This window comes from Capricornis sumatraensis, chromosome 17 (assembly GCF_032405125.1).
Source record: "Capricornis sumatraensis isolate serow.1 chromosome 17, serow.2, whole genome shotgun sequence".
NCBI classification, from domain to species: Eukaryota; Metazoa; Chordata; class Mammalia; order Artiodactyla; family Bovidae; genus Capricornis; species Capricornis sumatraensis.
The window spans coordinates 24,640,705-25,720,771 of record NC_091085.1 but is presented as its reverse complement, the minus strand read 5'-3'; the positions used below and the strand labels follow the sequence as shown (position 1 = coordinate 25,720,771).

The following is a 1,080,067-nucleotide window of genomic DNA, read 5'->3' as shown; positions in this document are numbered from 1 at the left end:
CTCTGAAGAGCGAGGAATTTAATGATCTTCTCTTTTTTTAAAGCTAATAATGCCTGTATATTTACTGGGAAGCCAAGAGGGTTGTGAGGGGATTCTTTCTTTCTATCTGAAAAAGCGACTCTGGGTACTTTTTTCTTAAGAGATTTTTGCTTTTAAACAGGGGAAATCTGTATAGCAAATAGGGTCACTCAGAGATCCTCTGAACTCTGATGAAGTTTTTTAGATTCCTGAGTTTTAAAACATAGTGACTCTTGCCACTTTTCTAAATTAAAGAATTTATAAAGCCTTATAAAGCCCATTCAAGGGCTTCCCTTGTGGCTCAGCTGGTAAAGAATCTGCCTGCAATGCGGGAGACCTGGGTTCGATCCCTGGTTGGGAAGATCACCTGGAGAAGGCTACCCACTCCAGTATTCTGGCCGGGAGAATTCCATGGACTGTATGGTCCATAGGGTCGCAAAGAGTCAGACACGACTGAGCGACTTATCCCTATAACATTCAAATCTTTCATACACATTAAACAGAATACTATAAACAGCATCCTTTCTAGGGCAATATTTCTAATGCCCTATTTCCTGTAAAATAGCCTATAACTTAGAAGGCAATGGCAACCCACTCCAGTGTTCTTGCCTGGAGAATCCCAGGGACAGAGGAGCCTGGTGGGCTACAGTCCATGAGGTCACAAAGAGTTGGATAGGACTTAAGTGCCTGAGTACAAGTTCACTATTGTCCATTTTTTATATTTGTAAGGAATTAATATTCAGTACAACTGTATCTCCATGACCATAACATGGCATATTAAGGAGTATGCAAAAAGCCCTGATTTCTAAGTTAGGAACAGATTTGGTCTGTATATATAGAGACCAAATATTATTAAGATTATATGTATATTAGGTAGAATAATCTTGTTTTCTCTCTTTCCCTTTTGTTTTCACTAAGAAAATCTCTTTTTTAGATCATCTTAGACTACTCAGCCTGTCTTCAATATGATAGGCAAAATAAGAGGTTATCATCACTTTTATATCAGAATGATAAATGCAAGAAGGACCCCTTAGCACCTGTTTTAAGGCTGGAAGTGGTAATCAACATGAGGAATGAAGGACAAGACTAAATTCTCCAAGTGGTAGCCTGTAAATAATTTGTCCCTCCCAAATTGAACATTCTCTTTTTGGGGCAAATCCTTCAGCACTATTGAGTTATAGTTGACTAAATAAGGCTCTATTCCCTTTCAAAGTGAGTAATCCAAGAGAACAAAAGAATGCCATGCTGCCTTTTCTAACCAGTATTCTACTGGTCATACAGACCACTACACAAGGACATAACACCAGAAGATGAACATCACTAGGGCCATGTTGGAAGCTGGGTATCACAAGGCCCTGACACAGTTGTGAATTTTGAGTGACTGACATAGGTTTTTAACTTGTTGGATTCCCTCATTGCAGGTGGGCAAATCACAAGTTACCAGCAACTATGTAAACTTTATAAAACAGCCAAAAAAATCTCTTCTTTTGTCTCTTTAAAGAGTCAGTGGTTCTGGGCAACTGTGCAGTTATACTATGATGTTAACCTACCTTGTTGGTGAGTTACTGTATCCATCCCTCCCACCACCCCTTTCTGGGCGTCTCCAAAGAAAATTATTCATTTCTCTGCCATATTCTGTGTCTGCAAAGAAACCCAGTCCCCAAACTCATGTTTTGTTTTAGATACCATCTTGCCTTTTATAAGTCAGACTCACTTAAACATTGTATGTTAATCAAGTTATAATAGGCCTGCCTGAGAGAATGATGAAAACCAAAATAATTTTGGAGGAACATGTAAAGTTTCCATAATCCAATGAAATAGTTCTTAAGAATGAAATTTGTACCATCAAATGCAACCAGATAAGCAGAAAGTATAAAGTTTTTAATATAGAATGAATGCCAAATCCTCCTGAGTTGCATGTGTAATTTTACCATGTGAAGTTTTCTTGTAAAATAAGTACTTAAAGCCGTTTCATAATTTGAGTTCTTGATATACTTACAAAGCAGTCTTTACTTTAAAATAGTGCTTTAGTTGGAAGCATTGTATTTATTCTAACCACATATAAATGACTTTCAAAGAATATTTTATTATTTTTTAAAAATATTGGAAGTATTTAGCATGGATTACACTTTATTCAGGGATCAAGACCATCCTCATGGAAAAGAAATGCAAAACACCAAAATGGCTGTCTGGGGAGGCCTTACAAATAGCTGTGAAAAGAATAGAAGTGAACAGCAAAGGAGAAAAGGAAAGATACAAGCATCTGAATGCAGACTTCCAAAGAATAGCAAGGAGAGATAAGAAAGCCTTCCTCAGCGATCAATGCAAAGAAATAGAGGAAAAGAACAGAATGGGAAAGACCAGAGATCTCTTCAAGAAAATTAGAGATACCAAGGGAACATTTCATGCAAAGATGGGCTCGATAAAGGACAGAAATGGTCTGGACCTAACAGTCTTCACGACTCAGATAATCACAATGGTGTGATCACTCATCTAGAGCCAGACATCCTGGAAAGTGAAGTCAAGTGGACCTTAGAAAGCATCACTATGAACAAAGCTAGTGGAGGTGATGGAATTCCAGTGGAGCTATTTCAAATCCTGAAAGATGATGCTATGAAAGTGTTGCACTCAACATACCAATAAATTTGGAAAACTCAGCAGTGGCCACAAGACTGGAAAAGGTCAGTTTTCATTCTAATCCCAAAGAAAGAAATGCTCAAACTACCGCACAATTGCACTCATCTCACACGCTAGTAAAGTAATGCTCAACATTCTCCAAGCCAGGCTTCAGCAGTACGTGTACCATGAACTTCCAGATGTTCAAGCTGGTTTTAGAAATGGCAGAGGAACCAGAGATCAAATTGCCAACATCCGCTGGATCATGGAAAAAGCAAGAGAGTTCCAGAAAAACATCTATTTCTGCTTTCTTGACTATGCCAAAGCCTTTGACTGTGTGGATCACAGTCAACTGTGGAAAATTCTGAAAGAGATGGGAATACCAGACCACCTGACCTGCCTCTTGAGAAACCTATTTGCAGATCAGGAAGCAACAGTTAGACCTGGACATGGAACAACAGACTGGTTCCAAATAGGAAAAGGAATACGTCAAGGCTGTATATTGTCACCCTGCGTTTTTAACTTATATGCAGAGTACATCATGAGAAACATTGGACTGGAAGAAGCACAAACTGGAGTCAAGATTGCCAGGAGAAATACCAGTAACCTCAGATACGCAGATGACACCACCCTTATGGCAGAAAGTGAAGAGGAACTAAAAAGCCTCATGATGAAAGTGAAAGAGGAGAGTGAAAACGTTGGCTTAAAGCTCAACATTCAGAAAACGAAGATCATGGCATCTGGCCCCATCACTTCATGGGAAATAGATGGGAAAACAGTGTCAGACTTTATTTTTTTGGGCTCCAAAAATCACTGCAGATGGTGATTGCAGCCATGAAATTAAAAGACCCTTACTCCTTGGAAGGAAAGTTATGACCAACCTAGATAACATATTCAAAAGCAGAGACATTACTTTGCCAACAAAGATCCATCTAGTCAAGGCTATGGTTTTTCCAGTGGTCGTGTATGGATGTGAGAGTTGGACTGTGAAGAAATCTGAGCACTGAAGAATTGATGCTTTTGAACTGTGGTGTTGGAGAAGACTCTTGAGAGTCCCTTGGACTGCAAGGAGATCCAACCAGTCCATTTTAAAGGAGATCAGCCCTAGGTGTTCTTTGGAAGGACTGATGCTAAATCTGAAACTCCAATACTTTGGCCACCTCAGGCAAAGAGTTGACTCATTGGAAAAGATTCTGATGCTGGGAAGGATTGGGGGCAGGAGGAGCAGGGGATGACAGAGGATGAGATGGCTGGATGGCATCACCGACTCGATGGACATGAGTTTGAGTTGAGTGAACTCTGGGAGCTGGTGATGGACAGGGAGGCCTGGCGTGCTGTGATTCATGGGGTCTCAAAGAGTTGGACATGGCTGAGTGACTGAACTGAACTGAACTGAACACTTTATTCTGATTAGGATTTCTAATATTTTCAATGTTAAAAATAATTTTTGTAAGCAGATTTTGCCTCCTTATCTTTATTTTTAAGTTAAGTAATTCTATGGAATTCTCCAGGCAAGTATACTGGAGTGGATTGCCATTCCCTTCTCCAGGGGATCTTCCCAACCCAGGGATTGAACCCAGGTCTCCTGCATTACAGGCAGTTTCTTTACTATCTGAGCCACTAGGGAAACCCATATAATTAAAAATTTAAATGAAATGTATATGAAGATACTTTATTAGTGATTTAGGATTATATTTAATCTTTAAAGTTTCTGATTTAGTGCTTCCCAGGTGGTGCTAGTGGTAAAGAACCTGCCTGCCAGTGTAGAAGACACAAGAGACATGGGTTCGATTCTTGAGTCGGGAAGATCCCGTGGAGTTGGAAATGGCAACCTACTCCAGTACTCTCGCCTGGAGAATCCCATGGACAGAGGAGTCTGGTGGGCTACAGTCCATAGGGTTGCAAAGAGTCAGACATGACTGAAGCAAAGCAAGCAAGCAAAGTTCCTGAATGAAATTGATTTCTTATTAAAATTCCGGATAAATGCTATAGTAGTTAATTAAAACACAAAGATAAATATCTTCCGTGGAGAAAGATTTTCAATAAATTGCCATATATTCAGGCTGACTAGTTTTCAAGGAGACTTAGCTGTTTCTTTCATGCTACTAATATAAAATGAATTAGTAGAAATTTTTCTTTCCATTCATTTCCTGGATCACCCTGAAGATTACAAAAGCATACCAAAAGCCATGTTTATCCCAATATTTATTTACTTTCTTCTCTGGTGGTTTTTCCTACTGGTCAGCTAATCAGAATGGGTAGCATCATATTAGTAGTAAATAACAACAAATGATTACAATAATATATTATTATTATAGGTAATATATTATTATTAGATAGACATAACAATAGCAATAATATTGGCCCCTATTAGTATACATACACCTGGATCCTTTTGTTCGTTAATCTTATGAATTCTGTATAATTATCCCATACTACAGTTCATGTTGAAGGTATGAGAGATTAAGCAACTTGTTCAAAGTTACATAGTAGAGGGACTTCCCTCTACTATATGTTTAAGACTCTGTGCTTCCATTGCAGGGAATGCAACTAAGATCCTGCATGCTGTGTGGCGAAAACATTAAAAAAAAATTTATAACATTATGCAGTAGATAGTGGAGTTGGAGATTTACTCCTCCAGAGCCTGTATTCTCAACCACTAACACTGAATACACCTAAAATGCAGCCTTGTTTCAACTGTTCTTGTCCAAACATCAACGATAAAAAGTATTGCCCTCTGCTTCAGCCTTGACAGCAGCCTCCTGTCCTATTTCACCCAAATTCGTAGGGCACTGCCCTTGCAGCCCTACTCACCTCTGTTTGGCATCCCTGTTCTGCCTAACGCAGCAGGCACTGCTACAGACAGTTGAATCTTTCTGGCTGTGTTCCCTATCTGCCTCTCCAGATACTCCCTTTTCCTCTGGTTGCCAACATCTTCTCTGTACTCTGCCCTGTGGCTCCTGTATCCTGTTCTTCCTGTCTGTCTCATTGTGTCTGAGTAGACTTTCCATTATCTGCTTATGACACTGACTGCTAAGCAAAAAGAAAGAGGGAAATTTAAGGCCAGGATAAGAATCCAATCAATATGGAGGATAAAAGGTCACAGGACAACCATAATTAAAATGTGAATGCCAGACAGAAAAGAATGGAATAAATGGGAAGGGGAGAGTTCTAAAATACTGTGAGTGTGTATGAAAGACTGGACACTCTCATTTTGTAAAGGAGAGAGGGAAACAAAAATAGTTCTATGGTTCAAATTAATATTCAGCTGTCTATGAATTAGTATAGTAATTGATAATATCTGTACTTATATGTGGTCAGAATCCTGTGTGTGTGCTCAGTTGTGGTTGACTCTTTTGTGACCCTTGTGGACTGGCACCCCGCCAGGCTCCTCTGTCCATGGAATTTTCCAGGCAAGAATACTGGAGTGGATTGCCATTTCCTACTCCAGGGGATGTTCCCAACCCTAGGACCAAACCTGCGACTCCTGCATTGGCAGGCAGATTCTTTACCACTGAGCCACCAGGGAAGCCCTGGTCAGAGTCCTAAATACCAACAAAATGCTTTTGAAATTTAGCACCATCCTAGTAGTGTAGATCAAATGTGTATTTTCTTTTAAGCTTTTTTTAATCCTCATAACAACACAATCAGGAAGGTGTTATCATTTTGCAGATTATGAAACTGGGGCAACTGAAGGTGTAGAACAATTTTTCCAAGACCAGCAGCAAGTGAGTAGTGGGGCCAGGCAGGAAAACTAAGCAGATTGGCTCCAGATTCCCTGCTGTCAACACTCTGCTCAGCTTCCTCCTGCTCCTCCTCCGCGTCATCTCCAAGACTGAAGGCGACAGGTCGGGCCGGCTTCTCTGGATCCTGTGCTGTCCTGTGATTTAAAGTAGGTGAAGGAGCCCAGTTCACAATTCAACAAACCTAAAAGGGCTTGCATTCTGCTAGACAATTCCAGGGTCCGCTTACAATGTCTGCATTGTTATTTGGTTGCCTGAATGAAGAAAGAAAATTAAAATATACTCTATTTTTTAATTAACTACTTGATATGCCAATAAAGTAATGTTCCTACATTCATTGGCTATATACTCTCTTCTTTCTTCATATGATGATTTTGCAGTATTAGTTTCATGGAAAGAATAGAAAGATCATTTTTTCCCTCTAGCTTAGAATATTAAAATTTGGTTTATATTGCTGATGCTTTAGAAATGTTTCTGTTAGCGTTATAACTTATTATTGATAATATACACATTTTAGGAAAGTTTTCAATTTGCAGGAATTTCTATCATGTTTCTTTCGTATAGAAGTAAGATTTTAGTTTATTCCAGTTTTCTTACACTGTTACTAATCTTAGATATTATTTGACTTAGAAAACAGTATTTAAAACTGGTATGTATAGGATGCATAAACAACAAGTTCTTACTATATAGCACAAGAAACTATATTCAATATCCTGTATTCATAATGGAAAAGAATATGAAAAATAATATATATGTGTACAAGTTAGTCACTTTGCTGTACAGCAGAAATTAGTTCAACATTTTAAATCAAATATACTTAACTAAAAAAAATTTTTAATGCCTCTTAGACAAAAAAAATTAGTTGCTATTTGATGTTCAGAGAGTAGTCATGACGAATCATGTTATCTCTATGGATGTCACTTTTTAATGTCAAATCAGCCATGTACTTACATATTTTGCCAGTTTATTCCTATGAGTCATTCCTGTCAACTCTGGTATAATCCAAAACTTCCTCATTACTTATTTTCAAATTTATCTTTTCCTTTGAATGTTTGCTTTGAAATGTTTTGAAATTATGATCTCAAATTTCTATTTTTTTTGATGTAACCATCATCTTTATCACTTTTATCTCATAGTCCTTTAATTTTTACCTAAATAAGTATATTTATCTAAAATAGACAAATTCAATAATTTTCAAATTTACATTTTAAAATGATGAGAAGGTACTCTTCATATCTATTCAAATCAGGAATCTAGTTCTTATTTATTCTCTTGAAATATTCCAAAATGCCTTTTCAAATTACAGTAAAATACACATTCAAGCTTTATGAATCTTTTGAATAAATATTTTACCACACATTTGTATATGAGTTTCTCTTCTGAATCTGCATAATACATATTTTTAGAATCCTCAGCTTATCGTTGTACCTATGTTGCAAGGCTTGAACAGTTTTACAGTGGAGAAACTGTCCTATTATATGGAGAGCCTAAAGTGAAATGAGTTGGCATGTGTGTTTAAATGCTCCATCTAAGGATTAGTGATGGTTCATCTGACACGTGAACCTGAAAAAAGAACATATAACTGTAGCAAAATACTGAAGTAGTCCGCAGCTTCAGGTAAGGTGTGGAGGCAGATTTCCAGCACTCTCCCAAGAGAAAAAATAGCCAGAAATGGCTGGCGCAGACTACAGGAATGAGTAAGTAGAGAAAGAAGACAGATCTGAACCAACTGTGGTTGAAAAGTCTTACTTTAACAAATTTTACAAAACACTCGACCATGTGAGCACGTTGGTGGGACTCATTCCAGGTTCTCCTTAGCAGTCATTTAAGAAGCACTGAACTTAAAGTTTATTAACCTTAGGCCCAGCTCTCCACCTGCCCCAAAGTTCTCCAAATGTGCCAGTTCCCTTATAATACTCTCCTTTTCAGCTTAGGCTACATCAAGTTGGTTTCCATTTTTTGCAAACCAAAATATTTCCTACAAGACTCTATTCTGTTTTTCCCAGATTATTGTATTAAACCTGTAACTAGTATGCTTAATACTATTCCCAATTCCAATTGGTTTTATACATCCCTGCCAGATAAATCTCCCTATAGCATAGTCCTCATGATGTCATTGCTCAGAACCTCTGAGTACAAACTGCTCAACTTGGCATTGAGGGTGGTGAGGTTCAGAACACACTGTCCCAAAATATGGCACCTTGGCTTACTGAATATTTTAAACTGAAGGAGTTTGATTAAATAGGAGAAGCAAGGTCACTCTGACTCTTCTTCCCCCACCCCTTCTTTCCTGAAACAGACCCTAAAACTCTCCTGTGAAATGTGACCTCTCTGTCCCCAGGAAGGGAGCATCCTTATCTCCAAAGACAAAGGGACACCAAGAGGAATGATAACCAGAGGTCTTGCTAACTTTCCCCTAGTTTCTTACAGTTACCTCTCATTCCTTAACTGAACATACTCCTCAACTGTCCACTCTTCATCCAAAAGTGGAAGTTTTAGTCACTCAGTCCTGTCCGGTTCTTTGTGACCCCATGGATTGCAGCTGCCAGGCTCCTCTGTCCATGGGATTTCCCAGGCAAGAATACTGGAGTGGGTAGTTCTTCCCTCCTCTGGGGGATCTTCCCAACCCAGGGATCAAACCCAAGTCCCCTGCATTGCAGGTAGTGTTTTTTACTGTCTGAGCCACCAGGGAAGCCTACTCTTCATCCAACATAGCCTAAAAGGACACTGGTCTGTTTCTTTGGGTCTTCATTTCTGTATGAAAACTCTCATGTCCTGTAAAATTTATATTAAATAAGTGTGTATGCTTTTCCCCTGTCAATCTTGCTTTGTCAGTTTACTTCTCAGACCCAGCCAGGTACCCTAAGGGTAGAGGAAAACTTCTCTGCCCTACAGCAGCCTCTGTGTAAGAACCTATGGCATCTCTCCAGGCCAACTTCCCACCACCTCCCTTGGTGGAGGCATGGCCCGGGCAGCAGCAGGCCGCTCAGGATCACACCCCTCTGCCTTCACTCAGGATCCTCCTCTACACTTCACTTCTCTCCTGCTCTGGCTGCCAGAGCTATAGATCCTTCAGGGTCTGCCTCAAATATCCTCTCGATTTATGAAGTTTTTCATGAGTTAACAACAAATCTCTATTCCCCTAGGTAAATAGGATTTTTGCCCCACTTTGACTCCCTGTAGCTTTTGTTGGTTCTTAACTCCTCAGTGACGCAGTATTTGTCCTTAGTTTATTGTCACTGTATACAGCAGTCTTACATCTTGTGTGCACGCTTAGCCACTTCAGTCCTGTCCGACTCTTTGCAACTCTATGGACGGCAGCCCACCAGGATCCTCTGTCCATGGGGGAATTCTCCAGGCAAGAATACTGGAGTGGGTTGCCATACCCTCCTCCAGGGGATCTTCCGGACCTAGAGATTGAGCTTGTGTCTCCTGTATTGCAGGCTGATTCTTTATCACTGAGCCACTGGGGAAGCCCACCTTACATCTTACTCAGGAGGTAGGCTCCAAAGTCAGTGAGCAAGGACAAAAAAAAGTTATAGTGCAAAAAATCTCTCAAAATTTCATAAGAAGGTGACAATTTAGAGATTAATAACTGTTCTCCTGAGATCAACAGCACTCTCTTTGAGCTTAATCGGAAGACATCCACGGCTACAGCCCAGACGAGGTGAGCTGCCCTGTAAGGAAGAACCCTGCTATATGCACTGTGGGTGTTAGTCGGTCAGTCGTGTCCGACTCTTTGCGTTTGCGACCCCATGAACTGTAGTCCCCCAGGCTTCTCTGTCCATGGGATTCTCTAGGCAAGAATACTGGAGTGGGTAGCCATTCTCTTCTCAGGGTATCTTCCTGACCTAGGGATGGAACCTGGGGCTTCTGCACTGCAGACAGATTCTTTACTGTCTGAGCCACCAGGGATCACCTTTGGCTTGGTGAAATGTCCACGCTGTGAGAGTCACAGAAGCCCAGCAGCACAATTCTTCATCTCCCATAACGCACTCCCTCCAAAGCAAGTGACAGCTGAGTAGAAGGAGAAGACGGACTGCCCTTCCTACTTAAATTCTCATAGCCTCAGTTCCTACGGTTGAATTCATGTAAATTAAATGCGCCCGTGATAGTAATTTGATTCCTGGCTCCACCCCTTACTAATATGTAACCATGGCCATGTTATTTAATCACTTTCTCTACACCTCTGTTTACATGTACAAAAAGGGAGAGTAATAAGGCCTAATTAAATTAATGAACTTGTAACGGTTAAATTAGCTAACTTGTAAAATAATACTATTTACCTTCTAGGCTGTAAATGAAAATTAGATGAGCTAATATATGTAAAGCACTTAGGAAAGTCTTGGCATGTGTTCAGTTCAGTTCAGTCGCTCAGTCGTGTCCAACTCTTTGCAACCCCATGAATCACAGCACGCCAGGCCTCCCTGTCCATCATCAACTCCCAGAGTTCACTCAAACTCATGTCCAACGAGTCGGTGATGCCATCCAGCCATCTCATCCTTTGTCGTCCCCTTCTCCTCCTGCCCCCAATTCCTCCCAGCATCAGGGTCTTTTCCAATGAATCAACTCTTCACATCAGGTGGCCAAAGTATTGGAGTTTCAGCTGTAGCATCAGTCCTTCCAACGAACATTCGGGACTGATCTCCTTTAGGATGGACTGGTTGGATCTCCTTGCAGTCCAAGGGACTCTCAAGAGTCTTCTCCAACACCGCAGTTCAAAAGCATTAATTCTTCAGTGCTCAGCTTTCTTCACAGTCCAACTCTCACATCCATACATGACCACTGGAAAAACCATAGCCTTGACTAGATGGATCTTTGTTGGCAAAGTAATGTCTCTGCTTTTTAATATGCTGTCTAGGTTGGTCATAACTTTCCTTCCAAGGAGTAAGCGTCTTTTAATTTCCTGGCTGCAATCACCATCTGCACTGATTTTGGAGCCCCCAAAAATAAAGTCTGACACTGTTTCCACTGTCTCCTCATCTGTTTCCCATGAAGTGATGGGACCAGATGCCATGATCTTCATTTTCTGAACGTTGAGCTTTAAGCCAACGTTTTCACTCTCCTCTTTCACTTTCATCAAGAGGCTTTTTAGTTCCTCTTCACTTTCTGCCATAAGGGTGGTGTCATCTGCATATCTGAGGTTATTGGTATTTCTCCTGGCAATCTTGATTCCAGCTTGTGCTTCTTCCAGTCCAGTGTTTCTCATGATGTACTCTGCATAGAAGTTAAATAAGCAGAGTAACAATATACACCCTTGACATACTCCTTTTCTTATTTGGAACCAGTCTGTTGTTCCGTGTCCAGGTCTAACTGTTGCTTTCTGACCTGCATATAGGTCTCTCAAGAGGCAGGTCAGGTGGTCTCGTATTCTCATCTCTTTCAGAATTTTCCACAGTTGATTGTGATCCACACAGTCAAAGGCTTTGGCATAGTCAAGAAAGCAGAAATAGATGTTTTTCTGGAACTCTCTTGCTTTTTCCATGATCCAGCGGATGTTGGCAATTTGATCTCTGGTTCCTCTGCCTTTTCTAAAACCAGCTTGAATATCTGGAAGTTTACGGTTCACATATTGCTGAAGCCTGGCTTGGAGAATGTTGAGCATTAGTTTACTCGCGTGTGAGATGAGTGCAATTGTGCGGTAGTTTGAGCATTCTTTGGCATTGCCTTTCTTTGGAATTGGAATGAAAAGTGACCTTTTCCAGTCCTGTGGCCACTGCTGAGTTTTCAAAATTTGCTGGCATATTGAGTGCAGCACTTTCATAGCATCATCTTTCCGGATTTGAAACAGCTCCACTGGAATTCCATCACCTCCACTAGCTTTGTTTGTAGTGATGCTTTCTAAGGTCCACTTGACTTCACATTCCAGGATGTCTGGCTCTAGATGAGTGATCACACCATTGTGATTATCTTGGTCTTGAAGATTTTCTTCGTATAGTTCTTCTGTGTATTCTTGCCACCTCTCAATGTCTTCTGCTTCTGTTAAGTCCATACCATTTCTGTCCTTTATCGAGCCCATCTTCGCATGAAATGTTCCCCTGGTATCTCTAATTTTCTTGAAGAGATCTCTAGTCTTTCCCATTCTGTTCTTTTCCTCTATTTCTTTGCATTGATCGCTGAGGAAGGCTTTCTTATCTCTCCTTGCTATTCTTTGGAAGTCTGCATTCAGATGCTTGTATCTTTCCTTTTCTCCTTTGCTGTTCACTTCTATTCTTTTCACAGCTATTTGTAAGGCCTCCTCAGACAGCCATTTTGCTTTTTGCATGGCATGTATTAGTGCTCAATAAATATTACCTATTTTTAAATTTTTAAAAAAAATTTTACTGAAGTATAGTTGGCTTAGATGTTGTGTTTAATTTCTGTTGTACAACAAATGACTCAGTTATACATATATATTCTTTTCATTATCTTTCCCATTATGGCTCATCAGAGGTCACTGCCTATAGTTCCCTGTGCTATACAGTAGGACCTTGTTGCTTATCCATCCTATATATACTAGTTGGCATCTGCTAATCCCTATCTCCCAATCCTCCTCTCCTCTACTCACTTCCTGCCTGGCAACCACAAGTCTATTCTCTGGAAATATTACCTATTATTATTATTTATCTCTCTCTCTTTTTCTACTTGTAAAAGCTTTAGATGAGAAGCACTTAGAAGGGTGCCTATGATAGAACAAGTACTCTATAATGGTTAGTTATTATTATTATTATCATTTCACTGCTATGGCCTCCCTATTGAAAGTTTCCTGGGGACAGGGACATTATCTTACACAACTTTATGTCCTTGCAGTGACTCAAAATAGTGCCTGGTACTTATGAGTCACTCAAAAAATAGTCGAAAATCAGATAATGTTGCCCCCTTCCAAATTACTGAGTTACATTGATTTGATTTTCACAGGTTCATAAAGAAATAAAAGAAATGTATATTCATGAATACCTGAATAACTTTTCTACATTTTTAAACTGTCTTTACCATTTTCAGGAAAGTTCTTCATTGTAAGAACTCCCCCAGGTGGCACTGAATAACTTCCTGAATAAGGAGTTATTCAAGTACCAGCGTTGGAATGTGAATTACTTGGGGGTAAATGTTGACTTTGGCTTCTCTGAGTTTTACTAAGGACATTTGTACTGTAAAAGCTGATCTTTAAAGCTCATAATTCACCATCTGTGGTTTGAAACCACCTTGGAAATGACGCCAGGACACCAAGAAATATATAATCATGTGTTTGTAACTGATTACAAATCTTTTTGTATCTTAGATCTCCTGTCTTTTAAATAAAGATAATAATACCAACTGACCTCAAAAATGTGACAAATAATAAACCTGAAGCTTTGGAAGTTAACGTTACTAGAAGACTTAGTTAAAAGACATCATAGTCTATTAGTTAAAAGTCTCCATTGTCGATATATGTATGTGTATAACTGATTCACTTTGCTGTACAGCAGAAACTAACACAACATTGTAAATCAACTAAATTCCAATAAAAATTAATTTTAAAAATAAAATACTCCACTGTCAGAGATACATTTTTCTACACATGTACTTGTTTAGGAAGGTTTTCACTTTTTACAGCTCACGTCTTTCAAAGGGACCACGTGGAGACTGGGAGACTGTCAGACAGCAGCATCTTGAAATAACCTTTCCCATCGACGAGATGCAGAGGTGTCAGCCAGATAGAGCTCTGTTGACCCAGGTAGGTGTCAAATACTCCTCTTAGTTTAACAAATGGGAAAATGTTCTTTTCCTAGCAACTGGTGTGATCTTTTCTCTTACTGAATGAGACTCTCCTCTGTTGGGAAAATTCCACGGTTAGCCTGCTTGGAAGCTGAGACCTCAGTGAGAGGACTCACTCCCTAGCCTAGAACAAGGAAAGGAAAGGGATTGCACTGGAGAGAGAGGGGGAGGAGGGGGGAGGTGGAGCTGTTGAGGGAAGACGGAAAGCTAGCCCCGCCCTCTGAGATTCATCCTTCCAGCAGTCTCACACATCCTGGGAAAAGTTATTAGCATCACAAAGTACTTGTCAGATAAGGAACTGATTGGAAAACTTGAGATAATCAGATAAAAGATAAGAGTTGCTCAGTCGTGTCCGACTCTTTGCAACCCGTGGACTGTAGCCCACCAAGCTCCTCCGTTCATGGGATTCTCCAGGCAAGAATACTGGAGTGGGTTGCCATTTCCTTCTCCAGAGGATCTTCCTGACCCAGGGATTGAACCCAAATCTCCCACATTGCAGGCAGACGCTTTAACCTCTGCACCACCAGGAAAACTGGAGAGAGTGCTCCTAATAGCCATCTTTGCCTAAGGTAGAAACCCAAGGAACCCTGAGGGAGCAAGAGCTTCCTGGGATTCAGAGAACTCTCAAGGCAGGATCCAGACGCTCACAGTCTATACATTATGAGAGTGCTAGCACTGGGTAGGGAGGCCCCAATCCCACTTGGTTTACATTACTAGTAGTAAGATAAAGGTAGCTTATTTACAAAATTATGAATCCTTAAACATAAATTTAAGCAAAGGGAAAATAAGAGCTAAACATTTTTAAGTGCTTTTAAGTAAAACAGTAGAGCATTTTGCCTACAAAACCAGGCAGACCACCTTCACTATGAGAGCCGAAATAAATGATAAGGGAGCTTCCTTTCTGTGTTAACAATTTTGACCCAAATGTGGGAAAATACTTTAAAATGGAGATTGCTTTACTGTAACATTTATCCAGAAATTAGGGGTCCTCAAACAGAAATACGGATTTTATCGTTTCTTATCTGAAGACTTAATTTTTTAGAACAAAGTTAACCATTTTTCTTATTATAAAAATAACACATGACCATTTTAAAAATTTTAAAACACTAAGAGGATAAATCCATGCCTTTTAAAATTATAAAGTAAATTGACTTCTGCTGCTGCTGCTGCTAAGTCACTTCAGTCATGTCCAACTCTGTGTGACCCCATAGACGGCAGCCCACCAGGCTCCCCTCTCCCTGGGGTTCTCCAGACAAGAACACTGGAGTGGGTTGCCATTGCCTTCTCCAATGCATGAAAGTGAAAAGTGAAAGTGAAGTCGCTCAGTTGTGTCCGACCCTCAGTGACCCCATGGACTGCAGCCTCCATGAAATGTGAAGATCATCCTCAGTATGGTATGAATAGCCTGTGCTGAGAGTGAATCAGAGGTGAAAGTTGTAGAACTATCATTGCAGCTTTGGGGAAAAAAGACATAAGAAGAAAAAACTTTTCATTTCACCCACTGAATTAGCTAGGCTACCAATGACACATGACAGAAACTAACTTGAACCAGCTTAGCCAAATATGGCAGTGAATTTATTGGCTCACATATCTAAACCGTAGGACAGGGAAGGACAACAGGAACAAAACGTCTCACTTTCAGGATGCTCCCTCTCCATCTTGCTTCTCTACTTCTCTTGTCTGGGTTTAGTCTCTCAAGTCATCTGTCACATGAGAAATACTATGGGCTTCAGGCTCACATCCTCACATATCCATGGGCCTCATAGATAGAAAGTAGACCAATAAATAACGAGTGCTATTTCCAGAAGAATAAAAAAAAAGTTGAAAGGAAAAAATTGTTCACTATATTCTTTGACTGCTGCCTCTCCCACCTCTACGCTAATACACAGTCTTCTTCCCATACATAAAATTCCAAAAATGCCCTTGTCTAGCCACTAATAATCAACCAGAATCTTCATTGGAAGGACTGTTGCAGAAGCTGAAGCTCCAGTTCTTTGGCCACCTGATGTGAAGAGTTGACACATTGGAAAAGACCCTAATGCTTGCTGGGAAATACTGAAGACAAAAGGAGAAGGGGCGGCAGAGGATGAGATGGTTGGATGGCATCGCTGACTCAATGGACATGAGTGTGAGCAAACTCTGGGAGATAGTGGAGGACAGGGAAGCCTGGTGTGGTGCAGTCCATGGGGTTGCAGAGAGTTGGACACGACTTAATGACTGAACAACAACAAAGCACGATGTAGCCGCCCGTATCCCTGTCCCAGCTCCAGGATCTTTATGTCAATTCATGATCAGGATGGATGAGGGTGCCTAATAATGATTTGATACATGTATACATCGTTATTTAATACATCTTAAAATTATACAATGTTAGGGACTTCACTGGTGGTCCAGTGGCTTAAGATTCCAGGCCCAGGGGGCCCAGATTCCATCTCTGGTCAGGTAATTAGATCGCACAGGCAGCAACTAGAAATTTGGGCGTGCCACAATGAAGACTGAAGATCCTGCATGCCGCAACAAAGACCCGGCACAGCCAAATAGATACATACGTAAATAAATAAAATTATACAGGGTTATATGTGTGCTGCAGCACGTGGGGTCACCAAGAGTTGGACACAACTGGGCAACTGAACAATAATATGTCAATTATATTTCAATAAAACTGGAAAAAAATACAGAATAAAATTTTTAAAAGAAAAAGGAGGGAGGGAGGAAAGACCTACAAAAGGAAAGAAGCACTTGCTATCTTTTGTAACAGACATTTACACCTTATTGTTTCACTGAATGTGGGATTTATGCAAGTAGATCTGAGTGGAAGGTAAAGAAACTCCTAAAGGGAGAGTAGGATGCCCTTCTCTTTTTTTTTTTTTTGAGGGGAATTTTTAGTGAAAATAAAACATCTTTAACTCTGTGAAGTAACAAATATAAAAATGAATAGTGACAAAGAAAGTAAATCCATGAACTAGCCAGTATCTAAAGAACATCTTCTAAAAAAAAAAAAAGGACCCATGTTAAAATGGCAGCAAAGACAAGCAGATGAATATTTGGTTTTTTAGTTGACCTTTTTGGTATTTAGATGTGGGTTATTCTAAGCCAGCTGAGACAGTGGGAGACCATATTTAACCCAGGGATCCCACCTGTGGAATAACTATGGGAGAAGACTCTGATGCTGACCTGAGTTTGTACCCGAAGTAAAGGATTGGGGTTGGGCTGGAGGAAGCAGCTACCAAAGTGTCCTCAGTAAACAAGCATGCTAAATAATTTCTTATTTTACTTCACTATTATAAGTTCAAAGAATTCATTAAAAACATAGTCATCTGCACAGAGCAACATGAGGCAGCAAAAATTATCCCACATGCCACAGAGGAGCTAAGCCCATGTGCCACAACTGTAGGGAGGGTTCAGACAGATTAAAGTTTTAGGAAAGTTAAGTTAAAAAGTTTTTCCAATTAGAATCAATACCACATTATTCATATACAATTCTGAATGTAAAATTTTAGATGAAATGAAAAATAAAATTTAAAAAATATGTATTTCCTGGATTGTTTGAGTTATTTTATTTTGAATATCCTAGTTCCATTTGTATTTCATTACTTAAGAAAAATAGAGGAAACCATCTCATGAAAGAAAATTTGCAGCATTCTGTTGATCTTTATGGAGAAATGTAAGATCCATAATAGCATCATCAATATAACTAAAATATTATTATAGTATTTACAAAACTAACATAAATTGCTTATAAATTTTCCCCTTGACTTCTGCGTTTAGGCTACAAAGCAGCTACTGTTCCTCAGATGCCAGTCTCTTAGACTTTGCCTTTAGTGTTTTTGAGTTTTGTGTCTATGAGATTCTTAGGTGGGGGGGAAATGGCTCCTCAAGTTTGTGTTTCAAAATTGGTTTCGGGGACTTCCCTGGTGGTCCAGTGGCTAAGACTCCATGCTCCCAACGCAGGAGACCTGGGTTACATTGCTGGTCAGGGAACTAGATCCCACATGCTACAACTAAAGATCCTGCATGCCAAGACTGAGACGCAGCACAGCCAAACAAATGAAAATAAATAAGACTTCCCTGGTGGTCCAGTGGATAAGAACCTGCTTGCCAATGCAGAGGACACAGGTTCTATCCCTGGTCTGGGAATATCCCATGTGGAGCTGCTAAGCCTGTGTGCCGCTCCCGAGCCCATGCTCTGGAGTCCAGAAGCTGCAACTACTGACACCAGTAAGCCCTACAGCTTTTGCTCCAAAACAAAAGACCCCACTATAGTGAGAGACCTGTGCAGCACAAGGGAGAGCAGCCTCTGCTTGCAGCAACTGGCGAAAGCCTGCGGCCACAACGGAAACCCTGCTCAGCCAAAAATTAATTAATTAAATTAATTAATTCATGATTTAAAAATAATAAATATATTTTTAAGTAGTTTAATAATTTTGTTGAAAATGAAAAAAAAATGACTTTCACATTGAAATTTTCCTTTCTGTTCTTAATACCCACAGGAGGGGAAACATTATGTAAACATTCTGAGTGAAAAGGATATTTGGTATTTTAAAACTGTTCAACAAATTATTTTAACAGTTAAGTGGTACATGTAAAAAATGTTAAATTTTAAATTATACTTAAAATTATAGATGGCAGTGCATCTTTTAGATACATTATTAGATTTGCCACTTCACTGATTCGTTGTTTTTTTTTTTTTCATGACCAAAAAATAATATGTTCCAGATCTGCACTATTCGGTCTAGTAGCCACTGGCCACCTGAGGCCTTTGAGCACTTTTGCTGTGGCTTGTCAAAATCGACACATGCTGTAAGTGTAAACCACTCTGGATTTCAAAGACATGCCAAAAAAAGTAAAATAGCTCAATAACAGTTTTTTTAATTGACAACATATTGACTTGATAATATTTTGGATATATTGAGTTAAATATACCAAGACAGTTTCACCTGTTTCTTTTTTGCTTTTTTTTCCTGTGGCTTCTGAAACACTGAAAATTGTACTCATAACTGGCACTATGTTTTTGATGGACAGTGCTGCTCTGAACGGCTTTTCTTACAGCAGGAAGAGCTTGGTTAACCCTTGTCTGCACATCCTGGAGAGGGGGAGGGGAGGGACAATGTGGGCAATTCTCCCAGGAAGGGAAAGTTTCCAACCTAAAAAATAAGAAATTATTCTTATGATGGGATACTGGAATATTTGTCTTGAACTGTATTAGTCCCAAATCTGTTCCAAAGCCATCATTTTATGAAGTTTTTCTTTTTAGGTTCAACCAGAAAAGTGAAATCCTCTGACACTTCTGTCAATAATTTACCCAAAACATTTGTAAAGGAATGTTCCAGCATGGACAAAAAACAGTATAGTACTTTTCCTTCTAGGATAGAACTTAATAAAATTTACAGAAATACTTCCATGTTAAAAAAATTTTTTTAATACTGGCAGTAAGACCAAAAACTATGTGTTTCATCATCACCTGGCCTTTTTCCATGTAAACACAGGGAATACACCGACAGAATCTTTTCAGTGATTTATTTCCTTTGTTCACATGTAGCATTTAGCTGCAGCACACTATCTCTTCTCATCCCTCTCAAGCTACACTCTTTTCTTCAGAGTGCTACACACAAAATCTCAAGCTGCATGCCTCACACCAAATCCCAGTTGCTTTCCAGCATGAGAGAAATCGCATGAATATTTACGTCCTTCCTGACTTGCAGTTGCAATTGGGTTTAATTCTGCACCCTTATCAATCCATCGTGCCTCTCTTCTTCTGCTTCAATTTTCTCCTCCTCCTACTCCTCCTCCACGTGTTTGCCCCCGGCCAGCGCTGCCCTCTCCTCCCTCTCGCTCTCTCTTTCTCTCACATTTCTCGTGAGCTTGGTGTTGGAAACTCTCTGACTTAGTGCCCTCTTCTGTTTAAAACTTTCAGTGCGCATCCAAACAGTTTACCTTCAGTTCAGTTCAGTTCGGTCGCTCAGTCATGTCCAGCTTTTTGCAACCCCATGAATCACAGCACGCCAGGCCTCTCTGTCCATCACCAACTCCTGGAGTTCACCCAAACTCATGTCCATCGAGTCGGTGATGCCATCCAGCCACCTCATCCTCTGTCGTCCCCTTCTCCTCCTGCCCCCAATCCCTCCCAGCTTCAGAGTCTTTTCCAATGAGTCAACTCTTCTCATGAGGTGGTCAAAGTATTGGAGTTTCAGCTTTAGCATCAGTCCTTCCAATGAACACCAGGACTGATCTCCTTTAGGATGGACTGGTTGGGTCACTTCATGGGAAATAGATGGGGAAACAGTGGAAACAGTGTCAGTTTACTTTAGTCTCAAACAAAACCGGTCCTGAAAGAACTTGAAATTATTGGGAACAAAACTAACAGGTTTGTGGGCAGGTTTAAAATTTGTGAGCAGGTTGTAAATGGAAGCTTCTGAAAGATGTGGGAGTCAACAAACAAGTTCAAAAGGACTTTGTTTTCATTACCTCAACAGCAGTAAGTCTGAAAATTAGTTTTGTCTCACTTTCTTTATCCAAAACTATGCCTAATACCTTTTAAACCCATGTTTCTGATTCAGAGAACACCAACACTTTTAAAAGTCACACAAAACCAACTTTGCTTGCTTTCTCATTAGACAGGGTATGTCTATCTTGCTACATTAATGTTGACATTTTTAATATTGTTTTAACAGAAGGGAATGTATGTTTAAATCATCACCATAATGATGATGGTTCCATTGTCATCTTCTTTACCTGCTGATGGGGCAGAGAAGGACAGAGGATGACATTCTCCATTCTAATCAGATTACAACTGGAAGGGAGTGGGAAAAATGCTAGTTCAGAAGCATTGGGGTGAATTTAGAGATCACAATGGCAACCCACTCCAGTACTCTTGCCTGGAAAATCCCATGGATGGAGAAGCCTGGTGGGCTGCAGTCCACGGGGTCGCTAAGAGTCGGGCATGACTGAGCGACTTCACTTTCACTTTTCACTTTCATGCATTGGAGAAGGAAATGGCAACCCACTCCAGTGTTCTTGCCTGCAGAATCCCAGGGATGGGGGAGCGTGGTGGGCTGCCGTCTATGGGGTCGCACAGAGTCAGACACAACTGAAGCGACTTAGCAGCAGCAGCAGCAGCAGCATACAGAGAGAAGTAACTCAGATTGAGAAGGATAAATATCATCTGACCTCACTCCAGTGGAATCTAATTGGAAAAAATGACTCAAATGAACTTGTTTACAGAACAGAAACAGACTTATAGTTATCAAAAACAAATTTATGGTTACCAAAGGGAAATGGTGGGGTGGGAGGGAGGGATAAATCAGGAGCTTGGGATTAATATACACACACTACTGTATATAAGGTGGATAATCTACAAGGACCTACTGTAGAGCACAGGGGAACCTACTCAGTCTTCTGTGATAACTTATGTGAGAAGAGAATCTGAAAATGAATATATGTATAACAGAATCACTTGGCTGTACTCCTAAAACTAACACAACATTGTAAATCAACTATAATAAATTTTTTTTAAAAAAAAGCATTTGAGATAGAGACACTCAGCATAGAGAATGAGGGTAGCCTCAAGGCCACACTGGGGATGGCCACTCAGGTTTCTTTCCCCATCAGGACCTTCAACTTCATTCCTGTCTGCTGTGATCCAGACCCAAAAGGACAAAGCCCAGACCCAGACTCCCAGATCTGACCTTCTATACTGTGAGAAGGGAGGATAAATTAGCCATCACTTTACTAAAGCTTGTTTGTGAAGTGTCCTTGACCTTGACCAGATTAAATTATACTGCTACCAGTGGAACCCAGTGTTTTGGTTATTTCTCATGGTCCCCAAACTGATAATTCCAAGAGACGTGGTTCTCACAGTTAATAGATAAATTTGCTTCCTCGTGAAATTGTGATTTTTACCAAAATATAAACTTTGAAGTTGCTAAAATGAATGTGAAATGGTGCCTACTATATTCATTACTTTCACAGCATAGAGCTTTCTTCTGGGAGTTTGGGGATCTAGGTTTCCATTCTCATGTTTGCTAACTGGATTTCTGACTCATGACAAGTCACATATACTCTCTAAGCCTCAATTTTCTCATCTGTGAAATGAAAATAGCAAATATACCTTATCTTCCCCAAAGTTTGTTGTTATGAGGATCAAATGAGGTAACATGTAAAAATGATTTTAAACAATAAACCCAAAGGTGTCACTAACAAAATATAAAATTAAACAATCTCTTTGGGGTTTGAAAATGAAACCACTTTGGAACCCAATTTGATGTGTAGAAGAGTTCTATTTTTTATAAAAGTTTAGCAGCAATGTAACTGATCTAACAGGCTTCCCAGCTGGCCATAGCGGTAAAGAACCTGTCTGCCAATGCAAGAGACGTAAGGGGTAAAAGATCATATCACCTTTTTCAGCAGTCATATTGTACTGTTGGCTCTAGGTGAGTTTATCATCACCTGAAACCCAAGGATTGATACTCAGTTAGTTTGTTTCATTACTGAAAAATCACAGTTTGACTCTGAATGCAAGCCTGTTTTTCCAGCTTGATGTTTTGGTCTGTCAAGCTCATAACTATAAGAAGGTAACAAACTTTGTAGGGTTTTTTGTCTTATTCCAAAAATTATTAACACATATTCACTGTGATTAAAAAAAAAAAAAACATGTATATAAACAAAAAAAGAAACTAAAAATTGCTAGTTAATCCATCATCCTGACCTTATTATTCTTAATGTTTTGGTATAAAAATAAATATTTTTTAAAAATAAGTGTTTATATAAGTAAATCCATCCCCACTTCTTTCTTTTTAAATAAATTATTCGTAAACTGGCATTTACATACAAATCTTGTAAAAAATATTTATGTGTTTATTATTTATTTGGCTGTGCTGGGTCTTAGTTGGAGCAAGCAGTATCTTTAATTGCAGCTTGTGGTATCTAGTTCCCTGGCCAGGGATTGAACCCAGGCCCCTTGCTTTAGGAGTTGAGTCTTAGTCACTGGACCACCAGGAAAGTCCCCCCCCCCCCCACTTCTTTCTGTGCATAACAATATTTCTTCCTAATAACTGGACTGTATTCACTATTTCATAACCTTGTTTTTTCACCCAATAATATGTTTATGACTCCTTTCCCATGTTAAATATCCTTCCACAGCATATTAAAAGACAGAATTTCATCATCTATTTACTTGTTCGATCTACCTTTATTCAGGGCTTCCCAGGTGGTGTAGTGGTAAAGAAGCCTCCTTTCAATGCAGGAACTGCAGGAGACCTGGGTCTGGAAGATCCCCTGGAGGAGGGCATGGCAACCCACTCCAGTATTCTGCCCTGGAGAATCCCAGGGACAGAGGCACCTGGTGGGCTACAGCCCATAGGGTGACAAAGAGTCAGACACGACTGAGCAACTGAGCACGCATGCACCTTTATTCAAAAATATGGACCTAGATATTTGTTTCTAATTTTTTCCACATTATTAATAAGACTGCAAAGACTGCCCTTGAACTTACATTTTTGTGTGAATTCATGATGGTTTCTTTAGAGATTATTCCTAGAGTAGATCTGTGTAAAACGTTAAGCATTGTTTAAAGTGTCGGTATCTGTACTACTTTTCTCAGGCTACCGTAACGAAATACCACTGACTGGATGGCTTAAGCAACAGAACATTCTGGAGGTTAGAGGCCCAGCAAATAACTTTCTGATGAGCGCTCCTCCTGGCCTGTAGATGCTGCTTTCTCCCTGTGTCTTCGCAGGGCCTTTTGCTGTGCACGTGCCGAGACAGGAAGAGAGTTCTGAGGTCTCATCCTCTTCATATAGAGACACCAGTTGTACTGGATTAGGGCCCCACCCTTAAGACCTCCTTTTTACAGGGGGCACTGATCAAAACCATCCCCAAGGAAAAGAAACACAAAAAGGCAAAATGGTTGTCTGAGAAGGCCTTACAAAAAGCTGAGAAAAGAAGAGAAGCAAAAAGCAAAGGAGAAAGGAAAGATATACCCATCTGAAAGATACACTCATCTGGCATCCCTGACTCGATGGACATGAGTTTGACCAAGCTCCGGGAGTTGGTGATGGACAGAGAAGCCTGGCATGCTGCAGTCCATGGGGTCACAAAGAGTCAGACACGACTGAGCAACTGAACTGAACTTACGACTTTATTTAACCTGAATTACTTCCCTACAGGGCATATCTCCAAATACAGGCACGTTGTGGGGGCAGGGTTAGTGTTTCAACGTACACATCTGGGGGGACATAGATTAGTCCATAGCAATGTTTTTCTCTTTCAAAAAGATTGTACAAATTTATACTCCCAACGGTAGTGCTCAAGAGTGCCTGCCCTGCACTCCCACCAGGAGTTGAACATTTAGAAACCTGTAGTATTTTGAAAATGGATTTTGCAAGGTCAGATGATAAAGAATCTGCCTGCAATGCGAGAGACCACAGTTTGATCCCTGGTTTGGAAAAATCCCCTGGAGAAGGGAATGGCAACCCAGTCCAGTATTCTTGCCTGGAGAATCCCACAGACGGAGGAACCTGATGAGTTACAGTCCATAGTGTCACAAAAAATCGGACACGACTGAGTGACTAACACTTAAAATCTGGACAGATGTTCATAACTGTACAAACAGGAGGCTCAACGAAGGCACTGAGGTCAGGAGACATGTTCTGATATTAAATGCTTTTTAAATTCTCGGATGCATTTCTTTTTCTGTGATACTAATAGTTATAAACCTGGGTGCACCTTTGGGCCCCACGAGGCACCCAGATCAGAAAAAAACTTACTAGTGCACCTGCATATTGTGTTAAATCCTGATGGAAAGTTTAGAAAAGACAGGAATGAATTGCTAAGAAGGAACTGGAAAGTATTCCGTAGATGAATTAGGTGGACTATTGAAAGAATGTGAAGGGAGGGGTCATCTTGAATGCTGGAATGGAAAAGGATTCTTTGATATTGAGTTCCTCAGCCTTAGGGCACTTACTTGATCACAGCTGCTTTTCTAATCTCTAGTGGCAGCTGAGCCTTGAGCAGCCCTTTTTTCACTGGCCTGGGGAAGTGATGACCCCTTTGTATGGTGGATGTCCTAGCCAGACAGGAATGGGCCACGTATTCCTGACTTTCAGATAAGAAGAATACAATACTCACTGTTGTGAAAGTTGAAGTCCTATTGCAAAGTGCACACTCAACTGCTTACAAAAGAGGAGCTGTGCTCTAGTCTCTGCTTTCTCTTCATTTCTAGGTGCAATGGTTTCAGACAACTTTGCTAACAAAGCCCAGGTGGAAATGAAAGAGCAGAAAGTACTTGGAATTTTTTTTTTTAATAATTAAATTTATTTATTTTTAATTGAAGGATAATTGCTTTAGAATATTGTGTTGGTTTCTGCCAAACATCAACATGAATCAGCCATAGGTATATATATGTGCCCTCCCTCTTGAATTTCCCTCCCACCTCCCTCCCCATCCCACCCCTCTAGGTTGTTATAGAGCCCCAGTTTGAGTTCCCTGAGTCATACAGCAAATTTCCATTGGCTATCTATTTTACATATGATAATGTACATGTTTCCATGTTGAGCAGAATGTACTTGTAATTTATTTTATCATTTACCTTTAAGAACATCTTTACTGTTATTATTCCTTTATGTGCATTTTAACAAATTCAAATGCAGAAGTGTAAGGCACAAAGTCAAAACATCTAGTCACTTGTCATGAGACAACCATTGTCATAACCATAGATGTATAAAAGCAATTTTATGTAAATATGTTTCTGCATTTATTCTGTGACCTATTTTGCTCAGTCGTAAGCCTGAAATCTTTTCAGGTCAGTACATATGGGGGATCGTCATTATTATTTATGATCGCACAGTATTACCCTAAACTAGGCTGTTTACAATTTGTGAAGCTACTGTAAGCAATGTTGCGATAAATGTCGTTGCGCATATTTTTCACTGCTTTTAGAAGTATTTAAATGAGGCTGTGTAATGTCTTTGGGATTAATACACATTAAAAATTAATATACATTAATATACACAAAAATATACTTATCAGAAATTGAAAAATATGTACAGCTACTTTTTTCTCTAGTTACAAAAGTTACCTCTACTTTCCTGTAGAACACAAGGACCTTGAAATGCTATAATTTTGATCACCCCACCCCCTCAACCTCTCTCCTGCTTCACCTGATATTGTGTTAATTTGGGGCCTATCTTGTTATGTTTGTTATTGTGTTACTTTATTTTAATTTGAAAAATTTCAAGCACATAGAAGAGTAAAAAAAATAAAAATAATTCAAAGAATACCCATACACACCTTACCTGGTTTTGCCAGTTATTAGTATCTTCTCTGTCTTTCTGTCTCTCTCTCTCCCTTTTTCCCTTAGAGATATCTCTCAGCTATGCATTGAAAAGAATATTTATTATGTTTTTATCTACAATTTCTAGATATTATATGGCAAGGAGTTTTTCTAGTTATCTGGTTGCCTGAACTGCTAGAAATGAAAGTCTTATATTTATTAATTTGTATTTCACATTTTTCAAAGGACACTGCATAATTTTTTCATGGTTCCACAGAAATAATTGGCTATAAATTTATTCTTTATAGTGATCTGAAAAATAATTTAAAATAATGAATAAATTATTTCTTAAAAACAACATTGTATTCAAATTTTTTCTACATGTGACTTGGGTGATAATATTGTCCTTCAATATTTTACATGTCTATTTATACCTTTATTTTTATAAAAAATGCTGCCCTCTGATCTACATTTTGTTTAATTTTAAAAAAGAAATTTGGCATATGTTCAATAGGGAGAAAAGAAACCCCAGCCGCTTCATGCTGTATTTCTCAGACATGGAAAGAACGCAAGAAACATCCCAGACAGAGAAACCTGCATGTGTAAATGCCCAGTGAAAGAAAGAAGCAAGGCACATTTCTTAGGATTAGAAAGATCGCTGCTGTATTAGAGCATAGCCAACGAAGAGTATGAGATTAGGCTGAAGAGGTAGTTGGCAGCAACCCTTAGGACTTTGAAAAAGATGATAGGAATTTAACTGTGTGTTTTAAGCAAAATGCTAAGCTACCAGGGGTTTTAACTAGACTTAGATTTGAAAAGATGGCTCTGAATGCAGTGAGAAGAACAGAATGGAAGGTGCAACAGTGGGCATGGGAAGACCAGTAGAGACAACTACAATATTTCTAGCAAGAAATAAGGGCTTGGAGTGGAGCCTGGCAGTAGTGATGGAAAGAAGTAAACAAGAAAGAGAATAGTTAGGACGTGGATCTTTCTAAAGTGATGAGCAAGACACTTTGTAAAGGTTCACTTGGTCCTCTCACTGATGGAAAGTCAGCTGACAGAAATTTCCCTGCTGTGAAAGCCAAGGAGTGTCCATGTTTGGATCTCTTTTCAGGGAAGAACTTGCTGTTCAGCTGCAAGGAATTATCCGTCTTGGCTTTCAGGCTGCTCCTCTCGGGCAGCCCCAGCCAATGACTGTGCACAGCGAGGTTACTAGGTCTGGTCATTTCTACCCAAACAGAAATCTGCTCTAACAGGCAATCTGCTCCGGACAGCTGGCTGAGACTTTATCAGATCTATGTTTGCCCGAGGTTCTCTCTGCCCCATCCTACTTGCTCCTCCATGTCAGATCTACATCAAGATCTGAAGGCTATCTCTGGCCCATCCTGTATCATTTCCCTTTATCTTTCATAGACTTAATTCCAATAAATCTCTTAACTCTGTCTCATTATCTGCTTTCCATAGGCCCTACTGACACATATGAAAAATAATAAGGTTGGAGATAGCTGATGAAGGATATCTGATCAACTGTGACATTATCTTCACAAAGCCTGTAACTGCTAGGCAGTAATTCAGTAAGTGTCTGCTAAAGTTTTTTAGAATGTTAGGCAACCAGACTTGCCCATGTTTTCAATGAGTCCTGCATTGTTTTGGAGTAGTTGTTTGGAGGGGCAGAATTCAGAGAAGAAACATAAAGAAGAAATGTACAGGCTTAGTCTTCTCTTCAGGCAGAAGGAAATGCTCTGGGCTTGATATTTTTGTTGTTGATCAGTCGTCTCCAACTCTTTGTAACCCCATGCGCTGCAGCACACCAGACCTCCTTAATCTTCGCCCTCTGCCAGTTTGCTCAAATTCATGTCCTTTGAGTCTGGATGCTATCTAACCATCTCATCCTCTGCCGCCCTCCTCTCCTTTTGCCTGCAATCTTTCCCAGAATCAGGGTCTTTTCCAATGAGTTGGCTCTTAGCATCAGGTGGCCAAAGGATTGGAGCTTCAGCATCAGTCCTAGTGTATATTCAGGGTTGTTTTCGTTTAGAATTGAGATGAAAGGTTGTTGCTGAACCACACAAAGATGCTGGGATTCTTGGCCTCCGGAGAAGAAGAATTCAATCCAGGGCCAGAGACGAGGCTTGATTGCTCAGAGCTTTTGTGTAATTAAGTTTTATTAAAGTATAAAGGAGATAGAGAAAGCTTCTGACATAGACATCAGAAAGGGGTAGAAAGAGTACCCCCTTGCTAGTGTTAGCAGTGAAGTTATGTACTCTCCAATGAATCCAAAGAATGTCTGGAGGTTGTAAAGACCTCACCAGACCTACTCCCATAATTTACATTTTAAGATAACAGAATTAGCCAGAAGGTTTAATCCAGAGACTGTCCTCAGGGAGGATACATTATTGTTATATAATCCTAAGGAATGTAGAGGGAAAAAAGTTTGTCCTTTCTTCCTCCTTGAGAATTCCAGACCCCTCTCTCCTTGGGGACCCCTAGACTTCTTATCAACCTGCCTAGGAAATGACTCTCTCAGACTGGTTTAATCTCCTTGCAGTCCAAAAGACTCTTAAAGGTATTCTCCAGCACCACAGTTCAAAAATAACAGTTCTTCGGGGCTCAGCCTTCTTTGTGGTCCAACTCTCACATCATACATGACTACTGGAAAAACCAAGTTCAGTTCAGTTCAGTTCAGTTCAGTTCAGTTCAGTCGCTCAGTCTGTCCAACTCTTTGCAACCCCATGAATCATAGCACGCCAGCCCTCCCTGTCCATCACCAACTCCCAGAGTTCACTCAAACTCATGTCCATCGAGTTGGTGATGCCATCCAGCCATCTCATCCTCTGTTGTCCCCTTCTCCTCCTGCCCCCAATTCCTCCCAGCATCAGGGTCTTTTCCTATGAGTCAATTTTTCTCATGAGGTGGCCAAAGTATCAGAGTTTCAGCTTTAGCATCAGTCCTTCCAAGAACATCCAGGACTGATCTCCTTTAGAATGGACTGGTTGGATCTCGTTGCAGTCCAAGGGACTCTCAAGAGTCTTCTCCAACACCACAGTTCAAAAGCATCAATTCTTCGGTGCTCAGCTTTTTTCACAGTCCAACTCTCACATCCATACATGACCACTGGAAAAACCATAGCCTTGACTAGACGGACCTTAGTAGGCAAAGTAATGTCTCTGCTTTTGAATATGCTATCTAGGTTGGTCATAACTTTCCTTCCAAGGAGTAAGCGTCTTTTAATTTCATGGCTGCAGTCACCATCTGCAGTGATTTTGGAGCCCCCCAAAATAAAGTCTGCCACTGTTTCCACTGTTTCCCCATCTATTTCCCATGAAGTGATGGGACCAGATGCCATGATCTTCGTTTTCTGAATGTTGAGCTTTAAGCCAACGTTTTCACTCTCCTCTTTCACTTTCATCAAGAGGCTTTTTAGTTCCTCTTCACTTTCTGCCATAAGGGTGGTATCTTCTGCATATCTGAGGTTATTGATATTTCTCCTGGCAATCTTGATTCCAGCTTGTGCTTCTTCCAGCCCAGTGTTTCTCATGATGTACTCTGCATAGAAGTTAAATAAGCAGGGTAACAATATACAGCCTTGATGTACTCCTTTTCCTTTTTGGAACCAGTCTGTTGTTCCATGTCCAGTTCTAACTGTTCCTTCCTGACCTGCATATAAGTTTCTCAAGAGTCAGGTCAGGTGGTCTGGTATTCCCATCTCTTTCAGAATTTTCCACAGTTGATTGTGATCCACATAGTCAAAGGCTTTGGCATAGTCAATAAAGCTTTGACTATATATGGAACTTTGTAGGCAAAGTGATATCTCTGTTTTTTAATACACTGTCTAGGTTTATCACAGCTTTCCTTTCAAAGAGCAAACATCTTTAAAATTTTTATGGCTACAGTCACTGTCCACAGTGATTTTGGAGCCCAAGAAAATAAAATCTGTCACTAGTTTCACTTTTTCCCCATTCTATTTGCCATGAAGTGATGGGACAAGATGCCATGATCTTAGGGCTTGATATAGTTCACTGTGAATTGTGTAACCTTTATGCCTACCCATAAGACTGCTTAACACTATATAACTAAAACTTTGGAAAATATACTTTTGAACTGCACTGTAAGAACCAGAGGGCCAGAATTCACACCTATATGTGGAGGTGAACTTTTCTCTGACAAACTATGTTCCCATTAGGGCTCAACTTGGGGAAAAGTTGGTTCAGGCACAGAAGAAGCTGAGGGCTTAAGAGAAGTGGACTGTAACTCGGGACAGAAGTCTTCCTATTCTCTGAGACTCTGCAGGATCTGGGTGATTGTGGTGTCTGGCTTCTGAGACAGAAGGGCAAGATTAGAGTAATGAAGCAGATCTTTGGGTGAAAGAGCAAGCTCTCTGAGATCAATAACAATAGTGCTTGAACCAAGCAGGGTACTAACTTGGACCAAGACTCCAGGATAGATTTGGGATTGAGCTGTAGTTGTAAGTTATTTTCTGTGTTGAAATACTGCCCGATAAAACAATGTGTTAAAATTGTGTTATGGAGAATTAGTTAAAAGTTGGGCCATATTGGTGAGTTCCCTGATGGCCTAGTGGTAAGGATTCCAGGCTTTCACTGCCATGGCTCAGGTTCTGTCTCTGGTCGGGGAACTGTGATTCTGAAAAAAAAAAAAACCCACCCTGGGCAAATCAATGAAAGAAGTACAATGTCCAGGCTATGTGTTCATGTGAACTTCATCCGCCACGTGTGTTAGAGTTGATAGGACCCAATGGATGATAGCTCTGTTTCCTGCCGAAACACGGAACCTACTGAGAGAGAAATGAAAGAGTAAAGCAGCAAGAGAGCAAGAATATACCTTTGTTACCATTAAAAGTATTGAAGGATGTAGATTAGGTAGTTAGTCCATTTACTGTGTCATCTCTAAACTAAACTTACCTACCTCCTCATAGGCAGTGCTGGACAATCATCAGGAAAAGCAGAGAAGACTGTGCACCCTGAGGGTAGACAAAACTCAAAGGGAAAAGGAAAATGAACTTGACAATTTCAATTTCGTCTCTCAAACTTTCCATTCAAATACATCACTCCTCCCCTAGGGACCAGACAGTGAATGTAGCAGAGAAAGGCCAGGAATGTTAGATGTGAAGCCAGAGCAAAGGAGGTTTGCCATTCCCCAAAATAGTACTGAAACAGCAAGTGTCAAGGCCAATCATTGTAAAAATCTTGATTATAACATCATAACTAATGATTTGCTGAGATGATGACCAGAAAAAGAAATACATAAAAATTTATGAATAATGGTTACCTTTATTTTATTCTTATCAATAGAATGCCAAGACATGCAGTAATAATTAAAACCATTCATCTTGATTATTTTGCCAATTTTTGGTCATATTGAAAGACATCAGTTCAGTTCAGTTGCTCAGTCATGTCTGACTCTATGCTACCCCATGAATTGCAGCACGCCAGGCCTCCCTGTCCATCACCAAATCCCAGAGTTCACCCAAACTCATGTGCATCGAGTTGGTTATGCTATCCAGCCATCTCATCCTCTGTCATCCCGTTTTCCTCATAGCTTTACACATATTTCAGTTTTATTACTCTGAAGGTATATTTCTCAAGGTTGGAGGATGGAATAGAATTTCTTGAACAAGTTGTCCACTTGATTGATGATCTATGCATATGTAGACATTTAATATGTGGGCTTCCATTTGAATTCTTGTCCTACTTTCTAGGGGCTTCCCTTGTGGCTCAGCTGGTAAAGAATCTGCCTACAATGCAGGAGACCTGGGTTCGATCTCTGGGTTGAGAAGATCCCCTAGAGAAGGGAAAGGCTACTCACTCCAGCTTAGCCTCAATAACTTGTAGTCCTGTTGCAGCAAGAAATGAAGGGAGGGAGCCTGTCCTGGTGAGTTTATCATGTGGGAGAGCTTTGGGAATGACAGGGCTAAGAGAGGAGTAGAACTATTCCCTACTCTTGTGGCAAAATAAACTTAAGGTGCTACATGGAACTTGGCCAATTGCATATGTTAGAACTGAGGGAAAATAGGGATCCCCACCGGCTTATCCCCTGGTGGCTCAGACAAAGAATCTGCCTGCACTGCGGGAAATCCAGGTTTGATCTCGGGATTTGGAAGATCTCCTGGAGGAGGGCATGGAAACCCACTCCAGTATTCTTGCCTGGAGAATCCCATGGACAGAGGAGCCTGATGAGCTATTGTCCATGGGGACTACGGTCCATGGGGGTGTAAGGAATCAGAGGCAAAGCAACTAAGTGACTAACATTTTCACTTTCACTTTTCAAGCATCCCCATACCCCATGATATCCAAGGAGTTGTCATCTAGCAGGCAGGACATGTCAACAGGCTCTCCTAGTGAAGGATGTTATTCAGAGTGAGGTGAATGGCAGTGTTGGGTGGTACACCTAGCTTCCAGCAAGACCTCAGATAAGCTATGGGGGTTGGAGGCCCAGTCTAATCCCTTGGAAAGAAAAATGACAAAGCCTAAGCGTTTTACACGGAGAAGGCAATGGCACCCCACTCCAGTACTCTTGCCTGGAAAATCCCATAGACGGAGGAGCCTGGTAGGCTGCAGTCCATGGGGTTGCTGAGGGTCGGGCATGACTGAGCGACTTCACTTTCACTTTTCACCTTCATGCACTGGAGAAGGAAATGGCAACCCACTCCAGTGTTCTAGCCTGGAGAATCCCAGGGACGGGGGAGCCTGGTGGGCTGCCGTCTCTGGGGTTGCACAGAGTCGGACACGACTGAGGTGACTTAGCAGCAAGCATTTTACAAGCCCAGTGTTTACTTCCCGCAGATGGTCCTGGGGTCTAAAGCAGACATACCCTAAGCAAACATAGCAGGTGACTGGGGAGGGTGTGCAGCTTACAGGATAGTAGTGTTAGGGTACCCTGTCTCACCCTGCAAGTTTGTAGGGCTAATACCAGTAAGATTAATCTCAGACACCATCTGTGGGTGAAAATGGGCTCTGTATATATTGCTTGCCTTTGTCAGGACTGTCTCCAAAACTGAGAAGTCCATGGTTACAGTGCTGGACCCAGAAAACAGAAAACAAGGACTTTCAGGCATCAGGAGTTGGCCCTGGAGGAGCGACTTTTGACAAGAAAGCCTTTCAGCATCCATCACACACAACATGCCAATTACTCAGCTCCACAAAACATTAATTCTGAGCAGAAACAAAATTTTGGTTAATATTTTTTAAATACTCAGGTTGCTGAGTGGCAGCACACTGTAGGGATTTAAGCAGGGGACTGATCACAAGTTTGCAGGGATCGTCTTTGGCATGAACTGGTGATGGAAGGAAGCAGGATGATCAGGTGAAGAGGAGGAAATCACAGAAAGGAGAAGGATAAGAAAATTGCCAGAGCAAAATCACTCGGAAGAAGGGTGGGGACAATAGGAAAGCTCAGGGAAGGGCTGGCAAGGGCATTTACTGTAGCAGGAATGATGGCAGAAAAAATGGAACCCAGGATGCTCTGCTGTGCTGTGCTTAGTTGCCCAGTCATGTCCAACTCTTTGCAACCCCATAGACTGTAGCCCGCCAGGCTCCTCTGTCCATGGGGATTCTCCAGGCAAGAATACTGGCATGGGCAGCCTATCTCTTCTCCAGGAGATCTTCCCAATCCAAGAATCAAACAGAGGTCTCCTGCATCACAGACAGATTATTTACCAGCTGAGGTACCAAGGAAGCCTGGAATGAAGGATATGTACGATTTATTCAACTCCCACCATGTGCCAGGGCATTCTAAGAAGTTCCACACATTTTAATCCATTGAGTCCTCACATAACACCATGAGGCAGGTATTACTATATCCTCATTTTACAGAAGAAACTCAGCCAGTAACTTGCAGGTAACTCGCCCCAGGTCCCATAACTAGGAGGTGGCAGAGCTGAAATTTGAACTTGGGCAATTGGACACCACATTTTGAGTTCTTAATTATAATACTAAATCCCTCCACATGGGGAGGCTAGTAAATCTGATGGTGGGAAGAACTGCAGAGAATGATAAATTATGCCTCTCAGGAAACTTGCTTAATAAAAGGCCTCTAATAAACAAAAAGGAAATCTCTTTCACATGAAATTCCCAAATGTAGTGTCTATCATTCAGGAGCATTTGAAGAATCTAGAATGTGTTTGGACTAGCAACAAACACAATATGCTTTTTTCATCTTGGCCACTAGAGGGAAGAGTGGAATGTCAAAAAATTTGGATATCTTGCATTGGTTCTCAATGACTGAAAATTACTGTTAGTTCTTGCCTTAACATTGACAGTAGTAAAACTTCTTTGTATTTACCTATGAGAGATAATTTTCAAATAAAACTTATTAAGTATTTATAAACATTTTCCTCCACTTTTGGAAAATGTGTTATGCTAAGTGAAAGAATGTAGGTACAAGAGACTACATATTGTATGATTCCATTTATATAAAATGCCCACAAGATGCAAAGCTCTAAACAGAAAGTAAATTAGTATATGCCTGGGTTGAGGTTCAGGTGAACAGAGGTTGACAGTAAATGTGTGTTAAGGATCTTGAGTGATGGAAGTATTTTAAAACATGGGGATATATGGGGATAGTTGCACATGTAAAACAGTAAAATAATTGTATTAAAAATCAGAGGGAATTCCCTCATGGTCCAGCGGTTAGGATTCCATGTTCTCATCATGGAAAGTGCAGGATCAATCCCTGGTTGGGGAGCTAAGACTTCACAAGCCACATAGTGTGGCAAAAAAAAAAAAAAAAAAAATTACTGAATTCTACACTTGAGTGAAATATGTGATATGTAAAATATGCCTCAACATAATTACTGAAAAAAAAAGAAAGATAACATTTTGTAAATTAACCGCCCCCCCTCAAAACCCTATGTTTTCAAAAAGACTGAAAATTAAGTATGCATAGGAATTTCTAGGAGGACAGCCACAATTTAGTGATTAAACAATGCTATTGGGGGAAAACACTGGGAACTTTTTAATACTCTATGTTTTTCTGTATGGGGGCAATAATTTGTTTAAAAATTATTTTAAAATATTTTTGCGAGAGGAATATATAAAATGTAATGGAATTATAAGTAAAACATTATAGTAAAACATTGTAGTAAAACATTATAAGTAAAACATTATAGTAAAACATTGCTTATATTTTTGTCTCTCTACATTTATTTTTTAATTAAAAATGATTATATATTACTTTTACAATGAAAATAGGGAAGAACTTACTTTTAGTATATGTGCCACTGAAGTAAGCACATGGAAATAATTTAAAATAAAAAACCAGGAAATATTCAAATAGCTTTTTAAAAAGTTACCTTTAGTAGAAATGTTTATTATATCTATGTGTGTGTGTATATATATATTATACTTCAATCCTAAAGGAAATCAACCTTGAATATTCATTGGAAGGACTGATTCTGAAGCTGAAGCTCCAATCCTTTAGCTACCTGATGCAAAGAGTAGACTCATTGGATAAGATCCTGATGCTGGAAAAGACTGAGAACAGGAGGAGAAGGGGGCGACAGAGGATGAGATTGCTGGATGGTATCAGTGATTCAATGGACATGAGTTTGAGCAAACTCCAGGAAACTGTGAAGGACAGGGAAGCCTAGAGTGCTCCAGTCCATGGGGTCACAAAGAGTTGGACACAACTGAGCAAATGAACAACAGAAATATTTCATATATAATGGGAGATTATTTTAGGTTAACAAAGGAGCTTGCTACTGTTGCTGCTAAGTCGCTTCAGTCATGTCTGACCCTGTGCGACCCCATAGACGGCAGCCCACCAGGCTCCCCCATCCCTGGGATTCTCCAGGCAAGAACACAGGAGTGGGTTGCCATTTCCTTTTCCAATGCATGAAAGTGAAAAGTGAAAGTGACGTCGCTCAGTCGTGTCTGACTCTTAGCGACCCCATGAACTGCAGCCTACCAGGCTCCTCCGTCCATGGGATTTTCCAGGCAAGAGTACCGGAGTGGGATGCCATTGCCGTCTCCAACAAAGGAGCTTAGACACATAGATAAAGAGAGGCAACAACCATCGGATTTTGAGCTTGGATGCTGTCCAGTGAAGCTGGAAAGCATTCTATTCTCATTTTTATTTACATCTACAAAATTACATAGAGGTGGGAGAAAAAAAAAAACACGAACCTTTGTGAGATTAGAGTTTTGGATGTAGACCCTCCCTTTTTAGATCACATTTGTAGCACATGTCTGATGGCAAAGAAGGCTGTGGGAAGCCCGGTAAGAGTCATACAGTTAAAATGACAGTCGAGATACCGGCCATATACAGAGAAAAACATAGTTCAGAAAGACACATGCACCTCAGGGCCCGTTGCAGCACTATTTACAGTAGCCGGGGCATGGAAGCAACTTAAGTGTTCACCAGCAGGGGAAGGGATGAGGCTGTGGTACGTGTATTCAGTGGAGTATTCCTCAGCCATAAGAAGAAACAAAACTGGGTCATTTATAGACATGTGAATGGATCTAGAGACTATCACACAGAGTGAAATACATCAGAAAGAGAAAGACAAGTATTGTATATTGACACATATATGTGAAATCTAGGAAAAATGAGACAGAAAAACTTATTTGCAAAGCAGAAATAGAGACACGGACATACAGACCAAACGTATGAAGGGGAAAAGAGCAGGTGGGAGGAACTGGGATATTGGGATTGACATATATACACTTTTGATATTATATACAAAATAGGTAATTAATGAGAATGTACTGTATAGCACAGGGAACTCTACTCAATACTCTATGGTGACCTAAATGGGAAAGAAATCCAAAAAAGAGAAGATAAGCACATGGTATATATATATATATGAATCATTTTGCTGTACAGTGACTAACACAGCATTGTAAAGCAATTATCCTCCAATTAAAAAAATTACCCCTTACTTCACAAGATTGTTGCTATTTTAGTCACTAAGTTGTGTCTAACTCTTTAGTGACCCCATGGACTTTAGCCCACCAGGCTTCTCTGTCCATGGGATTTCCCAGGCAAGAATACTGGAGTGGTAGCCATTCCCACTCCAGTGTTCTTGCCTGGAGAATCCCAGGGACGGGGGAGCCTGGTGGGCTGCCGTCTATGGGGTCACACAGAGTTGGACACGACTGAAGCGACTCAGCAGCAGCAGCAGCAGCAGCCATTTCCTTATCTAGGGGAGCTTCCTGAGCAGAGGACTGAAACCATGTCTCCTGTTTAGCAGGCAGATTCTTGACCACTGAGCCATCTGTGAAGCCCAAAGCAGCTATACTCCAATAAAAATTAATTTTTAAAAAGTGGCAATGAGAGAGGAAAATCCTTGGGGAAAAATTTACTGTAGGGAAGGGACAATGTAGCTGATGATCCAGACCTTTCCAAAGTACTTGAATCATTGGAGGTACATTGAATCATTGTACATTGGAGTACATTGAATCATTGGCACAGTGTAAGCTGAGGCACGAATTTCTCCCTCCCTAAATACTATGAAATGCCTTGCAGTGGGGGAAAGTGTCTGCAAGTAATCAATCAGAAGCATCACAATGAGAAGGTCACTTCTAAAAGTTCAGTTCAGTTTAGTCACTCAGTCGTGTCTGACTCTTTGTGACCCCCTGGACTGCAGCACACCAGGCCTCCCCTGTCCATCACCAATGTCCTGAGCTTGTTCAAACTCATGTCCATTGAGTCGGTGATGGCATCCAACTATCTCATCCTCTGTCGTCCCCTTCTCCTCCTGCCTTCAATCTTTCCCAGCATCAGAGTCTTTTTCAGTGAGTCAGCTCTTCGCATCAGGTGGCCAAATTATTGGAGCTTAGCTTCAGCATCAGTCTTTCCAATGAGTATTCAGGACAGATTTCCTTTAGGACGGACTGGTTGGATCTCCTTGCTGCCTGAGGGACTCTCAAGAGTCTTCTCCAACACCATGGTTCAAAGCATCAAACCTTCGGTACTCAGTTTTCTTTATGGTCCAATTCTCACATCCGTATGTGACTACTGGAAAAAGGATAGCTTTGATTAGATGGACCTTTGTCAGCAAAGTAATGTCTCTGCTTTTTAATATGGTGTCTAGGTTTGTCATAGCTTTTCTTTCAAGGAGCAAGCATTTTTTAATTTCATGGCTGCAGTCACCATCTGCTGTGATTTTGAAACCCAAGAAAACAAAGTCTGTCACTGTTTCCATTGTTTCCCATCTATTTGCCATGAAGTGATGGGACTGGATGCCATGGTCTTAGTTTTTTGAATGTTTTGTTTTAAGCCAACTTTTTCTCTCTCCTCTTTCACTTTCATCAAGAGGCTCTTTAGTTCCTCTTCACTTTCTCCCATAAGGGTGTTGTCATCTGCATATCTGAGGTTATTGATATTTCTCCCAGCAATCTTGATTCCAGCTTGTGGTTCATCCAGCTCGGCATTTCACATAATGTAATACTATGCATATAAGTTAAATAAGCAGGGTGACAATATACAGCCTTGACGTACTCCTTTCCCACTTTGGAACCAGTCCGTTGTTCCACATCCGGTTCTAACTGTTGCTTCTTGACTTGCATACAGATTTCTCAGAAGGCAGGTAAGGTGGTCTGGTATTCCCATCTCTTTAAGAATTTTCCAGTTTGTTGTGATCCACACAGTCAAAGGTTTTGGTGTCATCAATAAGGCAGATGTTTTTCTGGAACTCTTTTGCTTTTTCTATGATCCAGCAGATCTTGGCAATTTGCTCTCTGGTTCCTCTGCATGTTCTAAATCCAGCTTGAACATCTGGAAGTTCACGGTTCATGTATTTTGAAGCCTGGCTTGGAGAATTTTGAGCATTACTTTGCTAGCGTGTAGCCAAGTGCCTGGAGGAAACACCAAACCCCAACCATACTTGCAGACACCTACATCAGTAGCCATGGAAACAGAAAGCAGGACACCAGAGCTAATAGAAACATACCTTTGAATAGAAGTCTGATGAAGATGAGGATTTTCGTCTGTTTTGGTGTCTGTTTAGAACACTTCCTACCATGTAGCAGGTACTCAACAATGATTTATGTAAAGATGAATGAATGAAAGAAAGAATGTATGAATGAGCATGCAGCCAGGCCCTTGACTTGTGATTCTATCTAAGTTTCAGCACAACAGCTGTCCTGGCAGGGAGGCAAGGACCCTGGAGGCCACAGTGAAGGGCAGGCAAGGTCTGGAATCAGTGATCTTTGAGTTAAGCATGATTTCATCTAAAGGAAAGCTTTTTACTAGCTCATTCTAGCAAGTCAAGAGTGAAGGTGCCCTGTCATCCCACTGGTGCTCAGGAGTGATTAAATTCCCTCCTTGCTCCTATGTGCCCTCCAGAAACTTCGACTCTTTCCCAAGAGAGGGACTTTTGACTTGGTTCTAGACAGAAGTAACCAGATTTCAGAAACAGAAATCATCCTTTCCATGGTCCAGTTGTAATCTTGCTTAGGGTTTTGGGGTTTTTTTAACAGGGGAGTAGGGAGAGATGGAAAGAATATTAGAAAATACCTTTCAAATAATGATATCTCTTAAATGGGTCATCAGTTCAGCTCAGTTTAGTCACTCAGTCGTGTCCAACTCTTTGTGACCCCAGAACGGCAGCACGCCAGGCCTCCCTGTCCATCATCAACTTCCAGAGCCTACCCAAACTCATGTCCCTCGAGTCGGTGATGCCATCCAACCATCTTATCCTCTGTCATCCCCTTCTCCTCCTGCCCCCAGTCCTTCCCAGAATCAGGGTCTTTTCCTATGAGTCAACTCTGCATGAGGTGGCCAAAGTATTGGAGTTTCAACTTTAGCATCATTCCTTCCAAAGAACAACCAGGACAGATCTCCTTTAGGATGGACTGGTTGGATCTCCTTGCAGTCCAAGGGACTCTCAAGAGTCTTCTCCAACACCACAGTTCAAAAGCATCAATTCTTCAGTGCTCAGCTTTCTTCACAGTCCAACTCTCACATCCATACATGACCACAGGAAAAACCATAGCTTTGACTAGATGGACCTTTGTTGGCAAAGTAATGTCTCTGCTTTTCAATATGCTATCTAGGTTGGTCATGACTTTCCTTCCAAGGAGTAAGCGTCTTTTAATTTCCTGGCTGCAATCACCATCTGCAGTGATTTTGGAGCCCCCAAAAATAAAGTCTGACACTGTTTCCACTGTTTTCCCATCTATTTGCCATGAAGTGATGGGACCGGATGCCATGATCTTCGTTTTCTGAATGTTGAGCTTTAAGCCAACTTTCCCACTCTCCTCTTTCACTTTCATCAAGAGGCTTTTTAGTTCCTCTTCACTTTCTGCCATAAGGGTGGTGTCATCTGCATATCTGAGGTTCTTGTATTTCTCCCGGCAATCTTGATTCCAGCTTGTGCTTCTTCCAGCCCAGCGTTTCTCATGATGTACTTTGCATGTAAGTTAAAAACGCAGGGTGACAATATACAGCCTTGACGTACTCCTTTTCCTATTTGGAACCAGTCTAGAATTTAATGGTTAGGCTGTAGCTGTATGTATTATTCCCCCTGAAAAATTAAAACTTAAATTCAAATCATCTAATAAAATGCCTTATTTTGTATTTCTCACTTCTGAACCAAAGAAATGCCCAAGAATATCAAAATTGTCTTATGTTCTATTGCCTTAAAATAAAGTGAAACTTTCTGCAGTTGAAAAATAGTACAAAGCAGTCCAGATGGGTTAACTGAGACAAAATATTTGACTAATGACAAAAAGCATTGCCTCTAGGTACTAGTGTTCTGATTATGTAACACCTACGTTAATTTTTTTTTTTTTGGTTCATGTGAAAGCATGGGAATGTTTTAGTCCTGAAGACAGCATTAACTGTGGAAAAAGACCAGAAAAGCAATGGTCCTGTCCAAACAAGTCCCTGCTCTGTGATGACTAAGGTATATAACCTTATATCGACCTGGTTAGTGCTCTAGGTAGCACACCCAGCCTACTGGGTCATACACCCTAATTTAGAACAGTAGCAGTGCCCCCTACAGGAATCACCTGCAAATCCCAAACACTTTATTTAATTAATTAAATAAAATTTATGTATATATATGTAAATATATATATATCCTAAGTCACTTCAGTCGTGTCCGACTCTGTGCGACCCCATAGATGGCAGCCCACCAGGCTCCCCCGTCCCTGGGATTCTCCAGGCAAGAACACTGGAGTGGGTTGCCATTTCCTTCTCCAATGCAGGAGAGTGAAACGTGAAAGTGAAGTCGCTCAGTCGTGTTTGACCCTTAGCGACCCCATGGACTGCAGCCCACCAGGCTCCTCCATCCATGGGATTTTCCAGGCAAGAGTACTGGAGTGGGGTGCCATTGCCTTCTCCAAAATATATATATATATATGTAAATATATATATATAGGGCTTCCCAGATGGTGGAATAGTAAAGAATCTGCCTGCCAAATGCAGGAGATGCAAGAGACTCAATCCCTGGGTTGAGATTTAACCCGTGGGATTCAATCCCTGGGTCAGGAAGATCCCCTGCTGAAGGAAACCCATGGACAGAGGAGACCGGTGGTCTATATATTGTCCATGGGGTCGCAGAGTCGGACACAACTTAGCAAACTAAACAACTGCTCTGGAAAATCTGGACCGTTTCTTTCTCTTCCAAGCTCAGGATGGCCCATTCCCAATTTCCTGTTGACAACAAAAAATGAGAATCTAGCCTCTAATCTGCAACACCTATGGCTAAGGAGAAAAACTGTTCTTAAATTTCCAGTTGATAGGTTATGTAGAGGGGCATAATCACAGGTCTTTGATCACTCAGCAAATCACAGAACCTGTAACAGATTTCAGAAAGAAATCATAAGAAAGTACTCAGTCCTATAACTTGGGCAGGCTCAAAATGAAACTGGAATCATTTTCCATATTTATTATAGGGCAATCAACTAACAGACTTTTTTTTTTAACTTTTTCAACCAATTATGAAAGATGGTAAGCATGCAGTTTTCTTGGGATACGTTGGATAAGGCCTTAAATAAGCATGATTTGTTCTAAAGTCAGGTAGATCTTTTTTTATCCCCATTCCACATTTTACATTTTTTAAAAAATAAAGCAGGAAATTGCTTCAATAAAATGCCTGGAAGAAAATCAAATATTTTCAAACCATTTCGAGGAAAGGAATTTTTGTAAAATTAAAACTTGCCAAGGGAGAAAAAAAACAAGTAATAGGTAAGCCTTAAAATCTCAAAGAGGAAAACAAAAAACCCCAGCTATAATGCCTTTATCCATACCATCATACACCATGATTCAACTCTCCTTCCACTGGGTCATTTATCATTCATATCTGGGCCCACACCAGGCTTCTCTCACCTCCTGCATGACAGGCGTCCAAAGGAGGAGAGAAGACAACTTCTTGTCTGCCTCTTTCGGCTGTCACTTGCAGCTCTGCTTCCAAGCCAAAAGTGAATGGGGAAGTGCCTAACTGGTTTTATCTTTTTAAAAAAAATTTTTATTGTTATTTTTTGGCTATGCAGGGTGGCATGTGGGATCTTAGTTTCCTAAGCAAGGATCAAACTTGTTCCCATCCCGCTACCTGGCATTGGAAGCATGGAGTCCTTCCTAGACACTGACATTCCTGGTTTTATCTTTTCTGAGAGTGGAGAATGTGATAGGGAATTGCAATTTATTCATGTTTTCTGTGTCTCCTACAGAGTTCCCGGGGACTCGTGTAGGGAGGCAGAAAAGGATTCCCTCTCTGACTTTTCCTAAGTTCTAAGATGTTTTAAGTAGGAGTCAATTACATTATAATTGAATGAATTTTCATTACTATACTTCTTTTCCCTGCTAAAGAAATAGAATATTCGTTCTCCTTTAAAATGACAGCTGACTGAAGTCATTGCAGTGAATGATTAACTTTGAGTGGATGGTTTAAAGTACTAGAAGGGTTTATATTCAATAAACTTACTCATAAATCGGTAAATATTGCCACTTCTTTCTACCTGCTTCTACATTTCTTTGTATTAATTCTTACATCTTCCCTGGTGGCACAGTGGTAAAGATTCCACCTGTCAATGCAGGATTCGTGGGTTAGATCCCTAGGTGGGTAAGATTCCCTGGAGAAGGAAATGGGAACCCACTGCAGTATTCTTGCCTGGGAAATCCCATGGGCAGAGGAGACTTGCAGGCTATAGTCCATGGGGTCACAAAGAGTCAGACACAACTAAGGAACTTAAACAACAATTATACATTACAGACAACTTGCATTTTCCATTCAACATTATATTTTTGAGATTTACCCGTGTTGATATGTCGTTTTATTTCTTACATTTTCACTGCTATATACTACTCACATTCTTCCCACCCACCTCAGTGCTTTTCTGCTTATACAAATGTATAATCCTTCATTTTTAAAATTCATTATTGATTAAAAGTTGAAATAATAGATCATAAATTTCAATGGCACTTAGTAGAAAATTTTTGATAAGCCAGTGAAAGGAGATTTTGAGAACTTCAAGAACCACATTAACAATGTATTCTTTCTTTGGAAAGAAATGTAAGGATTAATACTGTATTTGCATACCAGTTACCAAAAATTTAAGTGAAATCTATATACATATATTTTTCTATCCTATCAACAGAAAATAGCTTTTCTAAGTTTCATTACTAAAAATGGGCAAAAAAGTTGTTAAAGGTTTACTTGAGTAAGTAATTATGTTTGCTAAAATATTTGCTGCAGAAAATTGTTTACTTTATAAATTAGGTTTGCATAGGAGGTTGACTTTGCTCAATAACTTTGTCATATTTAGTCACTGTCACCTGACTGCTAATGTGAAACACTGAACTTTTCTTTTCCCTGCTAAGCCACATGGCTTGTGGGATCTCAGTTCCCCAACCAGGGATTGAACCCAGGCCACCGCGGTGAAATCCTAACCACTGGGCAACCAGGCAACTCCCTAAACTTTTTCTTATTAATGAGAGATATATAATTGATTATAAAGTATATTTAATAGATAAGGCTATTCCTCTTTGTAACCAAGTAGAAAAATGAATAAAGAGCTCAAACAGATTGAATATTGACCCAAAATCTCAATTTTCCAGGACACAATTATACCAATGAACAAAATCATTTTTCCATTTTCTATTGAGATTCATTTAGGCTATTTTTATTTTATTCACTATTACAGTATTTCTCTGACCATTCTGGTACATATCACCAAGAACACATGTGAGAGTTTCCATTTCTAGAATATATTCCTAAAAATGGAATTGTTGGGTCACAGGGTATATTCATCTTTACTAGATTTTGCCAAATTCTTTTTCAAATTGGATCTACCAATAAACATTGAATATGTAAACACATCCCTTGGTACCCAGATAATCACGATGGTGTGATCACTCACCTAGAGCCAGACATCCTGGAATGTGAAGTCAAGTGCACCATAGGAAGCATCACTGTGAACAAAGCCAGTGGAGGTGATGGAATTCCAGTTGAGCTATTTCAAATTCTAAAAAATGATGTGAAAGTGCTGCTCTCAATATGCCAGCAAATTTGGAAAACTCAGCAGTGGCCACAGGACTGGAAAAGGTCAGTTTTCATTCCAATCCCAAAGAAAGGCAATGCCAAAGAATGATCAAACTACCACATAATTGCATTCATATCACACGCTAGCAAAGTAATGCTCAAAATTCTCCAAGCCAGGCTTCAACAGTACGTGAACTGTGAACTTCCAGATGTTCAAACTGGATTTAGAAAAGGCAAAGGTACCAGAGATCAAATTGCCAATATCTGCTGGATCATAGAAAAAGTGAAAGAGTTCCAGAAAAACATCTATTTCTGCTATAATGACTATGCCAAAGTCTTTGACTGTGTGGATCACAACAAACTGTGGAAAATTCTGAGAGAGATGGGAATACCAGACCACCTGACCTGCCTCTTGAGAAACCTATATGCAGGTCAGGAAGCAACAGTTAGAACGGGACATGGAACAACAGACTGGTTCCAAATAGGAAAAGGAGTACGTCAAGGCTGTATATTGTCACCCTGTTTATTTAACTTACATGCAGAAAAATACCAATAACCTCAGATATGCAGATGACACCACCCTTATGGCAGAAAGTGAAGAGGAACTAAAAAGCCTCTTGATGAAAGTGAAAGAGGAGAGTGGGAAAGTTGGCTTAAAGCTCAACATTCAGGAAACGAAGATCATGGCATCTGGCCCCATCACTTCATGGGAAATAGATGGGGAAACAGTGGAAACAGTGTCAGACTTATTTTTTTGGGCTCCAAAATCACTGCAGATGCTGATTGCAGCCAGGAAATTAAAAGACACTTACTCCTTGGAAGGAAAGTTATGACTAACCTAGACAGCTTATTTGAAAACAGAGACATTACTTTGTCAACAAAGGTCTTTCTTGTCAAGGCTATGGTTTTCCCAGTAGTCATGTATGGATGTGAGAGTTGGACTGTAAAGAAAGCTGAGCACTGAAGAATTAATGCTTTTGAACTGTGGTGTTGGAGGAGACTCTTCAGAATCCCTTGAACAGCAAGGAGATCCAACCAGTCCATCCTAAAGGAAATCAGTCCTGAATATTCATTAGAAAGACTGATGCTGAAGCTGAAACTCCAATACTTTGGCCACCTGATGCAAAGAACTGAATCACTGGAAAGGACCCTGACGCTGGGAAAGATTGAAGGCGGGAGGAGAATGGGACAACAGAGGATGAGATGGTTGGATGCCATCACCGACTCAATGGACATGAGTTTGAGTAAACTCCAGGTGTTGGTGATGGACAGGGAGGCCTGGCATGCTGCAGTCCATGGGGTCACAAAGAGTCAGACATGACTGAGTGACTGAACTGAACTGAACTGAAGTGGTACTATTAGATTTTTGAAGTTTTTACAAATTTTATAGTATGCATTTTTTGCATATTATTGTTTTTGTTTGCTCTTTTATTGGTTATCAGTAAAATTGAGAATCTTTTCATATATATATTAGCCATTTAGCTTCTTTCATCTATGAATTCTTATTCTTTGTGAATTGCTGCTAAGGATGTTTCTCTTTTTCTATTTATTGGTAGAAATTCTTGAAATAGCTTGGGTTCTTGTATCTCTGAAGGTTTTATATCTTGTCACTTATCTTTTCATTTTCATCATGGTTTTTTTTATTGTATAGAGGTTTTATATTAATGTAATCAAGTGCATCAGTCTTTTTCTTTTGCTTTGTAATTTTGTGTCTTGAGGGATCCTTCTCTTTCCTGAAGTCAAAAAAATATTTCCTTCTCAAAATTTTAGAATTTTTCTTCTCACTTTTAAATTGTTAATCCATCTGGACTTTTTTTGTGTGTGCGTTGTGAGATAAGAAGCTAATTTTATTTTATTTTTCCGTACGGATATTCAGTAGTCCCTGTATCACTTACTAGAGAGTTAATCATTTCCTCAGTGATTTCACACCAATCATAACACTCCTGTTCAGATATATGTAGGCTTGTTTGTCAGCTGGCTATTTTTTTCCACTGCTGTTTGTTCATCTCTTTAGCTATTACTGTTGCTTAGTCACTCACTCATACTGGAGAGGACTGTCATTTCCTTCTCCACTATTCAGCTATATCAGCTATTAATACTTTAATTGCTATAGCTTTATAAGTTTTTATATCTAGTATAGTTAACAGTCACACAACTACCTTCACTTTTTACCGTATATTTATATTATACTGAAAGCTATGGAAACTTGACTAGACAGAACTCATCCATACAAAGATAATGCACACAGTCCAGATGATGGCCAGTTGCGTGCACTAAGAGTATGAGAAGTTCTGCTTCCAATTAATGCTGAGTTATGAGGAAATTGACTGTCAGGGAGAAGCAAAAAATACTACGTAAAAAAGAGTCAGATGAACTCTGGTTCACTACTGCTGTTTTCATGGATAAATCTTTTGAAGTGAGTTTTTGTTGGACGAGCAATGTGTTTACAAAAACTTAGATAAGCACCCAGATTAACTTTATTATACTGACTTGATTTTTGAATGAATTTTGAGGAATAATATGAAGATATTGGGTATTTCTGTTCAACTTTCCCCCTTCAGGACAGAGACAGTCGTTGTTGTGGAGTCATGCTGAAATACTTGGGAAACAATCTCTTCAGGAACAGTGAAGCTAAAGTAATGTGAGGTGGCACATGTGATTGCATTGGAATCTGCCTGCAGCTACAGTTCTCATGTAAATTGACTAACATGGTGATGCTTGTTCCAAAACTGGAAAGTCTTCCCAGAGCACTATTGAACCAAAAGCCTGTGCTTGCCCTCTCTAGACTGTCAACAAAGGCAGGAAGGAAAAGGTCTGGATGGAAACCTTAGCAAGATATCTATGAAGTAGTGTTTTCTTTAAAAAAAAAAAAGGTGCAAATGGGATGAAAATTCAATTCAAAATGACAAGTGGGCTTGGTACTAAAAGAAGAAAAATATAGGCTGATTTCTTTACCAAAAATAAAAAAGTTAAAAAAAAAATATATATATATATATGTATCTACAATTGGGGATTTCTTCAGCTGATTTTCCAAATACTCTTAGAAAATTCTGTGTTTACAATCAGAATTATAAATATTTTAATAACATTGGCAATCTGAACGTTTCTCAAGATTTACCTCTTGGAATATATTTAGGTTGAATTTTATAAAAATGCCATTTTGGTAGGTCAAGAATGGCCAAATATCAGCAGTTTCATAGAAGCAACTCTACAAAACAGGCCACACTCTGTGAGCATCATGATTTCATTCACCAAACACTTCCTGAGGCCTTAACATGGTCTTTCATCGCAGGTAACTTTCAGTCTCTTCAGAGGTTCCAAAACAAAATGATAAGTGCAATAAGAGCGTGAAGTATGTGCATGCGTGCTATGTGGCTTCAGTTGCGTCTGACTCTTTGCCACCCTATGGACCAGAGTCTACCAGGCTCTTCTCTCCATGGCATTCTCCAGGCAAGAATACTGGAGTGAGTTGCCATGCCCTCCTCAGGGGATCTTCCCTGTATTGGCAGGTGGGTTCTTTACCGCCAGCGCCACCTGGTAAGCCCCCAGAGTGAGGTATAGACTGACACAAAAGATGTGGTGGCTTCAGCTCAGTCAGGTGAGGAAAAGTGTTGCAGAGCAGATAATGTTTGAGTCGAGTAATCAGAAAGAAGTTGAGCCAGCTGAGGGATTGGGAGAGTCTTTTCTCTTGGAGTGAACCACGTGTACAAGTTCTTTGAGGCAAAATACAGGATAGGAAATTCAAGTAACGATGCTGCCAAAGCATTGAGGCTGTTTGGGTCATGGGAGAGGGGAGGTGGCTGGAAGCTGTAGCAAAGTAGGAGTAAAGACAAAAAAAATAAGATTGAAGAGATATTGGACAGTTGTGGTTTGTGGAGGGCCCTAAATATCATACTATAAAATAAGAATTTTGACTGCAAAGTAGTCACAAATTCAAATGTCCTCAATCAGATATTGGCGGGTTAGCGAAGAGTTTAAACTGGGAGATAACATGATCAACTAACCATTCTAGAAAAATAACAGTGAACTGACCAGTATGGAGACTTGCTAAGAGGCTGCAGGTATGAGGAATTGAACTAAGGTGACAATTTCGAGACAGTTTGGAGATGAAACGGACTGGGAGCAATTAGAGATGTGATGGTGATAAATTTGTAAAAAGCTTAATTTCAGAATATTTTGGTACTATTTGAGTTCTTATAGAATATATTGTTTTCCTTATTGAAAGTTGCGTATAAAAACACTTCAGTATTAATTCAATCAATTATCATCTAAATATGTTTTATTAATCAGTTTAATTGGTCATTCTATTTGTTTTTGTTATTGTTGTTGTTGTTCACGCTGCCTGTCTTGTGGCATCTTAATTCTGCAACCAGGGACTGGACACTCACCCTCATCAGTGAAAGCTCAGAGTCCTAACCACTAGACCACTAACGAATTCCTCCTAAAAGTTAATTTTCTCTTTATTCTCATCCTACAACCCAGAAATCACTTCATGTGACAATCTCAGAAAATAAAGGTTAAGTTTTTCAGGTTAAGTTTAATCACTAATAGGGGCAATGAATATTTAAAATTATATATCCATGTGAAAAAGTCCAACAATAATGCTTAACTTTCTAAACTCCTCCAGCGTATTCACTAAAAACTTACTCCCAAAGTTAAAATAAATACTTTTTTTTTTCTAGAAATTTCCTTAGAGGGATTTTTACCTGAGGGAAGACATTGTATGGTGTGCTTTATTATACAGGACAGTGTTGCCTCTGGTCAACAGATGCTATCTGACAGGACTAATACTTGGCACAGAAACTGCTAACACATCCAGAAACTAATCTTTGAATTCAGCTTCAACTCTCACAAGCTGGCTGTGGAATACACTATAATAGAAAATTCACATTTTGAAAAACTGGACAGAGTAGTTACCTCAGATCCACTGTTCAAGACTGGTCCATACATTTCTTTCAACAGTTAAACTAATATTTAAACGTCATGAGCATGTCATTGATTAGAATGTGTGTTACATTTTCCTAAACTTACTCTTCCTTTATATCACTGTCTTCATCAAAGAGAAGTAACTTGGTTGTCTGATTCTGATGCCAATTTTTATCTTTTGCAATGGGTTTTCCATCTTAGGCCCCACACTCTATATTTCTCCCATTTTGACTTTTTCTTTAAATGCATCTATCTTTTTGTTCTATTAAAATCAGTCGGTGGTCTGATTGTTAAAATGCTGCTTATAGAATACCATTGTTAAGCTTTCATTACACTGCTTGTTAAAGTCCAAAAAAGTTAATAAAATATAAGTTGATGTTAGACTTGAAAAGATTATTTTCAATAAATATTGAGTTTTAAAAGAAAAAAAAATCCTCTGTGTACAGTCACGCTTGGCATTTAGTAGTTTTTAAAAAAATTTCAGGAAAGGCAACAGCTGGCCAGGAGGTTAAGCCAGATCAATTCTGTATCTGCTGGGCACAGCTAGTTCTTTCTTCATCCCAGTTAAGGAATGTGAAATGCAACATATGAAAGCTGGGCTGCACCAAATTGAAAATTTTATTTCCTAATATCTTAACTATACCTCTGCTTAAACTGCTCCAAATTCACGGCTTAACACACAACCATCTTTTTTGCTCACAATTTTGAGGACCAGCAATTTGGTCTGTGTTCAGCGGGGTGGTTCTTATCTGGTCTTGCCTGGGTCACTCACAATTGCAGCAATCAGGCATACTGATCTAGGGGGACCTCACTCACAGATCTGTGGCTGGCGCCAGTGATAGATGCGGCCTCTCTCTCCACATGGTCTCTCATCCTCATCGACTAGTCCAGGCTTTTCCACTCAGTGGTCCCAGAGATCCAAGAGGGAGAGAACTCTCATGAGGTCACTTCCTCAGCATTCTACCAAGCAAAGTACAAGGCAAGCCTAAATTCAAGGAGGTAAAAAAATAGTCCCCATCTCTTGACAGGAAGAGATATAAAGTCACACTTCACAGGAGTGTGCATACAAGGGAAAAATGTGTAGCTACTTTTTTTTCCCCAATCTGCTACACTAATCATAGCTCAAAATTCAGAAACAATACATAAAAAGATTAATCAATTTGATTATATAAAAACTAAAAATCTTTTATTTTACAAAAACATTGTAAGCAAATGAAGATTAATGACAAGCTTGAAAAAGTATTTATATTTTTGTCTACATCATAGACAAAAGTTTACTATCTCTGTTACATAAAGAACTTCTAAAAATAAAAAAAGGATTGACAACACTATAGAAAATATACTAAAGATATGAACAAATAGTTTGCACGAAAGAAATGTACATGATTCTTAAACAAATGAAAAAATGTTCAACCTTACTGTTAGTAAAGGAAATGCAAATTAAACCCAAACTTATATATTTTTTATCCACCATGTGAGCAAAAATCTGAACATTTGACAATATACTCTCACGGGAAACAAGTATTCACATAGAGTGCTGTTTGGGGAAATGTGAAATGACATGACTATGTCTACTTAAAGGCCTAAATACAATGACCAACCCAGTAGCAAAGGACATCCCTTAGTAGCCTAGATTGTAGTTTCAATACTTAAATCCTTAAATACTACAATCACATTAAAAAAGATGCAAGGCTTCTTAAAAAAAAAAAAACAAAAACCAAGGCTTCTTAAAGAAATAGCTGATTCCAGGTTTGGGATAGGATTTTCATAGCCTATATACAGAAAGCAAAGAAGCTAATTAAGACTACTAGTTTAAAGTCAAAAAGAGTCAGGAATCGCATTTAAGAATCTCCCATTTGTCAAGGATGGGAAATCTGAGTATTAGTAAGGATAATAACTGCAATTGACTAAAGCATATAATTTATGTTTAAATTGCTGAGTTCATAATGATCATAAAAAATAATGTATTGGTCACTTATGGAGCATGCTGGAGAGCCATCATGTTTTGAAACTTGGAAATAAAAAGAAAGATCAAGGACTTCCCTGGTGGTCCAGTGGTTAAAACTTCCGCCTTCCAGTGAAGGGGATGCTGGCTCAAGATCCATGGTTAGGTAACTAAGAGCCCACAATTCCTGGGGCCAAAAGCCCCCCAAAACATGACAGAAGCAATACTGTAACAAATTGAATAAAAACTTAAAAAATAGTCCACACTGAAAAAAGAAAAAAAAAGAAAGACCCAAGTATTTAATCTATCTTTCCTATATGAAATCTACCTCAGTATAATCAAAGAGTTGGTGAATGAAGTTCTCCGTTATAGAAGTAGTCCTGCTCATATGTAATGATAAAATTACAATATCACCATTTTACAACTGCTAGTGAAATAATGGGTGATTCCAATAATGGATGACTTCATCAAAAAGAAAAAAAAATTATACATTGTAAGCCCTAATAGTATTATACAGGAATATTATGAAGTATTCCTGTCCAAACAATAAGCCTAAATCTGATCGAACCTCTAGATCTAAACACCAACTTATAGGCAGTACAAAGAAGAACATGTGAAAATAAAACCAAAAACATACATGTAGTGGCAATAAGCAAAACCCAGACTGTGAATCATCTGGTCATTCTATAGATTAAAGGACTAAGTTTATTAAAAAAAAAAAAATTACAAAGAGAAACAAAAGGGAGATGAGGGGGAACCTATAGAAAAAAGACTTAAGGATATATTCAGTTCAGTTCAGTCACTCAGTCGTATCCGACTCTTTGCGACCCCATGAATCGCAGCACACCAGGCCTCCCTGTCCATCACCAACTCCCGGAGTTCACTCAGATTCACGTCCATCGAGTCAGTGATGCCATCCAGCCATCTCATCCTCTGTCATCCGCTTCTCCTCCTGCCTCCAAACCCTCCCAGCATCAGAGTCTTTTCTAATGAGTCAACTCTTCGCATGATATTAACCAATTGCAATTTGTGGACTTCAGATTCTCAGCCAAAAAACAAACTGAAGGTAGGGAGAAAATCCTTTATGAGGCAGTTGAGGAAATTTGCTTTCTGATTAGATAATTAGTTATTATTGTTATTATTTAATAACAATAATAATTATTATTATTTTACATACAGGCAGTGGTAGTGGTAGAAGATTAAGTGGGTGAGACTACGAATACAAAGTTTACCAAGAGTTGATAGCTGGTAACTCTGAGTGAGAGCACATGAAGATTTCTTATACTGCTCTTTCTACATTTTTTGGTCTGAAAATTTCCACAATATAACATGAAAAAGAAAAAATATATATACTTTTTTTTTTACAATGAGGAAATTCTTGTTTTTGAAAGACTCTGAGTGGACATTATTGTGGCTGAATAAAATACCTAGAATTACAGTGATTTATCCCGTGATTATGAGGAAAGCCGAAAGGATAAAGCCAAAACATTCTTGATAGTAGAGCAGAATAATAGAAATAACCTGGTTCTTGACAACTGAGCCACAGAATAAATCAACCTGGCAGCTAGCTGCCTGACCTCTGGAGAACTGGTTAGATTGTTAACTATCTCTGTTGTTTACTTAGTTTTGAGTTGGTTTCTGTTATTTGCAGCAGAAACCATCCTAACCAAAACAGTGGAGAAGAATGCATTTTTGTGTGTATTTTGAGGTTGTAAGAGTGGTACTGGGTAGTATTTCTGCTCCATCTTACAGAACGTTGAGTGAAACAGCATCCCTTCATTGTGCATAGACCATAGACTTATAAGTCTAATGCGGAATTGGTATTGAGGCAAATTCAAAACCAACCCCAGGTACATTCTGTACTTCAGAATAAAATGTTGCTCTGCAACGATCAAGTCCTAGTTATTATTTCTTGGTACCTCTCAAATTCCAAAGGGATTAAATCAGCCAGTATACCACCTTCCACCTACAGTCTACCCTACTTTACCTTGAGTGAACATCTTAGCAACCACACTGTTACAGAAGGCCAGGGACCAGCAGTCCTCCACCCACCACCAGTGATGGGCTCCTTATTGCTATCTAGCTGGCGAGTAATACAATTTCAGAGCCCTACTCTTAGGGTCTGCTTCCTAGGATATTCGGTACAATTATCCTAGGTGGATTTCCTGGCAACAGCTTGAAACATGAATTTGGAGGCAGGTGATTTATTAAAAGGAGTGCTCTCAGGAGAACAGGAGGGAAGCAAGCAAAATTAACAGGAGAAATAGCCAAGCAATGATGTAATCTCACCTGGAAACCAGCTTCAACCTGAGCCCTGGGGAGCTCTGAGTTGTCCCATGGTGTCAGCCCCACCTTTTGTACCAGCACGGTAGTCAGTCATCACTGTGAGCCACTGGCGGTGAGGTTTGAGCAGGGTGTGTGTAACACTCACAGCAGCAGGGAGTGCATGTACTGGCCCAGTTAAGGGGATCTAGTCGGAGCACCAACAGCACCCACTGCAACTTCCCAGCTTACTTGGGCAGCCAAAACTGTACTAGATTCTGAGTGATCTAGCCCACTCCTGCATAACCATTCTTTCTCTCTGAAATCATCTTCACTACTCTCTCTCTTTTTTATTCCACCTTAACCACACATTGGCCACCTTGCAATTCCTCAAATTCTTTAACACAGTCATGCTTCAGATCCTTTCAGTCTTCTCATCTGGAATATTTTTCTGCTGCTCTCTACCTTCCCATGTTCTCATGACAAGGTTTTTACTCACAAGACAGCTTCTCAATAAGGTCTTCTCTGGCTGCACTGCCTAAATCGACAACTCCCACCCCTAAACCAACATGTAGGATTCCTTTTCTTTCATTACTTTTTTCCAAATACTTATCAGTATCTAACAGACTATATTTATCTTGTTTATTATTTATCTGTTTAGAGTTTTCTTATTTATCTTGCTTACTATTTATTATCTGTTGACCTGGGTTTGATCCCTGGGCTGGGACGATTCCCTGGAGGAGGGCATGGCAACCCACTCCAGTATTTTTGCCTAGAGAATCCCCAAGGACAGAGGAGCCTGGTGGGCTACAATCCATGGGGTCACAAAGAGAGGAACATGACTGAGCGAATAAGCACAGCACAGAGTATTTATTAATATATACATACCCTAGAACATGAGCTGGGAAGGGCAGGAATTTTTGCTTTTTTAAAAAATCTCAGCACTTAAACAGTGCCTGGTAAATTATACATGCTCAGTTAATACTTGCTGAATATGGGAATGAATGAATGATCCCTAGCACGAAGTGTAAGTCCTCAATAAACACTGCTCAAAGAGAACTAAGCTAATACGGAAAATATCGGCACAGTCCCCATGTAACATAGATGGGAGAAAGGATATACATATTGCCATACACAGAGTTTTCCATAGATTATGTTTTCTTTGATAACACTGCAATGTTCATGTGATGTTATATGTGTGCACGTTAATGTATACTATTCATACATATAGATGTGAGTGAATAATAATAGAAGCACTAAAGATTTTCCAAATTTATTTAGAGTTCAAATTAAACCTCAAGAACCTAGATTTACATACATTAAAGAAAGGTAAAGTTAGAGCAAAATTAATGTGAATGCAGGTTATAAAGATAGCTCAATCTCTGTCACATAAAATTTAAATTCACAGATGAAATTCTTTAAGCTCTTTACTGCCATGTCATACTCTGATCCCAGAGAGCAGAAAACTATTCAGACATGTAAAATCTCAAATTTCTCCATTCTGAAATCGATCAGCAGATAACAAAAACAAAAATCCTCAAGGCACAATACCATTTTCCAGAAAAGAAGCTTTTTTTTTTAATCTAGGGTTACTAAAACTACAAAAACACCTATCAGCCCCTCTAAGGCGTTTTTGGCTGAGGTGTCAATCAGCATGAGATTAGCCTTGGGCTGAGGTGGCTTCAGAACCTGCACAGGCTTCTTCCTGTAAATCCTCCCCTGCAGAGGATTCTGACTCAACTGGAGAATTTTCTTCCAGTTCAGCACATTCACCACGGCTTTCGTTCTCTGATGTACCTTCATCACTACCCACGGCAGCAGCTTCCTCCGGAGCTGCGCTCGTGACCTCCGAGGTCGTTTCAGTGCTGACCTCTGCTGTCTCCACTGTCGCGGCTTCTGTCATCTCCGACCTAGGTTCCGCACCGACCGCCACGCTCTCCGCAGGGGCAGCCTCGGCGTCATCTGGACAGGGGGGCGCCTCTTTTACGACCACAGCTGGAGCATCGGGAATCTCTTCAGTAAGCACCAGAGAAGTTTCCGTTGATGATACTTCAGGGGCTTCTAAACTGGCTTCCTCAGCACCCACAAGGTTCTCTTTTTCACCTTTAAAATTCAGTCCATTAAAAAAAGTGTTAAAGAGCACGGGAATACAGTGGACACTCTACAGTCATCTTAAAAGCTGAGTCAGGGAATTCCCTGGCAGCCCAAAGGTTAGGGCTCTGTACTTCCACTACCAAGGGTGTGGGTTCTGTCCCTGGTCAGGGAAGTAAGGTACTGCATGTGCTGCCTTGCCGCCAAAAAAAATTTTTTTTAATAAATATATAAAAATTAAAAACTGAGACAAATCAATAAGTACCAATATGAAATGGTCTTCAAGGTAGTCTGTTAAGTGGAAAAGAGCAGTGTACATGTATGGTACTATTTGTGATAGGACAAAAGGAAGGTAAGATGAAACCTAAATAGTTATATTTGTAAAGACTCTCCAGGAGGACACAAAGAAATTGGTGTTACTGGTTGCCTCTGGAGAGGAAAAATGGGGAGTCTGCTATTTTGCACACCGTTTGGAAACTCTCGAACTTTAAAAAATAATAATTTACATGTATTATTTATTCAAATACAGGTCATGAAAATAAACAGGCCATGAGTCATGTGCAATAGCATGGGAAAATAACCAACTTACTGATGACTTTGAAGAGTCACTAATCCTCCCTCAACCTCAGTTTTTGTCTCCTGTAAAATGGGTATATTAATAATATCTACCTAACAAAGTTATTGGGAGGATTGACTAAAATAATATATGTGAAAACGGTTAAAACCAAGGAAATGCTATGGAAATTCTGTATTTTTGTATTATTATAGTCAACCATCTCATGATTATATTCAATATGTTTATTAATGATATTCTCCTTTTGTTCTCATGACAAAAAGGTTAACACTGGTGCATAAGAAGCTATTTTCCTTGTCCCTTAATAGTGATCATAGTATTTGATAATAATGACGTGATAGCTGAAATGGAAGAAAGTATGATATAAAGCAAGCACTTTAAGGCAAAAAGTATACATTAGGGTGAAAATATGAAGTTTCTCTTCTTACTAATTGCTATTTTATCAATCATCTGAACTGAGGGACTCAGTAGAGATGACTGACTCTATTAATGTCACTGCACACAGATGGTCTTAGCCAAAATTGAAACAAAATGAGTTTCATAACTTAAAAAAATAACAAGAGAAATGAAAGGTCAAGCTTATAGGCATGAATGGGAACCTGAGTAGGGGAAAAGTAATGTTATCACACAAAGAAGTCAAAGATGCTTGTCAGCAGTTTAAATGTATAATGTTTTCATTTACCAAGCACACACATCCAAAATGTCTTTAGGCTTTGGTTGGACTTTTCCTTTTTGAACGAACTCCTACCCACAGCCATTCTGGACTAAGTAAAGAAGCCAAAATCAAATAGTGTTCATCACTAGACTATGATGATGAAAATCAGTGCCTCAAGGAAAAAGAAAATAGTGAATTCACTTTACCTTGAGGTGGATGTAACTCCGCTTTGGTTTTTTCTTTCAAATCTGTTACATGATCACTGCGTTTGGCCTTCCCTGATGTGACTCTCTTGTAAGTCTGAAAGTGAATGTGTGCTTAAATTTATTTCTTGAGCAAGAAGGTTCACCATGCCAAGTTTAAAGGTATATACAGTTCAAACAGGAAAAACCAATACACACCATCTATTTTTTTTATTTCCTCTTTGGAAATCTTTGTCATTAAGTAGAATCCTTTCTAAAAATAAAGAGGGATTTCCCTGGTTGTCCAGCGGTTAAGGCTCCACCCTTCCAATGCAGGGGCTGTACATTCTATCCCTGCTGGGGGAGCAAAGAATCCACAAGCCTCACAGCCAAATTAAATTTAAAAAAGAAAAGAAAGAAATGCTGTGAGAGAGGTCAAAGATAACTGAAAACACACAAAGTAGATAAAGACAAAGAAGAAAGTAATAAATTATTCTAGAGTAAAAAATATTCTGATAGGCATTTAAAAATATCCCCTGGCATTCATCTCAGAGAAGCAGAAATTTTTGAGCACACAAAAACGGGAACACACACACATTCATGGTAGCTTTAATTGTAATAGCCAAAAAAATTGGAAGTGGTCCAGAAGTCCTACACAGGCTGGTTGGTTACACAGGCTGAGGCGCGCCCATGACATGGGATCCTGCTCTGCCCTAAAAGGGATGAACTATAGATAAAAGGAGTGAACTATAGGTACAGGAAACCATTTGGATGAATCTCCAGGTAAATCATGCTGAGTGAAAAAAGCCAGTCTCAAAAGGTTACATACCTTCAGACTCCATCTACTTAATGTTATTTGCGGGGTGGGTAACATTTTTGAAATGATAAGAAATATGGAAATAGAGGATAGATTAGTGGTTGCCAGGAAGTAGGAGGAAGGGAGAAGAGAGCAGGAGGGAAGGAAGCACAATTACAAAAGACAACACTGGAGATCCTTGTGATGAAAGAATAGCTTTGTCTCTTGACTGTGGTGGTAAACATATGAATCTACACACGTGATAAAATTGCTTGGGACTAAATACATGCAGTTAGGTGTTCACACACACACACAAACACATGCACAAGTGCACGTAAAGCTCGTGGAATCTGAATAAGGTCTACAGATCGTATCAGTGTCAGTCTCCTGACGGTGATATTGTATTATAGTTAGAAGAGATGTTGGCACAGGGGAAATGAGGTGCAAGGTGTATAAGCTGTCTTGGTATTAGTTATTATAACTGCATATGAAACTCCACTCAATTCTCTCACAATAAGAAGTTTTCAAAAAGTCTTCCAAAATGACAGATTTGTAGAGCCCAGTGAAGATTTCTAGGGTTAGTCATTGAAAGCAGAAATATGACTTACCATAGGTTACTTGCAAAGCAGAATTGGGAATAAAGCTATCTTAACCTTAGATACAATGTACAGGCATCTTTTCATTTCCAATTCAAGCAGTAATCTCTGGCCTGTATTCATATTAGACAATGATATTTTAAAAATGAAAATCTCACTAGTTAGATAATATTGTTTGTATTATCTCAGCTTAAAAAATGTTAGTAAAGATTTCTCTCTTAGTGGTAGGATGATAAATTTTAAAAATTGTATATTTATATGTGGGGCTTCCCAGGTGGCTCAATGGTAAAGAATCTGCCTGCAGCGCAGGAGACATGGGTTTGACTCCTGGGCTGGGAAGATTGTCTGGAAAAGGAAATGGCAACCCACTTTAGTATTCTTGCTCGGAAAATCCCATGAACGGGGGGAGCCTGGAGGGTTGGAAAAAGAGTCTGAGCAACTAAACAACAAAAACAAATGTATATGTAGCATTTTCTAAATGTCTAATAATCATAATCATTAATCTCATTAGAAGTTCTCCTATGCAAGTTACAAACCATTTCTTGGCATGTTAAAATTAAACTATGAAAATGGAAAATGGATAACCTCATGGTGAAAATGATGCAAAAGTGGGCGTTAAGCAACCCTCAGGGTTTGGTGAATTCTGACGTGAACCATCTAGCTTTGAAATATACAGAGCAAACAGGATCAGCAGGAAAGAGAGTCAACGTGTTTGTATAAAAGCAAGGAGTATTTTCCCACTGGGGTGGGAGATCCTGACTAATATGCTGAGTCAGTTCTCAGGACAGTAAAGCTGAACCTGTGCCCAAGTTCACGGCCCTGAAATGGCCATGCCAGCAGCAACATCCCAAGGACGTTAGTCTTATTGTTCAAGGGGCTAAAACACAATTGAGCTGTTAAAGTAGAATCAAAGAGATATAAGAATAACTCACACTCATGTGTGACCTAGAGGACCTAGCTTTTTAAAATCTAACATAATCAAGCAGAGTAGAAGAAAGATCAATTAAAAGAGAGGGTCTCAGAGTTAGACTTTGGAAATAATTGCCAAATGACATTATATATTTATTAAATATGAGCATTTAAAATCTATCACAGCTTTTAAAACCCAGTCTGGCATTTCGTTTTTCAAGATACCCAGACCTTGGACTTCCCTGGTGGGCCAGTGGTTAAGATGCTGCGCTTCCAATGCAGGGAGTGCAGATTCAATCTCTGGTTGAGGAACTAAGATTCCATATGCCACTTGGGTGGCCAGAAGTAAATAAATAATTTTTTTAAAATATAGCTGGACTCTCAAAAAATTGAAGTGACCTGGGCCCTTCTCAGATTTTAAGAGGCTCTCATAGTAGGTTTTACTTGGAAATGAAAAAGTGTTCTTGGCTACAGAACATCTGTAGATTCAATTTGGATTAAATCTAATATAGAATTTATTATTCCATATTAGGATAATATTATTCTAATATGATAGAATAATATTATAAGAATACAGGTTTTTGGAGTGCTTCACATTCTGTATTTCCTCCTGAAAGTAGCCTAAGATTCTTGGGAATTAAGGCTTCCAACATTCAAAATTAAAACTATATAATCTTAGAGGTGGAAAGGGACTTAGAGAGCATTGCCTTGTCCAATTTCCACTCCCACTGTCAGAGAACAAGCCCAGAAAGAGCTCTCACGAGTAGCCAGTTTCTAACCGTCCAGTTTATTCCTGCTTTTGCAAAGAAAGATTTAACGGACTGGAGAGGTTCATGTCTGGCACTAGTAAGCATAATTAGGGATGTGGCGATGTCCAGATGAAATTCAGTCTTCCAGCTTCCCACATAATCACATGACCTAGTTTAATCTGTTTTATCCAGTGGCCTATATCTGACTAGAGTAGCTGTGGGCAGTGAATTCAATATTAAGCAGTGGAAAGATGGTAAAAGCAAAGGAATCTAGGTAAGAGTGAAAGCAGATTAGAGGAGGACAATAATAAAAATGACATCTATGAACTTTATAGATTCTTGAGGCTTTCAAATTCCTGAAGATTAGAATATGCGTTTTGGTTTCATTGTCTTCATAGTCCTACAAACTGCTCCTAATTAAGACTAAAAATTTCTGTAGTGTCAAACCAAAATGTAGTGATTGTGTAGTCTTATGGTTTCTGAAGAATAATACTTATTCTACTTTTATTCATAATAAAGATTCAATTTCAATTTAGAAAGTTTATGACAAAATGAGGAATGATTCAATTTAATAGAATTATTATTATTATTATTTTGGCCACACTGCACAGTTTTTGGGATCTTAGTTCCCTGACCAAGGATCGAACTGTGCCCACAACTCTGAATGTGCTGAGTCCTAACCACTGGACTGCTAGGGAATTCCCTGTTTCAGTTTTTTTTTTTAGCTTCGAAATCATACTATTAAAAGCACTGTTTTATAGTGATTATGGGCAGGGAGTGAATAAGGGAAACCAGGCAGGAAAACATTCTTTTGATGCTATATATATGTGGGTATTTTGAATTTTTTAAAACAACATTGACAAATATTATTTTTTAACAAAAAAATATAAAGCTAATAAAAACTATGGAGACAATAAAAAGATTGTGGGGAAGGAAGGAAGAATGACTACTTGGAGCACAGAGGATTTTTAGGGCAGTGAGACTGTACGCTGCTGAAACGGTGAAGGTGTATGTTTGCATGCGAAGTTGCTTCAGTCGTGTCCGACTCTTTGTGATACTACAGACTGAGCCCACCAGGCTCCTCTGTCCATGGAGATTCTCCAGGCAAGAATACTGGAGTGGGCTGCCATGCTCTGCTCCAGGGCATCTTCCGGACCCAGGGATTGAGTCTGCCTCTCCTGAGACTTCTGCATTGCAAGCAGATTCTTTACCGCTGAGCCACCAGGAAAGGCGGTATGGTGAATACATGTCATTATATCTTTGTCAAGATCCATATAATGTACAACACTAAGAGTGCACTCTCATGTAAATTGCAGACTTCAGGTAATAACAGTGTATCAGTATCGACTCATCAGTTGTAAGAAACTGTAGCTCACTAAGGGGAGGTTGTTGATAAGGAAAAGGGGGTCAGAGGGTTAAGGGGGGAATATGGGAATTCTCTGCACTTCCTGCTTATTTTTCTGTTAACCTAAAACTCGTCTTTAAAATAAAGTCTATGAAGTTTTTTAAAAGTTTCTCTCTCAAAACAGTTCTTGGTGAATGTTATTAATAGTACTTACCTTAAAGAATTGCTGTAATTATTAAATGAATCATGAGTCTGAAATATGGTCTCAAATGTCAGCCATTAGTACTACTCGTATTTATAATAACGTATAGTATTTATAATAACGTATTAGTATTTATATATAACTCGTATTTATAATAACAAGTTTTTTACTGGAAGTAATCCATACTTAGCGGTATTAAGCATTTTATACTTAAATTCCTTTTTCATAATCTTGTATATTCAATTACTCGTAGGTCCTGATCTTGACATTGCTTTGAGTTTTACCACAGGTTGTAAAATATATGAATTCCTGAACCCCAAGGTTATTTAATCACTTACATAATATCCACCAGCACTGACTGTGACACCTACAACCAGATAATAGATCATATTTGATCCAGACGATCCAGGGAATTTGTTAGATGATATCCAGCGAAGAGATGCTACGAAAACAAGTTTAACCACAGTTAGCTCCACCATGGGCAAAACTATTTTAAATGATTACATAAAAAAATTTTTTTTTCCCCTCAGTAAGCATAGACTATATTAACATCAACTGATTTTAGCTTAAAGGAATACAGTATTACAAGGTAGGGCAATAATTCCACTTGACATTTTTCTCAATCTGATTTGATAATTACTTATGAAACCTGTCATCTTGATGCTCAGCATCATGCTTTTCTTAGGAGGAATGCAGGCGTGAGTAAGGAGAAATGACAAAAGCACTAAACAATTTTAACAGTCAAATGAAATACAGGTTAGCAAAAGAAATCCATTTATTATATATACTATACCACAGCATTCAATGGAAAAGGTTATTTTTTAAAATGAATTAAGTAATTTGTGCTTAAAATTTTTGTGTTAAATAAAAATGTATGTGCAAATACAACATGTTTCTATAAATCTATAACACAAATGCAGACATAGAAACTTTAATTCTTCTAATATAAAACCTTTAAAGATGGGCAGATATAAACTTTTTAAAGACAAATGTTGCCAATAAGTTCATATCTAAAATAGAAGGGCAATTTTGTACAAACTAATAGAAATAGATAAGGTACTACGCTACTCTACTTAAATATATTAACTGTGTAGTGCTAGAATTTGTATATACTGTATGCTATGGAGTTGAAATTTTTTATAATAAACTCAAAGCTAGAAGAAGCTTAAAGCTAAAATTCTCTATTTTAAAGATAAACAAGTAGAGACATTTATTACTCATTTGACAAACAGTTGGACAGTAATGTGTTTGGCATTGTTAGAAGAATTAAGAGTATAACTGAAGGGACCTCTCTGGCAGTCCAATGGTTAAGACTCTGCACTTGCAATGCAAAAAGTGTGGGTTCAATCCCTGATTGGGGAACTAGAATCCCACATGCCTTGAGGCACAGCCAAAAATAAATAAATTAATTAAATAATCTTAACAAAAATATGACTGTAAGCACAACACACCAGGTCCCTAGCCTCAAAAAAGAAGGAAAAGATGTAGAGACAAGTTACTGTAGGCAAATAACTGCAACGCAGTATGACAAATGATGTAATAGATGAAATATGAAAGCCGAAGCAACAACAGCGGGAAAATGCAGTGAAAGAACTCAGCCAGCCGGCTCAGTGTAACTGTCACAGTTGAAGAGACATGACCTAGCTTTGAGGGAAAGGAGGAGTTTGTCAGATAAATAAGGGGAGGGAAAATGGCGCTGGAGGCAGAAGGCAGAGCGTGTGCAAAAACATGAGGCCTGTGTGATGAGGAAAATGCAAAGTATTTTGATGTGACCTGACACAGAGAATAAGGGTGTGGGGACCGGGAAGAAGCTCTGATTTGCAGAAGGCAAATCTTAAGACATCTTCACAAACTACAAATCTCTGTAGTAGCAAAACTGGAAAGATTTTGTATATATGTTCTTAGTTTGCATATAAATGATCATTGCTTAGGAAAAAAACATTTTTTTTCCACAGATTTGCCCAGAGAGGCTATGGTAAGAAGTTATGTCTTAGACTTCTAGTGGCGCTTTTGTTGGTTTAAAAATATATCTGTTATTAAATAGGGAATATGTAGTTATCATAGTCAGCAACCAGGCATAAATATCATAAAGGTTTTTTTAACAGGAAGAAATAGAGAAAATTACAAATGTTTAAGTAAAGACAAATACAAAGAAAATTAAGACAAAGATATTCAAATAAGCAGTAAAATGAGAAATAAATATTCAGCAAGCATTAGGTAAATTTTAGCATATTCATAATATGAAACATAAATATTTTAATTTTTGCAGAAGACTATATGAGAAAATATTTACAATATATTAAGTGAAAAGTTACAGGAAAGTAATCTTTATAGGACTATCCCAGATTTGTGGAAGCAATGTACAAAAGAAAAAAATGCAGGGAGAAAAAATGGTGTGGAACACTGTGTACACTAAAATACAAATAAACAGTGGTATTCACTAAGTGATAGGATTTATCAGTGACTTCTATTTTGCCCCTGAGTTTTTCCAGTGATTTACTATAAACCTAATTTATTTACTCATTAAAATTTTACATTTTTTAAGCAAAAACCAGAGAACAAAATTTGATGAGGCACAGTAAAAATTTAATCCTTCAATAAACTGAATCAATTACATTTTTCATCAAAGTTGAAAGAACCAATAAAAAGTTAATGCTCATGACCAAAGCGAAATTTTCAGACAATTAACAACTCTGAAAATACTTCAATCAAAAAATTAGGTGAAAATGAGAAAAAGTACTGGTCCTTTTTTGTAGTACTGCTACAACCAGTATTGCTAACCTATTTAGAATTTTAAAACTGCTTTTCTTTTGCCCCAAGTAATTATCTGAAATATGTGTAGCTACCCAAAAAAATTAAAAGATATATATGCTTGTCCGGGTGTCCGGTGAGGGCTGCGGTGAGATAACGCGAAAGGCCATGGTCAGGAGGCTCGTCTATCTCCCCCGTTATCTTCAGAAATTTCAAATGAATGGTTTCCTCTTATTGCACCAGCGGAAAACCTGCTCTATCTTACTCGGCATAAAGATCAAGGAAAACGAAGTCTCCTTATTTCTGTTAATGGAAGCAATTTCTTCCCAGGAGCATTTTAAGAGGAAAAATAATGCTAGTTAGGCAGACCTTGCTCCCCTCCCACTACCACTAATCACCACCACAGGCTTAATCAAAGTGAGGGGAGGATGTGTGGAAATGGGCCATGGAATTTTCCGCCGGAGTCTTTCTCTTTCCCCTCTCCCCGACTCCTAAGCACGATCTATGCTTAGGAGAGAGGCAAAGTGAAGGGAGAACCAAGAATTTCCCATGAGGTTGTCTAAGAGCCGGCGCCCCAATCAGGGATAGAAAGGACAGGGGAGACGTATGGGGATTAGGAATGAGCCGGCCGGGGCAGAAGTTCTCCGGTGGCGCGGACCTGGATCCAGGGTCGCCGGCTGCCGGGGAAAGATGCTCTCAGTGCTCACACTTAAGCATCTGCGATGTCCCAGGCCCTATGCTAGGCGCTTTCGTACGTGTCAAGTTTTATTTAAGAAGTCGCACTGCCATTTCACTTCTAGGAAATATGTCCCTTTCCCCATGTTCTAGAAAATCTACGGGTGACAGATCCAGGGGCGCCGCAGTCGAACAGCTGGTGAGCTCCAGTTTTCTGTGCAGCCCCCAAAGAAGGTGCGACGAAGCCGCTTCCTCAGCGGGGATGCCACGGCCCGCGCGGGCCGAGTCCTGGCCAAGTCTGGAGTTTATTTCTCAAGAGCAGTTACCCAATTTCTACTGGACCGACACTGCCTCCCGCAACCCGCCTGGCCCCCAGATCTGTGACCATCTGCCCACCAATACCTCTGCATCCTCGTAAAGATGGAGAACGCCCTGGTCCCTCTGTCAATACCAGTGGGAAGCTATGCCTACGTTAGCCAGGCAGTTTTCTAAGCGCTTCTAACTACGTAATAATTCATTAAAACTCACAACAATTTTTGTCCATTTACCAGTTGAGAAAACTGAAGTTAAATCACTTGCCCAAGATCAAGATTCGAACTCAGGAAATCTAGTCCGGATTCAGAAGCCCGCGCAGGAAAGGTTCCCTACTTCCAAGATATCCAAGAATTTCGGGGAGATTTCCCGGCCATTCTCTCCCATCTCTCGCCCATCAACTTCAGGCTTCTGCTGCCTAGGGATGGATTTGACCCACCAAGGGCAGATGGGTACTGGGGGCGCCCCCGCAATCTGTGCGCGAGGCACCTGTCCTCAGGCTTGGACGCCGGGAGAGGATCCCCGGTCGACACCTGGGACTCACCGTCTTTCCGGAGCGGCGCGGGGCCTGGGGGCGCCCTCAGTGGGAGCGCCAGGGTCTTGGAGACCGCCCGGCGGAGGTACATCGCGCCAGCTGCTAGCAGCGAAGCAGCCTCTCTAGCCCTGAGCCGGCTGCGGGGCTGCGAGCCCCGCCCCAGGGAGGGGCGCCGACCCCTGCCCGCCCCGCCCCGGCGGTCTCTGGGGATGTGCATAGGGGTTGGTCTTCTGCACCATCTTCCCTCAACTCTTATCTCCAGACTCTGTTGCTTTTTCCTGGGCCTGAGAACTCAGCTGACGGCGGCACCTCAGTATCGGGATAGGGAAACGTGAAGTCGCTGTCATCTGCCTGCCCACTGCCTTATCTTCCACTCGGAGTGGACTGGAAATGTTTCGGACCTCTCATCTGGAATAAGACAGACATGACTGATTATGCCCCATGAAATCGGAACCCACTTTATCTCATGTACGCCACAAGCATTCCTAGGAGTGGAAAGGGTAGCTGCAAGCTCCCAGAAGACGAATCAAAGAGAGACAGCCTCAGCATTCCACTGGTGCTCTGGGTGATGTTCAGAATCCTACGAAAATTCCCAGGTAATGGCTGACTCTCTAGGCAATTCACTATTACAATTTTAAAATGTAATCTCCAAAACTGCTGCATATTCCTCTATGGGATGTGAAACTGCTGCTGCTGCTAAGTCGCTTCAGTCGTGTTCGACTCTGTGCGACCCCATGGACAGCAGCCGGCCAGGCTTCTCTGTCCACGGGATTCTCCAGGCAAGAATACTGGAGTGAGTTGCCATTTCCTTCTCTGGGATGTGAAACTAGTATTTCCAAATCAATTAAAAACACTAATTAGGCTTTTCCTCCAAATTTCAATTACTTTCCTCATCATATCTTCAAGAATCTGTCATAGTTTGAATACGGAAACTAGTAATTTATGCTTATAACATTTCTTAAATGATTAATCTTTGGGACTTCCCTGAAATGATCAACCTTTGAAAGGGACCATTTCCTACTGTAATAACCCCTTATGCATGTTTGGCATTTGACAGTTTAGAAAGCATTTTCACATAATTTTCTCTTTTAATTTTCATTTCACCCCTCTGAGGAAGGTGGCAATTATTCCATTTAGCAAACAATGGCGGTGACTTTTTTTTTTAAGGACATGAACATGGTCCTTCTAGTTTCAAGTTCTCTGGGCATATTACAGGCAAAATATTTGCTCATTCACTATGCAAATAACTAAACATTCCTCAGAGGTTCTAGTTTTAACCCAATTCTAATATTTAATATACTCTCATTTAACGAGTACAAGTCAATGATCAGAACTGGTTTTTTTATTTTTTGATGGTCAGAATAATGAGCTATTCCTAGCGACTAAATCTTAAGAGCAATTAGGCAAGCTGTTAATGAGAGGTCAAATTTAGACTTCCAAGCCTGGAAGATGGGGCTAGGCCCAGACCATCTACCAAGAAGTTAGGTAGTCCTGAAATACAACAAAATGCATATTAGTATACTTGCTACCTTTGGCCAGCATCAAGCACACATCTTAGAATGAACTGCCAGCAGATAGAACAGACTGACAAATAGAATCAAATCAGTGGGGAGAGCTCCCAACCATTTCCAATTTGGTGCTGCTGGATTAAAAAAAAAAAAAACCTGTCTACCACTACAGCTCATTCTTTCTTTGGCCTACTTAGGTCTGAATTTTGAAAGTTTCCAGGGAGAGGAAATAGTCAAAGGCAGTAAATGCATTTAAATAAATTAATCTAGGGAGGAAAAAAAGAATGCCAGGGAATTCCCTGGCAGTCCAGTGGTTAGGACTAGGCTCTTTCACTGCCGGGGGCCTGGGTTCAATCTACGGTCAGGGAACCAAGATATTGCAAGAGGGGTGACACAGTCAAAAAAAGAAAAAGAACTAGTGTATACATTATCCTGGTATTTAGTGTACTGGCAGCTTCCCTAAAACAGGATTCTCTCTGAGTAAACACCTGTAAATGGTAATGGCTCCCAGAACACCGTTCTAGATCTCTCCCTTCGGAATTCCAATGTAGACTCAGGGTCTCAGGATAGACTGAGCTTCTCTGGATCCCCAGGTTCCACAGCAGCCACCTGCGGTCAGTCACTCACACTGCCTATCAGGATCTATCAGAATGCCTACAACATATGTGTTCTAGATGCTGAGGATTGCTTATAATCTATTTCACAAATATTTACCAAGTATCTTATCGCTGGCGTTCCGGGGCGTTCTTCAAGGAACAAGTGATTTCTAGTACTGCTCACAGTTTCAGGTTACAGAGACATACATGGAAGCAATGTTTTCTTCTCAGCAGTGGCTGCCAAGCCTCCCATTAATGGGGGTCAATGATCACAAAGATATCTCTGACCAGATATCAATAATAAATGTAAAAGAAGAGCACTGGTTGGAGCCAAACTGGTTTAAACAATGCAAACCAACTAATTCAAATACAAAAATAACTCACATGTATGTGCTGTGTTTTGCTCAGTCGTGTCTCTTTGCAACCCAATGGACTGTAGCTTGCCAGGCTCCTCTGTCCATGGGAATTCTCCAGGCAAGAATACTGGAGTGGATTTCTATGCTCTCCTCCAGTGTATCTTCCTAACCCAGGGATTGAAACCAGGTGTCCTACATTGCAGGCAGATTCTTTGAACCTCTGAGCCACCAGGGAAGCCCAAGAATACTGGAATGGGTCATCTATCCTGTCTTCAGGGGAACTTCCCCACCCAGGAATTGAACCAGGGTCTCTTGCATTGCAGGAGGATTCTTTACCAGCTGAGCTACTAGGGAAGCCCAACTCACATGTATATCGGGCTTTAAAATTTTTCCCAACATGTTGTCACATCTGTACTTCGTCCTCTACACAAGCCTAAGGAGTAGGCAGAGGAATGTTGATTATCCTTGTATTACACATGAAAAAAATCAAGGTAGTATAACACTGTTAACAGTCTTAGTTTGGGAGTCACATACCTGTTCTAATTTACTGGTCTGAGGAAAATGTGGGTAATTCCTTTACTCATAGGGTTTTGGGAAGTGCAAAAGCACATTAGGTATAAAATGTGCTCAGCTAGTTGGGGGAGGCAGTGCTAGCTTCTGACTTCCAGCCTAAGCTGAAGCTCAAGTTTCCCTTACAATGTTCTGAAGCTGCTCAGTGTGCATATGACAATATTCCACCTTCTCATCATATGGTAAAGTCCAGTGGGGCGTTTACTGTGTCCTCTATGTTGGATGTGGCCATCCTAGCTGAGAGAGGCAAGAACTGTGAGATAAACATACTGTGTCCTCTATGTTGGATGTGGCCATCCTAGCTGAGAGAGGCAAGAACTGTGAGATAAACAGTGCTACTTCTCCAGATCCCTTTTCATCTTAGCTTTAAGCTTGTGCCTCTCGATCAAAGGGGATTTGCTACCTACTCTACTGCTCTTGATGCTGGGAGGGATTGGGGGCAGGAGAAGGGGACGACAGAGGATGAGATGGCTGGATGGCATCACCAACTCGATGGACATGAGTTTGGGTGAACTCCGGGAGTTGGTGATGGACAGGGAGGCCTGGCGTGCTGCGATTCATGGGGTCGCAGAGTCGGACACGACTGAGCGACTGAACTGAACTACTGCTCTTGTAAGATATGTGGCTTTCCATTTTGATGCCAGCCTCTTTTCACATCTTGATGAAATACTTCCCAAGAGAGGACATGCCTCTGGGTTGTCAAATTCATTCTATAGCAAGCTGTTTCTCCAGAACCCCAAGAGAATTTTAACAGTAGGTCTTTGCTACAGATGACTCTGTAAGGCTCAGACAAGTTTCCCAGCTGTTAGTCACATTGTTTATAATGCTGCCCTTGAGCACATCCTTGACAATTTTTCTTGGTCTTGTTGGGAAAACAAGAATCTAGGGTTGGAGTTAAATTGGTTTGTCTAATGATTTCCGCCTAATTGTGATTGTTGACAATATTAATTTCGAAAACATATTTTAAGAATCCTCTACTGACAATATTAATACTTATTCAAGGCTTAAGTTCCATATAATTAAAGGCAATTTTCGAAGACTGACTTCCTAGACTCCATAGAAAGCTAGAAACAGCTTTGTTTTTCTTAATATTAAATCCCTAGGCTATAACTTGTACTTTCAACAGATCAATATGGATATAAGGTAAAACAATTTAGAATATAGGGGGACTTCCCTGATGGTGGACTTCTGTGCTCCCAAAGCAGAGGGTGGGGTTCAATCCCTGGTCAGGGAACTAGATCTCACCTGCTCCAACTAAAGATGCTGCATGCCACAACTAAGACTCCTGTGCAGCCAAATAAGTGCTTTTTAAAAAGTGTCTAGGAAGACAGATTGGCAAGCAATTGAGAAGGTGCTGATAAGCACCCTTTTAATGGCCTAAAATACTTCAATAAAATGGAGAAAGGGTAATCAAGACGGTAATTCTTCTTGGAGGTTCCTCAGCACTCCTCTCATCTATCCACTTTCTCTTCTGCAGTAAAAGAAACATGACATTCCCTACCATTTCCATATTATTTTCCTAAGGCTACCAAAACAAATGACTACAAACTTGGATGGTTTAAAACAACAAAATTTATTCTCACAGTTCTGGAGGTTAGAAGTCTGAAATCAAGGCATGAAACCTGCAGGCAAGAATCCTCTCTTGCCTCTTCCAGCTCCTGATGTTTACCATTCCTCCTTGCTTTGCAGACGCAGCACTCCAATCTCTGCCTCCCTTATTTAAGGTTATCTTCTCTGCCTCTTTTCTTCTTAGAAATGCATCGGTCATATTGGATTAAGGATCCATTTTACAAAGGGCTTCCCCAATGGCTCAGTGGATAAAGGATCCTCCTGCAATGCAGGAGACACAGGAAACGTGGGTTCAATCCCTGGGTAGGTAAGGTCCCGCAGAGAAGGAAATGGCAACCCACTCCAGTATTCTTGCCTGAAAATTTCCATGGTCAGAGGAGCCTGGCGGATACAACTAAGCACACACACTACTCCAATGCACTCATTTGCAAATCTCCTGTGTCCAAACAAGGTAACAATCTGAGATACTGGGGGTCAGGACTTCACTTATCTTTTTGGGGCCAAAACATGAACCACAACTTCTTAAAACTAAGCTCATAAAGCTTTTTTTTTTTTCTACTGCAACTTAAGAAAATAATTTAAATGACTATCTCACAGATACTAAATCTGAAAAAAAAAAAAAAAAAAAGCTCTGATTCTGACCTAAAAAACTTGACAGCATTGGACATATGATTTTGCCTGCATCTTTTTTATGGAAGTTCTTTTATGTTATTGCTAAAGGAACTGTCATTCGGCCAAGTTTCTCTTAGGTATTTAGTATCAAAATGATTCTTGTTCAGTTCAGCTCTCTCTTAAACTGAGGTGTAAATCCAGGGGCTATTGATTGTGGCCTTCTCTTTAGAATGTGAACTGGGGAAGAGATGGTCTGTGTGTAAAGGCAATAAAGCAGATATACAGAGAGCAGAGCCAGGACCAAAAGTCTTGATGACATTTGAGTTCCAGGCTTCAATTATTCCTGGGCACAGGTGCATGCCTGTTAAGGGAGTCTTAGAGTCATTCTGTAGCCTCTTAATTTTTGTTAGTTTAATATAATTTGAGTTAGGTTTCAACAGTTTAGAAACCATCTTCTACCAGTGCCCCTATGTGGCACAACTCTAGGAGGTGTTACTCAGAATCTGCACCTCTACCGTTCAATACTGCAGCCAACAGCCCTGTGTGGCTATTTAAAAGAATTAAAATGAAATAAACACTCAATAGTCACATGGAAGTAGGGGCTACTGCATTGGTTAGCACAGACAGAACATTTCCATCGCTGCAGAAGATTCTTTTGGACAGCTCCAGTCTTCATGATGGCTCTCCATGTGGTGACACTGGCACAATCAAGATCAAAGTCCACACAGGGTAGCGATATTTTCAAGGCCTGATGTACAGTAGATCTTGCGTATTAAAGCTGTATTTTATTTCCAACTGAGGCTATCAGCTTCCAGAATTTAAAGTGTCTTAGAGTTTTCTGCTTCCTTTAGGGATGTGAATTTTAAGTGTTTCTTTTAAAGTTCTTTGAATTGGGAGTTGGTACCTGACTTCTTGGTCCAATACAATTTGACAATAATAGTTTTCTACTGCTGCTGTTAACAAGCTTAGTGGTTTAAAACAACAAAAATTTATCCATCTTATATTTCTGTAAGTGAGAAATCCAACATGGGTCTCACTGGGCTAAAATCAAGGTGTCAGCAAGTCTGAGTTCCTTTCTGGAGGCTCTGGGGGAGAAGTTCTTTGTCTTCTCCATTCCTTGGCTCTCTGCCCTTTTCAAAGCTAGCCACAGCTGACTGAATCCTCTAGTCACATTACTCTGACACACTCTGGTGCCTCCCTCTTCCACTTATAAGGACCCTTGTGATTACATTGGGCCCAGCCAGATAATCCAGAATAATCTATCTGTATGTCTGATTAGCAAATTTAATTCTATATGCCACTTTAACTCCCCTTTGCCATAAAACCTAACATATACACAAACTCCAGGGAATAGGACACGGTCATCTTTAAGGATCCATTATTCTACTTTCCACTGATGCTGGGCAAAGGACTTTTTGCCTCTGGTTTTTGCACATGTAAAATTATGAAACTGGTCTATATGACCCCTAAGGTCCTTTCCGCTTCTACCAGCTAAAACTTTGAACTGACAAATGCTAATAGTTACTATTTATATTTGGTCTTTCACTGAATTTGGATTAAACACTTATTCTGAAATAATTTAACTGTGAATTTATGTTTGGAAATAACTTCCAAAGACATTGAGCAATCAATCTCCCAGGATAAGTGCTGGCCAGAGCCCCAGACACACATGAAGTCAATGAAACTTTCTATTTAACATCAGAATGGAGTGAAATGGCATATAAATAAATTTTAACTGATTCATAAGAAAGGGTTCTGATGAGGGATAAATGATGTGTTTGTTAATTTGTGTCTATTAACTTCCACCAACCCTGCCTCCCTCACTTTTTGAATTAGTCTGCTATTCACTGGATAAAATTCATGTTAGCAAAAAGAGGCCACAGACTGTGTGTGGCCACATAGGTGTAAAAACTGTTACCCAAATGAAAATCATCCAAATTCAAGGAAATGGAGTCAGAAGAAACTCTTTTTGAAGAGGATTCACCTTCACTTTCTCCTCTAGAAGAAAACAGTATTTGGGTTCTTTAGTATTTTAGACAATAGGAGTAGCTCTACCACCCTGATCACTAAAGAGTAAATGCTTTGATTAGAAAGTAAAAGTTGATATAAGGAGTAAATTCTCCAGCAGTGACTTTTAAAAAATCTATATCCTTAAAAAGTTTTCTTACCAATGTGTCCTTAATTATCATTGACCCTATTATCAGATGGCACGTTCCACATTAAAATACTTTTAATAATTTACCTTAGAACTGACATTCTATACATTGTCACAATATACATAATCTGAAGAACACAGAAGTATTTTTTAATTTAATTATGTAAAACACAAATGCTGACTTAACATAGTCACACGTAATTCTTTCTCTCACGTTTACAACTCAACAGATTCATGAATCCAGAGGAACTGCTATAATCACTATATGGAACACACCTATAATGAAAAAAAGAAAAGAAAGCTATAGCATTAACCAGCAGAAATAATATTAAAATTACACCATTTTGAATAATTCATCTTATAGCAGCAGGGGAAGTTTAAAAACCAAATCCACAAAAAAATATCAACTCCTCATTTTAATCTAAGTTTTAGCAAAAAACATTTTTTTTTCATCCCAACTACAGGAGTAAGCAAAAGCATCTGGTTTCAATTTAAATACCTATTTCATACTTATCTTGACTGGTTGACTGAAGCAGTTTGGGTGGGCGAGGTGGTAAGTATTAGTGACTACTATCTTATTATCCAGCAGATCTAAGTTACCTAGTTTAATCAACCTAATCCACGGAAGCTGAGATTTAGAAAAGTGATTTTTCCCTTTACAAAAGGCTCAATACAGGATTGCTTTAAAAGGATTTTCAGAAATATGGCACCCATATACATAGCTAGGTTTTATTATGAATTGTCCAACTAGGTATTAGCTGTAGCAACAATCATAACAAAATCATCATGCAGTTTAAAACTTTTTTTAACAATTGAATGCCCTGTTTTCATTGAATTTTACACTCGTGTGGTATATGACAAAGACATATTAAGAAAGTCATACACAAGCAATGATAACCTGTCCTAAGTGCTAGAAAGGCACTGTGTACAACACTATTAGATTTAAGAAAATATGATTTCGGTTTCACCCTTAAGCACAACTTCCTTTGAATGCAGTTAAAGCATAATGGTTAAAAATGACTATGCTAAGAGATATCTGAACCAGGTACTAAAAACTCATAAATTTTTCAAAGACAGGAATATAGGTGCTGAAAAGTATAAACCTGATAAAATAATAAGCAAAACACATTTAAAGAGGTCAAACTGCATCCTCCTGTTCATCCTATAAAATTGTATACTTACTGTTTTAGTATTTCCAAAGTTTATTCCAACCCATTTCTTCTTTTATACTCTAAAACATCTTCATTATGTTGTTTGATGAGCTAGAAGTAGGTAACAGTTAAAATCAGAAATGTAATTTTCCTGGCAACTTAAAAGAAGGAAACCAACAGTTGATATTTATATTTCACAAGAGAAATGAGGACACATTAAAAGAATTAGTTAGAAATAAAATGTTAAAGGATAAAAAAGTCCCAAAACAATGAATGATATATACTTGTTCACCACAATCTGACATACTAATTTGAGAAGGCAACCCTCCAAAGTTTAAATCCAACTTCTGCAAATAAATTACTTCATTCAGTGGGTAATTAATGAACTGGAATGCCTTACCACAGAGGGGCCAAACCAACACGACAAAGCAGAACTCGCTTATTAAATGAGGTTGGTGGATGTGTATTATACTTCTAACCTTAGAAGTTTCATACTGTGAGTGAATGACCAACCTGCACTCCCCAATTATATACGTGTTAATTAGATGTCATGGAGGGCAGCCACTTTCTTAGAATAACTGTCTGACAGATTATGCAACTGGAACAATGCCTTAATACAGGGTGACATTTGTTGCAACGATTCATTACCAATCAGAGCTCTCAGCAACATGTTTCTTTTTTAGGAAAACTTTAAGAACATACAAAATTACATTATAGCAAACATTATTTAAAAGGGATTGTTGTTGTTCAGTCACTAAGTCCTGTCTGACCCCATGGTCTTGTAGCCCAGCCCGGCTCCTCTGTTCATGGCATTTCCTAGGCAAGAAAACTGGAGCGGGTTGCCATTTCCTTCCCCATTAAAAAAGGATTAGTTACTAAGTTGTAATTGACTTTCAGTATCTTTTACTCCTTTTTATGTCAAAGGGCTGAATCACTTTAACGAAAAAAATCCCAAATACAGGTCTAGGAGTTGAAGGCAGGCAGCAGTGGAGAAAGTTTCAAAACCATTAGCCACAAAACAAAAAATTTAAATGCTAACGGAGCATCAATACTTTAAGTCAACTTTTAAAAAATTCATCTATAGAAAGACGCTATTTCACAGTGGTCTACAGTGTAGCTCTGTAGTTAGGGAGAACTGGGTTTAGCAAATTAACTTCTCCAAGTGTTTTCTTCATCCATAAAAGGTCAATAATAATAGTACTACCACATAGTGTTGTATTTAGAAAACATTAAGTAAGTTTTTATAGGTAAAGCATTTGGCATACAGTAAACAAAAAGGTATAATTTCCAACAGTGTATTTACACTGTTAAAATCTAATGTCTAACAAATTTAATGGGATTTAATTTGTATTAGTTGTTCAGTTGCTAGGTCATGTCTGACTCTTTGTGAACCCACGGACCGCAGCATGCCAGGCTCCCCTGTCCTTCACTATCTTCCAGAGTTTGCTCAAATTCAAATCCATTAAGTTGGTGATACCATACAATCAACTCATCTTCTGTTGCCCCCTTCTTTTTCACTTATGATCTGTTCCTATGGCATCTGAAAAAAGTGCCTTCATAAAACTCAACCTGTCTCCATCTTCATTAAGAAATACAGGATAAATAATATGTAGTAAAACTGCCGTTCACAAAACCATGCAAAGGAACAATGACATAAGTTTCATCTTGGTTACACTTAAAAAATGTTTATTTTGTTTTATATTTGATTAACAATGATGTGTTACAGGTGTACAGCAAAGTGATTCAGTTATACTCATACAAGTATCTATTCTTTTTCAAATTCTTTTCCTATTTAGGTTATTATAGAATACTGAGCCGAGTTCTCCGTGCTATAGAGTAGGTTCTCGCTGGTTACCTATTTTAAATATAGTAGTGTGTACCTGCCTCTGAAATCTTAACATTTTTTAGTCCTTAGGATTTCCCTCATGGAGAAATAGGTTGGATTGGCACGACTGAAGGGAGAAAGTACTTACATAGATCCACAAAAAAACGGAGGTGCCCAAGGTCAATCCAACTTTCAGCCAGTTAGGACTGCCATGTGGCGGTTCCTGAATGTAGAACTTTGACCGCGATGAAGCTGAAAGGGGACAGAAAGGGTCTCCAAATCTGTAACTTAGGGCCTTGTAGGAATAAACCTGCCATTTAAATGCGGATAATCGCATTTCATCCCCGCTTCTACTTCCTCATTTAAACAGCCACGGAGAGGTTCAGAGAGGTCGAGTGAGACCGTGGCCTCTGTCGTCCAGGACGCCTTCAAACCCTCTATATTGGCTTTTGCGAACCTCAGACGGCTCGGAAGCGCCCACGGAAGGGTTCCCCTTTCCCCCGTCTAAGTCCACTCGCACAGACCCAGGGGGGTCGGTGGCACTGGGAGGAGGGTGGGCGGCGGGTGATGAGGAGCCGAGAGTCGCGGGTGGAGGCAGGCGTGGGCTCCGGGACGAGGGTCGGCGAAGGTCACCGCAGGACGAGCCCGGGCGCAGTCCCCTCCTGCCCTGGCAGGGCTGGGCTCACCCTGGGAACGGCAGGATGGAAGCTCGGGCCGGCCTGCTCGAGGAAGGATACTTACAGACACTCGGGAACCTGGCCGGGGCCAACAGCTTCCACAATGGGCGCAAAAAGGCGGACGGCGCCATCTTGCCTGGCTTCCTGGGCTCCGCCTCCTCCAAGCCGCGCAGCTCCCGGGGCCGACGTCGGGCCGAGCGCCCCCTGGCGGGTGGAGGCGCGGAACTGCGTGGTACGGCGGCCACGCTGCGTGGGCGCCTAACCCTGAGAATGCCAGATAAAGCCAGGTACCCTTAGACCCTTGTCCTCAGTTCTCAATCTGTAAATTAGGGTGAGGAAGGGGATGATTGCAAGGCGGGAGAGGGTACGAGAGAAGGTAGTTTAGCCACTTCTCTTTCCTCTGAGAGTTTCTTTCAGATCCCCACCCTAGGGATTTACCAAAATCTTCCTACATGAACCAGATAACTGAAAATGAAGGTGTGTTGAATAGTATCAGTTTGATTGATTTTGGCGTTCCAGGAACTGGGCATTAATCCATCATATGATTTATAGGCATCCATCATATGCATGGTCTAATTTCACCTTCACAACAGTCACATAACATGCTGTGGTTATTCTCAGTTTATAGATGAAGCTCAAAGAAGACAAGCTATTTATCCAAGGTGACCTATTATTATACCTTACATTTGAGAGGACCTCTTACAGTTCCCAAAGTTTGTTTACACACAGTAGCATAGTAAATCCTCACAACCCTGTGAGGAAAAGAGAATCCTAATATTTTAGAAGTGACCTGACCAGTTCAAGATCACACTTTTGGGGAAACAGGGACTCTTAGACTGAGGTTTTTAGACTCCAGATCTATCCTCCTCACCCTACCTAACAGGTTTAAACAGTCCCCTGAGGCCAGGAGCTGCAGAGCAGGCTCAAAGAGCCAAGTTCAAAGAGTCATTCTAAATGATTTTGAAGCAAATTAACCTCTATGCCTCAGTTTTATATCTGTAACAGAACACCTACGCTATAGGTCCCTGGGAAGCTTAGAACGTATCTGGTAGTTGCAAACAACTGGCTTTTGCTGATCTCTTATGGCCACCTACTCCAGTATTCTTGTCTGGAAAATCCCATGGATGGAGGAGGCTGGTAGGCCTACAGTCCATGGGGTCGCAAAGAGCTGGACACGACTGAGTGACTTCACTTTCTTTGCTGCTAAGTTGTTTCAGTCGTGTCCGACTCTGTGCGACCCCAGAGACGGCAGCCCACCAGGCTCCCCCATCCCTGGGATTCTCCAGGCAAGAACATTGGAGTGGGTTGCCATTTCCTTCTCCAATGCATGAAAGTGAAAAGTGAAAGTGAAGTCGCTCAGTCGTGTCCGACTCAGCGACCCCATGGACTGCAGCCTACCAGGCTCCTCCATCCATGGGATTTTCCAGGCAAGAGTACTGGAGTGGGGTGCCATTACCTTCTCCTCACTTTCTTTGATACCTAGTATACTGACCAACAGGTTTTATCTTTTACATTTGAACCAAAATTTTTAATGCATTTAGCTCTTAATTCAAACTGTTGTTTGAAGACCATGTAAAAATATGTACAGGTAAAAGAAATAATTTAGAAAAGGCAGAGGAAGAGCTAGAAAATGCAGAGAAACCAGAGATTAAATTGCCAACATCCATTGGATCATAGAAAAACCAAGAGTTCCAGAAAAACATCTACTTTTGCTTTACTGACTATTCCAAAGCCTTTGACTGTGTAGATCACAACAAACTGTGGAAAATTTAACTGATATACAGAGTACATATGCAGAGAAATGCCGGGCTGAATGAAGCACAAGCAGGAATCAAGATTTCCCGGAGAAATATCAATAACGTCAGATATGCAGATGACACCACCCTTATGCCAGAAAGCGAAGAGAAACTGAAGAGCCTCTTGAAAGTGAAAGAGGAGAGTGAGAAAGCTGGCTTAAAACTCAACATTCAAAAAACTAAGATCAGGGCATCACTTCATGGCAAATAAATGGGGAAACAATGGAAAGGGTGTCAGACTTTATTTTCTTGGGCTCCAGAATCACTGCAGATGGTGACTGCAGCCATGAACTTAAAAGACGTTTGCTCCTAGGACAAAAAGCTATGACAAACCTAGACAGTATATTAATAAGCAGAGACATTACTTTGCCAACAAAGTCTGTCTACTCAAAGCTATCGTCTTTCCAGTGGTCATGTATGGAGGTGAGAGTTGGACTATAAAGAGGGCTGAGCGCCGAAGAATTCATGCTTTTGAACTGTGGTGTTGGAGAAGACTTGAGAGTCCCTTTGACTGCAAGGAGATCCAACCAGTCAATCCTAAAGGAGATCAGTCCTGAATATTTATTGGAGGGACTGATGCTGAAGCTGAAGCTTCAATCCTTTAGCTACCTGATGTGAAGAACTGACTCATTGGAAAAGACCCTGATGCTGGGAAAGATTGAAGGCAGGAGGAGAAAGGGACGACAGAGGATGAGAAGGTTGTATGGCATTACTGTCTTAATGGACATGAGTTTGAGCAAGCTCTGGGAGTTGGTGATGGACAGGGAAGCCTGGCACGTTGCAGTCCATGGGGTTGCAAAGAGTCAGACACGACTAAGTGACTGAACTAACTAAAGAAATAATAAATTTTAATACTTTAATCTTTTAAACATAATGTCATGTAGGTTCATGTTAAAGGCAAAATAAATGTTAAGCAAATTTCTTTTTCTGTCTATATATTTTTTAGCAATGTTATTGAAAAAAATTTTAACCAAAAATTATTGACCAAAAATAGTTGTTTGATGTTTGGTTCATTTTTACATTCAACTGGCGGCTACAGAGATTGCTACACTGTAGGTCACTTTATAGTTTGTAACCTAGTTTGAGCCTCCTGGGCTCATGCTCAAGTAAGCAAACCACCCGACTAATATGCTGAGTCAGTTGTTGGTTCTCAGCTTCTTGGCTTCTTGTCCAGTCAGCAACTTGTCAGTTGTATATCCTTTCTACACCATCCCTTGGAAGCTTGTCCTAACACAGCTTTTGCTAGACTCCAAGTTGGAACAGAAGCCACATTTAGTCAAAGCGTAAAGAGCCATGACTGAGTGACTTAGCACACCCACACACACACACACATACATACCCATTAGGCAAACTACTAAATTTCACTACTGCTATTGGAAAAAGGCCGTTTTCTTCTTTTGCCCACGTGTCCTTTTACTAGTGTATATTTTGGGAAAGTGATGAAGTATAAGCACATTTCTCTCAGTGTGTTAGAGCTGATGGAACCCTACACTTGGAGTAGGCAGCTGTAGGTGAAACTCCATCTTGAAAAGAATCCTGATGAAGCAATTCCATCTAGGAGCTAATAGCTGTATTTTGGTAGAAGCTGCTACATGACATTCATTTACGCATCTCTAGAATTTGAATGCTAACACCTTATTTATGACCCAGGCAAAGGGGAAGGGTTAGAGTTAGCAGCTAAAAAAAAAAAAAAAAATCATGATTTTGTTTTGTTTTTACATATATATGTATCTATTGTTTATCAGGTTGTTACAGACTATTTAGCAGAGTTTCCTGTGCTATAAAGTAGGCCCTTGTTGGTTATCTATTTTATTATTTTTTAATATAAATTTATTTATTTTAATTGGAAGTTAATTACTTTACAATATTGTATGGTTTTGGCATACATCAACATGAATCCGCCACAGGTATACACATGTTCCCCATCCTGAACCCCCCTCCCTGGTTATCTATTTTAAATATAGTAATGCGTACATGTCAGTCCCAGACTGCCTGTCTATCCCTTCCCCTCTCACTTCCCCCTTGTAATCATAATTTCATTCTCTAAGTCTGTGAATCTGTTTTGCAAATAAATTCATTAGTATCATTTTTTTCTTTTAGATTCTGTATATAAGCAATATCATATATTTGTCTTTCTCTGTCTGACTTATTTCACTTAGTCTGATAATCCCCAGGTCTATCTGTGTTGCTGGAAAACCAAATTTTTAGTTCCAGATTTTTTTACTCAACTCACATCTTCTTGGAGGGTTAAAGTAAAGCAAGAACTGAAAACAGTATAGAAAAATAAAAGTACTTCCTACATGTTTACTGACAAGTATGACAAGGCTGTATATATATTGTCTCTCTGTTTATTTAACTTTGCAGAGTACATCATGCGAAATGCTGGGCTGGATGAAGCTCAAGCTGGAATCAAGATTGCAGGTAGAAATATTAATAACCTCATATATGAGAGTGCTTCCCTGGTGGCTCAGAGGTTAAAGCATCTGCCTGCAATGTAGGAGACCTGGGTTCGATCCCTGGGTTGGGAAGATCCCCTGGAGAAGGAAATGGCAACCCACTCCAATATTCTTGCCTGGAGAATCCCATGGACAGAGGAGCCTGGTGGGCTACAGTCCACGGGGTCGCAAAGAGTCAGATACGACTGAGCGACTTCACTTCACTTCACTTCATATATGAAGATGATACCATCCTTATAGCAGGAAGTAAAGAGGAGCTAAAGAGCCTCTTGATGAAAGTGAAAGAGGAGAGTGAAAAATTTGGCTTAAAACTCAGCATTCAGCAAACTAAAATCATGGCATCTGGTCCCATCACTTCATGGCAAATAGATGGGGAAACAGTGGAAACAGTGACAGACTTTATTTTGGGGGGCTCCAAAGTCACTGCAGATGGTGACTGCAGTCATGAAATTAAGACGCCTGCTCTTTGGAAGAAAAGTTATGACCAACCTAGAGAGCATATTAAAAAGCAGAGACATTACTTTGCCAACAAAGGTTTGTCTAGTCAAAGCTATGGTTTTTCCAGTAGTGATGTACGTGAGAGTTGGACTACGATGAAAGCTGAGCGCCGAAGAATTGATGCTTTTGATCTGTGGTGTTGGAGGAGACTCTTGAGAATCCCTTTGACTGCAAGGAGATCGAACCAGTCAATCCCAAAGGAAATCAGTCCTGAATATTTATTGGAGGGACTGATGCTGAAGCTTCAATCCTTTAGCTACCTGATGCGAAGAACTGACTCATTGGGAAAGACCCTGATGCTGGGAAAGATTAAAGGCGGGAGGAGATGACAGAGGATGAGATGGTTGGATGGCATCACCGACTCAACGGACATGCATTTGAGTAAACTCCAGGAGTTGGTGATGGACAGGGAGGCCTAGTGTGCTGCAGTCCATGGGGTCGCAAAGAGTTGGACATGACTGAATGGAACTGGACAGCAAGATCAAACCAGTCAATCCTAAAGGAAATCAACCCTGAGCAGTCGTCATGGGAAGGACTGATCCTGAAGCTGAAGCTCCAATACTTTGGCCACCTAATGAGAAAGAAAAGACTCTGATCCTGGGAAAGATTAAAGGCGAAAGGGGCGGCAGAGGATGAGATGGTTAGATAGCATCACTCACTCAATGGACATAAATTTGACCAAACTCCGGGAGATAGTGAAGAACAGGGAACCCTGGCGTACTATAGTCCATGGGATTGTAAAGAGTCAGACATAACTTAGTGACCGAACAACTGTTTATTGATTTATGAAGCATGAGAGTACTAGTCACCAAATTTAGAATCTAGAGAGGGATGGAAGTATCTGAAAGCTTTTGTTTAAAAGAAGGAAGCAATCACAGAAATGTTAATATTTTGTAAACGTTGAGTGGCAAATACAGATTTCCTTCTATAAAATTTAAATATGTAAAGATCTAAAAGTGTCAATAGAGAACATCTTACATATATGAAGAAAGAGGAATTTCACTCTACATTTCCCTTTTGTAGACTTAAAGTTTGCAAAGTTATATATTTATGGTTGTTTTTTAGTCGATAAGTTGTGTCCAACTCTTTTGCAACCCCATGGACAGGAGCCCAACAGACTCCTCTCTCCATGGGATTTCCTAGGCAAAAATACTGGAGTGGGTTGCCATTTCCTTTTCTTGGGGATCTTCCCCACCCGAGATCGAACCTGCGGCTCTTGCATTGCGGGCAGATTCTTTACCACTGAGCCATCTGGTTATGGTTGATTTATCACAGTGATATGCAAATACATGGGGTAAGATGAATGAACTAACCATTATCATCATCATCACCACCTCACATCTAGCCCTGGATATGTTAACTCCCTACATAGCTGTCACTCAGAGTATAACCTGTTAAATGGGATTTCTATTTGTCAAATAGTGGTGATTTATCAGAGTAGACATTTTCTTGAGTTCAGGCTATCAAATTACGAACTGTGTGGTCCAACTATCAGGTGCATTTGAACTAGGATGTAATTCACATAAATGTTGAATCAGACTAGTATTCACTAAGTCTTAAATATTGTTATTTGTCATCAGCCAAAAGGAACATATTTGCCAAACTATATTGCTGGCTCATCTATTCAGTTACTCAGCTTCTGGTGGAAACTACTGTTTGTTTCAAAGAGCAGAAATTTTCTTCCCCCATGGTGAAAACAGAGTATTATTTACAGGAGAAATTTAGAGAAATATAGCAAATAATATTGCTAAAAGTACTTTCGGCTATGAAGCTAGAGATTTGGAAACTCAAATGAGAAGCTAAGCTAAAATTATCACCTTGAGTTACACAATTTTTCTACTTTTTAATAGTTCAGATAGTTGAAAAACCTGTTGAGGGGGGTGTGAAGTTTGAAGGTTATCACTAAATAACAACTGTATTTTATGAATTCTAAATTAGTTCTTAGTTTTTTTTTCTTTTAAAACTAAAGTTAAGAAACTGGTCATATTTCAAAACTCAAAACACTGTTTCTTATACCCAGAATTTTCTTAATGGAACTTTTAAAGAGATCACAGAATTTGAAGAAATTCTGGGATTTGACTTCAACGATCTTACTGGTGACCCAGGCAAAAGGAAAGGGCATTCAAGATAACAGCCAGAAAACCCAAGTATTGGTCCCAGATTTTTCCACAGGAAAACATCTTACTCAACTCACACCTTCCATGGCGCAGTAAAGAGCAAGCCAAAACCAGCAAAATATCTATGTAACTATGATTAAAAGATCAAAGCTACTGGAAGTATTATTTAACGACTCGATGTAAAAAATGCTACTACTGATGGAATTCAGGATCTGGAGAGAGATAATCAAAAGCAATCAAGGATAATAATTGTTCATATGATGTGAAAATCTGTAGTCATTGATAGAATGCCACTTTTTAAATAGTTTCACTGTCGATTTTTAGTGAAATGACTTCGAAGTGGTTCTATTCGGTATCCAGCCTGACCTTGCTTACTGCAGTTCTCTAGTATCCTTGCCAGATACTCTTCGGCTTCCTAAGATTTAAGGATTTCTAGTGACGGGCAGTCAGAGTATTAAGCACTTGCTTGAAGCCAGCTCCAAGGGAGTCAGTGACCTTGAATTCTTCACTACCCCAAGGTGACCCAACACTGCATTGCATGAACTCGCTGATAAAATGAAAACACACTTTAACCTTCAGACGTTTCTTTGGCAGTGCAAATATGATCTGGCTGACTACCTTTGCAGGGTCCTCTTAAAGTAACAAAGTAGATCCTGGATACCCCAGCCAGGCCCGTTTAATTGGTTAACTCTTTCACGCTTTTCAGACTCCATTAAGCTCCATCCTCTCTGTATCAGTTTACAAGTCTCCTCCGCCTCTGCTGCCCAACCAGGCACTTTGTCCACGATCAAACACAGCGCTTCTTGAACACCCGCATTTTAGCACTTCAGGCTCAAACTCTGATTATACAGACTGGGAGAGCCTACCCAATGAATGAAAGGCCAATCTAGCAATTAGCAGTGGAGACGCGATGCTGAGGCGGTCGGAACCGCAGCCGGTCACTTTCCCCACGCTTCCCCAGCGCCTCCAAGACAGGAAACCGAAAGGATGGGCGGGGCCTGTCGAGACCCTTCAGGCCTCCACGGGCCTGACGGCCTCCAGGTTTCCCAGCAAGCTCCAGGACAGAGGAGGTGGGGAAAGGAGGTCATCGCGCCTGCGCGCTAGTAGGTGTGACCCGGGTGGGAAAGCCCTCGGCGTCCGCCATTTTGGCTGCCTCTGTCGGTCTGTTCAGTTACCACGTGAACCGCCGACGGAGACCCGTTGGGGGGGGGGAGGCGGCGGCAGTGTTAAGTGAGAAAGGAAAAAAAGACTACGAGGGGAAGGGGGTGTCGGGGTTGGGCGACGCGGTGACACCTGAGGCCTGGTGGCGGCGGTGGATCCGGGCAATCAAGGCTGAAGCAGCCAGGACGACGGCGGCGGCGGCGGTCGGACAAACAGGCTGACCGAGCCGGGCGGTGGCGGGAGCAGCGGGAGGAGCCGGAACGATGCCGGCCGTGAGCCTCCCGCCCAAGGAGAACGCGCTCTTCAAGCGGATCCTGGTAAGTGTGAGGCTCCGAGCAGGCAGCGAGGAGGATTTAGCCGGTACACGGGCCTGTCACCCCTAACCTCGGCCCACCGGGCACCGGGCCACCCCCGCCCGGGACCCCGCCTTCGTACTCCTGGTCAGGCCGAATGCACTCCTTCGTCCGTTCCTTGAGGTTCCCTCTTCGGCCCGCGCGCCCGGGACCACAGGTTTCCTCCTCCCCGTCCCCACGCTCCGAAGGCCGTGGTTGTGGAGTAGGCCCCTTGCTCCCAGCTTCTAGACGACCGGTCCTCATTCGTCCCGAGAGAAGGAAGGAGAGGCCTGCCTTCATCAGGGAACCAGGCGACAGGGGCAGGAGCGGCGGCCCGGCTGGTGTGGGAACGCTGCCGGCAGGCCAGGGTGGCACCCTTGGAAGGAACAGGTGGTGCGGATGCCGCACCGCTCATTCATTGCCCAAGCGCGGCTCTCCTTCCATGGTCCGTCCCTCCCTCTTACTCTCCTCTTGGGATTCACCTGTCCCCGCCCGACTCGGGGTCACTGATTGACTTGGGAGGAGGGAAGGAAGAAAGGCCTTCAGAAGAGGAGAGGAAGCTTTCTGAACGACTACCCTGGTAGTCAGTAGGGATGCTTGCGTTTCCAGCTTCTCGGCCTCTCTCATTCCCTCTTTTCTGGAGTAGTGAAGAGACATTTATTTCTTAGTTTCCGAGCGGGAAACAGCCCCACCCCATCACCCTCCTTGGAGGTGGGGCCCACTGCGAGGGGGCGGTCCAGTAGGAAGTGAAAAGTTGAGAGCTTTTAGTTGAGAAGTTCTAGACAAGGGTTTCTTATAGACTGAAGTGTGTTAACACGAATGCAAGAAATTAACAGAGAAAAGAGAATATAAGAACTTTTGAAATGGATCTCTTTGGCGGTAGCTTAGGCTCGATAATTTCCTGCATTTCAGATATGTGCAGTTTGCATTGTTTTTTTGATACATTAATAAGATGATGCTTGGAGGGACTGTTTACGTTGTAGCTTAGGTGCTGTAATTAACACTCTGTAGCACGCTTTTGTTTGGCTGGGTGGGTTGCCGCTTTCATGGAGACATTTCTTTTAAAGAATTAACTACGTTTACCAAACTGCCAAACTGCAGCCTGTCGAGCTGAAATCCATGGGGTCGCAGAGTCGAACACGACTTAGAGACTGAGCAACAACAACCAAACTTAAGACTTAAAATTTGGAGTGTGTGTTACGGAAGTGTTAGTGTTTTCCTTTTGCAGTTTAAATGTATTTCGTTTGTTTGAAAAGTATAACAACTCCAAGGACCCGGGTTTTCTAGACCCGTGTTGAACTAACTTTGATTTTACGAAAACATCCATATGCCTATAGACTTAGTCATTAAGTATGGAAACACATGTAAGAAAGTCACATCCAATACGGTGTACCTCTTAGTTACCTTGAAATCCTTATGGGCAGTTTTTTGGTTTTTAGACTAATGGAGTGTGTGTAGGACTGTATCACTATTTCACCAGAAGTTTGTTTTTTATATATTTTAAAGGAGTAATTGGTGTGTAGGTTCGACTGTAACATAGTTTTAGGATAGTAGTTTGTCGTTAATCTTCCTCCCCAACTCTGAAAAAATTCAAGTTGAAAAGTTGAGATGAGTACAGGGAGCCCTTGCAGATTCTGTAAACATTTAACATTTTGCCAGATTTGCTTTTTCTCTGTCCTCGCACATATACAAGAGTTAAAAGGAAATTGCTGGCCTGATCTTCATCCCTACATGCTTCAGCAAAGCATCCTCTTAGAGTAAGGATATTGTTTTGTATAACCATAATAATATTAATAATCACTCCCTAGTATGTCTAATATCCAGTTTATGAAATTTTCCTAATTGTTAGGGCAGCACTTAAAAACCTTAGTTAGAGGTGGACTGTAGAGTTGCACATAATTTAAAAAAATAATAGATACCTTGTACTCTTTATCCAGTTTCCCCACTGCTAATGCTTTGCAAAGCCATAGTTCAATATTGTAACGTTAATGCAATCTGCCAGTCTTATTTAGATTTCTCCATTTTACTTGTACTAATTTGTGTGTATATTTAGTTCTTTGCAGTGTTGCCACACGTGTAGATTACATAACCGTCATTACAGTCAACATACAGAACAGTTCCATGAGCACAAGGATCCCTCTGTTGCCCTTTTAGAACTGCACTCTCTCCTGTTCCTCCCATCTCCTCTAACCTGAGACTGGCAACTACCATTAATCTGTTCTCTGTTTTTATAATTTGGTCATTTGAAGAATGTTTACTGAAAAGAGTCATACTGTACATGACTTTTTAGGATTAGCCTTTTTTTTGTGTGTAACCAGATTCCCTTGAGATTCATCCAGATTGTTGAGTGTAGCAATAGTTTGTTCTTTTTAATTGCTGAGTCGAATTCTACCATGTGGATGTACCACAGTTTGCTTAACCATTCATAGCATAACAATTTTTGATTAAACATCTTAAACTTTTAAAAAAATTTATTTGGTGGTGATAGTGGAGGAAGTCCCTTAAATTCATTGCTAAAATCAAGGTGCTAAAGGGCTTGTTATAAAGTGTATGCAGAAAAAAATGTAAAAATCATTAAATGAAAGGGAATATAGTATCCTTATTGTTCTCTTACATTAAAAATGAAAATATTACTAACCAAAGTATGGTTAGTATTTGCTCTTACAAAGTTGTTTCTGCTTCTTCAGTACTTGTAGTAGTTACTGCTTTTGATTTCAACCCCTCCCCCCTCCCCCTCAAAAGTTTGCATACTCTAATACCGTGTAATCAAGTGTTGCTAGGTTAATAACTGTTAAATCCTTCTATTAGCATTCAGGTTTTCAGCTAGTGCTTTGTTAGTTGTATCCTGCTTGTTCGTAGTGAAGTTGTATAAGAATGAAATTAGTTTATATTTTTTTAATATTTGAAGCACTGATTTCAAAATAATGAAGTATGTTTTTGCCTTAATTTTTCAAAAGAAACCTGGTTTACACGTCGGTGTGTAAAAAAATTTCAGAATTTCTGTAGTGGATTTTCCTGGCTTGTTCTAGTCTAGTCGGTATCTGAAATTCAATTTTGTTGCATATTTGGCCCATCTTTTCCCCCCATTTTACTCTACTGTGTTCTGAAATGCTGAGCCTTGCCATGAGTTGGTCAAAATGTCTGCAAAATATGTCTTAATTTGTCTATAGAAAGAACAGTTGATGAATTTAATGTGATATTATGTGGGAGTTTAAAGAAGAGTTATTTGTGTTTGCCAGAGGTGTTTTGTTGTTGTTGTGATTACATACCATTTTAACAGCTTGGAAAACTGAGTTATTAGCAAATGTGTGTTTGCCTACCTATGATGCTATTTGTTTATCTAAATAGTTTGAGGGGCACTACCAGATCTTTATACGACTTTCTTGGGATATAGCTTAAGCTAGGAATAATGAGATTGCTAGGGTAGAGTGAAGTCCACACCTTTTTAGATTTTAGCCCACTTGGAAAAGTAGTTGGACATACCCTCATACCTTGGAATGAAGCTAGTTTGGTGACTGTTAGTGCCTTTGCTTTATTTTCTCTTCTTTTTAGATGTTAGTGTGACCTGTAAGAAAAAAAATCTTTTAAGTTGGAAGTACTTAAAATATGTCCAGCATTAATCTATTTTTGGACTATAGCCTGAATGATTTATGGATAAAATTTTTCTTTCCTAGAAAAGTGGTAAGAGAAGTTAGCATAGCATGGTGATAATATTTGCAATTTATTGGAAACTTACTCTTTGTATTACGCAGTGGAACTTCCTGTGATAATAGAAATGTTCTATATCTGTTCTGTCTATTATCGTAGCCATTAACCATTTGTGGCTGTTGTACACTTGAAATATGGCTAGTGTGATTGAGGAACTGAATTATTAATTTTAATTAATTTAAATTCACATAGCCACAGTGGACAGTGCACTTGTAGAATCCTTCTCTAGTCTCAAAGCATCTCAAGATAGGGACATGTTTATTAAGGAAGGCACTGAGATTAAGGTTAACAGCTATATATATATATATATATATATATAGTATATATATTTTTAAATGCTTTATTGTGTTAGAAACATGAAATATTTAAGAAATGATGCTTTTGGGTTAAGAGAGTTGGTTACAGTATTTATTTGTGCAGGTATTTTGGGAATAGAGTATTCGGGTTAAAAAAAAACCGAATGACTACATTTTAGTTTTCGATTGTAATAGACAACACTATATGTGTAGAAAAGCAGACAAAAGCTAATAGGTACCTGAATTTAATGTTCGATTCTGTGAGTATTTCAAAGCCTTGCAGTCTTGAACCTTTACTGGGGATTATACAAACTAAGTTATTTGATGATAAAGAGTTGCCATTCCAACTGTTAACTTTGAAGACTGGTTAAAAGCAGTTTCCACAGAGGCAGACATGGTGTTCTGTTTGATTGATGGACAGGAGAGCTATTGGCCAACTGGCTTTAACAGAAGGGATCTCTTTGTTTAGTGTGCATTCTTATTTCCTTTAATATTTCTGCTTCTGATAATGCATTTCTTAGAAAGCATTGATTCAAATTTATTTTCTTTGCTCGTAAAAGTGCTTTTGGACATACAAAGCTAAGTTATAGAAGGGATCATACACAGAGGCTGTTTGTTCAGAATTTTGTCCTCCAGATACCTGCATGGTTCATCTCTTCTCTTATTTCTTTTATTGATAGAATTCTGCTCAGATATTCTCTAAATGTTATATTGCGGCCTTCCTTGACCGAAAGCCCTCTTCAACTCATCTCTGTATTTTCTTCCTTGCTGTATTTTTCTCCTTATCATTATTTGACGTATCAATACAAGTAATTTATCACGTCTTCTATAATTAAGATGTAGGTTTTATGAGAATAGGGACTTTGTTAATCAGTACATATTTTTGCATGAAGTGAGCATGAAGACAGTGACTACAGGGCAAGAGAGAGAAATCTTTATCTTTGGATTTTGTGCTTGCGTAAAGGTTTTTGGAGAAGGGAGTTAACCTGGGCCTTGGCATTGTAGAATACAGTATTACATGAGGTAATTGTAGGATATCAGGCAGAACCTGTATTACTTGGTAAAGCCTTGGAAGTTGTATTTATGAATGAATCATAGTATTAGGTTTGTTTACCTGGCCTTTCTCCCATCACAAAAGCATAAGAGAACATTTTTATTGTTTCTTTTTTGGTTACGTTAGCATTGGAGGAAAAATGGTACCTGGATTAAATGAGGATGTTTATCATGTGGACCCTGTTGGGTGAGTCATCTGTAGTTTCAGAAAGCTCTAAAACTGATTCTGATAAAGTCAGGGACCAGTGTATATGATATTATCAGACAGGAATATAAAATGTTAGAAGGGAGAACATTTGTAATTTAGAGTTGCTTTGTAGGTGTTTTTCAGAAAACTTAAAAATCAAATTGAATTCTTGGAATTTGAGAAAGGCTTGCTGGCAAGCTGGTGTGGCAGAGCAAGCCATTTAATCAGTGAGCCTAGCCAACTGTCAGCATTCACATCTAAATGTTAATACAACTGTGCTCTCTGTTAGTAAGCAATAGCCCTACTGAAAAGAGAAGAACTTAAGATTTTTAGTGAAAAATGATCTCAGAAATAATGTCAGTTGTTGGTGTTGATGGTAAGAAGAACAAGTGGAGATTCAAACGTGATGGTTCTTAGTGTATATAGTAGAATATGGAGGGAAGGAAAACCTTATTCTTGACTTCTGGGAATTTACCTGGAATGTCAGCAGTACATTTACATTTAAGCTGTTTTAAGATGCATGCTGTACAAACTTGTATTAAAGTTGTAACTTAAAAAACAAAGCAAAACTAGTTTGATGTGTTGTATGGGATTCTCCCCCCCCCCCCCCCACCCCGTGGGTAAGGTATGAATTGTATTTTCATTACTTAATTTGAAACTAAAATTTTTCCATTATTATGGAATTAATCAATTATAGATTAATAAAAGCAATCTTTTTGGCTATTTAAAAGTAAAATGTAAATTGAAATATAGAAATAAATGATGGTGATGTTAGTTTTTTGTTACCTTATATGCTGTATTCCACTTGAGATTTTCTTTTATAAGTAAAATAATATGAACACATTTTCACTTGAGATCCTTTGAAATTTCACCTAAAACCTCCTGGGACAATTACAGTCTTGTTTGAAGCTGGTGATAATTTTAATCTTAAAGATTTTTTTTTAATAGAGGAGATAGTTGAACATTTCTGTGTGTAATCTGTAAGAGGTGTTTTATCTGATAGCGTGTGAAAGGAGAATTGAAAGTTTGCTTTTAAGAATACAGACCTGGGGGAAAAAAGTCCCTGGAGTTGGTTGTTTACTTCCATACATGGTGGTGGTTCTGATTTAAGAAAAAAATTTTCTCCTATGTTAATGGGTTTCAGTTAATATGGTATCTTGTTTTTCACCTTTGGTTATCAGTGCTCTGGAACTAAGTCAGAATCTTTAAGAAAGGGAAAATGTAGTAACCTGGCATTTATTGCTCATCTATTCTGAGTTAGATTCCTTGCTGGGCTTCCCCCCAACCCCATATTAGCTGATCTAAACCTTGTTTTACTCTTTTGAGGAAATTGTAATAAGTGTAAATAATACTTACGGTTGCGTTGTTTAAAGTATATTTCTAATTGCTTTATATACAGTCACTTGTGCTATATCAGGACATAAGTTCTTGAAAGTCAGTGTATTATGCAATTGCTGACTAAAATCAGGTAATAACCCACAGAGCTTGTGGGAAAAATAGAGTTGGGCCACAACAATTAAAAACTTCATTGAAAACAAATTAGAAACCAAGGTAAGAACCTAATAGAACTGAGAGCACAGTTTTACATATGAAAAATGGCTAACAAAAACGTAAATACTGTAATAGAAATACTGCCTTTTGGAAGTTTACTTGTAGAAGTGGGTGTCAGGTATTGCAGCTAGTGAATTACTGTGAAGTGATGGAAGGAAAGTTACCTTAAATCTCAGAGAAACTTGTAACACCAGAGGTGGGTGGGGTGTGACTTGTAGCCCAGGAGATGAACTGAGGGCGCTTAGATATCTGAGGTGTGTGTCAGTGCTGAGCGTGCCTATTCGGCTCATTTCAGCTGAGTGCAGTTTTCTGATTCACCTAGTATTTCTGGTAGACAAGTCCTACAGAAGCAAACTTCAAATTCAGTGTGCTCAAAATGCCCCGAAGTATCAATTGTGTTGGAGCAAATATGTGTTTTCAAAACTAGTATTCTACTGGAAGTGGGCGAACGTGAACTTAGAGATCACACAGCCTGGGTCTGAGTAGCTCTTCCTTCACTCTGCTGGTGGTCATTTACTAAACCAGAACTTCTTGCATCCAGTACCTGAGACAGGGTCACATTTGTTGCCAGCTTAGTTGCCACTGCCATTAAATAGACTTAAACTTCTTTAGACATTTTCTTTGTTTGAAGAAGCTTTGTACCCAGAATATCAAAAGTTTCAGGCTAATTCCTTCAAAAGATTTTTGAAAAGGGGTGGCTAAGTAACACTTTTAAAGCAGGAAATAAAATATTACGTGTTTCTTCAGTTTGTATTTTAAGATGATGGGTTTTAATCCTGTCTGCTTTACTTTATCTTTTATGCTTTTAAGCCTTAGTTTGTAAATTTGAGTAAAAAGAGAAAAACAGTATTTTTCTGTTCTACTTTACTGGTCAGGTAGTGAGATATGTATAAAAGTCCTTGGTAAGTGCTAAAGTGTCAGTCAGTCAGTCAGTTCAGTCACTCAGTCGTGTCCGACTCTTTGCGACCCCATGAATCGCAGCACGCCAGGCCTCCCTGTCCATCACCAACTCCCGGAGTTCACTCAACTCACGTCCATCGAGTCGGTGATGCCATCCAGCCATCTCATCCTCGGTCGTCCCCTTCTCCTCCTGCCCCCAATCCCTCCCAGCATCAGAGTCTTCTCCAATGAGTCAACTCTTCACATGAGGTGGCCAGAGTACTGGAGCTTCAGCTTCAGCATCATTCCTTCCAAAGAAATGCCAGGGCTGATCTCCTTTAGGATGGACTGGTTGGATCTCCTTGCAGTCCAAGGGACTCTCAAGAGTCTTCTCCAACAGTTCAAAATCATCAGTTCTTCGGCGCTCAGCTTTCTTCACAGTCCAACTCTCACATCCATACATGACTACTGGAAAAACCATAGTTTTGACTAGATGGACCTTTGTGGGCAAAGTAATGTCTCTGCTTTTGAATATGCTATCTAGGTTGGTCATAACTTTTCTTCCAGGGAGTAAGCGTCTTTCAATTTCATGGCTGCAGTCACCATCTACAGTGATTTTGGAGCCCCCCAAAAATAAAGTCTGACACTTTCCACTGTTTCTCCATCTATTTCCCATGAAGTGATGGGACCAGTTGCCATGATCTTCGTTTTCTGAATGTTGAGCTTCAAGCCAACTTTTTCACTCTCCACTTTGACTTTCATCAAGAATGTGTTAGTAAATGTATAATATAGGTGTAGTCTGTTAAAGATGTTACCTTTTCCACTGAATTGACCTTATCTTGGTTTTATGTTACTTATTTTGTAATTTTTAAAAATATTTTTATTTTGTTTTGTATACTTTTTGGTATCTAAGGAGGTTTATATTTTTGTTTTAGTGAGTTGCTTTTATGTTTATACTTTAAAAAATTCCTGGGAATTCCCTGGCAGTCCAGCTGACTCTGGACTCCAGTCCTTGGCAGTCCAGCTGACTCTGGACTCCAGTCCTTGGCAGTTCAGAGTCGACTCTTTTACCCTCTGGGCCCAGGTTTGATCCCTCAAGCTGCAGATGTGGCCAAAAAAAATAAAGTTCTTTTAGTTCTCTTTTTTCTTATTTAGAGGTGTGGAGGGGAGGGAATTTTATGCTGTGTTTATTAATGTGTGAATGAACTTACTCTACTCAATTTTTTTCTAGTCTCTTTTCCTCTGACTTTATTACTTTGTGAGAATATGCCATTTTATGTATATTCTACTCTCATCAATACCTTTGTTTTAGATTTAATTCTATAAATAGAGTTAATATTAATTTTCTTGAAGTTTTATTGTCTCTTGGTTGGATGAAACTTACTGTCTAGTAGAGATTCCTCAGCCGTGCTTGTGGAAACCTTTTAAGGGCTTAGATGTGAAAAGTGTGTACCTAACAGTCCTGATGTTTGAAGGATAGCTTGACTCACATATTCTTAGATTTCTTAAAAATGATTGCCCTGCCATTGTCTTGTTTATATGTTGCTGATGCCAAGCTGGTTTTCTTTTCTTTGTTGATGGTGTGGTCTTTTTTGAAGATGTGAGTTTTTCTTTATCTGTAAAATTGAATTATTTTACTTAGTTATGTCTCTGTGTTGACTAGTCTAGATAAATTTTCCCTGGTATGTGTTTTCAGATTGTAGATTGATGTTTTGAGTCAGTAATTATAGTTTTGAATATTAGTTCAAATATTAGTTCAACTGTTTCATTCTTCAGTGACCTTTGCTTATTGGATCTTTGCATCTCTTTTATATTGTTTCCTTCAATTCTTTTATATTGTATATCTTATAACTTAGTCTTCATTTCTGAGACGGTTTTGTGTTTTTTTTTTTTTCTATTTTAAATTCACTTTGTTCCTGTTATTTAAACTTTTTATTCACTCTATTTAGAGTATTTGATTTGAGATGTTCTTTTATGTCTGCATCTGTTTTTTTAGTTATTTCTTATTTGTGATGGAGTGTTACATCTTTCCTCAGTTTTATTGCTATAGTTTTCGGTGTGTTTTCATCTGCCCAAGTTTTTCACTTTTAAAAATTCTGTGTAAGTAATTTGGTATGGATGCTGAGTTCTTTTTTTCTCTTCAGGTTATTTGTGATGGGTTTTACTGTACCAGCAATACAGACAGTTTTATTTTGGGGTGAGGTTGGGTGGTTTCTTCAGTCTCTTAGTTCAGGAATACCATCTTTGTTGCTACAGTCAAATGCAGTTTTTAAAGTAAGTCCCCTCGGGACTTCCCTGTTGGTCCAGTGGTAAAGAACTTGCCCTCCAGGGGACTTGGGTTGATACCTGATTGGCGAACGAAGATCCCACATGCCGCAGGGCAACTAAACCCATTTGCCACAACTAAAAAAACCCATGTGCTGCAATGAAGACCAACCACAGCCTAAATAACAGAGTCTATCAAACTATTAAAAACATAAATAAAAATGAACTAAGCCCCCCCCCCCCCCCCCCCCCCGCCCCGCTCTGTGCTGACTTAGCGGGCCTGTGTCTTCAGTGCTGCCCCGCCATCCGGCTTACAAGTGACAGTTCCTCCTCTCAAGGTGGCTCCTGCTCCAAAGCTGAGCCCTACTAAAACTGTCACCTTTGGTCCTACAGACTTGTTGAGCTTCTACATTCTGACTCCCCGGTAGTCATTGCCCTCATCCATCATGTCTGTCAGTACTTCTTTGGACTTCTTACTTGGGTGAACCTGGGTGAAACCTAGTTATAACCCATACCAGTGGCTACTAGGGCCCTGCTATATCCTTCTTTTGGACATCTCCTTTTGAAACTTGGAGCTCTGGTCCTGAATGTTTATGCACTTATATGTAAGTTAACTTTTAGTTGTCTCATCTTCTTATAATGCTCTGAGTGATTTTATTTGCTTTCTTCCTTGGCCTGTATGTTTTTTATGAGGACTTCTGTCATGTTTAGAAATTAGGGGCCAGTCATTATCCTGTAAATAATTCATTTCTGTTTTTATGTGTTATGCTGGAAAATAATAGTTTGCTTTAAAATAATTTATAATTTACATTTATATAATTGAGTAATCACATGTATTTCTCTTTCTGTGTCCCCGTGACCACTCCATTGTTTTCCTTAAGCTCGTTGGGATTATTTATCATTGAAATAATTAGATTTTATTAAGTAGCTATGGTTTTTTCAGTAGTTGTGTATGGATGTGAGAGTTGGACTGTAAAGAAGTCTGAGTGCCGATTGATGCTTTTGAACTGTGGTGCTGGAGAAGACTCTTGAGAGTCCCTTGGACTGCAAGATCAAACCAGTGAATCCTAAAGGAATCAACCCTGAATACTCATTGGAAGGACTAATGCTGAAGGTGAGGCTCCAGTGCTTTTGGCCATCTGATGTGAAGAGCCGACTCACTGAAAAAGATCCTGATGCTGGGAAAAAGTGAGGGCAAGGGGAGAAGGAGGCAACAGAAGATGAGACGGTTGGATGGCATCATTGACACAATGGACATGAGTTTGAGCAAGCTCCAGGAGATACTGAAGGACAGGGAAACCTGGTGTGCTGCAGTTCTTGTGATTGCAAACAGTCGGACACAACTTAGCAACTGAACAATTAAATAGCTAGCTCTTAATCATATGTATGTACCTGGAGTTAGTACTGAATTTTGTCCTGTCCCTAAACACTCACATTCATAGCAGAGTTCTACTCATATTAAGCAGGAATTCTAAAATTTCGTTCAATTTTCTTTTCTCAAGTGACATAATTTAATGCTGATGGGGAAAAAAAGAAAGGTAAAGGAAGTCTGGCATGTTTCACAGTGCATTAACAGGATTATGGTATCTAGTGAGCAGGTGATGATGGTCACATTCAATTCTGCTGCTAGTAAGACCTTATCTGTATGTTTAATTTCCAGACCCAAAACTTGGAGTGATGCAGACCAATGATGACTATCTAATGCTGACACACTACAAAAATACTGGTGTAAAGTTCTTCAGTTCAGTTCAGTTCAGTCGCTCAGTCGTGTCTGACTCTTTGTGACTCCATGAATCGCAGCACGCCAGGCCTCCCTGTCCATCACCAACTCCCGGAGTTCACTCAGACTCACGTCCATCGAGGCCGTGATGTCATCCAGCCATCTCATCCTCTGTCATCCCTTCTCCTCGTGCCCCCAATCCCTCCCAGCATCAGAGCCTTTTCCAATGAGTCAACTCTTCGCATGAGGTGGCCAAAGTACTGGAGTTTCAGCTTTAGCATCATTCGTTCCAAAGAAATCCCAGGGCTGATCTCTTTCCGAATGGACTGGTTGGATCTCCTTGCAGTCCAAGGGACTCTCAAGAGTCTTCTCCAACACCACATTTCAAAAGCATCAATTCTTTGGCACTCAACCTTCTTCACAGTCCAACTCTCACATCCATACATGACCACAGGAAAAACCATAGCCTTGACTAGACGGACCTTAGTCGGCAAAGTAACATCTCTGCCTTTGAATATGCTATCTAGATTGGTCATAACTTTCCTTCCAAGGAGTAAGCGTCTTTTAATTTCATGGCTGCAGTCACTATCTGCAGTGATTTTGGAGCCCAAAAAATTAAAGTCTGACACTGTTTCCACTGTTTCCCCATCTATTTCCCATGAAGTGATGGGACCGGATGCCATGATCTTCGTTTTTACAGACCTTTTAATTCTGTTCTGAGACTTTGTACTTGTTACTTTGGATTTTTGAAATGCTTTGTTTTGTGAAATACTGATGGAGTTTTAAAAAGTGTTTGTTTGTTTTTTTAATTAAGCTACCCCATTTAAATTAAGTTTAAAAAATTTTGTACTAGTTTTAATAAAATATACAAGTTTGGGAACAATATTGTATCCACCTCAGAGAGTGGCACAAAATGTCAAAGGACTTAAAACTTTCATGTGAGAAACAGTGAAAAGGACAAAGATGTTTAGCTTGAATGAGAGAAAACTGAACTCTTAAGAGCTCGAATCAGCAAACAGAAATTAGAGGGATATAGAGTTTGGCTCAATACAACTAAAAACATTTCAGTAGAGTGAGCTGGTACCAACAAGAGTTCTGTGACCACTTGTATTAGATGACATTTATTAAAGAAGTAGGACAAGATTATTTTGTAAAATAGTATAAAACCAGGAGGGGAAAAAATCATCCTTAAGTTTGTTTTCGTGATTGTAATAGTTTGACAGAAACTATAGGATGTGAAAAGTAGCATATTGTCTGTGAATGGAAGCTCCAACTAAAAGAATTAAAGGAAAGGGAGAATAAAGGCAGTTTTTCAGAGATTAAAAACATTAAAAAAAAAAATTAAAGTATACTTCCCTACAGTGAGTCTGCCTGCAGGTTCGATTCCTATGTTGGGAAGATCCCCTGAGGAGGGAATGGCAACCCACTCCAGTACTCTTGTCTGGAGAATTTCATGGACAGAGGAGCCTGGCAGGCTACAGTTCATGGGGTCACAAAGAGTTGGACATGACTGAGTAGCTTTTACCTACAATGAAATGCACAGAATTTTAAGTGTATTGTTCTATTAGTTGTCTTGAGCATACTTTTTTTGTTTTAGTTTTGACAGAACACAAACCATTACAGCCTATATGCCCCTTTTAAGATGTGTTGATAGAACATTAACGTCACCTCAGAATAGAGACCTTGTTCCTCTTGATTGTGTATTTTAATTCAGTTTCTGCTTTCACGTTTCTCTGTAATCAAGCTTTGTTGGGTCTAAGTATTTATTGTAAACTAGAACTGATATTGTACTTTATATAAACATTTTATTGAGTGCTTACTCAGATTCTTTATATACATTTGTATTTCTCACCTTAACCCTGCAAGGTTGTTAATGTCCACATTTGCAGGTGACACAGTTGAAGCGCTAATGAATTTAATTAAGCCAGTGATACAGAACTGTTAGTGCTAAGAATTGAACTCTAGACTGTAGAGCAGTGTTGCCCAATAGAATTTTTTGTGGTGGAAATGTTCTGTATCTGAATTACTACTGCATTAGCCATTAGTCACGTGTGGCTATTTGAACACCTGAGATGTGGTTAGCGTAGCTGAGGAGCTTTGCTGAAAATTTTAAAATTTTATTTAATACTAATTAATTAAGATGTTAACTAGCCATAGCTCTTGAGCATATAGACTGCACGTGCCCTTTCTCCATACTTCTCTGCTCTACGAAAGCAGGATTACTGGCCCTGCAAGGTGCCAGCCAGGCTGTTATTAAGTTAATAAACAAATGTTCCCTGAATCACTTTTAGCATATCTAAGGTTTGTTTTCTTTTTAAGTTTTTAATTGTGAAAATTTCAAGCATACGAAAACAATGATTCTGTGCATTCTTTTTCATCTGTGACCCCTACCCCCTGGATCATTTTGTCAAATCCCAGGCATTGTTTCAAAATGGCTGACTTTTAAAGCTAAATTTTTCTTTTATCATTTAGCTTGATTTGAGGCTGCATTTCTTTTAATCAATTTTGAAAAAAATTGCACTGAAGAAAACAATGAAAAGATATGTTTAATACTAAAGAAGATTAATGTTAACATTATGTAATGCTTCCCTTGTGGCTCAACTGGTAAAGAATCAGCCTGACATGCAGGAGACCTGGGTTCAATCCCAGGGGAGGGAAGAGCCCCTGGAGAAAGAAAAGGCTACCCACTCCAGTATTCTGGCCTGGAGAATTCCATGGTTTGTATAGTCCATGGGGTCGCAATGAGTCAGACACAACCGAGTGACTTGCACTATGTAATGTTAATGTCAAATCTAAATGGCATATATTATATATTTGTGTTACATATAATCTTAAGTCTTCTATTTTAAATCACCTAAATCATTATTTTCTATTAACATAAATAGCCATAGATTCTTTTACTTGCCATGTCACATTCACACATCTTCAGTCAGTTCAGTTCAGTTGCTCAGTAGTGTCCGACTCTTTGCGACCCCATGAACTACAGCATGCCAGGCCTTTCTGTCCCTCACCAATTCCCGAAGTTTACCCAAACTCAGGTGCATCGAGTTGGTGATGCCATCCAGCCATCTCATCCTCTGTCGTCCCCTTCTCCTCCTGCCCCCAATCCCTCCCAGCATCAGGGTCTTTTCCAGTGAGTCAACTCTTTGCATGACGTGGCCAAAGTATTGGAGTTTCAGCTTTAGCATCAGTCCTTCCAATGAACACCCAGGACGGAGCTCCTTTAGGATGGACTGGTTGGATCTCCTTGCAGTCCAAGGGACTCTCAAGAGTCTTCTCTAACACCACAGTTCAAAAGCATCAATTCTTTGGCAGGGAACCTTTTTTTCCTGTAACAAGGGTTTGGAGAAAAAGGATGAACTTCCTGTCAGCAATAGGTCTGGACTTTTCACAGCTTATTGAACTATTTTATGTATATAAGTAGCCAACTGTTGTAGAGATTTCTTACCCTCCATAGTCTTATTAGCAAAATTAGAAATAAATTTTTACAAGGGTCAGTGAAATAATTGTCTTGTTGTTGTTCAGTCGCTCAGTCACATCCAGCTCTTTGCGACCCCTTGGACTGTAGCACGCCAGGCTTCCCTATCCTTCACCATCTTCCGAAGCTTGCTCAAATTCATGTCCATCGAGTCGGTGATGCCATCCAACCACCTCATCCTCTGTTGTCCCCTTCTCCTCCTGTCTTTCCCAGCATCAGAGTCTTTTCCAATGAGTTGGCCCTTCACATCAGGTGGCCAAAGTATTGGACATTCAGCTTCAGTCCTTCCAATGAATATTCAGGACTGATTTCTTTTAGGATTTGACTGGTTTGATCACCTTGCAGTCCAAGGGACTCTCGAGTCTTCTTAAACACCATAGTTCAAAAGCATCATTTCTTCAGTGCTCAGCCTTCTTTATGCTCCAACTCTCACATCCATACATGACTATTAGAAAACCATAGCTTTGACTGTATGGACCTTTGCCAGCAATGTAATGTCTCTGCATTTTAATATGCTGTCTAGGTTTGTTATAGCTCTTCTTCCAAGAAGCAAGCATCTTTTAATTTCATGGCTGCAGTCACCATCTGCAGTGATTTTGGAGCCCAAGAAAATAAAGTCTGTCAGTTTCCATTGTATTCCTGTTTATTTGCCATGAAGTGATGGGACTGGATGCCATGGCCATAGTTTTTTGAATGTTGAGCCAGCTTTTTCACTCTCCTCTTTCAACCTTCATCAAGAGGCTCTTTAGTTCCTCTTTACTTTCTGCCATAAGGGTGATATCATCTTCATATCTGAGGTTATTCATATTTCTCCCAGCAATCTTGATTCCAGCTTGAACTTCATCCAGCCTGGCATTTTGCATGATGTACTCTGTATATAAGTTAAATATACAACCTTGACGTACTCCTTTCCCAGCCTTGACATACTTTCCATATTATGACAAAAAAATCCTAAAGTTGTGACTTTCAGATGCTATGATCTGTTGGTATCAGTGCCTCAGCTGAGCCAAGGTGCTGATGGACAGTGCCAGAACACCTAGAGGGTTCCCTTCTGGGCAGGTTCTGCTCTTCCCTGGTGGCTCAGTGCAGTGCAGGAGACCGCCTGCAATCCAAGAGAAGCAGGTTTGGATCCCTGGGTTGGGAAGATCCCCTGGAGAAAGGCAGGGCAACCCACTCCCTGTATTCTAATCATTCCACGGACAGAGGAACCTGGTGGGCTATAGTCCAGGGGTCACAAGAGTTGAACACAACTGAGCGGCTAAATCAACCAGTTTTTAAAATTCTTTTCTGTTATCCAGATTAGATACATTTTATTGATCTGTTTTTCCTGTACAATGATTCTTTCCAGTTATATCCATTCTAGTGTTGGGTCTATACAGTGAGTTCTATCCTCATCTCCTCTAAGATGTTGCAAAGGGTTCACTAGTTAACTTCTTCCAACATTTTCATAATAGCTAATTTAAAGTATTGAATAGAAGTCTCTGTATTTGTGGGTTTTTTTTTCTTCTATGCAAGTTGAGATTTTCCTGTTTTTTCAGATGCCTCATAATCTTGGATTTTATCCTGGATGTTCTGAGTATTAGTATCAGACTTTGGGTCTTGTTTTAAAGCCTTTGGAGAATGTTAATTTTGTTTAGCAAATCTGGTTAGATTCAGGCTGTAAGCCCCAACTATTTCTATGGACTGTAGTTCTTACATCAGTTCAGGTTTTAAAATCTTTGTAGTTCTGTTGGCTCTGTCCTGGTTATGTGCCATCCAGTAGCTGCTCTGAGGCCTGCATGATCTATCTATGGGTTCAGTTCTCAAAGTCTTGTGTGTTGTGATCAGATCCATGCATGTTTATGAACCCTGGAATTCATAAACATCTTTATGATTTTGCTTTCCCCAGTTCCACCTCCTTTGTGATGTTTCTGATATTTTGTTTCCTTGGCTCCTTGTCTCACCTTCTGACTAGAAAGCTGAGGTTCTCCTTATTTTGCTCTGCTGCATACTTCTGTGATCATGCCCATATTTGGCTAGAAGCTTATCAATTTTATTGATCTTCTCAAAGGACCAGAATTTGGTTTCACTGGTTTCCTTTTTGTTTCTTCCTGTTTCATTCATTCTGTTCTTTTTACTTTTGTTTTTTCTGCTTACTTTGAGTTTAATTTGCTCTTATGTTTCTGATTTCTTAAGGTAGAAGCTGAGATGATAATTGGAGATCTTTTAGATTACAGGTTTTTTCCTGACCGCTTTCATAATTTTCTCTTTTGTCCTTATTTTTTAGCATTAGGATTGTGATGCGCCTCTTTTTATTTTTTTGCTTGCTTTTTGTTTTGTTTTGCTCTTTTCTTTCTTTTTTTTTTAGTTCATCCTGCTTGGAGTTTGTTGAAATTCTTGGATTTGTGGGTTTAGAGTTTTTGTCAAATTTGCAGTTTTTGATATTTTTCCCACTTTAGTTTTTCTGTCCTCTTCTCTGACTCCTGTTACATGTATGTGTTAGACCATTAGACCGCTTGATATTGTGCCACAGGTAGGAGTTCTGTGTTCTTTCATTTTCCTCTTTCGTCTTCCATTCTGGATTGGTTCTTTTCAGGTTCACGCAGCCACTTACGTTCTCTGTCATGGTTTTGTTCACTGCACCAGTTTCAGGTTCACTGCATTGTTTAATATTTTAAGCCCATATCGTTAACTTTTCATTTTCGATGCTATATTTTTCTATTGTACAATTTCTCTTCCTTAATAATTCCATTTTTCTATTGAGATTTCCTGTTTTCTGATTATGTTCATGGTTTTCCTTTCAATCTTTTAATAATACATAACAGAAACTTTTTAAAGTCTGCCTGCAACTGCTGCCATTATTTCTGAATCTTGTTTCTGTTGGTTGGTTTTTTTTTTTTTTCTGTAGGTCAGAGTCACAATTTCCTGTTTCTTCACTTTTCTAATGATTCCTCTTTTTTCATAATGTATTATGGTTGCTAGGGTATTAAGTGTCTGGATCTTGTTCTTTTGTAATAAAGTTTTGTTTTGGCAAGTGGTTAATTAGCTTGTGCATCAGCTTGTTCTTATTTTTAAGTTTTAATAAAAATGAGTCTAGATTATCCTTATTCCTAAGGTTTTGAGTATTTAATGAAGCCTAACTGTTTGGCATTCAAATGTCTCCCAGCCATATATAAGCAGCAATAGCTGTTTAGCTCATGGAGGCCTGGCGTGCTGTGATTTATGGGGTCGCAAAGAGTCGGACATGACTGAGTGACTGAATTGAACTGAACCTGGTAGTTTTTCTTTGCCAGCTTGAGTAGAAATCTGCAGTATACCTGACCAATTTAATATTTGACCAAGACTCTTGTGCAGATTTCTAAAACTTCTTATCTGTACAGTTCTTCTTGATGATACCTTGCTCTATAAATTTCATCTTTTCAGGCAGTTTCTAATTCTGATACCTACTTAGATCAGTAAGACTGCCATGTTTTGTTTTTGTTCTTCTTCTATTCTACAGTCTGGAAAATTCCTCTGGGGGGAAAAAAAAGGTTTTCTTGAGATTTACCTTGTTTCCCTTCAGAAAGTGCACAGTCCTGTGTTGGCCCTTGTCCAGTGGCTGAAAATAGTTATTTATTTACTTAACTAGTTTCATGCTTGGCAGGAGCATCAACTGTATCAGTTATTCCTATACATTTAGAAGCAGGAGTCTCTATGTTGTCAACGTTTAGCACATGGGATTTGAACAGTTCATTCTGCTTTAATTATGTCCTGTTTAGCTTTACTGTTTCTGTAGCAGTGTTGATATTTTAAATTTTAGTTGCTAATGAAAACTTAACAGTCTATAATGTTCTAATATTTTGATACTATTATGTTTAATTTTGAATTAATATGAGGCAGGTGAAGAATAGAATAATATGGCATTCATTGCATGCTAAGGGAGACCCTTATTCATAATTCTGAAATTTCAGGAACTCTCCATATACAAGAATTTCAGAGACAGAATTGTGGACATGTATTTTTATTTAGTTTGATGATTTTACTGTGAAGACTTAATATGTCTGCCCACTATGTCATTTTACAAAGCTTGTTTTAAATGAACTGATGTGAAATCTTTGCTCACAGTATACTGTGTAGTATTTCTATCTCTTTTTCCCTAAATAAATTTTCTAAAAAATTTAATTTAAGTCTACAAGTTTGGTTAAAACAATATTAAGAACCTTATGATGAAAAAAAAAGAAAGAATCTTATTGTGGTAAATTTATTTCCATGGTTCTGTAGAATGAACTTTAGTGATAGTGTTACATGGGAGTTGCAAAAACAAGCAAATTGCTATTTTTTTATTCATTTACATCTTTTAAATGGTTCAGAAAAGGATACCTTATGATTATATCTTCTAAATATATTTTAAGACTGCTTTTATAAGATTGGATTTTGATTAGACACATATTAAAACTGAATTATGCATATATCTGGCCTTATGTTTGGAGGAAAGAAATTGTTGAATGAAATACGTTGCACTCTTTCGTATTTTTCTTGTAAACCCTGTATGCCATTAGAGTTTATCCTTGGGCAAATGAAGAATTTTTTAGGAATTTTTCTGGGATAAGGTAAGTTGAATATCTGTTGTTACTTTTTCCAGTAAACTACTACTCTCATTTGTAATGAGTGACCTGTTGTAGGAGTAGTGCTTTTTAGAAAAAAAAAAATAGATTGAAGTCTGTTTCCTTAAATGCACACGAAGGGTGTGCCATCTTTAATTACTTTTATAGGTCACATTGACAAGATAATTGGGTTAGTGGCACTGAGTATAATTTCAATATAGAAGACTACCAAATTTCATTAATGGGAACATAATCATTAGGAACTGAAACATAATTACTGTTCTGAAGTGTGATAAAATAAAAAGCTAAGTACTGTACCATCTCATATTCAAATAGAGTTTGGTTTTTGATTTTCATTTGGCAGATTCAGTTATTTGGGGGAATTTTCTAGTTGGTTAATTGTTTTATGTGTGTGCTTTTTTGTCACCTTATTTTTGGCATTTTTATTGCCTATTTGGCTTCCCTGGTGGGTCAGTCGGCCTGCGGTGCCGGAGACACAGGTTCAGTCTCTGGGTCGGAAAGATCCCCTGGATCTTCCAGTATGGCTACCCACTCCAGTATTCTGACCTGGGAAATCCCATGGACAGAGGAGCCTGGCAGGCTACAGTCCATAGGGTCACGCAGAATTGGACTCGACCAAATTGACTTAGCCTGCAGGTATGCATGCACTCATGCACGGACTGAGTAAGCAAAGAAGCAGAAGGTGAGGTAAAGTTGAATTTGTTGATTGGAAGATCTGTTAGGAGATGACAACTCTGGGCTTTAATAATACTTAATAAAATTTCTGTATGTGGTGCAGAGAGCTCTCAACCAGGACTGACTCGGAGAGGGCCTCAACTGTTAAGCCCTCCAACACTTCTCTAGGTATTTTGCCCCTGACTTGGTTTGTAATTTCTGGCAACAGATGCACGAAGGAGCCCGTGCAGATTTTGGGATCTCTTTTTCCTGAATAGTTGCGTCGTTTTCAGTGCTCTGTCTTGCAGACCTCAGCCTCCCTGAGCTTCAGTCTTTGTCTCCTCGTCTCCGTGGACTGTCCTGTGCTCTGAGACCCTTCTTCCTGTGCTGTGATCTGTAGAGCAGTGACGTTACCCAGTGTATCGTGTCCCTCCCCCGCCTCCGCGGTTCACAGCCCGTGCTGCCTGTTGTTCAGTGTCTGACAACAGTTAGCTTATACAGTTTGTCTCATTTTGTTGTTTAAGATAAAAGGACACATTTCTCCTCACTTCACTGTGGCCAAAAGTGGAACTTCCCTTACTATATTTCTATAGAAATAAAGTTGTAGAAAGCTAATTGAAGGTTTTAAGAACAATGTACTTAAATTATTCTTTGTATGAATGTTCTTGTTGTTTAGTTGCTATGTCTTTTCCGACTCTTTTGCGACCCCATGGGCTATTGGCCCACGAGCCTCCTCTGACCATGGGATTTCTCCGGCAAGAATACTGGAGTAGGTTGCCCTTTTCTTCTTCAGGGACCTTCCCAACCCAGGAATGGAACCCTTGTCTCCCGCATTGACAGGAAGATTCCTTCCCACTGAGCTGCCAGGGAAGCCCTTGATGTGGTTCCTGGAAAACAGTGAGAAGTCATGAGTGTCGCTTTTAATTAGCTTCCTTTAATGCCTTTTACTATTATTACAAGAAAAACGTTGCTTTAGGCTTTCTGCTGGGTAAATAGGAACACTAAATTCAGTTGCTTAGTCTTACGTTTCTTTGGCTGTGTCTGGTTAAGTTACTGCTGCTGCTCTTCCCTCCCCCGTATCCCTCAGATCACTTTGCTTGTTGACTGTGGGAGAATCAGAGAGTTAGGAAGCTATTGCAGAGAAACTAGGACTGATGAATCTATTAGAGGATGGAAGTGTCAGGGATGAAAGCACAGAGGATAATTAGGTTTCTTGTTTTGTCATCTGAATGAGGTTGAGTTGAAGGAAATGGATCTCTTGAGATGCTAAAGACTTGGTGAAGAACAGATTCTCGGGTTGAGGGTGGAAATCAGTTGTGTTTTGGACTGTATATTAGGTTTGAGAAGTGAACAATAAAATAAAGATGGTGAGTACATAGTTGATTGTAGAACAGCTTTGTGGTTGGCTTTTGCATTGAGCTTTAGCCAGTTGATTTCTTGGTGCTGAATGTAAAATTTTACATTTTTGTTTCTATACATTTTTCTCCTATGATTTTATTATCATTTGCATTAACTATCTCAGCCAGATTTTTGAGTGTTATTGTTTCAAAAATTAAGACTAAAATTTGTTTAAACTTAGGACAGTAAATTCTGACATAAATTATCATATCTTTAAGGTGCACAGACTTTCTGTAATGAATACAGTGCTTTAAAAATCGCTGTTATGAAAGCACATGTTGATACATTTGTAGAAAAGGAGAACTTGGAACTTCATTACCACATTTGCTCACTCGTCTTTTCCTTATTCTGTCATTGTGCTTATATCACAGTATTTTGATAAATCAGAACTAAATATTTACATTTCTATAATTATGTGTGTATTTATTGTTGAGCCAAATATTACACTGAGACCGTAATTTCTTACATAAGCTTTATTTCTCCTGGAGTTAAAAATCTATCTTACTTATTCAGTTTGGTTTCTGTAGACTCATTGGTCATTTTCCCCAAATGTGCCTGTACTCTGTCATGTGCTTATAAATAATATTTTCCATGTTATGAAGTACTCAGGTTCCATTTTTGATTTTGCTAGAAACCTATTTCATGGTGGCCTCTGGAATCCTGTTTCATTTTGGAGTGGTTGTTCTTTTTTCTACATTAGAGTACTGATTTACTAAGTTCCCCGTTGTCTTTTTTGTTTGTTTGTTTTGATTTCTTTAAATAACTTCCTAAGGAAGAGTGCAAAGATAAAATTTTAACTTTCTGAGAAGCCTTAAAATGTCCTTTTACTTAGATACTTGATTGACAGTTTAGCTGGGTAAGAAATTCTGAATTTTGAAGATTCTGTGTAGATATTTTATAACTTTCAGCAGTATACCATTTTTACTTTAGAGTAAACCTTCAGTGCTATTCTGATTGCATATCCTTTTTATGTGACTTGTTTTTTTTCCTCTGGCAGTTTTTAAGGACCTTTATTTCTCAGCTTTGAATTTTCATTATGACGTGTGTCTCTTTCTCTCCCTTCTTTAATTTGCATGCACTTGTTTGCCTTTGTGGCTTCAGAGACTTCTTTCCTTCAGTTAAAAAGAAAATGTTACTTTAAAATATAATTTCCACACCCCCTACCCCAATTTTCACATTATATTAACACTTGTTGGACCTTTTGAAGTCCACTAATGCTTATTTTTTCTAATGTGTGTTTTGTCCCTTTGTCTACCTTTTACTTTCTGTATTTGAACTGTCTATATTTTTAAAAAAAATTTAGTTGCTCAGTATGGCTGCATTTTTATTTTTTTTTCAGTTTTGAATGTGGAATGTGACTTGCAGGATCTCAGTTCCCCAACCAGGGATTAAACCCAGGCTACTGCAGTGAAAGTGCCAAATCCAAATTACTAGGCCACCAGGGAGTTCTGTGTGTGTGTGTATGTGTAATTGGCATTTTTGTGGAATTTAGAAAATGGAAGTAACATGAGATCATTTTGTTGTGTTTAACAGAATCAGAAGTTTAGCACCAAATTTAAAGTTGTTTACATTTTTACTAAACTTAAATTTTTTCTTTTTTATTTTGACAGAGGTGTTATGAACATAAACAGTACAGAAATGGATTGAAATTCTGTAAACAAATCCTCTCTAATCCCAAATTTGCTGAGCATGGAGGTAAGTGTAAATGTAGTACACTTGCATGTAAGCATAAGTAGGTAAGGTTCTGCTTGCTTATCTGATTTCACTTATTTGGGCTCTGTTACTCCCAGATGCCAAGACTATTTTCCAGAGAGAATGGACCTTATCCTTATGCCTGTGGGAAGATATTTAATACTAATAGTTTGAGTTTATTGTTGAGAAAATGATAACACGAGCTACTTGAGTTCTGATTTATTTCTGCTTTGAATATTAGCACCATAGGAAAGGCAAAAGAACCTAGTAAAACAAATATGCTAATTTAAGTTTAATAAGTAAGTTTATTTTAAGTGGTTACAAGAAAATTTTGCTTGACAACTTTGGTTGAGCAGAAGAAATTTTATTCCTTAGAATAAACTTATTCAGAAAGTGTCCGTTTGGGCCTTTGCTCATGAACCAGCATCTTCTTATTTAGAGCATTGTATCTTAGCTTTTCAAGACAGTCAAGTTTAAGATGTGATTTATACATATTTTGAAAGTTTATGTAGCGTTAGCCTGTGTGAGGGTAGAAGATTGGACAGTGAGAAGTTTGTAGGGTAAAGGCAGAGCTTGTAGCTCAACTTTGGAAGAGGCAAAGGAGCAGTGAACTTTCACAGGTCTGATTCGTACAGTTAGGAACCGTGGTTCTTTGTTCATTGGATAGTGTTCTCTTAGTGTTGAAGAGAGAGAGTAATAATTCTCTGTTAGCTTTCTGTACTCTTGCATACTTTCATTATAATAATAACATTGTTGAAAGACAGAAAGCAGTGGATATTAACTATGTAAAATTTTCTTTCTCCGTTTCCTTCTTAAAAAATAGTTTTGCTTGGGACTTCCTTGAACATCCAGTGGTTGACTCTATGCTTTCATTGCAGGGGGCACAGGTTCAGTCCCTTATCAGGGAACTGAGATCCTGTGTGCCATGCCGCATGGTATATATGTGTGTGTGTATATATATATATATGTGTGTGTGTGTGTCTATATATATATATATATATATGTAATTACATATATATATGTAATTTTGCTAGCCAATTGGATATTAGGTGGTTTTATATTCTTTCTAAAAGTATACATAACAGTAATGTAATATAATAGACAACGTAGAGTTTGAGTACAGCATAGAACCAGCTTTCATTGTTTCTAAAGTGTACTTTCCCCTCATATTTCAACACATCTGAAATCAGGTTGCATATGAAGTGTCATAATTTAATTGCAGTAGTTTTTAGCAGCAGTAAGTTATGATTTATTCTAAACTTCCTAACAACCTACATTTTCATTAAAACACTTGAAGGAGTTTCTTACAAGAATAGATTTTTACCTGTTTAACAACAAAGTGTTACTTTCTACGGTACTTTGCTAATTTGGCTAATTGCCAAATATATTTTGTTTGTTTGCTTCTTTTTTCCTTGAATTTACACAGATTTATGATGATTAGTACATACTTTTTTCTTTTTTTTGCTTCCATTTCTTTATCTCTATTTTACTGTAAATATTGATTCTTCCTTTCTATCTTTAATCCTTATCATTTATACCAAATTAATTTTTCTATAAATTTAAATTTGTAGTCCTAAAAGTTAGGCAGATTAACTATAACATTTTTATACTCCTTTGTGCTTCATAGAATATACATTGTAAAATTAGAACTATTGCTTTTTCCCTTTCTGAAAATTAGTATTTTCCTCAACTCTTTGTATTGTGAATGGTGGATGTCTGACATCTTAGTTTGTATTTTTAATAGTAATCCCAAAGAATCATTTTTAAATGGTAAAAATCAGAAATGTAGATAATTGATGCATATATTTTAATCATTGAACAGTGAATTTAATTTCTGTGTAACTTGGGTTCACAGAGATAAAGTCCGTTACAGGATTTCACTTTCCCATACTTTAAAGGATTGGTTTAACTAGGTTACCCCAAGGAAAATAATTTTGTCTTGTTACCATATACATTACCAGATATTCATGCGTTTCTGTATCTTTTTATCTAAAACACAATTCTAGGGAGGCCTGTATTATGGAAATGTGTAGTTACTTCATTTGTCAATTTAAAAAATATTTTAATTCTGTAAAAGCCTGGATATTTTCCCAATAATCTCCTTGAAGTTTTAAATACTTAAGATAATGTAACAGTTGTTTTTGAGATTATCATACCTTTTTTGTTGTTGTTGGTTATCTTTAAGTTCCTTCTTTCTTTTTTTTTTAAATAGAAACTCTGGCTATGAAAGGATTAACATTGAACTGTTTGGGGAAAAAGGAAGAAGCTTATGAGTTGGTTCGTAGAGGTTTGAGAAATGACTTGAAGAGTCATGTGTGTATCCTTTTTGAGATATATTTAAGGGTTGAATTGGGATGGCTTGAGTTTAGGCAGCAATTTGAGAGTCAGAAGTTTTAGATCTCTCTTACTGTGTAACTCAAGAAGAGATGATTCTTTCTTCAGTTGAGTACCATCACTTGCTTTCATTTAGGAAACATTTTTGTATACCTGCCATGGCCTAACATCATATCTATTTACAGATAAATGGGATTTGCCTATTTTAATATCTGTGAAAGCTCTTCCCACACTTAAAAAAGAGGCACCCTGCCAGGTTCATCATAGCATGAATTTAGATAAGGATATACAATAAGGCATGTTAGAAGTCAAGTATAGTGTACTGAGGAAGCCCAGGGTTTGGAGTGTGCTTCACTTAGGCTTTAATCTCAGCTCAGCTTCTTTTTAACTGTGATCTTAGGGCATAGTCCTCATGTGTAAGATGAGAATAATCATACCCACTTCACTGTGGTCTTGTAAAGATATGATGATACTTAACATAGTCCCCGATAATGCTAAGTACTGTATGAGATAAATTTTATTTCATTAAGGGAAGTGTGAGAGTCAGAACAAGTACAGATGTCTAAGGGAAGATAGAGACAAAATTCTGGGTTGCTATTTTTTAAATAGTTTTAAACAAATATTTCTTTACCTGTTTTGTTGGCTAACAGTTTTAAGTGCTGAAACAACAAATTTTTAAGTGTTAACTTATATGCAGAGTACATCATAATTAACGCTGGGCTGGAAGAAGCACAAGCTGGAATCAAGATTGCCGGGAGAAATATCAATAACCTCACATATGCAGACGACACCACCCTTATGGCAGAAAGTGAAGAGGAACTAAAAAGCCTCTTGATGAAAGTGAAAGAGGAGAGTGAAAAAGTTGGCTTAAAGCTCAACATTCAGAAAATGAAGATCATGGCATCTGGTCCCATCACTTCATGGGAAACAGATGGGGAAACAGTGGAAACAGTGTCAGACTTTATTTTTTTGGGCTCCAAAATCACTGCAGATGCTGATTGCAGCCAGGAAATTAAAAGACACTTACTCCTTGGAAGGGAAGTTATGACCAACCAAGAAAGCATATTCAAAAGCAGAGATATTACTTTGCCAACAAAGGTCTGTCTAGTCAAGGCTCTGGTTTTTCCAGTAGTCATGTGTGGATGTGAGAGTTGGACTATAAAGAAAGATGAGCACTGAAGAATTGATGCTTTTGAACTGTGGTGTTGGAGAAGACTCTTGAGAGTCCCTTGGACTGCAAGGAGATCCAACCAGTCCATTCTAAAGGAGATCAGTCCTGGATGTTCTTTGGAAGGAATGATGCTGAAGCTGAAACTCCAGTACTTTGGCCACCTCACGCAAAGAGTTGACTCAGTGGAAAAGACTCCGATGCTGGAGGGATTGGGGGCAGGAGGAGAATGGGATGACTGAGGATGAGATGGCTGGATGGCATCACCGACTCGATGGATGTGAGTTTGAGTGAACTCCAGGAGTTGGTGATGGACAGGAAGGCCTGGCGTGCTGTGATTCATGGGGTTGCAAAGAGTTGGACACGACTGAGCGACTGAACTGAACTGAACTGAACCCCTGGAATAATATAAAGTAAGAAAAGAAAAGGATTTTGCTCTCAAGGATCTTACAGCCTAGTGCAGGAAGATATTTGATAGAAGCTTAACACTTCTAAGTACATAAAATGTTACAGCGTGTTCAAAAATTATCACTAATCCAATAAGGCAGAAGTGAGTTAGGAGTAACCAGAAACTATAAAGGTAAGCAAAGGGTTAGTTAATAAGGCTGTTGTAGATATTTTTTCATCAGTTTTAATATTGGTGTAGTGTTCTCTATTGACTTACCATGCTTTTATAATTCTGTTCCTCTTGATGAACATAAATTTCAGGATAGATTTTTATAAGGTGATGATTTGTGTGTGCTTGTGTGTTCAGTCATGTCCAACTCTTTGTGACCCTGTGGCCTGTAGCCCACCAGGCTTCGCTGTCTATGGGATTTGCCAGGTGAGAATACTGGAATGGGTTGCCATTTTTTCCTCTTGGGCATCTTTCCACATCTCCTGTGTCTCCTGCATTGGCAGGAAGATTCTTTACCACTGAGCCACTGGTGAAGATTAGAGGCAGTTAAAAGGCGTTTCAGTGCTCAAGAGAGTTGAACAAGTCCTCAAACAACAGGGTATTGTTGTTGAAATGGCGGTGGGCTGAATGAGGAAATAGGTTATGGGGGCCAGATTTTGAAGGGTAGTATATCTCAGACTTTTAAAGCCACATTCCAACTGAGAAGATTTGCATTATAAAAGCAAAGATCGTTTTTCAAATAAAATTTATAACGTTATATATATATTTTTAGTTATGCATGTCACCCTAGACATTCTTTGTTTACTGACTCTGTTAAGGGTTCTTGTTGTAAAAGTTGTCAGATTGGAAAATTTGAACCTGATCTGAGAGAAATATTATTAACTTTCTGGAAAGGGAAATAGACTTTTTTCTTTTGATTGTATGTATTTTAGAAAGATTACTCAGGCAAGTGAGAGTGAAAGCAGAGAAACTGCAGGAGGTTGGGTGATTTGCAATAATAAAAATCTAAAGTGAAAAAAGACCTGTATTAGGAGAGTAGGATTATGTACATATTTTTTCCCTTTGTAGTACAGTTTTATGACCTACTGTAATTTTACTTACCTGTATTCCTTACTAGACTTATAAAATTTTAATGTATGTCATACTATGTTGTGGATACCTGTTCTCTTTCAAAAATAGATAATTCTCAATATCTATTGAGCCATTTATTTTGAGTCAGCCACTGAGCACTTTGTACATATTATTCTGTCACCATACTCCTATGCTGTATGGACTTTCTCTTTATTTACATTTTATAATTAAGGAAACATAGTAAGATTAAATTAACTTATTTAAAGTAAGGCAGGCTAGACCTGTTTTCTTTGTCTTGAGAAGCTGTATTGTTTTCTGTTGTTATCAAACTGCTGCTGCTAATTGCTTCAGTCGTGTCCGACTCTGTGTGACCCCATAGATAGCAGCCCACCAGGCTCCCCAGTCCCTGGGATTCTCCAGGCAAGAACACTGGAGTGGGTTGCCATTTCCTTCTCCAATGCATGAAAGTGAAGAGTGAAAGTGAAGTCGCTCAGTCGTGTCCGACTCTTAGCCACCCCGTGGACTGCAGCCCACCAGGCTCTTCCATCCATGGGATTTTCCAGGCAAGAGTACTGGTGTGGGGTGCCATTGCCTTCTCCAGTTATCAAACTACTATTATCTTTATATTCTTTCTCTTTTTTAAGCTTTTAATTTTATAAATAGCTGTAACTTTCTGAGTTTCCTGGAGAACATTATTGGAATATTATTTCTTGACTTGAAGGTTGTATCCTTAACTAAATCCTTTAGGTTGGCATGTTTATGGCCTTCTCCAGAGGTCAGACAAGAAATATGATGAAGCCATTAAGTGTTACAGAAATGCGCTAAAATGGGATAAAGACAATCTTCAAATCTTAAGGGACCTTTCTTTATTACAGATTCAAATGCGAGATCTTGAGGGTTACAGGGTAAGTAGAGAATTTTTTTATTCTAATGAAGAAATATTTTTAACGTATTTAAAACTTTTTTGAGTACTTTTTGATAACAATTTTCCATTTAAAAAAATTAATTGAATTTGCCTCCTTCCTCCAATAGTGGTTGTGTTTGTAGCTGGACTAAGCAGATTTAAAAGTTACTTTACTGTGAAGCAGAGTTGGATTACTATACAAGATTGAGTTAATTTAGTGAAAAATTAACACACACACACACACACGTTTGTTCTTTTTACCTCCATAGAGACTAACATTCTGTTTTTGTAGCTACATTGGAGAGGGGAGATTTTTCCCTTTCAGTTTTACTCAAATACAATTAATGTACAGTACTGCATACATTTTAGGTGTACATCATAATGATTTGATTTACATCATGAAATGTTACCACAATAGGTTTAGTGAACAACATCATGTTATATAGATATAAAATAATACAAAAAGAAAAAAAATATTTTTTCCTGATGGTGAGAACTTCTAAGGTTTACTCTCATAGCAGTTTTTACATATAGCCTACAGAAATGTTAATTATATTAATCATTTTGTACATTATATCCCTAGAACTTAATTTTGTCTTGGAATTGGATGTGTGTACCTTTTTATCACCTTCATGCAGTACACCATCCTGCCCCCTTCCCACCTCTGGTAACCACAAATCTGATTTCTTCTTCTGTGAGTTTCATTAGTTGGTTATTTGGCTTTTTTTTTTTTTTTAAGTTTAACTGCCCTTAACTGCTCATATTCGTTCTTGGTGCACAACATAGTGTTTTGATATTTTTATACATTGCAAAACGATCACCACTATAGCTATATTTTAACCCTTAAAAATCAGTCTCTTAAATCAGGTTTATTTAGTTCCTCTTTTTTTTTCTTCCATGAAATGCCTACTGAGTTGCTTTCTGTACTTCTTAACTCAGTAGTTGGGCACTGTATTTATAAAAAACTTTTTACCCTTGCACTATATTTTCCATTCTTTCTTCTCAGAGTAAGTAGATGAGTAAGTAATAAAGGGTACCCTGTCTTATGTCTTAACTTTTAAAAAAATTATTTCTAAGATTATCTTGGAAGCTTCATTGTGCTTATTAAATACTTTTATGCTTCCATAAATCTACACAATATAGATGTTTAAAACTATTTTTTATTAGCATTTCCATCATTATGTTACTGTTGTGAGTTAATATGATCTTTAAGGAGCATTTACTTTTTTTGTAAACCTAAGAAAAAGTGTTCTTTTTTCCCTTAAAGGAAACGAGGTATCAGTTACTTCAACTTCGACCTGCACAGAGAGCATCATGGATTGGTTATGCTATTGCTTACCATTTATTAGAAGATTATGAAATGGCAGCAAAGATTTTAGAAGAATTTAGGAAAACACAGCAGGTAACAACCAGAAGTTAGACCTAGTAAACTAGGTTTGATTCTTAGTATAACTGAAACAAAGAAGATTATAGATCTTCAAATAGTATAGATTTACTAACTTTTTATTTGAAATAGTTTCAAACTTAAAGAACAGTTGCAAGAGTAGAACAAAGAACATAATAGAAGTTTACTCACATTAACTAATTGTTAATATTTGATATGTTTAGTTTATAGTCTCTATATGTACTTAGCTATTTTTTCCTAAAACATTCAAGAGTAATTGTAGACACCATGCTCTTTTACTCCTAAAATGCTTTTGTGTGGTATTTCCTGAGAATAACTCTATAGTTGTCAACTCTTGTAGATAGTATTGTATAAATTATCAAAAAATTAGGAAATTTAACATTGATAAACTTAGTATCTAATCCACAACCGATATTCAATATTTACTAACAGGCCTATTTATATCCTTTCTAGGATTTTTTCTTTTTCTTTTTTTTTTTCCATTTCCATGATTCAATTTAGAATCATACCTTACATTTAATTATCATTTTTCTATAGTCTCTTCTAATCTGGAAGTTTCAAAGGCTTTCTTTTATTTCATGGCACTGTTGTTTTTGAAGAGTCATGGCAGTGCTTTTGTAGAGTATTCATCAATTTGGATTTCTTTATGTTTCTTCAGTATTGATACTGTTATGCATTTTTGGCAGGAGACTACAGAAGTGATGTTGAGCCCTTCTCCCTCCACTCACCACATTAAAAGCCATGTGGTGTCTCATCCATTTGATTTCTTGGTTAAGGTGGTGACTGTCAAGTTTCTTCACTATAAACCAGTTGTTTCTTTTTCTCTTTGTATTTAATAAATAATGTGAGGCTTTATGAGTAGTCTCTCCCTCATCAGACTTTCACCACTAGTTTTAGCAAAATTCATTGATTATGATTCTTGCCTGGATAAGCTGTTCCTATGATAGTGGCAAAATGGTGATTTTTCTGTCTTATTCCTTCTAGATTTATTTGACATTCTACTTTTAGTAAACTTTCCTTTCTCCCCTATTTATTTGTTATATGTAAGGACTTACGGATTCTTATTTTATTCAGTGGGTTTTACGTTAATATTGTTAGTTTTAGTTGCTTCCTAGAGAGATATTTAGGAATTTTAAAAAATGAGTTTTATCAACCATATATTATCCTTTGATTTCTTGTATGTATTTAAGTGTGAAAAGTTTTTTAATATGAAAATAAAATTCTCACTGTTAGTATTCCTTGTATCCATATGTAGACATCCCCTGATAAAGTGGATTATGAATATAGTGAACTCCTTTTATATCAGAATCAAGTTCTTCGGGAAGCAGGTCTCTATAGAGAAGCTCTGGAACATCTTTGTACCTATGAAAAGCAGATTTGTGATAAACTTGCTGTAGAAGAAACCAAAGGTATTTTTTTTTAAGAGTGCAATTTATTCTGATATTTAACTCTGACAAAGAACGAGACTGAAAAATTGTTGCATATAACATAGCTCTTTGATGACAAAATTTATTTCTTACTCATGCACTTCAGATAATTTGTAATGTAGGAAAATACACATTTAAACAGTAGATGTTGTTAAAGGAAAAAATAATGGTGAACAATAAGTTGTTGAATGAAGTGACTCAGTGCAGTATTGTTTATTTAAGTATCTGATCTGAAAATATTACAGTTTGATTAAAATACAGGAGGCAGTTGCTCAATTTTGAAAGACAAGATTAAGTTTCTTAGAAACTGCTTATTAGCAAACTGAATGTGTACAACAGACTTCTTTATTGTCAGTGATATATATTGATAGATCAGACTTCACTAAAGTGCTTATGGGACATTCCTAGGCTTCTTTATGGTTTACCTCAATATCTTTCTGAATACGGAAAACATGAACTAGAAACTCAGGTTTGTATGTGTGGATTATGATGGGAGGATGGGTAGATCCTTAAATAAAGATCTCCAGTGTCACCATGTATTAGAGGGTGTTGAAAAGGAGTCTGTAGTTTTAAAAGTTTAGGAACTGATTATGGAAAACAAAAGAAAAACAACAAGTAATTGAGTACTTTCTAAGACTTGCCATCTGAAATGTTGCTTTGCCTTTGTTAGACCAGGCAGCTGAAATTTTTTGGTTTCAAATTTCTCACTGCCTTTGAAGTTGAACACTGGAGAAGTGTGGTGTGTGTGTGCAGACTGGATTTAGCCATTGTTCTCCTGATGAACTTTTCAGCAAAGAATAATGCTACTGGCAAGAGAAAAAATGGAAGTCCAAGGCACCCAGAACTCATTTGTGAACTCTAGATCCAAGACAGCCACTTTCACATGAGTTGATCATTCCTGAGCGGTCTATTAGTTATAAAGGAGTAGGTTTCTGACTAATTGGAAAGATGATAAGGTTAAAAAAACTAGTTTCAGTTCTTTCATTGTTTACCAACCAGCTATATGATGAGGGGCAAGATTGGGCTTCAGTTTCTTTATGGAAATACATGACATTGTTCAAAATACTCTAAGTACATTGTTTTATTTTACTCTTTTGATAACTTTATTAGTAAGGAAGAAGGACAGATCAAGCTGAGGACTCAGAGTTGACCTCTGGATTTTAGCAATTTGGAAGATACTGATTACCTTACCAAAAGGACTTTCTGAACATTTGGAAGGAGGGTAGTAAAACCCCAAACAGGTCAAGTAGATTTCAGTGAGATTTTAGTAGAGGAGTTGAGGAATAGCATGCAAAAATGACTCAACCAAGTAGTTTTGCTGTATAGGAAGGACATCCAGGGTAGTGATGGGTGGAAGGGTTGCAGAATCAAAAGATTTTTGCAGATTGTACTTATTGTGCTCACTGGATAATGAGATGGAGTATTTGATGCAGTAGAGGGGATGTGATCTAGTGGATAAATTGAAGGGTTAGCCTTAGATAACAAAATGAATAGTTCATCCACAGTAATTAGAGATGATGGAGTGTATGGGCAAGTAGGTGTGTCAGTGTGGTGGATAATTTGGGAGTTTGTGTTGCTTTCATTTTCCCAGTGAAATAGGAAACAGCTATGAGTTCATTCCACAAAATATGTTTTGAATATCTATGGTGAATCAGGTGGTGGGGACAGGGAATATAAAAGAATAGAAGGGAACTAAAAGAATCATCAGTCATTGGCCATTCCAGTAATAAAGGCATTGATATTAGTGGTAGGTGGTCAGGATAATTTAGGAAATTCCTGGAGTGGGTGAGTGGCATAGTTAGGCAGAAAATTTCATTGTTAATTGTTATACGATCAGTTCCTTCTACAAGGAAAAGGTGGGTAAAGATCATGAGAAGGAAATATGGATGGGTGTGGCCTATGGGAGAAAGGTTACAGGATATTATTTATGTTTTTAGTAAATTAGTCTTTTGGTCAGTGTAGAGCAGACTGTTAACTTTGGTACTGTTGACATCGTGGGACTTAGATGTTGGAGATTGAAGTCTCCTGTATGTTGCATAATATTTAGCGGTATCGGTAGCTTATATCTAATACCGTAGCACCCGCTTCCCTATTGTGACACTGAAAGTGGCTCCGGTATTGCTAAATGTCTCCTGGATGACAAAAATGCACCTGGTAAGAACCACTCAGGATAGAGACATTAAGAATATGGGCTACTTTAGCCAAATTGCTTGGGTTCAAATCCTGACTCTAACAATTAACTGTCTGAGAGACCCTTGGCACATTTACTGATTTTCTTTGTTTTAAAATGATACAAATAATAGTAGCCTATTTCATGGAGCTTTGAGAATTGAATTAGTTTTAATGCATGTGAAACATTTGAAAACTCATTTTCACACTCAGTAAGTGTTCATTTTTATTATCTGCTAATACAAAAGGGTGCAAGAGTGCAGTCTTGGCTTGAAAACAATACCTTTGATGAATGGGAGACCATTAAAGTAGGGAAAAGGATTCTTGAGCAGTGTTTGAGGCTTATGTGAGTTTGGAGCTAATATGTTTCTAGTGAAACCAATGCTCCAGTGCCTTCATCTGGCAGCTTCTTTTATGAGAAGGTGTGCAGCAAGCGAATAATTGGGGTCATACAGACCTTAATGACAGAATGTGGTCCACTGTAGAAGGGAATGGCAAACCACTTCAGTATTCTTGCCTTAAGAACCCCATGAACAGTATGAAAAGGCAAATGATAGGATACTGAAAGAGGAACTCCCCAGGTAAGTAGGTGCCCAATATGCTACTGGAGATCAGTAGAGAAATAACTCCAGAAAGAATGAATGGATGGAGCCAGGGCAAAAACAATACCCGATTGTGGATGTGCCTGGTGATAGAAGCAAGGTCTGATGCTGTAAAGAGCAATATTTCATAGGAACCTGGAATGTCAGGTCCATGAATCAAGGCAAATTGGAAGTGGTCAAACAGGAGATGGCAAGAGTGAATGTCGACATTCTAGGAATCAGCAAACTAAAATGGACTGGAATGGGTGAATTTAATTCAGATGACAATTATATCTACTACTGTGGGCAGGAATCCCTTAGAAGAAATGGAGTAGCCATCATGGTCAACAAAAGAATCCGAAATGCAGTACTTGGATGCAGTCTCAAAAACGACAGAATGATCTCTGTTCATTTCCAAGGCAAACCATTCAGTATCACAGTAACCCAAGTCTGTGCCCCAAACGGTAATGCTGAAGTAGCTGAAGTTAAACAGTTCTATGAAGACGTACAAGACCTTTTAGAACTAACACCCAAAAAAGATGTCCTTTTCGTTATAGGGGACTGGAATGCAAAAGTAGGAAGTCAAGAAACACCTGGAGTAACAGGCAAATTTGGCCTTGGAATACGGAATGAAGCAGGGCAAAGGCTAATAGAGTTTTGCCAAGAGAACTCACTAACAACACAAGAGAAGACTCTACACATGGATATCACCAGATGGTCAACACCGAAATCAGATTGATTATATTCTTTGCAGCCAAAGATGGAGAAGCTCTATACAGTCAGCAAAAATAAGACCAGGAGCTGACTGTGGCTCTGATTGTGAGCTCCTTATTGCCAAATTCAGACTTTAATTGAAGAAAGTGGGGAAAACCACTAGACCATTCAGGTATGACCTAAATCAAATCCCTTAGGATTATACAGTGGAAGTGAGAAATAGATTTAAGGTACTAGATCTGATAGATAGAGTGCCTGATGAACTATGGACTGAGGTTCGTGACATTGCACAGGAGACAGGGATCAAGACCATCCCCATGGAAAAGAAATGCAAAAAAGCAAAATGGCTGTCTTGGGAGGCCTTAAAAATAACTGTGAAAAGAAGAGAAGTGAAAAGCAAAGGAGAAAAGGAAAGATATAAGCATCTGAATGCAGAGTTCCAAAGAATAGCAAGAAGAGATAAGAAAGCCTTCTTCAGCGATCAGTGCAAAGAAATAGAGGATAAGAACAGAATGGGAAAGACTAGAGATCTCTTCAAGAAAATTAGAGATACCAGGGGAACATTTCATGCGCAGATGGGCTCGATAAAGGACAGAAATGGTATGGACCTAACAGAAGCAGAAGATATTAAGAAGAGGTGGCAAGAATACACAGAAGAACTGTACAAAAAAGATCTTCACAAACAAGATAATCACGATGGTTTAATCACTCACCTAGAGCCAGACATCCTGGAATGTGAAGTCAAGTGGGCCTTAGAAAGCATCACTATGAACAAAGCTAGTGGAGGTGATGGAATTCCAGTTGAGCTGTTTCAAATCCTGAAAGATGATGCTGTGAAAGTGCTGCCCTCAATATGCCAGCAAATTTGGAAAACTCAGCAGTGGCCACAGGACTGGAAAAGGTCAGTTTTCATTCCAATCCCAAAGAAAGGCCATGCCAAAGAATGCTCAAACTACCACACAATTGCACTCATCTCACACGCTAGTAAAGTAATGCTCAAAATTCTCCAAGCCAGGCTTCAGCAATACGTGAACCGTGAACTTCCAGATGTTCAAGCTGGTTTTAGGAAAGGCGGAGGAACCAGAGATTAAATTTCCAACATCCGCTGGATCATGGAAAAAGCAAGAGAGTTCCAGAAAAACATCTATTTCTGCTTTCTTGACTATGCCAAAGCCTTTGACTGTGTGGATCACAAGAAACTGTGGAAAATTCTTCAAGAGATGGAAATACCAGACCACCTGACCTGCCTCTTGAGAAACCTATATACAGGTCAGGAAGCAACAGTTAGAACTAGACATGGAACAGCAGACTGGTTCCAAATAGGGAAAGGAGAACATCAAGGCTGTACATTGTCACCCTGCTTATTTAACTTCTATGCAGAGTACATCATGAGAAACGCTGGGCTGGAAGAAGCCAAGCTGGAATCAAGATTGCCAGGAGAAATATCAATAACCTCACTTATGCAGATGACACCACCCTTATGGCAGAAAATGAAGAGGAACTAAAAAGCCTCTTGATGAAAGTGAAAGAGGAGAGTGAAAACGTTGGCTTAAAGCTCAACATTCAGAAAACGAAGATCATGGCATCCGGTCCCATCATTTCATGGGAAATAGATGTGGAAACAGTATCAGACATTATTTTTTGGGGCTCCAAAATCACTGCAGATGGTGACTGTAGCCATGAAATTAAAAGACGCTTACTCCTTGGAGGAAAAGTTATTACAACCTAGATAGTATATTCAAAAGATGAGACATTACTTTGCCTACAAAGGTCTGTCTAGTCAAGGCTATGGTTTTTCTAGTGGTCATGTATGGATGTGAAAGTTGGACTGTGAAGAAAGCTGAGCACCAAAGAATTGATGCTTTTGAACTGTGGTGTTGGAGATCCAACCAGTCCATTTTAAAGGAGATCAGTCCTGGGTGTTCTTTGGAAGGAATGATGCTGAAGCTGAAACTCCAGTACTTTGGCCACCTCATTTGAAGAGTTGACTCATTGGAAAAGACTCTGAAGCTGGGAGGGATTGGGGGCAGGAGGAGAAGGGGACGACAGAGGATGAGATGGCTGGATGGCATCACCGACTCGATGGATGTGAGTTTGAGTGAACTTCAGGAGTTGGTGATGGACAGGAAGGCCTGGCGTGCTGTGATTCATGGGGTTGCAAAGAGTTGGACATGACTGAGCAACTGAACTGAACTGAATGTCATTCAGGGATGAGACTGATCATACAGCCCAGGGAAGACAAGCAGTGTCTTAAAGGTTGCTGAAAGGCCTGAAGAAACAGGAACAGTTTTTCTCTAAGATTGAAGGGTAGGATTGGTGAGACAGGAAGAAAGTCAAGACATTTAAGCTTAAAGCAGGATATGTATTTGGTAAATGAAAAAGAGTAAACTCAGTAGTTGGAAGAGAGACAATGTGGCCATGATTTGGGCTGCTAGAGCAGAATCATTTCATAGCTGGTTAAAACATCATAAGGTTAGGGTAATGGACTGGCCATTAATTTAGATTCTGAAATTGTATGTTGTCAGGAGTAATTGAGTAGATGATGGCTTAGTGAGTGTGTTCAGTGAATTTGAGAAAGTAGCCTGGAGTTAGACATATACCTGAATAAATTGAGGATGTGAAGAGGATAACATTGCTTCATATGAACTTTTTAAAAAAGGAGAGACAATACTGTAACATTGTAAATAGTCTTATTGAAGGGAGTTGAGAACCCACTTCCCAATATTGAAGAGGTTTTAAGAGAAAGTTTGAGGAAAAGTTAAACATACTTAGTTAATTCAGTTTTTTTTTTTTTAATCAGGGGAACTTCTGTTGCAATTATGTCGTTTGGAAGATGCAGCTGATGTTTACAGAGGATTGCAAGAGAGAAATCCTGAAAATTGGGCCTATTACAAAGGCTTGGAAAAGGCACTCAAGCCAGGTAACATTGATTAAAATTTACTTTCTAAGCTTTAATTGCTTCTTTTGGTAACATACATTGTGTTAATTCACTGAAAATGCTGAGTAGAAAAACTGGTTAAGAATTGGTTCAAAATCTGAATACAAAAGTACATTTGTGAACTTCCATTTAATATGGCAGGCAAGGTGTTTTCTGAAACCTCTCTTCTACTACAAATTCATAGAAATAGTTGTAAAAAGAGTTTTGGAAACAAGTTTTTAAAATTCACAAATGAATAGCAGTGTCAGAAATATGAAAGGAAAATGCTTACTTACAGAAATGGAGCTGTTCTCCCTAAAGGAAAGAAGGAAGCATAACTCTATGATAACCTGTGGCTATAGCAGAGTGTGGCCTGCCAGGGCAAGTGAATGTCACCACGCTGAAAGGGAAGCACTGTTTCCTATGTGAGAAGAAGGACGCAAAGAAACTTGGTCCAGAGACTCTTCCCCCCAACCATTCTCTTGCATGAATGGGACCCACTTGTGAGGACAAGTCCCAGAAACATGCTGTCTACAAAAAGTCAAGAGTCTCATCCAGGATGATACAATTTGAAGCAAAGTTTCCTACACAACTGATAGTAAACTATTCCTGGTACATTGATAAATGTGAGAGAATCCTTGTAACAATGGTCATTCTCTGTAGTAACACTAGTATGGAAACGAGTGCCGGCGAAAGGGAGAGTAGAGAGCGCAGAGGAATCCACGGTGACGAGAGGCGGTGAAATACGGACAGTTATGAGAAAGGACCTGATGGAATCTGGGAGATGACAAAACCTACTTATTGATGTGATGTAAAATTTTTCATAGATTAAATATGAGAGGCCATATCTGAGGAAAATTAGTGAAGTGGAAGACTGATTGAACAAGGAAAGTTCTCACCTGAAAGTAAAAGAAAATATAAAAGAAATATGAAAAAATCAAGATAGAGGATAGATAATAAATCAAAGTTCCAAAATAAATCAAAGGAGAGACGTTAGACAAGAGGCTGAAGAGAATATTAGGAAAGCAATTATGGAAACAGGATAACCGAGCCTTTCTTAGAACTAAGTAGAGGAGTCAGATTTTGAAAGGCCACCTAAAGCAGAACAGGATAAGGAAAATCATGTATTTTATGTAATTGTGGGTTAAAATATGGAAATTTTAGAAGGAATTATTCTAAAATGACTTGATATATTTAAGTGGTTAGATTATGATAATTTTTTCCCATGTTTAAATTTTCTGTTTAATATAGTAAGTTTTATATATTTTCAGAAATTTGTAGTTCTCTAGCAGAATATATAATTACATAAGGAAAACTTTTGTTTTGGTCTGCAGCTAATATGTTAGAACGACTAAAAATTTATGAGGAGGCCTGGACTAAATATCCCAGGGGATTAGTGCCAAGAAGACTGCCATTAAACTTTTTATCTGGTAAGTGAGAATAATTGCAAAGGAATGAAAATTATATTATGGTATATAATATCTGCCCTTGGTTTTAAATATATGAGTATGCATATTAAGATTGTAAGGTGCGCCGTGTTAGAGTTGTCTGGGTAAATGTAAATCAACAAGATTTTTTTCTTCCAAGGTGAGAAGTTTAAAGAATGTTTGGATAAGTTCCTAAGGATGAACTTCAGCAAGGGTTGTCCACCAGTCTTCAATACTTTGAGGTCGTTATACAAAGATAAAGAAAAGGTAAAGCAAAATACAATGGTTGTTTTATTTTTTGACTGATTTCTTTGCTCGGTGTTTGGATAATTGGTTTTTGATTACCCATGCATGTAGTACACACTTTGTGAATCTGCTAACAGTCTTCCTAGCTCTTAGAGTTTAAATGCTTTGTGTTTATTTCCTATTCATTGTCTTCTCTCTTTAGCTGAATAATTTACCACCTATTTGTTTTCTATCTTTTGTTTCTGGTGTGTACTTTTCAGTAAATCAGTGCAGGTATGAAAAGTTGGTACAGTAGTGATTTCTTCAATATTGTCTCTATTCCCTCCTCAGGGTGAAAGCCAGAAGTGATTTTTTGTTTTTAAACTAAACTAAGTTTTAGCTTAGTAATCTTTATCCTTTTTAGTTGGTAGAAAAAAAATTCTGTCAGAAGAGTTTGAAGAGTTTGTTTAATGTCCCAGTAAGTCAGTTTGCTTTTTCAGCTGTGAATACAGTATTCAAATGCTTGTTAAAGTGTGTTTTAATCTTAATTTAGATTATTTTAAGTGCAGTGACAACAAGACATGTTGGCTGGGTTAAAAAAAAAAAACACTTCAAAGATGGAACAGATTAAACATTCTAAACACTTAGAGCACAGTCTAAATCATAAGTGAAAGTCAGTCGCTCAGTGGTGTCCAACTCCCACTCCATGGACTACACAGTCCATGGAATTGTCTAGGCCAGAATACTGGAGTGGGTAGCCTTTCCCTTCTCCAGGGGATCTTCTCAACCCAGGGATCAAACCCAGGTCTCCCATATTGCAGATGGATTCTTTACCAGCTGAGCTACCAGGGAAGCCAGTGCACAGAAAGGGCACTTATTTGCCAGTCTTTTGTTGAGAGGTCTAGGATATGGGCTTTATTGATGACTGTTCACTTTTCTTTTTTTTTCCTTGCTTAAATCACATTAATAAAATGTGGTCTTTTTCTTCTAGTTTTGGCAGAGTGAGAACGTGATGCTTGTGAAGCAGTCTTGATTGTAGAATCGTATATATTATTATGGCTTCTCCCTTTATGGTTGTCTTATTTAAACCTAAATTGGTAAAAAGAAAACAACCTAATTTATCTTTGAATCTTTCCACACACAGTGTTCATTCAACTTATAGAAACAATTCTTTCTTTTGTTCTCATTTCTTAAGTTTATGTAACATTGGATTAAATTCTGCAATGATGATAATGAATGCAACTAATTCAAACAGGTTTGGGAAAACAAAACTCTTCGTAAACATGTAGCTCACTTAATGGGAGCAGAAGAACATGGATGTTTCAGAATAGCCTAGCTGTGACCGCAGTTTTCTGAGATAATGGAGAGAGCTGGTGTTAATATGTTGAGTCAGTTAAGTTGAGGTTATTTAAGAGAGCTTCTATAGTAATAAATTCATTATAGATGGATTAAGCAAAGAAGGGAATTATAAATTAAAAGTATTCACAGATCTCTTACAAAGCCAGGAGTCAGTAGTATAGTCATGACTCAAGAGAAAACAGAACTGGGACAGCCACTCACTCTGCTAGATCTCAGAAACCCACCTCCTGTTCCGTGCTTCAGTTTTACTGATGTTTTCCCCTCAATGATGAAATTGAGAGTTGATGCTGTCATCTGTTGGTGGAATTTCTCTTTTCACACAGTATTTAATTCTTGATTCCTGAAGTGCAGATATTAAATGTGGGTATTATTTATGTAATTTAAGATAAAAATGAACCAAGATTTAAAAAAAAATACATAACATTAACCTCTTTTTGTCCATCCTGTTCCTGATTTCTAGTTCAGCTTGATGCTTTATTTTATGGCAGGAAAAGGAGTTGTCAGTAAGTTTTTTTAAAAAGTTTTGCCTTAAAACACACCTTCAAAAGTGTATGGTCTTAGATTTTTATCCATAGGTTAAGAGATTTATAAAAAGGTATGTATGTGAGAGACTGGGGGTGGAATCAGAAGAGAGAGTGAATTTGGAATATTTATTTAGGCCTCTAATAGTAAATAACATGCTTTGCACAAGCATAGTAACTATATAATAATTTTTCTTTTTTCTTTTTTTTACTAAAGTGTGCTTGTGTGTTTGTACTGTAGGTGGCAATCATAGAAGAATTAGTAGTAGGTTATGAAACCTCTCTAAAAAGCTGCCGGTTATTTAACCCCAATGGTAAGTGCTCAAGTTTTATGTTTTAAAAAAGTCTTAAAAATCTTACAATATTATGAAATTCTTGATCAAAAGGTCAGTATTGTTCATTATTTGGTCAATAAGCTTAGTATATTTAAACATTTTTCCCTTTAAGATGCATTAATATGTATATTATGTGAAAATATTTGATAAGATGATAACAGTAGCTTATTGAAAATTTTATGTTGAGCTTAAAAACATCTCCAAAACTACATGTAATAATATAATGACCCTCCATTTACCCACCACTCAATTTCAGTGATTTTTACCTCATGGGCAAGCTTATTTCATCTATATTTCTTACCTGTTTCCCTCTACTCCCTTGTTATTAGAAGACAAATCCCCCAAATCACATCATTTCATCCATGTATATTTCAGTATTCTAAAGATCACAACCATAATAGCATCACCATACTTGAACATTAATGCTTCCTTAATATCAAAGGAAAATGTCCATGCTTACATTTCCAGGTACCTTAAAAATAGTTTTTCTCTTTGTTTCTGAAGTTTATTTGAATGAAGAGCCAGATGAAATCTGTACTTTTGAGTTTTGTTGATATGTCTCTTTAAATTTTTTTTATAAATCTGTAAGTTTCACCTCTGTTTTTTCTTCTTTCCTGCAATTTATTTATTAATCAGTTGTGTGTGTGTGTATGTTTTCTTTTTGTTTTAGTTTTTCTGTAGTCTAGTTTTTGCTGAATATACCCGTATGGTGTTGCTTAACAAGTTGTTTCTCTGTCCTCTGGATTTAGTATACATTGTAAGTTAAATATAGAGCTATGTAGTCTAGTATGGTAGCCATTAGTCACATGGGGCTATTAAATTTTTTTAAATTAAATAAACTTAATTAGTCACAGTAGTCACTTTCAGGTGCTGCTCAATAGCTTTGTAAATCTAATGCCTACCATATTGGACAGGGCACATCTACAGCACTTCCATCACTGCAGAAACTTCACATGGGCAGGTCTGACTGTCTACAGGTTTGATGAAGTTTTATTTTTCCCCCCTTTTTGTTTTAAAGACAAAGGGACGAGCAGGATTATTCCACAAGTGGTGGTTGTCCTTTGATCAGGAGGCATGAAGTGTTTATTTCATGTGTTACATGAACTGTTACAAATTACAAACTAGTAATATTAATATCTGCTAATGTAACATTTCAGGTTATACACAAAAAGCAAGATAAATGCTTCCTTTTCTCCTTTGCCTTCCTACTTTTTTGTTCTTTACCAGTTTGAACTAATGAATTTCAAAATAGTAAATTGACTATTAGTAGCATCCTTCAAAGGTGTTATAAAGATATTATTTTGAATTCATGGCTTTAAACATATCTGATGTTTTAAATCATTGCAGTTTCAAATGGTTCCAGCCTTCACATACTAGGGTAGTAGTTGATAGCTTCCTTGCAGTTTCGTATGAAGAACTATTCTAGTTCATCTTGTATACTTGCCCATAGCAGACCTGTAATCAGTTGTTTTTTCCAAGGAGCCCTGTTTCCTACAGTGGGAAAACCCAGTATGGGACCTAGGGTGCTTATTGCTATTGAGTTGATCACTGTTTCTAGGTCTCAGGTGAATTTTAATAGTACTTTTTAGAAGGCGTTAGCATGGTTTCATTGGTTAATCATCATGATGTTCCTTTGATTATCAGCATTTTCCTACATATTTTGCAAATGTGGAAGAGGTTCAGTGACATGCCCAAGAGTATGCAGCACTTTAGTTGCAGATCTATCAGATCGGGAGTTGGTGAGTTCCACTCCTATTGTTTGTCCACTGAGCCATCCTACCTCTTCTAGGATAAAAATAAACAATCTGTTGCTTTCTTTGAAAGCAAATAACAGTTCTTTAGATTTTAGAAATTTGTATTAAAAAAGCATTTTTTAATGTGTGGGTTGTATATTTAACTTACACATTTTCTTGTGAGTATATAAATATAAAACTGAACTAAAATACAAAATAAGTATTTTTACTTATCTCATTTTTTGGTATAATTTTTAACCCAAAGTATACATTTTTGCATATTCAAAATAAAGATATATTAAGAATCTTATCAGCAGAACTCAAAATAACCACATCACAAGTATATTTATGTATAGTTTGGTACATTAGCTAGAAACCCAGTTAAGCAGTCATGCCTTTCTTTTTTCTTTTTTTTTTAACCCTACATTAATGAAAATTTTCTCTGTATTCTTGTTTTCCCCCCTCATACATAACATCCTGACCATAGTTCTAGTACAGTTTGTTGTCTCTATCCCCCACCCCCCAATTTTCTTTTTAGGTAATTTGTTATAGCTTTGACCTCATTTATCTACCATGTTTATGATAAGCATGGCATTGTGCTAGGAGCTGTAATGATACAGAGCAGAAAGTGTGGTGCTGTCCAAAGATCTCATACATTTAGAGCTAGTTTCATAACTAGATGCATAAATAACACCATTTGACCTACTTTCCTTATTGATAAAGATAGAGCCACTTTGAAGTGGCTAGTCTCTTTAATATAGATAATGACTAATTTTTCTCCACCTCCTCCCCCACTCTTTAAAGATGATGGAAAAGAGGAACCACCAACCACATTACTTTGGGTCCAGTACTACTTGGCACAACATTATGATAAAATTGGTCAGCCATCTATTGCTCTGGAATACATAAATACTGCTATTGAAAGTACACCCACGTTGATAGAACTCTTTCTTGTGAAAGCTAAAATCTATAAGGTAAAAAATCTTTTCTACTTTTTTTCTTACGAGGTAATGAGACATAAATTTTTGAAAACATATGTTACATTCTAAATGCTCTAAGAAAAATGATGTATTGGATAGCTCAGAACACATGGAATAACAAATATTTTTCTCAGTATGATTGCTTTTTAGACTTTTCATGGTCATGCTAATTTGCTCAATTATTTGTATCTGTATATATACATCAACACACGTATACAAATATACACAATGGTTATTCATATATGTGATTGTTCATAATATATGTTCTCATGCATTCACACATACATATCTGGTTATTTTCTTGATTTTAACTAGCAAAGGAGATAGATAATCTAAAGTAATTAAATTTGCTGTGAAATGTTTGTTTCTCTTGACATCTGAATATGGTCGTGTATCAGTATCTGGTAATCTTAATAATATGAAACTGGAGATTTCTACTGTGAATTCTACATGTTATCTCTGCCTCTTCAATTTCTGTGTCTTGCTTAAGAATCTCTAGTCATATGTTCTAGTATCATTTAAAAAATTTTAATACAAGTTAAATTTAATAATAGAAGCTCTTGGGGAAGAAGTTCTAAACCAATAATTTATTTACCAAAAAATAATGAAATTAAGTAACGTTTTAAAGCAGTTTTTAAATGCCAGGTAATGCTCATTAGTTTTGTGGCTTTGCCAAATGGACTAGTTAGATGAATTAAGAATGAGGATCGTTGTGGAATGTCCACTAGTGATCCTAATTGTAATGTTTCCATGATTCCTTAGAGTAGTATGACCTTTACATTGAATTATGTTGTTCTCACTTAAAGGTTTTGATTATTTTCTTTGATTCTGCCATTATTTTTCAGTATTCACTATATGCCAGGCACTGTTGTAGTGTGTAGCCAATGAGGTTATAACAGTAGACAAAATTTTTAAAACAAATCTTTACTGTCCGAGAGCTCATAGTCTACATAGCTAGAAAGGTATCCGAACTTATAGTAGATTGTATGCATCCACGTTGATTAGGGTTGTAAGAGATGGAAGGTCACCTTTGGAAGCATTTGTGTCTTAGTTACTTATGAACAGGAAAGAAATTACCTGCATAGTAAAATTAGCATTACTGACAGGTTTATTTTGTTTTTGTTCCCTCTTACTTTAGCATGCTGGGAATATTAAAGAAGCTGCAAGGTGGATGGATGAGGCCCAGGCCTTGGACACAGCAGACAGATTTATCAATTCCAAGTGTGCAAAATACATGCTAAAAGCCAATTTGATAAAAGAGGCTGAAGAAATGTGCTCCAAGTTTACAAGGGTTTGTACAGCTAGTTTGTTTGTTTGTTTATGAATAAAAAGTTCGTACTTGTATAACTTGTTTATTTTTCAAAGTTTATTTCTGTTATTTTTCATGTCAAGACAAGATTTTAATTAAATTGCCTTAACAAAAAAAATTAAAATCAGTATTACTATAAAACATTATTTCTCAGGTAGCACTAGTGGTAAAGAATGTGCCTGCCAGTGCAGGAGATGGAAGAGACCAGACTTCGGCCCCCGGGTTGGGAAGATCCCCTGGAGTAGGAAATAGCAACCCACTCCAGTATCCTTGCCTGGAAAATGCTGTGGAATGAGGAGCCGGTGGGCTACAGTCCATGGTGTTACAAAAGAGGTGGAGATGACTGATACGGTTTATAGTGGGTTTTTAAACTGATTTATATTGAGATATGTTCAATTGAAATTTTTAGGGGTGAATATACTCATATTAATTATGTGCTACTGTTCCATCCCAAATTATGTAGATCTTTTTGATTAATCATTTATGAGGGTTTTTTATTGGTTATAAATATAATTCTAATTTCTTTCACATGTTAACTGTTCCCTCTTACTCTGAGAATGGTTTTTAAAAAATAGAAATTTGTTCTGAAAATGCAGTCAATTAAATCCCATGGTGTAATAATGTATTTGGTAAGAAATCGTCTTTGAGTATGTGTGCTTTTCTTATAGGAAGGAACATCAGCGGTCGAGAACTTAAATGAAATGCAGTGCATGTGGTTCCAGACAGAATGTGCCCAAGCTTATAAGGCAATGAATAAATTTGGTGAAGCACTTAAGAAATGTCATGAGATTGAAAGAGTAAGTAATACATACATAAAAGTTTCTCATTTTATTCTGTTACCCATTGACAGTTTTGGGGAAATCCTCTTAATTTTTTCTTTTCTCTCACTTTCTAATGCATAACAAATGATTGCTAAAAATCACTATTCACATTTTTCAGTTTATAATAAATGTAGGTTACATATTCAGCAGACTTCTCCATTGTCTAGTCTTCCCATCAGAATTCATGTAAAAAACTTAATGGAAAGTTTGTATCTTGACTATGTTTTCATTGATTTTTGGATGTTTCTTTTCCTAGTCCTTTCACTTTTTAGTCATTTCTATCACTAGTAGTTGGCTTTCACTTTTTAAAATGTTTTTTAATATATATATAAATAATTTATATAAATTGATGCTTCTTTTGTTACTACAAGTTGAGAATCCCGGAGGTTAGTTGAAATGTGTTAATTTCTGGTTGCTTGACCTACTTCCTAACTAATTTCTCTCCCACATACCAACATTTCATTGCATAGGATTCAGATTCGTATTCTCGAAAAAATTGCCAAATACTACATATTAAAATCCTTTGCAGATTGTTCTAAATATAAAAGCTGAATGTTTAACATGTAAATCTACTGTACTGCACCATTATGTATGCTAATAAATTATGTTGGATTTATGATGGTAGCTTTATTTAAATATGATTAAGGAAGGAATAATATATTTTAAAGCATTATTGTGAAAAAAAGATATTTATTGATATTCTAAAATGTGAATTCATCAAATAAACATAAAATAACTAGAAAAAAATAAAGCATTGTGTTTCCTTTCATTCAATAAATAATTCAGTCACTAATGTATGCCACAAACTATGTTAGGTAATGGCCTATTGTATTTGCTTAATTGATATGTAAAGTATTCAAATCCAATTATTATAATTTTAAAATTTTACTGATTTTTATTTTCATGCCCTGGAAACAAGTAATTCCAAGGCTTTCATTTTTGTAGCTTCTTTGCTGTTGCTGTACTTCACTATAATAAAAAAGATAATTTTGTTAGCATTTTATAGAAATCACTGATGACCAGTTTGACTTTCATACATACTGTATGAGGAAGATTACCCTTAGATCATACGTGGACTTACTAAAGCTAGAAGATGTACTTCGACAGCATCCGTTTTACTTCAAGGCCGCAAGAATTGCTATAGAGATCTATTTGAAGCTTCATGACAGCCCTCTTACAGATGAGAATAAAGAACATGAAGCTGATACAGGTATTAAAGAGTTATTTTTTTCTGTGGTGTGTATATATGTATATTTATATTTTTGTGTAACATAGATTTTTCCTGAGCTTTTTTTTGAAAGATGATTTTAAAAAAAAAAAATTTTATTTTTGGCTGTGCTGGGTCTTCATTGCTGCAGGGGTTTTTCTCTAGTTATGCAGAGGAGGGGCTGCACTCTCTAGTTGCTTTGCATAGGCTTCTTGTTCGGGTGGCTTCTCTTGTTGTGGAACAGGGCTCTGGGGCTCACAGGCTTTGTAGAGCACAAGCCCAGTAATTGTGGCGCACAGGCCTGGCCTCTTCACGGCATGTGGAATCATCTCAGATCAATCATCTCAGATTAGGGATCGAACCTGTGTCTCCTGCATTGGCAGGTAGATTCTTTACCACTGAGCCAGCAGGGAAGCCTCTTTCCTAAGCTTTCTGTTTGCACATTGTGGGACAGTGTTATCCATGCTTTAGAAAATGGTGATGGCTGTTTTGTGAATTTCTCTGAGCAACAAAAGAGAAATACTATTGACTATAGTCTTTAAAAGTTAAGCAAGAATTTGTAACTGATCATTAGCTTTTTTTATATTAATTTATTTTTTAATGGAAGGATAATTGCTTTACAGAATTTTGTTATCAGCCAAATATCAACATGAATCAGCCATAGATCATTAGCTTTTAAGGAGTTGAATTTCATCAACTTTAACTTAATATGGTGGCTCTGTGGTAAAGAATTTGCCTGCCAGTGCAGGAGACGTGGGTTTGATCCCTGGGTTGAGAAGATCCCCTGGAGTAGGAAATGGCAACCCACTCCAGTATTCTTGGTGGGAAAATCCCATAGACAGAGGAGCTTGGTGGGCTACAGTTCGAGGGATTGCAAATACAGTGAGGCACGACTGAGTACAAGCCATGACATACTGAAAGATAGGTATTGCTTGAACGTTAATACCCAGGTTAGAATTGAAATTAAGCCAGTAACATTGCTGAGTGATTTATCACTTGACCATTTTTAACATGCCATTTTAATAGCAAGATGTCAGGATGTGTAGGAAGAAGTCTTCCTTAAAATAATTATTTGGGAAAGGATCTCAGAATAAAAGTGACCTATGCATGTAAAAAGATAATTAATTGCCCCTAAATTTTGTGACTTTATTCAGGGCAAAAATGTTATGGGAGTTGAGGCATAAAAACTGTGTCAGAATTTTTTTCTTCAGTCCTGAGTTCCTTCCTCTTCTGAGGTTATGGTTGGTTACTTTCTATATTCTTCCTCCTGCTAAAGACCTTTGCATCCTTTTTTAAATTTGTTATTATAAAATGCCTAAGAGGCAATGGCAACCCACTCTAGTACTCTTGCCTGGAAAATCCCGTGGACGGAGGAGCCTGGTAGGCTGCAGTCCATGAGGTCGCAAAGAGTCGGACACAACTGAGCGACTTCACTTTCACTTTTCACTTTCATGCATTGGAGAAGGAAATGGCAACCCACTCCAGTGTTCTTGCCTGGAGAATCCCAGGGATGGGGGAGCCTGGTGGGCTGCCATCTATGGGGTCACACAGAGTCAGACACGACTGAAGTAACTTAGCAGCAGCAGCAAGAACAATTTAGAAGGTTCTAAGGTCTCATATTGAAACCCTTGCACAGATTTCACTTAAATCTCTGTTGTTATTGCTTCAGCTGGAAAGAAAATGCTAGTGAGAATCTATAGGACAATTTATAATTGAAGATGATATCAGTGATCCTCTGGCTTTGCTTATTTACTTTCCTATTTACTCTTCCTGCCTTCCACATCTTCTTTGAATTCTGCAAATAACATACAATTAACTCTTTTTTTTTTCCCACACTTGTGGCATGCAAGATCTTAGTTCCCAAACCAGGAATTGAACCCATACCCCTGCAGTGGTAGTGTGTAGCACTAACCACTGGACCACCAAGGAAGTCCCAATACACAATTAACTCTGGAATATACCAAGTTAAAGCAACTCAGAAAAACACCTAGCAGATGTGAAAATCCCTCTTCACTTTTATCCTACCTGAAGGTTTTCTCCTTTCAAAGGCCTGTCCCTATTAAGCGTTCAATTTCTTTTGTGCACAATTAACCATTTTCAGTTTCATATGCATATATGTTCTGCACAGTTTCAGGGTTTGTTCTTTTGGTTGTTTTGTTCGTTTTTTTTCAACCCATAAATGGGATGATATCATTCACAATGTTCTAAAATTTACAACATTTTAAATGTTGTTAATGGGAACGAGGGTTCCCTCGTCTCCATTACAGTGCTAAAGTAAATGTCCTGTAAGTCATCATGGTGCACATATTTATTCAACAGGGATTGTTAGAAGAGGAGATTACTAGGTCAAAGATGATGAGAATTACATAGCCTTCCATAAAAGTTTTTGTTGCCACCAACAGTGTATTGAGATTGTCTTTTATTTTATTGCTAACACTGAAAATTGTCCATCCTTTACATTTTTGTTACTTAGGGGAAAACATCTAATTTATAATCATTTATTTATTTGGCTACTTTGGGTCTTAGTTGTAACACACAGGATCTTCGTTGCATAGTGCAGGTCTTTTGTTGCAGCGCACGGATTCAGTAGTTGTGACACAGAGCCCAGTAGTTGTGGCTTGCAGGCTTAGTTGCTCTGAGGCATGTGGGATCTTAGTTCCCTGTATCTTGAGTTCCTTGCAAGGGGGAAGAATTGTAAGGCAGATCTTAATCACTGGACCACCAGGGAAATCCTGCTTTTGGGTTTCTTACATGAATTGCCTGTTCATATCTTTTACCTATTTTATTTTGAAACTTCTTGGTTTGTAGGAGATCTATCTGTATGTGTTCAGGACCTTAATCCTTATTTATGTGTTGCAGATGTTTTCTTCCTGTTGCTTAGGTCTTAGCTTTCTTTATGATGGGTATCTTTCATTATGGAAAAGTTTTAATTTTTCTAAGACAAAACTATTTTAGTCTTTTATGGCTTCTGGGTCTTGGCTTAGAAAGGCTTTTCTCCTTCAAAATGTATAACATATTTATAAATATCTTCTTTGTTTTCTCATAATGTTTGCTTTGTTATTTTTACATTTGGCTGTGTGATCATCTGGAGATAATTTTTATATGTGATGGAAGGTGAAGGGTGGCCTTTTTATCCCCAAATAAAACACTGCTGACTTCGAAATAGTACTTATTTGAATAGGTCATCCATAAGTTTAAAATGTCACTTTTATCATAATCTAAGCTTTGAAAAAATATTATGGTAGGTTGTGGGCATGGCGTCTTGTTCTCACATATATTAAAATTTATTATTGTTGTTGTTGTGTAGCTGCTAAGTCGTGTCTGACTCTTTGTAACCCCATGCACTGTAGCCTGCCAAGCTCCTCTGTCCGTGGGATTTTCCAGGCAAGAATACTGGAGTGGGTTGCCATTTTCTTCTCCAGGGTATCTTCCCATCCCAGGAATTGAACCCGCATCTCGTGCTTTGGCAGGTGGACTCTTTACTCCTGAGCCCCCAGGGAAGCCCAAAGCTTTTTATAAAGTCATACTGAAAACTGTGTTGTATTGATGTTGGTACACAGGTTTCTATTACCCATTTTTCTCTTCTTGACGTCAAGATATCAGGTGGTAGAGTGTTTTAGAATGACTTTTTTCATTTCATTAACAAGTGTTTTTCAAATACCTGTTGAACATGTGGCTTTCAGATTTATTGCTTTAAGTCTACACAATACAATTTTCCCACTGTATTATAGCATGTATATCAGAGATTTCTAGACTTTCTTTAAGACATTTTGTGGCTTGTACCTCAAAGAATAATTGTTAATTTTTAATGTCACATTTTAAATTTACTATACAGTTATTCATTCTTCCTTCAACAGATATTTGAATGTTTTCTGTGTGTTTTGGTATGCTGCTAGGCCTTGACAGCACAAAGATTTTGAGTAAAACAAGGTCTTTTCCACCACGGAGCTCACAGTCTAAAAGAGAAACAGAGGTATAGGCAAAGTATCATGACAAGCAGAATATGTGAGGCATGGTGGCAGCATTGTTTGACAGGTTTAGAGAAGGCCTGACTGAAGCATAATACAGTGCCGTGGGGGTCTGAAACCGCTTGTTGGATTCTTAGAGCTGGAAGTAGTCTAATTTGCAGGAGGAGCTCACGCTTTTGTGCTTTGCTGCGGTTGTCACAGTAGGTCTCCTCTTGGTTTCACAAGTTTTTTGAAGATGTTTATGTTCTTTAACAAATGCAGCCTTATTAAAGGCATGTGAACGTGTGTAATATGAAACATTTTTAATGGGAGTTTGGGAATATTATTAATACCTAATAATAATTGATCATTATAAATCTGATTAACACATTGATGGTTTTATTAACACTGCTTACAGCAAACATGTCTGATAAAGAGCTAAAGAAGCTACGTAATAAACAAAGAAGAGCTCAAAAGAAAGCCCAGATAGAGGAAGAGAAGAAAAATGCAGAAAAAGAAAAGCAGCAGAGAAATCAGAAAAAGAAGAAGGATGATGACGATGAGGAAATTGGAGGCCCAAAAGAAGAGCTTATTCCGGAGAAACTGGCCAAGGTACTTAAAAATAGTATTTAGCACAACTGAGTAAAATTTCGTGACCAGCTATTGTTTTTATAGTCTTTTTCAGCCAATTTGAGGATAGATTTTAGAGTAAGAGATTTATTTTTCATTTTCTTCTTTCCTCTGTCTCTTCTGTCTTCTCTCTTTTCTGACTGTATATAACTTGAAGTAATGATTCTGAGTACTGTGTATGGCATATTGGAAAGTTATGGCTTTTGAGTCATTCTGATCTGGGACCACATGATTAGCTCTTACGTGTCACTGTATATCTTAGACACTTTGTCTAACTTCTCTGATGGTTTTTTCAATTATAAAATGTGACTAGGCAAAATCATTACTAGACAAGATGTTAGAACTAGAGAAAATATACGTGTATAGAATGTAGTCTGTTATAAGTGGTAGCATTTAAGTTTTTATATAGTATAAATTGAGCTTCTTAAAAAGTGAATTCTATATGTCTCTCACTTGTGTTGTCAACTTACAGTATATTGTACTTATTAAATACTTGTGCCTAAGATCTTTAAAGTCCTCAAATATTTGCCCCAAGCCAAAAATCTTATCTGCCATTTTTAACTGTTAGACTGAAACCAAGGCATTCATTGTCATGTAAATCATTTTGATCAGTAATACACCTATGCACTTTTCTTCTGACCCTTGACACCCTCCTACTCCATGTGCGAGTAACTGCATACTTTATTAGGTTAAAGCAATATAATAATAACCCTAGAGTTGAGCTTTAGCCTTATTAGTAACTAAAAATTCAAAGTCATTGGTTGCTTTATAACTAAGGAAAATTGTAATACCTAACGAATAGAGTTCGAAAATACTTTTAGAATTATATCCTAGCAGATGGACAGTAATATCTCATAGCATTATTGCTAATTAAGAACCATTGATAAATGTAGGTTGGATTTCACAAAGCTGAATTGACAGATAATTTTGTGCTTTTTAGAAACAAAGATACTGCCTTTTTATTGTTGTTGGGAGCTTATTGAAAGACTATACAGGGATCTGAAGAAGCATGGAAAATTGACCTTTCAGGCCCCATGGAGAACTGCAGAGTTCCTTGGGGATAATGCCAACTTTATGGGGCCTTCCGTCTTTATGCCTCTGCTCTTTTCTTACTACCACTTTTACCACCATCACTGACTGCCTGCCACTCTCATTCTTTTCATTTTCTGTCTCATGACTTAATGACTCTTTTTCCTGTAACTCTTTTTGTCTTTCTTTATAGTTTAAAGAGGGGCTCTGTTTGTATGTAGTTGCTGTCTGATAAGGAGTGCCCTGCATAGCAGGTTTCTCACACTTGGTTTCCTTACACGCTGTTCCATTTTCTTTGCTTAGCCTATGATAGCTGCTTTGGGGCCAGATGTCAAGTTACAGTCTAGTCATTTGTAGCTGGAGGGTTGTAAAGTCTCACAGCAAAAGCACTATAGAAAGTACTTTTGACTCCTTTATTTGGAAGGAGCCTAGTGGAAGGCAGCCAGTTTCATGGACTCCTCTTCAGTATATACTGTTCTTACCTGATAGGCACGTAACACCTTTCTCTTTCTAGGATGCCTGCATCCAAAATGTCTGCATCTAATAGAATCCCCACTCACCCATACCCCAAAGTAGTGGCAAGGCCAGATTTTACACCACGCTGTCATAATCAGGAGGGGCATCGCAGGCTGTTTTAGAAACTGCCTGCCAATTATGGGTCTGTAATCTATAGTTGCTTTTTTTGTTTGTTTCTTTTTGTTTTGGTAATCTTATATTTCATCATCCTTCCAGGTAGTGAATGATAAATTTAGTTCACCAGATCAAGATAATTTAAATAAAAGCATTGTTAAATTAGCAGTTATTCTAGTTAAGAAAGAGAAAAGGAAAATGAGAGGTTTATTAGCTTAATGTTGAGTTAACTGAATGTAAATCTGAAAGCTTGATGGAATGTATTGCTTGCTTATCCAGCTACCATGAGGCAGTAGTTTTTAGCTGATATTTTTAAAGATTTTTTTTTTTTTTTTGATGTGGACCATTTTTTAAAGTCTCTATTGAATTTGTTGCATTATTGCTTCTGCTTTATGTTTTGGGCTTTTGGCTGCAAGGCTTGTGGGATCTTAACTCTGATCTTGAATCTGCACCCCCTGCCCTTTTGAGAGAGAGGCAGAAAAGAGTACACACAGTGCTGGCAGTCCCCCAGTCTCAGTCTCAGTGAACATTGCCCCCTCCCGAGTGTGAGATGCAGGGGGTGTGACTGCCATCCCAGTTCTTACATGCCTGCCAGAGTATGACTGTCTCACTACAGTGATCGCAATTTTGATACTTAAATATATGGTTTTCATACATACGACACAGACTAGTGATACTGTACATTCATAGCTATATCTATGTGTCTTACCTTCAGGGATTTTCAAGGGTAGTTTATCCTAAAGCACTGGTTGTAGAACATCATCCCTATTTATATGCTTTTGTTTATGTCATTCTCTACTGTATTATATGGGCTTCCCTGGTGGCTCAGGGTAAAGCGTCTGCCTCCAGTGCGGGAAACCAGATTTGATCCCTGGGTCGGGAAGATCCCCTGGAGAAGGAAATGGCAACCCACTCCAGTATTCTTGCCTGGAGAATCCCATGGACAGAGGAGCTTGGTAGGCTACAGTCCACGGAGTCACAAAGAGCTGGACACGATTGAGTGACTTCACTTTCACTTTCACTGTATTATATATATGGAGCTGTAGACTGTAGTTAGCTCTGTCTTGGTTATGTACATAATATTTTATCATTTAGATTTAACTTCACAAAGTCTTACCTTTGAGAGGCCCACAGAAGCATGTGGGGACAAGAAATCCACATCTCCTTTGAGGGCATATGTTTTCATTTATTAGAGTTGCAGACAGAATTAATTTCTCTCTTTTCTCTTTTTAAAGTAAAATACTCAATTTCAGTCAGAGTAGTGCTTGTAATGGGCTTCCCTTGTGGCTCAGCTGGTAAGGAATCCATCTGCAATGTGGGAGACCTGGGTTCGATCCCTGGGTTGGGAAGATCCCCTGGAGAAGAGAAAGGCTATCCACTCCAGTATTCTGGCCTGAAGAATTCCTTGGACTGTATAGTCCATGGGGGTCTCAAAGAGTCGGACATGACTGAGCAACTTTCATCACCACTACCAATGCTTGTAATGATTCAACTTCACAATATCCTTTTTGTTTCTATTTTATAATGATAGCAGCCATGTCTTTCTCCAGTAAATTATCCTGGTCAATGTAGTGACGTTCACTTCAGTCTGTACTTCTTAAGGAATTGAAAAGCTTGCTATAGCTGGGTGGTAATTTCAGTTTCCAGTTCTCTACTTTCCCTGGTTACCATTTCTCCCCTGTATACCACAAATTCTAACTCATTAAAGCATAGAGTTACTGAGGTTTGACAGAAAACAGCAAAATTCTATAAAGCAATTACTCTTCAATTAAAAAAAAAAAAAGAGTCATGGGAAGAAGCAGCAGAAAATTCACCAGTGTGAGAAAAGTATACTTATGAGGGCCCCTATTTTCTCCTCTGTCTCTTGATATCTACAACTATTACAGTAGTGATACTGCCACATACTGATTTCTGGTTTAGAGCTTATATCCTTGAATAATGACTAGGTGCTTTACATGCTGCTGCTGCTGCTGCTAAGTTGCTTCAGTCATGTCCGACTGTGTGACCCCATAGATGGCAACTCACCAGGCTCCCCCGTCCCTGGGATTCTCCAGGCAAGAACTCTGGAGTGGGTTGCCATTTCCTTCTCCAGTGTGTGAAAGCGAAAAATGAAAGTGAAGTTGCTCAGTCATGTCCCACTCTTCGCGACCCCGTGGACTGTAGCCCACCAGGCTCCTCTGTCCATGGGATTTTCCAGGCAAGAGTACTGGAGTGGGTTTCCTTGCCATTGCCTTCTCTGGTTTTACATACTAGTACAGGGTAAATCCTATAGACACCACTTACTGTGTAACTTGATTTTGCTTTTAATGCTGTTAAATAATTTCCTTCGCCTAAATCTGTGTTGGTGAAACCACATATTACTGTATGGGCAGATATGGCACATCTGAATTCCACTGAATTCCACTGAGGGTGCGTTGTTATTGCCTCAGTGATGAGAGACGGCAGGTGTAAGGACCCAGAGGCTGAGTGCGAATATAGTGTTGTGCCCTAGCCCAGCCCCAGTCTGCAGAGACTAGTCCTGTCTCAGTACTCACAGGGTGGTAGAGACAGCATTCTGTAAATATAAAACTTTTCAAATGACACCGCACGTGTAATATGGCATTTGAATAAATATGGATTTCTGTAGAATGCGGAGTGGAACAAAGCAACACAGAATGGATATTGTACTATTTTTTAATAGCTTGATTATACTCAACTTTCACCCATTCTCTAATGTTCTCTTAGCCCTTGTCATCCTGTTCCATATCCTTTCTCCACCCCCACCCCACCCCTCCCGCCCTTGGCTATCTTACCTGTTTCCTTCCTATCTTTCTTTTCCTGGTTCTCATTCTATTCTATCTTCTTCTTTACTTGTTGGATAGTTTCTCTCCACAGATAATGTATAATCTCAGTGAATGAGGAGTTCAGAATCCCCTTCCTTTAGATTGTGGGAGGGTAAAATATGGCAGTGTATTTCTGGGTGACTGGTAAGTGGTTTTTACCGAAAAAGTGTTTTTAATAAATAGAGTAAATTGAACACCCCCCCCCCCCACACACACACACACACAAATCTTGCTTCCATTTGTATAATATTTCTTATTTTTGTTAGGTTGAAAGTCCATTGGAAGAAGCTATTAAATTTTTAACGCCATTGAAGAACTTGGTGAAGAACAAGATAGAAACTCATCTTTTTGCCTTTGAGATTTACTTTAGGAAAGGTAGGCAATTAGAGAATAGTGGCTCTGATAAAATTGATCACTTTGTTTCTCAGAATATAGTTGCCAACTCTGATGGCCTCACCACTGTAGGATATTTTGGCAAATGCAACTGCTGCTTCCTCACAAAGAAATGCCTGCTTTTTACAACATGTTACGGGGAATTACAGTGATGTGATTACCTCTCCTAGGGCATTAAAATAAAAAGATGTACAATATATAACTAAAATTAAGGTGAAATATAGTGATTATCATGCTCATATGTAAATAAAAATTAGTAACTGAATAATACAGATAGATATTAGAATAGTGTCTGGTACACAGTAAGCAGTAAATAATGTCAACCATTAGCCATTGTTACAGATAGAAGGTGCGATGTTTGAGGTGTGTCTTGAAGAACAGACCATACTTCTAAAAGAAAAGATGCATAGAAGGGAAGAATATCTATTAAGAGAAAACAAGTGTGTATAAATAATGTTGAGGTTGCCTTTGTTGCCTAAGCAAGGTAAAGGTTAGATGGAGGATTTTGGTTGCTAGATTTAGAATTCTTATAAGCTATATGTAGTAGATATACTAAGATTTTATGGTATGGAATTGATGTAATCCAAATGGTTCATTGAAAAAAAAATTTTTTCACTAAGATGATACATATTCACGGAAATAGAAACTGGTTAGTAACATCTGACAAAAGTTAGTACTCCAAACAGTAACTGTCCTGCTAAAAGAGATAGAATAAAATGATACCTCTGTAGAGTATCCATCAAAAAAATCATGATTATCAAATTCTGGGGAAAGGTTACTGTATAACATTGTTTCAAAATAAGGTTCAGAACTAACTATAGTTTATTTTAATCTCTATTAAGATACTTATATGAGTATGTAAAATAGAACACTAGCTAAGAAGAAAATAGATCAAAACATAAGAGACTGTCTCTTGATGGAGTTTGAGTGATTAAAATACTTTCTTCTATATTTTCTATTTTCTACAGTGCTCCTGTCATAATTGGGAAAATTAGTTTAATAAATAGTCCAGTAATTTAAAAGTTTTGTTAATAGTTAACACAGCTCTCTTGAAAGCAAATATTTTTTAAACAAATATTTTTGCATGGAACCCCAAAGTGTAAAATACAAAAGCTGTTCTGCTGTAAGTAGTGAAAGGCAGTCTGAATCCTACTAAGTTGGCTTCTTTGCTGTGTACCACCTCTCAGTCACTCTCCAGCATTTGGAGTCTGTTGCTACAGCATGAAATGGGCAATGATAAAGGACATAGCTGTATTTTTAGCTTTCTGAGTGTAGCAGTTAGGGGAAAAGGAATTGTCAGAGGAGCCTAGGGTTTCAAATTTTGATATTTGTGGAGTTGTACCCTACTAGAGAAGTCTTAACAAAGACGGCTGTGGATGAGACTTGGAATTGTGGTGAGTATTTGGGTGCACTTTTCCATCCAATAAGTGGAGACACTACTAAAGGTTGGAAAACATGAGGGATGGGGTGAGAAGGGATAGCATTGGGAAAGATTAGAAGGTGATTAAAAACATAACCTTGGTCAATACTCTACCTTTGATGGGAAAGAGAAGCCAGGGATTGACCGGAGAGGAACACTGAGGTGGAAGGGAAATGATTTCACATGTCGCAAGACACAAGAAAGGTGTAAACAATGTACTTTCAAGCGTAATCAACAAAGTTTTCTATCTAAATTTTTTATACTTAATAAAACCATTTTTCTTAATGTTGTGTGGAAAGTATTGGCTAATGTTGCTAACCTGAGGAAGTCAATTGCTTCAGTCATACGTTGCTTTCCAGATGTGATTGACTCTAAATGAGTTTTTCTATTTGTAAGATACTATTAGTCCTCTAAAGGAGGGTATCTCTTTTTATTAAATGATCAAAATATATCTTTTTCTTTTTATAGAAAAGTTTCTTTTGATGCTACAATCAGTAAAGAGAGCATTTGCTATTGATTCTAGTCATCCCTGGCTTCATGAATGTATGATTCGACTCTTTAGTACTGGTATGTTTTAATTTTCTGTTACTTAAATATTTGACTACAGTAGCTGATAGTGACTGAATAAGTGATTTATACAAGTTTATCGTAAACTCAAATCATTTGAAAGCTGTTGTGTATTAAATTAGCCTGTGGAAAAAACAAGTCTTTTCTTTGTAGTGAAGGTCTTTATTTTAAGGCTAGAAATGTTACCTGATTTTGACACAGAATCATTCAGTTCAGATATTTGAGAATCATCTTTATTTCTGTTTCTTAAAGGTTAATAAGTTGAAATTTTGAATCGTATTTCATTATGTGACGTAGTTAATTGCTGTAAAATTAAAAAATCTCTTTGAAATTGACAAATTATCTCATTTACCTGTCTCTAGTATAATGATTTGAATCATAAAATTTTTGTCAGTAAATGTAGGGTAAAAGTAACTTTAAAACAAATTGTTGTCCTTTTCAAGTTTTTAGTCAGTAAGATCCATATGTAAGTTTTAATGTGAAGTAAAGCTACAGAATTTTAGAAAACGAAAGGTGGGATATTATGCCAATTATCTCTCATAGTTGAGAAATCTAGGACGCTAAAACACTAAATTACTTAATTATGATAACACCAATAATTATTAATGAAATAGGAATGAGACTCAGATCTTCATATTGTTCTTTCTACTACCAGAGCTTTAAATTTAGAATAAAGTACTTCTGTAGTCAAGTAGTAGTTTTTGTTTTTGTTTTTAAGTAACTGGATAAGGAGAAATTCAGTGTTTAGTAGAACAGTCTACAGAATTTGAAAATACTGTTAGCTGTCTCATTGCTAAATACTCCACCCCATGTGAATCCATGCATTATATAAAAATAATGAGATTAAACCAAGTATCCCAGTCATTCTTTTGAAAATGCTAAATTGTCCCAGTTAACATTATTTTGACTTACAAGAAAAGGTAAAGCCTTATTTAGATCATATTTATGCTTGTCAAAAAAGTGATTTCCTGTTACGGAGGCTAAATTATAGAAAATTTCCCCCCAATTTTAAAAAATTCTGAAAGTAATAATGTAGTCATATTATAGAAAGTAGAACTAATCACTGTATTTAGTGAAAATAAGGAAGTTTCTTTTTAGTCTTTTTTTGTTGGTATTAAAGAAAAAAAATTTTTGAAATCATGAATCAATAAGTTAAGGCTGGAAATAACAGCCATAAATCATTTTCAGTTAGGATGAAATGCAGTCAAGCTATTTTCAATATATACACTTCATTTTTATACAGTCAGTTTTTTCCTGAAAGATAATAAAATAGTACATGTAAAGTTTATGGAGTTAGAGTTATATTCGTTTGAAATATAAATTGGAAGTGACAAGCATATACTTCTAATGAGTGTGTGGCTTGATGAACATATAACCATTTTCTTGGAACAGTTGTTTCAGAAAATTTAAATGCTTATGAACTTTAGAAGAACAAAGAATGGTCCTAACATTAAAAGTTAGAATTAATTGAGTGGAGTTAATGTTAGCTATTGTCATTGCTTCAGGTATTCATCTGACATCATTGTCAGGAAGAGATTTACAAAGTGATCCTTATTTTGACTAAATTTAGGCATCTTTGTTACTGTAAACCCCCTGAGTTCCTTTTAATATGTTTGGGTCTTGAGAAAAATACTTGATCTTGAAGTAACTTTTCAGGAACACATGTGTCATGTTAAGTTATATTGTAGTAATTTCTTTACAAAGAAACCCTCACAATAACACCTTTACAGAAATTACAAGGATAAAGAAAAAACAATGGCTCCACACTTACTTTATTAGTTGTAGAACCTTCTCTAAGTGAATATTCACTTTAGCATGGTTGTGAGCATCTTCCAAATCTCCAGAACATTACACTACCAGTGTAAGTAGTAATCGTCCCCAAAATCATTTACTATATAGGATGTCCCCTTCCCCCTTTAATTATGAGAATGATAGTATCTCTTCCAAGTTTTTCACTTTTTTTTTTGTAAGTTGTAGAACTTAAGGCAATTTTTATTATATTTCTGGTCAGTTCTAAGTTGAAATAGGACCTTAGGTATTCATTTGTTTTGATACCTGCCTACATGTTTATGTTCCCTTAAATGTTTTTAAAATTAGTAGGTTTTGGTCACCTTAATCTATAATGAATCTTATATTATTTTCCTCTCTCATTTGTGCAAACTCATTTTTTCCTTTTCTCTGCAGCTTATTTCTCATCTGTACTTATGTATTTCCTCAAAAAAACCCTTGCTTAATTAATATAGTCATTTATTTATTTTGCTGTTTTGAGTGGTAATCACTTAGTAGGTTGTACTGTAACTAGTAGTGAGTAATCATTGTCTCACACAAAATATCCTTTTCTACCGAAATTTTAACCAAAAAATGCTGGCTAGTCTGGGAACCCAGGGAAACTCCTTTTGCTAAGAATCAGCCCCTTATTTAATGTGACTTTTAACTGTTGGTGATGACTAAACTTATTCAGTCTGCTAATAACATGAACCAAACATTGTTTTAATTTTAGGGTGTCTCAGGACTTAACTCATATGCCCCTTGGAAAAGGTTTAATGTATCATGGAAGACAATTAGATAATCAGAGATTTTTTACTTTCTTGAGATGTCAGTAATTTTTGGTTAGTTTTTTATCAGTGTCACAAAATATTTAGATTGACTCCCTGTGCCTCCATTATTCTTTACCTATAAAAGATTATTTAATAAATCTGGCACATTTGAGGCTGCTCCTTCCATAGGGCATTCTAAATTTTGCTACAGTAGAATTGATTGGTTGATTGATTGTAATATCTTCTGGAAATTGCAGTTCCAGTTTACATGATTAGTGATTAGAGGAGAAAACTGAGTTAGTTGACCAGAAACAATTTGCGAATTAGTAAGGAAGTGTTTTTGGAAACATTCTTTTTTTAATCTGTTAAATAAATGAATGCTTTATTAATATAAACTATTACTACAAAAAAAGGGAGATAGCTATTAGTTGATTTTTGGAGTTATTTAAATATTCCCTCTTTGACACGTCCTAAACACAAGACATATATATTTATGTATTTTTAACTATATGGGCTTTTTTTAATAGCAGTTTTTATTTTTCTGAGATTTTTTTAATCTGAGGAAAACAAGTTAATAAAAGTGATGAAAAGCATGAAAAGTATGGTTCCCAGAGATGAGCCAGAAGTTTACTTTCCTGTCTGCATATAGAAAGTGTCCTGAAAGCATTGCAGGCAAACCACTGAGGCCCGTAGGAGTAATAAATTGTATAGATTCCTGTTTGTTGACATAATGTTCATTGTAATTGGCTATAACCTATTTTAACAGATTTTCTCCTTCCAGTTCACTCTGTACTCCTAAGCCCATTCCCCACCCCCAAGACAAATATTGATAAATTTGCCAAATCCAAGTTGAAAATACAGGCATAATGGAGATTAAGCTAAATTCTTTAATTAGTAGCTCATTTATTTGAGTTAACCAATTCTATAGAATGATAGAAGAAATGCTGTTCAACCAGCAAAGGGCACATATCAATTATTTAGTTACTGACTACATGTAGAATATTTCATTTGGAAGTTTGCTATTCAAAAGTTCAGTGTTTTTAAACTTAGGGTAGTGATCTATTAGTGAGAAAATGAAAGAAGTTGAGTGGGTCATTATCATTTGGAAGCATTTGGAAACTTAGAAATAAATTAGAGCATAAGATACAAGAATTTGCTGCACAATGTAAGGGTCAGTGTTCTGTGAAATTTTTGCTTCCCATAATAAGTTATGTTTATAGGAAACATGCTCATCAGAGTACAGATAACTTGGTTGTAGTCAAGAGTTTGAAAGCCGTAACGCTAGTTTCTAATCATAAGGAAAATCTATTTATGTTTTCTTCAATCTGTGACAAAAATAGTACCTACAGTATATGGGATATCTGTTATGTCATTAGCTATTTGATTTGTGGGGCTTCCCAGATGACTCAGCTCTAAGAATCCACCTGCCAGTGCAGGAGACACGGGCTTGATATAGTTTGAGACCTTTGTCAGGACCATCCCCTGGAGCATGAAACGGCTATATACTCCAGTATTCTTGCCTGGAAAATTCCATGAAGAGAGGAACCTGGCTTGACGACTAAACAATAACATTTTATTTGTAGTTTTTTATTACTGTGATCTTTCTGGGTTAGATATTACCTCAATTTTACAGATCAAGGAATAGGTTCAGAGAGGTTATGATTTGTCCACACTCAAATCATACTCAAGTCTGTTTGTTATCTCTCTATACCAAACTAGGATTCAGCCCAGAGAGATTGGGAGTCAGTTTTTCCATCTCCAAATGCCAAAGCGTATGATGGCAACAGTGTATTCCTTACAGGAGAATGCTTTGGTGGTGGTTTGGAAATTACTATGTAGTGATAGCAAGTTCACATAACCACTGAATATAAAGATCCATAGCTTTTTTTAACTGATAAATTTGTAATGGTTTACTTGGATATAGAAGATGGAATAGGGTGAGGAAAATTCTTTTAATCTTCTGCACTATATCTGGTAGCCTTTAGAAAATTGTTGGATTATTAGTAAGTTTATCCAGTCTTTCTATATATAATTGCTTTCTTTTATTGACCTCATCAGGTAGATAATTTCTTAATTCCACAAATTGTATCAGTATCTAACTGCTAATAAGAGTTTGTTTTTAATTTGTTCAGCAGTGTGTGAAAGTAAAGATTTACCCGATGCAGTTAGAACAGTATTAAAACAAGAAATGAATCGTCTTTTTGGAGCAACGAATCCAAAGAACTTTAATGAAACTTTTCTGAAAAGGAATTCTGATTCATTGCCACACAGATTATCAGGTAATCAGTTTATTTTTTCCTTATCTCGGGCTCTAAAACAGCTTCAGTTTTTACGATAGTGGGTCATTGGCAGGTTACACTTTTTGTATGGCAGAGGCAAATGTATATGTGTCACATTTTAATCCTATGAAACAGGCAGCTTAACCTCCTATACATTTTTTAATCTTTTAGATAAAATCATTACTATGAATCAAGGTTAGTAGTTTCTCCTGGTTCTGCATAGGCATTACAAAGAAGCAAGTATAACTGAATTTAGCTATCTATTACATACACTGAAGGAGAATCTCTTTATTTTTCTCTCTCATTAGCATGCTCTTAAAATTCACTTAGATGCAACCATCATCTTTCATTTCTCATGCTTATATAAGCTGTGAAACTTGACAGTGCTGCACACCTAAAAACCATCTCACAAGCAGGGATCATCTGGCAAGAGTCTGTGCTAATGAGCCAACGTCTGGACTTGATGAGACCCATGGGTAGTGCTTTAGCAGTGAACTCATGCCTGTCAGGTTTGGGTATCTCCCATACCCCTCTCCGTCACACCAGACACACAGACACACACAACCCTACCTGTCAGAACACACACACAAGTATTCTCCTTAATCCCAAATTACCTTCATTTTAGAAAGAAGAAAGCTATCCATGGTCCCACCACATAAAGACAAATATTATTAGAAATATTGGTGTTTTTTCATAGTCTCTTACCTTACTCATTCTCTTAGTTTGGACAGTTAGACTGTTTCTGGTCTACTCAGGTTTTTGTTTTTTGTTTTTTCAAATAACAGTATTTCAAATGGCTGTTTGCATTTTTCTAGTAAAGTGCCACACTGTGTGCACATAGATCTTGCTTTTTATATTTGAATGGATAGAAGATAATGCTGGGTTTACCTTGAAATAAAACATTTTCATTTTCCCTCTCATTTAGCTGCCAAAATGGTATATTATTTAGATTCTTCTAGTCAGAAGCGAGCTATAGAGTTGGCAACAACACTTGATGAATCCCTCACTAACAGAAACCTCCAGGTAAAGAGTTTTTCATTATTTCTCTGTAAGAGTTACTTGACTCTTTTTGTTTCTACTTTCACCAGAATAATTTTCACCAATTAATTTTTTTTGTTATTTATGCATATTCTTCTCCAAACTATTATGGCTCCATCTCAGAAACTTAGTTTATCTTAAATTTATTTAAGATTGTATATGTGTGCACACATATACAGCAAGATCCCCTGGAGAAGGGAATGGCTACTGTCCACTCCAGTATTATTGCCTGGAAAATTCCACGGACAGAGAAGCCTGATTGGCTACAGTCTGTGGGGTCGCATAGGACAGAGCAACTAACACTTCCACTTTCAGTTAGAGTAGAACCTTGTAAACAGTCAAAGTTTGTGGGGTACTGTATATTGGAAACTTCGTAGTATTTTCCAAGTGAAAAGGTGAAGAAAGAAAACATGAGAAATGCAAGTCACCATGAATCATTTAAAAATATAAGCAGACCGACTTAAGGGTTTGGTTGAAAGAATTACTAGTATTCATGAAAATTTTTCCTTGGATGTATATGCTTTGTGTTTCTGAGACTCTTTTCCTTCTTCTTCAGTGCACATACCGTAAAGGTTCTCTTTAATTTTAATAGAATGTTAAAAAATAATGTTTGATTTTGCCGTCTGGCTCTGAGCCTCCAAAAAATTTAAAGACTTAGGTACAGTCATTGACAGTGGCATGTAAATTTCAGCGCTTAACGCACGGGGCCAGGTAGGCTGAGGCACCATTGCCAGAGGTTACCTGCTGAGAGTCTTTGGATGTAGCACCCCACACCTTGCTTTGCTCACCTTAGTCCTGACCCTGTTTATATATCCATCCTTTTGTGTAAACCTTGCAGTTCTGAAGAAAATAATTCTAATGGAATGCATAGCGGGAATAAATACTTTTCTTTAAATATGTACATTTTGCCTCTCATTTTGAAAACCTTTTGGTAATGAGATGTCCAATAAATTCACAGTAAAATTTTTTTCCTTTTAAGCAAATTATAATGTGACCTTTTTTCTTTCTCTAGACATGTATGGAGGTATTAGAAGCCTTGTGTGATGGTAGCCTAGGAGACTGTAAAGAAGCTGCTGAAGTTTATAGAGCAAATTGTCATAAGCTTTTCCCTTACGCTTTGGCTTTCATGCCTCCTGGATATGAAGAGGATATGAAGATCACAGTTAATGGAGATAGTTCTGCAGAAACTGAAGAACTGGCCAATGAAATTTGAACATCATTAAACAAGCAAACGGAATGACTTTGGACCATATCTAGTGTATAATATTTTTGTCACGCACCTGCTGCATTGCTCTAACTTACACAGAATGAGAAGAGTAAATGTTCTTGCCTTCAAATAGTGTTTTACGTTTTTTATCCTGCTGAAAAAGTATATATAAAATATCTAACATATTACAGGATATAGGTTCAGTTTCTTAAAAAATTAAAAGCTGCTAAAATTGAGGGGTTAAAAAAAGATACCTTATCCTATTCCTACCTACCCACCCATGTTTTTAAACTAATTTATATAAAATCTGGAGGCTGTTACAGCTAACAAAGCAGGTGTGTGGCAGAAATATTACTTTAAATTTGTCTTGTGAGATTTTACTATATCTCAGACAGCATAAATGCTGTTTTAGCACTGGATTCTTTCACTGAGCACAAAGAGTTGTTGGGGCTTTAGCATCTAACTGATTTTGTTACGGGGTTGATTATGACCATAGGAAGTATGCAATGTGAATCACTATTTACAGAGAAACCTACAACAGATGCTTGATGTTGTAGAAGCGGGGACATATAGATACCAAGCAGAATTATAAGAAAACCTAGAGGGTGTTCAATACGCTTGTTGTGTTTCCAAAATTCACTGTACATGATCAGTTTGGTGTTCTTGTACCACAGTTTTTAACTGAAGGAACCAGTTGGAACAATCTCAATTCTAACTAAAACTTGAAGAACTAAAATAACAATGCAAACCTTTCAGCATTGTTTTGGCCAAACTTGTTAAAACTGTAATGCAAGAACCAAATGCACTGTGATGTGGCACCAACCAATTAGCAAGCATGAACTTTTCACCCAAGAGTGAAAAAAGAAAATCTACCATGGCTTGAAGTTAAAGAGCAGAACTCCTGACTACCATTCTATGACTGATCAAGAGACTAATAGTTAAAAACCTCAGCAGGCCTTGTTCACGATATGCAGAAAAAAATGTGCTGCAGTTTAGATACCTCTGGAATTTTTCCACAGTGTCACAGGTTTGTAATACTTGAAGCCCTACATTTCTAAGAATATATTTCTTGCTCAGTTGTTTCAGGCAAGCCCAAGACTTTGTAATTTTTAAAGGGCCCAAGATTTCTTTCTTTCTTTCTTTCTTTTTTTTTCAATAACAGACCAGCTTCTTTTTCCTGCAGTTACAGATGTAATTTCCTTTTTGTTGTCAAACATAAGGTACCAAATATGATGCAATAAATTGTTTTGAAAAACAGTTGTGTGAATATTTCAACTAATATGTGTTGGGCTTCTGTGAAAATACACAGGTGGAAACAGAGGTGCAAGCCAGAGGCAGTGTAATGTGCTGTAAGGCTAGTTCAGATGGGAACTTTTTGGAATGGACTTAGTGTTGGTGTCAGGGAAATTCCATTAAGCAAGCATAGTGCTGTTCCTGCATTAAGATTTCCTTGAGGGCTAGGATGGCAGCAGGTACTATGAATATAATTAGTAATTTCAAAGGAAAAGTGAGAACTGCTATTTTGTTTGAGAAAATGAGCCTGAAAATTTTAAACCCAAACACTGAGAACTAGCCAGAGGCTCTGTATTCTCATTGCATTTTCAAGATCTCAGCAAATAAGGATATTAAGTAAAATGAATCGATTGTATATATAATTGACCTTTTTGTGGTACTTTTAGTTTATAGAAAGTATATTCTAAAGGGAATTTTCAGGAGACCTGATCCTTTTACTGATTGAACAGTTGTGCTAAACTCAGCATTTCATAGTACATGACCTGCATTCCACATCCCAGTCTAGTAATTTAGTGGTGTAAAGACAAGTACAGACTGGACTCTAGTGCTTTGTTATGTTTATTAATTGGCCCTGTCTCAGGAACATCTTAACAGATGGCAAAAACAGAAACGAAACTTTTTTCACCTTCTCCTATGAGTGGCAACTGAAGTTCTTCTTGTTGGTAAAGAACACTAGTGCTACCTCTGCCACTGAGGTGTTTGGAGGAGGCACCAGCCATAAACTAGGGGGTGTATGTGTGAATCATGTTTAAACTCTACTGTATATTGAAACAAAATTCTTATATTTGTCTTGACAATGTTCAAATGATGTAGATTGTCTTAGAATGAATATTCATAAGTACTAAGAACTCTTGATGCAGAGGCCACCCATGAGAAGCTAAATTCCTAACATGTATATTGTATTCCAAACCAATTTTACTGGAACTATTAAATAAATATTTTATTTTATTTCAGGTTTACATGCTAGTGGATACATTGTCTGGTCTCAGAGGATATTGACAGAGGTTCATTTTATGTCCAGACATCACCCCTAAAACATTGTACTGTGCTGTCTTACCCCGCATAGTATGAACTGGATCATCTTACATTTGCCTCATTCATTCTATTCCAAGTGATGCTGTGCGGGAAAACAGGGTTAGGAAAAAAAGGAGGGGGGAAATGCAGTGATGATGTAATCTAAACAAGTGCCTTATGTTTATTGCTAAGAACTGGTGTTATCAACCCTTTTGAAAAGAAGGGGTCCCTTGACCTGTATTAACATAGGAGAAGTAAAGTTCTTTTTGTTTTTCTTTATATTTACTACTCTTGTCATTTCTCATTTAAAAACTAAAATCTGACTATCAGGTTAGTTTTCCTCAGCTTTAATTCGATAGTTGAGTCTTTCGCATTTTCAGCATTTTTCTGTACCTATTTATTATGCACAAGAACAAAGGTGATCTAATAGCATGACTGAGAGGAGTCCCGATATGGGTGAATAGCTTTCCTGTGGGTTTTATCACCCCCTTGTTTTTCACAGTGGTGTTTGTACTCCACAATATATTGCTGTTAGAGCTGTGAAATGAAAGCTGTGACTATAAGAAGAGGCCAGGAAAATGTGGTCTAGATCAGGTAGGTCTAGATCATTTATCTAAATCTGTGATAAATGCAGGGAAGTCTCTTATACACTATTTCTAGGAATATTTCAGCTACCACATGTAGCATCTGTTCGGGAAAAATTTGAAAGTGAAGTGTTGGATTTTCTTATAAGATTTGTATATATTTGTCTTAATAATTACCAGCCTTAAATTTTGAAATTACTCTTGCTAAGAATTCAAGGAAAGACTGAGCTTTCCATTGGAAGGTAGTCTTGTTCTACCTGTGTTCCACCTCTTAAGTTACAGGCAAGGTTTCTTGATACCATCCTGCTGACATCTGAACTTTGCTAAATCCACTGCCAAATCTACATGAAAAATTCCCATGAAGTGGCTGTGCCGCCCCATAGGGGGCTGAACCTTTCAAGTTTTGTTCCAGTTTTGATGGTTGGAAATCTCACAACTTGTAGCAATAAAACATTTTTGGAAATGGTTATTCTTTGTTGAATTGCACTTTCAGTATGCTCCTACTAGAGGGATGTTGGTAGTGTGCAGGAGGTTCTGGAGAAACGAATGCTCTCACTTTGATGAAGCAGATTATTGGGTACATACTTTAGGTTACACAGCCTACTTAACACTGCTGCCTCCATCAGGACATACCCTCCCTTATGGTGATGGAACAATGGGCAGAAGGAAAGGGAAGCAGTGTGTTGTAGGAGAGAGTTTTCCTGCCTTTTGGTTTACCCAGCTGGCCTTTGAAGTGATGACATCTTGGGATTATAGCCAAAGAAAGAAAAATTGGTACTATTTAAATTAGAACTTACTGAACTGTCAATTATAGATAAACTTGGAATTTTAATCCTCAGTGCTATTAGTAAGGGTTCTGTGTGCAAGAAATAGAATACACTTTGTTTCACGGCTTCTTGTAACAAAAGTAATACTTGGCAATCTAATAAGATTGTAATTATAGTTCTTACATTTTTAAATACACATTTTTTGGTGTCTAACGAGTGTTTTATTTCATACAACTGGTATAGTTCTCTTTAACTGAAAAAAAAAAAATTGATGGTGATGGGAAATTTCCTATCTGTGTTATAAAGAATTCTGCTGTTGCTTAAATCCTCAACTTGGCCTCAATAAGTATAACGTTTCAGAAACAATATAGGAGTGGAGAGGGTTTTTGAATATATTCTGGATCCCGTGGCCTGCTTTCAGCTAATAATTAAATTTGCCTTCTATATTTAGTTCCTATGAACTGTCTAAGTCTCCATACCATTTTTTGGCGGTCTTTCCAATCTACCATAGTTTTCTAGCATTGAGCTTTGATAAACCTGCCTTTTGTTTACTTTGATCTGCAGGTTTATCAAGTCCATTGTCTAGTGACTGATGCCTTACCACGACTGGTCTAGGTACTGGGTTTTCTAAAGTATTCTTCTAAAACTCTTAGTGTTTCTTAATAGTGAATAAGCTAACCACCTCTCATCTTTTGAACTATTAATATTTGCCTTTGAATAGTCCTACTTATTGGCTGACATCGTCCATTTCTCATAGTATTTTTTAGTGACCTGCTAGGATGCTTGTTTAAATTACAATGTCAAATGAGTATTAATGTAAAGCCATTTTTAATGTGATGTATGAAATCTTAAGAATTTACATTGGGTACATTTTAGGGTAGTGACTCAGTACATAGTTGATATTCAAATCTTTGTGAAATTTGCTATGAATATTGGCCTACAGATGGTAGAAAATAGCAATAAAGCACTATTAACTTTCAGGTCATTTGCTGCAAAGGCTTAAAGAGGTTTTTTTAATCTATTGATTTAGAATATTCCCATTTTTCTTCCCTTTGGCCCTGTCTATTGGTCTTCAGAGATTTCCTCAGAATACCACAGATCCATTTTACTTTGTTTTTATGTTGAATGAATTTCTCACATCTAATTTTTGTTTTTTTTCCTATAGTTTGTCAGAGGAGTGGTTGTGACTGGTCTTGTAGGAAGCAGATGACTGAAGGACCATCCTCTTTCTCAGTTGCCTGTTCATTGTGGCATTAGTTGGCAGTGACTCTTCTCATCCTTCATGTCTTTAGCAACCAGCCAGTCAGGTAACGATCACATCCAGTGGAATTAAGTTACTTCAAAGATTGTCACTCAGTAGTTTTTCTTTCTTTCAAACAGTGTAGGGAGACTCGTAACACAAACCACTTAACCTTTAAGGCTCTGTTTTCTGCGTGGTAGTTGGTTCAGTTGCTCAGTCATGTTTGACTCTGCGACCCCATGGATCACAGTATCTCCACTTTCAATCATTACAAGTAAGGAGAGACACTAGGTGGAGGTCGGTAGTAGTTATTTCTAAACACTTGACCTATAGATAGCCAGTGTTCATCACAACTGGAATTGTGGTCTAGTTGATCTGATCTACTTAGGGCTGGCAATTGAATCTTTTAAAACTTAATCCTAGTTGTATATTAGAATCCCAGGGGGATTATTTAAAAGCCACAAACCCCAGTGCCCAGGCCCGCCTGCAAAGTTTTGATTTAAATTACCTGGAGCCAGGCCTGGAAATTGGTCTTTTATTTTCTTTCTTTCAAGACTACCCCAGTGATTCTTAAGGTAGACTGTTTTTTTTTTTTTTTTTTTTGAGGAAGTTCAAATATTTTAAAGAGATACAAGCAAAAAGATGAACTTTCCCCTATCTTACATTAAGGGGAAGAATGTATATTTCGCTCCTTTCCCTCATTCTGCTGCTCTGCTACCTGAGGTGTGTGAACACTTGGTCACTCAGTCGTGTCTGTTTGAGACCCTCTGGACTGTGTAGCCCACCGGGCTCCTGTGTCCATGGGATTTTCCAGTCACGAATACTGCATTGGGTTGCCATTTCCTACTCCAGGAAATCTTCCTGTTCTGAGATGCTGGTATTCAAAGAAGAAGAAAAAAAGAATCACTTCTACATAGTTTTGTTACATGTCCTGGTGACTTGGCTTCATTTAAGCAGTAATTCCTGCAGATGCATGATGGAGCTTTCTAATGGATGCATACCAAAGCAAAGCACAAAGTCGTTCAAATAAGAATGGGTGGTGGTATTATTCCCTGAGAGTTCATACACTCCTAATACACAAACCTAAGCCTCCAATCAAATATGTAGGTTTTTTTTTTTTCTTCCATAAAGGACTACATTTTCTTTCTTTCTTTTAATTGAAAGTTAACTTTAAAAAATTTTTATTTTAATTTAAAATTTAAAATTTTGGCTGCACTGGGTCTTTGTTGTGGCAGCGGGCTTTCTCTAGTTGCGGCATGCAGGCTTCTCTTGCGGAGCACGGACTCTAGAGAGCGCTGGCTCAGGAGTTGCAGTGTGTGGGCTCTCCAGCTGTGGCATGCAGTCTTAGTTGCCCTGCAGTATGTGGGATCTTAGTTCCCTGACCAGGGATCAAAACTCTGGCCTCTGCATTGAAAGGTAGATTCTTAATCCCTGGACCACTGGGCACGTCCCTGCATTTCTATAAATGAATGAATTTCTATTACAAATCTCAGGTATGAGAGGAACCCTGATTCGGTGACAGACAGAATTAAAATACGGCTTGTTGGTATAGAACCTGGTAAGGAGGTTTATGTGCTACAGAATCATATATCAAATTAAAAACTAGTTTATGAGAGTTGTTGAAATAATATTCTGAATAGTTCTCCCAAATTTATCCAACCTAGCAGTTTTCTGTAATGAAATGGGAATTGTTTTATAGACCAGCCCTTATGTGTATCTGCTTTATTCCTGATTGGTTAAAGATTTTGATGCATGAAACAAGCTAATACTATTCATTGCCATTTTTGTGTTTATAGATATGGATGGTTTTCCTTTATCTTAAGTTTAAGTTAAGTTAAACTTACCTTAAGACAAAACCAAGTTTAAATCCTGGCTCAGGTATCTTAGGCAAGATACTAGGAATTCCTAGTTCATACAGTTGTTGGAAGGATTAAGTAACATATTGTATATGTGGTTATCAGAAAGCCTGACATATAAGGATTCATTATAAATATTCATAGGCATTATTTATAAGCATTCATTTTAAGTGTATTTGCAAAAGGATGTTCCTTCTGTTTACTTTTCAGCGTTCTATTTGATTATCTCTGTTTATCTCCTGTAGTACACTGGACCAGTATACTCAGGAAATAGTTTATAATCTTTTTGTAGATATTAACAGCTCAAATTATGCTTTTTCCCCCTAGTGTTTTACTTTACATGTTCTAGCACTTTGGATTACTTTGCCTTTTCATACAATAAAGAAAACCACCAGTAACACCTCTGTCCTCCCATCATTCTGACATTCATGGAAACTTTTACCAATCTTAGTGAACTTGGCAGATTTCCTGATGCTGCTTTTATAGTTATTTAGAAGATACAAAATAACACCAGTCCCAGTGTCTTTCCTTTCATCCATTCAGTAGTTAGAAAATGCCTACCACCTCTAGAAACTATGCTTCATACTGGGGATATAGGACATAGCTGTTGCTCTCACAGTTTTCACAGGCTAGTGAAGGAGATAGGCAAATCAAGAAATGATTGCAGCAGCAATATATAAACCCCTAGGAATCAGTACTCATTTCTGTTTGGATGAACTGGGAGAAGCTTAACAGAGTATGTTCCTTGAGCTTGGAGAGATAAAGATGAATTTCACATACAGACAAAAGATAGCGTGTGCCTGAAGGTTCAGATACGTGAAGCATGGTCATGTATTCAGGGACTGTAAAATGGTATGAACAGAATCTGGGAGATAAGGGTGGAGCTCAAGGTAGCAATACTTAGATGGCTACTGAAAGGCTAGATTTGGCTCTATGGGGTCACACAGTCGGACATGACTGAAGTGACCTAGCAGCAGCAGAAGCAAAGGTCAGTTATTGAAGAATTAGGGAAGGAGGATAAGTATTTGAGAAAATTCCACTAGCAATGTGATGGTGGGAGTAGGAGTGAGATTGGAGGCGCCAAGGCTAATCAGAAGATTCAAGCTGAGCTAATACTCCTGTGCCAGGCAATGTAGTAAGCATTTTGTACTGGTTAGCTCATTTAAACCTTAAAAAAGTAAGAGGCAGGTGTTGTTCCCGTTTAACAGCTTGAGAATCATAATTTTCCACTGGTCACATAGCTTGTGAGTGAGAAAAATAGGCATTCAGGCCCAGGTATGTCTAACAAAGTACTTGCTTCAGATCAGTATAACAACTGGAAAGAAGTGAGGACAGCAACAGTTGAGTATTAACATGAAGAAGAGAGCCAAGGATACAAGAAATGTTAGGCAGATAGGACCTCCATCAGCGAGCGTCAAAGTTAGCAGTGATGTGCAGGGTTTCAGCAAAAAACAACTATCTTTAACACTGTCATTAAACAGGGTCAAGAATTGAGAAGGAGAAATTGAGGGGAAAAGAAAGAGGTCTTTTCAGACATGAATTTTAGGCATGTAACAACGTGTAGTGGGCAGCTAGGTACATGAGTCTAAAACATACAAGAAAAGTGACTTGAAGGGTGAGCCATGAGTGGTATGACTTGCCAAGACTGCTCAAAGAGAATAAGAAAAGGGCAGAGGAAGAGAAGCTAGTAGAAGAACCTAGTAGTCAAGGAGCTTGAATTTGAAAATAGTAGTTTTGAGGAATCAAGGGTTTTCAAGGATTGGGGTCAATAAGTTCAAAATCAAGACCCGATAATTCACATCTATCTAGTTGTTAACATTTTGGAATAAGTTTGGATATCAAATGTTGGCCAAAATGTTGAGAAACAATAGAGGAACTCTCAGGTATCCTGTCTTAGAGTGTATAGATTGGTATAATCATTATGAGGGCAATATTCATTTACTAAAATGAAACGTGCATAAACCAGCTATTCTGATAGGATACCTGTATCTGTAGATCTAACTCTCGATAGAGATCTCTGTGTCTGTAGATATATAGAGATAAGCCCTGTAAACATTCCCACACATTTGCCAGAGATACGTGCAAGGATGTTCATTGCAATATTGTTTATAATAATGAAACTTGGAAATAAAATGTAACATAAATGAGTAAATTGTGGTATATTCATTTAATGAAATGCTCTACAATTCAGTAAGCTAGCATTAAGTGAATTGCTCTCCAAAACAGGAATGACCCAAAAGCAAAAAGGAAGTTAAATGGCATTATATTTCTTATATGTAGAAATTTTGAAATTTCTTCTAGAATTTTTAAGCCAGATAATTCTAAGTATACTTATGTGAATATTCACATAAAGTAAAAGTTTAAAAACAGCTTTGGGAATTTTAAACTGTCCAGAACCACTGTCCAGAATTCAGGACAGTGGTTCTCTTTAAACAAGGGAAAGTCATGTTGGGAAGGTGAGGGTCCTTTTTTATTTCTTAAAAAACATGTTTGAGATAAACATGGCAAAATGAAGAGTGATGAGGGGCTTCCCTGGTGGCTCAGTGGTAAGGAATCCACCTGCCGATGCAGGAGACACGGATGCAGGAGTCCCTGGTCCGGGAAGATCTCACAGACTGTGGAGCACCCAAGCCGTGCTCTACAACTATTGACCCGTCCGTGCTCTGCAGCCTGGGAACCACAACGACTGAAGCCTACGAGCCCTAGAGCCCGTGCTCCGCAACAAGAAAACCCACTGCAATGAAAAGCGCCTGCTTGCCACAACTAGAGAAAAGCCCAAACAGCAAGGGAGACTCAGTCGGAGGATGTGTAACAATTTTTCCAGAAGAAAAGAGACTCAAATAATATCTAAGACATTGCCCTTTGTAATTTCCAAAGTACTCATTTATTATTTAGTTGCTAAGTCATGTCCTGACTTAGCAACTAAATAATAGTTGCTGAGGTTCGTGACATTGTACAGGAGGCAGGGATCAAGACCATTCCCATGGAAAAGAAATGTAGAGAAGCAAAATGGCTGTCTGGGGAGGCCTTACAAATAGCTGTGAAAAGAAGAGAAGTGAAAAGCAAAGGAGAAAAGGAAAGATATAAGCATCTGAATGCAGAGTTCCAAAGAATAGCAAGAAGAGATAAGAAAGCCTTCCTCAGTGATCAATGCAAAGAAATAGAGGAAAACAACAGAATGGGAAAGACTAGAGATCTCTTCAAGAAAGAGATACCAAGGGAACATTTCATGCAACGATGGGCTAGAAAAAGGACAGAAATGGTCTGGACCTAACAGAAGCAGAAGATATTAAGAAGAGGTGGCCAGAATACACAGAACTGTACAAAAAAGATCTTCACAAACAAGATAATCACGATGGTTTGATCACTCACCTAGAGCCAGACATCCTGGAATGTGAAGTCAAGTGGGCCTTAGAAAGCATCACTATGAACAAAGCTAGTGGAGGTGATGGCATTCCAGTTGAGCTATTTCAAATCCTGAAAGATGATGCTGTGGAAGTGCTGCACTCAGTATGCCAGCAAATTTGGAAAACTCAGCAGTGGCCACAGGACTGGAAAAGGTCAGTTTTCATTCCAATCACAAAGAAAGGCAATGCCAAAGAATGCTCAAACTACCACACAATTGCACTCATCTCACACGCTAGTAAAGTAATGCTCAAAATTCTCCAAGCCAGGCTTCAGCAATACGTGAACCGTGAAATTCCAGATGTTCAAGCTGGTTTTAGAAAAGGCAGAGGAACCAGAGATCAAATTGCCAACATCTGGTGGATCATGGAAAAAGCAAGAGAATTCCAGAAACATATCTATTTCTGCTTTCTTGACTATGCCAAAGCCTTTGACTGTGTGGATCACAAGAAACTGGAAAATTCTGAAAGAGATGGGAATACCAGACCACCTGACCTGCCTCTTGAGAAACCTATATGCAGGTCAGGAAGCAACAGTTAGAACTGGACATGGAACAACAGACTGGTTCCAAATAGGAAAAGGAGTACGTCAAGGCTGTATATTGTCACCCTGCCTATTTAACTTATATGCAGAGTACATCATGAGAAAGGCTGGGCTGGAGGAAGCACAAGCTGGAGTCAAGATTGCCAGGAGAAATATCAATCACCTCAGATATGCAGATGACACCACCCTTATGGCAGAAAGTGAAGAGGAACTAAAAAGCCTCTTGATGAAAGAGGAGAGTGAAAAAGTTGGCTTAAAGCTCAACATTCAGAAAACGAAGATCATGGCATCTGATTCCATCACTTCATGGGAAATAGATGGGGAAACAGGGGAAACAGTGTCAGACTTTATTTTGGGGGGCTTCAAAATCACTGTAGATGGTGATTGCAGCCACGAAATTAAAAGACCCTTACTCCTTGGAAAGAAAGTTATGACCAACCTAGATAGCATATTAGAAAGCTGAGACATTAACTTTGCCAACAAAAGTCCGTCTAGTGAAGGCTATAGTTTTTCCAGTGGTCATGTATTGATGTGAGAGTTGGACTGTGAAGAAGGCTGAGTGCCGAAGAATTGATGCTTTTGAACTGTGGTGTTGGAGAAGACTCTTGAGAGTCCCTTGGACTGCAAGGAGATCCAACCAGTCCATCCTAACAGAGATCAGTGCTGGGTTTTCACTGGAAGGATTAATGCTGAAGCTGAAACTCCAGTACTTTGGCCACCTCCTGCGAAGTGTTGACTCATTGGAAAAGACTTTGATGCTGGGAGGGATTAGGGGCAGGAGGAGAAGGGGACTACAGAGGATGAGATGGCTGACTCGATGGACGTGAGTCTGAGTGAGTTCTGGGAGTTGATGATGGACAGGGAGGCCTGGCGTGCTGTGATTCATGGGGTCTCAAATAGTCGGACATGACTGAGCAACTGAACTGAACTGAAGTCATGTCCAACTCTTTGCCACTGTGTGGACTGCAACGTGCCAGACTTCCCTGTACTTCACTGTCTCCCAGAGTTTGCTCAAACTCATGTCCGATGAGTTGGTGATGCTATCTAACCATCTCAACTTCTGTTGCCCCCTTCACCTGCCCTCAGTCTTTCCTAGCATCAGGGTCTTTTCCAGTGAGTCAGCTCTTCGCATCAGGTGGCCAAAGGATCGGAGTTTCAGCATTAGTCCTTCCAATGAATATTCAGTGTTGATTTCCTTTAGGATGGACTGGTTTGATCTTGCAGTCCTCAGGACTCTCAGAAGTCTCCAGCACCACAATTCGAAAGCATCAATTCTTTGCTGCTCAGCCTTCTTTATGGTCCAACTCTCACATCCATACATGACTACTGAAAAAGCCATAACTTTGAATATATAGATCTTTGTTGGCAAAATGATGTCTTTGATACACTGTCTAGGTTTGTCATATCTTTCCTTCAGAGAAGCAGGCATCTTTTCCTTTCATGCCTGTAGTCACCAGTGATTTTGGAGCCCAAAGAAATAAAATCTGTCACTGTTCTCACTTTTTCTCCATTTGCCATGAAGTGATGGGACCAGATGCCATGATCTTAGTTTTTTGAATGTTGAGTTCTAAGCCAGCTTTCTCACTCTCTCTCTCACCCTTATCAAAAGCCTCTTTAGTTTGTTGCTTTCTGCCATTAGAGTGGTATCATCTGTGTTTCTGAGGTTATTGATATTTCTCCTGGCAGTCTTGATTCCAGCTTCTGCTTCATCCAGCCTGGCATTTCACATGATGTATTCTGCATAGAAGTTAAATAAGCAGGGGGACAATATATAGCCTTGATGTACTCCTTTTCCAGTTTTGAACCAATCAGTTGTTCCATGTCCAGTTCTAACTGTTGCTTCTTGACCTGCCTAGAGGTTTCTCAGGAGACAGGTAAGGTGGTCTGGTATTCTCTCTCTAAGAATTTTCCAGTTTGTTGAGATCACACAGTCAAAGGCTTTCACATACTCAATGAAGCAGAAATAGATGTTTTTCTGGAATTCCCTTGCTTCCCCTGATTCAACCAGTGTTGGCAATTTGATCTCTGGTTCCTCTTCCTTTTCTAAACCCAGAAGTTCTAGGTTCACATAATGCTGAAGCCTAGCTTGAAGGATTTTGAGCATGACCTTGTTAGCATGTGAAATGAATGCCATTGTATGGTAGTTTGAACATTCTTGGGCATTGTCCTTTGGGATTGGAGTGAAAACTGGCCTTTTTCCCATCCTTTTCATCATAGGGTATTGAAATGCAAAAGTCAAGAGATAACTGGAGTAACAGGCAAGTTTGGCCTTAGAACAAAGTGCTCATGTGTAGGTATTATTTTCCTTCCTTTATGGATGAAGAGATGTGTCTCAGAGACGTTACATGACTGGCTAAAGAGTATCCAGCTAGTAGTAGAAAGCTGGTTCAATGGACCTGTGTGCATCTTTCCTTGTGTTCCTTCTACCATTGAAATTAGATGTTAGAGCAGAACTTGAGCCCAGGTTTTTCTTTCAAGGCAAACTATATAAACTACACAGTATTCCTGGATCACATTATTTTGCTTAAAGAGCTAAAAGTGAAAGTGAAGTCGCTCAGTTGTGTCTTACTCTTTGCGACCCCATGGACTGTAGCCCACCAGGCTCCTCCGTCCTTGGGATTGTCCAGGCAAGAATACTGGAGTGGGTTGCCATTTCCTTCTCCAGGGAGTCTTCCTGATCCAGGGATTGAACTCAGGTCTCCTACATTGCAGGCAGACGCTTTAACCTCTGAGCCACCAGGGAAGCCCCTTAAAGAGCTATTACTGAGGTTAAATGCCTTGGGTATTTAGAACTGTCTTAGAAGATAGTTGCTGCCATTTAAAAAAATGGATATTTTTCTAAACTGTGCATTTTTGTACAGTATTTGTTTCTCCTTTTTGCTTTATACAACATATTTTATGTTGACACTGCTTTGTTTCGAACTTAACCTTTTTTCCCCCATAACCCCTTTTTATGTTTGGATTTCCACTCAGTGGGAAGTGAATTTTTAACATAGTGAAGATCTATGTTTAAGATCGTTTACCAGTTCCTCCTTTATCTCTTAAGATCCCTTAAGGTCATTTACCAACTCACCATTTATTCCTTAATTTACATGCAGTGAAGGAAACAACTGCAGTTGCTAAGATACCCATAGTAACCTGGCCAAGAGCTGTAAGTTATAGATGTATTGATTATTAGAGATTGTCAGGCTGTCTTGCTAAGGTATTATGATTAAAAACTGAGATAATTGAGTCTATTTTGTCCTTTCACACCAACTACAATATTATACTTCAAACCAAAGAGTGACTCTTCCTGAATAAAATGAAAAAAAAATTACCACTAGTGAAAAGTAGCATAAACTCACAATTCTAATGTTTGTTACATTTTGTAGTTAGGAAGTCCTTCACAAACTTTGCAAAATCAGTTTCCATAGAGTAGTGGGAAGTGAAGCCAGGGAGGGGTTTGAAAAGATGGAGATGGTTTGGAATAAACAGCTGACTAAAGACAAAAACATTAGTGAACAGTGTTAACCACTGAATTGATTTTGGAAATCATGAAAGTATAGTGATTTTCTGATTGTTTCTAGTACCTCAGCTGAATGGCTCATAGAACGAGGCATGTTACAGGACTGACCGAGAACTGTGAGTTGGATGAGATACAGAGAAGATAAGACGAGGATGAAGGGAAGCGGGCTGAGGGCAGTCATGCCCAGCAAAATACAGCGATGTTCTACAAATGTGTTTTGGAAGAGAGCGGGGAAGGGAACATATGAAGGGGGATTGGAAGCACCAAGTAAAAACCAGTTATGGAAGGAAATGGAATGAAGAATGACCTGGAAGCAAAGGCAGTATTATAGGAATGAAGGTCTTGATGAGCTTGTGGATCAGGCCTAGTGAGGGCTTTAGAAGGGTCTATGGGACAAAAAAGGGCAATACCAGTTCTGAGCTTTGTGGAACATACAGCTTGGGGAAACTGCCAAGGAGACAGTGTCTTTGAGAAGTCTAGGAAATAAGAGCCTACAAAAAAGGCTGTAAAGATATAGGTGAGTTTACTTACTGCAGAATAGGTTGCCAAGGCCCACACCAAGGGCCAACGGAGGGTTTTGTGGGGACGGTGGAGATGAGGGGTCAAGAGGGCAGGCTATCAGGCACACAGGAGTCAGGAGATGAGAAATGACAGGAAGCTGATGGATGGGTGAGGAGGCTGCCTTTTGAGCAGTGACCAGGAATGAAAAGTTTGGATGGAACTATGGTTTCTCAGCTTTTTATCCAGTTGTTTTGAACAAAACTGGTTAACTGAGGGTCCCAGGGAGTGTTTAGCCTTATCTTTGTAGGAGTGTGGTGTGGTGGTAATTGCTACTGCTTTGCAGGGATTGCTCTGCAGAAAGTTAAGTGTGGAAGTATTTGGCCTAGTCTCTGCTGGACTTCCTTGTGATTTAAAACAAGCTGCCATGGATTTGCCATACTCTGGCTGGTGTGCAGCACCCCATCTTCTAGAGAACAGGACCCCTGGACTTTTTATATAGGACTGCACCCTCTTTAGTATAAGGATGAGTATCTGTGCTTTACATAATATGCAATTCCCTTTTTTCCTGCTTTTGAAAAAGATTTCATTCGCCAGTCTTTTGGAGAGAGTATGATACAGTAGTGCCAACATCCGTTGGATCACAGAAAAAGCAAGAGCTCCAAAAAAGCATCTATTTCTGCTTCATTGTCTACGCCAAAGCCTCTGACTTTGTGGATCACAACAAACTGTGGAAAATTCTTAAAGAAATGGGAATACCAGACCATCATCTTACCTGTCTCCTGAGAAACCTGTAGGCAGGTCAAGAAACAACAGTTAGAACTGGACATGGAGCAACAGACTGGTTCCAAATTGGGAAAGGAGTGCATCAAGTCTGTATAATGTTACCTTGTTTATTTAACTTATATGCAGAGTACATCATGCAAAATGCCAGGCTGGGTGAAGCACAAACTGGAATCAAGATTTCTGGGAGAAATATCAATAACCTCAGATATGAAGATGACACCCCCATTATGGCAGAAAGTGAAGAGGAACTAAAGAGCCTCTTGATGAAAGTGAAAGAGGAGAGTAAAAGAGCTGTCTATTCAAAAAACTAAGATCATGGCATCCAGTCCCATTCATGGCAAATAATTGGGGGAAACAATGGAAACAGTGACAGACATTATTTTCTTGGGCTCCAAAATCACTACAGATAGTGACTGCAGCCATGAATTTGAAAGACGCTTGCTTCTTGGAAGAAAAGGTATGACCAACCTAGACAGCATATTAAAAAGCAGAGACATTACTCTGCCAACAAAGCTCCGTCTAGTCAAAACTATGGTTTTTCCATTAATCATGTATGGATGTGAGAGTTGAACCATAAAGTAAGCTGAGAGCTGAAGAATTGATGCTTTTGAACTGTGGTGTTGGAAAAGACTCTTGAGAGTCCCTTGCACTACAAGGAAATCAAACCAGTTAGTAGTCCTAAAGGAAATCAGTCCTGAATATTCATTGGAAGGACTGGTGCTGAAGCTGAAACTCCAATACTTTGGCCACCTGATGCAAAGAACTGACTGATTGGAAAATACCCTGATGCTTGGAAAGATTGAAGGTGGGAGGAGAAGGGGACGACAGAGGATAAGATGGTTAGATGGCATCACTGACTCAATGGACATGAGTTTGGGTAAACTCTGGGAGTTGGTGATGGGCAGGGAAGCCTGGCACGCTGCAGTCCATGGGGTTGCAAAGAGTTGGCACACTACTGAACGAACTGAACTGAACTGATGGTACAGTGGAAAAAGCGTGGACTCATACACTCTTGGGTCTGAATCCTGAAAGCTTCTTAGCCAGTTTACTTAACATTTCTGAGTACATCTTGGAGATAATGGAACCTTGTATGTCAAGTGCCTTAAGCACAAAAAGTACTGAATGAAATTTTTCCCAGGAGAGCCTTGAGCATGAGGCGGTCAGAGGAGACACAGTCACCTACCCGCCTTATCCGTAGTGGGGCAGCCTAAGCCACACTGTGGTAGTCACATTCACACCCTTAGGAAGGAAATCTAATTGGTTGGGCCCTTCTGTATGTTTCTTAAGTAGCTATATGAAAGAGAAATTGAACATTGTCAAGAATGATTCAAAAATATTCAACAGCTAGATGGCAATGTTCTCTTTGTGTCTTAAGTGAAGAAATCGATCAGATTTTCTCTGTCAGTGAATGGCCTGGTTTCACATTATTGCATGAGGTAATAACGGGACTGTTTATTCCATTATCTTCTTATATTCTGAATTTAAATATTCCCTAGCATTAATTCCCTAATAAAGTTGAGCAGTTTCAGTCTATAGAAATAAATGTTGTAGACCATTGTACCTTATGCAAGGTATTTAATTATTTAATAGTTAATACCTAATCATTTAAGTGCCTTTGTCCTTTTTCTCATGATTATCTTATCTGGTCTGGAAATTAAAACACACACATACATAGATCTTATTAAAACCATACACTAACCATTTACTCAGATTTGACATGGAATGGTATAAAAGATGAAGTTGATGGTCCTCAAAGGGAGGTATATTTTTAAACAGTTTTATTGAAGTATAGTTTACATATAGTAAACTCCTCTTATTTAAAAAATACCACTGACACATGTGCACACCCACGAATCATCACCACGATGAACATACCCAGTACCCCAGAAAGTTTCCTCAGGCCCGTCTGTAATCCTTCCCTCCCATCCGTCCCAGCCCCCAGCCTCAACTTTCTATGTCTGTAGGTTAGTCTGCATTTTCTAGAGTTTTATGTCAAAGATCATCATACCGTGTTTACTTTTTAAAATCGGGTTTCCTCCACTCATCATAATTATTTTGAGAATCATCTGTGTTGTTGCATGTATCAGTGGCTAATTCCTTTTTAGTGTTGAGTAATAACCTCCTAGAGGTGCTCTAGAAAAAACAAATTTGAGATGTTAGATGAAGAAATTACCATGAAGCACTGGGACTTCTGTTTTTCAGACATTTAAATGAAACTTTCTGATCAAAATGGTCTGATACTAATCTATATAGTTTTTGATTATTTTAATTGGAGGATAATACCTTTACGTATTCCATCGACATGAATCAACCATGGGTGCACATGAGCAACTATATGCCAATAAAATGATATTAGTCTATATTAATATTGTGCCTCATGTGCTCTTTCATCATTGCTCATGAAAGTCTCAGGTTTAGCTTTATTCATCATGTGGTCAAGAGGACCACACTGGAGGCTTGTTAAAAATAATATGAAAGTTGAAAGAACGGCCCACTTCCATTGTTGTGCAGTGTCTTACCCAAGTGGAAACCAGCACGTCATAATTAAAAAGCTAGAAATCTGCTTTCTTTTAATCTATGAACAGATAAGTCACTGGATTATTCACGGTTCTGCAAACATTCCCCATGCTTTCCCATGTCAAGTCTTTTCGTACTTCTCATTCTTGCTGAAATGTTCTTTCCTCAGTTACCAACTGAGCAAATTCTGCCCATCTTTTTCTCAGCCAAGTAGAATTTCTTCTCTAATCTTTCTTAGCACATATCATCTTTCTTTTATTCATCTTTATATGTAGTGTTAACTTAAACTTTTTTGACTTTATCTTATTTTTGTACTATTGTAAGCTCTTTAAGGGCAGAAATCACATTTATTCATCTTTAAATCCCCCAAAGTGTATATTAGATGCCTGGTTGGTACCCAGCATATTGCGATAAACAGGAAAGTCATAATTAGTTTCATTATCAGCCTTCTTGAGGATTGTGCTAGGATTCCAAGGGGAGCATCCATTGGACACTTAAATACATTTGGAGCCATGTGAGCTTTTTACTGTGTCCTTCACCGACATTAAAAACAGAGTGTTGTTGCCATGGTACTGTTATTCCACCATGTCCCAGGCTTGTGGTCTTAGCATTAGAATGGGTACTTTTGATATGACGGACATTTAAGATGAAATATGTATTATATATATAAGCGGAATTTTGACAGTTGCATACAACATCTGTCATTGGCAACAAGCATAGTCTCGCTTCCTCTTACCTTTGCAATCTGATTTCCCACAACTCTCCTAGTCACAACTCCCTTCCAGCCAAACTAACTCACACCAGCCTTAAAGCTGGAGCTTTTGCCCGTTCAGTTCTTCTGGCATGGAATTCACCGTGCAATTCCCACTCCTTTCCGAGTACAGCATATGTCTCACTTTCTCTGTGATGTGCCCCTGATCATGCTAACCCACAGTGATGCTCCCCTCCTAGAAATTCAGCTTGACCATCCTTTCTACTCACATCAGAATATCTGATGTTTGCATCAGCTCAAACTGTTATTTAGTTCTTATTTGATGTTTTTATTTATAAAGATTTTTTATTCCGGCGTTTTGTTTGACAGGTACTGAGTGTGATAGGGAAGTGAGGATTAACTGGCCTCACGAGTCTAGGAAACTCCTATGAAAAGAGTGTTTCAGAACTGGCCCAAGCAAAGGCTAGGAGGCACAGATTCTGAAGAAGGGGACATTTGGCAACTAGGTCTCAGTTCAGTTCAGTTCAGTCGCTCAGTTGTGTCCAACTCTTTGCGACCCCATGAACTGCAGCACGCCAGGCCTCCCTGTCCATCACCAACTCCCGAAGTTCACTCAAACTCATGTGCATCGAGTCGGTGATGCCATCCAGCCACCTCATCCTCTGTCGTCCCCTTCTCCTCCTGCCCTCAATCCCTCGCAGCATCAGAATCTTTTCCAATGAGTCAACTCTTCGCATGAGGTGGCCAAAGTACTGGAGTTTCAGCTTTAGCATCATTCCTTCCAAAGAACACCCAGGACTGATCTCCTTCAGAATAGAATGATTGGATCTTCTTGCAGTCCATGGGACTCTCAAGAGTCTTCTCCAACACCACAGTTCAAAAGCATCAGGGGTGCATTTTTTCCTACCCTATGTCAGTAGCGACATATGCTACTCACAGCCTTTATTCAAGCCTCTTTGATTTACCCAAATATGTTGATTGAACATCTCTTGTGTGCCAGGCACTGTGTTAGACTCTGGGTTTGGGGTTACAATGGCAAGAGATTGAACAGCCTCTTTGCACAAGAAACATATAGTCTGAGCTATAGGCCTGTTGAATGGTCTGAATGTTTGTGTTCCTCCAAAATGCTTATGTTGAAATCCTGGCTCAAATCTGTACCAAGGTGATGGTATGAGGAAGTGAGACATTTGGGAGATGACCGGGTCATGAATGGGATTGGTGCCCTTATAAAAGAGGCCCCGGAAAGAGTTTACTTACCCCTCCCATCATGTGAGGATGCAGTGAGAAGTCTGCAGCCCGCAAGGGGGTCCTCGCCTGACCATGCTGGCACCCTGATACCAGACTTCCAGCCTGCAGAACTGCTAGCCATAAATTTTTGTTGTTTATAAGTTACCCAGTCTGTGATGTTTTGTTATAGCAGCCTAAACAGGCTAAGACACCAGTAAATAGATAATTATAATATTTTATATTACAGTAGGGCAAGTAGAGGGTATAATAGGAATATGGACAATGGAGGTGGGACAGGTAACCCAGACTTAGGAAGATCAAGGACTGCTTCATGGAGGAAGTGCTGAGTAAGCTGAGACCTTACATATAAGTGTGAATTATGAGGAGAGGGGACAAAGGGCAAGAGAAGAGAAAGGGAGAGTATTGTAGGCAGAGAACAGCATGCTCAGAGTCCCAGAGGCAGAGTAAGGAAGACAGAGACATTGAAAGAAGCCTGCTTCTTAGCTTGTAGGGCTGTTGTGAGGTTTAGCTCTTAGAACAGTGTCTGTCACAGAGTCCATAAATATAAGAAATCATTACTGGGCCTGGAGCATAGAATTAAGGGTGAGGATGAAAAGAGATGAGAAATAAGGCTACACAAGTAAGCAGAAAACTATAGATTCTGTACCAGGCATTTAGCCTTAATCCAGAAATCACTGGCAAACTCACAGATTGTGAATAGTGGAGTAAAATTCCTGCATTTTAGAAAGATGGGCTGGGACTAGTAGCTTGGAGACAAGGCAGAAGACTGTTTGTAATCACAGTCTGAACTAGATGTGGATAATGATAATGGGGAAATGTGGGTGGATTTCAAGATATTTGGAAGGTGGATGTGTCAGTTTCCTGGACTACCATAACAAATCACTACAAACTTGGGGAATGAAACAGCAGAAATTCATTCTTTCGCAGCCAGAAGTCTGAAAGCAGGTGTCCGTCGCAGGGCTGGCCATCCTTGTTCCTCCCGGCTTGTGGCCTCGTAACTCTGGGAACTCTCTCCATCCTCACACTGGCCTTCTCACCGTGCCTGCATCTCACGTCTCCCTCTTCATCCTCCTCTCCTTTCTCACATAAGGAGTCCGGTCATTGGATTTAGGGCCCGTCCAAAATCCAGGATGCTCTTATCTCGAGACAGTTTCGATCATACCTGCAAAGAGCCTGTTTCCAAATAAACTCACATTCAAAGCACCGGGAGTTTAGGACATGGATATATGTTTTGGGGAGAGGGGGACACAATTTGACCCAACGTAGAAGAATTAATGGAACCCTACTGATTGGCTGGATGGGGGTGAGGGGTTCGGAGGGGAAGGGGAAACCAGGGGTGACATCCATGAACAACTGGGTGGTGGATGGTGCCGTTTACTAAGTAACAGTGGAGGAGAAACAGGTTTAGAGGAAGAAAGTGACATCTTTATTTTGAGGTGCTTGTGGAAACCCAAGTGGGGTCAGGTAGCAGTTGGTCATGTAAATTGTGAGTCCAGTGGATGGAGAGGAGGGCTGGGCATACAGTTTCGGGTGATAACTGAAACTATGGACATGGGTAAGATTGCCAAGGGAGAATCTGTAGAATAAGAAGAACCCTGATCAGAATTCAGACACACAAGAGTTTTGGGGAGGGACAAGAAGAGTAGCAGTCAGGGAAGGAGTAGAAAACATTAAGAGAGGAAAGCCTCGGAAAAGGCCAGGGAAGAAAATGACGACAGCAGGAGTGAGCTGTTTCTAAGGAGTTTAGGGGAAACCAGAATGAAAGAGGTGAGACAGTGCCAAGAGCAGAAAGAAACATTGCAAAGAGTTTGGCTGTAGGAGCAGGTGAGATTGGCAGGTGATAGGAGATGCAGACAGAAGATTTTTTTCCATTTAATTTTTACTCAAGGTGGGGTAGACTTGTGCCTGCTAGCAAGAAAATTCTGTAGGCCGGAGCGTTGAATGTAAAGGCCAAGTCAAAGTCATTGAGGAGGCAGGACATAGATGAGACATTATCCGCAGATAAGAAGGAATTCTTTGGCTGTCCAGTGGTTAGGACACTTCCACTGTAGGGGGCCTGGGTTTGATCCCTGGTTTGGGACCCAAGATCCACATGCCCTGAGGCATGGTAAAAAAAAACAGGGAAGCAAACAAATAAAAAAAGGAAAACATCTCTTCTGCTTAGTGGAGGAAGAGGGGAAAGGATGCCTGTAGAAGGAGGTAAGTTTGCTGATCTGATGGCAGGTGGCTATGTTTTTTCATTTATTCATTCAACAAATATTTTTGAATGCCTGGCACTGTTCTAGATGCTAGCAATACAAAGAGAACAAAACAAGGTCTCCGTCTCCATAGAACTTACATGTCAGGCAAGTGGATAGAGAAATACATATGTATGTATTTTTCAAAGCCCCAGTAGTTGGTCAGCGCTATGAGAAAACGTAAAGAAGCTTAGGGAGGGAGACTTGAAAGGGTATCTGTTTAAATAAGGTGTCTAGGATCTGCCTCTTTGAGGCGGGAAATGAAAAGGCAAGGCATTAAAGGTCTACAAGGGTCATTCCAGGCAGAGGAAACAACAAATATACAGGCTCCGAGGCAGGAGTATATTCGGCAGCATCAAAGAGTAATAGGAAGGAAGCTCTCTGAAACTAATATTGTAAATCAGTTATACTTCAATTAAAAAAAAAAGGAGGCCAGTACAGCTGCAGCAGAGGAAGGCAGGAGAGAGGTATGAGAATGGTAGGCAAGGTTCTGGTCACAGAGGTCTAGCAGGCTTTGGTGGGGATTTTAGACCTTTAGTCTGAACGTGATGAGGACCCTTGGAAGGTTTTGAATAGAGAAGTGACCTGATATAATCTGTGAACAAATAATGGGGCTGCCTGTGCAGAATAGATGGTAGAGAACAAGAGTGAAAGTAGGGAGTTCGGTTAGGAAGTTACTACACCGTCAGATGAGCAATGATGGCTTGCACCTGCACGGTAGTTGTGAAAGGGTAAAAAATTAGTCCAACTGGGAATCTATTCTGAAAGCGATGCCCACAGGTGTTACTGAGAGACTGAAGATGGAATGTGAAATAAAGGAACTTAGGAGCCTCAGACACCTCAGATAGAACACTGGCTAACATAGAATTGATTCCTTCAAAGAAGCCCCAGCCCAGGTGTATGAAGAACGTTTGGATGAGATAAGCACATTACGCGGGGAGAAGGGAAGGAAATGTACTGGATATATTTGCTAGATGCCTATACTGTGTGATTTTTGTGCGTCAACTTGTTGAATCCTCCCCATCACCTATGGTAATGTTATTATTCTCGATTTTAGAGATAAAAATTATAATTTAGGTTAGATTTAACAGTTTATTTAAGTCATCTTATTTGTGAATTTTAATTTGATTAACAACTAAGCTCTTGTCACTAACTTAGAAAATAACACTTTAATAGCACTTAGTATTAAATTTAATCAAATTAAAATATTTAATCTATTTTGAGGCAAACTGGTACTTAAGAAAAGTCAGTTTTAATTAGATGATAATTCAAAGGTATGTATCATTTGGGGAGCAGTTCCGAAAGACTGTTTAGGTTTTCAGGGCTCTCAGAAGCGAATGGCGCTAGTTATTTCACATTTCTAATCTCACTTTCTGAAGAATCATCCCTAGTACAATTTTTGCACTTATTAGGTCATATGCTTTTTTTTTTTTTTAATGCACAAAGATAGATCCAGAGCTAGAGACCATTTCTCCTAAGAATTTGGGCAAGAGCTAGGAGAGGGCAAGAAGTTCATGAACACGTGCATGTTGCGATGGTAACTCTTCAGCTCTGGTGAATGAAAACTTAAGGGTGGGAACATACCATGGAGAAAGCTGGAGCAGGGGAACCCAAGGAAGCCTACCTATAGTCCCAAGATTTCTTAGCATCTGGACACCGGAACCATGCAGAGTAAGTCTGTCTGTCTGGACAGGATTCTCACAAGCAGCTGGGGCAGGGCTACTTTGTTTCTCTATATTGCTCTCCCTTAATGTTTATACTCTTTTTAACCTGGAGGAATTTAACCCTGGACATGTGGGATATAATGGAAAAGGCAAGGGCGATTCAGAGACTAAGATGGCACCTTAGCGGAGGTTTGGGAGAGGAATGTGGACCTCAGAATGCCTGCGCTGCCCCAAATGGGCAACCTCAAGTAGGTCATTTTCTCTGAGCCTTAGGATCCTCATTTGTTAAATAGGGATAAATGAGAGTAAAAATAGGAACTACCTCATAGGTTCCTAGGAGACTAAAATGAGTCAGTCTATAAAGTACTTAGCCAAAGGGCTCCACACGAGTTTGTTACTATTAATAAGTTTCACTATCAGTGTGACTCTAGACAGACAGCTTAAACTTTTGCCTTTTTTTCTAAGCTGTACAATGATCAATAGAACTAAGTGATACTGTAGATTTCTTCACAACTTTATAGTTATGACGTTTGTAATGTATGTTGTTTCTTAGGGTGATAGGAAAGAAGTAAGAAATCTTCCCATGGTAGCCACCAGGTGGCGGTAGTGAGTTTCACGGACGTCCCACTTTGGGGGGGAACTTTCTATTTTTTTCAGTAAACAAACAAAAGTTTAATCACTCATAATCTCTATTCCCAAGGAAATACCAATAAAATTTTGATGTATAACCTTCCATCCAGGTTATTTCTTCACATATACATGTAAATTATTATTTTTCAATTTAATGAGAAATGGGGTAACATATTTTGTTTTGTAATCAGTTTTTTTTTTAAACACAAAATTATATGGTGAACATTTCCCATAACAATTGATGTAGTTCTACATCATCACTCTTAAAAGTTCCATGGTATTCCACAGGTATTTGTTTAAACCATAATTTGTTTGAACTATCCTCTACTTAGCAAACCCTGATTGGAAAATTTTCCAGAAGTGAAATGCCTGGGCTGTGCACCCCTTTTCTGTTTTTTTGTTTTTGCATCTGGTAGAGCAAGGTCCTTTATTAGCGCCTTCCTTCAGAATTTAATTGACTATCTAAAGCCTTTATTCTTCTTGATGAAATTTTAAATATTTTAATCAAATTCTGACCCTCTGTCTCCCCTAAAAATTTCACTGGGATTTTGATTAATACTGTGTTAAATTTACAGATTAATTGGGGGGGGGGGTTGGAATCTGCATCATTCCAATATTTTGTCTTTCCACCCAGCAGTTTGGTGTACTTCTCTAGTCACTCAATTCTGTCAGAAAAATTTCAGTGTTATTTAGTTTTCATTTAGTTTGCTTCAGGATATTTTTGTTGTTACTGCTGTTAATAAATACTATCTGTAAAAATATTTTTCTAATGGCTTGTACTGGTATGTAGAAACACTATTAATTTCAGGGTTATTGATTCTGTAGTTGGCCATGTTACTAAACTCACTTAATGGGTCTAGTACTCTTATCTATCCTTTCACTCATTTTGTAAATACTCATTGAGTGCTTACAGTGTGCAACGCACTATCTTGGAAGTAAGCAGTTAAAAAAAAAACCTGTTCTCAAGATCTTTACATTCTACTGAGAGAAAATACTAAACAAATAAATATATGACAGGTGGTGCTAAGTGCTAAGAAGGTGGGAAAGCATAGTAAGAGGAGGGAAACTGACCATAAAAAAACACTATTTTGGATAAAGTGTTTAAATAAGCCCCCTCTGATAAGTTGAACTTTGAGGAGAGACTTAAAATGATGTTGTTTTTCTTGGGTTTTCCCAGTAGATATTTATGTCATCATATGCCCCCGCACCCCACCCCACAGCAGGGTCTCCATGCTCCAGGAAGGCTGTCTGTCCAGTGGCAGTGACACCAAAGATCTAACCTGTGAATGAGGCTTCTAGGGTTTTCAGTGGCAGTGTTTCAACACTGTCAGTGTTCAAAGATTTAAATAATGGCTCCGGAAGTCTTTCCAGCCGCAACCCCAAGCGGATTTTAGAGGTTCACAGAGTTCAGTGTGCTGCTGGCCAGTTTACTCTTCCCTTCCCCTCCCAAATCATGGGATCTACCTGCTTCACCAATATAAGCTGCCTGAGGGGACAGCCCCAAGAGACCATTATTGCAGGCTACAAGCTGTTTGAAAGAACAATCCCAACTGGCTATAATTTCCTCTTTAAAAAAATTAGAAATAATTCCATCGTAACTCATTGCCTCTTTTAACAGGTCAAGCCCGTCACATGGAGCTTTAAAGTAACACTTTTGTGTATTTGTCGGCTGTGCGGGCCTTGGCCGCCGCGCGGGCTCTCCTCTAGCCGTGAGCAGTGGCTGCTCGCCAGCTGCGCTGCGAGGCCTCTCGCTGCGGTGGCCTCTCGCTGCGGTGGCCTCTCTCGTGCAGCACAGGCCCTGGGGTCCGCAGGCTCCAGCAGCTGAGGCTCCCAGGCTCTAGGAGACAGGCTCAGTGGTTGTGGCACTCAGGCTTAGTTGCTCCAAAGCATGCGAGATCTTCCCAGATGAGGGATCAAACCCCTGTCTCCTGCCTTGGCAGGCGGATTCTTTATCACTCAGCCACCAGGGAAGCCCTTAACCCCATAACGCTTTGTTTAAATCTAGCCTAACTTCCCACTTCCCTTAACCTGTTTTGATTCTTTCATTGTGCTGTTATCAGTCAAACCCCCTATTATCCTTAACAACTTTTCTAAACATTCCCTTTACTCTAACCCCAAACCCAGTCATCTCCTGTAATACTGTTTCCTTGCAATACTCTCAAGTTGTAGCTGTTTTGTTCTGCTTTAAATCCTTCAGGTCCTGCTTGCTCCGAATTCCAAACATTTCCCCTTCCCTCGAAAATCCTAGTTCCTTTGAGGTGCATACCGTTACACGACAGCCTGAATCAGCCCAGGTTGTGTCTGCGTGCTCAGTCACTTTAGACATCTCCAACTCTCTGCAACCCCATGGACTGCAGCCCGCCAGGCTCCTCTGTTTACAGGATTCTCCAGGGAAGAATATTGGAGTGGGTTGCCATGCCCTTCCCCAGGGGATTTTCCTGCCCAGGGATCGATCCCATTTCTCTTAGGTCTCCTGCATTGGCAGGTGGGTTCTTTACCACTAGCAATACCTGGGAAGCCTGCTAAAACAAAAATGTAAACATTCTCAATAGAATGCAAGCAATACACAGAGGCTCAAAACAGAAGAATCAAAATGTCCAGGATACAATCTAAAATTACCAAGCATACAAAGAACCAGGAGAATCTCAACTCACATGGGAAAAAGAGATGTCAGTGCTGAGAACACAGATAGTGGACTTACCCGACAAAGGCTCTGAAGCAGCCATTTGTTGGAAGACAGCTCCCCACTGATCTCTTGTATTTCTGCATGTCATTTGGGCAAGGGCATTAACAGCTTTTTCCTGATTTTTTCAGGGATGTTTGTGTAGCAAACATCCTTAAAAGACAGAGATAATGTCTTCCTCTGGGCCCAAGGGGAGATTTGTTTGCTATCTAGAATAAAAAAGATGAGCTTCTCTCCATTACTCAGTTGGATAGGTTTGCGAGTCCTTTATTACAAACTGGAGTTTCCCCATAAAGTTCCTCTCCTATCAGGAAACTCACTCCATACACAGGTATCACCTAGTCCTCCTGACATTCTTGGTAGGAACTGGGACTCAGGAAACTGTCAGAAATCCTGATAGTCTACTTCCCACTGCTGCAGCGAGTGATAAATTGTCCTTTGTCTCTGATTCAGGAGACTCACACCTTCACCACCATGCATTAAACTGCAACAGCCTAACTTGTTAACTTCTAAGTAAAGTAAAATGCCAGACCTTTCAAAATTCCGAATTCTGTTATAAAAATTCTCTTAACAAGCAATAAAAAAAGCACTTTTGAAACCAATGCAAAAATAAAAAGTATCAGCAAGAAACAGAAAATATAAAGAAACGTTTAGTTTAAAATTGAAAAGTGTAATAGCCAAAAGTAATTATAAAAATTCACCGCATGGTCTCAGTAGCAGAGGAGATGACAGAGGAAAGTGTCAGTGAAACTGAAAACATCAATACAAATTATCCAGCCTGAACAATGGGGGAGTGGGTGGGGGGTGGGGAATTGAATAAACAATGAATAGAATCTCAGGGACCTGTGGGATAATAGCAAAAGGTGTTGAAAATTTTTTGAATACATAATGAATGAAAAGTCTCAAGTTTGGCAAAAGATATAAACCTATTGATTCAAGAAGCTCAACAAAGCCAAACATAATGAACATAAATCTGTGTCCAGATACATCTTCATCAAAATGCTGAAAAAGAAAAAAAAAAAAAAAAATCTTGAAAGCAGCCAGAGAAATGCAACATATTACTCCAGAGAAATGCAACATATTACTCCAGGGTAACATCAGTTTGAATTACTGTAGGTTTCTCATCAGGAACCATGCAGTCCAGAAGGAAGTAACACATTTTTAGAGTGCTGCAGTAGAAGAATGGTCAACACAGTATATGCAGTAAAAATATGTTTCAGAAACTAAGGTGAAATAAAGGCCTTCTCAGATGAAGGAAAACTGAAAGAACTCATTGCCAGTTGGTCTGTTCTGAAAGAATTGCTAAAAGAAGTTCTTCAGACAGAAGAGAAATGATACTAGGAGAAAACCTGGAACATCAGGAATGAAGAAAGAGCACAGGAAATGGTAAATATTTGTATAAATATGGTAGATTATTCTCGAGTTCATAAAACTTATTTGATGTTAAAAGCAAAAATTACACCTTTGTCTGAAGGGCTTTTTGACATGTGTGCTAAGTTGCTTCAATTGTGTCCGACTCTGCTACCCTATGGAGGAGCCTACCAGGCTCCTCTGTCCATGGTATTCTTTAGGCAAGAATACTGGAGTGGGTTGCCATGCCCTCCTCCAGGGAATCTTCCTGATCCTAGGATTGAACCTGTGTCTCTTAAGTTTCCTGCATCGGCAGATGACTTCTTTACTACTAGCGCTACCTGGGACATATGTAGATGTAATTAATGACAACTAGAACATAAAGGCGGAGAAGGCGATGGCACCCCACTCCAGTACTCTTGCCTGGAAAATCCCATGGACCGAGGAGCCTGGTAGGCTGCAGTCCATGGGGTCACGATGAGTGGGACATGACTGAGCGACTTCACTTTCACTTTTCACTGTGGGCTGCCGTCTATGGGGTCGCACAGAGTCGGACACGACTGAAGCGACTTAGCAGCAGCAGCAGAACATAAAGGAGAGAAGATAAATGGGCCTATGTGGTGGTCAGGGTTCTGTATTTCACTTGAAATGAAAAAAAAGCACATTGATTCTATACCAATTTTAAAAGTTTTAATATTTGCCTTCCTTGAACTTCGTTTTTGCTTCAAGGGCTTTGCAGCTGTTTTTTCCTATGTCTTAAAAACCATTTCCTTATATATACCATCAACCCTCCCTATCTGAGGGCTCTGCATTGGTGGAGGCAACCAACCTCAGATTGAAAATCTTTGGAAAAAAATTTTCAGAAAGTTCCAAATAGCGAAACTTGAATTTGCCACGTGCTAACAACTACTTTCACTTTTCACTTTCATGCATTGGAGAAGGAAATGGCAACCCACTCCAGTGTTCTTGCCTGGAGAATCCCAGGGACGGGGGAGCCTGGTGGGCTGCCGTCTATGGGGTCGCACAGAGTTGAACACGACTGAAGTGACTTAGCAGCAGCAGCAGCAACAACTACTTACATAGCATTAACATTCTATTAGATATTATATGTAATCTGGAGGTGATTTAAAGTATGGGAGAATGGATGTATTAGGTTAAATACAAGTACAACTCCATTTTATATATGGGCACTGAGCATTTATGAATTTTGGTATCCTCAGGGGATCCTGGGAACAGTTCCCTGAAATTGAGAGTGTTTTTTATGTGGCATATAGCTAGATTTTTTTAAATTTCAGTTTCTATCTTTGGGAATTTTAATTGTTGTTGTTGAGTCACTAAGTTGTGTCCGACTCTTTGCAACCCCATGGACTGTAGCATGCCAGGCTTCTCTGTCCTCTACTATCCCTCAGAGTTTGCTCAGATTCACTTCCAGTGATCAGTGATGCTGTCTAAACCATCTCATCCTCTGTTGCCCCCTTCTCCTTTTGCCTTCAGTCTTTCCCAGTATCAGGGTCTTTTCCAGTGAGTCGGCTCTTTGAATCAGGTAGCTAAAGTACTAGAGCTTCAGCTTTAGCAACAGTTCTTCCAGTGAATATTCAGGGTTGATTTCCTTTAGGATTTATTGATTTAATTTCCTTGCAGTCCAAGGGATGCTCGAGTCTTCTCCAACACCACAGTTTAAAAGCATCAATTCTTTGGTGCTCAGCCTTCTTTATGGTCCAACTCTCATCCATACATGACTACTGGAAAAACCATAGCTTTGACTATATGGACTTTTGTAGCAAAGTGATATCTCTACTTTTGAATACATTGTTTAGATTTGTCATAACTTTCTTCCCAAGGAGCAAGTGTCTTTTAATTTCATGGTTGCAGTTACTCACTGTCCACAGTGATTTTGGGGCCAAGAAATGAAATCTGTCACTGCTTCCAATTTTTCTTCTATTTGCCATGAAGTGATGGGACCGGATGCCATGTTCTTAGCTTTTTGAATGTTGAGTTTCAAGCCAGCTTTTTCACTCTCCTCTTTCACCTTCATCAAGAGGCTCTTTAGTTTCTCTTCACTTTCTGACATAAGAGTGTTATCATCTGCGTATCTGAAGTTGTTGGTATTTTCCCAGCAATCTTGATTGCAGCTTGTAATTCTCATTCAGCCTGGCATTTTGCATGATGTATTCTGCATAGATGTTAAATAAGCACGGTGACAACATACAGCCTTGTCATACTCCTTTCCTAATTTTGAACCAGTCAGTTGTTCCATGTCTTGTTCTGTTGCTTCTTGACCCATAAGACAACTTTCTCAGAAGATGGGTAAAGTGGTCTGGTATTCCCATGTCTTTAAGAATTCTCCACAGTTTGTTGGAATCCACATAGTCAAAGGCTTTAGTATAGTCAATGAAGCAGAAATAGTTGTTTTTCTGAAACTCCCTTGCTTTTCCATGATCCAATGAATGTTGGCAATTTGATCTCTGGTTCCTCTGCCTTTTCTAAACTTAGCTTGTACGTCTGGAAGTTTTTGGTTCACATACTGCTGAAACCAGCTGAGCATAACCTTGCTAGCATGTGAAATGAGTGCAATTGTACAGTAGGTTGAACATTCTCTGGTATTGCCTTTCTTTGGGATTGGAATGAAAGCAATTTTAATACATATATATTTATTTTGATTCTTGATGTATTTGAATTTATTTCTACATCCTTTATGTTTACCTTACTTTTTCTGAGCTGGTTTTTTGGTGTCTTTTTTGCCCTTTCTTGGGGGGATTTTTTTAAAAAATTAACTTTTGTTCAGAGTTTTAAAATTCCATTTTTCTCTCTTTATTTAGAATTGGTACACTCTATGTTTGTTCTTTTTAGATGTTTTCTTGTACCTCTAATTTAACAAAATGTAAACAGTATATTAACCCTTCTTCTAAACAAAACAATGATCTTAGAATCATTTTAACTCCATTTACTACTCTTCCTCCCAACACCTACATGCTATTATTTTTTATTCAGGATACTAGTTCTGTCCATTTTTTAAACCTCACAGATTACACGTTTTTTAGACAGTGTTTAGCCTGGTATGCTGCAGTCCATGGGGTCGCAAAGAGCTGGACACAGCTGAGCAACTGAACTGAACTAGATTGACAAGTTTGTTTTCCTTTGATTCACTCTCAGTTCTGTCTTGCATCACAGACTATTCTAGGATAATTCCCTTGTAAATTTTTTTTAAAGTTCTCACTTTATGCCAGGCTTTGTTCTAATTGCTATTTTTTTACTAACTCATTAAATTCTCATAGCAGGTCCCTGAGGTATATACTGTTACTGTCAACATTTTACAAATGAGAAAACTGAAGCACAGAGATGCTAACTCACTCGCCTGATGCCCCACAGCTAGCAATGGCTGAGCAGGGGCTCACACCGGTCAGTCTCCACAGTGAATACTCCTAACCTGTTTCAAACACTGATTCCCGTGTATCACTTAGGAGTTCCTTTAATGCGGGTCTCTGAGGTAAACTCTCATTTCTCATTTATCTTAAATATTTATTTTTTACTCTTGTTCTTGAACAATAGCTTGGGTAAGTACACAATTCTGGCTGACCTATTTTCCTTCAGCACTTGAGAGCTATTATTCCATTAATTTTTGGCTTCCATTGATGCTGAGAAATCCATTGTCATTTTAATTGTTCTGCTAGTGGTCTGTCCTTTGGCTGCTTTTAAAGTCTTAAGAGTTCTTCATTCGTTTACTATGTGTCATTATGCATTTCTTTTTATTTATCCTGCTTTGGTTATGTTGTGACTCTTAAAACAGCAAGTACCTGTTTTCATCCTTTCTGCAAAAAATGTATATATTTATTAAATATCATGTATCATAATATTTGATATTACATATTTTATATAAATATTTGATTAATTTAATAAATATTAAATATTTACTATTAAAATTTTAATCTCATTAGGACACTAGTAACCAGTGAAGATAGAGGGTAGGGGTTGACTGACAGGAGGCCTGAGGGAACTTTCTGGGGTGAATATGTTCTGTTTTGCGTTATAGCTGTATATGTGTGTGTGTGTGTGTGTATGTGTGTGTGTGTGTCTGTGTTAGTCACTCAGTTGTTTCTGACTCTTTGCGACCCCATGGACTATAGCCCTCCAGGCAAGAATACTGGCGTGGGTTGCCATTTCCTCCTCCAAGTTATAACCATATATGCAGTTATAAAAACTCACTGAGTGATGCATTTAAGATGTGCATTTTACTATATGTAAAATTTACCTAGGGGGGAAAAAAGAACTATAGAACAATATTGAACGCTAGTAAATGGAAACACTGAAATTTTTAGGGGTGAGGTCTGCGACTTACTCTAAAATGCACCAGAAACAAACAAACAAAAACGCACTGATGGATGGGGAAAAGAATGAATGTGTGCGTGCATGCTCAGTCATGTCTGACTTTTTGCCACCGCATGGACTGTAGCCCACCAGGCTCCTCTGTCCTTGGAATTTTCCAGGCAAGAATACTGGAGTGGGTTGCCATTTCCTATTCCAGGGGATCTTCCCGACCCAGGGATCAAACTGGTGTCTCTTGCATCTCTTGCATTGGCAGGCAGATTCTTTAAATGATAGAGCAAATGTAACAAAATATTAATTAGAATTTAGGTGGTATATACGAGTGTTCACGCCACAATTCTTTTAACTTTTCGGTGTATTTGAAAAGTTTTGTAAAATGTTAGGGAAGACCACTGCCTCTTCTTTATTCTACTCTATTCTTCTGAGACTACTGCTAGTTATACGACTGACCCTCTCATCTCAGCCTCCACCTCTTAATTATCTCTTTCATATTTTTAGTTATTTTCATATTTTATATTTTAGTTAAGTTTCATATTTTAGTTATTTTTAGTTGGGCAAGAATCCCTTAGAAGAAATGGAGTAGCCATCATAGTCAACAATAGAGTCCAAAATTCAGTACTTGGATGCAATCTCAAAAATGACAGAATGATCTCTGTTCATTTACAAGGCAAACCATTCAATATTACAGTAATCCAAGTCTATGCCCCAACCAGTAACGCTGAGGAAGCTGAAGTTAAATGGTTCTATTAAGACCTACAAGACCTTCTAGAACTAACACCTCCAAAATTTGTCCTTTTCATTATAGATGACTGGAATGCTCAAGAAGGAAGTCAAGAAATACCTGGAGTAACAGGCAAATTTGGCTTTGGAGTACAGAATGAAGCAGGGCAAAGGCTAGTAGAGGTTTGCCGAAAGAATGCAGTGGTTGTAGCAAATACCCTCTTCCAACAACACAAGAGAAGACTCTATACATGGATATCACCAGATGGTCAATACCGAAATCAGATTATGTCCTTTAAAAAAAAATAGTTGGCAGATAATTGCTTTACAATGTTGTGTTGGTTTCAGCAGTACAGCGGCGTGAAGATCCCTCACTTTTTTAAACATTTGGAACATAGATATTCTATACTTTATCAGTTCTACTACTGTGGCCTTTGGTGTTATATGTCTATTGAATATTATTTCTGCATATACTCACTCATAAAAGGTTGGTTTCTTGGTGCTTGTAGTTCTTTGTAAGCTCTTCTGTTTTTTTTTTTTGCCATGCCACTTGGCTTTAGGATCTTAGTTCCTCAACCAGGGATAGAACCTGGGGACTTGGCAGTGAAAGAGTGGAGTCTTAAACCACTGGACTGCCAGAAAACTCCCTTCACCTCATTTCTTGACCTTAATTTTGGGAATCCTCTTAACCTAAACTGGGGATGTTTACTTTCAGAAAGTTTTGCTTCTTTTTCTGCTCATAGCCAGGGAGCAATACAGACTTGAAATGAATTCAGCTCCCTTAGAGAATCTTGTTTCAGTAAGGACTCTCATGCTTGGCTTTCCACCTGGCAACTGGGCCAGGGCAATGTATCAGCATAACAGCTGATATCAGCATAGGTCCTCATGTGTGGTGGTAGAAGAGATTCCTTAGGACTTTCTTAACTCTTGAGAATAATAGAGCATGTCTTAGGCAGATTATACCCATTCTATAGGAGGAGGGCCCCTCTAAGAACCTTACCAGCCATGCTTCTAAAAGAAAATATTTGACTTTATTAGTAAAGGATGTATTCAACTTCCTAATTTATCAAAGATTTTTAAATTAAAAATGGGTGTTAAATTTTAATATCAAATGCCTTTCGGCATCTGTAGAGAAGACAGATAAGATTTTTCTTCTTTAACCAGTAGTATTAAGAACTGTTTTATCTCCTAGATTCATTGCCTGTGCTAAAACTGGAACTATGCTCTTTAAATATTCTTCCTTTGCCAGTTGGTACAGTGTTAAGCTATGTCAGTAGAGAGTGCTGGAAAGAATTTTCCTCCTTAATCCTTGCTTGCTTGTTGCTTGGCACTTGGCCCACGCATAGCTTCTCCTGCACCCCTCATCTTGCAGTGCCTGCAGCTTTTCCTTTGCCTGGCTCCTGCACTCTCGATGGCTTCCTAGTGCCTGACTCCTGCAGTACAAGCGTGTCCCCCAGCACCAGGCTCCTGCAGTATGGGCAATTTCTCCAGCACTCAGCAGCTCCCCTAGATCCCCTACCTTCAGACTATTTTGGAGCAGAGAGGCTCCCACAAGACTCCTACCCGTGAACAACTTCCTCTGGCACCCCAGAGGGTACATTTTCAATGAATTCCAGAAGGCAGATTTCCAGTGTGCCTCACTGGTACAGAAGCAAAGCAAACTGCTTGTCAGTCAGAAGCCATGGCCTTGTCCCCTGTGGGCTTCCCTGGTGGCTCAGTGGTGAAGAGTCTGCTTCTAATGCAGGAGATACGGCTTTGATCCCTGGGTCAGGAAGACCCCCTGGAGAAGGAAATGGCAGCCCACTCCAGGATCTTTACCTGGGAAATCCCACGGACAGAGGAGACTGGTGGGCTACAGTCCATGCAGTCGCAGAAGAGTTGGACACAACTTAGCAACTAAACAACAACACAACAACTTGTCCTCTTGCAAGGTCTGGATCTCAGCCTGGAGTTGGGGCATGGCCCAGGTGCACCATGGGGAATCTATCTTAGCCCTAGGGGTAGTAAGTAATTCTTTTATCTGATATTCCTATAATATTGAGTTCTCTTTACTTTCTACTAGCGAACCTGTTGTTATCCCAGTCTCATCACAGTTATAATTCTCTATATTAAACTGCATGGTCAAATTACTGTGGTTTCTGTTTCCTGATTGGACCTTGACTAGTACTTTCAATCATTTCTAAATTGACTGAAAATTTAAAAAAATTCTCCAAGTTTATGGTGTATCTTGGTGGAACGTTCCATATGCATTTTGAAATAAATATGTACTCTGCCATTGTTTGATGTAGATTTCTGTAAATATTAATTTGGTCAAATTAGTTGATTAAATTGTTCGAGTCTTCCATATCATTGCTGATTTTTAAAATCAACTTATCTATCGAAAACTATGAGGTAAACTTTGAAATCTGTTATAACTGTGGATTTGTCTATTTCTCTTTTCTGTTGTCAGTTTTTAATTCATGTAACTTGAAGCCTTGTTACTATACCTTCTTGATGAATTGACCCTTTTATTATTATGAAAGACCCCTCTTTATCCCTGGTCTTGGGGATAGGCCAAATTCTTTTTTCTAAAGTCTACTTTGTCTGACAATAATATAGGTATTCCAGCTTTATTGTATTTGCACATCTTTTACCATTTTACTTTGAACTTAACCTGTGTCTTTATGTTGATGATGACTTTTTTGTAAGAAGTACATCATATTTTGTAAATAATACGTAATTGGACCTTGCTTTTTTATTTGGAGAGGTTTGTCTTTTTAATTGCATGGTTTAGACCACTTACAATGAATTTAATTATTGATATAGTTGATATTTGTTTTCTATTTGTCCAATCTACATTAAAAATTTTTTTCTCTTTCTTGGCTTCCTTTTTGAGTCATATGTAGAATATTCCATTTAATTACTCTATTGACTGCCTTAGCTACTCTTCTTTCATCATTTCTGTTGTTGCTCTAAGTTTTACAACATGCATCTTTAACTCATCATAGTCTACTTTTATTAATCATGCTATAATACATAGTATAATATATATATATATATATATATATATATATGTTTACTTCTGTTTTTCCCTCTCATTCTTTGTGATATTATGGGCATATATTTTCTTTCTATATGTTATAATCCCCATAGTATACTGCTATTATTTTTGCTTTAAACAGTCAACTCTGAAAGAAATTTTAAAATGAGGAAGGAGTCTTTTAAAAGTTATCCAGATTACCATTTCTGGTGCTTTTCATCCCCTTGTGTAGTTCTGCATTTCCACCTGATATCATTTGCCTTTGATCTCAAGAACTTCCTTTAATATTTTACATAGCATAGGTCTGTTGTGACACATTCTCTTGGCTTTTATTTGAAAATGTCCTTATTTTGCCTTTGAAAGAAAAGTTTGCTCCATAAACAGATTCTAGATTGACTTTTTTTTCTTTCAGCACTTTAGAGATACTGTCTTGTTTTTTCTGTTTCTGATATATAGTAAGTGACAATTCTTTGTTCTTATGTTTTATTATTATTTTTTTTCTGGCTGCTTTTAAGAGTTTCTCTTCTCACTGGTTTTCAGCAGTTGATCATAAAGTGCTTTGATGTTTTCTTTTTATTTATCTTACTTGGGGTTCATGGAGCTTCTAAGATCTATGATAGTATAGTTTTCATCAAATTTGGAAATATTTGTTGCATTGTTTTTTCAAATACTGCCCTCTCTCAGGGGTACTCCAATTACCTGTATATTGAAGTGAAAGTGAAAGTTGCTCAGTCATGTCCAACTCTTAGCGACCCCAGAATATTGAAGTGGGTAGCCTTTCCCTTCTGCAGGGGATCTTCCCAACCCAGAGATCAAACCCAGGTCTCCCGCATCGTGGGCATATTCTTTACCAGCTGAGCCACAAGGGAAGCCCAAGAGTACTGGAGTGGGTAGCCTATCCCTTTTCCAGTGGATCTTCCCAACACAGGAATCAAACTGGGGTGTCCTGCATTACAGGCGGATTCTTTACCAATTGTGCTATCAGGGAAGCCCTGTATATTGGACCACGTTATATTGTTCCCCATGAAACTGAAACTCTTGCCTTTGTAACTATGTGTTATAATCTTTTTTTTAAATTGTGCTATAGTTTGAATAGCTTCTATTGCTGGCTTCAAGTTCACCAATCTTCTACAGTATCTAATTTGCTGTTAAGGTTCTACAGTGATTTAAAATTTTTCATATATTGCATTTTTCATCTCCGGAAGTTGGATTTCATTCTTCTACATATCTTCCATTTTTATCATAGTTTATATTTAATTGTAAATTCTTGATTATATTAATATAGCTTTTTAAATGTCTTATTGCTAATTCTGTGATCTCTGTCATCTCTGGTTCTGTCAACTGATTTTTGTCTTGGTTATGGGTCAAATTTTGCTGAAGCTTCACATATCTAGTAATTTTTTGTATACTGGTCATTGTAAACATTATTTTGCTGATTGTTGTGTGTGTGTGTGTGTGTAAGTGTTGAGTCTTGTTTTGGGAGGAAATTAAGTTATTTTTGGATCAGCTTGATCCTTTCAAGGCTTGTTTTTACATGTTACTAGGAGAAGGCGATGGCACCCCACTCCAGTACTCTTGCCTGGAAAATCCCATGGACCGAGGAGCCTGGTAGGCTGCAGTCCATGGGGTCGCGATGAGTTGGACACGACTGATCGACTTCATTTTCACTTTTCACTTTCATGCATTGGAGAAGGAAATGGCAACCCACTCCACTGTTCTTGCCTGGAGAATCCCAGGGACGGGGGAGCCTGGTGGGCTGCCGTCTATGAGGTCGCACAGAGTTGGACACGACTGAAGCGACTTAGCAGCAGAAGCAGCAGGTTACATCTAGAGTAGCTTTTAATCTAGGGCTAATGTAGCCCTACTGCTAACGTATAAGCCTTCAGGTGCCTCTACTTAATTTCTCAATGTTCAGTGAGGTATTTACTCCAGCTGGTAACTCTGAAGTCATCCAGTCCATTATGAGCTCTGGGAATTTTTCCATTTATAGCTCCCTGGTAATTGTTCTTTTCTTGGTAGTTGATCTTTGCTTGGCCTTGCACAGTATTACTCTACACATGCTCAGATTTAGCATGTGTAGTCACAAGCAGTCAGCCAAAGACTCAAGATTTCTGTAAATCTTCTTAAAGAAGATTCCTTTTTCTCCAGTGTTCTTTCAAGCACATTCCACAAATTGCATCTTTTTTGCTAACCACGATATCCTTAGCCACATGAATAGGGCCTGCATGTTATGTGGTAGGTGCTCAACAAAATACTTTTATGAATACATGGGCTTGTATTCTTTTATATTTAAAGTTTCCTTTATCAGAGTCTATCTCCTTTTTCATTTATTTTTCTTGACTGCACTGGGTGTTCATTGTGGTGCACAGGCTTCTCTAGTTGTGGCACGCGGGCTTAGTTGACCTGCAGCATGTAAGATCTTAGTTTCCTGATTAGGAATTGAAACCGAGTCTCCTGCACTGGAAGGTCGATATTTTCAACCACCGGACTACCAGGGAAGTCCCTCCTTTTTCATTTCTAACATCATCTCTCCTGTGTTAAAATCTTTGCTACTTTTGTTTTGCCATATTTATTTTATTGAACATGTCAAATAACTAGCTCTTTTATGATCTGTTCTGTATTTCTGGATTCCAATTCACTGTGGTCTACTATGATTATTTTGCCTGCTGTGCCTTTAAACTTTGTGTTTTTCTCATTTAAGATAAAAGGCAGTGTAATGTAGTGGTCAAAGGACTGTGTTTGGTTATTGACTTTATCACTTATTAGCTGAGTGAACTTCAGGGAAACAGTTAACTCTCCGAGCCTCAGATTTTTTATTGACAAAAAAGGGAAAATGTTAGCTGCTTCATAGGAGTTAATTTTTATAGAACACAACAGTGTCTGACACATTAAGTACTATATAAGTGATAGGTAAACCATATTTTTACTATGATTTTACTAACATTTACTAGTATGATTTACTAATATTTTTCTATATTGGTTAGTATTAAAATGTTGATCTGTGATTTTCCTTTATGTACTACTTAAGCTGAATCCTTATGTTGTTTTATTGTTCTCATTGTCATTACTTTCTAAATAGTTTGTAAATCAGCAATTGTGATTTTTTTCTCCTGAACCAGAATTAGAGATTTTCCTTTTAGCTTCCAAGTATAGTAGATAAATTTTCTTTTTTCCTTCTACTTAAAGAAAAAAGAAAAAGAAAGAATAGCTTGTTTTTACTGCTGTGGTATCAGACAGTATAACTTAAAATTGAGATTTTTCTGTGTAGTTATTTAGAAATAAATGTTTATAAATGTGGACATTAAAAAAGTACATCATCTTCAAGGTAGAGAAAGTTTAATTTTAAATCTCCTAGTTACTTAGATCATCTTCAGAATTATCCGTTGCCTTTGTTATATCAAAAACAGGGAATGCTATATAATCAAACATTCTAAAGGTGAGGAGGGAGAAAGGGAATGAAATAAAGGAAACAGCAAAGACCACCATGACTGGGGCATTTTGCATATATCAAATACTTGTAAGTCTTGCTTACTCATAATTTGTGTTTATTATCGAGAAGAATGGCACTACCACAGGCACACTCACCTTTAACTTATTGTCCACTACAAGAAGACCTTCCATCCTAGCTCCTTGTCAGCCTCCACACTTGAACACATCTAGAATTTCTAAAGTCTTCTCCCCTGCCCCAACCACAAGCACAGTGGAGATATACAGAATAGTTAAATTTCTTAAATCCTCAATGATCCTGCTTATGAAGATGTAACTTGAAGAATTCTGAAACAGAGAATACTGAAATTTACCTATAAAATGTTGATGGTAATTTGCTACTTAGATGCTAAAACTAAAGTCATTTTGTTATTTATAATGTAGTATCTCTCATAAGATATTTGGGGTTACTGTTAACCAGTGATTTGGTAATCTGGTGGAGGCCAACAAGACCAAAGCTATACTTCTCTGGGGAACTGGAATTCTGTCTTTAAGGGAGAGATGATTCCTGATGTCAAATGGGATGGACAGGAAACCAGAATTAGCAGAAAACCCCTTATATTGGCAAGTGATTCTCAATGAAAGTGGGAAAGGGACATAACACCCCTCAGGGGCATTTGGCAATGTCTAGAGTTGATTTGGGTTATTCCAAGTAGGGGTGGGGTACTACTGGCAGGTAGTGGGTAGAAGCCAAGTATGCTACTAAATATCTTATAATGCATAGGACAGCTGCCCACAACAAGGAATTGTCTGGCTTACTGACAAATACTGCATGATATCACTTATATGTGGAATCTAACAATACAACTGACTGTATATCCAAAACAGAAACAGACTCACAGATATAGACAACAAACCTGTGGTTACCAAAAGATAGAGAGACACGTTAGGGACAAACTACTATGTTTATAAAATAAACAGTAAGGATATACTGTATAGCACAGTGAATTATAGCCATTATCTTGTAATAACCTATAATGGAGTTTCATCTGCAAAAGTACTGAATCACTATGCTATATACTTGAAACTAACAATAAGTCAACCATACTTCAAAGATTTACAAAAAAAGAATTATCTGGCACAAAATGTCAGTAGTGCCAATAAAGGCAAGCAGGTAAACTCTCTTTTGCCCTCTGTACTCAGGCCTGAACTTAAAACAGGGAAGTTTTCTAGGAGCTACTCCTTGGTTAAGACCAGTTAAAAAATGGCCTCTGCCACAGGGTGGTGGCATCTCTTAATAAATAAAAGTTGACCATAATTAGTTGTATTTTGTACGTAAGAGTACCCTTATTTTGTTAATATCCAGTTTCTATCTCCTATTAGAAAAATACTTTTAAATAAGCCATCTTATCCTAAACTATGTATAATATTCCAGTTGTACCATTAAAGGATCCAAATTCAGTCTCTTCTCAGCTGTGTAGTAAAATATGAAGGAACGGAAGGGTTACACGCTTATACTTGGAGGCCAAGCGGTAGTGGTGGCAAGCAGTGAAAAACTCCAGAACAAATGAATTCTCAGAAAACAGGGCTGCATAATCCATCCACTCTTCCCAACAGTAGCATCTTCTTCAAGAGTCAAACCTGGAGGTTCTGGAATTATTCAATAAAAAAAGAGTAACATACACTTTACTCACACAAGGAATCTCTCAAACTGCAGACTAAAAATACAAAACTCTTCGTAACAATGTCAAGGGTCTTTTCCATCTAAGTGGTGCTGAACTTTGTATAACTGGTAAAGGGTGCAAACTGACAATGCTTACACAAGAAACTTCTCACTAAACTCATTTCTTCATCATTTGCTGAGTAACAATGAGCTCTCCGTCAGTAGTCAAGAGCTGACATTCTAGTTGGAAGGCACAACACACAACCATGAAACAAAGAGCGAAGACAGTATTGCTGAGACCAAAGAGCGATACCCCAAAGTGTACTAGATTTAGAATACATCAAGAACATTCTGAGCTGAAGTAATCAGGAGTGGCTTCTCAGAGATGAGACTTTTGAACTAGGATATGAAATGTGAATAGGATCTAAATAAACAGACAAGAAAAAGACTAAACCAAAAAAAAAACAATACAAAAAATACAGAGCAAGGGTTTTGTGGTGTAGAGACAATGATGCTTTTTCACGATCCTTTAAAATTACCTGATTATCCAGCTTTGAAGTCTTCAAATGTTTTTTGTTATTAAATCTTCAGATGCTATCCTTTAACTGGGATAAGTAGAGTTGATTAGAGGAATATTTCCAAGGCTCTCTAATAGTCTCTGGGATGGTTTATCTTTATGGAAATAAAGTCACAGGTAAACGATTAGGATTTTCCAGGCCATGTTCTGGTTTCTATAACAGGAAACTGACTAATGTAATTTACTCACCTGGTACACACATTCAGCCAGGTATGTAACCTTCTTCTCCCTAGCTAACATAACTTGGTATATCAGTAACTGTATAAAGTTTTTCTACCGCAACAGAAATTATTGTCGTATTAAAGGCTTTTGCAAATTGCTGCAGCTCGGCATGTTCAGCTTTTACCACTAATTTTCTCTGACCACATTTTCATTTTATAGACTGAAAGGGCTTTTGGTTCTCTGTTGTTCCCCTCATTCTGTTTAAGGCATGCCATGTCTTCCTCGCCATAGACCTTGAATTTACAAACTATGTGCTCAAACAGAAAACAAAACACCCCCAAAACTCCAGTCTTATCAGAAAACAAAACTCCTCACAAAAAGCAGTATTTTTGCACATTTTGGAATTATTCTATGACTTAGTGTATGGTAGGTTTCCTCGGAAAACTCTCAGTGATCCGGAGAATCCTCTTTAAGGCTGGGTGATCTCGTCTATTAATATTTTCCTGAGATATATGGCTGAAGACAACTGTGTGTGCTCCGTAATATTCAACGGCTACATCATCATCACCCAGGCACGAAGACATAACTTGGGCACAGTAGGTTATATACTCTCATGAGAGAGGCCATCTAGTACCAGCTCCTGGGTTCAATGCCACCAAGCGGCCCTCCTGTGATCTTCTGGGCGGGGGCCTTGGGCACCTGAGTCCCGCGAATATCGGAACATTGCTTCGGCGCCTAATGAAATTCTCCGTGCGAAGGCGGCAGGCGGCCTCGAACTCCCGCTTGCTCACTGACAGCCCTGCTCCTGCCGAGACTCAAGCTCCGCGCGGCCGGAGCTCGCCTCTAAGGCTTTCCCGCGCCCAGGCGCGGCCTTCTGGCGGCGCCTAGCGCCCCTCAGCCCCGGTCGCTGTCTCATCTCCCGCGATCCCGAGTCCGGAGCGAGCAGGGAACGCGGAGTCGGCCCCCAGCTGCAAGCCGAGGGGACCCGCCTCCACTTCAAGTCCGGGGAGCCCAGACGAGAAGCCAAGGGCAGCGCCGAACCTTCCGGAGACCTCGCACGTCCCCGTCGGGCCCACGCCAGCGTCGAAGCGGCTCTCCCGCCCTCTCGCGAGAGAGTGCCTGGTGGTACCTCCTTCCTTTCGGCTTTCTCTCCCCGCCCCCAGAGTGCTCGCGCCGCTTCCTCCCGGGGGCGGGAGCCTTGGACGTGGCGGGGCCGGGCCAGCCAGGGTGCCGGGCCCGGGGCGGTCTGCTCGGCTTCTCAGCAGCCGGCCTTCCGCGCCACCGACAAGCCCCCGACAGGCCCAGTGCCTTCGCAGGTAGACAGGCCCCGGCCTGACGGACGCTGCGCTGGAGCCGTAGGCCGGGCGGAAGGGTCAGCGAGCCTGGGCCGGTGGGCACCACACCTGCGCGGGCGGAGGCCGGCGGGAAGGTGCGCACGCGCGCTGCCTGCGGGAGGGCGGTGGCTCCGGGGACGCTGAGCAGCGAAACCCGCGGGCTGGGCGCGCTGGGTGGCGGTGGCGTAATCTCGCAGCCTCTCAGCGTCTACTTCCCTCCGCCTCAGTTTGGGGCGGGTCAGGAGAATGGCTTCGGACATAGAGTCGTCGCTCGAGGCGAGCTTCTCATCCAGCGGTGCAGTGTCAGGGGGCTCAGGGTTTCTGCCACCGGCTCGCTCCCGCATCTTCAAGATAATCGTGATTGGCGACTCCAACGTGGGCAAGACGTGCCTGACCTACCGCTTCTGCGCCGGCCGCTTCCCCGACCGCACCGAGGCTACGATCGGGGTGGATTTCCGAGAACGAGCGGTGGAGATTGATGGGGAGCGTATCAAGGTGAGCGGATGGGAGACTGTCGGGAGGAAGGTTATCCCGGGATGACACGTGTGCCAACTCCTTCGTGGGTTAATTGCTGGGGCCCGGTGCAGGGCTTGCGCTTCATCTTTTCTCACGCTGATGTGAAGATGGGAGTTGGAGATTGGAAGGATTTGTATACAGCAAACTTCTAAGGCAGTGTTTCTCAAACTTTATTGTGCAGGAGATTTACCAGGGTTTGTCCGCCCCCCCCCCCCGCCCCCCGTCCCAAGTAAAGATTCTGATTTGGTCAGGTCTCCGGTGTTGCACTTCAGCTAGTCAGTGGAGCACACATCGCATAGCCAGCGTGTAGGACTGACTTATGGGCCGGGTCTCACGTGTTGGGAGTTAGTGAAGTAAGGCCAGAGGAAATATAGTGAAATTTCTCAGGCATGGGAATTTCATTTAGTAAATATTATTTGTTAAACATTCATTTGAACACTGCCCTAGGTTTTGTGGAAGTAAAACCCCCGTTGCCTTTGAGGAAGTACCTAGGTATTCTCTTGCATGCAGCTTTGTTACAGTAGTTTCCCGATGACATTGAGTTGTTTAGAAAATTATGTTTTCCTGCTGAAACATTCCGTAGTTTGTACTTGGTTCCTCATTGGGTTGCCAGACCACATTCTCGGTGCCACCCTCTTTCAAGTCTTAAGTCTTATTGATGGCTCCTGAGACTGGAGAACACAGTAAAAGTGGAGAAGGCAGTAAGCGCAAGGCCAAGCCTGGGATTCTCAGGGATTGGAATAGAAGCATTGGAGAATAAGCTATCAGTGACCGGATTGAGGCCTAAGGTAGTGTAAACCTTAGACACACTTCTTCACTCTGACTGATGTTCAGCCACCTGCTGATACAATCCCTTAAAACAGGTGCACTGGAGGAACTACTCTGCCTTCCTTATACTGTGTTTTTTAATTTATTTATTTTTTGCTTTAAATCAGGATGTTCATCTTTACCTCAGTCCACTGTGGGGGAAAAAAAAAAATAGGCTCACTTCATTCCCACACCCACATTCTTCAGACACATTCTTCTTAGTTTTTGGTTCCCCAGTCTAGGGGCTTCCCTGTTGGTGCTAGTGGTAAAGAACCCACCTGCCAATGCTGGAGACATTATGAGAGTTGGGATCGATCCCTGGGTCAGGAAGATCCCCTAGAGAAGGACATGGCAACCCACTCCAGTATTCATGCCTAGAGAATCCCATGGACTGAGCAGCCTGGTGGGCTACAAGTCCATGGGGTCACAAAGAGTCCGACACGACTGAAGCGGTGTAGCATAGCATAGCATAATCTCTGGCCCATCTCCCCACCCCAGAGGGGTTTTACTGCCAATGATAGGAAAGGAGAAATAGGGTTGAAAAGGCATCAGTCCTCTGTAGGCCCTTTTGCCTTTTAATCTTAGCTTTAATTTTCCATTGTCCCATTCAAGCTGGGAATGGTGGTCTTTTGGATGCATTGTATTAGGGAGTTAAGAAAGATCTGCATACATTGCAAAGAAAAAGGTAGAATAAGAGGCTGAATATTTTCCATCAGAATTAAGTTAGGTCCAGGAACCTCTGGGGGAGGAAAATAATAGGACTTCTGAGGTTAGAGGGGATTTTGTTTGGCAGAAGGAGTTCTGAGAGAAAGTGCCTGGGTTTTGAAGCCCAGCTGGCCTGGCTCAAATCTGAACCTGTGAAAGGGCTATGTGTCCTTCGTAGAGAGATCAGCACTACCCAGTTTTCAATGTAAAGTCTCACATCCCAGGAACCCTCTCAGTCTTAGGCAAATTGGCGTGGTTGGCTAGTCTAGTGGTTAGGCAGTTTCCTTAATCTTTCAGAGTCTATTTTTCTCCTCTGAAAAATGGGGATAATAGTACCCCATCACGCTCACATGAGGGTTAGATGAGAACAGATAGAAGGTACTTGGCTCAGAGTCTGTGATCTTAAGAAGATTCTTCTCCCCTGGTGGTTTAACATCATGATTTCTCTTTGGCACCATCAATTCTGTGACTGCACAACCAGAGTGAAACAGAGATAGAGTAGGGCATAGGCAGACAGCTGAAGGGAAGGTGAAAGTGAAAGAAAGTGAAAGTGAAGTTGCTCAATCGTATCCGACCCTTTGTGACCAGTGGACTGTAGCCCACCAGGCTCCTCCGTCCATGGGCTTCTCCAGGCAAGAAAACTGGAGTGGGTTGCCGTTTCCTTCTCCAGGGGATCTTCCCGACCCAGAGATCGAACCTAGGTCTCCCTCATTGCAGGCAGACGCTTTACCCTCTGAACCACCAGGGAAGCCCAGTGGACGCAGGATAGTAGCAAAGTAGAGGGACTGGAGGCAGGCGAGGAGTCGGGGTTTAGTAACCCTTTACCTGCCTCCAGGTTGCCATTTATACTTTAGATCACAGATGAATCAGGTGCAAATTTAAGAGATACTTACAGCATATTAAACATATGAACTATGTCCAGTGTGTAACATCGAAGGCTTAGCTTCCGAGATTGGTGCTGCCGGTGATAAGTGAAGCAGAACCTCAGATGGGATGAATCTGGGAGCACAGAGTTGATCCTTCTGGTTGAGAGGAGCAAGAAGAAAACATTTTTCTCTGTGATTGTCCTTCCTGAGCTTTAGTCTAACCTCATATGTTGATAGAGCCCCTGAGTTGGTATCCTGGTTGGTAGAGACACTGAATTTCTTTTTCTTCTCTCTAAGGCCTTATCTGTTGACTTGTACTTCCAACTGTAAGATTTGAGGTTTTTATTGTTGTCAAAAAGATTACAGAGATTTCTGTAATAGAAAAAGATATGAGTATTTTGGTGGGGGAAAAGTTCAAGGTGTTTTTTGGTGTCTTTAAAAAAAATGAGGTGATACAGAACAGCTTTATTCCATATATTGCTGCTGCTTTTTTGTTAACCTATATTATGTCTTAAGTGCTGCTGAGATGTTCATATTATCTCTTTGGAGCATTGTAAGCCTAACCTGAAATGACATTTCTTCTAACTTTTCATTTTGAAGTGAAAGCTGGAAAGCCCTATGTTACTTTATTATTTATTAGTAAGTAGACATTATTTTTACGTGTTTGGTAAAAGTGAGAGGTTGTGTTAAATGTTTTATGGACTATAAATTTTTCAGAAAATGTATCTTACAGCAGTGCTGTTTCAGAATCACTTAAAATGTTTTATAAAACGTGATAAAGTCTGTTTGCTAATCTGTTCCTAAGTACTATATATGTATAGTGGAAAGTGTAAAATCTTGTTTGGAGAATTTTGAAAGTTGGATAAAATTACATAGTTAATTCCTTAAATAAAAATACATTTGGTATTTAAATCAAGGTATTTAATCCTTATGCTCCTTCTGTCTCTGTGTATCCTCACCATGGCAGCTATTTTTCTTTCATATCAGCACGTGACAATGTCAGACACCAACAGAATCATTAAAACCTAGTGTTGGATTTGATCTCTGTCTCTCACTAGGGATCCTCAGTTCCTGCTTGAATATTGGGATAGCTTACCTGTCATTTGTAGTGAATGAGATTTTACATGTTAAATGCAAGATGTTAATATTAACTAAAGAAAAATAATCAGGGCCTCTCCCTCCATAGGTAAAGCAAACATTTAATGAGTAAACATTTAATGGAAAGAAGACATTTTGTTAGGCAAAAATAATTATAATACAGTGCAGGAATCAGCAAACCATACTTGAGGGCTAAATACGGCCTGCTGCTTGGTTTTCAAATTTATTTTTCTGTTTTTTTTTTTAAGTGCAATATCGTTGATATACAATATTATGTTAGTTTCAAGGGTCCTACATTGTCATTTGCTATTTGCATACAGTATGAAATGATCACCACCGTAAGTCCAGAAACCGTCTGTACCCTGCTGCTTGTTTCTGTGTGGCCTGCCAGCTGAGTTCAACATTTGCAGATGACTGGGGAAAAAAGAACCAAAAGAATAAGATTTCATGACAAGTGAAAGTTACATGAAATTTAAATTTCAGTGTCCATAAATAATAAAGTTGTATTGAAACACAACCAGGCTCATTTGTTTATATATTGTGCTTGCTTTTGCACCACAGTGGCTGAATTGAGTAGTTGTGACAGAGACTGTTAGAACTGTGAAGCCGAAGATACTTAGTATTCTGACCCTTTACAGGAAAAGTTTGCTGACCCTGATACACTGCATAGATGATTTGCTGTCCTACATAGGGATAAAATTTCTATACCTAAAAATATGATTGAAGGCAGGAGGAGAATGGGGTAACAGAGGATGAGATGATTGGATAGCATCATTGACTCATTGGACATGAGGAAACTCTGGGAGATAGCAAAGGACAGGGAAGCCTGGTGTGCCGCAGTCCATGGGGTCCCAAAGAGTTGGACACGACTGAGCGACTAACCAACAAGCACAACAGAAAGATGACTAGCAAAACCAGGCAGTAGGTGACTGCCAAGTTGTTTCTGGATGTTAGTGGAGGGCTCATTCTCACTGGAGGGATATTTTGATGAGTAACATTAGCAGGATGCTCCAGCAGGATTAAAGGTTCCCGTGGAAAAGTGGCAAGTGAGAATTGCATAGGTGTTGGTAGCCACATTTCTGAAGAGTTTCTGAACAGCTAGAATCTAGATTTCATTTTGTATGTGTGCTAAAAAGTCCAAGTGTTTTAGGAAGATAAATGGGGCAGCGATTGAGGATGACTCCTGAGTGAGCCTGGATCTGCCCCTTGATGAAATGGTTTTCTGTCTGCATACTCTCCTTTGGTGGACTCTTGACTTTGGGTATCACTTCTGTGAAGATAACTTCCAAAGCTTTGTTTGGCCCGGCTCTCACTCCTCATCTGTCCCTCTGTGTTCCCTATTGTTTTGTAGACATGGCTATTTGAATAAGCCCTCCCTCACCTCAAAATTCTGAGGTGGGTTCGAATTTCCTCTCGAATCTGCCTCTTCTGTTTCTCCTCTACGTGACCTACAGAGTCCTGATGTTCTCCTCCTCATCCCAGAGGCCTCACCATTCTCCTTTGCTCCCTAAATCCAGTTAGTTTTCTACATGGATGATTTCTCTCGTCCATTCTGCTTTCAAAATCAGTTCATCTTTTTCACCCCCTATACAATGGAATCCTCCTCAGCCATAAAAAGGAACAAAATTGTGCCATTTGCTGAGATGTGGATGGACCCAAAGACTGTCTACAGTATGAAGTAAGCCAGAAAGAGAAAAATAACATATATTAATACATATATCTGGAATCTAGAAAAATGGTACAGATGAACCTATTTGCAAAGCAAATGGGGACTTAGTTCATCTTTTTTATGCTCTTCTCTATTGTAGCAGTTCAACTAATCTCCCAACCCCAGCCCTCAATTAATTTGTTTTATACATTGTTGCCAAAATGCCAGATTAATGTTGCTCTTTAGGGAGAGTAATCTCCCCTGCCTCAGACGCCCAGAGTAGTTCTCCATTGTATTGTAAAAAGTTCCAACTTTTAAAATTAACATAAGACCTTCCTTCTCTTGCTCCAGACTGCTTTTCTAACTTAATTTCCCCCCGCCCCCCATTAATTCCCTCTGGGTACCCTATAGTCCAGCGCTTATCCCTATGTTTTCCTGTTGCATTTCCCACTCCTCGCCTGGAATAACTTCCCTTCCATATTTCACCACATGTAATTCTTCCTGGTTCACCTCGGGGTGTCTCTGTCAGGAAGCCCCCGACCTCTCATCCTCCTTTCTAGTTCTTCTTTCTCTCAGCTTCCTTTAGCACCTTACCTGAGTCTTTAAATCTCTGCTGTTTGTACTGTGTGTGTGTCTGCCTCCTTTATTAGTTCTTACTCAGTTTTATTCAGGACCGAGTCCATGTCTGATAATTCCATAGACATCTTCCAGTGTCCAGCTCAGGTTCTAAACTATAGAGGGCTCAGATAAGTGTTGCATGTATTGGAAACAGGAGATCAGTTGGTAGCCTGCTCTGAAAATCCAGAATTGGGGTGATGAGGGAAGCTAATGGAAAGAAACAGATGACACAAGAGATATTTTGATGATAAAGCCAAAAGGCCTCAGTAACTGGCTTTTTGTGAAGAGAAGGATGAGGATCAGATGACTGAGGTGGTAGGTCTGATTGACTGAAGGTAGGTAGTATCTTTAGTAGAGAGAAGGAATACAGACTTCCCTGGTGGCTCAGACGGTGAAGTGTCTGCCTACAATGAGGGACACCCGGGTTCAATCCCTGGGTCAGGAAGATCTCCTGGAGAAGGAAACAGCACCCCACTCCAGCATTCTTGCCTGGAAAACCCCATGGACGGAGGAGCCTGATAGGCTACAGTCCATGGGGTCGCAAAGAGTCAGACATGACTCAGTGACTTCACTTTCACTTTCATGGAAGATTGATTTTTGAGAGGCTCTGTAAAAAAAATTTTGTGTTAATCATTTCTTTGTTGAGATGGTGTTATATTCAAATGGAAATGTTGGATTGGCAGCCAGAAGTGTGGAACTGGAGGAAATAATCATGACTATGAAGTTGAAGTTGGGGCACATAGGTAGATGAAGACAAAATGCCCAGTGTAGTTAACATGCTGAGAGTGGACTAGAACCTGCATTCAGAGTGTAATGAAGAGGATATGCCATGAATGCTGAACCCAAATAGAAATCAGATTATTTACCCTTCTCCATTGTTTTGTCTTAATCTTTATTAAAAGTAATCCAATGTTTATAAGTCAAAGGATATTTTATAAGACATCTTACACCTTACCTAACTAGAATTAAATTGAGAATTCATCTTAGAAGTGGCGATGGTTCAATATTGTAAAGTAATTAGCCTCCAATTTAAAAAAAATTAAAAAAAAAAAAAAGTGATGGTGGTTAGCAAGATACCAAATTGGTCCTCTTGATTTGATCTGCACTGGAATTCAATAAATGGGAGTATTGTCAGTTGGGGTACCCTACAAAGAAATCTTAATCTATGACTCCTTAACTCAGAAAACTGGGATATTTGAGTCTGCAGTGGTTTGGTCTTGAGTCCTGTATGGTATAAGCTGTCTCCATTTTCACAGACCCAAGCCATTCCACTATCTGAAGGATCCTGGGAACGAGGCCAGAGCTGCCATTGTTCTTCCAGCCTGATCAGAAGCCTGTGATTCTTATAGCTCTTCTTTAAAAAGTAGCAACATTGGTGTTTGTACTCAGATGTGAGATGTGATGAAATTAATTTTCCAGGGATCTTTCATCAGTAGTTAAGATCTTTTGTTTTAGAGTCTGTGTCAGATTTCTGTATTCAAATTAGCTTAAGCAAAATGAGATTTTTTTTTTTTTTTCCACATAGCTGAAAATGCGTAAGAAAGTACTTCTTTTTCTGTCAGTTCTAACACCAGTACTAAAATGGAGACTGGGAGATTCTGCTTGGGGACTGGGACATATGCCCATCCCCAAACTGTGGGGGTGACATGGGTGTGGAAATGGGTCATGTGTCTGGCTGGGGGCTCACGTGAATCGAAGGCAGAGGAGGGGTGGTTCCCCCAAGGAAAACAGTACCCGGTGAAGAGCCAACTCACTGGAAAAGATGCTGATGGTGGGAAAGGTTGAGGGCAGGAGGAGAAGAGGGCGAAGAAGGATGAGATGGTTGGATGGTGTCACCAACTCAGCAGACATGAGTTTGAGCAAACTCTGGGAGATGGTGAAGAACCGTGAAGCCCGGTGAGCTACAATCCACGGGTCGCAGAGAGTTGGACATAAAGACTGAAAAGCGAACAACAATAAACAGAATTGGGGTTGTATGCTAGACTGGGAAAACCAACACTCATCTGTAATAGAGTCACTCAGCCCAGATTTAAATCCTGGCTCTTAAGACTGTAGTAGTACAGCTCTTTCAACCATCTTGGAACCTGTGGAGGCCCACTGGGAACAGACTTCTAGCACAACTCTTAATAATATGTCTGGAAGACTGTGGTCCAAGGCCAGGTTTGCTGGCTGTAAGCAGGGTCTCTGGACCCAGAGGGAGCATACGGCCCTTTGTAAAATTGAAGATGTTTGTGCTCAAGATGAAACTGAAGTCTGTCTAGGCAAGAGATGTACTTATGTGTACAAAGCAAAAACAACACAGTAACTTCTGGTGGAAAACCTAACAAAAGCAGAGGTATGTGGGGAAAGGTAAGTGGCACTTGTGGAGACAGTGGCATGGTTTGTATAAAATTCTGAAGCAACCTTCCTGTTAAGGTCCTTGGATGCAGAATCCCTGTGTTGCTGTACCCATCAAGAATTTAAATTTGTCAAACAAAAAGTAAATAAAAGTGTGGATTTGTTTAAAAAAAAATGGCTTCGTAGCATAACCGAATCACTGTGGTGTGCACCTGAAACTAACACAGCTTTGTAAACCAGTTAAATTGTAAACTGTACTTCAATTTAAAAAAAGGCTTCATAGTCTCTGTGTCCTCGGGTGAGTTACATAACCTTAGCAAACCTCAAGTTGCTCATCTGCAAGACTGGGTAATTGTTACATTAGGGCCATGTACATTAAATAAGGTCGTGCTTGTAAAGGACTTAGCATAGTGCCTGGAACATGCTTGGGCTGTGCAAAACTCCAGGTAAATATGAGTAGTTTAAGTTCAGTTCAGCTCAGTCGTGTCTGACTCTGCAACCTCATGGACTCCAGCACGCCAGGCCTCCCTGTCCATCACCAACTGACGGAGCTTGCTCAGACTGTCTATCGAGTCGGTGATGCCATCCAACCATCCCATCCTCTGTCATTCCCTTCTTCTCCTGCCTTCAGTCTTTCCAAGCATCAGGGTCTTTTCCAGTGAGTCAGTTCTTCGCATCAGGTGGCTAAAGTATTGGAATTTCAGCTTCAGCATGAGTCCTTCCAATGAATATTCAGGACTGATTTCCTTTAGGATTGACTGGTTTGATCTCGTTGCAGTCTAAGGGACTCCCAAGAGTCTTCTCCAACACCACAGTTCAAAAGCATCAATTCTTTGAGTGAACACTAATACCTTCGGGAGAGATGGTAATAATGGAAAATGCATAAATAAGCAGAGAAAGAATAGGAAGGGAAGATAGCTAAGATTGCTGTTTGCAAATTATGTTTATTCTTTACTCTTAAGACCACAGCTAATGAAAAGAAGATGAGCTTATTAGATTATGTAAATTAGCCCTGATTTTAAGGTTAAAACAGGCTTTTGAAAAGGTGAATGACTGGATCAAGGTCCCACAAATTGGTGGCTGGGCTGGAATTTACAGCCCAGCTCTTGCTTCCTTTCTCTCCTTGCTGACTTCCTTTAAAGTATTTCTAGTCACACAAAATGTGTCACTTCTCCTTGTTAGGGAAGCTAAAATTATTTTTAAAATTTGCCACGTGGATCTATTTGTCAAATGTACATATTACTACTCTGTACAGTATGCTAAAAGGAAAAAGTTCTGTTACAGTGTTACTAATACTAGTTATGATGTTGATTTACATCATCAAGCTATTAATAGAAGCTTTTATGTAATCATCAGATGATCTCTCATATAGGCTGCTTAGAAGCAAAAATAATAAAAATGTATTCTTTGAAAGAACAGTGCCATGCTTAGTCACTCAGTTGTGTCCTACTCTTTGCAACCCCATGGACTGTATAGCCTGCCAGGCTCTGCTGTCCTTGGGAATTCTCCAGACAAGAATACTGGAGGGGGTTGCCATGCCCTCCTCCGGGGGAATCTTCCTGCATTGCAGGCAGATTATCATCTGAGCCACCAGAGAAATCCAAGAAGACTGGGTAGCCTATCCCTTCTCCAGGGGATCTTCCTGACCCAGGAATCAAACCGGGGTCTCTTGCATTGCAGGCGGATTCTTTACCAGCTGCAAGTGAAAGTGAAAGTCACTCAGTCGTGTCTGACTTTGCGACCCCATGGACTATATAGTGCATGGAATTCTCCAGGCTAGAATACTGGAGTGGGTAGCCTTTCCCTTCTCCAGGGGATCTTCCCAACCCAGGTATTGAACCCAGGTCTCCCGCATTGTGGGCAGATTCTTTACCAGTTGAGCTCCAAGGGAAGCCCAAGAATACTGGAGTGGATAGCCTATCCCTTCTCCAGGGTATCTTCCCAAGCCACGAATCAAACCGGGGTCTCCTGCATTGCAGGCGGATTCTTTACCAACTGAGCTGTTACCAGCTGAGCTACAATAAAAATGTGGTCTTTGAAAGAATAGGGGAAGAGGAAATTTGATAGCTGATCAAAGAAAGAAAGATCATTTGGGCTAATACTTTATCTTTAGTCAAGCAAAAAAGTATTAAATCAGTTTGCCAGATCATTGCTCATTTTGGTAATAAAACTACTAAAAAGAGCTTTCACGAATAGTAAGAAACTTCTCAAGATTTAGCAAACAGGTTGCCATTTGTATTGGAACTTGATACTTGGATTTAAAGTAGGGATTCATGAAATATTTTTAAAGTATATTTTATGTTGTCTTTATAGTGTCTCAAACGGGAGAATGTCTTGTAAAAGCACATTTGAGTCATTCTCTTTACTAAGATATTAAGTATTAAATTGGGAATAATTGCTCTGAAAACACTTCCTAACTTAACATCTGCCAGACATAAGCATGTCACTTCCTTAGTTTCCAAAGTGTCATTTTCTCTTCTCTCCTAAGCATTGTGAACCACTGCACTCAGAGCTAAACCTAAAGATTTTTCTAGGTTATCATAAGGTTTGTTCCCCACTGGGGAGCTATATCTGTCTCTCTTTCAGTGATGGTTCTCTCTAGCCTTCGTGGCTGACAGTTTTTATCAGTCTTCCTGTCCTCTTTGCCCTCACCTCATTGCAGACCTGAGAGGCAGCAGACAGCCTAACAGTGTGTCCTAGGCTTTCACTTGTTCTCGTAATTCAGTGAGTGAAATTTTGAAGCTTCCTTTTAAATTCAGTTGACCCTCTGTATCTATGGGAGAATATTTGGGGAAAAAAAATATCCCAAAGCAGAACCTGAATTTGCCCACTGCTGGCAACTGTTTACATAGCATTTACATTGCATTAGGTATTATAAGTAATTTAAAGATGACTTAAAGTATGTATACAGATGTAATAAGTTAAATGCAAATACTATGCCATTTTATATAAAGGACTTGAGCATCCGTGGATTTTGGTGTTAGATTTTGGTGGGGGTTCCTGGAACCAATCCCCCATGGATACTGAGAGACAGCGGTATTTCTTTGTAAATGACTCACTAACATAGTATATACTTTTAAGGCTCTCCGGTAAAGTGTGAGATGTTATTATCCCACACTTCTTGTTTCCTGGAAGTCTTGATATGATCAGAATGTTTTGAGTAAGATTGATGGGAAGAGGCTTATTGTTGGGTCAATCCTAGCTTAAGCAGTTTTCTTAAGGATGAATATCCTCCTCATCATCACTTGCATTTATTGAGGACTTTCACAGTTCTTTGAGACAGGTCTAAATTCTGCATGTTTTTTTTAAACTTTATAGTTTGTTAAAACAAATGTATGTTTGTTATGGAAAACAGAAAAGTAGAAATAAAGGGGGGAAAATTTGCCTTAAAAACCATTTTAAAAAATTACTTTTAATTGGAGGATAATTGTTTTACAGTATTGTGTTTTTTTCTGCCTTTTATCAGTATGAATCAGCCTTGGGTAATATATATGTCCCCTCCCTCCTGAACCTCCCTCCCACCTCCCACCCCATCCCACTCTAGGTTGTCACAGTGTGCTAGGCTGAGCTCCTGCACTATACAGCGACTTCCCACTAGCTCTCTGTCTCACACATGGTAATGTGTATATTTCAGTGTATTTCAGTCCTGCTCTCGCAATTCGCCGCACCCTCTCCTTCCCCTGCTGTGTCCGTGGTCTGTTCTCTACGAAAGACAACCATTGTTCACGTTTTGGTCAGTTACCTTCCTGTGTACTTCTAATTTTTTTAACTTAAATATGTCCTCTGGTTAAAACATTATAAATCATTATTCTTCATCGATGAAATGAATTTTGAATACTTGAGCTGGGAAAACGTTATTAAAAGAGGAAGAAGTCAGTTCCAGTTCTTTGGACGGCTTTTATATAGATCATCCAAAATATCTTTCTGAATGTTAAAGATACAGTTTGAAGTGGGGTTTTTTTTCATTCTAAAACACTGAGATATTTAAGATTTGTGCTTTGAAGATAAGCCATTCAGTGGTTTTTAGTGTATTCACAAGCCTGTGTCACACCATCACGTATGAATTGCAGAACATCTCACCAGTCCAGAAAGAAGCCACTTACCCATCATCAGTCACTCCTCATTCTTCCCGTTCCCTCAGACCCTGGCAGCCACGAGTCTGTTTACTATCTCTGGAGACTTGCCTTATGGTGGACGTTTCCTATCCATGGAATCTTATGATGTGTGCTCTTTTGTGTCTGGCTTCTTCATCCATGTTGTAGCACGTGTCAATATTTCATTCCTTTTTATGGCTGAATAATGTTCCATTATTCCCTGGTGGCTCAGAGGATAAAGCATCTGCCTGCAATTCGGGACACCCAGGTTTGATCCCTGGGTTGGGACGATCCCCTGGAGAAGGAAATGGCAACCCACTCCAGTATTCTTGCCTGGAGAATCCCATGGACAGAGGAGCCTGGTGGGCTACAGTTCACGGGGTCACAAAGAGTCAGACACGACTGAGTGACTTCACTTCACTTTAATGTTCCATTATTTCCTTCTCCAGGGGATCTTTCCAACTCAAGGATTGAGCCAGGGTCTCCTGCATTGCAGGTGGATTCTTTACCAATATAGTGTAAACATAATTTTTATATGCAGTAGGAAACCAAAAAATTCATGTGACTTGCATTATTGTGATATTTGCTTTATTGCAGTGGTCTGGAACTGAATCCACAACATCTCCAGGATATGCCTTATATTATATTTCTATCTTGAACAAAGTGAGACTTAGGAAGAAGGGGAGACTATTTCAAAAATGGATACACTTGGACTGAGAAGAGCTACCATAAAAAAAAAGATGGAAAAAAAAGAACTGAAAAATTAAGATAGCCTGAGAAAATTGAACAGTTACTGCCATGTTTCAGCACTTCCTCTTTTATGTACTACTTACTTTGGGGGTCATCTACAGAATCCCCTCAGTTTCCGTCTCCTTTGGTATTGCTTTCAGTTCACTCACTCAGTGATGTCCGACTCTTTGCCATTCCATAGACTGCAGAATGCTGGGCTTCCCTATCCATCACCAGCTCCTGGAGCTTTCTCAAACTCATGTCCATGGAGTTGGTGATGCTATCCAACCATCTCATCCTCTGTCGTCCCCTTCTCTTCCTGCCTTCAGTCTTTCCCAGCATCAGGGTCTTCTTTTCTAATGAGTCAGTTCTTCACATCAGGTAGCCAAAATATTGGGAATTTCAGCTTCAACATCAGTCCTTCCAATGAATATTCAGGACTGATTTCCTTTAGGATTGACTGGTTTGACTGATCTCCTTGTGGTTCAAGGGACTCTCAAGAGTCTTCTCCAGCACTACAGTTCAAAAGCATCAATTCTTTGGGGCTCAGCTTTCTTTATAGTCCAACTCTCACATCCATACATGACCACTGGAAAAACCCATTGCCTTGACTAGTTAGACCTTTGTTGGCAAAGTAATGTCTCTGCTTTTTAATCTGCTGTCTAGGTTGATCATACCTTTTCTTCTAAGGAGCAAGCATCTTTTAATTTCATGACTGCAGTCCCCATCTGCAGTGATTTTGGAGCCCGAGAAAAGAAAGTCTGCCCCTGTTTCCATTGTTTTCCCATCTATTTGCCATGAAGTGATGGGACCAGATGCCATGATCTTAGTTTTTTGAATGTTGAGTTTTAAGCCAGCTTTTTCACTCTCCTCTTTCACTTTCATCAAGAGGCTCTTTAGTTCCTCTTTGCTTTCTGCCTTGAGGATGGTGCCATCTGCATATCTGAGGTTATTCTCTAGAGAAGTCATCTATTTAGGCTTCCATACTTGGAGTATCTATAAATAATACAAGTCTTTCAGTTAAAAATTATCTAAGGGACTTCTCTGGTGGCACAGTAGATAAGAATCCTCCAACCAGTGCTGGAGATACAGGTTCGATCCCTGGTCTTGGAAGATCCTACGTGGGTCAGAGCAGCTAAGCCCATGTGCCACAATTACTGAAGCCTGTTTACCTAGAGCCCATGTTCCACAACATGAAGCCCCCACTTGCTGAAACTAGAGAAAGCCCATTTGTAATGATAACCCAGCACAACCAAAATTAAAAAGAAAAAAAAGCTGTCTGAGCATCTCTGTCCCTAGTCTTTTCCATTGTGATTAGTACTCTCATCATTTAATTTTTCTTAGGAATGGAGCACAGGCACAATAAATTCCATGTTTTAAGAGAATCATAACACATGACTTGTATTTAGCTTTAGATATCATTCCCCCTCTGCCACCCTGTATTTCCATTGGGAGGTATTGGAATCTTTTTATTGGTAGAGATGTTTAGGTAGATGGTAGAGATGTTTAGAATAGATAAGTGATTTCCTAGTCATTTAAATTTTTTAAAAGGGGCCTGGATTTTGTCAGATGTATATATATGTTGATGTGGGGGGCTAGACCTCATGACTTTTCACATCTATCCTGATTCTACTATTTTAAATTACATGAGTGAAAGGCAGGGAAGGGCATATTGTAACCAAATTTGTGGAAATTAGACACTTAACATGTTTTTAAAATCTAATATCTGTTTCTTTTAGCATTTTAAAATCAATTTTTGAGGTATAATTTTTCCAAACAAACTTGACTTACTAAATTAAAGTGCTAAATTGAAGTACTTGTTCTGACGCTTGTGTTAATCATGAAGTAACTGGACTAGTATCATGACATTTAAATCACATAAATAACACCAAAAAGGCATTTTAGAAGGGAGCAACAGAGAAGGCAATGGCACCCCACTCCCGTACTCTTGCCTGGAGAATCCCATGGATGGAGGAGCCTGGTGGGCTGCAGTCCATGGGGTCACCAAGAGTCGAGGATGACTGAGTGACTTCCCTTTCACGTTTCACTTTGATGCATTGGAGAAGGCAATGGCAACCCACTCCAGTGTTCTTGCCTGGAGAACCCCAGGGACGGGGGAGCCTGGTGGGCTGCCGTCCATGGAGTCGCACAGAGTCGGACACGACTGAAGCGACTTAGCAGCAGTAGCAGCAGCAGAAGGGAGCAAAATAGTATAAGCAAAGAAGTACAAAGGGCCGTGCAAAGGTAGTGAAATGTTTCTGTGTGTGTAACTGGATGGAATTTTCAGGTTTTCTCTTCTTTTTTCCACTTTCAGATCCAGTTATGGGACACGGCGGGACAAGAGCGGTTCAGAAAAAGCATGGTCCAGCACTACTACAGAAATGTGCACGCTGTTGTCTTCGTGTATGATATGACCAACATGGCGAGTTTTCATAGCCTGCCGTCTTGGATAGAAGAATGCAAACAGCATTTGCTAGCCACCGATATACCACGGATTCTTGTTGGAAATAAATGTGACTTGAGAAGTGCCATTCAGGTACCCACAGACTTGGCACAAAAATTTGCTGACACACACAGTATGCCTTTGTTTGAAACCTCTGCTAAAAACCCCAATGATAATGACCATGTGGAAGCTATATTTATGACCTTGGCTCATAAGCTTAAGAGCCACAAACCCTTAATGCTTAGTCAACCCCCTGATAACGGAATTACCCTGAAGCCTGAACCAAAGCCTGCAGTGACATGCTGGTGCTAAATCACAGTCTTTATTACAGTATCTAATATTGACTAAAGAAATACTTCCGAAGTATGACAGTGATAAGTCATAGAATTTAATCTCAGACACAATGGATCATCCTGACATGTTACTGTTTATCATTGTCATGCTTAATTTTGTATTTTGTGTCTACTTAATCAAGTTTGTCACTGTGACACCACAAGGAATAAGTTGTTCAGGTGAGGTTGAAATGAAGCAATATTAGGATGAATCAGAACATCTTTGTGTTGAGAGCTCAAGGAGGAGGCTTCATTTGAGAGCATAACGGGATTTTAAGAGTCAGTGATTGTTTAATCCTGTGTTCCTGAAATTGAAAAAATATGTTAAGGGTTTAGGACACTTACTGGTATGTCCTTTGAATAGGAAGTATTGTCAATAGGATAAAACTGGTATTTGCCTCTCCATAGAGTTCTTTCTTTGTATTGTTAGAATATTAACTGCATTATTACTGGTACATTTTAAGAGCCAAGACTGCAGATCTGGTGGAAGAAGACCTAGAATGTTTTCTGGTTCTCAGCCCAGAAAGAATGACTTTCTCAACAGTTCTAGATGTTTGATCTTTGTAATCAGTGTCAATCAGGTCTATAAAAATATTATCATTATTTTTAAAAAGAGTAATTCTATAAAATATGCAGAAGTAAATCAGATTTTAATGCAAATGAAATGACATCATAAGGTGCTTTATACTTACTTTGATATATTTAAATAGTAAAAAAATAACTGAAAGATTTGAGAAAGTTATAGTTGAGGGGAAATAAGTGAACACGGCTCCTGGCTGCCACAAGAGACCTTCCAATCCCTGGCTTTTAGTCATTTCAAGCTGTGTATCTGACATAGGATCTCATGCTCCCCTCATCCCCAGTCAACTTAATGCCTAAACACATTCATCTTCTCTTCCATTTGGATGTAACTCTGAGGGCATACCTATAATTGCTGTGAGTCTACATTTATTTCCGTAATAGAATTGTGTCATAGTATACTGCTGTTTAAATCTTTAGATTTTATGGTCACAACAAACTACTCCTCAGTATGAAAAATAAATTAGGTATTAAAAAATACCTAGTCAATCCCTCAGTGGTGGAAAGAATATTTCAGAAAGTATTTTGCCCTAAATACTTTTGTTTTGAATGTAAGACTTTGCACAGAGGAAATAATAAGCTTGCATATGAAGCTATTACGTGAATGGAATGTAAGCCATGAACTCTAACTGAAGTGTGCACATTCACTAATTTTGAAAGATTGCTGAATTTACCATTTTAGAGGAAATTAAACCGAAAGGTGATTATACTTAAAATATTTTCAGAATGTGGGAAACCAATGAAATATGTGATCTAATCTAGTTTAGAATTTTTTACTTAATCATCATGGTGGTCCTGGATGAGTAATTTAGTTATAAAAACAGGATAATTCTATTAAATAAACTAACTGAAAATAATAATTAGAGGAAATAATTATCCTATTTTAAACATGAGACCTTAAGGAAAGAGAAGTTGTCTTTGTTTTTAATGGGATTAATCCATTTTTCTTATGCTAGAATTAAAAGTGGTTTGACTTTATCTAAATTGATATTAATTTGTAACTATTTTTATAGTAAAACAATGACAGCTGTTACAATTGTTGTGGGTGTTAACAGTTTTTTAAAGAAGGGAATCTGTTTATTGCTTATCAAAACATTTTCTAAAGTGGGGGAAGAAAGTTTACAGACTTTCCAAGCACATTTATGTTTTTTCAGTGCTGTTATTAATAATTTTTTAAAAAGTAATTTAATTTCATTTCTTTTTGTAAGGAGTTAGTAGTAAATATCCTTTAAAGTTCTCTGAAAGGACTTATTTTTTCCACTTTAATATTTATTAATTTAAAAATATTTGTACCCCATTGGTGGTGATTTGTTGTTTTAATTTTTTCAATACATGTTTTCATTTTTTTAAAAGAACATACTTATCAGTTGAATGGGGATGAAGCTTTTAGATATTTTCCAAAATGTTTATAAAACACTTCACCAACTATTGACAAATCACTTCCAAAATGGTGGCTATTATTAATTTTTAAAGCACAAATCACAAGTTTTATAACTTCAATATGAGTTTATTTTAACTGTGTCCTATAGTTAAAAACCTCAGATATGTTTTGGAAAAGTCATAGTTTGGGAGAACACCAAAGGAAGCTAATCCAGGCTGTAATAAAGTTAGTTCTTAATGACAGTGCTTTATTGACAGTATGTTGCTAATACATTTCTTCATGAAATCTAAACTAAAGTTAAATAATTTTGTTGTGGAGTAGCGTCACTGTAATTTTGCCCTCATGAAGTTCAATAAACCAGCTTTGACATGAGGAAATTGTAGCTTATTTTCTTTCTTTGGTTGAGTAGAAAATAAAACAAACAAACAAAAAAGTTTCTTTTTCTTTCTTTGGCTTCTAGGTAATGTGTAATACATTAAACAAACAAAAACGTTCATTTGAAAATTTATTTGGAAATACATTTGAGGTTAAAGAAGTTTTCAGGTAAAATCCCTAAATTTTAAAATGAGCTGATAGGGTAGCTTTTTTATTTGTGAGGCTGAGTAGTCCACCTTGTTCAAGAACAAACACTTCAGTGCAATTGGCAGATACCACAGGAGTGATTGACATTTCTAGATTTAGAGGCCAAAGGATTTAGAAGAGTGAATAACTATAAAACGTGTGAGAAAGAAGATGTGCCAAGTGTGAAATTACAGTCTGTGTATCAGATAACTGCTTTAGGAGAGTGAATAACTATAAAACGTGTGAGAAAGAAGATGTGCCAAGTGTGAAATTACAGTCTGTGTATCAGATAACTGCTTTAGGAGAGTGAGGCCTGGGGCTTGGGGCCTCTGCAGCTCATACTGCTTTCCCTGGTCAGTTTATCTCATATATGTTCCTCTTCTGTTCAAACACAAAATTGCATTATTTGTGAATAATAAGACAGTAGGTTGGTCTTTTGGGGGCAGACTTACTAGAGCCTGTGCGTGTGCACGTTCAGTCACTCATCGTGTCTGACTCTTTGCGACCCCCTGGGTATTGTAGCCTGCCAGGCACCTCTGTCCATGGAATTGTCCAGGCAAGAATACTGGAGTGGGTTGCCATTTTCTCTCCCAAGGGATCAGTCTTCCCGACCAGGGATCAAACCTGAGTCTCCTGCCTCTCCTGCTTTTCCAAGCTGATTCTTTACCACTGCGCCACCTGGGAAGCCTCTGTGGCAAACGCTAACACTGCGTTTGCTGAAATAACCTGATTTGTCAAACATTTGTCAAGCACCTGCTATGCACTTTCCAGTTGTGTTAGGCGGTGAGCTGCATAGATAGACAAGATTGTCCTTGAAGAACTTAGAAAATAATACATAAACCAGTAGGAATTCTACAGTGTCGTGTGGTAGATGTAATTAAAGAGGCAGATACAAAAGACAGCACAGAAATGGCATGACCTTGTGGCTCTGGTGCAGAGGAGTGAGTGTGTGGTGACATGAAGGGGTGGTCGGAACACTGGGAAATGAAACCAGCAAGGCAGGGTGTGGTTGAACCTCCAAGTTGCCATATATAGTGGAATTAGGACTGACTTGGGTGCAGGTATCAGAAGCTCAGTTCACATCAGCCTGCTGCTGCTGCTAAGTCGCTTCAGTCGTGTCCGACTCTGTGCGACCCCATCCCTGGGATTCTCTAGGCAAGAATACTAGAGTGGGTTGCCACTTCCTTCTCCAATGCATGAAGGTGAAAAGTCAAAGTGAAGTTGCTCAGTCGTGTCTGACTCTTAGCGACCTCATGGACTGCAGCCTACCAGGCTCCTCCGTCCATGGGATTTTCCAGGCAAGAGTACTGGAGTGGGGTGCCATTGCCTTCTCCACACATCAGTCTACAAGGGGACATTTATGGCCAGAGTCTGACTTGTCTGACTTTGCGTCAAGCTGCATCCTTGTCCTGGAGTCTAAAGAAGAGCTGGGATGGAGCAGTTTCCTATCTGTGGTCTCAACTTGCTGCATACCTTCATTCTCTCTCTCCTTTGTTACTGGATTTCTCCACTTTTCTGGTTCGCTTGGCAGAAAACATGGCCACTGACAGCTTCTGAGCTTTTGCATGCTGCAGAAATCCAAAGAGAAACTGACTGTCAGTCCCAAGTTAAAATGTCTAGGATGACTTGGCTAGATTCAGGAGCCCAGCGTAAGACCAGTAGCTAAGAAAAGATCAGTTAGCAAATTTCCATGTTTGGGGAAGAAGGAATTTTGGAGAACTGAAGGGAAAAAGCCACACAAAATCATTTGAGCTTTACTGTTGAGACAATGGGTTGTTCAGTTGCTAAGTCATGTCTGACTCCTTATATCCCCATAGACTGTAGCCCGCCAGGCTTCCCTGTCCTTCACTATCTCCCAGAGTTTGCTCAAACTCACGTCCATTGAGTTGGTGATGCTATCAGTAGAAAAAGCATTTAAACATGAAATGCTTAAGAAAGCATGAAAGCATTTTAGCAAGGAAGTAAGTAAAATAATCAGATTTATGCCTAAAATTCCATTGGCAAGGGGAACATTGAGAATGGAGTCACAGGGGCCAGTTTACTGTAGTAGCCTAGAAGAAAGAACTTTCAACGGGGATGTTGACAGAACAATATGCCATACAGCACTTATCTCCCTCTGGCTGGCTTATTTCACTTCACACGAGGCCTTCCAGATTTATCCATGTTGTCTCAAATGTCCTGATTTCCATCTTTCTAAGGCAATCATATTCCTGCATGGGAGTATATGTATCATATTTTCTTTATTCATTTGTCAGTGGGCACTTAGATTGTTTCCATGCCTTGGCTATTGTGAATTAAGGATCCAATGAGTATGGTAGTACAGATCCTTTTGAGATAGTGATTTTTTTGCTTTGTATACCCAGAAGTGGGATTGTTGGATCATATGGTAGGTCCATGTTTAATTTCTTGAGATATCTCCATACTGTTGTCCACAGTAGCTGTAGAGTTTACTTTCCCAGCAGCAGTACACAAAGGCTCTCTTTTCTCCACATAGTCCTCCTAAGAGATGTGAGGTGATATCTCATTGTGGTTTTGATTTGCATTTCCCTGATGATTAGTGATATTGAGCACCTTCTCAGGTACCTGTCAGCCTCTGGAATTTCTTCTTTGGAAGCATGTTCAGGCTCTTCTCCTACTTTTACACTATTTACTTACTTTTGCTATTGAGTTGCATGAGATTCTTGTGTATTTTGGATATTAACTCCTTACTGGATACGTGGTGTGTAAAGTTTCTGCCATTCCACAGGTGGACTTTTAATTTGTTGATGGTTTCCTTTGCTGTACAGAAGCTGTTTAGTTTCACAGAGTCCCACCTGCTTATTTTTGCTTTTGTTGTCATGTAGTCATTTGCTTAAAGAAACGGTCAACCAAAGTAAAATCCACCAAAAAGAAATCAGGTCTCCCCAAACCCGGATACTCATCTGAAGTGGTGTGTTCACTCTGCGGGATACTTGAAACACACAAGTGGTTCATCAGTGTTCCTAGCGTTTATGCCTGCCAGTCCCGTTCCATCACGTGTCCTCTAGGTTTGGCTTACTGACAGAGAGCCTCCAGTTTCTCAGGCCCGCAATTCACAAACTTCTTAAGCAAATATAAGATTAGTAAATGTTATCTGCTTTGTGGAGTCTATTAGCTCACTGTATATCCACAGATGCTGTATTGCACACAGTTAAACGTTCTGAAAACTCTGGGAACTTAATCACAGAAGGTCACGTGTATCATAAACTGGACAAGGAGGCACTCCCTAAGCCTTCGTCCTTCTTGCTCTTCTCTTCTAGCTGAACACTGTTTCCCTTTATGAGCTCATCTTCAGAGGGCTCTTGATTCCCCAACCCACTTCCAGGGCCTTGACTTGGCCCCTGAATTCCTGTGGGCCATCTTCCTTTTAGGGTACAAGTGACACACGCAACTAGATATGTCAAAATCCAAACTTATAATCCTCTGCCCTAAACTACCCCCCCCCCGCCCCGACCCATGTTTCCTCAAAACCCCCGGGCTCTGTTTAAGCCGTCCTTTCCTGCACCTCCCGTGTCTGGTCCCCCACCAGCATCCATTGCTCAATGAGTTAGTATGCGTGTTCTCCAATTGTTGTATAACAAATATCTCCACAACTTAATAAAACCACACTCGTGTGTTACTTCTCACTGTTCTGGTGAGTTAGGAGTTGGGGAGATGTCCAGCAAGGCAGTTCTAGCTTGGGTCTCTCATGAGGCTGTAGGCATCTAACGGCTGGGGCTGGAACAGTTGGCACTCCCCAGGCATCTCCTTCTGTCTGGTATCCCCACATGGTGGCCTCACGGTAGCCAGACTTCTGCTAGGATGGCAAGAGGTACCCTGAGCAACAGCCCCAGATACACCTGCAGATGCCCAGGGTCTCTTCTCACTTAGCTCAGAAGTCCTGCTCTATTGTCTTGATTGAGGAAAACCTGCTGGGGAAAGAAGATCTAAAGAAAGAGAAAGAATGAAGATGGATTAGAATAAGAGCTGACTCATTGGAAGGGACCCTGATGCCAGGAAATATTGAGGGCAAGAGGATGAGATGGCTGGATGGCATCACTGACTCAGTGAACATGAATTTGAGCAAACTCCGGGAGACAGTGAAGGACAGGGAAGCCTGGTGTGCTGCAGACCATGGTGTCACAAAGAGTTGAACACGACTTAGTAACTGAACAACAACAAAGAGAATAAAAGGGAGTCTGGGAAGGGAATAATAGGAATCCTAAAGGACAAATATAGAGGATAAAATGATGAATCAAAGAGGCACTGGTGGAATGCTGTAAAACAAAAACCCCACAAGAAACCTGCCAGGATTGAAAGTGGGGAGACATAAAATCCAACTCTGCATGGAGGCCTGTCAGCACACCTGTGGACCTTAAAACCATCACAGAGAGTGCCCGTGAGTGTTTTGTTCAGATGACTCCCTGCGTACCTCGTGGCAGTCTTATTAAAAGACTGGGACTGAGACGTCCTGTGTGATTTTCTGTCACAAAAAGATATGATCCAAATTCCTGGCCATTTCTATAATGATGAGTGTCTGGAATGTATTTCATACTAAAGAATATGCTACCTTAATAGTTGTTTTTAGAAAAGCACTATTTCTTCCTAGAGGGTGTCTGAAAATGTTTTTCTCTGACGTGCTTTTATTTCTAAAGTCTGTGTCACCTATACAAATTCTATCTGAGCATTCTGAAAGTTAGAATTTTCCATTCTGTTTAAAGTTCTTCCAAACTAAGACTTTCACTAGACTTTGGATCTGTTTGTTAAAATGAAACAATTAGTTTGCAAGAATGAATTGGGGAGATGGATATCTAGCAAATGGTTTCCAGTAAAAACCTTTGCATATCTGGTAGGTGGAATTGAGAACCCAGCGTCAAGGTTTAATTAGGCCTGTGAATGATGTTCTTCTATTTGGACCTAAGGATCTTCATGGGTTTTTAATTTTTTTCTTAACTTTGGTAGTCATAAAATGTGATGTAGACTGAGTTTATAAATAGACTTTTGCCATGCTTTATGTTGAAGTAGTAAAGATTTTCAAAATAATGAAGCATATTTAATCCTACCACTTTCACTGAAAATTATTTTCAGCTAAATAGGGCTGTGTGAGAGACAGAATAAAAAGGCTCTTTAAGACTACGTGAAAAATAACAGTAATTATTTAAAACTATACTTCATCTCATTTCTTAAATTTCTATTTTGTGTATGTTTCTTAATCTCCTTAAGGTTATCAACAGATTGTAGTTACAGGTTTTTTAATTAAACAGTTGCAAATTCCTTTGTTTTTTATTTTTAACATTTTTATTTATTATTTTTTGACCATGTGGTGTGAAGGATCTTTGTTCCCTGACCAGGAATTGAACCTGTGCCCACAGCAGTGGGAGCATGGAGCTGTAACTGCTGGACTGCCAGGGAAGTCCCTTGATTGTGGCTATAGTTTTAGGGGAACCAATGGATGGTCACTGGAAGTGTTACCAAAGCGATCTTGGGTGTGCTCGCCCACGTGCACACTAAAGCCAGTTTACCAACACAAGGCTGCGGTGAAGAAAAGTGCAGTGTTTAGTGCAGGGCGCCAAGCGTGGAGTCCAGGGTAGCTAGTATTTGAAAGACTCACACTCCCCAAAGGCTTTCAAGATTTTTAAAGACATAGTGAGAAGGGGATTGTGGGGTTTTGATCACCTTATGGACATCCTTCTGATTGGTGGTGAGAGAGAATGTCATCAACCTTCTGGTTCCAACTGGTCTGGGATCTGTGTTCTTTCTCTGGGGTCAGTTGACTTCTTCCCCCTGTTGGGGGGTTTCAGTATCTGCAAAACACATCAAAGGACATGACTCAGAATATTGTTTATAACCCTTGAGGAGGAACTAAAAGTCCTTGGCTTGGCTTAATGGCTAAAAAAAATTTTTTTTTCCGCCTTGCTTGACTGTTTTCCTTTTTTTTCCCCCTGCATTTTCTTACTTCTCTGATGAAGTTTTCCTTTGACTAAAGTTTTTTTATACAGACAGAAGGTCAGCGGAGGACATGGGGGGAAATCTATTTGGGGAAGGCCTCAGAGGGTCCTGCTTAGTTACAGAAGTGCTGGTCACACACTCTTTCTGATAAGAGTGTCTGGTCTGAAGAGTTTGAAGACCACTGAGGTGCACACTTCCATCAGCATCGGTGAAACACCCTGAGCTGCTGGCACGCATGTCCTCCTGCACTTTGTGGATCTGGGCTGTGTCTCTCTATGAAAGAAGGCTGAACACCGAGTAATTGATGCTTTTGAATTGTGGTGTAGAGAAAACTCTTGAAAGTCCTTTGGACAGCTAGGAGATCAAACCAGTCAATCCTAAAGGAAATCAACGCTGAATATTCATTGGATGGACTGATGCTGAAGCTCCGATTCTTTTTGGCCAATTGATGCAAAGAGATAATCATTGGGAAAAAAAACCTAATGCTGGGAAAGATCAGAGAAGGCAATGCCACCCCACTCTAGTACTCTTGCCTGGAAAATCCCATGGATGGAGGAGCCTGGTAGGCTGCAGTCGATGGGGTCAACTAAGAGTTGGACATGACTGAGTGACTTCACTTTCACTTTTCACTTTCGTGCATTGGAGAAGGAAATGGCGACTCACTCCAGTGTTCTTGCTTGGAGAATCCCATGGATGGGGGGGGTCTGGGGGGCTGCCGTCTATGGGGTTGCACACAGTCAGACACGACTGAAGGGACTTAGCAGCACCAGCAGCTCGGAAAAATTGAGGGCAGGGAGAGAAGGGGATGACAGAGGATGAGATGGCTGGATGGCATCACCGACTCAATGGACATGAGCTTGGGTAAACTCCGAGAGTTGGTGATGGACAGGGAGGCCTGGCGTGCTGCAATTCATGAGGTCACAGAGTCGGACATGACTGAAGCAACTTAGCAGCAGCAGCATCTGGGAAAGACTGAGGGCAGGGAGAGAATGGGGCAACGGAGGATGAGATGCTTGGATGCCATCACGATTCAATGGACATGAATTTGAGCAAACTCTGGAAGATAGTGGAGGACAGAGAAGCCTGCTGTGCTGCAGTTCATGGAGTCACAAAGAGCTGGACGTGACTTAGTGACTGAACAGCAGCAACTCTCAACGACGTGGGAAGAGGCAGGAGCCACTGGCTGGGGATTTGTGCTAGGCATACTCCCCTTAATTCATCCCCCTCTAGGATATCACAGGGGGAATGAGAAGGAACCACTTGCCTTAATTCTGCTGATGGTAGCCTTGATTATCTATAATAATCTCCGCATTTTCACAGTCAGCATCTAGTCTTTGAATGTCATTTGTTTCCTCCACAGTCACCCACTTTCCCGAAGTGCTCGCCATTTGAAAATCACTTGTATTCAAACAATTCTTCTTGATTCGTTAATGATTTGACTCCAAGGGCTTTCAAAAGGAAAAAATATTCCTGATATGATGGTTGAGTCATGCCTGGTGAAATGAGCAGTTCAAGCCTGGCACGATGCTAGAGCAATACTGCATTCAGATTTTGGCGAGAACATGTGTCTTCTGGGAATTTTGTTACATGAAAGTAAAAATGAAGTCACTCTGCTTTTAACTCCTTTGCTAAGGTAAAAAAACAAAAACAAAACAAAATCAAAGCAGGCTTTCTTAATGTTAGTAAACTTAAAAACACTGAGGTCCTCATGTTTATCTCTTGTATCGTGATGGCAAGTGAGATCAGGTTCTGCCAGCCGAACCTGGGCAAGACCCTACAAGCCGTGTTACACGTCCCTCAGCCTCAGTTTCCCCATCTGTAAAATGGGGCCAGTAACAGTCTGTAATAATACCTACTCCCTTTTATGCCTTAACATAGTTGTTATTAAATCAATATATGCTAATGAAATCCTCTTAGAAGTGTAAGACTTCTTTCTTCTGCTGTTGACAAAGTTGTTTCTGATACAAACTTCTCTGCTTTGTATTGTATTTTGTCTGGTGTGAACCATTGTCCCCACATTTCCTACAGCCAGAGTCTCTTTTAGCCTTATGAATTGAATTTAGACCAGATACTCTTGATTTCTGCAATGGATATCCTCCACTGCAGAAACGGAATGAAACAAACAAAAAGCCATCAGACTCTTCCAAACTGGTTGTGCCGGTCTGGAGTTCCTGACCAGCACAGAGCCTTGCTCAGATTATATCTGGTTACTGTTTTTTTTTTTAGTGTATATGGCATTTATTTTTTAATTTTAAAATTATTTATTCTTAATTGGAGGATAATTGCTTTACAATATTGTGTTGGTTTCTGCCATACATCATCATGAATCAGCCATAGATAATATATATCTCCTCCCTGTTGAACCTCCCTCCCACTTCCCGCCCATCCCATCCCTCTAGGTTGTCACAGAGCACCAGATCTGGGCTTCCTGTGTCGTACAGCAAACCAGCACTGTAACATACGTTACCATGTGAAACTAGGTAGCCAATGGGAATTTGCCCTATTTGGCTGCTGTCTTAAAGGCTGTTTTCCTCGGAGTCCATTAACACTGGACTGCATAGGCAGGAATCTCTCACCCTTGCCGCCCTTGGAAACTCAGGGCTTCTTACTTCAGCCCAAGTTTTGGAACTTGTGCAATGGCAGCTGTCTCAGGAGGAGGGACTTCCCAGGCTTAAATGGATCTCTGTTTTGGAGGCCCTTCGCTGAGTCACCCATTTCTAACTCCTGCCTCCACAGGCTCTTCACTCTTTAGGCAGCCACTAAATGGAGCCTAGGACAAAGAGCTTTCTGAAGACCGATGACAATTTTTCAGACCTAGAAAAAAAAGGGATTGACCCCAAAATATGAAAATAAAACACAACTAAGAATCATTTAATTAAATGTCTACAAACTAATAATTAGGCTGTTATTAGCAAAATGTTAATATTCAAAAATCATAATAATTTTAAAAAAAGGAGGTTAGATTATTCCCCTTCAAAAGGACCATGTACCATGCTTGCTGAGAAATTGATTACAAATAAAATGGCTGACTTGTAGCTAAATTGTTAAAACTTTTTTATCTCAGAAAAACAGTACTGTAGGTGCATTTTAATATATTTGATATGATGTAGAGGGCTTGGGAATTTGAATGAAGACTGTATATATATACTAGATGGCATTACAGAATGATTGTTAATTTTCTTAGTTGTGATAATGATATTAAGATTAAGTGGAAGAATCTGAGGAGCTACTTATGGAAGTATATTTAGGGGTAAAGTACCTTGATATTAGCAACTTGCCATCAAAGTGTACTGAAAAATAATAACTATATGATGGAAAGAAGGAAGCACTAATTCCATTTCTTCTGCTTATGGGTAGCCTTGATTATGGATAAAAATTTATGTATCTTTGTGGTCAGTATCTTTTATTTGAATGTCATTTGTTTTCTACACAGTCATCCTTTTCTCTTGAGTGTTTGTCATTTGAAAATTACTCAGCATGTCAGCCACCCCCTTTCAAAAGTTTCTGAAAAATGATAATAGGAAGTATATGTGTGTTTATATACACACACATGTACAGGATAAATGCGGTGAAATGTTAACAAGTGTTCTGAAGACTAGAAAAGCAGGTTAGAGGTATAAGAAGGATGGAAGCCAAGGGGCATTGTTTGGATAGCGCAATTAGGAAGCCTTTGGGGGGAGTGACATCTGAACTGGACCTGAGTAGATATGAATGAACAAGATACATGAAGATTTGAAGGAAGTATTTGTTGTTGCTGCTGCTGCTAAGTCACTTCAGTCGTGTCCGACTCTGTGCGACGCCATAGACGGCAGCCCACCAGGCTCCCCCGTCCCTGGGATTCTCCAGGCAAGAACACTGGAGTGGGCTGCCATTTCCTTCTCCAATGCATGTAAGTGAAAAGTCAAAGTGACGTCGCTCAGTTGTGTCCGACTCTTAGTGACCCCATGGACTGCGGCCTCCCAGGCTCCTCCATCCACGGGATTTTCCAGGCAAGAGTACTGGAGTGGGGTGCCATTGCCTTCTCCAATGCATGAAAGTGAAAAGTCAAAGTGATGTCTCTCAGTTGTGTCCGACTCTTAGTGACCCCATGGACTGCAGCCTCCCAGGCTCCTCCATCCACGGGATTTTCTAGGCGAGAGCACTGGAGTGGGGTGCCCCTTCCTTCTCTGAAAGTATTTGTCAGGCATATGCAAAGGCCCTGAGGCAGGACTTCAAAACACCTGATACTGTCCAACAAATTTTTTGCTGTTGTTAATCTAATGACAGTAAAACAGACTTTATTTTAAATTTGTATTTCCCTGTTTACTAATAAGACATTTTTAGTATATTTATTTTCATGTGTGCTTCATTTTTTTTGTGAAATTCTTATCTTTTGTTTATTGTTCTATTGGGTTGTCTTTTTCTTATTGGTCTATAATCCTTATATTCTGGATAATGACTCCTTTGCCCATTATATGTGTGGCATTATCTTCTTCCTATTTATGGATCTTTTCTGTCTTTTTAGGGCATCTTTCAAGGAATAGGTGCTATTAATTTTAATTCCACTGAGTTTATCAGTTATTTGATTTATGGTGTGCATTTTTGTGTCTTAATTAAGACCATTTTTCTTACCCTGAAGTGAAAAAAGATGTCCCACTAAGCTACTCTAAGTGTTTTATGATTGTTTTTCACACTGATGTCTTTAATCTGCCTAAAATTGATTTTTATACAGTAAAAGGTGAGAACCCACTTTTGTATTTTTTCCATATTGAATATCTAATTTTTCTGGCACCATGTATTAAGTAGTCACTCTCTCTCTAATGATCTGTAGTGATCACTCTTTGTCAATAAGGGCTCCATGTATTCTTGGATCTGTTTCTGGGCTAATTTTATTCCATTCATCTATTTGGCTGTTACTGGACCATTAAGACTACCTGTCTTAATTTCTAGAGCTTTATATCTTGATATTTGGTGAGGCAAGTCCCTTGCCTTTATGCGGAGTCTTGGTTATTTTTTGACCTTTGTTCTTCTACCTAAAATTTCCATTCAGCTTGCCAAGTTCTATGAAAAGCTCTGTTTGGATTTTGATTGGAATGCTCTGAACTTAAGGGAATTGACATCTTAACAGTGTTGAGTCTTCAGAATGGTACGTCTTTCTATTTATTTAGGTTTTTTATTTTTTAAAATTTATTCATTTATTTGGCTGCATTGGGTCTGTAGTTGCTGCGGGGGAGGGTGGGGGGGCCCTTCCTTGCAGCTGGCAGGCTTCTCTCCAAGTTGCGGGCTGTGGGCTTAGTGTTGTGGCACACCGGCATGGCTGCTCCAAGGCATGTGGGGTCTTAGTTCTCTGACCAGGGATTGAACTTGTGCCCCTTGCATTAGAGGGCAGATTCTTAACCACTGACCCACCAGGGAAGTCCCCAGATTTTTATTTAGTCTTTCAATAATTTATAATTTTTTTCTTAAAGGATTTGACAGGTCTAAGAACTTCATTTTTTTGTTATTTTTTGAAGGTTATCTTTACACAGCTTCTAACTGTTTTTTGCTGTTGTTTGAAAATGCAACCGATATCTGTGGATTGATTTTATCTAGGAACCAGGTAAAACAATAATTCTAATTATTATAGATTCTTTTTGGTGTTTTACATAAATAATAACTTGCAAATGAGAACAACCTTTATCATTATTTCCAATTCATATACATATTTTACCTTTATCTTTTTCTTATTGCACTGACCGAGATGTCCAACACCATATTAAATAGGGAGGTGACAGCTGACATTATGTCTTATTCCTGATCTTAAAGAAAACGCTTCAGACATTTCACAGAATATGAGGTCTGCTGTAGGTTTTTCATGGAAACTTTTTCTAATGTGTGTTTTCCAACACCACCAAGCAATTCTCCAATTCTCAGCAGACACTGACAAGTTGTCCTACAAATTTAACTAAATTCTGACATTCTCAATCTGGAGATAGGTTTCACAGGTTAGGAGCTCAGTCTCTGAAGACAGCCCCCACTTCACATGCCAATCAGAAGCAAGTCCAGGTTGTTACCTGTGCTTCTGGCCAACTGGCGATAAACTGGACGTTCCCATGACCCCTCCTCAGCTTCAGTTAATTTGCTAGAGACACTCATAGTACTCAGGAAAACCATTTTACTTTCTAGATTACTTTCTAGTTTATGACAGGATCTTAAAGGAATGAAGAGATACATGGGGTGAGGTCTGGAGTGTTCTTGAACACAGGAGCTTCTGTCCTGCGGAGTTCAAGATGGGCCAACCTCTGGTCACATGGATCCATTCTGATTCGCTAACCCTGAAGCTCTCTGAACCCCATAGTTTAGGAAATTTTATGAAGGCCTAATTAGATAAGCACAATTGATTAAATCGTGGACCATGGGTGATTGATGGTGAATCAATCAGCCCCTGTCTCCTCCCTGGAGGTTAGGGGATGGGCCCGAAAGTTCCAACCCTCTAATCACATGGCTGTTTCCACTGGGAACCAGCCTCCATCCTTAGGTGACCTCCAGGTGTCCAGAAGTCACCTTGCATTGACATAAACGTACATGTGGTTAAAAGAGACTTGTTATTAATAACAAGACACCAATTTTACCTTTGTTGTTTAGGAACTGAGGGCAAAAGATCAAATATTATAACAAAAGATGCTCCCTCTGTTTTTATCACTTAGGAAATCCCAAGAGTTTGGGGATCTGTGAGCCAGGAACTGGGAATGAAGACTGAATATACATTTCTTGTTATAAATCAAACATCACACATTTTCCCCCTTCTTTCCCTCATTAAATTCCCTCCAAGGTCACCTGTTTGTTTTCAGTTTATAACTTTATTATTCTGGTCCATCCTGGGCCAGGTGCTTTAAGTATTATTTCCTTCAATCTTGACAATAACCCTTATGAGGTAGGTATTATTCCTTCTCTTAGAGAAGTAACTTTCCTAAAACTATACGCTACAAGGGGATTGATCGAAGCTTGTCTAACTTTGCAGGCTCTTTTCGTCCCAGAAATCTTTGCTACCTCTTGAGTTGAAATTTATTCAGTACAGGGAATCCTAAGGAGATGAATCAGAGCAGTTGGTTTGAACAAAGGAGGCCTATTAGGAGGGGAAGTAAAGAGGAATGGAAATTTAAACAACGAACAGTGAATGACACCTCATAGGCATGTGATGCTGAGTTTGCCAGAAGCAGGCATTTCATTTTGACTGGCTGGGTCACCTTCACTTCCAAATGTCTCCTCCCAAGAACCCCTGTGGTGCTCAGAGCTGGGGCAATCCACACAGCTATTGGGCAACACTGTAAACCATCCATACTTCAATTTTTTACAAAAGTGAAAAAGCAAAATCAAACAACAATCAAAAAACCCAAGCAGATATTGGGCAATGAGAGTAACACAGTATTTTTTTTACTACATTCCATTCTTGGCCAATCACAATTGTTCCCTTACAGTTTTGGGGGTTTTTTGGCTACCAAACTGGCTTCCCTGATTATCCGTTCCTGGAGTTCATCCAGTGGTTATACATGTTCTGTGTTAGGCACTTGTTATTCCCACTGTGAATTGTTAGTCCCACGACTCAGTGGACGTGAATTTGAGCAAACCCTGGAAGACAGTGAAAGTTAGGGAAGCCTGGTGTGCTGCAGTCCATGGGGTCACAAAGAGTCAGACACGACTTAGCGACTGAACAGCGACAAGTGAATAGAAGATGGAGATGGATAGGCAAAACCCATTCACTTATTCAGCAAGTACTGAATGAGTGTCTGCTATATTTCATGTACCAGGCAAGGAGCTAAAGACACAGCAATAAATGAGACAAAAGGCTGTACCTCAGGAATGCCTTTATTCTAGTGATAGAAGACAGACAACTAACATAAGCAAAGAAACAACATAACTGGGTTGGGATACTAGATAACAATGAAACAAATTGGGTCGGGAGATAGAGAGGCTGAGTGGAGGATGGTCAGGAAGGCATCTCAAAGGCAGACCCGTGAGTGAAGGGCTGACGGGTTACACTAGCCGCGCAAAGACCTGGAGCAGCGCACTGGGCAGAGGAATCAGCAGGTGTCAAGGCCTCGAGCCAGGGCTACACTTGGCAAGTCTGAGGGACAGAAGGTCCGACTGGAGGATGGGGGCGGGGGAATGGGCTGGCTGATACTGGGGGATGCAGAGGGAGCCAGGCCAGTGTTCATAGTTCGGATTTTATTCTAAACGCAATGGAAAGGGATTCAATAAGGCAATGGAATGACCCACATCACTACTTGAAAAGCTCGTCTCTGGTTGCTGGGTGAAAAGTGGAAATGTTAGGACTCCCTGGTGGCTCAGAGGGTAAAGAGTCTGCCTGCAATGTTGGAGGCCTGGGTTCAATCCCTGGGTCAGGACGATCTCCTGGAGAAGAAAATGGGAACTCACTCCAGTACTCTTGGCTGGAAAATCTCATGGAAGGAGGAGCCTGGCGGGCTACAGTCCATAGGGTGGCAAAGAGCCAGACACAAGTGAGCGACTTCACTTTCACCTTCAGGAGATGAAGGCAGCATGCCTGCTGGAGTCTCTTTCTTTCACGTAGTTTCCCAGAGGCTTGACCCACTGACTTACCACTTGTGCCAACATCTCTTGGGCCAGAACTGGGTCTTCTGGCCAGCCCTAGCTGCAAGGGATTCTTTTTGTTTTTGTTTTTTAAATTTATTTTAATTGAAATGTAGTTGATTTACAATGTTGTGTTGGTTTCTGGTGAGCAGCAAAGTGAATGTTATACTTATCTACTTATTTTAAGTATTGTTTAGTCACTAAGTCATATCCAACTCTTTTGTGACCCCATGGGCTACAGCCCACCAGGCCCCTCTGTTCATGGGATTTCCCAGGCAAGAATACTGGAGTGGGTTGCCATTCCCTTCTCCAGGGGAGCTTCCTGACCCTGGGATCCAACCTGCTTCTCCTGCATTAGCAGGTGGATTCTTTACCACTGAGCCACCTGGGAAACCCATATACATATCTATCTATCTATATTAGTTCAGTTCAGTTCAGTCACTCAGTCGTGTCCGACTCTTTGCGACCCCATGAATGGCAGCACGCCAGGCCTCCCTATCCATCACCATCTCCCGGAGTTCACCCAGACTCATGTCCATTGAGTCCGTGATGCCATCTAGCTATCTACCTAATGACCTGGGGAGTTCCTCTTTTGGTATCCTATCATTTTGCCTTTTCCTACTGTTCATGGGGTTCTCAAGGCAAGAATACTGAAGTGGCTTGCCATTCCCTTCTCCAGTGGACCGCATTCTGTCAGACCTCTCCACCATGACCCACCCGTCTTGGGTTGCCCCGCAGGCATGGCTTGGTTTCATTGAGTTAGACAAGGCTGTGGTCCTAGTGTGATTAGACTGACTAGTTTTCTGTGAGTATGGTTTCAGTGTGTCTGCCCTCTGATGCCCTCTTGCAACACTTAAAAATATGGAATGATTCACGAATATGCGTGTCATATATTTTGTATTATTTTTCATCATGGTTTATTAGAGAATATTGAATATAGTTCCCTGTGCTATATAATAGGACCTTTTTGCTTTTCCATTTTATATATGACAGTTTGCATCTGCTAATTCCAAACTCCCAATCCATTCCTCCCTGTTAGCAACCGTAAATCTGTTCTCTAAGTCTTTGAGGGCTTCCCTAGTAGCTCAGAGGTTAAAGCATCTGCCTGCAATGTGAGAGACCTGGGTTCGATCTCTGGGTCAGGAAGATCCGCTGGAGAAGGAAATGGCAACCCACTCCAGTATTCTTGCCTGGAGAATCCCATGGACGGAGGAGCCTGGTGGGCTACAGTCCACGGGGTCTCAAAGAGTTTGAAGGATTATTTCCTTTTTCTTTTGGAATTGCCATAATAGAGCATTTTAATTTTTTAATTTTTGTTTTATTGAGGTATAGTTGATATACAATATCATATGTTTGAAGTGTACAGCATAATAATGTTTAAAGGTTATGATAGCTTACGGTGGACAGTGTCGGATTTGTGATCTCCAAAGAAGAAGATTTAGCTTCGGGACCAGGGACCAGTCTTGATCACTCAAGAGCTTTTGAGTAGCAGAGTTTTATCAAAGCATGAAGAGACAGAGAAAGCTTCTGACATAGACATCAGAAGGAGGACAGAGAGTGCCCCCTTGCTGGTCTCAGCAAGGGAGCTATATACTTTTTCAATTGGTTATGGCAGTAAATCAAAAGAATGTCTCAACGTTGGTAAAGCTCTTACCAGACCCACTCCCACAATTTACATTTTAAGATAATGGGATTAAAAATAACAATAGAAAGATCTTACCAGACCCACTGGCACAATATACATTTTAAGATGACAAGGATTAGTCAGAAGTTCTCAAGAAGGAGAAACATGTCCTCAAGCAGGATACATTGTTGTTGTATAATCATTGGTACAGAGTTTAAGGAAAAACACATCCTTGAGCAAGATGAGTTGTTTTGTTGTTCAATCATCAGCTCTGGGCTTGAAAAAAAGAAGTTTGTCCTTTTCTCTTCCTTGAGAGCCCCAGACCCCTTTCTCCTCTTTGGGGACCTGACTTCTTATCAATCTACCTAAGAGTTGACTCAGTTACAAACATTTGACGGTTATATTCCAACAAAATATTGGCTGTATTTTCTGGGCTGCATAGTATATCCTTATTACCTGTTTATTTTATACACAGTAGTTTGTACCTCTTAGGCCTCCTATCCCTGTTTTATCCCTCCCTCCTTCCTTCTCCCCACGTTTGTTCTCTATATCTGTAAGTCTGTGTCTGTATTGTTATGTTTGAGTGTTTTACTTTTAAGGTTCCAAATATACGTGATATTATACAGTATTTGTTTTTCTATGACTTATTTCATTTAGCATAATACCCTCCAAGTTCATCCATGTTGTTGCAAATGGCAAACTTTCATTCTCTTTTTATGACTGGGTTGTATCCCATTGTTTATACATATACTACAAGTTCTTTATCCATTCCTTGGTTTATGGACATTTAGTTTGCTTCTACATCTTGGCAATTATAAATAGTGCTACTGTAAACATTGAGGTGCAAAGGAATTCTTAAAATATGAGTATTTTAGGCACAGGAAGGCAAGGAGGGAAATGGCTTGTAAATTACTTTTCGGTAGCCATTCTAGTCTGTCAGTAGGGTCATCTGTATTATTCCTAAAAAGAGCCTGTGAAATAGGTGGGGCAATTTTTTTTTTAATAAATGTGGTAGACATCCTTTCTTTGTTTGTCACACCACACAACACTCGGGATCCTAGTTCTGCAACCAGGGACAGAGCTTGGGTCTTCTGCATTAAGAGTGTGGAGTCTTAGCCACTGGACCACCAGAGAAGTCCCTGGGTAGGCCAGTTTTTATTGGACTCATTTATAAAAGGAAGACAGCATTAAAAAGCACAAAATTCAAAAGGCTTGGATCTCGATCTTTGGACCTCAAATTGAATGTGCTGTTTTCAATACTTTTCATTATTCTGGGCCCCATAAATGACTGAACCTAGTCACCACATGTCCTGTTACAACTCAGTGTCCATTGTCCCTGAGCAATTATCACAGCTGAATGGACACTGGAGGGAGATCAGTTCAGCAAAACAAATTTTTGAAATGGAAAGAAACCTTCTAAAAAAGAAGAAAGAAAAATAAAATAATAAATAATGTCTTCTGTTATATTAGGAAAAATTGTCCCACCAGACAGAATGATCAGGTGGAAAGGGTACACCCCCCAGGAGATATGGGAGGCAGTCCACTGGAGTGTGGGAAGGACACTGAGAATTTTGTGTTTGCATGAATATAGATGATACCCCTATAGACACAGGAGTTCAGTGTTGCTAATATTTATTTATTTTTATCAGGATGCGCTGGCTCCTAGTGGCAGCACGTGGCTCTAGCTCAGGCATTGAACCCGGGCCCCCTGCATTGGAAGCATAGAGTCTTAACCACTGGACTACCAGGGAAGTCCCAGGGTCGCTAACGTTTAATACATGAATTGACACTGGGTGTCAGACAGGCACATGCCTTACACGTGTGGGATTCAAATCACATCCCTATTCTACAGTCTATACTATGGTGAAGTTAAGAGCAGTACTCTCACTGTTTATTTATTCACTGTCAAAGGATTGTGGCAGCAGGGGTTGCCAAGTGCCTGATTATGTGGATTTACTAGTAATGTTGTCTTAAATGGTAAACTCTTCATATATTTTTTTAATGAGATGGAGAGTTTCAGTGAAATTATACTTAGGAGAACAATGCTTAACAATCATCACATATATATACATGTATATAGTTACATATAGCCAGACAATCATTATGGATTATATGCAGTAAGAATTCAACATAGGTATGTCACATACACAGGTGTGAATGTAATTACATACCACAGTGTTTTCTACTATGAAAATTAAGACAGCTAACAGAAAGCACCTTGTACAATGCCTGTCTAGTATGTATTTTCATAAACATTCAATTAATCAAGAAAAACAATCACAAACTGGCTAGAGTGTTTTTCACCTGGCTGGCCTCTTAGTGGATACATCAGAAGATATTCCTTGGGAAGTTTTCCTTGGCTTAATGCTTTTCCTGGGTTCAGACCCTGGATATTTTGTCAGCAAATTATTAATAGCTTCACCTTTCAGGACAGATTAATTAATCAAACTTACAAGACCAGAATCAAACCCAGAATCTGAGTTTGCTTACATGCTCAGCCACTAAGTCGTGTCCAACTCTTTGCAACCCCATGGACTATAGCCGGCCAGGCTCCTCTGTCCATGGGATTCTCGAGGCAAGAATACTGGAGTGGGTTGCCATGACCTCCTCCAGGGGATCTTCCGGCCCAAGGATCGAACCTTGTGTTTCTTGCATCTCTTGAATCCAAGTTTAGTGACGGATAATATGACTGTCATATGGATTGTGAAGTGATGCTAGCATGATCAGAATATTTTCTCCCTGAATGTGGACTGACAATCAAAGAGCGCTTGGTGAAGAACAAGGGGAGCTTTCACTTATACACATGTCCTGTTTAATGCCCTCTGATAGATCCATTTCACAATAGGGATTAATTTGCCAATACACTCAGGAAATTCAAGGCAGGCAATTCCTTGGACAGGATCAGGGCAGGTAATGTGTTTGCCTCTGTGGCACTTGATTTTGAAATTGTAGGGGAACAAGACATGCCACCCCCAAACGTGTCTCTTTGGTATTCATTATATTAAATTGGTTATTTTCTAGGAAACATCAGACATAGGAAAAACTCTGAAAACCAGGTAGACGTTACCCTTTGGTAAGAAACACTCTGATTTATAAGAGAAACCTCCAAGTGGAAGGGTGTTTCCCTGGCTGTACCAAGATGAGAATGACCAGATCTCTAGACACTTTGATGAACGGAGAAGACAACGACTTAAATCTGCGTAAGAACCTTACACTCGCTTACTGTGCTTTTCCAGTTAACTCTCCCTAACTGACTCTTCCCACCCTCTTGTCTTTAGCAAGGGTGATATTTAGGGTGAGGGATTCAGCCATTTCTTTTGGTAAGTCACTCAGTCCCCCTGGGTCTCTCCCATGAACATGCCTGCTCAGTTGCTCACTTGTGTCTGACTCTTTGTGACCCCCTGAACTGCAGCCCACCAGGCACCTCTGTCCATGGAATTTTCCAGGCACAAATACTGGAGTGGGTTGCCATTTCCTCCTCCAGGGGATCTTCCAGAGCCAGGGACGGAACCTGTGTCTCTTAAGTCTCCTGCACTGGCAGGTGGATTCTTTACTACTGAGACACCTGGAAAGTCCCCGTGTATACATGCTATTAAACTTGTTGGACTGATTTTCCTCCTGTTACTGTCTCATGTCAACTTTATTCTTTAGACCAGCCAGAAGAACCTAGAAGGATAGAAGAAGATTTCTTCCTCCTTGACAACATGTTTATGATTAATAACATTCTCTTTTTCAGTTCCTTTTTTCTCCTTTAACTCTTTATTATGGAGATTCTAAAACATACACGGTGTAAGTTAATGAGCCGCATGTACCCATCACCTAGCTGCAATCTCTATTCACACATGCTCAGTCAGTCCAGTTTTATTTACATCCTCACCCACGTCTCCTAACCTTCTATACTGGAATTTGAAGAAAATTCTAAACATCCTGATTGGTTTTAAAGATATGTTATTGAATCAAGTTCTGCTGGTTTGAGCACCATTTTTATTTTTTTTCTTTTTCTGGTGACTTTAGTTATCTCTGCTCCGATCTTAAAGTGCCTCCCAGAGAGTGAGTGTTTAGTTCTCAAGGGAAGCTTAAGGTTTTGAAAACAATTACCATTATCTTTATGCAGGGTACCTTCCACTTACTTTTATCTTTCCTTAATTACCCAGAGATATCACTCTGAGCATCATCTTTTAGGATTTGAAATAGCTCAACTGGAATTCCATCACCTCCACTAGCTTTGTTCCTTGTGATGCTTCCTAAGGCCCACTTGGCTTTGCATTCCAGGATGTCTGGCTATAGGTGAGTGATCACACCATTGTGGTTATCTGGGTCATGAAGATCTTTTTTTGTATAGTTCTGTGTATTCTTGCCACCTCTTCTTAATATCTTCTGCTTCTGTTAGGTCCATACCATTTCTGTCCTTTATCGAGCCCATCTTTGCCTGAAATGTTCCCTTGGTATCTCTAATTTTCTTGAAGAGATCTCTAGTCTTTCCCATCCTATTGTTTTCCTCTATTTCTTTGCACTGATCACTGATGAAGGCTTTCTTATCTCTCCTTGCTATTCTTTGGAATTCTGCATTCCAACGGGTTTATCTTTCCTTTTCTCCTTTGCCATTATCTTCTCTTCTTTTCTCAGCTATTTGTAAGGCCTCCTCAGACAACCATTTGCCTTTTTGCATTTCTTTTTCTTGGGGATGGTCTTGATCACTGCCTCCTGTACAATGTCACGAGCCTCTGTCCATAGTTCTTCAGGCACTCTGTCTATCAGCTCTAATCCCTTGAATCTACTTGTCACTTCCACTGTGTGATCATAAAGGATTTGATTTATGTATGCCTGAATGACCTAGTGGTATTCCCTACTTTCTTCAATTTAAGTCTGAATTTGGCAATAAGGAGTTCATGATCTGAACCACAGTCAGCTCCCAGTCTTGTTTTTGCTGACTGTATAGAGCTTCTCCATCTTTGGCTGCAAAGAATATAATCAATCTGATTTCCGCATTGACCATCTGGTGATGTCCATGTGTAGAGTCGTCTCTTGTGTTGTTGGAAAACGGTGTTGGTATTTGCTATGACTAGTACGTTCTCTTGGCAAAACTCTGTTAAACTTTTCCCTGCTTCATTTTGTACTCCAAGGCCAAACTTGCCTGTTACTCCAGCTAGCTCTTCACTTCCTACTTTCGCATTCCTGTCCCCTATGATAAAGACATCTTTTCTGGGTGTTAGTTCTAGAAGGTCTTGTAGGTCATCATAGAACTGTTCAACTTCAACTTCTTCGGCGTTAGTGGTTGGGGCATAGACTAGGATTACTGTGACATTGAATGGTTTGCCTTGGACATGAACAGAGATCATTCTGTTGTTTTTGAGATTGCACCCAAGTACTGCATTTCAGACTTTTTTGTTGACTCTGAGGGCTACTCCATTTCTTCTAAAGGATTCTTGCCCACAGTAATAGATGTAATGGTCATCTGAATTAAATTTCCCCATTCTGGTCCATCTTAGTTCATTGATTCCTAAAATGTCTGTGTTCACTCTTGCCATCTCCTGTTTGACAATTTCCAATTTACCTTGATACATGGACCTAACATTCCAGGATCCTATGCAAATCCTAAAAGACGATGCTGTGAAAGTGCTGCACTCAATATGCCAGCAAATCTGGAAAACTCAGCAGTGGCCACTGGACTGGAAAAGGTAAATTTTCATTCCAATCCCAAAGAAAGGCAATGCCAAAGAATGTTCAAACTATCTCACAATTGAACTCATCTCACACGCTAGCAAAGTAATGCTCAAAATTCTCCAAGCTAGGCTTCAACAGTACATGAACCATGAACTTCCAGATGTTCAAGCTGGATTTAGAAAAGGCAGAGGTACCAGAGATCAAATTGCCAACATCTGCTGGATTATAGAAAAAGCAAGACAGTTCCAGAAAAATGTCTACTTCTGCTCTGTCGACTACACCAAAGTCTTTGACTGTGTGGATCACAACAAGCTGTGAAAAATTCTTAAAGAAAAGGAAAAAGCAGACCACCTTACCTGCCTTTTGAGAAATGTGTATGCAGGTCAAGAAGCAACAGTTAGAACCGGACATGGAACAATGGAATGGTTCCAAATTGGGAAAGGAGTATGACAAGGCTGTATATTGTCACCCTGCTTATTTAACTTATATCCAGAGTACATCATGTGAAATGCCAGGCTGGATGAAGCACAAGCTGGAATCAAGATTTCAGGGAGAAATGTCAATAACTTCAGATATGCAGATGACAACACCCTTATGGCAGAAAGTGAAGAAGTAAAGACCCTCTTGATGAAAATGAAAGAGGAGAGTGAAAAAGCTGGCTTAAAACTCAGCATTCAAAAAGCTAAGATCATGGCATTTGGTCCCATCACTTTATGGCAAACAGATGGGGAAACAATGGAAACAGTGACAGATTTTATTTTCTTGGGTTTCAAGATCATTGTAGATGGTGACTGCAGCCATGAAATTAAGTGATGCTTGCTCCTTGGAATAAAAGCTATGACCAACCTAGAGAGCATATTAAAGAGCAGAGACATCACTGCCGACAAAGGTCCATTTAGTCAAAGCTATGGTTTTTCCGGTAGTCATGTATAGATGTGAGAATTGGACCATAAAGAAAGCTGAACTCAGAAGAACTGATGCTTTTGAGCTGTGGTGTTGGAGAAGACTCTTGAGAGTTCCTTCAGCTGCAAGGAGATCAAACCAGTCAATCCTAAAGGAAATCAGTCCTGTATATTCATTGGAAGGACTGATGCTGAAGCCAAAGCTCCGATCCTTTGGCCACCTGATGTGAAGAACTGACTCACTGGAAAAGACCCTGAGGGAAAGATTAAAGGCAGAAGGAGAAGGGGATGACAGAGGATGAGGTGGTTGGATGGCATCACCGACTCGATGGATATGAATTTGAGTAAGCCCCGGGAGTTGGTGATGGACAGGGAAGCCTGGCCTGCTGCAGTCCATGGGGTCTCAAAGAGTTGGACATGCCTGAGCAACTGAAGTCAACTGAACTGATCACTCTGAGCATCACTTACTGGACTGCATGGCAAAGCAGACAAGCCAGATGTCTGCGTTTGCCCAGGGGACTGGATCCATGTGCAGGGTCTCTGAGAGCTGGGTCCAGGAAACTGCATCCATAACGAATTCCCAGGTGACTCTGCCCGTGAGGTTGGAGAATGCTGTCAGAGTTTGCTAGGGCTTCAAAGTACTTAGGTTTCCAGCCACGGTGCTGAAAAACTGAAAGAGACTTTTAGAAAACCAGCTGCATTTTTCTGGTGCTTCCTTCTTCCTTCTGTTGCTAGTTGTCACACCTCTTGGGTCAGAGGCCCTGAGGCTGGAATCTATTCCTTGGCGGCTGTGCCAAGGTAGTTCTGCGGAGCAAAGTGCATGAACTTCGAAATAGCGGTTGGCTGCTTAGAAATCCCTGATTTCAAGTTCCTGGCTGTGTCCTAGGTAGCTGTGGGTGCTGTAGGTCTTACCTAGGTAAGTGGTGTTCCTTGGTGGTAAAGTATCAGCCTGCCAATGCAAGAGACCCGGGTTCGATCCGTGGGTTGGGCAGATCTCCTGGAGGAGAAGCCCGTGGACAAAGGAGCCCGGCACTTTACAGTCCATGGGGTCGCAAAGAGTCGGACACGACTGAGCAACTGAATACACATACAAACACACTCAGGCTGAGTACTAGATTTGCTTTTTAAAAAAACTGAAGTATTGTTGATTATTAATGTTGAGGTAGTTTCAAGTGTACAGCAAAGTGACTCAGCTATATTCTTTTTCCTTTATTTTCCATTATAGTTTACTATAAGACATTGAATATATCTCCTTGCTCTATAGGTCCTTGTTGTTTATATATTTTGTATTCAGTAGCATGTATCAGCTAATCCCACACTCCTAATTTATCTCTCCCTTCAGCCCCTTCCCCTTCCCCTTTGATAACCATAGGTTTGTTTTCTCTGTCTGTGAGGCTGTTTGCATTTTGTAAATAAGTTCACTTGTATCATTTTTTAAGATCCCACCTATAAGTGATATCATATGATATTTGCCTGTCTCTGTCTGATGTACTTCACTGAGTCTGAGAATCTCTAGGTCTATCCATGTTGCTGCAGGTGGCATCATCTTATTCTTTTTTATGGCTAAGTAACATTCTATTACATACATGTACCATATCTTCTTATCCATTCCTCTGTCGATGGACATCTTGGCTATTGTAAATAGTGTTGCTATGAACATTGGGGTGCATGTATCTTTTCAAATTAGAGTCTTCCCTGGAATGTGCCCAGGACTGGGATTTCTGGATCACATGCTACTAAAGTGTTATATTTTGAATGGTTCTCCTATATAGCACCATTTTGAGAAATTTCTCTAATATCTCGGTTCCCCTGGGATAAATTTTCCTTTGAGTGACCAGATTCAGTAGCATGGGATGAACACTCATACTCCCCAAAGTGTTCATCCCAGTCCTGACTCTGTTTTTTATTTCAAGCTTCTTAAGATTTCCTTGTTTTGGAGAAACTATATTCCTCTGTAGACTCCCCGGTGGCTCAGTGGTAAAGAATCCGCCTGCAATGCAGGAGACTCGGATTTGCTCCCTGGGTTGGAAAGATCCCTTTGAGGAGGAAATGGCAAGTCACTTCAGTAATCTCATCTAGGAAATCACGTGGACAGAGGAGCCTGGTGGGCTACAGTCCATGGCGTCTCAGAAAGAGTGTAGTTTGTGCAAGTGGATGGCTGGGAGACAACTTCCCCTGCTGATCCATGACCCTCTCGTGACACCATGGGGTGACTCATTAAAAAAAAATAAAAAGATATGTCAGGGAAATACAAGATTAGATTGATTTGGGACGAATGAACTCACAACCCATATTTTGCAGAAAACAGTGCTTTTAAAGAGCTATATGACCTTAAAATGCTTTTTAGATTTTGTTTTAGTTTGAAAGGAAAACAAGCTTTGCTCAACATAGTTTATTGCGAGTTCCAAAACTGCTATTCTGTGCTTAGTCAGTCAGTCATGTCCGACTCTGTGACCCCAAAGTCTGTAGCCCGCCAGGCTCCTGGAAATTCGTGCGGATTTTCCAGGCAAGATTACTGGAGTGGGTTGCCATGGTCAAACCCAACACTCCAGCATTGCAGGCAGATTCTTTACCATCTGAGCTACCAGGGAAGCCCTTGCGTAATTTGGGTGTATTTAAAAAATAAAAAAAGCCCTGGAAATTGTGTCTTCATTTGTCTGTTCAGTGTTCAACCTGATGATGGGAATAAATATCAGCTCAGTTTTCATGTTTGTTTTCAAAATGTATTAAATCATCTTCTTGCTTAAGTTCTTTCTGTTCTACAGCCTCAGGTCAGAAACAGTATGAGAATAAATCCTTACCACAAGAGGGAGCTGGATCACGAAGAAACTAACGGGTTGTTTTGGAAATAGAAATAAAAACTGGGAGAGTGCTGGTGTTTCATGGCCAGACCGTCAGTGTCAGCAGTGGTGACAGAAGCGATTTTCACAAGCGATTATTTCATTCTTGTAGTTGTTCAGACTGAGAGCAGAGTCGTCCTTGATTCCTTACTTCCCAATGAGTTAAGAGTGTCTTTCTCTTCTGATGCTGTTGACATCTGAGGCCTTGCTGAGCTGGGCCACCTATTCCTTTAGCAAACAATTTGTCCTTTCATATGCAGACCAACCCATCCAGAGCCCATCCTGCAACCCGCTTCTTCGTCTTATTTTTTAATCCATAAAGATGCTCATTGCAGTGTTATTTATAATTCCATAGTGCTAAGCAACTTGAATATTCAATAGGGGATAGGTTAAAGAAATCATGCTACTGTCATGTAATATAGTACAGTGTAGCTTTTAAAAATTATGCCTGCGTGCTAAGCCACTTCAGTCGTATCTGACTCTTTGTGAACCCATGGACTTTAGCCCACCAGGCTCCTCTATCCATGGGATTCTCCGGGCAAGAATACTGGAGTGGGTAGCCACGCCCTCCTCCAGGGTTTCTTCCCCACCCAGGGATAAAAGCTGGGTCTCTTTAAGTTTCCTGCACTGGGAGGTGTGTTCTTTACCACTAGCGCCATCTGGGAAGCCTAGAACCCAAATTTTTCAATGGAAATATATTTATGATATATGTTATTTTAAAAATTTAATTAAATTAGTTTTTATTGGAGCATAGTTGCTTTACAAACCAGCTTTCTTTTTGGTTCTTACACTCCAGACCTCCATCACCCCAGGGCCAGGTACTGAGCAACTAAAAGCACCCCCGACACTCCAGAGCCTGTTGAAATTATTCAAACTTGTTTAGTTGCTAAGTTGTGTCTGACTCTGTGATCGCATGGACTGTGGCCCGCCAGGCTCCTCTGTCCGTGGGATTCTTCAGGCAAGAATACTGGAGTGGGTTGCCATTTCCTCCTCCAGGGGATCTTCCGGGTGTTCTGCATTGCAGGCAGACGCTTTATCCTCTGAGCCACCTGGGAAGCCCCATTTGTGGAATACTCTGTGACAGACACTGTTCTAAGAGCTAAATCTCACAACCACCATATAAGACAGGAAGCAGCCTTTTTTCCATGTCTCTCCCTTTCTTACCCTGCCTCTCAGACTTTGAATATGCCGTTCCCTGCCTAAAATACTCTCTCTTCCCTTGCTTTTTGTCCCTTCTCCTCATAATTCACACTTACATGTAAGGTCTCCGCTTATTTAGCACTTTCTCCATGAAGCAGTCCTTGATCTTCCTAAATCTGGGTTACTTATCCCACCCCATGTGTGTTTCGCATTGGCAGGCAGATTCTTCACCGCTAAGCCACACCCCAGAGCCCACTGAAATTATTCAAAATAGTTAATTCTAAACCTTCCGTGCCTGTTCCTTCCCCCAGAAACCACGGTCCAGCCTCTAGTCCTCTCTGCCTCCTGATCCACCCTGGGTCCCCCCCCCAACCCCCACCGCCACACACACACCATGGCTTGGCACCCCCTCCCCTTGGGAACTGTGAGTTGACAGTACTGATCAGTTGGCCTCATCACCTGAGTGATAATAAAACCAACACCTTAAAATCTCTAACCTCGCATCTCAGCAAATCCTATTGCCACTGTCTTTACGGCATACCCTCAAGTCAAGCCCTCCTCATCATCAGCGCCCCTTCTGTGTCTTGTTCTTCCAGCTCCCACCTGGGTCCCCCGCCCCCCCTTTAGTCTGTTCCCCACCCTGTGTGCAGTTAAGCTGAACCTGTTACACAGGTAAGGCCAGTCTTATCACTCTTCTCTTTGGAGCCCTCCAATTGAAGGGCTAACCGCAATTACAGTTTCAACAGCATTTTTGGAACTGTCAGCTACAAATGGGCGCTTGCCAAGATCGTCGCCAGAGGCTGAACAACAACAAGGGCACTTCCATCTGCCTCTACCGAGACTGAACCCTGTGCTGCTGCGCCTGCTGACCTTTGACCCCCCTCAGGGGGATTCAGGGCAGAGAGCGAGGCACTCTGTGCTCTCGGGAAATTGATGGAACAGGGCTTTAGGTAATTAGATATTTTCCGGAACTGATTTCATGACCCCAATCCTTGCATCTCCTCATATCTAGAAAATCACTAAATCCCTTCTGGATGACATCAGCTCCTTGTGACTAGCAGAAAACCTTTTGTAAAGTAAGCACGTGATTGCTTTGAACTCCCCTTTCTCAAAAACCTTACATATCGACCTTCCCCCGCTGCCTCTTTGGAGCAGTCTCTCTGAGGTGCTGTCTCCCAGGCTGCAGTCCTCATCCTGCCCGGAGGAAAACTTCACTCGCAACGCTCAAGTTGTGAATCTTTTAATTGATAGAACCGTCAGAAAACTAAGATTGGATAAAGCTGTTTTGTTTTTTTTTTTAAAAAAACACAGAAGTAGTTTATGTCATTGGTTGACTTTTCATCCATTTTGAGTTAAAAACCAAGTCCTTAAAATGGCTTTGGGGGCCCCTATAGAAATGGAAGACAGTGAGAGTGGCTCGAGAGGAAGCAAGAGGCTCAGGGGAAGAACAGGACTTGCAAAGGTTCAATCTTCACAGCCTCTGAGCAGCTCTGTGCCACAGGTGAGGTGTGGTCCACTTTTGCTAGAGAGCAGTCTAAAGTCCACTGTCCTGTGGGCAGAGCTGATACAAACCAGTCTAACTCCAGAGCCAGGTCCCCCCCCACCTCATAACTCTCCCTGCTGCCACCACGGAGAGGCGGGAATAGTGAAACATCCCTAAGGGAGCTTCAGGTAGTGAAGGTGAGGAATGAGTAATAGGCTGGGGTGGAGAACTGAAGAAAGTAGGGAAAACCACTAGACCATTCAGGTATGACCTAAATCAAATCCCTTATGATAATACAGTGGAAGTGAGAAATAGATTTAAGGGCCTAGATCTGATAGATAGAGTGCCTGATGAACTATGGAATGAGGTTCGTGACATTGTACAGGAGACAGGGATCAAGACCATCCCCATGGAAAAGAAATGCAAAAAAAGCAAAATGGCTGTCTGGGGAGGCCCTACAAATAGCTGTGAAAAGAAGAGAGGCGAAAAGGAAAGATATAAGTATCTGAATGCAGAGTTCCAAAGAATAGCAAGAAGAGATAAGAAAGCCTTCCTCAGTGATCAATGCAAAGAAATAGAGGAAAACAACAGAATGGGAAAGACTAATGGCACCCCATTCCAGTACTCTTGCCTGGAAAATCCCATGGGCGGAGGAAAGATCTCTTCAAGAAAATTAGAGATACCAAGGGAACATTTCATGCAAAGATGGGCTCAATAAAGGACAGAAATGGTATGGACCTAACAGAAGCAGAAGATATTAGAAGAGGTGGCAAGAATACACAGAAGAACTGTACAAAAAAGATCTTCACGACCAAGATAATCAACGATGGTGTGATCACTCACCTAGAGCCAGACATCCTGGAATGTGAAGTCAAGTGGGCCTTAGAAAGCATCACAAGGAACAAAATTAGTGGAGGTGATGGCTTTCCAGTTGAGCTATTTCAAATCCTGAAAGATGATGCTGTGAAAGTGCTGCACTCAATATGCCAGTAAATTTGGAAAACTCAGCAGTGGCCACAGGACTGGAAAAGGTCAGTTTTCATCCCAATCCCAAAGAAAGGTAATGCCAAAGAACGCTCAAACTACTGCACAATTGCATTCACCTCACACGCGAGTAAAGTAATGTTCAAAATTCTCCAAGCCAGGCTTCAGCAATATATGAACCGTGAACTCCCTGATGTTCAAGCTGGTTTTGGAAAAGGCAGAGGAAGCAGAGATCAAATTGCCAACATCCGCTGGATCATCGAAAAAGCAAGAGAGTTCCAGAAAAACATCTATTTCTGCTTTAGTGACTATGCCAAAGCCTTTGACTGTGTGGATTACAATAAACTGTGGAAAATTCTGAAAGAGATGGGAATACCAGACCACCTGACCTGCCTCTTGAGAAATTTGTATGCAGGTCAGGAAGCAACAGTTAGAACTGGACATGGAACAACAGACTGATTCCATAGGAAAAGGAGTACACCAAGGCTGTATATTGTCACCCTGCCTATTTAACTTCTATGCAGAGTACATCACGAGAAACGCTGGACTGGAAGAAGCACAAGCTGGAATCAAGATTGCTGGGAGAAATATCAATAACCGAGGATATGCAGATGACACCACCCTTATGGCAGAAAGTGAAGAGGAACTACAAAGCCTCTTGATGAAAGTGAAAGTGGAGAGTGAAAAGTTGGTTTAAAGCTCAATATTCAGAAAACGAAGATCATGGCATCTGGTCCCATCACTTCATGGGAAATAGATGGGGAAATGGGAAACAGTGTCAGACTATTTTTATGGGCTCCAAAATCACTGCAGATGGTGACTGCAGCCATGAAATTAAAAGACGCTTACTCCTTGGAAGAAAAGTTATGATCAACCTAGATAGCGTATTGAAAAACAGAGACATTACTTTGCCAACAAAGGTCCGTCTAGTCAAGGCTATGGTTTTTCCAGGGGTCATGTATGGATGTGAGAGTTGGACTGTGAAGAAGGCTGAGTGCCAAAGAATTGATGCGTTTGAATTGTGGTGTTGGAGAAGACTCTTGAGAGTCCCTTGGACTGCAAGGAGATCCAATCAGTCCATTCTGAGATCAGCCCTGGGATTTCTTTGGAAGGAATGATGCTAAAGCTGAAACGCCAGTATTTTGGCCACCTCATGTGAAGAGCTGACTCATTGGAAAAGACTCTGAAGCTGGGAGGGATTGGGGGCAGGAGGAGCAGGGGATGACAGAGGATGAGATGGCTGGATGGCATCACTGACTCGATGGACTTGAGTCTGAGTGAACTCCGGGAATTGGTGATGGACAGGGAGGCCTGGTGTGCTGCGATTCATGGGGTCGCAAAGAGTTGGACACGACTGAGCGACTGAACTGAACTGAACTGAACTGGAGAAGCTACGACAGGAATCCAGGCAGAGGATGTGGAAGTTCTGGATCAGGGCAGAAGGTGATGTGTGTAAAAGCATGGGAAGTTGGTCCGGGTATTGATGCCAAAAGCTCAGCTTCTCTGCACACCAGTGCTGAATCAAATCAGAAACAAGAGTTTTAGGTGAAGCGAAAAAAGGATAGTTTTATTGCTTTGCCAGCTGAAGGGGGATACAGTGAGTTCCTGTCTTTGAAAATCACATGTCCCAATCCAGGAGGAGTTTTACAGCAATAGTTCAAGGGAGGGGTTGCTGACAAGATTAGGGTGTGTGCAAGGTCTCAGGTGGTTGGTCTCCTAGTCTTGATGAGCTTCTCAGACTCCTTTAATCTCTCCTCAAGTAGCTGCTTCTCCCTCGGTTAGTAATGGCTTGAATCTGCCCTTTGGAACACAGGGAAGTTCACGGAGGCTGGAGTACTGCCTATAAAAAAAGGCTTCCTTGCCTGGGAGCCCCATAGGGCCCAACCTTGGTTTCACTATTGCATGAATTGGACCAAGTAGGTCCTGGGTCCTGGGACATCAGTTCATCGGGCGGCTAAGTAAATGATCAAGGGGATAGAAGCTGGCTTTACCCTGTGGAGAGCATGAAGAAGTGAAGGGCAGAAGGAGAAAGGAGCTCCTTCTGTATGGTCTGGAAAGCAGCCTGGAGCCCAGCGGTCTGGCTTCATGCTTTGCCTCTGCCGCTTCCTTATTAGTTCTGTGACTGCTTACTTAACTGCAGTTAAGTAACATCTCTCAACATAGAGATGTTAAGGTAACATCTCTATGCCTCGGTCTTTCCTTCTCTAAAATGGGGTGATTAGCAGTACCTATACACATGGCTGTTTGAGAAATAAACGAATAACCTAAACATTTAAAACTGCCTTATAAACTTGACCTATATGTATCTTTGTAGAACCTCTCCCACACCAGTCACTGGAAAATTCTGAGTTGATTTGATTAATTAGAAAATCCATTTGGGGATTTCCCTACTGGTCCAGTGGCTAAGAAAACATGCTCCTAGTGCAGGCAGCGCAGGTTTGATTTCTGGTAAGAGAACTAGTTCCCACATTCAAGTAAAGATCCCACGTGCTGCAACTAAGACCAGGTGCAGCCAAATAATTTTAAAAAAAGAAAGCAAAGAAAACCCATTTATTTATTTGAAGAGACTAACCTCCTTTCTTCTCGGAAGAAAATAAGACAAAATCTGTGTTGCAAAAGAGACAGACACTGTGGGTGGTCAGCCCAACCCTTATTTCTCTTTCCTTCCTTGCTGGGAGAATCTCAGCTTTGTTCAGGCCCTGCTATCCTTCCCCTCACAGCTATATGCTTCCCTCAGATACTAATGATGCTCCTAGGGTCCTCCCATGGAGGACCAAGGTTTCCTCCATGGTAGAGACCATACAAGAGACTTACCTTTTCACCCACTGTATATTGCAAAATCTGGCTGTGATGTTTGGAACTGTGACAGCCACTTTGTGACCGTAGGGTGAACTGGCCCCTAAAGGCAAACCTGACCTGCTAAGAATTGCAAAGCAGAAAGACAGAAATTTTGTTACAATTAACCAACTCCAGGGCCACTCAACACTTCTTGTTATGTGAAAAGAGTAAATCTGAATTGCTTCAGCTATATTGAGGCAGGTTTTTATGTTTCTTGAAGCTAGAAACATTTTGATACTTGCAAAAGTAAAAATTTGGTAGCAATGTAGATGGAGCCATTCATCCTTTTGTATGTATATTGTAAGAAGTGAAGCTCTAAATTAAAAATCATGGCTTTTGGTTTCACACCAATACGTTGCAGGGGAGTTTGCATCATCTTTTTATATGTTGCTTTCTAAAATACTTGGGGCAAAACTTTCTAGTTGAACAACCGCAACCCCCAATCTTCTGAATGACTGTTATTTAATTCTAGTTCTAGAGATGACCCTTGAAATAATTTCAAATTCAGTATGAATTATCAGCCTGAGTGATCTGGAACATTAAAGCCCCAAAGCAGATATTTTATAAGCAGTATATGTGGGGCGATTACTGAGCATAAAATAATTTGGTCTCAACCTTCCTCACAATCCCTTATTCTACAAGCCTTTAGCCCACATCCATCTTAAACCCACAAAAAATTTGCCTGATCCTTCACTTTTGAGAGTTTAGCTTCTTAGATTTATTCCAGTTTTATTCATTTTAATCTCGTAGTCCTCTTCCTCACACACAGGAAGAATACTGTGCGTTGGTGAGTGAAACTCTGCCTTAAGGAGCCAGGGTATGGATGTGTCTTCGTCCAAGTGGTAAAGCTGGTCCAGGGCTGGTTTGGACTGAGTCATCTCAGTTGCTTCAATGGAAGGAAGTATGATAAGAGCTAGGAATGGGCACCCAAGGGGGCTGAGAGAAAGCAGGCGTGCTCATGTATTGCTTTAGTTTGACACCCAACTGACTCACATAGCTTGGCCCAACTTGCTGGAATTCACTGCTTTGGGACCCTGGGCAGATGGTGCAGTCGATAGCGAAGTACTATTTTTATCCCCTTTGTCACTGGCTTCTGTGCTTTGGGAATGTTGTAGGGGAGAATTTGGGGAAGTTGATTGTGATTAGGCAAAAATAAGGGGTTCCAACTGAGTGAAATAAGTCAGAAGGAGAACTACTGTATGACATCCTTCATATGCAGAACCTGAAAAGATATGATACAAATGAACTTATTTACAAACAGGAACAGATGCACTGATGTAGAAAATGATTTATGCTTGTTTGGGGGGGTGGGCAGGGAGAAGAGTTAGGGAGTCTGAGATGGACATGTATACACTGCTGCATTTAAAATGGACACCCAACAGGGACCTGTGGCATAGCACAGGGAACTCTGCTCCATGTTGCGTGGCAGCCTGGATGGGAGGGGAGTTTCGATACGTGCATCAGTTCAGTTCAGTCGCTCAGTCGTGTCCGACTCTTTGCGACTCCATGAATCGCAGCATGCCAGGCCTCCCTGTCCATCACCAACTCCCAGAGTTCACTCAGACTCAGGTCCATCGAGTCAGTGACGCCATCCAGCCAGCTCATCCTCTGTCGTCCCCTTCTTCTCCTGGCTGAATCCCTTTGCTGGTCACATGAAATTATCACAACATTGTTAATTGGCTATACTCCAATTTAAAATAAAACTTTTTTTTTTTTTTTAAAGCAATAAGAGGCTCCTGGCTTCCTTGGCTCAAAGCTATCCTAAGATCACCAATATCTATCATGACATCTGACAACATTCCTGTATCTTAACCATGAGTTTCCCATTCTTCTTACCTTTTCCCAGATTTTTCTCTTTTCCGTTCAATACTCCTAACGTTTATGGAGTCGATCAGGTATATTTGGCCGATGTTGCTAATTTTTCTGGATTCATGGGTGTATGTGGTATTATGCCAAATACACAGCATGCTTCTAATCTTTCCATAGCCCTCTCTCAGTTCTTACTATAATGCTTTGAAAATGGTAAAAGGTGAATACCATTTTGAAACGAGTTCAAATGTAAAGTTTGCACAGTAATTTAAATATATAGAGAGGTATGGCATGAGAAATGTTACCGCTTTTCTGTCTCAGGCAACCAAAGGAAGACAATGACAGGTGATTGTATATTTTGTTTAATACTTGCATTGTTTCTATAGCGCAATTATAGCAATCTTTAAATTGACTTCTCATTACAAATATTTGTCAAGTTTTGTTTCAGAAACATTTTTCCTACTCTCTTGCACATGCACCCAGACACACTACAAAAAACTCATTCATAACACAGTAAGGGCAAACATTATTCATGTAAACATCTTTCATTAATTTCCCATAATTTAAAAAAACCATAGAATTATAGATATTGAATAAGGCTCATAGATTTAGTTCAAATTCCACAAAAGACCAATCAAAGATGCTCACTAACTGTGATGAGGTTAACTTTTGGTTGCAATAAATGCTGAAAGCATTCCCTTGGCTTCCAATCCTTAAACATACCTCACAACCTAATTGATTTGTTTCAGGATAAAAAGAGAACACAGAAAACGCAGGAGAAAAAACTCTTGAAGTAGGGAGCTTGGAACCATGAACCCAACTCTCTTCTATGATAAGTAGACATGACATAGTCCCTGTAGCTTCCCAATGCATGAATCGAGATGAGTGACAGTCATCCAAAATGTAACCAAGTTGTATATTAAGATACATCAGTATGTGTGTACATATTGCTAGTATACACAGTGAAAATCTGTCATCATATTTATCATTTCATCCAGGACCAAAGTGGAAAAAAACAAAACCCACTCAAGCTGACTGTCATTATAAAGGAGTGTTCTAGTTAAGAGTCAGGGCAGTTGGGAGGTATGTCCTAGGGAGGTGACTGGTCTTGATGTTAAAACGACTTCTAACGATGGTGTGTCAAGTCACAGACAGAGGAAGCAATGATCTGCGTTATCCAAGGATGTCTCTCTCTGGTGGAAAGTTCGGTGCTTGGGTGCATAGTCGCCCAGAGCCGAGACAGGAAGTGGACTGTGCTGAGAAATGGGCCCTGCCTTGCCAGCAGGACCCTCCTCCATCCTCTCTCGAGGTGAAGGCCCGGAGGCAGGGACTGCTGGCAAAACCGAAGAAGTCCCACCCGGGGGATCTGAACCCCAACTCCACTGAGGGCAGCCTCCCTGACGTGTGTGACTAGGCAGTAAGGGTGGCGGTGGACGGCGGCCAGAAAACCTGTTCCAAGGTTCCCCGGCCACGTCTGGCTTCTGATTCTGCTGCCCTGCAAAGAAATTGTGCTCCAGATAACTGCACCGGTGTCTCTAATGCCTCTGAGTCACTCCCCGGCCCCTGAAGGCCTGGAGTGATGTCACTAAAGGGTGGACACAACTCCACGAGCACCTAACTTCCACCAGGAAGCGGCTGAGGCACTGGGGAAGCCTACGAGCTCTCTCCACGTCGGGGGCAACAACGCGGGGAAGTTGCCACGTGTCAGAGTTATTTGTAGGCTTTTGATTCTTTAAAAATCAAAATTGATCTGCATTATATCTCAATAGACTCAGAGAATTCTCACCAAAAATTTTTGCAATTTGTTTAAATAGCACTGGAATAATTCAACTTCATTTAAATATATTCATTCTACCATGAAAATAGTTCATACAAACATCTATTTACATACAAACACATTAAAATTTGTGAAAAGGGTTTCCATCCCTGTGGTTGTATGGCTTGAAATCGTTTTCATTGCTCTGAATATGTCTGCACACATTTGGCAAAATAAAACCTTAACAATTTAGTATTTTTTAAATAAAAACAGACACCGAAGTTCCAAATTCCTGAAAGAACAGAAAAAAAAAAAAAAAAAAAAACTATCAAGGTACCTCAAGTAGATGTAAAAATTTCATATATTTTGTGAACCTTTGATCTGCGGCAAATAAACATTACCACTATCAGTCTTGCAACATAGTTTTGCTTGTTTTTCTAAAACAGAAGATGTCTGGATTCTAAATCACTACTCTTAAGACAGAAACTTGAGGCAACTGTTTTAAAACAAAGCACAACAGAAAAACGATACCTTCCTGGAAGATCTTAAATGCAGTTTGCATTGAGTGATTTAAAATTTCGTAGATTAAAGGAAAGTTACTAAAGTGCCACATATGACTCACGGAGAAGACAACCCTTGAACTCACTGTTCACAGTTACTGCAATTTTATGGTTACAACTAAATATCGTCAATGGTTACACTTGGCCTTCACGCTGGCCTTTTTCAGGTTGTTGGTGATGAGGAAATTGTTTTTCAAGTGTGAAGAACCCCCAGAGGGCAGATAAGTTTAAAGACAGCCTCAGACAGGTTCAAAGGGGTCTTCAACAACAAATTTTCTTCTCAGTTTCTCAGGGAGACCAGGGATGAAGCAGGTTAAAATAAGAATAGGTACTGCAAAACTCAAGTCTTCCATGCCAGTTGCTTTTTAATCTCATCATTCCTTTTTCAGAAATTCCGTCCTTACTTTTGTTTTTTTTTTTCTGAGTCCATTCAAATGCCCATTTGGGGACATACTCCTACAGATTAGTTCCTATTCCTAACTCTAACACAAGATAATATTTTGTCATAGAAAAGCGGCTAAGGAAAAATCTAGTCATGCAGGAGTTGGACTGAGATGGCTCTGAGTGAATCTCTTGGGGACCATGGCATCACACACCCATCTCAGCGCTGGCCCTTTTTGGGGAGCCAGAAATTTACTCCTCTATCCCCACTACATGGATTCTTCCACATTTCTGTGCTGTTGCTCGTGAAACTACCTGCTTCCTGACACAGCTCCTTCCACAGCGGATATCAAGACTCAGTAGAAAAATATATCCCTCAGCTTTGGCTCGAACAGGGAAAAAACACCCTTATTCCCTCAGCAGTTCATTTCCTAGGGGACCCCGACCCCCTTGGCAGTTTTGTCTACCTACAGAACACAGCGAATCTTAAGGCGCCCTCTGACCCCACCCTGTGACGAAGTCTTACATTTAGGAGTGTGTCGGGGGAGGGCAGGGGACAGGAGGAGCGGTAGATTCAGATATGGATGCAGAGTGATGGAGAGAGGTACTCCTGGAGGGAAAGACAGACAGACAGGTCCCCACGGGCGCACACAGAGGGAGCAGGAGGGGGGATCAGCTGGTGGGAGGGGGGAGCAGCTGGTGGGAGGTTGTTATGTAGGCGCACTAGGGCATTCTCACAGATGACAGAGAGAGAAGAACGCGGAGGGCAGGAGAAAGAAGAGCCCGGAGATGCAGAGAGGCTCGGGATGGGGGCACTGCCTCCTCTGATGTGTCTGAATGTCATAGACACACTGCCGGGCTCTGAACTCAAAGTGCTGTCATTCACGATCTCACCTGAAAAATGGATTTGTGCTGGTTAATCACTACTATTTAATTCACTTCAATAGCTCTTATCAAAAGAAAAGAGAAATTCCATTTGAAGGGGGTAGCCCATTGATATAGAAATGACACCCCAGGGCAGCCTGAAGTCCTTGCTGTGGGGTCGGTCCTGTGCCAGGCTTCCCCTCGACCTCACTCCCAACACCACCGACCAGGGTTAGTTCAAGCCATCTTTCTCTGGAGACAGTCACTCACTTTGGGACACGTTTGAATGAAAGCACCTGTCGGAATACAAGTCCCAAGACTCCGTCCGTCTGTCACAGTTCACTGAACGGTCTCTTTCTACAGAATAGAAGCGATCCTATCCTGGTGCCTTTTAATCTGAAAACTTCTCAGCTCCCTTCCTGGAAGATCTTTCTGGCAGCCCTCAGAACTTCTCACAAGCGAACCAGCAGCATATCTCCCTGAAACCAAGGCCACTTAGCCGCTCTGTTGGGGGGGGACACAGGGGCTCTGGGAAAGCCTGCCCAAGGGAAAGGCTGAATCCTGTGCCTGGAGCAAACTGCCAGAACTGAAAGCTGTGAGTAGCCCTGGTTCAAGCACTTCTGTGAAGTTCTTCCCAGAGCACGTGTAACTGACACAAAACAGAAAACTTCCTCCTGCCTGTTTCTCTTCTGCTTTCTGAGCCTTCCCTAGTTACAGGAGCTACAGCGTGGAAGGCTTCAGCTTTCAAGACCAGACTGACTTGGTGACAGGTGCCCCGCCGCTGACAGCTGCGACTTGGAACAAATGTTAATCTCTAGACGCCCAGCTCCACAGCGAGGCATCTAGGGAAGGCATAGCTGTGGCATGCGGCGAGGGCGCTTGCCATAACCCCCAAACTCTCAGACTCCATTCAGAGCAATCCCAGTTAAATTACACACCTAATTAGCTAAACTAAAAAATAGGGGGTTTTCTCTTTATTTCTGCAGTTGTGATTACACATGGCTAGCAAAATGACTGAAATGCTATCGATACTGTTGCTTTTAAACTATACAGGTGTTAATCTTAATTCACAAGGCTTAGAAGCAGGTAAATGCTTTGAAATTACAATGATGAAGAGTTTTAGCGGTTAAGGTTTGATTTGTACCTAGTGATCAGTACGTCTCTCTTAATAGTAGCGATTTAAAAAGAAACGAAACAAAGGACTTTCAAATTCTGGATTAGAATTCAAGTTGGCTATTTGACTTTTGAATTCAATGCACTGCGCCACAAGCCAGACTGCTCTATGTTATGTACATTTAATGTGTATCTAAGGAGAAAAAAAATGACTAGCACTATTGAAGATACTGCAAAATTGCCACAGTTACTGCTTAGAAAGACTAATTTCCCTCTCTTCTTCCTTAAAGTATATATTACAACTCTTCCATAACTTAATGCAAACAAAGTAAATTCACTTCTTCTCACATCTTAAAGCAAAGATATCTTTGTTTACATGCGAGAATAATAATTCTATAATAATAGCCTGGCCCTAGGAGCCAGGTCTTTATATTAGGACATAATAATGAAACAATGACAGATCGATAGAAAGAGCCAGAGAGACCTACACACTGGCGCTGACACGGAATCTGTTTGGAAGTTTTCTCTTGTGAAAGATACCTAAGAGAGAGAAGAGGACTAAGGGGTGAACTCACCCAAAAAGTGGGGTTCTGTTCGCTAGGGAGGAAAAAACAAAGCCATTCTATTGCAAGAGACAGATCAAAGGTCAAAAGGCAAATTATACCACATTTAGAGAATAAAAATGTAGTAACTCTCCCTTTCCTACGGCACACATGCAAGTGTGGCAGCACGATTTGCATTGGCCATAGAAATAAACCTCATGGAAAAACCACTGACTAAAAATGACTGAAAAACCCCCTTATTTTCCCTTTTTTCAGTCTAATCATTTGGCATCTCTGAAGTGGTACAGATTTAGACTTGAACCACCCAAGAACATCATGCTGTCTTCTGTCAAGCGCTCGACAGTACCTCTCAGGAGGGTGTTGTTGCGAGGCTAGCTAATTTTAAATCTGGTATGAGTAATACAGTCAGACCTAGTTAGTATTCGAGAAAGTCGTAGCGAACGCAGAGTGAGAGGGTGTGATGTCACAGCATGAGCAGTCCCTGGTTGTCCCGTTGTCGGATAAACGTAGTGCATAGATCCAAGTTTCTATTCCAGGTCCCCTGAAGCCCGGAGCCAGGCCTTTCACTTCTGCTGGGTGGCCTGGAAGGCCTTCAGCTCCACCTGGTACCACTCGGGGGCTTCTGGCCCGCTCTTCCCTGGGGGGCTGTGGTCGTAGCCGTAGGCAACGGTGAGTTCCTCGTCGGCCTCCACGGCGCGGAGGGTGCGGATGCATTTGATGGGCCCGAACCGGGGGTGGACAAACCTAGACATCAAGATGCAGACAGTCATTCCCGGGTGGACCAGAAGGTCAGACGCAAAGCCTAGAAGGGCTGAGACGGAATCACCCACATGCTGTGGCCTGGACACCAGGGGCAGGTCCTCGGGGTGAGGGTCACAGAGGAGCCAGCATCAGCGTTACCTGGGAGCCTGGTGCTCACGGTGACACAGGCTACCCGACCCAGACCTGGCAGCGGAGTCTGCATTTGCACACCACCTCCCCTTCCCCGAGCTGACTCTAATGTGCGCATGCTCAGTCGCTCAGGCATGTCTGACTCTCTGTGGCCGCATGAACCGTAGCCCGCCAGTCTCCTCTGTCCTTGGGATTCTCCAGGCAAGAATGCTGGAGTGGGTTGACATTTCTTCCCCCAGGGGATCTTCCTGATCCAGGGATCAAACCCTCCTCTCCTGCCTCCTGCACTGCAGGCAGATTCTTTACCACTGCATTGCCGCTTAAAAAGCATGGCCCTGGGACTTCCCTGGTGGTCCAGCTGTTAAGACTCTCTGCTTCCAATGCAAGAGGCTGAGTTGGATCCCTGGTTCCAACTAAGATCCCACCTGCCATTTGGGATGGCCAAAATAAGTAAGTAAGTAAATAAAAAGTATGGCCCTATCTTCCTTTTTGAGCATATTTGGCACTCTGTATTTATAAATCAACAGCCAGATCTACCCCCGAAATCTGTCTTTAATGAGAAATCAGATTCAGTGTAGTCTGTCAGCATTTCAGCTCATCCGGCCTGTGGCATCAGATTACTTGGCTGTGTCTCAGGACAAGGGCACTTCTGGAGTTTTAAGAGAGAGCCCTGTGGATTTTCAAAAGCAAAAAATGCTGTATTCCATCTTGTACTTCTTGAGGAAGCGTTATTTTGTAGTTTTGAAAGTAAATGAAGATTTCTTTCCAAGAGGGAAGTCCTGCCATCCTGCTTCTTTCAGATTTCCCGCTGACCCATGCTGTGAAGGGAGAGGGTGGGCTCATGCTAGGATCATGCTCATCTGCCGAAGGCTCCCAGCCCGGCTCACCTGCACAGCTCCCTGCAGGGGAGCAGGGGCTAAATAAGTATTAATAGATTTGTGTCCTCTAACAAGGGGTTCCCAAGTGGTGCTAGTGGTAAAGAACCTGCCTGCCAATGCAGGAGATGTAAGAGACCTGGGTTTGATTCCTGGGTTGGGAAGATCCCCTGGAGGAGGGCACGGCAGTCCACCCCAGTATTCTTGCCTGGAGAATCCCATGGAGAGAGGAGCCTGGAGGGCTGCAGATACATGGAAAGCAGGGCCAGAAAAAATCTTCTGTTTTTGTATGCATATGGCTGAGTCTGTCTGGTTCACTTACAGTTACATTTTGAACAAAAGGCACTGACAGATCGCAGAAGGTCCTAGACCCTAGGTTAGATGGCACATGGTGCAAGACGGCGAGCACTTGGTGGGAGAGGTGTGTCTGCGGCGCATGGACATACTTTGTGTGGGATGAAGAGGAACAACCGCACCCTCACTTCAAGGGGCCTCAAAGTCTACCCGTCCTGGGTGTCCCGCTCCCTGGCAACCACACTTGATTTGGGGTTGAAGACTCTGGTGTGAGTCCTGGTTCCACACGTTGTTCCTGCCTCCTTCTGGAAATTCACCTCTGCACCTCTGAGTCTCACTTTCCTCCTCTGCAATCATAAGACTGGTGATTCTTATCCTCCAAGAGTTCCTGCGGTGACCAAGTGCTGTGCTCTGCTCAGTCACTTCAGTCATAGCTGTCTCTCTGTGATCCTCTGTAGCCTGCCAGGCTCCTCTGTCCATGGGATTCTCCAGGCAAGAATACTGGAGTGGGTTGCTATTTCCTTCTCCAGGGGCTCTTCCTGAGCCAGGGACTGAACCTGCATCTCCTGTGTCTCTTGCACTGGCAGGCAGGTAGGTTCTTCACTACCACATGTCCCTGGCACAACTGAAGACTCTCTTCAGTGACTAAGCATGTAAGCTAGCCTGTGGGTGTGTGAGATCGCGCATATGCACAGAATTCTCGAATGTGCTCTGGCACAAAAGATATTCCTGGACCAGGGATGTGGGAATTACTTATGAAAATCACAACTCTTGGTCTCTAAAATATTTCACTAAAAAAACAATACTCCTTACAGTAGAATATTACTCAGCCATAAAAAAGAAGAAAAATTGCTATCTGCAGCCATGTGGACAGACCTAGAGCTTATTATACTAAGTGAAGTAAGTCAGACAAAGACAAATATCATATGATATCGCTTATACATAGAATTGAAAAAAATGATACAAATGAACTTAATTTACAAAACACAGACTCACAGACATAAAACAAACAAACAAACTTATGGCTACCAAAGGGGAAAGGTGGGGAGGGAGGAGGGATAAATTAGGAGTATGGGATTAATATTAATAAATACACACTATTAATATTAATATTAATAGATACACACTACTATGTAGAAAAGAAACAATAAGAACCTACTGTACACTACAGGGAACTATATTCAATATCTTATAATAACCTATGAAGGAAAAGCATCCGAAAAAGAATACATACATATATATATATGAATCATTTTGTCCTACACCTGAAACTAACACAATATTGTAAATCAGATACTTCAAAAAAAAAGAAAAAAATACTCCTGAAATGGAGCTCTAGTTAACCTTGTGGTACACCAAAAAAAAAACAAAACAAAAAAATCCCACAAGAAGCCTGAGATTTCTCTTATTATCATATCCTCTTGCATTTTCATTTTCCTACTCATTTTCATTATTTTCAGAGTAGAAAATAGACTGAAAGGAAAGAACTCAGTGTCAGGTGCCGATGCTTCAAGGCAGCCCTAAACCACAGAGGTTAAGAGCACTTCACTTTGACAAGAGCCCTGTGTTTCTTGTCCCTGATCTGGGATACTGGTAATACTCACCAGTAATACTGGTGGCCCCACGAAGCTACTGGGAAGATTGAATGACATTGTGCACAGAAGCTTGTACCACAGTACTGGCCTGGAGGAAGCGCTCAGGAAACAATGGGCAAGACCAGCCCTCAGACCAAACCTCTGACCACGCAGTTCGGCTCCCTGTTGATGAGTAACCTATATCTACAGCAAGGGAAGCAGTTCCTGTCTGTCCATCTGGCACACTGTACTGGACTACAGGTAAAACAGCTTACAGAAGTTGTTGTTCTGTGTTAGAGTGTGCTAACAGTACCAGTGATCTTAGAAACCAATGAATCCCATGCACTGGTAGCTGAATGTTCTATCTGATTATTACTCAGGGAGTCTCTCCCGGGGCTTCTCAGGTGGTGCTCGTGGTAAAAGAACCCACCTGCTAAGGCAGGAGACATAAGAGATGCGGGTTTGACCCCTGGGTCAGATCCCCTGCAGGAGGGCATGGCACTCCACTCCAGTGTTCTTGCCTGGAGAATCCCGTGGACAGAGGAGCCTGGCAGGCTACAGTCCATAGGGTCACAGAGTTGGACACACCTGAAGTGACTTGGCACAGTCTCTCCATGACCCCAAATAATTAATCATTCACATTGGGCTTGAAAAAAAATTTTTTTTCTGAGGAGAGACTTGATTTTGCACAAATGGTGCCTTCTCTTTTCTCCTATGCTCTCTTACTTTTGATGAGAAGAGTCATATCCTTGCCATGAAATCACAAAACTTGTTCGTTTTAAGGGGTAGCATTTATAATCCTTCATTACCACGGGTTTAAATGGTTGCTGTTCAGCTGTGTGCAGCCTGGAACGATGCTTTGGCCTAATTTACATTGGCCATGAAAGCCTTGGAGTTAATAACAGTGTCAGTTTCATTTCACATGACGCATGTCCTTTGCCATTTCTACTCGCCCTTTAAACAGAACTTGTAGCTTCAGTGCTTGGTAATGGCTGCCAAGGAGAGCAAGCGACTGCCAGAACAATTTTAAAGCCATCTCAGGGATGCAAGAAGGGACACTTGAATCCTGGCACTGCTCCTACAGATTAAACGCACACGATCTGATACCGCTTATGTTAAGCAAGAGGACCAAGCACAGCAAACTACAGGTGAGCAGGAAAGACTGCACACGGCTCCTGGCTGCTAGGAGGAACTGTCATCCTCAGGCTGAGCTAGAGACAGCAGTGACATGGAATCTCAGCTATCCCTTTAAGGAATAGTCAGAGATGCTTGACTTTGGGAAGACAGTTTGGGAGCGCATGAAAATTACTATGATGTATGTAGGACTACTATGTGGAAGAGACATTGACATTGTACACAAGCAGAAAAGGGATAATTAGGGCCAAGGGCTGGAGAGTACAGGGAAACCCACTGGGGCTCAATAGAAAGAACCTTCTAGTCACCAGAGCCCAACAGCTAACTCCATAGTATGTATTTGTTTGTCCAGACAGCTGCCTTTGTGGATAACGGTAAGGTTCTCATCCATGGAGGTTTCCAAGAGGTTCAGTGTGCCATTGGAAGGGGAGGCTCAAACTGAAAGAGATTATTTGAAGTTTTAAAACTAATGACTGTGGTGAGATGTAACTCATGCTTCATAAAATGCGCCCATTTAATGTGTACAATTCAGTGGTTTTCAGTTGTGCAACCACAGCCACTAACTTTGGAAGCCTCAAAAGGAACTTCCCACAACCTAAATGTCTATCAAGAGAGTGATGAATAAAGAAGACACAGTACATATATACAATGGACTGTTGGAAAAGAATGAAATAAGGTCATCGGTAGCAACATGGGTGGCCTGGAGATTGTCATAGTGAGTGAAGTCAGTCAGACAGAAAAAGAGGAATATGATATGATATCACTTACACATGAAATCTAAACAGGTGATACAATTGAAAACTTATTTACAAAACAGAAATGGACTCCCAGACTTAGAGAATGAACTTATGGTTACCAGAGGGGAAAGGTGAGGCGAAGGGATAGTTAGGGAGGTGGAGATTGCCATGTACACACTGCTATATTTTAAGTGGATAACCAACAAGGACCTGCTGTATAGCACCTGAACTCTGCTCAAGGTTATGTGGCAGCCTGGATGGGAGGGGACTTTGGGGGAGAATGGATACAGGTATATGTATGGCTGAGTCCCTTTGCTGCCCAATTGAAACTACCACAACCTGCTAATCAGCTATACTCCAATATAAAATTATAAAAAGGAACTTCCATGCTCATTAGCCATCAACTTTCGCTCCCCCAACCCCGGCCCCCAGCTCTAGGCAAGCACTGATGGGCATTCTGTGTCTGGGGCTATAGCGGACTGTTCATACAAATGGAGTCACACACCACACGGTCTTTAGTGACTGGCTCCTTGCGTGTTTTCAAAGGCTCATCCATATTGTTGCATGTGGCAGTATTTCATTCCTCTTGGCTGTCAAATGATAGGGACTCTGATTTTATGGTTTTTTTTTTTTTTTCCCAACACCGAGACCTCACGCCCTAGGTTTAGGATTTTACGGTTCTCCTTCTTTTCACATCATAAAAGGATTCCCTAATCTCTACAGTGCAATTTCAATTTGTCCTATTACTTCCAATGACACTATCCTTAATTTTCCAGGATGAGAGAGCTGAAGAACAGAAAAAAAAATCCACAATAAAACAGCAACCATGAAGTATAGTGTATTCCCACGAAGTATAGTATTTTCACAGCATGTCTACACTTTGAAGCACTTTTCTATTTCTGAGTTTCAAGCAATAAGCATGAGTAGCCGCCTGGCAGAGGACCCTCTGATATTGTGAGGGAGCCACCTTCCTTGGGGTGGGATAACACCTCTGAGGTGCCCTCCTCATTCTCGGGGCCCCGCGGCACTGGCAGCTTGGTGTCCTACTCACATGTCATAGATACAGTTTGGAGTGAAGGAGTGATTTGCCTTGTGTCCCAAGGAGGCACAGTACTTGGATACATGGTTGTAGGGCTCAGGCACATCAATGACCGTTTCCTCGTCAAGGGAGAGGGTGTTCCCGTTGAGAGCCCAGTCCCTGCTGTCAACCTGCAGAAAACAAGAAAGTGAATGTTGGAAACGAGCTTCCTCCCAGGAACTCAAAGGACACTGAAGATATTAACTCGTTTATCCCTAACCTCATGAGTGCCACGTAAATGGCAAAAGCCCATGGCAGCGGTCCCCAACCTTTCCGGCAACGGGAACCAGTTTTGTGGAAGCCAATCTTTCCATGGGTCAGAGTGAGGGGATGGTTTCAGGATGATTCAAGTGTATTACACTTATTGTTCACTTTATTTCTGTCATTATTACAGCAGCTCCACCTCAGATCATCAGGAATAGACCCTGGAGGTCGGGGACCCCTGGCCTAAGGCATCCCTTGCACTTTGATGGTGCATACTGCACACACTGATGGTGGGAAGAGCATACATGAGCAGTGCAGGGCAGCTCAACTTACTACTTATTTTTTAAGTAATTAAATTGATTGACTGATTGATTGATTTTTGCCTGTGCTGGGTCTTCGTTGCTGCGAGGGCTTTTCTCTCGCTGCAGTGAGCAGGGGGTTCTCTCCAGCTGTGGTGTGCAGGCTTCTCATTGTGGTGGCATCTCTTTTTGCTGAGCACAGGCTCTAAGGCAAGCGGACTTCAGCAGGTGGGCACATGGGCTCAGCAGTTGCGGCTCCTGCACTCTAGAGCACAGGCTCAGTAGTTGTGGCACCAGGCTTAGTCATTCTGTGGCATGTGGGATCTTCCCAGATCAGGGATAGAACCTATGTCTCCTGCATTGGCAGGTGGGTTCTTCACCCCTGAGCCACCAGAAAGTGAAAAGTGAAAGTGTTAGTTGCTCAGTCATGTCTGACTCTTTGCAACCCCATGGACTATAGCCCACCAGGCTCCTCTGTCCATGTGAATTTCCCAGGCAAGAATGCTGGAATCGGTTGCCAATCCCTTCTCCAGGGGATCTTCCCCACCCAGGGATCAAACCTGGATCTCCTGCATTGCAGGCAGATTCTTTACCGTCTGAGCCACAGGGAAGCCCATGAGCCACCAGAGAAGTCTTCAACTTACTATTAATTAACTTTCCCCTATCTTATATAAAAAAGGAATTTGGAAGGTGTTTAGGTCATGGGGGCAGGTAGAGCCTTTATGAATAAGACCAGAGTTCTTATAAGAGACCCCTGAGACTCCCTCATCCCTCCTGCCATGTGTAGTTAGAGCAAAAAAAGGGACATCAACGAAGCAGGAAGCAGGCTCTCACCAGACACTGAATCTGTTGGCACCCTGATCTCTGACTTCCTGGCTTCTAGAACTGTGAGAAAGAAGTTTCTGTTGTTCATAAGCTACCTATTGTACAATGTCTTTACTATAGTAGTCTGAGGTTGGCCATAGAATGATATCTGACCAATTTTATAAAAAGCCTAGTCTTTTGTTCCTTTATATTCTTAGTGAACATTAAAGTAAAAGGACTAATGAGAAAATTAAGGGTGTGTGAAACAAAGCCCTTTAACCAATCAAACTGAGTTCCCACTTCTACCCCACTCACCTCTTGGTGTGTAATTCGGACTCCATTGTAAAAAGATATAACAGTATTGGGTCCCGCAGCTACCTTTGAAAATAGTCCTTCTCCAGCACTGGAAATGAGAGATTCAGCAACATAAACCCTAAAAAGAAAAAAAAAAAGCAAATGATTTGTTTTAGTTTGATGATATCATCCCTTACTAACCACCCAAATACCGGCATAGCTATAGAATCCAAAATGTCAGTTCATAGTAATCCAATGAGGAAGAAAGAAAAAGTGAAATACAGATTTTGGCACTGAAAACTGGAGAATGGTGTATACTTATGACTCTCATTGCTCTCTAATAAAGGGATTATTAGTATACATCCACAAAGTAACTCAGTGCTTGATATAAGGTTTTTAAAAATTTGTATGTTTTAATTAATGACAATTTCCACTGTGTTCTTGGACTAAAACATTTCTCAAAGCTAATTAAAGCTATACCCAAGGTTACCAACCCTGAGATGAACCTTCTACATAAAAGAGTGACAAATAATTAATAAAAAATACTCAATAAGTACTTCCCAACAAAGGAGTTTATAACAGATTAGCTAACTCTGGCCCAAGGATCAAATCTGGCTGTTGTCCGTTTTTGTAAATAAAGTTTTATTGGGACATACCCACACCTATTTGTTCAGTATTATCTATGACTGCTTCGAGGTTACAAAGGCTGACTTGAGTAGCTGCTGTAGAAACTCACAAAGCCTAAAACATTGACCACATGGTCCTTTACAGAACAAGTTTGCCAAGTGCTGGTTTTAAGAAGATAGAACTCATGATTATAGAGCAAGATTTATTAAGAGAGTGAGGGCGTGCATGTTAAGTCGCTCAGTTGTGTCGGACTCTTCATGGAGCCTGCCAGGCTCCCCTGTCCACAGGATTTCCCAGGTAAGAATAGTGGACTGGGTTGCCATTTCCTTCTCTAGGGGATCTTCCCGATCCAGGAATCGAACTCACATGCCCTATGGCTCCTGCACTGGCAGGCAGCTTCTTTACCCCTCCACCACCTGGAAAGCCCCTTATTCGGAGACTACATGCCCCAATCACATAATTTCAATTATTCCAGCCCTTGTGGTGGATAAAGAGTCTGGTGGAAAAGGTCATTTGGGATTTCTGTTATGTAGATCTTCTGCTTATTAGATGGCCTGGAAGGCTGAATTACTGCTTCCACCTCCCGACTCTCTCCCTGGGACAGTCAGTCTGATTCTTGGTCACGTGACTACCCTTCTGCTTATATGGAGGATAATGTCCCTGCCTGACTTGGTCCTGGCTGTGTGATCTGCTTTGTCACTAGGCAGAAGTGACTGCAAAGCTAGGTCTCGGGTGTTAAGAAGCATGGCAAGTTTCTGCCAGCTTCCTTGAGCTTCCATTCATCTCCACAAGGAGAAGATGCCCCAGGGGGCTGTTGTTTGCTTAGCCTGAGTCTTGGAATGAAGGCATGTGAGACAGACCGGAACCCAACTTGAAACCTGGATCACAGCCTAGTCCAGCTGAGCCGAGTGGAACCCAGTCAAAAGTGGCTGAGCCTCAGCCAATCTACAGAAGTATGAGCACAAAAGAAAATATTTGCTTTCATAAATCGCTGGTAGTCTGAGGCTACTGTTATGTGGCATTATCAGAATGACAGTAACAAAAACAGACAGATCCATATGGTTAGGGGACCGTTGTGTTTGGGGGGCTAACAAAGACCAAATCTTTCTCTCTGCAAACAGGCCAGAGCCTCATCTCAAGAAAGGGGCCATTCATTCATTGTGACATTGTAGTGTCAGCCCTGTCAGTTACACCAGGGAAGAGGCCTTTTCTCAGATGCGGACAGAAAAGAAATGGAAGGCATGATTACAGAGTGAGGCCAAGAGAAAGTCAAGTGCAGATGGCACTCTTACCCACAAACAGGCCAGTCACTGGGGGATACGAACCGCAGTCAAGAGATGAGAGAAAGCCATTCCAGGAATCCAGAGCTAGAGTTTAGCTAGCATGTCAAATGGAATGGGGCTTGACACTCTAGAACGGAGCTTATAATAGAATTGTAGTTCGTAAGCTGGAATGTTTTTATGCTTCTTACATTTTATTTACTCCTATCTTCCCGTAGTGAATAAAGAAATTATCTTGTGCTCCAGACCCTCTCAGCTGGGCTAAGTAAAGCAGCAGACATCTGGTCCTGCCTCAACTAGAGCTTTCAAGAGTGTGAAATGCTCCCAAGGGGCTAATAGAGCCTCCCACGCCAAGAGCCCCAAGAAAGCAGACACCTGGGCAGGGTTATATTGGGCTGCCTGACCCAACTGCTGTCCCTTTGTAGAAGCTTCATTCTGGGACCGACACACAGGCTGTTCTGTGCTTTATGGACAGAGAAACTCTCTTACAGGGACAGATGCTGTATGACCATAAAAACGCTCTTTCTCAGAATATACATTTTTTTTCTGCTAGGGAACTCAGCCTGAGTAGAGGGCCACCAAGGAGCAATAATTCCCACCACAAGAGTTATTTAATCTCACATAAATGATGCCATTAAACCCACAAGGGAACAATTACCTCTCTGATTCATATGGGTCTGGAAGAAGAGCATTGGTAGAAATGCAAGATGAAGTTGACTTATCAAAGTGGTACACCGAACCTAAAACACAAACAAAAATTTCAGTACAGGCCCAGAGTTAGGGAAGTGCTTCAAGAACATTTCTCTCATCAATGGGACCAGCATAAGTTAAATAATGCGAAATGTTTTACTCAAGTTAGACCAACTAGAATGAAATTCTTCAGTATAAACGGAGAGCTTTTTTCAAATAATAGTTTTTCATGATAAGAAAGTTTACTTATTCTGAATGTGCAAACACAATAAAATTCTTAGCTTCATTCTCCATCATATTCATTATGCATCTCTTGGTGACTATAATAACATTCATTATTTTTAAGATAATTTATTAGTGAATACATAAATCCCAACCCATTTTGTCACCTAGTAAAAGATGCAGATACGGGGTTTCTTTCTTTTGCTGAATATCCAAGTGGAAAAAATACAGAGATACTTCGGAAAAAGTTAATCTTAAGTAATAATTTTTTATTACTCCTGAAATGCTTTCGTTATGTTCAGGAATATAATAATGAAGATGGATACCATGTTACAAAGCATAATTAACTTTCACTCTTTCATTCTTTAAATATCTGCAATTACATGAGTGACCTACATCTAAGCATCATCCAACCCATTGGTAGAACTCATGTTATACTTCTAAGATCATTCCTGATTTGAGAATCGTTAAGTATAACAAATATTGTTATAACATCAAATATTCTTATACTAGGGGATTAAAATCTGATGGTTCGTTTGTTGAACTTTGTGATGCTGAATTGAGTTGCTAAAAGATATTTTTCGGTTATTATTGAATACAGCAATTGGATGCTTAGTAGATGGCATGGGTACAGGTGATAATGTTAATTCTAATTAAAATATGTGATAGGATGAAATAGTTGCTGGCTGGCTAGATAACATGCTTCTTACAAGCAGGTTTACACCAGTAATTACAAACTGCTGTGCAAAATATAAATGGTTAGTTTTCCGATTTGCTCTGGAGTTTTGTTATCAGGTCTTCACAGCCATCAGGAATATCTCCTAAAATTCCATTTTTGCTTTTGATTCACATTTTTCTTTATTCACATGATTTAAAAGCTGCCTGTGTAATTAAAATTTTTAATCGAGAAAAGGCTTTGTCATGAAAACTTGAGATCTCTCTCTGGTTGGATAAGACTGGATAATAGTTTTAAATTTTCCTTGTGGTTTTTTTCACACTAGACACAGTCTGTAGAATCCAACCACCCACCCTTGGCAATTGTCTCTTTCACTAAAAATAAACATTCAGCCTCACTAGAATTAAGGAGAACAGACTGCTTTTGATAAAGCATTAACAAAGTCATCTTATTTCTATTAAAGTGGTTCAGAAACCAATTAGTAATTTATTTCAGAAATGAAGGCACACAGCCATTCTAGAATTAACATTGCTGCTGCTGCTAAGTCGCTTCAGTCGTGTCCGACTCTGTGCGACCTCATAGACGGCAGCCCACCAGGCTCCCTTGTCCTTGGGATTCTCCACGCAAAAACACTGGAGTGGGTTGCCATTTCTTTCTCCAATGCATGAAAGTGAAAAGTGAAAGTAAAGTTGCTCAGTCATGTCCGACCCTCTGCGACCCCATGGACTGCAGCCTTCCAGGCTCCGCCATCCATGGGATTTTCCAGGCAAGGGTACTAGAGTGGGGTGCCATTGCCTTCTGTGAGAATTAACATTACTTCTCTGCAAAGAATTAGCCCCCAAGAACCCTCCCAGAGCACGAGGAAGACATACGGTGTTCCAAAGGCTAATAAGTAAAGAAACAAGTTTACTCCTGAAAAGTCAATATTTTAGGCACTAAGGCATCATAAATTATCCATTAAGCAGTTCTTAAGTAGTTCCCAATGGTTACCGGGTCCTCTTTCTTTCTTTCTTTCAATACAATCAAAACCCAAATTAATGTCTCAGACTAAAAGTCTGAGATCAGTCCATGTCACGGACCATTTGAGTATTTTCAAGAGAGAGAATTAAAATACAGGGAATTGGTTACACAGAAGATAGAAGAGCTGAGAAGCCAAAGAAGGCAATGAAGAGCCCAGAAACTGTCAAGAGCAGAAAGCCATAACCCTGAGTCACAGGAGCAGTGTTAGTTACTCAGTCGTATTCGACACTTTGTGACCCCATGGACTGTAGCCTGGCAGGCTCCTCTGTTCATGGAATTCTCCAGGCAAGGATACTGGAGTGGGTTGCCATGCCCTTCTTCAGGGGATCTTCCCCACCCAGGGATTGAACCCAGGTCTCCTCCATTGGCAGGCAGATTCTTTACCGTCTGAGCCACAGAGACATTCCTGGACCTCTGGAGCTGCGGGAGCCCAGGGAAGCTGGATCCGAGGGGAACCGTCCTGCTAGGAGATGGAATCAGGAGACAGGCCCCTGCTGGGGACTCTACGGGACACACCGAGGGCTTCTCCCTGCTCCTGTCCCTGGTCTGTGGCCAAACCCAGACAGAAGCTGGAGGCACGGAGCCTGGGAAATGCACCAGGCAAGGGGCAGACACCCCCGCCTGCAGTAAAGCAGGGCAGGGAAGGCTGAGAACCAGCACACAACTGATTAAAGGAAGTTCAAATAAGAAAAGAAAAAAAAAAAAAAACACCCCAAACCTCACATTCCCAAACCAAACATTTCTGTGGAACAGGCATCCTATTGTGCACAAATTCTCCTAAGAACTCTCATCTCCTTTCCTTAGACTAAAACTTTCCTCACCAATGTGCTAAGTGCCAACTACACATAAAACACCATGTTGGGGGCTGTGCAGATACAAGCAGGAGTCATATCATATCTCTTCCTGCTTTCAAGGAGTCAATGTGTCTTTTCCAATGCTGACTGTCCCTCCCTCTGCTCCCTTAGACAGGCTGAAGGCACCCTCTCCTCCCTCTATTCCCCTGTTATTGGTACTATGACCTGGGACTGCAATTCATCCATTCACTTGATGAACATTACTTCTAAGAGGGGAGCCAAGCCATAAGGATGGAACAGGCAAGGATTTCCCTTGCAGCCCAGTGGTTGGGACTCTGCACTTTCACTGCCGAGGGCCCAGGTTCAACCCCTGGTTGGGGAACTAAGATCCTGCAAGCTGCATGGAATGGCCAAAAAAAATAAACTAGTAAGGACCTATTGTATATCACAGGGAACTCTACTCAATACTCTAATGGCCTATATGGCAAAACAATCTAAAAATGAGTGGATATATGTGTGGGCATAACTGATTCACTTTATTGTACACCTGAAACTAAAACAACACTGTAAATCGACTATACTCCAATAAACATTTAAAGAATTAAATTTAAAAGATGAAACTTCTGATTTAATAGTCCTGAAGGGGGCCTGACAACCTGCATTTCTAAGAAACATTCAAGTGATGCTGATAATTGCACTAAAAAAGAGACGGAACAGGCATTAGCCAGGGAATGGAATTGCCATGTAAAGAGGAGAAGAAGAAATGAGGAGAGAAGAAATTCCAGGCAGAGGCACAAGGAAACTCAGCAAGAAGCGTGGAGAGAGAGAAGCAGTTTGTTGACCCAAGAGCACAGAGTCAGGAGAAGGCAGTGAGGGGGGTCTGAGGTGAGACACTTGCATTCTGTTTGCCCCTCCCACAACCACTGGGCCAGAAGCCGCATGACCCGAAAGCCCTCATCTGTCAGCCAGTTGGCGGCTCAGTACTTGTAAGTGGAAGAGGAAGGAGACAGAAACGAAAGGGGCGGAACACAGAGCAAAGACTGGGCCTGGTTCCTCCCAGCCACCCAGAGCAACTGTGTCTTCTGACCCTTCTGAGACCCAAATTATTCAACCCAGCCTTAAAAGAACTGAGGCCTGCTGGAATCTTGCCAATAAATCCACCCCTCCTTTTCTGGTCTTCAGTGAGTTTGAGGAAGGTGCTTGCTATTTGCATCAGGAGTTCTAAGAAAAACCATAATTCCCCTGAGACTGATCACCCTCACTTTCCAAAATGTGTTTCATACTTATACCAAGAAGAGTGTAATAACCACAATAACTTCCCTGATGGGGCTTTATGGTAGGTGCCAACATCTCTATTTTATAAGGAAGAAACAGGTTCTAAAAGGATAAGTAACCTGCCCCAAGCCACAATACAGTAAATGCTGGAGCCAAGACTCCAAGGAGGTGACTCTCAAGTTCAAGACTCTTGCGGCTAGAAGTGTTGCCAGTTCTGAAGTTTTAAAATCTGCATCACCAACTGGGATCTCCCAGTGGCCGGAGTCTCCTCATTTCTAAACATTGTAACACTGTCTCCTATTGAAATGGACATGAAGAGTGCAGATATTAGAGTTTAAAGTTCAAAGATTACCTTCACACTTAAAAAAAAAAAACCACTTCATTGTGGAATGATTTTAAATTTACATAAAAGTTGCAAACATAGTACAGAGAGCTCCTGATGCCCCTCACTGTTCTCCTAATGTTAATTTCTTATGTTACATGGTACATTTGTCCAAATTAAGAAACCAACATAGCATTACTATTGAGTGAACTCCAGACTTTATTCAGATTTCACCAGTTTTTCCACGAATGTCCTTTTTCTGTTCCAGGATCCAATCCAGATTCCCATACTGCATTTAAAATGCCTCAGTTTTTAACTTAAAAAAACAAAAACGGAGACATTTATAACAACCCAAGTTGCAGCTAAATGTAAAGTGCTAGCTTTCCTATTTTTGGACAACCACCCTTTGGAGAATCTCCTTCCAATCCACAGAGCTAAATATTATCTAGGCCCAGCAATGCCTAGATGCACTATCTTTTCTACTTTATTTTTCTTATACCTTAACTTAGATTGGAAATGCATATATGTCGGGAAGATCCCCTGGAGAAGGAAATAGCAACCCACTCCAGTATTCTTGCCTGGAAAATCCCATGGACAGAGGAGTCTGGTGGGCTACAGTCCACGGGGTTGCAAAGAATCAGACACGACTGCGTACTTGACTTTACTTTCACACATTGTTTTCTCAGGAATCAGACCAATTTAGCTTTCTTAATATTGTGCCACTCAGAATACAAAACCTTGATTTCTTTCTTTGTATATTTTCCAGATTTTCTACAGTAAATAATTTTGTAATAAGAAATAAAGCTTTGTGCCATCCTGTATTTCTAAAAGGAAACAGGACTTTTTCTAACATAGAGACCACCAAGTTCATTTGTGCGTGGAGTATGTCTTCCAAGAAGATGCTAGACCTTCCCCTCCCCCCTTTTGCATCGCTCAGCATGTGAGATCTTAGCCAATCAGGGGTTGAACCCATGCTCGCTGCAGTGGAAGTGTGATTCATGGGGTCTCAAAGAGTCGGACACGACTGAGTGACTGAACTGAACTGAACTGACTCCAGTGTTCTTGCCTGGGAAATCCCATGGACAGAAGGGCCTGGTTGGACTTCAGTCCATGGGGTCGCAAAGAGTCGGACACGACTCAGCAACTAAACCACCGTCGCCACCACCGAGCCGACTAGAAGCCTGGAGTCGCACCTGGGCTGGCCACGTCCCACCTGGACCAGTTGGGTACAGCTGCTTATCAGACCTGTGTTTGCTGCTGTAAACCACTGAGGTGCTGAGGTGTCTCATAAGCAGCCAAGCTGATACAGCAGACAAGACAAGGACATTAACTTCTCCCCAGTAACAACCTGTTTTGGAATTAAAGCAACCCATCCGAAGCAGATTCAACTTACTTCCAGGCATCAGTTCAAAGTGAGGCCTTCCTTCTTCAGTGGACAGAAGAGTAGCCAGCTTGCCTTCTATCATCTCTCCATCAATGAATTTTCCATACAGGGCCGTCCTTTCATCAGGGTACACGTAGGCTATCTTCTCTCCCGTCATCTCCCCATCTTCATTTACTTCTCCTACAAGGCTGCCTCCATCCTGATGGGAGAAACCCAAAACCAGAAAATATTATATTATAGTATTTATCTATAGGACACGACCAGTATTCTTGGGCTTCCCTGGTGGCTTAGCTGGTAAAGAATCTGCCTGCAACGTAGGAGACCTGAGTTCGATCCCTGGGCTGGGAAGATCCCCTGGAGAGTGGCTACCCACTCCAGTATTCTGGCCTGGAGAATTCCATGGACTGTATAGTCCATGGGGTCCCAAAGAGGCAGACACGACTGAGCGACTTTCACTCACTCACTCATATGACACGAGTTCAAGATATTTCTCTTCTGCACGCCCACTGTTAGTAGCACTAATATGGATCATAACACTTTAAGAGCTCAGCTTTTCACATGAGCATGAACAGCATGAGGCATATCATCCCTCCCCATCCAGCCCCCTATAGACTTTATGCACAGGGAGCGTATAAACCTGATTTACAGAGTCAGAGATGGAGCTGTACTTTATAATCCTGGACAAGTTACTGATTCTCTCTAACTTGGTTTCTTATCTAAGAAACAAACATGCTGTATTTGTGCGTGTATGCATGCTCAGTCCCTTCAGTCGTGTCTGACTCTTTGTGACCCCATGGACTGTAGCCCACCAGGCTCCTCTGTCCCTGGGATTCTCCAGGCAAGAATGCTGGACTGGGTTGCCATGTCCTCCTCCAGACCGTTCCCGCCCAGGGACGGAACCTATGTCTCCTGCGTTGCAGGCGGATTCTGTACTCACTGAGCCACCCATTTGTAATATGTCCTAAACATTGAAAGGAAATGTAACAGGGGTTACTCTGGGCCAGCATAAAATGTGATGAGGATCTGCAGCAAAACGGTCTTACTCACTATGCTTAGAGATTCGCTTTTCAAATATTGAATTCTGAATTTCTGGTCTGTTAAGAAAATCTTTAGTCCAAAGATACTTAAGAATTAGTTCAGTGTACATGAGTAGAGAGTTGTCTGTGTTTTCTAAGGAATAAACAAAAGAACTTTGAGATACTGTCTTTCTGAGAGTCCTGTACCATGTTTTTTTTTTTTTTTTTTTTTGAGCTAGAATGCAAAGTGAAAAAAGAACAACTAAATTCTCCTCCTTTGCCCATCACTTCTCTCTTCCCACTCTTCTTTATTTACTGCTCCCTTCTGCCTCCTTCCAGGAGAGGAGCCAGCTGTGCTTCCTGTTTCACTGTCACTTGCTTCATTCCCAAGGGCCCGTAAATGCTTTAGGGCAGAGGCTATCATAGAATTCTGTGTCCTGGTACCAGTGTTAGGGACACAGGAGGTGATATAAATACTCTGTAAATTGCATTGGGACACTAAAAATAAACCAATAGTTAATTATTATTAAATATTATTAAATTACATAAATAAATATTATATATTATTAAATAAAAAGAGTTAATTTAAAAAATCGAACCTAGGGTATAAGATATGTTTCCTTCTTTTTCCTTTCCATCCAGGGGGGGCCTCATGGTATAAATAGAAATCTAAGACCTTTGTTTTGACCTAAGGCTAGTAAGGCCATGACATCTTCTAAAAGCTTGGTCATTTCCTCAACTGAAAGGTTCTAGAAGCAGCTACTCAGAGTCAGTGGTGTGGGATGACTTCTGAGTGATTTCAATGCTGTTTACTGAGAGAGAGCAGGAAGAAATAACCACCAGGTACAGGATCTCCACAGTTCACTGTAGTCTAATTGCTCTTTGGAGAAAAAAAAAAACGTTATAAATTTAAAAATGAATCACAGCACTTCCATAGAAAGAAAAATACTTGGAAGCATTTTTCCCAGATAGAGAGGACATTAGGGATGTATTATTGCTCTTCCTCCTCCCTGAGTTAATTCTTAATAACCCAGCCTGAACAGAGATGTATTTTCTGCAAGATCTGCCTTCAGACTTTCAGTGATGATGACAGCTGAGTGGTGTTAGAGCACATGCGCTCCTCACACACCGTAACTAATTAAACCATCAAGATTACTATTCATTCAGCATTCTTTCTAGGGTCTCAGGTTATCTTCCCCCTTACGCGCCTTAAACTTCGTTTTGGGGGCAAGTGATTTTATTTGTCTAGAACAATAAAGCAGAGATTCTTCTTTTATTTTAGGAAGGAGTTGGTGGTTTTAGTTGCTAAGTCGTGTCTGACTTCACGACCCCATGGACTGTAGCCCTCCAGGCTCCTCTGTCCATGGAATTCTCCAGGCAAGAATACTGGAGCGGAATGCCATTTCCTTCTCCAGGGGATCTTCCCAACCCATGGATTGAACTCGGGTCTCTTGCATTGCTGCAGGCAGATTCTTTACCGACTGAGCTAGCAGGGAAAGGAGTTATGAGTTTTTAATTAAAACTCTCCATCACTGTTCCAAGGTAAACTTTTGAAAGACATAAACTACCCTTAGAATGAGCTTACAAATCCTGCATGGAGGATCATAATTTTTTGCCTCGCTTTGTTCCTACTTTGACCTCATGTCACAAACACTTCCTTGTTGGCTGTACTGGGGGAGCAGAGGGAAAGCTGCTCCCCTGTCTCCTCTGCTGAGTGGCTCCCGCTATGGGAAGAGGAACCCTTCACTTGGTCGGTGAGAAGGCAGGATCTGACACCCATCTCTACCGACAGGGGTTAACAGGATAAAGCTCTCACGTGTTCTGCACTTTCGCTCACCTGTTCTGAGAATTGGCAGTGCCCATGGGGTGCTCCTGCTCCCCTCTCACCCTCTCTTCTCCTTGGGGAAGCTCCCCCAGCCAGCCCTACTCCCCAAGGGAAACCTGCAGCTTTCCAGCTGCGCTTTGGGCGCCTGGCCCATCTGTTTAGTTCAGAGGGGCAGAAGTAGAAACCCACGACACCTCTGCATTCTAACTCTGCCATAGTGAAGTCCTGATCCCTGACACCTATGTCCATTTCTCAACTGCTCAGTTGAGTCTGACTCTTTGTGACCTTATGGACTGTAGTCCTTCGGGCTCCTCTGTCCATGGAATTCTCCAGGTAAGAATGCTAGAGTGGGTTGCCATACCCAGGGACTGAATCTGGATCTCCTGCATTGCAGGCAGACTCTGTACTGTCTGAGCCATCAGGGAAGCCCACTTCTTAATTGATTCTCAACCCGGAGATCAGAGCAGTGGGATGTGATCACCAGCTTCATGCCTGGCCCCAATGCCAGCGGATACTATACACAAAATGTCACCAACCAAGTTGATTTTGACAGCTTGTAACTCCCCAGTGCTTCTTCCTTCCTAAGGTGGAGTCCTCTCCTGGTGTTTAAAAGGACACTAATTCAAGCTGAAGGCTAAAAGGCAGCTGCTCATTTTAGGCTTCAGACTGCAACTGCATTGAGTGAATCAGGTCCATTCACCTTAGTGCCTCTTTGATCTCCTCTAGGGACTTAAATTGATCATAGTTACAAGTGAAATTACAAGTAGTGGGAGAATCTTGTAATCCTTTGCATTTCCCTCATTTCAACCCCCAGGAAGAATGCCACTTTCCCTGACTTCAAGATTCACTGTGCTATGGGCAGCTCCCTAGCACGGGGCAGTAGGAAGCTTATCCTGCCTAGTGGCGAAGCAATATAAGTTTCAGGCTTCCTAATCTGGTAAGTACCTCCACCTCTTCTTCTGTGATAGAAACTTCTGAGCTATTGCAGATCCTACCAAGAGAATGTGTAAATGCTTTAATAATTATTAAAAAAAATGTTTCACAACCTTTTTCTTTGGCTAGAGTATAACTTATTTTTCAGCAACAATAATGTGTAAGTAGATTTTCCTGGCATTACTTTTCTTGTTATACATATAATAGCGACTTTGTTTTTATTGATACTTTTAAATCATAAAAGGAAAGGATTAAGAGTAAGAAAAAACATATTTTGACTTAAGCTCCGGACAAAATAAAATATTAGATAAAATATTTTTGCAGGTCTATTTTCTGAAACATTTTCTGGAAACTCACTAAGAACAGATGGGGTATTTGAAATGCAAACACAAATTACAGCATTAATTCCCAGCCATGGGTTTTTGCTGCATCTTTCCACTCTAGTCAACTCCAGAAAGATCATAAAATATTATCAAATATTCAAAGGCTAGTTAATTTTAATCACCTTGATTTAAGCAATATAAACCAAAAAATGGGGAGGGGGATTGGAAAGTCAAGTAACAATAGTGTAACAAGTCCCAAAAGATGTGAAATTGTTCGAATCATTCTTACATATGAGAGAGAATAAAATTGCAACAATGAAACATTCCAACATTCTTTCTATATCCCAAATAAATATTTTTTAAAATCAATGTATTTCTGTTTTTATTGGTGGTACAATCAAGCCAGTTTGTCTCAGTTTGGTTTTAATTTTTTAAAAGATATTTACTGTGGGATCAAACTCAGGTCCCCTGCATTGGGAGCATGGAGTCTTGGCCACTCGACCACCAGGGAAATCTCCTCCATTTTGTTTTAATTGTGACTAATCATTTCTTTCCAAAGCCACCCTGAAGAGGAATTTACAGCAGATCGGAGGACAATTTAAGTCAACTGTTTCACCGTGAGAGGACAACCCCCCTAAGTTGTTGGCTTCAGCTACTGGCTCTCAAGTTTTCACAGCCTCACGTTTTCTAACATAGAGAATACATTTTATTCTTCATTGGGAAGACTCAAAGCCTTGTCTTAAAACATGCTATTTTTCAGCAAAATGAGCAGTGACAAGACTTACTGGGTAGTATATCCAGCACACTCCATGCCGAATGTTATCTTTGTATTGTCCCTTGAAGATCAGTCTCCCATCTGTGTCGTACTCCTGGGCCGGTCCATTCAGCTCTCCGTCTACATACGTGCCCTGGAGAACTCCTCCATCCTCATAAGTGTAAACTCCCTGGCCCTGCAGGGCATCGTCCACATAATATCCCTCCAGGGTGCTGTGAAAGAAGGGAGAACAAAAGAGGAGAGTGAGACCGTGACTCAACTCTCCTAAAAGAAAGAATCGTATCACGCCCACCTCTGTTCCAATGGCCACCTGCATTCAGTACGTCTTCCTGAGTTCTCTGCGACTGCTAGGGGAAAATACTCCTGAGATACGGGTAGGATTAGAAACAGAGGAAGATTTAATTCCTAGTCTAGCTCCTATTAAATCTAGGTTCTCTACTGAAAGAAACATAAGAGAAAGAAACCACAAGTGGAAACCGAAGAAGCCTCATCTAAGTTTTGTTTCCTGGGGCTTCCCTGGGGGCTCAGATGCTAAAGAACCTGCCAGCAGTGCAGGAGACCTGGTTTGATCCCTGGGTTGGGAAGATCCGCAGGAGGAATGCATGGCAACCCACTCCAGTATTCTTGCCTGGAGAATCCCCTTGGACAGAGGAGTATGGCCGGCTACAGTCCATGGGGTCACAAAGAATTGGATACGACTGAGTGACTAAGCACACGTGTTTCCAAGGCTAGATGCTGACCAATACCAGGCAACAGAAATGCTGGTGTTACCCTTGCCACACATACACCACTCCTGCTTACCTTCCCTCAAGAGTGGTTCAGAATTCACTGGGAGTTCTCAAGGGTCTTTACATGGCGTGTATAGAGTGGTCTCCAATAATACAAACGTGGTTTAGAAAGTGTAGATGTCTACCTATCTGTCTTACACTATTAATGCATTATTTATTGGTGACAACCATGATTAGTATCCAATCAAAAGAATCCCCTTGCATCTCTTTGGAAGATATATGGGGAGGTACTTGTGTGTGTGTGTCTGTGTGTGATGTGTGTGTGTAATCATGGGCAATGGGGGTAAAGGATGGAAGATGGCAGGCTAAACCTGACTAACATCAATTGCTGTTGTTTAGTCCCTTTAGTCATGTCCAACTCTTTTGTGACCCCATAGACTGTAGCTTGCCAGGCTCCTCTGTCCATGGGATTCTCGAAGCAAGAATACTGGAGTGGGTTGCCATTTCATTCTCCAGGGGATCTTCCTGATCCAGAGATCAAATCCAGTTATTTGAGTCTCCTGCATTGCAGGTGGATTCATTAGCAGCTTGATAGAAAGTTTGAGATCCATAGTCCCAAAACTGAAGAAAGCTCACAGGGGTGTTTATGGTGATTTTATAAGAACCTTTTTTTCTCTCCTCATAAAATACTTTTTGGATTTCATAACATATTTTGAGTGTCAGCCTTGAAAAGGCCATTATGCAACAAAGCTAACTTTATCCAAAAACTCCTTCATGAACTGAAATTTGGAATAAAGGGAAAGACCAACTCAAATTATTATTATTATTTTTTACAATTAAAACATAAGATGCTTAGCAACAAAGAGTTTGATTATTTTAACATGCACAGATAACACTCATTCATTAATTCAACTAACAGATATTTATACAATGCCTTCAAGTAGTGAGTACAGTTGTATGAGGATCTAGGAAGCATTATGAACAAGCAACCACGAAACCAGGAGACAGATACTGGGGACAGGAGGGAGCCATGGGACGGATGCGGCTGCACCTGACTCTGCCTGGAACAGTCTTATCTTGCTGTTAATGAATGACAGCATGATCTGTAATTATTAAAAGAAAAGCACAGTTGAAATAACGATACCCTCTGATTACAATGTAATTAGACTATCTGTAGTCTCCCAAAGAGATAAATCATTCTCTTTCAGTTTTGTTTGTACAATCAATGATAAATAGGCCTAGTAAATTCATGTAGAGACGAAGGTGTACTTCAGCATAGCCCTTGCATCAATAATTAAAATTCTAAATTAGTGAGGTTGGAATTAATGAGATTACACTGTCCTTAGATTCCAACCACGAAAAAAAAAAAAAAGAAAGGAACAATCTTGGTGAAGGATAACTAATCAACCGATATAATGATGCAACAGACAGGACAAAAAACTATTTAATTATCCATTTGGACTTGGGGAATTACCAGATAAAATACAGGATGCTCAGTGGAGTTTCAGATAAATAACAAGTAACTTTTTTAGCATAATTATGTCCCAAATATTGAACAGGACATAGTTATACTAAAACATTTTTTGCTGCTTATCTTTGTGTGTGTGTGTGTGTGGTCAGTCATGTCTGACTCTTTGTGACCCCATGGACTGTAGCCTGCTAGGCTCCTCTATCCATGGAATTTTCCAGGCAAGAATTTTGGGATGGGTCGCCATTTCCTATTCCAGGGGATCTTCCCAACCCAGGGATTGAACCCAGGTTTCCTGTTTTGCAGGCAGATTCTTTACCAGTGAGCCACTTGGAATACCATTTTAACTGGGTGGCCTGGATTTTTATTTGTTAAACCTGGCAACCCCATTGACTGAATTCTCAGTGGCATTCAAAATGTTACTATGTGTGTTTGGGCAGAATTATCCCCTGACAGACTAGTCTGCCAATATTTCTTAGGTTTATGATGAAATCTACAAGGCATGGGTCTCAAGAATCAGTTAAACGATCATGTGGATTTGCACAGATTTCCCCCGGTCATGTCCAGTAGCTTGTCTCCCCCTCCCTTACAGCAGAGCCCACCCTTATTAGTATCATAATCCTAAGAACAAACTGCTATTTCCTGTAGCTCAATAAACCTGAGATTCCCGAATGCAAAGTCTCAAGATTTTGGAGAGCAAAACTTACTGCATTGTTTTCCAGCCCCTGCCTGAGGAAACAGCTTAGCTTCCTTGGTAAATTTTTTTGATAACTTGGGTGGAATCTGATAACAAAAATGGGACATGTTATCATAGGAACTGTGATCTCCAAGGCAGTAAAAAATGTTAAGGCTCTGAAATCCTCTGTCACTGGGGAAATAAAATAAAAAAACTTCTTAGTCTGGTGTTAAAGGCACCACTTCTTTCTCTAACTTTTTCCTCCCGAAGAGGTTGGCAAACCGTAGCAGGCTGCCTGTTTTTGTAAATACAGTTTTACTGGAACACGGCCACGAACATTCCTTTCCGTATCCTCTGTGGCTGCTCTCATATCACAACAGTGGAGTTGAATAGTTGCAACAGAGGCCACATGTGGCCCCAAAGCCTAAAATATTATCTCCCCCTGGGCAGAAAAGGTTTGCCCGACTTCTGCTCTAGAAGCCCCTGCTTACATTATTCACTGGCATCGAGCACACCTCTATGGATCTTAGCTTCTATACTCTGTTTTCCTTGGTTCTTCCCTTAAAACATATGTAACTAAACTTTTAAAATTCCTGAGGATGCCTTCAGGAAAAAAAAAAAAAGTTATGGGTCATATTTGCCTTTTTATCATTCAAAACAAAAATAACTTCGGGAAAAGAATGAATATTCTCCAACCTCTGGTCTTTTTCTATTTAAAAAAGAAATAAACTATGAGAAAATGGCATTATGTTGCACTCGATTGTTAGTACCTGGTCATATTTGAGAAGTAGCTATGGAGCGAAAACTTTCTAATCTTTCTTGCTGAAATGGCACAGAGAAGGGTGCCATTCTCTAAATGCTATAGAGAAGGGTGCTCATCACTGGGCTCCCTGGAGCCTACCCTTCCGCCACATGGAGCCCTGCTTCCGAAGGAGGCTACCTTGACCTCTGCAACCACAGTCACCGGAGCCTAGTCATGGCCTAGTACAGGATGTGCCACGTGTTATCCATGATCAGCTTATGGGTCCTATTTCTCTAAATAGATTGTAAGCCCTTTACAGGAACAAATCAGGCATTATGTATTTCTCCCCTCACACATAAACACAGCATATCTTCAAGCGCTGTTTCCTAAATGAAAGAGTGGAACTGGGATAGTCTTGCTCTGAGAAGAGAAAATTGAGAGGGAACATAACCATGTTAAGAGTATTTCTCAAGCGCAGAGAGAATTTTTTATATGAAGTGTATGTGCGTTTAAAAAAGAAATCAACTATGAGAAAATGGCATTATCTTGTAGCCACTCAATTGCAAGTGAGGAAAGTTTCTTAAACTCTGCGGTTTATTTCTCCATTTGTAAACTGCAGCTACTCATGAGGCTATTCAGGATTACAAGGTTTTATACATAGCAAGTGCTCAGAAGATGTTAGGACATAATGACTGCTTGAATAACAACTAATATTATTAAGCATGCACTTTCATTTATATGACGGTGAGCTTTTTACTGAGAAGCTTAGCTTAAAACAGCAGCACTAGGGAACTGGTTATGAGACACTGGAGTAGACAAAGAAATTAACAACACTGCTCTAGATTTACTTTTAAAAAAATCCAGCTAGAAAGAGTCCTCTCTGAGGGAAGGATGGAATAAATGCTTCTTTAAGTGAAAGAAGTAAAACATATTCATTGTAAAATGAACAAACAAACATAAAGCAAATCAAACACTGCAAAGATGTGGCAAGCAGAACCCCCCGGACTCTTCCTCAGTTCAGCATATGTCATTTAAGACTTTTTTCCATTAATACATTATGCATTTTCCAGCCTTGCGTGGTTGCTGTTTTAACAAAAATGGGATCATACCATACCCAGTGTTCTTGACTCGTATTTTCTTAAAATTTCTTTGAACACTTGGCAGATATTTTAGTATGTTAAGAAGCTACAAAAAAATGGTTTGATGTATCTGGTACCAGCACTTGAGTCAAATAACTTGAAAACATGGAGAAAATTAAAAAATCAGTTTTAATGAGATTTCTTTCTTCCCATATACACACAGACCATTTTTTATCTGTTTTATCAAAGCTCTTGTACTTAACTTTCCAGTATTAAGTTAAATGAGAAAACCTAACTTGCAAAGAAATGAAAAAATTTTATGGCTGTTTACCTAGGCAGATACATCTGCAATCTATTCAACTATTTTCACTGAAGAATTCTCTTTAATATCTGAATACACAAAAGTGTTCTTAGGAGACTAAACAGCTTTGGCTTTCCCTTCACATTTTGGGCTCTAGAAGGTTTGGGGGGCATAAGCTCTGCTCTCTCCAGCACCATGTTCCCTTCCTTCTGTCTGGTACAGAACCTAGAGGGAAATTTTATTTTAAAACATTTATTTATTTTTTGGCCATGCTGGGTCTTGGTTGCGGCACATGGGCCCTTCAGCTGCAGAATAGGGGTCTAGTTCCCTGACTTGGGACCAAATCTAGGAGCCCTGCATTGGGCAACCACTGGACAACCAGCGAAGACACAAGAAAGATACTTTAAATGAAGGGTAATTCTACTTTAAACTCCTATCTCTAACTAAATTAAATTGTGACTAAGTATTAAAACATTGTTATATGACAATACATATTTTTTTAAATGCTCTTTTTTAAAAAATTGAGATATCACCAGCATACAACATGATATTACATATTATCTCTTAAAATATTGAGAACTAAGTAAAGAAGAGCAGCAATAAAAACCCCAGGTCATCGGATAGGGCTCTATCCAACCTCCTCCAGGATGTGACAAGCAAACCGCACGGAGCTCTGTCACGCTCCCATGTAATCCTGTTCTATCTTCAGAATTTCTTACCTTTTAATAGAAGATCTATGAGTCTGTAGCTTCTGATTGTTGTAAAGTTTCAAGATAACAGTAGGATATGTGAAGAGCAATCAGTGAAATCGAGTTTTGCTCTGTAAAAATAAGCCCTGGGAAAACCCTGCTGGTCACTGTTAACTGATAATAGTAACATCAGTAATAAAATATAATAGTAAAAAATCATAATAATAATCCATCCTTGCTCTTGAGGGCATTGTGTTAAGTAAATCAGACAAAGACAAATACTCTATGTCCCCATTCATATGTGGAACCTAAAAAAGCTTAACTTGGGACTTCCCTGGCAGTCCAGGGGTTAGGACCCCTCACTTCCAATGCAGAGGGTGAGGGGGTCAATCCCTGGTTGGGGAACTAGGATCCCACATGCCTTTTGGCATGGCCAAAAAATTTGAAATAAAAAATAAATAAAAGCAGAAAAGTCTAACTCCTCGAAACAGATTAGTAAAGAGTAGTGGACGCCAGGGCCTGGAGGGTGGGGAAGCGCGGATAGGTTGGTCAAGGGCACAAACTTCCAGTTATAAGAGGAGTAAGTTCTGAGGATATACAGCATAGTGGCTATAATTAACAATACTTTTATACTCGAAAGTTGCCAAGAGAGTAGATCTTTTTTCTTGCCCATGCCGCATAGCTGTGGGCTCTCAGTTCCCTGACCAGGGATTGAACCTGGGCCTTGACAGTGAAAGTCTGGAATCTTAACCACTAGGCTACCAGGGTGTGTGTATTATCACCACACACACATACACAAAAGGCAATGATGTGGGGAAATGGAGGTGTTATCTGATTGTGTGGAAAAAAAATGCAGACACAGAGTAAAGGCAAAAAGTAGGGAGCTTCTGGGTTGGTGAGCTTGTGAAGACGCTGGGAGAGTGATGCCCTTGGAGGGGGTCTGGGAGCCCCATGCCCCTTCCTCTTACTTTGCTCAATGCATCTCTTCCCTCTGGCTGTTTCTAAGTTTGGTTGCTAAGTCGTGTCTGACTCTTTGCGACCCCATGGACTGTTGCCCGCCAGGCTCCTCTGTCCATGGAATTTTCCAGGCAAGAATATTGGAGTGGGTTGCCATTTCCTGCTCCAGGGGATCTTCCCGACCCAGGGACTGAACCCAGACCTCCTGCACTGCAGGTGGATTCTTTACTGACTGGCCACCAGGGAAACCCGTTATAAAGGGTTATATCCTAAACTGAGTTATATCCTTTTTTTAACAGACTGGTGATCTAGTTTTTAAAAAATTACTAGTAGAGCTCCTTCTAGGTACCCTCCTAAGGTCATTACAGGTTTTTTTCACTCAGTCTTCACAACTAGGAGAAGCTGATAATAATTATCCCCATTTTTCAAATGAGGAAACAAGTTTAGGGAGGCCAACTTGCTAAGGCAGGGCTCTTCTGAGGTGAATCCTCAGGAAAATCTCCCGTCAATGTGCCCAGCTCCCAAGTTGTTTAAGCTCCTACAAGAAAGTAACTGAATTCACCCCAGGACTCCTTTGAATTTTCCACAATTAAAGCTAATGAGTAACCTCAAGTAAAATGAAGGCATGGAACAAAGACTGTCAGGATCAGACAGTCAGGATCAGACATTGCCTTTTTTTTTTCCCCTTGGCATGTGGGATCTTAGTTCCCTGACCAGGGATTGAACCTGGGCTCCCTGCAGTGGAAGTGTGAAGCCTTAACCACTGGTCTGCCAGGGAAGTCTGCAGCTATATCCTCGCTTCCTGTGAGAGGAAGGGTGCAGATTCAGGGAGGAGAGGGGTGGCTTCGGAATTGAACTCACCTTGGCTTGACTCTCAGCTCCAGCTCCTACCGATGAGGTCACCTCAGGCAGGTCACTTCACCTCTCTGTGCTTTAGTTTCTTCACAAGTAAAAAAGGACTATGAAACCTACTTCACAGATTGTTGTGAAGGCTATGCCCAGTGCTGAACAAATGGTAGGTATTCAAAGTTCTCCATCTCATTCCCTCTCCCTTTCTTCTCATACATCACAAAACACTTTGCCTCAGTCAGAACTGTTCCTTAGAATACAGATGAACGTATTTGTTGAGCCTGGTTCCAACAAAAGCAACATAGGAGGGACTTTTGCCTTGTGTGGGAGGTTGGGATACATGACTTTGGAAGCCTGTTCCAACTCCAGTTTCTCTGAAATGCAACCAAGTGCTTTCTGAAAACCAAACAAAAGAACTCCTCTGTAGACCTGTCACCTGGAAAATATCACCCTTCTCAGTGGCTCATCAGATGGGCAGCTTCTCTTAAGTTATCTGGTCAGTGATTAACTACAAGGAGCCCTCTTAGCCAGATTCATTAGGAACAAATCAACATCAGAAAATGACTTGGGCAGAGGAGGATGAAGTCATGGAGTAACAAATAATACTTTGAAATCTAATTGGCAGGTCAGGAGGAAGCATCAATAATGTTAAAAAAAAAACTGAATGAATTCACTTATCTCTATTTCATAATCAGGCTAAAAACCACATGATGTCCTAATATCACACAGCCCAAAGCCACTCTACATTGAAATATCTTTTTCTTGTTACCGTTCTAAGATTTCAAGAAGTTCTGCTAAATTGTCTTTACATCCACAAATCTTGGTTGAGATGAGAACAATTGGGACATTAAAATGTCCCAGAATCTGGGATTATTACTGTATAAAAATCAGAGATGTGTATATTGAAGCATCTTGCATACTAAACATTTTGTAATCCCCTACAGGACTCCAGCGAATTACTGGTGCCAGAGAGACTCCAGAACCACACCAACAAAGCCTCAAGATTCCTTTCTCCTCACCACATACATACCTTTGTGTCAGGACCAAAGCAGATGTTGTTGCTGCTGCTAAGTCGCTTCAGTCGTGTCCGACTCTGTGTGACCCAATGGACGGCAGCCCACCAGGCTCCCCCATCCCTGGGATTCTCCAGGCAAGAAGACTGGAGTGGGTTGCCATTTCCTTCTCCAATGCATTAAAGTGAAAAGTGAAAGTGAAGTTGCTTAGGGAGTCCCAATTACCTAATCTTAGGACAATCCTCTTCTTTCCATTAGAAAGGGGGGAAAATGGGGACCTGCTTGGTAGCCCAGTGGTTTAGGACTTGGCGCTTTCATGGTGGGGCTTGAGTTTAATCCCTGGTCAGGGAACTAAGATTCTGCAAGTAGCATGATGTGGCCAAAAATAAAAATAAAAAAGGCTGGGGCGGGGGTGGGGGCGGGAGGGGCAGACTGGAAAACAACAGCTGCTTGAAAAGACAGTTTAAAAAATCAGGTCAGTTTTCTCATTCATTCCTCATTTGTGGGATAAACTATCTGGTTGGTCAGACTTTAGGTTTCTGACATAATAAGCCAGATTTAACTTAAGAAAAGACAGGTCAACTGTTTGTTAAGACCTCAAAACTGGCAACAATTCTGAAGCCTCTGAAGCTAAGACAGCAGTAAAAATGTACATGTTGGCTATTTATACTGATTCAGATAGCTAGTTTCTGATGTCTCAGATGGTAAAGAATCTGCCTGCAATGTAGTAGACCTGGGTTCAATCCCTGGGTTGGGAAGATTCCCTGGAAAAGGGAATGATAACCCACTCCAGTATTCTTGCCTGGGAATTCCCATGGGCAGAGGAGCCTGGCAGGCTACAGTCCACAGGGTCAACATGACTGAAGCAACTGAGGATATTCACTTTTTACATTTCTGTATTTCTTGAAGTTCTTTTTTCCACCTAGTATTTGCTATCTATGTAATTTAAAATCAAAATAAAATATTCTGCTTCTATTCTTCCAGGCCATCTTTCCCGGCAATCTGCATATTTAAAATTCTTATTCAGATTTATCATATTCTGTGTAACGGGAAAAACTGATTCCAGACCTTTCTTGGTATAAGTTTTTATTTGTTTGAAACCGTCTCATAAATCACACACCCAGTCTATGGCACAGATTGTGGTGATGGTTTCATGGGTGCAGACTATGCCAAATTCAAGTTGTGTACGTTAAACATGTACAGATTTTTGTATATGAATCATGCCTCAAGTTAAAAAAAATCATACACCCAGGTTCAGGTTTTATATAAGATTAAAAATGCATCAAGCTAAGTCTTCTGTCACTACTCTGGAATTTTCCAAACACAGGCTCCTGTAACTGCAAACAAAGCCTTTGATGGGAACATAAGCTAGTACTACAGGTTTGCACAACTTTAAAAAACTTTATCAGAAACCTTTTGTTTCCTCAACGGTTATTTCCAAACCTTAATTTCACCCTTTTTGGAGGAATTTTTCCAGACTAAAGCCTCCTGACTGCTAGTAAAAAACCTTGAATGCCCATTTTATTTTACTCAATACATCAGATCCCCCAAAATTGGAAGAAGTAATAGGGAGAATAATTAATAAAGCAATGTAAACTAAGGTGCTGCTCCAGGTAGAAACCGACTTCTTTATGACCACTTCCTGCACCTCTCCATTAGATCTAATAGATTACATAGCATTTTATTTCAGTCATAAGACTCACTAATTTTTCCACAAATTCTTTTCTAATTTTAGTTTTAACTGGAGAATAATTACTCTATTATTACAGTATTGGGATGGTATCCGCCATACATTAACATGAATCAGTCATAGGCATACATACACCCCTCCAGCCTGTCTCCTAAAGCACCCTCCCACCTCTCTCCCCATCGCCCGCTCCAAGTCATCACATTGCACCAGCTTTCAGTTCCCTGGATCATACAGCAAATTCCCCTTGACTGTCCACTTCACATACGGTAACATATGTTGCGGGACTACTCTCTCAAGTCACCCCACCTTTTCCCTCCCCCACCGTGACCATAAATCTGTTCTTTCACACATCCTTCTAATAGATGTCTCCCAACATGATCATTATTGGGCTTAAGAAAGAAGGTTGATTATGACCTTTTGAGAACCTGTCACCACATGACTTTATCCCATGTCACAAAGGCAGTGAGACTGACCTTCTCCCCTCAAGGGATTACCTGCCACGTGCGCAAGGCTAACAAGGGTGAGCTTTCCAGGTCCTTGCTAATACCATCATTCTTTGAGTCTCCCATTGGACCTAAGTCTCTTCAGGTGTTTGAGTGGTAGGTATAAAAATCAGTGACTTGTGCCCCCAAAAGAAAAAAAGAAAAAAGTGAATTTCTGAGATAGTTACTGACCTAATGCTTCAGCCTTAGCTGGTGCTCCAGTTTGCCCTGGTCTGGACCCACAGGCAGATCACTGCACTAGTAAGGCACACTGGAGGAACTGCATGAAGCTGGTCAGAGCTGGACGTGACTAGCTTGACAGAAGGAGGGATGCATCTGGAAGTCTCAAGGTCCCACTCAGCACCCCAGGCCTCATTCCTGGCACACTGGCTGGGAAACTTAGCCTAACTCTTGAGTACAGAGCAAGCCCATGTGCTCAGTCACTCTGTCATGTCAGACTCTTTGTGACCCCACAGACTCTAGCCCATCAAGCTCTTCTGTCCATGGAATTCTCCAGGCAAAAATACTGAAGCAGGTTGCCATTGTCAAGTAGATCCCCTGGGATCAAACCCAAGTCTCCTGTGCTGGCAGGTGGATTCTTTACCACTGAGCCACCTGGGAAGCCCAAAGCAAGCCCACAACCAACACTAAATTCAACCAAACCTGCTGGACTGTTTTCCCAGAGTCAATCAATTAATTAGGTATGACCTTTAAAGTAAGAGATTTAAAGCATTCTTTAAATACTTGTGTGTGTGTGTCTATGTGTATGAGAATTCTACCCTCTTTTTCATCTCCTATTCTCATTCAGCAAGAACTTTTTTCCTAGTACCAAACTAACAGAAAGTGCGATTAAGCATAGAAGATGAAACAGATACAGATTTTGCCCTCAAGGAAACCTCACTTCTGTAGGGGAAATAAGGCTCATTTTTGGCTGCGCTTGTTGCTTGTGGCATCTCAGTCCCCAGCTAGGGATTGAAGCTGCACCCCCTGCACTGGAAGTGAGGAGACTTAACTCCTGGACTGCCAGGGAAGTCCTTGGAAATAAGACATTCATATAAATATATATTTGTTGAATGAATAAAAGCATAACTGCATGAGGTAAACAGTGACACTTTCCAAAAGAGAGTTATAAATAAACTCTGTGGAAACAAGGCAGGAAAATTCTCCCTCTGGATGGCTTAAAGGGGTTGTGAGAGAGAAAAGCACTGATACCAAATCCAGTAAGAGGCCACTACAGGCTTTGAGTATCCACCAGGGCAGAAAAAAGGAAGGAGAATACTGATGAACATGAACAGTTTGGAAGCCAGTTTCTGCTAAAATGAGGTTGAGTGTGGGGCTGGGGACAATGGGGAAGAGAAGGTTGGAGTTAAAAGTTTACAAAAGTTCTCTGAGGCTTTTATTGCTTTCTTCACCCCTCCTTATTTGAGATAATTGAGAGCCTGAGGACGTATTAATATTTTTTTAAAAAAAGCAACTCACTCCACATACAGAAAAGGGATGGGATGCGGCTGGGTCACAAGCCAGTGTCTATGATCACCCTTCAGCTATCAGCTTAGACAATTTCTCTCCTGAAGGAATTTCAAGGTTTGTGGAAGCTTCAGCTTATTACCAATGTCAAGAATTTAGCAAGTGGTGCTATGTCTGATACTGAGCAGGACCCTGTGGGGCTCCTGGGCAGAAGACCTTTCTGAGCTCCCATTTCTTTGATTACAGACAATAACCTTCCTTCAGCCTCCATGACCTCCCCTGAGTTTCAAGGGGCAGATTCAAGCAGTTGTTAACTAGGGAAGGGAGGGGATGCAAGACCAGGGAGAAACAGTCCAGAGCAGCCTTGGGGCAAAGTCCTATTTTCCCATCAACAGATACAGGTGACAGACAATATCTTTGAGCCATTCTGCAGAGACTGAAACCCCCTCCAGGTGGGAGAAGTTAGCGATTAATGACAGTATGCTGCCCACCAGCAATGTAGACCCCAGACCAGTTGGACCTGAAGGCTGACCATATGGACTCCTACTTATCTCACCGCCAACCCATCAGAAGAAAATCTATGAGTTGGTCACGCCCTATTTGAACAATTAAGATAAAACTTGTCACTGTCTTCCCCAAGCTGGGACACTTGGTTTTGAGGGCATTAGCCCGCTGTGTTCCCCTCTGTCTGGCAAAGCAATAAAGCTACTCTTTTCTAGTTCACCCAAAACTCTGTCTCCAAGATTTGATTTAGCACTGGTGTACAAAGCTGAGCTTTCAGCGTCTTGTCCCACAGAATTCTATAATCTGCTTTCGCTAAATCCACTTCTGGGGTCTTCCCTGGAAGTCCAGTGGTTAGGACTCTGAGCTTCCACTCAGGGGGACGTGGGTTGGATCCCTGTTCAGGGAACTAAGATCCCACATGCAGTCAAAAAAAATCCATTTCTGTATTACTCAGTCAAGTGGTATGAAAAGAGCCGGTTCTTCCGTGCCTCTGAATTCCTCTAATTGCTGGAGAAACTCACCCAGCCACTCCTCATTTCTGAAGATGGCACGGCTTAAAAGTCACTACTGGCAAGCTGGGCCTGTGTAACCCATCTCTTTCGAAAGAGACTAGCCCTAGCTATTCCCACCTATCTCAAGAGGGTGACGAGCTTCTGCTTCATGGTGTTCTCATACAGGAGGTGAAAGCAAAGTGAAAGAATCCTGCGGAGAAAAATATTTTAACTAGAGGGAGAACATAGGAAACACTATTACAACGTCAGCATTAAGGTATCACACGCAGTGTCTAGTCACCCCAAAGACAGGCGTTTACAACATTGGGCCTGGAGCTGGCCCTGCCTATGTTCTCGCGTCTTACTGCGTGAACCATAATGACGGGGCTTTGAGGACCTCTGCTAAATATTCTCTTGACTAATCTCAGGAGGAGAGAGAATACACTGAGAAAATGATGAAGCTGCAGGAACAATGGGTTGGGTGAAGCTTCTTTCAGGAAATCAAGAAACTGGACCATGATATCTGAGAATGGGCTGAATGTAACGGAGGAAGTGTGCACTGCACTCGAGAAAGAGCGTGGGTCAGTCACTACTGGGATGGCACACACTGGTCCCTAACGAAGAACGATCCCCACTTGTGTAACTTTATGGAGACGCATTACCTGAACAAACAGGTGAAATCCATCAAAGACCCACCAACCTGTTTAAGATGAGGGCCCCTGAATCTGGCACGGCAGAGGGTGTCTTTGACAAGTGCACCCTCGGAGGTGATGATGGCAGAGCTGAGTCTCAGGCCATAGCCATGGTGGGGGGGGTAACCAAGCAGGACCGTATGGGATCTTCCCGGGACAGACCCCTCCCCCATATCCTCTGCGGTAGCTCCCCTCTGAAGTACCTGGATAACAGTACTGATGCACATTTCCCAAGTTGACTTACAGATGCTAAATCCCTCACCAAATGGAAGAAATGGACCCCTTGATGACCATGAGCGAGTAGCCCCCAGACTTACTGGCGCCTCTGGGTTGGTAAAGCTAACCCCCGTGACACTGCCCGTTACCTCACCGTCAATCAGAGAATTGTACACAAGCTCATTACATATCCTTGGATACCCCGGCCTTACCTTGTCTTTAAAAATGCTTTCCTGAAACCCGTGCAGGAGTGTAACAGGCAGCACTAGGTGCCCTGGGCTGCTTGCTTGGTGCCCTGCACAAAATACTTTCCTTCTCCACCACCTGGTGTCAGCAGACTGGCTTCACTGTGTGCAGGCCACTTGAGTTCTGTAACAGGGGCTGAATTCCCTGGGCCCCAAAGCAGTACATGCATGTTGGGCTTACCCTGACCTTTTCTATACATTGTACTAAAATACTGAAATCCTCTCATTCATATCATTCTTCCAAATCGTTTGGTACCTACCTCCTACCCCCAAAACGAAACAAAACCAAACCGTGAGTGCTACCTGCCATCAAAGAAGAAGAACTTGCCCCGTCCATTCTTTTCTCCGTGAATGAAGTTGCCCTCAAATCTGTCCGTGGAGGAGTAGGTGACTGTGCAGAAGCCGTGCGGCAATCCATCGTCGTCCAGGTGCCCTGGGAAAGGGAAACACGAGGCAAACCTTAACATCTTCCATGCTCCCCCACCCTCAGGTCTGTGCTTAGACGCTGCCAGGAAGTGCCCTGAGCAGCCTGGGGGTCCCTTCCTTGCTCAGGGAAGGGCGAATGCCAAGCTTTCTCTGCCTGCATCAGCACCATCAATTCCAGTCAGATACTCTTTCAAAAGGACGGGTCCACGATAGAGCACCTTAGACACATGTAAGAATAAGAACCCAAACCACACTCATATTTCACTAGGGACTGAAAGTTATTCTCAGTAATAACATCTGCAGTGTGAGTTTCAATTGATTCAGTACCAAACCGCATGGTACTCCTCAGGTTTGGAATTAATGCCCCTGAATGGTCATGCTTAACCGAAATGTGGTTGAGATGGCACATGTGTGATGTGATTCTAGAACCAAGCACAATACAATTTTATACATCATTATATGGCTATGGTTTTTCCAGTGGTCATGTATGGATGTGACAGTTGGACCATAAAGAAAGCTGAGCGCAGAAGAATTGATGCTTTTGAGCTGTGGAAAAGACTCTTGAGAGTCCCTTGGACTGCAAGGAGATCCAACCAGTCCATCCTAAGGGAGATCAGTCCTGGGTGTTCATTGGAAGGACTGATGTTGAAGCTGAAACTCCGATACTCTGGCCACCTGATGTGAAGAGCTGACTCATTGGAGAAGACCCTGATGCTGGGAGGGATTGGGGGCAGGAGGAGAAGGGGACGACAGAGGATGAGATGGCTGGATGGCATCACCGACTCAGTAGACATGGGTTTGGGTGGACTCCAGGAGTTGGTGATGGACAGGGAGGCCTGGCTTGCTGCAGTTCACGGGGTCACAAAGAGTCAGACATGACTGAGTGACTGAACTGAACTGATACGGTCTGATGTGGAGCTCTGCTGGCCAAGCACCCTCTGAAAACCCCCCTGTTCTTTGTTACCTTCTGACAACAAGAGCTCGACCCACTTAGTTTCTACAACTGCCCTAACGTTAGCACCTCATTGTAGAAACACACAAACTCAGAGTCCTTCTAAGCTTGAACTTAAGCTTAACATTGAACCTACTGCTTTACCTTATAAAAATCTTTCAGCTTTCAATGTTCAGTAATAACCTTGTCATATACCTTCTGCCCATTGGGTTCAGAGGGTTTGTGCTTTAAATGTAGCCAGAAGTATCCACATGACCATTTAGGCAGTGATTTTGAACATCGGTAGCCATGATTACACTGTGATCTTTAAATTGCTGGTTCTTCTCGCGTCACCAACTGGTATATTTTAACATTTATGTTTCCAGTCAACATTTAGGTTTCTTATTATTATTCACATATTTCACAAAACCCAGGAGTCACCTCCTTGGTGTCTCCCCAGTCATTTTGCTGAGCTAATTTTGCAGAGGTGGGTTGAAAATAAAGGCAGCAGTTAATCTGCTGACTTTTTCCTGGGTTAATGACCTGAGTCATGGATGAAAAGGTATAAAATAATTAAATACTGTGCAATGCAAGGACATTAAACACATAAATATGGCTTCCAGATGGCTCACAGACATTAAAAAAAAAAAAAGGAACACAGACCATAACACCACAATGAATGCTTTATTCTCCTAAAATAATTTCTTTTAAAGTGATAAAAGAATATCATCCCTTAGAAGGGATAGTAAGCAAGCACTCCTATGAAGAACAGAAAAACCTGTTTATTTGTGTTATTGATTACATAAACATAAAATACAAATGAACAAAGACGGTTTTATTGCTATATCTCATTCTGTATAGAATGAATTACCTAGAATATATCACAAGAAAACATGGCTATTTAAATAAATCACAATCAATAAGGATCCTTTTCTCTTAACACATTTTTTTTTTTCACCAAGGGCCAGGAGGTTAATGATTAGGAGGGAACCAGGCCACATTTGCTTCCTTGCTCAAAAACCAAAAACTGTATGTGACATGATTCAATGACACTTGAATCATATGATATAATTTGGACAATTATTTTCTAAATATCTACTGATGACATTTTTCTCATTGAAATAAATTAAATCTTTTTCTTTTTTCATAAAAAAACCCACTCAGTGTGTAGTTAAAAGCTTTTTTTAATGAAATGTTGCTCAGATCAAATTAAATTTAGCTGTTAGCATTCCTACGAATGTAGCACCCCACTTTTGATTTAGGTATAAATATCAGAATAACCATTTTAGCCTTATATTGAAGTACCTACTAATTTGTTGAAAATGCTTTCTCCATATAAAACAGGTCACATATTTCAGACATTATAAAACTAATGTTTGATGAAATTAGTGATTCTGCCTCGTTTTTTTTTTTTTTTAATATATTTAAAAAATTTATTTGGCCATGCCAGGTCTTAGCTGTAGCATGTGGGATCTAGTAATAGTTTCCTGACCAAGGATCAAAACTGGGCCCCTTGTGTTGGGAACACAGAGTCACTGGACCACTGTGGAAGTCCCTATTCTACTTTGGATCAAGAGAAGTATTATGATAAATATGAACACTAAGGGGAAAAAAAAACACAATGTAAATTCATTTCCACTTTTCCTCAGTTGCAATGGTCCTGTCCTATTTCTGAGCAAAACATTGCAGGTGTACCCTCAGCAGTGGCATTTAGATATTAGAGAAAATTGGAAGCATCACAGAACGCAATAAAAACACCTGAGGGACAGTCCTGAATCCTACTGAGATGAAAGCGGTAACATCAACCACGCTCCATGAAGGATGCTTGCCTCTGTGCAGGCCAGTGGAGAGAAGTCCCATCGCCTTCTTAGTCTCTAGGGAGAAAGGAACAGAGGGGCTGCTGAATGATGGCCATTTTTCTGGTGATACCACGTGTCTAGGAAGAAGCCTTTCCAAAGCTGTTCAGGTTGCGTGCTCGTGCTGCGAGAAATCTCTGAAATCGCCTTCTATCAGATTACAGCAGGGTCCCGTGGTTGGCTTGTCTGTTCTCTCCTCATCCTTCCAAAAGCAGGACGATGTGATCAATGACCAGGATGTGATCAATGACCAGGATCAATGAAAAGGAGCTAAAAGTTAATACGGCTTATGATCATTCAAGACTTCCATCCTGAATATTTAATAGCCTGGGGTGGTGTTTCTGGCAGCAGAACTTTATGTTTAAAACAACACCCACAACCAAAACAATAACAGTTAAGAGACTTTCCAAGAAAAGAAATGTCAGGAAGAGAAGAGGCTGGGTTGCTATGACCTCACATCTCCTACCAACTAGTGCTACAGGAGCTTCTGGTACAACTCTTGTTCCAAAGCCATTTGGACAATTAGATCATGTACTATTTATCTTGCCAGTAAGTCAATTCAACGGAGAGGGAGACTGAAACACAGAGATGAAAAAAAATCTGTATACCTACTATGCATCAGGCACTGAGTTATGTAATTTCCTATTATCTAAATTAAACCTCACAACCATCCCTTGAATTCCAGTCTTACAGATGAGAAAGTCATCTTATTGCCCAAGAAGCACATTAACAGCTACCCTGAAGGAGCTAATGGATGCTAAGAACTCCTTCCCCCACTCTTTCAATCCTGGGATAAGAGCAAACTGGCAGGGTATCCTTTCCTGCCAATGGCAGAAGTGGTGACCTCTAAAGAGAGGTGATCTCAGGTCCCAGGCAGAGAAATGGAAGAGGCCTTCAGAGTTAAGAGAGTTCTCACAGCACCAGCATATCCTGATGGCAAATGCCTGTCTCTTCCACGTGTCACCCAACGCAAAGCAACACTAGTCCTGCCTGGTCGGATCGGGGTCAGCCTGTGCAATGCGCCAAGTCAGCCGACAGCCTTCCAGGCCAGTTCCCACTCAACAGAGGTTGAGGGCCAGACCCAAACAAGGAAAACTCGCTTGAACGACAGCTGTGTGTTGCGAGAGCAGCCCCAGCTCTTGTGTTGTATATCTGTCTGCAGCACGGTGTTCAAATATTGACAGAAGTTAGAGAAAGGGGAAAAAAAGAAACCGTCTCACAAATCTACTTTTTCACTTTGCTCTCAAGATCATTATCTACTGAACAGACAGAAGTTCAATTTTTTTTTCCCCTCGGGTTCCCTCAGAGTTTTTTTCCTGAACCTGATGAGAGCGAGGGCTGTATTTTATGCAGTGATGGTTCCTCTCAGCAGAGGAAATTCCCTCTGGATCAGACACTGTGCTGCTTACAGCCGCAGGCTTTCTCACAGGAGATCTGAGTGTGTATGTGTGTGTGTGTGTGTGAGAGAGAGAGTGTATGTGTGTGTGTTCCTCTCAGAACCAGAGACCCTTACATGCATTGTTGGTTTTGTAGAACAGAATTATTTTTAAACAGGTAATAATCATTAAAAAGGCAAACTTATTCTGTTTAGTGCCAGAATGTGCCTTCATGATGAAGCACTTATGCTTGTGGTTAAAAACACAATTTGATTTTTGAAAGTCGTCCTTTGCAAGAGCTCAGGTATTAGTTGTGAGGGTCATAGTTTTAATGTGAGGCCCACATACAAAGGGTGTTACCAGAACACCTCGCCTGTATTCTTCCTAAGTTCAGAGCATCAGCAGTCTTGTTAGAGACAGGTAGGATAAGTGATTAGGAGGACAGTTAAAAATACTCTTAATATTTGAGAGAGCAGCATGGAAGCATGGGACTTCCCATGGTGGCTCAGACAGTAAAGAATCCACCAGCAATGTGGAAGACCTGGGTTCAATCCCTGGATCGGGAAGATCCCCTGAAAGAGGGCATGGCAACCCACTGCAATATTCTTGCCTGGAGAATTCCATGGCAGGCTACAAGTTCATGGGGTCGAAAACAATCAGACAGGACTGAGTGACTAAGCACACACACAGCATGGAAGCATGTACATTAACATATGTAAGATAGAGAGCAAATAGAAATTCGCTGTATGACTCAGGGAACTCAAACCTGGGCTCTGTCATGACCTAGAGGGGTGCGAAAGGGTGGGAGGTGGGGGGGAGGTTTAAGATGGAAGGGATATGTGTACACCTATGGCTAATTCATTTTGATGTATGGCAGAAATCAAACCAATATTGTAAGGCAATCATCAATCAATTAAAAATAAATATATTTTAAGGGGAAAAAAATCCTCTTACTATTTGAGGGGACTGGGGCAGTGAGACACGGAGATTCTTGTTTTCATTCTGGCTTCTTCGTTCTAGTGACGCTGCTCTTTCCCCTTTTTTGCTTCCTCCATGTCTCCTTCATGCTTCCAGGACTGTCTGATTTTTCCTGCCCTCATAACTGCTACTTCAAAGAGCCTTCTAGATGATCGCTTCACCTGCTCCCCACTGCCTGTTCATCCTCCCAGAGCAGAGCGCCCATCCTTCCACTCTGAGCTCTGAAGAGCCCCTAGGACAGTTCACGGTCTGGGCCTGTGACAAGACTCCATTCCTGTGTTACCCTCCACTGTTCTCCTCCTCGACCCTCTGTTATAGTAGAAGCCAGTGGTTCGTCTCTGAATGTGCCTGCAATAATTCCACTCTCCCCCTCTCTTTTTTCTTTTCCTTTTTTGTTTTGGTGCACCTGGGTTAACATTTGATTAGCTGAAATTCCTTGATGATACTAATGAATCATACATAAGTCCCCTTCTTTGCAGGATGATACTAGTCTTATTGAATTTTGCCAACCTAATTAGAGAAAACCTTTATCTCAGCATTTGCATTTGTATTTATTTCGTGAAGTTGTTTCTTTTCAAATGCTTGTTGGTCATTTGTTTTCTTTTTCCCTGTGAATTGTTGTTTCATTCCACACCTCTTTTTTTCTCACAAAGTGCTTCTTTCAGCTGGACTCAATTCCACACCAGCTCTTCAGGGAATTCCTTCCCCAGCTACTTCCACAAGCTGCATGCAATTCCCACTTGCTCTCAACCACCATCACTCATCTGATTAGATATGATGTATTTATTTCAAATTACATTAGGGACCACCTTGTATTCATCTTTGTGTCTACTGGCAGGCAAAGAAATAGATGTAATAAAAAAAAATCTATTCCCAAAGCTAAACATCACCCTTCGCTGAACCAATGAACCTCAAAGGAAAAAAAACACAGCAAGGGGACTTCCTTGGCCGTCCAGTGGTTGAGACTCTGCGCTTCCAATGCCAAGGGCATGGATTCGATCCCTTGTAGGAACTAAGATCCCACATGCTGTGCAGTGCAGCAAAGAAAACCTTTAAAATAATAATAATATAAATGAATAAAACCCACAGCGGGAGCTCAGGTGATGTTTGCAGGCCTGCTGAGGCCCAGGGCAGCCTTCCCAAGGAAGCACAGCCAACATCATAAACAGAAACTCCCTCCCCTCCACCCACCTGCCCTCAGGGATTCCTCCACCAGAGCTTAGAACTCCGCCTAAGCTGCAGTTCCACCCTAATAGTGAGGCAACTAAAAGATACGACAATCAACACTCAAACTTAAGTCCTGAAGAGACCAGTTTCTTCCCCAGAGTAAATTTCCAAGGAGGAAGAAAAAGGATGTCGCTGGCAGAGGCTATAAGTTGAATTCTCTTTCCCCAAATATATTTTTTTCTGAAAGTCACTGAACTCTTTCAGAACCAGTCTCTAAAGAGTGACACTGATAAAGAAGGACACTGACACAACATTTAACTGTTGCTTTCAAACTCAGCTACCAACTGTTTCCTCTATGCGACTGGCTCATTAAGAAATAAAAAATAAGAAGGGGGGAGGAAGACTATCTGAGGAAGCGAATGGCAATCCACTCCGGTATTCTTGCCTGGAGAATTCCATGGACAGAGGAGCCTGGCAGGCTACAGTCCGTGGGGTTGCCAAGAGTCAGACATGACTGAGCAATTCACACACACACACACACACACACACACACACACACACGGGAGACAATGTAGTATGGTGGAGCAGGGTTCTGGGGTCCCAGCCTGTCCCCTGCATGGCTGAGGGTCCTTGGATCAGTTCTTAACTCCTCTAAGCCTCAGTTTCCTCCTCTGTAAAATTAGGACAGTATGAGTACCCACATCATGAGACTAAATGCATAATATGTGTGTGAAACACTTAGCACAGAGCCTGCACATGGTAAGAACTAAATAATTACAGCAAGAATGATAGCTAAGACAACGAAATTACAGAGAACACACGCTCTGTATATGGACAGAGGTAGGTTAGCTGGTTCTTCAACACCAAGATGCTCAGACTAGCCTTTTACCAGTCCCCCGTGCGTGCGTTAGATCTTGACACTATTACAGACAGCACTTTAAAAGGCCAGGAATGGCTGGAAAAAAGCCTACTTATACACATGCATGCTCTAGACACTGTGTGAGTCGGAGCCTTGTGTGCCTCTAAGGACTTAAAGACTCTGCGTTACTTTGTTTACTGTTGGTATTACTGAGTAACCATGTGTCCTGGATTGCTCCAGACATTCAAGGTTTAAGCCAGTTGTGCCAGCATAAGTATTAAATAGTGACCCTTCTCAAGTATATTCTGACTTTGGATATAATGTCTATTAACATACCCCCACATTCTATATAACAGAAACTTCCTTGCTTATATAAAGAAGTTTCTCTGCTTCCACCCATTGAGCAATCTCAAAAGCATCGATGTATTTCTAAAGCGGCTTGTTCACATTCTGCAAGGAGCCTGGGACTGTGGACAACTGAGTCTTAGGTTTCCAAACAGCTTCAAAGGGTAAGGTAGTTTAACCTTGGGAGCACTGCCTGTGATCAAGGGTTTGCATTATTTTTAGGAGTCTAAGTAAACTTTGAAGAATGAGAGCAAGTCCTAACAATATGAGAGTAGCAATTTTCAATTATCTTTCATAACATGAAGGCATACATAGTCAATAATTTAAAGAAGATTACCAATCAACGTCTTTGGGCCTCAGGAAGTTCCAGCATTGGCTTTACTTAGAGAGAAATAGTTCAGGGCATTGTGAATTTAAAACAAAACCAACACTCCTTGAAGCACGATAAAGAAATAAGAAGTTTCAACACTTACATGAAGACAGCTTTTAGAGAATTCAAAAATATTATCCAACTTAGTCTCTCCCTAAGACCTTGGGAACATTGCAAACGGAGTCAATTATGTTGATATAAAAATTGATTTTTTTTCCTCCCAAAGTAGCAGTAACTGCATTCTCATGAGTCTGTAAGCCTTGTCACTTTGTTTTTCTTTACCATTTCTAAGAACTTGTTTATACAAATTAGATAGAAAGCAGATTCAACCAAAAGCTAAAAAATGTTTACTTAGCTGTTTGGTTAAAATATTCTGGAATAATACCACGCAACACTGCAAAACATCACGACGTACCGTCCAGGGTAGAATCATGGAAATAAATAACGCTAACGTGTATTTTCCAGTATTCACTGTTACAAAATCATAACGTCTCAGGATACAAACAACTAGATTGTATAACGTCCCCACCTCGTTTTTTTAGAACTAGCCAAAAAAAAAAAAGAAAAAGAGGTGGAGAAACTCAGCAAAACAAAGTGGCGAGAAAAGTCGGGGGAGGGGCGCTGGAAGCGAAGGGGCGGAGAAACACGACACAGAGGCGGTGATATCACCCACAGCCAACTGCATGGAATTCAGAAAGTTAAGTGTCACCCAGCAATTTGGGTCCGGGCTTTCGGGGCGCCTGCACAGCGTGGCGGCGGCGGCAGCCGCCGGGGAAGCAGGAAGCGGGAGGGGCGGTGTGGCCGAGTGCGCTCCGGGGCAGCGGAGGCCAGGTCGGCGTGCGTTCAAGCCCCGGGTCCGGAGCCTTGTCCCCGGCCCTGCAATGATTTCATCTTTTCGGAGGAGCGACCGCCCGAGCCGCGGCTGCCACGTGCCTGGTCCAGCCCTGTGCGCTGCGCCGGGGGACGGACCCGGACGCGACCGCGGTCACCGCGGATCGCAGCGGCAAGCCGAACGAAAGGGCTGGCGCCGGGCGAGGGGCTCAGGATTGCTCCGCCGAGATCGCCAGCGGCGGCGGGGGAGGGGGCCCGGGGGGGTCTGTCCTCCTGCGCACCTCCATCCCCCATCCCCGAAAAGGGGAAGGCCGGAGTGCCGGGCAGGTTTTGTAACTCCGAGGGCGGATGCAGGCGGCGGCCGGGCAGGACGGAGCAGCCGTGCCCCTCTCCTGACCCCCCCGGGGACCCCGGCCCAGCTGAGCCCGGTTCCCGGCCTGCGCCCCGCCGCTCAGTGCGCGTTCCCGGTGGCGTGGCCGTGGCCGTCCGGCCCCTGCGCGAACCCGGCCACCCGCGTAGGGGACAGTGGCGGCCGCTGGGGGCCCGCAGCCGCGCCGGTCGCAGCCCGCCACTCCTTCCGCGTCCCGTGCCCCCTCCGGCGCCTCCTCCCGGGGCCCCACAGAGATGCCTGTACCTTCCACCGCCTCCTCCACCATCTCGTCGTCGCTATCCATGGCGGCTGGGGACCCTGCCCAGCTCGGGGCCGCGCGGCTGCCTCGCGTCCCTCCGGGTGCTCGCGGCGGCTGAGCGAGCGCTGGGGCTGAACCCTGCGAGTTTGGAGGAGGAGGAAGAGGAGGAGCAGTCGGGGCTGGCTCGCACTGCCTCCCCCTACAGCCCTTTCAATTCCTTGGCCTTAAGCTGCTCCGTCGGCAGCCGTCCCTCCTCCCTTCGCCCACTGGCCCCCTTGCCTCCCAGGCTCCGGGGTGCCGCGGTGGCCGCCGCCGCCGCCGCTGCAACTTTCTCCTGTAATACCCCCTCTTTGTTATCGAGCAGCTGATCCGCTGACATCACCCGGCGCCGGTGCGCTCCCTCCCTCGCTGATTGACAGTTCCCTGTCCCTTCCCAGAAGTAAGGCTCCTTAAAACGAAAGGCGCTCCCGGTCCGCGCTGGCTCTGCGCCCCACCCCGCCAGTCCCCCGGCCCATTACGGGTTTAGCTTTTGCTTCTGCGAGGCTGGGTGCGCTCCGAGCGCTCTCCTCGCGGCACTTGGGACCTCCGGGTAGCCACCCTTGGGGGTGGGGAGGGCTCAGAATGCTCGACCTCCAACTATGCCAGGGACCCCTTGGAAGTCCGCGTTCAGTGCTCGCCAGCCGCAGCAGCCCTCCTCTCCCCGCCCCGGCTCCTCGGGACAGCCTCCAAAGAGCCGGGCAAGCTAAGGCAGCGTTCCTGATACTCCAGCGCCTCAACTTCCTCTCGCCCTCGCCCCCACTTCATCCCGTTTGCCACCCGGAGCTGCACGAGTGCGGCACGCACGGGAGCGCAGGTGTCCCCGCGTTGCAGCATCACATCCGCGAGCAGGTTTCCCAGGCGCCAGGGGGTGACATCCAGCCCGGATGCCGCCGGACTGCGGCTCCCACCCTGGCGCGCTGCGTCCCCACCCTCCTCGGGACCATCAGGCGTCTCGTCTCGAGTGATTCAGAGCTTCAGCAAATCCAAATGGCAGCGGGCTCTTTATCAGGCAGGAAATAAGCCGCGCGGAAGGCCTGGCAGGTCCCTCCTCGCGGTGGTGGTAACGGAAAAGGAGCCACCGAGTGGAGCTCCCGAGGAAGGACCCTCCGTCTGGCGCGCCTCCTCCTGTCGCCTCCCGCCCAGCACGTGTGATGTCCCCAGCCGTCTCTTGGTTTCTCCAAGTGCCAGCCCTTCACAGATTGCTGCTCTTGAAGTGTAGAACATCACGGGGCCCCCGCTTCCCGGCCCCGCCACTTAGTGTCATTACGGCGTTGCCTCTTACAGGTGGCGGTAAAGGGCGGCTGTAAATAGCTGGTTAAATGGATGCAAATGTACACAATGTACCGTGGAATTACCGGGTGCCGCTTTGGGCATCTGCCAAGAACAGCTACTGCACGCAGCGGGCGAGGGCGGGGAGAGGAGAGGAGGGAGCAGAGAAAGTTGTTCTGTTTTGTTTCCTGAACCACGAATGAGACTTTGCGGATTTCGGAGTACTTCCAGTACCCGGGAGACCACGTCTTGTTTTGGGGCTTTGTGCTTAAATGCCAGGTATTTTTTTTTTTTTAATCGAGTACTGTGTTTCTTCTTAAACTCAGTTTTTATTCTGTGAAAAAGAGCACAATGTTAGGGACATTTGTCTCAGCACTGCCAGAAATTTCAGTCCGTTTTGACTGAGAAAGAGAGGGAAGGCCCCTGAGCCAGGGGTTAAGAAGGTTGTGTCCTGGTGATGCTCACCTGCAGAAGGGCTTGGGCAAGCCACCTTTTCACAGCTTGAATTCCTCCCCTAGGAGATAAGAGGCTTAGGCTACACTGGTATCAGGTCTGCCAGCTCAGGCTAGACTGATCAGAGGTCCTTCAGCCTAGTCTATACTTTTCTAAAGTCTTCTGGCTTAAATATAACCTTCTTAGAGTCCTCCAGGGCAGACACCTGGGCTCCAAAGCTACACAAAGAACCAGTTTCTGCAGTGGAAGATGAAAGAGCCACTTTGGATTACACCATTTTCAGACATGAACTGCAGAAATAGGATTTTATTTCTGATATTAAAAAAATAAAACCATCAGGTACTGAGCTTGGTCAAGCACTAGTTTTGAGTTGTATGATTTTTTTTCTTATTTCCCCTTTTAAAACATATCATCTCCTCTCTTACATATTAAACACTGATGCGCAAAAACACACAGATACTCATCTTCTTCAGTTTCCAGTTTATTTTCGGGGGGGTGGGGGGAAGATGCTGAAAGCTAAAGGAAACACAAATAATTTATTTATTTACTCAAAGGGGGTTGAAACAGGGGCATAGTAGGTTAAAAGAAATCTTCCCTCAAAACACACAGGGCGAGTCAACTGAGACCCAAGTTCAGGGTGGATGGGGGTGTGTGGTGGGGGGAGGGGAAGGAATCATGTTGCAAGTGTCCACAGCTTGAGGCTTATAAGGAGGATGTCTAACTGCCCCTTGGTGCTGGGAGGTTTTCCCAGCTCCCATCACTTCAGCAGACCTCCTCTGGATGTAAGGGGGGTGGGAGTGGGGGGGAAGCAACCAGGGTCTTCCTGCTAAAACCTTCCTCAGGTTTGCACAGGAGGCAGGCAGCACCCACGGCCCAGTCCCAAGCCCTCCCTGCCCCACTCCTGCCTACTGGCTCTGGGCCCAAAGTTTAGGCAAAATGTTTTGATGACTCCCCTAAGAGCCATTTGCATTTTAACACCTCGTTCCGTGTTTTCAATCCCCTTCTCTAGACTGACTGATTCTTCTTTCTAGCCTCAGAACCCAGCACGGTGCCCAGTACACAAGGGAGGTTAAGCCTTGTCCGTGATGGTTGTGCAAAGAGGAATAGTCTGCTTTATACAAACAGCGCTGAGCCTTTCTCATACGCTGGATCCTCTTCCTGTGTCTGCTAAAATGCTGTGTTCTTAGTTCGAGTTTGAAGAGCATTTTTGAGTTGCTCTACTTTCCCACATCTACTGGCCCCAGATCTGCTTCCATTGCATTCTTTCCCACAGTTTTCTTCATTGAGAGCTCACTTCATAAACCCTCTTTCCACTTGGCTTCCCGCCAGCCTCCTCTGCCATACTCTGTCCCCACCAATGTGGTCATGGGCTAGAAAATCAATCACTGAGCTCTTAATCACAGTGCTGGGCGGCAGCAGCAGCAGCCAGGCTCAGTGCCTCACTCAGCAGATCCCAGCGCGCCAGAACAAGCCCGACCCGGGAGGAATGGCTGGCTTGGAACAACCATCGACCAGGCCTGGGGGTTGGGTTGGGGACTTGCTCCCATGCTCACACCAAGGAATGACTTTTCTACGCTACTCTGCCTTGTTCCTAGGCATCCAAGGGTAAATCCCTCTCTTCCCACTCAGCTTGAGAAACAGAAGTCCCTCTTCCACTGCAGCAAACAGTCAAAATACTGAGTTATTTTATTCATTTTCCCACCCATGCCTTTCCCCAGAGAAGGCTGGTGCTTTCTTACAAGACTGATATAACTTTTGCAATAAATATATTTTCACAGGCATCATGTATTTTATGCATCTTCCTACACTGAGGGGGAGCTTTTCTGTCAGTTTACCGCTGTGTGTGCTGGCTAATAGTGAAAAGCCTAGTGGATGTGGGACTCGAGTGGAGTTCATTAGCCTGGCTGTCTCTGAGCCCTCGTCTTGTCCCGCTGATCCGGGCTGGAGGGGCGCAGGCGGTCTTCAGGGTCTCCAAGCTCCTAGGAGGCGGAGCCTCCCCAAGTGTCCCGGTGGGTCTGTGACTGGTATGCATGCTCTGCTTTGATCTTTTGCTTGCACTGCTGGCAGGGAGACAAGAGCAGAATGAGTGAAGGAACTCTGAGGTAATCATCAAGTCTTGTCTTGGCACTGCTCACCCCTTAATAAGATTTTTTTTCCCCACCAAATCTGCCACTGTACTTGAGTTTTCACCCCATTTGTTTTGGTTCCTCCAAGGGCTAGCCAAGCAGCTGCTCAGTTAAACCCTCTGGACCTTGGTTTTCCCATCTGTAAAGGAGGAGGTTGGTCATCCATCAAAATCCTAAACTTAAACCTTCTCTGTCCACCTTTCCTGGGGAAAAGTTAAATAGAGCGTGAAGAGCTCCAGGGACACACACAGAAAAAGAAAAGAGAAGAAGCGTGGTGGGGGGCTAAACTTGGCAAATGGAATCTTCAAGGCCCCCGGTCATCTGTACTGAATGGTACAGAGATCTGGGGGTGATGGACTTGATCTGACTCTGAAAAGAGAAGCAGAGGCCTCTGCGGAGAGCTAAGGTTCTTGGCTTCTGAATCACTGAGTTGCTAATCAAGTGGCTAACTGTGTTAGTGACAACTGCAGAAGCTGGAGGGAGGGGCAGAAAGCAGCCCTGGGGGAAGGGTGTGGGGGAGGAGACGTGGATGAAAGGGAAGCTTTTACAGCGTGTGGAGCTCAGCGAAGAGCAACTGGGAACATCAAGGGCACCAAAATAAAGGTCCGGGAGCAAAGGAAGAGATGGAGAAAATTCATTCTGCTGGAAATAGACATGACTGCAGTCGTGAGGAGGACTCACAGATTCAGGGTGACCTGATTTGATCACTGCAACAGGAAGTGCAGGGGAGAGAGGGCAGGATAACCTGACCCGAGGAAGTGAATTAAATAATGGAGAAGACATCATTGTTGCCATGGCATTTAAATATCTCGCACCACATTAAGCTTCTTTTTCTCTCTTTGGCTTGATTCTTGTTCTTGCAACATGTTAATGTCATTGCAGTATATACGGTAAACTAAATTTAGACCTTTTGGAGCATGGAGGAAGGGAAGATGAAGCCCAGGTCTCCCTGTCTGGGTCCACTCTGAGCACATGGTCTTCCTCTGCCGTGTGCCTAGTTCTTTTGGTCTTTGCATTACGGGTTATGAAAACCTTTGAAAGTCTTGGGTTCTGTGAAGCTGCTGAATGACATAATTAAAAAAAAAAATTTGAAACGATTTCAAAGAGGTGACTGCTTTAGAAAATACTTTAGAAAAATCAGTAAGGTGCAGGAATTTGAAAAATAACGACCATCAAAACTAAATGGGTTTTCTTAAGTATCATGTTATTGTGTTGCTTTTTAAAAAATATTTTAGTGGGCTGCAGTTAAGGTTATTGGGTCCCGTAATCAGTCATGTGCAAATGCTAACATTGCTGGGCGTGGGTACCTTGTGTATCTTTTAACATTACTGTCCACAGAGTGAATGGAAGGGCATTTCCAGTTGTCTTATTTACCACAAATGTAACAACATTCATCAAGGCCCAGATTCTGAAGTTCCTCAAATAAGCTCACATTAAACAGACCCCCAGAGACTGATGTACATACCTGAATTATGAGCAACAGACCAGAATACTCACGCTGCCGTGGCAAGCACAGTCTCTATAAATAAAGATACTTGAGAAGACAAATTCTATCCAGATGTTCGGTTAAACGGGATAGAGAATAAATGAAATTAGTTGTATGGTCACAGAGAAATACCCCTGCCACAAGTCCCTGAAAGACTGAGGCAGCCCACCCCCCCCACCCATACTTGCTAGATGGGCCTGCCAGCTTCTGAGAGTTTAGCCTTCCTTTCCGTATGCACGTGTCTCTTCAAACCAGTTTCTCCCACACAATATCCTATATGGCCAACTAGGCGGAATTACACTTTTAAAGTTATAATCACATTTCGTGTTTCAGTTCAGTTCAGTTCAGTCACTCAGTTGTGTCCGACTCTTTGCGACCCCATGAATCACAGCACACCAGGCCTCCCTGTCCATCACCAACTCCCAGAGTTCACTCAAACTCATATCCATCGAGTCGGTGATGCCATCAAGCCATCTCATCCTCTGTCGTCCCCTTCTCCTCCTGCCCCCAGTCCCTCCCAGCATCAGGGTCTTTTCCAATGAGTCAACTCTTCCCATGAGGTGGCCAAAGTACTGGAATTTCAGCTTTAGCATCAGTCTTTCCAATGAACACCCAGGACTGATCTCCTTTAGGATGGACTGGTTGGATCTCCTTGCAGTCCAAGGGACTCTTAAGAGTCTTCGTCAATACTACAGTTCAAAAGCATCAATTCTTTGGCACTCAGCTTTCTTCACAGTCCAGCTCTCACATCCATACATGACCCCTGGAAAAACCATAGCCTTGACTAGACGGACCTTTTTTGGCAAAGTAATGTCTCTGCTTTTTAATATGCTATCTAGGTTGGTCATAACTTTCCTTCCAAGGAGTAAGCATCTTTTAATTTCATGGCTGCAATCACCATCTGCAGTGATCTTGGAGCCCCCCAAAATAAAGTCTGACACTGTTTCCACTGTTTCCCCATCTATTTCCCATGAAGTGATGGGTCCGGATGCCATGATCTTCGTTTTCAGAATGTTGAGTTTTAAGCCAATATTTTCACTCTCCTCTTTCACTTCATCAAGAGGCTCTTTAGTTCTTCCTTGTTTTCTGCCATAAGGGTGGTGTCATCTGCATATCTGAGATTACTGATATTTCTCCTGGCAATCTTGATTCCAGCTTGTGCTTCTTCTAGCCCAGCACTTCTCATGATGTACTCTGCATATAAGTTAAATAAGCAGGATGATAATATACAGCCTTGACATACTCCTTTTCCTATTTGGAACCAATCTGTTGTTCCATGTCCAGTTCTAACTGTTGCTTCCTGACCTGCATACAGGTTTCTCAAGAGGCAGGTCAGGTGGTCTGGTATTCCCATCTCTTTCAGAATTTTCCACAGTTTCTTGTGATCCACACAGTCAAAAGCTTTGACATAGTCAAGAAAGCAGAAATAGATGTTTTTCTGGAACTCTATTGCTTTTTCCATGATCCAGCGGATGTTGGCAATTTGATCTCTGGTTCCTCTGCCTTTTTTAAAACCAGCTTGAACATCTGGAAGTTCACGGTTCACGTATTGCTGAAGCCTGGCTTGGAGAATTTTGAGCATTACTTTACTAGCGTGTGAGATGAGTGCAATTATGCAGTAGTTTGAGCATTCTTTGGCATTGCCTTTCTTTGGGATTGGAATGAAAACTGACCTTTTCCAGTCCTGTGGCCACTGCTGAGTTTTCCAGATTTGCTGGCATATTGAGTGCAGCACTTTCAAAGCATCATCTTTCAGGATTTGAAATAGCTCCACTGGAATGCCATCACCTCCACTAGCTTTGTTCGTAGTGATGCTTTCTAAGGCCCACTTGAGTTCACATTCCAGGATGTCTGGCTCTGGGTGAGTGATCATACCATTGTGATTATCTTGGTTGTGAAGATCTTTTTTGTACAGTTCTTCTGTGTATTCTTGCCACCTCTTCTTAATATCTCCTGTTTCTGTTAGATCCATACCATTTCTGTCCTTTATCGAGCCCATCTTTGCATGAAATATTCCCTTGGTATCTCTAATTTTCTTAAAGAGATCTCTAGTCTTTCCCATTCTGTTGTTTTCCTCTATTTCTTTGCATGGATCACTGAGGAAGGCTTTCTTATCTCTCCTTGCTGTTCTTTGAACTCTGCATTCAGATGCTTAATCTTTCCTTGTCTCCTTTGATTTTCACTTCTCTTCTTTTCACAGCTATTTGTAAGGCCTCCTCAGACAGCCACTTTGCTTTTGTGCATTTCTTTTCCATGGGGATGGTCTTGCTCCCTGTCTCCTGTACAATGTCACGAACCTCCGTCCATAGTTCATCAGGCACTTTGTCTATGAGATCTAGTCCCTTAAATCTTTTTCTCACTTCCACTGTATAATCATAAGGGATTTGATTTAGGTCATACCTGAATGGTCTAGTGATTTTCCCTACTTTCTTCAATTTAAGTCTGAATTTGGCAATAAGGAGTTCATGATCTGAGCCACAGTCAGCTCCTGGTCTTGTTTTTGCTGACTGTATAGAGCTTCTCCATCTTTGGCTGCAAAGAATATAATCAATGTGATTTCATTGTTGACCATCTGGTGATGTCCGTGTGTAGAGTCTTCTCCTGTGTTGTTGGAAGAGGGTGTTTTCTATGACCAGTGCATTCTCTTGGCAAAACTCTATTAGCCTTTGCCCTGCTTCATTCCGCATTCCAAGGCCAAATTTGCCTGTTACTTCAGGTGTTTTTTTGACTTCCTACTTTTTCATTCCAGTCCCCTATAATGAAAAGGACATCTTTTTTGGGTGTTAGTTCTAAAAAGTCTTGTAGGTTTTCATAAAACCATTCAACTTCAGCTTCTTCAGCATTACTGGTTGGGGCATAGACTTGGATTACTGTGATATTGAATGGTTTGCCTTGGAAACGAACAGAGATCATTCTGTTGTTTTTGAGATTGCATCCAAGTACTGCATTTTGGACTCTTTTGTCTAGGAATCAGCGAACTAAAATGGACTGGAATGGGTGAATTTAACTCAGGTGACCATTCCGTGTCTACCTTCCTGATATTATGGTCAAGTCACTTCGATGGGAATTTGAGCCACAAATTCTTCAGTCACAAATTCAGTCAGTGTCTTGGTTTACTCTGGCTGAACTCTAGTCAAATCCACCATACATGTAGATTTTGCTAGTCTGACTTTCTGAGGGTGACCTGGTTTACAAGTTCTTGGAAAAGCAGCTCATTTTTGCTTCATGGGGTACTGACAGTGACCTAACCTTCTTTTGGTTGTCATGGACTTTTAATAAAGGTATCAGGCTTATTAAGGTCCAGAGGTCCTGGGATGTGATAGGGTTGTCCATCTTTTCCTGGGCACCCAACTGAAGCCTATTTTTCCTCTTCTGTGTGGGAGTAGAGAGACTAGCCTTTTCCCATGATGACTTAGGCTGCGGAATTCCCCCTTGAGGGTGTAGGTCCTGTCTACTCTAGCATAGATGGAGAGCAAACAGGACTCTGATTTTGAGCTCAATATTCAGAAACGAAAATATTCATGTGGCCTCACTAACTCAAGTTACAAACAAGGGCAGATTGACAAAGTGTTTCTGAAATCTGGGATTGAAATGACATCCTTGACCCATAAGTATCCCCACCCAGAGAAGCTGGATGCTAAGCCATCCCTTGTTGAGATGGACTTAACTGCTACCTGCCTTGCAGTCCTTTTGAATGTAGAGTGTCCCTTCAGATCACTTAAGGTCCTATTGATTCTCCTTGCTGAGCCCATAAATCAAGTCCCAGTAAAAGATGCTGTGGCCAACTTTTGAAATATCTTTTGGTCTAGCTTAAAGAGCCCAGCTCAAATACTCTTGTGCTCAAGATAGAGGAACACAAAGGAGAAGCCCGGGGGCAGGCCCTGTACTGTCCCCTTGGAGAGCAGTGCTAGCTGAGCAGCTGTGTTGTGGGAACAGGTCTTCTATAAGCCCTGACCATCTTTTCCCAACCTGGCATCTGGGTGGTGCCCCACGCCTGGGCTGGGCATCAGTTCACTATGGAGGTGGGCTGTCTAGTTATTGCTCAGCTAGGAAGACAGGGCATGTCCTCCACCTTGCCTGTGCTCCCCATCTCTGGACTGGCTTCTCCTGGGCTTCTCTACCGATTCAGGAGTGACAAAAGATTGTGATATAAAGCAGGCTAGTTTCTTTATAAGTGTATATAAGAGAGATGGGGAAGTCAATTTTCTTTTCCCTCCCACCAATCCTATATAATTTGGGTATTTTGTAATTAACTTTCCTATTTCAAAAGAATCCTTCTGAAAATACTTATTGAAAAATTTGGGGTTATAAAATGGATGCATCTCGTTTATACATTCATTTTTCTAAGGGCTTATTTCTCTTGTTACCATGTTGTTGTCATTGCTTAATCAATAAGTTGTGACTGACTCGTTGTGACCCCATGGATTGTGGCCCACCAGGCTTCTCAGTCCATGGGATTTCCCAGGCAAGATACTGAAGTGGGTTGCCATTTCCTCCTCCAGGGGATCTTCCCAACCCAGGGACTGAACCCACATCTCCCGTGTCTTCTGCTTGGCAGGCAGATTCTTTACCATTGAGTCACCTGGGAAGCCCTTTTGTTACCATACTCGTCTAGTATATGGAGAATTTTATGTTGAATAGAAAGCAATTTGTTATCTATGATCTCATTAGTATCTCAAAGAAAGAAAGAAAGTGAAAGTTGCTCAGTCATGTCTGACTCTTTGCGACCCCATGAATCACAGCACACCAGGCCTCCCTGTCTATCACCAACTCTCAGAGTTCACTCAGACTCACGTCCATCGAGTCAGTGGTGCCATCCAGCCATCTCATCCTCTGTTGTCCCCTTCTCCTCCTGCCCCCAATCCCTCCCATCATCAGAGTCTTCTCCAATGAGTCAGCTCTTCGCATGAGGTGGCCAAAGTACTGGAGTTTCAGCTTTAGCATCATTCCTTCCAAAGAAATCCCATGGCTGATCTCCTTCAGAATGGACTGGTTGGATCTCCTTGCAGTCCAAGGGACTCTCAAGAGTCTTCTCCAACACCACAGTTCAAAAGCATCAGTTTTTCGGTGCTCAGCTTTCTTCACAGTCCAGCTCTCACATCCATACATGACCACTGGGAAAACCATAGCCTTGACTAGATGAGCCTTTGTTGGAAAAGTGATGTCTCTGTTTTTCAATATGCTATCTAGGTTGGTCATAACTTTCCTTCCAAGGAGTAAGTGTCTTTTAATTTCATGGCCGCAATCACCATCTGCAGTGATTTTGGAGCCCCCCAAAATAAAGTCTGCCACTGTTTCCACTGTTTCCCCGTCTATTTCCCATGAAGTGATGGCTTAATGGAGCTCAAATCAAGGTCCATTGGGTCTTCAATCATATCACACATCTCATGCAGAGTGATGAGACCCTTCAGAGGATAGGCATAGGAGGGCAGGAGACAAGTGAACAGTCCTTAGAGACAGTCTGCTATGTCCCAGGACCTTGACCCATGTGAGTTCATTTAATCCTGAAATGACCTTATGGAATATTATCTCCACATAGAGATGAGGAAACCTGAAAGTCTAAATAACTTGTCTGCAGTCATTTCTGTAGTGATTTTGGGACTAGAGTCCAAGATATCCAAACCATGAAGAGCCACATACAGAGGAAAGGGAAGTGATAGGATAGTGGTGGAGAAACAATTCTAGAAGTTGACTGAGTAAAGGAAAAGTACATCTGTTTTCATGGTGTCTTGCAAGATGGATTTACGGGAATAAAACCACAGGAGCATATACATGGTTGACCTTGGATAGCAGAGGAAAGCTTTGACTTTATCTCTGAAGGTATGCTCACCCTTCTGAGTTTTATTGAGACATAACTGACGTACATCACTGTATAAGTTTAAGGTGTACAGCATAGTGGTTTGACTTAGATATATTATGAAATGATTACCACAGTATGGCTAGTTAGCATCTGTCATCTCATATAGATACAATAAAAAAAAAAAGCAAAAAAATTGTTTTTCTTGTGACGATGACTCTTAGGTTTTACTCTCTTAACAATATTCCTGTAGGTCATACAGCAGTGTTAATGTAGTCATCATGTAGTCATCATGTCCATGCATCTTTAGTCCTTGCTTACCTTATAACTGAGGGTTTGCACCTTTCCACCACCTTTGGAGGTATGCTTTCATGGAGGTGACCTGGGTGGACCTTCATTTATCTGAGATGGCCTACTACTTGGGCCCACATTACTCTGTTTTCCTGTTGATGGTGGCTGAGATGGAGGGCAGAAGTGATGTCTGCTGCTGCTGCTGCACTAGGCTCATGGTGCCTCGTACGGTCTGGACACGTAGGTGTTGAGGAGATGTGTGCTTGTTGCCCGGAGGTGCTCTCTACCATTGAGGGACTGATTCTAACAAGCCCACCAAGAGCCTGTTTCTGGGAATGGCCATCTTGGGAGCAACTTATGTCTGACAGATGACTTTTGAGCCAGGGATGTGGCAGAAGACTGAAAAATGTTTTTTGGAGAACTTCATCAAGTTAAAAACCATCTAGTCTGGTTTTTTTTTTTTTTTTGGCTGTGTCTTGTGGGATCTTAGTTCCCCGGCCAGGGATCAAACCTGGGGCCCCAGCAGTGAGAGTGCCAAGTCCTAACCACTGGACAGCCAGGGAATTCCCAAAGATAAACCAATCTTAATCTATAATTTTAGACCACCATTTACTTTATTACTTTAAGAAGCAAAACACTCGTTGTAGAGATATTAAAAAAGTAGAACATCAAAAAGAAGAAAGTAAAACTCACTTGATATCCTAACAACCAATAAAAAAACTCACTTGAAATCCTAACAACCAATAACAAACAATAAGTAACTTATTAAAAAAAAACAGTGTGGTATATGACGGTTCAAACAGTAAAGAATCTGCCTGCAGTGTGGGAGGCCTGGGTTCCATTCCTGAGTTGGGAAGATCCTCTGGAGGAGGAAATGGCAACCTACTCCAGTATTCTTGCCTGGAGAAGCTCATAGACAGAGGAGCCTGGAAGGCCACAGTCCAGGCGGTTGCAAAGAGTCAGACACGACTGAGTGACCAAACACATGTACTCTTTCAGACACTTTCTAAAAATATAGAAGCACGGTTGGCTTCCCCAGTGGCTCAGCAGTAAAGAATCCACCTGTAACGCACGAGATGCAGGAGCCTTAGGTTCGAGACTTGGGAACCAGGGAAGATCCCCTGGAGGAGGATCTTCTTGTATTCTTGCCCAGAGAATCCTGTGGACTGAGCCTGGTGAGCTACAGTCCATGGGGCTGCAAAGAGTCATATACAATTGAGCTACTGAGCAGGTCATAGTTGATTTACAATGTTACTTTAGTTTCAGGTGTAGAGCAAAGTGACTCAGGCACACATATAAATACATATATACAGTTACAAAAATACTTTTTCAAATTCTTTTCTATTGCAGATTACTATAAGATATTGAATGTAGTTCCCTGCTCTATGCATACATCTTTGTTGTTTATCTAGTTTATACATAGCAGCGTGTACATGTTATTCCCAAACTCTTAACTTATCCTTCCCCCAATTAACACTATTTTTAATTAATATTTCATAATGGTTGACTATCCAGTAGTATACTTGATTCTGTTTATCATAATTTAACATTTTTTCATACTGTCATTCAAACTGGATTTGTGGACAGTAATCTTAAAAGTGGCAATAAACATGTTTTTAAAAAGCTCTGTAATCTAGGAATTATGTCCTGTATAGAAGTAAGTGGTCTTATGCTTTTGAGAGCAGTGGACAATGTATCTGGGGCTTCCCTGGTGGTTCAGTGGTAAAGAGTCTGCTTGCTAAGCAGGAGACATGAGTGTGATCCCTGGGTAGGGGAGATCCGCTGGAGGAAGGCATGGCACCCCACTCCAGTACTCTTGCCTGGAAAATCCCATGGACGGAGGAGCCTGGTGGGCTGCAGTCCATGGGGTCGCTAAGAGTCAGACATGACTGAGTGACTTCACTTTCACTTTTCACTTTCATGCATTGGAGAAGGAAATGGCAACCCACTCCAGTGTTGTTGCCTGGAGAATCCCAGGGACGGGGGAGCCTGGTGGGCTGCCGTCTATGGGGTCGCACAGAGTCGAACAGGACTGAAGCGACTTACCAGCAGCAGCAGCAGCAGCAGCAGCAGCAAAGAGCTGGACGTGATTTCAACTAAACCACCACCACCAGCACCAGGCAATGTATTTGCACAGCACAACGACTGGAAAAGCATAAGCTGAAATGTTCACAGCAGTTATCTTGGGGCTATGTGTCTCAAGTGTTTTCATTTTTTTCTTTTTGCTCACTTAAAATAGTTTCCTTATAGTAACTATTATTAACTTATATAATTATAAAAGGAGGTTATTAAGAAAAAAACCTACTAGCTGGAGGCAAGTTTCTTTACTTCTTTTAGGCTTTATGTGTCATATAGAAATTCTAATAATTTCTAATAATTTCCATTTCACAGAGTGGATTCATCAAACTAATGCAGGTAAAGCACTTTTAAAGAGTCCCAGGCATGTGGTGAGTACACTGTACCTGTTGGCCGTGAACATCCCAACTGTCATTGTATGAGTTAAAGCTTCAGCTTCTTCTACTCCTGTCTTCTCATGGAGTAGGAGGGTGACCCTTCAGGTCAGTTCACATACACCATCGGCCTGCTTACAGCCTCCCAGTGTTGCCTGTGCACTTGAGATCAGATCTAAACAGCTTACCCTGGTTGCAAGGCCCTGCAGGATGTGGTTCCTGATCAGATCTGCAAGCAACTCCCATATCCTTCTTCCTTCCCTGACTCTCTCGTTCCTGGGATAAAAATCAAGTTCCTTCCTACCACAGGGCCTTTGCACTCACTGTTCCCTTTACTTGGAATTCTGTTCCCTATAGCCTCTCACAGCTGGTTTTCATTTTGTTTGTTTTTTTAAAATCAGAGTAAAATTGCCTTACAATACTGTGTTAATTTCTGCTATACCATGAAGTGAATCAGCTACATGTGTACACCTATCCCCTCTCTCTTGGGTCTCCCTCCCAACCCCGCTTCCCATTGCACCCTCTAGGTCATCACAGAACGCCAAGCCGAGTTCCCTGTGATATACAGCAGGTTCCCACTAGCTATCTATTTTACACATGGTAGAGTATATAGGTCAATTCTCATTCGTAGCTGGGTTTTGGTGTTAGTATAATAGTCCCTCTTCAGGGAGGCCTTCCTGGCCACTCAACCAAAAGGAGCTGCCTGGGCACACCTCTCCTGTTTAATTCTTCCTCTGTTTCCTTTTCCTCTTAGCATTTGCAACAGCATGTTCTTGCTTATCTGTATTACTCCGTTACACTATTACTGCTAGTGTTGGTCTCCCCATAGAAGTTCTTTTTTTTGTCAGAATTTCCTCTAGAACACCTACCACAGTGTCCAGCTGGTTGTAAACACTCAATATATAGTTGCTGGTTGATTTAATGAACTAAGTAAATTATCCTTGTTAAGTGAAAATTATCTTTGAGCAGTTCAATCACTTCCCACCACCTTCTCTTCAGACGGCTGGTGTTTTCCTAAAGAGGAAGAAGGCAGTGGCAGACATATCACTTTATTTCTTTTTCTTTTCTTATTTTTTTTTGGCCAAGTCACATGGCACGGAGACTGAGCCTGCACCCCCTGCATTGAAAGCACGGAGTCTCAACCACTAGATCGCCAGGGAAGTCCCCGCTTTATTTATAACCCCTTCTCCCAGTTAGAAAACGGATGATACAAACATTAAAACCATTTATTTCTAGGGTCTCCCACATGTGGCTAGATTCATGCTTTCCAACCTAGAGTGAGACTTAAAAAAAAAAAAAAAGCTGTCCAGATTTGAAAAGAGAACCCTTAGAGGCTTTCACTCTGATGCATGAGACTGGACAGGCAGTCCCCACTCTACAAAAGAGGTCGTGTTCCCAACATTTCTCTCTGTATGTTGTTTGTTTCCAACACAGAATGCATTTTTCACTGAAAACAATGTTCCCAGACTAGCCCACAAAAGCCTATTTAACCTACCATGCTCAGTAGGGGAAAAAAAATACGTTTAAAATCTAGGAAACAAAGCAAGGAAAATGAATAAGAAATACAGTTTAGATGTTTCTCTTGAATACTAGTGCTTGCAGAGAAGCCGCGTCCAACAAAGGAGAACGGGGCTGTAGGTGAAGGTTGTGGAGGAATCAGATGCCTCAGTCCTGGGACTGATGGACCCAGGACGTTGACAAAAGCCACGTCTCCTAGGAGCGGACAGGTCCAAGCCTGTCTGAGGGAACATTCCTGCAGGCCTGCGTGCCAACAGAGGGCTGGTGAGGCTGACACTTTTTCTGTCTTCCACACACTGAATTCTAGAGGCTAAAGTCAACATGTGAGAGTTCTCCCATAAGACCAAGTTCTCATAAAGCTGTCATTCTGGTGGTCCATGAGCTTTCTCAGAAAATTTCTGCCTGAGTTTTCTGAGTATAAACATGACAATACAGCTTAAAAAAGAGTAAGTTCAGGGCTGGTTTCATCACCGAAGATCACCATTTCATCACTGAAAGTACCACGAGGTAATTTCAAGCCTGTTTTTCCCTGTGTCTGATCTTTGTGCTGCCACTTGAAGGCCAAAGCTTTTATTGCCTGAAAATTAAGCCCCAGAAAGCAGGGGGGTCCTTTGATGGCAGTTCTTCTGAAATGTTGTGTATTATTTTGCATAAGAAAGTGTTCCATTTGGGGAAGACCTATTAAGCTGAAACAACTTCAATCAACTCTAATTCTGGAAGTTTGTAGACAGAGCCTCTCAGAGATCAAAGCTTCACTCTGAAGTAGCTCAGTTTCATCAACTACAAAATAAAAACAGTCACACTTCTTACATCACTGTTTTTTGTCCCTTTTCTTATAAATATGTAGATTTAATTGTTGATTAATTTATACTAATAGAAGCAGGGTCTTTATCCCTGTTTACTTGATTTAAATCTCGGATGATTTAATTTAAAGCCATTTTCAGTTCAGTTCAATTCAGTCACTCAGTAGTGTCTGACTCTTTGCAACCCCATAGACCACAGCATGCCAGGCCTCCCTGTCCATCACGAATTCCTGGAGTTCACCCAAACTATGTCCATTGAGTCGGTGATGCCATCCAGCCATCTCATCTTCTGTTGTCCCCTTTCCCTGCCTTCAATCTTTCCCATCATCAGGGTCTTTTCAAATGAATCAGCTCTTTGCATCAGGTGGCCAAAGTATTGGAGTTTCAGCTTCAACATCAGTCCTTCCAGTGAACATTCAAGATTTTTACTTAATGTGCTTTGGTATTTACCTAATTGTAGGTATCTGGCCTGGCATTTTACTTTAAACAAAACAATGACACTAGATCCTAAATATTAGCATCGGTCGTTGAGCAATTGCTTAGGCTTTCTTTTCTAGGTTTCGTCCTTCCACAGAGGCTACTGAAGGGTCAGCAGTAGTATAATGTGGAAGGCTTTGGGGTCAGATAGTCTGAGATCAAGTTCAAGTCCCATTCTTTCATACAGCCATCTGATCTTCAGCAAAATTCTTAATCTTACTTGGTCACACCTGTCCTTTATTTTTTTAAATGGAGATGAGAATAAAATAAAAGTAGGGATGAATCTGGGCTTCCCAGGTGGTGCTAGTGGTAAAGAACCTGCCTACCCATGCAGGTTAGACATAAGAGACTTGCGTTCGATCCCTGGGTTGGGAAGATCCCCTGGAGGAGGGCATGGCAATACACTCCAGTATTCTTGCCTGGAGAATCCCATGGACAGAGGAACCTAGTGGGTTACAGTCCATGGGATTGCAAAGAGTCGGACACGACTGAAGTGACTTAGCACACAGGCAGGGATGGATCTACTTCATTGGTTATTGAGAGGATTAAATGAGATCATGCATGTAAAACCCAGCATTAGATGGTGGCCTTTACTGTTATATTATTATTATTTTAAACTCTAGGCTGGTAATTGTATTAATCTTCAAGGGGTGCTGTAACAAATTACCATACACTGAGTGGCTTAAAATAACAGAAATATATTGTCTCACAATTCTGGAGACTTAGAAGTTTGAAATCAGGGTGTTAGCAGGGGCCTGCTCCCTCTGAAACGAGTAGGAGAATCTTTTGTCTCTTCCTGGTTTCTAGTGCCTTCGCTTGGAGGTATATCGCTCCAGGCATGAGGCATTATCTCCGTGTGTGCTTTACATGGTCTTCCCAGAACGCATGTCTATCTCTGTGTGTAAATCTCTCCCTTTTGTAAGGACCCTGTCATACTGGATTAGGGCCCACATTCATGACCTCATTTTAATTTGGCTTCTGCAAAGATCTTGTTTCTAAATGATGTTACATCCTGAGGTCCTGGAATTCAGACTTCAGCGTATCTGTTTTTTTTGTGGAGGTGGGAGAGGTGGAGACATAATTCAACTCATAACAGTAATGCAAGTTAAAAAAAAAAAAAAATCCCCAGAGTAAGAGGAAATGTCTCACATGTCTAAAATCTTTCCTCACAAGATTTTATTATCACTGAGATTTTTCTCATCAGGGAGGTTTAGGTATAAAGACATAAACTCTTAAGTTGGTTCTGTTGGTCAGTCAATTTGAAAGTAAGGAATTTGCTCTGTTTAAAGAGGGAGGTGTTCTTTCTAGCAGAATTCTGTTCAGTACACGTTACCAGTACCCTATTCACTGCCTTCCATCCAGACAGGCAAGAACCAAAACCCATTCTCTCTTGGGTGGTCGCCAAGCCCCTCCCTAGGTCTTGATTTCAAATGATCATCCAAATCCATCCTCACAGACTCTGGTCTGTAATAGAGACTGGTGTCCTTGTTTCATGTGACATTTGGAACGTACTTGGCAGTACCAGGACTGTGGATGTGTTATCAAGTTGCCCTTAGTGGAGTAAGGGAAACTATCATAAGTTCTTAGAGTTGGAAGATCTCTTAGAGATCATCTCGTTTCAGTCAGTTCAGTTCAGTCACTCACTCGTGTCCGACTATTTGTGACCCCATGAATCGCAGCACGCCAGGCCTCCCTGTCCATTACCAACTCCCAGAGTTCACTCAGACTCACGTCCATCGAGTCAGTGATGCCATCCAGCCATCTCATCCTCTGTCGTCCCCTTCTCCTCCTGCCCCCAATCCCTCCCAGCTTCAGAGTCTTTTCCAATGAGTCAATTCTTCGAATGAGGTGGCCAAAGTACTGGAGTTTCAGCTTTAGCATCATTCCCTCCAAGGAAATCCCATGGCTGATCTCCTTCAGAATGGACTGGTTGGATCTCCTTGCAGGCCAAGGGACTCTCAAGAGTCTCCTCCAACACCACAGTTCAAACACATCAATTCTTCAGCGCTCAGCCTTCTTCACAGTCCAACTCTCACATCCATACATGACCACAGGAAAAACCATAGCCTTGAGTAGATGGACCTTAGTTGGTAAAGTAATGTCTCTGCTTTTGAATATGCTATCTAGGTTGGTCATAACTTTCCTTCCAAGGAGTAAGCATCTTTTAATTTCATGGCCGCAATCACCATCTGCAGTGATTTTGGAGCCCCCCAAAATAAAGTCTGACACTGTTTCCACTGTTTCCCCATCTATTTCCCATGAAGTGATGGGACCGGATGCCATGATCTTCGTTTTCTGAATGTTGAGCTTTAAGCCAACTTTTTCACTCTCCTCTTTCACTTTCATCAAGAGGCTTTTTAGTTCCTCTTCGCTTTCTGCCATAAGGGTGGTGTCATCTGCATATCTGAGGTTATTGATATTTCTCCTGGCAATCTTGATTCCAGCTTGTGCTTCTTCCAGTCCAGCGTTTCTCATGATGTACTCTGCATAGAAGTTAAATAAGCAGGGTGACAGTATACAGTCTTGACGTACTCCTTTTCCTATTTGAAACCAGTCTGTTGCTCCATGTCCAGTTCTAACTGTTGCTTCCTGACCTGCATACAGGTTTCTCAAGAGGCAGGTCAGGTGGTCTGGTAGTCCCATCTCTTTCAGAATTTTCCACAGTTTCTTGTGATCCACACAGTCAAAGGCTTTGACATAGTCAAGAAAGCAGAAATAGATGTTTTTCTGGAACTCTCTTGCATTTTCCGTGATCCAGCAGATGCTGGCAATTTGATCTCTGGTTCCTCTGCCTTTTCTAAAACCAGCTTGAACATCTGGAAGTTCACGGTTCACGTATTGCTGAAGCCTGGCTTGGAGAATTTTGAGCATTACTTTACTAGCATGTGAGATGAGTGCAATTATGCAGTAGTTTGAGCATTCTTTGGCATTGCCTTTCTTTGGGATTGGAATGAAAACTGACCTTTTCCAGTCCTGTGGCCACTGCTGAGTTTTCCAAATTTACTGGCATATTGAGTGCAGCACTTTCACAGCATCATCTTTCAGGATTTGAAATAGCTCCACTGGAATTCCATCACCTCCACTAGCTTTATTCATAGTGATGCTTTCTAAGGCCCACTTGAGTTCACATTCCAGGATGTCTGGCTCTAGATGAGTGATCACACCATTGTGATTATCTGGGTCATAGTTGTTCCCAAATCTGGCTCTGTGAGAGAGTTGGACTATAAAGAAAGCTGAGTGCAGAAGAATTGATGCTTTTGAACTGTGGTGTTGAAGACTGTTGAGAGTCCCTTGGACTGCAAGGAGATCCAACCAGTCCATCTAAAGGAAATCAGTCCTGGGTGTTCATTGGAAGTACTGATGTTGAAGCTGAAACTCCAATATTTTTGCCACCTGATGCAAAGAGCTGACTCACTGGAAATGACCCTGATCCTGGGAAAGGTTGAGGGCAGGAGGATAAGGGGACGACAGAGGATGAGATGGTTGGATGGCATCACCAACTTGATGGACATGGGTTTGGGTGGATTCCGGGAGTTGGTGATGGACAGGGAGGCCTGGTGTGCTGCGGTTCATGGGGTCACAAAGCGTCGGACACAACTGAGCGACTGAACTGAACTGAACTGAAGGGTCACTCAGGGAAATTTTAAAATATGGCAGTTCCGAGGCTTCATCTGAGAGATGTTCCATCAGAGTGGTAGGGGAGAGAGGAACCTTAAAAAAGCTCTCTAAATGAGGCCCAGAGAGGCTGTATGACTCCTCATGCTTGGTCGGCATTAAGTAGTTGACTGACTCCTAGTTAAGGGCTGGTTCACGCTCCGACTTTCTACTCCTATCATGCCAGGACCTTTTTTTTCTTCCCCGGCTGTGCATGTGAGATCTTAGTTCCCCAACCAAGTATCAAACCCACAGCCCCTGCACTGGAAGCCCAGAGTCTCAACCACTGGACTGCCAGGGAAGTTCCAGAGCCAGGGTTTTAATTCTGGTGATGTTTGCAAGGTGAACACAAAGATTCTCTCACTGCTGCTTGTTCCAGAGAGCATTTCCAGGGCACAGCAGGTCTTGGAGCATTTGTGATTTTTTTTGATATGTAAAATAGCTTTGCAACAGGTTGTATAGGCTGGTAGGTCTCCTTCTGAAGGGCCTGTCTTTTATGTTATTTGTTCCAACATAATTTTTTACACCACTGAGCCATATTTTCTCATTTTAAGATATGAATGTGTGTAGTTTTTTAAAGGAGAACTTAAAGGATAGTTATAAAGAGTTGTCAATACCTTTTCATCAGAAACCACCCATGAATGGTAGAGAGCTTAAAGGGAGTGGGGCCAGGGTGGAAAGAAAAACTGCAGGAAATCCACTTCCCCCAGGGCTGACAGTCTGGGATGCAGATGAGGAGGACAAGAGAAGCATGACCCAGCTCTGCCTGTTAGGACGCTGTCTGGCTCTCAGTGCAGCTTGGTATGAGTCAGCCGTCTCAGAGTCAAGCTAAATGTGGAAGAACATCAAAATCAGGAAGCCAAGCTTTTGAGTCAAGCAGACCTGGGTTCAGATTCAAGCTGTCTCACCACTGAGCCATTTACTAATGTCTCTGAGCCTTAGTTTTCGCATCTGCGGTGGGGGTGAGACTTGCGATGTCTGGTATCTGGTAGAGAGTGTTCAAATGTCAATGTTATGATCATTGAAGAGTTACACTTGGGGGACTTGCAGGGACCTTTTTCTGTTCCTTGCTTGAGGCCTTCTGCATATATCTTTCCAAGGGAAAACATGCCACTTTAGCAAAGTACGTGGGGCATGATTTGAATGTGGCCCCACCTTGCAATCAGAGGACGGAGGCGCTGTCTCTGGGCATCTGTCCACTTTCTGGTCTACTGTTGCTGGATCTGAACTAGCAATCTGTTACTTTGCAAAAATGAGTCCATGCAGAAGAAGCAAGTTCTCTCTGGGAGTGGAGAGCACAGGAAAGACCTTGTGTAGAAAAATGTGGTTGGTTCTGGAGAGGACGTGGACTCAGGCAAGAGAGGGCAAACCCCAGACACTGGGGTGTTGGGCAGGCATGAGGCTGAGGAGACAACATCTGCAAAGAAAGTAAGACAACAAGAGGGAGCAGAGAGAGGGGAGATGACAAAGACGGGACAGGCTTCTGAATCTTAGGATTCCACCCAGGCCTACCTTGCTGAGTGGACTTCATTTTAAGCTTTGAATTCCTCCCCTGATTGTGACTGGTCCACCTGGGCAGGTTGCTTGTCCCCATGCCCCAACTTTTTCATCTCTAAGATGGACAAAGCCCAAGGCCTCCCTCATACATTGATTAGAATATAAGGAGAGATCAGAAGAGCTAAACAAGTCTTGATTATATTCCTTAAGGGATACATTTAAAGAGACCCTTGAGGGAACCCCTCCTACACTGTTGGTGGGAATGTAAACTGGTGAGCCACTATGGAAAATGGTGTGGAGTTTCCTTAAAAAACTAAAACTAAAATTGACATATGATTCAACAAGCCCACTCTTGGGTATATATCCAGAGAAATCTCTCATGTGAAAGATACGTGCACCCTCAAGTTCATAGCAGCACTATTTACAATAGCCAAGACACGGAAGCAACCCATGTATTCATCAGCAGATGACTGGATAAAGATGTTTTACACACACACACACACACACACACACACACACACACACACGATGGAGTACTACTCGGCCATGAAAAAGAATGAAATAATATCATCTGAAGCAACATGGATGGACCTAGAGATTGTTATACTAAGTGAAGTCAGACAAAGACAAATACTGTATGATATTACTTGTATGTGGAATCTAAAATATAACACGAATGAATTTATCTACAAAACAGAAACCAATTCAGAGATACAGAGAACAAACATAGTTACCAAAGAGGGAAGGAGATGAGAGAGGGATAAATTAGGAGTTTGGGATTAGCAGATGCAAACTACTATATTTAGAATAAACAACAAGGGCCTGCTGTATAATAAGGAATTACGTTCAATGTATTATAATAAACCATAGTGAAAAGAATATGAACAAGAATTTATATGTAGTATATATATCTGGGTTACTTTGTTGTACATCTGAAACTAATACAACACTGTAAATCAACTGTATTTCAATTAAAAAAAAGAGAGAGACTCTTTAGGGCACCTTCCTTCTCCCCTGGAACTTTGGAAAGGGCAGTCTGTAACCCTTGAAGGGATTCAGACACATTTGTTTGAGCCAAAAGGCATCAACTCTATTTTCCAGACTGCAGGGGGAGAGGTTGTCCAGGTGGTGATAGGGGCTATAATCTTTACCTTCTGATTTAGGAAATCCCACCTCCTTTCCCATAGGTCCCTTTCATTTGTGAGGCATGTACCCCTATTTGGGGCTCAAAATATTTGATCAGGGTAGCCATGGGGGTAAGAGAGAATTATGAAAAAGCATCCTCCACAAATATCATCTGATAGCAGTTATATGTGGAATTTAAAAAGAATGATACAGATGAACTTAGGAAACAGAAATAGACTCACAGACACAGAAAATAAATCGATGGTTACCAAAGGGGAAAGAGTGGGGGAGGGGTAAGTTATGATTTGGGGGTGAACGTATATACACATTGCTGTATATAACACAGACAGCAAGGACCTACTGAATGGCACAGGGAACGGTAGTCAGTATCTTGTAGTAAACCGTAGTGTAAAAGAATCTGAAAAAGAATATATTCATGCATATATACATATCTATCTGTCTATCTACCTGAAAAACATAACATTGTAAATCAACTGTACTTCAGTTAAAGCAAAAGGCACCCTGGCAGCCAGTGCTCAACAGTCTGTGGGTCAGCACAGCACAGATGTACACGTCCTTGCCACCCCTGAAGTCTGCCTTTTACCTGGATGGAAGAGAAGATCTGCAGATATTTTACTGAACAAACCCCTTGCTTACTTCTACCCCTTGAGAGAAATCCCTGATTAGTTTGTATCCCCTCACCAGTGCCAAGGGCCAGGAACTGGGCACCCATCCCAAGATCAGCATCCGGCAGACTTCAGGATGGAGGAAGCGGAAGACATCTGTATGGATAATTTCCCAGCCCTTGTCACCTTGGTCAAAGTCATCACCAGAGCCTCCAGAGGTTGCCTCTTCAGTCAAGTTGTAGGGAGCCAGGATATTTCGGAGCACAGGCATGAGAATAACAGCTACAAAACCCACCAGTAGAGCACAAGCACCGTGGAACTGATGATGGACAGTGGATTTCCCGTATGCTGGGAAAGAAACAGCCACCATCACCATGGTGCCTGTCCCTCTAAGGCTCAACTGAAGTCTCAGACCAGTGCACACTGTAGGTGAGGGTGAGGTCAAGGAACTCATGGGGTTGTAACTAATTTAAATTGCGGGGCTTGACTCCCCCAACTGAGACTTGAGCAAATATAATCTGGTCTCCATGGAATTCTAGGTGGAAGTGCAAATGGGTCCAGGGCCCTATTTTGTGGCCGTGAGGCAGGAAGTCACTCTCCTCCATGTAGCCTGCAAAGCCACAGATTGGCAAGTTGTCCACACAAACTCAAAGCAGTAAAGTTCCTCAATGGCCTGGCGCAGCTGTTCCATCTACAAAGAGCAAGTCAGGGGACTTCCCTAGTGGTCCAGGGGTTAAGGCTCTGAGCTTCCACTGCAGGGGGCACAGGCTTAATCCCTGGTTGGAAGATCCCACATGCCACATGGCATAGTCAAAAATAAAATAATAATAAAAAATAAAACAAAATATTAAAAAAACAAAAGCAAGCAAACAAAGCCTTCTCTCCCTCTCCCCACCCTCTTCAGCAGAGGGACAAGCCAAGGTTCTGAAGTGGCCCAGTCTGCCTGGTTGGGGGTGTCGGTGCTGAGTTAGAAGCTTAGGTTATTCCTGTGCGTGAGCTAGGCGATCTCTAAAATCCTAGTTCTTCCCCATCACTCCCTGAGTTTGGGAGGAGGTGGGTGAGATGGGACTGTGGTACCTTAGGATCAGCTCTGCCTATGGTTCTTTTTTCTTAAACACCTCTTTTCCAGATGTTGGAAGGAATCTCCCCATCAGTCTGTGATGGGATATGGAGGGGTTATTATCTCTCATATTCCAGAGACAGGAATAGTAAAGAGTAAAATGCGCAAGTCGTGTTCCCAAGGTCATGTGGTGAGTTAGTAACCGAGACAGGGAAAGGATTCGGGTTTCTGGTTCTTCCAGTTTTGCTGCCTCAGCATTAGACCTTGCTGTCTCTTTATATTTCACGTGTAGTTAGGATTAGGGTCTGCAGCTGTGTACTCATTGTTGTTTTAGTTGCTAAGTCGTGTCTGACTCTTTTGCGACCCACTGGACTGTAGCCCACCAGTCTTCTCTGTCCGTGGGATTCTCCAGGTGAGAACACTGGAGTGGGTAGTCATTCTTTTCTCCAGGGGATCTTCCCAGCCCAGAGATTGAACCTGTGTCTCCTGAAATGGTCGGCAAATTATTTCCCACTGAGCCACAAGGGAAGATATCAATTCCGCCTTAACTTTGTTCATTAAAAAAGAAAAAGTGGGGCAACTCTTGCTTTCCAGGCCTCAAAACTGCGTTGTGACTTTATTGGGCAAGACCTGAAAGACAGTCGAATTTCCCCCAGCACGGCTGAGTATCCTTGTGCTTTTGGCTATTGGCATTCTCCAGCAGCTGTCTGAAGGAGATGGAGAGCTCCAACAAGGATGGGCCGGAACTCCAGCTGCTAGTGAGCAAGTGTTCCCTATTTATAGCGATAGAGGGGCTGCGAAGGAATGGAATTTTTTTCCTCTGGAGTCGTTTGTGATGCAACCAACAGGAAGTGGGCTCCAATAGATGCTAAATTGGATGACATGAATGAGGTCTACTACAGCGCTTCTCCAGCCTGCCTATGCATCAGAATCACCCAGAGGGCTTGTTGGAACCTAGGTTTGTTGGGCACCACCCCCACAGTCTGTGACACAGTAGCTTCTGGGGTGGGGCTCCAGAAAGTACATTTCTAACATATTCTCTGAACGGTGCTGATGCTGGGGGTTGGTGCAGCAGCTGGGGGCTGTTCTTCCTCGCGGTGCACAGGCTTCTCATCTGGTGGCTTCTTTTGCTGCAGAGCACAGGCTCTGAGCCCACAGGCTCTGAGCCCACAGGCTCCGTAGTTGTGGCACAGAGGCTTTCATTGCTCCACAGCATGTGGAAGCTTCCTGGACCAGGGATTGAACCCGTGTTCCCCGGCGCTGGCAGGTAGACTCTTAACCACTCTACCACCAGGGAAGTACCATGTTTATCCTTAAGCTTAAAAGGTTTTAAGATTATGACTTTTCCTCTGAATAAATTTTTGACTACATCTCATAGATGTTAGGAGAAGGCGATGGCACCCCACTCTAGTACTCTTGCCCGGAGAATCCTGTGGACAGAGGAGCCTGGTGGGCTCCAGTCCATGGAGTCGCTAAGAGTCGGGCACGACTGAGCAACTTCACTTTCCCTTTTCACTTTCATGCACTGGAGAAGGAAATGGCAGCCCACTCCAGTATTCTTGCCTGGAGAATCCCAGGGACGGGGGAGCCTGGCGGGCTGCCGTCTATGGGGTCGCACAGAGTTGGACATGACTGAAGCGACTTAGCAGCTTAGCAGCATAGATGTTAATAAGCAGTGTTCTCTTGATCATTATTTGCTACATTATCTAACTTCTCTTTCTTACAAAGTTCCAAGGGTTTGAACAAAATGAAGCAATCATCTTTCGCTCTGCTATTCTGTTTACTCTGGAAGCTGCTGTCTTTTCCTAAACCTTTGTAGATTAAAGCCATAAAGCCCTTTTTAATGGCATCTCTGTGACTTGTGTGATAAACAAGGTTACATTGTACTTTATTGCAATTTAAGAGGAAATGGGATTTGGAAGATGAAAATCCAAGCCTGACTCTGCCACTTCATACTGGTAACCCAATAAATGCCCATTTTGAATCTCACTTTTGTCCACCAGTGTTGGATTGAATTACATTATCTCTCCTGTCCTTTTCAATTTATGACTCTCAGAGATTTGGAATTAGTTTCAATTAAACTGGTTGGATGATTTCTAGGCTGACTTGTTAGCAGATGCAACATGGCCAAGTGGAAAGATCTCTGGCCTTGGAAACCAGAAAAGCTGAGTTCAGCCCTTGCCACGGGCAGCAAAATGCTTGTTTCCTCGCATGTTTTCTTGTGTGACACTCTCAGAGGAAAGAAAATCACATGGCCCTCACAGCTTATTTCCTCCCCTTTCATGGCAAGAAGCCAGCCTAGACAGAGTTAGCCAAGGGAGGAAGAGTCTGATCCTGGAGGATGAGCCCGGGAGCCTCCTCATGCTAGCAAGGCTGGCTGGTGACTCAGTAAGCTCCATGACTACGAAATTGCTTAGATGTTCCCGTGTGTCTTTCTCTAACTGTGTATAGAGCACTGAAGACACAGCCCTCCTCTCCTGGGATCTCTCTGTGATGTTCGTATCTCCTGTGCTGAGTCCCGCATAGGTTTCTAGGTTATAAAAGGACCTCAGAATCTCATGACCACACGTTGCTTCTATGCTTGTAAGTTTCCCCCTGATAAATCCTATTTTTAATTGGCATCACGTGTGTTACTAATGTGTGTTCCTGTCTTTTTTGTACAACCCACGCTATTTGATGAGCATCATAATAAGTGCTTTACACACAGCATTTTATTTAATTCCTATGAGGAGTTTGTGAGGTATATTATCCTCATTTTAGAAATGGGGGAAACCCAGTGCCCAGAAAAGTTCAGCAATTTTCTGGAAGAGGCAGAGCTGGAGTTTGAATCCAAATAGTTTGTTTTTCAGGCCTGGCTTTTCACTCTAAAAGGATGCCATTTGCATCCTAGACATCACAGACAATTTTCCTGCAGCTGGTGAGAAATGATCTTATTTTTAAAAAATCAGTATGTTAAGATGATTTATTTTTATTTTAAAAATGTTTACTTTGCTGCAGCACATGGGACCTTTAGTTGTGGCGTGTGAACTCTTAGTCCCAGTGTGCGGGATCTAGTTCCCTCTCCAGGGATCAAATCTGGGCCCCCTGCCCTGGAACCATGGGGTCTTAGCCATTGGACCACCAGGGAACTTCCCAGACAATTTTTAAAAAGTAGATTAAGATAAAGTGTAAACGATCCCTTTTCTAGTTTGTCCAAAAGCACCATGTGGACAAGCAGCAGCTGTGATGTAACCTGACTATTTTCTAGGAGGGAATTAATACATGGGCATTAAATTTTTTTTTTTTTTCTTTAAGGAAAGGTTCAATTCAAGATGCATTCAGCATTCCTGAGAATGCAAAACCCAGTCTCAGAGAGAGGAGAGAGGGAGAGCAAGGCCAGAAGTGGTGTTTCAGGAAGCCTAATACATTGACCTCCGTGGCCCTGAGGCCAAAACATTCAGGGTCACTGCCCGTGCTTTCCTTTTGCTGCTCTGTTGATGATTTTGAAGATCTTATAGTAAAATTGCTCAGCGCTCTAGTGGCTGTGACAGTTCCAAGGCACTGCTGCTTAAAAAACATAATTTGTTGTCCTACTGGTGACATGAAAGAGTGTATCTAGGAACATTCGTTTTATAAAGGCAGATGGGGGGAAATCTTCATTTTTAGGAATTAACTTTATTATGTTTCATGAGCTAGAAATGACCCTTTGAATCCACAGCACTGCAGACCCCTGTGGTTCTGTAGGGATCCCCCACCTTCCTAACAGCATTTCGTTATAGAATATCCTTTAATTCTTTTCCATAAGGCTCAAATGTCCTACTTCCACGTGCTATTTTCAGTTTTTGTGAGCAAAATCCTCTTCTGAGACTTGCCAACGCTCATGTTAACTCGTTCCCGTCTCTTCTTCCTGGTTCAGTGAATGACAGCTTCTCTGGGGTCTGAGCAGGACCCAGTCTTCTAGACTCTCCCTTGACTCACCTGTCATTTGTTTTAAGCAGAGCCAGCAGTCTTCAAATGCCCCAGAGGGACTTCTGATAGCAAATATGTGTCTGCCCTCCCAATACCCAGATATACACGTGTATGCTTCCTTGCTGGGTCGCGTGCTGAAAGAGGCAGGGGAATGGTCTCATTGGGCTTGTGAAGTAAAGCACAAGACTTTGCTGTTACACCTGAACGCAGTTGCACGGAGGGTCACCCAGAAACACCGCGCTTATCCGTACAGACAGAGGCACACTACCCAGAGGGAGCAGATGGATGCATGGAGGACTTCCTGTAAGAGGCATATGTTGGGAAGGAAGAAAGTTTCCTCTACTCTGCTAGGTTTTTCTGGCTGGTCTAAGAATTAAATTGACGTGAGACAGATGAGGTGGCTCTAATGGTAAAGAACACACCTGCCAATGCAGGAGACGTAAGAGACTCGGGTTTGATCCCTGGGTCGGGAAGATCCCCTGGAGGAGGGTGTGGCAACCCACTTCAGGATTCTTGCCTAGAAAATCCCATGGACAGAGGAGCCTGGTGGGCTACAGGCCACAGGGTCCCAAAGAGTTGGACATGACTGAAGTGACTTTGCACAATTACATGAGACAGATGAACAGAAGAAAATCAAACAAAAGTTTGTTAACATGCATACACAGTGAGAGACCCAGAAGTGAGTAACTCTCCAAAATGGCCAAAACCCTCACGTTAAAGACCATCCTCAAAGACAAAAGAGGATATTGGGAGAAGTGGTTTGGGATCTTAAGGGGGAGAAAACAATTGACATGGAGATAGAAAAGCAAATGTTTGGTGAACAAATGTTTGCTGGGCCATGCAGAGACAGTGTGACAGAGAGGAGTTTAAGCAAACTTTGCTAGGTTTCTTCTTGTCTACATGCCTAGGTCATACTGTAGTTACCTACGGTGGAACGCCCTTCCTGGAACTGTCCTCTGTCTACAATCTTTAGGCAGATAGACAGAAGGTCAAAGGTTCTTCATGAGTCTTTGAAGCTTTGATTGTTTTCAGTTTGAAATAATCCACATACCAAAGAGACATTTTGTGGTTGGTGAATTTGCTCCCCTACACAAGCAAGCACCTTCATAGACTCTTGATTTTAAAGGATGCCAGGAACTAGGAAGGTCACATTGGCATAAGCTCAAGAAGACAGCTGCCTTGATGAGACTAGGTTCACAGTTGACTCCAAGCCGAAGAATAGAGCCCTGGAATTTCATATCAGTCTGGTTCCTAGCTTGAAATCTAGGAAAAGGAATAATTCTAACAATGTGATTTGCTATGATTCCTAAGCACCACCAAGAAAGGAAGAATGTGATGTACACAGGCGTGTTCCTGGTAGGAAGGTGGTTTTATGTAAGTTGTATGGGTGACTTGAGTGAATGTCCCTTAACTCTATGTGATTTCCATTTTACTGATTCCAGGTCCTCCTATATTAGCTTGCTGATAATTAATTTAGCTCCCCAAGAGGTCTCTAACTACTGATCAACACAGCAGAATTGTAGTAAAACCAAAGATAGTTCCCTGTGGAGTTTTTTGGGTGCTTCCTAGGGAAATACTAAATCAGATATGTCTCCCACTACGAAAATAATAAGTATATTCTGGTGCATAAACTAGTCTCTTGAGAATTGGGTTAATACAAATTCATTCAGTAGAAATCGAGCTAAGAAAATGGAGTTTATCTTTAACACCAGCCAAAATAGCACTTCCTATAAGGATTTACACTAGCCCTTCAAGAAGTAATCTCATAGATTTCATTCATTCATGCACTCATTCATTCAAGAAGTATTTATCTAGCACGTGATCTGTGCCAGCCCATCTTCTAGGTGATAGAGATCCATCAGAGAACAAAGTATGCAAAACCCTCATGGAGCTTAAATTCTGGTGGAATTCACCCTTGGATTCTCCTTTTATGGAGCTTCACACAATGTGTTATTCATTTGTGTGATCATTTGATTTGGTTTTTTCCTCTTCTGTAAGGTCCATGAGGACTGGGTCAATCTGGCTAAGCATTGCACATCTAGGATTCACACAGTGCTGACTCATAAAAGGCACTCGATACATATTTGTTGAATGAATAGACTGGTAAATTCTCAAAGCTTCATAGCTGGTCTCTGGGCCTCAAGCAATTGCTCCTGAACCCGCAGAACCATCAACAGGTTTGCATGTTTGGAAATGACTAAGGGGCATCGCTTTCTTGATAGGAAGTTAGAGAGCCAGGATTCAAACTCAGTCTCTCTAACTCAAAAGTTAGTGTTTTATTCACTGCTCCAGCAGTCTCAAACTGGGAAACCCATCCTGAAGGTATTCAGAGACATTTCAAAGGGAATGTAGGTTCAGGTGCTTTTAAGGGTGTGACTGATTTTATTTTTCAAGATTAGCTTAAACAATATTTCCCATCCACATTTTCTGGAACCTTGCCACACCCTCACCAGAAGGAGGAGTCTGTGTATCTTCCCTTTGAACCTGGGTGGGCTTTTATGAATATCTCAACTCACAGAGTGGGCAGAAGTGATGCTACGTGACTTCTGAGGTGAGGTCCACCTGGCACATTCTCTCAGGACACTTGATTTGGGACCCAGCCACCATGCTGTGAGGAAGCCCAGACCTCATGGAGCAGCTCACATGAAAAGGAGCTGTTGGGGGGGCGAAAGACCATCCCCAGATTTGATGATTCACTATGAGGTCTCACAGGACTCAGCTTATGCTTGTACCCCCAGCTAAGATTTATTATTATATGTAAGGGTAAATTGCAAAATCACAAAGGGAAAAGTTGCGTGGGGGCAAAGCCAGGAGAGACAGGCACCAGCCTCTGGAGTCCTCGCCTTTGGGAGTCACACAGGATGCCTGAATTCCTCCTGAAACGTGTGTGACTGAGGGTGTGAAATGACATCTACCAAGAAGGGCTTATGGCCCTCTCTGGTGGCTCAGACAGTAAAAGAGCTGCCTGCAATGCGGCAAACCCGGATTCAATCCCTGGGTTGGGATGATCCTCTGGAAAAGCGAATGGCTACCCACTCCAATTTTCTTACCTGGAGAATCCCATAGACAGAGGAACCTGGAGGGTCCATGAGGTTACGAAGAGTTGGACATGACTGAGCAGCTAACGTTTATTGTCATTGTCAAGAAGGGCTAAGAGACAAATTGCCCAGCACTTTTATGGTGGGCTGGGCTTGTAGGCACTTTCTGCCTAGTATGTCCCAAGATTCTAGACCTTCAGAAGGAAACTAATATTTAGCATAAAGTACATTGTTTGTATAAACAATTTAAGCGCAGAGAGCCACTCTCACCAGTTAGGGAGGTGAGACCCCCTCCCTACATCCAAATACTCAAGGACCAGCCTGCACAGGTCCTGAAGCCCCAGCTTCCACCCTCTGAGCTCCCAGTGACAGCTGTGGGTGACTTGACATCCATGTGAGAGGTCAGTTAGGACACACATCTCCCAGCCCTTAGCTAAGTCCTGGGAAGCACAGGCATGCTTTCCCCTCCCAGTCCCACTCAAGGTACAGATTCGAGAGCAAATTAAATGACTGTTCTCAGTTTAAGCTACCAAGCTTAGGGTTCTGGTTATGCAGCGATACATAGGGAATCGTTTGCCACTTTGAATGCTCCATACGTCCTCTGAAAACTGATCATCCTAGTCCCTCTGCTGTTCTCTCTGAAACTGTTACAACATTGTTAGTTGGCTGCTGCTGCTGCTGCTAAGTCACTTCAGTCGTGTCCGACTCTGTGCGACCCCATAGACGGCAGCCCACCAGGCTCCCCCATCCCTGGGATTCTCCAGGCAAGAACATTGGACTGGGTTGCCATTTCCTTCTCCAGTGCATGAAAGTGAAAAGTGAAAGTGAAGTTACTGAGTCCAACTCTCAGCGACCCCATGGACTACAGCCTACCAGGCTCCTCCGTTCATGGGGTTTTCCAGGCAAGAGTACTGGAGTGGGGTGCTATTGCCTTCTCCGGTTAATTGGCTATACCCCAATACAAAATTAAAAGTTCAATAAAAAAAAAAAGGAATCATCTTGAGAATCCAGCATCATGACAGGCCCTTTCACCATGGCCCGTCTTCACTGCACAAATTAAGGCGTGTCGTCATCCTCCTGACTTGGGAAGTTGCTTTGTCCTAGATTAGGATTCAGAAAACTTTACCTGAAAAGGGTCAGATGGTAGATATTTCAGAAAATGTGGGCCACATACCATCTCTGAATGTTCTTCTTCTTTGTGTGTGTGATACAATCTTTTAAAAATGTAAAAACCAAGCTTAGCTTGAGGGCTATACAGAAACAGGCTGGCAGAATTTGGCCAGCATCAGCTGGCCATTGTTTGCCAATCCCTGTCCTAGATAATTAAAAAAGCAAAACTCGGCAAACAAAACAAAACCTCCAGTGCAGCAAAGAAAGGGATAGTTTGAAATAATGGTGTCAGTACTGAAAAAAGAGAATGACTCAAATATTTGGTTATAAACCCTTTTGCAAAGCAAGTGGTTTCTAATTCTTTGCTTTCAACTGTATAAAGGAGACATAATCACATTTTTAGCTGGTAGATCATAAAAAAATAATTCTAGGTGTTAGATCACTGTGAGATTTTTGGTCCATAACTTTGAAGGCATTCAGAGAATTAAGTAAAGTTGCAGTTACGTAATTTACTCCATTTTCAACATCAACAATATTCTTTGGTGCTGTGTCTATAAAAAATAAAAATAGGAATAGAATTTATGTAGAAGCCTGTATCATTCTAGAATTAAGTAATATTAATTAAAAGTGCAAGAACTAATTAAGAAAAAGTCCCATCTTATTGTGGTACATTTCCAATAAAATTCCATTTTTCATCTTTGATGAAATATGTGTTGTTTTGTTCCATTATATATTACTACCTACTATAATATTGTTAGTATAACAACAAAAAACTATAATATTTAATCCAAAATAAAAATCTTAAATACTCGGAGTCTAATAATTATAGGAAATTCAAATACATTTCAATTTCATCTTCTAACAAACATTTACGACAGATATGTGAAAAAGTGATCAATAAAATACTTTTAAGAATAAAACATATTACATTAGCATAAAATTCAGTGGAGGAAATAGGATGGAAATAAAAGCTCAAAGGGAAAAAAGAGCAATATAAAATTTCCAGTTGTCAAGAGGAGTTTATTCTTGTATTTTTAAAAGATGATTGTGGCTCTCAAACTGCTGCCGCGGTTAGATTCCACTGAATATATTTAAGGGAGTGATGTGATGATTTTACTTAAAATGTCAATCTTTACAGTACACCAGAATAGCAGTTCTTAGAGTGTGGTTCCAGAGCCCTCACCCCTGGGATCACCTGGAAACTTTACAGAAATGCAAATTCCCAGGCCCCACCCGAGACCCACTGAATCAGAGCCTCTTGAGGACAGGCCCTGGTGTTTTCAGTTGCCCTCCAGGTGATCCTGATGCCTGCTCAAGTGTGAGACCCACTGTACCACCTGTTACTGCTTTTGCAGGTACTTTAAGTTATAATAGAAACTTTTAAAATGTCCATTTAAAATGAATGAAGGGACACATGTCTTATAAAAAATTGTTTGAGGCAAACACAAGCAAAAGTGTTTGAGGACCACTGCACCAGACCCTGTGGGCTTCCCTGGTGGCTCAGATGGTAGAGAATCTGCCTGCAATGCAGGAGACTAGGGCTGGACCCCTGGGTTGGGAAGATCCCCTGGGAGGAAATGGCAATCCAGTGCAGTATTCTTGTCTGGGAAATCCCATGGACAGAGGAGCCTGGTGGGCTACAGTCCATGGGGTCGCAAAAAGTCAGACATGACTGAGTGACTCACACACACACACACACACACACACACACACACACACACACACCAGACCCTGTACCTCTTGTATATTTAAGCTAAAGAGAGGTTTCTTCTGAAGAGGAATTACTGGGTCGGGACACATGTTGAGGATGGTTTCACATAGAAACAGGAAAGGATTTGGACAGGCAAGAGACAGGAGAACATGGCAAAGTGAATTTATTTAAATTTATTTATTTATTTCAAGTAAATCTGGAGAGACAAGACTGCAGTGATGCCAGGACTTCATTTTGAGTGGGAGAAAGATACGGTCAGAGATGTGCTTTTATGGAAAGAGTCTGGAAGAGATCAGGTGAGAGAGGCTAGCAGCAAGGAAACCCAGCAGGGTCACCACGCTCTCTTAGCTGGAGTGGTCCTTGATCACCATCACTGAAAAGTACAGGTGATGCCCACTGGTATATCAGAAGTATATTTGGACTTTCTCCCTGGTTCCTGGGACAGAACACCTCAATCCCTTGGGATTTCCTGAGTGACAGTGTGTCTTTTGTTCTTCATAAGAAGCCCCCTTTGAGCGCATCTGAGTTCATGCTAATGAGGTGACTTAATGTGGGGCTCCTAGGTTCCCTCAGATGAAACCTGGGGACAGAAGCTCCTGTAGTCAGATCCCTTCCAGACTCACCCTATGCACCTCTTCAACTGGCTGTATCTTTTATAAATATCCCTTATAATAACGGACAAATGTAAATGTTTTCTGAATTCTGTGAGCTGCTCTAGCAAACTACTGAACCTAGGGAGTGGGTTGTGGGAACTTCTTATTTATAGCCAGTTGGTCAGAAGACTTGTGATTGGTGTCTGAAATGGGGACCATGGGGCTTCAGCCCCGAGCCAGTGAAATCTGAGCGTCAGAACTGAGTTAAATTTGTAGGACACCTAGTCAGTATCTGCTGAGAATCAGAGAACTGCTTGGTGGTGTTGGAAAACATTCCAGACCACCCAACCCAGAACATTGTCCACCCAGTCCAGGGAGGCTAGCAAACCCTAGGGATAGAGAGAGTCATGTTCGGAGGCAGCTATGTCCATCTGTTGCGGCGGGCTTCTTTGAAGTCTTGCCCATTCCCTAAGTCTGGAGCCCACCTCCTGAGATCAATGGGAAGCCTGCAAATGCCAGGAGCTGTTCAGGCGGAAGGAATTCACCAACTCCTGGAGTACTTTATTGTTATCTTTGTTTCCATTTAACCAAGGGCTCTCCAGGGAGAAAAGACATTGCATCATCAAAGCCCGCTCTCATTGGCTGTCCATTCCCCAGGGGGCGGGTTCTCTTTCCAGTCGCTTAGTTCTCCTAAGTATTATATGCAGCGCAGAGTCATGTCCTGTCACTTCAGTTTCCAGATTCAATGCCTCTGATGTCATTAGGTTATGGCAAGAGAGTGAGAGAACACAGTGATGGTAAATTTTAGTTGACAGTGTGTTGCACCTTAGAGTAAGCTGCTCTGAGCCTCCAGTTTTCCCCTTTAAGGTCACTTTCCACTTTGCATCGCTACATTAATTCATAATGCAATATGCATGAGGGACAGGGATAAGGAAATTGTGGCACTAGCTCTTCTATTTAGTGTCTTACAAAATGGGATGCAAATGAATTGGTTCCATGGGAGCATTTCATCACAAAGTGTCCATCTACGATTCCTACAAGGATGGCTGTCCACGGGCAGATGAGTTTCAGGTGCCATCTCAGTTTTCATTTGCAGATAAATAATTGAACTGACTTTTTAAAAAGTCTTATACAATTATGTGGAAGAAAAGGGAGAAATTGTCACAGTTTCTTTTCTCCAGACTTGAATTTGATATTCCTTTTGGATGCGAGGAGTTAAAAATGAATGTGTTTTGGGAGCAGTTAAAAAGCAACATAATTCTAAAGTAAAATTTCACTTAATCTATTAAAGAGTCCCAATCAGTCTATTAAAAAATGTCAAGAATAATATTTCAAAGGGATTGGATTTAAAAATAACCACTGGGCACTTACTGAAATAAAACTTTTAACAGCTGGTTTATTTTTCATTCCTGTGCTTGTCTTTAGTGAAATTGCTTGGAGGTGAATAGAGCCAGAGTGATGGCCTCGGAGACAAAAGTCCTTTGTTTCTGAAATAGCAGCAAGTAGCATCCTTTGGTGATTTAGACTGTTTCTTGGGAACTTACAGCTGCCTCTAACTAGGCTTGCCCAATCCCAGGCACATTCAGTCCCTCTGGGCTGACGAGGCTGGAGGGGCTGGAGGCTCTCCTGGTCTTTCAGATGTGTGGGTGAGGAGGCCCTGGAAGGGGCCGTAACTTGTAACTTTCCAAGTGAAACTGAGGCCTGAGGGCTCCTGGACAGAGCCCTTGCATGCATATGTAGCTCTTCCAGAGTTACACACCCCACGACTTCATGGTTTCAGAGATGGAGTATCGGGCGGGGGAGATGCTGCTTTTTCTCCCTCTCTCACTTACCCTAGTTTTTCTGGAACATGTATCAGATTCACTGCAGTGATGTCCAAAGGAAACCTTCAATAAAATGGTGTTTTGTGAAGGGTTTCTCTGATTTCAGAGAGGATGGTTTATATCTGAATATTAAGAATTAAAGCTGTCATTGTAGTCTTGTGTGCATGCTCAGTCGTGTCTGACTCTGTGTCCCCATGGACTGTAGCCCACAAGGTTCTTCTGTCCATGGGATTCCCCAGGCAAGAATACTGGTGTGGGTCACTGTGTCTTCCTCCAAAGGATCTTCCCGACCCAAGGATCAAACCCAGGTATCTTATGTCTCCTGCGTTGGCAGGTGGGTTCTCTACCACTTGAACCATCAGAGAAGCCCCAATTAATGCAATGTTGTAATTCAATTTTCAGGCTTAAGAGTTATGCTGGGTTGGGCCCCTGAATTCAACATTCATTTGCTGCATGGCCTTGAAACTGGGATACAAAATCTACATCATAAACTTGATGTGTGGATTAAATAAGATTAAATGCATGTATACATATATAATACTTTACAATATACAAATTTATGTGTACAGTGCTTAGCACAATGCCCAGCACATGTAAACACTCAATTTGATTTCTTCTTACCAACTTTACTTTTATAAATCTGATCCTTTGCTCAAAAGTTCCAGATCGCTGAATTCTTTTCTCTCTGTAAGATAAACTGACAGTGTGACTCTAGTGAACTAGGGTAGAGAAAGAAGTACTTCTGGTCCCCCTGTAGGGTGTCCCTCTCTTTCCTTGGTTCTAGGAGGCTCCAGGGTGGGTCAGTTTCCCTGGTATCTCCAGCGCCACCCTGAGCAAGCTGAGACTTTTCTGTCAGGTACAAGGATATGGAGGTCTGCAGAGGAGCCATGGGCTGGATCCCTCTTCCAGAGGAGGGCTCTAACTGTTCCTGATAATTTCTGTCTTTTGCTGGAATTGGGAACAGTCTACTGTGCTTTAGAGGACAGAACATTTCCAATCCTTAAAAAAATCTTTCTAAAGAAGTGTCTTGGCACAGAGCGGAGACTCAGATGATCCTGGTGATGATGGTCTTCTCTCCCATCAGTCTGTTCACAACCACGGACTCCCCAGGGCTGAGGAGCCTCCCGGGAACACAGGTTCCTACCAACCTTGAGGACGACTTACTGTCAAGGGCTGAAGAAGGACTCTTTCCTGAACTGCCTCCCACCCAGGCAGCATGACTTCATCCCCTGCTGAGAGAAAAGGGCTTCGTGCCTGAAAGGGCTTGTGACTAAGTCTTGTGACATTCTGAGGTTCAAGGACCCATGTGTTGTCAACCCTCTAACTGAGTGTAGCCGGGAATGTTCTGACTTCATGAGAGAGAGGAGTCTTGTTGCCTGCAGAGTTTCAGAGCCGTACCAGCCCCGCGGGCACCCAGGGAGGCAACCTCCAGCTTGGAGGGGCTCTTCTGGGGTCAGGGTGGAGGTCCCCTCTCAGCCAAGCTTGCAACTATAGGGCCACTATAAATACACACCCTGGGGATTCCCAAGTATACTCAAGAGAGGGGAATTTGGATGTCAAGCTGGTGGAGGCTGTGAGTCATGGAGATCTGAACATGAATATTGATGAAATCCCATTTGTGGTCACAGGCCAGTGAGGCCTCAGATATTTTGGCTACAGAGACACCAAAGCAACTTCCACAAGATGTATTTTTTTAGGAGTTAGCCCTCGATTCTCTAATTTAACCATTTATTACCATATTCATGAAAACCCCGAAAATGGCTCAAGATCGAAGCTGCGTCTTTGGGACGCCCATTCGGTGGAAAATCCAACCCATCACCTCGCGCTGCTTTTCCCTGCGAATGACAAATGACTTGCTTAACTGCACTGATTGATTTGACCAGATGTTTGGCTCATGTAGCAGATTTCAGTCAAGATGGTGGACTTTTTTCACTTGTCTGATTGCTGTCTTGGTGCCTCAGGTGACGACACAATTTTCTAGACATAGTTTAGAACCTTTTAAAACAGTTTCTCTCAGTGATTTCCCTCACAGTTCTGCGAAGGATAACAAGGCCTTTACCTCAGAATCTGAAAGTGAGGGAAATGGTGTGATCCTAGGCAGCAACCCCTCCTGATGGTTCCTCCCACCTTGTGCGGGGTTAAGATAGATGCCTTTCTTTCCCTTCTGAGTCAAATGCACAGGACACTGACCCACTGAGAAGGCTTTGCTGATCGAAATAATAACTCAATACCTTAAAAACACTTCACTATAAGTCACTTCAGGGTATTCATGGTTTCAATCAAAATGGCCCTGGCTTTTCAACATGATAAAAGAAGAGTTACATGAAAATTGCACCATCTTGTTACAGGAAACAGCAGAGGAGACGTCAGCTTTTACCTGAAACCCTAGGCCTGAGAATTTGCAGCGTGACACAGCCAGGAGGTGGAGCTGATCACTCCTTCCGCCTTCAGGCAATTCTTCCATTCAGCTTCCAGGCCTTGATGCTCTCCTGTTTCTCCTCCTTCCCACCTGGCTGCTCCTCTCGGCTCTTAGCTGGGTCCAGTGAAGGCTGGCACGGCTTCCCTCTTGTCTCCTTCCCTCTCCTGGTTATATCACTGGTCCTGTACCTTGCCATGCTGCCGTATCGTGGTACCTCCGAACTTATCTCTCAAGCCCTGCACTGTCCCCTGAGCCCCAGTCTTGTTTACCCAGATGCCGGCTCAACATCTCTACTAAATGTCAAATAAGCCTCTCAAACCCAACGTGTCCAACACTGAGGTCCTAGACTCCTCTCCCGACTTTTAACCCGCATCTTCACCATCTCAATGAATGACAATTACATCCTCACAGGTGCTTGTGTTAAAAGAACTTGGAGTCACTGCAGTGAATTGAAATGGTGTCTCCCCCAAAGACATGGCCATGTCCTAACCCCCGTTATGTGAATGTGACCTTAACTGGGGGAAAGTTGTTGGCAGTTATAATTAAGCCTCTTTAGGTGAGGTCATGGTGAATGATCTGGGCAGGTCCTAAATCCAAGGACAAGTGTCCTTACGAGAGATAAGAGATGACACACAGAGGAGAAGGCCATGTGAGGAGGGAGGCAGAGATTGGAGTCATGTGGCTCAACCTGAGGAAAGCCCAGATCCCCCAGAAACCTGAAAAGGCAAGAAAGAATATCCCCTAGAGCTTCTGGGGACAGGCACCCTGACAACTCCTTTATGTCAGCCTTCTGGCCTCCAGAATTGTGACAGAATAATTTTCTGTCACTTTAAGCAGCCAAGCTTGTGGCTCTGTGTTTCAGTAGCCACAGAAAACTAATGGAATGTTCAACCATTCTCTTCTTTCTTTTTCTTGAGCCAACCTCCCAGCAAATCCTGTTGGCCCTTTCCCCAAAACAGGCCCAGAATCTTACCACTTTTTACCAGCTCCATTGCTATTCACCTGGTTTGAGCTCTTACATCTCTTACATGGAATATCGCAATCCCGTCTTCCTGGTTCTGCCCTGCACCACCGCCCCCCCCCCCAACCCCACGCCAAATCCTTTTAACATGAAGTCAGATCATGTTACTTCTCTAGCTCCACCTCAGAGTAAGAGCCAAAGTCTTACGAACAAGGGGCTGCCACGGCTTTCGTAATCTGGCTGGCTTCTTTGATGTCTCTAACTCATCTTAGATGCCGTCCCCCTTGCTTCCTCTGCTCCAGCCACTATAGCCCCTTTGCTTTCCTTTGTATGTACCAATCATGTGTCTGCCTCAGGGCCTTTGCACCGACCTTCCCTTCTGCCTGCAACACTCTTCTCCCAGATATCACCATGGCTAAATCCCTTGTCTTATTCAAGTCTTATGTATTTCCTCAGTGAAGTCTTCTCTGACAATTCCATTTAAAATAACAGCCCTAATAAATGCTCCATCAGCCCTCTCCATACTCAAGCCTGCATGTGTGCTCAGTGGCTTCAGTCATGTCTGACTCTTTGAGACCCCACCAGGCTCCTCTGTCCATGGGATTCTCCAGGCAATAATGCTGGAGTGTGTTGCCATGCCCTCCTCCAGGGGATCTTCCTGACCCAGGGATTAAACCCATGTCTCCTGCATTGCAGGCAAATTCTTTACCACCGAGCCACCAGGGAAGACCCTCCATACTCATATTATGGTATACATACTGTGTATCTTACTTGTTTATTTTAATTGTTGTTTTTCTCCATCTGCTCAAAGGTGAGATCCCTATGGATATATTTATGTATTTTTTAACATATTTAAAAAATATATTTAACCCATTTTTCTCTAGAAAAAGCAAGCTATAAAATCTCACCAACTGAAGAATCATCTTCCAAACAGTTGCATCTTCCAGAAAGCATTTGCATCATATTGCTTCTTTCTGGCTCTTTGTAAGAAGTACCTTGGGGACAGCAGCGTCTCATGGGTTTATACAGATATACCGTGCTTTGAAAAAATGGGAAAGTAAAACTAGGAATATTCAAAACAAAGTCAGAGGGTGGTTGTTTACATTACCGAAGGACTCTTAATTTAGAAAGGAAACCAGTGTTGAGTGCCTATAAATAGCAGCTCCCTCTGCAAGTAAGTGCTTGTTTATTTGACTAAATGCTTGGGGTCAGGAACACTTCAAACTCATACGCTAGCAGGTCAGCAAGATCCTCTGAAAATCATTGGAAATAATGGTAAGTTATCCCTAAAATAATGGTGTAATTGGTGAGAAAAAAAATGTGTTTACTCCATCCACCCAAATCATCTTCAAATGACACTTTGGAAAACACATTCTTGACATGAAGCTAAGCACAGTCATACTCGCATTTGCCATGTGGAACTGTCTGGCATTGCAACTCACACAGAATTCAAATTGGAAGACTGTGTAGCTGTCAGCAGTTTTACAAGACCAGGGGATAAAAAGTAAGTCTGTTTACAGAGAGGCAGCCAGACCCATAACTTCTCATTTACAAGCAGCACACACACGATTGTCTTATGCGTGTGGTTTGTTAAAAAAAAAAAAATAGCAACTTGATTTTCAAACTCAATAAAGGTTTAAGGGCCTTGGAAAGCACTGAAGGTCATAGTCATCATAAGCAGCCACATACAACAGAGCGTTAGTTTCCAAACGATAATTGAATTCCACCATTAAAACCATGGCTGTTTCAAGAGAAAGCGTTGTAGTAAACGCAATCTGAAAATTTCATGTTTCATGAGGAAATCTTAATATTCAAAACTGAACACTCAAAGCGACCTCTGCAAAGGCTTTGAAAGTTATGTGGTTTATATAACTTTTGTCGATTTCAGGGTTAAATACACCTTTCCAGTTGATTTCTTTTACCAGTAAGGAGAAAATTCAATTTCTTCATGGGAAAATCCCACCCAACGGCAGGAACTAGCTGTGTGTCAGTCTTGACAGACTAACAACAAGAGACAATTTACTTCTGTCACCAGAGGGCACCAAAGCTCAAGCTGCCAGGAAAACTGCAACGCACAAGGATACACGGTCGGACTAGAAACCCCCTGAAGTGTCGTACTGGACAAGACCTTTCCTAGTTATTTCAAAGGACTGCCAATGTCTCCGATAAGGAACCACTTCCCTAGCTTGTTGTCATAGCGCAGTCTAGTATTCATAAACTCTCCCAGCCAAGAAGTTCTCAACATCAGCTCATATATATATTTACATCCATCTCATATATATTGAGTCCGTACGATGTACCATGCCCTGGGGAGCAGTTGTGGACAAGAAAGGCCGTTTCTGCCTTCTTAAACCTGGCGGGCTACAGTCCATAGAGTCGCAAGGGCTAGAAGGGAAGACTGCCTCTAGCCCCACTCTTACAGTTCAGTGTGGTGTGGGTGATGAAGAGGGCAGAGAGGGGCTGTGGGGGCAGCGAGATGGCCTCCTCACTTCTCTTCGAGGTCATGGAAGTGTGGTCATTTCCTGGGGCTTCTGTAACAAACGATCACAAATGGAGTGGCTGAGAACAACACAAAGTCATTCTCCTGCAGTTCGGGAAGCCAGAAGCAGAAACTCAGTGCTGGGAGGGCCATACTCCCTCCCAGAGCTCCCAGTGTCTGTCCATCCCTGTCCTAGGGGCTCCAGGCATCCCGGGTTTGCAGCTGAATTTCCCCAATCTCTGTCTCTAGGGTTACATTCCTGTCTCCTCTGTGTGTCTACACTATAAGGAAACATGTGATTGCATTTGGGCTTCCCAGGTGGTGCTCGTGGTAAAGAACCTGACTGCCAATGCAAGAGACATAAGAGACGCAGGTTCCATCCCTGGGTTGGGACAATCCCCTGGAGGAGGACATGGCAACCCATTCTGGTGTTCTTGCCTGGAGAATCCGCATGGACAGAGGAGCCTGGTGGGCTATAGTCCACAGGGTCCCGCAAAGAGTTGGACACGACTGAGGTGACTTAGCACCCACACATGTGATTGCATTTAGTGGATCGAACTATGTGTGCCCCTCAAATCCATTTTCTGAAGCCCTATTCCCAACATGACTATATTTGGAGACAGAACATATTTGGGAATAAGGTTAAATGAGGTCATATAGGTGAACCCGCTTCAATAAGACTGGCTGCCTTAAAAGAAGGTGAGAATTTTCTAGTGGACCAGTGGTTAAGACCCTGAACTTCTACTGCAGGGGGCTCAGGTTTGACCTTTGGTTGGGAACAAAGATTCTTTACACTGTGCAGCATGGCCAAAAAATTAACAACAACAACAAACAAAAAGAAGAGAAGGCGACATTGGAACCCTCTCTCCAAGGAAAGACCATGTGATGAGAATGAGAATTCAGCCATCTGCAGGCCAGGTAGAGAGGTCTTACCAGAAACCAACCCTGCCAGCATCTTGATCTTGGACTTCTAGCCTCCAGGACTATGAGAAAATAAATTCCTGTTGTTTATGCTACCCAGTCTGGGTAATTTTGTATGGCATCCCAGTGCTCCCCAACCCCCTGCCCTGAACAATCCAGGAAATCTGGAGATGCCTAGCTTAATCACATCTTTTGCCATGTAGGGTAATAGTTACAGGTTTCAGGAATTAGGATGGGGATCGCCTTTTTTGGAAAGGGGCACTACTCAACTCATCATGGAAGGCCTCCTTCCCTCCTGAGAAAGTGACATTTAAGCTGAGACCGGAAGACTAGTTGCGGGAAGGAGAGGTGTGTTGCAGGACTGTCTGGGTGAGCTGCAGGGAGCAAGGGGGAGAGGCAGAGAAGTGGGAGGTGTGTCAGAGAGTCTGCGTTTTATCTCAGGGCCCATGAGAAATCTTATAGGAATAATGAGGAAGGGGAGGAGGTACAGGACACAATCTGATGAACATCTTAGATCAGTCAAAGCTGTTTGCAAGGGTGAAGACAGGAACCAGGGGAACAAGCCAAGAGGGTTTTGCTGCACACCCTAAGCAGGGGCTGGTGCCTGGACAAGAAATGGCCATGAGGATGGAAAGACAGAGCTGGATGGATAGATTTTTAGGTTGGACAATTGGAAGACTTGACTATTAACTTGATGTGAGGAGTTGAGAGAGGGAAGCTTCAAGAATAAAGTCTGAGTTCCCGGCAGCAGCACCAGGGTAAAGAGTGGGAGCATTCCTGTGAGCAGGGGAACTTGCCAGAGTCATGAGATGGGAGGAAGAAAGGAGAGTCATGAGTCAAGTTTGGGACGGAATGAACTTGAGGGGTTTGTAAGAGATAGATTCAGCGGGAGGTGTCCAGGGGTTCCTCAGCCACCCGGAGCTCAGATGAAAGATCTAGACAAGATGAAAAAGGCTTGAGCATCATTAGACTTTAGATAGTAAATGACATCTTGAGAGTAAGCCAGCTCATCCAGGGGGAATTTTAAGAGTAGAAAGAGAAAAGGGCCTTGAACAGAGACTAAAGGGCAAATACAGAACAAGACACATCCTTTGTGGATGGTCTTGAAAGGAGACTGGAAAGGAAGGGAGAGAGAGAGGGGAGAAAGGAGACCAAGCTGCGGTCTGAGGGGCAAATGGTGCCTGGAGGTCAAGAAAAGCAGAACCAAAGCTTAAGGGCAAAAAGCTTTCTCTGGGTCAGAAGGGGTGAAAGCTGTTTTGGTGCAATGGGAGCCAGAGGTCAGCTGGAGTGGGATGAGTGAAGGGTGTGGATGCAGAAAGCAGAGAGGTCACTCATGGAGGGGAAAGAGACAGGACAGAAATGCTGGCTGAGGGTGAGCTTTGATTTTCCTTACTTACTTTCATATTCATTTATTTATTTGACCGTGCTGGCCTTGGGAGTGGCACATGGGACCTTTGATCTTCATCGTGGCATGTGGGATCATTAGTTGTGGCACGCGGGATCTAGTTCCCTGACTCAGGATCGAACCCAGGCCCTCTGTGGTGGGAGCATGGACTCTTAGCCGCTGGACCACAAGGGAAGCCCCTGATTTTATTTTTTAAGACAAGAGACAATGAGGATATTTAAATGTAAAGGGGAAGGGTCCGCGGAAGAGCCTGGGAAAGAGACCGAAGATGAAAAGAAGCTAATTCATCCCTGAGAAGGTGGTTGAGGAGGGGTTCAGGGTCCAGGAGAACAGGAGGCCCGAGGGTGACCTGTCCACCGTAACCAGAGGGAGGGGACAGTGGAAGAAGGCGGGGGTGGTGTTTTGGTGGCACATGTTACAGGTGCTCTTTTCTGGAAGCATCTACTTTCTTCTGGAGGAAGCAGGGTGAGATGATCTGCTGGAGGTGCCGGGGAAGAGATGAGATCGCAGGTTTGCAGCAGAGTCACGCTGGAGGTCAGGAGAGCTGACTCAGGAAACAGGTGGGGCTGAGAGGTCAAAGAGATGGTGCCTGGACAGGAACTGAATGAGCTAGTTGGAAGGTAAGTAATTGAGGAAGCTAGTATGAAATTACTGTGTTAGGTATGATTTCTGAGGAGGAACGGATCTGGTCAAGGGTGGGGCCGTGAAGTGAAGAGCTCTGTTCATCGTGGTGGATCTTGAGGTCACCTAAGATATTGACAGGTCTCAGAATGGAGAGAAGAGTGTAAAACCAGAGCCAGAATCTTCACTGGAGGAGAGGAGTCTGTGTGGAACAGGGCTTTGAAGGCGAGGAGTCCTGGAGCCAGGACTTTAAAAATAGTGGTCCTCTGGCTGATGAAGGTCTACAGACCAGTCTAAGGGTGGCTTGGTTTTTTTTTTTTAATTTCAAACTGTTGTTCTTCAGTCGCTAAGTCCTGCCTGACTCTTTGTTGACCCCATGGACTGCAGCAAGGGATGGCAAAGAGTTTCAAACTGTGGTGAAAGCCAGTTAGAATGTCCTAGCACAAAAAATTGCCAGATCAACCAACTGGTCCAGTCAATTGTGCAATGAATGAATTACACAGGAGAAAAAAAATCTGCAAAGCAGTTAATAGTGGTCTTAATAAAGACATTCCCTTAATACATGTCAATGACTTCAAAGCCAAACAGTTTTTTTCCGTTATAAACTGGTTTGCATTATCTGTTCCCGGATTCCTTTTGTTAAGTGTGTTTAATCCAGTGTTGGCTAAATCTGTACTTTAAATGCCACAGTTAAGCCTCATAATTCATTTCTGTCTTAGTGGCAATGGGACGGAGCTGACCACTATACTCATCATAATAGCTTTTAATATCCTTATTGAAGACAGCTATTAATTTCACACACTCTTGCCTTCCTTTTTTCCAAGCTAAATCCTGTGCCTGGTGTCTCTTTCACAGTGCATATTTCTTTACCCCTTAATAATTTTATATTTAAGTCTAAAAATCCTCCTTTAAAAATGCAACAGATTTGATAGAACCATGTACTTTTATTAAGTGTATCCAAAGACAGGTCAGTACATGGATACTAGAGACATCATGTCTAAAAAAATTTCTGCTGTTAACAAGGAATTATTATTATTTTTAGCCTATATAATTTTTGTATCCTATGGGTCAGCCAGGGTCTCTCCTTCTCTGATCTTCAGCAGAACAAAACCTATCCCTGGAGGAGTTTCTTTTTACAAACATCTCTACTGTTAGGCCTTCCCCGGTGGCTAAGTGGGTAAAGAATCTGCCTGCAACGAGGGAGACACAGGCAGACGTAAATTTGATCTTCTGGTTAGGAAGAACCCCTCCAGTATTCTTGCCTGGAGAATCCCATGGACAGAGAATCTGGCAGACTACTCTGTCCAGGAGTCAGACTGAATCGGACATGACTGAAGTGACTTAGCCTTTCTTTCTTTTTTTCTTTTTGGCCTCTCGATTTGTGAGATTTCAGTTCCCCGAAGAGGGATTGAACCCTGGCCACAGCAGTGAAAACCCAGAATCCTAACCATGGGGAACTTCCAATACACCACATTTAAACGTCACAAAGCCCCTGAGAGGTTAATATTTGTATTATTTCCCTTTTATGGATAAGGAAACAAGCTTAGAGTTCAGGTATATGCCTGAGGGGGCACAAATCAATAAAAAGCAAAACCTGAATTCAAAGATCAGTTTAAATCTAAAATCCATGTGATTAATGAACTTTTGCTGCTGTGATGAGAATGCAGGATGAATGTGCATGCCTGTGGGTGTGTGTGTGTGTGAGAAAGAGAGAGAGGGAGAGGGAGAGAGAGAGAGGTTGGTGGTGGCAAAGATGTTGGGGGAGGGACAGGAACTGGCATATATGGAGAGAATCAGTTCAGTTCAGTTCAGTCGCTCAGCCGTGTCTGACTCTTTGCGACCCCATGAATCGCAGCATGCCAGGCCTCCCTGTCCATCACCATCTCCCGGAGTTCACTCAGACTCACGTCCATCGAGTCCGTGATGCCATCCAGCCATCCCATCCTCAGTCGTCCCCTTCTCCTCCTGCCCCCAATCCCTCCCAGCATAGAGTGTGGCAATAAATAAAAATATATATATAAATAAAGAGAAACATCAGAACTAAGAAAAAAATGTAATGTGTTTTTTAATGTCAAAACTCCCAAATCAGGTGTGGGAAATCTTTGTTCCTTTAAGAATATGCTTTTTCACTCTTACTCCATGGAAATCTCTAATAGGAACAGCCTAGAGTAAATTTTCTTCATCTGTTATTTTTTGCCACACTGCTGGCTTGCAGTCGTTGCAATTCCCCAGTCATTGATCGAACCCAGGCCCTATGCAGTGAGAATGTGGAGCCCTAACCACTGGACATCCCTGGTAGCTCAGCTGGTGAAGAATCTGCTTGCAATGCAGGAGACCCTGGTTCGATTCCTGGGTCAGGAAGATACCCTGGCGAAGGGATAGGCTACCCATTCCAGTATTCTTGAGCTTCCCTGGTGGCTCAGATGGTAAAGAATCTGCCTGCAGGAGACCTGGGTTCAGTCCCTGGGTGGGGAAGATCCCCTGGAGGAGGACATGGCAACCCACTCTGGTTTTCTTACCTGGAGAATCCCAGGCTGGAGGGCTACAGACCAGAGGGTCACGTAGAGTTGGACACAATTGAAGCGACTTAGCATGCACATGCATGCAACCACTGGACCACCAGGGAATTCCCTAGAATACGTTTCTTAACCCTCTTCTAGTTTTCTTATCTGGCATCGTCTCTTCTTGGGTGGGAGGACTGTAATTGGTAGCTCTGCCTTCTTTCAGCCTGGGAGCAGACAAGTGGCTCCAGCTTAGATGTTCTGACTCCAGTCAGATGCTCGTCTCACTTTGGGATTTGACTGAGTTGTGCTGTCTCATCCCTGGGGTAGGTCCTCATCAGAATTCTCTGCCACAGTGTTGCTATTTAGTCTTGGAGTTTAAATCTGCACTCTAGGGTCTTCCTTGGTGGTCCAGTGGCCAAGGCTCCACGCTCCCAATGCAGGGGGCCCAGGGTTCGATCTCTGGTCAGGGAAATAGATTCCACATGCTGCAACTAAGACCCTGTCCAGTCAAAGAAATAAATAAATAATAAAAATAAACATTATTTTAAAAAATGGCACTCTTGGTTCTGTTTCCTTGACCTACATGTTTTCTCTTATTCCAGCACTACAGTCTTGATTGCTGTTGCTTTGGAATAAGCTTTAAAATTGAGACCTCTGACTCCTCCTACTTGGCTCTTATTTTCCAAGATTTCTTTAGTTGTTCTGGGTCCCTTGCCTTTCCGTATGAATTTTAGAACCAACTTATTCATTCATTTTTGTACAAGAAGGCAGCTACAATTTTGATAAAAAATTGTATTGAGTCTGTAGATCGATCAGTTTGGGGATTGTTGCCACCTTAACATTACCTTCCAATCCATGAATTCAGGAAGCTTTTTCACTTACTTAGGTCTTTCAATATTTCTTACAATGATTCTTTGTAGTCTGCAGTGTCCACGTCTTGAAACAGAGCAGGACCCTATGGTCCTTGCCTGTACCCCATGTCCTCTGCCTGCCTTTTGTCTGTGGAAATCTTTAGTCAAAGAGTAAGCTTAATCAGAGAAGTGAGAACACGCAAAAACAAAGGAAAACAGTCAAAGGAGACCAGATAATAAGGTACTCACTTAGCGTAGTCAAGGAGCTTTATTCCTTTCTCAAGGGCTATGGATAATATTCTGAGTCATATCCTGTGAGTTGCTTTACAGATACCCAAAGCCCCACCCACCAGGTGAAGCTAACGACATGGTGATCAGGCTGTGGCCATGGCATACGCTGCCACAGTTCTGAGAACTAGTCTCGAAGAAATGGAAACAAACAGACTCCGGAACTGAAGACTGCTGCTGCTGCTAAGTCGCTTCAGTTGTGTCCGACTCTGTGTGATCCCATAGACGGCAGCCCACCAGGCTCCCCCGTCCCTGGGATTCTCCAGGCAAGAACTCTGGAGTGGGTTGCCATTTCCTTCTCCAATGCATGGAAGTGAAAAGTGAAAGTGAAGTTGCTCAGTCGTGTCCGACTCTTCGTGACCCCATGGACTGCAGCCCACCAGGCTCCTCCATCCATGGGATTTTCCAGGCAAGAGTACTGGAGTGGGGTGCCATTGCCTTCTCCAGAACTGAAGATTAACTATCCCTAAAACAACCAAGATGTTGGTCAGACCTCCAATGACCAATTTGAAGATGACTGTCAGAGTTGACTGTGCTGTTTCTTCATGTAGCCCCCTCCTTCTTCCTAAAAAAAGCTCTTGCCCCACTGGGTGCCACTGGGTTGGGGGAGTCGGCCTTTGGATAGATGTCCAGGCTCCCCCACCAGTTGCCGGCATGTGAAATAAAGCAAACTTTCCTTTCCACAACCTAGCCTGCTTATTGGCTTTTGGGTGGCAAGGAGTCAGACCCCAGACCTTTCAGTAACAGTCTTACATTTCTTTTATAAAGTTTATTCCTCAATATTTATTCTTTTTAATGCGATTGTAAATGAAATTGCTCTCTTAATTTCACTTCTGGATTGTTCATTGTTCGTATGTAGAAATACAACTGATTTTTGTATATTGATGTTGTATCCTGCCATCTTACTGAATTTATTAACTCTATTATTTTTTTTTCACAGATTGATCAGAATTTACTATATAAAGATTTTGTCATGTACAAGTAGAGATAGTTTTACTTCTTCTTTTCCAACATTTATCCCATTTTCCTAAAAAAAAAAAAAATCAGTCCTGAATATTCATTGGAAGGACTGATGCTGAAGCTGCAACTCCAAAACTTTGGCTTACCTAATTCGAAGAACTGACTCACTGGAGAAGCCGCTGATGCTCAGAAAGATTGAAGGGAGAAGAAGGGGACAACAGAGGATGAGATGGTTGGATGGCATCATTGACTTGATGGCCATGAGTTTGAGCAAGCTCTGGGAGATGGTGATGGACAGGTAAGCCTGGAGTGCTGCAGCCCGTGGGGTCGCAAAGAGTCAGACACGACTGAACTGAAATGAACTGATCCCCTTGTCTTACCTACTTGCCCTGGCTAGAACCTTCAGTACAAATGTTGAATAGAAGTGGTGAGAACAGACATTCTTGTCTTGTTCCTGATCTCGGAGGGAAAGCATTCAGGTTTTCACCACTAAGTATCATGCTAGTTGTGGGTTTTCCATGAAAATGAAGTGAAAATGTTAGTCAGTCACGTCCGACTCTTTGTGACCCCATGGGCTGGCCCCATAGAGCCCACCAGGCTATTCTGTTCATGGAGTTCTCCAGGCAAGAATGCTGGAATGGGTTGCCATTTCCTTCTCCAGGGAATCTTTCTGACCCAGGGATCGAACCTGAGTCTCCTGCATTGCAGGTGGATTCTTTACCATCTGAACTACCTGGAAAGCCCTCTAGAAGCCAGAAAAGACAAGCAAACAGATTATCCCCGAGGGCCTCCAGAAGGAAAGGAGTCCTGCTGATACTTTGATTTTCAGGATTTCTGACTTCCAGAACTGTAAGAAAATAAATTTGTATGATTTACGTCGCTCATTTATGGTCATTTGTTACAGCAGCAACATACAGAAAATGAAACATCACTTTCTATTGTAACTCCTGGATTTTGCTGTTGTAGTAAAAGCAGTCATAGATAATATATATATGAGCAGATGTGTCTGTGTTCCAATAAAACTTTATTTACAAAAATAGGCTGGATTTGGGCCATGGACAATAGCTTTCTGACCTCTGGAATAGCCTCTTGTACATACCTCTATTCTATATAATCTCCAGTTTGGAGACATACGTTTGTCTCCATTTTAAAATTACAATAAATAATCTTCCAGTGAACATTCTTGTGGGCAGTTCTTTGTGCATATCTCAGATGACACGTCCAGAACAAATCCTAGAAATGTGGTTCTTGGGTAAAAAAGTGTGTGTATTTTTCTCTAGGCTGACCTTTTGCAAAGCCATAATAATTCACATTCCCAGGGGAGCACAGCAGTCTACCACATGCTCAGAATAGCCAATTCTTCATAAGTAGATACACAGGAACTGGGGTTAAACACCAGGATAACAGCTCACATTCATATTTTACACACAAATTTTAAAATACTGGAACAGGTTATTTTTTTGGTAATCCTGAGTTTCGACTGTTTAATGTGAAGTTTCAAATGTGGGCAATAGAAAGGAAAGTATAAAGTCTAATACTTAAGCATGCTAATAAGTGATTATAATCTTTACATTTTATTGGGCTGTGCAACTCAGCAGGTTGCTAGTTGGTAACAGTACTTGGATTTTGGCCTCTGTGTGTTGGCCCACTGAGAATGGAAAATGGCTGGCTAGATGCAGGTGACTTTCTCATCAACTGTCTAAACAGAGACTTTCAAGGACAGTATTTCTGGACTGTGCTCTTGATCAATTTATTTTTAGTATAGGAAAATTTGTCCTTGTATTCACAATCATATTTCTCTTGGTCTCTATAGGAATTTGGACCCCTGAGTTGGGGTGGTATTATATAGGGAAAATGATTAGCTGATTCATTCCTTGCTCTCTGGAGGGAAGAAAAATCAATACCTCTTATTTTCCAGCAAAATTCACCGTGTTTCTAAGACTGTTCTTTGACTCTTGGCTTTAGCAAGGATCTTCCAGTCGGGGGTTATATTCAGATTGGCCAAGAGTATTTTTATGATTCTTAGGGAAACTTCACAGGCACAGTGTCAGTGTCCTGAATCTGAATGACATACATGGACTTACCCAGTGGTCCGGTGGCAAAGACTCCGAGCTCCCAGTGCAGGGGGCCTGTGTTCAATCCCTGGTCAAGAAACTAGATCCTACATGCCGCAACTAAGAGTTCACATGTCGAAATTAAAAATCCCATGTGCCATAACTAAGACCTGGCACAGACAAATAAATCAGTTTTTTTTTAAATGAAATACTGTGTGTGAAGATGCCAGGTGTGCACTAATATAACTAACGTTTATTGAGGATTTAGTATGTTCTGGATCGGGAAAATTTTCCTAATAAGCTCTGACACCATCTTTGAAAGCTAGCCATGACTATTACTGCTGAGGAAACAAGGGGGAATAAATAACTTGCCCTATGCTAGCAGCTAATAAAGAGTTGCTGGGAGTCGAACACAGACAATTCGATTCCAAAGCCCATACTTTGCATTATGGATTACAATAGGTAATCAATGGATGCATTCTTCCTTTAATTTATTTATCCAGTCAGTTAGTCAGTCAGTAGGTATTTGTTCACTTATTGGGCTTTGTTGTAGTTTAGTTGAGAAGTCATGTTCGACTCTTGAGACTTCATGGACTGTGACCAGCCAGGCTCCTTTGTCCATGGGATTTTCCAGGCAAGAATACTGGAGTGGGCTGCCATTTCCTTCTCCAGGGGATCTTCCCAACCCAGGGATTGAAACTGGGATCTCCTGCATTTCAGGCAGATTCTTTACCGACCGAGCTATGAGGGAAGCCTTTTTATTGGGCTTAGTCCTATATTAGAGATTTTCCTTTCAGTGAGGGGCATGACAATAAACAACCAACAATTAATATACCAAACATAGTAAACAAGTCCGTGGTAAAGTGTGTTGGAAGGTATTAAATACAATGAAAGAAAGAAAGAGAGCAAAGGGAGTGGGGCTAGGGCGTGGGTGTACGTGGGTGGGCTTCATTGAGAGGGTGGTGTCGAGCTCGGATTCAAGGAGAAGAGGGAGTTCTCAGGATTCCTATCCAATCATCTTCTACATTTGTAAATCTTTCTCAGTGAAAGGTAAGCCAGAATAATATCTGCACCTCCTATCTAGATGGTGACGTTGTATTTACCGTACCTTCTGCAGGCTCCTTGGAATTCTCATCAAGCAGGGGACTCAAACTTAGATTATCAAGTTACTGAAAAGTGTAACTAATAATATATATATATATATAGCTTGGGCTTCCTAGGTGGCTCAGTGGTAAAGAATCTGCCTGCCAAGCAGAACACCTGGGTTTGATCCCTGGGTTAGGAAGACCCCCTGGAGGAGGGCCCGTCAACCCACTCTGGTATTCTTGCCTGGAGAATCCCATGGACAGAGGCGCCTGGCTGGCTACAGTCCATGGGGTCACAAAGAGTTGGACACAACTTAGTGTCTAAACAACAACAGCAGCCTCGATTGTTTGGACATTAGATGAAAACAGAGATTCCCCCATGCCAGTATATCTGATTCATGTACATATATTGACTTTACTACAAGGACATATATAAAATTCAGGGGCAAGATAAACATCACAGGGAGCTGACAGAGAACCAGAAGAGAAGCTACCGAAAAGATCGAACACCTGTTTCCTCTCTGGCTTTGGTTGTCAGGCAAACATTTTCCAGGGAAAACAGCCTAAGACATGAGAAGTACTGAGGATTTGTTTTTGTTTTCATTTCAGATGCCTGCCTGGTGTCTCGACATAAAATATTTATTGAACTGCATCTGAGAAATATTTTTGTTGGTCACATTCCAAAAAGAAAAAGGAATTAAATTGGCATTGATATATACATGTCTAGGTTGAGTATGAAGTTTGTTTCGATCTTTACGAGATTCTAAGTTCCATGAGGTGGAAGCATGTGTCTGTCTTGGGGATGCTCGATAGTCGTTTGTTGAATTAAAGGATGAGAAAAAGAAAGAAGGATGTAAAGGAAGAAAGACAAGAAAGAAAGGAAGAAGAAAGGAAGAAAAGAAACCGAGAGAAGAAAAGATAGTACACTCTCTTTATTCAGGAGCCTTAAGATATATGCTTAGCAGCAGCCGAATAGAGGATAATAATGTAAGATTAGGCTTCCCAGAGGGCTGAGAGGTAAAGAACCTGCCTGCAACGCAGGAGACACAGGAGACTTAGGTTCCATCCCTGGGTTGGGAAGATCCCATGAAGGAGGAAATGGCAACCCATTCTAATATTCTTGTCTGAAGAATTCCATGGACAGAGGAGCCTGGTTGGCTACAGTCCATGGGGTTGCAAAGAGTCAAAGAGGTTTGAGCAACCGAGCACACATGTATGCACATGGTCTCCAGGGAAAAATCGTTTAACTTTTGTGTTCTATGTGTGTGCACCAATGGTTTTTTGACTATGACAAGTGTGAAAGAGGCATTTGTGTTTGCCAAGAGCGACATTAATTCACTCCTCGTTTTTGGGGAGGTGTACACGACGGCAGTGGCAAGAAGTTTCATGAAGATTTCTTTTCTGGACGTCCATGTCAATATTTGACCCTATGTGGATTGGGGCTGAGAGCAGAGCCTTATATTCGTGATTTCCAAATTGCAGAAATCAACCTAATTTTTTGTGACCAGCAATTAAAATAAAAAGTTGTACAGAAGAGGGAAGAATCAAACACATCAGAGTGCCCTGTATGCTATGAGGGTGAGTGTGGCATCATATACGTGTTTACTGGATGAAGGGGTAAAATGCATTTCTAATTGTGAAACCGTTTTGTTTTGGCCACACCAAGTAGCATGTGGGATCTTAATTCTGTAACCAGGGCTTGAACCCTGCTCTCTGCATTGGAGTTGTAACCTTTGGACTGCCGTGGAAGTCCCTGAAAAGTTTAAGTTCAAACTTTGAGTGTATGAAGTGATTAGATTGGTATGTGCATGATCCCCATGTCATGAATAAGCCACCGAAATCCCTCTGAAGCTCAAATCATTCTGAGTTTAGCAGAGAAGCATTGAGTGAAAGTCTTTCTTGGTTCAAATCCAGCCTCTACCACTTCCTAACAGCCTGACTCTGGGCCTTTCTTTCCTTAGGTATAAGATGGATTAATAATGGTATCCACTTTAGAAAGTTGTTTGGAGTATTAAAAATGAATTACTATATGTAAAGTGCTTAGAAGAGTGCCAGGCACAAAGTAAAGATGATATGAGTATCCGTGATTATTATTGTTATTGTTGTTGCTGTTGTTATAGGATGAGCCCGGTGGGGGAAAATACATAGACATGGTCTTATTTAACCTAAGACCAAGAGTTTCAGCACATGCAATGCTTTACACCTTATTTGAAGTAGAGTCTGCCTATCTGACTTTTAGGCAGGAACACCCAACAGCTTAAAACCCAACCGTCTCCCTAGATGTTCTAAGTAAGATCATACATAGTAACTGGGGGCACAGTTTATTTGGGCATGCAGTGTTTTTTGTTTGTTTCTGTTTTTATTTCAACTTTTAAAATTTGAACTCCCCAAGTAGCTTCTTGTGGCAGAAACCTAATTTGCTTTAATGTATTACATATATACATACACACTTGTGAAATACATTTACTTTGAGGGGATCTGTTTATTTTCCATTGAGAGTCATTCTTTAAACAAAAATCTCACCTGCTGCTTTATATATTTGGTCAGATTCCTGACATGTTTTCTTTCTTCTGTTTAGTAAAGGTATTCTTCCTAGAATGCATTAAACCTGCCTTTTGATTCAATAGACTGAGAAAGAAATTGAAAGGTTAAGATTAATTTTAGGAATGCTTTGGGTTGTGTATTAAATAGCCATTCATCCTGGAACACAAAGATAGGATTGTAATAAAAGGAGATGGAACAGTAAAAAAAAAACAAAAAACAAAAAACATTTACCTTGGTCCTTATCACTTCCTACTGGCTAAAGTCATCTGACAATTTATATTAACTTGTCTGATCCCTTGATGCATTTGCCTTTTAAATCCCTTTTCAAGACTGAAGTGCCTAAAACTTCCTTATTCTGCACTTAGCTGCTTTTCAGCTTCAGATCTTTAAACTAAATTAACACGTTATGACTTAACGGGGCAGTCCCCTGCTTCCACGTCTCCTGGCATTTCACCTGAGAGGCCCAGGGCAGCAGTCCGTCTGCTGCAAGCATCTTACCAAGCTACCTTGCAGGAGTCACTCTGAAATGGAAAGAAAACTTCTGTGAAGCACATATTTTTCCAGGCACAAAGCCACGCACATCCCTCTAGGGATGTCACGAGATTCCTGGACTGAATTCCAGAACTTCTACGATGGCAGGTAGAGGAGGTATGGGGATATTCTGTGCTTATACTGCAGCCTAGAGTACAATAAAATATACGTAAGTTGGTGTATTATGGGCTTTAGCTCATTTTTAACAAGATCTTGAATTTGTATGGCACCATTCTCTAAAAATGCACATACTGGATATAATTCATCACCACACTGATTCCTTTAGAGAAGATAGGTGGGTGGCATAGATTAGGGGAAAATGTAGCTACCAGATGGCTGCTCACATTAAAAATATCTAAAGTTGGGACATCCCTGGGGGTCCAGGGGTCAAGACTCCATGCTTCCAGAGCAGGGGGTGTGGGTTCGATCTCTGGTTGGGGAACTAAGATCCTACATGCTGTGCGGCCAAAAATCAAAGGACAAATATCTAAGGATGCATAGTTGAAAAAGCAGTAAGTTTCAATTATTCTGTGAAAAGAGCACAGAGGTCTGAATTTTCTGGTTAATCCGATAGATGTAGATAGCTCAGGGCTGTACCATCTGGTTGTCCCCATGGAAAACATTTGCCATTTCACATAGGGCTGTGTAAAGACTCCTGAGGTCTATAGTTCCCTTATAGGCCATTAGAGTCACTGAGAAGAAAAAAAAAGTCTTCGGAAAGCACAACATGAATAATGGCAGCAAGAGAAGTTCTTGGTTATAGCCCACTCACATATTTTTGAAATGTAGGTCAGATCTAGAGGAAGTGAAAGAAACTTCCTGTTGGATTTTCATTTATAGCATGTGTCTGAAAGTCTCTAAATGTGATCTCTTGGTGTAAAATAAACTGCAGAAATCTGGGATGTGTCAGTCTGCTTTATGTTTATTGAAGCCATTCTATTTGAAGCTGAAATGTTGTAAAATTATATAGTGGAGTGAACAGCTACAATTAGTTTAACAGACATGACCATATTTTTCAATTGAAAAGCTGTCAAGACCTCAACAATCAGATACAAAAAAAGATCCAAGAATCCTATAAAATCTTGTCTCCTAGGAAAGATTACATTTCCCTTTGGTTGCTACACATCCTTTTGAATATTTTACTATCTTCTACTCTTTTGTTTTTTTAGATTTTAATTTTTTAAAAACTGAAGAACTGTTGATTTACAACGCACTGCTAGTTTCAGATGAATAGCAAAATGATTCAGTTATACATATATAAATATATATATGTTCTTTTTAAGGTTCCTTTCCCTTATAGGTTATACAAGGTATTTAATATAGTTCCCTGTGCTATACTGTAGGTCCTTGTTGTTCTACCATCTCTTTCTGTGGTTTAAAAAAGGCACTTCCTAAAGATAAAAAGATAAGTCCCCCCCCCCCCCAATTAACATTAAAAAAAAATTCAAACTGGCTAGAACAACTTAGATATTTTCATGATCCCAACCATGCTCTTAAAATAAAAACTGTTTGGGCAAAACTAAAAATCTCATTACCATAGCACGGTAGATGCCCCCATTTAATTTATCTGTAGTCTACTTTGATTTTGAATTTTCTTTCTGAATTGAGATGAGGATTCTATTAGCTGTAAAATTTAATGCTACTTGATGACACTTGGTGTCACCTGCAGCAAACATTGCTGATGGCCTATGCAACCAACAGCAGAAGCTCTGATTCTGCGGTTGTGTCAGCCCTCATATGTTCTGTGACGGTCACCCGGCTTCCTACCTGGGGGGATAAATCCCCGTCTTGTTGAGCCAGTCGTGATCGTCCCATTTTCCTTTACAGTGAGAGCCGAGAGACGGAGTGAATCTGGACCGTCCATGATATCGTGAAACCACCAAATTCTGAAACAACCTACACTGAGTTTTAAAAACGTGAGTTATTATTATTTTTTAATGGTTAAGCCAAATTCAGTAAATGATTACTGAATGTTGCATGGCTCCTCAGACACCCTATTGCAACAAAGAAAATATTTCTATGCCTTCAATCTTCCTCAGCATCAGGGCCTTTTCCAGTGAGTCAGCTCTTCAAATCAGGTAGCCCAAGTATTAGAGCTTCAGCTTCAGCATCAGTCCTTCCAATGAATATTCAGGGTTGATTTTCTTTAGGATTGACTGGTTTGACCTCCTTGATGTCCAAGGGATTCTCAAGAGTCTTCTCCAGGACCAGTTCAAAGGCATCAGTTCTTTGGTGCTCAGCCTTTTTCACTGTCCAGCTCTCACATCGATGCATGACTACTGGAAATACCATAACTTTGACTGTATGACTTTTGTAGGCAGTTTCTCTGCTTTTTAAAATATGCTGTCTAGGTTTGTCATTGCTGTTCTTCCAAGGAGCAAGCGTCTTTTAATTTCATACCTGCAGTCACTGGCCACAGTGATTTTGGAGCCCAATAAAATGGGCTAATTATGAAGGTTAAATGAAACAATGTGTTTGAAAGGCCATCGGATGGAGTACGCTCGAGAGCATGTATTGTGTTGCACTCATCTTTGTAATTTCTATCACACAATGGCCAGCATATAGCAGCAAATACTTACACATCATCTACTTTGTGTCTGTGTTTTTCACATACTAAATATTTTTCATGTATTTTAAAGCTCATTTAATTGTACTCGCTCATTTAATTGTCACAACAACCCTATTGTATTTTTTTATTTTATGGATGAAGAAAGAGGCTTAGAGATATTAAAAAGTATATCCAAGTTCATCCCAATAGGAAGTAGTAGAGACAGGATTTGAATCTATGCAGTCTTCAAAGTCTAGTGTCTCAACTACACAATATTCTACATAGTGAGGGCTTAGTATTTATTTGATGGGTCAGTGCTACCTGATACAAGTTCAATGAATGTTTATTGATCAAGTGGGATGTAGCAGTTGAATAACAATTACTTTTACTTAAGAAGGAATGTTATACTTTGATATTTTTTCTGTTGGAGAAAAAGTAGTTCTTCCAAGTTTAATGAGGTTCTGTGACCATAGGTTATTTCAGGGGACATTTTTTCCAATTAATAAGTGTGGCCCCCAAAACAGCTACCAATAGGATCAGGCTTGAATACAAGAATTATTCAGCACCCTTTAAACCAGCATTCTAAATCACCTGCTCCAATTTATTAAATCAGCTCCGTTAAATATCTTGGCCTCCATTGAATCAGTCATCTGTCTTAAATCTCCTGACACCCATTATACCAATCAAATCCCTTAGGTTTCCTGACACCACCCCTAAAATCAATCTGCCTTCTTAACTCTCTAGATATCCATTAATTAAGTTATTCTGCCTTTTTAATTCTCCTGAACCCCAATTAAATCAATCACCCTTCTTAATCTCCTGACAGCCCTTAAAACAATAAGCCCTCCTAAATCAGGTGATTGCCTTTGATTCTATCAGTCCCCTAAATCACTGGGCTGCCAATAATTCAATCAGGCCCCTCTATCTTGTGACTCCATTGATCTGATCAGCCCCCTAATCACATGGCTCCTATTGATTAAATCAACCCTCCTTAAATCTCTTGATGTCCATTAAACCAACACCTTAGGTTTCCTAATCCTGATTAAATTAATCAACCCCCTTTAGGTTTCGTGACCCCTATTAAATCAGTCTGCCTTCTTAAGTCTTCTGATACCCATTAAAAGGATGATTCATTTAATTAGGGTGAGCTGTCCCCCATGGGGCATGGCTTGGCAACCCCCCTGAGGTCCAGCCAGGGAGTGGTGCTATATTTCATTGGACGGTCTCTGAAATGTAGAATACCCTTAGTTTTGTCTATCATCTCTTCTCCCAGATGGTTTGTTAGAGCACAATTCTGGCTACTAGGACATCCTGGTCACACACCCATGATGAGAAGGCAATGGCACCCCACTCCAGTACTCTTGCCTGGAAAATCCCATGGATGGAGGAGCCTGGTAGGCTGCAGTCCAGGGGGTCACGAAGAGTCGGACACAACTGAGCGACTTCACTTTCACCTTTCACTTTCATGTATTGGAGAAGGAAATGGCAACCCACTCCAGTGTTCTTGCTTGGAGAATCCCAGGGATGGGGGAGCCTGGTGGGCTGCTGTCTATGGGGTTGCACAGAGTCGGACACGACTGAAGTGACTTAGCAATAGCAAAGGTTGGTTAGCTAGGTTGATTATTGGTACCTAAAGGCAGGAGGAGAAGGGGACAACAGAGGATGAGATGGTCGGATGACATCACTGACTCCATGAGTCTGAGAAAGCTCTGGGAGTTGGTGATGGTCAGGGAAGCCTGGCTAGCTGCTTCTGTCCATTGGGTCGCAGCGTTGGACACAACTGAGTGACTGAACTGAACTGAAAGTCTGGTTAGGCAAGTGAGTGTCTCATTTCTATGCTGTGTCACCGTTCCCTACGGGCACTCCCATGCCTCTGTCCCATCCTCAGCCCCAGTGGTGCTCTGTTCACCATTCGTCTACCTGCCTGCTCCCCATTAAAACCTGTGGTCAACAAACGGTCCTGAAGGAAAGAACGTTAACCATGAAAGCAAATGCATAATGACAAAAATCATGAATTGCACACCAAGTTATGTAACTGGCTTCGCAGGTGGCTCAGTGGTAAAGAATTTGCCTGCCAATACAGGAGATGCTGGGGATGTGGGTTTGATCCTGGTTCTGGAGGATCCCTTCCCTGGAGTGGGAAATGGCAACCCACTCCAATATTCTTGCCTGGAAAATCCCATGGACAGAAGAGCCTAGGAGGCTACAGTCCATGGGGTTGCAAAGAGTTGGATATAACTGGGAATGCACACACATCATGTAATCGACTCATAGTTTAATCAATGTGTTCTTCCTTTGAGGACAGTGGACGGAAGCATGCCTCTCAACTCGAAGAGGTCAAGCTGACAGGCCAGCATGAAAGAGTTCATTTGGAAAGGAAGTCTTCCTTCCCAAAGGAAGGGAAGATATTAAGGCCTGGAGAGGAAAGAAGGAAGGCCAAATACTTCAGAGGTGAGAGGGTCGCTGAGGTGACTAAGTATTGGAAATACAAGTAGGTGACCTCATGCTAAGATGTCACCACCTCTTCAACTTCCTTCCCTCTTCCTTCCCCCTCCCCCAGAGTCTTAAAATCAAAACGAGTTCTTTTGGTCATATCTTTCTTCTGGTCAAATCTTATTATCTAGACAAATTATTAAATATTTTGATTTTTCTATGTTCTCTCATTTGTCTTCCCAGGGAAGCCACAATTTCTATTATGTGCCTAAAGTCTGGTATAGAATGTAGAAAACCACGGAACTAGTCTTTGTGAAAGTATTGCTTCCAAATACTCTCTATTCCAGACTTCATTTACCTTATAAATATAAACAGAACAAGAAATTTCACTATTTCATAGAAAAAGGACCTAATAAATTTTAAACAGCACTGTCTAGTAAAAATATAATATGAGCCACATATGTAATTTTAAAATTTCTGGTAACCACATTAAGTAAGTAGAAAGTAACAAGTGGAATTAATTTCAGTAATATATTTATTTAACCCAACATATTAAAAATACAGTCACTTGAACAGGTAATCAACATAAATTTTTTGATGAGATATTTTATATGTTTCTTTATATTATGTCTTTGAATCCAGTTTTATGCTTATCACATGTCAGTTTTCCAGTACTCACTAGTAATATGTGGCTATCGGCTACCGTACTGGACTGTGCAGCTCTAAGCTAGTCACATCTTTTCATATATTCTTCTAATTTTTCTGAACAGTTATATGAGTTTTTTTCATGTATCTAACCAGTTACTCAAACTCATGCATTCTTTTCCCCTGAATTACTGTGTATAAATGCATGTCACATATGCACCATACATATCTAAATATATAACATATATTTATCCATATGATATAAATGGCTATATAATGGCCTGGTATGATCCATATAAATGGCCTACCACTTTCAAAATCAATCTAATAATCTTCTGTTGTGTTATGATACTGACTTTTGGGCATTCATCTATTGGACATCTGAGTAATTTATCATTTTTCTCTGTTACACGTATTACTGTTATGACTGACTTTTTTTTAGAGTGGAATTTTTTCCCCTTTCTTTCTCTCTCCCTTTCCCCCTATTCTACTGTCTCTTTCAGGATTAAAGAAAGTGAGATTGAGAGACCGTCCTTCCTCAGCTGGTCCAGGATCAACCACTTTTCCACTCTACAAGCACTACATAGGGGCATCTATGTCTTCAGCGATAAAGTTGGTTACCAACTTTATCGGGCCTAGTTACTTCATGAATGTGTAAAGAAGAAACAAAGATGGTTGGGTTAGAGGCTTGAAGGGTATAAAACAAACAGCTTCTTTCATAAAGGCTCTTGCCGGAGAAAAGCAAAACCCCCTTCATTCTGAGGTGTCAGGAGCGGATATAGTAGCAAAAGAGAAAACACGGGCATGAATATGGATGCAGTTTTCCACCCAGACCCGCTGACTTGAAGACAACAATGAAAAGGCCGTTATGGCTCCTATTACAAAGGTGATGGGCTGGATGTAATTAAGGATTAAAACTGAAATTCCCAGTACCCATCCAGTGTCTCCGGAACTTGACGAGCTGCCATCTCTCCAAGATCCCTGGGAGGAGCAATGCGGCTGGCTTAGTAGAGGAGAGGGCATCAGGGGGCCTGCCCATAGCAAGCCGCTCATGGCAGTGCTAATGAGCAGGGAGGCCTTCTAAGAGGGGAACCGGAGCAGTGGTGTCACTTTCCCTTTTTTGCGTGCACATCAGCTGGCTTCTCCTTGGGGGCAGTGACTTGTCAGAAAGGAGACAAGTTGCTAGGTAACCAGGGAGTATGAGGGAAGCCCCTCCTCCATCCCCAGGGAAGCAGAGAGACAAGGGGGCTCCAAGAAGGACATATCAGTTAAACAACAAACAAAACAACTATAGCCTCAAACATGGAAAGATTAACTGCTACCCTGTGAAGTAGCAGGATACTTTTTTTTTTCAGAAGGGGAAGGCTAATCAGAAGAGAATTGCTGTGACCTGGGCGGCCAAGAAGAGGGACGAAAAGGGAGGGAGAGGGCCAGAGAGTAAAGGGAGGACAAGCCGTGTGTTTTGTTTTGGTTTTGGGTTTCTTTCAGCCGCACAGCACGTGGGATTTAGTTCCCATGCCCTCTGCATTGGAAATGTGGAGTCTTACCCACTGGACCACCAGGGAAGTCTCATGGGGGAGCAAAAGAGTGAGGGAGAAGATTGTAGGAAAGAAAGCATCTCCATCAGCTCTGGAAATGACCCTACCACAAGACAATGTACTGGGGCCACCAGGACATCCAGGGCCTTCAGAAGGTTAAGACACTCTATGCAAAAGAAAAAAAAAAAGCAGGTTAAAAAGTATGCTCTTTGGACCAGCCAAATCTAGAAACCAGTTGGAACACATCAAGCCCAGATTCAGGCCCACCGCTTCGGTAACTGTGTTCTAATAAACCCTTCAGGTGATTCAGAAGCACACGGTTTGAGAGTCATTGCTGCAATGGAACAAGAAGATTTTGGAGAGTTGAGCAAGGGCCTGTCAAAGATTCCATTGTGCAAAGTCAAACAGGCAAGGAAAATTTCATTCAAGGCTATTGCAATAACAGAGAGAGGCCAGCACTCAGACTTAACTCAACTCCCCTGGATCAGAGGGCAGAAGGATTTTATTTTTTTATTTCTTTTTCATTTTAAATTCTTATTTGGCTGCTCCACGTCCTAGTTGTGGCTTGTGAGATCTAGTTCCCTACCAGGGATGGAACCCCAGGCCTCCTGCACTGGGAACTGAGTCCCAGTCACTGGACCACCAGGGAGGTCCCCAGAAGGGTTTTTAAATTTTGGAGTGAGCTAGCAAAAAACTATTCGACAGTGTTAGGGTGCTGTCAAATGCCATCTGTGTTTGTTCATAAACTTCTCCTGGCTTTATGGCAGAAGGTAGCTTTACAATCAGAAGCAAGGTGTTCTCCACTATTAGGCCAGAGGCTGAGATAGAGAAGCTGTCTCTTCTGATGATTACCTTTCCAAAGGTCCCCAGGTCCTAGAGAAGGACATTCTTAGAGCCATATTGAAGATGACAGGGATGAAAGGCAGGTCTCAGGAGGTAGACCTCTTCAGGGTGATGGAGGGAGGGAGAAGGATGGAGTGACGGAGAGAGCGGGGGAGGGACAAAAGCAGCCGGTGCAGAGTGTCTTCTCTTGTTGCCCCTGCTGGTTTAATGGGAAACGAGACAAGGGCACACAGGCAGGGAGGGCAGCTTGGGCTTGATTTGCCAGATTTTCTCCAAAGGTTTTCTGAAGAATTGATAATATTCGCTTGGAGCCAATTGTCTGTGGTTAAGATAACAAGCCCATGGCTGTCCTTCCCAACTCAAGCTAGGTCTTTACTGCTGCACCAATGATTGTAACTCCCCATAGACCTACCTCTGAGGGACGCAGGCAAGATGATTTGCCTTCCATGATAGATCTACTGGAAGACTCCGCGCCTCTAACCGTGGGATTCCTGGCGGGTATGACCACTCTTATCTTTGAGCATTAGAAGTCCTGCCAGAAGGGCTGGCTTGCTTCCCACCCCCATTGTCTGCTGTGGTTATGCTTCTTCCATATCACTGGTGGCTGAGCACGCAGCACTGATCAGGGTGGAACTGCTCCACAGGGCAAAAAGGCTGTCACTAGTGACCTTTCAGATAAACTGGCCCATGCCTCCCTCCTTTTTTTCTTTTTTCCTTTTGCTCAGAAAGGTAAGGAGGCAGATGTTCCTGGAAGCCAAACCAAGGCCAGGCATGAAAGTTTGACTAGTGTGTTGTGGGGCGCTGTGCAGCCCCCCACAGCACCAGGCTCAGCGGACCTGCCTCCTGCACAGAACAGAGGGTGAAGCCACAGGGCCAAGGCCTCTAGGGCTTAATGTTGACTCAGCTCAAAGACATATGCACCCCCATGTTCATAACAGCATTATTTACAGTAGCCAAGACATGAAATCAACCTAAGTGTCCATCCACAGAGGAATGGATATATACATATATAGTCTACATATATACAATGGCGGACTATTACTCAGTCATAAAAAAGAATGAAATAGTGCCCTTTGTACCAACACGGATTGACCTAGAGGTTATCGCACTAAGTAAATCGGAAAGAGAAAGATGAATACCATATGACATCACTTCTCTGTGCAATCTAAAATCTGACACAAATGGGCTTTTTGACAAATCAGAAACAGACTTACAGATAGAGAGAAGAGACTGTGGTGGCCAAGGGGGAGGGTGGGTGGCGGGAGGACAGACTGGGAGTCTAAGATCAGCAGATGCTATTATATGCACAGTGGGTGAACAACAAGGTCCTGCTGCACAGCGCAGGGAACTATATTCAATATTCTGTAAAAAATATAATGGAAAAGAAAAAAAAAATAGGTTCAGCTGCATACCAATGTCTGCCACAGTCCATCCATAAATAAGATGCTCCTGGGACAACCAAATGGTGATATTTAAGAAACAAAAATGCCTGGAATTCTCTGGTAGTCCAGTGGTTAGGACTTTGGGCTTTCATTGCTGAAGGCTGGGGTTTAATCCCTAGTCAGGGAACTGAGATCCTCCAAGCCACATGGCATAGCCAAAAAATTTTATATCTATAAATGAAATAAATATATGAATAAGCTATGAAAGTGGTCATCATTGTCACTTTACCCTGTAATCACTGGCTTATTTGTATCACTTAGATGGCGGGCTTCTCAAGCCAGGGCTAACCAGCCCTCAGTGAATGCCTGTGTTGATATGTGAGTAAAGGATAAACGGGAGGCCCCAGGACTCCCTTTGTCCACTCTGTGGTTGCCCATTTCCTTCTTTTTTTTCCATTTTTCTGTTTTTTTTTTAAATTATTTTTTTATTGAGGTATAGTTGATTACAAGCATAAAACACAGTGATTCACAATTTTTAAAGTTTTATTTATCATTACTGTAAAATATTGGCTATATTTCCTGTGTTGGACAATGTATCCTTGTAGCTTGTTTATTTTATACATGGTAGTTTATACCTCTTAATCCCTTATCCCTGTGTTGTCCTTCCCCTCCCTGTCCTCACTGATAACCATTAGTTTGTTCTCTGTGTCTGCGGGTCTCTTTGTTGCTTGCTATATTCACTAGTTTTATTTTTCAGATTCCATATATAAGTGATATATGGTATTTGTCTTTCTCCGTCTGACTTACTTCACTTAGTATGGTACTCTCTGGGCTCATCCATATTGCTGTGAACGGCATTAATTCATCCTTTTCATGGCTGGGTATTCCATTCTATATCTATACCACATCTTCTTTAGCTGTTCATCTGTTGTTGGGCACTTAGGTTGCTTCCATGTCTTGGCTATTGTAAATAGTGTTGCCAGTCTCTTAGCATCTTTTACGTCACCCATAAAAATGTTTTTGAGAGACAAAAAAAAAAGCTGTATTTACCTCACCATTCTTAAGAGTTTGAAAATAGCTGCCAGAAGAACTATAAGCAGATTGGCAATCTTGGTAATACGGGGTATTAATTTAAAAAAACCAACTAAGTTAACCAGAGAAGAATATCATCCAGCACGTTAACACTCTTTGACTGAACTGCTAACGACCCAGTGAATACAGGGGAAATGCCTGTTTGTGGAAATGATTTACAGAAATAGCCAAATCAACATTTGAGAGTGTGGATTAGTCTAAGATAAAAGATTAATGCAACCACAGCATAAATAATTCACCAAGGAAGTTATTTAGTGAATGTTTACCGTGTGCACAACAGGTACCTCTCCAGACACAGAAATGCTAAGACCACATTTACCTCCTGCAGGCTTCTGTAAGCAAGGTGCCCTGATGGTCAAGAAAGAACCTCAGGGAGCCTGAAATTGTGCACATAAAAATAACATTTCTGGGACTTCCCTGGCTGTCCAGTGGTTAAGACTCCAAGCTCCCAATGCAAGGAGCACGGGTTAGATCCATGGTTGGGGAGCTAAGATATTTCATGCCATGGGGTGCAACCAAAATTAAAATTAAAAATTAACAGAACAAAACCTTTCCAAGGCAGATGGTTTTAAAAGACACTATTCTAAAAAAAAAAAAAGACACTATTCTAAATAAATTTAAAACAACATTGAATAGTTTCTGGGAATTCCCTGGCTGCCCAATGGTTGAGACTTGGAGCTTTCATTGTGGTGGGCTCAGATTTGGTCCCTGGTAAGGGAACTAGCTAGTGGAGGTGATGGCATTCCAGTTGAGCTATTTCAAATTCTGAAAGATGATGCTGTGAAAGTGCTGCACTCAATATGCCAGTAAATTTGGAAAACTCAGCAGTGGCCACAGGACTGGAAAAGGTCAGTTTTCATTCCAATCCCAAAGAAAGGCAATGCCAAAGAATGCTCAGACTACCGCACAATTGCACTCATCTCACATGCTAGTAAAGTAATGCTCAAAATTCTCCAAGCCAGGCTTCAGCAGTACGTGAACCATGAACTTCCAGATGTTCAAGCTGGTTTTGGAAAAGGCAGAGGAACCAGAGATCAAATTGCCAACATCCACTGGATCATCGAAAAGGCAAGAGAGTTCTAGAAAAACATCTATTTCTGCTTTATTGACTATGCCAAAGCCTTTGACTGTGTGGATCACGACAAACTGGGAAATTCTGAAAGAGATGGGAATACCAGATCACCTGACCTGCCTCTTGAGAAACCTGTATGTGGGTCAGGAAGCAACAGTTAGAACTGGACATGGAACAACAGACTGGTTCCAAATAGGAAAAGGAGTACATCAAGGCTGTATATTGTCACCCTGCTTATTTACCTTCTATGCAGAGTACATCATGAGAAACACTGGGCTGGAAGAAGCACAAGCTGGAATCAAGATTGCCAGGAGAAATATCAATAACCTCAGATATGCAGATGACACCACCCTTATGGCAGAAAGTGAAGAGGAACTAAAAAGCCTCTTGATGAAAGTGAAAGAAGAGAGTGAAAAAGCTGGCTTAAAGCTCAACATTCAGAAAACGAAGATCATGGCATCTGGTCCCATCACTTCATGGGCAATAGATGGGGAAACAGTGGAAAAAGTATCAGACTTTATTTTTGGGGGCTCCAAAATCACTGCAGATGGCGATCGTAGCCAGGAAATTAAAATACTCTTACTCCTTGGAAGAAAAGTTATGACCAACCTAGATAGCATATTCAAAAGCAGAGACATTACTTTGCCAACAAAGGTCCGTCTACTCAAGGCTATGGTTTCTCCTGTGGTCATGAATGGATGTGAGAGTTGGACTGTGAAGAAAGCTGACCGCTGAAGAATTGATGCTTTTGAACTGTGGTGTTGGAGAAGACTCTTGAGAGTCCCTTGGACTGCAAGGAGATCCAACCAGTCCATTCTAAAGGAGATCAGTCCTGGGTGTTCATTGGAAGGAATGATCCTAAAGCTGAAACTCCAGTACTTTGGTCACCTGATGTGAAGAGTTGACTCACTGGAAAAGATCCTGATGCTGGGAGGGATTGGGGGCGGGAGGAGAAGGGGATGAAAGAGGATGAGATGGTTGGATGGCATCACTGACACAATGGACATGGGTTTGGGTGGACTCCGGGAGTTGGTGATGGATAGGGCGGCCTGCTGAGCTGCGATTCATGGGGTAGCAAAGAATCGGACACGACTGAGCGACTGAACTGAACTGAACTGAAGGGAACGAGGATCCCAGAAAGGAAGGTATGGCCAAACCCCCCCCCACAACAGACAAACCAACCAAAACAACAAAAAACATTAAATGGTTTCCATTTTAAACCTGTGGTATTGAAGAACAAAGTAATTTTCCTTATGAAAAATTCTCAACAGTGCCAAACTAAAGGACGATCCGGAGAAACTGGTTTTAGCCAGAAGAGGAAAAGGTTGGAAACGCACCAAGCCATATCCCTTCCAAGTGTCTTTATTTCATCTAATTTTAAGAAGCAAGCCGGCACGCTCTTGTAAGCATTTGCATGCAAAGTAGGCTGGAAACCGGCCTTGTTTAAACAAGAGGTCCTAGCAAGGGCGCCCACCGTCGCCCACCCTTGGCAGCAGGAACCTGCCAGGGATGAAAGAGGCGGCCACGTGAGAGCTGAAGCTGAAAAGAAGCCTTTGAGCCGCTCAGCTGTTTAATAAATGCGGTTTTCCCGCTAAGGTCAGAAATGAAGCAAGTGGGGAATGCATTTGTGAGCGATCCGCCACTTTGGGTCCATTCTGTGCCTGCAGCGAGAGAGGCGAGGTGTCCTCACCGCGTGCGGCTTTTCAAGCTTCTGGCGGAACCCTCCCTTATCCCCAGCAGTCCCTCCATCACAGCGAGGCCTTTGGCTGCAACGGCGCTCTCAATGGGTTGATAACCACAGGAAAGACGCTAAAGCTGCTTTTGATCCTGGCATAAATCAGAAGAAAAAAAAAAATTCCACGCCTCCCACCACAGAACTTTAGTTATCTAAACTGGGATATTTAAAAACTCAGCAAACCTTTGAGAGGACTGTGAAGTGACCCAAGATGAAGGCAGAGGGCTCCCAACTCAAACAATTGCTTTTGTTGGAGGCAGAGGATTTTCCTCATCTGACAGCCGGCTCCAGAAATCCAGAGAATGGAGGGCTCCAGAAATCCAGAGAATGGAGAGCGGTGAATGGGCCTGGGGGTGGTGGGATGTGCGGGAGGTGGGTGGGCTGGCCAGGTGAGAGGCAATGTCTCCTTGTGTGACAAACCCACATTTGTCACCTGCCTCCCCCCTCCCTCTGCACTTATGCTGCTAGAGCCAGACCTTTGCAACACGGTGAAGAGAAACCTAGACATCTAGACATGAAGAAACATCCTAGACAAACCTCCCTGCTTTATTACTATTAATTTTTTCTTGGGTTAGTCTGCTTGGGCTGCCCTAACCGTGTAACCACAGGCTTGGTGACTTAAACAACTGAGATGAATTTTCTCATGGGTCTGGAGGCTTGACTTCAAGATCAAGACGCTGGCAGGGCTCGTTTCTGGTGAAGCCTTTCTTCCTGGCTTGCAGAGGGTCACCTTCTCTTGGCCTCACATGGCCTTTCCTCTGCCTGTCAGCTCCTCCGTTCTCTTTCTCTTCTTATGAGGAGGTGAGTCCTATTGGATCAGGGGCCCACCCTGACGACCTCCTTTAACTGAATTGCCTACTTAAAGGCCCTAGCTCCAGGTTTAGTCGCAAGCAGGGGTCAGTGCTTCAACATATGGATTTAAGGGACATAGAATTCAGTTCACAGCACGTCTCCTCCCTCTTCTTTTCAGTTTTAGCAGGCCTGTCCTTTTTGCTTCTGTCCCCAAAACTCTTATCAAAATATTCACTCCGGAAAGGGCATAGCTGGGACCACCCTAGGAATATAGGGGTTGAGGGTGGGATGGAGAGTTGGATGGTTTGGGAGGTGCCTCGAGATACCAAGAGTGTCAAACAACTAGACTGCAAAGTATGGACTGGGACATGGAGTGCCGGAACCAAGTGGTTACTACACCGTCTTTCTCCTTTTCGTATTTAGCTTCTAGAAAAAGAGCCACACGTATTTTATTCACTTTTCCACTTTATTTCCAACCTAGCTTGTCTTCCACCACAGTTCTGAAATGTTTTTTATTGAGATGGCAAAAAAGTACTGGCCTGGTGGCTCAGATGGTAAAGAGTCTGCCTGCAATGCAGGACAGCCAGGTTTGATCCCTGGGTCGGAAAGATCCCCTGGAGAAGGATGGCACCCCACTCCAGTATTCTTGTCTGGAGAATTCCATGGACAGAGGAGCCTGGCGGGATATAGTCCATGGGGTCCCAAAGAGTCAGACACAGCTGAGTGACTAACACTTTCACTTTCAAAAAGTGCCTGCTAACCATCTCCTTGCATTACGCTGTAAAGGAAAAAACTTGCCCCTGTGGTTCTCTAATTTCACATTTCCGACACAAGATGTGTGCTTATTGCCACACTGGCCAATTCAGCAACACTTGCTGGGTGTCTTGCAGTTCAGTTTGGTTCTGACACTCCCTACTTAGACCTAGCATCAGAGTCCTTGGTCCCTCAAGGCTCTCCCCACCCCTAGATGCCAATTGCAAGTTCAGTTATGCTTTTGACCTACCAGTTGCAAGTCAGAGATTCCCATGACCTCCTGCTCTAGTTTAATTAACTTGCTAGCACAGCTGACACAACTCAGGAAAACAGTTGCCTTACTAGCTTACAGATTTATTATAAGCAGGTATGTCAGAAGCAGCCAGATGGAAAAGGTGCATAGGGCAAAGTATATAGGAAGGGCATGGAGCCATTCTCCTTGCACGGCCATATGCTCACCAACCCAGAAGCTCCCTGACCCCCATCCTTTGAATTTTAAAAGCTTTATTTACTTTTGGCTGCTCTGCATCTTCATTGCTGCACACAGGCTTTCTCTAGTGGCCAAGATCGGGGGCTACTCTTCCTTGCAGTGCTTGGGACTCTCCTTGTTGTGGCTTCTCTTGTAGCAGAGCATGGGCTCAAGAGAGCGCTCGGGCTTCGGTAGTTGTGGTACATGGGCTTAGTTGCCCCAAGGCATGTGGTATCTTCATGGAATTGGTGTCCTCTGCACTGCAAGGCAGATCCTTAACCCCTGGACCATCAGGGAAGCCCCCATCCTTTGAGTTGTTAGGTAGGCTTTATGATATAGGCATGGCTGATTAAATCATTGGCTCCTGGCACCTGACTCTCATCTCCCCACAGGTCGCAGAACTGGGGAGGGCTGAAAGGTCCAACTCTCTAATCACGTGGTGGCTTCTCCTGGCAACCAGCTCCCATCCTTCAGTTCAGTTCAGTTCAGTCGAGCAGTTATGTCTGACTCTTTGTGACCCCATGGACTGCAGCTTGCCAGGCTTCCCTGTCCATCATCAACTCCCAGAGCTTGCTCAAACTCATATCCATTGAGTCGATGATGCCATCCAACCATCTCATCCTCTGTCATCCCCTTCTCCTCCCCTCTTCAATCTTTCCCAGCATCAGGGTCTTTTCCAGTGAGTCAGTTCTTCGCCTCAGGTGGCCAAAGTACTGGAGTTTCAGCTTCAGCATCAGTCTTTCCAATGAATAGTCAGGACTGATCTTCTTTAGAATGGACTGGTTGGATCTCCTTGCAGTCCAAGGGACTCTCAAGAGTCTTCTCTAACACCACAGTTCAAAAGCATCAATTCTTTGGCGCTCAGTTTTCTTTATAGTCCAGCTCTCACATCCATACATGACCACTGGAAAAACCATAGCCTTGGCTAGATGGACCTTTGTTGGCAGAGTAATGTCTCTGCTTTTTAATCTGCTGTCTAGTTTGGTCATAGCTTTACTTCCAAGGAGCACGCGTCTTTTAATTTCATGGCTGCAGTCACCATCTGCAGTGATTTTGGAGCCCAAAAAAACAAAGTCTGACACTGTTTCCACTGTTTCCCCATCTATTTCCCATGAAGTGATGGGACTGGATGCCATAATCTTAGTTTTCTGAATGTTGAGTTTTAAGCCAACTTTTTCACTCTCTTCTTTCACTTTCATCAAGAGGCTTTTTAGTTCTTCTTCGCTTTCTGCCATAAGGGTGGTGTCATCTGCTTATCTGAGATTATGATATTTCTCCCAGCAATCTTGATTCCAGCTTGTGCTTCATCCAGCCTGGCATTTGGCATGATGTATTCTCAGTTCAGTTCAGTCGCTCAATCGTGTCCAGCTCTTTGTGACCCCATGAATCGCAGCACGCCAGGCCTCTCTGTCCATCACCAACTCCCGGAGTTCACTCAGACTCACGTCCATCGAGTCAGTGATGCCATCCAGCCATCTCATCCTCTGTCATCCCCTTCTCCTCCTGCCCCCAATCCCTCCCAGCATCAGAGTCTTTTCCAATGAGTCAACACTTCACATGAGGTGGCCAAAGTACTGGAGCTTCAGCCTTAGCATCATTCCTTCCAAAGAAATCCCATGGCTGATCTCCTTCAGAATGGACTGGTTGGATCTCCTTGCAGTCCAAGGGACTCTCAAGAATCTTCTCCAACACCACAGTTCAAACACATCAATTCTTCAGCGCTCAGCCTTCTTCACAGTCCAACTCTCACATCCATACATGACCACAGGAAAAACCATAGCCTTGACTAGATGGACCTTAGTCGGCAAAGTAATGTCTCTGCTTTTGAATATGCTATCTAGGTTGGTCATAACTTTTCTTCCAAGGAGTAAGCTTCTTTTAATTTCATAAGTTAAATAAACAGGGTGACAATACACAGCCTTGACATACTCCTTTCTCATCTTTAGAGGCTTTCCAAAAGCCACCTTATTAACATAAACTCCAGTGCAGTTGAAAAGGATTTGATATGAATAATGAGACCCTCTTTCCCTTTTATGGCTCTGGAGCTATTTCAGGATCCAAGGCCAAAAGGCAAATTTTATAACAAAAGATGCTCCCATTCTCTTATCACTTTGGAAACAGGGTTTTAGCAGCTCTCTACTGGAAGACCAAATGTATATGAGCAGTTGCTTCAGTCGTGTCTGACTCTTTGTGACCCTATGGACTGTAGCCTGCCAGAATCCTCTGTCCATGGGATTCTCCAGGAAAAAATACTGGAGTGGGTGGCCATGCCCTCCTCCGGGGCATCTTCCAGGCCCAGGGACTGAACCTGTGTCTCTTGTGTATCCTGCACTGGCAGACAGGTTCTTTACCACTGCCACCACCTGGGAAGCCCAACCAAATGTATATTTGTTATTATAAGTCATGATGTTATATACACCTATGTACAATTCATTCATTAATTTAAGCATGCATTCAACTGAACACTGCATTTGGTCCAAACTCAAGTTTGTCCTGAGTTTGCATATGTGGGGCCTTGTGGACAAATGGCGTTTTGGTTCTTGATCCTCTCCTTATTAGACTAGGTTGTGAGGTTGTACATAATATTCCTCTCCTCTTATATTTGCGTTCAGTTCAGTTCAGTCGCTCAGTTGTGTCCAACTCTTTGCGACCCCATGAATTGCAGCATGCCAGGCCTCCCTGTCCATCACCAACTCCCGGAGTTCACTCAGACTCACGTCCATCGAGTCAGTGATGCCATCCAGCCATCTCATTTTCTGTCATCCCCTTCTCCTCCTGCCCTCAATCCCTCCCAGCATCAGAGTCTTTTCCAATGAGTCAATTCTTTGCATGAGGTGGCCAAAGTTCTGGAGTTTCAACTGTAGCATCATTCCTTCCAAAGAAATCTCAGGGCTAATCTTCAGAATGGACTGATTGGATCTCCTTGCAGTCCAAGGGACTCTCAAGAATCTTCTCCAACACCACAGTTCAAAAGCATCAATTCTTCAGTGCTCAGCCTTCTTCACAGTCCAACTCTCACATCCATACATGACCACTGGAAAAACCATAGCCTTGACTAGACAGACCTTAGTCGGCAAAGTAATGTCTCTGCTTTTCAACATGCTATCTAGGTTGGTCATAACTTTTCTTCCAAGGAGTAAGCGTCTTTTAATTTCATGGCTGCAGTCACCATCTGCAGTGATTTTGGAGCCCCCCCAAATAAAATGTCTGACACTGTTTCCACTGTTTCCCCATCTATTTCCCATGAAGTGATGGGACCAGATGTCATGATCTTCGTTTTCTGAATGTTGAGCTTTAAGCCAACTTTTTCACTCTCTTCTTTCACTTTCATCAAGAGGCTTTTCTGCCATAAGGGTGGTGTCATCTCCATATCTGAGGTTATTGATATTTCTCCCGGCAATCTTAAGAAACTCTTGAGAAACCTATATGCAGGTCAGGAAGCAACAGTTAGAACTGGACATGGAAAAACAGACTGGTTCCAAATAGGAAAAGGAGTACACCAAGGCTGTATATTGTCACCCTGCTTATTTAACTTCTATATTTGCGTTAGAAAAGCGCTTTTCAGATTTTGAGCACTGTGGTGTGTGTGATGTCGTTTTAACTTGAGTAATGGAAAAGTGAAAAAGTGCTTTATTAGAATAATTCCATGCCTGTTGCAATTCTGTATTTTGGGGAAGGAGCAGAATTCCTCTTAGAGGTTGATGGCTTTTTTCTTTAGGAAAACACCGTGACAGGCCTTATGGAAATGAAAGGTAGGACACCCATGGTGACAAGGGTTGTGAAAGAATGGCGTCATTGCATGTACACTCCTGAATATGAATTTAAGAGCATTATCATGGAGGCTTGCAATATAGGGAGGTTGGGGGACCAGACCTAAAGAGGATGCAAAGTCGAGAAGGGTGTCTATAGAGAGAGGTGACATGAACAAAGCTGCCAGAGTTAGCACCCAGCGGGAAAACTGGTCCTTGAGAAATTCCAATTGAGGACTTGAAGGTATTGACCAAGAATTAGTCAATCTAAAATTGGAAATTTTCACTTGAGCCAAATTCAAGGATTGTAACCTGGGAACAGCATCCCAGAAAGCCCTGAGAACTGTTCCACTTCGAAATCAAGACAGTTTATTTTATTTTATTTTTACGACAGAGGGCTGTATATTGATATATTATTGACGGTTTACATAATGCAGATTTAGGTGCCACCATGGCACATTGTGTGACCTTTACAAGATCAAGAAGGTTGTTTGTCTGCTTGTGACCCTGTTCATCTTAGAGGATCTTAGTTTCCGGATCAGAGCTCGAACTCAGGCCTCAGCTGTGAAAGTGCAGAGGCCTCCCACTGGACCACCAGGGAACTCCAGGAATGTTAGAACAGTTGATTAGAACAGTTTGGGTGGGGCTTCCCTGGTGGCTCAGTGGTAAAGAATCCACCTGCCAATGTAGGAGACACAGGTACAATCCCTGGGTCAGGAAGACTCCCTGGAGAAGGAAGTGGCAAACCACTCCAGTATTCTTGCCTGGGAAATCCCATGGACAGAGGAGCCTGGTGGACTGCAGCCCATGGGGTCGCAAAAGAGTTGGACACCACTCAGCAACTAGACAACAGCTTGATGCTAGGAGAATGTTGCTGTTTATGGCTGAGCAGGTACTCTTGCTGATGGGGGAGGTTTGCTTGATGCATAATGCGGGTACGCAATGCAGAGTGGGTGATGAGGGGAGGCCAAAGGTCAGGGAAGAGGTTTTATGTTTAAATTTTTCTTGTCTTAACATCAATAAGAATTTTATTTCACAAAGACTTCATAGGTGATGCTCAGTTTTCTTTCCAGCCTTATGCTGTGCTGTGGTCTCCTCTTTTATCCATGAATAGTTGGTAAATGTCTATCAAATGTAACCGCTTCGTGCTGGTGGGGCTTGAGGAATGCAAGAGTAACCGTGGCCACACGTGGAGGGTTGTGGTGAGGGAGAAGGCCGAGGAGAGAGAAGAGAGAATAAGCTGATTCCCGCTCTCCAAGGTTGAAGCAAGAGAGGAGAGACCCAGACCCTTTAGAAATCCTAGGGTGATTCTTAATATCCACATAGATAACGCACTCAGCACTGTGACCTCTAGTTTCTTCATCTCATTTCCATTGATCTTGTCCTCCAGCCTGCCTCAGTCACTCACTCTCATGGTCTTATCAGTTGCTGCATCTCTTCCAAAATTTTGATTTCCAGCATCCTAATCCCTGATCATCCTTAAATAACCTTTCTGCTCCTCCCTATGGCACCTCTGCTCTAAAAATGATCAGCCACACTTGGATTTTTAACCCACTGACTTTCCCATCTTTGCATTTCTGTCCACCATTTCATCACCTTACTTATTTCTTAACCCAGCTGAGAGTCTTTGGGTCATCCTGAAAATCACCATCAGCTCCTCCTTCCATCACTTTTTCCTGCAAGGCTCCAGCCCTACATAAATCCAATTCTTTACCGACTCCTGAAAAGCGGAAGGCTACTTGGAACAGTCACATGCTGTTTGGATTGGTCTCGTTTTTAAAAATGTTTTATCTTATTTTTTATTATTTTGGCCACACTGTGCCACGTTTCCCTACCAGGGACTGAACCCATGCCCTTGGCAGTGAAAGTGTGGAGTCTGAACCACTGGACTGCCAGGGAATTCCCTGGTCTCACTTTAAATTTATGAACTCAAACTTCAAGTGGGCTGCTATCAGTCTGGGTCCAACAAGGCAAAAAAAACTAAGTATTTAAAACAGTGGGAATCTGATACAGGGAACTGGTTCTGTAAGTGATGGTTGATCTGAGAAATCAAGGTCACCAGAGAGCTTAGCAGTAGCGTGGAGCTCTACCAGCCTGAGGTTGGAGACAAAGATGGAGACTGTGGCCAGGGCCCAGGACCAAAGTCACTGGGTGAGAGGTGAAACCACTGTGAGCATGGCCAGAGAGGGCTAAGATGAGATGACACCGCCCGAGTGGGTCGGTCCTCTGCAGCGCAGAGCAGAGCAGGGAGAGGGCAAGGAAGAGATTAAGGAAAAACTGGCTGGTAAAGTTCTTCCCTCCCGTTACTCAGAATCAGAGGAGCAGAAACACACACAGATACTCTTACACACACACACACATATACATATATATACACACGTATATCGTTCTTAGTTCAGACTACTATTAATATAACAGAATATCTTATGAATACGTCATAAACAAAAGAAATTTGTTTCTCACAGTTCTTCATCTGGGAAATCCAAGATCAATGGGCTGGCAGATTTGGTGTTCAGTGAGGGCTCACTTCTTGGTTCATAGATGGCCGTTTTTTAAATGTCCTCACATGGAGGAAAGAGGGAGGTGGCCCTCTGGGGCCTCTTTTAAAAGGGCACTGATGCTATTCAAGAGGGCTCCATCCTCGTGACTTAATCACCCCCCACTCCCCACAAAGCCCTCCCTCTCAATACCATCTCACTGGGGCTTAGGATCTCAGGACACAAACTGGGGTGGGGGATGGGACACAAACATCCAGTCGTTGGCAGCACACAAACATTTTAAGGGATTTTTATAGGAGTTTGACTCTGTGCAGCTGTGGGAGCTGGTTATGCCATCTGTAGGTGGCTGTTGCTTCGGTCTCCAGGGCCTGAGGTCAGTAGGGCAGGCAGTGAGGGGGACAGGTGGATGTGAAGGGAGGTAGCAGGGGCATATTAGAACCTCCAAGGATGGGCTGGAGCGGAGAGGAAGGACTAAAGCTCACGGCAGTCTCCTGTCTCTTCCCACCTCCCACGCTGGTGATGGGCGTGATCTACAGTAGAATCTGGGGCCCTTGGTCATGGAGTGAAATAGACACCTGGGCCGGAGTCCAAGGCACTGGGGGAGCAGGTTCAAGGGAGCAGGTCTGTGGCTGCCTCACGCCAGTGCCCGAAGCCAGCACATGAGGGCCCATGGGCCGGGTGGCCACAGCACCTTGTGTTCAGTGCTGACCTCCTAGTATAAAAAGAAGACGACTGCTTCACTTCTGTCTTCCGAGTCCTACACAAAATGACTCTTGTGGGCTCCATGAACACAGAACTTCTTAGGAAGGGGATGTATTTCTAGTTTAACTAAGTTGACACCATACAAATCCACCAGAGCCCACACTGAGATGGAATCTGTTTCCTTTTAATGATACTTAGATTTTGTTTGAGGAAACTCCAGGAGACAATGAAGGACAAGGAAGCCTGGCGTGCTTCAGTCCATGGGGGTGCAAAGAGCCACACGTGACTTAGTGGCTGAACAACAACAAGATTCACCTCCAAATTAAGAAGATAGTAAAATAACGCTTCCACTTATCACAGTGGAACTGTCCCTCATACAACTGAAAACATACTCTGCCTCCAAAAGAGGATCCAAATCCTTTTCCCCTCTTTGGGTGATGATTATTTATCTTCTTAGGGCCCCACTGTCTCTGTGAGATAGAAAGTTAAATACTATGAGTACCCATATGTTAGATGGTAGGTGAATAGAAGAGGGATAAAGAGAAAAAAGTTAATATAGAAACAAATTCATATCGAAATAAGAAAGAAAGACTCATAATGATTATGGTTTTTGTTTTTCCAGGTGATCACATGGTCTTAGCTGGTATTTGTGACTGTTTCCTTCCATTGCTGGTGGCTCAGACCATAAAGAATTCGCCTGCAATGCAGGAGACCCAGGTTCAACTCCTTGGTCAGGAAGGTCCCCTGGAGAAGGGATCGACAAGCCACTCCAGTATTCTTGCCTGGAGAACTCCTTGGACAGTGGAGTTTCACGGTCCACAGTCCTTGGGGTCGTGAAGAGTCGGACACGACTGAGTGACTAACACTTTCACACTTTCTTTCACTACTTACTTCATATTTCCTTTGTCCTTAACAAATCTGACTGGACGTGGTAGTGGATGACCTGAACCTTCAATCCTGAAAGATCTGGGTGGTCATCAGTCCTGATAGTATAGCTTTCCACGGACTCCAATCCAGGGGAGAGGGGACTAAGAGAGGCCCTGGGTGTCCCCCTCCATTCAAGATACACTCCTCCAGATCCCAAGTTTCAGCTAGTACATCACTGCCTTCTTTGTTGACTTCCCTGGCCTGAGGATCCCCAGGTGACCAGATGGCAGTCTAAACTTCCAGTTTCATGGAACCATTGCTGTATCCACTGATGGAGCTAAAACGTCTAGCTTAACAGAGCCTCATGTTGCAGGGATAGGAAGCGAAACGTCCCCAGAAAATGTCATCCCTCTCCAAGTCATCAGCCAGTTTCCTGGCTGTTGGTTAGTAGCTAAGTCATGTACGACTCTGTGTGATCCCATGGACTGTCCATGGGATACTCTAGGCCAGGCTCCTCTGTCCATGGGATTCTCTAGGCCAGAATACTAGAGTGGATTGGCACTTCCTCCTCCAGGGGAAATCTTCCCAAGCTCAGGGATCGAACTTGAGTCTCCAGCATTGCTAGGCAGTTTCTTTACCACTGAGCCACCTGGGAAGCCCAGTCTTCTGGTAACAGGTTGATTATAAGATAGCTTCCCTAATGGAAGGGGGAAGAGTTGTTTCTCACTAAAATAGACACTTTTCTGGATACAGATTTGCCTTCTCTGCCCGAGATGCATCTGCACAAACCACAGCCTGGACTACAAGGCTGGGCTCACAACTGCCACATACACTCACTTACGGCTCCAGCATCCTACAACTCCCGCCAGACCATGAGGCAACATGCCAATACAGAAATCTGATATCTTGAAGAAGACAAGGTGCCCTTGAGAAGACTGCATCGCGGCTGGGTTGAGAAGGACTTAGGTTATCAAACCAGTGCTAGTTTTCTCCCTAAGGGAACAACGGAGCAGCCCGAAAAAAAAGCAGGTGCTGGAGATCCAGAGGCATCGAAAGACCACTCAGTCATTTCCCCAGCAGAGGGCAGCCCAGTACCCAGCCGCCAGCCACACTGTCCATTGCCTTCTCTACTCTCCAGCTAGGCATTTCTCTTGTCTCTCCTCTACAATTTCCCTCCAGAAAGGGACGACTTCTTTGGGATTTCTTACTTCTCTATGAATTTCTTCTAAATGTGTATCCATGGAGCCTGGCCTGGGTGCATTCCCAGACTGAACAGACCCTCTGGCCTAATCTTGCAACCTGGGAGAGCCCTGCCAACCCTCCAGCCACTCAGGGTGAGTCAGGCACATCCAGGCTGCCACCCAAGAACTGGCTCCCAGGGAGACAGGCCCCAGAGAATGAGGGAGCTCTGTGACCTCCAGGAGCGTGCTGCAGTCGGGGCCTGCGAAGGAGAGAGACGAGGGGAAGCTGATTTTCACAGGGAATAAACGGCCACTGATGCTCTAATCAGCTCATCAGTTAGAGATCCCAAACCAGATCCATCAGGGCTACCACATGAGCCCCAGAATGGACTGTTTCATTTTTTTTTTTCACATCACACAATTGAACTTCATGAGCACACTGTGACCACGGCTTTTCCTGTGACCTCTTGGGGCTAAAATTAGGCACAAAATGCTGCCCTCTACCCCTATCCATTAGTGATTGGATCCTGTTGTGGACTGACTTGTGTCCCCACACCCCGAATTCATATACTGAAGCCTTAATCCCCAGAACCTCAGAAGGTGACTGTATCTGGAGAGAGGACCTTTAAAGAGGCAATTAAAATGAGGTTGACTGTGGGAAACAGTATGGACGTGCCTCAGGAAACAAACCAAAAAAATATCCATACGATCCAGCAACCCCACTCTAGATGGGGTTGAAAACTCTAATTTGAAAAGATGCATGCACCTCAGTGTTCAGAGCAGCACTATTTACAATAGCCAAGACGTGGAGGCAGCCCTCCCCCGCCCCCGCCACACACACTCCCCAATAGAATACTATTCAGCCATAAAAAAGAATGAAGTAATATCATTTGCAGCAACACGGAAGGACCTGGAGATTATCATACTAAGTGACGCAAGTCAGACAGAAAAAGACAAATATTACATGACATTGCTCACATGAAAAACCCAAAAAATAATATCAATGAATCAATATACAAAACAGATATAGATTCACGGACAGAAAACAAACTTGTGGTTACAAAAGGAGAAGGGGGGCATGAATCAGGAGTATGAGGTTGACTGATACAAACTATTGTACATCAAATAGATAAATAACAGGATTTACTGTATAGCACAGGGAATTATATTCAGTATCTTGTAATAATCTGTAATGGAAAGGAACTGGAAAAAAATATGTAACCCAATCACTTTGCTGAAACACTCGCCACTAATACAATATTGTAGTCAACTATACTTCAGTTAAAAAAAGAATAGTAACACACCCACAAATAAAATAAAAATAAAAGGAGGCTGTTTGTGTGGCCCTAATCCAGTCTGACTGGTGTCCTTATAAGAAGAGCCGGTAGGACACGCAGAGAGACCAGGGATGTGCACACAGGGAAATGGTCACAGTGAGCCTGGAGAGAAGCCTCAGAAGTAAACAAACGGTCTTCACCTTGATCTTGGACCGCCAGCCCTCAGAACTCTGATCCTTTGTTAGGGCCGCCAGCAGACTAAGACTGGTCCCTTAGATCGGGGGCACGTGTGGGTCCCGGCAATGCTGTGATGTGCCAGGTGTTGGGCCAGTGGGTGGGAAGGGTCTGTGGGAAACGACCCTCCGGTCGCTATGGGGACCGACTGCAGACTGGACTCTGCGCACCACCCCGCCTGCCTGCTGCCCTCACTCTTCAGGACACACTATTCCCTGATGTGGGTGGGACTCCTGCCCTGGTGTCAGAGGTGGAGAGAAAATAGAATCAGAGATGTGGGTTAGCAGTAGGATGGGGAAGAAAGAAAAAAAGCGAATTCATTTATAGTCTGTAAAGAGCCAAGCAAGGATCCCAGTGGGAAACGGGGCCAGGCAGAAGGCTCCGCGTTCCTAAATAGAGCTCTGTTTTGACACTCTCCCTGCAGCGGCTCTCCCCCACGCTTGTCTGTCTCGCCAAGTGAACCGATAGAAGCAGCAGGACTTGAGCCTCTCACGGCGCCACCTGGTGGCGCTCAGGGAGCGGTACAGTGGTTCTTGCGCACAAAGACTTCTCCCCAAAACTTGGAGAAACGCCTTCTGTTGTTTAAGAGTAATAAATAGAAGGGTGGATACAGACACTCTGGGGAAGAAAGCAATAGTGCAAAGAGCACTGGACTGGAGTTAAAAGTGGACTCTAGCTTTACATCTTATTCGCTGCATCATCTTGGGCAAATTAATGAACCTCTTTGTGCCTCAGTTTCTTCATGTAACAAATACGAATGACTGATACTAACAAGATCTTGTAAAGAATTCATTGCAATAAAGACCCCCAGAACAGGAAAGCCTCAGCAAATGCTTCATCCCTTCTTTTCTTCAGTCCTCCTTGTATTTTCCCTTCTCTACATGATTTTGTGAATAATCAAATGTTTTTGCTGCTGTAGGTACTGCGTTTTAAATTTTAACGGTGGAGGTGGGGGACGGGGGTCGGAAGGACCTGAAATTATGAGTTGGGCGAGCAGGAGGGAGTGGGTCCAGGGAGTCCCAGGTGCGACTGGGAGACCCTCAAGTTCTGCCTTTGCAGGAATCAGACCTGGTGTCCTTAGACCTAATCTTGACTTTTCATTTCAGAAGAGGACCCTGCCTCCCAATGATCAGGGAAAGGAGGTGGCAGGCTCCCACCACCTCAGGCCTAAAAATATTTTAAGTCCATGAACGAGAGCACCATTGACAAGAAATCAGTCAAACACAGCCGTGATCTAAACACATGATGCAAGAGAGACCAGCATTATGCATATATGGAGCATTTGCCATTTAGCTTGAGAGTGATAGGGAGGAGAAAGAGGAGCGTTGCATGCTGAAAGAGGATTCCAACATATCTGAAGGTAACTAAAATGTTTCCCCCACACATTTTAAAAAGTAAGTAAATCTGATGGTATCTCTGCTGCTGGCACTGGGCTAGCAGGCATGTGTTTACATATGGGGGCTCCTGAAGATGCCGTGTTCTCTCCCGGGGGCTCCTTCTGCTTTCTCTAATACGTTAGCCTTGGGACCCTCGGACAAAGGTCCCAAGCAAAGACTTGGAAAATATTCATTGCACAGGAAAGAAGATTCAGGAACAGGCTTGCAAGCCCTCTGGGGGCCTTGGATCAATGACCTTGACTGTCTTTTGTGTCCAGGGCTTGTGTGTGTGTGTGTGTGTGTGAATCACTCAGTCATATCCCATTCTTTGAGACCCCACGGACAGTAGCCTGCCAAGCTCCTCTGTCCATTGGATTCTCCAGGCAAGAATACAGGAGTATTTCCTTCTCCAGGGGATCTTCCTGATCCAGGGATTGAATCCGGGTTTCCTGCATTGCAAGCAGATTCTTTACCATCTGAGCCACCAGGGAAGACTGTTTTGGGCTCCTACTTCTTGCCATATCTGACGAACACACAGGCCCTTCGAACTGAGCCCTCTCTTTTTATCCAGCTCCTCTCTCAGTAAATTGCACTAATGATTTAAATTAAAAGCATTAGTTTACCTGGTTACTTAGGTCTAAACAGAAATGTGAGAATCTTTACCTCCTGCCTGTCCCCACCTCCCCTCTGTATCAGACATATTAGTGCACCATGCCCAAAGCCCTTTGACCTCGTGTCTCTCCTGAATTCTCAGACCTGTGATCTACTAGATGCTGCTGCGGCTGACTGTAGGGTACCTGTAATCTGCCATCTGGGGCCCCTCAGTCACACTCCTGGTGTCCCTGGCTCCTGTCTGAAGTGCCAAATTGCAGGGTATGGGGTGCTATCAGAATGCCAAATGATGCAACCTGGAAGGCTGAGTCATGAACTTGTAACAAGTGTGTCCAGTGGTTTTGGGTATGAAAAATTACCCTGAAGTTTGGGAGCTTAAAACAATCCTTTAGTTAGGCTGGTGGATTATGTGGGTCAGTAGGGCGCAGAAGGACTGGCTTCTCTCTGCTCTTCCTTCTGAGGCCAGAGCTGGGAGACTCATGACTGCAAGTGATTCTATGCTTGTGCGCTAGAATCATCTGGAAGTACCTTCACTCTGAGGGTGGGCAGTTCCCACTGGCTGTCTGTGATTGTAGCTGGTGAGTGGAGCCCTTCCCGCTACCCCCAGGCTCTCTGTATGGCTTGGACTTCATTCCAGCGCAGTGGCCTTACAGTCGGTCCTAACGCCAAGGGCTCCAAGCACACACAGCTGCTCCAGTGAGCAAGGCAGAAGTCGTGTCTTTTTATGACCTAGCTTAGGAAGTCCTATAGCATCACTTCTGCTGTGTTCTCTTGGCTGTGAGTGAGTTATTAAGGCCCAGATTCATGATAGAGAATGTAGTCTCCACCCTTGAGGGGAGAAATTTGCAGATGTGTTTCAGTGGGAGAGTTTGCAGGTATGTTTCAAAACGGCCACAGGAGAAGCTGACCACTGAGAGAGGGGAGATAGATGATGCATTCTCCTCTCTCCCTCCAGTGGACTGGTTTGAGATGTAGTTACTCCAGCAGCGCATCCAGTGTGATCCTGGGTGGCTGGCTGGGTGCCGATTCAGTGACTAGCTGTGTCTCCTCACTGCTTATCTGAAGCAGGGGTTCAGGTGGAAACACTGCGTCCCTCATTCTGCCTTGCTTCCCTTTCCTTCACTCTTCCTGCCCTAGTACTGTGCGGCCCACATGAAGCATCATCATTTAAGACTTGCCTCGGGCTCTGTTGATTTAGAGAGCATGGGCTAAGATACTCGTCACAGCCAATCTGTCACCCAGTCCCACTGATTGATTCTTTTAAGCATCTTTCTCATCCATTCACTTTTCTCCGTCCACACCGACATTCCCCAAGGCTGGGCCACAAGTCTTGCCCAGATCATAATAGATCTTCCCAACAGATCCCTTTAGATCTCCACTAGTGGCTCTCCCTCACCAGTCCACACTGAAGTCAGAGTGATCTTTTTGAAAGAAATCTCATCAGAAAACCTCCCAGCCTAAAACCCTTGGGTGGCTCCTGATCCTCATTATAAAACAGGGCTTCTCCACCTCAGCATTGTTGACATCTTGAGAGGGGGAATCTTCATTGTGAGGCCACCCTGTGCAGCACAGTATATTTAGCAGCATCCCTGGTCTCTACTCGGGGCTTCCCAGGTGGCACTAGTGGTAAAGAACCTGCCTGCCAATGCAGGAGATGGAAGAGACGAGGGTTCGATCCCTGGGTCAGGAAGCTCCAGGAGAAGGTCATGGCAACCCACTCCAATATTCTTGTGTGGAGAATCCCATGGACAGAGGAGCCTGGCAGGCTGCTGTTGCACAGAGTCAGACATGACTGAAGCGACTTAGCATGCATGCACTGGTCTCTACTCACCAAATGCCAGTAGCAGCCTACTCCCTAGTTATGACAAGTAAAAATGTGTCTGGACATTGCCAAATGTCCCTGGAGGGCAGGGAGGCAAAGTCTTCCTGGCCGGGAACTTCTGGTCTCAAGTAAGCATCCTTGACATGACCCTGCCTGGCCCGGCCCTGGCTCACCAGATGCACCCCTCTCCCAGGTCTTGGTGCACAGCCATGCTGGGCTTTTCTCAGCATCCTTTGACCATGCCATGGCCTCTCCCTCTTCAGGCCTTTTTACTGCTGTTCCTCAGCCTAGAACATTCCCTTTCCTCCTGCCTGTCCATTCCCGTCACACACACCTGCACACCACTCACCTAGCTAACATTTATTATCAGCCCTCAGCTAAAACCTCACTTTTGTGAAGGCTCCTTTGGCCTCCCAGACTAGGTGAGTCCCTTGATACCTGCTTACACGGCATCAGTGACTTCTCACAGTATTCATCACAGTGACAGTGAATTAATTAGCCTAGGGAAGCCCTGTTAATGCTTGTCCTGAAGCCTCTGAGAACCACTAGAGCAGGATGCTGTTATCTTGCTCAGCCCTGCATCCCAGTGCTCAGCACAGAGCTTGGCGTGCGCGAGGTGCTCAGTGCATTTGGGAATGAATGAACGGACAAATACTATTTGCCTGTATTCTTTGGAAGGACTGAGGCCAAAGCAGAAGCTCCAATACTTTGACCACCTGATGCAAAGAGCCGACTCATTGGGAAAGACCCTGTTGCTGGGGAAGATCGAGGGCAAGAGGAGAAGGGGACGACAGAGGATGAGACGGTTGGATGGCATCACTGAGTCACTGGACATGAATTTGAGCAAACTCTGGGAGATAGGGAAGGACAGGGAAGCCTGGTGTGCTGCAGTCCATGGGGTTGCAAATAGTCAGACACGACTAAGTGACGGACAACAGCAACAACAGCCTGTATTCTTGAGAATCTTCAGATTCCTTCCTTTTCTTGCTTCACATTTTTCTCTGTCACTCTGAAGTGGGACCCTCACTGCATGTGTGGGCAAAAGCGTCATTCTCTGATTTTAAAATAAAAAATATTGATTTATTTGGCTGCAGCAGGTCTTAGTTACAGCATGTGGGATCTAGTTCCCTGCCCAGGAATCGAACCCAGGCCCCCTGCATTGGGATCTTGGGGTTCTAGCCACTGGACCACCAGGGAAGTTGCCCCATTCCCTGATGTTTTATCAACCAAAATGCATGCCTGATCTTGAGAATCTTTCCAGACTCTGCCCAGCTCTTTGACCTTCTCCTTTAAAAAGAATTCATGTAAAGTATTTTGTGAAGTACTTTTAAATTTTACTAAACTACTCTAGAAGCCAGAGGTACGATGAAGGAGCCAACTGAAGTTCAAGATATGGAATTTGAGCCCTCAAAATATTTGCCAATAGATGGAATCTCCTCTCTTGGCTGCTGTGTCCCCTAAATGGGGCTTCTTATATCTTTTCTCACCTCTCACTACTGACTGCCTCCTGCAGGGCTGCCCAATTTGAATGTCATGTCCTTTCCAAACCCCTTCTCAATGAAATGTAAGCCTTTAGGACAGAGTCTGTGTTTGGCCTGTGTCTAGATGTGAGTGGGTCGGAATGAAGGGTTAAATCGTGGTCATTTTACGTCTAAGCATTGAGGTGTTTTGCTATTACAAGGTTCTTACTGGAAATGGTCAATATGTTAATTTCTGAAAACCTGACATTTTTTAGGACATCGTTTAAGAATGATTCTGGCAAACAGTTTCCGTTACCTGACTCGTTCCTGTTCCGCTGATGTGCGTGCTCATAGCGTCTGGAAGGCTGGAGGGGAAAGCTGTAACTGGGCCTGGAGACTGGCCCGTCCCTGAAGCTCCAGCGTCTGTTTGTGAGTTGTTGCAGCCCTGGTTTCTGGTAACCCTGGGATTTACTCCCTCTCGTGGCTTGATGAAATATAACATCTCCTGATGGACAAAGTTTAAGCTACAGCTCCCTGGTCTGAAAGTGTGCCTCTTCAGAATCTTCAGCTCGCAAATTAGCGGTGAAAAGAGGCAATAAGCTGGTGGGTCCTCTGAGAAGAGGATGTGAAACGGGCTCATGGAGCTGGAGGGCACCATGAACACGAGGGCAGATGAAGCTCTTTTGTCTGGAATTCTGGTCCCAGAAAAATTGAGATTGAAATCCCGAGGATGTTTTGCTGATGGAGTTCCAGAAACAAACGTGAGAACCAAACACTGTCTAAGGGGAAGCGGGATAGAGAAATGAGAAGAAAGAAAGGAAGAGAAAAGGAAAGAGAAAACCAGGCATGGGTCTTTGAAATTCCTTATCCTCTTGCTAAGGTAGCGGAACAAAACAGTCATAGAATTTCCTGCCTAGGTTCGTGTCACATAGAGTTTTCCTGTTTGGGGACATGTGGAACCTTGTGGCAGCTGACTATCATGAGAGATGTCTCTCTCTCCCCGATTATACTGGTGTTATGCTGTTAACCTCCGTGTTTCTTTCCAGTTTAAAAGCAGCAGCTCCTTGCTTGCTGACTGCATGGGAACAGCTGGTGAATGCAGGTAAAACACAAGGCCTGGATCATCTACAAATTGGAAACATACCCTGGGTCCAATCCACCACCCCTAAGCAATGATAGACACAGGCTTTAGAGATATTAACTCAGGGACTGGCTTACAAATTAGGCATGGCCAGTTACCCAGAAGAGTTTGGTTGGGACCCGTGGCAACGGCAAAATAATCAGAGGACCCTCCTTGAGTTTCAGCTCCCGGCTGAGGGAGCGGGGCAGAGTGATGATCTAGTGGGATGGAGAAACAGCTCCTGGCCGTGTCCAAGGCCGTGTACAGATGGAGGTGGAGTTGAGGCTTGCTCTCCCATCTCTACATCTGGCTGCTTAGCAAATGAATCCTCTTTGCTGCCAGCCTCAGTGTGTTGGCCTTTTGGCTTGTCATGGATCCAGCAAAATGAACCTGGTTCCGTAACAGTTTTGGAGGGCCAACTAGGAGGGACCCGGTTCAGGCAAAAAGGGAACAGTGGAGAAACAAGGGGCTACTTGCCAGTGGCTGCCTTTACAGCAGAAGTGCCAGAACAAACTGAGGACCCCCACACTGGGCTCAGCAAAAGCACTTAATATATATATTCACACACATATATGTGTATTAAATTTATGGTTGATTTACAATATTGTGTTAGTTTCTAGTGTATAGCAAGGTGATTCATACCTCTATATTTCTCAGGTGCTTTTCCATTGTAGATTTTTCCTAGGTGTTGAATATAGTTCCCTGTGCTACACAGCAGATCCTTATTGTTTATTCTATATATAGTAGTGTCTCTGTTGGAGAAGGCAATGGCACCCCACTCCAGTACTCTTGCCTGGAAAATCCCATGGATAGAGGAGCCTGGTGGGCTGCAGTCCCTGGGGTCATAAAGAGTTGGACACGACTGAGCAGCTTCATTTTCACTTTTCACTTTCATGCATTGGAGAAGGAAATGGCAACCCACTCCAGTGTTGTTGCCTGGAGAATCCCAGGGACGGGGGAGCCTGGTGGGCTGCCATCTCTGGGGTCGCACAGAGTCGGACACGACTGGCGCGACTTAGCAGCAGCAGCAGTCAGTCTGTTAATTCGGAGCTCTTAATTTATTTTGCTGTGTCTCTTCTGCAGGACCTGACGGAGTCGGCGATCTGATAGGTGGGTGTTTTGTGAGTCAGGTTGGCCCAGGCTGAGCTGTGGGGGAATGGCTGTGGTTTGGTGTGCCAGCCCTATTGTGAGTTCAGCGCCACATTTCAAAGCCTGATCTGCATTTAACTGTTTGTTCTTAATCTGCAACCTTTCTCCTCAAGAGGGTGAAGAGTTGCCCATTCCTAGAGAGAAAGGGAAGCCACGCCTCCCCCTCTGCCTTACGTAACCCAGCACCCTCTGTGCATCCTGCTTGCCTTGGGTGCCTAGTGAAGCAACCGGGGAACACGCAAGAGACAGACTGCCATTTACACCTCAGGGACAAGCTGAAGAGAAATGCCGCATGTTTTCAGTTCAGAAGAGGTGAACCTTCCTCTCTTTGTGTGTAGAAATCTCAGCAATTTCTTGGAGGCAGTAGCTGGCCACGCTGGTGTCACAGTGTCTGAGAGATTTCTCTGTTACATTTGTGTCTATTTCAAAAGCGCCCTTGGTGGTTCTGAGGTGAGAACTGCCAAGTCTCTGAACAGCAAAACCAGTTAGCTGGCAAATACTGGTGGACTTGTGATGCCTCAGTGATAAAGAGCTCGCCTGCCAGTGTGGGAGACTCGGGTTCGATCCCTGGGTCTGGAAGATCCCCTGGAGGCAGAAGTGGCAACCCACTCCAGTATTTCTGCCTGCAGAATCCCACGGACAGAAGAGCCCAGTGGGCCACAGTCCACGGGGGAGGTGAGAAGAGTCGGATACGAGTTAGTGACTGGACAACAGAACCGACGGGCCTGGTGAGGAATTAGCTGAGACACAGGCTCCGGCCAGACCGCTCCCTGCTGGGAATACCCCTTCTCCCCCATCTCGGCCGTGATTTTTCTCCTGTGTCTGTCTTTCCTCCTTCCTCCCTCCAGGCACCCCAGAAGTTCCTCTGGTGGAAATCTCCCTCCATGTCTCCTGGGCTGCACCCTGAGGACCCCCGGATTCTGTTTTCCTACTCTTACCTCTTCCCTCTTGCCAATCCAGATCCTTCCAGTTCCTCTTCCTTCCTGGGCTCCAGGGACACTCACTTTGGCTTCCCCCAGCTTGTTCACTGCCCCTGACCCACTCCAAGAGGCGGCGTGGTCATTCCTCCCTAGAAGGCAGTCAGATGGGGCGATGAGACCAGTTCTCAAAGCTCTCTGGGCATCAGTATCCTTATCTGTGAACTGAGAATAATTTACAACTTCGTAGCAGTATTGTGTAAAGCATGTGAGGCTGTGCACGCTTAACCAACATGAAATCCTTGCTCAATAGTGGATCCTGGAAGAGGCCTAGAAACGTGCATGTTCGTATCACCTCAGGTGATGGTAGTGGGTGGTAAGGGCCACAGTGTTTAAGACCATGATTCTCCATCTTGGCTGTGCACTGGAATCATCTGGGGAGCTTTTGAAAAGTTCAGGCACAGGACTTCCCTGGTGGTCCAGTGGCTAAGACTCCAGGCTTCCAATGCAGGGGGCTCTGGGTTTGGTCCCTGGTCTGGGAGCTAGATCCCACATGCTGCAGAGTTCGCATGACCAGCTGAAAGATCCTGCATGCTGCAATGAAGACTGAAGATCCCGAGTGCCACAGCTAAGACCCGGTGCAGCCAAATAAATAAATTATATAGTAAAATATATATAGATATAAAGTTCAGGGCAAACCAGAGACCAGTGAAATCAGAATCACTGTGTGAGGGGAGAGCTAAGGGCCAGTATTTTTAATGACCCCCAGGTGACTCCAGGGTGCAGCCAAAGTGAAGTGCAAAGGCTTTGGGAGCAACCGGACTGAGTTGTACTGAGCCTGAGCAAGTCACTCACCCCTGAGCCTCAGTTTCTCCATCTGAAAAATGGCAACAAGACATGTGCTTCGTTGCTGATTAAGCAGAGTAAGTTAAGAGTAATTAAGACAGTTCTACGCAGGGCCTGGCACCTGCTCAAAACTTCCTTTCTGTTGAGTGGAACTGGGATCTGGGACGGAGGACATCAGAGCCCCCGTCACACCGAGGCCCACACCAGCTGTCTGGGCCCAGGGCCCCCCTGCCTCTTGCTGCTCTGCTCCCAGCAAGTTGATGAACCCAGCTCTGAGCCCACAGGGAGCCTGACTTCTCTCCATGGGATGAGGCAGGGAGTTTATGCCAACAGACCTTTTTTAACGTACTTCATTTCAAATACTATTTAGTTTTTGAAGAATTAATAATTACTAAACAAAAGAGGCAAATGAAAAATGTTAGTTCCTTCTGTGGTTGTTGTTCAATTGCCAGCATGCAGCATGCATTAAAATTTGGGGTTATAGGTTAAAATTTTCATTTATGGGCTAAAATTTTCTTAAACTTGCGGCCACTTGAGAACAAAGCCACTTGCTATTTTTGTGAGCATGTCTGTCCTGGGGTCCAAACATTCAGTTTACAAATCCCCTCTGGGGACATGAGGGTAGAATGTGCATGTGTGTGAATATGCATGGGTGTATCTGAGTCTGTGATTATATGTGTGTGTTAGTGTGTATTTGTGAGTATGTGGGTGTGTAGGAGCATGAGTGTGTGTGTGTGTGTGTGTGTGTGTGTGGAGGGCTGCCTGTGCTGGGGCTTGTCTGTGGGAATTTCCAGTTCCCCTCCTCAGTCTCTAGATTCTGCATTACTTTATCCTTTCCCAAGCTTTATGGAAACTTAAGACAACTCAGACTCAGACCTCCTGTTACGGTCAAAAGCTGTTTTTGAAGCAATTCAAGTGCTGTTTCCATTCTTCTGGGAAATTATAACAGTATTCTGTGATCGTCGCTGCTTTGTACCCAAGCCTTCCCGACAAATAGATCTTGTCTCTTGTGAGTCTACCAGGCCTGAGGATGTGGAGGGGGTGCCAGAGAGACCTCATGGGCACCCTACCACGTGCCAGGTTCTAAGCTATTTGCTTCCTGCACATTATTTCGTTAAGCGGTCTGAGGGACTTGGGTGGTTGGGCCTATTGTTTCCCTTTGAGAAAACAGGTTGGGGAACCATTAGCAACTCACCAACACCATACAGGGACGTGAGCCTAGATCACCAGCTCAAAGTTTGTGTGCTCTTCACTGTACTACCCTGGAGACTTCCCTGATGGCTCAGCGGGTAAGGCGTCGGTCTGCGATGCAGGAGACCCGGGTTTGATCGCTGGGTCGGGAAGATGCCCTGGAGAAGGAAATGGCAACCCACTCCAGTACTATTGCCTGGAAAATCCCATGGATGGAGGAACCTGGTAGGCTACAGTCCACGGGGTCACAAAGAGTTGGACACGACTGAGCGACTTCACGTTCACCCTGGAAACTGGTCTTTAGTTTCCTCTCCTTTCTGTTCCCCTTTTGTCTCTGTCTTTGAGCCCGGATGGGATATCCAGGTGCTGGATAACTGGCAGTTTCTGCCCCAGGCTTGATGCAAGTGATTGTAACCCTCTGCCCGGGCCCTGCCCATCCCAGGGCAAAGGTCTCCTCGACAGGGAAATGCCACCGCCCTCTGTAGTTTGGTTTCCACACCCAGGGCCACAGAGCAGAGTCTCCAGCTTCTGAAGGGGGAGAAAATGTTTTGCAGGACAGCCTACAGCTCCCTAGATGTTTGCAAAGTCGGGCATAACTTCTCAAGTGTGGTTTATCTGAGCTTTGAAGAATTGCCGAGTTGTTACGGATGTTTTCAATCGGTCAGGACTTTCAGCAAGAGAATGTAATAAACACCAAGCACGTGGAAAACCTTACCTGGGCTGGTTTTCTGTCAGGAGTACTACGGTCCTTGATAATTGTGATCATTCTGTTTCTGGGCATCCGTAGGCTGCTGGTCCGTTTTCTCTCTCTGCCACGGGCTTGTTGGTAGCAGAGAAGGCAGGCTCTAATGCTGGCAGGAACCCACCATGTGCTGTTTTTAAGTACTTTATGAATGTTACCTATTAATAAATCAATCCTTAAAGCAGCCCTATCTCATTTAAATTTCCCGTCAGACCTTAGTAGCCCATCTTATAGAAGTGAATTTCAACTCCTGACCGAGGGTGTGTCATCCCTAAGTGTCTGGGCTGGGAGCCCAGGTGTCGGCTTCTGTGGGGCTGAGACACACCAGCTTTCCCACGGGCACTGGGCTCCCTCTAAGTGAGCTGAAGTGTGGGACAAGGATGGGACCTCATCTTTGTTTCATGGGAAGCTGAATCTTTTTTTTTTTTTTTTTAACTTTTTTTACTTTTAATTGCTTCACAGTGTTGTGTTGGTTTCTGGCACACAACAACATGAATCAGTCATGAGTATACATATATCCCCTCGCTCTTATTCCTCCCTCCCACCCCCTCCTATCCCTCTAGGTGGTTACAGCGCGCTGGATTGAGCTCCCTGTGTTACACAGCAACTTCCCACTAGCTGTCTATTGCATACGTGGTAATGTACATGCTTTGGTCCCCTCCTATCCCTCTAGGTTGTTACAGCGCGCTGGGTTGAGTTCCCTGTGTTACACAGCAACCTCCCGCTGTCTGTTTTATACGTGGTAATGTACATGCTTTGGCTTCTCAGGTAGCTCTACATGGTAAAGAATCTGCCTGCCATTCAGGAGACCCAGCTTCAATCCCTGGGTGAGGAAGATCCCCTGGAGGAGGAAATGGCACCCCACTCCAGCTTCCTTGCCTGGAGAACGCCATGGACAGAGGAGCCGGGTGGGCTACAGTCCGTGGGGTCGCAAAGAGCAGGACGCCACTGGGTGACTGGCATTAACACTATTAAAGTATATGTCTCGGTGCTACTCTCCCAAGTTGTCCCAACCTCTTCTTCCCCCACTGTGTCCAGCAGTCTGTTTCTCTGTGTCTGTGTCTCTCTTCCTACCTTGCAAGTAGGTTTATCAGTACATCTTTCAAGATTCCATATATATATATGCATTAATATCCGATATTTATTTTTTTCTTTCTGACTTACTTCACTCTGTGTAATAGGCTCTAGGTTCATCCACCTCACTACAACTAACTCAAATGTGTTCCTTTTTATGGCTGACTAATAGGGAAGCTGAATCTTTAAAGGACAAAGCAAGGGACTTCCCTGGCGGCCCAGTGGCTAAGATGCCATACTCCCAATGCAAGGGGCCTGGGTTTAATCCTTGGTCAACAAACTAGATTGCACATACTGCGACTAAGAGTCCACAGGTGGCAACTTAAGGTCCTGCATGCCACAACTAAGACCCAGTGCAGCCAAATAAATAATAAATTAATATATAAAACATATTTATAAGAATAAAATAATTGTGTGGACAGAGAGGAGGAGCTGTGATGAACAGGTTCTGCCAAAGAAGCCACCAGTTGTGGAAGGACAGCTCTAGCGGGTGGTGTGGGATGTTGCTCTGGCAATGGAGAGGCCCTGGACTGGCGCGGAGACCGTGTGTACTGTGTTTACTATATAAAAATATTGACCTACTTTTCCCCTCAAGGGTCCTTTTCCTTCTCAGAATGTATATCCTAGTGGTACAAACTTCCAGTTATAACATAAATAAGTCCCGGGGGTGTAACGGACAGAATGATGACTACAGGTAACAATCCTGGACTGTATATTTGAAAGTTGCTAAGAAAGTAGACTATAAAAGTTCTCAGCACAAGAAAAAACTGTAATTACGTAAGGGTGAAACAGGAGGGAAGGGGGCAGGGAATAATCTTTAGAAAAACAACATAGCCGTTGGATATGCAGAAGCTGATTAGAACCAACGAGGCCCAACATGGCAGAAGATTTGACTTCCAGTACATAAGTCCCTTGCATGTGAACAAGTTCCATTCTAAGAGTCCGTTCATAAGTCCAATTTGTTTGTAAGCCCAACAAAGTTGGTCTAGGTACCTAACACAGTCAGTTATACGATACTGCATTGTAATAGGTTTACAATCCTTTCCATACAAATAATACATTAAAAACACAACAAATAAAGAAAATATTTTAAATCTTACAGTACAAACTCAAAAAGTACAGTAGGACAGTACGACAGCTGGTATACAGGGGCTGGCATCGAATGAACAGGCAAGAAGAGTTACTGACTGGGGGAGGGAGAGGAGGTGGGAGACGGTAGAGCCAAGGGTCATCAGTAGTAGGAGACGGAGGGCAAGCGGCAGTTTCATTCACACCTGATGTTGATGGCCCAGGCCCTGGTTCCTTGCTGGGTTCAACTGTATCTACTCTCTTGGGAAAATGATCCAGTGACGTCTGGGTAGCAGCTCTTTTCTCTCATCACAGATGACACAGTGGCAGCGGGTTGCATGCTGAACAGCTGCTGAAACCTGCACGGACTGGTGTACCTTCCGGTCTTGTTCCTCAGAAACTAACAATACCTCCTCAAATAAAAAATTCTCCTTGCCCTTCCCTGCTGCACCATGAATCTCCTGGGTTCTTCTGCTCCTTCTTCTTCCTCTGTCTCTCTTCTCTCGGCCTCCAGTTCCACTGGGTCTTTATTAGTAAGCTCCATGTTCTCCTGTTTGAAAGTTCACAACTTGAAGGTTTGTCTGTAGGGAACTCATTATAGACTTTGAGCCTCAATTATATGCTTATTGTAGAACATTAGCATATGCTAAATGACACACCCACCAGTGCCCTGAATGTCCTGAGGCCAACCACGAAAGGCCAAACATGGGTTCTGACCCAGTTCCTTCAAAATAGTTGGAATAATCCTCTCACTCATTAGCCTATGAAATTACCCAGCCCTTGAAAACTAATCACTGCATATTTCAGGGCCTCTTGTCTTCTGAGATGGCCCACACTTTCACTATGGAGTGTGTTTCTCCCAAGGCTGTTCTCATCTTCTGAAATGGACTGCATACTGACCATGAGATGTCTAACTAAATCCACTGCTTACCTATCATTTTATCTCTCACTGAATTCTTTCTGCAATAAGACACAAAACACCTGAGCTTCATTAAGTCCTGAGACCAGTTGTGTGAGCCCAATGAAAAGACAGGGGATTCAAGTCCCAATCTGAGCTGTGCGGTTTCAACATGATGGATGCTAACCTATGAAACTTCAATACTTTGGCCACCTGATGTGAAGAATGGACTCATTTGAAAAGACCCTGATGCTGGGAAGAGTGAAGGCGGGAAGAGAAGAGACGACAGAGGATGAGAGGGTTGGATGGCATCACTGACTCTAAGGACATGAGCTTGAGCAAGCTCCGGGAGTGGGTGATGGACAGAGAAGCCTGGCGTGCTGCAGTCCAAGGGGTTGCAAAGAGTTAGACACGACTGAGCAGCTGAACATAAAACTTATTATGGAGATAATTTTGCAATATACACGTGTATCAAATCATTATGTCATACATCAGAAACTAATAATGCTGTATGTCAATTATAGCTCCATTAAAAAATTTTAAGGTCAGCTTGAGCATGAGAGAGTTAAGGTGACAGTGGGAGGCAGCCTGGTTCAGGGCTTTTAGGCCACCTTTGGAAACTGCGCATGAGTTCAAATCCTGGATCGGTCGTTTACTAGGGAATAAAGTTACAATCAGTTTAAATTACTGTGTAAATCTCAATCGGATTAAATAAAATCTTCCACCTCCTCTCTTTTTCCACAGGAGGTGTGAAAGCTCTTAGGAAGGCTTTGGAGCCAGGGAGGGGACTAAGGAGCCCAGAGGCTAAAAGAGAGGGACTGGGGATTGTTTTTGAATTGGCTGAGAAGGTGGTTTGACTGCAAGGTACTGCTGCTGCTGCTTGAGGGCTAAAGGCAGAGGTCGGAGCGCAAGGGATAGAAAACAAGTTTGGGAAGCAGCGCCTGATCCAGGTGAAGATCTTTGATCTTTGATTGACGGCCTGGCCCCGCCTGCCTTCCTGATTCCTCTTCCAGAGCAAAGGTCACACAGCAAGTTTGAACCTCCTTTTTTTTTTTTCCTTTTCCTTTCTCAGCTCAGATGAACCTATAAGGCAGGTCAGCGTTGCCAAATCAAAAGTCGCTCTTCCCCTAACAGGAACTATTCTGCAAATAGTTCTGTGAACCAGAACATTCCCCGAGAAAGATGGCAGGGAATTCGATATTGCTGGCTGCACTCTCTGTCCTCTCAGCCTGTCAGCAAAGTAAGCGTTCTGAAGTGGGCTGGGGTGTGTGTGTGTGTGTGTGTGTGTGTGTGTGTGTGTGTGTTACAGTGAGGGGGGAGGGTTTGGTTTGTAAGAGTCCTGGTGTGCGTGTGTGTGTTTTACAGGGTGGGGGGGAGGGTTTGCCGTTTGTAAGTGTCCTTGTGTGTGTGTGTGTGTGTGTGTGTTACAGTGAGGGGGGGAGGGATTGGGTTTGTAAGTGTCCTGGTGTGTGTGTGTGTTACAGGGAGTGGGGAGGGTTTGGGTTTGTAAGTGTCCTGGTGTGTGTGTGTGTGTGTGTGTGTTTTACAGGGAGGGGGGAGGGTTTGGGTTTGTAAGTGTCCAGGTGTGTTTGTGTGTGTGTGTTTTACAGGAAGTGGGGAGGGTTTGGGTTTGTAAGTGTCCTGGTGTGTTTGTGTGTGTGTGTGTTACAGGGAGTGGGGAGGGTTTGGGTTTGTAAGTGTCCAGGTGTGTTTGTGTGTGTGTGTGTTACAGGGAGGGGAGGAAGGTTTTGGTTTGTAAGTGTCCTGGTGTGTGTGTGTGTGTTTTACAGGGAGGGGGGAGGGTTTTGGTTTGTAAGCATCCTGGTGTGTGTGTGTGTGTGTGTGTGTGTGTGTGTGTGTGTTTTACAGGGAGGGGGGAGGGTTTGGGTTTGTAAGTGTCCATGTGTGTTTGTGTGTGTGTGTTTTACAGGGAGGGGGGAGGGTTTGCAGTCTGTAGGCATCCTGGTGTGTGAGTGTGTGTGTGTGTGTGTGTGTGTGTGTTACAGGGAGGGGGGGAAGGTTTTGGTTTGTAAGCGTCCTGGTGTGTGTGTGTTACAGGGAGTGGGGAGGGTTTGGGTTTGTAAGTGTCCTGGTGTGTGTGTGTGTGTGTGTTACAGGGAGGAGGGAGGGTTTGGGTTTGTAAGTGTCCTGGTGTGTGTGTGTGTGTGTGTTACAGGGAGGAGGGAGGGTTTGGGTTTGTAAGTGTCCAGGTGTGTTTGTGTGTGTGTGTTTTACAGGGAGGGGGGAGGGTTTGGGTTTGTAAGTGTCCAGGTGTGTTTGTGTGTGTGTGTTTTACAGGGAGGGGGGAGGGTTTGCGGTTTGTAGGAGTCCTGGGGTGTGTGTGTGTGTGTGTTAGAGGGAGTGGGGAGGGTTTGGGGTTTCTACTCACTTCCTGGTGGCCTGTGGGCTCTGCAGAGCACTCAGGGTCATCAGGGGACAGGCAGAGATTCAGAACATTCTGGGGGTTAGTTCTCCCCAGGTTCTCCCTCTGGGGCCGTGGTGGGCCCTCCAAGCCCAGAGAGTCTGCATCATCTGTGGTTACAGCCCACAGCCCTCTTTGACTGACCCTGGGCCAAATGGGCTCTAAATATTAATTAGAAGTGTTCCAAAGGGAACATTGTACCTTGCTTACAAATAAATCATGGCTGTGATTTCTTGAACCCTGTGTTTCCTAAATAAGCTGCCTAGGGCAGGTAGGATTATCAGGTACAAAAAAAAAAAAAAAGTTCCTGTGAAAATATGAGCTTCAGATTAAGCAATTCATTCTAAATTTTAAAGCGCCTTCCCATTAGGATTATTCAGTATCCTGATCACCTGGTTGAATAGAGGCTTTTTCTCCTCTGGGGTCACTTTTGCTCAATTCCTATTATTTTAGGCGCATGCTTCCTTAGCATGCAAATTGGGGGAAAGTGTCTGAGCCTTGGCTGAGTAAGACTTCTTTATCAAGTGCACGTTTGCTTATTTCCCCCAGTGTGCTACTGCCAGGAAATGGGGCGGAGCTGTGGACTGCTCCGCCCTGGGCACCGGAGGCACACTGGTTTAGGACACAGTCCAGCCTGCACGCACACTCAACGGGAAAACTTGCCAGCGAGTCTGTTTTTGTGAATTTACAAAAACATTATACCTTAAGATGCACAGTTTGTGGTTTGATTAACCTCTTCTACAGCAAAGTAGAATGCTCATTGCCAACTAAGCATCACTTAGGTCTGAAGCTCCCTGTGCTGACCCTCTGGTTCACATAGACACACACATGGGTACTGTCCACCCGGCACGTGCCCAGGTCCCGGCCCTGAAGCGGGTGCAGGGGCAGGTCCACGGGTGTCCGCAGGCTGACTCAGCCTCTGCCTTCCCCACAGAGGGGCTCTGTTTGCTGGCGGGTGCTGGGGACAGTGTGAATTGCAGTGTGAAGTTCAGGCAGCTGGGCTGGGAAGAGGAGACGGCCAGTGGTGGTTGGTGGTGCACCGGGAATGTTCAATGACGGTGGACAAGTGGTGAGGGGTGGGAGAGAGAAAAAGGAGGAAGGGAGAGAGGGAGTTGGCGTGAAGAACCAGAACTCGTTGCTTAGCAGAAGTCTGGTGTTTATGGAGATGGGACACCGCTGTGCTGTAGTAGAAGCAGCCCAAGGCTTGAAAACAGGCAGACTCACATCCTCTGGTCCAGCCACTTACAAGCTGGGTGCCCTTGGCTAGGAAATCCTGTCCTTCAGTGTCTTCAGCAAAGAGGGCTAGGCAGGACACCGGTAGGGAGTGCCCACCAGGGTGCTTGGCCCAGAGTTGGCACTCAGCGTGGTCGTTTCCCTTGGCTGCTTCCCCACAGAGAGGAGTTTCTGCTGGATTGAGAGGCAGCCGTGCGGTGGAGTCCGGCTGTGGCCGGCAGTGCAGGACGAGAGGTCTTGATTCACTTTCCTCAGCACACATATGACCTCCTGGAGAGAGCGAGGGACAGGAAAAGGCAGTCAAAGCCAAAGGAGCTCATTTTCAAGTAGCTTTTAATCAACTCATGGGAAGGGAAGAAACGGAGGTGCTCCAGAAAAAGGGGTGAAACAGCCTTTACACCCCGTCATGTTGCTCAGTGACAGCCGTGGTCTCTCTGAAGGCCCTGACGTGAGACTCCCTGGGACTGGAGCTGGTGCAACCGGCGGGGTCCTCTTTCCTGAGGGTGGGCGGCGTTTTTCGACCCCATGGACTGTAGCCCGCCAGGCTCCACTGTCCATGGGATTCTCCAGGCAAGGATACTGCAGTGGGTTGCCCTGCCCTCCTCCAGGGGATCCTCCCAACCTAGGGATCAACTTCTGCTGCTGCTAAGTCGCTTCAGTCGTGTCTGACCCTGTGCGACCCCAGAGATGGCAGCCCACCAGGCTCCCCCATCTCTGGGATTCTCCAGGCAAGAACACTGGAGTGGGTTGCCATTTCCTTCTCCAGTGCAGGAAAGTGAAAAGTGAAAGAAGTCGCTCAGTCGTGTCCGACTGTTTGCAACCCCATGGACTGCAGCCTACCAGGCTCCTCCATCCATGGGATTTTCCAGGCAAGAGTACTGGAGTGGGGTGCCATTGCCTTCTCCGAGGGATCAACTTCCCATGGCTCAGAAGGTAAGGTTGATCCCCCTAAGGGATCAACTTCAGGTCTCCCATATTGCAGGCAGATTCTTTACCTTCTGAGCCATGGGAAGTGATTGCTGATAGATAAATCTAGGCACACACACTTCTTTCTTTGTTTCCATTTTACATGTGGAAACAAAGAGCCTTGACTCCTGTTTTCTCTGAGGCTGTGGGCTGAGTTAAAAGCACCAGTAATAAGGTCCAGGATGGCCAATTCTCAGTTTTCTTCCCCATAGATAGATTTCCAGCTGATGCCATGAGCCACTGGTCTCTCCAGATTTATGATGCCTTCGCAAGGCTTAGCCCAGAGTTGGCACCATTAATGCCCAACCCCACTCTTATTTTCACTCTGCTCTCCTAGACTTCAGTGATATGACTACAGTTTGAATGAGAAAGATGCCAGTCCTAAGTGTCGACACACTTAGATGTTCAGCTATAGCTTTAAAATCCTGATCAACCCTTTATTTGCAGGGTTGTCAGGACTTAGAAGCTATAGGGCTGTTCTGAGGGGAATGAAGGGGAAGGGGAGTGGCCAGGTGTGAGACCTTGACCAGGTCCAATATTTACTGACTTCCTCTTGGAGAGGAGATAGTACCATGTGTCAGGAGGAAACAGATGGTCCCTAAGACTGTCACACAGTGAGACGCTGAAGCTGCACACTTGGTGTGGAAAAGGAAATAATTTTTAAAACATTAGCAAGTAGGAAATGGATATTGAGGTACTGAAGTAAGGGAGGCCAGTCTAGTGTTGGAGGGAACTAATGAGAAACTGAAATAATCTGGAGGAAATAATCTGAAGAGAAAAAAGAGATCCCAGAAGTTAGTTCAGGGGTGAAAAGAGAGAGAGAGAGGACAAGAGGTGAGAACTGTCGACAAGGAGGAAATGTAGGTCTAAAGGAAAGAGGGTCACAGATCATCAGAGGCAGGTGATTCCAAGCAGCAGGGCTTAATAATCTAATGCATTTTCCATGCAGCAAATGAAGGATGAGAAAGTCATAATTATTTCATAATAGGGAAACTCAGTCATATAGGGAACCATCATCCCCAAGTTTTCTTGTGACCCCCTTCACCTACTACCGTCCTCATCTCCAGACAGTTACTGATCTGCTTTATGTCACTTGCATTTCTAAGAATTTTATGCAAATAGCCTTATACAGTACCTTTTTTTTGAGGGGGAGGGGTCTTGCCTCTTTCATTCAGCATAATTTTTTTTGGTATAAAACTTTTAAACTATTGGTCATTTGGGGGAATTTGATGCATCACCAGTGTGCTACACTTGTGCCATCAAACTTGTAGCTTCATCAACATTAACTGGTTTGTGTTCATGACCTTGCTGAGGAATCAGCTGTTTCTGCAGAGGTTCAAGAGAAAGGCCCTTTGAGACGTGTGTGCAACTTCCTTTTGTATATCCACAAAAGCTTTATTCACTCTGTTAACTTTTTCATAATTCACAGTGTTTATCTCCTTAAGATCAGTGGCAACTAGTTTTGCTTTATCTTTAACCTGAAAGCCTTTTTGGTTGGCTCTGTGGAATACATGCCTGGACTCCTGCTCTCTTAGTTTGTCCTTGGGCACTCATATTCTCGTGCAGCTGCTCAAGTTCCAGGCGATGCCGTCTGCATGCGCCTCATTCTGCATAACTGTTCAGAGATTCACCCGTGCTTTGTTTATTACTAGTCCATTAGTTTTGACTGTTGAGTGGTATCTTGTTGTATGGATACACCACGAATTGTTTATCCACGCACTTGTTGATAGACATTTATGTTAGTCAGGGTTCTCCAGAGAAACGGAACCACCAGGATACACATACACACTCTTATACATCTGTTGTAAAAGACTGGCTCTTATAACAGTTGGGGCTGGAAAGTCTGAAATTTGCAGGGTCTGTTGCAAGACTGGATATTGCAACAAGAATTCGTGTTGCTGGGACTTTACAGGTGGTCCCATAGTTAAGAATCTATGCTCCAATGCAGGGGACATGGGTTTGATCCCTGGTTGAGGAACTAAGATCCCACATACCACATGGTGTGGCAGAAAGAAGAAAAGAACTGATATTGCAGTCTTGGTCCAAAGGAAAGCAAAATTCTCTTCCACTTTTGGGGACCTCAAACTTTTTCCTTAGGGCCTTCAGCTGAATGGGTAAGGCCCATGCACAATAGGCAGGATAATTTGCTTTATTCAAAGTCTACTGATGTAAATGTTCATCACCTCTGAAAAATTATCTTCACAGCAGTATCTGGACTGGTGTTGACCAAACAACTGGGCACCACGGTTAGCCTTGTTGACATATAAAGTTAACCGTCAGCAAGTTGTTCCTGATTTTAGCTATTACAAATAAAGCTGTTGTGAACATTTGTGTACAGGTGTTTCTAGGGACGTATGATTCATTTCTCTTGGAAAAAATGTCAAGTTGTGGACTGACTGAATCATATGGTCAATATATGTCTAATAATTCCAAATGGTTTTCCAAGGCGGTTGTACCATTTTACATTCCTGCCAGTGATGTATGAGAATTTCAGTTGCTTTTGCATCCTCATCTGTCTGTCTTTTTCAGTTGCTATGATCCGACTTTTTAAATTTTAGACATTTTAATAGGTATGTAGTGCGTTTTACTAATGAATAATGATGTGCCGCATTTTGAATGTTCATTCCCTTTTTACTTGCAGGTTATTTTGCTATGCAGGTAGGAAAGGCGAGATCGAAATACAAAGTTACGCCCCCATCAGTCTCTGGGTCGCCAGACTTTGAGAGAATATTTCGTGCACAGTGAGTAATGCTTTTCCCTTCCAGAATGTGGACCTGCCACATACACACAATTCCTAATTAGGGGAAAGATGCACAGAGAAGATATGCCATTATAACAAGCTACTCTTTATGGCCAAGACTCTTCTCAGGATCCTTGAGGCTTGAAGTAGTCAGTACATGGAGTTTCTACCCACCCATAGTACAAATTCAGAGGATCCATTCATAGAAAAGGCTGGAATCTTGGAGGAGGTACTGCTATATGTCTCTAAACATGGCAGTTTGGTCCAAGAGCCTGGAGGGGTCCCCTTGAGAGTTCAATAGCCTCATGTTGGGTCAGTTGTGTTGTCCATTTTCTATCTAAAATCTTTATTTATTCTTATCCACTTTGAAGCAGAGGCAAGTCAGTATTATCCCCTGCCAATAGACCGTTTCCTAAACCCAGAAACCTGTAATAATAAGGAAGCTATTTCATTGTATTCATAGTGTGTGTTTTTTTTAATCGTCTTGTGCTCCTTGTGTTTTCAGACCCCACAGAATGTTCCATCATGACTGCCTGATGCAAGATGCCAGGTCTCCCTTCATATTTAATTCCCCCAACCAAGAGCTTTAAAAACTGTTGCACATATCACCATTTATGCATTACATGGCTCTTTTGTTAATACTTTGGGAATTTTCATCTTTGTTCATAAGTGAGTTTGGACTATAATTTTTCATTTTTTTTGTATGGTCCTTGCTCATTTTGATATAAGGATTACACTAGTCTCACAGAATGAATGAGAGAATTATTTTCTCAAGGAATTTGAATAAGATTGGAAGAGTGTATTCCTTCAAAGTTGTTAGAATTTGCCTATAAAATGACCTAGACCTGATTTTTTTTGTGAAAAAAATTTAAACTATGAGATTTGATTTGTATAATGATTATGGAATTATTCAAGCTTTTTATTGTGTCTTGAATCAGTTTGGGTCAGACTTGGCCCTTGAGCTGACATCATTGGTCTCTTGTCCATGAAACTGCTCCAGCGAGGATGGTACACACTATTTCCTAGGCTTAAAAGTATGATGAATACCACTGGTAGTATAAGAGGTGCATAGACACGCTTAAATTTTTTTTTAATGTGGTAAGAATGTGTAATATGAGCTCTACCCTGTTAGCAAAATGCTGAGTATATAGTACATTACTGTTGACTAGAGGTACAATGGTGTACAACTCTAGATTTCTAGAGTTATTAATTTAACATAGCTGAAATTTTATACCCAAAGTATGATTTTATTTATTTATTTATTTTCCACAGTATGATTTTAAATAACATTGAACCACATGATAAGGAAGTCATTTCCATTACCTTTGAATCTTTATATCAAGTGGAGAGTACGGATTTGGTGCTGATATGTCCCACATCCCGAAAGTAATATTTATTTTTTTTAGCAAGGTAACACATGTTTGTAGTCTGAAGATAACGTGAGATTACAAACCTTATAACAACAAATAATTCTCCTTACCCCCAATCCATGCTCAGAGACAGCCATTAGCACTCTTTTTTTTTTTCTTTTTTTCTTTTTTACTACTTTTGGTATTTGTTTCCGTATTTCTGAATACTATGTGTTCACTGCTATTTATTGACTCAGAAATTCTAGACATTATCAATTGACTTCTTTTTATGGAAGAAAAAATTTCATGCTCTTCTGATTCTTCTTTTCCTCACCTCATCCTCCCTGTAAAGTTATATCACTTCATCGAGCTAAAGCAATAGCCAATATTTATGTTATTGTGATTAAGTAAATAATGTTCAAAGCTGAATCAAGTAGTTTACTATGATTACCTTTCCTTCTTGTGTAGTTTTTTTTGTTTATGTGGGGTTAATATTTGCCTCTTTATTTGCTTGCTTAGTTTCATCTTCATATCTTTAGCACAGCTGAAAATCCTCTAATACATTTAAGTAAGCTAGTAATACCTTGGAGTGGGTTTTGTTTTTGTTTTTGTTTTTTAATCATTTGTGCTTGAATTTGTGCTTGGAGTCATTTCTGCTTGACTCTTCCATTTTTCGGCTCCAATCTGGAGGTTGCACTTTAGGTCTGTTACATAGCTGTCATTCCAGGATTTCCTGTCATTGTCCTAGGAATTTCCCTTGTACTCTACTGATCTGGGGGCTTCCCAGGTGGTGCTAGTGGTAAAGAACCCGCCTGCCAATGGAAGAGATGTGAGAGACACTGATTCTGTCCCTGGGTTGGGAAGATCCTCTGGAGGAGGGCATGGCAACCCACTCTAGGATTCTTGCCTGGAGAATCCCATGGACCCAGGAGCCTGGCGGGCTATAGTCCGTAGAGTCGCAAAGAGTCAGACACGAGTAAAGTGACTTAGCACGCACACTGCTGACTTGGATCCCCCGTTTCCTGGATTTCCTATTAGGCTATTTATTTTTTATTTCTCATTTTGGTGGAGTATACCCTTTAGGCACTTTCTGAGAGAAGGGGAATGGTAGGTCTTGACATTTCTGAATATGCCTTTATTCTGCCTCATAGGTGATTGATGACTTTGTTAGGCATATGTTAAAAATCCTTTCCTTAAAAAAAAAATCCTTACCCTCAGAATTTCAAAAACCTTGTTTCATTGTTATCTGATTTCTGCTGCTGTTGTTGAGGTGTTCTGTGCTGTTCTGATCCTTTGTTTGGAAACTGTAGAAGCTTGCAGGTCTTGGCCTGATCCCCGTCCTGAGATGTTATGGTGCTGTGCTGACTCAGCCAGAGGTATTTTTCTTCACAGTCATGTCTGACTCTTTGTGATCCCATGGACTGTAGCCCACCAGGCTCCTCTGTCCATGGCAAGAACAGTGGAGTGGGTAGCCATTCCCTTCTCCAGAGGATCTTCCCAAACCAGGGGTCGAACCCCAGTCTCCCGTGTTGCAGGCAGATTATTTACCACCTGCGCCACTAGGGAAGCCCTTATGTTGGACCCTAGAGGAGACTTCCTGTAGCCTGAAAACTCATGCCCTTCTGTTCTTGAATATTCTTTAATATTATTTACCCCTAAATTTTGTTGTCTTCTTTTCTCCATTCTTTCATTCTTAAAATATATATAAGTTGTAAATTGACCCCCTGGACTGTTCCTTTAGTTTCCTTTTATCTTGAGTTTTTCATCTTCTTGTGCTTTTATTCTTTCTGGAAATTTCTTGAACTTCCAACTCTTAATTGATTAAAAAAATCAGATGTGAGTTTAATTCTTAAGAATTAATTTTTATCCGTTGATCTTTAGTTCTTATTGTTATTGCAGTTATATCATTCCTTTCTTGTTTCATAGATGTAGTTTATTCTCTTATATCTGAGGATTTTAATGATATTGTTTAAAAAAATTTTCCTTTATCATTACTGTTTCTTCCAAGTCCCTTCTTATTTGTCTGTTTCGGGTGTTGTCTTTAAGTTTTATTTGTTGTTCACTCATTAAGTATCTTTCGAGCACCTCTATGCATTAGGTAGTGTTTTAGTAGTTTGGGATATGACACACAGACAAAGGAAGACAGAAGATAAACAACAAAGAGATAGTAACGTAAGAAAAGAATATGTTGTGCAAGAGAGTGGTAAGTGTTCAGAAATACAAGAAAAAGCATTGCATGGGCACATGGATGTGGGCTGCTGGGGCGGGTTGCAGTTTGAATAGGGTGGACAGTGTGGACCCGACTGGTAAGGTGGCACTTGAGCAAAGACTTAAGCGCATGAAGGAGTTAGCCATGATAACATGGAGGGAAGATGCTTTTGAGACAGGAGAAATAGCCAGTGCAAAGCCTCTAAGTGGGAATGTGTCTGGTGGGTTAGCAAGGAAGTTAGTGTGGCTCAGAGTGCTCAGAGGGAAAGCCAGAGAGGTGACAGATGGCCAGATCAGGCACCCACTGAAGGCCAGTGCTGGGACTTCGGCTTTTTAAGTGAAATGGAAAGTCACTGCAGGGTTTTAAGCAGAAGACTAACTTATATTTCAAAAGGATCTCTTTGTTTTGCCAAGACTATCTCTGGCATTGGTAGAAGCAGGAAATTCAATTAGGAAGCTACTGCAAAGATTCAGGCAAAGGGTGACAGAGACTTGAACCAGGAAGATAGAGTAGAGATGCTGAAATATGACAGATGCTGGGTATATTTTGAGGGTAGAGCCAATAGGATTTCTTTTTTTTAAAATTATTATTATTTTTTTTTTTACTTTACAATATTGTTTTGGTTTTGCCACACATCAACATGAATCTGCCACGGATGTACACGTGTTCCTAATCCTGAACCCCGCTCCCACCTCCCCGCCCCCACACCATCCCTCCACGTCATCCCAGTGCACCAGCCCCAGGCATCCTGCACCCTGCATCGTACCTAGACTGGTGATTCGTTTCTTATATGATATTATACATGTTTCAATGCCATTGTCCCAAATCATCCCACCCTCTCCCTCTCCCACAGAGTCCAAAAGACTGTTCTAACAAATATGGAGTGTGAGAAGAGTCAAGAACAGCTTTCAGAGTTTTGGCCTGAGCATCCTAAAGGATGGACTTGTGATGAACTAAGAGAGAGAGGGCTGCAGGAGGAGCTGTTTTGGAGGGAACACCAGATGAGACTTAACGCAGCAGCCACAGAGAGGCGTTAGACATAACGCTCTACCAAGCTGTATGGGTCATTTGTTATTGCATCATAAGCTGGCTAATACATTGTTGCTTACACATCCAAGCAGACATAGAGAGTAGATAGTTGGGCATACCAATCTGCATTGTAGCAGAGAGCTGGAAACATTAATTCAGGAGGCATTGGCACATGAAGGTGATTTCAAGTCAGGACACTGGATGACATCTTTAAGGGAGTGGGTGTAGGTAACCAAGAGGAGAGGACCAAGGACTGAACCTGGTGTCCTCTGGCCTGATGTGGCCAAGAAAACAAGGGTCCAGCCAAGTGATCTAAGCAAAAGAGATCCTAGAGGCCTTACTCAAATGTCAGGTCATTCTTGATTGGCTGTCTATGCAATTCAGTTCACTTGGGAGCAACCTGGAGGCTCTGTGCGCATGGGCAGGGCTTACTGAGTGTGCAGCCTCACTAAAGGGTGATGGGTCGTGAGGCAGCTTTCTTCTGGGGGGGGTCCTCAGATGTCAGTATCTGTAGGTCATCTTTATGGGACCATTTGTTTTCTCTTAGGAAAAAAACCGTTAACCTTCCTGTGGGGTAGGAGATCTAAGGGGTGACAGGGGAGGGTGGGTATAATTGGCCTGCCTTCTAGCAGTCTGACAGTGTGGCTGGTGAAGGAAGGACACTTCTTCCACAGTACAATATATGAATTTGCACCGTAATCAACACAGAGCTTCATCCTCACCTTCCGTTGTTCCTGGAATGCCCGGAGAGTCCCTGGTTCAGTTTCTACAGGCAATAGAAAATCTTCCCATCTCCTGCGAAAGATTAAGGGCAAGAAGAGAAGGGGATGACCCAGGATGAGATGATTGCATGGCATCAGCAACTCAATGTACGTGAGTTTGACCAACTCCGGGAGACGGTGGAGGACAGGGAAGCCTGTTTTGCTGCAGACCATGTGGTCGCAAAGAGTCAGATGCAACTTAGCGACTGAACAACAACTCCCGTGCTAGAGCAGTGGGGGTGGGTCTCAGGTGGAGCGGACCCGAAGCCCAGCTTCTGCAGTCCTTCAGCCAGTTCTTCTGTTTCAGCCTTTGACCTCCAAGGGGCGAGGGCCCCACTTCCTGAGCCTCTGGGGTTCTGGGACAAGGATTGTCTCAGTCCTCCTTGGTTCTTTCTGCTGCAGGCTCTTAGTTCACTTTCTACACCGGCCCACTCCGCTGCTCTTCCCCTCATGCTGGTTTTCCTTCGGAAATGTGCTACCATCTCTCTTCCATTGCTGTGTCTGCTCCCATACTCCCTATTCTTGAAGATTTTAGATCAGTTTTTTGATTCCTTAACTGGCATGTTAGTGAGGTTTCAGGAGGAAGAAGAAATAAACGTGGGTTCAGTCTGCCATTTTAGCAGGAAGTCCTCATGACATGCTCCTGACTCCTTTGGAACAGCCATTTCCCCCACTCAGCAGAAAAGGCATCTCATGCTAACCCAGTCAGTTCAGTCACTCAGTTGTGTCCAACTCTGTGCGACCCCATGGACTGCAGGACGCCAGGCCACCCTGCCCATTACCAACTCCCAGAACCTACTCAGTCATGTTGGTGATGCCATCCAACCATCTCATCCTCTGTCATCCCCTTCTCCTCCTGCCTTCAATCTTTCCCAGCGTCAGGGTCTTTTCCAGTGAGTCAGTTTTTCGCATCAGGTGGCCAAATTATTGGAGTTTCAGCTTTAGCATCAGTCCTTCCAATGAATATTCAGGACTGATTTCCTTTAGGATTGACTGGTTGGATATCCTTGCTGTCCAAGGGACTCTCAAGAGTCTTCTCCAACACCACAGTTCAAAAGCATCAATTCTTCAGCGCTCAGCTTTCTTTATAGTCCAACTCTCACATCCATACATGACTACTGGAAAGACCATAGCTTTGACTAGATGGACCTTTGTTGGCAAAGTTATGTCTCTGCTTTTTAATCTGCTGCCTAGTTTGGTCATAGCTTTTCTTCCTAGGAGCAAGCATCTTTTAATTTCATGGCTGCAGTCACCATCTGCAGTGATTTTGGAGCCCAAAAAACAAAGTCTGCCACTGTTTCCCCATCTGTTTGCCATTAAGTGATGGGCCTGGGTGCCATGATCTTTGTTTTCTGAATGTTGAGCTTTAAGCCAACTTTTTCACTCTCCTCTTCTACTTTCATCAGGAGGCTCTTTAGTTCTTCACTTTCTGCCATAAGGGTGGTGTTATCTGCATATCTGAGGTTATTGATATTTCTTCTGGTGATCTAGATTTCAGGTTGTGCTTCATCCAGCCCGGCATTTTGCATGATGTACTCTGCATATAAGTTAAATACCCAGGGTGACAATATACAGCCTTGATGTACTGCTTTCTCTATTTGGAACCAGTCTGTTGTTCCATGTCCAGTTCTAACTGTTGCTTCCTGACCTGCATACAGATTTCTCAGGAGGCAGATCAGGTGGTCTGGTATTCTCATCTCTTTCAGAATTTCCCAGTTTGCTGTGATCCGCACAGTCAAAGGCTTTGGCATAGTCAATATAGCAGAAATAGATGTTTTTCTGGAACTCTCTTGCCTTTTCGATGATCCAGCGGATGTTGGCAATTTGATCTCTGGTTCCTCTGCCTTTTCTAAATCCATCTTGAACATCTGAAAGTTCATGGTTCACGTATTGCTGAAGCCTGGCTTGGAGAATTTTGAGCATGCTTTGCTAGCATGTGAGATGAGTGCAATTATGCAGTAGTCTGAACAATCTTTGGCATTGCCTTTCTTGGGAATGGAATGAAAATTGACCTTTTCCAGTCCTGTGGTCACTGCTGAGTTTTCCAGATTTGCTGGCATATTGAGTGCAGCACTTTCACAGCATCATCTTTCAGGATTTGAAATAGCTCCACTGGAATTTCATCACCTCCACTAGCTTTGTTTGTAGTGACGCTTCCTAAGGCCCACTTAACTTCGCATTCCAGGATGTCTGGCTCTAGGTGAGTGATCACACCATTGTGGTTATCTGGGTCATGAGGATCTTTTTTGTATAATTCTTCCATGTATTTTTGCCACCTCTTCTTAATATCTTCTGCTTCTGTTAGGTCCATACCATTTCTATCCTTTATTGTGCTTAACTTTGCATGAAATGTTCCCTTGGTATCTCTCATTTTCTTGAAGAGATCTCCAGTTTTCCCCATCCTATTGTTTTCCTCTGTTTCTTTGCATTGATCACTGAGGAAGGCTTTCTTATCTCTCCTTGCTATTCTTTGGAACTCTGCATTCAGATGCCTTTATCTTTCCTTTTCTCCTTTGCCTTTAGCTTCTCTTCTTTTCTCAGCTATTTGTAAGGTCTCGTCAGACAACTATTTTGCCTTTTTGCATTTCTTCTTCTTGGGGATGGTCTTGATCGCTGCCTCCTGTACAATGTTACAAACCTCCATCCATAGTTCTTTAGGCACTCTTTCTATCAGATCTAATTCCTTGAATCTATTTATCACTTCCACTGTATAATTGTAAGGGGTTTGATTTAGGTCATACCCGAATGGTCTAGTGTTTTCCCTACTTTCTTCAGTTTGTCTGAATTTTGCAATAAGGAGTTCATGATCTGAGCCACAGTGAGCTCCTGGTCTTGTTTTTGCTGACTGGATATAGCGTCTCCATCTTTGGTTGCAAAGAATATAATTAATCTGATTTTGGGATTGACCATCTGGTGATGTCCATGTGCAGAGTCTTCTCTTGTGTTGCGTCTCCTCTTGTGTGAAGAGGATGTTTGCTATGACCAGTGCATTATCTTGGCAAAACTCTGTTAGCCTCTGACCTGCTTCATTTTGTATTCCAAGGCCAAATTTTCCTGTTACTCCGGGAAGCTCTTGACTTTCTACTTTTGCATTCCAGTCCCCTATAATGAAGTGGATATCTTTTTTGGGTGTTAGTACTAGAAGGTCTTGCAGGTCTTCATAGACCTACCTTCATAGCTGAACATAGGTGTTCAGCTTCAGCTTCTTTGGCGTTACTGGTTGCAGCCTAGACTTGGATAACTGTGATATTGAATGGTTTGCCCTGGACACGAATAGAAATCATCTTGTCATTTTTGAGACTGCATCCAAGTACTGCATTTTGTACTCTTTTGTTGACTATGATGGCTACTCCATTTCTTCGAAGGGATTCTTGCCTACTACTACAGTTCAGTTCAGTTCAGTTCAGTTCAGTCTCTCAGTCGTGTCCGACCCTTTGTGACCCCATGAATCGCAGCACACCAGTCCTCCCTGTCTATCACCAACTCCCGGAGTTCACTCAGACTCATATCCATCGAGTCAGTGATGCCATCCAGCCATCTCATCCCGGTCGTCCCCTTCTCCTCCTGCCCCCAATCCCTCCCAGCATCAAAATCTTTTCTAATGGGTCAACTCTTCGCATGAGGTGGCCAAAGTACTGGAGTTTCAGCTTCAGCATCATTCCTTCCAAAGAAATCCCAGGGCTGAGTAGTAGATATAATGGTCATCTGAGTTAAATTCACCTACTCCAGTCCATTTTAGTTCACTGATTCCTAAAATGTCAATGTTCACTCTTTCTATCTCCTGCTTGACCACATCCAATTTGCCTTGATTCATGGACCTAACATTCCAGGTTCCTATGCAGTATTGCTCTTTATAGCATCAGACTTTACTTTCATCACTCATCACATCCACAACTGGGTGGTGTTTTTGCTTTGGTTCTGTCTCTTCATTCTTTCTGGAGTTATTTCTCCACTGATCTCCAGTAGCATATTGGGTAACTACCGACCTGGGGAGTTCATCTTTCAGTGTCATATCTTTTTGCCTTTTCATACTGTTCATGGGGTTCTCAAGCAGTTAACAGCATCTAATGAGAATCTGACAACTTTTAATTTTTATACAATTACTTATTATTTCATACTTAATTTGTTTTTATACTTATCTTTTATTTAGAAAGTGGTATTCTTACATCACTAACACAAATGGGAAAAATTTCATTTTTTCCTAATTTGTTTGAATAAAGAAGTTGAGAAGTATGGCAGAAACCAACATATTATAAAGCAGTTTTCCTTCAATTAAAAATAAATAAATTTTTAAAAGTTGATTCATAGAAAAATAATGAGTATAGTAGTAGTGGTTTAGTTGCTAAGCCTTGCCCAATTCTTGCAACCCCATGGACTGTAGCCCATCATGCTCCTCTGTCCATGGGATTTCCCAGGCAAGAATACTGGAGTGGGTTGGCATTTCCTTCTCCACTGGATCTTCCCAACCCAGGGATCAAACCCAGGTCTCCTGCATTGCAGGCAGTCTCTTGCATTACAGGTGGATTCTTTACCAACTGAGCCACCAGGGAAGCTGGTAAGAGTGTATGGATAGGCTAAATTTTTGACAGTAATATATGAATGTTTGAATTTTGGCAGATACTATTTATAAAATGATCATGGGAGGAAATTCTTCATCTTCCCACTTTGTCTTTCATGATCTGAGAACTTCCCGTTGGTGTTGGATTTTCAGCAGGTTAAACTCTTGGGCCACTTCTGGTTCTATGTTTGTTCACACAGTTTTCACAAATTTGATATTCTTTCAGGTTACTTCTCTCTTCTTCCTTTTCTGTGTCTGCACTGCTCTTGTCCTAAGAGGAAAAAAAGCTGGACATCGGTTCCAAATATTTCTTGTAAGTTGCTGTTTATAAAATAAGTATCCAAATTCAGTTTCCTTGTCAGAAGTGTTTTGTTTGATTAATCATTGCAGAACAGAGAGAGGTTAACAAATAATCATGGCAAATAGAAGGGGAAAAAGTGGAAGCAGTGATAGATTTTATTTTGTTGGGCTTCCAATCACTGCAGACAGTGACTGCAGCCATGAAATTAAAAGATGCTTGCTCCTTGGAAGGAAAGCTATGACAGACCTAAACAGCATTTTTAAAAGTAGAGACATCACTTTGCCAACAAAGGTCCGCCTAGTCAAAGCTGTGGTTTTTCCAGTAGTCATGTATGGATGTGAGAGTTGGACCATAAAGAAGGCTAAGTGTTGAAGAACTGATGCTTTTGAATTGTGGTGCTGGAGAAGACTTTTGAGAGTCTCTTGGACTGCAAGGAAATCAAATCAGTCAATCATAAAGGAGATCAACCTGAATATTCATTGCAAGGACTGATGCTTAAGCTCCAATACTTTGGCTGCCTGATGCTGGGAAAGATTGTAGGTAAAAGGGGAAGCGGGTGGCAGAAGATGCCATGGGTAGATAGTATCACTGACTCAATGGATATGAATTTGGGCAAACTCTGGGAGGTACTGAAGGACAGGGAACCTGGCATGCTGCAGTACTTGGGGTCGCAAAGCATTGGACATGACTTAGCGACTGAACAACAATAAAAAATAATAGATAATATTAGAGTGGGGGTGGGAGATTTGGAGCCATGAAATACCATTACAGGCACAGTACTGCGTTGCGGTCCATCGGTTTACAAAGAGCGGGACATGACTGGGCAACTGAACAACAGATAGCTGGCCTAGGCGCTCTTGGAAGGGTGAATGAGAATGGTCTTACTCCCTTCCCTGAATTTCTTCTTGGATATGCCAGAGCACTAGCCCAGTTCTTGCCTTAGGTTCTAAGGTTTAGGATGAACTTGGCCAGATAAGAGTAGTCTCATCGCTGCTGCTGCTGCTAAGTCACTTCAGTCGTGTCCGACTCTGTGCGACCCCATAGACGGCAGCCTGCCGGGCTCCCCCATCCCTGGGATTCTCCAGGCAAGAACACTGGAGTGTGTTGCCATTTCCTTCTCCAATGCATGAAAGTGAAAAGTGAAAGTGAAATTGCTGTCATGTCCGACTCTTAGCGACCCCATGGACTGCAGCCTACCAGGCTCCTCTGTCCATGGGATTTTCCAGGCAAGAGTACTGGAGTGGGGTGCCATTGCTAGTGAAGCCATTTCAGCTTTTATCTGAGGTGGTTAGGGCAGAAGCCCCTTGGGTAACCAGTTCATTCCAAAGCCTACTTGGCTACCTGTTCTCTTTCTCAGGGGCGTCTCCCTTGAGCTGTTCAAATTCCCATGAGGGCATGCACGTTCTTTTCTGGTGCTTCTGGACAAAAGCACGGAGTCCCTTCAGTCTCCCTTGAAGGTCTCATGGCCTCGTCAGTAACAGAAATCCTGCCTTTCTCCCACTCTTCCTCTTGCTGCTTTGCCTTAAGTGTAGCCAAGAAGAATTATGAGTAAGTCTTTCTTTGAGTGGAACTTGACAACATCTCATAGCAACCACTTCATGGTTCATGTGACCACCCCTGAAGTGCCTGTTTCCTGTCTGAGGGTCACACAGATTGGATATTTGTCATAGAGATGATTGTTATGGAGCCAGTTTACCAGAGTCACTAGACCAGTTACTTCCCTTCCTCCAGGGAGGGCATTCGGGGTGACTCTAGAGTTTTGCAGCCTTTTGCCAGAATACATTCTTTGAAATTGTGAAAATAGCAACTATAATTTCACCGAGGGCCATTTCTTCATGTTATTGCTAAGCTTAGAAAAGTCTTTCTAGTCTAATTTGAGCACCTTGATCCCTTTAGATTAAAGGCTTTTCTAAATCTAAAAAGTAGATCCAAATAATAAATTAATCTTGTAATTTAAATATATTTCCTCTGATTCTGTCCTCACTGGAAGAGAAGAACAGCTGCTGATGACCTCATTCTTTTTCATACACTTGAGGATCATTATTAAATGTCTTTCATCTTCTATATTTTGAAGCTAGGTAGCACAAATTCAGCTTTTTTTCAATCATTAAAAAATTTGGTTCTCTTTAGACTGAAAAAATTTTCATATTGTTTCTAAACCTGGAGCCTAGGTACGTATGTAGTATTCCAGCAATGATTCCATCAGTTCTGCATAAGGCAGAAGAATTGCCTCTTATTCCCATCTTATATATACCACTATTTGCTTAAATGCTGAATTATTCAGCTCCTATTCCCAGATTAACTGGCCATAAGACAAGAGTAAACCCAATCATCATGAACCTGAGAATTCTTTAGAAATATTATTCTTTTCCTAATCTGTTTCAGTTCTCTCTCTCTCTCTCTCTTTTTTTTTTTGCCATTTTATTAACTTCTTATAGTCACTTTGAATTCTAATCCTGAAATTTAGAAATTAAAATTATTGACCATAATGCTTGTCTAAAAACCATGGGAAAAAGGAAAACCACAAAATAGTAATTTTTCAAATATTCTGTAACAACAAGATTTTAGTAATGAGTCAGCTCTTTTGTAGGAATGACAAAAATGATACATAATAGGCCATCAACACACTTCCATCCTTCTTAGAAATGTACTGATCTTAGACATTAGCTGAAAGCACAAGCTATACTTATCCACTGAGTTATAAAGGGCTCAAGATCTCCGAGATGAGAGAATGGCTATATGAGCAGCTTTTCAAACTCCATCCTCCTCTAAAGCCTACTTGTATTTGTCACCAGGGGCCACAGTACAACAAAATGCCACAGCCTGGGTGGCTTCAGTGACAGGTATTTATTTTTTACAGTGATGGAGGCTGCAAGCCTAAGATTGAGGCTCTGGCTGCTTCTGTTTCTGGTGAGAGCTTTCTTCTCTTGGCTTAATGTGTCCTCACATGGCCTTTCTTTATTAGAGAGAGCGAGCACGTGAGAGGGAGAGAGTCTGCCGGTGTCAGAGAGCTCTCTGGGGTTTCTTCTTATAAGGACAGCAATCCCGTTGAATCAGGATGCCACCTTTGGACCGCATTTAACTTTGATTACTTTCTTACTTCAAATACAGCACCCTAGAGGTTTAGGGCTGCAGCATGTAAACTTTGGAAAGACACAAACATTTAGTCCATACTACCAGCAGACAAACAGCTTCTGTCCCACAAGTTGGGTGATTCTCAGGCAGTCGTCAGGGGAAGAGAAAGTGAAAGTTGCTCAGTCGTGTCTGACTCTTTGTGACCCCATGGATTATACAGTCCATGGAGCTTTCCAGGCCAGAATACTGTGGGTAGCCTTTCCCTTCTCCAGGGGATCTTCCCAACCCAGGGATCAAACCCATGTCTCCTGCATAGCAGGCCGATTCTTTACCAGCTGAGGAAGCCCCAAGGAATGAGAGGCAGCTAGAAATTGGATGAAATGCAAGCCTCACTTCCGCATCTCCCCATGTTCTTCCTTAGCAGCAGCACCACTGAAGGCATGGTAGGATTCGTGCCTTCCTGCCGTCAGCAACAGTCTCCCTCTGGGGTCCCTATATCAATGGTTACTTGACAAGGGACAATTCAGATAGTTACAGATCTAGATAAAAAGATATCTCTGACAACCTCTTATTCCCAAGTCTTTTCTGAGCATATTGACCTGTTGCTCTGACCACTCCCACCCTCCCCAGCCAGTGTAATAAACCTAAACACTTCTCAGGGTCAAAAGCAAGCAGATCGAGGCTGGATCATATATTAATAGTGCAAGGGGCTTATGGCAGCGTGCAACCTATTGAAGTTTCAGAACAAGTCATCAAAACGAAGGAAGGATAAAGAGGAGCACCAAAAATCTTGAACGAGGGAAGCTGCCTTTAAGTTGCCTTGTCTGCCTTTTATTTTTTTTAAATAAAAGTACTATAAGCATAAGGGCTTCCCTTGTGACTCAGATGGTAAAGAATCTGCCCACAATGTGGGAGACCTGGGTTTGCTCCCTGGGTTGGGAAGATCCCCTGGAGAAGGGCATGGCAACCCACTCTAGTATGCTTGTCTGGACAGTCCCACGGATAGAGGAGCCTGGTGGGTCATAGTCCACAGGGTCGCAAAGAGTCGGACACGACTGAGTGACTAAGAGACACACAGTGTAAGCACGGAATTAGAAGTGTTCTCTTGACTGTTCAAGTTTTCCCCTTTGCAAATGGTTCAGATTTTTCTAGGAACAAGTGTGTCATAAGCAAAGATTCACATTGAGTGTTCATGAGAAATCTCTCAAACAGCAGAAATATTCAGAAGTGTTTGAGGCCAGAGATTTCCCAAGTGATGTATATACACTGAGGGGGCGCACTAAGGAATCTGCTGTGGGAGTGAGGAAAATATTGGAGCTCCTATTTATATTTGCTCTTAAAATACCATCTTTTAATTTCTATGTGTTTTATAATGTGTGTGATACTCTTTTCCAGTCGAATGTATTAGCTGTGCTGATGGATCAGTCCCATATTCCCAGCGGTTTAATGAAATAAAACTTTACGTCTTGCTTACTATCAAAGCGTCCATGGGTGTTCCTGGTTGGGTGGCCTTCCACATGGTCAATTAGGGGCCAAGCCTTCTTCCATCTAAGGGTTTTGTCTCTGTTCAGGTGCTCAAGAGTTCTCTCCCTTCAACCAGTGTGTGGGGCAAGGGGGCTTGGCACACCATCTACTTAGCTGTCTGGCTCAGGAGTGATATATTTTATTTTAGTTTCTTTTCATTGGCAAGAAGTGGCCCCATCAATATCCCAGGAGGCTGGAAAGTGTATCCTTGACCAGGGAGCTACCACACAGCACCAACGTCGCACCATCCTTGTTGTCAGCCAGCGCTCTCTGCTCTTGCAGGACAGGTGGATGTTTTTATTTGATCAGGGTGGTGCGGTTTGAAAAAGTCAGAGACTGGGGTTTTAGGCCCAGTGCCAGAACCCAATATGTGGTGAGCTTTGTCGTACCTACTCATTATGATGGAGACAGGGCCCAAAGAGTCCTCACTTCAGATCTACGTCCATTGTTCCCAGCCCTTGGGTCCAGGCAGCGATCTGCAGTGGTCATGTTTCCTGAGGTCCCAGGTCCAGAACCCCTTGGAGTTGGGGATGGACCATGAGAACTTTCAGTAGCTTTGACCATTCAATCTCCACATACTCCATCGGCCCATCCTCTAGGGTGACCAACTCTTTCCAGTTTGCCTGGGACTTCCCCAATTTTAGCACTCCGGTTTCAGTATCCCAGGAAATCCCTCAGTTCCAGGCAAACCAGAACAATTTAGCTGGGATTGTCCTGGTTTTTAAATCAAAGACCTGTGTTCTGAAAACTTCTTCAGTGGGGGGCACACAGGATGGCTGGTCACCCTACTGTCCTTCCAGCAAAGACTCTTTCTGTTAGTACCCCAGGTGGAATCTGAGGCTCAGGGTGACATCTGCCTGGAACAAAAGAGAACCTCATCCCTCATCTTTCTGTGGGATGCTTAAATATCAAGCTCAACATTCAGAAAACTAAAATCATGGCATCTGGTCCCATCACTTCATGGCAAATAGATGGGGAAGCGGTGGAAACAGTGTCAGACTTTATTTTTCTGGGCTCCAAAATCACTGCAGATGGTGATTGCAGCCATGAAATTAAAAGACACTTGCTCCTTGGAAGGAAAGTTATGACCGACCTAGATAGCATACTCAAAAGCAGAGACATTACTTTGCCAACAAAGGTCCGTCTAGTCAAGCCTATGGTTTTTCCAGTGGTCATGTATGGATGTGAGAATTGAATTATAAAGAAAGCTGAGCTCTGAAGAATTGATGCTTTTGAACTGTGGTATAGGAGAAGACTCTTGAGAGTCCCTTGGACTGCAAGGAGATCCAACCAGCCCATCCTAAAGGAGATCAGTCCTGGGTGTTCATTGGAGGGGCTGATGTTGAAGCTGAAACTCCAATAGTTTGGCCAACTGATGTGGAGAGCTGACTCATTTGAAAAGACCCTGATGCTGGGAAAGGTTGAGGGCCAGAGGAGAAGGGGATGACAGAAGATGAGATGGTTGGATGGCATCATCAACACAATGGACATGAGTTTGGGTGGACTCTGGGAGTTGGTGATGGACAGGGAGGCCTGGTGTACTGCGGTTCATGGGGTCACAAAGACAGCAACTGGACTGAACTGAACTAAATATCAAAGCACACAGGACTAGTGCAAAAAGGACTCTCAGCAGGGAATATAGTGGACACACGTGTCTTCCCCTAGAGTGGACACGCAGGAAGGGGGGCAGCCCAGCAGCAGTCAGAACCACTCTGCTCCCGTGCAAAGGGAAACTGACACAGCTGTTGCCAGCCAATTTCTGCCCCGTTTCTGTCCATAAGGAGTTTTTCCTGAGAATCTCCTGTAATAATAGATCTGGCTTCATGTCCAAAAAGAAACTATCAGTTATTTTCATTTTGGTTTTCCTGTCAATGTGACTGTAATTAGTCACCAATAGGATTGCGAAGAACACATTTTCAGAATTTGGTTCCCCTGAGTTAAACAGCGTCTGTAGATGGCTCACTGTGAATGAGCTGTCCTGGCATACATCCAGGCACGGACCACTTAACCTAGCTGTGGGGTCTGCGGAGGCCCGCACGTGCTGGTGGTCAAGGATGTGGTCACATGGTGAAGGGGATGCAGGAAGTCGGACTGAGCAGCTAGAATGGGATTCCAGTTATTTTAGGGCCAAGCAATACCTGGTGTCTTCAGCAGGCAGCAATGGTTAGAAATAGCGGGCTCCCAGGCTGGCTATCCCAGGTGGCGCTAGTGGTCAAGAATCTGCCTGCCAATGCGGGTGACACAGGGGAGTCAAGCTGGATCGGTGGGTCAGGAAGATCCCCTGGAGAAGGAAATGGCAACCTACTCCAGTATTCTTGCCTGCGAAATCCCCTGGACAGAGGAGCCTGGAGGGCTACAGTCCATGGTTCTCACAGAGTTGGATATGACTGCGTGCAGACAGCTCAGGCTGGCTGGCAGAAAGTTCTTTTTGATCTGAAAGGTGATAGTGGAAGTGGACAAAGCCTCAGGGCTTAGGGCAAGTCAGAAAGGAGGGAGCGGGAGAAAAGTACAATGAGCGCACCTGGGACATGGGGTCAGGGCGAGCCCAGCAGTTATTCACTGCTGGAGGCTCATTCCTTAGGAGAGGAGGGTGCAGAGATAAGGCGCCCCAACGCTCCAGGCTCTGCCCTCCGGGAGCACTGATGCAGTGACTCTCACATCCCTGCCCGAGTATCCGTGAGCGCCAGTCGCCCCTGCTCCTCTGGGCCTCGGCACCTCTTTCCCCATCTTCTCGGTTACTCCCTGGAGCTCCAGGGATGTGGGCAGGGACAGGCCTGCTGGCTGCTGTTTGACGGGAGGGGCCGTGCCACTGCCCTATCCCAGGCCCCCCGTCTTGTGAGGGCCGGACCCCTCCCAGGTTCTAGAGCCTTCCGTGACTGCTCTTGGGTGCTCTGTGGTCTGGGCCAGCGGGAGGTGGGGGCGGTGGCTCTCCCCAGCTCTTTGCCACTTCTGTCATCTGCGGCACAGCACTGCTGGCCTCTGGAGTCTCTGCAGTCCTTTCATGAAGACCGTCCTTCAGCTTTCAGCCTGGTCTCCACTCAGGGGTGAAACTGGTTCCCTGGCTTGGGTGGGTGTGCGGGAGACCCTTGAACATATGTTTGTTCTCCTCTTTCCTCACCCCTTCTTGCTCAGAGGCCCTCTTCCTCTTGTAGATGAGACACGAAAGTGCTGGTACATCTCAGCACGTGTGGAAGGATGCCCACAGGGGTCACAGACGCGAGAGGTTCTGTCTCTGCAGAGTAGCCTGGGCTTGGCTGGGATGCTTTTATATAACACTATTGCTCTACCTCACGTGCCCAGCCAGGACCACTAGTGCAGTGGGGGAAAAAACCCTTCCAAATAGTTAAGATTTTTATGAAGAATAAAATGGACTGCTTTCAAGGGTGATTTTTTTTTTTTTAAATCTCAATTGTGGCTAATTTTGAGTCATGTTGTGGAAAAACTTAACCATTAAATTTGGAATATTGGAAGGTGTTTTACTCCCATTCCAGTATTCTTGCCTGGAGAATCCTATGGACAGAGAAGCCTGGCAGGCTACGGTCCATGGCGTCACAGAGAGTTGGACACGACTGAGCGACTAAGCACAGCCCAGCAAGGTGTTTTACAAGACTGGATGGAAGGACTATAAAAGGGCTGTAACCCACCAGGCTCCTCTGTCCATAGCATTTTCCAGGCAGGAATACTGGAGTGGGTTGCCATTTCCTTCTCCAGGGGATCTTCCGAACACAGGGATTGAACTTAGGTCTTCTGCACTGCAGGTAAATTCTTTACCGACTGAGCTACCAGGGAAGGTTCTAGATAAAAGGACCATTGTGTTTTGTTTCCAAAAAGGATCACAGAAACATCCAGTGTGGAAAATAGAGCATTCTTCTGCTATTATTTTCTTCTGCTTCACGGAAGACAGGTCCATGGATTTAGCGGAGGAAAAGGAAGTGATTTTTAACATAGCTGTAATTATTCTGACCACTCACATTTATGAAGTGTCTTTTTGTTTAAACAACTGCAGCGACCTACGTTAGTGAGAAAGCAACCATCACAAGTGAAATAGTGATGGGCGGGGAAAGGGCAGAAAGGCAAATCTCCGTTTTTCCCCAAGTGTGAGAAAGTTGTGGCAATGATTTGTGAGGGTGTCAGTGTCAGAGTCTGGATGAGACATTCCTTAGGTCATTCTGTCGGTCTTTCGAGACTTTAAAGACAGGAGTAGACAATGAAGAGGAAAGCTTTTGACATTTGTATTCTGCATTTCTGATGTGCCAGGGGTCTGATGATTGCTCCCCCGGCTTTGAGAGGGTTGAGTGGGTGACTTCACTGTCGTCATTGCCGGTGAGGGGTTAGAAAGGTCCACTCGCGCTTCTGACTCTGCACCGGCCGTGGGCTTTATATGAGCACTGAGTTATGCAGTTAATTATGCAGCTTTCTTACCCAGCTTTAAGAGATGGTTGAATGATTATCAGGGAGTTTTTTCTCATGTAGTTGAGTCAAAAACTAATAAGGTTGAGTTGACCCATCTGCAATTTCCTGTAGATTTTATGGAGAATGAGGAAAGAATTACACTTTATAATTATGCTTTGTTCTTTTTTTTTTGTTAGAGGTTTTCTTTTCAGATTTATTGAGTTATAACTGACAAATTAAAATTGTACGATATTTAAAGTATACAACGTGATGATTTGACACACACATAATTTGTGAAAGAATTTCCCCCATTGAGTTAATTAACACGTCTGTTACCTTTTACATATTTACTCTTTTTGCAAAAACACTTCTGTTTTACTTTCTTTTGTTCAGTTACTCAGTCGTGTCCGACTCTTTGCGACCCCATGGACTGCAGCATTCCAGGCTTCCCTGTCCTTCACCATCTCCTGGAGCTTGCTCAAACTCATGTCCATCGAGTGGGTGATGCCATCCCACCATCTCATCCTCTGTCATCCCCTTCTCCTCCTGCCCTCAATCTTTCCCAGCATCAGGGTCTTTTCTAATGAGTTGGCTGTTTGCATCAGGTGGCCAAAGTTTTACCTTGTTAGCAGACTTCAATGATACAATAAAGTGTTATCAGCTAGAGTCACCATGTTACATATTAGATCCTCAGACCTTATTAATTTAATAACTGAAAGTTTGAACCGTTTTATTAGGCTCTCTCTACTTTGCCCACCCTCAGTCCTTGGCACTCACCATTCTATTTTCTGTTTCTATGAGATTATCTTTTTTTTTTTTTTAAGATTCCACATGTAAGTGGTACCAGGCACTATTTGTCTTTCTCTGTCTGGCTTATTGAACTTAGTGTAATGCCCTGCTGGTTTGCCTAGGTTGTGGCAAATGGCAGGATTTCCTTCTTTTTAAAGGTTGAATAATATTCCATCGTGTATATCATATTTCTTTATCCATTCATCCACTGTTGGACACTTAGATTGTTTCCATATTGGCTACTGTGAGTAACACTGTAATCAAGATGAGAATACAGATGTCTTTTCAAGATAGTGATTTCATTTCCTTTGGATATTTGCCCTGCAGTGAGATTGCTGGATCATATGGCTGTTCTAGTTTTAATTTTTTTGAGGAATCTCCATACTGTTTTCCATAGCGGTCTCATCAATTTACATTCTCACCAACAGTGTATAACGCTTCTCTTTTCTCCAAGTTCTTGCCAGCACTGTTGCTTATCTTTCTGATAATAGCCATTTAAAGAAGTGTGAGGTGATATCTCTTTATGGTTTTGATTTGCATTTTGCTGATGGTTAGCAATGTTGAGCACTTTTTCATGTGCCTGTTGGTCATTTATGTCTTTGGACACATGTCTGTTCAGGTTCTCTGCCCATTTTTTAATTGTTTGATTTTCTCTGCTATTGAGTTGTATGTGTTCTTTCTATATTTTGGGTTGTAACCCCTTATCGAATTTGTGGTTTGCATGTATTTTTTTCCCATTCTACAGATTGCCTTTTCATTTTGTCGGTGACATCCTTTGCTGTGAAGAAGCTTTTTAGTTCGATTTAGTCCCACTTGTTCATTTTTGTTTTTGTTGCCTTTGCTTCTAGTGCCAAATCCAAAAAACTAATTACCAAGGCTAATGTCAAGGATATTTTCCCCTAAGTCTGCTTATATGAGTTCTATGGTTTTGGTTTTGGTTGTTGTTTATATTCACTGGTTTGCTGTATTTTATTAGATTCCACCCATAAGTGATATCATATAGTATTTGTTTTTTTCTGAAGACTTCCCTTTAACATCTCTAACATGTCTAGTGGTGATGAACTCCTTCAGATTTTGTTTCTAAAATTCTTTATATTTCCCTCAATTTTGAAGAACAACTTTGCAGGGTAGAGTTTTCTTAGTTGGCAGTTTTTCCTTTCAACAGTTTGAATATATCTTCCCACCTGCTTCTGGCCCACTAAGTTTAAAACTGTTTCATTGCTTGTGATGGTCCTGTAGGGCCTGTGTATGCAAGCCTCATTGGCTATCAGAGCTGGGTAGTTTGGGGGCCTGTCCCTTCGGGAGCAACTACAAAAGCTAGGGTGCCAGATGTGTGTGCAAACTCCTTCTGGACAGATGCTGGCAATCTCGTTTTATCAATGGAGTGAATTGAAGGCAGTAGGTAAGGGAAGTGCCCATCAGCTCCCATGGGCTCCAGGGAGGATCTCATCTAGCCCCTGGATATGTGCTAAACTAGAAGCAGGGTCTCCAGGCATCAGCTTGTAAGTATGGAGGCAGACCCTCTCTAGAGGAAGACTGGAGACATGATTTTTGCCTGCTTCCTCTGCCCTGAGCCCCAGATGGTTAGCTGTACTGAGTGTTCATGTACTCTGTTAAGAAATGCTTCTTTGCTTGCTACAGTCCTGTGGGTCTCATGGATGCAAGCCCTGCGGGGTTGCATTTTGGGAAAACCAGCCCTCAGGCGGAAGTCTTTAAACCTGGAGTGCGAGATGTGCAGTCTAACCCCTTTGCTCCTCAGGGAGAAGCTTGGGGTTGAGGATTTCCTCCTGAATGTATGATGCTGTGATAGGGGTGAGGGGAGTATGTGTGGCCTTTTTTGGCCACACCACTCAGCTTGCAGGATCTCAGTTCCCTGACGAGGCACTGAACCTGGGCCACAGCAGTGAAAGCCTGGAATCCTAACCACTAGGCCACCAGGGAACTCCCAGTATGGCTGTTTCCTTATTTGCCCGATGTGTACGAGTCATTCAGCTGGTTTCAGGATTTCTCGCAGAAGGAGTTGCTCTGTGTGTGTCTGCACATTCATTGCACCTGCGGGAGGAGGGAAGTTTAAGAGCCTCCCATGTTAGCATCTTGGTCACGAAAGAAAACAAACCAAAACAAAACACCTCCCCCCCACCAACTACCCTGCCACATTGAGGAAAGAAGAGGGAAAAAAGAGAGAGAGAGAGAAAAGAATCATTCAAGGTGACCTGGGTTAGAAGACTCAGCCTCTAAGAACAAGGATCAACTGTTTCTTGGTCGTTTGCCTCGTAACCTCACATACTCAAGCTTTAAGGCTTAAGGATCCTACATGCATCCTTAAAGGAAGGATGTAGGATCATTTCTAATCCTGTAGACTATGGTTCTTCCACCAGGATCGACTTAAGACCTTATTACACATTACATTAAAGTTTTCTTTTACCTCGTTGTGATATTGTCAGCAGAGAGCTCAGCCAACCTAACCAAGATCACTTGGGGGCATAGCACAGGAAGGAAGATGAATATAATTCATCTTTTTCCTTTTAGCTAGGTGCAGACGAATTAATTATAGTTCCCAGATAATGATTCCCTTTTGCTTAAAATAGTATCAAAATTTCCACCCAAGTCTTCTATGAATAGAAGCAATTTGACTTGACATTAGGACAGAGCTTTGGGGTCTGGAGACGACACAGATTTCCTCTGATTCTCTGGGAGGCATTGTCAGCTTGGGTTCTCAGTCTTTAGTTTTTTCCTCCATAAAATCGGAATGAAATATGCTTCATTCATTTCAGGAGGTTTTAGGGGATTTCTTTGAAAACCATTTAATATGATGAGCAACTCAAATGGAAGGCAATGGATGCAAGAGAATTCCGGGCAAGAAATCCATTTAATATGAATGAACTATCTACTGGGTTATTTAGACAAGATGCAAAATGATCTTTAGGCTCAGAATTGGAACCATCTCTAGGCCTGTCTTTTGGGAAAGAGCTAAAATTCGTTTCTACTGCTGGCAACTTACATGTAAAAGAGTGGTTCTTGGCCCTGCTCTGAGGTTTGAAAAATGTTTGAGTCTCACCTTGAAACACTAGCGGTGCAGATGATAAAGAATCTGCTGGTAATGAGGGAGAGCTGGTTTCGATCCCTGATCTCCTGGAGAAGGGAATGGCTACCCACTCTAGTATTCTTCTCTGGAGAATTTCATGGACAGAGGAGCCCGGCGGGCTACAGTCCATGGATTCCGAAGAATCATATACGATTAAGCGACTCACTCATTCACTTGAAAGACTACTTTTACCTATAAGGACACTTATGCTCTTTAGGTTAATTCTTGTGTTATTTTTGTAAGAAGAGGCTGGACATTTACCTCTAGGTGAAAATTCACTGCTTTGGTGTATAGTTTTCTCATAGAATAACCTACATCTTTATTTTTTTCCTGCAGGCAAAACTGTGTGGAGTTTTACCCAATATTCATAATCACATTGTGGATGGCTGGATGGTATTTCAACCAAGGTAAGTTTAAAAGACAACTCTGTTCTCATGATGACTGTGGTCCTTACAGCCATTAAGTAGCAGATATTCACCTACACATCTATGGATCCTGGAAATTGTTTTAACCAAAAGAAGCACTGTCTGTTTGCATCAAAGAGCCGTGTGCTACAGATAGGCTAACTTTGGCTTCATTTCCATTTAATTCCGTGATTTTTTTTTTTTTAATAAAAACTTGGAACAAACCAGATGTGGGGGACTCCAGAATGCAGATGACATTCAAGTCTAATACTCTATAAATTCTAATTTATCTGCAGGAACAGAACACAGAATTAACAGTTCACCCTAGTTATTACAGCTAATAACTATAGCTATAGCTAATATTGAGTACTTCATGCCAGGTACTTTTTTTTAAAAAAAATTAATTCCTTGGCTGCTCTGGGTCTCAGTCGTGGTATGTGGGCACTTCTCTCTAGTTGTGGCATGTGGGATTCTCTTGTTGTGGAGCACAGGTTCCTGTGTAGCTGCGGGCTTTAGTAGTTGCGGCATGCAGGCTCAGAAGCCTTGATGTAATGTGGAATCTTAGTTCCCCAGGGATCAAACCCATGTCCCCTGCATTGGAAGGCACATTCTTAACTACTGAATCACCAAGGAAGTCCCTGCCAAGCTTTGTTTTTAAGTGTCATACATATATTATCTCATATGTACCACTTAAAGGATTAAAAACCTCTTATGAGGTCAGTCAGCCAGTTCAGTCAGTTCAGTTGCTCAGTCGTGTCCGACTCTTTGCGACCCCATGAATCGCAGCACACCAGGCCTCCCTGTCCATCACCAACTCCGGAGTTCACCCAGACTCACGTCCATCGAGTCAGTGATGCCATCGAGCCCTCTCATCCTCCGTCGTGCCCTTCTCCTCCTTCCCCCAATCCCTCCCAGCATCAGTCTTTTCCAATGAGTCAACTCTTCGTGTGAGGTGGCCAAAGTACTGGAGTTTCAGCTTTAGCATCAGTCCTTCCAAAGAACACCCAGGACTGATCTCCTTCAGAATGGACTGGTTGGATCTCCTTGCAGTCCAAGGGACTCTCAAGAGTCTTCTCCAACACCACAGTTCAAAAGCATCAGTTCTTCAGTGCTCAGCCTTCTTCACAGTCCAACTCTCACATCCATACATGATCACAGGAAAAACCATAGCCTTGACTAGGCAGACCTTAGTCAGCAAAGTAATGTCTCTGCTTTTGAATATGCTATCTAGGTTGGTCATAACTTTTCTTCCAAGGAGTGAGCGTCTTATGAGGTAGGTTCCATAATTTCTGCTTTATAGGTGAGGAAACTGAAGTATAGAGTGGTTAAGTCTTTTGTCCACCTTAGCTTTCACCAGTTTAGGAGAAAATTAACTTTCAAGTTCAGAGCAGGGTTTAGAGGTATTTGACCAACAACCCATGTGCTTTTTCTTAGGAGTTTCCAAGATTGTGGTCTACTGGATGTAGAAATTTTGTAAATATCCATTTTCTATCTGAATGGGGGATCCTTGGGGAGCTGAGGGCTTTAATGAAACTCTGTCTAGCCCTTTCACAGGTCAGATTAGCACCAACTACCTTTTTGGAGAAATTCAATCTCTTGTTTCTCTGATAACTCTCATGGCCTTATTTGCATTTGACATTTGATTGCTAAGATTTAAATCAACCAAAATTTAACTGCTTTTCAAAGGCAAGGTAAAGTCGCTCAACTGTGTCTGACTTTTTGCGACCCTGTGGACTGCAGCCCACCAGGCTCTTCCATCCACGGGATTCTCCAGGCAAGAATACTGGAGTGGGTTGCCATTTCCTTCTCCAGGGGATCTTCCCGACCCAGGTATCGAACCCAGGTCTCCCACATTGCAGGCAGGTGCTTTAACCTCTGAGCCACCAACCCTGTCACAATTTTTTTGACTGTCAACTGAGAAATTTCAGATAAAATATCCTGCAGAGAAAGACTTAACTCTATTCCAATTCACCTTTTTTTTAAAATCCCTTAAGGGCAGAGAGGGTAATTTCTTGTCAGGTGAGACCAGATTCACAACTAATAAGAAAAGAGCCTTTTGGTGATGGCATTTGGCCTGTGCCATTTGACCCTTTGGATTTCACTGTGATGGGCTGAATGAGGCTGCCTGCCTGTCAGGGAAGGGTTTCTTGGGTATCTCGTTGTAATTTTCATTCTTTCTCATCCAGAGTTAGGTGGCCTATTACTGCCTTGACCAGTTCTCATTGACTTTGTGGGAGTAGTTGCTTAGAAAGGGAGTTTCAAGAACCCCGGTGCGCTCAGAATCTCCTCTTCCTCAGAGGCCAGGTGGCCCTGCCAGCCCTTCTCCTCCAGCTCTTTGCCGGACCCTGTCCTTCTCATCCTTCAGGGCCCAGCACAAACAGCACCCCTCAGAGGGGCCTTCCCTGACCCCTTCCTAAAGATGGGCCCCCAGCTCCCCCTGGCCCACCCCACTTTGTTTCCTGCATAGCATGTTCAAGTCTGCGCTTCTCTTCTCATTTTCCCCTTTGTCTTTGCTGATACATCCATAAGGGCAGGGAGCTTGTGTCTTTTTTTACTGCTAACCTCAAACCTTAGAATAAGGATACTTGGTACAGTATGTAGTAGAAACAAACAAAAAAAAGCTTGTGACCTAGTAAAATTATGAATTTAATTTTATCCATCATACCAGAGTCCCACAGGCTTCTGGTGTTTTCAAGAGGGCTCTGGCGATTTACATCTGTGACTTGCTGAGGAAAGAGAGGGTCCCTAGTACAAGAAAGATACTGAGATTGTTTTTTACTGGACAAGATGACAGAACATCACCCTGCATTCCACATTTCTTTCAGGTAAAATGTGCATTTGGTTAAATGCACAAATCTCAAGTGTACTATTTAATGACTTTTGACAAATGTATAAACCTGTGTCACTCAGATCCCTATCAAGATGTGGAACATGACTACCACTCAGAGTTTCCTCAGGTTCTTCCCAGTCCCTTTCAGAGGCAAACAGTGCTCTGATGCTTTTCATCATAGTTTAGTTTTGCCAACTTTAGAACTTTCCATAATTGGAATCATATAATGCTTCATTCACTCAGCAAAATGTTTTTGAGATTCACCATGCTGTTGCAAGTTGTCTATTTCTTTTCATCGACAGTGGGGTTCCATGTTGTATGGTTATCACAGTTCTGTTATCCATTCTCCTGTGGATGGATTCCCAGCTGTTTCCAGTGTTCGGCTGTTATGAATAAAGCTGCAGTGAATATTCTGAACAGGTCTTTTTATGGATATGTGCTTTCATTTCTCTTGGGTAAATACACAGGAAAGGAAGGACTTGCTGGGTCAAAAAGTTATGTTTGGTTTTTTAAGAAACTACCAGATCTTTTCCCAAAGCGGCCGTACTGTTTTGCATTCCCACCAATAACGTATGAGGATTCCAACATCCCCAACATCTTGTGCAGTCATTCTTCTAAAACTTTTGCCATACTGGTAGGTGTGCAGTGGTATCATCTCCTCATGGCTTTATTTTTATTTTTAAATGAGAGGGAACATTTTTTCAAGTTGTTTTGTTTTTTTTTGGCTGCACTGGGTCTCAGTTGCAGCATGCAGGATCTAGTTCTTGCTGCTGCTGCTGCTGCTGCGTCCCTTCAAACACTGGCCCCTTGTATTGGGAGCACGGAGTCTTAAGCAGTTACTGGACCACCAGAGGAGCCCCCTCACTGTGGTTTTAAATTGCAGTTTTGCTGATATCAAATGATGTTGAATAATGCTGAACAATTTTTCATGTGCTTATTGGTACACTTGCTTAGATTGCTATGTGAATCTTCTATTCAAGTATTTTACCGATTAAAAAATGTTTTTGTTTTTTTTTTTTTCCATTATTGAATTGTCTGAGTTCTCTATATATTCTACACACAAGCCTTTGGTCAGATACACGCTTTGTGAGTGTTGCCTCAGTTTTCACACCATATTTTGAAAGTCTGCAATCATGTTCTGTGTCTTTGCTATTTATTTATTTTTCTCTCTCTAGTTTTTGCTACTTGTCTGGGTCTGGTGTACATCTATTCCCGTCACCAGTATTTCTGGGGATATGCAGAAGCTGCTAAAAAAAGGTAAGGAGCACCCAAGAGTTGTGTATTTGGACAGAAAGTAGCAGGATGGTTATATTAGCCTCCTGTTCCTGTAGTGTAGCACCTATGGCTGTGATGACAAAAATGACGCATGTTGCTGCTGCTGCTGCTGTTAAGTCGCTTCAGTCGTGTCCGACTCTGTGCGACCCCAGAGACGGCAGCCCACCAGGCTCCCCGTCCCTGGGATTCTCCAGGCAAGAACACCGGAGTGGGTTGCCATGTCCTTCTCCAATGCATGAAAGTGAAAAGTGAAAGTGAAGTCGCTCAGTTGTGTCCGACTCTAGCGACCCCGTGGACTGCAGCCCACCAGGCTCCTCCGCCCATGGGATTTTCCAGGCAAAAGTACTGGAGAGGGGTGCCATTGCACCTACCCACGGCCAAGTCTCAGCAGGCCTCCACACTTAGGTGTGAGGCAGAAAACTGAAGGGATAAAACTGTGCTCTAAGTGTGCACTCTTTGACCACTGCACTTTAAATCCTTGCAAACATTTTGCCCTATCTCCCAGAAGTTGCCGAGGAAATAATCCTGCCCAGCCTTGATAATCCTTTGAATGTTCAAAGGAGCTAGGCATCTTCTCTAATTTATTTGATGAATCAAAATGTTCAAATGGCAACAGCATAGAAGTTCTGGGCGGTGTTCATAGGAGAGGTCTGCTCCAGGCTCCCCAGCTTCCTCCCTGCAACCCTGTTTATTCATCACCTTTGTCTCTCTCATATCTGCCCACAGGATCACTGGTTTCCGGCTGAGTCTGGGGGTTTTGGCCTTGTTGACTGTCCTAGGTGCCGTGGGGATTTTGAACAGCTTTCTGGATGAATACCTGGACATCGATATTGCCAAGAAACTGAGGCACTTCTAACATATCACCTTCCTTTGTGCAAATGCTTATGGGAGATGTTTCCACTCTCAAGGTTAGATGGTGCCATTTGTTCCATTAAAAGAAATACAATTCTCTCTCTTTTTTGAAATGGCTTTATAGAAACATACCTTTTAGATTTCCTGAAATTTGCTCTGAGGGGGAAGTATCCTAACATCAGTGGATGTGTGCTGAGCACTGGTTTTAGAAGCACACGCTGAAGTCATGGCTGCTCATGTGGGTAGAAAGCAACCTGACCTGTCTGTGTCTGGGGCTTTCCATGGACCACCACCATGACTTGCCTCTTGCAGGAATGCCACAGATGGTGGAGGAAGTCAGCAGACACATAAAGTAGCTAGAGAAGAGAGTCCTCAACTAATTGCACAAGACACAGCTGGCTGTGAAAATGGACTTTACAAAGTAAAAAGAAAAAAAAAAATCTGTCATTTTCAAGAAACCATCCAGAGATGAGTGCCTGGGGAATACCTTGCCCCTGGATAGGGGAAAGAGAGGCCATGGTCATGACTGGAGAACCTAGGCTGGGTTCCGCTGCACGTCCCCTCTCCTGCGGGGCTGGGGGCCTGCTGCTGTTGGACCCTGATGTGCAGTCACGGTCTGGCACAGACTGATGACCTTTACTTTCTTCATCTGAAAAATGGGCAGGAGTCTTCAGGAACCTTAGGGAAATGGAATTATGAGCATATATAACACTTTTTTAGTATCAGGAGAACTAAATTTTTCTAAAGAAAGTGACAGCCTGAAGCTTTTTATTGGGACTTTTTTGGTGTATGGGTACAAAGGCAGTTACAGAGACTATGAGTAATAGAGAAAAATAAACGCATTAAAACACTAGTGTTTCCAGAATAGAAGGGGAGAAGACATGAGCACCTCTTGCACCCAGAGCACGTTGAGAATCATCAGCCTGGGATCACTAGCTCTCTGACTCTGGCTAGGGCAGCTCGTAGTGGAGGTTGTGTAGCAAAAAGTGAAGACACCAGAGCCAGTCAGTGCTAATCCTGTTCCGCTGCTCACTGGCTCTCCTACCGCAGCCCTGGTAGCTCTCTGCCTCCGGCTTTTCCTCGGATAAAATGGGATTGATATCTCACAATGCCATGGTTCTATGGTCTTTTTACTTTTTCCTATTCTGATCATTTATAGTGACTTGTGTTGTGACATTTTAATTGTTTTGTGTGTTGAAGACAATAAAGGAAGAGAGAGTGCAAATTTTTGACCTGAAAGCACAATTTCTGCAGACTCATATCCTTTGGAAGTGAGAAAAAAACCCACAACTTTTCCATATCTTACTCTCCGGGATTTTTAAACACTTTGAATTTTGCATTTAAATTGGAACTGTTTAAATATGTAAACTGAAAACACACACAGACACACACACACACACAGTTTGGTTAAACCACACATGTAGAAAATGAAAATGGGCCCACCAGCATATTAAAACCTTGAAATCTCTACAGTATCTGAACTATATAACTTATTCCCTTTGTTCTAATTCTGTTGTCACCAAGGCAACCTCTTGATGATTTTAATTCATACAAATTTGGCTACAGGGAGTAAATGTGCTGGCCAGAGAGATGTGAGTTTCTGATATGTTTACCATACATATTTTTTGTGTATTAGTAAGTTGACTGATTTTATTTCCCTTTGTTTTGGCCATGCGGGGCATGGGGGATCTTAGTTCCCTAACCAGGGATCGAACCTGTGCCCTCTGCATTGGAAGTGCAGAATCTTAACCACTGGACTGGCAGGGAAGTCCCTGTTTTGCTTTTTGCTTTTCTTTTTAGAAATCAGATTCCTTGCCTCAAAAAGTCAATGTTATAAACAAAGGGAGAAGAAATTTTCTCTATTAATAGAGCCTTCAAAGGCATAAAACCCAAATGGTGATGTGGGGTCCTTGATCAAAGCCTAGTTAGAAAAAAGAATAGCTATGGGAGACATTTGGCACAATTTGAATAAGGAATAAGAATTCAGTATTAGGGAACTGTGTGTTCAGTGCAATAATGTTGTGGCCAGGGAAGAAGATGCCCTAATTCTTTGGCATTGTACGCTAGGGTGAAGCAACCAGTTGTGTATAGATTACTTTGAAATAGTTATATATATGTGAAGCATATACGGTGAGGTGTTAATAAGTATCAAATTGAGTTGGTAAGTGTATAGCTCTTCATTGCATTATTCTATTTTCTGACTGTTGGAAAAGGTTCATAAGAGAAAAGTTAAAAAGTCTGAAGCACAGTTAAAAGCTAAAGTCAGGTTCTTGGTAACTCTGTATTTTTTTTTTTTTTAATGTTGAGTGCTATATGCTTGACTTGGGATCAGCGTCAGGAAGAGAGCCATAGCGTAAGTTGTAGCTTGGCGGCTGTCCTGGACATGGCCCAAGTGTGTGAGTGCTGTGGGCTAAGTCACTTCATTCGTGTCCGATTCTGTGTGTCCGATTCTGTGGGACCTTGTGGACTGTAGCCTGCCAGGCTCCTCTGTCCATGGGATTCTCCAGGGAATAATACCAGAGTGGGTTGCCATGCTCTCCTCCAGGGGATCTTCCCAACCCAGGGATCAAACCAGGTCTCTTCTGTCTCCTGCACTGGCAGGTGGGTTCTTGACCACGAGCATCACCTGGGAAGCCCCAAGTGTGTGAGTGATGCCCCAGTTACCTCTGCTTGTTATGAAATGAGACACATGTCTATGGTAACTTGTCCAGACGACAGCAGTGTGAAATCTAATGTCCTCACAATTTAAAAAGAAGTTAGATAAAGGACTAGTTCCACGAACAAGTAGCCCTGCTCTCCCAAGGTATTTTTCCTCCCCTTCTTTTCTTTGCAGGATTGGTGGAAGATGAGGTGTGGCTAGAATGTCATTACAAGGAAAAACATCGAGTCTTTGTTTTCTTTAACCCCATTTCTCTAGATATTAATAGAACCTTCCTTGAAAAGATGGATTAAAGGCAGAAATAGCTCCTTTAATGCTTCCGAATGTTCCTTAACTTTTAGCAATAAAATACCTCCTCACGGGGGCAGATGCCCAGTGACTTCTTGGAAAAATGTTTATTCTCTCCCTCCTTCTTCCCCTGTTACACACTTGCTGTACTGAGATTTTATAAAGGTCAACATAAGTACAAATAAGGAATCATTTTAAAGGAGAAAGGTATTCCATCCATCCAGGGCAGTAAGTAAAAACATGTGGTTTTAACTAATCCAGGCAAGGAGAAGTACTCAACCCTTCCCAGGCTTCCCATCCCCACCCCCAAATCAGTTGATTTTTGACCGCGTGTCACTAAGCCTGTATCACTGGGACGAGGCCCAGGGTCACAGTTTTTTTTCTCCATGCTCTTATTTGTCAGCTGGTCTGGAACCACAGCCCACCACGGGTTGGGTTCAGTCCCTACCCATGGAAGGGACTCTTCTTCTATAGTCAGATTCATTCTTTCTCTTGGTTTGTATGTATTAAAACGCACCTTTGGTTTGGATCTATTTTTGATGATGACCTTATTCTCTTCTTGTGGCCTCTTCTGCTTCATCCAGACAGTTTTGACACACGATCCTTTACCATGCCTTTTAAAGTCTGATGGAAAGCCTTAGGTCAGTTCTTCTAGAACTGGAGTGGATTCACATGCGAGTGATTTGTTAATGAAGGGCTCCCAAGAGAGGGAGGGGGAGGGAGTTGTTGGGGTTGGGGGACAGGGCAGAAAAAGGCAGGAAGCCCAGCGTGGGAGTACCTTTTGGCAAAGTCCCAACCTCTGCCAGCTCCTGCAGGGGAGCTCAGAATAGAAATGCTGTCTCAGGGTTAGTCCAGGCAAGTTAACTGGGTTTTCACGCTCCCGCACCAGCAGGCCATTGGCTCAGTGAGTCTGGAGGGATGTAAATGTCTTAAGCACGTTCATCTCTGTGGGTGCTGTTGGCTGAGCCGGGCTCTGGCGGGAGACCGCCCTGCCAAAGAGACGCAGCTGGGAGGTAAGGCACCCGTGGTGTGTGTGTGTGCATGCCCGTAACTACAGTGTGCATTAAAGTGGGGCAAGGCCTACTGTTACTCTCTCACCTAATAGTCCTTGAGTTTTCTTCCTTTTCAGATGAAACGTGCACTATCAGTTTTCCAAGTTCCCTGAGTGAACCAGGCAGAAGCTGAACTGTCATGGTTCTGAATCCCGGATGTATCCAGGATACTCCTTTCACAGATGACTCTCTTCTTTCACTTTTGCCGCATTCCCCCAGAGAGCAAATTTGGAATGTTTTAACAGTGTGGTGGAATTAAAAAGGCTGTGAATGACTGATTGATCTCCACTGTTAGTTAAATGTTTAAATAATGATATCAAAATTTCCAGACAAGAACTGCAGTTAATCAATTAAAACCCAGGCATAAAACGTTTATCTGCTTAATTAAGGCTGGAGTGCCTGTGATAGTCCTAAAAGAGACTTTTTTCTTTAAAGTGATGTTTCTTTTTGTTTTCCTTTGGCCATGCTGTGAGGCTTGTGGGATCTTAGTTCCCCAACCAGGGACCAAACCCTGCCTGTGCCTCTTGGCAGTCCAAGTGTGGAGTCCCAGCCACTGGACTGCCAGGGAATTCCCTAAAATAAACTAAGCTTTGGATTGGTTCAGATAACGATCTTTTTATTTATTTTTTCTTTAAAAGTGGTATGCCAACATCACTTCATTTCTACATTTCCGAGTTCTGTACATTTCTCAAAAGGAAAGAAGCAATGCTCAATGTACAAAGTAAAACCAGAAAACTAGAAAAATCTGAATCAAATGGAGGAAGTTGCCATAGATTATACAGTACAAATTAGTAATTCGATATCATCTGAAGTGCAATACCACTGCTGGGATGATGAGTTAAGGAATGAAATAAAAATACTCTATTTTAAACAAACAGTATATATATATTTATATGTATATTTTTTACAGATAGTAGACCCAGTGATATCTGTAGTATTGTAAAAACTTATTTACAAATAACTTTTTTTTTTTTTAGACATTACATATACATCAGCACCGTAGTAAAAACAAAAAACAAAACGAAGCCACCTTATTAAAATCTACCTCTCTATGTGGTTGGTCCCAGTATTGAGCATTTGGAGGAAGCATTTAAGAGAGAACAGAGGCCCCCTCTCCCCCTCCATCAGCCACCTCCAGTTCCTCATCATTACTTATATATTTATTTCCTGTACCTTTCAGAAAAAGGTAATTATATATTTCTGTGTCTTCTCGTTTCTTCACTTTCCCTTGTTTGTTTTTGGTTTTCATCTGCCTCCATTCGAGAGCTTCCCCTGGGAGCTCATGGTCAGCCTGCCACCCCCTCTTCCCCCAGGGACCACAGCCCCGACCCGGGTCCTCGCCCACAGGGCCCCCTCTGGTCCCCAGCCTGCCCCTTGCCGAGGAGAGCCATGACCTTGGTACTTGGCGAGCAGGTCCCGGGCAGTGTTTGCCTGCCTGCTGCCTCTCTACATCCTCTGTCCCAGCTCTTCATTTTTACCCGCTTCAGTCCCAGGACCTGGCCCCGTGTGACTCCCCAGGCTGGGCTGGGGCTCTGGTGTGGCAAATGACATGTGAGTGCACAGAAGCAAGCCTGCCTTTTGGGCATGGAGGGAAGGGATGGCAGGAGAAAAGCTTATGCCACGCTCACTCACTTAGGACAAGAGCTATGTCCCATGGCCTCTGAAACAGGCCAGTGGGAGGGGAGGGGAGGGCAGATGAGACCAGCCCTCCAGCAGCAGAGGTTGTGGATCCCTTCCAACAGACTTCACTTAGGACAGATCTGGGTGAATTACACAATGAACAACTGTACAGAACTTCAAGAGGGGATCGCTTTGCCCAAGGAAAGGAACCATACCTTCCCTCTTTTCATTACCAAAATGGGTGAAGTGGAGCAATGGGTTTTTCAGTTCATCAGCTTTCAGGGCTTGAGAGTTGTCTTTCTGGTGAGCAGGGATGAAGGGCCAGGCTGCTTTAAGAGCATCACCCCTGGGATTTTCCTAAAGGGAAGAGCCAGTGATGTCCAGGCTGGTCCTCCCTAGTATCCCAGAAATATCAGATGCAGCTCATGGAAACCCACCACCAGCAGCAGAGCAACCCGCTCTGTTCCAGGCAGAGAAAGAAAAACTCCAGTGTGGCCTTCATAGTTCAGGCATTGTCTAAGTTCTTCTTGCTCTTATTTTCCCTCCACCCAGGCTCCCTAAAGACAAAAGCTTCATTTCTTCTTGGATAGTCTGCAAGGACCAGCTCAGGCAGGCTGGGGCGGAGGTGAGGAGGAACGAGGGCAGGGACCAGTTGGGGAAGGCGGCCGCACTGACAGACTCACAGCATCCACCCCGGGCCTCTCCATCCTCGGTCTCCCAGAGTAGATGGGACCGGCTGAGATGTATCGGGTCGTACCGGGCCCCCAGGGAACGTCAGGCCAACTCCCCAGAGTAAAAGCCGCCATGGTCATCAGCAGAGGGCTGCCCACCCAGGACTGCCAGGGCCCTTCTCCAAGCTTTAAAATTCCTGCAGGTCATCATGAGCAGGATACAGGCCTGTAGGGTCTCGTCTTCCTGTGACATCTCACTGTTCTTTGCACCTTCCCTCCAAACCCAGTAGTGTGTCTTGAAGGCTGACATCTCTCTGCAGCCAGAGTTCAGCGCGTATCTGACCTGTGCTCTTGGCCTCTGCCACCACCCAGCAGCCTCCGTGGGACTCTCAGCCCCAGGCTCTCTCCCCTCTGGGTCTCCAAAGCCGTAGACCTGGGCCAAGGCAAGGAGGCACCGACGGCTACCTCACATTGGGCAGCAGTCTGTCTTGGCCAGAGTGGCTGTTGTTGGGCCGGGTGACCGCAGGGAGGGCCAAGCTGAGGGCTCCGGAATCTTCTTCTCTGCCCACCTCTGGCATGTCCCCCTCTCTTGCAGCAGGATCCGCAGGGCGTCTGTCTCCATTGCTGTGTGAAAATCAGGTGAAACGGGGCCTGGCAGGGCTGTGGATTGGCGCCTGGATCTTCCACAGTCAGCTGGCTGCAGCTTTGCTCAGATCACGTGGGTCAAAAAAACAACACAAAAAAACAAGGATGCGGTGACATCCTGTTTCTTTTTCACGGTTGGAGCTTTAAACCACTGGAGTTGTGGTGGCCAGGGCTGCTCCTGACTAGGGGTTTCCAAACAATTCATCGAGCTCCTGCATCCACTCGTCCCCCGGTCCACCTTTGATGATGGAGTCCACAAGGTCGGCACCGTCCGAGAGGCCGGGGAAGGATGCCCCAGCCGTGTCGCCACTGTAATTGTACGACATGTCCTGAGGGGGGTTCCTCTCATAGGCTTGGCTCTGGCTGCTGGAGGCAAAGCTGGCACTGGGCATCGGCTGCTGTGCCGGGGGCTGGCTGAAGGCTGGCATGCCGGGAACGCCCTGGCTCAGGCCCGTCATGACCATGGGCCTGGCCTGGCTGGTGCCTTGCTGCCCTGGGAGCGGCGGCATCATCTGCCGACCCATGGCGGCCGGGTTGAGAGTTCTCACCCCGCCAGTGTTCGCATCCACCACCTGGCTCAGTCCCTGGGGGAAGTGCTGCTTGGTCAGCCTTGGTTGGCCAGCTTGCAGCGGGTAGCTGGCGCCATTGTTGAATGATGCTAACTCTCCACTAGTCCTCCCAGGCATCCCCTGTAAGCCCCTCTGTTGCCAGCTCTGGCTTCCCTGCTGGACCGTTCCCATGATGCCTTGTAGCCTCGGTGGGCCCTGGGGCCTGGGCAAGGCCTGGCCTACCTTCATCTGCTGGCGCTGCTGGGTCATGGGCGAGTTCACCAGCATGCTCTGACCAAACCCACTCACCATCCCAACCCCTTGCCCCGAGGAGGGCTGCCTCGGCCCCTGGGCTTGGTTGTGTGTGATGCTCATACCGCTTTGGTTTGGGTGCTGCAACACTTGGGTCATTCCTGTGCTCATGTTGTACATTCCCGGTTGGCTGGTAGGTGTGTTGCTGTAAGGGGCCAGTCCCATCTCTGACTGGGCGGCCGCTGCGGCCATTGTCCCTGGGTTCTGGGAGGGTCCCATTCCCATCATGCCTGCGTTCTGTGCCATCAGCCGTGAAGTTCGCATGCTCTGGAGGGCGGCCTGGCTCCTGACAGCTGCTATATCCTGGGGAGACCCTGCGGAGAAAAAAGGACACACCTCTTCACTCATCTCCACAAGCGGTGCACAGTAACACGTAGCTGGACTTTTCTTTGGGAATGAAAAAAATGCTTCGATTAATAGATTAAAGGATATACTCTGATAATAAATCCTTTAAAGAAAGAGAGGTGATTATTTTTCTGACTATAACATACACTGATTGTGAAAAATCTGGAAAATAGGGAAAGCACAAAAATGAAAATGAAAGTCACCCAAATTCCCACCATCCAGAGATGACCACTGCTAACTTACCTTAATATATAAAAATACACATGAAAATTGGGGTCACACAGTACTTGACTTTTCTGTTTGATATACCCTGATATCATTTTTGCTCCTATTACAGAAGCAATTGTTTCTTTCCCTCATGGCTCCATCGGTAGAGAACCTGCCTGCAGTGTAGGAGACCTGGGTTCCATTCCTGGGTCGGGAAGATCTCCTGGAGAAGGAAATGGCAACCCACTCCAGTATTCTTGCCTGGAGAATCCCATGGACAGAGGAGCCTGGCGGGCTACGGTCCATGAAGTTGAAAGAGTCGGACATGACTTAGCGACTTCTTTATGTGATCCTCAACCAATAAGATAGCATCTTTTTGGAAGTGAGAGGAAATTCACCTACTGAGCTAAATTAAGAAGAAATGGTGGCTCACTTTGCACATCCTGTTTGTGACATGGAATATGGCTCAGTAGAGAATACTATCAATAAAGACCATTAGACTAATTTCCCTTAAGATCTGAGCAGGATTTGAGAGGTTAAAGGCCCCTGCTTCTGCTAAGAAGCTATTTTGGCAGATGGGACATTGTTTGGATCCCCTCTGTAGATTTCCACATGCTCCACATTCTCTGAATCATAACATGTCAGTGCGAACTGGCCAGCTTCCTGAATTAGAGAAAGAAGACATCCTCCTACTTGCTACCTGGCAATGAACTTGATGCACTGATGCAAAGGCCACACCTTCAAATCAGCAATGACCACTAAGGCAGTTTCAATGATGCTGCTTAAAAGCTGACCAGAGTACCAACGCCCAGTCATTCAACTCTAATGATGTTTGAGTGAGTCCTTCTTTACATGTTTCCAGGAAATTTCTAAACCAGCCAAGAGAATAAAAATGTCACCCCTAGAATATCAGTCAATGTTCAAGGGCTAGGAGGTGCACAGAAATGGATTTTTCTGTCTCTCTGCTAATGACGAAGTTTTCAAAAAAAGAAAAATAATTTTTTCCTGCACATTTAAAAAAGGTGCAGCATGGGAGCCAATCAATATTATAAGCAAATTTGATCATTCCTGGGAGTGGGATGAGAAATCAGATGAGAATAGTGCATAACCTTGTTAATCCTAGCACCTTGGCAGATAAGAGAAGTGTGTTTTTGTCTTTCTGATGGGGTTATTGATTTCTGGGCAGCAATCATGTCTCTATATTTTCTTTCAAGAAAGAAAATTATGGGAATTTTGGTTATGACTTAAGTTTTTGTGGCTTGAGGTCAGTATCAGGCTGCATTAAAAAATGAAATGGTTATTGTGAGGAAACCAGAAAGATCTGGGGGAGATCCCTAGAAGCATTTCAATCTTTTGTTTTGAGCTTAATGATAGCTAAGTGGATTTATATATAATAAAGATATTAAAAAGTTCCTAATTAAACACTGGTTGGTAGTATGTCTTGCAGCTTGTGATCTTGTTATGAAGTTTTGTGACTTTAATGACTAAATTTGTATTGACTGCACAGCCAGCCTGATAAATGGGTAAAATGGGTGATTGGGTTGCTTATAAAAAAATTTAAGGGAAAAATATTGCTGACTCAGATTGATTGAACAGACTCAAATTACATAAACAGGCTGCCGGAAACGGATGAAAGGACTTTCGTATTCTGGACATTTTTGTTGTATCTTTAGAATTAATATGTTGAAAGATTAGGTTTTGTCTGGAATAATTTTGTAAATAAGATTACTGCATGTGTGAAACAACAGACTTTCTTCAAATTTTTGTCTAAAATAGGTGTTACTGTGAAACATTATATCAAACTAATTTTCTTGTCTATTGGTTAACATCACAATGTCAAAGAAAAATTTCCATATTCAAAAAGAGACAGTAACATGCAATTTTTTCCCTAAAAGGATCTATGTTCTATTTTCACTCATAGGAAGTCTATAGTTATGAAAAATAAGCATTTCCCCATAGGCATGTAACACTGCCCAGAGGCACAGAACTCAATAAGCGAAAGATCATCCTAAAACCTTTGAAAAGTAAAGTGGTGGGAGGATCTGTAGGTCTCAGACAAGTTAATCTGAACAGAACCTCTGTCCAACGACAAAATTTCAAAATTTCTTATCTATCAATTTGCTATTTTCTCAGGTCCATAACATTATAATATGTTAGGAGGTAGGTCAAATATGTGAAAATACTGAAGAGAAAAAAAAAAAATCGTATCAATCAGCTCTGCTGCTCAGGAACCCTCAAATGTTCAGCTTAAGTGTATGACATTTTTAGGTTGACTGCCTGTAATTTGGGGTTTTAGAAAAGTCCAGAGTAGAACTTTTAAATTGGAGCCAAACCATCTAGAATAACTCATAGAGGAGTAATTAAATTTTCGTGGGTCTTTTTATTCTAAAAAATAATGAGTTATGAATCTAGGAAACTCAAAGGACATGGTGCCGGGTTTATCAGATTTAACGGTTTAAATTAGTTCATAATATAAAGCACCAGTTCCCAAAGTGTGGCCCCTGGGGCAGCAGCAGCAGCAGCAGCAGCAGCAGCAGCATCTCTGGGGAACTTGTTGCAGATGTAAATACAGACCCAGCTCCACATCTCCTGAATCAGAGACTCTGGGAATGGGAGCGGGCCCTCTATTTTTTGAACCAGTTCTGCTGGTGACCAGACGCAGGCTCAAGTCTGAGAACTACAGGTAGAAAAGGAGGGCTCCATGTCTGCAACAAAAACCACGTCTGTAGCAGTAACTATTTCCCGCTCTTCTGCACCCATGGGCAAGTGAGAAAGAGAATTCTTCAAAGAATACTGGCACAAATTTACTGCATAGCACTTCCACGAACAGCCCAGTTCCCTTTGTCCTTCCCTGTGTGGGGCCCCAAAGGATCTGAAGTGATAGAACTGTCCCACAGATTTAAGGGTGGTAGCTGCTCAAGCCCCAGGGGTCCAGAGGCCATCCTTAGGAAGATCTGGCCGTGAACACCAGAGGCTTTTAGACTCTGAACCGCAACTCACAGTACACACACACGTGGGCTCAGGACAGAAACAAAAGCCGCCCTCATTATGATACACTCCGATCATTTTTTTCCTATTATTTCATTTTAAAAATGCTGGTTCTGGCCCACTAAATTATCTTCAATGGGCTTTCCTGTTGGCTCAGACAGTAAAGAATCCACCTGCAGCGTGGGGGATCTGGGTTTGATCCCTGGGTTGGAAAGATCCCCTGGAGGAGCGCATGACAACCAACTCCAGTATTCTTGCCTGGAGAATCCCCCTGGAGAGAGGAGCCTGGGTGGGCTACAGTCCATGGGGTCACAAAGAGTTGGACACAAACTACTTGGGTGTTGCAACCTGAAGAATGAAAAACGCTACCCTAGATCATAAATTTTTCCCCCACAGTCTATGGAAAAGGGTAACTCTTGTGAAACGATCCATAAAGTTTGTATTTATTTACTATATATGCATACTTCTGTGCAAGGGACTTCCTGGCTTCTAGCAGATTGTCAAAGTGAGAGGTAACATTTCAGAAGTGAGGATGCACTGATCTCGGTCCCCCAAGGGGAGAGAGGATAGGAACTAGGATTTCTGCTGCTTCATGACTCCTGTGACCCCCTGAAAACTCCTGTGGATGAGATTGGGGAGGGTCCTCAGACTCATCCTCCACCATCATATAAGACCCATAGGGGTTCCTCTATTGGAGATTGAAGGGATTGATATTTGAGGGGATCAATCTGTGGTGCTGGAGAAGATGCTTAAGAATCCCTTGGACTGCAAGGAGATCAAATTAGTCCATCTCCTTGGAAGGAAAGTTATGACCAACCTAGAGAGCATATTCAAAAGCAGAGACATTACTTTGCCAACAAAGGTCCATCTAGTCAAGGCTATGTATGGATGTGAAAGTTGGACTGTGAAGAAAGCTGAGTGCCGAAGAATTGATGCTTTTGAACTGTGGTGTTGGAGAAGACTCTTGAGAGTCTCTTGGACTGCAAGGAGATCCAACCAATCCGTCCTAAAGGAGATCAGTCCTGGGTGTTCTTTGGAAGGACTGATGCTAAAGCTGAAACTCCAATATTTTGGCCACCTCATGAGAACAGCTGACTCATTGGAAAAGACTCTGATGCTGAGAGGGATTGGAGGCAGGAGGAGAAGGGGACGACAGAGGATGAGATGGCTGGATGGCATCACCAACTTGATGGACATGAGTTTGGATGAACTCTGGGAGTTGGTGATGGACAGGGAGGCCTGGCGTGCTACAATTCATGGAGTCGCAAAGAGTTGGACACGACTGAGCGACTGAACTGAACTGAAAGGAAATCAACCCTGGATATTCATTGGAAGGACTGATGCTGAAGCTGAAGCTCCAATACCTTGGCCACCTATGGCGAAGAGCTGACAACTCATTAGAAAAGATCCTGATGCTCGGAAAGATTGAAGGCAGGAGGAGAAGGAGGTAACAGAGGATGAGAAGATTACATAGCATCACTAACTCTATGGATATGAGTTTGATCAAACTCCAGTAGATAGTGAAGGACAGGGAAGCCTGGCATGCTGCAGTCCATGGGGTTGCAAAGAGTCAGACGAGACTAAGTGACCAAACAACAACAATCAACATAGGAATGGCAACCCTGGACAGTGCAGCCATTCCTCCTGGGGCCATGATTCAGGATTTGTGCAAAGGGCAACAGGATCAAGACAGTCCAACCAAGCTCAAGTCCCTATTTGTCTTCTACGTTCAGCAGAAATTGCTGCTGCTGCTGCTAAGTCGCTTCAGTCGTGTCCGACTCTGTGCAGCTCCATAGATGGCAGCCCACCAGGCTCTCCCGTCCCTGGGATTCTCCAGGCAAGAACACTGGAGTGGGTTGCCATTTCCTTCTCCAATGCATGAAAGTGAAAAGTCAAAGTGAGGTCGCTCAGTCATGTTCGACTCTTAGCGACCTCATGGACTGCAGTTTACCAGGCTCCTCCATCCACGGGATTTACCAGGCAAGAGTACTGGGGTGGGGTGCCATTGCCTTCTCCTCAGCAGAGATTAGTGGTTGCTAAAAGCTAGATTCTTTCACTGCAGTTGCTGAAAGTTAAGGCTTTGGTCAGCAGACCTGCTAGGATTAGTAAGAAAAATGCGACACAGGATTTTCCCCACTGTCGTCTCTGAGATGTGATCTAGATACCAACAAGGCTGATATTGGGTCAACAGGCACTTGTATGTCTTTGGAAAGTGGAAATGTTTGCCTCTCAGTTGTATCCAACACTTTGTGACCCCATGGTCTGTAGCCCACCAGGCTCCTCTGTCCATGGGATTCTCCCTGGAGTGGGCTGCCATTTCATACTCCAAGGGATCTTCCCAATCCAGGAACTGAACCTGGGTCTCTTGCATTGCAGGCAGATTCTTTACCATCTGAGCCACCAGGGAAGCCCTGGTTGTTAAAATATTGAAATACTTCTGTACTTTTGGTAAAGAATAGTTACTCTGGTCCCACCCCCAAAGTCATCATGACCCCACCCTGGGCCCACCAGGACCTCTCTGGGGCCCAGTGGCTGAAAGGTTAATGCCTGGTATTCTGACTGGTTGGTACCATCAAGTCTTAAATATTTTTCCTATTACTTGGACACCAAACACAGCACCCACGGCACTGTCACCAGGTGACACTCACTTTACCTTCCCCCCTGGAAGGAATACAATGGCAGAGGTATGCACCGGCCTCACCTTGAAACTGGGTGACCTGCTGCACTGGGTACGGATTCCGCTGCTGCTGCTGCAGGTGCTGCCGGGGTAAGTGTGGCTGCTGCAGCTGCTGAAACGACAGGACAAGGAGGGCCAGGAGGTGAGATGGGAGAGAACATGCAATTGAATATCCCAGCCGTTCTGAGGGAGGCGGGTTTTACAAACTAAACCTTGTATTGAAGAACAGCACACAGGCGTGGAACACTCGTATACAGTGTGAGGGATACTCCCAAATGGACACACTTTTAGGAACCAGCCTCTGGATCAAGACACAGAATGTTGCCAGGAGCCCCTCCTGTCCCCTCCCCATGACCACTCTTCCCCTGACCCCTGGGGAGCACCCCCAGGCCAACTACATATTAGTTGTGTCAGCTTCTGTACTTCATAGACGTGGGTTTTAGACATCGTATTTGAGTCTGGCTTTTGTGTCTGTCTGCTTGCATTTGTTGCATTTTCGTGCTTCATCCAGGTTGGTGCCTGCAGTGTGGACTGTTCATCCTCACTGTTGAGTAGTATTCCCCCCAAAGAACATACGTCCGTGTCTTTATCTGTGCTGCAATGGGTGGCTATTTAGGGTGTTTCTGGTTTTTGGCTGTCAGACCCACCTCTACCACCCACATCCTTGGTGAACCTGTGTGGCATGTCTGCCGTGTGGTCTTGCTGGCTTAAAAGTGATGTGCAGTCACCGAGGCAGTTTTTTAAAAAAAAATAATTTCACTTATTTTTGGTGGTGCTTGGTTGTTGCTGCTGCATTGGCGTCTAAGTTTCGGCGAGCTGGCTCCTCAGGGCAGCGGTTTCTCTTGTTGCAGAGCACAGCCTCTTGGGCAAGAGGGCTTTAGCTTCAGCACATGGGCACAAGTTGCGGTTCCTGGGCTCAAGGGCACAGGCTCAATAGTTGTAACGCATGGGCTTAGTCGCTCCACGGCACGTGGGTCTTCCCAGACCAGGGATCAAACCCACGTCTCCTGCATTGGCAGGCAGATTCCTTATCACTGAACTGCCAAGGGAGCCCAGGGAGGCAGTCCTGACTTTGCTTTTTCGGTATCAGCTGCATGCCTTTCTCAGCATTGTGGGGACCGAGCTCAAACAGACTAGCAACTAATTTTTAATGACCTAAAATAGATGCTTTGGGTATAGGAAGATGGGATTCTCAGGGACTATTTAAAAAAAGGCCTCATTTTAGTCCAGGGTGTCACACTGCCTGCAAAATACATCTCCGCAAGTCAAAAACACAGCATCTATTGCCTTGAGGAACTGCATGGGATCCCACATCCACCAGGAACCACGAGGCCTGTGTCTTAGTTTTCCTTCTTGCAGTCACCGGGCTTCGGCACTGCCCGTCCTGTTACCAACATACTGGGGAGGCTACTGTGTATCATTATCATGCTGAATGTGCAAAGGGAGAGAAAATAAGAATGAGGTGGAAAGAGCAAAGAGAGGGGTTTGAGTTCTGGGTCTAATGTCAAGTAGCTGGGTGACCTTCGGGGTAGCCTCCTCTGCAGCTGTGGAATATTCATTGAGCACCTTTCATCTGCAAGGGTTAGAAAAACAAACAGCCAGGGCTCTGCTCTTTAGAGCGTTCATTATAAAAATAACACACGTTGACCACTTCTTAACACATGTATTTATTTCTTTTTTTTTTTTTCTCTTGTTTTTGTTCCTGGGCAGCTCTATAATTCTTTCTTTCTTTCTTTCTTCTTTTTTTCCTTTTTGTTGACAAGGCCAGCCAGTACTCTGGCAACTGAAGAAAAGAAAAGAACGGCCTCTGTTCACCCTGTCCTGTAGTGCCTACCATGGTGTTTTGCTGTTGAAATGAATTAATTGTGTAGACACAGCATAGACAAGAAACCATGCTAATCTTTTAGGCAGCAGTCTACGAACATTATTGAAAGTAAGCTGAGCATTTAAAAGCTTCTCTGAAGCCAAACTTCCCATATTATGTAAGAATTTTAGTGTCCCATCTACAAATGGGTACAAGCCCTGAAGTAGCCTGGGGTGGTGGGTTGTGGGTCAGGAATCAGGGGGCCCAAGGTACCAGACCAGTCTCTGGCTCTCACTGGCTCTGCAAGCTCCAAAAAAAAAAAAAAAATCACGTAAGCTTCCCCTGCCTCAGTTTCCCTCATGTGTAAAATAAAGAGACTTCATGATTAACATTTCTTTCAGATCTAAAATTCCAGGTTCCAATGAACCTTAGTGAACGGATGACAGCTGACACACTCTGTGCTCTGAGAAACATGCATTAAATGTTAATTCACACCTGGTTTCTACTTGCTCTGTTCTGATTTCTAAGTCCACTGAGAACCATCTGAATGTTCCCAAAGATATGCAAGATCCCCAATCTTTCCGTTTTCCCTCCCATGTTCTTTTGGGGAAACCCATGTGTTCCCAGTATGCTGCTGGCAAAATTGAAAATGTTAAGATACTTTCTTGGAGAAGGCAATGGCACCCCATTCCAGTACTCTTGCCTGGAAAATCCCAGGGATGGAGGAGCCTGGTAGGCTGCAGTCCATGGAGTCGCTAAGAGTTGGACACGACTGAGCGACTTCACTTTCACTTTTTACTTTCATGCATTGGAGAAGGAAATGGCAACCCACTCCAGTGTTCTTGCCTGGAGAATCCCAGGGATGGGGGAGCCTGGTGGGCTGCCATCTATGGGGTCGCATAGAGTCGGACACGACTGAAGCGACCTAGCGGCAGCAGCAGCAGGATACTTTCTCTGCTGCTGTAGGTTCCAAGAAAATCAGCTTGGCGTTGATATGGTCACACTCATCCTCGAGAGTGTAGACCCCCAGGTAGGTGCATCGATAAGCACTGTCCCCAGGTGCAGGCGGCATGCTCCACCCCTCTGCCTCAGTTCTGGCCAGTCCCACCGGACAGCTGCAGCTCTTAGTCGTGTTCCGTGACACCAGGGTCATGTGACAGAGCCCCGCCTTGCGCTGTTTCCTAAGGGTTTTATACACGTGACTCATGAGAACATCAGGAAGAAGGCTGGGAAATAGGGAAATCTATTTGGCAGATGAGAGAGGTGAAGTGGTGTTTTTTTTTGTTTTTTTTTTTTTTTTCCCAGAATCATACCAGAAGCAAAAGATGTGGCCCAGAGTAAATTGTTCTTTCCTTGGTCCCTCCTCAGCTCTTGGTACACACAGTCATTAAGGAATTACACACCCTCTCTCTTCTTTTTCTCTTGCAGTTTCTCATTTCCCAGCTTTTCTGAGGAGCCCTATGTCTGTCTTCTGTGTCCTGGGTTCTGCAGGGTCCCGCACTCTCCCCCCGTGGTCGGTGGGCACCATCCTCGGTGGCTCTTCTTCCTTCCACCTCCTTCCTCATTCCTGGGCTTGGCTGGTCTCACTGAGTGGGGACTCCTCTGGCCTGGCACAGCCAAGTTTGGCCTGGTTACCCCGACTCCCCTTTGTGCCACGGTCATAGCATACCCATCAAAGACAGTCACTTAAAGGATCAGGCACATGTGAAATTTCCTAGGCTTGGCTGAGGGGAGGGTTTGCAAAGCCCAGCTTCCCCTCGTTCCCCTCGGTCGCCCCATTTATCACTGTCTGAGAGACATCAGTGTGGCTCCTTGTCACACACCTTCCGCAGGGTGAGAGGGACAGAGGTTTGTTTGTACAAGAGCTGCCAGGTGGCTGACTAACCTCGGTAAAAAGGGAGATAATTACACAGCTGTTCAAGAACAAAAGCAGAAAAGGGAACCTAAGTGAACTGTGCTCAACAGTACAATTTTTCTGTTTGGGGGGATGACTGGTGTTACTTTGAATGCTGCTCTTGGTCACTAAGGACCTCAACGTGCCCCTGGTCCTACACGGCATCGTGTATAGATATGGTGTGGTGGAGGATGCTTGATAAATGTCCAAAGTCTGATCCTATTAGGAACATTCTAGAAGGGTAACTGTGGACCTTGAGCCTTAGATGATAACCTCACGATTCCTATAATAGAAGGGCAAGATGCACGGTTCAGACCCCTCCACTGGAGCCATCTAGGGACGGCCTAGATGGAGGATCTCAGGCCTCTCTCAGGATAACACGAAAGAAGGCAAGGGCCTCTTGAAAAACAAAACACACTGAAACTCAGAGGGGCAGCCCACAGCAAGGCTTCCTTTCAAAGCTGGAGGAATTATGTGTCAACGGTGGTCAAACACGCCTCAGGTAAAGCTTTCTCTGTGTTAGGCCTTTAACTCAAAGATTTCCTGAGCTGTTTTCAAAGCTGCTGGGACTTTTTCTCAAGTTTGCACCCTTTCTGTGACCCGGAGTTCAGGTTTCCAAGTGGCTCTGTGGGCCCTATTATTCAGCAATTGTTCCCGTTCCATTGTTCATGACCAACGCTGTGAGAATTCTTCTCAATCCCCCCTTCTGACTCTTTCCTCCAAGAAACAAAGTTCTCTGAATTATTTTCTTTTTTTCTTCCCGCTGGGAATATCAGAATTTATGAAGAATGTAAGCCAGCTCCCTTCTACCCCCGCCACCCACATGCTGATTCCACAGACCCCGGTACCAGAAGCAAAAAGCCAGACTTGAAGACAGGTCTCTGGCAAGGGGGTCTTCAAATGCATGGCTGAAGCCTGTCTTTTCAGAACAAACCAATGCATTCTAAGGAAAAAACCTAACTAATGGAAAGGTCTACATTCTGCAGGCTCTTCTGTAGTCTTGGGAAGTGCTGGCCAGTGACTTTCTTGCTGGAGGACGAGACCTGAGACTCGTTCAGACACCAGGCCCTGAAGAAATGTTTGCGAACACCAGGCCCTGAAGAAATGTTTGCGAATTGCAGGAAGCCCGCCATAGGCATGAGTTACCTGCTCTGTGAGAATCTGCTGCTGCTGCTGCTGCTGCTGCTGCTGCTGCTGCCTCTGCTCCCGCAGGAACTGTTGTTTCTGCTGCTCCATCAGCTGGGCCCGCTGGTCAATGAGCATCTGCTTCATGAGGACTGTCTGGGGCTGGCTGCCCAGGAAGCCTGGCCCCGCAGGCCCCGCTCCGGAGACCATGCCCCCTGAGCCTGGGGGCACAGAGGACTGCATGGGGCCCGTGGTCCGGGGAAGCCCCACTGGGTGCTGCTCCTGGGAGGACACGGAGAGAAGGGAAGAGAAGAGAGAAAAGAAGTGAATGTGGTGACTTCACATCTGAACCAAAGCACAGGGGGATGGCGCATGGGGTATTCCCTCTCTACCGGATCCCTAGTGGCACATATTACATTTCCATAAAGAGGACACAGCGGTCCTCCAATCTCTTAACACAGTGGGCTGGAGAGGCTAGAGGGGGCCAGTAACGGCTCTGCGGAGTCTGAGGCCAGGTCCAGTCTGTTTCTGATGTTGTTGCTGCTTAGTCACTAAGTCGAGTCAACTGTTTGTGACCCCAGGGACTGTAGCCACCCAGGCTCTTCTGTCCATGGGCTTTTTCCAGGCAAGAACACTGGAGTGGGTTGCCATTTCCTACTCCAGGGGATCTTCCCAACTGGGGAATGGAACCCATGTTTCTAAAATCTCCTGTATTGGAGGAGGATTCTTTACCACTGAGCCACCTGGGAAGCCCCTGTTTCTGATAGAATTGGCTAAAGAATAAGAATTGCATTTTCAGCTAACCATAAGTGTTCCTCCAAAGAAAGGAATAAGCCCTCAGGTGGGGCTCATTTTCAGTCTGATATGAGGCAGCCTGACCACCTCTTCATCTTTACTGCCCGCCTGGCCAAAATGGGCTACTTAGTAGGAGAGACATTTATAGAATGCTGCTGGAATTGATTAATCAACAGAACTGCTATTTGATGAAATTCTAATTAATTGTGACATTTGAAAGCTCTGACATATGCAAAAAAAATCCTGCTAGTGAGAGTTGTTGATGGGGAGAATTAGGAATGTGTTACACTGACCAAAGATATGGAATCTCCTAACATCTTTAAAAACAGAATTGAGTCTCAGGTGTCTGAGATAATTTAAATGTTGGAGCTTGAACTGGGTCTCTAGATTCAATAATTATGTCAGTCAAAGGATGTCAACTTTTAAGGACCAGTCCTTAAAGAACAGGAGATAGGGAGCCCTTCATACACAGCCCAGGTGACTCCTCTGAGACTGTGCTCAGAGGGGAAGTAAGAGCCCAACGGTGTAGACCATCGGGAAAAAACAGCTGATGGGAAAAGTAGGTGTGTGGCCATAAGATGTAGTTTCTTGATGCTTCCTTTCCTGTTCATTCTACCAAGCACACCTTGTAATGGCAAAGTATTATCTGATCATTCTGCAGAAAAGTGTGAAGTGAAGTCGCTCAGTCGTGTCCAACTATTTGCGACCCCATGGACTGCAGCCCATCAGGCTCCTCCGTCCAAGGGATTCTCCAGGCAACAATACTGGAGTGGGTTGCCATTTCCTTCTCCAGGGAATCTTCCCGACCCAGGGATTGAACTCCAATCTCCTGCATTGTAGGCAGACACTTTACCCTCTGAGCCACCAGGGAAGCCCATTCTGCAGAACGATTCCCTTTAATTCACTCAAGTTTCAAGAAATTAATCTGAACAAAGAGAAGCTGCTGTCTGAGAAGTATACAAATTAAATGGATACACATATAAGGACATACACAGTCATTTTGTGAGAGACAGTTATGAGACTTAGATCAGGAGAGGCAAATGTGAATAAATCTACATCAAACATTTTTTAGGCAGTTAGACTGGATTTTTAAGAAAGACTTCCTCACTGTAAAATCTAGATACTCAGTTTTTCACGCTGGTTATTAGTCCCAGATATACGTAGTGAAGGAAATTAGGGTTATAAAGATGTATACACAAAAGTGACCACCTTAAATGGATGTTTAGTAGTTATCAAATTTTATATATTACTTCTGTTTGCCATGGTATTTCCATCATTATTAATGCATTCCTTCATTAATGCATTTAACAAGCCTGCTTTGTGAACAACATGAATTTTATCTGCCTCCTCTGAGCCATCCTAAATGAAAAACTGCAAACTGGATTTTAATATTTGTCCTCTTTTCACTTTTCTTCTTCAGTGTCAATACAGTCAACCCTGAGGGGAGTTTCCTTTCAAAATATAGAATTGTGTTGGATCTCCTTCCCTCCCTCCAGTACCCAAACAAAACAAAACAAGCAACAAAAAAACCAAACAAAAACCCACTCCTCCTCTCATCCAGGTAACAACAGCTCAAGACGGTTGAGTTAGTAGTGCTAAACTAACAATAGAGTTGCCATATGATCAAGCAATCCCAGTCCTGGACATATACCCAGATAAAACTGTAATTTGAAAAGATACATGCAACCCTATGATCATAGAAGCACTAGTCACAATAGCCCGGACATGGAAGCAACCTAAACCTAACAACCTAAATCGACAGATGAGTGGATAAAGACGAGACACATATATACAACAGAATACTACTCAGTGGGAAAAAGGACCGAAATATTAGCCCCTGCAGCAACCTGGACGGACCTAGAGATTATCAGACTAAGCCAGTCAGGCAGAGAAAGACAAATACCATATGATATCACTTATATGTAGGATCTAAAATGTGACATAAATAAATATATTTATGAAACAAAAACAGATTTACAGATACAGAATGCAGACTTGCGGTTGCCAAGGGGAGAGTGGTTGAGGAGGGAGGGACTGGGAGTTTGGGATTAGCAGACGCAAACTATTATATATAGGGTGGATAAGCATTTATATGGATAAAGTCCTACTGTATAGCACAGGGAACTGGATATAATACCCTGTGACAGACCATAATGGAAAAGAATATGAAAAGAATGTGTGTGTGTATATATATTTATGAGTCACTTTGCTATACAGCAGAAATGAAACACAATGTAAATCAATTATACTTCTATAAAATTTTAAAAAATATTTTTAAAAAAGCTCTGGTTAGTGTGGTGACCCAGGCCACACAGTTAGTAAATGGAAGAATCAGCACTCATAGAACTGAAACATTGATTCTGAGACTAAATTCAGTATTCTTTCCATAAGCACAGGTTTTTCCTGGACGACGGGTCCATGGTGCCAAGAGTGCGCCTAAGAATTGCTTGTAAACTAAATATACAGTTTCTGTCCCACAAATACACTGTGCTCTAGTTTTCAAATGCAAGTGTGATGTTGCTGAAGTTAAAACTTATTGTCCTTGTGTATTTTCTCTGTACATAGACAATGAAAAGGTAGAGTTATGAAATATTTATGTTAATGAAAATACGGCATAGTCAACAATGGCTGGAATTTTATGCTACCAAAAAGTTTACTTTTAACACTAATCCCTGCAGAGGTCAAGATATTTTACTCTCTTCTTTTCCCCCTAAACTTGCCTCCTGTTTTCCAAACCCTTTCTTCCAGTGGGATAAAGCTGTTTCTTGCCACTTTTGGAGACAAATGGCCAACTGACTTAACACTTTAACAAAGGAATTCACACAACAGACAGTTAACCAATCAGCAAAAATACAGATATACAGCTTTTTTTTTTTCTGAGTATTTAAGCATATTTGAAATCTCCAGTTTTGATAAGGAGGAGACAGTGGGAAAAGAAAATGAGACCCAAGGGGAGATCAAGTTTTCTTCAGCTCGATTTTATGAGAGGTCTGGTGTGGGCTGGCCCCGTTTATCTTTGTGCACTTTGAGATATTCTTGTCCTATGAGGTCAGCCCACAAGTACCTGGTGAGCTTGCCCAGAAGTGGTAAGTAGTGATGAGCTGCTTTCCCAGCCTTCTCTCCACCCAGAAAGGAAGGGAGAGGCAAATGAGGTGAGGACATAGATTCATCTCAGCTCTTCTAGTCCCTGTCTTCCTGGACCAAAAATAAATACAGGTGTCACCCACTTTTCAAAAGTTCACTTTATGCCACTTAGCTTTTACAGAAGACCTACACTAGTACCTGGTTTTGCGAACCAGGAGACATCTGAAGAGGATTTTAGAGGTTATAGAAAAAGGTGAAAATCTAAAATATCATCAGTGTTCAGTTTTGCAGAGTGATTATAGAGACAGCAGGCACCCCCAGCTGTGAGAGTGGCGCCACCAAGCTCCTCCCCCAGGAACTACAGTCAGCATCTCCGCATCAAGTCGCCACAGCTTTGAACTCTGTGAGCATCTGTGTTTTATCTCTATTTATTCTGCACACTCTTGGCAAGATGTGTCCCAAGGTGTTTGCTTACTCACTGCAGGCCATTTCGGCTTAGAAAAGATTTCACAGGAATGCTCTACTTTCAGATGGGGCTGGGGGTGGTGCTGTACTTCAAAAGCACAGTGAGAAAAACTCTTCCCAAAGGGAAAGTTTGGTTATTACCTCCCAGGATTCTGTATTTCCCCAAATGATTCCCTCTCAAAGATTTTCCTTTCAGGTTTCTCACTGAAGACCTGAAGACCGGTTTCCCTGCAGCGACTTGAATGGAACCCCGAGAGGCAGGAGGGCTATGTGCATTTTTAAAGGACTCCCTTCCATAGGAAACATCTGTGAGCCTAGGTTGATACACCTCTCCCAACCAGTTCTGCTGCATTCAACAGTGGGTGAGTGACACTAGGGCCCCAGCCTTAGGTGTGCATGCCAAGTGTGAAGCTGCGCCAAGTGACTCACCTTACAAATTGAGCTGGCTGAGGCCATTAGCTGTTTCACATGACATGGTGGCTTTTAACCTCCAGCCTAAGAGTTCTTAATGAGCAATAGTCTGTCGAATTTCAGGACTTCAAGCCACAGCTCTTGTTTCTAAGGAGGACACACACTGTGTGTGCAATTAGAGAAAACCAGGCTGAGCTTTCGTCACCAGAAATGTAATGCCTTGAAGCCAAGTGATGCAGTATTTTTAGTTTTAATTACTAGCTTGTTCTCCACTCCATCCCCTGCTCAACGACCTCCCTTGCCTTCCACCCAGAATCTTAATTCCATCTCTTCCTCTTAAGAAATCCAATTGACTACATAGATCTTCATTATTTCCCAAAGCTCTCACTCTTCAGTAAAATACGGGGGGGGGGGGGGCATCAAAACCAATGAATCTATTTTACGTATCTTCTCCAGGAAAAAAATCTTAGCAATTTTCTATGGGGTGGAGAGAGAGGTAGGAGGTATAAAAAACACCCTACCTCCCTCCGTAAGAGGCCGTTTTCTACTTCAAAAAACAGCTGTGGTAAAAATATCTCTTAAGAGCAGCCAGCTGTTTATTTATAAATCTGTGCACAGGGAAGCTTTATGTCTCTTACGTTTTTTCAAGAAATGCTTAGTGTTCGGGTGAGAAGGGCTGGGGTTGCTGGCGGTGAACCAGAGACTGCCGGCTCCTTGGAAGGGAGGCTGCGGGTGGTGATGGAGACTGGGGTGGGGGCGCTCAGTGGAGAACTGGCTGGAGGGTGCTCAGGGCTTCAGCCTTTTTTCAGGTGTTCAGGTGGGGCGGGGGGGAACAAGGAACAGCTGCTGTTCTGTCTCTGCCCCAGCAGATGGTGGTGTCAGCCCGGTCCTCGCTGCCAGCCCGCCCGCTCCGCCCGCGCGGCGTGTCCCCCCGCCCCCAGCCTGCAGATGGCTTAATCATGACTCGCCTTTCTCCCCCACCGGTCCCCCCGCCCGGCGCGTCTGGGCTAACGCTGCGAGCGCGGAGCCAGGCAGTCAAGTGTTACTGCGTACAGCAGGTAGCCTGGCAACTGAGAGCATAATACCGAGCAGATGGTGTTCGCACGGCGTGATGGACATCACACACGACAGCCCAAGACAATCCAGGAATTCCCTGGTGACTCGAGGCCCTCTTTACACAAAACGAGTTCTCTCTCCATTGCCGTGTATCTCTGGGGTTATCTACCCCCTCTCTCCGACTGACACTGAACTGGTTTCTTATTACCGACTTTGCTTCCAGCCCGAGGGGAGGGAGATTTCAAGTGGGGGTTGGGGGAGGCTATGCAAGGAAACGGAAGGGCCGGGAGTTGGGGGAGGTGATGGGGGCGGTGGCGACCCGAGAGGGGAGGGACAGTGGCGTACCCCAGACCTAGGGGCGGACCATCTGAGAGGGACAGGGTTCCCCCATAACCCAGCCTGCAAGAAGCCGGTGCGGGGAGGGCGGCGCTGGGGGCGTGCGAGCCTGGGCTTAGTGGCTTCGCCATCGAAGGGCTTACGAAGAGCCTAAATGAAATTTAGGATTTTACTTAAGAAGCCTCCTGGGGCGTAATTTAGCCTCTCGACTCGAGCCTCTGTGCTTACAAGCCCTTAGGGGACTGAGAAGTCAGGAGTGGAACCCGTGCGCCCCTGAAGGGCAGAAGATGCCTCTCCGCGCAGGCGTTCTTAACAAAGAAACCGACCGGGAGGTCCGGGCGCGGGCAGGGGCAGTGCGGGGGGCCGAGGGGACCGGGAGAGCCGCCCAGGGGCCCCCAGGTCCTCGGCCTGAGAGCCGCTACGCAGCGGGTGAGATCGCTGCGCGCTCCCGGGCGCATTTCGCCACCCTCTCCTCGCCGAGCGTCATTGGGAAGGAAGCGGGTGCTGGAGGAAATGGGGGGAGACAGGAGGATTGTTCACGGTAGGGAAAAGTAAAATTAATATAGAAACAAAAAGCATGTCTCAGAAAACAAATCTGTGCTTTTCACACACACACTTAAGCGGGTCAAGTAATTAAAAAAAAAAACCCAAAAAGCCCAAATGGAATTTTGTCTAGATTTTATACGTCACGCCGCTTCTGTGTCCAACCTATCACCACTCTCGGGGGTGCTTTCTCCTGCAAAGGTACTGATCAAGTTTTAAGTTTCAGGAAGAGAGAGTCTTTTCAAAGGTGGAAGCTGACTTTTCACGCAGAACACCACACTTGCTGGGAAGGAGTTCAGCAGTTTCGTGTCAGAATCCAACACCCACTGCGGAGCTGGGTGGACTCGCCGGGGCTCAGGGTGGTGAGCTGGCATTCTCAGGCTCAGGAGGCCACCTGACTGCTTGGTCTCTACTCCCACCTCCTCAAATGGAAATCATATCCAGTAGGAATCCTCCCTCGACAAAGGAAACTCTGGGGATGAATGAGCTATAGAGAGAAAATGGCTAAGAAGGCGCTAAAACCTCTTCTACTTTCAGTGTAGGGTGTGCTGTTGGGGAACCATGATGGGCTAAACCAGGGGTTCTCAAAGTGTGGTTCTAGGACCAGCATCATTAGCATAACCTGGGAGCTCGTTAGAAATGCAAATTTTCAGACTCTACTCCAGGTCTCCAGAACAAGAGTCTCTGGGTGCAATTTAACATGCCCCAGGATAACCACAGAGCTTCCCTGGTGGCCCAGGTGTTGTTAAATAATCCACCTGCAATGCAGGATACCTGAGTGATCCCTGGGTCAGGAAGATCCCCCAGAGAAGGGAATGAATACCCACTCCTACATTCTTGCCTGGAGAATCCCATGGACAGAAGAGCCTGGCCAGCTACAGTCCACGGGGTTGCAAAGAGTCAGACACAACTGAGCAACTGAAAACACACTCCCATCACCACGATGCCCCATATTTTGAGACTCACTGGGGCAAATAATCCTGGTGTATGAGCACTGACTGCAACCTGGGGTATCAGCACTGTCTGTGCCCTGATTAGATGACAAACCCTGTACTTTCCAAAGCAAGTCAGAGTGCTGAGCTACTTAGGTTTCTATTGCAAATTCTTCTGCAGTTGGAACAGAGCTCTCTAATTTTCAGAGGGCTGTGCAGGCAGTATAAGCTTAAGAATTCTGGAAAAAAAGCCTATGCCATGATTCTTCCAGAAAGGTCAGTGTTCCTGCAGCTCTGCTGTGAAGGCTGAGGAGCAGCCAAGATCCAGGAATGGGTGAGGCCAATTCAACTCCTTTGCTCAGGGAGAAAGCATTAAACGCCACTAGGCTTCCTGTCTCCTGGTCTATATACAGTAGGAAAGCTAAGATTTGAGGAAAGTTCCCTCTTCAGACATGAAAAAGACCCAAAGCAACAACAGAAGACAACTAGCACGTATGGGGTACCTTACCGTATGAGTGTTTTCATCTGTGTAATCAAACTCATTTTGTTGATTAAAACAAAAAAAATCTGAGTCTCTGAGAGGTTAAGTAACTTGCCTGATGTCCCATAGTCTTTGGGATTCTGACTTTTCCACTGACCAGAATGTGCATCTGGTCTAAATTGAGCAGACCACCCAAGAGGGCTCTGGAGTAAAGAGAAATGGGAAGGAGGGGGGTGGGGGAGAGGGATGGGAATAGAAGCAAAAGGTAGACACTCTATTGGGATCAAAGGATGAAGCTGAAAGAGCACAAAAATATACATCATGTTTTATATGTTGCCTGATACCCAAAATTAGGATGCCTTTGTGGTATCAACTTTGACATTTAAAGAAAGGGCGTAAGATTAGCCCATTCAACCAGAAATGGAAGGAAGAAACAAAATAAAATAAAACCTTAGAATTCTCTTTGAAGTTGATCAAGTGTCAGGGCAGAAACTTGGTTTCAGGATGGTGGCTTCTTTTAAAGACTTTCTTTGTCCTTGTCCAGAATAATTTTTCACTGTGGGTTTGGAGAGTTGCTTGTAATACATTCATAGCAGTGCCCCAATAGACCCACCCCATATAAACGCCTCTGTTTCAGCAGATTACTGAGGAAGTTTGGATAAAAAAGTTTGTTTTATGATGTGGCTGTGTCACCAAGATGACTGAGTTTTGAGGTAGTTTACCAATTTAGCAAGCTTATCATGCACAGGACAGTAACTTGGGGGTGCAATGCTAAGTCAGTTTAAATGGATGCAGGAAAGTTCTTTGTTTGGCTTTTAAGAAGGAGCAGTGGAGGAACCCAATAGGCTTGGGTAGAAACTCCAGGGTCCAGTGACTGGCATGATCCTGACCACATAACACGTAGCTTGTTATCACTATTATTGCTATGACTTCTTGATCATGCAGCTTTAGAAAGTCAGGGTGAAGGAAGTGCTGTGTCTCTGGTTCTTGCTTAATTCCTAGGATAATGAGGTCTAAGACTTTAAACCTGATTTTCTTTCTAGGTTCTCAGTGAGCAGGATGGCATTCCTACTCACACGTTTGACTCTTTAACAAATACACGTTTTGCCGATTTTCACCCTCCCCACAATCACTGGGAAAATTTAAAAATAACATCTGAAAGGGGACTTCCCTGGTGGTCCAGTGGCTAAAACTCCATGTTCTCAATGCAGGGGGCCTGGGTTCCATCCAGGGAACTAGATCCCACGTGCCACAGCTAATGGTTCACATGCTGCAGCTAAGATCCTGCCTGTTGCAACAAAGAGCCGGTGCAGCCAGATAAAGAAATATTAAAAAATGTATTTTCTAAAAGTATTTTTAAAAGGCAACTTCCATTTTTAACACTCACAGGCAACCATGTTTTGATGTGTTTCTATGTTTCTTCCCAGCTTCCAGCCCAGTACAATAATATATTTTCCATGCTCATGATCATGGTATGTATACATGATTGTACCACTATTTTTTACTAAGTAACGGGTGGAGAGGTAGGAAGTTCCAACTTTCCACATGCTTTGTTGTTGTTGCTTAAGTTGTGTCTGACTTTTTGTGACTCCCATGAACTATAGCCTGCCAGGCTCTTCTGTCCACAGGATTTTTCCAGGCAAGAATATTGGAGTGGGTTGCCATTTCCTTCTGCAGGGCATCTTCTTGACCCAGAGATAGAAGCTACATATCCTGGGTCTCCTGCACCGGTAGGCAGATTCTGTACTGCTGAACCACTAGGGAAGCCCTTTTAAATGCGTATAAGCGGGGATTTTCTGGTAGGATATTACCTTATGGCAACACTCCTGCAAGGTCTACAGATTTCATTATGGGTCTCCCAGCACCGAGGCTTCCCTGGTGGCGCAGCGGAAAAGAATCTGCTTGCAATGCAGGAGACCAGGACTCAATCTCTGGGTCAGGAAGATCCCCTGAAGGAGGGCACGGCAACCCACTCCAGTATACTCACCTGGAGAACCCCATGGATTGAGGCGCCTGGTGGGCTAAAGTCCATAGGGTCGCAAAGAGTTGGACATGACTGAAGTGTCTGAGCACGCACGCACGTTCCCAGCATCAGCACAGAGCTAGGTCCACAGCTGCAACAGAGTATTTGCTGAACTGAACTGACTGTCTGTGGTGAGTTGTATGGGATCAAGATCATGTATGACTAGAGAGGAGGGAAAAAGATAACCCTGTCACAGACTGCTTCTCCAGGCTACTGGACCTTCCACTGAAGATGAAAGAAAGGGTTAAAGTTGGCGATGCAGAGCAAGATGGGAGAGTGCCATCAGCCATAAGAAGGTCAGACTTTCAAGGACTTAATGGAGGTAAAAACAACAAAAATACCGTTTGTCCTTATCGGTACTTTGAACATAGTTACCATAGATTCCTCCAGTGGAAACACAACTTTGAGAGTTATGCTTTTCCTCTGCCTTTGATGTAAATTATAGAGTCCTTTTGATCCCTGTGTTGTAATTAATTCCACCACCAAAGCAACTCTAAATTGGTTCAATGTTCATTAGTGTGCAACAATAGGTGCTTGATTAAATAAATTATGGTACATCCATACCATGAATACTAGGCAGCCAATAAAAATCATGCCTTCTCAGGTTATCTAATCACATAATACAAACTCTTACAATATATACTAAAGAGGGGAAGAAAAAGCAGTTACTAACTAGCCACAGAACGATCATATTATATGGGGATTATAAGTGATTTTTGTTTTTAAACTCTTTCAAATTTTCTATTATGAACATATTGCTTCAAGTAAATATTATAAAGTCTCATTTTGTAAAGAAATAAAGTATTTAAATTGACCTAAAAGAGCAAAGAAAAAAAGGGTCTCTTTGCTTGTTTTCAAGCAGTCCACAATTCTGGTGGGGAGGGAGGAGCCCTTCCTGAGCCACTCATGACATCTTTGAAGAGGAGGTGGCATAAGCCACAATTCTGGGCCTTTCACCAGGGAACAGCCGATTGCCTGGGAGGGGACTGAAGACTTCCTGGAAGAGGTGATGTCTCGGCAGGCCTCAGCTAGCCAACAGGGAATTGGGTTCCAGAGTGGAGGGACAGAGTGATCAAAGACTTGAGTATATCAGATTCATAAATTCCATTTCAAAGGACTCATTTCCTGGAAATATTCATAGCTTTGTGCAAAGATTTATCTTAAAATGGCACACATGAGTAGCAAAAAAGAAAAAGGAACAACATAAATGGCCAATATTTAGAGGATTCATAAACTATAATATACCCTCCTTGCCTCCCCGAAAGTAACTAAACCTCATTAAGACTATTTAGGCTATGTTATATAGGGTGAAGGGGCTTCTTCGGTGGCTCGGTGGTAAAAAAATCTGTCTGCAATGCAGGAGAGGCAGGAGACACGGGTTCGATCCCTGGGTCAGGAGGATCCCCTGGAGGAGGGCACAGCAACCCACTCCAGTGTTCTTGCCTGGAGAATCCCATGGACAGAGGAACCTGGAGGGCTATAGTCCACAGTGTTACAAAGAGTTGGACACGACTGAAGCGGCTGAGCACTCATGCACGCACGCACATACCGAGTGAAGTAAGTCAGAAAGAAACAAATATTGTATATTAACACATATATATGGAATCTAGAAAAATATAGTGATGAACCTATTTGCAGGGCAGGAATAGAGACAGATTTATGGACACAACGGAGGAAAGAGAGGGTGGGATGAGTTGAGAGCGTACCATTGAAATATATACATTACCATGTGTAAAACAGATAGCTAATGGGAAGTTGCTGAATAGTGCAGGGAGCTCAGCCTGGTGCTCTGTGATGACCCAGAGTGGTGGGACCGGATGGGAGGTGGGAGGGAGGCTTAAGGGGGAGGGGACACGTATAGCTGATTCATGTTGACGTACGGCAGAAACCAATGCAACACTGTAAAGGAGTTATCCTCCAATTAAAAAAAAAAAGATTATTTAGGCTACACAGACCAGGAGTATAGTGAGTTTGAGAGGGGCTCTAGTGTCTTATTTCCACCAGAGCCCACCTCACACTCTAGGGTGTTCAACAGACATTGTTAAGGGGCAGGTCTCCTGTCCAGACCTGGACGTGGCCTGAACGTGAACAGACTGGCTTTGGCTACAGGTTCAGCAAGTAAGCAGGTTTTCGTTGCTTCAACAAAGAGCCGTCAAGTCCCAGAGAAGGCTCCCAGGGGACTGACATCTTGCAAAAATTCTCTGATGCACCTGGATAAACTTTCCTTTGGGGCATCACCCTGCTTTCAGGAGTTTTTTTCCATTCTAGGCTCGAGACCACAGAGCATGGCCAGAACCAGCCCAGCCTTTAGAATTTAAGAACTTGGAGAGATGAGTGAACGTCACTGTTGAGCTCTACAGGCTATCTCCTCCTCGGGGCTGTCAGAAAACCCAGTGCAGGGCCTTGAGACCTGCTCCACAGCAGGGGACACCGCCTGTGTCCAAGGGGCTGCATGGACTGCAAGCGGTTCGTCAGTGGCTCCAGGAAGGAGGTTTTTTACCCGTTTGTCTGCTGCCTTTGTTGCCTTGATTTAAAAATCGAGAGGGGAGGAAAAAGGAGTCTCCATTGTCTTCAGGTGAGCTCCTGGGAAAATTTTCCTCCCAAGCTACTGTTCCCCCACCCTGTACCTTTCTCTTTCATTGCCCCCACCCTCTTCCGATGAAGTCATCAGAGCTCAGATTGCATAACCGCTGCAGAGACCTATCTTGTGTTATACTGGGAGTCAGGCCAGTGTTTCCATTTATAGACAACAGTACCACCACGCTGCCAAATGGCGCTCTCTGCGGCTGCCACTACAAGACAGGAAGAAGGGAAGGAAGGCTTGGAGCTGGAGGGCTTGCCATGCAGAGGAGGCTTGGTCACGTCCTCTGTCCTCCCCGCAGCCATGGGAGGGGAGGCTCGGGGCTGCTAGATGAGAATGCCTGGGAAGAGCCACTTCTATGAAGCCATCCCCTGGTCTCCCCCCTCCCCAGGAGGGGAGGGAAGGTCTGTGTCAGCCCACTCTGCTGGGTTTCTCATGGTCCAACCTGTCTCTGGGCAAACCAGGTGTGATCACAGCGAGGCTCTGGGGAAGACGGCCCTTGCCACACTCCCGAGAGCAGAGCCAGGCCAGCCACCGCGGTGGGGTTATGGGAGGCCATGGGAAAGGAGAAGAAAGAGGAGGCACATTAGAAATCTCGGGTTGGTACTTTACACACTTAGAGATTCCGGCTGAGAACCAGGTTCTTAGAGGAAGCAAGTCTAGGAGGGGGCTCATGCAGGGTCAGGGAGGGCAATGGGCAGGTGGGCATGGGGGCCATAGGGCCCTGGGTCTTACATCCACTGTGATCCTCGAGTTTAGAGCCTTAGATATAGTTTTTTTTTTTTTTTTCTGGCTACTCTGTGAGGCATATGGAATGTTCGTTCCCTCACCAGGGATTGAACCTGTGCCCCTGTAGTGGAAGTGTGGAGTCTAAACCACTGAACCACCAGGGAAGTGCCCAAGAGCCTGAGATATAAGCTTCATACAAGGCTTTACAGGGGGGCACTGAGAAACCCTGACATGACTGGAAGATGCCTCGTATTTTACGGCTGAAGTTGTATCCTGTAACTAGATCACACTGCACCAAGTCCATTATGAATTAATAGTCTTCATCAGTCCTGTGTTCATCTTGTGAATGGTATAATTACACAGTCCAGAATTTAAAACAAACAAACAAACAGTTTCTTTTTTAAAAGAAAAAACCTTATTGGTGTTTCTTCAGTTTGTAAATATACCTGATGACTCCAAAAGTTAAAAGTGGTCCAGGTCTTTTGTTAACTTTGAGAAGAGTTGGGGACAGACTGGGATAAAAATAGTCTTAGAAGAAATAGGGGCCTCAAAGGGAGTTTCGTCCATCACAGTAAATGCAGCCTCTGACTCCACACACACACACACACACACACACACACACAGTAACCTGGATAAAGGAATCTGGAAGCAATTAGAATTCATCCTTTCCACAGTTCTTAAACTTTTATGCATTTCACCAAAATTTCTCCAGGTAGCATGATTCAACAGTGCTCGGCAAAGCAAGTGCTGATAAATTTCTGCAATCATTACCATCAATATGAGTAACAGCGAGGCTCCTGCATGTTCAGCTCGTATTCTGTTCTTTCTTAACGGTCAGATCAGTTCCCCAGCCTTACAGAGGGAAAAAATCCATGTTCACAAACGGCTACCTTTTGCTTAGGATAAAAATTAATTTGACAACTAAATATGGAGCCAGAAACTAGCATGAGGTTGAAGTTTATGAGAAACTTTCATTTTAGTTAGGAGTAAATCCATTTGAATTGGCAACAGCTACAGAAGCCTTCTAAGATGGGGGTCATGGGCTGCATATCCCCTGTAAAAGCCTAAGTAGTTCTGCTTCAACATCTGGTATGTATCACCAGTTTCCTACTCTTTCTCGTGTGTGTGTCTGTTAAGTCGCTTCAGTTGTATCCAGCTCTTGGCGATCCTATGGACTGTGGCCCACCAGACTCATCTCATGGCATTGTTCAGGCAAGAATACTGGAGTGGGTCGTCATGCCCTCCTCCAGGGGATCTTTCTGACTCAGGGATCAAACCCAAGTTTCTTATGTCTCCTGTGTTGGCAAGCAGGTTCTCTACCACTAGGGCCCCCTTGGGAAGCCCTTACTCTTCACCACCAGAAGCTAAAGTCTGGTCTGAGCCCCTTACCTTAATATCATCCCAAATGCCCATCCCCTTCCCACTTTCCCCCAAAGTGTCTTGTGCTAATTCTTCCTCTAGCTTAGCTGACTTAATATCCCCCTCAACTACCCTTCCCAGATCCGGGTCAGTTCCTTTAAAACAAGCATGTGATCCTTGCACCCACGTCACCTAAACCCGGATGGCTCTTTTAAGAGCTTTCATAACTGTGTCTTCTCTCCCAGTTGTCTGCTTGTAGGAGGTTAAAGTCAGAGCAGGAGGATCGGGCTGATGGATGCTCAGGTAGGACAGGGTGATCTAACCTGCTGCTCAGGGTATTTATCAGCCTGGAAACTAAGAAGCCTATTTCTGGACTTACCTTACCTTTTGATCATTTCTCTAATATACAAGCTTAGTTTCTTTTACATTGGTCCAACTAATTATTTTACTTCTTCCTCTTTATCCCCCCTCTATCTTCATAAAGAATTTCTCAGACTTCCCTAGTGGTCCAGTGGTTGAGAATCTGCCTTCCAATACAGGGAACACGCGTTCAATCCCTGGTTGGGCAACTAAACCTGAGTGTTCCATCTGCCGAGGCCTGCGTGTCCTAAAGCCAGTACTCTGCAACAAGAGAAGCTGCTGTAATGGGGAGAAGCCTGTGTACCGCCTCTAGAGAGTAGCCCCTGCTCGCCACAACTAGAGAAAGCCCACGGGCAGTAATGGAGACCCAGCAGAGCCAAAAATAAATACACTAAATAAAATAAAACCCCACATCTTGGTTCAACATTTAAAAAAAAATAGCAGTATTTCTCAATCAGAAATGATGAAATCCTTCCCAAGTCAACCAAATGTTTTCTGGAAGCTGAGATGAATGAAGTATGAATGGTTGGAAACCTTTATATATAGTGGGGAGATACGGGTGGCAAACCTCTGAATTCAACTTTCTGTCTGTCTGATGTCCCCATTACGTGACACACAGGAAAAGCCAGTAAGACGGAGATTCCCTTCTTTATTTGTCTTAGGTTCTTAGGGCTCAATTTTTTTTTTAACTGAAGATTACTTTTTATGTAAGGCCCAGGGAACACTACCTCTTAATTCATATTTAGAAGCTTGTAAAAAAGGCTGAGAAGGCCAATCTTTCAATCCTTTTTGGATGCAGTTGCAGAAAATTTCCAAGCTCTTTGCCCCTGAGTTCCCATTAGTCAGTCAACATAAGCCCTCAGGAATAGAAGTCCATGCACCCAGTCATCCCTGGGTATTCGCAGGGTACCAGGATCTCCTGTGGATATCCAAATCCATGGATGCTCAAGTCCTTACATAAAATGGTGCAGTAGCTGCATATAACCTGTATTTTAAATCCTCCGCTATACTTTAAATCATATCTAGATAACTTACAACACCGAACATCATGTAAATGGTATGTAAATAGTTGCAAACACAACGTAAGCACTATGTCAGTAATTTCCAGGCACAGTAAATTCAGGTTTTGCTTTTTGGAACTTCCTGGATTTTTCTCTCCGAAGATTTCTGATCTGCGGTTGGTTGAGTCTCTGGATTCGGAACCCGTGGATTCAGAGGCCTGACCATAAGGGATGCTGAGAGATAACCCACAACACGGGGGGGGGATGCCATCCCCCCTGCCTCTGGGCCCAGCCCCATCACCATGGAAGCATCTGGGGCAGTTGCCGGTGCCCCTCCCTCTCAGCACATCCCAGAGGCTCTCTGGGGACAGAGTCCGAATATGTCCTACAGTTAGACACACACACACCCTGGGTAGGAAGCAAGAGAGCTCTGGACCACTCTGATTCACTTTCTGCTAACGGACTTGGATAAGGAAGGGTGATGAGGTCAGTAAGATGTATGGCCAAGGCTGGCAACCTACTGGAAGTTCAAGGATCTGGTTCAAGAACGTGGAGCCTTACGCCTGTCACCAGAAAACACTGTACAACCCTGAAGGGCATTTTCAGTTCAGTTCCCAGCCTCAGGTTTCATTATTCCGAGAGTATCCAGGTAAAACCAACAAACCAACCAACAAAGCAAAAGAGCAAACAACTGATGTCTTAATCAAATACCCCCAATACACGGGTACAGGTTGTGTTTACAAGTGCGCTTTGATGGTATGCACAGTAAGACACTACTGTTCCATGACCAAAATGCAAACCCACTTAGAAAGCAAGCATATGCCACAAACCCTCCACCCGCAGCCCAAGTGCTAGAACATCATGTGCGGAATGCATAGTTTGCATTAAAGTTTTCTTTCAATTCAGATATGACACCCCACTTTTAAAATAGCTTTGAATGCCCCCAGGAGTCCCCATGGGCCCCAGCAAATGGTAGGTGTTGTGGGTGGAATCTAAGAGAGAGGCAGCCCTGGCCTCGCTCCTGGAGGGATACTCAAGTCCCAGTGGATGGACAAAGCTCCCCTTCACTGAAAACCTCCAGGACGATCCCAGCCTGTCAAGGCTGAAACTGTGGCAGGTGCCCTGGTTCTGCAGGATTCCCAAAAAGCCCATCGGGCCACACCTGGGATGGTCAGTTACAAGGCAGAAAGTGGCAGGGACGGGGGCAGGGGTTTCTAGGGATCGTCTGACTCAGGACAAGTCACTGAACATCTCTGAGCTTCATGTTCTCCTTTATAAAATGAGGGCACCTGCCCAGGTGATCTCCCAGGACCCACCTGCCCTAAAATTCTCAGAGAAGAACTTCATGGATAAAGCGGGGACTTGACTGGGAGCTTCGATGTTGGTGTAGACTTGGATTTGAGGGGGCAGAGAAGAAGAAAGGAGCAGTCAGGCACGAGGAGGGAGGTGCGTGTTGGGGTGTAAGGGAGAAGAGCCACACGGGGCAGGGCGGGTCTGACCACCGGCGGGTCTGAGAGCGGCACAGACAGCTGACTCAGTCAACAGCCAGCGAGACCCAGGAGGCTCTTAGAGGGACTAAAACGACAGCAAGATTACTCCAATATGATTAAGCTGGTGTCAGGTAGGGTGGCGATCAGAATGGGGATGCATCAAAAGGAGAGAAGTGGGGAGGCAGGGTTGGGGGGAATCCATCCAGGACCTGAAGGGGAGGTGGTGGCCAAGACTCCATTACGGGTAGTGGGAATGAGAGTAAAGAGTCAAAGGACATCCCTGGTGGTCCAGTGGTTAAGGATCTGTCTTGCAATGCAGGGGATGCAGGTTTGATCCCTGAGCAGCAAACTGAGATCCCAAATGTCGTGAGGCAACTAAGCCCGGATGCCGTAGCTACTAAGCCTGCATGCAGCGAAGGAGATCCTGTGAGCTGCAACAAAGACCTCACACAGCCAGATGGACACATAAATACTTTTAAAAAGAGTAAAGAGTCAAATTTAACAGCAAGGTTCATGTTGGCAAGAATAAGAATGCACGCGTTCTTTGCCGTGTGCAGAAGCGCGGGTTATTCCCTGGCCCACCGGTTCCCAGCCCCTCCTGTTCACTCCCAGACCTCTTTTTCCCTCTGCCCTCTCGTGGCTCTAGAAGTCTGGCAGAGACATTGATCTCTGCTTAAAATTTGAGTGTAAACCATTCCAGTTTCCCTTGTCCTCCCTACTTTTTAAAAACTGAATTTATTTACATCTGAATTTAGTAGACGGTATTTTAAACATACCACCTGTTTAAGTGGGAGGAGGATGGTAGGTGTATACCTTGAATATTTTTGAAGCTCTGACAATATATCCTGGGGATGAAGATGCCAAACAATAACAGGAAATACGCCCAAAAATACTTTGAGAGGAAACCTTTTCATTTTTGTATTTCCTTCCCTGGTTCCCCCAACTTTATATTTTCTGCTACGTGTTTCATTTAACTTTTTTCAAGCAGATCTGACAAAGAATAGGAAAGTTAGTGTGCTAAGTCACTTCAGTCGTGTCTGACTCTTGGCAACCCTATGGACTGGTAAGCCTGTGAGGCTCCTCTGTCCATGGGATTCTCCAGGCAAGAATACTGGAGTGGGTTGCCATGCCCTCCTCCAGGGGATCATCCCAACACAGGGATGGAACCTGTGTCTCTTATGTCTCCTGCATTGGCAGGCAGGTTCCTTACCTGGGAAGCCCAAGGAAAATTAGATGGTAACACAATTAAAGGATTTTAATGACAAGTAGAATTCATAACATGATTAAGCATTTCCACCAAGGCTGTTTGTGGGCTTATGCCCTCTAATGGACTTTTTAAAAAGTCAGAAAAATCATTCTCAGTTTTCGTGCCAAATCTTGTCTACAACAGAAGTGGTACCACATAGTTTCACAAGATAGTTGATATTACACTTATTCCACCAATCTTTTAAATCTCATCTAGAGATGGGAGTTAAAAAATTTTTTTAACCTTTTGTATAAAAAATTAATTTTTATTGGAGTATAGTTGCTTTGCAATGTTGTGTTAGTTTCTCCTGTACAGCAAAGAGAATCAGCTACACATATATCTCCTCTTTTTTTGGATATCCTTCCCAACTTTATACTGAGAGAGCACTGAGCGGGCTTCCCTGGTAGCTCAGCTGGTGAAGAATCTGCCTGCAAGGCAAGAGACCCCGGTTTGATTCCTAGGTTGGGAAGATCCCCTGAAGAAGGGATAGGCTACCTATTCTAGTATTCTTGGGCTTCCCTTGCTGGCTCAGAAGGTAACGAATCCTCCTACAGCGTGGGAGACCTGGGTTTGATCCCTGGGTTGGGAAGATCCCCTGGATGAGGGCATGGCAACCATCCCAGTATTCTTGCCTGGAGAATCCCAGGGACAGAGGAGCCTGGTGGGCTATAGTCCATGGGGTTGCAAAGAGTCGGACACGACTGAGCGACTGACCACAGCACAGCACAGAGCGCTGAGTAGCGTTTTCTGCACTATACAGTAGAATTTCTAAGAAAATAGTCTCTAAAAAACCAGTCAAGCCTTTGCAAATTCATGACTGAAGAATATGTTGGTGGTCCCAGGTAAAAAACGTGCTTTATTTACCAGCAACTTGGAAATTAGGTGACTCCTCTGAACAAATGAAAAAAATCTCTTCGGAAAAAAATCTTCCTATCCTTTATAGAGACAACACTGAGGCCCCCTGTCTGGTCTACAGCACTCAGAAATCTCCACGGGGCTTTGGGAAATGATGGCTTCTACCTATTTGTTCTGTCTTCTCATCTGATGGGGTAGGGGGGGCCCATCTCCCCATCTGTCTCCTTCGCTCCCTCACCCACTGGGCCCCTCGTTGCCATGGTCCTTCCCACAGGGTCTGAAGGAACAAGATTCCTCTGACGTCTGACACTGGACCTCCACAAGCAGCCAATTTGTTTTCCTTTCGAGGGCCCCTGCCCCTTTGCTCTCCCTTTTGAATGCAAGAGATTCTTCCTGTGCACTCAGCAAGAGTAATGCGTCAGACTACGATTAGGTTTTCTTTTACTTAAACAAATAGACGAGAGACAGATTGCTTTCCTTCATTTGGCCAAGTAAAGGTAATCCAAGGCCCAGGGAAAGCAGAGTGGGAGAGAGGGCGGCTGGGGGTCTGCTGTCCTGGGCTAGCCCAGCTCTTGTTGGGGGTTCATCTGAAGGAATTCTGGGTGACTCGCTCCCGATTTTACTAAAGGGGCCAGAGGTCGGCCACAGCAGTCTCTCTCGGTATCTGCATCCTGACAGCTGAGTCTCTGCAGCACGCAGCCCTTTTGGCCTGTGTTCTGGGGGGAAGGGAAGGGCGTGAAAAGAGAGGGAGGCCCTGCCCTCCAGATGGGCAGGGAAGTCAGTACTTAAATATCATGTCTGTAGAATGGGCTGCTTTTGATGGAAATTAGGGGACTTCTACGGTGGTCCAGTGGCTAAGGCTCCATGCTCCCAATGCAGGGGCCAGGGTTTCACCACTGGTTGGGCAACTAGATCCCACAACTAAGACCCAGTATGGACAAATAAATAAACAAAAAATAATAAAGGAAGTTGGTAGGTGGGGAGAAAAATCCATTGAAACCCTTAAAAAAATTCATTGAAACCCTTAAAACTTCCTACCAAATCCATACTATCTGCACTGCTAAGAAACAAAACATAAAACCTGGGGACGTTGTATATCGAGGGGAGGGGTGCAGAGTGGGGAACTTTTGAAACTGAGGGAACAGGATGCAGCTGGAGAAGAATCAGGGTGAGACCCTGGCTGGCGGACACCTCCATCCTTGTTCCCAAAAGCAGGATGAGGTTGGTCTTGGAGGACTTCTTATCCAAAGATTGCTTTCTGTTGCCTATACCTTTTAGGGGTGAAGCACTATTGGGGTGACTTTGCTTATTTTTCTTTTACTCCCAGTGAAAGTATCTTTGGAGAGCAGAGCAATTTCAGGTGAGTGCTTCTGAGGCTCTGGATGGTGGAAGGGCAGAGGGAAAGCAGGAAGGTCCCAGCCTGACCAGACGCTCTGTGGGCAGCCATCTGCCAGGCCCGTGTGCCCACCCTTGCTTTGTGTGCCGGCCTCAGACGACAGCTTGTCTTGGGGGCCTCCCTTTGTGCGAGCAACATTCAGAAGATCGTGTGTCACTGGTCAACAGTGTGGCCACGATTTGTAACTGCTGAAGCCCTTGAAGCCCTAGAGGGCACCCCCTCCTTCCCATCTAGGCCCTCCAGACTATGATCAAACACAACCCACCAGTTCTAAACCGAGCTCAAAGGAAATAAATAATCTCTTCTTCAGGAAACATTAGGAATTTCTTCATATTGGGAAAAAACAGAATGCCTCATAAATGTATAGTTATTGTATTTATAAAGATATGCTATGCCCTGATTACATCAAATAAAAGCAAAGTTTATGGGTGACCTGACCCTTTTGCTTTTCTGGTATCTTTGCCTTCATGCCAATTTTTAAGATATGAAACATATATTCATGCTAAAATACTAAAAATGTTTCCACTAAGAAAAATGGCTACTCAGGCACCATGGGGCATATAACTTTGGCAGCTTTTACATAGATACTTGCATGTATTCCGTTCCTAATCTGTTTTTCTCATAGATCTGAGTGAAAATTTGATTTTTGTTTAGTTTTTTTCTTTTTCTCCTTTTTTTTTTTGAGGCAGAAGCCCAGCTGCAGGAGCAACTCGTAAACCTCACCACAGACATAGTCCTCATGGCAACAGGAGCTGTTTTCTTTGGCTTCTGAGCTCTGGTAACTGTCAAGGGGCGGGGGGACCAATCAGAGAAATCTGGAAAGACACAAGTCTGTCAGAACACGTGAAAGGACTTGACACAGAGGCCACGTTCATGTTGCACAATTTGCATGAACACTTCTGGACAAATTCTGTTTTCACATGCAATTCACAGGCCCGCAGCGGCAGTGCTAATTGGTGAGGTTGCCACTCAAGTGTGGTTCTGAACAGGGGCTCTTGCTACATGGATGAATAATACAGAGTTTTGAGCAACGTGGTAATTATTTTACAGTTATTTTGCATCACCAGCATTCCATTATCTCTTTGTCCCATCACCCCCACCATAGTGGTGGAATTGAATCAGAGAATCCACACCCATCCCCCACCCCCACCCCCACCAAAAGTGAGATTCATGTTATTTGAAATACGTTTAAGAATAGGAAAAGACATGGCAAGGAACAGCCATCATTTCATTAATATGGATGGATTATTCATGTCACTAGAGTGACAGTGAATCTGATTTTGCCCTTAAGTGCCAATAGGATGCCAAATGCAGCCGTGAAAAAAACACAAGAAACTCTGGATGGTAGCATGCTTTGGAATTCATCTGCAAGAATCCCAGTTCTCCTACTTAAGGCACCTCAGGGCCCACGTGGTATGTGTTATTGCTAAGCGGGAACGAAGAGAGAGTTAAGATTCCCTGGGTGCCCCCCCCATATCAGAAAGAGAAGGGAAAGTGACAATTCTCTAGCCCCTTCCTAGGTGGCATTAGAAGCTTGAGAAACTTAACCTGAGCCGGGTGCTCTCCTGTGGGCTACTCTCCATCTCCAATGAAATCGATAGATTCGGAGGGAAGGAGAGGCCGTCCGGGTGGCGGGCCACTGGGTTCTGCTTCTGCAGACCATCCAGCGTTTGCTGCATCTGCACTAAATACGAGCCTCTAGAAATAGCCTTTGGTGCGGCTGTGGGTTTTCTCCCCCTTTGTTCCTTGGAGATACTAAGCCTTAAATCCTCTTTGACTGTGAGTTACCAATGGGGCTGTGTCTAAACCATATCACATCACGTGGTGAAATCTGACACCCTGGGTTCCCTCCTCCATTGTTCACTCTGTCTGACCTCAGTGCAGACCTACACTGGTGAGGCCGAGAAAAACAGACATTTAAAAAAGGAGTTAGGTTCTCTTTAGGCTCCATTCACTTCTTTTTCTGCTTCACCTAAAAATGGTCTGAGACTATTGTATTTGGAATTCAAAAGTCAGAGACACATTTTCATCCCAGCATTTCTCATAGAAAAAGCTCATCATTACCCTAGTCATTTTTTTTTTTAATGGAAATGAGAGGAGAAGAAGCATTTTTATTTTGTTTTCACATTTCTGATTTCAGCCTTCAACTTTCACTTGAAAGTGATTATCCTTTTATGAGCAGTAGGGGCGGAAGTGTCTTCTGGTTGGGACAGCCAGCAGTTGTCTCCTGTGATCCAGTCACTCCTTTTGCCATATTAAAGACTTTTAGACCTGAAAATCAGCCTGAGTCTTCAGGCTTTCACTCTGGATCTGGCAAGCAGTGTAGGCAAAGGACAAGTCTTAAGTCGGGTGGGGTGACCTCAGAGGAGGCAACCCAGAGATTGAGGCTTCCCTAGTGGCTCAGATGGTAAAGAAACTGCCCGCAATGCAGGAGACCCAGATTTGATCCCTGGGTTGGGAAGATTCCCTGGAGAAGAGAATGGCAAACCACTCCAGTATCCTTGGCCTGGAGAATCCCATGGACAGAGGAGCCTCGTGGGCTACAGTCCATGGGGTGGCAAAGAGTTGGACACGACTGAAATATCAGCGCCCACGCAGGACCAAGTAGGCCCAGAATGGTGGCCACTCCTCTGCCCACAAGTGGCATCTACCCTGGACCTAGCTATGCTCTCTCTGTGCTCATGGCCCCACCTCTGAAAACGGGGTGAGTGATGACCCCCCACCCTCATCTTCTTCTGGGGAACAATGAGATGATGGCTGGGGAAAGTGACCATGGGGCACTGGAGCTTTGGAAGCCAGTGTTTCCCTCTCATGGCTTCATTCAGAGCAAGACCTGGCACAAACACCTTCTGTGTTTTTCTAAATGATAGTTAAGAAAAAATCTTTACCACACAGCACTGCAAATATTTCTTCTAAGATAGCATGTGTACAGATAAGACGTAGCAGGACCACTCAAATAAACCCAGGGCCAGCACTGAAATAACTTTAGTTTGATTCTAGAAGAAAAAAGGCTAGGAGCAGGCAATAATTTTAAAGGAAAAAAATGAGCCCCTACATTTATAACCATAGTTCTTCTGGCTGCTAATGCTTATGGGCACCAGAGGCTTCCTTGTGGTGACACTGGGACGAGCTAAGAGGAAGAAAGAAAATGGGGCAGAAAAGGTTTTGCAGGCTGGGGTGATTTTTTTTGGACCTATCTGCCAGGTCAAGATAATAGGATACAATACAAACCTGAGGAATTTATTCTTCCTGTCTTTGAAAAGACTTACTGCAGTCTTGAATCTTATTCGGGAAAGGGCTCAACTAATAAAAAACAGATTTATAGAAGGAGTGGGTGCCACACAACTCAATTTCTATTTTCCTTCCTTCTTTCTTCATCTTTTATTTCCTTCTTTATTAATCATCTTCCTTTCCTTCTTTTATTAATTGTGGTAAAATGTAAACAACAGTTATCATTAAGAATGTGGGCTTGCCTGGTGGCTCAGACAGTAAAGAATTCCCCTGCAATGCAGGTGACCCAGGTTTGATCCTTGGGTTGGAAAGATCTCTTGGAGAAGGGAATGGCAACCCATTTCAGTAATCTTGCCTGGAGAATCCCATGGACAGAGAAGCCCAGAGGGCTATAGTCCATGGGGTTGCAAAGAGTTGGACTCAACAGAGTGACTAATCATTTCACTTTTAAAAAATGTACAACTTGGGCTTCCCTGGTGGTCCAGTGGTGAAGATTCTGCCCTTCCAATGGGGGTGGGGGTGAGTTCGATCCCTGGTCAGGGAACTAAGATCCTCAATGCCTCACGGCCAAAAAAAAAAAAAAAAAAAGGACAATGCAGTGGCCTTAATTACAGTCACAGCACTGTGTGCTCATCACACTATTTCCAGAACTTGTTCATCATCCCAGGGAGAATCGCTCTACCCACTAAACAGCCTTCTTTGTTCTTTTCTGCTTATTCTGTCTTTTTTGCTACAAGCATTTTAAACTGCTGTTATGAGTATTGATACAAATTTGGAAAGAATTGTGGCAAAGGCAACACGGGAAAAGTCCTGAACAACAAGTTGAAAATGAATTTTTGAAGCTGGTAAGAGAACTTTTATAAACAGGACTTTATAACCCAGGGTCTAAAACTTATTGTGAAAATAAATTACGATTTGATAAAATGACTAAAGGGAAAAATCTGTATTAGGGCAGTTGCAGGCCCTTTAGGCTACTGACCTACACAATTCCCAGAGCTCAGGTAAGAATGAGTAGGTTTGCATGGCTCCTTGAGTCAAACAGATATGAAATCATCAAATCCTAGACCTGTTCACTTCTGTCTCTCTGCTGGTCCATCTCTCCCTCATTTCACCTGTCCACCTTTAGTGAGCAGCTGTGATGCACAAAGGTCGGCCCGTGCTAGGACCCTTGGCTCTGAAGATGCACAGGAAATGGCCTGCCCCCAAGTAACTCCTATATCAGGAGGGAGACAAATACGGAAACACAGAATTATGTCATGAGTAAAACACAGATAAGGGAATGAATAATTCAGTCCTAGGACTGGGGTAGGGGCAGGAGGTGGGAATGAAAACCCTTTCCACTCACGGGAGACTTAATCTACTTCCTGTGTGATTATACATTAATATTCTATAATGTCATAAAGTTATGGATTTATATACTATGTATAATATGGAACTATAATGTTAGTTGAAAAGCAGACTATAAAATAGCATATGCCCAATGACTGCTACTGTGTTAAAACTTTGTGTAGATGTGAAAAATAAAAATATGTTGTGTTAGGTTGATGAATTAAATTTAGAAATACAAACATGTGCTTATATTATAATATTATAGTATATATAATAATATATATTATTATAGTATATATAGTATATATATGAGTATATAATACTATATAGTATTAATAATGGGCTTCTCTGGTGGCTCAGGGGTAAAGAATCTGCCTGCAATGCAGGAGATCCGGGTTCAATCCCTGGGTTGGGAAGATCCTCTGGAGAAGGGAATGGCAACCCACTCCAGTATTCTTGCCTGAAGAATCCCATGGACAGAGGAGCCTGGTGGGCTATGGTCCATCAGATCACAAAAGAGTTGGAAGTGATTTAGCAACTAAACAACAACAACAAATTATAAATAACATATCAATATTATTAATAACATTCTAGCATAGTAATACAATATATTAATATAATATTAATTATAGTAATATTATATATTAATATAATAAATCATTTATAATATATTCTATAATAATATGCTATATTATATTAATATATGATATTATAATATTAATTTCTTTAATTGTTTTTCTTTTTGATTATAAATTTACTTATCATCAAAAAATTAGAAAACACAGAAAAATATAAAACAAGAAAGCCAAAGCACTGGAAATCATTATAAAAAATGGTAATCACTTGGTAACTTTCCTTCCAAATTCAGTCAAATAAAAGAAGGATCATATTATTCCATTGTGTTGTGTATTTATTTATTTATTGTGTATTTATTTGTTGTGTATTTATTATTTATTTGTTGTTTATATGTTGTGTATTTATTTATTGTGTATTTATTGTGTATTTATTTATTTCATTGTGTTATCATTTATTTAACCAACTGTCTATTGTTGGTCATGTGAACCATTTTCAGTTTTTCACCATTTTAATTCATGTTGAAATTAACACTTTTGTCCATAAACGTTTATGCATATTCCTGATTATTTTCTTACGATGACTTCCTAGAAGTACAAGTTCTGTGACAAAGAGCATGAACATTTTTAAGGCTCCTGTTTTGGCACATATTGCCAAATAGCCCTCCAGAAAGATTTAACATACTTGCACTCACATCAGAAACACACAAGGGTCTCTATATTCCATGTTATGCTCAGTTTTTAAAAACGACCAACTGCCCCATTGCAAATATGATTCTGCATGTTTCCTTCCTAAGGAATACAACGGAAGACACTCCAAATAGGACGAATTGACAGCAGAGAGTCATCTCAGCTTTTCCCCTCAGTTCCTCTTCCTCTACCCAAGCCTCGGGAGCAGGCCTGGGGAGGCTGTGCTTTCCTTCATCAGCATGCTGGCAGCTGATGTCTGCTGCCCGGCCTCTTCAGGGTGGTAAATATCTGGGTGCCACTAACACTATTCCCTTCGGCCTGTCACCTGAGATTCCTCAGCTCTCTGACCAGAGGCAAGGTCCCCGGGTATCAGAGTGAAAAGGCATGTCTTTACTCCTGATGTTGGCGTGGCCAGCTGGCCAGTACCAGTTCTTATGAATGACAGCTGGTTCGCTGTTCCATATTTCAACAGCCCTGAGCCAGGATGACACCTGTAGGTTCGCCTGGAATGACACTGGAGAGAGTATGCTTTTGTTATCTGGCTTGGACCTCACGCCACTTTAGCATCTTGGATCCAAGATAACTAAGCCAATAACGAGGACAACCAATCAAGTTAGAGACTACTGCTTGGTCACAGGAGAAGGCAGTGGCACCCCACTCCAGTACTCTTGCCTGGAGAATCCCATGGATGGAGGAGCCTGGTGGGCTGCAGTCTATGGGGTCGCTAAGAGTTGGGCGTGACTGAGCGACTTCACTTTCACTCTTCACTTTCATGCACTGGAGAAGGAAATGGCACCCCACTTCAGTGTTCTTGCCTGGAAAATCCCAGGGACGGGGGAGCCTGGTGGGCTGCTGTCTATGGGGTCGCAGAGTTGCACACGACTGAAGTGACTTAGCAGCAGCAGCAGCAGCAGCTCGGTTACAACTGCAGTTGACTTGATTCAGGGTTTCAAATGACTTTTTTGGTTCCCCATACGAGTTTTACAACAATCATGAAAAAAAGAGACTAAGCTTTTGCATGCTATTATTAGATAAACATCAATGCACATAACAAAGAGACTCTGGGTACTACTGCTGATGAAACTATTAATACTAGAGGATAGGAAGTTCTACCGAAATTTCTGTTTGTCTGAAGTTTAGGCAGTGCATCAGGATGTGACAATAATTAAAGTAGGAGAAAAAAAAAACCCCTAAAAACTAAAAACTCTGACTCTGTAATTTACCAGTCAATATGTCTAATGGGCACTGTGGGGTCCAAAGCTGGTTAAGAACAGTTTTTGCAAATTTGAAATTAAATTTCTACTCTTTAGAACTCACTCTGGGATAACTTCAGTGGTCTGAGAATAAAACTAAGTGTGAGAGAGGGAAATGGAAAGCTGACTAAAAGCTATTTGAGGGACTTCCCCGGACATCCAGTGGTTAAGGATCTGTGCTTCCACTGCAGGGAGCACGGGTTTGATCCCTGGTTGGGGAACTAAGACCCTGCATGTCACTCAAGGTGTGGCCAAAAAAAAAATATCCCCACCAAAAAAAAAGTTATTCGGTCATCTACATAATTCATTAGAAAAGCTGCATGTAATAGAAGGGAAGAAAAGCAGCATTTTGCAGACAGTTGAAGCAAGCGGGTTCTCTGCAGAAGAATGTTCTTTGAATTTCTAATCCCAATGTATTAGCTCTTTTAGTATGTTTTAAAAGTAATACTCCTCCATCATGAAAAAGTTGATGATTTTGAAAACTATGTGTGTGGATAACGGGTTATTCACCTTAAAGTCTACTATGGTGTTGAATGAAATGGTTCTCTAATTTCGAAAAGTTTTTTTAATATCCCTCAATACAATACCTGGTGGCTCAGACGGTAAAGCGTCTGCCTACAATGCGGGAGACGCGGGTTCAATCCCTGGGTCGGGAAGATCTCCTGGAAAAGGAAATGGCAACCCACTCCAGTTTTCTTGCCTGGAAAATCCCATGGACGGAGGAGCCTGGTGGGCTACAAGTCCAAGGGGTCGCAAAGAGTCGGACATGATTTCACTTTCACTTTCAATACAAACTTAAAGACCCACCTGCCAATGCAAGAGACATAAGAGATGAGGGTTCGATCCCTGGGTTAGGAAGATCCCTTGGAGAAGGAAATGGCAACCCACTCTAGTATTCTTGCCTGGAGAATCCCATGGACAGAGGAGCCTGATGGGCTATGGTCCATGGGGTCGCAAAGAGTTGGACACGAGTGAAGCATCTTAGCACAATACAAACTAAAGCCAGAAGTATGTGAGTTTATGTAACAGAGTCACATTTGGCTGAAGAGAGAAAAATGGCCTTAAAACATCATCCCTCAACATTCTCGTAGAAGAGCCCAAAACTATACCTGGGAGAAAAGCACTAGAAGCTACAAGACCTTAAATGAACCCAGAGGCATCAGGTAACTTTGACCTCATAAGGAAGCTGCCTCTGAGAAGGCGGTGTGCAAATTCAGGCTACTGGTCATAAAATATTCTTAGAAATGGCTTGGATGCATCTTAGCAGTTAGGCTGTGCTAAGCTGGCTTAGCTTCCACCAGCGTGGTCCAGCTCTTTGCTCACTGCACATGCCTCCCCTACCTGCCCCCACCCCTCCTACAATTTTCCTCTGGACTCAGTCAGTATCTGACAGCTTGGCACCCATGAAACCGTTGTGACTAGGAATATCAGCACACAGTATTCTTGAGAATCAAAGTAATTTTGAGAACCAGGTAATCTAGAACTAAATTGTTCCCTAAGGAAACATCTGGTTGTTTTTTTTTCTTTTTTTGCAAAGCCCAAATCCCCTGCCCTTTTCCCTAAGAATTTTTTTTTTCAGGGGTAGGCTCTCCAGGTTTGCAGGACATAATATGAATGTGTGACTAACTCTCCTGCCTATACAGCTCTCCCATCGACAGCTTGGAAGCAAATTCTCACAGCAAACAGATACAGTGGGACCAGAATGAAACTGACCTGATGTTCCCCTGACCCCTCCACTCCAACCTTAGACTCTGAATACGGTGCTGCCATCTTGCTAGCCTGATATCTGGGCCAGGGAGTCGTTCAAGACTCTTCCTTACCCCTCTCGTTCTCTGGGTCTACTGCATTCTAGAATCTAGCAGCTTCGATAGCCCATTATTTCATTGGTCCAGGTTGTCAGCACTTCCCTTGGGTCACTCTGCTAGTCCTCACTGGTTTCCGCTTTCCTCTCTTGTTGTCCGCCAACATCCTCCAGCCACCTAGCCATGAGGCTGAGGTCTCTGATGATGTTTGTACTCTTCATCCCAGCCAGGCTCTCAACCACACGCAGGGTAGAAATCATATGCCTTAGCCAGCATGCTTCATGTCCAAGCTCTCCAGCCCCATTGGAGTTCCACCCCCGTGCTAACTCTGGCCCTACCAAATTACTTCCATTTCGTTGAATGTGTCTTGCGCTCTCTATCTATTTTCTCTCCCTCCAACCCCCCCACCCCAGCTACTTTCATTCTTCACCTGGCAAACTCCATCTAATTATCCTTGAACGCTGAACTCCTATATCACACACAGGAAGCATTCCTTTGTCATCAGCTTGGCTGGTTGCTGAAAAAGCACCCTTTGCTTTTTCTCCGCAGGCCTGCTCATCGTCTGGATCACAGCCGTGTGCTAACCTGTCCATCTCCCCTGTTAGCCTGTGAGTCCCTCACCAGCCAGGCTTCTATCTGTGTACTCATCTGCTTCTTGCAGTACCCATCACATGGTAGGGACTCAATGAATGAATGAACGACAGAAAATAGGTCTGTGATTAGCTGCTTCATATAACCTTCTAAATTCCCTCATGCCTCCTCCTTAGGGCAACTCATCTTGAGTTTTTCATCTTGGGAGAAAGCCATCTGCTCTTCCTGAGCTCCTATCTAAACGACAGTTCTTAGTGTGTATGGAAGAGATGGTGTGTTTTCCTACTTGGCAGATGTAGTCTGTGTACACATCACTATATAAAAGAAAAGAACTGAGGCGGCACTATAAGGCCTGAATACATATCTTATATATATATATATTTTTTGGACAATATTTTAAGATGTGGCTACTACAACTGATGGTTATCCATCTGTGTGTTCAAAAGTAGCCAGAAAGACTGATGTTTGCCCAACTGTTCATTTGATACCAGACACATAATTTGACCTGTGTCTGAAAGCTCTATTCGTATGACCTACTGTTGCCTTTTAGGATGAAGTTCTTGACATAATGGTTATTGTAATTTTCCTTTATCCTCTCCTGCCATGCAGGGTTGGGTTGGGGTGTTTTCAAACACTTGTTCTGGTCCTCTCTTGTTCTCCTCCTTTATTTCCATCAGCATCTTTCCCAGAACAGGCTTTTCCACATTCTTACCTAGGCCATCTGATGACTAGCTTGTCTCTTCCCCAAATTCCTCCATACGACTCGTATTTCCTGGAGGCTTTCCCTAGACTGTACTGAATTTTCATGAAGATCACCAGCCACTGACGAATATACCAAGTGATATCCTTGCTTCCAAAATATCAATCACACATTCAAAGAATCACTGAGCTGGAAGGGACCTCTGGGCAACGCTGCACCTGAACTTCTCATGATGAGAATCTACAAGACGTTTTGTTAGATGTTTGTCCATCCATCCATCTGTGAAAAATCACAGTGATTGACTGCGAGATTGGTTCTAAACTGAACCTAATGTATTTGGAGACAGATGTCCAACATGTAACAGTCACCCAGAGGGAACCTTCTCGCCCGTATGATTCCTCTTCTAATCTCTGATGTTCACACTGACGTTTGAGGGGAAGAGAGAAACGTGTCCAGATGAAACTCTCAAGCTGTGTCGTGGGGAGCACTATAGTTATGACAGGATGAGAAAATCCACAGCCGGAGAGCAGTCAAGTAATTCCTCCGGGAAACAACAGCAAGAGGTTTGGGGACTTCCATGTGCTGCCTTGAGCATCAGCAGCAACAGGACACGCTTGGCTGCACAGGGGGATGCCCTGGGGCTCAAACGATGGGGAGACCCCCGCCTCCCACCACTCCATTATCCATCTCATTCCAGCTGGGGGTCCAGCCTCCCTCCTCACCTTGAACCAGCAGCTTGTCTCCCATTTTCTTGCAGCTCTGAGGCTATAGTTTCTGCTCCAGACATGGGAAATCAGGCCTAGGTCTTGCCACAGATTACGTTAGCACATAGGCGAATGGCCTTCTCGATTTTAGAAAGAAGGAGCAGATGGCAGAGTTTATTTCTAAGACTGCTGGACCATATTATGCTGAGTTTTCTTTACCTATTTATACTGCCCATATTTTCACAAGAAGTATGCATTATTTCATATTTGGGGAAAAGGAAAATGATGAAAGCTAACACTGCTAATGTTGAAATGAATGGATGAATAATGTAAGATGAGAGTGGATAATGAAGCCTGGAGTCAAGGCAACAGCGCACTTTCTCACGGGAGGTAAAGGTGAACATGATATTGATTTCTGGCAAAACTTTTATAGTGAAAATATATACAACAAAGGAGACACCTTCTGCATTATTCCTTACCGTGTTAGTTGTTGATTTGCTACAGTGAAGACATGCTTCGTACATAACACGTCTCAAACCAACGTAATCTCTAACAGTCTGTCTCATGATGACTTTTGGACACATGGGGAAAGGGGCAGAGAATTCAATGGTAGGTTGCTTGAAAGCTGATGGAAATCCTGGGCCCTACCGGCCCCAGGCGATGTCAACCCAGAAAGGGCTCTCTGACGGGGAGCCGTGGGCACTGTCGTTGATCTGGGATGCTGTAGCACAGACGACGACAGACATCTGAAAAGATGATCTCAAAACTCTGTGCATGTCGTTTCTGAGATGCTGGAGACTTGAGTAGAAGCTCAGATCCAACTCAGAGCTAAAGCTGGCATTTAGAGGGAGAACAATCAGCTGCACAAGTTTACGACGGGAGGCAGGGCAGTGGGCTTCGGAGTCAGACACTCTGCTGAGTTCATATACCAATACTTTGGGTAAATTACTGAACCTCACTCAGCCTCAGGGCAGATGGGAGAACGCTGGGAGGTAGTAATCGTTCAACAGTCCGAATGGTGCCTGGCTCATGGGCACAGGACATGCTCGGTAACTGCAGCTGCTATTAACATAATTATTAGACATGGTCTGAGGAGTTTGTCCCACGCAGAGCATGAGGTGCTTCACTGCCTACAAGAGCAGTAAGAACCGACCAAGTGACAAGTCTGTAAAACAAAGGCGGTTGAAATCGTATCCCTGTAGCCCACACGGACCAGGAGCCCGCTGGAATACATTGATCAGCTCAGGACACCATGTCTGAAGAGGGACAGCAAGAGCTGGAGGGTGTCCTGTGGTGTGACACAATAATGAAAAATAGCGGAAGGCCCTAGGATTATTTCATTAGGAAAAATCAAATCTAACGTGTCATGCTAACGCTCTTCTGATACCGGAAGTGCTCTTCCGCAGGAGAGAGACTCGAGTCACTCTGCTGCTCCAGAGGACAAGGTTCTCAAAGTCTTCAGCAGAACTTGCTCAACGAAAGGGAGAGCTTTTTGACAGATGTGACAGGGGAACGGATTGCTTGATGAAGCAGCAAGTTCTCGGTCACTGCGACTGTTCAGAGAGGGTCTGAGCGGGCATCCCTTAAGGGAGATGGGGCGGGTTTCATCACTGCTCCCCTTCCTTCCCTGCCGACTCCTGCAGGAACCAACCTAACCGCTCCCCTCACCAGGCTCCCTTCTGTCCCATCAGTCACTACCAGGTAAATGAAGAGTCTAGGGCTTCCCAGGTAGCTGAGTGGTAAAGAATCCACCTGCAACGCAGGAGATGCGAGTTTGATCCCTGGGTCAGGAAGAGCCCCTGGAGAAGTGAATGGCAACCCACTCCAGTATTTTGCCTGGGAAATCTCAGGGACAGAGGAGCCTGGTGGGCTACAGTCCATGGAGTCCCAAAGATTCAGGCACGACTTGGTGACTAAACAACAACAACAAAATGAAGAGCCTCCTGACCCCCATCCTTTCCCACTAGGGCAGAGAAGGGACATTCTCACGGACAAGCGCGTGTGCATCCCACCAGGGTTCATCGGTAGCCGTCTACAGGTCAGGACCTGTGCTACTTGATAGAGGCAACAAAGACGGAGCCAGTGTGTGCCCAGGGAGCACCCAGGCTCGTGAGAAAACAGACCCCTCAACAGATGTTGGGGAAGTGGTGAGGCCAAAGGCAGGGATAATGATCAGCACAATGGGCCCAGCAGGCACAAAGGGAGTTCCACCAACCCAGCTGGACTGGGGAAGGAGGGTCAAGGAGGATCCTTCAGGGGAGTAGACTCTGGAAGCTGTGTAGAGACTGGCCAAGGAGAGAAACAGAGGCAGCAGGCACATGAGGAGCAAAGGCATGGAGATAAGGGACTTTCCAGGTGGTCCAGAGGCTAAGAGTCTGCACTCCCAACGCAGGGAGCCCAGGATCGATTCCTGGCCAGGGAACTAGATCCCACATGCAGCAACTGAGAGTTTACATGCCACAGCTAAAGATCCTGCATGCCACAACTAAGACCTGGCATGGCCAAATAAATAAATATTTAAAAAGAGAGAGAGAGAGATGGAGGTAAGAGGCAACATTTCATGTATCGCCGGACTGGGAAGTGCAGAGCATGGTTCAGGAGGAAACTGGGCTGGCGAGCTGAGCCCAGACAGCCCCCTCGTGGGTTTCCAAGGGTTCACAGGCCACATGCACACACTTGCACCATGCAGGACTCTTCCTCAAGCTGCAGGGTCCCAATTGCCCCTGCCCTCTAGAAATTATAGTGCAATTGTTTGTTTCATTACCATATGTCTGCTCTGCTCCCTGATGGCAGAAACCTTGTTTATCTCCTTCACTGTTATATTCCCAGTGTTTAGCCCAGTACCCCACACACAGTAGGTGCCCAATAAATACTGTACGTTTTCACTGAAATATTGGGGAAAGAAAGGATGCAACCTCAGAAGACTGTTGAGTTTCTCTATGTTACTATATATATCTTGCTTTGAGCAGCATCTGGCCCTAGTAAGCACTAATAAAGGAGAGTTATTATTATTATTAATTAGTGTTTCTTGTTCTCCTATCTGGTTGGTTTTGCAAGCCCACTGCTTAATACCTTTGCTTTTGTGGCCACCCTTGCTTAATACATTTTGATGAGTAATGGTGTTTGTCAAACAATAACAGCCTGAAAAGAAATCTTCAAAGCACAGAGAGTTATGGAAGTATTCAGCATCATAACCAGAAGATGACATTCGAAGGAGATGGCTGAGAGAATGTTTCCTCTGTGGGAACCTCAAGTCTGTCTCTGCAACTCTTGAAGAGAAGGTACATGGGTCAGAGACGGCTCCCTTGTTAGACTAATGGCCAAAATGTGTGCCCCCAGTGACCACTGGATAAGGGGCAGAGTGGACACTGTGGGAACAGACGGGCACCTGGAGACCCCATGTAACTCTAGCAACCTTTTGAAGGGAGTCTGATCTGGTGGGGGGAGGGTAGGCATCATCCCATAGCCTCCATAAGGAGGGCAGGAGTTGGGGGTGTGTGTGCTTGGCGGTCCAAGGCCAAGTCCAGCCTTCCTCACATTCCTCTGGCTTCTCAGGGTGTAGTGTCTTCCTGGCCTGGGACTGGCTGATCTTGGTTACAGGGAAGCTGACCAGGGCTGTTTGACGTACGAGACTGCTTCTGAGGATTCAGAAGAAACATCACTTTCTTTGAGAATCCAGTCTTAGCCAGGAACAACACTTTAACTTTTTAGGGTCTGATAAAAACGTCAGTGCTGGAGAAGGAAACAGCAATTCTCTCCAGTATTCCTGCCTGGGAAATCCCACGGACAGAGGAGGCTGGCAGGCTACAGTCCGCAGAGTCGCAAAGAGTCAGACATGACTGGGCACACACACAAAAGGTCAGTGCATCCCTTGTGGACAAGAAGTTAACTCCAGAGAGGGGATTTTTCCTACCACAGGCCTCCTATGAGACCCAGGAGGAATTTAACATCCTTTCTCAAGTCTCAAAGGATACATTCCTTAAAGCAAATCCTGGCATCTCTTTCTTCCCCCTGATGACTTAGGCCCCAGGCAAGGTTGTAGAAGACTCTGGATTCTGTGAGAACCTATATGATGCTGCTGAGTTGGCTGCTGCAGGGCCATCTGTTTAACCAAGTACTGGGCTCAGAGGTGCACAGAAGTGAAACACACCTGGTGTAGGTCCCTGTTTGTGGACTTCTGGTTGGATCTTGAATCAGGAGGGAGAATGGGGACTTCCTTGGTGGTCCAGTGGCTAAGACTCTGTGCTCCCAATGCAGGGGGGACCAGTTCGATCCTGGCTCAGAGAACTAGATTCCACATGCCACAACTAAGAGTTTGCATGCCATAGTGAAGACTGAAGAACCACAGTGCTGCAACTAAGCCCCGGCACAGCCAAATAAATAAGTATTTTAAAAAGTCTCTGCCCTAAAAAAAAAAAGTCCTTGCCCTCTAAAAAAAAAGAGAGAGAAAATGAATCTTAGATGTTCAAAGTTCAGAGGTAGGTGAAACGACTTCACTTGCCCAAATCAACGAAATTACTTAATTGATCTGACTGAAAGAATCTGTTGAGCACTGGATTAAGAAAAGAACTGTTGCCCGAGCCCCTGTTTATTTGGCTGAGTGCTGGGCGGAGAGGTATATTTAGGCTCAGTGTGTTCACAGGACCACATCTCGTAGCTCAATGGGAAAGTCCAGTCACCGCTAAAGATACCTCTGCATGTTCGGAAATTGACGAGCAGTCGTAACAGAGGGGCTATGGTGGTCAGGGGGCTGGAATAGCCTCCTTTTAAATGAGAGAGGCCGTGGAATTAAACACTCTGATATACCAAGTTCATGGTAGGCAGAGTGCACCCGACAGGCAAAAAATAGCCAAAGTGGCAGTGCTCCTGTTGCTAAAATAATACTGAATGGATACACTCCTTTCCTAAGCCTACAAAGAAATGGGTGAAGACACAGACATAAAGAACAGTCTTATGGACACTGTGGGGGTGGGGAGAGGAAGGAGAGAGTGGAATGTATGGAGAGAGTGACACGGAAACATACATTATCATATGTAACATAGATAGCCAATGGGAATTTGCTGGATGACTCAGGGAACTCAGACTGGGGCTCTGTGACTACCCGGAGGGGTGGGATGGGGAGAGAGCAGGGAGGGAGTTTCAAGAGGGAGGGGACACATGTATACCAATGGCTGATTTATGTTGATGATCGACAGAAACCAACACAATATTGTAAAGCAATAAGAAATAAAAAAGAAATGGGTGAAGGGGAGAGGGTAGGCTCTGAGATTTCCCCCAAAGAGGATGAGAAACCATGCCAAAGTGAAGGAGATAATTCCCTATCTTTGCCACTTTTCAAGAATAAATGGCTTCCCTAAGTAATTGACATGTTATTTTTTAGTAACAGAAGACAGAAATGGTAGCACCAAAAAGACACTCATATCTGGCTCTGTAGTGCTGCTGACAAGCCATCTGGCTGACAGGCAAACCTTTTCCATCTTGGTCAGAAACTGCTTACTTTTAAACATCATTTGCTGGACTCCCTCATTAGCAACCCCGTGCCTTTGCTCACTAATGCCCGACTGGAAAGGTCCCTACTTACTTGTATCACATGCCTGGCAAAGCCACTTGCTGGAGAACAGACAAGGGTGAGTGTGTGTGATGGGACATGGGCAGACAGAGCAGGCTACCACTCCTTCCAGAATGGTCAGTGGACCCAAGCTCAAGTTCACTTTCATTCTTTGAAGACCTTCATTCCTAGGACACGGCCTCCATCCTCCCAGACCTCAATTTCTTTTCTTTTGCTTTTTTATTTGTGTTTTTTTAAAATAAATTTATTTATTTTAATTGGAGGTTAATTACAATATTGTATTGGTTTTGCTTTTTTAAAAAGCAATTGGTTTTGCTTTTTTAAAACTGATTTTTATGAGTATGGTTGTTTTACAATGCGTTAGCTTCTGCTGTACAGCAAAGTGAATCAGCTCTATGTATACACATCTTCCCAAATCCCTTTTTGGATTTCCTTCCCTAAAGCACTGAGTAGGCTTCCCTGTGCTATACAGTAGGTTCTGGAGCCTCAATTTCCCTTTCCTGGAATGTGGAGCTAATAAAGCAAATCCTGAAGACCTTCTAAGGGTGTCGTGGAGAAAGAACAGGCTAACGTGGGCAAGAGTGTTTTGTGACTCTGCATAGCTGGAGCCTGTGGAGGCTGCTGTGGTCGCTGCTGTGACTGGGTCTTCTACTGGAAGGGCGGGGAAGGAACGGCATCTCAGGGGATTAGAAGGCGCTGGGCACATACACCATTAGTCTGTGTTCTCTTGTGGGATCAGCAGTATCTCAGGCAGCTAAAAGCCATGTCCACATTCCAGCTCAGAGCAGCAGAGGGCCTGCTCTTACTCTCAGCCTGGCTCCTTGTCATAACGGCTGTTTCTACTTCTGCTGCAGTCGCTGCTCCTCTTCGGGGCAGCTGGCAAAGCGGGGCTGGGCCTCAAGTCGCTGGGAAGCAGGGACCGAGGCAGAGGTGGGCCTGGCCTTGATGTGAAAGGAGTCAGGGTATCCCCAAGGCCTCCATTGGGACTGGCCCCCAGGCTGGTGAGCTCCAGCTGGGAGGTGTAGAGACACCCGTCTTGTCTTAGGCAGCCCCTCTAACAGTTGCTGTTTGGCCATCACTTAACCAAGGTGATTATCAACATGCACTTGTGTTGTCTAAATCCAGAAGGGAATATTAAAAAATGGAATTATCTGTTGTGTTAGGATGATGGGCTTATGAATGCTTCCCTTGCCTCTTTTCCACACTGCTTTTTTTCTTTTTTTGATTGCACCATGCAGTACATGGGACCTTAGATCCTCAACCAGGTACCAAACCCATGCCCTCTGCAGTGGAAGCCAGGAGTCTTAACCACTGAACCGCCAGGGAAGTTCCTTTCCTACAGTTTCAATGTTGTTAAAAAGTCTTTAAGATAAAGAAGGAAAGGAACTGTAATTGGAGTTGTAACAATTTATAAAATGGCAGCTGGTTGCCCGGATTTTGCCTTTATGGGACCTGAAAGTGCAAAGTTGAAGAAATGCCACAGAGATGAAAGTATTTCAATGTAATAATTATATTTTCAGTCTCCAAAATAGTTGAATAGTGGCCTCCTTCATTTCATGGTAATTTTTTGGAGTATGCATAAATGGCGAAGGGAGTGAGAGGTTTAAAAATTGGAAATCATATCATAGCTTTTTAATTAGGAAAATGCTTCAACATCTACAATCTTTTCAATTAATGAAGGATGAAGTATTTATCGAGCACCTCCTATGGGCTGAACACTGGGCCAAGTGTTGTGTATTTCCTCTTCGTTCATCTTTTCTCCTATTCTACCATGAAGCGATCATTCCTGGTTGTTTTGCAAGGCTCTCAGTGGTCATCTTGCTTCAGGTGTGATTTTTTTTTTTTAACTTGTAGGTGCCAAGATAATGGCAGTGAGGGAGTGTCTTAATAACTTGGGGTTCATTTAAGCAACAACCATAAACCATGATAAAATAAGATCTGGCACCTAGGGCAGACCTTAGCTGTTTTTTCAGGGCACAATAGAAAGGGCAACTGCTCAGCCTCTCTTGATTTTTCTCTGGATGACTTCAAGCTCACCATTTCCTCAACCTTGAGTTTGGAAATCATTCACTCTGTTTGACAAGGGGGTGCATGGAGATAAGACAAGGTGAAGGTTCTGGCTTCAGGGCCCCCTGCAGATGAGGAGCAGAATGGAGCAAAGAACCAAGGTTAGCTGTTAGAGACAACCAAGGTTGTCTCCCTGAACCCTGGCTCTGTAACCAGTGGAGATGGTGAGCTTCACAAGATTTTATGCGTGACGTTGAGCTAGTTACTTACTCTCCGTATTTCAGTACAGTAAGCCCCCTACATAGAAAACTTCAAGTTGTGAACTTTCAAAGATGTGAATGTGCATGCGTGAAATTACAGCTTGCCCTCCATCTCCTATTGTGGACAGTCCTTCAGCTCCATCATTTCCCACCTCCTCTCCCGCCTCCAGTCTTGCCTGTTCACTTGATGCCAGCCCCTGTACACCAGCTGTTGTACTTTACCATTGTACCGTTCAAGACACTGTACTGTAAGTTTAAAGATGTTTATCGTTTGTGCTTGTCATGTAGTATTTGTGTGCAAACTATTATAAACCTATTACGTACAGTACTATATAGCCTATGGTGAGGTAGGGAGGGACGTGTCTCATTACCTCCAGTGTTTCTTGTATATAAGTCCCCTTCATATGAACAAGTTCTGTTCTGAGACTGTGTTCATAAGTCCAGTTTGTTCGTAAGTCCAACAAAGTTAGCCTAGGTATCCAACTAACACAATTGGCTATATAGTTCTGTAATAGGTACAAGAGGCTGCAAGACTTTTAATAGTATAAGCCCCATGAAAACTCACATGTAGATACGACGCTTATCAACCAGTGAGAAGATCTGAATGATGAGAAGGCCTTCCATGTCAAGGTTCCTTTTTTCAGAATCAGAGACAGCCTGAGAAATATTTTCATTCTCTCTGAATATGAATAAAGTAAATAACAGCACTGGGAAAAAAAACCCTTTGGACCCTTCTGGCTTAAATGGGCTTAGAGTGGAAGCTCTTATAGTCTAGCAGTTATTCCCAAGGGTGAGGAAGGGAACGAGAGCCCTCATTTTAGTGTAGTACAGAACTTCCTAAGGACAATCTGTTTGTGTCCCTGGTAACACGCCTCTCCCGGGCTCCTAAGGGAGCTGGCAGAGAGGGTGGAGGAGGAGAGGTTGGTCATCGTTGGGTTGAAGCAGGACAGGATAGGGTCCTGATGTCAGAGGGCGAAGGCAGGCATCCAGTTGGAAAATCACTCTTTGTTCCTAAAAATAAAATGTCTGAGCCTCCCTTTTGGGATTCTTCCCTGAGATGAAGACAGCTAAGCCTTTTTAGGCTTAGCTCAATAGCCCTCAGCCCAAAGGTGAACTCCAAAGACCCTTAAGATATTCTGGCTCCTCCTAAAATGCTCCACAATAAAGTAAATGATGTCAGTTTCTCTTGAAAGGATATGGCTGCAGTGCATATTTGTAAAGCAAAATAGGCTCAGCCAAAAAAAAAGGCTCAGCAGAAAGGGGGAGTGAGCAGGACTAGGAAGAGAAAACTGGGTCAGAAAGGCTGCCCAGAGCCGGTGAAAGGGACTAACGACTGGATGAGCAGTGTGCTTTAGGAATTTCTCTATGGGGACTTTCCTGGTGGTGCAGTGGTTAAGACTCTGCACTGTCACTGCAGGGGGCCTTCGATTCCCTGGTTGGGGAACTGAGATCCTGCATGAGACATGGGAAAGATAGATTATCCCCCAATAGCACCAAGATCCCGGATGCTACATGGCACAGTGAGAAAAAGAGAGAGATGTTGGGGAAATAGATTACACCAAATAGAAAATTCTCAAGGAGTGCTGGTGGCAAGGATGCCTCATAGAGAGGCCCCCAGTGAAGAATCCATACCACACCTTCCTTCTAGAGAGTTCTCCATTCATGAAGTCTTCACCCAAAGTTAGAGCTTTGGTGAAGAAAGGACAGTGATGTATGACGCTGTGTATCCAGCAAATAGAAGGACCACAACCCCTCTCCTCTGAAGAGGCTCTATTTGGGGAAGGTTTGGGGCATCCACTGTCTAGACCGACTACACACGGTGAGGGGTCCAAGAATTGAAGTCGTTTCTCTGAGCTCTTCCAAGGCTGAGTCTCATGTGATGGGCTGATAGTCCTGTGTACAAAGAGCTTTCCCAGCCCAAAGGGATGGACTTCCCTGGCGGTCCAGGGGTTAAGACCCTGCACTTTCATAGCAGGGGGCACAGGTTTGATCCCTAGTTGTGTCCCACATACGGTGAAATATGGCCGAAAACAAACAAAAAACAAACCAAAACCCAAAGGGACCCTTTTTATGGTGTCTACCCTAACCATCCCATTGTCAGCCGCTTTAAGACTAAATGCATAAATAGAATGTCAGATAGTGAAGAAGACCTTCCCGTCCCTGGAAGAGGAAAAAGATTCTGTGAGCAAGGGCACTCATGCTCCAGAACATTTTACCCTTCAGGAAGCACTGGGAAGAAGGGTCACTCAAACCTAAATCATGTCTTCCTATATAAGTGGCTGGGGCTATAGGGTATAAAATAATGAGCAAACCCACTAGTTAATTTACATACTATGCCTCCAGAGTGCAGCTGTGGGAAATAATTTTCTGGCTGAGGAAACAGAAGATGTAAAAGATTTCTCAGGGACTCCTTAGTTTATCAGAGTCCAAATTTCCTAACCTAGGTTAGAGTTTCTTCATTAGGTGGTCCAGAGTGCTCCAGTCCTCTGAACCTAGGTGCTTCAGAGGTTCCAGGGGCCCATCCCAGACTTGGATCTCAGAAATGGGGCCTGAGAATCTTCGTTTTGAACAAGCTCACCTGGTGATTCTTTGGCATACTGAAGTTTAGGAGTCATTGCTATGTCTTTAACCTCCTCCTACTCTTTAAAACAAGCAAACAAAAGAGGACATAACCGTTCTTCAGGTATGGTTCTGGCTCACTCAATTCATAGAATAAATTTTAAAGAAGTTATCATAACATTATTGCTGCTGCTGCTGCTGCTAAGTCGCTTCAGTCGTGTCCGACTCTGTGTGACCCCGTAGATGGCAGCCCACCAGGCTCCCCCGTCCCCAGGATTCTCCAGGCAAGAACACTGGAGTGGGTTGCCATTTCCTTCTCCAATGCATGAAAGTGAAGTCGCTCAGTCGTGTCCGACTCTTCGCAACCCCATGGACTGCAGCCTAGCAGGCTCCTCCGTCCATGGGATTCTCCAGGCAAGAGTACTGGAGTGGGTTGCCATTGCCTTCTCTGATAACAGTATTGGCCCTCCATTAACTTTTACATGTATTATGGCAAGACTTAAAGAATGAGCTGTCCAAAAATGGAATGATTAGTGAATTTTCCATCACTGGTGATATTCAAATGGAGATTGGAAAACCACTTAGCAAGGATACTATAGAAAGGATTCAAGTGTTAGTAGAGGGTCCCAACCCTCTATTAAGGTAGGACATTTCTCCAATTCTATGATCCTATGATAATATTACAACAAAATCAGCTTTACTATATCAAGTACTACATTTTCAAAAATCTGAGCATACACTCAGAAATTTTATTGTTATTAAAAGCATGTAAAAGCAGTGAGAAAACCAGTCTATAAATCTCAAGTCCAGAAGCTGAGGATAGAACCAGCAATGAACTTGGGGATTCTTAGCTTTAATTCCAGCTCTGAAACTTATTGGCTGGCAGTTCGCTCATGGCGACAAGCAGATAAAGGGCAAAGAGTGTGTCATCTTCACAATGGCTCCACACCTCAAGCGTCCTGCTATCGGATGGCACGGAAATGACTGTTGAGAATTTTTGCCCTTCAGTTTGGTGTTCATCAGATCATAGACCTTAAAATCCCTTCCAGGGCTTTAGGTTTTTCAACCCCGAAGGAGGCTATCACTAAAGGACCAGGGAATCACAATCCTCAAAAGGATAAATGCCTGCTGGTGCCGGTTGGTGTGGCTGTTTTCTACCACCCTAGAGTTTAGTCTTCACTGGTCAAGAGTGTGTGTGTGTGTGCATGGATCACTGCTACTGAAGAAAAAGAATTCCAGAAGAGATGGGAGTGAGGGTAAAATTGCAGTTAGCATATTATCAAAAGGCTCAGCGCTAAAAGGAACAGAAGATGGGTTTGTGCCAAACAACATAAAATGGGGATCCTGTAGTTCCTCAATTATTAAATACCATCAATTCAGATTAAGTGCAGAGTGCATGTGGGGAGCCTGAATTATCTGGTAAAACCATTTACAAGTATCGTATTGATAAAATCACCCACCCTTCAGTTCGTGTTGTATGGATTGCAAACACCTGGACAGATCTGGACTTCAGACTTGAAAAGAGCACTTTGAGATGATGGTTGAGAAAAGAAATGTTCAATTTGATGAGAAATGACAACGACAGGACCACTGTTAAGTCACATACGTGGATTCTTTCCAATGGTGTGCTTCTTCTGAAACAGTTTTGGAATCTAAAACTACACCTGGCCATCCCAGCACTGTGGTTGGTACATAATAAGAGTTCAATTCATAGCTGTCAAAAGGATGAAAGAACAGTGAGTAAATAAATAAGTGAATGAATGAATGGAGAGATAAGAATCGATTCCAAAAGTGATGAGGGCTCAGTCCTACAGTCCACTTTTGCGAATGACAGAATGTTCGAAGACCCTGGCACTTTGGATTCACAGATCACTATAAATTTGTGAGGTTTGAATAGGATTTCAATTCTGCTTTGCTCCATGAATGATCAAGACAGAGAGACTCCTAGGAAGTGAAAAAAGGCGAGGCAGGGGAGGACAGCAGGAGGAAAATCATGCTTAAGAGCTAATTGAAGAGTTCTACTCGTAATTTTTAAAACTCAGACACAAATTATCTAAACCATGATAACTGAATTTAGTGTAAATGGTGGCTGTAGGATGGCTTGAACTGTTACATGATATTTTATTGAATCTTCACACTGCAAAATTGGTGGAAATTAAGCTGTTTGTAAATGACTTTGGAGGAAAGAGAAATAAACGTGCATGTAGATGTTAATCAGGTCGATGACCTGTCTTTTGGTGCAATTTGATAGCTCCACCTGGGATACGAGCCACAATCTCTTTCGGGGGAAGACTTAATTTTAGAATACTGGCAATCTCCAAATCCATAGTGGTGAATTACACGGGTCTGAAAATAAAATGAAAAGTCACCATGACTAGAATGAAAGGATAATGCGGGGGGACTTGGGCTTCTCCTGGCAGCACGGCAGATGATTCTCTGGGCTTTATACTAGTCCTTCCTCAGCCCTGAGAACTCTTAATCCTATTTTCATTGCCCTAGGTAAACTGGGAAATATTTTCTCCTCCTAGACTGCAGTTACTCACACAATAAACAGGTAATAAACATTTTACTGCCCTAAGCAGCCCTCTGCTAGGCAGGCAGCGGGAAGAGAAAAGCCTGTGCAGAGAGTAAGCCCCCACAGGATAAACTGCAGGGGACAAAGGATGTGAGTAACTGTTTTAATGGCCTGCACCCTCTCTGAGCTCTGCCAGCTTGCATTAACTGGCCCTCGTGGTCTGGTTTTCTCTCTGCTTGATGCTAGTAGGGAAGATTTGATTTCACCAAAAGGTAATTTACTTGCCATTTCGAAGCTCTGTCTAGCTAAATTAAGGATGAGGAATGAACAAGAGTTAGCAATCTCCCAGGTGAAACCGTGGGCTGTGAGTCTGGAAACCCAAAGAAGGGACAGTCCATAGCCAACCAAAGTGCTTCTGGGGATACAATGATTCCTGTTCAATTTCTGTTTGATTTCCAGTTTGCATGCTATTTTCCAACACATCCTGGTTTCACTGTGACAGTTTACATCCTCCCCTGATATCAAATCAAAACAGTTGTTATCATCTGTTGACTTTGTGAAAGGTACAGCGAACATTCTATTTTCCACTGTACTCAGGGTTCCCTCAAAAGTCCGTTACTTTCAGCTTAGTAGAAAACATTGTTTTATGGTTCCAACTGCTTAGGAAATATTTTGGTTTTCTTTCATGCTGAAGGTACAACCTGCAGCTGTTGGAAGACCTTCCCTCATCTCAGGGAAAGAAGAGCAGAGCCAAAGAGAATATGAGAAGCTCTGTTTCTACCTCTGCCATTTAACTTATTTATGGGAGATGAAAATCTTATATAAATATTTCCCACCAAATAGCATGCCAGATATGGAAGTATTAACCCTGGGCAAAATGATAAATGTATCTGCATAAACAATTTTCCAATTCATCTAGGTTGAAAAAATGATTATTTTATAAATCAACAGTTCTTTGATATCAATTGCAGTTAATTTATGGTATTTTGCTCTCGTTTTATTTCGGAATATTAATTTGTGCTGTATTTTGTGGCAGAAGGGTTGCGATTTGTCTTGCAAGAACTAAAACATTCTGACAGGGCTAAAGAGATCTACTTGAGGTCTGATCACATCCAAGGCCATATCTGATCACATATCAAGTCCACTGTCTTGATACAGGACCCTAAAACCCCACACGCTCTTCTGTTTTTCGGTTTTCTTTTGAACCTTTCTTGAGAGGGAAGTGACAAGGCAGGTAACACATCAGAAAGCAGTTTGAAGATGCATGCTGATAAATCAAAGAAAAATAGTGAAGGTACTGGCCGCTATCGGAAAAACACAAGGTGGAGCCGGGCTATAAGACGTTCGGCAGAGAGTCTCAAGTAGTCTTTCCCCGAACTACGTTTGGATGACTCCTTCAAAAGCAGCATAGAAATATGCCCGAAGCAGCTATCTGCAAAGTGGGCCCTTAAACCCCCAAACAAAAGGTACAAACAGTGGATAACAGAGCACAGGCAAAGACTGAAGCGAAGGGTCAGAGCTCACAGGTGGACCAAGGAACCAAGTCAAGGGTTAGGGGAAAACAGGCCAAAAAAGTGACTTACAAAGGGCAGGAAACAATCCTTGTGCTTGACCAGTATTAGACTGATATTCTGTGTCCTATCCTTTGGCTGTGGTATTTACAAAATGACCACGGAGAAAAGCGGTGCTGACCCAGAGACCAGCAATGGCCATGATTAAAAGGATAGAAAAAGGCTCTCAAAGTGAGAGGAAAGGGACTGCAGCACAAAAGGTTGAGGGGTGACAGCGACTGTATTCAAATACAGGGAGGGTTTTGGAGGGGCACTGACCAGTTCCCTCACGTGCAGAGAGACTGATGAGAAGAAACAAGAGCCTTAAATAGAAAACTGGAGCAAGTTCAGGTGGCTGGAAGGAAGAACTCAGGGAAAGGAAGGGTAATAAAAACTATATTCAGGTCAATACGAATCTTGGACTTAATATGTTTAGAACAGAATTTCTGGTTCCTTTTTCCCCTCGACCCTGACATTCATGAAGTCTTCTCTATTTCAGCAAACAATGCTAACATCCACTCTGCTGGCCAAGGAAAAAGTCCCAGGAATCATTCACGTGTCCTTCCTTTCCCTACCCACCCCAATCCTGTCCTTCAGCAGATCTTGTCAGCTCGACCTTCAGAGCAAAGTCTGAACTGGATCACTTTTGAATCTGCACTACCACCTTCCCCATCCAAGCCCGTAGCTTCACTTGCTTGGATCCGAGCCAGGAGGATACAATCCATTCTCCCCAGGGCTGCTTTTTAGAGCATAAATCAGACCGTGTTGCTCCCCTGCTCAACTTCCAAAGGCTTTCCATCACACTTAGAATACAATTCACGCTCTTAACCACAGTCTTCAGGGCCCCGCATCGTCTGGCTCCCGCCTACTGCTGGGTCCTCCTCATCTCCTCCCTCACTCCCTCTGCTCACTTTAGCCACACTGACTTCCTGGATGTGCCTGAACAAGTCAGCCTTGTTCCATCTTTGGACCGTCTGCCTCCTTGGCCTGGTACGCTCTTGTCTGACTTCTTCATTTGGCTGGCGCCTTCTCCTCAATGGGGGTCTCAGCTCCAGGGTCATCTCTGCAGGCCTCCTCCAGCCACAGGAGGGGACGGTACATGAACAATCTGAGTGGTGACTTTATCTTTTTCCCAGTGGTGTCCTCAAGCCTCAAACAGGTACCTGACGCACTACAGGTAATGCAATAAATACTGGTTGAATAAAGAATAGGTTGACTCTAAAAGAAGGTTGTATTATCCCAAGAGAGCTGGAGATGAGAAAGAAACTGCTGTGAATGGACTAGGTGATCCTTTGGTCAGAGATTCATAGGGCTGTGTACTTTTGATGTGGGGAGGGGGTCAAGCTTACTGCATTGAAGTTCTAGAGGACAGTAAAACCCACTGGCGCATCATCCTTGCTAGAGTCAGAATTTGGGGAGTGTTTCCCTGAGCAAAGGAAAAAGCACCGAGGGCTGTCCTTGGGTTTAGAGGACAGTCACAGTGGAAGGAGAAGGAAGGAGATATAAGATCCACTATGCTACTCAAAAACCATTGGGCTGGATCATGTTAGGATGAACTGAGGTGTCTATTGTCAATTTTATAAAGAGACATGAGAGGCTGGGCTGCTCTCTTACTCTTCCTGAAAGTTGCTCCATAGCTCTGCTTCCAGAACATTTATAAGGCCCTCGTGGTTTTACAGTCTCCTAGGAAATGTTGAGTCATCCTAAACCTGGATCACAGTGCCTACTTTAAAAGAAAAAATTTTATTGGAGTATAGTTGATTTACAGTGTTGTGTTAGTTTCAGGAGTACAGCAAAGTGAGTACATATGCATATATATACACACACACATATATCCACTTATATAGAGATCCATATGTAACTGATACATGTATATGTATCCTTCAGTTACGTATATACATGTATCCACTCTTTTTAGATTCTTTTCCCATATAAGTTATTACAGAGTATTGAGTAGAGTTCCCTGTGCTATATGGTGGATCCTTCTTATCTGTTCTATATATAGTAGTGTGTATATGTCAACCCCAATCTCCCAGTTTATCTTTTCACAGTCTACTTTTTAAAAACTTCTATTGGAGTAGAGTTGATTTACAAGGTTGTGTCAGTTTCAGGTGTACAGCAAAGCTCATCAGTTATACACATACTTATATCCACTTTTTTTGTTTAGATTCTTTGCCCATATAGGGTATTACAAAGTATTGAGTAGGGTTTTCTGTGCTATGTGGCAGGTTCTTATCGCTTATCTATTTTATATATAGAGGTGTGTATATGTCAATTCCAATTTCTCAATTTATCCCTCTACATCAGCTACTGTGATTCAGAATTGGACTAAGGAGGGATGAGAAGCACCATTGGAAGACAAGGCTGCAAGATTCCTATAGGCCTTGCATGTGATGACTTTCCATCACCCCAATCAGTCAGCCAAGGCTCTGAGATCAGGGTCACTAGCTTCTATTTTATTTTTGCCCTTAATTTCCCCAAAGAGCCAAGGGCAGCCTTTGACAGGGTGGGGGGCGAAAGAGTGGAGGCTATATAAATGTTACTGATTGATTGACTCATAGACCTCACAGAATGCAGACTAGCGGGTTTCTTGTAGGCTTTGCTGCCCTTCAGCTCAAAATCTCAAAGTGTCATCATCAGGTGGCTGATAATAATTGAAATAAATTTGAGTGAGTGAAGTCGTTCAGTCGTGTCCAACTCTTTGCGACCCCATGGACTATAGCCCACCAGGCTCCTCCGTCCATGGGATTCTCCAGGCAAGAATACTGGAGTGGGTTGCCAATTTCCTTCTCCAGGGGATCTTCCCGACCCAGAGATTGAACCCAGATCTCCCACATTGCAGGCAGACATTTTAACCTCTGAGCCACCAGGGAAATTGTGAAATAAATCTAGAAACTTAATTTAAAAAATACTTTATGATTCTCCCCCGCACCCCGCCAGAAAAAACCCAAGTGGTCACAATTTGAATTTTGTTTTTTACGGTTTATAGCCCCGACTGGCTATATTAAACATTGTTTCTAAAATGTTTAAGGCCTGGAAATCTCCTTAAACTTAGAAATAGAAGTTAATATCTGATATCTATTTCAAGAAGTATTTCTTGAGCTCTGTTTGTATCCCAGGATTTGCCATGATACATATAAGCCCAGGATATGATGACAGACTGGAACATGAGCTGGATTCTTTATAAATCAATAACTAGAGGAGGGACGAGGGACTGTCCGCTTTGGTGATTTCATTTTCAGCCACAGCTGGCCAGATTGCTTATTGGAAAATAAAAGTCATGGCAAATTGAGCTTGACAATAACCAGGCCTGACTACACAGGCCCCTTCTCCACCCTCTGCAATTAGAATGAGTGGAGGAGGGGAGGCCAACAAGGAAAGACATTCCCCCTCCTCTGACAGATCAGTCTTAGTTTATTTTGGAGGGCACGAACCATATGTCGCCCGTGTAGAGTGCGTTCTCTGTCACCTGGACTCTGCTGTTCTTGTGCCTCCAGAAGCAGGTGCTGCTGCTTCTGACTTCCAGGCTCCTTAAGATCGGGAGCCTGGCTGCCGAGCACAGTACCACTATTCACATTTAAATTAAATTTTAAAAAATTCAGTTTCTCAGTGGCACTGGCCACTTTTTAAGTGTTCATAGCCACATGTGGCTAGTGGTGACTGCATGGGGCAATGCAGATAAATGACATCTTTGACAATCCCAGAAAGATGGATGGGATGGCCCTCATCCTGAAAACTCACTTGGTGCCAAGAGGCCCTTTCTTCTCTGTTCACAGCTTCTGAGATCGTCACGCCTTTGTGGGGATGAAGGGAACTGGGTCTCCTGGTATTTGAGATTTTTCTGGGTGCTGAGCATCCATGTAAAATGAGGGTACCACAAATCTGTGACACAGCTCAAGGGATCTCAAATCTGGGAGAACCTCAGATTTCTCAGTGGAAGCCCACCCTGGGCTTTTATCCTACCAAACTGCGAAAGGCACGTGGAACGCTTCCCCTTGTACTTGCTCCGTTTACATTGCACCTTATCTGTGTTGCCTGACAGAGCTGCAGCTCTTCCTCTATGGGACTCTGCATGTGTCTCTCATTTCTGATGACAAAGAATTACAGAGACTCTGAAAATTTATCTTTGCTTCTAGGGAAGTCACTGAAATCATAATTTCAATGCCCAACAATCGCTACGACTGATTCAACTAACTTCTTACCCACAATGTCGTAGTCTCTGGATGCTGCTTGCATTATATACATATTAGCAATTCCAAGTTCTTCTTCTTTTCACCCCTATTTTTTCGCCATGTTGCTTGGCATGTGGGATCTCAGTTTCCCGACCCGGGATTGAACTTGTACTCCCTGCAGTTGAAGTGTGGCACCTTATCCACTGAACTGCCAGGGAAGTCTCATGAATCCCAAGTTCTTAATTCACTTACTGCCCTCACCATAAGTTGTACACCATTAGTGAAGAATAAAATTTCAGGAGGAAACCTAGAAACACATCAAAAAGTGAAGCAGTATCACCTACCCTTTCCAATGCGGATCAGAACTTATGCTGTACGACCCAGTTGCTGAACTTCTGCGGTGTGAACAATAAACGGGAAAGCCCTTTATACTTACAAGTGGAAATAAAACTGGAGAGTGCTACGGTTTGAAAGGTTGGGGTGTGGTGATTAAATCTGGTAAACTTCAGGGTCTTGACGTTTGATCAACTTCAAAGTCCCAATTCTACTATTAGATTGGATTTATGGTAAGAGCTTGATTCTAATGATTTTGAAGCACTCATCCATATAAGCTGTACTGCACATCCATTATGGCTGTTTTCTCTGCACTAATCTCATTTGTTTTCCTGCATTAAGCAGGATTAGCTATTATTATTCTAATGTCATAGGTGGGCAAAACAGAGGTAAAGACTAACTATAAACAAGATGAAAAGACAACTTTCAGAATGGGAGAAAATATTTACAAATGAAGCAATGGACAAATGATTAATCTCTAAAACAAATAGCTCATGGAGCTCAATATATATTAAAAAAAAAAAAAAAACAGTAAGCAATCCAATCAAAAAACGGGCAGAAGACCAAATAGATATCTCTCCATAGAAGACATACAGATGGCCAAGAGGCACATGAAAAGATGCTCAACATCACTAATTATTAGAGAAATGCAAGTCAAAGCTACAGTGAGATATCACTTCATACTGTCAGAATGGTCATCATCAAAAAAGCTACAAGTAATAAATGCTGGAGAGACTGTGGAGAAAAGGGAGCTCTCTTACACGGCTGGTGGGAATGTAAATTGACAGATCTACTATTGAGAACAGTATGGAGGTTCCTTAAAAAGCTAAACAGAACTTCCACATGACCCAGCAATCCCACTCCTGGGCATATACTTTGAGAAAGCCATAACTCAAAAAGACACATGTACCCCAGTGATCACTGCAGCATCATTTACAATAGCTAGGACATGGAAGCAACCTAGATGCCCATCGACAGATGAGTGGATAAAGACATGGTACATATATACAATGGGACATTACTTAGTCATAAAAAGGAGCTAAACTGAGTCAGTTGTAATGATGTGGTGAGCCTAGAGCCTGTCACACAGTGTGAAATAAGTCGGAAAGAGGAAACAAACATTCTATATTAGTGCATATATACAGAATCTAGAAAAATGGTACTGATAAACCTATTTTCAGGGCCGGAAGATAGGCGGAGATGTAGACAACAGACTTGTCAACACGGAAAGCGGAGGGATAGGGTGGGATGAACTGAGAGAGCAGCCTGACATCTATAAAACTGCCATGTGTTAAATAAATAGCTAGTGGGAAGCTGCTGTACAGCACAGCAAGCTTAGCTTGGTGCTCTGTAATGACCTAGAGGGGTGGGATGGAGAGGGTAGGAGGCAGGCTCAAGAGGGAGGGGATATAAGTGCACATATGGCTGCTTCACGTTGTTGTACAGCACAAACTAACACAACCTTGTAAAGCGATTATATTTCAATTAAAAAAAAGACTAACACCTCCCAGAGGCAGTGAAGTGTGGTTTTACCTCCAGGACACTGAACACAGCCAAGCTTACTTCACGTCTAGACCACAGGGGCACTGGCTTCGTCACTCAATACTCCATGCGTGGTGATGCTGGGAAAATATCTGGTACCCTAAAGTCAAGCCGACTGAGTAAAATGAACAGCGTAAAATGGTAAGGATGTCAAAAGCCCTTACAACATTTCCCCCCAAGGGCAAGCACCCTGTTTATGTCATTTGATTAGATCATACATTTGATTCTTTGGTCCCTGGGTTGGGAAGATCCTCTGGAGAAGGGAAAGGCTACCCACTCCAGTATTCTGGCCTGGAGAATTCCATGGACTGTATAGTCCATGGGGTTGCAAAGAGTCGGACAAGACTGAACAACTTTCACTTCACTTCACTTCACTTGGTCCAACAGAAGATGAATCTGATGGGATGGAGAGAGATACTGGGTACCAGGGAGAACTGCATGAGCATCGAGATAACATGTGGGATGTAGAAGGGAGAGGAAAGGATGATGTTCCAAATTAAGGCTAAATCTATATGCCTAACTCCTAAATCATATTTAGTCAAATAAGCTTTAAAAAATCAGCCAAAATGTTTTTTAAAGAATTTAAATGACTTGTGGGCCCACCAAGGACAGTGAAACTTAAGAGGACTGTGCCTCACGCGTTCATGTGGACACAGAGACAAATGTTGGCTTGCACACCTCTGTAGAAAGGACTTGGACAGCCCTCCCCGTGTTAACATCTCAGGAAGGACACGCACTCAGTGCAGGAGAGCCTCCTTTGCATCTCTTTCTGTAGGTCTATACAGAATGGAAAAGCCCAGCCCTGGAGCATCTGTGGGCTGAAACGGCTGGGACCCTGGGGTGTGTGTGCTTGGAACCCACAGCATCTGGAGGTGAGGCTTCACTTTAAACAGAGTCTCTGCTGTCAACCCCCAGCTCTGGGTCTGGAACATGTATGTGGCTCAATTTTGAATCACTCCTCACCTAAAAGCAGCCTTCCCCTCCATCTTTCAGATAAGGATTTGCATCATCTCAAGGAGGGCCTTCCAGTTTTTATTTGCTGTTCTTTCCTAGGCTCCAAATTTAGCTGTAGGCTGCCTATTTTCAGTGTCTGGGAACCCCCAGAAGGGAGCAACGCATAAAAACCTTCAGCTAATATGAATCTTTTCCCAGGGCTTGGCATTTAGCTGCAGTTTCATCACGCATTTAGAACTGAAAAATAAAAGGCACATGCAGCCTCCCACAGTCCAGGGGCCTTAAAGACAATGTGGTCCTTTGCAAGCCCTTTTGTGCTCCATCTAGCTGTGGCACAGGACGATGGATATGGACACGTGTAGCCTGTTGTCCCTATACCAATGCTGCCTTGAGGATGCAGTCTTTACCAGGCAGATGGCTAATCTCTCCGCTCTAACCTCATTTCTCCAGCGTTCCTGTGTTTGTGTGATGTCCTGCCCCTGGAGTCAGATCCTAATGGCTGTCAAATGTTCAGAGAGGAAAGTGGCATCCATGCATCATTCCTGTGAAGCCTGCTACTGGCTGGGAGCTGTGGGGGCGGCTGCAGCGGCTGAGACCCAGGCTGCGTGCGTGGTGGGCAGTACCTGCCAGGGCCCGGCTGCTCAGAGCCAGCTTTTCTGCTTCTAAGTGTCAAGTGGAACACTGCTCTTCGTTAGCGCCTGCAGCCCCTGGGCCCTGGCGTGCTCAAAGCCCCTGTCTTTCTGCTGGGATCAATAGCCACCTCCTTAACAGCTCCTTGCTTGCTCATAGTCTCTTGGCATCCTTTTGACCATGCAAATTTGGGCAGGGGCAGGAGAGGGCTCGTCACAGGCTGGGGGGTGGCGGTGTGAAAGCGTGGCCCCTTGGAAGCCCGGCTGCCACAAGCAGACAGGTAAACCTCCGAGCCTGGGACCCTGGCCGTCAGCGATTGGCCGTCTCATTGGATGCACATTCGTCTTCAAATTATGTTGTGTGACAGCCCGGGCTGCTGAACACCATTTTAACATGCAGATTGACTCCTCTGAGGCTCTTCATTATGCATTTAGCGGTCTGTTTTCAGACTAACCAGCATGTCAGAGAGGCCCGCCGTCCTTTTTCCACCTGGGTGGAGGAACTAGCTCACTGACTGTGAGGAAGCTGCTGATATTAAAATGCATATGTTTACTTTCCTGAGCATCCGCTCACAACCGCTTTCCCTGATGCAAGAGCGAGCAGCGAGGGAAGAAGAGACAAGACCTTGGTCCTGCCATTCCTGAGAAACAGTCATGCAAAATAAGAAGCCTTTGTTGCAGAAAGAAGCCAGCTAGGCCAGGCCAGTCTGATGACAGCCTGGCTGCCCACTAGCTCTCCTGGGTGCCTCCACACAGGCCCTTCTCTTATTGACACACAGACCCCCCCCCCCCCCATTTCTCTGTCACACACGCAGTCTGAAGTAGCACACCTTCCATTTCCTGTTTCTAAAACTCTCCTGCATCTCCAACGGCATTCCAGACGACCCTGGTGGGTGTCAGGACAAGTTGACCCCGAGTGTGAGAGCAGTGGGTCTGGTTAGGTGGCTCTGGGGTTACCCAGGAGGCTCGGGGCCCCCTTGTCACCCCTCCCCTCTACTCTTTCCAGTGCGATTTACTTCCACTTGTCAAGAATATTTCTCTGTGGCCCTAGGCTGCTACGGCATGAACACTGCTGTTTTCCTGCGTGCATGAGTACGCGCAAGTGTGCACTGGTATATATGCATGTGTGTGTAGGCCCTTTCTCAAGGATCTCTCTCCCTCCTTAAAAGGAATCATGTTTGCATTGCTTCTTAAAATCCCACCTGTTCCTATTTAGTCCCTCAGTGTGGTATTTTCTCCATTTTTCTAGGGCTTTCTACCTTCACCCCGGGTATGCCTTGGCCAAGGCAGCAGCACCCTTCTTTCACCTCCGATCAGTAGGGGCTGCCAAAATCAGGGCTGGAGGGGCTCTCCTGCTTCATTTCTTTGTGCCACCAGAAAGAGAGATCTTTTACAGGGTAGAAGGCTAGATTGGACACAAAAGCTTACATGCCCAAGACTGACAGCTGCCTTCCTAAACCACCGTCACCCTGCCACACGCCTTCCCGGGGGCCCATTGTCCAAACACCAGCCTGCCCCCTCAGCTTCTGAGTCTTGCCAGGCGTTGCCAGATCCTGATCTCCAGAGCGTGTTTGAAGGTTTGCTATTTACATGTTTAAAGTATTAACCAGGAGAGTTCACTTTAGTAGGGCTCCGGCCAGAAAATAAAACTGACAGCAGAACTGTATTCCTAATTCCCCTGGAAAGGCTGTGAGCGGAATAAAATGGTTACTGACGCCTGCGCTGGACCAGAAAGCTCCTGATGAGTGCATTGGGCAGTAAACGCGGCTTTTTATTTTTGTATGGACTCTGGTGATTCCCCACTGACAAGAACAGGTTGCATGTGGTTGCTGGGCTGTTGCTCAGCTGGTGTCACTCTGTAGAGCATTGTTTGGAAAGATATCACCCAGCAAGAACAATATGGCTACCCAGCGCCTGAGGCAGTGTGTGGAGAGCTCTGCCGCCTCATTCACACGCTGCCTCACTCTTTTTTTTTTTTTCTGGGATAAAACAAATGGATTTCCATGTTTTAAAACACTACTGAGGGTTTTGGTCCTGGAACTACTCTGGGTTTTAAGAAAGCTCCCTCTAAAGCTTTCCTGGTGGTCCAGGGGTTAAGACTTCCTCTTTCAGTGCAGGAGGTGTGGGTTCAATCCCTGGTGGAGAACTAAGATCCCACATGCCTTAGTGACCAAAGCAAAAAACAGAAGCAAAATTGTAACAAACTCAAACATTTGTTACAAAAGAAAAGAAAGCAAGCCCCTTGATTGACAAATGAGCAGGGGCCAACTTGGGGTTTGCAAGCTTCTCAGAGCTGTGAAAAGAGGGCTGTGGGTTTCGGTTCCCATAGTTACTTGCCACATGAGCCAGGGAAAGTCACTAAATCTTGAATTTTAAGTTGGTGGTGGTAAAATGGGCTGGACTGTGTCCCCCACCACAGTCAGACCATACAAGTGCTAACCCCTAGGACCTCAGAATGCGACTGTATTTGACACAGGATTTTTGAAAGAGGTAATTAAGGTTACAGGAGGCCATTAGGGTGGGTCCTAATCCAATACGACTGGTGTCCTTGTAAGCAAACGAGTTAGGACAGACACACACACACAGGGAGGACCTTATGGAGACAGTGGAAGAAGACGGCCATCTGCAATCCAGGAGAATGCCTCTCAGAAGAAATGAGCTCTGCCGACACCTCGAGCCTGGACTCCCAGCCTCCAGAACCATGAGGAGATAGATCCCGTTGTTTGAGCCACTCCGTCTGTGATCCATTGTAACAGCATCCCATGCAAATGAACACTTGGGGCCACGAGTACTAAGGCACCTCCAGGAGGTGAGAAACAATGGAAGGAGGAAAGGAGAGTTTCATAGTATTTTGGGGATCCCAAGCATCATTTTAGCTGATCTATTCTAAGAAGACCCTAAGTCTCGACCTAGATGCTGATTTCACAGAGAGCAGGTGGAAATCGGGCTGTTTTCCGTCAGCAGGATACCTGCAAAAGAGTGGCTGCATTTCGGCTTCCTGTTCTTAAGGCAGAACTGACATCTTGAACTGAGAAAATGCTGTGAAGGACCTCACCAGCCCTTCAAATAAATCTCGAGATTTTTGTGTGAACCAATCAATCGGTTCTCCAACGTGTCAGCTGGTAACAGACATATTTGTCGATACGACAGTCCTGCAGTCCCCGGGCAGGTTGTGTTCCTGGCAGGAAGCACGGCTCAGCAGTTACTTATATTTGGAAAATGGATAACCCAGGATTATGTGTTTCAGGAGGTGAGGTTAAAGTGGGGTCAAGGGCCAGGTTAATGCTAGCACAGTTTCCACTGGAGAAAGAGAACACCATATATTGATTTCAGGGAAATGATATGTGTTCCCAGCCTTGCTTTCCAGTCCTGCTTCTCATCCGTCCAGGGCCGTCCTTCAGCAGAGTCTGAACACCCTCTGCCTTCTGGAAGCGTCCCTGCCAATTGTTGCTGCAGGAAGTGCTGAATCATGAGAGCACAGTCAGAGGAAAAATATGTCTTCTATGTCTAAGAGGAACAGGGACATGATTTAATTGGGTTTGGCTGCCAAGTCTCTTAGCTGAGTTTTGTCTCTGAGGCTGAGCCCTCCCCATTTTGCAGCCCCACTCTGGCCGGTACCCTGCAGGGAATTTCCTTACACTTCACTTACTCATTCTCAGTCGAACAGACACAAATGTTAATATAATTCTGTGCCCCTTAATCAAATACAAGTCCCCTCCTGGAACAGGAAGATCTACAGCTTAAAGGAACACTGGTTAAAGAACATCGGATATCTTTGTTTAATATTCTTTTTTGTTGAAGTCACTGGGTGTTGCCTTTTCATAAGGTAAGACACCACAACCAAGGAAGAAGCATCATTTCTAGACTGTTTTTCCTCTTCTCTGTATTACACCTCCTCTTCTTTCTTTCAAAATGCCATTTTCCAAGTCAGTAAGCTTATACATACCCCAAGTCACACTACTTTTCTAAACTATTTTGAAGTCCCTTTTCTGGGAGTTAATATCTCCTGTGATAACCAGAACTGGACACAGAATAGCACTAATGTTTTCTATGTTATTTTAAATTCTCTATATTATTTATTTTTTCTTTTACCATCCCCCAAAGCATCCTACTGGCTTTTTAAATTGCTGTTAGATACCAGACAGATATTTTCCCCAAGTTATCAGTCATGACTCTCCAATTATTTTACTATGAGTTCAGAGCCTATCAGAGATTATGAGAAGTTTAGATTATTCTTCCCAAAGTGCATTATTTTACACTTAACCAAATTAAATTTCATCTGCTCTCACGCTACCCAATCCCCTAGTTTGCTTAGCTTTGCCTGAAGTGTCTCATAGCAATCCTTAATTTTTCAACTATGCCAATTCAACGCTTTCTACTTAACTTTCTGCTTTAGAGCTTTGGCCCTCCGCTCCCTTCACACTTCGGGAAATCAGTGGATTTTAAAAGGTATGGAGTGAAGCAGTATTTGAGAAGATGCTATGCTAAGGGATCCAGAAAAGACCCCAACAAATGAATGAGAACACACCTGAAGGCGAGGCTCCAGAGCCAAACTCAACTCTAAGAAGCACTTTCATTCCTGTGCGGAGAAGAAATGATCCTAAAATGTTTCCCCCTTCTCTGGGATATTACATTAAAAACTCAGATGGGAATCCAAGCAGGTGGCTGATTTTCCTGTAGAGTTAGCCCCTATTCTGGTTTTCTTTGTGGGGCAGCAGGGAGCCTCCCAAGCTCTTGTCTTCCTGGTCCTCTTCTTCACAGTGGTATTTCTTTCAATTGAATAGAAAGAAGGACCAGTGAGTTCACTAGGTGCTCGTCCATGGTTCTTTCTTTCCCTAGATATTAAGAGGAAGATGAACATGTTGCATCTTGGCACCAACTTTTTGCTCCAAGTTGTCTCCAATTATTTTCCCCTACACAGGCGGAAGAGGAACTGACAAAAGGAAATTCTCCACCTCTAAAATTACTGTTCAGAATGCTGCTCATACGGTAAAAACCAGAGCATCCATCAATGGACGGATGGATAAAGATGTGGTATATGGAATATTGTTCAGCCATGAGAAAGAAGGAAATCTGGCTGTTTGCAGCAATGCAGATGAGCCTGGAGGGCATTATGCTAAGTGGAACGAGTCAGACAGAGAAAGACAAATACTGTATGATCTCACTTATATGTGAAATCTAAAAAAGCTCAACTTGAACAAACAGAGTAGAAGGGTGGGCAGTGAGGGAACAAGGAATTACTGACCAAAGGATACAAACTTCCAGTTATTTAACATAAGATTAATAAGTTCTGTGGATCTAATGGACAGCTTGGTGATCATAGCTAATAATGCTATATTATATACTTGAAAGTTGCTAAGAGAATAATCTTCAATGTCCTAACCACAAAAGAGAAATGGTAATGACCTGAGGTGATAGAGGTGTTAGCTAATGCTATGATGATGACTGTTGGGCAGTATATAAATTGATCAAACCAACGTGTTGTACACCTTCATCTTACATATGTTATCTGTCAACTTTATCTCAATAAAGCTGGAAAAAGAAGAAAGCAGCTGAGACTATTAATTGCCTATCAAGTTCCATTCCTCCCATTTTTAACTGGGCCCACTGCTATCCAGCTGAAAGGTTATAACCCCCAACATTTCTTACTGATAAAGGTGGTCAAGAAACTAAGTGATGTAAGTGATACAAGTAAGTAGGATATAGGTGGAAGTTTGGGTATATCTTCTTGGAGATTTCTTTCAAAGAAGGCATGCATTCTCTTGTTCCTGGAAGTTCTGCCTGGAACTCACATGAGATGACTGGGGCTCTAGAAGCAATTATGGACCATGAGGGCCACCACTTAGGAAAGGCAGAGTAGAGAGTTGGAAGAAGGCTGAGTTTTTGAGGACTTCGTGGAGCTGCCATAATAGCCCTCATCTGCATACTCCCGTACTTCCTGTATAAGAAAGAAAAATAAACTACGCTCTTTTAAAGTCACTATCTTGGGAGTGGGATGGTGAGGGTGGGAGTGGGGAACCTCTGTTTTTGCAACTGCGTCTAATTTTTACCAATTCAGAAAGAGCTGGTTTAGGTTTATTTCATTTAACCAAGACCTTTTAACACTAGAAGAGTGGCCTTAGAGATCATCAAGTCCAATCCTTTTAAATACAGTCCAATTTATCTCATCTGTTGAGTCCACTTCATGTGAAAGCACACTAAGTGCCACGGAGGAGGCAAAATGCAGGAAAATGTGGCTTTTCCCTTAAGGGAGAGTTGACCACAGCTGGAAATAACATACGGCAGAATATGCCAAACCTTGTAGGGGAGGCACGCAGAGTGTGCCGCCGAAACATTGGGAGGGTTACAAGTGACGAGGGGGCAGCGGGAGGGGCCCTGAACCAGGGATGGCTTCACGAAAGGTGTTTGAACTGTGCCTTGAAGAGGGGTAGGATGTCATAGCAAGGGCAGAGAGAGAGAGAGAGAGAAACACGGTCTAGACAGAGGGAGCCTTGTGAGCAAAGAAAGGTGCAGGGCAGGTGAATCCAGTTACGGTGAGGCTCGGTATTCCAGAGTGAGCAGATGCAGGGAGGTGTAAGGATGTAGCTGGGGTAAGGCCTGGATGGGAGCTTGGAATCTGAGCCTTGAATGTCATGTAAGAAGTTTGCTTTCAATATTTATTTTTAAAAATTTTAATTTGTTTATTTGGCTGAACGAGGTCTTTACTGAGGCATTCAGGATCTTTGATGCCATGTCTGGGATCTTTTTAGTTGTAGCATGCAGGATCTAGTTCCCTGATCAGGGACTGAACCCAGCGCCCTGCAGTGGGAGTGTGGAGTCTTAATCACCGGACCACTAGGGAATTCCTAAGAAGTTTTTCTTTTAATCTGTAAGTACTGGGAAGCCATCAAAGTTTTCTGACCAGAGAAGTGATATATAATCAGTTTTTTAAGGTAGTCTTGGAAACAGGAAAGTACTGGCGATCAGAGACGAGGTTACTCCAGAGATATTTCACAACCTCAGTGAGGGCAATGTTGTTCAAAAAGGAAGAGGGTGATGGAAAGGGCATGGCAGGATCTGGACCTGGGGGTTGAGGCTGACTGAATGTGGGTGACTGAAAGGCTTTGATGCTATTAACTAGACTTTGGAATATTGTGAGATCGAGGTGCTGGAATGATATTCTCAGAAGTCCAGCTGACTGTGGGAATGAGGTTAGGCACATGGGACATTCAGAGCTTGTTTGGAAGGTCAAGGAATTATTCAGACTCTCTCAGCTAACAGTCCCTGAGGATGGTGGAGGCTGGCAGGGAGCAGTGAGGGATAAAGGGGCCACCCACCTCATCTGAATGATTAGTTGACTCGACTCTAGTGACCAATAAAGAGGAGAACGTCCACATCTGGAATGAAGTGGAGAGCTCGGGGGACAGAAGAAAGCTAGACGGCATGGTCCCCAAGTGACCACTGAGCACACATGTCAGCAGGTGACAGAGCAGCTGAATGGTGGGAAAACAGCAGGCAGGCCTTTGGCAATCTCACCGTTTCATAGATGCTTGAAGCAGCAGATCCAGCAAGAAGAGATCAACAAGGAAGACCAAGAACAAGTGGCTGGAGCGGCGGGAAGAGCATGAGGAACGCGGCGGAAGATGACTTCCCAGTGGAGACTGTGCAGGCTGTTAGAGGGTCCGGACCACAGACTCAGGCGTTTCACCGTTTTGGGCTTGGGTGACCTCAGGAAATTTAGGTGAACTCTGCAGATCTCAGTTTTGTTTTGTTTTTCTAAATCTTTAAAAACTATTTTATTTTTTCTTTATGGCTGTGCTGGGTCTTCGTTGCTACGTGAGGGCTTTCTCTGGTGGCGGTGAGCAGGGGACTACTCTTGGTTGCAGCGCATGGGTTTCTCATTGGTGTGGCTTCTCTTCTGGAGCACAGGCTCTGGTGCACAGGCTTCCGCAGTTGTGCCTCTTGGGCTCAGTAGCTGTGGCTCGCTGGCTTGCTGGTTGTGAAGCATGGACTTAATTGTCTCTCTGCATGTGGTACCCTCCTGGATCAGGGATCAAACCCGTGTTCCCTGCACTGGCAGGTGGACTCTTAACCACTGAAGCATCAGGGAAGCCCAAACGTACATTTTTCAAAGGGGGGTAATCAATAGTATTTAATATTCTCCTGTATTGTCCTAATTCCATGGATGTAACATCGTCTCATATTAAGGCTCCTTTACTATCAAAACAATAACAGTATTTGATTTAATTTCACTTGAATTTCATAGAAGAAAATAACTTTGATTTCATAGAAAACAAAACTGAAGTGGAAAGAACTGCTAAAACTCCAATAAGTTTTTTCTTCTCTCAAGAAATACGAGTTCCTAAACAATCCCTTGAAGATTGAGAAGAAAGGGTGGGATGATGGGACTGACATACACACACTCCTATGGATAAAGCAGGTAACCGGTGAGAACCTGCTGTGCAGCGCAGGGGACGCTACTCGGTACTATGCGGGGACCTCGGTGGGGGGAGATCTAAGAAAGAGGGGGTGTATGTGTACATATGGCCAACTCACTCTGCTGGACAGCAAGAAACGAACGTAACATTGTAAAGCCACTATACTCCAATAAAAGTTAAAGAAAAAAAAAGATTGAGAAGAGATTTTGGAAGTCACTAAGCATATTTAGGTGTTTCAATTTCATTGTGTATAAAATTGCGACTCTAAAAACACCAGCTTTCCAGGGCGTGGTGAGAATTATAAAAAGCTTAGCAGAAGAATTACGGTAACAAGGAATGCAAGTATGGTAACAAGGAAAACAAACTAATCAAATAATGATAACTTCAACAATATATTATTCTCCACTTTTTAAAAAAATTACAATAATCATTTTTTTCTTGATGTGTAGATAAAACCACTTTTTAAAATTGTGAACAATATACATAACAAAATTCATGATTTGAACCACTTTTAAGTGTGCAGATCGGTAGCAGTGATATGCAGCCATCACCAGTATACATTTCTAGAAACTTTTCATCATCTCAAATAGAAACCTGGTACTACTGCTCTTTCTCTCTAGTCACTGGGAACCACTATTTGACTTTTTGGCTCGTAAATTTGCCTATTCTGGGTACCTCTGTGTCTGACTTATTTCATGCAGTACCATGTTTTCTAAGTTTTCATCCATGTGGTAGCATGTACGAGAAGGGGAATCATTCCTTCTTAAGGCTGAATAATAACTCCATCATATACCCTTTGAATTATCCACTCATCTGCTGATGGACATTTGGGTGGTTACCATCTTTTGGCTGTTACGAGTAATGCTGTACCTGAGTAATCTTACATTAAAATCTCAATCAACCAGCTTTTGACTAAGTCCCCACAGCAACAGGGTGAAACCTGAAAATTTTATAGTGTCCCCTCTCGTTCTGGAAGTTTACCAGAGGAGATTATGTCATTTTAAATGGCCATATTGAAAACCATTAAACAGAATTTTTGAATAGAAAACTAAGCTGATTTCATGATATTAAGTCAAGCTTAAAGACAATCCTGCTAGAAATTTCACTTAAGTTTCTTTTAACTCTTAACATGTACTGAATTTCAAAAGCTTTATAATGGGACCTTATTGTTACAAAAATCTTTAAAGTTTATAAAGCATATTCTTCTCCATTATCCTTGAAGATAAAGGTATCTTTTATCCAAACAGACTATGTCATTGACTTACGAAGTTATAGATGAATTTTCTCTGAAGTTTCATAATAAAAGTATTCCTGTCAGTGCGTTTACTTATGTTTTAACACTCTTAATTTCAAGATGAGAGCCAAGGCAGCTTGCTCATAGTGCTGGGAAACGTATCTCCTGAAGGTTAACCATGGAGCTGTTTGGCCACAAGGCATATTATTCCAAACTAATATTATTCCCAAACCTTGAGCACATTTTACAGTGTTCCCAGGGCACTATATTCTAGCCACATGTTCTGTATTGCTTCCTCACCCACCTAAGGTACTGTTAGCAGCCAGCTTGCTGGACTGTTATAGAAGGTGTTCCTTCCCAAAGCAGCCACTGACGACGGATGGACACAGCGATTCCAGAGGCTCTGTCTGCTGGGAAGGGCTGAATACACTGGCATCTCTGAACTCAGAGTTTTCCAGTATTGGGGCCAATGCATGCTGTAGGCTAGAGAAGCCTTAATACAAACAGTGTCACTTTAAACAAATGAATTCAGTTCAGTCATTTATTGAGCACTTGCTAAGTTTCAGGCATGGTGACAAAGGCAATTCTGCTCCTGGAACTAAGCGTTCCAAAGTACTTCCTATTGGAAAAATGCTAGCCCTCTCTGTTCCCAGTTCTGTGGCAGAAATGTGGCTTGAGGGAGCACCTCTGGATTCTATGCTGGAGGAACACATCTCTATTCGACACTAACCGCTGGCACTGCCAACAGCCTTTGCTCCTCTGTGGAGCTGGCCAAGATTATTCCTGTCTTCACACTGCTTAACAGACTGGGGGTCAGGTGCCAAGAGGTTGCCTGCCCTGAAGGCTTCTTTCCTGCAGAAAGCTAAGAATTGGTGGCAGTGATGTCTGGAAACTCCCAAATAGCTGAGTTTTTTGAGGGAAACAATCATTGCCTCACCAATATAGCTATCTCTCTTAAAAAGTGACTGAGACTGAAGGTATTTGGCTTCTTCCCCAGGGCTCAGGAAGGGCTGCTCCACAAAGTTAGGCGAGACGGCACAGGGGAAGTGATGGAAGGCTGGCATCACACCTGTCACATACGTCAAGAATCCATCCTGAAATTCAGGAAAGCTGGGGAAACTGTCTAACCTGAGATTTCATTAATGGTAGTAATAGTAAAAAAAATAGACTAGCCCCAAACAACCCTAACATTGTGCTGAATTTCATAGACGTTTTATTGAGGAGGAAAACAAGCAAGTAAATGGGTATGCCCCTTAAAATGTGGACTTCTGGCTCTCATTTTTTAAAAACAAAAAAACAAGGATGTCAACTGCATTTGAATTCAGTGAAACGGGTCATGCTTTGTGTGTCATGCATCTAATACATGAAATGTCTTTGAATGCATTTTAGTAAGTGTTAAGGGTGAAATTAGAAAGGCTTAAAAATTGGAGGCAATTTCCTGTTAAATTGTCAAAGCTAATTTGTTCTAGGAGCTTCTGGGGAGTGTTAAAGTCACCGAAGTTCTTTTCTAGAAGAAAGTGAAAAAAGTTGAAGAGAAATTCAGAGTTTCCAGGAAGGACCGGACTCTGTTCTTTTTCTCCATAACACAGACTTCTAGTCATCAGGTTGACAAATCTCCCTATCACAGAGATGCACTGTCTTGAAAGCTGCAGGTCAGGAAGGAGCTTCTGTCTTTTCCCAGGACCCTCTTGAATGAAGTTTCAAGCTGATTCCACTTATGGCATGTGGTATTTCTGTCGGGATGTAGACACTTTCGGAGCTTCCTGAGTTACTTTAGGAGAGAGTGACCCACTGCATTCCCATTCTTGTATGTGTGCAGAAGTGGACCCACAAATCCATTCTCCCCTTCTGCCTTTCACAGGTAGACACGCCCCCTGTATGCACTTACCTACCTGCTCCTATCAGTATGACTACTTCTTGGGCATAGGTATATACAACACTGGCATTTGGTAGGGTAAGTTTTAGGTATCACATGGAAATTTCTTCTCTGAGGTTGGAAACTAGTTTCTGTTGGGCAGGCAGTTTAAGGTAAGAGTTCATCAGACACTGAAGTGTAGGGGCTTTATTTTTTTTTAATTCTAGAAAGCATTTTCTATCACTTTTTATCAACAAAGGATAAGATCCATCTCTGACATTCAATCCGATTCGTTACACATTATAATCCTTGGCTTACAGACATGACGGGCTATTATGAGGCTTTAGGAAGTGCTGATATCTGCTAGGGCTTTAGAGAGAGGAAAAACTTTGAAAAAAGAAGATATTTTACGCTTCATGTGTCTGACAAGGGTGTGTGGGGCCAATTTACAGCAGGGGCTTAATATATTTTTGATGAAAATTGCTGCAATGTGGCACACAGATTAAAGAAAAAACAGCTATTTTGTAATGACAGCAGTAGATTCTGAAATGAAGCCCAGCTGGTACAAAGATCCTACATGGACTTTTAAGAGACACTACCTTCCTCCCAGGGTTTCCCAGTGGCTCAGTGGTAAAGAATCTGCCTGGAATGTAGGAAACGTGGGATCGAACCCTGGGTTGGGAAGATCTCCTGGAGAAGGAATGGCAACCCACTCCAGTACTCTTGCCTGGAGAATCCCATGGACAGAGGAGCCTGGGGTTGGGGGGTGCTACAGTCCATGGGGTGGCAAAGAGTCGAACATGACTTAGCGACTAAACAACAACAAAACCTTTCTTCCCAGGCTTTTCAGAGGCAGTTAAAAGTCCTCCAGGCTAGAGGACTCTATCAGAGTTCTGTGGGTGTGAACTCTGTGGCTCAACGCTCAGCCTCTAGAGGAATTAGTCCATTATGCTGGGAAATCCAGTTATATGACTGAGTTAAAAAACAGACCATCATGGATTTAAAAGCCATGGTTTAGCTCACCCTTCCAGAAACTATAGCAAATACCTAATAGAATAATGAGACTTAAGGCAGAGGCTAGTTCTATAATTCTCTATAGCAATTATAAAAAGGTTACAATGTATATGCTTTAAAGTGATACAAATCAAAAGAGGGGGCTAAATTAGGAGCCTGGGATTAAGGGATACTCAACTGCTGCTGCTGCTGCTGCTAAGTCGCTTCAGTCGTGTCCGACTCTGTGTGACCCCATAGACGGCAGCCCACCAGGCTCTCCCGTCCCTGGGATTCTCCAGGCAAGAACACTGGAGTGGGTTGCCATTTACTTTTCCAAAGCATGAAAGTGAAACGTGAAAGTGAAGTCGCTCAGTTGTGTCCGACTCTTAGCGACCCCATGGACTGCAGCCTACCAGGCTTCTCCGTCCATGGGATTTTCCAGGCAAGAGTACTGGAGTGGGTTATATAAAACAGATAAGCAACAAGGACCTACTATATAACACAGGGAACTATATTCAATATCTTATAATAACCTATAATGAAAAATAATCTAAAAATGTAATCACTTATCTATATATCTAAAACTAACACACTGCTGTAAATCAACTATACCTCAATAAAAAAAGGATTAAAACATTAAAAAGAATCAAAAGAGGAAGGATATTAACCACAGTCAAGCTTAATGCCTGGGGCAGAGCAAGAATGAATGACTGAATGAATGGTGATTACCACAAAGACTCAGGGGGGGCTGACAATTCACAGGGTTGTTGTGATGCCTCAAAGTGTAACGGCCAAGGGCCTGGTCCAGTGCAGGCACCCTAGGTGAGACTGCTTACTGAAACTGCAGCTTTCAAAATGTTCTTGCAAGTGAAGAAAATAATATCTATATCTTGTGAATCTTTACCATTTTATAGTTTACTTAAATTAACATTAAAGTCATAAGAACCACAATAGATACGTGCGTGCGTGCATACACACACACACTGATGTTTATAATTAGAGACCAGTGAAGGGGTGGTCCTAGTCCTCTGATAGACTATCCTTAATCCTAGACACAGTGAAATTCCACATGCAGCTCAGTACCCAAAGGTGTTGGACATTCCAGGGATGGGCCAAAAAGTTAGATATTTGTTAACCACCTTCAAGAACTGCTTCTATTATAACTGTATTGCAGTGGTTAGTATTGAAACACATGGGCCCGACCAGACAAATTCTGGAACAAAGGTTTAGAATTTTCCTTAGTTCTGTTATGTGGAAAGTGTTTATCTGCTTCTGTGCACAGATGCTAAGTTGCTTCAGTCGTAATCAGACTCTTTGTGACCCAATGGACTACAGCCCACCAGGCTCCTCTGTCCATGGGATTCTCCAGGCAAGAATACTGGAGTGGGTTGCCATTGCCTTCTCCAAGGCATCTTCCCAGGCCAGGGATCGAACCAGAGTCTCTTAAGTCTCCTGCATTGGCAAGTGAGTTCTTTACCCCCAAGAACCTCCATATCTACCTTAAAATGGGGATAGCAATGCTACTTTGCTCACAAAGTAGTTTAAACCAAAGTGAATTTTTAAAAAGGGTCGGTTAAAAATTGCTTTTTAAAACCTCTCAGAAATACTAAACACAGGGTATGAAAGATAAATAAAAGCAAAAATCTCCTAGCCTTTTGTAGCCCACATCTTCCTTATCATAAAGCGTAAGGGAAAGACAAAATCAGCCCAAAACCCATAGCTGTGACCTGCCTTGGCTTTTAATGGTCAAGCCCACTACCCACTGGTCATGATGAACTTTCCTGATGTTATTTATCCTGGATATTGCCCTAGTACCAGTAGCGCATTGCTCATTGTCTGTGAGGTAAGAGATGAGGGCCAGTCCCACCAAAATACTGCTTCCTCCAAGCATAGAAAGTAGAAGCTCCCAGAGACTGACATTCCGCCAATTTCCAAATTTAGTCTAGGTCTCACCTCCAAAATTAAAGAAAATAAACTACTTTGGGTAATGTACTTTAAAATAGGGAAAGCTACCCAGTTTAACTAGGATGTAGAACCATTTACTTTTAAATCCCAATCCTCTAGCTGGCAGGCCCACTTGTGACTTTCATCTATTACAAAATTATCACGTCTATTACTTTCATCTGTTACAAAATTACATTTTGTAATTTTTAATACCTAATATGTTTATCTCTTTATCAAAACGGGGCATATTAAAAGCAGCTGAATCTCTTGACCTGTGTGTTAGTGAGTTAGTCGCTCAGTTGTGTTTGACTATGCAATCCCATGGACTGTAGCCCGCCAGGCTCCTCTGTCCATGGAATTCTCCAGGCAATAATAGTGAGGGGTTGCCATTCCCTTCTCCAGGGGAATCTTCCCAACCTAGAGGTCAAACCCGAGTCTCCTGAATTGCAGGCAGATTCTTTACTGTCTGAACCACCAGGGAACCCTGTAAGTAATGATAATTAGCTTAGGCAGTTAAAGTAGCCTAAACTATGGGTAAGGTTTTGAGTTTGTTTTCAGAGCTTTCTTCTCTTTACTATGGCTAATAAGAGCATTCCAGCTCCAGTCAGCCTTCTATAATCCCTGCTCCCTTAGGTTTGAAGATCCGGCGAGAACATTCAAAAGCATGACCTTTTACTCTCTGTAGGTGAGTAGGGCCATTTTTGTGTGTGAAGTAACAATTAAATGTCCAACATCTTCTAAAGTGAATCACCTTCCTGAGTTATAACCATTTCTATGTGTTCGGGATCAACAATTCTTCAAGTGAGTCTTGCAAGGAAACCCCCGTCCCAGATACTACTACACCAACCTAATGTTAGAAATCGTCTAATGATAAAGGCGGCTATTCTACTTTCAGGGTGAAAGCAACTGAACTCAGAGTAACTAAACAAATGTTCACAGATAAGTGTGTGTTTGTGTGTGTCTGTTAAGGAAACAGATGGTTAATTTAAACCCTGGACAGTGGGAGGGAAACTCAAAAATCCAAAAAAGGCACAGAACTAAACTCTTTCTGTCCTCGTATGACAGTGTACTACCAGGTTCATGTAAAGAAGAAATGAAGCTTCTAAACTAGAAGCAGGATGATACTGGGGTGGGGGAAGGGAAGGATGACAGGAAGGAGCTTGGGTCTCCTCTCTTCTCCAGGCTGAAGTCACTCATGTCTTCTGTTCTCTAAAGACTGGACTTCTGAATCAGGCCGTCCCCTGCTACATCAAGCTGATTTGAACTGTGGTACTTTACAATTATTTTTCCAGAGGGAGGGCTCCTGGTAAGTCCCATGACTCATATATAAACAGAAGCAAATGCACTTTAATATTTGCCATCTCAAGTTTCAGGAGAAGTAAGGGAAATAGGAGAAAGGGGGGAATATGAGACCAAATATTTATACTATCAAGGAAAAAGTGTAAATCTTTGTACAAAACCTAAAAGATTTTATACACTGTATAAGATTGTATTACTGCACTGTAAAAGATTGCATTACTGCTTCCACCATACTAAAGAAACTATATTATTACAGTATGAAATCGATGCCAAACATTATTTTCACTTTGAAAAGGAGTAGCCAGGCTATTTCTTTCAGACTCTAACAGCTTGTACTTTTTAAAATGTTTCTTGCACCACCCTTGGGCTTTCCTGGTGGCTCAGATGGTAAAGAATCCACCTGCAATGCAGGAGACCTGGGTTTGATCCCTGGGTTGGGAAGATCCCCTGGAGAAGAGAAATGGAGGAAGGCCCCTTCTATGCCTTGATTTGCTTAATGATCACCTGTGCCATCTTCCTTGGAAAGGCAGAGTTCCAGAGCTCTCAGAAGGAGTTGCACAGAAGCCTGTGTGTGTGTGATCCTGGCAAAAGCAGATTTATAAAGATGGGAACATGTAGGTATTTAGTATTTGATTTGACGATGTGAGAATAAATAAAGATGAAAAGGAATGGGAAATACCTAGCTCCCTGAAAATTATAAAGCTTCTGTTTGAAACTTTTATGGGTCAGAGCGGGATTTGAAAAAGAGAAAAAAAGAAAGTGCCACACCTCTTTAGCTGGACCTTAGTAACCAAGCAGGCTTCCTTCTCTGATGACTCTGCACACATAAGACAAAACAGAAAGAATCCCACAGGCCTCTAATTTGTTTTCATTTGAAAACTCAAAGTCAGCTTTACTTTTTGAAAGGGATGGGAGATAATAACTCAAAATATGGCAGACTAGTTTTACAAACAGCCATTTGCCCAAAATGAATAATAATTTTGGATGATGAATTGTAAACAGCACTGATTTCATTTATTTTGCAACCAGTAATGCTGTTGAGGAGAGACAGGGCTGGCAAATTGTGTGAATTATCTGCAGTGTTTTTGGCCCTTATTTGGAAAGTTAGAGGAAATCCTGGCTGTGAGAAAAATAAAATGAAATTTCGATGCTTGTAAAGAGCTGCATCCAGGTGGGAAGGTTTTCTTTTTCAGGGATCTGGTTTGGTGTTTATGGGGCTTCAGATGTGCCTAGGCCTGACCAACAGATCAAGTGGAATCTGCTTAGTTCTTAGAAATAAGCAGGCTTCTAAGGAACCTCGGAGCCCACTATGCCACAGGCCAGTTTCCACGGCAAGGATCACCTTTAGCACAAGGTTCTGCCCATCACCAGACCCCTCCCTGGTGGGGGGCACTGAGCACCCTCCCGGGGAGAGTCGCCAGGCCAAATACTCTTGTTGCTTTCCAGTTGCTCAGTCATGCTCGACTCTTTGCACCCCCATGGACTGTAGCCCCCCAGGCTCCTCTGACCATGGGGTTTCCCAGGCAAGAATACTGGAGTGTCATTTCTTTCTCCAGGGGATCTTCCCGACCCAGGGATCGAACCCACGTCTCCTGCTTGGCAGGCAGATTCACTACGGCTGAGCCATCTGTGATGCCCCAACAGTAAGGTGTTATTACCTAGATGACAAAAATGTCTTATGCCTCATTGTACTCTATAGCAAGTACTGTTAAATGAATTTATATTACAAACTTTACAACTACTCCTCTGTGGCTTTTCCAAGACGCCACACACTACGAACTGGTGAACACTCCATGGAGTTTGGGGACCAATTTAAAATGCAGTGCTACCAGGCAGTTTCCAAAAAAACAGTTTCAAAAACTTTTTTTTTTAAAGCTGTAATTTACCACCATCCTTTGTATATTATACAGCTTACCATCTTTTTTTGGGGGGGGGAATAAAGATTTCAGAAAGCAAAACAAAATAAAAACAGGACCCCTATTATGAAGTTCTAAGAGTTATATGTTCTTTTTCCTAGGCATATCATCATAAAGAGAATTTTTAGTCAGCAGGTGCTTGGGAGACGTGTTAAGTTAATGATCGTGTTTCACTATCAAAGCAGTGGAGAGGGCTAATTAGCACTGAAAAGTTGGCTCTGGTGGCGTCTGAGAGGTTTGGTGCATACAAGGTGGCAGCTTAACATTACCAAAGCTGCCCTGAGCCTCCACTGTGCTGCCCCCCCGCCCCCGCCAACTACAGTTCCCCCAGAGCCATGATGAAAATAGTAATGAACACTCCCAAGTCCTTTATAGGTTATAGAGAACCTGGGTGTAGATGTGCACACACACAGCACCCCGTTATATCCTCTCTAAACCCCGTGAGCAGGTCTTATTCACAATTTCATAGAAGAGGAAACAGAGGCCAGCACAGAACACCTTACTGAACATCCAAGTTCATCAGCTACTTCTGTCTCCTTGATGCACAATTAGATATGCATCATAGAAAACACAAAAACCTAGGATTCAGACACTGGCTTCCTTTTCTATCTGAAAGTTAAATTTTAAAAAAGAGAACACATTATAAGTGAGCAGCTTGAAGAATTCTTAAGGTGAAAGCATAAATGGATATATGAGAAATAGAAGAGAAGCCTCCTATAAGCCCCCTCTGGTGTGTCCAGATCCAAATCTCCATCTGAAGCCTGGACTCCAACTTCCACACTGGTTCCACTGCGCCCAGGTCACATAACATGTGAACAAGCAGTGTGGGGGGATCTGATGGAATCTCCATACGGTGTGAGGAAAGGTGTCACAGAGAAAGCTGGGGGTCAGGAGGCCTGACTTCCTGCCTTGGCCCTGGCCCAGAAGAGCTGTGTGCCCACGGGTATGTCGTCTCAGCCGTGTGGGTCTTTGCTTTCTCATCTGATGAGTGAGAGGCTTAGAGTAGATCGAGAGGCTCAGGATCATTGTCAATGGTTTGTGGAGTCTTGGAGAGCTGGCAAGCACGTGAGATCCAGCTATAGACTCTTCTTTCAGAAAAATGCACACACATACATGCACACACAAACACATGTCATTAACAATTTCAGGGAATTCATGGATCTTCGGAAGAGTAGCTGGCCTTTGGCTAGTTAAATTTTAAGGTCTGTTTGTGCTCTAGAATTCTGTAACACATCCTCTTTCTACAAACAGTAATTTAATATATGCATACAGTCTCATCTGTGTGTGAGAATTGAAATATTACTATACTAACAAGTTTACTTTCATCCTGGAAAAATGCATCCTCTTGGAATCAAAAGTTTTACTGAGGGAATGCCTGAGATTTGACTTAGGGAAGAAGTGTCACTTTAGAAGCAGGGAATAATGGGTCTAGAACATTGCCATTTAGTAGCGACACATAGCAGACTTCCCAACTTGCCCTAGTGGTAAAGAACCTGCTTGCCAATGCAAGAGGCATAAGAGACGGAGATGCGGGTTCTATCCCTGGGTCAGGAAGATCCCCTGGAGGAGGAATGGCAAGCCATTCCAGTATTCTTGCCTGGAGAATCCCATAGACAGAGGAGACTGGAGGGCTACAGTCCAGGGGGTTGAAAAGAGTTGGACACGACCGAAGGAACTTAGCAGCTGGTGGTTCAGATGGTAAAGAATCCACCTGCAATGCAGGGGACCCAGGTTCAATCCCTGGGTTGGGAAGATCCTCTGGAGAAGGGAATGACTACCCACTTCAGTATTCTTGCCTGGAAAATTCCCTGACAGAGGAGCCTGATGGGCTACACCAGTGTTACAAAGAGTCGGACATGACTGAGCAACTAACGCACACAATGACAAATAGCAATGTGTTTAAAAATAAATTTATTATAGGTGTGAAGTTCATTTATTTCTCATTTACCCATTGACTAAGAGTGGTGTGCTATTAGGGATAGTCACTGATGATAAGAATAGCAGTCTGACGCTTCTTATCTGAGAAATAATACCTTAAAATGGGTTAATTTACTCCAATTAGTTTTCAGATGAAAATTATTTAATTACTAATGACTTCTAGCTTGTCAAGTTCTGTTGGGTGTTCTCATAGTGTAACCCCAATTTAGCTAATCAGGACCCTCCTTTTAAAAATGTCACTTTGCAGTGATTTCAGAAACAGAAATAATTAAACACTTGAGTTACCTAGGAATAACCTGAATAAGAAATGAATAAAAACTCTATGAAGAAAATTAGGGACTCGTTAAGACTTGAATGAATGGAGATAAATTTCATATTCCTGAATGGAAAGACTGTATATTGTGAAGATGTCAATTCTTCCCAAATTATTCTACAGAATGAATGTAATTCCAATCAACATTCCAGAGGAATTAATTTATGAATCTAATGAAAAATTTTTTTATAGTTATTCTGGAAAAACAAACTAGGAGGGAGAGCTAAGGCAGCTAAAGATAAGCAATGTAAGATATTAAAACCTAGTATAAAGCCAGAGTAATTGGGAATTGTGCTATTGAGGTAGGAATGATAGATCAATGGAAGAGAAATGATAGTCCAAAAGCAGATCTTAACAACTTACATGTTGAAATATGGGGAAAGAACGTTTATTAAATAAATAGGTAAGAGTTAACGGAAAGATTTGAAGCTAGGTCTGGACCTCACAATTACACCAAAATACATTTTCTGGGAAGCATATAATTAACTGTAAAAACTGAACTCCAAAAAATGTCTTACAGTCAATATTTAATGATTTTGATATTAAGTCTAGGTATAAAAATAACTAGAAGTTACAAAAGAAGAGGTTAATAGTTTTCCTTACATAAAAAATTTAAAACTGCACATTAAAAAAAAAACCTTAAAAATTAAGAGACAAATTAAAAACTGGGATAAAATATTTGCAAAAAATGCAAACTGCAGTATGTAAGTTTTTAAAAAGAAATATCTCATTCTAAAAATGAGGGACAGACATGAATAGAAGAGAGTTTATGAATGAAAACTACAATTTAGTCAATAATTCTTAATAAAGATGTTTAATCTCTGATGCTGGGAAAGACTGAGGGCAAGAGGAGAAGGGAGCGGCAGAGGATAAGATGGTTAGACAGCATCACTGACTTGATGGACTAGAGTTTGAGCAAACTCCCGGAGATAAAAACAGGGAAGCCTAGTGTGCTGCAGCTCATGCGGTGGCAAAGAGCTGGACATGACTTAGTGACTGGACAACAACAATGATATACAAATGCAAATTTGAAATACTGAAATATATTTTGACTATTATATTGCCAAAATATTTTTTAAATTCATAATTTGTAAAACAGGAAAGAGTATGAAGAGAGTGCTCACTCAAATGGCTGGTAAAAATTGATAATATCTTCCTGAAAACCGATTATGTAGCACATGACAAGATCCTAAAAAGTTGCTAATAACTTCCAACCCTGCAAATCTTCTAGGAATCTATACTGTAAGTATAATCACAAATCCACTGAAGGTTTATTTACAAGAAGGTCCGTAAACAAGAACAGGTAAACAAATAAAATGTTCAACAATTGGAGAGAGATTAAATTTTAAATAATTTATGGTATCGTCATTCCAGGGGAAATTATGCAGGCATTAAAAATCATGTTTTATAAATAATATTTAATATCAAAGAATAAATTTCCAATAAAATAAGTGGAAAAAGTAAGATATAAAACCAAATGCTGCCTGACGTAAGGCTGAATATATCAAAGCCTTATATTAGTCTTACATGCATAGAAATGACTAGCATGAATTGCTTCAAATGATGCTGGAGAAACCATCTTGGCTGGTACAATTATGCATGATTTGTAAAACATACCATGTGTATTTAAAAAATTCTAAAATAAACATCTTTTTTAGTATTAAAATATCATGTAAAAATAATTTACTAAAATTTGCCACAATAATTTAGAGAGACAATATATGCTTAATGGCAACTAAAATGTTTTTCATCAGCTGCCTTCCAAACCTGTTTCCACCACTTATTTGCTCCATGACCCTAAATAAGTTCCTTATCTCTTTTTAAGCTTTGGTTTCTTTAGCTTACAAATAGCTACCAACAAGATCTGCCATAGGGAAAGCTGCCTTGCAAACTATAAACCACTGCACACATAGAGGCTATATTATTAGTTGTGTGTGTTTGTGTGTGTGACTGAATTTAGAACTCCAAGCTAAATGGACCTTGCAGATTAAAGCAAAAATGTGCCAGCCTATACCTGAGAAACCTCGGTCGTGAAAAATCTCAAAGTGAAATGTACATACTTGTTGCCTCATAAACAGGAGTGATCTTTTGTTCCATGTACAAGCTGATTTGTATCTACTGGCTTTGCAGCCAGGAAAGAAATGACTGATCACTTCAAGGGTTATGGGTGGAGAAGATTAGAGAAAGATCCAACCTAGCAAGGGCTGAGCTCAGATTCCACAGGATACATCAGCCTAAAACACCCCTCGCCTTCATGACTGACGTGACTTGGGGTGGACCACACCTAGTGCTTAGTGTGGAGTCCAGCAGGTGGAATGCAGTTCTTGGCCCACATTTAGTTCTCCTTTCAAAGTGAGAAAGTTAGTGTCCAATAAACTGAGAAATAAATACAGAAGGCTGATTGGATGATTAGCCTGATGAAGGTGAAATGGATTCCGGGCATAAAGAATGCATTCCAAGTTTGATGCTTTTTCTTACCAAATTAAACATATGACGGTGAATTCTAGCTTAGCAGGTTCCAACGTTTGTGGTGAGGTTAGACTGCTCTGATTTACAATTTGGGCTGGGGGCAGTCAGGATTAAAGAGCGGCGGGGGGCAAGGTACCCTTTTCCACTCACGTCTGGCAATTCCTTTCCCTCACTTTCTCCTCTGTCCATGGCTGTATGCCTGAGGATTGCTACAATGTACAGTACATGGAAAGGGACAAGGCATCCATCTGTCACAGAGGCTCTGCAGCTTTCCTGGCTTTTCAGCTTTTCAAGCTGTTCCTAACAGGACACTGAACTCCACTCATCCATCACTCATTCATCCATCTATCCATTCATTTATTTATTCATTCCATCCATTCATTCTTCAAACAGCTGTGTGTGCCTGCAGCCCCTCCTGCAAGCTCTGGTGGCCTCAATAGTTTCAATGAACGTACATCAGGGTACAAGGGAAGGGTGTATATCACCGGCCTGTGGCCAACCGCTGCAGGCACCACACCACTTCTGAGCCCTGTTATTTGATTATCACCATCTTTATTGGCCACAGAGGGGAAGGGATATTATAGCTTTGTGGCTTTTGAGAGTAAGGTCCTTAGTGAACTGCCAAGCCTCAGCAGCAGCTCCCAGATCACACTGTGGGGGATTTTTATGACCACATCTCAGTTCTCACCAGAAAAGGCAGAAAGGAGGAAGCAGATGACACATCACAGAATACGCAGCAACAGAGAAGCCCAACAAAGCCAAATCCTAACCACCCTCCTCTTACCTTTGTGTCCTGTCCCTCCCACTTTCCCTGTCAACCCTCCTGAAACCCCCTTGCAAACCACACTCCAGAAGAATTTAAATTGGCTCAAGCTCAAAGAGAAGGAAACATAAAACTGACTATTCATTATATTCTGTGCCATGCCTTTTTTTTTTTTTTTTTTTTTATGGATCGCTGAGCCCACCCTGGTGTGAGCAACTCCTGGACAGAGGGGGCGTCCATCTGGGTGCAAGTGCTTGCGTGGTGGATGAGCCAGAGGCAATGGCACAGTGTGCGTGTGTGCACGTCTGTGTGTGCATGCATGTGTGCATGTCTGTGTGTGTGTGTGCGAGAGAGAGAGAGACAGAGGGAGAGAAGTAGAATGTCAGTGTGTGATTTCCCCCCTCTTCCTAACTGCGGAGCCTGAGAGGCACTCCCTTCTCAGAGCAATTACTACAAATGATTTATGTGGCCAGTCAAGAGGGCCTGCCAGGGTTCTTATTTCATCTCCAGAAAAAGGAACTCTGCTGGAATGTTATCAGGGAGCTTGGGATTAAACTGACAGCTGCCTTTTGTTTTCCCCGTGAAAGAGCTTCTCCTTTGGACTGTGGCGTTTGGTTTCTACACAGACAGCCGGAGCCCAATGGAGGCGAAGACCAGCTAGGAAAGGGCCTCGAGGGAAGGGAAACGTTTTTCAACAGGAGAGGCTTCTTTGCCCTCCCTTCTGTATTTATCTTGAGAAGATGTGTTTGTCGCTGCTGATTTTAGGAGGCAGTCTGGCTCGTGTGGCTTGGAATATTCTTTCTTTTTTTTTTTCGCTGTATAGAAATATCCACAGCACCAAGCCGCTCACCGTTTCCGGTGCTCATTTAGCTGGAGCGAGGAAAATAAAGGTCCCTTCCAACTGAGGTGATTAAACATCACCCCGGTCGCTGTCCTCTGTTGGGGCAGAGCATGGTGACAGGGCCTGGGGTGTGACAGGTGATAGATCTGCGGTGTAAAGCAAGACAGAACGCGAAGCACTCAACGTACAAGCGGGCAGGAAAAATTCTCTGAACGTAAAACGACAGAAGCCGTATAAGTTCTCCCCCTCTGGCTCCCGAACCAACAGACCACTGCAGTTTTCATAAATCCTCAGTTGTGGCTTGGCTGGCCACAGCCCTCCCCTCACATTAACTTCCCCACCTCCTCGACCCAACCTGGTTTATAAGGGCTTCCTACCGCTTTGCTGGGTGAAGGGAGCAAAGGTGCAGTCGGTCATGGGGATGGATAAAGAAACACACACAGAATGATGGTCCAATGAGTGCATAATAAAGCTTTGTAGATAAATAACAGTAAATACAAATTAAGGAACCTCACAAGAGACCAGCGGAAGAGTATGGTGAAAAGATGGTGATGGGCTGGGGGAGAGCTGTAAAAGGAAGGGACATAAAGGAAGATTAAGGATTATAATAAAAGACATGGGCTGTAAAATCATCTTCATAGTCTTGTGTTCTCTGTAGCTTCTATGCAGACAATCTGTGCTAAAAATATACTTTTTTTGACTTGTGACCCCCAAATCTCATTCTTACTAAATGCTCTGCCAACAGGTACTATGTAAGGATCAAAGCAAACAATTTTTATCAAGTAGCATACATCCGTATAGGTCTTGGCAGCATATGCTAACAGTGTGGTGTGTTCAGAGATCAGACTGATATTAGGGCTCACAGGGAAGGCACTAACATTTATGAAGGGCAGATTATGTGTCTGGTACGGTGCTCTGTGCGTTCTAAATATTTTATTTATCCCTGGAACTCTGTGAGGTAGGTATTCTCATTTTCACTTCACAAATAAAGTTATTGATGCCAAGGGAGGTGAAATAACTTGCTCAAGAAGGTACACCTAGTGTGGCAGACACTGTTGGCTGTTCTGCTAATATTCTTTTTACTTTCTTCATTAAAATCCTGATTGTGTTTGAGGGGGGACTTCCCAGCTTCCCTTGCAGTTGGGAGTGGTTATGTAATGTACTGCTGGCCAATGAGATGCACAGACAGCATGCTGGGAATTTGTGTTTGGTCCCACCCCTCTCTTTGTCCCTGTCTTTTTTTCCTCAGTCCGATGGGGGAGCCTCGTGGGCTGCCGTCTATGGGGTTGCACAGAGTCGGATACGACTGAAGCGACTTAGCTGCAGCAGCAGCAGCAGCAGAGTGCAGGTGTCCGGCTGGTGGTGAAGATACCATCCTGTGATGTGAAATACCAAGTATGAGGATGAAAGCCACAGACCGGGGTAGAAAGAGCAACATGCGTGCTTGGTCCTCTTGTGTCCGACTCTTTTCTACCCTTTGGACTATAACCCACCAGGCTCTTCGGTCCATGGGGTTTTTTCAGGCAAGAATACTGTAGCAGGTTGCCATTTCCTCCTCCAGAGGATCTTCCCAACCCAGGGATGGAACTTCTGTCTCCTGCATTGCAGGCGGATTCTTTACCCACTGAGCCAAAAAGAAAGCCACTGAGCTTCAGGGAAGCTCAAAAAGAGTGAAGGAGGTGGGAAATATCTGACATCTGACATCCTGAATCAGGATTGCATTTCATCTCACCTAGCTTATTACATAAGGAAAATGCAACATCTAGTGTTTCTTGAATACAGACAAATGTGATCCACACCAACACCCCACTAAGGGGCGGAGCTAGAGTTGGAAGGCAAATAGAGCCTCCCTAAGGACACTGGTTGTACAAGGACACTAATACTATGATACACTGTTCCCAGAGTGCTTACTCCTAGGTGGCGCTAGTGGTAAACAGTCTCTCTGCCAATGCAGGAGATATGAGACACGGGGTTGATCCCTGGGTTAGGAAGATCCATTGGGGGAGGGCATGGCAACCCACTCCAGTATTCTGGCCTGGAGAATCCCATGGACAGAGGAGCCTGGTAGGCTATAGCCCATGGGGTAGCAAAGAGTCAGACATGACTGAAGCAACTTAGCACATTCGCAGTGTAGAAAAGCCTGGACAAGGGGATGGCTGAATTTCGTCAGTTCATAAGGGGATTTATAGCTTAGGGACTTCTGGTTCGTTAGGCCACTCCGCTCTGGAGTCTGCTCTAATCTGTGGGAAATCGCACTTCTACTCTGGAAAGTTCTAGATCTCTATGCATTTCTTAGGAGTATTCTGATGCACACTCACATCACTACTGTAGCCTAAGTGGAAATAGTCCAGGATGTGGGACTTGCTGAGTAACTCAGTTTTATTTTGATGCATAGAGAAACAGCATAGCCCTTAGAAACAAAGAGTCACTCATGAATTGCCCTTAAGCATGGCAGACTGAATACATGTTTATCTCCACTCCTTTTCTACCTTGCCTCCTTAACACTCCACAAAAATGACAAAAGAGATTGTTTTAAAAGAACAAGACTCTACACAGAGCAGATAGGAAAGGAGCCAAAAGCAGACATGAGATGTTGACACGATTTTGGATACTGGAAAGCAGATGAATGAGTGGTAACCCATGTAGCAGAGCAGAAAACAGCTGAAATCTAAGCTTTCACTGGGGGAAAGCTAAGGAGAAGAAAACTAGTATATGTTAAGAACCTTAAAAAGCTCAGGAATTGGAGGAACCAGATACTTCTGATGATGGGGTGCACATGAGGCTAAACACAGGGATGGTCAAAAATCTGTATAAAGAAGCATTAGGTTCTAAGACCGTTTTCCCACTGCACACGGCCATGCAGCTACTACTTCTCCAGCCTGAAAGGGCTGGTGGTTTCCTCTCTGAAGAAGCAGAAGCAGATGGATCTAGCACGTGGACACAAAGTTGAAGTTGAAAGTGGGGTTGCTGTCCTGGAAACAAGGGAAATGAGTGGAAATCTCCAAGTCACTGGTGAGACAACCTTACCCAACTCCATACCTTTCCTCCACTTGCCTTCAAGAACCCTGGCAGCATCATTGAAAAGTCTATAAATAACAAATGCTGGAGAAGGTGGGGGAGAAAAGGGGAACTTCCTACACTGTTGGTGGGAGTGTAAAGTGGTACAGCCACAATGGAGAACACTATGGAGGTCCCTCAGAAAACGAAAAATAGAATAACCATATGATCCAGCAAGCCCACTCCTGGGCATATACCCAGACAAAGCTATCATTCACAAAGATACATGCATCCCTACATTTGTAGCAGCACTATTCACAATAGGCAAAGCACGGAAACCACTTAAACGTGCACCAACAGATGCATGGGTAAAGAAGATACATAAAATGGAATACTCGTGCTCATGCTCAACTGCATCCGACTCTTTGTGATGCCATGGACAGCAGCCCGCCAGGATCCTCTGTCCGTGAGATTTCCCAGGCAAGAATACTGGAGTCGGGTGCCACTTCCTTCTCCAAAATGGAATACTATTCAGTCATAAAAAAGAACAAAATATAGTCGTTTGCAGCCACATGGATGCAACTAGAAATTATCATACTAAGTGAGTCAGAAAGAGAAAGTCAAATACCACATGATATCACTTACAAGTGGAATATAAAATATGGCACAAATGAACCTATCTGCATGGCTCCCAAAGAACAGACTGGTGGTTGCCAAGGGGGAGGAAGCGGAGGGATGGACTGTGAGTTTGGGCTTGGTAGATACAAACTATTACATTTAGAATGGATAAACGACAAGGTCCTAATGTCTAGCACAGGGAACTATATTCAATATCTTCTGATAAACCATAATGGAAATGAAGATAAAAAAGAATGTATATATGTTTATAACGGAGTCACTTTGCTGTACAGCAGAGATTGGCACAACATTTTAAATCAACTACATGTCAATTAAAAAAATAAATATGATTAAAGAAAAGAACCGTGGCAGCCAGTCTTAACATCTTCTAGACAGAAGGTCAGCAGACTCCTCTAGGGAAATTAACCAGACCAAGAGAAATGACTAGATCCTGGATGCCCCATGGCTGGGTTCCAGGCCCATCACCACCACTTGAAAGTTTTCACATGTAAACATTGGACTCGTAGTTAGACTGTTAACACTTTCTTCCTGACAATGAATATACAGGCAAGAATATCCACACATTTGAGGAAAGCCCCTAACACAAAATCCAGAGCCCAAATAAACAACTGAAAAAGAGAAAACAGAGGCAAAAAGGAGAACACTTAAAAATTGTTTATATATTCTTGGAAAAAAAGTGCATCGAACCTATGAATTAAGAACAGAATAGTGTCAGAATAAACATTTAGAAAATTAAAAGAGGATTTTATAAATTAAAAATATAGTAGCAGAGATAATATCAAAGTAAAGAGTGGAGAGGTAAAGTTAAGGAATCTTTTGAAAAGTAAAGCAAAAGTCAAAGAGATGGAAAGCAGGAGAAAAAAGATAAGAAAATAGGGGATCCATCTAGAGGGTACGACATCTAAATAATAAGTCCAGAAGAAAACAGAGTGGAGGAAATTATCAATGAAATCATACAAGAAAATTTCCCAGAACTGAAGGACATGAGTTCCATATTAAAAGAGCCTAGAAAATTCCCTGAACAATGAATACAAAGATAGCCATAGTAGGGCACATCACTATGAAATTTAAGAAAGTCAAGAATTTAAAAAAATGTTATACGTGTCCATAACCATTCTAATGGTTAGGACACTAAGATTGGGAAATTGGAATGGTTATAGACATTTTGACAGTGATCTTCGAAGCTAGAAAAAAAACTGCATTCAGTGCTTCAGAATTCTTTCTGAGAGTTATTTATGGTCTAGGGCCTTATATCCAATCAGATATGAGAGAAGAATAAAGCTGTCTTCATACATACAAGACCTCAAAAATGTACCTCTCATGTAAATTCATGAATTCTTCGGCAGTAATTACAGGATTGTTGTTTTTCAGTCACTGAGTGGTGTCTGACTTTTTGCAGCCCCATGGACTGCAGCATGCCAGGCCTCCCTGTTCCTCACTATCTCCCGGAGTTTGCCCAAGTTCATGTCCATGTCGAGCTGACTCACTGGAAGAGACCCTGATGCTGGAAAGACTGAAGGCAAAAGGAGAAGAGGGTGGCTGAGAATGAGATGGTTGGATGGCATCCCCAGCTCAGTGGACAAGCAGGGGCCACACTCCAGTAAAATGAAGACAAATCAAGCGAGAGAAGACTTGGGATCCTAGAACCCAGGATCCAACCTGGGAGTGAGGGGAAACGCAGGTGAAGGCGAGAGAAGCCAGCTCTGCAGCAGTCTCAGCGCCAACTCAGGTTGGGGCAGAGGGTGCAGAACTCCAGGAGGAGTGACTCCACGAAGTGGACCGGACTCCCTGGTGTCTGTAAATGCATCAAAAGGAGGTCTACACTGCTGGTGAGGATTCAGTGAATGACGGAACGGACAGGAACATAAAGCACGGAGCGAGCAAGTAAGGCAGCAGAGCCAGCAACTGCAGGAAGGGCAAGAGTGCATGAGGTGGAAATGTGGTCGGAGTCCACCATTTGGCCCAGTTGTGAACATGTATTGAGCCATAATACACACACACACACACAGTACTGATGGTACCAAAAGTTGTGCACAAGGGTGACTGGGAAGAGGGAGAGAAACCAAGCATGTTTAAGAAGTGGAAGGAGAAAGTGCGCTAAGTTCACATTTTCACTGAAATGTGTCAACGGGTAAATATCTAAAACGCGAGAGTCAAGAGATAACTGTAGAGGCACTTCCCTGGTGGTCCAGGGGTTGACCCCATCTTCCAATGCAGGGGATGCTGGTTTGATCCCTGGTCAGGAACTAAGATCCCATATGCTTTGGGGCAACTAAGCTCATGCCTGAAACTACGGAAACAAAGACTGAGCGAAGCAAAACAAATTTAAAAAAAAAAAAGAGAGAGAGAGATAATGGTAGAAATGTGTTATTTAGAGGCAGAGATTCAAACCCGCAGAAACAGCCAGGATATGTTAAAACTTTGGGGAACAGCCATAAGGAAGGGAAGAAGGGTAGGGCATGGAGGCTATTTGCCATCATATCAGTGGTAGAGAGCTATGTGGCCCCTCAAATTATGAACCCAAATACTGTGATAAAGGTACTAATGAAAAACAAAGAACTGACTAGTTATTCCTGATCACTTGCACAGATTGAAGATGACTGCTGCTGCTGCGGCTGCTAAGTTGCTTTAGTCGTGTCCGACTTTGTGCGACCCCATAGACGGCAGCCCACCAGGCTCCTCCGTCCCTGGGATTCTCCAGGCAAGAACACTGGAGTGGGTTGCCATTTCCTTCTCCAATGCATGAAAGTGAAACATGAAAGTGAAGTCGCTCAGTTGTGTCCGACCCTTAGTGACCCCATGGACTCCAGCCTACCAGATTCCTCCGTCCGGGATTTTCCAGGCAAGAGTATTGGAGTGGGGTGCTACTGCCTTCTCGGGGTCCTAATCTGTGGCTATTGTGTAGATATGACCTCGTTGCAATGAACTGTGCTTCATATAATTTTTGTTATAGCTCTGAAAGCTGAAAGGTTTGTGGGGTAGCCCCCTTAATGAAAGTGAAAGTTGCTCAGTCGTGTTTGACTCTTTGTGACCTCATGGACATTATAGTCCATGAAATTCTCTAGGCCAGAATACTGGAGAGGGTAGCCTTTCCCTTCTCCAGGGGATCTTCTCAACCCAGGGACCAAACCCAGGTTTCCCACATTGCAGGTGGGTTCTTTACCAACTGAGCTATCAGGGAAGCAATCCCCTTAGATTTGGCAGATTTGTATACTGTGCTTGCTGAAAGAGAACTCTTTTAAGGACTCAATCATTTCTCTTAAAACAGGTAAATACAGCCTGTAGAGTAATAATAGGCAACATTTATTGAGACTTTTTGGGCTTTCCTGGTGGCTCAGTTGGTAAAGAATATTCCTGCAATGTGAGAGACCTGGGTTCAATCCCTGGGTCGGGAAGATCGCCTGGAGAAGAAAACGGCTACCCACTCCAGTATTCTGGCCTGAAGAATTCCATGGACTGTACAGTCCGTGGGGTTGCAAAGAGTCAGACCTGACGGAGCGCCTTTCACTTCACACTGAGACTTTATAATGTGCTGGGCTCTGTTTTGGGGCTTCCCAGGTGGCAGCAGTGGTAAAGAACCTGCCTTCAATGCAGGAGACGTAAGAGACGTGGGTTCCATCCCTGGGTTGGGAAGATCCCTTGAGGGAGGGCATAGCAACCCACTCTGGTATTCTTGCCTGGAGAATCCCATGGACAGAGGAGCCTGGCAGGATGTGTATGGTCCACAGCATCATAAAGAGTTGGACATGACTGAAGCGACTTGACATGCATGCATGCAAACTCTGTTTTAAATACAGGCTTACTTAATTCTCAAGACTCTTCTGTGAGATGTGTACACGATGTATGTTTGAGAGGTAAAAAGTCTCCATTTCATATCAACAGAAAGGAAAATTAAGATACAAAGAAACTGAATAACTAACAGAAAACTACAGGCAGTGAGTGGCAGAGTGGAATTCAAATGGAGATTCCCAAAACCCAGGCTCTTAATTTGTATCAAGTCTATAAATGATAACATTGAATGATAATGATAAGTGCGTGATAAAATAAATGATAAAATGACAATTAGAGGACTAGGTAGGAAAAGAGATCTTGCATTAAGAATAAATTCTTTACAGGTAATCTTTTTTACAGGTCATATTCTCTTTATATGCATGGATTCCAGCTCAGGTTTCCACAATTCAACTGGGATAAAGTAAAAAGTTTCAGTTCAAAAATGAACTTCTCTCTTAAGATGAGTTTTAGAAATCAGATCTGGTCTCTCTCCCGTGTCTACAATTCATCTTAGACCTCCAGAGATAAACAGTAGCTGGAGCAGAAAGACGGCAACAACAAGTAGGGCATAATAAATACTTATAACATTTGAACCTTTGTGTCACCAGAAGAAAAAAAAAATCTTATCATATGGTAGAAATATCACATCTGTGCATATATTCGCCTCAGCCCCAATATAATTCTTCTAAGACTGCCAAGCTCTAAGACCTGGAAATGGTGAGTCAATCCGGAGGGGAGAAAGGGTGAGGGGAGCGAAGATAAAAATAGAGATGTTGATTGCATTGTTACTAATTCCATTTAGCTCCAACAGCCCAGCCTGGTGAGTCAACAGCAGCGACAAGAAGACACAAGAAAGAAAGAAGCACGATGCTCTGTGGGCTGAGTGGACGGGATGCAGGCGGATGCAAGCGGCCACATCAGTCAACTTCACGCCAGGAGGAGACCAACAGCACTGAGGCTGTGGTGGGACTTCAAAAACAAACAAGTGGGAAGTGCCAAGGGATAAAATGGGCTCACATCGATGATGGGCAGTGCGGCTGACCCTCTGGTAAAATGCTGCCTTTTGTAAGAAGCCCGTGATTGTGGGGGAGGGGGCCTGCAGACTGGGAGCCTCAGAGGCCAACTGACAGTGTTCAAACAGAGTATTGTTTTCTCTGGGGTATAAGGCTTACTGTGATTCCAGACATGTCGCCATGGCAGCGGTGGGGAAGGGAGAGAGGGATGCAGGAACAGATGGGGGTCACCAAGGTCCTAATTCTCATGCAAGGGCCCCATGCCCTCCCCTTTGCCCTTGAGGGGTCCAGTGGAGAGCTGCGTCTTCTCTCACTGCGCCATGCGGGCCAGTCTAGCTCCATTTAAGAGCTCTTTTTAAGCGCTTCCTACCTGTAGGTCTTTCACTTTTGTTTAACATTAACTTCCATGAAAAACATCTTACCTCTGCTTGGTTATGGAAAACTGAACCAAGAAAAAGACCTAGTATTCACACTCTCAAAGTTTCTCTTTTCCTATTCCCAAGCCTATAATGGAGAGATAGGTTAAAGATACCTAGTCATATCCATGGAACATAATGAGTGAATGTATATGAATTTGACTGTGGTTCCCAAATGCTAATTTTATATGTCAATCTGAAAGAGTGAGGCAGTCCTTCAGCACCCTTAGAATTATGTGATGGCTTTCCTCTAGTTTCTTGCCTGTATATAACACTGCTAGGTTCAGCTTCCCTAGACATACCTAAGTATATGATGTAACCCTGCCTACCTTCAATGGTGGCCCCAAATTATTGGCTCAGAATTCAAGATCTGTCCTAGATGGTCCCCATCTTACCTACTAATCTTCCTCTACCTCAAAGGTTTCCATGCTCCTGAAAGGGCATAAGAGGTCGAATGAACAAATACGTGGATGAATACATATGGGCTGGTGTTTCAGTTAGCCCTGGCAATCTGGGTCTTATGGGACTAGTCTAATTTCCAATATTCTGTCCCAAGGTCACACTGCTTGATATTTTTGGTTCAGAAAACATGATTGCACATTATCTTAATATTCATATACTATTTTGTGTTTGCCTGATTTCAGCAAATATATATTAAGTGACTACTGTATGAGGTCATCTGGCTTGGCATCCATCAGAGGCATTTACAGATGAGTAACAATCTGATGGAAAAGAGAATCATAAATCACTGGCTAAAATGTAAGGCAGAATGAAAGAAACATGAGATGAAGGCACCTATTAAAGTGCACAGGTATAGAAAGGAAGGTCAGGTCATTTCTGACTGAGGTAGTATCTGATTGGACCTGGAAAGTAGAGAATGATCCTGGTGAGCAATGAAGGAGGGCGTTTTGGGCCATTTGCGGCCAAGGGAGCATCACTGGCTGAGGGTCTGACTCCTTGAAGTGTGTGGCTCACTCAGGGGAAAGAGAAAAGAATACTGTGCCTGCAGAGATGAGAGACGAGGTGAGAGGAGAGAAAGCTGGAAAGATATCTGAGGTCAGATTATATATGACATAGTGAAAGTTGCTCAGTCATGTCCGATTCATTGTGACCCCATGGACTACACAGTCCATGGAATTCTCCAGGCCAGAATACTGGAGTGAGTAGCCTTTCCCTTCTCCAGGGTATCTTTCCAACCCAGGGATCAAACCCAGGTCTCCCACACTGCAGGCAGATTCTTTACCAACTGAGCTATCAGGGAAGTCCAGATTATATTTAATCTTTGTTTATAATTTTTATTGAAATATAGTGGATTTACAGTGTTGGGTTAATTTCTGCTGTACAGCAAAGTGATTCATACACACACACACACACACACACACTATATTTAGTCCCTCAGTCATGTCCAATTCTTTGCAACCCCACGGACTGTAGCCCACCAGGCTCCTCTGTCCATGGGGATTCTCCAGAGAAGAATACTGGAGTGGGTTGCCATACCCTCTTCCAGAGGATCTTCCTAACCCAGGGGTCAAACCCAGGTCTCCCACGTTGCAGGCGGATTCTTTACCATCTGAGCCACCAGGGAAGCCCAGGAATACTAGAGTGGGTAGCCTATCCCTTCTTCAGGGGAACTTCATAACACATAAAGTCTCCTGCATTGCAGGCAGATTCTTTACCAGCTGAACGACTAGGGAAGCCCATTGCAGGCGGATTCTTTACCAGCTGAACGACTAGGGAAGCCCATATATATATATGTATATATATACACACACACACACACACATGTATATGCACATATATATGTATACACACATATATGTATATATATGTATACACACATATATATGTGTATATATATATACTTGTTCATATTCTTTTCCATTATGGCTCATCACAGGATATTGAATATAGTCCTCTGTCACATTATATATAATCTTGCAATCTTGAATGCAAGGCTAAGGAGCTAGTATTTTTTCCGTGGGTAATAGGGTTCCAACTGCCTCCTCTATGCTGCCTTCATGTGATAATTTTTTCTCTGGTTTGGCTTAGGGTAAACAGGTGTGTTGTCTACAGTCCTTTGGATAGATTTGCAAGGCTAATCCTCCGTTTGCCTTTTGGAGTATTTAGGGTATTTTTTTTCCCAATTGGGCTACATTGCCAACAAGTTAGGGATCACAGGCAGTAATCATAACTTTATTTTCTCAACACATAAGGGTTCTCAGAGATATGATTAATTGTGAAAGCCAGATGAGCCCAACTATCTAGATATAATTGGGTAGCTTTTTTACAAATTCTTGACTCAGATTTTTCTCCATGCTAACCCTGCTGCTGCTGCTGCTGCTAAGTTGCTTCAGTCGTGTCTGACTCTGCGCGACCCCATAGACAGCAGCCCACCAGGCTCCCCGTCCCTGGTATTCCCCAGGCAAGAACACTGGAGTGGGTTGCCATTTCCTTCTCCAATGCATGAAAGTGAAAAGTGAAAGTGAAGTCGCTCAGTTGTGTCCGACTCTCAGTGACCCCATGGACTGCAGCCTACCAGGCTCCTTGGTCCACAGGATTTTCCAGGCAAGAGTACTGGAGTGGAGTGCCATTGCCTTCTCTGATGCTAACCCTACCAAGATGCAAAGAGTTTCTTCACTTAGTTCTGAATGGTTGGTTTACATTTGGTCTAAACTGGGAGATACACAGAGTCCTCCTCTATAACTGTTTTCTCACGTGTTGAAGAACCTGTTCATTTTCTTCTGCTCTGACACGTCTAGTGAGATAGGATTTTGATAACTTGGGCTTTCTCATTTGGTCAGTGGTGCCATGCTCAGCACTCCAATACTCAAACTTTGTCTCTCTCTTTCACCTCTAGGATAATGGAGAAACTTCCCTCTTTCCACCCATATGACTGCCACACGAGAAGGCGGTGGGTACGACTCTATGCGTTCGCTATAGATCTCCACTTGCCATTTTTCAGGTCAGGAAACAGTTTGTCAGCTACTTCACCGACTTATCTGAAGGACCTGGCAATGAAGCAACTGTTATACACATGGCACAGAGATCTCCACTTCTCTGGAAGAGGCTGCTTTTGAAGGAATGCAAAATTGCAAAAACATTAGTCAAGTCAAAGTCACTCAGTCATGTCCGAATCTTGCAACTCCATGGACTGCAGCCCGCAAGGTTCCTCTGTCCATAGGATTCTCCAGGCAAGAATACTGGAGTGGGTTGCCATTTCCTTCTCCAAAGGTGATCAGCTTAAGTCAGGTTTAGCTTTGATCAAATGTAACTTCAGGTTAAATGTGTTTTAAAGAAAAGAAAAAGTTGAAGAGAAACATAAAGTAGTTTTAAGACTGATGCTGAGCTATCCAATCACTCATGTCACTGGGAACTTAGGAGAGAAAGTATTTCTTCCAGAGTTACACTTTTCTCTATGTTATTTCTTCCAACCTTTCCTCCAGATTTCATTTTTGGGAAAAAAATCCTAATCCTTAGCTTCCATTTCACCAAGCGAAAAACCCAATCTCAAGTTGTTTACATTCTTACTCTTCCTAAAATACTGGGATCACAGGTAGTTTTATATTCTTGTTGTTGCTGTTTAGTCCTCAGTCGTGTCTGACTCTTTGGGACCCCATGGACTGCAGCACCCCAGGCTTCCCTGTCCTTCACCATCTCCCTCCTGGAGCTTGCTTAAACTCATGTCCATTGAGTCGGTGATGCCATCCAATCATCTCATCCTCTGTTGTTCCCTTCTCCTCCTGCCCTCAATCTTTCCCAGCATCAGGGTCTTTTCTAACGAGTTGGCTCTTCGCATCAGGTGGCCAAAGTATTGGAGTTTCAGCTTTAGCATCAGTCCTTCCAAATGAATATTCAGAACTGATTTCCTTTAGGATTGACTGGTTTGATCTCCTTGCAGTCCAAGGGACTCTCAAGAGTCTTCTCCAACACCACAGCTCAAAAGCATCAATTCTTCGGAGTTCAACCTTCTTTATGGTCCAACTCTCACATTCATACATAACTACTAGAAACACCATAGCTTTGACTAGACAGATCTTTGTCGGCAAAGGAATGTCTCTGCTTTTTAAAATGCTGCCTAGGTTTGTCATAGCTTTTCTTCCAAGGAGCAAGTGTCTTTTAATTTCATGGCTGCAGTCACCATCTGCAGTGATTTTGGAGCCCAATAAAATAAAGTCTGTCACTGTTTTCACTGTTTCCCCATCTATTTGCCATGAAGTGATGGGAACGGATGCCATGATCTTAGTTTTTTGAATGATGAGTGTTAAGCCAGCTTTCAAGCCAGTTTTATATTCTACCTTATTTCATTTATTATATTATAGCCACTTTTTCATGTTATTAACCATTCTTCTAAAACAACAGCTTTGAAATACTCTTTCAGTTGAATGTATCATAATTTTTTAAACGAGTCCTCTACTTTCGGTCATACCATGCTTTTTCTCCAATTTTCATCACTATAAATAATGCGGCAGTGAACATCCTTGTATATAGAAGTAGAATTGCTGGTTCAGGGGACAGGAGTACAACTCACTCCAGTACTCTTGCATGGAGAATTCCATGGATGGAGGAGGCTGGTGGGCCACAGTCAATGGGGTCACAAAGAGTGAGACACGACCGAGCGACTGACACTTCACGACATACTGCTAATGGGCTTCCCAGGTGGTAAGGAATCCACTTGCCAATGCAGAAGACCCAAGGGACTCAGGTTCCATCTCTGGGCTGGGACAATCTCCTGGAGTAGAAATGGCACCTCATTCCAGTATTCTTGCCTGGAAAATTCCATGAGCAGTGGAGCCTGGTGGGCCAAGTCCATGGGGCCGCAAAGTCAGACAACACTGAGAGACTGAGCGTGTGTACACTGCACACTGTGAGACTGTTCCGTGCCCATTTCCCACGTGTCAGATATTTGGTGACACTGCTTGAAGAGGCCTATGAGAAAACCCACTGTCAAACTGACTGGAAGCAGCAACCTCTGTTATCTGAGTAAACCTACTGTTATCATTATAGGAATGCATTATTTTGTTTGCTTGCCTATAGCTGATCACTGAGTTTCAGATTCATTAATTAGATGAACTGTCTGTTACAAAGGTTTTCAGACATATGTATTAGACAGTAAGATAATCTAAGAAAGCAGGGCCCAGCTGCAGGGCATGTCTTTCTACCACACACCAATCAGGAGAAGAGAAGGGTCACAGAACTTGGCCTTGGCTGTTAGAACCCTTTCTAAGTTAGAACCCACCTTTCCGAATTCAAAGCCTGACTCTGTACCCGGTAGCTGGATACCTGAGTCAGTCTCATTTTCCTCATCTCTGTAAGGTGGATAACAGTGCCTAAATTCAAAAGCTTCATGAGGATTAAGTGGGATAAAATACTTATCCCAGTACCAGCTGAATTGCAAGCATCCAGGAGATACTTATTTTTCAAAATTATTAATTCTGTGTTCACAACTACCTATGGAACTTCAGTATTTGGAAATAGATAGAACCAGAAATAAACTATTTGGGACCCAAAGTTTCTAAAGTTCACACAGCTTTCTTTCTTTTTAAAAAATTGTATTTGTTTATTTTTTGGCTATGTTGGGTCTTTACTGCTGGGCTTTTCACTAGTTGTGGCAAGCGGGGGATACTCTGTAGTTGCGGTGCTCCGGCTTCTCTTGTTGTGGAGCAGAGCCTCTGGGGCACACAGGCTTCCGCAGTTGCAGTTCCTGGGTTCTAGGGCACAGGTTCAGAAGTTGTGGCATACGCGCTTAGTTGCTCCACAGCATGTAGGGTCTTTCCGGTTCAGGGATCAAACCGTGTCTCCTTCATTGGCAGGTGGAGTCTACCACTGAGCCACCAGGGAAGGCCCCCACAGCTCTCCTTGTCCTTTGTAAGGCAGTTGAAAGTGAGACCATCATCATCAGCATCATCATTGAGGAGCCAAAGGGAGTGGGGGCCCTGAGACAGCTGAAAGGGCTGCAGCTGGGCTGTGTCTTCCACTAGGTGCCCACTCCTGAGTTTCCAGTGTGAGTTCTGGTCCCCAGGCCTCCTGCCAGCCCCGCTCTGCCTCTGTGGGCAACAGGTTTGCTGCAGGAGGAATCAGGCCTCATGCTTTTCAGGCTCAGGAGTCCCATTATGGGCACTAGACATATGGGCAGGGCGTTCCTGCCAGGGTGAGTGTTTTCCCACACTTAAGCACAGCATCTGCTCCATCAGAGGTGGGGCTTCCTGTGAAACCATTCCTTCCTTGTGTTGGCCCCAAACACAAAACAGCCAGCCACGGACAGACATCAGGATGACGGCCAGTGCTGGGGAATGTGGGCCCACTTCAGTGATCTGCTCCACTTCTCAGCTAAAGTCAGCCTTCCATCCCAAAGAAAGGGTCTGAACCATTTTGCCTATCTTCTAACTGTATATCGCAAGCCCTAATCAGGCAGGAGGCCAGGAGTCCTAATTTCAGTCCCAGAGAAGGAATGGTAAAGAATAAATCAGAACTCTATCTGCTTTGCTTTTCAACTATCGATGCCATCACGGCGTCTTCACAGTGATGCAGGAAGCACAGCACTGACTCTGAAGAACAGAAGAAATGATCATCTATACCTCTCCCTGAAATCAGGCAGGGTGAGTTTTGTGGGCCTATTTGCCTTGATCTTTCCTATTTAGTTGCAGGTAGAGAAAAAATGCTGAAGCTGAAACTCCAATACTTTGGCCACCTGATGTGAAGAACTGACTCACTGGAAAAGACCCTGATGCTGGGAAAGATTGAGGGCAGGAGGAGAAGGGGACGATAGAGGGTGAGAATGTTGGATGGCATCACCAACTCGATGGACATGAGTTTGAGCAAGCTTTGGGAGTTGGTGATGGACAGGGAAGCCTGGGGTGCTGCAGTCCATGGGGTCACAGAGTTGCACACAACTGAGCGACTGAACAGACAGAGAACACATGCAGGGAAAGGAAAAAAACCATGGTTTTTAAATGAATAAAATGGACCAAACATAGGGACACTTGGATGCTTTGTAGTTTTGTCTTTGGGTATTGAGGAACTCAAAATGCTGACTTAGTCCTTCTTAGAACATCAATAAATAACTTCTTATCAGCCAGGTCAGCCACATTTTAGTATTTTTAACTGTACACTTGTGATTCTATGAACATGCCCATTGTCAGGAAAAGATAAGTTTCATGCTGCAGGTTATGCGATGAAACATTGATGAAAAGGAACCCAAAACTCTATCTGGGAATCCTGAGCTGAGCCAGGACTGCCTTCCACCTCAACGGAAAAGTCTGGACCATTTCACCCATCTTCTAACCCTGAACTCTTTCACAGACACACATGCACAGAGTACCAGTCAATGGTAGCCCCAGCTCATGCAACTAAGGTACCCAACTATGGCTGCTGTTGCCTATGTCATGTGGGTCTGAAGATCCATGTGTGTGGGTGTTGGCCTCCCCTGTCCTTGGTGTTTGGTGTGGGCCTGCTCTGGTAGGCTGCCGTCATACAGGGGTGGGATTTATGGCTTCACCAGCTGATATACCCATTGCCCAGGCAGAACCTTCACTCTACCTGTGGTTGAATTAATTACACAAAGTGAAAGTGAAGTCGCTCAGTCTTGTCAGACTCTTTGCGACCCCATGGACTGCAGCCTACCAGGCTCCTCCATCAATGGGATTCTCCAGGCAAGAGTACTGGAGTGGATTGCCATTTCCTTCTCCAGGGGATCTTCCCGACCCAGGGATCGAACCCAGGTCTCCACGTTGCAGGCAGACACTTTAACCTCTGAGCCACCAGGGAAGCCTATTACACAAAGAGACCATTAAATTGAGGTGTTCTGATGCCTTAGTAGACTTTGCAAAGCAAACCGAAACCTAAGCTTGTGATGCCTCAAGGTTAAGAAGTCAAAACCTAAGCACAACCAATCACAGTCAACTAGGATTTCCCAAATAAACAAACATGGAGGCTCTAGCCAGTCAAATAATTTCCTTGTTTTGCCTCTGCCTTTTCTGTATAAAGGCCTTCCCTGGTGGTTTAGAATGGTAAAGAATCCTCCTGCAGTGCAGGAGACCTGGGTTCTGTCCCTGGGTTGGGAAGATCCCCTGGAGATGAGAATGGCTACTTACTATAGTATTCTGGCCTGGAATTCCATGGACAGAAGAGCCTGGTGTGCTACAGTCCATAGGGTCACAAAGAGCTGGACACTGACTGAGCTACGAACATACACACAGAATCGAATTAGAATTCAGATTCTAGTTAAACATTTACTAACTCCACAGTCCAAGACCTGTTTATTTGAAATATTTACCCCTACCCCCCACCCCTCAGGCTCAAAACTGCTTCTGGTATCCACAGAGCAGTGAGCTCTGACACTACCAAACAGTCTCTGTCACTTGGCAAAACTGAAGAGGAAGTGAAATATTTACTGAAGCAGAAACTTGGTGGGGTGAGGGGGTGGTCAGCAGTCTGGGTTGTCTTCGGTTACCTAATGACGCCTATTGACTTCCCACTCCCCAACTTGGTATTTATTTTAGAAGCAAAACAAGCCAGTGTAGGATTTTGGTCTGTTATTCAAGAATATTCTAGATTTCTGTTAAATCTGCAAACTGCTTACTTTGCTACTAACTCAAATGAGAAAAGATCCTTGCTAAATGGCTTTCCATCCTCGGAAGGTCTCACGCCTTTGTTTTCAGTAAATGTTTGAGCATGATCTTGAAAGTATGCAACAGAACAGAGAATAAAAAATAAAAATCATACCGAAGCTGGGTATCTTTCAAGTTTTCCCAGTTGCTGAGAGGTATAATTAGGGTAAATAAATAATTTTTTTGCTCAAACCAGGATTGAGTGGCAATGACCCGGATTTCTTGGGCAGATTCTACTTATGATTATTTTAGGTATACTTGGCTTCTGTCACTTTAGAAGATGGGAAAGGGTCAGCAAAGATGAGTGCATCTGAAATGTCAAAAGCATTGTGGTTTGCATCCCAGTCCATTTGAATTCAAGGGTCACAGATGTTGATAAAAATATTCATATTGCCAATTCACACTAATTTCACTAGTCTGTAAGTATCAGGCAAGACTGTTCAATAAATGACCTAGCAAATTAATCTCTTTCCCCCCATTAGTTTCTGACTCTTGAGCATGACAATATCAGACACTCTGCTAAAGCACAGGCTGTGTAACAGCGTTCTGATTTCCTCCTCCCAGGCCTGTATGTCTTCTTACCACCCCTCCAGCATGAAGCCCCCTCCTCTGCTCCACCCAGGCCCCTAGTTCTCAGTTCTTCCAGCACAATCTGAATAAGTGAAAGAGGACCCTGATTTTCCAGAGGGACCAGGCAGTCTGAAAACGTACGTCTTCAACATCATTAGCAGTTCATCTTCTAAAAACCTCGGGGCAGCCCCTAGGCAGCCCCTCTACAATCCCCCTCCCCCAGCTCTCTGCCACCCCTTGCTTTTGGTGTCGGCTTATCAAATTAATGAAACCTATCTAGACGGGAGGAAGTTGGGGTAGAAGACTGGCTTCAGAGCAATTCAATGCAAGCCCCTCCCTCCCTTAAAAAAAATAATGGGGGAAAAAAATCAGAACATCTTTCCCTCAGGATGGGAAGGGGAAGTGGGAATGGTGTTGGGGGTGGGGCAGGGGGTTGGCCACGACTGTCTCCGAGTTCCCTGAAGCAGGAGATGTCTATTTACTTTCCACGACTGAACATTTGCATGTTAAAAAGGCACAGTTCCTTTGTGGATTTATCTGGAACGCATTTCCTACTTGACAAAGCAGACTGTAGGGTGAGGATGCCCCATGAAGGATAAAGTGACTTCCTGGCCCTTTCCTCTCACCTTTTTATAAAACACTCCCCTCTGTCACAGAAGATCAGGGAGGCCAGGGCGAGACTTCTGCGACCCTGGGCAGCGTCTTGGCGGAGGGCAGAGAGCTCAGGCTGCTTGCCGGCAGCGTGGGGTGCGGGCTCAGGGGCTGGGCCGCCAGTGCCTCTGCTATGCTCAGGTCTGGGGAGGCATTTTTCAGCACGAGGTACCAAACACATCAACATCCCTCATCACGTCACTGACCTAAATATAGACAATGACTTCAAGGGAGAAAAAATAGTTGCACATTCTTTTATACCTGCAAACGCTGCAGAGCTCTTCACACAAGCACTGGCAACGAAGAACAATAGATAACCAGTCAGACGTGAAGAGAGAAGGGGAGAGAAGGGTGTTCTAGAATGATTGCTGTGATAAGGCCATTACAGTTGCTCAGCTTAACATCAATCCTCATTTGTAACCTGGGGTCTCAGTATCGCTCTGGGACTGGTTTTGTGTCCCTGGTAGCTTTCCTCCCTCCCCCGGCACCCAGCAGCCCTGCCACAGGAAGAAGGCATGTGCCATAGGTCTGCCTGGCTAAGCAAGGCTGTTCTTTTCATGCATAGGGCAGGGCTCTGATTCAAAGAACAGGGCCGTTGGACTGAGAAGCGTTTCCTTGCCATCTGAGAAGAGCACGTGGTGTCAGTTTCTTTGCTGTTCTTAAGCACCTTTCCCAGGAAGCCACTTTAAGACCCTCCGATCCCAGCTCTCCACTTGAGTATCCCAAGTCAGTGCCCTCTTTCTTTCTTTCAAAGTCTTTATTGAATCTGTTACAACATTGCTTCCATTTTATGTTTTGTTTCTTCGGTTGCTACACACGTGGGATCTTAATTCCACGACTAGGGACTGAACCTGCGCCCTCTGCTTTGGAAGGTAGATTTTTAACCACTGGACCACCAAGGAAGTTCCAATACCCTCTTTCACATCTTTTTTTTTTTTTTTAAGTTTATTTATTTATTCTTGGCCGCACCTCCCAGCATGTGGAACTTACCCCATCTGGGAACCTGTGCCCTCTCTGCATTGGAAACGCAGAATTCCAACCACTGGACAACTAGGGAAGTCCTTCCACATCATTTAGGCAAGATTTGTGGGCTAGCTCGCTTGTTTACATCATAAGGGATGTCAGGAAAGGTTACCTTTTCCCTCACAGTAGGAACTTCCATTGGGCAGAGTCTTTGAATGCTGTCTTCATAGGAGTGCTTACCTTTTTATTAACTTGGGGATTATTCGACTGCTGGGTGAACAGAAGGGCTATATTAGAAGCTTTTATGAACATGAATCCCATAACTAGGGACCTTGGGAAAGATATCTGAACAAAACATTAAGTATGAATAGAGCAGTGTCCTCAGCAATTAGGACACAGTTGTGGGCAATCAATCGCTAAGGAGAAATCACGTGTTTCTCACATATTTCCACTGCTCTTCCAGTTCCCTCAGACAACTATCTGCATAAGAACAGCCTGCGTGAGGCTCCCCAAGTATAATATAATTGCCTGCTGTTAGGGAACCAGCAAGTTACTTCAGGCTTAAGCCATCCACAACTTCCGTATTTGGGCTGAAACACAAACTTTGCCCTTAGCAAAGCATCCATACGTGCAGCCATCAGACTGTTTTTTCAGCGAATGCATCCATGTCTTTGTAGGAATATATTACACCATCACAAAAAGACTCCTATCCCTTGGAAAAATAATAATGGGAAATAAGAAAACACATCTCCTATGAGATAATAAAAGGATGCTAAAGATGCCATCTATAAAATAAAAAGGAAATAAAAACAGTGGAAGAATCCCAACAAGAGCTGAGGACAAAAAAGAAAGCAAAACAGAAGCTCTAATGAAAAACAACAACAGTGAAGAAAAGGTTTTGGCAACAGCAGACCTGTATTTGGCCAAGATTAGTACAACCGTGGGCTTCCCTGGTGGCTCAGCAGTAAAGAACCTGCCTGCAGTGCAGGAGTCTCAAGAGACACAGGTTTGATCCCTGGGTCGGGAAGATTCCTTGGAGAAGGACATGGCAACCCACTCTAGTATCCGTGCCAAGAAAATCCCATGGACAGAGGAGCCTGGTGGGCTACAGGGCATGGGGTCCCGAAGCGTTAGACATGACTGAAGCAACTGAGCATGCGTGCACGGTACAATTTCTGTGCCTGACAGTCTGGTATCAACATCTCCACGGTTTCCCTAACATGGTGAACCTACCGATGCTCACAGCTCTTCTAAACACTGAGGCTGAATGAGAACACTGAACACAGGGAGTTTCGTGTTCTCAGAATGAAAGATGCCCGGAGGGTGATAGAAAACAATGGCTCTGGTTTCAAACACCAGTTTAAGGTTACCACAATCAGAACAGAAATCGAGCTGCTTTATGATTCGTAAAAGATTCCCAGCAATGCCCTTCAGGAACAAAGACTGACTGGTGATGGTTTCTAAAAAGGAACTGGGAGTGGAGTTCAGGTGAAGGGACTGAGAGATGCTGACACAGTAACTTCAAAGTCTTCAGAAAATCTGCTTCTGCTGGGTTTTGGCTCCCCTACACAGACCCTTGGAGATACTCTCTCTGGGATAGGTGCATGCAATTAAAAACGACCAAGGACTAGAGGGGAAAAAAAAAAAGACAATAATTTGGTCAAGAAGAAATATGCCCAGAGTTATTTTTTTCCAATCCAGTATCTTTCTTAATTAAGCATTTCCCAACCTCTGCTGAGAATACTAATAGTCATCTCATACTATACTACTCATTACTAATAAAACATATTTATGAAATGGAAATATAATGTGCCTATTTCCAAAATGTGGTTATAAATGACTTACTCTAAGCCACAATTTAAAATGGTTTGAGAAATGAGTCTTTAATAAAGAATTGATGAGGATGATGACTGCTGATAATAATTCTATTTGGTGAGATTACGTGGTTTGCTATGGCAATTTGAGCTGAGGTGATTGCCTCAAAAATTACTGCAAGTAACTAATATAGGGAAATTTAATTGATGATAAATATAGTGGTGGTATGTCAACTCCTGAAAAAGTGAGCATGTAATTGAAGAATACAGCATCATCTTGTCTGCTGATTACACTGTCATTACAAGCGCTGTCAGAATGCTATTTGTCTGACATACCTGCACATAGTAGGGATAGAAAAGGTGAGAGTAAGTACCTATAATTATTCCTCAATGTGGGATCCTATATGCAATTATAGTTAATCATAAACCCATTAACATTTAGAAAAAAACAATTGTAGTATGGTTCAGGATAGAGCCATAATGGTGTTTGTAATCATCAGTTAAGTGGATGTTCAGCGTGGTGAGAAAGTCTTCACACTGGGTGCAGAGGATCTAGCCTGAGCTTTTTATAAGGAGGGAAGAAAACAAACCACTGAAGCTCACTTCATTAATGATATCACTCCACTAATAGGTCAGAGTGTCTTGATTTGAACAAAGCATTGGATGTAACTTCTTTCACTGTCCTCTGAACAAAGACAGCTAAGCACACCAGCAGACCTGCAGAATATCATACTCACATATAATCTTACGAAACACCGGGCACTGCCCAAGATGGTGGAAAGGCACAGAAAAAAAACAGAACCCTGTCCATCAAGGGGTAGAAAGTCTAGAGGGGTGAAAAAATGAACAGGCAGTTAAATGAAAGATAATCAGTGATACATGTTGCAGTGATTATGTGAAGCGGGTGCTTCAAGAAGATGAAAGCTGAAAGTGGGCCAGAGAAGGCTTTGCAGAAGAGGCAATTCTCTTTTTTAAAAAGTTTATTTTAATTGTCGATAAATTGTGGTCTTTATATATAATGTTGAAGTAAAACAAAACAGAAACAGACACGGGACTCTGGCTTCAAGGTTAGCTTTGGTGTGCCTCCCCTTCATGATTCTGAGTGAGCTTAAGAGGTGATTCTTTTTTCTTTTCACCAGAAGTACTTTTATTTTTGTTTTTATTCTTATGTCTGTTCATTTGTGCACACATTTTTTCTTTCCTATTTTCCTCCAGTTTCATTGAGATATAACTGGTATACCCCACTGTATGAGATTATTACTAGAGCATAAAGATTTAACTTTCATATATTGTGGAAACTACTATTATAAAAAATTTAGTTAATATCTGTCATCTCATATGGACACAAACAAGAAAAAAGTTTTTTTTCCTTGTAATGAGAACTCTTGGGATCTATGCTCTTACCTTGCACATTATCATACAGCTATGTTGATTACAGTCTTCATAATAATGCCATTTGCACTGAGATGGATGGACCTCAAGACTGTGATCCCGAGTGAAGTCCGTCAGACCAAGAAAGACAACTATCACATGATATCGCTTAGAGGTAGAACTTAAAAAAATTGTACAAATGAATCTATTTACAAAACAGAAATAGAGTCGCAGATGTAGAAAACAAACATGGTTACCAAGGGGGAAAGGAAGGAGGAGGGATAAACTGAGTGACTGAGACTGACATATACACACTGCTATGTATATAAAATAGATAATTAATAAGGACCTACTGTATAGCACAGGAAACGCTACTCAACACTCTGCAATGATCTATATGGGAATAGAATCCGATTCACTTTGCTGTACAGCAGAAATTAACACATTATAAATCAACACTAATAAAATCGGTTTAAGAAATGCAAAGTAAATGAAAAAGTCCTTCTTAAATAAGAAGTATAGCCATCATGTTCTCCATCACATTCCTAGTACTTACGTATCTATAATTGGAAGTCTGTACCTTTGACCACCTTCGTGCAATCCCCAGCCCGCCCCTGAGATCTCATATCCACCTCTGGTAACCACAAGTCTGGTCTAAGAGGTGATTCTTGAGTTAAGTTTCAAAAGGATTAGTAGAATTTTGTGAGTCACAGAAAATGTGGCCAAAGCCTTCCAGGCAGAGAACTAGCCTGTGTGAAGACAGGAAGAACATGTGTGTTTGAGAAACTGCGGCGGTGGGTCCCAGGGAATGTATGATGATGGAGTGCGGAGGAGATGAGGCTGCCAAGGTTGACAGAGGGCAGGTGATGGAGTTGGATGATGTGAGGGGTCTGGATTCTTCTGTGTGGTGATGGACAACCCCTGAAGGAATTTTACTCTGTTTACATTAATGATTTGTATACTGGCCTAGTAGTAAGCAGGAAGAATGATAACGACAAGGAAAAAAGAATACATCTTACCAGGCCACAAAAGGTTAAGTATTAGTACTTGAAAACACAGATTCACAAACACTAATTTCTCTTGTCCTGCACTAGGAAAATCTTGTCTAAATGCGGTTTAAGTAAAAAGATTTAAAAGTTAGAACTGATGCAAGCACCTTTAGGCTGCAAACAAGATGTGATGATTTTTATTGATCTCTGTGTTGGTCAAATGACATCTGGGTTTTGCGCACAGATCTGGGAATTTCATTTTTAAAAAGATAGCATGTCAGAAAGAGGACAGTCTTGGTGACAAAGGGTCAGATCATCATGCTATATAAGGAAGAGAGAAAGGGACTGGGAATGTCCAAGTTGGGAAAGAGAATATAGAAAAATATGAAAACTTTTTGTTAGTTTCTTAAAGTTAGTTGTATATGAAAAGAAGTATAGGTTTAATGGCAGTTTTATGAAGATAAGATTTCAGCTGAATGCAAGGAAGGACTTCCAAATCATTCCATATCCAAAAAATGAAAATGATGACAAGCTGGGACTCGACAGTTATCCTGACAAAGAAGGGTTTCAGAGGAGATTCCTGCTCTTGGCCAGAGTCTGAGCTGGATCAATTTGACAGTCCTTTCTCTCCACAGATTCTATAAAACTTGGCAATATATCCTGGCTCTATGATATCTGTAATTTCAAAATAACCAAAGATCCTACACAGTTTACATCTCTGAAAATTTAGTTCATGTTAAAATAATTACCAACTGTTTCTGTGCCAGGAGAATAAAACAATAAGACATGATCCTATCACCTCTCCTGTCCTCGGGGCACACAGCATGATTCTATGTACAAACAATGACCTTTTATGAAACTGGGGCCTGATCCCAGCTTGCCATTAGTCTGGAAGTAGAAATCATTTAGAAATAGTCTTATTAACAATGGTGCTTATAATGCACTTTGAGGATATGAACGGTTCCTTTGAGTTATAAAGTGAAAGTTAGTTGTTTAGTTGTGTCCGACTCTGTGGGCCCATGCACTAAAGCCCATCAGGCTCCTCTGTCCATGGGATTTCCCAGGCAAGAATACTGGAGTGTGTAGCCATTTCTTTCTTCGAGGGATCTTGCCCACCCAGGGACTGAACTCGGATCTCCTGCATTGCAGGCAGATTTTTACCACTGAGTTACAAAATTGGAACAATAAAAGTGATATTGAAAGAGCATATCAGGACTCCACATTCTGGCTGCTATGCTATTAATATAAGGAGATTATCAAAAAATTGAGAAGCTTTCTTTTCCAAATTTGTACCAATGACACAATCGTGATCATCAAAATCCCTCAGAGGATGGGAAGGTTTCAACTTTCATAAGCAAGGGACCATCAATGAGGTCATGGTGAAGAGGTTTCCAATTACTTGTTCCTAAACCAGTAGAAGTATCAATTTCATACACCAGAGATCCATTTCCACCTATTATTTATTATAAACTCCTCAGGGTAAAAATTAACTTTAGATTGATGTTTTCAATTTTTTAATAATTTTTTTAAAAAGCCCAAATGAAGGTCTTTGATTCTGCTGGGGAAAAAATAATCAACATTAAAAATCTTAAAATGAAAAATCTGGGTTCACCAAACATTTTAAGATTAATGACACCAAGTTCCAAACCTAAACCTAAGGTCCTCACTAGAGCCTTTAGAATTATTCACTCCCATTTCACTGCGGTCAATTTTCCCATATGATAAAGACACGATTCTCTGCTTATTAATTACATAGCATGTTACAGATGGGTTTCCCAGGTATTTCAGATGATAAAGAATCTGCCTACAATTCAGGAGACCTGGGTTCAACCCCTGGGTTGGGAAGATCCCCTGGAGAAGGGAATGGCAACCCACTCCAGGGTTCTTGCCTAGAGAAGCCCATGTCCAGAGGAGCCTGGCGGGCTACAGTCCATGGGTTGCAAAGAGTTGGACACGACTGAGTGACTAAGCACATGCTACAGATATGCTATATAGTAACTTCTATCACCCATCAAGAGACTGTGGCCTTCCTGATCCCAGGGACCAAGGAGACAGTCAGAAGAGCATTTCTCACCCGACAAAGGGACCAAATACATGCACACGCTGGAGAATAGCCTCAGACTCAAGCCCAGGATCACCTTCTCCGGTGGATGGCCAAAGCCAACATTCTGAGCATGTGTGTGGCCAGGAGACAAAAAAAATCAATCAGACCGAATAGGATATCCTGAGGAACAAAGGCCAGCACCATCCCAGGGAGTTGATGTCCCCACAAATTTTAATCAGAATTCTTTTTCTCCAAATGTGCCAGAGGTTTGAAGGAGGAGTTGGTGTAGTTACTCTCTGTATCTTTAACCCCCCTGGAAAGAGAAGAGACAGTCAATACAGCAGGAATTTTGCCTGGCACATTTTTATGAAACGTACAGCCTCAAAAGGAAGGATGTGCAAAAGTTATTACTAAAAAATATATATATTTTAAAAGAGAAGACCTTCAGATTAAAGTGAAACCCATAGAAAAGCAGAGGCCCACGTGATTAAAGTCTGTGTAAACGAATGATCTTCGAGGTTACGAGGCAGTAAGCAAGCTTAAGTGTCTGATATTTGGATGTATCATCCTTGTGTGACCAGCATGGGTTCTTCCTCTTAAATTTTAAGTAATAACCTCAGAAGAGAGGAGACGTATCTCCTTTATTTCTAGTTAAGAAAAAACAACAGGCCAGAGAGTATAACAGTCATTTATGATTTTGCTGGTGTATTATCATCCAGTAATAAGTGCAACTTGAAACTGCCAATTATCTCATAAGAGGGGTATCACCTTTTCCCTTCTCAGTGACTCCATCAATAAATGTAGGTTCAGCGCACTCACTCTTCTTCATGTCACCAGCAGCTTTTCAGCCACAGAAATATGCCAGGACCGCATAGAGGGGGAAAAACAACAACAACACCCGTCAAGACACAAACAGTGAAGTCAGCCCAGCCTCTGGCTCAGGAAGCCAGAGAGGGGCTGGAGGAAGGCAGAGAAGGCCAGGGGGAGGGGAGCCGCGAGGAATCGCCTGGAGCAGTCGGTAGGTCACACACACGCGGCGCTCGGCAGCAAACTCAGTTTACAAAGAGACATCTGTTCCATTACTCCAATGCATTGTGGCTAATTACATCCTGGCCCGTCTGTGAAATGACAGCCACTTATTCTCCAGTGAACCGTAAAATCTGTACATGTTCGATTTGGGGAATGGAGAGCAGGGCGTGGAGGCTGGAGTGGGAGGCAAGGCGAGCGGGCAAGGGGAAAGAGAAAAGACGGGAGAAAGCCCAAGAAATAAGGTTCTCTGGCAAGACGATCATGGTGGAAAGACGACGAGGAGAAATAGAGTGTTCTGATGCCGCAAGTTTGAGGGAAGAATCTGTTTACGCAGCTGTTGCTTTTCCTTCCTGTTCAAGGACCACAGTGCCCGGGGCTGGTGGGGACAGTCCTGTCACCACCACCCTGGGATGCGGCACGCGGACAAACCGACTTGCCCATTTGCTTGAGTCCCCAGGGGCTTGTAAAGAGACGCAGCTGGTTGGAAGCAGGGTAAAGCTGCTGATGGAGTGGGGGCTGGGAGTTCTCCTGGAAGCTTTTTAGAAAAGTGAATAGCTGTATCCTTGCTCACTCAGGGACGCCGCCTGAGAGTGGAGCCTCTTTGACAGACTGCGTGTGGGGCGGGTTTCCTGAAGAGTGGGAAGAAAGCTACAGCGAGGATTTTTAAGAGGAAAAAAAATCAGCGAAAGAAGCTGGGGGAAAAAAAATTAACGATGGTCCCTCATGCTTTCGGTTGGCATAAAAACTATCCTAGCAAAGACCCAAAATCACTTGGGTAACTCGGTGACAGGTACAAGGGAAACAAACGGAAAATATAGCACACTACCATTTTGGAATTAGACTTCAACCCACTGTGGGTTTTCACGGGAAACTTACCTTCATTCTCACACAAAAGTTTTCTGTAGAGGATTTACACACTTCTGGGGGAATCTATATTTAAGGCTATGTAGTGTGGTTAAACATCGATCTTTCTTCCCTTTGGAACGCGACTATCTTCTGTAGATCACCATCACCAGCTTGAAAGAGCTGGTAGTTCTCTGGAGGGAGGGTTACCCCACAGCCTCTGCTTGCTGTTACCACTAGAAGTAGCAGCCTTGAAAATCCCAACTGCCACCCCTCTACAAGGCCTGGGGTTTCCTGCGTGCCATCTGTAATTAAAACACTGCTTTTCAAGCTTGGACGTGCACAGCAGTCACTGAAACTGTGGTAAACTGCAGTCATTCAGTAGGTCCTGAACTCCTGCATTTCTAACAAGGTCCAAAGTGAAGTGGATGTTGCCAGCTTTCTGGAGAGCAGCAGAGCTCTAAAATTACCACCCCCCACCCTCACCTCTGTGCAGTAATAGTTGGGCTAGTGTCAGAGAAAGGTGGAATAAAGGAGAATTTCTTGAACATGAAGCACTGCATAGAACTGCTCTGGGAATTTTACTAATTTTGAGTCAAAGTAATCTCAACTCTAGATTGACTACAGAGATGGTGAAAGGGTGACCACCCCTTCCTGGGGCTAAGGGGAGGGGAGTTAAGACTAGGTAGAGAGTGGGTGTGAAACATGAAACGCCCCGATTTTATGCTAACCCCAAGAAGTGAATAATGTTCAGTTCTCGAAGGAAAAGTCATCGTAAAGGGGTCCTGGCCTTTTACTCACTTTCCACCAATATGTTTCCCGTATGAAGAAGCAATGAAGAAGAAGACGAAGAAGCAATCAGCTCTAGCAAAAATCCCAGTTACAGGGACCGGGGATAAGACAAGGGTATCTCCCTTCTGCTAGGTGTTCTCACATAGTGATTTGGATTGATCAAAGTTAGACTAAAGTAAATGTTTTCATAAAGAGGGGATGCTAAGGGAGAGGGGTCACCCCTTTGTCCCAGATCACAGATGGCCTGTGTGTCCAGTGTGCACAGCACCCTTGGTTGTGGGCACAGGCGTAGCTCTGTCCCGTGTTGACAGTGAATGAGTCTTGGCTCATGCCCCAGGACACCTGGTATTACGCTGCAAATTCAAAGTGTTCCGTGAACGTTGCTGACCACTTAAGATGTGTGAGTTGAACTTTCATTTATCATTTGAGGTGTCCTAACACTGACTTCATTTCAGTTCTTGCCATATTCTTTGCAGGCTCTGAGCCCATAGGTTTCCATGAACCAGAAAGCCTGTGGTTGGGTTTACAAGTCCATCCAGCAGTGGGTATTAACATATAGATACCCAGAATAATATTATTTAATGAATGTTCACAGACTGGAAAATAGTTTAAAGGCTGAACTGAGGCTAGAAGTGATCTAATTCGACCTCCCCATTTTAGCAGTGGGAACTCTCCCCATTTTCACTCAGTGACCTGTAGTCACTAAGGGAAAATGAGTGACTGAGTCATGTCAGCTCCTGGACTTGAATCCAACCCTCTCAATTCTCAGTGGAAGCCTTGTCTATCACATCTTGATGCTTTTCACCCAAATTTTAAGATATCTTTTCCAAAGAAGGCCTTCTTTTCCTTCATACAGTAACAGAAGAGTCCAATATTATTTCCACGAAGAGGGATGGAACTTCTTGTGATCCAAAAGAAGAAAATCTAAATGCAAAATTAGAAGTGAAATTCCACTTATGTAATAAAAGAGAATAACTTTATAATTCAGGGAACTGATATTCAGGAGTATGTGTTTATGCTCATCCTTAAAGGTACTGCTAAGTCACTTCAATCGTGTCCGACTCTGTGCGACCCCATAGATGGCAGCCCACCAGGCTTCCCCCGTCCCAAGGGAGCCCCAAGTAAGGGTTACTGGGGGCCGCACCAGTGGGTGCAGATGAACCTTATCAGGGAAGACAGTGAAGGTGGTGACTCGTGTGACCCTGGGCTCCCTAGGCCCGAAATGCCAGTAAGAAGGTGTAAGAAGGTGTAAGACTCATCCTTCTGGCTCTGTACTTCCATAGTCATTTCTGTACAGAGATTGCATTATAAAATGTACCAAAATAGTACACACATAACCAGAAATACAAATAGGAGGAGGAAAGTGTTATAGAGACCAGACAAACATCTACATTTTAGCCACTCAACCAACCTGTCTGCTTTACATACCTACCATCTGCCAACTCATCAGTACAAGAGAAGAATCTAGAAAGGGCAGTTGAGAAAAATCAAGCAATACAATAAAAATCACAGACCTCTACAGCAGAAGATTCCATGAGCAGGAGTTCAGTTGGTGATAGGAAGTACCTTTGGAGGGTTGTTTATGAGAACTACTTCCAATGCAGAACAATATGGATGATCAACTTCATTCAGTTATCAACTTCTGCTGTCTTACTGCCAGGTTTAGAGGTGGTCAGAATATAAATTAGAAATGGAATACCACAGTTCCTCAGGGGGTTAGCAAAGTGCCGGAGCACTCCTTTGATAGCATGGCAAAAGGCCCTTCTCAGCTGCAAAGACTAAGGAATGCCGAAGAACATTGGTGACTGTATTCTTGGCTGAATATATCATTATTCCCACTTATAAGACAATACTGTTTTTATTATGATTCAACTATTTTTCCAAGAAGGTATGGCATGCTTACAGACCACCTTTAATTTGCTAGAGTTACCAACCCCAATACCAACCTCAATACCATCTCTTTTCCCAAAAGAGCCAGTTTAGGTCTCTCAAATAGGGTAAGAGAAGGTACTTTTCCCACTATTTTTTTAATAATACATTATATTATAGAATAGTTACATATATTATGCTATTACTGATGCTAAATCACGTGAGTTGTGTCTGACTCTTTGCAACCCTATGTAGCCCACCAGGTTCCTCTGTCCATGGGATTCTCCAGGCAAGAATACTGGAGTGGGTTGCCATACCCTCCTCCAGGGGATCTTCCCAACCCAGGGATTGAACCTATGTCTTTTACGTCTCCTGCATTGGCAGGCAGGTTCTTTACCACTAGTGCCACCTGGGAAGCCCCAATATGTATTATATTAATTAGGCAAGAAGACTGGAGTGGGCTGCCATTTCCTTCTCCAGGGGATCTTCCCGGCCCAGGGATTGAACCCAGGTCGGTCTCCTGCATTGCAGGCAGATGCTTTAATCTCTGAGCCACCAGGGAAGCCTTAATTATATATATACTCCAACAATTATTTCATTTCATTGTAGTTCAGTTCAGTTCAGTCACTCAGTCGTGTTCGACTCTTTGCGACCCCATGAATTGCAGCACGCCAGGCCTCCCTGTCCTTCACCATCTCCCAGAGTTCACTCAGACTCACGTCCATCGAGTCTGTGATGCCATCCAGCCATCTCATCCTCTGTCGTCCCCTTCTCCTCCTGCCCCCAATCCCTCCCAGCATCAGAGTCTTTTCCAATGAGTCAACTCTAGGATAGTAAAAACTATTCTGACTGAATAAATAAAAATCATGCTGTACCGTGTGCATGAGATGAAAAGGATGGAAGATAAGCTGGTGGAGAGATCTGCCACGCTAGATTATACTCCCAGTAAGGGAATGTCTGGATCAGCAGAGACTAGTCTGGAATGCATTTTCCTAGGCTGTAATTACTGCGATCATACAAGGTGTTGGATGGAGGCTGCCCTATACATGCCATTCTACCTAACTCCCTCTGTTAATAAGGGATATCTTCTTTTGGTTCCAAGGCTACTCTTAACAGTAATATTAGCATGTATGTGACTCTTCTATTAATTTTCAGCCAGGCACTAGATTTTAAACTTTCTTTTTGGGAATTATTCCTAAAACAAAACAAAACAAATCAAAACTGCATTTAAGCAGTATTTCCTTACCTTACAGATATTTACCTACCCTATAGATACTTCCTCCTGTCTAATGTCATTTGAAGTCTAATTTGGGGGAGGATAGAGTATAATTTAGATATTGTCTAATTTCATCTTTTTCTTCACTCCTGAGGATTCCTGCTTTGTCCACTGGACTAGATTGGGGAAGTCAAGATGTCATTCTTAGAAAAAGAAATTATAGGCTTAGTAAACTGCATTTCTAAGAAAAGGAAACTCTGGAAGTATTGCTGTTGAGGTCCCTGAATCAAAATTTTTTATTCTTGATTCTTTACTCATTTGCTTTTTCCATTCTTTCTCTTGTAAAATGGGTGAATTGTGGAAATTTACTGTAGGAAAGTGGTATTACGTTATGCTTAGGATAAGACAAAGTTTTGCACATTCCAGGCTTTTTCACCCTGGAACAGAAAACTCTTTATTATTATTATCCACTAACTGCCACTTTTAAAGCATCTCTGTAGAATCAAGAATCAAGCATCTCTTCCTCAGCAGTAATGGTGAGGTTAGCGATGGTGCGGGGGCCTGTCTGGCACTTGGCACAATGTCAGTGATGAAGCTCTCAACAGATTTCTGAGCTCTTCATTCCTGACCCGCGGCTGAAGTCATGTGAAAACACTCACCCGAAAACATTCAGGTGGGATAAGTGCAAGCCTGAGCCACTTTCTCAATACATTGGAAAAAAGTTCGCAGGGCGCGGATTTCTAGAAGCCAGGTGGCTTGCACATCTGCAAATCTGGCTTGAGACACCATTTGCCATCAAGAACGTGCTGGCATCTCTCCTCGTCAGAGCAACCTGCAATCCCCACACACACCCCTCCCCACTCCTCCTGGGGACCTAGGCATCTGATGCTCAGTCGGCATCCAAAGTTCATTGCTGTCCACTGTCACAGAAATCAGACCCTATAAGAACAAGAGGTCAAGGGCTTCAGCACTCCTGGGACACTTGCTTTACTAGGATGGAGACCAAGAATCAATTGCTTTTGACACATTACCCACATTTTTTCAAATAGAAACCAGGATGAACTAGCTCATCTTCTGCTACCTGGTATCCCATCCTGGCCAACAGCCCTTATTCCTTTTTTAAAAAAGGAGGGTACTTCTGTTGACATGCCTTTTACACCTCCCTCAAGAGGAACAGCGTTTGGGAGCAGAGATGCAGTGCGTGTGTACACCCAGCGTGCGTTTCCTCATTCCCACCCTACATTGTTTGTTGAAATAAATATGGAAATAAGGCTGAGCAAGACAGCCAAGCCAGCCAAACTGAAATAAATTCATCACTCATGGGCTCTCAAGGGAAGGAAACTGTGCATTTTTTTCTAAATGATTATTTCTGAAGCACTGAAGGAATGGCTATATCGCTAATGAGGCCTGTACACCATGACTGCTGATTATAAATGACCCGCAAAGAGACAGGAGACGGTGGAGAGGAAGGGGAGGGGCTGGGGGGAGCTGCGGGTGGGGGCTGCTGCTCTTGGGGGCAGGGGGTGGACATGGTATCCGAAGTCAACTCCCCCTGCTTTTGTGACCCAACACCAAGTCCCCCAGCAGAGCTCAGGACTTACTCTGAGTCAATACAGGTGAACAGGAAGGTATCTAAAGCTCCCCCCACCCCGACCAAATATGGAAAGGCATCTTGTGTAGAAGTTCTTATGACACCATGAACACCTCTCTCCTCCTGTGGATGCAAGTCCTTGGCAGCATCCCAGGACCTGAGATGCAAATGGCAATGACATGCAAACCATGCTGAGCCATTAAATGGCGCCAAGAGCCCTGGGATCCTGCCTTAGTGACTGTGCACTAGGCACATGGGAAAGGAAGGTGCAGATATGAAGACATTTCACGGGACGGGATCACTCCCCAGGGCAGCTGGCGAGTTCTGAACGGACTGACGATGGACTTGCAGACTGGATGTCAAGATGCTTAAACAGAGAAAGCCATGACACATCCTGATACCACCCCTCAGAACCTCAGGACTCAGGGGCATTATGACATCATACGACGCACTCTAGGAAAACGCCCAGGTATCTCCTGGCGAGACCTAAGAATCATTCAGACAGAAGAATCCACTGTGCAGTGTTAGCAGCAGCAGCTAGAAGAAAAGGCCTGGCAAGGAATATTCTTGACAAATGTGGTGAGCCAGCCTCTGAGGGCCAGGGCAGAATGGTACGGCAGTTGCTTTTTTAAATGGGTGTATTATTTAACCCCAGGAAATGCATTAATTATCCTTACATCCTTCCGGAAAGGTGGAGGTAGAAAGGCACTTCTGCCGCCTGTCAAACAAAGAAGCTGTGACAGGGCATTAGATCTGTTTGCTCCGTGCAGTAACGCCAGAGGTCCCTGAACTCACAGAGGGCAGTTGCTCTGGTCTGCCTGCCCTTTGCAGGCAGCACGGTCTCACACAACACTCTGACGGCGCTGCGAAGCGGCATCTCGTCGGTCACGCCGCAACCTCCTGCGCGTGACCTGGATGAGAGTTATGTGGGGCGAGAGCGAAGGCCTGCTCTTCAGCTCGTGATGCAACGGGCACTCTAGCTATTCTAGGTCATCAGCAACTTGTCTGCTCATAGGGATTGCAAAATAAACCAAGGATTCTAGAATACACCCCCCCATTTCCTGTATGTTCAAAGGAATAACAAGACTAGGCGCAAAAAAATTGGTGGCTTCAGGGATTACAAGTCTGGTCCCCAAATTTGTCCAGGGGATGTTCATAAAACTGAGAGGAAAAAGGAGGGGACAGAGGATGAAGGATAAAGTTCCGCTCCATTTACCACTGCTTTTCAGCCTTGTTTGTTGTGGCAAGAAAGACACGTGCATCTTACTCCCTCTCTGCAGTTCTCCTGGGCAACAAAAAGCCGCGCGTGGTTAGCAAAGAGAAAAGCAACACACGGCAGGCCCCAGCGTCCCTTTCCTTCATCACTGGGGGGTGGATGCCAGCCCCAGACCTTTCTTTCTCTCTCCTCTTCTCTGTGGCTGCTCGGGGAATAAACAGGGGTTCTCGAACAGTCAGAACAAAGAATGAAAAGTCACCCATTCCAAGACATAGTCTCCCAGCTTTGCTGCTCCCTACAGAGGAGCAGAGTCCTTACTGCAGGCTGCCTCCCTGTGGGCGCTGACGCTCGCTAATGAATCTGACCCCCGGCTGCAGCTCTAAAAGGGTGCGGCAGTGTGTCAATGTAAACAGCTAAACCTAGTGTCATGTCAAGTGGTAACAAGGCCACCGTGGGTTTTTTACAAGTGCTGTGCACTTAGCAGATAAAAATGAGCATGCTATCGCCAGCCTCCACAAGTCACACTTATCAACGGTGAGAAGAAACAATGCTTTGTTTGATAGCGGTTGCTTGGTGCCAGGAATAGGAAGTCAAATTTCTTGCGGGGACCCATTAGCATGATGAAAGGGCGAGTAACAGCTGCATTCACAGACTCTTTTTGCATGTGTCCACGGTAAGCAGTCCGTGCGGGGCTCCTGATGTTCCCTTCAATAAGGAGAACTAATTACCCTCCACAATGCCACCTGGTCTTGAGACAACCAATGTCAGGAAAGGGCTCTGACAAACACATTTATTTGTCCAGGACTAAGTCCAGGGCCAGCAACCTCCATTTTTCCTGGTATCACAGTGGAGCCAGAGGCACACAAGATCAATAAAAGGTCCCGGGTTCACTGCAGGCTGGGGGCAGTACCTGCAGACAAGGAGTCCCCAGGGAGGCTGGGGGGAATTCCAGCCTCGGCAGCCAGGACACACGCATGCTCAGCAGGTGTAGCCCTGCCCGTGTGCTGGGTCCGGACTCGGGGCGAAGTTCTCCTTTAAGAAAGCCGAGAGGTTTGAAAGATGTCAAATAAGGAAGGGGAGCTGAAAAGAAGAGAGGGCTCATTTCCCGATGCTCAGGTAGTTGCTTTACAATAGAAGAACTGTAAACAGATAAACATATGTTGACATGGTCACCCCTCATTTCATATACAAGGAAACTAAAGAACAGATGAGGTCAGTGACTGTGTCATGCGTCCAAAAAAAGGAAGAGAACTGGCGTTTACTGAGCACCCACTATGTGTCAGTTATTTTCAGATATATTTTCTAGTTGAGTCACTTCCACCATCCTAGGCGGTGGGACTTTGAGACACACTCACACAGGGACCTGCAGACACACACCTACCCCTGAGGAAACTGAGGCTGAAGGAGATGAATCAACTTGCTCAAAATCACTCGCCTAGTCTTGAGAGTTCCTTGGACAGCAAGGAGATCAAAACCAGTCCATCCTAAAGGAAATCAACCCTGATATTCATTGGAAGGACTGATGCTGAAGTTGAAGTTCCAATACTTTGGCCACCTGATGTGAAGAGGTGGCCAACTCACTGGAAAAGAACCTACTGCTAGGAAAGGCTGAAGGCAGGAGAAGGGGACGACAGAGGATGAGATGGTTGGATGGCATCACCGACTCAATGGACATGAGTTTGAGCAAGCTTCAGGAGATGGTGAAGGACAGGGAAGCCTGGCATGCTGCAGTCCATGGGGTCACCAACAGTCAGACATGACTGAGCAACTGAACAACCAAAAGGGCTGATTCACAATTTGATCCATCCGACTTTGGAGTGAGACGAGTCTCATCTCACTCCAAGCTCCTCAAGGTCATTTTGGGCACTGAACCCGTGTGCAAGAGGCCAGGTGGTCTGATTTGGGGAGTATTCAAATACTTTTGAAAGCCACAGAGGCCTTTAGGAAGCTTCCTGTGTATCTATGGCCCAGTTCCACCAACAAAGCTTTAAGACAGTAACAAGGAAAACAAACATGGCTCCTTTTGTTAGCTGAAGATGCTTTTTTCAACTCCTTCTCCCTCTAAAGAAAAGGGAAGAGTAAAATGATAACTTATGACATCTGATCTTCCCTGAAACTCTATGTGTATCCATTTGATAATGGGGCTCTGGGAATTACCTAGTTCCCCCAACCCAACTCCTCAGTCTACTGTAGAACTTAGCATTCAACAGAAAGAACAGGCCTGTCTTTTGCCCAAAGATGAGTATGTTATTAGGACACATCACCTTTCTGGATCACATGGGTCACATTTAAAACCATACCAGACAAATAACTTGATACATTGCAATTTTAGATTTACTACCCAGTTCCCAGTACAGGGAAAGTAGACTGTTTCAAACACTAAGAACTAAAATGCCAATTTACTGTCAAGTCTTAATTACCCATGTTTAAAGACAATGCAAAAATAAAAACCTGTTAGTTAACATTCATGATAATTTAATCTAGCCCATATTTTAAACCTTCTCAGCTCATCAAGTCTTTTGTTGGAAAGAAACTTATGGACTTCCTATTCATAGATATGAGGAGGGCATGGCAACCTGCTGCAGTATTCTTGCCTGCAGAATCCCCATGGACAGAGAAGCCTCACAGGCTGCAGTCCATGGGGTCACAAAGAGTTGGAAATCACTGTCAGCAACCAAGTACACATTCAGAGATATAAGTAATTATATACAGGCTTCCCAGGTGGCACCAGTGGTAAAGAACCTGCCTGCCAATGCAGGAGACATAAGAGAGGCGGGTTTGATCCCTAGGTCAGGAAGAAGGAGGGCATGGCAACCCATTCCAGTATTCTTTTCTGGAGAATCTCATGGACAGAGGAGGCTGGCAGGCTACAGTCCATGGGGTTGCAAAGAGTTGGACATGCCTAAAGTGACTTTGCATGCATGCACATATTATATACAGCTTGGGTTTTTCTAGAAGTCACTTCTCAAGTACCTTGATTTATCTGTATTTTCTAATGAAATGGCTACTATCCCCAGTTTAAGAGACGGAACTATCCTGCTTGGTTTGGTCCCGTCCTAGTCCTAATCTCAACTGTTCATGGTGAGAATTTCCCCCATTTCTGGAGACCTCACTCAAAGGCCCGATGATGCCTGCCTACAGTGGGCAGCATCATGGCAAGGGTGAAAACCCCACCCATCCAAGGAAAAGCTGTGCCCACAGGGCCCCTGGGAGGAGCCATTTTTGTCTTCTGTTGCACAGCACTGACATTTTAAAATTATAATGGCTTCATATCCCAAATGAGTCCTAAGAACATTCTGAATCAGCTAATTAATAAATCAATTGCTCTTCAGAATGGCATTTATCAAATTCGCAACTAATATGTGAGGTGGGGTAAGAGTGGGAGTCTGCAGCTGCTATACTGCTGGCTCTAGCAGGAACCACTTACGTAGAACCCGGCTTGTTCCTAAACCTTCTGCTGCTCCCTGACTGTAAGCTAACAACCATCTTCAAGCATCTGTGTGTACCATTTGAGTCCATTGGGGCACAATTTCATCAACCGAGACAACTTATGGAATAATGAGTGGCTGCTTGAAAGAATGAAGAACAGGGCCATCCTTACTCATCAGACACTTAGTGTCCCATATGGTGATAGTAATTGAAACATCCTTCCAGTCACACTGTTGAACTAAGATTAAAATCAATTAGTTGCCACCGTTTAGATGTTAGTGGCATTCTGGTGTCTTTATCTTGTTCATTAGGCACAGATATGATGTGGGGCACACAATATCAGGCTGGGCACAGTCCTTGGCAAAGAGAGTAGATCATTAGTAAACTCTTCAATCTCTTAAGACTCGCTACTTTTTCTAGCAGGTTTCAGAATCACTGCCAACACACTGAAATTGGTCGTGACAATTAGGCTATCAGAGCAGCTTGTTGTTGTTTAGTTGCTAAGTCGTGTCCAACTCTTTGCAACCCCAAAGACTGTGGTCCGCCAGGAGTAGGTTGCCATTTCCTTTTTCAGGGGATCTTCCTGACCCAGGGATCGAACTCGCGTCTCTTGTATTGGCAGGCAGATTCTTTATCGCTGAGCCACACCCCAGAGCCCAGATCCTTTGTACTGCTCTTAAGTACCTCCTTGGTGCCTTGTGAAATCGCCATTTCTCCATTATAGACAGTACCCCCCTACCCATCATCCAGCCACTGCCTTGCTTCACATGTTGTTGAGGGGCTGGCACTGGCAGTGTGAGTGTGAAACAGGAACTATGAGAAAACAGCCCAAGTGTGCAGGACACCAGTAGTGGAATGACATAGAGTCAGGCTAGAAAGCAAGGCAGCACAGACTGGGGACTTGGCGAGCGGAGAGGTGGAGAACCACTGTGCAGAGGCCAAAGCCTATCAGTGGTTCAGTCGGAATTTGGCTCACACTATTTACCCTCCTTTCCTTTTTTTATAGTCGCTGTGGTTTTTGCAAGCTTTTCCTCCTGGAGGGGTCTCTTTTTCTTTTTAAGAAGAGATAATGGGTGTTGATTTTTCAGTCAAATAGTCACTAATGCCTAATGGCTCTCAGAATTGAATCCTGAGGTCAGATATCAAGGAGAGAGAATGTCGGGAGGAATCAGAAGTGGTACAATGTCCAAAGGAGAGGACACAGCAAAGAAGATGATGGAAGATTATTTTTGACCCACCTCCTAGACGAATGAAAATAAAAACAAAAATAATCAAATGGGACCTAGTTAAACTTAAAAGCTTCTGCACAGCAAAGGAAACCATCAAGAAAATGAAAAGACAAGCCACAGAATGGGAGACAATATTTGCAAATGAAGCAAAAGACAAGGGGTTCACCTCCAAAATATACAAACAGCTTGCGTAGCTTTATGTCAAACAAGCAAACAACCCAATCAAAAAAGTGGGCAGAATATCTAAGTAGACATTTTTCCAAAGAGGACATATAGATGACTAAGAAGCATGTGAAACTATGTTCAGCACTGATTACCAGAGGAATGCGAATCATGTCACACGGATCAGAATGGCCATCACTAAAAAAATCGACATACAGGAAATGCTGGAGAGGGTGTGGAAAGCAGGGAACTCTTCCACACTGCTGGCAGAATGTAAACTGGTATAACCACTATAGGGAACAGTGTGGAGGTTCCTTTAAAAACTTAAAACAGAACTACAATATGATCCAGCAATCTCACTCCTGGGCCTGTATCTGGAGAAAACCCAAATCCGAAAGGATTCATGCACCCCAGTGTTCACTGCAGCACTATTTACAATAGCTAAAACATGGAAGCAACCTAAATGTCCCCTGGCAAAGGAAAGGGAAAAGAAGATACGGTGTATATATACATAGAATGGAATACTACTCAGCCATAAAGAAGAACGAAATACTGCCATTCATACCAACATAGATGGACCTGGAGATGATCATTCTATGAAGTCAGACAAAGACAAAGATCATATGACATCACCTATATGTGGAACACAATTTTTAAAAAGATACAAACAAACTTATTTACAAAACAGAAACAGACGTACAGATATTGAAAACCAACTTACGGTTACCAAAAAGGAAAGAGGGCAGTGGGAGAGAGGGATATATCAGAAGCTTGGGATGAACTTACATACACTACAATATATAAGACAAATACCCAACAAGGACCTGCTGTATGGCACAGGGAATTCTACTCAATATTCTGTGATGACCTATATGAGAAAAGAATTTTAAAAAGTGAATATATTTATATGTGTGGTTGAACAACTTTGCTGTACACTTAGAACTAACACAACACTGTAAATCAGCTATATTCCAATAAAAAGTAAAAAAGAGAAGACGGAAAGAGAGACGCAGGGAGGGTGATAGAAAGTTAGTAGGAATTGTACATATGTCTGTATGAGACAGAGAATGCGGAGAGGGTGTGCCAACTCAGAAATGGGAAAAGACATAAATTTAGAATGAGTGTCTTTTTTTTGACGTATACTTGATTAACAATGTTGTGTTCGTTTCCAATGCAGAGTGATTCAGATATATCAGGTTTTTTCCCTTATAGGTTATTATAAAATACTGAGTATAGTTCCCTGTGCTACACAGTAGGTCTGCACTGTTAATCTATTTTATATGTAGCAGTGTGCCTATGTTAATCTCAAACTCCTAATTTTATCCCTCTCCCCAAGGTTGAATGTCTTTATGCAAGGTCAGGGTGTCTGAATGAGATCAAATTGGCAGAAATACAGAGGTAGGAACTGAAGTTAGAAAAACGAAGTAAGAGCAAATACATCACATTTTTGTGGCATGGCAAGTCCATTTCTGAACACAGGGATGTCAGAAAATTTCAGTTCATGTCCATACCCTCTTCATGACTATGCCAAGATCTCACACAGTAAGTGATACCAGGAATTAGACTGGCTTGAGACCAAAACAAAGCAGGAAGCTACTTTGAATGCAATTTTACTTAACTAAGTGTGTTTGGATTTGAAACAGATGCTTATCTGAATGAAGGCCTTTGTATTTCTTATCTTCTCCTTTGAAGGCCCATTTACAAATCTACAGCAAGTGGTATATAATAGTTTCATTGGCACCACCATCTCCTGTAATAGTTTCATTGGCACCACCATCTCCTATGCCCACCATTATAATTCTAAAATACAAACTGGATAAATACATACGTAGGTCATTTTCAAAGCGATTTTTATTTGCTCAACAGATTGAATCTGGGCAGTAGTAAAATTACAGTTGGTTAAGTAAATCTTGAGTCAGAGTAAGGTGTATCAGGGTAATGTTGATCTTGAATCCTTAGGTCCTAGAATATATTTTTAGGAGTAAGAGGAAACCCTAACATCCATATAAACAGAGAATTCAGAGTGTGAAATGACCCAAGCAGACTTTCTTAAAGTTATTGGTGACAGCTTGACAGTGACAAAAACATTAGGTGCTAGAATGCTTTCTCCCCAACTTTGCGGCTCAATTTTTCTGCAGTCTTCCTCAGATTATCTTGTGCCTTAATTTCCCTTCTTGCAGACTGCCGGGAGCCTTGTTGACTAAGGTACAGATTATAACCAGCCAGTACTACACCTTATTTTTATTTGACCAGTCAGATTCCCTCACCAAACTAAGCATTTCTGTCTATGAGGGGAAGAGTTTAAGAAGTAAATGATCTTTGAATAATTGCTTAAGTATTATTTTATATTCCAAGATGTATTTTAAAAGTTACTAGTTGATGACTGTTGGTGGCAGACAGAGCCTTTCTCTATAGAGTCGCAGGCCTTAAAGCAGCTCCATTTTTAAACATTTTTGCTTCTCCCCTGTACTTAAAAATACCTTTCGTGTAGCTTTCTCAGGATATCCTATAATTTAGAAAGTCATTTTGATATTTTGCTGAAAAATTGTGTGGTTTCTTTGAGAAGCTACCGATCCATGTCACAGCTCTGGAAAAGCAGTGGGGCAGGAGGACCCAAAACAGTATCATGAGTGGATAGATCTGCTTTTTCTCACATCATTCAATGAGATTTTCACAGTTCACACTCAGGATTTTCTGAATCTAGGCAGGCCAGCTAAAGGGTAATGGAACTTCCCTCTCCCTTCCCTTTCTCAGTCTTTCTCCATTATTCAGGTTGTGTAAAATTACAACATAAAAAAAAATACACACATATTGTCCTTTCCTGTTGGGTTAGTACAGATCATGGTTGGTCTAGGTGAGTGTGTTAAACTGGGGGCTGAGGACAGCATGGAAAGAACAAGATCACTCCCTGATTCAATCTATGGAGCAAATCATAAAAACCTTTTTAGGTGGTTGTTGCCAGCGTGCGTGCACGCGTGCTCAGTCGTGTCCAACTCTGAGACCCCATGAACTGTAGCCCGCCAGGCTCCTCTGTCCATGGGATTCTCCAGGCAAGAATACTGGAGTGGGTTGCCATTTCCTTCTCCAGGGTTTCCCCAACCCAGGGATCAAACCCATGTCTCCTGCACTGGCAAGTGGATTTTTTTTTTTTTTTTACCACTGAGCCACCTGGAAGCCCGGTTGCTGCCAGAGTCCTCAGGAATTACAGAATGCTTGTTTTAAATGTGTTTCCATGCATCCCTGATCCTGTCATTCTCAAGGACTTCTGACAGCTCAGGTTATCAGGAAGTGATAGGGAAGCTGGCACATCTTTTCTGTGCCTCTCTACAAAGCCTCCTAAATCTGATTTACAGAGTTGAGAATGATTAAGAAACAAACAAAAAAAGTGCTGTAGCTAGCACTAGCAAGCGGAGGATACTGGCAAACTGTTCAAATTAAGCATAAAACATAGAAGCTTCAAAAATACTTCCCAACCATGCCTCGCTGCTGATCACCAAGCTCCCAATAATGACAGAGAACAGACTTCACCTGATAACTGTGAGGACAGACTATGCTGCTGCTTCTATTGTTGGGAAAGTCTCGCTTGAAAAGAAAAGTTAATCTGGAGCAATGAATGAGCGGGGTGCCAAACGTAGGTCACCAAACCCAGGGCCCCCGTAAGCAGCAAACCCTGTCTGCATGGGACCTAGGAAGAAACAGAATTGGGAATATTTGCTTGTTTGTTTGGTAGTACGTTTCATTTCGGCAGGAGACTGTTTCAGGAATCTCCAATTTCACCCGTTTGATCTAGTTTGCTCCTAAGCATGTGTGCTTAGTGAATTATACATTGTCAGCCACCCTGGGGTGTGCAATCCCATCTCTTTTAATACACTTTTCCATTCTGACAAGAAGCTTCAGTGGCTTGGAATAATCCCCTTCGGTTGACAAAAGCAGCCCCCAATTTCTAAGTTTTTAAACCATTAGTGGCTGATCAGTTGCAACAAATATGCCGCCACTGCCGCTGCTGCTGCACCTAATGATTGAATTTTAAATATTCATGATGGATGGATGTCTGTGTGTGTGCACAGAAACGACACATCGATGGCTGCTTCTCACCAGGGCACCGTTAAAGCTGAGCAGAAGCTGCGTATGTCAGATACTCTCTGGCTAAATATTCCTGTCATTAAAAAAATTATAGATCCAGCAGCATTAATGTAGGAGATACACATGTCTGAAAATAGACACTGTGGAAACAGGTAGAATGCTTCCCTTAAAAACAGCCCTTTAATTATTAAAAAAATAAATCCCCACTAAACACACCAGCAATTTGGATAGTGGTGATTTGGGGTTGTTTTGATTTTTCAGTGATTTTAATTTTCTTATTTTTGCTTGTCTGTATTTTTTCAGAAACATTTTCTATAATAAATGCAAATTATTTTTGCAATAAGATAAAAGATAACTTAAAAATCCCATGCTAAGAAAAATGACAGTGTTACAATAAAATTTTGATTAATTAAAAAAGTTCCTCATGGAGAACTACTCACTTATAGGTTATAAAAATACAGACGGAAGAGGAGATGAGAATAAGTTTTGTCTAAGTTTTAACTATGAACTGAGTGGGAAATAGGACCTAATTTTCTATGAATAGGGAAAATGCAAGTCAATTTTCAGAGGAAATTTAATAGAAGGGATATAGTGATCTGAAAAGGGATACATTTTTTTTTGAGATGAAATTACACCAAATGTATTCTTTGACCACTTTTGTGGCTGAGACTAAGAACAACTAAGAATAATTAACTGAACTGAAAAATGCCTGTGTTTTCAATCTGCTAGGATGAATCCCTGTTTTTCCCTTAGTCTCTGTGATCCCTTCTTACTGTTCTTTCTGGAAATCTTCCTCATACACATAAACACCATTCAATCTCACTGTTCCTTGCACTGTTACATTCAGACCACCTTTTTCCAAATGGACACCTATTTAACAGCATATATGACTATCTGGATCACAGGAAAAGGGAAAATAATGAGCAAACACAGGTAGCAGAGAAAAAGCCAGACACACTTGACCGCTCTGTGTGGGCGGGCAAACACTCAGGCTTGTCATTCTGTAATAGGATCCCATTAGTTCTCCAGACCAGTCCCTAAGTGGTTAAAAGGAAAACTATATCAACCGCTTGGCTCTGATTGGTCCCTAGAAGCTTCCTGTAGAAAAGAATTAGAGCAAATGGGTTGAAAGGAGGGTCTAGATTCTGTGTCTACAAGAAACACAGGGGGAAAAAAATAAGACGAGGTCTGACCTTGTGGCTGATAATGCGGGTTAAACTGTACAACTGTGTCTGGCTCCCCGTTAAGAGGTTACACCATGAATCTAAGCAGAAGAAGGAGAACCAGCAGGGATGAAAAACCGTGAAGGCAAAAGCAGCCTCATTGGAAAGAACAGCTTGAAATCTTGAGTCTGAAAATCATTCGTGTCCTGAAAATACTGAGCTTGGTGGCCGTAAAATCATCACGTACAGATTAGTTACCAATCCAAACGAGACCCACTGTCAGTTAACCATTCAGCTTTTAATGGGCCACGCATGCCCCATCCTATCAAAACAGCCCTTTACAGTTCATTTGGGGTACAGTTCACTTATTTGAAATTTTATATAAAATTCTGAAGAGCTATTTTTCTGTAATTGCTTGCATTTTAAATAGTATTCGTTATTTAGAGAAGTTATAGGAAGAACCATCTTAAAGGAAAACATGGTTAGGATACTTACTAGAAACCAAATGACACAGACATTTTCACTATATTAAAAAACCTCGTGTTCCATGACTTCGATGAGGTTTACAGATGAACAGAACTCCAGGTTTTCTGGACCTTACCTTTTCAGTTTGCTTAAAATTCTCGACTGCCTAAAATCCAATTTATTTAGATTCAGTATTTTTGTTTGTTTGTTTTTGTTTTTCTTCTAGACCCTGTAGAATATGTAGCTAGTTGACCTTTAGCTTGTATCAGAACAAAAGAAACAAGAAAAGAGCAAGTAGTATTTTATGAAATTTAAGCTTCTAGGTGATTTTGCATAAAAGAAATTAAACATTTAAACAACGGCAAGACAAAATCCTAAAAGATCAAGTCATTATTACTGCCTTAGCCCTCTCTGCTCATTCAATTAACCTCACTAGGCAAAATTATGATGATGATATTTCCTGATCTGCTCAGAACGTCTCTGGCTTACAGCATCGTCCTGGGGACCCGTTTGGCTACTGTCCCCTTTCACTCTCAAAAGTGTCCTGGTTTGGAAGATAAATTTGATGGAATTGTCCAAGGTTTTCTACGAGTCCACAGGATAAGCTAGGTTGTGCTGTCAACATCTAGCACTGGTGCAAACCTCAACGTCAAACATTTTCTTGGCTTCCAAAAGGATGTTTGAGAATAAAGCTTTTGCTCTACACAGACACTTAGGATTAGAGAGACAGGACTATTTGCAAGATGAAAGGAAGTAGAGAACATTTTACCAAATATGTTTAGAATATGGTCGGCCCTAGAAGATTACTCATAGTTTTAGAGCCTCTTTCCAGAAAAGTAGGAAATAATAGTAGTTTTAGATGAAATTTCTTTTTTTTTAAACATTCACTCTTTGGGTGTCTTACATTCCAGAACTTTGTCTAATTCCATTTCAGATACTGTCCTATAGGTGAATTTTTATGAAGGTATCAATAGCTCTATAATCTTGCAGACTCCCTGTTGGGGCTCTGACAGCTAACCAGAACCAGAAAGTCAACCTCTTCTCAGATACAGAGCATCACAGTTATGGCAATACAGCTTTTTGGGGTGCTGTTTATCTATGGCCTAGGTATGCTATTGGCTGGCATGTACGGTATCACAGACTTAATATGCCACTTGGTTGCCTTCATTCTTCTCCAGGGTCTTCTGAGACTCCTCAAAAGAAGGACAGCTTCCCTTCACACTGAAAATCCGATTTATTTTGCCCGTACCCAAGGCTGTAAAGGCTTGAGGAGAAATATGGAAGAAAAAGAGCAAGAAAGGGCAACCAAATTGTTTTCAGAATATATAATGTCTTCAGGCTTTTTCTCTTCTCAAACGCTGACAGCCAACATATAAATAGTTCATTTTTCCCTTTTTCCATACAGAGGAACCATGTTGATTCTGGGCAATATGAAGCTGATAGAAACAATAAGTGAACTAAGCTGAGTGGGCAGACTGGCCTAGGTCCTTTTGCAGAAAGTGGATTTGGGGTACATGACTTTAGGACTCCTCTTGAGATTGCAAAAGAAATATGAAACTATGGTCAGGTTTGCAGATTGTAATCATGTTGGCATGTACACAAATGTTCTCATATTAAAACAATGGCTACTTGTGAATGGCTGATCATGCAAGGAGGGTGAAGTGCTGTTTCTGTATGAAACTGACCTTTCAACTCCTTGAGTGGAATAGCTAGGGGTGACTGATGGGGACGTAGAGAAGCAAAAACCGCCTTTCTAATTCTGCACCTGGTCTCTAACAAAGAAAAGGGTTCTTAAGAGCCTGATGACCTTGGAACTTGAATTTTGAGTTGGGGCTGGCAACATAGCAATCTCCACCCTGGTTCTACCAGCTACGTCACAGGCTATACTAACCACTCTAAGAGATTCATAGATTCACCATCTATGGGAATCAGGTTCAAAGGAGGTACAAATTTTGGAATTATTACTTTTTAAAATTTTATTGTATTAATTTGTCTGTGCTGGGTCACAGTTGTGGCGTGTGGGATCTTTGATCTTCCCTGTGGCATGTGGGATCTTTAGCTGGGCATGAAAACTCTTATTTGCAGCATCTGGGATCTAGCTCCCTGACCAGGGATCAAATCTGAGCCCCCTGCATTGGAAGCAAGGACCTTTAGCCACTGGACCACCAGGGAAGTCCCCAGATTTTGGAATTATTGAAAACACATTTGGGGACACTTGTTCTATGCTGCTAAAGATCATTTAATCAAGTGTATCATCCCTATGTTATTGAACAAAGCCTGATGGAAACTTTGCAAAGCACAATAGTTTTAGGGAGAAGCTTCATATTTTTTAAACTTCTCTGTAAAAAACTTATGTCCATGTCACAGTCACAGAGTAAATCATAAAAGATCTAGAAATCACCCCAGGTCTATAGATGTGTAAAACCATCATCAATAGCTTAATTTTGTTCCTAGTATTCACAAAGATTCAGAGAGGCTGTATATCTTTAGTTAGAGCTTCCTCAGAGAAGGGAATGGCTACCCACTCCAGTATTCTTGCCTGGAGAATTCCATGGACAGAGGAGCCTGGTGGGCTACAGTCTATGAAGTCACAAGAGTCAAACACAACTGAGTGACTAACACACACACACATCTTTAGTTGTAAGGCACTTTTCCCAGTTCTGACTGGTAGTGATCCATTTCTAGAACTTTACCTTTCTCAAAGTGCATGAGAAGCATTCTGGCTCACTGTCTCTGCCTTTCTTATAGACTCAGTATCCAGTCCCATCACTTCATAGTGAATAGACGGGGAAACAATAGAAACAGTGAGAGATTTTTATCTTTTGGGGCTCCAAAATCACTGCAGATAGTGACTGCAGCCATGAAATTAAAAGATGCTTACTCCTTGGAAGAAAAGCTGTGACCAACCTAGATAGCACAGTAAAAAGCAGAGACATTACTTTGCCCACAAAGTCAAAGCTATGGTTTTTCCAGTAGTCCTGTATGGATGTGACAGTTGGACCATAAAAAAAGCTGAGCGTCAAAGAATTGATGCTTTTGAACTGTGGTGTTCGAGAGGACTCTTCAGAGTCCCTTGGACTGCAAGGAGATCCAACCAGTCCATCCTGAAGGAAATCCATCCTGAATATTGGAAGGACTAGAAGGACTGATGCTGAAACTGAAACTCCAATACTTTGGCACCTGATGCAAAGAATGGACTTATTGGAAAAGACCCTGATGCTGGGAAAGATTGAAGGCAGCAGAAGAAGGGGACAACAGAGGATGAGATGGTTGGATGGTATCACCAACTTGATGGACATGAGTTTGAGCAAGCCCTGGGAGTTGTGATGAACAGGGAAGCCTGGCATGCTGCAGTCCATGGGCTCGCAAAGAGTCGGACATGACTGAGTGACTGAACTGAACTGACTGTGAAACAGAAAGGGCATGTTATGCTTTCCTCCTGGCTCTGCCCTTTCTAAGTTGATGATCTTGGCCAAGTCTTGAATACCCTACAGGCCTCAGTTTCCTTACTTATGAAATACTTGCCCTTGCAGGTGAGGAGTGAGAGACGTAACATATGAACATTTTACAGGTAAAAATAACCTGTCAACAGGAGTGGACAGTACACATGCTATCACCATCCTCTCGTGTTACAGATGAAGAATCGACGACACCGAAAAACTAGGACAACGAACTGACCAGAAGCATCTGCTGAGTCCATTACGAGCCCCACACTCAGCCAGCACCCACACACCCGAGACACTGGGGACCCTCTTATTTCTGCTTCCACCCATACACACAGACAAAGGACGGGCTGCTAATCCACTGAAGTGAAGTGCAGGTCACTCAGTTGTGTCCAACTCTTTGTGACCTCTAGGCCAGAATACTGGAGTGGGTAGCCTTTCCCTTCTCAGGGGATCTCCCCAACCGAGGGATCGAACCCAGGTCTCCCGCATTACAGGCAGATTCTTTACCAGCTGAGCCACAAGGGAAGCCCAAGAGTACTGGAGTGGGTAGCCCATCCCTTCTCCAGCAGATCTTCCCGACCCAGGAATCAAACTGGGGTCTCCTGCATTGCAGGAGGATTCTTTATCAACTGAGGAAGCTATCAGGGAAGCCCACTAACCCACTAATCAGTTTCAAATGGTACCATCGACATAGTTGCTTCTTTCTTTATAATAACAGTGCATTCCCCACTTTGAAAATGATAAAGAACAAGCCCACTAACCTTGCTGAGGGTGCCCATATATTCGAGATCCAGAATATATAGTCTTTGTATTATCAAATACGCAGAGTGAAAGAGGAGCAAGCTGGGGGCCTGCAGGTATGTTTGCTGAGTGTGATGAGGGAATGAGGCTGGAGGGATGCTTTGAGGATTATGGATATGGTCTGGGGGGTCTCCAGGGGCCAGAGTTTTAAAAGCTGGGTGACAGGGACACAAAAGGCTCTTCAGGAGGTAAATGATGTCTGGAGAGCAGCAGCGAAGCTGGTAATAACCCCTCCCTGTTTATTCCCTCACCAATAAAGTCTTTAGACACCCCAGTCAGAAAATCGGAGGATGGAAGAGACCTCAGTATCCCCAAGCTTAAGGGAGTAGGATGCAGTTCAAATACCATCTCTGCCTGTTAGCAGCTGAGACTCTGGGTAAGTTTCTTATCACTTCTGTGTCCTCACCTGAAAACAGAAAAATAACCTCATAGGTTCTGTGAGAATGAAATCTGACGTCTATGAAGCATTCACCTCAGTGCCTGGTATACAGTAAGTTCTAGAAATGTCAGCTGCTTTTGCTATGAATTTAGCTTCTTAAGTTCCCTGTGAGAAAACTGAGGGCCAGAGGGTATTGGTGGCTTGCCCAAATCCACAAGGTTCAGATTGATGGCAAAATATGGACCACACACCAAATCTTTCTGCTGACGTTCCAGTATATTCTCCTCCACATTCCATGTGATGCCCATTGTGCCCCAGGGATGGTCATCAGCTGATGGGCTCTGAGGTCCCTTCTAGGTCTACAGAATCAGTGACATTAAATGACAGACTAGTGCACACAACCATTTCTCAATGTTCGGTGTGAATGGTAAGGAATATGTTCATGAAGGACCCCGGGCTGCAGACGATCCACTCAGGGCTGACGTGGGTTTGGTGGTGACAGCAGAGAGCAAAGCCACGGTCTCCAGTGCAGGGCATCTGTGTCCTGAGGGTGACTAGCTCTCAGAGCTGAGTGCAGTTTAAGGATTAAGGCCGGCCCTTTCCTGCAGGGCATGGTGTCAGGCACTCAGGTTATCTAGAGCTGTCTCTAGCAGCATGACAGACGTCAGGCCACTTTCGCTGGAGCCGATGACCTCCTCTGTGATGGCCCCAGCCTGGTTGTAGAATCTGAGCCTTGGATTCTCCTCTTAAGGCTCACTCTGATCCTTCTTAATCCCCCATTCAGCTTCCCTCTACTTTCTTTTTTTAATTTAATTTTATCACTGGACTATAATTGCTTTACAATGTTGCATTCGTTTCCGCTGTACTATGAACTGAATCAGCTATATGTGTACCTATGTCTCTTCCCTCTTGAGCCTCCCCCCAATTCTCTTCTCGGTCATCACAGAGCACCGAGCTGAGCTCTCTGTGCTATACGGCAGTGCCCCACTAGCTACCTATTTTACACATGGCAGAGTACATATGTCGGTGGCAGCCCACTCCAGTACTCTTGCCTGGAAAACCCATGGACGGAGGAGCCTGGTGGGCTGCAGTCCATGGGGTCTCGAAGAGTCGGACACGACTGAGCGACTTCACTTTCACTTTTTACCTTCATGCACTGGAGAAGGCAATGGCACCCCACTCCAGTACTCTCGCCTGGAAAACCCCATGGACGGAGGAGCCTGGTGGGCTGCAGTCCATGGGGTCATGAAGAGTCGGACACGACTGAGTGACTTCACTTTCAATTTTCACTTTCATGCATTGGAGAAGGAAATGGCAACCCACTCCAGTGTTCTTGCCTGGAGAATCCCAGAGACAGGGGAGCCTGGTGGGCTGCCGTCTATGGGGTCGCACAGAGTTGGACACAACTGACGCGACTTGGCAGCAGCAGCAGCCGCAGCAGTGTACATACGTCAGTGTGACTTTCCCAATTCATCCCACCCTCCCCTTTTCTCTCTGCATCCACACATCTGTTGTCAATGTCTGTGTCTCTATTCCTGTCCTGCAAATAGGCCCATCAATACCATTTTTCTAGATTTCCATAATTATTGTGTAATTATATGATATGTGTTTTTCTCTTTCTGACTTACTTCACTCTGTATGACAGACTCTAGGTCCATCCACATCTCTACAAATGACTCAATTCCATCCCTCTGGTTTCTAAATCATCTATGTGCTCTCATCCTGGAGAAAGGGAAATCAAGCTTGTTTAATCATCAACCTCTGTCTACTTTCAACTCCTAGTCAACAGACTTGGTCCTAGGGTTGCTCTGTGTCTTAAAATCTGTCTCTTATCCCTAGAGCTGGATCTGTTTGGATGTCTGAGGTTTCTAGAAGACTCGCCAGAGGATGAATGGGGTGTCGCAGGAGCAGGTGTCAGATGGTAAGCAATCCTGTTCTCTCCTTATTTGAATGTGAACTTCATCCTCTGCTACATGCTGGTGAATCATAAATCTCGGGGCCTGACACCTTTGGAGGTCTGAGGGAATGAAGCTGCTGCCAGATAAAAAGTGTTTCATGCAAAGAGATGAACCAATGTCAGAATAAAAAGTTTATCAAGGTGTATGTTAGAGGAAAAAAAATTGTCCAAATCAAACGGCTTTGGGGATGTGTACAGTTAAAGCAATTTTAAAAAGCACCAAGCCGTCTCTCTCGCTCCCTGGTTTTCAACACGTGTCCTAGGTTTATCACCCGAGTGGCATATCTATGTGCATTGCATAGTGTTCTGTGCTTCCTTTTCCAAAGGATTTCTGTTCTTCAGATTTAGAATCACCAGGGAATTTAGGAGGAGTGAAAAATATTCCCAAAAGGTGATTCGATAACCCTAAACAGAAACCCTTACATTGTATGGCTCCCTTTATGTCGGGAAATGCTTTTCTGTGCGTTTTCTCATCTTTCTCATGGGCATTGAAGGTTGGATACCATGCAAGGGGCAGGAGACTAGTTCAGGTCTGTGTGGGGCTGTTTTACAAACCCCTTCTTTCCAAGCTTTAATTTTCACATGATAACCAAGCATTCCATGAGGCTACAGGAGAACAAAACAGACGCATGAGGAAACCACTCATCACAATGCTTCAGGAAAACTGTCCTGTTCCAGATGTTGGCTCTGCAAAACGCCCGCTCACCTTGGGAACTGCGAAGGTCTCACTCCTTTCAGGGTGACCACTGAGCCCTTGTTCTTCCCCTGGATGTGTACTTTTCCTTCAACTCCACACGCACCCGCCTCTGCTAGTATCCTGGCCCATTCACACTACACTCCCCTTCTATGGACCACAGGCTCCTTGACAGCAATGCCAATGTCTTGGTTTTCTAGGGGTTTTTTGGACATGGATCATTTTTAAAGCCTTTATTGAGTGTGCTACAATATTGTTTTGGTTTTATGTTTTAGCTTTTTGACCACAAGGCATGTGGGATCTTAGCTGCCTGACCAGGGATTGAACCCACGCCCCCTGCATGGGAAAGTGAAGTCTTAACCACTGGACCACCAGTCCCCAATGTCTTGTTTTTTATCTTTCCTGTTCTTACAGGGCGAGGCACTGGGAGGGATTCAGTATATATGGAATGAAGGGTCAGAAAAGTCCATGGCCAACAGGTACCTTACAGATAGTGTGAGCGTGAGCTGGCGGAGTCAAAGAATCTTCTGAATACAGCTTTTATCACTTATGAAGTCAAATTCAAATACGGCACAGGAGAAGGCTCACGAAAAAGATTTCCCTGTTAGAGAAAGGACAATTACAAGGACTTGCAGCATAGGGAACCTGGAAGGACACAGTGGAGAGCGATGTTAACGCTCCTCTTCTAGCTTCCAGAAGTTGTCAGGGTGGGAAGACAATGGGGGAAGGAGAGTGAGCCAGCAGTGTGCAGAGTCAAATGCTAAGTCAGCCAGCGTCAGTCGCTCAGTCGTGTCTGACTCTTTGCGACCCCATGGACTGTAGCCCTGCCACACTCCTCTGTCCATGGGGATTCTCCAGGCAGGAATACTGGAGTGGGCTACCATTCCCTTCTCCCAGTATAGAGGAGCCTGTAAATTTAAACTACCATAGCCTGAGGTTAACTACAGGTACCAGAAAGCAAATGAATGCCTTCCTCCTGATGCCTTATACCCAGGCAGTTAAGGCTGGAGTAAAGCCTCTTGGAAACGGCAACCCACTCCAGTGTTCTCGCCTGGAAAATCCCAGGGACAGAGAAGCCTGGTGGGCTGCCGTCTATGGGGTCGCACAGAGTCGGACACGACTGAAGCGACTTAGCAGCAGCAGCGGCAGCAGCAGCAGCAAAGCCTCTTGTCTAAATTCCATGAAGTGCTGGAGTCTGAACTAAGGTTACACCGAAGCTGAGAGGAGTTTGTGCTTTTAAGAAAGATGGCCATTTTTCACCTCTCAACTTTGTGATTCCCAGAAGAGTACAGGGGAGCTCTGCTGGCCCAACCCTCTCACCAAAAGAAAGTAAATAAACTATTATAATCTTTGCTGTCATGGAAGAGCATTACTTGTAACTCTCAGGAGACAGCAATAAATAAATTGTACCTACATGCTATTTTGTAACATTAACAGATTTTCAAGACAATAATATATATACACCAAGGGGAGGCAAAACTGTGTATGAGTATCCTTACGTGCCTGCTAAGTTGCCTCAGTTGTATTTGACTCTTTGTAACGCTATGAACTATATAGCCCACCACCTTCCTCTGTCCATGGAATCCTCCAGGCAAGAATACTGGAGTGGGTTGCCATTCCCTCCTCCTGGGAATCTTCTCGACCCAGGGATGGAACCCAGGTCTTCTGCATTGCAGGCATATTCTTTACCACTGAGCCACTGGGGAAGCCCACATGAGTATCCATGAGGTTTCACATTTTAAATTTTAGTAGTGGAAAAGTGAAGGAATATCCAAATAAGAAAGTCTCGAAAACACAACATAAAAGAAGATAATTACTTAGCATAGGCGTGAGGAAGTTTTGTAATTTTAAACAACAAAGAGAACCCAAAGCAAACAGGAAACACAAATATCGGTGACATTAAACACCAAAAAGCAAGAGGAGTGGGAGTCAGCTTAACCTCTGCAAGGGGTTTACTGCTGGCTGAGGCAGGAAGAGGTTTAAAGGAGATTAAGAAAGATAAACAATAAGCAGTCTGTCGAGCTACTCTTTATTTGGCTGCATGCACCCAGCCAAGCGGAAGGTCTGTGTTTGAGCAAGTGGGCTCACGCACAGCCAAGGAAGCCAGGAGGACAGAGGATGGGGTTGTGCTTGCTCTAGAACGTGATGGAAGCTCCAGACCCCACTGCTCCCACCTCACCCCTACCCAGTGAACATGAAAGGAAAACTGCCACCCTCAGACTCCAATCTGATAATTCCTGGATCTTCTTCAGTGCATTAAAAAAAAAAAAACACAAACATATCAATAATAATTTTTCTGGCCTATTGTCTTAACTAAAATATCCTTGTTTATTCTTAAAATGACCAAACTTCAGAGGTTGGACATTAAAGGTTACTGAGTCCACCCATCAAGTGGCCATCTGGTCTATCGTCACATCTAGTGACAAGGACCTCATTTCTTCCTGAAGCAGTTGTTACCATTCTCGAGCAGTTCTGATTATCACCAAATTCTTCCTTAGATGGAGCTAAAATTTGTCTTTCTGAAATATCCACCTTTGGTCCCTGGGGAGAGAATAAATCTAAGCCGTCTACAATATGAGAGCCTTTCAAACATTAGAAAACGCTATCATGTACTAGTCCAGTCTTTTCTACTACAGGCTAAATATACTTTGTTCTTTTGACCTTTGATCATATGGTTTTAAGCTTTCTCATTATTGGGGCTACCTTTCTCTGAACTCAGTCCAGCTTGTTTTCTATCTCTCAACGTACTCACCGGATATATGTCACATGCTGTGGGTTGGCAAGCACCAGTCACCGTGAACCATCCCCATGTTTCTTGTGATTGTTGCTGTTCATTGTTCAGTGGCTTAGTCGTGTCTGACTCTCTGCGACCCCACAAACTGCAGCACACCAGGCTTCCCCTGCCCTTCACTGTCTCTCAGAGTTTGCTCAGACTCATGTCCATTGAGTCGGTGATACCATCCAACCATCTCATCCTCTGTCGCCCCCTTCTCCTTCTGCCCTCAATCTTTCCCAGAATCGGGGTCTTTTCCAAAGAGTCAGCTCTTTGCATCAGGCGGCCAAAGTATCGAAGTATTTTGGGATTACCACATGGTTTGATCAGGCAGCTGCAGGCCGAAAGGAGTACTGGTCACATGTACTGAGCGAACCTCTGATGGGATGGGCACAGGAGCACTTTACATACATTGAGTTAAGTTCTGAGAACTAGCCTGTGTGTAACGGCTGCCATACTTCCTGTTTCACACCTAAGGGCCCAAAGACACAGAGAAGTTAATCAACTTGTTTAAAGTCACAGAGCAACTGGCAAGCCGTCCACTGGGTTCCGATACACTATATTTTGATTGACGCTGTCCAACATTCCAAAGTGTGGCGCTCTGTTTAGACCTCCATTCCTTCCTTCAACGTACTGTGTTCGTCATTCCTCCCAGCTCCATGCGACGTCCAACTCAATAAACGTGCCTTTTATAACTTCATCCAAGTCATTCATAAAATTTTGACTGGGACAGAACAATGGCTTGGTTGCCTAATGACTCTTGGCTCCTTTCTTTTTTTTTTTTGCAATGACAGTGGAAATTATTCCATTCGACCAAATTATGAGACTTTATTTTAAAAATGAATTCATTGTAAGTTCCTTGAATGCTTGTCACATATTTCTTTGCATCCTACACTCCTAGTTAATACTCAGTAAAAATCGCTGAAAGAAGGACAGTGTTCTGAAATATGAAGCCCGAGGGAGGGCTCAAGGCGGGTGGCTCACACATTGCCTGCAGCTCCAGAGTTAACAGGCCAGCAGTTTCTCCACTGCTGGCTGTTTGGTTATCGCCCCAGCCTCACCCTGTGGGCTCTTTCGTGCTTTCCACAAGCCATAAGAGCAGTGAGGAGATCTGGGATGTAATGCCTTACAGACAGGAGACCTAACAGGACAAGGAGTATTTTAGAAGATGAACCGTGTTTACGACTGAATTTATTAAAACTGGCTCAGAAGTCAGGTCATCTGTAGTAAAGTCATGATGAGAAGTTATCTGTCCACCATGACAAAACAGGAATCCAGAAGCTAGAGTAGAAGTAAAGAGAAGTTGGAGGCATACACCTCACCTCTGAGGATGCCATCATGCATTATTCCTACTCAAGTTCTCAGAACATCATAACCCCACAATACCAGAGGGCAGCCCTGGTCTGAGAACCACCATCTATCTCAGCGTGCTAATGCGGAAGGTCAAAGCCTATCCCCAGATCTGCACTCACAGGAGGAACAGCTCTGATTTTATCTTGAAAAGTCTTGTCTTTTGACACCAACATTATCAGTCTCTCTAGTTTACATAAAATACCTTGAAGTACACTGGGTTAAAGAATCTTGAATATAATGTTAGCTTCAAAAATAATAACAAGCAATGGGTATTTCATAGGGGTCAGGAACAATGTTAACTGACTAACATGCGTGGTCTCCTTTAATGGTCACAACGACTTTATGAAAAATATACTAAAATTATTCCCAGTTTACAGATAAGTAAACTGAGGCAGGGAGAGGTTAATTACCTTACTTGTAATTAGCAGAACGCTGAAGCTTGACTCCAGCACTGTTGAACACTTACCTATTTAAATACAGCATGTGTTAATCCAGGTTTTCCAAGAAATAGACACCAAGATGGTATTAAGGTGTCAAGAATTTTTTTTTAAGGGAAAACACTTGCATAGGAAAGAATGGGGAGAGGGGGTCAGATGGCAAAGCCAAGTGCCCCCAGGTGAAGATTAGAGGGGGACAGTCAGTGGGAGGGTCTTAACCTCACCATCTGGGGAGCCCCTGAGACCTGTCAGCCGTCAGAGGAGTCCTGTGATGCAGGGAGCTGGGGGGGCCGGGGAAGGTCAGTCCATGTTTGGGTGGAAGCGGCCTCTGCAGTAAAGCAATGGTGGAGCCCACACAGCAGGGCCTTGAACGCCAGTTCAAGGTCAGCCAGACACAGGCTCTCATGCTGCCTCCAGGAGGCCTCAGGAGAGAGGCCCTCTGTCTGCCCTTAAGTGTAAAATGGAAGTCGCATCAGAAGCGTTGTCGTTTGTCAGTGAAGACCTCTCAACACCCACAGCCGGAGTGGCTGGAATCACTAACTCTCAGGCCGTGGAAGCAGAGGGACGTGACCCGTGGAAGTCTTAGCGGGACCCTGGGTCCTGGGAAAGGAGGATGGACTTGTTTCCTCCCAGCATCTGGAACAGACTCCCTTCAGGCTAATCTCTCTGCTTCCAAAGTATTTTCTTCTGCAGATGATTTCCTGGATTCTCTGTAAAGCATCTGGGAGAGGGGGTTTCTCATGGCCATATTCTAGAAAGTTCCCAGAGAGGATTTGCTATGTGTGGATATCATGGAAATGGGAGAGTCCCAGGGATGGCTTCTGGCTAAGCAGACACTAACACACAGCCCTTTAATCTTCTCTTTCTCATATTTTTCTCTTGTTCCATCAAGCCAACCATTGCTCTCCCACAAAATAAAGTGTGAACATCCACTGTCGGTATTTTGTTGGAACCCGAGGAGAGTCGGGCTCACCTGCTCACTCTGGCCACTGCCCTGCACCCATCCCATCAGGCCTGGGTCAGGCACCACTTCCTCCTGCATCTCCTGAGCTCTGGCTCCAGTCCAGCCCGTGTGCATGGGTCACACACACCTAGTGACGCTTTGCTGTCTACCTGCATGTACATATCCACCTGAACACACAGAAATGTACATAATATACACATACGCATATAAACCAGCCAGAACTAAAGCTGAAGCCCTCCCTTTTCCCTGGCAGACCCGAGACCACCATGCAAGTCATCTCTCATTTTCCAGCCCTTGATCTCCTGACCTCTCTGTGGTGTTACGTGCTGGCCACCCTTGGACCTCAGGATGTCATTCCTAGCTGTCTTCAGACCCCCTGGAATCCCAGCTTCTTCATTCTCTTTTCCTCTTTACTTGCCTAATCCTTAAATACTGGTGCTCCCAAAGGCTTAACCTTGGCTGGTTCTCCTCTCCACATGTACCTTCTCACCATAGGATTTTATCCACTCTCCCCACCAGAAACTGTAGGCAGCCTTGGCTCCTCCTTAGAGTTTTTCCTCTTGTCCCCTGCGACATTGTCCTACCATCAAAACTCCAACCAACCTATCATAAAATCGCCTTCCCATCACTATTTCATTGGGTTAAGCTTACTAACATGTATAAATGTCTGTCCAATGCCACACAATCGGTCAGGTGTTTTATGTACATTATTTCACAAGCCTTACAACAATCAAGCAAAAAAGATCCTATAAATTCTTATTCAGATAGGGAAACTGAACTCACAGAGATTTAGCTCATAGCCTAGAATTTAAATTTGGTCAAGAAGGGTCTTTACTTTGAATCAAGGTCTCAAGCTCCAAAGAGCAGGTTCCCTGGCAGCTCACCATTAGCCTCTGTCCCGACCCCCACCCCCAAAACACTTGCTTCCTCTGCCCAGTGAGGGCCTCCAGGCATGGACAGAATTACTATTTCCATAAATGAGTATGACCATGTCTCTTCTTTTCTAGAAGCCTCTGTTGATTATACTCCACAGTTAAGTCCTTACTAGCTGGTTTGGCCAGTGGTTACCAGGCTTGTTTGAACACTGGAATCACCTGGGGAGTTTTGAAAACCACTGATGCCTGTTTCCCACCCCAGAGGATGTGAATTCATTGGTCTGGAAAGTGGCTGGGTTTTGACGTTTGTTTCATAAAATCCCAGGTCATTCTAATGGACAAGCAAGTTCGGAAACCACTGAGTTAGGAACCAATGGCCCTTCTGTTTTGACTCTTTCCTAACTCTTCAGCAACTATGGATCGCCTCAGCTTCAAACCCTGCTGTGGATTTAACCATCCAGCTCTCTGTCCTGGAGTCCTTTCTCTCTTAGACCAACTTCTACATCCTTTGATATTCAGCTCAAACGTGCCTTAGAGCTTCTCTGCCCTGACCACCACTCTGCCCTTTGCTTTCATCACCAGCCATGCACACTCCCCTGTAATCCAGTTGTTTACCCAGCAGTTTCCCCAGATGTGTGCAGGTAAGGGTGGATACTCCTTCTCACCTCTTTGTATCTCCTTCCAGAACACACTGCCCAGGAGGTGCTCTGTGCATGGATGGATGGATGAGAGAGTCAGTAAATACCTATACAGGAAGTGGAAGGATCATTTGTAGAGATGTGGATGGACCCAGAGGCTGTCATACAGAGTAAGTCAGAAAGAGAAAAACAAATGTCATCTTATATTAATGCATATCTGTGTAATCTAGAAAAATGGTACAGATGAACCTATTTGCAAAGTAGAGACAGAGACACAGTCACAGAGAACAAATGTAAGAACACCAAGGGGGCAGGGTGAGAGGGTGGGATGAATTGGGAGATTGGGATTGACATATACACACTATTGATACTATACGTGAAATAAATAACTAATGAGAGCCTACTGTAGCACCCTGGGAACCCTCCTCAGGAGTCTGTGATCACCTACGTGGGAAGAAAACCCAAGGAGGAGGGGATATATGTATAAGTACCCAGGTGGCAGAAGTGGTGAAGAACCCACCTGTCAGTGCAGGAGACGCAAGAGATGCAGGCTCAATCCCAGGGTCGGGAAGATCCCCTGGAGAGCAGTGTGGCAGCCCACTCCAGTACTCTCGTCTGGAGAATGCCGTGGACAGAGGAGTCCGACGGGCTACAGTCCATAGCATCACAAGGAGCTGGACACGACTGAGGCGACTTAGCATGCATGCACATAGCTGATTCACTTTGCTGTACAGGGGAAGCTAATACTACGGTGTAAGGCAACTATACTCCAATAAAATTAATTAATAAAAAAAGAAATCACACTTCTGGACTGTCAGACTCTGGAGACCAAAATCTAGGTTGCAACGTGGAGTGAAAAAGCTTGGGATGTGGAGCAGTATAGACATGAATTTGAACACTGGCTCTAGATACGAGCCATGTGATTCTTCCTAGGCTGTTGAAATACATGGAATTTCAGTTTCCTCTACAGCAAAATGAAAATAATAATAGTTATACCTTCATTATTGGGAAGGGGAAGGTAGAAACTGGTATTTGTGAAATGCTCAGCATAATGTCTCACCCTCAAGTATTAAAAAATGTTAGCTTTATTATTACCTCACTAACGTTGGTTTGTCCACTTGTGTACTGCAAGATTTTTGGAATATTACATACTTTTCTGTCTTTTTCTCACCTATGAAATGTGCATAGTAATATTTCTCTCTCAAAAGGAAGGTGAAAGTCTTCACTGAAAGAGTTTCAATTGTTCCACAAGTGCACCATGCTCGTATTTACTTCCTAATTTCTGTTCTTTCTTCTACCTTCTGTGATAATACCAGAGAAAGCCTTTTTCTTGTACTACAAACTCTTGACATGCAAGGGGGAATATATCCAGAAACATCCCTGCACCCAAATTTGCAAATACTACCAGAACAGATATGTTTCCCCAGAAAATACAACCAACTATGACTGAATATTTCATAAGGGTCACACCTTCAGATCCATAATGATTTGACCCAAACAGGACCAAAGGACTTTTTTTTTTACAGCTTTTAAAATAATATCTGCCACAAAAATAATTTCCTAACACAGGTGTCAGTGACATCACTATGATAGTAACATCAGACGTGAACTCAACCAGATTTGTCAAAGCTAAACAGTAGAGATGGATCATAACATTCTCATCTCATGAGCACTGCTTTGAGGTAGATTACAAACAGGAACACAGAGGTGGAAAGAAGATTCAGACTTCGGCCATTCTGGGCTCCTTCACTGACTCTCATTTGCTTGTTCCTCACAGTGGCTTCAAATTCATACTCCAGGGACTTCCCTGGTGATCCAGAATGAAGGTGGGTCCTTCATTCTGCACACCCAATGAAGGGGCCTGGGTTTGATCCTTGGCTGCCGTCTATGGGGTCGCACAGAGTCAGACACGACTGAAATGAACTTAGCAGCAGCAGCAGGGAACTAGATCCTGTATGCTGCAGTAAGAGCTGGCACAGCCAAATACATTTTCAAATGACGGTCTAAAAAATTTCTTCCGTTCAGTTCAGTCGCTCAGTCGTGTCCGACTCTTTGCAACCCCATGATTTATTAATACTGATACTATAGTTCTTTGGCTTTATTGTGATAAGTAAAAATCCTGAATAATATTCCTAATACTGGAAGTCAACTAGGTTCATTTACTGTTGCCCTACAGTGGTCATCAACACGTTTCCAGGCCAAGGGACAATGCTAGGTGGGGCTAAAGGACTCAAGGTCCCTCCAATTCCCTGCTTACTAACTTGATCAGGAATAGAGCTAAGTATGGATAAAAAAACTTTAGTATTTTGGACAATAGTAATACAAAGTTGCATCTTAATTTTGTGTTTTGTTTTTTTTTGCGTATTATTCATTTTCTTCCCTCTTAGATAACTCAAATATTTTATTCAGAAACAGAAAAAGGATTTGTGCAATAGAGACAAATGATAAATATCATTAGCATTTTCTTCAATTCTACAAGCTATATTTCTGTGAAATTAAAAATATCTTTTCATCTTTAATTCTGCAAATAGTGCGATTTCAAATACAGCCACTGTCCTCTCTTGGTCTAGCTAAATCTTCAATATTTATACTGAATCATCTATGTAAGTTATTTCTCAATATTCAGTATTCTAAAAAGTAATTTTTTTTCTTCTTGGGGAATCAGAATTAACCTTTAATTCTGTTCTCTTCTGAGGAGCACAATGGAATGCTTCATTCTGCAAGGGTTCAGATGCCAGTATACAGCAGGCAGTTGCCACAAGGTACAGAATTGAGATGCGGCCAGGTGACCTTGAGGAGAAATCATTTCCAGTCCTTGCTTTTAGCTCCAAAACCATCATTCTTTTGCCTTTCATATCTCTTGTCACTGAATTATAGAGCCCTTTGGCTTCTGGAGAAGCAGCTTTTTCCTCAGTTCCCTAACTAAACACAATAATAAATTGAGTCCCTATCTTTGTTAGAGGTCTGGCCTTTTCCCGTCTTTTCATCAACCCCTCCTGCATCTGTTTGGCTCCTCCCAACACCCCCTTCTGCCAAGTGAACTGAGCGAGATTAATGACAGTGACTTAAACTCACTCCTCCCTGAGTCCACCTCCTCTTCACTTATGCCCTTAGACACAGGCATTAGGGGCCCCAGCCCTGATTCCAGCTTTACAGGGCCCTCTGGGGTCTTCCTTTGGCGCCCCCTCCCTGCCAGGGCAGGTATTTGGCAGGGCCAAGGCGAGAAGAGCCCACGTCTTCCCTTCCAGACTGTGTTCTGGACACCTGGAACCCTCACCTTCCCTCCCCAGAGAGCCTCAGTCTGCCTTCCCAGGCCTTTGCTCTGGAAGGTGGACACACACCTGTGTGCACCTTCAGGCCCCAAGAGTGGACAAGCGTGCATAGAGGTGTGGGCTGGAAAGTCCCCTAAGTGTGGGATATGGCACAGAGCCAAGGATGGGGAGAGAAGAGGGTCGTCCAGGGAACCCGACTGCTGCAGAACCGACTGCGTTTAAACCTGACTGTCCCAGTAGCTCGAAGTTACAGTTGTCAAAGCCAGAGGATGGAACATATTTTACTTAGAACAAATAAATATGAAGCATACATTGGAAAAAACCCCAATGCTGGGAAAGATTGAGGGCAGAAAGAAGGGGGTGACAGAGGATGAGACGGTTGGATGGCATCACCAACTCAAGCAATGGACATGAGTTTGAGCAAACTCTGGGAGCTGGTAAAGGACAGGGAGCCTGGCATGCTGCAGTCCATGGGGTCGCAAAGAGTCAGATACGACTCAGCAATTGAACAGCAAGCAACAATAATGCTGCACGCAGCTCTTCGTCCAGGCTCTTGTCCTGGGCCCGTAAATGTTGGGGGCAGGCCTCTGTCTCCTCACGGAACAGTGCTCCTGCAGATCTGCCAACGCCCAAGCCAACTCTGCTATGATGACTGCACAGAGTCTGGAACTTTCATGTTTTCACTTCCCGTCCTGCCAACCAGGCCTCCTCCTTCACACTAAAGTGAAAGTGAAAGTGAAGTCGCTCAGTGGTATCCGACTCTTTGCGACCCCATGGACTGTAGCCTACCAGGCTCCTCCGTCTATAGAATTTTCCAGGCAAGAGTACTGGACTGGGTTGCCATTGCCTTCTCCAGGGGATCTTCCTGACCCAGGGATGAAACCTGGGTCTCCCGCTTTGCAGGCAGACACTTTACCGTCTGAGCCACCTGGGGAAGCCCCTTCACACTATTCCTCTCCCTATTCAGATTCAGTTCCTGACAGAAGGCCCTGGAGTTAATTCATAAACAGGGAAGAGAAGCTGTGGTATGTCCCACTGGGAGGTTTTTGTGAAGCCTGGGTTCTCCTGGGTCAGCCCCTTTCCAACCTGGAACCCGCCGCGTGCAGTGATAATCACAGATAGACAGGTGACCCCTTTTTTCTTTACGGATTTTCTCCCTCCTCACTGTGTTATTTCATTCCCCTCATTTCTAAAACGTGTTTCAGACACAGAGGGAGCGGCTGTGATGGAAATCGGCCAAGCAAGGATAGAGGGTGGGGGAGCAGTGGGCAACTCCGGTTTGACGCTAATGATTTGTGTACAATTCAAGGTCAGAGAATGATATGTGAGGCTTGCGCGCCCACCCACACAAGCACACACAATTTAGTGCTTGATTATATCAGCATATAACACTAATACATCTCATGCTGCCTTGTTCACTTGCCTCTCCAATTAGAAGAGAACTCGGAGGGCAGGGACCACATGTTAAGCTGCCTTTGTTCCCCAGAACACCCACCACCTTATTAGGCACATAATAGGCATTTGATAAATATGTTTTGTTAAAAGAGGCTTGTCTCCATTAATGAAATAAATGTGTTCTTCAAGTGTTCTGAATCGAGTGAGTTTTTGGTAACGAGAATTCCATTTTAAGGCTACTACATTTGCAATGGGAATATTAGGATAAGTTCTTTTACAAAGTGGATCATCATTCCATTGGGGTTGTCATATATTTGTAAATTCTTGAGCCTAAACCAGGACATCTTATACTGAGGGTGGGGGAGGTGAGTGCCTATGAATTCCCTGTAATTGTATCCACATTTGTTTTGGGAATGTGTATTTTTCTGGTGATACTGTTGGAGCTTTCACTGTATTCTCAGAGGGATGTTCTACTTAAAAAGAAAAAAAAAACTTTAAAATCTGAGCTTGGAAGGTATTAAGGAAGTTGGTCTAAGCTTCTGGGAAAATAATTCAGCAGCTTTGGTATGCAGAAAATACTAACTGGAGCTAACATCTGTTGAGCCTCTGTTCCACACCAAACACTTGATATTCACCACAGTTCATCTTCCTTGCAAGGTAGGCATTATCATCTCATTTTATAGATGAAGAAACTGAAGAGACCTGCCCAGGCACATAGTTATTAAACATCCAAAGTGAGATTTGAAACAGGATCTGTTGGATTCCAAAACAGGAAAATTTTCACGAACTGTTTCTGTCTCGCTCTGATGCCCTACCTAAAATATTAATCCTGATAATAATAAATACATTAACTTTGGGTAGATTACTATTGTCCCCACTTCACAGATGGGAAAGCTGAAGTTAAGAAATACATATGAGGACCGACATGTGGACAAAGAGGGAGGAGGGGAGGGTGGGATGAACTGGGAGAGTGGCACTGACATATAACACTACCATGAGTGAAGTAGATGGCTAGGAGGAAGCTGCTCCATAGCGCAGGGAGCTCAGCTTGATGACCTAGAGGGCTGGGATGGGGTCGGAGGGAGGGAGGCCCAAAAGTGAAGAAGTGAAAGTGAAGTCGCTCAGTGTCTGACTCTTTGCGACCTCATGGACTGTAGCCCACCAGGCTCCTCCGTCCATGGGATTCTCCAGGCAAGAGTACTGGAATGGGTTGCCATCCTTCTCCAGGGGATCTTCCTGACACAGGGATCAAACCTGGGTCTCCTGCATTGTAGGCAGATGCTTTACCATCTGCGCCACCAGGGAAGTCTAAAGCGAAGGGATATATGTATGTATATATAACTGATTCACTTCACTGTACAGTAGAAACTAATGTAAAGTAATTATACTGCAATAAAAAGTTAAATTCAAATTAAAAAATACATATGAAATTCAAATACAGATGACAACTTGCTGATAAGGAAAGGGGCTGATAAGGAAAAGGGGCTGGTGTTCACACTGAGGTCCATCCACGTCCTGGGCCCACCGCTCCTCACTGCCTTTCATAGCCCCTTGTTGGAACAGCCTGGCCTCCTCATGACTCTTACACAAAAATCATGTATGAGAGTCCCCGTGACTATCTCATGAAAAAATGGTGCCCAGTTTCAGTATACCATAATACTTTCTAACTGGAATTCTAGATGCTATTTCTGATACATGACTGTACTTAGGACTGTTTAGGAAAATAGCGACTGAGCCCTCAGATGTAACAGTCCCCCTTCAAATCTCAAGGAATAGTACTACTATACATTTAGCAGGAACTCAGAGACAGTACTGTTGATGCTGGGTATATATGGAAGGTTGCCCACAGAACCATACAGAATTCATTTGATATTAGGAATTCATTCCACTTAGCTACTCAACTTGATGCAATGAAAGTAGATTAATATATGAAAGCACTGTTAGCTCTTTGAGAGAAAATAATATTGAAATTCAGGTTTAATATGTAACCTGGAAGGCAGTTTTGCACACTAATTAAGCAAAGCCTGGGCCCTGAATTCAAAGAGATATGAGTTCAAATCTCCACCCTCCCACTGACCAGCTATGTGCCCTTAGAAAAAAAAATCACTTGACCTTTCCAAGCCTCAGCATTCTCACATACAAAGGGAAATAATTACACAGTATGACAAGCTTTGTGAAGATTAAATGAAGACGTGTAGATAGGTTACGTAGAACAATGTTTGAAATATTGTATTCATTTTTAAAAGAGGTAGCATTTTGGTTTTTTGACTTCATGTCTAAAGAAATAGGATAAGGAATTTGCAGAATTTCTCCCTCAAAACCAAAACAGGATAAAGGATACAAATAAATTCTTCTCTTCGAGCGATAGCACTGGTATTAAAAAGAAACTCAATCCTGACCAAAAAAAAAGTTCACAGGAAAAGATTCTAAAATAAGTCTTTTCCTGTGCATAGGTTTAACCAAATTTCCTTCCTAATTATATTTATTACTGTTGACATTTTATTACTTAAAATAATCGTGTGTGATCCAGAGAAATCCACAGAGATGGGTGGGGCATGCTAAAATGTGCTATGGTCTTTCAGTACAAGTCAACGTTGGAACTAATTACAGTGTATCTGCGGGTTGGTTCCACATCTGCGGATTCAACCAACTGAGGATCAAAAATATTTGAAAAAAAAAATTCCATAAAGTTCCCCAAAGCAAAAGCATTTGCCTTGCAGCAACTGTTTACATAGCATATACATTGCAGAGGTATTATATAAGGAGTTCCCTGGTGGTGGCTCAGACAGGAAAGAATCTGCCTACAGTGCAGGAGACTCAAGTTTGATCCCTGGGTCAGGAAGATCCCCAGGAGAAGGAAATGGCTACCCACTCCAGTATTCTTGCCTGGAAAATTCCATGGACAGAGGAGCCTGGCAAGCTACAGCCTATGGGGTTGCAAAGAGTCTGACATGACTTAACAACAACAGGTCAGGGAGGATGTACAGAGGTTACAGACAAATGCTACGCTATTTTATAGAAGGAACTCGAGCGTCCTCGGATTTTGGCATCCATAGGGAACACTGGAAACAGTTCCCGTGGATTCCAAGGGGTGACTCTATTTCCATCCCATGCTGGTGTGGGAACAAGGCAAAAGAAATAGAAGTTGAAGAGCCGTATTGGGTCTTCCTAATTCTTGTTTATATAGTAATTCAGTATATGTAAGACAAAAGTCTTTAAAAAACCTAATTTTCAGTCAGAAAAGAAGTGGTGATTGCTGGCAGCAGAGTGGAGCTATATGAGTGCACAGAAAGGTGGGCACTCTCCTCTTCTGCCCCAGCCGACAAGCAAGCCGATTAGATCCACCGAGTTGGTGATCTATGTTTTCAAGGACCCAAAGAAGGCGGCTTTTTACAAGTGATGCAATTTTTGTTTTTCATATGCCGTGTCCTTCGGTGAAAGTGACAACGAGGTTGAGGTATCTGTAGACTGCTGGAGATCAGAATTCTTTATCCAGAGATAAAGACGAAGAGACCTGGGAAGCTGAGTGAGAATAATATAAAACGGCCTGCTGGCACACTGATGCAGTGTGCTTAAATGATGCTCCAAAGTAGGAATCCTCAAGTATTTTCAGATTCTTGCTCCATGACCCAAAGGCCGGCAGACCAGAAATACAGCAGTTTCACAACCAACCTGAACCGAAACCACAACCAACACCTCCCACTCTCAGCTCCAACAAAAGGCACACAACACTCACACAAAAGAAGCATCTCTCTGGAAAACGGGGTGGGGGAGGGGTGAAGGGAAAGAGACACAGCAGAGAGTTTCCATGTGTTTTACCAGTTAGTACATTCCAGGGGAATAAAAGCGGTTCTGAAGCCACTGCTTTGGCAACGGCAGGACAAAATGAGACCAGACCGTCAGACACGCTCTTCAGATGGTTTTTTTGTCGCTGTTTCACTCTGCGAATGTTAACGTGGAGGCCAGCCTGCGTAACACTTAGGAGCTCAGGTTTGGGTTCCTACAGCCTTTATTTTAGGTCCTAGTTCCAATGCCTACTGTGTGAGCTTGAATAGGCTACTTAACTTTACATGTCTGAGTTTCCAGGTCATTTGAAGATGACGTGAAATGATTCACGCGAAGTGCTTAGCACCGCACAGATCTCGGCACACAAGGCATTCCATGGATGGTAGATATATCAACCCTTAGATCAGAGCTTCTCAACCGCAGCATTATTGACATCTTGAACGGGAGAATTCTTCATCGTGGGAGGCTGTTCTGTGCATTATAGGATATTTAACAGCATCCTTGCTCTCCACCTACTAGATGCCAGGAGTAGCCCTCCCCTCCCCTAGATGTGACAACCAAAAATGCCTCCTGATATTGCCAACTGTCCACTGGGGGACACGGAAACAAAATTATTCCTAGTTGATCTAGAAGATGAGGATAACTCAATTCTCCTCCTAAACATGCACATATTTAAGCCCCAGCTTTAAAAAATTCATACTCTTACTTTGAAAGCCTAGTCATGAATCACTCAATGATTGGGGGTCTTACTTTTCTCATCCTAAGACCATCATTTCAAGATTCCCTTTTATTCTGACCTTGAAAATTGTATTCCTGTTTTTTTCATTTCACCAAGGACTTAAACATGAGGAAACTTATATGAGGAAACTTATACAAGCGCTACATCTTCAACTGGAAAAACCAGGAAATACAGATAAGCAAAAAAGAAAGAAGGGAGAAAAAAACCAAATATCATTTATAATTCCAGCAGTTAGAACTAACTAGGGTTAACATTAGGATGAATGGGTTTTTACATATTTTTCAATTATATATATATGTGTGTATATACACTAACACACACATACATGTACATTCACACAACACACATACACACAGGTATTTCTTATATGCTTGTCATACTTTCCAGTCTCTATTTCTAGCTATCTCCAGACCTAGCGCTGCTGCTGCTGCTGCTAAGTCACTTCAGTCGTGTCTGACTCTGTGCGACCCCATAGATGGCAGTCCACCAGGCTCCCCCATCCCTGGGATTCTCCAGGCAAGAACACTGGAGTGGGTTGCCATTTCCTTCTCCAATGCATGAAAGTGAAAAGTCAAAGTGAAGTCGCTCAGTCGTGTCCGACTCTTCACGACCCCATGGACTGCAGCCTACCAGGCTCCTCCATCCATGGGATTTTCCAGGCAAGAGTACTGGAGTGGGGTGCCATTGCCTTCTCCTAGACATTATATATTTCTTCTCCTGTACAACTTCCCTCAAGACGTGGTTTGTCACTCCATACTTTCAAGTAGCACCTGGGCGTAAAGAAATCTAAAACTCACAGCTTTAGTCCTGTACTCTTCCACTGAAAGACATCTTTAATTGAATGTCCAACTGACACCTATACTAAATAGTGTCAAACTATCCCCTCTGGACAACTCTCTCTGCCTGTAACGGATGGCTCGCCTCTATTTTTTAAGTTAGAGACTTGGATGTGAAATTTGATTTCCGCATTCCTTATTTGTCCCAAGTCATGCCCGTGGTCACTTCTACTCATCTCATACCTTTTCTTTGACTCTGTTCCTTGGGTCTTATCAGTCAGGTCCTAATTATTTTGTTCCAGGTATGCTGTTTCATAGCATCATTCCTGCCAATCATTTGGATCAAGATAGCACTCTCCTCTTTTCAGAAACCTACAATGACTACCCACTGCTTCTTGTATCACAGGTTAGATCTTAATAACAGACTCCAAGGGGCTTCATCATTACCTCGGTCCTTCCCAAGGCCTCATCTTTTCCTGCTTCTCAGCTTACACATTCTATTCCTTATCAAATCTTCACAGCCCACAGTTCCCCGACTCCCTTTCCTGAGCAACAGTCCATTAAAAGTAAAGTGTATCAAAGCACAGGGCTGATGTCTTTCAAAACAGAAGAAAAACTAGAATGTTACTAAGTCATTCTATGCTTCTATTTCAGTTACCAGTTGTAGGTAATTATTTATTACATTAATAGGTGTATCTTTTTTTACAAGTTGTTCAAACATGCTTGCTTTCTTTCTTTTAGTTTCAAAAACATGTTTCACCAGTTTCGGTGGAATGTATTTATAATCCTGGGAAGTCAACCCCACTAAATGATTTTCTTGTAGCAGTATCCCTCATCAAGGTACATGCATTTACTTAATGTAAAAGACAGCTAGTTTTCTCTATTAAAAGGTATGCCAAAGAATAACCTTTGAATTTCATCATTGTAACGTGGACAACACGTCACTCTGTTAAATATAAATAGGAATATGTATGCTGTTATTACTTAAACTTTTTTAAAAATCTAGCTTTTACTAGAGGATGAGCTTCTTAAGGGCAGGGACCATGCCTTTTACATCCTTTGTGATGCTCACAGTAATGGAACTATAGCTTCATTCTTGTGCAACTGGTCCTCAGTAAATTTTGTTAGGTGATTCATATTTGAAGGGGAGATGGAAAGAAAAGCCTGAAGGACTTCAAGGATTTGCATGCATGCATCTTGCTGTGAATAATCAAATGTGGAGAGAGATGGCTAAGTGGACAGCATGGGGCATGGAGGGTTTTCACCCCTGAAATACGCAATCAAAGGAAGTTACAGTGTGACTGATGGCAGCACCCAGATGGTGATAGGGAAGACGAAGGAACCAGAGGATGTGCTGGAGGAAGTCTAAGACGCCCTGGAATTGCAGCAGCAGTAGGCGCTGTCTTTCAGGTGCAAATACTTCAAGGAGGAAACCCAGCACAGGGGACTAGGGGAAGGACAGAAGCCATGGGATAAAAACAATAAACGCTTTCAAGTGAAAAGATGAGGGAAAGAATTCTTAAAGGAGAAGTGACCAAATCACTTAACTAACAAGGTTGGGTTTAGTGTCAATGAGATAACTGCTCAGACCCTAGGTCTTCTAAAATTGTACTTCCTACTTTAAATAAAAGCAGAGGCTTCTTCGGATTAGACTACAGAATTCTACATTAATTCTCTGCCACTAGGGATATTTGACATTAGACCTGGGACTGCAAAGTAAAAAAGAAACAAATTCCTGGTGCATTGGAGTCTATGATTTCCTGCCTCCCCACTCCCCTCCCCTCCTGACTCTGGCACACCATGCCAACCCACATATCCCCTAGATGAGTCTGCTCATCTTTGCCAGCTCTGTTTTCCCCAACCTAAGCATCTCTGTGCCAACACCACTGAAGCACTTTATGAAATGTCAAAAGCCATTCATGGTAATTATGGTGCCCACAAATATGTCCAAAATTTGTGACGCTCCATTCAGAGGGTAGAATTCCCTTCCCCTAGAGTGTGACTGGACGTAATGATTTGCCTCAAGGGCACAGAATAATGAAGAGGTGTAGGCGTATGACTTCCATACTGGGTCATAAAAGGTATTGTGACTTCCTCCTTGCTTCTTCCTGAATCACTCACTCTGGGGAAGCCCAGCTGTGAGAACACTCAAGCAGCCCTTTGGAGAGATCTCCGTGGTGAGGGGCTGAGGCCTCGAGTCAGCTGCCATGTGAGGGAGTCCCGGGGAGCAGATTCTCGGGCCCAGGTCCAGCCTTCAGACGACTGCAGTCCCAGGCCACAGCACGGCTGCAACCTTATGAGAGATCCTGAGTCAGACCCACCAAGCTAAGCGGCTCCTGAATTTCCTCAGAACCGCTTGCTGTTTTAAGCTGCTAAATTTCGGGTGTAATATGTTATACACTGATAGATAAACTCATATTGTAAAATTTCCAATAGTGCTTTATTTATTTTGGAGTGAAGTTAAAGTTTTACTAAAATACCTATTTTAATAACTCCCCAGAGAGAGAGAGAGAAGTTTTAAAGTAATCATAGCTTTCATTATTTTGGGAATACTTGTTTACTTGCTCCCAAGACACGAGAAGGTTAGCTGTTCTATGTTTCATTTGAATTAAATCTCATCTCCTTTTAAGCTTCTGAATTTTACAAAGACAAATGATTTTCCTCATATCCTAAGATTTCAGAAATAATCAGGCCTCAAATAGTCTAAGAGATCTTTTTAAGTTAAGAGATGGGGAAGTAGATTTTTCTCTTGAGGTGTTTTTGCTCATTTTACAGTAATGAACAAAAAGTATACATATTCATGTGTTAAAATATGACAAGTAAGTCTAGTTTTAAACAGAGGTAATTGCAGGAGGAACAGTCTTGTCATGGCCAGGATGAAGGAAAATTCTTTTTATCAGCACTTAAAACTTGCTAACTGTGGCTTTTAAAAGAGAATATTAATACACTTTTGCCATTTTGTTTGCAGTCTCTGTCCACATAATTTTCATATATATCATAATGTTTCTCCCAGACTCTCTCCATCTTTGTATGCCCAGAACCTGTGTTTCAGGTGTGTAATAAATGTCCATTGAATGAATGAATGAATGAAGGTAGCTTAGAAGAAAACTGAAAGACAGTTATACTCTCCTAGAGGATTAAAAAGGTACGAATAGCTTATGATATGATTAATATTTTAAATTAAAAAATGCAGATAGTACATACTGTGGATCTGATACTATTCTAATGCTTCACATAAATTAAGACACGGAATCATCATAACAATCCTATTATTACAGTCCCCATTTTCTAGATGAAAAAACTAGAGCTCAGAGAGAGCTTATGCAACCTGTCCAAGGAGCTCAGAGAGAGTTTATGTAACCTGCCCAAGATCCACAGATAACGAAATGATGAAGGCAGGATCTGAGTATCTGTCCTAGCTCCACAGTCTGCTCTTGACTTCACACTAGTTCACACCAGCCAGGTTCTCAAGTCCAGAGAAGGTGGAGGTGGTGGGCCAGGCAACGGTGTCTGCTCTGTGGCGTTTGGGGGAATTGTGTTTATTCACGAGTTTCTCTCCCTAGACCGCTGATTTAACACTCTGCCAACTGTCCAATTATTCACATTCACGTGGCGCTAAGTGGGTTCTTCTCCAGCTGCACACCTTTTTTTCTCAACATAATTAATGAAGCTCATCAAAACCCTAGAAAACAAGCCCAGAGCACCAGCCACTCTCATTGACATGTTAATAAGGGGTCAGGGGCTCCTGACCCACTGCAGGATGTTTATATGGCCCCAAGGCTGATGCTCGAAAACGTCATACACTGATGATGGGGTTTGGATGAATAAGGGGAAGTCCCCGTGTTACACACACACACACACACACACACACACAGACACACACACACACACACACACAGCTGCAGAAGTATCTAAGGGTTGTGGGCCACACAGAGCAGGTGAATTCTAATGACGAGGACACAGAGCCTGCTGCGTGTGGCTCACTGGATGGCTGCAGGGCAACAGGGGGCACTAGGCTATTCTGTCCAGTTTCGGGTCACAGAGCTGTTAAGAGGTGACAAGAAGAATCGGTGTCTCTCAAACAGCCAAAGCATATTCCTCCTGCTTCACCGCTTTCATACTGCCAATCACCTTTCTGATCACTGAGCAGACTTTTGCTGTTGTTATTTTAGACCTGTCTGTCCCATACTATGGCCACTAGGCACGTGTGCTATAAAGACGTGGCCTGTGCAAATTTAACTATGCTGTAAATATAACAGACACATCTGATTTCAAAGACTTGGTCTAAAAAAACAATGTCAAATGTCTCACTAATAATTTTTATATTGATTACACATCAATATAACCTCATATTTTCATATACTGAAAATAACATATACTATCAAATAAAATTATATGATAAATAATATATATTATATATATATTTTAACTTTATATTTTATGTTGGAGTATAGCCAATTAACAATGTTGTGATTGTTTCAGATGTACTATATTTTTATTTATATTACATCATATTATAAAACATTAAAATATAAATATATTAAAATAAAATATTTTATAAAACTATTTTATTAAAAATAAAAAATATATATTTAACTTAATTTTGTTTCTTTGGGCCTTTCATGATGTGATGAATTGGAATTTTAAAATTCTATGGCTTGTATTTGTGATTTGGACGCTATTTCAATGGATGGTGCTGCTCTGGAGTTTGGTATGTCCAAACCTGTCACGGCTCTAAGGCTGATTTCCTCTGGCCTTTTCTGCCACAGCAATCTTAGAAGTGATATTGAAACTAGCTATGAAAATCCAACTACTGAAACAAACTATGAATATCTTAGAGGTGATATTTGAAACTACCCTTATCTGTCGTGAAGGCTTCTCTACAGCCGGACATGACCCACCCTGCATCCCAGGGCCTTTGGTCACCCTTCAGCCTGATGGTGTCACACTCCAGGTCCCGCCAGACACAGCACAGTATGGCACTGGGAGACCCACAGAACTCTTGATTCCTATCGCACAGGCCTGAGAAGCTGACTCTCTGCTCTGTGCCTCAGGGCTTTTCGGGAATGAGTAGGTGTGTCAGAGCCCTCATCTGTGGTTATAGAATTCATTAATAGCGCAACAGCGTCCAGTGGAGTAGTCTATCTGCTCAGAGGGACTGACCACTTCCTGACCACTTCCCAGGCACCCCAGAGATGACCTTTTCCTTTGAAACACTAACTTCAGTTTGGCACTGCAAGCATCCGTGGCCTAACAAGCTGGTTAATGTCCTTTGTATGAACTGGCTGAAGCTCAGTGCAGAAAAAAAGCCCAGATAAACTTTCAAACATCTCAGATGCAAAATCATAATATTAATAAATGAGAGTTATCAGTTTGGATACTACATGGGGTCGATACTTACTCTTTAGTAAATGAAAATGTATACCTACGCTGCATAATCTCATGAATCATATTAACTAATCATGACAATGTATTAGCAACATAATTAACTCATGAAAGGTATTTTGATTCTTTATGCACTGGGTCAGATGCAAACCATTTGGTGTGATAAAAAAGATTAATTCCATAGAAACTTGCCCAGGAACCAAGATACTATAGAATATCTTTGTACAGGAAAAATGTTTTTTTTTTCCCCCAAATAAAAGTCCAGAGTTGCCGTAACTACTTAATGAATCATGATGTATTATGTGTGAAAGCTTGGAACTCTGTTCCTCTGGTATTCTTGCATAATGACTATCTTTATAGAGTACTTTCTTCAAGTCACAGATGTGACCAAGTAAATCCTTATGATAAAAATATTAAGCAAAAGGAACATATGATAGTCTAATACTATTCTAAATAATGAAAACAACCATTACCACAATAACATGAATTTACTGACAATTAAATGCTTGTTAAAACAAAAAGCCCAACTCTAAAACATAGGAGGAACTATTTGTGGCTCAGTTTAACACAAACTTTTAAAAGGTGCTATGAGCTTGCTTCACATCTTTTGCTGAGCGTGGAACCTATACCTTAGCAAACAAGAAATACAAGCCAGCAGAATAAGATAAATGGTAACAACTGTTTGAGTTGTTTTGTATACAAATAAGTTTTGATATTTAGATGTATATATAACAAGTCTATCATCTTTCAGAAATTATTATACCACCTAATATTTAACTTTATGGTCATAAATATATGATTCATTTCCCTTTCCTCTTATCATATATTCACTCACCAAGTTCTATTATTCCTTTCCTCTAAATGCACTGTTTTTCCTTAAAATTTAAATGCCACATCCTGATGGAGATTCTTACTGTCTTCTGCTTCAAAGAGTAGAAAGTACCCTAGCTGTTATCCCATGCATTTCACCTCACTATTCTCCAACAGCCTGGCTATCAATCTGTATCATCTCTTAAGGAAAAATTCCTTACCTGCCCCAGAATGTCTTTCTACCCACCCTCTACCCATCTGACTCCTAACTCAAGCTTACCTCCCCCTTGGAGGCTTCTTCTCTCTACTCCTTGTAGTCCTGACCCTTGCCCTCTCTCTGCCTGTAAGCCTTAACGAAAAGTTAAAGTGAAGTCGCTCAGTCGTGTCCGACTCTTCGCGACCCCGTGGACTGTAGCCCGCCAGGCTCCTACGTCCATGGGATTCTCCAGGTAAGAATACTGGAATGGGTTGCCATTTCCTTCTCCAGGGGATCTTCCCGACCAGGGATCGAACCCAGGTCTCCCGCATTGCAGGCAGACGCTTTAACCTCTGAGCCAAGATGGTACTTAACCAATGAATACACATGAAAATAGAAACAAACTCAGATTTAGGGGTTTCACTGGTGGCTCACTGATAAAGAGCCTGCCTGCCAATGCTGGAGATGTGTGTTCAATCCCTGGGTCAGGATGATTCCCTGGAGGAGGAAATGGCAACCCACTCCAGTATTCTTGCCTGCAGAATCCCATGGACAGGGGAGCCTGGCAGGCTAGAGTCCATGGGGTCTCAAAGAGTCCGACATGACTTAGCAACTACATAGATTGACTTGCATCATAAGCCTTCTCATCTCCCCAACTAGACTACATACTGCCAGACACTGAAGGTGACTTTATTCTGGTATCTCTTCTTCGTCTAAATTTGGAATTCTAAGAATTTCAGAAGTGAATACACTCGGGGAGAGTATGCCTGGTCTGGTTTCACAATTTTATATACTTGTGATAGACCTTTAGGCTAGTAGGCTCCTGTCAGGTAAAAATAAAGCCAGATGTACTCTCTTACATGTGAATGCAGTGAACGTCACTGGGCTGGGGCTTAGGATTCAGTGAATGACCTTGCAAGGAAGGAAATCTATGACTCTAGCGCTATGCCGTGGTTCATCATGTCCGACTCTTTGCGACACTGTGGACAGCAGCTTACCAGGCTCCTCTGTCCATGGGATTCTCCAGGCAAGAATACTGGAGTGGGTTGCCATTTCCTTCTCCAGAGGATCTTCGCAACCCAGGGATCGAACCTGTGTCTCTTACGTCTCCTGCATTAGCAGGCAGGTTCTTCACCACCAGCGCCACCTGGGAAGCTGTAACTCTGGAAGTAGAATGAAATTGAGCAACTGGCTAAGTCAACACCTCTCTCAGAGCCCTGGAACATCTGGGAAAGGTGCTTGGATGCTGTTCTTGGCGTAACGGTGTCAAAACACAGAACCCCAAATTGTGGTCCTACTGACATGCCTGCCAGCAGTCTTGCCCTGAGAAGGATGTCCCCAAAGAGGTCCTCAGTAAGCCTTGTGCTTCTGCTAATCTGCACACTTTCCATGCCATGGTAGTCTCTCTTCCCACAGATCTTGAAAAAAGCGACTTGACACTAGCAGGGCCCTCGGTATGCCTATTAATAAAACAGAGGACTGGATAACCAATCCTTTCTCTGGGAGACAAGGGGAAATTCCACTCTTCACCATGGTTGGGGGGCGGCATGGAGAATGAACTGTTTTGTCTTATTAAGAGAATCAATAGGAGCAGTTCCATAATTTAAAAAACATAGCCAGGATCCTCACAATTTCATCTCTTAAAAAAATTCACTTATCCTATAACTAACGAGAACCTGTTGCATAGCGCAAGGCACTCTCTGTTCAGTGCTCTGTGGTGACCTAAATGGGAAAGAAATCCAAAAAGGAGGGGATATAAGTATACGAATGGCTGATTCACTTTGCTATCCTGCAGAAAATAACACAACATTGTAAAGCAACTGTACTCCAAAAAAAAGAAATGTTTTAAAAACTTACTATATCCTGAAAAAGAAATCTGGTAAGCAGAGTAGCCTAATTTTTCTATCTTACTTTAAATGTTACAAGTCTGAGACCTTGCAGAACTTATAGTTCCACAGATAATAATTTAAGCATATGCAAATATCGAGCAATGAAATAAACACATGTTGCTTTAATTGCAGTTCAGAGTTATCTTATGCACCACTTCTCCATTAGAAAATGGTGGTGGGTTGCTTATGAAAATACGTCTTTCCAAGCCTCATCCCAGACCTACTGATTTCAAGTCCTTAGCAGTGGAATCTGATTCCCTGTATCTTGAATAATTTCCTTAGGTGATCCTCAGGAGCCCCCCTACCCCGCCCCAAGTTTCATAATGACTCTTTGATGGGGTGTAAGCTCTCTCAGTAAACAAGAATATTCTCATTCCACAAAACCTTTAAAGAGTATTCTCATAGGGGGGTAATTAAAACCTCTTTCTTCCACAATACTATTATAAAATGAATTCCTTTCCTAAAACTTCTCTTTTTCTGCTGTTTACTCTTAGCCTCATATTTCTAAGACTCTGACAGAATATCAGTCAGGATTTTCAAAATATGCCAGTAAGTGGATGGAAATGACCTATTATACCTAGCAATTGGACCGTTTCATTTATTGTGTGGAGTTTGGTAGCGCTTCTGCCCGTAGGTTTCCCCTCCACTGGGAGGCCCTGGATTCAGTCTGTGATGAGGGTTCTGTCAATATTTTACCTTGCATCTGACTTGCCAGATTCTATTGGCTTAGTCAGGGTCATGGAACTTAAATTGTTTTTCTAGTCCTTGAAGTCCGTCAATATTTTCAAGATCCTAAAAGCTACCCAACGGTTATAATCACCAGCTCTTATTCTAAAATAGCATGATGATTATGTGACTCTTCTCTGTCCTTCTGAATGTATGTATTTGACATGTAAATTTCATGTCAAGAGAGTACTTTAGCATTCCTGAAACCAGCACTGTTAAAGTCCAATATGTTAAAAGTAATAATGTGAAATACGTTGTAACACATACATTTCAATATTGGACAATATTCAATATTTAGAAAGTCACCAAGCAAGCCTCTGGTAGATGGACCATCCTCATTCATCGTGGATTTCTCCAACTCCCTGGTATAGTGACAATAAAGGAATAAAAATGATATAAGCATCCAAAAACAAAAGAGGATGGGAGATGGAAATAGCCATCAAGGGTGTCAACAAAATTTTGGAAGCTGAAAATCAGATGGCTGAGTGGTGATAACTGAGTTCTTTAGAGAAAGCTAATCCTTACTCTTGGTTCAGTTCAGTTCAGTTCAGTCGCTCAGTCGTGTCTGACTCTTTGCAACCCCATGAATCGCAGCACGCCAGGCCTCCCTGTCCATCACCAACTCCCGGAGTTCACTCAGACTCAGGTCCATCGAGTCAGTGATGCCATCCAGCCATCTCATCCTCTGTCGTCCCCTTCTCCTCCTGCCCCCAATCCCTGCCAGCATCAAAGTCTTTTCCAATGAGTCAGCTCTTTGCATGAGGTGGCCAAAGTACTGGAGTTTCAGCTTTAGCATCATTCCTTCCAAAGAAATCCCAGGGCTGATCTCCTTCCGAATGGACTGGGTGGAAGTCAAAAATCAACAAGATGGGTCAGGGTAAGGGATGTTGTAAAGTCACAGGTGGCAGGAGCACTTCTGAATGCCAGAGCGCACACAGAAGGAACATGGGCTACATTTCTGTTTTGTGAAGCGGTGGACCAGCTACACAGCTCCAGAAAGAGTCTGGAGAGGTGAAGCCGCAGGACTCTGGAATCCTACGTCCCAGTTCCGGCTGCAAGTGAACTGAGAAGCCATACAAAACTGGGAGATAAAGCGAAAGCCTACAGAAACGTTAGTGAAATACACTTTGCCATCACCACCACCTGCCGATTCCCTTCCTCTGCTTAGTTCCAGAAAGCCAGCCTCGAGATTCACAACTCTCTGTGATGAGGTTGAGAGGGTCTTTTCTGACTGGCGCTGTGGTAAAAATCTGCAGACACTGACCCAGTGACGTGGCTGGGTTTCTAGCTCAATCCCTGTACAGCGAAGCCCCACACTTGACAAGCCCTAAGTGCACAGAGCAATGAATTAGCTTTATTGTGCCTCACTCTTTAAATAAACAAAGAGAAAAGCTTCTAACATGAAAGAAAGAAAAATAAAATGAACATATGGAAAAAGGGTGCTTAGGAGAAACACAGGCAAAGCAGGGAGTACAAGGAAAATTAATTTTAAAATGAGAATTAATATCCTTAGGTTGAAAGGGATAAATCAGAGAACAAAGAAGAGCTTATGAAAATTTAAAATGGATTCTTTACCAGCTGAGCCACAAGGGAAGCCCAAGAATACTGGAGTGGGTAGCCTATCCCTTCTCCAGGGGATCTTCCCGACTCAGGAATTGAACTGGTGTCTCCTGCATTGCAGGTGGATTCTTTACCAACTGAGCTATCAGGAAAGCACAAAATGTGATAAATAAAATAAAATGGTTAATTTTAGAGTTGGAATGTAAAGTTAAGAAAATCTCACAGAACATGTAATGTCAAAGGACAAAGATATGGAAAACTGAAAACATACGAAAATTAGAGAACAATCAGGAGGTCTGCTACATGATGAATAAAAGTTCCAGAAAGTTAGAAAGAGAGAGAAAAGAGAAGGAAGAAATGATCAAAGAAATCATATAAAAACATATCTTAAATACACATTTCCAAAAAAAGAAAAAGGTCACAGTACCAGACATAGTGGATGAAAAATAGCTACATTAAGGCATATTGTCATGAAATTTCAGGGATAAAGTAAGATTTGAAAAGTTCTCAGAGTGAAAAAACAGATTATACACATAGAGTGGGAAATCCAAATGTCACTGGACTTCTCACCAGTATGAAAGCCACAGGATGATGAAAAAATGCCTTTTCAGTTCTGATGAAATATGCTTTCTTCACTATAATTCTAAATCTGGCAAACTCTGAATCAAATGTGAGGATAAAGACATTCTCAAAAATCATTTTCATAAAAACAATCTCTCTGAACTGGGAGATGGGATTTGACGTATATACATTGCTATGCATAAAACAGATAACTGAGAACCGACTCTATAGCACTCGACTCAGTGCTCTGTGGTGGCCTAGACGGGAAGGAAATCTTAAAAAGAGGGGATCTATGCATACGTATAACTGAGTCACTTTACCGTACAGCAGAAACTAACACAAGTTGTAAAGCAACTGTACTCCAGTAAAAATTAATAAAAAATTATCATCAGAGCTACCTTGAACAATGAAACAAATCAGTTTCTCACCTGTAATGAGCTTTAAGAGAACAATAAGACTAAAAATGAATAAAGAAGTTTTTGAAATAAAAGCCAATGTCCTGTACACCCTTTCTTAAGCACTGAGAATGTGCTCTGCCAATTAGCAGGGCTAAGCCAAGAAAGAAGAGGAGGGATCAAGAAAAGACATCCTGCAACACAGGAGGGGATGAAATAGTCCAAGAATGATAGTGAAGGGTGCAGGCCAGCTGCATGACTCCAGTTAGGCAGCCGGCCAAGAAACGTGTAGGACAGAAAACTGGAGTGAAAGTCTTTAAGTCTTCAGGAGAGACACGGAAGAAGAGAAAGAAACAGAGGGAGACAGAGAGAAGGAGAAAGACATTGAGAGAGAGTGGGAAGTAGGAGGTGGGAGGAGAATGAGGGAAGGAGAGAAAGAGGGAGAGAGAAAAAAGGAAAGAAATTAATAACAAAGATCATCTGAAGTGCTTGATCCTATTAAAAGTTTTACAGGGTGAGAAAGGTTGAGGACACATTGAAAGTAGGAGCAGAGACGAAAAAAAAAAAAGAGAAAGCGTTAGTTGCTCAGACGTGTCTGACTCTTTTGTGACCACATGGGCTATAGCCCACCAGGCTCCTCCGTCCCTGGAATTCTCCAGATAAGAATACTGGAGTGAGCTGCCGTTCCCTTCTCCAGGTGATGTTCCAGACCCAGGGATCAAACCCCTGTCTCCTGTGTTGCAGGCAGATTCTTTATCATCTGAGCCACCAGAGAAGCCCAGGAAGCAGAAATAACACCAATTAAAAACAGAGACAGTTATAAATTCCAGGGAAAACAAAAAGTTACATAAGAAAGGAAATATAACCAAAGTACACTGCATAGCTAAACTCTTTCTGACGCACTATGCAAAAGTCAGTCATGTAAATATAGAATATTTTCAAAGTCATAATTTGTGATCTACCTAGTTCTACTGAGAGTATGGGAAGAGAAAAAGAGAGACAATGTGAGGCGGGGGTTGTTTGTGAAGAGGTCGTGCAGCTGAATTAAATCCTTGTATTGAGTCGAATAACTGAAATGCTAAGGAACAGCAGTTTATGGAGATAAATAAGAAAAAATAACTGAATGAGCTGAAGCAACCACCTTTGGGAAGCAGAAATTAGAATGGAGGGGTAATACAAGGGACTGCTCTTTCTTATCCTAAGGCTTAGAGTATGCTTGACTTTCTGAACTAGGTCATGTATCATTTGGGAAAAATCAACAATACATATATTTACAGAAACTAAACAAAGGGGCACCAAGTTTTCGAAGTTAAGAAAAAATGTATCTTCAAAGAGACTTCCATGATGTCTGTGAATATCAGAGCTCTGTTCCTTGTGTGCAGATTTGATGGCTACAAAGCTTATATTAATAATATGCCTCACAAGAGGCCCAATAGATTTCAGTAAAATCACATTGAAAAGGGAAAACATTCTGTAAAATATACTCATATATGGACTCATTATGATAGACACAGCCATGCACGGAAAACACACATATGAAGAATACAGTAGCCAAGTGCCTATGATTCATCTAGTCCTTTAATTGCAATGAGTAAAAATTAACATCCCACTTTGAAAATTAGTCACTTTCCGCTCTTCCCTGTAAGAATTATTCTGGGGCTCTGGGTATCCCTGTCCCCCTCCTAGACCAGCCAAGTAGTCACTGGCTTTTGCTTTGACTTCCGCCAGAAGTAAGCTTTTTGCTTTTACTCTGTTGTTTTTCTGCTTGTCACACACGGAGACAGAGTTTGCTGTCCTAGCAATCTCTTGTTGTTCCAGAGGTTCAAGATAACCACCTCCTAGCCAAGGATTCTTTTTTGACTTGCCTTTCCAGGTCTTCTGTTGGATCTCAATAGCAGCTCTGTGTTATCTGTGCTAACACGCTCCCTGTTGGAGCCAATCATCAACTGTAAATATATTTTTGGCCCAAACATTGATCATTGCCATCAAATGACTTATGAAACATCCCTATGTTTAAGACATAGTGTTAGGTGCTATGCAAAAACTAGCAAAAAAAAAAAAAAAGAGAGAGAGAGAGAGCATGATGAGAGATCCTGTCCTTGAAAAACAAGATCAGGAAAAGATAACTAGCCATGACCACAGTAAGTTCTGGTTATTCCATCACGGAAACGCATATTCTAGAAATTAGAAAGCAAAACAGAAGTTTTGATGAAGAGAAGTTTGGAAAAGGAGAAAAAGGAAGGGAGAGATGATCAAAGAAATAACGCAGGAGCACAACTTGAGCTGAAGGATTACACTAGTGGAAATTTTATTAATACTCTCATTGTCACTGTTTTAGCCGATGAATTAAGACTGTAAGGAGTGAAAGGGGATGTGAAGAGAGAAAGGAAAAGAGAGTGAAGGGTGGGGAGAAGGGTTCTGAACTACCTCTATAAGCAGGGATTCACAACTCATATATATAAATGAACAGAAAGTAATGATATCACCTCAGTTCTATTGGCAAATTGGATAAGGATTCTTTGAATAAGTAAAGTGTAAACTTTTAAAATATAGAGTATTATCTTCCCTTAAAAATTTTTTTTCCTAATGATAGAATATATACATATATACATGTATGATGCAACATTTTAAAAAACTGAGTAAAGTATAAAGAGGAAAACAATAAGTGCTCATAATTTTACCAATGAGAAATACCATTCTTAACGTTTCAGTTATTCAGTATTTTTCTATACATATTAAAACACAATTAGGATTGTGACATACAAACTGTAATCTGATCTGCTTATTTCACTTGTACTATGAGCATTCCCATATGATTAATCATTCATTAATAGCATGACTTTCAGGTACGTTATTTATTTTTCCAAAATGTTTATTATGGTCCTAATTTTCACAATCCCAAGTAACACCAAGAGCATAACCTTTGTATACAAATCGTTGCTCAATTTTTGAATTGCAAGGAATAATATGAAAATTCTGAGAACTGGAGCTATCAGGTAAAACATATTCAAAATTTTGGAATAAATTATTTTTTCTTTTTCTCAATTTTTGGTTCCCTCCTTCTTGAAACCTTCAGGAACAAAGTGGATTTCTATTTGTTCCTGAGAGAAATGGCATTTGCTGCTAATGTCCCAAATAAGTAAACATCTGCACAAGAAAATTATCTTCTTATTGGCTTTGGTGCTCAAGTTATTCATTAAAACTAATTGTTCATCGCGGTCCTTGTGGCCAACAAAGAATAAAATGAATTTTCACTAGCAACAGCAGAAAACAAATTTGAACTACACCTATGTATAACTATACTTTATATCTTACCTGTAATGCATGCTCATATTTGTGCAGAGCACTCTCATAGAGTGTAATTAACTACTCTGAGAGCTGTGTCAATACTTCTCCACAATCAGATAAAAGCATGAAATAAATGGTATGTTTGCAGAAAGATATTCCCATGTTTGTATATGTATGTTGAAGTTTGTTTCAGTGGTGAGTTAATATTTCATTAAAAAGCATGATTTTGCTTGATGGTTCTTTATGAGGTTAAGAAATGATTATTTTAATGAGGAAGATTCTGTCCATCCTGAAAGTACCTCATGAGATGGAAGGAGGAGAGGAAAACCCACAGATTTAATCCAGAAAACCATCACTTTTGTTTCTTCATCACTTGACAGAGTCCTTTCTAAACATGACCTCTGTGGTCCAAGGCTTCAGTTACTCACAGCTAGGCAAGCATAAGGACCTGAAATAGGACCTTTAAGATTCACGTTCCAGCAAAGACAGGAGCTTCATCCCAAGCTAGCAAATTTCAAAAGAAATTCAGTAAGGGTGGGGAGGGAGGTTGGCTCATATTGTACCCACACGTGTGCAGAACTGGCATTAATCACCTTTGGTCTGGCTTGGAGGAAGGAGAAAAACAACAACAACGTGGAGGGAGAAGCACCATTTGTATTTGTCATCAGCAGCGGATGACCATGGAGAAGGCGATGGCACCCACTCCAGTACTCTCACCTGGAAACTCCCATGGACAGAGGAGCCTGAGGGGCTGCAGTCCACGGGGTCGCTAAGAGTCAGACACGACTGAGCGACTTCCCTTTCACTTTTCACTTTCATGCATTGGAGAAGGAAATGGCAACCCACTCCTGTGTTCTTGCCTGGAGAATCCCAGGGACGGGGGAGCCTGGTGGGCTGGCGTCTATGGGGTCGCACAGAGTCGGACACGACTGAAGCGACTTAGCAGCAGCAGCAGCAGCGGATGACCATGCTGACAGCCTACCATCTCATAAACCTCTGAACTACAGCAAACACCTGTGTATATCACCTATATTTCTGTACGCTTCAGAACGTAACACTAAAATGTATCAAATGCTGCATTTTCCAATAGTATAGTTTTAATGAAACCAGGACAAAACAAAAAAGTTCCCATTTCAATGATGTTTTTCACCAGCCACTGATGGCGGTTTATGTCAACCAAGCTACATTTTTATTTCTCCAGACAGAATTTTTTTAGAGCTGGTTGGCATGTGCAGACAAGAAACCACTGTGGGGCTTTGGACTGGAAGTGCTGTGAAGGACAAGCATCAAGCCACAGAGCTCAGGCCTGTCTCTGCAGGCCAGCACCACCCTCAGCCCTGCAGTCTCCATCAGGCTTGGGGAGGTGGGGTGAGGGTGGGGTGGGACATACCAGGAGAGGCAGACACAAACAGCGCCCAGTGATGCAAGATCTGCCCGCCTTAATTCCCAGTGTTTCTAAAGCATCCCACTGTGGATGCATATCCAAGCGCTAGTTAAGACCTGTTTGCACACGAGGGCCCCTAAAGCAAAGACTTTTCTGCAAAATCTCCAACTGCCATCAAGCGTGGGCGTCCAGAGAGGACCAGAGCACAGAACTGTGCCTCCACAATTCACATCAACTGGCAATAAAATGATGGCTTATGAAGTCACCCACGTAGGGGTAAGGTCAGTAGGACGGTGCTTTTTCCCACTTCCTCTCCCCTTTGAGGCAGATAACGTGTTAAATTAAAGGAGTGTTGGCTGCTGGCCACATTGATCAGGGTGAGGAGGGAGCTGATGCTTGTCAATGAGTATTCATTCACTCCCCAGTGGTTGCCACTCACTCTTACCATGGATCCCTACACCTGAAAACCACAATACCATGCAGAAAGACAGCAGGAAAGAGGAGACTTGGACACAGCACTAACAGACCGTCATCATCAAACTCTCCTGAACGATAGCTGATGAATCGGAGATGGTTTTAGTACACTCTCAAGTCACAAGGTGGAAACAGTGCTCAATGCGTTTGTATAGCAACAAGTATTGACACGCTGCACAGTCCTACAAAAATCTATCCTCCACTTCACTTTGAAAATACAGAAAATGCTCCCACCTTTGACTATCCAGAACCCAAATTTCCATAATTCATAATACAGGGAAGACAGGCTGAGCTTGTTCGGGACCTCATAAGACGGCTGTAGAGATCCCGAAAGGCTCCGACCTTCCCGCCTCCCCAGTCTTGGACCGCACATGACCTGGGAGAGAAGCTACAGGAGAAGCAACACGCTGTGTCACGTGACCTCTACAGCCGCCCACCCAGTGAGCATTTCACGCCATTTTTGGTTTCTTATCTGCCAGCCAGAATAAAAGAAGTTTGATCCCCAGGCATTCAAACACAGGAAAGTATGCTCTGCCACCTTGTCCCATGTCTTAGAAAGAAGAGAAGAAACCTAGTAACAACACGAGGATGTGTAGGAAGGATGTCTGAAGGTAATTAACCCCCTTATGGCAGAAGCAAGGAGAGCATCGCATGTCGACAGTCTGAAACGCACCCCAAGAGCATCTCCAAGTGCCTCGCTCTCACACTTACCTGACCGTGGGATGGCAGCGCAGGGTAAGCCATGGGCTGACTCATCACTCCCTTCTGCTTGATGAGGAGCACGCGCTTCTGGTCCTCACTCAGGTGTGCCCTGGGGGCCTGGAGCTGAGGTGGGGGCTGCTGCGGGGGCTGCGGCTGCGGGGGCTGCTGCTGGATGTAGGGCGTGAGGGGGGTTTTGTTGGGATTGGCCATCGGGGGCGTCATCCTCTGACTCAAGTCGGCATTAAAGTGGGTCAGAGGCTTAGTGTTGCCATAAGTCAGAATATTGTGCTGTTTGTTTAAGGAGTTTGTACCCATGTTATTTGGCTGCTGATTGATCATATTCAGGTGATTCTGAGGGAGGTAGTTATTCATTGTCGTCTTCTGCAGGTTGTTGGCCATGGGAGGCACTATAGGATTTTGGTTGTTAAAGGCTTGGGGGTACATCATGGGGCTATTTGGTTTTTCCGCCGGGAAAGCTGCTCCGTAGGGACTGGATGGAGGCCCTAAGGGAGACCAACTGGAAGTCTGATTTGAGTGCTGCTGCTGCTGCTGCTTCTGCTGCATGAGTTTGGCCCTTTGCTGCTGCTGCGCGGCCATCTGCTTGAGCTGCTCGGCGGGGGACAGGTCAGAGCCGGGCACGGCCCCGGGGCCCGAGCCCGCAGCGGCCACCGGCACGGCTGCAGGATTAAGGAGATAACCGTTTCCGGGCCGAGACGGAGCCTGGCCCGGCGTGTGAGCTGGGTTCGGAGTTTGAGGGGACGGGACCGCACAGTTCGCTGGGGAGCTGGCAGGGTTGGGCGCCACGGGAGTGGTGGCCACAGAAGGTAAGTTGGTGGCCGTGGAGACGGTGGAGAAGGGAGGACCCGAAGAAGAAGGCCTGGCCTGGGGGGAGCCCAGAGAGACATGCGCGAAGGGAGAGTGAGACGGGTCGCTCTTCACGCTGGCGCTCTCCTGGGACAGCGGGGTCTCTGTGGCCGGTTGTGAGAATTCCGGCTCCTTCTTCTCTTCAAAGTCTTCATTGAACAGGTCCTGTATGTCGTCTTCAGGAACGGTGTTGGCCAGTTCATCTATTAACTCCTGCCACTCCTGATCGTTCAGGTTAATGTCCGAGAACAGCTTGTTCTGATTGGAAAGAGAGGTTTCTGATGTGTCTATGCAAGTAGGGTCGTCGAGAGGTTCCTGTTTGAGATCTTTGCTCTGCAAGACGGTGAAGCTGTCCTCCAGGTCACTGCAACCATTCACAGGAAGTTTAAGTTCTGGGAGTCTCCCATTCTTACTCAGGTCTTCCAGAAGCCCAGGAGTGTGAGTCCCACTATTCTGCAAGGGCAAAGAAGGCTTCAGGTCAAGTTGGTGAAGCGGAGAAGCTGAAGGCAGTGGCATGTTGTTGGGTAAATTGTTGATGGCTTCCATCCCCGTGGGAATGTCCTTTCGTATCCGCTTGCTAGTTGGAGAAAAGCTTCCATCGCAAGCCCCATTCTGCTGGTCTCCATTAAGTGGTGATCGGGCTCCTTCCAACTTCCTTTTCACAGTCTCTTGGAGCTGCAAAAGAAACAGGAAAGAGAATGACTAAATGTCCAAGTCACAACTGACTCTTCAAGCATGGCGGTATGCATCGCTATGAACGAATTGTTAAGTTATTTAGAATGTATCAGAAAGATGTTATATATCTAATTTCGAAACTGCCCAGCCTTCGATTCAAATTCTTTGCAAAGAGCTTTTATCCAAAAGCAGAGTTCACAGGACTAAGAGATAGTAAGCAAACCAAAGATTGAAGGGTGGAACAAAAGAAAGAAGCAGGCAATCAACGCTTATCTTACTGGGAAGAATCATCTAGGAATATTTTTCAAATGAATGCTACATGTGAGACTGGGGCCAAAATGTGCCATACTCAAGAAAGGTGTTGATACCTATCTTAAATTTTTGTCACAGCTTAATTGAGAACATCAAGGAATTAACAATACTACAAAGCACACTGAAAATCCTTGAAGAATATGGCTTTTAACACATTTACTGATTAGCACAGAAATGAAGATTAATGGTTAACATAACCCCAAACTTCTTTTTGGTTCTTATTATACTTGACCTGCCAGCATCTCATGACATAGTAGCCTGCTCTGTTCTAAAAGCAGGCATGATCACACTTTCCTGGATTTCCTTCTTTCTTTCCATCTGCTTGTTCTCTTTTGTATTCTTTCGTTCTCCTAAATGATGGCATTCTTTGTTGTTTGGTCTTAAGCTTCCTTTTGCCTCCAGGGCGCTGTACCTGTTGTTTTCTTCTCTTGGAAAACACTCCTCCCCTCTCTCTCCCCTTCCCTGGTAATGGCTACTCATCTTCCTGGTTGTATCTTAGATTTCACTTCCTCCAGGAAATCTCTCACATCCCCACCCCACCCCAATTACAATAGGTACCTCTTTTCATCCACCTGTACTGGGTTGGAAATTCTGGAATAAGTTTTTCCAAGCAACTTCTCCTTCCCCATCATAGGTTTCACTGTACACTGGGACAATTGCTTAAGTGTCTATTTAGCAAGCTCCAAGACGGTCAGGGCTATGGCTGACTTGCTTACTATGCATTTGTGGGGTTGCAGATAGTGTTCAGTTCAGGTTCATAGCAGTGGTTAACAGGTGACAGCAAAGATGAATGATTCTATTGTCTAATTCACAGGTGCTGAAGGAGGTGAGTTTGGATCCGAGCAGGAGGCAACCCCACTGACTTGAAGGAATGCTTGACTTTGAACTTCTACATTCCTGGTAACGGGATATCTAACCCTGGAGAGTGCTGTGTCTGTTTGACTGGACTTATCTGCAAAGTCCAGTTAAGAAAAGTCTTGCTAACTGTGGATTTAGTAAGTATAAACCTAATTCACCTGTCTGTCCCTTTCCTTTTTGCCAGAAAGGGCCAGTCCACAGGGCTCTAGTGAAGGAGGCTGACACAGAGGAGATCATGGGGAAACACCTGCTGTATGATGACAAAAGGAAGACACGGTTGGGTTAGGAGGAGGCTCTAGTAACTTTGCAGAGTTGAAGGCACAAGGCAGAGAGACCTGGGGAGGGAGTGGGAAGCAGAGCAGCCCTGACCCGGGCCCTCTCCAATTCGTGGCAGAGCATCCCAGGATTGAGGCAAGAGAGGGACAGTCTTCCCTCTTGCCCCACACACACACAGGGAGGCACACGTGTAATAAAACCAACCTGGAGATGCCATGAGGGGTTCTAAGAAGTGCCACTTTATTGCTATCATCTCATAAGTAGAGAATTCCATTTTAAAAGGAAACAGAAGAGGTCTTTAAGTAAAAATCCAGTCTAACCTTTGCTCCAACACTTTCCTTTTTGAATCACACCACCAAACATTCTGTAGTTGCTTGGTAGACACTCCTGAATTGCTTGAAATCAGGCCATAACTAAGACACACTGGAATTTGACTTCAAAGAAGATACTGACTTCATCTGTCGTACAAGGCAGAAACTTTGAGAAAACGAAGCTATTTATTGAACAAACCGGGAAACGGTGGTTCTGACCTTAGGTATGGCAGACACTTGAATGTAGCTCCAACACATAGCGGCAAGGTCAGAAATGACAGGTGCAGAATTTAAAGTAAAACTTGGGCCCTCAGCACTTCTTGAAGGGATGTTAACCTTAAAAAAGTAAGCACTTGTCTTAAAGATGAGGGCTTCCCAGGTGGCTCAGTGGTAAAGGGGCTGTCTACCAATGGAGGAGAGCAGGTTCAACCCCTGGGTTGGGAAGATAACTTGGAGAAAGAAATAGTAACCCACTCCAGTATTCTTGCTTGGAAAATCCCATGGACAGAGGAGCCGGTGGGATAACAGTTCATGGGGTCACAAAGACTTGGACACAAATTAGGGGCTAAAAAACAACAGCAACTTAAAAATGAACCTGACTTTATTTTTAAAGGTACAGATCCAGGATTCTGTTCTAGGCCATGAAATGGACAGGCAGGATGGAGAAATGAAGACAAATGCTTTATTTATTCCTCTGGGAATAGTGGCGACTGAGACCATGGAGACAGACAAGTCTGGCTGGGAACCCCAAGGCTCACCTCTTACCAGCAGAGCAGGCCTGGCGGGGGGCGGCCGGGAGGGGGGCGGTGGGTGAGGCAGAACATGGCAAAAACATAGAAACATCCTTGTTGGCCTTGGAATCAGAATGTCTGGCTTCAACCCCTAGAACCCCCTCTAGTAGTTAATATGTATAAATATTATCTGGTACTCAATAAATATTAGCTATGATTACCCTCTGAGCATCCCTGGTGGCTCAGATGGTAAAGAATCAGCCTGCAGTGCGGAAGACTGGCTTCTATCCCTGGGTTGGGAAGATCCCCTGGAAGAGGGCATGGCAACCCACTCCAGTAGTCTTGCCTGGAAAAGCCCCGTGGACAGAGGAGCCTGGCAAGCTACCATCCGTGGGGTCACAAATATTAGGACAGAACTGAGCGACTAAGCACACACAGGATGCCCTCCACTAGAAAATGAGTTAGAGGGACTTCCTGGTGGTCCAGTGGTTAAGAATCCACCCACCAATGCAGGGGGCACCGGTATGATCCCTGGCCTGGGAAGACCCCGCATGCTGAGAGGCGACTAAGTCCACGACCACAACTGCTGAGCCCATGCTCTGGAGCTTGCAAGTCACAACGAGAGAAGCCACTGCAATGAGAAGCCTGTGCACTGCAAGGAAGAGCAGACCGCACCGCAACCAGAGAAAGCCTGTGCGCAACGCAGACCCAGCGCAGCCATAAATACATAATTAACAAAACTGAGACTTATGTGAAGGTAGGGGTTTTTCTGCTTCTTCCCACTCCTGGACCCCCAGTGGCTCACAGTACATACTCAATAAATACACGTCAAATGAATGAATCCTGGAAAACTTAAACTCTCCTAAACTTTGGTTTCTTCATCTGCAAAATGGGTCAATAATACCTAGATCATACAGTTAACTGTGAGGATGAACTTAAATGAAATAAAATGGAAAGCACTTAGTTTCATGCCTGGTATCCTGTAAGCACCCACTAAGCCTTAGCTATTATTATCTTAAATATGTGATTTTAAAGTTTTTTTAAAAAATGCAGTGATACCCACTGAAACAATTGCAACTTAGTTTCTGAATCTCTAAATACATATAGGTACAATGATATATTTTTGTTCTCTAGCTTGCAATAGCCTAATGTTTTCCAAGCATCCTGTATAACTTTTTAAATATAAACAACAAAAATCAAATTTGCAATTCAAGCCTGAGTCCAAGTGCTAATGCATTCGTGTCCTAGATTGTAGAACAGCGCTGCATGGTTGGGGCTCAAATCAAATACATTTCCAGGATGTGACCTGAATGAAGCTACTGAGTATTTCCTTTTCCTTGAGGGCCTAGAGTTCCCCACCGCTGGCCCCTTTAAGCCAAATCTTGACATATATTTCCTGTACCAGAATTGGGAATGGAAGAAAGATATTATAGAAGAAACATGTTACAGTTTTTCTTTTGTTGCTGTTCAGTCACTCAGTTGTGTCCGACTCTTTGTAACCCCATGGACTGCAGACACCAGGCTTCTCTGTCCTTCACTATCTCCTGGAGCTTGCTCAAACGCATGTCCATTGACTTGGTGATGCTATCTGACCATCGGTCCTCTACTGCCCCCTTCTCCTTTCATCTTCAATCTTTCCCAGCATCAGGGTTTTAGTTGTGTCCAGAACAGCAGCGCCATCTCAGCATCCCTCCTGTGCCTCATCTTTGCTAGACAGCAGGGTGGACTGAGAGTCTGACTCCCTCCTTATGTCCCTCTTGGGGGATGGAAGGAGAGTGGGCAGGAGGAGATAGGACCTGCAGGCTGAGGAACTCGCAAGCAGCAACTCTCCTGCTCACAACTGCCTACACATGGAAATGTCCTGGGGACTCCCCACGCCCCAGACTCAGGTCAGGGTCTCCTCCCTACTAACCTTATCTCAGGAAATCCCTGGGGAAACCATGGGAACAGTGAGAGCCTTTATTTTCTTGGGTTCCACAATCACTGCAGATGGTAACTGCAGCCATGAAATTAAAAGACGCTTGCTCCTTGGAAGAAAAGCTACGATCAACCTAGACAGCATATTACAAAGCAGAGACATTACTTTGTTGACAAAGATCCATCTAGTCAAAGCTATGGTTTTTCCAGTAGTCATGTATGGATATGAGGGTTGGACCATAAGAAAGCTGAGCGCCGAAGAATTGATGCTTTTGAACTGTGGTGCTGGAGAAGACTCTTGAGAGTCCCTTGGACAGTAAGGAGATCAAACCAGTCCATCCTAAGGGAAATATTCATTGAAAGAATTGATGCCTAAGCTGAAGTTTCAATATTTTGTTCACTTGATGTAAAGAACCGACTCATTGGAAAATGCCCTGATGCTGGGAAAGATTGAAGGCAGGAGGAGAAGGGGACGACAGAGGATGAGATGGTTGGATGGTATCACTGACTCAATGGACATGAGTTTGAGCAAGCTCTGGGAGTTGGTGATGGACAGGGAAGCCTGGTGTGCTTCAGTCCATGGGGTCGCAAAGAGTTGGACGTGACTGAGTGACTGAACTAAACTGAACAGGAAGTCCCTGGTCCTGCTTCCCAAAGATGGAAGCCTCTTAATATGATTTGTGCCCTCATGGAAGAATCACAGGAGCTCTTCACCGAGCGTCGGGTTCCTCGTTCCGCTATTCTTGTTTTATTACATGTACACGTTTCCTCCCATTTAGGGACGCTGTGGGGCCCGGAGCTGAAGTCATCCACTGCTGTGACAGTGGGGGTCTCTCGTGTGTCAGTTACTCTGAAGGCAACAAATCCTCCTCCACAGTGATTCCAGCACCGGGCTCTGGCCTACAGTGTGGCCTGATGGCTGTGTTTCTGTGAAACTCTGTGTATATGTGTGTGTGTGATAGAGTTGAAACGGGGAGAGACAGAATGGTGTGGGATCAGTGATAGGACATCCAAACCAGCAGTAATAAGAACAGCGAAGCCTTTGGGGTTATAAAGCGCTTTTATGCAGGATCATATATTATCCACATAGCAAACCTCTGGGGAAGGTCATGCATGTGCTGGTCTGATGGCTTTACAGGAGGTGAAATGGAGAGGGCGGATGATACCCAGAACAAGGAGGAACATGGCTGAGATGACCGGACCTCTGCTGACATTTCCAGCAGATTCTAAACGGTGCATGAGAAAGATATTCTTTCTTCCTGTAGACTTTTAGCAGTGCCAGGATGCTAAACAAAAAAAAAACAAAAAGACAAAACTCAACTCTTATTGACTGTCCCTGACTTTGCATGAAATTGAGGAGGATCTGGGAGCTTGGAATAAAAATGATGATCCTGCTATTAAGATGATGAAGATTTTAAGATGGAAGATATTGGGGGTAACCATCAGATTCCTGTCTCCTTCTCTTACAGAGTCTAAAAGGTGGGAAGGATTCATTTGAACCACCTTACAGAGGAGGAGATTAGGCATAGTGAGGTGTCCCAGATTATAGTGCCTGGGGGGCGGGGGTAAGGTGGGGGCATTCAGTTCAGTTCAGTTCAGTCATTCGGTCGTGTCCAACTCTGTGCGACCCCATGAATCGCAGCATGCCAGGCCTCCCTGTCCATCACCAACTCCCGGAGTTCACTCAGATTCACGTCCATCGAGTCAGTGATGCCATCCAGCCATCCCATCCTCTGTCGTCCCCTTCTCCTCCTGCCCCCAATCCCTCCCAGCATCAGAGTCTTTTCCAATTAGTCAACTCTTCTCATGAGGTGGCCAAAGTATTGGAGTTTCAGCTTTAGCATCAGTCCTTCCAATGAACACCCAGGGCCGATCTCCTTCAGAATGGACTGGTTGGATCTCTTTGCAGTCCAAGGGACTCTCAAGAGTCTTCTCCAATACTATAGTTCAAAAGCATCAATTCTTCGGTGCTCAGCTTTCTTCACAGTCCAACTCTCACATCCATACCTGACCACTGGAAAAACCATAGCCTTGACTAGACGGACCTTTGTTGGCAAAGTAATGTCTCTGCTTTTCAATATGCTATCTCAACCTGGATTCAAATTCAGACTCAGGTGACTGCATAAGCACTTCCCCTCATGCAGGTGGTGAAGCACAGCCATGCCTTCATCAGTGACCCTGGGATCCAACGCTAATCATGATAAAGTGTTTTCAGACATTTTCAGGACTCATCCTTATTCCACCTTCTCCTCACCACCTAAAGCCAACTGCACCTCAAGGACATCTGTTCTTATCACTGGCGATTTTTATCTTAATAAAAGATTTTGATCTCATCTTCCACTCCCAACGCCACTCGCTTAGTTCAGATCATCAACACTGCTCTCGTGATTTTGGCAGCAGCTCCTGACTAGCCTCTCTGCTCCAGTCTCGCCTCTTCTCCAGTTGATTCTCTCTGTTGTCTCTCTGTTGGGGCTGTGATTTTTCCTTATAAAATGTGAACCCATTCTTCACTTGCAGCTCCTCTGGAGCTATCTGCTGTCATCAGCATCATCTCAGCCTCACACGACGGACCTCCACAACTTGATCTTTAACACTGCTTGCCTCTCCAGTCTCAGCTATCACCTTGAACCTTCTTCCCCCCTCTGGCCCTCCAACTCCAAGCAGATCGAAACCTTCAGCTCTGCTTAGTCATTTGCCATTCTCAGGACTCACGGTGTTTGCTCTCTGTCTCTCTGAGTCTTGGCATATGTTATGCTCTCACCCAGCTTCTTCACCCGGCCAATTCTATTTGTCCATCACCATGCAGTTTAGACATTTTGTTCTATACAGTCTCTCATGACAGCTCCTCTGCACACGTCCTGATCTTGGAGACCATTGAGCTGCTTCCACAGCACCTAATACACATCATACCGTAACAGCTTGCCTTTTCCTTTATAAGATTGTAGGAATGAATGAAAACTAGAAAGATTTCTCAAATAACCACCCTCAGTTTGTGTAACTGATCCCTAAAGCAGGCACTTGAAAATGTTGGCCTGTATGGTGTTTTAATGACAAGTAAGTAAATGTATGATTTATTTTGGTTATTTTAAAAGTCTGGAAACGGCCCACAGACTGTCCCTTCCTTAAGATGTTGGAGAATTCTATGGATCCAGGAAACCTATGTTGAGAACAACTTGAGAGCATATGAAGAGCATCATGGTGAGGAAAAGTGAATTTGAAACCCAGAGACTTTATGTAACATTACCAGGTTCACAGGTTTTGACATGTTTATGAACTCAAAATGCTGGATATTTTCATAGTTGAAAATTTTAAATTTCCTTACACAGGTTTCGAGTGGTTTTCACCCACCAACGTGCTCTTTCCAACCAAAAGTGTGGGTGAACTTCCTTCTCCAAATAGTAGAGATATAAGTATACAAGAATTAAAGGTGAATTGCAGGTGCTATAAGTAATTTAGAGGCTCCAAGAGAATATTCTGGTTATTCTAATCTGCTCTGGTGAAACCAGAAGATGATTCACGGAATCAGTTTTCATATGGCTATTTTCTTCTCATTCTATCAGTAGATAATAAGCATATGAAAACATGGATAAATCTGACTTGCTTATTTAATATATTTGATGAATGACCCAGAATATTCATATGTGAAATATATTAATTAGTAGAATACAAATAGAGTGGAAAACATTTCCAGAACTGTCTTCTAGATTTCAGTGTCCTTAGAAAGGATCTTTTGAGATTTCTTTAGAGGTTCAGTTTTCTAGATCAGTGACTTTACAGTGACTTGGGAAGCTATTAAAAATGCAGGTTTCTTGGTTCCACGTCCTCAGTGTGATTTTATCCCCCAAGGTGGGGCCCAGATTGGGACACAGACTGGTGCCACAGGCATCTAAAGAAACTTAATAAAAAGCTCCGATTTCTCTGAGTTCGTCCAACAGTCCTAGGTTTTAGAAATTCCTATCTAAACTAACAATTCTGTCAGAGTCCTGAAATTCTGAAGTCGTCCGTTTGATTAAAAATATATACGCACACAAACCTAATGAATGTCAGTATCAGATGGTCCTGGGAATCCCCTGGTACCCCGTGGTTAGGACTTAGTGCCTCACTGCTGTGGGCCTGGGTTTGGTCCCTGGTCATGGAACTAAGGTCCCACAAGATACAGAGTGGCCAAAAAAAAAAACCCCAAAACAATAAACAAAAAAACCCAGAAAAATATCATATGTTCCCGAGTTGACTGGTGATGCTCTGGGACAGCTCATACGCAAGATCAAGAAACAAAGCTCTAGATGGAGATATTTCCAAGCACAGGGGAGCTTGAGTCCTGTAGAAGCTTGCTGAATTTCTACAAGACTTTACATGAAAATGTTTAGTTTTTACATTTGAGGTTTCTCTGAGTAGGATAATATCCTAGATCATTTTCTCCCTCCATATTATACATACTTACCTTCATTTTCATTCCTCATGAACTGAGGGTGTGTTGTATGCCTGATGGGTGGGTTCATTCCCAGAACAAAGACCACGTCAGAAAGCGAATGTATGTCAGAGGTATGTTGAGAAAAGTCGAATATGTTTGTTTTAAGGGAATCTACGTGAAGAGTCTACATGTCCAGATGGCATCATCAACTCAGTGGACATGAACTTGAGCAAACTCCAGGAGAAAGCGTGTAGGACAGGCAGGCCGGGCGTGCTGCAGTCCACGTGGCTGCAAAGAGTCGGACGTGACTTAGCAACCGAACAACAACAACGTGAAGGGTACAGCAACCCGCATAAAAAAGATAAATCTTATCATAACTTCTGAAATCTGCTTTGTCAGCCTTTACAAGCCTAATATTATTTTAGAGAGAAAACAACTTTATTACCTAATAAAATTCATATGAGTTTAAATACAGACACACAGAAAATCTGCCTGAGAGCCCAGAGTTTAAAACCTCTACCTGTGACCATTCCAGGACATTCTTTGGACCTAATCAAGAGGAAATGTGGGGCTTTGGAGGGGATGTCAGTTAAAAACCTGACATCCCCTCTGGTCCCAGTCCAGTTGTTGGGAGTCAGTGCTTTCCATGTCATAGTTCAATCCTTGGTCTAGGAACTAAGATCCCACAAGGGCAGCACAGCCAAAAAAGAAAAAAACAAAATCTGTGTTCTGAAATGCTCCAGGAAGAAATGGATCATCTTAAAAGTGGCCTCGCCCTCCCAGATAGCATCTGAAACCTCAACTACATAGGCTCAAGAGAATGCTGGGGCATTGCTGAGCCCCCAGCCCAAAGGAAGAGGACCAGGCAGAATGTTCTGGGAGACTTTGAGTTTAGCTTTACAAACGACCATGATCTTTTACTTTTTGCTATCATATATTGTATTGCTCAGTCACTCAGTCATATCCGATTCTTTGTAACCCCATGGACTGTAGCCCACCAGGCTCCTCTGACCCTGGAATTCTCCAGGCAGGAATACTGGGTGGGCAGCCATTTCCTTCTCCAGGGGATCTTAGTGACCCAGGGATCGAACTCGCATCTCCTGCATCGGCAGGTGGATTCTTTATCACTAGTGCCATCTAGGAAGCAAACTCTATCCCCAAATCATCTTAGATATGTACACACAAGAGTGGTGGTGCCCCTTTCCAGTGTTTGGAATGTGGATGCCCGCCCAATTCCAGCTGTAAGCTGCTAAATTAAGACATTCTTTAAAAGCATTTTAAATCTTTTGTGTGTGGTTGAATTTTTAGGTACCCTTTTATCCTTCAGTTATGCCTAAACTGCACCACCTGAACCCACAACAACACACTGAGAATGGGTCATAAAACATCAGCAGTGGCAGTCAAGGCCCTTAACACTGAGAAATGCCGAGTCCCAAGATGTCCTCAAATCTCCATGTTTCCAAATACATGAATGTCGGTAGAGGCTCTTGGCTTTCTCTTGATTAAATAAATAACATATATTTTCACTGCAAGTCAGGTGAATTCTGTGTACTCTTTATATCTGAAGTAATGAAGCTTTTCACAAGCTCCATATATGTAGTTCAAATTGGTATTTCAGTGAATTTATTAACTTTGTTGAAACTGAGACTATCTCTGCAAATGCCAACTTTCAAATCTCCTCCCATAGTTTTCAATAGAAAGACCTAACTGGTAAGTTTTTATTAGAAAATCTGGCTCACTGAAGATATTCTAGTCCTTTAATCTTCTAATTGGTTGAGACCTTGCAATGTACCAGGCATCATGCTACATGCTTTATGTATATTGCTGGTGACAGTAGTTTAGTCACTAAGTTGTGTCTGACTTTTTGTGATCCCATGGACTGTATAGCCCACCAGGCTCCTCTGTCCATGGAATTCTCCAGGCAAGAATACTGGAGTGGGTTGCCATTTCCTTCTCTGGGGGATCTTACCCAGCCAGGGATTGAACCCGGGTCTCCTGCATTGCAGACAGATTCTTCATCAATGGAGCCACCTAGGAAGCCCGACTGTTAATCCTCACAATACCCCTGTGACGGAAGAGAGGTGGCCTCAGAGACTATAGTCATTTGTCCCAGGACACATGGCAGAGCCTTACTTAGTTCCATCTGCCTCTCAAATCTGCATTTTCACCTACTGCACTGTTCTGCATCTGATAACTCCTGTCCTGATCAAACACGAGCAAACCTGGCTCAGAAATTCTGGGAAAATGTTTTCGACACTGGTGTCATGACGGGCTAAGGAGGATGTGTTCACGTGTTTTGAGTCAGAGCTGCCTGATTCACAGAAAAGCATCATGCTTCTCTACGAGGAAAGATGTTACTCTGCAAATTTAGCATGTGTTTGAGAAGTGATGATAGCTGTAGCCTTGAAAACTTCAGGAGGGAGCAGATGTGTGCATCCCTTGGCAGCTTCCTTTGCTCAGTAGCTTTCTGTAGGAAAAGCTCCGCTGAGATCCGCAGTTGCCATCAGAATTCTACAGTCTGAACGCCGCACTGCTCTGTCTTTTCAGATACATAAACACGCACGCACACACATACACACACACACACACACGACACTACATCTAAGGACAAGAAACAATTTCCTTAGGAATATCTCCCCCTAGAATGTCTTGCATACATTAGCTACTCCAACACGCCTGTGTGCATGACCTTGTATTACAATCTGAAATTCCTAATGGGATTTTATTTAGAGCTGTAAAGAAATGACAGCAAAGGAGGTCGGGGAAGAAGAAGGGAAAACCGTAGGGAGGAAGAGGGCAAATGGAAAGATCAGATCTTATCTGCATCCTTCACAGCTGGAGCCTTACACCGACAACACAGACCGAAGAACAGGCATGTTGGAACGAAGCGTGAGGTTTCAATCTGTTTATTTTCTGGGAGGAGGGAGGCAGCAGGAGAAATACTTCAGGGAGGCTGAGCACTTTTCTCTCCCTTGGGTAGGAATCAAGAATATTTTTATTTCACTGTTTACTCAACATGTCCCTTCTTTCTAATGAGAAATTCTCCTTTTTGCTTATAGCCCCTTCCAGGAGTACCTCCATCGCACTGATGTCCTGTCCCACCGCTCATGGGATGCAAACAGCCCCCAGCGCCTGGTCCTGACACCGCTTTTGAATAAAAATCCAAGCACGTGTTTATCTCCCTTTGGAAAACAAAAGTATTGAAATAAGATCTCTGAGTCTATTAAAAGCCTCTTGTTTCCCTCAACGAGGTCAGACACTGCTCTTCCTTGTGAGTTGGAGTTTACAGACAGCAAAGGAAGAGAATTTTTCATCTCTCTCTCTCACACACACACACACCCATCTCAGTGAGCAGACAGGACGTTATTCTTATTCCTGGATGGCATCTGACTCCCACACCTCCCTTTCTTAGCAGATTTTTGCCCCAAAGCTGAAAGCTAAGGGCTCGCCTTCAGTTGCCAACAAAGAGATCACCATTATTTATGTCTTCAGAGTAACTTTGTCCACAAATAGGAGACAAGGCAGAAAGAAGGAAAGGGTTTTTCTCTCCAGGGTGAATCTCTCGGGGGTGGCGAGGTCCATGTGTAGACAGGCGCTTTCTCACTTTCAGGCAAACACAGGTATGATTTAACCGGCTCTGAGGATGTTCCAGTGCGCAGAGGCAGGCAGGGCACCACGCACTCAGCCCATAAACAGCAGAGCTCCGGAGGCTGTCATCTGTGGGGAGAAGCTGCTCAGCTTCATCCCACCAGCTGAAATTCATTTTTCAAAAGAAATTAGACCAAGGTACTGTTGTTATAGCAACAGTCAGAGTCACTTACACAGCCTCTTTCCCACAACCTCTCTCTGACTTCCTGGGCAGTGATTTTAGTTATGCACAGGGAGTGACCACGGCTGAGCCGGGTGGACCCTTTCTTTGCCCTTTAAGGAGTGGAAGCCTAAATCCTCTATTCCAATCTAAAGCTAAAAGATCAGACCCTCATGTTTTACAGAGCTCTCCCAGTCCTGAGAGTCAACAAACAGGGAAGAACAGAGAAAAGCCTTCGCATCTGATGTTTTCATCTCTTGGGTACTGGACACGCGACCACTGAATTTTCTGGGGTTCCCCAAGTACTAGCTGTTTCACAGTGAGAATTTCCAGTGAGTCTGGTAATGTTGGCCATCACCACCACATTCTGAACTGCCTATTACTTTCATCCTCTGGGATTTTATTCTTGGGGGTGTGGAACTCCCAATATGATAGCCTAGTCCTAGCCCCTAGAAACAACCATCAGCTCCAAAATGCCACTTTCTTAGTGAAAATGTATATCTCTTACCAAACCTTTATAGCAAATAACCTACTCAGGAAGATGGCAACATAATAGTGGTAAAAATCTATGAAGCCGGTGCTCACGGTGAACGTGAACTGTGTCCCTCGCCAAATTCATATGTTGAAGTTCTAACCCACAATAGCTTAGGATGTGAGGGTATCTGGAGAGGGGGTCTTTAATGAGGCCCTATGGGCATGCCCTCATCCAATCTGACTGGTGTCCGACAAGAAGAAAAAATTAGGACACAGATAACTCACAGAAGGAAGACCACGTAAAGACACAGGGATAAGATGGCCAGGGACAAGCCAAGGAGAGGGACCTCAGAAAAAAGCAGCCCTGATCTTAGACTTCCAGTACCTGTAATGAATGCATTCCCGAAGCTGAAGCCACCCAGTGTGTGTGCTTTGTTATGGCAGCCCAAGTAGGCTAACGCAACTGACAATCTGATTTAGATGTGACTCTGTTCTCTCAGGCCCTCAATCACTATTTGAGAGGAAAATCCTGCAAGACGTGTTCACACGTGGATTCAGTGAATGGAAACCCTACAGCGTGCCGAGTTCTAGAGCAGGCACTGGGGACTCCACTGTGAATAAGATTCAGTCTCTGATCTCCGGAGTCTTCAGAGTGGAGGGGAAAGAAGCAGATGAACAAGGGCAAGATAATTTGATGTAGATGCCTGTGCTGCGGAAGCACAAAGTGCTTCGTGCTCGGTTGCTCAGTTGTGTCCGACTCTTTGTGACCCCCTGGACTATAGCCCGTCAGTCCAGCTGAGGTAAAGCTTCCCTGGGGGACTGCCATGTAAGCAGAGATGTGAAGGAATCACAGTGAGGAGAAGATGCCAGAGGAGAAGAAAGCCTAGCTTCTAAGGGAAACCCAAGTGGGGGCGCCGGGCTTGAGCCAGAGTGTCAGGGGGGAGCACTGAGAAATGAGGCTGGAGCACAGAGAGCTGTACAGATTGTGGAGGGCTTGTCTGCCACGTTAAGAAGTTTGGACTTTATCCAGAGGCTTTGAGAGGCACTGGAGGAGCAGGGGTCCCTTGGAATGCTGACTTCTGATTGTACAGTGATAGACACTGGTTGCAAACGTCAGATATCTGAAGTGATCGTTATCGTGAAGTGAAGATGCTAAGGCTGCCATAACAAAACATCACAGACTGCGAGGCTTAAATAGCAGAAATGTATTGTCTCACAGTTCTGGAAGTCCAAGAGGAAGGAACTGGCAGGCTGGGTTTCTCCCAAGGCCTCTCTCCTTGGCTGGCAGGTGGCTACCTTCTATGTCCTCACATGGCCTTTCCTCCTGTTTCCTCCCTGGTGTCTTTCTGTGTGTCCGGATTTTCTCTGCTTAGAAGGACACCTTCATTAGATTGGACGAAGGTCTATCCTAACAGCCTCATTTGAACTTTATCACCTCTTATAAGGCCATACCTCCAAATACAGTCCCATCCCAAGGCTTCAACATATGAAGTTTGAGAGAAGATACCATTGCAGCCCATAATAGGATCCAATATTATTCCTTGCATGTCTGATTACACCAATGGCTAAAGTCACCCTTAACTTACACACCAATAGAGCACACACTTGGTCTTGAAGCAAGAACCTCAACAATTTTATTTGGTACAGAGCTGAACACTGTTTTTTCAAAAAGTGTTTGTCTCCCAATTTTACTCTCAAATTCAAAAGAGACTTCATATTGGCCCCTGAACCATTAGCCAAGGAGCAGAGTCGGAGATGACTGTGCTGTGCTTAGTCGTTCAGTCGTCTCTGACTCTTTGCAACTCGATGGACTGTAGCCCTCCAGGCTCCTCTGTCCATGGGATCCTCCAGGCAAGAATACTGGAGTGGGGTGCCATTGTTATCAGTCTATCATTTTTCTTCCCTGCCAGAAGTGAAGTGAAGTCACTCAGTCCTGTCCGACTCTTTGCAACCCCGTAGACTGTAGCCCTCCAGGCTCCTCTGTCCATGGGATCCTCCAGGCAAGAATACTGGAGTGGGGTCCCATGCCCTCCTCCAGGGGGCATGCCTTCCCAACCCAGGGATCGAACCCAGATCTCCCGCACTGCAGGCAGATTCTTTACCATCTGAGTCACCAGGGAAACCCAAGAAAACTGGAGTGGGTAGCCTATTCCTTCTCCAGGGGATGTTCTCGATCCAGGAATCGAACCAGGGTCTCCTGCATTGCAGGCTGATTTTTTTACCAGCTGAGCTACCAGGGAAGCCCTCAGAGATGACTGACTCCAAGCAAAGCCTCGGAAGTAGCCTGTCATGATTTAGAAGCTTCTGAATAATGACCAGCTGTTTTCTGAAGCTTAGTAAATATTAATTTATCTGACTTCACTGATAATTTATCTGACTTCATAGAGACATCTGGAGGGGAAATCAAGGCACCAAGAGACAAGGGCCACAACCTATTCAGAGAAAGCACAAGGAATAATTGTCAGAATTCCCACTCCAGCCCCATGCTATAAATTACTTTGCCTGTAACAAATTCAGAGTTTGTCAACTTTCTGTTCAAATTGTGGTGCGTTGTAAATGTACTGTAACAGTGCACAGTCAAAAGTATGTATTTCAATGGTTTTATCTTTCTTACCTAGCCATCCAGATATTATTGATGCAGTTTTCACTATTGATGCAGTTTCCATTATAATGCCACAGTGAAGTTTGCATAATATTTTCTGTTACCATGTACTTTTGCATGGTTATGGCTCTCTAAAACTCCCCTGGGACAGAATTTTTTTCACCTCCGTTTCAGTTCCAAAGTAAATTTTTTTGGTAACGACAGATGATGACTTTGGGGCTATTTTGAAGTTATGTGGATTTAAAAGAAAGGAGGATTTTTTTTTTTTTTTACTGCAATGAATATTTTGTTACCTTTTGTCTAATCAAACACCACAAATCAAAAAGAGCTGAACATAAAAGTATTAAGCAAGGTAGAGTAATAGATTTCACTGAAGACTGCCCACATTGCCAGATTTCACTACATGAGATTTGCATTCACTTGCTTATCAGTATTTTAGAAATACCCTGAGTGCGCACAACTGAAAATGTCAGGAAGTTGAAAAGAAAAACTATGCACGCGGCATTTTCCAGATTGCCCCAAAGCACAGCAAATAAACAAACTTAATTATGTGATCAGGCCACAGTGACTTAACCTCTCTGGACCTCCGTTTCCTCAGTTATAAAAGGAGAGGGCTGGACTACCTGATCGCCAAGGCTTGTCCCAGCTCTGTTTGGACCCTGGATTCAAATCAACGACTCACTTTCAAAATCACCCTGGAAGGCCCTGTGAACTCAGAAGGGTAGCTGTATTTGGCAGGTAGTTACTGAGTAACCGAGAGCTTCATTTTAAGGCAGAGAGCAGGAAGGCACTACACCCTTCTGCAAAGGTTCCCCAGCTTTAGTAAATCGGAAAGAAAAATTAAACTAAATCCTAATCACCAAGATCTTTTTTAAAAAAACCAGAAACCCAAGGGGTGTAAATCACATGGGTCATTTAAAAGAATTTCTCACTTCCTGATGGTCTGCTTGGTGTCAGGTGCTGAGCTCGGTGTAGAAGACAGCAAAGATGCAGAAATTCAGAGCCTGTGCACATTTTCCGTCTGCTCTTAGTATCTAATGGATACTCTGGGAGACTGTTCCTCTTATGCTTAGGTAGCATCTGTCTGATGTAGACAACAGCGATGTTTCCATTCTGGTGACCATATCTTGGCTAACTTCGCTAATTTATAGAGTGGTGCATAGCTGTCTCTTCACCTCCACTATGAGTGGTTTTGACTAAATGACCTTAAGTTACATAAAGAGTCTAAATGTGCCTGCTGGTTAACTGGATACTCTGCCAGGTTACAGGTAGGAGCAGTCCAGCTTTGCTGTGTGTGGGTCATTGTGTGTGTCACCTAGAAGATGCAGATGGGTGTGAGTCTGTGTCACCTAGAAGATGCAGATGGGTGTGAGTCTAATAATCTCAAGGTTGGAGTCACAGGCACTGGGTGCTAGAATTACTTCTCTCATGACCAGGCTGTGTGTTCTATGGAGGTCAGGTATCTATTCTCATCCTCCCTTTTCTCCTGGACAAAATAATCTCCAAAACCCCTTGCAGATCCAACAGCCTAGAATTCTAAAATCTCTAGGTCAGCTTGGATATGGATGAATGGCATTTTAGGTTTCCTCTCAACCTTGTGGTTCTTTTCTAAAATATGCAACTAATTTCTAAATTTGAAAGAATTGAGAAGTTTGCATTGATCACTGTTTCTACACTGTGTAGTAAAACTTGATTAATTTAATTTCTGCTAATTTTGCCTTTAGCTGTAACTTGGCTAAGGGCCAACCTGATGTTTATCCTGATGTAAAAAAAAAAAAAAAAGCTCACTATGTAAAAGAATAGGTATAATAATGATTATAAGGGGAAATGCTTAACTTACTTAAGATAGAAATAGGTTTCATGGACTCAAGGACTCGAGTCCGTGATACAGGTACTATGATTCCTTCCCATATATTAATTAAGGTAGTTTCTGAAGATGTTTATTTATTAATCATCTGATGCTCTAGTTTGGATTCCAGTTGTTACTTTCAAATATCTCACAGGTAGTATATATTTACTGCTATAACTCAATTCAGATTTTTCTCTTTTTGGGCAGCAGTTTGCCCAAATTAGTTTAAATTAGGGAGAGTCTATTGTGCCCATCAATGCCTCATCTAAATGGCAGAAATGATGACTATAAAATTTGTCTTAGCTTTGTTGGAACTCTGCAGCTTACCATTTAGTCTGAGCCTCGTAAAGAATGAACATGGAATGATTAATGGCCATTACTGATTTCTTACAGCTGTAACTTATCAGAATATGTATATTCTAATACTGTACCCATGGTAATTATCTCATTACTATGAAGTGTCACAGAAATGCATTATGTGAAGTACACGTTGAATCAAACTTAGCAATTTCTTTTTATGTTCAAAACCCTGAGGCTTAGTGTTCTCTAATAGTTGGAGCTTTGCATGAAAGTTGGGGCTTTGCAAAAAGAGTTGGGGGCTTTGCAGGGGAATAGGGCTTAGCATGGGAGTCATGCACATGAGTTGCAGTTCGTGGGCAGAGGCATCACCAGCTTTGGGCCTCTGGACTCTCTTTGAAACACTTCTGCACCTTAATTTCTAATTTGAAAATGGGCATATTTGTGCATGACCCCTGCTATACCTCATAGAAAGGCTTAAGCAGATTAGGTCTATAAAACAGTTGGTCACCAGGAGGAAAGGCATTAAGGAAATTACTCAGCACACAACAGTGGTGAGTTCTCCAACTGCATGAATATTTAATGAACAGGTACACATAATACTTGACATTTCTATGGAGCTTTTCATGCAAGCATTCTTACATCACTTAAAGAAATGCATGGCAACAATTATCAGAGACTGTAGAAGATTAGCTCATAGGCCAGAGAGGGTAGAGATACAGAAGCTGTGTTTCTAATATCAGGGTGTTCCAGAGGAATTAAACATCCAGATCCAGTTATCCCACAAACCTGAAGATACGGCCTTAGAAATAAGGCGATATTTATTCACGAGTCAGCCACCCATACATCTGAGATGGCCTACACAGCGTGAGAGCAAAAATTCCCAAAGGAGGTGAACACATGGTTGGAGACAGGTCCTCTTAATTAGATGAGAGAAGCCAGCAAAGAGACAAACAATATCAGTGAGAGACTAAAATAAAACATCATCATGAAAGCGGGACAAAGCAAAGAAGAACAATTTGTGATCAGCTTTGTCATGCCAGTTGCAGCTCTGAAATGAAAACTAAGAGTCCACTAAATGAGTATCAGAGTAATTCAGTGGGAATCTAAGAGCGGGTTCCTCTAGGACACCCAATAGCATCAATATCACCATGGAACTCGGGCATGCAAACTCTCGGTCAGGTCTCCAGATATCTGAATCAGAAACTCGAAAGGTGGGGCCCAGAATCTGTGTAATAACCAGTCTGTCCCCCTCCCCGAAACAAGTGATTCTCCTGATTTGAGAATCCGTATTCAAGCACAGTGCTGTCCGGGACTTCCCCAGTGATCCAGTGGTTAAGACTTAGCCTTCCACTACAGGGGGTGCAGGTTCGATCCCTGGTCGGGGAACTAAGATCCCACATGCCTTGTGACCAAAACATGAAAACATAAAACAGAACCAATACTGTAACAAATTCAAGAAAGACTTTAAAAAACAAAAGGTCCACATCAAGAATAGTGCTGTCTGTTCAACAGAACTTACTGCGGTGATGAAGACGTTCCGCATCTACGTATCTACATTTTCCAATCCATTAGCCTCGGGCTGTATGTGGCTACTGAGTACTGGAAATGTGGCTAGTCCTAAAGGAACCCATTTTTACACTTCGTTCATTTTAGTTAAATTTAAAATCGCTGCAGGCAACTAGCAGCAACTCTGTTGGAGAGCAAAGTTCTAGAATTCTGCTGTGAATGGATACCAGGTTTTGGGTCAGTAAGAGAAGCAAACGGTGAAGAATGGAGATGCTGGCACGGACTCTTCTATAGAGAAAATATCATTTGGAAGAGCAGGAGAGAAAAGGCATCATGGCTGCTAGGCCAGGAGATGAAGTCAAGGTTTTTCAGGAAAAGGAAGGCCTGGATGATCCCACAGGTGAAGCAAATCAGACAGCAGGAGAGGTGGGCATTAAGACGGGGGGGACAACCTGTGGCTGACTCATGTCAGTGTGCAACAACAGCCACCACAACGTGCACTAGCGTCCAGTGAAAATAAATGAATTAATTTTTTTAAAAAAGACAGGCGGGACACGTGAAAAATGGTGCAGCAAATGTCTAACTGCGGCAAAATATCCATAATAGAAAGGTTACCATTTTAACCATTTTTAAGTGTACAGTTCAGTGGTATTAAGTACATTCATGTTGTTGTACAATCATCTTCAAACCATCTATCTCCAGAACTCTTTTCATCCTGCAAAACTGAAACGCTATACCCATTAAACTATAACCTCTTATTATCCCACCTCCTCAGACCCTGGCAAGCACCATTCTTCTTTCTGTCTCTACTAATTTATTCTAAATACCTCACATAAGTAGAATCACAGTGTATTCGGTTTTTTGCGTGTGACTGGACGATTTCATTTAGTACAATACGTTCAAAGTTCATCCACACTGCAGCATGTGTCAGAATTTCCTTCCTTTTTCAGGCTGAATAATATTCATATATATATATATCTCACTCATCTGTCCAAGGGCGTTTGGGTTGCTTCCATCTTTTGGCTACTGTGAATAGTACTGTTATGAAGATGGGTTCATAAATGTATCAAGACCTTGCTTTCAGTTCCTTTGGGTAAATACCCAGAAATGGAATTGTTGGATCATACAGTAGTCCTATTTTTAACTTTTTGAGGAACTACCACACTGTTTCACATAGAGCTATAGTATTTCACATTCCCATTGAGATATCTGCTTTTGAACCAATGAAGAATGGCCTATCAGAGCCACTGAAAGATGGCTCTAAAGCAAATATATACTGTATATATACTCTTATATATATATAAGTATATATATATATTCTGGTGGCTCCGTGATAAAGAATCCACCTGCAGTGCACGAGCTGTAGGAGACATGGGTTTGATTCCTGGGTTGGGAAGATCTCCTGGAGGAGGGCATGGCAATCCACTCCAGTATTCTTGCTTGGGGAATCCCATGGATAGAGGAGCCTGGTGGGCCACAGTCCATGGGTTGCAAAGAATCAGACATGACTGAAGCGACTCAGCACACACACACACACACACACACACACACGCAATGGAATACTACTCAGTCATAAAAGAATAAAATAACATCATTTGCAGCGACATGGGTGGGCCTAGAGATTATCACACTAAGTGAAGTAAACCAGACAGAGAAAGAAATATCATACAATATTGTTTATATGTGGAATCTAAGAAATGATACAAATTAACTGACTTACAAAGCAGCTATAGACTCAGACATAGAAAATAAAGTGAGGATTATCAAAGGTGAAGGGAGGAAGTAGGGATAAATTAGGATAATTTGGGAGATACACATTATTATATATAACACAGAGAAGCAACGAAGATGTACTATATAGCAAAGGGAAATATATTCAATATCTTGTAATAACCTATAATGGAAGAGAATCTAAAAAAGAATATATATATGTGCGTGCGGTGTCATTCTTATAAGACGACGAAGATGTGATGGCACGGAGATGCACGGAGAGAGTGCCAGGTGGTGACAGAGGCAGAGAATGGAGCTATGTAGCGGCAAGTCAGGGAGTGCCGAAGAATGCTAGCAAACCACGAGAGGCTAGCAGATGGCAAGGGAAGAGGCTAAGCAGAGTCTCAGAGGGAGCAGGGCTCTGCTGACACCTTGATTTTGGGCTTCCAGCCTCTGGGGCTGTGAGACAGTAAATCTCTGGTGTTTTAAGCCAGCTGGTCTGTGGTGCTTCATCATGGCAGCCCTAGGACCTAATACGGCTGCAGAGTATGAATCTGCAATAGGCCAAGGTCATCCCATGCCAAGGCCAAAATAAGTATTTACAAATTACTGTGCATCCAACCCACCAATATGCTTCCTGATACACTGGGATAAGACAGGTTATCAGTCAATGTAACCTATATTTTGAATCATAGTACTTGTTAAGAGATTGTCTTCCTGTCTGTCTTTCACAAGAGGAAATGGCACCTGCACATAAACTGCATGCTTCTAAGAACCAAGGGAGGAAGGAAATCTCAGAGTAGACGCATGTGGACTAGTGTACAAACAACACCTTGTGACTGTCAGTACCTGAACACTGTTCTGAGTTTAATTCACTTATATCTGACTCCTGAATTTTTTTCAGGGTTATTAGTCTGAGTATGGAGCTTGCTTCACCTGTAAAAATCCACTTTCTCAAATTCTTAAGTTTGTCTGCTTTTGCTGACTTTGGACTTTAAAGGTCCACAATTTCAGGGAATGATTTCAGTGATTTTGGGGAACTAGTAATACAGTTATATTCCTAATTTTACACTTGAGTTTTATGGGAAAAGTCAGCATTAAGGTGATGAGAGTCTAGAGATTAAGTCATTTAAGAAAAAGCTGCCTGATATATACAGGTGGATAAACTCAGACTTTATTTTCTTGGGCTAAAAAATTACTGCAGATGGTGCCTGCAGCCATGAAGTTAAACGACACTTGATCCTTAGAAGGACCAACCTAGATAGCAGATTAAAAAGCAGAGACATTACTTTGCCACCAAAGTTCCATCTAGTCAAAGCTATGGTTTTTCCAGTAGTCATGTATGGTTGTGAGAGTTGGACCATAGAGAAAGCTGAACACCAAAGGACTGATGCTTTTGAACTGTGGTGTTGGAGAAGACTCTTGAGAGTCCCTTGCACTGCAAGGAGATCAAACCAGTCAGTCCTAAAGGAAATCAGTCTTGAATATTCACTAGAAGGACTGATGCTGAAGCTCCAATACTTTGGCCACCTGATGCAAAGAACTGACTCATTGGAAAATATCCTGATGCTGGGAAAGACTGAAGGCAGGAGAAGGGGACAACAGAGGACAAGATGGTTGAATGGCATCACTGACTCGATGGACATGAGTTTGAGCAAGCTCTGGGCATTGGTGATGGATGGACAGGGAAGGCTGGTGTGCTGCAGTCCATGGGGTTGCAAAGAGTCAGACACGACTGAGTGACTGAACTGACATCCAGGTGGTGAGTGGTAAAGAATCTGCCTGCCAATGCAGGAGACACAAGAGACACAGTTCGATCCCCGGGTTGGGAAGATCCCCTGGAGTAGGAAATGGCAACCCACTCCAGTTTTCTTGCCTGGAGAATCCCAGGGACGGGGGAGCCTGGTGGGCTACAGTCCATGGGATCACAAAGAGTCAGACACAACTGAGCACACACATATCCAGACAAAACTATAATTCAAACAGATACACACACTCCTATGTTCACAATAGCCAAGACATGGAAACAACCTAAGTATCCATGGACAGATGAATGGATAAAGAAGATGTGGTGTATATATATACACACAATGCAATACTACTTGGCCATAAAAAAGAATGAAATAATGCCATTTGCAGCAACATGGTTGCAACTGGAGATTATCACACTTAGTGAAGTAAGCCAGGAAGAGAAAGACAAATACTATATGATATCACTTACATGTGGAATCTAAAATAAGACACAAATGAATGTGTCTACAAAACAGAAACAGACTCATGGACGTAAGAGAGCAGACTCTTGGTTGCCAAGGGGGAGGGATGGTGTCGGAGGTTGGGGTTAGCAGATACAGTTCAGTTCATTTGCTCAGTTGTGTCTAACTCTTTGAAACTCCATGGACTGCAGCACGCAAAGCTTCCCTGTCCATCACCAGTCCCGGAGCTTGCTCAAACTCACGTCCATTGAGTCAGTGATGCCATCCAACCATCTCATCCTCTGCCGTCCCCTTCTCCTCCTGCCTTCAATCTTTCCCAGCATCAGGGTATTTTCCAATGAGTCAGTTCTTTGCATCAGGTGACCAAAGTACTGGAGCTTCAGAATTAGCATCAGTCCTTCCAATGAATATTTAGGACTGATTTCCTTTAGGATGGACTGGTTTGATTTCCTTGCTGTCCAAGGGACTCTCAAGAGTCTTCTCCAACACCACACTTCAAAAGCATCGATTCTTTGGTGCTCCGCTTTCTTTACGGTCTAACTCTTACACCCATACATGACTACTGGAAAAACCATAGCTTTGACTAGGCAGACATTTGTCGGCAAAGTAATGTCTCCGCTTTTTAATATGCTGTCTAGGTTGGTCATAGCTTTTTTCCCAAAGAGCAAGTGTTTTTAAATTTCATGGCTGCAGACAACATCTGCAGTGATTTCGGAGCCCAAGAAAATACAGTCTGTCCCTGTTTCCATTGTTTCCCCATCTATTTGCCATGACGCAATAGGACCAGATGCCATGATCTTAGTTTTTTGAATGTTGAGTTTTAAGCCAGCTTTTCCCCTCTCCTCTGTCACTTTCATCAAGAGGCTCTTTAGTTCCTCTTCACTTTGTCATAAAGGTGGGGTCACTTGGGTATCTGAGGTGATTGATATTTCTCTCAGCAATCTTGATTCCAGCTTGTGCTGGAATTGACCATCAGATACACATACAAACTATTTTATACATAGAAGAGGCAACAACACGCTCCTACTATATAGCACAGGGAACTATATTCAGTATCTCATGATAAACCATAATGAAAAAAAATTAAAAAGAGAATATATATGTGTATGCATGACCGAATATGAATAAGTGTATAGCAGAAATTAATACAGCATTGCCAATCAACTATACTTCAGTTTAAGAAAAAGAAAAAGCTGCTTGGTTATGAATCCTGGCTGAGTCTCTGCTGGAGGCAGATGTACAGTGGTTGCGAGAGTTGAGGGGTGTTTGGGGTCACCACTGCCATTTTCTGCAGTACAAGACAAGAGTCGAGATCCCTCAAATATCCTAAGAGAAGGGTTGTGCTGCTGCACCCTGGAAGGGGAGCTCAGTGACGGCTGATGTGAAAGCAGTGTGGATTATTTGGTTGAGCTGGATAATCTTGAGTGTTTGCCAAGTCAAGACATAAGTCATAAAAATAAAGTCTTTCCCCTGCTGCCTGCTTGTCCTTTTCCCTTGAAAACATACCTCTCGCTTTTGTTAAAAATTCACTTACAACCCAGTAAAAAAGGAAGAAAAGAGTTGCAAACTGCAGTTACAAAGAAAAAAATCCAGAGAGAACTCAGTATTTAAATTTCTTGACAAGCAACATATCCAGTTAACAAACTCTGTCCCTCCTCTCTCCCTCCTGTCTATGGCCCCTTGCATTAAAAAAAAAAAAAAAAAAAAGCAATTATATGCTCTGGCTTTTCTTGAAAAGTCCACAGTAAAAGTATCACTGTTCCAAAATTCCAAAGCAATTTCACAGTCTTAATGAAATGAGGGAGGAACTGGTTCTTGTTGAAGTCTTGAAAACAATCACCCCATGTTGCTATATGAAATATCTTTATAAATTGAAAAGGCATTTGCAAAAATTAGTTTGTTCCTTCCACACACACTCACTGAGCATCATTTATGCACTGGGCCCTACATGAGAAGCTCGGGATACAGAGATGAATAGGCCATGACTGGTCTGGAAGAGCTCACAGCACACGGAGACGGTCATCATTATTCATCACAATGTGGCCAGGCTTCCCATGCTCTCTTCCTACCTCCAGCACCAGCTTCAGGAACCTTGATTTTAATTCACAAAGAACCATATTGTGGGGAGAGGGGGAAAAAAAGAAAATGACCATAGTAAATCCTGCGAAGGTGGCAGGTCTGTCTAGAAATATAGCTACTCTGTGAGCTTAGACCTCCTTTGAACAAAGGGGAGGAAGAGGAAAGAACACAGTCAAAGACCTAAGCAAACTGTGCCAGACCCAACCACGACAAGCGCCTGGAACTAAATGAGAGAAATTCAAAACTAATGGGAAAAGAAAATCATACACAGGGTAAAAATGAGCTGCAAAGGAAAACAAAACAAACTGGCAGAGACTCAAAAGCATCTTTCTCTCCTTGTCCTTTGCAGAATTGCCCCCAGAATTACATCTGAAGAAAGACATTACCTTCAGCTCCACTGGAAGCGTGAGGTTTCACAGACAAATTCACCCAAGTCTGGAATTGATAACCCAGCTTCTACATATTTCGGTTTTAACTCAGATGAGCCCACGTGAACATCCAAACTCAGATTTTTCTCATGTGGTTTTACGCCTGCTTAGATTCAGAGGCTGCCGAGAAAAGTATATACACAATAAATCTAAAAATCATTCAATTACCTTAAGTCAATTGGGAGGCTTATATTTACTGAGAATAGGCATTTGACTCCCATATTACATAGACAAGCAAATGACTCCCATGTAGCAAAATCATTCTGGATAGTTTATTACTCTGTGCTCAGTTGTTCAAGGAACAAGGAGAAAGGCTTGAGAGCTTGATCAGGAAAATACTACATTTGTCAACTGGCAGCAACAGCATGCCAAAACAGCCTCTTGAATTGACTGCTGTATGTGCATCAGCTCTCAGCAAAGGGAAGAATTCAGCCCCCTCTCTGGAAACAGACTCATGCTGAAAAATTAAGTTAATTTCCTTCAGTTAATTAAACCAGTTTCCTTATTAGCAAAAGGAGATGACCAGTCTAGTCTACATCTAATGACTCACAGAATGATGAGGCTAGCTAGCCCCATCTCTATATTTAAACTTGACTTTCAGACTGAGTCTCCTAGCACTTGTACAGGCAGTATTAGCCCCACCCAGTATTTAGTTCTGCTTCTGTGACTGTGGAACCAAGGATTCGCTCAGTCCATGTGAACTACCTCTGCTGACTGCTAAATTCACATACTGTTTCATCTCTCTGATGCATGTGTGTCTGCACCCAAGGTACCATGACGTATACTCTTGAGAGTTTGGGGACTAAGTAGTATTGGGGAATCCTCTGAATCCCCCTGTCACATGTTACCTCTCATGTAGGATAAGCTTATGGTGGATACACTCTGACTTCCTCTTTACGTTAAGCAAAATTTTGGTGGTGATGAGGGGTGTGGACAGGGACAGGAATTCCTCTGGAATGGCCCAGGGATCCAGGTCCAAACCAGGATAAACGTGATGGTATTGCTTAGCCAACTGTTACCCAGACAGCCCCAATAACTGAAACTCTCCTTGAAGTTACCAGCAAATAACCACCATTCACCATGTATACCCTCCTATGCCGGGCAAATCCAAAATCTCTTCATTCCCACACCAACCCTGCAAGATAATACATAGCATTTCTACAAATGAGGAAACTAGGGCTCAGGGAGATTAAATAGATTGCCCAAGGTCACACAGCTCGTGGGAGGGAGTCGAGGTTTGAATTCTAAAGTCTGTGCTTTTCCATTCCATGCTTCTCCACTTGTGAATGGAATGTGTTTCTCATTTCCAAATTATTCTGAAATGAGCGTGGCCCTGAAAGAGACAGGAAGAGAGGGGCGGCATCTTCGGAACCACTCTCTCTCTGCAGTGGTTGCCTGGCACATAAGGACATACTATCTGAAACGGGATTTCCAAAAAGGGCTGCTTCAGATGTTCTCAGAACAGCTCTTCAGCTGTCTGAGCTGCACACGTATAAATACATACCAGCCACTAACCCAACGCTGTCTGATCCTAGAAAAGAATAGTGTCAGCAACGGCCAGCACACCACCAACATGGGTCACAGGAATGGCCAATCACATTGCCGACCACTCTCCAGGAACATCACTGCAAAGGCACCAACACAAGAACACGTTTCCCAGGAAACCAAACCTGCTCATCAACCATGGCTCACCACCGGAGCGTAAAAACTCACACTGCACGGGCACTGCCTTCACCTGGATCTCTGTAATTTTCTTTATTTTTCTTTATGACTGTCCTTCCCTTCAGTTTCACTGTCCTCATAAAACAGGGTTAATATTCTCTAGTTCAGAAGATGACTATGTACGCCAAATGAGGCAATGTATTCAACGAGGCAACTTGAAGACTTCCTGTAACTTTCCTCTTCCATTAACAACTCATAGTAACCTGGTGGGGATTTCCAAGCAGATGTCCCTCAACACCCTGTTCAATGCTGTTATCAAGTGTAAGCATAACACAAATATACAATTTTAGATGACAGAAGCAAGGTTCCACGATATGAATACTGCCAATTTTTTAAACTTGAGGTTCACATCTATGAACAGTACGAAAAGGCAAAAAGATATGACCCTAAAAGATGAACTCCCCAGGTCGGTACATTCCCAATATGCTACTGGAGATCAGGGGAGAAATAACTCCAGAATGACTGAAGAGACAGAGCGAAAGCGAAAACAGCACCCAGCTGTGGATGTGCCTGGTGATGGAAGTAAAGTCCGAGGCTGTAAATAACAGTATTGCATAGGAACCTGGAATGTTAGGTCCATGAATCAGGGAAATTGGAAGTGGTCAAACAGGAGATGGCAGGAGTGAATGTCAACATTCTAGGAATCAGCGAACTAAGATGGACTGGAATGGGTGGATTTAACTCAGATGACCATGATATCTACTACTGCGGGCAGGAATCCCTCAGAAGAAATGGAGAAGCCATCATAGTCAACAATAGAGTCCAAAATGCAGTACTTGGATGCAATCTCAGAAATGGCAGAATGATCTCTGTTCATTTCCAAGGCAAACCATTCAATATCACGGTAATCCAAGTCTATGCCATGACCAGTAATGCTGAAGAAGCTGAAGTTGAACGGTTCTGTGAGGACCTACAAGACCTTCTAGAACTAACACCCAAAAAAGATGTCCCTATTATAGGGGACTGGAATGCAAAAGTAGGAAGTCAAGAGATAATTGGAGTAACAGGCAAATTTGGCCTTGGAGTACAAAACAAAGCAGGGCAAAGGCTAATAGAGTTTTCCCAAGAGAACGCATTGGTCCTAGCAAACACACTCTTCCAACAACAAGAGAGAAGTCTCTATACATGGACATCATGAAATGGTCAATATAGAAATCAGATTGATTATATTCTTTGCAGCCAAAGATGGAGACGCTCTATACAGTCAGCAAAAACAAGACTGGGAGCTGACTGTGGCTCAGATCATGAACTCCTTATTGCCAAATTCAGACTTAAATTGAAGAAAGTAGGGAAAACCACTAGACCATTCAGGTATGATCTAAATCAAATCCCTTACTTATACAGTGGAAGTGATCAATAGATTCAAAGTATTAGATCTGATAGACAGAGTGCCTGAAGAACTATGGATGGAGGTTCGTGACACTGTACAGGAGGCAGGGATCAAGACCATCCCCAAGAAAAAGAAATGCAAAAAGGCAAAATGGTTGTCTGAGGAGGCCTTCCAAATAGCTATGATGAGAAGTGAAAGGCAAAGGAGAAAAGGAAAGATATATGCATTTGAATGCAGAGTTCCAAAGAATAGTGAGGAGAAATAAGAAAGTCTTCCTCAGTGATCAATGCAAGGAAATAGAGGAAAACAATAGAACGGGAAAGACTAGAGATCTCTTCAAGAAAATGAGAGCTACCAAGGGAACATTTCATACAAAGATGGGCACAATAAAGGAGAGAAATGGTATGGACCTAACAGAAGCAGAAGACATTGAGAGGTGGCAAGAATACACAGAAGAACTGTACAAAAAAGATCTTCACGATCCAGATAATCACATGGTGTGATCACACACCTAGAGCCAGACATCCCGGAATGCAAAGTCAAGTGGGCCTCAGGAAGCATCACTACGAACAAAGCTAGTGGAGGTGGTGGAATTCCAGTTGAGCTATTTCAAACGCTAAAAGGTGATGCTGTAAAAGCACTGCACTCAATATGCCAGCAAATTTGGAAAACTCAGCAGTGGCCACAGGACTGGGAAAGGTCAGTTTTCATTCCAATCCCAAAGAAAGGCAATGCCAAAGAATGCTCAAACTACTGCACAACTGCACTCATCTCACATGCTAGCAAAGTAATGGTCAAAATTCTCCAAGCCAGGCTTTAACAGTACTGAACTGTGAAGCTGGATTTAGAAAAGGCAGAGGAACCAGGGATCAAATTGCCAACATCCATTGGATCATCAAAAAAGCAAGAGAGTTCGAGAAAAACATCTGCTTTATTGACTATGCCAAACCCTTTGACTGTGTGGATCACAACAAACTGTGGAAAATTCCGAAAGAGATGGGAATATCAGACCAGCTGACCTGCCTCCTGAGAAATGTGTATGCAGGTCAAGAAGCAACAGTTAGAACTGGACATGGAACAACAGACTGGTTCGAAATCGGGAAAGAAGTGCATCAGGGCTACTAATTGTCCCTCTGCTTACTTAACTTATATGCAGAGTACATCATGAGAAATGCTGGATTGGATGAAGCACAGCTGGAATCAAGACTGCCGGGAGAAATATCAATAACCTCTGATATGCAGATGACACCACCCTTATGGCAGAAAGTGAAGAACTAAAGAGCCTCTTGATGAAAGTGAAAGAGGAGAGTGAAAAAATTGACTTAAAACTCAACATTCAGAAAACTAAGATTATGGCATTTGGTCCCATCACTTCATGGCAAATAGATGGAGAAACAGTGGAAATAGCATCAGACTTTATTTTGGGGGGCTCCAAAATCACTGCAGATGGTGATTGCAGCCATGAAATTAAAAGACACTTGCTCCTTGGGAGAAAAGTTATGACCAACCTAGACTGCATATCAAAAAGCAAAGACATTACTTTGTCAACAAAGGTCTGTCTAGTCAGAGCTATGGTTTTTCCAGTAGTCATGTATGGATGTGAGAGTTGGACTATAAAGAAAGCTGAGTGCTGAAGAATTGATGCTTTTGAAGTGTGGTGTTGGAGAAGACTCTTGAGAGTCCCTTGGACAGCAAGGAGATCCAACCAGTCAGTTCTAAGGGAAATCAGTCCTGAATATTGATTGGAAGGACTGATGCTGAATCTGAAGCTCCAAAACTTTGGCTACCTGAGGGGAAGAACTGACTCTGATGCTGGCAAAGATTGAAGGTGGGAGGAGAAGGGGACAACAGAAGATGAGATGATTGGATGGCATCAGTGACTCAATGGACAAGAGTCTGAGTAAACTCTGGGAGTTAGTGATGGACAGGGAGGCCTGGCGTGTTGCAGTCCATGGGGTTGCAAAGAGTCGGACCTGACTGAGAGACTGAACTGAACTTACATAAAAGCGGATTTTAGAATTTCTGACAACCCCCAAAAATTATATGCAGAATCCTGTGGTTATATGCCTTTATTTCAGGAAAGAGGATTTAAAACTTTCATTACATTCTCAGTGAGGTTTAAGATCCTCCAAAAGTGTACAGTAACAGATAAGGTCAAGGAGAGCCTGCCTTGTAAGCAACTTCCGTTTCTTCAAAGTTCAAAACCATGTGCTTTTGCATGTCCAGGTTGCATTAATGAATGCATGTTCTCCAGATCCAGGGAAGCTGAGCTTATTCGACACTCATGGCAGCTGGAAGGCGGGGCTTGGTTCCAGAGTCCTCATTCTCATTGGGTAGCAAGAGGACATGACCAGGGCAGAGAAGGTCCCAGCAACCATATCATGCGAGAAACAGATGAAGGAACCAAGTTTTTTTTTTTGGCCAGAGAAGGAGAAGAACTGGGGAGTAGGAATGCCAGAGCTTCTCTTTAAATGGGTGACCATTGCTATGTAGGAAATGGATTAGTTTAATCTATGTAACTCCAGAATATGGCACTAAGGTCAAGCATTGGAAATTACTGGGAGAAAGAAATCAGCCTCTCTGTAAGGAGGAACTTTTAAAAATGATTAGAGAGATTGAAAATAGAATGGGCTTCCCTGTGAGGCTAAGATTCTCCTGTCCCTTCAGTTTTCATACCACGTTGCATGTTCATCTGCCAGGGATTTGTAAAAGGGATTCTTTATTGGGTGGAAGGTAGGAGAAAATGACCTCTACGAGTCCTTCTAATTCCATGATCTATTAAGATTTTATATCTCTTATTAAAATTTATAGTCAAAGATGCATACACATGTTCCCTTCCTTCATATAATAGATCTTTATGGTGAATCATTTTATAAGGAGGATAATCAGTCTTTTTTAAAACTTTTAATTTCTATGTATTTTGTTGCCTTAAAATGGGGTAAACCTGTACCCAGAATGCTGTGTCTGTGTTTTCAGCAAAACCTTGCCCATCTACCTCCTTGTCTGAGTCTGCCCTACCCCCACCAGCCTTCTCCCTGGGACTCTTGGGCTCTCTGCCTAACTGTAACCTTGCTTCCTACCTATGGTCTTTCCAATGTATTTGCCACGAGCAACTAGAGGAATAGTTTAAAACTACTCATCAGAGGATGTCTTGCTGTCTCAGTTCAGTTCAGTTCAGTCACTCAGTCGTGTCCGACTCTTTACGACCCCATGAACCACAGCACACCAGGGTTCCCTGTCCATCACCAACTTCCGGAGTTTACCCAAACTCATGTCCATTGACGTGATGATGCCATCCAACCATCTCATCTCTGTCATCCCCTTCTCCTCCTTCCCTCAACTGTTCCCAGCATCAGGGTCTTTTCAAATGAGTCAGCTCTTCGCATCAGGTGGCCAAAGTATTGGAGTTTCAGCTTCAACATCAGTCCTTCCAATGAACACCCAGGACTGGTCTCCTTTAGGATGGACCGGTTGGATCTCCTTGCAGTCCAAGGGACTCAAAAGCCTTCTCCACAGTTCAAAAGCATCAATTCTTCAGCGCTCAGCTTTCTTTATAGTCCAACTCTCCCATCCATACATGACCACTGGAAAAACCATAGCCTTGACTAGATGGATCTTTGTTGACAAAGTAGTGCCTCTGCTTTTTAATATGCTGTCTAGGTTGGTCTTGCTGTCTAAAGTCCTGCTATAGATTCCCATTCTCTTAAAGTCACACTCAGGGTCATGACCTGGAAGGCGTTAGATGCCCTGGGGCCTCCACGCTCGTGTTAGGCCAGCCTCCCTCCTCTACCTGGGCTCTGGCCACAGGGGCCTCTCCTCCTGCTCTCCTCCTCTGCATCCATACCTGCTCCCTCTCCACCTTGAAGCTGCTCCTCTCAGGTCTTGCTCATCCTTCAGATCCCAGCACAAGTATCAACTCAGAAAGGCTGTCTCTGGCCACTGTGTCTCAGTGAGCTGCACTCCGCCTACACCTGAGCATACCACTGTTGTATTTCCTTTAGACCTCTTATTGCAACTTATCACCATCCTTCTTCTTATTTTTGGCTTGGTGTTCTTCCCCATCTTAGTGTAGCTCACTGAGCGTAAGGACCTAGCCCATGTTGTTGCCTGATGCGTGTGTGTCCAGTGTCGCGCACAGGGACTGGGCCATGGATGAGGTCAGTAAGTGCTTTCAGAATGAAAGAATGAATGCATGGGTGAGTGACTGTAGGAACAAGTCTGATCAGTACAGATGGTCGGCTCTGAGGCTGTGTGTGACCTTGTTGCATTAGACTAAAACAAATATGCTTCCTTGTTCATCCTCTTACCTAGGACAGGGTTGTGTACACAGCAGGTCCTCAAAGAATTTTCCATGGCCCCCCCACAAGAAGCTCACAAATATAAAGTCAAAGATTAAAAAAATAATAATCTTTTTTGGCTGAAGACAGACATTATCCATGCCATGGAGTGTCCACTGAGGGGTACAATCCTAGAGAGAAACAACCCAAGTCCCTAAGCCTAGGATAGCATATTTTTTTCTTCCTCCTTGGGCTCTCAGGAAAAACTATTCTGGCTGAGAGGAGCAAGAAATGCTGGAATGGGTTACTGAGGAGGTGGTAGAATCTCCTTTTCTGGAGATCTTTAAAAATAGAACAGCCATCTGGGATGATTTAGATATGGTCTCTATTGAAGAAGGGGGATGGAAAGGAAAGATCTCTCTAAGTTCCATCTCATCCTTGATTTTCTGATATTTCACTTTAAGCTTTTATTCATGGCAAAAGCCTGAAAGGAGCTAGGAATTCGCTTTTTCTTGTTAACAGAAAGTGAAATCCCATTTTCCTTTGAGCTGTAATTCTGCTGTATCATTCTCCTTTTCTCCTCAAATGGGCAATTTGGATGTCATAATTTTTTGGTTAGGTAGAAAGTTTAGCTGGCACTTAACTTCCATTCTGTTTCTTCCTGAAAGGGAAGCAAAGGAATCTGAAATAGAGGAGTTTGGATGTTGAGAAATGACAGCGTGAAGAGCACAAATTCGTGTGGGTCTTGCTACCACCACTGAAAACAACAGAGGGGGAGAAGTAGCCCAGATATAAATAGGCAAGACCTTGTGGAATGCTACACACCCCATGACAGGGGCCCACCATGCTTACACACAGAAGTTAAGCCTAGAAGTCTCATCTGCTGTTCGTAACAATTCATTTTTTGTCCTGTTTTATTTTTTTTTAATGGCATCAAGTTTGGGGAAGTCACCATGTAAACAGCATAAGGCATATTTTTTTCTTACATTTGGCTATGAAATTTACAGCAGTTGAGCTGTTTCTGAGCTCTATTCTTATGACTCTTGCTTGGTTTGACAAAGCTGTGTAGTTGAAAGAATAGATTTTAATACACAAGAGTCTGAATTTGACTATTTTTACTACAGAGGCCACACCATAAAAAGCCTTGCTTAATGTTCCTCAGCAACATTTGTAGCCATAACTATATTTCTAACCTAAATAAACCTGGTTGTGATGATCAAATACATTTATTTTTAAATGTTCATTACGGGCACCATAGCACATAACAAACTAATGGCCAACAGGACGGTGGTTTTGTTTTTTCTTTCTTCCAAAAGGAACAGAAACAGCTCTCAATGATGAAATTAACTCTTTCACCTTTTAGTTAGTGGATAATCCATACTTTTATGGAATATTGTGTTAAGCCAGAATGAAGTGTGACCATAAAGGTCTTCCTAACCCATACTTGAAAGCCAGCCCTGTCACTTCCCAGGACATCCATCAAGGTCATGTGCTCCTTCATCTGCTGTTTCCAGAATGTCCAAGTGGGAGACATCCCTGTGGACCTCTGGGTGTGCCTGTGCCCACTTACACTAGAAACAGAACCTGAATGGTAGATGTTTGCAGAAAGAAATTTCTAAGGTAGAAATAAGAGCAAAGCAAAACAAAAAGGCAGAAATGGGATATTCTCAAAGGACGGGAACATGAATTACTTTGAGCGGCCCTAGTGATACAAAACCCACACATGGTTGTATTTTGGCCCATTCTGTTGTGTAAGTCTTTGCTAGAGGGGCGGTCACCACCTTTCACTTCTGGACAGAGGACACATATGGGTTCAGGGCTGAGAGAAACACTTGATCCTTTAACAGAATAGGATTAAGTGTCAGTGGGAAAGTTGTAGTTTCTGCAGAACATGGCTCCAACTTGTCCTCCTATGAGGCAGCTGCCTGGCTGCTGGAGCCCCCGGGGTTACTGCAGAGGGGCAGGGTCCAGTTTGGGCCAGGGTTACAGAGCCTAGCATACCAGGATTTAATCCCTGGGTTGAAGCCTGGATGGGTTTGGGCCCAGCTAGGTCAGATCTGAGCAAAGAAAGCCTCCCCCCTCCAATCTTCTTTATATCTGCTTTGTCACCTTCTCTTTGCTCCACCCACACCAAAAGGAGCAGATGGCTGCTGCTGAGAATGATGGTGGTACTTTAGAGGCTAGGTCTTGTGACCCCATGGACTGCAGCCCGCCAGAATCCTCTATCCATGGGATTTCCCAGACAAGAATAGTGGAGTGGGTTGTCATTTCTTCCTTCAGCAGATGAGAATGCAGCCTCCCAAACCCCACGGGCTGAATCCCCTGCCCCATTTTCTTCTCTTTATCTCTCCTCTGTCTCCTCTCTCCTCTGTGCCTCATGCGGTCCTAGCTGATCCCAGGGAGCACTGGTTAAACGCGGGGGGCAAGTGCCACCTTCTCTGCGAGGGTCTCAATCTGGAGCTCGTCTATCCACCGTTCCTCACACCTAGCTCTGGGACAGCTCCTACTGAAGACCCAGGTCTTCCTTTCCAGGCTTCCGGTCAACGCCCCACCCTTTCCATCACTGGCCCGGCAGAGCCTTGGAAGGCGGGTCACTTTGTAATTTACAAACTGTTCAGTTTTCCCTCTCACTTCACTCTACCGCATCATCGTTCTCTATCGCTCCTTTGGGGTTTGCTCACAGCCTTCCCTCACAAATTCAACACCACCACTCCCTCAGTGCAAAACAAGCGTGGAGAGCTTGCTGGGGCTTGCAAAAAAGGCGGAGGTGGGGGCCGTTAGCTGCTTTCCCAAAGCCCTTCCTCTGGCACTGCACATGTTAACGCCTATCTGCGGGGAGATTGCAATTCTAACATAATGAGATATTAATGAGTTTTGCACATGTCCCCAGCTACAACATTTATCTCCCCCTCCCCCCACCCTGCACCCCCTCTTCCGCGCAGAATCTGCTGTTTTTCTGACATTGTGATTTGTCCCCCTTCTCCTCTCCCACCCGGACGCCCCCGCCACCCCGCGCACCTCAAGCTGCCAGCGCTACAGCGCACCAAATGGGTTGGCACCGCCTTGTTTCCTGGCCTAATGGATGCTTGTTTAAACACTGGGGCTGTTTGCATTGCTGCGGCTCACTGCATGTTAAACACAGTCCTCTGAAACCCTATGCCAATCCAATAAAGGTATCAGCAGTTCAGTGCGGGGAGGCAATTAGGAGATGTTCCCAAGTGTGCCTTCGAAGCTCTAGGAAGGAAAATTTGATCGAACAACTAAAAGGAAAATCTGATTCGGCTCAGCATCACGTGGAGGACACAAGGCTTAACGGCAGGCGGGTCTGCGGAGGGCAGAGGGAAATCAATGAGGGGCCGGAGGGAGCACGTGCGCCACGTTAAGGCGCCCTGAGCCCGCCTGTTAGGAACCCCGGCTCTCGCCTCTGCGGAGACACCCGCCTGTCCTGCCACTTTGGCAACCTTTATCTTCCTTCCTTTCTTTTTTTATTCCAAGGGGTATACTTATTTATTTTTTAATGACAAACTGCCATCCTTCTTAACATCCTGCACCTCTCTTTCACCTTTAATTCCTTAAGCACTCATATTAAAAAAAAAAAAAAGGCTTTTCTTGTGCTAGATCATTACCATATCAAAGGCGATAGAGAGAGAGCACACGCAAAAATCTTAGAGGGATAATATACCAGCAGAGAGAAGGCTCGGCTTCAGAGAGGTTGGTGGGTCCCTAACCTCTGGCTAATGATATCAGTCGATAAGGCAATGGATTGGTTTTCTGCCTTGGCTAAGTCGGAGAGAGTAAGGGAAAGGAACACAAGATGTAAAGCAAAAGTTTTGGAAAGCCCTCTGTTAAGTTCTGGACTTCGGTTTCTCTTTACTTTTCTCTGCTTTTCATTTAAAATCTGCCCCGCAATGGCCCTTATTTCCGGGAGAAGGCAGCTGCGGATGTGCCCGGCAATGCTAAGAAACGCTACACACAGAGCTCACTGGGGTGCCGTCCGTTTGCCAGGAGTTTTGCCAAATCCCTGTCTGTTCCCCGAGGTTCCTGGCACAAGGGATGCAGCCAAGATGGAGCTGAGCTGCTGTCAGCCTCAGGCAGCAGCAGCCCAATGCAACGCGCGGAAGGATAACGCTGTCCTTTCATGGCTGATGGGGCAAGAGTTCTAAAGGGAGTCTGTGGTGTAAGTGAGCTCTAATCACCATAGAGTTCCAGACAGGTAATTATGGATAACACACAGAAAAGTAGTTCATCCGCAAGAGTCTTTACGTAGCCTCTAGACCAGCACACACTTAGTTCCCGGAACAACAGAGGCCCCGGCCTTGCACCCCTGACTTACCTTTTTGTTACCCACTGCACTTGCTATAGAAAAAAAATCCAGCTGCCACACCCCCGGGCTCCAGGTGGCAGGGAACCAGGTACTAAAGGTCCAGCAGGCCAGCAGCGTGGCTGCCCGGCCCGACTGCAGGGCGGGACGCAGGCCTGAACTGTCTGTCATTGACCAGGAACAGTTATGGCAACTCAGGAAGACAGTAGCCTTCAATGTCCATAACTGTTGACACCAGGTCACGTACTACTGATTTTACATAAGCCATAGCTGGTGCATTTGGTTCTTGCCTTCTCCTTGGCTTTCTGACTTTACATTCACGGAATTGCCACCTTATCTCAGGCCTGAAAATATGGGTGAGAGCACTATGGTAAAACCCTTCCAAAAATTACAGAAAATGCCTTGCTTATCTTGCACTTCGGGGAATGAAGTGTTCCACTTAAGATACACACACACACACACACACAGAGGCTACATCCTTTAAGTGCCAAAGTAATTTTTAAAGATTTGAAAACTTTGTGATGAAAAACTTTCTAGAAATATTTAGGTGCTTTCCTAGTTTATTAAAAGGTAGATATTAATAACTTTTTATGGAAAACTGTAATATGCTCTTTTCTCTTTATTTTATATTGGTGTATAGTTGATTAACAATGTTGTGTTAGTTTTAAATGTACAGCAAAGTGATTCAGTTATGCATATACACATTCTTTTTCATCTTCTCCATTACAGTTTATCACAGGATACTAAATATAGTTACTTCCCTATGCTATAAGATAGGTCCTTGTTGGTTATCCATTTTATGCAATGCTGTGAACTTCCAGATGTTCAAGCTGGTTTTAGAAAAGGCAGAGGAACCAGAGATCAAATTGCCAACATCTGTTGGATCATCAAAAAAGCAAGAGAGTTCCAGACAAACATTTATTTCTGCTTTATTGACTATGCCAAAGCCTTTGACTGTGGGGATCACAATAGACTGTGGAAAATTCTGAAAGAGATGGGAATACCAGACAACCTGACTTGCCTCTTGAGAAATCTATATGCAGGTCAGGAAGCAACGGTTAGAACTGGACATGGAACAACAGACTGGTTCCAAATAGGAAAAGGAATACGTCAAGGCTGTATGTTATCACCCTGCTTATTTAACTTATATGCAGAGTACATCATGAGAAACGCTGGGCTGGATGAAGCACAAGCTGGGATCAAGACTGCTGGGAGAAATAGCAATAATGTCAGATATGCAGATGACACCACACTTATGGCAGAAAGTGAAGAAGAACTAAAAAGCCTCTTGATGAAAATAAAAGAGGAGAGTGAAAAAGGTTGGCTTAAAGCTCAACATTCAGAAAATGAAGATCATGGCATCTGGTCCCATCACTTCATGGCAAATAGATGGGGAAACAGTGGCTGACTTTATTTTTTTGGGCTCCAAAATCACTGCAGATGGTGACTACAGCCGTGAAATTAAAAGGCGCTTGCTCCTTGGAAGAAAAGCTACGATCAACCTAGACAGCATATTACAAAGCAGGGACATTACTTTGCTGACAAAGATCTGTCTAGTCAAAGCTATGGTTTTTCCAGTAGTCATGTATGGATGGGAGAGTTGGACTGTAAAGAAAGCTGAGTGCCAAAGAATTGATGCTTTTGAACTGTGGTGTTGGAGAAGACTCTCGAGCGTCCCTTGGACAACAAGGAGATCCAACTAGTCCATCCTAAAGATCAGTCCTGAGTGTTCACTGGAAGGACTAATGTTGAAGCTGAAACTTCAATACTTTGGCCACCTGATGTGAAGAACTGACTCATTGGAAAAGACCCTGATGCTAGGAATGATTGAAGGTGGAGGAGAAGGGAATGACAGAGGATGAAATGGTTGGATGGCATCACTGACTCAATGGACATGAATTTGGGTAAACTCTGGGAGTTGGTGATGGACAGGGAGGCCTGGTGTGCTGCGGTCCATGGGGCTGCAAAGAGTCAGACACAACTAAATGACTGAACTGAACTGTGTACATGTCAATCATGAACACCCTGTCTCTCTACCCCTCCTTACCTCCCTCCCCAACCATGAGTTTGTTCTCTAGGTCTGTGATTTTGCTTCTTCTTAGTAAATAAATTCATTGAGTAGATAATTTTTTTGATAACTCATAGTGTCCTACGTTACCAACCTTGTTTTTTGTTATCAGTTGGCTGCTTAATTTCTTTGGTTAGGGGGAAAAAAAGGTAGTTAGTTGCTTATCACTATTTATTAGGAAAGAAGAGAACCTTGCAAAAGATAACAGGCCAATACATTTAGGAGACTCACTTATGAACTGTCTTGAGATACCACCTTGCTGTATTTCCAGAGTCTAAGCTCTGAAGGAATGCTAGACTTGTTTCTCAACAAGACATGAACTATCTCCACTCAGTAGAAACATTACATTTTCTTTTTTTTTCTCAGTGTTTGAATATTATCATGAAATTTTTAAAAAGTGATAGTGACCCCGAACATTTTCAACCTGCTCTTTTATTCTCTCTCCAGACACAGAAACTCACAAAATCTCTGGGCTCCCACAGTGTGACTCTCATCCAGAGACAGCAGCTGAAGTGTACTAAAATCACAGAAAGACAGTCTGCTGCAAAGATGGAGAAGTATGGTAAAAGAGAACATGCTGTCGATAGCGAGTCTGAGATGATCAAAGTAGAGACAATAACTACAGGTGGACATAAGGATTTTCCTCTTCTGTTGATTGCTTCTTTGTGTGTACACTGAGGCTGTTTTAACTTAAATATATCAAGAATAATCTCTGAAATCTCTACCTTTCCTACTATTTACATAACAACATTTGCTCTTTTTTCCCTAATTTGTAACACATGAAATTTTCTCTTCATGCAAACATCTTGAAGTTTGTTATCCCAACGCAAGACATGGTATCCCTTCTCACTACCATGAAATGAAGCTCATATCCTATCGTAAAACTGTTAGACGATTATGAAAACCATTGAAGTCAGTTATCCCAAAGTGTACTTTCATCATCTGGCAGCCTTCACTCCCAAATACTACTTTTCTCAAAGAGGTGTAGCTCTCACCCTTTGATATCATACTTGGATACAGATGTAAAAATCTCTTACACTCAGGAAAGGAGCATCTTATTTATCTCATTTCAGTATCCATTTATATCGTCACTTTCTGATTACCAAAAATTGCTAAAATGCTTTGTTTGGAATAAAACCCAAGATTCTTAAACCTGAGTTATTGATGATGAAAAAACTCAGATTAACCACTGGAAGAACCCTGGTTGCGTGACCTTTCATTACTCTTTTTCCTTCATGATTTTAGTTTCCATTAGAAGAATTAAACTGTTAGACCAAAAAGTGACTTTGAGATTAGAGTAAAAGCATAAATTAAATTTGGGCCCCTAAGCAAATATTTGGGCTTTCTAGGTGGTGCCAGTGGCAAAGAATCTGCTTGCCAATACAAGAGATATAAGAGACGGGGGTTGATACCTCGGTGGGGAAGATCCCCTGGAGAAGGGCATGGCAACCCACTCTAGTATTCTAGCCTGGAAAATCCCATGAACAGAGGAGTCTGGTGGGCTATGGACATGACTGAAGTGACTTAGCACACATGCACACAAGCCGATAGCTAGAGGTCCCTCTTTTATTAGTCTCCACAGAAATGACCTCAATCTGCACTGTGCAAAAAGGTGAGAGAGAGAATTTTTGTGAGTCCCTGCACTGGAACAGTTGCTCCTACTGTTAAGATAAAGTAGCCAAGATACAGGGCACAGTCCCCAAACCAAGAGTGTAAAAATAAGTGTGAACAAAGTGTAAGAACTGGGGCCAGTGTGGTCACCTTCATCCTCACCATGCAGAAGAGAGACCAGTGATGACACCCTTGGAAACAGCACCTGTCTGGTGAAGAACAAGTTGACAAAGGTTTTATTATCTTCTCTCTATTTCTTGCCTATGTTTGAACATATCCAAAATAAAACGTTTTTTAAAAAAGTATGTCGACTGGTTCACTGGAAAAGAAGAACACACAGAGGGCAAAGGAAGTGAGTGCTGTATCAGTTCAGTCATCTTCGGATGGAGATCTTGAGCTCTCTGCCAAGCCATAATGCAAGAAGAAACAGGAGGATGCAGAAAGCGCAGGAGCACAGAGGGCAGCCTCTGTTCTTGCTCAGGGAACTCCCCAGGGTGATGGGAAGGTCCAGGCAGTGGCTGCTGTTTACATCATGTTGTCAGAAGAGATTTCAGACAGAGCCCCAGTCAACTCAAAAACCCAAGCATCCACATACAGAGATGGCATACGTTCTATAGTGTCTGACCGGAAGGAAATAGCTTTTCGCACAGGCTGCTAGACCTATATATCAAAAAAAAAAAAAAATTTGGAAACGAGATGTAAGACAAGGAAAAGAATGACGATTAGAAAGACTACAAAGGATGTTTGATTGCTTAACTTTGATTAAAGGCAGTTTGGATCATCTTTGATTAAAAAGTGTTTACAATATTAATGACTAATAGCCTCCCTTTAAAAAGTTCCTTTAATTTTAAACTATTTTTGACCTACAGAAAAATGGCAAAAATAGTACAAAGCGCTTCTTATCCTTTACATTGCTTTCCTTAAAGTTCATGTCTTCCTTAACCACAGCATGATTATCAGGAACAGGAAAATAATATCCATGCTATATTATTAATTAAACTACAGACCTTATTTGAATTTCACCATTTTTTACACTAATATCTTTTTCCTATTGCAGGACCCCATCCAGAATGATCTCACAATGCAATGAGCTGTTATCTTTCCTTAGTCTTTTCCTTCCCATGTCTTCCTTGGCCTTGACACTTTTGAAGAGTACTGAACAGTCATTCTGCTGAAGGTTCCTCATTTGGGGCTTGCCTAACAGTTTTTTCATGACTGGAATGAACTTACGCCTTTTTAGCAAGAATACTGCAAAAATGACATTGTGTTATAGTTGGCGCATCATATCAAGGGGTTCATGATGTCAGTATGGCTTATCACTGCTGCTGTTTCCTATGATCACTTGGTTAAAATGGTGTCTTATTTTTCCAGTGTAAAGTTTCACTGTCTTTCCCTTTATAGTGAAAAAGTGTCTTGAAGGAGATATGCTGACACTATACAAATCCCATTTTTCCTTATATGTTACCCACTAATTTTACCCATATCTGTGGATCTTGCCTTAAACAATTACGACTGTGGTGTCTGCCTAATGGTGATTCTGTTTTCTAGTTTCCTTCCACATTTATTATCTGGAATTCTACTTAAAGAAGAGTCGTCACTTCTCCATGTTTTTTATAGTCAGTATGGAATCCTTGATATTTATTTCATTCTGTAGGTTAAAATTCAGTACTATCTTTATCTTTCTGCCCAACTTGTCACTAGGAACACAACTTTGCCCAACTTTGGTCACTAGGAACACACTCACATAGACTCCTGTGTTCTTTTGACAAGTTCTTGTCTTTTGGAAGGAGTGTTTCCTTATTTCTTGGCACTAGAAGATGTTCCAGGTTTGTTTTGTGTTTTCCCTGCCTGAGCCCTGAAATATAACTGCTTTTCCAAGGAGGCTTGGTTCCCTTTATTGGAGAATAGAGTTTAGAAACAAGATATGGATGCTGAGTGAGCTTCTTGCTTCTAGCCTTCTCAGCAGATGGAGCTAGGTATTAGTAATTTATGCATGCATACTAACCCATTTATATACAGATATGTATATTTTTGTATCTCTGTGTGTATGGATAGTAGTTTATACTACTACTCTGATCCTCATCCAATAGGGTTCTTTTTGCCTTCCTGTCTCTTTATTGAGGGGCTTCCCCGGTGGCTCAGTCAGTAAAGAATCTGCCTGCAATAAGGGAGACCAGGGTTTGATCCCTGGGTCAGGAAGATCCCCTGGAGGAGGAAATGGCAACCCTCTCCAGTATTCTTGTCTGGAGAATTCCAGGGACAGAGGAGCCTGGTGGGCTATACAGTCCATGAGGTTGCAAACAGTCAGACACAACTGAGTGAATAACACTTTCACTTTTCTCTTTATTGATACATTTTTCTCCGTCATTGTGATGCCCATAATAGCTTTCTTTTAACTTAAAACAGTTAATCAACTCCAAAGCCATTCATAGACTGGAAGTGGAGTTATTAATTTAGCAAACATGAATTGGCAAGTACTGAGTTTGTTTAAGGCCCCGAATAAAGAACTCTGGGTGGAATGGAGATAATCATAGATCCAACCTTCAGGAAGTTTATGGGCTACCAGGAAATATATAAAAATAATACAGAAAGTAAGGAGTGTCCGGAGAAACAAATCAATGGTGATGGGCGTGCAGAGGAAGGAGAAATGCATTCCTATTGCAGAAGCAGGGACGGCTCCTGAAGAAGCTATGGATCTTAAGAGCAGGCAGAATGGGATCTGTGACGATTAGGGGAAAGCACTCCAGGGATGGCTGGATGGTATCACCGACTCAATGGACATGAATTTGGGCAAACTCTGGGAGATGGTGAGGGACAGGGAAGCCTGGCCTGCTGCAGTTCATGGGGTCTCAAAGAGTCGGATATGACTTGGTGACTGAATGACAAGAGCAGCTTCAGAAAAAGGAAGCAGCTTGAACAAAAGCACTGGAAGAGGGTTGTGGAGGCAAGGCATGGAAAAAGAGTACCTGTGTCTGGCTGGAGTTCAGGACTATGAAGGGAGCATGGTAGCTGGAGCTGGATTGCAGAGCACCATGGACAGGTGGCTGTGGTGGAATCTGTGCTCTGTGCATGGGCCATGCAGAGCTCCCGAGGTTTTGTGAGCAAGACAGGACCAGACAGGATGTAGTGGGACTCAGAATGGAGAGGGAATCTGTGAACCAGGGAAGATTTATGCCGGAGGGAAATCAGTCTAGAAGCTACTGACACAGGTTAGGGAAGCAGAGATAGTCTGAACTACGGCAAGAACAACAGGTATGGAGAGGAGGCATTATATATGAGGAGCAAAGGTGAGCACAGTCAATAACAATTGACAATAGCTTAGATGAGGAAAGTCAGGAAGGAGTCACAGGTAACTTCTGGATTTTACGGAGATATATTAAAATGCTATTAAGAGTTAGAAACTAGGATATAAGCAACAGAGTGGGAAAGTGTCCAACAGCCGCCAAAATGCAGAGTTGAGGGAGATCGCTTCCCATGTGATCATCCTGGTGCTTGGTTATGAGTGGACAGGAAAGGAGAGAAAATCACACATTATATCAAGCAGTGATGTTACTTTCTAGCAGGAATGCTAAATGTCATATAGTAAAAAAGAAAAAAAAAAACCCGCACTGAAAAGAAAAATGACATTTCAAGATGATAATGAAATTTCATTTGCCCATGATGCTGCTTAACTACTAGCATTGATAATTGCCACAAAGGAGTATTTTCTTTGAAGTTAGATAGTTAGCACTCTCTAAACTAGAAACTGCCAACATTTTATCCGTAATGACTTGGAGACTAGTAAAACAGAGCCATATAACTCCAGTCACCAGGGAGTTTTAGAACACTGAAGTTAGAATGAAACCATAATAGCTCCTCTATTAATGATTTATCACTATTCAGATGTGATGGTTTACCTCAGGGAACAGCTGAAACTCAAATATACTAGCATCTATACAACCATGGGGCTTCCCAGGTGGCGTTAGTGGTAAAGAACCTGTCTTTCAATGAAGGTTTGCTCTCTGGGTTGGGAAGATCCCTTGGAGGAGGGCATGGAAACCCATTCGAGTATTCTTGCCTGGAGCATCCTATGAACAGAGGAGCCTGGTGGGCTACAGGGTCACAGAGAGTTGGATACGACTGACACGGCCTAGCACAGCACAGACAACCACGAGAGCACTTATTAATCAGTACATAATGTACAGACACAGGCTGCGTTTGCTGGAGAATATTTGACTTTCAGGTTCGAGAAGCAACTACAAGTCAATGATTGTTATGTCACAGTCTTTGTTGACTGCATTCTTTTAGAGGAATAAAGGCAAGAACTAAGTTTGTTCATTTGTTTTGCAAGATGCTAGACACTTAATCATGCTAAGGGCAACAGAGAAGACAGAAGTGGAGGAAAAGAGCACACACATTCCTTCTGCTAGATTGTGATGAAGTCGGGACTGCAGACCTATTGGCTGCAAGGAAGTCTGGCATGGATGCGCAGCCTGGCCCCAGCCACGTCTGGTGACCACGTCTGGGCCAGCACCCACTCTCCACAATGGCCTGCTCGTCCTCCCCCTGGTTGTGGAGATGAAAGGCCTTCAGGTGGAAGGTCTTCACCTTCTTAGACAGGTGTCTCTGCTACCCTAATGGCTCTCACAGGATGAAGCTGCTAGAATGATTTAGAAAACAGACATTCTTCCAGTAGAAATGGAGAGCCTTCTAATCAGGTGGAGCAGAGCCTATTAGTCAGTGGAATCAAAGCAGTCACACCAGAGAGAGTCTATGTTATCACCTGTTAAGAAAGCTCTGTGACCACAAGAGTTGTCCATCACCAACCAGCACACACTTCCAGGCAGAGTCTGTGGACCCAGATTCATACCCTGAGTTGACAGGGGGCGTGAGGACAACCTTGCACTGGTCTTTCACTAGTACAAAGATAGGCTGAGGCTTTCCTGGTGGCTCAGATGGTAAAGAATCTGCTTGCAATGCGCGAGACCCCGGATCAAGCCCTGGGCCAGAAAGATCCCCTGGAGAAAGGAATGGCAATCCACTCCAGTATTCTTGTCTGGAAAATCCCATGGACGGAGGAGCCTGGTGGGCTGCAGTCCATGGGGTCGCTGGGAGTCGGACACAACTGAGCGACTTCACTTTCACTTTTCACTTTCATGCATTGGAGAAGGAAATGGCAACCCACTCCAGTGTTCTTGCCTGGAGAATCCCAGGGACAGAGGAGCCTGGTGGGCTGCTGTCCATGGGGTTGCACAGAGTCGGACACGACTAAAGTGACTTAGCAGCAGCAGCAGCAGCATTCTTGTCTGGAGAATTCCACGGACAGAGGAGCCTAGTGGGCTCCAGTCCATGAGGTCGCAAGGAGTTGGGCAAGACTGAGAGACTAATACACAGACACGCAGGAGGTCAAAGAGGGCAGTCCCACCATTAGGGAGACAGCAGCTTTGAAGATATGAAACAACCACTGTAATGGAGATCAAGCTCCCCTCCTTATGAAACTGCCATGTTAAAAGACTTCTTCATCAGTTAAGGCAAGCAAGGCTGGCAGAACTGAATGCATCAGCGAGAAAGAATTAAAGGCAGAAACTGTGAAGTGATGAAGACACCCCCTCCCCGCAGTATCCCCTTCCCCTTCATGCCACTTTCCCTCTTCTCTGTCCTTCCAAGCCCCTTTCTCTGTGTTTAAATATGGAGTAATGGGACACTAGACCTTTAAACTATTTATTGATTAATGACACGTGACTATGTTGGTTGCTTAGGTTATTATGTGACTAATTGATTCCATGATTTTTAAAATTTTGGTTTATAATTATGAAATTGAAGGCTTTGTCACTGCTATAGGAATTTCAGGCCTTGGCCAATTGTGGGCTGTATGAATTAAGCACTCAGAAGGGCCATAGGATCCCATTTTTAGTTCTCTAAAGAAGTGAGGTGGCAGAACCGGAAGAAATATGGAGTCCGTGTTTGCTTTGTTATTATCCTGGAACCACTTAGGTTATGGTTCTCGTGTTCCAAGACGCTGTGAAGGAAGCACTGCCAGCAAGACTGACTCTACAGCTTGTAGGACCCAGTGCAAAATGAAAGTGCAGGACTCCTTCATCCAAAATAAACATTCTCAGATGGTGACAGCAGAGCACTAACCCACGCTCAAGTTCCAGAAGCCACAAAATCCTGCTGTTCTGCCTTCAAGCTCCTCCTTACTGAGCAAGTCTGTCATTCTTGACACTAAAACTCACCAGCATGCTTAGACACTACTTGAGCATGACCAGGTTTCATCTGCCATTTCTTCTTTGGACCTTGTACCACCTAGAACTGCAGAAACATATTAAAATGATTTCAGGTTTCCCTGGTGGCTCAGTGGTAAAGACTCTGCCTGGCCAATGCAGGAGATATGTGTTTGATCCCTGGTCTGGGAAGATCCCACATACCTCGGAGCAGCTAAGCCCATGAGCCACAACTACTGAGGCTGTGCTCTAGAGCTTGAGAGTCCCAGCTACTGAAGCCACGTGCCCTATAGCCGTGCTCCTCAACGAGAAGCCACTGCAATGAGAAGTCTGCTCACTGCAACTGGAGAAAGCCCATGCAGCAATGAAGACCCAGCACAGCCAAAATTGAATATATAAATAAAATTATTTTAAAAATGTTTTCCATTTTATATTTTGTTATTTTGTGCAATAGTTCATTTTGTGTTCACTTTTGAATAACAAGAAAGTGAAAGTCACTCAGTTGTGTCCAACTCTTTGCGACCCCATGGACTACAGTCCATGGTATTCTCCAGGCCAGAATACTGGAGTGGGTAGCCTTTCCCTTCTCCAGGGGATCTTCCCAATCCAGGGATCAAACCCAGGTCTCCTGCATTGCAGGCAGATTCTTTACAGTCTGAGCCACAAGGGAAGCCCAAGAATACTGGAGTGGTAGCCTATCTCTTCTTCAGGGGATCTTCTTTGCCAACTGAGCTATGAGGGAAGCCCGTTTGAATAACATATTTTGGAGCATATCCCCAGGCCTGCTCTAATTTTTTCCTACCAAACTGCAGTCCTGGATGTTTGTGTAGGTCAATGGAAGGCATTCTTCCTGCCATCTAAACATCTTCACAATGTCAGCAACCCTCCTGTATGGTCTCCTTTAGTAATCTCTGTTTTTTGGAATCATTTTCTGAAGAGTAAAAAGAACTTTAAGAAGTACTTCAGAAATAATATCCTGATTTGCTTTGTTCATTGAATAGTGCTCTTTTGACTGCCTTCCTTTGACCAAACTTTAGAAAAATATGATGTAAATAAAAGGTATTCTCTTCTTGTTTCTCATATCAGAGCATTAATTTTCTACTATGCTTGCATTTTTTTGTTTGATCTTCTCTAACAAACTGTTACAATTTTATTATTATTATTATTTTTGGAGCGGTTTAAGGTTCAGAGCAAAATTGAAGGGGAAGGTATAGAGATTTCCCACAAACCCTCTGTCCCTATGATGAGATTTTTATTCCTTAATTTATACAGTCATCCTTGATATTCACAGAGGATTGGTTCAGAACATCTGTAGATACCAAAATGCTCAAGTCCCTTAAATAAAACGGTGTAGTATTTGTATAAAACCTATGCACATCCTCCTGTATGCATTGTCATCTCTAGATTACTTATAATACTTAATAAGTAAGTGCTACATAAATACAGTTGACCCTTGAACAATGGATTTGAACTGCTGAACTACAGGGGTCTACTTCTGTGTGGATTTTTTTCAGTGTCACAGGACCCATGATCCATGTTGATAAATCTACAGATGCTGAACCACAGAGAATGGAGAAATGTCATTGTGGGGGGAGAATGAATTATTAAATGTTTTAAAGGAGTTTCATTGATCTCAGGATTGTGCAACACCTCAAGCTAACTAAGGGTAACAAAGCGCTGCTTAGTTAACAGTGATGGGTGTCAGTTAAGGGCTTTCATTAGTAGTTAAAGCTTATTTGTAATTAGCATATTGATTATTTATACATAAACCAGTTGCTTCTAAAGTGCTTGAGGGGAACAACAGAACAGCTTGTGAAGGGTTTCAAATCTCCCCTCCCCCCCCCACATGATTTATTTCAGTACTAATAGACACTATTTTCCAAGCAGGTCTCTGCTAGGCCAAGGAAATACTGGCTAAACCACAAATTCCAAATAAGTATTGTCAACTAAAAATCTTCATTTCTAGAAAAATGTTATCTGAAGTCCTTTTAAAGTAGAGTTGCATAGGTGACAAACCACTGGAAAAGAAACAGTGATACTCACAGACCTAATCTAGGCTCACACTTGTCCACCAGCAGTGTCGATCTCCTATGTCTCCATTTTAAAGAAACTGACCAAACTCTATAAGATTTGTTCATGAGGTCATCTGCCTTCTGTCACAGCTGATGGAGCCAGGGAGGAGCCCCTGATCCAGGGAAAACCTGCAGTCTCTGTACGACACAGGCTGTCTTGAAACATGAACTTCCTCCATCAGCTTCTGACTCTGGGAAACGTGTTGGGGAACACAAGAAAAAGAGATGCAGCTAGCGGTGGACAGCAGTTAAGAGAGGAGGCCAGGAGCAGGGGTGAGCCACATGCAAGGGTTGAGTTGCCAAAGTTGAGTTGTTTGAGGAAACAGAGACGTTGAGGGAGGCAGGGAGGGAAGAAGGGAGGGAGAGAGGGGGAAGGAAGGAGGAGGGAGAGATGGAGGGAAGGAGGGACGGGGGAGGGAGAGAGGGAACAGGGAGGAGGGAAGGGAAGGAATAAAATGAAAGCCACACATACACAGACTAGACATGACAGATGGACTGCGTGACCCTTGAGAGGGTGTGGTTTGCACCCAGAGATTTCCTCTTTGACTTTTCCACTCAGGCCCGGCCCATAAGCATCCTTAGAGTGAATCTCTTTATCTTCTGGAATAAATCGAATGTGTTGCTGTGCCTTATTCTGTAGCTTGCTGCCAGAGATGAACTAAAATGCCCCCAAACATCTTTGTAATAGGAGCAAAGTCAGGGGCCTGAGGAGGGGTGGTGTGTGTGGCTATGGGACAAAACAGAGAGACATCCAACATAGAATACTTTTTACACTGGAAGAGCCTTCCTTCCCATAGATGTGAATTTTTAAATCTTAGTTTATATTGGAGCATAGTTGATTAACAGTGCTGGTCACTTTCAGGTGTATAGCCAAGTAATTCAGCTATAATGTGCCTGTACCTATCCTCTTTCAAATTCTCTTCCCAGTTAGGTTATTACCTGTATGTATGTCTTCGCAGGTACACAATCACAAAAAGGTCTTTTGCGAGGATGGCTGAGGCCTGGGTCCTGCTTGTAAAAGCCATCAGTGGCCGCTGCTCTGTCGGGCCTGATAGCAGTGCGGGTCATGGGGTCTGTCACACTGCTTTGATGTTCCCAGGCAGGACAGCTTCTGCCTGCTGAATATTCATTTAATCCAATTTGGCCAATCAAACTTCAGGTCTAATAAATGATTACAGTAACAGGCAACGCTTAACCCACAGTCCCTTCTGTCTCCTGGTCAGCCTGGGGTTTTGTTTGAACACCAGGATCTAGCAAAGCAGCAAGGGGGAACCCAGAGAGAGAAGGTAAGAGAGACTGTGTTGTGAACATGTTGGTGTGTGAGTGCGAGTGTGTATGTGTGTGTGAGTATTTGTAGGGCGGGAGGGAGAAGGAAAGGAAGAAATGAAGAAAAAAACAAGCCAAAAAAAAAAAAAAAGAAGTGGAAGGCTGTGTGAAAAGGCACATGGAAATCTTCCTCTCTGAACTGGAAATACAGATTTAAATGTGAATCTGCCTTCCAGGCAACCGTGATGTCACTCTCCCTTCATCAGTAGGCAGATGCCCCTTGCCTTCATGTTTGCCCATCATTCTCTTGGCAAGGGGTGGGGGAGTTGGCAGGGACTCTTCAGCGCTCCTATTTCTACTCAAAGACAAATACGAACCACGTGGTTCTCCGCACGCCTCACGTAAGAGCATGCAGAGAGAATGACCTCATCTTCCAAAGGGCTTGGGGCAAACACCCAACTCAACTAGACGTGTTCTCTCTGTGTCCGGGAAAGCTGGTGGGCTGCCGCTCTTGTTTTTCTAAACATCCTTGGCCTAACACCACTTTGGAACACGGAGACAAGATTCTTTATCTACAGAGAGAAAACAGACCCTGAAGCCTACAGCAATTTTCTGCTTGTTGAATCTTGTGCCTGGTTTGTTTCAACAAAACCCAGTTTCCTTAGTATCACCTGGCTTATTCTATAAAACAGGCACTTCCATGTGGGTGTAACCGGGTTTAGCCAAAGCTCTCCGCTTTGCCAGACATTGTCCTGGGCAACGTACTGCTGCCAATATCCACTCAGTTAGCAGGTATTCATCACCCATTTTACCATTCTCCCCCCAGCTCATCACCCCCAACCCCCAGCTCAGCAAGACATGGGCCCAGCAGTCTTCAGCTTTCCTGGCAGATGCAGTCACCTGGCAACCATGAAGACACTCCTTTTTTTTTTTTTTTTCCAGACAGATATTCTATGAATCCTTGCAAGTTTATTAGTTCTGACTCATAACAATCCATCAGCCATAAGTGCAATAAATGATGCTTGTAAATTAATACCCACATTTCTGCAGAGTAGGTTTTATATATTAAATTATCTTTAAAGTTATAAATAAATAATCTACATGAAATAGATTTAAGCAATAAACATATACTCCACAAACTATACTCAGGAAGCTTTCTGTTCTCCAAGCGCAGGCGATTTCGGCAGTATCTTGTTAATAGACCCCTCCACCCCACCCCAGCATTCCCTGTCCTTCCTTTCTGGTAGGACATAAATCCTCTGCATGCAATACTGGGGTCATTCCTTTCTTAGCAAAAACTGTGTGCTTCTGTTTTCTAACACTCATCCAATGCTTCAGCTGCCTTGTTGTTTTAAAAGAGTAACTTTGAGATCTTCCAAGATATATTTGCTTCCACTGCCTCCTCTTTATCCGGTCCCCCAGCGCCTCCAACAATGCCATTTGAACAGCCTTTCTAAATGTTATTTTCTTTATTTTTATATAACAGTTTTATTATACATGTATGTTGTTGTTCAGTCGCTAAGTCATGTCTGATTCCTGCAACCCCACGAACAGCAGTATGCCAAGCTTCCCTGTCCTTCACTGTCTCCCAGAGTCTGCTCAAACACATACAGATATATACAAAACACAGTGTTCAGTTTTTTTTTTTTTATCCTTTACAAGCAATGTGTTGCAGGTAAGTAATAGCACATCAAATTTTACCCTTGTAAGTAATGAAGACCTGGCATCTGTGGTAATGAAGTATTGAGTTATGGAACACAGTCTTATCCAATGAACTGTTTTGTACAAACATTTAGGTTCTTTTATTGAACCTTACGTTTTGGATATGATCTGATAAGACTATACCAGAAGGATCCTTAGGACCTCATTCCCTATTGAAAAGTCTCCTTCAAGAAACTGTTTCAGGATTTAGATTGGGCTTTACCACTGACCTAAAGAAGAACACTCACCTGTTCTTCTATCCAAGAAATAGACATATCCTGAACTTGAAAGTATCTTGTCTCTCTATTTATCTATGAAGTTTTGCTTATTTTTATAATTTATCAAAGGAGTATCATACTTTAAGTGGTCTTTAGGGAGTTTTATTGCCCACTCTATACTGTATGCCTGCTGCTACTGCTGCTAAGTCACTTCAGCCGTGTCCGACTCTGTGCAACCCCATAGACGGCAGCCCACCAGGCTCCCTCGTCCCTGGGATTCTCCAGGCAAGAACACTGGAGTGGGTTGCCATTTCCTTCCCCAAATACTGTATGCCTAAGATTGAATAATTTTTAAAAAGTGACCTCCTCTAAAGGAAGTTCTGTTGAAATCATGGTTTCAGTTGAGTTTTTCAAGAACCCAAAACATTAGAAACTCATCTTGTTTGTAAAAGCAAAGAGGCTGGTCAGGAGCCAGCAGTCTGTTCTAATATTTGATGAAAATAAGTTGGGGCTTACATGAACGTGGGGCTTCTCAAGTGGCTCTAGTGATAAAGAACCATCTGCCAAAGCATGAGATGTAGGGATCTAGTCTAGACTAGACTTTAGGGATCGATCACGGGTTTGATCCCTGGGTTGGGAAGATCCCCTGGAGCAGCACGTGGCGACCCACTCCAGTACTCTTGCCTGGAGAATCCCTTGGGCAGAGGAGCCTGGTGGGCTACATAGTCCATGAGGTTGCAAAGACTTGGACATGACTGAAGCGACTTAGCAAGCACACACACACAAGGAAGGTCAAGTTCCTACCAGCTGTCAAACAACTGTTTCATAGTGTCTTCCAAAAATGAGTCAGAAACCATTTGTTTATTTTTATTTTTGTTTTTAAACAAGAGGAATGACAAGGAAAGAGAGGCTAAAATGCTATCCTCCAACTTTTATTTCTAATTAGCTATAATTTCTAAAAGAAACACTCTGTAAAATGTTTTGTAGAGATACTCTTCTTTAAGTACTGAATTAAAATCTGCATAATTTCATCAAGTATCACCCTTCCTGGAAATGTAATGATTACTGCACTCTTGTTTCTTAGAACTAAATATTTTACTCTTAACCTCAGTCATAGATTTAACCTGCTATCACAAACCCCGACAGCATTCATGTCAGTGACAACTTACAGCAAATTAAGGGTTAATGGCAAAAGTCTAGTCTAGACAATGCTACGTCAAGGGACATTTTTATTACTTAACCTCAAAGGCAACAGTAACAGAACTCAACTTTATGTCAGCCACTCCCATAGCTTTGTTGGCCCCTTTTTTTTCTTTGCTTTTTTGTATGCAGATGTGCTTTTGGCTGATGAATTTAGGAGAACTGCCTCCATCAACTATACTACACCTTTCCTGCCTTCATGCAATTTTGCTAGACTTCAAAATTTCAGGAGCCAGACAGATTAAGACACACAGACTTCAACTTGATATCCCTGCTGGATTCTGAGGCTAGACAGACAAATGCTGATCTTGTGGTTGTCTGCTAGGTAAAAGCACCTCTTGGATGCCACACACACAGCTCTCCCCATTTTCCCCTGTCTCCTGAGCCAGTGTGGACACTCTTACATCCCTCAGAGTCTGATCCTAAGGGCTTTGTGTGGTTTCCAAGGCCAAGAGATTCTTTTTCCATTTTTACTGAGGTATAATTGACAACTAAACATTGTATATATTTACAGTGTACAATGTAATATTTTTGACATATATATACACTGTGAAATGATTATCACAATAAAGGTAAGTTAGACTCAAAAAGAATGCATATATACCTGTATGTGTGTGTTCCAAGTTGCTTCAGTGGTGTCTGACTCTGTGTGACCCCATGGACTGTAGCCTACCAGGCTGCTCTGTCCATGGGATTCTCCAGGCAAGAATACTGGAGTGGGTTGCCATGCCCTTCTCCAGGGGATCTTCCCAACCCAGGGATCAAACCTGTGTCTCTTATGTCTTGGCGTCTCTTACGTCTCCTGCATTGGCAGGCAGGTTCTTTGCCATTAGCACCACCTGGGACGTGCCTCTCTCTCTCTCTTTCTCACATATATATGTGTGTGTGTGAACTGAATCACTTTGCTGTACAGCAGAAATGAACACAGCATTGTAGATCAATTATACTTGAATAAATTTTTTCAAAAAAGACAAAACTCTAAAACAAAAATATTTCATTCAAGTCAACAAAGGCTATTTTTTCCTTGATAAAGGTGGCTTAAAGATTTTATATATATATATATATATTTTTTTTTTTTTTTTTTTTCCTGAGTCCCTTCACATGGGAGCCATTACTTACGTCTCCTCACGTGTATAACACAACACCGGGCGTGTGTCACCTTTCACTTTAAGAGCACAGGAGAGCTCAGTCTCCATTTCTGCTGTGTCCCAGTGCACAGAGATACAATACCAGGGAACTGCTGCTCATTAAGATTTACTTACATAGCTTAGGAGTTGGCTCAATTCTCAGACTTTGTTATTAATGATATTGTCCTATAATCTATGTTAAATATAGATCATGAGCGATGCTGATGAATTAGTTGAATGTCATATTTGTGTTAGTTCAATTACAATCATATATTGAAATGTACTCTACCCCTACTATGTAGATTTGGTGTAGGGTTCCATTATGATGACATAATATTCCTTTCATTTTCATAAAGACATGCTGGCTTTTTTATTTTGCTTTCTATTTCTAGACTGAGCTGTACATTATTGGCAACACATGCTGCCCACATTACAGAATTTGGTAATAACTTACACTATCTTTGAAAATTCTTTTCAAGGTGTAAGATTTTCTAGTCTAAGTTGTTATATGCGTTGAATCTTTGGTTTTCCTACATATTGTAGATTCTGCAAAAGAATCCATGGAGTCATGAATTTATCACTGTAAGTCTGAAACAAAGCCATCAATATACAGAGGTGGGTTGATGAATGAGGTATAAAACTTTCAACTTGTATTCTGTTTGTTAAGAAGTTTTCTCCTCAAGTATCAGGCTGTAGCCTCCTTCCAGTACGCGAAACCAGAGTAACCCTAATTTGCCATTGCTTCTGGTGGTGGTATTGGAGTCTTCTTTTTGTTTGTTTGTTTCTTGAGGGTTGGGAGAGAATTCTGGAGGCAGAAAGAATGGTAATAATGACCAGACATGAACAAGGCATGTGCATTTATGTGTGATATGTGTATGTATGAGTGTCAGCATGCCGTGTGCATGTGTGCCTGTATAGAGAGTTGAGATACATGCTAAACCTCACTAGCGGCAAAACATAGACACACGGTCTGCCCTTGGGCCCTTTGATCTAATATGCCTTCATATTTCAGTATGAAACATACAACTGAGTGAATTACTTAGTCCTCTCTTTCTTCCTATTAGAAACTTTTAAGACCAAACAAAGAGGCTTAACATCAAGGAGGACACAACCCAGAGGATTTCATTACCTTCTTTAATAGCCAAGCTAAGAGACTCAGGACTCCACGCCCTCTTAACGGTGGGCTGCTGAGCACAGAGGGCTGCAGTTTGCACTTTGCTTTCCTCTGCCCCGCTACAAACATGTTGGAACCGCTGTGTGATTACTGAAGCCAGTTCTCTGTGATCAATCTGGACTCGACACTGACCACAAGAATGCAGTCAGATAACTCATGTGAGAGACACCACTTTATAATTATGACATGAGGCCCCTGGGTCCCCTTTGTCTTACGTTGTACCTTACTTAAAATCACTCAGAAAGATGACTTAAATCAAACTTTAAGAAGGTACGGTTTCATGACTTTTTTTTTTTTCTTACCAAGGTATGCCCCCTGTTGTACCTATTGCCACTGTTAATGAGAAAAACTCAGATTTCTGGTTCTCCCATGTAAAAACAGTATAAATTAGATATGTAAACTACATGGAAACACAGGTTGGAGCAGTTATATTAGAAAACTGAATTGTGATTTGGTTAGTTTATTCCTCAAAGCTAAATAAAGCAGGTTTCTGTGAAGTTATAGTGAGACAAAGCATTTTCAATTTGACAGGTTAATTTGGGCAACATTCTTTCGCTCTGCTATATTAGAATAACAAACATCATAGCTCAGAAAACTGATATTAATTTTGTGCCAATGTAAAGTGTTTATATAAATGTGTTTGTCTTCTCATCTTTTTCTTCAATAAAACATAATTTTTTAACAAAAATGTAAAATCAGAACTTATCTTACTGATACCTGTGAAATGGGGTGCTGGTAAAAACAAAAAAAGAGTGTTTCACTTTTATTTAAAAGGATTCTTCCAAAATAGAACACTTAAAACAGAGGATTGTTTTGAATAGCATTTTGCCCCTCCAATTATATAACATCAAAAGAAGGGAAAGCTTCTTCTATTAGAGAAAAAAATGTTTGTAATCTTTACAGCCTATGGAGGTAAAAGAAGATATTGGAGAAGCCAGGTATGATTGACAGAAAAAGAATAAAGAGGACCCACAATTGAAGGGGCCTGGAGAGGGCTCTAGAGAGGTCAGAAACTGCCAGAGGCTGGGAGAGTAAAGTGTCCCTGCTTTGAAAATAGAGAAAAGAAGTAGGGAAGAAACAAACTGAACCTTAGGGAAGAAGAAAAGGAAGTCAGCGGAACTAGAGCCCTGGGGTGGCAGGTGGGGGGTGGAGGATGGGCACAGGAGGATGTCTGGGGTTTATTTAAGGAGATAAGCTCACTGCAGCAAACCTGGAATTCCAGGAAATGACCAGCTCTGGGTCCAAGTAATTATGCAGCATATAAGCTCTGTTGCTCAGTAATGTCTAACTCTTTGCAACCCCATAGACTGTAGCCCACCAGTCTCCTCTGTCCATGGAGGTTTCCGGGCAAGAATACTGGAAGGGGTTGCCATTTCCTACTCTAGGGGATCTTCCCAACCCAGCAATCTAACACAAGTCTCTTGCATCTCCTGCGCTGGCAGGTGGATTCTTTACCACTGGTGCTACCTGGGAAGCCCATGAAACATTATTTGGGCTAAAATGCAAATAGAAAGAACCAGAACTAAACACGGATGTGGATCAAGTTGTATTTAATACCTACACTGAACGTATGTAATTTACTTGTTTAGAAAATGTTCAGTGGAGGTGATCTTGCAATAGCAGGTTTATGCTAAATAGCTCCCTTCTGTTGATTATCTACAATCTGTTGATTATTCACTACAGAAATTTGAAACACAACAGGGTACTAAAGGATAGGTTGCAACCTAAAAGCAAAAGTTTAAAAGAAGATTCCCTCTCCTCAAACCCTGGGCAAGGATAAAGGCGATTTCCAGGAAGTTCTGATTTGAGGTCAGCTCTGGGCAGTTCCCGGAGAAGGCAATGGCACCCCACTCCAGTACTCTTGCCTGGAAAATCCCATGGACGGAGGAGCCTGGTAGGCTGCAGTCCATGGGGTCGCTGAGAGTTGGACACGACTCAGTGACCTCACTTTCACTTTTCACTTTCATGCACTGGAGAAGGAAATGGCAACCCACTCCAGTGTTCTTGCCTGGAGGATCCCAGGGACGGCGGAGCCTGGTGGGCTGCTGTCTATGGGGTCGCCCAGAGTCGGACACGACTGAAACGACTTAGCAGCAGCAGCTGGGCAGTTCCATTCACTCTGCCAGGCTTCCCTTTTTCCTCCTCATTTTCTTGGGCAATTAAGGGGAGCTTTGCTTCTCTGCTAGTTAAATTTTAGTTTCTCAATTAAAACTGAATTATTCCAAGGCAAGTAACTCTTCCTGTAGGGCACAGCATGGCAACTAAAGTTAATAATATTTAACTGCATATCTGAAAGTTGCTATGAGAGTAAATCTTAAAATACTCTCATCCCCAGAAAAAGAAATTCTGTAAGGCATGGTGATGGATGTTAACTAGACTTAACATGGAGATCATTTCACAACATACACAAATATCGAATGTTATGCTGCACATCTGAAATTAACATATTGTATATCAATTATACCTCAATGAAAGCATCTTTAATACTTGCATATCAAATCCTGAATTTATCAAAATAATTTTTAAAGTAAAAAATTATTTAATGTTAAATTTGAATTTAAAATATCAGTCTAAATCCATGACAGTTTTTCTTAAAACACACACACACACATTTCCTAGCTCTGTCAACTGAAAGGCCTAACAACAAGACAGTTCTGTAACAATGAGCATCCTTGTGGCCAAGTCTGTGGCCTCCAAAAACTACTTTCTGCTAAAATGAAGAAAGGCTCCTGGAAAGAATGGCTGATTCCAGATTTTTTTTTTAAAAAAGACTAAACTATTCCAAAACAAAGAACTCTTTCTATTCCTGCAAATTATTTAAATTTTTTAACTTACTTCTAATTAATTCAGAGGTTTAAACAACTTCCAGCAATACACTGAAGTGACTGTTGTCTAAAACGTTGTAAAGAAACATTTTAAAAAAGATGTATCCTTAAGCCCCAAAGTTTCATACCCAGTATTATGGATTGATGATTGCTGGATGTTAATTCCTTTTTTTTATAGTCAAATATTTATCCTTAATATGAAAACTAAACATACGCAAGACAGCATTTCTACAACACTCTTTTAAACACAATTTAAAGTCAAAGTTTTAACTGCATAGAGATATTTAAAGGTTAACAAATCATCATTTAACTTTAGCTTCACCAACTTGGTTTCATTTAGACAGCCTGATACTAGATAGATATTTCATAGATTTTTGTCCTAAGCAGATGTCCCCCCTACATTTAACAAAACTAAATCGAAGTTTTATTTCAATCGTTAAAACATTTTAATTTCTCTAGGTCATCAGCACAGGTTCCTCTACCTACCCAGGTACCGCATACCAAAAGTGTTTAATCAGGCAGTGGTTTTTAATAAGCCATTGTATGAAACAAACAAAAAAAGGGGGAAGGTGTTGCCTGGGAACTAACAGCCGTAATAAGGAGCCAGCGGATTGCTCCTTAATAAGTGTATGCACCGCACATCTCCTCTGTCCTGATTAACCACATTCTATTTTAGCACCAGACATCTTCTAATGAGAAAATGCTAAGCTTCCCCAAATGATATGATGGTAGAAACAGAATGGAAAATACCAATAAAATCTTGTGAACACTATACCCCCCAAAATGTGGGCTAGTTTCATCTTGATGTTTTTTGAATTCATCATTCAATATACACAATAGGGAAAACTTACAGTGTGCTAAGTGAGGCAAAATCTTATGGTCAGAAGCTAAAGATAATATATGCATCAGATTCGTACTAAAGTGGAATTTATTATTTTTCTAGGTAAACCATCAAGGCTGGTTCTTTCAGACTCAGGGAATGTGCGTTGGAGCAAATTTTCATGGTTGATATGAAGGACTGGTGGCCAGAATCAAATACTTTTCAGTCTGGGTAATGAGCCTGATAATGTGAATAATAATCCCAATGCAGTCAAAAAATTTTTGATGCTAAACACACAGGGGGGAAAGTAATTCTTAAATAGTCAAAAGATAACTAAACCAAACACATAACTGCTAATGTGGGGGATAATATGAAAAATAATTAGAGATTTTTTAACTATAAGTTTTCATGCTGGAAAAAATTTATTTCCAGTAGAAAAATTAGTACTTGAGTAAAAATCAAATTGAAAGCCTTCCAAACACCCTAAGTTGACACTCTTGGTTTAATTCAAGTAAACAAATATTATTAAGTAGTATAGTAAGAGCTACAACAGGGGAAAAACCAAGCTTCCTGCCCTCAGGGAGCTTATCAATTCACTGAGGGTCAAGAAATAGCATATTTCTTAAACTACCATTATTGACTCCTACTGATGTTTCAAAAGGAAAACAAAAATAGCACCTGAACTTCCCAGACATACATGTGTGCACGCACATGCACACACACACACACACACAGAGGTGATTTACAAAGGCAAAGTTTGCAACATGCTATAATTAAGCTCACATCCTGACAATAAAAGACACATCGTTTTATTCCAAATTTAGAGGAAGAACTCTTCACATGGCACAACGTCTCTAATGGTTGCTGTAAAACTTGTCACGGATATGTCAGCATCTCTGTTGCAAAAAAGAATCATTCTTTCTGAAAATACCCACACAGTAGATGTAAAAACTGTACCACATTCATTTTGTATTTGCACTGGAGATTTTGTTAACATCTCTGGTAAATTTCTTTCCTTCTTTGCCCCTATTCTAGCTCTAAACGGCTATTTAGATGGCATTTTCCTTCTCGCTCTCAGAAGGCAGTGAAGAGCTGTTTGCTAAATGGACACGAGCGCTGGCCAGACTCAAGTCCTAGGGCTCAGTGTTTCATGAACACCGTTTCCAGGTCTCCTCCAGAAATGAAACTTGTCCTCAGCAGAGACACACACAGAGCAGCTGTCAAGCACCCAGGCTAAGCCCTGCTCAGTGAAACACACTGACAATAATGGCGTGAAAATGCCAACTTCCCAACATACCAGACTGGACTCAGTACTGTCTCATAAAAAGAATTCCAGACACAAGAGCAGTTCAAAGCACACTTTGTAAAACACCTCCAAGCCCCTAGCAGGGGGTAGGGCTGATTTTAGTTGATAAAACTTAAAGAACATTAGAGGGTCGTGGTTAAGTGTTTGGGCTTTCCTATTCTTGCCGCTTGGAATCCAGCTACCTCTGATGAACCTGGAGCAAGCTCACCCCCTAAGCCTCATGTGTGCGTGTGTGCAAAGTTGCTTCAGTCATGTCCGACTCTTTGGAACCTTATGGACAGTAGCCCACCAGACTTCTCTGTCTATGAGATTCTCCAGGCAAGAATACAGGAGTGAGTTGCCATGCCCTTCTCCAGGGGATCTTCCCAAACCAGCAATCAAACCTGCCTCTCCTGCGTCTCCTGCTTTGGCAGGCAGATTCTTTAGCACTGCACCACCTGGGAAGTCTTCAGTTTTTTCAAATGGAAAACAGTGATAATCATAGTAACTTCATTATTTTATTGTGAAGATGATGTATGCTGATACATATAAAACCTTCACTACAGTGCTTGACACACAGAGGATCTTAACAAAAGGTAACTAGTATGATTTTTCATTAGAATTTGTAGGACAATGAAAGCTACCACTCTACACCAAAAAGTCAAACATGGAAGTATATAAACCAAAAGCCTGTGTAGAAAACTCTACAATTTACAGAGATAGATTAGATGCACAGGAAGGAAACACGCGCTGGAGAACGCCTACTCTGCACTACACTTCATCTCGCTAAGAACAACGGAAAGGCCTTTGGTGGCAAATACTTCAACCTTCCAATATCTTCTTAGAAAAGAACTAAAAACTATATTTAATCGCCTCTCAGGCAATTAGACCATGGTTATTGCCACATCTGCTATTTGCTCATCAGGGAACTGCTTCCAACACATTAAACATTCATAGGTGTATTAGCTCATTATTAATACCCTGGAGGTTCTCCATGACAATATTAACTACAGCACAGAATTGGATACAAGGAGTCTCCATCTTGGTGTCAATTCATCTAAGGGGATTATGAACGGAATTCCCTAAAGGCCAACACTGGAAAGTAGTCTCAAACATGGACAGAATCAGAGCAAAGTTCTCATATATAATCTATTTCTAAAACCTTTTCTTCAACCATCTCCATCCTCTACTCATACTTTCTCTCTTCATATTCCCAGAGAGTAATCATTATAACAGCAAACATTTATGTGGCACTACCTATGTACAGACGCTTACATATGTTAATACATTTAATTGTCCTAAAACCCTATGGAGACTTCCCTGGTGGCTCAGATGGTAAAGCGTCTGCTTACAATGCGGGAGACCCGGGTTCAATCCCTGGGTCGGGAAGATCTCCTGGAGAAGGAAATGGCAACCCACTCCAGTATTCTTGCCTGGAAATCCCATGGACAGAGGAACCTGGTAGGCTACAGTCCACGGAGTTGCAAAGAGTTGGACACGACTGAGTGACTTCACTTCACTTGAAAACCCTATGAGGTAGAAACGAGTGGTATTGTCCCCCTTGTACCTATGAGGAAACTGAGGCTCAGGTGAAACTGTCTACCTCAGGTGAGGTAGACAACATGGCAGAGCTGGGAGCTGAACCTGGGCAGTTTCATCCCACCGTTCGAACTCTCCCCTCTGGTGATGGAGCCTCTGCACCTTATCGACACACTTCTCAGAATACAGAAATGGTGTAGAAATTAATTGCTCTCAAGTTCTTATTATAGGGGCTTCCCAGCTGGTGCTAGTGGTAAAGAACTCGCCTGCCAATGCAGGAGACCTAAGAGACATGAGTTCGATCTCTGAATCACGAAGATCCCCTGAAGGAAGGCACAGCAACCCACTCCAGCACTCTTGCCTGGAGAATCCTATGGACAGAGGAGCCTGGCGGGCTGCAGACGATGGGGTCGCACAGAGTCAGACACGACTAAAGGGACCGAGCAGGCTCTTATCATAAGACAGAGGCAGGATCAGGAAATGAACACTGCTCTTTTCAGAGATCTGCAGTAGCCCATGTGAAACTTCTCTGACATCACGGTAAAAAGAACTATCTCCAATGAATGCCCATTAGGTCAGAGACTACACCAAGCACAATCTGTCACAAGAAAACCAGAAAGCATATCACAGAGACAGCCTGGCTCATAGCATGTTTCACTCTAAAGAAACTTCTATCATTTGATGTATGGGCATCTGAATAAAGTGTTCCACTTTCAGTGTAGAAATTCCCCATGTGATGTTGAATTTTGTGTGTCAACTTGACTAGGCCACGGTGCCCAGTTCTTTGGTTAAACTCCAGTCTATATGTGGCTGTGAAGGTTATTTCTTTAGATGTGATTAACATTTAAATCAGTAGACTTTGAGTAAAGCAGATTACCCTTCTTAATGTGAGTGGGTCTCATCCAAACACCGGAAGGCCTTGAAAGCAAAGACTGAGTTTTCTGAATAAGCAATTCTGCCTTAAGACCGCAACACAGAGACCCTGCCTGGGTTTCCCGCCTGCAGGTTGAGGACTCAAGACAGTAGCATCGACTCTTACCTCAATGTCCAGGCTGCCAGCCTGCTCTACAGATTGTGGGCTTGCCAGTCCCCACAATCACGGGAGCCAACTTCTTAAAATGAATCTCTCTCTCAACATATATACACACACTCATATATATGTATTATATATTTCACATATACCCTATATAACTCCATATATATCCCATATGTCTACAATGTTATACATATGCGTATATAGGGATGCATATTTTACATATATGTGTATATAAAATACACATCCCCATATATGTGTATACACACACACACATATTGTAGACATATAGGATGTATAAGAGATATACAGGATATATGATATATAAAATATGCATATATATGTCTGTCTCATATATAAGAGAAATATATATATCCTACTAACATATATATACACACCACACATATATACACACTCACATCTACTGGCATATATATCCTGTTGGATATATAGATACATATATCCATATATAGATAGATACATATATATATATAGATACGTATATCTATACATCCTTATATACATACCATGGACTTCCCAGGTGGCTCAGTGGTAGAGAATCCACCTGCCAATGAAGGAGACACAGGAGACGCCGGGTTCAATCCCTGGGTGGGAAGATACCCTGGAGGAGGAAATAGCCCACGCCAGTATTGGTGCCTGGGAAATCCCACGGACAGAGGAGCCTGGCGGGCTACAGTGCATGGGGGCGGCAAAGGAGTCAGAGACGACTTAGCCACCAAAACAAACAACATATGTAGCACAGACATATATATATATATATGTCCTCTGGGTTCTTTTTCTCTGAAGCATTGACGCATCCACCCCAGAACCCAGCCTCGATCACTTTTACATAGAAGGCTCTCAACACAGAGTCATGAGTTGTTCTAGGTAAAGCCTCCTTCCTGGTTCCCCATTCTAGTTCTAAGAAGAGAAGATGGAGCTAGCTGTTTTAAGCACAAGCACACAGACTAACACGCTTTCTGGAGTTGGGTCACACACTCTTCCTGGCTTGACCACGAAAGCGTCTAATCCACAAGCCTCTGGGAATGGTTGTGGTTTGACAGGCTACAGGGACACACACCCGGGTCTGTGGAAGTCCCCACACAGGGCCCCAGAGACCCGCTGCCTTCCAGGCTCAGAGTCTAGCCAAGTCCCGCCCTGTGGGAAGGACACCACCCACCATCGCGGCGTTGGATGCCCCTCTGGGCCAGCCCCAGAGACCTGAGGAGGCTGCTTGGTTTACAGTGGTGTTTTGTAACCATTTCCTCCCAAGATCATGGCGAACTCCCTCATGATACTCATAGCTCCCAATTTCCATCTGCATGTCGGGTCGGTTGTTATCCTCTCCTGTTGCTACCTGGCAACCCTCCCATTCCAGCCGTCTGAATTCCTCTCCTATGGCAGCTCCCAAAGAAAGGACCCGAAGAAAACGAATATCTATTTCCTTAAGAAGAGACCTCCAAAGGCCGATGTCCTTCTCTCCCCTGCTTATTCTGTCTTTCTCCCCCATCCCACCCAAACCACAGAACCCTGGACTTGGTAAAGGGCCAGAGCTGGGAGCTGGTCCCACCGAGAACATCTAGAGTTGCCCAGAGCTGTTTTCCTTGTGGCTTCTTCGGGAGCAGGCACGCTGCCTTCAGTGTTTACAGTCAGCAATTTCAAATGTGCTGACATGGAGAACAGTGACCACAAAGTCCGCACAAACTAGCAAGGAAAAGAAACCCCGGGCGGAAGGGCTCAGCAGGATGTTGAGGCGTCACTCCTCCCCAGGGTGGCTGAGGTCCGCCCGTGAGGCCCCCGGCTTATACATGCCGGATGCGTGGTGGGGAGAGAAGGTGCTCACCTCATTCTGCTTTTTCCTTCCATCACAGCTTCATCCCAAGGTTTCTGTTCTGGGGGATGACTCAGGCAGAGCCCTGCAGGAGGGCGCCATCTCATCCCACGGACAGGACAGGGGACAGGGGTCAGGCTGTGAGGTTCCCAGCAGCTTCAGGACTTCTCCCTCTCCAGCACCTAACTTACAAAAGTTCTTTATATTGCTGATGTGTTTTTGTTCATTTTTTTCCCTCTAGCGGCAAAGAAAATTTTGTAAGCACAAAGGGTGTAGGAAAATTGCTGTGTAACAAGTCTAGCGTGAGAGAAGGGTGTGGGGAGGGACCGCTAAATTAAAGCTTGGAAAGGACAATTAGAATATTGCTAGAATGTTTTGTAGCCACATTGGGAATTCCAGAATCCCTCTATTCTTGGCTCTGTCTGAGTTAGATAAGACGAAAACCATTTAGTTTGAGGAGGTCCAATAGAGTGTTCAGGTAGGCAATGGATTTCCCTGTTCACAGACAGATGCCATGGGGCATTTCTGGAACCCGGGCTCACCTACTAGCAGGGGCAAAAGTTGAACTTGACCTTTGGACTCCTGTGGTTCCCAAACTCTCACAGGTCACATCTGCGGTATAAACATCTTTTACCAACCTCCCGACTGTACTCCCACACGCTGAGGGTCAAAAACCCCACTCACTGTAATTACAAGAAAACCATGTACATTTGGGGATGAAAGCATAGCCAGAAAGAATGGCCAGCTGTCCACCAAAGATGTGTGCACCCCTTGGCCTGTCTGAACCAGATACTTATGATTGGTTGTCCAGTAAAGGACTACATTTCCCAGCTTTCCTTGCAGCTAGATGGGGCTATTTGACTTAGTTCTTGCCAAAAGACTGTGGGCAGAAATGATGTCTCCATTGCTAGGGATAACCCTTAAAAACCTCCAGCAAGAGTCTCCATCTTCTAGGCTCTCTCTTCCCCACCAGATGGAAGAAGTAGGTTCTAAATCCCATGGACAAACTTCAAGATGGAAGGAGCTGGTTGCTTGTCCACTGAATTTCCACACTGGACTATTGCACAAGAGAGAAATGAACTTTTTGTTATTGGTAAGCCACTGGGGATTTTAGTGTTCTCTATCACAAAAGCCCTGGTGGTTCAGATGGTAAAGCATCTACCCACAATGCGGGAGACCTGGGTTCAATCCCTGGGTCAGGAAGATCCCCTGGAGAAGGCAATGGCAACCCACTGCAGTACTCTTGCCTGGAAAATCCCATGGATGGAGGAGCCTGGTAGGCTACAGTCCATGGGGTCACAAAGAATCAGACACGACTGAGCGACTTCACATCACAAAAGCAATGACACAACATCAGTGTGATACCAGAAGAAAAGTATCCATTTAATCAGACACCATGACATCGATGTTAAGCATGGATGCCATTTGGGTTAAAAAATAAATATTCACTCACATACACTTCTATATGCTTGGGCTGTCACTAGAAGGAAATGTAAGAAAATGATAACGATGGTTGCTTTTAGGAAAAGGAACTGGGAAATGGGAAAAGGGGGGTGGAAAAGAGATTTATCATCCACCATATACTGTTTTTAACCTTTTGAATTCTGTACTTTGTGGATTTATTACCCAGTCAAATGTTACATTTAAAAAACACAAATTCTGAAAGCATCCTATTTTCCAAGCACCCAGAGAATGCTTACAGACACGGCTATTCGTCCCTAGGGCCTTTTCTGAAAAGCAGTGGTACAAAGTGTTGACATTTAAAAATACATAAAACTGTACTCTTCTTGAAAACTCCAGGGATGGGCAGAAGTAGCTGCTATTCCCACAGTGTACTTGAATTCTGGGGGTTAACTTTCTCATCCTCGCAGAGACTTTCCTTTCCTTGCAGTGGTGACAGGAGGCTGAAATGAGAGAGGAGTTGTCCGTTCTGCTGGATCGGGTTACTGCTAACTGTGCATCACACAAGTCATTCGTGCTGCTTGGTAAAAAGAAGGATTCCTGGGCCTCTTTCCTGAAAATTCTGAGTCCGTAGTTCCAAGGAGCAACCTGGGATCCATGTTGTTAACAAATGTCAGTGGACTCCCATGCCTGGGCACACCTGGGAGACCCCACCCTCATCTGTCCAGAGGTCCTACTTGCTATCTTGGATAAGTTGCTTCACTTTCACATTTTATCTCCCTGGAATACAAAGGATAAAACTTATGATCTATGAAACAAGGTGATGCCCATGAAAACAGCTAAACTCCTTACGTCGTGAGATTTATATACAAGTCCCAGTGATATGATAATTAATTACTGTTAGCATATGTGCTCCGGATTGCTATTTTATATTTTAAAATTCACTTTATAAAAACAAAAACACACCCACTTCATTCTAAAAGGGGAGGGTGGGGGTGAAAAACAAGTTCTATGTTTCCGTGGAAAGCTTTTCTAAGAATTTCTGCTGTGCTGATGGGTGTTTAGCAGGGAGCTCACACTGAGCTGACTCTCCACCCATGACAAGTATGGCTGCTTCCAGAATGCAAAGAGCAGGGCAGGAGCCATAGGGAAGCTCCACAGGTGAGTCCACTAGCTAGAGGTGAGGACAACTTAAACACAAGGATATCAGGCAGCAACTGGTTTTGTGGCAGATTACCATATGGAACGGGGATGGATGCAAGAGATTCACTTTGCATGAGAACTATCTTATGCAGTCCAGCTGGCTCTGCACCATTTTATTTTCTGTTCAGCTCACAGGTCCCATCCTTCTCTCTGAATATTCTAAAATCTTTCACACCAAAATGCCAACTACAGCCAAGCCCTCTATGTAACTCAAGAGTCAAACTGCTTCTTGTCCCTGATTGCAATTTTCCTCTATATCCATTATCCAAACACAGAGAGCATTTCCCTCTATATCCATAATCAAACAAAGACAGGGCAAAACATGGAGAGGCTTATTTCCTGGCAAATAATCTGAGTAGTTAAGAAAACTTGTTTGAATGACATCACGTTTTCTAAAATATCTTAGAAGTAAATCTTGATATTTTCTAAGGAATAATTTGAATAATTCTTTTAATCTGAAAGTTTCTCTATGAAATAGGAGTGGAGGGAGATCAATACACTTAGATCACAAGTTTTCTGCTTACTTTCTGGAGAACATTCTAATTTTTAAAATATCAGGTCCCAAAAGGGAAAGCATATTCACCAAAAAGAGAGATGAAAATGTAAATGGATGGATGTTAATTAACTAGATGGGTGGAATCCTTTCACTATGTATGTGCTGCGCCTAGCTCAGTTGTGTCTGACTCTTTGTGACCCCATGGACCTCTGCCCACCAGGTTCCTCTGTCCACGGGGATTCTCCAGGCAAGAATATTGGTGTGGGTTGCTATGCCCTCCTCCAGGGGATCTTCCCAACCCAGGGATCGAACCCAGGTCTCCTGCATTGCAGGTGGATTCTTAACCGTCTGAGCCATCAGGGAAGCCCAAGAATACTGGAGTGGGTAGGCTATCCCTTCTCCAGGGGATCTTCCTGACCCAGGAATAGAACTGGGGTTTCCCACATTGCAGGCAGATTCTTTACCAGCTGAGCTACCAGGGAAGCCCTTCACAATGTGTATATATATATATCATACCACCATGATATACACTTTAAATACCTTACACTTTTATTTGTCAATTGTACCTCCATAAAGCTAAAATTTAAAACAAAGAGAAACGTTAGCATAACCTGTTGTGACTACAAATTATTTCATTTTTCTTTTTGGCAACTGCCTTATACATCAGATGCTGTTTAAATTTGCTTTATCTCCTTCCATCCTTCTCAAAGAAATGAAATGCCCAGGTTACAGTATTTAGCTTGCCAGGCTCCTTTGGAGAATTCCATGAATTCTCCAATTCTCCAGACAAGAAAACTGGAGTGGGTTGCCATTACCTTCTCCAGGGGATCTTCCTGACCCAGGGATCAAACCGGGGTCTCCTGCATTGCAGGCATATTCTTTACCATCTGAGCCACCAGGGAAGATATATTTATTAGAAAGCATCATTAATTCAAAATGGGGCCCCTGCACTGCACAGTGTCTTTAAATGGACCGACCACTTAAAAGCCTGTGGTGGAGATTTCTGGGGCTCTGGTGCCTTTCTGAGTGTATGGGAGGATTTCCCAGGCTCCCATGTAGTTAATTTGAGACCATGTAGCTAATCCAACCAATGAGCTACAAGCAGAGAAAAGCTGCTATGAATTCTGCACCTTTTCTTCCCCTGCTGCAGCAAACCTTGAGGTCACATGTGGAGATGGCAGTGTCGGAAGCTGGTGGAGCCTCTGTCAGCCTGGATCCCTGAGTGATCAGGGGGAGCAGAGCCTCCACACGCACACCTGCTCCCACAAACCTCGAGCTGGAAGTGTGGCAGGAGCAACATTTGTTGTGTTAGGCCAGTGGGGCCAAGGGGTGAGAGGGGGCAGTTACAACCGGATACTGCAAGCTAATCTTGCCTTTTCTGATTCATCAAAGTTACTGGCTTAAAATCTCTGGGTTCTAATCAGGACATTAGATTTCATATTAATGTCATTAGTAGACAAGTCACCTAATCTTTTGGAGCTTCTGGCTTTTTGTTTGTTTGCTTTGTTTGTTTTGTTTTTTAACTGTAAAATGGGGATAACATATTCCGGCATGTTTACTAGTCAGGGATATTTGAGGATCAGATGAGTTTTTCTGAAAGTGTTCTGAAATCTGTAAATCACAAGCCGAGATGTAAAGTGCCAGCCTTGCTGCTGTGGGTCTGTCTGGACAGCTTAAGGGGCTAAATCTGACTGCTTATTTGGGGGGTCAGCTATTTGAATTCGCAGCTTCGTCATCCTTAAAGAGCCAAGCACTACACTCCACCGACAGAGCTAGATCATGAAAAGTCAGATTCTGATACCACTTGGAGAATAATTCGTTATCTTAAAAATGTCAGGGCTCGCTGAATGGTTTCAGAAGCCTCACTTCCAGCAAGCAAACTCAACTAGTTGCCTCTGGCATAAAAAGAAAGGAAAAATAGAGGCCCCAAGTGAAAGGCTTGGCACAAAGCCCTTGATTCCTCGCACAGCCTGTCAGAGGGGAGGAGCGGGGGAGCACACGGGAGGAACACAGAGCTTGGGCATTCCACACTCCACCCCTGCACAAAGAGACAGGGAGCGCCGTGCACACTCAGGAGGGTAGCACAAATCTGCTCTTGTGTTCCTCTCACAAAGAAGACAGATTTCTCCCCAGAGGAGAGGGGAAACGGAGGAGATGGCCTCCGCACAGAGAAGATCTAGAAGTCGGGGCCGCGTCTGTGCGCCCCACCGTCCCTGACAAAGGGCTGAGGCACCCTGCTTTTAACGCAGGAGAAGGGCTTCCTGACCCTGACAGTGGATGACACCGATCCAAAGACGGATTCGCAGAGGGCTGTTTTCACCCAGCTGCTCAGACTGTCAGATAGTAACAGCTGCCTTTTTGTGAGCACTCACTAAATGCCAAGCACTGACATTTGAGATACCCAGAAACTCAGGCACAGCAAGGCTAAGTCACTGGTCTGAGGGCACAGAACAGGGCTACAGCGGAACTGGGAAGTTCAGCCCTGACAGTCTACCTCCAGATGCTGTAGTCTTAACCACTGCATTGATCAGGGTGGGAGGGCAAAAAGGAAGGAAAACGGGGGCAATCCTGTTGCCTCCTCTATGCGTCGCAGTGGGCTCCAGACACTTTAACTCACTTCATTGTCCTATTTCTTCATTATTTATACATTGCAGAAAGGGTTCAAAGTTAGGTGTTCTTAACTTTTAAAAATACATATTTATTTTTAATTGAAGGATAATTGCTTTACAATATTATGCTGCTTGGGCTTTCCTGGTGACTCAGATTGGTAAAGAATCTGCTTGCAATGGCAGGGACCTAGGTTCTATCCCTGGGTCAGGAAGATCCCCTGGAGAAGGGAATGGCAACCCACTCCAGTATTCTTGCCTAGAGAATCCCCTGGACAGAAGAGCCTGGAGGGCTATAGTCCATGGGGTCCCAAAGATTTGGATGTGACTGAGCAACTAACCCTTTCACTTTTCATTGTGCTGGTTTCTGCCATACATTGTCCTATCTTTTCTAACAATTAGTATTCTTACCTCATTTCCAAGTGAAGAAACAGAGGCTCAGAGAGGTCAATTAACTCACCTAAAGTCACAGAGCCAAAAAGTGAAGTTAGGCACCAAGTCCAACCTGATTCTGTTGGATTAAAGGAGGAAGGTTTGTGGCTGAAAAATATGCCAGAGCTTGGGGAAGAAACCAAATACAATAGTAAGGCAGACAAAAGAAAGACTATGGAAGGGAGGCAGAAGCTGGCCCTTCCGGGTCCCGAGAAATAGAACAGATCTAAGTATAGGATAACACCTATTGATGGAGTTCCCTTTATCACAGAGGCTTTTTGTCCTCAGAGTAAGAAAGCTGGTCAGTTGACCGGACCAAAGAAAGACAGTCCCACACATCAAGCAAACCTTTTCTTAATTCAGCAAATGGAGAGTTACTGTGAAAATAGCCAATATCTGTTTCTGGCTGTCTTTACATCGTCTCATACTAAATTGTTATGATCATATACTTGCACATTCCCTAAACTTACGAATCACTGAGTAATTGTTAGTTGTTTTGTTGTTATTTTGCATCATTTGCTAACCCACAGAGAAAATGTTCCTCCAACCTCAAGCTAGAGAGGCGCAATATAATTACGACATGGGAGCAAAAGAAGCTCATTAACATACCCATGACTGACACGGAAGATCATTAATTAGGCATTCTGAGTGTAAGTATATATGTATAAATTAGCATCTATTCACCATTTACACTGTAAGAGATTTTTTTCATATCTGAATATTAACTATGTTGGAAAATTACTAAGTTTTCCTGAGCAAATTCCACAAACAATAGCCAACCCTGGTCACAAAAATAAAATGAAGAGAAAAGCTTCTGTGAGAAGAACTGGACACAGTGGAAGGAGTCAAATGATGTTACAACTTCATCTGTCAGTGTCTTCACTGTGTCTTTCCCCTTGTGTGTATTTCTGACGACTCCACCTGTTGGGAGCTGTGTGTGTGGACCCTTTTCTGTCAGCAAAGCTTAGATAGGCCACTGCCACCGCTATTCTAGAGATGCTTTACCTACGTCTGTATTCTGTCATTGTTCATCCCTTTATCCTTTCACTACAGGTTTACTGGGTGTGATTTCTGTACAGAAGGCAACGTGGAGAATATGTACATGCAGACAGCAGCATTTCTACTTGCAGGGACTTTACAGTTGAGCGTGAAGGATGAGACATAAAATATACACATAGGGACCTCCCCGGTGGCCCAGTGGCTGGGAGTCTGCCTTCCAGTGCAAGGGACGTGGGTTCGATCCCTGGTCAAGGAACGAGGATCCCACATGCCACAAGGAAGCTAAGAGTATGCACTCTAGAGCCTGCACGCCGCAAGTAGAGAAGTTCACACGTCACAACTAAGACCTGACCCAGCCGAATAAACAAATACTAAAAAAAAACCTAAGTGTACCCATAAAAGTAACATGTTAAGGTAGAGAATTCGGAGAAGGCAATGGCACCCCACTCCAGTACTTTTGCCTGGAAAATCCCATGGACAGAGGAGCCTGGTAGGCTGCAGTCCATGGGGTCGCTAGAGTCAGACACGACTGAGCGACTTTACTTTCACTTTTCACTTTCATGCGTTGGAGAAGGAAATGGCACCCCACTCCAGTGTTCTTGCCTGCAGAGTCCCAGGGATGGGGGGAGCCTGGTGGGCTGCTGTCTATGGGGTCACATGGAGCCGGACACGACTGAAGCGACTTAGCAGCAGCAGCAGTAGCAGCAGCAAGGTAGAGAATTACACTGCCAGAGAGTATCAATCTGACTCAGAAGAGCGGACTTCCTCCGGCAGGGGGAGGATCGGTGAATGCTTCATGGAGGAAGTGGCATGTAAGCAGGACAAACGGAAGGTGTGGAGGAAGCGGATCTGACCAAGTTCGGTCGAGAGAGTCACTCAGTGGCGAAACTCGAGGTGAATCGCTGTCTCTCACCACACTCAGGTCTTGCGTTGTAGTTCTGCAGCCGACAGGGCCACTCCTCCATCTTCCCAATGTGACCAAAGTACCTTTCCCTTTGGGGCCCTGGGAAACCGCCAGAATCAGGAGCACGGTAACAGTAACACTCTGTTGTCCTTCACACCGGTGACAATGATGCTAATAACCTCGTAGGGCTGCGCTTGCATTGTTTTCGCGCAGTAGTGTTGGATTCGCGCCAGCATATCCATCGTCCTCTATTGATCTCTCTCGGGACCAGTGGCACACTTTTGTAAGATGGCTATCCTGCAGGAGAGCTGGAATTCACAGTTCTTAGACCATTTTCTCCCCCAGGATGGAGCTAACAAGTCTCTGTGAGGACTGAAAGGAAGAGCTTGGCCTTTTGGGCACCAGACTATTACCATCTGAGTACAGCAACCACACATGTATTTCACTGGTGGTCTTTTTCAGCAGAACGAGAGAATTTTAACAAAATCACCTATATGAAGAAAGGCAGTCAACTGGGTAACTTGTGAATAAGGTGAAATCTCAGAGTCTCCGGTTTTTGACATCTACCTGTAGAAACCAGGTAGCCCATAGATCGATGCCCAGAGCATGGGTCTTTCATAGCTTTCTTGAGGCTGCATCCACAGGGATTCAGTTTGTGGGGCTGCCTTCAGGCTGAAATCCTCATTCTGAGGCCTCCATAGCAAAATAGGATTCAAGATATCTCCTTGGGAGGGAGTTTCAAGAGGGAAGGGACATATGTGGACCTATGGCTGATTCACGTTGATGTGTGGCAGAAACCAACACAACACTGTAAAACAACCATCCTCCAATTAAATTACAAATCATTAAAAAAAAACAAACATGGAAAAAAGACATCTCCTTCATATTGGGTACCATTCCATGGCAGAAAGGAAGGCAACCCTCAAGATCAGAGCTCAGGTGTGCTCATAGAATTAGAAAACTAAGTGGCCAGCAGTAGTTTTCATGACTGTCTGAGTCTCTTGGGCCTCAGCCATTGGCAGGTATTGAAGTTTCTGAGGCAATCTGGGTCCTGAAGGAAATGAGCAAGTTACTTGTATTGGACTAATCTGGAAAAACGCTGACTTTTATTGGAGAAAAACTAGGATAATGACTGCTGGTTTCTTCCATGCTCCTTGGTAAACAGAAATCTATCTTCTATTTGTAGGGCAGATTTATGTAGAGGAAGTATAAATATTCCATCTTTGCAATGGAAGAAGTTTTTAAGGCCATTAGTACCCATGATTAAAATGCTAAGAAAATTCCTGACTCTTATATCATTACAGTGGATAATAATTACTTAATTGAAGCATCATTCACTAAGATTGTGTTATAAATCTCAACCCATTCCTGGTTGACAGGTATGTGCTCAGTTGCATCTGACTGTTTGTGGCCCCATGGATTGTAGCCCACCAGGCTCCTTTGTCCATGGGATTTCCCAGGCAAGAATATTGGAGTGGGTTGCCATTTCCTCCTCCAGGGGATCTTCCCGACCCAGGGATTGAAGCCACGTCTCTTCTGTCTCCTGCATTGGCAGGTGAGTTCCTTACCACTAGTGCCACCTGGGAAGCCCCTGGCAGGTAATGGACACATACAAAATGGAAAGAGAGCATCATTTATTTGGAGATAACTGCAGAGATCCAAGTTATGCTTGTTCTGGAAATTCAGAGGAAAGGAGAGCTCACAGTGGTCCGAGGTCACTCCAAGAGGCCCACTCGGGAAGGAAGATAAGGAGTTGAGTTCCACAGAAAATGAGAGCTACATAATCTTCATGGGCAAAGTCACAGCTCAAACCTTGGAAGTACTTGTGCAAAGAATCTGGGTCAGATAATCTCAGTAAAAATTTTCTCAAATTTCCTCCTGCCAAAGAAGGAATACAATCATGTTGTTCTGTGGGCATCTGCTGAAATGTGTCTATTTTAAGAGATGACCGGCAGTAGCCAATGAGTGTATTAACCCCTCTTCCCCCATGACCTCCTAGAACTGGACAAAGCTCTTCCCAAGGTGGTCTTCTGACAAAAGACTGAATCGTGGCTTTTGATGCTGAAATTCCTCTGCTGTATCAAGGGTAATTTGTTAAACCTTCACTGAAAGAGATGCTCTGAGCCCAACCTACCGAGACATGTTCCAATTTAGGCTGTGGAATGAAAATTACAGGGCAGTCACAGAGGCAAGTTTAAAATTAGGACAGACTTCACTTTGGGCCTCTTTGGCCTCAAAGAGTTAGTAGATGAGGCAAAGGAAAATGGGGGGAAAAAAAGTAACAGTAGGAACTTGAAAAGCCAAACCCTCAGACTTTGCCCCTTCCTATGGCCCTCCCTCCCAAAACGCCAGGCTCTTTGCACATGTGAGCATGAACCACAAGAAGCTTCCTTAGTCCCTTAGCAGCTTCACACAGGAGCCACAGCCTCGTAGGGCCTGTGAGGAAATGCCAGAGGCAGAGAGATCAGAAGAACCTAGCTGAGAAAGAAGGAAGAGGAGAAGAAATGGAGGGGATTCCTCCCCAGCCCAAGTCTTTTATTCCAGTCCTGCGGCTCAGTCTGCTAGTTACCCAGGAGTCAGCCAGCAGACAGGTCCGTTGTAGGCATGCAACCTTCTTAGAGGGCAGCTGTCACTAACGCCAGCCAAGAACTGAGGCTGCAGGGTGACAGAGACTGTCACCTCTCCACTGACCCATCCCCTAACAACAACCAACCTCCTGAAAAAGAATGTCTCTGGGAAAGTGACTAGGTTTGCTTGTTGCCTCTGCAATTTCATCTCTGTTTCTAGAGGTTAAGAAAATACTACCTAGGGACTTCCCGGTGGTCCAGTGGCTAAGACTCTGCACTTCCAGTGTGTGTGCGTGTGTGTGTATGTGTGTGTGTGCGTGTGTCTTGAGGTGGGGGTCGGGCGGAGTCTGGGTTCCATCCCTAGTTGGAGAGCTAGATCCTGCATGCCACAACGAAAAATCCCACATGTGGCAATGAAGATCGAAGCTCCTGCGTGCTGCAATGAAGACCTGGCACAGCCAAATAAATAAAACAGATTAAAAAAAAAGAAAATCCCACCCACCTTTACCTTTTTCTGAGACCATTTTTGTCTGGGTGCTTTTTGGTAAAGAGTTTGAATTCCTCCGAGGAATTCAATTACTAAATAGGAGAGGAATTATTCTTACTATTACACAAAAGGGGTTCTTTTCACTTGAACATCTTGTTTTCAGAAAGCTCAAGGGTGCACATATTTAGCCACTAACAGACAGCCCTCCACTGGATTATCCTGAAGCAGGTACTAAGTATCTGAACAGGGCACGGAGGAACCCATCAGATGTGACTGACTCTGCGAGTTCTCCAGATGGACCCAGCCGGGGACTCCCTTTTTCAAAATCACGTGTTAGATTCACTTCCTGGTCTGGTTTCCTGGAAGGAGGCTATCTTACAGGAGTCTTAATTTCTGGTTCTACATTTATAAGAACCAGAAAGTAGAAGTCAATACAATGTGGAAGAATGGTTACTTTCATGTATGACTCTTACTGATGGTCTGAAGTGTAGTAACCAAGTCTGTTAAAAGAGTTGCCCACTTTTGCTAGGTCTTGTTAGAAAAAAGTTCTCAATAAATGGGAAGTTTCATGAGTCTCTAAAGTGAAAATGTTAGTCGCTCAGTCATGCCTGACTCTTTCGACCTCACAGACTGTAGCTCCTCTGTCTGTGGGGTTTCCCAGGAAAGTATACGGAAGTGGGTAGCCATTCCCTTCTCAAAGAGATCTTCCCAACCCAGGGATGGAACCTGGCTCTCCGGCATTGCAGGCAGATTCTTTACCAACTGAGCCACCTGGGAAGCCCTAAGGAAGTGTAAATACACTCCTGATCGAATTCATCTTGCAAACTAAGAAGTCAGACTTGGTGGAGAGTTATTGCTCATCTCAGGCAGCCTGGTGAAACCTACAACTTTCTTAATCCAGAGAGTGTTAATAACAGATCATCAGAACATAGGGCCTCTCCCAACAGCTGTTGCCTTTTAGGCTACAAAGCTCACTTTGTCAGAGCAATTTCTGCTTGAGTTAGAGCACAACTAGTTGTACAACTTGATCTCATTGAAATATTTGGTGCCTGCTGATATGTTCAAACAAATTCACCAGATCTTGATTATGTTCTGGCAATTAAAGCTATTAAGTCAGTAGATAGACAGCAGGTTATTTCATTGCTGGTTGAAAAAGCCAGCTTTCTTTTCTCCCCTTTTTATGTGACAGCACTGTAATTAGCCTTAATCAAATACTATTTGTGTTAGGTGCTGTAACTTTGCTTCCTTAGCCAGGAAACTCTGCCAGTCAGGGAGAAGCAGAAATACAACTCTGGTCAAAGATCCAGAGAGATGGATGGGCATGAGGTAACTGGGAACTCTGCGCTATCTTTGTAACTTTTCTGTAAATCTGAAACTATTCCAAAATGAAGACTTTAATTTTAAAAATCAAGAAAGAGGGAAGAAAGAGGAATGAGAAAGAGAAGTGCTACTTAATGTAAGTCTGCCATCTTAGCAGGATAGCAGGTAAAATCAAGCTTTAGAAATTGTCAAATAGTCCAAAAATTATGGCCCCTCTGGAAATTCCGGGTTACTCTCTCTCTATGCTGGGGTACCGCTGTGCTCTTTTCTTTTTTTACCTCTGCGAGTAAGTTTGTGATGGGAGACTAGAACCAGGTGAAGGGAAAGACAATGCCATGAGTAAAATCGATCCTTCCACCATATATCCAAACCTCTACTTTGTTTCTCTATGTGTCTTAAATCCACCATGACTTTAAATAAGTCTTCATCAGCAAAAAAGACACAGATGTGTATAGTGGACTTTTGGACTCAGAGGGAGAGGGAGAGGGTGGAATGATTTGGGAGAATGGCATTGAAACATGTATACTATCATGTAAGAATCGAATCACCAGTCTATGTCCGATGCAGGATACAGCATGCTTGGAGCTGGTGCACGGGGATGACCCAGAGGGATGTTGTGGGGAGGGAGGTGGGAGGGGGGTTCATGTTTGGGATCGCATGTACACCCGTGGTGGATTCATGTCAATGTATGGCAAAACCAATACAGTATTGTAACGTAAAATAAAGTAAAAATAAAAATTTAAAGTATAAAAAAAATTAATAAGTCTTCAAAGAGCTCTTCAGATAGTGAACAGGGGAGGCAGTGTTTCCTAAACTTTTATGTTCATACAAATCGCCTGGGGATCTTGTGAATCACATTCTGACTTGGTACGTCTAGAATGTCCCCAAGATTCTGTATTTGTAGCAAGCTACCAGTTGGTGCCAAAACTGCTGGTCTACAGATCGTACTCTGAGTAGCAAGGGTATAAAGACTAGTGACTGGGAGAGTGACTGCACTTGGCCAAAAGCAGAACCACAGTATCTTGACTACAAGACTGACAACGAGAAGTCTGCAGGAAGCATTTGCCAACAAAACAGATATACATTTTCTATTTTCCTTAGCCAATAATCCCTTGTGTAAAAAATCTGAAATACATTAGTAGAATGGCATTACACCAGGAGTCAGATTGTCCATTAGCTCAAAGAATCCCAATAATACAAGTAACTATTCTCCTTCACAGTGCCTCAGCCATGATAGGGGGGCATCAGCGAAAATGGGTGAGTGGTGGTCAGGGTGCATGTGTGTGTGTGTGTGTGTGTGTGTGTGTGCGCACGGTGATCTAATTTTTATTATTTGACTCTATGTCTCCTTATACTTCAAATTCTATATTTATGAAATATTAGCGATTAGAACTAGCAATATTTTGAGGTTAAGGGAAAAAATGTCATGTAACTGTTAGAGCCTCCCCAGAGGCACCAGCTCGCACAGAGCTATATCTTAGCTCCTGTTATAGAATGGAGGTCTCCCTGCCCTGTGGCTGATAGTCACCTGATGAAGATATAGTTCATGTGATTCCATCCCAAATGGTAAAACCCACATTTGGGGAGATGTGGCAAGACCTAGAGACTGCAATACAGAGCAAAGTAAATCAGAAAGAGAAATACATAAAATATCATATATTAATGAGTATATGTAGCACCTAGAAAATGGCAGAGATGAACCTATTTGCAAAGTAGAAATAGAGACACAGATGCGGAGAACACATGCATGGATACCAAGGCAGGGGTGAGGCTGGGATGGACTGGGAGACTGGGACTGACGTTTGTATGCTACTATGTGGGGCTTCCCAGGTGGTGCAGTTGTAAAGAATCCGCCTGCCAGTGCAGGAGACACAGGTTCAATCCTGGGTCGGGAAGATCCCCTGAAGAGCCACTGGAATGGCAACCCAGTATTCTTGCCTGGGAAATCCCATGGACAGAGGAGCCTGGCAGGCTACGGTCCACGGGGTCACAGAGAGTCAGACACAACTGAGCGACTAAACACACACACACACATGTATATAAAGCAGATAACTAAAGAGAACCCACTGTATAACATGGAATTCTATTCAATGTTCTGTGGTGGCCAAAATAGGAAGGACACCCGGGAAGGAGGGCATATATATACACAAAGAACCGATTCACTTTGCTGTACAGCAGAAACGAACATAACATTGTAAGGCAACTAGACTCTTTTTTTTTTTTTTTTTTAAAAAAAAAGCTAAGACCAAGCCATCAGCTACTTTGAATAGCAAAAAACATTTCTTACAACTCGTGGAAAGTCTTGTGGTAACTGCCACAAATGCCACATATCTGGTTCTATTCCACTAGGTTTGTTACCCCTTTAAGACATTTTTTGAATTTCAAACTTTGATTCTATGATTCTCCTGATTTTGAATTTCTTCCATATCTTGACTAATGCAACTCAATTAGGCTTTATATCCAGTGATATGCTGGTAAATATTTAATAACCAGCTCTCCAGGAAAAAAAAAAAAAAAGCCTGGGTATGTAGCTTTTGCCAATGTTTAAGGTGTAAATTCAACCACTATGGCTGATTTCAAGTACCAACCTGACTTTATTGAATAAAAGTACTAGAAAGAAATGTGCCTAATCACAAACCTATGAGTCAGCTTTGGTACACAATAACAAGTGACCCTGAAGACAGAAATCACTGTTGTTTTCATAATTAAATTGTAAAAATCTAGGAGGGCTAAAAGTATTCTATCATTCCAAAAAAGCTTCTTTCTTAAAATGTTTTTACAGTTTTACGGAAGAAGACCATAAGCCCTTGTGTCTTTATACACCAAAAATAACTCCCTGTTAGTTTTTTTTTTTTTAATGACAGTCTCGCAATCTGTATAATCACCACAAAATCTTATAAAGCAAGCCATTTGGATGTTAATGACACAAACATGCTGAAAGTTCAGAATTCTTCTATATGACCTTGAGAGTTGAACTCTCCCATTTTTGGCTCATTCCAAGCTCTTCCTTTCACGGACTATAAGGCACACAGCTCAGTCGGCCTTTGTGGCCTATGTATCTGCAGAAAAGGCTGAAATCACCATCCTCGTGGGTTTTTATTGTTCCCTACCACTGACTACTTCTGATGAGCTTCCCAGGTGGCGTTAGTGGCAGAGAACCCGCCTGCCAATGAAGGAGAGATAACTGATGCAGGTTTGATCCCTGGGGCGGGAAGACCCACTGGAGAAGGAAATGGCAACCCACTCCAGTATTCTTGCCTGGAGAATCCCATGGACAGAGGAGCCTGGTGGGCTACAGCCCTTGGGGTTGCAGAGTCGGACACGACTGAGCGACTTAGCATAGCACCACTAGTTCTGAGAATGACAGCTTCATGTCTTTATTTCCTCCCCTATATCCAAAACTATTTTCTTCAAATTTAAAGACTATTTTAGGGACTTCCCTGGCGGTCCAGTGGTTACGACTTTGCCTTCCAATGGAGGGCGTGCAGGTTCAATCCCTGGTCAGGGAGCTAAGATCCAACATGTCTTGAAGCCAAAAACTCAGAACATAAAACAGAAGCAATATTATATCAAATTCAATAAAGAGTTTAAAAAAAACTATTCTATATTAAAAAGGACACTAGAATGAGAAAACTGCATTTTTAAACAAAAAGTTAAAACATAGATGTGTTTTTTGCACATTTAATGTACACAACTCTTGCTAATATATCATTCCTTTCTTCTGCTTTTAGTCCACCTGAGATTCTCTATATAACTGCTTCATATTTTTACTCACGTTCACCTGCTTATTGCCAATGAGCTTCTTATAAGAAAACAAAAGCGGAGAAGGCTACAGCTCACAGGATGGGGGGAGGGAGGAATTGGTGAAAAATATCTAACCAAGTAATGTAATTAACTTGAAGAAAAATATTTGCATCAGGACTACACTCATGTCTTTTTCCATCTGCAAAAGCCAAAACCAAGCAAACAAAAAGCCACCACCACTCGCCCACCACCCTGAGCGCAAATGATTTTGGCAGAGCAGCCGACATGAAAAAATACTGCTTGAAACAAATCAGGGGAAAGACACTGCTTCTAATCGAGTGTTCCTGCTTGCCTCCAAGCCTGCTCACTTCGTGTCTTTTGAATTGTGTACCCTGGGCACCTATTAAGTCTTCAAAAATATACGTTGCCAAGCCTTCCTAGGTTTTGAACTTTTAAAATTCTCTTTTTACTGAGAACCCCGTTTAGGAGGAATGCATTAGGTTATAACATATGCAGAACGCAGTACAGTATACCCCCTGCCATTCGCCAGATGTTAGCAACTAGAAACATGCAAGAATTTTTCATGTTAGAAAAATGGTGGAAGTCAGCTCATCAAAGGTAAAACAGCAGAATCTGTCCGCGCCTTTCCTTTTCCTAAAATGCATTTAAATGCACTGGGCTCATCTCTAGTTTGACAGGATTATTAATGGGGTGGGCTTACCACTCCTGTGGATGAATCTGTTAGCCAGGGAAAGCCTTTTACTATCTTGGATGTTTCTTACCAGTGTCTGATGACTGCCAGCTAAGCTTCGCATTAACTAGAGATTTCTGGCCGATGATCACTGTGTAAGAGTCAGACGGGCAAACTTATTACCACTAAATTAGACCTTGGTGGTGTTGGGTTTTTTTTAACAGAATTTTTTACATCAATCAGAAGACTGGCTAACAGGCTTTCACAGTGACAATAATATTCATCATGAAAGAAAAAGTATTCCCTACATCCGGTGTTCTTGAATGATTAAGACAGAGACTTCTCAACTCACCACTCATCAAGTACAGTAGCCATGCTTCGCGAAGACACGAAACAAGAGACGTGAAGAATACAAGTTCTGTGGGAGGACTATATGCGGGGTGAACATGGACACGGAGATAGATGGGACATAAATCTATCTGGTAAACGAATGACTATCCGTGCCATTTTAAACAGTTGGGAATAAATTCAATTCTGTTTCATTTAAGAGCAAACTCCTTAGATTCTCTGTCGGAGAAAAAAAAACCCAAATAGACAAAAATATAGCAGCGAAGGCAAAGGGCTCCGTTAGGGAAGCTTCACTGATATTTGGGGATTCTTGGCTGCTGAGTAAGAGGAGAAAGAGAGGAGATGGAAGGGAGACACTTGGAGACATTCAGTGAAAGGGGCACCCCTGCTCAAGGTCTAGGTCTTTCCCTGAGGTCACCTATCTGCCTCTGCATTTGTGCCCTTCCTGTTGGTAGCATCTGGGAAACACTAGAAGGAAAAGGGATTGAGAAGTAAGCTGGCATTAGAAGAAAGTACAATCTTACTCTACACTCCTGCACAGCCCAGAGTCCATGCTTCTTTAAACGTAACGTGAAAAAATATCAAGTAGGTATTTTTTTTATAAGGGACACACACACACACACAATCCTTTATTCCCAGCAGTTTCTCAAATGAAACCTGATGTCCTGAGGCTGCATGCAGAAGGCGATGAGAGAGAGGTTTTCTCTGCCAGGTCTGAAAGGTTCTGGAGGGCACTTAAAAGTGAAAGCTTTTAGCAAAACACAAATGCAAGCAAATTGCAAAATCACAGTGTGTGCAGGACTGGATTCCGGTTGGCAAAGGTGTGGCGATGATATTTTCAAACACCTGGGCAAAGGGGAATGGAGCCTCCCTGCCTCGTGGCCGGCCTTGAACTGCATTCAGGGGTCGTTGCTATGCTCTCATCTAAATTCAACTCCTCTTTCCCAACAGACACCCCAGCAGACACACCGCTCCCTGAGCTCCCTCTGATTTTAGGCTCACGTTAGTGTGTCTGTGTTTCCTTAAGAATACACAGCAGCTGGGCAGAGGCCCAAGCTGAGTTTATATGCATTGTAAGTCAGGTGATACAAACTTAATCTGACTTCCATAACCTGGCTACTTTTTCTCAGCGCCTCAGTTTCTCCTCCAGTCAAGAAGGCTGCTGATCCCTCTTGACAAGTTCATTCCAACTAGCATACATTGAATTCTTGAGCAGCAGGCAAAACCATTCTTACAGCAACCATAGCTTGATACTTATATAGAGCTTATCAGACACTCTTATTAGACGTTCTTAGACATTCTTCTAAGTGCTAAATCTACGTCGACTTGCTTAATCCTCAAAAATTCCCTATGAAGTGGGTCTTATTACCCCCCATTTCACAGATAGAGACACTAAGACTCAAAAAGACCTGCTGAGGTTGGCCTTAACTACTCCCTCTGGGTAGGAACTTCTTTCAGCAAGGAGGACTTTTTAACTGCCTTCATTTTCAAATATTTAGTGGTTGTGGGGATTACAGAAAGCAAAGTCCTCCTGCTGAAGAGTGGAGAACAAGGAAGCTGCCCACGCTTTCATCTACTAGCATTTTCCTCTTCTGGGAAAGCAAGCCGACCAGTGTGTGCCCCAAGACTTCTCCGGAAGTGTTCAGACACATGACTCTAAACCAGACCAGACGGCCAACTCGGGCAAGAGAGACAGGTAAAGGATGTTGGGTGGCCCGAGCCCAGGTGAGCAGGGAGGTGGAGGGAGAAGGGTCAACCAGCCAGTAAAAACGGAATCCTCAGGTGAAAGCTCTGTGAACCCACAGCACGGATCATGATAACATGCCAATGACTGGGATCCTTCCCTGACCTGCAGAGTGTAAGGGGGGATGGCTGCAACCCCCTTCTTGCTTCCAGACCCCCCAGTACGATGATGGTAATGGACTGACTTCTGCACAGTTCTCATAACACAGTTCAGATAGCTAGATGAGAGGTGGATGCAGTCACTCCCCACTTCACCTCTCCTTCCTTTTGCTGCCCCACATTCTTGCATCAGAAAATTATACTTGGAAAAATGAACCACATACACACACACGGAGTACCTCCTTTCAGCACATTCTTTAGTCAAGGACCTTTATAAGGATGAAGAATTTCCACATTTCATAATTTATAACAAACTTTTCATTTGGGTATGAAAATGCAGACATCTGAAAAGCTCCCTGACACCACTTCTCCCTACAATGGTAACATATTTATGTAAAAGAATTCACAATACAGATTTTATGTTAATATTCCTTAATCTTTACTTCTTGCATTTCAACTTAACTGCCCTCACAGGAAACAGCTTCCAGACTCCCCTTCAAATATTCATAGGGTGTACTGTAGACAGGGAAATTACACTCAACAGAAACACATCCATCCTGACCACCCCTCAACCTGACTGCCCCCGGAAATGTCGAGAGCCATGGCAACACGGGCAATTTTGCACCACGGAGTCACAAAGAAGTTTCTGCAAGATGAAGCCACTGATGGACTGGATATATGCTAGGTAAACGTCTTGGAGTTCCTAAAATCTTGATATAGATCAGAAGAACCAGGTTTTTAGAATGGATCTTCTGCTAACATCTGACTGTGGGCAATAATCAACAGCGATGGGTGAAGGTTTATTTATTAACTCTAAGACAAATGGATAATGAGGGATGCAGTCCCAGCCTAAGTCCTTCAGGGATTTCGAATTTAAGGAAAGAGCTAGAACTATAAACACTAAGCATACTCAATGCAGAATGCAACCACTGTCACAGGAGCGGTCTGCAAATGGGCACTGTGGAGATGCAAGGGATCAATAACTGAACTGGGAGAATCAGAGCAGGCTTGAGGGACCAGGCAGCATTTGAGCTGAGCTTTGAAGGCATTCATTGATTTTGACAGGTGGAAAGAACTGGGCAAGAAGGAACATGAGCAAAAGCTGGAAGCAGGAAATGCTGGCCACACGAAGCTAAGGCTGGAGAGAGGGCAAGGTACTGAACCCTAGTTTGTGGAGGAATGCCACAGGAGGAAAGGAGACAGTGGCTCTGAGATCCGGGAGGGACTCTGGACTAGCTCTGTAGGCAATAAGGTTCCCCTCAGAGTTCGAAGAGGAAAACTGAGCAATGGTTTTAAGAATGGATGAGACAATCAAGACATTAGGAAGCAGAGGGAGGTTAGGAAGATGCCCAAGGAGTTTAGACACAGATGATTTAATTTAATTGCTCAGGGTCTTAGTATCATTTTTTTCTCCAAATGCAGGGAAATGGTCTATCATGGTATAGGTGATGCTAAGTATCCTGAGACAGTCTTTTTTTCCCTTTAAGTCAGGCTTATTGAGGTATAATTCACACAGAGTAAGTCCTGAATATTCATTGGAAGGACTGATGCCGAAGCTGAAGACTCCAACACTTTGGCTACCTGATGCGAAGAACTGACTCATTGGAAAAGACCCTGATGCTGGGAAAGACTGAAGGCGAGAGGAGAAGGGGACAACAGAGGAGGAGATGGTTGGATGGCATCACTGACGCAATGGACATGAGTTTGGGTAAGCTCTGGGAGTTGGTGATCGACAGGGAAGTCTGGCGTGCTGCGGTCCATGGGGTCGCAAAGAGTCAGACATGACTGAGTGACTGAACTGAACTGAACACTCTCCTTATTTGGAGTTTGATATAGTCATATCCAGCCTTGTTACTCCACCAATATCAAGATACAGAACATTTCGATCACACCAGAAGGATGTCACAGCCCCAGACAACCACTGATTTGGTTTCTATCCCAATAGTTCCGCCTTTTCTAGAACTTCATGGAAAAGGTATTCTTTTGTTTTTAGAGTAACTTCTTCTGTTTATGGAGTAATTTTTTTAAAGTCTGCATATTCTTCAGAACAGGATGAAAACTGAGACAGTCTTATGGGCGGGTTCTCCCGGGTTCTAATTGTGCCTGGTTCCTGTCTTCGTTACAGCCACTTGCATGGAGTTCTTGTGGTTCGCCTTCGTGGCTGTCTTCTCACCATCATAACTGCCTTACGAGCGGAACGTGTACCTTTCCACTCTATTTCTAGAGGCCTAGAAGGAGACTACGCGCACAGTAGGCAGTCGAACATCTAAATTACTCCGGGATTTCCAGTTTCCAGATAAACACACAGAATGTCCCATGATCACTGAGGAAATAAGAATCTCTATCTTGGGTTTATACTAGTCATTAGAAACTGTCATACTGATGCTAAGGCAGCCTTAGAATCTACATCTATGTTTTAAGGACCTATGGTTTAAGGACCTATGGTTTAAGGACCTTCATATCTGTTTTCCTCTCTAGTCCTCAGAAGGACTGCCATCAGCCTCCACTCCCTTCGAATGAACCCTCCCAGTTACAAAAGCTCCCCACCACATCCTCTGGGTGAATTAAATGGCTAGATCCGACTCGCCACCAATCTACTGGGTCTCTGTTGATCAACTGCCAATCCAATGACTGTATTGATACACTAATCCACCAAAAGTACCCAAAGGACTGTCTTCACCCCTAGGGTAACAGATTCTATTTCAAGTGTCAACTTCCCCCCTATTCTTGGACACACGAGATACAACCATGTTACATGATGCTGGTGGGTTGCCCTGGTGGCTCAGTAGTAAAGAACCTGCCTGCCAACGTAGGAAGACTTGGATTTGACCCCTGGATCCAGAAAATCCCCTAGGGAAGGAAACAACAACCCACTTCAGTATTTTTCCCTGGGAAATCCCATGGACAGAGGAGCCTGGTGGGCTATAGTCCAGGGGCCACAAAAGAGTCAGACGTCAGTTAGTGACTAAACAACAATGCAGTGATGCTGGTATCTAAACTACACAACAGAGCCTACAGAAGAAACCCAAAATTCAGAACTACAACAGCATATCATTTGCCTTGTGCTTCACGGTAATATAAACATGACCAAAAGCCTAAGGGATCCCTTCAATCCCTACTGAATTGTTTCTCTTTTAAGGAGTTATTTTTTGCATTAGCCCAATTGTTCTCTGAGACTATTAAAATTTTTTTACTTCCATATAATAAATTCATTAATGGCCATCCACGCTTCCATTTTCCTGGTTAAGAAAAATTACTTTCTTAGCCCTCGCCATTTCCATGTCCAATACTACATTTAACTTTCTTTGGGGAGTCATTTTTCATAAACACCATGTTTCTATCATTCTAAGAAAATTGCCTCCTTCAAACTCAGAAGACATCCTTACAATGGTCAGTTTTGTGCAACAGGGGTGATTTGCAGTGGGCTCACTCACTAGGGAACCCACTTACTCTTGTACCCATCCAGCTCAGAGAGTTGAGAGTCAAACCTGTACCTTGCAGAATTACAAATGTCTTCCTCTCTCAGATCTTTTAGGTTCTTTAAAATACACAAAATGTTCAGTCTGTAAATACCAGGGCTCTATTAAGGAACCAAACAAGTGTTATCCTTTATAGCAGCAGCCACGCTGGAAGACAACACCAGCATTTATGACGAAATAGAAGCAATCCATTGCTCAAAATGTTTTCGGAATTCATCTCTGAAGTGGCTGTCAGAACCAGTTTACAAGCCTCGTCAGAAAGCAGATGCCACGATTCTATAGTCACATCTTGTTTCTGACTCAAAGTCAAATCACTCCATGTGATCTCCTAACTCTCAGCCACTGGATATAGCTCCTTATACTTTTCAGTTCCTACAGAAGTCTAATCCACTAAAGCAGTGCCACCAAAAAATTATTGAGTTGGCCAAAATGTCTGGATTTTCCATAAGATGTTATGGAAACCCCAAATAAAATTTTTGGCCAACCTAGTATATCTGGATTCTCCTCCAGGGAGACTGTAAGACACTTTCTGTACTTCTGTCTTTTGTTTTGATCATGCCATTTATATTTTATCTTGGATTTTTGACCACTGATATTCATTATTAGATGATGAGTGAAGAGTCTAGCCATAAATCAAGATACTTGGCTCAATCAAGAATTTGCTCCTTAGCATTACTGTCATCATGATATGGTCAGCTAAGTTAACTGACCAAGTCATAACGTTGGACCATGGGTCACTAATACTAGAATACTAGGCTTTAAAACAGTTCTCTGAAACCAGAAGGATTTCTCCACAAGTTATTTCAAACCTCAGGAGCTTAGCTTTGGCCGCTGTGCATGAATAGCAACTGAATTCACTTTCCATACTTCTGATCATACGTAGGTCAAACTCAAAACAGTGCTATACATATTGGCAAAGACTGTAACACTGGAAAATCATTATTGATTTATTTGGGCGGGTGTGTAAGGTTAAGGGTAACCAGTCTATGTTTTGGACAACAGACTCCTGGAAACCACTTCATCTGATTGTGCATTTATTATTGAAACAGGGTCTTAGCATTGCCCTCACATGGAGGTATATTTTCAAGAAAACTCTGTGCTTCACAAGGACATCTCTGGGTGACAGGATGAACTAGGTCTCCTGAAATTGCCCTAACTGAGCAACATCTATACACGTTGAAAGTTCATGTCTGCCATCAAAACCAATAATTATCCAAAGAAATAACTCAGTGGATGGGACTCAGCCATGATTGGTCTTTCTCTTTTGGATAAAGAATGATTTTAAAAAAATTCATTTTTAATCTCAATTGCTCTGATAAATCTTATTCAAATATTGAAAATAGCTGTATCATGTAGGGATAATACCATTTCATTGGAACAAATACCTACACGAAAGGCAACATTTTTCATTCTTTCATCTAACTACATTCACAAGCAAATCCCTAAAATCCACAGCTGAAAATACACAAGCATTTTACATGGCTTTCTGCATCAGAATGTCTGTGAGTTCAAGATGTGGTTGATGAATTAGGGGGCTATATTGGTCCTTTAAAAACAAAGAAACAAAAAATCAATTTACTTTTATATTGACTAACTTAATAAGCATCTGTTATATAAGTACTATATCAGCTACTATTATAGGGGACTTTGGAGAAGTGTACGGCATGGTGTCATTCACTAATGAGCGTATAATGCCATTACAAAAGGCTGTTTCCTACACATTAACCACCAGTTAAGTGAATCTGAGAAATGTCCTAAACTCTGCTGAGCCTCAGTTTCCTCATTTGCAAGACGAAGGGGTCAGAACAGAGGATTCCTAAGGCCCTTCCAGGTCTTAAGTTCCTTAGATCTTTTGGTATAATACCTATGAGACCTGCTTTGAAAATAAGGCAAGACAGTAAACGATCAAGTCCAGACGCATACCAATGATCAAATACCACAGGAAGACAGAGAAGAGAGAGAGATCAATTTTGGGGTGCAAAGGTTTTCTGGGAAAGCAGAAACTTCAGCTTGGACTTGAAGGATGAGTAGAATTTGACGAAGGTGGGGATCACTCTTTTTACTGAGAGTGCAGAGGGCTTTTGCAGGATGAGTGGACAATTTGTGAGTAGGGGCCACGAGATTGAGGAGTTTGTGGATAATGGGATTATATGCTGTCAAGTGCTGGGTTTAAGCAGGGCAAGTACTGACTCGATGACATGATGCTATTAAGTCAGAGCACACTGTCCCCTGGTCCAGGTGGCGCTAGTGGTAAAGAAACTGCCTGCAAATGCAGGAGACGCAAGAGACAGAGTTGGATCCCTGGGTCTGGAGGATCCCCTGGAGGAAGAACTAGCAGCTCACTCCAGTATTCTTTGGAGAAGGAAATGGCAACCCATTCCAGTATTCTTGCCTGGAGAATTCCACGGACAGAAGAGCCTGGCAGGCTACAGTTCACGGGATCGCAAGAGTCGGAGACAACCTGCTACTATCTTTCTTTCCAGTGTTCTTTCCTGGGAAATCCCATGGACAGAGGACCTGGTGGGCTACCGTCCATGGGGTCGCAAAGAGTCAGAGACAACTGAGCGACTAACACACACACACACACACACACACACACACACACACACACACACACACACACACACAGAGAGAACACACTATGCTTCTCAGATTATCCAGCAACCCATCTCGCTAGATAAAGGCTGAAGTCCCTGCAGTGATCCACACGGCCTTGCATCATCTGTTTTTCCCCAACGCCGTGAACTCTCTCACCATACCTCCTACTTCTCCCCTACACCAGCCTTCTCAGACCTTTCCTCAAACACCTAACATGCTTTGAGCTCTTACACATGCCTTCCTTCTGCCTGGAAAGCTCTTTCCCTGGGTGTCTACATGTTGGGCTACCTGTTCATGTATTTGCCTAAAAGTCATTTTTCTCAGTGAAGCCTTCCCTATCACGTCTTTTTTTTTTTTTTAATTGTTTTAATTTTTTAAAGATGTTTTTCTGGATGTGGATCACTTTTAAAGTCTTAATTGAATTTGTGACAATATTATTTCTGTTTTATGTTTTGGGTTTTTCACTGTGAGGCATGTGGGATCTTAGCTCTCCAATCAGGGATTGGACTGCCACCCCCTTCATTGGAAGGCAAAGTCTTAACCATTGGACCACCAGAGAAGTCCCTCACATTTTAAACCAAGCCCACTCTTTCCATATACAGAAACACACACACACTCACTTTCACACAGGCACACAGACACACACTCTCTGTTACCCTTCCCACTCTGGTTTTCCATAGCCTCTATCATATTCTATCACATGCTACCATTGATTCATTTTATAAATGTCTGTCTCCATATGCCACCCTCCCTGCTTGCTCTGAGTGGAACGTAAACTCCATGAGGGCAGGGATTTTTGTCTGCTTACTCATGGCTGCATTTCCAGAGTCTAGAACAATGTCTGGCCCCAAATGGGACCTGCATGGATAAACGCACAAATACAAGGAAAAAGTGTGAGGCCAGTGAATCTCACAGGTTGAACTGCAAGGTTGGGGAGGGGGGTAGGTTTTATGAGGTTATTATCATTGTGGGAGGGTGAAGTTATGAAAGTGGGAACTAAAGAAGAGCCACGGGGCACTTTCCTGGTGGTGCAGTAGATAAGAATTCATCAGCCAACGCAAGGGACACTAGTTCGATCCCTGGTCCAGGAAGATTCCACATGCCATGGAGCAACTAACTCTGACAGCCACAATTACCGAGCCCATATGCCACGGCTCCTGAAGCCTGCACGCCTGGAGCCTGTGCCCTACAAGAGATGCCACCGCAATGAGAAGCCTGTGCCCCGCAACTAGAGAGTAGCCCATGCAAAGCAACAGACAGGACCCAGTGCAGCCAAAACTAACTAGATAAAATAACTGCTTCCTTTAAAAAAAAGACGGGCCATGGGAAGAGTGAAAGGGCTGACTTTGAGAGATCAGATCATAACCAAAAGGGAATGTTCTTGAATTCAACATCCAGGCGTGGATTAAAGCAAAGATATTCACTATGGGAGTTTGGAGAATGTTCAAGGGCAAAAGAGGAACTGGAAACGCACTGAAAATAAAATGGTGCATAGTTGTACAAACAAATATCAGCTGGATTTAACTTCAGTTGTTTCTCAACATAATTGATGGCAATTTTCTTCCTGCTTACATTCTCTCTTAATTCTGAGAATGACTGAAAGGAAAGTAAAAGAGAAGGAAGGGAGAAATAAATACAGCACGCCACGTTTTCCTTTTAAGGCAACTTCAGCCTGAATGACAGGGCAAACCTCATCCCGCATTTCACATTTTCTTCCTCATCAGCTCTCAGGAACACAAAATATAATGCAGGAAAGACAGAGCCGGTTCTTCTGGGGTTTTCCTCTTCTCTTGATTGTGTTTTCTCCTCCCATAAAATAGTAATCGATGCGGATGATAATAAATCTTTCAAACATGGGCTTTGGTGTAATTAAACATACTGGAACTGGCAAAAGCAAGAGGGTTCGTGACATAGCCATTACCAGTTTGAGCAGGTGGGAGGATCTGACTAGACTCACAGCAAGGAAACACTATATATGTGAAGTTGATGTCTTACTCATACCTTCTTTAAGAAATTATTAAACCATGGTATATTAACATTCAGTCATCTAATATTATTTGGAATCAAATGTGATATCTTCAGAAGAGAAAAAGGTTGGATGGTTCTCTTTCTTGAAATGATTTCTCAAGTGCAGTTGAGAAGGTATATACAGACGGTATATATGTAGGAAAGGAGCTGTACACTAAAGCCCTACACTTCTGCTACCTCAGATTTTACTATTACCTCTTTAGAAATTCAGTATTTTTTCCCAGAGGTATTTGCATAATTAAGTTTGTTTTATATTTATTTTTCTGCCTTTTAAACACATACCACAAATCAGCCCTCAATCAGTGGTTCTCATCTGGGGGTCATTTTGTCTCCCCACGTCCCCTCCTCGCCTGGCCACACTTGGCAATGTTTAAAGACATGTTAGTTGTTGCAACTGTGGGATGCTGCAGGGAACTACTTGCATCCAGAAGGCAAGAGTCCAAAGATGCTACAAATACACAGGAGAGCCCCCACAGCAAAGAGTTATCTGACCCCCAAATGTCAACAGTGTTGAAGGTGAAAAACCCTGTCCTAAATCTAGGGGCTTCCCGTGTGGCTCAGTGGTAAAAAATCTGTCTGCCAGTGCAGGAAATGCAGGAGATACATCTCTTTGATCCCTGGATTGGGAAGATCCCTTGGAGAAGGAAATGGCAACCCGCCCCAGTATTCTTGCCTGGAGAATCCCATAGACAGAGGAGCCTGGTGGGCTACAGACCTTGGGGTCTCAAAGAGTTGGACACAACTTAGCAACTAGACAACAAGAACAACACCAAATCATCTCTGACAGAGATCACCAAATTACGAAAGAGTAATAGCTTTTTTAGTCTAAGTGTATCTTTCACGTAAGATTAAGCAGAAAAGCCCAAACCCTGGACGTGCATTATTTAAAAATGCAGTCCAGCTCTGCTTTGGAACATTCGGTTCCTATTGGTAATGCTAATTAGGAACATTTAGATTAAATCTCCAGATAAGCATTAAAAGGATATTCTGTGCTCTCTTCTGTTCTTACACAGAAATTCAGAGAAATGTATCATCACAGAATCAGGAAACAAAGTGAAGAGCCCTTAGAGTTTATCAAGCGAACTCTCTCATCCTACCCATGCGGGTGGGAGACGGCAACGGGGGCGATGCCCAGGGAAGCTCGGGCCTCATGCTTCCGGCTCATGGTTTACTGTCGGGACTGGAATTCACCTCATCCCGCGGGTCTGTGCTCCTCCTATTTACCTGAGAAGCAGATGGGAACAGTGGAGCCCCAGGAGGTTACAAGAAAATGCTAGGGCCAAAGTCCACCTCTGATGCCAGCCTCAAAGGCAATGAGCTCCTGCATGCATGCTAAGTTGCTTCAGCCGTGTCTGACTCTTTGTGACCCTATAGACCACAGCCCACCAGGCTCCTCGGTCCACGGGATTCTCCAGGCAAGTATACCAGAGTGAGTTGCCATGTCTTTGTCCAGGGGATCTTCCCAACTCAGGAATCGAACCCACATCTCTTATGTTTCCTGCATTGGCAGGTGGGTTCTTTACAACTAGTGCCACCGGGGAAGCCCAGGCCTCAAGGCATGCCAGGCTCTCCACCCCCAGGAGCGGTGAGCCATCCAAGCAGAGGAGGATCAGCACCACTCTGACTGCAGACCTCTCCCCAGGCCCAGCCAGCATCAGCCAGGACGTCTCGAGGGGGCTTGTTAACCTGAACACAGAACAAACCCAACAGATGTCAAGGGCAGCCTCTCAAGCACCATTTGTCTCTGAAGGGAAAGTTCTACCAAAACATGAAGGTCTGGGAACACTTTCAAACCCAGCAGCCTAGGATGGTGGCCTCTCTACTCTTATTCTTCCTGGATCAGGGGCAATTGGCCCTCGCCACCCCCTCTCGATGCTTGCCATGACCTCCCGCACCAGCCACATTCTAAGACAGGAGAGACCACACGAGCACCCTGAGCGCCTGCAACACTCTCGCCCTCCCAGGTCTCCCATCTTGGCCCTGGGGGGCCTGTCTAAGAACCAGGGCCCTCCCTGCCTCTCCACGCCCCTCTCTCCCTGGTGGCTCTGGTGCATCCACAGACGATCTCCTCCCAAGCCCTGGCGGGTCCGCCTGCCCCCTCCAGCCACCACCACCTGGCCTTCACCCACAGAGCTGTAGGATAGGAAGCAGCCCAGTGACTTCTCCATCTCCAGATGACACTGAAACAAAGACACATTCCCCTTTCGCTTTCCAAGGGCTTCATGACTAGTTACTTTTAGACAAACTGACAGGAACAAAAGCCACGACCCTTCCTGTGTGGTATCAGTCAAACATCACATCGGCCCCTGTTTATCAGGCATGTGGTATGTGTCTGGCCCCACGCTAGAGTCACTCCTATAGCAGCCCCAAACCTTCCAACAACCCTGGGACCATGAGTATTTTTACTCTCATTTTAAAGGTGAAGGAACTAAGGATCGGAATGATGGTAAGATCACAGAGCCAGTAAATAAAATCTTAAAACATTTTAGCCTAAGTTGGCTTTCACTTCAATGTGGTATGAATGAATGTAGCCTTGTCTGGCTCATTAAAGCGTTTTTCTTGTGTTCACTTCCTAGGTGGTGCTAGTGGTAAAGAACCCATCTGCCGATGCAAGAGAATGAAAGATGCCAAGTTCCATCTCTGGGTTGGGAAGATCCCCTGGAGGAGGGCAGAGCAACCCACTCCAGTAGTCTTGCCTGGAGAATCCCAAGGACAGAGGAGCCTGGTGGGCTGCAGTCCATAGGGTCGCAAAGAGTGGGACAGGACTGAGCGACTTAGCACACACACATGCACTGAAACTTGGCTTCGGACATCTTGTGCCTAGAGGCCGAGCTCAACCATCCTCTGCTCTGTGTAGACCAGCTTCTCCACCATCCCGTCTGCCCCATCTGCTGGGTCCCTTCCACATAACACACAACAGTCTTCTCCATCTGCTCTCTCAGCTCTGGCCAGGCCCAGCTGCCAACAGCTGGACTAGCCATCATTAACACGTGGGGTCTGGACCACCCTTCATACACGGGGCCTGAGACTGTCCTGTCGCACACAGGAGTCTAGGTGGCTGTGGACAGAGTCCCAGGGCCTGACTGAGCCTTGAGCTTGGTTTCCCTGGACCATCCTGCCACCTGCTTGGCTGGCCTGACACAGAGGCCACAGAGCTTCCGGCAGATGGTTCCCCAGGACCCAGCTTTGGGCTGAGGGCCCTAGTTCCTGCCAGTCTCTTTATGGTGGCCCTGGAGCCTCATCTTGAAGAGCTTCTCTGCCTTTCAACACGTCTGCACATAGCTGATAAAGAGCAGGCCTGCCCTTAGCATTAGATGTCCTGCTCCATTCTGCTCCCTTTGAGACTCCCTCCCCCCTGCCCACATACACACCTCCCTTGGCTGTTACCACTGCCTTATTTTGACTTGATTTTGTCCCAGTCTCTGAGGGCTGATGAGGGACTCCGGCCCAGTCAGTATCCCTTGCCCTCCATTCCTTGTTCAGATTCAGGCTGCTTCTCAGACAGGAGAACATATCAAAAGTCAAACACCTTGGGTTTATACTCTGCTCACCTTCTAGATCCCAGAAACTTAGAAAGATGTTTAGAGGTGCTTTTAGTCTAGTTAAAGAAGTGAATCAGTAGTTCTCATCAAGAGTGCCCCCACTCCAGGAGGATTCATTATCCTTTCAACAAATAGTTACTGAGTGTCTACTACGTAGTCAGCGCTGGTCCTGGGGTTTCCGTGTGGAGGATTCAACTATGCAAGACACAGCGGAGGTTCCTCTTCTCAAGGACCTCGTATTCTATTGCAGGAAGACTGGTGATAAATGAATAAACAAATGAGAAAAATAGCCGTTGGTGGTAAGCCCCATGCAAGGAAGTAAAATAGAGTAATGCAATGGTGTGGTCAGAGTAGGCTCCTCTGTGGGTGACCTTGAGCTGAGATCTGAATGAACACGAAAATAATCCAGGCAAAGGGCCTGGGTTGGGAACACAAAGAATGCCAGTGTCATCTTAAAAGCAACCTTTTATTTTAGAATAGTGTATTATTAATAGTTTGCTGGGGCTGCTCTTACAAAATACCACAGCCTGGTGGCTTAACAACAGAAATGTACCGCTTTTCAATTCTAGAGGCTGAAGGCTCAAGATTAAGGTGCCATCAGTTGGGTTCTTCCAAAGCTCTCTCCTCTGGTAAGAGGAGGCCACTGTCTTACAGTGATCTTTTCATACAGCAATCCTTTTGGGCATGTGTACTGCCGGTGGTTCTTCCTTTTCTTAGAACAGTGGTCCCCAAACTTTTGGGCACCAGGAACTGGTTTTGTGGAAGATACTTTTTCCATGGACCAGGTCAGGGGTATGGTTTGGGGATGATTTGTGAAATTAAAAGACACTTGCTCCTTGGAAGAAAAGCTATGACAAACCAAGACAGTGTATTTAAAAACAGAGACATCATTTCGCCAACAAAGGTCCATCTGGTCAAAGCTTTGGTTTTTCTAGTAATCATGTACGGATGTGAGAGATGGACCATAAGGAAGGTTGAGTGCCAAAGAACTGTGGTGCTGTAGAAGACTCTTCAGAGTCCCTTGGAGAGCAAGGAGATCAAATCAGTCCATCCTAAAGGAAATCAACCCTGAATATTCATTGGAAAGACTGATGCTGAAGGTGAAGCTCCAATACTTTGGTCACCTGATGCAAAGAACTGACTCATTGGAAAAGACCTTGATGGTGAGAAAGATTGAGGGCAGGAGGAGAAGGGGGCGACAGAGGGTGAGATGGTGGGATGGCATCACAGACTCAATGGACATGAGTTGGAGCAAATTCCTATAGATAGTGAAGAACAGGGGAGTCTGGTGTGCTGTAGTCCCTGAGGTCACTAAGAGTCGGACACAACTTACTGACTGAACAACAACAACAAGCAAATTATATTTGTTACGCCACTGCTGATCTGAGTGGAGGTGGAGCTCAGGTGGTAATACTAGTGATGAAGAACGGCTATAAACACAGAAGAAGCTTTGCTTGCCTGCCTCCATTCACCTCCTCCTGTGCAGCCCAGGTCCTAACAGGGCATGGACCAGTACCAGTCTATACCCCAGGGGTTCGGGATTCCTATCTTAGAAGGACACCAGTCATACCAGATTAAGAGCCCACTCTAATGGCCGGATTTTCATTCAATCCTTTCTTTAAAGACCTCTGGTCCCCAAATATGGTTCTATTCTGATGTGCTCAGGGTTTGGGGAGGGACACAATTCAGCTCATAAGAAAGAGTGTTAAATTTATAGGAAAGTTGCAAAGATAGTACAGAGAATTTCCATTGGCCTTGACCTCTATTATTAACATCTTAGTATGGTACATTGTCAGAACTAATGAAGCCATACTAATTCATTAGGGTTAACTAGACTTCATACTTTATAGAGATTTCCTTAATTTTCGTCTAATATCCCTCTTTGACTCCAGGATGCCATCCAGGATGCCACAGTCCCTTCACCCGTGATGTCGCCTCGGGCTCCTCTCGGCTGTGATTGTTTCTCAGACTTCCTTCGTTTCTTGTGACTGGTTTGGAGAGGACTGATCCACTATTCGGGGTTTGTGGGGTGCTTTGCTCATGGCTACACTGGCATTACAGGTCTTCAGGAGGAAGTCCACAGAGGTGGGGTGCCATTTTCATCATGTCTCATCTACAGAGTGTGGTACCAACCTGATTCATCTCTGCTGCTGTCAGTGGGCATCGTCTGGCTGAGGCAGTGTGCCAGAGTTCCTCACTGTAAAGTCACTCTTCCCTCTTTCTCCTCAGAGAGAGGTCACTATGTGACTCGGTGGACACAGCTACAGAGGGGAAGGTTATGTTCCCCTTCCTTGTCAGCAGAGTGCTTCCATAAATGATCTGCAATCCCTCTGTGCAGGAGATCTTTCTCCCCATTTATTTATTTATTCAATCATTTATTTATATCAGTATGAACTCGTGAATGTTTATTTTATACTTTGGGTTATAATCCAATGCTATTTTATTTATTTTGTTGCTCAAATTGTTCCAGTGTTGGCCATTTGGAGCTCTTTTGGTTGGCTCCTGTGTCCCTCTGGCATACCCCCCAGTATTGTGGTTATTTTTTTTTTTAACACTTTCTTACTTCTTGACATTACAAAAAATTCCAGCCTCATCTTCTATACTTTCTGCTCCAGCCCTAGAATCAGCCATTTCTCCTAGAAGCCCTGGTTCCTCTGACTGGAGACTGGTGTTAGAAACCAAGATCTGAGCTCTAGATGCGCTCATTGTTAACTAGGGTGTCATTCTAGGCCCTCTCAACTGATAGAGCAAAGGACTTTAAGTTAGTATAGTACAGTGTATATATATATATACATATATATATATATTTTTTTTTTAAGTTGCTCAGTCATGTCTGACTCTGCGACCCCATGGACTGTCCATGGAATTCTCCAGAATACTGGAGTGGGTAGCCTTTCCCATCTTCAGGGGATCTTCCCAACCCAGGGATCAAACCCAGGTCTCCAGCATTGCAGGTGGATTCTTTCCCAGCTGAGCCACAAGGGAAGCCCAAGGTGTATAAACACACATCTATAAATGTTTCTATTTGTATGCAAATGTATCTATGGTAAGCCCAACATGAATTCATACAAATTCCACCTCTATTATCATATGGATCATTCTAGCCTTCTCTTACTTCACTATAACCCTCCACTTCAACAGTGAGAACTCTGCCTCCCACAATCTACCATTCACTTACTTAACTGTTCAACGATAGTTAAATCTAGGGGAAAACTATCAGAGTACAGTGCTTACATGCAGCTCCCTTAGCCTTGAGTACTGCATTCTTCACTCATTTATAAAGCTACGTGGTCAGCACCTTATCCTCCACTCCCTCCAGTGAAGTTATTTCATATATTTGAAACAGATTCTTTTGCCACAATCTGCATTCTATCCTTGGATCCTGTGACTCCCTAAATACATATATATGTATATAATTTGTATACATTAAGCTTCACTCTTTGTGCTGAAAAGTTCAATAGGTCGTCACAAATTCAGTGTCAAGTATCCATCATTCCAGCGTCAGAGAAAGAATAGCTCACCACCCTAAGAAATCCCCTATGTCACACCTATTCAATCTCTCTTCCCCTCAAATACTTGGCAACCACTATTCTGTTTACAGTTTCGCTTTTTATAGGCTGTCATAGAATCATACAGTATGTAACCTTTTCAAACCAGTTCGAACACCAGTGCTTTTATAGAGAGGGGCTGGTTGACAGTGTTCACTGCTGCAGAGTGGTAAATAAGTACAGAAGAGTGATGGGTATTAGCAGGGCACAGGCTTGATCTAGAAGTTTCTAGCAATGGAGCTGAAGTTACTGATTGCTATTTTGGTTCTCAATCTCAAGTGACTCAAGAGTGAGAAGAAGGACTGTATCACTAGACTCCAGGAGAGGGAAATCTTGTCATGGAACAGAGCTCTGGAGAAAGATCAAGTCTCAAAGATCCTCAAATCATCAGCAACCTCACATGCTGGATAATAAGGAGAAGGATGAGCCCATACTTTGCAATGATTCAAGTCTTGCAGCACACAATAAAGTGTCAGTGCTTTTAGATGTGTTTCATCTATTTATTTGAGCTAAAATGAATTGTGATCAACAGTGAAACATGCCTGTCTAACTTGGGAATCACTTAAACCAGCTGGCCATGTCATTCAGCTAAGAGGCCCCCAATGAGGAATGAATATGTACAAGGACTAGGATTCCATGCTCTCTAGAAATGGCCATGTGTTGGGAGGTGGGTCCTATAAAGCCTCATTCGGGAGCACAGCACACATGCACATATTTGCCCTAGCCTGTGGGGAATTAGCATGACTTCCCCAAGAAGTGTTGAAACAAACAAACAAAAAACACCCCAAAAGGCAACAAATATCTACGCGGAGATCCTTACAATTTCTGTGAATCTCAGAATACAAGCTCTTGCAGGGTTGCTATAGAAATAGACTGGATCTCTCTGCTGTCTCGAAGGTGACACTTCATGCTCTTTCCAGTCTCACCTCTGCTGGCTTCCTAAGTTCACTCTTGGACCTAGTAGCACCTATCATGTCGTTTCTTCCAGCTTGATTGAAAGCAGCGTCAGGATGAGCCAGAAGGGCAGATCAACATGCGCTTTCTACCCTCCCTGGCTCTCATTTATTTGCCTAGAGACTGCTGAGTATAAACTGTGCTTTCTCTGATTTTGGTCACAGGCAGCATTATCACTTGTCATCAGAGTACTGTCACACGTGACAGTCATTTCTTTATTCTTCTCCTCCCAGCTGAACTCCAACCCCTCCTCTCATTGTTCCCTTGGCTTGAGTATCAAAGTTCCTTAGTATATATCACGAACAGGCATATTTGCCAAGATCCCAGGATAAAGCATCTTGGAAAGAAGCCGAGAAAATGGTGCAGCCACTGAATTCCTACCTCTTTTTATAACTACTTTTCGTCATTATCACTGGATTAAACACACGCGCACGCACACACGCACAAAACTGATTAGTTCTGGTTGTTATTCATTATTCTCCACTTCTTGTTTCTAAAAAATCTGCATTACAAACAACCCTCCGGGATCTTTCTCCAATCAACCTATCTCCAGTTTTACAATTAATATTCCTAATACAACAACTATGCCATTCGACTTTTTTTTTTTTTTAAAGCAACAAAACCAAGGCCAATGAATCACAAAGCTCCATGAAAAGGAGGCCAAAGAGGTTAATCAGAGAGCAAACTTGACACTATCAAGCGAGAACCACCCCCTGTGTTTCCCTGTTCACTAAAGCTAGTGGTTTTGGTTAACACAGGAAACACAGTGAATACACAGTAAATTGTACACACAAAGCAGTCATCGGCAATTTGCCTGGTGGGGTCGAGTAGCACGGGGCCGGTAGGTCTCCGGAGATGAGGAACAAACAGCCGTGATGGATTAAGTGACTGCTATTGGCTGTGTGCTTGCCCAGCATATTTCACCATGGACAGTAATCAATTACTAGGGACCAGTAATGATACCAATCAAACGCACTTAGCACTTCTGCACTATCAACCTGAGGGCTGCCGACCTGCCAGTTTGAAAAGGCTGAGAAGTGATATGTGAGGAAGACACTGTGGAGTCTTCAGGCTGTGCGGGGGGTGGGGGCAGGGCGGAAAGGCTTCTTTCCCTTCATGTTAAAAGATAAATGGATAAATTAGTCACTTGTCTGCCCTACATTAAGGTTTCTTTTAAAACAAGCTCTATTCTCCCTGTCTCTCTCTCTCTCTCTCTCCCAAGGGGATGACTGTTTATAACCACGTGGGCATAATTTGAGGTATCCTGGTCAGCAGTTCCATATGAGACAACGACCTCGAAGAACATGACTGAAAGGGAGCTGTGGTCAAGCAGGAAAAACAGTCAGCCTGTTGGCTCTGGATCCCGTCAGTCGCCACAGAGCTCTGTTGCTATGATGTCACTCCCTGTTTGTTCTGTGGTGGAAATGCCACGCATCACCTCTGTATGCCCAGAAGGTTCTTTCTGTTATGTTGTCCACGAGAAGCTGAAAAAGAAATCGGCCTCTCCGTGTTCCTCGCATGTCAAAATTGAGTCAGTTCCTCTCCTCTCGGGCTTGGGAATCATTTTGCCGCCCTCCACAGTCATCTTCATATGCAACATGGAAGTTCTCAGGCAGAAACACAGAGTCGTAAGTTGATGGAGTCTTCTCCAGCTCTCACCAGGCTGCTGGAGCATTCTCTTCTGTGGGCTCTTGGCTCAGTGTCAGTCTTCTGAGAAATGGTGGGCTGTCCCACAATTACTACACTGAGAGACCTTTTGGCTTGACAAAAATGGCAGCTAATTAAAAGGCCAGTGTGGAGGGTGGTGAGCAGGGAGCCTCTGAAGAGTTGTCCCACACTTAATTCTTAAGGTTTATTTTTGCTGTGTTTTAACAGTTTTTTTCCAGACAAGTATAAATTCCCTTTTCATGAGCTGGAGAGAATAGCAAAGTCTGAGTCCATTAAAGGCTTCCATTAAACTGCTGTTTACAAATCACTTCAGTTCTTTAGCTGTCCTGGCTTAAACTTACACAAAACAAGGACAGGAAGGGGCAAGAAAGAGCATTTTGGGATAGTGGAAATAGTATATATCGTGGGTAGTGTAAGTGGCTACATGAGTGTATGCATTTGTCAAAGCTCAAACTGGACACTTAAAATTGGTAGATTGCTTGTATATAATTTTTATCTCGAGAAAATTGAGTTAAGAACTCTTGACTGGCAGGCAATTCCCAACTAAGGAGCCAGATTCTTGGATAGGGAAGTGAGATAAACATGTCCTTGTCTTACCCTCTATTAAACCGAGGGTGATCATTTTCAAATCCTGTGCACTCCTTGGAGAATCACCCAGCTCTGCCGTTCTCAGAGCAGTGGTGCTCACTGAACCTGCTTCTTCGCTGACTGCCTCTTGGATGCAGCTGCTGGGTACAGATTTACTAAGGTGCAAGTTGCCTCCATCGGCAGAACTGCCTCCTCCCTGGGATTTATGAACTCTGTCCATCCAAGAGCACAGCCCAGAGGAGGGCTCTGGAGGGGAAAGAAACAAGAATCTTGGCCAAGGACACAAATCTCCCAGGACCACCAAAAGTGCTGCCTTCCAACAAAAGAAAGTTGGGAATGGATTCATTAATGTCCTATTACCAAGATTGTTCCTAATAGTATACACCACCTTCCTATGCCACAAGGGCGTTGTGAGAATTATTGAAATAATGACCCCTCTAGAGTACTTTCCCAGAGAGAATGCGAGGGAAATCGGAACCATCAGCTTCCCTTGAGCCGGCATTTAAGGACAAAATACTTTGCTGGCTTTAACTGCTGTGACTTTAACTGCCTTTTCCCTGTTCTCCTTCCCTATTATGGTAATTCTATTATGCAAACCTGCACAAAGATCCTGTTGAACTTGTCACTGAATGTATGTAACCTTTCAGCTGAACTTTCTACAGTTTGGGATGTTATTATATGTCCATGAGTCACCGAGTCCGCAGGACTCACTAAGAAACTGAGAGAGACTACCTACTTCCTATCCCACCAGTCTCCCTAAGTGATTTGTGCCAAGCTTCCTCCTGCTGTTACACAAAGGACACATAATCTGACTGGCTTTCCATCCAGATCCATGGGCATGCGCAGGTACTCATTTTCTCTGAAAATTAACAGTCCAAGGCCTTTAGGGAGCTAGATGACAGCAGATAACACATGAACATGTTAATGCTATAACTCAGAGTCTGCTATTTTAATAATTTTATCTCACTCTTGCACTCAGCATCACTACTTCCTGCCTAGACACACACACACACACACACACACACACACACACACACACACAGAGTATTTACTTCAAGGATAATTTAACTGCTCAAAGCAATCTATAAATTCAAAACAAACTCTATTAAAATTCCAATGGCATCTCTTAGGGATATAGAATCCTAAAATTCCTAGGGAACCACAACAGACCCTGAATAGCCATATCAATCTTGAGAAAGAACAAAGCTGGAGGCATCTTATGTCCTCATTTCAAAATATCTTACAAAGCTACAATAATAAAAACAGCATGGTATTGGCATAAAGACAGACATACAGACCAATGGAATAAAGAGCCTAGAAATAAATTCATACATATACAGTCAACAACTGGTATTCAAGAAGGGTGCCAAGAATACCCAGTGGGGGAAGAGGTAGTCTATTCCAACAAATGGCATTGAGAAAATTGGATATCCATGTGAAAAGAATGAAATTGGACCTTTCTCTTATATGCAAAAAAACAACTCAAAATGGATTAAAGGCTTAAATACTTGAAACTATAAACCTTCTAGAAGAAAACATAGGGGAAAATCTTCATGACGTTAGTCTTGGTAGTGATTTCATGGATCTGACACTAAAAGAACGTAATCAAACATAGACAAGTGGGATGACATGAAATTAAAAAGCTCCTGCACAGCATAAAACAGTCAAAAGAGTGAAAAGGCAACCTGCAGGATATGAAAGTATATCTGCAAACCACATATCAGATAAGGGGTTAATTTCTAAAATATATAGGGAACTCCTACAACTCGACAAAAAAATACTAATAACTCAACTTAAAAATGGGCTAAACACACGAATAGATATTTCTCCTTAGAAAACCTGCAAATAGCCAACAGACACCTAAAAAAGACACTCAATATACTCATCTGAACAACACAAACTCAAACTTCAGTGCACATTCAAACCACAGTGAGATATCACCGGACACCTGTGAGGATGCCTCTTACCAAAAAAACAAAAGACAAGTGTTGACAATGATATGGGGAAACTGGAACTTTTTCACACTGATGGTGGGATTAAAAATTGTGCAGATGCTATGGAAAACAGTATGAAAGTTCCCCAAAATATAAAAATATGCACTTTCATATGATCAGCAATCCCACCTCTGGACATTTATCCAAAAGAATTGGAATTAGGATCTTGAAGATCTATTAGCATTTTCATGCTCATTCCAGTATATTCACAACAGCCAAGATGTGGAAGCAACCTAAAGGTCCATCAGTGGATAAATATATAAAGGACATGTGGTGTATAATACAATGGAGTATTATTCAGCCTCTAAAAAGGAGGACATTCTGCAACATGTGACATTATGAATAAGCCTGGAGAACCTTAAGCCAAGTGGAATAAGCCAGGCATAAAAGGAAAAATACTTCATAATTTCACTTATATGAGGTATCTAAAAGAGACAGATTTTTAGAATAATGAATGGAATGGTGGTTATTAGGAACTGGGAGTGGGGAGGAAAATGGGGAGTTGCTATTCAAAGAGGGTAACTGCTGCTAAGTTGCTTCAGTCGTGTTCGACTCTGTGCGACCCCATAGACAGCAGCCCACCAGGCTCCCCCATCCCTGGGATTCTCCAGGCAAGAACACTGGAGTGGGTTGCCATTTCCTTCTCCAATGGGTGAAAGTGAAAAGTGAAAGTGAAGTCACTCAGTCATGTCCAACTCTTAGCGACCACATGGACTGCAGCCCACCAGACTCTTCCGTCCATGGGATTTTCCAGGCAAGAGTACTGGAGTTGGGTGCCATTGCCTCCTCCGCAAAGAGGGTAAAGCTTCAGTTAAACAAGATGAATAAATTCTACAGATCTGCTACACAACAGTGTGCTTATGGTTAACAATACTGCATGATACACTAAAAATTTTGTTTAAGAGGTGGATGTCATATTAAGCATTCTATTCATAGTAAAATAAAAAAGGTTTTAAAGTTTTGATGGTGGTTACTTTTGGGTACTGGAAAAGGGGCATAAGTAGAACTTCTGGGTTTCTGGCAATACTCTATTTCTGAATCTTGGTGTGGGTGACAATGCTGTGTTCATTATGTGAAAATTCACTAAGTTATAAATTAAGATCATGCACTTTTTTGAATGTATACTTCAATGAAATATTAAAGAATAATTTAAATATTTTAAATGCTAATATTTTAGAGAAAATTGGCAGGTAAAAGAAAAGAAAATCAGGACTGTCAGAAAATAAACAGGATAGGATTAGAAGGTATTAATTATTTTGCTCTAACATGAAGTAATTAAATATTTTTTTCCATTTTGTTTCACACTTTTCATAGTCTGAAGTTCTATTAACTACAACTTCTATAGTTATATGAGTAACTAACCCCACAGCCCAGAAATCTTAGTATTTACTTACCTGGACAGACCTAAAAATCACATATAATAAATCATAAAATCTGGTCATTTTTAATGATTATGACTCATATGTGCTAAATGATGTATGTATAGTAAGAATGACATACACTAGCTTTAAATGGTAATATTAATATCAATTACTGTATTGACAACATAAATCTTGTCCTTGAAAATAGTATTACTGGAAGTTTGGGATGTAAGAATTTATTTCTGGATTCTCCGTTCTGTTCCATATACCTATTATTATACCAATAACACATCTTCTTGAATATTCTGACGTTATAGTACATTTTGAAATACTGTATGGAGTAGCGTAAGTCCTCCAGCTTTGTTCGTCTTTTTCAAAACAGTTTTAGCTATCATAGGTCCATTACATTTCCCTATAAATTTGAGAGTCAGCTTGTCAATTTCTACAAAAAAAAATCTAGCTGGGATTTTCATATAGGGATTGCACTGAATTTATGGATCAATTTGGGAGAACTGCCATCTTGACAATATTTAGTCTCCTAGTGTATGAACTGGAATGCTCTCCATTTATGAAGGTCTTTAATTTCTTTCAGTCATATTTTATAGTTTTCAGTGCACAAGTCTTAAACTTCTATTAGCTGTATTTCTAAGACGTTTCATTTTTTATACTATTGGGAATAGTATCAATTTAATTTTAAAACTATCTGCTGCTTATAAGAGAAACTGAAAGTTTTTTATATATTAATGCTGTACTCTGCAACCTCATTGAACTCTTATAAATTCTAATAGTTTTTTTGTGTGGATTCCATGGATTTTTGTAGATTTCCTACTTACAGGATCAAGTAATCTGCAAATAAGTTCTCCATTTTTGATGCTTTTATTTTTGCCTTACGGCATCGCCTAGAACTTACTGAATAACTGTTGAATAGAATATTCAATAATATTGATATTGAATATTCAATACCGAATAGAAGTGGCAAGAGCAAACATCTTTGCCTTGTTTCTATGTTAGTGGGAAAGCATCTCATCTTTCACTCTTCTGTATGATGTTATTAGCTGCAGGTTTTTTGTAGGTGCTTTTTATCAGGTGAGGAAGTTCTCTTTCACGCCTAGTTTGTTGACAGTCCTTATCAAGGCTGGGTCCTGGGTTTTGTCAAATGCGTTTTCTACATGCTGTTATTGTCCGGTTACCCAGTCGTGTCTGACTCTTTGTGATCCCATGGACTGCAGCACTATCTCCTGGAATTTGCTCAGACTCATGTTCATTGAGTCGGTGATGCCATCCAACCATCTCATCCCCTGTTGCCCCCTTCTCTTGTCCTCAGTCTTTCCCAGCATCAGAGTCTTTTCCAATGAGTTGGCTTTTTGCATCAAGTGGCCAAAGTTTTTTGTCTACATTTATTAAGATGAAAATGCTTTTATTTTTCATCCTATTAATGTAGTATATTACATCAATTAATTTCAACTTTACTATATTTGGGACACATTTTATGAACTGCTTTTACTCTTGAGTATAGGTCACACTTTCTTCTTTCTTTGCATATCCCACAATATTTTGTTGAAAATGAACATCAGAGATGGATTTATTGTAGCAATTCTGGATTGTTATATTTTTCCCCTGAATGTTTTTTGTTTGTTTGTTTCTGTTTATTTCTTGTTTAATAATTTGCCTGGATTAATTCTGTGAAATCTACCACCTCTGTAGGGTGAAGTCAATGATGTCTCCTTTCTGTTGTGTTTTCTTTTTTAATTCTTGCTTTTATTTTTAATCTTGACTTCCTAGCTGTCACCCCTGTGTCTGCACAGCTTAATGACTGGCCAGTGATTTGACCGATACTGTGACCAAACAGCCCAACCCAGTAAGACTTCCATTCTCTGCTGATGGATCTGTCTGTGGATAGAGGCAGAGTATCCTCAAAGGACTAGAGTACCCTTAAAGTCCAGGCCATCTTCAAGAGGATCTCAGCTGTGGCTCGCCACCTGCCCCTCATTTCCTCTATGCATGTGTTCAGCCTCAGGATTGGCCAGGAGTGCAGAGTTAGCTTGGCTCTTGGTTGTCTGCTGCATATGTGGGCAGCCTCATCTAGAAATATGCCTATCCCAACCATGACTGCAACCTCAAGAAAACAGTCACTGGCCCTCCCCAGTCTCCAGCCACCAAAATCATTATGCCCACCACTGGTCATGAGTGTTGTCCACCATTCCAAATCAAGTGAGATCTCTTTGACCACAGCAGGATCCTGCCAGTCTTTATGGATGATGGTCTTCCCACCCTCAGAACCTCCACGACAACTGGGCCAAGGAATGGGTGCAGAGCCCCAGGCAAGCATTCCACAAACGCCCACTATTCTTAATAGAAGTTCGGCAGTTGTTCTAGTATAAACAGTTCTCAGATTGTTTTATGCATTTATTCAATTTCTAGTGCACTGGAAATGGAATGATTGTTTTTGTTCATTCTGTCCAATTTTATGTTTGCTTTTTTAAAGACAGGGTTTGCTGAGCTCCTTACTTGGCCATAGCCAGAAGTCCTGCCCCAGGATTTATTTTTGAATGCTGTGGATACTACACAAAACTTGGTACTCCATATTATTTATAACCCATCCATTGTGATTTTTACAATGTCAAATGTTACATAGTTCTTCGTAGGTCTGATAAAACATTTATCTTTTCAAGTGAATAAGGTCTAACTGGAAATTGTGGGATAAAAACACCCACCCTTGATAAATTAAAGATTTAAGTCAAACCATTTCAGGTTCCAATTCTGGATATATAGTAGAAATTCAGTAAATGACCCCTTGGTTCATAGATGTGGATTACCACGTATATTTTGAGGAGAAATGTGCTTATTTCCCCCTATTTTTACAATATTTCTGCCTACAGTGTTTCATCAAGCATTTATAACAAATGCCATATGAAGGATATAATTAAGGATTACTTTAAAAATACCTTCCCTAAAAACATCCAAGAATAGCTACATTTTACTTTTTCACATGATCTTCCTGTTGAAAATCATAGTGGGTTTTTCCATTTAATCTCAAGGAAGCATCTGATTGAGATGTGGTTAAAACAGCAATATCGTTTGATTAATGTATTGAAACTGTTGGGGTCATCTTCATTTACCTCAGTAAAGACTGTTCATTACTTTCAGTGGTGCTTTACTGTTCTATGTCTGAAATTATGAGACAGAGCCCGAAAAGCAGGAGGAGATTCAGAACCTCTAGTTCCTATCTCTGAAATAAAACAACACAGCGCTTCCTATAGCATGTGTCAACCTGGGAACTCCCCACAGCTAGTGAAGTTCAAATCAATACCAGCCCCTTAAAAGAACATAAATGTATCTGCCTAATATCATGTAACAAATTGGTACAACAGCCAGAAAAGTAGGCCTGAATGCTTGTCCTTTAATCACCACAACCTGGTCTCCCTCTATTGACATCAAAACCAAACTAAAGGGCCAGCTATCCAAAGCTTTATCCCAGCACCCCTTCTGCTTGAGAGTTTTCCTAAAAATGAAGGATGTGGCCATCAGTCCCTTCAAATGAACTGCAAGTATGATCTCAAAGGCATGTTAGTTGCTCAGTCATGTCTGACTCTTTGCAACCCCATGGACTGTAGCCCACCAGGCTCCTCTGTCCTCTGTACTTCCTTCCAAGGAAGTACACTGGAGTGAGTAGCCATTCCCTTCTCCAGGGGATCTGCCCGACCCAGGGTTCAAACCCTGGTCTCCCACATTGCAGGCAGGTTCTTTATCATCTGAGCCACCAGGGAAGTATGATCACAAAACTGGATCTCAGATAAACTAACAAAGCACAGAGTGATTTTGCTGTTTCAGTCCAGAATGGAATAGATGTCTGCAACATTTGCAACATCCTTCTCCAATCTTCCCCATGAGCAGTTGCAGTTTTAGCCACCATCAGTTCTTACCATGTTAAAACACATTTTCAGAGCTTCTTCTCTATAATGAAACCACTTCGAAGGTTCCAAATTGCTTTCTCATGGGGGATGTTACCCTATACATTCTGATAACTGTTCTAATACTCATTTAAGAAAGGTAGGGAGCAGGTATTATAATACCAGTGAAAGGAAAGCCAAGTGCTTAAAGAATGCCCCCAAGAGGGCTCAGAGCTCATAAACAGCAAAGTGACAAGCCAAAGTCACTGAAGCTGGTACAGAGCTGTGTCTAAAAAAGTAAGCTGACCCCTATCCTCCGTCCTCACAGGAAATAAGGCAAAATTACAGGCGAATACAAGAGCTAGATGAATACTCTCACCTGTTTGCACATCCATTCATATGAACACCTTCATTCATGCATCAAAGGTATTATTCTGTGTATTAATTAACCTAACAATCTTTCCCAGCTTAAGCAGATGATTGTACAAAAACCAGAATGAGCCTTTCCCCATATACTCAAACTTATTTGGATAATGAAATCTATATTTCCCTCATTATTTATTCACAGCCTTGGCTTAGCAGATGCTATCCATCTACACTGGGAGACATCTTCCTTTTCAAAATACCCCCAACAAAACCAGATTCACACCTGGACTACCATGCCTTTTTCATAGCAACATAGAAAGATGAAAACCAAACCATTCATATGAACACTATTGCTTTTTCTCTACTTGAAATCTGTCCTGTTGAACTTCTGATTACATTTAGAATAAATATAAAAATCTGAAAAGATATGCAAGTTGAGGTCTGAAGTGGGAAAACTTACACAGAAGTAGAAGCAGAAAACGCAAATCATGATGTTTAACGTCACAATGGGAAAGAGGAAGGTTAGTCAACTTTCCATCAAATTCATTTTCATGATACATTCATAAATATTCGGAAGACAATAATGACTTTAAATTCCATCAGACGAGAGGGTCTAAGGACTAGACTTCAAATCAGAATACCCAGGACTTACTGTTACTATCACTAATTACTTAGAGACCTCCCAGGTGGCTCAGTGGTAAAGAATCCACCTGCCAAACAGGAGATGTGATTTCAATCCCTGGGTCGGGAAGATCCCCTGGAAAAGGAAATGGCAATCCGTTCCAGGATTCTTGCCTGAGAAATCCCAGGGTAAGAGGAGCCTGGCGGACTACAGTCCATAGCGTTGCAAAGAGTCCAATGACTTTGCAACTAAACAAGAACAAGCCACAGACCCCTAACCCTGTGTCATTACATGGCTTGCCTGTAAGGAGCTTACATTCTGGAACAGAATCAGAACGTTCACACAACACAGAAAAAAAGATTACATGAACACAGTTACCCCCATTTCTTGATTTGTTTACTAGACATACCCAAACCATCCTGGCAGAAAAGAAACTTGTGTGTATGAGAATTCTTTTCCAATTACATAGCATCCCTTGTCCTTGTCCTTCACCAGAAGCACTGGTCCCTCGAGTGAGAGCTGGCAGAGCCAGGTGGAGATGTGCCCACAGAGGCAGCAAGAGAGCAGTGCGGGGACAAGGCACTCAGCTCCAACCTGGGACTAAAGATCTGGGCTCCAGGAGCCTGAGCTTTTAATAACACAGTTTGACTGGGTCGATGCTTCAGTTGACCAATTCTTTCTCAAAATCCCTCTCTGTAAATGTACTGGGTTGGCCAAACAGTTTGTTTGGATTTTTCTGTAATATGTTAGGGAAAAGCCCAAACGAATTTTTGGCCAACCCAGCATAAGAGGATTTAGAATTCTAGAGCTGGAGGGACCTTTGCAGGGGAGTCCACAGCGAGTTAACACACTTTCCTGAACTGCTGCCAGCCAGGACTTGATCTCCAGCCCCTGAGCCTGTCCTGTGTTGACCCTGGGTGCTAGGCTGGGACCCATTTGGAAATGATACTAGCACTGCTTTTTGGGGCAGGCCTGGGTTACCTAAGAGAAAATTTCAGGAGGAGATCTTGGACAGAATTCCAAATATACTGAGAGGGAAACACGGAGTGTAAGAAAAATGCAAGACACACCTTGGGTATAAAGAGAAAAGATGCTAACTGGTGTTGAGCAGTAGAGAATAGGTCAGGGGTCAGTGAAGGGAAGAGAGGCAGAATCAAGAGCTCTGAGATGGCTGGAGTCAAGGGCCCGATGCCTGTAAGGACAACATGGTTAATTTCAGACAGCTCAGGAAGGCAATGAGAAACACAGGGTCTGATCTCACTGGCTTTGGAATAGAGGGTTACCACCAGGAAATGCTCTTTCTGTGTCTAGGGATAATGACATTTTGCCAGTGACATCCTTCAAAGAGGACCAAAACATAAGCCTGTGCCCCCTGAAAGTCTTGAAAGCGCACCAGATTCAAGCCCTGGTGTGGTCACATTCAGGCTCTGTGTCCTAGGAACCGACCTGCAGCATCCTCTAAGCTCAGTTTCTGTGTCTCTAACCATCAGGATCTGACTCTTTGAATTAAGTCTGTCCCAGGTATAAGATTTCTATATGCAAGTGCTTAAAGTTCCCGCAAGGCCAGTTTTTCTGTCAATTACAAATGGCTTTAAGAGCCTTGTCAGCTCCGTCTTTCTCCCATCCCTGTTCTCCTCAGCACAAGCAAGAGCATCACTTAAAAAGCATTGTTAGCTACAGGTAACAGGCAGAAGGGAAGAGAGAGACTGTAAATGAGCTCTTTAGAGTCAAGCCCCACCAAGCCATTATTAATGCCTTACGCTAGCCAGAATGGGGAGGCATGTGTTTCCTTCGGAAGCCATTCTAAACATGCACCCGGCCATTTAAATTCACAAGGCATTCGTTGTCACATTTCGCTCCTTATTAACAATGGCCCAGAAGCCAGGGCATACTGACAGGTCTCTCCATACCCCCAGAATATTGGGTGAGGTGTGTTAGCAGCAATGCCCTTTAGTTATTATTGCTATGCTACTTAAGGACAAGCCCCACCCTCTCATTCAGCTTCCTCCCTCCTCCTCCCGCCTCCTGTATTTTTCACTAGAAACTATGACATCAGGAACACGTAACTTCCAACTCCACACAGGCACACTGTCCATTTTAAAGGCATCATATCTTACGTCTTCACTTCTTGGAAGCTCATTAGAAGCTGGATCTTTAGAGCATCTACTTCACTAAAATCTTCTCCAATCACTTGAGGCATAAAACTAGTAAAGAGAGGACAGGGCGGGTGGCAGGGTGGTGAGTAGTGGGAAAAGAAAGAAAGAAAATGGGGTGAACAGAGGCTGAGGGAGGCTGGCTACGGAGTGGAGCGTGTGACACCGCAGACAAAGAACCCCAGGCGCCGGAAGGGAGACAATGACGGCTCAGAGCAAACGCAGAGTGGGCTGGGGCTGCCCGGGAAGGGGCTCCCCAGATCCGAAATCCAAGCTAGCCTGGTGCCAGCTGACCGGCTCCTAGCAGCTGCTCCCCTGCAGAGAGCCTCATACAGTCATTTCCTGGCTGAAAGGATTTCTACTGTTTTAATTACGTCTGCTTTTTTTTTTTTTAAGATAAGAAATAACACCTCTTCATCCCCACATTCCCCAGACACAGATGTATTTTCAACTATCCAAAGAACAAACAACAATTTGGGTTTCTGGAAGGGTTGAGAATTGCTCATGAAATAAATAATTAAGGGGGGAAAAAAAGAAGTTCAACAAAATAGTTCAAATCTGCGCTGGTTTGAAAAACACAGCTAGAAAAATTGGGGTCCTAAGTGAAGTGGGGTTTGGGAGACCGGGGCTGTTAATGCCAGGAAATGAACCTGATGCTATCAGCGCCCTTTGTCCTGTTCAGCTGGAGACAATGCAGAGGAGTCGAGTTTTTCAAATTTCAACTCTCCTCTTTTCCCAGAAAGATCTAGAACAGGTTAATTCACTCCAGAGCCCTAGTCATCCTTGACAGAAAAAGAACTGGGGATTTCACAAGTAATATGTGCAAAATCTTCCTTAACCTAGAAAACATTAGGAAAAAAAAATCAACGCAGAACTGAGATCTAAAACTAAAACCTGGAGAAGAGGAAATCCAACAACTGCAGCTCCTATAGTCTGGGATGTTGAAAAGATGATCACTGCACGGCTCGATCTTTTAAAAACCACTATCTGTTTACAAACAAAGCACTTACTAAATAATACCCCAGGTAGTACATGATGACAGGAATAGGGTTTGCTCTTTTAAACAACAACAGATTGGGAAAAAATATTTCAATACCATCAAACAACAAATTAAAAGGAAACATCTCTTCTAACTGGAAGAATGCAGATCTAGCTGGGAAAATTGACTTCCACCCACCCTCCACTCTCCTGAAAGGAGATTAGAAGGAGAAAACAGAAAAACATACGTCTTGGAGATGAATTTTGGTAATGAGCGCTATAAACATTCATAGGAAGACAGGTTCGTATTTCACAGATCTTGGGAAAAAAATGTTTTAATATGCACATGTGAGTCAAACACTTCCGTAAAATGCATTTAATGTTTAATTGTTTTTGTACACTGCCAGAGGGTGTTAGTCTTGTCACTCACCTAATGAAGCCTGGTCTCTCTAAAATCATCTCACCCTACGGTGCTAAAGATGTTACTGCTGTGACATAATTCAACCTCAAGATATCTTGCGGGAAACACAGGTCAGTCTTAAAGCACCAGGTGGGCAAACAGTCCTTATTTAATCGCCTGACCTTGAATTTCAGGGGTTGTGTACTCATCTGTTGCTTAGAGGCTGCCACTTGAGATCATGTGCTAGGTACGGGTTTTCCAAATTTAAGTGGGCTTTATAAAATAAGCTGACTCTTCTTTGTCAGAACAAATGAGCCATCAAAAAAAAAAAAAAGATTCTCCTCTCCCGTCCTTAATTCTAATAAGGGAGAGAGGGAGAAACAGAATGGAAGGAGAGAGAGACCTTTAGCCCTCCCCTCCTCAACTGGTTTTAGAGTGGACGAGTTAGGAAACATTTCAAAACCCCTGATCAAAATGGAGAAAAAGGTGGCTGGCATGGTTTCTCATTCAACTGAAGTCATTCTGTGGACCTCTCACAAGCGAACAATTTCTGGGCCAACTTTGCATCCAACCACAGTTGGCGATGGATTGAAATTGATATTCTACATTCTCCTATCAAATTAAAACAATAAAACAGGTAGATGCACTAATAGCAGATATTGAATATATCTTACCCTACGTCAGACACTGTTCTAAGTACTTGCATGTATTAGTAACTCAGCTCAGTCAGTAAAGAATCTGCCTGCAGTGCAGGAGACCCAGGTTTGATCCCTGGGTTGGGAAGATCCCTTGGAGAAGGAAATGGCAACCCACTCCAATATTCTTGCCTGGAAAACCTCATGGACAGAGGAGCCTGGTGGGCTGCAGTCCATGGGGTCACCAAGAGTCGGGCACAACTGAGCAACTAACACACTAACACAGAAGCCTCCCAACAACCCCTCAAGGAAGATACTGTATACACATGGACATAAACTCGGTTTCACATGAGAAACAAGAAGCTTCACAATGGTGGTGGTATAATGAGATAGAGGTGGGTAATAATTTTCAAAAGGAATCTCTGAATTCCACGTATCCTATAACATAAGGTGTTGCCCTGTATACTGCTGGGGCCAAATGTCACACAAAGAAAATACAAAGGAATCTTTCAGCTACATTTAGTTTAAATAGCCTGGCTCAGAAGCTTCCACTGAAGAGAAAACTAATCTCTACTAGAAAAGTAAGATTTTAAAAAGATTAGGAAAAAAAGATATGTAATGAAGGGTGAAAAGACTTCACAGAAGCTACAAATCTGCCATCAACTTGAGGAAAATTGTCTACTCTCACTTAAAGGGCCAAAGAAAATCTCCAAAGAAAACTGGGTGGGTCTTCTTAGAAATCATAATCAGCTTCCACTTCCTCGGATGCGTCCTAATGCCAATTCCTAGTAGCTAAAATAATAATAAAGATACAGAAAAGGAAGCAAAAGGAGGATAGGAAATGTTTATGAATTCTATTACATTTGGGGGCAGGGCAAGGAAGCCTGGGCGATCTAGAAAGAAAGAAGAAAAATAAATAATAATTGAAAAGGTGTTCCTGTATCAATTACTATTGCCTTTTCAACCATTTTCAATCTATTTAAAATCTCTGGAACAAAAGATTATGTATAGGTTGTATTCCAAAGTCACTGGCCCGGAAAAGCCTTGGAAGACCAGGCTGATCACTCTCATCCATCAACAGCTAACTGAGAGACTTGGGGGGAAATACTAGTCTTACCAGACTCCAATTCTTGACCTTCTGCCTTTCCCATCCCACCCTAGAGAAGCCACTGGCTTCCATCCACCAACCAACACAGCTTCTCTGCTCTTTGACTAACATCTCCACAAAGCCTGCCTCTTCAGGGACATGGCCCTTTCGGCCACATTAATTCAAAAACTCACAGGCATTCATTTGGCCCTACTATCAAAGAGAATTTTTCATCAGTAAGAAATGGCATTGTTGGGTGTTGTTAAGTCAATTTGGACTGCTGAGAAAAGAGATTCCAATGTCTAGGATTCATATTTGTGATATTTACTCTAGAGTTAGAATTTTTTTTTTTAATGTTTTCACATGGTGTTTACAGGTTCCTGACCTTTTAAAATCATATCACATGGTGAGGACTAAACATTTTCTGACCAAATATTTTCTCAAATAAAGGAGGTTTATTAGAAATAGTTTACCACCTATTATTCCCTTATGGCCATGGAGCCTAACGGAGCTCCAAAGAGAAACTTTGGCAGACAAGAGATGACAAGGCAAATGAGAAATCTTATTCTTTTTTTCTCACAAGTTAAAAGCCTGCCTTTATATTGATTTTCAGATACTGAATATACGTAGTTCATCTTCCAGATAATCTCAATGTGTCTTACTCTAATAAGCAAATAAAATTTATGAGAATGGAAAAAAGAGATGGATCCATATCTGTAAACAACCTTTACACACACACACACACACACACACACACACACTCTCTCATTAACCTGATTCACAACTGATCCGGCTACAGAACACATTTTCCTCTCAGCCCCAAACCGTGCCCCCTCTTCACAGGGATATAGACCCACTGTATGCTTCCCCATGCCACAAGCTCTTTACCAGTGGATTTGACAGAAAGGGGACACGGAAACTGCTCATAAATTATAATTTGTATATTTATTTGGCTTAAGCTGGAGTTCTCTGAATATCTAAAACATTCAGTTTTCCTTAAAACTGTAATGTCTTCCTAACCTTGACTTGATGGTAGTTACCCCTGTGAATTTAAGTTCTTAGTATAACATCATGACCGATACCCAAAACACAGTCTGTGTAACACCACTGTACATCTGTAGGCATCTATCTGCTCAAGTCCAACAATAGCTAATACTGGGCTAGAACACGAGCCCGCGCCTGTTGTTAACATGTAATGAGCGTCTCAGTCCCTAGAATTTGGGTTTATCAACTGGGAATTGCCAGAAGGCACAGAGTGGGGTCAAAGTCAGGGCTCAACAAGCCCACATTTGCCAGACTTCATCCTGCTGCTTGAGCTGTCTCACTTTTTTAGAGTAAGATTCCTGCAGCCGTCTCATCACAAATGTTGCCAATCCAGATCCACTTCCCTAGTCCATGCCACAGTTCAGCTTAGATAACATGTGTGCATTAGTCGCTCAGTGGTGTCCAACTCTTTGTGATCCCATAAACTGTAACCCGCCAGACTCCTCTTTCCATGGAATTCTCCAGGTAAGAATACTGGAGCGGGTTGACATTCTCTTCTCCAGAGCATCTTCCCCAGCCCCCCGCCAGGGATTGAACCTGGTTCTCCTGCATTGCAGGGGAATTCTTTACCGTCTGAGCCACCAGGGAAGCTAAAATAGAATGTGTTCCCCCAGCAAATTCCTAGGTCTCTTATTCTGGTTAGCAAGACATCTTTTCCTATAAGGTGTCCTGTCCTCAATCAACTGTGCTGATCAGCGTTTAACAGTCTTTACATGAGTGAATTCTCTTACTCACCAGTAACGTATTATGTGCGCTCTGCGTGCGTGTGCATGCTCGGTCACTCAGTCGTGTCCAACTCTTTGGGACCCCATGGACTGTAGCCCACCAGGCTCCTTGCATGGGATTTCCCAGGCAAGATTACTGCCGTTTCCTCCTCCAACATGTATAATAATAATATATCTGAAATATCACTTCACTAAGAAGTTCTTAAATCAAAGAAACTAATCTCAGTGATCCAGGCACAAGAGTTGGTTGTTTATTTCACTCAACAAAAATGTCCTGAGTAACAAAGGCAGGTCTGAAATCAAGGAATTTTATCATTTGAAGCTAAACTCATTTGAGACAGAATGTACGTCTCTTTGCGACCCCATGGACTATACAGTCCGTGGAATTCTCCAGGCCAGAATACTAGAGTGGATAGCCTTTCCCTTCTCCAGGGGATCTTCCTAACCCAGGGTTGGAGCCCAGGTCTCCCGTGTTGCAGGCAGATTCTTTACCAGCTGAGCCATGAGGGAAGCTCTATTAGCATAATACTATTATTTAAACAACCTAAGGCCGGGCTCACCATTTGTTGAGCGGATAGCTGGATGCTATAGAAAATGAATCAACTTCTGGCTATTCAGAGAAATTGATTTCAACTAAGATGGTGTGGAAATAGGCACTGCTTTCATCGGCTTCCTCCACATTCTAAAAATGTTTCCCAGCGAAAAAGGTAGCTTTACCCTTCCATGCATGAAAATGGCACAGAATATACTAACTAAAGTGAAGGAGCATCAGAAAAACTTCATCCTTTATTCTCCACCATGCCCCACTTGAAAAAAAAAAAGCATTTATGTCAACTACAAACACTAGGTCCCTGTTTAGAAGTTAGTTCTAGACTTTCCTTAAAAAGGCTCATTTCACTTGATTCCAAACTGCATCTATGGCATCCAGCGTCAGGAACAAACTTAAATCAGATGTTTTGACTGGGGTGATTGGAAATTTGTACCACTGATAAGTACACCTATATATACACACACACACACATCTCTGTTTGTGCCATATGGCAGAAGTGTTTTCCAAATGTTAGCATTCATTCAAACTGAATATGTAAATATATACTTATTTGCTAGTAAAGTCATATTTGCTCTTTAATTCATTCTCTTTGTAGGGGGAAGATAAGTCTGCACCATTCAAAAATTAGAATTAGGAATTTTTCATTCAAAGAAATGCTATTTGTTTTCAAGCCCATAACTAACTAGAACTAAATCAATAAAACATAACTATTGCCAAGGGTAGTAAGTCCTTAAGGTATCTCCTTGAATGCATTTTGTTGAGTATATGCACGTATCCACAGTAGTTTCATAAGAACCACTCATGTTAGAAAAAATCCTTTAGGATCAATCAAAAGAAAGTAAATGTCAAAATATTTTGAACACGGCCTATGTGCGTGCTAAGTCGCTTCAGTTCTCTCTGTTTGTGACTCTATGGAACATAGCCTACTAGGCTCCTCTGTCCATGGGATTCTCGGGCAAGAATACCGGCGTGGGCTGCCATTTCCTTCTCCAGAGGATCTTCCCATCCCAGGGATAGAACTCTCATCTCTTACGTCTCCTGCATTGGCAGGCAGGTTCTTTAACACTGCTGCTGCTAAGTCGCTTCAGAACCACACAATAAAAAACGAAGCTATTTCTAATTCGAAATAAAGAAAACTAATGAAGTAATGATCCAATTAAACAACAACAATATATGAGGCATATAGGCCCTAAATATTATATTATACTTTGATGATTCTGAAAAGTAGATAAAGGCCATTCATTTAGTTATACTCCAAAGAGGGGTGGTTTTTTTTTCCCCTTTTTGGGTCATGTACACTGAGAGTCCTAATGATTTTTCTTAGTGCTTAATGTTTGGCTATATACTTCTAACTTCTCTGTCCATCTGTAGCTTGGCAAGTTTCTATATGTGGAGAAGAGATGCTTTTATTAGCTCTTAATCATTTTCCCAAAGTGCTATAAACAGTTCATTCTCTTATTCAACCCATCTTAAACATTCTACCTCTGCAAAATAAGGGAAGGGAAGTGAAGCGAAGTCGCTCCGTCGTGACTCTTTGCGACCTCATGGACTGTAGCTTACAAGGCTTCTCTGTCCATGGGATTTTCCAGGCAAGAGTACTGGAGTGGGTTGCCATTTCCTTCTCCAGGGGATCTTCCCCACCCAGGAATCGAACCTGGGTCTCCTGCATTGCAGGCAGACACTTTACCATCTGAGCTACCAGGGAAGCCAAAAGGGAAAAATAAGGGGAAAGGGAGGAAAACCTTTTTCATGGAGAATCACAAGGAAAATTTCTACTTGTCTGAATTATAAAAATTTCTGAATTAATAAGTCTAAATTAATTTTTACATATATTAGAGAAGTAACATAAACCTCTAAAAAGGTCTATAGAGGTTTCACTTACGTATTATGTAATACCTCTTCCATCAGACAAATTTTCTCGTGAGAAAGGAACCTTAAAATGGAAAGTTTTGAGAAATAGAATTTTTGCAAGTTTGGCAACCAAAAAACTTTTACATTGGAACTAATTCAATGAGGAAAAGGAGATAAAAGGGGTGCTGTTTAGATTCAAAGAGGAGTTTTGCTTCTGAAATCGAAGCTTCGGCTCCCCTGATGTATGACAGTCTATCAGCTTGTATTTGCCAGAGGACATAAATTGTGAGTGTTACAGGCTGTGGTGACTGACATACCTGGAAGGTCGATGTGACTTAAGGTCTCCACTGTCCCCGCTCACTCCCTCCCCCAGCCTCCTCTCTATCATCAGCCATCCAGCCCATCCACTCTTTTTTCATCCTGTCCCAGCTCTCAGTTTCCTTCCAGATGCTGTCCTGCCATCCAAAGGCAGCATTTATGACCTCAGACCTACATTTCTGAAATTACCCTCAAGGGAGCTTTCCGCCTTCAGTCACTGACACCCTTCATCACCAAAACAAAATGTTCCCACACTCCATGTGGGCACTTGTTTAGCGGTCTTCCAAGAGACCTCTTGGATTAACAATTACAATCCCTACCTTTTAAGCCAGTGAGTCAAGTTTCCTCAGAATCTGGCTCTAGTCTACCTTTTCAGCTCTGGGTTCTATTTCCATCCTTCATCTTTCTTCTCCAATGATGTGGACACCTAATGAGATCCCATAGGGGGCACTGAAACATTACTAATAAACCAGAAATACAGAGCCAGTTAACTCAGGTTTCTACCCTCAAATTCCTTACTCACTAGTGAAATGTAAACCAGACCAACTAACATCTAAGGAAACAATGTCCCGTGCAAAGAAACCACATGACTGTATCCTCCAAGATTACCTTTGTCTGTGGTGCGGACAACCAACTATATCCAGTTGTGAGTGATTAAAGAAGACTGTAAAATGCAATGCAAGTCCAAATAAGTTACAGTATCATGTTGCATTCAGAGCATGTAATAGACATCTTCTTTTGAACATAAAGAAACAGGGAGAAAGGTATGCATGTGTGCTAGGTCACTTCAGTTGTGTCTGACTTTTTGTGACCCTATGGACTGTACCCCACCAAGCTCCTCTGTCCATGGGGTTCTCCAGGCAATAATACTAGAGTGGCTTGCCATGCCTTCCTCCAGGGGATCTTCCCCAGCCAGGGATCAAACTCATGTCTCCTGCCTTGCAGGTGGAGTCTTTACTGCTGAGCCACAGGAGAAGACCTGGAGAAAGGTATACTAATCTTATTAATAGAAAATCATTTCCCCCTTATCATCCCACTAGGAAATGTTCAACAATATTCAGGAGCCAGATGCTTAGCTTGCCAGGGACACCCGCATAATTCAGTTTATCTTCACCCTTTCACCTGGGCTACCTCCAACAGCACAGACACACCTTTCCATTCTTCCTCTTTCCTGGGCTCATGTCATCTCTTTATCTGGAGCACCTCCCTTACATTTTCTCTCAGCCACCTGCAATTCCAACTGTCCTTTAAGATTCTACCTTTTCTGTGGCATCTTCCTTAATCTCACTGACAGTGACAGTGAGACTCGCTCAGTCATTCCCGACTCTTTGAGGCCCCATGGACTGTAGCCCAGCAGGCTCCTCTGTCCATGGAATTCTCCAGGCCAGAATACAGGAGTGGGTAGCTGTTCGCTTTTCCAGGCGATCTTCCTAACCCAGGGATCGAACCCAGGTCTCCTGTACTGCAGGCGGATTCTTTACCATCTGAGCCACCAAGGAAGCCTCAGAAAACTGGAGTGGGTAGCCTATCCCTTCTCCAGGGGATCTTCCCAAGCCAGGAATTGAACTGGGGTCTCCTACATTGCAGGCAGATTCTTTACCAACTGAGTTAACAGGGAAGCCCCTTTAATCTAGCCATAAGCAATCCTTCTGTTGTCTGAAATTCTATATTATCTCTGACACAATGCTGCACTGTCTTCTGTGCCAATTTTCTGGAGAAAAAATTTATACCGACTTCATGCTAAGTCCTGTTCCAAGAGTCTTATATGCATTTTTTCTATTTATTTTTCAAAATAGCCTTGAATGGTATCTTTATTCTATTTTACACATGAGTAGACTGAGGTTTGTTGAACTTAGATAACTTTCTCACAGTCATATACCCAGGAATGGGCATGGTTTAAACTTAGATTACCTAATTCTGGAGGCTGAGCTCTTAGCACAAAACTTCAGTCTGACCTCCCCAGTTTCAGTTACTTGAGGGCAAGCATCATATTTTTGGTATCTCTGTACCTCTCCACAGCCCCCCAAAGAGACCCCTTCTTGACCATCAGGCGTCGTCAATAAATGTATGTCAGCAAATAGTGTTGGGGCTCCTTGCCTCTTCTGAGAGGAATGACATGTATACTCCACTACACTTTCAACTTTCCAGCATGTGAGGAGGCTTCCTTTGGTTGTATAGGCAGAGCCAATCTCTACAGGACCAGCATCGCAGAAGCTACACAGCTTGGAACCACCTTTCCATCACCTTCTGCTAAATCAGTCTTGTAGTCACAGATTTTTAATCTTTCCAGGTCAACCTCCTTCTCAGTTCTTTTAAAGAACTCACCCTTCAACACTGTTCCGACTTCCCAACAGTAGAACAGTGAAGCAACGCCATATCCTCATCTCTTAAGCAGCTTGACGTTAAGTATCCAACCAACCAGAGAGTGGAGTCATCAAAATGACCAGACTTTGGATGGATGTCCAAAAGTCGAATGCAGATGTAACTTAATTTGAAATGAGATGACTCATCAAAGCAGGAGGGAGTACAAAGATTTAGTTTTATGTTTATCATTTTCACCCAAATTGGAACAGCCTAAATGTCCAACATAGGGGAACAGCTTAAATAAACAATGGTGTATCACAGCCATTAGAAATTATTCAGTCATTCAGCAAATACAAATGAGCGCCTCACTGTATGAGATAAACAGGAAAGAAGTGACAATATCCCTGGTGGTGCTTAGAGTCTGGATGACAATATAGAAGAATATGTAAGGGAAAAATTTTTATGTTGTTGAGTGACTCAGTAGCTTGCAATGGAATATAATTTATATGAGTTAAACATTTTGTTATTATAGTTTTTCATAATTTGAAAATATACTTGTTCAATGTTCATAGTCTGCCTTGAAGAAATAGACCTTTTCATGAGTAGGTCTGGTGAAATTTAATGTTATAGGATAAAGTAAAACTGCATATTCTCAACAAAATTTTGAGTGAAAACAAGGCAAGCACAAATCAAATAAAGATTAATTTGACTTTCAACTGAAATTAATTTTAGGACACTTAAAAAAATATTTTATATGCTCATTATAAATATATATTAAAGTATAAATTAAAAGGCTTCTATTAGTCAATTATGGTATAAATGTATCATTTATTGATGTGTTAAAAAAAACAAAACAAAGAAAAAGGACTCAAAGTCAAATACAAACAGCAAAAAGAAATGAAATTTTATATAGCTTATGAAATGGCAGTTAAAAAAATCTGCCTCTCTGGGTTGTCTGGTTTTGCATAAGTCTTAAAGGTATATAAAACTAGCAAGAAGATAAACTCTATAAGAGTATCTTAAGCTAAACAATAATAATCTATATAAGATTTTTAATATTCAAAACTCTTTTTCAAATTCTTAATTTTCAGGAACAGAGGGAAACTTCTTCAAGTTGATAAAGAGCATCTATAAAATATTATATCCTAAATGCTGAAAGACTGCATACTTTCTCCCTAAAATCAGGAACAAATCAAGGATGTCTGCTCTCACCACTGTCATTCAATAAAGTACAGTATTAGAAGTGTAGGCCAGGGCTATAAGGCAGGAAGAGGAAATAGCAGGTATAGAGACGAGAAAGGATCTGTTTCTATTTGCAGAGGACACGACTGTCTATGCAGAAAACAGTAAGGATGCCACGAAAAAGTTCCTCCAACTTTAAGTAAGACCAGCAAGGTAGCAAGACACCAGACTGACATTCAAAATGCAGTTATATTTTTATACACCAGCAAAAAATATGGGCACCATAATTAAAACTACAATGCTGTTTACAATCACTGAAAAGAAAAAAGACGGAAATCTAACAAAACATGTAAGGACTTATATGCTGAAAACTAAAAATACCGATAAATGAAATCAATGAAGTTCTAAATAAAATGGAGAGACTTGCTGAATTCATGGACTGAAATATTCAACATAGTTTTCAATAAAAACGTCAATTTCTTCAAATTGATATAAAAGTTTAATACAATTTCTATCAAAATCTCAGCAAGTTCTTTTTTTAAAGACAAGAACATCCCAAACTTTGTATAAAAATATAAAGAAACCAAAACAGCCAAAATTATATTTTAAAGGAAGAATGACATGAAAGGAATCAATTACCTAATGCCAAGACTTGACAGTAATCAAGACCGCAGTAGTAATAGAGAAATAAACAGTATTTCAATGGAACAGAACAGATGTATCCAAAAGACATCTACACAACATAAATATGTTCAAATGATTTTTCACAAAGGTTCAAAACAATTTCACGTAGGAAGGATAACTTTTTCAACAAATGGGTTGGAGCAACTAAACTTGCATAGGTAAGGGATAAAAAAGAACTTTGACCCAAACCTCACACATTATATAAAAATTAACTCAAAATGAGTCACAGACTTAAATATAAAATGTCAAAGTAAATCTTAGAAAAAAGATTTTCCTTTCCTTCAGGAAAGAGAAAAATCTTTGAAGATATAGACTAGGCAAAATGTTTGTAAACTTCATACCAGAAGCAGAATAAGTAAAAGAAAATTTAATAAGCTAGACATCACCAAACTAAAAGCTTCTGTTTTGTGAAAGACTCTTACAAGAGAAGGGAAAAAAGACAAATTTTAGGCTGGGAGAAAATAACTGCAAACCACCTATTTGACAGAAGAATTCTATCTAAAATATATAAAGATTCTCAAAACATGTGCTCCGTTGTGTCTAACTCTCTGTGAGCCTATGGACTGTGGCCGCCAGGCTCCTGTGTCCATGTGACTTTCCAGGCTGCCATTTCCTACTTCAGGGGAGGTTCGCGACCCAGGGATCTAACAAGCATCTCCTGTGTCTCCTGCAGTTAGTCAGTTCAGTTCAGTTCAGTTCAGTCGCTCAGTCACGTCCAACTCTTTGCGACCCCATGAATCGCAGCACGCCAGGCCTCCCTCTCCATCACCAACTCCCGGAGTTCACTCAGACTCACGTCCATCGAGTCAGTGATGCCATCCAGCCATCTCATCCTCGGTCGTCCCCTTCTCCTCCTGCCCCCAGTCGCTCCCAGCATCAGAGTCTTTTCCAGTGAGTCAGCTCTTCGCATAAGGTGGCCAAAGTACTGGAGTTTCAGCTTTAGCATCATTCCTTCCAAAGAAATCCCAGGGCTGATCTCCGTCAGAATGGACTGGTTGGATCTCCTTGCAGTCCAAGGGACTCTCAAGAGTCTTCTCCAACACCACAGTTCAAAAGCATCAATAATGTATAAGACACCATAAAAAAATCAAGTCTTCATACAAAAGTACCAAAGTGGAAAGTGAGTGGATTCCACGTATCTCCTTACAATATATGATAAACAAGTCAAAAGTCTACTTCAATATTTTTATAGCAGTGATAAATTTCCAAATAAGGAAAACAATCCTGTCTCTCTTTTTCTGTTTTGTCTTGTTTAATTTTTTTCGGCATGTCGAAGTTTTACATTGTTGTGTTCGTTTCTGCTGTACGGCATAGTGAATCAGTTATATGGATACACATATCCCCTCTTTTTTAGATTTCCTTCCAATATAGGTCGCCCACAGAGCACTGAATAGAGTTCTCTGTGCTATCCCAGTAGGTTTTCATTACTTACCTATTTCATTCATAGTAGCATATATATGTCAATCCCAATCTTCTAATTCATCCCACCCACCCTGTCCCACTGATAACCATAAATTTGTTTTCTATATCTGTGACTCTATTTCTGCTTTGGAAGGAAGTTCATCTTTATTGGTTTTCATCTTTATTGTTTTAGCACATGTAAGTGATACTATACGATCTTTATCTTTCTCCTTCTAACTTATTTCACTATCTATGACAATCTCTAGGTCTCTAGGTCCAGCTATGTCTCTGCACATGGCATCGTTTCATTCCTTTCCATGTCTAATTTCACTAAATTATACTAATTTCACATTGGGCATTTATTTGGCCCTAGATCACTAATTTCAAATATTATATTAATCAAAATAGTTTTGTCCAGTTTCATGCAACTCATTTTCTGTGGTTAATTTTTTTGTGAAATGAAATATCCAACAGCCTCTGTGGCCACACTTAGTCTTCCCCAACTCATTCGTTAATGTGTCCACAAGCATTTTTGATAGTCTGTTATCCAGTACTGCCTGGCCCTGAAGGAGGCAGGAAGATGAGTTAGAAATGGTCTCTGCTGCTCATGTTTCTTTAAATATTTATTTATTTGCCTGCATTGGGCCTTAGCTGCAGTACACAGGATCTTTGCTGCATCACAAGGGATCTTTCATTGCAGCACAGAGACCCTAGTTACGGCATGCAAGTTCAGTAGTTGCAGTGCACAGGCTTAGTTGCTCTGTGGCAGGTAGGATCTTAGTTCCCCAACCAGGGATCGAACCCATATCTTCAGCATTACAAGACAGATTCTTAACCACTGGACCACCAGGGAAGTCCTACTCATGTCTTAATAACTTTAAAAAAAAAATGGGTTGAAAAAACTGGATCATTCCTCAATGCCTTTTTAAAGTTTTTTTTTCATACTGTGTTTTAGCTTGCTACCAATTAATGTAATTAATCCTTTAATGCTGGGCATCTATATGTTTTCTCAACTTTTATGATTGTAATAAACAAAGAGTAGTCATAACTGACAATAAATAAAAAAGTTTAAAAGATCAAAAACTAAAAGATAAAAAATTACTTAGAGAAACATGAAATCTTAACCTCTCAACTTAAATTGTTAATATGAAAAGTTAGTCACTGGAGGATGATTTTTTTTCCTCTTCTAAATTGTTATTTAAACCTCAGCTTCTTAATCAACTTGAGTTCCAAGTGGTTTCTGTTGACTCATTTTAAGTTACCCTTGAACTCTACCCTGCAGCCATGCTGAAATATTTTCAATTCCCCGAATTGCCTATGTCCTTTTCCAGGGATCTGGTGTATTTTCTCAGTCTTGAAAACTTCCCCACTCAACAGTTTCACTTCAGTCGTGTCAAACTGTTCACGACCCTATGGACTGTTGCCTACTAGGCTCCCCATCCATGGGATCTTCCAGGCAAGAATATCAGAGTGGATTGCCATGCCTTCCTCCAGGGGATCTTCCTAACCCAGGGATGGAATCTGAATTTCTTACATTTTCTGCATTGACAGGAGGGTTCTTTGCCACTAGCGCCACCTGGGAAGCCCTTTGACTAACTATCTCCTACTAAATCAACAGGTTTCTAAGACACTTCTTTTGTGAAATCTTCCCAGATCCCTTAGAAGTCTAGGTGAAGCATATCTCATGTGTCTTGTAACTGTTTCACCATACTGTAATTAGCCCTTTACTTCTCTGTCTGCCCAAAGGATCTAAAGCTCTTTGAGGCAGAGATGATATTTTGTTCACTGTTTTATTGCCAGCACTAAGAAAAATGGCCTGATCCATAGCAGATGCTCAGGGAATATCCAAGAGTGATGGAAGAATGAGAATGAATGAATGAACAGAAAGATTCTTAAATCTCTCGCATCAGAAGATGGGCACCTCCTTGGTCACCCAGATGATCGGTTCCTGCTTATGAAGACGGTCAACAGGATAAGCAAGCTCCCTGGAGATGCCCTGAATCTATCTTAGAGCTTCATCATTCTACTGCACACAAACTGGACCCTTCAGCATCTTTTCAGAAAACCCGACCTAATCTAACAGGTGTTTCCCATGAGTTACTCTTGGAAAGTACCAAAGTCCTTTACAGCAAATATTTCAAGGTCCTCAAAAAGATGCATCACACAGCTTCAGCGTGCAATGGGCAGCTAGGAGTGTCCCCAGTGAAGGTGGCATAAAAGGCTGCCTGCAGTATAATACTGAGGTAGGTTAATCTGACTGCTTCATTTTCTTGGAGAAATATTAAAGGTCTGTGTACTTTAAAGAGAGGATTTCCTGGTACTACAGAGTCTACTGCTAAGTTCCCATCTTTCTCAGTACTGAGACTGCAGATCCTTAAACAGCAGCTTTGAGAGGGCTCAGCAGTGCTCCCAGGGACAAAGGCCTTAAGACACAGGACCTATGCCAGGCCCTTGTTTTTTCACATCTCCTCAGAAAGTTCTTCCCCCTGCGAAAAAAGCAGTGCCATTTTTTTTCTTCCTGATCTTTGTCAACTGTGTTGCTGTACTGCATTGGGAAGTATTCACAGTGGTCATTACCTGCCCTGTTTACTCAGTGTTAAGTATTAACAAGGCCTGTGCTGTCTCAGCTGCTGCCATATTTCTCCAGGAAAGACGTGCCTATGTAAATGCCCTCGTGCAAACAGGAGCCTTATCTTTTGCTAAGTGGGGGTGGGGAGAAGACTTGGAGACAGCGGAAAGGATAGAAGGAAACAGGAGCTGTTAAAAATGTCATTTCCAGGTACACATAAAATAACCGCACAATGAAATCTTGTTCGTGGCTGGTTTTTTGTCTATATCTTTTCGCTATGGTGGCGCTAGTGGTAAAGAAATCACCTGCTAACGCAGGAGACATAAGAGATGCGAGTTTGATGCCTGGCTAGGGAAGATCCCCTGGAGGAGGAAATGGCAACGACTCCAGTACACTTGTCTGGAGTTTCCCATGGACAGAAGAGCCTGGCGGGCTACAGTCCACGGAGTCACAAAGAGTCGGACAGGACTGAAGCGACCTAGCTGGCACACAGGGGTTATAAAGCACCTATTTCTGGGTTTGTTTATAATGGCTTCAGTTTTCTATTGAGTAAATGGTGTGTAAATATTTCACAGAATAAGGAGGAAAGAAATAAGCCTTGCCATTGGACTCTTTGCTTAGGTTTGTGTGTTTGGTTTCCGGTGTGGGGCAGCTATGCTGAAGTGGGTAGGAGCGTTTCTGAGGGGATGAAGAAAGCTGACCATATTTACTCGAGCACAAAGAAGGGCAAAGGGTTTGATTAAAACTCCTACCAGATACTGCTTGCTGGACAGCGAAACTGCAATACTTGCAAAGAGGAGGGCCAAACACCATTCAGAAGAGATCAAATACAAATAAAAAACTGACTTGGGGGGAAAAACGTTTCACTAGAGTCAGCTTTTCTGTAAAAACTGGCTCACTCTCATTACTTTCCCTAAGTTTAGGCTTGGGTCAGATGACAAGGCAAAATTCCATCCTTGGAGCAATTGCAGGGAACACAAGCCAGATACACGAGGTTTCCTGGACAAGATTTGATGCACAGAAAGCAAAGGCGTGGGTCACCTTTCCATTTTTTTTCAGTACCCAAGCAGTTATACAGAGATCAAAACAAACACGGTGTGGGAACAGAAGACTGTTTCTTTTCTGTGAGGAGTCTTAAGAAATGAAACGGTGATACTATTTCCATCGGGATTAACAAATTTGTGTGCTGTTTAGAGCAAGGGCTTTAGAGCTACACTTGCAAGCTTTAAATTCCAACTTAACCATTTTGTAGCTGTGCGATCTTGGACAAATGACTGAACTGTTTTTAATTTTCTGTTTTTCAAAAGTGACCATGGATTACTGATATAAAAGAGATGAACTAGGGCTGAGAAAAACAAAACGAAACAGCGATTTTGCCAGAAGTACCTTACAACATAACTTTTACGGAAGAATAGGTCTCTCACGTCCCAGGCATGTCAGATATGTCATTCTAAACTTTATGTAGCTCTGCAAGGTTAACACTATTATTTTCAGTTTATAAAATAAGAAAACTCAAATTTAAAGTAGCTAAGGAATTAGACTTGGTCTCAAAACTGAAAAATAGCAAAGTCATTTCCCTAAATCATTTTTTAAAAATGACCCATGAATTTCCCTTCCCTCTCTAAGTCCTTTCTTCCTAATGCTACTGCAGGTCACAGCTACATTGACAGTCTTTCTTCTTTCCCTTTGTTGGCCAGTTTAACTCTCCTAACATTACATGCTTACTTTCTGGAACCACTGATCCCAGGACTTTTACCTAATTTAGTTTGGCTGGAGCCCTGTCCTCAACCCCACCCGCTCCTATTAGATCCATCTCCACCATCTGCATCACCCATCACAATGAGAGCAGACACTTATTTAGCACTTTTCTAAGTACTGGACACCTTGTGAGATAGTTACCATCATTATCCCCATTTTAGAGGTGTGGAAACTGGGTCACTGAAAAGGTAAGTAGCCTACCTACCAGGAGCCCAGAGTAGGGGGCAGGGATGGAGTACCAACCTCAGCAGTCTGGCTCCAAAATTCTTCATCTAATCCTACACTACGCTGCTTCCACAGCCCTGGAGTAACCCATAGTATATCCCTGATTCCATCAAGCAAGTCTGAGCAGGAGAGAGGGGTACCTGTTTAAAACCTGGGTAAATACATTTTATGATGTTTGAAATAAAATTGCTTCTTTTTTGCTACAAAAGTGCATTAAAAAAAAATCACTATGGATGGACTCCCCTGGTGGTCCAGTGGTTAAGAATCTGCCTGCTAATGCAGGGGACATGGATTTAATCTCTGGTCTGGGAAGATTTCACATGCTGCAGGGCAACTAAGTCTACGAGCGGCCACTGCTACTGAAACCCAGCACCCTAAAGCCCACACTCTGCAACAGGGGCAGCCACGACAATGAGAAGCCGCCACATAGCTAGAGAGTGGCCCCCACTCGCCACAGCTAGAAGAAGCCCACATCCAATAATGAAGGTTCAGTGCAACCAAAAATGAGTAAGTAAATAATTTTTAAAAAATCACTATGGATAAAATTATTTTGTAGTGGGCTAGCCTAGGAACATTGTTTTCATGGGAACAGAAGTACTGAGATTAAAAAAAAAAACTATTGGATCAGCTTATTCATAATTGTAGATTTCCTTAATTTCCATTTAGGATAAAATTCCTAGTAAAAGAGGAAAGAGGGGAAAGAGGAGAAAGGAGACACTTCAAGTCCCTAGTAGCCACAACTCAGAATGCAATCGGGATAATACATCCCAGCATTCTAAGTGCACTAAAAATAAACATAAATGGTTTGTTAGAGCTAATCTGGCAGCCAAAAGTGAATATTAATAACACAGAAGATCAATAAGATGCCTAGCAAAAGACAATGGATTAACTTGGTTCTAGAAATAGCAAAATTCATGTAGGCCAGGAAGGAAGCCACGAGACAAGAGGCGCAGTCAGAAGAGAAATTCGTCTCCTCCTTGTATGATGCAAGGAATTGAGAACAGACAATAAAACATGCTCATCTCTTTTTGGCTCTACCTCCTAAATAAGCACTTTAATCAATGACTACCTTTCCCTCCTTGTCTTCATCTGCCACTGCTGGCTCAATAGGAGAATGCATGACCCTAGTTCAAACACGGGTCAGGATGTCTAGTGTAAATATTCCGAGCTTATGTTATCACCTTCTCCCTCTGTTCTTGTGTGGTGTACTCTATTTAGGTAAAGGACTGGACAGGGGAGTTTTTAGCCAAAGCATATTCAATAAAAAAAGGAGTTCCATGTTCAAATAAATATGAGAAATGTTGCATGATAACCCCCTTTTAAGTTATTGAGGGGGACTTTCCTGGTGGTCCAATGGCTAAGACTCTGAGCTCCCAGTGCAGGGGGCCTGGGTTCTATCCCCGGTTAGGGAACTAGCTTCAGCATCGAAGAGAGAAGATCCTGTTTGCTGCAACTAAGACTCAGTGCAGCCAAATAAATAAATACATTTAAAAAAGATATTGAGGGCTCAGAATCTTTTAGGAAAGACACCTGGTTCACAGAGGTAACCCAGTATCTCCCAAGCCCTGTGCTATGCCATCCTTTTCTCTTACTCCCTATTAATATATCGGTGCAGAATGAAAGTGAGAACTCTAGACCAGGAGGAGGGCAAACTGAGTTCCCCTCTTTACTTCCCGTGAGACCCGAGTCACTTAACTTTCCAGGGACTTCAGTCTGTCCAGTCACAAGGTTCTAAGAGTATCTTCAACGCAGCTTCCTAAGTGGCCTTGCTCAGCAGCATGGTGGCTGGGCTCTGGGGAGGCCACTGTGGACCAGCCAGCTCCTCCAGCTGGGCCCACACCTCCAGGGCCCTCACGTCACGCAGGAGCAGCCTAGACAATGGGCTCTTTTACACCCTTCACATTTGGCCCTTTATGCTCAGGCTAACATTGCAAAAGCTGCTTTGGGGGGGATAAGTGGCGAGAGGGGGGTGAAATTTGTAGAGAATTGTTAAAACAAGCTTACAGTTGTTCTTTGAAATATTTGCTGGCATTCAGAAGTGGCTGTTAAAATAGTTTCTTGTGCTTTTTCATTTAAATATGCAAGTTTAATAAACATTATTCATCCAAAAGAGAGAAATGAGGCAAACTCTTACAACTGATTCTTCAGGCCTATGTTCTTAGGCGCTCTTCTCAGCTGATTTCACTTGAAATGCTATTAACCTGACATTTTAACTTCTCTGGGGGAAAAAATTATCAGGATCCAGAGAATTGTTCCTAATACCAAAAATATAACTTTTATACAGTTTCACAAATTATTCACCTTTTCTTTTTATTTACATGTCTCTCCTCTTTAAAACTAAGGGTTAACTGTCTGCAAGTTGAGGTTGACTGACTTTCTTGTTTTATGACAAGGCTATACTAATGTTATTGGAGAAGGAAATGGCAACCCACTCCAGTGTTCTTGCCTAGAGAATCCCAGGAACAAGGGGAACCTGGTGGGCTGCCGTCTATGGGGTTGCACAGAGTCAGACATGACTGAAGTGACTTAGCAGCAGCAGCAGGATACTAATGCTATAACAGGAATAACTAATACTTCTGTAAGTGTCCAATATGTGACAGTCTTCATTCTAAGCAACGTGTGCATGTGTGCATTAATTTTAGCAACAATCCTATAAGGTAGGTACTATTGTTATCCCAGTTTTACAGAAGTGGAAAGTGAGGTGTCAAGAGGATAAGTGACTTTCCCAGCTCATGTACTGCTAGGAAGTGGCAGAGATGAGATTTGAATCCAGTAACCTGTGGGTTTTTTCCATTGGAGTGTGATTGCTTTGCAATGTCATGTTAGAGTTTCTGCTGTACAAAAAAGTGAATCAGCTATATGTATACGTATATCCCCTCCCTCTTGGCAAATCTGTGTTCTTAATCATCATGCTATAGGACCTCTTGCTTAAATGCATAAAACAATAGAACCACTGCCATAAAAATATTTATAAATCACTGGGGACATAATCTGGGGTTAGCATGGCAACCCACTCCAGTATTCTCACCTGGAGAATCCCATGGACAGAGGAGCCTGGCAGGCTACAGTTCATAGTGTCGCAAAGAGTCAGACACGACTGAGCGACTAACACGACACGATGACATGAACTCCACGATAATAACTAAAGACCTCCCAGTGCTACTGAAGTCAGACCAAGGGGAAAGCCCTGACCTATATTAGGAAGGACGCTGGTTAGAAATAAAAAAACATGTTCTGTCTTCTCAGTGATAGGAGACTGGCTTATCTAAGGAGGCTGGGAAATCTCCCTCCCAAGTGCTTAACAGTAAAAGTGAGAGAACCATCTGAAATATTCTGGCAGAATTCTCACAGAAACTGAAATGGCACCCCACTCCAGTACTCTTGCCTGGAAAATCCCATGGACGGAGGAGCCTGGTGGGCTGCAGTCCATGGGGTCGCTAAGAGTCGGACAAGACTAAGCGACTTCACTTTCACTTTTCACTTTCACGCATTGGAGAAGGAAATGGCCACCCACTCCAGTGTTCTTGCCTGGAGAATCCCAGGGATGGGGGAGCCTGCTGGGCTGCTGTCTATGGGTCGCACAGAGTCGGACACAACTGAAGTGACTTAGCAGCAGCAGCAGCAGCAACCATCCTCAACCTTGTAATCCCAAGTCCTTCCTGAGAGTACTCCATCGTTATTTTTCCAAGTCACTGAAAGAACATTCTTTAACATGTTAATGGGATGGAGATGTGGTGATGGAAGAGAGGAAGCCGGGACTGAGATTTAAAAGCTTTGGGAGCCAGAACAACCAGTATAATGTGTGGACTTTGTCTCCATCTTGATTGACACAAACCAACTAGGAAAAGGCTCTTTGAGATAATCAAAACAATTTCATTATGGACTGAGTATTGAATGATACCAGGGAGTTACTGTTCATTTTGTTACGTCTGATTATACATTATGATTATCTGAGAAATCGCCATAACGTGTAAAGGTGCATCCCAAGGTAAATAAGGGTGAAATAACATAACACAATGTCTGAGACTTTACTTCGACAAAAAAAGAGGGGGCTGAATGCAGTGAGTGTAGCCAATCTTGACCACTGCTGAATCTGAGTGACGATATACAAAGGGTCATCGTCCTGTTCCTCTGCTTTTGCATATTCGATAATTTTCAGAGTAAAATATGTCGATTAAGAAAATGGAACGATTTTTCCCTTCTGATGAAAAATATTTGGAAACAACAATGCTGAAAACAAATTACTCTAGCACTGGCCAGATGCACACCTAGGTATATACTTCAGTTCTCCTAAGACTAAGGCCACGAATGAGAATGAAAGGGAAGAACATGAGGTGACTACGGGATAAAAAGAGACAGGAAGAAAGAAGAGCAACTCCGTGTTTCAGGGAGATTTTAGAGGACTAGCCCGCCAGCTCTAGTTTCACTGGTTCTTCTTAAGACTTCCTCTGGAAATGGGCTTCTCACTCAGTACTATCAACTCAGTTCAGTTCAGTTCAGTCCAGACACTCAGTCGTGTCCAGCTCCTTGTGACCCCATGGACTGCAGCATGCCAGGCTTCCCCGTTCATCACCAACTCCCGGAGCGTACTCATGTCCATCACATTAGTGATGCCATCCAACCATCTCATCCTCTATCATCCCCTTCTCCCACCTTCAGTCTTTCCCAGTGTCAGGGTCTTTTCAAATGAGTTAACTCTTCACATCAGGTGGCCAAAGTATTGGAGCTTCAGCTTCAGCATCAATCCTTCCAATGAATATTCAGGACTGATTTCCTTTAGGATGTACTGGTTGGATCTCCTTGCAGTCTAAGGGACTCTCAAGAGTCTTCTCCAACACCACAGTCCAAAAGCATCAATTCTTCAGCACTCAGCTTTCTTTATGGTCCAACTCTCACATCCTTACATGACTACTGGAAAAACCATAGCTCTGACTAGATGGACGTTATGTTGGTAATGTCTGCTTTTTAATATGCTACTTAGAAAAATATTCAATAAAATGAGCCTGCTTTCCCTGTTCACCTTGTGTCTGGTGTTTATAATCTCATCCACTGACTGGCTCTCAGTCCTTAAGAGTAACTGGCTTAATCATTGAGAGGGTGTGTGTGTGTGTGTGTGTGTGTGAGATGAGCCCATCCTTTATCATGGTGGTGATAATACACATCCTTGTCTTTCACCCATTGGGTTCTATCTTTATTATGAGACGAACCCCGTCAATAATTAGGAAATAGGGCTTTTTTTCCCCAAAGAAAAGCCACACAGCTAAAATCACTGTACTGTCCCTAAGTACCTTTACTGGAGGCTCATTAAAACATATTAAAATACAAATAAAAACCTTCAGAGATAGGAATAAATACTCTGAACAAATTAGTTGGTCAGACTCGACTAATACTACATTTTCTAGCATCCTCTTCCCCCCTCGACAAAGACAAGCACTGATATATTTAGTTTCTAAGTATACACTAGCTTGTTGCTTTTAATTAAACTCAAGGTAAATTTTGCATCCTAGTTTCTCACTTAACATTAAAAGACGAACATTTCAAGTGAAGATAGGAAACTTAAAATTTTTCCCAACTATGCGACATCAGGGTGTTGCCACTGGTTCAATTTATAAATAATACTCTAATGAACATCTTTATGTGCAATACTTTCTTACATAATTATATGTATTTCTATAGAATTGATCCTCAGAGCATAATAAAAAATGAAATTAAGAATAATATCTAGTAATTTCCCTTAACACAAGAAAAAATAATAATAATTTTTAAAAGATCCCACTGAGAGGTGAGTTTGCACTAGACAAGCCCTAACGTCCTGACTCCATAGCTGGTAGCTGGTACTGTGTGCTAGAAGAAACATGTCACTCTGTCCCAGCGGTTCCTTGTTGCTCACTGTGTTAATCCTGACCAGCCACTGGTCACTTCCCCTAAATGCCTCTTGCCCCCTTGTTTTCCTTACAATGTAACAACAGGAGTCTGCAGTCCTGGCTGCTCTGTCTAGCATTTCATCATCCTTCTTCGCTCCCACAGCAGTCTGCTGCACCTCCAACGCTGGACTTCCTTCCTTCTCCCTCACTCTACAGTCAGTTGTTTGCATCATCTGTCTGCTGAGTCTCTTAATTCTTCCTGCTGTTTAGTCACTAAATCATGTCTGACCCTTCTGTGACCTAAAGGACTGTAGCCCGCCAGGCTCCTCTGTCCATGGAATTCTGGAGTGGGTAGTCAGTCCCTTCTCCAGGGGATCTTCCAGACCCAGGGTTCGAACCTAGGTCTCCTGCATTGCAGGCAGATTCTTTCCCGGCTGAGCCACCAGGGAAGCTGGGTCGTTAGCTGATTTCAATCTGATTATTAGCATCATTCTATTCCTGAGCAGACTGGCTCCCTTTGTATTACCTGCAGCCCTACCCAGAGCTTAAAATGCCTCTCCATTTCGCTTCTTCTATACATTTAATGAATGTGCTGTTTACATCTTTTCTCAGATAATTAGTGAAGATGCTCAGTTAGACCTTGCTGAACAGATTCCCTCCCTCCCCTAGACTCAATGCATTGCCGTTTATCATTATGCTTGCAGTCCTTCAGGCAATTTTCAATCAATTTGACACATTTGAGTCAATTTGAACTCATTTTCCGAACTAGATTTTATGGGACCTGGTATCAATTCTTCCATTCACATCTGGATGTATTTAGAAATAATAATATATCCAGTGCATTCTTTTTCTCCACTTGTTCGAGATTTTCCCCCAAAATCAATTAAGTTGGTCTAACATAAAAAGCTTGATAAATCTATGCTGTTTGTGGCTCATGGCTCTAATATCCCCTAGATATTCATAGATTTACTCATTCAAATACTCTATTTGTTAGCAACGTGGTTTTCCTAATTCATTTACTTATTCCACAACTGTCTATGGAACACATGGATCGTTGAGCAACACAGGTTTGGACTGTATGGGTCCACTTACACAACGTGGGTTCTTTTCAATAAATACTATAGAACTACAGGATATGCGGTTGTGGAACTGCAGGTATGAGGGCCAACTATGGGACTGAAGCATCCTCAGATTCTCGTCTCCCTGGTGGGTCCTGGAACTAATGCCTCAAGGATGCTGAGAGATCACTGAACTTACCATCGGTAGGCACTGTGCCTAGAACAGGTTTAAAACTGATTCTATTTAGAAATAAATTATCAAGGGTCTCTTGTTCTGTGGAACATGTAGAACAACACTCTCTTAAACTGTTATAGATGGGGCAGAAAGAAGACAGAAATCTGAGTTTGAAGTCTTATTGGAAGGTATGATAAATAGGTTCCTGGTGTAAGAATTCTGAAAAAAAAAAAAAGCTGAACTAAGATATTAGAATGAATCTGTGCTTTATCTATGTTATCTCTGCGAACAATTAGATATACATTCTTGGACACTGAATAATCTCGCAGTGTCAGCTCCTCTTTATTTTTTTTTTTTCCTCTCTCTCTCTCTCTCTCCCTCATTATTCTTCATGATCTCCAAAGGAGAGCATCCATATTTTGATGAATTCATTACTACTTCCATTAACACGGGTTAACACATCCTTCAAGACCTTGCCTATTTATTTGTTTTCTTCTTTTTTTAATGAAACAGGTCTTCATTACTGTTTAATTATCCTTATTTATCTTTTTAAAGGCCAGTTTTAAAAAGCAGTTGAGCAGCTTGGCCATTTCGCCATCAATAGCTCAGTCATTTGAGCATAATCATTAAGCCTATCTCCCTATTCATTTAAAGCAAGGCCTCCTTTATCCCTGGCGTGCCTTCCTTTCTCTTCTTTATTATGTTTGTATGATCACCCTTTGCACCACTGATCGCCATAAATATTTCTTGGTTGTAACTCGGGAACCTCTCTGATGATTCATGCTCTCCTGTGAGAGTCCTACAGATGATCTTTATCAACTCACAGGTTTCTCTTTTTCTCCCCCCCGTTTTTGCACACACTTGTCACTGTCATTTGGATATTGCTTCTTGTTTTCCCAATGACCTCTGGCCTTTGTGGTGAAACCACTGACCCCAGTTGAAGCCCTTGCTCCAATTTTACAAGGTGACAAGCACTGTAGAACCACAGGGAGGAGCTCAGGGGTCAGAGACTGCTTAGATACACAAGCTCCTGCCCCCATGGGGCCAGATTCCATCTTCTAGGTAAAACCAAACTCTCCCAGCACAGTGGAGCTGATTCAACTAGGGAAAAGGGACACATCCCTATTTGTGAGTCTCCCCCTCAAAACAGCAGACTGGGCCACTTCCAGCCACAGTCCCTTCTCTTCAAAACTGGCATTGCCACCAGGACAATTTAACTATCTCCCTTATTTATCAATTATGTCTCAAAGACCACAAACCAAGAGAAACACTAAATTATTCTTTCCTTTCTGGATAATATCCATGCTTATATTTGACGTTAGATATTCACTCTTTTTTTAATTTCTTTTTTTTGAATGTTTATTTTTTTATTATTTTAAAAAATTTTTAACCTTAAGAATTTTCTTTTATATACATATATATATTTTTTTTTTTACTTTATTTTACTTTGCAATACTGTATTGGTTTTGCCATACATCAACATGAATCTGCCACAGGTGTACATGTGTTCCCAATCCTGAACCCCACTCCCACCTCCCTCTCCATACCATCTCTCTGGGTCTTATTTGGGTGCTATCGCAATTTGTGGCTGTTCATTGCTAGGCTAGATTAATTACCACCTCGTTTTCACCTTGTATTATAGCATGAAATATGTTTCTTAAAAAATAGGGAAATTTTAAGAAAAAGATTCATTTTAAAGAGTCTAACAAGAAAGAAATCACAAACTAAAGAAAAAAGAAGGCTTATAACTATATTAGTAAGTATAATTCTATTTGCAAACATTTCCCTTCAATTATATGATTTTTAAAAGACCAAAATAAGACACCCATAATTATTATATAAATGCCATTTTTTATATCAACTTAGCAAAGGTGTGCATTTTTGTTTCAAAACCAAAAAAAATCAAGGTGTCAATTTATGATGTTCTTTAAAATTCACACCAAATTAACAAATCTAAATTTTTGAGCCCCAAACCTGTATTTTTGACTACAGTTATTGTGACTAATTTAAAGAGGACTCTTTGCTCGGTTTAGCAAAAGAAGGTGATAGAGACAAAATAAGTTGACTTTTTTCCCTCCTCTATTTGAGCAAAAGCTACTCACATATTCACACTTTTTAAAATTTAGGCATGGATATAGCATTCTATGAGTAAAAAGAAAAGAAGAAACGCGCAAACTCCGGGAGACAGTGAAGGACAGGGAAGCCTGGTGTGCTGCAGTCCATGGGCTCACAAAGCGCTGGACATGACTGAGCGATAACAAGAAGAAATGAATAAAGTGAAGCGTGGAACTTTTTTCTCCACATCTTTCTCTTTGCCCGTCCTGGTTTCTCTGTGTCCATATGGCCCCTGACTTACTTCCCCCACGATTCTTTTTTTCTCGTCAGTTAGGGCACTGAACCTATCCACGGGTCACTCCACCCCTCCCCTCCCAATTTTAGGATAATTGCATTCTGCACCTTCAAATGCCACACCAATCACACAGCAGTAACTGCATGGCAACTTCTTTGGAGAAAGCAGGTCACATTTTCATATCACAACCATTTATTGATAAACTAACGCACACGACATGACATGACAAGGAGCGGCTATGGCAAGGGCCCATCCTAAGCTGTCCACATCACATGCGAAGGCAAAGACCGCTTCCCGCGGGCCGGAGGGGTGGCGTGAAGATTTCATATAGGAAGACAAAATCAGCTTTTACTGGATGGCTAACGGGTAAGGAATCTGCCTGTCAAGCAGCAGACTTGTGTTCCATCCCTGGGTAGTGAAGATCCCCTGGAAAAGGAAATCGCTAACCCACTCTAGTATTCTCGCCTGGGAAAATCCCATGGACCAAGGAGCCTGGTGGGCTGCAGACCCTGGGGTTACAAAGAGTCAGACATGATTTAGCAACTAAACAAGAATAACAACAACAACAACAAGGGCCAGGCTTGAAACAGTTCATTCCAAGGCATGTCCCCCTTATCCCTTCCACTTCCACCATTTTCTTGACTCCTAATGGTTTTTTCCTTTCCCATTCATTTTCGCTTCTCTATTTCCTTAAAGCCACAGGTTCCTTTACATTATCGCAGCTTCTTTTCCTCCTAATCTCAGGCATTTAATCCCCACCCCCATCCTTTTCTGGCTCTCCATCCTAGACTCCCAGCTTGATGAGATACAAAAGCAGGCTTCCAATGCTGACAGCTAAGAGCTTAGGGAGAAGAGAGTGTTGAGGTTACCCCCTGCCACCGGGCCAGCCTCATAACAGAGAAGACAGTTTAAACCCCAGGGATGGTAAAAATCATCATCATTACTACCCCTCCAGGCACTGCAGCATTAGACAGAGATTAAGGCTGCCACCTTTGATAAAGAGAAACTCAGAAATTACATAGGTTAGTAACACAGCATCAGCATATAATACCATCTGAGTTATAATGCCATATTGAGTTATAATACCATAACTCCCACTCTGGTTATCTCACGATAACAACGACAGCAGAGATGAAAACCCAACCGGAAACAGTGGCAGAATCTAGTGATACTGAGCTTCTGCACTAAATCACCCTCTCCTTCAATATTGCCACTAGTTGGGATTATTCCTGCTAGTCTGTTAGAAAATTTTTAAATTGGGCATTAAAAAAAAGCATAGAGAACAAATGTATGCATACCAAGGGGGAAAAGGGGTGGGTGGGGTGGGGAGAAGAAAGAAAAAGAAAAAAAATTGGGCACTTAAAAGACACTGGAGCACAAACAGATGAAAAAAAGAGAACTGCTGTCCATTATCCTTCCAACATTTACTCACTCTATGATTTAAATATTTATTCCTCATATATGGCCAGTGAGTGTCCAAGAGAAACGTCAGAACACTGGACCTTTAACTCTCCTCTGACAGTCAAAGCTGGGATTGTGTGTATATAATATTATTACAGAAAGAATAAATATTTAAAAGTGAACTAAGTTATTGTTTTCTTATAGACTACCACAGGGAACAAAAAGTTTCACACTAGTTCACATTCTGAGAAAGTCTATAGCGGTGTGTGAGGGGACTAAAAATTTATCAGGGGATAGACAACAAACCCGACAAGCCTGACACAATACTTTTGCTGAAATTTTGTGATATTAAATTTTGATTCAAATAAGTAATCCGTTGGCAAAGGCTTCGCAATATTGGTTATACAAAGATTTTCAGTGAGTGACTGTGTCGAAGTGGAATTTAAATTAAATTTTATAATAATCCCGTAGTAGTGGCATGGAAACTTTTCTTCATAAATTTTCATCTTTCATAGGGTTAGTCATCATGATATTTTGGAAATGACAAGTTTCCTCAAAACTACCTCCCACCATCTTTACTTGCCAAGACACATCTGAAAAGTTTCTTCTTTCACAAAGATTTGCCTTCTCTCCCAATTAGGTGATCTCTCCACCCTCTGAACTGAGCTCAAATTCTCTTCCGGGTCTATTTCCAGCTCCACTTTATCCCTACTCCCATGCCTTTCTGGAAGCAACTGTATCAGCAACTAGAACTAATTTTGCAAGCTTTGCTCTGGCTGACTGGCCAAGTGCCTTCTGCAGTGGCAGTTCAGTTCAGTTCAGTTCAGTCGCTCAGTCGTGTCCGACTCTCTGTGACCTCATGAATCGCGGCACGCCAGGCATCCCTGTCCATAACCATCTCCCGGAGTTCACTCAGACTCACGTCCATCGAGTCCGTGATGCCATCTAGCCATCTCATCCTCGGTCGTCCCCTTCTCCTCCTGCCCCCAATCCCTCCCAGCATCAGAGTCTTTTCCAATGAGTCAACTCTTCACATGAGGTGGCCAAAGTACTGAAGTTTCAGCTTCAGCATCATTCCTTCCAAAGAAATCCCAGGGCTGATCTCCTTCAGAATGGACTGGTTGGACCTCCTTGCAGTCCAAGGGACTCTCAAGAGTCTTCTCCAACACCACAGTTCAAAAGCATCAATTCTTTGGCACTCAGCCCTCTTCACAGTCCAACTCTCGCATCCATACATGACCACAGGAAAAACCATAGCCTTGACTAGACAGACCTTAGTCTCTGCTTTTGAATATACTATCTAGGTTGGTCATAACTTTTCTTCCAAGGCGTAAGCGTCTTTGAATTTCATGGCTGCAGTCACCATCTGCAGTGATTTTGGAGCCCCAAAAAATAAAGTCTGACACTGTTTCTACTGTTTCCCCATCTATTTCCCATGAAGTGATGGGACTGGATGCCATGATCTTCGTTTTCTGAATGTTGAGCTTTAAGTGGCAAGTACTAGATAAATAAAAACTATCCAGTGGAAATGTGGAATTTTGGATCCTAACTCTAGCTCTGTTTCAGATTTGCCTTAGCTTTGAACTAGATCTCACTTCCCCCACCCTACAAACAGTACTGTCATAACTCCAGGGGTTTCCATCAATGGAGATGGTTCTAGGTATTTCATTCAACACACTCACTTTCAAGGATAAGACAAGGGAAGCTTGAAGAGGTTAAGTGTCCCTTTTATCAGAGTTGGTGGTAAATTCAGACAAAACTGCAAGGAGCTGCTCTAGATTATTTTTGCAGCAGAAGACCTGGTCTTGGAATTGCTTAGACTTCTTCCCAGGTGGCTCCAGTGGTAAAGAACCCACCTGTCAATGCAGGGGACATAGGAGATGCAGGTTTGATCCCAGGGTAAGATCCCCTGGAGGAGGGCAGGGCAACCCACACCAGTTCTCTTGCATAGAGAATCCCATGGACAGAGAAGCTTGGTGGGCTACAGTCCACAGGGTTGCAAACAATCAAGACACGACTGAAGCAACTTAGCACACATGCACACTAGCATTGAATGCAGAATGAGTTTAATCTGAATGAAAATTTCAGACATGACATTATTCTGTTCTCAGGGAAATTGAAATTGTCAACTGGTTACAGTTAGAGAAGAGATTTAAAATCATCTCACTTCAGGACTTCCCTGGTGGTCTAGCGGTTAAGAATTCACCTTCCAATGCAGTGGACAGTTCAACCCCCTGTTGGGGAACTAAGATCCCACATGCCACAGGGCAATTAAACCTGAACAATGGCAACCAGAGAGCCCATGAGTTCTAGAAACCCATGCGCCACAAGAAGAGAAGCCTGTGCGTCACAACTAGAGAAAGCCCGCGTGCTGTAATGATGATCCAGTGAAGTCAACATCTAAATAAAATAAAATCATCTCACTTCTCCATTCAGTTCCTCACCAAGCCTCAGCAAGCTCAAAGTCCTTTGACTATAGAAGCTGTTAGTCATTTGAGAATAATGTCTATTGCACATTACACAAAAATAAGAGTACTAGACTCACACGCACGGTAAATGGGTATAATCTTACTGAAGCACATTTAGCCAGATGTTATAAAAGACTTTGAACATGTGAATCCTCTTCAACCTGTCAAATATGCCTCTAAAAATTTATTTTAAGGAAAATTCACTAGAGATCTAGAAATATGATCAATTTTTATGCTTCTTTCCTTACACTTGGAGAGACAATCTAAGATTTCTTAGAATGAATTTATGTCATTTCTGTCGTTGGAGGAAAAAAAAAAAACTCTCATAAAGAATGAAGTGATGGAACTGGTTGCTGACCCTCCGAGGTCACTTTTAGCTCTCTCAGGCTGTGCTTGATGGTTTCTTCCTGGTCAAAATGTTATAGAAAGCGAAGAGGTCACCAACTTGTAACTGTGAACAGGTGTTTGGAACACTAGTTGGTGTTTGAATTTTTGAAAAGCTACAGAAGAACAAGGATCCAGCTGAAACTCTTCTTCTCACATGGATTTCACACAATCAATAGGCCTAAAAATACTCACTGAACGCAACCTATGACCCGCATGGCACTGTGAGCACTGGAGAAACACACCTCATGAGCATTTCCTTGCTCCTCATGACTCTCTCTCTGCCTTGAAGCAATGATATGTTGTTACTTGCTCAGTCGTGTCCAGTTCTTTGCGACCCCATGAACTGTAGCCTTCCAGGCTCCTCTGTCCATGGAATCCTCCAGACACGAATATACAGGAGTGGGTTGCCATGCCCTTCTCCAGGGGATCTTCCTGAACCAGGGATTGAACCTGGGTCTCCTGCACTGCAGGCAGATTCTTTGCTGTCTGAGCCACCAGGGAATCCCCAAACAATGACATAAACCCATGAAAAGATGACCGTGAATGAGAGGCACAATAAATTTCCAAATACAAAATGGAGGAATTTAGAAAAGGGAGACACTCAGGCAGAACTATCATCTGGATTTTTCCATAAGATGCTATAGAAAACCCAGACAAACTTTTTGGTCAAACCGATACATGATGCAGACAGGCTTTGCAGAGCAGGAAGGATTCAAGCCTCGAAAAAGAGATGGAGGCAATGTCTGGGAAAGGGCCGACCTAGGAGGTGCAGTGAAATAAATAAACGTGTTCAGGAAAGAGACATATGGGCACCAAAGGGGAGAAGGAGGGAAGGAGAAACAAATTAGGAATATGAAATTAACAGATGCAATCTACTATACATAAAATAGACAGGCAATAAGGATTTACCATCTAGCACAGGGAGCTATAGTCAGTATCTTCTAATACCTATAATGGAATATAGTCTGAAAATACATATATAACCGAATCACTTTACTGTACATCTGAAACTAACATGTTATTGTAAATCAATTATACTTAAAACTTCAAAAAGGTATACAGTGCCTCGAGTTCATGAGACATTTCAGAAGTTTCACCTTCAGGATGAAGTTAAAACCCAGTGGCACAGAGAGCCCTTCCCAATGTCACCCAAACCTCTAGCTTCAGTGCTCCCCACTGAACTGAATTTCCTTCCAGTTTTGGTTCCTTGCCTTGCCATATGTTGTCCCCTCTGTCGTCCTTATTTCTTTACCTGTAAATTCCTACATATTCTAAAGTCCAGCCCAAATGTCAGCTGCCTCATGAAGCCTTCCCCTCGTTGTCCACACTGTTCGTGACACCATCATGCTATTATTATTGCTTCTTTCTATAAAGAACCATGATGACTCTGTTTAGGATTCTGCCACCCACTTTTGACAATGAACTCCACCAGCACAAGGGATGATGTAGTACTTTATTTCCCAGACTTTGTATTATTAGCCTTGAGGAGAACGTCAAAAGCATTTTTTGCCAAAAGAGTAAGTGAAAGAATGAGTAAATATAAGTAACAGTGAAGAGTGGAGGACAGGGCGAAAAAGGTTTTACTGGTTTTGAAGGGTAGACTATGAGTCAGAGGGAAAGGCTGACTGGGTCCAGCCTGCAGGGTACTTTGAGTCTCTAACGGGATTCAACCATCAGTGAGCAAACACTGACTGGGGGTCTATTTTGTGCAAGAAACTACATGAGGCATACCGCGCAGTGCTGAAGAGCACTGAGGACCCGGATTGAAAGCAGCTCTGATGCCTCCTGGCTCTATGATCCTGGATAAGTCACCTAATCTCTCGCGGTGTCAACTTCCAGGTATGTGAAATGGGTAGGATGAGAGTGCCCCATCACACAGGGTCGTGAGGAGGAGTCAATCATTTACGGGTGAGAAGGTATCAGTGGGGCGCGCTGGCCAGACACTGAGCATAAGATGGAACAGTGTCTGCCTGTGTTACACAGGGACAGAAGACTTCAAAAACTTTCTTCACTTCTTATTTTTAAACCTTCACGAGATAGATGAAATGATTTACCTGCTTTTGAAAACACAGCTGCCTGAATATAAATTGTTTTTTTGATCACTAATCATCTTACAATGGGTCTCTCAGAGTCATCCTTATATACAGCTCTTCCCACTGTGTGTGTGTGTGTGTAGGCCAGCCAAGGGTCATGCATGAGGTCAGGCTAGGACCCAGAGTTTCCATGTTCTTGCCAGGGCTCCTACCGCTTACCCAGCGGCCTCATGGAAGAGAAGGGACTGAATACAACCTGGTCTCAAGCCGCAGACTACAAGTTCATTCCTTATAGAAAGAACATCTGATGTGTGATAATACGGTTGTGATTGGACTTTGACAGGAACTTTTGACCAAAAGAGTCAACCTTTACAAATTTGTTGAGGTTTTTTTGTTCAATGTTCAAACATCTATGAATTCAACTACTCAATAATTGAACAAAGTTCTGTTTTGCTTTGGATTTAAAGGTCTGTATAGTCAAAGCTATGGTTTTTCTCAGAGAGTTGGACCATAAAGAAAGCTGAGCCCCAAAGAATTGATGCTTTTGAACTGTGGTGCTGGAGAAGACTCTTGAAAGGCCCTTGGACAGCAAGGAGATCAAGCCAGTCAATCCTAAGGAAATCAATCCTGAATAACCCTGATTTTAATAATAAAATCAACCGTGAATCAACCCTGCATTGGAAGGACTGATGCTGAAGCTGAAGCTCCAATACTTTGGCCACCAGATGTGGAGTTCATTGGAAAAGACCCTGATGCAAGGAAAGATCGAAGGCAGGAGGAGAAAGGGACAACAGAGGATGAGACAGTTGGACGGCATCACCGACTCAATGGACATGAGTTTGAGCAGGCTCCAGGAGATAGCGAAGGACAAGAAAGCCTGGAGCGCTGCCATCCATGGGGTTTCAAAGAGTGAGACACAACTTAGCAACTGAACAACATTAAAAAAGGCATTGCTATTAATATTATTTGGTTGTAGGTGACGCCCTCCTTGTCTGATTCCAGGAAATTTCACTTAATGATATATAATCAAATCAAAGCAAGAAATGGTGGGGGTTCTTTATGGGTAGAAGGCAGGGAAGTGTTCACAAACCCCACTGGAAGGCAATTTATCAGACACAAGTCAAAAGGTGTTTAGCTGTTCAAATATGAGTCCAGAAGATTTAAAGTTAAAGCCTCAGAGATGAAGGGTCCATGCTCCAAATGACTGAGATCAATACAGTCATTTTCTGAGCTGAAGTTTGAACTCAAGACCAGGTTTTCTTTCCTGTTTTTATCCAATAGCACCACTAATGAAATCATCACTTAATAAAATACAGTGTTTAAGAGATAAACTGTGTCTTTACCTCTAGGGAATATACGAAGTCTTTCCCTTAAAATGGTAATAGAACAATAAAGTGAAAGAGTTAGTCACTCAGTCATGTGCAACTCTTTGCAATCCCATAGACTGCAGCCCACCTGGCTCTTCTGGCCATGGAATTCTCCAGGCACGAATACTGGAGTGAGTTGCCATTCCCTCCTCCAGCAGATCTTGACGCAGGGATTGAACCCAGGTCTCCTGCCTTGTAGACAGATTCTTTACCATCTGCGCCACCAGGGAAGCCCAACAGAACAACAAAGTTTAACACCAAATTGTTCCATTGAAGGTTGAGGGATAAAACTTTATTTCTTTTCAGAACTTGCGTTTACTTTCTTTCCCCCATTCTCACCACCGTTATTTTTTATTTTTAATTTTTTAAATTGAAGTGTAGTTGATCTACAACGTTGTGTTTGTTTCAGGTGTACAGCAGAGTGATTCAGATATATGTTTCTGAAAAAATATATATTTTAAATATATATCTGCCATACATGTGCTCTTTTTCAGATTCGTTTTCATTATAGGTTGTCATGGGAGCTTGAGTACAGTCCCCTGCACTATATGGTAGGTCCACGTTGTGTCTCTGCTCATCTCAAACTCCTAATTTATCTCCTCATTCCCCTTTGGTAACCGTAGGTTTGTTTTCTATGCATTTTTTGTTAGAGGTTTTCCCTGCTCTCTTTCTCATTGAGGAGCTCACAGATCTAACAGCAGAGCTGGGAATGGAGGAAGATGAACTCAAACCAGAAACAAACCGTATCTCCAACAGGAAACGGCTTGTAAGGGAAAGTACAGATCAGGACATATTTCTTTTCTAAATGGCTTGCTATACCATAGCCTTATGCTGTTCATAGTGTTTCTGCTTACATACCCTGCCGGTCAAGGTTTTCATTAAATACCAAGCGTGTGTGTTTTTCTAATGCATTTGAGGCCCACTCTGCCACAGCATGTGCTAACGTGAGGCAAGAGGAGAAGCTAGCAATTGCCCAGGTTGCAGCCTGCAGTACAGGTGGGTACAGCAGTCAGGGAGCGGGCTGCAGAGACCGCAGTCATCCAACACGCAGGAATGTGTGTATTTATGGACATGGAGGATGAAAGAGCTACAGCAATTCCAAACCTGCTGCTGCTACTGCTAAGTCGCTTCAGTCGCGTCTGACTCTTAGCGACCCCATGGACTGCAGCTTACCAGGCTCCTCCGTCCATGGGAGTTTCCAGACAAGAGTCCCGGAGTGGGTTGCCATTGCCTTCTCCGAATTCCAAACCTACCCCTCTTGAAATGGCTATGCTGCTGCTGTGCCACACAATGACCCTTTCAAGTTGGCACCTTGGTCTCAGCCCCTCCCACTGTTCAGTAAAGACTGCATGGCACACCCCTGATCCCACAACAGCCACAGTAGCAGGATCTCCTTGGGCAGAAGGACAGAGATGCTGAGAAGGAACGGGTCCCATTTCCTGCCTCAAACACACTTTCAGCCTTCCTCTTCCCACTCCAAGGGAACTAGCCTTTCTTCCTCTCCCTTTTTAATAGTCACACAAGGATAATTTACTTAAAAGTTGTTAGGTTACAGAAATAATCATGCTCCCCTCTTTCATTTCTTTTCCCGGCAGTTGGTCCCCTAGAGCTGATCTCGAGTCAAACCCTTGGTGTGTATCTTAAAGCATCTAACAATGGGGAGAGGCATGTGGAAGGGGCTAGTCTAAGGCTACAAAGCTTCAATATGCAAGATGAATTAATTCTGAAGATGAACTGCACAATGGGCCTAGAATGAACAATGCTGAATTGCATACCTGTTTGCAAGAGGGTAAATCTTATGTCGTGTTCGTACCTTGGAGGGAAAAAAGTTAACCTTTTAAAAAATAGAGGGGGCAGGAGGAAAATTTTGGAAGGGATGGGTAAGTTGAAGGTCTTGATTGTGGTGATGATTTCATAGGTGTATGCGTACCTCCAAACTCAGCAAGTTGCATACATTAAATGTGGAAATGTTTTAAGCTGTCAGTCAGACCTCAATAAAGTGCCTTTAAAGGGGAAAAAACAGCAAAGAAGAGCCGTGGAAGGCAACAAGGCTCAAGAGTACAACATGCTAGGGCTAGTGTTAGTCCCTCAGTCGTGTCCGACTCTTTGCAGCCTCATGGACAGTAGCCCGCCAGGTTCCTCTGTCCATGGAATTCTCCAGGCAAGAGTACTGGAGTGAGGTGCCATTCCCTTCTCCTGGGGATCTTCCTGACCTAAGGGTTGAACCCAGGTCTCTTGCACTGTGGGGAGATTCTTTATCGTCTGAGCCAGCAGGGAAGCCCGTACAATGTGCTTTACGCTACAATTACAGCCCTTCTCCTGAGCTCCCCCATCTTCCTTCCCAACACAGACTGACACTGGTGTCAACCACAAAGCTTTATATCATACCAATATCGGCACAAGTTGGTCCCAAGCAGAAGTTGACATCATAGCGGCCCTACCTGGGGGGAGACCGAAGTAGAAGACATTGGATTATTTCACTGGTATCCCTTACTCTGCTGCTGATTAGGTAACACAATTCAGTACATTACCTGGAAAATGAGGCGCTAAGAACCCCAATTATTCTCCCCCTGGAACATCTTAAAAATCAAGGCTGTTTACCATAAAGTACTAGAAATGCTTTCTGACCCTCTGCTTTTTTTTTTTTTTTTTTACAAAAAATAAATAGGACTAAAACGTAAGGAAGAAGTTTCCTGACTTAGTTTGCACCTGAATCCTTACCACATGAGGATCACTCCGTTCTGAAACCAGAGTTGGCGCTTTAACCAGAGATTTCGATAAATCAGCTAGAAAGAAATGGCCTCCATTGAAATGACTAAGCAAGTGACCTGAATGTTATTTTCTCTCAATAACCTAAGCAACATAAAGAGAAAACGAATCCGAAAAGGAAATCTGAGTAATGCCGGGTGTCTACAAGACTGTGTCTGAGTAAGCGCGCCTCGCCCTGTGGCATGACTTGAAAGGCCTGCAGCTTCAGTTCTGAACAGCCGCTCTGTTTCCCTCCGCACAAAGCAAAGCAGCAATAGCTTCGTGCTAACCAGACAGCCCAGCTCTCCAGGTTTGAAACACACCCAGAAACTCACCCTTCTTCAGTAAGACAAGGCCCAGTGAGCTTAGGGGTGACCCAACGCACATGGATTCCAGGGCATTTCAAACTACTTTTCAGAAAACCATTTCATTTAACAAACTCTAGGCAAGCACCCTGACTCGACATCACCTATAAGGGCCTTTTGTCTCAGGGCGGCGCCGCTCTGCCGGATGGGGCTCTCTTTGAGGGGATAATTGGTTTGGCTGTCCATTCCACCCATCAGGTGATAGAAAACTATCAATCAGGCTAAATGCAATGTGAGAGAAGTCTCTTTAGCCAATTAGTCAGTAATGAGGACATTAGCCGCGGTATCTTCTGCAAAGGGCACCTTAGCCATTCCACTGGAGTCTGAGAAGATGACAGTCTCTGTGTGATTAATAAAGATCACAGGATGCTTCAGAAATTCTATGCGGTAAAGAAGAAAATCAGAGGGCAATGCACTCGGAGGCGCTAGATGTCTTCTGTGCCAACAGTGCTCTATGTGAAAACACGAGAAACACAGAACCAAAAGACTTTAGAGCTGGAAGCGACCTTGGACATAATTTGATTCAACTCCCTGGTTTTACAGATAAGGCAGGGAACAAAATGACTCATCCAAGGTCACACAGCTGACTGGCAGAGGTGTACCCCCTCAATGCCCTAAATAAAAAATTTAAGGATGTTGAAAACAAGTAAATCAAAGACAACACAACCTACACAAGGTTCTTCTGATTTTTTTTTTTGTAATTTTAGCCGACCCTCCCCCAGGTCATACAGAGGTGAGGTGGAGGCGAGTCCTTCACTCTGTCCTCCCATTCCATCTGGGTGACCCAGGTAGAGCGCACCTAAGGTAGAGAAGCACTCACTCCACCACCAACAAACATCCTCCCAGAAATGCAAGATGCCCTACTCCTGACAACCCTGATATTTTGATATCCATCTTTTATCTCTGCTGGGGGCAAGGATCTTGCATTTTACTTCCTGGACTTCCTAGGGCTAAGCACAATGACTTCACATGGTATCTTGAGGAAGCATCCTAAGTATTTAGAGTAATGACTTCTAAGCCATACTATCTGAGTCCATTAACACCAGTTCAGCCACCGACTAAATGTGTGGCCTTGGGCAAGCACTGCACACCTTGTACCTCAGTTCCCCAATCTATAAAACGGAGGATCATAATACTACCTACCTTTCAGGACTGTTATCAGGAGTAAAGGAATTAGTCCACACAAAACACCAAGAACTGACAAGTGCAAGCTCCACTATTATTTGGGAAGGTGCTCCTGGGATGGCAGCTGCGGTAACCTCTGTGTGTATAGGATTAACGCTGTGGTAAATTAGACCAAAGTAAATTCCATAACCTTCTTTAGGATGATGGCTGAGGGCATGATGGGAAGAAGAGTTACATTCCAAAGGCAGAGCCAAGGTGGGGCTGGTGCGATTGAGACAGCTACCTGTCAAAGCATCACTGAAGCTCTGGATGATGATGCCATAACATCTGACCTGCCTGGGGAGAGTCTGGGTATCCACTCACTCCTGCAGCCCACTAGCCAAGGGGCCCTGTTTCAGGTGATCTTTCAGGATGAGCTTGACTCTTGAGCACTCAAGAGGTCTGAGAGTCCCCACACACCTTGGTCAGAACAGTCCCCTCCGTGGAGTCTCCAGGGCCTGACCTTGGAGGTGACGTCCCCTCTTCCATGAGGCTTCCTTCACCTGCTCCTCTGATTGGCCCCTGCCCTGCACTCATCACACTGCACTGTCGCTGCGGGCTGGCTGCCGTGACTTTCCATTTCTGATTTTCCTACTCCCCAGGAGTGCTTCCTGAACTCAAGGTCAGGCAAGGACTTGACAAAAGGGCCCCTTCACTGGACTGGCCCAGTGTCACCAACACCCAGGAACAACAGCTACTCTGATCTGCAGTGCTAATGCCCTAGCAGAAAATGCATCTGAGACTTTTCTCTTTCATCTTTTCACAGCAGAGCAACTCTACCATCGCACCTACCAACACTGCCCCCTCCCCCAAAAGGAAAAGAAGACACACAGGAGAGCAAAGGCAAACTCTTCTGCCACTGCTGGGGTACGGAGAGAAACCACGAACACACCCAGACGTTCACAGAAGCTAAACAGGAGACGTAGGGAGAAGGAGCACACGGAGACACAGGAGGATGCACACGCGCGTGCAGACTGAACGTTTAGGACAGGAAGGGCAAAGGGAGGGACGCCCCCTGACTTCTGACTCCCTCCCTTTACAGAGAATGAATGTTGCTGTTTAGTCGCCAAGGTGTGTCCTCTTTCTTTTTCAACCCCATGGTCTGTACCCCACAAGGCTCCTCTGTCCGTGGGGATTTCCCAGGTAAGAATATTGGAATGGGTTGCCATTTCCTCCTCCAGGGATCTTTCTGACCCAGGGATTGAACCGTCACCTCCTGCAATGCAGGTGGATTCTTCACCACTGAGCCACTAGGAAAGCCTACAGAGTATGAATCTGGAGTCTCACATGAGAAAAACCAAGGGAGAAGAAGAGGGAGGGAGTGGAGGGAGAGAGGGCTGCCTTCTCATTCTCACTTCTAGACCATCATAGTGTTGAAGACGTCTGCAATCAGCTGAATGAATGACTTGACATGTGGATAGGAGTCAAAGAAATGTATCTTGAACTTGGGAGACATTTCAAAATGCCCAAGAGCACGGTATGCCTTGTGTGCTTCTCAACCACTACATACGGTGCACAGAAGGAATCCATCTCCAGGGGAAAAGACGGCACTTCATCTCAGGTGGCCCCTCCGCATGAATGTGCACAATTTATAAGCCCCATTCTCTCCCATGCAAGGCGAATACAGTTGACATCATGAAACTAAAAGACGCTTACTCCTTGGAAGAAAAGTTATGACCAACCTAGATAGCATATCGAAAAGCAGAGACATTACCTTGCCAACAAAGGTCCCTCTAGTCAAGGCTATGGTTTTTCCTGTGGTCATGTATGGATGTGAGAGTTGGACTGTGAAGAAGGCTGAGCACCAGAGAATTGATGCTTTTGAACTGTGGTACTGGAGAAGACTCTTGAGAGTCACTTGGACTGTAAGGAGATCCCACCAGTCCATTCTAAAGGAGATCAGCCCTGGGTGTTCTTTGGAAGGACGGATGCTAAAGCTGAAACTCCAGTACTTTGGCTACCTCATGCGAAGAGTTGACTCATTGGAAAAGACTCTGATGCTGGGAGGGATTGGGGGCAGGAGGAGAAGGGGACGACCCAGGATGAGATGGCTGGATGGCATCACGGACTCGATGGACGTGAGTTTGAGTGAACTCCGGGAGATGGTGATGGACAGGGAGGCCTGGTGTGCTGCGATTCATGGGGTTGCAAAGAGTCGGACACGACTGAGTGACTGAACTGAACTGAATGTGTCCAGCCCTCCTTCCTCTAACCCCTGGGTACCATATGACATCTAATATGATGTTCAACAGGAATTAGAAACTCCAATGCCCACCCCCTCAAAAAAAAAAAAAAAAAAAAAGCCAACCAACCATACACAGGGTAAAGTGCTTAACAAAAGGACAACATAATTTGGTGAAAAATGCAAATGTTAAACTACACACAGAGTAATTGCCATATTTATGTCTTTCATGCTGACCTCATCTTGCCAGAGTATGGGAACCAGTGTCAGGAATGAACCTTTCACTGATTTAAATAGGATTCAAATATATGTATTATACATAATAACAGTCTTCTTCCACTATTACATAAACATAAAATATTACCCTCTTTCCATTCTGGAGACGTTATGACAATCTGAGCTAATACGTTTAATTCAACTCAAGTCCCCGAGAGAACAGAACTACAATTACTATTTAGCAAGTGTTGGTTCTGTTCTGCTTGCCTCCGAAAGCATTCCATGAAACTTTCATGGAATCACTGTTGTATGACACTGAATATTTTTTAAACTTTTATACTTCTGATGTTTAAAATGAGACTTTATTTTCTTTAAGTAGGAGTTAATGTCCAATAATATGCAAGCATTTCTATATAGATACATATTGAGTTACCTTAATTTTAGAGAGGCAAATTACACTGTTGGGGGAGAAAGTCTTGAGGCACCAACTATGAATGAACATGGTTATCCACCTACTACTTGGAAGTACACCTTTAGGTTCCATGGAGTGGGGCAGAGGTAGGAATGATGATAAAAAAGAGGCAGGAAGAAGAACAGAAAAAACAGAAGAGAAGGAGAGGGAGCAAGGTAGGTACATAACTACTCAAAACTCGAGAAATGGAGTTAAATCCATCACTCTTCCCTCAAACAATCAAAGGTGCGGTCTCACCTCTAGCACTGTTTAAAATGGGAGAATATTTTTTAAAATGATTCAGACAATGAGATAAGCAAAGAAAACCCGAACTAGGATTTTAAAGGGAATGTTGCAATTCCATCATCCAGGGAGGGTATTTCAGGAGAGACCTCTAACTAGCGGATATCTCAGCGAGACTAGGTGGGTAGACATCTCTCATTCATGAGATAAATGAATATGGCAGCTAACCTGGACCAAGGTCTTACTAAGTGAAAGGTGCTGATCCGAGGTCATATTAACTCACTGAATCCTCAGAAAGCCCCGGGGAGGTGGAGCTTCCCGTTATTATATCAATATAATAGTAACTATTATTATTCACATTTACTAGTAACAAGTAAGGAGCACACCCAAATCACACAGCCAAGACATGGAAGAGCTGGGCTTCAAACCCAGTGGTCTAACTACAGATCTGGCACTATCACCCATTTTGTGATGGAGGGAGGGAATGAATGAATGAATGAATGCATGCACGCAAAAGTCCTGCCGATGGATCCTAACCTGCGGCTTTATAATGGCTGCTGGCAGGGCTTGTCAGTACCACATACAGTTGCCTTCGAAACCCGGGTCACCGAAACCATGCCTCACACACTCCCCCACTGCAGCCCCATCCCGACCTGGGCCTCCTCTTCCAAAGGGGCAAAGTCAGAGGGAAGGTTGACGTCTCCCTTGTCTGACCCTGTACTTGAGGAACACGCGACAAGGCAGAGCCTCACGCAAGAGTGACTGGGGCGCTTCCTGTGGGCTCCACGGCACTTCCTGCTGCAGAACAGAGCTGGGTCCTTGTGCTCTGGCGACATCCCAAGCGGGCACACAACTTCACACCAAGTCTGAAGTTCAGTTAGCGGCAGGGCATCCACTTCCTGTTCCACACTGTTGAGCAACAATCATGTACCTCACAGCCCTGAGGTGTCTCCACTTGCATGGTAAAGACCTTGGGAGGCTCATAAACAGGTCTCCCTCGACATGGGGACGACGAGATAAAAGCTTCAAATTCTGGACCGTCCCAAGCCCCACCAGAACACTAAGCATACGACGATTTGAACACGACACGCGTGTTTTAATGCATTTTCCCCTTTCGCTCTGCTTTTCACCCCTCTTCTCTTTATTTCTCAAGTCTCCGTTTATGGAGGCCAATAGGAGACTTTTCTAGACTCATTTACCTTTAGCTCTGATCAACTTTCAGATCCCATGCAGCATTCTTTTCCTTACTCAGCTTCAGCTTTGTTTCCTTTGAGAAATGTGCTACTTCAAAAGTCCTGATTTGGGGGCCTTCCCTGGTGGCTCAGAGGTAAAGAATCCCCCAGCCAATGCAAAAGACATGGGTTTAATCCTTGTTCCAGGAAGATCTCACCTGCTGCAGAGCAACGAAGCCAACTATGGAAGCCCTCGCACCCTAGAGCCTGGGTTTCGGTACAAGAGAGACCACGGCAATAAGTCAGAGCACCCAAACTAGAGAGTAGCCCCCACTTGCCACAGCTAGAGAAAAAGCCTGCTCAATAGCAAAGACCCAGCACAGCCATAAATAAATAAATAAATAAATTTTTGAAATAGAGAAATAAAAGAGGTTTAAAAAAAAGAAAAGAAAAAAGGCCTGATTTTAAGCTTCTAAGAATGCTGAGGAAGAGGCCCCCAGAAGGCAATACTGTAACATTTTCCAAACAGTCATCTGGGGGATTTGTGACCTTACTAAAATTTTGGTGGTTTTTGACATCCAGCTTCCTTCCTTCTGTGAACTCTCTCCCTCTCCCCACATTCTGTCACATGTTTGGGGGCAAGTATTTGGATGAGTGAAGAATTAAAAACAGAAAAGTGAAAACATCCAACGGTCACAGCAAAATTTTTTTTTCTCTTAAAATTGCGCCAGTGTAGCTGGAACAGCTTCACAGGTATGCATCGTACATTTTAATCATATCAACTGTGCCCACCTAGATTTAGCTCTTAGGAAAATTGTAACAAAGACAAGACTCTCAATCAGTTTAAAATAGTCTACTGTGACAGGAAAGTACCTTGAAAATTGGTGAAGACTCATACATAGAACCAAGTTCCCCTCTAGGGAAAATCAGCGAATATAAATTCATTAGGGTAGTTAATTCCACCATGTAAGCAGTTCCTGACATCACTGTTAATACTTGGAAAAATAAGCAGCCTTTTCTAATGAACAGACTGTAGACCCTGAAGTGAATACGGCTGAGTTCTAATTGTGCTCCCTTATAAACTAGGAATCATAATATATGTTCTTTTTCCAAGGGAATGTCTTAAGAATAAGTAAGACAAAGGGGTGAAAAATACTTTTAGTTCTTCTAGGCAAGGCACTACCTAATCCCAAATCCCAAGATAGTTCTATAAGGATTAAAAAAAAAAAAAATGGTGTGTTCTCTGACGTTTCAATGAGGGCTATGGGGCCCAAAATGTTTTAAAAGCAGAAAACCGTTAACACTGGAGATATTGTCAAAATACATTTCCTTCTGGTTAAGAAAAGGAGAGAGGGAGGGCTGAAAGGGTGGAATGGGAAGGAGTTGTCATCAAAGCATTGTTAATATGAACTGAATTATATTACAATGGCAATACTTCAACACGGGGAGTGACAATTGTTCCGTTATTATTGTGGATTGACAATATGACAATCCTTCATTGAGAGCGGATGACAGCTGTAGCATTGGAGCACAGTGAACAACACAAGGTGAATGAGTGTTACAAGTGTTCTTCCAGGATGGGTGCCTGTTTCGCGGGAGTTTGTATCAACCCCAAATACATACATGCCAGTTTTTCACTATCTCAGCAAATTTAGCATCCCTTGACAAAACCATGTGCTACCAGTGGCCTCAGAGTGCCAGTGGCACGTCCCTGCTTAGCGGATTTGCAGCAGCTGTGAAATGTCAAGTCAAAATGCCACGAAAGATCTATACGGCGCCTCAGCAGAAGAAAGGGCAAGAAACGGTAACATGCCGATGCCCGGACAAGTGTGAGCTGACGTCAAGCTGTCTCCTGATCCACACTGTTGCTGAACCTCCGTCTTGGCACCGACCTCCTTCCACTGAGGGCCTCTCATTCTGCCGAGAGAACTAACACCATGTATGTTACTTGACATGAACACACGTCAGAGGGCAGAGTTATTTACATTATCTCCTTATATGCTAGAAAAGTCATTCTTGCTTACTTAAAACAAGAAGGCAAGGGAAGAAACCACTCAGAGTATTACCGCAAAAAGATGAGCCCTGGCCACACTCACAGCGCAGTATTTCTCTTTCCAGGGATAAGGCCTTTTTAAAAAGCAGAATCTGCCCTTTGTTCGGTTCGAATGCCTGCTTTTTAAAAACTCAGCAATCAACATATTGTGAACATCTTCCCAATCTCATTAAATATTCCTCTAAAATATAATTTGAATGGCGACACATAGTCCATTTTCTACATATACGGTGATTTCACAGAGCTAATCTGCTCCTGTCGGATATTTAGGCTGCTTCCAACTTTTTACTATGAAACACAACACAGCGATTGTGTAAAATGTGTATACTCTCTAATTTCTTGGAATAAATTTATAAAAACATGTACTGATTCTCTGTGATCCTGACTGTGACAACACTCAACGGGAACCTGGGAGCAGCCCTTGGATAGGTGTCTAGAGCATAATTTACCCATCATAAGAGCCTCTGAAGCACTGATGAGAGTAACTGAAGAGGTATAAACAATGGGCAAGGTCTTCATTTTATACGTCGAGACAACAGAACCACTTATCCCTTAATAGCTGTGCCCAAGCCTTCTAGAGTTCAGCAAAGCAATCTGTCTTGGCAGGTGAAGGAAAGAAGACTGAACATCAAGGGAGAGGAATTACGTGAATATTCTATATGCTTCCAAGCTCAACATTAAATAGAAAGGTCCTTCAAAAAGCCTTTGTTGTGTTCAGTCACTAAGCCGTGTCCAGCTCTTTTGTGACCCCATGGACTATAGCCCGCCAGGCTCCTCTGCCCATGGGATTTCCCAGGCAAGAATACTGGAGTGGGTAGCCATTTCCTTCTCCAGGGGATCTTTCCCATCCAGGAATCGAACCCAAGTCTCCTACACCAGCAGGCAGATGCTTTTCCACTGAGCCACAAAAATCTTTGAGTGACTAATACAATGTGGGAGTTATTTTACGCTATTTTCCAAATATTTCTAACTTGCTATTTTTCAAGCACAGAGCAGAACTGCACTTCCTGGCCCTCCTCTGGTTAGATGGGATCTTGTGAGCAGTTCTGACCAATAAACTGAGAGCAGAGTGCCAGGTACCATTTCTGGGCCGGAACACTAAATTGCTGATGTTAAACCCTCTGGAAAACTCTCTTTCCTTTGGCACAACCACTGGCGTGAGATAGCCAAGTAGTTTCGTCAAGTATGAGTCCCTGATAAACAGAGTCTCTCTTCCCCCCACGCCCCTGCCCCAACAACAAACATGAGCAAGAATTAAAGTTTTGTTGCTTCAAAGCCTAAGATTTGGGAGCCATTTGTTGCTATATCACCACCCACCCTTTCTTGATGAATAAATACAATAACTGTTTTACCTAATTTCATTGTCTCATAATCTGATTTAAAATAATCACATGAAATTCCATTCTTTCCTACATCTATAATTTGAAAACCTGGAAAGTCACAGACCTAATCTTTAAGGTTTCCTGGGCTTTATGATGTGATCATTCAAGGATGGTATTTCTAGTGCCTTTTGGGCACTTACGTTACATGCTTTGGGAAAGATGAAGACACAGCTGCAGCCCTGAGAAGCTTAAAATAAAGAGGGAAGGATACAGTTTCAGAATTTCTATAAAAGAGGAATTTAGGGTTAGCAATTGGGATGCAAAGGGCACTTGGGAGACTAGCTTGAAGCTGTGTTTGCATAGCCAACACAGTCAGTGTGTAATTATATATTTATTTGAAGTGGCTTTGCAGGGAGGCTGAGGAGCAATATTGTAAAGTATCTAATGCCCTTCTCTGAGCTGACCTTGGCACCATCAAGGATACAGCAAGGACAACTCAAAGCAGATTGTGGAGAGCTTCTAAAGAAAGAGGCTGTGATGTTCAGAGGACTGGAAGACACAGTCTGAATGGGAGACACAGAGAGAAAACGTTCACTGAGGACACCGTATTTGAGATGAGCTTTGGAGCCCGGATTTCCACAGGGAGAGACTGGACGCAGAGAAGCCAGGCAGAAGGAAAGCCTAGCATAAGCAGAGGCACAGGGGCGAGAAAACAGAGGACATATTCAGAAAGTTATCCAGGGCAGAGAGAAGTCACAACTAAGGTCTAGAAAGTTCATTAGGTAAGTGCAGATTTGGGGAGAGACCACTGAGCGGCTGACACGGATTTGTGCTCCAAGGGCTCAGACAGGGAATTCCGGGCAGGAGGTGGGCGGGACCCGGGGATGTGAAGAGCAGGATCAAAGAGGAGGGAGGCAGGAAGCGGAAGCACTGGTCCCTGGCAGGTTGACATGGCTGAAGCATGCCGCCTGCGTCTAAACAGTGAAGGTGGTAAAGCAAGGGGGCTGCAACCCAGAGCGGGAGGCACTAAGATGGACCTGGCGGGCGCTGTGTTTCCAGCTCAAAACTCTCAGCACAGGACTGAACATAAAACAGGCAAGCAGTAACTGAATAGCAGCTAACAATACTAACTCACTGACCAAATGAGGGGCAAGGCAGTTCTACAGGACAGGCTGGCCTGTTCCCCCACCCTCTTTTAACACCTCTGGCCACTTTTGAAGCTTTATTTTGTCACTGTGTCTCCCTTCCAAAACTGGGCACAAAGACGAAGGTTTCACTCGGATCTGAGCATTGGGCTACCTGTAAATAGTTCTAATTTAACCTGGTGTGTGTGTTAGTCGCTCAGTCGTGTCCAACTCTTGGCGACCCCATGGGCTGTAGCCCGCCATGGAACTCTCCAGGTAAGAATACTGGAGTGGGTTACCATTTCTTTCTCCAGGGGATCTTCCCGACGCAGTATCAAACCCAGGTCTTCTGCACTGCAGGCAGATGCTTTACCTTCTGCGCTACTAGGGAAGCCTGGAGGAGACTGAAAATGAGTGAAATGATGTCTGCAGATTATCTAGGAATTGTAGCTTTAAACAGGATATGTGGGAATGTATAGACTGTTTTTTACAACATGATAATAAGAAAAAGGTAAACTCTTAAAAAGAAAAAAAACACTGCAGTTACTCGGCATTGGTGGTTTTTCACTGATAATTCCCTTTCAGTTAATCTGATCTCCCATGCTGCCCTTTATGAAACCATTTTAGCATTGTTTCAAAGGAAAAAAAAAAAGACACAAAGACAAAAATTAGTAGAAAGGCTGGAAAAAGCAGGTGGAGTGGGAGGATAATGATCACTTTTCTGTATGATACTGAATAAGGAGACTGGATTTCTGGCCCAGAAAGTATTTCAAGTATGAAAGGACCATTTCTTGAGGGAAATGAGCAGTTTTAACCGCGAGTATCGTCCTTTTGATATCCCCCCAAAACACAAGCAGATCCAAGAATAGCTTACAGGAAACCACAACACTCTTCTTTACTGAGAAATAAACACAGGTTATTTTTTCCAAAGGCACATGAGCGCCCAAATAATAAGCCACCTCCAAAAGGTCGGGAGAAATTAGAACCTATCAGACAAAAGAACCAAAGGAAGTTCCCCCTGTATCTGGACTTCACCTGGTTGCAAAAGCAATGGATGCCTTTGCCATTCTTATCACCAAAGAGAGCAAAAATTTCTATGGAGAACTTCACTGGAATCTGTTTTGTTCTGAGGTCAGATCGACAAAGCCATAATTACCCAGGTAACTTGGGTCTGATGCTACCCAAAATATCTAGGTAATTATAGGAGAACGGTCATTTCCTCTTTATACTGGCAACTATACCTCTGGGTGTCTCCACTGGCAGTTATCCAGTTAAGAGCAGCCTTTCATTTCACTTTGTGCTTGTACAGACCCTGCCAAAGACGATGACATTCTAAAGGGGGGGGGGGTGCGGATTTTGTTTTTAATTGCCTTCATAAATATTCCTCCTCTCTTGCTTGTTCCCTAGGACGATCTGATAAAATATCCTCTGCTCACTTGTACACTGAGGGAAAGGCATTCTGGACTGGGAGAATCCTGGGAGACAGAACGGAAATGGAGAGATGAAGAGGAAGAATGAACAGAGATCTGCAAAACTGTCGGGATTAAAAGATTCACAGTGATGAAGAGAGGGGGAGAGACAGAGGAGAAAGCAGGGCAGATACTCAGTTCGACGGACGTCTTATTCAGAGTTTGAGCTTTGACAACACAGGCAGTTTGGGGGCAGAAAGCCGCATAACTGCCCGTCTGTGATTGCTCAAGAGAAGCGCCCGTTCCTTTTCTTCACAAAGAAAAAATGGCATTTATCTCAAGTACAGCGAGGCATAGGAGGCTTCACCTCCCCCATCCTCTTTCTTCCCTCTTCCTCCTGCCGGCTCGGCTCCCTCACCGCCTCCCCTTCCTGTTGGAAAAGAAAAGGTGGGAGGGGAGTGGGAGGGGGAGCAGGACCCGCCGGCCACCGACAACGCGGTGGGAGTCTCTTTTCTTCGGCTTTTACCAGCCTATGGGGGTCAGGATGCTATTGGTTCAGCTTTACGTGTGATCTGGTGCCTCTCACTTAGCAACAGCGAGCAGGGGAGGCAGGAAGCAAGGCCACCTGGCTCCTGCGAGCGTGCGGATGGTTTAAAACAAGCCACTAGCTCAGAGGGAGACAGAAAAGGGGGGAGGGGGTGGAGAGAAAGAGAGCAGTCTGAGCTTAACATATTGCACCATTAGGAGCAAGGCTTAATCGGGGTGTTAACTACAACCAACCGGCAGGCACGGGGCGGGGAGAGCGGAGACTGGACAGGAGTTATTTTTAATGACTATCTGGATATAAATCATATACAGAAAGCCTTCATGTATTTTTTTAAAAGGACAAATGACACTGTGCTGCCTGGGTGGTGGGTGGGGAGATAAATGGGGTTCTCTAGGCAAAAAAAAAGGAGGTAAGAGGAACCTAAAACTGTCCAGTGGGTTTCCTCGGTTTTATTTTGTTTTCACACCAGGGAGCTACTAGAAAAGGAAAAGGAAAATTGGGTGTACTTGAAAAAGCAATTGGCTATGTAATCCCAGGAATTTTTTTTAAATTAGTCAACAGTAGCTCTTTCTAAATCCTAAATTTCATTTTAGCATTTGAGAATTAACTTTCTGGAGTGGTAAGTGGCAAAAGAGAAGTACATCTCTGCTAGAGAGAGGTGGTGTGGTTTTTTTTTGTTTTTTTGTTTTTTTTGCTTTGCTTCCTTTGTGGTAAAGGGAAATTTCTGAGAAGGATGCCGATAGAAGTTCTGAAAGCTCACACTGCCTGGATATAACAGGGCCCAGGGCCAATAACAACAAGGAAATGTATTCCGCTGTCCCTTCTTTCATTTCTCTTAATAGAATTTTCCCTTCCCCTCCATCCCAGGTCCCCCACCAGACTTTAGAAGGATTATCTCACCTCCTTACCCATGTAAACTCAACCCACCCCATCACATCAAACAGCCTTGAAACTACAGATGGGAGAGTGTCTTTCGTTCCTTCTCAGAGAAAAATGGTGCCTTTCAGCATGGACTGGAGCCTTTCACTGGTGTCAACCCAGGCCCCTAGAGACAAGGACAGCAGCCCAGAGGACACAGATGGACCTCTATCCACCCAAATAAACCAGACCCAATTAACCCCTTCAGCTCTGAGCAGTAAAAGCCACTGACTAGAGTGACACCTACTGCTCGGGGTGCAGCTGTACAATCTCCTGTCACCGACCAGATTCTCAAAATCTGCTCCACTGGGCGGGCTCCTCTGAACACATTTCTCTCTCCTAATAGCTGAATGAGGACATTTTCAGCTTCTCCTTCTTGGGCTGACCTCAGCATCTGTAACTCAGGACTCCTCAGGGTCTAGGGATCCTCAGCCCTGGGTTACAAAAGCTCCCAGGTATAAACTGACTCCACTTAGCAGTGATTCTACACAGGAGGGAGAGAAAGCAGTTTGATTAAGAGCCCACAACTCATTCAGAATCACTGCTAAGGTGAAATCGCTTTTATTAACAATCCTCTTTGACACTTGACTACATTATCCTGGGGAAAATGAAACTTTTATCCAGCATCCATGGGATTTTACGCTACGGGGGAAAAAACCTGACGGTGAAGGACTAGTGTGCTGTGTGTGTGTGGCCTGGTTGTTAAGTTGTGTCTGGCTCTTCATGACCCCATGGACTGCAGCCCGCCAGGCTTCTCTATCCATGGGATTTCCCAGGCCAGAACACTGGACTGGCTTGCCATTCCTTCTCCAAAGGATCTTCCTGACCTAGGGATCGAACCTGCATCTCCTGTGTCTCCTACATTGCAGGCAGATTCTTCACCACTGAGCCACCTGGTACAGAATAGCATTTTACCAACCCACATTTCTTTTACTCTATGTGTTCAGTCAGATCCCAGAAATTCCCTTTCATTGGGAAAAAAAAGTCCATACAATTAATGAAAGTTATACTTTTCTGAAAGCATAGCAAAAATGCTATGTTAATGATGAAAATATCTATGTTATTATTCTTTTCTACAGTAAGGCCAAGAAACAATGTCACTAACAAAATCCATGATTTCTACCCAAATAGGCACTAAGTTAAAAACCATATTAAAGGTGCCAGGATGATTATAAAAGCAATGGGTCAGGAGGTATAGCTTGATTCATTTTAGGCAAAAAATATCTAGTGAGTCTTCACCAAGTCTTCACACATTGAACAGAACACTAGTAATGCTGAAAAGTCAAACACTGCTCATCTTTAAGGATGCTCAAAAGGGTTTTGCAAATATTCTGCTTTTTATTCCCAAACTACCCACTTGGAATGTTCAATTGTGATATTCTTATTCCAGAACTGGGAAACAGTGGAGTCTCCCAACTTACACAAGGTCACAGAGCAAGCCCGTGGACTTGAGGAAATGAGAACCAGGCTTCCTAATTTCAAGTCCAGGGCTTTGCCATTGGGCCGCTAGAGCCAAGCAATTCTCTGAGTAACAGTGAGGTCTCCCTCATATATTTATGGACGCCTCATCCTTGTGTGTTAATTTCTATGACAATCCAGAGTTGAAATGTCATTCTGCTGACATTCCTCTTACTTTGTGATCCCTTTATCTGGTGTCTTCACCAAATGGGTTAAGGGAAAAAATTAGTATTGGGAGGCATGAGCAAAACCCATCAAAAAAATAAAAAATAAACAGAAATGGTTCAAACTTACATCAAATGAAAGGCTAAATATACCCACTTCTACCTACCTGTCTAGCATTTTTACACAGAAATGAGTATTAGCTGATGATACTCTGAGAAGTAGTTGTAGGGACTCACCACTAAGACACAATCCACAAGGTGGAGCTGCTATGGGGCATCGGGCTACTACGCTCATTATCGCACAACAGGAAGACTTTCCCTCTTTCCCCAGAAGTTCACACTGACAGAACACACCTGTGTTGGGCACGTGCACTAAAGCTCTCCCTACAGCTCTGCCATGAATCACCCTACCCTGTGTGCAGAAATCTGGTCAGTGGGGTAAGCGTGCTAGAAGTGACATCTACAAGTGTCCCTTAAAAATCTCACACACTTTTTCTTAAAATGAGAGGCTCCTTCCCCTGAAATATCTTTAAACCTACAACTATTTCCCCATCATAGAGAAGAAACTGATGATCAATTTGTCCCAATTCTTTTCCAGGCGATGTTTTAACATGCACCCAAATATCCAGGATCAGCTTAATGGACATCACCTGTGAGTTGTATGCAGATAGCTATACAGAGGCAATTAGAACACCCCTCACTCAAAATGTGAAAGCTGTATCTTACCACGTCAATTGTGCAAGATGGAAATGCCCCGTGAGGGATAACACATGCTTCAGACAGCAACATGAACTGTCGGCACCAACCACTAGTGCTCCTGGTTTTTAGGGTTGGATGGAGTGCCCCAAAGTCAGCAAGTCTGACCCTCAGCTTTGCAAGAAGTCCTCTTCAACACCCTTCACATGTTCCATAGCACCAACCTAGAGGTGGGGACACCTCTGACTGCTCCCCACCTTGCTTCCTTCAGTTGACCTGCCCCCCCTGGACTGTTCCGGCTCCATCTGGCTTCCATCCCCGACTGAATTCAGGTAGTCCAGGCTGGGAGCACATCACTTTCCCCCTGTATCACTGACGGGACCCCACTCCCAGATCCTTGGGTTCTCCTCTTGGCTGTGTAGCTTCGAGACCCTGTCTGCCCTTGGCCCTCACCACCAACAGTGTTTCTTATTTATTTACTTGTTTCATATGCAAGATTTTCCATAAATGGCTCCTGCGAGCCTACTTTTATAAACAAAACAGAACACCATAAACTACATTTATAAACGTTTTTGAAAGTATAGACCAGGACCCAGCAAAAGAGCATTTAGTAAACAGTCTAGGTTTGGGGGACCAAAAAGAAAGAGCAAGGCTCTTCTGTAGAAACTTATACAATGAGAGAGAAAATTTTCCAGAAAATTCTTATTGACAAAATTCAGCACTTTATTTGTGGGCACTAATATTTGAATTTCAGACAGTTTCCACCTCTCATAAAATATCATTCTTCTTTTGAATTCTTTTCAACCTCTTAAAATACGTAAAAATTCTTAGCCTATGTGCCACACCAAAGCAGATGGTGGGGCCATTTTAGCTCCTGGGCTGTGGTTTGCAAGTCCTGGAACATACACCAAGCAGTGAAAACTGTGGCTAGGTTGAGGGAAAGGGCAGGAGAGTAGAAAGATAAGTCCTTCCCCCTGCCCCACAACCACCATGTTTTAATTAAGACATTTCTGTATTATTTTCCTTTTCATTACAGGCGTGTTATTGCTTTTATGATTTGAAAGAGTCATGGAAGATGTGATTAATTAGAAGTCTAGACTCCTTTAGAGCTTTCAAGAGCTTTTTAGAGCTTTCAAGTTCCTCCATAACCTTCTTTTTTTTTTTTTTATCTTTTATTTTTTTTTTTAATTTTAAAATCTTTAATTCTTACATGTGTTCCCAAACATGAAACCCCCTCCCACCTCCCTCCCCATAACATCTCTGTGGGTCATCCCCATGCACCAGCCCCAAGCATGCTGTATCCTGCGTCAGACATGGACTGGTGATTCATTTCTTACATGATAGTATACATGATAGAATGCCATTCTCCCAAATCATCCCACCCTCTCCCTCTCTCTCTAAGTCCAAAAGTCCGTTATACACCGCTGTGTCTTTTTATTTAACTTAATTTCCATTATTATCCTCTGTATCTCTTTCTTTGTCTGAACTTCTATGTGTCTCTCTTGTTTTCATGCCTTTGCTGCCTGGGAACCTCATATCATACTTGTATTTCAAGGCTTACTTGCTAGTCTTAACTTCTTTCCTTAAGACGTCCATACCCAAGACAGTAAAGGGAAAACTTCAGTTCTCTGATGATCACTTGTCAGTTACTTTAGTATGTGTTTGTCTTGGGTTCCCCACAGGCAGGGACCACCTGGGAACCTTCAGGGTTCTTGCAGCACCAACCAGTAAGGAATATCCACTTAGGTGTTCAACAAATACTTGACAGCTTTTCAGTCAACCCAAGCTAAAATACAACAAATAGTATAATATCAAATAAATATTTTAGGATCAGTGGATAGAAGTTAGAAAGATAGAAATGTTGGCTTGATGTGTGAAAACATTATTTTCTAACTTTTAAACCTGCCCAACAATGAAATACACTGCCTCTTAAAATAACACATTTCCTGACACTAAAAAGTATTCAAAACACAAGTGGATGACCATCTGTCAGGGATTCTGTGGAAGGAATTCCTGTATTATTTAGGTCGGACCACATGGGCTCTAAAGTCCCTTCTCGCGCAAGAATTTGTTATCCTTGTTGGCACTCTGTTCTTACCCACCCCACCCCCCCACATACCTCATTTATTCGTTAAAATTAAGTGATTTGAAGTAACGGGGGTGGCACGTTCACAACTCATATCATCAAAAATGCTGTAGTTCGGTGGGTATATTCGGATGATATTAATTGGCTTGTTCTACGCAGGCTTAGTATATTTTTCATAAACCATCAATACTAATGTGAGAGATCCCAGAGTCGTGAGAGTTTTTGTCTCTTATTTAGATAGCCCCCCGGGGATGGCTTTCTTATTGTTTTGTTTACCCATTTGTTTATTCTCTTTTTTTAAGGTTGTTGGGCTTTGGTCACTGATCAGCTGTCTGAACGACAACCTGTAAATCAGAACACCACCTATATTTTGCTTATCCTGCATCCCAGCTTTCTAGATCCTTTAGAATTCTGGGAAAATCTCAGATTCAGAAGGAACTTATGACAGACATACCCCACCACCTCTTTGGAGGAAAAAAAAAACCACACACAAACATTATAACCTCTGAGCCCTCCATGACATGTAAACAAATTTCCAAAACTGTATGCCATGGGGCTCTTTCATCAAGCTGCTGCTGAACACCCATGCTGGGCCAGGCAGGGCACTAAGGACCAGGAACAAACCTAGCCCAGGGACTTTTACTGTCACCCAGAAGGCCCAGTTAGCTGTGAAATAGAAAGACATACACTGACTGGCTTCCAGTGTCTCTCAGAAGCCTAGGAACTGAGAGCTGGTGACAGGAAAGACAGTAGAGGAGACAAAAGGGGACAAGGCAGGAAGAAAAGGAGAATCAGAATCGGTTGCAGCAACAGGTCCACGTGGCATTAGAAGTGAGGAGACGATGGAACTGCCCTGGTGGTCCAGCGGCCAAGACTCCAAGCTTCCATTGGCAGGGGATGCAGCTCCCAGCCCTGGTGGGGGAACTAAAATCCCGTATACTACTCATCACCACCGCCTCCTACCCCAAAAAGTAAGGAGACTCTGAGAGAAAAGAAAGGGGACCCAAGACGCTGTTTGAAGGGTAAAACGGAAACTTCCGGAAATCACTGGGGCATCTCCTCCAGGTGTCCACAGCGTCCAGTGCTACATGATGCCTTCACTTCAGCAAACAAACCGTGCTCCTGATCAGAGATCACTTCTCTAAACCTGCGTTTCCCAGGAACTCTCTGAGTGTCCTGACCCGAGTCCTAGAAAGCCTGGCACACACAGTACACCTTCAGCTGATGTTGGTTTTCTTTTCAAAGTCTTCATGGGTCATTAAGAAAAGATTCGATGATGTCGTGGCCATAAGAACAGATCAGGGAGTGATATTGGTGGTGGCGGTGGTGGTGGTTTAGTGGCTAATTCGTGTCTGACTCGTTGCGACCCCATGGACTGTAGCTCATCAGACTCCTCTGTCCATGGGGTTTCTCAGGCAAGAATCCTAGATGGGTATCCGCTTCAGAGTACTAGTAAGAGCTTCTGATTATTGCGAGCTGACTACATGCAGATACTAGGCTAAGCACTTTGAACGGATTATCGGCTTACCTAGTGGTTCATTGGCTAAGACTCTGCACTCCTGATGCAGAAGGCCTGGGCTCGATTCCTGGTCAGGGAACTAGATCCCACGTGCCACAACTAAAGATGCCGCATGCTACAACTAAGACCTGGCTCAGCCAAATAAATAAATACACATAAATATTTTAAAAATAAAAGGTTTTTTTAAAAAATTAATGGATTATCCCAACACCCCTATTACATAAGTCCTGTATATTGGATGTAGAAACTAGGGATTAGAGAAATTAGAAACTTACCCCAGGATCCTAAGGCTAGTAAGTAACAGATCCAGGATTTAAACCCAAGAGATCTTGCTCGAAATTCAGGGCTCTTCAACACAGAGTTAGAATGTGGTAAAATATCTAGAATATCTCCTTGACTTGGCTTTTTCAACATCAGCAGCCTTCTCACCTTCAGACCATGCAGGAGCTATTTAATATTCAAACATCAGAGAATGAGATGGTAGAACTACATGTTAATAAAAGTCTAATTGAAAAGTTTTTCTCTTGAAAAAAGAAACCACAATGAATAAAAACCATGTCCTAGAAAATCAAAACAAAATGTGCCCCCAGAAGACTGATGCAGGTTCCAGGGACAATTTGCCAGAAGCTTTTTTTTCCCTGAAATTATAGGAAGAGGAAAAATCAGTGAATTTATTGGCATTAAGACAAGAAGTCTAAGGAACATCCTCTTGGTCAGCAAAAGAATGTTCTAAGGTAATTGTTAAGATAACACTGTGTGTGTGTGTGTGTGTGTGTGTGTGTGTGTGTGTGTGTGTGTGTGTGTGTGTGTGTGTGTGTGTGTGTGTGTGTGTGCATGCTCTGTCACTTAGTTGTATCCGACTCTTTGCAACTCCATGGACTGTAGCCTGCCTGGCTCCCTTCCCATAGGATTTTATCTGGCTTTTAAAAAATATGGTATCCCACATGGTTGAATTATCAGAGAGTGAAGCTGAGTCACTGAAATAAAAGCTATTTTGATGGAAATCTTTCTAAAGCATGACATACTTACATTTACATATTCTTAAACAGAAAATATCATTTCCTTGATGTTTCTTTTATAGGATACTCATGAATATTATTAGTAATTACAGGTTGCTATTCAATTACTTTTGAGGGGAGTATTAAACTCATGAGAGCTCTCTGCCCCTGTATCAGGTGACCCCACATTAAATGACCTCGCATGAGATGACTCAGGTCCCCAAGTCTGCCTTTTATATTTCTTTTTTTCCTCCTCTCTGCACTTCCTGCTTTCCCATAGTTTCCAGTTTGCTTTCTTATTTTCCATTTGGTTGGTTTGCTGAGGACCTCAGGGTGGCTTCATACCACCTCCAGGTTAATTGTAAAGGGTTTCCCCCTACTACTGCTCCCTGAGTATTTTATTTGCAGTGTTTTGTTTTGTTTTTTTTTTAAACTCACTTCCCAGTTCCAGATGGTTGAGGTTGATGGAAGGCTATTGGAAGCCTAACCTCCAATTAAAGGTAAAGTTCCTCTAATTTTTTTTTATAATGTCTTTCTTAAAAACCAGAGTATGGATTTCTGGAGAAGCTTTATTTCATTTATCTGAGAAATCAGATCCATACCTTTTAAAATTAAATATCAACATACAATGGAAAAGAAAGGGGAAAAAGTATGATTCTTTTAAAAAGTAAAATAGACTTTTGTTTTCCCTAAAACACTTCATGTGTTGGAAGTGATACTCCTTCAACTTAAGGGTATTGTTTTTACTGATTTAAGTTAATTTTGTAAGAAAAATAACCTAATATTTGATGTAATTCTTTCATTATTCCTGCTTGATTTTGGTCAATGAATGGGTAGATAGATATTAAACATGAAATGGATTATATATAATATATACAAATACATATACACACATACATATGGCATTGTTGATAATATATATATTCACAGAATTTGTATTCTGCCTGTCACTTTTATGTTATTTCATGTTTCCCTGTTTCAGCATAGTACCCAATCTACCATGTCATAGCTTTCTGGAATTCTATTATTTTAGTTTTCCCATTCCCCTATTATTGAGCATTTTGTTTGCTTTACAATTTTGTTGTGGTTTTAAAAAAAAGGCAGTGGATATTTTCATAAAAATGACTTGTTCTTCTAAATTAATCCTTTGTTTAAACATGGATCTTCGTGTTATTGACTCAATTTAAAAAAAAATCTAAGTACAGTTAGGAAAGACAAATGGAAGAAAAAGAAAGTGAGACCAGGTTTGAGAGAAATGAATGAAGAGTCTGGGGGAGTGTTTTGTCTGGAAAAGGCTGCCTCTTGTATGTAAAACGTTGGTTGTATCACCCGTTCTCCTTCAAATGCTGAATGACACTATGATCCAGGTGAAGATGACTTTCCTCACTGTGATTTGACTTATTGCCTAGAAATTCTAACTGGAGAGCAGAATCAGGATTCAGTGCTTTCTAGAACAACTGCCATTATTTCTGTGTGTGCGTGCTAAGGTGCTTCAGTCCTATCCCGCTCTTTGTGACCCTATGGACTGTAGCCCAACAGGCTCCTCTGTCCATGGCACTCTCCAGGGCAAGAATACTGGAGTGGGTTGCCATTCTCTTCTCCAGGATCTTCCTGATTAGCGACTGAACCTGCATCACCTGCATTGGTAGGCAGGTTCTTTATCTAGAGCCACCTGGGAAGCCCACATTTTCATTGTTTAAATTTGTCTAAAAGGGGTTGGACAAGGAGACAGGGATACCTGGGAGTGCTACAGTCCATGGGGTCGCAAAGAGTTGGACAGGACTGAGCAACTGAACAACAAAAAAGGGGTTGGAGACTACAACGAAATAGTTATCATTATTTTATTAAAAAGCTTTAAGGGTGATTTTAAGCTTGCAAGTAAAGAAAAACAACCTTCTGAATCACTGTAGTACCCCTTGCACATTCATAGGAACGTAGGAGGTAACTGATAAGCACAGTCATGGGAATAGAGTCAGGAACGCAGTAAACACTTTCTGAAGAAATGGTGGGTGGCAGAGTTGTATTCCTTTTCCCGAAGGAAATCTCTTTGCCCTACTCCATAGCACGCTTGTGGATGGAAAAGTCTTTAAAATCTGATAATACATAGTTCCAAAACAATGCATAGTTCCTGAGCATTTGCCAACAGGGATGCAGATCAAAGGGGGAAAGAAATGCCCTGACATTCTCAGGATCTGATTGTTAAGGAAATAATATAAATCCCTATTATAAAATAAAAGAACTGGATGAATAATAAATACAGGCAATACTGCATCTGAACCAGAAGACCATCTGATACAGGTTCAACTTTATAAGTTTGTATTAGTATATTCCTCACGAAAGGAGTCAACCTTTGTAAAGAAGGCTGGGGTAAAAGTGGACCTTGGTGATCTTATATGTGTCTGTAAGAATTAAAAGATCTGCTAAAGAGAAAAGAAAAAAAAAAAGGATTTGTTTGTTTTGCAGAAATTGTCATGGTTTCTGTGGCACTGCAATGGCAAAATCAAATACACACCTTTTCAAACTGAAAGGTAAGAAGCATTTAAAACAGATAAAAGTGTTTTTCTCCAACAACATATTTACTATATTTAGAACTCAAATTTTTGAGACATGATGTGATCTATGAAGCAATATCAATTTTTATTTATATTAACAATAAGTCTGGAAGAGTGTAGCTTGGATTTGCAAGGGCTTCAAAGAAACGGGACAGAAAAGCCATTAGAAGTCACAGACATCATTAGCACAAGACTAAAATCAAAGTAAAAACTGTGAACCAAAATGGGCTAACTTAACACTCGGACCCTGCCTCTGATAGAGCTCAGTAACACAGATCCTAGAAAGCACTCTGAAGATTTCTTTGGGCAAACGTTAGATCAGTGCTGACATGGCCAGTCACAGTAAATGCAAAGAAAGCCATTTCAAAGCCAGATACTAAATTAAAAGGAAAATGAAAGTCTTCCTTATTTTATGGATTTCCGCTACAGAGAGTGTCCGATCCTATGTTAATGTTATGAAACAATTCTGAGTAGCCACTGCCTATCACTGTTATAAATGATATTCTGACACTTTTAAATATATAGAATCTATTTAAATACAGATACTGAATATTTTGTGCTATTCATAATGGAAACAAAAGGTCTGACCTATTCCTAATTACAGTATTAATGCAATGATCTGTGTGATCACGTGTAAAGAGAAATCTAACTACACATGGCACTGGATTTCAGCCAGAAGGTTCAGGTTCTAGCTGAAATTCAATGACATCAGCAGAGAATAATCTGCTCAGCTAAACAAGTAAGGAGAATAAGCAACTGCGGTCCCAGAAATTTTTGTCTTTATTCCAAGTTATCATCAAGGAAGATGACAGCTCAGATTTTGTATCATAAATAATGACAATATGGCATGCACATCTGAAGGGGATACCTATGTGGCACTCACATGCAGAGAGAATTTTCAAAGCTCTACTCATCTCCCCCTCTTTTTCCCCCTACTCCTTCAACCATCAGCACCAAACTCTAGAGCTATATTTCATTTCTCAGTGAACACCCTGGGAACAGTCATCACTTTCCCCCAGAACAGGACCCAAAAGAAAACACTGTCCCTAAGTAAGTTAAACAGCTCAGTGCACCAAGGAGATTTATCACAGAGAGAGATCTGCCTAATGAGAGCAATCCCCTGACCAAGACGCGGAAGACTGCATTCTCTCTCTAGTTAAAAAACACACCGCCCTGACATAGGAAGAAGACAGCTCTCAGACACCTCTAAGATCAGCAAGAACAAACTGCTGCTCTCAAAGGTCTGCTATGAGAGATTCCAAACAAGGGCTGTAATCAGAACGTGATCAACGTGCACCACCGTGTAAGAGTTCCAAAATGTCAGTTCAAGGAAACTAACAAGACTCAGTTTATACCCAGGCACTGAACTGCAACCATGGCCAGTAATAACTTTTGCCAACAAAGACTTCTCTTCCTCCTATTTAATGAAAAATTTAAAAATCTGATGTTCAGAATGCACACAGGACTCAAGAGAAAGGCGGTTGCCTCTTTCACAGTCACCTTAATCCATGACTTGTTCCTTAGACTTTATTTGGTGTTGGCAGAAAGTGCCACTAACTGGCAAGAGGAATTGAAAAGAGCAGGACAATATGGTGCCTGTATATTGCAACTGCCACAGAGCCCAGTGTTTTGACATTGTTACTGAAACACGCTCAACTATTTATGAGAGCTAAGTTGAATCAAACAGTTGGTGTGGCAGAAAAAACATCTGTGAAGTCTTTTTGTCTAGAAAGTCACTAAGAAAAGGAGGAGGAAGCACCGCAATCACACAAACACAAATACCTCCCCCAAATCATAAATAGCTCTGTCAAGTGGGAACAGATACCCTTCCCCACTCGCACTGTAACAACACCCAGCAGGCGGGGCTATCCCAGAATCTCGGGCAATGCATCACTGTGGACAGCCAGCTCTTCTGGAGAGTTGAATGTCCCCTCTTTACAAACAAAAAAGAGTTTTTTAAAAAATTCATTATTTCGAATATAATATCTTTCTAATTTAGACACTCCTGGGGAAGAGTCAAGCCATCTGTATTTTAACAGGGTGAGTTTGACACACACTAGGGTTTAAGGACCACTGCCATCCACTACATAGCTCTGAATTTCTGCGCTCTGAAGAGTTTTCTGCCTGCTTTCAATGGGCTTTCCTTTTACAGAAAGTTACTGAGTTTCCTCTGCCCAACATGGATCTGCCTCTATTGGTTCTTTTCCCTTCCAGTTTGCTCCTTTCCAGTTTGTATCTAATCTGCCACAGGCTTAGAAATCAGTTGTCACAGTTCTTAAAAATCATGTGTAAAATATAAATACATAGGATCAAATTAGACAAGAAGTGCATAAAAACTGGGAAAGCACCCCTGTGAAGGGAATGCATAGTTCTAGGACATAAATTTCTGAGTAGACATTGGTCATTTAGAGGCTTTTCTGCTTACTTCCTCAATTGTACAATATTTACTTGTTTTTATTCCTGATCAGTAGGAGAGGTTGCTAAATAACTGAGTTCCAGAAAATGAAATGTTTCTGTGGTTTACTAGTGAGTCATTGGAACATTCATCTTAGTATTTTTACCATAACTGTAATAACTGTCATTCATTAAACATTTGCTATGTGCCAGGCACTGTGCTATATGCATTTTATATACGTTATTTAATTAGATCCTCACGACTTGAAGTAGGTATTATTATCCTCATTCTAGATGAAAAAGCCGGAGAAGGCAATGGCAACCCATTCTAGTACTCTTGCCTTGGAGAATCCCAGGGATGGCGGAGCCTGGTGGGCTGCCATCTTTGGGGTCACACAGAGTTGGGCACAACTGAAGCGGCTTAGCAGCAGCAGCAGCAGATGAGAAAACAAGAAGCACAGAGCTATTCATAAACCTGCCTAAGATCACAAGACTATTAAGAAACATAACCAGAATTCAGGTTAGCTGGATTCCAAATCCACCTATTTTCTTTTTCTTCTTCTTTTCCTTCTATTATATATATATATACATAAATATATATATATAAATCACTGGGCTATGTAGCACGGAGGCAGCCAGGTGTGAACCCAAAGCTTAGAAAAAGGGGGTGGAGTGGGGATAGGGACGAAACTCTAAAGCAGGACAGGACTGTGATAAATGATTCATATTCAGTAAAGGAATAGAAATGTCCTTCCTAGGAAGGAATCAAGGAAGGCAAAAGATTCAAGTCATGCCATCCTATCTATAAAGTCAAAACCTATCACTGTCCATAGTAAGAAAGGCTCCTGATCTGTTTTCCACAAGGATCCAGATTCCCTTTTATACTCTACTTGAGGGTCCTTACAGTTATTATTTAAGCTTGTTTAAAGCATACACAATCTTCATATTCATAAACATCATGAGGTCAGAATCTTCTGGTCCAGGGCTGAGATACTGTAATTGATAATAACTGACCATCCAGCATGATATAAATCAAAACATCCTGTTGACTTCTTTGTTTGCTTACTCACTTTCCTTAAAAAGGAAAAGGAAAGGGAAAAGAAAAGGAAAATTCTCTTTCTCTTAGCCTACGATTCTGCTAAACATATAGCAGCACTGTGTTCTTTCCAGTGCTCTCTGAAATATTTAATGTGCACACAGAGGCTGTGAGTGGATACCGGTGGAATAAGACACACTGGCCATGTTGAAAGGAGAGCTCATGTAAGAATGCGTGTCATGACCAGTCAGAATGACCATTATTTAGGGACTTCCCTGGTGGTGCAGCGGATAAGAATCCACCTGCCAATGCAGGGGACAGAGGTTCAATCCCTCGTCTGGGAAGATTCCACAAACCAAGGAGCAACTAAGCCCGGAAGCCACAGCTACTGAAGCCTGAGCGCCCTACAGCTTGCGCTCCACAACTAGAGAGGCCACCAAGATGAGAAGCCAGAGCAACACAGCAGAGAGTGGCCCCCGCTCACCACAACCAGAGAAAGCCCATGCAAAGCAACAAAGACCAGAGGCAGCCAAAAAGATCTCTAAAACTAAACAAAAAAACAAAATTTTTTTAAAGAATGACAATTACTTAAAAATTCACAACAATAAATCCTGGAGAGGGTGTGGAGAAAAAGGAAGCTTCTGACATGGTCTATGGGAATGTAAATTGGTACAGTCACTATGGAGAACAGTATGGAGGTTCCTCACAAAACTAAAACCAGAGCGACCATATGATCCAACACCCTCACTCCTGGGCATGTATCTGGGCAAAACGATAATTCAAAAGACACATGCACCCCGGTGTTTACAGCAGCACTATTCACAATAGCCAAGACATGGAAGCAACCGAAGTGTCCATCAACAGATGAATGGATAAAGAAGACGTGAGGTGTGTATATATATACACACACAATGGAGTATTAGTCAGCCATAAAAAGAATAAAATAATGCAGCAATGCAGAAGGACCTAGAGATTATCATACTACGGGAAGTCAGAGAAAGACAAATATATGATATCACTTATATGTGCAATCTAAAACATGAGACAAATGAACTTATTTACAAAACAGAAACCGACTCAGAGACATAGGAAACAGACTATGGTTACCAAAGGGGAAAGGTGGGGGTGGGAGATAAATTAGGAGTTGGGATTGGCAGATACAAACTACTATTATCAACCAGATAGAGAACCAGGTCCATTCCATCTGCACAGAGGTTGTCTTTATCTTTCATTGACACGTAAAGATTGCCAGGTTGGAACTCCTATCTGTGAAGGCATCACCACCATTAAATGCCAAGACCTCATAAGGAAACAGAAGTAAGACTTGCTTTACAATAAAGGGTTTTACCAGCAAAATCCAAAAGCCATTGTGTGACGGGTACATATACAGAAGTGAAAGTACAAATTGACATTAAATTCTCAGTTGTGTTTGGAACTATGATTTGCTTTGACTTTCCTTTGTAAAATGTCATTATTTTAGAATCCCATGTCTCTTTTTAATTTTTTTCTGATTCACATTGCTAATGTATATTTTACTGAAGCAGAAGGAAAATAATGTAACTGTTCATATCAGTTGGCCCTACTGACCGCACTGTTTCTTATATAAAATGCAGCTGACTCCTTCTGCCTTTGGAAATCAGAAGCTGCCTTTTACCCACAGAGCTGTAACTTTTCAAAATCAATGTCTCTTGGCTTTCCCATCTTCAAGACCTTCTGGATTAAACTCAGTCCAGACAGTCTCTGCTGACCTTCACAAATCATCAGCCTTGAACAGCTTAACAGCATTTGGTGTTGAGAATTTGGGCCTTGACTCATCCATTTTAAGATTTTTGAAACCTTGGCAGAGCCCTGCCTGAAAGGTCTCTCCTAGATTACACAGCCATTGTAGGTTTCACTCCCTCTTTAAAAAGTAATCTAACCTGTGAAAATCCAAAACGATCAATCAACTGGATCCCTGTGAGATTATTCTCATCATAAAGAGCATTCTTCTGTGCCCAGCTCCCTCGCCACCACATTCTTTTTATTTTTTTTTTTTTGCCACCACATTCTTGGCACCTCCACCAGACAGAATCTCCATGTGGAAGCATGCCAAAGCTGAGATCCTGGCATGAAGAAGCAGCTCTATCAGTGAATGGCATCCTAACTTCACAGAAGGATTTAATCAAGATCTTCCTCATTGTAAGAGTGTAGAAGTCAGCCCTCTTAGCGCACACTGTTAGCAATGATTGATTTACCCACGTTTTCCCAGGACATGCCCATGTGTCTCATGTACCAGGCAGTCCAAAAGGGATCGGCAACGATACATATAACAGACATACGAAGCATCCCCGATTAGACCTTTGGTTTTCAAGACTGGAGTATTAGAATCAGAATCCAGACAAGGCATGGATTTTAAAAACGTATTTCTTTATTTGACTGCAGCAGGTGTTACTTGCACCATGTGGGATCTAGTTCCCGGACCAGGGTCGAGCCCCAGCCCCCTTCACTGAGAGCGTGAAATCTCAGCCACTGGACCACCAGGGAAATTCAAGGGCATGGATTTGAGCAGCAAACACACCTAAGCTTGAATCACAAATTGTTATTGGGCAGGACTGTGGCTACTCTAACAGTGGAAGTGGGGCTACTATCCTTTGAAGTTGCTGTGAGGAGTAAATGAACTATGAAGTAGATAACAATAAAGACATGCAAGAAAGGCCACCTCCTAATATGCTGCTGCTGCTGCTAAGTCACTTCAGTTGTGTCCGACTCTCTGCGACCCCATAGACGGCAGCCCAAAAGGCTCCCCCGTCCCTGGAATTCTCCAGGCAAGAACACTGGAGTGGGTTGCCATTTCCTTCTCCAATGCATGAAAGTGAAAAGTGAAAGTGAAGTTGCTCAGTCGTGTCCGACCCTCAACTGGTCCCCTAAATAATGTCTGCATCTTTGCTTGCTATCCAGAACAGAGGTTTTACAAAGTATCATCCTGACACTTGCAGAGTTCTCTCTCAAACACACACTTCTCAGACCACACAGAACAGTGGGTTGCCCCATTTGACATGTGTGTAGATAGGTGTGTCCTGGGAATTAATCTAAGAGTTAGGAGTTCCACATTAGGGAAGGGTACAAGTATATCCATAAAAATAGGAGAAAGGGGAAAAAACCGTATTGCTGAAAACGACCAATAAGAAGTTTGTTGATTCAAAGCTGGATAATTCCAAAATAATAAATGGTGGTAAGTGAATCTCACCATGGAAGATGGAAGATCCCCTGGAAGAGGGCACGGCAACCCACTCCAGTATTCCTGCCTGGAGAATTCCATGGACAGAGGAGCATGGTGGACTACAGTCCATGGGGTCGCAAACAGTCGGACATGACCGAAGTGACTTATCACACCAAGTGGTAAGCACAAATCCCATTTGCATTTCCCCCAAGGTCACCAGAGGCAGGGACTATGGACAACACTGGAGGCTTATTTAGGAGCTACTATAGAAAGCTACAGCCTGACCTGGTCTGGAATGGCTGAGCACTTGGCCAGCAGGGTCAGAACTGCCCCAGATTCTCCAATCCTCCCAGCTGCCACTTCCTTTCTGGATGATTCCATCCAATTTAAGTTTTGATTAGTATCACTTTGAACTTAATGTCTTTAGATCAGTATTGAGAGATGAACCACAAATCTTTTTTATCAATCCATTATTCAGACACGAAAGGGAATTTTATACCAGACAGGTTATTTTTTAATCTCAGAGACATCCAATCTTTTATGTAATTGGGTTAGGACCAACATCCCTTCCATAAGCCACCGCAACAACAATATTCACCTATGAATCCCTGAATGATGCATTTGGCACGCTTCTTCTCCATCTCAAGGCTTTCTGGAATATTTTCACTAGTTTGGAAGCTGGGAGAGGGACTTGGGATAGTAATGAAGGAAATCATAGACTATTAAAATCTCAGTGCATCACGGGAAGTGTGTGCATGGGAGAGACACAGAGGACAGAATAAGAAACGGGAGAAGAAAAAAAGAAGGAGGGGACAGAGAAAAAGAGACTCGGGTCTCTCAGAAAGGCAGTTCCTTCTTCTGGTCAGGTAGATCACTTGAGCCCAGGCATCAAAGTGGCCAAAAGTTCGCACATCTGTCACACAGATCCTTAGAGATGTGCCTGGGACAGCCACAACGTTGAGGGAGGGAGACAGCATGAGTGGTATTTACCATAAAACTTCCTAATGGTTCCTTCCCGGGTGACTCAGTGGTAAAGAATCCACCTGCCAATGCAGGAGACACAGGAAACAGGCATTCAATCAGGAAGATCCCCTGGAGGAGGAAATGGCAACCCACTCCAGGATTCTTGCCTGGAGAATCCCATGGACAGAGGAGCCTGGCGGGCTGCAGTCCATGGGGTCACAAAGAGTTGGAGATGACTGAGTGACTGAGCACGCAGCATGCACACACTACCCATATTAGCTACTTAATTACAATTTCCTAGAATATACCAGTCCATTCTGAAGGAGATCAGCCGTGGGTGTTCTTTGGAGGGAATGATGCTGAAGCTGAAGCTCCAGTACTTTGGCCACCTCATGCGAAGAGTTGACTCATTGGAAGAGACTCTGATGCTGGGAGGGATTGGGGGCAGGAGGAGAAGGGAACGACTGAGGATGAGATGGCTGGATGGCATCACTGACCCGATGGACATGAGTCTGAGTGAACTCCGGGAGACGGTGATGGACAGGGAGGCCTGGCATGCTGCGATTCATGGGGTTGCAAAGAGTCGGACACGACTGAGCGACTGAACTGAACTGAGAATATAGAAGTCATTCAAGGAGAGAGGGTGCCGTTGAAAGCATTAAATTCCTAAAACAACACAGTTTTCTGTCTTGTCTCTACTCTTCTACTCAGCTGCCAAGACCAGGTGCTATTCTATTTGTGATAATAAATATAATACAATACTGAAGTTTTCATTATACTTAGTTTTCAAACATTTAAAATGGACACTTCAGGTAATATACACTTGTCAATCTTACCCTGATTTTATCTACTTTCGGTGAACAGAAAAGGAAGAATAAGTTGAAGAATAAAGATCATACAATAATGGTATGATATTAATACTGTAATAATAATTACAGTAGGAGTGTTAAAAAACGTGGCATGTATCTGCATGCTTAACCAAGGGTCTCTACCTAGGTACTAGGTAGAGACTAACTGGGCCTGTTCTTAAATTTGTAAGGGAATGCAAACAAGCATCTTCAGCAAAGAAAACTCAACCAAGAGCTCACTCCATCAGCTCTCAAGTTAGAAAAGTGGGGAGCAGAATATTGACCCTAACACTTACAAACCAGACTTCAAAATGCATGACTTCACCCCCTCTAAAACCTTTCTCTGATTTTTAAACCAATAAGAAAAAATACCAATAAGAAAAAATTCTCTCTTAAAGTGCTGGTGTGAGAATTAAATGTGTAAATCTCTACAGAAGTCCAAGAACAGGACCAGACACACAGTTGACACTCAATAAATATGTGCGGTTTTTTCAATCATTATTTGCTATTCAAAAATTCTTAGACCATTCCATAGTACATGGCAAGCACTCTATAAATGTTACTTTTAATATAATGATAACCCCTCTAACCCTCATCTTATCCAGTTTCTATCCCCCCTCTACCTTCCCCCTTATACCCAAATATTTGGGAGAAGTTGACAAAATTCACAATTTGATGGATTAGACTTTCAGAACTTCCTATCTTCCTCCTTTATGTTCTGAAAAATGTCAAAAAGAACAATGAAATGCCCACAGATGGGTAACTTTAAGAAAGATCAGGCTGATCATCTTGAATTTGATCTAAGAAAACAATTTTCCCCTTGAATATCACAACTTCAGAATGTTATCATCCTGTAGAAGGCAAAGCACGGAGTCTTTTTCTTTTGACAAGGTTTCACTGTAGTGTGGTTGTCTCTTTCTTAGTAGAGGAGAGAGGCTCACGCTCAGTTGTGTCCAACACTTTGTGACCCCATGGACTGTAGCCGGCCAGGCTCCTCTGTCCATGGAATTCTCCAGACAAGAATACTGGTGTGGGCTGCAATTTCCTTCTCCAAGGTTACGTCATTCTATGGGGTTTTTTGTTTTGTGAATACGTTCATTTGATCTTGTTTTTTTTAGATGCCACGTGTAAGAGATATCATATCACATTTGTCTTTGTTTGACTTACTTCACTTAGTATGCTAATGTCCAAGTCCAACCATGTTGCTACAAATGGCTTATATAATTATTTTTATGGCTGAATAATATTCCATTGCATGTATGCACCACATCCTCTTCATCCGTTCAACTGCTGATGGACATTTAAGTTGCTCCCATGTCTTGGCTATTGTGATTGTGTTGCTAGTTGTTTGTTTTTTCTTTAATACCAAACTAAAGACCAGCCAGGCGCTTAAGTTCTGTGACATCTGTCCAGTTCACTGCTGCATTTCTGAAACTCACTTCAAAACTTGGCACTAAGCAAAGGCTTCGGAAGTATTTGCTGAAAGAGTTGCACACATTTATGTTAATAAAACAAATGCCTGTGAAAGGAGCCCTCTAAATGATTCAACTTAAGTCAGTACTTCAACTTTGAGCCTACAGAGCATCTTGTTTTAATCCGCTATAATCTGGTTTTTCCATTATGAAAACATTTCTCCCTTTGGAAAGGGAGCTTACTTTTTCAGTTCACTGATGAAGATTATCAGAATAAAGTAGAACACAGTGTGGACAGGAGAAAAAGGCAAGCCTCAAAAGTAAAGACAGCACCCCCAAAACAAGCAAACAAACTGCACAGCAGCTCTTCAGTTCAGGACACCCAAGAATCAAACGGAAATGGACCTTTGCCTAGCAAAGCCAAGGGCTTCCCTGTGGCTCAGTTGGTAAAACAATCTGCCTGTAATACAGGAGACCTGGGTTCAGTCCCTGGGGTAGGAAAGATCCCCTGGAGAAGGGAATGGCAACACACTCCAGTATTCTTGACTGGAGAATTCAATGGACAGAGTAGCCCGGTGGGCTACTGTCCCTGGAGTCAGAGAGTCAGATATGACTGAGCAAGTTACACTAGCAAAGCCTGAAGCAGAATCTTGAAAAACAAATCCTTGAAATAAAAAGGGTACCTCTGCGATGATGAACAATCTTTAAAGCCTCAACACAGAAGGAGCAAAGGCCTTCCACTGAGCCCCTTGGTGGCTGAGGGGGCAGGGGCCACCTCCCAAAGGCAACTTCAGGCTTTGGCTCATTATTATCTGCATTTCAACTTGACTCAGCCTTGTTGGTCCACACAGATGATTTTTCCCCCTGCATCTGGTCAACATAGTCACCACTTAAAAATCACAGGGAAGTAAAAAAGCCCCTTTCCTCACCCTGGGGGAAAGTCCTTCATGCCAATAACCTCACAGCAGGGTCTGGCAGCCCTGCCTCCTGGCCAGCCCAGAGTCCCGGAGAGAACTGCCAAACTTCCCAGAACAGACTACAGTGTGCCATAGAAATCGGAGGGTGGCATCCTTCTGCCCCCAGCTCCAGCTTCCGGGATTGCCTGCCTAAGTCTCCTTTCCTGCACCCTCCTTTGTCTCTCAGTTCCTGGGGATCCGCACCAGGCCTTGCCACTGTTGGGCAGGACAAATACAACCGACAGCCTCTCAACAGCTGTCTGCAAGAGCTGCCACAGAAGACACACGTGCGCACAGCCACACGCACACACTCCCCTCCCTCCCTTCGAAACGCCATCCACACAGGCTGCAGGCTGCTCTGAAGCCGCTCCATTCAGCTTACCCTGCCACCCTTTTCCTGGACGTACATTCCTGAGCCTCCAGGAAACCAGGTGGGAACCAACACTTGTTGGGCATTCTAAGTTTACAGCTTTTAGACGGAGGTGAGACCACCCCCACCCCAACATTCCCATCACCCCTGTAAACTTTAAATATTAACAACAGAGTGATATGAATGCCCACTTTTTGAACACTGAGAAATTCAAAGTGGCAGAGAATAAATATCAATACACACACTAACTCAGGACTTCATAAAAAAAAAAAAAATTGCTTCATTTCTTAGGCCCACAGCGTCACAGTAATCATTAAAAAAAGAAGAAGAAAATGGATTAGCAGACATACTCTTTCAGATCCAATGACAGAAATTTTTACATTTATAGTTTTATAAGGATGCGGATTAAAAAAAAAAAAAAAGACCAGCATCTGCCTTATGGTCTCCACGACCAGCTGGACAGATGGTCAAGAATATCATTAGTTAAGAAAGCTCTCATTCATTATCTAAAAGTCCCTTGGGCAGGCTGGTGTGGGGGGCAAGAATGTCCCAGAACGTGATATCTGAAGAATGTGTGTGTGTCTGAGATACGAGGCCAGCGCTAGAGACGTGGGGGAGGAAGGGGAGGAACACACGGCCCGTTGTGATCCGAACAGCAACCACGAACACCTCAGTGGCAGCTGGTTACCCAGACGCTTCCGGCTTCCATTCCACCGGCTCCCCCGACAGTATTAACAGTGAAGAAAACCATTCAGAGGTCCCCATAGCTGCCAACAATCCCTCCTTCTCCAGACGTAAGTACCTCTCCATCGGAAAAACATGGAGAGACGCAGAGGAAGACAAGCTGGCTGAAACTGTCCCTCCTTTGCCATCTCTTCTGGCTTCATCCGGAAGATGTCAGAAGAAAAAAAGGGTCTGATGTGTTCATCTCAACCACAGGGATTCCAGGGTAAAATATCTCTAAATTTAAGTCAGCACTCCACCTGGGAAACAGAAAGTGTGTGTGTGTGTGTGTGTGTGTGTGTCACTGGGGCAAGGGGAGGCAGAAGATGACAAGAAATCAACAGATCTGTGACTGTCTGGCTTTCTGTACCGATTTTTTTTTTTCTGTACTGATTTTTATCTACCATTTCAGCTTTATCTTTTATGAACTTCCGTCTACTCTGGTACTGACAAGATAGAGGAGTTCCTTGGCCCTGTGGCTCTGTCTTCCCCCCAGGCACTAATACCTACTGGGGATGAGGTGCTCTGCTAGGAATACACCAGGAACACAGGAGAAGGGGGATCCCCAGCCTGCCATTTTGGGGAGTGCCATTTTGGGGTGGCAGATTTGGGGTGCCATTTGGGCAGAGTGGACATCAATCAATATTCATAGCTTCTGAAGCTGAAAAAACTAGTCTTCAAAATCCCTCATCTATTTCTCTCTGCCAACAAGTCACCCTGGTACTTTGATTGGACAGATCTAGGATATCAGTGAGAAAAACTTGAAGGGTCCCAGCCAAACAGAAAGCCAGGTTCAAAGCAGGAAGCAAAGAAGTCAGAAACAGCATGGGGAGAGGGTCACTTCATCTCCAGCTGGCCCCTGCTTCTCTCCCTTGTCCTGCTCTCTGCCAGCTTTCCTTGGCTCTGAGAAAGCACCTAAGGCAGAATCCTCAGCCGCCACTGCAATGACCTCTAAGGGGAAGAAAACTGGTAGCAAAGACAATAACCGTAATTGTTTCCCATGTTGAATGCTTACGGTAGACTCGGCATCTGTTCAGTGCTTGAGATCTATCACCACATAGATGCTCATAACATCATAACATTTAATGCTCGTATTCTCTGAGGTTGCTATCACTGCCAACGCACAGATGAGAAAACTGAGGCTTGAAGAGGTTAAATGACGTGCTCGAGGTCACGTGACTAGCAGGGGACAGTGGCAGGAACCAGATCCAGGTAGGTTATGCCTTCTAGTGTCAGGGCTCCTAACCACTTCATTATAAGGTCTTTCCTATACTGTCAGCCAAGACATGGCTGAGATTTTCCAAAATGAAACTTACTGAAGAATTAAGGAAAAAAAAAACCAAAACTATAAAGAAAAAACTGTTAAAATACAAGTTTCTTTCTTGTGCTTTTAAACATCAAAATCTAAATGTCTGTCAATGATTAAGTTTGCCAGCCAATTTTCCTCCCAGGGTGTTAGGAGGGACATATAATACATGAGCTTAAGCTTCACGTATCTTCAACACAATGGCAAAGCTATTTATTATTTATTCTCTCAAGGAATACTCTCACTCTATCCCCCAACCCAAGGTCTCTGTGGATCACATGAGATATTACGACTGAGGATTCCACTTTAGATTGTTTTTTGGCGTTGGCGCAAATCTAAAGAAAAAGGATAGTTAACATTTAAACTTTGTATCTTCAAAATGAAAATACAGGTCAATTGCTTTTACAAAACAAACAACAGAAATAAGACGAACTCAGCTCCTTGGCGGGTGGAGATCTTAGGATGAAGGGTACACATGAAAATGAGACCCAAGAGATTTTTGTGGCCAGATACAGAAAAGTCTGCAGTCACTCTGTCCTGACTTCGCAGGTCTCTTCTCTGCCTCCTCAAGGCCTCAGGCTCTGGGCTCCGGGCAGCCTTCCTTCACCTGCACCCTACTTCTCTTGGTGGCCTTCGGCTCCTCTGACTTTGTTGAGGCTTTCTAATCTCCCCCAAAGCTCTTTCTCTTAGTCGTCTATTCTGACCTAGCATTTCGGCACCCGTGGCCTCTGCACTGGGGTCGTCTTGCCCCCGAAGCCTGGCTTTATCTTTTCTGTTCCCTTTCCAATCTCCACTGCAGAGTTTGTTCTTCCTGAAGCTGGGCTGTCGGCGCAAGTGCTATCTCCTTGACGGGGCCACGGCTCCCGCCGTCATGAAGACGGAGATCGTGTCCTCATCCTCAACAACTTGGGCAAGTTCTTTCACTGGAAGTACCCCCAAGTGTCTTCTGTTCGTATCTGCCCGTCTAGAGCGGACACCTCATTGATACATTTTATAACACAGATGTTCCCACTCCACACTCGGTCAGCACTTCCATGAAAGGCCTTACAGACTCTGCTCCCTCCACACCCAATAAGTTCCGGAGGCCTCACGTCAAAGGCAGCCCTGAAGTGCCCCTCCATTGCGGAGGTCATGTTTCTAACCCACCGTATCTTCTGACAGGCTCCTGGGTTGTGGAGTCAGACGGATATGAATTCGAATTCCAAACCTAATACAAAGCTCTGTGACATCAGGCAGGTCATTAAAATGCTCCAAACCTCAGTGTAGGAGTCCTCAAAGTGGGGCTGATGATAACAGCTATGTTTTGGTTCCCATGAATGATGCGTATCAGATCCTTGCACTGAGGACTAGTAGTATTTATCACAGTAGCTACTATCTCCTGAGCAAAGCAGGGTTAAAAACAAGCCCGATCTTCGGTCCCTGTATACTTTTGCAATTGAATCAGTTGCAATCAACAGTCCTTACTAGAATTCAGGGCTGTCCCTCCCTCCATTCTTTCCAAGAGGCTTGAAAACAACAGGGATAAAGAAGTAAAGTAAAAGACAAGGAACCATAGGCACCACTCCAGCACCAAGGAACAGAAATAAGATGTTGGGGTTTTAAAAAATATATATTACCCCCCACTCCCACACCATTCATTTGCAGCTTGATCAGACGGTCAAGCATTAGCCTTACGACCCCTGTTTAGTTTAGAAATGGCAGAAGAACCCTAGAGAAAAGGAGGACTCTTTTAATCATTACCGTTTTTATTACACTGCTGTGCCTCCCACATAGCGAAAACAAGAGCTCAGGGCTGGTAATGGGATACCAGCTCTGCCGAAGGCATGCGGAGGCCACTTGAAACTTTACTTTTAGAAGAAGCCCAGTCCTGATGCCTGCCCAGACTCGATGAGCCATTTGTGTCTTTAGAAGAAAGTTTTAAAGGGGGAAAATGAAAGATTCAAGGAAAGGAGAGAGTCAAGCAAGAAGAGATGAGCAGGGCATAAAAGTGGAAAGGCAGCTAGAGTCGAGTACGTTCAGCTTTGACCCCAGCATCCACTGCCTGATGCCAGGAGCTGCTTCGTGCTCAGCTCAAGGGTAGAGAATTTCCTAACTCAGGACAGTTCACCAGGGCCGGTCCTGCTGGAGACTATCACTATCACTGGAAGAAAGACAGGCAGGAGAGAGAAAAGTCTGGGTGGGCGCTGTTACCAAACTATGTCCACGAAAGCACATGAAAGATCCAGAGGACTCTGCTCATTCGGACATGGAGACTCTGACTTCTGAATCCCATTCTGGGGTCTTGATGAAAACCAGGAAAATAGGGACTAGGAGTTAAGTGCCTTCTCTCTTCTGGGGTTTGCCACTGGCCAGGAAACCCCTACATCACTCTCCAAAAAGGAAGCCAACCTCAGCAAAATGGACTTTTTTATCTTTTTGGCCATGTCACGCGAGTGTATGTTCCTCGGTTCTTTGTCTCGTCACAACAAAGATTTGGAGTGACGGACAGTAGAGCCCCCTCGGCGTGTCACAGCTCTCAGGTCTTGGATAGACCATGTTATAGCTCTCAGGTCTTGAATGGACCATGTTATAGCTCTTAGACAAATCAGTGTTACAGCTCAGTGTTACAGCTCTATTTTATTTAGAAGATAGCAGGAAAATCCACCTTCGAGGAGTGAGGGCACATGGATCCAAAGAGACGAGGAGAAGAGCGCCCCGGCACTCGGGAGAGAGAAAGAGAGAGACAGCTAACTTTGGCTCCTCTATTTATATGTTTATAGCTCCCGGCGCCTGTCCCGTGTAAATTGGGCCAGCCAGGAGTGTTGTTTGTTTCACCTGAGGTCCTCACTCCGGTCCTTGGACCTTCTTTTGTTCTATTTTCGCAGGCTTTTCCCTTCTTTGTCTTTTAGCCACCTCCATTTTGGACTCCTTTTCCCTATCTACCTACCTAACAGCCACATCGTGCGGCTTGTGGGATCTTAGTCCCGCAATCAGGGATTGAACTCAGGTCATTGGCAGTGAGAGTCTCAAGCCCTAACTACTGGACCTCCAGGGAACTCCCAGGATGGGCTTTTAAAATGGAAGAAACTGGGGGAAACGAAATTTATGAATGAATGCAGTTCATGTAAGAAGCAAATGATAGATCTACATATCTGTATTTGTACTCCTTTCATTGGGAAACTAAAGAATAAACAACTCCTATCTCCAAAAGAAAGTTTCCTCTGAATCCTAAAAAAAATGTTTAGTCGAGGTTGAGCCATACATAAAAGTAGCTGAAATTTCCCAGATGTCCCCTCACCAAATCCAGACTCCACATTACCAATCCCCAGACCCTCTTACTGACCGTCCTGTTTATAGGCATTCAAAGCAAAAAGACAGGAAGTCATCAGAATATTCATTTTTTAATTGTTATGGAAAAGTCTCAGACTGACCCTTAAAATGTCCGGCATTCCAGAAGGTGTAATTCACTCTGAAATCCATGTTTACAAAATACAAGACAGTTGTTTGGATTTATTTCAAAAGTATTCAAAAAAAGATACACACTACTCCCTTGTACAAAGAAAACCAGAGTGTGTAGTAGTTAATTTGGGGAAAAAGAAGTGCATGTAACCATGTAACATTTTTGAAGTAAAGGTTAATCGCAGGAAGCAAGAAGTTAAGATATGTGTAATTAACCCCAAGGTACACAATGTAAAGAATGGAAGGTGAAAGATTAAGGAAGGAGCTGGAAGGAGCGAGCACAGAAGTACATGCAGAAATGACACATGGCTGAAATATTTCTTCAGCTCTTTTCCTCCTTTAACTATCACAGACAGGCATTTGCTTGACCATCACCCATCTACCCTTTGCTTCCTACATGAACACACTGGTCATGGGTCAATGTAACCCAAGACAGTGTTATTCAAAGTATAGTCTCCAGACCTAGTGCTAGTCCCCAAACTGATAATGTTCAACGCTCCCAGGATAAGCCCCAGCTTTGCGAGTACACAGTTAGCAATTTGTAACTGAAGGAACATCCAAACAGGTGGTCATTTTTCTAGGGACTCATTGTTACTGTGTTTTGTCAGTGTATTGGTCCACCATGGATTGGAAATGGAAGGAGGAAGAAGAAATTGATCTTTCACCAGAGGCAGGTTGCAGAACCTGCTAAAAACCTAAACCCTAAAATTGCAGATGGTAAACTCTCAACAGTGAGTTAAGAAAACACATAAAAATTTTCCATTGTTCCGTGTCTACCTGTGATTTATGTTTCCCTGATGCAGAAGGCTGCCCGACTGGTGCAGAGAATGATGACAGAAGTGAGATGCGATGGCTGCTTTAGCTGAAGACACTGATTCCTCTCAAACCCAGCCCTGCTTTTGAACTGTTGATCTATTCCACAGAAGGCAAAACCCCATATAATCTTTTTGTTTGTCTGTATGCAGAAAGGACTTCTGAACTGAACAGTCTACTCCAGAGGAAAGGAATTAAGAGCTTTAATGATTAAGCAGAGCCAAATATTTATACATCATTAAACACAAAATACATGAACAGATAGGTGGGTGCACTTCCGCCCCATGTCTTACTGTAAAGGGATGTGTCACAGTATTTGGACTGCTTTACAGTCCCGACCTCTTCTTTATTTTTTGTTTTACCCTCTGTGGTTATAGCAATATCATTTTTATCTCCTAAAAATATTTGAGGTTTCTTCTGCTTAGATATTTTTCCCCCTAGAATCCTGTTTATGAGGAGGTGTGGGCATAAAAGATGTCCCTGTCATAACATTAGACACATCAAAGAAACCATAATATACATACACATTTGTACATGAGCGTGAGTGTAAAACCAGATCTGCGACCCACTCCTGAAGTCCCAGCAGCAAAATCCTTCGAGTCACTATCTCATCACTGGGAAGAAAAACAGTATGTCCAGGGACCTTTATTTATCAACGCTAAGTGAGTACTGAAAATAAAACTTTTTAGCTATTGCCTCCATGATATTTAGCAAGCCAGGTTCAAGTTCAATATGTAAACACAAAATGGCACTAAACACACAGACACTGGTTGACTGAAAGACCATGTTACTGGGTGAGTCGAGGGGGAGATAGATGGGGAGGTGGAAACAAGTCAACAGGGACTCAATCTGAGAAGTCCTGTTAGTAAACACCGAAGTCTCACTGGCATGATCTTACTCATAGCTTTAATATTCAGCCATTCCTGCACACAGGGGTCATCTACCGGGAAGGTAAGAAACAGACTTCATGCTCGACACCACGAAGGATGGGAATGGGGCAGACCTTCCCCGAGAACTTCATACACAGGCCCTTTTCCCATCAAAGGCCTTCGCGGAATGGAGCTGGAGTTGTTTATCCTGCTTTCTTTTTCTATCAGGTTTACTTTCCCGAGATTAAACTCCGGTCAACTTTACTGCCCAGAAACCTGTCTTCATAATAGGACTTTCTGCTTTGAAGACTCCTTTTAAGAAATGTCAAGGGGCAGTAAACATAAAATAGGATCCATAGCCCCGCCAATGACAACAAAAACAGGGCCCACGCTAATCAGCCTCGTCCATAAAATACAGGCGCGCTCGCTCTCTCTCTCTCACACAGTAGCAGCCCAATAAGATCTGTTGAGTGAATGTAAGCAACAGAGTGGGGAGCAGCTGAAGAGAAAGAATTCCTGCTGTGTCCTCCCCTTGTGCCTCCTTCCCAGTCAAAGGGGTTCAAGAAAAGAATGCTTTATGGCACGCTGCTGTTCACCACTAGTAGAGCAAGTTTATTCTGCCCGGGGGCCCAAGTGGGACGAGTTTGGTCATCTCCATTTGTTCTGAAAGCAAAATTCTTCCCTTGTTTTCCTTTCACTTTGCAGGTCTGGTCTAATTTAAAACAAACAACACAGAGACAGTACAGGGTAAAGCAGTGATGCTCACGCTAAGAAGGAAGGTGGGCCTGCAGGACGGAACCTCCCCAACAGAATATGAAGAAGGGTTTCCTTCCATTCGCATCCCACTGTCCTTCCCCCTCACCTGTAGCCTCCTGGGCCTAGCATGGGGCTCTGGCCTACTGTCGGTACGGTTACCATGGCCACCAGCCCACATCAATGCAAGACCTTCAGAGTCCCCTGCATGCGGCATGCAGCCTCACAGGCCAAGTTCGTCTCAGTGATGGATGTCTGGACAAGCAAGTTCAAATGCGAAGCACCCACCGGGCTTTCCCCAGATCAGAACTAAACCACTTAGGGATTTTACAAAAGAAACGGAATTGAGGACTTGTTAAAACTACTACAAATATCCCCTAAAGTTAGAGAACAGAGTGAGACTCTTGAGCCCCACTGGGACTCACTTCGTACTAATAGCTCTAAAATCCAACAGAATCAGACCCACTACATGCCATTTCAATATACCTTCCTCCTTCCGGCCCTGGGCCAGATTTAGGGATATCCATGTAGGTGGCTCAGTGGTAAAGAATCTGCCTGCCGATGCAGGAGATACAGATTTGATCCCTGGGTCAGGAAGATCCCCTGGAGGAGGAAATGGCAACCTATTTCAGTATCCCTGCCTGAAAAATTGCCAGAGGAGTCCATGGAGTAGCAAAAAGTTGGACACAACTGAGCAACTGAGCGTGTACACGCACATGTGTGGCATATGGAATCCTAACAGGAAAACAAGAAATACAGATTAATATGATCCTTGTCTGCACATACAGGTCATCTGGGCTCCTCAGACCCAACATGTAACACTTTCCTGAATCAAGCTCTTTTCCTCAAATGCAGATCAGCCTGGAAAACTTATGCCATCCACCTCTAGTTTTACCTCTCAGTTCTACCAGAAGGTTTTGCAAAGTTTTCTCTGTTTTAACTAAGCTAAATGATGTTTTGTTAATGGCAGGGTTTAGGGATTTGGTTTTGTTTTAAAATCAACTTGCCATTCCCTGCCTGTCCCAGGCTGTTAACTGGGCATTTGGTCCCTTCCACACCTCCTCCAGGCCCAAGTTCTCTCCCACACACTGGCTCCTACAGGCTTCAAAGGAGACCAGTGGCAAAAGAAACACTATGTTTTTTAAAAAACCAACCTGCTGATAGTGGAACTCAGCCCCAGGAATACCAGGTGCAACCATTAACTTGCTGCCAGCAGAGAATGGCTAAACTGACCTCCCCAATTCTGTAGATACATCACCATCACTAAGCACTCAGTAAGACTGAATGAATGACTACAATTATCCTGTAATATTTGCTTAAGAAAAATTTTTCCAAGCTCTTACTGAAAATATAAATTGCTGGACAAGCTAAGGGTTAAAGACCACTCAGATATTTACCTGTTAGTCCTAGACACAACTTTAAAGTCCTGTTTGTCTTGTTGCAACCATTTCAATGTTTTACTTGTTTACAAAACTTTTCTCAGCTATTTTTGATAATTTGCTGTCATATGAGCAATACAATATGTCAATATGTGTATATACACCAGTAAAGTGTGTAATGCTGGCACACTCTAGTTCTAAAGATCAGATTCCTCAAAGAAAATTAAAATGTCATTGATTTCGTTATACATTTTTACTAGTAGATCGACCATTTTGATGTTTATTTCTTCCTAAATCCTCCAGATTCCTGTTCCTGAGTGTTTATGTCTCAGATTTCCCCTATCGCCTCCTTTCCCATCAGTTTATTCCTAATATTCTGCTTTTCACTTCAAGTTACTATGAAGCATGACCTCAAACCAGCATTTATTTCCTGACCTCCAAAATGCAAAAGACTCACAAACAAGAAAAAAAGAGGAAGTTTTTAGCGACTATTTTTGGACCCCATAAACAAGGCTTAGCTTTCCAGAGAGAGAGAATCCTTTAACCTACTTTGAGGACTAAAACACGCCTTGAACACATTAGGTTCAAGGTTTTACCATAAGATGGGGATAAGACACAAGTCTAATGTTTAAAATGCTATGATTATTTTCCCCTACATTAATAACCACCTCGTCCAATAGTAACCTTAGAAAATATTATTTTCAAAAGGACAGTTCACACAGTGTGGTGGTGTGTGACTGCTACTGTTTTGGGGGCTGCAGTTGCTAAGTGACCATTTGGAAATGCTTCCCTTCAAAATCCCTTCTAAAGTTTTCTGCAGCTAAGGAGTTGCTCTCAGGACCACAGTGAAGCTGTCAGCAGGCTGTGAACAAGTTCACAAAGTCAAGGATTTTTCATTCCAGCCACAGCATAGAGAAGCCAAAAGATCTAACTAGTGTGGTCTAACCTGTTCCTGCCTTTGCTTATTTCTTCCCAAGCTCTCAACAAACAGGTAATGGGGAGTTAAACATTTGGGACCAGTTACTCAGCTTGTTTTGCAGTCACAGGGCTGATCCTGGCAGAGCAGCCAGTAACTTCAAAGGACACCCCTAGTCTGGATCAGTTTCACAAAGGACAGAGCCCTTGCCCGGGAAGGAGGGGGGCTCATAAAACTCAGAACCATGAGTTTATTCCTTGCCCCTAGCTACCTGGGGCACACGGCACGCAGGCAACAGTTACCACTCCCCTCTCATGAGCCAAAAGGATTCCCTGCTTGGCCCTATTAGACTCTCTGGAAAAGGTAAAGAGAAATTGGGTGCCTGTCATGATTCCCCGCCACCACTTCTTACTGTCCCCCACTCTGTGCTTGGACACAGCTACTGATACTTAGAGAAGTCATCTTTTCAGAGCTGTTTGGCCAAGGCAGGTGACACATTGTATTAAGTGAGCAATTCTGAAAATACTTTCGATTTCTTGTCTTGTCTTTTCACGCAAAAGTATGCTTAGCCAACAGGTACCTTGCAGTTTTAATTTACAATACAGTTGCAAAACTAAATATGAGGCTCCCAGGTTGTTTAGCAACGCGCAAAATCCTAGTGGCTGGGTAGAGCTGCTGCCTTCATTAACAGTCACATTTTCCCAGAAACTCTAGCTCCAGGTGTACTGAAAGCCATCATTTTAGGTTATTTTACATTTGTGGCCATTTGTCTGACACACGGCTTCTTAGGCCTCTAACATTCTTGTCAAAATTTATGCTTTCTCCTTTAACTACTACCGGTCTAAATTTACTTTACTAAAGGAAATTCTGGCCCTAATGAAACTCATATAAACTTTCCATTTCACCAGGATGCTCTTCGGGGATTCAGCATAAGTCTTTTCTGGATCTAAGTTACGGCTATTAAAGGCCCTCCACGCGTGTTCGTTTTCCAAAGTAAGAGCATCTTTCTGCACATACATAAAACATTAAGAGCTTCATGGAGGTGTCCAAAGTCACTCTAAGCTGAGACGAGCTGATCTTCGCAGAGATTCTAATGTCCCCCACGTGGACTCTGCCTCACCAGGATGCCCCTAAGACCTTGTCCCCTGCGATTTTTCCTTCTTTAATTCCTCTTTGGTAAACACACATTGTTGGACTCAAACTCTTGCCAGTCCAGCTCCAGTATCCATTTCTTTTATCTTACAAAAGAGTTAAACAATATTCTATCTGTCAAAAATGCTTCAAGTACTTTGACCTGTTTTATTTCAATAGTCGTCTACATTAATGTGAGACAGAGAAGACCAGGAAACTTAAAATATCAAAAACTATGTGACTGGCTCCAGATCTTACACATTAGATGGAATCAGAACTAAAGTACCAGCTTTCAGACTCTTGCCTACAGGGTTAATTTATCATAGGCCTCGGTCTTGTGAATATATAGTAAATATAAGTGGAATTTGAAACACTTAAAGAGGGGAAGGAGGAGGGAGAGAGAGAGAAAAGGGGGGAGACGAAGTAATGAACAGTAAACTACTCCACTAGAAATCTTCTTCCTGTTTTTGACTATGCCACATTTAACTCAGGGGGAAAAAAATGAAAACACAAAATGGACACTTCGACCAATCCCTTCCCTGTATTACAAATTTCCATTCTCTGTGTGACTCTGGATTCTTTTAGCAATCACGTTCTCCACTTGTCAGCAGAGGGTCCATCTATCATGTACATCTTGCCACTGAATATTATTTTAGACACTTGTGTCTGTCATAGCAACCCATTCTAAGCCAAATAAAATATCCTCCTAAGCGGTCTTTGCCTCGACATCCTGTTATTTGGAGATCTGTACTGTTCTTAGTCCCCTCACTGCTGTAAATAATGTTGCCACAAGAAACTCCATTCTTCGCAAGTTCTGGGGGTTTCCTATAAGGCTAGGGAAAGTCATGTTTCAGCTCTTTTTGCTTCATGCCAGATTCTTTGCAGAGATGGTATCCATTTACAGAAACATCAACAAAACGTAAGTGGAGATGGTTTCCCACATTTTGATCAACTCTAGGTTTAAAACTTTTACTTACTGCTTTAGTCTTCTAGGAATGCAACTGCGCTGAAGTTGTCTTAATACATGCTCCTTTAACTCCTGACTAAGGTGTGCCCTTTTCAGGGTGATAAATTATGGTCTCTTCCCACCCTATGTAAACCGTCTCCTTCACTACTCAAGCTGCCTCTTTTTAAGCAATGAATCATGCCATAGGTGGGGAAAGGGGTCAAAAGTCATTGTCTAGTCATAATTAACCATGCCATCAACTGCTGAGGACAAAAAAAACACAGTTCTTAAGGAATTAAGGAAAATGGGAAATAGCCTTCTAGAAATGAGTAACAATCAATCAAAAATATTTATTAACAGTTCCCACGTACGCAAAAACAGTTCCCACAAAATTCTGTTCCCATACAATTCATCTAGTCAAAGGGAGAAAGTCTTTTCCCCGGCTTCTTACTATTCTCCACCATCCACTTACCACCTGCCCGCTTTTCCCAGACATACTCCAACAACTCCATCACGCCCAGACAATGCCTCTAGTCACCCAGGGCACAATCTCGTCATCTTCTTTGACTACTCTTTCTTTGGATCAGTTCTTCTTCCCTCAAAACACCTTTTTCTTTCCATTCTCAGTGCCCCTTTGGTTGGCTTTCCTCGCTTTTCCCCAGACCAATGCATTTCCCAGAAAACTTGCTCTCCATCCATCCCATGTGCTGCTACCAGTGAAACCTCCTATAGCACAGAACTGACTTGCCCATCCCTGATTTCTGGGGGACTTTATGAATCACTAGAATATATCCCAGCTGGTTCCCAGGCAAGAAACTACATTTCCAATAGCACTCTCTTTGTACGTCTCTTTGGAATTTGTTAAATTTTTTGAGGAAAGAGTGTGCATCATCATCGTTGTATCTTCATGTGTGTGTGCGTGTGCGTGTGCGTGTGTGTGTGCGTGTGTGTGTGTGTGTGTGCTCAGTCATGTCCAACTGTTTGCAACTCCATGCACTGTAGCCCACCAGACTCCTCTGTCCATGGAATTTTCCAGGCAAGAATACTGGAGTCGGTTGCCATTTCCTACTCCAGGGGATCTTCCTGATCCAGGGATCAAACCCCTGTCTCCTGCATTTCCTGCACTAGCAGGCAGATTCTTTACCACTAGTGCCACCTGGGAAGTCCCTCATTTCTTCATTGTGCTTCACAAGATTTTCAGTTCAGTTCAGTAGCTCAGTAGTGTCCGACTCTTTGCAACGCCATGGACCACAGCATGCCAGGCTTCCCTGTCCATCACCAACTCCCGGAGCTTACTTAAACTCATGTGCATCCAGCCGATGATGCCATCCAACCATCTTATCTTCTGTCATCCCATTCTCCTTCCACCTTCAATCCTTCCCAGCATCAGGGTCTTTTCTAATGAGTCAGTTCTTCACATCAGGTGGCCAAAGTATTAGAGCTTCAGCTTCAACATCAGTCCTTCCAATAAATATTCAGGACTGATTTCCTTTAGAGTTGACTGGTTTGATCTCCTTGCAGTCCAAGGGACTCTCAAGAGTCTTCTCCAACACCACAGTTCAAAAGCATCAGTTCTTTGGTGCTCAGCTTTCTTTACGGTCCAACTCTCACATCCATACATGACTACTGGGAAAACCATAGCTTTGATTAGACGGACGTTTGTCAGCAAAGTAATGTCTCTGCTTTTCAATATGCTATCTAGGTCTGTCCATCCTAGAGGAAATCAGTCCTGAATATTCATTGGAAGGACTGATGCTGAAGCTCAAACTCCAATACTCTGGCCCTCTCATGTGAAGAACTGACTCACTGGAAAAGACCCTGATGCTAGAAAAGATTGAAGGTGGGAGGAGAAGGGGACAACAGAGGATGAGATGGCTGGATGGTATCACCAACTCGATGGACATGAGTTTGAGTAAGCTCCAGGAGTTGGTGATGGACAGGGAAGCCTGGCATGCTGCGGTCCATGGGATTGCAAAGAGTCAGACACGACTGAGCGACTGAACTCCACTAAGGTTTGTCATAGCTTTTCTTCCAAGGAGCAAGTGTCTTTTAATTTCATGGCTGCAGTCACCATCTGCAGTGATTTTGGAACCCAAAAAAATAAAGTCTGTCACTGTTTCCATTGTTTCCCCATCCATTTGCGATGAAATGAGGGGACTAGATGCCATGATCTTAGTTTTCTGTATGTTGAGTTTTAAGCCAATTTTTTCACTCTCCTCTTTCACTTTCATCAAGAGGTTCTTTAGTTCTTCTTCACTTTCTGCCATGTACTCAAAAGAACTAATTTGAATTACAGTTTCTCCTGTAACCCAGTTCTTAGTACCGAGTCAAATGTTAACTTCTTAAAAACAGTGTCTTTATATCACCCATGGTCCAGTGCTTCTAAATAGTAGAATTTACACAAATAATGGTTTAATAAATGAATTAAGGAATTTCTAGCTCTTAATTCCAACCCATATCCACTAGCTGTGTGCTCTAGAAAAAGCCACCTAGAAACACATTGGTATTTAAGAGGTCCACTGAGAGGAAGATAGTAATATTCAGGATACTCCTATAAATTAAACATCAAAAAGAACACATTGTAAATATTAAAAAAATAATAATAATAGGCCTTCAGGCTAAGTTCCATTACCAGATCATGATTAACATATAAATGTGCTATAGAAAGAAACGTGTTACCAAGACTAATACATATACTTTCCAAAGAAATGACACCACTTAGAATGCACTCCTTCCAAAACTATTAGTTTCATAAGGCTCAGTTTCTTGATCAGATTCTGACCAAAAATAAGAATGGAATTCCCCCTTGACGTCAGCTACTTTTCTTAATCCCAGCATGATTTAACAGATGCTGCCTGGACTAATAGTAGAGAATTCCAATTTGTGCTCTTTCTTTAATTAGCTTCATGACCTTGGGCAAGTCACTTCACCCCAGGGGTCTCTGTTTTTTCACCTGGGAAATAAGACTGTCTGGCTTTGGTCATTAGGATTGCATCCAGCTCTAGAGTTCAATTCAATGATCTGTGAGTTAAAAATAAGCTTTTCACTGATACACACAGCAGCATGAATGAATCTCAAATGCATTGTGCCAAAGGGTTACATATTCCAGGATTACCTTCACATGACATTCTGGAAAAGGCAACACTAGGAGTCACGAGATCAGCAGTTCCCAGAGATTAAAGGTAAGGGGGAGGGTTTGACTACAAAAGGGTCCTATAAAGAAATTTTCTTTGGAGGTAAAATAATAGAATTGTTCTGTGTCTTAACTGTCACAGTTATAGGACTCGCTATGCATTTGCCAAAATTCACAGAACAGTACATCAAAAAGAGAGAATTTTGCTGTATATGAATCACATGATTTAAGACATTAAAAAAAAAAAACAACGCATTTCAAGCTTCCCTGGTGGCTCAGTGGTGAAAGAATCCATCTACTGATGCAGGAGACACAGGTTCGGTCCCTGGGTTGGAAAGATCCTACATGCTGGGGAGCAAGAAAGCCTGTGTGCCCCAACTACAGAGCCTGCGCTCTAGAGCCCAGGAACTCCAGCTACTGAGCCCACACGCCACAGCTACAGAAACCCAGCCGCCCCAGAGCGGATGCTCTGCACTGAGATGCCCATACATTGCAACTAGAGGGTAGCCCCTGCTCTTCTCAACCAGAGAAAGCCCACAGAGCAACAAAGACTCAGCACAGCCAGAAATACACAAATCAACAGAACTAAAAATATATATATATATTCCTCTAATGCAATGCAATTTTTGACATCGTGAACAGCTTCCCCTAAGAAGTTAATATGGACTTTCAGTATCTGCTAATAACATTTTGTCCCAAGACTGATGAGCTAAGTTTGTATCCAAATAATCCACTGCTTGTTTCTGTGGCGTTATTGTTGCTTTGAACCTTTAGACAGTCTATGGAATCCTTTCTCATGGAAGAAAAGATTTTTCTTTCTTTCATTTTCCAGCGAGCTTTTGACAATGAAAAAGTCAAATGAACCCAAGCAGGAACGATTCTTGGGCTGCCCAGGCCCCACAATGGCGTTCAGAGAATGTGAATGTTGTTATTACTCTTGTGATTCATACCAAAGATATGAGGGACAGCACATGCCTAATAATAACAACAGCAGCAACAACAGCAGCTGACATTTAATGAGCACTTACTATGTTCCAGGCCCTGCCTGCAGTACTCATACACATCTACTTCTCAGAATAATCCTGAAATAGGTCCAGCAAAACCGAGATTCAACAATTTCTCAAGGTCAAATAGCTAGGCAGGTGGCAAAGTCAGAGGTCCAACCTAGACAGCCTAATTCTTACCACCACATTAAGATCCTGTGTAGAAAAGTTTATTTAAAGGAGCAATTTACTCATCTCCTTGCACAGTCTATCAGTTCAGTTTAGTTGCTCAGTCATGTCTGACTCTTTGTGACACCAGGCCTCCCTGTGCATCACTGATTCCCAGAGCTTACTCAAACTCATGCCCATTGAGTTGGTGATGACATCCAACAATCTCATCCTCTGTCGTCCCCCTCTTTTCCTGCCTTCAATCTTTCCCAGAATCACAGTCTTTTCAAATGAGTCAGCTTTTTGCATCAGGTGGCCAAAGTATTGGAGTTTCAACTTCAACTTCAGTCCTTCCTATGAACATTCAGGACTGATTTTCTTTAGGATTGACTGGTTGGATCGCCTTGCAGTCCAAGGGACTCTCAAGAGTCTTCTCCAACACCACAGTTCAAAAGCATCAATTCTTCGGTGCTCAGCTTTCTTTATAGTCCAACTCTCACATCCATACATGACCACTGGAAAAACCATAGCCTTGACTAGATGGACCTTTGTTGGCAAAGTAATGTCTCTGCTTTTGAATATGTTATCTAAGTTGGTCATAACTTTCCTTCCAAGGAGTAAGCATCTTTTAATTTCATGGCTACAGTCTCCTTCTGCAGTGATTCTGGAGCCCAAAAAAATAAAGTCTGCCACTGTTTCCACTGTTTCCCCATCTATTTGCCATGAAGTGATGGGACTGGATGCCAAGATCTTAGTTTTCTGAATGTTGAGCTTTAGCCGATTTTTTCACTCTTCTCTTTCACTTTCATCAAGAGGCTCATTAGTTCTTCTTCACTTTCTGCCATAAGGGTGGTGTCATCTGCATATCTCAGTTTATTGATATTTCTCCCGGCAATCTTGATTCCAGCTTGGGCTTCATCCAGCCCAGCGTTTCTCATGATGTACTCTGCATATAAGTTAAATAAGCAAGGTAACAATATATAGCTTGACGTATTCCTTTTCCTATTTGGAACCAGTCTGCTTCTACTATACGATTCTACCAATTCTTAACCAGGCTTTCTTCAGAAATTGAACAGAAGGCCTTTTCTAATTAGACAAGTCAATATGTTCACCTCCACCAGGAAAGTTTACAAAGAAGTGGGCAGAGCAAAAACCCAGCTGCCTCTTTCTAGTCCACCCTCAGGGCCTGCAACAAATTTGGCCTCTGCCAAGAGGCAAGCTTTTCTTAAGGCCTTCCAAGACTAGGCAAAAGAAACTTGTGATTCTCCCTGCCATTAGACAGGATATACTTTTCCTTTCATCATTTTGCTGGTTTTTGTAGATTGGGCTTCCCTGTAGAAATAATCCCAAAAGCAGACACGTGTCTATTCCTGAAACAAGTTTTCTGTGCAAGGCAAAAGCAGCCTTCAATCAGAGGGGAGGGCTGGGAAAATTTAGCTGAGGCTGAAGGAAACCAACGAACCCCAAACAAGTCCATTAGGACAGTATTTGTAAGGTATTTAGACCCTGAGAATAGGGTAAAAACGCAGATTACACTGAGAAAGGACTCTTAACTAGTTCCTGGGTTTGTTTAGTTTGCTTACTTACAGTCCAAGCTAATCATCCTAATGGTTGTTTACGACCAGAAGAGGGTTAAAATGGCCTTTCAAAGAAAGCAGGGCAGGCCGAGTGTCTCCACTAGACAGAAACTCCCCTTTCCCCACCCTCTCCCAACTCTTGCAGGACCCCAAACTTCTTATTAAGGATCTCCACTCAGAGCAAGTAGAATAGCAGACCATGGTTTTACTCAGAACTTATCCTCTTCAAACAATACTATAACCTCCAAAAAGGCTGGGGCCTTCTTTGTCTTTCATTGCTATATCTAGCCAATTGATCACATTTGCAATAAAACTTAAAAAAAAAAACACACACACAGAGGGGAAATGGGACTACTCTGAGGGAAAGAGGCAATTTGGACGGATTTTAAGGCCCTATTTTCCCACTCCAGTACTCTCGGCTGGAGAACGCCATAGACAGAGGAGCCTGGTGGGCTACTGTCCATGGGGTAGTAAAGAGTCCGACAGGACTGAGCAACACTGACACTTTTCCCGCTGTAGACACCAGGATCTTGTGACGGACAGTAAACCCGCCCCTCCCAGAGAGTAATCTTCAAACTAAACCAACTATCGGTTTACTGGAATCAACAACATACATTTCCAAAATTCTCATCTGCTAGGAGGTGGGGGGTGGGGGCAGGTTTGGGAGGGGCAGTCAACACAGCCATCCTTCCCCAGGCCACCTACTCCCCCTCCTCCAAAGAGAATCAGAGAAGAACCCGGGTGAGGCCACAGTAACCGGGATGCCCTCCTCCAATTAATGTTATTGCTCCTTTAAAACTGAAAACAAACGGGCCGGCTGGCAGCTCCTGATCCCAGAGGCTGCAGTGCGGTAATTGTCACTTAGCTACTTAACTGCCCGCTGCACTGCTCACTAGCTCATCCTGGTTTAACTCTCAGCCAATTACTGCTGTCATTTGCGTTTCAATGAGTCTGGGGCCTGGCCCAGGAGCAGGAACAGGAAACCCCGGGACTGGACGCTGGCTTCCATGTGGGAGCTGCAGAGGTGTTCAACAAAGATGGCCACAAAACCGCTCCAGGGGGACCCCAGTCTCCTCCGCCACACTCTGGTTTTGTTCTGAGCCTGGTCTACACCAAGGCCACCAGCAAGACGGATGTCTGATCCTCAAGAATCCAAAGTCAATAACAGCGATGGTGATATTAAACATGTGTGGATCACAATCCACTGTGGAAACTTCTGAAAGAGATGGGAATACCAGACCACCTGACCTGCCTCTTGAGAAACCTATATGCAGGTCAGGAAGCAACAGCTACAACTGGACATGGAAAAACAGACTGGATCCAAATAGGAAAAGGAGTACGTCAAGGCTGTATATTGTCACTCTGCTTATTTAACTTATATGCAGAGTACATCATGAGAAACGCTGGACTGGAAGAAACACAAGCTGGAATCAAGATTGCCGGGAGAAATATCAACAACTTCAGATATGCAGATGACACCACTCTTATGGCAGAAAGTGAAGAAGAACTAAAAAGCCTCTTGATGAAAGTGAAAGAGGAGAGTGAAAAAGTTGGCTTAAAGCTCAACATTCAGAAAATAAAGATTATGGCATCTGGTCCCATCACTTCATGGGAAATAGATGGGGAAACAGGGGAAACAGTGTCAGACTTTATTTTGGGGGGGGGGGCTCCAAAATCACTGCAGATGGTGACTGCAGCCATGAAATTCAAAGACGCTTATTCCTTGGAAGAAAAGTTATGACCAACCTAGATAGCATATTCAAAAGCAGAGACATTACTTTGCCACCAAAGTCCATCTAGTCAAGGCTATGGTTTTTCCAGTGGTCATGTATGGATGTGAGAGTTGGACTGTGAAGAAGGCTGAGCGCTGAAGAATTGATGCTTTTGAACTGTGGTGTTGGAGAAGACTCTTGAGAGTCCCTTGGACTGCAAGGAGATCCAACCAGTCCATTCTGAAGATCAACCCTGGGATTTCTTTGGAAGGAATGATGCTAAAGCTGAAGCTCCAGTACTTTGGCCACCTCATGCGAAGAGTTGACTCACTGGAAAAGCCTCTGATGCTGGGAGGGATTGGGGGCAGGAGGAGAAGGGGACGACAGAGGATGAGGTGGCTGGATGGCATCACCAACTCAATGGACGTGAATCTGAGTGAACTCCAGGAGTTGGTGATGGACAGGGAGGCCTGGTGTGCTGCAATTCATGGGGTCGCAAAGAGTCAGACACGACTAAGCGACTGAACTGAACAGAACTGAGAGTAGTAGCTGTGTGAAGTACAACTGCAATAGATTGTTGTGGAATCAAGGCCTGCACAGTCACCAAACTCTCACTGCTGTGTTTTTGCCCTCAGATTTCCACCCAAGGAGATTATCCGTCTATAACTTGGCCCTAAAGTGTAGGGGACGTGAATTCTCTGAGGCAACAGTGAGTTGAAACACCTAAAAATTCTCTTTGTAGCCTACCGTCCTATTATAGGTTTGTCACAAAATTTGATTAAAAAAAAAAAAAACACAAGATTTCTCAAAGGCACAACCAGATGTGAATTTTTCTAATTAAGTCAGGGGAAAAGAAAAAAGGCTTTGCCAGATGATGTGTCCAGATTTTCAATTTCTGAAAAAAAAGTCCTTTCTGGTTGCTCAGTGGGTCCTAACCACAGAAGTGAAGCCTTATCTTTTCAAATATTTATTTACTCAGTCTTCCTGGATCAAATCTACACCACTGTTCACTGCATTAAAGCTTTTATCCCGGAAGGTTTAAACCTCCCGCTTGCAGAGGAAGCATCTTAGCTGAAATGTATTAACCTAGCTTGAGGCACCCTTTGGAATGCACTTGATCCACTTACAATATAAAAGCACATGTTTTAAATCCTGACTCCAGGAAGCAAAGGGGACAGGAGAGGTTGAGAAACAGCCCATGTCTTTTACCACTGGCTGCTGCCCTATACACAAAGGATGGTGGCAACTAGGAAGGCAGCCAGCGTGTGCCAAGTGGAAGGCAGAGCACCCGCGAGCTGGGTGGTAAGCCATCTCTGGGTTGTCAGCATCTTCTTTTTCCCATCTGAGTAGCAGTGAGCTTGTCCTTCTCACCCTGCAGTTAGCAGCAAGCCGCCTCTAACATTCCATCTTCTGAAGCCCCAGCAACCACGGGAGGGGAGGAGGGCGGGCAGCTGAGGCTGGAAGAGACCTGCTCTAGCTGGATCCAGGGGGCCCAGTCTCTGGGTCTAAAATAAGACTCTTAACTTCTCCGCCAATGAGCTTCGCGGAGCCTGATGACGTCAGAGGCGCCGGCAGTTCTATTTGCAGGCAAGGTCCGTGTATACCAGGATTTCATCCAGGTAAGGAGGAATTTGGGAGGAGGAAGGGGGGCGGGCGCGGGAGGATGAACCTGTCCTCCTGCTGTGTGTATAGAGAGGGGCTGAAAGGGCTGGTGAGCTGCCAAAGTAATTGTATGTCTCATCTTGGGCTGTGCAAAGAAGAGATGGCCTAACTCTAGCTAATTGCCATCCTCAGGCTACGTGCTCCCCACTGAATACCAGAGAAGGGAATCTGTTCAGTGCATAACAAAGAAAAATCACAAGTCACAGAAAGCTAACCAGGGGAACTCCGTGACCGTCCCCCCCTCCCCCGCCCCCGCCACAGTGCTGACCACGGCCAGCCACACTAGGGTAGACTCGGATGGCCCTCACTCCCCTTCTCTCCGCTCTTCTAATTAGGAAAACCTTAAACAAGGAACCAATTTGCACCTTTCTTGGTCCTTTTCAGTCATCACCCTGACCCATCTCAGACGAGCGAGAAAGCACTTCAAAAGATAAAAAGCATGGTTCCTAAGAGAGCTGCTGGCCAGAGTGTGAACTTCCTAATGAAGGATCCGCACGAAAGTAACTTTCTCTTCCTTATAGCTGTGTTTCAAGCTGAACAAACTATTCAGATCTATTCCCCCTCTCTCCCTCCCTCTTTCCCCTGTCTGTTTCTTTCAGCTGATCCATAGCTTCTCTCTGGGTTATGAAATATGCAATAAAACTGTTCTTCTTTTTTGGTCTCAAAGCCAGAAATCACTTTATAGAGAAACAAGTTCCTCTTCTCTGGCCTTACCCTGGTGAGTGGCAGCCCTGGAGAGGTATGGAAGCCTCCCACTTATCACCTAGAACAAAACCCAGACCAATCAGCCAGCAGACCTGAACCAGGTCTAGAGAGTAACTGCCTGGCCAAAGCCTGCTCTGCTGCCACCCACCGTCCCCGGAGCCGCGCCTGGGCTTGGGGGGGGGGGGGGGGGGCGGGGCTAAGCCAGGAGCCCCGCCTTTCTCAAAGGGTCACAGAGTCCCCTGCAGTCGGGATCCAACATACATACCCTTCTTTTGTCAGCTTTGACTTTGAATGAGAAGAACCTTTGCCCCTACCTTATCTACCTTATCTATTCCCAGCAATGGCAGCGGCTGTCTCCAGCTTTCACAGAGCAAATCCGTGGTACCCCCAGCCCCAGATTCCCTGAGATCATAGTGAGAGCTCAGCCTGGGCCGTCAGTGCTTCCCCGGCCATCTTCGCAAAGCTGAATCCATTATCTTCTCCACTGTGACCCTCCCATTCGTGTTGCCACCTGCCCTCAGGACTAGGGCTTGTGCTGTACGGCACCCTCTCCTCACCGCTGACATCCATCAGCATGCTTTTGAATTTTACAGTCACAGACATTTCTCAAATCCAACTCCCAGTATCCAGAAATGAGGCCGCGGCTCTTGTTCAGGCACAAATCCATCCTGCTCATAACCCCCACGTCCCCAGGAAGCACCTATCCATAACACCACTGTCCAGTGCTCCTCAGCTCTGTCCACCAAGGGCCCCAGAATGACATACAGAACCTGGCTTCCACGCTGCTGTCACTGCAGTCACCCTGCAACAGGACCTGCCCCGCAGGGTGCCTCCTGCCTCCCCTCTTGCCCAGGCTCCCTTGAGAACGGCCCCTTCTCACTTCACCCAGCTAATAACTATGTCCAGGCTTCATCTTTCTTTGGCTTCTCCGCCTCCTGAGTAGGTTTCATACTGCTCTCTGGGCCCCCATCATGTTCATGCACATTTCTGTGACTGCACCCAGTTCCTTAGGGGTAGCTTGGGGCAGGGAGGGTGTGTGTACCATTTCTGCTTGTGGTCTCAGCATCCAGTTCACACAGTAGACACCTGCTGCACACAGCAGGTCCTCAGCAATTGGTATCCTGCACTCAGCAATTGGTGTTTTCAGATGGCTGGTGAAGGCCATCCATTACCCCAGGGCAATCAATACCTTAGTCCAAATTAGATCCATTTTCGTGTTATCTATTTAAAGAAGACAGACGGCGAGACACCAAGGACAGTGTCTATGTAACATGTTTAGTCTGGCAACTTATCTACTGTGGGGACTTAATACTGTGATGGGCCTGAAGGTGATGACGGTGACAGTGACGTCAGCCATGGCAGGAAACGAGATGATTAGACAGCCTTTTATTCTCGGAGGCCGGGTCGTTGCTTAAAACAGTACACGATGAGTCACAAGACGACAGCTCACTTGTCTTGAAACCTAAACTAACCAGAATACAGGCTGGAACCTCAGTGAGACACACTCTGGAGAAGCCAAAATATCAGAGTTCGCCCAGCAGAGCTTAAAGAGAGAACTTTCTAGAAGGTGTCTGGTCTGCACTCATGGCCTATTGGTTCCCCCTTTTAACTTCCCTCTCCAATAATCTGTGGGATCTCATTCCCCAGGCATGGCAAGTTAGATGCAAAATATGGGGGGTGTGGGGGTGGAAAGGGGCTCCCAGGGGCAAACATCGTGGTAGGAGTACAACCAGGTACAAAAGAGAAGATGGACTTTAAAAGAAGACAGAGAGGGACATCCTTGGCAGACCGGTGGTTGGGGCCGTCCCTTCCAGTGTGGGGGGTGTGGGTTCAATCCCTGGTCCGGGAGCCAAGATCCCACGTGTCTCATGGCCAAAAATCCAAAACATACAGAAGCAATATGGTAACAAATTCAATGAAGACTTAAAAACAAAAACTGTATTGAAAAAAAAATTTTTTTTTTAATTTTAGAAAAAAAACAGAGTACACAGCAGTCTGGGGACATTTCATGTTTAGAGACAAAGAGTCCCACTGGTATGAACAGACTCTGATGATACCATCTCACAACACAAAGACAATATTTACTCTCACGATGATGACCGATACAGCAAAAGAGACTCCAATTCTGTCCAGTTTTCTCAACTTTCCAAGAGAAGGAAATGTAAAATATTTTTAAAACGATTTCTATCAGTGTGTGGTGGGGGCTTTTTTTGTTTTTGTTTGCTTGTTTCAAGGTTTAGCACTTACTGGAGTCGATTGTGTTTATCTGTAAGGTTAACACTGAGATACCCAACAAGTGAACTATTACTTACCTTCACCTGGTTGGAACTGTTAAGCAGCCACGTCACAGGCCTTGCCCACCCAGAGTATACGACCTAAAACAACTTAGCACCCTAGAGAAATCATCTGCACAGGCAGCTTTATTTTAAAACACAATGAAACAGGAAACCCTATCTGCCAAAAAAACTACCAAATATAGCAGGTCCCACACCTCCCCTTCCATACAAAACACTCATGGACTAAGATTTAAATTCAGGTCAAGAGCATAAAGATGGAACTATTTCAAGGCAGGTCTCATTTCAGTAACAATCTTCTTTAGGTCGTGATAACGCTCTTTCCTCCATCACTCTCCTCTCTGGGGATCATGGCATGTCCCCTGCAGATAAATATCTCTCCCCTCCTCTCCACTCTGCCATGGCCTTTCCCCACCTTTTCTCAGACCTTCAAACATACAGAAGCAGCTCAGATGAGGGAAAAGGTGAAGACTAGGTTCTGTTTGCTTCAGGCCAGTCACATGGTATGACCCAGGTAAACCCATGAAAGGGGAGGGCTTGGGGATACCTGGTTATTTTTCCACAAAAGACAGGAGTTTGAAATGGGATTAAAAGAAAAGGCTGTTGGATTAGAAAATATGAAAGGAGAGGCTCTTTCAGAAACAGGATATTGCAAGAAGGAATGTGTTGAGGGGAAAGAAAGGGTGGAGGGTGCCCAGAAAAAGTAATGGGTTAATCCCAAGAACAATATCAAAGAGTTAAGTAAAGAGAATAATGGGAAAGGTGACGTTTGGCCACTCTGACCATTCCTGAAAAACCAGAAATTTCACAACAGCATCTCCCAGTTCACTGTTTCTTCCGGGTAACAAGAGAGAGGTGATCACTCTTAACAAGGTGGGAGAAATTACTACAGTAGTCCCAGTATTGGGTTTCTACCAAATGTTGTCAAGCTGACATAGGAAAGAAGGCATTAACCAGCTATCTCCGATTGGTTTGGCATTTTCTCAAATCCCCTATGTTAAGAAACTTATCTTAAAAATAACATTTTGAAAGCTGAAAACCTTCCAGTCTTCCATATTTTTTCTCCACAACAGTAAATGACAAAGTCGCAGACTAGAGAGAAAAAAACACTAGGCATGTGTCTGGTCAACATTCATGCAGCAATGACTGTGTGCTTGATCCAGTGAGTTAGAGTTCTCAAATTTCCAAACCGGGCTAACTTCTACTTTGCTGCATGAAGCATGTTGACTGACACCCAAACAATATTCTGATGAAGAATATAATATAGGGACTTCCCTGGTGGCCCAATGGTTAAGAATCTGCCTGCCAATCAGGGGATTAGGGTTCGATCCCTGGTCAGGGAATTAAGATCCCACTTGCCTCAGGGCAACTAAGCCTGTGCATCACAACTAGAGAAGAAGAAAAAAAAAAAGCCTTGCTCACTGCAATAAATAAACAATGCTGCCCTCCCCCGCAAAAATAGTAAGAATAGAGAATACACAAAAGGGCAGAGGTTGAAAGGCTATACAAATTCAGGCTTGAATTCCAGCTCTGTTGCACGCAAGGTGCTTGTCCTTGGCCACGGTAACTTAACTCCTCTAGGCATCCATCTCTTCATCTGTTTAAAGGAGGGCCAGGTTTCCTTGTTTGGGGGAGATTAAATGAAACATGGGATGTCAATCACCTAGCAGAGCATGGCACCTGGCATTTAAGCAGTCATTCATTCAGTGAATATTCATCACTACATGGAGGCTCTGATCCAGCCATGCAGTCTCAGTGACAAAAAAGAGAAGTGAGATCCCTCTTTTCCCCTCACCTTCTACATATCGTCACCAGTACGTAACAGGACCCTGAAAACCTGTGAACGTGAACCAAGTGGATGCCATACCAATATTCCAGATGTCATGACTTTCGATGTCTCATTTTGATCTGTGCCAAGAATTGCATTTTTGAAGGTTAGATTCCACGTGCAGCCCTGAGTCCTGAGCACTCAGACACAAAGGCTCTGTGGTTACTGGTCCATGTGAGGCCATTCACCAGAGAACCCAACCACAAAGGGCTGGGGCAACCCATCCCTGGCCTTCAGGGTTTAGGCAGAAATAGAACTTTAGAGACAGATTGTTGTCCCCCTTGTTTTCAAATGAGCAAGGTGACTTATGGGGGGGGGCAGGTTTATACAGAGGAAGTTCCCAAGTGAACTGCTACATTGTCTCTCACTCTCTGACTCATTTTTACTTTTCCTTCCCAGCTCTGTCTGTGGCAACAATACATTCTTTGTGTACAAGATTCTAATATGCAATAAAATCTGTTAATAAGCCCAGAATCATTTAGGCACACACAAAAAGACAGTATCGGGTGATCTCACATGAATTGTGCACTTTCTTTTCTTATTGATAACATTCAAGTTGATAAAACCGATAAAGACACTAGCGGAAAACTTCAAACATTTAAAACTACATTCAAGGACTTCTGTGCTTGATACAGACACAGGCGCATACAGATCTACAACTCAGGGGAAGACACATTTATAAAAGCCTTTAAGGAGATTGGTGTGCTCTATTTTTGTTACTGGCACAACCAATCACCTAGTAAGAAAGTTTCAATTATTTTCAACAGTGAGACAATGAGGTTTTGTGGGAAGTTGGAGAAGGAAATGGCAACCCACTCCAGTGTTCTTGCCTGGAGAATCCCAGGGACGGGGGAGCCTGGTGGGCTGCCATCTATGGGGTCGCACAGAGTCGAACACGACTGAAGCGATTTTGCAGCAACAGCAGCTGCGGCAGAGATAATTGGCTTTGAAACTCAACCCTCCTCATTTCTAGCTATTTCATGTCAAAGAGGTTCTAAAATGTTTCTAAGTTTCAGTGCCCTATCTGAAAAATCGATTTTTGAGAGAAATAAATTAGGTAAGGGATATAAGCCAGTAGTCATGTATGGATGTGAGAGTTGGACCATAAAGAAGGCTGAGTGCCAAAGAATCAAGGCTTTCCAACTGTGGTGTTGGAGAAGACGCTTGAGAGTCCCTTGGACTGCAAGGAAATCAAACCAGTAAATCCTAAAGGAATCAACCCTGAATATGCACTGGAAGGACTGATGTTGAAGCTGAAGCTCCAGTACTTTGGCCACCTGATATGAAGCGCTGACTCACTAGAAAAGACCCTGATGCTGGGAAAGATTGAAGGCAGGAGGAGAAGGAGGCTAACGAGGATGGGATGGTTGGATGGCACCACTGACTCAATGGATATGAGTTTGAGCAAACTGGAAGACGGTGAAGGACAGGGAAGCCTGGTGTGCTGCAGTCCACGGGGTCAGAAGCCTGGCATGCTGCAGTCCATGGGGTTACAAAGAGTTCAACACGACTTAGCGACTGACAACTACAAGGGATATAAGTGAAAAAAAAAAAAAAAGTTGTTCTATTACCTTGCTCCCTAACACATCACTCTCAAAACCTGTCTCTTCCATTCCATTGCCCAGTGACTAGTCTCCTGGCTTACCCGCCCTCTGACTGGCTTCATGGCCTCCTGTCTGCAATTCCTCCAATCCATCCTGAAACTGCTGTTAGAAATAGCATTTAGAATCAGAAATCAGATCATGGCATGCCTCTGCCATAAATCCCTGCAGGACCATTACCTGCAGAACAACTCGGCGTTCAGAGCCAAGTCCTCATGCCCTCCACCACATCTGCTCAGCCTCACCCTCCATGCCATCCCACCTCTGCTCGTTCCAGGGTCCCACCATCTGCTCTGTGGGCTGTGCTCCCTGCCCCTCCTCCAAGATGCAATCTCCACTCCACCCCTCCCATCTGTAGAGACCACCGCCCTCCACAAGGCTCTGCTCAAATGCCACTTCCCCTCTGAAACCCTCCCTGATATCCTGGATGACTCAGCGCTCCCCTCACACTGAGGATAGCTTTCTTAATTTTTATTAAGTTTGGTGTTCTAAATTTACCAGCATCCATGAGTCCTTCTCTACTAGATTGTTAGTTCTTTTGTGCTAGAGACCATATTTGATACATTTAAAAAAAGAATCCTCAAGTTTTATCATTCCTCACAGGAAGAAGATAGAATCAAAAAATAAAAACGGGGCAAGACATTCCCAAGGTGCTTCAAATTCTGGCAAAAAAAAAAAGAGACAAAAACCCCAAAACCCAGAAACCCTGAAATACATTGGAAATGAAATCCTAGGTGTATTCAGGAAAAAAGAAAAAGATTTTTTTTTAAACCCTAGCAAACCACAAAGGTGTATGCCATCTTTGGACCTCCCTGGTGGTCCAGTGGCTAAGACTGAGCTCCCAGTGCAGGGAGCCTGGGTTTGATCCCAAGTCAGGTAACTAGATCCCACATGATGCAAATAAAGAGTTTTTGCACGCCACGACTCAGACCCAGTGCAGCCAAATAAATAAATATTCAAAGGAAAAAAAGATGGTCACAAGTTCTTTGAGCTTCTTCCACCAACAGGTGAGTCTGTTTCCCTGCCATTGAGTATGAACTGCCTTTAACCCAGTTTAAGCAATATAATGACAAAATGACATCTCCAAGTCTAGCATTTCCTGTGACTAATAGCTTTGGCCTTGGTCTCTAGAAACCCTGAGCATCACTTTGAGAAACCGGATACACTAAAGGAGAAACTTCACGGAGAGGCCCTGAGTCTACATGGAGAGGTGAGGGATCCAGGGGAGATCAGCATTCTGGGAACCCTTGCTGTGGTGCCAGGCGGTGAGTGAAGTCGTTCTGGACCCTCCAGACCAGACCAACGATGAACTGAATACCACTGAATGACCTGTGAAACTCTTCAGGGAACAGAAGGGTTACCTGGCTGATGCCTGCTAGAATTCATGATCAGTAAAATCACAGATCTCATTAAAATGGTGCTTGTTTAAAGCCTCCAAGTCTTGATGTGGTTTTCCAGCAGCGAGATGTAGCTGGAACACCGTCTTCGTCAATGTTGTCTCCAGCATCCCAGCCTAACTATTCGAATACGTTTCCTCCAGAGGGAATACTTATATATTAATAAATAGAATAGTTGGGGGAAACTTTATCTTTAAGAAGTGTGCATTACACATTACATTTGTCTATTATAAGCCCAGCTTATATCCTCCAAGATTCATTGCAACACTATACAATAGCCAAGACGTGGGAACAACATAAATGTCCAACGAGATGAATGGATAAGGGAGATGGAGAGACGATGGAATATTACTCAGCCCTAAGAGGGACAGAAGTGGGCCGTTTGTAGAGATGTGGATGGGCCCAGAGTCTGTCATATGGATTGAAATAGAAAGAGAAAACCAAGTACTGTATATTAACGCAACTATGTGCAATCTAGAAAAATGGTACAAAGAAACCTATTTCCAGGCAGGAATAGGCAAGCAGGTGTACAGAACAGACATGTGGACACAGGGGAGAATGGGAGAGAAACACAAAGTTAGAGAGCAGCACTAACACACACACACTACCAGTGGGAAGCTGCCGTGGAGCACACATATACACTACTGTGCGTACACAGCCAGCCAGCGGGAAGCTGCTGTGCGGCACACATATACACTACCATGCGTACACAGCCAGCCAGCGGGAAGCTGCTGTGTGGCACACATATACACACTACCATGTGTACAACAGCCAGCCAGTGGGAAGCTGCTGTGCAGCACACATATACACACTACCATGCATACAACAGCCAGCCAGGGGGAAGCTGCTGTGTGGCACACATATACACTACCGTGCGTACACAGCCAGCCAGCAGGAAGCTGCTGTGCGGCACACATATACACACTACCATGCGTACAACAGCCAGCCAGTGGGAAGCTGCTGTGTGGCACACATATACACTACCGTGCGTACACAGCCAGCCAGTGGGAAGCTGCTGTGTGGCACACATATACACACTACCATGCGTACAACAGCCAGCCAGCGGGAAGCTGCTGTGCAGCACACACATACACTACCGTGCGCACAACAGCCAGCCAGCGGGAAGCTGCTGTGTAGCACACATATACACTACCGTGCGCACAACTGCCAGCCAGCGGGAAGCTGCTGTATTACGCAGGGAGCCCAGCCTGGTGCTCTGTGATGACCTAGACGGGTGGGATGGCGGGAGGTGCATGAAGTCGAAGTGAAAAGGGATATATGTATACATAAAGCTGATTCACTTCTTTGTGCAGCAGAAACTAATGCAACACTGTAAAGCAATTATACACCAATAAAAGCAAACAAAATAAGCCCAACTGTCTTGGAGCTTGTTAGAGCTTTCATCTCTTCAATGAGATAATCAGCAGCTCGAGGGCAGCACTCATGTCTTAAATTACATCTTGATTCCACAGGATGAGGTACACAGTGTACTAAGTCACTTCAGAGGTGTCCAGCTCTTTGTGACCCTATGGATGGTAGCCCACCAGTCTCCTCTATCCATAGGATTCTCCAGGCTAGAATACTGGAGTGGGTTGCCATGCCCTCTTCCAGGGGATCTTCCCCACCCAGGGATCAAACCCGCATCTCTTACGTCTCCTGAATTGGCAAGCCGGTTCTTTACCACTAGCGCCTTACTCCGCAGGTGTTCAATACTATCTGAATCTGATTTATTGACTGCCAGCTTGGTAAAGAGCATTGTATTAGAAGCCCTGGAGGTACTGCACCTAATCTCTGTACTTTGCTGTGAAAAGGGAAAAGACAGACGTGTTCACCCATATTTGAAAAGGTGCAGTTAATAGAGAACTTTAGGAACAACTCAGTGGAACATGGTAGAGGGAGCTAGGAGACACCCTCATCCACTTCTTAACTAGCCAACCTCTTATGCTCATGAGGAAGAAATCTCTGTGCCTTCATCTGTCTAATTATCTGATAGCAGAACCATTTGTCGGAGAAGGCAATGGCACCCCACTCCAGCACTCTTGCCTGGAAAATCCCATGGACGGAACAGCCTGGTGGGCCGCAGTCCATGGGGTCGCTAAGAGTCAGACACGACTTCACTTTCACTTTCACTTTTCACTTTCATGCTTTGGAGAAGGAAATGGCAACCCACTCCAGTGTTCTTGCCTGGAGAATCCCAGGGATGGGGGAGCCTCATGGGCTGCTGTCTATGGGGTCGCACAGAGTCGGACACGACTGAAGCGACTTAGCAGCAGCAGCAGCAGAACCATACGTGATACCTCTCAGATCACTGTAAGTTAGAAATGACCAGGTTCCCATGGTTGGAGGAGCCTGGCAGGCTATGGTTCATGGGGTCACAAAGAGCTGGACACGACTGAGTGACTACCGCTACCACTACTGCTACTACGGATTGAAAACACCTTCAGTTCCTCGACCAACAGTGACGGGCCAACTCAACCTACTATCATCACTCGGCACATACACGTGATTCCGGTATACCAAAGAGCCTGAATTAGTACATGCAATTCCATGCGCTGGGTCAGCAGAGCATTTCTTTCACATTTACTAGATTTCCCCTTTACTGTCTTTCAAGTACAGTAAATAAAGCAACATTCAAATGTACAGGGAGGATTCAACTAACTTTTGAAGGAGATACAACATGTGTCGGAAGCAAAAAGAATCATGTGTGCCCTAAGTCTGGGTCTTCTATAAGACCCCAGCCAGGCAAACTGTGGCAGGAAACTTCAAACTTAGGTGAATAATGATTTGTGTTGTTTGCTGCAATGCTAAGTATTCAGGAAAAAGCCTGGGCCATGGGAAAATGAACACCAGCCTGTTCTTGTGGGCCTCATTCCCTCCGCATATGAGATAGTATCCACGAGGCACTATACGGATTGCGTGATATCACTTATTCTCATACCAAAACCCTACAAGGTAAGAATGATTTCCAGCTCCATCTCTAATGTAGATGGGGAAATGAAAGCTTAGAGATTTTGTAACTCTAAATTTGTAGATTAGTTTCTATTGCTGCCATAACTAAATACCACAGACTGAGTGGCTTAAATGATAAAAATTAATTAACCCATTCCAGTACTCTTGCCTGGAGAATCCCATGGAGGGAGGAGCCTGGTAGGCTACAGTCCGCAAAGAGTCGGACATGACTAAGCGACTTCACACACACACTGGGGGCTGAGGGTCCAAGATCAAGGTCATGGCAGGTCTGGTGTCTCCAGAGGCCTCTCTCCTAGGCTTGCAGACAACTGCCCTCTCACTAGGCCCTCACGTGGCCCTTTCCCTGTATACAGTCACTCCTGGTGTCTCATTGACTCAATATAAGGACACCACTCATACCAAACTAGGGGCCCCACCCTTTAACCTCATTCCACTTTAATTATCTCCCTAAAGGAATTATCTCCAAATACAATAACACTGGAGGTTGGGGCTTCAACCTATGAATTTGGGAGACATAGTGAGTCTATAACATCTCCCCACATCACAAAGCCAGTCAGTGGTGGAGCTGGGGTGTGCCTCTTGACTCCCTCCCCATGGCCCACTCAATTGCTGTCTTTGTTACTTAGCTGTCCGCCACCACCTCATTCTGTGTACACAGAAAATGGCCCATGACACAAAAGCTAAGGGCATGGAGGCTATGGGGAGGCTATAAAGGAGAGAAAGGAAGCTGAAATGCAGAAAATGCAGAGAAAGTGACTCTTTGCAAAACAGGAAATACAGCTTACGCCCAAACTTATTCTTCCATGGCCAAGAGTCTCCTCCCACCCCCATGACCCTGGTTTTGCTTTAACAGTAGGAAATTCTGTCATCCTCTCAGATGGTGAGGAAGGTCTTGGGGACCAGTGTTTGTTCTCCTACTAAAAGCCTCTAGACTGATATGACCCAATAACACGCTCTTTCCAAAATTACAAGATAATATATGGTTTAACTTTTTTCATCATATTTTTGTAACCAAAAAAACCAACCAAACAAACAAAGACCCTCTTCCAGTGCGATAGAGTTCAGAAATGTAATTAATAAAGATTTTCTGATTAGAACATGTTAAATCTGAAAAAGCTAAACATGCTTTTCTCCTTCTGTCAGATAATGCAAGGAAGCATCTTATATTCAAAAAAGCACACGTTTTCAACTATATTGGATTTTCCTTTAAAAAGAACAATAATTTAAAGTGGCTGCTAGCAGAGAATTAGGTGCATTTAAATGGGTATTTGTGTTCTGAAAATCTTAATTGAAACTCTTTCATTGTTGTTGTTTATGTGTGTGTTTGTTTTGGTTCTGAGGGAAAGCTGAGGTTCTTTTGTGCATTAGGAAGCCTTCCATCTGAAATTCCAGTTTCATACCAAATTAAACCAGCCTATTGGAGATACGGCTTTATACAAAGCATTAAGACATGCTGAAAATATTGTTTTAAAAAGATATGAAGAATCAAAATGGTTTTCCTGTGTGAATCATTCTATAACAAACATGAGACACAGCAAGGCTGATGTGATTTGAAATGAAATGACATCTGTGTTGCCCATTACCTGTCCTCACAAGACCACTTTCCTGGGCTTTGCAAGACAGACTAGCCTTACCAGCTCACCCAAGAATGGTTACTAGGGCACAAATTCCACCTCATCCTCAGTCTCACTGGCTACTAACTAGTACATCAACATCAAATCCGCACTGTCAGCTTCACCATGGCAGAGATCACATTTTGGTTTAGAGAGCAACCTATCCCACTGGTCCAGGAAATGACTCTAACAATGATATTTCTTCACTATTTCCCCCCAGGGAAGACACAGTATGTACAGCTGCACACATCATATAAGTAACCTCTGTTCTCGAATACAGTTGCTCATTTGGTACTGAAGTGAAGTGAAGTGAAGTCGCTCAGTCGTGTCCGACTCTTTGCGACCCCGTAGACTGAGGCCTACCAGGCTCCTCTGTCCAAGGGATTTTCTAGGCAATAGTACTGGAGTGGGTTGCCATTTCCTTCTCCAGGGGATCTTCCCAACCCAGGGGTCGAACCCGGGTCTCCCGCATTGTAGACAGACGCTTTACCGTCTGAGCCACCACAATGCACACGTACTCAGTCACTCTGTCATGTCCAACTCTGTGAGCCCAAGGGCTGTAGCCTGCCAGGCTCCCCTGTTCATGGGACTTTCCAGGCAAGAATATTGGAGTGCGTTGCCATTTCCTTTTGCAGGTGATCCTCCCAACCCAGAAATCAAACGTGCACCTCCTGCTTTGGTAGGCAGATTCTTTACTACTGGACCAGCTGGGAAGCCCCAAACCAATAAAACTACATCTTAAATAAAAGAATTAAGGCCTCTCTATAAAGCGGAGGTGGGGGGGGGGCAGGAATTAGAGTTTGGAATTAGCAAAGGCAAACTAGTATATATAGGATGGATAAACCAGGTCCTACTGTATAGTACTGGGATCTATATTAATATCCTGCAATAAATCATAATGGAAAAAATATGAAAATATATACATATAAATGATCATTTTGTTGCATACGTGAAACTAACACAACATTGTAAATCAACTATACGTCAATAAAAATTTTTTTAAAGAATTAAGGCATCATGATAAAATGTTTTTTACTAGCCAAAAGGATTTTAAATTTTATATATATATATATATATGGTATATATTTTAACAGTATAATAGCAACACTGTCATCTGAGATATTAATTCAATGCCTCCTCAAGCTTTTTCTCTAAACTTTCTGAATGGGTATGGAGGGTCCAGACTGCTTATGTAAGGAGTAAAAGATAATCCTAGTATTTCTACCAGGACCCTCTGCTTAGTAAGATCCTCATGTTGAAGCTCCCAGACTACAGAAAACCTTCCATTCTCTTCAAAGCCATCACCACCACCGTGGAACTTCCGTATGCCTTGTGTCCTATCACACACACACAAAAAGATGTTGTGTGGGAATTCCCTGGTGGTCCAGTGGCTGAGAATTCTGCTTTCACTGCTGGTGGTCTTGGTTCAAACCATGCTCAGGGAACTTAGATCCTGCAAGCCATGCAGCCAAAAAAAAAAAAAAAAGATGTGTAAAAGAAAGTCCTTTTTGGGGGGTACTTCGTATTTTCAGGTAAAGCATTTTATTCACAACTAGAGAAAAAGCACTTTAAGATGGTGATCAAGATAATCAAGACACTACGTTTAATGAGGGTGGACCCAGAGGTTTCATATGGAACTAGATTATCGTGCTCTTAGTCTGACACTCCGTTTGCAAGTTCTCATCATGTCTGCATCTCCTGTTCTGCTTATTCAGAGCTCACCTAAGTGCGGTTACTTAGTGTCAAGGATCCCTACAGAACCTCTTATTACTTTGTGGAATGAAAAACAGGAATGAAATACGCAAAGACCCAAGAGGTCAGCCCCGCCTCTGTCTCACAAAACAGGATTATTCCCGGTAGTGCCTCTTCAAGTTTGATCACATCCATTTTTCTTACTTACAAAGCATAGTGTTGATAAAGTATAACAAACACTTACCTGTTTAAACAGCTTAAATGACAAATTAATAAGTGAGCATGTAACTCTAAGAAGTTGTTTGTGAGGAACATGGAGGGGGAAAAAAATGATACCCTCTTCCACAGTCTGGTCAATATATCCATGAATACCAGTAGAGGGACAGGCATACTGAACCACTGGTGATGAAATCCTGAGATCCTGGTGTGCAAACACCCAAAGGAATAACTAGGGAAACATTTCTGTCCTTGAAGAAATTATAATTAAATATGATTCCAAATTCAATAAAGATCTGAAATGAGCGAGCACGGTTTTTCCACCTCAATGCTCCTAATCCCATTTTAAAGACTCTTTACGAATCCCATAACTCTGCTGTATGCTATACCAGTAGGGACCGTCATTCTAAAGTGAACGAATCATTTGGCATCAATAGTTCAGGATATTTCTTTGTAAAAACTGACTTTTCTTGGAAAAAAATAAAAAGAACCACTCTGGAGACATGTAAAAAGATTGAGGGAGAGGAGGCTTAAATTAACTTACCATTTCCTGTTGTTTCCAAAACTCTCCCTCTTTGATTAGACACTCCCTGCTCGGAGCCAAGGGTGGACTGACTAATCCATCTATCCAGCCCTGGGTTTCACAGAGATACTCTTTTCCTTCCAATTGCTCCCGAATATCAGAAGCCTCACAAGAATACTGGAGTGGGTTGCCATTTGCTTCTGCAAGGGGTGTTTGCGACCCAGGGATCAAACCTGAGTCTCCTACATTGACAGATGGATACTTTCCCACTGAGCCACTGGGAAGCCCATCAGAAGCCTCAGCTCTGGTCAATGGATTTACAGCTCTACGAGTAAATATCCTGACATAATAAACTACTAAATTGCTATAGTTTTCGGCATATCAGTCCAACAGAAGTAAACATTTGTGTGTGTGCGCACCCACAGACAAGTGAGCTGTAAAAGTCAAGAAGACTCTTCCTCATGCGACTAAGACCTTAGACTCTGGTTTCTTTGAACAAATCAAATTGCTAATTCCAAATACCTCTAAAATACCAGAATTTGAAATCTTATAATAACAAACTAGTTTAGTGTGGTATGGATACCGATATACACCAGCACTCAAATTTCATCACTTTTTACGGCTTAAATATTCACCTTTTTACTTAATCGCTGGTATCATAATTGTCTGGATGACCTGTAAGTTACTGACAATCACAACCTGAGAAAAAGTCATTATTTTTCTTCTTTGATCTAAAATAGACAAAGCTTTGTGAATTTCCCTGGTGGTCCAAAAAAAATAGACAATGCTTAAGAAAATCCTAAGATTAATTTCAGAATAAAATCTTATTAACCAAGAAGTTAGGTTTAAAAGGAGCAGAAACTTTATGAAAATAAGAAAACAAAAAGCAGAGAACTTATGAACATTACTGAATAGAGGACTGAAATCTCTATTATGTATATAAACTATGTGATGAAAATATATTGGTCAATAGTACAGAGACTAAATCTGACTTTGGTTTTCAATCAGCTGTTTGGGACTTAAAGCTGAAGAACTATCACCACTGAGTCCTTTGAAATGTACAAATTTTCCTCATCTTAATTATTTATATCATTTGTCTGTCTACCTCTTCTACCTACTAGCTCCTTCTATTTAGATTTCTTTAGAGAAAGAAGAGAACCCTCAATCAGAATGATGGAAGAAAAAGTGGGGTTGGCAAAAAAATACTCTCAGAAAAGAGAAGGCACAGAGGGAAAAAACAGAAATTAAACAAGTTGGTCTTGTACATCTCCTGAAACCACATGATAGAAATAAATCCATGGACTCTACAGTCAGACTTTTCAGAGTGTTGATTTTATGAAATCAAGAAAACAAAATGCAGAGACTTGATTTTGCCAAGGCTCTTATCTACAAAATGATGATATATCTACTTTTCAAGAACACTGTGAGAATTAAATAATTTAATTACTTTGCACATAGTAGACCCTCAACAAATGTTAGCACCGCTTCCTTCTGAAGATCAACACAAGCAAAATAACTATGATTTGGTACCTGTCCAGTACAAGCGTGTGGATTAAACTGAATCCCTGTTACTCTGACTGGTCAGTTATACGCCAATGGCATACAAAGGTAATTTCATCTACTGTTGTTAACTTAGATTTCAATACCGAAGAATATACCAAAGATATTCCAAATAAAAAGTCAGAAGCTGGGGCCACACTGCCTAGCTCAGGGGCCCACCACGATTGACCTACTGCCCCACGTATTATGCCTGACTCACCAACAAACTGTGCTGGCCAGGAATACTTCGTTTTAAACATACACAGAACCTCTTTTTCCTCAAATATAACATGGAAATGGAAACAGGTGATTTTCTTCTTCCTATTTACCAAGATAAGTATCATTAAATGCAAACTATAAAGCTAGTTTCAACCTCTTAAGTCAAGGCACCACACTTAAACACACACACACAATATTCATTGCTGCTTGGCCCTTGAGGGTTTCCATTCAAGACACTTATAAATATTTAAGGAAAGACAGAAAATACTAAGAAAAGAGGAGACAAGGAGAGAAGAAGAAAGAAAGAAAGAGGAAAAATAGATGTGGTAACAGCGCTTGCCAAAGAGGACTCTCCCCACATTTAAATGTATCCTTCTAGATTCAAACAGATTCAGTCCAATATGCATAACTGTGTCTGACTCTACAGACTACTTAAAGCGCTGTATTAGAACTCTGCAACAATGACTTATTTACTACTTGTTACTAACAAAAATTCAGTGAGGCTCTCTGGAAAAAGAAACACTCAAGCTCTTGGAATGTGCACAACTGGCTCCCTAGTCCCCCAGCAAAGCTTCTAGACCACACAGTGTCTCCTTGCCTCTTCGGAAGCCACTACATTATCGCATTAGCTCAAGAGGGAAGCAGAAAGGCATTGTGCTAATTATGTGTACGCAGACAGCAGTGCAACATCCAGGAAGCAATTTTTTTTCTTTTCATAGTCCGATTTCCTTTTACTAATAAAAAGTAAAAACTCCGATTTCTTCAGAACCACCTAGAGCTTTTAATGGAAATCTTTCCTCAACTAGGCTCGCTCTTCTCCAGCTGATCCTATAAACACTGCTGGCAATTTTTTTTCCCCAATGCCTCTAACATATTTTCACTTAGCACCAGTTTGATGTATAAGATCTGACAGCCCGGCAGTTATAGGCCACCTGCATCACTGTCGCCATGACAACAGTGAAAGACAATCCATGATCCCAGGCCCTGGTCACACGTTTCAATGCAGCTTATCTGTCCAAAGCCACTGAGTCTAATGGAAGAGAGTAATTACCATCTTCCACTCATTGTCAAAATTCCCACCATATAATGCTCTTCAAAATTATTTTATTCCTTTCACATGGCTGCTTAGCAAAAACTAAAAGAAAACCTTAAGTGGGAAAGGGGGGTGGGTGGGAGAAAGAGACGGCTGTGACTGGTACAAACGGAGCTGACTGTGTGAACTGTCCCTTTATCGCAAAAGAATGTCCCAGCCAGCAAGAGGTATACAGAAGCAGGTGAGTTCACTGGATACCATCTTAAGATTTTTAAAAAACAGAGTAAGGAAGTTAGTAAAAATTCCCAATTTTGGCCTGTTCTAAACGCATTTGATTGCTACCACTGCAGCCCTTAGACAGGTATGACGATCCCCATATAGTTCATGGGAGTCAGGGTGACATGGAACAGCTCACAAGGGTGGAAATGAGGAAGAAGCAGAGGCCTCCGGTCTGGATGCTTCTGTACAGCCATTTTCCCCCTGTACTCTCCAACCCCTCTCCTTCACACTCCAGGAATAAAAACGAGTGAGTGATTGTCCAATTTCTGGATTCAGTGCCGTACATCCTCAGTGGTGCATACAACACCGTCTTAGAGAAAAGTCTCATTCTTACAATATTAAAAAGTGAACTTTGACCAGCAAACACTTTTGTGGAAAACTCTTGTGGAGGAAAGCACTTATGGGAAAGTCATTAAATTGAAAGACAAGGTCAAAAGTCACGTGACTTGGAAAGCAAACTACTGACAACGGAAAATGGACAAAAGAGTACAGAGAAACCTAACCCTTCGGGTGCAAGGCACTCAACTCTTGGTAAGACCGCGCCACCTTCTTTAACTTCTGTCGTTTTCACAGAAATAAAAGCATGCCCATCAACTACTTATTAACTCCCCCCAAAATGGGGAGTGGTGCCCCACCACCATATATGAAGTGATGCCTAGCCTCATGGTCAACAAAAAATACTCCCATTAAGAGATAATAAGCATTTTCAAATGATGGAACACATACCAATCCACAAAAGAATGAAAGTAATGTGACGTTTATGTATAAAGAGTTAATTCTGAGGTTAGTATTTGTACACCTGTCAGAATGAACCTGAATTGTTTTATTTAGGCTAAATCCTAAAAACCACAGCCATGAAACATTCAGCCAGCTGTAAAAACATTATAGTTAGGAACCAACATAAACTACATTGTGTATTAAACATGGGATTACAACAAACATGGAAAGCCTGACCAGCCAAAGGCTTCTGTAATTACAGCCACTGTAATTATTTGGTGGTTGGTAGACAGGCCTTCTAAAGTTTCCCTTGAAACTAATTCCCAAAGAATTTTGGCCACAGCACTATTCATTATCAGTCCTCATTGAAGACCAAGAAAAGATGGTCTGAGAGGAAACTGAGGCTGAGCCTTCTAATGGAAAGATTCAATAGTTTGTATAATTTCCCATAGGACATCATAGATACAGATGCCAGCAAACACTGGGGTTCTCAGTAAATCTCTAGTCAAAACAACCAACCCATGACCAGAACACTTCAATCAATTCAGACAACGTAAAACACTTGGATGGAACTTTTTTGAGGGGAGGCAGAGAGATCAAGCCATTTTATAGAGGAGCTTCAGGGGACAATCTGAGGGCTGGGAGGACCACGAGACCCAACATCCTTTTCCCAGCTGAGATCTCCCCAGCTTCACCATCGCTGAAAGGATGAAACACTTTTACATAATTGTTTGTGGATTTCACTTAGTCATCCTAGCTTTGTCCCCTCCTCCTTATGGTGGAATTTGAAAAACATCATTCAGATAACAAGAACCAGATAAATATAAAGGTCTGGACAGACTAGGGCCTGTAAACTCAAGCTGCCATCAGCAAAAAATTTCCTGTCTGTCACTGCCAACCCCACCGCCCTTCACTCCCCCCACTACCCGGCTGTGGGAGGAGATCCAACTTGTAAGAGCCTTCTCTGAAGTCTTTTGTAACCTTCACTTAAAGGATCCTCTCTCCTACACCACCTCATCTGAAGAAGGAACTCTGAAAACTGGTTTGGAAACCTGCTCTTGAGGAAGTCAGAAACTCACATCACCAACCCAAAGACTGGAAGCGTTTGTCTTCCTCTTTCCAACCTGTCCATTCCTGCGGTCGCTGCCCTTGCCTAGCCCTCCTCAGCAGTTCTCTGTCTTCGTAATCATGATGTTTCTAAGATTACAGGCCCATTCATTCCTTTACAGAATGATCCTTAGTGTGGGTATGTCTGATGTTTCCTGATGATTAGATTTGGGTAATTCTTTCTTCAGAATAACACTGTGTGTTCTCCATGCCTCATACTAGGAAGTACGTGATGTTGGTTTGTCTCTCTACTGGCAATACTAACTTAGATCATCTGGTTAGAAGGATATTCCCTAGGTTTCTCAAATATAAAGTTACTATATTTGCCTTTGTAATTAACAAGCAATGTGTGGGGAGATACTCTGAGACTACCCAAATTTACAGTGCCCCATCAAACTTTCACCAGTTACTGCTTTTACAGCACACTGGTGATTTTGCAACTCCATCCGTCCTTTTTTATTTAGCGGCTGGCCTTCTAAATTTGAGTTGCGCTTTCCCTTCCCCGACTCATCTATTTATTGACTCAGTTCCTGTACCAGTATGGACTTACGGATTCTCATTTTACTCAGTTAGTTATAACCCACTGCCATACTTATTTTGATGTTCAGCTTCTCCCAATCTGGGAGCCCATCAAGCAGATCCTTTGACTCTTTTGATTATCTGACCATTGTCCCCTTCTTTCTGGCTCAAGGACTTTTTTCATGTTCTTCACTGCCAGGAACATCAGAACTGGCTTTGCATCTGGCTACACACAGCTGGGCTATGAGAGTCATGGGGCAGCTGTAGGGCAGAGAGGAGAAAAGTGACAACACAGATCAGAGTTCCAAAGCAATAGTGCAGGACGGTGAAGACAAGGGACGGCATGCCAGCCAGCCTGCCCTGGGCAGGGCCAAATTCCGTGAAGATTCTCTGACGGACCAGGAGCACTTACCCAGGAAACCTACAAGGAGGAGGCTCTTCCCTGTTCCCTTCAGCACCAAATTACTTATCACATTTCACTTGCTCAGAAAATAGCTTCTGGCTCCATTTTCCATACAATAGCTTAGTAATCTCTGACCGATTTGTGCGGGGAACGATCCCATGATCTGTTCTCTTCAGAAAGGAAAAAATAAAGCAGAGACCCTTTTACCAGATGCTCAGGAGCAAGAGCAATTTCAGGTTTGCAGGGCCTGAAGCCCGTAACATTTAACTCTTTAATAGTGAAATTACTAATATCAAATAAAGCATGCCTATATGAAAATTTCTCAGGCCCTTCCCTACTGCTGCTGCTGCTGCTGCTAAGTCGCTTCAGTCGTGTCCGACTCTGTGCGACCCCATACACGGCAGCCCACCAGGCTCCCCCATCCCTGGGATTCTCCAGGCAAGAACACTGGAGTGGGTTGCCATTTCCAGAACTCTGCAAAAGGCTGTGCAAGGGAGGGGACCAGATATGTAAGTTTCATTTGCTTCATTGTAAAATTCACCTCTGCTCAAAAGTGATTTCAGCTTCTTGCTTCAGATCCTAAGGTCTAGCAGGAGGGGAATAATTGGGCAGCGTGCCCAGTCAGACAGCCCTCCAATGGTCTGAGAGAGTCAGAGCCTCCAGGTTCTACTCCAGGAGATAGAACCAAGGACATATCTATGAGACGGGCTTCAAACCTACCAGTATTATCCAGTGTTAAACAGAAAGTAAGCAGAAGTCCCATGAAAGCCTGAGAGCCATCTCTTAGGCAGAGGAGTGAAGGGTCTTGTTGGCTGTTTGTTAGCCAACTTCATCTGTTCACAGATGCCAGTCTGCCACCCCCCGCCACCAAGTAAAGTGACAAACGCAGCTAGGCACCTAGAACCCCTCAATGAAGCTCAGGTGACAAGTCCTACCTAAAGTCATAGGTATAGCTTGAAACTGGACCTGGAAATTCAGGCCAACAGATCTAAGAGAGGCTAAGGGACGCAGCTCTTCAGGCCGTGGGGAGAACTCACAGTGTGGGTCAGATTTTCCCTCTCTGTGTCTGCCTCCTCCTCCACCGTGCTCACCCCATTTTATCTGGCACTTCATGTTCCCTGAGCCTATTACCATTGGGTGAATTCATTCTCACAGCTCCCTGCTATTGATTGTGCTGCTTTCTATGCTTGCAAAAGCTTTCCCATCTTCTCTGCCTGGAAAAACCTTGCTCATTCCCCATAAGGCCCAGATCAGAGGCCAGCTCCTTGGACTGTCTCCCCTGATACGCTTCTTACCTGGTCTCCTTGGCCTACAAAAGGCAGAATTAAATCTTTCCAACATTTGTGTTCCTATAATAGTTTTTTTTTTTATAAGTCTATTAGAGCCCTGATCACATTATCCTGGGGAATGACATGTAAAATTCTTACCAGCTATATTAGTACAAGACCCATATCCGTGTTGTTCTTTGAATTTCCAACAATCTCTACTGTACCTAATACAGTGGGGCTTTAAAAAAACGTTTGCTGAATTAAAGACTGTTGCCAAAACTGCAAGTGTTCTTTTATTTTTAAAGGCTGATCTTAACTGAAATAAAACGACAATATTATTGGGCTTTAAAATCATGTAAGCTGTATGTAGTTGTATATAATTGCAACATAATCAAAGCGCAGATATTTTTAAGCCTCTCTTTCCCTTGAAACCCTCCTTAGTTACCTTTGACAAAATATCAGTGTGTTTCCACTGTATAAGTTCTGTGCATGAACATGTTTTTTTCCCTTTTAAAAACTTTTATCATCAAAAATTTCAAACATACAAAGGCACTCAGAATGTCATGAATTCCCAGTGCCAGCTTCAAACCCCAATACTCTGGTCTGAATGCTTGTCTTCTTCCCCCTCAAAATTTATATTTTAAAATCCTAACCCCCAGAAGTGATGGTATTAATTAGCAGTAGGACCTCTGGGAGATGCTTATGCCATGTGGGTGAAGCCCTCATGAATGGGATCAGTGCCTTATCAAAGAGGATCCAGAGAAATCCCTAGCCCTTTTGACCAGAAGTCAGCAACCAAGAAGACCCTCACCAAGACCATGCTGGCACCCTGATTTCAAACTTCCAGGTTCCGAAACTTTGAGCAATAAGTTTCTTATAATAAGCTGCTTATAAGCCACCTGGTCTGTGGCAATTTGCTAGAGCAGCTCAAACAGACTATCATACCTACTTTTTCTTCCTATATCTTAACGCAAATCCAAGTCATCACATATTGGTAAATATTTCAAAATGTACTTTTAAATGTTATTGTCTCCTTTTACAAAAGCATAGCCATAATACCTTTATCACATCTAAAAAGTACTTAAGAATGATCCCTTAATTTTATCAACTACTTCCCCAGGTGGCTCAGTAATAAAGAATCCGCCTGCCAATAGAAGAAGCAGGTTCAATCCTTGGGTTAGGAAGATCCCCTGGAGAAGGAAATGGCAACCCACGCCAGTATTCTTGCCTGAGGAATCCCACAGACAGAGGAGTCCGGCAGGCCACAGTCCATGGGGTCACAAAAGAGTCAGACACGACTTAGTCACTAAACGACAACAACAATTTCATCAAATATTCAGTTACTGTTAAAATTTCCAATTGTCTCAATCCTTTCTACTAGATTTTTAACAGGGAAAATATACTGCTACTTCACACAACTCATAAACAAACTGTACTACTGAAATAAAAAAGTCCCAAACTTGCGTCCTACAGAGCCTTAACACGCCACGAGACTCATGAGGCCTCACTTCGTTGTAATGTATTAATTATGCTGTGAAATTTTTTTAAACATTTGTCCCATACAAATATGGAAAATAATTTGTTTTCAGTTCATTACCTTCTTACTCAAAGATATTAGTCTACAAAGATTTCCACTTGAGTTAGCACTACTTTTGAGTTATTCAGGGACCATAACAATACATTTTATTTTTTAAATCTTAAAGCATAAGCTTTTCCTCTTCCTGAAATTCAAGTATTCACTCTTAATTAACACACGTGCTTTCACACTAAACTTTCACTTTTAAAATAAAACTATGGTTAAAACAAAATGCCCTCAAGAAGAATTCAAATGTAAAGAATGCAAACTTATAAACTATCTCGTATAAGTTTCACTTGGGCATGCACACAAATACAAAATGTTTACATCCACAATAACAAGAAGTCAGTGAGTACAGAAGACCAAGACCAGGATAAATCTGGGAAGTAATCGGTCTCTTCTGGCAGAACCTAAGACTACAGGGATATTCAGACGCAAGCGGAAGATTTAAGAACGGTTCCCTAAATTCATTTCTTGATGACCCTAGACACATAGAGTATATTTCTTGATTTGGGATTGGAAACTGATACACAAAAAGCACGAAGTACGTGCACTTAATTTATGCAACTGAAATGGAAAACAATACAAACAACCAAACATTTACATGCAAACAATCTTGCCGTTAAATGAATACTAAGGTAGAGACTTTGAGATATTAAGATTCTTTTCTATAATGCAAACATCATCCTTTTTAAATTTAATACAGAAGGCTTCCCACCAAAACCACAGTCACTAGAAATGCAGTTAAACACAGAAAATACTTAGTACTTCACACTAACTGATGATAAGCTGATATGGACTAGCAAAAAAATAGGAATTATTCTGAAATAGATACAATTTTATAGGCTACAAATGTTTGCTGAACACATGTCCTTTTAGAGCCTCATTGCGGTGATTTTATTTGTAATTACTTTACTGTTTTCCCTGTTTTAAAACATAAATGATTCTAAATAAAAGCAGTTTATTTTATTTAACGGGTTAAATATCCTCCTCTATTTCTCTGTTATTTACTCAGTTAACTTGTTTACTGATACTCATTTATATATGGTAAAAAGTCATATTACCATTAATACAAATTCTGAACATCCAGGTTCAAGTTAATCAAGTCATACTGTATTCCTATATTCTGAATTTTTTACTTTTTTTCATGTGCCTCGAACCTGATCCTGTATCCAAGGTCCCCAGAGAATGGGTCCTTTTGTACTTTATGATTCAGGGAGCTCCTTACCCATCGCTGGCCCTTAAGTGTTGCTCATGAGTCTCCTGGGGAAGACATTTACACACAGAACATCACATCGGTGTGTTGAGAGCTATTGCCAGCTGTCAGAAATCAAGAGGGTGTCTATTCTACTTCAGTACAAGGACATGGAGGCTGACAAAGAAACTCAAAAGAAAACACAAGTCACGTGGCGCCAACTGCCTTTTGGATGTCTGGAAGGATTCAATTCCTTCAGAAAGTCACTTAGAAACTGCCACTCTCACTCCAGGGGCCAAGCCCCTGCTTCCAAAGTCACATTCCCTCCACCCTCTGGGGCTTTGGCCATTTCCAGACCCAACCAAGAGAGCTGGTTAATACCCCACGAAGCAGCAAGGGAATCATGCTTTACTCAACTCAAAGTGCAGCAGGTTTTCAGGAAGCTCAACACAGCCAACCAAATTGCATCAGTAACACTTATCTTGTAAAGCACTGTCATGGGATTGTTATTGATGACAAAGGATTAGCACTTTGGATTTACATCTCCCCTGGCAGATGAGACTTTAAAAAGCAGGGGCATTTCACCCACATACACAGAGCCCAGCTCCTAAGACCATCTCTTCAGTATCAGCGCTCAGACTGCTTTCGTTAACAACCCAGGCAGCTCAGTGATGGAATCTTTACTTGCAGAGCAAGCCTAGTGCCTGTCTGGACCGTCTTGCCTCTTTCTCAGCAGAATAAAAAAGTTCTACTTTTTGTTCTCAAAATACAGGTTTATTTGTCTCCTCTTTTTAAAAAAATTATAGTTGATTTATAAAGCAACTTATACAGCAATGTGATACAGTTATATGAATGATTCAATGTGATTCAGACCTGGGTTCGATCCCTAGGTTGGGAAGATGCCCTGGAGAAAGGAATGGCAACCCACTCCAGTATTCTTGCCTGGAGAATCCCATGGACAGAGGAGCCTGGCAGACTACAGTCCATGGGGTTGCAAAGAGTCGGACATGACTGAGCAACTAACACTTATGTATAAATACATTCTTTTTCATATTCTTTTCTGTTATGATTTATTACAGGATATTGAATATAGTTCCCTGTGCTAAACAATAGGACCTTGCTGTTGTCTTCTCTTTGATCTTTAGTGTGATTTGTAGTGATTTTTAGGGTCTTAATACAAATAAAATCTTAATTATAGGAAAGGCCATTATCATATCTTTTTCATTATAATCTCAAAGTGAATATTTGGGGCTCCTAATTAGATTGATTCAAATACTTTGCTCATATTTTCTTAACCACATGTTCACTATCAAGTAAGACTTTTAAAAAGTGTTTCCAATAACGGGGACTTCCCTATAGTTCAGATGGTATGGAATCAACCTGCAGTGCAATAAAGAGAATTTCTATATTTACTTTTAACTTAGGGCTAGTGTCCACTTAAAAATCAAATCTCTAAAAATAAATTTGAATGCAACGTTATGTTTTTAAGCATATCCTAAACATAAAACTTAAAAGGTATGATTTATAGAATACTTATTTCTTTAAAAAAATATTCAAATGATCCATCAGTGACAAAGCAAGTTATACTGCAAATCAGAAATCCTTTGTAAGATATACAGTTTTTTTTTAAATCATGAAATACATTAAGAAAATAAGTAGAGAATAGAGAAATTAGTCTAATCAGATGCCACTCTCCCAGGTTTCACTAAAATACAAATTAAAAGTTTCTAAATAATGGTTATATTTTTCATGAAGTTACAAAAGCCTGAGATTATCCAAGGAGAAAAACATGTTCTCTAAGTATATCAGACACGGGAGATGTCCACAGCTCAGATTAAAGAGGCTAATTTTGTCTAGTAACTGTTCATGTTTTTAAGGCTTCTCTGAGATAAACATACCCAGTAATATATGCAAATATACAAAAGAAGCCAAACCCTAAAAGAGCACACTAAATTCAATTTTTTAATGATCTAAAATAAGAGTCACGATATCCACAGAAAGTGTTTCTTTAGCATTTATAGCTAGACATTTGCCACAAAACATTTTCTCACTGATACTACCTACAAATTAAAGAAGGGTTTTTCCTGTAGGGGAAAAAAAAAAAAAAAATATATATATATGTATATATATATATATATATATATATGTATGTTCAGTTTTTAAAAAAAGAATAGTCATGAGCACAGACTCTGGGAGCTGCCTGCCTGAGTTCACACCACAGTTCTACCCTTAGCTATCTGACCTTGGTTAAGGCACTTAGTCACTTACACCTTCTTCATCTGTAAACACCCCTACTTCATTGGTTGCTCTGAAGATTAAATGAGCTAATAAGTGTAAAATGCTTAGTGTCTGGTAAATAGTTAAGTGCCATACAAGTATTATTAGTTAATAATAATTATATGTATGTGTATGTGTGTATAAAATATATTTGTATAAGGAAGCGGAAACTTCACTACTTTGGCCACCTCATGTGAAGAGCCAACTCATTGGAAAACACCCTGATGCTGGAAAAGATTGAGGGCAGGTGGAGAAGTGGGAGACAGAGGATGAGATGGTTGGATGGCATCACCGACTCAAAGGACATGCGTTTGAGCAAGCTCCAGAAGTCGGTGAAGGATAGGGAAGCCTGGTGTGCTGCAGTCCTTGGGGTTGCAAAGAGTCAGATCCACTGAGCAACTGAACAACAGGAAAGGATCTGGTAGTGAAACCACAACCTTAACGCTGACTATCTTTGAAGGGCTTCTACACTCAAGTGCGGGGGAAAAAAAATGAGTTCCTAACAAGATAGAAGTATGTAACACTGAAAATATTTTGCACAGCCCTGATTTGTTCCTCTGGTCAATACTTATATCCCAGCCCACTGGAACTAAACAAGCTGTAGCAGGGAAGAGAGCAGAAAACTCTCTTCTACTACAAAAATAACACACACACGAGCCACTTCCGACAGGCCCATCCAGGTGGACTAGGTCCTCTCCCTCCAGTCCAGACCTCTGATGGCACAGGGGAAGGGCACAGGGGCCACGCAGTCATCCAAGCCAACCAAATTACTGTTTGACAAGAGATTGGGAAATGAATGTAGGCCTGTTACTACAGGCATAGGAGCTAACAGCAGCTCTTATAGGACAGCATGTCCCACAGAATTCAAGACAGAAGTCGGGGTGGTGTAAGAGGGCTTTCAGAATCCACCCTGAGAAGGTCAACCTCAAGGTCCTTGGCTCCAATCTCAAGGGATAGGAAAACCTACTCCATCCTAGAGACCATTTGAAAAGATGTTAGTGTAAAATGGACAATTTTTAACAGATATGCTTGAGATGGAATTGTAAACATTTGTCTACTCATTTCAGAAGACATGAAAAGAACCTAGATTCAGCCATTAAAGTCTTATATCACAGTCTACAAAAATCAATTTAATTTAATTCGATGGATATGTTTTTCACACCTTCCTCACACCCCACAATCCACACTTGGATATGAACTGGTGGTTCATTTAGGGCATGGCCATTACAGACTTCCTTAACAGTTTTCCCTAAAGGGACTTTGGGAGTATTTACACATTTCAAGACAGGCACCCTTCTGTGGTCAAACATCTCTTAATCTCACCATTTAGTCCACCACTAGTAGCTATTCCAGAGAAGCAAATTAATAATTACTGTGGGCTTGAAAAAAAAAACCTTCCAGTCACAATCAAGTTTGCCTTCTAAGGTTAAAAGCTAACCAAAGTGTGACGCCTACCATGTGAATCTAAGCACCTCTCCTAATGAGTAAGGAGCAGCCGGAAATTACAGGTTACCACCGATACCTTATACAAAAAGCTGCACATCCAAGCTAGATGGTGTCTTACAAAACTAGTTATTAACTGAAGACTAATTAACAAAACCTTTGGCTCAACTGATATTCTTGTTTCTCTATTTCTTTATTGATAACATGGAACTTTGTGACTCTGTCTAATGTAGATTAATATTTTAAAGGTATCTAATCCTTAGGCTTCATGCTTCCACATTAATCTTTTGCATTTTGTTGCATATAATCCTTTCCCACAGTTCTAATTTTAGATATAGTTAGTCCACTCGAATTAATCTTTTCCCATAGAAAGACTGGTCATAGCTAAGATCTAATAGTTTCTCCTTAATCTTTTTTTTCCCCTGCTCATGGAGAAACATATGGATTATGTTATTAACTGTTCCTTTGACTCTCACTTTTTATTTTGAAATTACCTACTGACATGGAGGGAAAGGTGTCTTTCACTTCTTGTTCCCAGAGGAAAAGAATCAGTAATATTCAGTTTGCACCTCAACAGTATCCTTAAGAATGGGTTACATTATGATGGTCTTTAACTCTATCACTTAAAAAAAAAAAAAAAAAAAAGAGGGTAGTTTTAGAGAAAATGTACTTCCTGTATCAAAGCAAATCTTTGGGGCTAAAAACTCTGAATCCAGACTAAGGAACAGACTTAACATTAAGCTTTTAAAGTAGTCTGCATTTTTCTAAGTTTACAGAAGAGCTATTTTATGGAAAATCCCACCACTGGATATGCTGTGGAGAGAAACATCAAAAGGCAAAGTCATTTTCACTTGGGCACATAAACTGTGATGAGCTCAGACTCAATTTCTTGGCTTCTTGAAGCTTTTGTTTGCTTTATTTTTGCACAGTGGTCTCTGAAGCCAAGAAAGTTGTCTGTTTATAGTTGTGCCAAGGAGGCTCAAATAGTAATGTCTCACTGGGACTTACCAGGGCCCAGGTACAATTTAAAATGTTAAAGACTCCTTATGTTCACAGAAATAATCCGACCTTTGTGCCTTAGAAACCTGTCTTGGCCACTTTACAACACAACATGTTTTTTCCCTTGATTCTAATGGTAAATAAGTTCCAATGCTCTCCTGAAATCAATCAGAAATATTCTTCAGCTGGCAATCATGACTAGTTTGCCACTTTGAAAGGGAATAGGAGGTGACAGACCACGTAGTCTCTGGAGGTGAAGGGAAAGCCTCTATTTTTATGTATTAGACCCTGATTTACTTGTGTTGATAGAGACTCAATATGGCAAAGCAAAAAAATAGAGTTTTCCCGATAGACTTTATTCAATGAATTGACTTTGTTCCTTGAAGGTAGCATCTAGTCGTTTTAATAAACCAAAACAAAATTTAGAAAATATACCAGAAGTATTTGTATTGAAAAGGTGCCGAGGCAAAAGATTTATCTCAAGAAAGACACTTCAGTGACAGGAACAATCAACCTTGAGTCCACTAAGGAAAACCATTTTGTAAAACTGAAAGTATCATTTCTTAAAACACAGCAACATTTAGCTAACTATCAAGTAAATATCTACAAAGTACTTCAAGTGCTTAGAGTTTTGATCGCATTGATAAGGTATGATCTTTTCTGAAATACTTCTGTTACTTTCTCATCCTTGCACATACTTTCATATTTTCTCAAATATCACTTTTGCTTGATCTTCTGTTTCCTGTTTCCTAAATCTGATGGGTTCAGAGGAATCCCCTCTTTGGCCCTGGGGAAAAAAAAGAAGACACAGCACAGTCCACCCCATCAAAAGAATCAAGTTTGACATCTGTTATTACTCCTTACAACTTAGATCTGAGTGAGATGAAGCATCAAAGGAGTAAAAAAAACATTTAAATTCAATTCCGTGGTGCAACATTGTTAAAGGATGACTGATTTCTTTCCACCCAATGAGGTTCTGCATAGACCCTCTGAATAATGAAATGAAGATGCGGAGGTGAGAGAGAACTCACTTATAAATTTTAAAAGGGGGAAAGGGACAGGGGGGAAATCTTTGTAAGGTCTTTGGGCTACACCAAGGTAAGGTCTTTTTTGAATCAGCTTCAAGACAAATAAACACTCGTGTGTCACTTTTCACTGCAAACTCCAAAGTGAATTAGGTTTGAGATGCAAATCCCTAAGGTTTACTCCAGTTTTTAGGAAAAATCCCACCAGATTTCCCTCTAAAATTTCCAAGTGGTTACCAGTAACCACTTAACTCATTTTCTCTCTTCTTCTAACCTGAGCAGTCAAAATGTTTTTCCTTCCAACAAGCCTCCTTCCACCCCGTTCTCTGAGGTTTTAGACCATCCCTTTTTCTGCTTTTTCTCTCCAAAGTTTCTGTGAGATTTCCTGTACATCTAATCTTCATCCACCACCTTGTACACGGCCAGGTACACGTCAGCATCTTGACCAGAAGGCTAAAAATGATGACTCATCTGAAACAAGGCCCAAGATCCGACCTTCCTGATCAGCCCCTAAATGCCAAGCCCAAGCCCATGTTGACTGCTTTTTGCAGCTCCTAGCCGGTGCCTAGGACCCTGCTCTGTTCCTGGGGTAATGATGCAGTCTCCTTCAACTTTCTTACTGAGTCCGGAGGGAAAGTCTCTAGGAGAGAAAAACACTCAGGCATTTCCAAGTCACTCCTAATTTGGAGAGAAATAAGAAACGTCAGGAAGTGCTCTCTCAAGGGGCTCTGGGGACCCTGCACAAGTCGTCCCTAAAAAGCACAATAAAATCTAGATGAAACAACAAAAGCTGACAGCCGTGGCCCAGGTTCAACCCCTGGTCAGGGAACTGAAATCCTGCAAGCTTCGAGGCATGGCCAAAAAAAAAAAAAGGCAGAATAACCAGGGAAGGTGGATTTAGTTTTCAGACTTTCAAGGCTACCAGGTCTACTTCCAGCTCTCATCAGTCTTAAGTTGGACCTTTCTTCACAGTCTTCTAGCTTGAAAACTCCTAAGAGTACAAGAATTACGCCATGTCCTTACTACAGACAAGCCCGTGATGCAAGCAACAGAGCCCCAAGCACCTTAAATTCTATGATTAGAGTCATGAACAGAGTAACTTTTGTCCAGCATCTGAAAATCCCACAAAAGAGGCTGATACCCAGTCTACAAATGCCCTATATCCAACACAAACGGTCAAGTCTATAACGCAGAAGAGACCCATTCTTCCAAAAGAAATGATTCATAGAAATTAATTGTTCTCTAATGTTCTCTAATTAAAGAAGCTGGACAACGACTTTGGTTTTTTAATTAAGCCCAACTTTCGCTTAATTTTTCAATATCCTGAGGTTTTGACGTTCAATTCGTATAGATTCTATTAAAAGACACTCCAACTCATATCAGAACAGAAATTAATATTAATGTATATAAACTGATACATACTCAATAAAAGGAACATTTTTCTGCATAATAAAAGCCATTAAATGTGTATATTTACAAACAATAAAGAATTCATCACAAAAAAATGTATTGGTAATTACATGGCTTTATTTCCTTTTTGTCCTTCACAAGAATCCAATTTATATTATACACATATGCTTTACTCATACACAAGGCAAACCCACTGATCATATCACTCTTATGTAGAGGAAAATGTATAGGCTTGAAAGAGGCAACACCATCATTCAATTTCATAGACTCTTTAAAAAATAGTAGTAATAATTACTATTATTACTAGACCATACTATGAACTGTAAGGAGAAGGAAATGGCAAGCCACTCCAGTGTTCTTGCCTGGGAAAGCCCATGGCCAGAGGAGCCTAGTGGGCTACAGTCCATGGGGTCACAAAGAGCTGGACATAATGACTGAGCCCGCCGAGCGCATACATTGGAAACACAAGGACAGCTACTACAGAACTACAAGCACTAAAAACTAATCCCCAGTAGACTCACCGCTGCGTACAGGGGCCCCTCTCTGGAATGTGAGCCCTCCCGCCACCTTCCTACTTTCCCATGCATGCTGTTTCTTCCTGTCCAGCCAGCCTCTCCTCCCCGCCATCTCACTCACTGCCTCTACACACACCATCCCACTGTGACAACTTGGACAAAAAGCCAGGAACTCCCAGTTGCCAAATCTCAGGGTGCTGTTCAGTCCTTATCTTGCTACACGTGATATACACTCTCCTGAGTTTATATACCACTCTTCACCAGCTGCACTATTCCTTTTTCATCTCCTTTGGAGGATGTCCCCCTCTAAGTGAAAGCTGCTCTGTCACGTCTGACTCTTTGCAACTCTATGGACTATACAGTCCATGGAATTCTCTAGGCCAGAATACTGGCGTGTGTAGCTGTTCTCTTCTCCGGGGGATCTTCCCAACCCAGGGGTCAAAACCAGGCCTCTAGCACTGCAGGTGGATTCTTTACCAGCTAAGCTACCAGGGAAGCCCAGGAATACTGGAGTGGGTAGGCTGTCCCTCCTCCAGGGGATCTTCCTGACCCAGGAATCGAACCAGGGTCTCCTGCACGGCAGGCGGATTCTTTACCAGCTGAGCTACCAGGGAAGCCCAAATGAGGGGACGCTGTGGCTGCATGGCCTTCTAAAAATACAATGAATGTTGTTCTGCCAGGTTCCTGACCTCGTGCTCTTTTTTTAATGCTGTATACCCTCACCCAGTCTCATCCACTCTGATGTTTTAGCCATCTTCAATGACTCCACCTACATTCAGACCTCTGGGCTCAACTCTAGGGCCTATAAATCCAAATGCTGGACATCCCTGCAGGATGGACCATAGCCTCTTTAAACTTTGCAAATACAAAGATGAACTGATCATCTTCCCTCCAAAACCTAAGGGATCTCCTATACTGCATAATGATACCATCAGTCACAGCTTCCCAGGTGGCTCAGTGGTAAAGAATCCGCCTGCCAATGCAGGAGACATGGGTTCAATTCCTGGACTGGGAAGATCCCCTGGAGGAGGAAATGGCAACCCACTCTAGTATTCTTGCCTGGGAAATCTCACAGACAGAGGAGCCTGGCAGGCTACAGTCCATGGGGTCACAAAGAGTCAAACATCACTTAGTGATTGAGCAACAACAACCAGCCAAGCCAGAAATCTAGACGTTATCTCTGATTGTTCTCAATAATCCCTGTCTCTCAATGGATTCTTGCCTGGAGAATCCCCATGGACAGAGGAACCTGGTGGGCTACAGTCCTTGGGGTCACGAAGAGTTGGACACAACTGAGTGACTAACCACAGCACAGCACTCAGTGAATTACTTCCTCAATATTTTTCAAAAATAGTCTCACGTCTCCATCTTTACCTGCCACTCTCCTACTTCAAGCTCTTCAATATCTCCTGCCAGAATATTCAGTAATCTCCTAACTGACTTCCTGCCTCCAGCCCTTATCTCAAACCCATCCTTCACACAGTGGACACAATGCTTTATCTAAAGCTGGCTGGCCCTATCACCCCCTTGTTTACAACCCTTTCTCTTCACCTCTATCACTGGATTCAAGCTCTTCACCTATATCACTGGTTTCTCTTCACCTGCATCACTGGATTTCAGCTCTTGAGCATGGCATATAATGCCCTCTGCTTCCTAATACCTCCCTAACTTGCCAGCCTCTTCTCCCACCATTTTCTACCCTGAAACTTCCATCTCAACAGCACTAAGTAACTTGTGATTTTATTCCAATGCCCTGTTTTTCACACCTCCATCCTTCATCCGCCCCAGTATTCTTCAAGCTCCTCCAGGGCAGGGGCGGTAGCCCAACTGGGCTGTTGTTTCATTGCTTAACCCAACATTTGGCTCATTAAAGGTGCCATATGAATGGTCAGGAATAAATAACAGAAGGCATAGGAGAGTAGGTCCAAAATGAATGACACCGATAGAAAGTGCTGAAGGAATTCAAACTCATGCTGAAAGTCACTGCAATGGGGTCTACATGTACTTAATACGTGCCACACAAGGAGTGCAAGAGAGCTTGTAGGAGCTCCACTCCTCCTCAACACCCACCTCACACCTGGAGTCATGCTCTAATATTTTTTAGAGAAAACATGTTGGCTACCCACTGAGCATACCACCATGAGGCACAAGAGTGGGCACCTTGGTGATGTGCCAATAACAACCGCTGACATTTACAAAACGCTTATGGTGTTATCTCTAACTTCTCTGAAAATTCTTCACAGCAGCACTGTGAGGATGGAACTATTGCCATCCCTGCTTGACAGGTAGGGAAACTGAGGCCCACATGTTAAGGAACTTCACTCAAGGCACAGAGGTTGACTACTAAAGCCGTCAGTGTTAGTTGCTCAGTCGTGTCTAACTCTTGCAACCCCATGGACTGTAGCCCACCAGGCTCCTCTGTTCACGGAATTCTCCAGGCAAGAATGCTAGAGTAGGTAGCCATTCCCTTCTCCAGGGGATCTTCCTGACCCAGGTCTCCCGCATCTGAGCCACCAGGGAAACTCTTAAGGCACTCAAGGCACCTATTCACTGACTGTTCATTGACGATCAATACTGACTATTTTACTGTTGAGTGGAATGCAAGCCAAGCCTCCAGGTACATTTCACTTGGCTTCCAAAACGACGTGTGTATCAAGAATTGACCCTGAATGAAAGGATGAAAGAACCTACTGCGTCATCTACCCTCTGAGCCACTGCTCTCACCAAATAAAGTCACTTTGCTAATTGACAGAATCATGCCTTCACCCAGAGCCTCACAGTGTCATCAGCACATCAAGACCGCAGTGACAAGACAGCTTCCTCTCCCCCCAAGTGAGGCCCCTTCCCCTGTTCCCTGGCTCTCTTTTGCCCCCTCTGTCCATTTTCTTCTCTGCTTTGCTCCCAACTTCTCCTCCCACCTTTGATTACTCAGGGTGCTTTAGAACATACAGGAGGCAAGATCTCTTCTTCATAAAATCAGAATGCTCATTGCCTCAGGAGGTACAGATCCCAAAACTATTCACAAAGAAGGATTCAGATCAATTGATGGATGAGAAGACTAGTGGTTTATAAAAAGGGACAGATGGAACAGGAAGTCTGAAACCCAGAGAGGAAACCTTGGGCCAGGGGACAGCCGTACTTAGCTAGGAGATTAATTAAGTCCACAGGTGTGAACAGAGCACCTTCTCTGTCCAAAGCACTATTCTGGGGCCAGAAGACAAGGAATACAAAAGACAAAAAGCCCTGCCTTTACGAGCCTCAAGCTCCGACCACTAGCTGTTTGCGTCCAGTAGACTGGTCTGTGGAGCAGACGCTGCCACCTAAACTTGAGGCTCCTGGAAAACACTCTGTCTGTATATCGTCCAAAAAAGTCACGTTTCAGGGCTTCCCTGATGGCTCAGTGGTAAAGAATCTGCCTGCCAATGCAGGAGACATGGGTTTGATCCTAGATCCAGGAAGATCCCACACGCTGAGGAGCAACTAAGTCTACGCGCCACATAACCCCTGAGCCTGTGCTCCAGCGTCCGGGAGCACAACTACGGAGCTCACATGGAGCAACGAGAGGAAGGCCAACGCAGGCGAAGGCTCAGCACAGCCAAAAAATTAAAACAAAAACACTAAAGAGGCGCATTTTATACCTAACAGTTTGAGCCACAATATTTCAGCAACAGTGATTATAATAAGGGGCACACACACACAGGCTCTCATCAGAGATAGTTGCAAAGGCAGCTATGCCAGTCCTCTAAATTTATGCTAAAGCCCAAATAAGATTTTTGACTTTGGCAATCTGGGAGAGAAGCAAGTTAATAAAAGTACACAGTACATTGTGAGAAGAGCCATGGTTGTCAGGCTAAACACAGGGGCCAAGCAACCCAGAGCAGACCCCTAGTAACCAGAACCCAGGTCAGGGCAGAGTGGAGAAAGGCAATCAGGGGAAAAATGATGAAGAACAGCATCTGGGTGTGGATCTTCAAGATTTCCCTTCAACCCTGGTCCACAGCACAAGCAACAATTAAGAGCGTTCCACAGTCCTAAACCCATCATTCTCCTCCTAGGACCAACACGCAGAAGTCATTAGACACATTCATTAGTCACATACGCTCTGGAGCAACATGGTCTGGATTTGAATCCCTGTCCAATCCCTGTCCTACCGCTCATTAACCTTGGCAAGTAGTCAAAACTTGGGGACTCAGTCACTTCATCTCTTAAATGGAAACAATAATTACAACAACCTCATAGGATGGTTGTGAACATGAAAAGAGATGATAATATATAAAGCATTTTAAAGTGTCTGGCACTCAGGAAATGTGAGTTGTTACTATTATTACTTTTTCCATCAATAGGATTACAGAGACCCCCTTCCAACCATGGCAAATCCTGGAAGCCACATAGTTCGTGACATAAATGAATACCTTAGAAGCAGGAGCTGTCCCATTCTGAAGTTAAACAAAAATTCAACCAAATTTCCAAACACACAATTCTTATGCATGCCTTCTTTCTCTAAGATATTTTTTTAAATCAAATTAAGGCAAAACTGCAGTACATGTTTTCAAAAGGTGAAGACAAAACTAAGGGTAGATTTTTTTCCTTCTTTAATAACTGCCCCTGAAATGGTATAGATAAACTTATTTGCAAAGCAGAAATAGAGTCACAGATGTAGGGAACAAACTAACAGTTACCAAGGACAGAAGAGGAGATTGGGATGAATTGGGAGATTGGGACTGACTATCCTATACTCTGCATAAAATAGATAGCTAATGAGAACCTCTGGTACAGCAGAGGGAACTCTCCTCAAAGCTCTGTCATGACCTAAATGGAAAGGAAATCCAAAAAAGAGAAGATATATGTATACATGTATGGCTGATTCACTTTTCTGTATAGCAAAAAGTAACACAACATTGTAAAGCAACTACACTCCAATAAAAATTAATTGAAAAGAATAATAAGTGCCCCCGGCTCTCTGAAGGACAGATGAAAAGTTAGAACAAAAAAGAAAATGCAAACAAGAGGAGTTTCCAAGCTGATGGCCAATCAGCATTGCTACTAAAAGAACCAAAGTGTAGGTGGTCATGTACAATCAAAACACTCTATGATTTGTGACTATTCTAAAATCTGCAGTGGTGGAAAGGGTCTCAGGTATTAGCTAAAGCGGAGACATGAGAAATAGAGGAGAAAAAGTTAACGTGGAAAAAAAAAAGCCTGTCTGCAAACTTAAAACCAAGTAGGTAAGGTTTTTGGTTTGTTTCACAGATTTTTTTGTTTTGCTTGTTTTGTTCTCATTTTTAGTTTAGCCTTTTTTTTTTTTCCCCTACACTGCATATCATGTGGGATCTTAGTTTCCCAACCAGAGATTGAACCTGTACCCCCTGCAGGAAGTGCAGAGTCTTAACCACTGACCCGCTAGGGAAGTTCATTAGTTTTCTTTCTTAACTGTGGCATGGGACAAGAAGTTTATCAGTGTGTCATAGCAATTGAATCACCTGTGTAAATCCCAAGTCTAAAATAAACATTAGACTCAACCAAGTTCATCTCTGGCCCTTTAATCTGATTGGAGTGACTTTTATCTTTCACCTTGGAATGATAAAAGAACACGAGTTGTTAGCAAAACAATCTGAATGTGACTTAATTCTGGGGCCTTCTCCTGTGTTTTCATATGCTTGTCAAAACTATTCAGACAGAAACCAGAGAGAAAATGTGCTTGCCCAAAAGGGAGAATGCAGAGGACAGAAAAATGGCTTTGTACCCAAGAATCTGCCTGATAGTGTACTCCACCTGGAAAGTTTTTGTTATTTTTCTTGCTCTATTGAGACCATCCAAGCAGTCTAATTTATGAAATTCTTTACTTATAAAATATGCTGGCAAATCTACTACAAAGTAAACTTCTTTAGAACTGAAGAAACAATATCTCTGTTTACAGATTGTGTCCTCATTATTTGCATAGATTGTCTCATAAATCGGCCCACTGCTCATCCTCGTAATTTTATCAGCCCAAATTCAGGTTTCTAAAGGAAATTCAGCTAAAATACTGTAATACAGCATTACACTGTTCAAGATAGTCTACCAGTAAGAAATTGAGAGTCTAAAAGAATCACTTTGAAGGTCAACTATACAAATGTGCTACAAAGGCCTATATACTGAAATTTTATACACTGATTTTCAAAAACTGACTAAGATCCTCAGATATTATTTGGGCTTATTAAAAGAAGGTTAAAATCAGTGGTAAAGAATCTACCTGCCAGTGCAGGAGACACAAGAGAGACCAGTTCAATACCTGGGTCGGGAAGATCCCCTAGAGAAGGAAATGGCACCCACTCCAGTATTCTTGCTTGAAGAATCCCATGGACAGGGGAGCCTGGCAGGCTACAGTCCATGGGGTTGCAAAGAGTTGGACATGACTGAGCATGCACACAATGATTTGTAAATTTACAAAGCATTAAGAAATGGCACAAAAAAGGCACCTTGGTTTCACTATTAGATGGCAGGTGGCTGATTGAAAGAGAAGAGAAAAATGGTTTCAACCAAGTAGAAAAACAAAGCTGAGTTTCCTAGCTACATTTGAAGACTCCAGCCCTGAAGTTTAGGACCCATGCCATAAATAATAAGGATGGGATGAATGAAATACCTCAGCCAACATTATAGTTCAGGTCCATTCAAGAGATATCTTTGGAGTTCCTCCTATACATCAGGCCCAATCTCTCTTTTAAAGAAGCTCACCACACAGTGTTGGCCATTCACCCATAAGCTACACAAAACAAGGCCCACTAATGAATATGGTGCTAGGAGAACACGATGAGAAAAGGGGGGGCCATTGCAGCCATGAAATTAAAAGACACTTGCTCCTTGGAAGAAAAGTTATGACCAACCTAGATAGCATATTCAAAAGCAGAGACATTACTTTGCCGACTAAGGTCCGTCTAGTCAAGGCTATGGTTTTTCCTGTGGTCATGTATGGATGTGAGAGTTGGACTGTGAAGAAGGCTGAGCGCCAAAGAATTGATGCTTTTGAACTGTGGTGTTGGAGAAGACTCTTGAGAGTCCCTTGGACTGCAAGGAGATCCAACCAGTCCATTCTAAAGGAGATCAGTCCTGGGTGTTCTTTGGAAGGAATGATGCTAAAGCTGAAACTCCAGTACTTTGGCCACCTCATGCAAAGAGTTGACTCATTGGAAAAGACTCTGATGCTGGGAGGGATTGGGGGCAGGAAGAGAAGGGGACGACAGAGGATGAGATGGCCGGATGGCATCACTGACTCGATGGACGTGGGTCTGAGTGAACTCCGGGAGTTGGTGATGGACAGGGAGGCCTGGCGTGCTGCGAGTCATGGGGTTGCAAAGAGTCGGACACGACTGAGCGACTGAACTGAACTGAACTGAAGGGTTCTAAATGGAGAGCACAGGCAGAACCAGAAAACACTCCTTCACGTCCTGCAGACTTACTAAATTTTACACACCCTATTTCCAAGCAAGGCACATGTCCATGTGCATTAAATCTATAAACTATGATCTGTTAGACAAAACCCTCCAGTCACTCCAGCGAAGGCTGAGCTCTCTCTTGCTTCCGTGGTGGTGGGGGCCTCTCAGTAACCAGAAAGAACGATGCAGATATTCCTGGGATGAAAGTCAGTACCAGCATGGCTACACAAAGTGGACTAAATGCTCACATCATAGAAATATTTCCTTCCTACTGGGAAGTGTCCTTACAAATCCACTAAATGACACCATGAGTTTTTTGGTCCTAAGATATTCAGTGATTCACTCAAGGTCATACAGTTTGTTGGGGGGGGGAAGCTTGAACTAGACCAGATTTCCTGGCTCTCAACATAATATTCTTTGAGTTAGATCAACTGCACCCCAATCATGGGGATGAGAGACAGAGGGTGGTGGGAGCGTTTGTCATATTTGATTATCAGAAATTCTGTCTGTATTATACACAGAATAGAGATTATACAGCCACCCAGAGGAACTTACTGTCTTGGTGTTAACTCAGCCGACACAATTTGTGTGCTTAGTCACTCAGTTGAGTCTGACTCTCTGCCCAACTTTTTAGCCTGCCAGGCTCCTCTGTCCAAGGGGATTCTCCAGGCAAGAATACTGGAGTGGGTTGCCATGACCTCCTCCTGGGGATCTTCCTGACCCAGGGATCAAATCCAGGTCTCCCATATTACAGGTGGATTCTTTAGGTCTGAGCCACCAGGGAAGCCCTAGGCCAGGAGAAAAATGGGAAAAACTCCTAAAAGTAGCAGACATCAGCTGCTGTGATCAAAAGCTGGAGCATTCCCTTGTTCTCCGCACCCAGCACCCACAGAGCACAGGGCAGAGCCCTCATCAGGGGAAGGAGGGGACACCCTGGGGCTAGAGGAAGGAGACCCTTTCAAGAGGTGACCTCACTTCTACCCCCCAAACCAGAAGCTGCTCTGCTTGAGGACTCAGAGGCAGAAGGCACCTGGGAATTTGTGCAGATCGAAAATGATGCATCAGTAGGGAACAAGCCAGAAGGACAGTCAGAACAGGGCTTTCACCCGACGTTCCACGCATCTCCAGACACCTGCACAGACTTTCTGTCTAGTGCATAAGCAGCTCTCGGTCATGACGGGTCTGCATCCACACAACTCTAGCAGTCCTTGCCCTCTCTGCCTCGTTTCCGCCTCCTTCTTCTCTCCAGCTCTCTTCCCCTGGCGCATTCTCCTTCACGTCCACTGATGGTGACAACAGGCCAGAGCGTCTGCCTGCTGCCCCAGGGCCAGGGGCTGGAAAGTAGCAAAGGGGAAGGTTCTTTGGATCTCTGCCTCCAGTCTCCTCTTAGGACAAGAACTGCTGGGCATTCCCCACCTTTCTAGAATCAGGAATACACTCGCTGATTTCTAGGACATTAGAGATGTCACCGAGTCTATATGCTTCTCTTAATAAGAAAGGACTGGAACGTCCCCGGCAGTCCAGTGGTTAGGATGCTGAGCTTCCACTGCAGGGGACATAGGTTTGATCCTTGGTCGGGGAAGTAAGATACTGCAAGCTGTGCAGTGTGGCCAAACAAACAAATCAACTTTAAAAAAAAAAAAAAAAAAGGACCATCCTTCTAAAGGCACAGTGGTCATGAGATTGATGAGATGGTTTAACAGCTGGGCAAACAGGTTTCGTTTTATCTCCGGTAAGCAGGGGCCACGGGGGTCCTGTACCAGGGTAACCATCAGCCCTGTTCTCGTCCACACTCTGCAGCGTGTCCCTGACCTGTCAGTGTCATGCCTGCGGCACTAATAACAAGCTTAGGAGAGTGAAAAAGAGGAGAGCCACATACTCCATGAATGCCTGTGTTCCCTAGTCCTCTCCCAGAAGAACAGAGTTCTTACACTGAGCAAGAGACTCAGTAAAAAAAAAAAAAAAAAACTGGAGAAAGAGATGGTCTTATTAATGTATTGACACTCGCCACAAAGTCTGGCCTATCTCAATAAGCCACTTGCCGTTTGCAACCACCTGCTCCCCTCCTAAGGACTAAAAAAAAAAAAAAATAGGAAAAACAAAGATGACTTCCAGATAACTATGCTCCTCACAGCTGTGCAGTCATGAGGAGGAAAAACACCTTTTCTAACTTCCACTGGTGCTCACTGAGAACTCTGGACTTCAGGGAGGCTATTAGAAAAAGGTTAAATATGAGACTCGATAATGACATACCAAGGGACTCGCATCAGGGCTGTTTGAACACTACTCAGAAGCAATTGCTGTCGAGAGCCGGCGACCACTTTAAAGAGCTCTGGCGAGGTCTGCGTGTAGATGCCTCCATGGTGCCCTGGGAGGAGCAGGCTGGAGCCTCCTTATTCTGCACAAACATCCCTTGAAAATATTCATGCTCCATTTTTTAATTCCAAGATCACTAGATACTCATATCCAGTAATTCTTTCCGCTACATGTTTTCGTCTATAGTGTTCTTTTCCTCTATAGTGTTCGTTGTTTAATTTTCCTTTTACAAAGACACAGCTTTATGTACACAACAGTCACCTCTCCTTCCTCTTGCTGCGATAGGGTTTTTGGTCTACATCTTTAGACTCTGTGTTTCATTTACTCGAAACAAGATTGTCAATTGTTTAATATCACCAGCAAAGTTTTTACTTCAAAAGTTCTGTTGGTAAAACTTAAAAATGAGTATGTAACCCTTTTCTGCCCCTACAGCTAGATCATACCCCTTTATAAAATGTGTGGTTATGCCCAGAGCACCTTGTACTATCCATGGCAGGGTTATAAACAACCAGCCACTGACACTATGTGATTGGCTCACCGTCCCCTGGTGCTTTACAATGATAACTAGAAAGCACAGAATTACACAGTCCCCAGAAGATACTTATAATTGAATCACGGAGCATTCTGTGAATGTTTGGGACGGCAATCAGAGGACCACAAAGTGATAGTATTTCTAACTCTCACCAGCTAGAATGTAAATGAAGCACCCTAAAATTCAATTATAAGAGTCCTCTAGGTATTAAATAATTATAACACAAATCACATTAGGGGGGCAAGTGTTTTTTTTAATTGAATTGTCCCCATAACCCCTGTAGATTTCTATTTCTTAATAGTTCAGAAAAACAACACAACTGGAATTTCAGATTCACGATTCTTCATCCAACTGGAAAAGCTGTACCAAACGTAGAATGTCAACAGGCTGTTTCTACTTTTGCTTTGCCTCAGGTCACTGAGTGACCTGGTAAGTGAGCTGAGTCTCATGGTAGCTCTGCTTATCCCATAAATGTGCTGCATAACGAATGTCTAATATTATTGTGCAAATATAAAATGGCCAAAGAGAATCCACAAGTTTAATTCAGTGGAACCAAGGATCCTTTGTCCATCTAAATATTCACCTACTCTTAATACCCCCAAACTTGTCTTATTTCTTACCCTCACCTTCTTCCTCTTGTCTCCCGTGTTCCTTTCCAGCTCTCTTTCTTTCTCCCTATTCGTCCTTTCCAACTTCTCCACCAGCGCTCCCTGGGGAAGGCTGTGATAGTTGCAGTAAAACCTCCCCAGTGGCTGTGGGTGGCTCCACGGCGCTCAGGACAAGGAAGACGGAGAGTTAAGTATGGGCCTTTTTTAGTCATTTTCTTGCTTCCATATTTTAAAAGGAGAGAAGGTAAAGATTGCTCCCCTAACTCAGGAAACTCAGGAAAGTAAAAGCCGAAATCTCTCTCCCAGAACATGACTTATGAAAATACACCATTGAGGCAAGGTTGAAAGCATGTTCCCACCATCAGGGAGCTTCTAGAACCAACCCAGCTAGTAAATAGCAAACAGGAACCCCTCATTCTTCAGGATGCTCTGACTCTCATTTGGAGCACAGACATGGACTCTCCCATCTCCCCAGGGCTACAGCAAGGGCCTCATACTCACACCAGATTTATAGAAGAGCTCTATTTTCCTCCAAATAGAAACATTTTCTTCAAGGCCAGTGATCACAAATCTAAAACTAAAGGCCTGAAAAAGTATCAGTTCCCGCAGAGCATTCCAATGTAATCTCTGATTAGTCATTAGTAAACATTACAGAAATAAATAAATATACATCCACATACATATGTATATTTTTTTCCCAGCAGATTCGGCCTTGGGATGACATTTGCTCAGGAGGAAAAGAAATTCACTCATTCCAACACCAAAACGAAACCATTATGGGTGTTCTGCAAAAAAAAAAAAAAAGAAGTTCCCTAGACTTCGAGAATAGGCTTCCCAAGCACCACTAGTGGTAAAGAATCCACCTGCCAATGCAGGGGACAGGAGACCTGGGTTCGATCCCTGGATCAGGAAGATCCCCTGGAGGAAGACATGGCAACCCACTCCAGTATTCTTGCCTGGAGAATCCCCAGGCCAGAGGGGCCTGGAGAGCTACAGTCCATAAGGTCACAAAGAGACACGACTGAATTGACTTAGCACATACGCACAAAGATATCAAGAATATGGTGACATTTGGTGCTCCTCAATCAGGGTATCAACGCCACCCATCTTCTCCTTTCAGCTCCTGAAATAAAAATATTCTCCAGCACGCAGCACAATAGCACAGGCTACCGCTCTTCCTCGTGGAGTGTGATTCTCTCTGAAACTCGCCTTCTGCTACGTGTGCAGGAACCACTCTCCCAGGACCATGTGGCCTTCCTGGGTCTTTTCTTGCACTCTGGAGTCAAGAAGCAAGGAACCAGAATGAGTGACCCTGACTCCACAGAGGCTGAAGTCGTAAAGGATTCAGGATGCTGGTACAACTCCGGCCAGTGTGGGGCATGGTCACGGGGCACCCAAGGAGAACCCCCTGAGCAAAGTAGAGTTAATTAGTCTTTTTATGCACACACACATGCCAGCTTCACACATTAAAAAATACACCCATGCTAAGCAAAGGGCCTATTTTAGCAATGTCTTGTGAAAACTAGATAGACGGGTATACACGCTCCCTTGGAGCAGCAACGCTGGCCCTAAGGTACTAGCTGGCTTTAGCTATCCTAGTCTTAAGAATCAAGAGGGAACATGCAAAGCGCATCTGAAAAGTACTAAACACAGAACAAAGCAATGGTCACTCTCACCAGAAGTGAGCCCTGGTGAATTAATGCATCTCTAATAACTCACTGGCATTCCTGCAGAAAATTTTCCTTTGGTTATGGAGCCACTGGGCTGCGATGAAAAAAAAAGAGCCTAGTTTCTCCTTGCGGAACAAATGATCTGATTAGTGATCAAAGGAAGGAGGCGTGAACGCTGCCCAAGTCTGAGTCCGCCACAGCCCGGCTGGCCTGAAGCCAAGAGCCCTCCTGCCAAGGAGACTAGAAGTTTCTGAAGAGCCACCACAGGCCTGATGCCTCAAGTCACTCGGACAAAAGCTGGTCACCGAGTCCAGCAACTGGGTTGCCAGGCACCATATGCTTGGCAATATTGTCCTGCTGCAGCACGGGGGCCTGTGTGCTGGGCTCCTGTGTGCTGCACAGCTGTCAGCCCAGGCGCTGTTTTATCATTATTTTCACTGTTTTATTACTTTTCTGGGAATTCAAATCAGTGTAACCGCGCTTGATGCGCCGGGTGAAAAATGGTGTCTCCCTCCCCCCTCCTCCTTCAACCTAATGAATTGCCTTTTTTCATATCAAAGAGTAATGAGCACCAAACCACATAATATTTATTCATGGAACAAAAGACAGAGGGATGGAGGGGGTGGGGGGAAGCAGAAGCCGTTGCTGGGTGTGGAGAGGAGAAAAGCTGGACGTTTTAAAGGAGCTCTTCCTGCTGATCTCCAGTGACACGGAGTTCTGTGTGCAGGAAAAGCCAAACCCTTCCAAGCTCCCACCTTCAAGCTAGTCCTAAGTCAATGCTTAGAGACCCTGTGGCTAAGAGGTCACAGTGACTGAAAGTAACTCATCCCATAGAGCTGACAGTGACCTGGATCAAAATTTTCTTTCTCAGTGAAACTCCTCTACACAGCCTTCTCGCCTCTCTTGTGAGCACTAACCAGGTATATCTCAGAACATTCTAGATAGACCCCTTTCCTTCAGTATCACCATGACCTCCACTGTGGACGAGGGCTTGATCTGGCCCAGGAAGAAAGAGGCGCAGGAATAATGGTGACACAGGAGCTTATTTGCTCATTTCTTTTATTAGAGGCTGTGAATTTTACCCACCTCCCCTCCCTTTCTGCCCAAGTCAAGCTCACACTCTGATCCACGTTTTCTTTCCAATCCAAAAAACAGAAAATAAGTACAATAGTAGGAATAATTTAAGCTAACCCATGGTTAACCTCCTTCCCTACAGACACTGAGACAGGTCTCCTATGCAAAGCATCCCCAAATTGAGAGGGACTACCAAGTCAAGTTAATATGCCAAATGAACCATGTTTCTTGAAGGCCACATCCCCCAATAGGCAAGTCATCAAAGTGAAAGGAACACTTTCCTTTAATGTAAGAGGGCTATTAAACAAAGGTTTCTCAAAAAACAACACAGGCTCATGCTCAGAGAGAGATTAAGAGGCACTGGGAACATTAGGAATTTTTAACACCAGTGGCTGAGTTGCTGTTTCTTCCTCCCATTTCATTGCTCAGTATTTTGAATTTCCCCATCTAAAAATCCTACTTTGTTATACACACTATTATATATATAAAACAGCTAAACAAGGACCTACTAGATAGCACAAGGAACTACATTCAGTATCTTTTGTAATAACCTATAATGGAAAGGTATCGAAAAAGGAATATATATATATATATATATATATATATATATATATATATATATGTCTGAATCACTTTACATCTAAAACTAACATGGAAAATTAACTACACTTCAATTAAAAATGGTATAAAAAATCTATGTTGGGAATAAAAGATATTTTTTAAACTATGAAAAATGTTTAAATTCTTAAAAATCACACCATAATCCACTTCTTCCTATGACCTGGGCCACCCAGACAGCTGATGAATTTATCTGGATAATTTCACTCAAACCCAGTCATGGAATCCTTTGCTAAAGCAACCCACTTGCTCCCTCCTCTTACAGTATCAGTTCTGTAAGGCTGTCAAAGCTAATTATCTCTCTTCTCTAATTTATTGCTCTTCAGTGCATCATAAACACATAGATTACAAAAAGTTGAAGAAAACAAGTGAAGTGCGCATTACACTGTGAAGGAAAAGACAGACAAACAATTACTCAGAGTATCCACTCTCTGTTAAAAGAGTAATGAAAATGGCATTAGGAAGAATGGATGAGAATACGGAAGCCAGCCAATCCCCCTTCCCTCTTCCATATATGGTTGTCCCCACCCCCATGAGCCAATACCAGAAACTCCTACACCATCACTTTAGGGTAAAGAGGGAAGCAAAATTCTTAGGTTGGCAGTCCTTTGACATTCCAGACCACAGATAAACACGGAGCCTACCAAACCAGTGACACAGACAGCTGGCACCTCAGCAGAGGGAACAAAGACACACAGTCTGCCCTGCACACACTGTCATTAAGCGCCCTTCCTTAAAACTATTGCTACATATTTCCAAGTGTTCCAATTCCAATCTCAGACCACAAACTTCAAGTTAAAAGAAAATGCCCCTGAATGATTCATATCAGTTCTTTCAATCTAAGAACAGAATCAAAGGTTGAAAAATTTTTAAAAAGCAAGTCTATTTGAATTTCAATAGCCAAGAGGAGAGCTATCCCAGACCTACAAAGTACCATACTCAGCCACCCTCGAAGATATCGTGACCAAGTTCATCAGGGTCTCCAGACCTAGCCCATACCTGCCCCCCCAATTTTTTTTCCAGTATAGTTATTCAATGTCGTGACAAATAGCTTTCCCCAATAGTCCTTCAACAGGTTCTAAGAAGTAAGCTGCGTGAAATCAAAAATCTAAAGGCATCATTTCTGTGCTTCAGTGACAAAAACTGAACGTGTCTTCATAAAATCCAATAGCAGCTGCAAACCATTTAGGAATTCCCAGTTACACAGAAAAAGACGTTTTCAACCTTTTAGCTGTAACAACTTCTAAACTGAGAAAGTTGCTTCTTTATATAAACCACCTCTGTTTACCCAACTTCAGAGGCTCTCCCGGGAAAGGGCTACTGCAGGATGTGAATAGTAAGGGAATGTTACAACCGGAGAGGTGCCGAACTGCAGACCCCACTGTAAGGAAATACCTGAAGTGATTAAAGATAAATACCACCTGCAGATTCTGTAAAGCGGGCCATTGCTACAGCCACACACGTTCTCATGGTGGCCGGGAGAAAGGGAGGACTGAAATCCCACAGTGGATTAGAACTGGGGACGGAAGGTGCCAAAACAGAATATGGCAGCAGGTACCTGGTGGCTCAGACAGTCACGAACCTGCCTGTAATTCGGGACACCCGGGTTCCATCCCTCGGTTGGGAAGATCCCCTGGAGAAGGAAATGGCAGCCCACTCCAGTATTCTTGCCTGGAAAATCCCATGGACAGAAGAGCCTGGCGGGCTACAGTCCACAGGGTCACAAAGAGCTGGACACGACTTAGTGACTAAACAGCATAAGGATGTGTGTTTTACCCGCTATGGGAGCTCTGGCATTATTATCACACAGCCATTCTGAAGCCAAAACTCAAGGCCAACCCAGCAAAACAGCTGTATTTCTTTTACGTACTATCCAGAAAATTGTGTCGAGCTAGGATACTATGTCCGATTCCTTTGCAGAAATGTTCATGTTAACCTCCAGATATTCCTCTGCAGGAATTATATCCATAGTAATTTAACTTTCTTAAAAAAAAATTGGTCTGAAACATACTTTTGATAAGATATGTTTTTTAAAAAACTCCATAATGAGATAAGACTTGATTCTGAGCATTTCTTATCTATCACAAATCACCTCTGGACTCTTTCAAAAGGAAATAAGAAAATGCTTTTTAAAGGAACTAGAAATTAAAAGTTTATTGCAGCATTGCTATAATATCACCAGCCTTTAGAAAGTAGTTTTTACCTAACAGCTATAGTCAGATATCTATGAAATAACTACTATTCAAAACAGAGAACCATTTATACTATCTACCATCAGTGTAAAGGTTTAATGTTATACTTGGGGCAAAATGCAAGGCAGCTGTCCACCTTTTACATACATGGAAGTCATCCTTCAAAGAAGACATCTGGGTGCTAGAAATGAAAGACACAGATCCAGGGAAAATCAGAAACAAACACAGAGAAAGTCAGATGACACTTCTCAGAGGGAGAGTAGACTAGCAAAAAGGAAACCTGGCTGTTTAAACTTGACGATCAGCAGAAGAGTCAGAGGCTGAAGTCGTATTGCATGATCTGACCAGCAACTTGAAGGATGTCTTCATGGATAGTCCTGGCTGGCCTAGTTTCAGGATCAGGAGCAAGGCCCTTATTTCATGTGTCTAACCAGCTGTAAGCTACCGGGGCAGAAGATATCTAGCTGTCTTTAGACTGAAGCCCCCTCCCCTGAAGGCTGCACGGTGCACACAGCTGCATTAGCTTAGCTGGCCAAAGGGGCTTTTCTCACTAAGATGCTATGTGGTGCGGCTAAATGAAATAGAAACATAGAAAATGGCTGTCACTAGTTAGCTAGATCACCAACTGAAGCAGAGCGTCTGGTTTATTGGAATCACTGGGGAGAGCATGACCTCTAAAGCGGAGGCCAATCACCTACAGCTCCACCTTTGGTTTACTTCTGTGGTTCAAATCACCGCCACCAACATTCTGAACAAGTCTCCAGGCCCTACTGCCACGGTGACAAAGGTAAGACATGAGTTGGTGGTAAAGGAGATGAGGAGAGAGGGTCACCAAGGCCAGAGGTATGGGGGCCAGGAGACAGCAAAGGGATCTTCTGAGAAAACAGCAGGGTCCAGGGAATCCCCTGGTGACTCGGCCTTCCGATGCGGGTGCTACCAGGGATTCCATCCCTGGTTGGGAAGCTGAGGTCCCTCATGCCTGAAGGCCAAACACCCAAAACATAACACAGAAGCAATATGGTAACCAATTCAATGAGCGAGTGAGTGTTCAGTCGTGTCTGACTCTTTACAACCCCATGGACTGGAGCCCACCAGGCTTCCCTGGCTATGGGATTCTCCACGTGAGAATCCTGGAGTTGCATGTCATTTCCTGTTACAAGGGGATCTCGCCACCCCAGGAATACAGCCCACATCTCCAGCATCTCCTACACTGGCAGACGGATTCTTTACCACCGAAACTTTTTAAATGGTCCGCATCGAAAAAATAAAAATCTTATAAAAATGAGACAGCAGAGCTACCCAAGGACCAACACGTCCAGGGATCTTCATGCTGGGCTCCTGTTCAAACAGATCTGAAAACCTAAAGGAAGGTGAGGACTGCTTCTGGGGAGAGCACGGTTCTTTTGAAAAGGCAGCCGCTCACACCATCTTTTCAAGACAGAACCCTTCAGTCTGGCGAAGGCAGAACAACACTGTAGCCAAGGGTATAGATTCTGGAGCCAAACTGCTCCGGCTCTTGTCAAAATACAGACTGTAGTTCTGAGAATCTTCCTGGAGGGCAGCTGCCATGCCAGAGGTGAATCAAAATGACAAAGAAGGGCAGTCTTGAGACCACTTCACCTGTATGCTGAAAAGTGATAGGATTTCTCCTGTCCAAACAAACCCTGGAAAGCAACTGTAGAGGCAAGTCCATTTTGATGCATTTTCTTCAGTTGGCCAGGTCAGCAGGTTGTTATTACCATGTTACACAGATGACTGGATTAGTCAGGGTAATTGAACCTGGAGGAAGTGGCAGCTCACAGACCTGTGATTTTTATGACCACTCAAACCTGCACGCACGGCCACCCCAGGTACCGTGCCACCAACAGAAAGATATTTACGCATAAAGCCACGCAGGCCTGGGGAACACCAAGCTCAAGAAAAGTACAGAGAACTACAAAAGCTGTTCAAGACCGTGAATTCCCGATGTTCACAGCCTGAACCAGCGCTGGTTAACTAGACTCCTACTCACTTCGTCACTGGGACCAGATGAAAAGAAAGAAAGTCATTTCTCTAAGATGTATGGCCAGATATACAGCCTTTACAAATTAAGTGTTGACGCAGACTGCAATGACACATACCAAGCGCTAGAGTTGATACTTTTTTTTTTTTAAGCCCTACTTTTCAAGAGACACAATTATCACTTGCCCTAAAATGGATTGTAATAAATAAGATCCAGGATCTATGTTAAACAATATTAGATTAAGAGATTTGGCTTCTTCAGAAGAAACAGACTTCTGTTTATACATATTACATATACAGAAGAAAGTCCAAATCTGTGCTATAGAAATCTCACATATGTACAGTGATAAATGGATAAGGATGTCCATTGCAATTAAGTAAGGCTTAATTGGCAGAAAATGAGAAACTATCAATCTCTCAAAGTATGGGATCACTCAATCAATTTTGCGATATTTTATTCTGGAATGGGGGGCTTCCCAGGTGCCACAATGCTAAAGAATCCACCTGCCAATACAGGAGATTCTAGAGATTCGAGTTCAATCCCTGGGTCAGGAAGATCCTTTGGAGGAGGATGGTAACCCACTCCAGTATTCTTGCCTGGAGGGCTATAGTCCATGGGGTCACAAAGTCAGACACAACTCAGCAACTGAACACACACACACACAGAGGTAGGTCTTTTTTTTTTCTGGCTGCACCAAGTGGCTTATGGGATCTTAGTTCCCTGACGTGGGATTAAACCCAGACCATTGGCAGTGAAAGTATAGAGTTTTAGCCACTGAACCACCAGGGAATTCCCAGGTAGTTCTTTTTCTATCATGAGAATATGAAGAGGAAGAAAGAGACAAAGGCCCTATCCTCTAATAACTGGTATTTTATTTGCATATTGTTTAATAAAAGTTTTATCATTAAAAAAAGAAGGATGTTGTCATTGCCAACATTTCAGCTAATTGAACAACTGCTGGAACATTCTGGCTCATCAACACAGCCCATTTCATCTGTGAACAGTTTCTATTTTCATATAATTGTTTTTTTAATATATTAAACCAAACTTTGCTTCAAATAATCGCCAACCACTGATCCTAACTTTATCCCCTGGAGGCCACAAAGAGTGCATCTAATCCTTTCTTCACATGACAGCCCTTCAAATATTTTAAGAAAGTAATCATATCATCCCCCAAATCAAACTAAACACCTCCAGGTCTTCCAGCTGCTCTTCATGCGACATGGTTTCAAGACCTGTGCCTTCCTGCTTGTTCCTTTTCAAATGCTCTCTTTCTCTAATTTCTTCTAAAAGCTTGACGTCAAGCCGTGGTTGTGGTGCCAGTGTGTGTGTGTGCTTAGTCATTCAGTCGTGTCTGACTCTTTGCAACCCCATGGACTATAGCCCACCAGGGGCACCTACTCCAAAAAAAAAAAAAGAAAACTGATCTTTCTTGTTTTTAAAGCCTTGTTTTTAACAACCACCCTTTAATCTTATTCTCCACCACACCAACTAATCCTCTCCCCTTCACAAAGTGATTTTATTTGAAAAACGGTGAAATAAATGTTGCTACAGAAAGCAGTGCCAGAAACTATAGGAAGCTTGCAAGAAGATACAAAGCATTTAGTATTCTTAGGATTTCCTTAAATGTTAGCTTATGGTGTGTGTGTTCTCAGTTGCTCAGTCATGTCTGACCCTTTGCAACCCCACATTCTGTAGCCTGCCAGGCTCCTCTGTCCAGGAGTACTGGAGTGGGTTGCCATTTCCTCCTCCAGGGGATCTTCCTGACCCAGGGATGGAACCCACATCTCCTGTGTCTCCTGCACTGGCAGGCAGATTCTTTACCGCTGAGCCACTTGGGAATCTCTGTTAGCTTGTTAACGATTTCCATTAACATGTTCTCATCAAACCACAAAGACCGCTTTACGCAGCTCATCTGAAACATGAATGATGCTCTGCTGTGAGTCCAATGACAGTAAGGACCTGGGTTCATTACTGAATCCCCCGCACCTAGAAACAGTATCCAATATGTAGCAGTTGTTCAGGACCTTGCCATGAGACCCCGGCCTCCACATGAGTGACATAAGCCTCAGATCACTCTAAGTCTGCACTTAGGAGGCAAAAAGTGATAGGAAAGTAATTCATAAAAACAAGCCCAGCATTTGCGTAGCACCATAAAATCTTTGGAAGTCTTACATATATTAATTCATTTGAGCCAAACAACCGCTCCGGCAGGGAGATGGGAAAATGCTCAGAGATGCTGGGCATCTCATCCAGATAGGAGCCGGCCAGGCACAGGCCAAGGCTTTTTAGTGTTTGTTCTACTTAAGAAATCTTGGCTGTAAAGAAGTCAATGGAGGAAGCCAGCATGACCGGGTCAAGGTTATCTTCTTCCCAGGGACTGGCTGTCTACCTCATGGCAACACCGCTCCCCCTCTCCACCCTGTAAGTAGTAAGAATGGTTTTGAAAAGCTGTAAAGAAAGCCACACTGTATTTTCAACATTCTAAGGGAGCTCCTTGTTTAAGGCATGGTTTCTCAGTAGCAGCAACACTGATCCTTTGGACACAGTGATTCTTTGTTGCGATTGTATTTAGGAGGTTTAACAGCATCCCTGGCTTCTACCCTCTAGACAGCAGTAGCACCCCTCCAATTGTGACAACTGAAAATGTCTCCCAACACTGCCAAATGTTCAGGTTGGGGGCAAAATCTCCACTAATGGAGACTCTATGATTTCAAGGAATCTTGTGGTAAATCCACTTAAATGGTAGAGGTAGTCATTTAAAGAAGCAGGGAAATATTTCAGGAAATTTTTTTTTTCAGATACAAATGATTATAACATTAGCTCGGAAAAACATTTATTTGAGTTTTAACAATGTCTGCAGGTTCAGAATAGACTACTAAAATCATATGTTACTGCCATAAACTCCCAAGGTACCAGGATACTCTTTACCCCAAATGAGCAGAACCTCTCTTGCCACCCATTCCAGGAGATACCTCCAAAATCCTCATCCACCTCTTGCCTCTCTCTCTTACCACTAGAGTTTCTTCAAGCCCTTTACTGGGAACCAGTCCCTTTAGATTCACTCTCAATCATCGAGTTACTTTCAGCATCTCACAGACAATCAAAGAAAGAAAAATAACCCACCACTGGGAGAAGGAAGGACACTAGCAGAGCTCGTCTTTAGAGCTGTGCAATCCTTTTGAGTCACAGTTACAGCCCAGGTTGAATCTGCACAAACAGACTCAGCATTTCAGCCTTTTCTTTTGAAGGAAAAGAAGCCCCTGTCCTGACATGTGTTTTCTGGAGGTGGAGAGAGATACTGTGAGAGAGATATGGTAATGGTTCTAACGTCTTTACAAGCAGAAGCACAAGTGACTGTGTTAAGGATCGGAGAGTCCGTAATATGAAACATTATAAAACTAGATTCTACCCAATAGAATGGGGACTCAAGGAGTTAAGACATTCTGGAGGCTGTTAGTTTAAACATTTCATTCAAGCTTTCTATGGTTGTTAAGCCATTGCTCAAGGAAGATGAGTGTTAGTTATTCTTACTCTAAAAGATTCTACTTCAGCATCTGATGCAAAGAGCCGACTCATTGGAAAAGACCCTGATGCTGGAAAAGACTGAAGGCAAAAGGAGAAATCAGCAGCAGAGGATAAAATGGTTAGACAGCATCACTGACTCAATGGACATGAACAATATCTGGGAGATAGTTAGTAGAGGGGAGAAGGAAATGGCAACCCACTCCAGTATTCTTGCCTGGAGAATCCTATGGACAGAGGAGCCTGGTGGGCTGCTGTCCATGGGGCTGCACAGAGTCGAACACAACTGAAGCGACTTAGCATGCATGCATGCATTGGAGAAGGAAATGGCAACCCACTCCAGTATTCTTGCCTGGAGAATCCCAGAGACAGAGGAGCCTGGTGGGCTGCTGTCTATGGGGTGGCAAAAAGTCAGATACTACTTTGTGACTAAACAACTTTAGCATAAAAGTCATTCTAACCAATGGAAGGTCCAATATAATTAAAGAGACATGTCTAAATTATTCTTAAGAAATCACTTTCCTTATGTCAGAGGAAGTACTGTAGGTCTTTTGAGATTTTTATTAAATTCCCCCAAGAATAGTAGGCACAGCTTTCCCTTTAAAAAAAACCCTGAACCATAGTAGTAATGGCTTTTTCTATGCATGTATGTATGGTGGCCCTAAAGGAACACTGTGCTTCTTTCCCAACTGGAGTTGCTTATCCATAGCTAAAAAGTCCCTCAACTGTTTAACAGATGGAATAGCCAGGTATATTTAAAAAACAAAAACAAAAAACTGTGCATCTTCTCCAATCCATGGGATGGAACACTATGATCTTTAAGTATTCATTATATGGCAGGCCCTCAACTCCATCTTCTGAGTAAGTTTATCCAGTACTATTCCTTTAGTTCTTTAAGCTTTGCTAAACAACAACAACAAAAAGTGTTTTTTGTTTTTCTAAGTTTAGGAAAATTAATTAGTCAATTTTCCAAAAGTTCCATTTCCATCTCACAAACACGAATCAATGAATTTTTGGAATGTGTCTGAAAAGCATGCTGTATTTTTTTAATGAAAATTTAATTTGAGGGATCCAATAACTCCAGCATGGTCATCTGTAAATCAACGTTTTTTGTAGTGTCAAATTAGTTTGAAACAACAGGCAAATAAGCATATTATTTTACTTAAAATGTCATGCAAAAGGGGAATAACAGCCTGCAACTGTTGTGAAGTCACTGGCATCAAGGCTAATGGTGACTAAATAACAAAGACCTATTATTCCCTTAAACCTAGCTAAAATAATACTGAAAATCTACCAAAAAAATACTACATTGTCAAAGTCTTCGATGCAAGAGTGTGATTTAGCATTTTCACTTCTTTTAATTTTAATTTTCACTTTATTTTGCTTTACAATACTGTATTGGTTTTGCCATACATTGACCTGAATCAGCCACGGGTGTACATGAGTTCCCAATCCTGAACCCCCCTCCCACCTCCCACCCCATATCATCTCTCTGGATCATCCCCATGCAGCATTTTCACTTCTATGAAGCACTATGAACTGTGTACCAATATTGTAAAATGTATAAATGACATTTAAAAATTCAGTCTATTCTCTATGATTTGCGCTAATGAAGAATAAATGGTATACTAAATTAAACCCATAATTAATCCAAAATACTTGGTATCTTATCCAGTTCATTACTTATAAGAGGAGGAAGCACTAAACTCGTCTTCTTCTTGCTTCTTCCCATACTTTGGTAAAAGTGCGAAAGATCAGTGAAAAGACCAAAAGGTTGGCAGCAGGCGGAGAAAAGAAAAACAAAGCAAACAGCTGGCTCTGAAAACTCAGTAATCAGCCTCTGAAAATGCAAAGCTATCTGCGAGAACTAAAACACAAATATTATGAAAACCTTGGGACTGAGTTTTAAATATGTTCCTTTTTATAGGATTTTGATTTCTGATTGATGTCTCAGTTCTCTATGATGGGTAATGTGGAAAGAGATGACAGAAGTTAGCCACCTTAAGCTCAGAAATGTAGCACAGAAGTGTTAATTAATACACATGGAGCACTGATCACAAGTAAAACTCCATGACATTAAACAAAACATAAGTACTAGAGATGTCTTCAAAAATTACTGTGTAGTGTACAGAATGGTTTATTATACTAGATTCCTTCTCCGGCAGCAGCACTAATGAGAGAGAGAGAAAGACTCCCGCATTCGTATCTCAACCAAATGGAAAAATCCAATCAGGAAACCTTTTTCACAACAGTTGGCTATCAGTCTCAGAGAGATATGTAGAAAACAACTCTGTATAGCTCCGTTTTACTGTTTAAAATTCTCGTCCTGCTTTCGGAAATGTCAGTCCACCATATCCAGGGACTGTTTATTTTCTTCATATCAGGTGGCAGAAAACCTCCAAAGATTCTAACGAGGCAGGATAGAAAGCATCAAACATGCTATCCCCCTGAAAACTCAGCTTCCGCTGATAAGAAACTCAGCCTGACGAGCATTTTAGATTATGATAAATGATTAACTATGCTTTTACTTTTCTGATCATTGGCTACCCATTACTAAATAAAATGTACCACAACTAAAGAACATACATAACACAATTGAGTATGTACTGGAGCTTCTTCGCCGCCTTCTTTTTTAATGCTTCTTGAGAATTAAAAGACAAACACTTGTGAAGAGAAACGAAATTTCAAAAAGTTTTTCACAAACTTAAGGCACACCCTGTGTGGGCTATGGAAAGTTTTTCAAGAGATACTGTCAAATCCTATCACCCAGAAGAGCAGTAGAACAGGATAAGCCAGAGAAAAGGTTCATAAGAAAGATTCACAAATGGTTTGACCTAACAGGCTTGCAAAAACACTTGACTACAAAGCCAACAATTTACCTTCAACAGGATAAGCAAAGGCAAACCAGCTTCATTTATAAGGAGGTTTAGCCCTGGACTAGTATATTGATATTTCCTGTATCTCTTCCAGGAGGTAATGAGAAAGAACACTTTGGATCAGTGCAGCCACTCAGTCCTGTCTGACTCTTTGCAACCCTATGGACTGCAGCACTACAAGCCTCCCTGTCCATCACCAACTCCCAGAGCTTGCTCAAACTCATGTTCATCGCTGCCATCCAACCATCTCATCCTCTGTTGTCCCCTTCTCCCCTTGCCTTCAATCTTTCCCAGCATCAGGGTCTTTTCCAAAGACAAGACTAGAAATCCAAACACTTTGGATAGACTGTAGTTTTCTCTAAAACAGCGTTTAATCTGCTTATTATCAAATAAACAATGTGATAAACTCTTAAGAGCAGGAATCACATAGATTTATGCAGTCTCTAAGCTGTGTATAAATTAAGCACACTGTGAAAGTTATGATAGTGCTGATAAGTAGAAAGGTCATGAAAACAGAATTTATCCAGGTCAAGTAAGCTACCACCATTTGAGATTCTGAGGGCTGCATCCTCATGCATTTGGTATGCCTGAATGAGAATGAACTTGTCAGGGAATTTATCTTAAAATTTTATCCAGGGGTTCAGTTTCAAGTATAGAAAATGAACAATGTCTCATTCTGCTACAACAAACAAAACTACTTCAGGAAAAGCCATCTTTTCAACTGCATTGTTCTTACCAGCAACTCTTGGGGGTGGGGGCGTGGGGGTGAGACCCTTCTGATATACAGTATGTGTAGAGAAAGTCATTTAACGTCTAGAAACTATCTTTTACCTGAGGGAATGCAGCTTCAAACCCAGGCCTGGGCCATCTACTCTCTAACAGGCTATTATGTGTGCTCTCAGTCATGTCCTGCTGTTTGCAACCCCATGGACTGTAGCCCGCCAGCCTCCTCTGTCCATGGCATTTCCCAAGCAAGAACACTGGAGTGGGTTGCCATTTCCTTCTCCAGGGCATCTTCCCAACCCAGGGATCAAACCCACATCTCCTGCCTCTCTTGCAGCTGGATTCTTTACCACCTTCCCAGGAGCCTGGAGCCAAGGAAGATTTCCGTCTCCTCACCCACCCTGCTTCTGGATTTCTTGCTTGTTTTTCATGTCTATGCTTGTAAATGTGAAAGATAAGAAAACAAATCAAAAGAGGTAAGCCTTGATTATTAGACTGCCTTCTGAACCCAAATCAAGCAGAAAGAGAACTAATCGATATTTAGTACTTTAGACATATTGGCCCTAAGAAGGTAAACAAAAGCAATAAAACAGAAAAAAAATCCTATTCATCTTTATTTTTATCATCACCATTATTATTATCTGACTCTGGGTGATTGCTGCTTTTATTTAAGGCCTTCCAAATAGAGAGCTCAATCTGAGAACTAAATATAATTGCTGTGCCCCCTCCCCCAGAGCCCAACTAAAATCCAGCTGCTAATTCAAGATCAACGTTTTCTTTGCAACCTGTTCTCTCAAGATTTTTACCTCATAAACAGGCCAAGTTGAAATACTCTTTCATTTCAGGGTTCTATGTAAAATTTTGAGCTAATTATCTTTAAAGAAAAAATAACTTGTAGAGGAGGATGTTAACTTGTTCCCCTTTATTTTATATGGTACATAGAATTTACATGCAACTCGGCTTAAGACTGGAGGCTGTTGATTTTCATTACACTCATCACACAAACTTGTGCCACGTATTAATGGGAGATGCACGTATGAAATACACTTGAAGCTAAAATATACTCCTGTACATCAGTCTCATCAATAAGCTAAATTATTGTCATAAAATTGACAGAAGAATGTTATTTTCAGGCAATCATTTTTCAAGTTTAGCTGTTAACTTGCTGAACTGGGATTCGCCATGAAACGTACAGCTTACGAGTCGTCTATTCAAGTAAGCTCTATCTTTTCATTTTCAAAAGCGAGCTCTGGATTGGGCTTGCTATGTCCTTCCAGATAACATCAGGACCCTGAACTGTCTCCCACCTTCGGGTGTATCATAACCCAGGCGCGCGCACCAGGAGTCCCCCATCTCTACCCCTCCCAGGGCCCATATGGCCCCCACGAGGGAACACAACCTAAAACTTTCTGGCTGCAAACTCTACTGCTCTCGCCTGCGATCAAAAGCGACCGGGCACCGGCTTTTGTTCCCGCGTTGCCCAGCTGGCGCGGTAGTCCTCCAATCCTCCAATCCCGAAAGGTCGGCAGAGAGGCGGTGGGACTAAGATTTTGGAGCCTCCCAAAAGAAGCCCATTTCTACGCAATCCGAGCGCGTGGGACTTAAAAAAAAAAAAACAGGAAAAGAGGGCGTGTAGCAGGCAAGGGTGATATTCCCAGTGCTTTTCAAATGCTACTTGAGTCTTAGGTACAAAAGTGAGTCTCTTCGTCCGTGGAAGGGCGCGGGAGTGGCAGACGGCGCGGACCGGGAGAGAAATGGGTACCACCAGGGCACGCGAGATATAGTCGAGATGCAGGCCCGCCCCGCCTCCGGGTACAATCAGAAAAGCTAGGGTGTCAGTGGTTTTCGGCTTCCTGTTTGTAAAGCGAGAACCTCCCTCCCTGACTCTGTGACCGTCGTTCTTCCTCCCCACCGTGTCCGCCTCTTCGCGCACGGGCGCGGGGGGAGCGCGGGTCCCCAGGGGAGGGGCAGGGCCGCCAGGCGCAGAGCCCCTCCCAGCCGGGCGGCCTCCCGAGCCGAGCCCGGCCGCGAAGCGGACAAAGCGCCTCCCGCTCCCTCCCCCACGGCCGCGTTCCAGAAGGGAGGGGGAAGGCGGGCTCGAGGAAGGTGGGAGGAGGAAAAGAAGGGGTGGGGGACAAGGAAAAGGAGGAGGGAAGGTGCTGCCGGCGGGACTGGGCAGGATCGCGCAGAGCAGGGAGAGGAGGGAGGAGGGGCTGGGCGGCCTCTGAGAACCCGGAGGAGGGAAGGATTCTTGAAGCCCAAGATAAACAAATTGTTCCTCTTCACGTGCGGGGTGGGGGGAGGTGGGGAGTGAGCGCAGTGGCCTCTCTCCTCTTCCCCTCCCCCCAGCCGGCTCTTTGTCACGGAACGCCCGGCGAAAGCCCGCGCCAGCACCCGCACCACCCCGGGCGCCTACGACCCCCAGACCCGGGACGTGCGCTATTGATACGCCGCAAACCGACAGGGCCTCCCGCGCCGCCGATCGAGGTGCGGTCTGCGGGGTAAACGGGCGAAGGCGCGCGGCCCCGCTGCGCTCCTGGGTTCCCACCGCCCGCCCCACCCCGCACACGCGCGCAACCCAAACCAGGGCGGCGCGGCGGGGGAGGGGGCTGCAGACACCTTTCCCAAACTTCCGGCTCCCAACCCCCCCCCCCCCAACCCCGAAAGGAAAGCCAAAGAACCGGAGAGTGGAGATAGGAGAAAGGATTCCACCCTCAGGGTTAGGGGGTGGGAACTGCCCCTTCCTCCCGAGAAGTTAAGCCATTGGCTGCTCCTCCTACCTCGAACCCACCCACCCAGCCATTTAAGCCTCTTTCACCTCCCCACTACCTTCCACTCCTCCAGGCTTATCAGACAGGCCCGGAAAGTTGGTGGGGAACGGGGCGGGAGACAGAAGCGGAGAAAGCTCCTTGCAAGCAAGTTTAAGAGGAGGAGGGGAGAGACTCCCCCTTGCGGAGTTGCGTGACGGGGACTCTCGGCGCAAGCCCAGGGAGTCTCTCTCCCCTCCCGCCCCGGCGAGCCGCTCCCGTCTCGACCCTCGGGGCCGCTCCACCTGCCGGGCCAGCTGCGGGTCTCGAACCGCGAGGGAGCGCACCCGCGCCCCGCATCCGCGCGCGCCCTCACCGACGCGCGCGCGGGCGCGCGTCCACCGTGGCTTGTTTCTCACCCACTTCAAAGTTCATTCACAAAACTCTTAGACTTTCTCAGCCCAAAGGGGGTGAGCCGGGGAGAGGAGGCGAGAGCATCTCCATCCCTCCTCCTCCCCACAGGGTTCGAGAGCCTGGTGCCCGCCCAGAATCTGCGACAGCATCAATTCCTCCCTACACTCGGCGGATGTGCTGAGCGGGGTGGGCGAAGGGGGACGGGTCTGGGGAGCCCAGGCGGCGAGGTGAGGGATGGGGTAGGGAGCGGTGAGGAGGAGGAGCGAGGTTTCAACTCGGTACACTCTTTCACATCGGTATCTAAGAAAGGGAGAGGGGGGTAAAACTTTTCCAGTGCCTTACTCCGACGCTCCTCTAGGCTCCCTCCGCCCCTTGCAGTCGTGACTGGCTTTCCCTCCTCTCGCCCCGTCTTCCCCAAATCTGACAACCCTGACAGATTAACAGGTAGCGGCGACAGCAGCTTTAGCTCAAAAAAGTTGACGTTAACCCTTCGGCTTCAGCCCACCTCGCCCGCTGTGCAAATCAGATCCCCGCGCCCCCTTGTTAAGAAGCTCCACGCGCCCCCCCTCTCTCATGCGCGCGCCCTGTGCCCGCTGCCAGCGCGCCCTCACCATGATCAGCGTGTGGTTCCTCTGCTCCGCCGAGGCAGCCTCCGCATCTTGCTGGGGTTTGCTCTGGTGCTGTTGCTTGCCGGCGCCGGCGCCAGATTTCTTGGCCCTCTGCTCCAAGGTCCGCTGGTAGAGGTTCACGGTGTCCCGGCGCTCCAGCTCCAGCTGCTCCACCTGAGCCTGCTGGTACCTGTTCTCGCAGTTGACGTGGTGCCGCCGGCAGCCCTCGATGCGCTGGCGGAGCCGCTCCACCACCGTGCTGTGCTTGGGGACGGCCGCCGGTCCGCCGCCCGGGCCCCCGGAGCCGCCGGTGCCGCAGCCGGCAGCCGGGTGATTGCTACACGGAGCAGCGGGAGTACTATTGGGAGTATTATTCACACCGATCCCGGCCCCGCCGAGGCTGCTGTTCAGGCTACTGTTGATGCAAATACTACTGCCATTCGCGGCAGCAGCGGGGGCTGCGAAATCCCCCATCCTGCTCCCCGGGCACACTATTTTGGAAGAACTTTTTTTATCCACCCCCTATCAGCCTCCTCCTTGGGTCCAAGGATTAAAATAGTTTAAGTGGAACGCGGGGGAGACGCAAGCACATGGATGGAAACAGCGATCCCGACCGGGCGAAAAAAAAAAGGGGGGGGGAGAGATTTTGGGGTGGTTTTTTGTTTCCTTTTTTTAAACTGTAAAGCTCGAGGGGAAAAAAGGGGGGGTGTTATCAGAATACCATCAGACACCTATCAACAAAAAGAATCACAACAAACTGAGCCAGCAGCAAATCGGGTTGCAACTCAAGGGAAGATCCGCTCTGCGCCTGCCTTCTTTTCATAATCCATTATTTTCTAATAAATTCCAAGAGATTTCCGGTGGTTGGCAAGCATTTTCTCCCTACGTACCGAAAAACACAACCCATGTACACACACAAGCATATGCCTCAGTGCGGACACGCGCGACACACACTCACTCTACGCCGCATCGGAAAACGGCAAGCTTGCTTATTGCATTTTCCTTCCACAAAAAAGTTTTGGTGTTTATGCCGCCCCGTGTTCTCAAAGTACTTTGGCTGCTCAGCTGCATTTCACAGGAACCTAGATATCGAATCCTCGGGCTGGGGGAAGTAAACACATGGACAGTCCGAGGCGACTGCAAAAGTAGATCGGTGAAGTCCTTTGCAAAACGCCGCGCGGAGAGCAGCCCCTAACGCTCGGCTGGGCTGCCGCTGCCGCCGCTGCTCCTGCCACCATCACAATGATCAACTGCTCGCCGCCGCCGCCGCCGCCGCCTCCTCCTCCTCCTCTCGCTCCTCCACCTCCTCCTCCTCCATGCCAGCGGAGTGATATCAGGACGCGCGAGCTCAGTAAACACGGCAGCGGCGGCGGCTGGAGGCCGTGAGACAAGCCCGGGGACACGGCGCAAAACCCGGCCCGGACTCTCACCCGGCAGGAGCGGGCGCGGCGCGCACGGGCGCCCGGCACCCAGCTCCCGCCTCCCTCTGCTCTTCCTCCCCGCCCCTCGCACGCCCCCAGCCTCACTGCCACCCGGCCTGGGAAGTCGGCGCTGGCAGAAAAGAGAAAAAGATTCTGGGGGATCTCGGGAATTACTCAACTTTTGACCTGTGTGTGTGTGTGTGTGTGTGTCTGTGTGTGTGCGCGCGCGTGCTCGCGCCTGGGTGTATGTGTGCGTGTGTGCACGCGCGGACGGCCGCGTGGACGCGCCTGGCTGGATTTCCTTATTCCGAGCGAGGTTATCAAGCGATCCCAAGTTGTTGATATACATTTATGCATATATTGCAGAACTGTGCATGACCAGGCAGAAACATTAAAGCTTCGCAGCAGTTGTCTGTCATCCATATCTATGTGGAAAGAAAAAGGCAAATAAGTGGCTTGTTTTTAAAACCCAGGTAATAAGTCCTCGGTGGTAGTAACCCTACTTATGGACACTTTTGCAAACTCTAGGCCAATCTTAACACACAAAAGCGGAATTCTGAAGAAAAAGAAATAGGCAACAAAAAACTTGAAATGTTATTTGATTCGCTGTACGTGATTGTTGTTATTAGGGCAATTATTATTTTACTTACCCTTGGGAAAAAAATGAAATAAAGCAAGCAGGGACTTAGAAGTGAGACTAAGAGTACATTTTAACAGACTGTTTTGAACACTAGGTGCTAATGACAGCAGTAATTAAGGGCCCTTCCTAAATCAAATGGAAAGAGTGCAGATTTCATGGACTAAAACTATAGGAAAAACACAGCATTTCACAGTTTGTCATAAAACAGAACAAAAACAAGCAAAAATAACAGGCACACTTTATCGCTAGATATATTTCTTTCTGTTTAAATGAACTTACAATAAAGTACAATTAAAGTGGAATAGCACCCACAGAAAGTAACCCGGTCTTAACCCGTTGCATGTATACATAATTTTGAAACAATTTAAAATTGAGGAACAGTTTCTGTGATCATCAGTAGGAAAAAATCTTGATTGCGAGCTGTTTGTAATAAGGCATTTTGTATTATCTCAATAAATCTTACAGAATTAGTTTTTTGGGTAAAAATACACCCCAGTTTTCTAAAATAGCCAGGAATAAAAGAACTTTGGATCTCATACATTAGTCATGAGATCTGATTTAAACCATCTTCATTTCTTGGCATTGCAGATTAGCATAGGATGCTATTTCTAACCTCATAATGTCAGCAATAAGAACCGATATTTTTCAATTAATCACATCTATATGGTGAACTTTATCTTTACCATCCTTTGGATTATAAGGTAAAATGGGCAGCAAAATACTGATTAGTATGTTGTGAGGTTACCTCTAAGTAGTGAAACCAATGTAAAGGAGTAGCTTTCACTGAAGTTGCCATACTTTTTCAGAGGGCTAGTTATTTAACATAAAATTTTCTGTGTCATAACTAACTACCCCTCCTTCACATCTGTTAGGAAATTAAACTTAAGTTCTGTAGCAAAAAAGTCAGTCCTAATTCTAAAAACATAGAGAAAATTGTAAGAAATTATAAGAAAATGACATCACGAAGTGGCCTTTGTCTATTTTACATGTGCAGTAAATAATATCTCTATTAATTCAGGAAACATATGGCTTCATTGCGGAGAGGAAGCTATGACTCCACATTCATTCACTCTGTGCTCCTACCCCACCCATACAAGACTACAATTTGATTAACAGAGGCAGTGAGTTTGAGAGGTATTGAGGCTTCTGTCTGGAGACTTGGATTCTAATTCTAGCTTTTTTTTCCTATGCCTTGGAATTTAACTTTTCATTGAGAGTTTTTCATTCTGGACAAAAAAAAAAAAAATCCCAACAATAGCAGCAAGATGCATTCCCATCAAGTTGTTCACCTCTCCTGATGAAAGGAACCCAAAAAATACACAAGAATTTGCATCCTTCCCTTTGGGGCATCAGCTGGTGGGGTAGCAGCACGCTTTGTGCCTTTATCCCAGAGGCCCTCAAAGGCCAGTAGAGCTACTCTGGCACAACCACAGTATAGCCTGTTGCCTGAGTTTAGTGCATGAGTGGACTGCAACACAAAAAAATGGCTGGCTGACTTCGTGAGTATATGTACACACATACACACATACACATACTGCATCCATCTTTTTTCTCATCAAGATGGTGGGAGTGGCTGCCAGAAGCTCTAAGACCAATGTGTGGGGAAACGACTGTGAAACTGTGTGATGGCCAACGTGGGGAGAGCCTTTAAGGAAACTGACGTGTGCAGTAAGTTCTCTCCTGTGGCACACGTGAGGTCAGAAACCCCATCCTAACTGCAGGACGATTAGAAGAAAGCAGCAGGAAGTGAACAAGATGTGAGTCTTCAGCAACCTGGGCATACCCTGAATTAGAGATGTCCATCTGGTCCAGTGACTTTAGAAGAAGTAAAGCCTTCTTTACCGGCTACCCCTGGGTTTGCATGATATCTTCCTGGTCATCATCCTGAAGATCTGCTCAGAAGTCATAGAGAGGTCCAAGTTCTGGGGAAGTGATTTTAGTCCCTTCCTAAATGACTACTGCACACTCTGATGGTGTGACCAGCTTTATCTATTATGTGAGCCTGCTACAAAGCCAGACTTCTGGATGGGAGCTATGGACACATCATCAGTGCTGTTGCTCTAGAATGGCAAAGAAATCTGAGATGTCATAACAGTGACGAGAAAGAAATTACATGGTGTATCCGGGTACGCTGATGCTATCTCCCGGGATGCCAAAGAGAAGAAGGGCTCCATGAAGAAGGACCTGTGCCAGGCTGTCCTGAGGCTATGGCTCTGAGCCAAAGCTGGCTCTGAGGTGTTGAACCAGGTTCCCTTTTCTTTAGGTCATCTCTGCATCATGCTCTCACATCCATCTGATAGGGTTCAGTGTCTCAGAGTCAAGAAAGAGGTCCTTGTGTAGAAACTCCAGTATATGGGCCACTTCTGCATCCCTGTTAATGTAGATCAATAGGTCATAATTGATCATAGATCAATAGCTTCATAATTGTCCCCTAGAGAATACTTGGTGACCGAGGTAAAGCAGGGATCCTCCGCTGCCTACCTACAGGAAAGTCAAGCTTTTTATGTGCCCACAGAGTGGGCCCAGGCGGTCCCAAATTACTAACCACACGGGGTTGCCCCCAACCATCTCACGAGAACTATCACTTCAGTAATTCCACAAATATAGTTATGGCCTGCTGTGTGTCAGCCACCGGAGTAGTAGGCCCTGGGAATTCAGCATGGACAGTGTATAGAACACAGGGACACTCCGAGTCCCTGGAGGTCAGTGTACTAAGGAAAGTAAATCAGACAGAGAAAGACAAATATCATATGATACCACATATATGTGGAATTTAAAACATAGTACACAAAATGAACTTATTTACAAAACAGAAATAGACTCACGGACAGAAAACAAACTTATGGTAGAAAACAAACATGGTTACCAATGAGGCAGGAGGGGAAAGGGGAAAACTGGGAGTATGAATGAGATTAGCAGATACACACGACCATACGTAAAGCAAATAAACAACAGGAACCTACTGTTTAGCACAAGATCTACATTCAATGCCTTGTAATAAACGATGATGAAAAGAGTAAAAAAAAGCATACAGACACACACACATATAACCGAACCACTTTGCTATACGCTTGAAACTTACACAATATTGTAAATCAACTATACCTCAGTGAAGAGAAATAAAAGAACACAGTCCAACTTCAGTGATGGGCAGCTAGGGACTTCCCTGGTGAGTAGTTCAATGGCTAACACTCTGAGTTCTCATGGCAGAGGACTGGGGTTCAAGCCCTGGTCAGGGAACTGGTTCTCAACTATGAGTGCTCCTGCTGAAGGTCCTATGTGAGTTCTCAGTCCCTTCAGTCATGTCCTGCTCTCTGCAACCCCATGGACTGCAGTCTCCAGGCTCCTCCCTCCATGGGATTCTCTAGGCAAGAATACTGGAGTGGGTTGCCATTCCCTTCTCCAGGGGATCTTCCCAACCCAAGGGTTGAACTCATATCTCTTATGTCTCCTGCATTGGCAGGCAGGTTCTTTACCGCCAGCGCCACCTGGGAAGCCCCAAAGATGCCATGTGCCGCAACAAAAATGGAATGTCCCACGTACCAGAACTAAGACCCAGTGCAGCCAGATAATCAATAAAAAAGTGTAAAAAAAAAATTTTTTTTTAATGATGGTCACCTAGACTCAGGACAGTAGATACAGGGATGGGACTAACATGAAGTGAGTGTGAGAACACACGAAAGAGGCCTCAGTGCATGCTTGGGAGTCTAAGCAGGCTTCTCCAGAACTCACTCTCATAACTGGGCAGAAGTGAACCACGCTAAGGCTGGCAGGCAGGTGAGGGAGGGCACGTTTTGGGGGTGCGAAGTGGGGAGCCAGGAAAAAGTGGAGCCAGGCTCCGAGGCCCATTGTTCCAGCGAATCCACAGTCGTTCCCTCTCACAGGAGCATGGACATGAGAGGGCATGATGAGAAAAGAGGCGGAGGTTGAAAGAAAAGCATGAGCCAGGTTGTGCAAGGCCATCCAGCAGTCTAGACTATATCCTTGGGATCAGGCTGCCATTAGAAGGATTCAAACTGATTTATACATTTTACTTTGGTGATGCAATGGATGTATTATTACCCTGTTTTCTAGAGCGTGTTCTGAAGAACCTGCTCCTATGTTTCAACAGAAAGTCTCCTGAGTCAGGTAAGCTTAGGAGATGATCTGTACTGCATCTCTGTCTAGAAAATTCATCACCATGGTGAAGGCCACAAGAAATCTTGCCACAAAGCATGTTTAACTTTGTTTAACCTAGCATTGCCAAGATCCTGTTATGTTCCGCAGACTGAAACACATTCTAGAAAGCTCTGTGTAGGAGAGAGTACAAATCGAAGGCAGTTATAAATCTATTTAAGTTCACATTGCCTGGGCAGGTCGTTTGTGACAAAGACCCTCCTCTTACTATCTGCTTTGTCAGAATCACCAGTACCCAGGGATCAAAATCCTTGCAGGTGGTTTAGTCTCTCAGTCGTCTCTGACTCTTTGTGACCCCATGGGCTGTAGCCCACCAGGCTCCTCTATCCATGGGATTTCTCAGGCAAGAATACTGCAGTGCGTTGCCATTTCCTTCTCTAGGAAATCTTCCTGACCCAGGGATTTAACTGGGGTCTCCTGCATTGCTGGTAGATTCTTTACCAGCTGAGCCACCAGGGAAGACCCTCAAAATCCTTCCCTAACCTTAACTGGATATGTTGAATTCTGACCTTGAAGCAGTAGGGAGCAGCAATACAAAGGTGGAAACCCCAGAATGGTGAATTTGACTTGCCTTTTTCAGCATTTGTACTTGGAGTATGTCATGTTAATGTCCATCTCTGTATAATGACACCTCCTTATTAGGGGAAAGGTCAGTCATATTTAACTGAATATCTTAATTCTGTAATACCTGTAAAGATTTAGAGTCTCATAACTTCTTAAGCAGGGCTTCCCAAGTGGCGCTAGTAGTAGGGAACCAGCCTGCCAATGCAGGAGACATAAAAGACACATCTTTGATCCCTGGATCAGTAGGATCCCTTGGAGGAGGGCATGGCAACCCACTCCAGTATTCTTGCCTGGAGAAACCCACGCACAGAAGAGCCTGATGGGCTACAGTCCACGGGGTCGCAAAGAGTTGGCACAACTGAAGTGACTTAGCACTCAACGCACAGAACTTCTGAAGCATGTGCTCTGTCTAGTCTAACAGTTCCTGGACTCTTGGAGCTATTTAGATGAGCTCCTTCTACCTAGTAACCAACTATATGTAGGTGACATCCCCATGGACAAGGGGTGTTTCAAAGGTTTGTTTCCGCAAGTATTTAAATATTCCTAGCAAGAGCCTGGGAGAAGGAAATGGCAACCCACTCCAGTATTCTTGCCTAGAGAATCCCGTGGACAAAGGAGCCTGGTGGGCTGCCGTCTGTTGGGTCGCACAGAGTGGGACATGACTGAGCAACTTAACAGCAGCAGCAGCAGCAAGAGCCTATTTACATGACTTCCACTTTTTATAAGAAGGAGTTAACTTAGCTCTCAACCATGTCATAAATTTTGAGAGGAATATGAATTAATGGGGTTTATTTTCTTATTCATGTATTTTAATAGGTATATAATAGTTTTATGGTTATTAGGAAAAAGGTTATCTAAAGTCCAAGGCAGACAGATTTTTTTTTAAAAGCCCTTCATTCTGTTCCACATATATCTCCATTCCCAGTGCTAAGTAATTTGGAATAATAAGGCATCTGCCTTGAACAAGGTTGGGCTTCCATGTAAGACGTTGAAGATCTCGGAAATTTGGGGAAGGTATTTGTAAAATGTCTTATTCCTTGAGGCCTATCAGCAGCCAAACTGTTAACTTCAGACATAACTATTTAACAAAGAATTGAAGAACTGAAAAATTGTGCTTTCTTTGCTGTAAACATTTACTGGTAATCAGCAATCGCCTAGGATATAATTTTCATGGTCAACGTTCAGGATAAACTTCCTGTATTCTAGACTCTATTATTAGCCTCCACTTCACTGGTGAAGAAACCGAGGCACAGAAAGTTTAAGTCACTTTCCCAAACCAGAGATGAACAGGGGTGTGAGGGGATCTATAAATTGGCTTGGAGAAGTGCATGGGGTGCAGGAGAGGGAGATGGAGTACTGACTTTCTCAGAGCATCAGCTGTCTGTCAGCAAGGGGAAGGGCTCACATTTATTGCACACCCAGGGCCATGGACAGATATCAGGCAGGAGTTTTCCCTGTGTTAACCAGCTTAATAATGCCAACAACACCAGGAGGTGTACAAACCAGAGTTGGCCGAAATGTGCCTTTAACATGAACTCAACTACATGCTCTCAGTTTGTGTGTGTGCGTGCGTGTGTTCCATCTACTTCATCTGTGCTCAAAAATAAACAAGGGAGGGAGCTAAGGGGACTCTTCTGAAGTTGCTCAGAGTCAGCAGAAAGTGAAAGTGAAAGTCGCTCAGTTGTGTCTGACTCTTTGCGACCCCATGGACTGTACAGTCCATGGAATTCTCCAGGCCAGAATACTGGAGTGGGTAGCCTTTCCCTTCTCCAGGGGATCTTCCCAACCCAGGGATCAAACCCAGGTTTCCTAAACTGCAGGCAGATTCTTTACCAGCTGAGCCACAAAGGAAGCAGAAGAAGGTACCAAATCATGTATATTTATTTCTCTTCATGGATGATATAAAGGTTTTAAGGTGATTACAACTGTTAATACTACACGCCTGAGAAAGCTGTAACTCCACCATATTATTACTCCCATTTTTCAGATGAGAAAATGAAGATTTAACAGTTTCCATAACTTGCATCCAAATCAACTCCAAAGCCTCTGCCTTATGCGCCTGCCTGGATTCCCCTCTGTGTCTGGTTGTTGTTCTGTTGTCGTTGGGGCCTTGGAGCCACTCTGTTGCCTATTGAGAAGGGATGCATGCTTGAACAGAAAGAGTTTCCTCCCTAAAGGAGCTTAATAATCTAGTGGGGAGAAGGAAAGATAAATAATAACAGCAGTCTAACAGAAGCGAATTGGAGTCAGCTCTTGAATGACCAGAGTTTGAGGCACAGAGGAATGGGTTTGTCACAATTAAAACCAGTGAGAAAGGGATTGGAAAAAACAATTAACATAAGCTTAGTTAGAATGACACCCAATATTAAGGGAAGGTTTACCATTTTACACGTGTCATTCAAAAGGTAAAAAGATAATAAGGTAACAACCATTTAAGTAAACAAAGCATCGCTCTCATTGTCTGATGAAAAATCGCCCAAAGGTATCTGTTTAATGGTTTGATACTGTCTGTTCCTTAGCCGAGCCCTCCCTTTTTAACTCTGGAACAAAGCCGAAGCAACATCAGTTTGTCTCTGAGCAAACTGCAGTATTCACTCTGGTAGACAGTCTAAGTCAGCGGTTTTCAAGCCACACAGAGCCCTAAAAATTCCATGGGAGGGGCCTCAGGGGCTGTGCCTGGTGGGGAAAAGGATTGGTTGGGTCTTGGCCGCTCTTCAACTCAACTCGTACTGGAGTAAGGTTGCCTTTGAAGAAAGGGTTCCACAGCTAAAAAGTATTCAAAGATAGTTCTATGTTTCCTCTTGTTTTTCCTGGCAAACTCTCTGTCTCTCCCCCACACAATCTTCTCCCTCCATCACACATGTATCATTTCATTCTTCTTGATGTCACTAAGTTCTGATTCACACTGGCTCAGAACTGGTTAACTTTGGCCCCCGCATTTAGTGATCCACTTGTTAGTATCAGCTTCCTCAAGTTTCTCTTCTTTGATCTGGGCTGGTATAAGGATGACCCAACTAAGTTTGTGAGGAAAAGAAGAAAACCACATTGTCTAGAAATCCACTGGGGAGGACTGTGCATGTTTAGAAAGTATGCTAGCATCATCTGCCTGGTGTAGTGGTGGGGTGGGGTTTGCGAGACCCTTAGAATCATGCAAAGGTGGAAATTCTGCCTGCTCACAGGGGAATGTCTGGTACCACAGGCATTTTGTCTTGCTGGGTGGGACAGGTTTGGGACTATAGACCAGGAACCGCTATTACAGATAGAGCCCCTTCTCCAACCCTCAATTTCTCCTTTGATTAAATGGCAAACAGAGTGATCTCAAGGTCTCCAAACAACAAACGTATCCAGGCATCCACACGCCTTGGTCCAGTCGTGCCTCTATGTTGGTTTTGGGGGCCGCCAGAAAATCATCAGATGTGAAATGCGACCATTTTAGGATCATTGTATTAGTCAACACCCATAAGATTTAAAATAAAGGCCTCAAGGCTTCCCTGGTGGCTCTGAGAAACTGCCTGCCAATGCAGGAGACATGGGTTTGATCCCTGATCTGGGAAGATCCCACCTGCCTCAGAGCAACTAAGACTGTGTGCCAACTATTGAGTCTGTGATCTAGAGCCCACCTGCCACACTACTGACCCCACGTGCTGCAAATACTGAAGCCCTCGTGCCCTAGAGCCTGCGCTCCGCAACAAGAAAAACTGCCAGACTCGAGAAGCCCTCGAACTGTAACAAAGAATAGCTTTTGCTCTCTGTAGCTAGACAAGAGCCCATGCAGCAACAAAGACCCAGCACAGCCAAAAATAAATAAAATAAATGAAACAAAACTCTCAGTTTTGGCGGCCACACTTTTCATTTCTTCTGCGTCCTCTTCTGCCAATTCTCTGCTAAAGAAAATCTTCAGCATGGAAGAAGGAAGAAGTCTGTAATACCTCAGGTGCCATAAACAATAGACCAAGCATAGGGATGAAGTGATGGCTGTCCAGGATAGAGGAAGTTTAGTGATCCAATCCTGCTCACCTTCTGTGGATTAGTAACTGAGAGAGATGCTGCAAAAAGACAAGAAGAAGGGACTTTCCTGGTGGTCCCATGGTTAAGAATCCACCTTGCAATGCAGGGGACACTGGTTCAGTCCCTGGTCCAGGAACTAAGATCCCATACACCATGAGGCAACCAAGCCCCCACGCCATAACTACTGAGCCCGTGTGCTCCAGAGCCCATGGTCCACAATAAGAGAAACCACTGCTATTAGAAGCCCGAACACCACAACTAGAGAGTAGCCCCCAATCGCAGCAGCAAAGACCTCGTGTGCCACAACGAAGTCCCAACGCAGCCAAAAAGTATAAATAATAGAATAAATTCTTAAAAACTAATACTTAAAAGAAAAGACAAGAAGGAAAAGGCTGATTGGCACGGGGCAGGGGTCACCCAACCTTAAAGCAGACGCGACCAACCTTAAAGCATCTGTTGGTTAAAATGAAGTTCCAGCCATGGACATTATGGAGATTTGTAGTCATTGAAAAGTGTTTTTTTTGGCCCAGCATTGGTGTTTTTTTTTAAAGCTACATTAATCCCCCTTAAGTATTGTTGCTTTTGGCTTCTCAATTACCATGGCCGTGTTATGCGGTAACAGAACACCTGTACAGCCTTTCTGAACTCTCCTGCACGCATTCCCAGCCCAGGCAGTTTGTAGCAGGGCAGGCACTGAACGTGCCCTGGTTCCAGGGGCATGGCGCTCATCCAGATCACCTTCCTCTTGACCACGGTAACTGATCAAAGACGGACGTGTGACTCAGACGCATCCAATTAAAGCTCTCTCTGGGAATTTTGCTGGAAATACCAGAAAAGGGGAAAACATCTTCCCCTCCAGGAATCATGGAAGTTAACGACGGTAAGAGCCCAAAGCTGCCTGGGGCCAGCTTTGATTTAACAAGACAAAGCCTATTTGAAAACAAAGCCAACTCAGAGGAAAACAGCCAAGAAATGGAGACAGTCCTTGTGACACCATTTCTGCTCTGGATCCAGGTGGGCCTAAAGCCAAGATGCCCTGGAAGTTTCAATTATATAAGCCAATAATTCTCCCTTTTCTTACATTTTCCTCTCTCATTCTATCTCTCCCTACCTTTCTTCCTTCCTTCCATTCTTTCAACCGTATGTGTGTGTGTGTGTGTGTGTGTGTGTGTGTGTGTGTGTACACTGTGCTTAGTTGCTTAGCCACTCAGTCGTGTCCAACTCTTTGTGACCCCATGGACTGTAGCCCGCCAGGCTCCTCTGTCCTTGGCGATTCTCCAGGCAAGAATACTGGGGTGGGTTGCCATGCCCTCCTCCAGGGGATCTTCCCAGCCCAAGGATAGAACCCAGGTCTACCACATTGCAGGTGGATTCTTTACAGTCTGAGCCATCAGGGAAGCCCATGCGTGTGTGGTTAAATAAATTATATTATATCCAAACAATGACTTACATGCAATTTAAAGGACTTGTGTATAGCTACACATGAATTACTGCATTATTTACCACAGCAAAAAAAGTGAAAACAACTCAAAACCACTACTAGGGGATGGGTCAAGTATATTATACCCACATACTCAAGTAAGCAACTGTTAAAAATGAGTCATATTCAGCTATATTGATTGATGTTAACAGATCTTTATGACATATTATTGATTTTAAAAAGCAGTTTATAAAACAAGTTATAAAAATGCTCTTGCTGTTGTTCAGTCGCTCAGTCACGTACAACTCTTTGTGACTCTGTGGACTGCAGCATGCCAGGCTTCCCTGTCCTTCATTATCTCATGGAGTTTGCTCAAACTCATGTCCACTGAGTTGGTGATACCATCCAACCGTCTCATCCTCTGTTGCCCCCTTCTCCTCTTGCCCTCAATCTTTCCCAGCATCAGGATCTTTTCTAATGAGTTGGCTGTTTGCATCAGGTGGCCAAAGTATTGGAGCTTCAGCATCAGTCCTTGCAATGAATATTTAAGATTGGTTTCCTTTAGGATTGACTGGTTTGATCTCCTTGCTCTCCAAGGGACTCTCAAGAATCATGTCCAGCCCCATGGTTCGTAGGCATAAGTTCTTTAGCAGTTAGCCTTCTTTATGGTCCAACTCTCACATTCATACATGACTACTGGAAAAATCATAGCTTTGATTATACAGACATTTGTAGGCAAAGTAATGTCTCTGCTTTTTAATATGCTGTCTAGTTTGGTCATAGTTTTTCTTCCAAGGAGCAAATTTCATGGCAATAATCACCATCCACAGTGAAAGTAAGAGCATTTTATAAAAATGCTCTTATTTTATAAAATTATGTAATTTTGTGTATATAAATCTAGAAAACTCTAGAAAGCTCTTCATTATTATTTGGGGATGTTTGGTGATTTCTTTTCTTTATTGCTTTAATTGTGTGTGCTTATATAATAAGGAGATAACATGAAAACTTTCTATTTTCTAGAAAGAAAGAGAATTAGAGAAAGGATCGGAAGGAGGATCTGAAGAGAAGGAAGAATGGGAGTGTCTGTAGCCTGAGGTTTGCCTAAGTGATTTAGGAAAATATTCAAAGCAGAGATGATACCTTCTCATGAATCTTCAAAAGGTATTCTCCAGATGGAGAGGTGAAAAGGGGACATCCAAAAAGAAGAAACAGCAAAGGTGAAGGAGTTCAGAGAAGTAAGAAGCCATGATATGTTAAGAAATAAATTTTCTGATTCAGCTAAATCAGTATTAGTAAACTAGCATTTAACCCTAATAACTAGGGCAGGATCAATTAAAGTCAATGTTAATACAAGGAAATTCATGTTGGGATTGCATATGAAAGATACAAGGGATGAGAAAAATACTATATCTCAAGAACACTGGTCTCTGCACCCAGCAGCTTAAGCACATCTCTCCTTTGAGATCTAATAATATCTCCAACAGGGACTTCTCATGTGGCTCAGTTATAAAGAATCCACCTGCCAAGCAGGAGACACGGGTTCAATCCTTGGGTCAGGAAGATCCCCTGGGGTAGGGAATGGCAACCCACTCCAGTATTCTTGCTTGGAAAATCCAATGGAGAGAGGATCCTGGCGGGCTACAGTCCACGGGGTCTCAAAGAGTCAGACATGACTTAGCATCTAAACCATCAACAACATAGATGTGTATATGTATGTATATATACATACGTGTGTGTGTGTATGTGTGTGTGTGTATACATACATACATGCTATTGGTTCTGTTTCTCTGGAGAGTCCTAGCCAATATTTCTTCCTTTCCGGTGTCCCAGTAACAGAAAAAAAAAAAAAAAGTGCAAATCAATCTACCAAGGCCTTGGTGTAAAAACCTTGGGGTCATCCTTGCCTATCCTCTTTCTATCACACCTAAGATTCAACACAAAGCAAATCATGTCAGGTCTACATTTCAAGTATATCCAGAACCTGGCTGAAACTTATTGTGCCTCTTGCCACCATCCTGGGCTGAGCCTCTGTCTCTCCTCACCTGGGCAAATGCAGTGGTGTCTTAACTAGTCTCCCTGCTTCCGCCCATGCTCCTTTCTAGTCAACTGTCTCCGCAGCAACCAGACGATTCCTTCTCAAACGTGTCAGTCAAATATTCTCATTTAGGGTGAAATCCAGAGTCTTCACCGTGGCTTGCCAGTCCCTGCAGGGTCCGGCTGCTCATTCTTCCTCACTGGCTCTGTCTCCCAGCACTCCTTGTTCACTCTGCTTTCTGGCCTCCTTGCCTTTCTTCTTCATTTTAACAGGCCAGAAATTCCCTCTCTGAAATGTCCTATCCTCAAGTATCCATACCTGCCTGCCTGCTAAGTCACTTCTGTTGTGTCCGGCTCTTTGCAACCCTATGGGCAGTAACCAGCCAGGCTCCTCCGCCCATGGGAATTCTCTAAGCAAGAATACTGGAATGGGTTGCCACGTCCTCCTCCAGGGGATCTTCCTGACCCAGGGATCGAACCTGTGGGGCTCATGTCTCCTGCACTGTTTACCACTAGCAGCCCCCCAGGAAGCCCCAGTCATGCATAGGGTCTTCCTAAATTCCCTCAGGCGTGTCCCTCAGAGACTTCCCCTGCCACCCTGTGTGAAACAATTCTCCCCCAGCATCTGATCCTTTTTTGAGCCATATTTCACCACCAGGCATACAGTATGTCTTATTTAATGTATCTTTCAAGTTCCCCTCTGGCACGTGAGACCCATGAAAGTAGATTGTTTCGTTGTTTCTCTGAGTTCTGCACGTGGAGCAGAGGTCGGCACCTGGGGGGCACTCAATACCTGTTTGTTGACGAATGAATGAGGTTTCTTTCTGTACAGTGAAGTAAACAGGATACTTCTGATATAATAATAGCTAACATTTATAGAGCACATGGGCTTCCCTGGTGGCTCAGATGGTAGAGAATCTACTGGCAATGCAGGAGACCTGGGTTTGATCCCTGGTCAGATCCCTGGAGAAGGGAATGGCAACTCACTCCAGTATTCTTGCCTGGGGAATCCCATGGACAGAGGAGCCTGGTGGGCTCCAGCCCATGGGGTCGCAAACAGTCCGACACGACTAAGCGCACACAGCACACGCACAGACCACATTCTATGTGGCACTAGGCCATGTTTCTGATATGGGAATGCTATAAATGAGCTCATTTCATTGCCACAACTCTAGCATTTTCTGAATGAGTAAACCGAGGCAGAGGTAGCTCTGCCAATATCACACAGCTGATAAAGGATGAAGCCCGACTTCCAGCCCAGGCCAATTCCAATTCCACAATATGTGTGTGTCTGCTTAGTCCCTCAGTTGGGAGTGGGTTGCCATTTCCTTCTCCAGAGTATCTTCCTAACCCAAGAGTCGAACCTGTGTCTCCTGCATTAGCAGGTGGGTTTTTACCACTGAGCCACCAGAGAAGCCCATTGCAACATGTAACCTTTCCTCTGTCTGTGGCGATGCTCCAGGCAAGAATACTGGAGTGGGTTGACATGCTCTCCTCCAGGGGATCTTCCCAACCCAGGGATCGAACCCAGGTTTCCCACATTGCAGGTGGATTCCTTAACGTCTGAGCCACCAGGGAAGCCCAAGAATACTAGAGTGGATAGCCTACCCCTTATCCAGGGTAACTTCCCAGCCCAGGAATCAAACAGGGGTCTCCTGCATTGCAGGCAGATTCTTTACCAGCTGAGCTACCTGGGAAGCCCTGTTCCACAATATCTTTCTCGTAAATTCATTAAGAGGTACTGAAGAACAGCAAGGATTGAAAACAGGCTTATTCCCTAAATTTATTTTCCAGGCATAAAAATATTTCCTTCTACATAGTATCTGTACCAGCTTATAGCTAAACAGCTCAGCAGAGAGCAAGCAGACAGTGGAAAGCTCCCGGGACTCCCTTGCAGTTTACATTGTGACATCGTTGAAGCAATTTGGCAGAGATTAACAGAGTAACAGGAAAGACTTGTTTGAAACCCTTTCTTGGGTCACACATACCTAGTAGCTTTACAAACCTATTTGAAGATGCTGGCAGTCCTTCTCACCCTTGTGAATTGATTCCTTTGTGGTTCCAATCAATATTTACTAAGTACTATTAGATGTCAGGCACAGTTCTAGGCACGGGGTGGGGTGGTATGGAAATACTTTCTCCCATAAACTCTCATTTCCACGTGTAACAAAATGGAGCTTAGAGTGATTTGGAGCCTCTGCAGTCAGAGAGACTTGGGTACAAATCCTAGCTTTGCTGTTACTGGCTGTATGACCTCTGGCAAGTCAAATAACTTATCTAAATCTCTGTTTCTTTGTTTATAAAATGGAGGCTCTATCGATTCTAAGATCTACCACACCGGCTGACTTGGTGGATTAAATAAAATGGCCTGAGACACACTAAGCATTCAGAACTATACTACCCATAAAGATGGTTTCTGTGATTTTGAGTATGGTTCTGCACAAACGATGAACTTAAGAGTTTTGGTGGTGTCTCTTCATGTAAGGGACAAGAGTTTGTCCGACTTTTAGAGGCTTGAAAGAATGCAGGTTTGGCGCTTGAATGTGACTTAGTGGTAAAGAATCCAATGCAGGAGACACGATTCGATCCCCCATCCAGGAAGATCCCACGTGCCTCTAAGCCACTAAGCCCGTGTGCCACGACTATTGGTCTTGTGCTCTGGAGCCCTGGGGGCGCAGCTGCTGAGCCACAACAACCGAAGCCCAAGGGCCCTACAGCCATGCTCCACAGCAGGAGAAACCACTGCCGTGAGAAGCCCCCACATCACAGCCAGAGTAGCAGCCCCCACTCGCTTCAACTAGAGAAAAGTCCCAGTGCAGCAACGAAGACCCAGCACAGCCAACAATAAAACAAATAAAATTACATATTAAAAAAAAAAAAAAGAATTCAGGCTTTCTCCAGATTTTCAACCAGAGTGCTAAACTTTGTGCTTAAGTCATGGGGTCTTACACCCACAATTAGACAGCCTAATAGATCCATTAAAAGAACTCTGATTCACTAATTTGTTCATTCTTTTTTTCCTTCTGGGTTTGTCCGGGAACACTGCCCATTTGCAGAGAGCTCCTTTGGCCATCTTCCTTTGCGTTTCAAAGCCCTCAAAAAAAGTTCTTAAGTACCTTGTAATGAGTCCAGGAGACTGTTGATTTTGTTTGTAACATGTCAGAAGTAACAATTTGTATACTACTAATAGACTCACTATGAGGTAGAAGGGATATCTCGGGTGGTTTCTGAATCGACCAAAAATTTTTATTTATAGACCCTCTGTCTTCCTGGGCATTAGACCAGGAGTCAGGAACCATAAATGCTAATTCTAGACCTGATATTAGTGACCTGTTTGATCCTGACTTTTCTGGTGCTTTGTTACCTTCTGTATCTGTATCAGAAGGTTAATGTCTACATCATCTTCCAAATCTAAAATCCTACAATCATCCTTAAATAAAACTCATCAGCCAGAAATCTATCCTACTTGATACTTGGAACTGAATATGAGAATAGAAGGACTTGTAAAGGACAGGGACGCTCCTGTTCTCTGCAAGGGCTCTTGCAGTTCATGTTGTAAACCCCGCTACAACCATACAGTAGGATAGTGATAAAAGGTAAAGCAATAATATATAATTTTTAAAAAAACATAAAGATATGCAATGGTTACATTCACTTCCTTGAAAAAAATCAAACATTAGAAACTTATTGAGGGACTTCCCTGATGGTTCAAGTGGTTAAGAATCCACCTTCCAATGCAGGGGAAGCAGATTTGACACTTGGTTGGGGAACTAAGATTCCACATACCAGGGAGCAACTAAACCTGCTCACTGCAACTACTGAACCTGCAAGCTCTGGAGCCTTTGCACCACAACAGAAAATATTCCACATGCTGCAACTAAGACCTGATGCAGCCAAAAAAAATGTTTTTAATGTATTTGAAAATGCAAATGTTGACATAGCTAATACCATGCATAAAAAGTTGAAAACTAAACCTTTCTTCGACCATCGTGCACTGATCTTAGCCAACCCCATGGAATGTTTTTGTCGTTGTTGTTTAGCTGTTAAGCCCCATCCAGCTCTTTGAGACCCCCTGTAGCCTGGCAGGCTCCTCTGTCCATGGGGTTTCCCAGGCAAGAACACTGGAGTGAGTTGCCATTTCCTTCTCCAGGGGATCTTCCCGACCCAGGGACTGAACCTGAGTCTCCTGCATAGGTAGGCAGATTCTTTACCACTGAGCCTCCTGGGAAACCCTATGGCATGTTTAGTTAGAGTCAATATTAGATTTGAGGGTTCAGTCCAGACCAGCTCTGCAGAGGAGGCTGCTCTTCACATTAGGAGTTATCATCCACAACATAACTTTTTGAGGACTTTAGAGTACTTTGAGATAAAATACACTTTCAGGCTGAACTCCCAAAGAAACAGAATTAACAAAATGTCCTAGCCTAAAATGACTTTACATTTGGGAAAGAGCTGCAATTCATGGGGTCGCAAAGAGTCGGACATGACTGAGTGGCTGAAATGAACTGAACTGAACTGAACTGAACTGAAAGCTCATCCAGGACAACTGAGTGTACTTTGCAGATTGAAAGGACCATTGAATAAATGCTTTGGTGGTGCTAACATCCTCTTGGCAAGGAAAATGTTCTTTAACATTCCTCTGATTCTAGTTGGACATCTCTGCATAGAGGAATGACTCTTGGGAGACTTTGGGAGGGGAGGTCACAGATAGGTTTTCAGAATAGTAGCTAAGCTAGTAATGTTCTGAATCCATGGGGCTACTAATTACTGCCCTCTATGAGCCAGGCAACTTAGCCTTGGCCCATTGCACTGCCTGAGAAGAAATAAGGAAGCAGCTGAAAGCAGGGGTGGGGACGGGGGGCCATGATACTGTATTTTTACATGCTTCAGTTTGATTTTCCTGGCAATGTGTGTGCAGTGTGAGTAGTTTTGATGTGTCTAGACACACTTTTGGTTCCCTGAACTCGGATGGCACTAGTGGTAAAAGACCCCGCCTGCCAATGCAGGAGATGTAAGAGACAGAGGTTCAATCCCCGGGTCAGGAAGATCCCCTGGAGGAGGGCAAGGCAAACCCACTCCAATACTCTTGCCTGGAGAGCCCCATGACAGAGGAGCCTGGCAGGCTACAGTCCATAGGGTCGCAAAGAGGCAGACACAACTGAAGCGACTTAGCATGCAAACATAAGTAGAAAATAAGACATTTTAAGAATCTTTGTCATTGCAGTGGAGTAATTGTTACATAAAATCGGCATTCGATTCATGAAAAATTATAACTAAATAATATAGAATGAATTTAAAGCATTCACCCTGCTGAAGATTTAGCTGGTCAAGGTCATGAATTTTCCTTACTTCATTGCATGACTGTGGATATTTCCAGAGTTGAGTAGTTATTTATAGAAACTACAACCACCAACAAAAATGAACATCCTCAAGAACAAGCAGATATGAAAAAGAACTGATTAGGAATTTTGGAGAAAGGCACTCTTTGAAATTAAAAATCTCAATAGACGGAATAAAGTCTAGATTGAAATCAGCCAAAGAGAGAGCTGCAAAATAATGCTGAGGAATTCACACAGAACACAGCACCTGAAGACAAAAACTACTTAAGAGAAGTTAAGAGTAATGAATAATAGATGGAGATGCTCCAAAGCAAATTTTCAGGAGCTCCAGGGAAAAACTTATGAAAGAGAAAGACGGAGGAACAACATTTGAAAAGATGAGGCTAAGAAATGTCCAGGATTGAAGACAGGTCCTCCAACTAAAAGTTCACAACATAAACAAAAATATATCCATATTGTAGGCAAACTGTAAAAACATCAAGGGCAAATAGAATTTCCCTGGTGGCTCAGACAGTAAAGAATCTGCCTGCAATGCCAGAGACCGGGGTTCGATCCCTGGGTGGGGAAGATGCCCTGGAGAAGGAAATGGCAACCCACTCCAGTATTCTTGCCTAGAGAACTCCATGAACAGAAGAGCCTGGTGGGCTACAGTCCAAGGGGCCACAAAGAGTCAGACACAACTGAGAAACTAATACTTTCACTTTCTCCGACAGAAGAGTAACAGTTGGGCTGGCAACTCACTTCTCATCAGCACTGATAGATGAAATAATTATCCCGACTGCTGAAGGAAAATAATTTCTCATCTAGCTAGATTCTCCTGCCAAAACTAAACTAGCATTCAAAAGAGAGACAAAATAAAGACATTTCACCCATGGGAAGTTTACCCCTCATAGATCCGTTAAAGGATTGATTTGAATATAAAGAAAAGAGCCTCATAGCAACGATAACAATAGCTAACGCTTTACATACATCAATTACTTTTAATCCTCACAATAATACTGTGAGGTAGATACATTTTTTTCTGTGTGTGCTCATTTGTGTCTGACTCTTTGCAGCCCTATGGACTGTAGCCCGCCAGGCTCCTCTCTCCATGGGATTCTCCAGGCAAGAATACTGAAACGGGTTGCCATGCCCTCCTCCAGGGGAATCTTCCTGACCCAGGTATGGAACCCACAGCTCCTGTGTTTCCTGCATTGGCCAGGGGACTCTTTACCATTATGCCAACTGGGAAGCCATATTTTAAACCTAATTTTAAAAGGAAGAAACTGAGGAACAGAAATGGTAAGACCTCCCAGCTTCTAAGAATGAGGATTTGAACTAGGTGGTCTGGGAAGATATTGGATGCCAGAAATAGTAATAAGCATAGAAACTGACAAAATAAGTGGATATATTTTAATTAATCACTGACAGTATTAATTTTTTACTTTAAAAAGGAGGAAAACTATCTCTACGTAATCACACTATCAAGTTCTATAAGTGGCTAAATCATGTCAAGACTCTCAGTGTGTTTAGGAGAATGGTGGTAAAGAATAACTTAAAGCTTTCAATGAAAATTTATAGTCACATACTTAAAAATATAGGGGTAACCCCAGCAAAGATAGAAATGTAATTTACAGTTTCAAAATTAGCAGAAGAATATTTAATGGAATAAAGGCATTTATCAATTCAGCAGAAAACAAGAAGAAAAATTATAAAAAGGGAAAGGAGGGTAAAAAGAAAATAGACTGTAGTAAAGATATATTCAATTATATCACTAATCACAATAAATAATGGTGAGATGAAATTTAATTATTAAAAGAATTTACTGATCTACTGTATTTTTAATTAGCTAAGAAATTTTATTATCCAAGTTTTATATCTGCCTCCTACAGATTAGTATCATTTTAATAGATGATATATTGAGAACATTCAAGAGAAGTAGCTTGCATTTCTTATTTAACAACCCATATTTAAAAACTGAGACGTGTATTTATGTAACTATCATGATAAGGGAAGTTATAACCCAAACAGATGGATATTTATAAAAACCGGTATTTCAGGAGAGGCCTTGAACTAAGTCCTTTCCAACACCTTCTTTAACTGGAGAACAATTGTTTCAGAACTACATTTTTTCCTAATTGTAATCCAGAGTAAGTCAAAAGGAAAACATTTAGCAATCTTTAATCTTTCACCTTTCACCACTTTAGAAGGATAGCTATCAGAATGATTTTCCAATCAATATTACAGGAAATCTTCTAATTGATAAAAGGCTAAATATCTACATACTTCTTAGAAGTTGAATGATTTTTAATGTATCCAGATGGTCTCTAGCATTTAACATATTGAACCAGAAGGAATAATTTTTATTGTCCATTGTGTGTGTATGGCATTAAACTGTAATTCTCCTTGATCAATACTGTAGATTTCACATCATGATTAATTCCAAGTAAACTAATTTCTTCATCTTCCATGGAAACTACTTATCAATTGTCACAACATTCTCAAAAAGTTTTCAGGTTACCAGCATCTTTCCTTTTTGATTGCAAAGCACGAAAGATTCCTGAGCTCATAAAGTGCGTATAGAGAGCCTCCTATATGCCTCCGTCACAACCAAAACAGAAAACTGTACCATCAGCACAAGGCTCATTCTGCTGCCCCTTTAGAATAAAGCAACCTCCTCTCCCTCCCCCACCTTAACCCCTGGCAATCACTCCTATTTTCTCTATATCTATAATTTTGTTACTTCAAGAGGGTTATATACAGACAGTCATTCAGTTTGTAACCTTTTATTTTTTCCCCGCTTATCATTATTCCCTCACGTTTTATCCAAGTTGTTTCGTTTATCTATATTTCATTCTTTCTGTTGCTTAGTACTTTCTTTGGCATGGATATACCACAGTTCGCTTATCCATTCACCCATCAAAGGAAAATTGGATAATTTCCAGGTTTGGGCTATTATGAATAAAGCTGCTTTGAACATTCAGGTACAAGCTTCTGCATGAACATAAGTTTTCATTTCTCTGTGGTTAATGCTCAGGAGTACAATTGCTGACTCATATGGTAAATACACATTTACTTTTAAAAGCAACTGCCAAACTATTTTCCAGAGTGGCTGTACCATTTAACATTCCTACCAGCATTGTATGAGTGAACCAGTTTTTCTGCATTCTTGCCAGCATTTGGTGTAGTCACTGTTTTTAATTTTAGCCATCCTGATAGGTGTAAATGATAACTCAATCGTGGTTTTAATTTCCATTTCCTAGATGGCTAATGAAGTTGAATATTGCTTAATGGACTTATTTGCCATTTGTACATTCCCTTTGAGCATGGGTTCATGTCTTTGGCCCACTTTTCTAATTTGACTGCTTATTTACTAATTATAAAGTTTGAAAATTCATTGTATTTTCTAGAAACAAATCATTTGGCCAGTATGCAATTTCCAAATATTTTTCTTCCAAGTTGTACTTTTTCTTTTCATCCTTTTAAGAGAGTCCTCCCCAGAAATAAAGTTTTTACTTGTGATGAAGTCCAATTTATTAGCCTTTCCTTTCAGGAGTTTGTGCTTTTGGTATCAAATTTAAGAATTCTGCCTAACCCTAGGTCCCAGAGATTTTCTCTTATGCTTTTCCTTAAATTTTTATAGTTTTGCATTTTACATATAAGTCTGTGATTCACTTTGAGTCCATTTAGTTAATTAAAAAAAATTATTTTTTTTGGCTGCCCTGGGTCTTGGTTGCTTTCCAGGGCTTTCTCTCGTTGCTGCACGCAGAGCCACACTTTATTGCCGTGTGGAGGCTGCTCACTGTTGCAGCGCACAAGCTCTAGGCGCGTGAGCTTCAGTGGCTGTGGCTCACAGGCTTAGTAGTTTACTTTCACAGGCTTAGTTGCTCCCAGGCGTGTGGATCAAACCCCTGTTCCCTGCATTGGCAGGCGGATTCCTATCCACTGTGCCACCAGGGAAGTCCCCGTTTAGTTAATTTTTGTATACAGTGTTAGGTTGGGGTGGAGTTTGCTTTCTGGCTTGTTTTTTGCCTATGGATGTCCAGTTGGTTCAGCCCATTTGTTGGAAAGGCTGTCCTTCCTTCACTGAACTGTTTTTGCACCTCTGTCAAAAATAAGTTGAATATATTTGTGTGGGTCCCTCTCTGGGTTTTCTATCTGTTCCACTGATCTATCAGTCTGTCCTTCCATCAGGGCTATATAGTCTCAATTACTGTAGCTACATGGCTTGAGATCAGGTACACTGACTCTGCCTCTTTTATTCTTTTTCAACACTGCTTTACCTATTCTAGTTTCTTTGCTATTTCACATAAATATTAGAATAATCTTAACTATGTCTACAAAAAAATCTTACAAATGTTTTCGTAGGAATTACACTAAACTTATCAATTAGGAAAATTGACATCTTTATTGAGTCTTCCAATCCATGAACACAGTATGTCTCTTCACTTAATCAGAGCACCTTAGATTTCTTTCATCTTGTAGTTTTCATCATACAGATTCTATACATTTTTGTTAGATTTATACTTAAATGCTTAATATTCTTTGGAGCAACTGTAAATGGTATTGCATTTTTTAAAATGCTGTTGTCCACTTGTTTGTTGTTAGTATGTAGAAATGCAATTGATTTTAGCTTTTGATCTTATGTCTGTGAACCTGCTGAACTCACTTATGATTTCTAGGACAAGTTTTGTTGGTGGTATTATTAGAGTCCTCCAAATATTCTAGTTAAACAATTATGTTACTTGAAAATAGAGACAGTTTTATCTTGTCATTCATCATTTTGCATTTTCAAAAGTTATTTCTTTCAGGATATATAGCTTTAAAAGATTCTTAAAATTTCAAAACAAAAAAAGGAATAAGATACACCAGGCAAATACACACACACACACACACACACACACCAGATTGTAAAGACTTAGTAATATCAGAAAGATTAGAATATAAGCCTCAGTAAGATAAAAATGAGACACTGCATGATATAAGTATCAATCTACCAAGAATACATAATTCTCTATGCAACTAACAACATGGTCTTGATATTAGTAAAGCAAAAACTGACAACTATAAAGACAATTTTGCAAAATATGGTGAGTAATTTGACACACATTAAAAACTAATTGATCAATCAGAAAAAAACCATAAGAAAATAAAAATATAAAAAATCAAGTTTGAGTTAGTATTTGTGCATGCATATGCACTTTATATCCAACTAATATAACATATCCTTTAATTTCAAGTACTAGTGGAAATTGTAAAAAATGAACCATCCAAATGAGGTTACAAATATCAAGATAAAGTTGCCATATAGACCAAATCTCTTATGGTCCATTTAAATTAGAAGCCAACAATAAAAAGGAAAACAAAAAGACACATATATTTGGAATATTAAAGATACACTTCAGTAATCCAGTGAGTAAGCAGGAAATCACAACGGAAATAATGAAATATTTAGAAATAAGTGGTATGAAATTACTACTTGTCAAAACTGAGATAGGCTAAAATGGTATTTTAAAGATAAATTGTAGCCTTAAATTTGTTTATTGAAAAGACATGAAAACTGAAAATAAGAGAGCTAGAAGAACAGAGTAAACCTGGATAAAATAAAAGGTAGAAAATAATAATAATGATGTGGAAATTAATAAAATAGAAATGAAGAAGGCAAGTAAATCCAAAATCTGCTTTTTAAAACTATTTTAAACCTAATTCTTTGATTAAATAAATCATCCATATGGATCAAAATTTTAAATGTTTGACTAGTATGCAATTAAAAGCTTTCTTTACTTTTTTTTGACCTAGCCATCAAATTTTCTTCCCACAGACAACCAGTATTATTTTCTTTCTCATCTTTCCAGTGATAACTTTTATACATGAAGCCAGTATCATATATGGTAGATATTTCCTTTTATGTAGCAAATGGTAAACTGGATAAACAGATCTTTAACAAGACTGACATAAGAGACAGGGAGAGAGAGAAGACACAAACATTAATGGGAACGAAAAAAAGGACATAGCTATGGATATGGCAAAGATTTTAAGCATCCTAGTTAAGTATTATGCCACTCATTTTTCATATGTATGCCAATAAACTAGAAAACTCAAAGGAGGTAGATAATTTATCAGAAAAATATAAGCTACCTGGGTTAATCAGTGTTCAGTCATGAAAAGAGAGCCTCTCCAGGTAGTCCAATAACAGGGGTTTAATGCAAGAGATTGACTTCAAAGGGAAAACTTCAATGTGAAGAAGCAGGTGGTAAGCCAACACTCAACTAGCACCATCGGGAAGCTGTTACCAGCGCCAGGACTTGGAGGGACCATGGTGGGGAGCTGGTATTACTGAGGGGTAAGACCCAGAACCACCAGTGGTACCTGGATTTGTGACAAGGGGCTGAAAGGGAGTTGGAGCAAAGCTTTTTAGTGGGAGCTAGAACCCCAGAAGAGACAGTCACTGCTGGAGTCAGAGAGAGGATGGGGGAAAATGGCTTGGCTTCACCCCTACTCCTGCTCCACAGTCCTCTGCTGATTCTCACCATTGACCAACTGGCTAATTGAACTTTGCAGCAGGAAGGCAGAGAAATCATCTGAGAGCAAATAGGAAAGAAATGGCATTCTGAAAATAGACTCAAGAAGGAAAAAATAAAAGAACCAACAACGATAAACCTGCAACTATACACAAATAAAATATTCTCAGCACCTCCCTAACCTCCTAACTGCCAAAGACCTTGGACCCAGACAGTTTGATTGGAATTAAAACAGGTAATCCTAATATTATATACGTATCTTAGAAAAGTAGAAAAGCTACTCAACTTATTTTTTGAGGCTAGTATAAGTTTGAAATTAAAACTAGAAAGAGATAGCATAAGAAAAGGTATAAAACAATTGTATCTCATTTATGAACATAGGAATATCCTACATAAAAGAGAACAAAAATTGAATATATATATAATATATAATACACCATATATATGTGTATGTACATATAATATATATCAGTTCAGTTCAGTTCATTTCAGTTCAGTTGCTCAGTCGTGTCCCACTCTTTGCAACCTCATGGACTGCAGCACATCAGGCTTTCCTGTCCATCACCAACTCCTGGAACTTCCTCAAACTCATGTTCATCCCGTCAGTGATGCCATCCAACCATCTCATCCTCTGTCGTCCCTTTCTCCTCCCACCAATCTTTCCCAGCATCAGGGTCTTTTCCAGTGAGTCAGTTCTTCCCATTAGGTGGCCAAGTATTAGAGTTTCAGCTTCATATCAGTCCTTTCAATGAATATTCAGGACCTATTTCCTTTAGGATGGACTGGTTGGGTCTCCTTGGAGTCCAAGGGACTCTCAAGAGTCTTCTCCAACACCACAGTTCAAAAGCATCAATTCTTCAGCACTCGGCTTTCTTTATAGTCCAACTCTCATATCCATACTTGACTACTAGAAAAACCATAGCTTTGACTAGATGGAACTTTGTTGGCAAAGTAATGTCTCTGCTTTTTAATATGCTGTCTAGGTTGGTCATAACTTTTCTTCCAATGAGCAAGTGTCTTTGAATTTCATGGCTGCAGTCACCATTTGGGGTGATTTTGGAGCCCCCCAAAATAAAGTCTGACACTGTTTCCGTTGTTTTCCCATCTATTTGCCTTGAAGTGATGGGACCGGATGCCATGATCTTAGTTTTCTGAATGTTGAAACTTTAAGCCAACTTTTTCACTCTCCTCTTTCACTTTCATCAACAGGCTCTTTAGTTCTTCTTTGCTTTCTGCCATAAGGGGTGTGTTATCTGTGTGTCTGAGGTTATTGATATTTCTCCCAGAAATCTTGATTCCAGCTTGTGCTTCATCCAGCCCAGAATTTCGCATGATGTATTCTGCATATAAGTTAAATAAATAGGGTGACAATATACAGCTTTGACGTACTCCTTTCCTGATTTGTAACCAGTCTGTTGTTCCCTGTCCCCAAGTTTTAACTGTCGCTTCTTGACCTGCATACAGATTTCTCAAAAGGCAGATCAGGTGGTCTGGTATTCCCATCTCTTTAAGAATTTTCCACAGTTTGTTGTGATCCACACAATCAAAGGCTTTGGCATAGTCGATAAAGCAGAAATAGATGTTTTTCTGGAAGTCTCTTGCTTTTTCAATGATTCAACTGATGTTGGCAATTTGATCTCTGGTTCCTCTGCTTTTTCTAAATCCAGCTTGAACATCTGGAAGTTCACCGTTCATGTACTGTTGAAGCCTGGCTTGGGGAATTTTGAGCATTACTTTACTAGTGTGTGAGATGAGTGCAATTGTGCAGTACTTTGAACGTTCTTTGGCATTGCCTTTCTTTGGGATTGGAAGTGAAAATGACCTTTTCCAGTCCTGTGGCCACTGCTGAGTTTTCCAGATTTGCTGGTATATTGAATGCAGCACTTTCACAGCATCAATGTTTAGGGTTTGAAATAGCTCCACTGGAATTCCATCACCTCCACTAGCTTTGTTCATAGTGATGCTTCCTAAGGCCCACTTGACTTTGCATTCCAGGATGTCTGGCTCTAGGTGAGTGATCACACCATTGTGATTATCTGGGTCATGCGGATCTTTTTTGTATAGTTCTTCTGTGTATTCTTGCCACCTCTTCTTAATATCTTCTGCTTCTATTAGGTCCATACCATTTCTGTCCTTTATTATGCCCATCTTTGCATGAAATGTTCCCTTGGTATCTCTAATTTTCTTTAAGAGATCTCCAGTCTTTCCCATTCTGTTGTTTTCCTCTATTTCAAATGGGTATATCTTTCCTTTTCTCCTTTGCCTTTCACGTCTCTTCTTTTCATAGCTAATTGTAAGGCCTCCTCAGACAATCATTTTGCCTTTTTGCATTTCTTTTTCTTTGGGATGGTCTTGATCTCTGCTTCCTGTACAATGCCATGAACCTCTGTCCATAGTTCTTCAGGCATTCTGTCTATCAAATCTAATCCCTTGAATCTATTTGTCATTTCCACTGTATAATTGTAAAGGATTTGATTTAGGTTATACCTGAATGATCTAGTGGTTTTCTCTTTCTTCAATTTAAGTCTGAATTTTGCAATAAGGAGTTCATGATCTGAGCCACAGTCAGCTCCCAGTTTTGTTTTTGCTGACTGTATAGAGATTCTCCATCTTTGGCGGCAAAGAATATAGTCAATCTGATTTCAGTGTTGACCATCTGGTGACGTCCATGTGTAGAGTCTTCTCTTGCGTTGTTGGAAGAGGGTGTTTGCTGTGCCCAGTGCAGGTTCTCTTGGCAAAACTCTGTTAGCCTTTGACCTACTTCATTTTGTACTCCAAGGCCAAATTTCCTTGTTACTCCAGGTATCTCTTGACTTCCTACTTTTGCATTCCAGTCGCCTATGACTTCCCTGGTGGCTCAGATGGTAAAGCATCTGCCTACAGTGCGGGATACCTGGGTTCATTCCCTAGGTTGGGAAGATTGCCTGGAGATGGAAATGGCAACCCGCTCCAGTATTCTTGCCTGAAAAATCCCATGGATGGAGGAACCCAGTAGGCTGTAGTTCATGGGGTTGCAAAGAGTGGGACACGACTGAGCGATTTCACTTTCACTTTCTTTCTTTCCCCTGTAACGAAGAGTACATTTTTTTGGGGGGTGTTCTAGAATTTATGCTGCTAAGTCACTTCAGTCGTGTCCGACTCTGTGTGACCCCACAGACGGCAGCCCACCAGGCTCTGCCATCCCTGGGAATCTCCAGGCAAGACCACTGGAGTGGGTTGCCATTTCCTTCTCCAATGCATGAAAGTGAAAAGTGAAAGGGAAATTGCTCGGTCATGTCCGACTCTTCACGACCCCATGGACTGCAGCCTACCAGGCTCCTCCATCCACAGGATTCTCCAGGCAAGAGTACTGGAGTGGGGTGCCATCGCCTTCTCCGACAGACTAGAATTTATAATACACCATAATTAAATGGAATTTCCCCATCATGCAAAGATGTTTCAACACATAAAATATTGGTATATGAATGTAATCAGCATGGTCAGTGAAAAAGAAAAGTCATTCTCAACAGATGCAAAAAACTGTTTGGATAAAATTAAATAGTTAAGATTTTTAAAAATCTTGGTAAATTTTGAATAGAACAGAATTCCCTCAATTTTATTTCTAGGTTCACTGTTTCCACTCTCTCACCTAATATTGTCTCCTGAGCCCAACTAAATCAGGCTATAACCATCACCATTTCACTACCAAGTTTAATGGAAAATTATTATTTTGTTCTCTCAGCAGCTTTTTAAATATTAATTTAGTTTTTGTTGAAGGATAATTGCTTTACAGAATTTTGCTGTTTTCTGTCCATCCTCACTATGAATCAGCCTTAGGTAAACATATATACTGGAGAAGGCAATGGCAAGCCACTCCAGTACTCTGCTTGGAGAATGCCATGGATGGAGGAGCCTAGTGGGCTGCCATCCATGGGGTCGCTAAGAGTCAGACACGACTGAGCGAATTCACTTTCACTTTTCACTTTTATGCATTGGAGAAGGAAATGGCAGCCCACTCCAGTGTTCTTGCCTGGAGAATCCCAGGGACGGGGGAGCCTGATAGGCTGCTGTCTATGGGGTCGCACAGAGTCGGACACGACTGAAGCGACTTAGCAGCACACATATATACCCTCCGTTTTGAAACTCCCTCCCATCTCCCTCCCCATTCCATCCCTCTAGGTTGAAACAGAGCCCCTGTTTGGGTTTCCTGAGATATACAGCAAGCAGCTTTTGACACCGCAAATCTTTCCCTCCTTCTTGCAATACTCTCCTTCCTTGGCTCCTATGACCCTATGCTCTCCTGATCTCCCTCCTGGATCAATGGTCGTCATTCTCACTCTTATTCACCGGGGCCCCTGTAGCTTTCTAGTATGTAAACACCAAAGTTCTCTGAAGTGCAGCCCTACACCCTCTTTGTTTTTCCCTCCTCTCTATTAAAAAATATTTATTTATTTGGCTGCATCAGGTTTGGTTGCAGCAAGGGGATTTTTGGTTGGGGCATGTGAATTCTTGGGTGTGGCATGTGGAATCTAGCTTCCTGACCAGGGATTGAACCCAGACCCCCGCCACTGGGAGTGCAGCGTCTTAGCACTGGGCCATCAGGGACGTCCCTACCCTCCTCTGCTTATGTTTGCCATCCTAATGATCTTATTCATTCCTGTGACTTTAAATACCACGTGCCCACTGATAACACCCACAGGCATATCTAGCTCCAACCCTCCAGGTAACATTCATTGAATGTAACACAAAAGTCTCAAACCTAACTTGTTCAGAGCAGAACTCTTGGCTTCCCTTTTTCTTTTGCCAGCGCACGACCTTTTCCCCTCCAGGACCTTCTTAAGTCTATAAAGGCAACTTCATTTACTGTTGCTCAGGCTGTGTACATAGGGTCATCCTTGACTGCTCTCCTTTCATCTACTATCTATCGAAGCCACCATTATACCTTGCTGATTTCATCTTCAAATACATCCTTAATGTGAGCCGATCTTACTTCCTTCACAGCTACCAACACAGTACAAGCCAGCATAACCTCTTACACAGTTGACTGCAGTTACCTCCCAACTGGTCTCTCAGCTCCCACTCTTGTTCCCTACAGGCGATTCTCCCAACAGCAGCTAGAGAGAACTTCTTCTTCATTTTTTTTTTAAGTTTGTGTTTTATATTGGAATATAGCCAATTAACAATGTTGTGATAGCTTTGGGTGTGCAACAAAGGACTCAGACACACATATACATGTACCCATTGTCTCCCAAACTCCCTTCCCATCCAGGCTGCCGCATAACGTTGAGCAGAGTTCCCTGTGCCATACAGTAGATCAGAGAGAATTTCTTAAACTGTAATCCATTCAGATTGTGTCCCTCCTCATGGCTCCTCAAAGCCTTCTGTTGGTATTCAGAGTAAATTCCAAGCTTCTTGCCATCACCTACGTGGACTGACAATGCTGCCTCGGTGACTCAGCTCCCACTCAGTGATTCAGCTCCCACTCCTTCTGATGCCCTGCTCTTCATCTGCTGCTTAGACTTACTAGCTGTGTGTGTGCTGTGCTTAGTCACTCAGTCATGTCCAACTCCTTGTGACCCCATGGATTGTGGCCCACCAGGCTCCTCTGTCCATGGACATGGGATTCTCCAGGCAAGAATACTGGAGTGGGTTGCCATGCCCCACTCCAGCAGATCTTCCCAACCCAGGGACCAACCCCAGGTCTCCCGAACTCCAGGCAGATTCTTTACCATCTGAGTCACCAGGGAAGCCCAAGAATACTGGAATGGATAGTCTATCCCTTCTCCAGGGGATCTTCCCCACCCAGGAATAGAACCAGGATCTCCTGCACTGCACGCAGATTCTTTACCCATGAGCTACCAGAGAAACCCAAGACATCCTAGGCTGACACCTAACTCAGGCACAACTTTCATAGCCCCCTTGCATGGACTGCTTTTCTTCCAGATTGTCATATGGCTTCTGATGCTCTACCAGATCCCCTTTAGAGGTCTCATTGCCTCACCTAGAATCTCAGTGGACAGCCTGAATGGTGGCTTTTTCCACCTTCACTGAAGAAAGCCACCTTGTTCACGGTTATACTACTTCCTGGGGTAGCTGCATCTAACATCTGATCCCTGCAAGAGTGTAAAGGTGAAGTTTCCTTGCTGCAGCTCCACTTCCCCCTCTGCCCACACTTTTCACCTTTCTCCCTTCCTAATGCACACCTGCATGCTGAATTCCACCTCAGAGCCTGCAGCACGTGACCCACCGCAATTTTTCCCTTCTCTGCTACATGTTAATCTCTCAGAGAGGCCTTTTGTGAACACCGTATCTGCAATAAGCATTCCCCTGTCACTCTTTATTTTTCTTTGTGTGTGTCTTAGTTGCTCAGTTGTGTGCGACTCTTAGCAACCCTGTGGGTAGCCTACCAGGCCCCTGTGTCCATGAGATTCTCCAAACAGGAACTGGAGTGGATTGCCATTTTCTTCTCCAGGGGATCTTCCCGAGCCAGGGGTCAAACCCCATCTCCTGAGTCTCCTGCATTGCAGGTGGGTTCTTTACCACTAGCGCCACCTGGGAATTCTTTTTTTTTTTTTTTCTTTATATCATGTATCAATTTCTGAATATGTGCATGTGTTTTCCTTTCTATCTTGTAAGCTCCATGAAGAACTTTCTCATATTCACTACTCTGTCCCCTTAGAAAAGGTCCCGACACAGAGTAAGCTCTGAGTAAAAATGCACTAAGGGAAAGGCTCAATAAACTTGAAGATGGACATCAACTATAAAAAACAATAGACACCATTCTCTCTGGGCAATTTTAGAACTTTAAAGAGAAGAACAAGATATCTGATACTATCCCACTGTTCAACAATGCGATAAGACGAAAATAATGATTAGAGGAATAAGAACTGGAAAGGAAGAGACAAGATTATCTTTATATGTAAGCTATATGTTTGTTTCCCCAAAAAATGTGTTCAGATAATTGGTTAGTAAAATTAAGAAAATTTCAGTTCAGTTCAGTTCATTTCAGTCGCTCAGTTGTGTCCGACTTTTTGCGACCCCATGAATCGCAGCACGCCAGGCCTCCCTGTCCATCACCAACTCCCGGAGTTCACTCAAACTCACGTCCATTGAGTCGGTGATGCCATCCAGCCATCTCATCCTCTGTCATCCCCTTTTGCTACTGCCCCCAATCCCTCCCAGCATCAGAGTCTTTTCCAGTGAGTCAACGCTTTGCATGAGGTGGCCAAAGTACTGGAGCTTCAGCTTTAGCATCATTCCTTCCAAAGAACACCCAGGTCTGATCTCCTGTAGAATGGACTGGTTGGATCTCCTTGCAGTCCAAGGGACTCTCGAGAATCTTCTGCAACACCACAGTTCAAAATTTGGTTTATGCCAAATAAGATGAACGTTTGGGCTTCCCTGGTGGCTCAGATGGTAAAGAGTCCGCCTGCTGTGCAGGAGACCCAGATTTGATCCCTGGGTCAGGAAGATTCCCCGGGAGAAGGGAATAACAACCCACTCCAGTATTCTTGTCTGGAAAATTCCACAGACAGAGGAGCCTGGCGGGCTACAGTAGACGCGACTGAGCGACTAACACAGGCACACACACCCACATACTCTATCACTCTATAACATTTCTATGTATTAGTAATAATTTATCTGAAAACATACTAAATGAAAGATAATTTATAAGTGTAATAAAACTATCAACTACCTAAGAATAAGTCTAACAAAAATTCATATGAGTTTTTGAAAGTGTTCAAAAACATATTGATGAAGAAGACTTGAAACAATAAAGTGCAATGCTATGATCATTGATAAAAAGACTTTATAGATTAAGAAGGCTGTTGACTCCAAATTACTCTAAAAAGTAAATACAACTCCACTGTGTGAAAACCACAATGGAATTTTTCACAGAACCTGACAAGCTAATCCTAAAATTCATTTTTTGTAAAGGGCAAAAATTAGCCAAAAATTTCTGAAACAGAAAAAACTAATATAGTCCTGACTCAGTACCACAGGGGAATATTTAAGGCAGTGTGACTTCAGGGAAAGGAGAAACAAACCGACGAGGCAAACACAAAAACTCAGAAACTGGACTATGAACTTAGTATAAGACGGAGGTCACATCACAAATCAATATCAATATTGATAAGTCATGCTAAAAATTTTTATATGAAAAAGAAATGAGTCATACCTCACATCACACCAAAAAAAATTCAGATGGATTACAGAATCAAATGTGAAAAACAAAACTTTTAAAAGAAAATACAATTTTAATCATAACAAATCAGTGTAGGGAAGAATTTATTAGGTAAGATATGAGACCCCAAACCACAAAGAAATGTTGACAAATGTGATGACATCATAATCTTAAAATTCAGCATTAAGAGCAAGAATAACCATATAACAAAAACACCCAAACCCCCAAAGATGTAAAATGACAAGCTACAGACTAGAAGACATTCACTATGTGTTGAACTAACAAAGATTAGTAAAATAGACAATTAATAGACAAACGAACAAAAAATATGAACAGGCAATTTATAGAAGAAAAATGAATGGTCAAATAGCATATGTTAAGATGGTCAACCTTACTAACAATAGGGAAGTAAAAAGAAAAATGAGGTACCATTTCTTATCTATTGGATTGTAAATAATAAAAAACCTGACTTTAATAAACAGGGACTTCGATGTGCTACCATTGGGGATATAAATTGGTAGAACAACTTGGGAGGACAATTGAAATAGCAAAATTAAAATGCTTATACTTTTTACCACCCAGTGATTTCGTTTCCAGGAAATGTCTCTACTCAAGATAAACTCTTACGCAAGGAACAATATTCGCAGCTGTGTAATTTGTAGTAGCAAAATATTGGAAATGAGCTAAGTGCACTTCAATATACAGGAATGACTGTATACATTGTCAAATACAGTCATATAGCGAAATACTGTGCAGCTGTGAAAATGAATGACCTAAAGCTACATGTTTGCATGTGGATAAAGCTAAAAAAAATATAATGCTGGAAACAGTAAGTTGGAGAATATATAGAGTACGATGCGTTTTGTGTGTTTTAGTCAATAAGTCGTGAGATTCTTTTGCGACCACATGGACTGTAGCCCACCAGACTCCTTTGTCCATGGGATTTCCCAGGCAAGAGTACTGGAGCGTGTTGCCATCCCCGTCTCCAGGGGATCTTCTCAACACAGGGATCGAACCTGGGTCTCCTGCACTGGCAGGTGGATTCTTTACCACTGAGCTACCAGGGAAGCCCTATAGAGTATGATAATATTTATTTAAAGCTTAAGAACAAAAATACAATGCTATCTGCTGTTTATGGATATATTATACACTTACAGATATAATCCATTTAAAACCATTCATGGAAATGCTATGTAGCAACTTCCCTTTAGGGAAGGAATGGAGCAGATATGACTGGAAAGGGCTACACAGGAGGCTTTAATGATATGTTGTTTCTTCTTTAAAAATTTTTGATTTAGCTATGACAAATTGCTGGGATTTGTTAAAACTCTGTGCTAAACATAGAAGTGTTTAATTGCATATATGTTTGAAGCATTTTATCTAAAACATTTAAAATGTAAGATATTTTATTTTAAAATCAAGAAAAAGGAAAATTATCAAAATGTCCAGTTTCTTCAAAATCACCTAAATACCCAAGAATAGAGAACTAGTTAATGTTAGTACTTCAGTTAGTACAAACGTTAGTACATAATGAATTACCATGCAAACACTTTAAATGATGCTTTATACAATATGGGACAATATCTAAATATTTTGTTGGATGAAAAAGGTTACAAAATATTATATACAGTATAATTTTGTATGTATATAATGTCCATATTTATATCAGAATTGTTAAATAAAAATTTCTAAATGATTTTTCTCGTTATATTTGGATAGTAGATATTCTTTGCTATTTTCTCTATTTCTTAATGATCATGTGTACTTTTATAAACGTAATAAAACTATTGATACATTTCTTCAGAAGTCACCTGCCATAGAAATATAAATTAAAATGGAAAAGAATGGCAGGGCAGTGGCAGGACCTAGTTGGGAAAAGATTTGGGAGCCAGCAGACCTAGCTTCTAGGCCCACCTCTGCCCAGAGAAGTTCCTCTTCCTCTGTCGTGTCAGGGGCTCTATCAATAAACGAAGGAGGCCAAAATGAAAGAGAAACGACAGTTGTCAGTATTTTAAATTTTCACCTTTTTTTTTTTTTTTTTAATTTACATTGAGTGCTGGCCAGGCCACAATTAAATTCTACCCTTAATCATACACATGAGTTGTATGAATCAGTATCACATTGTCTAAAAAGTAAGTTGGCAGTATGGAACAAGAGCACACTTATAACAGGTAATTATCCCAAGGAAAGAATCAAACATGCACACAAAAATGTACAGGCAAGGACGTTTTTGTTGCAACATTATTCAGAGCATTAGAGAATTGGAAACAGCCTAGATGTCCCACAACAGGGGATGGCTCAATAGATGAAAGTACATACAAGGAAATATTATGTAGCCAATAAAAAGTATATCTTTGAGGAATACCTAGTAAGATGAAATATGCTCACAAATAAAAGATACACTTCAAATTTTTGTCATATATATTTTTAAACAACCAGGAAACAACTCACCGAAATTGAACAATGATCAACTCTAAGAAGTTAAAGGACCAGTGATTTTTACTTTTTAATTGATTTCTATATTTTCTAAATCATATAGTAAATATAAATTTTCTGATCTGAAAAATCTCCTTTTTAATAAAGAAAATAGCCCTCATCTCTCCCCTCTTTATTGTCTCAGTACAACATCTCCCTCTCCAGTCCAATTGGTACAAAGCACACAGACCTCCTGGGTTATAATCCACTGCAGGGAATTACAAGCCACCATGATAAATTGCCCCCCTTGTCCAGACTCTGTTTGCAAAAATGAAAACGCCTGTGCAGGTCAACAAACGAGAAAAGTTAGTGAAAGATCAACATTTTATACCCCAATCTTGTCCAAGGATATAAATATTCCTTATTATCCTTTGCTCCTGGGTTAATAGCCATTCCATCGCCCTGAACTTGTTTGTGACATGAACGGATAGCATTTGTTGCCCCAGGGGAAGGGTTAAACTATGAGAAAAGGATTAAACGAGGAAGAAAAACTACCTGTATGTCATAAAACACGCATGCTATTTCTAATTTATTCCTGTTCAGCTGGAGCAACATACCTAATGTGTTACTAACATTTCTGGCAATACAGTATCATTGTTCCCTTTAGTAATGTGGAAGTGTCTGTAACTCTGATTTGGACTTGGTGAGTGACTGTTTCATTCAATGAGGGAGAAAAAGATAAACTGTACTTGATTTGTATTTATTAATTTCTATGAATTTGCTATATGACATTTATGAAAGCTTAGGCACGTAATTTTTCTCTTCTTTAATTTACAGCTGGGGAACTGTTTAAATATAATTTTAAATGATGCATACAATGCTTCCTGACATATTTGTTTTCTGAATTTCTAACTTGCATATTTGGCATTTCTATATGATGAACAAATGCTGTCTCAAATTGTGAAGAAAGAAAAATGTTACCTGTTTTGAATTCCTTTATTAAATCTGAGCTCTTGTATTTTGAGTTTTCTGGAGGTTGATAAGATGAGTTGCAATTGCGATCTGTTTCGTGTTTAACTCAATTTGATAGGTGAGGCTTTGCAGGTGTAGCAATCATCAATTTGGTGCAAAACCTCAGAACAAAATCTAAAAATAGATGTCACTTTGATAGTCTTTTGAGGGGCTAGAAGAAGTTAAGTAATAGACAAAGTACATTCCTTAAAGAAACTTATTTCTCTGATGATTTCCTAAGCATAATATAGCTTTTCCAACAAAATAGGAATTTTTCTTCATATTTAATTGCTTTAAAATAATTCTTGTTTTCCTATTATGTATTTCGATCATATTAATTTTTCTAAGTTTTCTAAAAACCTACATAGGTATTGTTCATATAGGGTTCACATTTCTGAAATTTCAATTTTTGAATTTTCAAATAAAAGGAAACTTTACATAGTATTTTTTTTCCCTTCAGAATAAGATTCAAGTATTTATTTGGCCTTATTTTTTAATCAGAACGTACTTAAAAAAAATCACTGACTCCTTTATGAGCAACTAGTGAATACAAAAATAGAAGGGCTCAAAGTACTGCCATTCTACTGACTTCTGTCATTAAAACAGATGTTCTCTATAACCTTGACCAAACCCCTCCATCCTCTAATCAGAAAGGAGCAGACTTGTTTGTGGATTTATGATAGATGTCTGTGTCAAACCTGGGAAGACTGTCTAGGACTGTGGGCTCTTCACAGACTTGTTTTCATGCTGAAATCTGTCTTGTAATTCTTAACTTTAATTTGTTTTCTATATTTTCACCCAAACATGGTTTGCTTTATTAAAAAAAAAAAAAGGTCTTCTTCATCAGATAGTTCAGATGTATTCATTGCAATTATGAGTCGCTATGGCTTTAAATATATGAATGACTTGCTGATGTCAGCAGCTAAAAACTAATGCTGCTGATATCAGCTGACAGGACACTAATTACTAGTTATGGGGCTGTTGCCTGCCCAAGGAGCTATTCAGTGAGTTATGATTCAGAAAACTGGAGAGCACAGGGCTGATTTGTGAAGAGATGTCTAATAGGAAAATACCACCAAAGTTCTCAGATGGATCCTCACGACAGAGATCCGTCTAATTAGGAAGTGTCTATTTTAATACGAAACCACAGAAAAAGCCCAGCTGGAAAAGAAGAATTTATAGGAAGACACAGAACTGTCACTGGTTCGGCTGACAGCATGTGCAACCTAAGCATGTTTCTCAGCGTTTAATCAATAGTGGCCCTAGGACAATTACTCCCTCACAGACCATCCATCTCGACATCCCAAGAAGGAGGGTCTTTACAGGTGATCAGGATGGACAGCCCCTGTTCAACCCTGCAGAACGGAGGACTGTCCGGAAGTTAGATTCTCACAGATGATCCCTGAGAAAGTAGCAGAACTGGCAATGTTCTGTCCTGGGGTGACTGAGCGTGTCGCTCCTGGCCCTGAGATCCAGGTGTCCTGGGTGAGGCATGACAACAGAGAGAGTGGGGACTTCTAGTTCCATGGAAGGATTAGGTTGGTCAGTTCTGCTATGAGACTCCAATGCTTTTGAGGACAAGAGCTTGTTGCTAAATTTATATTCTGTGTGTGCTCAGGAAAGACTGATGGTCTGACTCTAGAGAGATCTTTGAGCAAAAAGGAAAAAACAAAACAAAACTGTAGTTTTCCTCTGAGGCTAAAACAAACAACAAAAACAAAACCTGGTCACTTATTTGCCAAATAAGAGAAGACACCAAATCTCTCTTTGTGGAGTTATTCAGGCTTTGTCCACACAAAGCCTAGGAACACATTTGCAGGAATGAAGCCAGGCACAGAGATGTAAAGAGATGCAGTCTTTACACCGCAGCCAGTTTCGTCTTCTCTCAGCTCTGTGGTTGTGTCATCAGTTGTCTGCAAAGAGTATTACAAAGCAGTCCGCCGAGCAGGCTGCTCGTGAGTCACGCCTGCTCCCTGCCTTAACTTTGGCACAGCTTCAGTCTCCACGGAGGGAGACACAGCAGAGAAGGAAAAGGTGTTTTGAAAACACTTGCTTATGTTGCTACATGTTTTATCGCTGCTGATCTAGCCACGGAATAGGTAATAGGATGGCAAATCATCAGAGGTTATTCCAGAAAGATCAACAGATTGATTCCATGTATTCTTGAGTCTTTAATCTGGAATATGAAACACTGACCTGGGCCCACAGGGTAGGGTGGAACCAGGATGGCCATGGGGCCAAAGAGAACAGTGTTCAGCATCTAGGTTATCTGCTAAGCAGCGACGTGACCATAAGCAAGTTATACTCCTGTGCTTCGGATTATCCTCTGTAGATAACTCCTTATAGCCTATGGCTGCAGAGAGGATGAAATAAGATCATGCCTATAACCATCTTAACATGATGCAGGAAACTGTAGCCATTCTGTCATCGTCCCTTGTCTTACTTGAGGTTCCCGCCACAGCACAGGCTTCCTTGGTGGGTCAGACTGTAAAGGATCCACCTGCAATATGGGAGACCTGGGTTTGATCCCTGGGTTAGGAAGATCCCCCTGGCAAAAGGAATGGCAACCCACTCCAGTATTCTTCCCTGGAGAATTGCATGGACAGAGAAGCCTGGTGGGCTGCAGTCCATGGGGTTGCAAGAGTCAGACATGACTGAGTGACTGTCACACACACACACACACACACACACACACACACACACACACACACCTCAGCAGACCCTGAGAGAAAGTTTCCAGGGCATGGATGCTCCCAGAGGAGTGGAGAAGCGAGAGAGGGATTGGGAAGCAGTCAGTAGGATATGTTATTTAAGATGCACACCTGTGTGGATGACTGGAACTTAATCCCACAGGTAAACAGTGCAACCCAGAACTTCAGCATTGTCCCACCTGAGGGAGGAGAGAGCTGGGGTATTTTTACACCTAGTCCTAAGGCTGATTGGCGGAAGACTACTGGGAGAGGAGAAGATTGTGTGCCAGGCAATTTCCGTTTGCTGTGTGGCTTCTGTTGTTCTGGGGGGACGTTATCAGCACAGACATGCAATTCTGGCAGCCGGAAGTCAGCTGAAGCGATCTGACATTTCTTGAGGAAGCAGGCAGGGCAATGACAGACCCAGTAGGGGAATACCTAGACATCTAAATCACGATAGTTTCCATCGTGAAGCCACCAATCAAATAAGGAAGATAAGCAGGTTGAAACTTCAAAGGAAAAGGTTTGTGATGCCATGATGTCTGAAGACTCCAGGCAAAATCGGCACCTGGATCTCCTCAGGGCAGCGCTCTGTGCATCCGGGCTCTGGCTCCCAGCCCGGCACCTGATCTGTCAGCACCCACGGCGCGGACTCAGAGTAGCTGCCAGACCACATTAAGAAAGACCAGCAGTGTGTGCTCCGTCACTCCGGTTGTGTCCAGCCCTGCGACCCCATGGACTGTAACCCGCCAGGCTCCTCTGCCCATGGGACTCTCCAGGCAAGAACACTGGAATGCGTTGCCATGCCCTCCTCCACGAGATCTTCCTGACTCAGGGATTGAACCCGGGTCTCCTGCATTTCCTGCGTTGCAGGTAGATTTTTTACCCACTAAGCCACCTGGGGAGCCACAGAGTCTGAGCAAAAAACTCAAATTCCATGTGTTGATTTGCACTTTCTCCCTGTAGGCTGAGCTCCAGGAAAGCTTACATTATAATCTTAAAGTGGATTTTAAAATGGAGATTCAGAGATATGGATGCTGTTAGAAATGGCTCCTTAAGAGACATAGTTTGAGGACTTCTTACCCACTAAAGGGATGACCTTGCAAGTATGGTTAGAGGGGAAGAGTTTGTCTTCAAGTCCCCAGCTGGCTTTGCCAAGGATGGATGTTAGCTCTCCTGTTTGTGACTTCTAAAAATACACCATGGTTGAGTGAAGACCCCCGGCGTCAGGACCTGGTTCTAACCATCCTACCACTGTACTAGCTGTGTGACCTTGGCAGTTGCTTAATCTCTCTGCGCCTCAGGTTTCCCGTCCAAACAGTACCTGTTTTATACAGTTGTGAGGTTTAAATGTAATATATCTAACATAATGCACAGAAAGAATCCAGACCAGTTTTCCGTACAAAAGGAAGTGTTGGCTATCAAGATAGCTGTTGTTCAGACTGCCATCCCCACCTTTAATCTGACACAGTCTTCCTTTAGGTATGGTAGTAGCTTTCAAGTTTGCCTCTGTTCTTGAAACCAATTTATCTCATGAAGGTGTCCTTGCTTATTGTCCTAAAAGGTCTGTCATTTGTGTGCGGGAGAGAGGGGTGGCCTTATTTTCCTCCCGTTGTCCTCAGTATCCGTATAAACACAGGGACAACTCAGTGGCAGAACAACATGGGCAGAGCTCAGGAGACTTTCAGAAAGTGCTCGGAGGTTCAGAGGCCAGAGGACTGACTGAGGAATGGAGCTGGAGCGATCGCATGGGACTGGTGACTAAACAAGCAGTGAGTCTAGAGTTTTAGGTTAGAATGGTGTTTTCAAATGTTGCATAATCGAGAACATCTTTAAGTGTTTGGCCCTGTAATGCACTCTGGGGTTCTGCCAAGAGTATCTCTCTTACAACTTGGGGGCAAAGCTACAAATCAAAGCTGCTGTCAGATTTATCGCTGATAAGTGAAGTCATGTTCTTTGATGGAACCAAAGATTCCAAACCATCTAGGAGGACAGCAGGACTCCTCAAACAGGGAATGAAAGGCCTCAATAAAGAATGCATGCAGGTAAAGGGGTAAGCCAGACAGAGACAAAGAGCATGTGAGATTGCTTATTTGTGGAATCTAAAAAAATGATGCAGATGAACTTATTTACAAAACAGAAATAGATTCATAGACATAGAAAACAAACTCATGGTTACGAAAGGGGATAGCAAGGGTGGTGGGGAGAGATAAATTAAGAGTTTGGGATTAACATATACATACTGTTGCTGCTGCTGCTACTGCTAAGTCACTTCAGTCGTGTTCGACTCTGTGTGACCCCATAGATGGCAGCCCACCGGGTTCCCCCATCCCTGGGATTCTCCAGGCAAGAACACTGGCTACTTTATATAAAATAGATAAACAACAAGGATATACTGTATAGAACAGGGAACTCTACCCAATATTCTATAATAACTATATGAAAAAAGAATATAAAAAAAGAAGGAATATTTGTGTATGTATAACTGAATCACTTTGTTGTACACCTGAAACTAATACAACATTGTAAATCAACTATATTACAATAAAATTAAAATATTTTTTAAAAACCTACGATGGAAAAGAATCTGGAATATATATATATATATGTGTGTGTGTGTGTGTGTGTATAACTGAATCACTTTGCTGTACACCTGAAACTAACACATTGTAAATTAATTGTACTTAAATTTTATAAAAGAATGCCCACACTGAAATACTGTTAGAAAACCTATCATCTCCAAGTGTGTTTGGGAAAGATGCTGGACTTACAGACCCTGCACAGTCCAGGAGAATTAAAGAATTCCTCGCCAAGTAAATTGAAAACATCACTTCAGAATGTGGACATTCAAAGAACCATAAGGAAGTAGAGAAACAGTAAGTGTGTAGAGAGGATGCTGGACTCTTGACTGAGAAGTTAAGGTCCTGTTTCAAATGAATCACTAACTGGTCATGAGACTTTGGGAAGGTCATTCAGCCTCTCTGGACTAATGAAGTTTTGGTTAGTTGTTCTGTAAGACACATTCCAAATCTAACACTATTCTGCGATTCAGATATTGAGATGGAAGAGAGGACGCTCAGTTTCAGTTGGAAAACAGAAAGTACAGGGTTCCTTCAGACTTTCCCCCCCATCAACCCACAGTCCCTGGCAAGAAACCCAAGTGTACGAAAATGAAACCAATTAACGTTCCTTACTACTGCTCTGTCATCAATCATCGTTAACTCAGAGAAGGCAGGTGGGTGAGTCGCTCTAAGACGTACTTTTGTCTATTGGTTCATTCATATCCCACACATTGAATTTCATCAAACCAGAACTCCATCCATTCTTTAGGAGCACAGTGTGCTGTGGATCCTGCAGGCACACACAGAGAGAACAGGTGCTGAGACAGCCATCAGATGAGGTCCAGGCACTGCCTGATGGAGCTGAGCCATGTGGAGTCCTTGGTGATTTGAGCAGTTTTGGGGGAGTGGTGGTGAAGTCTTGACTGGTGTGGGTTTCAGGGAGAAGAGAGATTGCAAACAGTGGGAACAGACAGTTCTGAAGTTCTGCTGTCAAGAGAAAGAGATACATGGGATTCAGTGGAGTCAAGAGGGACTTTTTTTTAATGGGAAAGTAACAACATGCTTGACAATCATGAGATTTATCCAACAGAGAAGGAACACTTGATGCTACTGGAGGAGAAAGGGGATACTTGCTGCAGCAACATCCTTGAGTAGGTCATAGAGGATGGGACCCAAAGTAGATGGGCACAGGGAGGTAGTGGTTGGTTGTGGCTACTGGGAGGATCACTTCTGTTTTCTCAGTGAAATAGGAAGCAACACTATCAGCTGAGAACAAAAATGGTGGAAGAGATGCTGGAGGTTTGAAGAGACAGCCAGCATGATCTGGCTGCCTAGGAACATGACAAAGTTTTGGAATCAGGGTGAATTCCAGGCAATATCCAGGACCACCTGAGGATAGTGACTGTAAATCTAAAGTGAAATCACTCAGCAAGTTTGGGCATTTGTCTGGCCATGCTTGGAGGATATGATGTGTGCTGGTCCAGGAGGCAGAGTTGAAATTTAATGAGAGTCTTGGTTTGGTGAAGCCAGTAGAAGGGAGAGAGGGGCAAAAGAATTGAGTCTGTATGCAAAGGGATGATTAAATTGTGGAATTTAAATTGGGCAAGAAAGAGACAGTGTCAGGGGGTGAAACAAGGAGAAGGTGAGAGGAGCTTTGGATTAAAGTCCTGGTACAGAAAAATTGTCCATGTTGAGATACAAGTTTGAAAGGTAATAGACAGTGGTAAGAGAGAAGGATGTTTGAAATCAAGATTTTAGAAGTGTTGAATTTCTTAAGAATGAAAAGCTCAAAGATACGGTCATCAAGTGAGCAGCAGAGAGGATGAGGCCATTGGAAAAAGGAGACGAAAGACTGAAAGGCCAGGGCATTGGAAAGAATATCTGGCTATTGAAATTACATAAATAGTAATCACACTGATTTTGAAAACAGCGATATTGTATTGGTTGCTAAAAATTTCAAGGACTGAAGGGGAGTGGCTGAGGGATCAGTTATTGTTCGGTCGCTCAATTGTGTCCAACTCTTTGGGACCGTGGTCTGCAGCAGTGAGGATCCGTAGGGAGCTGAAATTGGGGATGGAGTCATCTGATGCGTGAGATTCAAAGCTGAGTATTGTTAGGAAGGAGGGAAGGAGGGCAGTCTCAGCACAGTAAAACTTGGAAAATACCTGCTCCACCCTGGCTCCACTGTGTGAAGAGGAAATAAGTAGCAGAGCACCTGAGAGAGGGAGCCAGATGTCAGCCAGGGGAAGGTCAAGAAACATTCTTCCTTGAGGAGGCTGAGAATATGGGGCAGGTGTCAGCAAACTACAGCCACGGGTCCCCTGGTTTAGTAACAGTCCTGCAGAGAAGTGTGGCGGGCAGCAAGGGAGCGAGGAGGACTCTCCCTTGACTCGGGTTGCTGCTCACGTGCAGGGTGAGGCTAACTCCGGCTATCCACTCTTCCTCTTCATCTGAACTGACAAGTCTCCAGGCCAGCAGAGGGGCCTGATGACCCCGGTTGGAACACATCAATACCCTATGTAGCCTTAGCCTTGCATTCATTTTCTTCTTCAATTGGGCCTTGCTTATCAGCTACTTCAACACAAAATGCATTCATTTCAATTTAATATTGATGTGTCCCTAAACCAGAGGACTTTCAGCCTGACCTTCAGAAAGATTAGCTTGATTCTGCTTTACGACACATGGAACTAAGCACCATTGGTGTGTAATAACATTAAAGAATTAAGTGAGATATTTGAAGCAGATGACTTAGAGTACACTTGGCTTGCTTTTTCATATTCCTGCCACACACACCAAAACTAGTGATCCAGCTTGGACACTGCACAAGTGGTGAGACCAGGGGGGAAACTGACACATAGATTTGCTTTCTTTCTTGTTTTTTGGGTTTTTTTTTTAGTTTTATTTATTTATTTTTGGCTACGCTGGGTCTTCGTTGCTGCGTGCGGGCTTTTCTGAAGCTGCAGTGCGAAGGCTTCTCTCGTTGCAGAGCGCGGGCTCTAGGGCACTCGGCCTTCAGTAGTTGCAGTACATGGGCTCAGCATTTGCGGCTCCCAAGCTCTGGGGCTCAATAGCTGTGGTGCATGGGCTTACTTGCTCCTTGGCCTTTGAGATCTTCCCAGATCGGGGATTAAACCTGTGTCTCCTGCACTGGCAGGCAGACTCTTCACCACTGAGCCACCAGGGAAACCCCACTTTCTGGTTTTATTGACAAAGAAATAAAAGTTCTAACAGTTGCAAATCGGAATTGAAGTCACATGCCTACAAACTTTTCCCAGTCTGAGTCACGTCTTGCTCAAAGGACCTAAATGTGAGAATTTCCATGATGACCAGGAAGTGCTTTGCCTGATGGCAGGGGCTAGCTCATCAGTCTGCTTCTCTGTGAATTCCTTCCAATGCAATCAACACTTTCCAGCTGCCCCCACATCACACCCAGAAGCAGCACAGAACAGAGGGGATCTGTTGGTATGCATTTTCTACCATCACCTGTTTATTTAGACAGTTTTATTTAAGCTGTATAGAAGGTTTCGTGAAAGTCCCTCAGTCGTGTCCGACTCTTTGTGACCATACGGACTGTATAGTCCATGGAATTCTCCAGGTCAGAATGCTAGAGTGGGTAGCCTTTCCCTTCTCCAGAGGATCTTCCCAACCCAGAGATTGAACCCAGGTCTCCTACATTCCAGGCAGATTCTTTATCAACTGAGGTATCAGAGAGCTGGATAATAATTAGGTTTTTTTTTCCCATTTGTTTATATGTCCATTCATTCATGAAACATTTATTAAGCAACTACTTTTTATTGTTCAGCATATTGCTCAGCAAAGAAGAAACCAAGCCAAGTTAAGTCATGGTCACTGTCCTCTTTTTCAAAAAGGGATTAGGGCAAGGCGAGAATGGAGTCTGGAAGTCAGGAGGCTTACTGACGGTTTCCGACAAAATTTTGGAAAAGATTATTGAGCGGATGTTTTGTGAGTGCTTAGACCAAAGGGCAGTGATTGGGAGTCAGTATGCATCCACTAGGCATGCGGCACACCTAACATAATTTTCTCTTTTGAGAAGGTTATGAGACTCATGGATCCAGGAAATAATATAAACCAGGTGGCTTAAGAAGCGTCTCAGAGTCTTTGACTTGGTCCTTGTGGGCTTATAGGAAGGTAAATATTAAAACAGTGGGTGGATTTAATTCATTCTTTTATTTATTCACTCATTCAGCAAATGATTATGGTGCCAGATAAACAATGGGTAAGGTACTTGTTAGGTGAGAAGATATATAGATGATTCCTGCTTTTATGGAACTTATCATCTATGGCAGAAACAGACAGTTACCGGGCAGAATCTACACACTGAAACAGGTAATCCACAGGGCGAGTCACCAAGAATATTGACTCGTGGATTAGTATAAGCCCAAAAGGAATCTTCTAGTGCTTTGGGCAGCAGACTTTGCTCTGGACTTTCCCAAAGTTTTATCGGTAAATTGGATGATGACGCAATATACTAAACATAATATATTGGTGTTCATTGGAAGGACTGATGCTGAAGCTGAAACTCCAATACTTTGGCCACCTCATGTGAAGAGTTGACTCATTGGAAAAGACTCTGATGCTGGGAGGGATTGGGGGCAGGAGAAGAAGGGGACGACAGAGGATGAGATGGCTGAATGGCATCACGGACTCAACGGACATGAGTTTGAGTGAACTCCGGGAGTGGGTGATGGACAGGGAGGCCTGGTGTGCTGCAATTCATGGGGTCACAAAGAGTCGGACACTACTGAGCAACTGAACTGAACTGAATACATAATATATAGTATAAATAATATATGTGTAATATTTGGCAGGAGAATTAATGTAGGCTCATATGTTAAAGAACACACAAAATCATTCTCAAATAGATTAAAAGTGCTGTAGAATTCAAAGTTACATGAAAGTCTGGTAGAAAATAGAGTAAAATGCATGTAGATCTGTAGAGAAACGGAAATATTCTCAGCTCTAAAGAAACATAAATAATATCAACGGAAAAGACTGACAAATGACAGGTTTGAATAAGCAGACTTTTAAGACATCCATACAATGTAGAATAACATTACTAATATTAAAAGGAAAAAAAATCAGGCTGTCAAAAAGATTTGCATCAAGTATGACAGAATAACATCTATAATACTAAAAAAAAAAACTGGATTTAAATTTATAAAGAAAAAAGATGATGAATAAAAACAATAATTCACCAAAGAGGAAATATATAACATATTCAAAAGACACATTCACAGGATGAAGGTTCATACTTTGCAGAGCAGTGAGGTCTCAGAGAGTTTCTTGGTATCTCTATCCAACTGAAGGTCTGTCTTTATAAAACTTCTTTCTTTATTTTTTAGCTGCACTGCTTGGCATGTGGGATCAAACTCATGCACCCTGCACTGGAAGCATGAAGTCTTAACCACTGGACCACCAGCGAAGTCTCTGAAGGTCTGTCTTAATAATGGAGGCAGGACTCTCAGCAGAGAATCTCCACCAACAGAAGAAGGTGAAGTCAGGTGATGTCACTCTCTGACATCCTTTGCGCTCATATGGTTTCCTTTGTGTATTTCTCCAGGTATGCTTGTTACTTTCTCTTCTAAATACTACGTGTTCACGTGCTAGATCTCCTCCTCTTGAGTGAAGGAAACATAGCAAGTATCTTTGTATTCCCAGCACCATGATCGTGACCAATACTTGGTACTTACGAAGTAAGTTAGCATCCACATTCCTGATAGAGAGACAGTGTGTCATGGAAAGACATGGGGTAACTGAACACAGCAAATTACAGAGTGGGTAACAATATGAACAGGCCCCCACACCTCCATGCTGTGAGTCTAAGAGCGACCCTTGGATCTCCTGTTTTCAGGAAAACACTGTCCCTCCCCGGATGTATCCTCATTGTTAGAAAGAGTTAAGAGATGGCACAAGAACTTTGCCCACTCCTGGCAAGACCCTCACCCTTCTTTCTAACCCCTCCGAATACTGGTAGCCTCAGTATTTGCCTTGAGACCATCTGGAACAACCCCATCACAGTCTTTCTTCCTGTCTGCTTCAGTCATCGCAGGATGCTCAGAACACACTTCATCCCTTCATCCCCAGCAGTCTTATTCACATGCGCAGTAAAGCGCCGCTTTGTCTCCACCTCCTGCCTCCATAAACAGGCTCTTTGACTCTATGGCCTCTGACTGGATTCAATCAATGGATGCCAGGGCAGGAAACCAGGGGCAGGAGGAGCGTGAGCTCAGGTGTGTATTCCCCTGATGTCCTCATCATTGAGTTACCATGGAGTGCCGCATTCTTCTTCCTAAGGTCCTAGATTCTACTAGGCAGCCCTCTATCAAACTGCTGCCTCTGAGTTTCTGTAACCACTCTCTTGTCCTTTTAGGTGGACATTGCTCCTGTTTGTTGCAAGCCCCTGGGCACTCCATCAGCCTTTGTTGGCTTCCTCAACCCCTGCTCATATTTGCAAATAATCCCTTTATTAAACTCTTTTCAGTTGCCCAGTGTGAGTGTGCCATCTGTTTCCTGCTGGGATTTTGACGAATACACTGCTGAATAATTAGTAGTTGGATGTATGAATGGCTTCGACTCTCTGTAAGAAAACTGAGCTCACCAGGAAGCACTCTTTGCAGCAAAGGTAAGTGTCTGGGCAGATGGTGGGAACTGTCTGCATTTCGGCAGCCTGACCTTGGAGGCACAGAAGGGAGGAGCGGCTATGAGTCAACAAGGCCAAGGACAGAGGAAGAGGGGGCAGTCAGTGGAGGGGGGGGAAGGCACGAAGACCCAGGTCCCGAGATGTGGAACCAGACTGGAAGCAGCCATCAGCCACAGCAAAGGAGACGCTTTTGGTGGGACTCTCCAGGGGTTCCAGGGAAGGGGCAGGTACATCAGGCTGTGGTTTCACAATCCCAGACATGGAGACTGGGCCAGAACAGTAATGACTCCCCCCTCACTTCTTTGCCCCACCCACGGCTTCCTTGTGGGTTCAATGAGCACGGGTGGCAGTTATCAAAGACATGAAGATGAGAAAAACGTGGATCATATTACCGCTCCAGAGTCAGCAGTTTTATTACTGGAGAACCTCGTATACTCATGGACTTCAGTAACATTATAAGTCAATGCAGCTCTTTCAGAATGCTCTATGGCAATACGTATTGCATTTTAAATAAAATGTTGTATGTTGTGACTCTGTAATTCCATTCCTAAATGTGCACCCTTCAGAAAATTCACAAAGACAAATTGGCAACAGAGCCTTATCCCTAGTGTCGAACAATGTGTAATATACAATACTCAGTAAAAAGAATAAAATGTAAAAGTATATGAGACAAGAATATACAATGGAGAAAGCAGTCTCTTCAGCAAATGGTGTTGGGAAAGTTGGAGTGCCGCATATAAATCAATGAAATTAGAACATACCCTCACACCATACACAAAAATATACTCAAAATGGCTTAAAGACAATTATAAGACATGACACTATGCAGGACTTCCCTTGTGATCCAGTGATTAAGGCTCTGTGCTGCTAAGGTTGGGGAACCAAGATCCTGCATGCTGCGGGCCTGGCCAAAAAAAAAAAAACCAAAAAAAGACATGACACCATAAAACTCCTAGAAGAGAACGTAACCAAAACATTCTCTGACATAAATCATACCAATGTTTTCTCAGGTCAGTCTCCCAAGGCAATAGAAATAAAAGCTAAAATAAACAAATGGGATCTAATCAAACTTACAAGCTTTTGTACAACAAAGAAACCATAAACAAAACAAAAAGACAACTTAGAGGCTGGAAGAAAATATTTGCAAATGATGTAACTGGCAAGGGCTTCATTTTGAAAATATACAAACAGCTCATACAACTCAATAACAAAAAGCAAACAACCCAATAGAAAAATGGGCAGAAGAATTAATAGACGTTTATCCAAAGGAGACATACAGATGGCCATCAGGCACATGAAATGAGGCTCAACATCACTAATTATTCAGTTCAGTTCAGTTGCTCAGTCGTGTCCGACTCTTTGCGACCCCATGAATCGCAGCACGCCAGGCTTCCCTGTCCATCACCAACTCCCAGAGTTCACCCAGACTCACGTCCATCAAGTCAGTGATGCCATCCAGCCATCTCATCCTCTGTCATCCCCTTCTCCTGCCCCCAATCCCTCCCAGCATCAGAGTCTTTTCCAATGAGTCAACTCTTCGCATGAGGTGGCCAAAGTCCTGGAGTTTCAGCTTTAGCATCATTCCTTCCAAAGAAAGTGAAATACAAATCAAAACTATAATAAGATGCCACTTCACACCAGTCGGAATGGCCATCATTAAAAAGTCTACAAATAACAAATGTGAGAGAGGATGTGGAGAAAAGGGATCCCTCCTACATTGTTGGTGGGAATGTAAGTTGGTACAGCCACTATGGAAAACAGTATAGAGGTGTCTCAAAAAACTAAAAATAGAGTAGCCATATGATCCAGCAATCTCACTTCTGGACATATATCTGGGCATAACTATAATTTTGAAAGATATACGCATCCCTATGTTTATAACAGCAATATTCACAATAGCAAAGATATGGAAACAACGTGAATGCCTGTGGACAGATGAATGGAAACGGAAGGTGTGGCACGTATATAGAAGAGAATACTACTCAACCATAAAAAAGAACGAAACAACGCCATTTGCAGCAACTTGGATGGACCTAGAGATTATCGTACTAAATGAAGTAAGTCGGAGAAAGACAAATACCATATGATATCACCTACAAAGAAAGAAAGTGAAGTCACGAAGTCACGTCCAATTCTTTGGGACCCCATGGACTATAGACTGCCAGACTCCTCTGTCCATGGAATTTTCCAGGCAAAGATACTGGAATAGGTTGCCATTTCCTTCTCCAGGAGATCTTCCCGACCCAGGGATCGAACCCATGTCTCTCACACTGCAGGCAGCCTCTTTACCATTTGAGCCACCAGGGAAGTCTATATCACTTATATGTGGAATCTAAAATATGTCACAAATGAATTTATCTACAAAACAGACTCATAGAGAACGGAATTGTGGTTGCAGGAGGAAGTGGATGCGGGAGGGATGGATAGATTGAGAGTTTGGGATTAGCAGATGCAAGCTATTAGCCACAGGATGGATAAATGATAAGGTCCTACAGTATAGCACAGGGAACTCTATTCAGTATCCTGTGATAAACCATAATGGAAAAGAATATGAAAAAAAATATATATATATAAAACGGAATCGCTTTGCTGTACAGCAGAAATAAACATAACATTGTAAATCAGTTATTCTTCAATTTTAAAAAGGTTAGTAAAAAAAAGTAAAAAAATGTATATGCGTATGGATAGAGATATAAACATTGGTATGCATACAGGCAAAATTTGAAGAAAATAAGGCAGCAATGAAAACAGTATCAATAGAATGAAATCTTAAATTACTTTTTCTAAAATTCTTCATTGTTGCTATAACATTTTTACAGAAAAGAAAAGAAAGGTGCTCAGTTGCTCAGTTGTGTCTGATTCTTTGAGACCCCCATGGACTGTAGCCCTCCAGGCTCCTCTGTCCATGGAATTCTCCAAGCAAGCCAACACTTGGAAACAAACGACTTGTCCATCAAGAGATGAATGGATACATAAAAAGTGCTATATTGGACTTCCCTGGTGATCCAGTGGTTGAGAAGCTGTCTGCTAATGCAGGGGACACGGGTTCAATCCCAGCTCCAGGAACATCCACATGCTGCAGGATAACTAAGCCCACGCGCCTTAAGCCCACACAACTACTAAGCTCACGCTCTAGAGCCTGTGCTCTGAAATGAGAGAAGCCACCACAATGAGAGGCCTATATACTGCACCTAGAGTAGCCCCTGCTCGCTGCAACTGAGAAACCCATGCACAGCAACGAAGACCCAGTGCAGCCAAAAAATTCATTAATTTTTAAAAAGTGCTATATACATATGATGGAATACAATTCAGCAGTAGAAAGAACAAAATACTGATACATCCAATACCATCTATGAATCTCAAAATAATTATACTGAATGAAAGAAGTCAGACCAAAAAATGCAAGCATTTCATTCCATCTGAGTAAAATTCTATAGAAGGCAAACGGACCTGTGGTGACAGAAAGCAAATCGGCGGTTTCCAAGGGATGGGATACACACCAAGGGGCATGAACAAACTTGAAGGAATGATGAACATGTTCGTTATTTTGATTGTGAACATTTTATAGATTTCTATGCATGCAAAGGCTAATCAAATTTACAACTAAAAATGTGTAATGCATTGTACATTAATTATACCTCAATAGAACCATTTTAAAAAGGAAAGAAATAGAACATGCAAAGCAAGATATTTGATAGCGTCATGGTACCCCTCACCTAGAATCCTCACCCACTTTTCTGCTCGAGATGCACGTGTGCTTTAGTGTAGACAACAGGAAGGCATTCTCATACATAGATGACTGAAAATCAGCTAGACTGGGGACTTCCCCTGTGGTCCAGTGGTTAAGACTCCACTTTCCAAATCAGGGAGTGTAGATTCAATCCCTCGTGGGGGAACAAAGATCTCACATGCCCCAGGGTGCAGCCAAAAGTTTAAAAAATAAGTTTTAAAAAGAAAATCAGCTAGACTCATTCAAGAGTGATTCCTGCACAAATGTCAACTAAGTATTTGTGGAATGAATGGATGGATGGATAAACGAAGGTGTTCCTTCAATGAAGCCTATAGGTTTCAAATTTGTGCCTTCAGAAAACAATTGGTCACACAAAACTTCACACAAATGAAACTTCACACAGATTCTTAAAACTGCAAATTTTAAATTCTCATAGGCCAAGGTCCTACTGCAGTCTATTCTGCGGCCCATAATTTAAGAGGTTGATGTCTTACAAGAGATAAGAAACAGGTAAAAGTCTAATGTTTAGCAGGGAGAAGTTTTAAGAGACCTGAAAATTAAACACATTTTGTAAAAGTAAAACCCCTCAGTTTTAGCTGATGGCTGGAAGATGGGTTTTATTACTGTTATTTTTTGGTCAAACCACATTGCTTGGGGGATCTTAGTTCCCTGACCAGGGATTGAACCCGGGTCCCTGGCAGTGGAAGCACACAGTCCTAACCACTGAACTGCCAGGAAATTCCCTGGGAGGTGGACTTTAATCTAAAGTGAACTCTGAAGCTGGGTGAAGTGCACCTCCTATCCTCCCTTGCCGCACTTCTGTAACACTGTGTACTTGGGCCGCTTTAACACTCCTACACTCTATCGTGATTATTACTTTGTAAAAAATGTTTTCCAGGCTAAACTGTGCACTTTTTGGTTTTACATAGCAAGACAAATATGATAAAGATGTTCAGTTCAGTTCAGTTCAGTTACTCAGTCATGTCCGACCCTTTGCGACCCCATGGACTGCAGCACGCCAGGCCTCCCTGTCGATCACCAACTCCCAGAGTTTACTCAGACTCATGTCCAATCATCTCATCCTATGTCATCCCCTTCTCCTCCTGCCTTCAGTCTTTCCCAGCTCAGGGTCTTTTCCAGTGAGTCATTTCTTCACATCAGGTGGCCAAAGTACTGGAGTTTCAGCTTCAGCATCAGTCCTTCCAATGAATATTCAGGACTGATCTCCTTTAGGATGGACTGGTTGGATCGCCTTGCAGTCCAAGGGACTCTCAAGAGTCTTCTCCAACACCACAGTTCAAAAGCATCAATTCTTCAGCACTCGGCTTTCTTTATAGTCCAACTCCCACATCCATACAAGACTACTGGAAAAACCATAGCCTTCACTAGACAGACCTTTGTGGGCAAACTAATGTCTCTGCTTTTTAATATGCTATCTAGGTTGGTCATAACTTTTCTTCCAAGGAGTAAGCGTCTTTGAATTTCATGGCTGCAGTCACCATCTGCAGTGATTTTGGAGCCCCCCAAAATAAAGTCTGACACTGTTTGTACTGTTTCCCCATGTATTTGCCAGGAAGTGATGGGACCAGATGCCATGATCTTAGTTTTCTGAATGTTGAGCTTTAAGCCAACTTTTCACTCTCCTCTTTCACTTTCATCAAGTGACTCTTTAGTTCTTCTTTGCTTTCTGCCATGAAGGTGGTGTCATCTGCATATCTGAGGTTATTGATATCTCTCCTGGCAATCTTGATTCCAGCTTGTGCTTCATCCAGCCCAGTGTTTCTCATGATGTACTCTGCATATAAGTTAAATAAGCAGGGTGACAATATACAGGCTTGACGTACTCCTTTCCCTATTTGAAACCAGTCTGTTGTTCCATGTCCAGTAGTAACTGTTACTTCCTGACCTGCATACAGATTTCTCAGGAGGCAGGTCAGGTGGTCTGGTATTCCCACCTCTTGAAGAATTTTCCACAGTTTGTTGTGATCTGCACAATCAAAGACTTTGGCATAGTCAATAAAGCAGAAGTAGATGTTTTTCTGGAACTCTTGCTTTTTCGATGATCCAATGGATATTGGAAATTCGATCTCTGGTTCCTCTGCCTTTTCTAAATCCAGCTTGAACATCTGGAAGTTCACGGTTCATGTACTGTTGAAGCCTGGCTTGGAGAATTTTGAGCATTACTTTACTAGCATGTGAGATGAGTGCAATTGTGCAATTCGAGCATTTTTTGGCATTGCCTTTCTTAGGGGTTAGAAGTGAAAAGTGACCTTTTCCAGTCCTGTGGTCACTGCTGAGTTTTCCAGATTTGCTGGCATATTGAGTGCAGCACTTTCACAGCATCATCTTTTAGGATTTGAAATAGCTCCACTGGAATTCCATCACCTCCACTAGGTTTGTTTGTAGTGATGCTTTCTAAGGCCCACTTAACTTCAGATTCCAGGATGTCTGGCTCTAGGTGAGTGATCACACCATTGTGATTATCTGGGTCATGAAAATCTTTTTTGTATAGTTCTTCTCTGTATTCTTGCCACCTCTTCTTAATATCTTCTGCTTCTGTTAGGTACATACCATTTCTGTCATTTATTGTGCCCATCTTTGCATGAAGTGTTCCCTTGGTATCTCTAATTTTCTTGAGATCTCTAGTCTTTCCCATTCTATTGTTTTCCTCTATTTCTTTGCATTGATCACTGAGGAAGGCTTTCTTATCTCTCCTTGCTATTCTTTGGAACTCTGCAATCAAATTGGTATATCTTTCCTTTTTCCTTTGCTTTTCTCTTCTCTTCTTTCCTCAGCTGTTTGTAAGGCCTCCTCAGACAGCCATTTTGCCTTTTTGCATTTCTTTTTCTTGGGGATGGTCTTGATCCCTGCCTCCTGTACAATGTCACGAACCTCCATCCATAGTTCTTCAGGCACTCTATTCGATCTAATCCCTTGAATCTATATGTGACTTCCACTGTATCATCATAAGGGATTTGATTTAGGTCATACCTGAATGGTCTAGTGGTTTTCCCTACTTTCTTCGATTTAAGTCTGAATTTGGCAATAAGGAGTTCATAATCTGAGCCACAGTCAGCTCCCAGTCTTGTTTTTGCTAACTGTATAGAGCTTCTCCATCTTTGGCTGCAAAGAATATAATTAGTCTGATTACAATATTGACCATCTCTTGATGTCCACGTGTAGAGTCTTCTCTTGTGTTATTGGAAGAGGGTGTTTGCTATGCCCAGTGCGTTCTCTTGGCAAAACTCTGTTAGCCTTTGCTCTGGTTCATTCTGTACTCCAAGGCCAAATTTGCCTGTTACTCCAGGTATCTCTTGATTTCCTACTTTTGCATTCCAGTCCCCTATAATGAAAAGGACATCTTTTTTCGGTGTTAGTTCTAGAAGGTCTTGTAGATCTTCATAGAACCATTCAACTTCAGCTTCTTCAGCATTACTGGTAAGGGCATAGACTTGGATTACGTGGCATTGAATGGTTTGCCTTGACAGAGATCATTCTTTCATTTTTGAGATTGCATCCAAGTACTGCATTTCAGACTCTATTGACTATGATGGTACTCCATTTCTTCTAAGGGATTCCTGCCCGCAGTAGTAGATATAATGGTCATCTGAGTTAAATTCACCCGTTCCAGTCCATTTTAGTTCACTGATTCCTAAAATGTCTATGTTCATTCTGGCCATCTCCTGTCACTTGCCTGGAGAATCCCATGGACAGGGGAGCCTGGTGAGTTACAGTTTATGAGATCACCAAGAGTCAGATATGGTTAAGTGACTAATGCACACATGCACACTGCTAGTTACAACTATTCATAGTCCAAGAAATGTTTCAAGAAATGTGCAATAGGTCTCTTATCCTTCTCCATCAGAGGGCAGACAGACTGAAAATCACAGTCTCAGAAAACTAACCAAACTGATCACATGGACCACAGCCTTGTCTATCTCAATGAAACTATGAGCCATGCCACGTGGGGCCACCCAAGACAGACCAGTCATGGTGGAGAGTTCTGACAAAACGTGGTCCACTGGAGAAGGGAATGGTAAACCACTTCAGTATTCTTGCCTTGAGAACCCCATGAACACTATGAAAAGGCAAAAAGATAGGACACTGAAAGATGAGCTCCCCAGGTTGGTAGGTGCCCAGTATGCTACTGGAGATCAGTGGAGAAGTTATAAGAACACCCCAAATTCTTTCACAATAACCTGACCTTAGGTTCTGATAAAAAGGTTGCTATAATCTGGAAAGCGTTAACTGAATCAATTGCATTATGTTTTGATGGAAGAAAGAATGTGCTGATGGACCTAAGATGGAAACTACAAAAGGATATATTAAGAGAAATGAGAGAGGGTTTGATCTGTTGGGAGATGCATGCTGATAAAACAACCCTGGGGCTAAATCTCAACTCTCTGGATAGGTTTTGCCATATAGCAAGAGTATTACTCAAAGGCAGGAGGCGAAGGGGAGGACAGAGGATGAGACAGTTGGCTGGCATCACCGATTCAATGGACATGAGTTTGAGCAAATTCTGGGAGGTGGTGAAGGACAGGGAAGCTTGGCATGCTGCAGTCCATGGGGTCGCAAAGAGTCAGACATGACTGAGGGACTGAACAACGACAACCAGTGCTGCTCCAGCTAACCACCACGTTGGCCTTCACATGGACTATCCTCGTGCAGACATCAACCTCCTGAGTTTGGTTTGTGTGAGGATCTTTAATGGTCTGATCTCATCCAGGCAGACAGAAGACAGTTTTTGGATCTAAAAGCTGAGGACCGGACCCTAGAACCCCAGAACTTTACCATCCCCTGCAAATGAGCTTTTGTGCTCTAGCGCTGATGTGAATGAAGGGAAAGCAGTTTTCTGTTTTGGAGAATTAAAACTTCAACATGAATGAATAAGTGGATGGATGGATGAATACGTTAGTTCTAGGAGGAGCTGCCATCCAGAACTATAAACTCTGCATCACTGTTATTTTCATACCTGAGATTGCTCCTCCCTTGTATCTAGCTGACCGTCTGATCCAGATGATCAACAGACGCCAGGAAGCTGGTCGGTGTCAACCTCTTCATCTTCTTCTTGCCACCTTGCCTCACCCGCTACACTCCAGCCTTCCTGGTCTTCCCCATGCCAGAAACCAAAGCCCCTGGCTCTCTTCTGCCTGGTTCTTGTCTTCTTCTTACTTTACATCCCAAGTCCGCAGTCACTTGCTTAGAACCTGAGACGAGTCTCTGCAGAGCCTCTTCCACTTGCTCTTCGTAGAGTCGTCACCTTCCCACCCCATCACCAGCATGTTATTTTCCACCACAGCATTCAGCATTCTATCTATTTTATGGACTATTTTAGTTCTTATCTCCTGAGAAGCAGATGCCTAGACGGGATTAAACATGCAAGAGATTTACTGGGAGAGTTGGCTGGGATGGATAAAGGGAGGAGGGAGCAAGAGGAAGTGAGGAGAGCCACCAGCTGCAGGTCTGACAGCCTAGAAAGGGAGCGTGAAAGAAGGAGAGTTGGAGAGGAAGAGTCGTGAAGTGCAGCACAGTTCAGGGAAAGTTTTAGCCAGGCCTATGGGAAATCTTCCAACCAAAGTCCCCTACTGGAGGAATCCTAGCTGTGGAAGGCACAGGCTTTCATTAGCACACCTACCATGCTCGGTTATAGGTTGGGAGCCCACAGGTTTGACCTTGGTGCAAACCCAACGGGAGGTCTAGAAGGGCAGAAGAGAGCACCTGTCATGTACACTTCCCACAGTTACTCATCTGAGAAGTGCATTTTCACGGTTATCAGATGCAATGAACTGGATATTTATATCCCTCCCAAGCTGGAATCAAGATTGCTGGGAGAAATACCAATAACCTCAGATATGCAGATGACACCACCCTTATGGCAGAAAGGGAAGAGGAACTAAAAAGCCTCTTGATGAAAGTGAAAGAGGAGAGTGAAAAGGTTGGCTTAAAGCTCAACATTCAGAAAACGAAGATCATGGCATCCGGTCCCATCACTTCATGGGAAATAGATGGGGAAACAGTGGAAACAGTGTCAGACTTTATTTCTGGGGGCTCCAAAATCACTGCAGATGGTGACTGCAGCCATGAAATTCAAAGACGCTTACTCCTTGGAAGAAAAGTTATGACCAACCTAGATAGCATATTCAAAAGCAGAGACATTACTTTGCTGACTAACGTCCGTCTAGTCAAAGCTATGATTTTTCCAGTAGTCATGTATGGATGTGAGAGTTGGACTGTGAAGAAGGCTGAGCGCCAAAGAATTGATGCTTTTGAACTGTGGTGTTGGAGAAGACTCTTGAGAGTCCCTTGGACTGCAAGGAGATCCAACCAGTCCATTCTGAAGGAGATCAACCCTGGGATTTCTTGGGAAGGAATGATGCTAAAGCTGAAGCTCCAGTACTTTGGCCACCTCATGTGAAGAGTTGACTCATTGGAAAAGACTCTGATGCTGGGAGGGATTGGGGGCAGGAGGAGAAGGGGACGACAGAGGATGAGATGGCTGGATGGCATCACTGACTTGATGGACGTGAGTCTGAGTGAACTCCGGGAGTTGGTGATGGACAGGGAGGCCTGGCGTGCTGCGATTCATGGGGTCACAAAGAGTTGGTCACGACTGAGCGACTGAACTGAACTGAACTGAACTGAACAAGCATTAGTTGCTCGGTCATGTCCAGTTATTTTGCAACCCCATGGGCTGTAGCCTGCCAGGCTCCTCTGTCCATGGGATTCTGCAAGCAAGACCTGACCCAGGGATTGAACCCGGGTCTCCTCCATTACAGGCAGATTCTTTACCACTGAGCCACCAGGGATGCCCAAATTGATATGTTAAAATCCTCATCCCCATTATGATGAAATTCAGAGGTAGGACCCTTGGGGGATATTAGGTTTAGATGATGTCTTGAGAGTAGATCTCCATGATGGGATTAACTGATATAAGAAGAGGAAGAGACCAGAGCGCTCACTGTCTCTCTCCCTTCTTCCCTCTGTCTCTCCTTCTCTCCATCCTGTAAGGATACTGCAAGAAATCTACCCTCTGGATGCCAAGAAGTGGGCTCTCACAAGACCCTGAACCTCAGGCTACCTTGATCTTGGACTTCCCAGCCTCCAGAACTGTGAGCAATAAATGTTTGTTGTTGAAGCCACCCAGGCTCTTCTAGGATAAAAGGATCCGCATGTGGCTGACATGCCACCAAGTGGATAGACGTTCTCCTCAAGGGATTAATTCCATATTGGGGCTCAGCACTGGCCTCTGTTGCTGACAGGTTGGACATTCACAGGCAACAATAACTAGCTTGATCTTTTAAACAGTGAGTCCTCTGGACCCTCCAACCCAACATGATCTTCTGATGAATTTTCTGACCTCACACAATATATCCATCCATTCTGTCATGCCCACTTCCTTCAGTCTTCTTATTCCTTCATCAGCCATCAGCCATGGTATCTCAGGCACTGCACTTTGCCCTGAATTGTCCAGTGATTTCTCCAGGCTTCTAAGAACCACTATGCTTCCCAGGGCCCTTGCTAGGGTTTTAAACCAGTGTCCTCAGAAAATACCTTTAAAACAATAAAATCTTGTTTATCATTCCTTACATTTGACCCTATTGATCAAGCACCCTCAAAATTTCAATTCCAGGGGTACTTCCCTTGCTTCTGCTGCTACATTCAAGCTAATTTGTATAACACCTTTAGTGAATAATCTCTTTCTTCCCTTTCAGGCACAGCACATTCCTAGCCAGGTCTACTAGCAGGTAACCCTAGTGATGAGTTTGTCAACTGGAGAGGAGGCGGGGCAGCTCCAGAGAGTGAGGCTCTAGGACAGACAGAGGGGGATAGAAAGAGATTCTATTTATTCCAGGTGAGAAAGAGGATAGAAAATGATGTATTTATTTAATCATTCATTTTTTTCTCAGCAAGAATCCATGCCAAGTACTCTTCAAGTACTGAGGACATAGCGGTGAACAAGATCAGCAGATTCTTGGCCTTCACAGAGTTACCTTTCTTGTGGTTCTGTTTGGGTACAGCATAGCTCATCACTGCTATTTCTCCATGGTTAGGGAAGGGCTGAGTTCATTAGCACTCAGCTGGGTACACAGATATTTCCTCAACTGCTGTTGCTATCTTTAGAAAAGCAGAGTGTGGAGTGAGGGTGTGATGAGGAGACCTTGTAACATACAAAAGGCTCAATCATAGGGAGACTAGCAAGAGCAAGAAAGAGAACTACCGTTATCCTGGGATCAGGCCCACTGTGGTGGAAATGGCAAGCTGATCACGGAAATTCACACTTCCCTCTAAGCAGACAAACAGCTGCTCAACCAGAGACTCCAGTTCCTTTTGCATCTAAGCATGGCCACTGGAATGGTTGCCACAGGAATAGGAAGACCAGTGATGATGTTATTTCTAGGCCAGGACTTTTTAAAAAATCATAGACTCAGCTTTTATATTGTAACATTCTACATGCTCTTATTTGATAATACCCAGCTATATGACACTGAGTTCATTTTACTATTGTTTATATGATGATGTAACAAAAATTTCAAATAATTTTCTACTTTTACTATATGAAATTTTACTGTGAAACATAGCATATGTGTATATTTAAAAATCACTACTAATAACTTACAAGAAGAATATGTGTATACTCATCCCTTAACCAACAGAGATGCATGGGGTTCCAAGGACAACATGCAAACCGTATTTTCCACTGATCACAAGTTCACCACAAAATTTACAAATCACACAAAGGCAGCAATCTGCTGTGAAAAGAGACAGCAGGAACATTAAACAGGGACATGAGCTAATGCAACATTCTGAACTAATAAATTAGCTACATTTAAAATTATGAAAGAGATAAGATATGGAATAAAAATTCATGGGGGAAAAAAATCTCTGGGGGAAAAATTCCACAAAGAATTTGTAGAAGGGAAGACATTGAGAGAGGAGGGGACAATTTTAGTTAAGAAATTAATTAACTCTAAAATGTTTATAAATAATGTTACATTCAGATAGAAAAGTGAACAAGATCTAAGAAGACAGGAAGAATCAACAAGCAAAGAGGGTGAAGGGATGAGGAAGAGAGGAGGGGAAAACTTTGCACCTAAGTTTCCTAGGAGCGAAGGCAAAGTGAGGAACCCACTGTGCTTATGGCCCCAAAGTCAACAAATATAACCTACGAAGGTGAAACGTTTCTAGCCCTGCACTCTAAGAAAAATATATTCTGAAAGCATCTTTACATAAAATGAACTGAGTACCATTGTGAACTCTATCCTAAACAATAGATTTACCCAAGATACAGAGATTTCACACGTGGCTTTTGATTGGTCAGCCCTTAATAAAAGGAGAGGACACAGTTTAAATCATAAAAGAAATTCTCCAGAAAGGGAATGATGATTGTTTGGAATCTGGGGTGACAAAAATTACTAGAAGAAAAAAAAAGGAAAACCTAAGCACAATGACATTATGAAATATTGTACATACAGGTTTATCATATTCTGGTAATTCTCAACATACTTGAAACTCTTTCATCATTATTATATTTGTTCTGTTGACCTGTGATCAACAATCTTTGATGTTACTACTATGACTCGCTGAAGGCTTCGATGATGGTTAGCATCTTTTAGCAGTAAAGTTATTTTAATTAAGGTATTTTTCGCTGTTAGTTTTAGTTACTAAGTTATGTCCAACCCTTTTGTGACACCATGGACTATAGCCCACCAGACTCCTCTGTCCATGGGATGTCCCAGGCAAGAATACTAGAGTGGGTTGCCATTTCCTTCTCCAAATTAAGGTAGTGGGTTAGCCAAAAAGTTCATTTGGATTTTTCTGTCATATCTTATGGAAAAACTCAAAAGACCTTTGGCCAACCCAATATAAACATTGGTTTTTAGACATAATGCTATTATTGTACACTTAATATACTATAGTATAGCATAAGTGTAATTTTTATACACAATGGGAAACCAAAATACTTGTGTCACTCACTTTATTGTGATGGTATGGAACTGAGCCCGTAATATCTCTGAGCTATGCCTGAATTATAAAAATGCATGAAATTTTGGAACAATAGAGAAAATATCACTCTAATTCTAGGTTTCCAGCATTGGCACTGTTGACATTTTGTACTGGACGGTGATTTGTTACGGAGAGCCGCACTAAGCACTGTAGGAGGATTAGCAGTATCTCTGAGCTCTGCCCAGTAAATGCAGAAACATCCCCAACCCCACACCCCACACACTCCCTCTGGCCAGTTGCAGCAACCAAAAACATTTCTAAATATTGCCAAAGAGGGTTTCCCAGGTGGCTCAGTGGTGAAGGACCCACCTGCCAATGTAGGAGCTGCAGGAGATGGGAAGATCTCCTGGAGGAGGAAATAGCAACCCATTCCAATATTCTTGCCTGGAGAATTCCATGAACAGCAGAGCCTGGCAGGCTATATAGTTCATGTGGTTGCAAAAGTCAGACACAGCTTAGTGACTAAACAACAATAACAACAACAAAATATGGCCCAAAGCCCCCAGGGAGCAAGACGCAACCCTAGCTGGGAACCACTGTTCTAACCATACGAAGTAAATACCATTTCTTTCATATGTGCAACTTCTTCATAGGTCCTATCAAACTGCCAATATCCACTGGCTCATCAAAAAAGCAAGAGAGTTCCAGAAAAACATCTACTTATGTTTTATTGACTATGCCAAAGCCTTTGGCTGTGTGGATCACAACAAACTATGGAAAATTCTTCAAGAGGTGGGAATACCAGACCACCTTACCTGCTTCCTGATAAATCTGTATGCAGGTCAAGAAGGAACAGTTAGAACTGGACATGGAACAACAGAATTTTCCAAATTGGGAAAGGAGTATGTCAAGGTTACATATTATCACCCTGCTTATATAACTTATATGCAGAGTACATAATGCAAAATGCTGGGCTGGATGAAGCACAAGCTGGAATCAAGATTGTCAGGAAAGATATCCATATACCTCAGATATGCAGATGATACCACCCTTATGGCAGAAAGCAAAGAACTAAAGAGCCTCTTGATGAAAGAGAAAAAGGAGAGTGAAAAAGTTGGCTTAAAACTCAACATTCAGAAAACTAAGATCATGGCATCTGGTCCCATCACTTCATGGGAAATAGATGGGGAAACCACAGAAACAGTGACTTTATTTTTGGGGGGCTCCAAAATCACTGCAGATGGTGACTGCAGCCATGAAATTCAAAGATGGTTGCTCCTTGGAAGAAAAGCTATTACCAACCTAGATAGCATATTAAAAAGCAGAGACATTACTTTGCCAACAAAGATCCATCTAGTCAAAGCTATGGTTTTTCCAGTGGTCATGTATGGATGTGAGAGTTGGACTATAAAGAAAGCTGAGTGTGAAAGAATTGATGCTTTTGAACTGTGGTGTTGGAGGAGACTCTTGAGAGTCCCTTGGACTGCAAGGAGATCCAACCAGTCCATCCTAAAGGAGATCAGCCCTGAATATTCATTGGAAGGACTGATACTGAAGCTGAAACTCCAATACTTTGGCCACCTGATGTGAAGAACTGACTTACTGGAAGAAAAAAAAGCCTGATGCTGGGAAAGATTGAAGGCAGGAGGAGAAGGGGATGATGGAGGATGAGATTGTTGGATGACATCACTGGCTTGATGGACATGAGTTTGAGTGGGCTCTGAGAGTTGGTGATGGACAGGGAAGCCTGGAGTGCTGCAGTCCATGGGGTTGCAAACAGTCAGAAACGACTGAGCGACTGAACAACAACAACATGTATGTATACATATGTGGACTGTTTCATTCAAGGAATGTTACAGATGACTAGAGAAGACTCCTGGCATTTAAGAAGGATACCCCAGACCTGTGTATATCCCCAAATCGGCAAACACCACTATAGCACAAAACTTCTCCGATAACTGAGCTTGAGAATGGAGAGAGAAGAGTGAAGCTGCTCCCAAACTCAGATCACAAGCAGCTGATCACGTTCATTCAGTAGCTAAAGAATCTGGGTGTCCACTCTCCAACCTTGCAGCTCACTTTAATCAAATTTGTCTCACCTCAACTACAGATCAGTACAGGTTAACGTTCTCCTGGGTTTCTCTGGAGTGATTCAAACAGTGAATCTAAACTCTTTAAATGCCAAGGGACTATGTGGACTTCAGGGCCTGGGTGCAGATGTGTGACAGTCCTTGGAGTAGAATGGAGGTCCAGGAGCTCTTCCAGTGTTAAAGCCTAGTGAGGCATTCATTTCTGCAGGATAAGACCATATGTGCCCGTGCGCTTGGTCACGTCTCACTCTTTTTGTAGCCCACCAGCTCCTCTTTCCATGAGATTTCCCAGACAAGAATACTGGAGTGGGTTTCTCCAGGGGGTCTTCCCAACCCATGGATTGATCTCCTGCGGCTCCTGCATTGGCAGGCAGATTCTTTACCACTGAGCCAACAGGGAAGCCCCAGCAAAGACCCAAGTATTTTTAAAGACCTAAGTATTTTTAAAGTGGTTTAAAACTAACACAACATTATTAATTAACTATACCCCAATATAAAATAAAAACTTTTTTAAAGTGGTTTATTTTGTAGATAAACATATTTCAAAGTAGAGCTAATGGGGTAGAATGGTGCAATTAAAAAAAAATACAGTTGCATATTTAGAGGTTGATGTGCAACTTACACACCAATATCTGATGTTTCATATCATCTCCAAGGCTCCGAAAGCTTGTCCTGTGGTGACCCAGCCCTGGACTACAGAACCAGCCTGGAGAACTCACCCTCTGCACAGAAACTGTGGCAAATGGTTTCTGCTCAAGGCTGAGCTCAGCGGTCCACTTAGATTCAGGCCCTCAGGGACACCCTGAAGATGATCCCAGGCAGTGCCACAGCTGAAAGTACTCTTGGGTGTAGGCAGAGCATGTGAGACGGAGAAGAACACTGGATCAGGAGTGACAAGATCTTTGCTCCTGATCACTTCGTCCCCCTGAACAATCATTCAACTCCTGACAAGTGCAAGTGTGACTGCGGAGCCAATACCATCTGTGAGGGATACTGGGTTATGAGAAATTAATGAAAACAAGCTTTGAAAGCTTTAGAAGGCAAGGTATTTGTGCCAAATTTGTCTCCCCACTAAATCACTGCAATGTACCCCAAAGTTACACACAGTGTAGAGAGTAGGTATTGGATGTAGCCTTCCTTGAGGTCAATACTTGATCAGTGTAGGTTGTGATGTTGCTTTTCTCTAAAATCTTACAAGTCCAGAAGCAAGGGTAAGTTTAAGACTTGAGATTGAATCAGAATGGGTTTGTCTTTGACTCACACCCAGAGGTTAAAATGAGATAAACTATTAGGAAAAATTGTTCATGGAGTTTTCCAATCATTCAAGCCTTTAGGATCACCTTGTTCCCACTTTGGCAGGAACAAAGGCAGGCCTAAAGGCTTGAATGGTCCAGTTTGGCAATGTAGAGGAGAGAGGAAAACACTGGATTTTGTACTTCTCTGCCACCTAAAGGGACACTTCACCAAGTCACCTAATCTCTCTAGACCTCAATTCCCTTACTTGTCAAACTGGAAATTTGGGGAATGCCTCCCTCCTACCATTGTGGTAGGATTAAATGCGATGATATGCTTGCATGGCATAAAGTACAGAGCTTTTTGAAAATATCAGGTAGCATCCAGTAAATACATCGCTCATTATTGGCTTCACTGCTACTTAATGAAGATGGGTGAGGAAGGCCAGAGATAACTAATGAATAAAAAAATATCTGAGAATTGCCTATAGATTTGCAAAAAGCATACTGCTTTGCTTCTCATCATGAAGTTTAGCTCCAAATTGAAGTTCTATTCTATTGCCAGGAAAAGGAAATGTGTATACATCAACATAAATGACTCTCAACATATCTTGTGCAAGAAAGAAAGTCTCAGAAAAATACATAGAATATAATTGCATTTATATAAAATTCAGGGAACTACACACACCAATATGGTATTTTGTGATATGCACTTATGTGGTAAAATTATAAACAAATGTGAAGGAGAGAGAATGTGTTGGAGAGGGTAAAAAATGTGTCTTAAAAGTTACAGAGATATAGGATTTCCCTAGTGGTCCAGTGGATAGGACCCAGTTTCCTGGTTGGGGAACTAAGATCCCACAGGCTGCATGGTATGGCCAAAAAAAAAAAAAAGAAACCACATTATAGAGAGCCATTCCTTAATCTGGGTGGTGGATACAAGTATGATCATTTTATTATTTTCACTTAAACTATAGTTTAATAATCATAGTTTGAGAATAGCTTAATAAGAATATAGTCATCAAAACTGTATGTGTCAGTACCTATATGTATACATACAGACACCATATAGTATATATATACATATTTTATAGACATACATATACTCAGTATGTATTATATACATAATAAAATATTATTTAAGATTCAAAGCATCTCCCTGCAATTCAGGAGACCCAGGTTCGATCCCTGGGTTGGGAAGATCCCCTGGAGAAGGAAATGGGAGCTCACTCCAGTATTCTTGCCTGGAGAATCCCATGGACAGAGGAGCCTGGTGGGCTACCGTCCATGGGGTTGCAAAGAGTCAGACACGACTGAGCGACATCACTTACTTACTTCACTTACTTGCTTACTTATGCCTCTAGAATCATGTTCTAATAAAATCTTACTGACCTTATTATTTTTTTTAGCTTGTTGTTCATGGGTCAGTGTGCACCACTAGTAAGCCTTCTCTGATACCAGTTTGCCCCTCCCTGTCCATTTTCCATCCATTATGGACATCATAGTTTCTCGTGGTTGCCCTGCACTTCTTGCCTACCTCAGACACTTTGCACCTGCTGTTCCTCTGCCAAAGGGGCTCCATCCCCAGTCCTTCATTGTTTAGGCCTCCAGTGAAACATCATTTCTTTCAGGAAGTCTTTCTGTCTCCTCTGAAGAGGTTAGGTTCTTCTGTGACATGCTTTCTACAGTATCCTGCATATGTCCTTCCCAATATACATCACACTTGTAAATACTTAATTTCTATCTCTGCAATAGACAGTAATTCCTAGAAAAGCAACACCATCTGTTTGGCTTACTACTGAATCACTAGTGCCTAGCTTGAGCATCCAGTGAGCATGCCACAGTATGTATTGAATGAATGGTGAACGAATGGGGACTTCCCTCATGGTCCCGTGGTTAAGAATTCACCTGTCAATGCAGGGGACGCAAGTTTGATCCCTGGTCCAGGAAGATTCCACATGCCTCTGGGCAACTAAGCCCATGTGCCACAACTACTGAGCCTGTGCTTTAGAGCTGGTGGTCTTCAGCAAGAGAAATCTCTGCAGTGAGAAGCCCGCACGTCACAATGAACAGTAGCCTTGGCTCGCTGCAACTCGAAAGGCCTGAGCGCAGTAACGCAGATCCAGCGCAGCCAAAAATAAATAAATAAATAAAGTATTTTAAAATAGTGATTGAATGGATGATGAATGGAGGGTCTGATGGATGGATGGATGGATTGATGGATGAATGGACAGACGAGGGAGTAAATGGCAAAGCCAGTGGATTCCCTGGCAGATATGAATATGCGATTATAAAATAAGTGTTATCAGCTACATTTTGGGCACTGCTTCATCTACTCTTTTCTAAGAGCTTGATGAACAATTAGCACCGGCTCTAAACGGCTGAAAGAGTTGTCACAGAGATTTACCTTTACTATATTTAATCTAGCCCAGCAATTGCTTCTCACTGACTGTAAGGAGGGGGGAATCGGCACGGTGATGTCACTTTAAATGCCTCGACGAGGTCTTTCTTTCACTGCTCTGGGAAAAAAGAGCAGGTTCCTCTCCAAGAGAGGCACGGGATAACGCATTATCTGAGTTATCACTGTTCAATCAAAAAGTGCGCGAAGGAGCCACATAATTCTTCTAGACAGCGATCACCATGGAGTTATGCAGGTCTCCCACGTAGGTGATGAAATAGCCAAATTCCCTGACAGTGGTGAATTACTCCTGTGTTACTAATAGTGATACCAGAAGAGGTGCCAAGGCCATAGGCAGGCAGAACGGGGGGCTCTTCAAAGTGCACGAGGGGAACTTTGATATGTTTTATTGCTTTCTTTTCATCTTGATCACTGAGATTTTAAAATGAAATTGCGGGGATACTAAGCCTGGCTAGTGGGCAGGGTGATTCATTTCTACTTGGCAGTGGTGTGAATACAGCAGCTTCTGTCCAGGCCAGGCCTCCCTACCCTTCACCTCCCCTGTGGCTCAAGCCGGCACGTCAGACCCTAAAGAAGGGTCCATGGCATATGGGATTTTTTTCTCTTTTCATCTATACACAAACATTTCAGCAAATATATATCTCTTTTTGTTCTTGTGGTTAAAATATTGACCTGATGTAATAGAATTCTGATTTTTAAAAGCCTTGTAGTATGAGAGACAAGCTAACATATGAATTTGAAATCTGGTGATTAGGAAGTGTTTTGAATGGGCTTGAGAACTGCACGTAAAACATTAAGTTATACTAATAATCTTGTTTAGTGAAACTTTTAAATATTTTTAAAAGCCCTTCATAATATTACGGATAAGTAAATTATCGGGCCCGATTTCAATTTGAGTCAAATTCCAACCAATAATGTGACACCCATAAACCTTCTCCTTAACAGCCTATAACATTAAACTGAAACCAGAATTCTTAAAGCACTCTCTTATGCTGCCTATCCACGGAATAAACGTTACAGACCTTTACCAGATGTCTTTAATGGACATTGCTATTGAAAAGAATATTGCATAAAATAAATTCAGACTGTTAGTCTAGCACTAAGGGAATATTGCTGCCTGTTCAGGTAATTACATCTACACTTAATTTAGGGGGGCAAATCTATGGCCATGATGAGCTTTTGGTGGTGGCCACGTACTCATTTATCCATCTAGCTCATTATCCCAGATTAGGACTTGTTAGTGCCTTCTTCATATCATAAGCCCTGATTTTCAGAACATTAAAAGCTGGTCAGAAAAAAAAAAAAGAGCTACAGTTAACAAGCATCCGCCTAAGAGCAAATCCCTTATAAAAAAAATCTTAGGGAAAAAGAAAATTCAGCTCTTTTTCAGTTATGAGTGCCCGAAAAAAAAGAAGTTTTCTGGTTTCAGGCACTTTTCAGTTTTATAATTTGAAAATAAGTTAGCTCCATTCCATAATATGGATTAATGCCTGTGGTATGTTTGGAAGACAACACAAAGCTAGCAAAAACAACTGAACTATTTGTTGGGAAATGTGTTGTGCCTGAATATTTCAAAAAACGCCACTGCTCATGCCGACATTGAATTTTGCTGTCTGCCTTTGGGGCTGCAATATAAAAAAATATTGTCCACTATTGTCATTTAGGTAATAACTGGCATAGCAGTTGACATCTTGCATTCTAGGATATTAGACAAAGTAAGGGAAGAAAGGCTTGCTTTTCTGGTCAGTGGGGTGTCCTTGTGATGACAAGCCCTGATGGCAAGAAATCTGGGGCTAATGGCCATTAAGACAGCCCTGATATTGTCATTTCCTGTTAACAGAGAAAGAATGTGAAGGAGGGTCTTAACCAAGATGACTCAGCAAATCAAAGCTGAAGTTCATGTCTTTCCCAGATGAGGCTATATTTGCATTGTGTTAGACTGTGGCTTCATCCTCTTTATTTAGATACTGTGTGCTTGGGCAGGTCTGGGAGAACAAGATGGATCAGCGTTTATTACTGGGGCAGTCCCCGGGTATCTGAGCCTGCACCGAAGAGCAGGGACCAGTGTGGGTTTTGGATCAGACAAATCTCGACTTGAGCCTTGTTCTGTAACTTAACCAGTAGGTTAAGTGACTTTGGAGAGTCTCTGAGACTCTGTCTATTCTCTGTAAAATGAGGCTTAAAAAAAACATACCTTTTGGGTAGTTTTGGAGAAGGAAATAGCCACCCACTCCAGTATTCTTGCCTGGGAAATGCCATGGACAGAGGAGCCTGGCAAGATGCAGTCCATGGGGTCACAAACAGTCAGACACGACTTAGCAGCTAAACAACAATAAATGTTAGCTATAGTATTCTTCTCAAATTCCAAACCTCGCTCCCCAATTACCAGTAAGTTAAATTTTGTAGGTGTATCTAATAGGATAGATCTTGTTTAGATCTTGTCTACTTGACATATGTAGGAAATAGCAGGCTCTGATCATTTCCTTTTATACATATTTTTTGAAATCTGACCATACAGTTAAAGAAGCAGTAAAGAGAGCTGACGCAGGATCCAGAAAACCTGGTTTGTGACCCGGCTCCGCAATTCACCACTTAAGCAAATTACTAAGCCTCTCTGAGCTTCACTTGTTTTGTTTTTTTCCAACCTGTAAAACTGAAAGATAAATCTTACCTACTTCATGCAGTTCCTGTGAGGGCTGAATAGGAAGATAGATGTGAAAGCGTTTTGAAAACTATAAAGCACTTATTTGAAATAAATTAGGACCCTTTATTTTTATTTTTATTTTTTTTAGGCTCCAAGTCACGACAATAAATTTCTTTTTCCATAATTTTTTTTCCTTGAAAGTATATTCTGATTGGGAGCAACTGTTATTTATGACTCATTTATTAATAGGCATAAAAATAGTTTTGATGACAGTCTTTTGCTAACAATAAACCAAAAATGGATTGAGGGTTTCATAGTGCTGTTCAGCTTTTCTCCTTTTTTGAAGAGTGAAGCCTTCATAATTTGTTGCAGCAAAGAGAAGGGCTGTATTGCTTCATAACTGTTCTAAAGTTCATCAAATTGTACCTGATGTTCTGACATTTATTGCTTACACAGAATGTGAGCTTTCTACCTGGTCTTATTAAGCACAAACACACACGCAAAACTTTCTTGGACCAAAGTAGTCCTACTAGTATGGTGAGAATAACTGGAAAACTTCAATTTGTCTAAAACTTCAGGGTTTCAGAGCTAATCTCAAGTGACAGCGTTAGTGAGAAATTTTGACCAAGAGAAGAATCTTACCTTGGAAAAAGGCCGACAGTTGGTATAAACACCCTGGCTTGTCCTCTGGCAAGGCTGTGTATGCTTAGTCATCAGGAAAGTTTCAGCTGAACTTTGATCAACATGACTCAGTAATTACTAAGACATTGACTACCTACAGCCTAGAGAGAAAAGGGAAACCCTGACCTACTTGTAGCCTGGATACCTGAAAGAATGAATTAACGAAATGCTTTATGCCATCCCTTTATTTGACGGTCACACCTGGTAAAGTCCGCCTGATATCAGGTCTGCCCTGCCCGAGGAAGTAGGAACTGTGACATAGGAGCTCCTGAGCATTGTTCAGCGCCACCCACACATCCATGTCTTTGGTCCATTTACTGTCTGCTCATCTTTAAGGAAGGAAACACCACACACTACGGTGAGGACCTCCAGGTCAGGCAGTCTTTGTCCCTCTGCTCCACACCCATCCTTGCATGTGCTTAGTCACTCAGTCACGTCCAACTCTTTGCGATCCCATGAACTGTAGCCCACCAGGCTTCTCTGTCCATGGGATTCTCCCAGGCAAGAATACTGGAGTGGGTTGCCATGCCCTCCCCCAGGGGATCTTCCCACCCAGGGATCAAACCCAGGTCTCCCATGCTGCAAGCAGATTCTTTCCCGTCTGAGTCACCAGGGAAGCCCATGAATACTGGAGTCAGTAGCCTATCCCTTCTCCAGGGCATCTTCCCGACCCAAGAATCAAACTGGGGTCTCTTCCATTGCAGACGGATTCTTTACTAGGTGAGCCACCAGGGAAGCCTCCTTTGCACACCTGGCTTTATGAGGCTGGATAGGGAGTCTACAAACCATGTTTCTTCTTTGCCTACAGCTCTACATTAGGTTCTGAGAATTGTGGGTATGAGAGGAAGCCTGCAAAACTGGAGGAGGAGAAGGGACTAACTCCTTCCCACGTGCTCCCTACTGACTTCAGGTCTGTTTGCCATGCCCTGGAGCAGCTCCTCAGTCACCCCTCTCCACTTCGCAGAAGCAGTTATTTCCCGTGGCAGCCAGTACAACCAGTGTTTAGGTGGTCCGACACTGCAGAACCAGATACGTGTGCGTCCCTAGTGACTAGCTCCAGTCAAGCATACCCCATCCTCAGGGGTCTCAGTTTTAGCTCTATATGGCATCTCCAAGCTTCTAGATTTTCATAATTCCATCTTCTTTCCTTTCACCACCCGCCCCCTCCCCGCAACCCTAGGATCTTAATATCCTCTTTTTACACTTAGTTATCTTGTATCTAGTTATAAATTCCTTATATTAAATTATCTCTGTTAAAATAAGTAGGGGAGTTTCTGTCTCCTGACTGATACACAGCTGACAACCTGGACGCATGTGTTAACGCTCCCACAGTATCTCTGGTTCTATAGCAGCTTGCAGTCAGCACCTATTGCATTCGTCTGCTCAGAAACCGTCTTTTTACCTTGGCAAGCCTCCCCAAACTCATTCTCTGTCCCTGCAGTTTAGGTAGGACAATCTCTACACCTTGCTCCAGGAGGAGGTTTGTGACTCAAGTCTAACCAATGCAATTTTTGTGTGCCCCAGCCAGAGTGATGGGTTTAGCAGGTGGACATCCCAGGTGGCACCAGTGGTAAAGAACCTGCCTGCTAATGCAGGAGACAAAGAGACATAGCTTCAGTCCCTGAGTCAGGAAAATCCCCTGGAGTAGGAAAGGACATGGCAGCCCACTCCAGTATTCTTGCCTGGAGAATCCATGGACAGAGGAGCCTGACGGGCTATAGTCCATAGTGTCACAAAGAGTTGGACCCTACTGAAATGACTTAGTATGAACACATGTGCTCCAGATGGGACATGGGATCAATGTCACCTTTTTAAATTCCCAATTTAAAAGGTCCGACCCTTTGCGACCCCCTGTAGCCAGCCAGACTCCTTTGTCCGTGGGATTTTTCAGCAAGAATACTGGAGTGGGTTGCCATTTCCTCCTCCAAAGGATCTTCCCAACCCAGGGATCGAACCCGCGTCTCTTACCTCTCCTGCTTTGGCAGATGGGTTCTTTACCACTAGCGCCACCTGGGAAGCCACTTAAGTAGAAATTTGCTGGATGTGTGTGGGTGGGTGGCAGATAGTTGCCATAGTCTTCAAAACATAGTACACAATGGGGTTGGTTGTGACAGGTATGTGTACACCTCACATGGTCCTCCTCCAACAGGGAGCCTCACTGGTACTCTTGTTGCCCACTTCCCCACAGGGCTGACTTCATGTGACCAGGGGTGGTAAGTAGAGAAGATGCTTAGGGCAGTGGCTTAGGGCTGGGGCATCCGCAATGTGAGATGAATGTAACTTTTTAGATGCACATTCTAATTGATGACTTAACTTAATTACCTTACCCTGTGATGGGGACAGGACAGAAATACTTCCTCATATAATCTTCTAAATATGACTTATCTGATACTGTTGTCTAAGCTAAGATCCAAATAGGAGGAGAATTGGCACTTATCGAATATCCTTTTAGAGATTGGGCTAAGCATTTTCATTTCACAACCAACGTAGGAAATATATATCATCATCCAGTTTTTAAGGCTGAGAAAAGTGAGACTTAGAAAGGTTAAGCAGCTTGTTCAAGGTCACAAACTAATAGATTCAAATCCAGTTCCCTTTGACATTGAAATCCATTCTCTCTCACCACGTGAGATGATGGCTTCCCTGAGGAAGTCAGTGGATAGTTCAAAGAGAAAAGATGATCACTAAAGACATCTTGTCTCTTACTTTTCTCCTTGGTTTCCACCTCTAAAGCCCCAAAGCAGAAACGTGGCTGGAAATCTGTCCTAAAGGCAGGAATTTATCCTGTGTGTGGTGGAGAAGCAAATCCAGAAGCAATAGTACTTGGAAAGTTAGAAAAAAGAAGTCTTTTTTCTTAAATACATACAGGTAGAAAATTTTAATGGGCGTTCTTTTATGTGTCTACCTGTGAAGTCCTTTTTTTCCACTTTTTTTTTTTCTGGAGTATAATTGATTTACAATGTTATGTTCTTGCTGTACAACTAAGTGAATCAGCGATCTGTATACATATATCTCCTCCCTCTTGAGCCTCCCTCCCCCCTCCCATCCCACTCCTCTGGGTCATCACAGAGCACCGAGCTGAGCTCCCCATGCTATGCAGCAGCTCCCCACTAGCTATCTATTTTACACATGGTAGTGTGTGTGTGTGTGTGTGTGTGTGTGTGTGTGCACGCGCACACACACACGTGCTTAGTTGTGTCAGGCTCTTTGCAACCCATCTGGCTTCACGAAATTTTCTAGGCAAGAACACTGGAGTGGGTTGCCGCTTCCTCCTCCAGGGGATCTTCCCGACCCTGGGATCTCACTCGAGTCTCCTGCGTCCCCTGCATTGGCGGGTGGACTCTTTTTTACTAGAGCCAACTGGGAGCCCTTCGTAGTGTCTCTGTGTGAGTTCTCTTCTCCCAATCTGTCCGACGCTCTTCTTCCTCCCCTGTGCCCACAGGTCTGTTCTCTATTCCTGCTCTGAAAATTGAAAAAAACCTCTCAGGCTGTTTCTAGTCTAGCCACAAATAAACAGAGGTTTATATGTGTAGAGTGATTTACTATCATTCATTAGTGTATTTTATATTTTGCTAAACTTAGGCAAATTATATAAACACTTTATATATAAGCCCAACATGTCAGATGTCAGGACTCAAAATATGTGTTTAATTAAAAAAATACATCTCTTAAAACCAAAGCCCTAAATACATATTAAATGGTACTGTAATCTGAAGGTAAACGAGACATGCCACCTAACGGATATTGGGACCTACATTCAGTACACTCTCCATTAAGGAGGCAAATGCATTCCAGGGGCACTCTTTAGTGTCAGAACCTTTATTACCCAATGGGACAATAACACAGACATCATAAGGAGCCATACAAGGAGGACAAAGAAGTGGTGAGAGTGTAAAACTATTAAATACGAACCAGCGGAGGACAAACAGGTTGCCTGCAAACAAGACTCTGGCAGCTCTAAAACAGAGTCTGTAAAGAGGGAGAAGGACCCTCAGGGCCAATCTCTGCTGCTCCAGAGAAGTGGGGGAGAGGTCTGGAGGAAAAACCTGGGGCGGGGGAGGTGGGGAGGAAGCCTGGGTTATAGCAGAAAGGATTCCACTGACTTGGTCACTCCAGCAGTCCCAGATCAGGCCTGGAGGGGCTGGAACTGAGCCTGACCAGACAAGTCTCTGAAAGGACACAGCTATCTACAACAGAGAGACAGCATCTCTGATGCCCCAGGCACCCCCAAATCCACCAAGGGTAAGCTCATCGTTGGGGTTACATGACTGGATTGCATCCGTGTCATCCCATCCACCTGCAAGTCCTCTCACAAAGGGGCACGTCTGCCATTTTTCCATTAGAATGAAAAGACCAGGTACATTTACGTGGTGCAGGTTCTATATTAAAACTCTCTTAAAGTGTTGACCAGGACTTCCCAGGCTGTATAGGGGTAAAGAATCTGCCTGCCAATTCAGGATATGTGGGTTTGATCCCTGGGTCGGGAAGATACCAGGAGGAAATGGCAACGCACTCCAGGAGTGTTGCCTGGAAAGTGGACCGAGGAGCCTGGTGGTCCATGGGGTGGCAGAGTTGAACACTACTGAGCAACTGAGCATACACGCACCCAAGTGTTGCTCATCAATAAATCAGACAATCAGTCTGATCAGAGCCTTCTCTTTCCTGACAAAAGCAAGGAAGTGGGGAAGTGGGTTGACACAGAGCAGCAGAAGGGACAGAGAAGCCAGCCAAGGGACTGTGAGACTCAAAGGCTGGGGAACCCCTGCATTTTTGCTGATTTTGTATTTATACCATAAACCATGCAGGACAAACAAGCTCTATTCACCGAGGTATTTTTGTCCTGTGCAGCTGTGTGGCTTAGCAGGAGCTTTGCTGCCGAGCCATATGACTCATGCCAACACTGGTGCATATGATTTATGGAGACTTAAATAAAAAGAAAACAGCCAGGTTCATTATGAAGGAGCTTCACTTTCAGGGGATTTGTTTATCCAAGATCAAGGTACCATTTCTTGCTCTCTGAGTGACACAGTGGGGCTGCCTCCACCAGCAAGGGAGCTCAAGGACAGCTTTCAGCTCTCCCCTCCCGCCACCCCTGCCCCATCTCCAGCTTAAATGAGGATGTCTGCTGTGTAAGAAGGGCTTCCCTGCTGGCTCAGATGGTAAAGAATCTGACTGCAATGCAGGAGACCTGGGTTTGATCCCTGGGTCAGGAAGATCTCCTTTAGAAAGGAATGGCTACCCACTCCAGTATTCTTGCCTGAAGAATCCCAGGGATAGAGGAGTCTGGCAGGCTCCATGGGGTTGCAAAGAGTCGGACAGGACTGAGCAATTAACACTTTCACTTTTCTATGTAAGAAGAGGTCAGAGTTGTAGCCCCAAGAACAAGGGTCTTCAGCTGCCACAGGAGGTTCAGTGACTCTGAAAGGGGCCAAAGCATCCTATCAGAGGTGTTGCTTAGACCTGGAATTGCTTCTCTCCAGACAATGTGTGCAGCTCAGGACATGGGAGAAGGTTGAAGGGGGACCAAGTTTTATTTTTACCCAGGCTGGCATCTTCTTCAGACTGTCTCCCTGCATCCCTGTTGAGGAGAGCTAACCTTAACAGAACTCCTTGCCCCAGTCCCCCGAGACTCCCCCAACAGAAAAAGAAGGGCTGGGATCTCTTGTGTGTGTTAGTCACTCAGTCATGTCCAGCTCTTTGGAATCCTATGGAATGTAGCGATAGGCACTGTAGAGTCCATGGGATTCTCCAGGCAAGAATACTGGAGTAGGTAGCCATTCCCATCTCCAGGGGATCTTTCCGACCCAGGGATCAAACCCAGATCTCCTGCATTGCAGGCAGATTCTTCATTGTCTCAGCCACCAGGGAAGCCACAGGATCTCTTACTCTAAGACATTTCTAACCACTACCCTCTGGAACTTTCCAGCTGGAAAGTTGATGAGCCTTGGCTCTTTTCACTCTCCCTCCCTGATTCAGCTTTCACGTTTGATCAACGCCATGTCCACATTTACTCCTTGAAAAATGGGAAACATTGGGCCTTTGGTAGCCCAGGTTTGTGATTGTAACAGCTCACAGCTGCTTTGTGACAAAGCAGCTTGGACTCAGAAAGTGACTTTGGTAATATCCTGTTAATCTGCTTCCAGGAATGTGTTGTCACCCACCCATACCCTCACCACAATGGAGCAGAAGAAAAGTTCAGAAGAATTTGTGAATAATAACATGTTCATGGAGCCTGCACTGTGAACGCCTCCATCTTAAATTAAATTGAGAGGGGCTCAGGATAAAGCCTGTATTCATGCTGTCTGACTTGTTCATCAGATGCAAAGTGTATCCTTCCTATGAAAGATGAGAAGAAAAAGGATTGGGAAATTTTGCAAAAAAGAACTGAAATGACGGATATTTAGACATTGAAAGGATTCACTAGCTGCCACCAAGGTTCTATTCAAGGCAGCAAATAAAACAAAAGTTGGGGTGGAATTTTTAATTTTCCAGCAAAAGCATTCAATTACATATTCTATCCTTTGTTTCCTTTGGTTTTTATTTTGGGAACAGTGCTTCAAGCTGAGCTTTCAGTTTATTTGTTTACTTTTTGTGTGGTCCAGTCCCTGCCCCCACCAACACATACACAAAGGACCTGAACAATCCTTACAGGTAGTTGCTATAATCTCTCCCCTTAGAAGCTTTGAAGGTGCTTCCAGCTGCATCAAAGTGCTCCGTGCATCTCCCACCCAACTTCAAAGGCCCACTGCCAGGAACTTGTTCTGTGGTCTACCTTGTAGTTCTAAAAGAGCTATTACTCCCTATTTATTGTGCAAATTTTTATGGCGATGCCCTGGTATCTTTCTTGACTCACAGCGTAGCCTGTAGTAGCTCCTTAGATTGAGGGCAGGAGGAGAAGGGGGTGACCGAGGATGGGATGGTTGGACGGCATCACCGACTGAATGGACATGAGTTTGAGCGAACTCCAGGAGATGGTGAAGGACAGGGAAGCCTGGTGTGCTGCAGTCCATGGGGTCACGAAGAGTTGGACCCCACTTAGCGACTAAACAAAAACTATCTTCTACCTAGAATTAGGACTGCCTAGGAAAATTATCTACAGGAATAGATAAGGGTCAGGACTGCCTGAGATTAATCCTGCTGACCTGAGGTCCTTTCCAGTGTCTGCTAAGCCACATCCTGCTCAACTATTTGAAAAGGCTCTATCAATCAGTACAGTAGCTGGGGAACTTTCTCTTAGAAGCCTAAAGGGAGTTCATGAGTTTTGAGTTAAGTTGTCGTTAAAGAAAAAAAAAAGTTTCACTTTGTAAAAATTATTGGTAGAGGACTCTGAAAGGTACAGGAATGCTTAAGATACAAGAGGAAATAGATGCTCTGGGAAAGGTTGCTTGATAGACCTTTCTGCGATGATGGAAGCTTTCCAGGCGACCAGTGGTAAAGGATCTGCCTGCTAATACAGGAGATGCAGGAGACCTGGGTTCGATCCCTGGGTCTGAAAGATCCTCTGGAGGAGAGCATGGCAACCCACTCCAGTATTCTTGCCTGGAGAATCCCCACGGACAGAGGAGCCTGGCGGGCTTCTGTCCATGGGGTTGCACAGAATCAGACACAACTGAAGTGACTTAGCACCCATGCACGCTCTGTAACTCAGTGTTGTCCAATACAGTAGCCTCCGGCCCACGTGGCTGCAGAGCGTTCAAAATATTCCTAGAATGACTGAAGCACTAAATTTTCAATATTCTTTCATTTTAATTAATTTAAATTGCCATCAGTGACGAATGGCTACTGAACTGACCGGCTTGGCTCTAGGAATCAACAGTGTGTGTGTGTGTGTGTGTGTGTGTGTGTGTTTACAAAATGTTGAACCTCATGTGAAAGAAAGAGAAAGAAAAGGAAGGAAAAATATGGCCTACTTGGATTCCACTAGAAAACTTCTTCCCACCGTCGCTATACTATCTCCACCCAGGCAATAAGGAGATCCTAGCAATCAGGCCCAAAGTGAACAGAGTCATCACGAGGTTCCATTAATCACTTGGGAGCAAGGCTGCCATGCCCACACGCAGGCTGGCACGGCTCTGCACTCATGCCTCCTGATTGACAGCACTTCCAGCCATCGTGAGCAAGGCAGTGGACAAGGGGGAAAGGTATCGGAATGGCCTTGTCATTGACCAGCCCAAGCCAATCATGGGTTATTGTGTGGGGCTGTGGGTTTTACACATCAAGGATGTCCAATTTCAGGTAGGACATCCCCCACCCCTTTTAAAGTGACTTAAGTCAGGAGCTGTGAGTGGAGAGGGGTGATCCAGAGGCCACAGGAATCTCAAGCGTGTCTGCTGGTCTGCGTGGGCCTTGGAGTTGTTCCTTGAGCTGGCAAAAACAGAGGATGCTGAGTAGTTTGTTGGGGACTCCAAGCTGTGCAGATGATGCGGGCAACCTCCTGACGGACTTGAGGAAGGAAACAGGAACAGACATGGATGGGAGTGTCTGTGTGTGGGAGGGCAGATCCCTGCTGGTGGGAGGCTGGGGGCTCCAGATGAAACACCAGGAAGACAGACCCCCACCTCTGTTTACCACCCTCTCCCCTGTGTTCATTTTCCAGCTACACTTTAATTAGGAAACGGTGAAGAAATCTTGGAAAGTATAAACAACCAGACATGAATATGTTTCTCTCCATCCAGGGTGGGGGGAGAAAACCCCAACTTGTTAATTAACCCACATTTCACTTCTGTAAAGTTCATTTTTTCCTTCCCTCTCAATGTCCACATCTGAATAGCAGTGTGTAGCATGCTACGAAATGTTTAGCTGCTGCTGCGGCTGCCGTACTTTCGAGTCAGGAGAGAAGTGCCTTTTTCATCAAGAATTCTTTTGTTTTTCTCTGTGGCCAGCTGCTACAAAGATGCAGTCAATTTAGATTAAACAGGCTGAGGAGTGCTCTCCGACATGTCAGCCAGGCACACTTCTTGAAATCCGGTGTTCAGCAGGTACAGCTTTTAAAAAAAAGAAAAAGGAAAAAGAGTCAGGAAGCTGCTCCCAGACGGGTGCAGACTTGGGTTGTGAGTCTGGGAATGAGAGCCGGGGGTCCTCGGAGTGCAGACCCCGGGTTTTTCCGGATTCAGCCCGGGGAGCGGTGGGAACAGCTCGTGCCCTTTCTCTCTGCCCGTCTTCACCCTCGTCCTGCTCCTCCTCCCCTTCCCCTGCTGCCGCCAGTTTCTATCTCCATTGTTCCCTGAAGCCCGGCAGCCAATGTGCAGCCGGGCCCAGCACAGGATCCGCAGCCAGCAACTTCCTCTGAAGCTGCGATGCATAATTACAACCAGCTGCTCCTGCTCCGGGCGGCTGGCCGGCCGGCTCTGCAAACAAGCGTCCTGATACCCGGAGTTCCCCGGGGGCCACAGGCGGCTCCTGGCAGCAGCAAATCCTCCGAAGGCAGTGCCCACGCCCTCGCAAGACAAGCGAGCAGCCCGCGTCCCTCTCGCGGCTCCAGGGGCCAGCTGCCTCCTCTCTTCTCCACTGAGTCAGAGAGGGTCTTTTCCTCTGCTCAGGGGAAGGTGTCTGCTCGGTTGGTCACCCGCTGCTGCCCTCACCCTACCGGCCTGGTGTCACCTCGAAGCAGGATGGTGTGGGACTGGCTGTCCAGGGGCAGCGGGGGTTTGATCCCTGGTGGGGGAACTAAGATTCCACAGGCCACATGTAGCCAAAAAATTTTTAATTTTTTAAGTTTTAATATAGCAGGTGGTGTGTCCTAGGTCTGACTCAGGAAGCAGGAGCACCAGGGATCCCGGCTTTCAGTCAGCATCTCAGCTAAGGCGAACATGGAGAGATGGAGGTGGGAAATTTGCCCTGCTCTCAGCTAGCAGGAGGCAAAGAGACAATTGAGGTTGCTTTAAAAGGATACCAGTGAAAATCCAAACAAGCCTGACTTTGTCTCTGGAACTAGGGAGAGCAGCGAGTGAGCATGTAAGAGCTGAGAAATAGCCCCGGACCCACCTCAAAGCTGTGGGTTCATTCAGGGACCTCAGTGACTTTTCAGGCTTGACTACAAGTATGATTCTGATCCAAAATTAGGCTTTGGATGTGTGACGCCAGGCTCCCTGCCCCACCCACCGCCTCTCGCTGCCCTCTGCCGTTTCTTCAGAGCCTGGCTCCTGGCCAGTACTGGCCCTTCTAGCTCCTGGGGGAAGGGCTGGCCTGGCTGTTCTGTCTTGTTCTGTTTCCAGGCGGGGTTTTAGGATGGGTGAAGGTGCGTGGGCTCTTCAGGAAGTCTAGGGGAAATTGACACGCTTGGCGAGGGCATCCAAACCTCAAATCACTCACTTCATCCAGCCAAAGGTGGAGGAGACGGTGCAGGTAGGAGCATGGCGGTGCCACCCTGGGCTGCCCATGAGGCTTCTGCCCACTGTGCCTGCCAGCCTGGGCTCCCGCCAGGTCTTCAGCAGTGAGAGCCGAGCCAGGCTGGGCCTGCTGCTCTGTCATGTCCGACGGCAGCCATGGAGGTGGGGAGCAGCTGGGAGTCTGCTGTTGAACAGGAGCTGCTCATTTTACAGGGCCATTTCCCAGGGTTGCTGGCCCTGGCAGGAGTGGTGCAGACGGCAGCATCTTCAAGACCGCTCGTCCTCTCTGACCTTCAGCAGCCAGACCACAGGCAGCAGCGGGGCTGTTGTGTTGGGGTTCGCCTTCGCAGCCTTCTTTGTCTCATTGTTAGCAGAACTTTGTTTGCAGAGTGGTACCAGGCAGGGAGTACTTCCTTGGAAGGAATTGTAAAACAGCCTGGATTGGCAAAAGGCATGCAAAGAGCCAGTCACGCTTGAATGTGTGTGCACAGTGGGGTAAGTGCCTCGCCAGCTGTGGCTTTTCCATGTGTCCTCAACATTCTGTGCTAACCTTTGCAGTTTAATTCCCCACAGGAAAAAAACAATACCACTTAAAGTGTTCTTTCGCTGTTCAACCCACACTTTCCCTTTGGATTCTTGAGCCTGGATACACTTTAGAATCACATACAAAGCAAACTCCAGCCATCGAGAGCATCACAACTCGGCTCTTTCAGCCCGGATATGACTGATGCAGCTTGACCGGCTCCTCCACCTAGAGCAGCTGGGAAGTCCCAGGGACTGAGTAATGTGATTTGGGGCAGGTTTTTCTTCGGTGCCTTGTGATGAGGAACAAGCTTAACAAGCAGTCATGTCTGAGTTCTCACTTTACCGCAAAACTTGCTTGAGGACTTCAGAGCTTTAAAGGGCTCTGTTCCCAGAGAAGAAGCAAGAGAAGGCACCTAGAGCCCCGTTCTATCAGCAAGTGGAGAACAAAAGATGTACAAGAGCAGGAAGGGAAAATAGTCCTCAGAATGATCAAAGTGAGGTTGAGAGGGACAAGTGCCAGATTTTGAAGACAGGAGACTTATTTTTCTTACTCGGCCCCTAATTATCCATGTGGACTTGACAATCTACTTCTCCTGGCTTAAGTTTTCTCGTCTGTAAAACAGGGGTGGTGATACCATCTCACTGCTAATCTATCGTGTGTGTGTGTGTGTGGTGCGAACAAGCACACTAAGAATGTGAAAAGTAGTAGAAATGCATTTTGTAGTAGTGTGTGTGTGCTAAGTTGCTTCAGTCATGTTGGACTCTTTGCAACCCCATAGCCTAGCAGGTTCCTCGGTCCATAGGATTCTCTGGGCAAAAATACTGGAGTGTGTTGCCATGCCCTCCTCCAGGGGATCTTCACCCAGGAATCGAACCTGTTCTTATGTCTCCTGCACTGGTAGGCAGGTTCCTTACCACTAGCACCGCCAGAAAACTAGTATAAGTATTCGCAGCCAGGGACTTTCCTGATAGTCCAGTGGTTAAGACTCCACTCTCCCAAGGCAGGGGGCCTGAGTTTGATCCCTGGTCAGGCAACTAAACCCTGCATACCACAACTATCACCCATCACAGTCAAATATATATAAATAAATAAAGTTTAAAAGTAGCAGATTACCTGAACACTGGGAAAAATACTGACAGTATCCGTATACTGGATACAGGTATACTGGAATTTATGTAAAAAAGAAAATAAACTCAAAAGCTCACAGAAAATTAAAAACATTAGATCTTAGCAGCCACATGCATTATGCTTAGGCTTATTTGTTTGTTATTTAAATGAATATTTAGGTGCTGCCATTACAGTGGGTTTCATGGGACAACATCCACTGATAAATAAAGAAATACAAATACTTTTTCGGTACAAAAACCTCTTTCAATTAAAAAAATACACGGGGTCTGTAACTTTTTGCCCATCGGATGGAGTTTTATTTGACCACGTAAAGAGAAGCAGTCTCTCAGGCCCTTTCGAGCATCTCCCAGTACTTTACAAAGATGTTCCTGACACTCTGAGAGCCAGGTATCATGTGTCACTCTTTCCACGAACAGATGGAGAAACTGAAGCATGAAGAGGTAAAGCGAGGTCACCGAGGGAGCAGGTGAGGCTCTGGCTTCTGGTCTCTTTCTCTGAGCCCTGCTCCACTTTGTCTCTCTCATAAACAGCCATTGATAACTTCATCTCCAGGCCAAACACTGCCAACCGGGACCCGCAGTGTGCAAACGGGATCTCCAGCATCCTAAGCAAAGCCAAAGGCTGAGCAGAAAGGGAAGAGAGACAAGTGTTACCACTGGAAGCAGACAGACCACTCAGAGTGATGCCCCTGGAACAGGGAAGTGATGGGTGGAAAGCTCCGTTTGTACTAACCAAGATCATGTAAACCTAATGGCAAGACCTCCTAAACATTTATTTAACCACCTATTTTTGACACTATACTTAGAAATTTTTCTTCCTTGGTATCAGAACTGTGCAGAGAAATAGACTGATGACAAAATAATTGAAATTTCATGTGAGTGTTCATATGTTGTGATAATGCATGTCATTATGTATAAGTCAACCAAATGTTTGACTGAATATTTCTACTTAAGCTTTAAGGTTGTGACCCATTTTCCATTTGCATACTGTGTACTCAAATACATACCATATCTCTTTAGGTTTTCTGCCTGGCTCCCCCACTCACTAGCATTGTGACCTTAGGCAAAAGCTCTGAGCCTCAAATTTCTCCTCTGTAAATGGGTAATCAGGCCTATCTCTGATTTTATTTTTTTTTTTGCTAATACTAATTGATTTCATGTTAGTAAAGGTATTGAACACAAGCCCTGGTACAGAAAGAGTGCTTAGTAAATGATATTTCCTTCCTCCCTGTCTTCTAATCTCTTCCTGATGTCTATTGCATACATACAATTCAGTAAGGCAGCTCAGAGGTATATAATTATCCTTGCCAAATATATGAGAAAACTCTGTCTCAGAGAAGTTAAGTAATGTGCTCAGAGTCACACAGAAAATTGGCACAAAACTGGAAGCTTGCCACTAGTCCTGTGATTCCCCAGATCTGAGATCTTTCCAGAAACTTCCATCCATGGCGACCATTGCCTCTACCCAACAGAAGCCCTTCATTTGTCATCTACCCCAAATCAATTTCTATTCTCAGGGGGTAACTCCTTGGTGCCCCTTCCCGGGTCTCCCCTGCACTGTAGCCCCAGCTTCAATCCCATCCTGTCCCTCAGGAATTTCCCTCTGCCTCCACCTGGGGTTGGATATTCAGGGACTCACCCATGCGGCATATAAGTCAGAATGAATTGGGAGGGAATGTTCTTTTAAATGAAAGAAGTTGCATTAGTTACTACCACACACATTATGTTGTTAAATATCTACAGCATGATAAAATCATTCCAAATGTCACCAATCCCTGGGGGACTTATTAATAATTAAGCATTTTTAGTTCACTTAGGAATGCAGATTCCATTTGACAGGAAAATACACACTAAATCTGTCCATTATACTGCAGCTTTCAACAGAATGTGTTCGAGATCTCAGCTGGGTTTCCCCAGGACAGATGACAAAGTTAAAGCAGGTCTTTCCTAAAGCAGCACCCTGAATTCGTGTTTATTAGGAGTGTTTATTAGAGTGACTAATCGTGGAAGCAAGACAACTTGACAAGGGTTAGGGAGAGCCGAGAGGAGCCTAGAGGAGACTGGATGATCCTGAAGAATGTAGGGCAGAACAGAGACCGAGGGTGGGAGGCACAGTAAATTATTTGTCCCCGCAGTGATTTTTAAGGTTTTCAAAGGCTAAAATAGGGAAAGAAGGCCTTGTTCTATGTTTCACTTAATGAGAAGGCTGCTTACATTTTTATTTAGCTAACTCCAAAAAGATATATGGCCCTGGGCATACACACACACACACACACACACACACACACACACACACACACACACTCACACTTTTCTTTTAAAAGCAGTTTTCTTTATTTGCTTTGTTGTGTTCAAAATGATATCTGATGCTCTTTTCTTCATCTCTATTTCCTGGGCAAAGTCAGAATACTGAATATTTTGAAAGAAAGAAAGGGATGCCAGCAGACAGATTGCCAATCTCCTCCGTGTCTTTCAGACATGTACTGTTTTCTTCTAGACCCACGGAAGAAGATTCCTTTTGAAGATGATCAAGGAGACAAAGGGACAGAGAGGTGAGCCCTGGGGAAATCCATGATCTTGTGGTCCCGTTATTTAACTGCTCTCTCTCTAGGCCCCCTCTCCTACCAGTAGAAGTTTTCATGATCTCAAAATCCCTTCTAGCCATGAGGTACCAGAAATTTAGGCTTGAAGCAGGGAGAAGGTTTCTTCTCAATGGTGGCTGAAGAATTTTGCAAGCTTTTAGCAGAAAATGACTGTGGATAAATTCTTCCACTTCCCTGTTTCCTGAACTGAAACTCTATGCAAATCAGGCCACTTCTTCCCTCCCTCACTTAAAGCACCTGCCAACCTCATAAAAGAGCCATACATTTGGTCACAAGGGTCCCAACAAAGGAAAAGGATCCTCTCCTAACAAGGGAGGTCAGTGGGACAGGCTATCACCAGGAAGCAGAAACTGCAGGGAAGACTGTTCTGGTGTCCCCTGTAATCAGCCTGGATGCAGAGGAGTCTGCAAAGCTGCCAGCAGCAGGACTTAACGTGGAAAGCAGACTTGGTTGGCTTTATAGTCTCTTCGCTTTCATCCTGATGTTATTAGAGGTCAAGGTCCAGCTAGTACTGCCTCCAGGGGACTTCTGGTCTGAGAAAGTTGTTTGTGTGTGTGGAGGAATCACTCTGAGTGGCTCTGAAACCAGTACTTCCTGTTGTTAGACACAGGGTCCAAGTGGCAAGTGGACCGGTGGGGCAGAGATTCCCACCCTCCTCTCAGGAAAGAATCGACATGGTTAGAGAGGAATGTGAGAAGAGATGGGGGGAGGGGAGAGCAACGAAAGCTATTTATCTCGCAGCAGCCTTGGGAGAGGGGTAGAGGAGGAGGGGCCGAGTTTCAAAATAACTTGCGGACTTAAGAGACTATAAGAATGGTGGAGGCAAGATGATTTAAAGTCAGATAGACTAATAATAAACTTGATTATCCTGAATGGTTTTCTTTAGCCACTGGTTTTCCTATTCTGAACTTCAGTGTTTTTTCTTGCTAATAACTAGCTGGTCCCAGATGACCACTGTGTGTATTCTATATTTCGCCATTTTTAGAAGCAGGGGGTGAGGTTTCTCACTTTCCCTTCATACACAGACACACACACACACACACCCCATCATCCTGCTCTGAAATGAGTTCTCTCTTTTTTGGCCACATTGCTTTGGTCACACCTCCAGGCATGTTGAACTTCCCTGACCAGGGATGGAACCCATGCCCCGCTGTATTGGAAGTACATAATCTCAACCACTGGATGACCAGGGAAGTCCAACCACCACGAGCCTGATACTCTGAGGAATTACTGTGCTCTGTCTCTTAAAAAAAAAAATCTAGAAAATTCTTGGGAACTGTCAAGGCTAATCAGTCAGAATTATGCTTATAACCAAGTGGGATCCTATCACCTATGGTTCACAAGTAGTTGCTTCAGAGAGACACTGAGAAATCATATCCAACAGGGCATGGCCTTGATCTTCAGCAGATTAAAACTTATGTTTCTGTGTGTGTGTGTGTGTGTGTGTGTGTGTGTGTGTGTGTGTGTGTTGGGGGAGGGGGTTGTTTTCTTCTTTAGCTGCTGTTATTTCTGATACTTTGGGCTCCTGGGAAAGAAAACATCTTGGAGTTTTCTGGGCACTAACCGTGATCATAGATTTTCCATCCTTGTGGGAGTAGAGTCCAACCAGTTGACTACACAGATGATTAAACCGTGGACCAGAGAAGTAAATCAGAATAAGTGTGGCCAGCCAGCTGGTTAACCACAGAGCCAGAGAAGGAACTTGGGCTTCCAGGCTCCCTGTTCTGTGCTCTTTCTACTCAGGTGGATTCTAGGAGATCTGTTTTGCAGAGCTTCCTTTCCTCTTTGTACTCAGCCGGTTACTCAGCCGGAGACAAGAAATCACATTATGGGTGTATGTACCCAAAGTCCTTATCAGTCGAACATTCCCCAGTACTTCACTTTCACCCCCACGGTTGGAAGGCCATATATCTGCATAAGAATATAGCAGGAACACAGACAGGCACACAACAACTGTTCTTTTTTACAACCTTTTTCTTCGCTCCAAGGTTAATTTCTCTTTGTCCTCAATTTCCTTTTTGCCCCTGTCTATTCACTTATATTAGTTCATAGGCTAACATTTAAATATACCTCCTTTAAATCTGGGAGACACTAAACGCAGCTAACTACAATCCATAGCCCCAAAAAAGTAATCTAAGTTTGTGTGCTATTTCTTTCTTTTGCCCGTGGTGATCATGTGATGGGTGGGAGCTTTGAAGTCATGCCAGCATCAACTCTCCTTCTGAATATGAGCTTAAGTGACTTGCCCAAGAATAGCAGGCAGAGTTGGAATGGGACGGTCCCCGCAGACCCACTGACTGTTCTTTTTTCTATGATGCCACACCACCAACCTGCAGACGTTAGGTTTTATATCCTTGTCCAACCCTGGGAGAGACAGATCCTAATGGAAGCAAGATGGACGTGACATGAGCCCGGACAGGACATGGGAAGACAAAATGAGGACTGAGCAGCCCAGCCTGTGCTGCTCAATACACTAGTCACCAGCCTTGTGTGGAATGTTAATGCAAATTAATTACAATGAAATGAAATTAGAAGTTTAGTTCTTTACGTCTTCGCCTTTCAAACGCTCGATAGCCACAAGTGGCTTGTGGCTGCGACATTGGGCATACTGGGATATGGAGCATTGCTCTCATCATGGAAACCTCTATGGCACAGCTCTGCTTGGCCAGACGCTAGGCCATCAGGGTTTAATAGGAGTAACTATAATTTACTGAGCCCCAACAGCATACAGGGGCTTCCCTGGTGGCTCAGGTGGTAAAGAATCCACCTGCAATGCAAGAGACCTGGGCTTGATCCCTGCATTGGGAAGATCCCCTGGAGAGGGGAATGGCAAACCACTCTGGTATTCTTGCTGGAGAATCCCTTGGACAGAGGAGCATGGCAGGCTATAGCCCATAGGGTTGCAAAGAGTCAGACATGACTGAGTGACTAAGAACACACGCAGCACACACAGCAGTGTACAGACCTTATTGTTGGTGTTTTATGACTATTTTCATTCATCTTCATATAACCTATGAATTAGTATTATTTGCATTTGACAGAGGAAGGAACTGATACTAAAATTTTTAATAATTTGACCTTTAGGTTTACTCATAAATGGCAGAAACATGAACACAGACTTGTTAATAACAGACTATAAAGTGAGCTCTAGTTTCCTGGGAGGAGCCATAGAGACTGATAATAAAACTAACATTTACTGAGCACAGACTATATGCCAGGCACTGGCATACAATTAATACATACAATTTCATTGAATCCTCTATAAGGTAGGCATGCTCATTATTCCAATAAAGAAACGAATTTAGAGAGGTTAAAAAAAACTGCCCTAATGGCAAGGAGCTAGTAAATGATGAACAGGGAATTTAAACTCAAGTAGTCTGAGTCGAGAAGCTGGATGCCGAATCACTATGCCACACTGATAAGCAAGTGGCTGCTGCTTCTGCGTTATATAGAAGGCAAGGGCCAACCTGCAGCTTACAAGACCAGGCCTGGTTCACAGGGCTGGTGGCTCTTTCCAGATGGGCTAGCTGATGAAGCCAGCTGTCATCTGCCTCTGCTCAGAAGGCTTGGCTCCCTTTCTTACTTCTGGCCGGCAAGCTTCTATGCCAAGCTGCCACGGCTAGAAGCCATCACAAAGGTCATGCTCAAGCAAGTCTTGAAAACAGTCCTTTGTCCTACTCCTTGGAGGTGTCCCACCTCAGCTCAGTATGGGGCAATTTCAAGAACATCCTGTTGACATTCCTGTTTGACATTTGGTTGGCCCAACTGACATCCTTTCAGTCCTGTCATACTGGCTGAACTCCAGGCATGGTGGTAAATCTGCCTTACCCTTTAAATTAAAGTTCTACCAGACCATCTCGACGATCCTCAGGGTTCAGGACATCAACCCCGAATACTCACTAGAAGGACAAATGCTGAAGCTGAAGCTCCAATACTTTGACCACCTGATGTGAAGAGCCAACTCACTAGAAAAGACCCTGATGCAGGGAAAGATTGAAGGCAAGACGAGAAGGGGACGACAGAGAATGAGATGCTTGGATGCATCACTGACTCCATGGACATGAGTTTGACCAAACTCTGGGATATGAAGAAGGACAGGGAAGCCTGGCATGCTTAGGTCCATGGGGTCACAAAGAGTCAGACACGACTTAGCAGCTGAACAACAGATGATCCTCCTGAGCTGACTCAAGAAGTTGGCTGTGATATTTATGGTACTGGTCTGTAGATTTTTATTTACTCTGGTCTAGAAGCAGGAGTATGTACTTGTACATACGAGTACAAGTACATACTCCATCTAGCAGCCTCATTAAGATATCCTGATTGATTTTTGCTTAATTTTCCTATTGCCTTGATACTTTCAGAGCATTACCTCTGAGAAGAAAAATTCAATGGAGGGTGTTTCTTTTGTATTTCAGAGGTGAACTTCCTTTGGCTACTAACGGGATTCTCATTGCATGGGTTAGCATGCAATCGTGGTCAACTTTTTGACTTCTCACACCCTTAACAGTATTATAACTTGCAAGATGGTCCAAAGTCTTTTGGAGGCTGTTTCAAGTAGGGCTTCAGTCGCTCAGCTGTGTCCAACTCTTTGAGACCCCATGCACTGTAGCTGGCCAGGCTCCTCTGTCCATGGACTTTCCCAGGCAAGACTATTGGAGTGGGTTGTTATTTCCTACTGCAGTGGATCTTCCCGATCCAGGGATGGAACCCGTGTCTCTTGTGTCTCCTGCATTGGCAGGCAGGTTCTTTAGCAATAGAGCCACCTGGGAAGCCCCAGTGTGGCTTAGCAGTCACCAGATGCTGTGCTGTGCTTAGTCGCTCAGCTGTGTCTGACTCTTTGCAACCCCATGGACTGTAGCCTGCCAGGCTCCTCTGTCCATGGGATTCTCCAGGCAAAAATACTGGAGTGGGTTGCCATGACACCCTGCAGGGGATCTTCCCAACCCAGGGGTCAAACCCAGGTCTCTCGCATTGCAGGTGGATTCTTTACCATCTGTGCCACCAGGGAAACCCAAGAATACTGGAGTGGGTAGCTGATTCCTTCTCCAGGGGAACTTCCTGACCCAGAAATTGAACCAGGGTCTCTTGCATTGCAGGCAGATTCTTTACCAACTGAACTACCAGGGGAGCCCAGTCACCATGTAACAGCTCATAAATGGCTTTAACAGAGAATGGCCTGTGGGTTGTGAAGTTGGAAGTGCCTCCCTGAGACCTTGAAACGTAGGTTTCTTAATGTACTTTGGAACAAATAAATTCTCAAGCCAGTCTCACACTGTCAGTGGTGTGAAGTGGCTGTGGGGAATACCGGCATATAAATGGTGGAATCTTCAGGGAATCCCACTGAGATTTTTTAGTCAAGTCAATAACAGATCTTGTGTAAGTCAACTCTTACTATCAAAGACTTTTGTAAAATTGGTGGATACATTGCACTTCCTCTATGTGATATGCCACAAATACCGCAGGAAAGTCACTCCCACCTCACGGTGAAGCCCAAACACACAGTTGTCTTTCAAGAGTACAGCTGACCTTATTGTGCAACCACAGGTTTGCAAGGATATTGACATGAATTGTGCTGCAATAGAAAACTGTTGGAAGTTTGTGAGAGCTGTCTTAACATTCTCATGGATTTTTCTTCTCAAAAAGGGTAATGAACCTAGCGTCCTGCTGTGTGTTCTTGGCACTCTACATAACAAAGATAGGTAAATCTAAGTATCTATTTCTCTCTTTTCTTTCCCCTAACCTAAGATTAGCCTCCAACATGATACCCTTTGTGCTCTCAGGGTCCTGGGCTATCTCCCTGGCTGCACTGGGCCTTCATTTACTGCATGCAGGATTTTGTTCCCTGACCAGGGATTGCACCCTGGCCCCGTGGCACTGGAAACACGGAGTCAACCCTTGGACCCCCAGGGAAGTCCCACTTCTTCTGTTTCAACCTAAAATTTTCCTCCAGTGCAGACCCATGATCATAATTCATGACTCTAGCTTCCTGGAGCTGGAATCCAGGGAACAAATTCATGTTTTTAACCTAATCTGGCATGGATGCTTCAAGAGGTAGAACATTCCTTCTCATGGGGACACTCAAGCACAGGACGACTGGCTATTGAGAGTATTGTGAAGGGGGGTTAAGAATTGGTCTGGTGGCCACACTAAATTACCCAGTCAAACCCAGACAGGTTAAGATTTAGCATGTTCTCTAATCTGCGAAGTTCTGTATTCACAATGTTCTACTCTTTGAACACATCACACTTTCTTCTTCTTAGGGTCATTGCCCACCTGGTATTTTTTCCCTGGAATGTCAACACATGGCTGTTGACACAAAGTTGACCATTTTCTTTTTTTTTATTGTTAGCATGTTGATTTAAATACTTTCTTCTTAGGCCATTTCTAATACCTCTATCAGCCAAAGATGGAGAAGCTCTATACAGTCAGCAAAAATAAGACCGGGAGCAGACTGTGGCTCAGACCATGAACTCCTTATTGCCAAATTCAGACTTAAATTGAAGAAAGTAGGGAAAACCACTAGACCACTCAGGTATGACCTAAATCAAATCCCTTATGATTATACAGTGGAAGTGAGAAATAGATTTAAGGGACTAGATCTGACAGATAGAGTGCCTGATGAACTATGGAATGAAGTTCGTGGCATTGTAGAGGAGACAGGGATTAAGACCATACCCATGGAAAAGAAATGCAAAAAAGCAAAATGGCTGTCTGAGGAGGCCTTACAAATAGCTGTGAAAAGAAGAGAAGTGAAAAGCAAAGGAGAAAAGGAAAGCTATAAGCATCTGAATGCAGAGTTCCAAAGAATAGCAAGAAGAGATAAGAAAGCCTTCCTCAGTGATCAATGCAAAGAAACAGAGGAAAACAACAGAATGGGAAAGACTAGAGATCTCTTCAAGAAAATTAGAGATACCAAGGGAACATTTCATGCAAAGATGAAGGACATGTCGATAAAGGACAGAAATGGTATGGACCTAACAGAAGCAGAAGATATTAAGAAGAGGTGGCAAGAATACACAGAAGAACTGTACAAAAAAGATCTTCACGACCAAGATAATCACGATGGTGTGATCACTCACCTAGAGCCAGACAGCCTGGAATGTGAAGTTAAGTGGGCCTTAGAAAGCATCCCTATGAACAAAGCTAGTGGAGGTGATGGAATTCCAGTGGAGCTATTTCAAATCCTGAAAGATGATGCTGTGAAAGTGCTGCACTCAATATGCCAGCAAATCTGGAAAACTCAGCAGTGGCCACAGGACTGGAAAAGGTCAGTTTTCATTCCAATCCCAAAGAAAGGCAATGCCAAAGAATGCTCAAACTACTGCACAATTGCACTCATCTCACACGCTAGTAAAGTAATGCTTAAAATTCTCCAAGCCAGGCTTCAGCACTACGTGAACCGTGAACTTCCAGATGTTCAAGCTGGTTTTAGAAAAGGCAGACGAACCAGAGATCAATTTGCCAACATCCGCTGGATCATGGAAAAAGCGAGAGTTCCAGAAAAACATCTATTTCTGCTTTATTGACTATGCCAAAGCCTTTGACTGTGTGGATCACAATAAACTGTGGAAAATTCTGAAAGAGATGGGAATACCAGACCACCTGACCTGCCTCTTGAGAAATCTGTATGCAGGTCAGGAAGCAACAGTTAGAACTGGACATGGAACAACAGACTGGTTCCAAATAGGAAAAGGAGTATGTCAAGGCTGTATATTGTCACGCTGCTTATTTAACTTATATGCAGAGTACATCATGAGAAACGCTGGGCTGGAAGAAGCACAAGCTGGAATCAAGATTGCTGGGAGAAATGTCAATAACCTCAGATATGCAGATGACACCACCCTTATGGCAGAAAGGGAAGAGGAACTAAAAAGCCTCTTGATGAAAGTGAAAGGAGAGCGAAAAAGTTGGCTTAAAGCTCAACATTCAGAAAACGAAGATCAGGGCATCTGGTCCCATCACTTCATGGGAAATAGATGGGGAAACAGTGGAAACAATGTCAGACTTTATTTTGGGGGGCTCCAAAATCACTGCCTGCAGCCATGAAATTCAAAGACGCTTACTCCCTGGAAGGAAAGTTATGACCAACCTAGATAGCATATTCAAAAGCAGAGACAGTACTTTGCCAACAAAGGTCCGTCTAGTCAAGGCTATGGTTTTTCCGGTAGTCATGTATGGATGTGAAAGTTGGACTGTGAAGAAAGCTGAGGGCCGAAGATTTGATGCTTTTGAACTATGGTGTTGGAGAAGACTCTTGAGAGTCCCTTGGACTGCAAGGAGATCCAACCAGTCCATTCTAAAGGAGATCAGTCCTGGGTGTTCTTTGGAAGGAATGATGCTAAAGCTGAAACTCCAGTACTTTGGTCACCTCATGCGAAGAGTTGACTCATTGGAAAAGACTCTGATGCTGGGAAGGATTGGGGGCAGGAGGAGAAGGGGACGTCAGAGGATGAGATGGCTGGATGACATCACCTACTCGATGGAGATGAGTTTGAGTGAACTCCGGGAGTTTGTGATGGACAGGGAGGCCTGGCATGTTGCAATTCATGGGGTCGCAAAGAGTCAGACACGACTGAGCGACTGAACTGAACTGAATACCTCTATCTAGGGAGGTAGACTATGTTATTTTTATTTCTGAATCCATTTAATTTTCTACCCAAATGTATGCAGCATGTTGGCCTATCTACAGTTTTTTGTGGGTTGGTTGTCTGTAGACTGTAAGGGGGAATACATTTCTGGTTTATTCATTAATGTTATATCTATACACAGCATATTACAGGCATTTATATAACTGTCGAATGAATGAATACGAAAAGCAGATTAAAGTCATTTACAGAATCTAAGCTGCAGAAGACAGCTTGAAGACATGTTCAGAGACTATCTATGCCATTGTTTACCAGTGAAGTATAAATATCTTCAGTTTCTTGTTTTCTGCAAGGTTGATGCTATGAAAATTCCCAAGCACTCTATAGCTATCTTTGATTGGGTTGCACACTGGAACTTGTGTCCTCTACCATCAGAAATACAGCAAAAGAAAAAACAAGGTTTTCTGTTTTGCTTGGATGTTAAACAATATCCTGGGCTTGCATACATCTGGATAGTCTATTAGTTTCTTTACAGATGGTTTGGAATCACCTGATCATCCTTCAGCGTCTTTCGTGTCTCCAGCTAGTCTGAATGCGGTGGCTGTATCCTTGAGGTCTTTCTCTTGCCCCGTGGGTAGACAGTGACCCTGCTGCTCTGATTCGTGGTGTCCGTGGCAAACTCTCCAGGTGGGGGCTGGTCACACTAAGTTTAATAGGACCAAAGGCACCAATAACCAGATGCATTAGGAAGAGAGAGGCAGGGAAGCAGGGTCCTGAAAATAGAAATCACGTCAAAAAATAGATGACGAGTTGATAATGCCTTGAGGCCTTTGTTCAGGAACACTCTGGTACTATAAAGGGAAAGACGACAGTGCCATATTCTTCTGTGGAGTGCGCGTCGGTTTTTCTTCAAAAGTTCTTCCCAAAGAAGGCCTTGTGGGTTGTGGCTAACTCCATTTTCCCTTTTTATCTAGATTTGTGTTTCAACGCAAAATGTTATTCTTCTGCCAAGGATTGCTGTATCATCACATTAACAATAAGATAAACAAACTTGACAAAAATTCACTGAGAACAATAAGCGGTGGTAATTGCATATTCTTGTCCTAGGTATTTCCTTTTTGTTCTCAATTAAAAAGCAGTCCCAGCAGTTGTGTATGCTGTATCATTTGTTCACCTTAAATAAATACTTTTGAATCTAAAAATATAAGCAGAAATAAAACTTTCTGAAAAAAATAAAAAAGCTGATACTCAGAATCACATCAAAAATGAGAAATGGATTTTTAGGGGATCAGGATGGTTTTCAAGCCGCTGAGGTTTCCTGACAAGCCAGCTCTGTTTACAGTTCTAGATCCATGAGGGTCTCAGCCCTAGACATATAGCTGAACGGTGCGGATGCCCAGGAGAATATTTGAGGTCTGCTTAGACTTCACAGAACTATGAGTTGACTACACTCACTGGCAGATATTGCAGGAAAGAAAAGGATTTGAATTAGCATTCACAGCTATGACCTACTAGTGCATTTTAATTCACTCTGCTTGAATTCAACACACGATTCTCAACTGTGACTAGCAGTGCACACATCTGAGACCCCTACTAGAGGTGGTGCACAAGCGTGAATTTGCCACGTTTAGGGGCACGGGCTCAGCCATACACTTCTCTCTCCAGATTACCAATGGAAATGACCAGGGAAACTTCAGGAAGAAGCAAAGTGGCCGGCCACTTTAGCTTCCACACCTGATCCACGCAGCAGCTGGGCTCTGAGCCCTTCAGGACAGGGTAACCTATCTCCTCCCACCTGACCTATGGGCTTTTAAGCAGCCGGCTCTAGCATGGAGAGAGAAAGCTCTCACACGGCCTCCTTTGCTGTGCTCACACTTCCCACACGACATGCTGAAACCAGCGTGTCAGGACAGACACACTCATAATAAAACCAGAAAGCAGTGACAGTGCTGGCAATTTTATACCTGGGCCGCGTGCCAGAACTGGCTCTGGGGAGGAGGTGCGTGGACGGGAGGAATGCCCTGCTTGCAACCCTTTGCAAAAACAAAAGTTAGGGCTGTATTAACTGAGGGCTGCTGGCAGACTCTGGCTTAAGGGTTTTTTTTCCCCCAGAACCTTTGGAGATGGGGCCTCAACTAAGATCAACAAGGGGGCTTTTAGACCCCAGACATGTATACAGACCCAGCAGAGCTGGCCAGGTGAAGGGGCAGGACCCCCATTCCCAGCCCTGCTTTGGCCAGTGGAAGCCCCGTCTTTTCAGTGTTGCTAAATTAGTCATCTATGCAGCCTCTGGACACCTAAAACCGTCTGAGTTTTTAAAAAATCTGACAGCATTTCTGTGTCTACAGTTCATGGGGTCACAAAGAGTCAGACAAGACTGAAAAGACAGCACGCACGCATTTCTGAGTCAGGAATTCGTGGATGGCTTAAGGGTGTGTTTTGGGTTCAGGGTCTCTCATGACGTTAAGATATCAGCCTGGGCTACAGTCATCTAAAGTTCTGACAGGGGTAAGAGGACCCATTTCATCCAAGATGCTCACTCACATCATTTTCCATGGGAAGTCAGTGCTGGCTGACAGCAGAAGGCCTCAGTTCCTTGATGTGCGGACCATATCCACTCACATCGTTGCCTGAGTGTTCTCATGACCCCGGCTTCCCCCACGGTGAGTGATACAGAAGACAGCAAAATGGAAGTCACAATGTCTCTTATGTTCTGGCCTTGGAAGTCACACACACTTGGTTACACAAGTCACCCTGCTTAACAGGGAGGGAATTACACCAGGACATGAATATTGGGAGGCAGGGGTCCTTGGGGGCCATCTTGGAGGCTGGCTACCTTGGCTGCCTCGTGGCTCTCCTGCTGCCCACGGGAAATGATCTTCTCTCAAGAGCTATACAAACACCAGGGCTGGGACTTCCCTCACTGTCCAGTGGCCAAGATTCAGTGCTCCCAATGCAGGGGGTCCAGGTTCAGGTCCCGGTCAGGGAACTAGACCCAACATGCTGCAACTAAGACTTGGTACAGACAAAAACCAAACCAAACCAAAACAAATACCTGAGCTCTTCCCAAGAGCCATACAAATCTGATGCTCATGGTAATGTCCAAGTGTCTTTCTAGAAAAGAGTCAATGTTCTTGACCTGTCTGCCTCAAGTAGGGGGTGGTTCAGTGTCCAGCCCCAGCCACCACATCTCTGCTGTGTAGCAGCAAGCACATTTGTGACAAATGCTGAGAGTAACCTAGTCACTCACTATCCAGGCGCACACCATGGCTTAGATGCAGCTTGAAAGCAAGGCCCACCCCCAGAGAAACTTCTAGATGGAGTATTGCTCTAAAATGAGCCTTTGGTGGCCTCAAAGACTGAATAAGCCTATCTAAGTGTCTGAGTTATACCTGTGAGGCTCTGGGGAGAATGTGCCCTCACTGTATTTCTGCTCTCTTCCTGGAGGGCAAATAAAGCTTGCTGACTCAGGAGGGAGACAAGACGCTCAACGGTAGTAGTTCTGGGGGTTCAACTTTGGTGGCTGTCTGCAGAAACTCCAGTGATCTGCAAGATAATCTGACCTAATTTCAGCTGTAAACTTAAAAATCGACTGAACAGATAGTACATACCTGGCTGTTTAGAAACATTATCTCCTTTAATCTTCAGAGGAACCCTTAGGTAAGAATCATGACCACCATTTCATAAAACTGCAAACCGAAGCTCAGGGAGGTTAAATGACACACCCAATGTCCCAGCTAGGAGACGTGGGCTCAGAATTTTCCAATCTGAGTGTGTCTGACCCCAGAGCCCATGTTATACACTCTCTGAGACCTTTCCAACTGAGAAGGGAGAACACATACCCAGGAAAGAGGGAGGAGAGGACAGGGTCCCCACACTGCCACGGCCCAGCATCAGGGGCAGGAAGACGGATAGAGGCAGAGGGCCGAAGAGGGACAAACTAATGGCATTTGCTGTTGGGAGTGACCAGTCTAAGGATGTTCTTCGGCTCATCTCTTGGTCCCCTTCTCCTCAGTCTAGGAGACAGAGACGCCACGTGGGTCTCAGGGGGCAGCAAACTGCGCATCTTCCTCCAGCTCCAAGGAGAGTCGGGTTGTTAATAATAAGTTACTCTAGGCTGGCCTCCTGCTAAGTTAAGCATCACTTTTAAAAAATCCTCACATCATTATTGTAAGGTAAGCATTACTGCCGCTTTTAATAGTTGGGGAGAAGGAGGATTGGGGAGTTTAGGGACATCCCCAAGATCAAAAGACCCCATAAAGCTCACATTTCAACCCAGGCATCTGACTTTAGGCCCATCAAGCATGTAACACCATGTTCTACTAGACAGAGGTTGAGGGTCGTGGACGACCGCGTGGCCCTTTCAGGGCGGGGTGACAGTGCCAGCCCGCGACCAGGGAGGGGCAGGGTCGCCAGTCCTCCTGAGGGACGCATGCGGATGGCGCCAGCCGGGCTCAGGCAGCCACATGGGAGCCTGCTCCTCCGGAACCCACCCGACCCTGTTGCTTGGGGGCCGGGCCCGCATTGGTCCTGGCCTTGGCCTTGCCCGAGTCGGAAGGCAGCCTCATGCTCGGCTGGACAGCAACTGGGGTGCTCTGGATGGGTGAGCTAGAGAGGGAGGTATCCAGGCTTAGGCATGCGCCAAGGACCGGGGCGTGGGGCTCTGAACCCAGATCACACCCCCGATCCCTCTCCCCCGGCGATCCCCACGCCGCACCACCCGCCTCCCACCGCCAGTGGTCTGTCTGCCCGTCTGGCCGGAGCCTCCGCCGGGTGCGGCCGGACGGTGGTGGGTGACTGGGGGAAGGGAGGGGACGCCCTGCTCCTCGGCCGCCGACCCCGGAGGCTTTGTGTATTCGGAACCGGATTCCCCACCTCCCTCCCCCACCTCCCATTCCCGCTTTCTTTTCCCTTAACCCAAGTCCCAGTAGAGTATTCAGCAATTAGCACGTGAGGAGGGGGTGGAAGGCGGCGGCGGGCGGGCGTGGGGGCGGTGAGATTCCCCCGCACCCACCGCCCCCCACCGCCCCCGCCGGGATGGGTCCCGAGCTCCCGCCTGCGCTGCCTTCGTGCGCCACCTACCGGCTGCTCGCGGCAGCTTCGAGCCCGCCAGCGCGGTTCCTAGGCAGATCTTAATCTCCGTGGACAATAGACAATGGGATTTTTTTTTAAAAAAACAATGATTTATTTTGGGGGGTGGGGATAAGAGGAAAGGAGGGAGGGAGGAAGCAGCAGTGTGTTTGTCATCGCTTTAGGAAAAAAAAGTCTGTTCTATCATTGTTTCTGCATATCCATTATATTGAGGACAAAAGAATCCCCTTCTGGAACAACAAAGCCAAGGGAAATGTTTTCTGTGGCTGACATTTAATTGTGTGCGCAAGGTGCTACATTATCACGGAGAGAGATTGTAAGGAAGCTAGGGCACAGCTTAGTTGTGTGCCTGATCAGGTTCAGAAGCCTGGTTTTCTGCGTTAAGATGTGGGCTTTCTTACCTGAGCCCCATTTTATATGGCCTCATGTACTGGTGTTATGCAGGACACACAATTCTGTGTTTCTGTATAGTTGCCTAACCCAGCACAAGGATTCCTTGTGGACTGTTTTCTCACTGCCTTCAAGGGCCTTTTCTTTTACAGCCAACAGGCATAATCATGCTTCATTTCACAACCTCCCTACACTCACTTTACCAAAAAGACACTAATTTTAAGGAGCTATTAGGAGCCTTGGAGAACACTTAGACCAACCTCCTCAGTTGTACACAGGAAGCGGGTAGAATGCCTTGTCCAAAGTCATGAAAGTGATTAGAGATGCATTTGGGACCAGAAAGCTTGTATCCTGAGCCCTGGTTTCTAGTATGATCTGCTGTTTAATGTCCTGATGCCCAGCACCCCCTGACTCTCACCCTGTCTTTTCTGGCTGAACAACCCCCCAGGCAGTGAGTTGTGTGCACAAAGACCAGTGGTAACTAGGCCTGATCAGGGTAGTGTAATCAAGGAAGTGTAAACTTCCTTGATTGGCGGCAGCCCTTTTATTCCCTTTTCACCCCTTTCCCTCTGTAGAATGAAGGAGGGGTTGAGGGGTGCAATATGGACATTATCTTCATTCCTTAATTTTGTTATTTTTGCTGTGATAAGTTAATATGTAAAACCAATACAATTATCCACAATTCACTAGAAGATGCTTTTTCTGAGATGCAAGGCTTAAGCAGCCCTCCATTCCACCCCCACTGCTAACCCAGATGCTGGGAACACAGAAGGCGTGTCTTCCATCTTTAGAAATTGTTCTCAGTGGTCTCTTGACAAAGATGGTTTAACCTTCGGAACTTGACTAAGATTTCCTTCTTAGGTTCATGAAAAATCCCTGGGGAGATGCCGATAGCTGATCATATTGTAACAGAGACATTTTTCTTCTGCCATCTTGCACAACAGGCTACAACAGACGGCACTCCCCTTTGAACTCTTAACTGTGACACGCTGAGACAGGATCGTCGCGTCTCAGGTGAGAAGCTCAGCAAACATCTTTGCACATCCAAAATAAGTCAACCCATTGTAGAAGTCTGCTTATTTGAAAGGTTGTTCGATCTGTTTAAAGCAAATAGACTAATCTCACAATCTGTAGACAAATAGGCAACAAGCTGAAGAGGTTTCAAAACAAAAGCCCAGAGCATTCTCTAACTCTCTTTTAACTGTGTTCTAAAAGCATAGAGAAGCAAAAACACGCTGGGATTGCAAGCAGTTCTTAAACCTTTCTGCTGAGTTGTGGCACTTGAAGCACTTTGGTTTATACTGAGACTGTGTGACATGTTAACAGGGAGTTTAGATTCTCTCCATCTCTCAGTTATCATCTGTTTTTTGTCTTTTTTTTTGTACCCAGTAGTGATTCATCCTGTCTCTACAGAAAGACCCCCAGTTCAACGATATTTTGTTATGACAACCACCCACCTACAAACACCTTGCCTCAAGGATGTTGTGAGAATCAAATGTGATCAAATGAGATGATGTAGGTAAAAGTGCTTTTAAAAGCCTAAAGCACTCTTCCGATGTGAAGACTTATTCCCATGTGTTTGAAGTTTTGAAAGTATCGAAATCATTCATGGGAGCTGTATCACAGCTCTTCTGTAAGGTTGTGACTGGCCCATTTTTCAGATGGGAGCTTCAGGTTACACATCAGGGGCACGGTTTAATGTAAATTTTAGAATATGCAAATCTGACCTTAAAGAATTCCCTCACATCATGTTGGTATCTGGTAAATGCTAGAATGCTGGTGACTCACTGCTTCCCTAATATCCTTATTTGGTTGCATACAAATAAAAATGATTATTTTCAGATTTAGGTTTTCTCAAATCGTGGTGTGAGTAGTTATTTTTGCTTTCGCTTTAGTCACCGTTCTCTGTAGTAGAGAGTGTATTTAGAGTTGTAAAATCTGTCTTTTTTTTTCATTTGCAGCTTAAATTTAGATATGGAATACAGCAAGCAAAGTCCTGTCTTGGTCAGATATAGCAGTTGTCATAATTCAATCCCGTATCTCAGGCACGTGGCCCTCATTTGTACACACAGAGGGACTCCACATCACTAACTTCACAAGTACATGCTTCACAAGACTGTCTACACACATGCCTATTCACATAGCATCTCTCGTTTGGACATCTCAAGTGACGGGCAGATATTCTTTTTAAGGAATATTTGTTTATCTCTGGCTGTGTCAGGTCTCAGTTGTGGCATGCGGGCTTCTCCCTGGCTGTGGTGTGGGCTCAGGAGTTGCTGAGCCTGGGCTGAGTTACCCTGCAGCACGTGGGATCTTAGTTCCCCAACCAGGGAGCAAACCTGCCTCCCCTGCATCGGAAGGCAGATTCTTAACCGCTGGGCCACGCGGGAGCCCTGACCGGCAGATGCTCTGTAGCTGTTCCCCTCACTATCTGTGTTGGAGTGATAGGGATCCACTGAGATGAGACCCAGTTTGTGGAAAGTGAACCCTCACCCCCATTGGTTGGCTTCTGTATGACAGGCCCATGAGGTGCAGAGCTCTCTACTAGGTGCTCAGGAAGAAACGAGTGATGTTACCAAAGAATGAACAAAATCTCGGAACCCCCATTTCCCCAATAGTTGTTCTAGCTTACTAAGACCAAAACTGCTCTCAAGTTACTCCAGAGGTCAATGCCTGAAGTTACTTCCTGCCCAGGAGGCTGGCTGCTAGCTCCGCGGACTTTTGAACCCATTACCTGCTTTAACCCCAGGTCTTTATACAGCCTGCATCCTGAACCTGACTCAGCAAACCCCACCGTGATTAACTTCCTGTGACTGGACCTTCAGATGTGAATGCTGACGAAGTCCCTTCCAGTCTAGACTGGTCAGCTGCAAGAACATTTCCCAAGTGGTTTCAGTTAAACCACATTCCGCCGTCTAGTCCCTTTCTCTTTTAGAAAACTTCTCCTGGTTCCTTGGGGCCGAGTTGGTGGCTCTGACATCTTGGAAACTTCTGTTTATGGAGCTTTGTTGTTATAAGGCAGGTAGATGAGTGTCAGCTGGTTCTCTCTGTGTCTCCTTGACTGTCTTGTCCATTCAGGTTCCAGATTTTTTGGTGGATCAAAATCTGACACCAAATCCTAATGAAATATGGGACAGTGTAATGGCCACCAAAGCTGTTGAAGAGCAGGTGGGTGGACCAGGAGATAGAGAGGGTGCAGGCAGGTGTGGATCCTTAGGTGACTGTGTATGCTCTCAATGCCTAAAGCCACCTGCTCCATAGCTGCCTCAGACTGGGGCTTGGTCAGTGTGGCATCTCTCTATCCACCCCCTATCTCTGCCATCTGTACCGTGGACTTCTGTCCCCATAAATTCCTGCAGTGTAGGGAATCCCCAGTGGAAATGCAAAAATAATCATGTCATCCTTCACACGTTTATGGTATTTTGGCAATGTTTCTAATAGCCACTAAGGGACAAGAGTTTATCTTTCTATCTTACGTCTCATAAATCTTTTCCTTTTCTTTTTCATCACCAGTGTAAATTGTGCTTAGTCCAATAACAAGGTTAAAATTATGGCGCTCTTCATCATTACGGAGATGCTCTTGTCTCTGATCGGGACGATGCCTACGTCGGAAGCTTAGCAAATTTATTTTTCCCCCTTTGCCTGCATCAGGGGGTCGTCTGGAAGATAAGCAGAGGCATTGTTCCAGGCCTCTGAGTGTAAACATTTACAGGAGGGTGCTGTAGCCGGGTTGGTCAGTTAATCCGTGCCTCTGCACTTCCTCTGAGTTTGTTTTTCAGACAGAGAAAGTGAGAGCTGTCTGAGGCCTCTTGCAGTGCTGAGGAACCCAGATTGTGTAAATGCAGAGAAGTTATTTAATTTGTCTGCGCCTCAGTTTCCTCATTTGGGTGTAATGACAGGGCCCCATCAGTTCATTGGGAGGGTTTAGAGCCACAGAAAGTGTAAAGCATTTAGTACAGCACCTCGCACATAATGTTGGTGTTTAATCACTCAGTCGAGTCCGTCTCTTTTGTGACCATATGGACTTTGGTCAGCTGGCTCCTCTGTCCATGGGATTTCCCAGGTGAGAATTCTGGAGTGGGTTGCCATTTCCTTCTCCAGGGGATCTTCCCAACCCAGCGATGGAGCCCAAGTCTCCTGCTTGGCAGGGGGATTTTTTTTGCCACTGAGCCACCTGGGAAACCCTCCTAGTACACTCAGAATCTGCCTGCATTATCATCCTTCCTATTTCCATCCTCTTTCCAACTGAGAGCCTTCTGCCTGGCAGGTCCCTGGAGCTGCCGGAAGAATCATATAGCCCTGGCTGTGGTGCTGGGACTCCCCATGTTAGCCTCTGCTCCGCGGGCTGCACACGTGCCCAGGCAGAAGTGGTGACAAGCTGAGTGGGGTCCTGGGATAGCGCCGCCTCTCCTTTCTACTGCTGCTGCTCCTCTTGCAGGGGTCACGTGGCTCTCGGCTGCCAGACTCGTGCTGTTGGGGGGCTCTCACCCAGGCAGCCTGCAGGGGATGCCTTTTCTCTGCCCTCTGGGGTAATTTCCTCATCTGGGCCTTCCGTGGCTTCTCTCCTTCTGCCCTCACAGCTCTGGAAGGCCCCAGATGTGGAAATTACCCCTGTTTTCTGGCTGATGTTTATTAAGTTCTCTCCAGTTTTTACTCATATCTGCAGTCTCATCTTCTCACTTTTTCCAGAAGTGCCCCCTCACTGACCGCTTTCTGTGGTCTCCCGTGCCCCTCCTTGAGGTCATCATTTGGAAACCTTCTGTTTCCAGACACCTCCACGTGCATCGCCATCAAACCTCCAGTTTTTGATTGAGGGTTAGGTTAGGACAATGTCTGCCTCTCGCTGGATAAGACAATCCGTATGATCAGACTGTCCTTCCCGGAGGTGTTGCCCTTTCTCTCCAGAATAGCAGGCCAGTGCCAAGCACGCCTCTCTGTCATTTACTCTCATTATTTCAAGCTCCTTATTTACCGCCTGGGTCAGACACTCATTCATTGTAGAAGCGGAAGATCCCCTTTTGATGGTTTGTGAGTTGGAGCACGGCTCTCCCTCAGGGGATTCAGGGTCTGCTTTCTCTTCTCTTTCTGAGCTGTTGAGTAAGCCCCAAGAATAGCTTGTACTTTCCTCTCTCAGGAAGCAAACACAGTGTGGAAACTAGAGTTCAGGTTCAATGTTCTTGAAATGACAGCACATCATAAGGACTGATCATTTCCTCCTAATCATAACTCTTGTATCTATCTGTCTATCTATCTTTATCTATCTGTCTATCTATCTACCTAACATCATCTATGGTTTTTTTGTTAGTTACTTCCTTATATCTGACCCACCATACTTTCACTGAACAGCAGATATGCTCAGATATGACTGATCACTGATACAGTGGCCTGGTTTTTGTCAGACTCTCCATTTGCTCTCAACAAGTAGAATTGGTAGCAGCTCACATTAGAATGCAATAGAGAAATGCCTGGAAAGGCAGACAGACAGGATTATTACTAAAGCTGATGAAAGTCAATGGCAAAATGCATTGGCAAAGCACTTTCATTTATGGAAACATCTTCAGCTGTGAAAGTTTGACCAGTGATCAATACTTCTCCGGTGGGAGCTCCCTGGTGGTCCAGTTAGCTAAGACTCCACACTCTCAATGCTGGAGGCCTGGGTTCCATCCCTGGTGACAACTAAGACCTGGCACAGCCAAATAATAAATATTAAAAAAAAAAAAATTTATCCGGTGACAAAGGCTGCTCAGCTTGTTTCCCCTCTCTCCTTTGCAGCCCCGTCTCCCATTGATCACTGAGTTCCGTTATCCTTTCTTACTTCACAATATCTCTTGAAATCATTTTTTTTTCATTCCTCCTATACTCTCATCTTGGCTAAAGTCATCTGACTATGTGTCTGGCCCATTGCAATAGTGTTCTAACTGGTCTATTCTACTTCACATCTTTTCTCTTTAAACATCATCTTCAAGCTGCCATCTGACGAATCTTGTTAAAATACTACTTTCTCCAAACTGCATGACCACTTCCCTCCTCCAATTTACCTACAGGAAAATGTCCAAAATTCTGATGAAATGGCTTCAGAAACCCTCCCCACCCCCCAACACAAAGCCATTCTCCAAATTACTCATCTATTTCCTATCTCTATTAAACGTCCAGCCATATCAAATAATTTCACCCCTTCTCATCCAATATACGCTCAGTCATTCCAGTTCCTGTATACACCCTCCCCTTTTCCTTCCTGCCTTTCCAAATCTTCTCCCATTTGTAAAGATTGGGCTCAAAAGCAATCCCAGGTTGAAATGATTGCTCGCCTCAGAACCCTCTGGGGTGTTATCATTTATGTGATTAATTTCCCATACTCAACAAACACTGTCTCATGACCTTTCTTCTTGTGTTTTGAGTCTCTCCCTAACATTCAAATGCTTACCTCTTCTCTTGTGTCCTGCGTTGAGTTCCTTACAGGTCGTTGATTCAGATTCTAAGTTTCTTCTGCAGTATCTTGCCCGGACCTTGCACTAAGTAGTCACTGAAGAACACTGGACTGAATTAGCAGACGGAAAAGCAACTGAAAAAGAAAACAAACCAGTTGAGCCATTTTCATCCCCAACACAGAATGACAGGGCCAGAGTTTTGTTCCTGTGTATGTTAGATTCAGGGCAGGCGAAGGGGTGGCAGATGATAGAGAATGTGTTTTTCATAGTGTTACATACCTAGGAAGGATCTTATGTGGCCATATTTTCCAGTTTCCTAGCTCTGGGGTGTCTAAAACAAAATGAGGTCTGTCGCGTGCTTAAAGAACTCAGAAACAGAATTCCCCGGCTCTTTGGGATAACTGGGTTCGAGTTGCATCAGCTTTCCCCGTGACACCCGTGACTGTTCTGTCCCTGGTCACTCTAGGCCAATGTACTGAATTGTAACTTACCTTGACAACTCCTACAGTGTGTGGTTTTTGTTTCCTACTTTTTGGCTATGCCCTGCAGCATGTGGGATCCTAGTTCACCAACAAGGCATCAAAGCCACGCCCCCGGCATCGGAGGCTGGGAGTCTTAACCACTGGCTCAGCCACCAGGAAGTCTAGTCTCTGCATGTTTCAAATGGAAGTTCCCAGGCTCACCCCAAGAGATAACATTCAGTCATTCTGGGCTGTGGGCACATGAATTGAACTATACATATAGCGTATATGTGCAGATATGTACATTTATCACAGGTAATGCTTACACAGTGGTCTGGAGAACTCACTGTGACAGTAAAAACTACTCTGATTTAGTATTTTAAAAATTCTAATTCAGGCATATAGATTCTAGGACCATTTTGTGAATATTAACAAACAGCTGATAAATAATTTTTCTTAGTAATCATGTGTCCTTACATGAGCATTTTTCAGTTCAGTTCAGTCGCTCAGTCGTGTCTGACTCTTTGCGACCCCATGGACTGCAGCACACCAGGCCTCCCTGTCCATTACCAACTCCCGGAGTTGACTCAAACTCATGTCCATTGAGTTGGTGATGCCATCCAACCATCTCATCCTCTGTCGTCCCCTTCTCCCTCTGCCTTCAATCTTTCCCAGCATCAGGGTATTTTCCAATGAGTCAGTTCTTCACATCAGGTGGCCAAAGTATTGAAGTTTCAGCTTCAGTATCAGTCCTTCCAATGAATATTCAGGACTGATTTCCTTTAGGATGGACTGGTTGGATCTCCTTGCAGTCTAAAGGACTCTCAAGAGTCTTCTCCGACACCATAGTTCAAAAGCATCAATTCTTCCGCACTCAACTTTCTTTATAGTCCAACTCTCACATCCATACATAACTGCTGGAAAACCATAGCCTTCACTAGACAGACCTTTGTGGGCAAACTAATGTCTCTGCTTTTTAATATGCTGTTTGGGTTGGTCATAACTTTTCTTCCAAGAAACAAGTGTCTTTGAATTTCATGGCTGCAGACACCATCTACATTGATTTTAGAGCCCCCGAAAATAAAGTCTGTCACTGTTTCCACATCTGTTTGCCATGAAGTGATGGGTCTGGATGCCATGATTTTAGTTTTCCGAATGCTGAGTTTTAAGCCAATTTTTTCACTCTTCTCTTTCACTTTCATCAAGAGGCTCTTTAGTTCTTCGCTTTCTGCCATAAAGGTGGTGTCATCTGCATATCTGAGGTTATTGATATTTCTCCTGGAAATCTTGATTCCAGCTTGTGCTTCATCCAGTCCAGCATTTCTCATGATGTACTCTGCATATAAGTTAAACAAGCCAGGTGACAATATACAGCCTTGAGGTACTCCTTTCCTGATTTGGAACCAGTCTGTTTTTCCATGTCTAGTTCTAACTGTTTTAACCCATCCTTATTAAACCATCTTTATTTTTAACCCATCTTTATTAAGCTCTAAGGAACATTTGGCCTTCCGCACATATTTATTGAGTACCAATGTGCCAGGCATCAGTGTTACAAAGATTAATGAATTAAATATTAAGGAAGATAGATCCTCATTCTTAGGAACCTCAAGGCAGAGCAGGAGAATGAAAAACTATGATGATGATGGTGTTGACCTATCACCTTTCACCCAAAGTCTGTAGACGTTACATAAGTTTGTGGCAGTCTGGGGGTGGGGGTGGGGCAGGGACTTGGGGTCCATGGTTCATGACCCTAGGTAGAAAGTGGGTATAATATGTCCCCTTGCTCTGGCTCCTAACTTTGTGCCTCTAGAGATAATGAAAAGAAAATGCATCACCCCACCACTCCAACAGCTTTGCAGAAGAGAGGGGCATAGTCACTCAGTCACTCAATCATGCCTTATCAAACATCTGGAATGACTAGGGCTCAGTAAGCGGAGTAGAAAATGGCAACCTACTCCAGTATCCTTGCCTGAAAAATTCCATGGACAGAGCAGCCTGGTGGGCTACAGTCCATGGGGTCGCAAAGAGTCAGACACAACTGAATGACTGAGCATACAAATACATAGGACTCTGTAAGGCATTTGGGGAGACCAATGTCCCCCCTCCTCCCTGCCTTAGACTTTCCATAACAGCGTTACAGTCCTCCCCCATTCCTCTGGGTCCCTTTGATTTCACTGCAACCTGTGCTAAAGGCTGAGTACCCTCTTCACGCATGAAATAAATATTTAATAGTCAGTGAGTACTCCAATGTGCAAGGCACTTGCTAAATGATGCAATGAATATAAAGACGAATCAGGTACAGGTTCTACTCTTAAGGAACTTGCATCTAGTACAGAGATACATCATAATACCTTGCCACAAAGTCGAATATAAGCAAATATACTATACGGTGACTTCCAGCCAGGTCTGGGGTCCAGACGGCTGGAAGTACGGGAGGGGTGAGGAGTGAGAGGGTTGTGCGTTTGGGAGGCACGTTCAGGTTCCGCTGTGTCAAGCTGCAGGTGTTGAGGGACATTCTGGTGAAGACGGCCAGTGAGCAGTTAGAAAATGTGTGACCAGAGCTTGTAGAGAGGTAAAGGGAAGAGACACCAATGGCATATGAAGCTACAAGACTAGGTTTTATTGCCAAAAGATCTAGCTGGTAGGAAAAGGGAAATTGACACCCAAGGGAGATGACGCAAACATACAAGATTTTCTTCTTTGGCAGCACTGTAATCACTGGGAGATGGAACCTGTAAAGTCTGAAAGGTGAGTTAAAATATTTTAGTTACTAATATAACTAATAAAATACATTTTATTTATTCCCTTTGCTTTTTCTTAGGCAATGAGCTTAAACGTTTTCCATGTAGCCAGACCAGTGTCTCTGTGAGAGAAGGGGGTTTTAGAGTCAGATGGCTTCCTCTGTGCTTGTTTTATTCAGGAGGAAGTGGAAGAAGAGACAGGAGAAAAGAAAGAAGAGAGAACGGAATCTCTTTTTCGTGGCACCTGTATTTGTTGACACTGAGGAGAATACATATTCTGATTGTGACTTGATTGGGATGATATGGTTTTTTTAGAAGGCTGGACTTATTGCTAGGGTCTCAGATGGTTTAATGTTGAAGACTCCCCTCTCTTTGGCCTTTTGGGTTAAATCCATAATCTCCCAAATTGCCCTACAGTCCTCGTGTGCTTTGCTTTCTCTCTCTTCTCATCTTCTTTTTGGCCGTATTTTATTTACTTATTCGGCTGTGCCGGATTTTAGCACCAGGGATCGAACCCAGGACCCTGCATTGGGAGTGCTGAGTCTCAGCCACTGGGTAACCAGGAAAGTCCCTCTTCTTGTCTTATTATAACTTCCCCTCTCCTTGTTCTGATAGAGAATGCTGGGTTCAATGATTTGGGCTGTTTGCATAGAAGCAGACAATGGCAGGAAGAAGAAATAGCCATAAGAGAATAAAATCAAAATGTTGATTTGAAAATCCCCTTAGAGTAACTGTTAGAGGCATGCGCAAGTTAAAATCATGGTTATCATCCTGTTCCAGTGTGTGTGTATCTCTTGAAAATATCACACACAGCTGGATGCTGTCCTTGGGGAGATTCTTGCCAGAGTGACTATAGTTGACCCTTGAACATGGGGATTAGGGGTGCTGATCCCTGCACCATCGAAAATCCTTGTATAACTTTTGAGTCCCCCAAAATGTAACTAATAATAGCCTACAGTTGACTGGTAGCCTTACTGATAACATAAAGAGTTGAGTGATACATGTTTTGTGTTTATGTATTATATCCTGTATTCTTACAGTAAAACGAGCTAGAAAAAAAGAAAATGTGATTAAGAAAACATAAGAAAGAAAATACATTTAGAGTATATATGCTATATATCTATATCTATCTATCCAATCCACACATACGTGGACCCACACAGTTCAAACTTGTGTTGTTCAAAGGTCAAGTGAAATAGGTTTTCAAAGACCTCGTGACATGTTTACTTGCGCAGGCATGCTCAGTCGCTTCAGCTGTGTCCAACTCTGCAACCCCATGGACTATCCCCACCAGGCTTTGCGTCCATGGGCTTCTGCAGGCAAGACTACTGGAGTGGGTTGCCATGCCCGCCTCCAGGGCATCTTCCCGACGCAGGGTTGGAACCCTTGTCTCTTATGCCTCCTGCATTGGCAGATGGGTTCTTTACCACCGGTGCCACCTAGGAAGCCCACTGGGTTTACTTACTTGACACCAAGTTCCCTGGAGAAAGATGAGACCTGGTCTTCCACAACTTAATTTTGAACTGTCAGTGTTGCAGAACCTATAAGCCACCTGCGCAGGAGGCCAGTAAGAACGTGCTAACGCAGAACTGGAGGGGAGCAGGCCCCCGGCCTCCTAGAGGTGCTCTCAGAAGCTCTCGCTGAGCTGGCCTGGGTGAGCGGTGAGCTCATTGCCTCTGAAACACCCCGTTTGGGAAGCTGCCTTAGTTGGAGTGTCTTTGGGAGTGAGAGCAGGTTATCACTGCTATACCCAGTGGTCTGACAGAGCAAATAAGAGCTCCGTGAGGTAAGGAGAGATTAGGAGAAAGTTAGCGAGGCTCAAAAGGGATCATCGAGAAAGCAGAGAGGAGGCAGGAAATTATGCCTCTTTCACTTGGGTTGGTTTATTAGATTGTCAGAATAGGCGAAATAGGTCATGACCCAGGGCTGAAAAGCAAGATCAGATGGGGTCCAGGGGATGAGCTAGGGACTGAGGCACTTCCAAGGGCCAGCTGAGATGCTGCTACTGGAGGCTCAGGCTCAGAAAGAGAAATAGGAAAGAGTAAATAAACAGTTCCCTCAGATGGTCTGGAGGTCTTTCTCATGTTATCAGAGCCTAGACCTCTCAGTAGGGAAGAGTGGGGGGAAACAGTCTCATAACCGGAGATGCAAATCAAGAAAGGGAGGGGTGGGACTTCCCTGGGAGTGATTAAGACTCCAAGCTGCAGGGGCACAGTTCCACCCCCAATCAGGGAACTAAGAGTTTAATGTCTGACTTCTGCCCTGACCATCTACTTGTTCTGTGAGCTAGGGAAGATACTTAGCCTTTTGTGCCTCTGTTTCTTCATGTGTGATAGGAAATAATAATTTCATACATTAATTTCATACATACAAAACTCTTAGAACTGTTGCTAGTACTTAGAAAACAGTCAGAAGGGCTAGCTGATGAACACTTTAGAACATAATATATATCTATATTTGATGCCTTTTCAATTTCTTTGTAGTTTGCAATGGCATTTAATAGCATTTTACTCATAGGAGAACCTCTTACACAATTGGAGTCAATCCTTTCAAACCCTGATAGCTTTAGTAACTAAGCTTATGTATCATAGTATTTTAAATCTTTCATTGTCATCTCTTCACAGCATCTCCGCCTCGAGTAGATTCCGCCCCAAGAAACCAGTTCCTCATCTGTTAAAATTTTCTCATGAGGTTGCAGCGATTCAGGCATCGGCAGGCTCCATTTCCAGTTCTCGTTCTCTTGCTCTTTCCACCACATCTGCAGTTATTTCCTCTGCTGACATCTTGAACCTTTCAAAGTCATCCCTGAGGGCTGGACTCAACTTCTTCTAAACTCCTGTTACTACTGGTATTTTGACCTCCTCTGATGAATCACAAAAGTTCTTAATGGTATCTAGAATGCTGAATTCTTTTCATTAGTTTTTCAATTTACTGTGTCCAGATCCATCAGAGGAATCACTATCTATGACAGCTATAGCCTTACAAAAATGTATTTCTTAAATAACAAGACTTGGAAGTAGAAACGACTCCTTGATCCATGGGCTGCAGAATGGATGCTGTGTTAGCAGGCATGAAAACAACATTAATCTTGTTGTCTGTCTTCAAGAGCGCTCTTAGGTGACCAGATACACCATCAGTGAGCAGTAATATTTTGAAAGGGCAGTAGGTCTCAACAGTGGGCTTAAAATGTTCAGTAAACCATGCTGTCAACAGATGTACTATCATCCAGGCTTTACTGTTCCATTTATAGAGCACAAGTGTATTTCTGAAGAGTCCTAGGATTTTCAAAATGGTAAATGAGTATTGGCTTCAACTTAAAGTCATCAGCTGCATTCGCCCCTAACAAGAGAGTCAGTCTGTGCTTTGAAGCTCTGAAGCCAGGCACTGACTTCTCCTCTCTAGCTATGAAACTCCTAGATGGCATCTTCTTCTAACGAAGGACTGTTTTGTCAACACTGAAAATCTGTTGTTTATGCAGCCACCTTCTTTAATTGTCTCAGTAAGATCTGGGCAACCTGCTAGAGGCTCTACATCAGCACTTGCTGCTTCACCTGCTGCTGCTTTGATGTTTTGGAGATGGCTCCTTTCCTTACTCCTCATAAATCAACCTCTGCTGGCCTCACACTCGTCTTCTGCAGCTTCCTCACCACACTGACCTTGAAGAGAGTTAAGACCTTGCTCTGGATTAGACCTTGCCCTGGATTAGAACTTGCTCTGGATTAGGCTTTAGCTTAAGGGGACGTTGTGTTTGGTTTGATCTTCTATCCAGACCTCTAAACCTTCTCCATTTTAGCAATAAGTTTGTTTCACCTTCTTATCACTGGTGTGTTCAGTGGAGGAGCACTTTTACTGCCCTTAAAGAACTTATACTTTGCATTCAAAATCTGGCTTCTTATTTGGAGCAAGAAGCCTAGCTTTCAGTCTATCTCAGCTTTACACACAACATGTTTAATCATTTCTAGCTTTTGATTTAAAGTGAGAGGTGTGTGATGCTTCCTTTCGCTTGAACACTTGGAGGACATTGTAGGGTTGTTAACTGGCCTAATTTCAATACTGTTGTGTCTCAGGGAATAGGGCTGCCCAAAGAGAAGGAGACGGGGGAATAGCCAGTTAATGGAGTAGTCAACAGTCAGAAGACACACACTTATTGATTTAGCTCCCCGTCTTTAAGTGGGCGCAGTTCATGGAGTCCCCGAAACAACCACACCAGTAACACCAAGGATCACTTGTCACAAGTCACCATAACAAAGACAATAATGAGGAAAAAGTTTGAAATACAGTGAGAATGGCCAAAATGCGGCACAGGGACAGGAAGTGAGCAAATGTTGGTAAATGGCCCTGATAGACTTTCTTGATTCAGGGTTGCCACACCTTCAATTTGTAAAACAAAATGTAATATTTGCAGAGCGCAATAAAACAAAGTATCCTGTAACAGTCAGTGAAAGTGAAAGCTGCTCATCCTGAGCAACGCTTATAGTCCCTGTGACTATAAAGTACTTTTGGTCACTTTTATAGTCCGTGCGACCCCATGGACTATACAGTGCATGGAATTCTCCAGGCCAGAATACTGGAGTGGGTAGCCTTTCCCTTCTCCAAGGGATCTTCCCAATCCAGGGAATCGAACCCAGGTCTCCCACATTGCAGGCGGATTCTTTACCAGCTGAGTTACAAGGGAAACCCTTGTAGCAGTCAAGAGTCATTCAACATTTCAGCAAATCACCTCGCAGATGGCAAAACAACCACCCGTATAGGCTGCGGTGCTGTGACTATTATGCTCCTGAGGCCTCTCCACAGGGGTGAAGCCTCAGGACTTGACTGTGACTTATGGTCTCACGGTGCATAGTGCTTGAACATTTATACATAGCAATGCCCACTATTTTATTATCAATAATATGTCTTTCTTTTGTACCAGTTAAGGTATGATGTTGATTTCTTTTGAAAGTGTATGAACATGTTTATTAATTTTATTCAGGAGATTAAAGGGGCATTGCAAAACACTTGTCATAACAGATGTTAGTGTTAGCTCTCATAGGTCTGAAAACCACAGGTTTCTAGAGCCAAACTCAGCACAGTTGTGGTTCCCAGACATTGCCCCTGGGACAAAGGAGTCCGGACGCCAAGAGCAGGCATTTCACTTGGTCTAAACTAGCCTCTGCCCTCTCTGTGGTATTTAAATGCTCTGGTGATCAGAGCATTCTGGTGTGTAGCCTGCACCTGTCCTCAAGGGTCTTGATATTGACTTCATGATTAAGATAGCATGATTTGACAAGTTTCTATAGAATACTTAACTTCTAGAGGAAAGACCATCTGTTCTTATCCACATCTCAACGCCTCTCTCTCTTCCTGTAAAAGCTAGATCACTCCAGGAAAACCTCTTTCTGGGCTTTCTGTCCTCCTTCTCTGTGAAAAGACCAAGGCAAGCAGGCAGGAAAGATTGGAGGACCCCCTTTCATTGTGGTGCCTGCTGCCAGGCTGAGGGCTATCTCCCCAACCAGAACCATAGTCCAGAGGTTCTACCTGTGGGGTAGACATGACAGAATTAATCTGAGGCCCCACCTCCAGCCTGATCACTATTAAGTCCTTTCATAAGGGGATCTGTTTAGCCCCCTGACATGGGTAAAGAGAAAAAAGAACAGCTGCAGAAAAATGCTTGGTTGAGAAGGTCCTATATACCTAGAAAATGGTTTTGTCATGGGACAGTAGTGGGGAAGTTAGCAAGTAGAGTCAGTTTTCTGGGGGTAAGTCCTGATTTCAGTTTCTTTCTGTTAATTAGTATATTAGAATAAGTTAATAGTGAAGATGTTAAGAGTCTGTTCTGGCAATATCAAGAAACCAGAAAGAGCCATTAAATCTTAATCTGTGATTAAGCTGTATGCAGAGATGTACTATTTCGCACAGATTGTCTTCCTGTCTCTAGGAAGGATAAGAAAATGAAAAGGAAGAGAGGCAGAGACAGAGGGAGGGAGAAAATCTTTGAGAAAAATTATTAATTAATATTAAGGAGATCTATAAAGGTTCAGTTGGGGCTCATTATATTTTCAAAGTTAGTCACCATAATAGTTCCTATCCCACACGCTCTTCTGCAAAGGAGGGGGGTCCCATTCCCTTTTCCTTGAATTAGACCCACTATGAGAACAAAATATCAATACCACCTTCTGCTGGAGAAGAGAAAATGTGAATATATTTCTAGAGTGTTAGTCGTTCAGTTGTGTCCAACTCTTTGTGACCCAATGGACCATAGCCTGCCAGGCTCCTCTGTCCATGCGATTCTCCAGGCAAGAACACTGGAGTGGGTAGCCATTCCCTTCTCCAGGGGCTCTTCTCAACCCAGGGATCAAACCTGAGTCTTCTGCACTGCAGGCAGATTCTTTACCATCTGAGTCACCAAAGAGGTTTACTTGGTACCGAACCCAGGCTGTACCCACTGGAACTGGGTCTTGCAAAAATGGGTCAGTGGTAAAGACAAATTGATAAAGTGCTGGCGAGTCAGTGAGGGCCAGTGGGCTAGAAAGCATCAGAGAAGAGGAAGGAAGAAGAGACCCTGCTGGGAGGCAGGAGGGGCAGGTTGACCAGAGCTGGAGATGGAAAGACGACTAGGTTGGAACCTTAACGAGAAAAGCTGTTATTGACTAGATTATATTGGTGTACCCACTCTAGTGTTCTTGCCTGGAGAATCCCAGGGACGGAGGAGCCTGGTGGGCTGCCGTCTATGGGGTCACACACAGTTGGACACGACTGAAGCGACTTAGCAGCAGCAGCAGCAGTCAGAATAAATGTCATTGGCTGAGACCTTTGAGCAGCTGACAGTGACCTTGGGCTGGAGGGTAGAGAACGGCTCTGCTGACTCACAGCAGAGCACCCCCTGGCTCCTTCCCTGGATCTGTGCCTTGCCCTTTCTTTCGTTGTTGTATAGTCACTAAGTCATGTCCAACTCTGTGAACCTCTGGACTGTAGCCCGTTAGGCTCCTCTGGCCATGGGATTTTCCAGGCAAGAATACTGGAGTGGGTTGCCATTTCCTTCTCCAGGGGATCTTCCCTTCCCAAGGATCGAGCCCGTGTCTCCAGCACTGCAGGCAGAATCTTTACTGCTGAGCCACCAGGGAAGCCCGCCCTTTCTCTGCCTTGTTCCGAATCAGAGTCTGCCCCTTGTTGGTTGTCTTTCCAAGACTGGAGCATAGGAGGCATTGATAGGTGGATGGAGGGCAAGATAGGGAGCAGAAGCTGCTACTTCTTTCCCTCCTTCTCAGCAGCTCTGAAACCTTCCTGGCTGCAGGGCTTGCCCCGTGAGTCAGTCCACTGTGGTTCCAGCCTGCTCCTGGCGACAAGGCGCCCCCATCCAGCTCCGGGACTCCCTCCCCTCTGTCCTCTGCCCCGCCGCAGTGTCAGCTTTCCACACTGCAGTCTCTGGATGCCTCAGTGACCCCTGCCCCTGGCTGGACTCGGGCTATTCCACCCCCTGTGTAATCCATCCCTGTAGCCAAGACCTCTGTTTCGAATTAGCTGGTGGTTTCCTGTTTCCTGGTTAGATCCTGACTGATACCCTGCACTGGTCTCAGGAGTGGGTGAGTTCTGAGGCAGGGGGAAAGCGTCTAAGGACCAGCACGGGGACACCTTGCTGGAAGAGAATTCTTGGAAAGCACAAGGTCTTTGGAACAAGTGGGTATGCGCTGGCCTGTCTATTCCCATCTTCTCCAGAACCACAGCAGCTGTTGTCTTAAGGAAGGTACTCTAAAGAGAAATAAGGAGAGGGGGCGCTTCCCCACTGACTCAGCAGGTAAAGAACTGGCCTGCAAAGCAGGAGACTTGGGTTCAGTCTCTGGGTTGGGAAGATCCCCTGGAGAAGGGCATAGCAACCCACTCCAGTATTCTTGCCTGGAGAATCCCCATGGTCAGAGGAGCCTGGCGGGCTGCTGTCCATAGGGCTGCGAAGAGTCGGAGATGACTGAAGTGACTTAGCACCCACAGCACAGAAAGGAGGACGCAAGTTAACGAATTAGCTAAAACAGTGCCACCAAGGGCCCCAGAGATAAGACACAGCTTATGCCAAGTCAGTTTGGAAATAACCAGAAGTGCTCTGGTGGGGATTGATGAATCACTGAATTATCACAGCATTCTTGGTCCCATGTAATATCCGTACCCTGTGTCTGGTTTCAAATAGATCAGAGAATAATGTTGAGTGTCTCTAATTTAATATTCTGATAATATTTCTACCACATCACATTCCCACTAGGACACATGTATACAAATGAATCATTACCATTTTTCCCCTTACCCCAGCCAAGCCACTTGAGCCTCTGCTAAGAAATGTTGATAAAAGTGATGAAAACAAAACAAAGCATACATTATAATGTCATTTAAAAAAAATAAAAGGTTTCCAGGAGATCCTTTGTTGCATTGGAAGAGCACCAGCTGCATGCTCAAACAAATTTTCGCTTTCCCTCTTGGATAATCACAGAGAGTGATGCAACCGAAATAATCCTTGGCCTGCCGCTGAGGTTATCACTGAGCTCCTGCTGATGTGTGGTATCAGTCAGAGAGCCCAGGATTTCAGAGGGGGCATGGCCCTGGAGACACGAGACGGGCATCGCTCAGGTCTCCTGTGCATCCATTCAGAGAAAACGTGAGCATCCTGTTTGAATGGGCTGAACCAGACCTCATCACCTCCCTGGGGACGGCAGCAGTCGTATACCTGTCTCAGGGGCACCACAGTGGGAGAGAGAAATACCATCTGGGATTGTGTCCTTGGGGGATGCGATTTTTCATGCTGGGTAATGAACCTGCAACAGGGAAGGGCATTGCACTGTGGGTTTTACTGCACCAGGCGATTCTGACAGGTATATGGACACTTATTCCCACTCCCAGTCATAAGATGAAGATGGCAGTGAGGAAGCTGCTTGGCTTGCAGTGATGTATTTGGGGAGAGGACTTCACAGCAGACGTTCAGAACAGAGGCTAACAGAGTAAAATTAGAAAGTCAGAGGGTTGTTTGCTTATTTGTTCCATTCCCTCACTAGAAACAAGGCTGCAATCAAACATGTGGCAGTTTAAAAACACAGCCAACAGACCCTGAATTGAGCTGTCTTTGAAGTGCAAATTACACCTTGAACTGTGAAGGTCTAATATTGATAAAAAGAACACAAATCTTATAACTTTTACAGTTATCATATTTGGATATATTGGGTTAATTAAAATCCACTACTAAAATTAAAAACAAAATGCAGCCAACAAGCTTTCTGACACGTTTTCCATTAAGACATGGGACCCTTATCTCTTGCCCCTGAGGTGGGAGAGGCGCTTGTGTGTGCTTTGACCAACAGAGTACAGCGGAAGTGGCAAAATGGGACTTCTGGGGCTGGGTCATAAAAGACCGCGTGAACTGGAACACGCTTTCTTAGAACCTTAAGCTGCCATGTAAACAGGCGTCTGTTTACTCCGAAGCAGCTACATGGAGAGATCACTTAGAGGCATTCTCGTGGACAGTTTCAGTGGCACCTAGCCTTCAAACCAAGGTACCAGACAAGTGAAGGAATTGGCCTAACAGCCAGGTAAATATCTTTGGGTGGCTTCCATCAACACCCCATGAAGCAGATCAACCAGCCAAGAAAATGAAGTGTTCATCGGTCAGTCGTGTCCGACTCTTTGTGACCCCATGGAATGTAGCCTCCGTCCATGGGATTCTCCAGGCAAGAATACTGGAATGGGTAGCCATTCCCTTCTCAGGAGGATCTTCCCCACCCACCCAGAGTTCAAACCTGGGTCTCCTGCATTGTGGGCAGATTCTTTACCATCTGAGCCACCAGGGATTGTTATTTTAATCCACTATGTTTGGTGGTAATTTTTCATGCACCAATAGCTAACTAGAAGATATTCCTAACTAGACAAATCTTTAAGACAAATCTTTAAATCTACTCCCAAGTGTATCTTAGTAAGTAGAGCTTGCCATGTACTAAATGTTTCAATGTCAAACAGCCATCAGCACCTTTTATTGAGTGCCTCTTGCAAATCCCAGTGCTGTGTGGAATATGAGGCATACAGTTCAGTCTCTGACCTACAGGATCTTTTAAAATAATAATTATGGGATATCATTTGTTAAATGATGGCTTTGAATTTGGCTAATGACTCAAAGTTGCTGCTGAAACAGCAGTGTCAGCTTCACCTTGCAGTGTGTTAGAAATGCAAGTTTTCATGCTACTTATGGAATTAGCAACTCGGGGGGTAGGCCCAGTAACATGTACTTTAATAAGACCAGCAGGTAATTCTAATGCACGCTATAGTCTGAGGACTGCAAGCGCTGTATTTAATCTTCCCGATTCCTCACTGTAACCCTGGGCATCTTGGCTGACATTCTGGGTGAGATAACTCTTGTTGCGGGTGACTGTTCTGTGCACCGCAGGATGCTTGGCAACATCTCTGGTCTCTACTCGCTGGATGCCAGCAGCGCCACTTTCCCCAGCTCTGACAACTAAGGATGTCACCAGACATTGCCACGTGTCTCCTGGGAGTTAAAAGTCATCTCCTGTTGAGAACCACACCTTAGCCCTATGAGGTAGTGTTTTAAAATAGACCCAGGATTAGTTTTAGTCAGGTATGGAAAGACATGCAGATATAGAAATGACTGTCGTAGAGGAAGAAGATTTTACTCACAGTTCCCTAGAAACAGAAGCTGGCATGCCAAGGGGAGGCATTTGGGGAAGCACCAGGGTCAGTGAGGAGACAGTGGGAATGGGGGAAATCAGGGGCAAGCACATTTATTATAGCTTCTGTGGAAAGAAAGGGGTGAGCAGGGAAAGCAGGCATAGAATTGGATGGTTGGAATAATCTTAGTGGGTTTTGGGGCCTAGGGCCTGTGTCTAGTTGCCCTGGGGCAGTTAGGGCAGGGTACTCGTGGTCCAAACAAATGTGAGAGTCCAGAAGGCAGGTGGTCGGCAGTACGGAATCTGGGTTGGCTGGTTTGTATAGGCAAGGTGTGTCTGCCAGCTAGCCCCTTGCCAATTCTAGGAATTGGCTGGCCCTGGGAGGGACAGTTTCTCCAGAGTCAAGGCCCCAGATGTCAAAGCATCAAAATAAAATAAAAACATGCTTAATTAAAATAGACACAATTACCTAGTTACAGATGGCAAAGCTGAAGTCCAAAGATCATGTCTCGCCAAGGGGAGAACCCAGATTGAAACCTAGGTCTACAGGACCCCTCCAGCCATGCTCTGACCCCCATGCTATACTGCTGTTCATCTAGCTAATTAAGTATGGGGGTATCTACAACTATACAAAAAGATACTTGACAAAGGAGGAGGAGGATTTCTATATAAAACAATTACACTAAGCCATGAGAAGAAGAGAAATCAATTGTAATGGTCAAACAAGGCTCTGTAGGGGGAAAAAAATGTCATTTGGATGGTTGATACCCCCACTCATCGATGACAAGGTCATCAGGCTTGCTGGTGGGTCTTGGAAGTTGGAGAGAATGCGGCTGGGCAAAATGAAGGAGGGAGATCTTTCTGAAAAGACAGGAAATGATGCAATCGCAAGGCTCAAAGGCAGTAACGTGCCAGGTCTGATGAAAAGCCCAAGTGTTAACAGGCTGCCTTGGTTACTTGAAAGTCAATTAGAAGGAAAGGGAAAAGGGAGCTGCAGCTGGGTGCCACCCACTTTAATAAGCTAAATCCATCAGAAGCAGTGCCTGCATGTACAAAACATTCAGTGTGATGGGCTGGACAGCAACGAAATATCTCTCACCTAGGAACAGCGCCATCATTTAAATGCCTGGGCAAGACGAAAGGCAGCGTCAGAATCAAGCTGGAAATTTCCACTTCAACATCTTGCAAGATAATCAGCTAGGCTGGGAATCTGTGACCAACGGGGAGAACACAGACAAAGAAAGTTCAGACTGAACAGAGCGTCAAACGTTCTGGCAGGTGGAATTGACAGCCATTTGTTCATGTGGATGTTTCTAGGTGCTTCTGCTGGGCCAGGCACTGTGCGAGGTGATGGGGAATTAGAAATCATTAGCCATGTTCATGAAAGTGGATCTCTGCCACTGAGGGACCTGGTAAAGCAGTGAGCTCCCAGTCTCCATAGCACCAGAGAGAGTAGAGGAGGCTTCAGTCCAGCCCAGCCTTGGAAAGGTGTGATGAATGGGCACCTGTCTGTGTGCTGAAATTTCAAGAGGCACCGCAGAGATGCTGGCAGCGCAAGTCTTCCTCTATCTCTGGGGGCGGTCTCCCCTGGCGTCATCACAGACGGGTCCAAATCACTGAGGGCTGGCGGGGCTGACAACGCACACGATCACTGGGTCCCAGCCCCAAAGATGCTGACTCCCTGGGTGATAAGGAAACACTACCTTAAACCCTTGATAACTCTGCCAATCCCTTTCTTAACAGTTAACATTTCAGCAGCTGGAATCTGGCAAGAATGTAACTAGAAAGTAAGCTGGAAAAGGGTAGAGAAGTTTGTCTGTTTTGTTCACTGCCATATCCACACTGTCCAGCCCATATTCTATACTTACTAGGTCTTTCTTGAATGAAGAAATTGGATACATAGGCATGGCAGAGGCAGGGGAAGGGAAGAAGTTATATCAAGAAAAGATAAAAAGTGGGGTTCCCTGGCTGTTCAATGGTTAAGACTCCATGCTTCCACTGCAGGGGTGCCGGTTAGATGCCTGGTCAAGGAACTAAGATCCCACATGTCTCGAACTGTGGCCCAAAGTGAAAAAAAAAGAAAAAACAGCAAGAAGAAAGGGGAACTCCGAATAAGGGAGGTGTAAGGATGTTAAGTGTGAACCTAGCTTTTAGCAAGGTTCTGCTGGTGTGGGGGAGGAAACCACAGGTCTTCACTCTGCTGAACTAGAATTCCAAGGTAAATTCCAAGCTGAGCCATAGTTCTAAGAAACACTGTGCTTAGGGAACAATGACCATTCAGTACTTTTCCAACCTGATAAAGGCTCCTCTATCTTGCTATTTCTAATCCTCAGCCCAGGCCTTGTTCAGAAACCACAAATGCCAACATTTCCAAGCGACAGGAATTCTCTCTCAAGGCCCCACCTGCTCATACAGTTCAACGTGAATTCAGGTCCTGCACTGGCCCGGAAATACACTCCCTTTTCCCACCTCCCTCCAGGGGGAGGAAGGGCATGCCTGCGTAAAAGAGCAGTGTGGCAGGAGCAGGTCTTGGAAAGGATGGAGAGAAAAATCAGGACATCTCACCAAGTTAGGCAGACACCGCATCAGACATCTGGACTGAAGGACTGTGTTGCAAGGGTTTCATAAAATCTCTTCAGTGGGAAATGCTGTTTTACTCAATGTCTATCAGGCGTGAGGTTTTCCCCAGTTTTTCCCCCGTTAAATCCTGATGTCCCTGAAAGAATCCTCGGTTCTGATTCCGAATCTAATTCTCTCTTCTACTTACACATCTTCTTGGGAAAGATACTTTTTTCTTATCCATTTTGCCACTTTTATTACACTTCTCACTCATCATTTCTGTCTATTTGGCCTCGTTCTCCTTTTGATTCGGGCCAAATTGATTTGATTTGATTGGGTGGGCCTTCAGAGGTAGGCAGGAATGTAGCTGGTGTTTTAATAGAACCAAGCAGATCACAAAATGTCTGTCAAATGAATATGTCTGCCTCAAGCTTCCCACTCTGATGGGGCTCAGTGCTAAGCTCTGATTTGCTCTAGTTAAAAAAAAAATTCCCCCAATTTCACTGTCAAGATTTTGAGAAGCATTCTCATGGTTTTAAAGAGATTATTGCATAATTTGTTCATGTTTAAAGAATTATATTGTTAAATAAATTTAGCGCTTCAGATTCTAAATGACAAAAACAAGTGAAGTTACATCATTTGAATTATGAAGTGATAATGTCTTCCAATTCTGCCCCAATCAAAAGTGTAACAGTTTAAAGCTTATAATAATCATGTTCAAACATATTCAGATTATAATTACTTTTCTTCTGATAATGATAGCCCGTCTGATTGGATGATTACCTATTTGACTTTGATAAGTCTCAGAGGTCAAAAAAGGGATAATTGCAGACATCTGTTTTCTATGGAAAATATAATCTCAGAAAATAGTGTTTAAAGTGACATCTGCAAATATGTGTTTTAGAAAGAAACTCACTGCACATTTAAAATCACTGGGAAAAGAAGCAATTCCTAAGCTACTCTGTATCACTCTGTCTTTGTAAATAGAAGAACAAGTTTAACTTACTAGTATTCATGTATGCATAAGTAATTAAAAGCAGCATGATTATATTTTGTACAGGTAGAATTAGAAATGGAAATAGACTGTGAGAAAGGAATTTGAAGGAGTCTATGTTAGAAGATGATACAGAGGCTCTCTCCCTTTACTTTGGCTTAATTCAGTCTAGACAGACATAGGTGTAACCATTTTCCTGGTTGGTTTTTATTTTGAAATTGGAGCTGGAAGATTCTTTGCTCTGATTTCTCCCTGTAGGTGACCATCTCTACTTGTGAGATTACTGTTAGTGGAGGAAGAGCTCATTCCTGGCGGCCATGATTCTATCTGCACAAGAGAACCAGTTCCTCTCTCTGTAGGTGCATCAACATCCCAACCCTCTTAAGAAGATGCCAAGTACCACTCCCTCCCTCCAGCCAGCAGCTGCATTCTACAGCAAAAATGGAGAACTCTTAAAAACATTCCTTTCCATGCACAGTATAACTCCCTTGGTTTGTTTGTTTGTTTGTTTAATTGAATTGTTATTTTATATCGGAGTATAGTTGATTTACAATATGTTGCATTTGTTTTAGGTGTATTGCAACTTGATTCATTCATACATACGTATATATATTCTCTTTCAGATTCTGCTCCCATATATGTTATTACAGACAGTTTTGATCAGTTCCCTGTGCTATTCAGTAGGTCCTTGTTGATTATCTCTTTTATATACACACATATTAGTGTATATATATTAATCCCAACCTCCTAACTTATCCCTCCCTTCATTTCCCCTTTGGTAACTATAAGTTTGTTTTCAAGTCTGTGAATCTGTCTCTGTTTTGTAAATTAGTTTGCTTGTACCAAGTTTATTTGTGCCAAGTTTCAGACTCCACCTGTAAGTGACGTCATATGATATTTGTCTTTCTCTGTCTGATTCACTTAACTGGTATGATCAGCTCTAGCTCCATCTATGTTGCTGCAAATGGCATCATTTCATTCTTTTTGGAGAGTAAGATCTCATTGTATATCTGCACCACATCTTCTTTATCCATTCATCTGTTGACTGACATTCTGGTTGCTTCCATGTCTTAGTTATTGTGAACAGCACTACAGTGAATGTTGGGGTGCATGTGCTTTTACGAATGATGGTTTTCTGTGAATATACTCCCAGGAGTGGGATTGCCGGATTATATGGCAATGTGTAGTCTTTTAAGGAATGTATGCAGGTCAGGAAGCAAGTTAGAACTGGACATGGAAAAACAGACTAGTTCCAACTTGGGAAAGGAGTATGTCAAGGTTGTATATTGTCACCGTGCTTATTTAACTATTATGCAGAGTACATCATGAGAAATGCTGGGCTGGATGAAGTACAAGCTGGAATCAAGATTGCCAGGAGAAATATCAACACACTGTGGCAGAAAGCAAAGAAGAACTAAAGAGCCTTTTAATGAAAGTAAAAGAGAAGAGTGAAAAAGTTGGCTTAAAACAACATTCAGAAAACTAAGGTCATGGCATCCTGTCCCATCAGTTCAGTTCAGTTCAGTTCAGTTCAGTTGCTCAGTCTTGTCCGACTCTGCGACCCCATGAACCACAGCACGCCAGGCCTCCCTGTCCATTACCAACTCCCGGAGCCTACCCAAACTCATGTCCATTGAGTCAGTGATGCCATCCAACCATCTCATCCTGTGTTGTCCCCTTCTTCTCCTGCCCTCAGTCTTTCTCAGCATCAGGGTCTTTTCAAATGAGTCAGCTCTTTGCATCAGGTGGCCAAAGTATTGGAGTTTCTGCTTCAACATCAGTCCTTCTAATGAACACCCAGGACTGATCTCCTTTAGGATGGTCCATCACTTCATGGCAAAGAGATAGGAAAACAGTGAAAACAGAAGCAGACTTTATTTTGGGGGACTCCAAAATCACTGCAGATGGTGACTGCAGCTATGAAATTAAAAGATGCTTGCTCCTTGGAAGAAAAGTTATAACCAACCTAGACAGCATATTAAAAAGCAGAGACATTACCTTGCCAACAAAGGTCTGTCTAGTCAAAGCTATGGTTTTTCCAGTAGTCATGTATGGATGTGAGAGTTGGACTATAAAGAAAGTTGAGCACTGAAGAATTGATGCTTTTGAACTGTGGTGTTGGGGGAGATTCTTGAGAGTCCCTTGGACTGCAACCCAATTTAGTCCCTTAGACTAGATCCAATCAGTCCATCCTAAAGGAAATCAGTCCTGAATATTCATTGGAAGGACTGATGCTGAAGCTGAAACTCCAATACTTTGGCCATCTGATGTGAAGAACTGACTCATTGGAAAAGACCCTGATGCTGGGAAAGATTGAAGGTGGGAGGAGGAGGGGACGACAGAGGATGAGACGGTTGAACAGCATCACCGACTCGATGGACATGAGTTTGAGCAAGCTCCAGGAGTTGGTGATGGACAGGGAGGCCTGGCTTGCTGCAGTCCATGGGATCACAAAGAGTCAGACACGACTGAGCGACTGAACTGAACTGATATGTGGTTTCTGAAGGAACCTCCATACTGTTCTCCATAGCGCCTGTTATAAAAAACTTCCTTGGTTTTAATTCATTAACTCAGAGTCTTTTTTAATTCATGCAAGACCTGAGTTATTACTTTTGCCAGATTAAGCTTCTAAAAATGTAAATTTCACCAACCACTTTCCTTTCCAAAAGCCTTCATGGCTTTCCAGCATCTACAGAAGGTATTCCAAACTTCTCAGAAATTCACGGTCTTTCATCATGTGACCCTAATCTCGTTTTTTTAAAAAGACTTTTATACTGTTTTAAAGGTTACTTTCCATTTATAGTTGTTACAAAATATTGGCTATATTCCCCATGTTATACAATAAATCTTTGAGCCTTACTTACACCTGTAGTTTGTAACTGCCACTCTCCTTTCCCTATATTCCCCCTGCCGCTGGAAAGCACTAGTTTGTTCTCTGTAAGTCTGCTTCTTCAATGTTATATTCACTAGTTTCTTGTATTTTTTAGATTCCTCATGTAAGCAATATCACTATTTATCTTTTTCTGACTGACTTATTTCACTTAGCATAACACCCTCCAAGTCCATCCATGTTGCTGCAAATGCCAAAACTTAATCCTTTTTTATAGCAGCAAACTTCATCCTTTTTTATGGCAGAATAGCATTCCACTGCATATATACATATACATATACATATGTATGTATGTATCTATCTGCCACTTCCCTTTCATACATCTGTTGATGGATACTTACATTGTTTCCATGTCTTCTAACCTAGTTTTCTTAATCCTTGTCTTCCACATCAGGGGTCCCCAACCCCCAGGCCACAGACTGGAACTGGTCCATGGCCTGTTAGGAACCGGGCTGCACAGTAGGAAGTGAGTGGTGGGCAAGTGAGTGAAGCATCATCTGTGTTTACAGCCACTACTCACTCATTGCTCGCATTACCACAAGCTCCATCTCCTGTCAGATCAGCAGCAGCAGCAGCAGCAGCACTGGATTCTCATAGGAACACAAACCCTAAATGTAATGCACGTGAGTCACCCCCAAACCATTCCCCACCCTGGTCCATGGAAAAATCATCCTCAACAAAACTGGTCCCCAGTGCCAAAAATGTTGGGGATCCCCAACAAACTCACCTCCTTTGTTAAATCTGTTTACCACCGAGGGATATTAATCTTTCTTTCCTCTAGTCTAAATCTTTAGTGATACCGTTACACTTACCTAGGATTTTCTCTACGTCATCTCTGCCTGTTAATCTTTTATTCCTGGTTGTTGCTTAGTTTTAGCACCTCAGGTGCACAAAACTGGATAAGTCACAATCTTCTAACACACTAGCCTGATTGGTTGGAGAAGGCAATAGCACCCCACTCCAGTACTCCTGCCTGGAAAATTCCGTGGATGGAGGAGCCTGGTGGGCTTGCAGTCCATAGGGTCGCTAGGAGTCAGACATGACTGAGCGACTTCACTTTCATGCATTGGAAAAGGAAATGGCAACCCACTCCAGTGTTCTTGCCTGGAAAATCCCATGGACGGAGGAGCCTGGTGGGCTGCAGTACATGGGGTCGCTAGGAGTCAGACATGACTGAGCAACTTTACTTTCACTTTTCACTTTCATGCATTGGAGAAGGCAATGGCAACCCACTCCAGTGTTCTTGCCTGGAGAATCCCAGGGACAGGGGAGCCTGGTGGGCTGCCGTCTATGGGGTTGCACAGAGTCGGACACGACTGAAGCGACTTAGCAGCAGCAGCAGCAGCATGATTGGTCCATTCGAGAGCCTCTTTTATATTTATTCACACTTACATGAATATGAGGAATTGTACATACTACAATGTATAATTACAATACATAGAAGTACATATTAAAATTTGACCCAAGTCTACCTTAAATCCTGTTGTTTCAATAAGCTCTTTATCTGTACACATAGGCGTGATGACCCCACTAAGAGCCCGAGGGCTCTTTCTCTCCTTTGAATTATTACAGTATTAGCTTGAGTCCAGACCACTGCTTGCACGAAACATAACTCTTGCTGCTCAGAGCCACGGTTGTATGTGCACACAGCTGCAGCCATAGGCAGCTGGTCCTGATATGGAGGGCATGCCTGGGCCTTGTTTCAGCTCTACAACAGTCCTTACCAAACTGTGTTGTATCTTACCGTGTTTTGTGTTCCTCAAAAAACAGTAAGTGCCTCGTGGCCAGACTCAGTTTCTCATTCATCTTTGTATTCCAAAGGCCAACCACAGCGCTTGACAAATAATGTTTGGCAAACAATCACTGAGTTGTTTTTAGCTTCCCAGGTGGCGCTAGTGGTAAAGAACCTGCTTGCCAATGCAGATAGATGTAAGAGAGGCTGGTCAGGAAGATCCCCTGGGGGAGGGCACGGCAACCCATCCCAGTATACTTGCCTGGAGAACCCATGGACAGAGGAGCCTGGCAGGCTGCAGTCCATAGGGTTGCACAGAGTTGGACACGACTGAAGCGACTTAGCCCACATTGAGTGTTTTAGGGAAATTAGATTATAAACTGCTGGGAAGCAGGGAAGGAGCTACAAAATTTCAGGCAAGAGATAAACCCATAACTTATTTTCTCACAGGGCCTAGCAAAGTACTGAGCAGTACTCAATAAATATATACTGGTTGACTGATGCTCAAACTTTTTCAGAAGATGAATAAACTATATATATTAGGGAGGGTGACCAACTTATATCAGTTTTCTACTAACCGTCCCAGTTTTAAAACAAAGAGTTCTGTGTCCAGAAGAACTCACTGGACTGTGTGCATGCTAAGTCACTTCAGTCGTGTTTGACTCTTTATGACCCGATGGACTGTAACCTGTCAGGCTCCTCTGTCCCTGGGACTCTCTAGGAAAGAATACTGGAGTGGGATGCCATGCCCTCTTCCAGGGTATATTCCCGACCTAGGGGTCCAACCCTTGTCTCCTAAGTTCTCCCGCACTGGCAGGTGGATTCATTACCATTAGCACCCCCTGGAAAGCTGTGAGGTTGCCCTGAGTCCCAGGCAAACCAAGATGGCTGGTCTGCAGAGAGCTCTCATGTACATACCAACAACATAAACGCTATTATTTTTCTCCCTCCTGGTTAAGGGTTTTTAAGGACCACTCTTGCAATCTTCATTTGAGTTTCTGTATTTCAGAAAGTGACTTTTGAAAATGTTTCTTGAAAAACCTTATTTCAAGGAAAAAAGCCTAAAATCCAGGCTCTTCAGAATTAAATTGTAAAAATGTATTGTTATTATCCAGCTCAACAGACTCCAGCAGTAATTGACATTCCTTCACCTTCCGGTGGAGGCCACACCCCTCGAGGCTGCAAGCCCCTCCCACTGAGGGGAGGTGCCTACTCTGAGTTGCCAAGTCCCTTCTGTTTAAGACCAGCCTCCTTGGATCCCTTTGGAAATCTTTTATTAAATCTAAGAATTTTCATATTCTCCACACTCTTCCATTTTTATTCCATTCCACATCCATTGTTATTGAGGGAATATTTACTCACTATTGAAGGGAATCTTACAGGAGGTACAGTCAATAATTTCAGCAAGAAATAACTTATCTTTGCACTTTTGGCAGAAAAGGGAGGGAAATAGTTTCACTCAAGGAGCCTATGAGCTTTTGAAGAATATTTACAAAGAGAGATTTTTAGACAAACAAAGAGATTATTATTTTCCCATTTTAGTAGAAAAGCAGCATAAAAACAAATGGGATGAAACAACAGAAACCAGTGCAGACATACCCAGAGAATGTGATGGTCATTGATTTCTGTATTAGTCACTTAACAAACTTGGATGTGTACTTGTTTCTAGTGAAAGGCTCAAATTATTACCCTGGATGTAACTCACATGATTAGATTTGTTGCCCCCCTAAGAAGAGGAAGACAGTGAAACCAATACAAAAATTAAACCCCCAATTTTTATTTTGTCAAAGGTGAGAAAACTTCTAGCAAAAGCAAATTTTTACTATAGTGGATTCTGGAACTTTGGTACATTTGCAGTTCACACCAGTTATATAATTTTGTGGTTTCAATTTTGCCTCTTTTGAGGTCTCTATGTGAACTACACCTGATTGGCCAGCTGTGATTCCCTTTTATGCCAGGAAATTAACATTCAGCTAATAATCATCTCCACTCCCTGACATAACTCTGGTCCTAATGGTACTCATTTTTTATCTAGGCAACTGCAATGTTTTCCCTGCATTCATTCTGCACCCTGCCCCATCTATTCATCACAATAGAGGCAGTGTTTAGTTTGCATATATGAGCATGTCATCCTCCCCTGTCTCCTCATCCTCTGCTTAAATCCTTCCTTGAGTGTGAAATACTATGAGGTTGAAGACCAAGGCCCTGAACATGGTACTCAAGACTCTTTATGATTTGGCTCCACTATCTTTCTGTCTCATCAGTTACCGCTGTCTTTCTGTCTCTCAGACCTTCATTCAACTCCTCATACCTGCCAAGCTTCCTCTCACCACAGGGCCTTTGCACATGCTGTTGCTTCTATCCAGAACATTCCATCTCTCCCATTTTCCACTTGGAAAATCCTTCTATTCTTCAGAGTGCAGCTCAAGCACATGTCCTGAAGAAAGCTTTCCCAGGGACACTTATTTAGGTCACATTTTCTTTTATATGTTCCCTTAAGTCCATGTTCCTTCCCTTTAAGCAAACTAGTGTGAGTACGTAATTACACACTCATTTTTGTGATAAAGTAACCCCTATCACCAACTATGAGTGACTGCTCAGTCATGTCCAACTCTGCAGCCCCATGAACTATATAGCCTGCCAGGCTCCTCTGTCCGTGGGATTTTCCAGGCAAGAATTCTGGAGTGGGCTGCCATTTCCTACTCCAGGCGATCTTCCCAACCCAGGGATTGAACCTGTGTCTCTTGTGTCTCCTGCACTGGCAGGTGGATTCTTTACTACTAGCAACACCTGGGAAGCCCAACACCAACTTATGGGCATGGAAGTAAGACCCTTGTTTTTGCTTGATTTTCCATCCTCAGTGCACAACAAAGTGCCGCATAGCAGCCGCTGGTCAACTGCTTAGACTTTCTTGGAAGAATTTGCTTTAAGGGCTATCCTTGTGTATGAGATACACTAAGTAAAGCAAGTATTAGAAACATTTGAGGAAAATTCTAGCTCTGATTCTATTCTTCTGGCTTGCTAAAAGATATAATTGATTTGCCTTGGTTTCATGTCTCTAACACTGGAACAAAAATCCCTGCTGCCCCTGGGCTCATCATATCAAATGCACCATTCTCCAAAGAGTCAGCATCTCTGCAGATTGTATTAACTCAAACTTTAGATGCTAGTTTAGCTGCTGTAAGAAAGAGTCCTAAAATTATAGTGCTTAAATGAGATGGAATTCTATTTCCTCCCATAGAAAAACCCAGGTAAGCATTCCAGGGCTGGTGTGTTTGCACAATGGTGTCAGCCACCAGGCTTCTTCTTTTATTTCTGGCAGCACCATGCATGGCTTGAGGCTTCCCAGGTGGTTCAGTTGGTAAAGAATCTGCCTGTGATGCCAGAGATACAGGAGATGTGGGTTTGATTCCTGGGTTGGGAAGAGCTCCTGGAGAAGAAAACGGCGACCCTTTCCAGTATTATCTTCTGGGAAATCCCATAGTTGGAGGAGCCTGGTGGGCTACAGGCTACAGTACATGGGGTCTCAGAGAGTCAGGCATGACTTAGCAACTGACCATGCACATATACATGCATGGCCTGTGGGATCTTAATTCTCTGACCAGGGGCCGAACCCAGGCCACAGCAGTGACAGTGCTGAGCCCTAAACACTGGACCACCAGGGAGTTCCTCTCCACCCTCTTCCAGGTTTCTTAACATCTTCTTGCTCTGTCATCTCACGCTATAGCTTTCATCTTGAGGTAGAGGATGGATGTTCCAGCTTTCCCCATTACAGCCACATTCTAGCTATTGGAAAGGGAGAAAATGGAAGGGGAGGTTTTGTTTCTTCCTTGTAGGGACATGAACTGAAGGCTGTACATACCACTTCCAATTTCACTCCCTTGACAACAGCTGAATGATATGGCCACACCAAATGCAAGGTACATTGTATTGTGAAATTTTGCTATTGTGTAGTTTCCGTTAGACTTTGGGTTTTTTGAATATTATCTTGTTCTTCTTTGTGTCCCTCCTTAGTGCCTAAATGAGAGCCTGCCATGTAACAGTCCCTCAGTAACTGCTTATTTAATTAGTGAAATAAGTCAAACTTGATGTGGGTTCAGAATAGCTGAATGTTGGTAGGCAGATGTTTGTCAAATGCCAATGCTTTTATACACTCCTAGAAGAAGCTTAATCAATCTTTCTGGCTTGCTCCATACATCAACTTTTATAATTCATCATGAAAATTAACTAGGTGTGTTTCAAGTGATGTTTAAGCCCATATATTGGCTTCAGAGAACTCATTTTTCTGGGGAGAGGGATCTACATGAGATTTTTTTAAAGCTGGAGAATGTTTGAGAGCCCCTGGTGTGAATGTGGGATTTGAGGGGTCCCAGTACCTCTGCTGGAATTCAGAACAAATTGAGAAATAAGGGGAAAGACTAAGGCAGATGGAGGCTAATTTTTTTTACCTATATTACTATAAACGGTATTCAAGAGTGTGGTGTAATTATTTATAATAGTCAAGGTATGGAAGAAACCTAAATGTCCATCAAAAGATGAAAGGATAAAGAAGATGTGAGATACACACACACACACACACACACACACACACACAATAGACTATTACTTGGCCAGTGGCCAATTTGCAGCAGCATGGATGGAGCTAGAGATTATCACACTAAGTGAGTCAGACAAAGGCAAATGCTATCATCAGACATATGATACCATATGATATCACTTATATCTGAAACCTAAAAAAATGATATAAATGGACTTATTTACAAAACAGAAACAGACTCATAGACATTAAAAAAAAATTATCATTACCAAAGGGGAACTGGAAGGGGAAGGAAGGATGAATTAGGAGCTTGGGACTAACAAATACACACTACTATATATAAAATAGGTAAACAAAAAGGTCCTACTGAATAGCACAGGGAACTATATCCAATATCTTATAATAACCTACAATGGAAAAGAATCTGAAAGAAATATATATATATATATATATATATATAATTAATTTACTGTGCCTCAAACTAGCACCTAGCACAGCAATGTGAATCAACTCTATTTCAATTTTAAAAAAAGAATGTGGCATATATGTTTTGGAAGACAAGTGGTCTTCCAAATGCTGAACGGTAGATTTAATCAGACTTATTCTACAGCCTTGTACCTGAGCAGATCATCTTGTCGCCTCCCTATCAGGTGAGCACCCTGATAGGTGGGGCTATAGTCCATGGGATCAAAAAAGAGACATGACTTAGCAACTAAATAACAACAAAGGCACAAGAAATGTGGGGAGCTTCCTTTGAACACTCTCCCTGCCCCCCTAATCAGCTTACATAGGCAAAGCACAAGATATGGAAACTGGGAGAGTTGGAAATGAAGCCCCTTGAGTCACTGGAGAGTCTTGGAAATTGGGAGACTGGGCATCTGGGTCTCTGACCTTGGTTATCCCAGTTTAATGCTGAACAATGCATTTTCCTGTTTCAGGCAGTCTCTAGAATGTATCCCTTGCAAATGGTAAGGAAATTGAGTGTCCTATATGCATATAAATAGCATCCTTAATCATCATCAACCAATGCTACACTTTCCTCATAAAGCTTAAGAAAGCGACCCGGGCGTTCCCATGGCCTTTAGAGGGATTTTCCTTGATTCCGTAAAGCCTTGAGCAACACTGAAGCTCTGTAATAATACCAAGCTACTTTTGCATTTATTCTAGTCTTAGATTTGAACATTATAATATTAGTTGTTTAAATTTTCATAGATTCCAAGGTCAGAAGAGTTCTGGGGAAGTCATTTAGATTCATCCTCCTGTGGGTCTCTAGGCAGGGCTGCAACTTGGCTAACAAAGACAAATGGTTTTCTGTCTGATTTGGAAAGGTCTCCAGGGGAAGGTTCTGTAACCAACCACAGTAATCACAAGTTACTATGTGAACGTGCCCCCGCTTTGAGAAAGCCTAGCTCCAGTGAGTCTAAGGTGGCAGGATAATTTATTAAGATGCTAATCTGTGCTTTGTTCTCTGTAATTGGTCTCCCCTACCTCTGCTCATTACCCGCCCCCCCCACCCCCTTCCATCCTTACCCAAGAAGACGGTCAGTCCTTTTTCCCTTCTCTGGGAGGTGATGGAACTTATTTGTGCTATGTTCTTATTGCTGTAGTAGACAGAGGTACAGAGACATGGATGCATGTGCCCACATGCTAACTTTAAAGTCAGAATCCAGTCTCACGGAGAAGTGGTAGGAGGCAGGCTTCTTAGAGGGTGCGGCACTGCCCTGGGAGATAAGAGCAGGAGCTATATGTTCTTAGAGAATGGTTTTTATCTCTTTGACCTCTGTTTGATCATCTGTAAAATGAAAGGTTGATTTAGTGACATTTAGGTACCACCCTGCTTTTGATTTTGGGGGATTATCAGTCTCTTTAGCTCTGACTGCCCAGGACAGCTGTAGAGCATTTGTTTAAAGGCTTTTGGGGTAGGGTGGCCAGCTTGAGCAAAGGAAAAGCAATATGTAATACTAGGAAAAAATTTCAAGTAAAAAATTATTTGTTATTTATCTGAAGTTCATATTTAACTGAGCATCCCGATTTTATCTGATAATCTTATTTGGGGGCACCTGTGTTTTGGGAGACAAGAGGCTGAGGGTGGAAGAAGCCCGCTTCTGTTCAGGCTCCTTGAAACTTCCCTGCCCCTGCCCCCAACTCCCCCACTCACCCATCCTTCCCCACCCCATCCCCCTGTGTTCAGGAAGCAGGCTGGTCTATTTCTTTTCCCGGTGAGTATGTCTATTTTATTTTTAAGTTTAGAGAATGGGCATCTTGGAATGAAAACTATGCCAGCACACTTTTCTTAACATCTTCAAAATAAATATTTAACAGGAAAAATAAAAATGGAGTCCACCCACTTTACTCAAGGTCAAAAATTCTAAGCTTTATAGAAATTAGAGACCAGATCAATGAATCCTATGGCAAGGAGAAGTGAAACAGAGCAGGACCCTATGGCCCTTACCCCTCTGTGTCCTCTGCCTGCCTTTTGTCTGTGGAAAAACCAAAGAATAAGTTTAATCAGAGAAGTGAGAAAATGCAGAAACAAAGGAAAACAGTCAAAGGAGACCCAACAATAATAATGCAGTCACTAAAAGAGTCAAGGACCTTTGGTTTCTTCTCAAGGGCCATAGATAATATTCTGAGTCATATCCTGTGAGCTGCCCTGTAGATACTAAAGCCCCCACCAGGTAGAAGAAGTTAACTACCTGATGAGCAGACTGTAGGCATGACATGAGCTGTACAGTTCTGCGAACTGGCCTCAAGAAATGGAAACAAACCGACCGTGGGACTGAAGATTACTGTACACAAGACAATGCTGGTCAGACCACTGATGACCAATTTCACGATGACTGTCAGAACTGACTGTGCTGGGTCTTCACGTAGCCGCTTCCCTCAGCCCACAGGAGCTCTTGCTCACTGACTGTCAGGGTTGGGGGTGGTGGGGAGTCAGCCTCCGGGCAGGCGTTCACTTCCGCTCCTCCCACTGGTAGCCGGCATCAAGATAAAGCAAGCTTTCTTTTCCACCAACTTGGCCTCTTTAATCGCTTTTGAGCAAAGAGCAGCCAGATCCCACTTTTGGTTACAAAATCAGCTATTAAACTGATCGAAATGATACAAGTTCTTCTGTATCTGCTCTCCCAGGAAGGATATGACAGGTGTTCCCAGCAGGAGTTATATTTTCCTCCTGTCCTCAAAGTTTCTATGACACAGGAAAGCAAATGGAGACATGGTTCGCATCACCTTTTCTATAACATTATAGGCTTTTTAAACAAATGTCCCTTGGAACTTGACATTCCTTTTCGGAACTGCATTCAATATCACTCTGTGATTTGAGGAGATCATCAGCAAATCAAGCCAAGCTGATGACATGAGTTGGGCTCCCTGTGGCTTCTTGATACAAAACAGGTCAGGATCTAAAACTGAAAGTGGAAAGAAAGGTTATTTACATTTTGTCCAATGAGTGCATACATGACCTTCATGTAAAGGGAATGCCATGGCCTTGGGTGAAAGGACTCTCATTGATTTGCCATATTTTCCATCCAAGTAAGGTACCAACACATGCAGGATACAGTAACTCGTGGGCTCAAGGTTGAACACTGTTAAAATTAGCAACAAATTTAGTGTCAAATATGTCTTCACCCATAATGAGGAGGTCATTCTGTCAGTGGGTAGGTCTGGGTCCCAGATTGGAAGTCCATTGTTCAATTTTAATACTTTAGCGGAATCTAGAGCTTTGTGAATATGAATGACTGACTCAGTGCTGTCCATGAATCCTTTTAAATTGAGAGTAACCTAAGGATGATGTACAGGAAATAGGTACCTGTAAGGATGTGGGTGTGAGGGACAGAGTCTGAAAGACTGAGTGAAAGCAATTCATTTATCAACATTCAATTTTCCTCAATGTTAAAGTAGTCACTCTTTTTTCATACTTTACCATCTAGAAATTGGTTTGCCTTGAGTCACAGTAAGTGCCAAAACCCCCTCCATTGCTCTGAATTTCTGGTGCCAAGAGATTTTTCCTGCCTTGCATTCATAGGAAGGGTAAATGGAAGGCATTTCGGGGCGATGAGAGAATGCCAGTGCAACTCTGCTGAGAAATACAGGGAGGGGTGTGGTTTGGACCCTGCTTCATTTCAGAAGCATTTCAAACAACTTAACGTGCTCAAGCATTTTCTGAGGGGCAGGACCATCCTGCAGAACAGATAAAATGCTCCAACTTCACGTAGGCAGACAACTGTTTCAAAGAAAAAATTTGAGGTGCTTAGCCTTGGCAGTGTTCTGATGCTAAGCAGGGGTGGAGAGTCCAGGGCAAGGCTGGGCCTGGGAAGCAGGGGTTGGGCTGAAGGTGGGGAGAATTTGCATCAGATTTGATGTTGCTTAATCAAGGTTAAAGCTTTAGCTTGTTACCAGGGTAAGGACAAGCCAGTGAATCCGAGAGCAAAATTGCTTTTTATCTCTCAAAATAAAAAGGGGGAAAGAAGGGAGGAAGGAGGGAGGCATGAGCTTGGACTCTCTGTAGGTTATTTCTGAATAATGGAAATATTTCAAATTCCTGTTGTAATTAATCAAATCTGTGTTCTTTCAGAGTCGAAAACTAAATGGATGCATCATTAATGGCTTACTGTAAAAGTACAATCATGCAAATTTCACCTAGTCTCCTATTCACTCCAACTGAAAACTCTAATGATAACTGTGAACATCCTGAACTTTTCCTGGGGGCCAGATACCATGCTCAGAGCTTTGAGTATTATATTCTCCTTACACCACAGATGAGGAAACTGAGGCTTAGAGGACTGAAGCAAATTAACACATCTCAGAGTTTCTTTTAAGTATAAAATAAGCTACAGGGATATATTGTACAACATGAGGAATATAGCCAATATTTTACAAGAACTATAAATGGAGTACAACCTTTAAAATTTGTGAATTGCTATACTGTATACCTGTAACTTACATAATATTATAAATGAAATATGGGCATTAGGGGTAAAATTTCTGCCTTTGGCAGGAGATATAGAGACATGAGTTCCATCCCTGGGTCAAGAAGATCCCCTGGAGGAGGGCATGGTGACCCACTACAGTATTCTTGCCTGGAGAATCCCATGGACAAAGGAGCCTGGAGGGCTACAGTCCATAGTGTCGAATGAGTTAGACAAGACTGAAGCAACTTAGCAAGCATGAGACACATCCACTATACTTCAATAAAAAATCAATTTAAAATTAAAAATAAATAAGTAAATACATAATTAAAAAAAGAAAGTAGGCCATAGGAATTTAGCAATGCTGCTGCTAAGTCGCTTCAGTCATGTCCGACTCTGTGCGATCCCACGGACGGCAGCCCACCAGGCTCCCCCGTCCCTGGGATTCTCCAACCAAGAACACTGGAGTGGGTTGCCATTTCCTTCTCCAATTTAGCAATAAGTGGACCTCAACAAGAGTTGTTTTAGTTGTGGGAGCTGAAATAATATTGCATTGATTTGAAGTTTATTTTCCACTGTCTAGATCTGCTCCATTGCTTTTATTTATTTCTTTAATTTTTTATTTTATATTGGCATATAGCTGATTAACAGTGTTGAGATAGTTCAGGTGAACAGCAAAGGGACTCAGCCATACATATACATGTATCCATTCTTCCCCAAATTCCCCTCCCATCTGCCACATAACATTGAGCAGAGTTCCAACCATGTCTCAGAGTTTATATGCGGTGTAAAAAGGATTTGAATCTCTGAGGTCTAACTCTAAAGCACTGTTCATAGCCATCACATTATATTTCTTCTCCTGCCAACATGCAACAGATGCATCCTTGCAATCAGGAACAGGTTTTTCTTAAGGACCCAGAGGTGAGAAGAGCCAATTTAGATGATAGGAGGAAAACTGTGGCAGAGCACACCCCTGTCACAAACAGGTCTTTGAAGGCCCCACGTGGCTGAATGGAATAAACAGAGAGAGTAGTCTTATTTGCTGCGGGGCCTGGTTTACTGGCCCAGCAGATCAGCAATGGGCCAGGGGCCAGTCCTTCCAAGGCACAGACTGAGAACAGGGCTGGCAGAAAGGAGCTCTTCACTGCACTCTTAGCTGGAGTCATGAAAAGCTGGGGCATTTGCAGGTGTCTCTAGATTTTAATTTTTGGTGGACTGGGGATGTCAAGAGAAAGAATATGGAACTAGGGCTTTTCCAAATTTTTGGAGACATTTAGATGAGAGTGCAGCATTTCCCTTGTAACAAAGGTGAGGTAGGGAAGAATCCTCTTCCCTTTGCTGGTGGACTCAGACAATGCTGGCCCTTGTGGGTGGGAAGGGTGACAGAGGCCTGGCCTCCCAATCATGCTCCTCCACACAGGCAGGCTCCTAAGCCCACAGACTCAATTTCCTTTTTAGTACCGTGGGCTGAAAATGCTGACCTTACTGGGTTGTCATGAAGATCAGAGATGGCATAAGATTGTACCTGGCACAGAATAGGTACTTGATAAATGGTAGTTCTTACAGGTGCATAGTTTTTAGTGGGTGGATGGGAGAAGGCTAAACTAAGAGAGAGAGAGAGAGAGAGAGAGATCTTAAAGGCTGGAAAAAGAAAAAGAGGGAGGGTGGGAACCGTGGCATCCAGCTGGTGAGCCCCACTCCTTCCCCTCTCTAACTCTGCCCTTTTCACAAGCCACATGCAGCTTGCAGTGGGTGAGACCTGGTGTCTGCAAAGACAAACCCTGGCCAAGAGGCCACGTGACATGGAATTACAGCCCGCATCTCTCTCTAATGAGCCTAGCCTGCTTGTTAAGAACACAGTACTGTTGGGGGCCCACTTGGGGTGAAGTGTGCTGTGCCCCTCACGTGCACGTGGGTGGTTGGAGCACACGAGCGTGACTGCCAGTATCACGGCTGATTAGTTCCAGCGCAGACTGGGCTGGGCGGGTAATGTATGTGGGAGGCGGTTGTCAAGGACGACCACCCGAGTCGCGCAGCCCTCATGCTACCTGGGAAATGGACTCCGGCCAGCCAAAGAAGCTCTTGAGAGCTCAATAAGTGGAAGCGCTCTGGGGGTGAGAGCAGCTGGTCCCCCAAAGGGCTTGCTGCTCAGCTGGAAGACCACACAGGCACACACACACACACACAGGCACTCTGCACACACCCCATGCACGGGCATGCCACAGGCAGACCACATATAAACACACGTCATGTATCACATGTGTGTACAGACATCACATTGACCACACCAATGTACACATATGCACACCACACACCTAATGCATGCACCCTCTACATATATCACACACATGTATATGCATGGCACACATACCTACCACAGGCAAGCCACAGATACATATAATACACACGTATCACTTTATATGTGCCATGTGGACCACGCATCACACATGTTTATATTCCACATGCTCCAGATTCATGCACACACTACACTACACATAGCACACACGTGCCTAGCCTATGCAACACACACATACATCCACATATGTCACACACATATACACACATCAACCCCACAATGTCCCCATGCATGTATACTGCACTGATACCACACATACACACAAATGGCCCCAGATCATATCCCCGGCATACACACCTGTGCTCCTTCCCACCTTCCATACATACTACATACATGTAGACATACACACTACATCAATACTTATCACACATACACACAAGCATATATACTTCATGGGGCTTCCCAGGTGCCTCAGTGGTAAAGAATCCACCTGCCAAGCAGTAGATGTGGGTTTGATCCCTGGGTCAGGAAGATCCCCTGGAGAAGGAAATGGCAACTCACTCCAGTACTTTTTTACCTGGAAAAAAAATTTTCTTATCTGGAAAATTCCATGGACAGAGGAGCCTGGAGGGCTGCAATTCATGGGGTTACAAAGAGTTGGACACAACTGAGCAGCTGAACAACAACAGCAATATACTTCATATCACACAAATATACACATCACACTCACAGTACAGACCTATATACACAAAACACACACCATACAAAATGCACAGATGTACTCAACACCGCTCACATGAAAACACACTTCCACACACCACACATACACCCACACACTATACATACACCCACACACTATACATGTGCCATGCATATGTCTTACAAACATACCTCACACATGTACAGAAATCCTCCCGCACCCCACATACATCACACACATACTCACATACATCACACACATATTCACATACAGCACATATCCATCATCCAATCCACCCACACACCACACACACACACACCACATGTGCACACATATGTAATAATCTACCCACACACAGCACACACGTGCATTCACACATCCAAACACCTCCACTCTACATGCATACGTACACAGCCCCATGACACACACATGCCACACAAAATACACATGCCACACACCACACCCCTGACCACACACAGCACATGTACAATGCACATGCTGAAACTTCTCATGTGTCCACACACATAACACATACATGCACTACCACACAAACATGCATAACCTCACACACATCCCAGCACCACACACAACAAGCACACACAGAATGTGCCTTGCTGGTGCCCCACTAGGGATAAGTGCACTGAATTTGCAGAGCTCAGAGTTGTGGGGACAGGAAATAGGAGTGATGTGATGGGGTCACCATTTCTCCTGTCCCCTAATTCCCGGACCCATAAATTTCTCCATTTAGGGGACACAGCATCATAGAGGGACTTCTGACTTAATGCACATACCATCCTAAAGAATGGCATCTGATCTACAGATTATTTCAGCTGTGTTTTTAGGAGGTGGTTCCAGAATTCTGACACTGGCAGACTTTGGATGGTGTGTTATGTGACACGGCAAGTGATCCCATGAGGTTACTCCCACTGTGAAGTGGGTCCCTGTTGGGTGCTATGTTAGGGATTCTGAGATAGTGGGTCACACATTCTGTAAACCCCTGGAGAGTGGTGCTGGCTGAGGCCCCATGGATGGAAAATGTCAATTCATATTGAGATAGGAGACACGACTACTGGGGGGATCTACAGACCACACGGAGGACACACAGTCAGTCAGGGCTTAGCCAGGACTTTAGCCAGCTCCAGCTCTAAAAAGGGCTGTGATGAGGATTTGCTATGTAACTCAGGGAACTCAAACCAGGGCTCAGTAACAACCTAGAGAGTAGGGATGGGGAGGGAGGTGGGAGGGATGTTCAGCTGGGCGGGAACATGGGTAAACCTACAGCTGATTCATGTTGATGTTTGGTAGAAACCAACACAATGCTGTAAAGCAATTACCTTTCAATTAAAAATAAATAAATTTTTAAAAATTAACAGAAGCATATTAAAAAAAATATTTTTAAAAGGGGCTGTGACCACACTTCAGGTCTCCTGGTATCAATGAATATCAACAGGTCTGTGTCTGACAGCCTTAAAATGTCTGGGTATTTTCCTTTCCCAGTGTATGAGGGCTCTTTGGGAAAGAATCAGGGAATCACTGTGGTGGGTACTTGCCACGGCGTTGCAATGTCATTCTGCCTGGGGATCTGACTGCCTCTAGTCAATGGGATCCAGATTTGAAAATCTTCTCAGGTCCAGAAAATAAAGCAAATGGTGATGACTTTTTCCTGGAGTGACCACTCTCTGCCCCTGCTCCTCTGTGCCTTCTCCAGTCTAGGTTTTGATCAGCACTCTCACTGGCTGACCATCTCTTTTTCCCCCAGTCTTAAACTCAACCATCTTGACCAAGCATGTTCAAAATTTAATCCAGGGGTTCTCCCATGGCCCCTGCTGGTTCATGATAGCTAATGCTCACAGCCCCTTTATGATGTAAGCTGCTGCTTTCCTCATCAAGCCCAATACATCCCCAGATTATGCTAAAAGCTCAAGGAATAAAAGACGAGCAAGAGTATGAAGAAAGAGCCTTTAGACTGCAATGCAGGTCTGACATTTATAAGAGAAGAGAGGGAAGGAAAGACTGAGTGGGAAGAGTCACGGACCGCAGTGCAGGTCTAGTTAAGTCTTGGCCTGGTGGAGGGGAAGGCCCTGAGCCGAAGTTGCTCATTAGAGAATTCCGTATTAGGAATGATGGACTAGTCTAGAAACCCCTCCGTTCTCTCTCATTGACTGGGAGCAGCCCAGAAATCCACAGTGAATCCGAAGATACACCAGCTAGAAGCTGCAATCAGCTCTGCTCCCTGTAGCAGGATCCCTTAAAAAAGAGATCTGAGTGATCCCATGGCCACATAATGGGAGAACAGCCCTGCTCACGGGATTGGTGGAGCCAGCCTCTGGGAGCTCCTCAGAAAGGAAGTGGTAGAAAAATTCTGGTGAGGAGAAGAGGAGAAGAGGGCAGCAGAGGGTGATATAGTTAGATAGCATCATCAACTCAATGGACACGAATCTGAGCAAACTCTGGGAGACAGTGGGGGACAGAGAAGCCTGGCGTGCTGCAGTCCATGGGGTCACGAAGAGCCGTACGTGACTAGTGAATGAACCACAACAGCAGCCCCAGAAACCAACTCTTAACTTAGATTTCTCTTATTTAGTCTTAACTGTCTACCACTTTGGTTAAGTTGGGAAGAAGCTAAAGAAGACCCTTAAAGAGCCAAAGAAGCTAAAATTAGAGACACCAGTAGCTAGAGCCTAAAACCCATACTGGCAGGTGTGATAACCACCACAAGTTCCAAAGCACCAAGTAATGCTGAGGCTGGCCGTGTCAGACACACACTCCACGTGTGTCAGGCCAGGTCATCCCACTTGGAATGCCCATCTCTTTCCAACTTCCAAGTGACTCCATTTATGAATAGGAAAATAAGGCAATGTCAATATCAAGGAAAGGTATTGGGGAGGGCCATCGAACAATTCTCAGTTTTGCTTCCATGGAAGCACTTGATGCCAACATGAAGACCAAGTGATCCCCAATTTAAGATAGTATTGGTTCAGGGTATGCTTAAAAGTTTCCTGCCCCTTGGTGAATGCAATTCTCTGCTTAATATCTAATTACCCAGTCCATTGCCAGGAAGGAACTTGGACCCTGGAGAGTTCATCTGGGTGTGTGTTAATTTGCTGACCAACTGAGTGAACTCTCTTGTTCAAAAACTTGGAAGAAATGAGTCTGAATTCTAACAGCAGGAAATCGTAGTGGCTAAGGTTTGTTTCTTGGGCTAGTAGAGACTTTATCAAGAGTCATTCTTATTTCTAGAACCATATCTGACCACTAAGTTCATGGAATTTCAAGGTTAGAAAGGACAATACAAACCATTCCATGCAACTCCTCATGACCTGAAACGTTGGCAAGACTGTCAAGCCTGGTGATGTCATCCATGTCAACTCTGCTGTCACATTTGCCTGCCTTTATGCTGCTCTGAACACAGTTAAAAGTAGCTCCTGGCCCATGTTCTGGTTCTTACAATTGTTTGCTGTCCCAGGTTTTCCGTGTCCAAAGGTCTGGGCCCTGTGACTTGAGAGCTTACACACTGCACAAAAGTGTAGTGATCCTAATAAATCTGAAGTCACGTTCCATACATACTTCCGCCAGCCACCCCACATACTCCCACCTCACCATGCAATCAGCTGGCATATGGCTTGGGAAATACACCAGTAAAAACAAGGCACAGTTAGGAGGTATAGCTGCTTTCAAGAAACCATGCAATTAATTTCAAAGTAAAAAAATAATTGGATTATCTGTGCCATGGCTTTCTTCATTAGTGCAGATAATTGGGAGATTTTAGTAGTCTATTTCCTTCCTTCTTGAAGAAAGTGCTTATAATGTAATGATGGGGATCCCTGCCTTTGACATTTACCCTGGGTGGGAGTTTGTAGGAACTTGTGTCCGGTAATTTAACTGGCAGGTAAGGAGGAAAGTACTAGAAAAAGGTAACCTTGGGGACTTCCTTGGTGGTACAGCAGATGGGAATCTGCCTGCCAAGGCAGGGGACACAGGTTCAATCCCTAATCCAAGAAGGTTCTACACGCCACAGGTCAATGAAGCCCATGCACCCAACTACTGAGCCTGTGTTCTAGAGCCTAGGAGCCCCAACTGCTGAAGCCTGTGCACCCTAGAGCCTTCATGCCCCAACTGCTGAAGCCTGTGCACCCTAGAGCCTTCATGCCCCAACTGCTGAGCCCATGTGCTGTGACTACTGAAGCCCACATGCCTAGGGCCCGTGCTCTGCAACGAGACGCCACGTCGATGAGAGGCCAGCACACTGCGACTAGCGAGCAGCCCCCGCTTGCTGCAACTAGAGAAAAGCTCGCGCACAGCAATGAAGACCCAGCATAGCCAAAAAGAATGAATAGATAATAAATTATGAAAAGGAAGAGTACAGTTAAAAAAACAATAAGCTTGGTGGCCTGGACCATGAAAATTAAAAAATTACCGAAGCTCTAACTACCGTCACTAACCACAACCCCACGCGAACATGACATCTGCCACTCACAACCACGCTGGGGTTGAAGTCACACAGATGCTCACTCTCCAGGAGTCAGTGGTCAGAGTTGGGCTGGCCAAGCGTGCTCTGGCAATGGAGTTAACAGAATCAGGCCAAGCAGGAAGGGACTCAAGGGCAAGGGCTGAGAGGCAGCAAGAACAGCAGGGAGGGGAGGTGATAACCAAGATGGAAAAAGACACTCTCCTGTCCTCCAAGTTGTCCTGCCTGCTGGCTGGGCTTGGCTCAAACTGGGGTCACAAGTCCACCCACAGGGAAATCACCTGAGGAGTTTACAAAGATGCAGGTTCCTGGGTCCCTGTCATGGACCTGTTTAATCAGCATCTTTGGGATCCAGGTCCAGGAATATGTGCATGTATTTTCGTAAGTTCTCTGGGTGATTCTTATACAGTGAAAATTCCAGACTCACTGCTCTGGGCACACTGTATAGACTCCAACAGGGGACTTCCACCTGCCTAGGCATGAATCCGTATCTGATTGTGGCAGGCTCATCACGGTGGGGGTGGGTATGTCTTCACAACCCCCACTGGCCCTGATATTCACCAGGATCAAATCCAAAATGGGATTTGACAAGCTTGTTCTTCTTGAGAAATGCCGGTTTGAAAGCCTAAGCCAGCAATTGGCAATCTCTTAAGGCAGAAAGGCTGAAAACTAAGCAACAATTTATTTCCTTGGAACTGGTAAGGGTTTAGCGGCTGTCTTCTCTCTCTGGATGTGCTGAATTAGAACCATGCAAAACAAATACAGCTCCCCTGAGGCCCTGTGCATGATTTATTTCCGGATTTAATGAATGACCACGTGCCTGGGTAAGTGGAAAATAACCCGCAGACCCGCTCATCCCTGAAGTGCAGTGGAAAAGCCTCTCTTGCAGAGAGGCCACTCAAGGATGCTGACCCATTTCCACATCCTAATCTCCCAGTAAAGCAGGTGACACAGCAGTGGACCAGGTACCAAGAGTGCCACCTTTGCCTCTGAGAACACAGTTTCTCAGCATCCTATGAGATGTCTATTGATCAGAGAGCCTAGCTGATGTCAACACTGATTGTCTGAAGGGAGGCTATTCAATATCACAAGGTCACAACGAGGAAAAGCCCTCATAATTCACTATCCTGGTCCACCAAACACCCCGCATTGTTTTCTTCTTTTTTAATAGTATCTTTCCATGGTTGCCCAGCGACTCTCTCCCTGCCACTGGACTTACCGTGGGATTTAGATCTTACATTTGCTGTTATTTACCCGTTTCTCCCCTGGCTTAACTTTTCAGATTCATGTCACAGCCAACACCTGCTTTACATGCTTTGGCCCTGCTGCAGCCTCATCGCACAAAAGGCTGGTTTAACTCCTCAACAGAAAGCTGTTATTTTACTAGCCCTGGGACTCGCATGAATCATATTTTCTGCCTGTTCCGAGCACCATCTCTATACTGAAATAATATTTATTGGTGCTTAATTGATTGAATAGACACCTGCCTCACAGGTGTCCTTTCGGGCTGAATGAATTCATCAGTTTGTAAGGTTCTGTGAGACTCGCAGAGGGAATCGGGTCTGGTAACTAGATAGGGATGTTGCTGCTGTAGCCTACCCAGAACCTAGTGATGAATCACAAAAAGCACTCTATCCCCCTCCTCCCCCTACAATCCCCATCCCCCACCTTGAGAAGGGCAGCCACCTTGAAGAGAAGCAGGGCAGTTTTAAATCACAGAATTATCTCCAACCACGTAGTTGCTCCTACCCCCACATTGTGGCTCAGGCAAAATTCACACCCAGAGAGGTACTACTTTCATGTTTTTTTGCACATATTTGCCCCTTGATTCATTCATTCTCTCCTGCCCCCTCTCCATGCTCCTCCTTTCTCTCCATCCCTCATCCTCTAGCTCCCTCCTTCTCTAGAGATCATTCCTTGCTTGCACCCTGCTGTCAGAAACACATCGGATAAACGAATTCACATTAAGGAGTAAGCAATTAACAAGGTTAACATCCCCCAATAGTAGGGGTATTTTAAGAGGAGAATCTTAAATCCAAGGGCAGAATAAATGGCAATGCTGGAAATTCACCGAGGTCAGGGAAAGTGGGGTTTTCACTGTTCTGAAGTCACAATATCTAGTTAACATCCCTCAGCCTTTTCATGAAGGTTAATAGAAACTCCTGTCTCTTGGATCACACCTAACAGGAATCAGTTTCATTCCACAGGAGTGTCAGAGATGCAGTTCTTTGCTTTCCTTTTTTCCTCCTAAGCCTCCATTCCTCTGGGGGTTGCAGAAATTGAATTTCAATTAATTTGGCTTCTCCCCTCCCCATGCTCCCTGGGTTGCATCTAAATTTTGGAGGCTTCCATTGTGCCAGGTATGGGGAGGGGACATCTGGTCCTTGGATCACTCTCCATCCATGCCAGCCTCCGCCAAGGTGTCCACCTCGCCACCTGGTCTGCAGTTATTGGAGCAGCAGGGGGCTGCTGAGTCATCCTCGTTCCTGAACTTGGGACTCTTCACATCCAGCTCTCTCTCAGCTCCTTCCAGCACCGCCTGGGGATGTAGGTGTTAACTGTTTCTGTCACCCTAGTCTGGGCCTCAGAAATCTTCAAGAGGCTGTACAAAACCTTGCCAAATTTCTTTGCCACTCATGCGAATCTATGTAGGGGCATGAGAATAGCATTATCTTTTGGGATCACTGATTCCTGGACTTTTGGGGGCTTTGGTGGAACTTAGTGGAGGAGAAAATGGCAACCCACTCCAGTATTGTTGCTGGAGAATCCCCATGGACAGAGGAGCCTGGCGGGCTACAGTCTATGGGGTTGCAGAGAATCAGACATGACTGAGCGTGTGTTTGCATGCCCCTGGAAACCTGAATGCAGGCCCCTTCCTTCTCTAGGTAGAACCAGCCAAGCTGTGTTAGGAGGGCATCTGTCTTTCTTCCTCACTCCTGCACCAGGCTCAACCCCCGGAAGAGGGCACAGGGATATTTCTCAGGGATCCACCAGCCTCTAAGCCCTAGGAACTTTCTTCTGACACCCTTCCTCCCCATGGCTAATTAGTTTCTCCTCTTTTCTCTAATTTCTGCTCTGTCATTCTTTTCTTGAGGTCAAAAATACAAAATGACTGAGTAGAGGAATGATCCAAAAGATGCAAGTAAAAGGTGGCCAAAGAAGAATTTTGTTATAAAATATCCAGGAAACTATAAAATGCTGCACTAGGCATTAGCAGGGGGTATAAAGTATTACAAATCATACATAGGTCTTATACCTACACCTATAAAGGTAATGCTAAACACAAATTCAGGAGTTGAATGACACGATAAGGAAAAAAGAAGTCAGTTCATAATTGCCTCCCCTGGAGGAGGGCATGGCGACCCATTCCAGTATTCTTGCTTGGAGAATCCCATGGACAGAGGAATCTGGTGGATTTACAGCCCACGGGGTCGCAAAGGGTCGGACATGACTGAGTGACTTTCATTTCACTTTTCCTTTTTTTTCATTTTTCCCTTTTAAGCAATTAGGACTCTTCAACAGGCAGTGGCAATTTCTTTAAGTTAGAAGCCAAACAGAATATTGGTCAGACTCTGTATCAACAAATATGACTATAGCTCAAATCTGTGATTAAACTAGAAATAACAAAGCTTTACCCTGGAATTTACATACTTTGAGCAGTACTGGATACAAATGAATTTGAAGACTAAAGGATTTGAGCACCCCCTCTAGAATTGTAATGTCATTTGCCTCTTTAAAGATCTATGTACTTAGAGCCTTTATTACTAATATTAAAAATTTAGAGCAGTGGCCACACAGTTTGGGGACTATGGTGAAAGGAGACAGTCGTATTAGTCAGAGTAGGTAAGTCTAGCTCCTGTAATAACTACCCCAAAATCTCCATGCCTGAGCACAAAAGGGTTAATTTTCACCCACTTCACGGTCCACGATTTGCCATCATCTGGGGATCCAGCCTCTGCCTTTAATGCGTGGTTCCCAAGTTCACCCTGAGTGTCAACACTGAGCCCACAAATGGGGTAGACACAGCACACAGGGTCATGCTGGATGTCTGATGGCCTGCCTCAGAGGGAATGACGTCACTTCTGCTCATCTTTCACTGGCCACAACTGTCACATGGCTCCATCTAGTCAAAGGGAGCTGGGGAATATCATCTAGCTGTGGGCCCAGGAGAAAAAGGCAACGGGTCTGGTGAGCACACGCAGCTTCTCTGAGATATTCATGAGCAAAGTTATCTGAAGGCATGAGGCTCCCAGCGTCTAAAACCTCATTAGCAAAGAAGCAGAATTGTTTCATCCATGAAGTCCAGACAGTCCAGATCTCTTCAGACTGTCTAAAAACAAAGGATAGACGAGTTCACATAGTCCTTGGACAAAACTGGAAGCAAATCTCTTTTCCACATCGGTGTAAAAAAGAAGAGAGAACTGGAACGTCAGAGAGGCATGATGCTTCCAGGTGACCTCACTTCCTTCTTCCTAGTCCCCCTTCAGTCTGCCCTCCAAGGGAGGGCAGATTGGCAAAGCTAGAGACTGTGTCTTCACACACGCTTGCACCTGACAGGTTTCTTTAGAAAGCAGAGGTGCTTGTGGTCAGAGCCCCTCCAGGTGCTCCACAGCACCCGACCCCAGATCAGAAAGCTTAGCACATGAATCAGCAGCACTAGTGAATGTTGGTCTCATCACTGAATATTGGCAGGAGCTCAGAAGAGCACTTGAGAGAAAGCTGGGTAGCTATACCAGACAAGAGGGGTGGGGAAGGACCTCAGACCTACTGAGCATGTGGATGGAAGCCAGTCTGCAACCAGGAGGGTACTCCTGGGAGGTATTTTGGTCTTTCTTGTGCTATTCAAGCCAAACTCAGAGCCTGTAAAGCACTCACTTCGTTGATTGAAAGGGAATCGTTCTGAGGCGGAAAATGTCAACAGCGCTAGTGGGAATTCTGCTTTTGCTCTTTAGCATCTAAGTGGCTTTAAGGAAATGGATTAACTTGGTGTTTTCAGATGAAGTAGTCTTCACTTCCTGTCCTCCAACACTACAGGCAAGGCAGCCTTCTTTTGGAACAAGCCACCACCTCGGGACAGAGGGCTGGCACCTCCTTAATGGCAGTGACATTTTTATCAATGGATCAAGCTTGAGGAGCTGGCTGGTTTAGGCAGCCATCTTCTTACATTATACATGCCTCAAAACACCGGAGCCTGAGGAAGGGACGTTTGCCACAATGAGCTAAGCTTACAAAAGAGCAGAGGGGAAATTTAGGTCATAGTCCAGGGACAAGGAGAAAGGCAGTCATCACTCTAGAGTGGGAACTGCAGATGGAAAATGATGGGGAACAAATCTGGGCTCTTCTCCCAGCTTCATGATGGGGGCATATTCAAAGTTGTAGGTGAGAAGCATGAATATATCTGATGCGGAGTTTATAGCAGAAAGACTCTGTTGTTCTTTCTTTGGTATTTCTAGTAAGTTCTTAAACAGTAGGTTTTTGCATGCTCCTTTCTAGGCCCTTTTAGCTTAAAAAAATTATGTTCAATTCATTTCTGTAGAATCGGTGGGAGTGTGTGAGAAATATACAAAATTTGAAAGGGTCTGCTCTCTGATGTTTCTATACTCATGGGCTTCACATAGTTTAACCAGTTCTTTGCTGCTACATACAATCTCATAATCCTTTTTTAGTTAATGAGGATCATTTTAAGTCCTTATTGAATTGTTACAATATTGTTTCTGTCCTTTTTTTTTTTTTTTTTTTTTCTACTGTCACAAGACATGTAGGATCTTAACTCCCTGACCAGGGATTGAACCCACCACCCACTGCATTGGAAGGTGAAGTCTTAGCCACTGGCCCACATGCCCCTTTTATTTACCACCAAGAGGCAAGCTCTCCATCACAGCTTTCCCCAGAGATGGCAGGTGCACTGGATGTGGGCTCCACAGAGATTCATGCTAAGTGTCTCCCAGAACTCTGTCACCAACATCATCTCCTACTGGAGTGAGGCCTGGGTCATGAGAGGTTTTTTTTCTGGGAGGATTGATCCTTGCTCAATTCTACCTAGCTAAGAAAATAAAATGAGAGCCTGGGTCTCAGCTGTGAAGTTACCGTTACAATTGCCCTTGGCAAAGTACACATTTTCCCATAGCCACCAACCTGTCATGGAACTACATCATCACTCTTTTCCTGCAAATTTACATTTCTGAAAGGAAGCCTAACTGTCAAAAGCACATGCAACACGCTTTTGATTTCTCTAGTCGTGGCTTGGTTCGTGGCTGGGTTTTTGTTTTTCAGGTCACAAAACTAGCGGCAAGGCACTGCGTCCACAGAAGATCAAGCGGTCTTTGTCCTTTTATCTGTTTCATGTTCTCTGTCATGTTCTCATCAGTCATTACTGTTAAAGACCTCCTACCGAGCAGAGCGTAAGTTACACAGGAGAAAGAGAAGTGAAAGCCATTCAGTCGTGTCCAACTCTTTGCGACCCCATGGACTGTACAGTCCATGGAATTCTCCAGGCCAGGATACCGGAGTGGATAGCTGTTCCCTTCTCCAGGGGATCTTCCCAACCCAGGGATTGAACCCAGGTCTCCTGTACTGCAGCCAGATTCTTTACCAGCTGAGCCACCAGAGAAGCCCAAGAATTCTGGAGTGGGTAGCCTATCCTTTCTCCAGGGGATCTTCCCAACCAAGGAATCGAACTGGGGTCTCCTGCATTGTAGTGGTTTTTTTTTTAACCAGTTGAACTACCAGGGAATCCCTACACAGGAGAGGAGAACCTAATTGACAAAAGGTATTAAAGAGATATGCTGCTTTGAGATTCTTGCCTATTAGAGGATTTAGAAGGAATAATCAGGAATCATGGATTTGATTTTTGGCATGGGCAGCTGAACCAATCAATCTAAGACTGTGTAGGGTTAGTTACCTATCTAAAGGTTTTCATTTCATTCCATTTTTCATATTCATATGAGAAATCCTTAGATAAAATGCACTAAAAATAACCCAGATAGTGTTTCTAGTCCTAAAGTCATCCTAAATGGTACCTCTAGAATGGATATGATCCTCAATGGTAATCAGGTCATTTGGTGAGATTAGATGGGAAAATAAATCAGCTAAGTAATGCTTATGTCATTCACAAGAGGCCAAAGTGAATATCAAGAGACATTATCAGGGTAGGTGTTCCGATCCATCTATAGTGCTGGAAGCCAGTAATGAAAGTAGATGCAGTTACCCAGCTGAATATTTAAATGTGTCCTTATTTGACTCTGCAATCACACAGCCAAATATATTCAAGGGCGGTTTCCTTCATGATGGAAAAAAAAAAAAAAGTAAATGAAATGCTCAAAGATGACATTAGCTCAGTTTTATGTTTGAAAACTTAATTGCACCCAAGTGAGAAAATACAAAATTAAAGTTCTCACTGCAACCATTGAGTCTCACGGTGCCTGGTAACAAGGAGAGGTTTCACCCCACGTGTTGGAACTCATTGTGACGTGGGTGCTAAAATGAGGCCTGGGAAACTGCCTGAAAATCCAGTACTGCCTTGTCCTAGAGCTGGAAGGAAAGTTTTCTTTAGAGATTATGCCAAGAGCCTCTTTCTTGAGAGTTACATTCAAGAGTGCATCTTGGGTTGCACCAGTTGAAGGAGGGGAGAGAAAGAAATGACCACTTACCGAGTGTCCTACTCCTGGCAGAGCGTTTGTATGAATCTTATCTAAAAATAATTTTGTCTTTCTTTGTCCCCTACACCTTGTCTACCAGACCACCCCATCGACTCAGAAAGATGAGACAACGCCTGTGTGAGAGTGTAGAAGTGAAGCCTCAGGTCCTATGGTCCTGCCACCAACCTTGGTTGCTTATTGGAGCCCATGAAGTACTAGAAAGGCCACGGCATGGTCCAGTGCCATGACTGGGGTCCTGATCTGGTTCTTTCCTTCACAGCCTTCCAGAGTCTTGAGGATGTCTGGGATAGCTTCTCCACACTCAAGCCAGCCCAGAAGAACCCAGGTTCCTCACCCTCTTCTCCAGGATTATCTCCTGAGCTCCTCGATTCAGCTGGGGGTGGGGACCAACATCTTGGACTCGTGTCTTCTTGAAACACCTACAAGCAGCCGGAGAAAGGGAAGTGGAACTCAGTCAAATTGAAAGTGTTCTGGGACTTTGCACCTAGAATTCCTCTTAATCCCTTCTGCCCCTCCTCTAGGGCACATTTCAGGGGTAGAGATGATAAAGAAAACAAGCATTGCCTATGCCACCTCCACTGGGCAGATGCTTGTAGATCATTCACTCATTTCTTCAGCAAATGCTAACTGAAAGTCTGCTATTGCATTGGGCTAGTTTCTTTGGGACATCCAAAGATGATCAGATATGGTCCGTGCACTAAACTCATTGTGTAGTTTGAAAGGTGACACACGTACCAATATCCATAACATCAGCGTGAACGTGCTAAGTGCTGTGGGAGAAACCCCAGTACCACGAGAGCTCAGACTCAAGCAAGGACTTCAGGGAGGGAGAGATATGTGAGCTGGGCCTTGAAAGGGAAGAGTGTGACGTTCTGGCATGGCAAACCACAAGATGTCAGTGCCACTGATAGGATGAAAGTAGGTAAAGAGGGAAAACAGGGATTTATTTTGGCCGGAGGTGATGGACGATGAGGTAGCAGGTAGGAGATGGGGAAGGAGAGAGCTGATGCAACTGACTCTGGACATGCTGAGTTTGAAATCCCTTTGGGGGACTTCCTTGGCGGTACGGTGGTTAAGACTCTGTGCTTTCACTGCAGGGGGCAGGGGTTCAATCCCTGGTTTGGGAACTAAGATCCCACGTGCCTCACAGTCAAAAAAAGAGAGAAATTCCACTTGGACATCCCAGCGGAGCTTTCCAGCAGACAGAAAGAGCAGAGCTTTGAGAAAGTTCAGACTTGGGATCACATGTGCACACAGAGGCCTGTTGAGACAGTGGATGTTGCCTAGAAACTGGAGCTAAGCAATACAGTGAAGCAATTAACACTCCAAGCAACAGATACTAATGTGTTCATTACTTGCAGGCAGGTCCTCTACCAACACAGAGGGAGAAACACAGCTTTCCCTCTGCAGAGCTTTTGGAAGAGCTTAGAAGCATGGGGAGGCTTTTTGCTACATCAGTGCAGTAAGGCTGGTCTTGGTAACTGGGTACTGTTGGGGGCATTTTGGTGCAGTGATCCCTGTGACTCAAACCTGATTTGTCTCTTTAAATGAAAAAGCACTGTGCACTTTCCTCCTCATCTAGAGCTGTTCTGAGGTTGACGTCACGAGTACCATTTTCCCCCTTTTGCTATCTGATTCACCCATCATTCTCAGAATGATGTAGACATGCGTTCAAGCCCTTCTGTGATTTGTCCAGTGCTGTACTATTATAAGCTTTATTGATCACACAATCCATTAGAGCACCATTCACCATAAATAATTTATATCTGCAGGCATGAGCTCGTCTCTGTCACAGATGCCATCAGCAAGAATCCCCTTCAGGAGGTTTGTGCTGGGGGGGTGGGGGGTGGGAACAACAAAAAAACAACTGCGCTGCAAAAGTAGTGTGAACACACAAGGCCCAGGGAGGAATAAAAATAATGATTGAGTAACCCTCATGCCCAGAGACCACATTCTACCAAGGGTGGTCTGTCAAACAGAGAACAGACCTGAGGTTTTTCAGACCACAGAAAGCATGCTGTCCTGACAAATAGATATAAGCCTATCTTCCGAGCTGCGGGAATCTGTTTAGGCAGCATATCAATATTTGTTGAACACACTAGAGCAGTGCTAGATGTTATAATTGCCGGGGCTGGAGGGAGGGGTGGGAGCAGGGAGAAAAAGAAATAGTTGACATGCTTGCATCGCTGTACAGACCTTAGAATTCTGTTGGTCAAATAGGAAAATGCATATGACTAAAACTCTAAGATCTCTGGCAAAAACAAACAAAAGATGCAAGAGCACTGGGGCTAATATTGCATCTATCACTTTCTGAAGGCCATACAATCATAACAGAGTGCTTAGATTCTAAGCTTTAAGCAGGGTTGCAAAGGAGGAGGAGTCACATAGACAGAGGTGAGTAGGAGTGATGCGGGTAGGGGAGGAGGATGGGTGTGCAAAAGTCTGCAGTTGGGAGCTCACAAATCATGGGAGCCAGCAAATAGATGTCAGCAGGGGCAGAGATCCCACAGTGCAAAGCCAGAGAGTGACAAGTCACGATGCTGGAAGGGGGCTGCTGGATTACGGCCTTCCCACACAACACTGGAGTTGGAGGGGCCTGTTGTAGGGTAGACAAGACCAGGAGGGGAAATCTTCATCATTTTTCCCTTTGGGTCCTTATTTCTTGAGCTTCTCAAGCCTTCTCTACTACTGTAGGCCTTGCTGAGAAAAAATTATCATTAAACTTACTTATAAGATGTCTATATATAATCCTCTGAATAAGCCAGGGTTGAGATAAGAAAACAGAACCTGGGTCCCTTAGTTCAATAAAGGGAATTAAGAGGGGATCTAGCTACAGAGAGATGGAAGAGCTGAACAGTCAGTAGGAGATGGTGAGGCAGAGATTAGTAACAGCTAGGGCTGGAGGTACCAACAGTGAAGAGCCTGGACTGTCCAGAAGATACCAGGGCCATGGCTGAGTGGCCTGGTGGGAGCTGGGGCCACAAGGAAACACGGACACCATGGGAGAGGCTGCCCAAGACAGAAAGAGAGGGCTGGAAATAGCCCATACCTTCTCCCCTTCCTGCTAGGACCTCCCTTTGGCCTAATTTGTAGGCATCAGGTGGGAAGGGATGGGAAATGACTGGGATTCCCTTGTTCAGTATCTGCAGATGACTCTTGAAGAAAAGCAATGCCTGTCTCTTGCAAATGGTGGAATCAGGCATCAGGTGAGGCAGTATTCAGGGGCAAGATGTTCTTAGTGGCTCTACAATTAACACGACTCAGTCCACGGCCTGTCCTAAGGCAGAGTAGCTGAAATCAGAACCATTGGGAAGGTCTCTCCCAAGAGATCTGAGATTTCTTCCACCATGACTGCCCTAAGGTTTGCTCTGGAGTGTCTGACCCAGGAATGAAAGGGCTGAAGGCTCAGTGAAAGCAGAGTGGGAACTGATCAAAGTCTGTGGTTTCTGCCTTCTCTGACTCAATCTCAGAGGCAGAGTCTGTGGCCCAGAAGTGTCTGCAATCTTCCTTTCCTCAAAAAGGTCCTCTGCTTTAATACCATTGCTGAGCCTCTCTTGTTTCTCAGAGACTTCACACATCACAGAGGAGCACTCCTGACCTGTATGAGTCTCTTAGGCCTGATTTGAATGACAGATTAAACCAGACACAAATTCTGCCAAGAATTTCAAGCCTCTGTGGACACTCCTGAACACTGGGTCTCCCATAGAAATCCTGTCCCCAAGGAGACGCTACTTAGTAACTTCTAGGGGTTGTATGCCTTTACATGAAATAGTTCAAAATTATTTCAAGTGATGGTCATCACTAGGGATGCCAATAAGAGGACAGAGAAGCCCTGCTGTGTTTTATCTCGAGAAGTTAATGTAGATGTACATCACATTGATTTAATATATTGAATAGTCCACTTATTGTGGATTGATCAACCACAGGGCAGATGGCCCTAGAGAGACATGGTCTCTGCCCTTATGTCAGTTTAGTCAGGGCCAAGAAGAGGGTGTCAGGTACTTGCTGGTAGGAGGAGCTGCTACAAGGCCAGGACTGTAGACAGAGCATTGATTTTCCAGAGAAGGATATGATCACTGTGCTGTTCGTGTTTGATGCTAATGCTGCAATTCACTGGTTCTTAAACAGAGCTTGACAAAATATGCTTGTTGTGAAGCCAGGCTGCTAATTGTGCTGGTAATTAAAAATTGGCAGTACTGAGTTTGGCCCACTTCCCCTACCTTGAAACCTTCCAAATCAGCGTTTGCCTTTCACCACAAGAAAAAAACACCTGCTCTGTTTTCCCTACTCATTTCCTGGGACTTTCGAATGCCTCTTAGCTGCTGCTTTCACAGAGCCTGGAAGGATTTCTGGTATTTCATTCAGAAAGCTCGTGTGTGCACTGCAGTCAGCAGGGCTATATATAGGCAAGGCCGAGCAGAGGGCAACCTCGGAGAACGCTCAGAGGTGCCAAGGGCAGGACCGCGCCTGCGGCCTCATCTCACCCTCCTGCCAGACTGCTTTGATGAGGCCACATTCCGTTCAGAGTTTTCTGGCTCTGGGAGCTCGAGTGTCGATTCCTGGAGGTTGGGGGCCACGTGGCAGTCTGCAGCTCCCGGACTTGTTACCACACGCACACGCACTCGGAGCGATGCGTCATCCGCCTATATTTATCCAGTTGCTGTTTCAGTGGCTCTGAGAAGTGTCTGGAAAACAACAAAGCTGCCTCCTCCTGCTATGCAAGCTGTCTGAACTCCACAGACACGCACTAATGGCTTGTGTGTGTGTGTCTGTGTGTGTTTGCATGCACACGTCTGCCCGCACAGACAGGGGCCCTGGTTCCCGGATCTCCTGGGTCATTGAGAGACACCCTCCTCCTCCCCTAGCCAGGCTGGTGTTTATGATTCAGAAGGCTGCTGCTTTCTTGCTCTAGCCAGTGCCCCCATCTGAGCTCACTCCCAAGTAGGTCCAGTCATGAAGGGCACCATTTGCATAGCAGGGAAGGGGAGCTGGCAGGCCCGGGGCAGGACCAGTTGGCAGCAATAGCTGCAGTTAGGATAGAGAACCTGGGAAGGTATTGGTGAATGTTAGTGCTGAAAGCCATCCTGGATGTCATCTTCCCAAGACTGTTGTTTTGCAGGTGAGGAAGCTGAAGCTAAGTAGGTCAAAAGTAATCCAACACCGGCAGGGATCTTGAAGGCCTGTGTTACTGAATCCCACAGCAGTGGCTTTCTACCACCCTGTGCTCTGGGACCTCACTTCCCCAGCAAACATCCTTCAGAATGTCAGGCTCCAAGACAACGTGCTGAAGACCATTCACAGGTGTTAGTCAGGGAAGCCTGCTGATCGGTGGCCAGAAGCGTGTTGGTGATAAGTGCGTGGAGAAGCGATTATATTAATATCTCCGAACTCTGGCTTCCGCTGAGGGCCACCATCTAATGTACCCCATCACTGCTCCGTGCTTGAGCCATGGTGACATCCTGCTGGCCACCTCCCAGACTCACACTTTTACACTCACTACTTTATACTGTGTGGACAAGTTCAGTGCCAGTACCCACAGGGTGACTCACTGTTGTTAGTCACTAAACCATGTCTGACTCTTTGTGACCATTTTGGAGTGTAGCCTGCCAGGCTCCTCCGTCCATGGGATTCTCCAGGCAAGAATACTGGAGTGGGTTGCCATTCCCTTCTCCAGGGGATCTTCCCAGTCCAGGGATGGAACCCGGGTCTCCTGCATCACAGGAAGATTCTTTACCATCTGAGCACCAGGAAGATCCAAACAGACAGATGCAAATAGATCTGGGCTTCTTTGTTATTTCTTAAAGCCCATCCCCTCATGATAATTTATCCAAGAGAAATACAAATCCCATTCCTAAATCTTGAGGAGTGATGATCTTCACTCAAGCTTTCCTTGATAGAGATAGAAGTGACTCAGAAATGCCCATGACAAACTTGCCACAAATCCCCTTCTCATCCCTTTCACCCCCAAATCCCATTGTGCACCGTAGTTACTCAAATTTCCCTCTTCCTAAATCCCCCGCCCAGGCTGCCTCTCCTGTCACTTTCATTTCCCCCTCTCTCTTGCTATCCTTCTTGGATCCTGAATGTTTTATGGTTTTAACTTTTGCTTCCTTCGGTGGCTTTAAGACTTTTCATGTGTAGATCAAACTGCTTCACTTCCTCCCAATTCTCCTTTCTACCCATTTTCTTGACCAACACACCAGAGACATAGGAACTGAGCAACTGAGACGACAATTTGTCCTTAAAATGTGGGGAGAGGAATGGTTGTAAATTCTTTTACATGGCTTTTTTTCCTTCTTGCCACATGAAAATTCAAGTCAAATTGACCTTCAACTAACTGTCCTTGGTTGGGTTGCTCCATTATTGAATTCCTAAAGTACTGGAAGTAATACAGTATTAATTCAAGGCTCCCTAAATCTGATGCTTTGTTACTTCAAATAGTCTGCTGCTGCCTCTCAGTCACAAAGAGCCAACTTCTCCTCTTGACAGCCATGTTCTTAGGATGGTGGATGTGTTCCCAGCTACCTAACTACTGCCAGCTGGACTCATGTCTCCTTTTCCATAGGTTTTGGTCAAATCTTATATCAATTGAAAAGAACAATAGACCTTTCAGTTACTATCACTCTATGTGCAACGGATCTGCGTCCCTGTTTTAAACGGAGTAAGAAATCAAGACCACAATGAGGTACCATTTCATGCCAGGCAGAATGGCTGCGCTCCAAAAGTCTACAAGCAATAAATTCTGGAGAGGGTGTAGAGAAAAGGGAACCCTCTTACACTGTTGGTGGGAATGCAAACTAGTACAGCCACTATGGAGAACAGTGTGGAGATTCCTTAAAAAACTGGAAATAGAACTGCTTTATGATCCAGCAATCCCACTGCTGGGCATACACACTGAGGAAACCAGAATTGAAAGAGACACGTGTACCCCGATGTTCATCGCAGCACTGTTTATAATAGCCAAGACATGGAAACAACCTAGATTTCCATCCGCAGATGAATGGATAAGAAAGCTGTGGTACATATACACAATGGAGTATTACTCAGCCATTGAAAAGAATACATTTGAATCAGTTCTAATGAGGTGGATGAAACTGGAGCCTATTATACAGAGTGAAGTAAGCCAGAAAGAAAAACACCAATACAGTATATTTATACATATATATGGAATTTAGAAAGATGGTAATGATAACCCTGTATGCGAGACAGCAAAAGAGACACAGATGTATAGAACAGACTTTTGGACTCTGTGGGAGAGGGAGAGGGTAGGATGATTTGGGAGAATGGCATTGAAACATGTATACTATCATGTAAGAAATGAATCACCAGTCTAGGTTCGATACAGGATACAGGATGCTTGGGGCTGGTGCACTGGGATGACCCAGAGAGATGATATGGGGAGGGAGGTGGGAGGGGGGTTCAGGATTGGGAACTCATGTACACCCGTGGCAGATTCATGTCAATGTATGGCAAAACCAATACAGTATTGTAAAGTAAAATAAATTTTAAAAAAAGAACTCATTGCAGAAGCAGCAACCAGCATGCTCAGAGCAACTGACACAAGCCCTGGCATTTGAGGGGTTCTTTCGATTCATGGGGTCACAAAGAGTCAGACACGACTGAGCGACTGGACTGGACCGAACTTCCTGTCCCTCTCTGGGCTCTGGTCTTGGACTCTATCACAGGAGCTTTCCCCCTTTGGAAGCACTGGGAAGTAGCTTCACCCCTTTCTCACTCTGTTTGCTCTTCCCTGGGGGCCAAGTCATACCTTATCTGCTTGGTGACTTTGGAAAGACTGAGCATGAGAAACTCAGCCCTTTCTTCCTTTCTTCTTAAATCTCCCAGTCTGAGGATGGGTGTGTTTTGCTCACCTCCTGCCTCCTGCATGGCAGTCATGAGAGGTGCAGGGCCATCCACTGCTATGACCAGGTCTGAAGACATGGCTCTCACTTTGATTTGACGGAGGGACACAGGAGAGGCAGCAGATGCTGCTGTCTTGCCCTGTGTGTATGTTCTGCAGAGCCAACCCTTCTTTGAGTGAGATTTACCAAGTTTTAGACTTGGGGAAAGGCATTAAGGATTCTGACTATGGCTACAATGAAGCCTTAGTCTTCAATCCAGCTTTATCATTAATAAAACGTATTTTTAAAATCTCTGTCTTATGTCTGCAATTGTTTTTCAGTATCACGTGGGAAACCATAATATCTGAATTCACTTCAATTAAACTATCAATTCTATAAATACTTTGAGGGAGGGAGCACAATAATTAATACCTTACAATGCATGTGTGCGTGCGTGCTCAGTTGTTCAGTCATGTCCGACTCTTTACAACCCCATGGACTGTAGCCCACCAGAATCTTCTGTCTGTGGGATTTTCCAGGTAAGAACACTGGAGCTGGTTGCCATTTCCTCCTCCAGGGACCTTCCTGACCCAGAGATTGAACCCAGGTCTCACTGCAGCCAGATTCTCTACCACTGAGCCACCTGGGAAGCCCACTTTTAAATTGAATGAATCTATATCATACAACTAACACTTCACAACTGTCCACCAGGAGTGAGTCTAAGGAAAAGAGAAATGACAGGGCCATCTTAGATTCAGTTCCTAGAACGAAATCAAGGGTGAGGGTATCAAGCCCATGATCCAACGTCCAGTGGATTTTCATCTCGATGTCTGGTAGACTGTGAAACTGTCCTCCTCCTCCTGGTGAGCCTGGGATGCTTTGGTAGCAGCACAGTAACGTGGTTAAAGGGGACCCCAGGACCCCAGAACTTGAGTTCATCCCTTCTCCATCCCAACAATAAAACCTTGGGCTGGTCACTTAAACCCTTTTTCCTTTAGATTATTTATTTGGGAAATTGGGACAATATCTCTTAGGATCATTGTGAAGAACAAAATGAGAGAATTATATAAAGATCTTAGAACAATACCTGGCAGATAGTAAGCCTTCAATAAATGTTAGTGATTATTAGTCGCAGCAATAAAATATTTTTCTGTCACCAAAAATATCCCAGGAGGATGCATCTTTAGGATATGTCACTGGGGAAATGTGCTTTGCTTTTAAAATAGTTTTGTTTTGCAAATATTTCAGGAGGAACACTGAAAGTGAAAAAGAGCTATATAGCTTTCTAACAAATACAAATGGGATACTTGTTAAAAAGTAGAAATCCCATTTTTATTACTTTCTCCACCCACATCATCTCAAGGAACGTTTCTTAACTGCTTTTCCCCTGAAGACACATATCAGACCTAAGATCCAGTGACAACTGCCTCCTGAAAGTCTTGCCATGGAGCCCTACGTGGGGCGTTTCTAATTTTGAAATGAGCTATGTGGTTCAAAAGCGCCACGCTTTCCAACAAGTAGATGATTGATAAGACTTTCTCATTCACTGATCAAGCTTGGTGAAGAAGGAAAAACAGGAACTAAAAATACCCTTTGTGTTTGAACTAGGGGCACTGAAAGTAAAAAGAAGACCCGAATTTACATACGTGATTACATAATTCTATATTTAATTTGTAGTTTGTGGGCTAAAGTCACTTTAGTCGTGTCCTACTCTTTGTGACCCTGTGGACCACAACCCTCCAGGCTCCTGTGTCCACAAGATTCTCCAGGCAAGAATGCTGGAGTGGGTTATCATGTCCTCCTCCAGGGGGTCTTTCCAACGCAGGGGGTTCAACTCATGTCTCCTACGTCTCTGGCATTGGCAGGCAGATTCTTTACCACCAATGCCACCTGGGAAGCCCCAATTTGTAGTTTAGAGTAAAATTATCTTTTTGATCTAGGGATTTCTGTTGTCTCATCTCGTAGACATGGAGTTGTTACTGCAACAGAGCAGAATGCCTCTCTGCTGATTTTTTAAGCATCAAATTTATTTATTTTTATTAAAAAAAATATTTGGCCACAGGGCATGGTGTGCAGGATCTTAGTTTCCCGACTAGGGATGGAACCTGTGCCCCGCACTGTGGAAGCACAGAGTGTTAACCACTGGACCATTAGGGAAGTCCCATCTCTTTGTCAATTTTTAACACAAATTTAAAGTGCTGTTCACTTTATCAGCTAGGAATTTTGCAACCTATAGAACTACCAAGAAAGAAATTCATTTGAAGTTCATGTCCATCTTCACCTGAGTTTTCTAGAAAATTGAGATGACATTTTACAAGCTAACTAAATAAAGATGACATAATAAATGATGGTTGATTAAGTTCCTTTCCTGTCCTCGAGTTGGAATGTCCAGGTGAGAGGCTCTTCAGATGACCTGAATCTGAGGCAATGCTCCGTCTTTTCATCGCAGTGATCCTCAGGTCATCTCATGCACGGTCATAAACTGTACTTTTACTTGGACAAATAAACCCAACAGTCACTAACCTGAATTTTATCCTACAAACAAAAAATATCAAACTGGAAAAGTGGATTTTAAACAGAGCATGTGAGCTAGTGTGGCGACTAATAAGAGGAAAATATTTCTCTCTTTTATTGCAAGTCTTCCAGCTGCACCTAAGAGACAAGAGTCTCAGATCCAAGAGCCTCCGCTAGTATCCTGGGGGAAAGTGAAAGCTGTTCAGTCGTGTCCGATCCTTTGCGACCCCATGGGCTATCCAGTCCGAGAATTCTCCAGGCCAGAATACTGGAGTTACCCACTCCAGTAAGGGAAGTATCCTTTCCCTTCTCCGTGGGATCTTCCCAATCCAGGGATCAAACACAGGTCTGCCGCAATGCAGGTGGATTTTTTTTAGCAGCTGAGCCACCAGGAATGCCCATCCTGGAGGAGGTGGCCATTTAATTCAAGACTCTCTTGCTAATTTATAAAGTCAAGAGAGAGTATAGGCAGGAAGCCATTATCTCCTGAAAAAATGGGGTCCTATTCTTTATGTCCTTCTGGGATTTCAGTGCTTCCTATGAATGACAACTCAGCGCCATACCAGGATTCTTACACACCAGAGGATAACAAAATATTCCAGGCCAGTTCTTTCTCTTGCATATGAATCTCAAGGAGACAAGGAAGCAAGAACCACAGATGCAGAAGTTGGGAGAGAAGCTGGCTAGGAGTTTGGTGGACACGCTAGTCTTAGCAGCAATGAGAAGCTGGTCCCTGAGGACAAAGAGATGACCAGAGCGAGAGGAGCCACTGAGGCCTGAGACTGTGTATAGCCATGAGCACCCCTTCAGTTCTCCAGGAGTCATGGCTACATGGTTGCTGCTGCTGTTTCCCTGCCTCTTTTTTTTTTACTTTCCTATCTACTCTTACAATAACCTCCTACCACCAAATGGGTCTGAGTCCCTTGAACCCAAAAGAATCACATGGTGGGTTATACTTTCTATCAAGAACCTGAGGGCTAGATGCCAACTCAGCGACCCCACTGACTCCTACTCCATACTATGTTGGGACTCCTACATAAAGAACCTGGTTATCTGACCCCAACAAATCCCCTGAACAGAGTATAGTATTCTCTCTTCACAGTCAGTGAAATAAAAATGCAAAATGTTTATTCCTTCCCTGGATGTCAACAGACATTCCTTTCCCAGGGGGATGTGACCTTTGAGTAATGATATAAAGTAGTAGACCGGAGCTTAAATATTTTAAAAGGGAAGAATGTGGCTAATGGTACCTAACATTTATTGTGTAGCTCTCTAGGCTCAGTACTGCATGCCTTGACCTCACCCTTACAACAGCCCTGTCAGATAAGTGTTAGCTTGTCCCCTTTTTATATTTTAGTGACTAACCTGAGGCTACACAACTAGCAAGTGGTAGAACTGGGATTCAAACTCTTTTTTAAAAAACTGGAGTATAGTAGATTTACAATGCTGTGTTAGTTTCAGGTGTACCGGAGTGATTCAGATATATATATATATCAGTTCAGTTCAGTCGCTCAGTCATGTCTGACCCTGTGACCCCATGAATCACAGCACACCAGACCTTCCTGTCCATCACCAACTCCCGGAGTTCACCCAAACTCATGTCCATAAAGTTGGTGATGCTATCCAGCCATCTCATCCTCTGTCATTCCCTTCTCCTCCTGCCCCTAATCCCTCCCAGCATCAGGGTCTTTTCCAATGAGTCAGCTCTTCGCATGAGGTGGCCAAAGTACTGGAGTTTTAGCTTCAGCATCAGTCTTTCCAATGAACACTCAGGACCGATCTCCTTTAGGATGGACTGGTTGGATCTCCTTGCCGTCCAAGGGACTCTCAAGAGTCTTCTCCAACACCACAGTTCAAAAGCATCAATTCTTCGGTGCTCAGTTTTCTTCACAGTCCAACTCTCATATCCATCTATTTCCCATGAAGTGATGGGACCAGATGCCCTGATCTTCGTTTTCTGAATGTTGAGCTTTAAGCCAACTTTTTCACTCTCTTCTTTCACTTTCATCAAGAGGCTTTTCAGTTCCTCTTCACTTTCTGCCATAATGGTGGTGTCATCTGCATATCTGAGGTTCTTGATATTTCTCCTGGCAATCTTGATTGCAGCTTGTGCTTCTTCCAGCCCAGCGTTTCTCATGATGTACTCTGCATAGAAGTTAAATAAGCAGGGTGACAATATACAGCCTTGACGTACTCCTTTTCCTATTTGGAACCAGTCTGTTGTTCCATGTCCAGTTCTAACTGTTGCTTCCTGACCAGCATATAGGTTTCTCAAGAGGCAGGTCAGCTGCTCTGGTATTCCCATCTCTTGAAGAATCTTCCACAATTTATTGTGAATTTTATACATAGTAGTGTGTTATGTGTTAACCTCAAACTCTTAATCTACCCCTTCCCATCTTTCCCCTTAAACTCATTTTTAACTTCAGAGCTTGAGCTCCTAACCAATGTCCTGTCATAGGAGCAAACTCTCAAAAACCCATTCAATCCAGTCTCTGGATGGGCATTTTCTGTTCCCGGGAAGTGTTCCATTAAGCAGGTCCGGTAAAGCCCACACCTCACCTCTCTGGACAGCAACTAGGTTCCCTCAGATGTCTTCAATGATGCCCACACTGTCTGGTGGAATCAAAGGAACACTGTCTAGTGGAATCTTCCTCTCTCATCAGGCTTTTGAAACCTTTAACCTAGATTTTTAAAAGCCTCTACTTTACCTGGTTCTTGCCTTCCTCCCACCAAACTTCGGAGGAGAGGAGGGCTACAATACGAGTTTATTAGATCAAAGAGATAACTCAACTGGTGCAGCAGCTGAAAGAGATCAGGCTGCTGTGGTCTTTTGTGATGGTGTAAATTTCCAAAAGGTAGAAAGCAAGTCCCACAGCCAGGTCCCTAAAGGTGTTTTTCCACAACGGCATTGGACAGAAGCTCTGGAAAATACAATACAATGTTCCCATTGGCAAAAACACTAGCGGAACATACACATCTCTGCTGTAGTCACATCCAGAAGCCCTCACTGATGCCCAGAGCCAGGGGGCCAAATTTGCCAACAGAACCAAATGGGAGAAGCGTGGTAATTTCCTCACTTGTGCACTTCAGGGACATTTTCATTCAGAGGGTTCTGTGTACTTTACAGGATACTTCTTACAACCTCGGTGGGAGACTGGGTCAGAAGGAGGACGGTTTCCCAAGTCAACAACCACTTCCCAAGAAGGAAACCCAGAGAGTTCTTTCTCTTCTAGCCACAGATTCACACATTTTCTTCAGTTGTTTGTAATGCAAATGAGGGTCACCATTTCAACTTATGTATACAGCACTATATGTTTTCACAGAAATATGTTTGCTTTACTTAACACCTTTATAAGTACACACCTCCTGCTTGCAAGAGTCAAACTGTATCTTTGTTTCAGGGTCCTAAGTGGAGGACAGCACACAGACTCAGACAGAAGAGGCATTCTCGGGGAAGGGATGGTCAAGGAATGGGTTTCAGGAGCACCTGGGGATTCTTTCAAAGTGCCTTTCTCCTGCTGTCTCCACCATCCCACCCAGCCCACCCCAGGAGGCATCCTTACAGTTGAGGGCATGTCGAACCCCTCAGATGTGTCTAAGTGAAAAGAAATCTCAGGTCACTAGAATCCAAAACATTTTTAACAGAATGATAACTAGGCTGCTGAGAATGGAATCCTTTAAGGGACAGGTATGACTCTCAGTCCACAGATTAAGGTGTGCAAGCAATATTAAATCTATAGTTCTAGGAATCAGCCAAGTTTGGGACTTCCCTGATGGTCCAGTGACTAAGACTCCGAGTTCCCAATGCCAGGGACCTGGGTTCAATCCCTGGTCAGGGAAACAGATCCCACATGCCCCAACTAAGGGTTCTAGTGCCTCAACTGAAGATTCCAAGTGCCACAACTAAGACCTAGCACAGTCAAATAAATAAATATTTAAAAATCAGCTAAATTTAAATTTGGGCCCAGATGTTTCTAGGCTCATGAGAAAGTATAATCTCAGTCACTCCAATGACCTACCATCCCTCCCTCCCCTCCCTCAAGGTCACATCAGGTGTCCAGCACACTCTGCAGTGTGAAGGTATTTGAGGAGGTGGAGTACTCTGGTATTTTCCATCTGTCTCACAGGTTCCCATGGAGACGTCGCTGTCTTTGGTTCCAAGGGCTTTTTAGGACTGGTGGCACTTTGACACTTTTGTTCACCTAAACCAAATAGTCTGACAGATATTCCTCCAGCAATGATGGGTTTATTTGGGATCAACAGAGAATGGCGATTTGGGGTCTGCAATCATAAGTCCCCAGCCAAAATAGAGAGGACCATTTTATGTCGGGAAAAGGAAGTGGGGAGGGCTACAGTAAGCAAAGAGCCCTTGGCTTTTCACTGGCTGAGTCCTTGCCAGGAAAGAAGAGGAATCTTTCCTCTTCCTGTTGGGCTCTGCTATGGTCACAGAGCATCAGAGTTCCCCCTTCTGGTCTCCTGACTGTTTTAATTGAGTACATGCTCAATTAATTTTTTTATACTTTCCTAAGTATTTCTTAAATATATGCCTAAGACAAGAGACTCTCTTAGTGGCTTGGGGGGGTCCTATCTGCTTGGATAGCTCATGCAGTGCCGCCTATGTGAGTTCCTACAGCCTCCTCCTGCTCGGTTCCAAGGCCTCCCTTGATCTCTAGCCCTGCCTGGTCTTTCTTCCAGTCTGGAAAAGTCTCCTTTCCCTGTGCGATCTATCCTCTTTACCTCTTCTCACAAACCCCTATTTGCTCTTTCTCAGCAAACCTTCTAAGTTATTCTACAGGCTCAGGCTTCAGAAACAAAACACAGAAATTCCTGGAAGTTACTTCTTTCTATCCTAACATATACCTCCCTTGAGGCATAGAATCAGCTCCAAGTCTGAGTGAGAGAAACAGAAAAGAAAAATCTATAGAACTTAGTGACACCAAATCTTATTTCATCATATTTTGCATACACTCTTCATTGGTGACTCCCAGTTCTAGCTTTCTAATAATACCTTGAGAGATATTTTGGGGGCTGTTGCAAAAATCCTCCTAAACTTTCAAAAATCACAGTAATGCTGGTGAAATTTAAATTAAAAAATATAAGTAAAGGTTCGGTTAAAGCTTAGAGATTTAAGAGCTGGAAAAAGCATTTTCGCCATCCTTGCAATAAGGAAAAAGCTGGATAAAGGTAAAACTAACAACTTTCCTTGAGCCTATCAGAAAACCTGTATTGCAAGCAAACAACTACCTTAAAACCAAGAGAAAGACAAAGGACTGCAGGGAGAAACAGGATTCAAGTGTTTGCTCACCTGAGACAGATGCTGCCAAATGTCTAAAACCTGGTAAGAAGATTAAACTAGAAGTGTTTAAAGAATTGCTAAAGGCCAAGTGTCGGCCAGCAGGAGGCTGTGAAGTCCCAGGGAGCTGTAGACGTAGGAGGGTTCACACCCTCTTTAGGTTTTTCTTCCAGGAACAGCATGTACTCCCAAAGAAGATGGGGAGAACCCTCAGAAAATGTCCTCTGAGGCACTGGTACCCAACCTTTTTGGCACTAGGGACCAGTTTTGTAGAAATTTTTCCATGGAAAAATTTAGGGGGGGGGTGTGATGATTCAAGTGCATTACATTTATTGTGCACTTTATTTCTATTATTATTACATCAGCTCCACCGCAGATCATCAGGCCTCAGATCCCAGAGGTTGGGGACCCTGGCTGTAAGGTGCTAGCTGGGTATGGAGAAGAGTAGCCACTGCCCAAATGCTATTCTGATACATCTCCTTCATCTCCCTTGTGAATTACAGCAGACTTCTTGCATGTGTGTGCATGCTAAGTCAGTTTAGTTGTGTCCAACTCTTTGCAACTTTATGGACTGTAGCCCACCAGGCTCCTCTGTCCATGGGATTCTCCAGGCCAGAAAACTGGAGTGGGTTGCCATTTCCTCCTCCAAGGGATCTTCCTGACCCAGGGATCGAACCCTGGTTTCTTAGGTCTCCTGCATCGGCAGCAGGTTCTCTGCCACTAGCACCGCCTGTGAGAAACTATAAAATAGACTGGCATCTTCAATATACTGAAAGGGGAAAATGTTGATCCAGAGTTCTACATCTGGAAAAAACGTCCTTCTAATGTATAGAAACAATAAAGACTTTCTCAGACAAACAAAAATGCAGGGACCTATATACCTGCTGTAGACCTAGCTTACAAGAAAAGTTAAAGGGAGTTTTCCAAGGTAGATACATGTCAGAGCATTGGACCTGCACTAAGAAACAAAGAATGTCAGAAATGGAACAAATAAAAGGCTTATAAAATCATTTTTGTCTTATTTTAATTGCTCTAAAAATAACTGATTTTTTAGAGCGACAAAACTAACAATATATTATGTGCTTATAATAGCATATATAACAGTGAGATATATGAGAACAATGACACATCAGAGGGAGCAAGAAATTAGGAGTATATTGTTAGAAGATTCTGGAACTGAAGGTAGATTCAGATTTTTTAAATGTATATTATAAACCTTAAGGCAACCAAAAAAAATATTTTTAAAATGTTGAAAAGGAAGGAAAGGCAGAGAAGGAGGTTAAAAGAAATAAACAGATAAAAGAATAGAAAGTAGCTAGTAATATGATAGACGTTAATCCAACTATACCAAAAACCACTTTTAATGTGAATAATGTAAACATACCAGTTACATGTGTGTTTATACATTTGACAGGAATGATCAGATACAGCTAAGAAAATGAAAAGACAAGGTAGTCTGGGAAAAAAATTTTTACAAATCACTTATCTCACAAAAACGTGTATCCAGAATTGGTTAAAACTGAACAATAAGAAAAGAAACAATCCAATTTTTAAAATGGACAAAAGACCTGAAAAGATATTTCACCAAAGAAAATATCAATGACAAATAAGCACATGAAAGATGTTCAACAACATTTGTCACCAGAAAAATGCAAATGAAAACCATAATGTGATAGTACTAAACACTTATTGCTGTCGTTCAGTCCCTAAGTCGTGTCCGACTCTTCTCCAGCTCCCAGGGACTGTAACCCACCAGGCTCCTCTGTCCATGGGATTACTGGAGTGGGTTGCCATTTCCAAGAGACCTTCCCAACCCAGGGATTGAACCAGGGTCTCCTGCATTGGCTTCCCTCATAGCTCAATCAGTAGAGTCTGCCTGGAATGCAGGAAACCTAGGTTCAATTCCTGGGTCAGGAAGACCCCCTGGAGAAGGAAATGGCAACCTACTCCAGTACTCTTGCCTGGAAAATCCCACGGACAGAGGAGCCTGACAGGCTACAGTCTGTGGGGCTGAAAGAGCTGGACTGAGCAACTATCCTGCATTGGCAGGTGGATTCTTTACCACTGAGCCACCAAGGAGGCCACCTACTTATTAAAAGTGCTAAAATTAAAAAACAAAAAACTTGACAGTACCAAATTCTGGCAAAGATTTGGAATTTTCTGGCAACAAGAATTTTCACTACTCATGACTGAGCATACAAAATAGTACAACTGTATTAGAAGACAGTTTGGTCATTTATTATAAACTTAAATATGTGCTCATAATACAATCTAGAAATCTCAACTCTAAATGAGTTTAAAAATTTATGTTCACACAACAAGTTATATAAGAATGTTTATAATAATGTTATTCAAAGTCACCCAGACTGAAACAACCAAGACGTCCTTCAACCAGGTAATGGACAAACGTATAGTCCACACAATGGATTGTGACTCAGTATTAAAAATCAATGTACTTTGGATTCACACACAATGACGATGAATTTTAAATGCATCCTTTAAGTGAAAAAAGTCAGACTCAAAAGGCTACATGTTGGATGATTACATCTTTATGAAAATTATTGAAAAGGCACATCTATAGGGACAGTCCTGGGATTTCTTTGGAAGGAATGATGCTAAAGCTGAAACTCCAGTACTTTGGCCACCTCATGTGAAGAGTGGACTCACTGGAAAAGACTCTGATGCTGGGAGGGATTGAGGGCGGGAGGAGAAGGGGACGACAGAGGATGAGATGGCTGGATGGCATCACTGACACGATGGACATGAGTCTGAGTGAACTCCGGGAGTTGCTGGACATATAGCAGTACTCTGTTAGACTCTGTTATGGACAGGGAGGCCTGGCGTGCTGCGATTCATGGGGTTGCAAAGAGTCAGACATGACTGAGCGACTGAACTGAACTGATCTGATAGGGACAGAAAATAGGTCAGTGGTTGCCAGGGGATGAGGCGAAAGGGAGAGGTGTTCTACAAAGGGGCTGTGCCTGGTATTGCTCAGGGTGAGAGGATGCTCTCTATGATACTGGGGTGGTGGGAAAATGGCTCTGCATTTGTCTGACTCCATAGGGCTGTGCACTATGAACTTTACTATGTGCATATGGAAAAAAGAAAAAATCAACCAGGATGTCAAGGAGAGGCCTATTGGGAGAAGGAATGCAGAAAAATCCTATTGGCTGAGCGGCAACTATTAAGTATGTTGAAGACAGAAAAAACAAAGAGCAGTAAATATAGTGTCATGACCTCAAAATCATTGGTGCACAACCTCTTCACTTTCGCCCACTGTGAGCAATGAATGAATGCTGTGTTAATGGAAGCTCCTAGGAGCAAGGCCTGTGTTTGTCTCCCTCTAGAGGCAGGCGGGTTACAGAACAGTGTCCCGCCAACTTGAGTAATCTACACTCACTCCTTTTAAAACTTCTTACGTGCGGGCAACTCATAATGTTGATGTCTTTTATCATCTTGTTTTAAGAATACGTATACACGTATAAATATACCCATTTCTGCTTACAATTCTATATACGGTATGAACTAACAAAATTATAAATCAGATACAAAGAAAACTGTAACCCCAATAAAGCTCAATCGGATAACCTTAAATTGGTGAAACCAAATCTCGGCTCACAGTGTTGTTGGGTCTTCTGAGGTAAGCATTCCCGACAACTGTTAGGACTACTCAATGTTGCTGCCATTACTCTCTTTACAAACGATGGTCACAAACCTCCTTTTTTACAGCCCACCTGACATCATGTAAGATGGCTTGAAGAGGGTGAATCTGAAATCACTTCCCACATGAACACCATCACAACGACTACTAGACTCTGTTGAGATTATTCTATTTCCATCTGCACCTAAAACCTGTGATCAATGACATGGAATTCGGGTTAAACTTGGTCCTTGTCCTCCGAGGAGCCTAAGTGTGAAGACATCACGAGGATTCACACGGGCATGGTTTGTCTGTGTTTGAGGAGAAAAGACTCTGCTGGTGATTACGGCTCTGCTCCCTTTTCCTGAGTCTCTGCCTGCTTCAGAAGATCCTGACAAGAGGAAGATTCAAACGCCACCCTCAGGTGGGATTTCAGCATCTTGCACCACCACACTGATCTGTTTCGACCAGTGGAACTGATCAATGGAACTCCTTAAGGTTACAGTAATGCTTTCAAGGTCAAAAAGTAAATCATTTATAGGTAGGCAGCACTCATAACTCATCAATTTGAATAGAAAACTTTAAAAAATTGTTTGACACCTGATTCTGTTGATTAACCTGTGATTTGGAGAAATTCGTGCCGTAACAATGAACAGTCGTATGTTAATTCTGGAGCATTTTTTGCTCTATGTCATACAAGAATAAAGCGTGCCTTTGAATTTTCGCAATGGGGCAGCCAGCTTTTAACTGAGTTTGCCGGATAGCAAGTTAGGGGCTGGACCAGGGCTGCATCAGAGAAAGATGCTGACAGGACTTTTTTTTAGTAGTACTGAATGCAGCTCCTGGTTGTGTAGCTCCAGGGACAAAAGTATCAGTGATCTCCCTGCTCCCTTCCTGCCCTGCACGTGTTCCCAACACCACGCTTGAGAAACAGCTGCAGGAAAGTGGACAGATGTGTGAGTGGTGGAGCCAGAGCCTGGCAACCACACACACCAGCCATATTTGGGGGAGGCAGGACAAATCATCAGCCTCTCTGTGCTCCATTCACTCATCAGGAAAGTAATGTCATTTGTTGTTGTTGCCCATTCACTAAGTCGTATCTGGCTCTTTGCAACCCCATGGACTGCAGCATGCCAGGCTTCCCTGTCCTTCACCACCTGAGAGTTTGCTCAAATTCATGTCCATTGAGTCAGTGATGCTATCTAACCATCTCATCCTCTGTTGCCCCCTTCTCCTGCCTTCAATCTTTCTCAGCATCAGACTCTTTTCTGAAGAGCCAGCTCTTCGGATCAGGTAGCCATAGTATTGGAGCTTCAGCTTCAGCATCAGTCCTTTCAATGAATATTCAGGGTTGATTTCCTTTAGGATTGACTGTTTTGATGGCAATAGTGATGTGGCTGAAATGGGGAGATGCACATAACATCCTGAGAGAAAAACTTGATACTGGGACATAATCTATAAATGTTAGCTGTTATTATTGTCGCACTTAACGTGTTGGGTTGGAATCACCCATTTCCCCTTTTTGCTTTAAACTCAACTGGTCTATGAATTCTGGAAGGGTAGGGACCATAACTTCTTGCCTCTGTTCCCACAGCTCCAAGCACACAACACTCAATCGAGGTGTTTTGAACTGAAGAGAGGAAATAGAATTGGAAAATTGTTTGAGAGAGCAAAGAGATTGCAACCAAGTAAGGGACAGAAACGAGTCATTTTCACTCTGAAGTGGAGGATAGTAATGGCTGTGTGCCACCCTAGAGTCAATCTCTGTACCAACATAATTTCATCTCAATGCATTTAATGGAATTTTTCTCACAATGCTTTCTGGTAGACTGCCGGAGAGGATTCTGTAACTAAAGGTTGTTTTCTCTGCTGCAAAATAGACCTGAATGCTAACCAATTTTCAAAAAGTCTCATTCTAAGGTAGTGGAAACGGTTGTGATTTGGGTGTTGGATATACTTTATCAATACATACCTATAATCTTAAAATTTGCACAATTTCCTACATGTGTTAGACCCCCAAACAAAATCTTAAAAGGCCCTTTGCCTATCTGTAGCAATTCTGTCTGACACATGTTTAAAAGATCACCATTGCTACCCCGACTGTCCTTTCCTTGGTACCTCACAAAGGCATCCTGTGTACACACGGTATATAAAATTACGTGAAATTTGCAGCTTACCATGAATAGGAAAAGCCTCAAGGCTTCAAAACATGAAAGCTTTTTGCTAAAGAGCATCTGAAATTAACGTTCACATAATCTATCCACCAGAGGGCGCCAACACAGCCCGAATCGTAAGAACACACTGACCTAGCAAGCCAACCTCTCAACCTTTCTAGACAAGAACTGCAGTTTCCATACACAAGTAGTATCAATTTTTAGGTTCCTAGAAAGACAGATGAAATTTTATTAAGGTCAGATTTAATTCATGGGTTTATTTTTTCTCCTCAACAGTAGACATGCTGTAAAAATAAGAGGCATCTTGATGTCTTAAACACTAATAAATGCCTAATAAGGAGATGGACACAGAAATAAGGATAGTTTACCTTTGTATTACCTCTAATGCTTTACAGGTTAGGCAGAGAAGTGAGTTCTGGCATTTATTCTCCTTAATATGTAAATACAATGTATAAATATGGTTTGTGGTATCCATTAGAGATGAAAAAATAGTTTCCACTGGATCCATGGATGACCACGGCTAGCAAACATGCAAATTAGAAAAAGGCACATCGGTGAAGTCTGGGGCAAAGCTTGGTGAGCAGGAATAAGGGATGGATTTCAAGTCCCACTTTCTCCTACCAGGCAGCTCTGCACAGGAATAACTGAAAAGGCATGCTTGAGGGTAGTTTTAAATCCTCTTTCTGCCCAATTATTAGATAAGAACAATAATTTTTATCTCTTGTAAAATGCAGTTCCAAGACAAGTTGCCCACCTGCCCCCTTCCGATCAGAACGCTAACCTTAAGTACTTCCTTAAAGAAACATTCTGGATCCCCCACTAAGCTTTGGAAATGAAACCTTTCCCATCCTGTTCTCTGCTTTCAGTCTACCCTGCTGGAAAGGTTTTGCTGTTATTCGTCAAGTTGCCTTTTTCTTTACAATCTCCACTTCCTGATCACTCCCTAGCCCTTCATTTTTGTAACTGACTTTTTCTCATGGGTTGAAATTTATTGTAGGAGGAACCTGAAAGTAGGCATGTGTTTCAACATCGTGTAGTTGACCACGTCTCAGTTCATACCGTAAGTGACCTCACAACAGCTCTTAACCCCGGGGGTCACTCTGTCCTCTGGAAAGCTTAATTTGGCTTCTAGGACACAGCTCTTTCGATTTTCCTTCTCCTATATGGCTGCTCCTTCTCAAGCTCCTGAATTGACTCCTCCTCATATTCCTGATTTCTAGGTGTTGACATCCACGAACCATCCTCTCTCCTGCTCCGTCTACACCCTTGCCTTGGGGATCTCACCTGGCCTGTGGGTTTACACACCATCTATCCCCAACAACTCCCACGTTTATATCTCCTTCAGTCTCTACCCTGAACTCCAGACTCATATTCAACTGCCTTCTCAACATCTCTATTCGGATGTTTAAAGGCAGCTCAGACTTGACATGTCCAAAGCAAACTTTCTCTGCCTATCACGCATACCTCCCACAGCCTTTCATCTGGGCAAATGGTACTCCCCCTTTTTTAGTTGCTCATATGGAAAACCTTGGCATCATCTTTGGCTCATCTCCTCCTCCCACTCTCCACATCAGCAACATCAGATGGCTCCAGATTTAAATATGTCCAGAAATGGGCTACTTCACACCACCAGCTGCCACTCAGGTGGAGGTCAACATCACCTCTTGGCCCAGGTTTTCTCTTTAGTATTTATTTATTTGGCTGCACTGGGTCTGAGCTCTGGTACATGGGACCTTCACTGTGGCTCTGGTTTCTCTCTAGTTGTGGTGCAGGTTCAGCTGTCCCACAGAATGTGGGATTTAGTTTCCTGAGCAGGGACCAAACACACGTCTCCCACACTGGAAGGTGGACTCTTCACCACTGGACTCCAGGGAAGTCCCTTGGCCTGGATTATTGCAAAAGTCTTCTAATTCATTTCCCTGACTCTGCCCTTCTTCCCCTCCCCACTCTCCAACCAGAATCAAACTTCTTCGCCACAGCTGGGGGATCCTAAGTGAAATTAAGTGAGATCATGTCTCTCTTCTGCATAATATGTCCCACCTCCCACAGTGAAACCAAGGAGCTTGAAAGTACCTTTTAAGGCTCTACATGGGCAGATGTGTTTTGGAGGAGGAAATGACAATCCATTCCAGTATTCTTGCTGGAGAATCCCATGGACAGAGGAGCCTAGAGGGCTACAGTCCATAGGGTCAGGCACGACTGAAGAGGCTGACTACACACACACATAGTGTGTGTGTGTGTGTGTGTGTGTGTGTGTAGATGTGTGTGTTTGATCACTGTCTTCCCCACCAAGGAAGTAACCTCTCTGATAGAAAGCATTTTGTTCCAGTCATTGTTACAGCTACCGTACCTAGAAAAATGCCTAGCACATAGCAGATGTTCAATAGATATTTGTTGAATGAAATGTTGAATGAATCTAGCCAGTTTATACACTGACTAAAAGAAACCTGCAATATATAAAATAAAATGTATTAAAGTTTACCTTAAAAATTTCCAGAATTGGGTATCTTAAAAGGCATAGAAAGAAATTAGGTGTTTACTCTTGAAGTACATTGACACCATATAATGTTTGATGAACTGAAACATTGAGTTCATGAACTGAACTAGACTGAAATCCACCATCTTTGTGTTCTGTGAGTAGATTGCCTCAAGATAATTGGGCCGAACAGAGCTACTAACTGACATTACTTAACCCCTTCTTGGCCTTGTGTTGAATTACAAAACGTCAAATTTACTATATGTTTGTTCATTTTTACCAATTAGTATTAAATTATATCATTCAATACATGTTATATAACTAAATGAATATATTATGAATATAACGGTTCACTACTGCAAATGCTGAAGAACCAGGCTGATGCACTATGAGAAAATATCCATCAGAGAAGTCAGGAATTGTGTTCTATTTCTCATCCTACTGGGGCTGAGATGGTAAAGAATCTGCCTGCAATGCAGGAGATTCGGGTTCAGTCCCTGGGTTGGGAAGATTCATTGGAGAAGGGCATGGCAACCCACTCCAGTATTCTTGCCTGGAGAATTCTGTGCACGGAGGAGCCTGGCAGGCTGCAGTCCATATGGTCACAGAGTCAGACACGATTGAGTGATTAACACTTTCACTATCATCCTATTGTCAAATCTAATTGTGTATGTTAAAGATTTCTTGATGAGAGATGTTAGTATATTAAAATATATTTACCGAAATTCAATACATGATTCAAATGACATGTAATTTTAAAATACTTGTGAAAACCACACGATGAATTCATTTAAAACAGGGTATAACTAAAGGACAAATTTTACTTAAAATACTATATTAACAGCTAATCTAATTCAATAGTAGACTACTTGCTGTTGTTGTTCAGTTGCTCAGTCATTTCTGACTCTTTTCAACCTTATGGACTGCAGGCTCCTCTGTCCTCCACTATCTCCCAAAGTTTGCTCAAATTAATATTCATTGAGTGAGTCAGTGATGCGATCTGACCATCTCATCCTCTGCCACCCCCTTTTCCTTCTGCCTTCAATCTTTCCCAGCATCAGTCTTTTCCAATGAGTCAGCTCTTCATATCAGGTGGCCAAAGTATTAGAGCTTCAGCTTCAGCAACAGTCCTTCCAAACAATATTCAGGGTTATTTCCTCTAGGATTGATAGGTTTGAACTCCCGGAAATCCAAGGGACTCTCAAGAGTCTTCTCCAGCACCACAATCTGAAAGCATCAGTTTCTCAGTGCTCAGCATTTTTTATGGTCCAGCTCTCACATCCATACATCACTACAGGAAAAACCATAACTTTGACTACACGAACCTTTGTCAGCAAAGTGATGTCTCTGCTTTTAAATATGCTGTCTAGGTTTGTCATAGCTTTCCCTCCAAGAAGCAAGCATGTTTTAATTTCATGGCTGCAGTCACCATCCACAGTAATTTTGGAGCGTAAGAAAATAAAATCTGTCCCTACTTTCACTTTTCCCCCCTTCTATTTGCCATGAAGTGATGGAACCAGATCCCATGATCTTACTTTTTTGTTTCTATTCTTTTATCTCAGTTTTATTTATTTATTTTACTTTACAATATTGTATTGGTTTTGCCATACATCAACATGAATCCGCCATGGGTGTACATGTGTTCCCCATCCTGAACCCCCTCCCACGTCCCTCCCCATCCCATCCCTCTGGATCATCCCAGGGCACCAGCCCCAAGCATCCTGTCTCATGCATTGAACCTGGACTGGCAATTCATTTCTTACATGATAATATACATGTTTCAGTGCCATTCTCCCAAATCATCCCACCCTCTCCCTCTCCCACAGAGTCCAAAAGACTGTTCTATACATCTGTGTCTCTTTTGCTGTTGCACATACAAGGTTATCATTATCTTCTTTCTAAATTATATATATATGCATTAGTATACTGTATTGGTGTTTTTCTTTCTGGCTTACTTCACTCTGTATAATAGGCTCCAGTTTCATCCACCTCATTAGAACTGATTCAAATGTATTCTTTTTAATGGCTGAGTAATACTCCATTGTGTATATGTACCACAGCTTTCTTATCCATTCGTCTGCTGATGGACATCTAGGTTGCTTCCATGTCCTGGCTATTATAAATAGTGCTGTGATGAACACTGGGGTACACGTGTCTCTTTCAATTCTGGTTTCCTCGGTGTGTATGCACAGCAGTGGGTATGCTGGGTCATATGGCAGTTCTATTTCCAGTTTTTTAAGGAATCTCCACACTGTTCTCCATAGTGGCTGTACTAGTTTGCATTCCCACCAACAGTGTAAGAGGGTTCCCTTTTCTCCACACCCTCTCCAGCATTTATTGCTTGTAGACATTTGGATAGCAGCTATTCTGCCTGGCATGAAATGGTACCTCACTGTGGTTTTGATTTGCATTTCCCTGATAATGAGTGTTGTTAGCCATCTGTATGTCTTCTTTGGAGAAATGTCTGTTTAGTTCTTTGGCCCACTTTTTGATTGGGTCATTTATTTTTCTGGAATTGAGCTGCAGGAGTTGCTTGTATATTTTTGAGATTCTTTGTCCATTGCTTCGTTTGCTATTATTTTCTCCCATTCTGAAGGCTGTCTTTTCACCTTGCTTATAGTTTCCTTTGTTGTGCAGAAGCTTTTAATTTTACTTAGGTCCCATGTGTTTATTTTTGCTTTTATTTCCAGTATTCTGGGAGGTGGGTCATAGAGGATCCTGCTGTGATTTATGTCGGAGAATGTTTTGCCTATGTTTTTCTCTAGGAGTTTGATAGTTTCTGGTCTTATGTTTGGATCTTTAATCCATTTTGAGTTTATTTTTGTGTATAGTGTTAGAAAGTGTTCTAGTTTCATTCTTTTGCAAGTGGTTGACCAGTTTTCCCAGCACCACTTGTTAAAGAGATTGTCTTTTCTCCATTGTATATTCTTGCCTCCTTTGTCAAAGATAAGGTGTCCATAGGTGTGTGGATTTATCTCTGGGCTTTCTATTTCGTTCCATTGACCTCTATTTCTGTCTTTGTGCCAGTACCATATTGTCTTGATGACTGTGGCTTTGTAGTAGAGCCTGGAGTCAGGCAGGTTGATTCCTCCAGTTCCATTCTTCTTTCTCAAGATTGCTTTGGCTATTCGAGGTTTTTAGTATTTCCATACAAATTGTGAAATTATCTGTTCTAGTTCTCTGAAAAATACCATTGGTAGCTTGATAGGGATTGCATTGACTAAAGATTGCTTTGGGTAGTATACTCATTTTCACTATATTGATTCTTCTGATCCATGAACATGGTATATTTCTTCATCTATTTGTGTCCTCTTTGATTTCTTTCACCAGTGTTTTATAGTTTTCGATATATAGGTCTTTTGTTTCTTTAGGTAGACGTTTTCCTAGGTATTTTATTCTTTTCATTGCAATGGGGAATGGAATTGTTTCCTTAATTTCTCTTTCTGTTTTCTCATTGTTAAGAGTATAGGAATGCAAGGGATTTCTATGTGTTGATTTTATATCCTGCAACTTTACTATATTCATTGATTAGCTCTAGTAATTTTCTGGTGGAGTCTTTACGGTTTTCTATGTAGAGGATCATGTCATCTGCAGTGAGAGTTTTAATTCTTCTTTTCCAATCTGGATTCGTTTTATTTCTTTTTCCGCTCTGATTGCTGTGGCCAAAACTTCCCAAACTATGTTGAATAGTAGTGGTGAGAGTGGGCACCCTTGTCTTGTTCCTGACTTTAGGGGAAATGCTTTCAGTTTTTCACCATTGAGGACAATGTTTGCTCTGGGTTTGTCATATATAGCTTTGATTATGTTGAGGTATGTTCCTTCTATTCCTGCTTTCTGGAGGGTTTTTTTTTTTTTAATCATAAATGGATGTTGAATTTTGCCAAAGGCTTTCTTTTCATCTATTGAGATAATCATATGGTTTTTATTTTTCAATTTGTTAATGTGGTGTATTACATTGATTGATTTGCGGATATTGAAGAATCCTTGCATCCCTGGGATAAAGCCCACTTGGTCATGATGTATGATCTTTTTAATGTGTTGTTGGATTCTGATTGCTAGAATTTTGTTAAGGATTTTTGCATCTATGTTCATCAGTGATATTGGCCTGTAGTTTTCTTTATTTGTGGTATCTTTGGCAGGTTTTGGAATTAGGATGGCGATGGCCTCATATGAGTTTGGAAGTTTACCTTCCTCTACAATTTTCTGGAATTGTTTGAGTAGGATAGGTGTTAGCTCTTCTCTAAATTTTCAGTGGAATTCAGCTTTTGTTTTGTTGGAAGATTTCTGATTACAGTTTCAACTTCTGTGCTTGTAATGGGTCTGTTAAATTTTTCTATTTCTTCCTGGATCAGTTTTGGAAAGTTGCACTTTTCTAAGAATTTATCCATTTCTTCCCAAGTTGCTGATAATAGTCTCTTATGATCCTTTATATTTCTGTGTTGTCTGTTGTGATCTCTCCATTTTCATTTCTAATTTTATTGATTTGATTTTTCTCCCTTTGTTTCTTGATGAGTCTGGCTAATGGTTTGTCAATTTTACTTATCTTCTCAAAGAGCCAGCTTTTAGCTTTGTAGATTTTTGCTATGGTCTCTTTTGTGTTTTTTGCATTTATTTCTGCCCTAATTTTTAAGATTTCTTTCCTTCTACTAACGCTGGGGTTCTTCACTTCTTCCTTTTCTAGTTGCTTTAGGTGTTGCTGTTGCTGTTGCTCTTGCTGTTGCTGCTGTTAAGTCGCTTTAGTCATGTCTGACTCTGTGTGACCCCAGAGATGGCAGCCCATCAGGCTCCCCCATCCCTGGGATTCTCCAGGCAAGAACACTGGAGTGGGTTGCCATTTCCTTCTCCAATGCACGAAAGTGAAAAGTCAAAGTGAAGTTGCTCAGTCGTGTCCGACTCAGCGATCCCATGGACTGCAGCCCACCAGGCTTCTCCATCCATGGGATTTTCCAGGCAAGAGTACTGGAGTGGAGTGCCATTGCCTTCTCTGGCTTTAGGTGTAGAGTTAGGTTATTCATTTGACTTTTTTCTTGTTTCTTGAGGTAAGCCTGTATTGCTATGAACCTTCCCCTTAGCACTGCTTTTACAGTGTCCCATAGGTTTTGGGTTGTTGTGTTTTCATTTTCATTCATTTCTATGCATATTATAATTTTTTTTAATTTCTTCTGTGATTTGTTGGTTATTCAGAAGCATGTTGTTCAGCCTCCATATGTTGGAATTTTTAAATAGTTTTTCTCCTGTAATTAACATCTAATCTTACTGCACTGTGGTCAGAAAAGATGCTTGGAATGATTTCAATTTTTTTTTAATTTACCAAGGCTAGATTTATGGCCCAGGATGTGATCTATCCTGGAGAAGGTTCCGGGTGCACTTGAGAAAAAGGTGAAATTCATTGTTTTGGGGTGAAATGTCCTATAAATATAAATTAGGTTTAACTGGGCTATTGTATCATTTAAAGTTTGTGTTTCCTTGTTAATTTTATGTTTAGTTGATCTCTCCATAGGTGTGAGTGCAGTATTAAAGTCTCCCACTATTATTATGTTATTGTTAACTTCCCCTTTCATACTTGTTAGCATTTGTCTTACATACTGTGGTGCTCCTATGTTGGGTGCATATATATTTATAATTGTTATATCTTCTTCTTGGATTGATCCTTTGATCATTATGTAGTGTCCATCTTTGTCTCTTTTCACAGCCTTTGTTTTAAAGTCTATTTTATCTGATATGAGTATTGCTGCTCCTGCTTTCTTTTGGTCTCTATTTGCATGGAATATCTTTTTCCAGCCCTTCACTTTCAGTCTGTATGTGTCCCTTGTTTTGAGGTGGGTCTCTTGTAGACAACATATATAGGGGTCTTGTTTTTGTATCCATTCAGCCAGTCTTTGTCTTTTGGTTGGGGCATTCAACCCATTTACATTTAAGGTAATTATTGATAAGTATGATCCCATTGCCATTTACTTTATTGTTTTGGGTTCAAGTTTATACACCCTTTCTGTTTCCTGTCTAAAGAAGATCCTTTAGCATTTGTTGGAGAGCTGGTTTGGTGGTGCTGAATTCTCTCAGCTTTTGCTTGTCTGTAAAGCTTTTAATTTCTCCTTCATATTTGAATGAGATCCTTGCCGGGTACAGTAATCTGGGCTGTAGGTTATTTTCTTTCATCACTTTAAGTATCCCTCCTGGCCTGAAGAGTTTCTATTGAAAGATCAACTGTTATGCTTATGGGAATCCCCTTGTGTGTTATTTGTTGTTTTTCCCTTGCTGCTTTTAATATTTGTTCTTTGTGTTTGATCTTTGTTAATTTGATTAATGTGTCTTGGGGTGTTTCACCTTGGGTTTATCCTGTTTGGGACTCTCTGGGTTTCTTGGACTTGGGTGATTATTTCCTTCCTCATTTTAGGGAAGTTTTCAACTATTATCTCCTCAAGTATTTTCTCATGGTCTTTCTTTTTGTCTTCTTCTTCTGGGACTCCTATGATTTGAATGTTGGGGCATTTAACTGTCCCAGAGGTCTCTGAGGTTGTCCTCATTTCGTTTCATTCTTTTTTCTTTTTTCCTCTCTGTTTCATTTATTTCTACCATTCTATCTTCTACCTCACTTATCTTATCTTCTGCCTCCGTTATTCTACTGTTGGTTCCCTCCAGAGTGTTTATTATCTCATTTATTGCATTATTCATTATATATTGACTCTTTTTTATTTTTCTAGGTCCTTGTTAAACCTTTCTTGTATCTTCTCGATCTTTGTCTCCAGGCTATTTATCTGTAACTCCAATTTGTTTTCAAGGTTTTGGATAATTTTCACTATCATTATTTGGAATTATTTATCAGGCAGATTCCCTATATCTTCCTCTTTTGTTTAGTTTGGTGGGCATTTATCCTGTTCCTTTAGCTGCTGGGTATTTCTCTGCCTTTTCATCTTGTTTATATTGCTGTGCTTGGGGTGGCCTTTCCATATTGTGACAGTTTGTGGTTCCTCTTTATTGTGGAGTTCCCTTGCTGTGGGTGGGGTTGGATAGGTGGCTTGTCAAGGTTTCCTGGTTAGGGAAGCTTGTGTCAGTGTTCTGGTGGGTGGAGCTGGATTTCTTCTCTCTGGAGTGCAATGAAGTGTCCAGTAATGAGTTTTAAGACGTCAGTGGGTTTGGTGTGACTTTGGGCAGCCTGTATATTGAAGCTCAGGGCTATGTTCCTGTATTGCTGGAGAATTTGCATGGTATGTCTTGCTCTGGAACTTGTTGGCTCTTGGGTGGTGCTTGGTTTCAGTGTAGGTATGGAGGAGTTTGATGAGCTCCTATGGATTAATGTCCCCTGGATTCAGGAGTTCTCGGGTGTTTTCAGGATTTGCACTTAACCCTCCTGCCTCTGGTTTTCAGTCTTATTCCTACCGTAGCTTCAAGACTTCTCCATCTATACAGCACCAATGATAAAACATCTAGGTTAATGATGAAAAGTTTCTCCACAGTGAGAGACACCTGGAGAGGTACACAGAGTTACATGGAGAAGAGAAGAGGGAGGAGGGAGCTAGAGGTGACCAGGAGGAGAAGAGGGGGAATCAAAAGGAGAGAGAGCAAGCTAGCCAGTAATCACTTCCCTATGTGCTCTCCATAGTCTGGATCCCTCAGAGATGTTCGCAGAGTTACACAAAGAAGAGAAGAGGGAGGAAGGAGACAGAAGTGGCCAGGAGGATAAAAGGGGGAATCAAAAGGAGAGAGACAGATCCATCCAGTAATCAGTTCCCTAAGTATTCTCCACAACCTGGAACACACAAAGAGATTCACAGAGTTGGGTAGAGAAGAAAAGGGGGAGAGGGGAGATAGAGGTGACTTGGTGGAGAAAAAAGAGAGTTAAAAGCAGGAGAGAGCAATCAGGCCAGTGTTCTTGCTCCCAGGTAAAAATGGGTATTGAAGATTGGGTTCTTAAAGCTACAAAGTTGATAACAAATACCAAAAAGCAAAGATTAAAAATCTAGAGTAGAGGTTAGAATCTCAAAAATACAATATATATATTTAAGTCACAAAAATTATAAAATATATATATATTAAAGTTTCCTTTAAAAATAGGGTCTTTTTTTGGCAAGGTAATAGTAGGTTATAAAAATGAAAATTAGAGTAATAAGGGACTTAACATGAAAAAAAATTTTAATTGAAAAAAAGATAATAGTAAAAATATATCTAGGAATTTCTCTGGAGCTGTTGTGGACAGTGTGGGGTCAGTTCATTTTCAGATAGTTCCTTGGTCCAGCTTGTACTTCTCAAGGTCTATAGGCCCCTTCCTATGTAGTCAGTGCTAACTACAGGGTTTTAATCTATTGCACCTGTCACTTCCAAAGCAGTTCCCTCTGTTTATTTTAGCTTCTTCTGTTTGCTGGTCTCTTCAGAGTTCAATTTTCGCCCTGACACAAGGGGAGTGGTGGTATTCACTTTTTTTAGGCTCACTTGTTCAGTCGTGTTGTGGGGAGGGAGGAACACTGCAAACAAATATCACTGGCATGTGCTCACAGTGATTCAGCCACACTGGGTTTGCCCCCGTTCATGGCATGTGTGCTTTTCCAGTCTAGACTGCTCAGGCTCTAGGTTGCTCTGCTGGGAACTGTCTAATGCTGGCCCTGGGTTGCATGCACTCCCCAGGTCTAAACCGCTCAGGTTCAGGTTCTTGAGTACTTCACAAAGGTGCAGACTTGGTTGGGCCTGCATTTTGGGCCCATCCCACGTCCGAGCAGCTCAGGTGACCAGGTGCTTGGTGAGCACAGTTGCCCCCAGTTGAAAGCTGTGACTTATCACCTCTCCCATCCCAGCCGCTCGGTTTTCTGGGTGTAAAATGGGTGAGCCGTCTCAGGTGTGCCATTTGTCTCTTCTGGGGAGCTGATCTCTGGCTGTGACCCTCCCGGCAGATGTCGACTATTCAGAATCCCAAGAAGTCTTGGTTAGCAACGAAGTGTGCTTGCAGTTTGCTATAGGATGCCTCTCTGGGGCCGCGATTGCCCCTTTCAGCTCTGGCGCCGCGACTGCCCCCTTCAGCTCTGGCTGCCCTTGCTTGCCTGTCTCCGGTGGTGGATGGGCCAGTCCTCAGCCGGCTAGTTCTGCTCAGTCCTTTGTTCTGTGGGCAGGCCTGGTGGTGTCTTAGGTTAGTGCTTTTCCAGGGATAGGTATCCCACAGTCTGGGTTGCTATCTCAAGCTAGTTCCCTCAGATTGCCCTCGGGGCATTTAGGCCTGGTCCTTACCCTAAGCAATGCAGCCCGCACCTCCCTGTCCAGCCCCTGCTTGCTAGTGAGGGATGCGAGCGTCTGGGCTGCTGCTCCACTGGGAGTTGCTGTTAGGCCCATAATCTGTAGGTTTTCGTTATTTATTTATTTATCCTCCCAGTTATTTTGCCCTCTGAGATTCCAAGGCTCTCCACAGACCCGCCAGAGTGTTTTCTGGTGTTTGAAAACGTCTCTTTTTTAAGACTCCCTTCCCGGGATGGATCTCCATCCCTACCTCTTTTGTCTCTCTTTTTATCTTTTATATCTGTCCTACCTCCTTTCAAAGACAATGGGCTGCCTTTCTGGGTGCCTTATGTCCTCTGCCAGCATTCAGAAGTTGTTCTGTGGAATTTGCTCAGCGTTCAAATGTTCTTTCGATGAATTTGTGGGGGAGAAAATGGTCTCCCCGTCCTATTCCTCTGCTATCTTAGGACTGCTTCCATGATCTTACTTTTTTGAATGTTGAGTTTCAAGCCAGCTTTTTCACTTGTCTCTTTCACTTTCATCAAGAGGCTTTTTAGTTCCTCTTCACTTTCTGCCATAAGGGTAGGATCATCTGCATATCTGAAGTTACTGATATTTCTCCCGACAATCTTGATTCCAGCTTGTAATTCATCCAGTATGATATACCTTGATGGACATGAGTTTGGGTGAAAGACGGGAGTTGGTGATGGACAGGGAGGCCTGGCGTGCTGTAATTCATGGGGTCGCAAAGAGTTGGACACAACTGAGCGACTGAACTGAACTGAACTCTGCATATAAGTTAAATAAGCAGGGTGACAGTATACAGCCTTGATGTACTTCTTTCTCAATTTGGAACCAGTCAGTTGTTCCTTGTCCAGTTCCAACTGCTGCTTCCTGACCCCCATACAGGTTTCTCAGGAGGCAGGTAAGGTGATCTGGTATTCCCATCTCTTAAAGAATTTTCCGCAGTTTGTTGTGGTCCACACAGTCAAAGGCTTTAGTGTAGACAATGAATCTGCGGTAGATGTTTTTTCTGGACTCCCTTGGTTTCTCCATGATCCAACAAATGTTGGCAATTTGATCTCTGGTTAGTCTGCCTCTTTGAAACCCAGCTTGTACATCTGGAAGTTCTCAGTTCATGTATTATTGAAGCCTAGCTTGAAGGATTTTGAGCATATCCTCGTTAGCATGTGAAATGAGCACAATTGTATGGTAATTTGAATATTCTTTGGCATTGCCTTTCTTTGTGATTGGGATGAAAACTGACCTTTTCCAGTCCTGTGGCCACTGCTGTGTTTTCCAAATTTGCTGACATATTGAGTGCAGCACTGTAACAGCATCATTTTTTTTTTTTTAGGATCTAAGTAGCTCAGCTGGAATGTCATCACCTCTACTAGCTTTGTTTGTAATAATGCTTCCTAAGGCCCACTTGACTTCACATTGCAGGATTTCTGGTTCTAGGTGAGTAACCACATCATCATGGTTATTCAGGTCATTAAGACTTTTCTTGTTTAGTTTGGTGTATTCTTACCACCTCTTCTTAATCTCTTTTGCTTCTGGTAGCTCCTTACCATTTCTGTCCTTTATTGTGCCCATCCTTGCATAAAATTTTCTCTTGAGATCTCCAATATTCTGGAAGAGATCTCTAGTCTTTCCCATTCTATTGTTTTCCTCTATTTCTTTGCATTGTTCACTTAAGAAGATTTTCTTCTCTCCTTGCTCTTCTCTGAAACTTTGCATTCAGTTGGGCATATCTTTCCCTTTCTCCCTTGTCTTTTGCTCCTCTTCTTTCCTCAGCTGTTTGGAAAGCTTCCTCAAACCACTTTGTCTTCTTGCCTAGAGAAGAGTATAAATCTAAAATTTCCTATTTCCTTTCTTACATATTTTAGTATTTGATCTTTATCTTTAAAATCAATGCATAGAAATACAAATCCAATATTAATCAGATTGTGTACTTTAATACCTGTGACTACAGAGGTCATGCACCAGGGTGGTTGGAATGTGGGTTTTAGACCTTTACTGCCTTGATATGAATTTGCTCTGCCACTTCCTGGTTGTGAGTCTTGGGCAAACTATCTCATCCAAGTGTGTCCATTTTCTGATAGGGTTGTTGTAAACAATAATGAGGCTGGTTACAGGTAAACACTTAGAATAGTGACAAGCATAGAGTAATCACTCAACAAATAATAGCTATTATTATTAGCTACATACCCTGAAAATAAAGTTCTGCCATCACATTAGCCCCCTTTGTAGCTGATGGGTTGAATTAATCCAATTTGCACTAATTTGTCAAAAATATCCAAATAGTCTCGTGAAATTACTCCTAAAGAAAGAAAACCTTTTATACAGCAGAGGAACACTTAGCACCTCCTTCAGAGATGCCAGTTTCTCTCCGGGAATCTCCTGATTACATATACTCCAGATGTCATAATTGGTACTCAGAGCCCTTAGAGATGTGTCCTGAGTCACTGCTTAGAAAAAGCTCTGAGAAAGCCTACAATAAACACTAGCTTCCAATGTGCTTCATTATTGATGTTGAATCTTGAGATCATAACAAAGAGTGTGAAAATCCTGGTTAGTTTACTAATTCTTTTAAGTTTATATTTTCTTCAGCTCTGTTACCCCAACACCCATTAACATGCAGACATGCACATACCTACACATACACACACAATTATATCCCACACACCCCAGTTTAAAATGAGTGAAAATGATTTGTTATATAACTATTTTGACCTTAATGTTTATGCTTTAAATCCTGTTTTAGGGAAGATTGTATTTTAACAAAGTTCTGCATCCTTACCTTAACCTCCTTCCTAGCCTTATTAATTGTATGAGACATGGTAGAGAGGATACAAGGTACATCCTAGCTTTATTAATTTTGTGATATGTGGTAGACTAGCCTTATGTTGAATTTGAAATTGTAGAGTATCTATGATTTAAGGAAATAATTCAATTCATTCATTCTTATTATGGAGAAAAAGTGTTAGTTGCTCAGTCATGTCTGACTCTTTGTGACACCATAGAATGTAGCCCCCAGACTCCTCTGTCTAGGTAAGAATCCTGAAGTGGGTTGCTATGCCCTACTCCAGGGGATCTTCCCAATCCAGGGATCGAACCCAGGTCTCCCACATTGCAGGCAGATTCTTTACCATCTGAACCTTCAGTTCAGTTCAGTTTAGTCACTCAGTCGTGTCCGACTCTTTGTGACCCCATGAATCGCAGCATGCCAGGCCTCCCTTTCCATCACCAACTCCCAGAATTCACCCAAACCCATGTCCATTGAGTCGGTGATGGCATCCAATCATCTTATCCTCTGTCATCCCCTTCTCCTCCTGACCTCAATCTTTCCCAGCATCAGGGTCTTCTCAAATGAGTCAGCTCTTCACATCAGGTGGCCAACTTAGAAACTTTAGGGAAGTCCAATTATGGAGAGACAGGCAAACCAAAGATCTTATTTTTTTTCCTGATTGGATTTTCTTAATCTTTTTTAAAAATGAAGTGAAATTGACATGACAAGCGATGAAGCATAATAAAGAATACAAATCAGGGACATTCAGTGCATTCCCAATGTGATCAGCCACCATCTCTCACCATCTCTCTCTAGTTTCAAACTTTTTCATCACCCAGAACATCCCACAAACATTGGGTAATCACTCCACATTCCCTCCTTCCTTTATGCCCTGTTTTACGCCTCTGTAAACTTGCCTATTGTGGTTATATGATATCAAAGGGATCATATAATATGTGACTTTTTCTGTTTAGCTTCTTTTACTTAACATAATATTTTCAAGGTCCATCTATGTTGTATCATGTGTTTCTGTTTATTATTGAACAAAATCCCTTTGTATTCATATATCACAATCTATTTTTCCATTCATCCATTGATGGGCATTTGGGATGCTGCTATGAATATTTATAATATGTTTCTGTGTGGATAAATGCTTTAATTTCTCATAGGTAAATACCTAGGAGTGGAATTGCTGGGTCATATGGTAACTCTACGTTCAGCTTTTGGAGGAACTGCCAAAATGTTTATTATGGTGACTGCATCATTGTACAGTCCCACCAGCAATGTACAAAGATACTTATCCCTTCATATCCTTGCCAACACTTACTTTCCATTTTTGTTGTTGTTTTTATTAATGCTATACTAGGGGGTATGAAGTGATATCTCACTGGGGTTTTGATTTGCATTTTCTAATGACCAGTGATACTGAATATCTTCTCATGTGCTTATTGACCATCTGTATGTCTTTTTGGAGAAATATCTGTTCATGCTCTTTGCCCATTTTAAAAACTGTGTTGTTTGTCTCTTTGGTTGAGTTGTTAACAGTTCTTTATATACTCTGGACATTAAATCTTTATCAGCTATGCAATTTGCAAATATTTTCTTCCATCCTATAGGCTGCTTTTTCAGTTTTGATAATGTTTTTAATTAGACAGATATTTTAACTTTTTATGAGATCCAACTTATTTATTTTTTGTTGTTCATACTTTTTGTGTCAAATCTAAGAATTCATTCCCAAATTCATACAATCTTCAAATTCATATGGAACTGCAAGGGACCCAAATAGTCAAAACATTATTTAAAGAAGAACAAGGAATAGTACTCATACTTCCTGATTTCAAGACTTATCACAAAGCTACAGTAATCAAAACAGTGTGGTACTGGCATAAGTACCAATGGAATAAATCTGAGATCCCAGAAATTAAACCCAAACATTATGGCCAATTGATTTTTGACAAGGATACCAAGACCATTCAATAAAGAAAAGAATATTCTCTGCAACAAATAGCGTTGGGACAACTGGATATCCAAGTGCAAAAGAATGAAGCTGCATCCCTACCTCACTCTACGTACAAAAATTAAACCAAAATGGATCAATAACCTAAACTTAAGAACTAAAACAATAAAATCAGTAGAAGAAAACACAGAAGTAAATATTTGCCACAGGTAATTCTCCACTCTAGCTAAAGGTGCATATCTTTCCCATCATAACTTTGCCCAAAGACTATGGGAATGGCAGCAGAGCTGACTGACTTGAGTTTTTATCTCTGTCACTCCTCTGTCCACTAAGATAGACACTTCATCAGATTGTCACTGAAAGTAATCAGAAAGAAGGCAAAAACAAGCAAACAAAAACAATAATCACAACACAAACAAGTGCCTAAACTAATCCTAACAAAAAGTACAACTGGCTACGAGTTATAAAAATAAAACCCAAATACACAAGTTAAACCGAACACACCCTTTGGTTTCTAAATTCTTTGCCAGGAATAAGGATAACAGTGATTAAGAGCACAGACCCCAGATCCAGAGGGTCTGGATTACAATCCTAGCCTTACTTAGTCACTTATTATTTTACTTAATCTGTCCATGCCTCAGCTCACTCACCTTTAAAATAGGCACGAATAATATTAGTGCCTACTTCATGGGATTGTTGTCTAGCACATAATAACCACTTCAGTGTGTGCTACTATTTCTAGGACTGACAGAGGATGGATCAGGCAAAAGAGGTATTTCTATGCTTCCATGATTCTGTATACAGTTGCTTGAAAAAGCAGCTTATATTGTGGCCATTAGCATATGCCTTGTAGACCTTCAACTTTGGTGTAACTGAGGAAGGGCTCCAGCTGCTGTCTCTGAAATCCAACACCATATTTGCATAAGGTCTCACTTTCCATCAGCTGCTCCTAGCCAGTAACTAGGTGCCTATAGAAATGCTAAGGGAGGCCATTCCTGGGAGGCAAAGGACTCCTCTTATGGTCAACTTCGGCTCAAGTACTCTTTGACAACCTTGTTGAAATTTCCTTACTTTGAAGGACAAGCTAGACTTCGCATTCTGCTTTGTCTTCACTCTGGGTCAGTTCTGCATCATGGTCTGATGGCTCTCTCAGCCTTTCCTGTTTCCTTCCCTTTAAATCTCACCTTAGTGTCAGATTCTCAGAGGACTCGGACTAACACAGTCTGGCATTCAAGCTCTCTTAGCTCTGAACTTAACCGATATGCTGCCTTATCTCCTACCCCTTGTGGTTGTTCAGTCACTTAAGTCGTGTCCGGCTCTTTGCAACCCCATGGGCTGTAGCACACCAGGCTCCTCTGTCCTCCACTATCTCCCAGAATTTGCTCAAATTCATGTTCACTGAGTCAGTGATGCTTTCTAACTATCTCATCCTCTGTCTCCCCTTTCTCCTTCAATCTTTCCCAGCATCAGGGTCTTTTCCAGTGAGTCAGCTCTTCACATCAGGTGGCCAAAGTATTGGAGCCTAGCGACAGTCCTTGTAATGAATATTCAGGGTTGATTTCCTTTAGGATTGACTGGTTTGATCTACCTCTTAGCTGCTTGTATCTTCCACTCTGGTTTCCAAATGTGCCTTGTGCTTCTGCACTTCTGAGCCTTTGCCCATGCCCCTTCACCAAGAAAGCACTCACCATCTGGCCATTTTTGCCTTTTGGATGACACTTGTCACCAGTCATGCATCTCAAATGTCATCTTCTCTAAGCCTTTCAAGATCTTTACCTTCTCTAAACCTCAAGGACTCTTGTTTTTGAGCTTTTTATTAAGCTTATTAACAGCAATAATTATTTCTTACTTTGAGCCCTCCAAAGTCCTCCAGGTGTATCAAATAGGCAGTCACAAATATGTGTAGGATAGAAATGGAAAATTAGGGGGAATTCTATTCTAGTGAATTTAACTTTTAATATTCAGGATTTCCAACAGCTTACATCTATTTTGCTTGATAAAGCAGCAATGAACTCAGATGAATTTTAAAAATCCCATGTATCAAAGCACTTAGGGCAAAATGTGGCCTGCAGTAATTCAGTTTTAATATCTGCTTGAAATTCTTCATCAGTTTGTCTGATTTCCACCCCTCAAAGAGTGATGATGTAAAATTCTAAAATTATTTTGGGTTTGTCTATATAAATGAATGGGGACTAAGAGACAAAGAAAAGTAGCTATAAAAAAAAGGCTTCCTCCTCTAGCAAAGGGCCCTAGGCTTCAGGGCTGGGATGGCCAACATCTCTTTCCTTCGGCCCCTCCAGAAATAGAGAAAGGAGATCCTGACATTTTAACGAGCTTTCATGGCGTGAGGTACATATACAGTAATATGAAAGGGCACTGATGAGCTTAATATGTATAGAATCTTAGTCCCCCGCATATCGTTTAGGGTCATTATTATAGTTGACACGTATCAAGTGCTTTTTATTTACGTTTAATCCTTACATAAGACACCCTGAGAAAGGACAGGAAATTGAGGCTCTGTAACCAAGTCATGCCAGTAGGTCACTGACCCAAATCCATAAGAAGTTTATGTAGGTGTCTAAAAGATGTATTGATCACAAAAAATACATTTCCCCCTCCCCAACCTCACTGCAGGGCTTCTGGGGCAATGTTCTCGGGCAATTCAGTCTAAGGACACTGACACTGGATTTGGCACCCAGCCCGAATACAGCAGGAATGCCAGTTCAACAGCTTCAAGTAAAGGGTTGTAACTCTTTAACCTGCAGATCTAACCTCTCACTATTTCCGGTTAGGTCTGCAACACTCAGTAAGAACTCCTCAGGTGGCAAACAGGAAGAGGGTGGCTCTTACAAGTATCAGATAGCACCTGGGTGGACGCTCATGTATTAATGATTTAACCAGGGCGATCACGTAAGGGAACGGCCATTGTCCCCTGCCCTCATACTTGTCACTAACAGGCCTGAAAGTGAACAAGATGGATGGGTCCAGCAAAGAGGAAGAGGAAGAGGAGGACCGTGCCTTTACCAACATTTCTCTTGCAGATGACACAGGTAAGGAAGAAACTGATGACTTCTGAAACATAAAATTCAGCAAATGCTCAGTAGCTTTGTAAAACAATAATTGTTCTTGTTTCTATTATGATGGTAAAACATAGTCATTGTAGAAAAAATATAGCTACAAAAATAAAACAAAAAAAATGTTTAAGAGCTATTTTTCTTTTTCCTTTAAAATTCAGTGATTATTTTAAAAGCTCCTGTGGTTGAATTACATGTACTTTAAAAATCAATCAACAAAAATATAAAATGTTTATTTCCTGGAGGCTCAGGAAACATGATCTTAAAGTTGTTACT

At 42.7% G+C, this 1,080,067-nt stretch overlaps 8 protein-coding genes, 1 non-coding gene and 1 pseudogene across 10 annotated transcripts; 4 read left to right on the top strand and 6 right to left on the bottom strand.

The window, feature by feature from the left end:
* Nucleotides 1–55,611: 55,611 nt before the first annotated feature.
* Nucleotides 55,612–66,437, bottom strand: MGARP (mitochondria localized glutamic acid rich protein). The gene is made up of 4 exons (XM_068990277.1): nucleotides 66,333–66,437; nucleotides 62,389–62,492; nucleotides 57,478–57,571; nucleotides 55,612–56,054 (listed from the first exon to the last, which is right to left on the bottom strand). Exons 1-4 carry the CDS (start codon nucleotides 66,412–66,414, stop codon nucleotides 55,612–55,614), a joined length of 723 nt encoding a protein of 240 aa, XP_068846378.1. The 5' UTR covers nucleotides 66,415–66,437.
* A 4,509-nt stretch (nucleotides 66,438–70,946) lies between these two features.
* Nucleotides 70,947–77,482, bottom strand: NDUFC1 (NADH:ubiquinone oxidoreductase subunit C1). The gene is made up of 4 exons (XM_068989848.1): nucleotides 77,407–77,482; nucleotides 76,814–76,917; nucleotides 74,872–74,951; nucleotides 70,947–73,965 (listed from the first exon to the last, which is right to left on the bottom strand). Exons 1-3 carry the CDS (start codon nucleotides 77,471–77,473, stop codon nucleotides 74,892–74,894), a joined length of 231 nt encoding a protein of 76 aa, XP_068845949.1. The 5' UTR covers nucleotides 77,474–77,482; the 3' UTR covers nucleotides 70,947–73,965; nucleotides 74,872–74,891.
* Nucleotides 77,483–85,544: 8,062 nt separating this feature from the next.
* NAA15 (N-alpha-acetyltransferase 15, NatA auxiliary subunit) lies at nucleotides 85,545–155,096 on the top strand. 2 transcript variants are annotated; one of them, XM_068989484.1, is made up of 20 exons: nucleotides 85,545–85,687; nucleotides 109,085–109,169; nucleotides 111,379–111,483; nucleotides 114,884–115,041; nucleotides 116,308–116,442; nucleotides 117,701–117,854; nucleotides 124,137–124,256; nucleotides 125,588–125,683; nucleotides 125,841–125,947; nucleotides 128,027–128,099; nucleotides 130,658–130,827; nucleotides 131,972–132,124; nucleotides 132,811–132,939; nucleotides 133,960–134,173; nucleotides 138,536–138,729; nucleotides 143,495–143,603; nucleotides 145,510–145,608; nucleotides 150,281–150,424; nucleotides 151,350–151,447; nucleotides 152,475–155,096. In XM_068989484.1, exons 1-20 carry the CDS (start codon nucleotides 85,634–85,636, stop codon nucleotides 152,673–152,675), a joined length of 2,598 nt encoding a protein of 865 aa, XP_068845585.1. In that variant the 5' UTR covers nucleotides 85,545–85,633; the 3' UTR covers nucleotides 152,676–155,096. The 2 variants fall into 2 exon arrangements, with proteins under 2 accessions (XP_068845585.1, XP_068845584.1); XM_068989483.1 differs by having other exon boundaries at nucleotides 150,278–150,424.
* A 41,285-nt stretch (nucleotides 155,097–196,381) lies between these two features.
* RAB33B (RAB33B, member RAS oncogene family) lies at nucleotides 196,382–214,924 on the top strand. Its single transcript, XM_068989775.1, has 3 exons — nucleotides 196,382–196,407; nucleotides 196,653–196,920; nucleotides 212,158–214,924. Exons 2-3 carry the CDS (start codon nucleotides 196,672–196,674, stop codon nucleotides 212,596–212,598), a joined length of 690 nt encoding a protein of 229 aa, XP_068845876.1. The 5' UTR covers nucleotides 196,382–196,407; nucleotides 196,653–196,671; the 3' UTR covers nucleotides 212,599–214,924.
* LOC138093688 (large ribosomal subunit protein eL33 pseudogene) lies at nucleotides 204,815–205,146 on the top strand (annotated as a pseudogene).
* A 34,440-nt stretch (nucleotides 214,925–249,364) lies between the features above and the next one.
* Nucleotides 249,365–299,670, bottom strand: SETD7 (SET domain containing 7, histone lysine methyltransferase). Its single transcript, XM_068989486.1, has 8 exons — nucleotides 299,583–299,670; nucleotides 290,113–290,242; nucleotides 275,531–275,732; nucleotides 270,658–270,847; nucleotides 264,924–265,005; nucleotides 262,380–262,497; nucleotides 260,731–260,888; nucleotides 249,365–254,918 (listed from the first exon to the last, which is right to left on the bottom strand). The coding sequence occupies exons 1-8, from the start codon at nucleotides 299,620–299,622 to the stop codon at nucleotides 254,738–254,740; spliced, it is 1,101 nt and encodes a 366-aa protein (XP_068845587.1). The 5' UTR covers nucleotides 299,623–299,670; the 3' UTR covers nucleotides 249,365–254,737.
* Nucleotides 299,671–397,252: 97,582 nt separating this feature from the next.
* Nucleotides 397,253–433,180, top strand: MGST2 (microsomal glutathione S-transferase 2). The gene is made up of 5 exons (XM_068989976.1): nucleotides 397,253–397,419; nucleotides 403,442–403,541; nucleotides 426,949–427,019; nucleotides 431,022–431,103; nucleotides 431,848–433,180. Exons 1-5 carry the CDS (start codon nucleotides 397,362–397,364, stop codon nucleotides 431,975–431,977), a joined length of 441 nt encoding a protein of 146 aa, XP_068846077.1. The 5' UTR covers nucleotides 397,253–397,361; the 3' UTR covers nucleotides 431,978–433,180.
* LOC138094012 (ribosomal biogenesis factor-like) lies at nucleotides 402,046–402,534 on the bottom strand. The gene is made up of 3 exons (XM_068990203.1): nucleotides 402,468–402,534; nucleotides 402,228–402,349; nucleotides 402,046–402,120 (listed from the first exon to the last, which is right to left on the bottom strand). Exons 1-3 carry the CDS (start codon nucleotides 402,532–402,534, stop codon nucleotides 402,046–402,048), a joined length of 264 nt encoding a protein of 87 aa, XP_068846304.1.
* Nucleotides 433,181–439,090: 5,910 nt separating the features above from the next.
* On the bottom strand, nucleotides 439,091–885,301 carry MAML3 (mastermind like transcriptional coactivator 3). The gene is made up of 5 exons (XM_068990347.1): nucleotides 884,831–885,301; nucleotides 615,491–617,020; nucleotides 450,830–451,090; nucleotides 446,010–446,097; nucleotides 439,091–440,082 (listed from the first exon to the last, which is right to left on the bottom strand). The coding sequence occupies exons 1-5, from the start codon at nucleotides 885,299–885,301 to the stop codon at nucleotides 439,091–439,093; spliced, it is 3,342 nt and encodes a 1,113-aa protein (XP_068846448.1).
* On the bottom strand, nucleotides 737,312–737,383 carry TRNAC-GCA (transfer RNA cysteine (anticodon GCA)). Its single transcript has one exon. It is a non-coding gene; the product is annotated as a tRNA-Cys (tRNA).
* Nucleotides 885,302–1,080,067: the final 194,766 nt, after the last annotated feature.

Bases quoted from the DNA above. Each gene is read 5' to 3' on its own strand.
- MAML3 (XM_068990347.1), bottom strand. From the start codon at position 885,301: ATGGGGGATTTCGCAGCCCCCGCTGCTGCCGCGAATGGCAGTAGTATT. The intron at 451,091-615,490 runs GTAAGTGTGAGA...GTGTCCTCCCAG, and splicing joins CGCTGCCATCCCACGGTCAG to GAGCAGCACCCAGTGGGGCT. The intron at 446,098-450,829 runs GTAACTCATGCC...CTGTCGTTTCAG, and splicing joins AGCAGATTCTCACAGAGCAG to CAGCTGCAGCAGCCACACTT.
- MGST2 (XM_068989976.1), top strand. From the start codon at position 397,362: ATGGCAGGGAATTCGATATTGCTGGCTGCACTCTCTGTCCTCTCAGCC. The intron at 397,420-403,441 runs GTAAGCGTTCTG...TTTTACTTGCAG, and splicing joins CCTCTCAGCCTGTCAGCAAA to GTTATTTTGCTATGCAGGTA. The intron at 403,542-426,948 runs GTGAGTAATGCT...TTTTTCCTGCAG, and splicing joins GAGAGAATATTTCGTGCACA to GCAAAACTGTGTGGAGTTTT.
- NDUFC1 (XM_068989848.1), bottom strand. From the start codon at position 77,473: ATGGCGCCGTCCGCCTTTTTGCGCCCATTGTGGAAGCTGTTGGCCCCG. The intron at 76,918-77,406 runs GTAAGTATCCTT...GTCCCCTTTCAG, and splicing joins GGCCAGGTTCCCGAGTGTCT to CTTCATCGCGGTCAAAGTTC. The intron at 74,952-76,813 runs GTAAGTACTTTC...ACCTACTTCTAG, and splicing joins CCGTTTTTTTGTGGATCTAT to CTCATCAAACAACATAATGA.
- RAB33B (XM_068989775.1), top strand. From the start codon at position 196,672: ATGGCTTCGGACATAGAGTCGTCGCTCGAGGCGAGCTTCTCATCCAGC. The intron at 196,921-212,157 runs GTGAGCGGATGG...TTCCACTTTCAG, and splicing joins TTGATGGGGAGCGTATCAAG to ATCCAGTTATGGGACACGGC.
- MGARP (XM_068990277.1), bottom strand. From the start codon at position 66,414: ATGTACCTCCGCCGGGCGGTCTCCAAGACCCTGGCGCTCCCACTGAGG. The intron at 62,493-66,332 runs GTGAGTCCCAGG...TTGTTTTCGTAG, and splicing joins CGCGCCGCTCCGGAAAGACG to CATCTCTTCGCTGGATATCA. The intron at 56,055-57,477 runs GTAAAGTGAATT...TGAATTTTAAAG, and splicing joins GGAGTTACATCCACCTCAAG to GTGAAAAAGAGAACCTTGTG.
- LOC138094012 (XM_068990203.1), bottom strand. From the start codon at position 402,534: ATGTCTATCAACAAGTGCGTGGATAAACAATTCGTGGTGTATCCATAC. The intron at 402,350-402,467 runs GTCAAAACTAAT...CGAGAATATGAG, and splicing joins CAACAAGATACCACTCAACA to TGCCCAAGGACAAACTAAGA. The intron at 402,121-402,227 runs GTGAATTATGAA...CTGCAGAAACAG, and splicing joins ATCTTAAGGAGATAAACACT to CTGATTCCTCAGCAAGGTCA.
- NAA15 (XM_068989483.1), top strand. From the start codon at position 85,634: ATGCCGGCCGTGAGCCTCCCGCCCAAGGAGAACGCGCTCTTCAAGCGG. The intron at 124,257-125,587 runs GTAACATTGATT...TTTGGTCTGCAG, and splicing joins GGAAAAGGCACTCAAGCCAG to CTAATATGTTAGAACGACTA. The intron at 138,730-143,494 runs GTACTTAAAAAT...TATTTTTGTTAG, and splicing joins TTCCGGAGAAACTGGCCAAG to GTTGAAAGTCCATTGGAAGA.
- SETD7 (XM_068989486.1), bottom strand. From the start codon at position 299,622: ATGGATAGCGACGACGAGATGGTGGAGGAGGCGGTGGAAG. The intron at 275,733-290,112 runs GTAGCACTCACG...CTTCTTTCACAG, and splicing joins TTCTTCTTCTTTGATGGCAG to CACCCTGGAGGGATATTATG. The intron at 262,498-264,923 runs GTAATTGTTCCC...TTTTCTTTTTAG, and splicing joins GACCCATATGAATCAGAGAG to GGTTTATGTTGCTGAATCTC.